Source organism: Sceloporus occidentalis, unplaced genomic scaffold, assembly GCF_023333645.1.
Source record: "Sceloporus occidentalis isolate IW3139 unplaced genomic scaffold, rSceOcc1.0.p SCAF_71, whole genome shotgun sequence".
In the NCBI taxonomy this organism is placed as follows: Eukaryota; Metazoa; Chordata; class Lepidosauria; order Squamata; family Phrynosomatidae; genus Sceloporus; species Sceloporus occidentalis.
In genome coordinates this window covers 2,828,259-3,981,691 of record NW_028317051.1, presented here as the reverse complement: position 1 = coordinate 3,981,691, position 1,153,433 = coordinate 2,828,259, and the positions used below count along the sequence as shown (strand labels likewise).

At 38.6% G+C, this 1,153,433-nt stretch overlaps 7 protein-coding genes and 1 pseudogene across 10 annotated transcripts; 3 read left to right on the top strand and 5 right to left on the bottom strand.

Moving 5' to 3' along the window:
• Positions 1-75,672: 75,672 nt before the first annotated feature.
• On the top strand, positions 75,673-125,033 carry LOC149286279 (mediator of RNA polymerase II transcription subunit 13-like). 3 transcript variants are annotated; one of them, XM_089494280.1, is made up of 30 exons: positions 75,673-75,738; positions 78,272-78,506; positions 93,784-93,952; positions 103,757-103,902; positions 105,686-105,883; positions 107,137-107,328; positions 107,962-108,124; positions 108,651-108,761; positions 109,174-109,860; positions 110,676-110,883; positions 111,067-111,148; positions 111,999-112,120; positions 113,483-113,570; positions 113,947-114,161; positions 114,549-114,745; positions 115,075-115,979; positions 118,018-118,179; positions 118,282-118,505; positions 119,414-119,603; positions 119,803-120,238; positions 120,465-120,684; positions 120,983-121,174; positions 121,562-121,785; positions 121,931-122,073; positions 122,348-122,506; positions 122,999-123,178; positions 123,309-123,457; positions 123,835-124,008; positions 124,208-124,308; positions 124,901-125,033. In XM_089494280.1, exons 1-30 carry the CDS (start codon positions 75,673-75,675, stop codon positions 125,031-125,033), a joined length of 6,471 nt encoding a protein of 2,156 aa, XP_089350406.1. The 3 variants fall into 3 exon arrangements, with proteins under 3 accessions (XP_089350406.1, XP_089350405.1, XP_089350404.1); XM_089494279.1 differs by having other exon boundaries at positions 118,012-118,179; XM_089494278.1 differs by having other exon boundaries at positions 111,067-111,157; positions 118,012-118,179; positions 122,999-123,184.
• Positions 125,034-137,163: 12,130 nt separating this feature from the next.
• Positions 137,164-153,721, top strand: LOC149286278 (integrator complex subunit 2-like). The gene is made up of 23 exons (XM_089494301.1): positions 137,164-137,456; positions 138,071-138,209; positions 141,988-142,090; positions 142,804-142,917; positions 143,129-143,259; positions 143,802-143,975; positions 144,190-144,404; positions 145,246-145,371; positions 145,830-145,901; positions 146,020-146,134; positions 146,389-146,457; positions 147,019-147,153; positions 147,887-148,169; positions 148,720-148,824; positions 149,488-149,652; positions 150,309-150,510; positions 150,760-150,885; positions 150,992-151,193; positions 151,517-151,711; positions 152,066-152,173; positions 152,613-152,718; positions 153,046-153,222; positions 153,549-153,721. The coding sequence occupies exons 1-23, from the start codon at positions 137,164-137,166 to the stop codon at positions 153,719-153,721; spliced, it is 3,528 nt and encodes a 1,175-aa protein (XP_089350427.1).
• A 4,192-nt stretch (positions 153,722-157,913) lies between these two features.
• Positions 157,914-265,616, top strand: LOC149286277 (Fanconi anemia group J protein homolog). Its single transcript, XM_089494318.1, has 20 exons — positions 157,914-158,006; positions 162,434-162,545; positions 163,477-163,533; positions 165,731-165,898; positions 166,823-166,953; positions 168,087-168,215; positions 183,511-183,795; positions 189,093-189,314; positions 191,355-191,554; positions 193,289-193,421; positions 194,816-194,970; positions 195,120-195,285; positions 198,840-198,980; positions 199,504-199,665; positions 239,853-240,012; positions 244,058-244,179; positions 258,656-258,768; positions 261,129-261,208; positions 263,756-264,088; positions 264,805-265,616. The coding sequence occupies exons 1-20, from the start codon at positions 157,914-157,916 to the stop codon at positions 265,614-265,616; spliced, it is 3,774 nt and encodes a 1,257-aa protein (XP_089350444.1).
• A 55,863-nt stretch (positions 265,617-321,479) lies between these two features.
• On the bottom strand, positions 321,480-321,598 carry LOC149286276 (U6atac minor spliceosomal RNA; annotated as a pseudogene).
• Positions 321,599-363,792: 42,194 nt separating this feature from the next.
• Positions 363,793-417,657, bottom strand: LOC149286275 (T-box transcription factor TBX4-like). Its single transcript, XM_089494292.1, has 8 exons — positions 417,505-417,657; positions 399,178-399,272; positions 381,036-381,155; positions 377,580-377,727; positions 366,790-366,942; positions 365,545-365,633; positions 364,829-365,073; positions 363,793-364,409 (listed from the first exon to the last, which is right to left on the bottom strand). Exons 1-8 carry the CDS (start codon positions 417,655-417,657, stop codon positions 363,793-363,795), a joined length of 1,620 nt encoding a protein of 539 aa, XP_089350418.1.
• A 114,260-nt stretch (positions 417,658-531,917) lies between these two features.
• On the bottom strand, positions 531,918-542,540 carry LOC149286274 (T-box transcription factor TBX2). 2 transcript variants are annotated; one of them, XM_089494290.1, is made up of 7 exons: positions 542,170-542,540; positions 540,943-541,210; positions 537,553-537,699; positions 535,579-535,655; positions 535,159-535,328; positions 533,386-533,978; positions 531,918-532,355 (listed from the first exon to the last, which is right to left on the bottom strand). In XM_089494290.1, the coding sequence occupies exons 1-7, from the start codon at positions 542,532-542,534 to the stop codon at positions 531,918-531,920; spliced, it is 2,058 nt and encodes a 685-aa protein (XP_089350416.1). In that variant the 5' UTR covers positions 542,535-542,540. The 2 variants fall into 2 exon arrangements, with proteins under 2 accessions (XP_089350416.1, XP_089350415.1); XM_089494289.1 differs by having other exon boundaries at positions 533,386-533,975; positions 535,168-535,328; positions 542,170-542,534.
• A 45,682-nt stretch (positions 542,541-588,222) lies between these two features.
• Positions 588,223-1,111,953, bottom strand: LOC149286273 (BCAS3 microtubule associated cell migration factor-like). Its single transcript, XM_089494317.1, has 24 exons — positions 1,111,883-1,111,953; positions 1,109,319-1,109,373; positions 1,107,168-1,107,243; positions 1,105,018-1,105,124; positions 1,088,916-1,088,997; positions 1,075,832-1,075,904; positions 1,056,940-1,057,047; positions 1,048,468-1,048,544; positions 1,033,931-1,034,007; positions 1,021,094-1,021,177; positions 1,006,871-1,007,041; positions 995,287-995,380; positions 969,086-969,219; positions 956,464-956,728; positions 920,733-920,883; positions 901,218-901,262; positions 890,650-890,774; positions 887,460-887,625; positions 885,799-885,899; positions 860,151-860,251; positions 854,323-854,519; positions 850,835-850,932; positions 617,410-617,577; positions 588,223-588,371 (listed from the first exon to the last, which is right to left on the bottom strand). Exons 1-24 carry the CDS (start codon positions 1,111,951-1,111,953, stop codon positions 588,223-588,225), a joined length of 2,775 nt encoding a protein of 924 aa, XP_089350443.1.
• A 16,261-nt stretch (positions 1,111,954-1,128,214) lies between these two features.
• Positions 1,128,215-1,148,894, bottom strand: LOC149286272 (protein phosphatase 1D-like). Its single transcript, XM_089494342.1, has 6 exons — positions 1,148,462-1,148,894; positions 1,140,272-1,140,497; positions 1,139,267-1,139,391; positions 1,135,109-1,135,296; positions 1,134,245-1,134,484; positions 1,128,215-1,128,730 (listed from the first exon to the last, which is right to left on the bottom strand). The coding sequence occupies exons 1-6, from the start codon at positions 1,148,892-1,148,894 to the stop codon at positions 1,128,215-1,128,217; spliced, it is 1,728 nt and encodes a 575-aa protein (XP_089350468.1).
• Between the last annotated feature and the right edge of the window lie 4,539 nt (positions 1,148,895-1,153,433).

The following is a 1,153,433-nucleotide window of genomic DNA, read 5'->3' as shown; positions in this document are numbered from 1 at the left end:
TTTTCTAATATTTTATTGCTAAAAGTTAAATTTATTAGACTATCACAAAAGACATCTTTACATTTAATGCATGGCTGGCGTCAATTAGACAGCTCTAGCTGCCTGGGATGTTAAAATATGCCAACAAAACTATATATTTTTAGAAACTACACCCCCAGCCACAGCAAATGAGGTCTTATTTGTATTTGTATCACAAATCTGACGTGCACAACAAATAAATGAATATCACACTTATAAAAATTAAGTTAAAAGCGCCAAGTTCATTTATGTCTTGCGCACTCCAGTCTTGTGCTACTAATACATGCAGCCCCTCATTTGATGCGCCAAGGGGTGTATTTTCTGAAAATGTATACTTTATGTGCCATAATTTAACTTTCCAGCTGTCTAGAGCTGTCTAATTGCAGGCATCACCCCTAAATGTTTTAAGACAATTTTTGACAAGATTCTCCAATCTGCCATATCTGAAGTTAAAGTGGTCTAGACATCTGGGAAGTTAAATTAGGGTACATAAAGTACACATTTCAAGAAACTACACCCCTTGGCGCTTCAAATGAGGGGCTACATGTATTTCTAGGACAAAAGTTGAGTGCACAAATAATGATGGAATGTGTTGCTTTGGCTAGAAAATATGTCTTTTCTAACCATAGCGACATGTTCATTTGTGTCTTGCGCACTCCAGGTTTGTACTAGAAACACATGCAGCCCCTCATTTGATGCGCCAAGGGGTGTAGTTTTTGCAAATATGTACTTTTTGTGCCATAATTTAACTTCTTACATGAGCAGTAATGCCACGTCAAGGCTTCAACCCTAATTACTGACCATTCACACGCCTTTCATATCTCCATTCACTCGCAGAAGCACACACCATACTTTCCATACATTCACTCACAGAAGCACACACCATTCTTTCCCCTTACAATCCCAAATAAATGATGGTAAAGGGAGAAAAAAAAATCACTTTTACAGCAAAAATAAGTTTTGCAGTAAAAATGCAAGGAGCTCCAGGGATGATATGGTTACTCACGTACCGCACAGGCTAAATGGCTGATTTTAATAATATTTGCAGTTCATCAGGATTTCAAAAATTGCCTCCCTCTACCATTGGCTAAATTTAACCCCATGATCAAAGGGATCATGGGGTTAAAATTTAGTATCGGCCATTTTTAAAAAGGGAATGTGACTTTTCATAGCTATATGATCGCTGTGGTAACATTAGCTACCACAGTGATTATTTAGCTAGAATACTTAAACTTGTTATTTTTTTTTTTTTAAAGTTAAACTAATTTATGTTTAGATAATTTAATTTGGGGTCTCCTAGATTTTGATCTTTATTTATCTGCCTTTAGAGACCCCCAAATCTTTTTTTTTTACTTTTTGTTGGACATTTTTATTTTTTTTACTTAATATTTTTTTTTCTTTTTTTCACAACCATATTATGGTATATGTTGGGGGTCTGTAGCTGCTTAGATGCCTGAGATACAGGCATCTAAGCAGCATGCCCCCATACCGCTTTAACTGACAATTGTCAGTTATTAATAAAGTTGCGCGGTGACGTCATCGCGTCATTGCGCTTGCCGTCACCGGCCGGATCGGGTGGCCCTGCTGATGCCCTTCAGTGTGAGGGGCAGATCGCCGGGGTAGGTGGTGATGGGGGTCCACAGACCTCCATAAAGGTAGGAGAGTGCTAGCGACGGCATGGTGCCGTCGTTAGCACCTGACTGGGACTGCTAGCGACGGCACCATGCCGTCGTTAGCAGTCAAGGGGTTAAACGGGTAGTTTGTAGAGAGAAATTTATTGAGTTCATCGTTTCAGAAGTTTAGGGGCAGAAGGGAAATTGGATGGTAATTTGATGGGGGTGTGGGATCAAGCATGGGTTTCTTTAGGATGGGTGAGATGATGTACAAATGAGGATGGGAATATACTAAAGGAAAGAGAGAGATTAAAGATATTGGTTAGGGATGGGGTATGTCAGAAAGTAGTGATGGATTTGAGGGTACAGGGTCAAGGGGGCAAGTGGTGAAATAGGAGGCCGAGAGAACCTCAGAAACTTCAGTAGGGGTGACTGGACTGAAGCAGCAGAAATTGGCTTGTGGGGAGGAGGGACACTATGGGGAATGTTATCTCTGATGTGTCAATTTTGTTCTTAAAGTAGCTGGAAAATTATTTGGTAGAGAAGTTGGAAGGTGAGGGAGAATCTAGGGGACAGATGAGGGTGCTGAATGTGGAGAACAGACATTTAGGGTTTTGGGAAAGGGTGGTGAATAATGAAATATTTGATGAGATGTAGGGCTGATGTATAGCATGGTGAAGCATGAGTTTGTCTTTAGGTGACCCAGAACCTTCTCCATTGGAGGACGTGAACACTTCTGGAGGAGACGGGTCTATGTGGAATGCCATGGCTGAAGTGAATAGTGTGGGGAGTGCCGCACAGTTACAGGAGCGACCATATCCAGGACTGAGCCTAGCATATGGTTATACTGAGCTGTGACATCATCAGGAGAGGAGGAAGTAGAGTTGCATGAGAGAAGTGGCTAAGGTGTATTAGTGAGCTGTGGGGTGATCTTTCGGTAGGGCTGTGGTTTTTTAGGTAGAGGAGATGTGGGAAGTATGACAAGGTTGAATGTTAATGAACTGTGGTCAGACAAAGAGAAGGGAGCGTTAGAGAAGTGAGAATAGATGTGGGAAAATACTAGGTTAATTTGGTGACAGTGTAAATTTTGGAGAAACTAAATGGAGGAAGAAGAGGACACCTTGTGCAAGCCGGGAGCAGAAAGGAAGAAACAAGCCACAAATGGTGAAGGAGAAGACAATAAGGATTTTTTTTTATGAATATCCTTCCTTCTCTTCTGGTTCAGGGTGTAGATCTAGATGTCATGCGACTGCAGTGGAGGCAGTGGCAGCAGGAGGAGGGGGAATAGTTTGTGAAAAGCAAGTTGTGACAAAACCCCCTGGTACCCTGACTGGGTACCTCCGTCAATAGCTGCTTCCTAGCCCTTACAAGAGTTGTTACTGGCACACTCCAAGTCACCGTCTCTCTAGTCATCCAAAACACTAGCTGACGCATAATGCAGGGTGAAGTACAAGAACTGTTTATTCAGAGTCACACACAGGGTTTTTATACAGACATAAATGAATTATCAACATAGTGGAATACCATGGGGGAGGGATAGAGAAATACTTACTTAAATACAAATTAATACACCATTTGGGGGGAGGGGGGCTGACGTTAAACAGATGAACTGGAACAATGACCTGTCCTTTCCTGGATACCTATCCTGTCTACTGGAGTTAATCCCTTCAGGAAGTAGTGACAATAGTAACAATATACTTCTGGGGGTAGGTGATTTGTGCATTCATATTCGGGCGAACATGGAAATGAACATGAAGGGTGTGTTTTCATTGTTCAGCCCGAATACCGAAGAAACAAACATGGCAGCGGCAAAACGTAGACGAAGACCCCGATGTAGTAACTCACCTGAGTACCCACTATTCGCGGGTACCGGATCCCGTGTCGCGTATCCAGCACCTTCCTCCACCTCCAGCCAGACTGCTTCTAAGCGCGCACCCCCTACCAACTTTATCCGTCTCCAGACAGAGACGGCAGAGAACACGCTCGGCTGACGTCACGCACGGGGGTGGAACATCCTCCGAGCAGCAAGTTTAAAACTCTGTGCTGAGTTAGTGTGCCGAGTAGAGCTGTGTACCTTTCGTGTTTCCTTTGATCCTGAATTCCTGTATACCGAACCTGGCTATTCCTGTGACTCTGCTGCTTTCCTCAGTCCTGACCTTGACTACTAAACGGCTTTCCTGAATTTCTGTGTATCGAACCTGTCTATTCCTGTAACTCTGCTGCCTTCCCCAGTCCTGACCTTGGCTACTAAACGGCTTTCCTGAATTCTTGTGTACCGAACCTGGCTATTGCTCTTTGGACTTTACTGTTTCTCTGTTACCCTGAACCCGGCTTTGTGTACTGACCTACGCTTCATTTAGTGGATCTGTTCCTATTTCTGCAATTTTTCAGTAACTTATCCTGCATACCGGACTCCACCACCTACCATACCTTACATAATAACTGAGCCACTATGGAGCCCGCTATCTCTACACTGACTCAGCAGATGACCGCCATGAATCAGTCCCTTCAAGAGCTTCATGCAAGTCAGAATCAGCTGAGACAACAAATGCATCTAATCCAACTACAACAGAATGCACCAGCCGAGCCAGCTGCAGCCCCTCAGGCTCCTATCCTTGAAGGGGCCTCCGCCCTTGAACCACAGGTTCCCCTAACGGAAAGATTTTCGGGCAAACGCTCAAAATATCGTTCCTTCATTACTTCATGCCAGATACTGTTTAATTTGAAGCCTAGGACCTATACCTTAGACCATAAGAACTTAGAGTACCTTCGTTCAGCCAAACGTCTACAACCCCGGTCTGCGAGGAGGGCCTTGTTTTTACCCATCTTCAATTGCGTATTACTTATCGCCCCGGGTCTCGGAACACAAAGGCAGATTCACTCTCCCGCATGTACGACGTCCCCACTTATAATCCCGCTCGTGCCAAAGAAATACCAAAATACCTAATATTTAGGAATATATGTACAGGGGGAAAATCAATAGAAACTGATCCCCTTGACCCCCCTGTACCTACACATATAAGTCTTTACAAGGCCAGGGCCCATAGTCAGTAGGGAGGAGGCTAGCCATCAGCCCCCTCCAGAAGCCCCAGTGACGGAAGTTTCTGTCAGATGAACAGGCAGGTTGGCGTTACTGAATTTGGCCGACTTATGCGAGTTTATTGTTAAGAACTCTCATTCTCAGCCAAAGCACTCACAATTTAGTGAATAAACCTTTCTCATACATATTTATTAGATGTTTTTTGTTTTGTTTCACCTTGTATAAAATGATGCTGGCACTTTTTGTAATAATAGCCAAATAAATATAAACATTCTGATGCACCATAAAAGCTACAACAAGCTGATTTAAAAAATAAATGACAGAATATTAATATTAATATATTAATATTATATTGTAGAATGTTGATTGAAATAATGTTAAGAAAGTATATTTCTCTTAACGTATTGTTTGGGGTGCTAGAGAAGAATACTTTCTGTATGTGTACATGAACCAGTCTGTTATGGCTGGCTTCTATTCAAACATTGCAAAATTCATTAAGCAAAGGAAATGACTGCTGAGCTATGGTGCCAGATAGTCTTCTCTTCACAGGCTTGCATATTTGAACAGAAACCATCATTATTCTCTTTTACAACTGCATAGGTTTCTATGAAAAAAATGCCATGCTGAATTAACCTATTTTCTAACACTTGGGAAATATAACTTCCAGCAACACATGTTTAGTTAAGGTTCATGCAAGCTTTCTATGCCAAGTGTACAGACCCAATGCATTAGAGAGCAGAAGGGAGAATGTTGCGAATGCATCAATGACCAATTGACAATGTTTCTCTGTAGTGAAATAAAAAGTCCTTTGGGCGCCAAATGGTGTAAGTGTTGTTTTGTATTTTTCACATAATGCTTATTTAGACAACTACATATATGTCATGTGTATGTGTTGTAGCTGTGATATCGTAGCCAAATCTACTAGACAAACGTACTGACTCCTTATCACACTGCCTGTTGTAAACAATTAAATGCCTCAGCACTAATCAGAAATACTATTCATTAACGTCTGTGGAGGAAAGGACATCATTATATAAACAGTGCTTCATTTGCATTGCCATAAGGAATCAGCTCAGTCCGTTATTTGGGCAAAGAAATGCACCCAAAATATCACAGTTTTCTACAATGGCAACCTACAGTTTTTGGAATAAAATTAATGTTAACTCACTTTTCTTCAATTCTAATCTACATGTATTTAATATTTAATGCTCAAAGAAAATATTCTTTTCCATTGGACAAAAAGCATTCATTATAAGCTACAATAAAATGAACCACTGAATCATAAGCACTCTGCTTTCAGGGTAAGCAAAATAACTTTTTGGGCACAGCAATCCCCAATACTAATGAGGTCCCTTGCAAGGCTTTGCTTTATAGAAGTTCTCCGAATCCAAGATGACCAAAATTGCAAAATCAAACCCATGGTCATTTTTTTTAAATGTGTACAATTCTGTTATACAAACAGGGGATAAGGTGTGCTTGGTGCATTCTAATAGAAGCAATACAAATTACACAACCCAAGTGGGGTTGGGTTAATTTGTTGCCACAGTACTTCACTGTTATATGTATTTTTTTCTCTTCTTCGTGTATTCATGCTAAGCCTGTCACATACATTGGGAAACCATTGTATGCCATACGGTTGTGTATTTTTTATGCTTCCATCTGATTGCTCCATGTGCACTTTATCACATGTTTATATAACAGAATTGTACACGTTTTGTGTCTGTGTGGAGGAAAGTTCACAGATATTGAAGCTGCTGGTGTGAGGAAAGGTTCTGGGTTATTTTCACCAAATGTGTTCTTTTGATATTCATTTTTTTAAATGCATATGATGATTATAATTCACCAGAGCTATAAACTTATTGGGCTTCATTTACAGTAGAGTCTGCATGTAAAAACACTGATTTTCAGCGGTATAAGATAAGTGTCCTCTGGTGTTTGCTAGTACCCACTCCCCACCTAGGCTCTGCTTATTCCCTATCCATATCCTATCCCTTCAAACTATAATCTTGTTTTTTATTATTATTTTGCAGATATTATGTAAACAGTGGAATCCACAGTGCCCCACTCTTTCAAGGTCTTCCAAATGCTGTAAGTGTTTTAACACTAAAACATTCTGATTGTTGGGGCATTTCCACATTTTTCCATTGCTTTCTGTGTCTTTGCATATTTTAATCATATCAGATAATCTTATTATATATATATATATAGCTGTTACCATCAGCTGATTGATATATAAAAAATTGGGTCCCTTACCATTTACTATTAAAAGCTTTCTTTTTAAGACATCATGAGCAGCTGGAATCTGTCTGGGATGCCTGGTTATGATACCGGCCCTGGGCTTATTGTATTTATTTTTTATATTCTAAGATGAAAATACTTAAATGTGCTAAAATTGAAAATAGTATAATAGTATAATAGTATACCTAATTATAGATGCAGAAGTTAAAGTGAATTTATGCCTATATCATGTTTTAAATATACCCCATTGAGTATGTGGATTACTTAGCATATGATGTCTAGAAGAGGAAGGAAAATTATGCTTCTGGGGTAGATAATTTGGTAGATTTTATTTAATTTAGATTATATCATATTAAAGGTTTTTCATGGCAGAAGATATTGTATTCAAAAAAAAAATTATGTGTCAAGCATGCTATATACTAAAATAACAGAAGACAATCTGTTTTACTATTTATAAACTGTTTGGTAACTTTTTTACATATTTGTGTCCTTGAGTATTGTTTCTAATCGCAAGTGAAAGAGGTCGCCATTATTTCTGGTTAGGTTGTATTGTGGCAAGTCCTCCATAGTGTTAATGGGCCCATTGAGTATTAGGACACAATGGGGATCCTAATCACCACTGGTTATATCATTAGCTACTATTTGTGTAAATTTGTCACTGTACATTTATGTATGTATGTATGTATGTATGAAGTAATAATAACCTGACCATATATGAGTACCAATTTTGCAAATCCAAGATGTGGTGTTCATTAAAACAGTCGTTTATATCAAAGCATGAGCACTTCAACATAACTTCTTGGAGGGGGCTTCGTGCTGTGTTACACCACTCATTTCTCTAATACAAACTGTTACAGAAAGTAAGGCTCTCACTGCAGAAGTGCAAAAGCTGTCTGTGTGTTGTGGCTAAAATTGCTGTAAACACTCGCCAATCAATTGTGAGCTTGGGAATTTAGAAAACTAAAACTTAAGAAAATGTAAATTATTAAAAGGCTTATTTTTTAGTGAATGCAATACTGAATAGAATTATGTATCTTCTCTGGGAGAGGTTGTGTTCTCTGGGAGAGGTTGTGTTCTTAGGAAATACAAAGTTGTCCTTATATGTTTATTGAAACGTAGTATGCCTTCCACCCAAAGATCCTAGTCTCCACTCTAAAAACAAGGCTATACATTCATGTATCGAAGGTTGAGCAGGACAGACTCAGTTTTGGACCTTTGTGCCATTATATCTGTGTTAATCTCTAATGTTCTGGTTCTCTTAAGAAATCTATTCAAAGAGTATAGACTGAGCATGATAGACAGGATGACATTCTATTTCCCTATGAAGCTGTGGCCATCAGCCTCCAATGTAGTTCACCTTCAAGATCGGTAGGCATGGAGATTATTCTGCCTCCAGCAGGGTCTTTATTCTCAGTACTGAAAGTGGTGCTTTGATAGGCTCAAGGTAAAGTAGCTCTATATCTCTTGGACACAGCCTCTACAGAAATGTAGACGGGATCCATTTTTCTCTAGCATAAAGCCTCTTTAATGTGTTTAATGTGTTCTCAATTGTAGACTTTAATTTGGACTGAACTATGTCCGAATAACCTGATCCATATAAAAATATTTATTGACTGGACAAAATAGCCAGAAACATAAAATCTATATTTTTATATAATTTGGCCACAGACATAGGAAGTAAGGTAGGGTTGTTTTTTGGGGGGTTTTTTGCTTAAATGCTTGAATACACCACATTAACTTTCGTTTATTATTGGTATTTGTTTTTGTCCACTTTTACTTGATGTTTTAATTTTACTAATTAAGCATAAATTATATTCTATCATTTAGGTTTGTACATCTTTAACTCCCATTTTATATTGAGTGGGTTTTTCTCCTTTCATTCTAATCTTTGATATTGGGTACACCTGTTCAGTTGCTTCTTAACACAAATAGCTTATCAGCCAATCACATGGCAGCAACTCAGTGCATTTAGGCATGTAGATGTGGCTAAGACAACTTGCTGAAGCTCAAACCGAGCATTCAGAAGGGGGAAGGATTTAAGTGACTTTGAATGTGGCATGGTTGTTGGTGCCAGACGGTCTGGTCTGAGTATTTTAGAAGCTGCTGATCTACTGGGATTTTCACGCATAACCATCTGTAGGGTTTACAGAGAATGGTCCGAAAAAGAGAAAATATCCAGCGAAATATTGTGTGAACCAAAATGCCTTGTTGATGTCAGAGGTCAGAGGAGAATGGGCTCACTACTTTGAGATGACAGAACACAGTAACTTTCTTAACCACTCGTTACAACCAAGGTATGCAGAATCTCTAAACGTGCAACACGTCGAACCTTGAAGCAGAAGGGCTACAGCAGCAGCAGACCACACCAGTTGCCTCTCCTGTCAGCTAAGAACAGGAAACTGAGGCTACAATTCGCACAGGCTCACCAGAATTTTACAATGGAAGACTGGAAGAATGTTATCTGATCTTATGAGTCTCGATTCCAGGTGCGACATTCAAATGCCAGGGTCAGACTTTGGCGTAAATAACATGAAAGCATGGATTCATCCTGCCTTGTATCAATGGATCAGGCTGGTGGTGGTGGTGGTGTAATGGTGTGAGGGACATTTTCTTGGCACACTTTGGGCCCCTGAGTACAAATTGAGCATCGTTTAAACTTGACAGCCTACCTGAGTATTGTTGCTGACCTTGTCCAGCCCTTTATGACCACAGTGTACCCATCTTCTGATGGCTACTTCTAGCAGGATAATGCACCATGTCTCAAAGCTCACATCATCTCAAACTGGTTTCTTGAACATGACAATGAGTTAACTGTTTGGGATGTGGTGGAATGAGAGATTCGCATCATGGATGTGCAACCAACAAATCTGCAGCAACTGCGCGATGCCAAAATGTTTCCAGCACCTTGTAGAAAGTATGCCACGAAGAATGATGACAGTTCTGATGGCAATATGGGGTCCAACCCGGTACCAGCAAGGTGTACCTAATAAAGTGGCCAAAGAGTGTACTTTTCTGTATATGTAAAATACGTATTGAAAGCCAAGGTCTTAAAAAAAAAGATGAGGTAATATTTAAATACTCGATTTAAAAGGCCCAGGTTGCACAGATTTCATTCATATCAGTGATAATATAATACCAGTAAATACTCTGATTTATGTTCAATACAGGTCTTACCTGCTGAATTTCCATGTATCTCCAGGGAGATCATACAACTGAAATATAGAGATTCGAAGCAGATACCTACTCGACTGTTCCATTTAAATTATTAAGCATATGCTGTCTCATCTTGACAGTGCCAGAACACCTGGATCTCTTTATTGCTTCACTTCATAAAATTGATTCATGTATCATTAAAAGACAGTGTCGAAACAATGAAACATTTAGCTACTTATGACAGAAATCCTAAGTGTTTCTTTATTGACAAAGTGTAACCCTTGCATACTGGTTTTATTTTAATCACGATGCTTGTTTTGGAATTATTTAATATTTGGTTAAAAAATGTACTTTGAGAAAGCTGAGTTATGCAGCAGCCTGGGCTGGGCCACATGGGCAAGCTGGACCGGGAGGCACTTTCCATCTCCTGGGCCAGTCCAAGTTCTTCGAAACTTTGACTCCCAGTGCCACAAGAAAGGTTTCTAACTGCTCACATGCACATAAATGTTTAGTGAGCATATCGCTTAATGACAGACCAACATCTGCTGGATCCTGTGGTAGTCATAGTACCACAATTAATGCATAGGGTCTTATGTGGTTTCAATCCACTCATAGACGACTCTACGGGAGAGAACTTTATCCCCATACTGAGCACACATTCGAAGATGAATTTGTGGTCCCGGCACACTTTCTGCCCCCAAAAAGTGAATCCTGAATCCTGTTCCTCTTTGGTGCAATTTATACGTTTTGCAGCCATCTTCACTCTAGGGTGAAAACTCCTATACTATACTGCAAGGGCAGCCGGCTTGCCAGACAGAACGGGTCATGTGACACACTAAGAAACGACCAATTACTACTCCTCCCGCATTCACCATTTCCAACAAAAATATAACAGTGCTGAAAGTTTCGAACGTCCCCTGTACTTCACAAAATACAATGTGTAGTTCTGAATAGTTCTGAATTTGCAAGTTTCCAGGCGTGATGATGAACCCCAGGAATTCTACCCGATCGGCTTCAAGTTGGCATTTCTCCAGCTTAGCGTAGAGGTGATGTGTGCGTAGGCGTTCGAGGACCAATTTGACCTGGTCACGATGGTCAGATAGGGCTGAAGAAAATATTAGGATATCATCCAAATGGACCACCATAAAGATATCAAGATAGTCCCGAAAGACGTCATTTAAAAAGTGTTGGAACGTAGCAGGGGCATTGCGAGGTATTCAAAATGTCCATATCAACTTCGGAAGGCGGTCTTCCACTCATCCCCTTTGCGTATGCGGACTAAATTATAGGCCCCCCGGAGATCAATCTTGGTAAAAATCTGAGCGCCTTTGAGTCGATCCAGGAGTTCCGGAATGAGAGGTAATGAATATCTGTTTTTAATGGTGATTTTATTTAGTTCCCGATAGTCTACACAGGGGCGCAGACTCCCATCTTTCTTTTCCACGAAAAAGATTCTTGCACCTGCTGGAGAAGTGGATGGCCGGATGAATCCTTTAGCTATATTTTCTTGAATATAGTCCTTAAGGTGATGTAATTCAGGTTCAGATAACGGAAATATTCTGCCAAAAGGAATGGGAGCGCCTGGGAGGAGATCGATGGGACAATCATAAGTCCTTTGCGGAGGAAGTGTATCAGCTCCCTTCTTGTCCAACACGTAGCTGAAACCTCCATATTGTTTGGGAAGACGTGGATCAGGAGGAGAGGATGAACAATCAGGAAGCAGCAGGAGTGTTGGGTGATCCGCCAGGCAATGATGGCGACAAAACAGAAATTGGAAGGAGAGGGTGCCCTTGGACCAGTCAATTGTAGGATTATGGAGTCGTAGCCAGGGTAGGCCAAGGATCGCCGGAAACATGGGCGATGGGATAAGGTCAAAGTTCAGATATTCCGTATGATTATACCCCGAAAGTGCATGGAGTGGTGATGTTTCTTGTGTAACGGGTCCGGTAGATAGGGGAGACCCGTCGACCACTTGGATATGTATGGGAGCCGACTTGATCAAGGTTGGTATGTGCAGTTGCTTGGTGAAGTCCTGATCCATGAAGCAACTGCTGGCTCCAGAGTCAATGATGGCGGAAACGGTAGTAGAGTTATTGGTCCACTGTTAAAACAAGGAGATGTATAGGTGAGGAGAACCGTCTTTAGGAAACGAACTTAGGCAAACTTTATCGTGTGTGGGCTTACCCTTAGGAGGGCGTCGTGGACAGGACTAGATCAGATGCCCAGGTTGACCACAGTATAAGCACAAATTGTTCTTCCTATGAGCTTTCTCGGTCTCTGACAGTGGACCACGTGCCAACCCAATCTGCATTGGTTCTTCCGTGGGTACGGTCACCGGAGGTTGGTTTGTCGGAACAGCAGGAAGGAAGTGGCGTCTCGGGGTAGGGAAGGCTGAAGCCGCGCGTTCCACGCGTCTCTCCCGAAGTCTGCGGTCTAGCTGTATGACCAAATATATAAGGTCTTCCAATGAGTCAGGAATGCCCACGCGGGCCAGTTCATCCTTCAATCCCTCGGACAGACCCAGACGAAATTGATCCAAAAGTGCTGGTTCGTTCCACTTGCTTTCAAGAGCCAGGCTTCGAAACTCAGTCACATATTCCTCCACTGGCCTCTTTCCTTGACGTAAGGCACGTATGGCAGTATGTGCAGAGGTAGTGCGAAAAGGGTCGTCAAACAAAGTGTCCATGGCATGACTGAAATCGGCCCATGAGTTCAGGACAGGATTATTGGTGCGTAGTAAATGACGAGCCCAGATTTGTGGCTCACCCGAGAGTAGGGAGATCACAGTTCGTACCTTCACATGGTCAGAGGCATAGCTTCTGGGTTGGAGCGAGAACAATATTTGGCAGGATGTCATGAAGGTACGATAACAAGTTCTGTCCCCTGAGAAACGTTCAGGAAGAAGTACCTTGGGTTCAGGAGCAGCAGCAGCAAAGGCCCCCTCCATTGGTGAAAGTGGAGCGGTACCGGAGGATAGTCCCCCAGGAGCAGGGGGATTCATCTGAAGTTCATGAAGCTGGTGCTGCATATGCGTATGGCTGGTTTGGAGGTCTTGAAGTGAACGTGTAAGTGTGGTAACCTGTCCAGAGATCGCCGAGAGGGCATCAGCAATTCCTACGGATTCCATGTCAGGGCTCAGTTATTCTGTGAGGTTCGTCTTACCAGGAGGAATCCGGAATACAGGAATGGAACACACTTGCTCAGAACAGAACACGCACAAGGGGCCTGGTGAGGGTAACAGGGCGCTTGGCAGTGTAGCTGTAAGCACGGGAGGTCAGAACGAAGCCGTTTAGTAGACCAGGGTCGGGATGCCGGAGATACACAGGAGCCGTTGGGATAGCCGGGGTCAGGAAGCCAGAGGTACACGAAGTCGGTATGGATAGCCAGGGTCAGGATGCCAGACGTACACGGAGTCGTTGGGAGAGCCGGGGTCAGGATGCCAGAGATACACAGAGTCGTAAAATAGGATGCCAGAAGTACACGAGAACCGTTAAGCAGACCAGGGTCGGATACCGGATAAACGAGACAAAGCAACTTGGAATACTGGAGGGGCTCACGAGATACAGGAAGCACCAGTATAACTGAGCACTGAGGACATGGAGAGAGAGGTTAAAATAGCCCGGGGGGGCATTCCCCGACGTACGGGACGTGATTGCGTCCTGTGTCGCTATGGCAGAATCCAGTCGGCGGTCAGCCTCATAAATATTCATGAAGCGGCCGCGTGCGCGAGCGGCTGCTTCATGTGCCAACGAGCGGTGCCGGCGTTTCTGCCGGGAGGGAGAAGAGGACGACCGGGAGCTGTTTAAGCCAGCTTACAAAATGCTAGAAAAGTCCAGGGTGTGACCATCATCATGAGTCGGGGAGTTAATATGTTGTGTGAGATCAAAAGGGGGTGTAATAGAAAGAAGTTTTGAAGCCATGGGACTTAATGGGGTGTCAAATGGGATATTGAAGTCCCCAAGGAACCGAAGTGGTCAAGAAAGATGTTAGCTGTCCCAGGGGGGCGGTATATAACAGCTATATTATAATACAGTGGGATAAATTAACAAATAAATAAGGTCTCTCCTTGTTGATATACTCTACAAGTAAAAAAATACATGGTGTAATACTTTTGACACAACTTGGGTGTTTATAGTGCCAATTGTGTTATACTATATCCCTTTTTCCCTTTATGTGCCTCTGCAATAACAAGGGAAACAATTAATACATGTCTTATTTAGCTCTAATGGAAGGTTATTCTTGTTACTCACAACCCTTTCAGCGAAGAATACATTTTTTACATTACATGTTAGACTCTGACACTCTAATTTAGATTATAACCCCTTTTTAATGTATCTACTTTTTACACTTCCTTAGTTTTAGTTACTCTTTTATTTTGGAGCATTGTCTGTTATTTTAAAATCCATATCACTTTAAATGTTGGCAGGGTTTGTAATGATATCCCTACAGATACCTTGTTATGGAACGGAAACATTTTTTTCTGACCTCTATTTCTTCTTGAATGAGAGGGAAAAAAGATTCTGCTGAACTGATGAGTTAACAAACAAAGCTATCTGACAGAAACTTCCCTTCAGCCTGTTCATATCTGCCTCTATCTATGTGACGTGAATCAGCATGACAAGGCTATATCCATGAGAATTTGTAAAGCATTGCTGTACTTTACTAACTATCCACAAAGTTCACCCAATGGCTAACACATTTCACCCTCGACTCTGTATTTCATATCCATACTTTCTTCCTCAGCAATGCTTCCTTATACTTTACATTGTTTGAAAATCAGTTCATTCCACTAAAGAGAAAGATGTGTGCCCCAGAGCAGTGGTCACATTTCTTGGTTTCATCAAACCATTATCCTGTCTCTTTCCATGTTGAACATCAAAGCATGCCACTGGCAATATCATACCAACAAGTTGAAGCACCCTGGCTGTTCATAGTGCATGATGTGACTTTTAGATAACGTCATCAGCTTTTTAATAGCAATTCTTTCTGCCCAGTATAAAAAAGGGACATATTTTCTGCATTGTAAGTTTCACAGGTGCTGTTTTAGTATTTGGATGTGAAGTTCAATGACTTTTGTATAAATGCTGATTAGATACCGCCAATATTTGCTGTTTGGTTCAAAAGCCATTCTTACGATAATTTATAATACTGCCTACTTTATTATTGTGTATTATTATTTATTGTTTTAAATAATGACATCATATGGGTAGACCCGACATAACAAGTAGTATATAACAGAATGAATAGGTGAAGAGGGCCCCGCTCACAATCTAGAGGCACCTTGATTGATACTTTCTATCAAGTTAACTTGAGGCATAGTAATACTTTCTAAATCTAATATTCACTGGATTCCAGTGAAGATTTCATTATGGATCATAAGCTATTGTCATATGAATTAATACTTGAAATCAAATTTAACATCGACTAAAAGGTCATGGGGATATTAGACGTCTGGTCCATGCCAGATTACCCAGTGTCACATACCTCTACACTGCATACCGCTGTGCCCCTGGCACAGAGGATGAGTGGTGTATCATATCAAGCCAAAGTAAAGGAGCATATGGGACTGAATAAAAACAGTTATAGTCGCACCAGGGCCTGGTGCCATGTAAAATAATGGGACCAAAGACAGGACTTTAAGGTACATCTGTACAAAATGGCCCAGAATTTTGCTTTCAACTAGTTCTCTACCCAAATTATAAATATGTTCTCACTGTCCTATGTGTTTTAATTCATATAGCACCCTATTGTGTGGCATGGTACCAAATGCCCTTGCAAAATCCATGAAGCTCACATCCACTGCATCTTGGACTAAGTTTCATAAATAAACAAACAAGAAAGTTAGTTTTATGTGACCATTACTCACAAGCCACATTGACCCGTATTAATGATATTGTTGCATAAAACAACTTCTTGGATCTCTGTACTCTAGGCTTACTGTACCATAATTTACAGACTCAGAATGTCTGGTATCACTTTAATTCAGCAGGTTTAAACATAAAATGTAATAGGCAAGGGGAAACGTCCAGTACATATTTCTCCAACAGTTTAATAGCAATATAGATAGCCAGGCAAAAAAAACTGTTTGGGTATAAGTAAAACAGTGGTTCCCTTGCTACCACATCTGTTAGAGTGTATTAACTGACAGTTAATCTGGTTTCCTGTTACAAACAAAAGCCCAGCACAGTGTATACGTCTTAATCCCTATACCTTTTTTCCAGTATATGAAGCCCAATTTCACCCCCCAATTTCTTTCAGAGGCTATGCTTTATACCCAGTATTGTAATCTCAGGACTCCTGTCTCCAAAGGCTATATCCAGAATTTTAACTCCAACATGCAAGAAATAAACATCATGCAAACCATTTTATTGATAATATTTAATTTGTGTAAATAACGGGAAAGAATGATACAGAACTACCCTATGAGCTCAATAGGAGGACCAAAAAATATCATGGGTACTAGTAATACAGTATGCTTCACATCTATCTATATAGACAGAAACTCAAGGCTGGATGTCCTTGTAAAAATACAGACATCTCTAATCAATTGATCTCTAAGAATAAGTTATTGTCTTTAATACCTTTTAATGTCTTAAAAATATTTTGTTTCAGCTTCTCAGATGTAAGAAACAAATGGTTCAGTAGGTGTCATGGAAAACCTAATTTATCATGTATACTTAAGTGAGTCAATTTTTTTCAAGTACCGTATTTTCTCGATTATAAGACAAGGTTTATTCCAGAGCAAATGCTCTGAAAAATACCCCTCGTCTTATAATCGGGGTCGTCTTATAATCAGACCTCATGAGACTAAGATCCAGATCCCCTGCAGCGATGCAGGGGACCTGGATCCTCCTGTGTTATGCCCCCCCCCAACTTACCGGTGCTTCTGAGTCCCCGGTGCTTAGTCCGGGCAGCGTGTAGAGCTCTACGCGATTCGCGTAGAGCTCTACACGCTGCCCGTACTAAGCACCGGGGACTCAGATGCAGGGGACCTGGATCCTCCTGTGCTATGCCCCCCCCCTCAACTTACTGGTGCTTCTGAGTCCCCGGTGCTTAGTCCGGGCATTGTGTAGAGTGGAAGTTGTCTACGCGAATACACGCTGTCCGGACTAAGCACCGGGGGACTCAGAAGCACCGGTAAGTTTGGAGGAGGGAGGGGGAGGGAGTGTTAAATGGGGGGCATAAGGCATTTCTGGAGGCAGAGTGCTCTGTGAAATGCCTTTTAACCCCCTTAATGCCACCCTGCCTCCAGAAATGCCTTTTAACCCTCTATACACCACTCTGCCTCCTGAAATGCCCTATACCTCCCTATATGCACCTCTGCCCCATAATATGCCTTTTAACCCCCTAAATTCCAGAGTGGCATATAGGGGTATAAGGCATTTCTGGAGGCAGAGTGGCACATAGGGGGTCAAAAGGCATATCATGGGGCACAGTGGCATATAGAGGGTTAAAAGGTGTATCATGGGGCACAGTGGCATTTAGAGGGTTAAAAGGCATATCATGGGCCACAGTGGCATATATGGGGTATAAGGCATTTCTGGGGCAGAGTGGCAGGCCTGGGGGCAGATGTGCATAACTGGGGGGCAGGTTGAAAAAAAAGGAAATAAAAACAAAATATTTTTCTCAATCGTAGCTTTTATTAACAAACAATTGTTCACATAGTTTACATGAATTAACATTTACTGGTAAAACTTTTTTCCTATAGGGTCGTCTTATATTCAGGCTTTTTCTTTTTTTTCATAAATTAATATTCAGATTTTGGGGGGTCGTCTTATATTCAAGCAAAATACGGTATTATTTGAGCCTGAGACTAGCTTAGCGCACCCGATAATAATCCGCACCCTTAGAGTTTGGTGCTATTTTAAAGAAAAAATACACAGTGGAATGGTAAAACAGTATTTTATCTAATGAACAGGAATATATGTATTTTAACATTTTTGGTATAGAAACATAGAAAGTGACGGCAGATAAGAACCATTAGGCCCATCCAGTCTGCCCAACCTCTGAGTACTTCCCTTAGTACCCACGCTTATCCTATATCTATTATGCAGTTAGTGAGCATATGTTATATACAAACAGAAAACCAATAGCCATTTTAAGGTCCCCCCCTTAATTCATAATGCACCTTACTTATAGATATGCCCTTCTGCCCTCTGATTGCCAATCTGCCCCAGATATACAACTCTGTCCCCCAGATATGCTTTATAACCCCTGATATGCAACTCTGTCTCCCAGATATGCTTTATAACCCCTGATATGTCACTCTGCCCCCAGATATTCCAGTTTGCTCCTAATATGTTTTATCCCCCAGATATGCTACTCTGACCCCCCCAGATATACTTTATGCCCCCTAGAAATGCCCACTTGCCCCCCAGATATGCTTTATGTCTCCTAGAAGTGCCACTCTGCCCCCCTGATATGCCACTTTGCTCCCTAGAAGTGTCACTCCCCCCCGACTTACCAATGCAAGCGGGGCCGGCCGGTGGACGTCTGCGCGATACTCTTAGACAACCTCTGCTGCCAGCAGTTCTATGGTGGGGCACCGGAACGTTATGCCACGCTGATGCTTTACTGAAGTGCCGGCAGCGGAGGTTGTCTACATGCATCACCGCAGTCGGTGAACATCCGGATCCTAACTTATCCGCAGCAGGGCTAAATGAAAAAGAAAAAAAAACCCGCCCTGAATTGCATGTCCCGGGCGTCGGGCCATACGAACTGCGCATCCCTGCACTAAACCCCGAATATAGGCTGCACCACCACTTTAAAGAAGTGTGCGTGTGGGGGGGTGCGGTCTATATTAGGGCAACTACAGTAAATCAATATTATGCTTTTACATATGATTTCAAATTGAACTATATGATCGCTATGACACATTGATTTATAGCAAACCATAATGTAACTGACTGGCATACTGGGTTAAAATGGGAAAAAGGCTTGTTTTATCATTGCAGAGAGTATATCTAGTGATCAAGACAAATCTAAACAGGACATCTAAGTAAAGGAGGGCATCTGGGGATTTTTGTTCATCATATGCTTATCATTTATGATTTATCATCCATGTTGTAGCCTACTTGAGGGCCCCCTTATGTCAAAGGCAATTACCAGACAATACACTTAACATATTTGCATGATTCACTGCTGGCAGTGAACACATTATATGCTGGCAGAATAGACCTTGTTCTCTTATATTCTCAATCCGATGCTTATCCAACTGCTGGCAGAAACAGCACCCATATGCCACCAGCTGGAATACCATATTTTGGCTTGCACTTTATTTATATAGAACCCCTTGGCTGGCTTAATATCATGTGGTTATAGTAGCCATTTAAGTCTGCACCTGTTCTTCTACTAAGTAGTTATTTAAATCAATGATTTGACTGTGTAAAGCCTGGCAAAGTAACAAACACATTACTAAATAAAATCAGCATTGTATTGTCTTTTTAGAATTTTTCTGTTTCAGTTAGTAGCCACTAGTGAGAATCAGCTGTCAGAACCACCATATCGTCAAAAAATAACAATGCTTCCATTTGGCTTACAGTTTCATAGTGAGGAAGCGATCCTTGTGCAGACCACAGAACACCACAAGTCTTCCTCTTCTGATAAACAGATTTATGTCGAGCAACATCCCCTTCGTAGAATAACATGCCACATGAGTATTTTTATTATATATATTTTTATTTTATAAGGGAGCAAAGTGCACCCTTACATACTTACATTATTTGACTTAATTGTGAGCTTTGGATTGTTGGAAAAGAAGGAGTTAGTTTAATGTATGTTTCTAGTGTGAAATCTATTTTTTCCATATTGTTATTATTATTTACACTTTTTGACCAAAGATTCCTTTGAGGTCTTTATTATTATCTTTTTTGTTATTTCTTTAACTATTTTACTTTTTTTTTTGAAGAGGGGGAAACACAGTCCCTCTCTCTATTCACTTTGATCCCAACTACTTCGGATCGCAGAGTGATCAGCAACCATTACCAGAGCTCCATTACCCTTCATGATCAGTACTTGCTGATCAGAGATCTCAGAAGGGTCTGGACAGACCCGCTGGGAACCTTCATATTTTGTGTAGTATCAGTTCTTCTGTTAGGGAATTCTCCGTTATTCGGGTGTAACCAGTGCTTGCGCTGAGTGCCATTACAGTGGATCAGTCAGCAGGATGCTGGCAATGCTAACTCGTGCTGACAGGGGAGACCCCAGGCTGTTCTCGCGTGTACTGGCAGGGAAACGCCTTCTGTCATTTAGGAACTGTTTTATTGGGCGTAAAAGTGTATTCAAAGGTTGTTAAGCCGTTAAGAAGCCTTTTCAGTTTCTATGAACAGAACAATCTCTAAATGTCAAAAATGAGCAGATTTCCCATTTACTCCAATCTGTAGAACACCTGCTTGAGTCAAATTGGGCTCCAAAGGCTTTCTATGATACAAAAGTGTGACATTCTTCAGAGACCGGAGCTATAAAAATAGTTTAGTTTCTGTTTGTCATTATGTATGTATATATATATATATATATATATATATATATTGATGGATAGTGATAAAATACATACATTTTACTGTTTTAAAGAATAAAATAATGATAAAAGAATCTAGACCTAGAATTCATGTTCTATATTTTGCACTATTTTTAGATTTTTGTTATGCATTGTATTATTATACCGTGGATATAAAAAGTCTGCACACTCCTGTTAAAATGCCAGGTACTTGTGATTTAAAAAAATGAAGCAAAGATAAATAATTTCAGAATTTTTTTCACCTTTAATATGACCTATCACGTGAACAATTCAATTGTAAAACAAGCTGAAATCTTTGAGTTAAAAAAAACTCACAATAACCTGGTTGCACACCCTGAAACTAATACTTTGTGGAAACACCTATTTATTTTATTACAGCAGTCAGTCTTTTTGGGTATGAGTCTATTAGCATGTGTCAGGATTTCACCCTGTCTGCCAGGAATCTGTATTCATTTTCTAGGTGTCATTTCTACTGCAGCCTCTAGAGGCCGCCTGTCTGTACACAGCACCGTGTAGGCTAACAAGTTGACCAGCTGCCTCTGCTTACCTGGGTGTAACCCTAAAATAGCTGCTTCCTCCTCCATTGGGTCCCTTTGCATTGCAGTTTAGCAGCCTATTGCTGTGGCTCTATACCAGGTCCTGAATCGTTCCTGGCATCTGATCTTCAGCACCTGACCCGGCTTGATTTTGACCACTCTCCTGCATACCGTATCTGGCTTTTCTGAGCCCAGCTACACAGAGCGGGCCCCTGCCAGTTCAGCTACATAAAGTGGCTTCCAAGCCGTGTGCCCTGCCAGAGGGCTTCCAAGTCATGTGCCCTGCCATAAAGGCTTCCAAGTTGTGTGCCCTGCCGGAAGGGCTTCCAAGTCGTGTGCCCTGCCAGCAGGGCTTCCAAGTCGTGTGCCCTGCCAGAAGGGCCTCCTGCCGTGTGCCCTGCCAGAAAGGCCTCCTGCCGTGTGCCCTGCCAGAAAGGCCTCCTGCCGTGTGCCCTGCCAGAAGAGCCTCCTGATGTGTGCCCTGCCAGAAGGGCCTCCTGCCGTGTGCCCTGCCAGAAGGGCTTCCTGCCGTGTGCCCTGCCTGAGGGCTCCTTGCCGTGTGTCCAAAGCTCTGCCGTGTGTCCGGTTCCCTGTCAAAAGAATTATAGCCTCGAGGTGTCTGTCGTCCAGCTTCTCCAATACAGACCATATCGTACTATTCAGCCTGTGGTTTGTTTAATTTCGCCTGTTTGTATAATTCTTCTAGTTATAATGCATCGTGGGGTACAAACTGAGCCTCTGGTATCCCCTGCGACTGGGCTCCTACCTGACCTGCTTACCAGAGTCCTGACAGCATGGCACATCTTGACCTGGCAGTATATGCCCACTCTTCTTTGCAAATGCACTCCAAATCAGATTGCGAGGACATCTCCTGTGCACAGCCCTCTTCAGATCACCCCACAGATGTTCAATTGGATTCAGGTCTGGGCTCTAGCTGGGCCATTCCAAAACGTTAATCTTCGTTTGGTGAAGCCATGCTTTTGTGGATTTGGATGTGTGCTTTGGGTCATTGTCATGCTGAAAGGCGAACTTCCTCTTCATCTTCATCTTCAGCTTCCTGACGGGCACCTGAAGGTTTTGTGCCAAAATTGCCTAGTATTTGGAACTGTTCATAATTCCCTCCACCCTGACTAAGGCCCCGGTTCCAGCTAAAGAAAAACAGCCCCAAAACATGATGCTGCCACCACCATGCTTCACTGTGGGTATGGTGTTATTTGGGTGATTTGCAGCGTTGGTTTTGCGCCAAACATACCTTTTGGAATTATGGCCAAAAAGTTCACCCTTGGTTTCATCAGACCATAACACATTTTCCCACATGCTTTGGGGGAACTTGATGTTTGTTTTTGCAAACATCAGCTGGGCTTGGATGTTTAAGGCTTCCATCTTGCCACCCTACCTCATAGCCCGTTCATATGAAGAGCCACCCTACCTCATAGCCCGTTCGGATATCCATATATGGTAGGGAGGGTAGCTCCCCTTTTGATTGGTCCTTAAGTTAAAGGGACGTGGGCCGCCCCTGACCACACCCCCTGCACTGTGATTGGTTGCTCCCTGTTCTAGCCCTCTCCTGATTGGTGCCAGTTTAAGTGTTTAAGCTAATGTATTTATGTATTGTTCACCCTGTTCTTATCAACATGGTCTCGTGTATAAAGTTGGTGTTTGGTGTACAATAAAGCAGATTCTTACTTGTTCAAGCCTAAGACCATGTCTGTGACTTAGGGACAAGGGACACTTCATCGTGGAGTGTAACTACTGGAAGTCTGGAGTATACCGAGGGGACCATAGGAGATCGCTGGAACTATTGACGGTAGAGATCATCCGTCTCTACAGGGTCCATCACAGCGGATTTACAAAAACAGTCGCACGCAGGGCTCTAGTGTGCACACTTATGCAACCAGGTTATTGTGGGTCCCCCCTCAAAGATTTCAGCTTGTGTTGCAATTGAATTGTTCACATTATAGGTCACATTAAAGGTGGAAAAAGTTCTCATATGATGTATCTTTCTCTCATTCTTTAAAATCACAAGATCCTGGCATTTTAACAGGGATGTGTAGACTTTTTATATCCACTGTACAGTGATATAACCAACAAGTGTATTATGTTTAACATTGGAAAGATCACATAAACAATGCATTTTTCACTGACTCCATTATGCAGAGCCTCAGATGACTCAGTTATAAAGATACTGCAATGAATTCAATTGTTTCTGTCAAGATAAAGAAACCTGTTAAAAGTGAATTTATGGACTTTAGCAAAAGCATTTGCTTTTAGAACAGAAATAATCCTCATTATCTTTCTGAATCACTGCAATTAGGTCTGTTGTAGAAAAGACAATAATTAAGTATCATTTATTCAAGGAAATCTAATTCTGGGGATGATTTTATAACAGTAAACATATTTTCTTGAAGAATGTATTAACCCTTTGTTAAGGAAACAGTCTTCCATGCTGTATTTCTGAACAAGGATTTATTAATGATTCAAATTGGGTATGAAAAGGGCACATCGGCCCTAGTTTCATGTTAAATGCATATTGGAGACTATTTTTTATAGACTCCAATGCATTTAACGGTCCAGTTTGGGAGTGACCACTGTCCATACTGCACATAAATATATATACACACAAATATTTGCAAACATGTATAAATCAGCTAAATTCTCATTCTCATACTCTTTATTTCCAGCAATCCCTGTGAAATATGCAACCAAGTCTATCTGCATAAGACATTCTATTTTAACTATATAATATGTACACGAGGACTTACTCCAGCACCCAGATTGCACCCACAAAACTGTAATGGATAGACACACATATACTCTAATCTAACAAATGCCTGCCCCTAAACACATACATCCACACTTTCCCATAACATGAACATACTGGCTTACACTTGCCCTTGAATGCAAACACCTGCTTGCTCTAACATACAACATACATACCAACACTTTAAAAACACAGACACGCTCTTTTCTCTCCACTTTCTCAAAATATCTTCCCTATCTCATGATCTCTTCCCATCTCTCCTCTTTCTCATTACTCAGTAACTCACACTGCACTGGCACACATTTTTACACACACACTCTGATTTGCACAGGCTTATACACTCACATTGGATTTGGAGCAGGTCAGACCAGGTTTTTGTGAACAATTTTTGACTGGCCCAAAGGGCACCTGGGGTGGACGTCCCCTGATTTATTTGGGGCCAGTTAGAGGGATATCTATGATCTCCCCAAATGTCCCATATCCCCAAATGGAGACTCTGGGGCTAAAGCATAATTTAGTCCCAGAGTCTCGATTCAGGGTTATGAAGTTGAGATTCAGGGCTTCAGCCCCAGTAGCCCCCCTAGCAACACCACTTGTCTAGGCATTCCTTAGACACTTGTTTTATGAATGCCACCCCAGCTGCCTCTGGTGAGAGTAGGCAGCATACCTCACATGTTCAGTAAAACTCTTGTGCTGCTTCATTGATTTCAATGGAGTGCAACTGAGTATGCATAAGAAGTGTACATATGAATGTTTCTGGTTTCAGTAGAGGCAGTCAGAGGAGGAGTTAAAGACAAGTTTCATTTTCTAACACCAGTAACTAAAAAATGCATGCTCCGATTTGCATACAGTAAAAATCCACAGAGTCCATAAAAATAAGAGTTGGTATTTAAAAGATGTAAGAGATGTAATTAAAAAAAATACAGCTTTAGGAACTCAACTGATGCTTTGCATAAATGAAAACTTATATTTACCCATTTAACATTGATTTTGCTTACTGGTTTTCTTTTGGTGGAGGCAAATAATTATGTGATTAAAGCAGTTGATCACCTTTAAGTTCATTTTCCATTCTACCTTAAAAATATGTTCTGTGGGGAGAATCTATTTTTGAGGGCCATTTTTTTCCCAACATGGTCCTTTTCCATCTTGAAATTTGCATTGGTAGATTCAACAATTTGAGCTTATGTGCCATGTGACTGCCAAATGTTGAACCTTTCATCAACTGTTTTTGTAACTCATGCGTTTATTTTTAATAGATCAGAAAATCTGAAACAAATTTTAACCCCTAGTGTTCTACCTAATATTGTTGTGGATACTTCCCTTTCTAAAATTGGCAATAGATATAGCAAAGGATATTATAGATGTGGAAGATGCAAATTATGTAGGACATGTAAATTCCAACCTAAGAAGGATACTAAATTCCAGAGTAATAAAACTGAAAAGATCTATGAGATAACACAATTTATATATTTATATATTTATTACAATATAAATGTAGAGCCCAGTACATAGGCAGAACATCTAGACAACTCAGAATAAGGGCCTTAGAGCATATCAGGGGAATTAAGAATCACAATGAAGAACATATTGTACCAATACACTTTAATAAATGTAATTTATTCTCCTTCTATACTTTTCAGGTGGTTGCAGGTGGAATTGATATAATGAGACCACATTGCTCAACCACATTTAGGGAGAAATATGATACCCTGCTAATTTTCTTGACTCACCATGCTTGCCACTGGCATTAAATCCTAGCACACTACCAAAACAGGAACCAGTACTTTTTCACACCTGTAACCTATTAACCTACTAAACCTGTCCCCGGACTATATTACTGGCCAGTGATACTTGCTACGTAGTCAGTTGTTTTGGTATTGATTCTTTTTGACTTCTGTATTGCGTCTGGACCTACTCCTGTGCCTGATCACCCTGCTTATGTGATTTGTGGCCACTTAGGTCACACCTGCTGGAATGAATCCCGCAACCAAACTGTATGGTATCTGGCAGATTGATAACCGTGCCGGGTTACAATGAAAAGTAGAGAAACATAGCACATCCAAACATTATGAAAACTGACTGCATGGGCAAGGAAGATGTGTCTGCTTTAGAATCAAATAGTTGCAGTGGCGCATAACACTATACGCATGTGCCATGTGGCAATGGCAGATTACATGAACTGGGACTGTATAAGAGATGCCAAATGTGTACGCCTGTGAATGAAGACTGCGAAAACAAGTAAGTACGAAAAGAGAAGAGGAGACACCAAAAGCACATGAATGCATGAGAATGGATCTGGCACTGTTGGCTACCAGAAGGCACAGCGACGGGAGATAAGGCACTAGCATAAGGCTGCAGTAGACCACAATTCATGAGTGAAGCTGTGCTGGAGTAACCACAGTCACATGCTGCATTAGAGGCACGGCACCTTTAAACTATGTGGACATTTTCTTCATAATGCATATCAAAATGTAGCCCCAATAAATGTTACCAATGTGTGTATATAGTGGAAATGTCTCTATTTAGTAGAACAAGTTTAATACACAGTGTACTTTTGTTTGAAGTCTATTCATACTTCTTACTTTTATTCAATGTTTTACATTTTCATTATAATTAAGAATAGTTTATTTTGATATTTTTCAGTTTCTGAAAAAAATGTTGCCCCATAACTTATACATTAGTAGTTTGTTATTGTAGAAGCCATGCCCAGAAATACTTTTTATTCAAATTAAATTTGAAAGTAAGCATTTAATTACTGTTTCCTCTTGTAAACCGTTGTTGAAATTCTTTATATATTTTTATTTCCATAATGTCTTTAAAAATAAAATTTTAAAAAGCTCTTACTCATACATATATACTCAAAATATGATCTCTTGGATCAATTCTTACTCAACAGCATTAAACATTAAACTACATATTGACATAAAAAATTGAATTATTCTAAAGTAAATTCAGAAAAAGAGGATTTTTTATTGGTAATTTGGAATGGAGATCAGTGGCGACTCTAGAAACAATATATAGGGGGGGCACACAAGATACCACAGTCAAACTGGGGGGGCATTAATAATTTCCACCATTAAATCATACCACTGAAAAAACACACACAAACACACACATATATATATATATATATATATATATATATATTGCCAAAAGTAATGTGCTATGGAATGATACTTTTGTTATTGAACAATACAATACTTGATCATTCAACATGGGAAGCCTGAAGCCACAATTTAGTACGACTAATCCTTGAAATCCTTTAACCCCTTAACGACAATTGCCGGTCCTGGCACGACACGGAAAAGCATGTGCTTTACGACAATTGACGTGCCAGGACCGGCACGTCTTTAAACAGGTGCAGAAAGCGATCTGTTTTCGCTTTCTGCACCCAAAAAACGTTGCTGAATGCCTCGACCTCGAGGCATTCAGCAACGCCGCGATCGGAACGAAGGGGCCATCTCTGGCCCCTCCACGGGGCGTCAACATCCGCCATACTTTGTATGGCGGCGGACGCCCGTTTTAAAAGCGTTTAGGAGGCGATCGACGATCGCCTCCTAAACTTAAATGGTGTCGCTGGAATGCCTCGATCAGGAGGCATCCAGCGACACCAAACACTTACCTTTTGATGGGCTGTGACCGCTCCGGAGAGCGGTCACAGCCGCAGCTGCCGATGATCTTCGCCATCAAGCAAGATGGCCGCTGCCCTGTAACAGGAACCAACAAATTTTAAAAGTTCGCTAGATGGTCCAGACCATCTAGAGAACTTTGGCTCCACTTGCAGGTTGAATACAGGTACTGCATTCACCATGCAAGTCAATGGAACCCAGCTTTCTAATCACAGTGTGATTAGTAAAAATAAATTAAAAAATAAAATAAAATTAATAATAATTAGAAAAAAAATAGTAAAAAACTAGTAAAATGTAAAAATCATTTCCCACTGATGTCACTATCAGGGGAACCTCCAAGTTGAAAAAAAATGTTAACATTTTTTTTTTAAAAAGACAAAAAAAATATATATATATAAAAAATATATATTTTTGTGAGCAAGTCCTAAAATTAGCATATTAGCTTAAAACAATTCTCGCATGGAAAGAGTTAAAATACTGGCATATTAAATGCCCGTGGGGTGTCTACTTTTAAAAAAGGTATGATTTGATGGGGTAAATTGAATTGGCCAGGTTCAACAACGTCCCAATTAACACCGGGGGAAGGATGGCCACACACCTAATTTCCAATTAGAAAAATGCACACGTACCAAATGTGGCCTTTTAGTTCCCACAAAAATGACAAACCCATGCATGTGGGGTATCACTGTACTCAGGAGATGTTGCTGAACACATTATGGGGTGTCGTGTGACAGCGGCATATACCAGGAGCTGTAAATTCATACATAAAGTAGGTGTGTGTGGGAAAAATACACACACAAAAATACTACTGCAAACTTTGAAAACATGCTGGTGGTAAAATGTGTGCATGCAAAGAGTTAAAATACCAGCATTTAAAATACCCTGTGGTGTCTAGTTTTGAAAAATATATGGTTTTGTTGGGCACACTGAAATGGCCCGGCTCAAAGATGTACCAAATAGGGCATGGGCAGTGGATCCCCAAATGCCAAAGTTCAACATTGAAAAATGCGCATGCCCCAAATGTGGCCCTTTTGCCCCCAAACGGCCAGGCAAAATCATTCATGTGAGGTATCGCTGTACTCAGGAGATGTTGCTGAACACATATTGGGGTGTTTTGTGATAGTGACATATACGAGAACTTTTTAATTCATACCTGAAGTAAAATGTGTGTGGAAAACCAAATGCAAAAAAATGACTACCACAAAGTTTGACAAAGACTGGTGGTAGATATGGTGCATGGAAAGAGTTAAAATACTAGCATTTGAAATACCCTGGGGTGTCTAGTTTTCAAAAATATATGGGTTTATTGGGCACACTGAAATGGCCCGACTCAAAGATGTACCAAATAGGGCATAGGCAGTGGATCCCCAAATGCCAAAGTTCAACATTGAAAAATGCGCATGCCCCAAATGTGGCTCTTTTGCCCCCAAACAGCCAGGCAAAATCATTCATGTGAGGTATCGCTGTACTCAGGAGATGTTGCTGAACACATATTGGGGTGTTTTGTGATAGTGACATAAACGAGAACCTTTTAATTCATACCTGAAGTAAAATGTGTGTGACAAAACAAATGCAAAAAAATGACTACCACAAAGTTTGACAAAAACTGGTGGTAGATATGGCGCATGGAAATAGTTAAAATACTAGCATTTGGAATACCCTGGGCTGTCTAGTTTTCAAAAATATATGATTTGATGGGGTAAATTGCATTGGCCGGGTTCAAAGATACCCGAAATGGCACATGGGGGGAAGAATTACCAGATTTGGAAAAAATGGCTTTGAAATAGCAAAACGCTACCTGTACTTAATGCTCCATAACGTGCAGAAAAAAGCAAAAAAACATAAAAACATTGGGTATTTCTAAACTCAGGACAAATAGTAGAATCTATTTAGCAGGTTTTTTCATTACCTTTTATAGATGAGTAAAAGATTTTTCAACTAAAAGTTAGAATATTCACCATATTTTATACTTTTTTTAGTAGTAAATAATATGATACAATCAAAACAATGTCATATAAAGAAAGCCCTTCTTGTCCTGAAAAAAACAATATCTAATGTGTGTGGGTTCAGTAAACGGGAAAGAAGAAAATTACAGCTAAACACAAGCAGCGCAGAAATGTTAAAAAGGCCATTGTCACGAAGGGTACAAAAAGTAAAATCAGCCTTTGTCACGAAGGGGTTAAACAACACAATACCGTAACTTTTCCACTAAATGATTTCAGGGCCTAATATTAGTCCCTGCTGCCGATATATATATAAATATATATATATATAAATATTAGACCCTGCTGCCGTTAGCAGGTATAGGTCAATACATTAACACACAAACCCAGCTTTGCATGTATAGATCAATTGAAATTCACTTGTGATCTCAGCACTGAAGGTATATATCAAATAAACAGAATCAGACATACAAATCCTATGTTTGCAGGTATACAATAATAATATATGAAATGTAGCATTGCAGGTATAGATCAAATCAATACATGGAAACAGCATTGCAGGTATTAATCAACTGAACAAGACATACAAACCCTGTATTTGCAGGTATACATAAATAATGTATGGAAACATAGCATAGCAGATATGGATCTACAGAAGAACACACAAACCAAGCTTTGCAGGTTCAGATCAATTGGAATTCACATAAAAACATGGCATTAAAGGTATATTTAAAACCCCCTAAATTACAGGGATAGATCACAGGTTGCACACCCCAACCACGCTGCCCACATAGAACCTGGCCAGCACCCAGATAACACACATAAGATTTGCCATCTTTGTCCCATATACACCCTGCCTGTGCCATCCTGTTCCCCAAGGCTCAAACATCCTGCTAGTGCCATCTTTGCCCTTCCACAATTATACATCTATGATACACACAAACACATTAACTCATGCTCTCCCTCATTCAGACAAATCATCCACATATTAACTCATGCTCTCCCTCATTCAGACAATTCATCCATTTTAAGAAACTACACCCCTTGGAGCTTCAAATGAGGGGCTACATGTATTTCTAGGACAAAAGTTGAGTGCACAAATAATGATGGAATATGTCGCTTTGGCTTGAAAATATGTTTTTTCTAACCATAACGACATGTTCATTTGTGTCTTGCACTCCAGGTTTGTACTAGAAACACATGCAGCCCCTCATTTGATGCGCCAAGGGATGTCGTTTTTGCAAATGTGTACTTTTTGTGCCATAATTTAACTTCCTACGTGAGCAGTAATGCCACGTCAAGACTTCAACCCTAATTACTGATCATTCACACGCCTTTCATATCTCCATTCACTCACAGAAGCACACGCCATTCTTTCCATACATTTACTCACAGTAGCACACACCATTCTTTCCCCTTACAATCCCAAAGAAATGATGGTAAAGGGAGAAAAAAAAATCACTTTTACAGCAAGGCGCTCCAGGGATGATATGGTTACTCAGGTACCGCACAGGCTAAATGGCTGATTTTAATAATATTTCCAGTTCATCAGGATTTCAAAAATTGCCTCCCTCTACCGTTGGCTAAATTTAACCCAATGATCAAAGGGATCATAGGATTAAAAATTAGTATCGGCCATTTTTAAAAAGGGAATGTGACTTTTTATAGCTATATGATCGCTGTGGTAACATTGGCTACCACAGTGATCATTTAGCTAGAATACTTAAACTTTTTTTTTTTTTTTTAAAGTTAAACTACTTTATGTTTAAATAATTTAATTTGGGGGTTTCTAGGCAATTTTGATCTTTTTTTATCTGCCTTAAGAGACCCCCAAATAATTTGTTTTACATTTATTTTTTTTTAACTTAATATTTTTTATTCTTTACAATCTATATACTGTTGGAAAGGGTATACCTTTCCAATGGTATATGTTGGGGGTATGTAGCTGCTTAGATGCCTGAGATACAGGCATCTAAGCAGCATGCCCCCATACCTCTTTAACTGACAATTGTCAGTTGTTAATAAAGTTGCGCGGTGACGTTATCGCGTCATTGCGCGAGACGTCACCGGGCAGATCGGGTGGCCCCAGTGATGCCCTTCAGTGTGAGGGGCAGATCGCCGGGGCAGGTGGTGATGGAGGTCCACAGACCTCCATCAAGGTAAGATAGTGCTAGTGACGGCATGGTGCCGTCGTTAGCACCTGACTGGGACTGCTAGCGACGGCACCATGCCGTCGTTAGCAGTCAAGGACTGTCCTGGGTGGTTACAAATTCGGCGGGGGGGGCAAGGAATAACCTAGAGGGGGCAATTGCCCCCCTGTAGCGACGCCACTGATGGAGATTGATAACATTCTACTTATATAGACTACTTTCCATATTGCAAAAATATGGCATTTAAAGTGGAACTGTTAAAACACAATAATTTAGCATTGTTAAGAAATGATGTTTTGAAATCACCCAGAAGAGGGGATTACTGTGGCTGCTCCTATGTCATGTACACAAGAAACATGTCTAATAATTATGTTTTGTTTGTTTTTTTTAGCCCCAAAACATATAATAATTATTACATAGGGTAATATGGAGCCTTCTAAATGGCAAGCTTGTATGCGGGGACTTCTTACCTTAGCTTATCCCTTACCTGGATCACTCTTTCAATTTGAGTACAGTTACAGAAAATGCCAGATTTTTAGAGGGTTAGCAGAAATGCTAAAGGTTAATACAGTGAGGGAAGATAAACATGCATTGTATAGGCATATCGCTAATTGACTATCCTGAATATAAGACAATTCATTTGTTCTTGAAGTCTATACTTTTGCACTAACACAATTTAATTTTGTTATGCCCAGGATTTTTTACAATCCTTATCTTCTCATCCACTGAAAGTAGCAATACAGGAAGGTTTAAAGAAAAAGACTGTAGCTCTTCTTAAGAGCTATGGAAGTGTTACAGTGGAAATGTGGGATGGCCATTACCTAGATGATGAGCATTATACTCTACCAGTAAGTGTGTTTTATGTATCACTTAGTGAAGAGATAGGCGATTACCGGTATAGATAAGACTTTGACCCTCTTGTTGTAATCTATGACCTCTTGTCCAAGCCTTTTTCTTCACTTAAAGACTACTTCTTTCTTTGGGTACTTTAACTTCTTGCATTTAAAATCTGTATCATAACTCCTCTGTGTTTTCACCACATTTTAGTTATCTGGATCTTTGATGTTAGTGTTGTCATATATTATGTACACTCCCATAGACAGTTTAGGCAGCACTCATTTTTGTCTGGCCAATCAATCACTGAAGCCAAGCATTTAACAGGAATATATATTATGGGCAAAATGTGGATCAGACACTGCAGGCAATTCCTGAAAATGGCTTGTAATTTGATTGTATTTTATACCAATTAATCCAGTTTGGTGTTCTAACACTAGGTTGTAAATGACCTTCTCACAGTGGATAACATTAAGAAATTCCTGACCACCCAAAATAGCAAAAAAGGGAAAGAAATGTCTATGTTAGTTCTTCAAAGTCTGGATAAAAAGCAACAGAAACTGCAAAAGGATAGCCCGGAATACCAGCGTCATCAACATTTTTTTGAAGAAGCAATGGCAGAGACATTTTATGATCTTATTGTAAGTATGGAAATATGAGGAATATAATGTTCAGTTTTATTTTTAGTGCAGAGTTGTCATTTTTTTGAAATGGTAGTTAGAAACATAACGGGGGGAAAAAACAGATGTCAATGGGGCATCCAGTTTTTGCTTCAGGGTTCCTTGCTTATCAGGAGTGTTCTACCAAGAATATTTTCTTGGCAACTCCATAATCCATACTGTCAGAAAACTTTCACTCCAAGTGCATTTTATATCTGTCGGGAGTTAACCTAGAGGTGCCCTGTGTGTGCCATTGGTGGCAGATAGAACAAGGTAGATGATAAGAGATAAATATCTTTTGAGTTTGTTTGGTGAGCATTTAAAACTTTAGGGACAGTTTCAGTTTAAAAGATTGACCTTTGGGGTCAGGAGATTATGCAACATTTCACATATTCCTTGCAACCTCACACAAACTGCTACCCAATGGTGTGTGAGATTTGTAACCATACATCACTTAGTTGCCCTCATTATGTATACATTAAAACTGTTAATTTAGCATACCTCATACATTGTGTGAAGTACTTTGTAAAGCACTGTGTAATTTGTTGGCACTATATAAATTGTATATTGTAAATATTAATGATAAGAATTTGCATTTTGGTCCATTTAATAGCTAATTTCATACAGTTTAAAAAACAGATTAAAAATATTGTTTTCATGCTGCTGCTTAAGTGCTTTTAGTCAGCGTTTTTGGTGACATATGATGAACAAATCTAGGATTTAGGATTTATCTGCAATTGGTATAGTTGGGATATTGTATTTAGTTTTTTTTGTTTTTTTTACTAGCAGTCTTACCTTTTAACATCATTATTGTTGTTGCATTGAAGCTATGTGACAAGTGAAAATATTTGTGTTTTTCATTTAGTACAATTCAGATTTCATATTATCTAAGATATTTAAATATATATTGGGTTCCATTCTCTGTTCAACTGATTTTGCTTTTAATTCCTTGCAGGAGATGGCCCTGCTGAATGCTGGATATGGTCCTCTATAAGCCATCTGTTCATGTTCTGCAGTATGTGGAAGAAAAAGGAGTCTAAGACGTATATAAATGCGTATATATACGTATATAAATGCTTTGAGGATACCAAATTATATAATTTTCTTTGAACATAATATACAGAAGAATACTATGCCTTACTTAAACGACTAGTAAAGTGATAGGGCTCTACTGTACATAGAATAGTGGGAACTAGATGATTCGGCTACATATTCTTGGATTTTACCTTGTGTAACTACCTTGTAAACTGACCTTTTGATCGCAAACCCTATATAGCACCCATTTTGAGAAAAAAATAAAACAGGGCTACCTAACATTGTGGATTGTGAGTATCTTGTTTTATTGTCCTTTGATCCATATATGCTAAATTTAGCAATGTAAATGAACTTGCAGCCTTTACTGTTAGATTGGCTTAATAGAAGTTTAAGAGACAACTTGACAGAGCCAGGCTGGCCTACCGTAAAACCAAATAAACAACATTCATTTTAAAGAGCTTTATTCAATCGAGGCAAGTGTGCAATACTTACTTAGTATTCAGTCCCAAATCACTAAAATATAGGACCACTATACTTTATCGGACTATATATGTATGTTTGTTTTTCATGTTATATAAACTAGACTTGTGCATTAGTCTTCGTACGAACATTATTTTTAATTAATTTGTATTTGTATGAATCAACAAAAATGAGGGCCATCAGTTTCCCCTTCCATGTACTGGCAGAAACACCACCATCACAAATACAATAAAAGAACAAAAAACACTTATACTACTGCTATCGCGTCTGGTGGGCAACGTCATAGTAAAGTGTGGGAGCATTTTAAGACTGTGGGAGATGGCCGCAGTGCAAGTTGTATCATAAGGTAGTGAGCAGGAGTAAGGTAAAAGGACATTTCACCAATTGTGGGATGGATCAACACCTACCTACACACCACAGTGCAGCTTTGCTTCACAGGGAAACTGGAGACATTGCTGACAACAGCACACCCACAACAACCAACACCACCAGCAGCTGCCTGAGCAAAGGGCGTGATGAGGCATCAGTGTTCTCGAGGAGCGTGACTGATCCCAGAGACAGGTAAGGCATAGACATCCACTGCACTAGCCTACCCTAGAACACTTTGGGGCTTGCTATTCAAGGGGCATATTAAAGCAGCAGTCAAAGAAGGTGACACGACTGCCTGGTCAACTTATCGCTTTTGGAGGGTCTAGCAGCTGCTAGAGGCTCTTTCTCCCCACTACCACCTCCCCTGTCACACCATCTTCAGCCGGACTGTAGTACGCTCCCCAGTCTTGTGTGTCATTGAAGGCTGAGCTGTCCAAGGCAGCTGGACAAACCATCCACTTCACCATTGACATATGAAGCGCCACTAGTGCACATCATGCCTTTCTTTCACGGCACACTAATGGCTGCTCAAATATTTGGAGGACAAGGCTAGAACCACTGTAGCTGGTGTAGGCAGAGACACATGGGGTGAAAGGAGGGGTAAAACAGGAGCAGAAGAGCAGCAGGGTTATAGATCCTTCCTACTCCATGCTAATTTAATGGATGAGCAGCACACATCAGGTTACATTTTGGCAGCTCTTGGAAGATGCTAGTGCAGTTGATTAGACCACAGACAGGCACAGCAGTAGAAATGGAATGGTGGTTACTGATGGGGTAGCAAACATTGGTGAAAGCTGTTAGAGATGGGGATTTTGTGGGTTTGCATTGCGCAACACATATACTACACCTGGTGGTGAGGGCAGCTATTCCAACTGACGGACAGTGTAGGCTTTCAAAACTGATTGAAAACTGCTGTAAGATTGCCGGGCACTTTCGTTGCAGCGTGAAGGCAAGCAGCTGAGGGAGGAGAAGGCAGGCCTGCCCCGCCAACGCCACGTCGGGATGTAGTCATCCTCTGGAACTCCACCCTGGACTTGATGGAGCGGATCCAAAAGCAGCACCAGGCTTTTCACTCCATGTCCTCTGAGCACAGCATTATGGGGTCCACCATATTGGGGGATTTAATGGGACAGGTGGTGGTGGTCTTGAAGCCATTTAGAGATGTGACCAAAGACTTACGTTATTGGGACCAGAAAGCTGGTGTCTGGCCAGGCCTCTCTTTAGTGGCCCAGTAGTTGCTTTCATGCCCACCCACCAGTGTTCAAGGCAAGAGCCCTTTCTCTGTGACAGGCAACATACTCCACCCCCAGAGAACATAGCTCTCCCCAGAAGTAGTTGAGCAGATGGATTTCTTCAAAGTCAATCTTCCCAAATTGGGCTACCCAGCACTCAATATTCAAACTAGTGAATGAAGTCTAGGGCTGCTGCTCTGTCTCCTTCCTTACTCAGAGTGATCATTTTTTGTTAATTTTGTTAAGTGCAGTCCTGCTCTACGGGACTGCATGTGTATATCATCTGCCAGTGCCTGCCTGCCCAGTGCCCTACTACTACTACTGCTGCTGCTGCCCCTCTTTGATCCCTCCACCTCTGAATGCCACGAGGAGCATCTGCCAGTGCCTGCCTGCCCAGGCCTAGTGCTTTGCTGCTGCACCTCTTTGACTGTCTTTACTCTGGGGGAACATTTTTTTTAATTTCTATAATGAAAGGTGATTCCAATAGGTGTCAGGTTCCTCCTCCTTTGGGAACGCCCTTGTTGTTCCGAATATAAAAAAAAGGCCCCCAAGTTTCGTCTGAGCCAAACGTCCGGAAAACGAAATTTGTTGCCTGAAAATGAACACGGCAAAAACGTTAATTTAATCTAAAGCAATTTCTCTCACCGTGCACATTAATATACACCCTGGAGGTTGGTTGAATAATGTTCTTGATATCAAAGATTTTGAAGAGACTGGCTTTTTTTTACTATGTGAGTGAAACTATTAAAAACACAGACATATTTGGATTGAAATACAAACACTATATTTCTGAGGTTTTTTATATATGTATGAATAATTACTAAGACACAGAAGTTCTACCTGCAAATCAATATTTTATCTTTTTTTAGGTTATTATATTATTTTTTTGAAGGTCACACTAAGAGCATCACTTTATTTTTTGTTAATTGATTTTATTTTATTTTAAGTTAAAGTGATTCCATTGTGGTTGGTGCAGGGTTAAACACTAGGTATGTTGCCTTTCCACTACTATGAAACAACTGTTGTGAGATAGCCTTGAAGAAGGGATGCCTATGTGCTTTAGTAAAACATGTTATTTAGTCTATCTGCTTATAGGTTTATTGTATTATTATGTCAAATATTTCTTGCTAGGCATTTGCTAAGGTAATGATTTACACATATCTTAGACTGTTTCATAGTTCATACCTGGTAAAAGAATAGCAATTCTCCCATACAATGCTATAGCAAATACTGAGACAACAAATAGTGATATATTTTAAGTCAAGTATTATAATATAATATAATAGCATTTGATGATAAAATAAGGCCAAAAATGCAGCCCTAGACAATCCAAGTTCATTATACCTAATACTCTCTGTGTGGCTACTTATAAACCAATGATAGTACAGCCAAAACCATGATGAATATATAGGTTTTAAGTGAAAAGCAAAATTTGAGGGCACTACACTTGTATTGGCTCAATCAGCAGGCATATTCCATTGGCTGCTATGGTGATAAAATCACTAACATAAAAGGGCCAATTCTATGAAGGGCCAATTCTGCAACTTTCTAAATTGGCACCAACATAATGTATACTAAAATCAATGACCCATTCAAAGACTGATTTAACTATACAGGCACAACTACTGTAGATTAAGGATCTTTGGGCCGTGGAGCAATTATACACTTTAGTAAGTCTTTTTCCTTCTATTCTATCATTTCCTCCATCTTTGGCAATTTCTTTTCTCTATCGGTTTTTCCACCTCACTTACTGAAGTTTTGTCATTACCATCTTCTGTCTTCTTATCCCTTTTAATTTTCTCTTGGTTGCCTACTTTCTATTCTGCTCCCCCACACACACATATACATATAAGCGCACATATACATACAGTTGTGTGAAAAAGAAAAGAAATCCTACTTGAAATCTATGGTTTATCAGGACATAACAATCATCTGCTCCTTAACAGGTCCAAACATTTGGTAAATACACTGTGTCATTATTTATTCAACAAAAATAAAGCCAAAATGAAGAAGCAATTTGTGCAAAATTAAGTACACCTTATGATTCAATAGCTTGTAGAACCACCTTAAGCAGCAATTTGAAGTAATTGTTTTCTGTATGACTTTATCAGTCTCTCACATGGTTGTGGAGGAATTTTGGCCCACTCTTGTTTACAACGTTGCTTTAATTCATTGAGGCTTGTGGGCGTTTGTTTATGCACAGCTCTCTTAAGGTCTTTCCACAGGATTTCAATTGGGTTTAGGTCTGGACTTTGATTGGGCAACACCTTGATTTTTTCTTTTTCAGCCATTCTGTTGTAGATTTGCTGGTGTGCTTGTGATCATTGACCCAATTTTGGCCAAGCTTTAGCTGTCGGACAGATGGCCTCACATTTGACTCTAGAATACTTTGGTATACAGAGAAGTTCATGGTCACTTCAATGACTGCAACTTTTCCAGGTCCTGTGGCTGCAAAACAAGCCCAAAACATCATCCCTCCAAAACCGTGCTTGACCAAACATGGTGCTGTGCATTATGGCCTAACATCTCCACTTTGGTCTCATCTGTCCATTGTGGTTGGTTCAGATGCAACTTTGCAAACCTAAGCCGTGCTGCCATGTTCTTTGTAGAGAAAGGATGCATTCTCCTGGCGCCCTTCTAAACAAACTATACTCGTCCAGTCTTTTTATTATTGAATTTTAACATTTAACATGCTGAGGCCTGCAGAGTCTTTGATGTAACTTGGGTTTTTTGCAATTTCTCTGAGCATTGCACAGTCTGACCTTTGGGTGAATGTTTTCTGGATTTCAACTAGCACACATTTTCATTCCTAGATGAGATACATAAAACTGTTAGTCTGAGTACAGTCCAGAGTGGCCATTGGTCACACTGGGCAAATGCCTAGTGGGCCCATGCCAGATAGTGCCTCCCCAGGCTTTCTCTGCTCAGACCTTTAGTGTTTGGCAGCACCCTGCACACCTAGGAGGCTGATGTGAAAATGTGCATCAGCTTGTGTTCAGGATGTGATTTATCAACCACTGGTGTTAAAGCACCATGATCAACTTTTAAATTTGTGTGCTGTCCTGTACCTAATAAATTAAAATTAGCACATGAATCACCCCACAAAAAAGTAAACCTTGTTTGCTACTTTAGCCCTCTCCACAAGCTTTTCTAGCGAAAGCATAAAGTGATCACAAGTCCATCATTTTAAGGCCAGCAGCCCTGGCTGACAGCTAAATATGACAGTCCGCACTTTGTTTTTATGCTCACGCAGCGTTGACATTTCAACATATAAAACTGGTTTCAAATAATTCATCTGATATGACATAAAACACTCATTTTCATAAAACACTCTCCAGCACTCATTTTAGTTTGTTTTGCCATGTGTGGTTCTTGATATGGAATTCACTTGTTTTGTGTTTTGTAAAGATAAATGCCATAATGGAGCCTGAAGACTCGGCTTTTGGTGGTGGTGGGGCTTTTAGCTGCCACCCTTCCTTGATGTCTTTAGTGGGTCCCCTCTGGGACCTAGAAGATCCACCCTTCCGTTGGTTTCTGCCAGGGAAGGAAGGGTCTGCATATCCCATACCTCCCAACATTTCAAAATGGGAAAGAGGGACACTTTTTTTTTTCTAAATCTCACGGAACTACGCGCATGCTATTGCTGCTGAGCGCAGGGATGACGTCATATCCCCGTGCTCTGCATTATTTGCCGGCGCATAGCGATTAGGGAGTAGTAAAGCGAGGTCTGAAGTGACAGACCGCGCACTCCCTAATGTTGAGCCGACTAGAGGGAGATTGCAATCTCCCAGCTAGTCTGCAGGCTGCAGCTGCTGATCAGGCGGCTGTGCGACCCCCCTTCCCCCGCAGCTGCACCTGAGGTGAGTATCGCTCTTGCCTCACCCTTCCTCTGCCCCTGCAAAGACAGAGAACCAAAATCGGGACTATCCCACCCAAATGCGTTAGACATGCATTTTTAACTACATAATATGTACTTATCTCTTTGAAATATGATTTCAAAATGAACTGGCAGTTAGTTTTCATTCTATAATATTAGACCCTGCTTTGAATATATATTATTATTAGACCCTGCTGCCAATATATATTAATATTTGACTGTAGATTAGGGAAAGACTCTGAGAATCAGTGCAGTTTTCCCTCTTTCTGACCCTACCATGACATTGAGAGGTGCACCCATGCATCGTAAGTAAGCTGCAGGCCCGCGTTAGGCAGGCCTTGGGCCGCATAGGCATCTGCACAGCCCCCCGGTGATACTTAGCAGGCCCACAGACAGTCAACTCTGCAAGAGAGGTAAGGGGGTATGGGAGAATGAATGGGTGAGTGTGTGAATGAATGTTAGTGAGTGATTGAATGAATGAAGGTAGTAAGTTAGTATTTAGGGTCAGAAATGGTACAGGTAGGCTGATGGGAGCAGAGGTGGCACAGGCAAGCTGATTAGGGGGGCTCAGTGTATAGTGGTGGGAATTACGCTGTACCATATCTCTTCAGTAAATGTTATTTATTTAAATTAATAATTTAATTTATGTATTTTTCCAGATTTCTATTTTTTCCAGTTGACATACAGTTAAAAATTGTGAAATAAATATTCTTGCCTACATTACTCTTTTACTTACTCCCTGTAGTTCAGGTAAAGATCAAATAAACAACACATAAAACAGCACTTGCATGTATAGATCAACTGAATAAGACATACAAACCCTATATTTGCAGGTATACATAAATAATGTATGGAAACATAGCATAGCAGGTATAGATCAACACATTAACACACAAACCCAGTTTGCATGTATAGATCAATTGAAATTCACATGTGAACTCAGCACTGATGGTATAGATCAAATAAACAGAATCAGACATACAAATGTTGTATTTGCAGGTATACAATAATAATGCATGGGAACATAGCATTGCAAGTATAGATCAACTGGAAATCACATGTAAACTCAGCACTGAGGGTATAAAAGGTGTATTTCACACAAATAATTTATACATATTCATTAATGCATTCTCACAAATTAATTAATTATCTCACTCATTCCCACAATTCATCCTCACATTAATTTGTACTCTCACTCCTTCAGACAATTCACACACACATTAATTATTTAATTCTCTCACTCATTCTCACTCTTTATTTATTTGAATATTCTTAGTACCCCCTTTCTCACTATCTACCTCCTCTAATCCCCTTCTCACTATCTACCCTCTCCCCTTTTGTAGTTCACTTACCTTATAGAGGTCCTGGGGTGAACAGACACATATACAATACCTTTACACAAGGCTGCTCATACACACACTCATGCACACTGCCTTTACACATGCCTGCCCATATACACACACATGTACATTGCCCTTACACACCCCTGCCCGCACACACATATACACTGTGCGTACACACTTCCTATATACATGTACATTCACACTTGCCATTACACACTTTAAAATTACAAACACTTTACACACACTTTAAAATTACAAACACTCTCTCTTTTCTCATTACCTCTCCCCTTTTCCCTTATCATTCCTATATTTTATCCCTATATCCATATTTCTCTTATTTCTCCCATTACTGATTATATCCCCCTTTCTCATGTTTAACATTATATCCTTTCTTTCACAATTCCTTCCTTTCACAATTCCTTCACAATTATATATGTGCATTGCATTTATTTTCACTTCTATATACACGGTTTTGTGTTATCGTGCAATACAAAATTATATTTAAGTTAGCTCTGTGTCTGTGGTTACTGCTAACTTAGGGATGTTCCTAACTGGACCCAACATTGATACCTTGCATGGCCAGCTGGGTGGAGGCACTGCCGCAGGTATGCACCCCAACACCTAGGTAGCGGAGCCGGAGAATCAGCCTGGAGCCGGTAACGAAGTGACTGGGGTTAGGGATCACACAGATATTGTATATATATTTAGAAGCTCTGTATATGAAATGCCTATTTATAATTTTAGATATTTACAGTTTTATAAGGCTATTTTTTATATATATTTTTTGTTTTACCATGTTCTGACATCAAACCAGTAGTGACACAACTCAAGGGTACAAAAAGGTTTATCTTGACCTGCAGCTGCTTATGTCAGCTTGGTTTTCCAGGGTCTTAAAATATATCCATTTCAGAGCTATTTTCAAAACAAATCTAGTAATGTATTAAGTAATGTTGACAACTGCACAACAATGTTTATAAGATATTTTTGCATGATACATCCGTATGCTTATTGGAAAAAAAGCAAGAATAAATGAGGATAAAAAATTGTGCCTGCAATCCTTCTCTAGTCAGGAGATTTCTTGGCATAACTTGACGTTTCTGTAATCAGCCTATTTTTTTTTTTTTGTTCCTTCCTGGCTTCTGTTCCAACCTTACGCCATTTTCATACTGAGGTCAAATTACACAGAACCTTCTAACACTGTTCACTGTGAGACCCAATTTACATGGTAATAACAACATAAGAACTCTGATTAGTTCAGGTACCTCTTTAGATGCAATTAGGGACACCTAGTGTAAAGATGTTACAAGCCTTGATTACAATCCCTACTGTTTGTATAAACTTTAGTTTCCTACTGGGTGCCTGCCAACTCATCCTCTTCACTTGCATTTGCATATACAGTACTTTGAAGTAACACTTATTTCAACAGATTACTGGTTGGCTTTATTTAGAACAGCCACACATGGCATGTTTTTGGGGGAGATACCGTATCATGGCACGAAGATTACTGGTTAACACAATTGCTTCCTGATTTAAAATAATAAATATAATATTATGTTTTATGATTGTACTACTAAACATAGCGAAAGATAAGAAAATTTAAACCATGCATATTAAATATGTTTCGTTGTACTGTCTATTCATCTTGAACACGTACTATAGTGTCATATATGTGATTTAACTAACGGTGTTAAATAAAAATGTATAATGGTTCTTTGTGTGTGTGCTTTTTTGCGCAATTGAGAGGCGCCCCCCCCCACTCTTATCTTTAGGGAAGTCTTGCTAATTAGTGTAGGCATTCTGCATTGCTAACTAAGAATGTGTTATTTGATCTGGCAGCACTCATGTAAATGACCAGTAGGAGAGTAATAGGGCATTGCAAACATACATCTATACCCAGGGGTAGGCTGGCCCAGGGGCAGGAAGGCATCTAACCCCTGGGGGAGAGAAAGAGAGAAGCAGTGTGAGTATGCATGTTTGTTAGAGTGAGCGTGTATATTTAAGTGTGTGTGTGTTAGCATGAATGTGTGTGTACAGTATCTCACAAAAGTGAGTATACCCCTCACATTTTTGAAAATATTTTATTATATCTTTTCATGTGACAACATTGAAGAAATGACACTCTGCTACAATGGAAAGTAGTGAGTGTACAGCCTGTATAACAGTGTAAATTTGGTTTTCCAACACACAACTCAACACACAGCCATTAATGTCTAAACCGTGGTGTAACGGGTTCACCAAGAGAGCTGTAGTAACTCCCAGAGATCACCCACATGTATCCTCCTGTTGTCCCCGGAATTACTTCCAGCACCAGTCAGCATGCGCACCTTGGAACCCTGCTATGTGTACCCAATAAGTAGACACACAACTACCTTGAACTGAGTACAGCAGGAATGAACAGTTTATTGTAGTAAAACATAGACTCATATAGCCACAGAACCGCATTAACATAAATTAACAGATACATGAATTCAACCCAACCTTTAATCCCCAATCAGAAGACCTATTGATGGGATTAATTAAACAATGGAGTTCCTGCCTGTTTGGCAGCCAGGCTGGAGCCATCTCTGACTACCTTGGGGCCCTGTATGACAGCTCATTCTGTCACACGTGGCAACAAAAGTGAGTACACCCCTAAGTGGAAATGTCCAATTTGGGCCCATTTCCCCATTTCCCCTCCCTGGTGTCATGTGACTTGTTAGTGTTACAAGGTTTTAGGTGTGAATGGGGAGCAGGTGTGTTAAATTTGGTGTTATCGCTCTCACACTCTGTCATACTGGTCACTGGAAGTTCAACATGGCACCTCATGACAAAGAACTTTCTGGGGATCTGAAAAAAAGAATGGTCGCTCTACATAAAGATGGCCTAGGCTATAAGAAGATTGCCAAGACCCTGAAACTGAGCTGCAGCACGGTGGGCAAGACTATACAGAGGTTTCACAGGACAGGTTCCACTCATAACAGGCCTCGCCATGGTCTACCAAATAAGTTGAGTGCACATGCTCAGCGTCATATCCAGAGGTTGTCTTTGGGAAATAGACGTATGAGTGCTGCCAGCATTGCTGCAGAGGTTGAAGGGGTGAGGGTCAGCCTGTCAGTGCTCAGACCAAGATAAACTTAATTGGTTCAGATGGTGTCAAGCGTGTTTTGCGGCAACTAGGTGAGGAGTACAAAGACAAGTGTGTCTTGCCTACAGTCAAGTATGGTGGTGGGAGTGTCATGGCCTGGGCCTGCATGAGTGCTGCCGGCACAGGGGAGCTACAGTTCATTGAGACAACCATGAATGCCCACATGTACTGTGACATACTGAAGCAGAGCATGATCCCCTCCCTTCGGAGACTGGGTCGCAGGGCAGTATTCTAACATGATAACGACCCCAAACACACCTCCAAGACAACCACTGCTTTGCTAAAGAAGCTGAAGGTAAAGGCGATGGACTGGCCAAGCATGTCTCCAGACCTAAACCCTATTGAGCATCTGTGGGGCATCCTCAAAGCGGGTGTACTCACTTTTGTTGCCAGGGTTTAGACATTAATGGCTGTGTGTTGAAATATTTTGATGGGAAAACCAGTTATACAGACTGTTCACTCACTACTTCACATTCTAGCAGTGTCATTTCTTCAGTGTTGTCACATGAAAAGATATAATAAAATATTTACAAAAATGTGTGGGGTGTACTCCCTCTTGTGAGATACTGTATAAGTATATGCAAGCATAAATGTGTATGTGTGTGTTTTAGCATGAATGTGTATGTGTAAATGTAGGTGAGAGCTAGTGTGTGTTAGTGTAAGTGTCTGTTACTGCACAGGTGAGTTGTTAGTCCTCCCCTGTCTGTGTTGTCTGTACAAAATCAGTCGTGGGGCAGAATCAGGACTTGCATAAAACAGCCACATAAAGTGTTTTCAGGAATACTGTTGACAATAATTGTAAGGTGTCAGTTTGCACTACTGTTACTGTACTAACATAATAAAATTTCACTTCCCTCAGTAGACATATGCCCATAGATACCAATGTAAACAAAAAGTGTAGTTGCTATTCCTATTCCTATACCTAAAGTTTACTGATGTTTTTGCTAATGGAGTGATGATGTGCATAATTTCCTCCTTTTACCTTCGGCAAAACTCCTTTCCTAGAACCCTTTCCCATAGATGAATGGCAACCACATCTGTGCAGCTGTAAAATATTCAAGTGGCCCAGAGCCCAGGCATGGATTTAGTAAGTACAGTTTCAAACTCTGTCAATATATACCTTAGGGGCCTCCCAGAGAACTTGTTATTGCTGACAGGGGTGTTGCTAGGGGGGCTACTGGAGCTGAAATACTTTAGACCCAGACTCTCCATTCGGGTCTATGGGCTGTCTAGAGAGAGACCATATATAACACCATATCCTAGAGCTCAGCACCAGTGGCAATCGGCTGGGAGCCAGGAACCAGGAACAGAGTGTGGTCAAGTAACATGAGATCACGGGGCCCTGCGGGTAAAGCAAAGAAAAGGAAGGAGTTGAGGAAGGAAAGTTTATATGTGTTTGTGAGCATGCATGCATGTATGTCTGTATGTATGTTTGTGTCTGAGCATTTATGTGTACATGTGTGAGCATGGATGTGTATGTGTGAGCATGGATGCGTACATGTGTGTTGGCATGAATGTGCAAATGTGAGAGTCTATGTAATAATGTGTGCGACTCTAGACTACTATTACAGCAACCCTTTATAGCACTCACTGCAAGGGCAGTGTGAGTGATATTTCTGTTCTGGGGACAGAAGTGGTACAGTTCTGCCATAGGTGACACTGCGGACTGTGGAAAGACTGTGGGGAGAACACAACTTGGACAGATGACATAAACCTTTTATTGATCAATAGACAGAAGAAGAGCAGAAGACTGGTTTAATGTTATTTTATTGGTTAATGTATGTTTAAGAAAAGAAGGAGAAGAAGAAGAAACAAAACTGTATCATTTGGGTATAATACTCTGTGAAGATGCCTTGTGGGAACTTACAGTGGATCAAACTTTGTATTTTCATTTATTTTGGTAGTTACAGGATTAAATATTAATGACATGTATTGCTGTTTCTAAACAAGATTATGATATGCCGGGTGGGAGCTGCACCCCAATACAAAACTGCTAAACAAAAGTCTAAACTTTTTGAAAGTTGATATCCCAAAATATTTTACGATGGGTATTTAAAAAAAATGTATTTAACCATTTTAGCCCCAATCCATCCATAAACATTGTAGTCATTTTTTTTTTCCATTTTTAACAAACCCATTCTATACACATACAGTAATTTCAGTAATTTCAGTAATTTCCTTGCATGGCTATGTGAAATTACTGAAACATATTGTGAAATGCCCACCATGTACAACACTGCAGGTTCAAAATTGGAACATGCACATTGCAGTTTTCAAACATGGTCAAACATTTTGACAGATCAGTTTGCTAGGTCTATGTCTATGCCTTACATTTTAATTTACCCCCATAAACCTATGTATTCCATAAAAGCACCATACTTGAAGATTTCAAAGACACTCTACTTAGCTTCCTAGGTGACCCCGAGTACCACAATTCTAACGGGAACACGGAATTTTGAGGGTTTTGTTCTACCTTTTCACATGCCAGAAACTTTTTGGATGCTTCACATTGAGTTACTTGGAATAAAGTAAGAAAGCACAAAAACTGAATAGCACATTTCTCCTGAGCACGTAGATAGCACATATGTGTGGTATGTCAGCATTACACGGTCATGAGAGCCCATCAAATCATGAGAGCCCAAGGACCTCAAAGGCACCCCAATTACCTTTCTATGTGGACCAACACGACCACAAATCTAACGTGAACACTGGAGATTTAGGTTATTTCTTCTACCCTTTTCACATTTCTTGCACGTATCAGGATGAATATCAGGAAGTGCCAGTAGTAGCAGAGGTTGTCTGTGTCCAACGAGCGGACGTTCGCCAGCTGCCAGAGAAGAGAATTCCCCGCAGGGCTGTGGGAAATTCTCCTCTCTGGCAGCCGGGCAAGGTATACGCGTAGACAATCTTCGCTGCTGCCTGCACTTTCGACGGCGCTCGGTGACAGAAGCCCCGGTAGAAGTGCCGACAGCAGCTGAGGATACCAGACAGGAGGATCCAGGTTCTCTGCAGCGCTGCGGGGGATCTGGATCTTAGTCTCATAGTCAGACCTCTATTTGAGGTCTGATTAGAAGATGACCTTGATTATAAGATGAGGGGTATTTTTCTGAAAAAACTTTGCCTTATAATCGAGCAAATACGGTAGTTAAGAGTAGGAGTGGGCGTGGCTGAACACCCCTTCCCTGCCTTGAGAAAGGGGAAGGTGATCCGGAGACCCATGGAAGCAACTCTTCATCTGGAGATTCTAGGTCAAACCCAGAGAGCTCCCAGATGTGATGTGCACTGTGCAGGAACAAGGCTTCATCTGCAAGAGTTGGTAAATTCTTTGTTACCAATTTCAAAAATAGCAATTTTTTTACTGAGCTCTGCTTATTAATATGTTTTACTCTACATTTTACACTGCTTTGACTCATAGCTAAAGTCAGTTTGATATTGTGAGCCAGAACAAATGTAAGTTGTTTGACTTATGCTACATATTGCACATATTGCACAAGCTAATATGACTTTGTTTGATTACCTTTTAGAAGGTTATGATCCATGTTTGGTTTTCATTATTTCCACTTAAGACAATTATTCAGTCCAAGGAAGCCATTATTTATGACACCATCAAACATAATCTAAAAACTTGTAGTTCAGCAGCGTCTCTTGATCCATTGCGGCGACACAGGAACCCAGTGCAGTCACGTGAACGTACATCACATGACTCTGCTCCATTCCTGTTTCTGTTTTAGCAATGCAGAGGGAAACAGTGGCTCCCACATAAGATCTGCAGTTCAGGTAAGGGGGGGTGTAAATGAATATATGTGTGTGTGTGTTAGCATGGATCAGTGTGTTGGGGGCACAGGGAGGCTGAAAGTGATGTGCATGTACTGGCTGCCTGAGCATGATAGGAGTGTGATTGCTAACAATTGCTAGCAGCTAACATCAATCACACTCATATCATGCCCAGGCAGCCAGTACAAAAACTTTATGTTATAAATAATTTTTTATAATTTTGGGCCCCAAAATTAAGGTGCGTCTTATACATGGGAGCGTCTTATACTTGGGGAAATACGGTAATTAATATGTGGATGAATTGTGTGAATGAGTGAGAGAATGAAATAATTGGTGTATGGATGAATTATATGAATGCGTGAGAAAATAAATGAATTAATGTGTTGATGGATTGTGAATGAGTAAGATAATGAATTAGTGTCTGTATGAATTGTGTGAATGTGGGAGATAATGAATTAATTAATATGTGGATGAATTGCGTGAATGAGTGAGAGTATAAATTAATGTGTGCATAAATTGTATGAATGAGAGAGAATGCATGAATTAATGTGTGGATGAATGGTGAGAATGCATTAATGACTATGTGTAAATGATTTGTGTGAATGAGTGAGAGAATGAATTAATGTGTGGATGAATGGTGAGAATGCATTAATGACTAATCGTGTGAAGGAATTGTGTAAATGACAGAGTGAATGAGTGAGTGACTGTATATGTGTTTTGTGTGTATCATAGATGTATAAGTGATTTGGGGAAAGGTAAAGATGGCACAAGCAGGGTGTTTGAGCTTTGAGCATCAAGGTGGCATGGGCAGGGTGTTTATGGGACAAGGATGGCACAGGTAGGGTGTTTATGGGACAAAGATGGCACAGGGCAGGCTGTAATTTAGGGTTTTCTTATCTATACCTTTAATGCTGAGTTTATATGTGATTTCCAGTTGATCTATACCTGTAAAGCCAGATTTGTGTTATTCTGTTGATCTATATCTGATATGCTATGTTTCCATATATTAGTTATGTATACCTGGGTTTGTATGTCTTATTTAGTTGATCTATACCTGCAGTGCTGTTTCCATGTGTTGTTTATTGGATCTATACCTTCAGTGCTGAGTTTACATGTGATCCACAGTTGATCTATACCTGCAAAGCTGGGTTTGTGTGTTATTCTGTTGGACTATACCTGCAATTCTATACACGCAAGTGTTGTTTACATGTGTTGTTTATTTGATCTATACCTGAACTACATAGAGGAAGGAAAAGAGAGTTGTGGCACTGTGAATGAGGAGACAAAGGGACTGTGGGGATGATTATGGGGAGAGGACCTTTCAAAGTCACAGTAGAGTCAGAAGGAGGGAAGACTGCACTGACTCTAACAGTGTTCCCCTAATCTGCAGTCAGTGTGGCAAATATCTTTTTTTGGTGTGGGATCGGAGGGAGTGATTGTATGCTAGGGTGCGTGGAGGGAGTGCAAAGGAAATAATTGCCTAGGGTCCATTTTTTTTCAATATTTAAAGGAAAGTTTTTTCCCCCTATATTCAATGTATTTAAGGTACATTATTGTTACCAGTATTTTCAGTTATATATTATTGTACTTGTTTGCACCTGCACATAAATAATCTGTAATTAAAACTAGTTGTTTGTTACAAGGTTTTTTCCCTTTCTTTTTTGTCGAGGGGGGCGCCAGAGAAGTAGTCCGCACAGGGCGCATGAACACCTAAGGCCGGCCCTGTGGACAGCCATGCCCAGAACTAATCTAACCTCTTGTTACACCCAATCAACACATATGCCTACTTTAGACACCTGCAATGTTTGGCTTCTGAACTAAATGCAGCATCTAAAACATTTCACAAATCTGTCCAGAAAATAAGTATTGAATCAATTGAATGTTTTGTCATATTTTTTGCTCGAAACACCAACCTGTCATCTGAAAAAATAGCAGACACTGTTGCCATAGAAAGTAAAAAAAAATGTTTTAAAAGTTTCTACGCTCTTAATTTGATTAAACATTCAGAGGAAAGAATTAAATTGTCACGTCACCAGGACCCGCAACTAACAGGCAGGCTGCATCAACAGGCGCACACTGGTGACCCCGCTGCAGAAGGTCCAGCTGTAATGAGCATCCTGAGGCAGGGCATACATGGCTCCGGATTTAACCCCTTAAGGACAATGGCCGGTCCCTAAACCCATTGAAAACAATGCATTTTGAGCACGTACATATACGGGCTTTGTCATTAAGGGGTTAAAAATCCATAACTGCAGTTCCTAGTCACCATGTTGTGGTCCTGTTATGCTGTGTTTGCTGTGAATCTTTTGTGTAGAAATGTGACCCTTCACTTGTCAGACTGCTTTACTACATAGTGATTCTGGTTAGTTTGAGCTACTTGTGTACCATTCCTGACTTGTCTGCTACGTAAACTGACCTTTGGCTTGTATAACTACCCGGTTAGTGTACTGAACCCAGCTGTGACTGACCATCCATCCTGTAGTAACCCATTGCATCCTGTGTAATTTGTCTGTGACTTCTGACTACAATTTACCTATACAGGTATCTGGATCCATGTGTGCTTTGCCCATAACACTTAATACAAATCTTTACCTCTATGATCCTCATCTAAGTCCCTGTCCCCTTAGCTTGTGGCTCAACCCCTCAACACCTGGGGTGTTTCAGGACTGGAGAACTTTGTGATGCATGCAATAAATATTTTAAGCAGAACAGGACCTTTTATAACTATATAGTATTATCAAAGTGTAGGATGACATAAAGGGCAAAATAGGGGGTCATGGAACATATGATTTTGTAACATCATTTTTATTTATTTACAGTATGATAGTTAAAAAAAAACACACAAAAATACAAAACAGCCAAAACAATGATCCTCTGTAGGGTTTTCTAATTTTTCCAAAGCATGCATTCTAGGTATTGTGTCCAGATAATGCTGAGTTCTTGCCTCTATCTACACTTAGTAGCTGATAACTGACTGAAAATATGAGCTCTTGAGACATAAGCAGCAATAAAGGTACATGGAAGGCACCATCCCACCGGATATTTGCCTGATTTTAGGGTTGACTACATTGGCCACGTTTTCCAGAACACATATACTTTTTAACATATTGCTGACCAGCCCAGATAAAATGCTGCCCTGCAGTATGTGGGATGTATAGACTTATGGAAGGGAACTAATTACTCAGTTACACATCCCCCATACAGCATGGCAGCACTTGATGATATGTCCCCTGTGCCTGTGCCACCTTGCATTTCATATTGGTGACATTGATGTCATTTTTTCAGCAGGATACCTATTGATGTGTATTTAGTAAGTAGGTGTTTCAGCACTATGTGGCTTGCAAATGTGACGTTGGACCCAATTTGCGGTATCCTTATTTACACTATTATGCTGCACGCTATGATATCTATAACAGAATCTCTGCAGTGTTCTGATCTCCAGAAGGCTTCCAAGTTTCAAGGAAAAGCTTCATTAGTACAAGTGGATCATGGGTAGTTGAGTACTTGAATGAAACCAGCAGATTATGAAGCACTGTAAAGACAATATACAATAATAATAATATGAACATGTGTTAAGACATACTGGAACAGAAGGTAAGAAGGACCCTGCTGTTATGATCTTACAGTCCCTTAGAAGCTAAAGATTAAACTTTGGCCATGATGCCCTCCGGAATACATTTTATTTTCAGTATGGACTGGGTTGGCGCATCCTTACACGATGAAAGTAAAGCAAAAAAAGGTTTTTATAAATGGGGCCCTTACATTGCAACCTTAGATACTTCCACACGTTCTTCCCTTCAAAAGACTTTCCGCGACACTAATTGGTTTGTGTGGCAAAACCTACAGGATCAGCCTCCTATTTGGGGATTCTAGGGGCCATTGGCATTTCTATGGTGAGAGGTTTTTACTGGCCTGGGTTGTGGGTTTTTTTTGTTCCGTTTATATTATGTGGGACTGTGGGAGGTCTCCTGGGGTGGGAGGTTTCATCAAATGTTATCTGGGCCGAATACAGCTAACTTCGCTTTGGTTTTTTTTGCCTCCCTTCTGCCAATACAATGTGTCTTATCAGATGTCCTAATATTTGACTCCTAGTTATTGACCATGGCAGAAAATCAATTTGTAATAAAAAGAGACATTATTGTTGTTCCTTTGTATGCTTTGTAACCTGCTTATACTGCTTGATCATATGATATGTCTTATCTGTTATCCTACTACTTGACGATTTAACCCTTGGATGAAGACCATGGTAGAATATCACTCTGTTACTTTATTGTGACATTTCTATTATTTATTTATATGCTTTGAAACCTACATGTACGATTTGCACATACTATATTTGTATAAGACAAGGGTTTGGTTTTTTTTAGACCAAATGCTCTGAAAAATACCCCTCGTCTTATATTCAAGGTCGTTTTATAATCCAACCTCAAATAGAGGTTTGACTATAAGACTATGATCCAAATCCCCCACAGCAGTGCAGGGTACCTGGATCTTTCTCTCTGGCATCCGGTAAATTTCTGCGCAATGAGCGCAAGCAACCTCTGCTACTGCCCGGCACTTCCGCTGGTCTTCTATGACCTAGCGCCGGGGTGACATGACCTTCCGGTGTTCCATCTTATAATGAAGGTCATTTTATAATCCAGCAAATATGGTATGTATTGTCCTCTTGCAAATAAAGAGTTTAAAAATGAAGAAACTAAAGGGTTATCCCTAGTATCACCTCTTCAGTACTCAAAGGTTACATCTCACTGCCTAAAATAATAATGTTTCCTTACCTGACTTGGTATTTATAATGAAGCTGATGCAGAGTGTTTCAGGTTGTGAAAACCTGGGTAGTTGGGTACTCATATCAAACAGAGACATAGGTTATAATGTTACAGTCTTTTGCGATACATAAATATAACATACATATTATTTACAAACCATTATTTACAATACTAAGATGATATAGGTATGGCAGAAGTTCTCGTTTTAAACCTTCTACGTATTCCCTACCAGCAGTGGGAGAAACACCAGATCTGTAAGGGAAAGTTATTTATTTTTTGTTCCAAGTGACTGTTAACTTTTATTTTAGGGATTGTTACTAGCATATGTTTTATCGAAAACTTTGTACTAATGTCTTTTGAAGGAAAAACACACTGATTTGGTAAACATTTGCTTGAAGAAAGGACCTTGTCATCGTGAAAGGTTATAGCCTCCCACTCCCAGTTAGCCATTAAATATTAAATATAGACCTCTAATAGCCCTCTACACCAACAATCTTTAGAAACAATTTATCCAGCAGATATTAAATGTAAAAGGATGAATGCTTTTAAATATGTGGTCCATATTACACACCATTAAATGTGAATATGAAGCATTACAGTTTTCACTGCCTTACCTGGGTCTTGGCTGGTTCACGGCACCCAGTCAGTGGGCAATTGCCTTCCCCCAAGAAAGCCGACAACATACTCCAAAAGTAGGGATGATGAGGTAAGGCACTAGACCCTTCCTACAAACTAGGGGCCCTGGCTTTGGAAGGGTTCTATTTTTTGGGAGGTGGATACAGGGGGCTCTGTTCAGACTACTCCCCCCCGAGTGCCATCTTTCCCAATTGTTAGAGACTCTAAAGACTAAACAGATTTTGGGGCACATGCATTTTGGGAGGGGGATTTTATGTGTGGTGTTACTCTCCATCGGGTCAGGACTTACAGGAGAGAGACCTCTATGGCCAGTATTTTGCACCAAGAACTGATACCCAGCTGTTTTTAACTGGTTTCAGACGGAAGTCAAGTATGCACCCATGTTTACCATCTTCCCCACAAACTACAGTAGAAACCCCTTACTGGGCTGAGGTGGGGCCAAGTGCAAATACTGGTGTTTCCCATTAAACTGAGTTCTTGATTTTACCCTTAAGCATCTAGTCTTGGCTGATGTTTCTTTAGGGGAAGGCATTAGCCTCCGATATTCTGACATTGGCCGATAATAAGCGAGAGGTTCAGTGGTCGGAGTAGCAGAGAAAGCCAACTTTAGCGGATATACTCATTTGAGGTACAGAGTAGTTCAAGATCAGTTAGATCTCTTTATGTCCTTAGTTTAAAGAAGGAGGTGGGGGGGTGAGTGGGGTCATACAACGTTGCATTGTGTGTCCTCGCAGGAGTAGCATGACAGTGAGGGACATGAAATGCAAGCTGAAGACAGAGTAAGTGAGTTCCGTGTGTTTGTCTTGATTTGTGTGTCTGCCTGGATTTTCATGTGTGTGTGTTTGGGTACGTTAGCAGTGAATGTGTGTAGGTCTGGGTTTGTGTGTGTCTGGGTTAGCATGTCTGTCCGTGCCTGTGTATCTGTCTGTGTGTGTGTCTGGGTATGTAAGCATGTGTGTCTTGTTGTGTGTGTGTTTCTGTCTGGGTTTGTGTATCTCCCTGGATTTGTGTGTATCTGGGTATGTGTGAGTCTGTCTGGGTATGATAGCATGAGTGTCTGGGTATGTGTGTCTTTTCTGGGTATGTGAGTGTCTGGGTATGTTAGCATGTGTGTCTGTCTGTGTGTGTATCTGTCTGCCTGGATTTGTGGGTGTGTGTGTACATGTGTGTGGGTTTGTTTGTGTCTGAGTTTATGTTTGTGTCTGTTAATTTGTATGTGTGTCTGCCCATGGGGTGTGTGTGTCTGTCCGGGTTTATGTTTTTACTTTTGCTTAATAATATTACATAAAATTCCATATTATATCGTTTTTATAGATAATTGGCCTAATTCAGTGAAGAGGTACTACTGAGAGCAGATACCAGTCATCTGGGTTAGCAATTAAATATTAATGAGCAGGAAAGGACCTATGGTGATTGGACCTTGATCCTTTCTGAGGTTTATTTCATGTGTGTTTTTGTGGACATGTTTTTAGTGGCCCTGGTCTGGAATGCTTCTTTAATGCACCTTTGAATTAACAAATAGACCAGTTTTCTGGCATGCAGTGTTGTTTTAGTTTAACTGAGCCAAATGGACCCAATGTAATCATGTTAATATGTCAAGGAACTGGTCATGTACAGGCACAGGTGTAGCACATTCATGTGCATATTGCCCTGATAAAATTCCCTCATAAAATAATTATGATTATAGGAAAGGACTTCCAGGGAGGGTTTTTAAATGAACGTTGTAGAATCTGTTTTGTATTACATATCTATTTTTGATCCAACATAAAACTATTGCAAATCTTAACAGTATTCTCTTATAGTCCTCAACATGGCACTAAATATTTTAAGAAAAGTTTTACAATTAGACTAGGGGCAAATGACATCCAACTGGTTACACGCAACCACACATTATGTTTTTTTACCCATGCAGCGTGTAGCTGTGAGTATCCAACTGGCGGCCGCATATTGCTGAACCTGATCTACAACTGGAGCAGCAGTATTGGTTAAGTGCCATATGGTCAGTCCAGGCCTGCTTAAAGTGATTGTTTTTAAAAATATATCTTTCATCTATACTTTTACTTTAGGAGTAAAGAAAGAGAAAATAAAATTGTGTAATGTTGCACTCAGAGCTAAATACACCCTATTGAAATAATCCATACAGGCTAAAAATAAAATTACAAGTATAATATTTGATACACAGCAACTTACAGTGAAAACGAAAGTGCAGCCTCATTGAATTCTATGGTTTTGCAAATCAGGACATAATCACAATCATCTGTTCCTTAGCAGGTCTAAAAATTAGGTAAACACAACCTCAGATGAACAACAATACATGGCATATTACACGTGTTATCATTTATTCAACAAAACTAAAGTTAAAATGGAGAAACCATGTGTGAAAAACGAAATACACCATATGATTCAATAGCTTGTAGAGCCACCTTTAACAGCAATAATTTGAAGTAATCGTTTTCTGTCCAACTTTATTAGTCCCTCACATCGTTGTGGAGGAATTTTGGCACACTTTTCTTTACAACGTTGAATCAGTTCATTGAGGTTTGTGGGCACAGCTCTTTTAAGGTCCCGTCACAGCATTTAAATCAGGTTGAGGTCTGGACTTTGATTGGACCATTGCAACACTTTTATTCTTTACATTTTCAGCAATAGGGTTGTAGATTTGCATGGCCGTACAGGGCTACCAAGCAGCGTAGACATCAACAAGGCCCGCAGTGCTGCTCGGCTGGCCCACGGACCATTGCAATCTGCAGATGAGGTAAGGGGGTGCGGAAGAGATAATGGGTGAATTAATGAATTAAAGTATTTAGGGGGAAATGGGACAGGTAGGGGCAGAGGTGGCAAAGTCAGGCAGTTTAAAGGAAGGATAGTGCACAGGCAGGCAGTTTCAGGGGCAGAGGTGGCACAGGCAGGCTTTTCCAAGGTCAGAGATGGGACAGGCAGGCTGCTTCAAGGGCAGAGGTGGCACATGTAGGCTGTTTCTGGGCAGAAATTGGAAAACAGGCTGTTTCAGGGGCAGAGATGGGACTGGCAGGCTGTTAAGGGGGTAAAGATAGCGGGGACAGGGGTGGCACAGGTGGGCTGTTTCAGGGCCAGAGGTGGCACAGACAGGCTGTGTTGAGGCAGGGGTGGTACAGACATGCAGTTTAAGGGGCAGAGATGTAACAGACAGACTGCTTAAGGGGTAGTGGTGGAACAGGCAGGCTGCTTAGGGGCCCAGATATGGTAATGGCAGAGATGGAACAGGCAGGCTGTTTCATGGGCAAAGATGGCACAGACAAGCTGTTTGGGTGCAAAGGTGGCACTGTGGCACATGTTGCTTGTGAAGTAAGGGTGCCGGGGGCCCTGTGGTTTATGGTATTACCCCTGATGTGGCGTAGGGCCACATGAGCTCGATCACGCAAAAAATATAGGAGGATGGTGTACAAATATTTCCAGGGCTGCTTTTTATTCCCAGTGGATTATTCCAGGGGATCATTATCCTGTTGCATGACCCAATATCGGATTAGGTTTAGCTGTTGGACAGATGGCCTCACATTTGACTCTAGAATACTTTGGTATACAGAGGAGTTTGTGGTTGACTCAATGACTGCAAGGCTCCCGGACCCTGTGGTTGTAAAACAAGCTCCAATCATCACGCCTCCATGCTTGACAGATGGTAAGAGGTGTTCGTGCTGATATGCTGTATCACATTCTAATTGCACATGAACTTTAATATTTACCATGCTAACTGAGTCCTGTAGAGTCTGAGATGTTTTGTGCAATTTCCCAGAGCATTATACCTTGGGATAAATGTGCTGAGACATCTACTCCTGAGAAGATTGGCAACTGTCTTGAATGTTTCCCACCTTTGAATAATCTTTCAGTCCATCTAGAATGATGGCACATTATTAGCAGTACCTGTCTGCTAGTTAGCATCTTAATTGCTAGTGGGGCAGCCGGTAAGACCAGAGCTGCTGCTGCCGGCACTTCTCCCGGAGCTTCTATGAATGAGCACTGGAAGGTCATGTGATGTCATAGAAGCCCCGGCAGAAGTGGAGGTTCCAGACGCCCATCGGCTGCCGGAGAGGAGGATCCAGGTCCCCAGATAATTGTTAATATGTCCTGATATCACACCTGCAAATGTCAACATACAAAAACACAAGTACATAAGCATGTGCAAAATCGCATAATTGTCCTCTAACATTATCCTATTGGGGTAGCAGGGTGCCCAAACCCAAATTACAGGAAGCTCAAAGGGCTATAATTTAATAACTCTATTAGTGTCTAGCAGGAGGATGCAGATACTTTGTCCTAACAATGCTATTTGGCTACACTGTGTGGCTGTTGCTCATTGGGGATTGTTGTGTGCCACCTCAAGCTCCTCACAAAACGGTTACATTGCTGGCACTGGTTTTCCCTCTACAATGACTTCCTAATTGGGATCGAAAGCACCCTGTAAGGAGACCCTGCACATGTGAGCAGGAAATGCTTGCAACCACTGAGGACACCGCAGTTTCTCCAATTAAGATCCTGACATAAGTGATACTAGGGATCTGTATAACGGATGCTACATTACTACTCACCTTGGAAGTGGACCCATCAGCAAACACCTCTAACCCTACTTAGAGAAGTGGTATAGTTGGTCTATGCATGGAGTCTTTGCCATTCTCCAATACAGTGGGGCAAAAAAGTATTTAGTCAGCCACCAATTGTGCAAGTTCTCCCACTTACAAAGATGAGAGAGGCCTGTAATTTTCACCATAGGTACACTTCAACTATGAGAGACAGAATGGGGGAAAGAATACAGGAAATTACATTGTCTGATTTTTAAAGAATTTATTTGCAAATTATGGTGGAAAATAAGTATTTGGTCAAAAACAAAAGTTCATATCAATACTTTGTTATATACCCTTTGTTGGGAATGACAGAGGTCAAACGTTTTCTGTAAGTCTTTACAAGGTTTTCACACACTGTTGCTGGTATTTTGGACCATTCCTCCATGCAGATCTCCTCTAGAGCAGTGATGTTTTGGGGCTGTCGCTGCGCAGCACGGACTTTCAACTCCCTCCAAAGGTTTTCTATGGGGTTGAGATCTGGAGACTGGCTAGGCCACTCCAGGACCTTGAAATGCTTCTTACAAAGCCACTCCTTCGTTGCCCGGGCGGTGTGTTTGGGATCATTGTCATGCTGAAAGACCCAGCCACGTTTTATCTTCAATGCCCTTGCTGATGGAAGGAGGTTTTCACTCAAAATCTCACGATACATGGCCCCATTCATTCTTTCCTTTACACGGATCAGTCGTCTTGGTCCCTTTGCAGAAAAACAGCCCCAAAGCATGATGTTTCCACCCCCATGCTTCACCGTAGGTATGGTGTTCTTTGGATGCAACTCAGCATTCTTTCTCCTCCAAACACGACGAGTTGAGTTTCTACCACAAAGTTCTAACTTGGTTTCATCTGACCATATGACATTCGCCCAATCATCCAAATGCTCTCTAGCAAACTTCAGACGGGCCCGGACATGTACTGGCTTAAGCAGAGGGACACGTCTGGCACTGCATGATTTGAGTCCCTGGCGGCGTAGTATGTTACTGATGATAGCCTTTGTTACTTTGGTCCCAGCTCTCTGCAGGTCATTCACTAGGTCCCCACCGTGTGGTTCTGGGATTTTTGCTCACCGTTCTTGTGATTATTTTGACACCACGGGGTAAGATCTTGCGTGGAGCCCAAGATCGAGGGAGATTATCAGTGGTCCTGTATGTCTTCTATTTTCGAAAAATTGCTCCCACAGTTGATTTCTTCACACCAAGCTGCTTGCCTATTGCAGATTTTGTCTTCCCAGCCTGGTGCAGGTCTATAATTTTGTTTATGGTGTCCTTTGACAGCTCTTTGGTCTTGGCCATAGTGGGGTTTGGAGTGTGACTGTTTGAGGTTGTGGACAGGTGTCTTTTATACTGATAACAAGTTCAAACAGGTGCCATTAATACAGGTAACAAGTGGAGGACAGAGGAGACTCTTAAAGAGGATGTTACAGGTCTGTGAGAGCCAGATATCTTGCTTGTTTGTAGGTGACCAAATACTTTTTTTACCGAGGAATTTACCAATGAATCCATTAGAAATCCTACAATGTGATTTCCTGTATTCTTTCCCCCCATTCTGTCTCTCATAGTTGAAGTGTACCTATGGGGAAAAATACAGGCCTCTCTCATCTTTTTAAGTGGGAGAACTTGCACAATTGGTGGCTGACTAAATACTTTTTTGCCCCACTGTACCTGTGAGTTATTTAATTGTAGCCCCTTGAGTTTCCTGTAATTCGGTTTTGGGCACCTTGCCACCCCAATAGGATCATGTTAGATGACAATTATGCTATTTAGCACATGTTCATGTATTTATTATTATCCTTTATTTATATAGCGCCAACAGTTTACGCAGCGCTTAATACAATACATAAATTCAAGGGATATGACAAGACAAGAATTGACAGACTAAGACAAACCGATACATTTGGTGGAGAGAGCCCTGCTGGCAAGCTTACAATGTATTTGTGTCTTTGTATGATTTGTACTATTTACCACTTTATAAAATAAATACTTCATTGATACCCACATATTGAAATTGATGTACTTTGGGTGCTGTGTATCAGATCTGATATTTGATATTATATGTTAAGCTTATTTGGATTTTTTGAATAGGGTGTATTCCTATCATCTCCAACCATAAACTCCCTCCTGTCTTCAACTGTGCCCTATGGAATGCCCGCTCTGTATGTAAGAAACTCACTAGAATACATGACCTATTTCTCTCCCATGCTTTTAACTTCCTATAACCTACTGAAACCTGGATCCGTTCCTATGATACTACTGCCTCTGCTGCACTCTCCTTCAGAGGATTACACTACAGCCATACTCCTAGAACTGATGGCAGAAAGGGTGGTGGTGTAGGCATCCTTCTCTCACTTCATTGCACTTTCCAGCATACAAAGCTCTCCCTCCCTCCCTCTCATTCTGTTCCTTTGTAGTGATGGGAAGTTCGGATCATTAAAGTGAATCGGATCATTTCGACTCGTTCACTGAAATGATCCGATTCATGATCCGAATCTTCGGATCACTCAGTGTGACTCACAGGAGTTACTGTTTTCCAGTAACTCCGTGCAGGCACACTAACGATTGGCCCCGCCCCTTTCATTACTCAATGAATCCTCCCCCCTGCCTACTCCAGTGATGTCAATGAAGGCAGAGAGTCGTTCAAAGATTCGGATCTTACAAGGATCCGAATCTTACAGTGATCCGGATCACTGTAAGATCCGGATCACTGTAAGATCCGGATCATTGTAAGATCCGGATCTTTGAACGACTCTCTGCCTTCATTGGGATTCGAATCAGTCAGATAATATCACCATACTGTTATAAATAAATACATTAATAATCACTGCCCCCAGGATTTACATTCCCCTTTACCTGCAACTGCACCTTAAGCTAACTTTATTAAATTAATTAAATTAACCCTCACCATTAAATTAACCCTAAACACCCCATCAACCGTGACTGCCCCTAAAATTAACCCTAAACACCCCATCAACCATGACTGTCCCTAAAATTAACCTTTAACACCCCATTAAGCATAACTGCCCCCAAATTAACCCTAAACACCCCATTAAGCATAACTGCCCCCAAATTAACCCTAAACACCCCATTAAGTATAACTGCCCCCAAATTAACCCTAAACACCTCATTAAGCATAACTGCCCCTAAATTAACACTAAAGACCCCATCAACCAAACCAATTTATTAGGTAATTTATCTGGAGTACATGCAATTAATTTAGGGGCAGTTATGGTTAATGGACTATTTAGGGTTCATTTCAGGGGCCGTTATGGTTAATGGGGTCTTAAGGGTTAATTTCAGGGGCCGTTATGGTTAATGGGATCTTTACGGTTAATTTCAGGGGCAGTTATGGTTGATGGGGTATAAGGGTTAATTTTATGCTGATGACTGAGGGTTAATTTAATTAATTTAATAAAGTTAACTGTAGGTGCAGTTATAGGTAAAGGGGGGCAAACTCAGGGGAATCTAAATCCTGGGGGCAGTGTGAACATTATTAATGTATTTATTTATAAAAGTATGGTATCACTAATATTCTCTGAATGATTCGAATCTCTGTAAGATTCGGATCCTTGTAAGATCCGGATCCCTGTAAGATTCGAATAATTTGAACCATTTGAATCATTCGAATCTTCGGATCATTCGAATCTTCGGATCATTCGAATCTTTGAACGACTCTCTGACTCTATGAGTCATCATTCCTCTGTGAATTAATGAGCTGTAACCTGACCCCAGAGTCTGTGTCTGAGTGCTCTGCAGATGACTCACAGCTCTAGGATCAGGTTACAGCTGCATGATGCACAGACTGAACCGCTACAAATGAATCGTTCAGTCTACTGAACCGATTCATCCGGATCACTAAAAAGAATCGGATCAAATGAACGATTCATTCATGATCCGGACATCACTATTCCTTTGAAGTTCACACAATCCGTCTTCTCTCTCCACTCTCTCTTCAAATTGCAGTAGTATATCGCCCTCCAGGTCCTACCTACCAGTTATTTGACAATGTTTCTGCCTGGCTGCCATTCTTCCTCTCTTCTAATATCCCCTGTCTCAACATGGGTAATTTTAACAATCGTTTTGACATGTCTAAAACTCTGCAAGCTCCAAACTCCTCTCCCTGACATCCTCTTCTGGTCTTTCTCAAGGCACTAATTCCCCTGCACACACTGAGGGACACTCACTTGATCTGATTTTCCCCAGGTCAGAAACAGGAAACATGAAACATGGTGACAGGCAGGTCCAGCTTGTAGGACACATCATTGATCCTAGACCGAACCCTGTAGGGACCAATGTATTTGGGACCCAGAGTCCTGGAATTCTGACGCAGGTGAAGATTCTTGGCCGAATACACGGAGCAGGAGAGCGATGATGATCAGCTGCACTCTGTTGTTTCTGTTTGGCAGCAGCAAGAAGTTGTTGAGTAGTTCGCCATCTGTGAACAATGTCCTGTGCCAATGAGTCGGCTGCAGGTAAGTTGGATGGTGTCAGGATAGAGGGCCACATGAAAGGATTAAAACTGTATGCCACAAAGAACGGAGAGTTCTTTAGATATTCGTGAAACTAATTATTATAAGGTAACTTCGCCACTCCAATTGGAGTGATCTTCAGATACGAAGGAGCGGAGATAGTGTTTGAGGACTTGGTTGGTCTGTTTGGTCTGACCTCTGGATTGAGGATTAAACGCAGATGAGAGATGCGTAGCTACGCCAAGATGTTTGCAGAATCCTCCAAAAACGAGAGATGAATTGAGGACCGCGGTCAGAGATGATTCATTGTGGCACACCGTGGAGGCGAACGATGTCTCGCAGAAAGATGTTAGATAGTTCTTTGGCAGAGGGTAACTTGGGTAAAGCGGTAAATCAGGAATAGGCAAGGGACACAACAACCCGGACGTTTTGGAACGTGGGACTTTGTGACAAGCATAGACCGAACAGGCCTGTATGAAGTCTTTGATGTCCCTGTGCATGCTGGGCCACCAATAAGTCTGTTGCCGGAGGAACAGGGTGTTGCGGATACCACCATGTCCTGCTACGGGAGAAGCGCGGAACTGGGTGAGTAATGGTCTAACGAACCGAAGCTGAACGAACAGGCGTTGGCTAGGAACTTGAAGTGACATGGGTCGTGGGTATTGAGAACCTGCCATCAGTCGGGTTACATCGGTATTGATGGTTCCCATGATGAGATCTCTGGGAATGATAGGTTTGTTGGTTATTCTTACATCGGAGTCCTCTAATTGCCGGGAGAGGGCATCTGCTTTCACGTTCTTTGACCCAGGGCGATACGTGATTCTGAAGTTGAAGCAGGGGAAAAATAATGCCCACCGAGCTTGTCTTGGGTTAAGGCATTTGGCGTTTTCAAGGTACGTGAGGTTCTTATGGTCCGTGTAGACAACAATAGGAGTTTTGGAACCCTCCAAGAGGTGACGCCACTCTTTGAATGCCAATTTGATGGCTAACAACTCTCTGTTTCCAATGTCATAATTACGCTCTGCAGGCATAAAACGTCTGGAAAAATAGACACTGGGATGAATCCTATTGGAAGATGGATGTCTTTGAGACAGCACAGCCCCTACGCCTAATTCAGGAGCATCCACTTCTAAGATAAAAGGTTTGGTCGAATCAGGACGTTTCAGGATAGGTGCGGATGGAAATGTGGCTTTGAGAACGCGGAAAGCTGTGAGGGCTTCCGGAGACCATTTACGGGGGTCTGAGCCTTTCTTGGTTTAGGCGGTGATGGGCGCAATGACTTGGGAGAAATTCCTGATGAATCGCCGGAAGTAGTTGGCGAAACCAATGAAGTGCTGGATTCCCTTCAGATCACTAAGAAGGGGCCATTGAGTAACAGCGGCCAGCTTATTGGGGTCAATCTCCAGATGACCTTCAGAAATGACATGGCCCAAAAAAGTGGTGCGTGATTTCACATTTCTCAGCCTTGGTGAATAAGTTGTTCTCCCTAAGCAGTTGGAGCACTGGTCGGACATGTGCGCGGTGTTCCTGCACAGTCTTGGAATAAATCAAGATGTCTTTGAGATAAACTATCACAGGAGACAGTAGCATATCACGGAATATGTAATTAACAAAACTCTGGAATACGGCAGGTGCATTACATAACCCGTATGGCATCACGAGGTACTCATAGTGACCGTACCGGGTATTGAATGCAGTAATCCATTCGTTTCCCCGGAGATCTAGTTTGGTGAATATGGTAGCTTCCTTGAGTTTGACTTCAGAGATCAGGGGTATTGGCTACTTATTCTTTATGGTGATGCCATTCTCCCCCCTGTAATCAATGCACGGACGGAGGGAGTCATCTATCTTCTTAACAAAGAAAAATCATGCGCTAGCTGTAGAGCATGATGGCCGAACAGTGGTGTCACTACAATTGCCCCCCCTAGGTTATTCCTTGCCCCCCCGCCGAATTTGTAACCACCCAGGACAGTCCTTGACTGCTAACGACGGCATGGTGCCGTCGCTAGCAGTCCCAGTCAGGTGCTAACGACGGCACCATGCCGTCACTAGCACTATCTTACCTTGATGGAGGTCTGTGGACCTCCATCACCACCTACCCCGGCGATCTGCCCCTCACACTGAAGGGCATCACCGGGGCCACCCGATCTGCCCGGTGATGTCTCGCGCAATGACGCGATGACGTCACCGCGCAACTTTATTAACAACTGACAATTGTCAGTTAAAGAGGTATGGGGGCATGCTGTATCTCAGGCATCTAAGCAGCTACATACCCCCAACATATACCATTGGAAAGGTAATCGCCTCACCTTTCCAATGGTATATAGATTGTAAAAAAAGAATAAAAAATATTAAGTTAAAAAAAATAAAAATGTAAAAAAAATGATTTGGGGGTCTCTTAAGGCAGATAAAAAAAGATCAAAATTGCCTAGAAACCCCAAATTAAATTATTTAAACATAAAGTAGTTTTAAGTATTCTAGCTAAATGATCACTGTGGTAGCCAATGTTACCACAGCGATCATATAGCTATAAAAAGTCACATTCCCTTTTTAAAAATGGCCGATACTAATTTTTAATCCTATGATCCCTTTGATCATGGGGTTAAATTTAGCCAACGGTAGAGGGAGGCAATTTTTGAAATCCTGATGAACTGCAAATATTATTAAAATCAGCCATTTAGCCTGTGCGGTACGTGAGTAACCAAATCATCCCTGGAGCGCCTTGCGTTTTTACGGCAAAACTTATTTTTGCTGTAAAAGTGATTTTTTTTTCTCCCTTTACCATCATTTCTTTGGGATTGTAAGGGGAAAGAATGGTGTGTGCTACTGTGAGTAAATGTATGGAAAGAATGGCGTGTGCTTCTGTGAGTTAATGGAGATATGAAAGGCGTGTGAATGATCAGTAATTAGGGTTGAAGCCTTGACGTGGCATTACTGCTCACGTAGGAAGTTAAATTATGGCACAAAAAGTACACAAAAACGACATCCCTTGGCGCATCAAATGAGGGGCTGCATGTGTTTCTAGTCCAAACCTGGAGTGCGCAAGACACAAATGAACATGTCGTTATGGTTAGAAAAAACATATTTTCAAGCCAAAGCGACATATTCCATCATAATTTGTGCACTCAACTTTTGTCCTAGAAATACATGTAGCCCCTCATTTGAAGCTCCAAGGGGTGTAGTTTCTTAAAATGTCTGAATGAGGGAGAGCATGAGTTAATATGTGGATGATTTGTCTGAATGAGGGAGAGCATGAGTTAATGTGTTTGTGTGTATCATAGATGTATAATTGTGGAAGGGCAAAGATGGCACTAGCAGGATGTTTGAGCCTTGGGGAACAGGATGGCACAGGCAGGGTGTATATGGGACAAAGATGGCAAATCTTATGTGTGTTATCTGGGTGCTGGCCAGGTTCTATGTGGGCAGCGTGGTTGGGGTGTGCAACCTGTGATCTATCCCTGTAATTTAGGGGGTTTAAAATATACCTTTAATGCCGTGTTTTTATGTGAATTCCAATTGATCTGTACCTGCATAGCTTGGTTTGTGTGTTCTTCTGTAGATCCATATCTGCTATGCTATGTTTCCATACATTATTTATGTATACCTGCAAATACAGGGTTTGTATGTCTTGTTTAGTTGATTAATACCTGCAATGCTGTTTCCATGTATTGATTTGATCTATACCTGCAATGCTACATTTCATATATTATTATTGTATACATGCAAATACAGGATTTGTATGTCTGATTCTGTTTATTTGATATATACCTTCAGTGCTGAGATCACAAGTGAATTTCAATTGATCTATACACGCAAAGCTGGGTTTGTGTGTTAATGTGTTGATCTATACCTGCTATCGGCAGCAGGGTCCAATATTTATATATATATTTATATATATATAGGCAGCAGGGACTAATATTAGGCCCTGAAATCATTTAGTGGAAAAGTTACGGTATTGTGTTGTTTAAAGGATTTCAAGGATTAGTCGTACTAAATTGTGGCTTCAGGCTTCCCATGTTGAATGATCAAGTATTGTATTGTCCAATAACAAAAGTATCATTCCATAGCACATTACTTTTGGCAATATATATATATATATATATATATATATATATCTATATATATTTGTGTGTGTGTGTTTTTTCAGTGGTATGATTAAATGGTGGAAATTATTAATGCCCCCCCAGTTTGACTGTGGTATCTTGTGTGCCCCCCCTATATATTGTTTCTAGAGTCGCCACTGTGGCCGAATGAACCCCTTCTGGATATTCTCCTCGATGTATTGAGCGAGAGAACGGTTCTCTAGTTCAGACAAGAGTTCATGATATTGCGGAGGAACGAGTAATGGGGGATTGTCTCATGGAGACTCGAGCACTGCATGGGTGGCACGGTAACTCTGGAGGCATGAGGTTTGGCAGAAGGCACCCCACACAGGAATCTGTCTTGCTTTTTAGTCAATAGTAGGGTTATGACAGCCAAGGTAGCCCCAAAATCAATGGTATGTGGGGACTGTGAGAAATGGACTCCACGTGAAGAACTCCTAAGGTCATCTGAATGCGTATAGTGGAGTGAGACACAACCCCTGACCTGAGAGGAGAGTCATCCAATGCGGAAATAGGTATAGAATGGCTACAGGGAATAAGCGGAGTACCCATGCTTTTAGCCCAAGTGGAGTCAATAAAGTTCCTGGCTGCGCCCGAATCTATGAAGGCTTGTGTGGCCACTTGGTGGCCTGTCCACTGGCGAGTAGCAGGATCTAACAATCCTGCTACAGTCTGTTTTAAACAGGAGGTGTTATAGAAAAAATGCTCAATGGACCACCTCCGAATTCCACTAAGCATTGGCGTTTCCCCTGCTCCCGGGAGCAGGATAAAACTCTGTAACCCTTCTGACCACAGTATAGGCAGAGTCCTAGTACCCAGCGGCATCTCTCCTCCTCCTCAGACAGATGCAGAATGGGACTGATCTCCATGGGTTCCTCCACAGAAGCAGCAGCGTTATCAGGAGAAGGTGGCAAGTATACAAAAGGCTGAAAGGGACGAGGTCGTCTCTCTCGTTTTCTCTCCTGCTTACGTTCTTGGCCTCGGTCATCCAACTTGAGACAAAAGGCAATGAGATTGTCTAAATTCTCTGGAAGGTCAGGGCATCCTTCAGATGGTCGTTAAGCCCTCTCTAAAATGCCGCTCTTAGAGCCACATTGTTCCACTTAGTCGTATAAGCTAAGGTACGGAATTCTACAGGATATTGGGTGACAGTTCTCTCTACCTAATGTATTAGCTTGCCTTAGTCTGTCAATTCTAGTCTTGTCATACCCTTTAAATATATGAATTGTAAGAAGTGCTGTGTAAATTGTTGGTGCTATATAAATAAAAGATAATACTCATAATAATTTAGCTTTGACTACAGCTTTAAACAGTTCTCTTTTTTATTCCTATAAATATTTTTTTAACTATGTGCACCTCTCCAAAATTTTTGAGGTTGAGCTACGCCCGCAGTAATTTGTCTAATAGCTCCATATCAATTTAACCTTTTATTTTACTTTATAGCTTTCATGACAAGGAAAAATATTACTTTTATGGAAGCAAAGTGTCTCTTTCAAAGCAAATGTTGCTGATCAATAAACAAAAGAATAAACATGACATAACCCTAAGTTATATAGCTTTATAATCCATTTTAATTAATTCATGCATATGAAAACTGTTCCTTGGTATGAAAGAAATGTAAAACTAATTTAATTTAAGCAAATTAATTCTGTAAACTAGCTAATTAAATTTTGTAAAAGAGTCAGTTTATTAGTAAGCCTGTACAAAGGCTGATGTAAAATATTCTTGTCATATCTAGTAGACTGACAGACACTTTCTATGTGTATCCATATTTACCATGCTGGAATCCTAACACTCAGCCAGCGTTATAAAGCCATCTGAATAAACCAACAACCTATACAGAAAATCCTGACTGAATCAACTCATCCCTATCCAAGCAGTCCTCTCCTACTGTTTTCCTTCCCCCTCAACCACTGACTAGACTGTAAACTCACAAGAGCAGGGCCCTCTTCTCAACAAACTTCTCAAACCTTCTAATTTCTATGCTTTTACAGTGGAAAGGTAAACATACACACAGCAGATACAGTATAGGAAAAGTATTACATAATAGCATATGACACCCTGCAGGAGAGAGGGGGTATGTATGTTTGAGTACATGTAAGAATTAATGTGTATGTAAGCATGAATGTCTATGTATTAATGTGTATGAGCATGAATGTCTATGTATCAGCGGGTGTGAGCATGAATGTCTATGTATAAGTGAGTGTGAGCATGAATGACTTTACGTAAGTGCATGTGAGCATGAATGTCCAAGTATGTGTGAGCATCAGTGTCCATGTATAAGTGCGTGTGAGCATGAATGTCTAAGTGTATTTGTGCATGAATGTCTACAGTGGATATAAAAAGTCTACACACCCCTGTTAAAATGCCAGGTTCTTCTGATGTTAAAGAATGAGACAAAAATAAATCATGTCAGAACTTTTTCCACTTGAATGTGACCTATAACATGAACACTTCAATTGCAAAACAAACTGAAGTCTTTGAGGGGGTGTGTAGACTTTTTATATCCACTGTATGGATAAGTGCAAGTGAGCATGAGTGTCAATGTATGTGTCTATGTATAAGTGTATTTGTGAATAAATGTCTGCGTATGTGCGCAGGGATTTGATGTCATATGCCGGCGCCCAGCACTGAACCCACGCCCACTGCTAGACCAAAAAATTGTTTTTTAAAGAAGATAGAAAAGTAAGGAAAAGAAGAGGAGTAGGAGGCAAAACAGACTAAAACAAAAGAAGAAAATGTAGGGGAGAGAAAGAGGAGCTGCAGGAGAAGAGACAGAGACACACAGGAAAGGTAAGGAAACATCGTGAGAGTGTTAAATAGCATGAAGCATGTGTGTATCGGCCCTCTGATGGTGGTACACAATATCTCCCATCACTGATGGGAGTTATTGTATACTACCATCAGTGCCTGGCACAGCATCAAGTGATGGCAGTTAAGGTATACAGTGCACCTAACCCTATCACTATATACTGAGCCAGGCACTAATGGTGGTGCCAGTGTCTGCCTCAGTAAATAGTGATGTCAGTTATGCTGTACCACCTTCAGTGTCTGGCACAATATATAGTGATGGCAGTTATGCTCTACCACCTTCAGTGTCTGGCATAATATATTGATGGCAGTTTTGCTGTAACACTGTTAATATCTGGCTCAGTGTAAAGTAATGGCAGTTATGCTGTACTACCGTCAATGTCTGACTCAGTATATAGTGAGGGCAGTTATGCTGTACCACTATCAATGTCTTACTCAGTATATAGTGATGGCAATTATTTACTGTTATATTTTTCAGATTGATTTTCTGTATTTATAATTTTATGAGAATTATTTTTCAATTGCTGCCAATAGTATTTAATATATATTTAATTAAAATTATGTTTATGTGATGGGTTAAAACCACAACAGTTTAAAAGTTACTACAAATACTGAAAAACTGATATGAGGCACAATTAGAGGCATGGTCATGATGGGGTGTGGCTAAGGGAGGGGCATCACCACAGAAGGCCCATGCCTTTTTGTTGCCTGGGGCCCTGGATGTTCTTAGTCTGCCCCTGGTTACACTCCTAAAGGAGTATACTCCAGGTATTTTTGAGGGTGTTGACATTTCCAGACAAAAAATGCAATCCCTCTCTGAGAAATTTCTACACATAAAAAAATTTCAGGAAGACATAAAATATATAGTGTATATAAAATTTCCATACTCTCTCCATCTATTCAATAGCCTCCCTGCGTTTTATTCTAGGGATGCACCAAAATTTTGGACCAAAACATTCACGGTTCACTAAGCCAAAACCGAAAATGACCCCCTACCTTTAAAAATAATAATAAAAACTCACATTTTTAATAAAAGTAGGTAACACACCACAACTGGACAAAAAAAATTAGCAATATGACTTGGCATGATAGGAGTGTGATTGCTAACAGCAATCACACTCCTATCATACCCAGGCAACCAGTAAATGCTGGTACCTAGGCATGATGGGACTGTGCTTGCTGTTAGCAATCACACTCCTATCATGCCAAGTCAGCCAGTACATGCTGGTACAGGGTGGCTGTAAGTGATGTGCAGACCCGATATTGCTGGCAGCACCAATACACAAAGGGGGCAGCTAGCTAGGTTTCAGCATGTACTGGCTGACTTGGCATGATAGGAGTGTGATTGCTAACAGCAATCACAGTCCCATCATGCCTAGGTTCCAGCACTTACACATCCAACCAGTAAATGCTGGAACCTCGGCATGATGGGACTGTGATTGCTGTTAGCAATCACACTCCAATCATGCCAAGTCAGCCAGTACATGCTGGTTCAGGATGGCTGTAAGTGATGTGCAGACCCCATACTTCTGGCAGCATCAATACACAAGGGGGCAGCTAGCTAGGTTTCAGCATGTACTGGCTGACTTGGCATGATAGGAGTGTGATTGCTAACAGCAATCACAGTCCCATCATGCCTAGGTTCCAGCACTTACACATCCAACCAGTAAATGCTGGAACCTCGGCATGATGGGACTGTGATTGCTGTTAGCAATCACACTCCTATCATGCCAAGTCAGCCAGTACATGCTGGTACAGGGTGGCTGTAAGTGATGTGCAGACCCCATACTGCTGGCAGCATCAATACACAAGGGGGGCAGCTAGCCAGGTTTCAGCATGTGCTGGCTGACTTGTCATGATAGGAGTGTGATTGCTAACAGAGGAAAACTTTCTATTAGCATGTTAATCTAACCCCACCCACAAGACTAGTGGAATGCCCAGTTGAAGAATAAAAAAAAATAATAACAAACACTCAATATGCATGAGTTGAGATGACATGTTGAAGACAGGGGAAAATGGAGAGCACATTGGTTAAGAAAGTCTTCAAAATGCAGAGGGTTTACATTTTACTTCTTTGGAAGAAGCAAGGCGCTGAGGCCTGGCTGCTTGTTAGCAACGCGGGAGCAGGATGACATGGTGCTCAAACAGAGGAAGCTGTAGGTAGAGCAGGAGCCAAACTACAGAGGAGATCAGCCATCCTGTATGGGGCCCAACTTCACGAGGGCTCCCCTGCCACAGTCCCACCCTAGTATACTGCCCATACCACATACCTTCCTTGCATACTGATACATTATTTTCAAGGTACAGTAAGTGCTTTTTTAACATGGGTGAATCTTTGAGAAAAGGGGGTGGGCTTTTGCATGGCCCATTGAAGGACTAACATGATGGGTCATGATGGGATAAGGGCCACGAGGCTGATATTGGCCTAAATGCCTCTAATGGAAGCCCTCAAATTAATTAAACCATATTGTTACGAATATCCATTTTCTTTATATATCTCAAACAACATACCCACATTACACTGCAATTTGCCAACATATATAACTATTGCTACTTTGTAAGGCTCTGGGAATGTATACATCATATAGATATATATATATATATATTTTTTTTAATTTCTCTTACTATTTCAATTTTGAAAATTGTTAAAAAAAACCCAAAGCATTGTGTGTTGGCATATCCACACAACATGTTGGGTCATAAACACATTCAATAGGGCTTCTTTTGTCCCTATTAGTTACTCTGAAAACTACTAGTCTCAAAGTAACTAATTGAAAATGTTTATAGCCCAACAACAGTTTTAAGTAAAAGTACAAACGTTTATCAACCAACCAGCCTATTGAAAGTAGTTTTCTTGGAGTTCCTACTAAAATATATAGTGTACACCAGCTGCCAATTAAGTCCTTTGCTGTGTATGCACTTTATGATATTTAAATAGCTGGGCTGGTGCACACCACTCAGCCGCCCCATCAGTACAGATAGATAAAAATAAGTGTGAGTGAATGAGAGTGTGAGAGAGAATCAGTGAGAGTGAAAGCAACAAAAGCCATGAAATGCAAACAAAAATTCTGAGATCTCTGCTTAGTTTTTGTTTGTTGCATTGGGAATCCCTCCTCATTTTCAAACATTCTTACAGATTAACGAAATTAATACATTTAGTTAAAATTAAAATTCATACAAATCTGAATGCACAAATCTAATAACGACTTGGCTAGTGGTGTTACTTTCTGGCGCTGCTAATAGCACTACACATAATTACTGTTCCGCTTTTTCCCCACACCAAAATCCCTGCCTAGTGCCTATGTAAAGTAAAGCGTTCTATAGACATTTTTAAATGCCATAGTCTCTGTTTTACAAAGAGGAGTAACTGGGTGTCCATGGGTACACGTAGATTGTAGCTTGGAGGAGAAACCCACAGAATTGGTGGCAAAAAGCTCTAACAAATAAAGATGTATCAACAGATACTCAGTGTAATAAATGACAGGCCTCCCTCTCCTCGTATCTAGTGGTCTAGTTAACAGGGAAAATATTGCCATTTGCAATGTTGCAAATCCAAAACTTGATTTATTTATTACAGTAATACCACATTTTGCACCATATAGAGCCTAATCATAGTGGGCAAAAGGCTCTAGAAGGTTTCGGGGTTCCTGTGGATCGTTCTGTGAATGTTCCAGCAGCCCCTTTACGAGTCCAATATTTGTACACTGCTGTGGGAGCAAACATTTTTTACCTAGCTCTACAAGGCCTGCAATTCCCACTGCTCTTTTCCAGTACCTCAATAGGACTTGTAAACCACCCCCCCCCCCACACTCCAGGCTAAAAATATGGTAATTTAGGAGGATTCTAAGTCCAAGTGCTAATATAAGCCAATATTGATATTGTGATATTTTAATATTTTGGCATTTGCCGATAAAGATATATATTGTGATCTATAACACCAAAGAGGCCATGTCAATGAATAATGCTGCCGAGCTGTTGTATTACCCCAGGTATGTAAACTTTAGTCTAGTTTCCTCTAACAATCATTTGTAGGCAATAAGGTTGTTGGCGTCTGCACTTTGTTTAGAATTATCCTGAAGTTGAATGTTGTGCTAAAAAAAAAAGCAAACTCTACATTCTAGTGTTTTCATTTGTAACGTTTGTGCACGTGAAAAAGAATAAATGTTGAGGTAAATAGCTGACTTTTCTTGGTAGTCTTGCACCCCTGACTAGCAAAACCAGTCTTTACATTTCAATCTACATAAACAGAAAAGACAGGTGGGAAACATGAGGAGGGGTGGGGTGTTGGGCACCAAGACAAAGGTTTGTCATTAGAAATCACAAGGTTCAGGGGTAAGCAAAATGTCCGTACCCACACACCATTGTCCATGACAAGGCTTTTGGAAGTCATTGTTGCTAACGGAGCGTTTTGTCAGATGTCCTCCACAAATAATGTTGTTGCTTATACCTACCTCTGAACTGGTTCTGTCCATGATTGGATACTGACAAACATTTCTGAAGGCAAATAAAATAGAAAGCTCCTAGTTTCGCGATGTCCGCATGAACATTAAACTAGTTAGTCGGTTCCATGTTCAGAACTTTGCCATACAATTACTCTTTGATTAATAAATGAAGCCTCGGGGTTTTCTTAGGTTTGGAATTTAAATAAGTAACGCCATGAAAAGGATTGGTGTCTTGTCAGGTGATACAATTTCTCCCCAGAGATCAGATATATTTGAGAATAATGTAGTATTTATGGTGATAGCTGTGGTATGCACTGCCAGGTATGACCAGTGAGTGGCGCACTCACTACTAACCTATCTCGCAACGCAGGCGCGCCCCCTAGTGACCGCTTCACATCACAACTGTCCCTGCTCCTCCCCCTCTCCCTTCGCTCCGGTCGATGGCCAGAAACGTCCAATCATCCACGCTACCTTCAGGTCACATGGCGTTGAGCGGACCAATCACAGACGAGAGGCCGAGCAGGCACCTCGGCCGCCATTAAAGAAAGGAATCTGTGAATTCAAATGGGAAACCTGCCCCAACCCTGATCCTATTATTTATTATTAGTTATTCCCTTTTATTATCTATATATTTTTATTTTTTTTTTTAAACGAAGAACCGGGACGAAGGATCGAATACGGGTAACAGCTTCAGCAACTACTTCTGTCTACGCAAGAGGAGAAACAGAAAGGAGGAGGGGAGAGGAAAATGGCGAACCTCTGAGAAAAAGAAGCTGATAAACACCCGGAGCCCTTAGCCATCTGTCTGAGTTTGGACTCGTGGATTCGTGTGGCCCTTCGCCTAACCCCAGTGACTTGGTCTTCCCCCTCGGTGGGGCCCCGCGGCCTCCCTACGCTCCGGTGTCCGGGCGGTTCCCGCCATGCTCTGCGCCCCGAGCCGGGGGAACAGCGGCGGGGGAGGGAGGACTCAGACGCCGCCCGGATACCGGTGCCTGTAACGCCAGGACTCCGATCCCTGGAGGACGCACACACACGCCGCAGCGTTTGAATGTCTGGACGGTGCCCTTCATTATACGGTCAGGAGAGTGAATAGCAACTATCCCTATCGCCAGGACACCGTGCAGAGCCACCTCCACAGCGCCGGTAGCACCGTGCATCACCGACAAGTCACGATCATTGCATAAAAGCGCCGGTGACCCCCCACCGATTAACACCCAGCCGCCCCCTCCTCCTGCCGCCGATCTCATGCAGTGAGGAGGGCAGCCAGCTATTTGCACTCTGATTTATGTAAAGTTACCCCTCTCCAGACATTGGCGTTGCGGACGAGTTTGATTTTTAAATAGATTTTTTTGTTCTCGCCTCCCTTTCATTCTCTGGGATTAGCTTCTCGTCGGCATTTTTTTTTGTGTTTTCCCTGGCTGGGGTGTATTTTATTTTTACGCCAGTAGCAGGAGTTGGCTGTGCGGCAGCAGCTGCTGGGATTCTCTTGTCTTTTCTTGTTCGGGGTGGGATAATGGCGTGTGTTTTCTGGCTGTGAGGATGAGTTCATGTTTTGTGCCGAACGGGGCCAGTCTGGAGGATTGCCACTCCAACCTCTTCTGTCTGGTGAGTATGTAGCCGGGACATGGGGCGCACAGCCACCGGCAACCAGGAGCCGTGCCTGATCCAAGCACATGGAATGTCACAAGTCAACTATATGTATCTATATGTATCTGTATGCATGTATGGCTCGCTCACATACAGTGGAATGGGGGTTAACAGGTCACAGAAGGCGTGATCATGTCCAAGTCCATAAGCATGTGTGCAGTCATCCATGTGCCTTTTGTGTACCTATAAATATCGTTGCCTGCGTTTGTAGCGCATCTGGATGCATGTACATGTCGTATGTAAACACGCTGTACCCCCGTCTGTCTGCTTCTAAATATAGTGTAGGTGCCGGCACAACTCGCACGTCCAGGCTTCCTACACCTTTTTTGTTGTTGCTGATGTGACAAACCATTTGGTGTTTCACGGTTTGCCTGTGTGATCACTGGCGTGTGATCATGCGAGTCACGCTTTCCTTTTAATATGTTATCGTCCCCGAATAGAAACACATCGGTGGTCCCGTTTCCCATAGTAAGCAAGCGGCATCTAAATAGTACCGGAGTTGGCAAAAGTTGCCCCCAGGTTACGCTCAACCCAGAATCGGTGCCTTATTTTATTCGTGTCTCCATCCCCGACTCCGCACAAGTTAGTTTATGACACGGCCCCTTAGTTCGTGCTGTCTGATCACTTTTCCCTAAATCTTGTTGTTTTGTTTTGTGGCGACACATAATTGCCTGGTAACTGATCTAAGAATCCATTATTCAGCTGTCTGTCTCCGCTATGTTCCCTGTCTGTAGACCTGTCTCCGCTAAGTCTCTATTTAGCCCTCCCTGTCTTCTCTGAGGGAGTGGAGCCTGGGAAGGAGGAGGCAGGAAGCAGCCATTTTCCTGGCTGGCCTGCTGGGCTAGGCCCAGGCTTTATGATCCCATAACACCCCTCCCCTTTCTGTATCCCCAACTGCCCTCTGCTAGCCATCTTTTCCGTCCTCATGCACTTCCGAGCCTTCGCGCTTGCCCATGCTTCTTGTCGCCTTCTCTGGCAATCCACACTCTTCCTTCTCCGGTTCTTTTGTATTTCCGTCATTCCCATTTCAATTTCACTTTATTTACCGAATGTCCTTTTTTTTTTCTCTCCTTTTGGCACGTTGTGATTAAATAAACCCTTCATCGCATTCAAAGTTAGGATTTACAAAAAGGTTAACATTATTTTAGTACTTTAGTAGTGTCACAGGTACAATTCTTTACAATATTCAAGAATAGCGTTAGTGATCCAAAGAAGGTATATTATAAATGTTTAAACACAGTTATAGTTTGATGCTATGTGTGTGTGTGTGTATGTGTGTATATATATATATATATATATATATATATCAAATTGGAACAAAGTATCCTGAAGTGTACAGCTGAAGGGACGTAAGGTGGTGTATCATCATTTTAACAATGGTTTTATTGCTTTTTAAGGATAAACGCCCCCCCTTGGACTATTCTGGCCCTTATTACTTGGACTTCTCTCTGTGTAGTTATTCGTATAGTTGGCATTAATGTGGCTTCAGAAGCTTGCCTTGCTTTCACCCCCCACAGCGCACATACATCCCCTGCCGAACTTACAAAATTAGCTCTATTAGTGCGACTGCATCTCAGAAAAATGGCGGCAGGAATCGGCAGTGCTAAGTTGGCCGCGCTTTAGGCTTTGGAAGGTTTATTTAAATTTATTTTTACCATCCTGTGCCTTCAGAAGGACATAACCTATAAAGCACCAAGTTTGCTGTCTTGGGGTGGAAGTATGGCCCCCGTCCTCTTCCTTACAGCTTCCCATAGTCCCTGCGTAAAGCAGCGAGTGCGTTCCGCCATCCAGTGGGATAGTTGTAGTTGGATGTAGCCCCCGTGCTGCCTATGTTTAGTTCTGATTAATGAGATGAAAACATTCGCCTCCCCTCCCCCTTCTTTGTGTCCCTGGAAGGGAAGTCAAAATGAGGCTAGAATTCCAGCTGTTACTAAGTGATCCCAATGTTAAACCATGAGATCTTCTTATTGTAGCCTTTCAAGTAATTATAGTGAAGGAATGTTCTTCTCCCAGCCGGGCAGCTCATCTTTCTGGCCCGCAAATGAAGCAATAAAGGGAGAAACGCTTTTATTCAGTCTGGGGCGCTGAAGCTCGTTCCTTCAATTGCGATGTCAACTACTTCGACTTAAATATACTCAACTTTTATTAACTACCGTCATTCTGCGACATGTTATAAAATGTTTGTAGCCGCTTTCAAAAAGTTTCAGCAGCTACTAATAAGCAGTGTCCAGGACAGTAAATAAGTATGATGATGTGCAAAAGGAGAGCTTCTAAGCCATTAGACCCATTTATAGTGCAGGAAGTGCCCAGGCATTCATTTATTTTCTGGTTCCAAATTTATGGCTTTCCAGATAATACGTATACAGTAGATGGTACAGATTTCACGGGATCTTCTTGGTATAGCGCTTCCTCAGTGCCAAGATTTCATTCTGCTTTTGTGGTATGTTTTGAGTGATCCGTTACTTAACAAACCAAAAAATGTCTTTTTCAGGCTGATCTCACGGGGATCAAATGGAGACGGTATTTATGGAACGGCCCTACGTCTGCCCCAATCCTCTTTCCGGTGACGGAAGAGGATCCGATTTTGAGCAGCTTCAGCCGATGCTTGAAGGCAGATGTTCTCAGCGTATGGAGACGTGATCAGCGTCCTGGGCGCAGGGAGCTATGGATATTTTGGTGGGGAGAGGACCCAAATTTTGCTGACCTGATACATCATGACCTGGCAGGTAAGATACGCTTTGTCAGTGTACCGCTATGTAGCACTGACATTCAAAGTGTGGAGTAACCATAGTCATCAATCGCCTGAAATGACCACTTTTCTTTTGTAGGTCTGGAGTAGTGGAATTGTTTGTTTGGGTTTTGTTCTGTTAAGCTTTGCAGTGCGTTTGGTACAATTGTTTGTACAATACTATGTAAGGATAAAATGTATGTCATTTCACAATGGGATGATCTTTATACTGTTGAGCAGGTAAAAAAAAAAATCTTCTGGAACTGAAGGCTCAGTCGTGGAATTTTTTCATTTGCCATACCTGTTTTTTTATTCACTTATTTTTTTTTTACTACATTGAAATGTCTCTAGCCCTTTCCTGCCCAGCAGTGATTCTTTCCCTCAGTGTTGTTGAGTGAAAAGCTGTCTGTGTAGTTGAATCGGTTTTTAATGATTTAATATTTTTAATCTACAAAAAGGGAATCTGACCTTTATTATTTAATTGATTTATATATATATGTGTGTGTGTTCATTAGGGATAAATAGATACATAAAGACTATAGTGAAAAGCTAAACCACGTGGAATGTCCCGCCGTGCCTCTATATACATATCCTTTATGGGAGTAATGAAATAGTATATCGAGAATATAGGTCAATATGTTTTGATTGAACACTTTATTATTGCAACTATATTATGCAAAGCTTCATTACAGGCCTGCCAATACAGCAGTAACGTGTGCTGAGGTGAGCAGTAGCTGAAGTCCGTTAATATGAGCCCGTGGAAGAGCTTTGTGGCAATAGCTTGTGTAGAAGAAATGTCCGCATTGATCTCGCTAAGTGTTCATTTCTTACTTGTGAGTTAGGCTAATAGATCGTGAACCCGCACCTAAAATGTAACTCCGTGGATGTCCTGCAAGGCGTTTACCACATTTGTTTGGGAGGGGGCAGCATGTCCAAAATATCGTAACATGGTCTTTTATGGATGCTCGGTAATACTTCCTTAGTTGGCATATCATATACATTTGCAAGGCTTTCCTGCTGCTATGGCAACAATTGTTTGAATTTTTTATTTGTTTTGCCTGTGAGCAGTCCTTTTCAATCTCATGATTACTTGCCAGAATTAATAATTCCTTATCACTAATGTTATTTACTTATAAAAGTGTCAGGGTTATTTGGCAGCTACTTTGGGGCAAATGAAACATTTGATTAGAGCCCAAAAATACTTTTTGTTAATTTATATCAGTGACGATAAAAAAGAAATCACATTTAACTAAATTTCCACAATTTCTGAAAACACATGTTGCTGTTTCCATTTTTATCATTTATCTCTCAGGCCTTTAAAATGGCTAACTAAAATATTAACAAGATTATTAGAGAATATCAGAGGCTGACAGGCATCTATTATCACATTTCTGTTCTTGTAAAAGTGGTAGTAATCATGAGGTTTTTTTTCTTTTCTTTTAGAAACAGATTTCTAAATAAATTACTTTGATTAGTTTATATTCAATCATCATGCTGTCCCATGTTGACCTTTTTTTTTTTTTTTTTACTGTAAATTTAGCACATCTTGGGTCATACAATCTGAATCATTTTGCGCCAAGTTTGTCTTCACACGACAGCAGTGATTGTGAAATGAGTTTCCACTTGTGGTTTCACGTGTATTTGTTTCGTTGCTTGTTGATGTAATTCAGAGCATGTTGTAGAATTGATAGTGTCACACACACACACACACACACTATAGAAGCCGTGGAAATTGAATGCTAATCTTTTCCCAGAAAGCATGTTGACAAGGCTTCATCCCTCGATCTATGTACAATTTATATACTTGGCTATGTGCTGTATCCCAATACAAAAAATAGCCCAGGGCTCCAATTTTTTTATTTTCATTTTACGTGGCTAATTCTAGTTTTTCATTCTATAAAAGGTTTTAAGGAACATAGCATTTCTGATCATCATCAGATATTGTGGGGCATGTCTGTGTTTGTGTTAACATCTTGAAATTGAGTTGAGGATTTTAAAAATATAAGTTGTTCCCTGCCGCTTGCTCGGTACGGATTCCTGAGCATTCAGCTACGTATGCTCATTCTGTCTTCTCTTTGAATCTGTATCAATTCTTTATAATGTATACCAAACTGTTTTTAATGCTGAATGTGTGGTTTTAAATGGCATTGTTCTAGAACAGACCTGGGCAAAGCACGGCCCGCGGGCCACATCCGGCCCGCTGAATAGCTCGGACCGGCCCGCAAAGAGTGTCCTGGTGACTCACCAATGAGTCCGGTGTCCCCCCCCGCCCCGGTCACTTACCTTAAACTCCTGTGTTGGAAGCGTTTGTCTCGGGTGCCGGCGCTTTACGCTGGGCGCCGGCATATGACGTCAGACGCCGGCGATCAGCAGTGAAGCGCCGGCACCCGAGACAAACGCCTCACGCTTCCAACACAGGAGTTTAAGGTAAGTGACCGGGGCGGGGGGGGGAGATCCTGAGAAGGGGGGGTTAGGGAGTTAGAGGGGAGATACTGAGAAGGGGGGGTTAGGGAGTTAGAGGGGAGATACTGAGAAGGGGGGTTAGGGAGGGAGGTCTTACTGTGTGTGTGTGTCTTACTGTGTGTGTATCTTACTGTGTCTGTGTGTGTATCTTACTGTGTCTGTGTGTGTGTCTCACTGTGTCTGTGTGTGTCTTACTGTGTCTGTGTGTGTCTTACTGTGTCTGTGTGTGTCTTACTGTGTCTGTGTGTGTCTGTGTGTGTCTCACTGTGTCTGTGTGTGTCTCACTGTGTCTGTGTGTGTCTTACTGTGTCTGTGTGTATCTTACTGTGTCTGTGTGTGTCTCACTGTGTCTGTGTGTGTCTCACTGTGTCTGTGTGTCTCACTGTGTCTGTGTGTGTCTCACTGTGTCTGTGTGTGTCTCACTGTGTCTGTGTGTGTCTCACTGTGTCTGTGTGTGTCTTACTGTGTCTCACTGTGTCTGTGTGTGTCTCACTGTGTCTGTGTGTGTCTCACTGTGTCTGTGTGTGTCTCACTGTGTCTGTGTGTATCTCACTGTGTCTGTGTGTGTCTCACTGTGTCTGTGTGTGTCTTACTGCGTGTGTCTTACTGCGTGTGTCTTACTGCGTGTGTCTTACTGCGTGTGTCTTACTGCGTGTGTCTTACTGTGTTCATAGCTTATTCAGTTATTGTAATAAATATTTTAGCCCATTTTTTAGCTCAAAATATTTTTTCCTTTTTTTTCTCCTCTAAAATCTAGGTGCGTCTTATCAGCAGGTGCGTCTTATAGAGCGAAAAATACGGTATGCACTCCGAAGCCTTGTTCATTTTGTTCACTTCTGTGCTGTGCTAATAGTTATTCAGGCCTTACTTATTCAAGCACCTCTACCAATGACGTAGGCTTGAATAACTTTATTAAACAGCACATAAGTTAACAAAATGGACAAGGCTTCGGAGTTTGTAGTTTGTAGAGGTCTGGCCCTCTAAAACCATTCCAATTTCTCATGTGGCCCCATGGGAAAATTAATTGCCCACCCCTGTTCTAGAATGTCAGGAATATGTAAGTGGCTTACTAGGATTCTGGTTTGTTATTGAAACTTGTTACTATACGTGTTTGTTTTGATAGTAACAATCATTATGACTTTTTTTTTCCACTGGCCCTTTTATTGTTGGGGGCAAGACCGAAGGCTCACAGTTAACCAAAATCCGGAAGGATGCCCAGAGAATGACATGGTTCCTAAATGCGTTACTCCTGGCGTTTAGTCAGCCAGTTTTCTATAATTCTGTATCTGGTAAGTCAGTTTATAGATGGAATCTTATTGCCTTGAGCTTTTTTTCCTCCTCTGGTTTGTGAAGGACAAACTCGCCTTTATACATGGTCAGCGCTGTTGTACCTAGGCCTGGACTCGGTTCAGCCATGGCCTGTTCCCCCATGGCCTGTCCCCCAACACGCAGAGGCAAAGTGCAAACAGTTTTCGTTTAGTTTCCTTGCCATCACTAAAGCAATTAATTGCAAATAATGGAAAGTGAGTGTGTGCCAATATTTGTAGTGTGACTTTTGCCCTTTCAAAGGCTTAAACTTGGCTTTTGAGATCATGTGACTTGATATAAAAAGTGTTGAAAGATACCGTACTTTGCTATTTGAGCATGGTGTGGTGTAATCTGTAACTTACAGAAAATCACTCTGCAGGCTGCCATTGGGTTAGAATAACTTCAAACACCCCTGCCATAGAAGAATGCATGTTAAAGTATTCTGTGAGTACATTCATATGTATTCTTCTAAAAACAAAATAAATAACAAAACTCTGCAGCTGCCTTTCACCGCCATGGACAGATGATTCTTGCCACCGATTGGCTCCTTGAAGTTGCAGGACATTTTTCCCAGTAAAATCGATGGACCCTCTTTCCACTACTCTGACCCCCCCCCCCCACCCGCTGCATTCCCTGAGTGAGGGCTGACCAGCGATATATCGTGTGTTCGGCCAAACTTCATAAAATACCTAGGGATCAGGACCAAATTATCATGGTGGCATTCTGTCATCGAATGCATTATAGTGCATACAATGGCTTCCGTGCCCCTTTTCTCGAGGAGTATACAAAATTTGCTCTTTACAAAAATACCCTCATTTGCTTGGGGCTGTAAGTATTCAACAAGCGATGTGACTTTAAACAGTTTGAAGAGTGACGAGAGTTTTTCAGATGTGGGGATGGGCAACTATTGTGGACTGGCTATGTAAACTGTATTTACTGTCTAAATATTTAACACTATATAGGACTGCTTTATGTGCTGGTACACTTGTACCCTTCTCTTGACCCCTTCACTGACCTGTAGCCCCCTGTTGTTGAACTATAAAATGTAATCTTAGTCTGTGCTATTTATATCTGTTACAGACCACAACTGATGGGTTCTTATTTATCGGTCTATTGCATGCGTGAGTTGGTGTGAGGCAACATAATTTGTTCGTAGTAGTTTGGAGTTTAAGAAGCGGGGGGAAGTTTATAAATACTATGGCTCATAGACATGTAGCTTCTGTAGTTTTGTGACAGTGATATGTTATTGCTGGGCAAGCCTGGTTTGAGCCAATTGCCTATGGTTTTTGTTATATATAGATATACTCATGGCCAAAAGTATGTGGACACCTGCTCATCTAACATAATTTCAGAATCATGAGGCAGTTGTTTCCACATTTGCTGTTATAACAGCCTCTGTTGTTCTCAGAAGGCCTTCTATTAGATATTGGGGCGTTGGTGGCAGGATTTGCTTTCTTTCAGCCATGAGATTTTTAGTGAGGTCCGGCACTGTTTGATTAGGCATACCTCGCCGTTCGTTTTCCAGTTCATCCCAAGTGTATTTTAATGGTGTGCTCTGTGCAGGTTCCTTCACACAGATCTTGACAAACCATTTCCGTAAGCACCTCACTTTGTGCCCGGGGACATGATCAAGCTGAAACAGGCCTGCCCCAAACTGATACTACAATGTTGGAAGCATAGAATCGTAATGGCACATCTTAACATAGAAGCCATGGAAAACAGTCCCAGAACATTGATCCTCTTCAAGTAGACTTTACAGTCTATGTACTCTAGCAGGTGACATTATGGCATCTGCCAGATGGCAAACCATAGTTCATCGTGCCAGCGTCCAACAGTGGCCAAGTGCTCCAGAGCCAAACTGTGTTGTGGTGTAGTAGACACTTGGAGATATTAACACTTTTGTGTGGCTTGCCCATTCTCCTAAACAACAACCATACTGCTGAACATACTTCAAGAGTCAGTGCTTGGCTGTCCTGTAAGGTTGTGTGACTTGCTCCTTCATGACTCAGCTCTTAGACAGTTTAAATTCACAACAGCAGCTCAATCATTGTGGAGATTTAACAAACAGAGTTCCTGGAAAAGTAGAATTTATGATGATGCCGCTTTGAAAGTAACGTAGCTCTGTAGTTTGGGCCATTCTACTGTTTGAGATTGCATGCCTATACTTATACACTGTTCAGGGGCAGTTGTTGCTGAAATAGATGAATCAACTTATCCGAAAGTATGTCCATGTAGTTTATGTAGGTATATTCTTGGTCAGGGGTGGGCAATTAATTTTCCCATGGGGCCACATGAGAAATTGGAATGGTTTTAGAGGGCCAGACCTCTACAAACTACAAACTCCGAAGCCTTGTCCATTTTGTTAACTTATGTGCTGTTTAATAAAGTTATTCAAGCCTACGTCATTGGTAGAGGTGCTTGAATAAGTAAGGCCTGAATAACTATTAGCACAGCACAGAAGTGAACAAAATGAACAAGGCTTCGGAGTGCATACCGTATTTTTCGCTCTATAAGACGCACCTGCTGATAAGACGCACCTAGATTTTAGAGGAGAAAAAAAAGGAAAAAATATTTTGAGCTAAAAAATGGGCTAAAATATTTATTACAATAACTGAATAAGCTATGAACACAGTAAGACACACGCAGTAAGACACACACAGACACAGTAAGACACACACAGACACAGTGAGACACACACAGACACAGTGAGACACACACAGACACAGTGAGACACACACAGACACAGTGAGACACACACAGACACAGTGAGACACACACAGACACAGTGAGACACACACAGACACAGTGAGACACACACAGACACAGTGAGACACACACAGACACAGTGAGACACACACAGACACAGTGAGACACACACAGACACAGTGAGACACACACAGACACAGTGAGACACACACAGACACAGTGAGACACACACAGACACAGTGAGACACACACAGACACAGTGAGACACACACAGACACAGTGAGACACACACAGACACAGTGAGACACACACAGTAAGACACACACACACAAACACAGTAAGACACACACACACAGTAAGACCTCCCTCCCTAACCCCCCCTTCTCAGGATCTCCCCCCCCGCCCCGGTCACTTACCTTAAACTCCTGTGTTGGAAGCGTGAGGCGTTTGTCTCGGGTGCCGGCGCTTCACTGCTGATCGCCGGCGTCTGACGTCATATGCCGGCGCCCAGCGTAAAGCGCCGGCACCCGAGACAAACGCTTCCAACACAGGAGTTTAAGGTAAGTGACCGGGGCGGGGGGGGACACCGGACTCATTGGTGAGTCACCAGGACACTCTTTGCGGGCCGGTCCGAGCTATTCAGCGGGCCGGATGTGGCCCGCGGGCCGTGCTTTGCCCAGGTCTGTTCTTGGTTCTAACTTTTCCATACAATTATTGAGACCTGTGTCATTGGAGTAAGTGGACTGGGTGGGATACAATTAAGAGTGTTAATATTTCAGTTGCACTCATAAGTTTTGCCGCTGAACTGTGAACCCTCTATTCCAGACTGTAAAACAGAAAAAAAAAATTGCCTTAATGAGTTACCTTCTGATGTATTAAGTGAACTCCATGCTTTTTGTCTCTTGGCAAGAGTCCAAGATTCCTGGGAGTAATACAGGTGCAGACTATTAAAACCAGTTTATCTTGTTTCATGTCTACTAAAATGTTACAAAATGCTTTGAAATGATTTTCCCAATAATTTAGTTGAGTGGTTAACCATTTCTGATAGATTGCAGCTTGTGGAGTTCTCTAAAAACACGTCTTTGTGATTCTCTTGATGGCTGCGGATCCTCGGATATTTTAAGCTAAATTGGTAGGTAGCCCAAGTTCTGACATTACTGGCCAGAAGCATACTCTCTATTTACAGCATGAGCTCTCAAACCACTTGGGGTCAACGTGAACTTTCAATAGTAATTTGCAGTTATCGATCTACAAGCTAACTCACATGGCTTATATTGGACGTTCTAGGTCAAGAATATGTTACTTTCCCAAGTTTTACTTTACAGTTCAGTACATTGAATAAATGTACGTAATGGTCTTGTATATATCATGGTTGCTGCTATCTTGTTGAAAGGATTATGGTAATCCTCACCCCCCCTTAACCATCTTTCCCCCTTTTGTTATGTTGCTCTCTTTAACGGAATCTCATTATGTCAGCCAGTTGACTTGCTAGATGGGCCCCGTATCTTAGATTGCATAAACTGAGTACCTTTTTAGTACCAATATCTGAGCAACTAAAGTGAAATGACCCAAGCCGTGAACAACTGATTAACTAAACATAAAGGCCTATGTCTAAATTATATTTTAAACCATTGCTTCACAAGGTGCGAAAAACTTGACTACACTGGATCCATTGTAAAGTTTGTTTTTTAATTTTCACGGTACCACCTTTTTAAAATTCTTCTTACCTCTTTTTTTGAAAGTAAGGGGAACTTTTTTGTGTTTTTCAATTTTATTCTTTAGCATTGCAAAATGTGTATATTTTGTGTGTAAATACGATGTTTCTGTAACAGTGTGTAATATGATACGCACCTGAATTAAAAGTGTTTGTATTGGGAATGCCTTGCAGTTTGGTTCTGGTGATCACCACGCGCTTTCTACTTAAGCCTGGTGTAGAGTTGCTTGCGTTTTTGTTTCTTGTTCTGTGAAGTAAGCCAGGGTCGGGGTGCATGTGTGAGACACTTGAATTTCGAACATACTTTACTTAAAAGCCAGGTAATGCGCCCAATGTTTTGTATGGGTAAGCCGTTAATATTTAATGTAGACCTGTAGCAGCTTCTTGCGTCTTTGTGCAGCGGAAAGATCTTATGCATTTTAACTCCACTATTAACCGATAACCACCCTGCATTGATACTCCTGTACTCTTCCTCTTAGGGCGGTGGTTAGGAGTTAAAGGGACAGTTTAATGTCTTGGGTATTTTTAGCATGCATTTTTCAAAACAGCCAATTGGTAGCAGTGAAAGTCGTCCCAGTGAAATCAGCTCAAGGGGGTCTGAAGCCTTCGGCTTGCCAGCGCTATAGCTTATCGCATGTGTGTATATTGTGTGTTCAGCCGAATGTATCTTTGCACTGCATTTAGCTGGGGGGAGGGGCAAAAGCATATGGTGGGGGAGGGGTTTTCTGCAGAATACTCATTCATTTTCAAAACTAACATGAGAATTTAAAGGGACCAGGCAGCTATCACATGAATTAAAGTGCATATTATGGCTTGAGTGTCTCTTTTTAATATGACCGCTCTCGCTATCTTAAGTAATAGACCTCTTATATAAAATATCAGTTTGACTTGCTGCGCATAGGGAGCGGTGGACAATAAACGACTTGTTTTAACTGGTACAAAAAGCAGGCTTAGTAGGTACATATCTAATGGATATAGGCTATGATCGTATGGGGTTTGTATGAGTAAAGAAAAATCTTTTGCTTCCTCTTGCCCTGTTTTCCCCTCATCCTCTCTGGTTCCTACTATATAAAATGTTATGATGTTTCTACTGTTGCATAGACTATTGTCCTATTTGCTGCGTCTCTGAGTGACCTACATCCATACACTCGTAACTTTTGTGGGGTTATGTCAGTCCTCACAGTAGAACATGTAATGTAACATAAGTATGATATACCTCAATTCTTTTTTGTTTGTTTTTTTTGTTTTCCTTTTATTTTTTTTCTACGATGGTTATGGTAAGAGGTTTGAGATGGCATTTATAAGTTAAAACATAAAGCTATTGGGCAGTGTTAAAAATCATACCCCTTAAGTTTTTTGGGGGTGTTTGGTGAGGTGAACTATGTACCAGTGGTACTGGTCAGTTAGTTTCACTCGGCTGTCCGCTGCGTTGAGTTTGGACATCTGTTTAGGCTTTTGAGGCCTCCCTGGCTTTTTATTTGCCAGAAATATTTGCTTACCCTTGGGTAACCTTGAATGGGATAATAAAAAGTGGGTTTGTGTTGAGGGAATGAAGTTCCTGTAGCACGTTTTTAAGTCAATGATTTAAGATGGAACTAAAGCAAATCTTTTAGGTTGCCCTCAGATTAGCTTTACTCTGCTTGGTAAAAATGTTACTATTATGGATTTGGTTTAAATCATGCTAAATATTCAAAATGGATCCAGCTGTTAAATGGAACAAATATATCAAAAAAGGGGGCATTTTAGAACATCTGCAACATTGACTGTGACCTTGGTAACTATTTAAACACAACCCTCTGAAAGCTCAGACATTTATTTCTTCCTCTTCCTGGCCATTCTTCTATTTCAGCTCCAGACTTTTATGTCCGTTTAGGTTGCTGTCTTTTTATACCGGTAGAATGTGTAATGTAAAGATGCGATGTAAGCGTTTTCTCGGGTGCACAAAAGCCAGCAAACGTGTCCCATTGATCTGATCACGTTGACCTCGTCATTTGTGGTGACCTCTGTTTATCAGCCAAACGTAGCTATTTGTTTTACTTAAAGATTGGGATCGGTGCTGCAAGCATGGCTTGATTTATTGACGGGAACAAGAAATTCGCACACGACTTCCGATTCAAACCTGGCCTGTGCCTTGTCGGAGATTGTTCTTCTGCAAGTTGCCGCTTGTTTTCCGTAAAGAAGTCTGTATTTGGATCCCTGGAACTGTCGTATCCTGTTTCAGCGCAGAAAGCCATGGCAGATTCAAATTCCCTGCACTAAAGCAATGTCGAACTAGTAGCAATGGGAGACGGTAGAATTCCAGCGTGAAATATGACACTTTTTCCTTTTTGTTTTTTAAAAGCTTTCTTCTGTATTGTAATTCTGATCTAAAAAGGTAGAGTTGTATATTATACGCACAATTGTGATTATATGGTGCAAGAGTAATAACTAGAACGTCAATGATTGCCTTCGCGATTCTAGGAAAATGCAATTTTGCCATTCTTCCACGGTGTGATGCTGTGGCGTGATTCACTGGGAACGTTGGCTCTCATGAGTGTCATTCTAGATTTTATTTCCTATAAATAACTTCACAGCCCTCGTCACAGAAAATAGAGCTGCTAAATGGATTTTCTTGTGTTTTGATATACTTTGGTAATGTTTAGGTGCCGATGAGTATTGTGAAAGTATTCTAGCTTTTTGTCTCAATAGTGTTGTGTGGTTTTTATAAAGCCGCACAATATTTAGTACTTTTAATAATATTCCATCAGTCTGTTTCTACCCTTGCTTATAAATGCCTTTTTTTTTGTAGTGTATATTCATTGTTAAACAATTATCAGCAATTATGGCTATTGAACTTAACGGCCTTTTATCATATACGGTGTATTACTGCCATATCGCTCAGTTATTTGTAAGGACTGATTTACTTTACTTTCATTAAGTGTTAATTTTACTGATTAGAGTATTTCAAGCATCCCAGGGGTTTAACTTTCCATATGTCCTAAAACGTTGTGGCAAAGTTAATAATTTTTTCTTCCGGAATCTAAAATATAGTGTGTATCGCTCACGCGGATCCAGAGAAAATTATTAGGCCCCTTTGAGATTACAAAGTTTTAACGGTGTCTGATGTACACGCCGGTAATTTCCTCCAGCAGCACCTGGAGTTTTAGGTGCCAATGAGATCTGTAGACCTCGCCACTGTATGGCTCTGGAGTCGGCCTGAGGTGCGTCTCTCAATCCCGGGTCTTGGCTATAGGCGTAGAAGAGGACAGGTCTTCTTCCAAGCAGCCACTCCCTCCCACTGAAATATGGCCGTAAGCTTCTGTGTGCTTTCCCGTACTGGGAGAGGGAGTCGGTAGCACAGCGTGTGCCAGACTCTGCCTGCGTGCCATGTTCTTCCAACCTGTTTTGCAACACACCAGTGTAAATAACAGAATGGAAACTTCCAATCGTAGAAAAAAATAAATTGGTGGAATATTTTTAGTGATATCGTCTTAATAAGAACACTATAATTTGACGATTTGAGTTATTCTTGCACTGTGCTGGTATATTTTAGATCAGGGCTCGACAAATCCCAGGTCGCCATGGCGACTCCGAATTTTGTCCTAGCGCCTGGGTGTTTGTGAGCCTGTTTCTGATCGTGGGGGCGCTGTTGCTGCTGTCTGCCCAGGAGTCTGGGCAGACAGCACAGCCACTCAGAGCCCGCCCCCGAGCCTGTGATCGATTCTGTAGGCTGAAACCACAGGCAGCTTCCGGAAAGGGAAAGGGGGTTGAGTGTTGTTTGGGTCCCCACACAAGTGTAGAGCCCTGCATGGGACTGCTTTTTTAATCCCGCTCCCGCTGTTTTGAATACCGCCCTCTCCCGCAATGTGGGTGTTCTGCTCCCACCACATTTGTGGCCAATCCTGCCCGCCTCCTTACCTGATTTCCCGAGCAGTCCCGCAAGGCTGCCCTCGAGTTGTTCCCTCACAGCGTCTCTTCTCTTGCTCCGCCCAGGAACAAGACGGAGTCACAGGAAGTGACGTCACATCATGTGACTCCGCCTTGTTCACGGGCGGTGCAAGATAGGAGACACTGTAATGGAGCAGCGAGAAGGCATCCTTGCGGGATTACCGGGACCCGCAGGTACAGTGCCAGACCGCCCGCACCCTCAAGTTTTTTGGCGGGTCCCGCCTCCCAATGCAGTCCTCTAGTCTATAGACCAGCAATTGCGTCCCAGCTGCCAGAGGCAGCTTCAGGGACAGGGGAGAAGGTTCTTTGGTCTCCACATGAGTGTGGACACCAGCCCCAACACCCCCCTGCTGCCTGATCGCTCCATGAGAGCGACAGTGCAGCGTTAACCCCTTCAATTCCACAATTGTGTATAACACATTCGTGGCATTGCAGGGGTTAACATTTGTCCCCACAAGCTTGTGGGGACTGAATATCAGTCAATGCTGGGCTCCAATGGAACATCAGCATTGAAAGCGTTAAAACAAAATAATTAAAAAAAAAATCCTGGCTCCTAACTTTTTTAGCTGGCGCCTAGATTCACAACAAATTTGTCAAGCCCTGTTTTAGATGACTTACAGAAAAGCACTGCTTGAAAGTTGGCATCGTGCGGGGATTAACCCCTTCAGGACCGGCGTCTGTATACTGCATCTTGAAGACCACAGTTTTTAAAAAAAAAAATATATTTAAATTACGTGCTCATGATTCGCTTCAAAGCGATCATGTGCACGGAATTGAGGGGGAGTGGCTGCTACGACGCTGGATCGCGCATCATCTGATGTACCTTGTATGTCCTGGTCTGCCTTTGACCAGGAAGTGCCAGGTACATCCCGGTCTTGAAGGGGTTAAAGGGTCAAACTTGCATAAAGAGGAGGCGTTAAATCTACATTCTAACGACAGATTACTTTCACATACATGGCACGGTAGGCAGGTGGTCAAAGAAGCGCAGCCCTGTAGATGTTGTGTATGTCACTAACCTAGTTAAAAATAAAGCGACCGTTCTTACTGCATATCGTTATTTAGGAAGTGCTGTCATTGAGCAAGTATTTTGGATATCTCTGAACTTTCCCGGTTAGACAGGAATGCAGAAATGTACAGTGGGGAGGGGGTTATTTTACTTTTCCAGATTCCTCCTGGTATTTCGGGCAAATGGATATGTCTAGAAGAGAAGCGCTAATTGTCCAACTTGAGATGGGATGTTCCTCTTTTGGATCTAAATCCTTCTTGTTACTCTTCCCCCACATGATGCCTCAGAACCTTTGCTGGGTTTGGTCTATCCGTGTTATACAGCCCCAAGAATATATAGAGAAACTGAAGAAAATGTGTGAAATTGGGTCAAGTGCGCTTTGAAGATGTACACTTGGTACAGTAGCAGGCTGGCTCTCCATGTCTGACACGCAGATATAAGATGGTAAACTAAAAATTGGTATTTACTAAAGGCTGATTTTGTTCCTCAAAAGTTTCTTGTGTAGTTGCTTGCCGTTCAGGGTGTTGTATCCTCTATCCCTGAGTAGGTTTATCAGTTTCAATGCCATTTCACATTCTGTACGAATTCTGTTTGTAACGCTTGTGAGTGTCGGACTGTACAAGCTAAAGCTTTTTTTACTAGCAATCATTGAACGTCATTAAGTTGAAAGCGGTTTCCCTTACATAATTACGTGTCAAGCAACCCCCACACTGCAACGAAAAACACTGTGCAACACTGTGCAAGACTGTGCTTGTACATCCGAGACACAAGAGGTTATGTGTAACTTATTTGCAGTATATTGTCACCAGCTATGTCTGCCTGTGTCTTCAGTCGGTGCTTCCCGACACTTATTATACGGAAGCGCTTTCTCTTTTCTTGCAGCTGACTTCCCTCTTCCGAAGCAGCTTACATGGACTCCTTCCCAATTATATCTCCTCTTCACCTGTTGTACCCCAAAGATCTTATGGGTAGTGTGCTACTAAGAATAGAGTTCACTGGGGTACAGTTAGGTAATTGTGAATATATATCTTACGCTTCTTCTGCGCTATGATTGATTTCCCACAGATAATTCTGGCAGCTCTCCGCCATGTATACATTCCTTCCTTCCTTTGTTGGGTTCTATGTGTGTTTTCTAGCCTCCCTGTTACTCCTTGTGCTTAGTGGGGAATCCAATGGATTATGAAAACTTGGGTTTGCACTGATCTATATGTGAAGGGTGGGGCATTCGTTATATTGTTCTAATCGTGCAGATGCTTAGACCTATGTACTGAAAATATCGGAAGGGAGTATTTAGCATTTTTGGTATGGCTTTAGGCTGGTTTTGTGTTCTACATTTATTTGCTAAACAAACTGACAAAAAAATTTAGTTTAGCCAGTTAAAACTGAACAGTTATTGTGAGCTGCACTCCAATAACGAAAAAAAAATAAAAAAAAATTGCTCAGTCTCGTGTTCTTCTACTCCTGTATTCCTTGATATACTACAAGTTCCTGTTTTATATGCCCGATGTGCATATAAAGATCAACAAGTGTTTTTCTTGTGGTTTTTTTTTCTACCCACATGCTTAATAATTAATGCACGTTATTATTTCCATGTAATCTGAGAATGAGCATAGTCTAGGAATGTATACATTTCTCATTGCTGTTTGAATTTGCTCGTATGCCGTTTTGTTTGTATTTTTAGTTTAAATATATTCAAGGGCATGAAATAGAGGTTTTTTCTCTTTGCAGTGCATATCTTAGCCTGCCGAAGGAAAAACCTTGGTGTCTAACATTTTCCTTCCCAATTCTACCACAACCCCCTTTTTTTTTGTTTTTTTTTTGTTTCATTTATCCAGTTCCTCTCTCCCTAACTTCATACTAGCTTTTAAAAATAGTTTTAATGATGTTTCTATGGACATGTTCTGTTCTTCTAGAGATGGTTTTTATGCAATGATCATAGGGCCAGGTAGAGGATGTAGATAATGGTTTTTATTATCTGGCGTTTTATTTTCAAAGCACAGAGAACATTAGATATGTATATAAATGTTGTTTATGTTCAGTATTGTATCACCTTTGCCGTCGCTGGGTTGTTTTTTTTTTTTTTCTTCGTACAGAAAATATCGGCATTTTTTTTGATTTGATGATTACAACCCTCGTTTGTATTGTTTACAGAGGAGGAAGATGGCATATGGGATAATGGACTCTCCTATGAATGTCGCACGCTGCTTTTCAAGGCTATCCATAACCTGCTGGAGAGGTGTTTAATGAACCGGAACTTTGTGCGCATTGGAAAATGGTTTGTGAAGCCCTACGAGAAAGATGAGAAGCCAGTCAACAAAAGGTGAGTCTAATCCGCTATTTTAATATGTGGGCGCTATGAGTTGGTAATGCCCATCAAGCTGTTTTTTTGGATTCTTTCTAGGGTGTGATTTTTCATATTTCGTTTGTGTTTATTGCCGAGCCTAAGAACTAGTTCTATCTGCTACTGTATGCTTCTAAAGGCAGACATGGGTTAATCCGGCACTCTCGGGCATTCAGAGCGGTGGTTATGTAATGCTTTTCATTCATGCGCCATGGTCTGATAAATCAACTTCTATAGTTAGTATTAAAACTGTAGCCCCTTGGTGGCTACTAATTAGGTCATTTTATAACCTCAAAACATACTGTTCCGAGTACAGAATTCCAGTACTTGGTATTTACACAGGGATTTTTTTTTTTATGCTGCTGCTTGTGGAAATTACAGATACAGTCCTTAAAAATGTGAACTATTTTTTAATGTCCAGCTGCATATAAAATTGCCGTGTGCGATGAGATCATGCTGATTGTAAAAACATTTCTGAGACGTCCATTTCAAAGAGTTGTTGTAGTAATTCAAGAGTGCCATTTACTCCCCCCCCCCCCCCCCCCCGAAACATTTCAGGATTTGGTACATAGCCGAGTGCTAACCCTTCCCCCACCTTCTAGCCAACATGATGCAGCCTAGTCTGGCTTTATTCTTTTCAGCCGACATGGACAAGGAGTGAAGCTGGCTTGGCAACATCTTGTTTCTGTAGTATGCTAATGGCAAGCGGGAGCAGCAGCGGGCTATCCATGAGTCGGCTTCCAATGTATAGCATGCAACACAATTAAACCCCTCCGAACACATGTAACTGGCATGTTAATAGTATATTAACCTTACTAACTTTTGTTTCAAGCGAGTGGTTGTTGGGTTAAGCTTCAGCATAATGATTGTTTAAAGCAGTTGAAACCATATATAAGCTGGTTTGTCCATGTTAAATGTAATGTTTATTGATGCCGTAGCCATATGGCTTTTTTTTGCAATGGTGCTTTTTGCAATATTTAACACAGCCTTTAGCCGTAGTCATGCTTAGATGCTCTGCGTTGTGCCAGCGTAGTAAAAATGTATGCATGTTTTTGTTCCATTTTCTTTTAAAAGGGCAGTTTAATGTCCCTGATGCCCGTACTTTAGAGGAGTTCCTGTTAAAGTACTCTAATATACATTTTTTTACCCAAAATCAAGGAGGAAAAAATAAAGGGCTCGTCTGATACAAGTTATAGCCATGATGCAAACGTTGCCTCCTGATTGGCTGCTGCTTGAAGCTGGCAATTAGTGGCAAGAAAATGCTGTCATGGAAATCAATAGGAACTCTTTACACATGCGTACTGGGGAACATTTCAAGGGACCACTCAGCTATGATATGCATTAACCCCTTTCACGACTTTATGGGCATGCAAAAGTTATATGTATTTGTGTGGCTACGTCACACCGAAAAGGGGAGTCCTGATAAAACCAACCTAACGTAAAAAAATAGCAAAAAACATATGGTATGTAGGATATATATATATATATATATATATATATATATATATTTATATTTGGTATAAGCCCCTTTATGCTACTTTTGGTATAGTCAGGTGGTGAATGCGTTTTCTATGCCTGTAGTGGGCTTGGTATCGGCAATAATATTTCTTCATGGTGATTCAGAGTTGTCTCTAAATTTGTATACTTGTTAATCCAACTCCTTTTAAGGCATTTCAGTTCATTTATTGACAGGGGCTTTCCCTTTATGTTAGTAAATGTATTTAAACTAGTGTGTGTTGCAAATGTTACTGGGTACCCTATGTCCCTACCAAACTGCTTGAATGGAATTCTCCTCTAAGGACTACGTAATATATTTTTATTTTGTAATATATATATATATATATATATATATATATATATATATATATATATTACACCTTAGTTTTGGTCTGTTTAGGTCAAATGGGCTGTGAAATTCAGGCTCTGAAAACCTAATATGCAAGAACATAGCTTAAGACCGGGAGGCTGCAGGGCGTATGCAAATGTACCACTTGAAACCATTTAAAGCAGCGGACCACCTGTAGTCTTGCAGAAGTTGCTGCAGAAATGGGGAGGAAGAAACCACAGTTAGAATCTGTGATAGTTCAGAATCTGCAGCCTGCGCAGTATGTTAGAATATTGTGGGCTGCGTGTTAGGTGTGAGTGCCTCCATAATTGGGTCTCTGCCATAACTTTATAGATGTTGCAGAACCTTGAACCATTGCATCTCCCAAATGTGTTATCTGCTTGTATTTAGTGATTCATGTAGAAGGGGTCGTCCAACGAGGTTTGAAATGTGTTGGAGCTAAATAAAATGCAAGAGGGAGTCGCTAGAAATATTGGTAGAACGCAAATGCATGTTATCAAGTAAGAAGCCAGATTACTAAAAGGGGCTGCATGAAGGAACCCACATTTATAACAAAAGTTATGGTGGGTAAAGGTGATGGAAAACCATTCCACTTAAAATCAAGGGGGTAGTAGAAGCATTATTTAACACTCATCTACAGGCGCAAGACCAGGCTTTTTTTCCCCCCTCAGAAATCTCATGGTGCTGCCGCAACCACAAGGGATTCTGGGTAGGTGCATGCAAATAAGGTCAACAATGTCTAAAGGCTGTCCTGTACAGCGGGGAATTACTTTCAAGGGTTCCATGTATAAAGTGGATATAGAGGCAAAAGGTTATCATTATTGACCTTTTTTTTTTTTTTCATGTGCCTACCCAGAATCCCTTGTGGTTGTGGCAGCGCCATGAGATTTCTGAGGGAAAAAACAAGCCTTCTGCCATGTCTGGTGTAGATGAGTGTTTAATAATGCTTCTACTACCCACATTTATTGGATACCCTTCTTTTATCAGGAAGTGGGGATCAAATACTTGAGTGGTTCTTGCAACCTGCAAGGGTGGGGTACAGAGAGGTGAGGGTTTCAGAACAGGCATCTAAATCGTGTAATTGTTGTCATCCCCACTTTTATATGTTCCCGAGCCATGGCATTCATGACACCTTAGTGCTTTGTTGTAGTGTTTTTGTTAAACCCTTTTATTTTTGTCGCCGTCGCTAATATTCATTTAGGGTGCGACGTGTGCGCGGTGCTGTTGGTGGCAGGTGACTGTCTTGCTCGATGGACAGATGGAGTTGAGAGATGCTGTAAGTAGGACAGCGCAGGATAAACCGCAGGAGCTGAAAGCTCTCGTCACATGACTGCCTCTTTCTATAAAGCCTTGGAAGACGCGTGCTTTGCTTTCCGCAGATACAGCATGGCAGCTCCCCCTCCAGGCTGTGACTGCTTGAAGGTTGGCGCAGTGGGGAAGAGGAATCGGAGAGCGAGGGTGGGCTGACGGCGTTCTGTTGGTTACGCCGAGTCTCGTAGGCTCTGATTGCTAAAATCTGAACCCTTTTCTGCTGTCGGTTTAAATGTGAATGCAGGTGCGATGCACGGTGCCCGAGCTGTGTTATTCTATTTCCATAAATAAAACCGTGCTGAGTAATTCTAAACCTCCCACAAAAGCTTTACTTGTTTTCATTTTTATCTGCTATTTGCAAAGGGTTAGGGGCGGCATAATTATATTTTCTTAGTATGTTTGTGTTGCGTGTTTTTATATATATATATATATATATATATATATATATATATATATATATATATATATATAATGCCATTTTTAGAGCGGGAATAAATGCTGCACTAAAGCCTTTAAAAGAGGGCAGTGTTTGAAGTATTGGCGTGCTGTTCAAGAAGGCGTCTCTCACTAGCCCAGGGGTACCGGACTATGCTTCCCTGGACACTTCATGACAGTCCTCGGGATGTGACAAGCAGTATGATTTGGAGGCTGTGTGTTTAAACCGGCAGCAGAAAGGCCCTAAAGCTTTGGGTTATAATTAAGCTGTTTTGGGAATCACAAATCGTGCTGAAATAAAAAGCTGCAAAACGTCTCTTTAAATGTGGCCCCCAAATATTACACATGGCTGTGCCTTCACTAGGTAAATAGTGTTTGGATGCTTACAAATTTCCCTTCTGCTTTCAGATATGGGTGTTTGCTGGACCGTCGTTTGAAAATGTTCTTTATAGAGAGCTGTCACATCTATTGTTTGATTAAAATCTTTTTTTGAATTTCTGTTTTCCACTTGGGCATTTCCTCCATTTCCTATCATTCCCAGCTTTCAGTATGGAGAGGGTTAAAGCGCTTTTTCTTCTATGTTAATACTGTGCTTTTACGAGATGATGGCTGAGTATCTTCGTGTCCACTGAAGAACTTGACTGCTGTTGTATCTAAACGCAATGATTTGGAGAAGTTTTGTCCTAGTTTCTAGGAATGCCTACTAGGTATTCTTAAAGGCGATGCTCAACCTGTGTCGCAATGGTGACACAGTAAACGTTTATTATGGTACTAATGTATTGGTGGGAGCAAATCCTTTGACGCGTGATCAGGTGGTGTTTGATGTAATGGGAAAACTACTATCTCAGCACAGGAACTAGCACGATGCTGAAATGATTGGGAAAGTTCAACCTCGGATCATGGAAACAGGCGGTGCTAAGTAACGACAAGCCGTCTGCATCGTTAGGTTAATGCTGCATCCTTCTGTAATTTGTCCTGCAAAAATGCTTATTTTTACGCGTTAAGAGGGCATCTTGCATAAAAAAATATGATTTGAGAACTATGGTTACGGTTCCATAGTAGAATTGTAACCTTAAAAAATGTTCTGTGTGCTGACCATGCCTGTCCAGAAGCATGACAGGAAGGGGTTAAATCGCACCTGGGTATTAAAGGTGGCTTATCTAGCTGACAAGTGGCAAGGGGTTTTGTACCTGTGTGTTTGTATTAACAGGGGGGTTATAATCAACCCAGAGTTATTAATGTACAGGATACTGGAACAAAGAAATATGCCTTTTTAAAATATCAGGCAAGAGTTGGCTGTCAGGATTTACAACCTAACTGATTATGATATATTTTAATTGTAATACAAAGCAAAGATACCCTTCAGGTATTTCCACAGACTGAATAAAAGTAATAAACAGTCATTTAAAGGTTTAATAGGATAACGGCACTTTAAAATGATACCGATAAGCCTGGTTTGCTGGGAAAATTCAGACAATATGGGGTTTTCATCATTATGGTGCAGTTTGGGGGGAAAAAAAGGGGGATGATTCAATAAGCAGGGATATTCTATAGTAGGCTGATGGTGAAAAGACCACTTTCAAGATCATCTTCTAAATTCCATTTCTGTAAATTCATTTTATTTCCCTTTGAGTGCTACACGAGGAGACATTCTCTGCCCCGGACAACTAAATATATTTCCATTAGAACTACATATTAAAAGTAACTAAAACAAATGACGCACACATGAGATAAAGCTATAACAAAAACTAAAACATAATCCTATGGATAGTGTACACACATCTGCAGCTTATCATACTTGTGTATGGATCGCTCACACTATATGTGCATAAAAGTATGTGGACACTCCTGATTGAGTTTAGATTTTTTTTTTTTAACCAGACCTATCAGCAGGCGCATAAAGTCACTTGTGAAGTGGAAGCGTTTAGGAGTAACGGCGCAGCAGTGATGTGATAGACCATGCATATACAGCCTGCCAGCACCATTGCCTAGTGCTGAAGCACAACGCATGCACAAACTCCTTCTCCTTAGCATCACTCTAGAGTTGGAAACTCTGTTTGCATGCAACATCAGCACGAGCACTGTACTTCGAGAGCTTCATAAAAACGGCTTTCCATGGCCGAGCATCAGCACACAACAAGCCAAAGATCGCTATGTGGAATTCTGATGGATGATTTTGGGTTTGGCAGGTGCCAGGAGAATGCTACCTACTGGAATGCATAGTGCCTACTGTAAAGTTTGATGGAAGATGTATAATGGTCTGGGGCTGTTTTCCAGGGTTTGGGGCTAGACAAATGTATGCTTTCAACTTTAAGGCACCAGTTTGAGGAAGGGCCTTTCATGTTCATGCATGACGGTACCTTTGTGTACAAAGCAAAGATCCATAAAGACAGTTTGATGAGCTTGGTGTGGAGGTACTTGGGTGGCCTGCGCAGAGCCCAACTACAATGAACACCTTTGGTCAAAGGTCAAAAGATTGGCTGCCAAAGTGTGGGGATTAAGATACATAGTTGTGTGGTTTTTATTTCTAAGTTGTTACCACAGCATATTGTTTATAGTGGAAGCCTTGTGTAGACATTTAATCAAACTTAAATGGGAATAAAACGATGTTTGTTACTATTGTTTTGCAGCACATATTTTGTGAGGTCCTATGCCAATATATGTTATGTGCAGCTCCTAGGATACTTCCTTCCATCAAGCCCCACAACCTCTCATCACACGTACTGGCCACACATCATGACACTTAAACAAACTAAAGCAACACCCTGATGCAAATGCAATCACACTGCCATCACCCCTTAATCTCATATCACTCAGTTGAATGAAAACTCATTCCCCAAATCACGCATGCAAATCAGAGATGCACGCTAAACTTCCATGTCACAGCACACCTTCTCATCGCGCTTTCTGCGTACCTAGATGTATAGCGTTGCATCGTCTGATTGTATAAATATCCCTTGCCTAATAACATTTAAGTGACTGCATGCGACCTTGTGCTTATTACTTTAGCAGTTGGTCTTACTCTTTCCAGACTAGACGGGTCATAATAGTTTATAATAGGGGCTCTCTAACATTGGATACCAAAGTAATGGGTCCTTAAATATAGTGTCTACTACATTATAAAAGCTTTGTAACGTTTCATCAGTTGCTGTCTTTCAAAGTGTGTGTATACCGGTCAGCCATAACATTATGACTACCTGCCTAATATTGTGTAGCCCCCCTTTGCTGCCAAAACAGCCCAGCCCTGGTCCACTAGACCTCTGAAGGTGTGCTGTGGTATCTGGTACCAAGACGTTAGCAGCTGATCCTTTCAGTCCTGTAAGCTATGAGGCGAGGCCTCCATGGATGCATCCTGTGCCATGTGTTCTCCAGAGAAGCGACAAACCTGGCCATCCACGTAATTCTTCAGACCAGGCCACCCTGCTCCATTCCTCCGTGGTCCAGTTCTTAGGCTCACGTGCCCATTGTAGGCGCTTTCAGCAGTTGTTGGATTTGACAAAGGAAAAAAAACCAGAAAACATATAAGACTACCCTATTGGAAGAAACGTTTTTGCTTTGTCGCTCTCTCACGGGTTTATCAGATTTTGTTCCAATACACTTAATCTGCAGACCAGGAGGCTGCCATTTTTTGTTTATGTAATATTTTGGGTGACCTTCCCTGCTCAAACACCACACTGACTTAGCATTGCTAATAAAGTCTGTTTTCCCACAATCACTAGTAAGTGTCTTGCTGGGGGATTAACAATGAGCCATTGTATTGTTTACAGCGGGTGTTTGTCTAGTAGATAGGCTGAAGATAAGAGCTAGAACACATAGAAATGGTTAATATCCAGCTACCTGAAAACATTATGCAAAACGGCAACAATTATAAAAGACCCCTAGAATGCAAATGAATCATCCGGCAATAAATGCCCATTTAACAGATAAAAGCAAACCCGCTGGAGAACCATCGGCAAGTACTGTCCCATTGCCTGTGACATCGCTCTGGCCACAACCCTCTATACTCGATGCAGATTACTTGCTTTTATTCTGCTTTTTCCTGAATAAAAATAGCCATGCCTTCCAAATTTCTCTTTGGTGTTAAAGATCCTTTGGGATCAAGGCTTTTTTTTTTAATTTGTGTTTTAGTTGACACATTACATTGTAGAATCATACGATGAAGATGTTCTGTGTGCTGACAGCGTGTCCTATAGGAAGCATGACAGGAAGGGGTTAGACAGGGCCGCGGCATTCGGAATGGCTCATCTAGCCTGGTGCAGAGGGGGTTGTTCGATACATGTAATGATTGTAATAACGTGAAGGGGTGTGATCAACCCAGTTATTAATGTACAAGATACTGTAACAATAAAATATGCAGTTTTAAAGGGGTTTAAGAGGTGGCAGTCGCGCATTCCGAGTGCTGTAAAGTGCCGAGGCTACACACTCCCCTCCCACGTGATGCCAAATGAGCGGTCTCTTGGAGGATTCCTACAAAATGTGAATCTGAGGGATGCACTTTGCATTTCCATGAACTTTTGCTTCGACATTAACATCTGTAGATTCCCATGGATTATTTTACTGCTGGGAGGCAGATGGTGGTTCCTCGTTTTTGAGGCTTTGGCGTCGCTGTGCTTTTCTTGCTGTTGAATTAATATCACATTCTTCTGTATTTGAACCTCTGTAAAACTGTTAAGAGATGATCAGTTTCAAGACTCGATATGCAAGCCCATGTTTTCTAAGCCAAAGACCAATTTATTAAGAATGTGTTAATGTTGAAGTGTGGATTCAAATGAATGCTTCAGATTGCGCAATGAATAGATGTAGTAGAGCCTTCTTTACCACTCCTATCGGTTGGTCTTACTGCTCTGTAGCCCTGCATGCACATTGGTGCATAGTTTGTTTGGTTTCTCGAATATCTGTGAAGGAAATGAAAACGTACCGTATGGGGAGGCATTTCTTTCTCTAGCTTGTAATTCTATTTCAGCTGGCAGCCGATGGGTTAAATCCAGGCAGAGGCCATCCTGTATTTGGCCTTTGAACTTGCCCGTTGCCTTAGTATCTATAACTATGAAATCAGCGAGGGCAAAGTATACGTTTAGGGAAAAGCTTGTAAATATTCATACTGTAAAAGCAGGAACCGATAGCATCTCGGGGAATACCGGTATTCTAATTAAAATATGCCAGCCTGCTATGACGCATGCTAATTGTATTGGAGAAGTTTCTAGGAACCTGCCAATACAGCTTCATGATATGGAACCCGTATGGCACCAAGCAATGTATAGATATGCCGGGAAATAAACCTTGATATATTTATACTATGCCAGTTTGCATAAGATAGGCTACTCTAAGCCTGTGTCTGTATATGTGTGTGTATAATATATATTATATTTATATATATGTGTGTATATAAATTATAGCTGTGTTGTGGCTTTTTCATTGGTCTGAGTAAACCGCACAATGAGTTAAGGGAAGGGGCCGTATTTATCCGCACCGACTTATTTTTGGAGGATTTGGTGAGCAGTGTCCGGAATATGCCTTGGCTCACAAACATAAAGGGGGAAAAAAAACCTCTTTCGGCTTTTTTGTTCTTGTTAGCACTCCAACCTCGCTTGGCAGTAGTCTTGTTTTCTTTTTTAGATTCGGTAATACGTAATGTTTTACATGATCAAGTGCAGTTCTGTGCTGCCAGAGCTCAGCGCTTCTAAATGCTATTTTCCGGATATTTTATTGCCACATTAGTGTCATTTCAGTAGCGCTGTATACACGAGTGCACAGCTATGCAGTTTTTGTTTTGATTCGTTTGCAGTGTGTACACGCCGGCTCGCTTAGCGGAAAAGGGGTTAAATGATTTGCCGTTGCAGCGTTTAATGGGCTCGTCTGTATCCTTGGTTTCATCAGACTTCTGGCATATTTAATCCATCTATTTTTGGAAGGGCTTCACTGATAGCAGCCTAGATTTCTACATTCATTAAACCCCGAGTCCAATAAGCAGGTTATTGAAGCAGAACATTTCTTGCTTTTCAAGAACATTTCTTTGTTGTGTTTAATTGTTGGCACAGGAAACAAATACCCCCCCCCCCCCCGTAACCTTTTATTATAGGGTATTGCGTTACTCCAAGAGCTGTGGTATCATATGTTGTAAATGTGCGCCAAAGCCATTTAATTTATTTATTTATTTTTTTCCACTTGTTTTTCTCTCCCTTCTCTTGCAGCGAACATTTGTCCTGCTCTTTTACCTTCTTCCTCCACGGGGAAAGCAATGTTTGCACAAGCGTGGAAATTAACCAGCACCAGCCAGTGTACCACCTTAGCGAAGAGCACCTCACCCTGGCCCAGCAGTCAAATAGTCCATTTCAAGGTAAGATATATTTCAGGACTTATGTGATCTGTCGCCATCTCCCCAATTCTATATACTGCAACACATGGGTGAAGTATCCATGTATTATCCAATAATATATATATGTGTATATATATATATTTAACACACACACACAAACACACACACACATCTTCTCGTAGGTATCTTTCGCTATGATCATTCACCCTCCTTAACTTATATCTGTTAAGCTGCTGATTGTTGGTAATTAAGTATGAGATGAGGAGAAGAGAAGAACTTGTGCGCAGGAAATTGATTAGATGATGCTGGCGCTGCCATACACTGCTGTCGGTCTAGCGCTTCGATGAAGAAAGTGTTAAATTAAAACAATTGCACTGACTGTCCAAAAAAAAAAAAAAGCACACGATGTCAGTATTTTTTAACTATTGAATTTAGTTACGTCTTTAGCCGTCGCAGCAACAATTCCCTCTTTCAGAAGTCATGACTAGTGAATAGCTTATCCAGATGGAGCAGAACATTGTCCGCAGTATGGAGCTGTGGTATAAGCTGCTGAGCATTGTTTACGCACCATAAGTAATACGTATACATGACGTAAGAATGCAGGGCAGCTTGGGGCACATGAGTTTTGAATATTTAAGCAGTTTATTCATTGTATTTCAGCATAAATGTCATGGAGCTCATGAACACCTGTGGCTTTGGAACACATTTTGTACACTGAACTGTTCTAAAGGCTTTAATTCTATTCCGTAATGTTTTCCTCCCATATGACTGGCTGCTGATGTGTTTGTGCCATGGTGGCGATGTGGCGGATTTGTTTTTACCCTATTATATATTGGAGCCGTTTCCCTCCCAGTTGCAGGGTGATGGGTATGGATTTTGCAAGGCTGTGGACGCTGCACTGCTACTTTTGTACTGTACAGCTAAACAAATGGTTGCATGCGTTCTTCTTCTACGACGGCATCAGTGTTTAGCATGGCGTATGGATCATTCATTTAATGCAGCTGCCCGAATACTGCCATTTTGGGATGTTTAGAGGCGTTACAGCCAGCACATTTCCCCACATCAGCACAGCGCCTCACCCGAGCGGGACCTGTGAGCTGTCACCGAATAATGGAGCTCGGTAGGGTTTCAAACCCCTTCAGCTCACAGTGTGAGTCGATGGGCTGTTAACTAGAAGCTGGCATTGCTAGGGACAAAAAGTGAAGGGAATAGGCCAAGCAAGCTTCTGCACCCATAGTGAAAACTGAGTGAAAGATAGCACATGTGGAATCTAGAAGCAATAAAGTCTAGCTTTAGAATAGATTTTGCATTTGAAAGCAAGACAGCGCACACACATACTGTTTATACTCGAATACATAGTCTTTTGTTTTCACAATAAGACATGGTCGCATGCAATTAAATATAAGTAAACGTGCAGAAGATGGTCACTTCTGTCCAAGTGGGTGATCTGGCATGTTCTCTGCTTCTACTTTAGTTGAACCTGATTTGGGTCATCGAATTCAACTTGGTACCATAGTGTATTTTAGTCCTTTTTTTAAATTTCGTTTTATTTGAACTTTATTTTAAACCTGAAGTCTCCAATTATTTAATGATTTATTTAGTGCCGTTTATGTTCTGTACAATGGATCTACTGCTGTATAGATTATTTTTAAACCCGCCAGTCCTGCAAATGTGTCAAATATGTTAATTTTCTCTGTAAAGGTTTGAGAGCATGCAAGGCTTATTGCATGTTGCCGTCTGAGTATGTTAATTTACAAGCTGTATTCTTGACTACTTTTATTAAGATGTATTTTTCTTCCTTCAGTTATCTTAAGCCCCTTTGGATTGAATGGTACCCTCACAGGGCAGTCCTTCAAGATGTCAGATTCCTCAACAAAGAAACTAATTGGTGAATGGAAGCAGTTTTATCCGATATCATCTAGTGTTAAAGAGTGCTCAGAAGAAAAGCCAGATGACATGGACTGGGAAGATGACTCGCTGGCTGCTGTGGAAGTTCTTGTTGGTGAGTCGCTTTATTCTCGTCCCTTACAGTGAGATGTCAATTTAAATTCAGAACGTTTGTTTTCCTGATACCCGTCCTCTAAGGGTGCAGCTGACAATAGGAGCAGGGCTTTGCTTTGTAAAGTGGTTTGCATGGCTTAGTACCAGAATCATCTTTGTGTAAATTCTACTAGCTGATGGTCCTTTTGACGTGAGACCGTTATGCTTTTAGTGCAAAATGTTGTTTTGTTTGTTTTTTTTTTTAATTCATTTAATGAATTAAAATCTTTTAAAATAAAGGGAAAGTGGCCAGTATGGTGAATGCCGGTACCTGTACCTAGCCTTGTAGTATTTGCTGCCCATTATCGTTTATTAGGAATACGTCCTGTCTGCAAAATCCTCCCGTCCATGGCTGTCACTGCAGCTTTCTACAGGACACCACGTGTGTGCCGCTCGTAACAATCCCAAATCCCATTTAAGCAGCAATGGTTTTCTTGTCGGCCTTATTGACATGCGTGGTGCATTGAATCTGTGCGCAGAGAGGAAAGTACTTCGGCGCTTACAGCTGGATTCAAAAGGCATCCTGGTCCCAGAGGAGCAAGAAATGTGCCAGTGAAAATTAGCAACCTCGCACTATTAAGTTAGCATATGGAATAGTAACAGTAGTTCGTGTTGATGAGCTTAATCTGCGGAGTCAGTGATAATAGTTATTCTCTCTCTTGGCAGCACAATCACAGACAGAAGGGCTACTTTTTGAGAACAATAATATAAAAAGTTTTGGGTTTTTTTTTTTATTAGAGAGATTTGTGATAGTATTCAATATTTTTGGCACCAAAAACTGTTTATATAAAACAGTGTGTATTGTCTAGGAATGCTACATTTGTGTTGCTTCTCCATGTATGTTCTTTCAGAAACGTTAAAATGTACTTGCCTTAGTCCTTGAAGCAGCAAAGGTTCTCTTGATGTGTGTAATGCAGGGGGTCAACAAATTTGGTCCGGATATAGAAGACCGCAAAAAAAACAAAAGGAACCAACTTTTTTCTTTTCTTCCCCAGTCATGTTTTTGTTTTTCTATATTACTGCCTGGTCTGCATTTAAAGGATGTTTATTGGGCCAATACAGTGGTAATGACTTTGTCTGAAGTCTGTGATTTTGTGGAAACAATTTGGCTATTTTTGAAAAGCAACAGGGGAACATTTGTTGCTACATGGTGTAAAACATTATAACCTGGGGGTGAGATGATCACATGAATAACCATGTTCTTTTGATTTTTAGCTGGTGTCAGGATGGTATATCCAGCGTGCTTTGTTCTAGTTCCTCAGTCAGACATCCCTACTACCAACCCAGTTGGATCCACTCACTGTTCAAACACCTGCTTAGGTGGTCAAGTGCCTGCTTCTTCCAGAGATCCGGCAATGTCTTCAGTAACTTTGACTCCACCGACATCCCCAGAAGAAGTTCAAACAGGTGAGAGAATACACTTTTCCCTTTGTACAGTCAAGAAAGCTGTCATATTAATATATTATTGTGAATATATATATATATATATATATATATATATATATATTTATTTATTTATTATTGAAAACAAGTCAATAGGCAGGGGTACCTTGCATGATTATGCTTTCTTTCAAAAGAAAACACCGGTTTGTGGAACCATCCAGATTTATTGTTAGCTTGTTTTAATATGAAAACCTGCTAAAACAAAACGGGTAAGTTTTATTCAATTATAGTCTCTGGATTGGGATAGATGAATATTCTAGGTTAATAACATTTGGATACAAGCTACCCTTACCTGTGTTCTGTTAGTTTCAAGCATATGGATTTACAGTAACTTGGTAATGTGGATACGAACCACTTTATATTGCCTTGTTGCTGCTTGTTTAAAAGCAAACCTTAAACTATAACTACACAGGAGTAGACTGCTCCCTTGATCACCAGTTTAATGCTGCAAGTCCTGAAATGATCTCTATTTATGTTTGGGTGATTTGTGATGGCTACTAAAGTAAGTTCTACTTGTATATGGGTTGCAGACCCCCTCTTTATGTGGTGTTCTACTGAATGTATAGCTGTAATTAGTAATTTCTCTTGTTTATGCAGTTGATTCCCAGTCAGCACAGAAATGGGCGAAGATTCCCTCTGTCGCAGACAGCTTTAACTCTGACAGTACTAGTCAACATGGTGGAAAGATACCACGAAAATTGGCTAACCAGGTGGTGGATAGGGTTTGGCAAGAATGCAATATGAACAGGTCTCAGAACAAGTAAGTATTGACAAAGACGGGTATTGTCTAGAAAGCTTTTATTTTCTCATTTCACTATATTTGATCAGTTTTCTTAATTTTGATTTGTCTTGTGGTTGGATTTTCTTTTCTTCTTCTCCTTTAGGTAGTTCCTGAAGTCAGTAAAATAGAAAGCATGATGTTCACGTTGTTCAATATTAAAGAGAAATGTTATGCATGTTGCATACTTTTAGCCAAACAGTTTGCCCAATGCATTAATTGCTCATCTTTGATAACATACTGAATTAGTACAGAAAGATATAGTTCTGCAAGGCTGCTATTGACAGTATTTTAGCAATTATATGTTCTCTTTAATGACTGTAGCTTATGGATCAAGTCATTGATCGACGTTGCCCTCTGCCATTATTTGTAAGGACTCTTCCAGCACATGCAGAGCTTCCCCCCTTCCAATGTCTCTAATCCTTGCCTGCAAGAACCGGTCACAATGAAGTTGGTCAGTATTTATATATATAAAAAAATAACCTTAATTGCTTAATTTCATTTGTAGAAGGAAGTATTCTGCCACCTCAAATGGTGTATGTGAAGAAGAAGTAGCTGACAAAGCAGCATCCTGGGATTTTGTTGAATCCACTCAAAGAACAACTTGTGTCTGTTCGAGGTAATTTTGAGTTAAAACATTTTGTGGAGTAGTATTCCTTTAGACCTACCTAAAATTGTCACATGAGGAATATTGTTTTGAGCAATTTACAAGCTGCTCCCTTGTGTGGACAAATTTGGCAATAAATTATAAGCTTGGTAAAGTTGAAACCTTTTAGATAAATTTAGTGAAGTGTGAGACTTAATCTAAGCAATCCTGTATTTATGCGTGTATTGTATGTAAAAATTCACATTGCACAGCAGTATACCTTTTTATAAACCGCGGCCACATTGTTGCTTCAAAGCTAATAAATAATTATGCTATGTACTCCTAGACACTCCATGTGATGTCTAAATGGAATGATTTTTTTTAGAACGGTAGTAGCTGCAGCAGATGCGTAAATATTTTTATGATTTTTTTTTTTTTCTTCCAGGCATAAAAATCTTAAACAGAGAAATTCAGGTCAACCAGGGCAAGTGGTTCCTGCAGGTCCACAGCAACAGGCAGCCCAAAAGCACAAGACTAATGAAAAGCAGGAAAAGGGGGACAAACCCCAGAAACGGCCACTAACGCCTTTTCATCACCGTGTATCGCTTACGGATGATGTCAATGTGGATGCAGATACTGCCAGCCAGAGACTTGGGATTCGAGCCCAGGACAGTAGAGGTCGCTTTTCGAATATTCGACCCAATGATGTAGCAAAAACCACCCAGATGCATGGCGGTGAACTGGCCAGCTCCCCTCCGCCTCCCCCACTCAGTCCTCACCCTTGTGAGGCATTGGATGAAGGAGGTGAGAGTATCAAAAACTCATCGACTCCTCAGAGTCAGCACTTCTACCAAATGCCAACCCCGGATCCGCTGATTCCAGCCAAGGCAATAGATGAAAGGATAGATGGCTTATCGCAAACCTTTGCTCCGGCGTTCCCTGAAATGTTAGAGCCAACGCTGTACGTCGGCACCGCTGTTAATTTGGAAGAGGGCGACACCGACAACACCTGGAAGTATTACAAAGTTCCAAGGAAAAAAGAAACTGAATTCCTCCCCCCACAACTTCCGAATGATAAATTAAGAGATGATGCCTTTGGGTTTTCTGGAAAGGAAACTACGTCTGTCACAGAGTGAGTAGTATATGTGTTGTGTTTTCAGTTCCCCTTGCTCATTATTCGGTCGGGCAAAGCCTACGTTCTAGTGCTTTATGTTCGTTCAGGTTCAGCCATATTTGGCATTAACTTAGTGCCTGGTAGTTGTGTTCTAATGAAAGTCTGTGTTTGTGTTCGTGGTGGGGACTCAATAGATTTAACTTGGGTTTCTGATTTAAGAGTCTCTTGGCTGACTGATTACATCTGCTTAAAAATTAAATATATGTGTATAATATATATGCACAAAAAATGTATGGTATGTAATGCCTGGAGACGGGTATAATATGCTCAGATGCTAACAATCCAATAGGTGTATATATTCTTTTTTTCTTTTTTTTCTTTCAGCATTAGCTTATTGATACCAGTACTTGTTTTTTTTTAATGGTATTAAGAGATCTATCACATAAGTTGTATAGTTAAATTACTTCTCTTTTACAATCATTTAAAACTATCATTTCCATGTCCCAGTTTGTAGCATTAATTCCCCTTTAAGCTTTATTTGCAGTACAATTTTGCATGATCGCTTCCTGAGCTCTATTTTTACCTGCCCAGTAAAACTTCTTCTGGTGACCAACGATAATGTTCTGGAATGTGAATTTTGTAGAATGTAGCCTTTTTAGTTGAAGGTAAAGAATACATGCAACATACCCCCCCCCCCCCCCCGTTCCTTAATACCCATAAGAAACCAGTGTGAATTAGCACTTTAAGTGTCAGAATTTATTAATCTAACTGATCAGGTTAAGTAAGTGCCAATAAGTAACATTTAGTTAAGTGCCATTTTTTTCTTTCAATAGGTTAATGGTGCAATGTAACAAGCCTTTGAAGATATCAGAAGAATTATTGCACCAGTATCAATGCAAAAACCAATACCCAACACCAGCTGTACTGGACACAGATCAAGAACCTGATCCATATGCATTTGTAGATGGAGATGTAGAATTCATTTTTTGTGACAAAAAAGATAGGCCGACCATAGAAAGGGAAATTGGAAAAAAACACAAGGTGAGTTACCCGTGGTCAATTGCTTAAGGCGAATCAGATGCTTAAAAGAAGTTACTGCCTTTAGTTGACGTATGTGTATTATTATGCCACACATTAACTGATAACAGATCTTACCGTCATTTCTCATTGGTCTGTATTTTGATTCAAGCTTGGCAATGATAAAAATTTACTGGTCATTTGTAGGCAGAAGATGGATCAAATGTTGCTGTCATGGGGCAAGAAGTCGAAGATGCTATGTCACTCTTCAGTCCCTCCGTTAAACAAGGTGAGATTTGTACCAAAGTAAAATGTAAAAATAAAAACCTCTTATAACTAACATTCTCAAAATCTGATACACCTAGCGTTTGTAGTGTTATAAGAATAAATTTGCTTTCCAAATGTGAAATAGTAGAACCAAGTATGCATGTGCCACACTGTTTATTAGGTTTAACCCTGATTAATATTGTTCTGTATTGTTAACATTACCTTTTTTCCCCTTTTTACTACGGCAAGTACTTCTCTTTCCCGGGCTAAACTAGGAAGAGTTCTCCCTACCCTACGTTGATTGTTACAAATATCTGAGCCTTTTCAGAGCCCCCCCCCCATCAATCCTCACCCCCACTCACTTGGCACTCCCAAGCTTCAAACTGAATTTCTAAGCCATCTTAAAGGGACACTCCAGCCACCATGTACAGTATGATGCCTAAGCCCCCTTGCATATGCATTTGCCTCCTTCCCTGCTCTCCAGGTATTTTCCGTGCAGTGTTTCAGTAAATCTCTTTGCCTGTGCACTGACTTGGCGAACGCTGGTGGCTGTTCAGACCTCTGTGCACATGCATGAGAAAGTGCTCCCTAGGGTTTTAATGGGAGCACTTTCAAGCCACTGATTGGCTGCTTTAAGCAGCCAATCAGTTGCAGGAATAGTTGGACCATGGAGGAGGAGGTAGCTGCATCTTATACCTCAGGTAAGAGCTTTTATTCAGTTTTAAAGCATTCTTATTCGTGTAAGGGACTCTTTTGTGCGGCCATAATCTTGTAAGCCATGCAAGATTTTTTTTCATGTTTAGTTATGGTTTCATCGTACTTTGTACACTTGTATAGTGCCACAGTTTGGTAACATTGCCTGTTCTTTGCAGATGTTCAGCGATCAGCTACTCAAGCCAGAACTGCTTCAACCAGCCTCTTTCATGAAACTGATCTTGTCGTCTCGTTTACAGACCTTGATAACCTCTTCAATTCTGATGAAGATGAGCTCACTGTACGTCTTTGTTCTGTAAACGGGAAACTTGTTTTGATTCTCTTAAATGTTCAACTACAGTGATGGCAAACGTTTTGGGCTCGAGTGCCCAGTTTTCTGCATGAAACCAAGTTGCATACCTCAAAGTGCCAACACTGCATATTAAACATGGAGAGGAAGTTTTTACTGTACACAGTGTAGATCAATTTGCCCTAAGCATAGAAACATAGAATGTGTCAGCAGATAACTGTTTCAAATAAACCAATCCCATTCCCGGGATCAAAAAATACCCTTATTATAACCCCACCCTAAAACATGGCTTTAGCCCAGACCTCTGATGAAGCTCTGAGGAGCGAAACATGTCAGGGGGGCTACTTGTCTGAGTTTTTAATTAGCCTCTGTCACTGGTCATAATTGAATTATTTCTGTTGTTAGGACTGCAGCCATCAACAGTATGTACGACCTAATATTAGTGTTACACAGCTTATGTTACTGTGACGTATACCTTTTATAGTAGGACTGGTGACACTGGTGTTTTAAAAATTTTTTTTTTTTTTTAGTTATACCTTTTAATAAACATATTAATAAAAGTCATGTTTTAGGGTGGGGTTATAATAAGGGTATTTTTTGATCCCGGGAATGGGATTGGTTTATTTGTAGTTGTAACTTACCCTTGTTCCCGCTGGGGCATTATTTTGGAATTGCAGATAACTGTTTGGCCCATCTATGTGCCCAAGCAGAAAAAAAACATGAGGGTCACTCTTTCATTCACACAATCATTACCACAATGCATTTTTCAAAAATCATTCAAGTAATTCATCCACTCATTCATTCTCTTTCACACAATTCACCCACACTAATTCATTCTCATTCATTCTCACACTTTATTTCAATATTTTTACTACCCTTCCCCTTCTCACTATCTACCCTCCCTTTGTAGTTCACTAACCCTGCTGTAATCCCGCTGTGCTCGCTGTTTTACTGTCGTATTGAGACGCTCAGCATGAAATGAGACCAAGATAGAGGCCTCACACTCCCACCTGAAGTCAGGGCAGCACCGAGGCGGGTGGTGGCAGGGAGCGGAGGAAACAGAAGGGCGCTGAGTGGTTGCTGAAAATTTTCATGAGCGGCTGCGCGGCGTCCCTCTCTCTCCTCACACACACCCCAAACGCCGGCCCTGTGAGTCGGAAACCTGGATGCGTGCCACAACTGCCCGTTGTGGCATGTGTGCCATAGGTTCGCCATCGCTGTTCTACTATGTTGTTGTTAACCACTTGCACAAATGTTACATATACTGCATTTACAACAGATGTTTAACTTTGCACATTTTGTCATAAGGCAAATCATTCATTTGATTTTATTTTTACTTTGTTTTATTTATAGCCTGGATCCAAAAGAACACTTTACACCGATGACAAATCCAACAACAAAGAGTCAAAAGCTGGAAACCTAGACCCTTTGCCTTGCATAAGTAATTAATCTCATTTATTGCCATAGTTTAAATCCTGGGGTTGACATTGTTTCTCTGCAGTACATTAACTGGGATTGATTAACGTTTTTTGTCAATGCATAGCACATAATAGCTTGTGCAACCCAGCAGAAATAAAAATGGGACCTCAAAATAAGCTGCTTTAAACAAGATCTGGCACGTTTTCACATATCTAGATGCCTGGAACAGTTTGTCTTGTTCCATTTTAAGCAGTTCATGATTTTCTCATTGTTCTGTTAATCAAATGGCCATGTGAGGCACCATAGCTGTTTACTGTAGTCATGTGAAGAAGCCAGATATTGAGATACACAATATTACTGTCTTCCTTACGTTTTTTTCTTGTGCTTTTATATTCTAGGTTCGGCTGACCTTCATAAAATGTATCCAACACCACCTTCCTTGGAACAGCATTTCGTAGGTTTCTCTCCCATGAACATGAACAGCAAAGATTATGGTAACATGGACACTACGCCAGGAGGGACTCTACTAGATGGAGGTGGCTTCTGTATATCTTCCCAGTTTAAAATAGAAGTGGATGAAGGATTCTGCAGTCCGAAGCCTTCAGAAATAAAGGTACAGAAAATCACCATGTATATTTCCTGGTAAAAAAACAAAACATAATTATCATACGTAACTTTACTCTCCCTATGAATGTAGAAAATCGTTTTTTTTACTAATCAATTTATGTCCCAATATTTCCCTAATGCTTTTATTTAATCACTTTCAGTGTATAGATTTCTGTTATAATGAAGTGTAAAATGTGCTCTTTTAGTAAAAGAATTACTGGCCTCTGTAAACATTTAAAGGACTTAATATTGTCCATTTAAAGCACGGGAACTTTATAAATTGAGAAATAAGTTACTTCTTAGCCTGCTGTTTTTATAGATTAGAAATGGTAATACACGTAATAATATGCAGGTTTTGTCTCCCCCCCCCCCCCCAATATAATCTTTGCTACAGGATTTTTCATACGTGTACAGACCAGAAACATGTCAAGTGTTTGTGGGATGCTCCATGTTCGCTCCTCTAAGAACGCTTCCCAGTCAGTGTTTGCAGCCGATCAAGTTACAAGATGAGTGCATTTACCGTCCCAGTTGGACAGTTGGAAAACTTGAGTTGCTTCCACCTGTTCCTACAATGCCATTTATCAAAGATGGGTAAGTTTCTTTTACTGAAAGAGGGTATTTACAAGTCTATGGTATTCCTAAAATGCCATTTATCAAAGATGGGCAAGTTTCACTTACTTGAGTCTTCTGTACATTGGTTGTTTGCGTGAGGCTTTGTCTGTGCATGTATATTTGCCAGATTTTTCTTTTGAAAGAAATGTATTCTGTTGACTATACTGTTCTTTATCTGCAATATCTGTTAGGTTTTGCAAACTATTCCTTACGTATTTTTAAAATATCTGGTAAAGTATGGATCCACAGAAAATCCATATAGGGTGGTCTAATTTTTCTCTAATGTATTTGTTCAGGAACATTCCCAGCGTTGGTAGTGCTATGGATCAAGAGTATGTTCAGACATACACTCCACAAACTCATACACCTTTTGGAATGTCTAATAGCGCTCCACCCAGTAATAGTGGAACGGGTATCCTTCCTTCTCCTGCAACCCCCCGCTTTTCAGCTCCCACTCCACGAACTCCAAGAACACCTCGAACACCACGAGGTCCAGCAAGTGTTCAAGGTTCAGTGAAATATGAAAACTCGGATTTGTACTCTCCTGCCTCCACACCATCAACGTGTAGGCCTCTGAACTCCGTAGAACCAGCGACTGTTCCTTCAATTCCAGAAGCCCACAGCCTATATGTCAACCTTATTCTGTCCGAGTCTGTGATGAACCTTTTCAAGGATTGTAATTTTGACAGCTGTTGCATCTGCGTCTGCAACATGAACATAAAGGGAGCAGATGTTGGCGTTTACATCCCTGACCCAACCCAAGAGGTCCAATACCGCTGCACTTGTGGTTTTAGTGCAGTGATGAACCGTAAGTTTGGTAACAACTCTGGCCTGTTCTTGGAGGATGAGTTGGATATCATCGGTCGACACACAGATTGCGGGAAGGAAGTAGAGAAACGATTTGAGGCTCTGCGGGCTTCCAGGGCTGACCATGGTGCATTAAAAGAGCCAGAGAAAGTTCCAGATGAGTTGATACTCCTGCTTCATGATCAGTGCACTAATTTATTTTCTCCGTTTGGAGCTGCTGATCAAGAGCCAGTAACAAAAACCAGCACCATAAACTATTCAGCACGCGTAGAAGAGCAGGACTGTTGCAATGACTGCTACTTGGCATTGGAGCACGGACGTCAGTTTATGGATAACATGTCCGGAGGCAAAGTTGATGAAGCACTTGTGAAAACGACTTGCTTACATCGCTGGTCTAAAAGAAACGGTGAGTAGAGAACAATCCGGCTTAGTGGGTCTGTGAAGCCCATTTATTTTAATCTTCGTCTGTCTCCCTGAAAACCACGCTTTGTCTTGTCCCCTGAGGTGTGTTAGGCCCTTTACCGACGCGTGAGCAGAAGTGCACGACATGCGTTCGTGAGTTCCCAGGGTTTTCCCCAATTGCATTCTGGCTTGGTAGTAAATAGTTGCGTCCGTACCGAAGCACAGCTTGGTCACTGCTTTTTGGTTGATGCCATTCCACCAAAGATGTTCTATCCTAGAACTTGCCTGAAGTGGTGTTGCCATGAAAAATGTAAACAGGGTGAGCATTGTGACTGACTAGAGGAGGTAGCGCTGTAGCTGTTTGAACCCACTTATAAAATGTTATACCCTATTGAGTTCCTTTTTTGTTTGACATGGCTTCTTAGTACAGTATTTCTTTGCTTTATCGCAAGGCCATTTTTAGTCTACCACGCTTTTGTGCTGGATATGTGGATGCTTATTATGTTAGTGTAAAATAAGCAGTGCTTACTATAACAAGAATCTTGGCTGTGGTGATCCAAAACCACTCAAGTGGTCTTGGCACGCTGGGCTCATCGGGGAAAAATGTGTTCTACGCTACAGCTCTGATTACACTGTCACCGTACGTCATACTGTACAAAGCTAAGGGGGTGATTGCTTGTGGATTCTAGTCTTTTCATTGTATATAGTTACTAGTTAGCATCTGGCTATATACTCCTTACAGCACCATCCTTATCAAGTTGCCCGTACTAGTGATGCTAAAATTTTTTATTACTCCGTTTCCTGTTTCTATACACTTTTCGTTTTCAAACAGTTGTTGGCAATGGTGTATCTGTGGTTATCTAGCTATGTTCTAGTTCGAAGGCCCAGAGGGCCCCTTTTAATTTCTGAAAGGCTACGGAGGACGGGACTTGCCGTCGCCATTAAAATCAGCTCGGTGTGTGTGAGCGGGGAAAGTCGCTCAACATACCACACGACTGACGGCTTCCAGGTTTGCAGAACGAAGTTTATTGAATTGAAAGTAAAATCTGCTCCCTGTAGAATTGCATTGCTTTGTGCTAGAGAAACACTTAATTTTGTTTCTTAAAGGCCTGCACTCGGAAACAGAATTTGGCAGCAGATAATAACCATTCGGCCCATCTTGGCTGCCCATTTTTCCCGATCCAAAGACTCTAACCTTGATCAGTCCTTGGTCTTGACTTTGAATCGGGGTAGCCTTATGCCCGTCCCATCCATGTTCTCCTAGAAAGCCGATCCATTTATCGCCCACTTTTTTAATAAAGTAAACGGTTTCACATTAGATGTGTGGCACATCATTATAAAAAAAAAAAAAGTATAAGTAGTAAGTTTGTTTTGTACATGGTGGTAGTGACTTTACTGTGAAGGTGTTAAGATGAAACACACAGCGAACTCAAGGCATCACCATACATGTAACATCTATCTGTCCCTTTAATAATGTCTCAATAAACAGGGTGGCTGGCAGACTCTCACGCTGCCGTTTCTTTTTTGTTCTTTGTGTAGGTAGAAGTTCAGTGATGACTTAGGTTTGTTCAAAGCCCACCCTTATTGGAATGCCCTATTGAGGGGTTTTATTTGTAAAGCTTGGCTTCAGTTCAGAGGTTTCAGCGGTGTTTGCTTAGACTAAGTAAACATAACGGTACATACTGCATTTAGTAGCACCTGTATGAGAAGTGCACCTTGTAAAGTTTTGCATAGGCAAATTTATTATTTTGTGGCTTTTTTTTTTTTAAATAAACATTATACCCACTCTGTGTCAGCACAGACATGCAGGTATAAAGTTTTTGTTATGATGTGGCTCAAATTATCTTACGTACGAGTGTTGTAATTGTATGTATGTTTGTGGAACCCCCAACTATACATGCAATAGAAGCCGGAGACCTGCTAGCCAAGTCCTGTGGTTTGCAGGTATTCCTTCTTAGCGGGATGCTAGGACATAGTCTGACAAACAGCTAACTTTTGGAAGCCTCCGTGAGTAATGTCAGACTTTACTATTTCAGCGGTAGATGCCAGCATGCAGTGTTCGCAGGACATCCTCCGGATGCTCCTCTCATTGCAACCTGTCCTGCAAGACGCTGTCCAGAAAAAGCGAACTGTCCGATCCTGGGGAGTCCAAGGACCTTTAACATGGCAACAGTTTCACAAAATGGCTGGCCGGGGGTCTTATGGTAAGATTTTTTCCTCTCTCGTGTCTTCAATTATGGGTACCGGTTTGTTTAAAAAAAAAAAAAAAAAATGTAAAAACAAATGCTTTTATTTTGTGTTTTTAGGTACAGACGAGTCCCCAGAACCACTGCCAATTCCTACATTTCTAGTGGGGTATGATTATGATTTTCTGGTGCTCTCGCCATTTGCGTTGCCTTACTGGGAAAGACTGATGCTGGAACCTTATGGGTCTCAACGAGACGTAGCTTATGTTGTAGTCTGCCCAGAGAACGAGGCTCTGTTGAATGGAGCCAAAGGTTTCTTTCGTGATCTTACTGCGATGTATGAGGTAAGAGTGACATAACTGTTTCATTAGTTGAGACAATGTTGATTTCACAGGTAGCATCAGGCAAACGCAAAAGAAAGTGTGTGTGTATAATTAAAATACATTAAAAAAATAATAAAAAAATAAAAAAATAAAAATATATATATATATATAGATATATATCTCTATCTCTATATATATATATATATATATATATATATATATATAGATATATATCTTCATCTATCTTCGGGATGTTCAAGTCAACTGAAAAATGACTTGCAATGCCTGATCATGCTTTAGTTCATAAGTAATTTGAAAGTGCAAACCATTAATTTACTAATCGGTTGATAGCTGTAAATAAATATATTAATATATATATATATTGATTCGCCTGTTTGACGCTGGTGGAGTGCTTCTCGTGTAGACAGGTGTTGCAATGCAGAACCGATTCCTATTAAGTGAGACAAAGTACATTTCATGTTACATTAGACCCCATTCATTGGAACAAAGAATAAATGTCAAGTTTTACAGACTGTGCCAGTAACAGGCTCTTTTCTGTTCAATAGGTTACGTGCATATATAGATATTGTTTGCGAAATGTCATTTAACTGTAAAATGTAATACAATAGCAATGCCAATGCCATGCACTCCCGTTTATATGGTGCATGAGTAGACATCTGGGAAAAGTGACTAAAATCATTTCATTATTGAAAGTTTGACATCAGAAGTGCTTGTTGGCTATCCAAACATTCTACATTAAATAGTAATGCTTGTGTTTTTAACAAGAATCGTTGTTTTTCTAGTTTGCATATGTCCCCCAGGAGAGAGATAAATGATATTATAAATATCTTTTTTATTTATGTATTTTTTTTTTTAAATACCTAAGCTACTTTTAAACTAGGCCTTAATTAATAATGTTGGTTCTTTAGTCTTGTAGACTCGGACAACATAGACCGATCTCTAAACAACTCACAGACGGCATCATGAAAGTTGGGGCTGCAGCATCAAAGAAAATTTCAGAGAAATCTGTTGCAGAATGGTTTTCTCGGCCGGCCAACGGCAACAATGAAGCATTTTCCAAGCTCCGTTTATATGCACAAGTTTGCAGATATGAACTAGGTAAGATGTACTAAGTTTGATTCAATTCTGTTCTAGTATCTGAAATGTTGGTAGGATTCATGAGTTGTGATTCACATTCCCAATTTTATTATGTTGCACTAGTACTGTTCGTGTATGTTGACCAAGATGCAAAATTATTCGGCCGTGTGTAGAACGGTAATAAAACTCTGTAGTCACTTCTTGACTATATCTTTTCTAGGTCCGTATCTTGCGTCACAACCACTTGATAGCTCTCTACTCTGCCAGCCAAATCTAGCTCCCACAGTAAGTCCAGCATCTTCATCCCAGCCGATTGCAGCAAACAATACTGGCAACCCAAGCACTCCATCATCCACAAACTCCACTACAACGAACAGCTCCTCTGCTCCAACTCCAAACAGTACTCTGCCTTCTACATCTGTCAGCAGCACTTCGGCCGCAACGAACGTGGCTACTGGCCTAGCTGCAAGCAAAGCAACCAACTTTCCTCCATATGGGAGCATGAATAGCACCACGAATGCGATCCCAGCACAGGTTAACTCTGTTCAGAACACTCAAGGAGGACAGCCACCGTCCCAGCCTACACTGCAGCAAACCACCGGCATGACCAGTGAGCAGTCTGCAGCTGCCCAAGCTGCCACAGAGGTTTCTGAAAGGTGAGAATTGTTTTGCTCATTAGTTATCTCAACGCACACCAAGCTAAATCGCTTTATGTAATCTGTTATAGATCGTTTCTAATGTCTTATTTTTACTATACTGTAATGTTCCTCATTGTCAAGACTGAGAGCTGCTTCATAGTGGTTGGATTTAATGTTGCCGAACATACTGTGTGCTGTAAAAAGGGTTTTAAAGTGCTTTTTTGTTTTCTTCCTCCTCTTTCAGCACCATGGAACGTGATAAGGTTGGAGTCCCTACTGATGGAGAGTCTCATGCCATCACCTATCCACCTGCCATTGTGGTGTATATTGTTGATCCTTTTACATACGAAAGCAAAGATGAGTGTTCGAGCTCCTCCAGCATCTGGACGCTGGGTCTTCTCCGGTGTTTTCTGGAAATGTTGCAAATCCTCCCGCCACACCTCCGAAACACTGTTTCAGTTCAGGTAATTCGCACCTTGATGCCTAATCTCGGCTAAAATGCAAGCGTAAGAGGTCACCAACGATGCAGAATTTATAGTAAAATATACTTTTTTTTGCATTGTGAAGAATACTTGGTGCATGTTAAATAAAACCCATCTGTGTATGTTCACAGAAAGTCGTTAAGAGTAGGCCACCGTGTGTATGTGACAGGGAGTTCAGGAAATTGATGAATTCTGGCATTCTAGTACACTGCTTCCGGCACACATTCAGTGCAGTATTTAATATATCTTTTTTTTTTTTTTTTTTTTTTTGTCTTTTCAGATCGTTCCCTGTCAGTATCTCTTGCAACCAGTCCGGCATGAGGATAGGCAAATCTACACTCAGCATTTAAAGTCGTTGGCATTTTCAGTATTTACCCAATGCCGGAGACCACTTCCAACTTCAACAAATGTCAAGACGTTGACGGGATTTGGGCCTGGATTAGCCATTGAAAATGCTCTTAAAAGCCCTGATGTAAGTTCCAAGGGTTTGGCCTTCAAATTCATAACTTCTCCGAAATATTTTTAACTCTTAAAATATGATCGGTGGTATGGTTGCGTAATGCTATAGAAGTATATCCTTTAGCAACTGTTGCAGCTGTAATGTAAAACAATTACTCCTCAGTGTCTAAACTTTAAGGTAAAGTAAACTTGCTGTATCTTATTCCCGCCATAAATCGTGCATCGTGTGATTTGTTGGTAATCCGGGCATGAGAACTATAGATTAGGGGTGAAGTTATTAATATTAATGAACAGCACCTTTGACATTAGAAAGTTGTCTTAGTATAATGTGGCATAACAGGCTGTCTATATGCGTTGCTTACTTTTATTGCCATTTCTAATTTATCCTTTGTTTTGTTAGCGACCTGAATGCATCAGGCTGTACACTCCTCCATTTATTCTGGCTCCTGTCAAAGATAAGCAGACCGAGCTGGGTGAGACCTTTGGTGAGGCCGGACAAAAATACAATATTCTTTTTGTTGGCTACTGCTTATCACACGATCAGAAGTGGCTCCTGGCATCTTGCACCGATCTTTATGGCGAGCTATTAGAAACATGCATCATAAGCATCGATGTGCCAAACCGGTAAGTGAGTTATTAAATGCACTTAAGTAAAAGGGGGGGGGGGGGGGGAGTATGCTAGCTTGTTTTCAAAAATCAAGGAGATGAATGGTGTTAGCCAAAAAATAGCACTGGCTTATTGGTATTGAAATGTGATTTTTCATTTCAGAGCTCGAAGGAAAAAAGGCTCAGCGCGCCGCAGTGGGCTACAGAAAGTATGGGAATGGTGCCAAGGGCTTGTGCAGATGAGCTCATTGCCATGGAGGGTTGTTATTGGTCGATTAGGGCGGATAGGTCACGGAGAGTTGAAAGGTAAGCCCTATGAGGAAGTGCCTTGCAATTTGCAAAGTCTACAATGGTCCCTTCTAAGATTTTAGCGTAGGCCTCAGTGGGCCAGTTGAGTGTCCCCCCCCCCCCCCCCCCCCCGTGTTCAATACTTATGTTTATGGAAAGCTTCTTGTGTGTTAATAGATGGCGACGATGTGCAGCACACTGTCGCCATCGTGGGAAACGTTAACTTGCGTTTCAGAGACTTCCTGAAAGTTTTTTTTTTTCTGTATGTACAATCATTTCTTTTGTTCCACAGACTGGAGTTGTTTGTTAAGCCGGCGGAATCTGCAGTCTCTCAGCAAAAGGTTGAAAGACACGTGTCGGATGTGTGGTATATCAGCAGCGGATTCCCCCAGTATTTTGAGCGCGTGTTTAGTAGCAATGGAGCCACAAGGCTCGTTTGTGATTATGCCAGGTAAAAAAATGTTTCTCTTTACTCTACCAACAGAGAAGGATGCTTCAGAGGCTCGTAATAATACTTGATAGATAAAATGTTGTAATTTTATAGGAACAGACCCCTCTTCCTACATACAGGATATAGCATTCCAAGCTGCAGTTTGAAATATTGATTGTAGTGGGTGGTTGGTTTATGAAGTGTCCGAGGGAGAGATTATTGTGAAGTTTCCTGGCCGGTCCCATTTTGAGTTATGTTCCCTTCATAAGCATAAGAATTCTTTGACTAAAGATATGTTTTGGCCGTCCATGTCGAGCATGTCATCTGTAACATCTTGGATAACTCACGTTGGTTTCAGTTGCGCTACATATGCACGACTTGGTGGCATTGGCTCATTCATTACATGCACATCAGCATTGATGCGTGCCAACTTCTGTTGCATGCTTATCTTGTCATACTGGTGGCTAACTTTTCCCATTTATATATATATATAATTTTTTATTTTTTTTGCAGACTCAGTGTCTACTGGTTCTGTGTTTGGCCGCAGTACCACGCTAACCATACAGACATCGCAACTAAATACTCCACAGGACACATCATGCACTCATATCCTTGTTTTCCCTACATCTGCTTCAGTGCAAGTAGCCTCTGCCACTACTGAAAACCTAGACCTGGCATTTAATACAAACAATGGTAAGGGTGTGAAATTCATACACTGTAAAGTAAATTATCGCTGCATAGCTGATTTATACTGTGGTTCTATGTCTCACTATCTGTTAATGTGACTTGCTAATTTGTTTTGTTTTTTTGTGTCTGTTTGAAGATGGAGCAGATGGAATGGGGATTTTTGATTTATTAGACACTCCTGATGACTTGGACCCAGATATCATTAATATTCTTCCTGCATCACCAACTGGATCCCCTGGCCATTCACCTGGATCACATTACCATCATGGGGGAGATGCTGGCAAGGTAACAACACTCTGGAATGCCCTTGTCATCGCCTTTATCTTGGCTTTTTCCAGTTTTACCCTCGTGATTCTAGGATATCACCTTCACATGTGTTAGCCGGAAATATAAGAATTTCCCCATATTGTGATGAATTACTTTTTATGTAACTCTATGGAAGCTAGAACAAATAATGATTTCAGGTGTGTAATTTCAGTATCTGGAATATTAATCAAGGTTTTCCTAATTCATAACATTTGTTTAAGAAGCTCAACTGAAGGCTTGAGTTGCATTTTTTGCAGAATGCTCATTGCTATGAAAAAATATTGGTGTATGCAGATACGCTATATTTTTTTTTTTTAGCCTGTTTATACTGATTCCTGCTTATTTTTATGTTTCAGGGTCAAGGTACAGATCGGCTTCTGTCCACAGAATCACATGATGAAGTGACCAACATTTTACAGCAACCTTTGGCACTTGGTTACTTTGTTTCAACTGCGAAAGCCGGACCATTACCTGACTGGTTTTGGTCAGCGTGTCCTCAAGCACAAAACCAGTGCCCACTGTTTCTTAAGGTGACTGATACATTTATTCTACTTACTTCATTTGCACAAGACGTAAAGATTTGTCCCACAGCAATACATGTTCAGAGCTGTATTCCTCATTGGCTACCCTAAAATATTTTCTACGTTTTATGCTGTGTAAAGTTGTTTTACTTCCTTCTTAATCTGTGTGCCCTCGGAATAAAATGTATTTCTTACTTTTCACACCCAGGCCTCTTTGCACCTTCATGTGCCTTCAGTGCAATCAGATGAGCTGCTCCACAGCAAACACTCCCACCCACTGGATTCAAATCAGACATCAGATGTCCTCAGGTATGACATCACAGCCTCCTTTTTTTTTTTTTTATTTATTATTATTCATACGCAACATCAGGGCTTCCAGAATGTATAATAAGTATTAGTTGGGAGGGGCTGTACAGGCCAACGTCTTCTAAACATTGTTTATAAACTGTTTAATCGAGCTGAAAGGAGTTGGAAGTTAAGTGTGCTAACAGTTTTCTGACTATTTTAAGTGTTGTACACAAAGCATGGCCGAGTCTGAAACTTATTTCCGTTTAGGCTGTTTGGGGTCTGTTTTATTAAAGAGAATAGGCAGGAGTTTGCAGGAGCATTTCAATTTGCGCTCGTACTTTATTATACATTATGAAGGGCCAGCTGGAGTGAGCTTCTGCTGTAGGAAGTGCTAAGGTGGCCTTGTATTAAATCAGAATATTTTGTCCCCACCCATAGTGTTCACAATGATTAGAGAAGTGTGGGAGAAGATACACTTTTAGTGAATAATCTCTTCTTCATGGCTTATATGGATTTTCAGAAGTTTAATGGGTTCACTTGGCCCGCATTGTTCTAGTTTGTGTCCTAGTTGGATTGATGCTGATTCTTCTCTGTTTGCTGGATTTCTTTTCAGGTTTGTTTTGGAACAGTACAACGCCCTCTCCTGGCTAACCTGTGATCCTGCAACTCAAGACAGACGTTCATGTCTGCCAGTTCATTTCGTGGTGCTGAACCAGTTGTATAATTTTATCATGAATATGCTGTGATATCCATCGGGAAGGGTGCAAAGAAAAAAAGTAGAAGAGGATTCTAATTTCATCGCAGGACTCAAAAACACAAAAAGAAACTTCACTCAAGCCACTCTACGGTGACGGAGCAGATGCAATTGCCTCCCCCTGAATTTCTGACCATGCATCATTTTTTAACCATCTGAATTTTCACTTTGGATTTGGATTATTGCTATACCCATATGGAACACAAGTATATTTTTGAAGTCTCAATGACCCTTTGATAATCATCTCCAGTCTCAGTATTTGGTTTCAAAACTCCTGCTGACTTCAAGTGAACCTAATAAGCTCTGGGATGACCTAAGGAACAATAATGAGGTGATCACAAGACTTTTTAACATTTAGGATGTGTGGATAACAGAACCTATTATCAATATTCAGAAACAAATGCCTGCATCTCTTATTTATTGTAAGTTTTTAAATGTATAAATTGTCTTATATTTCTTAGCCTCTTTTATAAAAAAACAAAAACTTTTTTCCTCGAAGGTTTATATCGCCTTCTTGCTTTAAAGCAATTGGTCTAAAATATATGTACTCGTCTTAATTAAAAGTTGCAGTAGGTTGCTTTTAGAGTATTATTTTTTGTAAGGGGGAGGGGTGGGCGCCATTAAAATTTGTATTGTCTTGATGTACAGTTAATTGGGGCGATCGGTGAGTTAATGTCCTCACCATTGTGTGTGTGGGGGGGGTGGGGGGGGTTTACAGCTAAGCTGTAGCTGCCGAGTACATGTACAGTCATGAATTTCACTGTGTTTATACGTTCTAAAAAGGTACCGGGTCTTAAAAAGAGATTTTATAATCACACCTCGACAACAGAGAATCCCTAATGGCAATATATCATTGAATATTGTAGGTGGTTTAACCTGTAGTGAATAATAAATAAACTCTTCAGTTTCATTTTTAAAAAACAAACAAACAAAAAAAAAATTTGGTTCAGGGCCATTTACTGCTTTTGTTAGACATGTTAAAAATCTACACTTTATTTTTTTTTTTTACCATATAACTGAACAAACATTTTGTTTTTTGTTTTGCAAATTAACGTAATTGGATTGTGTGTTTCTTTTAGTTTAACCCTTAATGTACCTCTGAAATCTAGTATGGCCCGTGACATCTAATAAGCAGGCAATCTTGAATTTTGCAAAGGGTGTGCTTATGGTGCGGTGTACATAGATAATCTCAGTGACTGATTGATTGGTATGCCCAATTTTTTGAATTTGAAGCCATTTCCTGACCTTGTTAGATATAGATCATCCTGAAAACCTCCTCTGTTCATTACGTACCTGGGAAGAAAGTATATTATATTTGGGAAAAACTACAAATTTTGTTTTGGGAAAACTGAGCTTTGTAAATACAGAGTATTTACCTTAACAATTTCATATAGAGAAAGAGGAATCCCGTTTGCATTGCGTGTGTGTGTGTATATATAAATATATATATATATACATAGATATATATTATATAAATATTTAAGAAAATATCAACGTTTTGTTTAAAATTAAAACACTTGGTGACAAAAGCTTTCAGACGTTCTTTCGAAACCGTGCAATCAAAAAGTATTTTGTTTAAGAAATCTTTCTCTTTTATTTTTACTTTCTTTCCTTAAGGTAATCTCAATGCCTCAGGAAATGTGTTGGCATTTCTTTCACTTGGGTAAGATTTCTGCGGGATGATGATGTTTCTGATGTTTTGAAATTTTTAAAATCTGTAATTAAATTGGTCCTATTTTTATTCATATTTTTTTTTTGTATTTAATGCTTGCATTTTCCTAAACATCTAATTGCCTCTTAGAGCGAAGACTTCTCTTGCCGAGTACAGAAACGGTTTCAATTTGGGCATGTTTTACAAAAGACTGGGGGGTGTGGGTCATAATGTCCTAGAGGTAAAAGAAACCAAAAAAAATTCAAAGGAGTTGGACTGTTTGCCCCAGGATGACTGCTCTTGGTCAATCGTACCCCTCTGTATTCCATATTTGTTTTTAAGCAATAATGGCAAAAAATAATTTGTGGGATTCCAAGAACAGAACAACGTGATAGCTAAATGCCTTGGAGAAACAAAAGTATCTCTCACCAGTACATTTTATGTTGTATTTAATGAAATCCCCAGAGTATTACTGGTCACCCCCATGCCCAGCTTCCACAGGCGCTTTCTTCTCACATTGTACTGGCGGGGTTGCTTTCGATTTGTTGGTCATAGGACAGAGATGGTGCTTTGAAACGTTTCCTAAATTTACATAAACCACACACTTATGTGTCTTGGATCAAAACACACTAATTGGTGTAGGAACCCCGACATCACTTGTGTAGTAACTTAGAACAATAGAAGATAAGGTCTCATATGATATGGCTATTCCAGTTGTGAGTTGCCAGGTACGCTGAAACAGTTTCCTAATTATACGTGGCTAATCTGTCTTGCAGAATCACCAAATAGAGCTTTATAAACTACATATAGACTATGTTTCCCAAACATTAAAAATCAAAGTGAAGGTAAATGTAGCAAATTACATTTAAGGGGCCACGTCAATCCCAATTTTTTTTAAGCCAATGCATTCTTTGCATGGGAGTTAGAAAGAGACTTATCTTGTTTGTTTAAGTAACGGACTATTGGTGTGCCTCAAGCACTAGATTGGAGGCCGCTGATTTATGGCATACCAGCCCGCGCTAGGTTGAGTGCTTGTTTTAGGTGCCACAGGAAACAAACAGGAAACAAACCAAATTTAGTCCTTAACCTCTTATTATCTGTGATGCCATCCTTTAAACAGTTGCACCAGCTGAGTTGTATTATGAAAGCCATTTTCTAACGGGTCATAGGACACAGCACGTGTACCTAAGCTAATGAGTTTTACGATGTATAGACAAGGCCTTTGACACTAGGCTGATATCTATTCCCGCGTGGTAAAAATCGTTTGTCCGTATTTAAATATTAGGGATACCTAATTAGTGTGATCTCTTTATTCTGAAACTGTATACCCATTGTGCATTTAATACTTTTTCCTAAGAGCTAATTTTACTTTACATCAGAGAGGTATATAGATGTATCTTTATATCCGCATAGACATACATCACTTAAAATAGTTTAATGCGAGTTATTGAACGACTCCTTTTTAAACGCAGGTCATTTGCTTGATCTTTCCTCGTGAATGATGTTGATAGCAAACTTTTGAATTTTATATGTGTGCATATGTTTATATAGAAAATGCCGACGTTTGCTATTGACATTCATGAGAATGGTGAAGCTTCATTTTTATCAAGGGTTATTTTTGTGCGTTGGGGTTTTCGAAGTAGCAGAGCTTTCCATGATTTAATACTTTGGGCTTACCTACTAGTAAATTGAATTGAATTGCAGTTCATCATTAACCAAATCGTGCTAATGATAAATTTAACTCTACAGAAAACCAAAAAATATCAGTTTTAGGAACTATAAGGGAAACCATGTGGTATGGTGGGAGTGTGCAGTTAATTTAGCTTGTTTTGGAGGTGCTTTCTTCCCATTTAGCCATGATATGAAATTCTCAGTGCTATATATATATATATATATATATATATATATATATATATATATATATTAGTTACTGCCTGAGGGTCCTAAAATTAAGTTGGTTTTACTTTTATACAATATATTCTAAAAGATTGTAGTATGACATGAATTCCATCATACTATTTCCTTAGTTTGGATTTGCTGCCAGTGTTTCAAAGTCTAGCACACAAATAGTGAATAATTAACATTGTGAAAATAAGATTAACCTTCATAGCCATTCTTGAATTTTTTTCTTTAATGGGATACATATTTTTCCCACTAAGATGGATATTTGGTCCAAGAGTATTTTTTTTTTTTTCCCTCCCACTTAAACGCAAAATGAAGAACAAATATTTTTGCTGCCAAGTGCCATAAATAGAAATGTACATAATGTGGTTAAGGAAATAAAGTTTATACTTTAAAAAGAAAATAAATTATTCATGAAACCTTCCCTGTGTACACTTTTTATTTCTCCCCTCTATCCTTTTTCCTTTGTGCGATTTCTGGCCTATACATCGATACACTGAAAGCTTACAAATTTAGCCAACAATTAGGAGTTGGGAGCTTTGGAATGAAGTTTAATGTGCTGAGCATCATAATGGGACATTTATATGAAAGGTAAGAAAAAATTCAATCCACACCCAAATACAAAGTTTAGTCAACTCAAACGTTCAGGGATGCTAATTGGGAAGCTTCTCTTCCTGATTTTGGCACAGTATGATAGGTTAACTACCAGTTTGAGAACACTATTAAACATTCAGAAATATGCAGAAAGGGAAGCAAACACACAAAAAAATAATAATTCCAAAGTCTGTTGTGCCGCCGACATGGCCAATCTACATACAAAACAAGGAATCGGCACATGCCCAGCCAATACAATATTAGTCCCTTCCGGACCAAGGCTGTTTTACCATTTTTGTGGTGCTCGTGTGAAGCTGTAATTTTCGTGTATCCAGAGACGTTACAAGTCTTTCTTCAGATACCCTTTTGATCATATTTAATTTCCTATGAAAAAAAACAAACAGCACTCATGTTCATTTGAATAATCTTTTATCTACAAAAGCTAATGGAAAAAACACATTTTAATTTTTTTTTTTTTCTTTTTTGCAAGTTATGGGGCAGTAAGTACAAGTAGCGTTTTCTTTCATAACCATTTTTTCCAAATCTGGTAATCCTGTCTCAATGTGCTGTTTGGGACATGTTTGAAGCTGGTGAGTTCATTTTACCCCCATCAAACCATATAATTTTGAAAACCAGACATCCCGGGGTGTTTCAAATACTGCCATTTTAACACTTTCCATGGATGAATTCTACCACCATCCTTTGCCCAAAGTTTGTGATGGTATTTTTTTTTCCAAACACATTGTATTTCAGGTTTAAATATTGAGCTCCTGCCACTCCAACCTGTTCAGCAACATCTGAGTGCAGTGATACCATCCATGCATGAGTTTGCCAGTTTTGAGGGGCTAAAAGGCCACATTTGTGACAGGTGCATTTTAAAATTTAGAATTTTACGATCTGGTCCTCCTGCCCCCCCTGTCCAATTTGGGTAATCTTTGGACCCGGCATTTTAAATTTACCCCATGACACCATACGTTTTTTTTTTTGGTTTTGTTTTTCCTTTTTATCTGCATGTAAAGCCCACAAGCACCCATCATCAGGAATGTTGCAAGACCAAGTACCATCCATAATCGTAATCTTACAGAACAGAGGACTATAACCGAATAGAACAAAACAAAAGCCACATTGTACACTGGCTACCATACTGAGAATAGAATCTCGTAAACATTTAGGGTCATCTCTGGTCGTCCCCTTTGGAAAAAGAGACATACTTTTCCACCACTGGGGCATTCCCTTCCCAGACCCTACCTGCTATGTAATTATTGGGGTTCAGCTCCCATAGTTCCCCCCCCCAGCCTATCTGGTACCATATTCTATTGCATAAGTCAAGTCTATCCCACATTCTATGACATCTCTTCATAGAACTTATTGTTCAGGACTTTTACTACCATATTTATTGTAGCAGGGGTTAAGGTCTCGCTATGCAGGTAAGCGCCGCCAGAAACATGGCGCTTGTGACTGCTTTCCGGAGCGGTCGGTGTGCCCTGGAGTGGGTTTTCGGTGTTCCTGGATGACGCATTTCAGAGACGCAATTTAAGCTTAGAAAGGCAATCATTGATTTAAATCAGGCATCCGTCGCCATGTTGTATGTGGTAGACATTAACGCCCCTGCGGTAAATTTTGGTGTTTCAGAATGTCTCCAAATTGAAGCATTACAGCAACACTGTTTAAGAGAAGACAGCAATCTTAGATTGCTTTCTAAGCTTATTTAATGCCATGATGTGCCAAGCACGTCATTGGTCGTTAACTGACCATTTTTCTGTGATGTGCCTGGCATTTCATTGGTCGTTAAAGGGTTAAAAGCATCTATCTGCAGCCAAAATATTGTGGAAACCTGTGAAATTGTGTCGAGTCCTAATTTTACACAGCTATATTGCCTACCATGAAGCTAAATCTGTGGGAATGCACTGCCTTTTAAGCCACTGAAACCCTCCTACAATTTAATGAGGCACTTGTGTGGCAGGTGCAGTGTTTAATCCTAAAGTCTAGTCGGGACCTGCAAATATACACTGAAAAAAGATATTGAAAGAGAAGCACACTGTAGAAAGCATATAAATTCTGATACTATGGTGCTTCTGAAATGACTGATATAACAAGTAATCAATTCACACCCAGCAAATACCACTTAAAATACCGTATTTGCTCGATTATAAGACGCCCCCCCTAAATCTGAATATTAATTTAGGGGGGGGAAAAAGCCTTAATATAAGACGACTCTATAGGAAAAAAGTTTTACCAGTAAATGTTAATTCATGTCATTTTTTTTTTTTTAATAAAAGCTATGTTTGAGAGAAATATTTTGGTTTTATTTCCTTCTATTTTCCAACCTGCCCCCCCAGTTATGCACATCTGCCCCAAAAATGCCTTATACCCCATATATGCCACTGTGCCCCATGATATGCCTTTTAACCCTATATGCCACTGTGCCCCATGATATGCCTTTTGACCCCCTATGTGCCACTCTGCCTCCAGAAATGCCTTATACCCCTATATGCCACTCTGGCATTAAGGGGGTTAAAAGGCATATTATGGGGCAGAGTGGCATATAGGGAGGTTTAAAGCATTTCAGGAGGCACAGTGGCGTATAGAGGGTTAAAAGGCATTTCTGGAGGCAGAGTGGCATTAAGGGGGTTAAAAGGCATTTCACAGAACACTGTGCCTCCAGAAATGCCTTATGCCCCCCATTTAACACTCCCCTGCCCCCCCCTCCCAAACTTACCGGAGCTTCTGAGTCCCCTGTAATGCAGCCGGGGCGATTTGCGTAGACAACTTACGCTGCAGCTGGAAGGAGGTGCGGCTAGCAGCGGGGGTTGTCTGCGTCCATCACGCAGACCTTCCCCGACTGTCAGAGAGAATTCCTCGCGCCGGTGCCGCACCAGTGCGGGGAACTCTGATATCTGACAGCCGGGGAAGGTCTGCACGATGGACGCAGACAACCCCCGCTGTTAGCCGCACCTCCTTCCGGCTGCAGCGTAAGTTGTCTACGCGAATCGCGTACACATTTACACACTGCCCCGGCTGCACACCGGGGACTCAGAAGCACCGGTAAGTGGGGCGCGGGGGGGGGGGGACAGGAGGATCCAGGTCCCCTGCAGCTGCGGGGGATTTGGATCTTAGTCGTCTCATAGTCAGACCTATTTGAGGTCTGATTATAAGACGACCCCGATTATAAGACGGGGGGTATTTTTCAGAGCAAATATGGTAATTATTAAACACTACTTAGTGTTAGCAGGGAGCAGATAACCATTCCCAAAGTTCTAGTTATGGGGAGGTGCTTTCTGCTCTTTTTTTTGTTTTTGCAACCTGGTCATATTTTATGTGTATGGCACACTTTAATTATTGATTTATGTTGACCATAATCTGCAGCCCCATACAATGGTTAAACAAGACAAAGTTGTACAAAAAAAATAACAATTTGAACTTACAGAAACAAAAGATAAGAAGAGCCTGGCTCAATATTTCACGCTCAGCTGTCCGTGGTATTATTGGAAAGTGGAAGAGTTTAGGAACAGCAGCTCGGCCACTAAGCGGAAGACCACGTAAAGTCACACAGCGGGGTAACTGATTGCTGAGGCATGTGGTGCGTAAAAGTCACTAATGCTCTGCTGATTCCATAGCTGAAGAGTTCCAAACTTCCACTGGCATTAATATCAGCACAAAAACTGTGTGTTGGGAGCTTCATGGAATGCGTTTCAATGGCTGAGCAGCTGTATGCAAGCCTCAAATCACCAAGTACAAGGCCAAGCGTCAAATTGAGTGGTAAAGCACGCCGCCACTGGACTCTGGAGCAGTGGAAACATGCTCCGTGGGGTGAGAAATCACATGTTTCTGGCAGTCTGATAAATCTGGGTTTGGCCGACACCATGAGGATGTCACCTGCCTAACTGCATTGTGCCAACTGTAAACATTGGTGGATATGGGATAATGGTATGGGAATGTTTTTCAGGGGTTTTTCCAGTGAAGGGAAATCTTAATTCTTCAGCATACCAAGACATTTTGGATTTTGAATGCTATGCTTCCAACTTCGTAGGTACAGTTTGGGGAAGGCCCTTTTACTTGACTGGCCTCAACCCCATCGAGCACCTTTAGGGTGAACTGGAACGGAGATTGCAAGCCATGCCTGCTCTTCCCAGAAGAGTGGAACCTGTTAAAGCTACAAAAGGGGATCAATTACATATGAATGTCTATGTACTTAGAATGCAATGTCATCAAAGTCCCTGCTGGTGTTGTGGTCAGTTATCCCAATAGTTTTTGTCCATATAGTGTATTTTATACACTGTATGTATATATAGTATTTTTTAACTAAATGGGGTTTACTTAATAAATCAGGAGCAGGGCCGGCCGAAGACTTAACGCCGCCTGGGGAGAAGTTTAAAATGCCGCCCCCCGCCGACGCCGGGGGGGCGGCATTATCTACCCCACCCCCACCGGTACTTACCCTTAAACAGTCCTGCGGCGAGTCTCCCTGTGCTGCCACGGTGCCGGCTTGTAATGCTGAGCGCCGGAAATTCACGTCACTTCCGGCGCTCTGCATTACAAGCCGGCACCGAGACCGAACAGGTAAACTCGCCGCAGAGGAGAGAGAGAGGGGCGCCGAGCGGGTAAGCGAAAACCACTCGGTGCCCCTCTCTCTCTCCTCCGCTTCAAAAAAACAAAAAAAAAACGCTTGGGGCGGCAAAGTGCCGCCCCTTCTGAAGTGCCGCCTGGGGCAATTGCCCCAGTCGGCTCTATTGTAGGGCCGGCCCTGATCAGGAGTTACACATTTCAACACCCTGATAGTATAATGCATATGAAGGTCCAATCCTAGTGAGCTTTTAACAAAAGAATGCGTAGACACCACAGTAATTTAACTATGCAGCAAGAGAAACTTGTAAGGGTCGGCCCTTCTTAATGTATGATCAGGTCAGCTGATTGCAAATATAGTTCTCCTGCTGCTATGATTCCCTTGTTTAGAAAATGCAGTACTTCAGAACACGGTTTTCCACCTGTAGTTCCTTTTGGGTGGGGTGGATTTGGCTAAAGAATAGGTGGGAACCTGGGTAGAGCGTCTTCTTCAGCAAACACGCCCCAACAACAGATTGCTGTCTTGGAAAACAAAGCATACGAACATCATACTTTCATAATTCTACCCATGTACATAACAGAATGTGACTATATGACCAAGAGATGCCTGACCTTCACACCTAGAGCTTGTTGGATGCTCTATTCCGAAAACATGGGTATTAAGATGGCCCCCTTTGCAGCTAAAATAGCCTCTCCTCAGGGAAATCTTTTCACAAGATTTTTGAATGTGGCATCCAAGAGTATTTGCGACGTCAGGCACTGATGCTGGACGAGATGGCCTGGCTAACAATCTGCATTCAAATTTATCCCAAAGAAGTTCAAAATGGATTAAGGTCACTTGGGTCTCAAACTCGTTAACCCATATCTTTATGGACATTGCTTTCCGCATAGGGGCACAGTCATGCTGGAACAGGAAAGGGTTGTCAACACACTGGTGTCACCAGGTTGGAAACATACAATTTTCTAAAATGTCTTTGTATGCTGTAGCATTAGCATTGCCCTTCACTGGAACTAAGAGGCCAAACTCAAACCCTGAACAGCTCCAGGTCATTATTCCTCCTCCACCAAACTTTACAGTAGGCACTATGCATTCTGGGATAGGAGATTGGGCACTGCAGCATGCAGCCAGTGGCTGAATATACCTGGCTGCATGCTACGTGACCAAAAATATGGAGGGTATGGCACCACATTTCCAGCCATTTGACTTAAAGAGCCAGGGCTGCCTTGTGATTGCCAGTGTCAGCCCTGCCTAATACACTGTGCATAGGATTAACCCCTTTACAACAAAGACCATATATATACGGGGTCACGATGCAATGAGCAATCGCTTCCTAATCATAATCGGTGTTGCTGACATGCCCCTACCCCGATCACTTTTTTATTACCGCCACTCACAAGATGGCGGCACCAACTGTCAAATGTCAGAGTTCACAGAGGGTCTATCCAGACCCTCCTGAGAACTCTCGAGCTCCCCATGCAGGTTGAATGCAAGTCAATGGAGCCCAGCTCACTAATCACAATGATTAGTAAAATAAAAAATAATAAAGAATTTGGTAACATGTAAAAATAATCCCCCACTGCCACAAACAAAAGTCCAAATATATAAATACATATATATATATACCCAAAAAGTATTTTATGAGCAAGTCCTACAATTAGCGCTATATCGTCACAAAACTTGTCGCATGGAAAGAGTTAAAATATTGGCATTTTAAATGCCCATGATTTGATGGGGTAAATGGAATTGGCCGGCTTCAAAGATGTCCCAAATATCGGACATGGGCACAGACTGACCAGATGTCTAAATACACAACAAACCCATGCATGGGGGGGTATCGCTGTACTCAAGAGATGTTGCTGAACACATATTGGGGTGCTGTGTGACCTGCAATACAATGTGTGTGAAAAGAAAATTACTACCATAAAGTTTGACAAAGGCTGATGGTAGGATTAGTGCATGGAAAGGGTTAAAATACCACCATTTGAAATACCCTGGGGTGTCTAGTTTTCAAACATATATGGTTTGATGGGGTAAATTGCATTGGCCGTCTTCAAAGATTTCTCAAATACCACATGAGGCAGAATGACCAGATTTCGGGGAAAATGGTTTTGAAAAGCAAAATGCTACTTGTAATTATTGCCCAATAACTTGCATGTTTTTTTCATTAGTTTTTGCAGATGAGTAAAAGATTTTTCAAATAAAAGTGAGAAAAAAAAGTCTCTTTTCAAGAAAAAGTCACCATATTTTATAATTTTTATATTCATTTAGGCGATATGCTATAAATAATGGTATCTAGAGAAAGCCCTGCTTGTCCTGAAAAAACCCCAATAAGTCTTTAAGGGGTTAAGATCACTTGGTACCCATATTATTGCTCTCATCCTTACATCTATACACTTAATACTTAAAGGAAAGAACAACTACAGTGACTATGAATGTAGTTGGTTTTTTTTTCTGGTATCGACCAGTACATTTATTGGCGATCGTTGTACGTACTTTAGGCAATTGTAAAGTACCTTTCGTATATCCACTTCCAGTGCGACTGGTTCTGTCTTTGAGGAGCGAAAGAGTTAATCCCGTGATCGCATACACAATGTCACTACGGAGGCCTGTAAGGGATAGAAAGCTTTCAACGCTTCTGTTTTGGTGCTTTCGGTAGCCGGTACGCGCACTGTAGAAGCAACAAAACTATATTTCCTTTTGGTTTTTCACGCGCGACGAAACCGAATCCTATTGGACTTCATCCGGGCTGTTGCTTGCAAAGTGCCGCCGAGGGACAGCTCGAGGTGGGGAAGGTGCATATCTTACTCCAGGCCGGGGATCCACTGCGTTGTAGGCCGCAACGCGGTGCGTGTGTTCCACGATTTTCTCAACGACTTTTGCTTTATAGGAAGAAAAGGAGCTGGTGTGTTTATATAAATGCGTGTCTATATTACCCAATGAAACCTCACAGGGCTTTGTAATAATGCATATCAATGGGGTGAAATATTCCTATATATATATATATATATATATATATGTATATGTATGTATGTAACATGGAGTGTCTATATTGTGATCAGACCAGCCTGAAAAAACGCTATTTGCCTGGGCTTTGTGGTAGAATGGGCACAGTGGCAGTACATAGGGATTTTCTGGTGTTTCCTATAACTTAGTAATTGTATAGAAAATGTTTTACATGGTCGCTGGCGATTGTCTAAAAAAATAAGTAAATAAGCTTGGCGAGAATGTGTATGTTTTTAGAAATACATAACTCTTCTATGCTATTAGTACGGGTAGTAAGTACTTCAGTAGATTGTTGAGGGTAAGAAGGTGCCAGTCGGATAATCCCAGTGTATACGTTTTACTCCCCGTTCCCTCCTTAACCGTTATCAGTAAAAGTGTTGCGTTTATTTTTCCATAGGTGTCCATAATATGGGTGACTGTTCTGATCTGCAGTATGTCAGCCCGTATGCATTTGAGGCGATGCAGAAGGTGGACGTGGTGCGCTTGGCTGCCCTCAGCGATCCTGAACTGAGACTTCTCCTGCCTTGCTTAGTCCGTATGGCGTTGTGCGCTCCGGCGGATCAGAGCCACAGCTGGGCTCAGGACAAGAAGCTGCTTCTGAGGCTGCTTTCGGGAGTAGAAGCTGTCAATTCTATAGTGGCTCTGCTGTCTGTGGATTTCCATGCATTGGAACAAGATGCCAACAAAGAACAGCAGCTCAGGTAAGACTCGAGTCTCTTCACTTGGTGCCATCTATCCTATGTACATTGAAGCATGGTTTCTTTTGTATTGGACCACTACCTGAAAAGAGGTTCAAAACTATTCTATCACTGCACTGTTCTTAATTTATGGCTGTCATTATAAACTATCAGTTCCATAACCATTCTATAATTCACTAGCCACAGTGGGCAAACTGCTTTTTTTAAAGGGCAGTGTCCAAATCCTCCTTAAAGATAAATATAGACTGAAAATAAAGCTCATGCCAGAGAAAATCAGCATACATTTATTGTAATTAAAATGTATAATAGTGTAAACATCGCAGATGCTAACATTTATGTACTGGGATATTTGCTTTCATGGCTTTTAGATTACATTGTTGCTTGTTTGTACACAACTATTTTACACTTCTGTCCATGCAGCTCCTCATGTCCTTCAGAGCTGGTTGACGTTATTCCTTCAGCAGTGTAACGCTTTAGCATTCTGGGCATCAGCCCTACCGTACCTACGTTAGCTGTCATCTAAAACTAATGAGAAGTCTCAGAGACACATTTCCACTTTCCATGTAATATGCTTAGAGTAAATGTTATCTCAAGGTTATTTTCCAAACTCTCCGTAGACACAAGCTTGGAGGAGGCAGCGGTGAAAGTATATTGGTATCACAGCTTCAACATGGCCTGACTCTGGAATTTGAACACAGCGATTCCCCCCGTCGACTGCGTCTTGTTCTAAGTGAACTGTTAGCCATAATTAATAAGGTACCGAATTTTTTTTTTTTGTCCATTTTTAATCTACGGTAGTTTAACTTTTCATTTAGTTGTATGTTGAGATATATAGAAATCGATTATTTTGTATTCTCTAATAATGTAAATTAACCCACTGTCACCCACTATGATCTGGTTTTGCATTTGCTTTTGTTGTGTGTTTAAAACTGTTGGTAAAAATCATAGGTTAATAGAAAGAGGAATTTGACAGGATTAAAGAATTATTTATGAAATACCTAGTTTGTAGCATATTATCAGGTGACATTGGAAGCAACAGGTCACGGTTTTGCCATATTGGGGAGGCACGTAAACTGTTTTAAGTGAGACCCTGTTGACCACAGAGAAGTTAACTAGAGTTAGTTTCATGTCTCTGTATAAAGCCGAACACAGTCATTTCTTTCTTCCATCTTTGTAGCGGCTCTAAACTATTTTTGGCAATAAACAATGAAAAAAACATTATTTAAATTAAGTTAGATTTGTAGAATTGTTAACTTGAAAGTAATAGCCCCCAGAAGTGGCAGAAACTGGTCTCCGACTATACAGGAGCCGGCTGAGTGCAATTGGATCCTTAATTAAAGAGGTATTTTTCCATACCAAACCCTTAATTAATTTTTTGCTAAGGTTTAAAAAAAAAAATGCAACTCCACCGTTCTTTCGGCATCAAAATACCAAGTGCCTGTCCAAGAAAACAATATAATAGCAAAATCAATACAGGATACATGGCAAAGATACAGAGCGGTTAACACAATGCCATTGGTCATATTGCTTCAGAAGGAGCAGGTGTGGCAATACCTGGCAGTACCTTGCCATATAACAGGATGTATCTGGCAAATTTCATAGATTGGGAAAGAATGATATCAAGGAATTCCCTGGTAGGTCAGTGACTGGGTCGGGGGGACACCTCCAACTGGAGAGCTCTGTGAATACGCAAAAATACCCCAGACCTATCACACACCTGCTTTTTCTTCTGACATCCCCCTACGTTTGTAGGAGTGCATGAAATGTATCGACATAAACTGGGAAACCGAGACCTGTGAATCTCATAAAGGAAACCGGTTTCTGACTATAAGTAAGGATAATTATCTGTCCCAAATGGTACAGGACCCGACCAGAGGGGGCGCCCTACTGGACTTAATATTAACCAACAGACCTGACAGAGTAACTAATGTGCAGGTCAGGGGACATCTAGGAAATAGTGATCACAATATGATACATTATAACTTGTCCTTCAATAAGGGAACTCTTAGAGGAGCCACAAGAACTATGAACTTTAGGAGGGCAAAGTTTGATCAACTAAGAGAAGCCCTTAACACTGTAAATTGGGAAAATGTCCTCAAAAACAAGAGTACAGACGCTCAATGGGAGATTTTTAAGAATATCTTAAATTCTCACTGTGAAAGGTACATACCGTATGGGAATAAAAGAGTCAGGAACAAGAGAAAACCAATGTGGATAAATAAAAATGTAAAGGGGGCAATAAATGGCAAAAAAAGGCATTTAAGCTACTAAAACAGGAAGGCAGTGAGGAAGCACTAAAAAGCTATCGGGAAAAAAATAAAATATGTAAAAATCAGATAAAAGCAGCAAAATTGGAGACAGAAAGACTCATTGCCAAAGAGAGTAAAACAAACCCCAAAATGTTCTTTAACTATATAAATAGTAAAAAGGTTAACAATGAAAGCGTTGGCCCCTTAAAAAGTAATGAGGGAGAAGTTATAGACGGGGATCAGGAAAAAGCTAATCTATTAAATATATTCTTCTCTGCTGTATTCACAGAGGAAAATGAAATGCCAGGTAATATACAGCAGGATGAGATAACTGCCCCAGTACATGTCGCCTGTCTAACCCAGGAAGAAGTGCAGTGCCGCCTAAAAAAAATCAAAATAGACAAATCACCAGGTCCAGATGGCATTCACCCCCGCGTTCTAAGGGAGTTAAGTAATGTAATAGACAGACCCCTATTTCTAATATTCAAGGACTCTATAGTGACAGGGTCTGTTCCCCAGGACTGGCGCATAGCAAATGTTGTGCCAATATTCAAAAAGGGGACAAAAAGTGACCCGGGGAATTATAGGCCTGTTAGTTTAACTTCTGTTGTGTGTAAACTGTTTGAGGGTTTCCTAAGAGATGCTATTTTGGAGTATCTCAATGAAAATAAATGTATGACTCCATATCAGCATGGGTTTACAAGGGATCGGTCCTGTCAAACTAACCTGATCAGCTTTTATGAGGAGGTGAGCTCAAGACTGGATCGGGGTGAATCGCTGGATGTCGTATATCTTGATTTTTCCAAAGCATTTGATACGGTGCCACATAAAAGGCTCGTACATAAAATGAGAATGCTTGGGCTGGGGGAGAATGTGTGTATGTGGGTAAGTAACTGGCTCAGTGATAGGAAACAGAGGGTGGTTATTAATGGTACATACTCTGAGTGGGTGACTGTTGCTAGTGGGGTACCACAGGGGTCAGTTTTGGGTCCTATTCTTTTTAATATATTTATTAATGACCTTGTAGAGGGATTGCATAGTAAAGTATCAATCTTTGCAGACGATACTAAGCTCTGTAACGTGGTTAACACAATAGAGGACAGCGCACGATTACAAATGGATCTGCATAGGTTGGAGGCTTGGGCTGGGATGTGGCAGATGAGGTTCAACACAGATAAATGTAAGGTTATGCACATGGGGAAGAAAAATCCAGGCTGGGAATATGTATTAAATGGGAAAACACTGGGGACGACTGACATGGAAAAGGACTTAGGAGTTTTAGTTAACAGTAAATTTACCTGTAGCGACCAGTGTCAGGCAGCTGCTGCTAAGGCAAATAAAATCATGGGGTGCATCAAAAGGGGCATAGATGCCCACGACAAGGAAATAATTCTACCCCTGTACAAGTCACTAGTCAGACCACACATGGAATACTGTGTACAGTACTGGGCACCAGTGTACAAGAAAGATATAGTGGAGCTGGAGAGGGTTCAAAGACGGGCAACCAGAGTAATAAGGGGAATGGGAGGACTACAGTACCCAGAAAGATTATCAGAATTGGGGTTATTTAGTTTGGAAAAAAGACGGCTTAGGGGGGACTTAATAACTATGTATAAATATATAAGGGGACAGTACAGAGATCACTCCCAGGACCTATTTATACCCAGGACTGTATCTATAACAAGGGGACATCCTCTACGGCTGGAGGAAAGAAGGTTTCTACACCAGCACAGACGGGGGTTCTTTACAGTAAGAGCGGTGAGATTATGGAACTCTCTGCCAGAGGAAGTGGTGATGGTAAACTCAATAAAAGAGTTCAAAAGGAGCCTGGACGTGTTTCTTGAAAGCAATAATATTACAAGTTATGGATATTAGATTAATAGGGACAGAACGTTGATCCAGGGATTTATTCTGATTGCCATATTTGGAGTCGGGAAGGAATTTTCCCCCTGGTATGGGGCAATTGGCATCTGCTTCATAAGGGTTTTTTGCCTTCCTCTGGATCAACACAGTAGGGACACAATATGTATATAGGTTGAACTTGATGGACTTTGGTCTTTTTTCAACCTTATGAACTATGTTACTATGTTACTATGAACTATGTATCACAACCCCAAAAACACATTTTGGATTGAAAAAGATATAGACATAGAGGCATAAGTAGATAATCTTTATATCATCCCAGACTCAAAAGGGCAATTAAGTACTTGGTAGAATATAATCTCGTAGAGACCTGTAGAAACCTTTTTGGATATTAACGTGTTCCTCTTTTATCATTGCTTAAGGTTGCAGATTCCGGCGGAGAGTTTTTTATGAAATCCTCTGAGCTTTTTGAAAGCCCTGTTCACATGGAAGAGGCTGCAGATGTGCTGTGCATTTTACAAGCAGGTATTAATAAAGCTTGTTATATCTATTCAAAATCCTAGACTGCGCATTGGATGCTTTAAATGCTGACATTTTGCTGCTCTAAACTGTAGGGACACTCCATCCATCATATGTACATATATGCATATCATAACTCTGTAGCCCCTTTACATTTTTGTGTACATGCACCCTCCCAGTTAAATGCCCTGGAAATATGCACAAGATTTACTTACCTATAGTAAGATCGAGGCCTGGCTAGGGGAATGCTGCATGCCAGGGCCTGTTCAGACCCCCTGTGTGCATGTGTGGAAACGCCTACTGTTTATTGGAATGAGGGCACTATCCTGCCACTGATTGGCTGTTTCAGACAACCAATCAGTGACGAGAAATGTCATGCTGCAGCATGGCTTTCATTCACTCACAGAATGAGCATTCTTCTATAGTGGAGTTGCCTGGAACAATAAACTGTCAATTTTAATTAATGTTTGTGTGTATATATATATATATATATATATATATATATATATATATATATATATATATATATATATATATATATATATATATATATATGAATTCTTGCACTCTGCTGCAAATACACCAAAAAGAGCACTCTTCACAAGAAGAATGATGCAAAATGCAATTTATTATGTCAACTTTGATCTCTTTTTGTGAGAACTTTTATCAAGACCACGGTGGAGTTTCTTGTAAATAAATCACTCCTACGTCTGTTGCAGAGTTACACACTCTTCTGCCAATCACTGAAATGGCTGAAGCTCTTCTTCATGTCCGCAATGGGGCCTGGTTCCTTTGTCTGCTTGTAGCAAACGTCCCTGACAGTTTTAATGAAGGTAAGAAGTTCTGAGGATAATTGTTTAATTTTGTTCTGTTTATGCAATATTTAATTTTATGTTGTGTAGTGCCATTACATTTTGCAAGGATCCGCCCACTTTATTTTTATAGCTTCATATACTGTATTGTATGTACTGTACCAACTTTAGCAACTTTTTTATGCATTTTAAGTGAGACGATAAAGAAATATTCATTTTTTACTTCTATTAGTTTGCAGAAGCTTGATAAAGAATGGAGAACGTCAGGATGAGGAGAGTATCGGAGGGAGACGCAGAACTGAAGCCTTGCGTCAGTTGTGCAAGATGAACCCATCTCAGGCTTTGAAAGTGCGAGGCATGGTGGTAAGAATCTGGTCTCGCTGTGTGAGAAAAATATTATTATTGTGGCGGATATGTTTTGTCTACCTTTATGACTGCAAATGCAGGGCTGATTTTAGACACTTGAGAGGCATGGAGAGCTGATTCATAAACCATAAAAGCAATAAAATATATTTTTGTTCACCTACAGTAGTCTCATTATAGATTTTGTGCTTGATTTCTTTTATTCCGAAAAATAAATGTCATTATGACCACATTTTGGTGTCTTTATATTTCATGGTTAAGTATGATATAAAGGGTATCCTGCACATTGCATAGATATGCAGGTTATCTTTTTTAATAAAATGCTATGTCAATCAGAGAGTGAAATTATTTGTTTTTGTTTTTTTGGGAGAAATGCATGTTTCTATTTGTGTATGTCTGTGTTTTAGCATATTTTCCACTAGAATTTTATGAGCTCCATTACATTTGACATTCTATTTATTAAGTATAATTCAAAAGAATGAACCTGACATACTTTTCACAGTGAAACATACGTTAACAGCTTCTTCTAAATAACATTTCAGGTAGAAGAGTGTCACCTCCCTGGACTAGGAGTGGCTTTAACTTTGGACCATACCAAAAATGAGGCAGGGGAAGATGGTGTGAGCAACATGGTGTGTTTTGTGAGTGGATTGCTCCTCGGGACGAATGCCAAAGTACGCACTTGGTTTGGAACCTTTATCCGTAATGGACAACTGGTAAGAGATGATTTCTCTGTTTAGTTTACCAGATTTTGTTTTTTTACTTTTATTTGTATGATTCAAATGTTCCCATTTTCTTCAACCAGTACACGTTTAGGTGGAGCTTCCCTCTGCAGAACATCTTTTCAGCTAGCTAGTTTAATTTATTTATATATATATATATGTATGTATGTGTGTGTGTGTATTATACATGATTCTGTTTTTTCTTTAGAGAAGGAGGGAAAACAACAGTTCTGTGCTATGGCAAATGAGAAGGCAGCTCCTCCTGGAGTTAATGAGCATCCTTCCTTCGGCTAGCAACACGCCTGCAACAGAAGAAGCTGAGTCTGGCGGATCTGTGTGCTCTGGACTGAAGGAGGAACACGTTATAAAAGCCAGTGCACTCCTGCGTCTCTACTGCGCATTAATGGGAATCGCTGGCCTCAAGTACTTCTTTTCATTTTATTTATGTTCTGCATAGCAATACTTGCAATATTTTGATAAATGTCTGAATATTTCCTAGCAGCAAGACTCGGCAGTCTGTGTGATCATAGAAGTCTGTTGCTCAGTGCCCCTGCTATTCACCGCTAATAGTACATAAATTAGTTTATACTTCTGAAGCACAGAACCTGAATGACCAGAGATGTGTCTTACTGTTGATACAACAGTTCTATCACTGCTCTTGCTGTAGTGAATATGTATATATGTGTATATATATATATATATATATATATATATATATATATATATATATATTCACTACAGTAAGAGCAGTGATAGAACTGCAGGGACACAATTTATTAGTGCATAGTCCCAGTCACCTGTATGTATAATACATTCCATCCATGGAAACAGAGGAGATAAAGAGTATAAAATGTATACTTTCTTTTCTTATCTAGATCATATAAGTCTGTCTTCAGGATGTATTGTGTTACATCTTATATCTACCTAACTTTTTGTTTTGCCATCTTTTTTTGTCATCTTTTGGGCAATTCTCTTGTACATTATGTAAGCTATTATTGTGTGCTTGGGTATACTGTTTTTTTGTTTTGTTTTTCCCACGTGTGCACCATTTCTGTTGGCATGTCTGGTGAGATGATGCCAGAGGTGGTGACCCAAACAGGACATGAGGACATGATTTCTTAAATCACTTTAGGTGTTGGGGACAACCAGCAAGAATACTTTGCACCCCACAGCATCAACCCAACTACACCATTAATGTCACAAGCAGAAAGAAGAGTAAGTTGTGCGTGTTAAAAATCTGACCCTTTTCCTTTAATAATCGCAGGCCAACTGATGAAGAGGCAGAGCAGGTGCTTTTGCTGATGACAAGCCGTCCGCCAGCCACTCCTGCGGGCGTGCGTTTTGTGTCTCTCTCTTTCTGCATGCTGCTGGCTTTTTCCACACTCGTCAGGTTAGTTGAAGGATAGGTTGTGCTACCATATAACTGGATACATGAGCTTCTTGACCTATTGATACATTCGGCCTCCGTTAGAAGAGGTCAGTGAGATAGCTGTAAAATAAATCAGTTACTTTAACTCCAGTAAAGTCATTCGGCTAGGAGAGCATACTTAACCATCAGATGTTTGGTGGCACTGTTCTTTTGAGCCTTTAAACCAAAATGTAAAGTACCCTGTAAACATTAAGCACAAATTAGCAAACTTGCCCCAAATAGTTTTCCTTTCGGTTGAGAATCCTTTCCGGAGAGCCGTTGCTTTGCGGGAAAACGTTTTAACATTAAACAAAATTGCAAGTCTTTTTTGCTAAACATTTTATACTTCCATGTGCGTTTTTATGAGCTAATGGTAATGAAATGATCTTAGTTTTGAACAAACAGAATGGCTTTTATTTTTGCGTCTTGAACTTTTGCAGTACACCAGAACAAGAGCAGCTGATGTTGATTTGGTTAAACTGGATGATAAAAGAAGAAGCTTATTTCGAAAGGTGAGCCTATGTTTTATTCATTATAACATGGTATAAATAGTTATTGACGTCAAGGTTTCCGACAAGAGGAGAGGGATTTTTTTCTTGTAAAACTAATTTATTATTTGTCCTTTTGCAGTACTGCTGGTGTGTCCGCATCATTCGGGGAGATGCTGTTATTGGTTGCTATGTACTTCCATAGCAACCAGCTTAGCGCCATCATTGATCTGGTCTGTTCCACTTTGGGAATGAAGGTGATTAAAACTCTGTCCTCTAACATTTACATTTATTTGTTACCGTCGCCTAATTCTTACGCTCTGCAATTAAAACGGGGGCAACTGTGGTAAAGATTAATTTCTAAGTTTCAAGATTATGCAAAATTTGTATTTTGAAGAAATTAATTTATTAGGGCCAAAAATAAATTATTTCTGAGTGCTCCATTTTTTTTTTTCTTGATTTATACCGGCTTACATATTAAGCCAATCCATTCTGACTTTTGTTTTCCTAGATTGTCATTAAACCAAGCTCACTCGGCAGAATGAAGACTATTTTCACCCAGGAGATATTTACAGAGCAGGTGAGGGGACACTTCTTACATAATATGTGGGAAAATGATTTTTTAGTTTTGTGGTTATCCCAAAGAAGGTATTTCCATTGAATGTTAAGCCATTTGCACGGGTTATTGGGCAAACATTGGTCAGTGTTAAGTCGTATAACTATATCACTTAAATAAATCCTTGATGATTTCCGTGCAGCTCTGAATGATTACTCAGTTTATCCCATGTCCTAAGGCAAAGCAGTAAAAGTGAAAGCTTGGGGAAAGCATTTGGCACCGAAGCATCAAACAGGCAGCTTGTTCAATGAAATCTTTGCACGCCAGCTCAGTAGCACCATCTAATGGTTGCATTTTGGCATTTCATAGGATTATTTTGTTTCAAGTAAAGCATGCTGTGTGTTATAGTGTGGTTATGTGTGATGATGTGGATTACCCTAATACCGCTCTTACCGAGTCTTTTGCCATTTAATGCTATGCAGTCAAAGTAAACTTGACATCTATACTGCCTCTGTATATACAGTATACATTATACAGTGATGTATGAATATTCTGATAGGTATTGACATTTTTTTTTCTTTTCAGGTTGTGACTGCCCATGCAGTTCGTGTCCCTGTCACAAGCAACCTTAGTGCTAACATTACTGGTTTTCTGCCCATTCACTGTATTTACCAGCTGCTGAGAAGTCGCGCATTTACAAAGCACAAAGTGTCCATAAAGGTATGGTGGCTTATACATATTGGGGTTTATTCACCAAAGTGGATAGGGGGAGTTTGGAGGAGTACCGTGCTTTCACGTTCTTGGCATCACTGTAAATTATGAAGGACCTTCCCCGGTGGACTTGTGCTGCAGAAAGAGCTTGTCTGGTGGTGTATGAAGCATGTTTAACCCCTTAAGGACCAAGACCTTTTTACACTACGGGACCAGAGCAATTTTCATGTTTTCCCTATGTCTCTGTTGAAGTGTACTTTGGCCATTCTTCTAATTTATGTAAATCAGTGGCCATTTGGGTTATTCATGAACCTGTCAAAATGTTGTATTTTTTTCACTTCAATTTATGCCAAACCCAGATTTACCCATCAAACTGCCAAACAGAGAAGGGTGATTCGGCATGCCACAGAATACGTTTCTGCTGCTCCAGTGGAGTCTAGTGGCAGCATGCGTTACACCACTGGATCTGATGAAAGAGAGAATGAGAGAGAATATGAAATCACAGAAAAATATTATACGCACTGGTTATAAAGCAAAACACAGGTTTATGTGGAGCTGTCCTAGTAACGGAGAGCTCTGACACATACTCATACACGCAATTATTGCACTTTTTGACTTTAATGCATTTTTAATTTTGGTCCTTTTTGTCTTTTTTACTTTATCCCAGGACAGCAGCAAGTACAGTTTGTTTCATGTGCTCGCCTTATTTATTTAACTATTTTGTAAATCCTGTTTGTTCTAGGACTGGATCTACACCCAGCTTTGTGAGACAACCACCCCCTTGCACCAGCAGCTGTTACCTCTTATTGATGTTTACATCAACTCTATCATCACCCCTGCATCAAAGGCCAGTCCAGAAGCCACCAACAAGCCAATTACAGAGCAAGAAATACTGAAGGTGTTTCAGGGAATCGTGGGGGAGAACTCCCGGCTTGGTCAGCGCCACACAATAACTGCTCAACTACTAATGCTCTATTATGTTCTATCCTATGAAGAAGCGCTTTTGGCAAATTCAAAGACACTAGGTTGGTAATGTCTACAAAAATAAAGAAATTAAATATAATAAGGTCACAAAATAGAAACATGAATTTAAAGTCATCACCTCTGGTATAAACCATATTCTTCCAACGTCTTCTGTAACTTACTTTCTAACATTGTACAGTTCACTGCTCTTCATTCTATTCACAATTATCGCTTCTTGTTAAGTTATTTCTCCCTTGCTGACAAGTTTCTGATTGCCATTGATTGATTGATTGGCTGTGTTTGTGAAAGTGGGGTGAGGAGAAGGAGAAACCTTTAGGACTTTATATGACAAGCTAAACTTTTATTACATTCCACGAGGTAAACGTTTCAATGAAATATCCTCACAACATTTTAACTGATTACAAAACAAAAAGGCACAAGCAGTAGATGTTTCTTAATAGATACATTAAGTTGTGACAAGCTGTTAAGGACACAATTTAATTAATTTGCAGAATCTTGAAATAAAAATGCTTCTTATACTCTAACATTGTAATGCTTCTATGGAATATGTGTGATTAGCTAGCAACGTTTTTCTTATGCTTACATTTCCAGCAGCCATACAGAGGAAACCAAAGTCTTACTCTTCAGCTCTTATGGACCAGATTCCAATAAAATATCTTATCAGACAGGCACATGGTCTACAACAGGAACTGGGAGGTAGGTGTGAGAGTTATTTAATATTAAAGATATTTTTAATTGTTGTATTAATTGGTTAGTAGTGTTTTATACCCTAAATTTTTTTTAGTAAAATGACAAGTAAACTGTCATGTTTACTATGCAGTGAGTTGCACCATACCACTCAGACCTATGTTTGAGCACAAAGATTAAGCTACAGATTTCTGGTGATTTGAAAGGTATGGATTGAGTTAGCTGAGCTATCCACTTAGATTTAGTAGTAAAACTGTATTCCATCTATGGAACATACAATACATTCCATGCTATCTCCTTTCCAGACAAAGCATAATGTACTATGGAAGTATATTTCCTCATGATTCTGGATGTAATACTGTGATCATGCATGTAAGTAATGCATACATCTAGTCATAGTCACCCGATTTGGTTTCTAATGCAAACCCGAAGCATAATGTCTTTGGTGTTCCACTAGTGGAGTATTATGGAAATCGCTGCCAATCCTATGGGCTTTTTAGAAGAAGCTGCCGTGTGAGACAGTTTGTCAACATTGCATATTTAAGAGGCACCTGCACTATTGGCAGGGTCTGAAAAAGGGAGAGACATGCACAAGCCTAGAATATTGGCCAACATAGCCTTTGGGTCCACGTGCGTGTTTACATATGTAATGTGTGTTAATGTCTTTCTTAGGCTTACATTCTTCCTTGTTGCGTCTGCTTGCCACTAATTACCCCCATCTGTGCATCGTGGATGACTGGATCTGTGAAGAAGAGATTACTGGGACAGATGCTCTGTTAAGAAGAATGTTGCTGACCAGCTCTGCTAAAAACCATTCCCCTAATCAGCTACAAGAAGGTAAAATGGGCTTTTCATTATTGCGTTATTGTTATTGATGTCTGCAGATAAAACTTGGCTTTTGAAGAAGACAGCTGACCCAGGGTCATTCCAAAGATTGTTAGAACAGTTTTACACAAAAACACGAGACAAAAATAATAGCATGACCAAAATGAGACTCCATAGTGAACACCACAGTGCAGGGTGCAAACAGAGCACACTACATCCCAGAGTTATTCCGTGGCATTGATGGACCACAAAAAGTAGCTAAATAGTTAGCAGGTTACCTCCGTAATAACACTAGACTTAGAGTATAGTAATTTCAGATTGCAAGTGAGATTTATGGAGCACTATGGAGATTTGCCACAATGGAAGAAACCCTGTCATACAATAATACAAGTGGGCAAAGGGTCAGACTTCCCATATTAGATAGTAGCTTAAATTGCTCTTTTAACAAACTATACAATTTGAGTTATTAGTAGAATCATCTTGGGAGCTCAAAGCAGTCTTGTGTTCTGGTTGGTCTGTGTATTATTAGAGATCATGGCGAGGCACATCTCTGGACCCTAGGCACTGCAACTGTTAAATTGTTTGATCATAGGTTTAATTAAATGGAGGTATTTTCCAGCTTATTAACATAACCGACATCTTGGTTTTTTTTGTCCTTCCTTTTTAAGCCTTTTCACTGCTCCAAAGCAACCACACCCAAGTAATGCAAATTTTGGAGCATTTGACATTACTTAGTGCCAGTGACCTCATCCCTTATGCCGAAGTGCTGACCACTAGCATGAACCAGCTCCTGAATGCCGGAGTTCCACGGAGGATCCTTCAGACGATCAACAAGCTCTGGATGACCTTGAATACTGTTATGCCAAGAAGGTAATATGATCAGTTCATAAAGTGTCTGACCATAGTGAGAAACCAATGCAAGGTCCCTACTGATTGCTGTACTTTCAGCTTGTTTTCATTTAAAGTCAGATCCAAGGGTTTGTTTTTTTTTTCATTTTATTTCACATATAGCATTAAATGTTGAGAAAATACCAACTTTGCCTTAAAAGCACCCATCTATTGGAAATTTTACATTTTACATTTTAACAATATCTATTTTAAATTTTATTTACCTGCTAGGTTGTGGGTGATGACGGTGAATGCATTGCAACCTGAATTAAAGCTAGCGCGAAAGCACAAGTACACACAAAACGATCTAATGATTGACCCTCTGATTGTACTTAGATGTGATCCCAGAGTCCAGAGGTTGGTGTTTTTTGTTTTTCATTTGTTACGACTGCGATGTTCTCCTCCAATATTCTAGTATATAATGTTAAGCGCTAACATGGTGGTTCCTTACTTGTCTTCTCAGGTGCCCACCACTAATGGATATTACTTTGCACATGTTGAACGGATATCTTCTAGCATCCAAGGCTTACTTGAACTCTTACTTGAAGGAAACAGCGGATCAGGATATTAAACCATCATCTAACAATGCTGCGGGTCTTGCTGGACAGGCTGAAACTATGGAAGTTACAAGAGAGGAGCTGAAAAATGCATTGCTTGCTGCACAGGTAACTTTTTGTGCACCTCTAGAAGGTTTTTATTTGCACAGGTGGCTTTTTCTTCGATGGTATACCTAATCCTGGAATATTATTAAGTGGAATCAAATTATTAAACCATATGGTGTATTTGAATGCTCATTCGGTTTTAGGTTATAGTTGTGGCCTTTTATTTTAGTGAGGTATATATCTGGGCAGGTCTGTGCTATGGTGCTTGGTGTACGTACCGATTTGTCTATGCTAATAAGGTTTATTATGTTGATTGATATAAACGAAAACATTTGTTATTTGGTAAGTGATTGTGCGCTAATTGATTTTCTTGGCTTTAATGTTAGGATAGCGCTGCTGTGCAAATCTTGTTGGAGATATGTCTTCCAACAGAAGAGGAGAAAAACCAAGACTCTTCCCAGCCCCTGGAAGGAGATGAGAACCTGCTGTGTAACCTCAGAGAGGTGCAGTGCCTTATCTGCTGTTTGCTGCATCAGATGTTCATTGCTGACCCCAATATTGCCAAGCTGGTGCATTTTCAGGTATGCCTCACATCATTGCTGTTTATAAGGACAACTGGTGTTCTCTAATTGATCCTCCACCTCTAGGTAAAATCACCACATGCTACTATATTCAGTACTGTGGCAGTAGTATATACTTTCAATTATATTGATATAAACCTATAATAATATAAAGATATATAAACAATAATAATACAAGGAAAAAGTCAACTAATATATATATATATATATATATATATATATATATATATATAGCATTCAAGTTACTGCTGATTAATACATTGGAAATAACAGAAATGCCATGTAAGTGTATGAAAAACATTGACCCTCATAAATTACTCTTTAACCAATCTCTTGCTTTCTTTATTGAAACAGGGATATCCATGTCAGCTGCTACCCTTAACTGTTGCTGGAATACCCTCAATGCACATTTGTCTGGATTTTATCCCAGAACTCATAGCTCAGCCTGAACTAGAGAAGCAGGTGATTTCCATAAGAACAGTACAATTCAAACGTGACATCCTGTATTGTGTTAACAGTTCATTTTGGTTGTGATACAGTTGTTTCTTCAAGAAATATAGCACTACAATATAAACAGATTACATGTGCTTTTCCTCTTAGAAAATACAAACTATTTTTATGCTAAGCAGATAATCCGTAGCCGATCTGTAATTTTATTCTTTCTATGGAATCTGTCACTCTATGAATCAAATAAATCATATTTTAAGTCTAGATCAGAGGGCGGAGGGGGTAGACCTAAGCAAGTAAACTGATGTTACCTCTTTTCTTATATATTTAATACTATTATGAATGTTATCTGCAAATTACATTTTATTTTTTTATTTGCTTGTCCATAGTTCTGTAGGATGCAGTGATTAACTTTGTCTTCGCTTAAAAAAAAAAATAATTTTTGCCATTACAGATCTTTGCTATACAGCTTCTTTCATACTTGTGTATCCAGTATGCATTGCCAAAGTCTCTCAGTATGGCTCGCCTGGCTATCAATGTAATGGGAACTCTGCTCACAGGTAACAGATACTTTGTTTCATCATAATTCATCATAATTCACCACATTTTATAAGGGTTGTCTTAATTCTCTGTTACTTTATATGAAAATAAATTGCACAGGAATTTAGATTTTCTATTGCTGCATTTATTTATTTCTGGTATAATAATCTCCAGTAGGTTGTGGCTCTGGTTTATTCTCCTGCCAGGTCTGCATATACAGTCAACCCATAATTTTAACATTTGAGCTTCACTTGACAAGGATCGAACAGTTTCCCACAGTATGCTGATTAGTAGGTACAATTGGTATATAATTATTATTATATTTTCTTCTTCTTCTCAACCCACAGTCCTAACTCAAGCCAAACGGTATGCGTTTTTTATGCCAACGTTGCCATGTTTGGTGTTCTTCTGCCAAGCTTTTCCTCCACTATACGAGGATGTCATGTCACTTCTCATACAAATTGGACAGGTGTGCGCGTCAAGTGTTGCTACTGAGACAAGAGATATCGATCCGATTATTACGCGTAAGTAGAAGAGTTTTCAAAATCAGTGTCAACTTTTCATCTATACATTGTGCTAGCCAGACTGTTACACGTTATGAGGGTCCAAGGACAGCTTGGTAAGCCCTGTGTAATGTGTAGTTAAATCATTACAATTATTTTCAGTCACCTTACTCTTTGAACTGTGCGTAATACAAGGCCAAATTGGCCCTTCTTTTAGCACATCTTCCCAAGAATGGCCCAACAAAATGCATACTGAATTCATGGAGTTGACAGAACGCATCTCCTGCGTTGTATATTAAAACCTGATTATTCCACGTTATTTAATCCTTTTTTGCACTTTAAAATAGGTCTTCAGCAGCTGAAAGAGAAGCCAAAGAAGTGGACTGGTGTGCACAGCCTTTCATTGTTACCAGCCAGCGGCGTGAAGGTCACTGAGAGCTTAGACCCCGAAGTACAACTGTGCCAACGTGTGGAACGTACCATAGTTGAAATAATTAACATGAGTGTAACAGGACTATAAATAGGTTGGATTGACATATTTCATTCTGTATCCTGAAGATGCGACATTATCTGGACCAAAAACCACAGCATGGACATGGAGTGTGAATTTCAAAGATAAGAAGAGTTGCCACCAAACTTTTCTCCCCCATTAAATTTATTTCACTTGTAACAAGTCTGTTGATTGGTAAATGCAGTGGCATTGCTGTTGCTCGATCCAGCTGTAGGTGGCGATAGAAACCAATTTTCGTGTGCTTTACTATATACCTCTCTTTGATGCAAGGTTATGACGACGTGCCGTAATTTAAAAAGTATAACAAGGAAAAGTTAACTTAATTATACATTTTACATATTACTAAGTACAAGGAATTCTGCATGCACTGATTCAAAATTGCATGCTCATTGGAATTTAACATGATTATTTTAATAACATAAAAGCCTTCCCCCTCGATTGTCTAACAACGTTGTTGCGCTACATTTGTGTTAATGTACAGTTTTGGAGTTGATACATACCTCCATTTGTTTTATATGTTCTAAAACGACACTCCTTTAGAAAGGTTTAATGTGCCGGTAAGATTGGTGGTCTAAAATATAATGCCGATAACGGGGCAGTAATGGGGAGGAAGCCTCGCTTATAAATGTGAAATGGCCCGAACTGGCCATTTTAACTTCCGTGCAACAATTCTTGAGAGCTTAGAAATGCAACATTTATAACATGTTTGAAGATTGTCCAGTTTGATGTCATACTGTAAATTTATGTAAATACCTAATGATTTGTAATCAATACTTTTGCAGTAAAATTTGTATATTTTTTACAGTTGTGTTTGTGTATTTTCCCACTCTAAAACATGTGGTTTATATGGTTTCTAAAATATAGGTTTTTTTTTAATGCAGATTTTATTTATTACGTCTATTTGTCTTTTATCTGTGTCCTTTCAGTTAATCCACTCTCTTTTATGGCACTAAAGTCCTACTTAGTTTATTAAACTCATTAATTTGAGGGGATCAGCTGGGGTATGCTCTCAAAATTATTTCAGACATTTTTGCAGGTGTTGGGGGGGGGGCGGGGGATTCTGCAAAATTAACCCCAAATGCATTTGCCCTTTTCCCCATCCCCAAGCTAAATGCCCTGCAGGGGATGCATTCATGTCGGTCAGATAAAGCCCTAGCTCTGTTGAACGCTGCATGTAGGAGTCTGTTTAGAAACCAGCGTGAATGCGTAAAGTCTTCCTATTGATTTCAATGGAAACTCTTTCCTGCCACCGGTTGGCTGCATAAGGTTTCAATCGGTGACAGCTCATACTCCCATCATTTTATTGGAAGTCCTTTACTGACACTGATTGACAGCTTAAGCAGCCAATCAGTGCCAAGACATTTCGGCTCATGGAAGAAGTAACATTTTGCTGCATGGCTGGGTCAGGTACATATGGTTGGGGTGTCGGTACATTAAACTGTCCTCTTAACAGGTAAAATAGTTCAGGGAACTGTTGATGATAATGAAGTTTCAAAATTCTAATTCACTTATGTCCTTCCCATCATTTAATAACTTTCAGATATAGTTAACAGGTTTCCTTATAAAAGTGTCACAACTATTTAACGTAACGGGTACCACAACAGAAGCGTCAGACTCAAGAGGACAATCTAGTTATCTCGCTCCCCTTTATATCTCTGCACTTCGCTATATTTATGACATTGGGAGTTTGCCGGGTGAAGTTCAATTTGCCGTTTTGTTTTTTTTGCCAGGGTTGATCCTAGCCTCCTGCTAGATAGGCTCAGTTAGTTTGGGCTTATATATAAAGGGCACATTTTGTGCAAAGTAGTAAAACTGGTGCAATAACCGCAAAATCCAATACAATTTTACAGCATTCTGCATCATTTTTTTGACAGAGAAGCTCCTTTTTTGAAAAGGTCAAAAAGACAAAAACTATATGTACTTTTACTAATGTGCCTTCAATGTGTATACCCTACCTTGTATTATTGTATGGGTTGCACTTTACTCACTGTATACCTGTGACTTATGTCTGGGCCTTACATTTTATGTAACATTTTGGCGCATACTTCTGTTACAATCTGATGTCCTTTTGTGATATATTTTTCAATAAACGGAGACTATATATAAAAAGACAAAAACTAATGTTCCAGTGTTCTTTAGAACTTATGTAGCAAAAGTGGCGTTTTGTACAAATAAGTACAACACAAAAAGGCATTCACTGAAGCGTTGCGCTTAACATTGTGCATGATGCAGGGCCACCTTTTACAAAAATTCATTTTTACTGCATAACAATTCAATCCATGAGGTGACTTTCAGTGCTTGCAAAAATACCCTCGAAGAGGTTGCTGTCCTCAAAGCAAAGTTTTGGCCTGGTTTTTGGCATACGATATGCCCCTGTGGGGTTCATGTGGTGAAATGACATAGCTGTTGTAGCCGCGATCTTGCGATGATCATGGGCTAGCGCGAACAAAGCACCGACCCCTTCAGCGGTGTTTTAACGGCTGTTAACAAGACATCTAACAAGCAGCTCATTATGCGCCCTCTCAACAACTGATCCTGCGTAGCACGTGCATAGGCGAAAACATGAACGAGGGGGACACGGGAAGTGTAATGGACGTTTTAGCTATTGGTTAAATGCCCATCAATCATAAGTCGTATGCGCTTATTGGTTCTTACTTCGGGGCGGGACTACAGAAGTTTGGACGGCATCATTGTGTTGATGACCCTTGATATTCGGCTATGGGCGGGGCAGTTGATACAGACAGATACTGATTGGAAAGGAGCCGTGTCTTTTAGGAATGTATAGTCACTGATTGGATGGATTACAACGGCGGGAAGAAAATAACTCTGAGGGTTCTAGGACTATGGTAGATATAAAAGAGGCGACACTGGTGAGTTTGATGTTGCTTGGATTATACCGTTTTGCTTTGATCGTGTGTGAGAATGACATCGTTTAGGTACAGGATAGTATTCCGGTTCTACTCGTGGCTAACTACGTGTTACGAACGTAAAAGTACTGCAAACACAGAAATGAGCGAGCGTTTTCACGCTGTGTATAGAAAGAGTTAACCATATAATACCCCTTTTCCTCCCCTTGCCCAATAGGTGCATTGGTCATTTCTGGTAGTAGATTGATACATGTTTCTCCTCAAACCCATATCAACCTATATATTTAAAAACTCAGGTGGTATGATGTCATATTTGACACAGCTGATTGTGGGCAACTGTGCACTTCCGGAGTTATTTCAGAGCTTTATCTACTATAAACACTACTATTGCATGTTTCTGGTTCTCTTGGCTATTCCACATTCTAATTATTATTAATATTATTGTTATATAGCGCCATCATATGCCACAGCACTGTACAAAGGACCAAAGGGATGTAACAGGTAGTGCATCCTGTAGGAATTTGCGCTCCGAGTCTAGGATGCTTGTTTGAATAACATGTTTGGTATATTTTGTAAGGAGACATGATTAGGCCTGCATGCCTGTACATGCCCAGTAAGTCACAGTGACAACAGCCTTCTGTCCAAAACACACAGGCTACATGTGTGATTACGGGTAAATCTGAATCACACAAGATACTGAAATTGGGGCAGCCATGGGGCCAGTTGCCTACATTCTTCCTTGCCAGCCTATATCCCTCTTCTGGACCTTTTTTTTTGTTTTGTATATGAAAATGCCCCCTTTTTGCAGTCCTCGCATGCGACTGGGAAATGATGCCATATCCCTGCGCTCAGACTTGGCATGGAGCGCTCTAGGGCCGGCCTGGGGGGATGGAGGTCAGAGGTGCAAACATTTGGGGCCCCCCCTGAGCCCAAAGTACATTGCACATCTTAGTGCTAACTTTAATGATAAGGTGCACGTTTGGACAGTTAAAACCTAGGCACCAGGAAGAGATTTCTTGTTGCACTTGCGCCTAGGGTTTGTTAAGCCATGTTCTAGTATATGATTATTTATTTATAATTTATGGTTTGTATACTCATGCCTTTCTGATAAAGGTAGGGGGTGCATGGGATAGGCATAAAGCTCTCTTGAATTTAAGGCAAGACCAAGAACTTAAGATCTCTACATCAGGAAAATTTGGGCAGGCAAGATGGGCCGAATGTTTCTGCTGTCAAATAAATAGGCTGATGGGGTTGTGGTGAGATTAGAAGAAGCACCTTTATTAATACATGTTACCCAGTACGGTCGTTTTTATCTGTTTTATTCAATAGGTAAGATGGTGTCTACATGTTCTGAATACACCATTGGTGGAGTTAAAATCCTGTTTCCATGCAAGGCATATCCTTCCCAACTTGCCATGATGAATTCAGTAAGTAATGACAAACATTATTTCCAGTTGGAGGGAATTTTTGGAAAAATGAAGAAAAAATACATGGCTACTAAATGGGGAGCAAGGACGTGGGTGGCCACAAATACTTGCAGCATTTTGGGAATGAGTCTTGCACTCAATATAATATATATATAATAGGTTGGGTCAAAAAAGAAGATGCTGTCTTACCGAAAACACACCTAACATATGTAATAGCAGGCATCTCTAATATATTTGTAATTAAGCGTACAAAGTCAGTCTCCGGCTAATAGCCCGTGCAACCTGGGGAAAAGTTTGAGCTAGCAAGGCCATTTTTTACTGCACTGTGGTAAGCAGTAGAATGTCTGCAAAAAATGTAAATGGAGAGAATAGATTTTTAAGTTAATTCTAACATGGTCCTGTAAATATGTAAGAATTTAAGTTCGATTTCTTTTGAGTATATTTTCTGTTTTGTTTCAAATGTTTTTATGTATAATTTACTGTGTAATCCTATAGTTGCTAGAAATTTGCCCACACACAGTGACCTCTCTCTTGTTTCCATAAGTGTTCATGGCGTCCATGTGACAATTCTTCGGTTCTCTCTGTGCCCCTCACTCAGACATGTTCCCATGAGCAACCCACAGCCTGCAGTGCTCATAGCTGCAGGTCACCTATGCAGGACAATGGACACCTTCCAGACCAATTTCTCACATCACCCATGTCCATGTTTGAATTGATTTAACCAAGTTTGAAGACCTATTAGCCATAAATGGTGATAACCGAACCAATTTGTCCCTGTGTCCCATTACCCATAGTTACTTTTTTTGTTTGTTTATATAGCCACCTTTTTTTCTGCTAATAGTACAAATTTAAGTTTTGGAAATGGAGACAATAGCTAGTTAGAGGGGTCAGCAAGGGAATAAAGTTTTTACCTGTCCTATTGTAACCTACAGTTAGAAGATTCATGTCAGTGTCTACAGTAAAAAGCTAAATACACTATCTAGACAACTATTTCTACATCAGGGATATTTTAACCCCTTTCACTCCCAGGGGTTTTTGGTACCCCAAAGCACGGAGCAATTTTGCCATTTTTGCGCTATGTCGGTTCAGAGTTTATTCTCTTTTCCTGTGAATAGTGTACCCATGTAAACTATATATTGTTTTTTCAAGGAGAGATAGAGATTTCTTTTGATACCATAGTTGGATGATTAGCTGAAAATTTAGAATGAGAAATTTAGTAAAAACTAGAGAAAATTAGAAAAAAAAACTGATTTATTTTTTATATTTACCCTCTGAATCCTCACAAAATTAGGTAAAGTGATGGAAAATCCCCTCCAAGTTTATCAATTCAGATGTCCTGATTTCAGAAATACCTAATTTATATAGATTTTCCATACTTTCCCAGCACCAGGGAGCATACTATAAGGCAGTGATGGGCAACCTTTTTGGCGTGGTGTGTCAAAAATCGGCAAAAAATCGAGCATAACTCGCGTGGTGTGTCACTTCGACAAAAAAACATGCACCTCTGCCCCCAGGCTTGCCACTCTGCCCCCCTGATATGCCTTCTAACCCCCTATATGCCACTCTGCCTCCAGAAATGCCTTATACCCCCTATATGCCACTCTGTCCCATGATATGCCTTCTAACCCCCTATATGCCACTCTGGCATATAGGGGGTTAAAAGGCATATCATGGGACAGAGTGGCATATAGGGGGGTATAAGGCATTTCTGGAGGCAGAGTGGCATATAGGGGGACACACTTACATACACATGCCGATTTTTGTTTTTGTTTTTAACAAATACAAAAAACATTATACAGTACAAAAAATACATTATTTTACTCACCTTCTACTTGTCTTGACTTCCTGGTAGCTGCACACTGTTCTCCTCTATGCTGACAGGATGCCACTGACCTGACATCCGGTGCTGCAGCAGTCTGAGTGCGAGGGGGCGGAGCTTCCACCTCACGCTGCTCCCATCACTATGCAGCCATCAGACTGCCGGGAATGTAATCTAAACGGCCGATGCGTGCTGATGCCGCCGGCCGGAGCTACTTTAACACTTTTTTTTTTATTTATATGGTAAGCTGGATCGGCTTGCCATATAAAGTAAAAAAAAAAAGTATTGAAGCAGAGGCGGCCGGCGGCATCAGCACGCATCGGCCGTTCAGATTACATTCCCAGCAATCTGATGGCCGCATAGTGATGGGAGCAGCGTGAGGGGTGAAAGGTCAGTGCGAGGGGGCGGAGCTTTCACCCCTCACACTGCTCCCATCACTAGACGGCCATCGCACACGGCTGCTGGGTGCACAGATTCTTTCATCCTCGGCGGCCGTGCAGGAGCCGAGGATGAATCGCAGGAAATCCTGCGCGTGTCACCCCAAATGGCTACGCGTGTCAGCACTGACACGCGTGTCATAGGTTCGCCATCACTGCTATAAGGTGTACATTTTTTGTATAATATTTATGCCTATGGCTTAACGGGTTTGGGGGTTGTGAACGGGGGCAGGAGGGTTATACTGGCTAGATGTTATGCTAGGGCAATGGGATGTAAGGTTTTATAATTTATTCTTTTTTTTTTCAATTCACCGTTTATTAAAATACAGACACAACCATACATCCAAGGTACATAGTACAAAAGGCGATGATACATGAACATACAGAGAGATAATACAATATGCAAGAGATCACAGTGGATACATGGCAGATAACAAAACCCCTTGAAACAAGGAGCCCAAAGCAAAGGCCCCAGGGGTCAGGGCCAAAAGTACAATAGTACAGCAGTAGCCCACAGCTAGGCCCCACATATCGTATCATTCAAGTGGAATCCCAGCACAGTAAGGACGGGAATTGAGCAAAGAACGAAAACGGAACAAAAACACAAAAAAAAACTGAGGTGGACGGACGGAGTACTAATAAGGCAGAATGAGGCTACAGAGGCCTCCAGGTATATGTGTGGAGGTAAAACAGAAATGCAGGAACCGTACGATGTAACGAAGCCTGCTACCAAGGACCTAGAGAATTAGGGGAAGTCAAGGGCCGGTGGGCTACCCACAGAAGTCCCCAAGACCCTATGAAAGGAGGGAGAGGACAGAAAGGTCTTCCAAGGAAGCCATTTAAGTCCATTCTTGTAGCCTCTACCTCTAGATGTCAGAACTAAGTCCTCCATTTGACATATAAAGTTAACCGTAGCTAGCCAGGCAGAAATAGGGGGGGGAGCGAGGCTGTTTCCAGAATCGAGGAATGACCGCCCTAGCGGCGTTAACCAGATGGATAGAGAGGGACCTCCTTGTAGGACCCCAGGCTCAATTCGGTGCGATGTAACAGCATACACTCAGGGGAGAAGGGAAAGTCTGGATCGCCCAATTCCTTAATAACCTCCCAAACCGTGGACCATAAAGGGCGAACCAGAGGGCATTCCCACCACAGGTGTAAATATGTGCCCTCTCCGGCCTCGCATCTCCAACACTGCTGGAGGACCCGGGGAAGAAAGCGGTGCAGCTCTGCGGGAACCTTGTACCACCTCGTGAGCAATTTGTAAGCGGATTCCTGTAGCCTACACGAAGTGGCACCCTTATGTACAAGGGAACAAATCTGGGTCCACTCATCTGAGTCAAACGAGTGGCCCAAGTCCCTCTCCCACAAGCTAAAGAAGTAAGGCTTGGCCGGAATACGATGCGACAAAAACAATTTTATAATTTTTTTTTTTTTTTTTATATATATTCTTTTATTTTTTTTTTTATTTAAATTTTTACACAAAAATGGTTAGAGGTCCTCTTAGGGACCTCCTGAACATGCCAGTGATGTCACAATGACATCACAGCTCACATTATAATTTTTTTAGTATTATTTATATTATTCTTCTAATGATTTTTTTTTTAGTATTATTTTTAAATGAATTAACATTTTTTTTTCTGTTTCAGGATGGGAGGGGGAGTGAGAGACATGGTTTCTCACTCCCCTCCCCGCGATCCCCCTGCACCGATCACACTGTGATCTCTATGCAGGTCCTCACAGACATGCATAGAGATTGCAGCGTCTGTGCCTCATGGGAGGACAGGATATCCCCTGCAGGGGATATCCTGTCCTCCGATGACCTTCCGGGTTACGTCAGCAGTGACGCAACCTGGAAGGGAATGCCCGATCCCGGGATCGGGCAGTTTGAAATGTAACAGCTTTCATGCCAGAAGCTGTTACATCAGATCGGACAGCAGAAAGCCGGCGATGCCGGCTTCTGCTGTCAGTGGGGAGTCCAGGCTTTAAAACGACAGCCTGATCTCCCGTGCATCGGCAGGGATGTGTCCCTGACGCTGCAAGAAGGGCTGGACGTACCGGGACGTCCATAGGGGTTTCTTAATAGGCTTTTTTTTGGACGTCTATAGGGGATTGAAGGGGTTAAACAATCATTCTTTTCTATTTTTGTTGCTAATTGTATGTTTTTATTTTAGATTATGAGAGGTCTAAACAGTAAACAACACTGCTTGTTGGAAAGTCCCACAGGAAGTGGGAAAAGCTTAGCATTGCTGTGTTCTGCTCTTGCATGGCAGCAATCACTATATGGTAAGTTTCTCACAAACTAATTTTTTTCTGTGTTAAAAATACAACCGGTTTAGTGGACTTGCGTCCTGGTCAGAGATTAAAAAAAAATTACATCGCAGTTTTGTTAAATCATGTTAAAAAATATTGCATTAATTAATTTATTGCTGTGTCTGAGACATAGAGTTCATAAATTAAGATGTCAAAAGTACAAAACCATGTAAATGTGCAAACTTTATGAATCAGTCACTCTGAAAAGGTAAATCTGTGAGTGAAAAGATGCACATTCATGTCATCTATATTGGTCAGTTGTTTGTTTAAAACGTTTAGGTAACTTTTTAGTATATGCAAACTGTCACATTGCAAGTCCGGTATTGGGTATTGTGTAACCCCTTATGTACAATTGACATGCCAGGTATATCACGGAAAAACAGTTAATGACAATTTGATCTGCACAGCAGTATCCAATCAGGAAAATCCAATTATGTTCTTTGGGTTATTTATTGGCAAAGAATGGGTTTAACCTCTGCATTGGGAGCAATCTTGTACAGCAGCTTTTTATTTTAGGGGTTAATTTTTTTTTTTGTTTCATATATTTTGAATTAATCAAGTAGTGCATTGCATTTTTTATGAAATAAATTATTTATATTATATAGAAATACAATAATTAAAAAAGACCTAGTTAATGCAATATTTAAATTATTAAAAGTGTAACTTTAATCATTCCTTTAAGGTAGACATTTGAGTTTTTCAACTTGGAATTGCGACAGCTAGCCATCATGCACCCATGTCCTATTTGGGATATCTTTGAAGCAGGCCAATTCAATTTACTCCTCTGACACCTCAGGCTTTTTCAAATATTTGAACACTTTCACTTTGTATGCACTAATTCTGCCACCAGCCTTTGTCAAACTTTGTGATATTTTGTTTGTATTTTTCTCCACACGTATTTCAGGTATGGATGTACAGCTCCTGGTAAATGTCACTGTCACACATCATAAATATGTGTTCGGTAACATCTCTTGAGTACAGTGATACCACCCATTCTCATCACTATCATATACAACCCGACAAACCTTTGCATGTGTGATATCACTGTACTCAGGAGTTGTTGCTGAACGCATTTGTTACAATATGGATCTTGTTTCTTAGTAACCCTGTAAATTATTAGTAAATCTTTACATGGATTGTAATCTGTGTGAAAATAAACACCAAAATGTTTGTTTTCTTTTCTAATAAAAAATAAATTAAATGATACAATCAAAATAAAAGCATCTAAGGAAAACAAACATAATTTGTATGGTACGCCAAGAGAGGAAAAAACAACCTGGTCCTTACAGGGTTAAAACAGCCATTGTCATGAAGGGTACATTAATTGAAAATCAGTCCAGTCACAAATGGGTTAAAGTTATAAGCCCCTGCCAATAGAATATGCAATATTTTTTCCATTTAGTTTGTCAGTTTTTTGTAGCTGCTGTAAATGCCTAAACCCTTCCCTGGCCCTGCCTTATTCTCAGGAAAGCTTTGTACCTTTCCCATACCTTTCTTCTTTGTTTTACCTCTTCTGCTGCATGACTATTCCAGTTATCCACAAATCGCTCGTCTTAACATGCCTTCTCTTCTTAAATGCACACCGCGATAACCTTTTGGGTGATTATTTTTTTTTTTACATCTATCTTTAGAAGTGGTTTCTCTAATTCTATTCAAAGAAAAGGTTGTAACATTCACAAAAAATATTTTTTGGTATAGTATTTGAATTATTGTAATAGCTATATATATATATGTTTATCTATTATCTTTCTGTTGTAATACTTTTCTTTTGTTTGTTTTATTGAAAACGGTTAAAATTTATTTTAAGGTAACATGAGAGAAGACAGAGTAATACTATCACACATTGTAATTCAATATTTTAAAACAAATTGTATAATAGGAATTGATGGTACGTAACAGCACAGAGAGAACTGGTAAACTTTTCATCTCCTCATCTGGAAAAGTGGTTTCCACTGTTGAGGGCCCTTTTTGTGATCAAGCTACGTTCGACTGTGGCGTTTTTTGGTTTTCCATATTTTCCCAAGGGATTACATGTGTTTAGTTTAATGAGAGCCTGGGGCATCGCATGCATAGGTATCCATATACCAGGAAGACTTTGCATCCTCAGATGTTTCTTTACACTGTGGGATGTTTGACTGTGTAGTGAATTGAACAGACGCAACACATGCTAAAATTCAAGAGCTGCTAGGAAACATCTGAGATCACAAAGTCACCTCGCTGACTTTAAGTTCAGGCACGTCATAAACAGAATAATGTCGCCTTTTTTGTGAGTATTTAGGGGTTTGATATGTTGCCTTTTATTCTCTAACGTCTAGCCCTGAACGTGGAGACACTAGATAAAATTATCTCTGTCACAACTTCCTATTAGTGATATTGTGGCCAATCCCATAGATGTATCTTGTTTTATCTGCTTACTCACAAAGTGGAACAATATAACAATGGCAAAAATGATTAAAGTGGAAGTGTAAGATAAATTGATTTAAGCTCAGATTTTTTCTTATCCCAGAGAAAAATAGGAAAAATGGGGTTGTTTCTTACAGGTCTGATGCCCTATTTCCTTACAGCTATAATTAACAAAGTAATTAAACCAACAGTGGAACACTCTGGCCAGTATACAATACTGTTATCTAAAGCGTAGACTGTTTTACATAGGATTGTTAAACACGCAAGAAGTCTATATTCTACAGATCAGGTCTATAGTGGCGCAGCACAGAATGTAGGGCAGCATAACTTTTAGTGTTTAAAAATACACGACGATGAGAATATTATGTATGTCTGAGTGATTTGTAACTGAACCTGAGATAATGTGGAAAATAGAGGTGTGATGTACATGTAAATAATTGTCAAGTCAATATAAAGTGACCTGCCTTATTTTAGTGTGAACACTCAAGTATATTTTATTTTGTTGGGGCATTTTAATGAAGAGGAGTTCAGGGAGCCGATCTAGATGAGCAACTGGCGGTGTGTCTGTTGACTTGTTCACATGTTGCATTCTGCTCCAGAATTGTTGTAAATACAACCCTAAATGTTTTATTGGCTTCTTTATTAAGTTCCAGTTATTTCAGCGTTAGGTCTTTCAACTTTTTTTCCTTTACATATTTATGAATCATGTTTATTGGTGAAATGTAACCTTTTTTTTTTGTTTCTTTTTTGAGTAGGTAAACCAGCAAATGAGGGTGCCGGTGAAAAAGAATGGAAAAAACCACAAGCCCCGTGCTGCTGCACATGTCACTCAAAAGCTCCCGATTCCAGTGTCTCTCCTTCAACATCCAAAAGCAAATCTGCATCTCCCACTGGGGATTCTTTGGCAGCCAGTCCTGTTAATGGTACATTCATTGTGATGTCATTTTCTTTGTATTAACCTTCTATCTATTAACCTTTTTTATTTAGTATATCACAGATCGTATAGAGCTGAATATCACTAAAATGTGAATTACATAAGCGTCATAGTTTTATATAATGATTAACTTATTTCTATTCAGGCCAAAATTTGTAGACAATACATTAAAGAACCTATCATAAAACAATTAAGTTTATTTAAAGTTTCCTGGAGCAACATTACTTAAACTAAACTTAAATTGTTAGCCGGAATGCTGGGCATTTGAATGAGATATTTTTCAAACAATTAACATCATGCAAGCTGTCAGTATTCTGCTTCTCTGGAGTGGTTGACTCATGTAGTTTATATATGGGATGCTTCTGTGTAAAAAACATATACCCACACGTACAAGGGTTAATGCCCAAAAGGGACATTTATCAAAATAATTTTTAAGTGCTACAGTTTTTGGTATATTTTATATGCGACTATAATTCAAATAAATTGTTTTATAAATTGTTGCAATTTGTTTTACTAAATATATACTGTATGTGTGTATGTGTATATAATTGAAGAGATTATATATATATATATATATATATATATATATAATATATACACACACACACACATATATATATAATCTCTTCAAATTGACACACTCACAGGATTTTTAATCTGAAGAAAATAAATGCTTGTGAAGCATAATCAACGTTTTAGTCCATACTTGTGGACTTTTCTCAAGTCCTATATTTACTATAAGCAGCTAAATATTAGTTTCCTTAATTCAATTAATCTTACACACGCTCTAGAAATGAACAAGTACCTCTACCAGTGCTACCATCATGTGTGCCAATTTGTGGTCTGTAATATATACTGTGTTGAAATAGAACACATTTTACCTTCAAATCTTTTCTTGCCATTTTCTTTCTAGAATCGGTTAATAGCAAGGCCACCTTAGCTTCCAAATTAAGCATGAAGAAGCAAGCTTTTTTTGCAGAAGATCGTGATGATGATTTTCAGTCTGACAGGAAAAGGATCCGGCAGTCCCAAAATGAGTTTCAGGTAATAACCAACAAATATTGGTATTTTCCTCTTTTGATTTGGGATCATGTCACAGGCATGTTGCTAGTGCCAGTTACACGTGAGTTTGGTATTTCTGCACACAATGAACTGATAAATGTTGCCTGAAAGTAAATGGGAAAGTTCTTTCTGTGGGTCTTCGGTTATCACTGTCAACTACAGGAGTTTTGGGGAAGTAAATACCATTGTGTCCTTCTTTTAGATGTTAATTCCAAGCAACATTTTATGTTTCTAGTACAACATTAAAAATATGTTTTCCAAAATGTTGGCTTTATTTTTGTTGACAATCCGATATTTTAATTCCGTGTTTGTTTGTGTTATCTTGATAATACCCTAACTCCTTATCTACCTTGTGCTAAACAGTACAATGGCAAGAAAAATATTACATTTTCCCATGGATCTTCCCCTTTACAGATTTATTTTATTGTCTGCAGCATTCACTAGCAAAAATTACGAGTTTCACAGCTATTTTATTCACATGGCTTTCACATTATCTTGTGTCTGCTTCTGTATGATTATTCACTATAATTTTTAGTTCTCTTTCAAATGTAGTTATTATTCATCAGTAATGATGACAAAAATTTAGCTTTAGGATTATACCTACAATATTCATAGCAATTGGAGGTGATACTGTGGCAAGAATAGGCTTTATGCATCGCTAGCGAACAGCATTTTTTTTTGTTAGAAATTGAATATTAAAAGAATAAAACTTTAAAAAGTATTCAAAAGCTGCACCATAAATGTAACGTGAACATCATGTGGCTGCTACTCATTTTTAGCGGGGGGGGGGGGGGACAATCCTATATTAACTACATTGATGTTCTAACCAAAAATACTGTACCTCAATTCTTTCTGCGGTCTATTCACTAAAAAGGGATAGTTGGCAGGATGGTTGTACATTCAACTACGTCACTTAACTATTCATTGTAAAAGTGAGAAGAAATCTCGGTGATTTATCTATGCATTATACAAGACCAGTCGTGTTGCCCTTACAGCAGAAGGGCACGAGCATTGGACCTGTTGAAACATGAAACCATTGAAACGTAAAAAATGAAAAGCTACGAAAATCTTCTTTTGCCTTTGATAGTGTTTAACATATTGCCATGTTTTCATAGGCACGAAAACGGCACTGTTTTGAAAAAGGTGTGCAGTTTATTGATGATGACTGTTATGAAAGCAGCCTAGAGTCAAATGGGTACCTTGAGCGGAATCTTGAAGGTTTTACACCTTCTACCACAAAACATGTGAGTAATGTTAGAAATACATGATCCAATGCTATGGCTTACTAAAAGCCACTACTAATTTTTTTTTTTTCTAATTAGGATATGTTTTGCAATGTGTGTTGTAATATTGTCTTTTACATCTTTCACATCTTTGAGATATTTACTGGCTATGCCAGAAAGAGATTTTTACAGGTCTATTGATGAAGAATAACAGCATCTACAGGGTACATTGTAGTAGTAGTGACCCTACCCTAGCAGAAGGAGAGTTTCCCCTTACAATTTATGCTGTACAGCTACTGGTAGCAGGGAGGCTGATTTCTCTACCCATTTGGGAAGAGAACAAATATTACAAAGCTCTGGGTTCTAAACATTAACCAGCAGGCATTTGCAATGGAATATGTAAGGCTGTTTTCCAAGAATATTTATTGTTCCCTGACCATGTTTGGATCTTGGGAAGTACAGAGCTTAAGCCTTGAAAGCAGCTGTTAAGGAATGTTGAAGAAGCTACATATTTAATTACTGGCTCAAGTAAAGACCCGTATCCTTCCCTCTTCAAAGTAGTAACTAGAACAAGTGTTCCTCCAAACCTGTTCCACCCAATAACAAAAACACATTAAGTTTTATAAAGCTTTTTCGTAATTGTTAAACTCGGTGTCAGCCAGAGCACTGAGGTGGAACTTGTAGTTCTTAAAAGCTGGTGCACTGCAGGTGGACAAATGTTGCATACTTGCATGCATATGTATTTTGTACCAGTGTTTTGTGTCTCTTGGTATGATTATAGAATTTAACCCCTTCCTATACTACCTACCCTGAGCTATATTGTGTACTGTAAATTTGATGTATGTGCAATCAGCATGTGTGTACAACTTCATTGATATGACTAAGGGGTGGGGGCATTTTAGAAAATCTGGTCTGTTATTTTCACTTTTTGATTTGGAATCCCAGTGGTAGAATGCATGGTTTAACCTAAACTTGGTATGTATGAATAACTAAACATGCCCTGTAAAAACAGTTTATGTGTTTCCCTAGTTGATGTAAGTCGTGAATAAAATTGCCACCTAAATTTATCAATAGCAAAACTGAGGAATACGGCCTAATCCCTGCCGGGTAAACTCTGAGTTAAAAGAGCTTTTTCCCTTCAAAGTTTTAAAACAAAGTAATTTAAATTTATAAATGGGGTATGTGCTATTTTCCCAGTTATTAATATTTTTGGAGATATTTGTTTCTCCGAGAAGGTGATCTGTGACAAAATCAGTATATGGTTTCAAAGTAAATGTTTGTAATATTATTTGGGGGGACATAAGACAGTAATTTGTTGATATAACTTTAGCGCAAAGAGTGAATAAAGCCTTTCAGTTTAAACGCATTCAGTGGTAAACGAATACAAACAAAATGCCAGTATGAACAATGATTAATTTGAACTTAATGAGTTTTTTTTCCCCCCTTCTTTTGTATAATATCTGTTTAATGCTTTGATGGTATTTTGAGTAAATATACAGTAAGCTGTTGATTAATAAAATAATGTTTGCATTAGCAGGCAGAAAAATAAAAACCTGTAAAGGTTATATTACAAACACTGGCTTCGTAATGAACATCATTAAGAAAAGGCCAAATGTCTCTTAAATGATTTACCCTTCAACAAAATCAAGCAAACCCTTTCTCCTAATTCTCCACATACAAAAAATCTTTATTCTGTGTTTGTTATGCATGTATATATTGAAGTCTTGATTTGAGATTATTTTTATATATTTATATATATATATATATATATATATATATATATATATATATATATATATAATTATTTTAGGAATATACAAACAGACAACAATTCACATTCCATCTCTTAGATGTCAATTCTAGCTATGTGGCTGAACAGATTAATGTCAGTGGTATGACTATATACTATAAACACAGAGCATAACTGTGCAAAAGTTTTAGGCAGGTGTAAAATGCTGTAAAGTAAGAAGTTTTTAATAGTTTATCATTTAACAAAATGCAAAGTGAGTAAACCGAAGAAAAACCTAAATTAACTCCTTCAGTCCCAGGAGTTTTTGGTACCTCAAAGCCTAGAGCATTTTTGCAGTATGCCGGTTCAGTGATTCTCCTTTCCTGTGAATAGTGTACGCATGTAAACGATATATTGTTTTTTCAAGGAGAGATAGAGCTTTCTTTTGATACCATAGTTAGATGATTAGCTGAAAATTTAGGATGAAAAATTTACTAAAAAGTAGCAAAAATTTGAAAAAAAACATTCAAAATTAGGTAAAGTGATGGGAAATCCCCTCCAAGTTTATCAATTCAGGTGTCCTGATTTCAGAAATAACTAATTTATATAGATTTTTCATACATTCCCAGCACTTATAGGGAACACACTATAAGGTGTATATTATTTGTAGCATTTTTTATGGTTTAACAGGTTTGGGGGTTGTGAACGGGGGCAGGAGGGGTTATACTTTTTTAGATGTTGTGTTAGTGCAATGGGATGTAAGGGTTTTTTTTAAAAAAATTTTATATTTTTTTTTTTTTTCAAAAATGCACTGGTATCAGTGCAGTATGATTTGAGGTCCTCTTAGGGACCTATTGAACATGTTATCAATGCCAGTGATGTCACAATGACATCACTTAGCTAACTTTTTTTTTTAATTATTATTGTATTTTATTTTTTTAAATCGCTAACCATTGTTTTTCTTTGTTTTGCGATCCCCCTTCTCCGATAACCCCGCAGACTTGCATAGAGATAACAATGTCTTTGACAGACCCTGCAGGGGATATCCTGTCCTCTGATGACCTTCCAGGTGACGTCTCAGCAGTGACGCGAGCCGGAAGGTAATGCCTGATCACGTGATCGGGCATTTAAAAATGTAACAGTTTTCCGGAGTTCGAGCCGGAAGCTGTTACATGAGATTGGGCAGCAGAAAGCGATGCTGGCTTCTGCTGACAGGGGGGAGTTCAGGCTGTCAAACTACAGCCTGATCTCCTGTGTAGCGGCAGGGATGTGTCCCTGCCGCTGCAAGAAAGTCAGGACGTACCGGTACGTCCACAGGGGACTGAAGGGGTTAAATCAATATTTGGTGTGACTACCATTGAAAGCAGCTTCATGTTTTCTAGGTACATTTACACAAAGTCAGGAATTTCATAGGCATATAGTTTGGTATCATTGTTTAGTCAAAAACCTGACATATGCTAATGATCAGTAATTTAACTGAAACAGCTGTGTAGGAAGAAAAGAACTGGGTGAGGAACAGTTAAACAAGGTGAGGTTGCTGAAGATTGTTTAATGTGAAATGTAATTAACCATGGCAAGACTGAGCACAGCAACAAGACACAAGGTAGTTATCCTGCATCAGCAAGGTCTCTCACAGGCGGACAGGAGTTTCCAGATGTATTCTGCAGCATGATAATGACCCCATACATACAACTGGAGTCATTAAGAACTATCTTTAGCATAAAGAAGAACTAGAAGTCCTGGAAATGATGGTATGGCTCCCACAGAACCCTGATCTCAACATCATCGAGTCTGTCTGGGGTTACGTGAAGACGCAGAGAAGCAACTGAGGCTGCCTAAATCTACAGAAGAACTGTGGTTGTCGAGGTTGTTTGGAACAACCTACCTGCCATGTTTATAAAAACTATTAACATGTCTATTTTTGAAAGCATTGTTACTAAAACTTTAGCACAGTATCGTGTGTGTGTATAATTATAATATATATATATATATATAATTGCATCTTTAAATGTCTGCCATTGTGACTCTTATTTGAACTTTGTCTTTGCTTGTCTATCCGTAAACTTTGTCACATTTTACTTTGATGGCATACAGTGTACTGTTTAGTTGAGCTTGTTAACTGAATATGGTAAAATATCATGGTGTCATATTTAAAGGACAATATGCCCAAGATCTTATTCTAGAGAAAATAAAGAAGCTCTCTCATCATAGTTAACTATAATCCACTCTTGATAGCGGTTTAGAATGTACAGTTTATGGCTTTGGCTCAAATGCTAGTGGATAGAATAAAATAATGCCCTATCATTTTCATATCCTGTTTAGAAATGCTCTCTTCAAGGAAAATATCCTAGCTAACAAATTGCCTTTTTTTTGCCAGTAATCCCCTTTCTCTTTCTTTAGTGCAGCCAACAGAAAATGACTTGGCTAATGCTTGACTTTTTTGACCAGGTACATTCCAGACTTTAATTGTAAAAAAACAAAAAACCTTTTATCAAAGAGTATTAAGAAAGACAGAGTAAAATGGGATGGCAAGGCTAATTTCCTTGTCATTTTTATGTTTCTACTTTTTCATTTAAAATGTTTAATAAAATAGCATGAATATATATATTTCTTACAAATACATGTAATATAATATAAAGCAGCAGATTAGGTAAAGTATACAAAATAATGCCCAAGTTTGAATATCATATTGTACAACTCGGTGGAATGTGATGATTATATATAAATCTGTAAATAATATATTAGTGCGTGCAAGAATATCTCCACCCGACAGAGATGCTAATTATCAGTTTGAAGAAGCTCTAAGTAAAGTAGTGACGCTACGTTATATGTGGCAGGAAAGTAGCATCTGACAGCATGTCTAACATTTGCCATAAACAATAACCTGTCCCAGGTGAGATGCTTAAAAAATAAAAAAAAATCTCTACAGCAGAGTATGTGGTGGCAGCACCATGCTGTGGGTATGCTTCACCAGCGAGTCTTTGATATATTGACAACTTGAAGTAAGAGTGGGTAGAGGAGGGGAAGTACTGAAACAAGCTACAGTCCACTAAAATTTCAAAGCCAGAAACTATTTCCTAATCACAAATGAGGTGCCTAAATGCATTTAATCTAGGTGTATATTTAAATGCCAATTTGAATATTGCATAAGGGGAACACAAATATGGTGCTACAAAGTGAACACCCATAGATGACACTGTTCAGTGTGCGTCCTGCTTGTGTTTGAGGTCAGTGCTTAATGATACCAAGTGAACTACATTATTGCAACCTTGTATTCAAATACAATAGTAACTTTTGTAGAGAGGATGAAACATACACTATGACTATATAATTTTGTTGAATTCGAATAGTAGCGGGATGTGGGTCACTCTGACCCACCAAAAATAATTATTGTATTGGTTAATATAATGATGCCAACATGTCTGGGAGAAAAAAAATGCTCCGTAACTGATAACACCATTTGCAGGCACTGGCAGGAATTATTTTGTCTACCAGTGCGTTGTGCCATGCATTTTCCCCAGAGGACCATATTTACAATGAGGATGGTGGTTTGTGAGTGGGCATGGAAAATGCAGCGGTTGGTTCTGTTCAAGCAAGCTTATGGGTGGCCGCAGGCCGTAAACAGAGCATGGGTTCTGTGGACACCCTGGCTGCAGAATGCTCTACCTTGATCAGGATGCTGCAGTAGAGAAGCATATTTGGATTAATTGAGAGGCTACCCATATGTGGCCTGGGCCAGAATCACTGGGATATGGAAAACGACCTAGAAACCAGTCGGGTCGTGCTGGCTGGAAAAAATGGATCTTGGAGAGTCCTGCGTGAAAGGTGTGATTGTGAAGTGCAAGTATGTGCCCAGCTCCTGTATCTTGGTAGTTTGAGATTTTTCCAAAGCATCTAGAATAGAATAAGTGCAGTACATGAAATTCCTTCTAGGATTTAAATATAATAGGTTGAAATAGACAGCTCTTTCAAAATAAGTGTTATATATTGTAAATGTGACAGCTGCTGTTGACCATGTCAATCACAATAAATCATTCCCACCGGTTACAGAGGCAGTCCGCAACAAGCAATTAGCACCCAACTCCTCAGGTAATCTTTGTAATTGGCTAATTATATTGCACAGAAGCTGTTATTCTGCCTCCATCTTCCGCATTCTACTATTAAGGAGACAGACGTACATGGCGTCACAGAGGAGACACTGTAGCACAGTTTGCATACTGCAACAATAAATGTAATTTAGAGCCTGATCACTGTCTTGTGTTGTTTTTTTTTTTTTATTGATTTTGTAGATATTTAGACAATATATACCTTTACATGAGGGCAATGTATGGCTTCAAGTTGTATAAGCTTTGCAAAAGTGAGACGGTGCACCTTCTTGTATCTTGAAATGTAAAGTATATATGATAGGTTGGAATGCACAGCTCTTATTTGAAAATACACCGATCAGCCATAACATCCACTGGGTGGGATATATTATATTAGGCAGCAAGTGAACATTTTGTACTGAAAGTTGATATGTTAGAAACAGGAAAAATAGACAAGCCTAAGGATCTGAGCGACTTTGACAATTGTGGTGGCTAGTCGACTGGGTTAGAGTATCTCCAAAACTGCAGCTCTTGTGGGGTCTTCCTGGTCTGCATGGTCCAAGGAAGGGTAAGTAGTGGTCAAGGTTTGTTGATGCATGTGGGGGACGAGGGCTAGCCTGTATTGTCAAATCCAACAGCTCTAATTGCTGAAAAAGTTAATCTTGGTTCTGATGGGAAGGTGTCATAACACATTGCTGCGTATGGGGCCACGTAGCCGCAGACCAGTTAGAGTGCTCATGCTGACCCCTGTCCACTGCTGAAAGAGTCTACAATGGGCATGTGAGCATAAGAACTGGACCACTAAGCAATGGAAGAAGGTGGCCTGGTCTGAATCATGTTTTAAATCACGTGGATGGCCGGATGCGTGTGCATCGCTTACCTGGAGAACACATGGCACCAGGATGCTCTATACGAAGAAGGCGAGCCAGCAAAGGCTTCGTGTGATGATTTGGGCAATGTTCTGCTGGGAAACGTTGGGTCCTGCCATTCATGTGGGTGTTACTTAGACATATACCACCTACTTAGGCATTGCTGCCAACCATATTCACCCTTTTATAGACACTGTATTCCCTGATGGTATTGGTGTCTTTCAGCAGGATAATGCGCCCTGCCACAAAGCAAAAATGGTTCGGGAATGGTTTGAGGAACACAACGAGTTCAAGGTGTTGACTTGGCCTCCAAAGTCCCCACATCTCAATCCAATCAAGCATCTGTGGAATGTGCTGGACAAACAAGTCAGATCCATGGAGGCCAACTTACAGCACTAAAAGGAGCTACTGCTAATGTCTTGGTGCCAGGTACCACAGCACACTTTCAGAGGTCTACAGTCCATGCGTCGAATGGTCAGGGCTGTTTTGGCAGCAAAAGGGGGACCTACACAATATGGCTGATCAGTGTGTCATTTATATTGAATGAGACAGCTGCTTTTTACTACTTAAGAGATTTACAGTTGGTGTGCTGTTACATACATTTTATCCGAGTTTATTGAGATGAATCAAGTGCATCGCGGACTACAACAAGCACGCAAGGAGCGTTGTTGACTCGGCTGACCAGTGCCTGATACCATATTTGGTTAAAGCAAAGCCAAAATTTGGTACAAGAAAGTTGCCATTTATTTAATACAAATGGTGGTGTTCGATTGGGCATAACATATGCAGTGCATATCAAGTGTCCAAATGCATGTAAATACTCGGAATTCTTTCTAAATAAATATGTACCTTTTTGTGAGGCTATTTTCAGATGATGGGCTACTAAATAGTCCCAACTAAGATGCAGGGCTGCAAAATGGGTGGAAAATGTAAATTTGGTAAAAGGCACGCGTGGGTTATTTCCAAAATCAAGACACTTACATTCATATATTTTGTTCAACTAAACTAGTTTATTGACAATTTATCATAGGAGCATGTTGCAATTTTTTAAAATGTGTTATTCATACTAAATGTTAGAATGTACATCTAAAGGTTTTATCAAAAGGAAACCCTGTCAGTCCTTGTTAAATCAATATATCATTTGTGTGGATACGCTAAATTAGGGGAATCATGGTTAAAGAAACATAGGGTAAAAATGCAAAAAAAAAGCTCCAGGTTTTTGGGTACAAAAAACCCTCCGTAAATAACAAGTTAAAGAGCCCCTCTGTTATCTGTGCATTATACTGACTCATACCTATGCTGATTATATAATATACACACATCCATATATAGTGAGTTCTGATGTTTCTTATTGGCTCCTTAGCAGAGTTTTTGGAGAGGTTCTGTTTTGGCTTTATTCAAGGCCATATGGAGCTGGGGAACACATATTAAGGGAATTTGAAAGTGAAACTCTACTGCCAGCAGGATGCTCTTGGTGAATTCTGCAGTGGCAAGTGACTGAGAAACTGGGGCAGCGATGTTAAGAAACCCCCCTTTACACCAGCTAAGAAAGTAAATGGTAAACGGAGAGACGTGTAACAAACACTTGCAGTATCAAGAAACCGTCTGCGAAAAGGATCTGTCTTAATGTGCTAGCCCACTGCAGTTTAACATATTGCTTACAACCCGCACAATGGGGTCTGAGTGACTTGAGTTCCACATTCCAGGAGACTGGCAGTCTGTTACAATCAGAGCCCCAACTTTATACCAGGCTAATTTGCAGAGATGAGATGAAGAAAGTTACGGATTTGTATTACACACTCTCACCTGACACCGTATCCGATCTCTATCCTGTTGATTGACATCTTGAATAAGTTCTTTGAAGCGAGTTCCAGCTTAATTAAAACGTTTGCTCGGCTAGCAGTGATCTGTAAAAGCCTATGATAAATATTGAATCGGGTTCACCTGCTGGTTACTGTGAGTGGATAAACAGCTGCTTTGTGTGGCTTAATCATGGGGTTGTAACAGGGTAGTACAGCCCCTTGCGAAGAGTTAAAGAGTAGTTGAGAAGCTTTGGTAATGTCACTTCTCATATCCCCGCAGGGTGCCCTTGTGTGATATTTCACACAACAGGGTATTCAGAATTGTAAGGCTCAGATGGCTTTTGTGACAGTATTATTTAGTAGATGATGATGCCCCTTTATTCGCGTTATCTATCCCTTGGTGCATGAGAGATCAAAGGCTCTTTAATTGTTTTTTTTTTTTTTTTTTTACTTAATGTGTCTTCTGGGGATTTTTTTTTTTGATCTTGACTGTCCATAATAACAGACTGCTGGCTGTACAGTATATTTTTGTGCCCTGGAATGTAGGTTGGTAGAAGGGTGCTCCTTCCTCTAGGGATAATATAGAAACATAAAATTAAACGGCTGGTTAGAACTGTTAGGCACATCCAGCATGTCGTTAATATTGATGGTGTATGTGCAAATTTGCTATACCAAAACCACAAGAGAGAGAGCTGCAAATATTCAACGTATTAACCATCCATCTCCAGCCATAAGCACAATATAATTATATATCGGCATACCGCACTTTAAGGACATTCACTCTAAGAACACTAGCGAATAAGGACTTAGTTGTAACTCAACCATTTCCCTGTGTACGAATGCTCTCTTCGAGAACAGACGCATAGCAGCACCTCAGTTCATCTTTTGTGTCTTTTTGAGGGTTTTATGTTTTGTTGTGGAAATGACCTGCCAACTGCAGTGCAATACATGCATTAATAAGTGAAAAAGGTACCACTTCCCTTTTTAAGTACATTTTGTTTTGCATACATGCTCTGGGCCCCATTGTGTAAGTTAATGTGGGGTATGTATATGTTCGTATGTATAGATACACATACTCACACGCATTATTGAATGCACTCTGTCATCCTCTATTTCTTTTCTCTCTTTTTTTATCTTCATCCCCTCCCTTACCCTGCACACAACACTATGTATTTTAGCATATATGTTTAGTACTATCTTTATTGGCCAAGACATATATATAATCATTTACATTTTTTTGCTATTTTCCAGTTGTTTTAGGTTTTTTATTTTATGGATGATTAGTTATTTTGTCTATTCTTTTTCTTGTAAATATTAAGTGTTCTTATTTCAACCTGCAGGGATTATTTATATTTAAAATTAATTGGAAGTTCCTTACTGAAGATGCAGTTTCCTCCATTATTTTTATTTTGACCTATGGTACAGCTTCAGAACAGTACCCAGGGCTACACAGGCCACTGTTATTTTATAAAGTGAAACTGAATTCTGCCACTGACAGACATTCTGACTGATGGAAGCTGATTCCTGGATATCGAAGTGCTGACAGACAGGGATATTAAAATGATTTCCTTATTGCATTTTGTATGGAGCTGAAAAAATCCTACGTGCCCAGGAGTTGTGATTCCTGGACGTTTTTATACAGGGCGCTAACGTTTTTATACTATTTCTATTTATACTTTTTTGTCACTAAAGCAATGATTATGCCGTTTTTGGTTTAGTGATAATTTGATTGTGCTATAATGGCGTACCTCTATACCTGCCAACTTGGAATGTTCTCTCTTCTCCAAAAAACAGTTCACCTAACTCAGCAGAACATGCAATAGCCAGTTGGAAATATTCTTTGATATCTAGTGAAAAGGCAAATCTTGTATTTGCCTCATTTTCACACTGATCACTGTGTCTGATGTCTTTTTTTTTTTTTTTTTTTTTTTTTTTTACACCAATTACTGCCTAACATGCTGCTGTTAATATTCATTAAGCGACAAGCCTTGTGTTTAGTGAATGTGAAATTTCAATGACATGAGAGGCAGCTTTTCTGGAAAAGATGTAGTAAAAAAAAGTAAAAGGATTTCTGGTATTTGTTCCCTATTTTCAAGCCTTAGTTAAACAAACCTTTAGTATTTTTTTAACAGGGGTGTTAAAGTCAAAAGATATGCAGTTTGAATGCAGACCCCTATGTTTGTAAATTTCTTATGCAAATCACAGGTTTTGAAATAGTCCCGTGAACTGCCCTTTTTATAAGTGCAAGCATTGCATATTCTCTATTGTCTGGACTTGAGTTCAGCTGACAGAAACATAGTTTATTTAGTAACGTATTTTAAAGGAAAGCATCTGCTCTTTTATTGAATAGTATGACTAGTGCTGTTCAGGTCCACATTTTACTAGTTACTATAAAATCTAGCCTAACTCTGCAGCTTGATGACTCCCTTCAGTCCCAGTACAGGGAAACATTTGACATAAACCCCACTTAGCAGCCTTCTTATTAAAGGCTCTTTATTCTAGGCAGCTTTGGAAAATAGGCAAAATTGTTTTGACACGTAAGCTTAACCCCTTAAGGACCAGGCTGTTTTTTTAAATTTTTGTACCCTTCATGACCAAGGCTGTTTTTGTTATGTTTGCTGTGTTCTCATTTAGTGTACCAATGCAAATTATATATTGTATTGCTAAGCTCGAGAAAACATTATTTTGATTATATCATCAAATTTACTATATAGAAAATGGTGAAACATTTTAAAAAAATTATTTTAACATTTTTACTTATCTACAAAAAAGCTAATGAAAAAAACCTTCTAAATAGATTCTAATATTTGTCCTGAGTTTAGAAATGTTTTTTATGTAGCATATTGCTATTTCAAAATCTTTTTTCTAGATATGGTCATTCTATGCCCATGTCCTATTTGGGACATCTTTGAAGCCGACCAGTTCGTATTTACCCCCATCGAACCATACACTAATTCTACCACTAGCATTTGTTTAAGTTTGTGGTAGTAATGTTGCAGTATTCTTTTCCCACACACATTGTACTTCAGATATGAATTTACAGCTCATGGTGTAGGGAAAGAAAAGTAGATAGAGCGCTATGATACAATTGTAACATAATATAACAAAATATTGTGCAAGTATCTTATCACAAAAGAAAAAAATTATACTTAGGTAAACCGTTAGAGGGTCCTGAAGAGCTTCATTTGAGAATACAATTTGTCTTCCCCTTCTTTTTTACTGGCTCATATTATATAAAGCATAAGGGAAATATGATATAGTGTAATTCGATTTTTTTAATCATATAAGATTGAAAAAGATTAAAAAGGCTTACTCTTAGCCTTTCTTTGCGGGTAATTCACGCGTAGGTACCTCCGGATGATGTCAGACCCAGGGGTTCTTTAAGCTTCAGCTCATGGTATAGATCACAACGTCCCAGAGCACATCAAATAAAGATCTTTACAGAGTTATGTTAACACTGAAGTCTGCATTGATCTTCGATGCCCCATCTAAAACAAAAAGACACCATCTCTTTAGTCATCCTTAGCCCTGAGATCTGGCAGCAATACATTGTACACTCAATGACCAAAAGTACGTGGGCACCCTTCCCTATTATTGAATTTAGGGGTTTCAACCACACCCATTACTAACCGGTTATAAAATCACGCACATATGGATGCCATCTCCATAGACAAACAATGGCAGTAGAATTGCTCATACTGAAGAGCTCAGTTATGTTAAATATGCCACTGTCATAAGTCAATTAGTGAAAAATCTGCCTTGGTAGATCTGCCTCAGTTCACTGTATGTGCTATTGTTGTGAGGCACAAATTGGTAGAGTCTGAATGGTCGGTCCTCTGTAGTATCACTCACTACAGAGTGCCTTTGGAAGCAACATCAGCACAAGCACTGTGCGTTGGGAGCTTCATGAAATGAGTTTCCATGGCCGAGCAGCTGCACACAAGCTGAAGATCAAAGAGTAATGCCAAGCGTCAACTGAAGTGGTCTAAAGCAGGGGATTGAAAAATTTGTTTTGGGTCTTGGAGGCAGCTTTTTTTTTCTTCCCCAATCATGTTTTTATTTTCCTGTGACAAGGGCACATTTTAGAATAAAAAGCCTTAATAATCCTAATTTGACAGCCTTTCACATCAAAATAATAATTTATTTTGTCCTCTATTTTCCTGGGCAAGATATTGCGGTATATGTAAGGGACACTGCCAGGTCAGCTGTTTCCGGCTTCAGCACTTACAAGAACTCCATTCATAACGTGTCCTTTTTATCCTTTGGGTGAATAAGTAATTATTCAATATAGAAAGCAGGATATTTGGACCTGGCTATTTAATGTGGCAGCAAACCGTAATGAAGGCTGCCTTTCCTCGCAACTTGAGAGGGGAATGTAATAATTCCAGCATGGCGGTAACTTAATCCAGTTTGACAGGCTGTTTCTTTGGCACATCAGTGAGCCTTTTATCCCAGTGAGTGACAGCTCCAGTGGGGTCACATTCACCTCCATTCTATCGCTTATTGTAATAATTTAATGGTGGACAAGGTTGAGTGGGAATGCGTGTAATCCGAACTTGTTTTTTTTCTTCAGAGTGTAGGCTAAGAGACAGCTTGATCCCAAGTATTGTGGTGTAACACATGCCTTGGCTTAGCATTTATTTATGGTGGCTACTCTTACTGATTGCAAATAAAAGAGAGAAAAATCTCAAGCCTTGTATGTTGTATTTATTGTAACCTCAGAAAAATAGATGCAAAATATGGTAAACTTGCTTGGTATGCTGATTATAATAATGTAGTCATTTTTGAACCTTAGCTGATACAGAAGTTCCAAATTGGGTCTAGGCACAGCAATTTATATTCTTGTTGGCGGGTTGTGGCTAATTGTTAGACAAAATCTACTGCCAGAGTAATTCATATTCTTACTATACAAGTTTTTATAAATTACATTTATAACAAAACTAATAGCATACCATTTGTGAAATACATATACAACTGTTTCAAAAACACCAAGCTATTTTAAATATGACATCTAAAGATTACTTATTTTTTTATAAATACTTTTCTACTTTATAATGTGAAGGACCAGATAAGCAGTTTGGGACACAGGTGTATTTCACTTTAGAAACAAATAATGTTTTTTTTTCCCCCAGCAAGTTTGGGGGAGTACAACACCCCTTTAGACCTGCATCAAGCCTCCATGTCACATTTTAGGCAGTTTTCAGTGTCGGCTTTGATGCTTAAAAGGTAAGATCAGGTGTTCAAATGCTAATGGTGTACCAGTGCTTACGCCGAGCTCTGTTACACCAGACATGACAGTGTGGAGCCTGTGGCCGGCTCCTTCGGATTTGTGATATATATTAGGCTTTTTGTAAATGTGATACTATGTTCTTAGAGATGTCAAGGAGATAAATCTATATTTCGGGTAAATATCTGTAGAAAATATAGTTTTAATTTGGATATGTTTTAGTTTGTAGCTATATTGCCCTGTGTTAGATGATTGGAGGAAGGGACAGATCCAGCTAAGTAAGTTTGTAAATAACAATGTAAAGGTGATGAATAGAATCTCCAAACACAGTGGAATCAATTTAAAATAAGCTGTTCCTGATCCCATAGCTGCCACTGTATTTTGAAGTTAATTTGTATTACTAACGGATATTTCAGGCAAACAATAAGATTATAAACTTATCTAGGCAGGGCCCTACTCACATCTTATTTCTGCAAATCCAAATTGCTACCTTTTATGTCATACTTACATGGTGCACAGCACTGTGATTTATGATGGCATTATATAAATCAATAAATAATGGAAAAATTATAAGCTATTACAACTTTTTAGCATTACCACTGAAAGTCGTCTGATTATGGAATGTTTTCACAAGCTCTCACTATTTGAAGTGCTATCTCAATTGCTTCATAAAGGATCTTTTTATTTTCTCGTAGCCCAGGATTCATTCTTTTGCTGGCTTCCAGTACATGTATCACTATCTCAGGGTACCATCAATCTGGCTTTATGCACCTTAAGAGCTAGTAAATTGAGCTGTAATTGAAGATTTCTATCTCCTCCATTTACAGTTTGTCGCGTTTCCAGTTACAGTCTTTTAAATTGTGATGCTAAGAAAACCAGTTATGTATATACATATGTACACACGCTATCTACCCCTGTGCAAAGAGCTAAACTTGCACTATGCCAAGCATCATTCTTATGCAAATAGCCTTCTTACTAGTTACTAATGTTTTACTGTTTACAAAGAGGAGCAAAAAAACCCAAAAAATAAAACCATGACACTACGTTAGACATACTGTGCTTTACTGGTTTTTTTTTTTTTGCTAGTGTCCTGGGGTTTTTAGGGTGTTCTGTAGCGATATGTAGAGGAAACATGGCAAGGTGGCAGCTATCCCATTTGGTTTAAAGGTTCTGGGCTATGCTGCTTGTGTGAGTGTCTTACATTCAATTCTGATATATATATATATATAATATATATATATATATTTTTTTTTTATTATTTCTTTCCTGTGGGTGGACCTTTTTGTGTTTCATTTTCCATACAGTCTATTTTGTGTTGGACTGGACAGGCTGTAGCACACGGAGTTGATGTTGTAATCTGCTTCCTATATATGTTGGCGCTAAATAGCTGAGACATTTGGTTAAGCTAAAAAAAAACTATTACCGTCCCACTTATGCACATTCATGGTTATTTAACTTAACTTAAAATGTCGACCTCAAAAAAAAACAACCCAAAAAAACGACGCATCCACTTTTAAGATCTAAGAGATCATTCATTATTTCTAAAATATGAGACTGTTATCAAATTTTAATCTTTTGTTGTGTTCTTATGTTTTTATTTTTAGTCTTCAGAACCATGCCAGTATTGTTTTTGTGGTTGTACCAAAATCCAGGAGAAAACCGAAGAAAATTGTAAGAAGAAAGAAAATGGTGAAAAGCTGAGTGTGCCCAAAATATTTTTTGGTACCCGAACACATAAGCAGATAGCCCAGATTACTAAGGAGTTGCGGAGGACGGCCTATTCTGGCGTCCGTATGACTATTCTGTCTAGCAGAGATCACACATGTGTCCACCCGGAGATTCACAGTAACAGAAATGAAAAATGCAAGGAGCTTCTAGATGCCAAAGATGTAAGTAGTTTTGAAGATATTTGGGGGGGGGGGCAGCCAAAACCTAGCCTTGGGTTTGTGTCTGAAGCCATTGTAACTTTTATAGAAAAAGTGCTTCACTTTGGTGTCAGAAGGGGTTTTCCTCTTAGGGTCCCGTAGGGTTTTTCATTATGCTAAAACTTAAAATTCACCTAGTTTGTAAAAACATTTTGTTCACTGGACATCATTAGGAATAAATGCTGGCGTCCTATGTTTATAACAGATACATTTTTATTCACCTGTGTAAACAACTTTAGAAAATTGAAAGTACTTGCATGCCTCCCTGTAGCTTTTTAAGGCTATATATAAAATAGGATGATAAAAGTGCTGCTTTATCTAGACTTTCTTTTCTAACCTTCCTAAATACTTAAGGTAAGTTATGTACTGCTCTTGTATACATGTTAAATAAATGCATTCCTGTTTTACAATAGTGTACCCTTTTTCTCTAATTTCCCGATCAAAACCTTCCATTGGGGCCACTGAGTTTGTTCCCTCTACACTTTGCTTCTCTGCCAGCCTTCATTTTTTTAAATGTCACGAGATGCATGTGCTTCCAGTCTTAATGGGGATTGGGGGTGGTTGTAGCAGGTCAGACTCCTGTGATGTAACTGATATTAACCAGCTCCTCGTTTTGGTGGTTATGTTACCTGAAATGTGTTGTAGGGATATGAATCTATAGTATTTTGGTTTTTCTACTGGTTTATTAATTGATTTTCAATCAATATCTGAAGTATACAATGGTCCATTCGTTAAAAAACAAAACAGAGTTAGTTAACTGGAAAAGTCAGTTGGATTCCATGATCACTGCTTCCTATTTAAAAACTTGGAAATGTAATGCTCCTGTGTTGGAAAATGTCCCGACACTCCCATTAAGGAAGAATGCATATTAAAGTACTCTGTGAGTACTTTTAATACGCATTCTTCAAAATAGAAAACATAAAATGAAAGACTTACTTGACCTAGAAGTTGCAGCCCTGTTGCTGAAACTGGACTCCTCTTCCACAGTTTCCTCCATATTTTGTCTTCTTGAAGCAGTAACTTGTTCTGCTAATAAATTTTTGTTTTATATAAACAAGGTATGCAACAGCAAAATCATTTACAATACAAAACTGTGCCCATATTACCTTGCGAGTTATACTAATATTCATTATTATATAAGTTTTGCTATAGTGTGCTGTCAGCCTATTTATCAACAATTACATTGTTGTACTGACCCTCTTAGCAGGCAACATTTTATATATGTGAACTGAATTCTGAATAGCCCCTGCCAGTTCTCCGTGATCTCAGATTCATCCATATGAGAAGTATAGAATGCACCCTGTTTCTGTAGAGCTAAGACAGACAATTTAAGTGATAGATTCCTAAAAATGAATATAAAATAGTCAAAGAGCCATGACAATCTTATTTCTAAGATTTGCTCTTTCAGTTTTCCATCCCTGGCTTGTACAAAACATGTACTCTATATTGGTAATGTATGTAGGTGTTTCATTTGGTTGTAAACTGAAAGAAGGTGATGTTACTTGAAAAAGCACTTTTACTATATTGTCATGTTAAACTTGGAAGTGAATGAGGCAGATCCTTTCATTCCTTTTTTAAAGACAGACGATATCCAGTGACTTGTGTAACAAGGGTGTCAGATGTCCTGTTTCATAGAAGCTCCTGTGTCACTGCTAATACATTTTACATTTGTAATCTCACCTCTTCAGAAACTCGTGCTCACCATCAAATAATAATAATTTCCACCTGTCTCCCATTCCAGCAGGAATTAGCTTTCAGGTGCAGCCACCTTATGGTTACAAGGCGTCAAGAAGGAAGACACACCGGCAAACTTTGTTGATGCAGTCACCTTTAGCACTATAGCCTATGTTGTACCAAAGGAGGCACGGTTTATGCGTTTTTCAGATATAACTGTGTAGTAACAAATTCTATGGCCTTAATATCAACTTTTTGCTGGATTTGTGTAAAGCTTCTTGTGAACCTTTCGCTGTTTATTAGTGATCCCATGTAGGTTGTTTAGGCTATATATATATAGAGAGAATTGGTTAGTGAAATGTAACAGTTTTATTGAATTTGGACTTCTAGTTTGTCACATTTGGGGCAGTAGCTGGTTGTACTGATGTACAACTGAGTCTGATGCTGAGGGTTTTTTAAACCGGCATGTCCAGATGGGGAAGTTTTAATATAGGAAGCTACTGGTAATGTTTTCTCTACTGTGTATTTGGTGACGACCAATCGTGCAGATCCCAAGAACAGGAGGTTAGTATGGCTGATTCCATGATATACACATAAAGGGAGTTTCTGTTAAAGGCTGTTTATTAAGTGTTAAGGGGGCAAGTTTAATAAGATGTTATTAGGTTGTCAGGTTATGTGCCTTTATGTAGCATTAGAGTCAGGGGCGTGTGGAAACCACAGGGCTCTGGGCCCTCTGACTTCACAAGCAACATGTTACACAATGCAACCTTTGCCCCTATAACAGCTTATCAGCACCATCTTTGTTCACAAACCATTTGTCTGTGCCTTCTTTGCCCCCAAACAGCTTGCCAGTGCCCCTTATCAGCCTACTTTTGCCATCTTTGCTCCCAAACATCCTGCCTGTGCTGTTGTTGCCACCAAACAGCTTGTCAGTGCCTCTGAATACCCTGGCTGTGACATCTTTGCCTCCGAACACCTTGTCTGTGTCATCTCTATCCCACCTAACACATTCATGCTCACATACACACTCATGTTAGCACACACATATACATACATCCTCATTCTAACATGCAATCATAATACCTTTCCACTCATTAGCTTGCTCGCTAACTCCCTCCCAAATCGGACCATCCCTTTGTGAACAATTTCAATGAACTGTCACAGGAAAGCAAGCACACAGGGAGGTCATGCTATGTGACTCCATGGCAAAAGCAAGGCTGCTTCCCCAGGTTGCAAGCAGTATTATTTTCCATTTTTTATTTTTGTATATCCTAATGGGCTTTTTGCCACAGATTATAAGGACATACTGGTACATCCTAAGGGAAATGACAGCATATATTTTAAGTGAAGCGATTGGGTTGAAACTGTAACTTTCCTTTAAACTCTATTTTCAGTGAAGGCTAGACGTATTTTATAAAGCACTTTTTAAAATAGTGAATGACACTGATGCAAAACATACCTGTTCAGTAAGAAACACATCTGAGCAGTGATTCATATGTCAGAAACCAGCTTGCTTGAGACCAGCACACATAAAGAAAGGCAGCTATGTCATCAAAAATATACTTTGTGGGTTTTTTTATCATCAAAAGAATACTAACGCACAAATAGGTTATAAAGTAACATTCCTGTATTGTAGCTCTTGAAAATTCCTTTTGCTTATATATTTTTTCCTCCTTTTATAATACAAGGCATGACATCTTAACCTTTTTATTTGCACAACATTATCACTTTTCCAAACCGTTGCCTCTGTTTTGCATTATAAGTCCTTGTTCACCTTACAAGCTGAACAGAGTGCCCTATTAAACGACAGCCTTTTATTTAAAAAAATGTATCCTGCAGGCTAGCAGTGATATAAATGGACAAGGGAAAAATCCATTACTTGGTACTTAGAAGGTGCTGCATTGTATACATGCTGTAAAATAAATTACTTACCTTCCTTCCTCACTGGCAGGAAAGTGCCCCCATAGAAATCAGTGGGAGGGTTTTCTGCACCCACGTGTGGGTGGGTCGTGTTAAACTCCACTAGGAATCTGATGCGAGTCAGCGATGGAGCGTATGCACGGATGAGTAGGAGATGTGTTTGGCCTAATGCTCCTGCAAACCAAGGAACTGAAATACTGTTTGCAATATGTCAGGACACTTGTTATTTCCAGGTGTGAAGGTTAGATTCAATGTAAAAAATAAATTCCCAGACAGGGTGGTGGATCAGTGGAATGGTCACCCAGCAGACGTGACAAAAGTTAATACACTGAAGATTATTAGCATGTATGGTATAAAGATAGTGTTAACAGTAACATAGGTCAGGACGCATAGTACATAGTAGACACAAGTTCGTTGTCTTTCAGGTGGTAAAAACAATTGTCAGAGTAAATGGTTCTGCAGTCCTTAAAAGCATTATGATTGGCTTTACTCAATAGACGGGATCATTTCCTTTTTTTTTATGTTCTGTACGTTAAATTGTAACTATACATTTTGATACCCTGTTTATACTTATTAACGTTTAGACAGATCATTGAAACAAAAGTGATTTGAAAAACAAAAATCCCCAGCTATAAATAGTTAAAATTAAATGCTATTAAAGTGACATTTCCCTTTAACTCTCTGCATTATTCTCGTACAGTTCATTCTTCATTTTTTCCTTGTCTGATCAGCAGGTGAAGAGTTAAATCTCTGCATGATTTAAAGTGGTGTGCTGGAGTGTTTTGGTTTATGGCAAAGTGAAAGCAGCATATGAGCAAACATGGCCCCAATCCCCCCGGACTGTTAAATCATCCTTGCATTTCCTTCATTGATTTGGGAATCTTAAAATGTTTATAGGAACTTTATGGAGCCCCTAGGACATTTCAACACAAAGACGTCTTGGGTTATAACCACATTTCTGGCAGTGCCTGCAAAAGCTCTTTAAATCTAGCTGAATGTCCTCTTGCAAAATGCAGCCAATTGACAGGGCATCTGCTAACAGATTCTCTTTTCTAGAACATAAGCTACTTACAGTAACCTGTTCTTCGGAGCCAAGGCAATATGAAGGTTGAATTCTCATCTACAGGAATGATTTAAAGGGCCCTCCTGCTCCAGGATATCCTGCCTTCGGATACAGATCCATTAATAGTTGGAGGCGTGCAACAAAAATATGTTAACCCCATTATTGATTTTAAGTTATAGTTCATGTAACTGTAGTTCCCAAAAAGAATTCACCTGGACCACTTACACCCAAAATATATTTGGTAGAAAGGCTGCTGTTATGGTGACTCTTAATTAAATATGATTATGTTTTTTGTTTTTCTTTTTAAATTTATATATACACATTTTGCCGCTGGCACATCAATAGTTAACTTAGTTTCTGGAGGTATACTTTGCATTAAAGATTTGACTCCACTCCGGTTTGCCCAAGAATATTTAGTTTGTTGATAGTTTGTGTCCTGACGTAATTATGACTGCAATGTAAGCACATCAGTCAATATAGTGTTATCGGCACATTTTTAAGTTCTACTTAATCCATATATTTAAACCATATTTTTCAGTAGAAAGGAAGTAACTCATATACTAATTTTTTTATTTTTTTATTTTTTTTTATTTTTACATTTTAGGGACAGACTTGCCGTTACTACCATGGCGCACAAAAAATGAGCGAGCAGCCTGTGCTTCAATACAGGCTAGGAATGAATCAGGCATGGGACATTGAAGAATTGGTAGGAATGGGCAAAAGGCTGCGTGCATGCGCTTACTTCGCTGCACGTGAGCTGATGAAAGAAGCAGACATCGTGTTCTGTCCTTACAACTATCTGCTGGACTCACAGATTAGGGAAAGTGTAAGTATAGCTTTGTAGAAAAGTGATTTAAGATGCTGTGTGCCAATTCTTTCTCCACGTTGGATTACAGTCACTTCTAAATTTCAGTCAGTGTATGTGCAGTTTTGTTAATGTTGTTAAATACATTCTTAAGCATTTTAATATGCATGTTAACACAAATAGCTAATCAGCCAATCACACGGCAACAACCCAATGCATTTAGTCATGTAGACATGGTCAAGACAACTTGCTGAAGTTCAAACCGAGCATCAGAATGGGGAAGAAAAGGGACTTAAGTGAATTTGATTGTGGCATGGTTGTTGGTGCCATACTGGGTGTTCTGAGTATTTCAGAAACTGCAAATTTACTAGGATTTTCACGCACAACCATCCCTAGGGTTTACAGAGAATGGTCCAAAAAGAGAGAACCTCCAGTGTGCGGCAGTTGTGTGGACAAAAATGCCTGGTGGATTTCAGAGAAGAATGGACAGACTGGTTCACAGCAACAGTAACTCAAATAACCACTTGTTACAACCAAGGTATGCAGAATACCATCTCTGAACGCACAACACGTCGAACCTTGAAGCAGATGAGCTACACCAGCAGAAGACCACAGCGGGTGCCACTCCTGTCGGCTAAGAACAGGAAATTGAGGCTACAATTTGCACAGGCTCACCAAAATTGGATAATGGAAGACTGGAAGAACGTTGACTGGACTCATGAGTCTGGATTTCAGCTGTGACATTCAGATGGCAGGATCAGACTTTGACGTAAACAACATGAAAGCATGGATTCATCCTGCTTTGTATCAATGGATCAGGCTGGTGGTGGCGGTGTATTGGTGTGGGGGACATTTTCTTGGCACACTTTGGGCCCCTTAGTACCAATTGAGCATTGTTTAAACACAACGGCCTACCTGAGTATTGTTGCTGACCATGTCCATCCCTTTATGACCGCAGTGTACCCATCTTCTGATGGCTACTTCCAGCAGGATAATGCGCTATGTCACAAAGCTCACATCATCTCCAGCTGGTTTCTTGAACATGACAATGAGTTCACTGTACTCCAATGGCCTCCACATTCACCAGATCTCATTCCAATAGAGCACTTTTGGGATGTGGTGAAACGGGAGATTTTCATCATGGATGTACAGCCGACAAATCTGCAGCAACTACATGATGCCATCATGTCCATATGGACCAATATCTCTGAGGAATGTTTCCAGCACCTTGTAGAAAGAATGCCACTAGCAAGGTGTACATAATAAAGTGGCCAGTGAATGTATATGACAGCTAGTATTCCCCTTCAACAGAATTGCCCTTCTCGCCATGCATTTGCCTCTTTTGCCTACTTGTTTGGCAAGACGTGCGGGTGCCGGGAACTCTGATCTCTGACAGCCGGGGAAGGTCTGCGCGATGAACGCAGACAACCCCCGCTGCTAGCCACACCTCCTTCCGGCTGCAGCGTAAGTTGTCTACGCGAATCGCTACACCGGGGACTCAGAAGCACCAGTAAGTGGGGCGGGGGGGGGGGGGAGACAGGAGGATCCAGGTCCCCTGCAGCTGCGGGGGATCTGGATCTTAGTCGTCTCATAGTCAGACCTATTTGAGGTCTGATTATAAGACGACCCCGATTATAAGAGCATTTGCTCTGAAAAAACCTTGTCTTATAATCGAGCAAATACGGTACTTACATCATACTTAACCCCTTCACGAGAAAGCCTGTACATGTACAGGCTCACAATGCATTGTCATTAAGGGATTTAAAGACAACCTGTTGTCCTTAAAGGGTTAATTTGCATTCTTAATTGGCACAGCTACTGTCTACTTCCTTTTCAGTACCGTTTCACTCGTTACCCCAATCATTTCATCCTTTAGGACAGAAATGTGATCTCCACCCCTAGCAACAAGATAGCTTTATTTTATTATATATTCTCCCATGTTGAACCCACAGAAACAGGCCATGGATTTATTTTCCTGCTTTGCTGGCATCTGATTGAAAGCCCATTAAAAGATCTTAATCTGCAGCAATGAATCATACCATGTAATTTATTTTCTCCTAGATGGATATCTGTTTGGAAAATCAAGTGGTCATCTTAGATGAAGCTCACAATATTGAAGATTGTGCTCGGGAGTCGGCCAGTTACAGAGTTACAGATGCACAGCTAACTTTTGCACGAGATGAAATTGACAGTATGGTGAATCATGGCATCAGAGTCAATGAACATGAGCCTTTAAGGGCTGTATGTTACAGTCTGTCAAAGTAAGTCTGCAATTAGGGACATGTCATTTTCATTCACAATTTTGAGTTAATTACATGGATAAACACTGCAACCACACATTTTTATTTAAATGAACTGTCAGAAATTCAAGCCTGTGTATATCAAAACTAGCACATGCCTCTAGAAGAAAAAATCATGTATTCATGCGGTAAAGAGCAGACAGTTTAATCTGGATATTGTGCTGGCTGCTAGGTAGTTAGTCAATTGTGAGATTATTATAAATATATACATTTTTACATGGACATGTTAATACACAGTGTACCGCTAAAATATCTTTATTTCTAGGATATTTTCTTCATTTTGTATAAATCATTTTATTTGAGCTTACTTGGCTTGATGAAAAAGAGAAACAAACAAAACTTGTGTAGCTTTTTTCATGGGGAAGAATCATAAGCCGCTTCATTGTTTTCTTTGGGCTAGGATGGTCAGGTGTCAAAATTCCAAAGCGAACGATACGCACCTCCAAAATGTGGCCTTTTACCCCCAAAGAACCAGACAAACCTATGCATGGGGAGTATTACTGTATTCAGGAGATGTTGCTGGACACATATTGGGTTGTTGTTTGCCCTTGGTATACCAGGAGCGGCAAATTCATACTTGAAGTACACCTACTACCAAAAACTTTTACAATGGCTGGTGGTAGAAATAGTGCCTGGAAATAGTTAAAATACTAGCATTTGAAATATCTTGGGATGTCTGGTTTTCCAAAAATATGATTTGATGGGGGAAATTGAATTGGCCGGCTACAAAGATGCCTGAAATAGGAAATGGAAGCAGAATGACCAGACTTGAAAAATGGTTTTAAAATAGCAATATGCTACCTGTACTTATTGCACTATAACTTGTAAAAAAAAAAGAAGTAACAAAGAAACTCGCAAAAATATAAAAACATTGGGTATTTTTAAACTCAGGACAAATATAAGAATCTATTAGGGTTTGTTTCCATTAGCTTTTGTAGAGTAAAAGCTTTTTCAAATAAAAGCAGAAAAAGGTTTTTGATTTTCACGTTTTAATTTTTCAATAGTAAATTAGATGATATGATCAAAATAATGGTGTCTAAAGAAAGCCTTTCTTGTCCTTAAGAAAGAAAGAAAAAAATATAATTTGCGTGAGTTCGGTAAATGAGAGAGGAGAAAATTACAGCAACATCTGTTAGTAGCATCACTACGGGGTTTCGGTTACCTATGTGACTTTTTTTTTTATTTTAATTTTTCATTCAGTATTAAAGTACCAAAGAAACTTTTCATACTGGGCAAAATGCAATGTTGTGCATTACTCAAACATCAGTAGTTTAACCAAGAACATACTGTTATAGCATGTGTATACTGTCAATAACAGCATGTACTGAATACAAAGAAGCAACAGTAATCACATCATACAGTAATCACATCATAGAGTCATAAAAATAGTTTAACAGTTCCATGGGTATAGAAATAGCAGCCTTGCCACCGGAATAACACCTGAAGGGAGGAGGGAATTGATTGGAAAGGGTTATAGCAAAGTCCAAGGACTGAGGTTGTCAGGAGAGTGCGGACTCGGATAAGTCAATGAGACAGTCTCGGACAGTGACCTGTTCCTCTCTCAGGATGAGACCGGACCTGGCAACCACAAAGCATCCTTAACACAACACATTACGTGCCAAGCTTCTTCGATTATATACTGTTTAGTCTGCAAGACTCAGTGATTCAATCATCATTGACCATTTTATTTTTCAGTTGGGTGAAGGAGTGCTCTGATCACCTGGTTGAAAGAGAATATGAATCATCCTATAAAGTATGGAGTGGTAAAGAAATTCTTGAAATTTTCTATCGTATGGGCATAACAAATACAACATTTCCACTTTTGAAGGTACGAATATAAGGAGAACACCTAATATGAGCGCTATGGAATTTGATGGCACTATATAAAACAATAAATAATAATAATAATAATGACAATTTGTGAACATGTGTAAAATAAGACCAATGTAAGTATGCATAGTAATAAAAAGCAGATGTCGCTTTTTCATATGCTACATTTAACAGTTTAGTAAATTAAATAACGTATATGTGGTAAGGTTTAAAGAAAAAAGCATCACTGATCTGAAAATGTACAGAAAAGCATGATACAAATCCTTGATTAACAATAAAAAAACAAAGATACCTCATACGCTATATGGACAAAAACATTGGGACACCTGATACTTACACCAACAGGCGTTTATGATATCACATTCTAAATACATAGACATTAATATGTAAGTGGTTCCCCCTTTTCAGCTATAACAGCTTCCTTTCTTTTGGGAAGTATTTCCACAGAAGATTGGCATTTCTGTGGTAATTTTTGCCCATTCATCCAGTAGAGTATTTGTAAGGTCAGGTGCTGATGTTGGACGGGAAGGCCTGGCTCGCAATCTCCATTCCGGTTTAGTCGAGTTGAGGTTAGGACTTCTGTGCAGTGCAGTCAAGTTCTTCCGCAGCAAACTCATCCAACCATGTCTTTATGGACCTGGGTTTGTTCACTGTCATGCTAGAATAGAAAAGGGTCTTCCTCAAACTGTTCCCACAAAATTGGAAGCATAACATTGTCCAAAATGTCTTGGTATGCTGAAGGGGACGTACCAATTGTTTGTGCACTTATTTTTTCCCGTGTCTCCTCATACAACATATACACCACACGCAATTCAAATAAACACACAAAAAATATGTGGATGAGAGCATCAGATGAACACAATGCAACTTTAATGTGCAGTGTTGTACACCAATGACAAACCAACATGCACTACAGCCAATCAAGGTATGGAGTGCTGAGCTCTTCATAGGATCCTACTTATGATTGCTATAAAAACAGGAGGAATTAAATATACCTGATGCTGACAACAACCATTTTATTGAACATCTCTAAATGCAAACTTTCATATGAGCTAAATCAACATTAAACCAATGTTTACTTACATGTGATTAGGGTATGTTAAAATAGTTATAGGAGAGTTAAAATGTTGATTTACATTGTTAATACTGCCTCTCTTTTTTTTTTTTTTTAATGAGATTTGTTGTAGAGATGTTCATGTCGATATAATTCTTGTAATGTTGCATTCATCCGCTATAATTACGCGGCAGCCAGTTCAAGCAAAAGGAACCTTTCCACCTAAAGGTTTCATTAATTAAACTGAACGGAATGATATGGTTGTCATTATTAAACCATGACAAATTCCGTTTTGCCTTTTTTTTTGTTTTGTTTTGTTTTGTTTTGTTTTTACCTAGGCAAATTTTGCCGCAGTAATTGAAAAAGAGGAAAAGAGACCAATGTTGCATGGACAAGAAAACGTAGTGAAAATTCCTACGCTCAGCCCTCAAACGCAGATGGTGTTGAAGGGGCTTTTCCTAGTGCTGGATTACCTGTTTCGACAGAACAGCAGGTTTGTTAGAAACAGGTGGAAACTGCATTTTGTCACAGGGGTCCTGTAGAATTTTTGGAGAGGCTTAAATCTATTCCACAGTAGTGCCCCTATTTATATGATACATACAGTACCTGCATCCAAAAACCTGCTTTTGTTTATTTTTTTAGATTTGCAGACGATTACAGGATAGCGCTGCAGCAGTCTTATACCTGGGCCACTAAAGAAGATATTCCTGATGAAAACGGATTCTTTGCAAGACCTAGAAACAGGAGAAGTGCTCGGCGCAAGACACTAGTGTATACACTGAATTTCTGGTGCCTCAATCCAGCCGTGGTAACTTGCATTCATTAGCTCTAATCACCTACTGACATTTTTGTTCAATTATATTTATTTTTGACGCTGCCTGTAACAGGATTACCAGGGTTACTTGCAGGTAGCTGTTGGGGAAATACTCTTATGATGCTCAGATGGTGTTTTTCAGGGTGGTTAGTGTTAGTATACAAGGATCTGTCATGGTGGTCAGAACTATAGTTGGTCCACTTTGAGAAGAAAATCTATTTATCTAGTGGATAAAAACAAACCACAAAACAATAATGGAAATTATAGGGTCTCTGAGCTGAGTGGAAAGCCTTAACAGAACATTACAAACAGAAAGCACTGTTGTACTCTTGGGAAGTATAATCAGTCAATGTAAAAATAAAATTGCTAAAAAAACAAACAAATGTAAAAACACGCACACTTACAGATAATCAATACAAAACAATAAACACAAATAGTGACTGAAGCTGCACTGGACCTGATAGTGTCTCACTACTAGCAAAAAAAACAACAAAATACAAAATTGTGGGTAATTAGTATATTAAGTATATACTTATGTGTTATGTGTGTCGATGTTAGCGCTCTATATACCCACAACTTTGTATTTTGCTGTAGCAGGATAGTGTTTGCTGTGATTATGCACTGAATTACATAATTACCATTGAAGAGTAATGTGGACCTGTCGTCTTAAAGAGTTAAAATTAATGACTAGAGTGTAATTTCTTTTACCACAAGCTTTGCTAAATTTATATCTCTTTAGATTAGCCCCACACCTAATCGGAACTAATACAAATATATTAAAAGTATCTGAACAATTTCCTATTTTATCCCTCGTTTTAAGCCACATCTTATTTCTTTGGGGTTACATTAAAAAAAACCTGAATTAAATATTTAAAATAGATAATATAAAAGTGAAGGGATAGATGTTTCTTCACTTTGCATTTGGGTGATTTCATTTATTTTATTTACCCTTCCTCTGACGTTTTCCTTCACAGGAAAGTATTTGTTTAAAAAAAAAAAAAAAAAAAAAGAATATATATATATATATATAATATTGTGAAAAATACTTGAACATATCAAATAATGTAGAATGGTTTACAAACCGCACTGATGGGTGCAAGAAAAGGGCAACTCTGGCCTTTGACGGTAATAAAGAAAGCGACCAGGCTCTTCTGAACAGATAAGTTCATCGTGTGTAGGCACGTTGGTGATTTCTTAGGTTTGCTGTAGGGCTGCAACTAACGATTATTTTCATAATCGATTAGTTGGCCGATTATTTTTTCGATTAATCGGATAAAAAAAATTAAATATTTCATTTATTTTAAATTATTTAAAAAAGTAACATAGGATGTTAAAAACAAACGGCAGAATAAAATTTTTTTCTTGTTTTTATTTCCCCAACCTGCCCCCCAGTTATGTATATTTGAGCCCAGGCTTGCCAAACTGCCCTCCCAGACATGCCACACTGCCCTCCCCACATATGCCTTATATACCCTATATGCCTTATACCCCCAGATATGTCACTCCGTCCTCCTCAGGTATGCCGTATACCCCCTTGATATGCCATAGTGCCCTCATAGGATTTGCAGACTCGTTCACAGACACAATACTTTTAGAAATAAATACAGGATTAATCTTCAGTGCCCCCAGGATTTTGATTCCCCTCAGTTTTCCCCCCTTTACCTCTAACTGCACCTTCAGTTAACCTTATTAAATTAATTAAATTAACCCTCAGTCCTCGGCATTAAATTAATCCTGAAGAGAAGGCCCCATTAACCACAACTGCCCATAAATTAACCCATTAACTATAACTGCCCCTAAATTAACCCTAAGCACCTCATCAACCACAACTGCCCCTAAACACCCCATCAATCACCACTGCCCCTAAATTAACCCTAAACACCCCATTAACTATAACTGCCCTTAAGGTAACCCTAAACACCCCATTAACTATAACTGCCCCTAAGTTAACCCTAAACACCCCATTAACTATAACTGCCCCTAAGTTAACCCTAAACACCCCATTAACTATAACTGCCCCTAAGTTAACCCTAAACACCGCATTAACTATAACTGCCCCTAAGTTAACCCTAAACACCCCATTAACTATAACTGCCCCTAAGTTAACCCCCACCTCCCCTAACTTTCAGCAGCCCAAATATTAATTTTATACTCACAGTTAGATGCGTGTCACAGCCATGGCGATGCTAAGGAAATGGGCGGAGCCAATCGGCCGTTTGGCTCTGCCCCTTTCTTCCTCCCTGTCCCTCCCTGCAGTCACTGCCGATTGGCCCCGCCCCTTTCTTTCTCCAGCAGCGATTGCAGGGAGGGACTGGAAAAAGGAAGTGGGCGGGCCAATCGGCAGTGACTGCAGGGAGGAACTGTAAGTAGCAACTGCTGCTGTGACTCCTGTGAGTCACACTAACGGATTATAACACGAGGGGTATTTTTCAGAGCAACGAATTTCATAATCGATTATCATCGATTTTATCGATTAGTTGTTGCAGCCCTAGTTTGTTGCACTCACAAAGGAGGCATGTGGCAACGCGTTTTAACAGATTTTAAGGGAAAATACAGTGTCTAAGACCGCAGAGACCTAAACTACTTTTGGCGGGAATTTGTTGCCAAATCGCTGTTTGAAGAATGTTGAATCTCTGCAGAATATTCCATTGTTTGTATAATAATATATTTTCTTGTTAAGCATAAGATGGAAAGCTTTATTGCTCCGTTGCCTTTTCGCTTTGCTTCTTCATTGTAAAAACTTCAGCTCGTGATCGTTTGAGTTATATTTCTCTGTGCTTCCCCAAACATCTGTAAAGCAACAATTAGTGGGTTTACTAGTTTTACTGGATCTGGATGATTGTACTTCTATGGACAAATATATTTGTAGTCTTTAGAAAACATCTCTTCCAAGAATCGTGTAACTTGTTAAAGATCATTTTCCAATGTGTATCGGACTGCTAGTAACGTGTAGTATGTTATCAACAATAACTAAACAATTGGTGTTTAATAGGAATACATTTTGACAATTGCATTCTTTCTTAAGAAGAGACCTCTGAGGTCCCAAAAGCTTTATGTGACTACATCTTTTTCTGTAGGGGCCCAAGAAATGTTCAACTCGTGTACAGTAATATCCATTTCCCTTTATAAAATAATGCAGACTATTTATACATAAAGCACTATATGGTAAGCGAGCACATGTTAAATGGATAAAGGGCAGAATTAGCACCATGTACCACGGGATTTTTAATAGTGAAATATCGAGCACAAAAAAAAGCACTAGCTACATTAAAATACTTTCACAAAATGTTATGTTTTAAATAAAAATAAAATGCTTCTGTTGGAGCACATACATGACTGTTCCTTGGATTTTAGAACGTTTTGCCTTTTAATTGATAACATTCAGTATTCTTGCAGACACTTTATATCCATCATAACTATTTATTGCTCCAGTGTTCATGATGCGTTTCCCATAAATTGTATTCTTTATTTATTTGTTCATTCACAAAGCTTTTCCAATATATACCACTGAACAAAAAAATAAGTAAAAACATCCTTTATTGTTCTAGGCATTTTCTGATCTGAGTGGCTGCGTTCGCACTATTGTTCTGACATCAGGCACATTGTCTCCAATGGGATCGTTTTCATCTGAACTTGGTGTCAAATTTTTGATTCAACTGGAAGCAAATCATGTCATCGATAAATCCCAGGTGAGCAACTTTCCTTTCCATATCGTATGGTAAACCAAACATGGCTATTGTCATACCTGTAAAAAGCCTACTGGTGTCTAAAAGATACATGGGAATGACAGCTTGTAGTTCCAAAAACTGGAACACTAGGTTTAAAGACAGAATTTGTGTTGTGACACAGCTACTTTAAATGATCCGAATATACTAGTATGGAATATTGTATGTATCTATATATGCTTATATAGAAAATAATTTGCATTATTATATGTATATGCGTGTGTGTATAACTCCAGGTGTGACTTAAGTTCTGCTATCAATTGTATGGTAAATTGATTAGCTTTTTTTTTCTAAACTAAATATAAATGTGTGTGAAAAGTATCTATATTACAATGCAGGAGTCGGGGGGCACACATGACTTAAGGACATGTAATATCTATCATACCGTTTTGGTTATTTATTGAATGTCTATGTATAATATTTTTAGAAAAAATATCATGGCTTTTGTTTTATACTGTTTACAGTTGATTGTGTTTCCACCTGCTAGGTCTGGGTTGGAACAATCGGTGCTGGCCCAAAGGGCCGAAAGCTTTGTGCCACGTTTCAGCATACAGAAACCTTTGATTTTCAGGATGAGGTTGGAGCCCTTTTGCTGTCTGTGTGCCAGACTGTAAGCCACGGAGTGCTTTGCTTTCTTCCCTCGTACAAGGTAATTAAAGAAGAACACCTAATTTAACCTCTTTCACCTCTGTTAACATGCATATGATGAAATTATGATCAATTCAAATGATGTATTGACAGAATGCTCACAGTGAATTTTTTTTCAATGAAATGGTTTATCAACTGCCGCTCAGCTAACTTAAAGTGGCCCCTGAGCGTACAGCTTGCAAACATCCCATTGAATACAGTAAATGAATCCATATTGTTTTTTGTGTGTGTATATGTGTGTGTATATATATATATATATATATATATATATATATATATATATACATATATAATGTATCATTACATAAGTTATGGTGGGTAAAGGTGATGGAAACCCTTCCATTTAAATTTAAGGGGTAGTAGAAGTATTATTAAACACTCATCTACAGACACCAGACATATACATACATTACGGTATTTATTATTTTCAAATGTGTGCAACTATTGATTTACAGATGATGGACCATCAGCTAAGTTATAAGAAAAGCCTGTATGTGCAATAACATTTAGCAACCAAAGCAGAGGTTTTCATATATCACGTCACCTTACGATGCAGTCAAATTGATAATGTAGCTGAGAGCTCCACGAACCCGGTCTGTTCCCCAGTTTCTGCACAACTGGAATGTTTCCTTCGTTTTGGCAACAAGAGATGCGTAGGTGGATGCAGGGTCACAGTCTGTGCAAACCCATGTATATTTTTAGAAACAATATATGTCTTGGGGGAAAAAATAAAAAAGAAGATAGGTATGACTGCTCCCTTAACAGAATGTATGCTCATCCATCTTGTTGACAACAGCAGCCAACATATTGTAAGAAGTGCCATAGATAACTTAATGGTATGCACGATTTGGCCTCTGCTTTCTGTTATGGGCAATTACATTCTGAGTGAAATTCTTGCAAGTGGCCACTAGGTGACATCATAGACCATATTATAAGAAAAATGCAAGGAAACCCAAAATAGCACACTTTAGGTATTCATGAACCACGTTGGAGGAAGCATCCATATGCTAACAGTATATGTATGAAAAACATATAGCTCATTTCAACAGGTAAACTATAAGACTTTTACCATAAACATAAATATTCCATAGGTTGATTGGTCCCAGGGCACACAGTTAAACTATTCGTTGTATTTAGGGTAGATACATAAAGGTCTGATTTTGCTGTAGCCAGACACCAGGTCTCTAGGAACTGCTTAATTTGTATTCGACGAAACATTAGCCAATATTTGCCCCCTAATGTTCCACTCCAAGTTTATCATTATTTAATAAGAAATACACAGTAGCATGCCTCTGCTTTGCATGTTGCGTGAGAGGAGTACTAATAAATAATGAAATTACAGATGGCCAGTCCTGAACTCTGTTTATCTTCTCCCAATAAATTCTAATGGGATTGGGGATTGTCCCCTACCCCCATTTTTGAGAACACAAATAAAAATGTGACTTGTTTGTGATAAACAAATCAATCATCTTTACCTGTGCATATTCACTTGTGGTATTTGTTTCTCCAATTAGTTTCCTTCTTTCCAACCCTAGCCTTTTCCAACCACTGTAATGTCTTGCAGATGCATCTTTTGATGTGATTATTTCTATTAGATTAGATTTTTCATTTTTGACATGTTTTTTGCTCTGTGTGTGACCTTGTTTTCTTGCTATTGTCCATGTTAAATTTCTTGATGACTATAGTATTGGTCTCACTACGTTATGACATTTAGTTCCTACCAGTGTTTGTATTAAGTGTATCAAGTTGTATCGTGCTAGCTGTAGAAAAAGAGAACATCTAGAGTCTTGAAAGCTTGTAATCTTATACTTTCGTTACATATTCACGTTAGAATGCAAGGGGCACAAATACATTTTGGAATTTATAAATTAATATTTATTTAGAAATACCACTATTTATTTGCACTCCTTGCATTCTTAGACACGTATTCTTTTGATAGGGCTATATCTACTTAACCAAGTGAACACCATTTAACCTTTTCACATAATTTTTTTTTAATTAATATTAGCTCCTTATCACCTTCTAACTTATTTGCATTATATTTATTTATATAGCTCCATGATATTCCATTACAATCATGGAGTAAAATAATGTAAAATAACACACATTAACACATGCTGGTACAAAAAGGAAAAAGAGAACTCTGCTCTTGCGAACTTACAATCCAGTCGGTAGTTGAGGGGAAAGTGAAACAGTAGAAGAGGACTGCTTGGATAGGGATGAGATGACCTGTAGAGGTTGTTGGTCGTTCGGATGGCTTGATTAGGATGGAAGGTGGGTTTTCCGAGCGGTGGGTGGGTGGATGGGCTGGTTTTCAGATAGCGCACAAGGGAGAAAGTCTGATGGACCGTGTTCTAGAGAATGGGTACTCCTGAATACATGAGTGGGGAGAGGTAATCTTCAGTTAGCCAATAAAGGTATCATCGTTACCAAATGTGTTATTTTTGTATTTATCATAGTTTATTTAAAGGCAGAAAGCTCAATGAAAAGGGTGCATCAGTTTTGGGTTTATTCTCTAAAGCTGGAGTTGGATGGAGAATGTATGGGTTTTGTTTTCCCAAATTCAGTATGCACTATAACGGGCCATCCTGTGAATTCTCTCTTCCAGCGCGGCTGAGCTGAACTGGCATGATCAAAAAAATCTCACCATTTTCCCTATACAGGGCCATCCAAGCAATTCTTTGAGAAGCTAGCTCATTGTGGTTGGCCCTGTATAATGTATAGCAAAGTCAGTGGCGTGAAATTGCAACACTCCTGCCAACTTACTAGACTTTGAACAGAGCATATTAAACATGCAGCTGCTTCCGAAAGAGGGATATTATTTGCAATATATTTGGGTTCCCATTTGTTACCCTTTTTTGGATTCATGTTTGTTTTAATGTGTTTAAACGTACTGTTATCTTTTCAAATACCAACCCAAATCAGTCACTGTTTTAATGACGTATGTATCTTTTGCAACATACCATTTATGTTTTTTGCAAGAATAATGCTTTGCACGGTGAACCATTTAAGTGGCGTAGCGGACACCAAGAGACAATTGGAGTAGGTGCAAGTGTATTGGATATGGCAGATTAAGTGCTTCTCAAGGCAGTGATGGATTATACAATGGAAGGGGTCTGAATGCTTCCTTGCAATGTTGAATATAAGGAGATATAAAAAAAAGCCGTGGAAACGAAAAGAAAATGCATATGACAGGCCCAGCTGGGAAATGAGTTGTTTTGTGGAAAGTGAGAATGAACAATTGGTAAGCAACAGGTTTTACCAGCTAGCAATCGATAGAAGCCAGCATTAAAGCTAAAAGAAGGAGCTTCAGAGAACACGTTTCTCATCATAATTTCATGGAATGGCTTTATAGGAGATTGCGTGCCCTATGGACACCTTTCAACAATATATTAGTGCCATATAACCTCCTCGTCTGTGAGATGAGTGAGAAATGGGAAATACACTAATATAAACACCAGGGAAGCTCAGTGCCATAAAACTGCCGTTATTCTAACAAAATGAACGATCAGGGCAGTTTTTTTTTTTGTTTTTTTTTTTTGTTTTTTTTTTAACATTGTGGTTAGACAGAAAAAACACTTATTTAATAATATAGAATTCACTGTCTGCATAGATGTGCGAGCAGGACCCTCTTTGTTAATTCTCGTCTTGTCATACCTCTTGAATATATGTACTGTAAGAAGCACTGCGTAAATTGTTGGTGCTATATAAATTAAAGTGATGATAATGTTTTGTTTTGCTGGCTGTTTGTGAAACATGTTCTTTACAACGTCGTGCATTTAAATATGTTGCCTTTTAACACCTTTTATGAACTTCACAAACATGCATCTCTGTTGCAGGTACTCAGGGGAAGTACACACAGTTCCCAATTTTATATGATGTTCTACGTTAACTCTTGCTTTGTCCGTACAAAGACGCCACTGTCCGTGGCAAGGTTTGTGAAGGTGCAAACAGACCCTAGTAAATGTCCGCCATGACAAATGTTGGTGCCTACCCCTGCCCTAGAAGGAATCTGTTCTGATGGTATCATAACCTATGTAGAAGCAGATGTATTCCCCGTATGTTCTTATACTAAAAAATACTAAGCTGGATATGACTATGTATATTATTCAAAGCAGCTTTTTCCAAAACCTCCACTTAGTGACTGGCAGCCAAACAATAATTATGAGAAAAAATAGAGTATGTATCAAATATGATTATGATCAATAAAAAAAAATATCTTGCTGTATCTAGCTGTGTATTTGCCACAGATGTCAAATCAACAAGCCCCATTTTCTTTGCGCTAGTCTCCTTTAATTTGTAGTATATGATGAGCAAATCCTTGTAACGTTCAACAGTCCAACTGCAGTTAAGTGTTCCTTTTACTGAGGATTAAGAGTCAAGTAGTAACAGCTAATCACGCACTTTCATATAGCTTTATGTTTTAAAAAAAGCAGTAATGTAACATAGAATATTTTTTTTTTTCTTAACTATATCTAATGTCTATTAGGTCAGAAATAGATTGTCAGCCGTCCCCAAAACTGTATTATTATATTCCTTGTACTTTGTGCCCGTATGATGGCTATTAAGCAAGTGCTCTCGATATCCGTGCTTTATAAATGGAACTGGACACATGAGTTCTGCAGCTGCTCCAAGACCTGCATCTCTGCTTTATTCTTAGTCAGATTTTACCTATCCGGTTTCTTTCTTGGTTAACATTTCAGGGTTTTCCTGTGGGGCAGTGTTTAAAGAAAAAAAAATTCTGTTAACAACTGGCAAGTGCTACTTGGTTTGTTGCCAAAGAATACTTTGAAGTCGCTGACTCTCATTCTACAAAACGTTAAATAATTTTTTTATTGCTCTACTGTTTTCTTCCTTTCCTTTCCAGAATTTTTTCATCCTATAATACGTGTCTTCTGTTTTCGTTGAAACAATTCGAAAATTAGTAATGTTCAACTGCATCATGGTATATCATAATTACGTTTTTTCTCGTTCTTTAATTGAAAGGCTTTCCCATCCTTAAGCCTTTAAAGCCACTTAGTTGAACAAATGAAATATGCAGCTATGTACCGTATTGGCTCGAATATAGGCCGCACTTCCCCCCCCCACTTTAAGTCTTTAAAGTGGGGGTGCGGCCTATATGCGGGGTCTGGCGCCAGGCAGGCAGCGGGGTTAGGATACAGATCTCTGATACGCCGAGACAGCCTCCCCTGCCAGCACTTTCAATGGGGGGAGTGCCGGCACGAGAGGTTGTCTAAGCGCATCGCGCAGACGTTCACCGGCAGCGGCGATGTGCGTAAACAGCCCCCGCTGCCGGCACGTCTGCTCGATGTGCTTTAACAATCTCCCTTGCCGGGAATTCCCACGGCGGAAGTGCCAGCACTGGAAGTTGAATACGCGTACTGCGTAGCTGTCCCCCGCCGGCCCTGCAAGACCCCGGGGAGTCTGCACCGGTAAGTGTAGGGGGGGGGGCTCTTGGGGGCAGAGTGGCAGCATATCTCAGGAGCAGAGTGCATATCTCGGGGGGGGGGGATAGAGTGGCAGCATATCTCAGGGGGGGATAGAGTGGCAACATAACTCGGGGGGGGCAGAGTGGCAGCATATCTGGGGAGGGCAGAGTGGCAGCATGTCTGGGGAGGGCAGGGTGGCAGCATATCTGGGGAGGGCAGAGTGGCAGCATATCTGGGGAGGGCAGAGTGGCAGCATGTCTGGGGAGGGCAGAGTGGCAGCATATCTGTTCCACTTAGTGGTTTTTTTTTTCCTAAGAAATTTTTTTCTTTAAAAAATCACCTAACTTTTAGTGTGCGGCGTATATTCGGGTGCGGCCTATATCCGAGCCAATACGGTATATTATGAAAATTTTTCTATGTTTCATATTTTTGTGTGTTATTTAGTGAGTATAAAACCACAATAAAAGGCTTTAATATAGGTATCTTGTTTTTAACGGTAATGTTAACTGTCATGCCGTTAAATCCCCAAAATATCAATATATGATGCATATCACAAACTTATGTTAACTTGCGTGTGAAAATTAATTTAAAAAAAAAAAGTAAGAATTTTTTAAATTTGCTTCATACTTTATTTTACTGATACTATTAAAGAGTTACATGACGGTAACTGATATACTTGCGAGCAAGGCCCTCTTTTACCTAATGTATCAGATTGCCTTTGTCTAGTTTTGTCATACCTTTGAAATAAAAATTGTAGGAAGCGCTGGGTAAATTGTTGGCAATATAAATAAAATAATATTAACTAACAAACAAAACTGGTATTTAACTAGAAGTACGTATGCGTGCATTGCTGGTGGGCTTATCAGTCAAAAGGAGATCACATTTATTCTGGACCCAGCGTTATCAGCGTTTCTCTGCGTGAGCATTTAGCCGGAGGCCACACGTTTAGTCTCTTAGGTGATGACCTGTGAGGATGCCGAGGTTCCATTTGTCCTACTTTGTCGTTGTACGGGGATGAACTGCTTTTAATAATTTCTTGAAGTAGTCGGAAGGGCAAACAAGGCTTTCCACTCTATCCTTTAGTACATCATGTAATGCATTGGGCACCCCTTTTGGTACCCAAGCATCGTGCGTATGGCTGGGTGAGAGGGGGGGAGGAGAGCATTAATTATTATGTTTTATTTGTTTAGGGCCAACCGACTCTGGTGTGATGTACGGTGTGGCTTTAAGACAAATGTAAAAGTTATGGAGGGCCATGCCCGTTATATACCTTACTATTGTTAAAACAATGACCATTCATTTTCAATGGTGTTTCTTTTTGAAAAAATATATTATTTGGGATACATGTCATGAGACATGGGTGTAAAATAAAGAAATCAACAGCATTTTGTGCACATTTAAAATTTGGAAGAAGTACCATGCTGTGATATGCGTACGAGTGATTAAATATATTTTTATTAATAAAATGAATGGTAAAAAAGCATTTTCTTTGGTCTATAGGTTCACTGGATTACTGTGAGTTTTTCTTTGACATAGAGGTTTAGGCAATGTTTGTAATTAATTGTAGGGTCCCCCCCCCCAGAATAACAATAATTAATAATCAACACTTAAAATATGACAAAATCAACAATAGTTTTAGATGTAAAAGTCCTCAACAAATCTATGCTTATATATATATACCAACAAATGTAGCTTATGGACAAGAAAAAAAACGGTAAGTGTGAGTTATTTTCTTTTTATTTTTTAACCGTATTGGCCAAATTTAATTTCTCTGTGGGCCAGGGACCTCGTCTCCCAGTGTGTTCATACATACTGTACCATAATCAAGCCGGTAGACGTATATGACAACACTTACTGTGCCTCTCTCTTTATTATACTGTAAAGTACATCTGATCAAAAAAAAAATAGAATGTTGACGTACAGTACTCAGCAAGTGGAAAAAACCAAGAGGAGGAGAGAAGTCCTAGATTATACTCATGCATATTGTCCATTGTTACAGCAGCCTGCTACACATCTTATCTTTTTTCATAGCTAGCCTATGATATCTCTCTTCATATTTGAACAGAGGACCGGTTTGTTGGGGGACAGTTTTGCAGGCACGATCACATGATTTTGGTCACTTTTCGTGCTCCAGCTGTACTCTTTATCATCCGACAAAACCCTGTGCTTGACATAGGTATTTTGTCTCATGTTTCCATGTAAGTGGGATCTCGCTGATAAATACTTTGTCCCTCTGTGTTGTTTATGCATTCTACATGAATTATTGATATGCTTTCAAGATCTGTATCACCGATAGCCGCCTGAGAATTCTTCCAACTTTCTCAAGTAACCGAGATGAATTTGATACTCTCTATGCACGGATAGGGTAATGTATTAAAAAGCGGTTACTGTTTTACAACTAAGGAAAAAAACCCCAATGGTTATGTTTGATGTACAATAGAAACAAAATCCGGTATAATCTAGGATTTCTGTCCTCCTCCTCTTGGTTTTTCTTTTCAATTGCTGAGTGGTAGCAGGCATATAATTGTATTTCACCTCAAGCATTTAGGCTGTCCTACATGTGAAAGACATTTATGATTACATATTTTGCTTGGGAGATATTTATTAACATAGTGCAGTAACTTTATTGGCATTAAAAATAACCACTTGGAGGCTCTAGACAAAAGCTTTTGGCAAGAAATGCCATGGTCCTAACAGCTTAAAATTATAATGGTTATTTCCCCTTTAAGAGTGCACATTTATCAAATAGCTTTCCATTTTAACCCACTCAGCACCAAAGGGCTGTCGCATACTTTGCACTAGTGTTAGCGTTTACAGCCTTATCTTGACCTATGCAGCACCCCTTACTGCTATTCTGTGTTCCCCCCCTTCCCCATTGATATACAGTGTATGCGTGTGTGTATATATATATATATATATATATATATATATATATATATATATATATATATATATATAATGTATAATATATAATAATTGAGTAGTATTATGGGGCCGTTCTCTTCTAATACAGCATGTATGTGTATATATATATATATATTTATTGGCTTCTTTTCTGGATCAGACACACAGCTTACAATGCAGTAAGACATGGGTACTAAAGAGTACAGTCACATCTCTTACTGAATATCATTATCTGGTCTATACCACTTGCTTCCAAAAATGAGCTCCTACTTGCTACCTTTCAAACTGGAATGTCATGAGACAATGAAGAAAATGATTGATAAACACTAAGCAAGAAATACATGTATTTACATCAAGCAGCCCAGTGGTGGAAATTTTGTTTACACACGTTGATTTTTTGATAGACTTTGAAAAAACATTTGATTTAGATAACATTTGGACGTATTACTGCAAGTAATGGGATATTGCAAAATGGCCATAAAGATGCCAGTAAGAGGCAGAAATGCATCTTTTTAAGTTGCTTTTATTGATAAAGTTTCATAAATCAATATACATTGTTATTGGGATTTAACATTTCTATAAGTGTTTGGAAACCGCTGGAAATATTACATTCCGGCTGTTTGCAAAGTCTTAATGGTGTTTTTTGTTTTCTTTTTGCCCATGTCATTGGTAAACGCTAGACAGATTTCACTACTTAGTTAACTTGGAATTAAAGTGAGGCATATGTGTGTGCATGCTTTTGTGTGTATATGAACTTCAGGACAGGAAATTCATTAAGCCTCAGCCAAACCTCTCCCATAAGACAACTACAATGAGGATGAACAAATAGTATAACTACAGGTAGGTTCACTAAATAGTAAAGGCTGAGAAGACAGCGTTGTCCCCTTAGTCTCTTGGAGGCATGAAAGGTCACTTTTGCCTCTTATCTCTATCCAATGGTACTTAAAACACTTAGGATGACATTAATAGGAGTGATTTATCAGCTCCGGTTTTTTTTTGTAAGCTACCATGTGACAGGAGTACTTTAAAATAGTCCTCTTTTATGTTTTCTGGGAAGTTGAACTTGTGAACCTAACAGCACATTAAGTTAACTGTCATTATGGTTAGTGAGTGGCACGGAGGTGCTGATCTCACCCAGTCCACAGCTGTACAGCTTTACCTGGTTCAGCAGCCTTTCTACCTTATTTTTAACACCCTGTCCCCTTGGTTTGATATTTGGAACACCAACTTGTTATACATGAGATATATATATATATATATATAATGTAATATTTATTGGTTTATTTAGCGCCATTAAATTCCGTAGCACTGTACAGTGGGTAGACAGGACATAACTAGTATGTACATATATGCATACAGTATATCCCTTTGATACACTTACAGTATGTAGTGGTGCTCTGTGTGCATTCATGTACCATTGTAACATAAAAAAAATCGGTAGCTTCTTTAGAATACAATTTTCTATAAAATGAACGTCAGTAAGTGGAAGCGATTACACAGAAATCTAAGATGCTTTTAAACAAGATAAAGGACCATTAGGGTTTCCGTCGCCAACCTGTCTGCATTAAGATGTATCTTGCTTGGCGCCTGCATCAGAGATGATTCATTCAATATGTGTCATATCAAAGTCAAACAGTCCGGTGTAGAGGGAAATGCTAATGCTTATTTGTTTGAGCAATGCCCCCACTGCTCTCTTGCTGACCTTTGCCGGCTCTGTGTAGACCTTGCATTTTTCAGCATCATTTCTGCCGGTGTTCTGTATAGGTAACAGTTTTTCTCTTATTTGTTGATTGCTGAGATTAATAACAAATTGACATTTGAATGTAAGCATGTGGTATTTTGTACCATATAGCCATTATAGCATTTCCCAAAGCTATAATTTTTCGTTCCCCCATCTCTGCAAAACTAAATTACCAGTATACTTTTGGGGTTAAACCCAAGAAGGTTAACACCAATCATGTGCACAGACTGTAAATATATTTTTCAGAGGATCATTTTATAACATTCTTGGATACTCGGAATAGAATTATTTGTGTCCGAGAAACTTATAGTGTAAAAAGACAGGGACTTACATTTCAATTATTCCAGGAAACTTGGTTTTGTGTGTGTGTGATTTGTTCTTTTTTAATGTATTATATTGTCATACTGTCCAGCATGTAGGATTCTGCCATTGTTTAGACTGACCGGCCCTTATAAAAATGCATAACATTAGTAGTTCTTAAAGTGACACTGAATACATCATTTGCACTTTAATGCACATGATCGCTTTGTTGTCCATTTTGCAAATGCATGGGGGGGATGCCGCAGAATCCTCTTAAATGTATTTGCCCCCCGTTCGGCCGAATGCATCTCCCTGCATTTGATATACTCTCCTCCAGTCGGCTCAGTAGAGAATGCTGTGTTCATGGAGCTGTTCAGATCCCTGTCCACATGAATAGGAGTGCATTCCTGCCACTGACTGTCTGCTTTTGCTGCAAGTCTGCCTCTTCTGTGTTTTGGGAAAAATACATATTAAGCAGTGCACTCTAACATGCATTCTTCTTTAGAGGGACATTAGACTGTGTGCCTCATCCACACAGTTGTGAACTCTCAAATTGACTTGTATCATAGAGAAACTACTTATTCCATCTGATGTAGAAATGCTGTGTTAGATGGACAGTTGAAACATAGTATACCTGAGCATTCAAGAAAGGATGATGCCAGCCAGCTTCAGCCACACGGTTTAGTGATATGTGTACATCAACCATTTAGAATTTATTTCCCTGGGGTCTTAAAACTTAAGGTCTTGCAAAACCTCAAAGCAAGTAAGGTGAACTTCATTCCCTTATTTTGCCAGTTTGGAGAACCAACCTAATTGTACTATTCCAAATATATGCAGAGTATTTAACATATATGCTCTCTTCAAAGAGAATAGGCCTATTTTCCTTTGTAGTCAGGTTGTATGTTGTTGTTGTTTTTTTATTATTATTACTTTGAATACTTTTTTGTACATTATAAAGGGGGCGCAATCCCAATGGAAACCCAAAGAATGTTCCTTTTACACTATAATAGTAGTTTATAATATGATTTTAAGAATCTCATTAAGGAGGTCATCCACCAGCATACATCAGCGATATAAGGAGCTCATACTACATTTTAGTGGCCACTGATGACTATTAAAAACTGTGTTTACACTTTGCTCTGAATGCATCTACGTAAGGATGTTTCCGAGTCAGACTTAAATGAAAACTTGTCAGCATTTGGTTTTAATTCAAATAACAAAGCAACTGATTAAGAAGAAGACAAAAAACACCTTTTTAAAAAATTTTGTTTTTAAAAAAAACCAAATGTGGTGCTTGGCACTGGAATTCAGTATGAGTAGTGAAATGTTAATGCAGATACTTCACACCTGTTGACTCACTTAGCTGTATATATATAATTACTAGTGCTTGTAACCTTTTATTTTAAGCTATTTCCTTTACTTATGTTCTCTAAATACTAGAAAAGAATAACAATGTTGCTAAGGATTTCAACTTTCCTTTGTACACCAGTCAACATTAGCCCCAAAAGCATATAAAGATAAACAAGCTTTATTAACAACACATTTAGTATGAACTGTAAAATTCATTTGCCTATGTATTTATATTCGTTTTAGAGGTGTTGGCTATTTTTGTTTGCCAAAAATAGTTCTTGTATATGACAGTAGCTTAATGTTACCCTATGCGATACTATATCACCGCCCCCTTTTTTTTATGTCTTTCACTACAAAGCATTCTTGAACAGAAAACGAATGGAGTGTTTCATACAATAGACACATGCATAATACTAATAATGTTTACTCTTGTGCATATTCCTTTCTGCCTTGCTATAATTTGTATCTGAAATTGTAGCATGCTCGCCAGTTTTATACAGATGGCCATATGGTTATGTGAAGTAAGGTAACTCTACCCTTAATGCTTAACCATCTATACACCAGACATTCATGTACAGTTTGCTCCGTTCTCCCGCAGCCATAAGATCTTGCAACCGAATTAAATGAGGAGTCAGGGAATCATTTTAACAAAAAAAAATCTCTAACAAAATACTGTTGTGAATATGTAATGGCAATGGACTGAGTTATAAATTATTAAAACAATCAACATTTTAAGTAATTCAGATAAAGGCTGTCTGTCTTATTGAATAGGGCATGCTGTGTGTGCTTTTTCTAAGCAACATTCTTTATCTTCCCTTTTATCGTTAAAATAAGAATGTGTCTATTCCGCATTGCATGGCGTCAGGTAAGCTTAAAGTAAAATAAATGTGCTGTCAGAATTTTTTTTTTTTTTTTAATAGTCACTATAGAAACGAGAATAAATTGTCCAACTGGAGGCACACATGGAGGCACACATGGAATTCTGTCATGCCCAGTCTGTCTGATAATGTCACAGGCTTTATTATTTGATCTGTGATTTTGCATCATTTGTATTTAAAAAGAAACCAGGCCTAACCCATGAGAAAACCGAACAGAATTGTTCTCCTGAATCTAATGCTAAGGGTTTAGAAAAAAAAAAAGTGTATACACCAGTGGTTCCCCTCAATTCACACTAATAGTGCAGTATTTAGTAATCGGTTGATGAAAGAAAGAAACAGGGCCATTGGTGTACTTTTAGGACTGGGTTGGGAACCACTGGCAGACAAGTTTTTGTTGAATGTGTTAATAGTGTTGAAATAAGCAGTGCATCTCAACTTGAAGACCTTCTGATTATCTGACAGCATCTCTGTTAGAATCTACATTGCGGTAAGAATGAGACGCTCGTTTTCCCTGGCCTACCACATTGTTATACAAATGCACTAATGAATTAATGTTCCCAGGAGATGTATCGACGAACACAACGATAGTAAGCCTATAAATGTGTAAAACTTGTCTTGTGATACACATGGGAAATGTGTGGTAAGTGGGAATAGATCTCTGGAGTATCATCTTTAGGAAACATATAATTCCGTATGTTAGATACCATAGTCACACAAAATTCCTAACAAAGTCGTAACGTTTAAACATTGGAGTATGTACGTATGAAAATAAATATTTCGGTGTGTACCACAATCTAGAGAGATATTTTATGAGTTAACTTTTGGTTCCATATTTTCACATAAAAATGAAATGGCTTATACTTTTGAAGAAAAAAAAATTAAGTGTTTTATAGTGGGAAATTAGTTTATTTGCAGTTCATTACACGGTGGAAGAATATGTAGTTGATTGCATTAACTCTCTGTTTAAATGTTGGATATAGATGAAGGCCTAAATGGATGCCAAAGTGCTTTGATCTACTTAATATATTAAATACATTTTGCTATTTCTAAAACAATGCTTTGATTTGTTTTGTTTAATATGTCTTTATCACTTATGTTAAGGACTGGTTTAAATTTTTTTTTGCTCCAGAATTCCTCTTTATAATTAACCCATCAAAGCAAAGTCTACCATAATCTCAACCAACCCAAACGTACTTATCCAGCCCACATTTGGGACATGTGCAATTTAATATTTCAACTGAGATTTTGACATGTTGAAAACAAGACACCCCAGGATATTTCACATATATATAACACCAGCCAATGTAAAATGTTGTGGTCTTCATTTTATTTTTCCACACACGTACTTCAGGTATGAATTTACCGCTCCTGGTATATATATCACGGCCAAACAACATCCCAATATGTCTTCACCAGCGTGTGAACTCAACGTGTAGTTCAGCCCAGCTGATGAATTATTAATGAAAGAAGTCAGAACCAAGGTGGCTCAAATGCCTCCATAACATATTTTGGTACTTATGTATGTCTGTAAACAATGGTTAATTGATGCTAGCTGCCAGCATGCCCATCTCTAATGTCATGGTGCGCATGTGCAGCTACGCTTGTGCCTTAACCATGCAAAGTTAACATATTGCAACATAATTTATTATGAGCAATATTAATCAACAGTTGATTTTTCCACCTATTGAGGACACAGCCAGGTTGACCAATGATAAATAAAGAAAAATATTTTTTTTCTCAGGAGCTTATGTGTTTTTATTTTTAAATATTGTAACTCAAAAAAGTGCAGTCCCTCCTTGTGTTCTGGATAGTAATCCATCTAAAGTAAAAAAATCCTTAGCAACCCAGATGGAAAACCATTTGGTTTGAATGTTTTTCTGAGCACCAGTTTATGGCACCCTGTAGATTTCTTATTTTGCTTATTCTGCATTGGATAGATAGGGACTTTTATGACGGCATAGATCAGGTCAAATGAGTTACTTATGTCTCAAGAACAATTACAGTTTTGTTTCTTGGTTACTGTAAATTTGGTCGGGCTTGTACTTCTCTTTGTTAATGTCACAGTTTAATAGAAGATTATTCGTCCCCTATAAAGTGGATACTTTAAAAGCTGGTGTGTTTTATGTTTAAAAGTTGTAGCAAGCATGATTTGGAGGAGGCCAACCTAAGGTTGGAATATAACAATGCTTAGAGGTAACATATGTTTATCCTGGTTTTTTTTTCTCCAAAAAAGTTTCATTCATAGGAGTCTGTTCTGTAAAGGCTGAGTAGGCAATACGAATAACCCGAGAGTCAATTTGTCCTTTCCTTTCCAACTAGCAACTCGGCAGATGGGAATTCACCAAGAATCCTTGGCACTTGTAATCTCTTCGGTTAAGCTCTAGCTTAAGATAGCTTTATATTAAAACTGCAGTTTAGTCGTCTAGTCACCCTGCTTGAAACTGCAGGAAATCTATTACAACTACCTACTTAGGCGGGCAATTGGGTTCCAATCCATTCTCTATTGAGAGATCTTGGCAAATTTACATGAAATCCAGTGAGAACATTAGAAACTGTGCATGAAATACAGTTAAAAATAATACAAATGTTATCTGATTTTAAGCACTAGATTCTGTGATGGTTTTAATCCCAGATGTGAATACCCAAGGGTCCAGACACATTTTCTCCAGCCCCCCCCCCCCCCGGTGCATCAATGAGCCTTGGCCGCCCATTTCGCCGTTTCAGCGCTTTCCATCTTTGAACTACTTTTGATAGGTACTGGCCACTGCAGACGGGAACACTCCACAAGAGCTTCAGTTTTGGAGATGCTCTGACCCAGTCATTACATTTTTTTTCCTAAAGTCAACGCATCAAATTTGAGGAGGGAATGTTCACTTGCTGCCTAATATGTCATACCCACTGACAGGTGCCGTGATAACAAGATTATCAGTGTTATTCACTTCACCTCTCATTGGTCGTAATGTTATGGCTGATCGGTGTATATTTCCTTCAGGACACGTTAAATGGTCAATCCAGCCATTGTATGCAACTTAATGCATATGATAACTAAAATGTCCATTTAAAAGGTCCCTTTTAAAAAATAATTGCGGGGGAATTCTGCATTTGTTCCTTTTGCTGCCCTCCCTATTTTTTTTGTACAGATATGTGTGATATACTTACCACTTGTCGGCTTTATTGCTGGCCGAGGAGCTCTGCAGGTGGTTGTCTATAGAGACCTCCTTGTGCATGCTTCAAGCACCCAATCCGTTTCGGAAATCATTGGACCACTGAGCAGGTGAGAAACAGCTCTCTAGCTGCAACTTCTCCCGAATGCCCTTTAAGTGCATCTCGTCACATGATAAGTATTTAAAAATACGAGAAAAACATGTATTTTTCCTTTATTATTTCACTATATGTGCCAAACCAAATAGTGAAGGTATATCTAAAAGTTGCGAAGTTGAGGTTTATAACATGTGGGAAACAAGAGGTTTAATTACTTACTTATGCTAAAGTAACAAACCGTAAATAGATGATATACATTTCCGCAAGTTTGCAAATATTTTTGCATCTCTACTTCCATTACCCCCTTCTTTTGTGTAATGAGAGTTGTAGTCCAAAAAATGTTTGTTTTTTTAAATTAAAGTATAAATGTAGTTAAGGTAATGTGCATTTGTGTTTTATTTGATTTTTAATTTATAGGTGCCTCTCTTTCTTCTTTAACTGTTACGCACCAGATGTTCATTAAACATGCAAGACTCCTGCTTTTGGGGGTGTTGTTACAATATTGTGGGCAACCCCATTGCAGTGATTTCACATAGGGGAACCTACAGGGCCTCCTGTGTATGAGATGCGTGATTGGAATGCTTAGTCCAGTTTGTCAGCTAGGGGCCACATACATGGCTGACACTGAAAAGAGTTAATGTGGGTACATTTTACAGTTCATTACATTTAAATAACCTTACATTAAGATGTTAAGAAGTGAAAATAAGGACTATGTAAAAGAAACCATCTTCATGTTTATACTAAAGAATCCCTTAAACAATCTGTTCTCAAGATTGGCATTTCTATTTCTCCATATTATTCCATGTCCTCCAATATAGGTTATTGGGCAGCCTTTGTAAAGGTGCGAAGAAGAGAAAAAACATGTACGGGGAGGCAATGGTTAAACTAGTCCTGTAGCAAATCCCCCTGTTAATTTTGTGCATTTTTAAACCAGATACCTACAAAGCCATTATCGTGACTGTAAAACAAAAAGAACACGTTATAGGTAGTTTATAATAAACTGATTTAGTTATGTTAGCCACAAAAGTGACATTATCTCTTGATACATACATAGATATGAATAACAGTTGCATCTGCATGGTACAGCAGGCTGTGTTTCTTTGTTACTATGACTTTTTAAGATATATATGGGATGTATTTTGGCTCCAAACCGTTGTAAGAGCAATGTATTCTAGAATTTGTAAAAAGTTCCCTAATAAGTATATTGCATAGGAATTATTGAATGTTAACACATTACAACCAAAACAAGCCCCGCATTAAAGGCTAAATATATACATTTACTTACTTACTGTTAAACTGAGTTCTAGATTTTTTATTTTTTTTTTGTATGGAGTGACTTGTATTATTTCCATAAATGATACATAGGATACTAAAAAATGTTAAGTCATTTTTATAAAAGCAATAATTTTCTTGTAATAAAGTAGAAGTGTGATTTGTTGATTGGAGATGATTGATGTTTCCTCTAATACATCTCCAGTAGTTGTAGGTGTTATTGCTGGACAGACGTTTGTGGTAGAAATTATCTGGTTATGAGTGGTCTGGTGTGTGCTGACAGAAAAACAGTGAACTTTATGGGAACATTATTAAACTCTATATAGCCCTTTGGGGACTAGAACTTAGTCACATTCTTAAAAATAATAAAAGTGATTATACAAGCGCTATTAATGAATTCTATACAATAATACATTGTGTATATAGAATGGACCCCGAACAACTATATACTGCTACTTGACACAATTGGTTGAAAAAATTGAAAAACACATTAGAAAACGTTTATTTATGGAGCCCTAACTGATTCCATAACACTATTACAATAGTGGTGCAATTTTCATTCACATTAAAATGATCAATGTGCAATTTGACAATAGAACGTACAGGGAATTTCAGAGAATAGGTACAGCACTGGTAAAATCCTCCATAGGCAAGTGGGAAGGGGTGATAACAACAGAAATGGAAGGGGCATAGAGGGTGGTTAGGAGTGTATTTGCAGATAAGAGCCGTTTAAAATGAATTCTGTAAGATATGGGGAGCCAGTAGAGGGATTAGATGGCGTAGTTGGGCCTTGTCAATTCATGTCAACCAGTGAATAAGAAAAAAGGTCAAAAACAATGCTGTTCCAAAGTTAATATTTCATACTGGCCTATGAAACTTTACGTCAGGGGAAAATTGGTAGATTAAATGGACCGAATGGTCCTTATCTGCCATCAAATTGTTTCTATGAGTTAAATTAACAGTGTTGTAAAAGTACAAAATATTTTTCCTTGCAATGCTGGCTATAGCAACTGGGAGTTTGGTGCATTAGCCGTCACTCTAAAAATATATTTGTAGTTGCCAGCCCATGTTACAGCTTAATATGATAAGTGTGCACGATAGAACACTTATTTATAATGGCGCTAACAAGTAATGTGGTGAGATTCTGATTACATCCATTGTCACTCGTTTTACTTTATATTGCAATGTGATCTATTGTACATTATCACACTATAGTAGTTGCAGTCCCAGAAGTTGCTTTCTGCAAAGGAATGATAACCATAATAAAACAAGTCATACATGGATTTTTGAAGCACTCTTTAATGAATATTGTGTTGAACAGCAAAGTACCGGTATATCTAGCTGCAACAAAACCACTTACATTGTTCAAGTCCAGTCTGATAATTCTAAAAATTCTCTTTTGGCGGAGTGCCAGTAAATCAGGAATTGTGTTTTTCTCACAGCAGTGGTCTGTTTGGGGATTTTTGACAACATAGTTTCATAGCAATAATAGCCTAATGCGGCAGTAATTAGTAATTGGGTAATTAATGCCCATACTGCCTGAGATCTTTAAATGCCCACTAGTCAGACATTAGTGAAGTATAGATATTTTCTCTATATAACATAAATAGTTTTATTTAGCCAAAATAAGCCATGCCAATTGTGTAGTTGCATAGTATATAGAAAAAAAAATCTATAGCAAAGCATCTACATAATTACAGAACTACATATTGTTTTTGTTGTCTTTTAAAAGCATAGAAGAGCTTTCAGTATTTGACCTCTGATAAACTGTGTTTTAACACTGTTAAAAGCAAAGCTGCACGAATAACCAAAACCAAGAGACATCCAAAAGCAATAACATAAACAAATGGTATAAATACAAGGTACCAAGACTGTTTTAACAGCGTTGTTTGGAAACGATCACAAAAGATGGCATGCTGCTTTCCCTGACCTATTAAGAACATTACATTTTGAAAGCATGGCCGTTAAAATGAATAAGTGGCAATATTAAAAAGTTAAACAAATGCCAAAAAACATTTTCCAGAGAACTGGGATTGTAACAATGCCATTAATGAGGGCAAAGAGGTTTTAATGCAATTTGCACGTTCTTAAGTTTCAAAAAGAGGTTTTCAGTTAGTGCATTATTAATGGGCTGCACATCTGGAAGTGTGTAAAAGCTATAGACATTGAGCAAGTGCAGGGTTCCCCCACTAGGCCTGATTCTGACTTTTCCCCCCATCCCCAGTGAAATGCTTGTTTTCAGAAGACCGAGAGAAGACCATGACAATATCCAGATAGTATGTAAACATTCTGTACAGCGGACATGTTTATGAGCCTGACAGTAGACGATGGTTTGAGACTATATAATGCAGCAGTTATGAAAAACATCTGACTTGTCATGTATTTCTTTGATTTATGTTTCTATTTTGTTTGTGTTGTATGTGTATGTTTTAACATTTAACAAACTAAATAGGGTATTTTTAAGTAAGGTACTTCTATTTGAATTAGTTTCACATACAAATGCAATTACTACTGTATTTGTGAAGTGAAATTGATGGGGACGCTGAATCCCAGTGTGACAGTATAGATATTGATGTCTGCTATAGATTAAAACACATTTTAACCAATAAAGATTCTCATTTTCTTCTGTTTCTCTGGTTCAGGATATAACTTTGCTAGTACCAATCAGTGCCACCCAGGCCTTCGAGGCCAAGGAGCCAACATGTTGGAAATGCTAGTCCTAACATTTGTATGAACCCGTGGAGCACAACTCCAGGCCTTAAGATGTTAGATGTGTAGGGGCACTGAGATGGGTTATGGTAACACATTCATGTTTAATTGGTTACTAATTTCTAGACCTTTAGAAAAGTATTTATCAGAGACTTTGAGGTAATAAATAGCAAATGCGCTGGGTCTTTGTATTGCTTTATATTACTGTTAATTGTAATCAGATAAGCAGTATTTTGACACTTGTTAGTGACATGTAATAGGTGTGTGGTCCCCTTAAATTTTCATGTGGTCCCTTTTGCAAGTGCATGGATTTTGCAAGAAAAGCTTTTGACTTAATGTGTTACTTTATATTTGATGGTTAGTTACTGAAAAATACAAGGGTTAAAATCACGTTACACATATCATAAGTTACAACTGTGGATCCAAATGTAAAATCGTGCATGTTTTAAAACTTGATGCACCTATCAACATAGATTTTGACCAGTCAAACTTTGTAATCTATAGAAACAGTCATTGTGTCCTGGGATACTTTTCCAGAGAGTTCTCCAAATATGCTCATAAACAAAGTGGTAAAATGATATTATGGTGTTGAGTTTCTGCATTACTTTTCATTCATTACCCCAATGGGAGGGTTCATTCTCTTCCATAGGAAGCACAAGCTTAATACTGGGCCAGCCAGCTGCATATGAATAAGAGAATCAGAAATTTTAGTAACATAGACCTCAGGGACCATTATGTCTCATTTCTCCATTCTTGATTTTCCATCTTTACTTTTTTTTTTATGCGCCCTCATATTTCTCTATGCTTAGAAAATCCCCCTGCCTGCTGACAGCTCTAGGATTTTTGTCCTATAAAATCCATGTTACAAGTGTTATGGAACAGAAGCATAACCTTTGTCTGTGACGAATACTGAAAGTCAGGTGTTCCCTGTAGTCATGTGAGACATTGCAGACTGTAACTCTCTAAATTTCAACAGGTGGCCTAATACACACACTGTGAGATGGAGCCCATGTTTGTCACTCCTTAGCGACCATTTGGGTTAACGTAATGTAATAGAAACCAGTTACTCACAATCTTGTGTGCAAAAATGCAGCCCTCACTCATATCCTCTCAGCAGTTTGAGCCTTTTATTTTTATTGAAAATGCTATTTTTTGATGTTACCATCTGAATGCTATATAATCATACTTCCTGGGTCATCTTCCCTCCTCAATGAACCACGCTATTCTTATTCAAGTAAGTGAGGTATAATTTGTAACCTAATGGTTACCACAAACTAGCTTTAAACAGTGCTGGAAAAAGTGGGCCGGGATTGCACAAACATTCTGTCGCACCTGTCATGCGTATGGAATAGCAGATTTTTCATTAACACGCCACACCCGCAAGCATTAGAGAAAACCTAGACACATATTGAATGGATCACCTGCCATATGTTAAGGATTAAATCTGTAATTTTCCATTTTTCATTGTCTCATCAAAAGCTTTTAAAATGTGTGATTGGTATACCCTAGCAGCCTCCTTAAGTAATGGTCAGATACTTTAGTGTTGTCCTTATATTGCTAATTTGGATTTGTGTTTGTTGTTTCTGACCCTTGGTTTGCCTGACTACGCTCCTGCCTTGTGATTCTGCTACCTGTGTATCATACCTGTGTATCTCTGACTACCTCTTCTATGAACTGACCTTTGACTTGTATGGCTACCTGTTTTGTGTATGAAACCCAGCTGTGTCTGACTATCCTTCCTGCATTAACCCGTGATACCCTGTATTTCCTGTCCACAGTTTACCTAAACAGGTGTGATTGGCCCCCTGTTGCTGGTGGGCCCTTGGCATGTGTCTACTTTGTCCTCTTATTAATCCAGCTTTGCCTATAGGGTAATAATTGCATGTTTGGTCAGTTTTTTCTACCTCTTTAATAGTGACTTTACAGATTAACTGTAGCTGATACCACTGTATTCTTGTGCACTAACAACTTTCTTAATTATTATGTTTGCTAATAAAACACTAGTGTGGTGGCATACATATGCATAAGAAATACAGTTGTGTGAAATAGAAAGGACATCCTATGAATTCTGATACCATAAAAATTAGGTAAATGCAACCGCAGATTAACAACTCGTGGTATGTTACACCGTTTCATGATTTATTCAGCAGAAATAAAGCCAAAATGGAGAAGCCATTACTTTATTACTCAGCTTTTGGACAGATGGCTTAACATTTGGAACTAAAATACTGTGGTATACGGAGAAGTTCATGGTCGACTCAATGACTGCAAGGTTCCCAGGTCCTATGACAGCAAAACAAGCCCAAATCATCATCCCTCAACCACCATGCTTCTGATATTCTTGTTTGTTTGTTTTTTTGCAATATCTCTGAGCATTGCTTGGTCTGACCTTGGAGTGAATTTGCTGGGACCTCCACTGGGAAGATTGACAACTGCCTTGAATATTTTAAAATAATATTTTTCACTGTAGAATGTGGACTTTAAATTGTTTGAAAATGGCCTTATTACCCTTCCCAGATTGATGGGCAGCAACAATTTCCTCCCTAAGATCATTGCTGATGTCTTTCCTCCTTGGCATTGCATTAACACACACCTAAATGCTCCAGACCAGCAAACTGCTAAAACTTCAGCTTTTATAGAGGTGATGATCAATTAATCAAGGGCATTCGATTAATTGCACCTCTTTGCTACTTAGTGTCTTTATACCTATAAAGGCCGCAAGGTTCTACTTAGTTTTTCACACATGGCTTCTCCATTTTGGCTTAATTTTTGTTGACTAAATCAGGACACTGTGTAATATGTCATGTGTTGTTGTTCATCTGAGGTTGCATTTACCTAATTTTTAGGCCTCCTAAGGAACAGATGATTGTTATTATGTCCTGATAAATCCATAGAATTCCTTTATACACAACTTTGTCTCTACAATTTCTACATCTCTGTTGAGTCATCCTTAGATAAAATAGTTATCCCTGCCAAATGTGTCTTATGCCCAAAAACTGAATTTTCCAATGTGAAATAAATGTTTTATGACTTCATTGGATCAGTTACAACTAGGAATGGATTTTATGGTGAGAACTGAAGTGCAGAGTTATGGAAGCCACATTGCATTACAAAAATGAATAATAAAAAAAAAAACATTAAATCTTCATAAACAGACACGGAAATCATATGTATTTAATTCTACCTTGTATTTTTAAAGCATTTAACATGCTGTATGATAAAATGTATTGTACTGTGTTGCTTGAGTCTGAAGGAGCCAAAAAAGCCCAGTAGGATAATCATACTCTTATGTCATGTAATATTAGCTGTCTTCGCCAGCACCACTTGTGTATTAGAATTTTTTTATATAAATGTACCAGTCAGATAGAAGACATTAGTTACATGCTCTATATGCAATGTTCTGGGATAGAATTTATGTGTATGAGACAGGAATGTATTAAGGTATCTTATCTAACCATGATTTTTTATGTTTTAACCAAGTTATCACAAGAGTATATACTAATGGGAAGTTTGTAGCTGCAGTCCCTCTTTGTTGTGTGGTGAGACCACTATACAAGAAAAAATATTTGAAGCAGTCTTTGCAGAATTTGGAGATTGTCTCATTTCATAAATATTTGCTACAGGCTCTTTTTGTGGAGTTGCAAGCAGATTAACAATCCACAATACACTTAATCTTTCACTTCAAAGACACTTATATTGTATACATTGTTACAAAGTTATTTTTCTCCTCATGTTTTACTAATAAAAGGTATGTTTATACAGATGGATTGATTGTTTTCACAGCTACAGCTCATCTTCCATTAAATGGTATTGGCAACTAGTTTTAGAACATTTTCTTCTGTTTTCATATTTCTTAGAGGCAATATTGAAATCGTGCTGGGGAACAAGATAATTTTGGGTGAATGCTACTGGCAGTGATGTAGAATCTGATAGGAAAAATGCATTCTTTTTTGTCCAGATCAAATTTTAATTCAGTTGTAGAGATGCCTTTTAATATGGGAGGACATCTCACATGGAGCAGAATGTTTGATTATTACATTTTGATACTTTTGAGTATAATATTTACAGCATGTGGGGGAAATGAACCCTAATGCCATTATATTCACTTGCATGTGGTACTGTTTGTTGTTACTAAAGCACAAAATATAAGCTTTATTTCAACACATGGTCTGAATTCCACCTTGATTACTTTTAATGAGTTTTGCTTCAGCATTTTTTCCCACCACTTAAGCAGTGGTTGTATGTTAAGGAGATTTATCACACAGCTGAGATGAAGTATTTTGCTCTTTCGATGGCATACGAATGCAAGCCATAAACCGTGGCAGCTTGTGCTGTCAGCCAGTACTCCTGTTGAATGCCAGTGAATAAGAAACTTTGCAACAAACGAAGAAATATTAAGGTTAGCAAATAAATCAACTCACTTAATAGTCTTGTAAAATAATGGAGTCTGATACAAACTTCACACCTTCTAATTCTTATATTAAGCTCATGTTTGAGCAAATCATACAGATTCATAGTGTCAATTACTTTTTCAATATTACATCCGTGAAAAAAGTGAGTTGTATGCATAAAATAAAATGTGTTTTCATTTACTATTAATAAAGGTTTGCTATCAAGGATAGGGGCGTTAAACATAATGTTTTCAAGTGGTTAACCATTTGATACCGAAGGCACCAATGGCATTAAAGGGGTTTAGAGGATGTTTTGTTTATATTTACACACAAATAGGCTAATGCATATTATTCATATTGACCATGTAAATCAAGAACAAGTTGAGGTTATTACGCTAGAAGAATTTAAAATAGCAATAGGCATAAGACTATCCTTAATATAATTAAGGTTTTTATAGCAGTAAAAAATGGCAGACTAGATGGGATAAATAATACTTATCTGCCCTCAAAGTCTATGTGTTTATATGAAAGTTGAAGCTGCCCCTAACAATGTGTATTAAATGTATATACAGAACATTTGGCATAGGTGGTATATGCATTCAAGTCACTTTTAGGTACAAAATATTCAACAGTAGATTGATACTCTGTGATTGCTTATTACTCTGCTTATAAGTAACAGTTCCATTCATAACAGTCCACTCAGAAATATTGTACAGTTAGTCCATGTTTTTTTTCCTTTTAATCCTTAGTAGCCACCTGTGCCAAGTTGGTAAATCTGGCTATAGAAAAGGATGCGTTTCCATTTAAGAAATAGTGAGTGAACTGTTTTGGTTTTTTTTTTAATGATTTTAAGATGTTTGCTAAAGATATTAAAATAGATGTTCCTTTTTTTATGATAACTATAGTAACCCAGAAACATGGAATTTCACAACAGATAAGAACCATTCGGCCCATCCAGTCTGTCCAGATTTGTTTATGTAAAGGATTCAGACCCCTATCAGTTCTTGGTCTGGTCCTCCTTTCAAATACCCTTGCCTCCTGTACTTTGTTAAATTCTTTAAGTATTAAAATGTTTCTCAATTCATACCTCCAAACTATACATATAGTTACTTTCCTGATAAGTAAATTGAATTGACCAGCTTCAAAGATGTCCCAAATAGGACACAGGCACAGGCTAACCAGATGTAAAAATTCACAAACAAATTTGCACACCTCTCTTACCCCCCAAACAACCAGACAAACCCATGCATGGCTGGTATCATTGTACTCATGAGATGTTGGCGTGTTTTTTGACAGTGACATTTATAACAACAACAAAAATTACAACCACAAAGATTGCCAAAGGCTGGTAGTAGAATTCATGCATGGATAGAGTTAAAATACTAGCAGTATTTCTAAATACTTTTTAGACAAATATTCAAATCTATTTAGCACGCTTTTTCATTAGCTTTTGTAGTTGAGTAAAAGAGTTTTCAAATAAAAGTCAGAAAAACTCTGTTTTCATTTTTTCACTATTTTATCTATAGAAAGCCTTTCTTGTCCTGAAAAGAAAAAAAAAATCAATATATTATTTGTGTGGGTACTCCTAAATGAGAGAGAAGAAAATTACAGCTAAACATGAGCACTGCAGCCATGGTCACGAAGAGTCCCATGGAGTAGCCCATTTTTTCTTTGGAGAATTCACGTAGAACTTCTTCCTCTGTAAACACCCCTGTTATACATGTCACCCTATTTCTTTCTATTAACAAGGGTCCCTCGTATTTTTATCTTTTGTTCCTCCAGGACAAAAGTATTTATTTAAGCAATTGATCTAGATCTTTATCCTCATTTATGTAATTCCCTTCATTTGTCTGAGTTAATTATTCCTGGTTTATGATTTCTTCTCTTGCTTTACCCTGGCTATTTTATCCTCCCTGTTTATTTGTCTCTTAAATAGTTCAATTTCTCTTTGACTCCTCTAAACATGTCCAAACCATCAGAGAATGACCTTATAGTAATGTAGCACTAGTGTAGCCTGGATCTGCAGCCAGTGTTCAGAAGAAGCAACTAAAGAATTCCACAGTGTATTCTGAGAAATTGTTACTGTTACTTAAGTGTATTGCTATATAGTGGATATGATATTCATATTAAGTGTGTGTTGCTTTTGTGCTTGGTATTTTTTAAACGTTAGCTCACTTTAAGAAATATGTAGCTTCATATTTATTTATTTTTTTGAGGTGACGGGTCTGCGTAAATGATATCTTATTTTTGTATGTGCTCAAATAAAAGTTTCATTCAAAATCATTGCGTAATGCCCGTCAGATTCAAGGAACCACAAATAAAATTTGGCATTTATGAAATAACCTTTTTCTAATTGTAAAACTGACAATCACCGTCAGTGTTTAAAGAAGTGTAACGGAGGTTATATTATTTTTCCCTTCCAGTGCTTTTTCTGGGAGCAATATATTAAGAGCAATTTTTTGTGCAGTATTTGGCGTGCAAAATATTTCATTTTTCATTACTGTTGTCACAGTTCAAACTTTTCATCATTTAAGGAGGCTATTGAAAAATTGATGGTATGTTTGTACCAGAGAGACATCCAGTAGGCTACAGTGTTGATTTATGGCACAGTGATCACAGTTCAGTGCCTCCCTCTGTTACTGGTGGAAGGCACTTTGTCACTGTCCCAGAAGAGAAATCAAGCTAGTGAAGTACCCGGCTGTCTGAGCTGAGTGATGCATGCTGTTTCTTCAAAATATGAGAATAAATTATTCACCTTTTATCTTGTTTTGATGCGCATGGAGCGAACATAATGCTGTTTATAATATGATGCATTTTTGCCACTCTTGAGGTTTTACTTTTAATTATTATATCTTTCTTGAAAGAATGCCAATAACCACCTCAAGCAGTTTAAACCAGTAGAAAACATGAAGAAGCAAATGTAATTTGCCTGACATATACAAATGTACCAAATCCCCCCTTTAATACTTTAGTCTGAACCCACACATGAATTAGTTTCCTTCTGTGTGTTCTGCTTGGTACTATGTAACAGCAGTAACTTCCACTGCTACAGAGTCTTCAAAAATGGTTCAAATGCTGTGCACTTGGTTGCCACCAGATTTTGCAGCCTGCTATGTTATGGACATAAGGCAGGGCAGAGGTTCCTGCAAAATAACTGTAGTGATATGTAGCCATATATATTCTTCCAGTGGTATTCAAGAAAACAGGGACACACTCAAACAACCAGATCATCAAGCCAGGAGAGTAATTGAAGTCTGTCAATATAGGAAAGACAAAGTCATACATAATAATCAACTATCATCAGAATATTTAGATATATAAATCAGCACACTGTCATGTACTTGGCCAAGGAGCCCCAATTTGTAGGCTTCTTCCTCGGTTGCCAGTAAGGGCACCACAAGTCACAACAACAGAAACTCATGTGGTTGGTCATTGGCACGTCCACACTGCCAACTCTTGCAGACACAGCTGGTGTCTCCAACTTTCAGCAACAGGTAGGCAGAAGATCATTCTCTGGATGGTACTTACCTATCCCTGCTCCAGTAATTAATTGATTAGGTGTTCTGTGCCCCTAGCTTTCTAGTAACCTGTTGCTGACTCGTGGCTTTCATTATTTGACTTTTCTCTAGAATTTTGTTGTAAGCTCTCCTCTGGTTGTCACCCTTCTTGGTCCTGACCTCCTGGTTTGATGTTGACCGGCTCCTGTTTTTTGCTCTCCTTTATGACAGCATATACCAAAAGGGGCAATCAGAAGTTAGCGACTCTGCATAGCTGTGTCTGGGAAAATGTATATGTTCACAGAAGCTTCTGCAGTGTTTGTGTTTAGCTGTAATTTTCTTCTCTCTCCATTTAGTGTACTCGCACAAAGTTGGTGATCGTTTCAGACAGTCTTTGTAAAGGTGGATATGGAAAATGTAGAGAACGTCAGGACTTTACTTTTATAAGTAAATTTATAAGATGCTCTTTCATGGGCTGCTGCAGTAGAGAAACTAGTGAGCTAAGGCCTTTGTGCAAGCTAGCTTGTAGCCCCCTCATTTATAATTTATGCGATAATAAATAAATTACATTTTTATTTGTTTAATTTAATCTTCTTAATTGGTTTGAATTTCAAGGGACGTGAAAGAGAATCGCAAAATTGAGGCCAAAACAGCCAAGTTGGATTAACAGCTGAATTGGAGATGTTCCCGACTATTTTGGCCTCGGTTCTGAAATTCTCCTATAATTTTCTTGAAATGCGTTCTCCATACGTTCCCCGTGTTCTTATATCCCTTGTTCTTGTCACAGCTTCCATGTAATATCCCCAGCCTGATTTTAGATCCCCTACTATCATATGCTTTTCCCTCAGGCATGTATTATAACTCTCAGCCTCTATGGGGACTTTGCCTGGTGAACGAGCATTTCCACATCATTCTATAAGGTAGATTTAGATAAAGTATCATCCTATGTATTAACATAGCAGCAGTATTTATCAAAATTGTAACAGTACCTTTACATATTTTGCAAGGATTTTCTAAAGAACACATGAGACAACTCTCCTTAAACAAATAAGCATCCTAAAGTTTTTATTAAGGTAAATAACAAATACACATATATAAGACACCAAATTATTTTAAAAATAAATAATGTAAAGGATGCACCAAATATAAAATTAGCTGTGTGGAACAGTTCCACACACACACACACCTAATAAACTACATTCTAAAATCCGGAGAAGAAACATCTATGTACAAGTAAGCATTTTTTCTGCAAACACTACCCTTTTTGTAATAAACAGGAATTTTTGTATCTTGTTTTTATTTCTTATCTCATTTAGTGGACAGATTTTTCCACTTTTCAATATCATTACAAACACATTTATATAATAAGAACATAATGTCTCAATTCATTTTAGTATCTTTTACTTGGTTCTCATTGTTCTCATATACCAATCTTAAATTGTTGAATATATGAAAAAAGTTAATGGTTTTAAGCCTGTGCTTGTTTATTCTTTAGCTTTTTACTATTTGCGAAGAACAGGAGCAGTAATCTTTGTCCAATTAAAGGGACAGTACCATCATTCTCATTTTTGGCTACTAAAAGGATCAATATGAAGTATAAAAATATTGACGGGTGGTGCTTCCCCCTGCAGCGGGAGTGTTTCCTGATATTGGGGTGGTCGCGGTTGCTGTCCTCTTTCTTTAAGGACGTTCCCCTACCCAGTAGTCACTTCAAGTGTTGTCTTTTTACCCTTCTCCCCCCCCCCTTTTTTTTTCTCTCCCTCTTCTTTCTTTCTTTCTTTCTTTCTTTCTTTCTTTCTTCTCCCTTTCTTTTCCTCTCCTTTGCTCTGTGCTATGGCTCCGGGAGGGGTGCAGCGCCCGCCTTGTGCCCGTCGCTCCCTCACTGTCGTCTCCTATAATGTTAAAGGTCTCAATATCCCTGAAAAACGCTCTCATTTACTGAGAGATCTGAGATACCATAAGGCGTCTGTTGTCTATCTTCAGGAGACGCATTTTAGGGCACCCAGTCCTCCTACGTTGCTCAATGCCCATTACCTGATAGGGTTTTTCAGCGATAACGTACAGTCTAAGTCCAGAGGTGTGGCTATTCTATTTGACAGGCACACGCCGTTCCTCGAGAAAGCTCATATGTCTGACCCGAATGGTTGGTTTCTTTTTGTTAAAGGTACTATCGCAGATTCTCTTTACACTTTTGCCAATGTATACTTACCCAATAGGCAGCAGAATCGCTGCCTCTCTAAGATACTTCGACTATTGCGCTCCTTCCAAGAGGGTCTCTTGATCCTGGGTGGAGATTTCAATGTGGCTTTTGAACCCAGGGTGAATACCTCCTTAGAGCACTACTGCACTCCCCCGCATGTCTCCCACAAAATTAAGGCTTTACTCCATGACCTTCAACTGGTAGACTGCTGGAGGGCGCTTCACCCCTGCGATAGGGACTACAGTTTTTTTCTCCACTGCCAAACGACTCTATACTCGACTTGACTACCTCTTTATACCGTATTATCATCTCCCCAAACTGTTGTCTGCACGTTACGGACTGATTACCTGGTCGGATCACGCCCCGTTGATACTGTCTCTGACTTCGACACTGACCCGACCGACGGTGCCGACTTGGAGGCTTAACGAATTGCTCTTTTCGGATCCAGTAGTTCAGGCTGACACGCAATCACTCTTGCTTACCTATTTTGCTGATAATACCACCCCAGATGTCCACCCCCTGACTGTCTGGGAGGCACATAAGTGTGTAGTCCGCGGCCACTTCATCAAAGTCAGGTCTGAGCGGAAGAAGGAGGCTGCGGCCGCCCTTGGGAAACTGTACCAAGACAGAGCGACACTGGAACAAGCCCATAAAGATACTCTTACTAATGATGCCTTCCAACAATTGGTCCTCTTGCGTAGAGATCTCTCTTCATTGTTGGTGACTAAAGCGAGATGTTCTTTCCTGCGGTTGAGGGCCCTATATTATGAACACGGGGACAAACCCGGTAAATATTTGGCTAGGGCTCTGCGAACCAGCAGCAGGCAATATTATATCCCTAAAATACGTTCCTCGACTGGTTCCCATTTCAGACTTCCCCATGAGATTATGTCGGCTTTCACGGACTATTACTCTACTCTTTATAACCTGTCCAGTGCCCCTTCCCCTGCTGCGCAGGCTTCCCGTTCCGTTAGAGTGCGTGATTACCTTTCCAGGACTATACGGAGGAGGCTTTCTGTGGAGGATGCTAACTGTATAGAGACTCCTATCACTCTCTCTGAACTAGAAATGGCGATTAAAGCGTCCAAACCTGGGAAGTGCCCTGGTCCCGATGGGCTCCCTTTACTTTATTATAAGAAATGATTAGGGGTCTTGGGTCCTCGGATGGTGACCTCTTTCAACTCTATTCTGGAAGGTGGTGACATACACCCGCATACTCTGATGGCTAACATTTCTCTGATCCCCAAAGAAGGCAAAGATCTGGAACAATGCAGTAATTTCCGCCCTATTTCCCTGCTTAAATTTTAGCCACTTTGATGCAGAGGTTTATTCCCTCCCTAATTCACCCTGACCAAACGGGTTTCACGCCAGGACATGAGTCCCGGGATAGCACGCTCAGGGCGGTGAACTTGATTCACTCCGCGATAGCCTCCAAGACTGAAACCATCCTCCTGTCAACAGATGCTGAGAAGGCCTTTGACAGGTTGGATTGGTCCTTCATGTTCGCAGTCTTAGATCATATGGGTTTTGGACCCAACATGCGGCGCTGGGTCTCTTCCCTATATTCCCACCCCTCGGCTAGGATTCGGGTTAACGGAGTGTTGACTGACTCCTTCCCTATCGCGAATGGGACCAGGCAGGGTTGTCCGCTCTCTCCCTTGCTTTTTATTTTATCTTTAGAGCCTTTTATGCAATCTATCCGTCGGAATGTGGACATTCCGGGCCTTCTTGTGGGTGAGACCAGGCACAAAATTCTAGGGTACGCGGATGACTTGCTTTTCATTGTCACGCAGCCACGGCTATCGCTGTCGGTTATTCTCCGCGAGTTTAAGGAGTATGGGGAATTGGCTAATCTAAAAATTAATACTTCCAAATCTGAGATCTTCAACATTACCATGGAGACGCCGGCTGCTCTGCATTTGCGTTCCTGCGAGGGGAAACAAAGATACCTGGGGGTCTGGCCCACGCGGGACTTGTCGGACCTGTACCGACATAACTTTCTTCCCCTACTAGCGATTGTTCAGAGAGATCTGAATAAATGGTCCCCCCAACATATATCATGGTTCGGGAGAATTAACGCTCAAAATGGTGGTTTTACCCAAGCTTTTATTTTTGTTCCAATCTCTGCTGATAGAGATTTCCCGGGCCTTTTTTACTTCGGTACGGTCTATGTTTTTGCAATTTTTTTTTATTTTTTTTTGTGGTCCAGGGGCTGTCCCAGGATTAAGTTCACTACGTTTGCAGACCTAATTTGGATGCGGGGCGGGCCTTCCGGATCCCTGTCTGTACTACCAGGCATGTCATCTTTTGCAGGCCCTGGAATGGTCCCATCGCCCTGCACATAAGCTGTGGGTCGGTGTTGAGACCCAGGCAATTTCTGTACCGCTGTACCACCTTTTGTGGCTCCCGCGCCATCACTCCCGAGCTTTAGCTCGACGTCATCCGTTTGTGAAGGCTACCCTACTCACGCTCCATTCACTGCATCTGATGCACTCCCTGATGTCGTATCCCTCGCCCCTGACGCCTATCATAAGTAATCCCGACTTTCCACAAGGACAGGTTGCTGGTCCTTTTTTGTCCACCGTGCTGACGGACCGGGCTCCAATTTCTGACTTCCTACTTAACAATGGAATACGACCCTTGACTTCGATTCTGCCGGACAGACCTCTTACTGCCCTAGACAATTTTCATTATCATCAACTGCTGAGTTTTTTCTCTAAGTCCTTACGAAAACATGCCATGACGCGTGCCCTTACTAATTTTGAACTCTTGTGTAGGAGGCCGTCCCTCCCCACGGCATTTCGATATTGTATCAGCTGCTTCTACAGGAGCACAACGCTGTCCCTTTACACTTCCAAGGCTTTTGGGAACAGGCGCTACAGATCTCTTTAAGTCCCAAGGATTGGGGTAAAATTTTTCTCCTCGCCCATAAAAGCTCACATTGTACAAAGCTGCAGGAAACCTCTTACACGCTTTTGAACCGTTGGTATAGGTCCCCTGATATACTTCATGCTGCCTTCCCAGATTTGCCTGATACGTGTTGGAGATGCGTCTCAGGGGTAGGTTCACTTTTACTTCTCGGCTGGGAGTGCCCGGGGATAGTCCCATTTTGGCGTCAGATCCACTCACTCCTGCCCCGGTTCATGGACCGTCAAATACCATTCTCACCTGCTTTGTTCCTTTTACATCATACTGACCAATCGGTCGCTAGTTATAAGAAATCGATAGTGCCTCATCTTCTGAATGCCGCGAAAGCCTTGATACCGCTCCACTGGAAGGACCCTTTGCCCCCTTCTTTTAGGGAGTGGATCTTGAAAGTGGAGCAGATTAGGTCTCTGGAGGAACTAGCCATGTCCTCTGATGACCAAAGTGAGAGGTACAGGAAGATGTGGTATTATTGGATGGAATACATTGCAAGCCCCGATGTTCGGGCTCTTTTGGAGTCGTGAGTGGCCGCTTGATAGGTGAGGCGCTGTGCTGATCCATGGAGGTATGGGAGCGCTCACCCCCCCTTTTTTTTTTCTCTCTCTCCCTCTCTGTCTTCTCCCTTTTTGCTGTTTCTTTACCCCTTCACCCCCTCCTTTTTGTCCTTCCTTTTTTGTGCTCGCTGGGCTGTGATTTTCGCACCTCCACAATTTACCCCACCATCGCCTACTTCCATTGGCCCTAGGGGTCTCGCGTCCGTACAGCGTTTATATCTGGACGCGTCTGAAAAAATGAAAAAACTCAATAAAACATATATTTACAAAAATAAAATAAAAATATTGAACCTATTTAAAGTCCTAGGTAAAAAACTTCTTTCAACTCAAGGTTGGGGTGTTTAGAACTTGCTAGAGCGCTCCTGCACACACCCCACCTTTGTTGACTCAGAAGCGTGCAGTCCAGCCACTGGTGACAGCTGCCTTGGTCCTTGCACTGTCTCTCAATAAGTTGGAGTGCTGGAAAATAGCCCGGGGGTGTTTGTGGTGCTGGTGGCCATAAGATGACAAGTGTCCTCCCGCAATGCAGGGGCCTCCATTATTCAAGTGGGGCCAGTGATTGCAGATCCTATTATCTCAGTCACTTGGCCTCTTGGGAGTGTGGGACCAGGGGCCTTGCACCAGCTACAACCCCTATTGTTCCACTCCAGTGCTGCTGCCAAACTCAGCTTTACTGAGGAGAATTTTTAAGCAAAATATCTCCAGAAAAGCTACTAGGAGAAGAAACAAAAAAGCACAAGCAATAGGTAGTTTTACTCATGCTAAAAGCTGGGGCAGAGAACGCTCCCCTTTAATCTTTACCACTAAACAATATATTTGTAGAAAAAAATAAATATACACCACATTTTGGCACAAGTCTTAATATTTCTTTTAATCTTTTTGATATGCTTAGTAATACGTAGATATTTGTCATTGGTATCATACGCTTAAATGTAGCTTGAAACCCTAAGGCGTAATGTAATGGCTTGAAGCTCGCCCTAAAAAGCCACATGAAACAATGATGTATTGTGTATGGAATTGCTATTAAAATACAACATTGAATTTTATAATTATGAAATAATTCTTTGTTTGTAACCAAAAAGCCTTTAAGAATGGCATGCCTTCAATAATTTTTTTTTTTTTTGGTACCTTTTGTCATATAACACTTCATCAGTATGGGAATCGTTACTTTGTTATCCCCCTAGCAAGCAGCTGATTTGACTGATAACAGAATGCGGAAAGTACAATAGCACTTGTATTATTTAAACTGTTTGGTCGTTATAATGGAATACTTTCTGCCAAAAAGGTAAAACATAAACAAACTAGGGAAAGTCATAATGATTTTTCAGTAAACTTTGGTAATGCCAGTCCTGGAACCGATGCCATGAAAAGAAGTAGTTAAGTGAAATGAGGATCATAACCTTTACCAAAAAACAAATAATGAATACCTTTTGTTAAGCAATTAAGACACCAGAAGGAATGATCATATCTATTGAATCATGTCTCTGCCTCAAGATAGGTGCCAGCATACAATTTCTATCCAATGCTTTTTTTAACCACCTTTCTGTTTCTTTTGCAAATTAATCCCTTAAGGAAAGAGCTGTTTTGTAATTTTTAGACCCTTTGTGACCATCGTTTTAACATTTGAGGTGCTCCTTTTTAGCTGTAATTTTCTTCTCTCTCATTCAGTGTACCCACACAAATTATATGTTTTTGTAAGACAAGAAGAGCTTTCCTTATATACCGTTATTTTGATATTTGATTTACTGAAAAATAAATAAATGGAAATGTTTTCATGAAAATGAAAAAAGGACTTTTATTTAAAAAATATATTTTGCTCATCTACAAAAGCTAATGAAAAAAAATGAAATCTAATATTTGTCCTGAGTAGAAATACTCAATGTTTTTGTTTTTTTGCTTTTTTATTTACAAGTTATAGGACAATAAGTACAAGTAGCATGTTGCTGTTTCAAAACCATTTTTTTCCCAAAACTAATCATTCTGCTCCCATGTCCTATTTGACATCTTTAAAGCTGGTCAGTTCTATTTACCCCCATCAAGTCATATATGTTTGAAAACTACATACCCCAGGGCATTTCAAATGCTACTATTTTAACTATCTTTATGCACGTATTCTACTACCAGCCTTTGTCTTACTTTGTGGTAGTAATTATTTTCCTTTTTTTAATTTATTTTTCCCACACACACACTTACAGCTCCTGGTATAAGTTACTGTCAAACAACCCAAAATTGGTTCGACAATATATCCTGAGTACAATGATACCACCATGTATAGATTTGTCAGATTATTGGGGGGCTAAAGGGCCACATCTAGCAGGTGTGCATTTTTTAAAATTTGACATCCGGTCAGCCTGTGTGCATGTCCTATTTGAGACATCTTTGAACCCGACTAATTTAATTTACCCCATCAAATGATACATTTTTGAAAAACTATACACTATATCAAACACTGGTATTTTAAATCTTAGAATGCAAGGATTTTTGTGAAGATTACAGCGCTAATTCTAGGACTTGGCTCATAAGTATATATATATATATATATATATATATATATATATATATGTACTGTGAGCACTGACCATACTTTGCTACTTTTCACACCCCTCATTCGAGCACCTGAAATGTTGCGGTTATGTATTTCAACCTACTTTGCTTCCACATTAACAAGGATCTGATGACCGGTGTCTTACTAAATACTTCACATTGCTTCACAAATTGGGGTTGTTATAATGTTAAATGTTTTTGATGTCCTGTGCAGTTTTATCTTTAACTGGAGGCAGTTTCATCATGAAAAGAAAGGTACGTTTGGTGGCAGTGACATTAGCATAGGTGTTGCATAAGACCATAATTATGTTATCATCCTGTCTACAGAATTTTTGACCAAATAAAAAATGGCAAGTCTGCAACACTTTGTCCATGCTATGCTGAAAACAGGTTGTGCTCAATGTGTTTAATTTGATGTACAATTTTAAAAAAATGAAAAGGGCTTTGCTTGCTAATAATCTGATGAATTTTGATATCCATGAGTTGACATATGGATCATCATGCAGCTGCATTTCACTGCTTACCTGTGAACATGCTTCTTACTTTTAGAAAGAAGTATTAATGACTACAAGGTAGTGGAGCCATTGAGAACATAACTTTTTGTTTAGCAAATCAACAAAGTATTATATGTATTCCTTTCCAAAGATCTGTGCCTGCATTAGCAGCAGTTTTCTTGCTTACATCTGTCCTGGTTATGCTCTATGGTTTGGTGACATTGCAACGTCAATGGCTATTTTCACAATGAATAAGTTGTCCAGGTGTGTGACAAACATAGATTCAATCTGACAGCTTCTTCCATCTACCCAGGAATCTTGTCTTCACTGCCTGATTTTACTTCAATTAGGTGAGGGTGACTGCAATTCAGTGTCTCCTATTGATCATTTATTTTCCTGGCAATAAAGTTAATAGACAAATATATGCACTTTAGACTTCTATACATTTACACTGCCACTGTTGATCACTTCATGTTTATTAATACTTTGCATTAAAATCACCATTGTATATATGTAAAAAAACCACACAAGGTAAACCCCTTTTTGCAAAATATAGTTAAACAATATTGTTAAGTGCGCGTGTAATCAATGTCCTGATATTTAATTAAAAAAAAAATGGATTTATCGCTGAAGGCTGAATAAAGAGAAATATGAAAGGGAAAAAGCTAATCTATTAAATATATTCTTCTCTGCTGTATTCACAGAGGAAAATGAAATGCCAGGTAATATACAGCAGGATGAGATAAATGCCCCAGTACATGTCGCCTGTCTAACCCAGGAAGAAGTGCAGTGCCGCCTAAAAAAAATCAAAATAGACAAATCACCAGGTCCAGATGGCATTCACCCCCGCGTTCTAAGGGAGTTAAGTAATGTAATAGACAGACCCCTATTTCTAATATTCAAGGACTCTATAGTGACAGGGTCTGTTCCCCAGGACTGGCGCATAGCAAATGTTGTGCCAATATTCAAAAAGGGGACAAAAAGTGACCCGGGGAATTATAGGCCTGTTAGTTTAACTTCTGTTGTGTGTAAACTGTTTGAGGGTTTCCTAAGAGATGCTATTTTGGAGTATCTCAATGAAAATAAGTGTATGACTCCATATCAGCATGGGTTTACAAGGGATCGGTCCTGTCAAACTAACCTGATCAGCTTTTATGAGGAGGTGAGCTCAAGACTGGATCGGGGTGAATCGCTGGATGTCGTATATCTTGATTTTTCCAAAGCATTTGATACGGTGCCACATAAAAGGCTCGTACATAAAATGAGAATGCTTGGGCTGGGGGAGAATGTGTGTATGTGGGTAAGTAACTGGCTCAGTGATAGGAAACAGAGGGTGGTTATTAATGGTACATACTCTGAGTGGGTGACTGTTGCTAGTGGGGTACCACAGGGGTCAGTTTTGGGTCCTATTCTTTTTAATATATTTATTAATGACCTTGTAGAGGGATTGCATAGTAAAGTATCAATCTTTGCAGACGATACTAAGCTCTGTAACGTGGTTAACACAATAGAGGACAGCGCACGATTACAAATGGATCTGCATAGGTTGGAGGCTTGGGCTGGGATGTGGCAGATGAGGTTCAACACAGATAAATGTAAGGTTATGCACATGGGGAAGAAAAATCCAGGCTGGGAATATGTATTAAATGGGAAAACACTGGGGACGACTGACATGGAAAAGGACTTAGGAGTTTTAGTTAACAGTAAATTTACCTGTAGCGACCAGTGTCAGGCAGCTGCTGCTAAGGCAAATAAAATCATGGGGTGCATCAAAAGGGGCATAGATGCCCACGACAAGGAAATAATTCTACCCCTGTACAAGTCACTAGTCAGACCACACATGGAATACTGTGTACAGTACTGGGCACCAGTGTACAAGAAAGATATAGTGGAGCTGGAGAGGGTTCAAAGACGGGCAACCAGAGTAATAAGGGGAATGGGAGGACTACAGTACCCAGAAAGATTATCAGAATTGGGGTTATTTAGTTTGGAAAAAAGACGGCTTAGGGGGGACTTAATAACTATGTATAAATATATAAGGGGACAGTACAGAGATCACTCCCAGGACCTATTTATACCCAGGACTGTATCTATAACAAGGGGACATCCTCTACGGCTGGAGGAAAGAAGGTTTCTACACCAGCACAGACGGGGGTTCTTTACAGTAAGAGCGGTGAGATTATGGAACTCTCTGCCAGAGGAAGTGGTGATGGTAAACTCAATAAAAGAGTTCAAAAGGAGCCTGGACGTGTTTCTTGAAAGCAATAATATTACAAGTTATGGATATTAGATTAATAGGGACAGAACGTTGATCCAGGGATTTATTCTGATTGCCATATTTGGAGTCGGGAAGGAATTTTCCCCCTGGTATGGGGCAATTGGCATCTGCTTCATAAGGGTTTTTTGCCTTCCTCTGGATCAACACAGTAGGGACACAATATGTATATAGGTTGAACTTGATGGACTTTGGTCTTTTTTCAACCTTATGAACTATGTTACTATGTTACTATGTTACTATGAACGATGTATGTTAAGTACAATAAGCTCCACAGTTTTTTTTTTCCCGTTGACTTTTACATAAGGTCACAGGTTACATTATTAAGTTATGCCTGGATACTAATTTGAAGTGTAGGTGACAAATTTGAATAAGCCATTCCCTGCACGATGGGCTTTTAAATGTACAAAAGACGGTTATAAACACTTAGTCTATTTTGTTGTCACAAGAATTTGTTTAAAATCTTTAATGGTGGCTCATGACCGGCTGTATTGGTAAAGTTTATTATTTTATTTTCCAGTGCTGATAAAACTTCTGTTTGACCCTTCAACCCTGTTTCATCCCAGTTATTAAGCTCTTTTATTTCAAAGCACTGTTTATCCATGAAGAAAATCTAAACAGCATACACATGAAGAGCCTTACATAGCAAAAGACTTTTAGATCAATGCTTCTCCTTTGAGACTCTCTGACTTTTTGTACTAACAGCAATGTTGATACTGTGATTTTATTAAGAAGAGTGTAACAGCCTGTTTTTTTTATTTGTTTATATATATATATATATATATATATATATATATATATATATATATATATATATATATATATATATATATATATATATAGCTAATTAGCTATATATATAGATAGATATATAGCTATATATATATACCTTTTTATATTTTTGTGGGTTTTTTTCCTGTTAAGTATCACTGAGGCAGGGTAAACTATTTTAAGTGTTTAAATTTGGTGGAATGCCCAGTAGATTTTTCAAGGTAAAAGCTAAGTAAAATGTACTGGGGAATAATTTGTGCTTTTAAATCATTTTACCATGCTTCTGCAACAAAGCAGAAACGATTCACAGGTTGCTAGCTTTGCAATGTTACATATCAGTATGTTTACAGCCTATTAGGAGTGATAATTTTGTAGTCTCGCAACAATCGTAAAATTCTCAGAATGCTCATTATTGTAACGGTTTTATTGGCAGATGACTTAGCGTTGTAATATAATTTCCAGATACCTTTCATAACTCAGTAAAGCATAACACCAGTCTGTAAAGTTGTACACACTACAAACAGGGAGTGTATATATATATATATATATATATATATATATATATATATATATATATATATATATATATATATATAAAATCACCATATCATTGATACATTTGATTTCAGCAGATTTTATTTTTTAGCAGGCATGAATGCAAAAATCACTAACCATTTTTGTACGTTTTTTCAGATGTTGGAGAAATTAAAAGACAGGTGGATGCATACAGGCCTATGGGAAAATCTGGAGAGGATCAAGACAGTCATTAAAGAACCACAAGGAGGAGACAAGACTGACTTTGACAAACTACTGCAGGAGTACTATGACGCAATACGTTACAATAGAGAAAAAGGTGAGTGTGCTTATATTAATATTATCAGTAAGGAAACATTTGGAAGTGTAATTCTTTGCAGAATAATGCAGTTTACTGTTTTGCAAGGCACCAGCAAAATCTTGAGTTGTTTAGTTGCTGCACTGTTAGATTTTACTAAATAAGCCATTTCAAAAAACAGGGCATGATACAGATGATATGATATAGGGAGGTCAATCAAGAACTTGTGTATGTATTTTTCTTTTAAACAATGTCTTTTAAATAACTTTTTTGGCACTTAAAGGTTAATTTATTATGACATTGGACTGTGAAGCATATCACAACCTGTCTAGAGTATTAAAAAGAAAAGAGTGATATTCAGCCCTTAAAAAAAAAAATGCCAGATATCTGGTGTAATGACACAACTTAAACAAGTATAATACCTTGGTGCTGCAGAACCAACACACTGACTACAAGTGTGTAAAAGATAATACATAAAACAAAGAAATAAAGTGCTATTCAAAATTTACAAACGACACCACAATATGTGCGGAAATTAAATAATACTTAAATTCATTAAAGTGGATTCTTCAATAGGTTCCTCTGTTGGGAAGCCCATAGAGCGCCTTCTGGGGAATGGAGTTTCTTCTTTGTACCGGTGTAACAGAAAAGACCGGAGGAGAATGAGTTAAAAAAAAAAAAAAAAAAGTAGTAGCTTTAATATAAATAAAAAAGTAGTATCTTACATATAAGAATACTTTAACGCTCCCGTGGAAAGGACCGGAATAATGCTGTGTTGTAGCACAGTCGGCTTCCTCAGGTGCATCACCTAAGGAAGCCGATTGGTGAAACGCGTTGTGCTGAATACGCCCATTGAGGAAGTGGACACAGAGGAATCCTGGTGGTATTTCTGTCAGTATGTATGGTGTTAGTGTTTTATATGCCTGAAGATGAGACCTAAGTAGTCGCTAAAGGTTGCTGCCTTATGCTATGCTATCCATTGCTAACACTGTAACATTCAAACTATAGAACGTGTAAAAAGAAATGCAACATTTTATAATATTATACACTGTTTAATACCAGCACTTACATCAAAACATGCAGTTCTCTTTAGGCTCTATCCATGGAACAAATTCATTGTTACGTTTAGTGTACAATGTAGTAGTCTTCAGTCAAATCATATTCTGTATGTAGAGTGACCTCACCATAACAATGATGGTATTGTTTTAACCTTAAAGTGAGAGGTTTTTCCTAGTAACTGTAGGCTTTTCTGTTGAAAATGTCACCACTTACAAAATCTATTCAGGCATGTTTATACATACTAAAACTTTGAATTAAAGAGTAAGGGGCTCAAACACCAACAGTACCTTCACATATCGCCTACAATGTTTTTTATGTACTTTAACATTTCTATCTATCCGCGAGGCTTTGCAAGATGTCAGCATAGAGCTACTCCAAATGTTTATTACATGTTTTCGCACCGCCACAGTGCTTCCTCATGCTGTGTGTTTCCTGCAAAGCTTCTTTGGTTTAGTAAGTTTAAAGCATTGCCTTTTAACACTTCCTCAGCTCATCTGTGTCTCACCTCTTTACCTCTCAATGTCTCCTGTGCCCAGTTTGACTCTAGCATTACATACATTCTTCACATAATACATTCATGTGTTAGGCCCATTCTCTTTTTCCTTGCTACATTTTACTAGCCACTGATGAAATCCCTTCCCCAACACACTGCCCAAGGTAATTTTCAATTAAATCTACTTCTCACTTGCTACTGTGTGCCGGATGCACAGTGTAATTTCATTCCCCTTTGTACGCCACAAGTTAAATCACACAGAGATTCACACTGCCCCACCAACAAAAAATAAAGCCAGAAACAAAGTTGTGTTCAACTGCCAACATCTACACTCCATGTGTATTCATAAGTGCTGATCGTTAGTCAAAACAATTAGCAGTTTGCTAAGTGAGATCCTGTTGGTAGTTCTTCTTTCTAAAAGACTGTATAGATTATATCATAGTGCCAGCCAAATTGCAAATTTGTATTTCTTTGCATTTAATTTGTTGCACCTTTGATTTAGAAATTTATCACACTTTTTTACTATATTATATGTTTTAACCCATTTCCTATCCTATGGACATATTGTTGCATCCATAAAAGGTGAGGCAAGAAGTTCCATTGACATACCGGTGTGTCCTGCCTATTTTACAGTTGCAGGAACATCTCTCTGCTGATGACAGCCTGGAATCTCCCGTGTCAGCAAAAGCTAGCACTGCTGGTTTCCACCACAGTGGCACCACACACCGCAGTTTAATAGAATTTCTATGATTGTCATTTTGAACCAAGTCGTTATGAAGTAAGGCTTCAAAGATGTTCCAAACTTAATTTGTGCACCTCTGAAATGTGGCTTTTTAGTCCCCAAACAACCTGACAGATTTATGCATGATGTATCACTGTACTGGTATCAGTTGTTGCTGAACACATCTTGGGGTGGTGTTTCCCAGTAGCTCTTTCAATTCTTGGTTCCCTTCTGTAAGATGATATGACCAAAATAATGGTGTCTAAAGAAAACCTGAAAAAATATATATAATTTATGTGGGTACACTAAATGAGAAAGAAGACAATTACAGCTAAACACAAGCACCACAGAACTGTTAAAACAGCCTCATTTATGAAGGATACAAAACTTCTTTTCACCAAACACCATACCACTCTACTATCCAGGGGTGTACCTAGAGTATTTGGCACCTGGGGGAGATCCTTTACGTGGCACCCCCTCCACGTACTGCATAACTGCTATAATTATATACTGAGGCAGACATTGACAGTGGTACAGTATAATGCCTAGCACTTTATACTAAGCCAGGCATTGACGGTGGTACAGCACAACTGCTATCATTATACTGAGCCAGGCATTACAGTGGAAGAGCATAACTCATATCACTATACAGTGAGCCAGGCATTACAATGGAACATCATAACTTTCTCCACCTACTGTATCGGTTTGTCTTAGTCAATTCTCGTCTTGTCATACACCTTGAATATATGTATTGTATTAAGCGCTGCATAAATTGTTGGCACTATATAAATAAAAGATAATAATAAATAATAACTGCTATCACTATACACTGAGCCAGATATTGATGGTGGCACAGCATAACTGCTTCATTATATACTGAGGCAGACATTGACGGTGGTACATCGTAATTGCTATTGTTATACACTGAGCCAGACATTACAGTGGAACAACATAACTACTATCACTATACACTGAGGCAGACATTGACAGTGGTACAGCATAATTGATATCATTACTGAGGCAGACATTACATTGGAATGGATTGGAGGTCTCCTGCTCCCTTGATTGATTTTAAGCTGGTTAGAGGGCGATCCTTGATCTCCCCAACCGAGCCTGCTCCTCTAGCGGTGGACATTACAGTCTGTCTCTGGAGGGGTGCACACAGCCTGGTGGGTGGCACCGGGGTGGACCGCCCCTAGGTACGTTATTGCTTCTATCATGAAATTATGGCCTTTAATGTTTATACGTGCAGTTTATTCATAGCCATAAAGATCAATGTTAAGATTATTTTCAATACATTGAGGTTTGAGCAGGGCCCTTCTCACCTGTTGTCTCTGTAAGTCAATTTGTTATTTCACATACTACTTATGTCCTGTCTACCCATTGTACAACGCTACGGAATTTGATGGTGCTATATAAAACAATAAATAATAATATAACGTTGTCACTGCTTTTGACCACAGTGCAGAAATTCTAGGTCATGTTCTTCTGAGGAATACTTAACTTTGTCTGCAACAAGATTCTTAAGCTGACCCTGCTTTTATATGTAATTTAGCAGTTATTGTGTCTTAGGAGCATTCACTTTATTCATATATAAGCACAGGTTTTGAAAAAAGAAAAAAAAAAGCTTAATATATCTTTGAAATCCAGAAATGTGTACTGAGATGGTGCCTAGGACTTTCACCCTACCCATTTAGGTGCAGTGAACGCTTCACTAATGAAAAAGGCTAGATTTACTAGGCTTAGTCTTTTTATGGTTTGACTAAAGTGTTTTTCTGATTTTCTTTTCCCAGATGGTGCTCTCCTTATTGCTGTCTGCAGAGGAAAAGTGAGTGAAGGGTTGGACTTCTCTGATGACAATGCTCGTGCTGTAATTACTGTGGGAATTCCTTTTCCTAATGTGAAAGATCTACAAGTGAGTATCACTATTATTTTATTTATGATATAAAATGTATTTTTGTTTCAACATTGAAGTCTGAATCCACTGCAATGTTTTCTTATCAATGCACAGTAACTCAGGGGGTATGCATAATAAAAACAAATAAAAAAATAATAGAAATTGATGATATCATACAAAGAGGAAGGAAACGTGGCCAAAATCACTTTGAATATTTTGTTCATTTTAGGTAACTATTTATTAATTTAGCTGGAATGTTTGCGAAATTATATTTATTTTTGCAGTTAGATTCATTTTTGTAATTTTTCAAATGACATTTTACCCTAAACAGAATGTCACCTAATGCGCTTTAGTATAATTGCTTTTCAACAAGTTAGAATACTAAAATTCATTACAAACATTAACAATAAATGATTTATCCTGATCAGGCTGTGTAAGTCACTTATTGTAATGTTGCAGCGGGTCGTATGTTAAAGTGAGTGTGTCAAAAATACTGCACTTGCTATTCCTTTTGTAATTGTATATATACAGTACATAATATAAACAATAAACCACCTGTGTGGAATTCAACCATGATCAATGGCCAAGAAGTGCACTGAAATAAGGCTTATAAAAATATTGTATAGAATATAATATTTATACTGTATTATACTGCAATTTATTTATACTGTATTATACCGTAATCTATTTTGTGTAGGTAAGTCTTAAGTATAAAGAACAGTTCTTGTGCACTGTTTTAATCACGGAGCAAAAACACAACACAAAGTTACAGCTCAGAAGACAATACCATACCAGCTCAGAAGACAATACAAATGAATCAGGATCTAGTTTGTGTTAAAAATGACCATTGTTCACATATTTCAGCAATATACCTGTATTTCTCCTTAAGATTCTTTAATAATTATGTCCCGATGTATTGTTGTATTGTTTAGTAATTAATTTATTACATTATCATACATCCTGTACTGACAAGGCTTTCTGCTGCATATCAGCGCTCTATGCGTGATTTATGGTGAGGAAGCAGTTTCTACCTAGAAATAATCAGAATCAGATAGAATCAACTACTCAATCATTTGGGGGTATGACTTGCATGTATGTAAATGAGCGCATATTTGCGAGGCGAAACTGCCGCGCTGTTGGACTACATCACGAATAGAGCTGTTCAACTGATGGACCAGGCTCTCAGAGGCTTTTCTACAGTCCTTGCCTGCTGGAGAACTCGGGAGACTTTCATTAAATGACTTCAGGATTGGAACCCTGTTAGAATAATTAAGTATACGATTCTAAAAGAGTTATGCCCTTCGCCAGCGAAAAGTTGGACATCACTTCTAAAGATTCCATACGTGTGAAAGGAGCATTAAACCTTATTTTTACAGCAAGTGCAATAAAACATTCTACATTTGTAAAAGCATTTCAAAATATGGCGCCTCTTAATTATTGCTAAGCCAGCATCTGTACTTTAGGCCCTGTAGCATTTTTTTCCTCCTCTTGGAACATCTATTAATAATTATACCTTTCCACACTTCCAAATTAATGATCAATATTACAAGTAATCTATGACCTGCTGATTATATGCAATTAGACATGCTTTAATGCGGTCTGTGGCAGAAACCCAAGGCTGCATTGCACAGTCATATTTTCAAGTCCCATGTTTGGATTTTGTTTTTGATATAAGTACATTTTCTCTACGACATTAAAAAAAAAAAAGTTTTAAGTGAAGCAACTGCAGCCCAGTGACATATCTAGGCCTGAACTATTTGGCGATTTGTTTCCTTTTCAGTGGATTCATCAGCTAACATTTTCATGTACTCCAGTCCAAGTTTAATTATAACCTGAAGGAATCATAGGAGAAAGATTTGTCAATGAGGGAGTGCACATGGGCTTCATGATTACCTATGAAGAAAGCAGAATAGAATAGTATGACATTAGCAAAGAAATAGAAATTATTTTATAACACTGCACTTGTTGCGCTTTTAATATATTACGTCATGGCAGAGGGTTTCAGGATAAATATAAAGAGACAGTTGGCTCGTGACCACTTTGACTTCATGGCATAGTATTTAGAAGGCTACCAAGCCAGTGTAAGATGAATAGCCTTAGAAAAGCAAGAAGAAGATGACAAGGAATGCAAATGAAACACTCTCACTCTGCTGAAAGAAAGGCATCAATAAGTCAAGCACCAAATACATCCAAACACTGTTTCTGATCCAAAATCGTGTCTAGTGATGCAAATGTTACTGATCTTATTGCATTAATAAATCTTTTAAAAAAGGAAAACTTAATGCACCCCTGTCTGACATACACTATATGAAAGGAAGTAATGATATATGACCATTATTACATTTGCCACTGACAACTATGTAGTTGTCCCTCTGTGTAGTAGGACCTCTTCCACACAATCATGATAATTTCATTTTATTAGATAAAATCTGGATACACTAGCAATTGGCTTACATGTAGGAAAATCTGCGGCAGAGCCAAATATATGACTGGTTTGGCTGTGACCAGGATTTCCTTTGCCCACCTCTGGGACCTGAAAATAGTGGTAGGAAAATTTTGGAGCCAATTGTGGCTTGTTTAGTTAAAGTCAAAATTTATTACACTTACCTGAGATAAATGGAAATTAAGTTCCGTTTTCTTCGAAATTTTATAGAGGTTAAATACAAAGAATACAGATCCACCTACATTTGCCAACCATCCCTTTTTGTTTTCACCTTTCTCAGGTTACTTTGACCTAAAACAGATGAGCTGTGATGTGAAAGAAGAAAGTATGTTTAATTGTACTTTATCAATGTGTTCTTTTTTGCAAAGGTTTAAGTTTTTATTAACAGTATTTCTCGGTGGGGGTGTTCCGCTTCTTTCAACAAAGTTAACTGATTCCTTTTTAATTTCCAATACTTTTTGTAAAATGTATTCAGCAAGGCACCAATATTACTGCTGTCAGCAGTGCATTTTTTTTTTTTTTAAACTTTCCAGATTAAATGCTTTAATAAGATAACTTTTTTTTAACAATACATTGCTGCTGTATTTGTTTGTATTGGAATTTTATGCTTTGGTTATCATATTACTGGAATGACCTATAATTGTAGAAGAAGGAATTATAAGATCAATTGATTAGAACAGCAGATGCTTGCATTTTTTAAAGCTACTTACATAAAAATTTTAAAAGGATACTTTATAAGAAGAAATAAAAAAAACGGTTCACAATTGTCCTTTCAGTTACATCACATTAAGTTTTTCATTTTAGCAAATCTATTTTGTCATATTTTACAGTTAAACTAAAACAAAGTATTTGTTAAATGTTTTTGTTATCTTTATCATAATTTTGCTATGCTGTATTTCACCCAAATATTTGTGCTGTTTTCTCAGAGTTTAAAATGGCACTTAATTTTATATATTATAATAGACCAATGGGTCCTCAAATGCATTGTCTTTATTTAATGTCACGGAGCTGGTTAGTCCGACCGACTACCTCTGCTGTCTTGTGCTCCCTTAGTCTGGGACACCACACTTTCCCCGGTTCCCCAGTCACTAGCCGAGACTCAGTGTAGGGTAAAACCAAACGAAGACTGATTTATTTTAGACACACAGGACTGGATATATCCAGCAAAACACACATTTACATAAAGCAGGATATTGGGACACAAACCGCCCCCTTAAACTGCCTCCCAGAGACAACAGGGGCAGTAACGGGATTAACGATACAATGGGGGGGGGGGGGCACTGATATTAAATTAAGACAATGGCAGTCACTCCCTGGTGGCAGATCCTGGCTGTCTGTCAGATATAATCCCCTCAGCAAATGATGGGATGATATACTGCTGGGGGTAGCCACAGAAGCCTTTACAAACCCAGGGCCCATAGTCAATAGGGAGGAGGCTGGCAGTCAGGCCTCTCCAGTGGTCCCAGTGATGGAGGCTTCCATTACATTTAATAAATGCATTGTCTTTATTTAATAAAACAACTGGATAGAATCCATGTTTATTTTTCTGTCTGTGCTCAGATCCTGAATGCATCATTACTTGGTGACAATGCACAGAAGTAAGAAATACAAAATTTGTATGCTGATAATTACATCAATGTACAAATTTAGGCCTGTTAAGTAAACAATGTAAGTAAAGTTACCCTGCATTGGCATCGCAGAAACGGGTATGCTTTATCTAAATAATACATGACTCTTTTTTTTAATTATTATATCTTTTGTGTGGTAACGTGCCATCCCTCTTTACCTCCCACCTCTTTTTAAACTATTTAGTCTTGACCTGCTGAGGGTAACATTTTTATAATAGGCATACAGTATATATAGGCAGGTATTGCATGCTACTTCAATCCTCAACTACATATATTGCTAATTTTAATCTTTAAATACTGTTTACCTGAACGGAATTTTAAAAGGATTTTGAAAAATGACATATCTACTTAGTATAATGTATAAACACGCACAACTTCATGATAGATTCACTTTAAACCTCAGCCACTTTGTCGTTCAGTGTTTAATACAAAATCACTACCAAGTTGGAAATCTGTCTCTTTATACATTTTTCTAATGGTGGACGTGCTGATTACAATTAGAAGGCTTTTTATCCTATACATAAATCATAGACTGTCCTTCTTGCCAGCTAGCAAACATTGTTTAAATCTCAAGCATTGAAGGCAAACACTATGAACCACATTCATCAGAGCTTTCCACACCTGTTCTGCAAGCCGGTGTTCTATTATTTCCTCTTTAGAAATGAGCACAGAGCAGGTGTGGAAATTGTATATGGAACACAGTCCATGGATTGTTTCCACAAGTATAATTTGTGAGTAATGACAGAAAACATCATACCGCGTTTTTCAATTATTTTTTTTTTTTATTGCAAAGCATTGGAATGTTTTTGCTGCGCCAGGATTTTCTGACTGGAGGTTTTCTCCAGCTCTTGCGCCATAAGCTTCAAAAGTCTGGCAGGTGAAACAGACTCTGGTTTTGATATATATTGCTCGTTTTGCAAAGTTTCATTTTAAAAAGAAAATTGATAAACTAAAATGCTGAGCTGTCCTACCTCCCATCCCATGCAACACTTTTTGTAAAAAGACAAGTTTTTGGGGTGTTTTTTGGTACATCTGTGTTGGTTATATAATGCAGTGGATTGTCCAGCAAGGTAGTATGGACCAGATATGGCAACCTCAGCAATGTTTTTCTGTACCCCATAAATCATCGTCAATGTTGTAGACTTTAAATATTGAATCGCTGTCCACCCCACAATGACAGATTTCACTAATAAGGTTCTCATTTTTGTGGTGTGTGACAATAGGCTTCATGAGTAATATCAACCCGAGACACCTGCATTTGATGTTTCTCGTGTAGAATGACTTGTAGCTGGGTTATTTTTTTTTATTCTGGTCTTTACAAGGAGCAGTATCATAGAATGGCCTCTTTTGTCTCACAATCGACAGAGCTGGGGTTCTTTTCAGTTCAGAGATTCCCCTTTAAGGCATCCTGTTTTTTTATTACCTTTATATACTCATTATTGTAGATTGTGTTAATGAAATACATTGAGGTAGCTGCACCTAACTGACTGCATCTTAAAGTAGCTACCATTGTAGTTGGAGCCATACAACAGCTTAGAGTACGTGCTGAGATCAGAATAAAATGTGTTAGGTGCCGCAGATGTGAGAGGTGTAGCCCTACAATTTTGAGAAAAAAAATATTTTTTATATTGAGGCATTAAAACTTTTATTTGTTACCTCCTGCTGGGATCTCCTACTTCCTGCTTTTTGCATTATACATAAACTATATGGGATGACTTAATGGTTTTCCTAATAGTACCTCTCAATGATAATCCTGGCCTCGTAAGAGACAACACCCCAGATGTGATGGACTAATGTTCACGAAAATAATTTGCAAAGTTCACAGTGTGTTTTCCCAGTTTAGCCCTTTAAGCAAATTAAGCCTATGTTTGTGTAAAAATATAGTTAATTATATATTTATTGAGACCTTTCTTCAAAAATATTTGCAGAACCAAAAGTCCTCTTGTAAAACGATTTTATGTGTTTAATAACAGACTTTTTTTCCCTTAGCGATTCCAGATAATGAAATAACTGTTGGACGTCATCTTTCATCTTCTGATGTACTTTGGAGTAGATGTCAAAAGTTTTATTAAAATAAAAAAAAATTAAAAAGTAACTATTAGCACTGATACTACATAGGTAAACTTTTCTTTTTACTAGAGTTTTCTTTCATTAGTTTATGTTTATGAAATTCATGTTTCATTCCAGGTTGATTTGCCTGTTTTGATTTTTTTTTCTTGTCCTTAGCAAGCAGTGCTGACCTTTTAAGTTTTTACTTCACTGTCAAAGTACGTTGAAGGCTTTAAAAGTGAAGCAATCACCTTGGGGATTTGTCAGATTGAGTGGCACTTACAAGTTCACCTAAACCACAGTAGCAGTCAACGTATGGAACAGTGTTGTACCTCAAGGGAAGCGGTTAGATTTTTTTTTTCTTCACTTCTGCATCGTTGGACACAGATTGAATTTTCTCTTCAGTAGATTTTTTTTGGTTGCATTAGTTTTTAATCAAGTCACTTGTTCACAGTCGCTCAAAGCCTATAAGGCTGAGATGAGTAGATGGGCCTGGGGTGAATGTGCTACATGATTTGTCGAATTGTAAAGCTTTCTAAGATGCCACATACTACAGTTGACATCACTCAAATTGTGCAGTGGTTTTATCATTATATAAGCCTTTCGTGCTGTTCTTGTCAAGGGGATTACAAGAGTGAGTGCTAGGTAATGAATAGAATAAGTGGTTTCACTGATAACACACTTCAACAGGCAACAATACCAGTGAAAAAAAGTATGCGCTTTTACATAGCCAACATTTATTTTCTCTTTTGATGTAGAATAACATTATTAGGAGGCTATGTGGCAAAACACCGACTATAAAACTACACGTATGTATTGCAACATTATGTTCCACTAAGAAACTCAAGCTTGCAATAGCCTTTAAATCTGCTGTTTCACATGATAATTAAGCAAGATAAACATTTTTATTCTTAAAAAAAAATAAAAATTTAGGAGTACTCCTAAGAATCATGAAAGAGTACCTTGAATGTTAATCTAAAAAGTATAAATCTAAATTTATATAAAAACAATCTTTTATTGGCAGCAGAGGTGATATTAAGTCTTTGTAATCTTATCTACTGTTCCCACATTTGAGTTTTCTAAAGCTTGTAGCAGACTTTATTAATGTCTCCAGTTACAGTTCTTTGAAATATCTGAAAAAAATTTCCAAAACTGCAGACCGTATGCTTCATTTCAGTGCTCACAATTTACATATGAGTAGTATGAGTTTTACCCACTTTAATACCTCAAGCCATATTTGGCCCTTGTCCTTTCCAAGATAGATGTATACGTGCCCCATTCTCATTTTTTTCCATTGCATTACAAATCCCTCCCCTATACGAAAAAGAAAAGGATGAAGACTTGATGTCATCAATTGGTGCTTTTTTAATTTTCACACCTAATTAGAACTGTCTGGAGCCTATTTTATAAAATATTGAGCATTTTTTATTTCATACATTTTATTAAATTCATTGATTTTAATTAATTTATTATAATCTACCTAATTTAATTATGTACTGATTCTAATCTATATCCATGCTACTTGTTATGTCCTGTCTACCCATTGTACAGCGCTACGGAATTTGATGGTGCTATATAAAACAATAAATAATAATATTTACGCATGCAGATATTACACTTTTTACAGATTGTGTGCACAATTTGTCTGTTTTAGTTGATTACTTCATAGTTTATTATCTCTTAAGTTAGACTGGTAAGTCGGGGGGTAAGACTGGCATGGGGGGGTTAAATGGTTCTATGCCGTTAGAGTGGCATATATGGGGTTAAAAGGCATATCAGGGAGGCAGAGTGGAATATAGGGGGTTAAAAGGCATATCAGGGAGGCAGAGTGGCATATAGGGGTGTATAAGGCATATCTGGAAGGAGTGGCAAAAAGGGTGTTAAAATGTATGTCAGGGAGGCAGAGTGGCATATAGGGTTGTATAAGGCATATCTGGGGGGAGTGGCAAATAGTGCCTTTTAGCCCTCAAATACAAATCCATTATCACTGTACTCGGGAGATGGTGCATGTTGTTTTAAAGAGACATATACCAGGAGGTGTAAATTTATACCTGAGAATTTGTGAAAAAATACCAGCACTTGAAATATCCTACGGTGTCTAGTTTTCAAAAACCTGTAACAAAAATAACTTACGGTCTTCCTTTTAGACTCTTTGTAGCCATTATAATATTTTTCTACACATCTTCCTGGGCAGTATTCCTGTTCAAGCACTGAAGTCCCCTTCCTGCCCACTCACCATCCAGCAGTCACATTGGATAGTAGCTACCCAATAAACATATAAACAGATGGTCATCGATGAGAGCTCACTGATGATGGACATATTTTTTGTTAATGAGCATACTATCTAAGACTTTTGAGAAGAGTGGCAGAATGGGAATCGATAAAAACTATAGATATTGTTTGGTCAATGTTTCTGTCTAAGCAGACACTTTCATCTATTTATTTTTACCACCTTTTCTACCATTTTTACTACATTACTAACTGTGTGTAGGTGCACCTTGTACATGTGCTTTAAAAAATAAAGGGCAATATATACTCGTTTAAAGAAGCAGGCAGCCGCATCTTTCTACCCATGTGACAATGTGAACATTTAAGCAATGAAGTTATAATAATGTAGATGAGGTTCACTTGGCAACCCTTTACTGTGTTAAAATGTTGCAGCTGTTAAACATAATAATGTCCTCTGAACAGATAGAACTGTGAGTTTGTAATAAATGTTCGTTTTTGTTTTCTGTCCAAAAACCAAGAGAATTAATCTGTATTTATTTTTCTAGTTTAGTTTTTTGGTTTTTTTTGCAAGCCCTTTATTTTTCTTGTTTTTATAATATTTTTAATGACCTAAACAAAGAAATGTGTATACCAATAAGCTTTGAAGTGAACGTTCTTTTAAAATGCTGTTTGTAGCTACAGTTCCACAAGGCTCTTAAAGCGGTTTTGACACCGCTCATTAGGTTTTACCCTTAACTTTCTTTAGTGACATTGTTGCACCACACATTTCTTGCAGAATACATAGTTTTAGACTCCTAATGTGTTAACACAGCTTATTCAATTTAGCAGCAGGAATGAATGGTTTCACAAGAGTATTTGTAGAATTTGCTTTGAACTTGACACTTCTTTGAACATCCAATATTTCCTTGTGCCTCGTTATCAATATTTGGATGTAGGGACTAGGGTTTGGATACGAACTAATGATGTGTTAGACTGCTTTGCTCAGAAGAAGAACACATCTGTCAACAATTGTCTGTCGAAATGTGCTTCATCCAGTCACCTCATTATAAAGAATCATTTTGGTGTTCCCACTAGTATCCCATTCATGGTTTCTTTATTGCCTTTTATTCTACCATTTTTCCCCAAGCATAGCTTGATTGTGTTTCTGAGCAGTTGAGGAATCCATGACGGACTTTCCATTTTGAAGTATTCCTCAGAGAATACTACACGTATTGTGGAACAGATCTATTCTAACACTGGTATGCAACACACTTGTTTGCCAAACATACCGGATGGAGCACAAAGAGGATGAAATTACCTTTGGACACTTTTTTGCTTGAAAGTGTGGCTTATAAAAGAATAGCAATTATATGCAAAAAAAAATTTCCCCCTATCCAAGTTTGTGCATTTCCTATAAAACGTACCAAACAGAATGAGGACGAGAACCTTAATCTAGGAAAACAATCTAATAAGTAACATTGTGTTCTCTCATGTTCGCACTTGGACTTTCTGTCGTGATGTATCCACAGATAAATGTGTTTACAATATAATGTTATTGAGTAGTAAATGCCCTTAATGCACATTAAGGGCACATCTCGTCGTCTCGCCCAACAAATTTTCGATAAACTGTTTAGATCTCTTGGTGGAAGATTAAAACAGCCCTGGGAGTGATTGAAAAGTATGTTTTATTTCAACTATGCGACATTTCCTTAACCATTTCACTGCTGTGTGGGACCTGCTTTGTGCAGGTTTATAGTAGCAGTGTTTATTTTACAGTGCAAATCCCAAGCAACAATGAGCTGTCGTAATGTATTTCATATAGAAAAGCACATGAAGGTAAAAAACAGAGCAGCAAAATTTAAAGGCAACATGTCACAATGTCAGTATATTGTGCTGCGGAGAAAACATTCCATCACCTATTTATACAAAAGGGCTGATTCCCTTTGTAAGAAATATTGTATAAATATTGTAAACATTTTTTTAGAATCTCAACAATGTATAATACTCAGGAAATGTAAGACTAACGTTGTGTGTATAATACGCACCCATATCATGTTATCAAGAATACAATACCAAGTTTTATTTGTGAGGTTTAGAAAAGTGAGAAAAAATTCTATAACTGTATATTTTAAAGGGGAAACTTGCAAGGATTGGTCATTTATAATGCATAATGAAGTGGGTCAGATTCTAAAAATCTAGAATGGTTGAAATCAGTACATTTAACATGTTTAAACATATTTCATGTATGATGTGTCTATGCTTGGGGGGGTGTTAGTAAGTGTGATTATTTTTGGAATTAACATATATGTTGGAATATGTGACATACTTTTATATAAAAGGTAATAAACTTAAATGTCCGCATAAAATAATTTAATGGTTATTTTGACTTCTTATTTTTTTTTTTTATTCTTATTTAATGTAGTTAAACCATTGTTTCGAGGTAGCAATCATTGCCGTGACTTGATTGTTTGGGGAGAGATGACATCTGTATGATTTTAGTATGTACTGTTTTGCCATCTAAATCCTTAATGTAGCAACCGTCTGAGACAAATCTGTAAACATTTTGCAACATCGTCGTATCATTAAGACTCTATTGTGTACATACAAAGGACAGTTTGCCAGGAATTTTATAGATAAAGAATACACATCAGTTTTTTTAATCCCTTTCTTCTTGTCACTGTGCTGCTACATGCAAATGTGGTCCTACAAGATATTTTGTTACTAATTTACGACATGCAACAATACTAGTAATTTCTGTGATCTTTGTAGACAGAGCATTCAGCTGATTGGGTCAGATCATCCTAGGAGCTCATAAAGTAATCGCTCAGTCCTACGGACGCCTAGGACACCTCCCGCTAGCGATGGCGTATTTAGTTCTCCCTCTAGATAAACGGTCCGACATTAAAGCCAATTTGTATCACAGATGTGGATTGTAATCGTGTAGGGTTGAGAAGTGAAACGTGAAAAGTGTAAAAGTGAAGGTGATATACTTGATAAGAGCAACAGAATTCAAGTCATGAAGGATCCTAAGTATTTGCGTATATCCTAAAACCTATAAAAAGATTTATAGTCACATTCCATGAGCCTGCCGACTCTCATGGGAATTTTTTAAGTATTTAAAATTAGCCTAAATAATGATATGTGTGTGTGTGTGTATATATATATAATATATATATATATATATATAGGCACTGAAAGCATTGATGCATTGTTTGCGTGCTCTGCATATTTTTTTTAGTTAACATTATAGGTTCATGTGCCGGTGTATAGATAGACACACAGGCCTGCAATGTATTTACCTAATTATGCATAAAAGAAAATTGTGGCAGGTATAACTCTGTTGGACATACACTAATATGAATACAGTATGTTCACAAACAGATCAATGCTTAATCTCTGTGACAGCTACAAGATGGCAGAGCTTGCCACAGGCCTAGTGCCGCTGCTCGCTGAAGCTCTGTGTCTGTAAAGCATGCCTGAAAGAGTATAATTTTAAGGATGAGCAGGTGAAAGGCCGTCTTCTGACATTTTAACTAATCCCTTCTAGCCTGTGGTTTCCTGCACATTGGGAATATATGCTAGCAGGGGCAAGTGGCTTTTTCACATATGCAACCTGTCATTTTGGATTGGGCGTTTATTTGATGTCTGCTAATGTGAAGTTATACAATGAAATAGATTCTGATTGCATTAAACTGACGTGAGCCTTTCTTTTTTTGCCAGGCTTGTGATGAATGTTTAACCCACAGCAATCCATATAGCCTTATCATGCCGAAACATGATCTGTGCGATAAAACAACCTCTTTGCTTACTTAAGTGTAAAAGTTTAATTTCAGTAACCTTTCGGTGCCTTGTCAATCAGCAATAATTATCTACCTTCCTAACCCTTGCTTCTGATTAAAGGCCCAGGGTAATATTTGTAACTTTTCTGGTTTTTTGAAGCCTTTTGTTAGATACAGATAAATAAATCTAGACTTTCCTGGTGCTTATTTGGTATCATAGGGAATATTGTTAGCTTTTCGTTTTATCGGTTTTAACGTTAATCAGTATATAGTTATACAGGGCTCAACATTTTCCTCATAACAAATATATATTTTTTTGTAAATTACGAACAGCCCCAAAAAGGAAGCCATAGGTGTACAGGGGTGAGCTATTTTCACTTTTATTATGTCAATTTATTTATTTTTCACGCTATATTGTTAATGCAGTCGGTGTATTTTGCTCTAATGTATCGTACTTTACCCAGTTACATTAACCGTTTTGGTGACGCACAAAAAAAATTGCTAATACCATTTTATATCATTTAGACTGTAATCTTTAGATGTCATTGACAAAATGTCTCATTTATTGTGTTTCTGAGTTTTTTGCTTTACTATCTCTAGGGTTGTGCTATGGATGGAAGCGTGAATCTCGGGTGTTTAATTTCAATGAAATGCGTTTATTATTTCTTTTAAGTACATTTTCTTAACTATAGTATTAGGCATATTTTTTATAAAATATATATATATATATACACACGTTTTAATTTCATAAACACTTTTGGAAAACATAATGTGCAAGTTTTATAGTTGGCAAATACATGCTACCTGTGTCTGGATATTCTAGAGCAATTTGATCTATGTATATGTGTATAAATATATAAATGTGAGTATGTGTATGTATGTGTGTATATATATATATATATATATATATATATACACACTCAGTATTGTAAAAATAATTTAATGTTTTTACAATGAACTGCTATAATAGTTTTATGCGAGGTCACAGGAAGAAGTTCTCCCTACTTTCTTCAAAAGGAAAAAATCCTTTTTATGTCACATACTTAAGGAAATCATCTACAGAATCAAATTCAGTTTATTGTCTGGCTTCAAAGATGGAATTTGTAAATTTGACGGATTATTTTAAAGGGCACAGGTACAGAAAAAATAAATAAATAAAAAAAGATGTACCCCAACCCATGTTAAAAGTTACCTGTCAGAAATAGTTAGAATTCTGCTGTTTTACTCCTGAAGCGTGTCCCTTCAGCTGTCAGTCTAAAAGGTTAACACTGCACAAAAGAGCAGCCCCCAAAATACATGCTTTTTCCAGCGCAGATTTAACCCTAAATGACAGTAGAACTCTTCTTTTAACATTGTCTAAGTTTTTGAATGAAAAGTTTTACATCTTATAGGTCGTCACCTCTGTACTAGTCCACATATAACGTGACCGGTAGAAATATGTAGATTTTGCCTTGTAACAGTGGGAATTCGATTTGTCCAGGTGACGATGTTGTATGTCACATACATAGTTCATAGTGTACCAATGGAACATATATTTATGTATACACTAAAGTAGTATGAAAAACCCACAAAACAAAAAATACTTTAAACGGTAACACTGAAGACCATTAGTTCAGAAAACCATATTATTGACTTTAAAAATAAACAGTCATAGCAAAACTAAATTATATTATTCATATGCATCATAAATTATTATCGGACATTGATTTACTGCTAACATCTCCCAAACTTGTTACCGCTTACGAAAACACCAGAATGTTTGGATAACAAGAAAGTAGCTAATTTATTTACCCCAATGATGTTGCAGTATATTATACATATTGAAAACTTTTACATTTTGATGACTGTCTGCAATAAGAAAAAAAAGAAGAGAAATTGTAGCGAAATGCAACTTAGTCCTCGCAAACCCATATAAGAATGCCATAGGTTAAGAGAGTAAGCGAAGTGCCAAAGTGCAATACGGCATAGTGAAAAATCTCTCCTTCAGATCTTTTGGGTGCTAATATAAAGTACATTACCGTGATGTTAAATCTGCTTAGCTATTCCAAATAATGTGAGTAACAGACATAGCATTTTATTAATTTTACAATTTTTTTGCAGCTAGGAAGCATGCCAATGTAAACAAGTAACTGAAGTTTTTGTTGGTCGTTTAACCCATTGTATGAGGTGTCCTTAAAGAAATGCAGAACTCTTGATTGCTGCTGCTGCTGCTTTTACCAACACCTTTATACTGGAAAAAATGCCTTTTTTTACTTATACATATTTTGCGTAGACTCTCATAGGAAAATAGAGAGATTTTCGCAGCTGTTCTTCTTCTACTTTGTCAACTTCATTCTGTGACTTTTTCTCTGCTAAGCAGCAATATATTTTGTTCATTTTTGTTTTAGGTCGAGCTAAAGAGAAAGTATAATGATCAGCATACAAAAGCTAGAGGGCTTCTCCCTGGCAGTCAGTGGTATGAAATCCAGGCATACAGAGCTCTGAACCAAGCCTTGGGGAGGTAAGTTTTCCTTTGAGGGAGCCAGGGCCACAAAAATGTGTTGTTATGATTTTGGATAAAAGATCTACATAAAACCCCATTTGGGTTTACATTACCATAGAAAAGCTCCGCGTCAAGCAGTTTACTAGCCACATATTTAAAGCCAATCTGCTTGCCAGCATTTTGTATAATCCTTTCTGGATTTAAACAAAACCTTTGGTAGGCTAGAAAAAACTTCTCCTTACTGGCCATTAAAAGGACTCACAGATTCAATGCCCACAGACTTCACCTTTTGGTTGTGCTTTTTTGGGCATCCACAAAAGCATAGTACTTAAAAAGAAAATGAACCCCCAAATCAAGGAATTCTAAATTGGCAAAATGAATCTGACGTCTATGTTAAATGAAGCGCAGAAGTTGAGCACCACTGCCCTAAATTTACAACAGAAGCTAAAAGGTGTTAATTTCCATTAAAAATTTTACACTAGCATTGTAACCTGCTGTGGGTTATAGTAATTGTGTTTTGTGTTCCTTTGTTTTTAGAACACGAGATCATTCTTGGTTAAACAAAAAATATTTCAGATTTATTTCAGTTGCCGTTTGAAAAAATTACACAAATTGTGTTAATAAAAATGGGACATTTTTGTGGATTAGCCCAACCATTTTTTTAAGTGAGATAAAAAGCTAATTTATTATTGAACTATTATCCATTATTCTGGGTGAGGTCGGTGCAGTACATTTTTTTTTTTTTTGCATCTGACCCTGATATTTTCTTCTACTCTCTACTATAAGCTTTTATTATACAGACATCTGAAATCATCTTCTCCAAGTGTATGGAATATTTAACTCATTAGTAACTACAATTCAAAGCTTCAATGTCTTACTTTAGAGAAACAAATATTGGAAGGTTTAGAGGGCTTTACTTACAAGTAATCTATATAAAAATGTGCCCGTTTAGAAACCCTCGGTGCAGCAAAATTACTTTAATAGTGGGGTTTATTATACAGTTTGCAACAAATTATTTCATATTGTTTTGGGGATTTTGCATTGTATAGCGCTCAGTAAATTAAGTAATTAGTTCAGCATTGTTCATTCCATTTTATAACGTAGTGAAATGTGCTGAGGTCAAATTGATTTGATAATAATGTTAAGTAAATAGTTAAAATTGCTAATTTTTCTTTGTAGTAATATTAAAAAAAAAAAAAAAAAAAAAAGCTGGATGTGAGCTTTGCTAAAAATGCCCTACTGCTGAATATAACAAGAAGTGAACTAGATGTTTCATATTTTTCATTGTTCAAGAAAGATTCCAAGTCTGAGTTACCAGCCTTTTAAAACACATAAAATAAAATTTAAAAAATCCTTTTTTTTTATTTCACATAAAGGCCATGAACAGGAGAAAGAAAGTCAATAAAGACAAGTGACCTTTTATTTGAAGCTGTCCTTCACCAAAATATAATATATGCTGACAGTGACAGAAAGTGGTCACATTTTAGGAATAAAATGTCTGTAGAGATTGATGGCAGTAGAAGCAGAAAATGCTTGAATTTGGCACTCTAATATTAATCCTAAAATACTCAGCCGTGCAGAAACTGTGTCAACTTTTTATGAGAATGATTACTTAAATGTGTGTGTGTGTGTGTGTATATATATATATATATATATATATATATATATATATATATATATATATGTGAAATAACCTGTTCTGTATTTCTTCATATTTCATTTAGCTATAGTAGCGATGACATTTCCAAAACTGAAAGCAAATATTTTTATTTAGAGGACCCTCTTTCTTATTGAAGGTGCTAATGTATATCATATTATGTCATCGTTTTCTTAAAGTCTATATTGTTTTTATAGAGCCACTGGATTTAAAGTAACGATTAAAAATCTACATTTAATGCAGATTCATTAGCTAGGGACGCTTCTTTAAAATAGTGCCTTTTTCCACATTGAGAGTGACCAGAGAACTTTAAGAATCACATCTTTTGTCATCAATTTCACAAACATATATGAAACAGAGTAGTACCAAGCGAACCAGTTTGTGTTAAATAGTTTAAGGACCTTCCATAAATCTCCAAGGGCCAGATGTTATGCCATCCAAAAACTTTGGGATTGTTACATTTGACCTAATGTCAGAACAGTATAGTTCCCAGCTTACACACTGCATGTTTGCAACAAGATCCTTGTGTTAACTAATTGATTATAAATAAAGGCTAGTAATCAAACAGAATATAAAAATATAAATTTTAATGTTCACTTAGATACTATTCTATAGCATGTGCACAGCTGATGAATGAATGTGGGTTTTTGAATTTTCATATAGACAGGCCGTGTCAATATATATTTGGTAAACAGTTGCTTTCAATTTTTTTCCTTGACAGATGCATCCGTCATAAAAATGACTGGGGTGCCCTCATTTTAGTTGATGAGCGTTTCAGAAGCAATCCTAAATACATCACTGGTAAGTCTGCAAATGAATTCAATATTTGCGGTATTGCCTACAATGAGACTGAGTCTGGAATAATGAGCTACAGCTCATAATATATAAGGAGGATTAAGATGGAAGCCTTATGACAGTTATTTTAATTGTTACATTTTGTGACCACTTGGCATTGAAAGCGATCGTATTTTCCAGTGCTATGTACAAATGAGACCATTATGTTGCATCAAGAAAACCAGTTATTTTCAAGGCATGGTTGCAACTGTGGTAACAATGTGTCTGTGTATCTGCTTCTGCTGTGTAACATCATCCACAAGACAATCATTTTTGACCACTGAAAGACTTTATAACACAGCTGTCAGAAGCAGTAACTCATTTTGTTTTAACATTTTTGGCTAAACACATTAGGAGTCAAATTTAGAAAGGCGACACTAATGAGCGGATTTGTAAATCCTCAAATAACACAGTGTTTAGTGTGCATTGTTAGTAGAAAAGTAATGGGATGGAAATATTCATAAAGAATGTGGAAAACTAAACATATTAACGTTTTATACTACAAGGTCAACAGGGGGAGCTCAGACTCCATTGTATATCTGAGATTACGTGCAAGATACTGTGACAGTGGCAGCTTTTGTTAAAACATGCATGCTAATCTTACTGTTAACTGAACGGATATAAACATTTTTGTACATGTGTATTCTATAGCTTCCCAGCAAATTAGTAAATCTATAGATGTATAAAATTATTTGTGATACGTACAGTGCCCTCCGCTTATATTGGCACCCTTGGTAAATATGAGCTGTGAAAAATCGTCCTTATTGTTAACCGTTTGATCTTTTCAAAAAAATGCACAACAATACTCTGCTCTCATAGATATCAAACAATTGCAAACACAACAGAGGGTTATAATGTTTTTTTTATATATATGTGTGGCACAATTATTGGCACCCCTATGAATTTATGTGAGAAAAATATATTTATAGTAGATTCCCATTGCTATTTTACATTTTTAGTACACCTGGGTGACTGGAAACAGGAAATTGTTCAACCATGACCTCCTGTTTCACAGGGGTATAAATATTAGGTAACATATAGGCCAATTTCCCTTCATTCATCGCAACGGGTATGACCAAGGAATATAGCTGTGATGTGCGCCAAACGATTATTGTTTATTAAGAACATAGCAAACACATTGGCAATGGCAATTTCCACTATCAGGGCAATAATTAAGAAGTTCCAGTCAACTGGACGTGTAATGAATCAACCTGGAAGAGGATGCGTGTCTATTGTCTCAACGCACTGTGAAGAGGACAATCCGATGTCGCCTACATCACAACAAGTTGTTTGGGAGGGTTTCAAGAAAAAAACCTCTACTCTCATCCAAATACCAAACACAACCGTCTTCAGTTTTCCAGCCATTACTGGAACTTCAAATGAGATTGGGTTCTATGGGCAGATAATACCAAAACAGAACTTTTTGGCAATAAATGCCAGAGTCGGACTTAGCACACACAGAGAGTCATATAGAAAAGTACCTCATGTCCATGGTTAAATATGGTGGTTTTTCTGCCAGAGGACCTGGACATTTTGTTAGGATACAGGAGATCATATCAAATGTCAACAGATATTAAATTAAACACCTGTCTGCCTCGGCCAGGAAGCTTAAAATGGGCCGTGGTTGGATCTTCCAGTAGGACAATGATCCAAAACATTCATCAAAATCAACACAAATGGTTTTCTTACCACAAAATCAATGCTCCTATGACCATCCCAGTCATGGGAGCGTTTGGCACAGGCATCTTAATGGAATAAATACATTATTTCTGGCAAGGATGCTGAGAATTCAGGGCCTGTTTGTAACCATGAAGCCACTACATGCACAGGGAAAGACATCCTTTATAACCTAAGTGAGTGCCAAGGCTAGCGTGGGTTAATTCTACTTATTATTAGAATTAACTTTTTACGTTTTTCCCAGTCGTGCATCAAGATCATACAGCGAAATGGAAAGACAACTGAAATCTCTTCTGTGAATATATACATAAAACAGAAAAAATACGTATTTCAGGTTTCCTTAATGTATGCAGTATTTCAGGTGTTTGTGTACTGTTAACATGCCGTACTACAGGAAAAGCCTACCAGGTGTAGAAAGTGTATGATCTTTTATTATGTCCACGGCTGTGCTTTCTCTGATGTTTTTACATACGTGTCTAGTTTTTCATTAGAAGCAATGTTTACAACATTGTAGTCAAATGAGCCTGTAGTTGTTTTGTAGCAGAATAAACTCATTTAGAAACCCTACAAGTTTCTAAATGAGTTTCTACTTGATTATAATAAAGATTTACAAATAAAGACAGTGGTTTACTTAAAGTGGTATAACGAGATAATGCAGCATAAACCATCTTTGGAAGGAATTTATTATTATGCGCTGGGGGCATCACCCTTGTAAAACAGCCTTGTAAAAAGATATTGTGCTGAATCAGTTCAAAGTCTGTTGTGTTATTGGAAGTTCTCTTTGTAACCCATAATTTCATTTTTTTTTCTTATTATGTACTAATTTCTGTGTTTCAGGTTTGTCAAAATGGGTGCGTCAACTAGTACAACACCACTCGACATTTAATAACGCCGTGGAATCCTTGATAGCGTTTTCTAAGAATCGGCGGCAAAGGCAAAATGTTTCCACTATGGCCTGCGAGAATGAATCTTTTCAGGTGGTCTCGGCCACACAGAACACGTCCCCAAATTCCTCTTTGATGGACCTAACAGTTCACCCTACCCAGAGCTTCGGGGAATGCACACAGCCTGTTTTTACACAGCACACATCAGAGCAGGAACCGGTGATCACGATCCCGTGCAGTCCAATCCAGTCAACGTCTGCTGACAAAATTAGACCCCAAAAGAAATGTAGGTACAATTTATGTTCAAAGCAAAAAAACAAAACACCTGTGGTACATGCTGACATTTATTAAATTGCTTTCTTTCTAGATCAATTTTACAAAGGGCCTGTGTGGGTCATTTACAGATCTATATAAACTCTTAGATCTTAGATAGTTATTTCAGTCAGTTCAGTGACTTTTCGTTCTAAGAGAGTGCAATAAGGGATATCATTTTTTATCACTAACTACAGAGACAATGTCTATGGTTAATCTCTAGAAGAGGGCAAAGTGATGTTTTAGATTCTCTCTGCGTACAGAAATGCAATATCCTTATGCCCTTTGCCTGAAAGGTTTACAAATAGTTGAAGAAAGTTGTAACGTTACTCATCTAATTCTTCTCACTAGTGACTTTAATAATCATAAACAAGTAGAAAGGGAAGAGGTTTTTTAACTGATCCATTTGGGGTAAGATGTTGGCTTGGAAAATCTTCTCATGTTAAGTAGGCTAAGATTGTGGGAAGTGGTTAAACGGAAAAAAATGGGATTGTATGGGCCTAGTGGTTCTTATCTGCCATCAAATGCTATGGTTCTATAGTATTTAACTACATTGATTAAACACATTTTACTATATATATAGTATTAGGATATATAGTAGAATTAGTTGTTTTTTTCTGTTGGTACTGTCTCTTAAATTGTAGCCATGGTTAACAAACATGCATCTTTCTTTTTTTTTTTTTTTAACAGATGAACCTGAAGATTACAGGGAAGCTGAATCACTATGTATGCAATCTAAAAAGAACCAAATGACACCGAATGAAAGAAAAGCCTCTGTTAAATGTAGAAAGCAAAATACCGGTAAACAAAGAGCCGATTTCTATAAATATTTCAAGAATAAACCTCTAACATCCACTCCTTTGCCACATTCTTCCAAAAAATCTGCTTTTGAAGACACAGACAGAGTTACTACAAATCTGGATGCAAATACTCAAGAGGCGTATAGGCTGAAGAATTCATCTAGAGTACTGGAGGAAGACAATAATGACATTTCTGTACAAACCATGTGTAACGCTATGCCTCTTTTCCATGCTACCACAAACAGCAATGTTCTTTTGGCACCGGAGAACATGGAAGCCTCTGTTACAGAGACATCTGCAGTAGCCAATGAAACAGAGGATACTATCTATTGTACTCCCGAACTCTATGATAACGAAGATCAACCCCTCAGCCCTGATTCAAATGGACTAAAAGATCTTTTGGTTGTTCAATGTGATGATGACCACGAGGCAAGAGATAAAAGTGAAAGAATGACTTTGCCTGTGGTTTTAACCGAGACAGACGTACCCATATTATCAACGAATGCAAAATTACCTCCTGCCAACATTCCAGAAAGGGAAAATATCCAGATCCAGACCCAGAGTAAGACTTTTTCTAACGGTGTACAAAAGAGTAATACAGTTCTCGGTGGTTTAGAACAAGTCGATCAAGCTAAAGAAAAAAGAAAACACAGACTTTCCAAGTCCAGAAACAAAAGTTTGTCTTCACCCGGTCTAGATTAATTGTAGCACTGTGCAATCAAAGATATGAAAACCAGATTAAAGGCAAACCTAAAATAAATATTAATAAACTATAAAGTCATAAGTACATATAAAACCTATATGCATGTATAAAATAATAGGGTCAACATATGGATTTTCCCTTGGCTTATGTGAACTTTAACCATATGCTCAATGTTTATGTTGTATTGCTGGCAGTGAAAGAACCCATTTATGATGGCTAAAATCCACTCTGCTCCTGTAATTAATCACGCTGAATTAAATATCATCTGTGGGGGTTATAAAGCACCTGCTATAATGCAGGCAGCAGCTTAGTATTTCTGTTCGCTTGTCTTAAAAACAAATTTATGTATAAAAAAAAATAAGTGTATATAAAATGTTCAAAATACATTTTCTAAATAAAAAATGAATTGAGTTGGAAATGTAGAATGTGAATGAAAAAGAATGCATTATTTTTGGGCCTGTGTTTTTAACACTTTTTGTATTGCATAATTCTGTCGAGAACCAAAGTGATACTGAGAATGTACAAAAAAAAATCGGACCTCATAAAACTGCAAACCTAACTTTTATCCATTTCATAATCAGGTATGTGAGAAACAAATAAACAGAAGGCATTTATATGCATTTATATATTTTCTATAAGATTTCTTTCCTGGAGTTTCATTGAAATTTTGCAACAATGTAGTTTGTATTTGAGGCACATCATAGAATGTTTTTGCATTATTTAGCTATTTTGCTATTTTGTATCTTTGCTCAATGACACTTAGATTTACAAAGAGAGTTCTACTTTGCTGAATACTTATATTAACCCACACAAGGCGGTAATTGATTCAATGTTACTTGTATGCATTATACGTTAAATGAGAACCCATTTTTATTAACAGTATCAGAATAAAAGTACATTTTTAAAAGTATTATGACATTTTCTTCTTTTTTTTTTTTGTCTTAATTTTTGCGTTATATAATGTTTTAGACAGCTGCATATTAGGTATTTGAATGTGTTCCAGCTCTGTTATCTTAGCCTAATCTACATTACAGTGGTATGACTGGCTCCTATTTAACCCATCTGGACATTCTTACTTATGAAGGTCTATAGAGGAACTGATTTAGTTAGCATAGCTATAAAGAATCAGCTCAGTGTCGTATTTGAGCAGGGAAAGTCACCCAAAAATAATAAATGACAAAATGGTAGCATCTGAGTCTTCAAATAATGAATGATAATTAAAAGAAAGTAAGCTAAAATCATTTTGGTAATGCTAGCCAACATTACTGTATACAGCACTGTAGTTTATGCTGAAGGAAAAAATATTTTCCCGTGGGATATCCCGTTTAAGGAAATGTTATAGACAGCAGTTACGGATAGTAACTATATGAGTTTTTGTTTTTTTTCGAGGAATGAGGATCTGTTAACTTTTCATGAATGATCAGTGGAACGGTTGCTTGTTTATGCAGGTATGTAGCCTAACACATAAGCTTAAGACAATAACAAATCAATTTCAAACAAGATATATACGTACAGTGCCCTGAAAAAAGTATTTACCCCCCTTCTGGATTTCTTCTATATTTACCACATTATATTTGCCACATTTAAATATTTCAGCTCGTACAACTAATTTTAATATAAGACAACATGAGTAAACACAAAATGCAGTTTTAAATGGTCATTTTATTTTTTGAAGGTAAAGCGTTAATCAAAACCTATATCACCAATGAGAAAAAATAATTGCCCCCCCTCCTTCAAACCTATGGAGGCAACAACTGCAATTGAATGCTTGAGTGCGTTTATATCACTGTGCAGGAATTTTGCCCCGCTCTTCTTGGCAGAATTACTTTCATTCAGTCACATTAGAAAGTTTTCAAGCATTAACTGGCTTTTTAAGGTCATGCCACAGCATTTCAATTGTGTTCAAGTCACGATTTTAACTAGGCCACTCTGAAACCTTTATTTTGTTTCTTTTGAGCCATTCAGAGGTGGACGTCCTTGTGTGCTTCAGCTCATTGTCCTGCTGCATAACCGAATTGCGCTTGAGGTTTTGATCACAAACTGATGGTAGAGAGCAAGATTCATGGTTCCGTCAATTATGGCAAGTCACTCAGGTCTTGAAGCAGCAAAATGAAATTGCCCAACTTTATTGACCGCTTTTCAAAATTTACTCAAGAATCCCTTTTTATATCTGCCACTAAGCAAACCACTGGTGGAAGCTCTTTTACACGTTAGTGTGTACAAATCTATATATAAAAAACAAAATACTGTCTGCGCTTCTCACCCTAATAAAGTTGGCAACAAATATATAAACATAATATAAATGAGAGGTTTTGGTTATATGAATTGGCCAAAGCATAATTAAGCTCACCCGCCACGTCAAGGCACCCTCTAAATAGGGTGAGATCCTACTCTCACCTCCTACATAGTGGGCACACAAAGCAGTTTTATACTGCTACCAAAACCAGATTAATGTATTGGGGGAGGTGCAATTAAACCTCCTCCCATTTAACCCCTGGACAGCAAGCTGCAACCAGACTGATGAGGAGCCAACAACCTCAAATATGTGCAAACAGGGAAAAGAAAAAATGTCGGTGCGCTAAGCTAGTCTCAGGCTCAAATAATACAAATGTATAATATGAAGCCTACCAAACAGTGTGAGCATGCTGCAAATACAGTGTGTTGGCTGTACAATGTATACAAAAAACAAAATACTGTCTGCGCTTTTTTGTATACATTGTACAGCCAACACACTGTATTTGCAGCATGCTCACACTGTTTGGTAGGCTTCATATTATACATTTGTATTATTTGAGCCTGAGACTTGTTGTCTCCTCATCAGTCTGGTTGCAGCTTGCTGTCCAGGGGTTAAATGGGAGGAGGTTTAATTGCACCTCCCCCAACACATTAATCTGGTTTTGGTAGCAGTATAAACTGCTTTGTGTGCCCACTATGTAGGAGGTGAGAGTAGGTTCTCACCCTATTGAGAGGGTGCCTTGACGTGGCGGGTGAGCTTAATTATGCTTTGGCCAATTCATATAACCAAAACCTCTCATTTATATTATGTTTATATATTTGTTGCCAACTTTATTAGGGTGAGAAGCGCAGACAGTATTTTGTTTTTTGTATACATTGTACAGCCAACACACTGTATTTGCAGCATGCTCACACTGTTTGGTAGGCTTCATATTATACATTTGTATTATTTGAGCCTGAGACTAGCTTAGCGCACCGACATTTTTTCTTTTCCCTGTTTACAAATCTATATATAAAGTTAGACTTAGCATGTGTAATGTGGACAATAAGTCATTAACTGCTTAGATCATTTGAAGAACCACTTTATCATACTACTTACTTTACTGGATACCAGGAACTACCAATTGACTAACTATACCTTATATCTCACATACTAACTCGTAAAGCTTTACATAATCATGATTAACCAAATATTTACTATTTTACAATTACAAACATACATTAACAGAACTTGAGTCCTGGGTCGCCCACCTGCTCAGTTTTTACCTCCAGCGATGCGCACTTGCTAAAAATGCTGACTTTGTTTAGTCACGGATACTATGTAAAAAAACCTTCCATATCCCAGTTTATTTATATAAGCAGGGTGCCATTACGCATAAACATTTACCTGTGTTCTCACGTGACGGCAATACTTACGTATAAAACAGTCATATGTGATACTTCGTTTTCTGTTATATAATGGCCTGATTCAGAGTACTTAGAGGTTTATTCAGCTGAAATGGTTCATGTTTCATTTTATGTAACAGACCTTATAATCTGCTATTAATGTGGAGATTAGTCCCCAAATTCCACTTTTGATGTTACTATTTAGATCTGGTTTCAAAATATATACTTAAAATGTATGAAAAACATTTCAGGACATGCTTCTCGTAAAACTGAAACTTATTTCAGCGTAAAATAAATAACAATGCACCAATACATATACCTTAAAAGAAATGAACCCTTTCTGTAGAAAATGACCAATCTCATCTGGTGCTCTAGAAACCTTGAATTTAATGATAGAATCAGTCATTCAGCCCAGCCTGCCAGTTTTTCCTAATGTAAAGACTCGATCCTTAATCGGCTCTTGGTGCCATCTGCATGTTTAAACTCCCGCATTGTGTTAGCCTTCAGTACTTCACCGAGGAGGCTGTTACGCTTGTCTATCACCCTCTCAAGACTCTCTCTAAGACGCGGAGCTTCTAGTTTAAAAATAAACTTCCTTTGTGTACTTTGTTAAATAATTTTATCAGTATAAATCACTTATATCTGTTTTTTCCTCTAAGCTATGTTGCAAACTTTGGGCTGTTTATGGCGGCAAACAAAATACTTTACAAAGTGCATGTACCTCTACAGGAGGTAAAGTGCCATTTAGTGCATGGGGCAGCAGTTCTGGAAGAGGCAGTTTCCCTGCCACATTACTTTGAGCTTATTTGGCAATCACGATCTGTGAAGCGGTGCTAACTAAATGGGCTTCTTGGGGTGATCAAGATCTCCCATTTGCACTGTGCCTATCTGTCAGAGCCTCATTCAAAGGCGGAAGTGATTATATGTCCCAGAACAATGGCTTGATGAAGGGCCTGGTGGGGAGGCGGCTGGGGGCTCCCCTGTTAAAATGTTATATGGGTCAGTTGATTATTCTAAATGGTGACTAAGTTGGAAGGCCAGCCGTTTAACATAAATTTAGCAGGCAGAAGATAAAATTGGCCTATCCAGTCTGCCATTTTTAATCACTTTTTACTCGTTGATCTATTTACTTATTGAGTTTTCTTGCCGTTTTGAGGAAACAAAAATAAATGTGCACATTACACCTTAAATTGGGTTGTATTAGAGAAGTCATTAAAACAAACACAGCAACTCAGAGGCTTTGAGTTTCCCACAGGCCATGGTCCTCAAAGTTTAGTTCCCCACTGAAATGATCAACTCATTGACGTTACTCCGTGAACATTGAATTGACTAAACAGAGGCTTTCTGAGTAAAGTGTGTTATTAGTTACTTTAAGCATATCTCAGAGTTTAGTAAATAGAATGCAAGAATGCTTGATTCATACAGAAAGAATTGACTTGTTCACATAGTGATCCACACTTAAGTCTGCACTTAACAATTAACATACATTCCAATACACCTGGGGGCTAAACACACTATTTAAAGGTACACAATCCATAGAAAATATAGGGCGCGCTGACAGGGCTTTTTTAAACGTCAAAAATCAATTTATTCCAAGTTACAGAAAAACAATCAACGTTTGGGTCACAGCGCAACCCGTTATCAAGATTGCAAAGCAAAAATGGTTCAGGAATGGTTTGAGGAGCACAACGAGTTCAAGGTGTTGACTTGGGCTCCAAAACAAGTCCGATCCATGGAGACCCCACCTCACACTTTACAAGACTTAAATGATCTGCTGCTAACATCTTGGTGCTGGTTACTGCAGCACACCTTCAGAGATCTAGTGGAGTCCATGCCTCGATGAATCAGGGCTGTTTTGGCGGCAAAAGGGGGACCTACACAATATTAGGCATGTAGTCATGTTATGGCTGGTGTGTGTATATGTATATATATAATATATATATTATATAAATATATATACACACACACACAATGGGACTAAAATAAAAAGGGTGTTGGTGGTGGTACCACTTGCTTCAAGAGTATTTGTAGAATAGGGACCCAGGTAATAGACACACCCTAACTAGCCCTCAGTGTTGATGGTTTCAACCACACAGTGATACAGAAGGAATATACTTTCGTGGCTTATCTCCAAACAGATTTAAATGCACATATCTCTGGGCTTTAAAGGTTTAACAGTGAGTTTGCTGTTCACGTTTAAAACTGCCACATCAAATATTTTGAACACAATAAGGTTTATTCCTTGAATGGTGTTTGCTTTAGTAAGTGCCCAAATACTTGTTGCTGTGGGAAAGCTTTTGTGTCTCCTTTTCCCCTAAAGTAACGAATATTGTTTAACTTGGCATCTGATGAAAAAATAATGCAATATTCCAACCTGGCGCCAGGTGTCTGATACACCTACGCTCAGTCTTTAGTGTTTGTGGATCTGCTGGATTTTAATTCACAATTTGAATTGATAAGTAGAAGTAGGCAAAAATATCGGGGAGCTGGGCTAATTGATGGTTATGGTGGTGACTGATGAGTGCAACAGCCTGTGAGTTTTTTCTTACTTTTTTATTCTGGAACCAGGCCTTTTATTATTTATTATTTTATTAAATATTCCTCCTATTTTACTATTAAATTGTACTAAATTGTATTAAATTGGTGACAAATTAAGCAAGGCAGGGGACTACGCAGACGCAAAGTATGTCTTAGTTCTTGAAATACTGTTTCTGAGTAGGGTTTAAGACAGTTGCATGCTTACGCTAGCAGCAAAAAATGTAGTTTTTGCACAACACTAAACAATAAATCATTAAGAATGGTCACAAATTAGGCAGGGCAGAGGACTGTGCATGTGCGCAGTGGGCTATAGTTCATGAAATACTGTTCGTGAATTGGGTTTAAGTTGCACACTTATACTACTGGCAAAGCCTCTTCATTTTGAACAGTGCAAATAATAAATGAAAAAATATTGATGACACGTTAGGTAGGGTACGGCACTTTTTTCCAGTTTTACCAGCGACTACAATCGATTTGGAAATGTCTGCAAGACAGAGTGGTTCCAGTTTTCCTAGGCAGAGCCGGCGGCAGGCAGGTATGGAAAAGTTGGCAGATGACCCCTGGTATACCAGTCCCAAGTAGGCTGAAGCCTTCTTGCATGAAATCAGAAATACAACTAGTCACGTGCAGTAGCTGCAGCAGTACTAGCAAACATCATAGTTGTAGTAGTGTTAAAAAAAACAACGAGTCCCAGTGAATATCTATCAAAAAAAAGTATAATTACTGTCGATTCTGTCACACATGGCCATATATTGGTTAGCCCACCATTACGTCAAAGTACCCCAAGTTTGGCGAGTCCTATCTTATTTTTTCATGACTGTACTGCTTACCGAGGAGCTGAATCAGTGGGCTGTTTTGCATTTAAACCCAAAAGAGACTCAATTTAAAGCCTTCTCTGGACACTATGAATGAGGCGCCTTTGTGTAGCAGTGGTAAAATATTCTCGAATACAGCGAAACATGGGAATCCCGGCGGTATAGGTTAAGGTTTGCTTGGTTGATGCCTTGGTCCTCTTATTGTCCCACAGGGGGACCACACCTGGGATACTTCAGCAAAACATTTTGTACCTTAGTGCTTCATTAGCTTATGACTAAGCACTAAGAGAACAGCAGGGTCAAGTACTGCAAGGTGGTGTTGATTCCTAGGTATCACTAACTTAGGGCAGTACATATCATTATCCCTCCATCCCCAAACTTTACAGTAGGCAGTCTGATTTCCTATAGGCAGCGTTCTCCTGGCATGCGCCAAAGTTACATTCATACATCATACTTTCAGATAGTGAATCATGATTCATCACTCAAGGGTCCAGTGGTGGTGTGCTTTACACTACTCCAGCTGATGGTTCACATTGCACATAAGTGATATTTTTGGCTTGTGTGCAGCTGTTCAGCCATGCACCCTTTGCTGAAAGATCCCGACACACATAGTGCTTATGCTGATGTTGCTTCTTGAAGCAGTTTAGAACTCTGTAGTGAGTGATATTACAGGTGATTTTTACATGCTACATCCTTCAGCACTCATCAGCCCAGCTCTGTGAATGTACCTGGTCTGCCTTTTTGTGGCTGAGCTGTAGTTATTCCTAGACACTTCCACTTCACAATAATAGTAATGACAGTGGACCGGGGCAAATCTAGCAGGGCAGACACCTCATAAACTGACATGTGACAAATGTGGCATCCTATGACACTGCCATGTCTACCCCTTCACGACAAAGCCTGTACACGATGCACTGCACATGGCTGCTGTTTAATACCATTTTCGCCGTGATCGTCGGCTTTGCAAGATCCACGGATGTAAATCGAATTGGCCAGCTTCAAAGATGTCCCAAATACGGGACATGCGCACAGACTGACCAGATGTGGCCTTTTACCTCCCAAATAACCCAACAAATCCATGCATGGGGGTATCGCTGTACTCAGGAGATGTTGCTGAACACATATTGGGGTGTTGTTTGACAGGGACATGTACCAGGAGCTGTAAATTCACACCTGAAGTACAAATATATATAATATAATATAAAAATATAAAACAAAACCGGTACGTCCATAGGTGATTCTTGAGATGCATTTTATGGACATACCGGAACGTCTATAGGGGACTGAAGGGGTTAAGGGGTTAAAGTCACCAAGTCAGTGCGACCCATTCTGCTTTCAATGTTTGTCTATGGAGATGGCGGCTTATGTGCTTGATTTTATACACTGTTAACAATACGTGTGGCTGAAATCACCACATACTTGGTCATATAGTGTGTATAATTGCTGAGGCATACAGAGTGATGTTGTTTAGATGTGTGATTTCATTTACCTTTTCTTTTGTTTCTATAAACACTATTGGAACTTGGAGCTGTAAAGGACTGCCATACACTCCAGCAAAAATTCTGAGCTCCTACAAAAGAGTGATATCAGGGGAGGAAATAGAGACCAGGGAATTGGTATCCCAATGAGGTGGACTCCTGAAAGACAGGCACATGGGACATATGCTTTTGCTACTGCGTTGAAGAACAAACTCATGCTATACGTGAAATATTATCAATGTTTTAGTAAAGTAAAGTGGAACTTTTTGGAAGTTTAAATGCCATTATTTTCTATTTACGAATTTCTTTAATAAGTTATATTATGATCTTGTTACCTTCAATGAAGCATGAGTAAATAAAATATTCAAGAGCAGAAAGGTTAATTATTTAAGTTTACAGTAAAATAACATATTTCCTCTTTGCTCTTTGCATATTCAATACAGGAACATTATTTCAGGGAGACATTTTATTATTGTGACATAATTTGTACTCGCTAATCATGTGTGAATCCGTTGCCTTCCTGTGATTCATGTTTCCATTATAGCTGCATGCATAATGCTATAAAATTGACTTAAGTAATACATACAATATTACTATTTTTTATGAGTTCAACTTTGCATTGCATCTGGTGCAATATATGCTATGCAAACCTCTATTACAATAACATTTTTGTCAGGGGAGTGATGGCATCTTCTGACTCATGAGTGGCCCCCAGCTCCTTCCATACTGTAACTAACACAGCCAAACAAACACACTCACGCACTCACCTGAGCCTGAACTGTTTGGAGAATAAGGATCAGCTTTGGGAACAATTTCCCTATGCCCCCTAGGGCAGCCTACCCCTGATATCAGTATTTTGAATATGTTTTGTGATATATTCAGGCCTAGGCTGAGGTCCAGGGGGCAGCAATCCCCCCTGCAGCAAAACCAGGGGGAAAAATCGCTCTTATGGGCAATCAGGCTGCCTTGGCTGCCTCTGCTAAAGGGGCTGCTTACAAGGGAGATCTCTTGACAAGATTCCTTTTCAAGAACAGTGTCTCTGGACGGGCTTTTTTATGCAATATTCTGATAAATGAATCATTTCACTAAATTATTCTGCTTCTCTGTGATATATTATATTTCACTTTTAATGCCTTAGTTAACTTTTAAGGTTGCTGACACTTTTAGAGTTATTTTCTTGGTTAATGATAGGAAAAGAGTGAACCAACATGCCTGTATGCCATGCTCTACTGAAATCATACATATCATAGGGTGTTCCAGAGTTCTGGAAGACATACACTAATCCACCTCTTCTCATTTGGGGAGACAATGAAAACATGGAAAACTGGTTGTACCCGAGGCCTGGCAATTGAGAAATTCTGGCCTAGAGCAAATACAGAATAACCTAAACACGTAAATGTTAATGAATAGAAGACTAAAAAAAGAAGCAATGCCACAGTATATCTCGTTTAGGTAAAATCTTATTCGATCCCATATATAATCTCCTTCCTTGTGGTGTTAATGTGTTATTTTTCAGGCTAATGCCGTATATAGTTTACTGTCTGTTGAAAGGTACAGTAGCTTTCAGGTGTCTGTCCCTCTTGCGCTTGGCTCTTAGCACTTGGTCTCTGCTCCTCATTCTTTGTTGTACAACAAAAGTGCTTTAGATGCTGTGATGTTCAGTGAAAGGAAACCTAAATACTTCTCGTGCAAATAAAAGTGGCTTTTATCTTTGTATTATTCCAGTGAGAGCTGAGTTTGTATAGCTAACGTCAGCTATCCTGTTTTCAGACCGCGCAGTAAAGTAGCTGGGTGTAAGAGGTGTTGATTGTTAATGTTCCAGGTGCATCATGTACGATTGTGTGATCAGCTGTCAGTTCATTTCCATACTTTATATTATTATTATTATTATTGTGTAAAACAAACTGATCCAAAAATTCTTATCCTTTTTAAATATCACTTTCAGAAACTAGACAATAGTCAATTTGGCTATTCTTTTCGGTCCTAACTTTTAATATAGTGACAGTTAAATTAATTCATGGAAATCTATGTGACACACCTGCTTGAGTAGAAAAGCTTCCTCGCAAGCCTAAAGCAGAGAAGCAAGCTTTAAAGAACAACTGTTTAGAAAACAAACAAAAAAATGAACAATACCATGATGATTAAACTGCATATTTCCAAGAAATACAAAAAGGGAGGTGGACCCTCCCTATCCGTCTACATTTTGATTTTTTATATATATATATTTCTAGGTTCTGGCCAGACCTTAGGGAGTATGAATGTATGTAAGAATGAGAATGTATGTATGTGTGTATGTATTTATGTTAGCATGGATGTGTAAGCGTTTGCAAAGATGTAACAAACAGGCAGAGAAGGCACAAGAACAAGCTGCTTGGTGGCAAAATGGTGCTGCCAAGCTGGAAACAGATGGCACAGACAAGCAGCTTTGGTCCCTGACAAGCTGTTTGAGGGCAAAGATGGCACAGGCTGGCTGTGTAGGGGCAAAGATGGCTCAGGTAGGCTGTTTGGAGCATGACAGGATGTTTGGGGGAAAATATGGCAAGGGCAAGGATGGCACAGAGAAGCTGTTTTGGGGGCAGAGGTGGCACTATGGGACATGTTGCTTGTGAAGTTGGGGGACTACATGGCAATGTTTGCACCTAGGTCCTGTGGTGTATAATTACACTCCTGGATACAGCCATGTTAGGATTAGGTAGAATTTACCAAATGTTGGGTACTTTCACGACCAAGCAATATATTTATGCCTCATATAGGTGCTGGATGTGGTGCTGATTCCTTGCTGATTCCTTGCTTTGTTGTATAAACTGCATATTTTAACAGTGGGTAAAAAAGTTAAATATGTACAGCATGGCAATTTAAAAAGTATACTTCATTAGGTAATCAGAAAACTTGCATTGCCATACCTGGAAACTTTCTGGCTCTGGCCCCTCCAGAGCCCCTCTTGCGAGATGTGGTAAAAAGTCCTGCTGACTTCAGTAGGCAGTCCCTCTGACGTGGCGGGACACACTATTTTTATGGGGAAATGGGCAAGAAGCAGGGTGTGCAGCAATGCTGCTCCAGTGACCTGGGGTTTCCCTTCAGTGACTTGGAGAAGTGTCGCTGGGTCTGGAGTCTCTGGGCGAAACCTGGAGAGTTCCCAGGCATTACTTTTCCTGTAGCCTCCTTTGCAACAACTGGAGCAAAAAAGATGATTCTGGTATAAAAGTTGATTGTCAAAGTTAATTTATTTAACAATGAGTGTGTTTTTAACCTCTGTATAAGGGTTACTTAATATGTCAGATAACAGCTTTTGCATAGTTTAATTCATAGGGTATGCTGAATGTGAACTTCCAAATGGCTCTCTTATGAAGAAGAGGAAGTGTGTCACAAACAATGCATGTATACTAAGAAATCCTTGGAAAGAGGGTCACTGTGTTTGCCTTACAATCAAAATATTGACATCCATTTGAAAAACGAGAAAAACCATTCCAACACCATGGTATGCACTGCTGAATGTTCTGCTGACATTGTTACTGCTCACAGCCTGTTAAACACCTCTTCACTAATGTCTCCTGCATTCCCTGCTCACTTCATTGTGTTGTTGAAAGATCTTTCTTTGCCTTGTCATGTGACTATATTTTGACAATGGATTGTAGACTTTTGTACGCAGATGATTTTCTTAGTACTTGCATTCTTTCATAAATGGGAACGAAAGATTTCCAAAAGAGACAAGGGGCAGTGTTCTACCATATTCTCCCCCAAACTTAAAGATATTTATAGTCTTTAAATGAGTAGCTAATAAGGAGCTTTCTAGATAACTCCTAGCATAAATTGGAAATTTCTGGTATTCTAATATTGTTGATGTGCTATGTATAGTTTTTACCCTTATGATTTAAGGTCAATAAAAACTACTTTGCAGCCTAAGGTACAACATGTTTTCTAGAGCTGCCTTGCTGTACGTGTTGGATTTCCTAGTCTGACAGGTGACATTCCGAGAATAACATTAATGCCTCTTAACTGAAATGCAGCCCATGTTTGCATAAATTGCAGATAGTAGCTTTGCAATGGTGTTACGACACAGAAAAAAAAGATTGGATTGTATCTGGAGAGTCTCAAGATGCTGATTTAGGCCTTTGTTAATTAACTTGTAAAGCTTGTCAGCAATGATGGGTTACCCAATGCTATGCCAAAACTAGCCCTGGCATCAGTAATGGTGCCACTCCTGACAACCTGAACTACCTATGCAGGAGTGGAGAAGAAGGGATAGATGTAGCATGTTGGGTAAAGCCACCTGTACCTATGACAAGATCTTGCTTTTAGAGGGCTACATTAATTTTCACCTTTTATCCTCTTGTTTCCAATGATCACTGGTCAACACTTAAATACATTTGTTACAATGTACAAATAATGAAAGGAACATGCTTTTGGATAGACACCTCCATATGGAAAGTGTGTTTCTTTTTTCATTTTGGTGCTGTGGGTCAATGAAATTGTTTAGTTGGAACTGGAAAGCTTTTTAGCAGAAAGTGTGAGTTCTTAAATTATATGAAGGATTAAAGCTACTTAGTTTACAGACAGTTCTCTCTAACAGCCAGAACTTTGACATTGTACAGTAACAAACTCCACACAGTGAGATGATGTAGGCTGGAATGATTAGCTGCTCAAGGATTTGCAGTTACAGCTGTTAATTATTCCTCTGAACAACATTAGCAAGGAAAGCCGTTCTATGGGATGTGGAAAGGACAAAATACCATTATTCACTTTAGAGCTGTTTTTTGGCTTGGCAATACACATGCTTGTGTACATCTGTTAATGTAAACTAGACAAGGAAAAAATGCAGATGTCACTTTGGGTTTGTTGTTTGTTGGTAACTGAAGTAGAATAAAGAACCTGCAATAATGAAACAAGATGGTTGCAGGCCCAGGTGCACATTTCTATGACCTGCCTCTCAAGTTATGAAGCGATTCATTTGCTTAAAGAAATATTACTAAGAAAAGCAACAACGGCAGGTAGTAAAGAGTTATTAAAGCTGCAGAAATGGTGAAGGCAAAGTGGTAGATTTGTAATCTTAATCTTCAAGGAAAAGTGGCAAATATTGGCAGTTCTAACGGTTCCTGCTTTCTTTCTGAATGACCTTCTTTAACCCCACCCTTCTTTAAATTGTATAATTAAAGATGGTGGATACAGGATCATGGTACCTACATGCCGAATAAACAGTTCTTCCTAAAGGGGTGTTGGTATCATTATAAGATACTAATGACGTTGATAATTAATACCTGTACAAGTAGATTCCAGATTGAGAACTGCTGTGGAGAAGAGGACCAACTTGTGACCACTTGGGACAGATATAATAAATTGCTTGTTTATTACTCTTCCGTTGTTAAGTGAAAGAGCATGTGATGAGGCATCAACTGAGAGTGGGACAGAAGGCAAGACACTCATGTACTTTTGCCTTTTACAGCTTGCTGTCCTACACTTCTCTGCCATTCTACTGCTTTATCCTCATCTCTTCACCATACTTCTCTCCATTTCATAGCTGTTATTTTATCCTTTTACAATATTGCCCACATACCTCAGTTCTTATAGCCATAAGGTATAAGAGCTGACTACAATACCGCATAGCGACAAAACAATCAACATCTCATGTTCAGATCATACTCGAAGCTCTACACATTTTGCCTCTAATCTTACTCTGCACCCTGTCTCTCATAGTAAATGGTGTTAATTTTACTTTTTTAAGATTTTAAAAAAAAGTATTGGGTAAGGAGCCAATGGAAAGACCACTAAACTGTATTAAGCTTTATTTATATGATGATATAGATAGTATAGTTAAATTACTTATTTCTTCATCTGTTTCCCAACACCCTCCATTCGCAGCTACTTGGTTGCATTCCCTAAAAGCCACCTATCCCTGTGCGCACAGGTAAATGTCTACAACATTAGGACCAAAGGCACGTCTTAACACTTACACTGGTCCAGGAGAGTCAAAAGATACTTCTGAATTTTATAATGACTATACATATTGCCGTAATACTGACAAGACAAATGATTTTGAAGAAAAGTAACAAAAAACTGTTTATGGTTATAAATCTATTTATTGAGAAAAATGTCAGCATTTCAATGATGATAGTTAAACATCAGCTACACTGTATATATTAACGCAAATTTTCGGCAAGGTAGCACATTAGTGTTTATTCACTAAATGAAGATATGTCAGGAGACTTTGCAAAAGGGTTATGGTTTCAAGTCCCTTACTTCATTATTTGTTATAAAGGGCAAACATTGGCAGGTTTCTCCAGCAACAGCTGACACTTAAGACATGGCAGTTCATTTAGTTAGGGTTTTTTTTGGTGAATAACTAGAAAATATCCATATGTACTGTGCACATTTCTACTGCACAATGTTGTACCTTTTCATTCAAATACTTTTTTTGGAACACATCTCAAACAAAACAAGTACTTCATAAATTATCGAAATGCCAAATTTAGTGTCACTTTATACCGTGTATAAATTAAATCAGAGTGGTCCCAAAAGTGTTAAGGCGTTGAGAATTCAAGTCTGACCTCAATCTGCGTAAAGCCTTTACATTTTCCATGAAGAAAACTTCCAGGAGGTGGTGTGACCTCGCATAGAGACTCTATACTGGTTATTGTACACTAACAAAATTTGTAATCCCTTTTTTTTCTGATAAAGATTTTATCTGCTACATGAATACATAATCGGCTGCACCTTTGTTATTTTCTTTTTTTTTCACAAGCAAATTGCTAAAATTGCACTAGGCAGCACGAGACAAAGAAGACTTCGCCAATTAATTTATCCTTTATGTATTTTCTTTTATTATTCAAATATGGTACACTGGGCTATGGTAAATGAAACTCATTATGCTATCTTGTTCTAGGTCCATAATTGCTGCACATTGTCAAGAGCACACAGAATAATTGCTAATTATTTATCCAAAGTACTAAACAAAGTGTCCTTCTTCTGCTTGTTTTTTTGCTGCCAAAACTGGTGTTTCTGCTACTTGTATCTACTGTTAAAAGCCACAGGTCTCTAAACGAAATATGAAAGTCAGTTTGGAGGCTCGTTTACATATAAGATTTATTTCTCTTCCCCCAGAACCAACTGTTGTGACAAGACAGCGATCCACTGTTTCAGTTGAGCGCACAAGTGGGATAATACTGCCTTCCGCTTACGGAACACAATGCGGAGCCTGTCTTTATAAAACAACACAGCTCTCTTACACTTCAAGAACGGAATCATCTTCAAGGAAGATATCCATCAACACCTATACAGACACTGATCTCTTATACAAGCCCTACTTTGACAACAGAAGATTTGATTCCTAAAACTGAATGTTTACAGTGTTATGTGTTGTATTGGCATGGAGATGAAAGTCTCTTTTAATCCTTCAAAAGTAAGATGCCATACTGTTAACATAACATCGCCTCGGTATTAATATGTATCAATACAGATACATAGTATTCTGCATATATTCATTTAATGTTATTATATTATTATTATATTGTATTAGATATATTCAGTATATATGTTAATATATTGTATGCACCTGTGTATGCACAAACCATTAATCATAATTCATGGACTCTTTTAATAGAAAAATATATTGAACGATAAAAAAAACCCAAAAAAGTAAAGCAAATGTTTATATTGATGTGTATTGAAATCAAGTTACATCTATCTATCTATCTATCTATCTATCTATCTATCTATCTATCTATCTATCTATCTATCTCTGCTAGAACTCCAACTTTAGTCCTAGTTAATTACATATTTATATGGCTGGCTCTAATATCAATAGTTCTGATTTGAAATTGATTAATGCCGATTAATATCATTTTGAGGCTGACATATTTGTGTAAAGTATCAATACTAGTAAAAAATAGATATCTTGAATTACGTAAGTACAAGAACAGCATATTCAAAGAAAAAAGTTATCTAATGTACTTTAATCTCATAGAAAGAAAGACATATTGCCTGTTTGCTTTTGGCATCAATGTTGCACTTGACAGGCCTTCCATAATCACTTTATTAGTCTGAACTAATAGAGCACCAAGATTATCCATTTCACATCTTCTATAATCTGTCTACCACCATAAATGACAAGACTTGGCCACAAAAGATGTTTTTGCAGATCTAAAAAAAATAAATCTTAAACCGTTAATGTTCTAGTGGGATTAAGACCTATTAATTGGTTTAGAAAATCTGATCAGACAGATCTAAGACATAAAAAGATTAGCTTTGGAGGGTCTTAGTCGTGGTGGAGCAGACCTTACTTTTTCTTCTTGTTTGCTATGGCTCAAGTTTTTTTGGATTTTTGAAGTTTTGGACTTGGCCGTAGAACACACTAGATCCGACGATTTTCATTTCCTTTTTTTAATACTGTTGTGGAATCTTAGGGTGTGGAGAGTGTGGGTAATAAGAGTTTAACTGTTTTCCTGCAGTAGCAGTACTTAGTAGCCCCACGCAATTCTATAATTAGAAATTATTAACATTTTAAACTGACAATCATTGTGCTCGAACACAAAACAGTTCTGTCTTATTATTAAAACATGTTAACTTATTGTGTGTATACACCACGCTCCATCCCTTGGAAAAGCCTGGATATTGGGTTATCCTAACGTATTGACAAGCTACATAGTAAGAGGCTTAAGACAACAGAATCCCCAAATAAAATCTTTTTATTGAGCTTTTCCGTTAAGGGCATTCAAGGTGATTTGGGTTCAGTATCTTCATGATCTTTTAATTTCTAGTGATATGATAGTTTTAAACATCAATCTTTTGCACACCTGTAATAGTGAGAGCAATAGCATTCTTTACTTGTGTTGTTTCAATGGAAAATATATTAATAAAATGATGTTAAGAGCAGAAGGTTGATCAGCCAGCTCCATTTCACAATGCGCTTGTCCAACTGTAAATGGAATTAGAATAGTTAGTACTATATGTCACAATTAATTAAATATTAAGGTGCATGTTTACAGTTCACATTGTATATCACCTTAATCACACATATACACATACTACGCATGCCAGATTGGCCATAAAGGTTATGGTAGCTATACAGTAAAATACAAGACAAATTTACTTGTGCCCTGTCGAGCTGTGGAACTAGTAGACAGTCTCAAATGGGCTGAAACAAAATTATCTGTGCACCAAAATGCACTAACTCAACTGATGATTAATTTCAAGGTCAGAATTAGGTGTTTATCAATGTGAGTTCTTAGATGGATTCCAAGTATACTCTTGCTTTATACTCTTTATTATCAAATTTTCAAGACTTTGGAAAATTTGTGAACAGGACTCCTGGTCACTTTTATCTTTTTTGTGGTTATTTTTGAAATGTATCATACTGTCTCATATTGCATACTGAACTACAGATAAAAAGGGTTTAACCAGGTGAACTGTCTACTAGGAAAACTACTACACAAGATCACACAATAGAGAGAATGTACTAAAGAAGATGATGGTGGAGTTATAATACAACTGTAGCATTAACAATGTGTGTTTGTGTGTATGTATATTCAATTAAAGCAACACTCAGGACTTTTTATATTTCTCAGTATTTCAGCCATCACCATACAAAAAGAGTAAATCTCTGAATATATGAAAGTCTCATTTGTGCCATATCTTTGTCCAAGATATTGATTTACTTATTTAAACTATAAATATATATATATATTTATAAAATACTCATTCTTAATACACTGCACTATTATGAAGTGGCACTTACAAAAATAAGAATGTGAGCTAAGTAGTGTTCACAAAATACACTTTCATTTGCGTCATTTGCCAAACTGTTCTCTGCATTGGCCGCTCTACATCCCGTAGTAACAAAGACTGTTTTGTTACCATTGATTAGAGGCTCAGTGGCAGATGCTCTTACCATAGACAATTTCTCTCTAGCCCTGGTTAATAACAATAGTTGCAACAATGGAATGCTGTACGCTACTTTTGAGCAGCTGTTATTGTCCACTTAACTCAAATTGCAGAGTAAATTGCCTATACGAAAATTATTTTCACTTAGTATCGGTTCAATATAAGCGCTCTGTTGTTTGTAATTGTTTTCAAAAATAACGCGTAAAATAAAAGAATAAAAATGATACATTTTACTTTGCATTGAAGAAACAGTTCTTTGCATCTTTTTTGTAAAAATAAATATTTTGCTGGTGCGTCATTGAAAAACGTCACCGGAGAAACTCACGGAAAACACACATATGCATGCTCTCAGTGCCTGTGCACATGCATGCAGATACCCAGCATCTGTTCATCTTGTCTTCCATTATAATTACTAATGTACTAAAGTATATTTTTATAAAGAGATGCCAAGCTACACTTATGCTTTAACATCAATTACACTGTACCCTCTGGCCTCTTCTACATTCTGTAACTGAATTACTTGTTTGAAAACAAATGCATTTTCTTCTTGGATAAAATATCATACCTTTTCTTTGTTCATGATGGAGTATGAAGGCCATCAAGTAGCAATGACTCACACACTTCAGTATACATCTGCATATGAACATAAGGCTTCTTCAAAACATAGTATTGTGGAAGTGGTGCTAATATTATACAGTTTCACATTGTTAAAGCACAGTTAATTCATCAAACAAAAGTCATGACATGCTAGCTCATTGTAAAATGTGATGAAGGTGAAATTCATTTTCAGATATGGTTTATACATTTGCAATATATGATGTGCTTATACCCTGGAGGAACAAGAGGATAATTGAAGACAGTAAATCTTGTTTTCATTCTGTTTTTCACCATACTTTTTGTGCTTTGTCTTGGTTAAAAAGGCTTCTCTAAGTAAACGCAATTGGTACTGACAAGCTTAAAGAACTCCTGACGGCAAGGATCCCTGTAGTAAAGTCTTGACCTTTGCCAGCCAGATGTAAAATTAACAATACAAGGTTACGCTAATCCTCACAGCTTCATATTATTGTTGTTTCTTGAAGAAAGGTTCAACTTGAACAATGTTTAGATGGCTTCAAGAGCTGTCCACTAAATCTTTGCAAATTTGTCAGTGAAAGCACAACTTCATTAGGCAGCACACACGCACACATTTACATTTAAATTTTATGTAGTAATCTTATAAAAAGAGCCATCTGTACCTTATGAATCAATTTGGTTCTGCCTCTTAATTTCAGGATTTTGGAAATTGTTGTATGCACACACATACACTCAAACAAAATCACACACACGCACGCACGCACGCACATTTGATGGCCTATTCCACTAATCTACCACCCTCTTACATGACACCTAAGCCTTTGACCTTCTTGTTTTACATTATGACCTCTTCTAACATTTCTCCTCTTTAAAGGTGCCAATATACCTCTAAACCTATTACAATTCATGGTTCTTGATACCAGCTCACAAAATAACGACAACTCTGCAATCATAAATAAATTAATTAATAAATGTGAAAAAATAATGTAAAAAAGACATGTATCCTCAGAACTGCCTATTAACCCAGGGTGCTGATTTCCTCCCTTCCCCCAACCCTTGTGCCCTGGGGTGCTAATAACTTACATCCCCTGTCTAATGTCCAGTGACATATGGATTAAATATTTTAAGAAAGCCTATGAGGAAGCATTTAGACTATTTGGAAAAAATACCCTATCCCTTTCCTGTCCCCTTGGTAACCCAAGTTATAAAATGTAAAATTTTAGAGGAATCTTTGACCCTTCCAGGAAATCTAAATGCAAAAAACCCTGATGATGTAAGTGAATTCTAAAATGGCCTCTTACCAGTGGCTGTCATTATAGTCAAGGGAAGATGCAATTATTACCCTTTTCTACTCTGTGCTACATTTGAGTACAAATGCATATTGCCAGTAGTAAATATACGAGTAGATGCTCCAAGCTTGTCTCCACTGCAAGATACGAGTTAACCTCTAAATCTGCAAGGTTTAGGGTTTTTAATATTGGATTACATTATTACATGAAATTATAAGTAAGATATTAGCTCTTTTACTTCAGTCTTCCTAAATATTGGAGTAGGGGTATGAACAAAGGGTTTTGTATTTGTTCCAAGATTTCTCCTGTTCTGAAAAATTGGTTATTTTTCATATCTTCAAAGTAACTGTGATCCAGTAATATGATGATGCATGAAGAGGGAGAGGGAAGTTCTTAAAAAAAATGAGGCTAATTAATAGTCACTATTTGTTATATAAAAATAGCTAAGCATTTGGAACCACAGAGCCTTTTCTGTTTGTACACTTAGGTGGACAACATCTTAGATTTCTTGTACTCACTACTTCTGGGATGTTAAGAATTTAACAAAAGGTTTCTTTTTTTCTGTGAATCTGTCTGCATTATTAAGGCCTCTTGTAGTACCCCCCCGGAGACAGCCTCTTCCAAATTCCTGGAAGCAGATAGCAAGGAGAAGCAGACCAAGAAAGAAGACAGAAGGACGAACACAGAAGAACAAAAAGAGGCAGAAGTGGAGCTGCGGAAAGGAGACACGGAATCGATTGGTGGAGAAGATAGGGAGACAGTAAGAATGAGTGTGAGAGACTGAAAAAAGCCCTCTTAGCTTCATCCATAACAAAATGACAGGAAACAAAATTTGTTGTCCAAAAATGAATTGACCAAGAAAGAAACAAATCGTCTTTGGTCCATGTGCACAAGTCTAATATACATATAAAAAAGTATTTGCTTGCTTCCCAATTTGCAGCCATGTAAAAAAGAAACTCTATGGAACTCTATGGTTTTACATATCCGGGCATATCAGGGCTTAAAAGTAGGTAAACACAACCTCAGATGAACAACAACACATGTTTTTTTTTTAACAAAAATAAAGACAATCTTCCCAGGAAGGCCAGACTGTGCAATGCCCAGAGAATGTACTAAAAACCAAAGAGTTACATCTCAGACTGTACAGGCCTCAGTTAGCATGCTAAATGTTAAAGTTTATGACAGTACAGTTAGAAAAAGACTGAACAAGTATGGTTTGTCTAAAAGAGTTACCAGGAGAAAGTCTCTTCTATTGCATCACAGTTTAGATTTGCAAAGTTGCTTTTGAACAAACCACACGACATCTGGAACAATGTCCTTTGGACAGACGAGACCAAAGTGGAGATGTATGGTCATAATGCACAGCGCCATGTTTGGCATAAACCAAACCAAAAACACCGGGGCCCCCCAACTTCACCAAGCAACATGTCCCTCAGTGCCACCTTTGCCCCCAAACAGCTTGTGAGTGTCACATTTTCCCCAAAGCAGCTTATCAGTGCCCCCAAACAGCCTGCCTGTGCCATCTTTGGTGAAGCATCACAGTGCATCTATACATAGACATCCATGCCCACACATAAACAAACATACATACCCCCTCCCACAGTGTGTGAGCAGGCTTGGTTTCACTGTGGGGTAATGTCAGAAGCCTTGTAGTTATGCCACTGTTAGATTATAGGCTCATTTGAGAAGGGCCCTCCACACCTGTTGTTTTTGTAGGTCAACTTGTTATCTTATTTACTATTTGTTATGTCCTGTCTACCCATTGTGTTGCGCTACGGAAGATGATGGTGCTATATCATACAATAAATAATATATATTCCCTTACATAGGTGACCAATATGACGAGTCTCTTATGGCGTGAAGGATTGAAGCCACTGTGTAAACTCATTCAAAACCCCCAGGTGGTTGCTAAGTGGGACATTATTGTAATGAGAGATGCCTATTTATCAGAATTTAGTGGCCCAACCCAAAACTGAATACTTACACTGCCAGCAGCTGTATAAGCTGTTGTTTCACATGCTTTATGTAACAGTTGTAGTAAAAGCTTTATACAAAGACTGCTGAGCTCCTTGCAGAGTGAATATTAAATGAGAGATTGAGATAAACAATTCCAATGCTTATCGTATGGGTGGGTTTTTTTGCCCCTTTTCTCACTTTCTGCTGCCTTGGCTCGTAAAAGGTATTTAGAGTAATTAATGGGTGTTAAAACATTTTATTCTTGGTTTAGCAAATTATGTAAGGGGAGTTTATCTTGAGATAAAATGGCAGTCCAATTTGTGAAAGGCAGTCCTTTGAGGTTTTTAAATAAAAGAAATTCATAGTATCTTAATGGATTTGTGAATATACTGTATGTAATCCCAGTATGTCTAATATAAGGCTTTCCAAACACAGGTGCATATAAAATGCAGAGATGCACCTTTTGCGGCTCATAGCAGTGTACACAGTGGATATTATATAATGGTGGTAACCACTTAAAATATCTCTTTCATCTGCAATGAGCGTGTTTATAACCATCAGATAAAGAATTGTGTTTCAAACCATTTAGCTGCTTAATGCAGCTCTCAATACACATTGGTATTCAGTAAATGCATACAGACAAATATGTACACTATATATAACAGAAGTGCTCAATGCTCAATGTAATGAAAGAACCAACTGCAGTCAGATCAAAGTTTACTTATGTACTATCAAAATAGTGGAGGCTATGATGATATTTAGCTGTTTTGCTTGGTATTAACATGAATGCCTTATTACAATCTTTTTATATAAAAATAGCACAATAAGAAAAGCCCTGGAGTTAAGCATTGATGAAAGGGCTACACGACTGACCATGGGAAAGGCATTAAACTTTACATAGTGCAAGAATTTTTTTTTTCAGACTAAGTAAAAGTCATCAGTGAAATGAGTGGTAGTTACAAATTGCATATTTTAGAAAAGCTTTGGTTGTAGGCAGTCATAGAACGGCTACTTTATGGAGGTATGAAACAGTAATGAGATCCAGAGCACAGGCTTTAGGTTATTTAAGAATAGACAAGAATCCTCATTATCATGGGGGGGGGCAGTAAGCAATGATAAAAAGATTGATTAACAGAGAATAGAAAAGGCATTTACATACAGAATATAGTTTGGATTTTAAAAATTTGGGCTAAAGTCCGAGTGGCACATAAGAGCTAGAGGCTTTTAAGTGAGGCCGTGCTAGACTATAAAAGGAAGCACTGGGAAGGTGCCAGCCCACTTTGGATAATTTGCCACAAGGAATTGTTTCCCCCTCATTTTTTTCTCCTTCAGGTTAATCTCAGTCTCTGTGGCATGGGTCCTTGAGGTCTGACATCAGTGCAGGGGTCCAAGGTACAGTTATCTTGTGTGGCACTAGCGAAGTAGCTAAGTGCACGGATCAGGACCATGCAGGCTAATATCGTGACTACCATGCAGGGGAGGTTACGGTGGTAGCCATCCATCAAGATCAAAATTATGCCAATGCCAGTACTCTGAAGGACCTCATATCATAATTTTAGGAATAAATTCAGTTAGGCCGTTCAGACTACCAATTTGGTGATAAATTAATATGGTTATGTTTGTTAAATATACAATAAAATTGTTGCAATGTTTAAATAAACACTGTGACCATTATAATCCAGGAAGACATTTGACATTGCACAGTCCAACCCCAATTTCCGTGCGCTTATCTACAGTACATCCTCATGTAGATCTCAGATTCTATCCTTTCTCAAGGTAACCTAAGGGCATAAACCCAATCCATTCCAAATTATTATCCATCATGTAGCTTTTCTGGATGTTTAACACTTGTAGACCTTCATTGTTTTGTTTAACATTTATCAATGTGAATTGTATTTTAGGTATGCACCTGCTTGGTTTTACAGGGCTATGATTCATTTTCAAGATATGTTATAAGAATGTATTTATTGAACAAAACATGTGTAAAGTTGTTCTTGAAAGTCATACTGATGTACTTTACATTAAAGTTTAAGTGGGTGTTCTTCTGACTGACCATGACTGCTCCATAAATTGTAAGAATATCTGTCTCAGTGATATATTCATAATGCCAAGCTAATACAAGTTGGGGAAGAAAAACATGTCTGATGTTTTTCTCTGTAAAGTGTTTTAGCGTAAGCACATAGTGTATATTGTTATTTCTGCACTTTGTTTTAAAACTTCAGTTACTTTATTGCCCACCCAGAAAGACTCAGCATTCCCTCTGATGCCTTCAAGAAGAAATACCCTTCTATGTTGATATGATTTGTTCAATCTCAAGATTGTAAGCTTGCGAGCAGGGCTCTCTCCACCTAATTATCTTTTTGTCTTAGTCTGTCAATTCTTGTCTTGTCATACCCCTTGAATATATGTATTGTATTAAGCGATGCGTAGATTGTTGGCGCTATATAAATAAAAGATAATAATAATAATAATAATAATAATTACCATTTGATTCAATCTCAGATTCTCTTGCATGAGCTGTTCCTATCCTGCATTGAAGAGATCTAAAAAGTTCAAAACAACTGTCTGTATGTGGAAAGCTCAGACCTATGCATTTCCAACCCTATGCTGTACTCAAAGGCATTTGCGAATGAGGGAGCTCATGTAAACCATAATGAATCAAGAATGTGTACCTTGTGTCTGAGTGCATATCTTAGACATGTGGATATTGACATAAGTGAATCTTTTTTTGTGTTAAAACCTACATTCTAATAGGCAGAATAGGCAGAAAAAAGGAAAGACAAATGATTGGTATGTTGACTTCAAGAAAATGTTAGCCAGAATTAAAAACTTTAAACAACACATTACATGACCTAATGACACATTAAATAACCCTCATCTTTGAGAATGGCTAATATTCTGCACATGTAAAACAGACAGTTAAAAGGTGGATGAATGTGTGAGTGCCAGCTTCTAGGGAGATTTCACCAGTTCCTTCTAAGAGTCGACATTCTGCTACAAAAGAAACGAGGAGCTTATAGTAAATCTCCAAATCAGGCAAGTACCGACAGAGTCTTTAGCTGGCGTCAGTCATATAATGATTCATTGTTGAACATTCTTTGAGTCTTTGTCTTACATATGTATATGGTAAGTGCCTGAACAATGTAAATCACACTTTCTCTTGAAAGAGATTACAGTACAAAGGCACTTTAACTGGAACGATTGCTGTGAACGGTCCAATTGTGATTTTTATTTGTGTAAGAATTACATAGGAAGATTAATGATCCTTCAATCTAAAATGACGTTTCATGTTTAACCCTAGTGACAATGTTCATTTACAGATTTTCTGCTGCAAAGGACAAATCACTAATATTTGCATGCTTCTACATTTAATGTCTTCAATCAATTGCTGTATTACCAGACATGCAGCAATTATATTATTCACTAAATGTTTAATGGGACACATTGAACTCGTTCCTCAAACCATTCCAGAACAATTTTTGCTTTGTGGCAGGGTGCATTATCCTGCTGAAAGAGGCCAATGCCAACAGGGAATACAGTGTCTGTGAAAGGGTGTACATTTTCTGCAATCATGCTTAGGTAGGTGGTACATGTCAAAGTAACAACCAAATGAATGGTTGTTCATCTTGGCTCTTCTTCTTTGTCCTTTCCGGTGCAGTGAGCGTGGAAGGCGGTGGGCACAGCTTCAGTGGGATATGACAGCAAATCCCGACGCACAGCACGCGGGAGTAGGATCGGAGGTCTGCATTAACAGACCTCACGTTCCCTAGATTGTCTTTAAGCCGGTTAGAGGGCGATCCTTGATCTCCCCAACTGAGCCTGCTCCTCTAGCGGCGAACATTACTGTCTGTCTCTGGAGGGGTGCCGGCGTGGTGGCACCCCCATGATGAGTGGCACCTGGGTTGGACCGCCCCACCCACCCTCCGCTAGGTACGCTACTGGTTCAACTCAAGCGCATTTTTAAGCTTCAGAATTAGGTTTCCACCATTATTAATGTGGACTAATGTGGCAAATCTTGAAAGTTAAGAGTTGCTTGGTGATTGCTAAACACATCCACTCCGGTCACATATACAAGTTCTATACAAGAGATGTATTTTATGACTATTATAACTATGACATGAACAGAACATTAAAGAGGTTTACAGTTACCTATAATGTTTTATATTATAATAGTGTTTTGTTTATATAGTAGAAAAAAAATAATAGAAACCCTTAAGAGGAAATTTGATATGATGTAGTAGAATATTATTTTTTTTTTATTGATTTATAGCACCATCATGTTCCACAGCACTGTACAATGTGTAAACAGGGCATAACAAATAGTACATTGCATAACAATTTTGACTTACAAAAGACTGAAGAGTAAGAGGATAGTTGATGGTACAAAATAAACACTATTATTACTACTACCATATTCCAATGGTGTATGTGCAACACTTAGCTCAACTCTTCGCCATCATTTGCAAAGAACTTATGTATGGAAATGACTTCCTTCTCATTGCATACTTTAACCAACTATTTCATGATTCAGTTGTGTATTTCACTTTCATGTTTTTTTTTTTGTTTTACTGTGCCGTCAGACTCATTTTTGGCACAGTGATTTTAGTTTTGTACCAATGCCAGGCCACCCAAGCATTTACATAGCATGCAAGATACTCACACATTTTCCTTCCATATAATGCACATGCTGAGGATCAGCAAGCATTTAACGCGACTTTTAGGCATATTATAATTTTGCCGCGGCATCACTTTTTTCCCCAGATATTCTTGTACCAGCCAAATAAAGGTCTTAAAATAAAGGAACTGCTTGTAGTATCTATATTGAATTTTTGCACTTCAGATTATTAATATTTGCATTGGACATATGCTAAAACAGTCTAGTAATTTTTATTAAGTTTTGGGGAAAACCTAGTTATTAGCTGGGACTCTTTATATAGCCTATAAGAAAATTTTACATTAAATTTATGTGGTCTATAAAGCTTTTTATTGAAGTATGACTGCTATTCTAATGGCTAACCAATAAATAGATATTGCTGGCTACAAAATGAAATCTATGTATGTACCTACTGCATCCAGACATACATATCTTTTCTATCAAGCACTGCAAAGACAGGAGATGTAGGTAAACATGCAGGTAGAGCCTTTGGTAGGTGGAATAAATTGGGTGTTCTGGTCCACCAGGCTACAGTTATAGACTATAACTAAATTATCTTCTCTAACTCATCAAATAAGACTTAGAGGTGACATTGTAATCTCATTCATGGCACAAACCGATACTGTTGGATCTCTTGTCAAGGAAATCAAAGCGTGGACATGATCAAGAAAAAACAAGCATTTGAACCATCACTCCCCCAGTTAATTTTGAAAACTGCTATGTCCCTTCATAAATTGCATGAAATCAAAAGGAGGGAATTAGGGCTAATTAGCTAATTTAGCAAAATTAGCATATTGCTATAAATTTTTCTTTGAATTTTGGAACCTCTATAGTTCCACCACTTAAAAAGGTCAACGCCATAATTAATGGTGTTTGTACACATATAAAAAGGATGTCATGCTGGGCAAGGCTTATTTTATCTAATGTATGTGAGCTCATTGCCCCTAAACATATTAATAGATTAATATTTATATTTTTACTAATATATTAATATATATACTGTATAACACGTTTTGTATAATTTTCAACCAAAGGACATTATACCGCACAGTAACTCAGTTTAGCTTAATCAGCTCATTAACTATTAAAGGGAAGGTCCCATGAAATGTTTCGCTGTCTCCACCACCTGGTTATTTGGGTATACTCTGTTCACCAATTTTGGTGCGCAGTGTCTTACCTATACTTTACTTCTCCAACACTGGCAGTCCAGCTGTTATGGAATACAAAGCCTACATCATTTGGCCCTTAAATTAATGAGCATAATAAAAGTGATATTCCCAGTACTGTATAAGTGTATGCCAGAACAAAATTAAACAGAGTAGCCACAAACTGCTTTAGCCCATCACATGTTCCCAGCAGAAGTTTATCTACACAATATACGCCACACAGAGCGAGTATAGTGTCATTTTTGTGCTAAAAATGTGTATCCCCAGTATTGCAGGTATCTAAATTGGGACACTGGTGTTGGGAGATGTAGAGACAGGGAGTGAATGGGGCCACAACAGGGAGTTCCGTAAACCCGAGCCATACATTCATAAAATAAGTCTCTTATGATCACACCGTCTCACAAAGCAGTCTTGTGCACTGGGAACCAGATGTCCTCTGATATGTTGGTGGGTTTCTATGCAGTTCCATGTAATCTGCTCAAACAATCCTAATAATCGTGGAAAAACAAGTGAAAAAATGAAAATTCACGTTAGGCTCCCTTTGCCAAAGATTAGTGACCAAATGGTTGCATGATAAGTGTCCAGATGCTCCAAGTAAAATACCAGTGTCCCAGTAAATTGGCAGTTGCAGGTGTTAGGCTGGTTGAGGAGATCACATATCTCCCGCTAATCAGCCTAAAAATTAAGGGAGAGTGAGGTCTGTTTCATCATACTACTGCTACAACACTGCGTGTCGGTGATTGATGCTGAGCCCCAGGATATGATGCCATTTACTGCCATTTACTGGTGCTTAGCATAAAAGCAGCACACACAAGGACTAAATGAACAAAGATATGAGAGATATAATGAGAAGGAGAAATAAAAAGGAGAGAGACAGTGAGAAAGGGAGGATATAATGAGAAACAAGATAGATGGCGATAAAGGGGGAGACAATGTAAAAAGAGACATAGGGAGTGTATATATGTGTATATGGACAGGCGTGTGTAAGGGCAACGTGTATGTGTGTGTATGGGCCGGTGTATGTATGGACAGTTTATATGTGTATTGTGTCATTCCATTGCCAGGCCCTATTTTTGGTTAAAATGAGTGTGTGTTACTGTGGGTGTCAGTGTATAGTAGACATGTTCTAATAGGCCAAAAACAATTAGGACAAATGGAGGGTCTGGATATTAGAAGTAGAAGATGCAGGGCTATAAATGATAAAACAGACACTAATATTTTAGAACTTGATAGACTTGGGTCTTTTAGGTAAAGTTAGGTAAACTTAATTACTATGTTACTATGTTTTGATGACCCAAAAATGATCTCCAGTTAGAAATAATAATAATAATAATTAAAAACTGAAAAACAGATGCCCAAACGCTAAACATTAAAAGATCATTAAAAAACATATGCTAAAAAAGTCACAGTTACAGGGTGGGAAGTTTTTCATGTTTCTCATAATGTAACTATGGCTTACTGTCTACATGTAACTGTTTGTGTTAGAATATTATAATTCTAGATTGGCACAAAAAAAAAAAATGAACAAAACTTGATAAATTAATATCTTCAAAGAAAAAGTGCAGGTTTTGAAAATCCAGAATCAAGCACACAATTCCAGGTCTGCAGCTGTGTTTAAATGACTTATGCTGCAGACTCCAGTCAAAAAAGCACATCAGCCAAGAAAAACAGTGTCATTTCATAAACGGGGACTGAAAGGGAAATAAATGGTTTGTTTCAAGTAAGGTCTAAGACAGTTGTGTTTTAGGCACACCTCTTGTCCCTTGTAGGAAATTTGTTCTTTGCTGTTCAAGAGCTCCCTGCTGGATACATTCTTTCTCTTGTTACATAGTGATGTACATGCTAGAAAAATACAGATCGCTATGCATTCTTTGTGTCCTGTTTTCTCTGGTTTTGTACCTTAGCGCCCAACATTTTAACCAAAAGTCATTTAAGCAAATATATCTAATCCATTTACATCCGTCAAGAATGCATTTATTGCTATTATAGATTTCACATGAAAGTAATAAAGAAAACATTTTTTTTCTTTTGTCTGATTATTATAAGAAGAAAAAAAATACCGTCATTGTTAGAAACCAGACCCACACATTATTAGTTGTGTTTCATTTGTACAGAGAGGATTATCCAAGACATGATCTCACAGACCGGAGGGCTATGTATAATATAAAAAGCAAACATAAGTATTGATAGAACACAGTATTTGGTTTAGCGGTGTCTTTGCCATTTATTGGGCTTGGCCAGTTGACTATTTAAGAAAGTTCATACATAGAGCAAATCTGAGGATCAAATGTTTTACCATTTCAGAGATTAAGACAGGTGTTTTCTGTCATCAGTTTTCACTTGGATCCTGAAGAATAGTTTGTTGAAGCCAAGTGTGTAAACAGAAAAAATAGTTGCTTTCATTCTTCAGACTTTTTGACGTCGGTAAAACTTAATAGTGTTAAAAAAATGTAAAAAAACAAACAGAATGACATTTCTTAAAAACATTAAGCTTAATATAAAGATTTCACCTTGCCTGCTACATTTGCCTCCCTACTGGATCTGTTCAAGGTTTTAAAAACAATTCCAAAACATAAATTAATGTTTAACAAACTAAATTTTTGTGTATGGGTAATGTGGCTAGAATTTAAATACAAACTGACATGACAAAAAGCACTTAAGCAGCGGGGGGGGGGGTATTAACTTGAAGGAATTTGTTTCAAACAAATATTGTTTGCAAAACTTACCTAGCCATTTTATTCTAACCTCCTATCAGTCATTAGGGAGGGCCAATGGCGCATTCTGACTCAAGCAAATTAGGCATTAGAAGACAGCAAGGGAAATCTCACCAGCCCAATTTACACTATGTTGGACTGTGAGTCTGCACATCAACCATAGTGCTTTAAGGAACAGGAACATTGTGTGAAAAGAAATAATTAAAAAAAAAATAGTTAATCTACTTGCACTACATTTACTTTCACTGTAACTATATACAGTTAAACCTTTTAACATATCCATGTTAGTTGGGCATGCTGATATTGGTTCAAGACTAGCCCTGGTCATCTTGTGAAGAACCAGAACAGAACCAACTCAAACTCCTCCTCTCGGTCACACTTTTCATGCTAGACATCATCCATGCTGCTTGTCTACGTTGTCTATAAGAAAGAAAAGGAAAATATACATCTTGGGGCTCTCCACACACCAGGGAGAGCTGTTGCTTTTGCTGCTATTGTAGACCATCAATGACTGGACATTCATTATTGCTGTTGATCAAATCACAAGGATCAGGTGGTGGACCAAACTAAAACAAGTATTTGTGCCAAGCTTTCATTACACCATGAGAGGAAATGGTTCAGAAGAATAAAACCACTAAAAAACTAAAACATTTTTCTTGCAAAATCTGTTTAAGTGAAAAATGAAGTTGGCAAAGCAATGCAAACTCATGTGTGTTCTCAAGTCTTCCTCCCAAATCACTGTAAAACTGCCAAGACTTTGATACAAAAAGGATTTGTACCCAATTCCAATCTTTCTTTTTCTTTCTTTAGAGCAATATTGCATTCTCAATTGAGTGAGACGAATCACTTATCATGTTATATATTATGTACCACAATGGTTACAGTGGTATGTAATAATAAATAAACCCATGTTTTACAGTTAATAATTTTATTAAACGGCTCTGTTTTTACCAAAGGAAATGCACAGCATTAAGTATATAACAAGGCTAGAATCTGATAGAATGGTATTTAACATGGAACTTTTTGGCGGCAATAAATATATCCACATTAAAACAGAAAAGCTGCAACTCAACAACTGTAATTATGTATATAAAGGTCTAGAATGAAGACATGGAGCGGCTTAATTTAACCTACCTTTTGCTTATGTTTTTGTTTGTTGATCAGTATAACCATTTGGTTATATTCAGTGACAATTTACCTCATTGAAGTTCAACAAGAACACTGTGTCACTATACAGGTGAAAAAAGCTAACGACATAAAAATAATATAGTAACTTAGGTGTAAAACATAACGTGTATCCACAAAGCCCTGATTTATGTATAGCAATGGAGCAAGACTCCAGAAATTATAGCTAAGGCAAATGAAGAGGATGGGAATAAAGCACATATAAAAATATTTATCTTTTTATCTTATTCAGTCTTAATTGTTAAATACTAACATAATCAGTAGACTTGGGCGCCGAACTTCGTTTTCGTCTTCGTCCCTGTGTTCTTCTTCAGGAAAAAACCCTTCGTATTTCATGAATATTTGCCCATTACCTTGTTCGTATCGGGTGAATATTCGGTTACTTCTTCGCATTCGCTTTCGCAGACCTTTAACTCCTGGCGCTGAAGAAATTGGTCTCCTCAGGTCAAGATGCTCCAGTGCACCTTGCCCTGCCCTTTGCCAGGGGGACTAAAATCCCTGTTACTCCCAAACCAAGTTGCTCAGAGCGGTTGTTTTACAACCGCAGATAGCTTGGTAGAGGCTTGATAGCTGTAGTAATAATAGCTATATTAAAAAAATAGTTCTTTATAACAGGTTTGAGAAGACAAATATGAAAACACATGATATATTCATATTTTTAGGTCCAAGGAATAACTTGCAGCATTGACGTGAGCTGGGACCTTGTAAAAATCTTTGGTATGAATTTGCTGCGATGTAAGGGAAGGTGAAGTTGCTTGAAGAAAGCATCATAAGATCCATCTTTTGTCTTTTCTCTTGTTTTATAAGAAGCTGTTGTTAGCTTGCAGTATGGCTTTGGGGTCAAAGGGGGCCTGGATTGCAATCCTTGTGCCCCCATAATCGAGACAATAGCTGTACCGGATGTGCGCAGTGATGCCACGGCAACTGTCAATGCATGTGTGGAAGACTTAGTAATATATATGAGCCCAGTTAAAGGGACGTTATATACTATTTTCCTACCCTTGTTGATAGGAGTTATCTGAATTTTGACCTTTGGTTTGGCTAGGAACGGAAATACAGCTTTGAAGACCTTGACAACCTTAATAGTATTAAACAATATGAGGAATCTTGCTCAGTTTGAGACACTTCAATGAGTAAAGAGATAATGAAAGAGTCCCTAGAAACATGGCTAGCAAAAGTCTAGGGCTAGTTATAGAAGTGCTATATTCACTGATTCAGGAAACCCCGTTACTGTTTAATACTACCTGCACAGTATTCTGGTAAAGGTCTGGTTCTGGTAAAGGTGGTCTGGGAGAAGACATCATTGCAGAAGAAGCAGCAGAAGATAGAACATGTACTTGTACGGGAGACAGATTAAGTAGTAACTTGGGTAAAGCATCCAACCATTGACTGTCTCTGAGTAGTATGAGAGCACAGTATCTGTTTTTTGATGGATTTGAATCTAGCAACTTTATAATGGTCAATATTGTTGACGTTTGTAGCTTTCACAATTTTATCTCCCAAATGGACCCTTGTTGACTAAGGAGGGCTCTGAGGAAGAAGGTTTTCTGTCTGTAACAATTAGGTCTTTTTCTGTTGAGCCGCAAGGTACCATGATTGGAAGCACTTAGCTGCTTCACTCTTAAAAATAACTAGAGGGACAAAGCTTGCAAAGTCCACATACAGGTCAGACTGAGTTCCTGATTGGTGCAAGAAGATGCACCCGCCATGTGACCACACTGAGTTATGCATCGACAGAGAAAAATGTTTTAAAAGAAATACAATGCCAACCACCTGTACTTTAGCACGTGATGCAACCAGGAAGTTGTTGGTCAATTGCTTTCACAATGTTAAAATATAACATTTTGGAATTCTACTAATTTTCACTATTATGATTTTTTTCGGTATTAAATAAGGTAAACCTACTTTATAAATGGACATGACTTTTTGTTGGGTATGATTTACCCTTAACACTTTCTGCCATGTCTGTTCATTAGTGTGTACAGTAAAAATAGAAGCTGTCCCATGCTGTCTCTTTAAACAAAGACAAATATCATTTGAGCTCTGTTGATGGACAAGCTTAAACATAAAGGGGGTTTTGTTATACTTGTTGGCCTAGCGTCTTCAAAAATCCATATCTGGCCATTGTGATGTTTATTTAAACAGTGTTATTGGGGAAAAGGCACAATGGTGAAAGAAAAAAGGTTGGGAAAAGTTCATGTAATCCTTAGGCGTATTTGTTTTACTTTGTTCAGGTCACTTGAAGAAAATGCATTCCTCTGTGATCTTAGTAGTACCTTAAAAACAACAAGCCTGGGGAAAGTTACAGGAGGTGGTGCAACTTGCCTTTGTTATTTAACAGCTTGTCAGTTTGATCTATACTTAGGATGCAGCTCACATAGTCTGTGGTGACAAAACAGACCATTAGCAACTGTGACAAGTGTCTTACCAGTATTAGCAATAACATATCCCGAGACGAACTTTGCCAGATTCACTAGAATCTGTGATTGTATAGATGCTCTTAGAAGTAGCCAACAATATCATTCTCTCTATTTATTTAACAGTGATAATCACTTGCGACTTAAAACCTTTTATTTACCTTTTATTGTAACAGAGCATGCCATCACAACTTAGAGTATCTATTTGTAAGGATCTAAGATGACCCTTCATTGTCAGAGTCCATAAAGCCCTATTATATTACAGATAACTCACACCAAAAAAGCTCGTTCCACTGTTAACCGAGGTGTGACACTCTAGAAATATTTATATATAACTATGGTGTTTTCAACCCAAATAATGATCCCCTGAATCTTATTTTTGAATAGGTCTTAAACCAGTTCTTATGAACAGAGAAGGATTGACAGCATTCAGCTTGGGGGACTCCAGCGACTCAAACAACACAATCAGCAGGGGACATCTGATTCCATTCAGCCCATGAGGCAAGATCTGTCTGGGAAACTGAGTTCAAGCTTGATGCAAATTGAAATAAAAGATTCTGTGTCATCCTAGACCTAGATCAGGCCCTTATTGAATGCAGCATGCAAGACAATCTGTCTCATAGGCCATGGTCCTAAACTGAACAACATATTTGCCCATTGATCTGTTCCACTGATTACTGTATATTGGAAACTGTAGCTTCTGTAGCATGTTTATGGCCAGGAATGTTGAACATGGCTTTGAAGACCCAGACAATTGTCTCAGTATTGTAAAGGAATTTTCAAAAGAATTTTCACATTCCAGAGCCTCTCCAACAAGAATCTCATAAATTAGACCCTGGATGCATGAGCTGGGTATAGATGCGCAACATGCATTGATTAAGCGGATCGTGAAACTTTTAAGAATCACCTGCATAACATTCAGGTACAGGTAGTTGGGGAGCAGAAGGAAATTCACAGAAGCTGCAGCTATGACATGTGAAGGCCTGCAACTTTAATGTTTGCTTGTTTCAAGCAAGGACAAGCAGGTTCAATGAGAATTCACAATTCACAATTCCTTGTCTGGAAATTACAAAGTTCCCTTCCCACAAATACCTGCAAAAAAAGGGGATGGGGGTTAAAAAAACCAAAAAACCCTATGAGAGGAATGCTCCCTAATTGTGCAAGTGGAACAAATAGAGTTAAAATGAAATAACTTTCCACTGGTGGTATGCTTGCTCCCCTGCCCATGGGGATGAGTGGGATTAAGAAAAGCACCTTTAGAGGGGTATGGACTTCATGCTGTGCCTCTCTCCCTCCTGTGCCCTATTATTTTGAACCCCATGCCTCTGATCTTGGGGTGGGTGAGAAGGCATTTTGGGGAATGAACCTCCCTAGATTGTAGAAAATACCCCTTGTCCCAGTGTGCATGGAGTGAGGGAGAAGGGAAACAATGCTCAGTCTAAATTTGTTTTTTTCGTTTTCATATTTATGTAGTGGTTGAGGGGATTGTCTGCAGCTATCAGTTCTATCAGGCATTTTCAACTTGCAGGTTAGTGTATTTATGAATTGCTTGCAAGGAAGTTTTTGGAAGTTAAGAGTTATTTTTGTGAGTGTTAATGTGAGTTGGCTTTAGAGAACATTTGCATTTTTGCCAACTTTCAAGCACGCAGTTTAGTGAATAGACCATGGAATTACCATTACTGGAAAGAACTTGCTTGCTTATAACAAAAGGAAGGCCCTACTCGTCCTGAACAAAATAATGTCTGTTTTGTAGGGGTATATCAAATATGGAAAACACATTCCAAAAATGATTGTGATGTATTTACACATGCCAACAGACTGCAGTAGGGTCTCTTGAACTGCATCATGTTTGTCTAAAAACTATAAATTTAATCTGACAGAAAATTGTGCTTTTTATGTTTGCCTGTAGGTGGCAGCAAAACATAAACCAAACATTCCACTTTTCCACGTTCATTTGCTTTTGATGAGACTCAAAATTAACCATAAATGCAAAACTGCTTTTAAAGACAGTATTTCAATTCTTGCAGGTTTGTATACAGGAAACCTACACAGAGGTTAAAGTAACTGCCTGTAAATAGTTCCTGAGCAGTTCTTTTTTGACACCATCTTTCATACAAATGAACAGTCTTCATTTCCTTCTGATTTATGGTACAAGGCTTTTCTCAAATAAGTTGAACTGCACAACGGATTTACCTAAGATCACTATTATATTTGTGGTTATTAATATCCCTCATTATTAGGGCTATATTGACCAAAAATTCTGTCTACAATGTCTACATATTTCTTTTGTGTTTTACTTTCTGTTGGGAGGCTCATTATTGTTATCCAGTGTTTTTTTTTTATCCAGAATTATGTTACCCAGGATCTTTTTCTGGTTCTCTATGTCTTTTTGATTTATTGCACAGCAAATGGTTTCTTTTAACAAGAATGTGCATTTCACAGGATTTTATTGGAGTCTGTTTTACCACAAATCCAAGGGCTTTGCCTTTTTTTTAGGTTATTCTTTGACCAGAAACTTTAATATCCAGAAAAGAGTTTATTTATTTGATTTTGGACAAATTTATAGTCTATGAATATACTATATGAATATAGTATATTCATATAGTATAAATTAAGTAAATATGAAATTAAGTACATTCTATAATTATATAAAAAATAAGTGAAATAGGTCATTACATGCTATCGAACTCTCAATGTAAAATATAACTAAATTTGCTACTTTGCACATCAGTCTGAAAGGCACATTTTCCCTGATCTTATGGCCAAACTGGGGATGAGTAAGCGGCCCTTCTATTTTTAGGGCAGTGACTGCCGAATGGCGCACGTGCGGTCGCTGGCCGGATATGCATGGCTGCGCGTTCCGTGTTTATCTAGCCAATGGCCTGGTCTCACATGCCAGGAGCCTACCTTTAGTTGTCTCTTCTTGTATTTTGATACATTTCAAATAGATCAACTATACCATGAGCTAATTTTAAAGTACTATCTGTTCATGCAATATTCATGCAATAATAATTAACTAAATAAAAAAAATTGTCAGCATCCAGTTCTGCATTCTCAGGGAAAATAGTGGAAGTAGTTATTTGTCACCTCTTGAACACCAAGTATGCCTTAATAATATTTTTTTTTCAAAAATTCAAAATTGCTTTAATATTAAGGGCAAAATCCCAAGTACTTTACCTTTAAATTTGGGGACTAATAGCAATAGGAACCAACGTCTCAATCAGGGTACTTCCCCCTAAAAATGGGGATATCTGCATATCCTACTATACAGAGAATGACAAACTTTTTTGAAGGAGCCAGAGAAACGTACTATGATTTGTTCCCCCAATGGTTACATTTTTACACCCTATGGTCGCAAGGAATCAAATAACCATATTACAGTAATGATAATAATAATAATACATTACAGTAGTTGTGAGTCATCGAAACAGGGAGAAGGTACTTGATCCATTTGGCTCTTTATAAAATTGTCAAAAAAGCTTTGGCGTCAGCAGTATTAAATCTAGGAGCCATGGCTCCCTGACTCCTGTGGTTTGTAAAGCCCTGTACTTCAATATTTTATCATTGTACATATATAAGTTAACAAATATAAAATAAAAATGACAGTAATATCATTGTTAAAAGTATGATGAAAGAACACTGAGTGACCTTTGCCTTTGGAGTATGGCCAGACACTTGTAAAAGGCTTTTCCTTTTGTACTGCTTCAGTCAGATGGTTTATTGTTTTGCCATCGTTGTTATTTTATTATTGTAAAAATAAATGATTTTTTTTTCATGTATAATACCTGGAACATTAAAGTGATTTTTTGGTTTGTGTGAGACTACTTTTGATGTTTGCTCTTGGTCTTAATGCGATGCAGACATAATACATAAAAGTGCTCGCTTACTCGGAGTTACACCCATTAACACAAAAGTTGCAATGTTTTTGGAGATGCTTTTATTGAATCGCCAGTTATCCTGAACTTTTCACAGCTTGAACTAATAGTGCACCACAATAATAAAGGCTTCTCCTGTGTGTTCTAGAATAATAGGCCCATTGCTAGCACAGTGCAGTACGGAATACTAAACATTTTAAAAGCACAAACGAAATAAACCTTTTGTCTGCAATTTTTTTTGTTTATACGCCTGCAGTGGACAAACAATGATGATATGATATTTCAGCAGGTGTGCTTTCCTTTCATGAAAACACTGCTCGGCCTGACTTCTATAAGACTGTGTGCTTGCTAATGTTGGGAGAAAATTAAACTGTAAACATTTACATATTTTTATTTTTGTCACCAGGTTTTTTTTTTACTTTTGCACAGTTTTGGTAGCCTTAGGAAATAAAAATACCTCTGACTAGTAACAAAAATCAAATATAAGAAAATATGTGTATACATTTATAGCCATTAATAGATCATTTCTATATAAGTGCAGGTATGTCAGGTTTTTTTGACACTTGTGTTAGAAGCTTACTAAAAGCATTACAGATGTCAGCCTCTGATTTATTAACTCTTTGACTGAAAGATTTGAATACATTTAGCAAATCTACACAGGCACAAATGTACTATACATGCCATACTTGTATATAAAAACAAAAATGTGATTCATGCGCTTAGTGATACCCCCAAGAAAGTTTATGAAAACAATAACCTTATAATTGCTCTATTCAAAGTGGAAGTCAATCTCTAAATCAGTGCAGGAATGTTGAAACTTCAATGTCTCAATTCATACATGAAAAATAATATATATGATTATTATTATTATTTTTTATTTATATAGCGCCAACAATTTACGCAGCATTTCTTACAATAAATATATTTTAGGGGAATGACAAGACTAGAATTGACAGACTAAGACAAACCGATACATTAGGTGGCGAGAGATATATAGTGTAGTGTTCCAATATAAAATTATACCATGTCTTTAAGTATTGAACTCACAAATATATACTATACATATTAAAATATTTATGTATATATATATAAATATATATATATATATATATATATATATACTACTATTCAAATGTTTGGGGTCACTTAGCTATTTTCATAGAAAACAAGGACATTTGCTGACATAATTGCAAAATGATTTTCTAATCATCAATTAGCAATTAAAATTTAAACTTGGTCTAGCTACAATAGTTATTTACAACATTAACAATGTCTATAATGATATTTGAATGGTATTATATATATAAATATATATACAGGGCCAGCCTTAGGTGTTCAGGAGCCCTGTGCGGACTACTTCTCTGGCGCCCCCCTCAACAAAAATGAAAGGGACAAAATCTTGCAACAAACAACTAGTTTTAATTAGAGATTATTTATGTGCAAGTGCAAACAAGTACAATAAAATATAACAGGAAACACTGGTAACAATAATGTACCTTAAATACATAAAATATAGGAAAAAAACAGCTAATCTTTGCAACAAAAACATTTTTCCTTTAAATATTGAAAAAAAATTGGACCCTAGGCAATTATTTCCTTTGCACCCCCTCCACGAACCCTAGCATACAATCACTCCCTCCGCTCCCACACCAAAAAAAATTTGCCACACTGACTGCAGATTAGGGGAAGACTGTGAAACTCAGTGCAGTCTTCCCTCTAGGGTGACCACATTTTATTTCTGCCATTCAGGGACACACTATGCACATGAGATTACACACACAGGTATATATATATATATATATATATATATACACATTAGACATGCATTTTTAACTACATAAATATGTGGCTTCAGCTTCTGTTGCCTTTATAAGGTGTGCCCCACCCGTTATGTTTGTCTCAGTCTGCAGGTATGTCTTTCTCTGATATGTGTTTACATTCAATTCTTAGTTTGTTTATTAGTAATTCAGTAGGCAGGGTTTAGTGTTAGGACCCACCGATATATTGGAGTACTTTGGTGTAGTGGTGGCCTAAGCATGCTATGGCCATAATATGTGACGGAATCTCCAATCTTGTTATCTTAGAAAGGGGTTCTATTCATGTCCTTGTCTAGTCTATTCTGTTTAGTCCTGTTATTTCTGTATAGTCTTGTCATGTGTAACCTGGTTAGTCTTGTCAGCCCTGTACTCTGTTGTCCTGTCTTAAGCCCCGGTAGAGGTAGAAGCCTGTCCCTGTAACTTGTATTCCTGATTCTGCAACCTGTTTCTACTCCTTTGGCTCTGTCCTGCCTTTTCTGTCTGTAGCTGCCAGAGATATCTATATCCTGTTATCTGTATTGGATACCTTCCGCTGCTATCTCAGCGTCCTGGCATGTGGTCACACAATCCTGATGGCCCAAAACTCAGGGAAGTGTGGTTACCTGCATCTGGTCCTGTATCTCCGCTCTTGCACGGTGACTCCTGAAATTCCATCATTGGGCGCTGTGGGTCATTACAGTCATCTGTTTCTGACAGTATAGATCAATTGAAATTCACATAAAAGCTCAGCATTGAAGGTATAGATAAAACCCCCTAAATTACAGGCATTTATTATCTCACTCATTCATACAATTCATCCACACATCAATTAATACTCTCATTCATTCACACAATCCATCCACACATTCATTCTTTCATTCTTTCACTCATTCACACAATTCATTCTCACATTAATTCTTTCATTTTCTCACTCATTCACACAATGCATCCCTACATTCATGCATTCATTCTCTCACTCATTCTCATTCTTTATTTATTTCAATATTCTTACTACCCCTTCTCACTATCTATCCCCTCTCCCCTTTCTCAGTATCTACCCCCCTTTCTCAGTATCTATCCCCTATCCCCCTTCTCCCTATCTACCCCCTCTTCCCCCTTTCCCACTATCTATCCCCTCTTCCCACTTTCTCACTGTCTATCTCCCCCCCCTTTTCACTATCTACCCCCCTTTCTCAGTATCTATCCCCTCTCCCCCCCTTTCTCAGTATCAGTACTTTCTCCCCCTTTGTAGTTCACTTACCTTCCAGGAGTCCTGCAGTGGGAGCGCAAGGCCTCTGTCTCCCTGCTCTGCGACCAAGCTAGAGGCCTCGCAGAGGAGAGTGAGGGACGTCGAGCTGTTGCTGAAAACTTTATGAGCGACCGCTCGGTGCCCCTCTCTCCTCCGCGGCAAAAAAACCCCAAAAACGTGTTTGGACCCACTGATTCCAGCACAAGGCATTGTCCCAGATCGAGGCTGCCCGGGACCCGGCACTTAAAGTCCTATTGGAGGAGTGGAAGTTGGCTCCGGTGGCAACCTGTGAAGCTCTGGTGAACTCAATGCCCAAGAGGGTTAGGCAGTGCTGGAAAATAATGGTGGCCAGACAGCATCATAACAGAATGTGATGTCAGCCATAGACTTAAAAGGATCAAGACAAGGTGACCTTTAAAGGGCATTTAATGTATTTAACTACCCTCATTCCACAAGGAATAGGTTAAGTGGGAGGGGAGATGCAGGGGATAAAGTTAAGAGGTGAGAGGGGAAAACCTGGGCACCCACCATGTAGATTTAACTACCCCTGTCTCCCCACACCACTATTTTTGTGTTTTTTTATTTTAAAATATTTGTAAAGTGAGGGTGCAATCATTTTACTAAATTATATAAGTTTCAGGTGAGAACTTCAACTTGCATGTCTTCATCCAATTCTTGCAAAATTTAAGGCCAACAATTTGGAAACAACTGGTATTTTGGTGATTAATGCAAGCTAGTTTGCAAGTGTTTGTGTGGAAAGGTATGTGATCTCTGTCAGCTGTGTTAACCTCTGCCTCAATTGACCATTTAACATCTTAGTAAATACAGCTAAAAGTGTTTCATCTCGTGTGATTGGTTATTGTGAACCTTGTTTGTTAATCAACCAAATCATGAAACACTTCCATACTTTATCTTATCAGATTTGGCCATTAAAACCATTGTTTTTGGTTTGTGTTGATTTTCATTGATGTAAATAGATATTTCTACCTATTATGATTCAGATAATGTAAAGTTTCCGTCAGGTGCGGAACTAGAAACCAGAAGCCCCTTTCTAAACAATATGATTCAAAATGATCTATTAAGGAAACAGAGTAATTATGAATGCTAGAACCTACTGTTTTACAACTACATCCTAAATGGTGGAGAAAGGAATTTATAAGGAAATTTACTTGATTTTTAAGCTGGCAACAATAAATTCTAGAGTATGTCATTGACTATGTAATGGTAATTCTGCATATCCTAATAAGTGCTTTTTCTTTTAGTTCTCAAAAGTTACCTATTTCTGCTGAGAAACAAATAAGCCGACCTTAATATTATATATATTGTAACAATAAATAAGCTGCAAACAAGTCCTTGAGCACCAATAATGTACCAGGTATGTCCCAAAAAATTGCCTAGAGGACTAGCGACTTACCTGATATGTGATCAGCACTGACTGAACCTGGGACTGCAGGGAGAAAGCTTCCTAATAAAAGCCTAGTCCTTCTTTTGCCAGCATAGTTATGGTGGTCAGTAGTACATTGGATATTAGGAGTTTGTTTGACAACCAGATCATTTTTTTTTTATCTTTATTTCTTAAATAAAGTTAATGTTTTTTATATGTGGTATGATGCAAAGTCACATTGTAGTATTTTCTATCTTTATTTGGAATTTCTGTAATTGTTGAACAATCCTGCACCTCGGTACTTCAATATGTTTATTGTTCATCATTACCTGAAAAAGGGACAAGACTGGGTCCACTGGAAAAAAAAAAGAAATAACGGAAATACTTGTTTATCTAAACAATAATTATTATGGGACTGATAATTTTATGGGACTGATAAATATATTATATATATTATATATAAAGAAATATTTTGTCAGTTTATGTTATATTTAGAATATTAATGATAATTAAATAGTATCTGCCTTCTAAGTGGGTCAAGGAATGTTGATTATTTCCATCTCTATAGGTCATCTAGCTAAACATATGGACATAACTGGGAACTCTCCGGGTTTTGTTCTGAGACTTCCGGATAAAGTGCCACTTCGCCATTTCTCCAGGTCACAGTGCTAAATTTCTATGTTGAAGGGAGAAGCATTTAGGCACATCCACTCCCTGCTCTATAGCTCTCCTATCCCTATACAAATGTGAGGTTTTGGGGCTAGCCCTGTCCATGTACACAGCTATCCCTGCCCATATATGTGATTAGCCTTGTACTTACAAAACCATATAAAACAATTGTCTCTCACACAAATCCCGAAGAGCATAGAACACCTATGTCAATGGTAATGTTCCGAGCTATTGATTACAAGCGTAGTGAAATAAGACAAACCAGGATCTTCACAGGAGGTAAATTTATTAGTGCACAAAACCATGACATAAAGCATATAGTCTCTACCAAGAACTTGGGAAATAGCGGCCCAACAAATAGAGACATCCAGGCTATCTCTCCCAAGCCCATTTGCTAGAACTGGAAACCAGTGGAGCAAATCAATAACTGCAGACCCTAGGAGGTGAGTGTGGCCCCTGAGCTTCATTACACTATGATGGTGGGAGGGGATATTACTGCCTGAGCTGTAATATACTATTCTTGTAATCTGTAATAAGATTGCAAACTAACTGTGTATATCATTCCCGTGAATGTACACCCTGGCTCTATTTACTTCTTGATAATATCAAATAAAAAATGATTTTACAATAAAAGTAATTTCTCAATTACCACACTCACCACAGAAGTTCTTCAGCCCTGACACACCTAGCAAAGAGTTGAGCACCAGGCTAAGAGGACAGGTAATTAGACAATCCCAACAGTGTTGCTATAGGCAGGTATAGATTGGGACTGAATGTAATAGGCAAAGCGTGGACGGATCCGGATTCCTGTATGGGTAAACTTAAGGCAGGAATCACATACAGAATACACTGGATGCCAAGGGTTAATACAGGATCAATGGTCAGACACAGCTGGATCCGGTACACTAAATAGGTTATCATAGAAGCCAAAGGTCAGTACACAAAGCGGGTAGTCAGACAAGCCAGGTACACAAATAGATCAACCAGGAACAGAAGCAGTAGTCAGGTAAGTCTAGGGTCAAATATCACAAACCGGAGTATCAAAGAATAATGCAACTGCTGTTTGCTGTGGAGAATAAGTGTTCACCCGAACACATCTCATGCCATATGATATATTTATTGCCAGTTAACACTAGCACTAGCTTGACAAGCTTTCCAGAGGGTCGAACAAGAGCATTCACATTGGTTTCAATAGGAACACTTTCCTTCAACTGATTGGCTTTCAACTTCAAGCATCGGTGGCATGAAATGTCAGACCATTGAGGATGTGCTTTACTGCAACTTTGGAGCGGTCACAGCCGCGGCGGCCCGGGAAAAAACCCAATAAAGATGAAAAAGTTCGCTAGATGGTCTCCAGACCCTCTAGAGAACTCTGGCTCCACTTGCAGGTTGAATACAGGTACTGCATTCAACCATGCAAGTCAATGGAGCCCAGCTTTCTAATCACAGTGTGATTAGTAAAAATAAATTAAAAAATAAAATAAAATTAATAATAATTATTAAACAGTAAAATGTAAAAATAATTTCCCACCGATGTCAGGGGAACCTTCAAGTTGAAAAAAAATGTTAACATTTTTTTTAAAAAAAGGCAAAAATAAATAAAATATATATATAAAAAATATATTTTTGTGAGCAAGTTCTAATATTAGCATATTAGCTTAAAACAATTCTCGCATGGAAAGAGTTAAAATACTGGCATATTAAATGCCCATGGGGTGTCTACTTTTTAAAAATGTATGATTTGATGGGGTAAATTGAATTGGCCGGGTTCAACAATGTCCCAATTAACACGGGGGGAAGGATGGCCACACATCTAATTTCCAATTAGAAAAATGCACACGTACCAAATGTGACCTTTTAGTTCCCCAAAAAATGACAAACACATGCATGTGGGGTATCACTGTACTCAGGAGATGTTGCTGAACACATATTGGGGTGTCGTGTGACAGCGGCATATACCAGGAGCTGTAAATTCATACATAACATAGGTGTGTGGGGGAAAAATACACACAAAAGAATACTACTGCAAACTTTGAAAAAATTCTGGTGGTAAAATGTGTGCATGCAAAGAGTTAAAATACCAGCATTTAAAATACCCTGGGGTGTCTAGTTTTCAAAAATATATGGTTTTGTTGGGCAAACTGAAATGGCCCGGCTCAAAGATGTACCAAATAGGGCATGGGCAGTGGATCCCCAAATGCCAAAGTTCAACATTGAAAAATGCGCATGCCCCAAATGTGGCCCTTTTTCCCCCAAACAGCCAGGCAAAATCATTCATGTGAGGTATCGCTGTGCTCGGGAGATGTTGCTGAACACATATTGGGGTGTTTTATGATAGTGACATATACGAGAACCTGTTTATTCATACCTGAAGTAAAATGTGTGTGAAAAAACAAATGCAAAAAAATGACTACCACAAAGTTTGACAAAGACTGGTGGTAGATATGGTGCATGGAAAGAGTTAAAATACTAGCATTTGAAATACCCTGGGGTGTCTAGTTTTCAAAAATATATGGCTTTATTGGGCACACTGAAATGGCCCGGCTCAAAGATGTACCAAATAGGGCATGGGCAGTGGATCCCCAAATGCCAAAGTTCAACATTGAAAAATGCGCATGCCCCAAATGTGGCCCTTTTGCCCCCAAACAGCCAGGCAAAATCATTCATGTGAGGTATCGCTGTACTCAGGAGATGTTGCTAAACACATATTGGGGTGTTTTATGATAGTGACATATACCAGAACCTTTTAATTCATACCTGAAGTAAAATGTGTGTGACAAAACAAATGCAAAAAAATGACTACCACAAAGTTTGACAAAGGCTGATGGTAGAATTAGTGCTTGGAAAAGGTTAAAATAATACCCTGGGCTGTCTAGTTTTCAAAAATATATGACTTCATGGGGTAAATTGCATTGGCCGGCTTCAAATATACCCGAAATGGCACATGGGGGAAGAATTACCAGATTTGGAAAAAATGGCTTTGAAATAGCAAAACGCTACCTGTACTTTTTGCCCCATAATGTGTAGAAAAAAGCAAAAAAACATAAAAACATTGGGTATTTCTAAACTCAGGACAAATAGTAGAATCTATTTAGCAGGTTTTTTCATTACCTTTTATAGATGAGTAAAAGATTTTTCAACTAAAAGTTAGAAACAGTAATTTTTTTCTACATTTTTCACCATATTTTATACTTTTTTAATAGTAAATACTATGATACAATCAAAACAATGTCATCTAAAGAAAGCCCTTCTTATCCTGAAAAAAAACAATATCTAATGTGTGTGGGTTCAGTAAACGGGAAAGAAGAAAATTACAGCTAAACACGAGCAGCGCGGAAATGTTAAAACGGCCATTGTCACGAAGGGTACAAAAAGTAAAATCAGCCTTTGTCGTGAAGGGGTTAAACCTCTGCACTATTTGTTGTGTTATGCATCAAGGTGTGTGACAATGTCCTTATGAAGGGACAGTGATCACCATCTGTTACTTTTTCAAAGCTGTCCCTAAAATCAACCTGCTGTGACCCTGCAAGAAATGTACAATTATAAATCAATACAGTCCTACAAAATAACAAATTCAATGTTAAAGCTTTACATAATGTGACACTGTGTGTATTACACACAGTGCAATCCCTTCTTATTTATCTTTAACATTTCTCTTTCATGGTAAAAACTCAGAACAAAGAATTCGTTTTTTGATATATTGATGTTTAAACCTTGTCTGGACCCTATATGAACTTGATTTTAATCTAGAGCAATATGTCAGTTAAAAATGCTTATTCAGAAAAATGCACATTCAAATGATTTTAAATTTGGTGCAATGTGTGTATTTATTACTGTAATGATAATAGCATTTGGCTGGCAAAACAAAATGATCAGCCTTTACTAATCCACTGGTAACACCATAATTAGTCTTAATTTGTTACTGTGTTTAGCCTCTTACAGTGGAGATATGAATGAGAAGATTTACCAAGTCTAGCAACTAAATCTTTTAAGAGAAAGATCACTTATGGTCATGATAAGGACACTGGGACAGTGTTAAGATGTGGAATGGATCACAGTCATTTTTTGAAAACCCTAAATTAGCAGGACAGGTTACCTTCCTCGCTTCGGGGAGACGGAGATCTATTCAATACAACATAGATGCCCTAAAGCTATCCAAAATCTAGATATCACTTTTATCACATCATTCAAAAACAATTTGGAAAACATGTTCACCACTGGATTTGTTGTCCAAATGTGGTTGTTGAGTCAAATGTTCAAATAAGTATTATTTAATATGAGTAAGCCTAGTTAGTGTATAATAAAATTACCTGGCAGAAGTACTATTGTGTGTGTGTGTGTCGGACATGCTTGATGTAGATCATTAATTAAACATAAAATTATATTATTGAAACAGCCATGCACTAGGCTTTTCCACAAAAATAATTCCTGATTATGCTAGAAAATGCTTAACAACCCAGTTGGAGTTTTTCTTGAAATATTATTCAGTGTTCAGTGGTTCAGTCATTGGATGCTTTGGATATGATTATGAGAGTAGAATGACTAACAGTATATCAAATATTCTGAAACAGCTCATCCACTTTTGAAACACTTCCCTGTTTCTAAGTCCCAGAAGAAGGAGGTAAGAGCGATCTAGAAGAAAGCTATGTTAAAAAGAATACACATGTGACAGAAAGCAACATACTATCACATATCACCTGGCCTGCCAACATAAAATTATTTTCTCTGGATTACTGTGTTATGATGGCTAATCATTTCGAAAGCATCAGCTGCAACAAAAATACTTTTTAACCTCTCAAGCTATGATTCAGCTGCTCCAACTATTCAAATGCATTTTTCATTTTCCATATTTCAGTACAACATACATGCTTCACTGCAATATAAAAGAAGCTCAAAGCTCAAGGTAGGAGCACAATTTTGCATCTAGTTCCAACAAACCCACTGAGTTCCAGCAGACTTGTCTTGTCTTCCTTATTTATTTATTTATTTTTATTGTACATTGTTGTCCTGTTTGTGTTCTAACATATTTGGCACACAAACCTATTATGTACGGGCTATACGAACAAGCAAGATGGTAACACACTAATGCTGTGTGATATATTGCTAAGCAGAAATCTCCTCTGTGTGGTTTTTTAAAATTACATTAAGAGGAATTATTCTCATTATAATGTATGGTTTTTATTTCTTTCCATTGTTTCAGGTGAGGTGATTAAAATGTATTTAAAATAGTATTTTCTCTTTTGTTATACATAATAATTGTGTTTTTCATTTTAAATATGTTATATAAATAAAAGGGGATATGTCATATTCTACATAGGATGGGACACACAAATCATTACACATTCATTTCATTGTTACAACCTGCCGAATTGTATTTTTTTATATGTATACTATCCTGAATTTATATTTGTACGAATGTCCAAAAATGCCAAATTTGGTTAAAATGTCAATTTGTACGAATCCTAATGCATAAGTCTAGTGCTTAGTAATCATAAATGGTTAAGTAATGATTCAATTCAAACTGCATCACTTATTGAAGCAGAGAATCTTACTGGTACCTTCAGGAGCAATGGGGAGGCAGGGAGAGGCCACCATAATTCTGAGCCTGTAAACATTGCCCTGTCTCCTTACACACAGCTCATTTGATGTTGGCAATACTGGTTTTCCTAAATGTATATATTAATTGTTTGGGCTCAAACATTTTCCAGTGGCTCTTCTTTTTACCAACCTTATTTAAAAATTTGTGTTTTTCTCCTTATGCAATAAAATACAATGTTATTATTTGCCTGCTGCTCAATATTAAAAAAAAACTCTTTGGGGAACTAAAATTTGTTTCACAACCTCTGAGCTACTTTGTATTAACTGTATAGAATATAGTCAATAAAATGTATCTGTTTTTCTAGTGTATATAGAGATCGGGCAGGATATAGCTATGTTTATGACCTGTGAATATTTCTTTGATTTTATTAAAAATGTTACTTTTATGGCAAGTATCATACATTCAGACAGGACTGAATAACAGTTTCGAAAAGGCTTAGGATGGTGACAAAGGTGTTTTACGATTTATCCAAAGGGTAATCAAACTCTTGTACGGTCCCTGCTTCCAAAGGAAATGGTAAATTCAGGTCACAAAAGGTAATTTGAGATACTGCTGGATTAAAGATTATTAATGAAAGAGACTGGACCTTCAACAATTTTTATATTTGTAGCCAAACTTGCCTATCAAGTTATTTACCACAAGTAGATGTGTGTCTACTTTTTTGACATATGTAATTATTTATTTCTGGACGTGCACAAGGTGTTTGTTATCATATTGGTGACTTATTTTTGTGTATAATTAATATATTTAACAACAAAACAGGTCTTTGTCATAATAAAATTGTGCTTAAACACATATTTATTTTATACTGCGACACAACTTTTTAGATGCAAACAAGATGACAAATGTGGATACGTAGGGGACCCCAGAATTTTGTGTTATACCATTGCCCCTATAGGTTGAGTTCCTTTGACAGTTATGTAAAGAAGACTAGATGCAGAACAGCAAGCTTCAGTAAGACAGTAATGAGACAACATGCTTATAGTATGCTTAGGTTAAATCATAGTTTGAAAGAACATAGTCAAACCACAATACAGCAGAAGTAACCAAAATGTAGAATTCTCATATGTGGATAGCACACTTTTTATGCTTTATGGGATACTGTTAATTACATTAAAGCATCCATTTTGTATATTTTCTTTAGCATGAAGTATTAAATCCCATCAATTATCAAGAAAATAAACATATGATCAAATATAAAAATTATTATAGCTATAATTAGTATTAATTATTTGTCAAAAAAGAGTTTAAATATCTGTCCTCATCTGACGTATGAAGGGACACATGTGCAGTGTTGCAACCTATCCTTGCATGCCCTCACTGACTGAATATTTATTATACTCTGCAACTCTCACATCACTTGTGCTTTAGGAAAGAAAGGACTAAACGAAGGGCTGAGGTATACCAAATTCTTGTTTTTCAGTTTTTTTGATATAGAGTTTAAATGACATTTCAAATGTCTGATGATTCACTCATCCTGGTTATGATTAACTCACTAACATAGCTGGAGGCTCTCTGGGTTTGACACAGAATCTCCAGGTAAAGTAATTCTTCTCTGGCTCACTTTCCTTTTGTTCTGGGCAGAACGGGTGAGGTTTTGCCCTCACCCCTTCTGCCTTCTTTTGTACACAAGTAACCCCACTCCATGCATGACTAACCATGCCTTCATACATTGTTGGCGATGCCCCTCACAAAGCTATTTTCCTAGGAGAAGGAGAGGTAGCCTACTCTGGGACGTTCCCAGGTACGGTCATTGAAAGTGTAAGAGTAGCTTGCACTTTTTAATGTCAGATCTGATGCAGCTTATTCACCCTGCAAATGAAGATAATTGGTTCAATCTAATGGTTTTTTATGTTGTTAATATTCATTGATTTTTCCAGACATATTTAATTGCACAGGAAGATTTATGCTGCATACAGTGGTAAGCACATGGACGAAAGCAAAACACAACTGTAATTAAGTGAAAGCCCTAAACCATGTTTGTGTTGTGTAATACTTACTGCCAGAATTTTAATGAACTACCCAACATTAATCCCTTCCATCGAAGTGTATCTAGGAGTGCTTACATTTTTGAGTAACTGCCTATTATTTATGAACAATAAATGTTGTGCATTGATCTTCAAACTTAAATAAAATAAAATAAAATTATGACTTTCATAAAATGCTTATGAAAAAAATGCTAATAACATTTCTTAAGCTTGTCAGTGTTTATCCTACAGAAATTGATATTTTAATTTAAAAAACTAATATGTGACATTTATTGAATTTATTTTAAAAAAATCTGTCTAATTTTCAATGAAAACTTAAATCACCTTAATAGGATTACGTTAAATAATAAGATGTGATAATAATGAAAGTTGCTCCAAGAATAAGGTTATATTTCACTAATGCTTTAAAATTGTGATTATAATGTAGTGTATTTTCTTATGTAATCCAGTAAGAGATTTTCTTTCATGGACACATAAAAATAATTATACTTGAAATAAAAATAAATATTTTATTTTAATAATGTAGTCCCACAAGTTTAAAGGAGCATTATAGAAACATGTGTAATCATATTTTTACATACTGTATCTTTAGAATATGTTTTCGTATGCGATTATTATTTAAGTAGATCTTTCTATAGGGTTACTTTCAGATTCAAATTTTCAGAGGGAAAGGATAGCACTGTGTGAGCTGGTAGAATAGATAGGTGGGGTCATTTTGCAGTAAAGAAATAACACAAGAATGAAGGTATGACAATGATACAGTATATGACCAAAAGTATGTTGACCCCCTCCTGATTATTAAGTTTAGCTGTTTCAGCCACACCAACTACTAACATGTGGATATTACAATGGATTGTACCTTTGCCACAAGTCAGTTTACAAAATTTGCACCCTACCAGATATGCCCTGATCCACTGCCAGCCCTATGATGACATGGAAGCATCAAAAAGTAACAACAACTCAGCCACAAAGCAGTAGACCATGAACATTCACAGAATGATACTGTTGAGTGCTGAAGCACTTAGCGCATAAATCACTCACTACAGAGTTCCAAACTGCCTCTGGAAGGAACATTAGCACAATCACTCTGCACTGGGAGTTTCATGAAATGGATTTCCAAGGCCAAGTAGCTGCACAAGCCGAAGATCAATATGCTCAACTGGAGTGGTGTAAAGCACATTACCACTGGATTCTGGCTTCACTAAGGTCTTTTAGTTCCAGTAAAGGTTACTGTTAATGCAACAGTAAACATTTTAGACAATTGAATGCTTCCAACTTTGTGGCATCAGTTTGGGTAATCCCCTTTCCAGCATGACTGTGCCCCTGTTCAAAAAGCAAGGCCCATAAAGACATGGTTTGATAAGTTTAATGCCCATGATTTTTAATGGGATGTCCAACAAGCTCATGTAGTTATGATAGTCAGGTATCCATGTAACTCTGGTCTTAAATAGTGTTTTATGAAGCCCTTACTAAGAAAAACAGAAAGCAAATGCATGTAAAGGTCATAGATTGTCTTCAGCAAAGGTCTTACACAACCAACAAGCTAAGGTAACTTAAGAGCTAAAATCTCTACCCAATCAGAGATCCATATTAAGCCTTTCTTTTCTAAGGAGGGTTATAAAGAAAGTTATGGCAATAACAATAATTTTAAATACATTTGCAGTATGCAGCATATTGTAAAAATCTGAAAATCCGTAAAACATCAGTATATTCTGCTGCAATGCACAATGAGTAACAGCACATAACAATTTGGACTTACCATCTGGTACACTTGGCCTTAACGGCTGATCAGGTCCTGCATTTCGTCTTGATATGTGTGGCTACATGTGTACAAAAATCCAATTAGTGGCCACATTTATGTTATTTATGTCATTTAGGAGCCCAGCCAGGCCCTGACCCTGCTCATATGATCTTATAATGTAGAGATGATGGTATATTTTAAGTTCTACAATTAATGATATTTCTCAGGCCTAGAGCTGCAGGTCCAGGTGGGCGGGAGCTCGAGTGACCACATGTCCCGGATTGTCCGGGACAGTCCCGCAATGGGACCTTAAGTCCCGGGAAACGCCGTCCTTTTTTTTGTGACGCAGAGGAGAGAGAGGTGCACCGAGCGGTAGCTCATGAAGTTTTTAGCAACCGCTCGGCACCCCTCACTCTCCTCCGGTGAGGCTTCTAGCTCGGTCGCGGTGCCGGCATTTCATGCTGAGTGCTGGAATATGATGTCATATACCGGCGCTCAGCAGTGAAGCAGCGAGCATCCTGGCAGAGCAGGGAGACAGAGGCCTTGCGCTCCCACTGCAGGACCTCTACAAGATAAGTGAACTTCAAAGGGGGGGAGAGAGGTAGATAGTGAGAAGGGTAGATAGTGAGAAGGGAGGGAGAGGGGTAGATAGTGAGAAGGGGGAGAGGAGGTAGATAGTGAAAAGGAGGGGTAGATAGTGAGAAGGGAGAGAGAGGGGATACATAGTGAGAAGGAAGGGAGAGGGGGTAGATAGTGAGAAGGGGGAAAGGGGGTAGATAGTGAGAAGGGGAAAGGGGGTAGATAGTGAAAATGGGAGCAGGGGGTGAGAAAATGAAATAAATAATGTGGATGAATTGTTTGAATGCGTGGGAGTATGAATGAATGTGTGGATGAATTGTATAAATGAGTGAGAGTATGAATTAATGACTTTGTGAGAATGCATTAATGAATACGTGTAAATTATTTGTGTGAATGAGTGAGAGAATAAATGGTTGTGTGAATGAATTATGTGAATGAAAGTGTGCATTAGTGAGTGACTGTAAAAGCGTTTGTGTGTATCATAGATGTATAATTGATTTGTGGAAAGGCAAAGATGGCACAAGCAGAGTTTTTGAGCCTTGGGGACCAAGATGGCACAGGCAGGGTGTGTATGGGAGAAAGATGGCACAGGCCGGGCTGTTTGGGGACAAAGTTGACTCATGCTGGGCTGTTTGGGGACAAAGGTGGCAAGTCCCGTGTGTGTTACGTGGGTGCTGGTCAGGATCTATGTGGACAATATGGATGCCAGGGCTGGCTTTGGGGTGTGTGACCTGTGACCTATGCTTGTAATTTAGGGGGTATTTACCTGAGTTTTTATGTGAATTCCAATTGATCTATACCTGTAAAGCTGTCCATACATTATTTATGTATACCTGCAAATACAGGGTTTTATGTCTTATTCAGTTGATCAATATCTGCAGCGCTGTTTCCATGTGTTTATTTGATCTATACCCTCAGTGCTGAGTTTGCATGTGATTTCCAGTTGATCTATACCTGCAATGCTGGGTTTGTGTGTTCTGTTGATCTATATAGGACCCAATTTTTTCAATATAAAATAAATTGGCAACAGGCTCTAATATTTATATACATCGGCAGCAGGGTCTAATATTAATATATATTGGCAGCAGGGTCTAATATTAAGTTCAGTTCAGCTGTTATTTTAAAATCATATTTCAATCACAGTCTTTACTTTACTTCAAAGAGATAAGTACATATTATGTAGTTAAAAATGCATATATATATATATATATATATATATATATATATATATATATTTACTCACAAAGTCCATTGCACACCATTCCAAATTTCCCAAGCCTGGTGCTAGTAACCAGCAGTTTCCATATAACGCACTTTAAAAAAAGATGGCACTCCAGGTCTTTAAATTAACAATTTTTCTTTATTCAAAGTCAAGTCGACGTTTCAGTCATTGCTGACTTTCCTCAGGACATGATAAATATATATATTTATACCTGTGGCTTTAATCTCATGCGCTTCATAGGGTGTCCCTGAATGGCAGAGATAAAATGTGGTCACCCTAGCGGCAGAATACAGATCTCCCTCTTGGGTAGTCAAGCCCATTGCTGTCCCACTGCACAATGGATCGTTGATCTACTGACCAGCCTATTTAAGAGCCTCTGTAGACTTCATTTAAGGGCACTGCATGGGATATGACGACATATCCCGGCTCTCAGTTTGTTAAGGGAGCACCGCTTCTTTTATTGTATTGCGACATCTACCATGAAGGGGGAAGCAGCTAGGAGCATAGCACGGACCAAAGGTAAATGCATCACTGGGTCCAATTGCGGTGGGCCAGTCATACAAATGACTGGCTATGTAATCATTGTTTAATTAAGAATTGCTAGGTATATGTACTGGCTGGAGAGTAATAGATTGTGGTGGGAACACCCAACAGCAGGAGTAAGGCTAAGAAAGATGAGGTAGGTGTGGTATTAACCTGGCAGTTAAAGGCTTCCGTAAAGAAGTGGGTTTAAGAGAGGTGTAGGGATAAGGGGAGGGTATCCAGTAGGACATTTCAAAATATGGGGCAGAAGTATTTTATAACATCTAGATAATAGAGCAAAGGACAGGCAAAGATTATAAGTGAGGGTAGGTGTGCATTTGGAGATTAGTGATGAGCTGCAAGTAGAGGAACAACCATAAAGAGTTTTATAGATGAGAGTCAAAATATTAAATCACACAGGGGAGAGATGTTTGCAGAGTGATAGGTAAGAGAAATAAGCCTGGCACACCCACACATGATGGGGAGAGACTGGTATGAGGTCGACCATGTAATTCCAAGTTGCAGTAGGGAAGATGGGAGATAATGAGTGCATGAACAAAAGCTTTAGTTGCAGTGTGTGCCAGAAAGGGGCAAACTTGAGCAATTGTTCTTAAGATGATGCTAGTACTGAATGAATTGTTGTTGGCAAAATACAGGGGTTCACCCTGAGCTCTCATGAGTATCCAATCCTCTTATTGCTTGATAAAATACATACTAGTCAATGATATTAAAAAAGAAACATCACTGGAAAATGGCTTTGTAGATGAATATCCAGGATTGGTAAACACAGAAACAAGAATTCAACAGCAGATCTATTTGGCCTGTCTAGTTTGCAGTTTTTCCTGATGTAAAGACTCAAACCTTAATCAGTCCTTAGTCTTAGTCTTAGATTCAGGATAGCCACCTATTGATGCATTTTTAAATTCCCTTACTGTACTAATCCATAACCCCCTCAGTAAATAAAAAATTTTTTTGAGGCTTTACACATGCCTCAATCATATGGACGTTGTAAAGGTCACAGGAGTGTATTCCACCCTTGCCCAAAAGAGTGCTAACATTCTCTCTTCTATTTTGACTTTATAACAGTACAATGTCAGGGACGAGCAGGCCTGAGGGGCAATTGTCCTCCAAGCTGGTCCAAATTTTTTAAACAGGGCTTGTCTGACTTTGACCAGCAAGCTTATGGTAGCAGGAGTGCAGTGGGGTTCTGTGTAATGAGTCCCCAGTAATAGTGCAGCCATTTACACCTTGAGTAAACAGCTTTGAAGGTAATTAAGAGGACTGTGTGTGATATAGTCAGTGTACAGTTCTGTGGAATATGGAGTCCCCCCCTTAACCCTTTTTGTGGCTATATCAGCCTTCCCTATTCTGGGAAGGCTAGTCACAAGATTTTGAAGTGTGTCTAGGAATTTGTGCTCGTTCAGCAAAAAGAGCATTTGAGAGGTCAGGCCTGGCTTGCAATGGACATTCCAATTCATCACAAAAGTGTTCAATGGGGTGAAGGTCATGGCCCTGTGCAGGCCACTCAAGTTCCCCCCCACCAAACTCCTTAATCCATGTCTTTATGGACCTTACTTTGTGCACAGGGCCACAGTCAAGCTGGGACATGAAAGGGGCCTCCCCAAACTGGTGCCACAAAGTGGGAAAATACCAGTGTATAAAATTTCACTATAACCAAACCTTGAAAAACATCCCCAAACCATTACCCCTCCTCTACCAAACTTAACAGTAGACACTATGCATTCCTGTAGGTGGAATTCTTCAGGTATCCCCCAAACCCAGATTCATCCATCACACTTCCAGATAGTGAAGCATGAGTCATCACTCCAGACAACATGTTTTCACTGCTCCAGAGTCCAGTGGTGGTGTGTTTTACACTAGTCCAGTTTGGCACTGCACATAGTGATCTTTGGCTTGTCTGCAGCTGCCCGGTCATGGAAACTCAATGAAGCTCCCGACACACAGTACTTGTTCTGATGTTGCTTCCAGAAGCTGTTTGGAACTCTTTAGTGAGTGATGCAACGGAGGATGGATTATTTTTATGCACTACACGCTTTAGCACCTAACCGCCACACTCTGTGAATGTGTCTGGTCTACTGCTACATGGCAACGTTGGCATCTTATGACAGTGCCGCATTGACGGTCGCTGAGCTTTTCAGTACAACCTATTCTACTGCCAATTTTTGTCATGAAGATGCCTATGTGCTTTATGTTATACACCTATTAGCAATGGGTGTGGTTGAAACACATAAACTCAATAATTAGGGGTATCCACTTACTTTTTGTCATGTAGTGTTGTGTAGTTCTCCTACTATGTGGAAATAGCCTGTAATATATTATTGCTAACCATCACTGCTATCACACTGTTTATGAACACACATTCTGTATACCCAAGTGGTTTGTATCATTGGTATTTGGTTAATAGTTAATGCTTTTGTCAAGTACTAAGTACTTACACATAGAATGAGAAATTATATAAGATGAAACCTTGAGATGTCATCCTTGATTTATGGTGTGTAATTTGTTTAAAAGCTGCTTTGTGTTTTATTTTTGATTGCAGCAAAGTCATTTAACTTATTAGCGTTGTCCAATTATGTGAGCAAACTGACAAACAAGGTTGTCTTGTGCTCATCCTCTTCTGTTCTTAGACAGATAATCACCTTTAACTGGTTGGATTGTATTGATCTGTTCTGTAAGTCTACAAAAGCACCAACTCTATAAGAAGTTCTTATCAAGCTAAGTACTTGATCTGTAACGGCACATCAGCTGGAGGTGAGTTCTAAGACACGAGATGAAAGTTATCATTAGAATTTAGTGGAACATTCTATCATCTGGGATTTTAAGAAGATTTTCCTAGTTAATGTTAAAGTCTTTCCACTTGGATTTGTTGACAACGTTCATCTGCACATGGACTTACTTCAGCTTAAGCAACAAATAAAATGGTTATCACCAAAAGTACAGAAGAGTAATCAAAAGGTTTTAGCTGTTAACTTGTAAACAAATGGACTACATTGCATACTGGATTACTGTGAATAATATATATATATATATATATATATATATATATACAGATGGGCAAAAAATATATCAACAAGCAATGAAAATAATGTTTTACCTAGCATGCCAAAGTTCTAACTATAAAAATGTATATATTTACCAAGTAGAACAGTGTAATACGACAGATATACTTGAATCATAAATAATATTACATTAATGCTGTGTTTTTTCCCCTTTCTGTTCAGGATGACATTTTACTCTTAGTAAATATCTCACTATTATTGTTAAGCTGACTACTGATGAGCTTGAGGGCTTGTCAGCCATAGTAGAGCATCAATATTTTTAAGGTCAAATATTCATATTGTTTCTTAATTCATTAGATTCTATTTGATACAAATAATCATAGGGTGGGCAAAATGGGATTTATCAGGGAATGAGAGCCCCTTCTCTACTTATCTATCCTTTTTTTTGGAGTCTTGGAACATGTCATAAATCTTAATACAGAGATGACATATCCTATTAAGCACAAGTCCTGAGCTATCGATAATGGATGATGTTTTACACCTTGATAGAAATATTTGCTTCAGAATAAAATTTTTGTGGATATTTGAAGGTCACCGCCATTCTAGACTGCTACAAATCTTTATGTAACTCTGAAGTTCGTCTCCTATATTCAGTTACCTAGGAAAGATATACTCATCAAATATCTGTAAGATTGTAAATGCCTATGGTAATATAAACAGCAATGAGCAACTTTACCCTAGGATTCATATTTCATTCGTAAAAGCTAAGTTTTTCTCACATTGTGCTGTATTTATTACAACAATGGGACCACATAACAACACACCCAAAAAAATTTCATATCTCACTTTTGTGAATGGTAAAAATGTCAATTTTTTTGTTACAATTGGCAACTATTTTTGTCGAAAAGTAATCTAAAAAAAGTTATTGTGGCAGCCACATGATATTTTGATTATTCTACCTTAAGTATTTTCCTTAACATTTAAGCCTGTTTAAAATGTATTAAATTTACACAAGTTGAATTGTATTTTATAGAATATATATACATACATATTAGGACATATTAATTTGTCATATTTATACATTTATGTGAAAACATTTATACATCTACAGTTTTAGAAGTAGTTTTGTCTTGGTCATACATATGCAAAATTGTTTACATTATTAATAAGTGAACTAATTTGCTAAAAAAAGAATTGTTACAGTAAAGTAACAAGTAAATGTAATGCCTTCACAACTGGTGACATACTGTACCTGGTACTGTACATCACAAAAAAGATGGCCCTATAGGACAATTACACAATCGTTACAAGAGAGTTCCCTGAGGTCTACAAAGTTCCCAAATGTCATGTTGCACTGTAAAAAAAAATAAACCTTAAAGGCTCCCCACGTGGTTATGTAGTTTATGGGGGATGTTGCTGTATATAAATTAGATTTGTTTCAATGGCAAATTTCTTGAGGAAGAAACAAAACCATGTTTTTTTATTTCAATTTTAGCCCCCAATTTTAAATGAGAGAGATTAAAATAGTGTTGAAAAAAATAACACAATTTTAAAAACTGGTCTTTTCCTGTCTGTGTATGGTAGCCCTGGGCCTGGAGAAGATAACATAATAAAAAGAAAATATTAAGATACCATACCCCATGCAATGTACATGCAATTGACCACAGGGTCAAGTGACATCACGTGACCCCCCCATACTCTCCTGTTACCTTGTGCTGGTTGAAAATAGTTTAGAAAGAGCCTTTCTGACTTGGATCGGTGCGGTTTTCTAAACTATTTTCAACCTGCATGAGGAGACAAGAAGAAGGGTTTGCAACCGGCATTTTTGACAATGTTTCAAAAATGTATTGAACAGTTGCTACTTCTTATCCCCCAAGAAGAGGAGCAGCAGATGCGGAATGGTGACAGAGAAAGGTAGGAGAGGGGAGACCAGTTAGTATGGAGTTCCAATAATCCAGGCGGGATATCACAAGGGGGTGGATTAGTATACTAATACTTCCTGTTTTCTGGGGGTGGTGCCCTGAGACCCCCTATCAATCTCCCTGAAGCTCATTTTCCAAACCTGGGACAAATGTATGTAAAGTACTAGCCTTATATCTTATGACAAAACTATGACAAATTTTGGAATAGCTACAGGTCAAGGCTGGCATAGTTCCTCAATTGGATACCTATGGTCTAAAGAAATATTTCTTCAAACATGTTTTGAGAGAAACAGTGACTGTAATAGTTGTGGCTCTGGCAGTTGTTGTTAGGCCTCATTTGGTGTCATGGGTGCTATAGGTCATGAAGCTTTGTACATGCAAGGTATTTTTTTTGGCTAGTGCAGTTGTCCAGTAAGTGTTCCTCGACGTTCAAGCTTCTGCATTTGTTGTAGGCCCTGAAATGGTGATGAGTGTAAATTGTTATTTAGATTATAACAGTATTTGAATAATAATCTTTGCCTAACATATGCATGTTACTAGTCTGAGGCAATTTTAAAGATCAAAAGATATTTACTTTTTAAAAGAACATTTTTAAAAAATATACCTTGTTGACCACCTTAACATACCTGTTATACATTTAAGAATAAAAGAAAAAAATATTGTGACCACACTGACAACACTGGTAGGAATTGAACAGAATTTGAATTTACAGCAGTAACACTTGCAGTTCATAAAGTTAACAGTAGATGTCCTCGTGGATAAAGAATATTGTGCTCTTGCCAGGGCAACAGTATACAGAGATACATTAGATGGATTCAAGTGATGCTATTTTTCACTTTTTTTGAAATTAATTGAACCATGCTTAGTATATTTTAAAAAGTAGGTTGGTACAAGTATTAATATTCGTAAAAGTATGTTAGTACTTATCTTTCAATTGTTTTTCTATTCTGTAAGTTGATTTTATATTTCCTTATGTAACTAATGAATTAAGCCCATATGCTGAGCTTTGATTCTATGCTCATCAACCCTCTCCTCTAGGCACACCTAGCAGTCCAGGATTTAGGTATTGCTCAGGTTTGTTCAAGGTGTTGCACAATTAAAAATGAAAACACCTGGACTGTTAGGTGTGCCTTGAGGAGAGGGTTGAGGAGCACTGCTTTAACTCATCTTTGCCCAACTCATACTTGACCTTTAAGCACTCTTTTTTGTTGAACGCTACCTGTTTAATGTTTTCTGTCTGTACAATGTCTCTAATATCTTCTGGATCCCATATTGATTTATAGATCCAGAACTACACCATGTGTTTGTCAAATAAATTAGTTACTACCCCTGTGCAGCTGGACATGTTCTACCAAGAAATGAACAGCATTACAGATGTCCTTGGGGAATCATTAATTGTCAGTTGAAATAGTTTGTAGGGGTAACAGAAGATACATTTTTGCAGAGAAGAATGGAATCAGGGCCGGCCTTTGGGGTGTGCGACCTGTGCGACCACACAGGGCTCCACACTCCAGGGGGCGCCGCCGCCACCGTAGCGTACCGCTGCCGCCAGCAGCGTACCTAGCGGCGGGGGGGGGGGCGAGCGGCACCCGGTGCCGCTCATCAGGGGGGCACCCGGCACCCCTCCAGAGACGGACAGTAATGTCCGCCGCTGGAGGAGCAGGAGACCTCCGGCTCCCTTGAGTGATGTTAAGCCGGGTTCAAGGGAGATCCTTGAACCGGCTTAAAATCACTCAAGGGAGACCTCCGATATCGCTCCCTTGTGATCCGCGCGGCAACAGCTGCTGTGCGCCGGGGTTTGTTGTCAGATCCCGGCGCACAACACTGAAGCCGCGCCCACCGCTGTCCGTGCCCTCTGACCCGGAAGAAGACAGAAGAACTGAAGAAGAAGAACGAAGAGGAGGAAAAGGAGCTGTAAGGAGAAAAGAGGAAAGGTAGGAAAGCATTCAGTGAGAGTGGATTGGTATGTGTGTGGATTGGTATGTGTGTGGATTGGTATGTGTGTGGATTGGTATGTGTGTGGATTGGTATGTGTGTGGATTAGGGTATATATGTGTGGATTGGTATATATGTGTGGATTGGTATATATGTGTGGATTAGTGTATATGTGTGGATTGGTATATATGTGTGGATTGGTATACGTGTGGATTGGTATACGTGTGGATTGGTATACGTGTGGATTGGTATACGTGTGGATTGGTATGTGTGTGGATTGGTATATATGTGTGGATTGGTATATATGTGTGGATTAGTATGTGTGGATTGGTATGTGTGTGGATTGGTAAGTGTGGATTGGTATATATGTGTGGATTAGTGTATACATGTGGATTGGTATATATGTGTGGATTGGTATACGTGTGGATTGGTATGCGTGTGGATTGGTATGCGTGTGGATTGCTATGCGTGTGGATTGGTAAGTGTGTGAGAGTGATGGGTGTTATGCTATACCATTTCCAATGTCTTTTTCATGATCTAATTATGCTCTAAAAGTACATCATAACTCCCATCATTCTATACTGTTCCATACAGTGGCAGAGCTGGGAGGCAGAGGCCTTGCACCCCCCCCCCCCCGCAGGACTCCTGAACGGTAAGTGAACTTCAAAGAGGGAAAGGGTAGATAGTTAGGAGGGCGTATATAGGGAGAAGGGAGTGAGAAGGGGTAGATACGGCAGAAGAGAGTGAGAAGGGGTAGATAGGGCAATCGTACTCCTATCATGCCAAGTCTGCGAGTAAATCCTGGAATCTGGGTATGCCTGGGCATGATAGGAATGTGATTGCTGTTAATCATATATATATATGATATATATATAGACTTGAAAACCGAAGTTGTTTGTGTGGTTATTTGGAAAGTCCCTGGAGTGCCGGTAACTATTTTTGGACTTTATATATATATATATATATATATAATATATATATATATATAATATATATATATATATATATATAATATTATTTAATTGTTTTCTCCTATTTTGGTGTGTTACTTACTTTAAATAAAAGTGTTAGATTTTTTATGGTGTTGGGGGGGTCATATTCGGTTTTGGCCAGGTAAATGCTGCACTTTCGGTTTCAGTCCAGAATTCGTTTCGGTGCATCCCTACTACTAAGCCAGACAATTAAGTGGTAGGCCTAGACCACATCAATGTTTCATCAATGTTTGGCGTAGTATATAGTGATTGGGGTTTTGTTACAAGTTTTGTTACAAGTTTTTATTCCTTTCTTTTTTTGGGATGGGGGGGCGCCAGAGGCGTAGTCCGCACAGGGCGCCAAAACACCTAAGGCCGGCTCTGAATGGAATAATATATTCTGATGAGCGAGAAATGAACCTGTGGTTAATGTTGATAGGTCCCTCAGAATCACCCTAGTTTCTGATTTCTCCAGAACGTACCCTGAATGTACAATTTTTCTTCTATAAATTACCACCACCTCCAATTTATAACTGGTCCATATTACCAGGAAGAAATAACTTGATTTCAAATTAGCCTTGGAGCCTTCAATGGTACTCCGAAAGTAAATGTATTTAAGGTTGAGAAACACTGATCTAGAACACTTTTAAACTTAGGTGGCTATTTTATATGGCTTTGTTTTTGTCCTGTTATGGCTCCAACAAAAGGTCATGGTATTTTGGCATTCATTGCCTTCAATTACATATTTTGCTAAATTTATACTTTTAATAAAATTTTATTTGGAAATCTTCTTTTTTTTGTGTGATGTAAAATAAAAAAAAACCTGAAAATGAGGGCTCAACTATTATCTCAATTGTTTCACCAAGATGTGGCAGTATCTGGCACTAGAGAAATTATAAACTACTATTACAATAAACAAGTAATTAAAAAAGAACGTATTTGATAAAGTAGACACCCTTCTAACTGTCATCCTGCATGCCTGCTAACACAGTTTCTAAATAATTAATTGTCAATTTTATTTCAGAAAGTGATGTATTTGTGTATGTATATTTGTGGAGGTGCAGTACCAAGAGGACTTCTCTATACATTACGACTACTGAAGAACAAGCATGTATAATGCTCTAATGACAGATTAACATTAATTTTGAACTCTACCAACATTAAAGTCTAAATGACAAGAAAAAAGCATGAATTGATGAGATCAAAGCGGAAGTGTCACTAATTATTTTACCAGGGCACTCACAGCGCACATTCAAAGGCCAATGAACGGATTTCCCCTGCATGTGGATCAAATCAGAGTTATCTTATAATTGACTGTTTACAAGAACAGGCTACTATGTAATGGACTAGATATTAAAAGCCTTAAGCATTTAAGGCCTGTTTCCGTCTTTGTTTCAGAAGACCTTTAATGTTAAGAGGTATTTTACAAGTGAAACAGCTTATCTGCCTTATTCTGAAATACAATGGATTTTGATTCAACAGCATGGAATCTTTAATTTGTTTGATGATTAATGATGTTCATCGATTACCTGGAGAACAGTCCCAAATGGTGGAGTAAAAAAAACATTTCATATGTTTTGTGTAGTGGGCATCCTACTCATTATTCTGGCAGAAACTCTGGAGCGTGTATGCTTTTTAGGTTGTGTGTTCCCTAGTTTGTATATTTTGAATGCGCATATTTGCTGGTTCTGACCAAACATTAGGGTTGAGCTGCCCCTCCTGCTACACAGGTGGCTCATTAATTGTGTCCAGAGAAGACTTGCTTGAGAATCTTATTTGGGTTAAAATGCAGTGGAGCCCCACTAATTCTGCTCCTTGGTAAACAATACAGCCATGAAAAATTATATATGGCTCGCCAAACTTGGGGTACTTTGAAGCAGTGGTGGTGTAAACATGTGTCTTTTGGTATGTGTGTGTGTCTGGTTGTGTTAGTTTGAGTGTCTGTGTGTGTTAGTATGTGTGAGGTCAGGCTCTGGATCTGCTCTTGGTGCCAGCAGACTACATCCCAAAGCATGCAGCGTCTCCTGGCATGCTCTGTGCATAGAGCAGTAAGAAGTGGCAACAGCGTATTTCCAGCCTCTCTCTCTCTCCAACCAAGTGGCCATCATAAGTGGCTGCTTTATCTTTATATGGTAGTGCGTCACTGTTTCTGATGGTTACCTTAGCAATGAGGCTACCACGATTTAGGAATGATTATAATTTTGTTGCCTAGGAGCAATGCTGGCATACAAGTTTTTTTTTTAATTACACACAGTCAGATGTGCTTTTACCTAGGTATGTAAGCGGCTCTGCATGTAATGTAAAACGGCCATTTCCTATATCCCAATGAAACGCACTGCCCAAAAGTGCTATTCTTATTTCTTTATTTTTCATTCAATGTCATTCAATTGCCATTTAAACCGAGGTGAGGACTTAAGGGTGTGCCAGATCATTGCTGGGTAGATGCTGAAAAGGTAAGATATGATGATGGTTGTACCCTTTAAGCGCAAAGTGGGTAGACAGATAACTTTATTCAACAAGAAGGGTCCACTTTATATATCTTCGCCCGTTACTGTGTTCGGTTGAACATTTGTGTACGTTCTTCGTGTTCGTTTTTTTTACGCAGGATTTTAAAGGTCCGTACGAGCAACTCTATTGGTCGCCGGCAGGGGCCTCCTCTGCCATCAATCAATGAAGTGCAAGTGCAAACTTGGCCGGGAAGACCAAGCGTTAAAGGTCCGTATGAACATCTGAGGCGGCAGAGGATGGCGCCTGATAATGCAGGTGGAGTCTGGAATGCAGGCAACGCAACCGCTACTAATCAAGAACCAGAATCATGGGTAAAGCAATAGTCAGCAAGCCTTAGGAATAGCCAGGGTCTGGTACATGGAGAGTCAGCAAATCCCGTTATCTTCGCAGCATTGCAGAGGTTAGTAGGAGCGGAAATCCATAGGTTCCTCGTCAGGAGTTAAATGTCCAAAAAGAGCCAGAGGAGGCCCCTGCCAGCGATCAATAGAATCGCTCGCACGGTCCTTTAACTCCTGACGGCGAACCTACGGATTTCTGCTCCTGTCAACCCCTGCGATGCTGCGTTCATTTCTTCGGTATTCGGCTTAACAACAAAGACGCACCATTTGTGTTCTTTTTCATGTTCGCCTGAATACGAATGCACAAGTCTACTCATTATTCTGACTTTTATGGCTGTGATAGCCCACAAACATTCTGAGCTTTTAGAAAAAACATGACTGTCCCTTCTAATGAGGGATACCTGATATGGACAAGCCTATTAACAAATCAGATGGAACACCTGCTACAAAACCACTGCCCTTTATTCTGATTCTCACAAACATTTTAAGAATATAAGAGGATTTGAAATAGGAAACTAACAGAAGCTAATTAACATGCAGGGTTTGCCACCCTTTGCCACAGATCTCAGCTTCCCCGATGTAAAATAATGTCTTACTTTTAAACCAAATATCTCCAATATAATAAAATAAATTAGAAAAAAACATGGTGCCTTTAAATTAAATAGAATAACAATAAACCATTTATGCAGTGACTCTTCACTTTGAGATTTATTATGAATATATAATTTAAGTATATCTTGAACCCCTTACATAACCTTGTTGACAGTACTCATTATGCCTCCATCAAATAGTGTTTGAAACAGTTTGGGATTAATAGCTGCCATATTACTGAAATGGTACTGTCCTTAGACTAATAGCTAAAGAAACCCTGCTTATTTTGGTCTAATTGATCCCTCAAAAGCAACTGCACTGTGTCATATAAAACTAAAACCTTTCAGGTTGTCCTTTCTGACCCCGCTAACTTCCCGTCCCCACTTTGCAGTGACACTAATGGCTCTGCTACCCAAGAGAAAATAAAAAAAGAAATCCATTGTCGTACATCTGATACTGTGTAAGTATGATTGGTATACGATATGAATGCTTTCAGTTAATATTGCCTCCTAAAGGGTCTGGGATATTCATATTTCTGACTTGTTCCAAGGGCAAAATGATGAGTAATACATAGGTTATGACATCTTATTGGGACGTACCCAAATACAAATGTATTTTAAAATCTTTGATGTGAAGGGTATCAATAATACAATTTGAATAGGATATTGTTGGGCTAGAATGTTTTTGAGCTTTATTTTCTCAGTTAAACCAGGGGCATTAGCCATACTATTGAAGTTAAAATATTTATCAATATCATTTAAAGGCTAATACAGGAGGTCTCCATTCATACATCAGGCTAAGTTCCAGGCAAAGCTGAAATAGATAATATAAATTAATTTATGTTCCTGACTGAAACTCTAAGGGTATACCCACCTTTGGGGAAAATGACCCTCACAAAGCAAGGGGGGGGCGAGAATGAAGCAAAAAGCTCAGAATTTTCATCCGAAATTCTCGGGCCCTCTCACTCACACTCTCTCTCACGCTCTCATTCTCTAAATGTTTCCCTACCATCTATGTCGACTACTTCCGTTCTGCTGACCACTTTTGCATCTTCTTGTCCTTTATCTTCACTCTTCTACCTTCTGTCTTTTAGATTTTATCTTAGTCCGCATTCCCGCAGACATAACCTGATGCAAATTTCTGCCAAAATGGTGCTTCAGGGCAGAAATTTCACAAACTGACTTGGCACCTTATGACAGTGCTATGTTTATAATCACTGAACTCTACAGTAGAACCCTTTCTACTGCCAATGTTTATCCATGAAGATAGCATGCCTATGTGCTTGATTTTAATCAAATGTTAGAAATGGGTGTGGTTGAAATACCTAAACTCAATAATTAGGAGGAGTGTCCACAAACCTTTTGCCATATAGTGTATAATCCCTTTTTCAGAGTTAGAATTGGAGGAGGAACATGTTACTAAAACAAAAAGAAAAGTATCAGCAAAGTCAGAAAAAGCTAAAATCTCCATTATTCCTTCCTGCTGGTTGTAGTTTCACGATGGCCTGCACTGTGGATCCTCCTTCCTGGGTCTGTTGAGGTTACTGAGGTTACTTTTAGGACCTCCATCACCCACAGTGGGATTAGTGGACCGCTTCAATTAAACCATTTAAAAACATGTTAAAGCAGCTAATTGAAAAGGATGGGAAAAGATCTCCTATTTCTGCTTTAAAGATATTGATTGACATTATTCATCCTGCGGTCAGAGGAGGTGATACATTTAGCAGAGTATCCCAGAAGTGTTTTGGATATATGAATTGCATTCACAACATCCTGATGGTATAAACCCTCAATTTAATGTCTTTTTTCTAATTATTATTTGCAATATTTTTTTATTCATTTTACTATGTAATATTGATATTTAAGTATTTTCATAAAGTTGGCCTTGATGAGGGATATTTAATAAACTGCCACAAATTAGGCATGAACCCCCAATTTGATGTCTCTATGTCTTTTTTTCTAATTATTATTTAAAAGTTATATTTATTTATTAATTTTACAATATAGTATTGGTATTTAAGTCACATTATAAAGATGGCCTTGATGACCCCAAATGGCCACAAATGATCTATAACTGTCTCATAACTTTATGATACATTCCAGTAGAAATAATACAGACACATTTTAAATTATTAAAATCATATATCTCTCTCTAGATTTTTCACATTTACATACATTTAAGTATTTCAATTATAAAACCTTTTTACTAATACTTCTATTCATAATGTCATTATAGTTTTATTGTATTACTAATCATTATTCACAATACTATTTATTTTGCATATTTTTTACTAATTTACTCATTGATCACATAAGACTTTTCTATATGTTTTTACTTTATTTTCAATATATTTGATTCATCATACATTATTTATACAACTATTCATTTAGATATGTGAGTGGATATTTTTTTCACAGCTCATTAGTGCTAATTTAGTGTAGTTTCCACTTTTTTTTGTTTCACCTTATATCTGAGTAGCACATTAAGCAGCCCCCTTTCAGTGTAGATGCTCCTGAATTGGACAATCAAGCTTATGATTAAGCACCTATGTGCGAAACAGGTCTGAGTCCTTTTTGTATACTTTAATAATAAAAGAGATTTAATACTTTCTTTGCTGTTGTTGACTGGCTTTGTAGTTTACTTGTCTCTGTGAAGCGTGTGCCTTCTTGGCGAAGGGGTCTGAATCATTGCCTTCAGTTTGCTAAGCACCACTCTCATTCCTTGAGGACTTGGACAATTACTTGGTTTGGAGAAGCCTGGCATTTGGCAGCACACATGGTGAAAGTAGTTAGAGATGGTGACTTTATAGGTTTGCATTGCACAGCACATATAATACACCTGATGGTTGTCAAAAAGTACCTTAAAGTTACTGGGGACATTAACACCAACGTGAAGGAAAGCCTGCAGCTGAGGGAGGAATGGAAGAAGGCAGGTCTTCCCCGCTGCTGTCTTTATCACCTGCTGGTACTGCACTTTGGACATCATAGAGCATATACTAGAGCAGAGGCAGGCTCTTCACTTCTTGTCTTCTGAGCAGAACATTAGGGTGCCCAGCCCATTGGGATGAGGGTAATGGCCATTAATGGGGCAAGTGTGGCAATCTTGAAGCCACTCAAGCATGTGGCTGAAAATTAAAGTCAGAGCAGGTCATCCCATTACTTACCTACCTTAACCCCTTGATGACAATTGACGTGCCAGGCAGTTAACAAAGACTGGTGGTAAAATTAGTGCATGAAAAGAGTTAAAATAACATTATTTGAAATACCCCGGGGTGTCTAGTTTTCAAACATATATGGTTTGATAGGGGTAAATTGAATTGACCGAGATCAAAGATGTCCCTAATAAGACATTGCGACAGAATTCCAAGTTGAACAACTGAATTGTACATGCCCCAAATTTTGTTTAAAATATATGTAATTTGAGGGGTAAACTAAATTGGCTAGCTTCAGAGATATCCCAAATAACACAGGTGCTGGATGACCACATGTCAAAATTTCAATTTGAAAAAGGCATACCTTCCAAATACAGCCTTTTAGCCCCAAACAACCTGGTAAACCCATGCATAACTGGTATCACTGTACTCTGGAGATGTTTCATGGGGGTAAAGTAAACTGACCGGCTTCAAAGATGTCCCAAGATAATATCATCTATTTCACAGATTTTTTCATTAGCTTTTGTAGATGAGTAAAAGATTGTTCAAGTAAGAAGTATTTTTTTCTCAATTTTCACCATATGTTATACTTTTTAATAGTAAATTATAAAATAATTGTATCTAAAGAAAGCCCATCTTGTCCTGAAACAACAATTCATAACTTGTGTGGGTACAGTAAATGAGAGAGAAGAAAATTACAGCTAAACATGAGCACTACAGAAATGTTATAAATGTGTTTGTCATTAAGGGGTTAAACCAAAAATGCCTGGAAGGTAAGTGAACTTCAAAGGAGGGAGAGGGTAGATAGTGAGACGGGGGGAGGGATGGTAGATAGTTAGGAGGGGTAGATAGGGAGAAGGGAGTGAGACGGGGGATAGGGGGTAGATAGGGAGAAGGGGGTAGATAGGGCAGAAGGGAGTGAGACGGGTAGTAGATAGGGAGAAGGGAGTGCTGTTTCCATGTGTTGTTTATTTGATCTATACCTTCAGTGCTGAGTTTACATGTTATTGACAGTTGAAGGGAGTGAGAAGGGGTAGACAGGGCAGAAGGGAGTGAGAAGGGAGTGAGAAGGGGGTAGATAGGACAGAAGGGAGTGAGAAGGGGTAGATAGGGCATAAGGGAGTGAGAAGGGGTAGATAGGGCAGAAGGGAGTGAGAAGAGGTAGATAAGGCAGAAGGGGATAGATAGGGCAGAAGGGAGTGAGAAGGGGTAGATAGGGAGAAGGGAGTGCAGTTTCCATGTGTTGTTTATTTGATCTATACCTTCAGTGCTGAGTTTACATGTTATTTCCAGTTGATCTATACCTGCAATGCTGGGTTTGTGTGTTCTGTTGATTTAGACCTGCAATGCTATGTTTCCATACATTATTTATGTAAACCTGCAAATACAGGGTTTTTATGTCTTATTCAGTTGCACATGCTGTTTCCATGTGTTGCTGTTTCCATGTGTATGTTTATCACGGTAGTTACTTCAAAGAGATACATATTATGTCGTTAAATAATGGATATATATATATATGGTGTATATGTAGCATTTTATAATTGGCCCACCCTACTTTGGTCCCTGCCCTCCCATGTGCCCCCCTAAATATGAAAGCTGGAGACCCCACTGATTAGGACCAGAAAGCTGCTATCTAGCCAGGCCTCTCCTAAGTGGCCAAGCAGATTCTTTTATGCCCACCCATCAGTGTCCAAAGCAAGAGGGTTTTCTCTGTGACAGGCAACATACTCAACCCCCAGAGAACCCATCTCTCCCCATATCTGTTGGAGCAGATGGCTTTCTTGAAAGTCAAGTTTCCCAAATTAGCTTACCCAGCACTCAATATTCAAAGTGAGTGAGCTTCTAGTTCTGCTGCTCCTTGCTTAATTTTCTTCTCTATCATTTAGTGTACCCACACAAGTTATATATTGTTTTTTTGGGACATGAAGGGTTTTCCTCAGATACCATTTTTTAACATATCATTTAATTTCCTATAAAAATTGTTCACTCATCAACAAAAGCTAATGAAAAAATTTGCTAAATAGATTCTACTATTTGTTCTGAGTTTAGAAATGTTTTTATGGTTTTTTGCATTTTTTGCAAGTTATAGGGCAATAAGTACAAGAAGCGTTTTGCTATTTCAAACCATTGTTCATTCTGCCCCCCTGTGCTATTTTTGAAAACTAGACACCCCGAGGTATTTAAAATGCTGGCATTTTAACCCTTTCCATACACTAATTCTACTACCACCCTTTGCCAAACATTGTGGTAGTTATTTATTTTGTATCTTTCTTTTCACACAAATTGTACTTCAGGTATGAATTTATAGCTCCTGTATTTCTCATCATCACTGGATTGTCCGTAAAATAATTTTTTGCCCTATAGGTTTTCACCCTTTTAATTTAAAGGATTAATTTGATTTGATTTTTATTGTCGTCTATGCTCTCCAAAGGCTGAAAGGAACGAGACAACCCCCGTCACTCCATCTGGACTGGAGGTCACCTCCACAAGGGCATGGGAGCCTCAACCCTCCAACCGACTCAGGGATCCACTGATGATGACATATGTGCACGTCCACAAAGTCTTTAATGGCCGCACAAAGGATAACCAAGAGTCCTAACCTGTACCAGATGACTCTAGGACTGCCCACTCCAGTGTTGGGACCTCTACCTGTGAATGACACCTACACGGGACAAGTCAGGTAAGTCAGGTTCCGCTTGGAAGCACAAGTCCACATACATGTCTACGTCACTAACCCAACTAAGAGAAAGGTTTTTTCCATCTCATTCCATAATCACATGCATTTCCAGCTCCATTCTGAGACTAGAAATAAGAAGGGTCACTCCCTACTACTTCAAAAAAATCTAGTAACTGAATATGTATGCCCCCTCCCAGATGGATAGCCAGTTCTATGACACCCTCAAAGCATTGCTATAGGATGTCCCTCGCTCACCATATGTGTTTGCAGGGGATGTAAATGCAATCTTAGATCCATTCTTGGATCAAACAGGACTTACCACAGGTGGTTCATCCTATCGGAACTTTAAAGACCTGGTAAACTTGGCTGGCCTGGTCTTGTGGATGCTACACCCCTCGACCAAGGACTACTCATTTGTCTCACATCCACACACATAATATATCAGAATTGACTATGTCTTCCCCAGCCAGCATGTGCCACTAACAAAAAAATCACAAAACCACGTGGTCAAACCATACATAAAGACCAAGTACCAATGCCCATGTAGGTGAAGTGGAGGCTCAATGATTCCCTCATATCCTGAATGGAAGTCCTACCATATCTCCAACCCACTCTTAATTCGTACTTCGTGAAAATCAATACTCCACCATGCAGTTGCACACACTCCGGCAAACACACAAGGCACTCATGAGGGATGCAGCCAAGCGTCCTACTTGAAACAGGCGAGGGAACATGCCAAAGGAAATCTCCCAAGACAAATAATTGCTCTTGAGAAACAACATAAGATTTCTTAAGATAGAGCCACCTTTGTACACAAAGAAGACCCATGGGCAGCAACACCTTTAAATGCATCACTGGGTATATTCTTTTTCCTCCTTATTTTTGCTGCCATTTGCACCCACCCATTTCCCAGCTCCTATCCTTCTTTCCTCTTACATTACTTAATATTTTTAACACGCGCTATTTTATTATCCATGTGTAATGTATTCATTCAAAATGTCCAAAATATTTGCTTTATGTGAATACAAAATGATCTGAAAACCCCCAAAATATACACTTTTTGTGTTTAATTACATACTTACCTTTTCTAATCATAATACTTAAAAAATATTATCTTATAATAACTAATAATAAAAATAATGTATTTAATAGTATAGAAAGAAAGGCTAAATTACATACACTCAAATTAAACAGAAATTATTATTATGATTTATTAATGATATTGTTTAGCAAAGTAACATGAGTTGGTGGCTTTTACACCAACTTGCAGTGCTTCCTTTCCCATTTATTTTGTTAGATGAATAGTCTGTAACTCCCCCATCATAAAACCTTCTAGAGACTGAATGGAGGAAATTAAAGGATCAACAACACCAAGGGACACAGACAGGATTGTTCCAGGCTGCAGCCAGTACCCTAGATGTACAAAGGAAATTACACTCATCGAAAGCTGATGATTCAGAATTTCTGCTGATGATTATAAATATAAAATTGATGATTCTGACTTATATCATAGCATGAAGAATAGTTAGTTTAGGTAATATTTCACATTTCACCAAATATGACTAGGTTTTATTAAGTTTGTTTTGTTTTAAATCAACCAGATTTATAGGACATCTTGTACAAAGACAGCAATGTGTATTGCAGAACACATTGCATCCAAGGTCAAAAGGTACTGACACAAACATTTGAGAAGTAGTCTACTGTAGCGTGATAGCGTGATCAAATATTATAGATAAACATATAGATAAATGCAAGGTGGTCTCACTATTTCATGGTAGCAACTCAATGCATAAATTAGAGTATATGATCTAAAAAGTATTTTGTTTTTAAAAAAACTGTTCCTGTTTAAGTGTTTTTGGAGTTATTTGTTGTACATGCTAGGCACTACCAGAAGAGAGGGACTTGAGGGTAATTATTTCTAAGGATTTAAGTGTAAGTAGGCAATGCCACAAATCGTCAGGAAAAACAAGTAGAGTGATTAGCTGTATAACTAGAGGCAGTAGTAACATTAGACATTAGGCATTATGAGAAATGGTTATGCTACTGTACAGAGAACATATGTAATGTTAGGATATTTTACTTTACTGAGGGGGTACAAGATAAGTGAACCAGCCTTTCAACAGAAGTGATGGAGGTTAACACAGATAAGGAATGTTAACCTCCATGGGATAGACATACGGCTATACCGAGTCTAAAACAAAGACTGATTAAAGTTTACGTTTTTAAAGCAGCAGGATGGGCTGAATGATTTGTATCTGTTGTCAAATTCTATGTGTCTCTGTGTCTATGATTACTATTGCAGAAAACACTGGTTTTGCATTGTATCTCTCAAGAAAAGGATTTGTAAGTTGGTTGGCAAGTATAGCAGGACTAAGAAAAGACATGACATTTCTATGATTAGTAGTGGCTGTAAATAAACTGCAAAATTACAGAGGATCATTTTAATGGCAGATTTTCTCTCTGTTTGCCTGAATGATGGAATGATGACAGAAGCATGGCCAACAGCTAGACAGGCCACATGTTAAGTTTTTATGTAGTGTGCTCCTGGGCAAATCCAGTTAGTGTATTGGTCATGTGCAGATTTTTTTGGGAGGGCAATGAAGCAATTGCCTGAAGGGGCATAACTAGAAACCACAGGGCCCTAGTGCAAAAATTGCCCAGAGTCCCCAACTACACCAAGCAACACAAGCAACATGTGCCACAGTGACACCTTTGCCCTAAACAACTTGTAATTCCCCCTTTTGCATCAAACAGCATGAGTGCCTTTGCCCCAAGCAGCTTATCACTGCCATCCTAACCCCCAAACAGTCTGTCTGTGTCATCTTTGCCCCAAACAGCTGGTATGTGCCATCGTTGCCCTCAAACACTCTTCTGGTTGGCATTCCACTGTCTCTGCACTCTCCTGTGCAGTCTGTCCAAAATGTGGCTGCTGGACTTATCTTCCTTGCATGCCTCTCCTCTTCTGCTTCCCCACTCTGAAATCCTCCACTAGCTTCCTATCACCTTTTGAATTAAATTTAAAATCCTGGTGCTAACAAATAAGATCCTCCATAACACTGCTCCTCCACCCATTTTTGCACTCATAAACCAATACTCTCCAACTCAATGTTTATGTTCTTCCCATGGACTAAGGCTCTCCTCCTCACGTATCACCTCTTCCTTATCCCATCTACAAGATTTCACTCATGCTGCCCCATATCTCTGTAACCTACTTCCATTGAATATTCAGCTTTCACCCTTCCAACATTCAGGAAACATCTCAGAATCCACTTCTTCAGAGAAGCATACCATCTTAGTTGCTAGAACTTCCCTGTCATTGATATAACCACCCACACTGCCTCCCACCTTTCTCTGTTCCTTGTGTTTGTCCTTACCCCATCCCCTCAAGATTGTAAGCTTGTGAGCAGGGTTCTCTCCACTTAATGTATACGTCTGTCAGTTCTAGTCTTGTCGTACCCCTTAAATATATGTATTTTAAGAAGTGCTGCTTAAATTGTTGGTGCAATTGTTGGCATGTCTGTGTGGGTGTCTGAATGTGTATGTTAGTATCAAGTGTTAGTGCTGAGTTTCTCATTCTGTGTGTTAGTGCTGAGTGTCTTGTTGTGTGTCTGGGTGCGTGCATAAGTGCAAGTGTCTGGGGGTGTGTTTGATATATCTTTTCAACCATGCTTGGGATGTTTCTGTTGCAATATATGAGATTGTGTTGTTGTCTCTCAACTGTCAGAAAAGACAATGATAACATGTTATAGAAAAAAATCAGTGATGTAGTAGATTATTCAGGCATTCCGAAACTGAAGGTGATTCGGCCAGCTTCACTTGTAGCCTGCTTCCCATTTATAAGCTACTAAGTGGAATTTTCTGGTGCAATGGAGAGAACTAGAAGAGGTCATTGATGTGGTTGAGAATGCACTAGAGTGTAATCAATTCCTGATCTATTATGACATTATTAGTAAATATCACCATAGTCTATGAAATAAACACATTATGTAGACACTCTATATGTCTTTTCCAAGTTCTTTGGCTTGTGTGTACACATTTACCTGACAAGTTTGAATTTGAAAGCCCCGGTGTAATTCACACTAATGCAAGTACTAGAGTATGTTAACTAAGGAGGGAATTGTTGGAATCGAAAAAACTTCTACAACCATATCATCCTGTGGACACTTTTAACGTAAAAGGATATCCCATAAAATAACATTGGTGATTTTGCTAACATTACACCTCTTTGTGAATATACCTCATTGTTCAGAGTTAATTGACAAAATATCAAGAAACTGCTATTTTATATATTTAAACACAACATCTACTATTGACAATTACACACTGTAGGTGGGTGTGGTGCTATAAATGTAATGGAAAATAACAAACACAAAAAGATGAGGAAAAAAAAAAATATATATATGAAAAAATCTCAACTCAATGTATGGTGAAATATACCAATAATAATGAACAAGAAAACAATAAACAAAAAAACTTATGATTTCTTATATGATGCTATTAATAAATTAAAATATATACAAAAAAGTCCTCAAATACATGGAATCCAAATAAGGTAGAAATGAGTACTCTGATATTATCATTATCATACCAGAAATTATATATATTAGAATCACAATAGATTTGGTTGAGATTTTTTCATATATACCGTATTTAGTGCTGACTCTTTTTGTGTTTCTTTCCTATTTGATTGTGGGTGGGTTTTTTGAGGTTTCTAGCAGTTTTTATTTTGTTTGGAAATATTACATGTAACAGAATATAAGCCAAAACATTAAGAAGGGTATAACTCTATCCTGTATCAACCTCAATCTGGACACAAACAAAACAGGTAAAGTTATCTCGCCATTGGATGCAAGGCTCTAATGGTCCTTACTTTGAGTAAACCAAAAAATAGAAGATAGAAAATTAGAGAAAAATAAAGAATAAACAAATACACACTAAGCAAATAATAAAGAAATACATATCATGTGTATTTTGTCTGGGACTAAGCATGAAGCCTGAGTGAACTGAGAGGACTTTCTTTGTGTACTTGCAAAAAGTTTAATACTTGAATTGACCTGGAATTAAGGGACTTGTCATGCAAAGTAGGCAGCCCTCTTGATCACCACTTTAACCTAAGTGGAAGAAGAGTTGAACCCTAATTTCAAGACATTTTGTGTATTGTTTACAGTATATTCCAATTTTACAGTTGTCCTATTGTGATGCATGAACATTACATTTTTGGAAGAGTTGGTGAGAACATTGAGTGGGCAAAATACATAATATGTGACATTAATCCAATGTCTAATAGAAATAAAATACCAAAGTAAGTACTACATTGTAATATGTAACCTATGCTTTGCAGCAGTTTCATGCCTTGCTGACACATTGTGAAAGCAATCACTACATGGGTGATGCCTTCTTTTCACTGCAATAAATGATGTGGTTAACAGGTGTGTTGGGTGTATTTTAATTCTTCTTTCTATATATTGAAAATGTATAACCTGCCCCTTTTTCATGCTGTATATCTTTGTTAGCCAGATATGCACACAACCAAGTATACTTGGTCTGATAGACTGAACTAGTTTTTTTGGAGGTATACGGGCCTTGAAAACGAATAGTAAGATCTGTGTTTTGAAAACGTGTTTGTATGGTAACATGAGACTTACTTCTGTACAACATTGAGTCAAGAAATGTCATGATATATTATTGAAACACCTCGTATGAGTCATATGAAATAATCTTAGCATTACTGATAGGTAACATATGAACACATTAAGACTATTTCACAGAGCTTGGATTAATAACTCCAATGTGATTTGAATAGCAGATACCCTATGATCGCACTTGAGCCTGAAACATGAATTTTGTGACACTAACCAATTACCCAGTCAGCGCTTTGCAGTGTTGCTAAATGATTGAAAATCAGTCTACACTCAATTGTGTGAGAGAAATTTGAGACAGATTTAGGTATTTTTACTTTTCAGAGGCTGTGATACTGTATTTATAACAGTTGTCAGATTATCACAGCTTGTTGAATTTTAGATACATTGGCAGACAAAGAGTTTTAATATTGATATCTCACTAGCTTTGGTTACAAGTTTCACAGATGTGTCTTGCAGGGGGATAACTTCCAGGAAGAAAAAGAGATGTGCACATGTGATTCATGAGTCACTTCCCTGAATCGGTGTAAAAAAAATATATATATACGATGTTAAACCAATATATACAGGTATACCACAGGCTCATAGAAACAGCAGTCATAGAGATAATGGAGGGCTTGATCAGAGTAAAATACTTTATCAACAGAATATTAGTAGCGTTCATGGTATACCATCCACAATATGTTTTCAGAGTACATAACACAAATTTAAATTGATTTCTGTTTAACATTTCAAATTAAATTTAAATTAACCACCTCTTGAACAAATGTAATTTGCACCCTATAGGCCAAACTTTCTTTTCAATTTTAAGCATATAGCAGCACTATGAAAGGATGTTGATCCCGGTCAAGATAGTAAACGTAGTCAAGGCTAAATATCCTGTACAAGTAGTAAGGTTAGTTGCTGGTGTTTAACCTGTATAGTAAGGGTAGCAAGTAAATAAACAGAAATCCGTCCACAGGAGAAAGAAATAGGGTAAGGGGAAGAAACCAAAGGTAACTGGTGCACAGGCAGGAGACCGCGATAAGGAATATAGACTTGAAGCAGGAAAAATAAGGTAAGGGTGCAGAACTAAATTATTATTATTATTTATTGTTTTATATAGCGCCATCAAATTCCATAGTGCTGTACAATGGGTAGACAGGACATAACAAGTAGTATGTTACATTACAAATTGACTAACAGAGACAACAGGTCAGGAGGGCCCTGCTCAAAAGAGCTTACAGTCTAGAGGGAGTTGGGTGTTTTACACAATAGGCAAAAGTGCTGTTGTTAGGGATAGACCAGCCACACTAGTAAAAGTATTGCAGGAGAGGGACTTGGAGAGGTGAGCTAAAGGAATATGGGAGGCCGTCAGTGTGCTATGTTGTAAGCATCCTTAAAGAAGTGGGTCTTGAGGGATTTTTTGAAGGAAAAGGCAGGGTGAGAGACGGATAGACCGGGGGAGGGCATTCCAGAGGATAGGGGCAGCCCTTGAGAAATCTTGTAAGTGGGCACGAGAGCTAGAAATCAGAGGAGAGGATAGAAGGAGATCATTGGATGATCGGAGAGACCGGTTAGGTGTATATTTAGAGATGAGAGAGGAGATGTAGGGAGGGGAACCGCTGTGAAGGGCTTTGAAAGTAAGAGTGAGGATTTTGAAGTGAGTCCTTGTTGTGGACATGGATTGCATCGTCCATTATTAGTGATTCACGTCACAGACGCAATATCTGTATCTCCCTTTGGATAAACCACTCCCCTAACTGTGGCATACATTACAATACCAATTAGTTCTATTGTTTAAGAAGTGCCTTACCTCTACCACCAGGTAGCAATAGAGAGTGAGTGATGTGTACATCTATTGTTTATCTAAGACCATAGATAATGGCTACCTACATGAAAAGCCATGTGGGCTATGCCAGGAACAATGGGATATCAGGAACTCCAGGAAGAAGGGGGAGGAGCAGAGGAGACTGGAAGGACAGGAAGGAAGCAGCATGGCAGAAGCTAAGGGTGCTGTGAAAGTGTGCCAGAGAAAAAGTATGAAATAGAAAGCTGCTCTTCCATCTTGGGCTAGTTAAGTGCCAAGAAGCTAGGACTAGTTTAGTGCCTAGTATTGTAACTAAGAATTAGAAAACAACTACTGAAATAATCCTTTAAAGTCTTCTATATGATCCTGGTATCTAGAGCCATTTTGGAAACTGAACACCAAAGGAGTCATTTGATATGCTGATACTCTCTGAAGTTAAGTACATATGTTATTACAATGTTATTAGAATATAATTGTTGACCGTCTGTAACTTTGTTATGGTAACCTTTTTCGATATATTGTTTGTACCGCTAGAGGTATTAATAAAGTATATCATTATATATCATAACATCTGTTGGTATTCGTCTTTACATAATATAACTGTATTCCTGAATCAAATTTATTGTTGTATTGTTAGATGTGTTTTGTCTAAATTGTGTATTTAAGTATTAGCATAATTTTGCATAAAACAGGCCACGACCACAACAGTCCTGAAGCGGACAGGCAGCCAGTGAAGAGACCGACAGAGGGGAGAGACATTAGTAAAGCGATGGGAGAGGAAGATGAGTCTGGCAGCAGCATTCATGGTGGATTGTAGAGGGGTGAGACGGTTAAGAGGGAGCCCGGCTAAGATAGAGTTACAGTAGTCAAGACGGGAGATAATCAGGGCATGGACAAGAGCCTTAGGCCATGCTGTGTTAGGAAAGGACGGATGCGGGTAATGTTTTTAAGATGAATGCGACAGTTTTTAGGGACAGACTGAATATGGGGTGTAAAAGGTAGGAGTCAAGGGTGACACCAGGACAGCGTGCATGAGAAGACGGGGAGATGATGGCACCACATCCATGATCACACACACAAGTCCACATACATGATCACACACAAACACACGTCCACATACATGATCACACACACAAGTCCACATCCATGATCACACACACACAAGTACAAATCCATTCTCAAACACACAAAAGTGCACTTGCATGCTCACACACAAAAGTACACATCCATGATCACACACACACACAAGTACACATCCATGAGCACACATACACATACACGTGCACATCCATGATCACACTCACAAGTGCACAATCATGCTCAAACACACACAAGTCCACATCCATGATCACACAATTATACATCCTTACTCATGCACACACACACACATCCATGCTCACAAACACACACACACAAGGACACATCATGTTCACACACGTACACATCCATGCTCACATACACACACAAGTCCACATCCATGATCACACACACAAGTCCACATACATGATCACACACAAACACACGTCCACATCCATGATCACACACACAAATCCACATCCATGATCACACACACACAAGTGCACATCCATGATCACATACACACAAGTGCACATACATGCTCACATACATACACACAACTCCACATCCATGATCACACAGACACACACACACCCACGATCACACACACACACAAAGTCCACATCCATGATCACACACACAAGTACATATCCATGCACACACATACAAATTCATGCTCACATACATACACAAGTCCACATCCATGATCACACACACAAGTCCACATGCATGATCACACACACATCCACTACCATGATCACACACAAAAGTACACATCCATGATCACACACACACAACTACACATCCATGATCACACACATAAGCCAACATATATGATCCCACACATAAGCCAACATCTATGAGCCCACACCCGCACACAAGTACACATCCATAATCAAACAAACACACACACACACAAGTACACATCCATGATCACACATACACACGTGCACATCCATGATCACACACACACAAGTACACATCCATGATCACACACACGTACACATCCATAATCACACACACACACAAGTACACATCCATTCTCAAACACACAAAAGTGCACTTATGCTCACACACACACAAGTACACATCCATGATCACACACACAAGTACACATCCAGGTTCACACACACAAGTTCACATCCATGATCCCACACACACAAGTCCATATCCATGATCACACACAAACAAGTCCAAATGCATGATCACACACATGCATCTGTGAGTTCTGCTTGGCTTTTGCAGTTGCATTTAGCTTGGACACACAAGCGAATCCTGAGCTGGGGCGAATCTCCTAAGTGACATCTCTAAGTGAGGAGTTACAAGCAAAGAAGGAGTTAAAAAGCAAAAAGGAGTTAAAAAGCAAGAAGGAGGGTAAAGTATAAATCCTTGTGATTGCATATAATATATTTATATATATTTTGCGCCTTACTGTCTGTTTTTGCCAGTTATTGGAGCTATCCCCATTGCCAAGATGTCCTCCATGTTTGACAATGCTGTCAGGTGTACATCTTGCTCAATGTATGCAATCCTTGAGCAGCGCTTCGAGGGTGCATATTGCTGTGCGAGATGTGTGCGGGTTGCTCATTTGGAAGCACAAATCCTGAGTCTGGAGGAGCAACTGGCAACACTGAGATCTATTGACAACTTGGAGAGGAGTCTGCTGCTCACTGAGCAAGCTCTCTCGCAGGTAGAGGTGGTGGAGGATAGTGGGATGGAGGTACAGGACAGTCAGGCAGCTAGCTGGGTTACAGTTAGAAGGCGGGGTAGGGGGAAAAGCGCCAGGGAGGCTAGTCCTGATCTAGCACACCCCAACAAGTTTGCCCGGTTGGCAGATGAGGGGGATGTTAGTTCAGAGTTAGCAGTACTGCAGCAAGTCACTGCCTCTGACCACCAGAGGGGTGTCTGCTCCAGTAAGGAGGGAAGGAGGAGCGCAGGGCAGGCCAGACAGGTGCTGGTAGTGGGGGACTCAATTATTAGGGGGACAGACAGGGCGATCTGTCACAAAGACCGGGATCGCCGAACAGTGTGTTGTCTGCCTGGCGCTCGAGTTCGGCACATCGCGGATCGGGTTGACAGATTACTGGGAGGGGCTGGAGAAGACCCAGCAGTCATGGTGCACATTGGCACCAATGACAAAGTGAGAGGGAGGTGGAGTGTCCTTAAAAATGATTTCAGGGACTTAGGTAGCAAGCTTAAGGCAAGGACCTCCAAGGTAGTATTTTCTGAAATATTACCTGTACCACGTGCCACACCAGAGAGGCAGCGGGAGATTAGGGAGCTAAACAAGTGGCTCAGAAGCTGGTGTAGGAAGGAGGGGTTTGGGTTCATGGAGAACTGGGCCGACTTCTCTGTCGGATACAGGCTCTACGGTAGGGACGGGCTGCACCTCAATGGGGAGGGTGCAGCTGTGCTTGGGGAGAAGATGGTCAGAAGGGTGGAGGAGTGTTTAAACTAGGGAAAGGGGGGGAGGGAAACTACAATATAGAAGGGGAAGATAGTGTAGATAGAGAGCTGGGGCTTATAAATGTACCTGGGGGTGGAGCAGAGGGAGGGGTTAGAATAGTTAATAGGGATAGGCTTCATAGGGAAAAAAACCATACACCTCTAAATTGTATGCTTACTAATGCCAGAAGTCTGACCAATAAAACTGACGAACTGGAGTTAATAATGTCTGAAGAAAATTATGACATAGTGGGTATAACAGAGACATGGTTGGATGATAGCTATGACTGGGCGGTTAACATACAGGGGTATAGTCTATTCAGGAAGGATCGGAAAAAACGAAAAGGGGGAGGAGTTTGCCTTTATGTAAAGTCCAGCCTAAAGGCCACACTGCGGGAGAATATATGTGAGGGAAATGATAATGTGGAGTCATTATGGGTAGAAATATATGGAAAGAAAAATAATAAAATACTGATCGGGGTTTGCTATAAGCCACCAAATATAATGGAAGCAGCAGAAGATCAATTATTAAAGCAAATAAACAAGGCAGCTAATCACGATGAGGTGGTTATTATGGGGGACTTTAACTATCCCGACATAAACTGGGAAACCGAGACCTGTGAATCTCATAAAGGAAACCGGTTTCTGACTATAAGTAAGGATAATTATCTGTCCCAAATGGTACAGGACCCGACCAGAGGGGGCGCCCTACTGGACTTAATATTAACCAACAGACCTGACAGAGTAACTAATGTGCAGGTCAGGGGACATCTAGGAAATAGTGATCACAATATGATGCATTATAACTTGTCCTTCAATAAGGGAACTCTTAGAGGAGCCACAAGAACTATGCACTTTAGGAGGGCAAAGTTTGATCAACTAAGAGAAGCCCTTAACACTGTAAATTGGGAAAATGTCCTCAAAAACAAGAGTACAGACGCTCAATGGGAGATTTTTAAGAATATCTTAAATTCTCACTGTGAAAGGTACATACCGTATGGGAATAAAAGAGTCAGGAACAAGAGAAAACCAATGTGGATAAATAAAAATGTAAAGGGGGCAATAAATGGCAAAAAAAAGGCATTTAAGCTACTAAAACAGGAAGGCAGTGAGGAAGCACTAAAAAGCTATCGGGAAAAAAATAAAATATGTAAAAATCAGATAAAAGCAGCAAAATTGGAGACAGAAAGACTCATTGCCAAAGAGAGTAAAACAAACCCCAAAATGTTCTTTAACTATATAAATAGTAAAAAGGTTAACAATGAAAGCGTTGGCCCCTTAAAAAGTAATGAGGGAGAAGTTATAGACGGGGATCAGGAAAAAGCTAATCTATTAAATATATTCTTCTCTGCTGTATTCACAGAGGAAAATGAAATGCCAGGTAATATACAGCAGGATGAGATAAATGCCCCAGTACATGTCGCCTGTCTAACCCAGGAAGAAGTGCAGTGCCGCCTAAAAAAAATCAAAATAGACAAATCACCAGGTCCAGATGGCATTCACCCCCGCGTTCTAAGGGAGTTAAGTAATGTAATAGACAGACCCCTATTTCTAATATTCAAGGACTCTATAGTGACAGGGTCTGTTCCCCAGGACTGGCGCATAGCAAATGTTGTGCCAATATTCAAAAAGGGGACAAAAAGTGACCCGGGGAATTATAGGCCTGTTAGTTTAACTTCTGTTGTGTGTAAACTGTTTGAGGGTTTCCTAAGAGATGCTATTTTGGAGTATCTCAATGAAAATAAGTGTATGACTCCATATCAGCATGGGTTTACAAGGGATCGGTCCTGTCAAACTAACCTGATCAGCTTTTATGAGGAGGTGAGCTCAAGACTGGATCGGGGTGAATCGCTGGATGTCGTATATCTTGATTTTTCCAAAGCATTTGATACGGTGCCACATAAAAGGCTCGTACATAAAATGAGAATGCTTGGGCTGGGGGAGAATGTGTGTATGTGGGTAAGTAACTGGCTCAGTGATAGGAAACAGAGGGTGGTTATTAATGGTACATACTCTGAGTGGGTGACTGTTGCTAGTGGGGTACCACAGGGGTCAGTTTTGGGTCCTATTCTTTTTAATATATTTATTAATGACCTTGTAGAGGGATTGCATAGTAAAGTATCAATCTTTGCAGACGATACTAAGCTCTGTAACGTGGTTAACACAATAGAGGACAGCGCACGATTACAAATGGATCTGCATAGGTTGGAGGCTTGGGCTGGGATGTGGCAGATGAGGTTCAACACAGATAAATGTAAGGTTATGCACATGGGGAAGAAAAATCCAGGCTGGGAATATGTATTAAATGGGAAAACACTGGGGACGACTGACATGGAAAAGGACTTAGGAGTTTTAGTTAACAGTAAATTTACCTGTAGCGACCAGTGTCAGGCAGCTGCTGCTAAGGCAAATAAAATCATGGGGTGCATCAAAAGGGGCATAGATGCCCACGACAAGGAAATAATTCTACCCCTGTACAAGTCACTAGTCAGACCACACATGGAATACTGTGTACAGTACTGGGCACCAGTGTACAAGAAAGATATAGTGGAGCTGGAGAGGGTTCAAAGACGGGCAACCAGAGTAATAAGGGGAATGGGAGGACTACAGTACCCAGAAAGATTATCAGAATTGGGGTTATTTAGTTTGGAAAAAAGACGGCTTAGGGGGGACTTAATAACTATGTATAAATATATAAGGGGACAGTACAGAGATCACTCCCAGGACCTATTTATACCCAGGACTGTATCTATAACAAGGGGACATCCTCTACGGCTGGAGGAAAGAAGGTTTCTACACCAGCACAGACGGGGGTTCTTTACAGTAAGAGCGGTGAGATTATGGAACTCTCTGCCAGAGGAAGTGGTGATGGTAAACTCAATAAAAGAGTTCAAAAGGAGCCTGGACGTGTTTCTTGAAAGCAATAATATTACAAGTTATGGATATTAGATTAATAGGGACAGAACGTTGATCCAGGGATTTATTCTGATTGCCATATTTGGAGTCGGGAAGGAATTTTCCCCCTGGTATGGGGCAATTGGCATCTGCTTCATAAGGGTTTTTTGCCTTCCTCTGGATCAACACAGTAGGGACACAATATGTATATAGGTTGAACTTGATGGACTTTGGTCTTTTTTCAACCTTATGAACTATGTTACTATGTTACAAGTACACATCCATGCTCAAACACACACAAGTGCACATACATGCTCACATACACACACACAAGTCCATATCCATGATCACACACACACACACACACACAAGTTCACATCTATGATCACACACAACAAACACACACACACAAGTCCACATCCCTTATAACACACACAAGTCCACATTCATGATCACACAAACACACACACAAGTGCACATCCATGATAACACACGCATACACACAAGTAAACATCCATGATCACACACACACAAGTACACATCCATGCTCACACAAGTGCACATCCATTATCACACACACACAATTACACATGCATATATATACATATATCCTGCCCCAACTGGTCCGTGGGCCAGCTGATCGGTGGGCCGGCAGAACAACATTTAGAGCGGCCGTTGCGCAGCGGCAAGGTTCAGAGATGCCGTTCTGCGGCCATGAGGTTCAGAGAAACCGTCACGTGGCCACGATCACCTCCGCCGCCCACCTAATAAAATTAAACCGGCTGGTGTGCACACACACTTAACTTTCTGTAGGAATAAAATTAACAATGTAATTTTTACGTATCAAGAGATAAAACACCCTTCTGAATTTGAAGTCTCTTCAGAGGACAAAACATCCTAGGCCCAGAAATTAATGAGAGGAAAAGTAAAGGTATTGTGTTAACTCTATTTCAATAAGCAGATCTTATCACAAAGGTATAGTTGCAGGAGTCTGTGAAACCCAATTTAATTGTCAGGCATGATTTAATAGTTTTTTGGATGGCAAATAGTGTGTCTCAGGTATGTATGAGGGCTGTGTGTGGGTACAAGAGCTCAACCACAAGATAAAATATATGGGGCTGGTGTCCAAATGTTTCCAGGGCTGCTTTTTTTTCCCTGTCCGGCCCTGGTGCCACTATGTCACTTGATGGAACAAGTCATAAAAACATAAGTCATAAGTAACACCACTGAAATACCCTGTGGTGTCTTATTTTCAAAAATACATGGTTTGATAGGGTAAATTGATGTCCAAAATGTGGCCTTTTAGGCCTCAAACAACCCGACAAAACTATGCAAGGTGGTATCACTGTATTTGGAATGTTGTTTGGACATGATATATACCAAGAGCTGTAAATTCACACCTAATGTACAATGTGTGAAAAAAAAGTTTTTTTTAAAAAAAAAATATAGTTTTTAGTTGAATTGTCCAGCTTCAAAGATGTCCCAAATAGGACATGGGTGCAGCATTACCATATTTGGAAAAAAAAATGGTTTCAAAAAGTTAATACGCTACTTGTGCTTATTGCCCTATAACTTGCAAGAAAAAGTAAAAAAACATAAAACATTGGGTATTTCTAATCTCAGGACAAATATTAGAATCTACTTAGCTTGTGTAGATGAGTAAAAGATATTTTGAATAAAAGTTTGAATTTTTTCTTTGTTATAGTACATTAGATGATATGATCAAAATAATAGTATCTAAAGAAAGCCCTCCTTATCCTGGAAAAACAATATATTTGTGTCAGTACAGTAAATGAGAAAGAAGAAAATTATAGCTAAACACAAACCGTTAAAACAGCCTTGGTCACGAAGAGTACACAATTTTTACAAAAACGGGTCCTTAAGGTGTTAATATAAGTAAATATTACTTAATGCCAGGAAATCTTTACTTCACTGAGAACGTGGTAAATAAGTGGAACAGCCTGAAGATTCAGGGAACACTTTGTTGCCTGGTAGTCACATCTTTCTATAATACTGGTTACTAAAGCTAAACATACACTTTATGTGGAGAGGAACAAACAAACTACCTAGCAGAGCATTATTATTATTATCCAAATAAAAATTAACCATGTATGTGCCTGTAATGAAAGCTGTGCATTGATTTACTTCTGCAGACAAACCCTGATTATATTATAATTGAGTGTGCAAGAGAAATGACAAGGGTACCAGTACAAACAATATCATGTTATAAATGTGTAAGAGTGACTTCGAGTAAATTTTCCTCTACCAACAAATATATGTAAAAATTAAATACCGTATTTGCTCGATTATAAGAAGACCCTGATTATAAGACGACCCCCCAAAATCTGAATATTAATTTATGGGAAAAAAAGAAAAAGACGACCCTATAGGAAAAAAGTTTTACCAGTAAATGTTAGTTCATGTAAACTATGTGAACAATAATTTTTTAATAAAAGCTATGATTGAGAAAAATATTTTGTTTTTATTTCCTTTTTTTTTCAACCAGCCCCCCCCCCAGTTATGCACATCTTCCCCCTGGCTTGCCACTCTGCCCCAGAAATGCCTTATACCCCCTATATGCCACTGTGCCCCATGATATGCCTTTTGACCCCCTATGTGCCACTCTGCCTCCAGAATTGCCACTCTGGCATATAGGGGGTTAAAAGGCATATTATGGGGCAGAGTGGCATATAGGGAGGTATAAGGCATTTCAGGAGGCAGAGTGGTGTATAGAGGGTTAAAAGACATTTCTCAGAGCACCGTGCCTCCAGAAATGCCTTATGCCCCCCATTTAACACTCCATCCCCCTCCCTCCTCCAAACTTACCGGAGCTTCTGAGTCCCCGGGCAGCGTGTAGAGCTCTACGCGATTCGCGTAGACAACTTCCGCTGCAGCCGGGAGGAGGTGCGGTTAGCAGCGAGGGTTGTCTGCGTCCATGGCGCAGACCTTCCCCGGTTGTCCTTCCCCAGAGAACTCTGATTTCTGACAGCCGGGGAAGGTCTGCGCGATGGGCGCAGACAACCCCCGCTGCTAACCGCACCTCCTCCCGGCTGCAGCGGAAGTTGTCTACGTGAATCGCGTAGAGCTCTACATGCTGCCCGGACTAAGCACCGGGGACTCAGAAGTACCGGTAAGTTGGGGGGGTACAGGAGGATCCAGGTCCCCTGCATCGCTGCGGGGGATCTGGATCTTAGTCTCATAGTCAGACCTAGTTGAGGTCTGATTATAAGACGACCCCGATTATAAGATGAGGGGTATTTTTCAGAGCATTTGCTCTGGAAAAAAACCTTGTCTTATAATCGAGCAAATACGGTACTTCCCCTATTTCACAGCTGCAACCCTAGAACAGCATTCTCCAGATGCTGATATCAACAAAACACTTCCACTTAGGGGCGCTCATGTTAATTCGGGAAGGAAAAAGAAAATAACACTAGTGTAGCCAGTCATTACTGGTTACAGTATTTTTATTTTCTTTTTCCTTCCCAAATAAACACGAGCGTCCCTTAGTGGAAGTATATTATAATTTAGGAGCTTAGTGAGGTACCATTATCTTTGTATTGAAGGCACTATGTACACTACACACACTCTCTCCCAGGACCTCTTAATTCCAGGGATTCCCAGTGAAACTGTAACAGGTGACAACCCTACCTCCATCCCCTGTGAGGGCAGGATGAGATCCATCCGAGCACCTTTAGGGTCCCATGAAGGTGGACAGTGAAAATAATTTGGCACTTAAAGGATAAAAATTACCGTTACAGAGCCCATCCAGTCATGACCCCTATTATTATTCTTATTTTTGGCCCAGAGAAAGAGATCATCCAAAAGATAATATAAAAGAAAAAACCCAAGGAAAAAGGATATAAATAAACACAGAAACATGAAAACAAAGAATATTCGGCAGATAAGAACCATTCGGCCCAATTTCTAAATAGTTTCCTTAGTCTGTGGCCTTATGTTATATCTTGGATGGCCTTATGCCTATCCAATGAATGTGTAATGTGGACTAACTTTTACCATCTCTGCTGGAAGTTTATTCCCTGTTTCCAATACCCTCACAGTAAAGTAATATTTCCTGATATTACTTATAAACCTTGGGTCCTCTAATTTAAGACTATTTCCTCTAGTTGTGGCAGTTTTTATTTTAAATATACTCTCCTTCTTTTATCTTTACCCAACAACCCATGAACCAGTTAAGTAGCCCTTATCTAAATTCTCTCCAAATTACCTATACCCTTCTGGAGATACGGTCTCCAATACTGTACTAAGTAAATTGGCACTAACCTCCGACGAAATGGTGGTGCTTCTGGTGACATTCTCTAGCCTGATCCTCCAATCAGAGGGAGGATGTCACCAAGAGTGCTGGGGTTTTGGCCTAAGATGAACTTCTGCCAATATTGTGCCGCTTTCAGAGAGATAAAAGATGGAAAACAAGACGATTCAGAAGTGGTCGGCAAAAGCGGTTGTGGTCAGCAGAGAAGTTAGGAAAACAATTACAGAGGGTGAGAGTTGTGTCCAGGCCCGGACTGGGACAAAAAATAGGCCCAGGAATTTAAGACTGAGCAGCCCATTTTTATTTATTTATTTATTTTTTGTTAAACCAAATTCTGACAAATGTAATATACCATTTCTTGTTGTCTATTAGTTATATTTCAGCATGCTTTTGTCACTCTAATCAATTAGCATTACATAAATATATAATAAATGAATCATAACGTCATGCAATTTATAAAGCGCTATATCTTTAATGAAAGATTCAAAACAGTAACTAATCTTTGATCTTTTGACCGGATCGGCTTGCCATATTAAATAAAAAAAAAAGAAAGTATTAAAGTAGCGCCGGCCGGCCGCATCAGCACCCAGCGGCCGTGTGCCGTGGCCGCCTAGTGATGGGAGCAGCATGAGGGGTGAAAGCTCCGCCCCCTCGCACGGACCTTTCACCCCTCACGTTGCTCCCATCACTATGCGGCCATCAGATAGCTGGAAATCTAATCTAAATGGCCAATGCGTGCTGATGCCGCCGGCCGGAGCTACTTTAATACTTTATTTATTTATTTATTTTTAATATGGCAAGCCTATCCGGCATATTAAATAAATAAAAAAAGGGTTAAAGTAGCTCTGGCCGACGGCATCAGCACACATCGGCTGTTTAGATTTACATTTCCAGCAATCTGATGGCCGCCTAGTGATGATGAGACTGAGAGTAGGGTGAGGGGTGAAAGCTCCGCCCCCTCGCATTCAGACTGCTGGAGCACCGGATGTCCTGTCAGCAGAGAGAACAGTGTGCAGCCACCAGAGGACGGAGGACAAGATGAAAAAGCCCCAAAGTGAAAGAAGTAGAAGGTCAGTAAATTAATTTATTGTTTGAACAAACTGTATAATATTTTTTGTATTTTTTAAAAACAAAAACAATCAGTATGTGTGTGTATGTGTGTCCGTGGGGGACAAACAACAAAATGCTTTTTTAAATTATTATTTTTAAATGATTAAACAAAAAAAAAAATCTCTGTGCCTGTATGTGTTCACAAGTTCAGCTGCACAGTGCCACCTCTGTCCCCTTTCAGCCCCCCCATGTAATCTCTGTCCCCAATGAGCCCCTCCCAGTGTCACCACTGTCCCCATTCAGCTCCCCAGTGTCACCTCTGTCCCCATTCAGGAGGCAGAGTGCCCCATGATATACCTTTTAACCCCCTTTATGCCACTCTGTCTCCAGAAATGCCTTTTAACCCCCTATATGCCAGAATGGCGTATAGGGGTATAAGGCATTTCTGGAGGCAGAGGGGCATATAGGGGATTAAAAGGCATATCAGGGGGCAGAGTGGCAAGCCTGGGGCAGATGTGCATAACTTGGGGGGGGCAGGTTGGCAAATAAAAGGAAATAAAAACAAAAAACAAAAATGTAGCCTGAGAAGGGGGGGAGAGGGGGTAGATGGTGTGAGAGGAGGGTAGATTGGGTTGGGGGGGCCCTTAACAGATTCTCGCACCGGGGCCCTGAGGATTCTTGTTACGCCCCTGGCAGCAGGGTCTAATATTAAGCCCTGAAATCATGTAGTGGAAAAGTTAAGGTATTGTGATGTTTACTCTATAATATTTATTTCAAGGATTAGTCATACTAAATTGTGGCTTCAGGCTTCCCATGTTGAATTATCAAGTATTGTATTGTCCAATAACAAAAGTATCATTACATAGCACATTATATATGTTTTTTCAGTGGTATGATTTAATGGTGGAAATTATTAATGCCCCCCCAGTTTGACTGTGATATCTTGTGTGCCCCCCCTATATATATTGTTTCTAAAGTCGCCACTGCAGCCCAGTGTAAGACATCTTTGTCGGCAAACAGCCCACCCTTCATGTACCATATTTGCATTTCCCCAAATTACTTAAAAATTCATGACAGACATAAACGCTTACACAGTTACTCACTCATTTACACATATTCATTAATGCAGTCTCACAAATCATTCAAGCAATTCATCCAGAAAAAAAGGGGAACCCAAATTTCACGTGTAGAGATGCAGGTGTAATAAATAATATCGATAAATACTCCCCAAATAGCAGCTTCCAACAACACTCTTCCTCAGGATGTTAACAATATAGTAAGACAACCATGGAGCGCATATAAAGGGGAGAAAAAGAAACAACAATAATAGTGCAGTATGAACACACAATTAAATAAAAGGGGAGTAATCACTTGGAGTAAAGCAAGCTCATCAAAGGTTCCCTAGGTAATTCTAGCATGCATTCACACAATTCATCCACACATTTATTCATTCATATTCGTACACATTCACACTACCCCCTCTCACCATCTACCCCTCCCCTTCTTATCTGCCCCATTTCTCACTATGTACCCACTTCCCCACTTCTCAATATGTACCCCCTCTCCCCCTTCTCACTGCCTCCCCCGCTCTCCCTACTTACCTTGTTGCCGGAGTCCTGCGGTGGGGGCGCGAGGCGTCCATCTTCCCACTCTGCCGGCGCTCAATATGAAACGCCGGCACCGCGACGGAGTCACGGAGAGAAGGAAGCGCCGAGAAGTTGCTGAAAACTTCACGAGCGACTGCTCGGCGCCCCTGTCTGGGACTTAAATTAAAACATCAGGGTTTTTTGTGTTTTTTTTAACTTTATTTAACATGGAGGACGTTAAATAAAGTTTTAAAAAAAACAAACAAAAAACCCCCCCAATGTTTTAATTTAAGTCCCGGGCAGGCGCCCCTGCTGCAGTGGCGCCCTGTGCGGTCGCACACCCCTAAGGCCAGCCGTGTTGGGGGCTGCCCGTAGAATAAAAAGGAAAGAAGACAGAAGGCCCCCGGTAATGCAGGGGCTGCGGAGGCCTCTGTTACGCAAGTGAATACAGAGAAGGGACCCTTACTGTATAATTGTACCAGGGCCCAAAGCTCCTTATTCTGTCCTTGTACACATATAGATGTTTTTTATGAATTGATCCCTCGGTAAGAAAAGTGATAGAGCCACATCAACAGCCATAGATTCACAAGTCTTAAGACACAGATTGATAGTGTGCATTGTTGATCTATATAATAACATAGTTGTATTGGCCAGTAGTGAGTGGGATTGATATTTACGGATGGAAGAACTTGGATTTGTTTGCAATCAACAGATTTGGCTCATGTTTTATAACAACCTGAACTTGAAGTATTTTTTAATAATTTTGATCTTATTTAAAAGTCAAAAGTCCTTCTAGGAATTATACACTTAATTATTTAATCAAAATTTTTCAGGGTTGTGGGTTTGACATATATTGTGTAATTCTTTTTTATTCTATTTTGTTGCCTTAGATATCTGTTTGTTATTTGGGAAATCAAAAGCTAGCTTGTTTTTTCAACTCTTAAATGAACGAATGATTCATTTTGCTAAACAAGTTTGAGGCTATGAAAACTTACTGTGACTCACTTGGTGGATACATACTCAAAGACTGTCATTGAGAGAAATAAAATGAGATATAAAAGATATAAAAACATATAAAAGCAGAAGACAGGAAAAATCACATTAGCAGTTTAGCAGCCAAAAGACTTACTGCACAAGAATTTGGATTGTAGACTTAGAGCCCATAAATTGTTCAAAGGAGGCTGGCAGTGGTAGTCTAGTCGGGTGTTGATACAGTGTCATTTTGACAAATGAAACTGTGCAGTTTCCTCCTAAAAAAGGCCCATATTACTCTTGTACAACATTATTGAGTATTTTATACTTTTCAAGATATCCTTTTAATTGCTGCTGCTATGTTACCATATATCACTAAGATATATTTGATGTACTTTAACACTTGAGATGTTATCTACAGCAGAAGAAATTATTTTTACAGGAGAGAATTTCAAAAAGTCTATCATTTTCTATTTTTAACTTTTTTTATTCCAAGCACTGTTTGTTCTGGAGGTTTTTCCACCCATGTCTTTCTTTGTATGTCCTACTTTTTATGGCTTTCTGGGGTTTTGGCAAGTTCACTTTGTGCTTGAAATAACGCAGTGTACGTGATCTTTACAGGATTGGCGTGAACTTTACTTACTTGTTCCACAAAACGAAAGGACACACAGTGGCATAAATGAACAGCTCCTCAGATCAGGGTTAAACTCATTACAGGAAGTAAACAAAATAATGGGTTACACGTGTATTAAAAGCATAGGCTGCTGGTTTGAAAATAGCATTGAAGAAAATATGCATTCCTTAAAAAATAAGGCTCTTTGGTAGAAAGTATTTTTGTAATGTTGTTGGAATGAAGGTAAAATTACATAAATATAATTTAAAATGCATCTGGGATGCAGCTTTACATTTATTTTGTGGTTCAAAGCATAACACATTAACCAAACAATAACACATTTGAAGCTATGTCCTTGAGGTCTCTGAGCCAGACCTTGTTTGCCAAGGCTTCTTACCTGCCCAAAGTGGTTGACTCACAAAAGAAAGAGAAAGCTTACATGAAACCATTCTCAAGTAGGTTGCACCAACTCAATGTATCATTTACTCACAGTTAAAAAAATCTGCTATTTGCATTCATGTTCAAAGAAGTTTATAGTTTCATCAAATCACAGCAGAACCTATTCTCTTTCTCCACAAATCCATCTTCATTATTCTGGCCCCTTGGTGTACTTCGGCAAAAAGACAGGGTGTGCCCGGAGGCCTGGTTCACAGAGAAACGGTTGAAGAAAAAAAAACATGGGGAGAAGTGAAAGACGAAAGAGTACAGAAAAAAAAAGTGGTCGGCGGAAAAGGTAGGGAGATATTGAGCGAGAGTATGTGAATAAGGGCATGAGAGACTGTGAGCATGAGGGAATGTGAGAGAACATTAAGAGAGTGTGTAAGAGTGAGAGAGAGCATGAGTAAGTGTGAGTGAGAATGGAAAAAAACAACGAAATGCAATTAAAAATTTGGAGCTGTTAGTTTCATTGGGGTCACCTCCTCTTGAAGAATGTACAAAGAATGTCAGTAAAGAGAGAAAGTTTGAGGGTTTGATGGGGAACACAAGCAAGTCCACCTCTGAATGGCTCAAAAGAAACAAAATTAAAGATTTGGAGTCAAAGTCCTGAATCAGATTGGGATGTGGTGGCATGACCTTGAAAAGGCAGTTAATTCTTCAAAACCCTCCAATGTAGCCAACTTAAAACAATTCTTCCTAGAAGAGTGGGCCAACATTTCTCCACAGTGATGTAGAAGACTCATTGGCATTTATTACAAATTTATTACAAATGTTTGATTGCAGTTGTTGCTGCCAAGGATGGCACATCCAGTTATTAGGTTTAGGGGCAATTCATTTTTCCACATGGGTGATATAGGTTTTGGTTAACTCTTTACCTTCAATAAATGAAATGATAATTTAAAAACTGCATTTTGTGTTTATTCATGTTGCCTTTGTCTTATAAAATTAAAATTAGTTGGGTGATCTGAAATATTTAAATTTGACAAATAAGCAAATATAGAAGAAATCCAGAAGGTGGCAAGTACAGCAATGTAAATTAGCTGTATTTGAGAATGAGAATGAAACCCGGTGCGCATGGTTTTAGGACAGGAAAGGGTTAACCCAGCAAAGGTTAGCACAAGGAAGGAATGCACAGGGAATGTGACTGTAGGGGGAAGGGGACAGGACTATAAAGCCCCTCTAAACACATGTGCAGGGGCAATTACTAAACACCACAGAAGCAGTTTAACGCCCACCCTCCCCCTTGTTTTTTGTCTATGCGTTTCCATGTTGGCTGGTGTTTTCTTTCCCCCTTTCCCTCTCTTTTTTCTGCTTCTTTTGCAGGGTAAATTTTCTTTGCTGATGGAGGAGGAGTTCCCTGGAGAAGTTTGAAGGATAATGGGAGTGGAGAGTTGATTGTTTTGGTTAGAGTTAATGCCCTCCCTGTGCAGGATTACGCAAAAACTTAAGGTGGAGCTCCCCCTATCCGACCCACGGTAATTTGGACGATTGCTGGAATCCGGGAAAAGGGGTAGTGCACCATTATCTGTGTTTAGGATGGGAACCCTCAGTTGATTGTTTGTACACAGATGTACAGAAGTATTTATACAGAAGATATTATTAAAGTGGTTTTAAATAATTTATAAGATGTTAAATAAATGTCTCAGCCTTTTGTAAATCCAATACTGCTGGTGTCTGACTTTTATTTCTGGGTATGAGCAGTGCAAGGGTCATGAATGGTGTTATTGAGTTAAGTAAAAGCATGAGATACAAATCACCTTACTAGATATGGCCATTATCACAAAAAATAACTGTTTCCCTGTGATAGGATTGGTAGTATGGACATCCACAACCCTTATAGAAATAGTAGCAAATTTAAAGCACAGCCCTGCTGGAGGTCCCCTTCTGCTGCTTCCCCTTCACACATTCTACCTACCCTTGTATCTATCAACGAAAGCAGTACATCTGTGGCTCGCAGTTCCATCATTGACTCTTTGTATGGGGAAGTACAAGGCTTTTTTGTGACACAGAAGTAAAGATCTCGATTCCTGCCCCCCAACTAAACACTATTTTGTCAGAGGAGCACAGGGATTGGACCCTCCCTGTGATCCCTATAGTTATGCTTAAAGGCAGTGCTTGGGCATCAAGGTTTGAGGGATTCCAATGAAGACACCATATTTCTTTTATTGTGAAATCTCAGTACATTTACTTTATATTTTAAATCCATTTCGTTGAATACACTGGTCATGTGGTAATAACTTATGAGCAACAGAAAGGTATCTAGATTCTTCTTTGTAGAAAGAGTCAGTAATAGGCAGCTCTGTGGTAGACAACCCAGTAAATGTCCCTAGGCCTCAACATTCCTTGTCACCAGTACCCTATTCAACTTTGCCACTGCCTAAAACCTTAGGCATCCATAAAGTCTATATTAGACTTTTTCCAAAAATAAGATAATACAGTTTAATGCCTTTTATATTGAACACGGTAGTGACTAGAGAAGCCTGTAACCATTTATGCTCTTGCCACCACTGTGTCACAAGAAGTGGTGTTCTTCATGAAGGGGAACAAAATAATAAATTAAACACACGAACATATAAATGAAAAAAATAACAGTTCTAGGCTGGGAAAATGACTTAAGCTAATGATACCATCCTGGGAAAGTGTATAATTTATCGATGTAAAGAGTGATGGATTGGAAAATGAAATCTAGACTTGCTGTCAACATATAATATTTATAACTGCACATAATTAATAAAGATTACTGAAAGGCAAGCATAGACATTACATAATAAGTGAAATGTTTTATGTTCTGATAATATAATTTCCATGCTTTGTAACAAAAAAAGAGACAATTCCATGTTTGGTTCTAGTTTGATTTCTAATAACATGTTTTCTGATGTACATAAATGCTATTTTCATGAAGCCATAGTTTAATCTCTACATCAATACTTGTAATAAAAAATATTAAATAGATGTCTTTGAAAAAACCCTGGTAACTTTTATTTTATTAAGCATCTCATTTGTAAAAGCAAAGCTTCATTTGACATGTGGCCTGCATTTGTGATAGATAGATAGATATATATATCTTTATATATACATATATATATGTATAAATAACTATTCAGCATGCAAAGATGTAGTGATTTCCCACATTGTATTTTGTATTCTACTTAACAACTGAATGCATGTTCTACTTCCGTAGCTGTCTAAGTTTGTCCTCAAAAATGCCACCTGTAGGGAACATTTTGTCCAAGTCTAGGATAAAAAAGACAGGTGTTCTCTTGATCAAGCATTCTCACATAAAGGAGTTGCTGAGGTGCAGGATACCCACAGGTACTAAAAAAATAGATGCAATTGTTCAGGTCAGTGGAGCATAGCTCTTATGCAATGTCCCTAGCAGCAGCAGTCATCCATCAGTCCAGTTTTCCACAGTGCCCATTCCTGAGTGATACTGTAGTGAGGTTTCCCTGGATAGTGAAAAGCTTTGTGAATACAGAAACTCATTAGCAGTGTTTATGTGGGGGGACGGAGGCTTTCTTTCACAAAGTGAAGGGTGAACTCTCTCTCTAGGGAAGGATGTAGGTGGAACTCTATCCCGGACTTGCGACTGTGAAAGCTGATTGTAGACACTAAAATGAGATTCACTTGATGGCTGTGATCCTTGGCCGGGGATCGCTGGAAGACGAGGCATCATAGTGGTGGCTGTAAAATGAGTGGGGAATGGCTGGTATGGCACAGTTTCCATTGTTTGAACACTGTAACTAGTGTAAGGAGAGACAGAGGTCCACATGTTGCAGCTAAGTGGAGGTGGTGGTAAATCTTCAACCCCTGACACACCTGCAATTTCGGCTCCTGAAGTAGAGTACATGCATGCATCCCTTGGTGTCACATCATTGCGATAAGGTGGACTCAACATTTGCTGATCATATGGAGGAGGGGATCTAAAATAATGATCATCTGCCATAGATGAGGAAGGATCTAGATAAGAACGTTTGCAGGGAAGGTCAAGGTGACGTGCACCCTCTGTAAAACACACACACAAAAAAAACACATAAGCAAGCACATTTAAAAACAGAATACTAAGACTCAGTCTTCCTCTGTTTTGTTGCAAAAACATAATTTGTTCAACCAAATCTTTGTTGTAAAATGTACCCTTCAGTTAAAGGCTCTTTGATGCCTGACGCAAGTGATGTTTGTCTAGTGATGAGTGTGCCCATGCTTTAGCCTGAACCGGACTTAACAGTCTTTGGATAAGGCACAGAGTATGGTGTGCACTTATGTTGTCATACAGAGACTTTATAACGGTAACTCATATACTTATGATTACCTACATTAAACATTCAGCATGTTTTCCAGACAAGATTAGCTTCTTTTTCACACAGCTATGTACTGTATAGAAAACAACGTGGGAATGATTTGCAAAAAAATCAGTTTAACTCTACCTCTTCTTTTGAGACAATGATAAAACAGTCCAGAGTCCCTCTGTGCTGCGAAGGTGTTGAGTGGCAGGTCTTGAGCATCTGGAGTTGCAAACTGCATGTGTGCTCCATTCTCATACTGATAATGCTGCATACCTTGGTGGCTGCTGTGAAGTGCATTAATGTCTGATTTGCCAGATAGTTGCCCTGGATGACTTGATACAAGTCTTTGTCTCATGATGCTTTTTGATATCACTGGATATTCTTTGCTGTAGTAAAAATGATAAGCTGTTAAAAACACGTTGCTTTTGCAATAAACAAAGGTTAAACATTATTGTGGAGATGGGTTTATTGTTCGGACTAAGATTATAATTTTTTTTAAAAAACATAGCTAATATCTTGGGTTTTTTTATACTGAAAGTATACCTGTTCTGATAAGATGACAATTGTATTACAGGTAACATAACCTTTAAAGACACTGAATCAAAATGCACAAGTACTCTTAACTCTTAAGCTATTATTGATAAACTGACTTGTATGAGTATTCATATTATTGCTTACTGCATTTATTGCTATCCCAGCAGTGCCGGACTGGGGTGGTAAAATTGTCTGAGGCACTTAAAGTGTTTGATCACAGGAATTCAGCCTCATGCTGTACTTTTACTGGCGGTACAAGCCTGCATTTAGTACCCAAATATCAAACCAAACATCAATATGCTATTGAGATAAACCAGTGATACCTTTGCAGACGGGCGACACGCAGGTCACTATCATCACTGCCTCTAAATCCTTTGGCAAAGGGGTTGTTTTCAATTTTAAGTTGGGTTATCTTCAACAAAAAAAAAGGAAAAGAAAGGGTTTAGACAGTGCTTTGTATAGTCTGTTCAGAAGTGAAGTAATCTTCTTCACCATATTTATAGTCTATCCTGTGTAGCTCATTAGATATCGGCACCTTCAATGTCTAGAGGAGAGTATCTTTTTTATTGCAATTTTACAATACACATTAGAACATAATAATACAGGGGTACTCCCTTTCCAGCGGTGTTAGCATAGGAAAACAGAATGTGTATTGTAGCGACCAATAAAAACTCCATAAGTTGCTGTTTTGATGTGCAGGTATATCTCTTTCAAGGACAGACCAATGTTTTCACCGATTTTGTGCAGTGTTCAATTTGTTCCTTCAGCTCATAAGAGACTGAATAAAAAAGGGAGCAATCAGTTGTTGGCATATATGTTGTATATATACCACCTACAATTTCTCTTCAATAATCAATAAGATAATAATAATAATAACGTAGTTGATAGTAGGAATCTCTGGTGTCTACCTCAACTGTCTCACTTGTCCCTTCCACCTACAGATATTTTAAAAACTGATAACTATAACGCAAACCACGTGCAGTTCTTTAATAGGCGCATTCTTCATACGTTTCAGCATATACATACGGTGTAATTACTTTTCACTTGAGATTTATGGGTGAGATTTACTGGTCATTATTAGAATTTGCCCTGCTCCCTTTGAATGACTATATTGAGCTTATGAGTTTGCTGATTCATTAAAAACAGAACAAAGGGCGCCAAATATTGAACTATTTAATTTTCACATTTCCTTGTACACTGCATTTTTTCACCCATTTTGATATTGATTATTTCAAATCATGTGAGCAAAAAAAAAAAAGAATTGTTTAATTTTTAAGAACAACACTATTTTAAATATTGACCTAAACAAACTAAAAAGGACAGCAATTATATTGATTATTATTCGCATTATTGTATTTGGTATTTCTGCTCCTACAGTTATGTTAATTAAAGGAAAGTGCATCTGAGTCAACTTGTTTCTTTGCAGATGTGGAAAGATGTGGATGAAAACATGCAGGTTCTGGCCAAGAGAGAGTTTGCTGTGTTTGGGTAAACTGCTCTCCTTTTCATATGCACACTAGACAAGCAGAATCATTGCTTTGTCCCAGTAGGCTGCCTTGACGACTCACCTTGTGGTTTTGATATGAGGTCACTGATATGAATGCGGTCTCAGAAAACACGTGCGTGCAGAAAGCAGTATTCTTTGAACCAAAGGCATTGTTTTCATCTGCTTTGACAATATGGAGCCTCGGTTGGTATTTGTGCATCGAATTCAAGATAATCTGAAACAGTAAAGTACACTAATTTATGTGCTGAGCAAACATCTTGTGTTGGTTAAAGTCAGTTGTGATGTTAATGTAATGAATAAGCTTTAAATGAAAGCCTCTGAATTGAACCTTATACACACAACACTTTCTAGTACACACAATAAAGGGACTTTTTCACATAAAAATAATTTTAATACTTAGATTATGTCATTTTGACCATGTACCACACGAAAGCTGCAGGGACGACATCTGTTTGCCTGTTCAGATGATGCACTACTTTGTATCAAGCATCCAGGCCACCAAATATCCTTCATGTGGGGCAAATGTGGCAATGACATGAGTAAATATTATTTATTTAGTTAGATTTTTTCATCTAAGTGTTTCAAGATATATACATTCGGCTAGTAGCTAATAAAGCTGGCACTATTGATTCTGTTTAAGGGCGTTGAATGTGACAGGCGAGTGTTCATTAAACGTGGCCAATATATCTGAACCAGGGCATGGTGAGACACAGGCAGCCACCAGCCACATACAATTTGAATACGGAAACGTGCATGTGCTCACATAGGCACCAGGGAGACTCACAGGAGTATGGGGATGGATATAAGGGCGAGGGACCCAACTCCCATAATAATGCATTCTAACAATAAAACACAACAACAGAAACAACATACAGCAGTAAGACAATAACAAGAATATCACTAAAGCAATAACACATTGAACTGGGTCCTGTTACATTTAAAACTCTGGAGCAGGGGATGCCCTAGGTTTTCTAGCACTGTACCACCCCCTTTTGTATGCATTCAATATCTAACAAATGGAAGTACCTTGTGGTAGCACCTCCACCAGCTCAGCACATAAGGTAGGCCCTGCATACGTACCTGGGAACTGGGACAGCCCCGGAGGGAAAGAATTGGACTGAGGGGCCCCATGAATGTAGTACGGACAAGGTACCCATGGTCAATCCTGGTTAAGGGGTTAAGGGATGACTAGGCAAAATTTTGGCACTGAAAGTGTTAAATTGGTAGCACGTGCAGGGCCAGATGGGAGGGGGTAATTACCCTCCCTGAGGGGTATATATGGAAGGGTATTGCACTATAGGGGCAATCATTTTAAAAGGGCGTTTTCCTGCCCATCCCTCCCCTAATTTTCGGCATTTGCCAGGTACTCAGGTTTTTACGCTGGTACGATGCAGGAGTTAACCATCTAGGTATGGTTACTTGTGGTGTACAGAGGTGTAAGTGCAGGACACTCCAGGGGCATTCGCCCTTGTGAATCGTATGGTCGTGTGACTGCCGCGCTAGGGGACGCCGGCAGTTCCAGCAGGGATACAGGTGGTCACGCCCATACCAGCAGGTTACTTATTTGGTTATTAATTTGGTTTTTATATTTGGTTATTAATTGTTTACAATTGGTTATATGTTTACGTTCATTTGACAATAAATATTGATATAATGTGTCAAATGTGTTGTGTTAATAATCGTTGACACTTTGTGAAACATTAATAAAGGTTGAGTGTCGAGGTGCTCTAGTTATTTAGTCCGCACCGCGGACAAATAAACTCCATCTCTGACAATTAATAACGTTTTTAAAAAATAAAGAAGTGTCTTTTGTCTTATTTGTAAGAGGTACCGAAAACTGGACGCTACTTCATTCATGAACTTCATAATTTTATTGTCTAAATATTTAATTTGATTTATACTAATTCTATTATCTCATACTTTCTATTGTTCCTGTTAAATTCTTTGATTAGACAACCTATTATCGTTGTTCATTTACAATATTGTGATTTTTATAGTGTTGCTTATCCAGATTTTGCCACTGCTCTGTTGCTATTCTGTGTGTATATGCTTTCTTTTTGTTTTCTTGATCTAACAGTGATTGTTATTGTTGTACAAGGCTATTTCTTTAAATTGATACATGTAAAAGAATTTGGTTCATAATTTAGTGTTAACAGATATCTAATAATTCTTGACACAACTCACATTAGTGAATATACCCCCATACCTGCACCCCATTCACTACTGGGAGATGAGCACTACTTAGCTGTCATACACAGGGTTAAATACTATCCCAATCAGTTGCAAAAACCAACATCTATGCAATCAGCTTTTTGAAATTTAATTTTCCAGTTCTTATTATAAATAGTCAAACGTAACAACAATAAAAAAAATGCTTTTCTGAGTATCTGTGTCCAAGGCGAGGCATAAGCTGATGATCATCTGGCCTCAGGAAATGACAGCCAAAAATACGTTTTTGGCTATCCAAGCTGTAGTAGTAGCATTATTTTTAGCAGTGTACTCTCTTCCAACTGCATAACACTGGAACTGAAAACGTTAATCGGATTCCAGTACTTAGCAGGTCTGTGGTCTGAATATAAAATTGTCACCTTTACCTAAGGGCTTTCTAACTGCCATAAATGAGTTAGACACTCAACCTCTTTGTTAAATTGGACAGCACTGATACATTTACATTACAATAACTTTATTTTGTTTTTGTGCCTGTAGTTTATAATAAAATTAATAATAACATTTTAAAAATATCAATTGACAATCCTTTATTGTTGTACTTCCCTGCTATAAAATGTGTTTTTTTTTAAATCACTTGTGGTTAAAAGAAGTGGTGAAAGAAGCTATGGTTGCTTCCATCTCTAAGCAACAGTAAAATTAACAGCTAAAAATATATAACTCAAAAATGTGTGCAATATGTGGAGGCAAATTGTTGGAGGGCTTTCTCAAAATGGGTAATTCTAATTGGAAAATGGAACCTGAAAAATATTTCAGATCAGGTGTAAAACCTTTTCCCACAATGAAAATATTTCTGGTCAGCTTCACCAGAAGGTCCCATGGAGCCTCTCCAGCATGTAATACCATATGAAAAAAAGACATAGATAGATTTTCAAAAAGTTAGTACAGTAAAATAGTATCCTTAGCTAGGTGTTCCACTACATCATCCCACTCCTTGGATGGAAATTCTTATTATAGTGCGTGGTCAGATATTTCAGTTTTGGAAGTTTTCCTAACCCAGTATTGAAACACATTGAAATAGCATGTCAGACACAGGGTCCTTGACCACACATTTCCCTAGAACATGGTGAGGGGAAGGATGCTGATTTAAGTCTAGGGGGGTCACCAAAGAGTTTTTGATTTGTAAGTATTGCTAGTGAAGAGTTGAGCTGAGTCCCCATGTTTTTATATCCCTTATTGTAGTCATACTCTGTGTCCACTAGGTAGTGAAAGTTTGATATAATACATCTATTCTGGCATCAAGAATTGTACTTTCACAATTAGCGTGATTTCCTGAGTTGCTGCCAGCATAGAAAACACCACTTCTGTACTTAACCAGTAATTGATCAATGAACATGCTAATATACTCGTGTTATCATATGGTGCACTTGTGTCTCCAAACTTTTATGGTAATGTTCATCCTGCAGACCTAGTGATAGCATGCACTTACAGCTATATGAGCTTGTTTCAAAACCATGGACATTAAGATAGAGTTGGCCACATTTGCAGATACAACCACCTTCACTCTCCTGGGAAGGCTTTCCACAAGATTTTGGAATTTGTAACTTTTCAGCCAAAAAAGAAGACCACCTGGCTCGCAATAGGTGTTCCAACTCATCCTAAGGTTGTTCAATTGGGTTATGGGGCACAGTCATGCTGGTGGAGAAAAGTGCCACAAAGATGAAAGGACAGAATTGTCTAAAATGGAAATAGCCCAAACCGATTCAATTATGCCTCCTCCACCAAACTTTACAGTAGGCATAATGCCCCCAGGTAGGTAGCATTATCATGGCATTTGGCAGATTCATATATCAGATAGTAACGCATGATTTATCACTCAAGCTGATGCTTGGGGTTGCGCATAGTGATCTTTGGCTTGTGCACAGCCGTTCAGCCATGTAAATCCACTTCATGTAGCCCCTGACGCATAGTGCTTGTGCTGATGATGTTGCTTTCGGTGGCAATTTGGAACTGTTGCTATGTTCTTCAGAGGTTTCAGAGCCAGAGTGTAGATCAGTGGGAAAAGAAGGCACCTCTTCCCAGTCCCATACAAGGTCTTTAATGAAGAAACAAACTCTGCACTAACAACTGACACTGAATGCAATTAATACGTCACTAGCACTGGTCTCACAAAGGCGTTTAAATACATGTTATGGTATGTGAAATACTCTGGCAACTATGCAGTTATCCATATAGTTTAGGCATTATATGTGTACCACAGCCTTCTGTCAGAAGTTAAAGTCATCTGGTCCCATTATGCTATGGTAATCTGTACTAGCTCATTTAATTTATACAGGATAAAACATCTGGCATAAAGCAAAGCAGAATGTATACATAAAACTTGATTGTGGACATTCTGTTGTTGTGTACTTTCTTAAAGAGATAGATAGAAAGATCTGTAATCATACAAAAATCATTTGAAACTATGAAATTTGTAATGTGGATGAACTAAAGTCTGGCATTGGTAGTTACTCATTTACCTTCTAAATGTACTTTTTATTGCTGATATTTTCCAGATAGTGTCCTTTACTTGCTCTCTAGCAGTGGAATGATGGATTTTAAAGTCAAGTGAGTTAACTGTGCAAGATGATATAATGCAAACTAGTGATAGTGGTTTCATAATCTTATTATTATTATTATTATTATTAACATCAATATTTATTCACTATTACTGAAAAAGCGAACAATACACATAGAGATAAGATTTCTTTCTTAGTATCTCATGATGTTAAATATAGCCCAACAAAAAAAAATATAACTAATTATCATTTTTGGTCTGTGGCATAGTTGCTTACTTGTTTTAAACATGTACCTTTAATAAAATGTGATGAATAATTTAATATGAGCAATATAAGAATTATATGAACTAATATATAAATTATAAGAATAACCATATGTTTATAAGTATGTAACATGAATGTACCTGTTGTGTATTTTCTGTTAAAAGAACAAAACCCCAATAATGCATGTATATTTGTCTGTTTCTAATATTAATATTTGTGAAGTACAGCTCGGAAACTACCAGTCTTTGACTTTTTCATTTCTACAGAAAAGTAGGAGGATATTATATTCTCCTAATTTCCATATGGTCCTACTCTGAACTGTGTCAGCTGTAAAACAAAGTATTTAATATTTTTCTTTTGTTGCATATTCTTTTTAATGGTGGCATCATTTTCATTTTGATATAATATTGTTACACCTAATAACTGGACACTGATAACTAAATGTCCACTTAATAAGTAATAACTTTTTTATTTTTGTAAAATCTAAGCTAATGTAAATATAGAGAGAGGAAATGGTGCACACTACAATACTACAATAGTTTTTGTGTATTTCAACATTTTGCATAAACAAGGCTCGACAAAGTATCCAGTGTTGTCAAAATCTCACGTTCAACTTCATATTTTTTTTGATCATATGCTTTTGAACCATAAGTCTTTGTTGCCTGAAAGCAAATGTCATTATGATTTGACCATAATGGGGAAAGATCAAAAGGTCAGAACCTAAGCCTCAGTGGACTCATGTACGCCAGCATACAAAGGTCCCACATCATGGAACACAAATCATGTAATAACCTCACCTTAAGCATAAATGCCACATTTACCACATAAATATCTGCAATGATTTATTAATCATTTCCTTTCCCTGGGACTGAAAGTTGATGAGCCCTCAGTCTGCTTTCCAGATCCAGATTACTAAATGCCAAGAAATAGGTTTGAGCAGCTGCAGATGAACTACAGGCCCAAAATACATTATACATATGAAGCTTTTTAGGTAGAGAGATGTGCAGGAGAGGGGTTGCAATTACCTGCTCTAGCACAACTAACCCTCAATTAAAAATACGACTTAAAATAAGATTATTACAAAAGCTTAAGATAAAAACAACATAAAATACAATTTAGAGATCTCCACCAAAGATTATTCTAGGGCAGGATAAACATCATAAACATAAACACTCATATCTAGGTCCAAAATTATTATTATTATTATTATTATTATTATTATTATTATCTTTTATTTATATAGCGCCAACAGTTTACGCAGCGCTTAAATATCAAACCTTTTTTGGTCTTTCCAAAATATTCAAGGTAATGTATAAAATGTGACCTACTGAAAGTTGTTTCAGTTTTGTTTGTATCAATCAAAGTTTGTTGCGGTGAATAAGACAATTCTCAAATTTTGTACTAGAATAAATGTATGTATAAGTATAAGTGTTAAGCCAAATATATTTACCAAGCCAAATATTATAATACATTTACAAGTAAATTCAGTAAACAATATATAATCCAAAATTGAATATGCCTTATTGTTTGAATAATTAGTACTGCTTGTTCAGTAATCCTAAGGGACGCAAGAGCTAGTGGTGTGGTAGTAGTATATATGGGCTATTTAACTGAGGCTTGCAAGCTGTGGTGGCAGGGCTAGGGAAGAGGTTAGCCCCAGTCTCAGGTGGGAAGTGGATGGGGGGAGAGAGTGTGGCCAGACATTAATCCCTAGTTCAAACCTGGAGAGTTCCCAGGTATGCTGATTAGGAGATGTTGCTTCATTGAGTAAATGTATTTATTGTGCAAAACAAAGTATTCTGTTATATAGAACAGATAAATATTGTTTACAAACAAGAAGTATATTTCATTCAAGATACCACTGATTTCAAACTCATAAAATGTGCATTTATCGAAACCATTGACTAAGGGATACTTATTGTCTGCCAACGTTCTAGATAAATAATTGTATAAAATGTATACCTAAAATAGTAAAAAAAAAAACTAAACAAAAAAAAACATGACTTGGCAAACGTAAGTACATAATATGTGATGTATTAAATCCTACAAGCAACACACATGAAAATTACCATTATTGCTTCAATAAAGTTAGTATTTATACTATAATATGTTTCCATTGCATTTTTCCACTTATAGTCTGCTATAATGCCAAACAGCTTTAATTCTACTTTTTGGTTCCTGAAATACAGGAAAGTTATATTTTTATATCTTTCTAATGCCCTAGGCTGCCATTTTCTACCATACTGAAAATTCTACACCTCTTTCCTTTGGGAAGCATTTCAGATTGAAAGTTTTGGCATGTTAATCTTAATTACTGTACCAGATAAAGTAATGAAGTTGTCTATTTCATTACCTTCCAAGTACGAATTAATATTTTCTAGAATGAATATAATAAAACAATGTAACCTGCAGATTTGACAGCACAGACTGCTAGGTAAAACAGATAATGCGGCCGTTGAGGGCAAAGTAACAGTTAGTAGCGGCTCTATCGTCTATGTTATAGGATGGACCAAACAGATATGTAATGTTCTTTTAGTGCTTTCATTGTCTTTTTCTTTAAAAAAAAAAACCCACCCATTTACATTTTTGCTCATTAATTGTCCCAATATAATCCAGGAGATTTACAATTTGCTTCTTTGGTATCCACACAAATATACCTTAGCATGCAATTTTAATTTTTTGAGGGAATAACAGGAATTTGGGAATAAGTATGATGAGGATGCTGGGCAGGTTATGATGATACCCACCTTGCCTAAACTACCTCTATCAAACAGGGCCAAGATGCATAGACTTGCAGATTAATGAATTGACTCCAATGTAACATAGCAAGATTCAGCCTTTCCTAATTGCATTGATCCAGAAAGACTGGTATTCGTTCAATGGGAAGTAACAACAAATTACACCATGTATACCCAAAAAGAACATTTCATAAGTATTGTGTAGTACTTGCTTTATACACTTGCTGTAGCTTTTCGATGGAACTGTGGCTCTTCTAATGGTAACATTTTGTTATCATCTTTGTGCATGAGTTGAAGATTTCCCCTGTAAGTGCCTCATATGGACCACAAATGTACTTAGTAAGAAGGTCACCCTTTAGACATGTTCAGATATCTCATTAATACCCCTTGTTAGGCATGCTTATAGTTTGCTTGCGATGTGATCCTGTATTTTTCCTTTATTGGAAATTAGTAATTGTTGCAAAATACTACATTTAGTTAAGTTTATATCAAAATTTGATATTGACCTTCAGCAAAAATAGTTTTAGTACCAATAAGGAACCAGTGCAAACGTGAGCTGATGCCAGCAAGTTTTTATCCAGCGATTAACACCAGATAGTTATTTTTCAGGTTAACATGACAGAGTCACTTTAAATGCACAAAGGTGGTTTGCCAGCATTATAACCTGCATCTAATTTCGTAATCAGAAGTATATCTAATATATACTGCAGTAGTAATCCTCGATTAGTAATTATGGCAACTATAGAAATATATCTTTATTTAATTACATTTTCAACTATTTTCCCAGTGTCCCATAGAAGAAGGTACATTTCATACATACCTCATTAAGATTTATTGGGGAAAAGGGGGGATTATTGTAAATTTCTTGTGCTATGACTACAAATATTTTCTCTTAATGGTGAAAGCTTAACCTTTCACTTTTTGGAGGAAGCTACAGTTCTTCACTGAGCACTGCTGTAGACTGATCATGATTGTTGGATGCGTGCCTATCTGCAGGAATAAATTTAAATCACTGGGCTCTACATAATCTCATGTAGTGGGGAGGTGATTAGGAGGTAAAAGAATTTTCCATGCCCACATGTTTTCTGTCTGAGGAATACATAAATATATTACAAATGCAGCATAAACATGCTTTATGATAAATATGAACTTGCCAGGAAATACGTACAACCAGCTTGAAACTAACTGAATAGTAGCTTTACATTTTTGAGCTCTTGCCCTGGCCAACGTATAGGGCAGAATCTCTGCCTCTACCCCTGGGCTATTTGCCATGCAAGAGATGTGTTGGCCTCCTGCCATGTGATCATGTCAACACTGGTCATCTTGAGCATTGGCTTTGCATATGTTCTATGGAAGGTCTAACAAGACACCAATGCCATGACATGTGCACAAAGCATTCCCATTGATTCAATGACAGCTCTTTCCTGCCATTGATAGGTTGCTTGAAATGAATGGTGCAAAACATCTCCCATTTTAAATTCAATAAAGAAATACTTTTATAAGCATTTATTTATTATTAGGGGACTGTGTGTGACACTGTAGTGTCCCTTTAATAATACATCAGCGACTGGCTTATTATTGAGAACAACCTTAGTATCGAGTTCTAGCTGTTTCATGAAAAAGGCCCATCATATAAGGTTGTAAATCTACCTTGGATTTCTCAATCCAAGAGACCTTCCATATGGCGAAAATATCAATTCATTTAAAAAAAAACAAACTCCACATGAACAGTCTCAGGCTAGTTTTTTTCTCCTGTAATCTCTCAATGCACCAAGAAACAGATGCCAGCATTGGGAGTGTTTGTTCCATTGCAACTGTCCATTCCTGGTTTCACTCACACACATATAAGACATTAATAGTCTTTTATTTTTGGAACAGACATTATTGAATTTATTAGTAAAATAATTTTTGCTGTTTCCGATTAAGAAATATTGTTAACATCCAATTGCTAGACATTCATAACATTTTGGTGAATTTAAATTGTTTGCATAATTAACAACTTTAAAGTATTTGTACCATTGGGAGGAATCAGAGAGTATTTGAAGAATACATCTGGAGTGTTGAGCAAGAATAGACTTCATTCAAAGACGTCTAAAATGTAGACTTTTTACAGAAAACATCAGCATACTAAAATTATACTCATAAATTAGCAATTTAGGGCACATACACATTTACCATGAATATCCCATAAACACGGTAAAGAGTATGTTGTTTCCATGTCCTAACAACTGCAAGTATAATAAGTTCAAAGTAAAATGTCAAATGAACATTAGCCAAGCTCATTACATATGGCCAGGAGTGTTTTTATGTTTGTGGATATTTGTTTTGCTTTTGGGGTAATAATATGTATCAATCTATATAGTTAAGTTCTAAAAAAAATATTATGTTTATGTGTCAGATGTTAGGATTATAAAACTTCCAATTCAGCTGCATATATTTTAGCAAACGAGTAGGGCAGTTTGTTTTGTTATACTACAGTCCATACGTTGCCATTAAAAGCATTAGAATATCACTCCTATACTGTGTTTTTGTCTCTCAGCCCATAAGCAGAGTTTTTTCTACGGTATATATAAGAACCTTTGTGTTCTTTTAGACAAAGTTTCTTAATCCCTGGAATACACATTCAAAATGTACCTTTTTTAGTCACTCTAATACTCTGCGTGCTGCACTGAATTGCTTAGTAGAAGGGTTGAGCTGCCTCTGTTTAATACATAACTAAAGTGAGGAAAGGTAACAAATCTTCCAATCTTCCAAATCTTCCAAATTGCTATTGCATAGCAATAACAGGTATTTCAAACATCCAGAACTATCCAGAACAAAATAACCATAAAATTCAAATATATATATATATATATACATATATACATATTCTGTCTATGCTTGTGGTTGCATTCTATATTTAAGAGTTTCATTTTTAGTCTGTTGAATGTTAACAGTGAGGATTAACTGGAAAGACTGGCAGCGGCAGAACTTATGGGTGCTTTTTCACATTATGACATTTAAGTGGCAAAATGCAGCATAATAGCAAGAGAGTAATAATGGAAGACAGCGGAAGGGTTAAAAAAACTATTTACTTTTGCAATTCAGACAGTAGTAAAATAAAGTAATATTTATTTTATTCTTACATGTCCAAAGGGGTCAAGGTGGTTATTTGTCAGTTTCAGTTTTTGAAATGAAACCAGTTGTCGCATCCAATGAGCTCCAGTAGCAGGGGAGTCTGGGTGAACATACAGTCTACCAGGCATTGCCGGCTCTGCTTTCCCAGCCACCATCCTGCAATATAAAAAAGGGTTATTCATTATAACAAATAACAAGGCCTAGGTAAACGATGACATGTAGATTCCCCCATCTATCTCCCTCAATGTTAATGGTGCTATCATCTGACCTTTCGTTCACACCCCATATTCAGTCTGTCGCATCCGTCCCTTCCTAAAACAGCATGCCACTAAGGCTCTTGTCCATGCCCTGATTATCTCCCGCCGGTCTCCCTCTTAACCGTCTCACCCCTCTACAATCCAACATGAATGCTGCTGCCAGACTTATCTTCCTCTCCCATCGCTTCACTAACGCCTCCCCCCTCTGACAGTCTCTTCACTGGCTGCCTGTGCGCTTCAGGACTCATTTAAAAATCCTCACTCTTACTTTCAAAGCCCTTCACAGCAGTTCCCTTCCCTACGTCTCCTCACTCATCTCTAAATACACTCCTAACCGGTCTCTCCGCTCATCCAATGATCTCCTTCTATCCTCGCCTCTGATTTCTAGCTCTCATGCCCGCTTACAAGATTTCTCAAGGGCTGTCCCTATCCTCTGGAATGCCCTCCCCCGGTCTATCTATCTTTCCTCCTGTCTTTATTCCTTCAAAAAATCCCTCAAGACCCACTTCTGTAAGGATGCTTACAAATCAGATCTTCTAACCCATTATGAGAAGATATTACAGAACTGACTAGCCACTTATTACAATGCTTTAGGGATGATTAAGTTGAGTCAGCTGCAGCTGGTTCTAGTTAAGGTTGGCAGGGTTCTTTGGAGCAATCTGGAAACTTAAATGCAAGCAAAGTGCTTGATGTGACTATAAAGAATAAGTGTGTTGTGCATGTCTTTTTCTATATATGAATTTGTGAGCTTCCAAGTAAGCAATGGGTTCTGGCATGGCATTCTAAAGCTTAGCTAAACAGCATAGTAAATGTACTCAATATTATATGTTATTGGATTTAGGATTTTTTTTACAAATTATAAATGTATAAATAAATTCTTATGTGCAAATTTACATGTATTGCTTAGGAAAATTCTTTGAAAACTTTTTTAATTTGACGGATAACCGGGAACCTTTTCAAATCCACTTAAAGGAAGAGCGACTAAAACCTCCTAAGGAAGTCTTCATTAGAGCCATACTTGCATCCAGCCCCTGTTTGTGTTGAAGATCCTTAAAAAAGTTGTGTCAATTAAACTGGAGGCTCATCCCTCAAACAATAATACTCAGGTCCTTTCCATTCAGGTTTCAAGAGACAACACTGTATTGAAATAACTCTACTCTGTCTGCTGATATGGTGTATACTTCCAGCTAAATTTGACACAGTTGACATGGAACCAATGACTCATTTAGCCAAGGTACGAGAAGTCCACCCACTCGTCCACATACACATGCAGGGACCAACCAAGGACTGGCTGAGCCCATAGTTAGTGGTTACAAAAGTCTGTTTTGCTATTTTAAATAAGCATGATATGGCTGGGGATTTCAATAAATCCCTTAGATAACATTGCTATTTGGATAATACACAACTATCTCTGTTTTTACCCTGTCTTCTATTTTTATGTATCAAGGGCCCAAATTTGTATTACAGATGATAAGCAGTTTTGTTAACAGATTCTGAGCAGTTTTCAGAATGGGAGGACACACTATGTGTTGAGGTTAACCCCAATACGAATGAAGTCCTCTTTAGAAGAGTGTGATGGTAGAACCACTTACTCATAATAGGTTTAAGCATAAAATATTAGGTAGCATTTATATAAAGAAGATGATGCCTGTAGGTCTCTAATCCCGTACTGTACCTTTCTAACTTCTGTATCATTCATATTTTGTTGTTTACTGATATACTGTATAATATGCTTATAGTTTGTGAAATCACAGTGAAACAATAACTAAGGCGATTATCCAAAACTTCAGTGACTGAATCTGGTTACAGTGAGCTGTGAGGGAACTGACAACTCATTTTAATGAGCTGGAAAAAATATGTCACGGTGTATAGGGAAATGCAGTAAAAGGAAGCCAGGATTTTGCATATTATTCCAAACTAGAATTGTAATATGTCATTTTACATTATTTTATTTGGAAATAAACACAGTTACATGCTATTTATATATGTGCAAGTGTTTACTAAAGCAATAGAAAATGTAACCTTAATACATCAACCATACTGTAGGAAGTTCCAACACAGGTGAGTTTTTCCCAGCAATAAAGCCAGAGTTAAAGCATTGAGGTTACATTTTACACATCATTGCAACTCACTGCTTGTCCATTATATTAAAAGCCAAGGGTGACGAGAAGCACTTATATATATATGTAGTAGGGGGTCCAACGAATCTGCTCACGTTCTAGTAAATAAAATAAGTGGAAAATATATAAGTGGGTACTTAAGAACAAACTAGTTACAGATAACAAAAAGCATCTTAGGAAAGCTGAAACCCTAAATGGATTAAGGCAAAAGGACATCTATGTCTAAAAAGTGTATTCTGGTGAAGTTCTAAAAATGGGCCTATCACCAAAGCAACTAAGTGTAATTTGACTCAAAAATCATCGGTTTACCAAATCTTGTATGGTCAGTACAGAAAATAGTACAAACGCACATGTGAAGCTTTTCAGCAGGCTTCAACTTTTCTAGAAGATGATTGATAAGATATATATTTTTCTATACTAACAAAAAAGGTAATTTTAGTGTTTATGAATGAAGCCAAAAACTAAAATAAAAACATACATAGACAACAATGAAGAGAACAATGAAGCTGTTGGTTAAATAATTTGACATTATCATTTTAAAATGTTAGTTTGGCATATGTGGGTCAATTTATTGATGTAACAAAAGATGCCATGGTGCCCAATGCTCCTTCCAAAGGTACTGTAATGCCCCAATGCAAGAGAAGAGTCATTAGATATAATGAGAGGAAGTTTTACTTTACTGAGAGGTTGGTAGGTAAGTGGAACAGCCTCCCATTTAAAATGGTAGAGGCTAATACAGTGAGGGGATTTAAACATGTGTGGTATAGGCACAAATCTATCCTGAATCTAAAACACAAGACCAATAATTGATTAAGGTCTTTACATCATGAAAAAAGGGCAGACTAAATGGGCTAAATAGTTCTCATCTTCTGTAAAAATCTAGCACAAGGCATTATGGGCAGCCCTGCCAAAATAAGTTGAAAAAAAATCTTGGAACCATCTCAAAATAATTGTTGGCCCCCGACGTCGAAACATTTTGATCCATTTTTTTTCTTGCTACTATATGCCTAGTTGTTTTTATTTGACACTCACTCAAAGCATTTATAAATGTATAGGTTTTCTTTCGTATTGGAGTTATGTTGCTCACCATTTGTTGTCACAGAATTTGTACCGATGATCATCAGCTGGAACAATGTCTATAAGGAGAATGTATTTGGTCTTGGGGTTCATTCCAGTTACTTTCACTTTGTAACTTGGGAACATTCTCCTATGAGGAAAAGGCAAAAAATATTACCACAAGCAATACCTGTTTTAGGGGAGACATTTATTTGAACAACAATAATTTATATCAGTTATACTATAAAGAAATAATGATCTGAATGTAATGACACTTAAGTAATCACCATACTTATGAGTGCTGGTGGATGATAATGACTTCATTTTTGTGATTTTGCAATTTAAGACATGCTATATAATATAATTCATATTTTCTTACTAAACCAAGCTACTAGAATTCCAGTGCCTGTGGCCTACAAATAAGGTCTGACAAGCTAAAACTTAGAATGCCACTGATGTGATGATAGATTAAATGTTTCTATAGCAACACCTATCAGTGCCTGCTTTGTTTGCTATGTGGCCATTGGTACCTCAAAAAATTTTGCCATTTTTGCGGTATGTCGCATCAGCGATTATTCCCCTTTTCTGAGAATAGTGTACCCATGTAAACTATATATTGTTTTTTCAAGGAAAGAGAGGGCTTTCTTTTAATACCATAGTTAGTAGCTGAAATAGATAATTAGCTGAAAATTAAGGATGAGAAATTTTGAAAAAACTAGCGAAAATTAGAAAAAAATATATATATATATATATATTTTCCCCTCTGAATCCTCACAAAATTAGGTAAAGTGATGGAAAATCCCCTCCAAGTTTACCAATTCAGGTGCCCTGATTTCAGAAATACCTAATTTATATAAAATTTCCCAGCACTTATAGGGAAAATGCTATAAGGTATACATTATTTTTTTCAAAACCGTAGGATTTTACATTAGGTATGATGGGATATCAACTCTAATTTTAGACAAATAAACCGAAAATACCCACAAAAGTATATATTTCTGTAAAGCATACAATTCAGACTATTTTATCAGGGGTATTTGGGCACCCTTCATGCAGCAATTTGACCACCAATCACTGTCAAGGGTGGCCGCAGAAATTATTTCCTGTGCTTTTTTTCACCAACACAGGGTATGTGTTACGGCAGAGAAACCCATACCCATCTCCTGATTACGGAAATACCCCACATCCTTACTTTTTTTTTCTTTTTAGAGGGCCATATCCATCCCTTACATATAGTACCCTTTAGGGTAATATTTTTTATACTTATGGCTTAACCGGTTTGGGGATTGTGAACATGGGAAGGAGGGTTATACCTTTTAGATGTTGTGTTAGGGCAATGGGATGTAAGGGTTTTTTCTTTTTTTATTATTATTATCTTTTTTATATAATTTTTATTTTGTTATTTTATTTTTTTGTATTTTGTGTTATCAGTGCAGTATGGTTAGAGTTCCTCTTAGGGACATGTTATTAATGCCAGTGATGTCACAATGACATCACTTAGCTCACTTTTTTTTTTTTACTATTATTATTTATTGTATTATTTTAGTGATTTTTACTTTCCGGGTGACGTCAGCAGTGACGTGACCTGGAAGGGAATGCCCGATTGCGTGATCGGGCATTTAAAACAGTAACAGTTTTTCGGCTTGTGCTGACAGGGGGAGTCCAGCCTGATCTCCCGTGTAGCGGCCGGGATGTGTCCCAGCCGCTGCAAGAAGGTCAGGACGTTCCAGTAAGTCCATAAGGGTTTCTTGAGATGCGTTTTATGGACCCATGGGTACATCTATAGGGGACTGAAGGTGTTAAACATTCCCTAATACACTATGAATGAGGCAAAATATCATGCAAATGATTATTTGTGGGAAGGGTTTGGGTATTAAGGAATAATGTTTCAGATACTGTATAGTGGGTGGAACAGCATTTTTAATGAAAAAAACCCTGCCTAAGGATGGTCCTGTTGCCATCCATTCTAAAGGCCCATATTGCAAAAGTAATATATAACAGCATAAATGAGTTTACTTATATTATTATTCTGGATGTGTGTTATTTATTTGAAGCAGCCAACTGCAAAATTGCTTTTATCACAAAGGCAGAGAAGAGTTAAACAAACTAAATAATTAAATGGAAACATAAGTGGAGGGGGCATAATTGCTCCCCTCTACCCCATGTGCGATTGGCTTGGGGCTATAGGTCCCTCACTCTCTTCCCATAAAGAGGCTGCATAAACTTGAAATTGAGCTAAAGTAAAGACTCAAATGAACTCTTTTGCACCCCAATCATTTGTTATTTTCAAACTTCTTTAGTCATTATTGTCTATTATTCCTTCATTTAATGTTGTTTTCTGATCTAATGCAATATAGAAACAAAATGGTTGACTTGCGAGTTTCAATAGACTCATTTAATGTTCTCCATAAATTCCAGATGTTCTGTATGTAACAATGATGGGCCAAAAAAGGGGAATGGAGTGTGCTTGATTACTAAATGCTTTAACGTTACAAACCAAGGGAGAACAGCCCATTCCCAACATGTGCTATTTATGAAGGTGAGAACTTGCCTGATCAACATATTGTTATCAGTAAATCAAACTTGAAACATGCAGTAGAAAGTGATACATGATGCAGTGGGGAAAAAATACTTTTTGCAAATCCTAAAATGTGTATGGGAACCATATTTTTAACATTTTGAGTGCCATTCTAGGAGCTAATCAAAAGTTTAACCTGAGTTTCACAAAACGGTATCAACAAAGACTAAACATATTCAGAATTTCATTTTTTTTTTTTAAATTGCATTGACAATGGAGATGTTTCAATAGTAGATGGACAAATGATTTACTGCTTATTGCTTCTGGGGTACTTCCTTTACTCTACGTTTCTTAAGCCGACTGCTAAAGTAGCAGGACATATAAATGTTAAGTGCTTTTTTAATGCTATTTAAAATTAAGCTTCAGCATATGGAGCTGGTGTAGGTTATCCTTCACATAGCTTGAGACATCCTTTACTGTGAGCCTTTTGGGAATAAATTAAAACGTCAAGGGTGTTTCGAAACCTTGATAGGGTGGTTTATCTTGAGTTATAATCCATGCATGGAAAAATAGAAGGGAACAATAAATATTTAGGGAAATATACTTTGACCATAAAAATTATTCTGGTGGTTGCTTTGCTTGTTTTGCATAAAGGAATATTTAAAATATTTTTGCTACAAGATTAAAACAATCTCTTCATGGTACTATATTGAGGGATGTGGAAAAGGTATGATACTACACTGTGCACTTGTTAGAGGCAGTAAATAAGTTAATACTGTTTAATATAAATGTAAGAAACGTCATATCAACTGCAAATTTCCCTTGTTTGCATAGAAAACTTCAATTAATTCACTGGCCTACACAAAACTTTAGTCCTTAATGACATAATAGTTGACAGCATGAAATTGCTATACAATCATTAATACTAATATAACAATGAACTGCATGACATAATTACTATATCGTCCTTCATATTAATGTAATAAGGGACACAATTTCTTTTAAAGCGAGTATTAAAATAAATCCTCGTTTTCTAGACTTGTAAACTGATTTTTCTACCACTACTTGTAAAATGATATCCAATATAATTCTCTTACTTCAGCTGTAACTTGGGGATGTTCCCAGGAATTTTTATTATAATAAAACAACATTTTGTATTAAAGGTTTTTGTACCAGCAATTATTTTCAAAGTGGGTCTGTCACTTAGCTTGATATTAATTTGCAATGCATAATGAAATGCATATTTTTGGTTTAAGCATTTTGAACACACCACATAGCATTTTATATGATATTTGTAATACAATATTTCCAATTTTCTGATATAAAAAGTCAGTTATCCCAACATGCTACAATTCCACCCCTTGTTGACTAGCTTTTCTTTTTTAACCCCTTATTTTGAAGCTGCATATTTGTATGTGGCTATATTGGTGAATGATTATGTGCTCCCCTCATCTTGTGGCATGTGGGGCAGGTAACTCTCTTGTCCCAAGGAAGTTTCTGCCTTGTACCTCTGTGATTTTACCCTTTCTACTAGACAAACACCCTGACTCCTCTTCATAATGCCTATGTTAAACTGTGGAAAGACTCAGTCTTAATCACCCAACCAGAAACTCTGATTAATGAAAGTAAACCACTAATAGTATGGTGGAACATACTTCATTAGTGTTGCTATAGTTTGAGCAGGGAAAGTCACCCAAAATATCATGACAAAACACTGTTTTTGTGGTTAGCGTTGTGTGATGTATTTTGTTTTGTATTAATAGTTTAATTGTTTATTGGTGTAATTTCACAACAAGATAGACCATTTTAACGTCCCAATTTTGGTAAAAAATAAATAAAAGGCTTACATTAGGTTTGTTCTTTCCAAAACCTAATATGTTTTCCTGCAGAGATTTTTACATTTGTTAGATTTGTGTCTTCACTGGTAACAGGTGCTGTGTGTTTGTCGTTTGAGTGTACAATTATTGGCCATCTATCTGTTTTTCTTAATTAAATAATATTTACAGGAAACTGGCAACAACTATTGCAAACATTTTATCAGTAGTGAAACGTAAGCACATAAGTCCCCTGTGAGTGCAGAAAATAGAAATTCTTTTTTTCACTCCAAAGCTTTTAGTATTCTATCCAAAGCTAGAAATAAAAGTAAAAAGCTGACAGTGATATTTTTATGTTAGTAGTAAATGACTATTTTATTGTTATATGACATTCGTTTTGGCTTCCTTTTTAGTTTGAGTAATATTTGTGTTATTCTTTTAATAGAAATCAAATAAAAATAACTTAAGAGGGGAAAAAGGCAAGCAAAACCAGAACATGCCATTCTACAAGGAACTGATATGTTCTTTAAAGATTAAGACCAGGGTTGACCACAAAGTACAAAGGGGATGCTATACTAAGCCCCTTTATGTGTACTAAGTGCCTCTGCAGCTGTAACCCATTGACTAGAATGGGCATTATTGGTGAACTTAACCAGCGTTGAGGAGTTTGATTAATTACACGCTCTGCACAAGATGCCCCCAGGTGGATGGAGACTTGGTGAAATCCGGTAGGATATAAATTAAGGCTCAAAAGAGGAAGTTTGAAAATGAAAGGAAGTGTACATACCACCCAGTGCAGAAAAACGCAGCATTTCATGTCACATTGAGTGACCTACATAGAAGGTAGACTACAAGCATGGGAAGTGGAAGAACTAGAAAATTTGCTAATATAAGTCATCTTAGAACAAAATGATAATAAATATATTTATGTACTATTTATACAGAAAGCACATTTGGTTTTTGCATTGTTATATAAACTGTTGATGGAATCATGTCAGGAATACTTTGTATATTCTCAGGATTGGCGAGCTGGCCATTATTCACCATGTGCTCTATGAAGTCCCAAGTTTTAAATACTGAGTTAAGGGGTTAGGACTTGGGCCCCAACTTTCTAAACAACAACTCTTCATTTCAACTGACATTTAAAGGAACATGGCAGCAAACTCATTTTCTTGAGCTAGGTCAGCAATTCAGACTTGTATTATTAGCAGGTACTGCATTGCTAAAGGTATTTAAACTAAGTGATGGTGTTTCAAAGTTCACTTTAATGCAGGGATTTGTTCGTCTAGGATTCAAGCCCAGGTTTACCTCAACAGAACTATTACAATTTACCTAATGCAAGGCCTGTGCCACACCAAGGGCCAATCCAGGGTTAAAGAAGGGTATTGTCCATGCAGGTATATTGCCCATTTCCTGTCCTGCCAAAATGATGCCTCACATTTTGCATACCATATAATGCATCTGTTACATTAATATTAAGGTATAAGTGCCTATAAATCTGTGAATAACAATGTCAACCTGACATAAAATAATATTCATATAGACTGTGGTTGATAAGTGGAGTGCCCTCCCAGTGGAACTGGTAGAGCTTAAGTGGGGGAATTGAAACTTGCATTGTAAATGGTATATGGTTCTAATGGATCTAGGCTAAGTTCAGTGTTATTTAATGTGAGCATTGCTATTCATTTCTGGAAATGCAGATAGTATTGTGGATGCAACCTTTTTTAGTAGCCATAGTTGTTGATGATAGCCCAAAGATATTAAGATTCCCATAATTTTTTTTTAAAAGCATCAGTGCAATAATTGGTCATATAATTAAAAATACTTTAGTTATTGCTTTGAATAATTTATTTAAGTTACATTTTGCAAACATAAAGATAGCAAGGCAGCCAAAAATTTAACAACTATTAGATTATTCAGTTTGTATTATAGAAAAAGCAGAAATTTTGTGATAAAACACAGGTGCCTCTAGTTTCTCATGTGGATAAAACGTGCAATTCTTGAAAATAAATATAGGAAATTTATTTGTAAATTTGAAATTTAGGTTCTGGATCTACCTGGCAAATTAAAGATGGTTTTGTTGGGACTGTTTATAGCAATCACAATTTATAAATACTCATATTTACATAAACTATCTACAACACTGCTGCCAACCACATCATCAATCATTACATCTTGCCCCTAAATTACAACATTGTTTTTTTCTCTATGATAATTTCCTTTTTAATCTGACACTTGTCAGGAAAACACTAGCCTCGGATAAGACATCCAAACTAAATCCACTGTTAGCATGCATTGAAGTCTTATCTTGTCCAGCATTTGTGGTTCCCATTGATGCACTGTAAACGTATACAGTCTATGAGAAATCTGCATGAAATCCAAAAAAGCTAGTAATCACTACTGATCACTAGTAATCAGTAAAATGCATTATATGGAAGGAACATAGAAATGGTCCAGTGCTGATGCAAACAATTCTGGAAACATCTGTGGAGAGGTGTAATTTTACAAAAAATAAAATAGCTTAAAAAATAGTTTAAATTATTTAAATCATAGTAGACAAGGGGACATTGGCTCATCTCAACCTTCTTCCCAGTGCTCCCCTGACTATGTAAACCATTAATAAACCCAAACCTAAATAAACCATTGAAATTCCATAGTTGAAAGCAAGAATGTTTAAAGATGAAAATGGATCTATCCATCTTATACATGGTAGTTAACAAAAGCTATTCTCTTTTTGTATTTGAAAAATACTTAATGGTTTTAGGTTAGTTTAATTAAGTATTCATTTAATAAATATAACATTTTTTACCGAGCTTCTCTTTTATGAATATTTATTCATATTGAATGTTAGTGCTAGTTTAGTCTAGTTTACATCATAATTGTCAACAGTGCCACAGTGATCGCATAATTGAGGAAAAAAAACAGAACTAACATCTACTTATTGTCATGCCATACCCAAGATGTTTGTTGAATTTAGTTAAACAGACATTTGCATGTTGTATTAATGAACCACACTCACTTCCCCACAGTGGTATACCTAGCCTCCCTATGCCACCCTATTCTTTTTAATCACAATTGTTTTTGTCCTGTGCACCAACGTTCCTAACTCAGCACCTTGGAGTCCTCAAACAAGGATATGTACCTTATTTTAATGACTCATGTACAGTTACTATCAAATTTCAAGGCTGTCTTATAGATATATATATATCCATACCTAAATATCCCACTTTTCTTTACTTTGCACATTTTTTGTAATCTTTATGTTTTTTCGTTTGCTCTTACAGCTTTAGAAATTTTAATTTCTATAGCTTTTTTTATATCCTGGATAAACAAAGCAAGCAACCACTGTCGTCATTTTTGAAATTCTAAATTTGAAGAATATTATCACAAAGTTTTGTGGGAGTAGGGCTTAGAGTAACACTGATTTAACAAATTGATTAAATTAGTTAATGAGTTGGTATTCAATGGTTAAAATCAGAAAACATTTGAACTTCTTAGTTCCAGTCGGAGGACTGTGATAAATTTTTTTTCTGTAGCATAACACTGGATAATTTAAAATAAGTAAGACAGAATAAAAATAAATAAGTCGCTCAAATGTATTACCTCTTTCATACAAAAGAGAAGCCAGTGGTATGCAAACAAATTACTTGCACAGACTATAAAACTAATCCATTCTTTGACTGTTTATTTTATTTTGTGCTCTGTATATTTTATCTGTTTTATATTCACAAATTGTTTTAAAATGAACTGTGCCATGATAAGTTCTTCTGGAGATGTCATATTTTTATAGGCAAGCTTGCTCAAGTCACTGTTACCACACACAAGTGAGTGAAATAATGCCAATTTTTATCACTTTTTCCTCTTTGCTGTTATCTCTTTCACTCTGCTAAAATACACTGAGAAGAATGTTATTTTTGTTTTTAATTTTTTTCTGGAACCTATTATTTATCTGAGTAAGACAGTCCTATGGGGTTTCCTTATTCTGGTTAGGTTGGCGAGGAATATGAAGCGTAGGCATAGTCATGGACAGGTAACTGGACTGCTTTTGCAGTAAAGATTGGTAAGATGTACAACATATTTAGTACTTGGGAAGAAGAATAGTCTCCATTAATTCATATGTTTTTGTTATGGAGATCAACTGTTTCTAAAATATTAAATTTTTCCCAAACATATGAAAAACCATCAAATATTTTGACTTTTTGTGTCTGGATATTAAAGTTAGTTTTGGAGATGACCTAGTCTTTAATTTTTTTTTACATTTATTTCAAAACTAAATGTTAAATACATCAAAAGTAAATATATAACTGACAGATAAGAACAGAAAGGCTACCATATATTTCATAATAATTAATATATATTTAAGGCATTTTTTTACTTCACTAACAATGGTAGATAAATAGAACAACCTTCCAGCAGAGGTGGTAGAAGCTATTGCAGTGAGGGAATTTAAACATGAGTGGGATAGGCATAAGTTAAGATAAAACAAGACCATGACCAAATCAAGTATGAGGCTTATATGAAGGTTAAAAAATGGGCAGACTAGAAGGAATAAATAATTCTTGTCTGCCATCAAATTCTGTTTCTATTTTGTACGCGCTAAAAATGTTTACAAAAATATTTGAAATATTTTTTATGAATTATACATTTGTACAACTACCACATTTCCTTTAAATGGTTAACCAGAGAACACAAGGAACTGGCAAGGGGCAATCTATCTACATATTTATTGTAACCAATTAGTAGGCAAAGTACTGCGGGATACAAAATGGTTTTAATGTGACCTGGAATAACCCTTCAAGAGGTCTAAACATTCTCATAAAAACTACGTAATGAAAAAATGCTCAACTGCACAGCTAAATATCATCATCACTAACGTATAGAAATAAAATAATATAACAAAATAAAATTCCTAAATCTTACATACTATGTCTGGGACAAGTCTAACAATTCAAACACCAAGTCAGCACAATCTAAGCTGTCAAGCTTTATGAAAGCGTCATGCCGCTTGGATACTTTAATCCAGTACAAAGTAAAAGGGTTGAGGTATAGATCTTTCTTTTAAGAAAACAATATTTTATGTGAAAAACCATATATGCAATATTTTGTCTAAGGAATGTGACATTAATGGAAGGAATGTATACATCTGCAATTTGTGCGTCTATCCAATTTGTTTTGTTATTTTCTATGTTCAAATCTCAGATAAAAGAAATGATACATTTACCACAAGTAATAAATCTGTAAATTACCACCATCTCTTGATTCCTTTTATTTATATTTCAATGAATTATTTTCATATTTTATTTTTCAGCGCATTTTCATTCCTGCCTTTGATCTCAGAGATGTCATTGATTAAACTTAAGGGAATTAACAGAAAAAAAACCAGTCAGCAAATATCTTGCCCACCACAAGAGTTTGGCAAATTTTAACTGCTTCATGCCCAAGGCTATTTTGTATCCTAAAAGCTAAATGTAATTAAAATTTCTTCTCTCTCTTCTAACTATAGGGTACCCTTTATTTTGTTATCTGTATTCATAGCAAGGTTTGTATGGACCCTCTTACAGTCCCTTGTCACTTTAATGCCTGAACATCTGTACCAAGTACATTAAATCTTGCACCGTGCCTAATAAGTTCACTAAGTAAGAATTCTGAGTATGAACTCTGAATGAGAATATCTGTAGAATACATATAATTATAGAAACAGAATGAGACCCCTGAAGCAGAGTGTGCTCAATGAATTAGAAAAGTCCTACAATTATGTCAATAAGCAACTTATCAGTTACCATGGTGTTCTGCATGTCAGTTCTGCAAACCCTGAGTGTGTTTCTAGAAGAGGAATTATCTCCACATCGTTTAAAAAAACTAGATCAATTTATTAAATCTATAATTAAGTTATGTTATATTCGTTTTGGATTTTATTATTATAACTGGCTAAAATGGCAGAACTAGCATTTAGCATAAGTCAATATTTAATATTTGCACAGCAAATAACAGCTGAAATGTTTCTTAACTTACCATTATATTACTGTGAACATGGGGATAAAAGTATTTCCCCAGATACACAATTGCCCTTATACATTATTTAAGCAGATTCCAGTTAGGTATAGTCGCCATGGTGACCATTCCCTCTATACAGAAAGCTGGATATGGAGAGGGCTACCATATTAGTGCCCAGGTTAAAATGGTATTCATCTAGAAAAGACTTGCAATCTCACGAAACGCAAGTTAACATACATCATCATTATGGTACTAAGCCCTATTAATAAGTGTTAGTATAGCAATTCTTACTTTATTGTTTCTTTTAATTTTAAAACAAGCTAAAATGAATATGTAAAAATATTTGTTTGTCGCTCATTTCTGGATTCTTTTGGAAGCGTTCTTGCTTCCAGTAAGGAGATCAAATACTTTTTTTAACCAAGTCCCAGTGCATTCAGACCTTACAGTCCCTTATTTGTCTTATCATTCACGCCGCTCTGCAATGACATTCTGTATACAATGTAAGGACCGTTAGCTTTGAAGTGCTGGATTAGCCCATGCCAGATTCTAGCCACAGAATAACAAACAATACAGGTTCAACAGGAGTTCCCATCAGTGAATCATTTTTCAAACCCAATTTCACTGCCACTTACACAAGAAACATTGAACTTAGAGTCTGTGGATAGATAGATGAGATTTATCTGGTGTCCCAATGATTGGTGGGTCAGACAGTTAGGAAAATTCCATTTTTATAAGATTATATTTAAAATTTCTTGGCTCACTTTTATCTATGCTTTCAGAGGCATTGTTTTATCCAACATATAAGTGGCTGGTAACCTTATAGTTTTTCTAAATATTTTTTCCATCTTTTATGTTGCTATTTCCATTTTTTCTTTGTGTAATTGTAACCAATCCAGCATAGAATAAAAGCTTTATGTGCTATGTGGCAAGGGAAAATTTAAGTAACTATTTATTTCTGTGTGTTCTGCTATTTTGTATCCCTTTGTTCTGTATTGTTGGCTGCATCAGAAGTAATTTTCAGTGTGTGGGATACATAAAAAATATAGTATCGTAATGCTATTTCCATACAAATGGCCACAGTTTAAAAAACCCCCAGATAAAGTGGTTGTTTTATTTTGTGTTTTGTTAATATCAGTAAAACTAGATATTTTACACACTATATGCTTGACTGTTTTTAACTCTTTTTCCAGAATATCAGACATGTTATATGTATATCACAGTCAATATATGAATATTATTAATAGATTGTTGGTTTTGAAAGAGCAGGGTCCTCTTTTACTTCTGCCCCAGTTTGTTCATGTTATCATTATTTTTTTATATTGTTAATTTGAATTTGTATGAAAATTATATTTATAATAGTGCAATTGAATCAGCTGTCTCTTTATGAATAAAATATAACATAATATAATTTATATTAAGAAAAACATGTAGGTATGCATTTTTTGTGTTGTTGCACATCGTACAAAATAGTTTTGTCTATATAAACCAGATATTACTGTAATGTCAAATATGAAGTATTAACCACAGCTTCACTAAAGTTAATAAATACTTTATTATCTTCTATGTGAAAAGTTATTACAGAGCCCTGGCATGAGAGTGCGAATGAATATATGAATGAATGAATATATATATATATATATATATATATATATATATATATATATATATACAGAGATCTTCACTTGCACTGTGATTTTGTACAATGCCACTGATCACTTGATTCATTGACCAATCATATATTCTCCAACATATTTAATAAATCACAAGTCAAGTTATTTTACCTACACTCAGGATTCCATTATAATGAATCATGATGCAATTCTTTCAAACACCTTGTCTGATTTTCAGAGAGATTAAACAAAATTAAACTTAAGGCTGCTTTCTAAAATTTCTCTGCTGCAAATGGCAGGACAAAATTGTGACATTAAGACGTTCAAAACGCATTGAGAGGCTTTTAGTCTCTGAGTGGCAGTACAATGCAGGATAAAATGCTAATGGAAATCTACGTGGGAATTTACATGTGGCTGATCTGTGTGCCCTAGGCATCTTGATAGGGTACAGAAAGAGTTAAAAACGGTTCATATTCAGCAATGAGATCATTCAAAATGGATGAAAGGGTATGACCAAGCATACAAATCCTCAGCTATGTAGCTCAAAAGAGAGTTTAGACATTGTGTAACTCAAAAGCTTTAAGCTGGTGTAAACTGTGACCACTATTGACCTTTTTATAGTGATCTATATGTTTCATTGGTAACGTATGAGCAGCTGGGGAGTTTTGGATTTTATAATTTTTTGAAATTCTGTTTACATTGAAATTACATTACATTTTAATTATTGAGCACCAGCAGATTCCATAAACCTATTACAACAGGTGGATGTGAAAATTAACAAACTGTAAAAGCAACAAAATACAAAATTTAGAGTAAGGTTATGACATGTTGACACATATTAAGACATACTGGCAAGGCTGGATTAAGAAGCTTTGGGCCTGGTGCAATTATACAGAAAGGGCCCCTTCTCTGGTTTTCCTGGATTTAACAACTCTCTTTTTTTCTCTGGTTTCTGTCTACCTTTGGCAGTCTTTTTTTCTTTTGTTCTATTCTTTTCTCCATCTTTGGCAATTTCCTTTGCCCCATCTCTATTTTCATCTTACTTGCTGACCTCTTTTCCTTACTTTTTTTCATCTTCCCTTACAAAAAAATTACTGCAGTTTTTCTGAAGTAATACTGCAGTTTTTTGGACATGAAAGAACTGCAATACTGCACTTTTACTGCAGTATTACTGCACATTTGCTGCATTTTTACTGCATTTGTACTTCACTGTACTGCAGTTTTACTGCAGTTATTTTTGTACGGAAGTACAAATGCAATAAAGCTGCAGTACATTGAAGTACAACTGTAGGTTTGCAATATAAAAAAAGTGCAGTAAATGTGCAGTAAAACTGCAGTACAGTGAAGTACAAATGCAGTAAAACTGCAGTAAATGTGCAGTAATACTGCAGTAAAAGAGCAGTATTGCAGTTTTTTCATGTCCAAAAAACTGCAGTATTACTTCAGAAAAAGTGCAGTAATTTTTTGTAAGGGATTCTGTGATAAGATGCCACAAAATTAGTTTGTGAAAAGTCATCCCTGCTAGAAATTCCACAGTCAACTGTAAGTGGTAGTATTGGAAAGCGGAAGTGTTTAGGAACAGCAGCAACTGCTGAAAACTGCTGAAGCGGAAAACCATGTAAAGTCACAGAGCGGGGCCACCAAGTGCTAAAGCATGTGGTACGTAAAAGCCAAGGCTGATTCCCTAGCTGAAGACTTTCAAACTTCCACTGGCATTAATATAAGCACAAAAACTGTGCGGCAGGAGCTTCGTGGAATAGGTTTCCATGGCTGAGCAGCTCCATGTGAGCGTCACATCACCAAGTACAATGCCAAGGGTCAAATCGGGTGGTGTAAAGCACAATGCCAATGGACTCTGGAGCATTGGAAAGTCTTCTCTGGAATGATGAATAATGCTTCTCTGTTTGGCAGTCAGTTCGGCAAGCCTTGGTTTGGCGAATACCAGGAGAACATTACCTGCCTTACTGCATTGTGTCAACAGTAAAGTTTGGAGGAGGAAGGATAATGGTCAGGGGTTGGGCTACGCCCATTCCTCCCAGTGATGGGAAATCTTAATGCTTCAGCATACCAAAACATTTTGGACAATGCTATGCTTCCAACTTTCTGGGACCATTTTGGGGAAGACCCTTTTCTATTCCAGCATGATTGTGCCCCCGTGCACAAAGCAACGTCCATAAAGACATGGTTGGATGAATTTGGTGTGCCCCGCACAGATTCCAGACCTTAACAATATCAGCTTTTATGGATATATAGTTGATCTTTTGGCTCCTGAGTCCTACCTCCCCGTGAAGACTTGAGTGGTTAGAAGCTCTGCTTCCTGTCTTTTGGTTGAGAAATATACCAGGGAACATTCGATGTTAGGAAATTGGGGGTCCCTGGCTTCTATAGTAGTGGCTTTGGGTAGAGCCAGTACTGCCCATTCTTAGGCTGCTTTTAAAAGAGTTGCAAACAAGAAGAAAAGAGGGCAAGGTATGGTCAAATGCTGGTCCCCTTCCTAGAGAAATAGCCAGGGAGTTGCCAGTTATGTCAATGAGGGAAGGAAGGGATAGCATATCCTTTTACAGAGTGAGATCACAGAAGATGACGACTGAGGGACCAGTGGAAATTCACTCTCACATTTACACAATTTTTTGGCTTGAAACACGGCACTTTTTTAATCAAAAGTCATTACAGCCTTTTGTAATGCTTCCATTCATATGTGCCAGGCAACTGCAGCTTGGGTCTGGTTGCTTCATCGTGACCTCGCTACAAAGACAACCACAAGTGTTTGATATGGGGTTGTCTTTGAAACTTTTACAATGCCCTCAGCTATCTAATCTCTCCCACGTCAGCAAAAGGCATAGTTAAAATAAGGCAGTGTAGTGCTGTGGTCCTATGTTAGAATCTGATAGACTGTTAGGTTAAAATGGTATTGCAGTTAATGCACCTTAGACAATGTGTAAAACAAATACATTTTACACTCAGTATATATTTTAAGTAATTTTAAATTAGTCATGTTTTCAATTTGTTTATCGTAAATGCTAAAGAACATACCCTCTACTAGGAAGCGTCCACATGCTGCACAAGAATTCAGAATATGACTCAGAAGTACCATGCAGATGAGCGCCTTAAAATTGTATGACCTTTTGACTCTCTCCAGTTAATGTTGATCCCTTAATGCATGTGTATCTGCTTTAAGCTTTGAAGGAGACTAAAATTTAAACAGTGTGAAAGTAGGCTTCCTGTCTTTGTAGTCTCACCTTGAATTTACTGGAAAACTGTGTTTTCTTGATCTACATTTCTTTACTGTAGAAAGTTACTTTTTTCCCTAAGATCCGGTGGGAATGTAGGTCCAGAACTTATGTCGGGAATAAATCACTTGTAGGCATGGGCATCCGCAGTACTTTTTTGGGGAGGGGGTTCTTAATGTCCTTCTCCACTCTAATCCCAATATTACCTTACCTTGCCTACCCAAAACCAGACACACACTCTAACATACCCAGACACACATGTATACTAACATACCAAGACATGCACTAACATACCCAGAAATAGGCATACAAACACATACTCAGACACACATATACACAGTAACATACTCACACACACTAACACACCCAAAAAGACACATTAACATACGCATAAACACACACACACTTGCATACGCCCCTCCTCACACCCACTAACATGACCAGACACGCACATACACATACTAATATACTCAGACACAGACAAACACACTACTCACTTACCCTGCAAAGCCTCATGTTGTCTATACTGCCGCAGGGTCACTCATTGTTACATGACCTAGTTGAATCGCACCTCCTCCATGAAATTAAGGTGATAAAGAGGTAAGTACTTCTTGTCACGTCTTTATGCTCTCAAAGTGTATGCGGCCATACTGGCCACCAGCCCGTTGAACATTTGCCTGGTGTGGTAGATGACCAGTACAGGTCTGCATATGTTCAGTGGAGGTAAGCTGGACTTTTACTCCCACTGCCCTGGGATCAAATACTGCCTTGGAGGCCTAGTATCCAGCTCTGATTGCCAAATCACATAGATAATAAACATGTGACAATGCAAAAAAACTGTAAGAATGCAGAAAAATATAAGGATGTACTTTTAGTTGCTACAATTAGATTTTTTATCGCACTGTATTTTAAATATGACATTGAAGAGTGATTCAATTTGAATGAGTAATATTTTAACCTCCTCCAATGAAAAATTCAGACATTAAAGAGATATTAAGTGCATTTTATGTATGTTTCCACATTATCAATCATTGATTTCTTTTGGCACTGGCTTTACTTCTATTTGAATTGCAGCTTCTTTTGTGTTCTTTAAGACCTGAAGAGGGAGGAATACCTCCTACACCATGATCTTTAACTGCAGATGGCTGGCCATTTATCATTTTATTCTTAACTATGGATTTCATGCTTTCTTTAACTCAGAGATCTCTTTCACTGTTGATCACTTCTTTGTAATTGTTTTGTTATCCGCTGAACTGTTCTAACAATTAACATATAAAATAAAATCATGGAGGTAAGTTTCCAGGTATATATATTTATCATATGCAATCATAGCTAAAAAACAGTATTAATAATAAGTTATACTCATTAAAATAAATAATGATGAAGGTGAGATAAGTGGAACATGCATTACATTTATTTAACATAATTTTGTTTATCATATACACTCTTGATGTTTGTCCTAATTAAAGACTTACTTTTAGGAAGATCAGCTTGAAGATTGTTACACATACTTATTCTGGCAATGAGAAACATATAGAACCTAATTTTTTGTGGATGTCCCTCAAAATGCTCCTTACCTGCTCAGGTAGAAGTTGCTCTATCTGAGTTTTCCCTAAAAAGATGAGCTTATTCCAGGACCTCTGTTGTCCTAACAGTATATAGACAAGCAACTTAAACTACTACCGTATTTTCCGGCGTATAAGACGACTTTTTAACCCATGAAAATCTTCTCAAAAGTCGGGGGTCGTCTTATACGCCGGGTGCTCAAACTTCCCCACGAAGCCCCTAAAACTGTAGCGTATCTCTAGGGGAGGGGCGAGCGGAGAAGCCGCCTCCCCTGGGCCGGTCTTCAGGGCCGCGCCGAGGCAGGTGCAAGATCGTGATCTCCCCAACTAGCCCTGATCAGCGGGCGCCCGATGAGCCCGATGGGCTGGTTGGGGAGATCACGACCTCCCTCTAACTAGCCCAACATTAGGGAGAGGTCTGAAGTGCCAGACCTCGGCTTACGTGCTCCCTTATCACTACGCGCCGGCTATTGATGCCGAGCGCGGGATGACATCATATCCCGGCGCTCGGCATCAATTGACGGCGCGTAGTGATGAGGGAGCAGTAAAGCAGAGGTCTGAAATGACAGACCTCACGCTCCCACAACTGGATGGAAGATAGAAGATAAGAAAGGTAAGAGATGGGGAGAAAGGGGTGTAAGTGCAGTGTATGTGTATTTATGTGTGTGTAAGGTCAGTGTATGTGTATGGTCAGGTGTGTGTAAGAGCAGTGTAGGTATTTGTGTTTTTGTAAACTGGTGTGTGTATATATATATATATATATATATATATATATGTGTGTGTGTGTGTAAAGGCAGGGGTGTGTGGTGAGGGCAGTGTATAAATGTGTATGTATGGACAGGCGTATGTTAGTATGTGTAGATATATATATGTGTGTGTATGTATATGTCTGTGTAACGGCAGTGTATGTGTATATGTGTGTTTGTAAGCTGGTGTGTACGTGTATATGTGTGTAAAGGAAGGGGTGTGTGAGGGCAGTGTATGTCTATACATGTGTGTGTGTGTGGACAGGCATATGTTAGGGAGAGCTGACCCACCCAATCCAAGCAGGCTTTGTATACAACAACCAGCCAATCACTGGTAAGGTACATCGCTTGCCGTGATTGGCTGGTTGTTGTATACTGGGTAGAGGGGTAGTCTTATACGGCGAGTATAGCCCAAACTCGTCTTATACGCCTGAAAATACGGTATATATTTTGGTGCACTAAATGGCATCAGAACACAAATGTTTTCTGGGACCTATAGAGCAATCTTTTTATTTTTTTTTCATTTTAATATTAAGTAAAACCTTAAGCAGTATTACAAATGCTAACAAATTTGACTTGGTTTTCTAATAATAAAAACAATATACCACTCAACATTTCAAAGGTAGACTGGCTAGTGAGTACGTTTTAATTCAGAAAGCTAATGATGTAACAGAATAAGAAATATTTTCCACATACCTGCCAGCCTTGGTTATTATCATTTCGGTGCCCGCTTCATGAAACTTCTTCCAAAGCTCCTTTTCATGAAGATACACCTTGATATTTTCTATGGTCTAAAAAATGTAAAATGTGTGTCAACTTTTTGCCTTTAAAGACCTGTTACCACATTCTTTTAAAACATGTATAAAGATAATAAATAAATTAAAAAATACATTGTGGTCCCCTCCATGGTGCTATTAATTTGATTTCAATTAATATTTTAATCCAGCAGATCTGGATTTCTATTTATAGATTCTGCCACCAGAGTGTTCCTATTTAGTTAAATATGTATTAGTCCCTGGAGACAGTTATTGCGATGCTAGAATCAATCACTGTTCTGTGTACCTTAATCAATTAATAGGGAAAGAAAGAAAGAAAGAAAGAAAGAAAGAAAGAAAAACATTTACTCTTTTATTGTGGATTATGAAAGAGTAGGAAAAAAAGAGACATAAACATTAGTATTAATTTAGCCTTGCCAAGAGCTAAAATCAGAAGGCCCACCAGGGATGAAACTCACACTAGATAGAAATAAAATGCCTTTCCTCAGCCAACGTTATAAACAATATGGCAGATAACCAAAAGATGTAATGCTTATACATGTAATAGTGTGACCTTCATTCAGCTATTCAAAACTTTAGTCATACAAGCATACTGTTGCCCTGAAAGTAATCTGCTATAATATGTTACAAAGTAAAGGTGTGCAGTATAAAAAATGAAGATTGCTGAAACTGTATGTATGTATGGCAGTCAATGTACAAAGTTCATTTTCTACCCTTCTTGAGAGGTTGCATCATGTAATTTATCACACATACTTTTTACTCTATATATGCAAGACTTCACTTGCATGTAGGTATAAGAAAAGCTGATTTTGTTTCTGGTATCTCGTGTGAAACTAAAAAGAATAGTATGCCATGTAACCTAATTTAAATATCACAAATCAAAAGGATAAATCAAAAGAGAGCATGGTCATTTATGGAGAAAATAGCCAAATTGCCGGGTTTGTTCACAAATGAACACAAGACCACTTATGCACCAAGAAGCCAAGGAACCTATGGTATGTGTCTGGGAGGATTTTACCCATCATGCACCTATTTTCTGGAATTCCCCTCCCTGACAGTCACAGGCACGGGTTGAGGGGTTTGCAAGAACAGCATGATGGGCATGCAGCACCAGTTACAGGTAGCAAGAAGAAAAATAAACCAATTTTTAGTTTGCCATAGGGCCCCTATGCACATGTAGCACAATTGCCCTTCAAAATAAATAAATAGAATTATTTTTCTAGACGGATGCATCACAGATAAGATGTAAAAAGGGCATGGTTGAGGTAATATAGCCATTATCGTGTACTTCGGATGACATCGCTAAGCTGTTTGCGTATATATCTGTTTTCGTACCATTGTATGCAAATTATTTCACTTTTCATATTTTACATTAGAAACTCAGTCCAGGTTCACTAAGTGCTGTATATATTATTATTCATTAGTAAGTTAAAGTTGGGTAGGTGACCTACACTATATGAAAAAACTATTGGGACACATGACCATTACACCAACAGGGACTTTGATGACATCACATTCTAAATACAATAATATGAAGTTGCCCCCCCCCGCCCCTTTGCACGCCTAACAGCTTTCACTCTTCTGGGAAGGTTTTCCACAAGATTTTGGAGTGTTTCTGTGCAAATGTTTTGCCCATTCATATTGGACATTCATCCAGGTCAAAGGGGTTGAGGTCTCTGTGCGGACCAATTAATTTCTTCCACACCAAAGTCCTCCAACCATGTCTTTATGGACCTTGCTTTGTGCCCGTGGGCACGGTCATGCTGGAATAGGTAAGGGCCTTCTCAGGGCCGGCCCGACAATGGAGCCGAGTGGGGCAACTGCTCCAGGCGGCACTTTTGAAGGGGCGGCACTTCGCCGCCCCAAGCTCCTTTTTTTTTTTTTTTTTTTTTTTAAAGCGAAAGAGAGAGAGAAAGGGGCTCTCTGGTGGTTTTCGCTTACCAAGCTGTCAGTACCCGCTCGGCGCCCCTCTCTCCTCTGCGGCGAGTCACTCTGTTCGGTCTCGGTGCCGGCTTGTAATGCTGAGTGGCGGAAGATTTCCGGCGCTCAGCATTACAAGCCGGCACCGAGACCGAACAGAGAGACTCGCCGCAGGACTGCTAAAAGGTAAGTACAATGGGGGGGGAGTTGGCGGCAGGGACGGAGGGAGAGGAAGGGTAGATGGGGGGGGCGGCATTTTAAAATTCGCCCCAGGCGGCATTTTGCCTTGGGCCGGCCCTGGGCCTTCCCCAAACAGTTGGAAGCATTGTCCAAAATGTCTTGGTATGTCCCATTTTTCCTAAAAAAGCATTGTATATGTCCTACAAGCTCTGGTCCAAGTGGAACAATGTAACCAAGATTTCATGCTGCAAGAAGGAAGCAGCTGTTTTGCAATGCCATATGCAACTCTTGAATTAACCTTCCTGGAATCAGTAGATATAAAACCACTAAAATGGTTGTATGTATTTAAAATCAACATGCAACTCAATGTGAACTCTAATTTTGATTTCATTATATATATATAAATCTGTTGTAATATTGTTAAAGGGAAAGTCCCATGAAAAAAGACAAAATACAGTGCTGTATACAGTAATTTATATTAGCACTGACAACAACCTGGTTTTATGTCCTTTTGTTAGAATAAAATTTATCTGCAGACCTGGAGGTAGCCATGTGATATTTTGGGTGAAATTCCCTGCACAAACACCACATTAAGCTTGTTAAGCTTACTATTTAGCCTTTTAAGTCACAATGTCCGACTAGGTGATTAATAATTGGCCATTGTCAGGGTTTATCTAGTAGGACTGTTTTAAGCAAAGAAAATGTTGGTTTAATCTGCTATTATTATAAAAAAAAAAATATACGGTGGCTGTTTATGTTCTTTATGTTCCTAATTGTATAACTGGTTCAGACAACCTTGCAAGGATGGGTGAGGATCTTGACTTAATGATGGATACTTTAAGAGATACTGGAGATATCAGTTTATAAGGTGAACTTCAAAATCTAATTACCCCATCTCCATGACCCATCTAAATCTTAATTGGTGTAGAAAGGGTGGTTTGTGATTTAAACATTAGCAGAAAATAACTTCTCAGAATATTAATACAACAAATTGATTAATTAATTATGTCAATTTCATATTCTAAAAATATTTGTCTACATTCCTCAAGACATGTCTAAAGAACTTCAACATAACATAATACGCTGAAATAAACACCAAGAACATGTGCTAAGAGGAAAATTAGAATATTCCAGTAACAACTTAACCCATTTAATTTCAGCACATGGAGTGTAGCATAAAAAACCCAGACATCACCATGTGATTATATGCCATTATTGGGGTTACATAGATTTATTGCCATGTCACATTCACAGTCACTTCCATAGTTACAGCTTCTTATCCATCCATTATTTAATTTATTGCTCTATATAACACCATATTCCAAAGCACTGTACAAATGGATATATTTTTACTATCATCCTAATATTTGGCATAGAAGTGTCATTATATTATTATTTTACAACCTAAGTATATATAGTTTGATACATATTAAATGCAACAGCAAAATAAATATTTAACACCAATATAACCAGACATGAAAACAAACATCGTGCAAAGTACTCACAATACTGGCTGTACCACATTGAATGTTATGAGCTTCTGCTGTGGCAATGATGTCTCCTACTATCAAAGTTTTGCTTTGTTTTTATTGGACATGCAGTGATTAAGACATGGAAACAGTGCATGCTGTGCTACGATATCAGATAGACACAGTAATTGTGTGCAGACATTGAAGCAGTTTGCAACCATTGTTTGGAATCGTGCCCTACGAACTGAATTGCTAACTTATGAACATGATTTTAGCATGCAATCTTGGTGAAAGGAAAATAAATGCTGAAAGAGTTATACTGGGGAAATAAGGCTTCAGACGTGGAAAGACCTGGAAGAGGAGGGGAAAAAGTGTAACAGAAGAAAAGCTGCAAGGGTGTAAAGAAAGCTAGAAATTTAGAGAGCGGTTAGATACCGTAAATGAGGATCATGAAGAGGGAAAAAAAACAAAGCCAGGGTGGTTCTAGGTGTCTTAGGGGGAAAAAAATACAGCCTCAACCTCTAAGACAAATTAGATACAAATCATTGGGTTTAAACCTGTGTTTTTATAAGAAGCATCCTACAAAAAACCCTGTTGTCAATGTAGTACAACAGTCCCACTTTTGATGAAAAACCATTTAAACTCTACAAACCCTATTTTAATAATTATAATTAAAAATAATTTATAATTAAAATAAGTTGTGAGATAACCCAAACGTGCTTATATGAAGACAAAATACTAATATACAAGTTGTCTTTAAAATATGTGAAATTTAAGTAAGGAAGTCTTTAAAATCAACAAACATAATCAATTTTGAACATTTGTATTTACTTCTCTAAAGCTAACAATTTGCATTTGATAGTTTCTGCTACAAATGTTTGTGGGTAAACTTTCTTTTACAAATTTTCACAATCTTGTACCATAGACCACAAGCAATTATATGGACATATATTTCACACTTTATTAAAAATGTAAAGAGAAAAAAATGCTCAGGAGGTTGCAGTAGCTGTGAAGGTGTTAGAACATTTAACTTTCTCTTTATAAAAGCAATTGAAGAAATACAATAAAATATTCATTATATTACAAGCTGTTGGAAAACATGTAAATCTTTCAAACATTCTATCCAAAGACTGTTTAAAAATGGAGTATTCTTTTTTTTAAAAATCCTACACATTGCCAATATTTTATTAAGCTACTTTGACCAAAGCTCAGTATTATTTAGCTACATTATTTAGATACATTCTCAACCTTTCGTCGTGCATTGTCTATGTGTCATGTCCCACGCTTTTATTTGATCCATATGGAATTTGGGGTGAGCAAAAAAAGTTTGTAACGGGGTGTATCATTTTCCTTCTTTACATCAAAAAATCCCTGTCAGCTGCCAGGTCTGTGGTTTATGCTGCATCTGATCTGACAAAAATTTAAGAGAGACTTATGTAAACCACTATGTGGTTTATTTACAAAAGTCATACATAATTTAACTGACAATAATGTTGTCCATAGGATACCTTGTGAACAAAGCTGTGTTAATAAAATAGGTGTGTACTACATTTCCATAAAGGCAGATAAACATTAATTTACTTTAAAAAAAAGTTGTTTTTTAAATAGAAAGCATGTGGTTAAATACCGTAATAATAAAAATAAATATCACGTTTTATATTTATATATCATATACATTAAATAAACACATGCAAATGAGTTATAAAAACTAACATATTTACAGCTGCAAATTATTTCTCAATGCTAAAAATATTAGTATTTTGCATGAAAATGAACAAAGGAAATGTCACAATAATAAGTGATATTTTACCATGGCCTTCATCAAAGGGTTAAATTGTCAAGTTGTAGGATAACAGATAGGACACATCATATGGTCAAGCAGTATATGCAGGTTATGAAGCATGCATAGGAACAACAATAATGTCTCAATTAATAACAAGCTGATTTTCTGCCATAGTCAACAACTAGGAGCTGGTCAAATATTATGACATTTGATGACACATTGTATTGCCAGAAGGGAGGCAAACCACGACAGAGTAAAGTTAACCATATCCGGCCCAAATAACATTGGATGAAACTTTCCATTCCATGAGAACCCCAAGCACCTCAAGCCAGGCACTCAAGGCCATAACTCTAACTTTAATAAAATATGTAACACAAATATAAAATGTGCCAGTGCTATTTATTGTTATTATATAATGAATAAGGCTTTTAAAAAAAAACTTTATTATATTTATCATTTGTAAGATTTATTTTTTGTTTATTCCTTCTTCACTGTGAATGTTAACCACCTTAACACCTGGGTGTTTATTCTGAATCTATTATTTAACATAGAAAAGGCTTGTGACAATTTGTGACAATATATATGGCATATAGAAGGTGATGCCTTTCTCACCAAATTCTCATCAAATTCCATCTACCGTTGTGAGTTTATGAGCTCACGCTCTCTAAATGTTTCCCTACCTTCTCTGCCAACCACTTCCGCTTCTGCATCTTCTTGTTCTTCATCTTCTTTCTTCTATCTTTTGTCTTTCATCTTCTCTCCTTTATCTTTTATCTTCTCTCTTCTTCTATCTTCGTAATAGGACATAACCTGGCGGAAACTTCTGCCAAAATGATAGCGTTTCCAGTAACGTCATCCTCATCTAACTGGGGTAGAGAATGTCACTGAAATGTTGCCCTAAGGTGAAATTCCAAAATCTTGGCACTTTTGCTGGCATTCTCTCCTTCGATTGGAGTATTATGGTTATGTCCTCAGAGATGCAGATGAAGATAAACGATAAAGGAGAGAAGATGAAAGACAGAAGGTAGAAGAGAGAATATGAAGAAAAAGAAGATGCGAAACGGAAGAAGCAGAAGTAGTCGGCAAAGAAGGGAAACATTTAGAGAGAGTGAGAGAGTGAATGAAAATAAGTACTGGCTCCCCTGAGGCAATTGTTAGAGGTGTTATGAATATTAACCCACCGTATTGGGTGGCACTACAGTTGGTGAGTGAAATACGAATGCACAAGTCTATTACTTACATATTCAGATTAAAGATCTACTGGGGTTATGACAATGTTCTGATGGTTTCTTAATTTTTATAGTTTCAACTATGCAAATCAAGCAGCAATTATAGGATAGTGCTAGAAAACAGAATTCTCCTCAATAGGTAAATTCCCACTATAACCTGTGACGTATCCTAGATCGACTAGGCCCAAGCCTAGGGTGACAGGTCCAGGGTGGGTGACAGCAGTCTCACTGGTGCAAAATCAGGGTACAGATCTCCCTCTTGGGGGATCAACCCCCCTGTGTCCTGCCACACAATGAGCCGGTTATAAGGCAGATCTTTGATCTCCCCAACCTGTCTATTTCTCCCTATGGATGCTGTGCAGGCTCAGCACAGCCTCTATAGACTTCATTAAAAGGTGCTCGGTTTCCTAAAGGCACAAAAAGTCTTTATGGTATCGGAGACGCTGACCATGGAGTTGGAGGGGACTGGGTCAGCCGAGGACAGCCCCAAAGGTAAATACAGCACTGACTATGACAAATAATGAAAGTACAGAAACTGAAATGCAGGATAAACAATATTGCAGTATAGCAAATTGTGCTATATTATTTGATTCCTGTGGTGGTGGAAGCAGGATCCATATAGTCACTAGATCCCCAGCTGAGAAAAATGTAATCACTACCTTCAGGATCTTGATACCATGTAGAAATTTTTTTTAGGCCTACAAAGATAGCTAGTGGGTAAACAAACATATAATTTCTACGCAGGAAATGTGCTTTCCTGCATTGTGTAGGATGGAGTCATGGCCAGGACTGCCCACTGACGTCAGGAATGCACCCAATGTCAGTGGGCATTCCTGGTGACATCAGTGGGCCTTCCTGCTGACATTGTGGGAAAAGCCCCTATTTAAAGGCGAAATGTGCGAGGAGTTGGGCGTGTCAAGACCCCACTCCCGCGACCTGGAGGTATTCGGTTGTTGACCAGGAGAGCCGGAGAAGCAGTTCACTGGGCCAAACCCAGAGACTCCCCGGGGAAGATTATGTTTGGCTGTTCATGTCTACTTCTCCACCTTCACAAATCTCAGGATTAATCAAATTAAAATCTGTACAACTGACAGTCTTCATAACGTCTGTACTACTGAATGTTTCTGAGCTTATCTGAAAAGCCACACGTTTGTTTTGTAATGACCTGTAACTCAGGTACATCTATCAAACACATTACTGTCATCATTTAGTATTATACCATCTTAACTGTGAACAGTGAGTTTACACATTGATTAATCACCATGTCAGCCCATAACATTATCCTGAGACATTAATTAATCATATGTTTATATAAATCATTGTCAAAGGTCTTAAGGCTGTAATGGATTTAAAATTTTAGAGAAGCTGCAGAGAAGTCTATCAGGGTATGAAGATAACATTATTCCTACCAATACAGGGCTTAATTTATTCTTAATCCACTTTAGCATAATTTATAATTTTGTGAGATAACTTTCATGACTATGCCATTAGTTACACCAACATTACTCATTGGAAATATGACCATGTTTAGTTTTAATTCCAGTTACATGTAATGTAAGAACATCATACTGGATTTAAAACAATATTGGATTTTTTTTCTATTCTTGATTCTTTATAATTTTTAATTTCTAGACCCTTCTACTTTTCCCACAAGAACATCCTCTAAATGTCTCACCTTCAAAGGAACACTTTACCAATATTCTCATTCCTTTTATGTTTCAGAGATGGGGTCACAAGTCTGGAATTGAGGGGAATTGAGCATGTTTAGGAGGACATTTGCGCTATTTATTTCAAAGCATGACACAGAAGTTCATGGATCATGGATAGGCAAAGTGTCTGCACAAACATCAACAGCGTCAGTGGAAAGGTTTATAAGAGACCATAGAACAACATTAAATTATTATTATTATTATTTATTGTTTTATATAGCACCATCATATTCCATAGCGCTGTACAATGGGTAGACAGGACATAACAAGAAGTATATAACATAACAATTTGACAGGTAAGGAGGGCCCTGCTCAAATGAGTTTACAATCTAGAGGGAGTTAGGATTTATTACACAATAGGTAAAAGGTAACCATTGTTAGGGATGGACCAGCCACACTAGTATAATTATTACAGGAGAGGGACTAGGAATGGTAAACTAAAGGAATATGGAAGGGCGTTAATGTGGAATGTTGTAAGCGTCCTTAAAGAAGTGGGTCTTGAGGGATTTTTTGAAGGACCGAAGGCAGGGGGGAAAATGGATAGGCTGAGGGAGGGCATTCCAGAGGATAGGGGCAGCCCTTGAAAAATCTTGTAAGCACGCATGAGAGCTAGAACCACAGAATCTAGAAAGTGTCCACCATGAGCATGAGTGGTAGCTCCTGCAGAGGCTATTCTTAATATGCATGCTTCTTCCTTATATGTCAACAATATAAATAATAAATAAAAAAAAATTTGCAATGTTTTCCATTTTAGGGCAACTATTCCAAAACAAAATGGTTAAATGACACGCCAAACTATTAAAAAGCAAGACGCCCATAATAATGAATTCCCTTTACCTCTGAAATTTCACATAGATTGTGGTTTCAACCATTTGGAATAAAAGCATCATTTTCTGGAAAAGTTTTCTAGCCATTATGACCAAGTTGGGTATTATAAATATATTTTCTCATAAAACCAAAGATCTCTTGCGATCGCTTTTACACAAGACTCGTCCAAAAATACAGTTATAAAACAAATAATTTACTATCATTGCCACAGGTGGCTCTATTAAAACCCTTTTTTCCATTTTCTCTAACATTTTCTTCTTTCCAAACTACAACAAATGTTTTTAACTACCCTTTTTAAATTAAATACTTTTTATATTTACTGATAGACATCCAAAGATGATCTCTACAGTGGAAAATCATGCATGTGACCTGGTGAATGTACTCCCAACTTAATGATTTATAAACAACCACATACTTCTCTTTTTTTTGTGTGAAAAAAGCAACTATTTCATTAGGAGTGCCATCCAGACTGGTATCTATATTGCTGTTAAAAAGAAGACAGTAAAAAAATAAGAGAAAGGAGATCACAATGGGAACGTTTTGCAAAACAACATTACAAAGATGATACTAACCCTTTAAATATAAGCTATAAGGAATTAGACTATATGACCAAAAGTATGTGTACATAATTGAGTTTAAGTGTTTCAGCCACACCAATTGTTAACGTCCTAGCATCACTCACTGCAGAGTTCCAGAGTTCCTTAACATCAGCACATACACTGTGCGTTGGGAGCTTTATGAAATGGGTTTCCATGACCGAGCAACTGCACACAAGTCAAAGATCACTATGCACAATGGCAAGTGTTAGCTAGAGTGGTGTAAGGCACACAGCCACTGGACTCTGGAGCTTTGGAAGCATGTTCTCTGGAGTGATGAATCACGCTTCAATAACTGAAAGTCTGATGGATGAATCTGGGTTTGGCAGACATCAAGTTAAAGCTAGTTAGTGCCCACTGTCAAGTTTGGTGGAGGAGGGATAATGTTAGGGATAATGTTTCTAGGGTTTGAGCTAGGCCCCTCAGTTCCAATGAAGGGTATGTTAATGCTATAGCATACAAAGACATTTTAGGCATGGTTTGTCGAGTTTTGTGTGGAGGAATTCAAGTGGCTTGCATGGAACCCTGACCTTAATGCCATTAAGGTATTCGAGACAGATTACATGTAATGATCAAAAACAATGTTACTTTGGTAGTTTTAAAGTAATAAAAAAGAACACATCTCTAAGTCTAAATAATCAACATTAACAACATTAACCCCTTAAGGACCAGGCTGTGTTTTACCTATTGTACCATTGGGACCGAGGCTGTTTTAATACTTTTGCGGTGTTCGTGTTTAGATGTAATTTTCTCTTCACTCATTTAGTGAACCCACACAAATTATATGTTGTTTTTTTCAGGACAAGAAGGGCTTTCTTCAGATACCATTGTTTTAATCATATTATCTAATTTCCCATAAAAAAAATAATAAAATATGATGAAAAATGTAAAAAAAAAACACATTTTCTGACTTTTACCCCAAAAATCTTTTACTCATCCAAAAAAGCTAATGAAAAAACCTACTAAATATATTCTACTATTTGTCCTGAGTTTAGAAATACCCAATGTTTTTATGTTTTTTTGCTTTTTTCTGCACGTTATGGAGCATTAAGTACAGGTAGCGTTTTGCTATTTCAAAACCATTTTTTCCAAATCTGGTAATTCTTCCCCCCATGTGCCATTTCGGGTATCTTTGAAGCCGGCCAATGCAATTTACCCCATCAAATCATATATTTTTGAAAACTAGACACCCCAAGGTATTTCAAATGCTAGTATTTTAACCCTTTCCATGCATGAGATTCTACCACCAGCCTTTGCCACACTTTGTGTTAGTATTTTTTTGGTATTTTTTTTTACACAAATTGTACTTTGGGTATACATTTATAGCTCCAGGTATACGTCACTATCAAACAACACCCTAATATGTGTTCAATAACATCTCTCGAGTACAGTGATACCACCCATGCATGGGTTTGACTGCTGTTTGGGGTTAAAAGGCCACATTTGGGAAGTGCGCTTTTTTCCCCCTATTTTGGTCAGTCTGTGCCTATGCCCTATCTTTGAGCCTGGCCACTACAATTTACCTCATAAAACCATATATTTTTGAAAAATAGACACCCCAAGGTACTTAAAATGGTAGTATTTAACCCTTTCCATGCATCAGATTCTACCACCAGCCTTTGCCACACTTTGTGGTAGTATTTTTTTTTTTTTTTTTTCACACAAATTGTACTTTGGGTATAAATTTATAGCTCCAGGTATACGTCACTATCAAACAACACCCTAATATGTGTTCAGTAACATCTCCCGAGTTCATTCATACCCCACATGTATGGGTTTGTCTGGTGTTTGAGGTTAAAATGCCACATTTTGGAAGTGCGCTTTTTTTTCCCCCCATTTCGGTCAGTCTGTGCCTATGCCCTATCTTTGAGCCCGGCCACTCCAATTTACCCCATCAAACCATTCATTTTTTTAAATTAGACACCCCTTGGGTATTTGAAATGCTTTTATTTAAATTTTTCCACGTCAGGATTTTTGGGAAGATACAGCGCTAATTTTAGCACTTGCTCATAATAATAAACTTTATTTTTTTATTTTATTTATTTTACTCTTTTTGGACTTTTTTTTAACATTTTGCTGGAACTGGATAGTTCCTCTAAAGCATAATAATTTTTAAATGTTACCATGTTTTTTTTAAGCTTTTTCTTTTTTTCTTTTTTTTTTTTTAATTTTTTTTCTTTTTTTTTTTAATATTTTACTAATCACATAGTGATTAGAAAGCTGGCCTCCATTGACTTGTATGGTTGAATGCAGTACCTGTATTCAACCAGCAAGTGGAGCCAGAGTTCTCTAGAAGGTCAGGAGACCGTCTAGCGAACTTTTTCAACTTTATTATTTTTTTTCCCGGGCCGCCGCCATCTTGCGGATGGTGAAGACTGCGTGCAGCTGCGGCTGTGACCGCTCTCCGGAGCGGTCACAGTCCATCAAGAGGTAAGTGTTTGGTGTCGCTGGATGCCTCCTGATCGAGGCATTTCAGCGACACCATTGAAGTTTAGGAGGTGATCGTTGATCGCCTCCTAAACGCTTTTAAAACGGGCGTCCGCCGCCATACAATGTATGGCGGCTGTTGACGCCCCGGGGAGGGGCCAGACATGGCCCATCATGCCGATCTCGGTGTTGCTGAATGCCTCGACATCGAGGCATTACAGCAACACCGTTTAAGCTTAGAAAGTGATCATTGTATTTTCAGTTACCAATCATCTCAAATGGTAACCATGTAGCATTTACATGCTATTATTATTTTTATAGAGGCAGGTGTAGATTTATGATACAGTGAGAAAGAAGAATTCCACAATTCGCTACAATCATCATTTAGAAATAATGTAAACTTGTCAAAGTGCTTAACCCTCGCAGTTTACAGTACCTTTAAAATTGTCCAAGAGAATACCATGTATGAAAGAGACTCTTGAAAGAGTAGACGGTGTATGGGTGTGTTCGTTGAAATTGGTAAATTCTGAGCGCAGCCTGCATAGTTTTATGCCTTTGGAAGCCTTCAAAGGCAGCCCCAATCATCTGCCCCTTGAGTAGACTTGTAGGGACCCCTTCTTCAAAGTTAGACAGGCAGAAGGAAGTGTACACACAAGTATCCAAATTAAAAAAAGGGTAATAAAGTGCTGTTCCACACACAATTGAACACAGTATATATAGAAAGTCTGCCACAAGTGCACAAACACCCACATTGGCCCCTGTCCAATAGGAGCCCCAACACCAGCTCCACCAAGCCTTTCCCCAGCCGTGCATACCACTGGTCCTGTGGGCCGTGCTCCCTCAGTTGCAACACACTGTTATTTTAATGGACAAAATGAGCTTTTCTTTCAAAAACAAGAACATTTCTAAATGACCTCAAACTTTTGAACAGTAGTGAATGTGATGAAGTACATAAAATTGTATTTTTGCTACCCATGTCTCTTTTTTTCTAACAAATAAGATATACTATCAGATTTTTCTCTAAATAAGATATACTTTAGTGTAACACTTTAGTGTATTACTTTGCTATATAGCAAAATCAGTGAGCACTATACATAAACAGTAAGAAGTGCATTCATAACTAGGTTTCTTAGTTAGCCAGGGCCACAAAGCTACAAGCAAGAGCCAGAAATGATTAAAAGAATGCAAAGGCACGTTGCTGCTTAGTATAATTTCTCATTTGCTCAATTTCAAGAATGCAGAATGTCGAATTCCAATGAATTAACAGAATAAGAACACTTTATTGTGAAACAAAAATGTGTTTTTTCTGTCAACTCCCCTAAATCTGCTAAATCCAAGGCCTGCTTTGGCTGTGAAGGAAATAACTTGTCATTTGGAATGTGAGGGGTTAACAATCACAATAAAGTGAAATATGGAAAATGTACATATATACATGCCACTTTTTTATAGTAAATTTGTAGCAGTGTAGTATATTGTAGAAATGCTGTAACTGTAAATGATAAATGTAATTAAAACATAACTTTTATTCTGCAAAATGTATTCTAAAACCTACATATCTTCTGGGAAGTAACTCCAAAGTTACCTGGCCTCTTTTACAAATTATTAACAAACATGAGTTGTAGGCAACTTCAAGGTATACAATGCTGTCAAACAAACTACTAAATATATTTCCAATTGATTTTTATGATTGTTTTTTAAAGTCTGTCGCTTTTGCCAGTATAACCTTGTTTACAAGTGTGATATAGTTTAATTGCTTTGATGTAGAACAGGTTTGTCCAACTTGAGGAACCTGGATGAACCACTTGTATATGCTTCTGTTGTATCACTCTGAAGACTCATATTTACTATACAGTATATGAATATATTCATATGTCAAGTAATCAATCAATAATAAATGCACAAATGAATACAGACAACCATTATTGTGTAACCAGGGCTGCTATCCGGGGTGGTACAACCACTAAAGTTGTAAGAGGACCCAGCTGTCCTGAGGGCCAACTCGAGGAGACAACGTCTCAAGCCTTTTTTTTAAAAGAACATTAATGCTTGGCGTCAACTCTGCAGAGCTCATGATGGCATATTATTGGACCACCAATAAAAGGGGGCTGGGGAGGAGTCATCACTGGCAGAGGCATCACTAGTCTCCTGCCATGCCTTGATGACGCCTGTGTGTTGGGAATGGACGTTATCTTGCAGACATGATCCAAAAGCAGCAGTAAGGTGGTTGAAAAGCTGCAAACCAGATATAGAGAGTGCCTTCTGATAACAACATATTACAATTTGTAATGATCTCAGTGTCATTTTAGACACCAAACAGCTTGTCAATTCCATTGTTGTCCCTAAACAGCTTGTCTATGCCACCAAGTAACATAATGTTGAACAGTAGGTAGTAATTGTAGATTGGGCTTTGGAAAGGGAGGCCATATTCCTTGCTGAACTTCATGGGGATTGTAGTTATAGACTGGGGTTGTGGTGGCCTTTTTGTTGTCGACTGCAGCTCCATGATATACAGTCAGCCATTACTGGTTGAACACCATATAAATTGTAGACCGTGTGCCAACCAGGTTGCAAGTAACATCTTTGGCACCAAACAGCTTGCCTGTGCCATCTTCATCACTTAAAAGTTTGTCAGTGCCCCCAAACAGGTGGGTCTGTGCCATCTGTGATCCCAAAAAGCTTGTCAGTGCCTCCAAAAAGCTTGTCTGTGCCATCTTTGCCATCAAACAGCTTGTCTGTGCCCCTAAACAGCCTGCCTGTGCCATTTTTGGTACCAAAAAAGACGAGTGGAAGAAAAAATCCTGCTGCTATGGGGTCATCTGGGGAGAGGGGGCAAAGACCATTTGTTCTGTAATTTTTGATGGTTGCTCTGTGTGTAACTATGAACACATTTGAGCAAAATAAATTTATAGATTTTTTAATGTTTTTACACTGCTGTTGAATCAAAGCTTTAACCTAATCTGGAGATAATCTATGTTGCAATTCAAGCACATAAGGAGTAAGTGAAATAGGTTGAGTTGTGATAGAAATGTGGCTCCTTCAAATTGGGCAAGCTATCATAACTATAATGCAGAGAAAAAAGTCAAAAGCAAGTTTTCTACACAAAGTCTTATTTATTTTCCTAAGGAAAAACCACAAATAAGGACATGTGGCATTCCTCACAACCACTCAGTGCCATCAGTATAGAAAACCTGTATATTTTGTTGGAATGCATGTTTAAACATATTTTCTGACATGCTTTCAGTATGTCTTGACTAATTTATGGGCAATGGGACTTGAAAAATGTACAAAAATCATACACACAATATCTTTTTACTAATGATTTGGTTATTTATACATCAGCCTATATATAGCCCTGAAATGTAAGAAAGGAATGACCGGGTCTTCATTATTGTTATGCACACCGTAAATTAATTTAAAAAACATTGAAAATGCTGTTACTATTACTAATACTAATAAGGTATAGAGGAGTTTATACGCAGTAATCTACTTAGTATGCCAAGTCAACTCTTTATATCCCTCAACTTCAAAACCAAGAAGCACTTGAATGTTGTTTATCTTATGGGAAGTATCAGGGGTTATTCTAATTCTTGCATTTGTAGTATATAATATACAAACTTCTCCTCTAATGCCTGTTCGTGTCAGCTTGAATAAAATACACATTGAAATACATCAGATTCTGAATAAATACCATGTATCCAGACATTAGCCCCAACAATCAATAGCTTAACTGCTTGTTCTTAATACTACAATGTATTTCAAAAATTAATTCAAAGTTTGTAAAAATAACATATTATATATCACTTTCATCAGAAATGTATGTGTATGTGGGATTCACTCATTTTTCATTGAGAGAAAATCTACAACATGATTCTAATCATTCTATAGTGAGCCAGACACAGACAATGGTACAACATGGTTCCTATCATTATATAGCAGGCCAGACACAAACTGTGGTACTTCATGACTCCCATCATTATATAGCAAGCCAGACACAGACAGTGGTACAGCATGTCTCCCATCATTATATAACAAGGCAGACACAGACGGTGGTACAGCATGACTCCTATCATTACATAATAGCCCCAACATGGATGGTGGTACACCATGACTCCTATCATTATATAGTGATCCAGACACAGACAGTGGTACAGCATGACTCCTATCATCATATAGTGATCCAACCGCTCCTTTCCTGCTGTTTTCCCGCTCCTTTCTTTGTATGCATCTTCTTGTTCTTCTGTCTTCTTTTTTCGTCCGCTTCTGCTTGTGTCTTCTTTCTTCATCCACTTTTTCATGAACCAGACCTCCCGGGGTACTTCTGCAAAAGTACAGAGCTACGGGGAAAACCTCTCCCCAGTTCCTCCTTCCATTCTTTTGCAAAAGTGCTCTAGGAGGCCTGGTTTACAGAAAAGCGAACAAAAGAAAGAAGACATGGGAAGAAGCAGGTGAAGAAAGAAGGCAAGGTAAGAGAAGAAGCAAAGCTGTGGGAAAGGAGACAGGAAAAGTGGAAGAGATCAGAAGAAAAGGTAGGGAAACTCAGCAATCACAGACTTCACCCTTTGTGCTGTGGTTCCTGACCGATGTGTCCCTGCTATTCAGAGTGCCCAGGTGCAGTGCACCTGCCTAGACGCGGCTCGGTCTGGGAGTACAGTTACCGCGGGCTGCATGTTGGACTCCCTTGTTGTAAAGTACGGTAGTATACATCATTCAGCAACCCTCTAACTCCATGGTCCAACATTTGTTGTCACTGATTGGCTGCTTGAAGCAGCCAACCAGTGGCGGGAAGGCATTTCCGTTAAAATGAATGGGAACACTTGCCACACATGCACACAGAGGTCTGAACAGGACCCTACCCAGAGTGTTAGCTGAACTAGCACTGGAACTGAAATTTTTGGCCACACACAACTCCTGCGCAACATTTAGCTGGTGGGGTGTGGAAAGTGAAAAATGTAATTGGTGCTATGCATCTATCATCATGGGCATCCGGATGGGTGGACAAGAGGGGGCAGGAGAGGGAGAAACAGTAGGCTGTTTAGACTAGGTTAACTAGACATAGAGAGCAGAAAAAAAACATCTGGTAGTCAGGGGAGTGTAGCTGACAGAGAGGTTTGGCCTGCTCTCTTCCTCTCCCTCTAGCTGGTCTCCTCCCCTTTAGGGACACAGTTTGCATGCTGCAGACATAAGTTTATTTCAACGAGGTATTGCATCTACAGTTAGTTAATACTCCGGCTGTTGAGACTACATTTCCCCTGAATCTGAGCCAGTCTGTTATGTTAAGCATTAAGGGAAAATGAGTACTTAACAACTGGAGTGCCAAAGGTTAACTTTCTATATAATTATTGATTGGTGCTGCATTTGCTGTGGAATGCACATTTCATGATTCTCAACTATCCATTTGAGTGCCAAATGTTAGCCACAATGGCTGGAAAACTACAAGTGTGCTATTTTGGCTACAAACCTTTATGTCCCTTTTTTCTACTCTCTAACTAATCTCGTTTTTATAACACATCAGAATGTTTGCTATGCATTACAGAGCTACACTACATTAGACAACATTAACTTTTGACTGCAACTCCCATAATGTTGAACAGTAACTGTAGATTGGGCTTTGGAAAGGGAGGCCATATCCCTTGCTGAACTTCATGGGGATTGTAGTTATAGACTGGGGTTGTGGTGGCCTTTTTGTTGTCGACTGCAGCTCCATGATATACAGTCAGCCATTACTGGTTGAACACCCCATAAATTGTAGACTGCGGTGGCTGTGGCTCACCTTTTCCACCCTAGCTACTGTAAGTTCCCTTGTTGCAGGTCTTTTAGCTAATACTACCATTTTTAATAATAGGTAACTAACATTTCCCTCCCACAAGGAAACCCTTCTCCTGAGTCAACAAAGTTAGGCAATGGGGAGGAGGTATTGGGGTGGAAGAGGGGAAAGGAAGGTTGGGTATTTTATAAGTGTACTATCTAAACTATTTATGTTTTATTAACATGGGCAAATGAACTGTTAGGAGCAAAGATTAGGGCCTTGTATGTATAGTTCTTATGAGTTTTTATTTTAAAAATATAAAAGCAGTTGTGGATTACACTATGAGGCAATTGTGTTTACCTGTTCTGGATCCTGGCTCTGTGGGCTGCTTAGTGCGGTACTCAGCCCTGCTACTCCCAGCGCTGGGGATCCTGCGGTACTTTCCACATGGGCAGTTGATTGGGCTGTGGTAAACCCATCGTCATTTTCTGACAAACTCTTCTCTTGGAGCATTTCCTTCGTTAAAACAAAGGAATATCAAGTCATTTCATATTGTCACACACATTTAAGGTGAAAGATAAGGAGCAAAGTAAAAGAACATATGATTTCTGTTCAACATAGCCATACCTTTAAATTAAGATCATTGTAAAGTATTTCCCTGAAGATCATCATCAGAACATGGGCAGTAACTTCAAATTGTCATATGTGCAATTTTTTGTGGTGCACAAAACATAATGTTATGCATTATTTTCCTTTTGACAGATAGAAACTGAAGCTTATCCTCCAGGCTGCAATATTTCCCAGGCAGACTAGCTGCTTATTTTTTAAATTAAACCGGTCACCTTCACAATTTAGACAAATTCTAATACTGTTCATTTTAAAGAAATCTGAGTAGATATTGATCTCTTATAGAGATCACACCAAGCTGAGAACCAGTTGCATTTTGGACCATCATAGCAAGTGTTACAGCTGAAGAACTTCACATTCCTTTCTTGTAAACTATCTAGAGATTGGCATCAAACCTTAGTGGACTTAAAGACCTAAAAGAGGCAACATCACCATTAGTTCTAAGGCACAACTATATTAAATATTATTTGGCATTATTGAATATTTTGCATATTTTATATTTATTTATACATGTCCATATCCTCTATGGCTGCACCTCAGGATGTATATTGCAGTCAAAGCATGAATCCAACTTTAATTACAAGAGCTAACCTTTGTACCTAGTAATATAGTAAAGCTTTTTCTGCCCCTTACAGATGGAATACTTCGTGGTGCTACTTAGTTAAATCTTGCTGCTATGCCACACCTGGGTAGGAGTTTTTTTTATTCACTAAATCTTTAATATGCAATTAGGTTAGAATAAACTAGTTTAAAAAATGTGAACAAACTTTGTTGCAAACTTTGTCTAGTGTTGAAGCAGTAGTAGATAAGAACAGTACACGTTAACCTCCTTTCCCCTTTTATATACAAGTCAAAAATTAAAAAAATATTTACTTATATATTTAAACTTTTATTTGCTGTAGGTGTATCCATAGTTCTGGCGGAACAACATGCCATCTGTGAACCTGGTAAAATCATAAAGATATCCATACCTTCAGGTTTTTTATGTGGGAAGAGATTGGTATTAGGGATACAGATGTATGCGCACACTGCTTGAGTTATGGGCATAATATTCCAAAATATAAATATTTCTCAAATGCAAATTTAACTGGTTTTATAAACAAGGAAAATATATATATATAAAGAAAAATATATAACAAGAAATGCTGTGTGCATGTATAATTTGCCACATTACACTGGAGGCATCCTGGGTTCCCTGGCAAAATGGATCTCACTTTGGGCATCAGTAAGTTAAAGTTGTACCATCTTAATTTGTTAATCAAGAGTATATGTTACATCAAAGGTATTGTCATTGACTTTGCCACAAACAACAGCATTAGCAGTGATTAATTCCCCTACATTGACATCTCATTTTCTCTCTGATGTTAATATTGGTTACCCTAGTATCAATGCCAAATCTACTTGTATGTCAGCATATATGTTTTTGACATTCTAAAGAGCTTCTTGTTTTTTGTAAATATTTTGTACATTTAAATTCTCTGTTTGAAGCTCTAGAAAATAAAACCTATATTATAGTTTTAGTTTTAAATGCTCAAATACAAATGTTATTTTGTTTTGGTTTTATCACTTTCATAAGTTTTTTCAAAAAATAAATTATAATTATTAGACATGTATTTTCATTGTTTTCAGTGCAATTCTGTTGAATTTTGATGGTAAATTATGTTTTTATTGCTAATTTAAATATACCATTGTAAGTCCGGGGTTGTTATGCTGAGGCACAATTGTAAATGTGTTGTAATATTAGGAATATTTCTGCTTATTAACAAATTCAGCAACATCTGTTTCTAAAGAGTCTATTCAATTAATGCATAGTCCTTTGGACCATTCATTATCCAAAGATAAAATGACTCAAGTGACACCAGATCCGAATTTATAACACACACCTATATTCAAGGCTCTGTCAACTGCACCTGGGCTAAATCAAAGGCAGCGCTATAAGCAAATTGGGAGACCAGACACCCCACAGCCAGTACATAATAGAAAGCCAGTACGCATATCAAGCACCATTTCAGAAGTGATGGGATCGCTGTGCTAGTCACTCTGATTTACTAAAAGAGTAACGACCGCCTCGGCAGAAGAGAACACAATTAATATTAATATTTACGTGAATTGCGAAATAACACGGATATAATGAATAAGAAGCTCTTCAAACTGTCAGTGAATTCCAATTTTTAAACAGCACTGCTTAAGAATCAAATCATTCGTATTGCAATATTATTATATTATGGTAGTAATAATAATAATAATAATCCTCTTATTGCCCTGTGCGAATTACACTTTTAGCACATATTGCTACGTATAAGATGTTTAATACGTATATCTTAAAATCAGAGATCCATTTCTATTGCTTAACAGTTTCAATATACACACAATCCGATTTAAGAATATTCTTAAATGCAATTTCCTTCTGGAAACCCCATGGAGTCGTTTACCTATTTAAATGTAATGCTTATACTACTGTTATCTGCTTGTGTCCGATTGCATTTTGCTTTTAGTTTAATTACTTTAAGGGCTTCGTCTCTTTAATAATTATTATTATAATAACTAACTTATAGAGCGCTTTATAATTGGATCAACTCCACACGTTGGGAAAGTTTGTGGGGTTGTGGTGTGTCTGTGTGTATATATACATTGTTATGTGTGTTTTTTTTTACAAAGCAGTCTTGCCATTAAATAAAAAAAATACAAAATCACCAATTATTTGTATTGGAAATGCTAGGGTTGACGAGAGACCACTATAAAACTCCCTTAACTTTAAAAATTCCATATAATTAGATTTTCTTTCTCAGCAAGTAAAGTCCCACTGAGTTTAATAAAAAAAAAATACTCCCCATTTGTAAAAGTGGAGTCCCCCCTTTACTATAGCAGACAAGAAATTAAGATAAATAGCGCTCGCTCTGTTTGTTTTCGCACCAGTTTGCAGCTGGGCAGCGTGTCCACAAAGAGCCCCATTTATCACCCTTCCCCATCTACAAAATAGTTATAAACCAACAAAGGGTTACTGCTGTAGTTTCATAAAATAACATGAGCCACCCCAAACATTTGTATCCCAAATCCGCAGCCCTCGGGTTATGATGACTTGGGAACATGCCTATTAACTTTTAATAAATCTTACTTCAAGTTCCCAATATCTATTCAGTGCGATAAGAATATATATATATATATATATATATATATATATATATATATATATATATATATATATATATATATATATATATATATATATATATATATATACTGGTATATGTGTGTGCATGATTGTAAATTGTTGTAAATATGTAAATATAATCCATAACATGTAAATATGAACATGTATATATGAATATATAAACGAAATATTAAATAAATATTTTTGGAACTGAAGGTAAAAATTTAAATGCAGTGTGCGCCCATTAACCCTGTGAAGGGTGGATGGAATTCATTTGAGTTTTCTGCAAATGGTAAGACTGTGGCTCCACCTTATTGCATTAACGTGTTTCTAATTGTACATCAAAGCATCCAGTTAATGCCAAGAGCAGACATCTAAGCATTTTAAAGTTAAGAGCCCTATTAAATTGTGAAGTTTACACTGTTAAATGAGATGTACCTTTAATCTCTTCTTTTTTTATTTACATATTTCAAAGATATAACGTCATGGGATTTCCAGTACTTTGTGTGCTTCTTGGGGCTAACATGCGAGAAGATGTGACTTGGCTGACATTTTAATTATTTCCACTTTTAATTGGACAGATTGCTTACTTGTATTCTTCCTTTTTATTCTTTAAGAAAAAAAAATCTTGGTTATTCATTGTATAATTATCGCTGGATTTGATGTGACACAATGTCACTTGAAGATGTGTTTGTTGCAATGAAGACATTGCCTTTGTTTAGTTACACAAAGTTCTGAGTGTCAGATCTGTCCAGCACTGCCCAGGAATGGGTTTTTAATATGACATCAAATTTACCCATACCAAAAAAAACTTTCATTAAAACGTAATGATAAATTCTCACAATACCTTAGATATATGAAAGATATAAACTGTAAATTCCACTACCGTAATCATTACTTTAACCGACGAAATCGTTTATATATATTCTGTTTAGAATTGATACATTATTTTTTTTATTTAGGTTTCGTATTCGACTATACTGGAGCGATTCTACACTGTGCGCTATTTATCTTCATCCGCATACAGTCTGTCATTTTATATTATTTGTCACATCACTACAGGAGCTGATTCCATAGACAAAAATCCCTGGAAAGCTGATTTGCAAGTTTTTTTTTCTTTTTTTCTTAAATTGGTGACTTACAGTTACGTCACAATTTTACCACAGCTGTGAATTAAATACTTTTCTAGATCGTTTTCTACAAAATCTGTTTCTGCTCCAGGGTAATAGGTACTAAATACATCTATATGTAGGTCTTCTGGACTTTGTAAAAACACTACCTAAATTATATATTTTATTCTAGATTTATGATATATACATATTCCGTATGCCACAACTAATTCTATATTTTGTTTCGATAAAATTAGATTATCTGTATTTAATGGGGTGCATAATGCAATGCTATTTTCTTTCACATGTCTGCTGTTATATATGTATCTCACATATTTTAGTGTCTCTTTGTAATGTGTTTTTTTGTGTATGCAGTTTCGTGTTCCTGCAAACTACTAAATGTGGACCAGTCACAATGAAGCCAATGGGATTTTCAGCTCCAGCTCTTGGTTTAACAGTCTTTTTATACATATAACAATATGTATCTGTTATGTCATATTAGGTAGCCCCTTTTTTCGATGTATGTCCTGTACTGCGTGTGTCTTGTATACTCTATATTGTCACTGATTTATTTTAGTGAATGCAATTTCTATACCCGTTTGTGACATTTATTCTTTGGATTGGCTGTATTCCATTACATGCATCATCAAACAAGTCAGCAACTTTTGCTTGGAAATAAATGCTAGGAAATCAAGCTCACCAACTTTGCACCTTCACGTACCGATTTTATTGCCCCCTTCTATATTTATGCACACCTGGAGTCATCTTATCTGAGTCACAATACGATCTTCCACAGCATCAGTCAATGAGTTTAACTTTAAATAGTATTGTCTATATATCGTTAAAGCCCTATGTATTATTTTTTAACGCTTTTTGTTTTAAGATCTATTACTCTAACCTTCCAGATCATGAAAAACATTATAAATAACAATTACTTCTTTGGGCTGAATTAACATGGGAGCAATTGAAATGTTTATGTGCTTTCCTTAGCTATAGTTTTTCTGGTTTGGGTTTTTTATTATTATTATTTCTCATTGTTAGAGAGATATAAGAGATGACAATCATCACGCATGAATAAATGTGTTTCTAGGCAGCAGTGATCTGGAGATGGGATTTTCTTAAATAAGCATCAGAAAGAAATTTCTAGAATAATCAAAAGCCATATTCAGTGGTGTGTGCATGGGTTTCCAGTTAACAGGGGGTAGTGTTGCTTCTATACTTGATATAACAGGCTATTTTAAATCCAAAGCTGAGTATTAATCATCAAGTGACAGTACAGTCAAGCTTGTGATGTGTTGTTATCTGTCTAATCCATTTTATTCATGTATTCATGAATGTTGTTTAAAGTGTGTTTTGTTGAATGTAACAATTCATATTTATTTACAAAATGTTACAACTCCATTAGTAATTTTAAATAAACCACAATGTAGCGACATCAATTGCCTATTATTATTATTATTAATCCTTTCCGCAGAACATTACAATAGTGGGATTATATATTCTAAACGATTTAAAAATGCCCTATCCAAAATATTTGTGAAAAATGTTTACACAAATGTAAATACTTCAGCCCTTTTCTGTATAGATAGATGGATAGATATAGATATATATATCTATATACAGCCCCCACTTTTAATTGCAGAACAAAAATCTGTTCCAATGTAAACAATCTAAGGGCAGGCTTACAAAAGATAAAAGGGAGCTCTTTTAAACACGGGCCAGAGACTGGGAAAAAAACGATAAAGATAAGATATGACATAATCACTGTAGGACCTGGTGGATAACAGCCTGGACTTTTACTAGGAGAAGGCACTTGGCACTTTTTACTTACAAAGCAACATGGCTACACACACACACACACACACACACATATATATATATATATATATATATATATATATATATATATATATATATATATATATATAAAATGATCTGCTTTGTAGAATGACTTAAGGACATGAGGTTTTACAGGTGATTTACCCCACCCTTAGGGTTAACAAAAATCCCCCCGTTGCATGACAACAACACATTTATTAGCATGAGAAAATTCAGACTCCAACGCTGGCAGTCGAATAGCTACGCAAGAAAGGCAGATTCTTCACATAATCCCTGTAATTGGAGCAACATGGAAGTTTTGCTGTTCGGGGATGTGTACGTTTGGTGAGTGAGCTGGCATTTTTTTTACAGCTTGGAATCCCAAAGAAAGGCCCCATCTCTACCCAGTGGCCCTAAAATCAACCCCTCAGCTCCTTTGCTAATACTAAGAAGACCCCAGTTTTGAAACTCTTTCAATTTTTTAAAAGGAAATTGAATATTTTTATGAACATTTGAAATATATAGCAACCTCTGTTTCCGTTTGAACCTTCATAAAAAATAACAGTTAACATAACCTGTCATTATTTCATCTGAGTCAGAAACCTGCCCTCATTTTAAAACAAAAATCACTTCTGGATTATGTTTGTTCCTGGAACAGAACCATTTCTGGTTCTGGTTATTGAATGTATAGAATTGGATAATATATAGAGAGCTGCTGTTTTAAAGACACAAATGCAGGTGTTGCAAAATATTAGTGAATTATATTTTTATGCGTTAGTTAAAGTTAATCGTGTATTATCAGCTATTAAAATAAAGGGAGTACCCAATCATATGAGTTCATTTGTTCAAACAGCATGACTTTTACTATGACAGGGCCCTTCATATAATAAATATAACGACTAAGTTTTAGCAATGCACCTTCTACTATTGTGATATTATACCGTATTTGTATTTCTTATACCTAAATTAAGTATTCTGCCTTTTAATCTATATATATATTCAATATTTAATATACCAAGTTAGCTATAGAAAGTGCTTGCTTTCAAGACTACCTAATCCCCCTCTATTAGGCTGCCAATCAAAATACCAAACACTATCCAGTGTACTTGCTTCACTGTCAAAACTAAACCTTTACCAAAAGCAGGAGTTACAACACATGTGGTTTCCTTATTATATATATGTGTGACTAAAGGGAAATTTTATTTTTTTGTTTATGAAATAATTAACAATGATTTTGAAATAAAGGAAAATATGCTTTATATCTTAATACAAGGGAAAATAATTAAATCCGTATGTACACGAAATGGTTATAATATATGTATGTTTGTGTATATATATATATATATAGAGAGAGAGAGAGAGAGAGAGAGAGAGCTAATATAATAGAGGTAAATATTTGTCCCTAATTGATCCAGATATAGGCCAGATCTGAATAAAGAAATTGGTATGTTGCAGAAAAAAATGTTGTTTGTAACCCCTAACAATCACATATTTCTGTAATAATGTAGTAATGCAGCTATAAAATAAATCCTAGTTCTAGAATGGAAACAATCCTGATCACATGGCTCTACATTTCAAGATAGAGCATTTACAATTACTATTTCCATTGACAGCTTTACATATTATTCGAACTAAAGCTATGTTTATTATGCAAATAACCTAATGATAATGCATTAATTTAATAAATTTTCTCTTAAATAATAGCATTTTCTTGTTTTTGGTGTCTGGAATGCTAAACACTGCCAGGCCTGTATCTGATGGAAAATCTGTAAGACTCAAGTGTGAAGAAAAAGACTAGGCCATAATACATTGCTACAGCAAAGCCAGGCTAGCCTTAAGGATGTCAGTAACGGATATGATATCGTGTATGGTACCAACAGAGCGATAAATGCATTTTAGATATATATATCTTAATAATAAAACCACATATTTTAATATTACTGATGGATTTGATGGATTGGGTAGTACATAATTATTGTTTGTTAAGTGATAAACTTTCAGGTATTTGTGCATAAATGGCAGTAAATTGATGAATATAGTCATTACTGCTCTTTTGAAGTCTACTTATAATCACACCCGACAAAAAGGTTTTTTGTAAAAAAAAAAAAAAAAGATGCACTTACACTGTTTGTAAAAGGTCCACACTCTCTTAAAAGTTTCCCTGTATCTTTGAGAACTGAATCCAGAAAAAGGGGAGCAGCATTTCCCGATGAAAGAGGGCTGCAGATTATAGGCGATCCTGGTCTGTGACTTGCTGCAGAGATAAAGAAGATGGGCCGGGATCAGCCTAGGTCTGACCAGGGGTTGTTGAAATGTTCTGTGCTGGAGGATGTGGGTTACTTGGAGACCCAAAATTCATTAACGGATCTTGGTACCAGTCAAAGGACCGTTCTTCAGCGAACACATCGCGATCAGTGATCATTCAGAGGAGAGAGGAGACATTCCCAGGTCCCACGGAAACTTTTCCTTGATCTTCTCTAAAAAAAGTTTCTCAGAGATAGAATTTTTGGCCTTCTTTCTCCCTCCCCTTTCAGTCTCCCCCCTCCTGCTGACGTTGCTGCTGTCAATCAGTCCCAGCTCTGCTCAGTTCCAGCAACATCATTATTCCCCCAAACTTAACTGTTTTGGTCCTTTCCCGTGTATTACTGTGCTACCGCCTGGTGAAGATATTCACCACCTTATTTCATAACTGGCCTCTCTTCACATTTCAAGTAATAACTCATCCATGCTTGTCAGGGTTTACAAACACCCAAGGTTTTTAGGAGAAAGGCCTCTATGCAGATTAACATTTTCATTTTTCTAACCATTTTCGAAGGATCTCATTATCTGTAACATGGTCCTGTTATGAGATTAGTAAAGGAAAAACATCCCTCCCAAACCATGTAAAATCAAAATGCAGGTTTTGCTGGCAAATCATGCCTTTTTAGTTAATAATGAATAAATGGGGTATTATGTAAGAAGGAAATGTGTCTTCATCACTGGGCTTGCATTAACAACCATAAAGCTTTCTACTTTCGAGTTGCATACACAGTGTATATATATATATATATATATATATAGATAGATAGATAGATAGATATATAGATATATATACATAGATATATCTATCTATCTATCTATCTATCTAGATAGATATCTATATAGATAGATAGATATACATACAACATTTTTATATATGGATGAATATGCTCTGCACTATATATATATATATATATATATATACTGAATATATATAATTATAACACGCTCTATGTTTTAATCTTAGTCTTAAACAGTTATCTGTCGACACATCATTTGTACCATTCCAGAAAATACAAGATTTAAGATTGTATTCAATTGCGATTTTCTCATCAAAGTTGAATTTGCATTAATGCCTTACACGAATAATACTCAATATTATATTAATAATATTTTATTTCTGCGTAGTAAAATAAACGATCTACGTTCTGATTAGATAGAACACAAAACCCCACAGTATACATTAATATTTATATCAAACAAAACATATATTTAAATCAATTAAATGTTTCACCGAGAAAAACTATCTAATATTTAATATTTCCGACGCTTATAAAAATATTTAAAAAAAATATCTCTAATATTCTGTGGATTATCGTACTTTTAACAATTAAAACCAAGCATCGTGTATTGTACAATGTCGTTATAAATGTCTTCATATCTATCTATCTATCTATCTATCTATCTACCTATCTATTGAAAATGGTTGGAAATTTAGCATTCAATTCATAAGATTCCATTTAGGCAGCCATTTACTAATACATTAAGAGAGACATTCAAACGTAGTATATTCTGATACTCCATTGTATGTGCATATAGGTAGATATACAAAACAGACTAATGGTTCAAATATAAATAAGTATTTTCTTTAGATTTAGACTTGGCTTGTTTTATATGTATATATATATATTATGTTTATAATACATTATCTTGGGGACAGAAAGGTTAATTCCTAGAACTTGAAATATGGTTTCTTAGTCAAATACGAACAATGCCATGGCTTGACTGTACTGTTGGCTCTGTATTGCTAAACAAAGCGAACTATTCAGTTAGTGCCAAAGGCTATTAAATAGCCACGCATCTAGACGGTAATAAATAAATATTTTGGAAAGTCTGCGGAATGTCATACTATTGCATATAACTGCCCTTCTAAAGTCCTGCTTTTAAGTATACCATGTAAATGGGGAAAACTCCGGGAAGTGTCCAGCATAGCTAAGGTGAACACAGAATATACAGTGCTAGCATATGTCCTTCTTTTTTCTCAGCTAGTCTGATGGAAAGGTAGATGGTCTTTCCTCTTTGGTTGATCTGTATCAGAAATATAAAAAGAGCCCGAAACAAACACATACTGCTTCCATTAGCTTCATTACGTCTACTCAATGTCACATCATTCCTGTTGACCCTTTTTGTGATTACCCCTCTTCCTGGTTATACACCTAGGCTATTATGTAGGTATATAACCAGCATATATGTTATATATATATATATATATATATATATATATATATATATATATATATAAATATATCTACACACACACACACACATATATATATATATATATATATATATATATATATATACACATATATATACACATACATTTATTTTACATTTATAAATCCATCCTAGCTAGGGAAAGCCTGATACATTTTTATGGAAGGCAGTGTTCCAATCTTCTAAATTAAATTTAAAATAGTTCATTATTCTAAATTTTCATATTTATTATATATACATATATATATACGCATTTTCTTGCATGAACATATATATTCATATATATATATATATATATATATATATATATATATATATATATATATATATATATATATATATATGTAACATATATAATAAAAAATGTTAACGGCGCCTTAACGAATGTTTTTGATATTTCACCAATTTATCGGTTTATTTGCACTAAAACAAAGTCTCTTGCAAAATGTGAAAAATACATCAGGGAAATTGTATTGGTTTCTATTAATTTTACATTTAGAACAAAAAAACCCTGCTAGATACGGCGGGTAGATTCAATCGATCCATAATATTTAATACTATTAAAAACAATAAACTTGTCATAATTGAATCACTCCCTTGCTAAAAGTGCATCTTAGTAATTATGAATTTTATCTCAAATATCCGAAGCAAGAAAAATAATATAGTTTGATGAGGATATTTCTGATAACAGTTAATAATTACGGAAAACAGGTATTTGGTATGTCTATCGCAAGTAGCATTTCCATCTAGGTTATAGTCATCAGGTATTAGAAGTACACGATTTAGGCGTGTCAAAATTATCTATTTCTTGAAGGTAAAATAACCAAGCAATACTATTGCCACCTTCAGTAAGAGGATTTACAATTTCTTATTGGATTTTGTGGAAATGCTTTTCAAGTGTATTCTATTAATAAATAGATACAGCATAAGACTGAATGTAACATTCTAGAACAAAAAATAAATGCTTTATATATGCCTTCGCATGTCTGTCAAACAAGCGTATTAAAGTATACCAAATAGACGCAGAAATTTAGATTCTTACCAAAATATATTGAGTGAGATCCTCTGAAATTGGCTTTTTAGGACCTATTTTTCCAAAACCTCAATTTTGCCCAGGCGACCAATTCTCCAGCATACTGAGAGTTTAAGAAAAGACAATGCCATAAAAACTACTGATTCTTTATGAGCAAGATTTTATCAGATTTTCTTGAAAGTGAGTTTAAACCAAACTCACTCCCACTGTCACGTGGTCCAGAAATTGGGAACAGAAGCAGAATAAAATATACTGGGGTCAACCTCTTAATGAACCATTTTCCCACTCATGAAAAAAATGGTTCCAGTGAAGATAAAGTGAAGTATTCCACAGAATGAGGAAAATCCACGTGGCCTGGTAAGAAACCCTAAAAAGAAATAACTGTACATTACAACAACTAGCCTATTTGTAAGCCCAAGTGGGCCCACCCTCCTTATATTTAGGGAGCTAAACAAAACATGAAATAATGTTAATAATAGTTTTTTAAGAAACAGAACAAAATAAAATACTAAAATACTAATATCCCCAAATCTTAATAAATTCCATATATACACTCCAAAATGACGCAAGCAATAGAAACATAGGTGTTTTAATGTGATTGAGATTAGTAAAACACGTTGATGGCAAGGCACTGTCCCTTGGAATTTCTTGGGCATTTTTGTGAACGGAACAAATTAATAAACAAATTTGTCTATAAAATAACATGTTGTGTTTATTTTGGGAACTGTTGTGAATCCATTTGTCAAAGATCAAACATGGGAGTCCGTGAGAGAGTTTGATTTGGTTCAGCTGCAGAAGGAGAGTGCTGTGTAATTTCTTTTTTGTGTGGATTTTGATTCCACACTGCTGTTGGCTTTTGGCATTTAATTACCCATCCATAGAGGACCTGCACTCACATCAAGCACGCAACTAATGCATAAGAAGTGGAAATAGTCCTCTTTGAGAGACCTATAAACCAATATCATTTCCAGAGCTTCCAATAAGCACGAGATGTCTAGTTTTTTTATTGTGAAATTCTTTTATGTATTAACATTTACTCAATATGGATGGCATTTCCCCATCTAATAATGGTTCCTGCAGCAAAAAGCCTTATGAGAATAGATACCAGGCCAACAAAGTAAATACCTATAGAGTACAGGATGTTCATTTTTTTAAAACATTTGCCTCTTTTAAAGTTCAGGGAATTTAAGAGCTAAAGTATATAGAGTTGCTTTTGAACAGGGTGATATTATATGTTGAAAGTATCCCTTAAGAGAGGAAATATTGCAATAATCAGTATAATCACCCCTAAAATCCAACCCTTGCACCTTCTGGAAGGCTTGATCCCTCAGCAGGCTTAATGCAACATTGAGGTTCTTCTTAAATCTTGATCGAATTGTGTCATCTATTGAAGAATGTGCTCACAGATGCACACACGTCCAAATCTGATGGAAACTGTAATACTTTGTGCCAATTTCATGTCAGCGATCATAGGGAGACAATGAGAAAAATCTGAATAGAGTCCAATCACCCACACATTTAAGTTAAACTCTAGCGGAAGCGTTTGGGAGGAGAACTGTATGTTTTGATCTCGGTGGAACTATATCAGGAGAGGTAGATCTAGCTAGATAGATGGATGGATAGATTAGATAGATGGATAGATAGATTAGATAGATAGACAGACAGACACACAGACATCCAGACAGATAGATAGATAGATAGATAGATAGATAGATAGATAGATAGATAGATAGATACCATTGTCTGAAGTGTGAATAATTATTAATTAGGATAAGTAAATAATGAACACAAAGTGTTTTTCTTTTCTCCAGAGAGGGGCCTCAGATATTATTAGGTAGACGCCCTAATACATTCTTTCTGCACACCCTAAGTGCTGCTTTCTAACTATGTTGGAGATGTGAAGATATGGACATCTTCTGAATGAAGCCCCAATGTCTACACCATTAAATACAAACGGCTAAAAGAGAAGCAATTTACGACCTAAGGATTTACCTTATCACGAATATAGGCCGGGTTAAAAGACAGGCTTTTAGTGTAAATTCAAGAATTTGGACACAGTTTTGAAAAGACGATAACGACTATAATTTATAGATTATGTAAACTTGTTTAAAAGGAGTTGGAGACATTTCTAGATTCAATGTGGTTTTGATTTCAAGGAGAGAACTTGAACATCTAAATATTTGAGGGTTTTTTTTTGTTGTAATCAATATTTTAATCTATAGAAGAACTGAGGGCGATTTTAAACAAACTGCCATCTATTTTGTTTTTTATTGTATTAACATAATTTGATGCATTTGTGTATGGACCTCGAGTGCGTGAGTGTAGGTGCACGCTGAGTGGGGATGTGGTGATTAAATAAATTCATTATTTAAAATGATTATTTATTTATATCAAAAGTGATTCTGGTCCAAGTTTATTGCCATAGCAACCAATGGAATGTTATTGCTGATTTGAACAGTCCATTGACTGCAATGGTGATTAGAACGGTTTTTCATACTTTGCTGTAGAATTTTTATTTAATACATTAACCCTTTTGCCTTTTATTGTACACATTCAGAAATACATACATGTAACATGTGCACAGTGCACACCTACGTACAGATGCACATTAGGAAATTGCCTGCGAAATTGTCTAAATTATCTAAAAAGTCATAAGATACAAATTATATCCAATATGTTAAGATTGACACGCGCATTCCGAAACGAATATAAAGAATATTCAGAAAGTGCCTTTACATCTGAATTGCCTTTTAATTCTAGCATCTAATGAAAGCTGTTACCTCCTTCTTATATCATTCTGCCTCCCCTCCTCCTCCTCCTCTTCCTTGCATTTCATTTGAAGTAATCCAGGGAAGCTTTGAAGGTATAACTTCCTTTTTGTAATTAACAAGTAAATGGGGACTAAAGCCTTAGCCAGCTCAAATAAGTCAATTTACTAGAAGAAAACCAAATTTGATTGAATTTTTTAAAAAAAATACATTTATTGGTGTGTTGTGTGTTTTTTTTCTTGCAAGTTGCCCCCTTCACGTTTTCCATCAAAATAACTTCGGAATCCTCAGCTGCAACCAACTGAAAACACATCGATACACCATTTTTTACACAAGTTTTGTTTAGAAATCGACAACTTAGTCCATGGCGCTGTACACAAGGGTTTCAAATTGTCATCTGATGGATATATGATGTAGAAAGCAATGGTACCAACACGGATAGACTTTGACTTCCGGTGTATAAACAAGATATGAATTGATGTCAAAATATTAACTCTGTATTATTGTATATTAACCACTTTCTGTCTTAGGTTGTTCAGAGTAAGCCTATATTAAGTGATCAATAACCAGTGTTCGCCATTCTATGAGAACAACTGTTTGTTTTATCGATTGTCTTTTAGTTGATGTATATGATGTTTTTAAAATCTAGCACTAAGACAGGAGGTGTTGAATGTAAAATAATGTGCACACGTTAACCCATTCAGGATCCAAGACATGAACCAAAATACTTCAGACCAGCTCAAAGGGTAATTCTGCCTTTAAATTTGTTTTAAGGCCCTTTAGCTACTGGTGTTCATTGATCCGATGGTGCTGCTTTACAAATCTCAGATGTCCTAAAAAAAACTCATTCTTTTTTTTAAGCATTACAAAAAAAACTTAAAACACGTATTATATGTAAACAGAGCAAGTGACTGCATACAGAAACTGTCAAATTTCCTCTCTTTGAACTTTCCCTTTCAAATTCCTATATAGTGATTGAGAAATAAACTGAAAATGTTCTTGATCCCGAAGCCAAAATTATTTAACAGCATTAATATGGTTCCCACTACTAGTAAATACTACCGATTGCACGTTATTTTTCAAACACAGAGACAAGAGGTTTACGTCTATCAGATTGCTTGTAGAAAGGGAATTCACAAAAAATAATCCTGTTTAAATATGTAATGTATTCCGTTTGGTTATTTGTACTGTGATTATGATCATATTTTTTTAACCTTGCCATCTTTAAGTGCTATCTTGGTCACTGCGTTAAATATATATTTATTAAAATAAAACATTTATTTTTTAATAAAAAATTAAACTACAAAAAAATATGGAACCATTAGGATCCCACGACCGTATATTGGAAGCTAGCATATATTACCCACACTAATAATTAAAAAAACATCAACTAATGTTAGTCTTTATTTGTTCAGAGGAAGATAGTATTTTTGTTACTAAATCTGCTTTAATAGCGCTAGAATTCCACAAAAGTCTCCATTACATAAAATGTATTTCTATAGCGCTGGCAGATTCAGTAGCGCTGTTACAAAGGGGACAGCGAAAATATTTAAAGAAGACAATTTAAAATAACATTAACACACGTTAAAACATACGGGGAAGAGGGGTCCTGCTCTTGTGAGCTTACAATCTATTCTCCCCAGAAAAGCATTGCTCCCCAAATAAACTGTTTAGTAGTTTAGTACCAAAGAATGGTCTCTGTGTGTGTGTGTTTACCACAATTGCGAAATAACACGATAAAAAATAGTTCAAAGCAGAACCAATAAGGCGATTATTGTTACAGGGTGTTGGTTCAAATAAGACAGTGTCAATAGACATCAAATTTTGCTTAAAACGCACCTTCTACATATGAAAATAAAATGTCTGGTTAGGTACTTGCAGACATATATTCAAAAGTGGAAAGATAAGAGTGCTTGTTTTAAAGGACCTCAACAATAAATTGTGATATCCCTTAACTAGACTGCACACTAGACTTAACACATTGTGAATAGACATAGCACTGACACCTCCCCTTTAATTTAGCCTCATATTGTATTAGGTTAATCAAAAGGAATGACATTTTTTTACGTTGTCACCTTGAAGTGATCCATCATCTAAAAGATATTGAAATATATTCCAAATGGAGGATTTAAGTGTAATTTTAGAACACCTTTGCTCATTTCAGTTGTGATGGATTACCACTCCCATCACTGAAGTGAGTTGTAATCCAATATACCTGTCCATACCATAGTCTGTTTAATTTAAAGTGACATTTATGACAATGACTGAGATGAAGTAAAATTGTCAGTGTTTAATAATGTCCAATGTGGCAACCTTTAAATATATTTCACATTTTATCTCTAACTATTTCAGTAATCAGTATGTATTCCTGGCTAAAGTTTCTTTGAATTTGAGAATCACGAGTCAGCCTTTTGTCACTAGAAAAAAATCTGCTTAATTTTGAAGTATTATAGGAGCCCATCGTGGGACTGGCTAATTCTAATTTCATAATAAGAAGACCTCAACAGTTTATTAGAAGCAAGTGCTTTTTCTTTGGAAATGTTAACTTAATTTCACCATTTCGTTTACTGACCTGGTATCAACAGCAAAAATCTTGGCAACAGATCAGAGACTCATTAATTCAACATTATGCATTTTCGTATATATTAATGAATGAATTATGGGCACCATAAATAGGGCAGACGCAAACGCTCATGCATGAGAGTGTAATGTGTATTTGAAGAGAGCAGTTGACTGAATATTCAGATTATTAAACAGGTCTGGATAAAGGAAGCTGATTTATTCCCCCACACACACATACACACAGTGATATAAAAAGTAATATTATACCAAGTAACAGCATTTGTTTACAATTAAAACTAAGACAATTTTACTTTGCCAAAAGTGGTGATTATTTGGCCCTGCCACAATTTTAAAATGAAGGTTTTTTTGGTTGAAAATTTACTATTGTGGTTTTTACTAACAAAAATGATTGATTACGTTTTCACGCACCAAGGGTATTTCTTTCTTTTATTTTAATCAGCAGGTTTTTCATTAGTTTTAAACTGCGCAATGAATTCTAATAAAATGTTGGGTTCACAAAGCAGAAATTTCAAGAATGTGTAAATTGTTAGCAAGAAAAACATGGTGAGCGAATTTTGACCAATAGTATGAAAACATTAACACATTATTGCTTGTGATCAGCACAAACGTATTAAATAATATAGTACTGTGAAATATTTAACATTATTTGTATCTACATTTACTTCATCTCATTTTCATTAGAAACACAGTGTATACCAAGACGTTACCATTTCGGTTTCCTAATTTTTTATACTAACTCGTTTCATTTATAAGTATTACATTGCACACTACCTTTATACAGCGCCAACATATTCCGTAGCGCTATCACAATGAGGGGAGTGGAAATTATTTATAACATTAAAATTGACAATATCCCTGTCAGTAGGCGCCTAGACATATTGGTACAGAAGGAAAAGAGGGTTCTGTCCTTGGGAGCTTACAATCTATTTGTTAAACCTTAGTTAAAATATTTAGGAATAAACAGACGCTTTCTATATTCGAACGAATTGGAATCCTCATTACAAGCCATGTTATAAACTACTTATACAATAGATAATATAATAAGCCTTAGTGACATATATTTATTCATAGAGGGCAATAAAATATTACAGTGCAAACTGATTATACTTAATTGTTGTAAAGATTGCGCACTAGATAATTAACCAGATTAAAATTCTTTAAAATCGGTATTCTGTCAATATATTTCAATTTAATTTTTCACAGGAATTAGCCACCTGAATTGGTTCACATTTTAGCTATTTAAGAAAATTTGTCATACACAATACATTTCAACTGTCAAATAATATTCACATCATTGGGTGTTTATGTATAAAGGTGTTACAATATTATTTACCGAGTGTTAGTCACACTGTATAAATTATTAAGCAGGCCTGCCCTAGGCTACAAAACAACCTCTTATACCCCGATGATCTTTGCATAATAATAAAATAAATATTATGATGTAAAAAAAGGCAATTCAAAGGAATTTACAACGCTCCACTTTAAGTCCCGTACATCATTATAAATAGATTGCTTTCAACAATAGTCAATTCCTATAACCAACATAAGGACCAGGAATAAACCGATGCAGGAACTAATCAGGTTCTTCTGAAAATTTCACGACCATAAATTCATATGCTGAGCATAATCTGTAATTTCTTAGCGCAGGAAATGTGTATTAGTTTACATACAACATACATTTAATGTGAAGGAGTGATTCATGAAAAGTAAAGATTTTTAAATCAGCTATTAGGGGCCCTTGATGGGGTAAGAAAAGTGGTGTGTGTGTATGACTACTAGGACTACTACTCGCATCACCCTTATCCAGGCGAGGATTGTATGGTCTGTTGTCCCTCCACTATAGAAAGTCCAGATGTTTCCTACCTGACATCTGGGAAGGGGCTTTTGATCGCTCGGATCAGACCAGTGTAATGTTGTTTGGGGTCTGTAGATAAGTCAAATCGCCCACAGAGACTCACTGGGGTATAATGGCGTACTAGTCAATCCATTATCCTGCAAGTCCGCCTTAGAGACTGCATCGCTGCATCAAACATCGCCCAATGGTCTCTTGTTACAGCTAGGAATTGCGCTCCTAAGGCGCATTAACGTTCTTCATAAAACAAGTCAACCTCACTTCATTACACCGTAATACTCGTTTTGGTTAGCATTACGGTCAGCAGAGCAGGGTCTGAACAATAACGGGTCAGAGCTGGATCAGGAAACGGTATCACAGACTGCTCTGGAACAAGGGAACTCACTGATGTGTGAGCCCTCCACATGGCTGGACTAGGAGCAACCTCTCCAATGTGATAATGAGGGCTACACAGTTATAGTACATAGGGGAAAAGAATGGTTAATTGAAAGGCAACAACACCTGGGATGATAATAACACGTATGATATGGCTAAAGGTAGGGAGCCAAGTGTTTTGCTGACAACCGTGCCTTGCAAGGAAAAACCCAAGAACGTTCTAGGGTTTTTTCATGCTAAATGTTATTTCACTTTATATAGTTCTTTTTGTAGTTATGTTATTATATTAAGCTTAAGTAACTTGGTTAACTTTTGATCAACCAGTTTACTTATTCAGAACAGGTCATCACAAAACTGTCTGTGCTTTTTAGTGTTTTTAGAGGTTCACATCCTATTCAAAGGATACTACCTGCCATAGTATTTTACCGAGATCAAGTGAAGTCCTCTGCGACAAAGACTTGAGGAGTCAGCTTCAGCACCACACAAATGAACTTTGTACACTCATCACCTGTCGTAGAAAAAAATCAGGAAAGAAAAGCAAAAGAGACAGTCTCGTGAAAAAGTGTGAAGTTATATTCCTCAAATAGATATATATCATCATTTTAAGAAAATACCCTTTTTATTTAGCCAAAGTAATGGAATGACATTTAATTTTAAGTATTTTGCGGTTTGATCGTTTGAACGTTACGAATACTTACGTTTTTCGTTGCTATATTAAATGTTACAAATATATAATTAACGAAAATCCATACAAATCCGGGGAATTTGGCATAATAGTTTCTATTCGTCCCTTTGACAAGATACTTTTTTTGCACTACAAGCGATATTTTATCAATTTCATTGAAAAGCACTAAATGTTTCACAGCTAAATTAATTGGTTTTTTTCTATACTCATACAGCAAAGTAACCTGATTGACAAAAAACTAATTTATTTTTCATTCTACTATAAATAAAATCAATCATTCGGCCAATCAATCAAAATCACACCTAAACTGCGCTTTGTATCAGCCAAGTAAACAACTAAAAGATACAGCATGTGACTCCTGTTGCTGTGGAGTTCAAATCCCATCATGATTAGGTAGTGTGTTTTTAAAAATGACTATTTTCTACATAACAAAATTCGATTTTTCTTTAATAATGCTGTGAACGGAAACCCAAGATAAAGGTAATCAGAAGGATAAAGTTCTGAGAAAGCTCCTTTTTTACAGTAAATATTATATACAGTCATGAAATTATAGGTTTACGATGGCACAGTATGAGAGTAATAGGATTTATATTTGCAGTCATGGAAATGTTTGCCCTGCTATAACCGAGCTTACACACTCCAAACCGAGAGACAGTAAGCAGGGTTCTCAGCTGAAATATAAAACAGTGCCAAATTGATAAAACACAGGTGCAAATAAAAAAAAAACTCAAAGCTAGAACAAGAAAGAAAAAGAAGAAAAAACAAAACCCAATATGCTGGCATTTTATTCTTTGAAGAATGTTGTGTTCTTTTTTTGTACAAGTGTTACACAAAGAAACCTAATTAAAAGACCCCAGGGATGCACTCCCCTAAATGTTTGTTTAATTATGTTTGTTTTATGGATGTCCTAATTAGGGGATCTTAATCTTGATTTCTCACATTTTTACAAAACCAGTTAACAATTCTAGTTTAGCTTTTTTTTCTATTTTTTTTATATAGGAGTAATAAATGATTTAAATGGCTAAATGGCTCACATTTCTAACTTGAGTTATTTTAAATTCCATAATGTTGGAAATTGTGGCTTCCTTTAATATTGGAACTTAGAGAAAATATAACATATACCAATTTAACGATTAACAATTGTTATTTTCTGTGTCACTACATGTAATATCAAATTAGATTCTAAAAAAAGAAGTTCTGTAACAAAGGATATCTGTCACACCAACAGAAGGTACAGATGTAAGGTTAAAGTCATATTTATAGAAATTTAAATAGTATAGACCATTTTTCTTTTTTTATGACTCATTAGTATCTCCATTCTGATCCTGCGGACTCACTTTACTAGAGCATTTGGTGCATTACTGAGGACACAATATCCAGAATGGATTTGCTATATGGGTCTGTTGGTATCACAATAAGGTATAAATACACTAAGTGCATTGTCAAGAGTGCGTGTATGTAAAGATGCAGATCAGAGCAGATCAATGAATGCATTTTTTAGAAGAATTAAGCTGGCACTTGCCATATTCTGTTGTTCTTGGTTTAAGTGCTGTGAATAAATATGCAACCATATCTGTGCAAGCAGCAGCATAACAAGCCAAATAATATGGATATATAAATAGGTATAGTATGGGGTGATTATAGCATAAAGATGGACAGGAATATAACATCTACCATGCAATTTGTTTATCACTTGAACCATCAGAGCCAAAACAAATTTACTGATATAAATATCCCTGTGCACTTAGGAATAGTAAGGGTAAATGATGCATGAGTGCACAATGGGTCACAACAAACAAATAGTATTAGGTCAGGACCTCTAACTGCTGTGTTTGTTATTCAAATATATATAAGAAATAAAATGCTGCATTCACCCATTCCCAGGGTTTATGATTCGTGTGCATACAAAACAGTTCAAAAAGACACTTTAACTTAAAATTGAAATGTTGTTTCCATGGCAAATATACACCCTCATGTGCAATTATTTAAAGTGTGTGTCAAAACGTATAAAAATCTGCTCAAGTGTTAAACCTTTCCTGTTATTATACATTTTGTGAGATACTACACAGGGCATAGGAGTCCAGAATAATCTATAATGCTTATGTGTTGCTACTTGTGTTCCTATGTTGGTCTAACAAAAGATATCAGAAAAAACTAAAGATAGAATAGATTTCAAGTACTGGAATGTTTAGAAAGTGAGTTTTTTTATTGATCTGACAATAGTCTTTTTTCACATATGGCATTCACACTACTTTCCACTAGGGGAGTGCTGACAACATTTGGCCTAGGGGGCAAGTCCATCCTAATGCCATATCTACACAGTCATATCTACACAGAAACATATAATTTGACAGCAGATAAGAATTGCAATTAAAAATCAACCCATTGGCTGCTCAATGTAGCTCAATTACTACATTGCCTTTCTACAGAACTTTATTCACCCATAGACATCCACACATAAATACATTCACACACACTCACATAAACATTGATCCATAAACATAGATCCCAACTCCTACCTGTAGATTATCTCTATTCCAGTAGCTGCAGGTTGATGGCTAGGAGATCCTCACATAGTAACTGTGATTCTTGCCTTTTCCTTACAAGCAGATAGCTATGCAGCTTCCGCTTACTGACTGCAGCATGTGACTAAAGATGAAGCTTCATACAGGCTGATCATGTCACATGATAGGAAGGTGACACTGCCATCACTGATGTCCATAATGGAGTCTGTCTGTGTCTCTGCAGATATACCTGAAGCAGGAGAGGGCCCCCATACACCATGTGGGTCCCCATCTGGGCTCCCACATCACCCAGCACAAGAAGTACTGTATGTATGCTGTGCAGTGCAGATATATAACACTGCAGTTAGTGGGGGCACCTTGCCACCCGGGGCCCTGGGGCATTGTTATGCTATGACTGCAAAGACACCGGGCAAGGATAGAGGATTCCTGTCACCATTATCACCCTCACTACCTCTACCCCTTCAAATTCTTCTTACACTGCCTGTGACCTATACCTTATTGGTCTCTTTTATTCTCCTTAACCTCTATACTGCTGCCCATGTTTTGGTTAAATGTTCTGTGGTTAATTGCTTTTGAATTGATAAAGACATATTGATACCCTCGAAAGCTGAGGGGAAGGGGGCTGAGATCCTATACATCTGCAAGGTGCACTAGAGATGAAGGTGACAGGGGCAGTGGGACTGGAGAAGGAGGGACACACACAGACAAAGTCAGAGTAGGTACGGCATCAGGGAGAAATGCCAAGTGAGTCTCAACCTATGTAACCCCTGCACATCGTAGGGAAGGAGGATGATGGCCTGCTAGCTGATGTCAACAGGCCGAGTGATCCCGTTTTGGTAAGATTAGAAACTGGTGACTACAGAAACTGTTCTGAAAAATGAGAGAGTGACTTTTGGTCATATTGAAAGAGAGTCATCAAAGGAAGGATGGCAGTAGTGGCAAAAAAATGAAAGAGCCACAGATGTATGATCCTCAAGATAAGTTACTGTCAATGGCTAGGAAGAGATATAGAGGAGGCAGAGATTGGACACTGGTGATGTCAGCACCCTACCTTATGCAGATATAGTGGTCCATATCCCTCCATGATCTTTCATTATTACATAAAATAATGACAAAAATTAAGTAATACAGTCTGAATTAGATGTTACATCACATGGGGAAATGGTCAAACTGGAGGACTGGGAAGCCAAGTGGCAAATTTGATTTTAATGACAGCAAATGCAAAGTTATGCATTATAGGAAAATAAATAAATGTGTGAATTATACTTAAAGTGGGTTTGTGTTAGGTAAATCATTAAATTAAAAGGACATGGCAATAATTGTTGACCATAAGCCTAGCAACAATGTTAAACGTCAGTGGGCTACTGCAAGGGACAGTAAGATACTGTCAAAAAATGGGTATTGACTCACATAAGGAAAGTATAATGTATAAATCAATGTTAAGACCACACCCTGGATATGCAGTGCAAGTCTAAGTACCTGTTCTTCAAAAGGCCATTATAGAGATGGAAAAGTGCTGAATGGGGCTACAAAGTTTAAGTTAAGAGGAATGGAACACCTTAGGTATGAATTGAGCTTCTTTACATTAGAAAACAAGGCTTCTTAGATGAGATGATATCATTATACAAGTATATATAGGGACAATGCTAGCTGCACTCTGGTGGCTGTTCATTAATAAGAACAAAAGGGCATCCAGTCAGACTTGAAGAAAGGACTTTTCACTTAAAAACAGCAAAAAGGGTTTTCAACTGTTGGAGTAATAAGAAGTGGAATTTACTACCCACAGAAATTGTGCAATGAAAGTCAATAGATGCCTTTAAATAAGGCCTATATTTTTTTTCTTTTATCGAAGAAGGACATACAGAGATATATTTGGTTAGAAAGACAAGACTAGTCAAGAAGAATTTTTGGGGGCCACAACTGGATATCACTTCAATGCGAACATGAAAACGAACACGAAGGGTGTGTTTTCGTTGTTCAGCCCGAATACCGAATATACGAACATGGCGGCGGCAAAACGTAGACGAAGATGAAGACACACAACACGAGGAATCTTCGTGTTCGTCTTCATCTTCGTCTACTAGTCTCCCTGGTCCCTTCCCCATCTAGCCTACCTTATCTACGCAGCATCGCAGGGGTTAATGGAAGCAGAAATCCATAGGTTCGCCGTCAGGAGTTAAAGGGCCGTGCGAACGACTCTATTGGTCGCCTGCAGGGGCCTCCTCTGGCATCAACCCATTAGTTGATGCCAGAGGAGGCCCCTGCAAGCGACCAATAGGCTCACTTGCACGGCCCTTTAACTCCTGACGGTGCAACTTGGCCGGCAGAGACCACTGGTCTCCCCGCTCCAACAGTTAAAACTCTGTACGAACGACCAATAAAGTCGCTTGTATAGACCTTTAACTGTTGGAGCAGGAGACCAGTGGTCTCTCCCGGCCAGGTTGCGGCACCAGGATTTTAAAAGTCTGTACGAGTGACTCTATTGGTCGCCAGCAGGGGGCTCGTCTGACATCAACCAATGAAGTACAGGTGTACAAATGCACAGGTGAGCCTGCCTAGTTATAAGGGCAAGTCTTTCCACTAAAGTTGGAACGGTCCGTTGAGTTGTAAAGGTAGCTTGATTTACATAACTCACGACCACATAACTAAGCCAAAATAAACAACTTGAATACTAGGAAAAACTCATCAAGTTAAAAGCTATTGAATTGGACATCACAAGTTGGGTCAAGTTGCTGTTCAGTTATTGTTATCCTTCAACTCCAATGCTCCTGAATTGCAATTGATATCTGCTGAGTTATACTGTCCTGCTATCTGGTTTCTTCTTATCATATATGCTGATTGAGTTGGTCTTGCAAGTTTATCTTCAAGTCAGCCATGAAAGTCAGTTAAGTTACGCAACCTTCTAAAAAGTTCAGAGAATATTGTTGATTTTACTGCACTTGGTTCAAGAAAAATGTATTTATTTATTTACCTATTGTAAAACACCACGAAATATGATGGCACTGTATAACTCAATAATAGTAAAGATTAATGCAGGCAAGGGATGAATAACTTTGTTGTGCTTAGTAAGTGTTGCTTGTTACGGTACATGACTCAAGGGTAAAATCTTGCACGTACTGTATATTATCAAATTGCCACAAAAGGTAGGTTTCAATTAATGATGTCATACCTATTTCACCATTCTTCTTAAGGTGGTGGTTTAGTGATTTTTAATCCAACTACTATTGCTTAGTACATCAGTTACTATATAAAGTTCTACCATTGTGCACAAATGGCGCCGTTGTTTTCTTCTATTGTTATGATTTCCATCATGTATATAAATAATAGCTTATACTAAGGCTGAAGGAAATCCTTGTAGACTAGTCTGTACGCACTTACCGCTTTGCACCATACAGGAGGAAATGCAAATGTGTATCACTGCCATCACACTGTAGGAACTCTACTTCTCGTGGTTTCCATTTAGATCTGTGTCTGACATTTTCAGTTTCCAGTTGGTGACCACAAATCCTGCATTTAGTAAGAATCAGACTGTGCTTTTGGCATGAGATATAAGTGCAGTATCCTGCCAGCTTATACTCTCTCTCACGGTTTTTTTCACTATTACCTCTTTTTCTGTTTTTCTCCCTACCTCTCTATCCCTTTCCATCTCACACGCCACCCCCAATATGATACTCTTTTTTTGCATGCCAAATCCTTATTTAATTTTAATATAGGCCATAAAAGCCAAAATAATCAGTGTCACAATTATGACAAAACCCAATCCCTGCTTATGCCAGAAATATCATAGCTTTTCACATGGTTTAGCCAGTGATTCACATACTGCCTAGAAGGATAACACTACAGTTACTAAAATGAAAAAAAGAAAACGTATAAAAAAGGAAAACCAGTTAAAAACATTTAATGTTGCATGGGAGTATATTCTAATAGAAATTAAGAAAAACAATGCTGCACTTTATCAAGTTATACCATGTGTTAAAAGATAATATACCCTTACTTCTGACTAAGGTGAGGGTCGGAGAAACATGTTCATACTACAATGTAGCTGCGTGAAAAATGAACAGAACATTGTGGTTAAATTACCAGAAGGCACTTTGAAATAGCAAATTTCATAATCAGCAAACAATAAAATTCGAATATTTTAATATATTTAATATATTTAAATATATATTTTATATATATATATATAAAAAAAGATATATATATATATATTTATATATATTGAATTAGAGGTGTAGAATTATATGTCTTCCAGCATTAGATGGTATATATGAGAACATTAAAATTATTTTATATTGGTTTTTTTTAGCTTGATCTTTCCCTCTTTGTTAGTTTTTCTACTATATGTTTAAAAACAGTACTGGAAATATACAACATTTAAGTATGTATACTGAGGTATCCTCACAGTCCTTCTGTAGATATGTCTCACATTAAAACAATATCTCTTTATTTTTTACCAGTCTAAATTTATCATCAAAAAAAATATGTTAGAGTGCCTGATTTAAATCAGGTATGTTGTGTCTTTTCCTGCTTTTGTTTAATGTTTTTCACCTTATGGTGAATCCATCAAAATGTTTTGCCCTCAACTGCAGGGATAATTATTTAAATCAATCCCTATTGCTTGATAAAACCTTTGGCAGTCAGCGGTTTCAGTATCCACATACAGCAAGCTTATGTTGCCTGTTAGGTATGGAAAATATATATTCTGTACATTTAACCAGAATGTTTTCACAAGTTGTGGGCCTTTTAAGAAACAGGGTTGTTTTTTTTATACTTAAGAGAGAAAAAAAAAGTTAAATGGTGTTTCTGTTGGATATCAGCCTTTTAATTTCATGCTTTAGAACACTACATCTTTTTAAAACTGTATGCACTAAGAACAACATTGGCTTCTAAAAAATACTTTTAAGAGTACGTGTATTTACTGGGTAGAGTTCTGGTCTAGGGAACTTGTAGACGGGTGGTTAAATCATAGGGCTGGATTGATATTCTCTGAACCACCATCTTCTTGGGTGATCTTTCCAACGTTCAAAGTTTTTAAAAGTAAAAAACAGGGCCTCAAGATATGTGATCTTCAGGAAATTTCTGTTTTACATGCAAATATTTATCATGAACAGTTTACATTACCATTAGAGAGTGCAGAGCATTTAAGACAGCATTATATTCAAGTTGCAAAGGTATGGTTATGTTTCTTATTGTCGCCACTAGTCAATATTAATAATTATATTGTAACATTATGACATTTTGTTCACAAAGTTAAAACAATGCATGCAACTATTTGTGTATAACAAACCAACTCTAATGAATCCATACTGCTATATGGATAAAGAAAATTTGCTTGTAAGAGGTGTGGGTTTGGCTCTAGAGCAGCTGATACAAAGCTACACTATCATGATTCACACTCGTTGAGCTGTCTCAACATGTAGGCAGATGAAGCAAACATAATCTAAACGAAGCAGAGTTAGAGGAGAAAGCTCTGTTGTGTGGTGTTTACAAAAGTAGTGGATATCTGATTTTCATTTACATCTTAATGCAAGTTTTTAGTTATGATCAAAACTCTGATGGGGGTAAAGTGGTATGGACACTGTTGCAGAGGGTGGCACAGGGTTATGCACCTTGGGTGAAAGAGGCCCTCACCTGCTTCAGTCTAGTCACCCCTACCGAAGTTTCTGAGGTCCTCTCGTCCTCCCACCTCACCAATTGTCCCCTTGACCACACCTCCAATTCCTTTCTAGTGTCTTTACCCCAACCCTAACCAATATCTTTAATCTCTCTTTTTCCTCCGGTGTATTCCCATCCTCATTCAAACATGCCATCATCTCACCCATTCTAAAAAAACCTTCCTTTGATACCACAGGAGTATAATCACGCCCTTATGTTACCAGTCCCATTTCGTCTGCCCTATGCCTGACCAGGTCGTAGCCGAAATGTTCTGGAAATTTTTAATGCCAACAACCTCTACAGTTCATCCGGACCTTATCAACTCACCCCCTTTCAAGTAGTCCTCTCCTATTGTTTTACTTCCCCCGGAAACACCAGTTTGTTATTGAGTGTGATTTAAAATTATTCCACTGATTGTGACAGCACTACAGAATCTGATGACGCTATTTAAATAAATGTAATGTGTAATGTGTAATGTGTATATATGTGGTGTGAGAGGGAGTGTGTGTTAAAATGAGTGTCCATGTGTGTTAGTGAGTATGAGTGAGTGTATGTGTAAGCATATGTATGTGTGTTAGCTTGTGTAAGTGTGTTTACATATGTGTGCCAGAGTGTATGTTGGATAGGGGCAAGGGGCAAAGAACGCACATACCAGCTGTTTGGGGGGCAGAGATGGCACAGACCAGCTGTTTGGGGGCCCTGACAAGCTGGGGGGCAAAGATGACACAGCCGGGTTGTTTGGGGGTTATGATGGCACTGATAAGCTGCTTGGGGGCAAAGCTAGCACTCACAAGCTGTTAAGAGGCAAATGTGGCACTGCGGGTCATGTTACTTGATGACGTTAGGGGGGACCTGGCCTTTGGGGTTTCTTGTTACTCCCCGGGTCACATGCCTCCTTTCCTTGGATTAACGAAAGTCAAGGATCCACTGCCCTTACCACCTAAATCTGCAAACAGGAAAGATAAGAAAATGGTGGATATAATAGAATATATATAACAGAAACAGACAAAGATGGAAAATATATCAGGGGAAAAAGAGATGGCAGGTATGGAGGAATATACGACAAAAAAGGAGGAAAGAGATGGCAGGCATGGAGAATACAGGGCAAGGGACAGTCATTTCAAACCATAGAGCTGAGACCATATGTTTTAGAATGTCTTGTTTTTAAAAATGCTGGTAATTGCATCATATCAGTAACATCTGTTACCATAGATATATGTGTGATGTAAATTTATATTGGAGAGCTAAAATCTCTGATTTAAGGGTTTTTATTTGAATTATTATTGTGGGTGATAAAATTCATCAATATTACCAAACATATAATTTGTGGTCTTTGGCTAGGAATTGGTACAGAAAATTGTGGGGTATGTTGTTTCTATATTACCATACCAGAGAATGTTATATTTACACGATTACTTATTTCTTCCCCAAAGCTGTAAAGATAAAATTTAAAAAAGTGAACATGTTTGTATTCAAAGTGATATGTTGAAAAATTACAATATTTGTGTTAAATGTGAAATAAAAAATGGGGGAAATTGCCAAAGGAACACGTTTTGCATGGAATGGGTCACAAAATAGTAATTTAGATAATAAGGATATTTGAACTTTAGAACCTAAACACTACTTTGAAATTCCAAAATGTATTACACACCTATTAAATTGTTTCAATCAAAACTAACAAAAAACATGTTGTCTATAAAAGAATGGGAACGCAGGAAATATGGCTTCATCAAGTTTCTGCCAAAATTAAAACACAACACAATTTAACATGGTTCTAAACAAATGTTCCAGTAGGCATTTCAAATAAACATGTTTTCTTGGAGGGGGTTAATTAAATTCATCATCATCCTTGTAAAGAAATAATACAGACTTTGACTATTGAGGTGGTACTTGAAATACAGTTCAGTTCAATTTTGGTACCTTAAAAATAAATAAGCAGATCCTTGGAAATGTTTTAACCTGTTACAGCAAAATATAATGAATCACACCATAGAACTCTGGTGTGTGTAAATCAAAAATGCATTCAAGAACATAATTAATACAATCCCATTAATGTACTGATATTAATATATTATTATATATATTAAATTAGAGGCATTAGCAGCAGCAAGAGAGGGGTGATTATGACGCTTTACAGATCTCTGGTCAGATTTCACCTAGAGCATTGGTGCAGTTCTGGAGACCCCATCTCCAGAAGCATATTGACATATTGGAGCGAGTTCAGAGGAGGGATACTAAATTGGTGAATGGTTTGTAGGATAAAAATCAGGAAAGGCTAAGGGATCTCAATATGTGTAGATCGGAGGAAAGAAGAGAGGGGAGATGTGATACAAACACTAAAACATACAGCAGGGAAGTTTATGTCAAAGTAAGCTAAATTTTAGAATAGGAGGTCATAATCTAAAACTAAAGGGTCGGAGATTTAGAGATAATGTAAGGAAGTATACTTTACCAAGTGGGTGATAGATAAACGCAACAACCTCGTATCAGAAGTGCTAGAAGCTAGCACAGCAAAGAAATTTAAGCATGCATGGGATAGGCATACAGTTATTATCATGAATCTAAACCAAGACCAAGGAATGATTAAGGTCTGAGATGTGCCGATTGGTTCTTATCTGCCATGTTATAAACATATTTAGACCTAAAGAAATTACATATTAGAAAAGCTCAGGCTAGGCATTGCAAGAGTAAATATTGTAATTTAGAAGGCTGTGTCAAAAACTGATTGCTTGGCTCAAAAGACTATACAAGGACATTTCTAAATATTAGCTATAACTACTTTGTATCAGCTGCAAATGCGTCATAGTAGGGAAGGCCCAGTCTAGCCTATAGAAACTGGATATTTCCATCAAATAATGTAAATCCCTTTTGTATACTTTACCTTCTTCCTATATTTTCCAAATACATAAAAGGATCAACATTTATTAGTTAATCATTTAGGAACAAAATTCCATAAGAACCAGAACATTGGCACTGTCATTGATATTTTAAATAAACCCTTAAAAGAAAACACATAGATTTTATATAATACTATAGTATTTTTAAACGTTTAAAACATATGTTATTAGTCCAAAGTCATATTTGAAAGAGACTCACCAGAACAGACACAAAGTGCACAGTATCATTGCAAGATGCGTGCAAATGTGTGACAATAAGCGCAGCCATGATCCCAAGTGCGCACATCCTGAGATTAGAGACACACCATGCTTGCGTACTCTGCCGTTGCTCAATTCTACAGAATAACATTTTGTTGTTAGTGATGGCTGTGGAATGTACCAACCGGAACAAGAGGCTGCCGCCGTGGGACTGATAGGTGAAATGCAGGACTGTGGGACTCCTGGCAGTCCTACTTTCATCTTGGATTTGTACTTGAAAAATATTGTATTAAGTAGAAATAAAAAAGTCAATTTTTTGTGTAGTCTAAACACCTACTTGTTAATGTCAAAGAGGTTACAAAAATGTATTTTGAGTACAGTGAATGGTAACAGTGATATATTTTACTATTTTATTTGCATTGGAATGTAGAAGTGACCTTCACAGAGTATTTAGCTGGGATGGAACTTTGGCATGGAAGAGGAATAAACACTGCAATAAATTTAAAACATTTTGCTCCATTTCAAATGTAAAGTTGGCATTAATAATGCAAGTAATGCTGCACAGAATTTTACACAATATGAATGTACCGACAAAATGCTGTTTTATTAATTTATTTTTATTAAACTATACAGTATGTTTTAACAATTAATCTATGCATCATCAAACTACTTGAGGCCACTGATGCACAGAATTATACAATACACAAAAAGAATGGTTGGAATGCAGCACTCAGCAGTAAAATGGTGCACGAGCCAGGGTACCACCAAGTCCCTCAATAAATCCAAAATAAAGAAGCAAAGGCTCAGCACTCAAATGATAAGGTGAGTTTATTTCACGCAGGCAACGTTTCGACGCACAGGTCTTTCTCAAGCCTTGAGAGAGACCTGTGCGTCGAAACGTTGCCTGCGTGAAATAAACTCACCTTATCATTTGAGTGCTGAGCCTTTGCTTCTTTATTTCAGAATTATACAATGTGAACACTGCCCTGTGCAACAAGTGGCAATACCGGAATCGGCTGTCATGGAAAGCAGATTGGATTCATATTTTCTATATCTTTCTTGCCATCGTCAGGCTTTTTGGTTGTACCAAGGGTCTATTGACCATTTTTGTTAGTTTTAGGTGTGACCTAAAGGCATAGTACAGTCACTGTGCCTCTGCAGCGGTGCGTCTGCCAGGAGACCCTTAAACACATTTCTTGCATTTGAATCCTTTCAAATTTTAGCTTTGAGCCTCCCATAAGGCTATTTTTCTGGGGAAACAAACATTTTTTTTCTCTACTTCATAAAACTTAAATAATAAATATTTACAAAAAACAGTCTTCACTCAGAATTCTCATTCCGGGACAATGCATTGTCCTGATTTGAGGCTGCCCGGGACCCAGGTCCTGGGAAATCCAGGACACGTGGTCACCCTAGACCAAATCTGTGTTTCTGTGGCAGAACTATAATATAAGCATATTTACCATAAAGACCTCTTGCAACTGCTCCCACTAATGGATGTCAAGATTGGGCACCAGCAGATAAAGAAACCATGAAGCACACATGTAAAAACAAGCAGATTCATGCTTTTGCATAACTGCACAGAGGCAGCATGCAAGCCCAAGAGCCTCTTGAGCCCTATGTTAGGAGTGAAGGTAGAATTTAGGGTTTTAATTCAATACACTATATGAGCAATATTATGTAGACACCTGACCATCCAATCTATATGAGCTTGTTGGACATCCCATTCCAACCCCATGGGCATTAACAGGGGCGTGCCTAGAGTAGTTAGCACCCAGGACCGATCCTGTATGTGTCACTTCCCCTACAAAAAAATTAATGTTGGCAAAGAATATTTATTTCACAAATTTCTAAAGTGTATGTCAACTGGAAAAAACTAGAAATCTAAAAAAATAATTATCCACTTATAAATAAATTAAATAAGTTTAACTAAATAACATTTACTGAACAGATATGGTACAGCGGTCTTTTTACCGGAGGCATTAAGTCGTAACATATGGTCATTGACATTGACAGTAGCGCAGCATAAGCCCTGTCACTGTACGCTAAGCCAAACATTGATGTTGTAGGCCTCTGCCCCTAAAACAGCCTGCCTGTGCCAACTCTGCCCCTTAAACAGCCTACCTCTGCCATCTCTGCATAAATTTCATCCTCACAGCATTGCCCCCAATGATTAATTGGAGGTCATGAGAACCACCTTTTATTTTATGAAATATTGTTAATTTTCTTTTTTTTTAAGATGGTTGTGCTACTTCACACGTCCCTCTTGGTATGCAATGTGAATTTTGTAATTAGAGTTTGTAATTGTTGCCAATGCATAAGCACTCACAGCTTAGTGAATAGACCCCATAGAGTGATTCATCACATATTCTGTTCTATCCATTAACCAATATTATTCTATACACTGTACTCTCCTTTATTTGTTTTCATGCAGCCTAATCACTCTCAGATACAGATTTACATCACTGATGCCTCCGGTAAAAAGACCGCAGGTGTTTCCTACCCCCTTCGGTAGAATGAAAAGAAAAACAGATGGAACAGTGGCGTACCTAGCGGGGCGCGGGGGGGGGGTGCTCCGCACCTGGTGCCACTCATCAGGGGGGTGCCAACTTGCCTCCAGAGACGGACAGTTGGGGAGATCAAGGATCTCCATTTAACTGGCTTAAAATCACTCAAGGGAGCCGGAGGTCTGTTAAAGACCTCCGATACCGCTCCCTTGCAATGCCCGCGGCAACTGCTGCTGTGCGCCGGGGTTTGTTGTCAGATCCCAGCGCACAACACTGGAGCCGCGCCCACCGCCGTCCGTGCCCTCTGAACCGGAAGGAGACAGAAGAAGAGCGAAGAGGAGGAAAAGGAGCTGACTGCTGTAAGGAGAAAAGTGACAGAGGAAAGGTAGGAAAGCATTCAGTGAGAGTGGATTAGTATGTGTGGATTGGTATGTGTGGATTGGTAAGTGTGGATTGGTAAGTGTGGGAGAGTGATGGGTGTTCCATTTCCAATGTCTTTTTCATTATATAATTATGCTCTAAAGTACATCACAACTCCCATCACTCTATACTGTACCATACAGTGGCAGAGCTGGGAGACAGAGGCCTCGCACTCCCACCGCAGGACTCCTGAAAGGTAACTGAACTTCAAAGGGGGAGAGGGTAGATAGTTAGGAGGGGGTGGATAGGGGGTAACTAGGGAGAAGGGAGTGAGAAGGGGTAGATAGGGCAGAAGGGAGTGAGAAGGGGTAGATAGGGCAGAAGGGGGTACACAGGGCAGAAGGGAGTGAGAAGGGGTACAAAGGGTAGAAGGGAGTGAGAAGAGGGTAGACAGGGCAGAAGGGAGTGAGAAGGGGTAGATAGGGCAGAAGGGAGTGAGAAGGGGTAGATAGGGCAGAAGGGGGTAGATAGGGCAGAAGGGAGGGAGAAGGGGGTAGATAAGGCAGAAGGGAGGGGGAGAGGGGTCGATGGTGAGAAGGGGGTAGAAAAGGGGGAAAGGTAGATAGTGAGAAAGAGGGTAGTAAGTATATTGGAATAAATAAACTGAGAATGAGTGAAAGAATAAATGAATGTTTGGAAATTTGTGTGAATGAGTGAGAGAATAAATGATTGAGTGAATTATGTGAATGAAAGTATGAATTAGTGAGTGACTGTAAAAGTGTTTGTGTGTATGATAGATGTATAATTGATTTGTGATCTATATTTACTCAGTTAGCCAATAAAGGTATCATTCAAACTCCACTTGTCTCCTGTAATTGATTTGTGGAAAGGCAAAGATGGCACTAGCAGGATGTTTGAGCCTTGGGGACCAAGATGACACAGGCAGAGTGGTTATGGGACAAAGATGGCACAGGCCGGGCTATTTGGGGACAAAGTTGACTCATGCTAGGCTGTTTGGGGACAAAGATGGCAGGTCCTATGTGTGTAATCTGGGTTGGCTTTGGGTTGTGCAACCTATCATCTAAGCCTGTAGTTTTTTACCTTTTGCTTATTGCTGAGTTTTTATGTGACTTCCAGTTGATCTATACCTGCAATGCTATGTTTCCATACATTATTAATGTATACTTGCAAATATGGGATTTGTATGTCTGATTCTATGCCTCCAGTGCTGAGTTCACATGTGAACAATAATAATAACAATATAAATATATATATATGATTGCTGACAGCAATCACACTCCTATCATGCCCAGGCAACTAGTACATGCTAGAACCTGGACATGATAGGAGTGTGATTGCTATTAACAATCATATATATTAATATTGTTATTTATTTTTTTTGTCCTATTTTGGTGTGTTACTTACTTTAAATAAAAGATTTTTTTTTATGGTGGGGGGGTCATATTCGGTTTCGGCCAGGTAAATGCTGTATATTCGGTTTTAGTCCAGAATTCGTTTCGGTGCATCCCTACTACTAAGCCAGACAATGAAGTGGTAGGCCTACACCACATCAATGTTTGGCTTAGTATATAGTGATAGAAGTTATGCTGCACTATTGTCAATGTCTGGCTCAATGTATAGTGATAGGGATTACGCTGTACCACCGTCAATGTCTGCCTCAGTATATAGTGATAGGTGTTATGCTGTACCACCGTCATTGTCTGCCTCAGTATATAGTGGTAGGTGTTATGCTGTACAACCGTCAATGTCTGCCTCAGTATATAATACAGTAATGCTGTACCACCTTCAGTGTCTGCGCCAGTATATAACGATAGAAGCTATGCCGTTTTAAAGTGTGTGTGTGTAGGGGGGGGTGCCACATACAGGATCTGCCCCAGGTGCCAAATACTCTAGGTACGCCCCTGAGATGGAACACGCTAGAACCTTCTTGACTCACCTATGACTTACAGCAGCAGCATTTTATGGCTTCAAGAAATTCAGACTAGGTTTGGTACTGTAGGAACACCAATAGTAGCACTACACCAATGGAAAGACACACCTAACAGCATGCTATGGGAGTGAATTTCTCAAAAAATTAGACAGTTTGTATGAATTTATCCCTTAGATAAAGGAAAGTAATAGAGCCACAGTAGCAGCAATGGTTCACTGGGCAGGTGATCCCTCAGAGTAAGGAAGGAGATAGAAGAGCAACAGTAGCAGTGGTACACTGGGCAGGCATTGACAGGCAGACATATCCGGTGACATGGTATGGGATTTAATTTCTCCATAAATTAGACAGTTGGTATGAATTGATTCTTTAGAGTAAGGAAGGTGTTAACGTGGCAGCAGAAGCACCAGAGCATTTGTCAGTAGTGTGACCACATGTCCTGTATTGTCAGGTGACACTCTCACAATGGGACTTCAGGTCGCGCAACGCATTGTCCTGGAATGAAAGCTCTCAGGTGGCACTTAACATTGAAAATTATTGAGAGGACTGGCTCAATTCATTTTCAGATGGACCTAAAGTTTACTTAAAAAGAACTTAGCCCACCCACTCAATAATTCTTGTGGGCAGTGCACGGAACGGCAGCGGGACCCGAGAAGATCAGCAAAATGACAGGCTGAGCGAGATTGGGGACAAGGTTGGCACTGGGAAACTGTTTTTTGGGACAATGTTAACATTGATAAACTGTTAGGGGACAGGGTTGGCACTGTAAAACAGTTTTTTTGGACAAGGTTGGCACTGATAAGCTGTTAGGGGATAAGATTGGCACTGTGCAGCTGTTTTTGGGACAAGGTTGGCACTGAAGCTGTTAGGGGATAAGGTTGGCAATGAGAAGCTGTTTTTGGGATAAGGCTGACACTAGAAAAGAGTTTCATTGGGCAAGGTTGGCAATGGGAAGCTGTTAAGGGACAGGGGGACAAGAGGACAAGGTTGGTACTGGAAAGCTGTTTTGGGGACACGGTTGGAACCCAGAAGCTTTTTTTGGGACAAGGTTGGCACTGGGAAACTGTTTTGAGGATAAAGTTGACACTGGGAAGCTGTTTTTGAGAAAGGTTGGCACTGGAAAGCTGTTGGGGACAAGGTTGACACTGGGAAGCTGTTTTTGAGACACAGTTGGCATTGGTAAGCTGTTTTGGGGGACAAACTTGGCACTGATAAGCTGTTAGGGGACAAGGTTCCTCTCCCTCTAGCTGTTTTTTCCCCTTCACTCTGGCAGCTGCTCCTTCCCAGGCACAGAGTCCCCGTCTGGGCAAAGGCAGAGTTTGTATGCTGCAGACACAAGGTTATTTATTTTAAACATGTATTGTAGCTAAGGTGGGTTAACACTCCAGCTGGTGAGACCACATTTCCCAATAATCTCGGTCAGTCTGGTATGTTAAGCATCAGGGGAAAGTGAGTACTCAACAACTGGAGTGCCAAAGGTTAAAATCTACCTTACGTACATGTGCACAGGCCCTGTTTTCATTTTCTAATTGAGTTGGCTATTTATTTAACACTTATTTTATAGTGCCTTTATCCAAGATGTTTTACAAAGGTTAGAGAGACATCAAAGCATAGGTCAATAATTGAAATAATGAATGATAAACAAGAAATAGAAATGTATAGTCTCACACGATACATAAAAACAAAAACATTTAAGATAGTGGCTGTTTTGTTTTTATTTAGATTAACTATTTTGTAGTCATACAGCAGTTTCTCTACCATTATTTACAGATCTAAATTTTGGCCGAAAGGTTACACTTTATTGGAAGGAAATTGTAAAGAACACAATAAAAAGTGCAATCAACCTAGAAAGTTAAAGCAATGCAGTAAAGTCCCCCAGGCCTATGTCCCCCACTGTTGAGGACTTATGTCCAACAAGATCCCTAGTGCTATAAACAAAAATAATGAGAAGTAATGATCAAAATATTTGGCAAACGGAGCCATGACAAAAGTAGGTAAAATCATTACTAGACGTATACAATCCAATCCCCACCTACTGTTTTATTTTTTTTACCATTTTGCTCTCCAAGTACAGTCTTTATCAGTCAAGCACTTAAAGTGTCTGTATTCACTTTAACAACAGTATATAGTGATGTTTAAGGCATTTCTGTTAAAACTGACAATTGTGATCTAACATGAAAAGGAATGTGGTTTAGGGGAAAAAACAAATCCATTATTAAAAGTCATAAGCAATTTATGTTTATACTTTCTTTCTAAAAGTGGATTGATGTTCAGTTTCAAATAGGTTAAAATTTCTGTATAAATATTTTTGTTTTCACAAAAAAAGGTGTAGTATCACTCGAACACATTAAGATTTTTTTGCAATTTATTAACTATAAGAAATCATCAGTCTTTAACTAATGCAGTACTATTATGGGACAATAGGGCATATTTATGGAGAACATCCAATTAAATGCTAATTGTGGTGTAATTTTTATCCAGTGTTCTCTGTTCATAGTTATTTTGCTTGACTGTGGAGTAACCAGAGTTGCTCTGGTTTTTTTTAAATTCCTAATTCTATCCCTTTTTGTGAAGAAAATCTTTATTACAGTTACCTTTAACTGACGCGAATCTAACAGATTACTGCTGTCTTTCTTTACTGATACTTCTTGAGTAACTTGCATAAAATACTTGGCATTACCTGCTCTGGAAAAGCAGGATTAAATTCTACTTTAGCCATACAATTTTGTTCCCTGCTTATTTGGTTTGGCTGAAAATTCGGAGGCATTTCTAATTCAGGAACAAAATTTGTTGCCCATATTCATTCTCACTTACACTCTCAATTACTCTCTCAACCTCTTTAATACTCTTTATCACGCTCTCTAAATATTTCCCTATCATCTCTGCCAATCACTTCCACTTCTGCCGACCACTTCCGCATCTTCTTCTTCATCATCTTCTGTCTTCTATTTTTTTATCTTCTTCTATCTTATCTTTTTATCTCTTCTATAATCAATGGGCTATCTTCTATCTTCATCCGCATCTCCACAGATATAACCTAGCAGGAACGTCTGCTAAAATGGAGGGCTTGCAGTGGCATCCTCTCCCTAATCCCCTCATACTCCAATTGGGACTCATCATGTATAAGACTGCCCATGTTATGTCTACGATAAGACACATTTGGGTAACTAACTGAGTAACTCAGTATGTCATCACTTTGTTTTCTAACAGAAAAGCTCAGTAACAGCGGTACTGGTTTTATTAATGGCAAACTGCCCACTTACCATTTTGAAATGCGCGATCGGGCATTCCCTTCCAGGTCGCGTCACTGCTAACGTCACCTGGAAGGTCATCGAAGGACAGGATATCCCCTGCATGGTCTGTCCAGACCCTGCTGGGATATCCGATCGCTCCGATGAGGCACAGACACTGTGATCTCTATTCAAGTCTGTGGGGACTTGCATAGAGCTCACAGTGTGATCAGTGCAGGAGGACCGCAGGGAGGAGAGTGAGAAATCATTCATCACATGTTCAAGAGGTCCCTAAGAGGACCTCTAACTGTGCACTTTTTCTAAAAAAAAACATAAAAAGAAAAAATTTTAAAAATACAAAAAATAAAATAAAAAAACAAAAAAGATAATAATAATAAAAAAAGAAAAAACCCTTACATCCCATTGCCCTAACACAACATCTAAAAAGTATAACCCTCCTGCTCCCATTCACAACCCCAAAAACCGTTAAGCCATAAGCATACAAATTCTACGAATAATGTACACCTTATAGTATGTTCCCTATAAGTGCTGGGAAAGTATGGAAAATCTATATAAGTTTGGTATTTCTGAAATCAGGATATTGAATTGATAAACGTAGAGGGGATTTTCCATCACTTTACCTAATTTTGTGAGGATTCAGAGGGAAAATATATAAAAAAAATGAGTTTGTTTTCTAATTTTCGCTAGTTTTTACTACATTTCTCATCCTAAATTTTCAGCTAATCATCTAACTATGGTATCAAAAGAAAGCTCTATCTCTCCTTGAAAAAACAATATATAGTTTACATGGGAACACTATTCACAGGAAAAGAGAATAATCGCTGAACCGACATACAGCAAAAATGGCAAAATTGCTCCGGGCTTTGAGGTACCAAAAACCACTGGGACTGAACGGGTTAAGTAAGGTTGAAATATATATTTGTCCCAACTCGTATTCAGTCAGGGACAATTGTATGTCAGTATTTCTAGTGTACACCTGAAAAGGCAGTCAGGGTTGCTTGGTACCCTTAAGTGAAACAATTTATACCCCAAATGTTGTTTACAAAGATATTTTTGATATTTAAGAATTATCATCATGTCTACTGTGTCCGCAATACAGCGGGCTTCATAATTTAGTAAATGTATATACAGGAGGTTTTTTTTGTTTGATAATTGAGTGGCCCAGGTTACAGACAAAATGTAGTACATTTACATTTTGTTTTGGGTATAAGTGAAGCCAGTTGAAGATGCTTAGATGTGGATAAAGAACATAACTAAGGAGACTAATCAGTTCCCAAGAGAAAAAAAATGTCTGTCCCATCTTCAACAGAGCTGCCTTAATTCTTTAAGATTGAAGAATTAGAATTTATATGTGTTGATGCTTGCACACAACAAAACATGGGACTATTCAACAAGATCTCTATAAAGTAAAATGTAACAATTAATAAAATATCAGTTTTTGGTCATAATTTACCAGCTGGGATACTGAAAAAAAACAGCCATACTCTCTAATATCCATACAGCGATATTATAAAACCTAATTGTGGTGAAAATGTCAAATATAGCAAATAAATTGTAATTCTGTCGTGAAAAGGTAAACAGTATCCAAAGGTTAAAAGAAAATAGCAAACAACAATTAGCATGTGCAAAAAATTAAAACAACTTCACCTTAAGCACCTTTTAATGTTCTTTGTTCAATGAAATAAACAACCATAATTGAGCTGTAAGCCTGTGTCTTAATCATCATATACTATTCTAAGACGTTAAATGATTTGTGTGAAATATATATTTAAATTACATTACATTGGCTAAATGTATACGCAAGGTTAAATAGTTAGAGTTTGTTATTTGTCCTCTGGATGTTGAATCACTTACTAGTGAGTATGGTTTTTGCATGCTTTTTTAAATTAATCTGGATTTTAGGCGATCTACTGAACAGCATATTATTTCTGCATTTACCCTTGATTTATTTGACTGCTGCAATGACATACCACTTACCCACAATTAAAACCTAAGTAGAACAAATTACCAATGCCATCATTGGTGGCTTGAGGTTGGCTACTTACATGTCCCCTTTTATATACTAAAGTTTCAATACCCATGGGTTAATGAATCTTCAAGTTGCTTGCATTTTTATGTTCTCATCAACTCGTCTCTCCTAAAATCAAGAGTATGCAAGTTGATTTGGCTTTCTGCAAGTACAAGTGTGAGTTGGCAATAGTGAAATTCTAAGTGCTGGTCATATGTACTTGCATTTTAGTGAACAGACCTGAATGAGTCATCTGATATGCATGACTCTATTACATGCTGTGGGTCATCTACATCATGTGATACCTGCCGTGTCCGCCGCGGTCCCTCGCCGGTCTGCCGCTGGTGGGCGGCGCTTCCGCAATGACGCGCTCCCGTCCTCTCGGTGGGACGTGCCCGCGGCACGTACACTGAGAGGACGTGCCGCGCGCACGTCTTCTCGGTGTACTGTGCGGGCGGCACGAGCACAGACGGAGGGTCGCGTCGATGTGGCGCGTCCACGACGGACGCATGATAACATGCGAGCCGCCGTGGCACGCCCACGACGCACCGGTTGTAATGAGCGAGCCGCCGCGACGAGTCGGCGGCACTCGCAGGGTTATGAGCCGGTTGCCGTGACTCGTTCGCGGGGCTCGACTTCGGCTGCACCTGCCGGTGTGGCACACCCGCGGCGCTCGCGGGTGTAGCACACGTAGATGCCGTTTTGTTTATTGTTTTTTTCGCGCCGACGCCATTAGTGTGCGCCGGTCGCGATGACGTCTTCCTCATTTGTTTCTTTTTGGTTTCTATGGTTTTTCCCGCCCTTCTTCCTATTTAAACCTCCTGTCCCATTAGTGCTTTGCCCGTTCAAAGAGTCACTGTTGTGTATCTCTGGGTTATCGTGAGTTATTCTGATTGATCTACGTGTACCTGACCTTGGCTTTGTTTTCTGACTTCGATTCTGGGCCGCCTGCCCCGACCTTGGCTTGTTTCTCATCTCGTGATCCTGTGCTGCCTGCCCCGACTTTGGCTTGTATACTGACCTTGCTCCTGTGCTGCCTGCCTCGACCGTGGAACTTCCTATACCCGTTGTGCTGTGCTCCGCTACCGTCTCTGCATTGTGGGTGCATAATCCGTGTTGTCCTAGGTCCCGCATAACACATCACCATAGTTTTGTGGTTTAGGCCACCTAATCCCAACCTACACAGTGACCTACTTGCCACACCTGTTACAATGCTATATATGTGAACAAGACCCAAGATTTTACTAAAATGCTTCAAGCCACCATTTTTAAAGTTCTTGAAATTTAGAGAACATGAAACCAATTATTAATTATTGTGCATCGACAGGTCTCAAGGATCAAGTGCAATAAATGTTGCTAAAACCTTCCCATCTCCCAACATGTAACATTTCAAGTCAGTTGACAACCTAGTCTCTTTCTACAAAGAAGAAGTGGAGTTCTCCTCAGGGGCAGTTTCTTTGTGATCTCATAACAACTTTGGAAAACATGCACTGCAATAAAATACATCTTTTAATGTAAATATAATTGTGGTTAGATACCATTTTTTATGTTGAAAATGTATTAAAAATGTTCTAAGGTTACAGAAAATGAAGTACTTGTATATTAAAACTAATGATGTCTGTCTAGCTTTTTGGGTGGCCATCTGTAATTGTTTATCACCAAGTATTTCTCTATAGGTTCTTCTCAGATGTCAACTGTCTGGATAAACAACACCCACTCTGTTCTCTAACACAGCTACGCTTGAATAGCGAGTCAGCCACAAGTCGTTTTTTTTTCTGGAACACAGTCTACCTTGGCATTGAAACTTGAAATGCACCAAGTGACAAAAAGACTGGATAGATGCCTTGTTGAAACCTTTTGATCTAACAATCTCATGAAAAATTACAGAAGAACAAATTCACATGAAGGACTTGCCTATAAAAAAAAACATCATGTTTTCTTTTTTTGCTTGGTTCATTGTCATGTTAGTCAACATTTTTGCCAAAATGGAAAACTACAAATAATTTTTTTAATACTTACTTTTCCATGAAAAAAAAATCAATGACGCATCTTGAATAGTTAAGAAATGTTATTATATTCAAACATTACAGGGAACAAAATGAAATTCACAACTAGGTGAAACCCACAAATGTGAATATCTTTTTTTTCTCATAGGCACACCTCTAAATGTAGCTGTCACATATTATGACTATGTTCACTTCTGTAAGTTATCCTCCACTCTAACATATGTAATATAATTTAACTTTATAACCTTCTTACACCCCTCTATTCAACTCACAACCCAATTTCTCTCTCCCTATGCCAGGGGTGTCCACGTTTTTCTGCAGTGGGCCACTTCACCAGAAATCTATGTGTACTCAAAATTCACAAAAAACAATGTGCAGTATTATTAATATGCAGTTTCTATAATAAAATTGTAAGTAAAAAAAATAATAATCACTTGTGACAGATTTAGGCCACTGAAATTGACACTGACATTGAAGTGTCACTAATAATTGATCAGGTTGCAATAATTTAATTTTTATTCATAATTTGGCTGTTTTTTTTTAATCTTAACCTTGGATGACCCCTATGGGAGGGGGATATCAAGTGGCTGTCATAATGATAAAATCAGTCCTATTGGTCAAGATTGATGGGATCATTATCAGCCCACTCTTAACTTACAGAAATTGACTTGGAAACACCTTTAATTTCCAGGTTATTGCTGCTGAAGACATTTTTCTCTTTCATAGTAGCACAGCATGGACCATGTTTTGTAGGACATATATATATATACTGTTCCACAAATATCCACCCTGTCCCCTAATTTGCCTCATAAATCTAAGGGTGATGCTTCACTGTCCTGTCCTGGCTTTGAGTGCTACCGGTCCTTCTATCAGCCCTGGTGCCATCATTACCACCAAACAACTCGTCTGTGCCATCTTTGCCCCTTGCCCCCCTTCAAACATAGAAAACCCTAACACCCAAACTCAGACCCAATGTGGTCTTTCATAAGACCGAAACCTGACCGATTCCCACCTGACAATATTTCTAATCACCTCCTCGGGAAGGCCCCATCTGGATGCCTTGATCACTGCCCCTATTTGAAAAAGAGTGAGAATTTAAATCAGATGGTGTTACATTAAAGTGACAAGGCATTAAATAATTTTATGAACTAGAAACAAGATAAGGACATCATTCAGCATTTTACCTGCAGTATCCAGATGAACCAGCAAGAACTCTGCTAGCCACAAAACGTGGACAATCTGCAGAATAAGGTAGAGCTGTTTTTCAGTACCTGATAAGCAAGCCCATATGATTTACCCCTAACGTGACTGTAATGTCTGTAGCAGAGGATCCCTTAAAGCAGGGTAGGCCAGGCTTCAGTGAATAACACGGCAAGAAATAAAGGGAGGAGAACTGCAGGAGATGTGGTCAAGTGAGCCGGGTCAGAACCAGAGGACAATATCAGAGCTGAATCAGAACCCAGAAGCCAAGTCAAAACAAGCCGGGTCAACAGGAACAGGAGTGGAGCCATATCAGGAACCAATAAGCGAAGTCAAGGTCAAGCCGGGTCACAACAGGTTAAACACATCAAAATCAAGCAGGAGCAATAGCACAAACTTACACCAAGCAAGAGTATTGGGAGAATGAAGGTGCAGAACAAATATAGGCAGCCTAGCACGAAACAGAGGTAGTTGAGGTCAAATATGCGCGTCATCGTGCATGCACGATTCTATTAGACAGTTGGTAGATGGAGCCCATTCGTGGCGCATCGGGAAGGTCACTGGAGAGGGTCTCGCTGCAGTATACCTCGGAGGGCAGTGGGACTGGATCAGCGTGGGATGGCCATGCAGGTACGTCCTGACAGTGACATCCTCCTGTAATAATTCACATCGTGTTGCTTTGTTCAGGTTGAACAATTCCCCTATGCCAGGGGTGTCCAAGTTTTTTCTGCAGTGGGCCACTTCATCAGAGAGAATATATGGCCTTTGATAAGAAATGCAGATTAAAATAAAGTAAATGACGCAAAACCTTTACTTTTCCTCTCACTGTTTTCTGGGATTTCTGGGCCTACAAATTCAGGATTCTGGATAAGTAAAAATAAAATAGTTCTATTTATTTTAGGGATGCACTAAAATGAAAATTCTGGACCAAAACTGAAAATTCAAGGTTCACTTAGCCGAAACTGAAAGTGACCCCCCACACAGGATAAGGGGCATGATAGGAGTGTGATTGCTAACAGCAAACACACTCTTTTTATACCCAGGCAACCAGTGAATGCTGGAACCTAGGCATGATGGGACTGTGATTGCTGTTAGCAGATTGCTGTTAGCAATCACACTCCTATAATCCCAAATCAGCCAATACATGCTGGTACAGGGTGGCTGTAAGTGCAGACCCCATACTGCTGGCAGCATCAATACACAAGGGGGGCAGCTAGCCAGGTTTCAGCATGTACTGGCTGACTTGGCATGATAGGAGTGTGATTGCTAACAGCAATCACAGTCCCATCATGCCTAGGTTCCAGCACTTACACATCCATGCTATCACACACACAAATTCATTAGTTCACAGATTCATTCCCTCAATCAGACATACTCATTCACACAACCTCCCCCACCCCTTTACCTGCTCTACAGCTCACTATGCCGCTCACAGACTTAAGCAGAGGGCGCGGCCTCCCTCGTTCTCCTCACAGAGGAAGCAGGACTGGAGCAGAGAATAGACCCTCCCACAAGTAAGCAGCAGGGCTTTGTGATCCTGGCTGCTGATCTCACGCGGGCCGCACCTCAAGGTTCCGTGGGCCGCATTTGGCCCGCGGGCCGCATGTTGGACGCCCCTGCCCTATGCAAAGAGCCCCAAAGAAAGTCAATTAAAAAGCTTATTGAAAGGACTACTGGCCCCGCAAGATCTTACCGTCCACTTCAAATCCCGGCATAGAAATTCCAAGTAACCAGAACCACAGCTCTTGGAAGAAGCCGTCCTTCCTCGCCCCCGCAACCAGTTGGCGGAAGATACAACGCACCAGCCTCTGGCAAAAGACAGGTGGTGAATGAGGCAAAGCTTCCCTGGTTGCGATGTCCTTATGCTCCATACCATGCTGGGGCACACTTCCATCCGTTGCAAAATTGCTCATCATACCATAACTATGCCTGGCAGCCATAAGTATGATGAGCCTCCTCAATACTATCTAAGTTGGTAAAAAGAGCATAGCATTGCTCTGGGGACTTTTTGCCTACTACACTCACCAATATAGAGAATGCTGCTTCTCCTCGTATTCTTTTTTGGTATCCTCTGATTCTGTTACCCTGTATGAGCTTCTCAAGGGACAAAAGGGAGAATATATCAAGATACTCTTATTTCCATATCACTTTGTTAACTGATGGATATAGATGACCCCTCAGAGGAGCCTCAAAACAGATTCCAATTTTCCCTTTTGCTAAGTCAGCCAGTTGATTTGTCAGGTCCTGGCACCTCAGTGGCTGTCTCCTTGGCAGGGGCTGAACAACGGCAGTGGAATGCCCAGGAGAAACTACATTGGTGCAGGAGTGAATTAGGGGTAAAGCTTCACCTGGTACGCAGACTGGAAGGTAGAGGTGTAGCAGACCCGGCCTCTACCCCTGCAGCCTGGCACTGATCACTGATGCAGCTACTGTGCTTGATTGAAGAGCTGCAGCAGGCTCTGGACAGAGCTTGACCGGTGGCCTAGAAGCCCCAAGACTTTAGAGCCTGCGTCTGTATTACACACTTGAAGAAGATTCCCAATTTTTCCTTGCAGCCAAGCATCCTCCCTTTTAAGAGCAGTTCGATGTATCCAGATTACCTGGATGACATGATGGAGGCTGACCGGGAAATTTGATGAGACACCAACAGGAGGAATCAACAGACATTATATACTGCAAAATTGAGGCCTGATATGTGGGGCACAAAGTTTAAATAATGCCCGATGCCGCCAACCCTCGGATGGCTTGACAAACCTTAGACTGACCCTACGGCAGGCCATAACTAGGACCAATAGCAGATGTCCCCCCCTACACCTCATCCTACTAACAAATGCTCCCCCCTGATCTAGGCACTGTTATGGAGCCTTTACTGCTAAAAGATACCATCCAAGGCTGTACTAAATGATGGTTAGCAATATAATGGATACACTCATTATAGCCTGTGACTAGAAATGCTTTTAATCGTCGAAGAGAGTCTAGAACATTTACAAGTAAACATGAATTTTTCAGTACAAACTGTGTCGCCAAAAAATATCACATCGACAAATCTATAGTGAAAAGCTTCCAAACAGTCCAAATGTGTCTACAACGATTTAACTGACTCAGGTATTATGCCAATTTATAAGATGGGCTCTGTTCTCTTTTTCTTGTAGGAATGAACATAGCTGCTTCACGTGGCGATGTTTGTCAATCTCTCTAAAATGTTTCATAAACCAGTTGAATGCATCTGGAAAAAATATAAATTCAAATGAAGTCCTGCAAAAAAAAAAGTCTTACCTAATGAAGCTGTAAAAGTTTTAAGATTGGCATTGTTAGAGTGTAAAAATATCTGCCAAGGCTTTTAACAGGGTTTGAGGAGGCTAATTCAGCAAACCCCTGTCAGTGCCAATATGGAGGCAGCTTACTCTAAACAAGGAAACATATCACAACTTTGGTTTACCATTTGACCATGGAAGTCTCCCGCAGACAAAAATGTATCTGTGGCCACAAATAAAATAATTCACTCAGCAACACCCTACCACTCAGTTAAAATCATTCTGTGCACACTTGACACAAATAAATGAAAGTTATGTTATGCCTCTTAGTAAAATTATAGCAAATCTGAGGGGGTAGCTACTGAGCCAGTTTGCCACTTTATACGCGGCTGCATAATATACTTGCGTATGTGCTCATAATTTAAATTACGTAGCCAAAAATCTTTCCTTCTCTCTCCTGCCCACCCTTTGTCTTTCTCTATTCTTCTCTCCCTTTGTGCTCCCTAGATCTCTTTTTTTCATTTGTTTCTGTTTTTTCTTAGTTTTCCTTGCTTCTCTCTCCCTTTTCTCCTCTCCTTCTGTTTTCCTTGTCCACTCTCTCTCCATCACCTACATTTGTTTCTCGCCTGTTCACTTCCTTTTCCTGCTCTCCGCACTCCTTTTCCCACCTCTACCCCCTTCATCTGGCCACACCCTTCTCAATTGGAACCTACCACAGATTTTCTTGGATATTATCCAATAAATTCAATTTACTCTTGTTACATTTTATCACTGCCAGATGTCCCCAACCAACAGAACAGAGGCAGACACACAGCTGCCTCAAAGCACCTTTAACAATAGATGTATATTTTAAGTAAAAATCAATCAATAAATTTGCTTAATTAATTAAATCAATGACTTAACAATGTGATTATTCATTATGGAGCTGGATGGGGTAGATCAGAGTGGAGGCGGTGGATCAGGACAGAGGGGGTGGGAAGGGGCAGGCCAGAGCAGAGTGGAACTGGAGGGGGGTCAGAGCAGAGGGGGCTAGAGAGGGTAAGTAGGAGTAGAGGGGAGCAGAAAGGTACTGGGGCAGGCTGGTCAGAGTGGAGAGAATCAGAGTGGCGCTAAAGGGGAAGGGTCAGAGGAGGCAGAGAGGAGCTGGCAGGGTGGGTCACAGTAGAAGGGGCGTGTTAGAGCAGAAGAGTACTGAAAAGTTTTGAGAGGATGAGAGGGGAGCTGAAGGGGCAAGTCAGAGCAGAATGGTGGGAACGGGACATGTCAAAATAGAAGAGAATGGGAGGGAGTAAGTCACAGCAGATGGGGCAAGATGGGACTAGTTGGATAAGCGGGATCTGGGGGGGGCAAGAGGAGGGAGAGGGCAGTGATGTGTAGCAAAGGGACAAGGAAATCAACAGAGGATACTTGTCCTTGTGGGGTTCTAAGCACTGCCTAGGGCAGGAAAAGCCCTTTTACACATAAACACTCATGCTAACATACATGTACATATATAAATATCTATATATATGTACTCATACTAACACACATACACATGGATACTAACACACACACTTACACATATGCACTCATGCTAACATACACATTCATGCTAACACAGACTCACTCTAACAAACACACACTTACACACTCATGCTAACACACTTACACATGGACACACATGTAGAGTCATACCAGCAGCAGGAGGTATGAGGTAACGTTAGTGACCCTCGACAGCACCTCACTGGCATTGCATGCATTACCTTACTCATTTATACCAAACCTACACCAAGCATAACAGGTGGAAACAAACTGGAATTCAGAAGGGTGGTAAATGGAAGTATCAGCACAGTAGGGATGGGCACAAGGTGGATTTGGAAGATGGGTATGGACACTGGAGTTTCTATGGAGGAAGGTAAACACTGAAGTGAGGAGGGGCAGGGGTGTATCGATATTGAGAGGGGGAGCATATGATAACCAGGTTTTCCCTTTAAATTATAGTTTTGCCCACTTGCAAATGCATCAGGGCATTCTGCTGAAATCCCCTCAGTGCTATTGCCTTTTTTTTCATACCCCCAGCTCCTAAGCTTGCAGGAAATGTGCTCAGCTGAATTATGTCTAGAATTCACAGAACAAAAAAACAAAACAAAAACATAAATGTAAAAATGTACCCACTTATGCATTACCTATGTCTTGGTCAGAAAATACAGAATGGCCATGATGAACATACCAATTAAATTCCCCCAGACAAAAAGCAAGGGAACAGCCATGCTCAGCCAAAAATGCACATAAGCAGTAAATGGCCATATCACTTAATCACACCACAACGTGTGTTGTGAGGATGTCAAAACCACTTAACCACCAATTAGATGAAAGGAAAAATACAAAACCACATTGGAGCGTACCGTTGCCACAGCAAATGCTAATGTCAGCCAATTCTGGGATGGGAAAGATTGTGACAACCTTTCCAAATAATCATTGGATTGAAATAGATTATTGCCAAGACTTTGTTCACAGAAACTGAAGTATATCAGCATTTCTCAACCACTAAACAACTTAGTACACATGCCAACATGCCTCTATCCCTGTCATGTCTGCCCACATATTCAGCGTAATTAGGGTACAGCACCAATGGACCACATTGAAATACATGCTGATGCAAACTAGTGATCTTGAGATCCTCTTGTATCCATTTTTGGAACCCTGTCTTGCCTATGTAATAACAGGTGTAGTTATCAAAAACAATTGTACCTCTGTGGATTCCATTACAGCACCTTCCACGTGATACAGACACCTGTTCACATGTGATACTAGGGGTTGTTTAACCATATATTATTGAGGTTTATCAAATTCTTGTTAACAAAACTAAATGTTCTTACACTGTATACTGAGTGTTGAGTAAAGCTGAAAAAAAATAACAATGAAATGAAAGAATTATAATTACGTACAAAACTGTTGGAAAGGATACAATAAAATAAATTTTAGAAATAATCTCTATTTTTTTTAACTGCATGTCATCCAAAGACATAGTAATACTAAAATTAATATTATCAGAGCTCCAGAAAAGAATCCCATATCTGGGTGTCTATGTCATTTCTATTACAAAGCCAGCATATGTTCATTTGGGCGTTGCAGGTACTGTAAAAAATAAATGCCATTACTCAAACAGCCAGATCAGTTGATTCTAAAAGCCACAGACCTAGTGCAAATTTAAACACACCCAAATCCCATGATAGATAGGCCTAAGCATTCTAGAGTGCTGAAATATTTATGACTCTCTTTAGGCCATGGAACAAGTGTCCTATACGGACACGATTGGCTTCATTTTATGAATGCTGTAATTCAGGGATCTCTATGGCAATCGCATCATGGGTTTAAGTGTGTAGATTTTCAGCAGCAACTAAACGCTTTATTTTTTTTTTCTCTTTATAATTTTGGCATTTGTGATAGGTGGTCCTGCTAGAATTACATTAGATCAGTTGTAGATATAAAATGTCTAGATGACATGCAGCAGACAGGTAGCACAATACCTATAATTATAGTGCAGTGCAGTTGGTTGAAACAAATGTGTGGATCCAGCCAAGAGAATGAACCTGTAAATATTCCTCACAACTGACTCACATCTCTGTCTATAATTCCACCAAAACATCCCCAGTGAGACTTATTGTTTCTGGCATAGGATCCATTTATAGAAATCTTTCAGAGAGTGTTGATATACTGTATTATTGCCCTATATAGTAGAAAATAAATTATACTTGAAGGTGCACTGATTTTGATTTTATGAAATAATTTAAGACAAATAGCAAAAATAATATATACTGGTGATGTGACATGTATTTTCTTTACAGAAATTAAGGGGGTAGTAGAAGCATTATTAAACACTCATCTACAGACACCAGACAAGCCAGAAGGCTTGTTTTTTCCCCTCAGAAAGGGATTCTGGGTAGGCGCACGCAAATAATAATTCATACATGGATCCCTTGAAAGTAATTTCCCGCTGTACAAGACCAAACTCGGGTAAGAGGTGCAGTAGCCAGATCACCACGCATGGACAGCTGTTTCATCCTTAATGGGACTCGTCAGCATGAGGTTGTGATACTGGCTTAATACAGAAATTGTCATAGTATATTAAGCTGTAAACCACACCTATTATCCCAAAGTAAGTGAGAGCATATAGTATTTATTTTAAATATTATTTATTTTTGGTTTGACAGAAAGTTTTCTCTTCAGTCACACATATGGGACCACGTTCACATCCGGTTATGCTAACCTCTTTATGAGATATTGGGACTTTGATTGTATGTTTGGTGTTAAACCTGGTGGTCTATAAAAGGTTCATAGGTATAGTCAAAATAAAGATGTGGAATATTTAGATAAAGTAAAAAGATTTTTTTAACCTTCATCTGAAACAACATAAATAGGTATATTTTGGAATGGTTGAACTTGATTAATTTCTTTTTTCAACCCCATTCACTATGCAACAATGCTAATCTAAGATAGTAAAACATACAATTAAAATCATTGGGATATGCTGAACAAGGATAACGTGTAACCTGATAGACCTAACATCGTTTATAGAAGTTCTGTAATGTAGGATTCAGTCTAACTTGCAGATTTTCAAAAAGATATACAAAAAAATATGCAGTGGGTTATTACTATTGTAATTCCAAATCTTATAAAAGCATAAAACATGCAGGGAGTTAAAAAATAGGTATTCAGGGGCACACTAAGATAGGTGACAAGGTGGTAATCAAGGCATCCAGCTAGTTGTGAGTGTGAACTGCAGTGAAAACAGGACTGTGTGTGAGGTAAGAGAATGTGGGATGGAAAAACAGGGAGTTAGAACTATGGCAGTTGCATGGATGAGGGGAGTAAGTGAGAATGTGTGTTTGTATGCATGTGTGCGCATGTATAATTGTATGGTGTTAGTGTGAGTGTGTTACTACATGGCATTAGTATGTTAATGTGTTTGCAGTTAGCACATGTGTGTGTGTGCGTGTCGGTGTTAACAGGTGTGTATGTCAGCATATGGTCAGGGTGCCAGGGTGAGTGGTATGGGAGAGGAGGGAGATAGTGTGTGTGTATGTATAAGTGGATGGTGTTAAAAAGTGGATGAGTGTTAGAGCAAATTTGTGTGTTTATATGTGCGTGTATTTAGTAGTTATCTAATATATTTAGGGAATATATTTATTAATAAAATGTAATGTATTAATAAGTACCGTTTTTGCAAATGCTATAAAAATACCCCTCGTTTTATATAGAGGTCTGACTACAAGACTAAGATCCAGATTCCCTGCAGCGCTGCGGGCATTGCGCAGACATTCACCGGCTGCCAGAGAACCGGGCCCTGGCTCTGCAGGGAACCTGGATACTTCTCCCTGGCAGCAGGTGAACATCTGAGTGATGCATGCAGACAACCTCCGCCCCTGCTTGATAGGTAAAATGTCTTGAGCCGAAGTCATATGCATCAGGTCCCAGCATCTCTGCAGTGTTGAAAAGTTTGGTGAATGAGGAAAATGAGTATGCCAATGATTCAATTTACTATGCAGAGACACAAGCATATGGTGTGGGAGGGATGATTGCGGATGTGGTTTTAAAGCCTTATTATATTTAATCAAGTAAGGGAAATTAATTATTTTTAATAAAAATTTACATATGGTTGTACAGCTGCACACTGCCATGATGACTCAGCTTCTGCCTTTGACGTTGCTGCAGCATGTAAATGTAGTACTTGTCCAGGCCGCTTGGCTGGGTACGTGGAATAGACCATGGTAATGCAGTGGCAGATGGTGTAGCATTGACTGCTGCAAAGGTGTGCAAGTCAAAAATGTGGACAACTGACCATCACACCTATATGAGCTTGTTGGACATCCAATTTCAAAAACATGGCCATTACAACTACTAATAGCCTCCATTTTTTGAGGAAGGCTTGTGACAGAACCCTCCATCACTGGGGCCACTGGAGAGGCATGAGAGCCAGCCTCCTCCCTATTGACTATGGGCCCTGACTTTGCAAAGACTTCTGTGGCTACCCCCAGCAGTATATCATCCCATCACTTGCTGAGGGGATTATCTCTGGCAGACAGCCAGGATCTGCAACCAGAGAGTGACAACCATTGTTTTAGTTTAATGTTGTATAAGTCCATGTCTCCCACCCTGCCACAGTTCCACCACTACAGGCATTTACCCCTGCCATCCCTGGAACTGATTTGGGCCAGTAATAGGCAGTGGAGGTTGGGACCCTATTGTATTTTTAATCCCGTTACGGCCCCTGTTGTATCCCAATATCTTGTTTTATGTTAACGTGTGTTTTGCTGGATATATCCAGCCGTCTGTGTCTAAAATAAATCAGTTCTCCTCTTGTTGTACCTAAAGACTAGTCTTGCCTGGTTATTTGGGTACTGGATAGCGATATCCCTTTACTTTGCTTGGGGATATTGCTTACAGGTTGCGGGGAATTATTGCCCTGAAGGGAGAAGTCGCTCTTGGCGGAGAGGGACAACCTGAGGTCCCTGGTCAATCCGTCACAACTGGTTGACAGCGGCGGGATCCGACTTCTCCAGGACTGACATTGAGACCAGCCTAGTCTGAGGGACACTTTCAGATCTATCTCCAGGAAGGAGAATGGAAGTCAGCTACGCAGAGCTGACCCAGAGGAATTGTACCCAGCTGAAGCTCTGGAGTGAGGTTCTCCACTTGGAAATTAAGTACATGGGGAAAAGCCTCCCAACATTTGAGGAAAGGTTTTTGTTCCAGTGGAAGTTGCTGATACCGTTCCTGGGGAAGCAACCAAAGAGGAATGGGTGGCTGAACTGGAGGTGCTGGTCCAGACAGAGCTGAGGTTGGACGATGGATATCGGGCTCTGTGGTGGTACGCAGCACTGCTGTGCCCGGGGCTGGAGGATAAAGGTCCTACAGAGGGCTATGGCTTCGGCAGCCCGGGATTACTATTGGAAAGTATAGAAAAGGATCCTAACTTCAGAAGTGCAAACTTGTAGGGTCCAGTCAGGCAGCCCCAGAGACTGTGGTAGTGGATGGGACTGCGGTCTCCACACCTGGGTCCCCAGAATGCTGGGCAGTTGGCCCAGATCCCCACTCCCCAGCAGAACCGCTGGCATCAGGGCAGAGTACTGCTGGTCTCTGCCCAACCTTCCCCCTTGTCCCTGAGTCTGACCATGACGCTCCTGCAGTGCCTGCTCAGACCAACCTAGCCGAAATACTGGCAACAGGAGAGAGGCAGGATGGCCCCTCTCTACCAGCACTGGAGGTGCCTGCAAACCCTATAGAAGATCTTTCTCCAGGTCAGAGTGCAGCTGGCCTCTGCACTCCCTCACCAGAAGTCCCTCCACCAGAGGATGGTACAAAACCAGCACTGGGGACTGTGGTCATCACATGTGGTCCCCAGAAATGCTGGGCAGCTGGCTCGGATACCCAACCCTGGATTGAAGGAGCCCCCGCCACCCTATAGTCTCCCCAGTGGCTGAGAAGACTCCAGAGAGAAGGTGCAGTTGGCAGTTCTCTCCAGCGGCAGTTATATTTTTCAGGAGAGGCAGAGGTCAGGCGGGTGAGTACTGCTCTTGGAGGGGCAGATTGTTTGGGACACCAGTTTTGGGAGGGCATTGATTTGCCAAATGAATTGACTGACTATGGAGTCAACCCATTTGGGGTCTCCTCCTAGGTCAGTCCCATTCGGAAGGGGGAGAAATGTGACGGAACCCTTTATCACTGTGGCCACTGGAGAGGCCTTAGAGCGAGCCACCTCCCTTTTGACTATGGGCCCTGACTTTCCAAAGACTTCTGTGGCTACCCCCAGCAATATATGATCCCATCACTTGCTGAGGGGATTATCTCTGGCAGACAGCCAGGATCTGCAACCAGAGAGTGACCACCATTGTTTTAGTTTAATGTTGTATAAATCCATCTCCCCCACCATCCCCCAGTTCCACCACTACAGACATTTACCCCAGCCATCTCTGGAAGTGATTTGGGCCAGTAATAGGCAGTGGAGGTTGGGACTCTATTGTATTGTTAATCCCCTTTTGTCTCTGGGAGGCAGATTAAGGGGGGGCAGTTTGTATCTCAATATCTTGTATTATGTTAATGTGTGTTTTGCTGGATATATCCAGCCGTCTGTGTCTAAAATAAATCAGTTCTTCTTGTTGTACCTAAAGACTAGTCTTGCCTGGTTATTTGGGTACTGGATAGCGATGTCCCTTTACTTTGCTTGGGGATATTGCTTACGGATTGTGGGAAATTATTGTCCTGAAGGGAGAAGTTGCTCTTGGCGGAGAGGGACAACCTGAGGTCCCTGGTCGGTCTGTCAAAAGGCTTTCCACATGATATTGGCGTGTGTCTGTTTATGCCCATTTAGCCAAATAAAGCAGTGGCGGAATTACCGGGGTCGCAGGGGTCGCGACTGCGCCCTGGAGTTCTGCCACTCAAGGGGGCCCAAGCAGGGCCGGACTGGCCGACCGGGATACCGGGAAATTTCCTGGTGGGCCCGCAGATTTGGCCGGCGGAGCGGGATTGGAAGCCGCCTCCGGCGCCAGGGGCGGGCTGGGCAGGGGACAATTTCCCCCCAGGCTGCCCGAAATCTAATCTAAGCGGCCGCTGGGTGCTGATGCCGCCGGCCGGCGCTACTATAATACTTGTTTTTTTAATTTAATATAGGCAATGATCAACAGATTGCTTTACAGAGAATAGATAAGGCATTAACATACAGAATACAGACTTTTTACAATTTGGGCTAAAATCCTGAGTGGCACATAGGAGGGAGGGGCTTGAAGTGAGGTCACGCTATGCTATAAAGGGAAGCACTGGGAAGGCTGTGGTGCGGGTCCTTGAGGTTTAACATTAGTGCAGGGGTCTGAGGTACAGCTAAGTAGGCACTAGCTAAATAGCTAAGTGGACGGCTCTCAATGGATCTGGACCATGGAGGTTAGCATCAGGGCTTCCGTGTAGGGAAGGAATATATTCAGTTCAGGCTAACAATTTGGTCATACGCTAATATGGTCATGTTTGCTAAATAAACAATAAAACTCTTGCAGTGTTTTTATAAACACTGTGGTCATTATAATCCACCTAAAAAAAGATACTAATAAACAAAAAGTAAACAGCACCTCTAGCGAATAAAAAGCAGCTCCACACCTCCTAGTGTCCCACAACTAGAACTAATATCAACAACCAACAACAAACTGTGAAATGGTACACTAACCCACACATGTAGAAAATGATAATCACCTCCGAAATATGTACAAATCTTGATATGATATATATATCCGATTGTGTATACATATCAAAAAGGAAATAAACAATAGTAGTGTACACAGTGTAAAACAGGTAGTATTCAACAACACTGACAGAACAACCAAGGAAAAGAAGAGAATATCAGTAAAACATGAATTCACTCATAAAAAGTATAAAATCTCTTACACAGAATAAAGCAGCGTATATACAGTCCTCAATCGGCACCGTCACTGTCAGTCCACAATCACAATCCAATACATCTTCTCTCCTTCCCAGGAGTCAAACATGAGAACAAGTACCGTATGTCTTATACAGAGAGTTTAGTAGATAAATACTTTGTCTACAACAGGTGGAAAACAGACAGCAAGTTCTGTAGTTACATTGTTATACTTCATTTTACATTTCTTTTTGTGTAGCGCTTTGCAAAAGAATTACATAAAATATGATAAATTGACAGACAAATCAGTACAGTAAAGTAGGGTAAAGAGAGGTCTGCTATTTAGAGGGAGCAGGATATAGAAGAAACAAAGAATATATGTAGAGACAGTACCACAGAATTTGGATTTGAGGTGTTGTAAGCTAGACTGGTTGTATTGACGGGTAACAGGATTAGTCTCAGTTAAGCACATTTTTGGGGTTTTAAGAGCTTCCATTGTTGGTAGTAATCTGCAGCCATAAATAATGAATGCATTAGCTCCTGCTGCCTCTGGCACACGATGGCCGGTGACCAGCACCTCTAAACATAGCAGTTGTGGCTTCTATACACATAATGACCAATGATCTACACTAAAAAGCTACTTTAACTTAATTCATTTTATTTATATATTCTATAATATTACTTATCACATTGCATATATTATATATTAAAATGGAAAGCTCTTTTTGGAAATACTTGTTTTAAAAACAGATCTGTATGTCAAAATATGGCAATAGCAGGCATTATTCATTTCTTGATTTTTTCTCCCCCACCCTTTCAAATGTTGAGTAAACAGCTCTTAGTGGGTCTCTTATACATATTTTGCTAATTGTAATCTGTGAAGTGCATAGCATGCATTTGGGAGCGGACTTGCAATGACAATTTGCCCTCACACTTAAAGGAAAGCGGCCAATAAATCACATGATTGTCTGTATCCAACACAGACACCTCCTAAAGCACTGGCCACAAGCAGCAACACCAGGCATTTGTCTGACAAACCCAGTGGATGAAACTACAATGTTTGTAAAAGGGGCAGATCCACTTAAATCGTGGTTGTCCAACCTGCGGCCCTCCAGCTGGAGCAGGACTACATCTCCCACAATGCTCTTTCAGCTAAGGACCTGGCAGAGGAGTATGGGAGATGTAGTCCTGCAGCAGCTGGAGGGCCGCAGGTTGGACACCCCTGACTTAAATGGTTTATTTTAGTTGTATTTAAGTTTGACCACTGCTGCTTCCATGTTTTCAAAGTTTTAATGTTGTAATGTTGATATGAAACATCACTTATGTGTATAGCTATTTTTTTCCATAAACCTTTGCTGTAGACAGTATAACATAAAACAAATAATGCTTATTCTAAAAAATAGAACATTTGTTTGAATCCAGAATGGAAATCTGACGAATATAATATTCAAAAATGTTATATGCAGAGGTATGTTTTCCCCTTACATTTACACCATCTGTGCTATGAGCTAACGCCTAAAAGATATCTTTAATGATTTCTAAATCCTTCTCATCCCATGCAGACAAAAATATATTTTCTATATCAAGATATACATTTAAAAAAAATGCTTTATGCTTTCAATATATTTTCAATTTACAGTTAAGGTAAGTAAAATACTGATTGTCATATATATTTTACAACTTGTCTCAACTATAACCAGATTTCTAAATCTGGTCAATAACTTATTGTACGAATTGTAGACAAGTAATATATGTTTCCCAGTAAAGGTGAATGTTACTATCCCAGGAAGTGAGATTATAAAATATCCATAACAGTTGACACATACTTGTTGAGGAACCAGTTGCTTCCAAGAATCATGGGATTTGATACTTAAAGTCTTCAGGTCCAGAACTCTTTAAACCTGAAGTCTAGAACAATGTTGGTATTTTTTATAATGCCTTGTTTATTTAAATTGTTCATTGTAACATAGTTTTTTTTTATATTTTCTTTATTGGTCAGAGAAGTACAACCAAAGTTGGAATCAGCGTGCATTATGACATCAATCAAAGCAAATACAAATAATCATAATAGTAACAACACAGTCACACAGATGGAATGTATAATGACATGATGATACCATACATAGATAACCGTACAGCCAGCCAAGACCCACCCAGACCCAATTAAGGACCCATACACCGAAATGGAAAATCCCCACCCCAGCCCTGTCTCACCTGTGAAAAAATGGGAATCGCCTCCGTTTTGAGTGAGTTAATCAAAAATCCGGACGTCTCATGAAACTCTTCGAATAGCTGAAGGAGAAGAGGCATCGCTGCATGGGGGGGGGTCAGATAAAAACAACAGAAGGTCGTCCGCAAAAGCAGCAACCTTCAACTCAGCAGTTACCACCCGAATTCCCCAAAAATCCACAGATCGCTCCATGATACGAATCAAAGGCTCAATTGCCAAATTGAAAAAAGTGGAGATAGAGGACGCGTGCCTCTTCCAAAGGGAAACCAATGAGAATTTATATTATTCACCGTGACCTAAATGCCTGACCAAATTAGCCAGCAGCCTACCAGATCTATTCTCACAATGAAACAAAGTATTGCATGCATAATTATGAGAGAGCTGAGCCTTTTCAGTTGCCCAGGCCTCATAAAGCAGTTTAATTTCTTTGTAAGTCTTTGCCGTAGTCGGCATATTAAGAGTCTCATGGGCAGAGTATGCCTGAGAAAGATGTTTGGTCAGCTAGGCAAACTGAGCCTCAACCTTCCCCCTGTGCCTCGCCATATACGCAATAACATGTCCTCTCATTACCAGCTTAGATGCACCCCAAAACAAATCAGGATCATCCAAGTGCTCATGATTATCATCCACATAATTGTTCCATCTGCCAGTTACGGGAAGTCAGGTACGGGGTGGTCAATCTGACATCCATCCAGATGAGAGCGTGATCAGATACCACTATCTGACCAATATGAGCACCTAACAGCCTATGCAAAAACATGTCCGGAAGGAATAAATAATCAATTCTGGAGAAGGAGTCATGCGGGTGTGAATAAAAGGAATACTGCTTATCAATCGGATTAAGATATCTCCAAGAATCCCTCAGATGGTGTTGATCCAGCAATGGGGGGAATACAAAGTAGATGGCCCAGTATGCACAGTAGCATTAGCCACTAGATTAACAACATTTAGTGCAGAGATCTCCGTAAAAAGTTTATAAACGTCAGCTAAAAAAGTGAGTTGGTTAGAGGTCAGGGCATACACATTAACAAACGTGAAGGTCTCTTTCAATAACTTAGCTCGGAGGATGATATATCTCCCCTCCTGGTCGTGAGGCAATCGCTTTGAGAGTAAAATGGAAACCCCCCTAGACTTTTAAGTATACATAGCGGAGTAACAATCGCTACGCCAAGGAGCCTTTAACACGTTTCTATCAGGGTCACACCAATGAGTCTCTTGGAGGTAAGTAACATCTGGGTGCAGATGCTTAAGAGGGGTGAGAACCTTTTTCTGCTTTACGGGGGGGTTTAAACCCTCCACATTCCAGGACAAAAAACTTAGGGTGCCATAACAGTAAAAATACTCAACAAGGGCCTTCATCCAATGCCTCTGGAGACCCATGGAACAGCAATGCTTCTAAAATCTGGGGCCCAGGAGAGTCCCAGCGAGTCCTCCATAGCACCTATTGACCAATGCATGTCGGAAAGCATGGGAAAAAAAACAGTTATACTTCTCCCATTTTGTATTTTTAAACCAAAACAAGGTGTTGACAACCACATGCCTAAGAACAGAAACAAATTAAAAGAAAACAAAAACATAAACAAAAAACAACCAAAGGAATAACATGTAGTAAAACTAGGGTGGCATATTATCAAAAGAGAATAGGCAAGACATGAAACATCACCACACCCTTGGCGCTCATAGATCTCTCTGCTTAGGTGAGGCAGATGGAGAGGAATGAGAAAAAGAGCGAGAATCAGAAGGAGTAGGGGAGGGGGCCCCCTGCAGAGGAGGCAGTTGCAGCATTCCCTTGAAGAAAATCCCTAGCCACATCTGGATTCTAAGTTTGGCCGGGTAGAGGAGAGCAAACTTCACACACTTACTGTGGAGCTCGGAACAGATCCCGGAATACTGCCACCGTTTTGCCGAGACTGCAGCCGAGAAATCCTGGAACAACAAAAGTTTATGATTGTTGTATTGCAGAGATGCATCCTTCCTCTACGCATCCAAGATCTTAACTTTGTCAACATAATTTAGAACATGGAAAATTATTATTATTATTATTTATTTTTTTATATAGCGCCATCAAATTCCGTAGCACTGTGCAATGGGTAGACAGGACAAAACAAGTAGTATGTAACATAACAAATTGACTAACAGAGACAACAGGTGAGGAGGGCCCTGCTCAAACAAGCTTACAGTCTAGACGGATTTAGGGTGTATTACACAATAGGTAAAAGTGCTGTTGTTAGGGATGGACCAGCCACACTAGTAAAAGTATTGCAGGAGAGGGAGTAGGAAAGGTAAACTAAAAGAATATCGGAGTATGGGAGGGCATTAGTGTGAGAGACAGATAGACAGGGGGAGGGCATCCCAGAGGATGGGGCAGCCCTTGAGAAATCTTGTAAGTGGGCATGAGAGCTAGAAATCAGAGGAGATGATAGAAGGAGATCATTGGATGAGCGGAGAGACCGGTTAGGAGTGTATTTAGAGATGAGAGAGGAGATGTAGGGAGGGGAACCGCTGTGAAGGGCTTTGAAAGTAAGAGTGAGGATTTTGAAATGAATCCTGAAGCGCACAGGCAGCCAGTGAAGAGACTGTCAGAGGGGAGAGACGTTAGTAAAGCGATGTGAGAGGAAGATAAGTCTGGCAGCAGCATTCATGGTGGATTGTAGAGGGGTGAGACGGTTAAGAGGGAGACCGGCTAAGATAGAGTTACAGTAGTCAAGGCGGGAGATAATCAGGGCATGGACAAGAGCCTTAGTGGCATGCTGTGTTAGGAAGGGACGGATGCGGGTAATGTTTTTAAGGTGAAGGCCACAGTTTTTAGGGACAGACTGAATATGGGGTGTGAAAGGTAGGAGTCAAGGGTGACACCAAGACAGCGTGCATGAGAAGACGGGGAGATGATGGCACCATTAACATTGAGGGAGAAAGATGGGGGAATCTTAGCATTGGAGGGATGGAAGATGAGAAGTTCAGTTTTGGAGAGGTTGAGTTTCAAGAAACGTTCAGACATCCAGGTAGAGAAAGATGCAAGGCAGTTAGTTACATAATCTAAGACAGAGGAGAGAAATTTGACAAAATATGGTGATTTTTGACAAATCTTTTACTCATCTGCAAAAACTAATAAAAAAAACCTGCTAAATAGATTCTAATATTTGTCCAGAGTTTCGAAATTTTCTGCTTTTTTTTGGGTTGCCCAAGTTATTGGGCAATAGTTCAAGTAGCGTTTTGCTATTTCAAAACCATTTTTCCCGGAAATCTGGTAATTCTGCCTCATGTGGTATTTGGAACATCTTTGAAGCCAGCCAATGCAATTTACCCCATCAAACCATATATTTTGTAAAACTAGGGTATTTCAAATGCTAGTGCTTTAACCCTTTCCATGCACTAATTCTACCATCAGCCTTTGTCAAACTTTATGGTAGTCATTTTTTTTTCACACACATTGTACTTTAGGTGTGAATTTACCGCTCCTGGTATATGTCACTGTCAAACAACACCCTAATATGTGTTCAGTAATATCTCCTGGGTACAGCTATACCCCCCATACATGGGTTTATTAAGTTATTTGTGAGTTAAAAAGGCCACCTTTTTGAGGTGTGCATTTTTTGGCATTTGGACATCTGTTCCGTCTGTGCCCATGTCCCATATTTGGGACATCTTTGAAGCTTTACCCCATCAAATCATCAGTTTTTTAAACTAGGCACCCCATGGGCATTTAAAATGCCAATATTTTAACACTTCCATGCGACAAATTTTTTGAAGATATAGTGCTAATTGCAGGACTTGCTCATAAAATATCTATATATATATATATATATATATTGACTTTTTGTGACAGCTGGATTTTTTTACATATTACCAAATTTATTTTATTTTTTTTTGTATTTTTTTTGGTATTATTTTTTTATTTTACTAATCACATTGTGATTAGTGAGCTGGGCTCGAGAGTTCTCAGGAGGGTCTGTCAACATTGACAGTTGGCGCTGCCATCTTGTGAGTGGAGGCATCCCCATTCACTGATGGTGCTTGTGGTTACACTTCGGAGCAATCACAAGGCGATCGGGGCAGGGGGTTGCAATACCGATTATTCTTAGGAAGCAGTAGCTGATCACTTCCTATGCTCTGTTTTAGCTAGCTGCTGCCGTCTTTGATGATCGGTTTGGCGGCAGCCATTTTTTCCTCCCATGATCCACGGCCAGCCTTGTGAGGCTTCCGTGGATTTTGCAAAGCTGTCGATGCAGGTATTTAACAGCAGCACGTACATGTACAGGCTTTGTCACCAATGCATTACATTGTGACCCTGTACATGTGCGGGCTTTGTAGTGAAGGGGTTAAACTAATCATGCAAAAACACACAAAAAAACAAATAAACAGATTTTCCCCTATTTCTCCCTAAAATACCACACAGAATAATAAACCTAACAAACACTAAGTAATTTTTGGCAAATCTATAACACAATATACAGTCATCTGAAAGTATACTCTATTTGAATTCTTGGTTTTACATCAGGACACAATAATGATCATCTGTTCCTTAGCAGGTCTAAAAATGAAGTAAATACAACCTCAGATGAACAACAACACATGACATATTACACAGTGTCATGACTTATTCAACAAAAATAAAGCCAAAAAGGAGAAGCCATGTATGAAAAACTAAGTGCTCCCTTACTGCTTCCATAGGAATTAAGATGCTGGGAAGCAGACATGTACTGCTAATCACATGCCCTTGATTATTTGATTGTCAGCAAGTGTGACCACTACTATAAAAGCCAAAGTTTTAGCAGTTTTCTGGTCTGGAGCATTCAGGTGTGTGTTAACACAATGCCAAGGAGGAAAGACACCAGCAATGATCTTAGAGAAGCAATTGTTGCTGCCCATCAATTTGGAAAGGGTTTATAAGGCAGTTTCCAAACAATTTAATGTGCGTCATTCTACACTGAGAAAGATTATTAAAAAGTGGAAAACATTCAAGACGGTTGCCAATCTTCCCAGGTGTGGAAGTCCCAGCAAATTCACTCCAAGGTTAGACTGTTCAATGCTCAGGGAAACTGCAAAAAACCCAAGACTCTACAATTAGAAAAAAGACTGAACAAGTATGGTTTGTTTGGAAGGGTTGCCAGGAGAAAGCCCTTTCCCTCAAAAAAAGAACATGGCAGCATGGCTTAGGTTTGCAAAGTTGCATCTGAACAAACCACAAGACCTCTGGACAGACATGACCAAAGTGGAGATGTTTGCCCATAATGCACTGTGCCATGTTTGGCAAATACCAAACACAGCATATCAGCACAAATACCTCTTACCAACTTTCAAGTACATTGGTGGAGGGGTGATGATTTGGTTTTGTTTTGCAGCCATAGGACCTGGGAACCTTGCAGTCATTGAGTAAACCATAAACTCCTCTGTATACAAAGTATTCTACAGTCAAATGTAAGCTCATCTGTCTGACAGCTAAATGCTTGGCTGAAATTAGCTCATGCTACAGGACAATAATCTCAATCATACCAGCAAATCTACAACAGAATGCCTAAAAAAGAATCAAGGTGTTGCAATTAGACTTGCGCATTCGTCTTCGGGCGAACATGTAAACGAGCATGAAGAGGCCGTTTTTTTGTTCGTGCCGAAGACGCGCCGAAGAGAATACAGTGCCGGCAAAACGTAGGAGAAGACGAAGACTCTTAGAAGATTCTTCGTGATCGTCTTCGTTTTTGCCGCGCAGCCGCTAAAATTTCAAACAGGAGTGAGCTGATCTCGTCTGTCCAATCAGCTCACTCTTGTGACGTCACGCTAAGGGTCTCGTCCAATGCCTGTGCTGCTGTTTTTTGAATTCTGAACGCGCCTTTATAAGACCAGAGCTTGCCTGAGAGATCCATTCATTTTTCGCTGTGACTGCTTTGGCAACACTGCTGTGCTGCATCCGAGCGTTATTATTATTATTATTATCCTTTATTTATATAGCGCCAACAGTTTACGCAGCGCTTAATACAATACATAAATTCAAGGGATATGACAAGACAAGAATTGACAGACTAAGACAAACCGATACATTTGGTGGAGAGAGCCCTGCTCGCAAGCGTTACAGAGAGATTGTTCTGTTCTGTGTGAGACTGGTAAGCTTCAGCCTGCCATTTCATACAGTGTACTCTTCCTCACTTCAGTTCTACTGAATTAATAATATTTAATAATAATAATTTTATTAATTTAATAATTTTTTTTATTTAATTTGTCATCAACTGTGTCACTGTGTCATCACTGGGGTGCCCTTGCCCTGGGCTGGCACTAGTGCCTACTGCCTGTCCTGCTTAAATAAATTAAATAATAGAATTTATAAATAATTTAATAGAATATATTATTAATAATTGAATACGTATAAAATTATATATATTTGTCAGTTATATATACTATAGTTTGTATAGTATTAGTAATAGTATACTAGTGTAGAGTGTACTGTAGACATTCAAGACATCTACTAGTGTCTAATCTAAAATCAGTAATATTAATAATTAATAATTGAATACATAATAAAATTATATATATATTTGTCAGTTATATATATACTATAGTTAGTATAGTATTAGTAATAGTATACTAGTGTAGAGTGTACTGTAGACATTCAAGACATCTACTAGTGTCTAATCTAAAATCAGTAATATTAATAATTAATAATTGAATACATTATAAAATTATATATATATTTGTCAGTTATATATACTATAGTTAGTAATAGTATACTAGTGTAGAGTGTACTGTAGACATTCAAGACATCTACTAGTGTCTAATCTAAAATCATTAATATCAATAATTCTATAATTCTTTCTTATCTTAAAAGTTAATTAAATTAGCTATAAATATAATTAATAATTACTACTAGCTTATAGTTCAGCTAATCTTATTAGTACTGGTGCTGCAGCTGTATAGTTTGTGCTTTGTTTTAGCAACAGCGAGAGACCAAGTAAATTTTTCTTAATTAATAATATTTCATTTTATTTCATTTGTTTTCCTCACCTCAGTCCATCAGTGAAGTGAACTTGTTGGGCTAGTGAGTGCAGCCGCATAAGTGCTGTGTTCTTTTTTGATCAGCAAGCAGTGACGTTAACAGTTTTGCAAAGATTTTCTCATTTATTTTACATTTTATTTTAATTTTATTAAAAGTACCCTTAGTGTTTTGCTCACCTCAGTCCATCAGTGAAGTGAACTTGTTGGGCTAGTGAGTGCAGCCGGGTAAGTGCTGTGTGTTTCAGCAAGCAGTGAAGCTAACTGTTTTGCTGTGACATTTTATTTTATTTCTAATTTCTTTTCAAGAAAAATTGACTGTGTGACGAGAACAACTGTACTAAGCAAAGCTTCAAGCTACTAGCTGTAGTACTAAAATAATTCTAATCTTTAATCTTCTTAATCTATAATATATTATATAATATAATATAAATTCTAATTCATAATCTATAATATATATAAGTAATTCTTTCTAATTCATAATCTATATTCTATCTATAATCCATAATATAAATAATTCTAATCTATTAATAATATAATATTATATATAATTTAACCTCGCTTTAGCTTAGTGGGCTTGAGAGCGTCTGCCTAGAGTTAGACTAGAATACTAATATAGCTGTAGGTTTAGCATAGTAGTAGGATAGGCTCTTAGGCCCCCTTTTTTGAAATGGATCCTCCTTTTGGGACTAAGGAGGCACAAGCTCCATCTACCACCACCACCAGCACCACCACCAGTTCTAAGATGCAGCCTTTGCGTCAGTCTAGTCGGCCAAGTAGGCCAAGCTCTCACTTATCATTTGGGGAAGCATTGCTTGAAGGATCATCAAGTAAAGGAAAGGCACCAAAAGCAGGCAGTAGTAGTGCGGCTAGGCCCACAAGCTCTATGTTTTTTTACGGAAAGCCTAAAGCACCAGAAGCACGTTCAAAGTTAAAGGGTAGCACAACTAGTACTTCTACTAGCCCAGTGAGTAAAAATAAGTGCCTTTTGCCCCAAGCAGTATCTTCCCCATCCACAAGCAGCATTCAAGGTACCAAGCAGAGCCAAATTAGCAGCAAGACTCAGAGGGGTCCCAAACCAAAGCGATCTCATTCCTTTGTAGGGAAAACCACCACCACCACCACCACCACGACCACCCCCACCTCTACCGCCTCTACCACCACTAGTGCTGCGCCTACTGTTCCCACCGGTACCGCCACGCCATGTCCTCCTAGTACCTCTAGCAAGCCACCAAGTCCTTACAATATTTTTGTAAAGACAGTTAGAGAGAGGGCTACACATAGTGGAACTCCACCTAGCGAGGTAGCAGAGGAGCCTGAGACTGACAGGCCAAGTGCAGAGTCTGTTCTTCCTGCTCGCACTACTACTAGTCACGAGTCTCACAACGATCTCAATCTTAGCTCCAGCCTAGCAGGAATTCCATTTGATCTGGCTAATGAAGAACTAGACTATGAGCCAGAGGAAGTAGAGGAGATGAGTAGTCAGGAATCAGATTCCTCAGGGAGCAGTGTCCAAATGACTAGTGCACAATTTTCCCCTGAGCCTCCACCTTCTCCGCTACGATCATCACCATTACCACCACCAGCAGCAGCAAAACCTAGCAAATCTAAAGTTAAAGCAATTAGCAGTCCCACTATGGCTAGTACTGTTACCACCAGTCCCACCACCACTAGTTCTGCTCTGTTCATCCACCCCCAGCAGTAGGAGCAGCACCCAAGGCACACTCCCAGGCTATGCGCACCTAGTGGGCAGCATGCCTTTCTTTCTTTGACAGCACACTGGTGGCAGCTCGGTGTGCCCAAGGAAGCTGCTGCAGCAGGCTACCGATCATTCCTTCTCCATGCAGAAGTGATGGATGAAAAGCACACTTCCCAAAATATTCTGCATGCAATGAGGAAAATGTTTAGCCTTTGGGTGGGAGCAGAGGCGGGCACCAATGTTGAAGTTGGTTTTGTGGTAACTGACGGAGGTGCCAATATGGTGAAAGCGCTGCGAGATGGTCATACTGTTGGTGTGCACTGTGCAGCCCACATCATCCATCTTGTAGTGAAGGCAGCAATGTCAGAAGGAACTAATGTGGCAGCAGTAGTTCTGTCCCGCTGCAGAAAGATCGCTGGGCACTTTCACCATAGTGTTAAGGCTAGCCAACTTTTGAGGGAAGTGCAAGAGAGGTCAGGTCTTCCCGTACACTGCCTATGTCAGGATGTCAGTACACGGTGGAACTCCACGTTAGACATGCTGGAGAGGATTTTGGAGCAGCAGAGGGCAATCCATAATCTTGCCTCAGAGCACAATATTGGGATTACCTCTCCATTGAATAGGGAGGATTGGACAGTCATCGCCCAGCTAGTGGCAGTCCTTAAACCATTCAGGGATGCCACTGAAAATTTAAGATCAAACACTGCCAGTCTTGCCCAGGTAATCCCAGTGTTCTCCCATCTAGGCAGCGAGATGGATGTGTTCCTTGAAAACCGTGAGGCTGTTCAAGGTGGCACTCTACATCCTGACGTAGCAGCCATAGTCAGGAAGCTGAAGGATCTGCTAAAAGTACACCTTCGCAAACGCATGGAAGAGAGTCCTGTTCTCAGTAGCTACCGGGAGCAATTGGTCAACAAGGTGCGTGACTGGCAGCGTAAAATGGGAATGCTGTCTGAGGAGGGACAGGTGCAGGAGGAGGAAGAGATTATGTGGTCTGCTACTCCTAGCAGCAGCATCAGCAGCAGTGCCACAAGCATCACAACACAGCTGAGTGGAGCAGCTGCGTTTTGGGAAGAGGCATTTGGGAGTATAGTTGGACCATCTGACAGAGCTAGCAGCAGAAAGGAGAGTAGTGCTGCTGAAATGGTCAAACTTTACCTCTGTGAAGTTCCTTCTGCACCTAATGTTGATCCTCTTAGCTACTGGGATGAAAAGAAGAGTGTGTGCCTGCACTCTCATGGGTTGCGCAGCAGCTTCTATCATGTCCGCCAACCACTGTTCAAAGTGAGCGCGTGTTTTCTATGACTGGAAACATACTGAGTCCACAGCGCTCACGCATGGCACCTCATCTGATGGAGCAGATTGCCTTTCTTAAATATAATCTGCCCAAGTTGGGTTACCCAGCTCTTAGCTTGGAAAGTTAATTTTTTTTTCTCTAATGTTTAAGGTAGTTTCTCCCCCTGGTTGCACGTGTTTGCGGTGTGGCAACGTCTGCTACCTCCGCCGGTGTAGCCAATTTACGCTAGGGCCTACTGTCTGAGTTCTGGAAGTCCGCTCCCAAACGCCATGGACTGACAGACTTTCATGCTTTGCCCTGGGGTGAAACAGGTGAGCGGGTCGTCAATTGCCCACTCATTCAACTTTCCCAATGCTGCTGCTGCTGCTGGTTGTGGTGCCAGGGTCTCTTCTCTGCCAGTTCGCTTCCTGGCTAGTGTCATGCCTCAAATGTCCAAAATGTTTAAGGTAGTTTCTGCCCCTGGCTGCGTCTGTTTGTGGTGTGGCAACGCCTGCTACCTCCGCCGGTGTAGCCAATTTACGCTAGGGCCTAGTGTCTGAGCTCTGGAAGTCTGCTCCCAAACGCCTAGGACTGACAGTCTTTGGATTCTTTGCTCTGGGGTGGAACAAGTGAGCGGGTCATCAATTGCCCACTCATTCGCCTTTCCCAATTCTGCTGCTGCTGGTGGTGGTGGTGGTGCCAGCGTCTCTTCTCTGCCAGTTCGCTTCCTGGCTAGTGTCATGCCTCAAATGTCCAAAATGTTCAAGGTAGTTTCTCTCCCTGGCTGCGTCTGTTTGCGGTGTGGCAACGCCTGCTACCTCCGCCGGTGTAGCCAATTTACGCTAGGGCCTAGTGTCTGAGCTCTGGAAGTCCGCTGCCAAACGTCTAGGACTGACAGTCTTTGGATGCTTTGCTCTGGGGTGGAACAGGTGAGCGGGTTGTCAATTGCCCACTCATTCACCTTTCCCAATGCTGCTGGTGGTGGTGGTGCCAGCGTCTCTTCTCTGCCAGTTCGCTTCCTGGCTAGCGTCATGCCTCAAATGTCCAAAATGTTCAAGGTAGTTTCTCTCCCTGGCTGCGTCTGTTTGCGGTGTGGCAACGCCTGCTACCTCCGCCGGTGTAGCCAATTTACGCTAGGGCCTAGTGTCTGAGCTCTGGAAGTCCGCTGCCAAACGTCTAGGACTGACAGTCGTTGGATGCTTTGCCCTGGGGTGGAACAGGTGAGCGGGTCGCCAATTGCCCACTCATTTGCCTTTTCCATTTCCATTTCCATTTCATTTTTTTCCGTCTGATACACAACCTACCAAACATAACACATATAACACAGTGACATAACACATAACACACATAACACATATAACACACACATGTACAATTCACAAATCACAAGGACCTTTCCTCTTGTTATTTGCCCTGGCCTTCACTTCTACACTCACTAGCATTAACGCTATAACTCACACTTCACCTTATAACATTTTTCCATCCACATAGCTGCCAACAGACCCAACTTTTTCAGGGACAGTCCTGCTTTTTTCCTGTCCCATCAAATTTAGCTAAACTAGGTATGCTAGTGCACATAGGTATAGCTGGGTAGGGTAGCACTACAACATTAAATAAATATAATGAAGTAAATAATAATAAATATAACTTTAAAATAAAATTAAATAAACCCATTAAAATTAAAATTAAATTATTATTTAGACATAATACATCTTTAACCAAAACAGTGCACTGCTAATAATCTTAAACATAACCGTACATTAACCCTAAGCTATTTTTTAGTTCTTGTCCAACATTTTTCTATTCGCATACCTGCCAACACACCCAACATTTTTGTGGACAGTCCTGCTTTTTCCAGTCCTGTCCAGTAAAAGTTGGGTTGTTGCAAAGTATGCCATTATAAATAGGTAGCAAATGTTAGGCATGTATTACAAGTGGTCCAAAATCAATCTAAAAATGTAAAATCATCCCTATTCTTTTATTAAACATCTATGGATGTGTGACTGTGCATGATAAAAAGGAGGCCAAGTTCCTTGGAGCATTTGTCTAGGTCATTTTGTGTACAGTACACCTCGGTACGTGTGTGCAACTCTATTGGTCGTTTCGGCAGGGGGCTCGCCTGCCATCAACGAATGAGGTGCATTCTGCAGTTCTGCAATTCATTTGTTGATGCCAGGCCAGCCCCCTTCCGGCGACCAATAGAGTCGCACACACGTACCTTCACTGCGCGAACGCATCTGCTGCTGCTGCTGCTCCGATGTGTTCTTAGCCCCGTATTAACCTCTGCTACGCAGCCGGGAGAAAACGAAGATGAAACGAGCACGAAGAATGGCCACGAATATTCGCCCGAAAAGAAGACAGGAACGGGCAAATATTCGCGGAATACGAAGGTTTTTTTTTCTCCGAAGACGAGTACGAAGACGAACACGAAGAGCCCCCTGGTGCCCAAGTCTAGTTGCAATGGCCCAGTCAAAGTCCAGACCTCAACCCTATTGACATGCTGTGGCGAGACCTTAAGAGAGCTGTTCATAAACAAATGCCCACAAACCTCAATGAACTGAAGCAACATTGTAAAGAAGCGTGAGCCACAACTCCTCCACAACGATGTGAGTGACTGTTAAAGTTCTGAGAGCTATTCATAAATCATAATGTGTACTTAGTTTTTCACACATAGCTTCTCCATTTTGGCTTTTTTTTTATTGATATAGTGTAATATGTCATGTTTTGTTCATATGAGGTTGTTTTTACCAATTTTTTAGATCTGCTAAGGAACAGATGATATTTATTATATCATGATATGTGAAAATATAGTATTCAAAGAGAGTGTACTTTCTTTTTCACATGACTAAATGAAGTTATACATACATGCTGTTGATGCAAGAACATCTTGCACATTTATAAACCTCTTGAACAAGATATGTTTGGATTAACCAATAGTATATTAAATTGCCTTTCTAAAACATTCTAACTTCAGTTCTATTAAGAGGTTTAACATTTGCAATTAAATATGTTTCCACAATTTAGTTTTATTTTCTTCCCTTATATTTTTTTAAATATTTTTTTCTAGTATCGCCTTCCTAGCCAGAACTTTCTCATATGTGCCATATCACCATATTAAATACTGTCAATTTATCACATTGTTCAATCTGCAAATGCTTCATGTTTTATTTCAGGCAGCTTTTCAGTCATCAAAAGCAGAAATATTTTAGTCTCTACAGCTTTTTCATTGGATGCTGCGCAGTTCAACCTCATTAAAATCGCGTAGGTCTTTTACAATGTTACTGAATGATCAAAATGATCAAAAGGAGACATCCAATGATGAAGTCAGCATGCATTCTTTAAAATATCAGTTGTTAGCTCTTTCTTAGCATACGGTAAAGCTGGATTAAGCTAAAGTCTTCTTGTATGTAATGGCATTGGGTACTCTTAAATAGAAAGTACCTGTTAATACAAATGGAGAAAGGGGGAAACCAATTTCATTTGAAGCTTCAAAGCAACAAACAAATATAACATGGAACAAAGCAGTTCTCTATCAATTAAGTTTTTTTTAATTCAAAGTAGGTTGAAATGATAAGCACTTAAAGAAAGATCTCCCATTGCTCCAATAAAATTTTACTGGATACCCATACATTGTTTTATATCATAACTACCTATTTATTATCCACGAGACAATGAAATAATAAGTGCACCATCCTGGCATTTTAATCCCTCAAATATTTGTTAGATCGTTAAATGCAGAGCCAATCGTCTGAAGCAGCCATAAAAACTGCAGTTTTTTTTCTAGAATGGAAAAGTCATGCTGCAGAACCAGAACAATAGCATTTGGTTGCAATTGTGAGTGGGTAATGTATAGATGATTTCTTCAGAGTAATCTCTTGTAGTGTTATATACAGTAATGCAGTTTAGCATTGAAGACAAGTTGTTTTTTTTTATTGTATTCTGATAAACTTCCTTTACCTGCTGTCCTAGAGGCTGCATTGTATCATGCAGTTGTGTGATCAGTGACCACATCACTGCAAAAGAGAATAGAGATGGTGTAACCCACCACAGTGAGTGGAGCAAATAAGCAAATAAGGAGATATAGCTTACCTCTTTGAGGTTAAAGACGATCAGAATCTGGGATGTACATAAAAGATAAAAGAAACCAATAATAGTGCAACCTGTGTGCAACACAAATTAATGCAATAAAAATAATGGGCTAGAACACTCACATGAGTGGAGCCAATGTGACTGGCTCCAATCGAAATCGCTATGTGTGATTTGGGATCACACACCCATCTGTTGGTGAAGATCTAATCCCACCCAGGCTCTGGTGTGGATTAGGCTGTGCTGGCTAAGGACAGCACTTCCCCTTTAACACCAGCGTAAATATAGATAGCAGCAGGAAAAAATAATGGATCCAGTAGGGGATGAGTCTTTAAATGGTACTGTGCAAAACTGAGTAATATGTGCAGAGGATGTAGTATGTGCCAGTAATGCCAAATGTGCAAAATATGCAAACTGCGGTGTTTATTTAAAACACAATATAACAAATAAAAACACGTTATCCAAATGCAATACTCAAGTGAAAACTAGTCCCCCCTGTGATCCTTCAATAACGCGTTTCGCCAAATGCGTTATAATCAAACAAATAATCCTCTGGTATCAACCCATGATCCTCTGGTATCAACCTGCAGGCGACCACTAGAGTCACTTGCAAGGCTCTTTAACTCCTGACGGGGAACTTGGCCTTTCTCTCCACTCCAAGAGTTAAAGGTCTTTAACTCCTGACGGCGAACCTACGAATTTCCGCTCCCTTTATCTATGCAGCATCGAAGGGGTTAACCGGCAGAGGAAATCTGTAGGTTCACCATCAGGAGTTAAGTGCCCATAACAACGACTTTATTGGTCGCCAGTAGGGGCCTCCTCTAGCATCAACCAATTGGTTGATGCCAGAGGAGGCCCATGCAGGCGACCAATAGAGTAGTGTGCACTTCCCTTTAACTCCTGACGGCGAAACTACGGATTTCCGCTCCCGTTAACCCCTGTGATGCTGCGTCGATAAGGTAGGCTAGATAGGGAAGGGACCAGACAAACATGAACACGAAGATCCTGCGTGTTGTGTGTCTTCGTCTTGGTATACGTTTTGCGGCCACCATGTTCATATGTTCGGTATTCTGGTTGAACAACAAAGACCACCCTCCTAAATTGTAATATTAATTTAGAAACAAAAGAAAAAGCCTGAAGTGTAGTAAAAAAGTATTTTTTCATATTTAATAAAAACTATGATTGAGAAAAATGCATTTTTTGTTTTTTATTTGACAACCTGCCCTCCAGTTATACACATCTGCCCCACGGCTTGCTACTCTGCCCCCCCCAGATATGTCTTATACCCCCTATATGCCACTCTGCCCCCAGATATGCCTTATACCCCCTATATGCCACTCTGTCCCCCAGATATGCTTATACCACCCTATTTACCACTCTGCCCTACAGATATGTCTTCCCCCCATTTGCCAAAATGCCCCCCTGATATGCCTTATACCCACCTAAATGCCCCCACTTACCGATGCATCCCTTGACTTGTCCCTCATGCTCCAGACTCCCTGGTGTCAAGTGGGGGTAGTTGGTGGACTATATGTTGTATAGAACATATATATGTCATGGCATGCCGACACTCCAACATAGAAACCCCAGAAGAAGTGATGGCAGCAGCAGAGGCTGCCAGAGAGGAGGATCCAGGTCCCCTGCAGTCTTGTAGTCAGACCTCTAATTACATTACATTTATTTATAAAGTGCCGGCAGATTCCGCAGCGCTGTTACAGTCAGTAGAACAATTTATAAACACATACAATAACAAACTGGTGCAAAGGAGAGGAGGGCCCTGCTCTTGTGAGTTTATAATCTAGTCGGTGGTTCAGGGGGAAGAGTGACAATAGGAGAGGACTGCTTGGATGGGGATAAGTTGATCTGGTTCCGATGATGTGTTGAAGATTATGATGATGGTTGGAAGTAATGGGAAGGAATGTTGTACGCTTCCCTGACCAGGTGGGTTTTCAGAGAGGTTTTGAAAGTTGTGTATGAGGCAGAAAGTCTGATGAAACAGGGAAGGGAATTCCACAGGAGGGGTGAGGCGCGGGTCAGAGGAGCAAAGGAGGCGGGTAGGGGTGTATTTGGATAGGAGGATAGAGATGTAAGGGGGTACAGAGTTGTTGAGGGCTCTATAGGTCAGGGTGAGAAGTTTAAATTTGATTCTGAAGGGTATGGGAAGCCAATGAAGTGATTGGCATAGTGGAGCAGCGGATGAGGTATGGCGGCAGAGAAAAATTAATCTAGCTGCAGTGTTCAGGATGGATTGAAGCGATGAAAGGCAGGAGAGTGGGAGACTGGTTAGTAGTAGACTTGCGCATTCGTCTTCGGGCGAACATGAAAACGAGCACGAAGAGGCCGTTTTTTTGTTCGTTCCGAAGACACGCCGAAGAGAATACAGTGCCGGCAAAACGTAGGAGAAGACGAAGACTCACAACCACGAAGAATCGAAGATTCTTCGTGATCGTCTTCGTTTTTGCCGCGCAGCCGCCAAAATTTCAAACAGGAGTGAGCTGATCTCGTCTGTCCAATCAGCTCACTCTTGTGACGTCACGCTAAGGGTCTCGTCCAATGCCTGTGCTGCTGTTTTTTGAATTCTGAAGGCGCCTTTATAAGACCAGAGCTTGCCTGAGAGATCCATTCATTTTTCGCTGTGACTGCTTTGGCAACACTGCTGTGCTGCATCCGAGCGTTACAGAGAGATTGTTCTGTTCTGTGTGAGACTGGTAAGCCTTAGCCTGCCATTTCTCACAGTGTACTTCATCCTCACTTCAGTGCTACTTAATATAATTAATAATAATAATTTGATTAATTTAATTTTTATTTAATTTGTCATCAACTGTAGTGTAAGTGCTGTTGAGTTGACAGTGCACCCAGTGTCTCAGTGGCACTGGGGTGCCCTTGCCCTGGGCTGGCACTAGTGCCTACTGCCTGTCCTGCTTAAATAAATTAAATAGAATTTATAAATAATAATTTAATAGAGTCTATAATTTAATAGTTCATTATAATATTATATATATATATATATTTGTCAGTCATATATATATATACTATAGTATACTAGTGTAGAGTGTACTGTAGACATTCATCTACTAGTGTCTAATTTAAAATCAGTAATATTAATTAATATAATTAATAATTGAATTCATTATAAAATTATATATATATTTGTCAGTTATAGTTAGTAATAGTATACTAGTGTAGAGTGTACTGTAGACATTCAAGACATCTACTAGTGTCTAATCTAAAATCAGTAATATCAATAATTCTATAATTCTTTCTTATCTTAATAGTTAATTAAATTAGCTATAAATAAAAGTAATAATATTAATTAATTACTACTAGCGTATAGTTCAGCTAATCTTATTAGTACTGGTGCTGCAGCTCTATAGTTTGTGCTTTGTTTTAGCAACAGCGAGAGACCAAGTCAATTTTTCTTAATTAATAATCTTTCATTTTATTTCATTTGTTTTGCTCACCTCAGTCCATCAGTGAAGTGAACTTGTTGGGCTAGTGAGTGCAGCCGCATAAGTGCTGTGTTTTTTTTTGATCAGCAAGCAGTGACGTTAACTGTTTTGCAAAGATTTTCTCATTTATTTTACATTTTATTTCAATTTTATTAAAAGTACCCTTAGTGTTTTGCTCACCTCAGTCCATCAGTGAAGTGAACTTGTTGGGCTAGTGAGTGCAGCCGCATAAGTGCTGTGTGTTTTTGTTCAGCAAGCAGTGAAGCTAACTGTTTTGCTGTGACATTTTATTTTATTTCTAATTCTTTTCAAGAAAAATTGACTGTGACGAGCTGTACTAAGCAAAGCTTCAAGCTACTAGCTGTAGTACTAAAATAATTCTAATCTTCTTTAATCTTAATCTATAATATATTATAAATAATATATAACAATATAAATTCTAATTCATAATCTATAATATAAGTAATTCTAATTCAAAATTCTAATTCATAATCTATATTCTTCTATCTATAATACATAATATATAAGTAAATTATTTCTAATCTATTAATATTATATAACTTAATATTAATTAATAAATCATACTGAATCTGATTTAACCTCACTTTAGCTTAGTGGGTTTGAGAGCGTCTGCCTAGAGGTAGACTTATAGTAAGGAAATATAGCTTTAGGCTAGCATAGTAGTAGGCTAAGCTCTTAGGCCCGTGTCAATTCAAATTAAAAATAAAATACTGCTAGTTATTAAATAGTTAATCTTGAGTTAATAATTTAAATAACTTTAGCACTTTGCCAGATTGCACACAACAGCACAGTGCAGTAGTGCATAGTTTTACTTTTTAAGCAGTAGCGCTGAAGAGAACTTCAAATACACGTTGGTAGTTATAGCTCGGTAGGTAGCACTAGTATAAACATTAAATAAATATAATAAAGTACTAAATAATAAATCTAACTTTAAAATACATTTAAATAAACCCCTTAATTTTTTAAAACCCATTAAAATTAAAATTAAATTATTATTTAGACATAATACATCTTTAACCAAACCAGTGCACTGCTACTAATCTTAAACATAACCGTACATTAACCCTAAGCTATTTTTTAGTTCTTGTCCAACATTTTTCCATCCGCATACCTGCCAACACACCTAAGATTTTGGTGGACAGTCCTGCTTTTTTCCAGTCCTGTCCAGTAAAAGTTGGGTTGTTGCAAAGTATGCCATTGTGAATAGGTAGCAAATGTTAGGCATGTATTACAAGTGGTCCAAAATCAATTTAAAAATGTAAAATAATCCCTATTCTTTTATTAAACATCTATGGATGTGTGACTGTGTATGATAAACGGAGGCAAAGTTCCTTGGAGCATTTGTCTCTAGGTCATTTTGTGTTCAGTACACCTCAGTACGTGTGTGCAACTCTATTGGTCGTTTCTGCAGGGGGCTGGCCTGCCATCAACGAATGAAGTGCGTTCTGCAATTCACTTGTTGATGCCAGACCAGCCCCCTGCCGAAACGACCAATAGAGTTGCACACACGTTCCTTCACGGCAGCTGCTGCTGCTCCGATGTGTTGTTAACCCCGTATTAACCCCTGCTAGGCAACCGGGAAGGAAACGAAGATTAAACGAGCACGAAGAATGTCCGCGAATATTCGCCCGAAGAGAAGACAGGAACGGGCGAATATTCGCGGAATACGAAGGTTTTTTTCCCCCCGAAGACGAGCACGAAGACGAACACGAAGAGCCCCCTGGTGCCCAAGTCTAGTTAGTAGGGAGTTGCAAAAATCCAGGCAGGATATCACAAGGAAGACGACCTCGAATATAAAACCTTGTTTTATAATCGAGCAAATACGGAATGGAAAGATACTTCTAACAATTGTTTGATGACCCATAAATAACAAAGTGGTGAGTAACCAAACAGATTAAAAGGTTTTGGGAACATTAACATAAAACTATTATATGTCAATAGACCATTTTACTCAATGGGGGTAGCTAATAATCAAATTTTGCAAGTAACCTGTGAAAACAAAAATAGCCTATTTTTCAAAGGCACAGGTAAGGATAAATAAATCGTATATAACAATCTTTACCAAAAATGGATCCAAAAGATAAGAGAAGTGACTCTGTAATGAGCTTGTGCCACCATTATCATTTGGGGCACTAACATACTGTGCTAATATATCAGGGTATAATTCATATACAGGATGAAAAAGAACAGTAAAACCAATATATTATATATTGTATATCATATGAAGCATTCATATGACTCCAGGCAATAGATAACTGTCATATTAATATACTAATTAAAATATTTGCTTTAATCCTTGATGGATTTAGCACGTGTGAGAAAGCAGTTATCTCTTTGCATCGTGGAAGTCGACGTTTTTACCTCATAATAAAGTTTAGTTAAAAAATAAAACTGCTTGTCAAACAATAAAGGTTATTTTGTGTTAAAGGGTGGATCAAGCATTAGATTTAATGGCTGATAAGAACCACTTGGACCATTTTTCCTGATGCGAAGGTTCATGCCTTAATCAGTCGTTGGTCTTGTGTTAGATTAAGGACAGTTTTAGGTCTATCCCATGCATGTTTGAATTCCCTCGCTGTATTAGCCTCTACCACTTCTGATGGAAGACTATTCCGTTTATCTTCTACCCTCTCTGTAAAGTAAAGCATTCTTTCACTTTTGAAACAAAAGTCCTTTCTGTACTTTGTTAAATCCCTTTACATATTTAAATGTTTCTATCACACCCCCTCTCTCTCGGCCTATAATTGGGCTTTACATATTTTCAATGTTCTCCTACTTTGTGCGTAGACCGCTTCCGAGCCCTTGTCTCCATTCATGTGGCTCCGCTTCTTTTGTATCTTCATGTTCTGTCTTCTTTCTTCAGTCTTCTGCTGTCTGTCTTTCCTGATTGGAGAAATACTGGAGAGGCTGTCCCCGTACTGTCCTCTTTTGTGGGAGTTCCCTAATAACCCCCGATATTGTGACAGATTCACAGAGAAAGAGACACGTTTCTGCACCCCTTGTTCAATGCAAATCTGTCAGCAAAATTCAGGTTTCTTAGGGTACTTATCCTCACGAACAACTTGCAAGTTAGCACGACTGAAGCCAAACCTGGAAAGTTGAGCTAACCTTAAACTCAACTGACCATTTCACTTCTTAGTTGTGCATTCGTATTCGGGGAACAAGAAAATGAACACGAAGGGTGTGTTTTCGTTTTTCAGCCTGAACATACGAACATGGCGGCGGCAAAATATAGACGAAGACACACAACACGAAGAATTTTCGTGTTCGTTTTTGTCTACTAATAGCCCTGGTCCCTTCCCCATCTAGCCTACCTTATCTACGCAGCTTAGCAGGGGTTAACGGGAGCGGAAATCCATAGGTTCGCCGTCAGGAGTTAAAAAGGCCGTGCAAGTGAGCCTATTGGTCGCCTGCAGGCGACCAATAGGCTCACTTGCACGGCCTTTTTAACTCCTGACGGCGAACCTATGGATTTCCGCTCCTGTTAACCCCTGCTAAGCTGCGTAGATAATGGGAGCGGAAATCCGTAGGTTCGCCATCAGGGGTTACCTTGATGCAACTTGGCCGGCACAGAACCACTGGTCTCCCTGCTTCAACAGTTAAAAGTCCATACGAACGACCAATAAAGTCGCTTGTACGGACCTTCAACTGTTGGAGCAGGGAGACCAGTGGTCTCTGCCGGCCAAGTTGAGGCACCAGCATTTTAAGAGTCTGTACAATCGACTCTATTAGTCGCCAGCAGGGGGCTCGTCTGCCATCAATCAATGAAGTATAGGTGTACTTCATTGGTTGATGGCAGAGGAGGCCCCTGCTGTATGGACATTTTAAATCCTGGCGCCAAAGCTGCTGCGTAGTGAAAAAGCCGCAAAGTACCCAATAATAAAAATATCCTCCATGACTCATGTGTAAAGAGGACATGGCTGCTGCCAATGCTCTTATTCCAAATTTGCTGTTGTGTGTCTTATTTGGGGTTTAGTGTTGGCGATTAGTTGTGGACATAGCCTTAAGCAGTCCTCACAATTGGCTGCCAGTGAGAAAAAACAGCCAGCCACCAAGTACATCAGAGACATAATTGTAGGAGAGACATTATCTTAGAGACTGTATAATGTGTCCAGCTCTGCAAAAACATCAAGAAGGCCCGGTTTTACATACAGGAGGCTGTATTTGCACAGAAAATACGGAGCATATGCAGAGCATTTAGGATGTTCATTCTGCAAAATGAGAAAGAGCAAATATAAAGCTAAGCTTTGTGGGTGAAAAACACATTATTAGATGCTCCAAAACACGCGTGGAGAAGAAAATTGCTAGGTTAACAAAAAAGGTTTATGAAACCATTTTAGGTATGCAGCATTAACGAAGCCCACGGTGCTCAGAATGGGCCTTAGTGGGCCGTTGACTGTGTGCCGAGCAGGGATAGGTCCTGACGGCATTTTTTGAATGTAGGGGAGGGGTTAATGGTGGACAATTTAGGGGTTTGGCGCCATTGGAGCAGTCTCCATTTTGTCTCACCTACCACTCACTGTTTGTCCCACCCTCCCTCCCTGTTCCTTGTGTGTGTTGTGTTCTTCTGGTGTGTGTTTGTTGTCACGGTCGTGCGTAAGCTTACCAGGTATCTAGGGGGTTAATGCTGATGGGAGAGCATTGGTTTTGGGAGGTTTCCTGGTAGGTGGAACCTAGAACCTAGAATAAGACGCCATACAGCCTTGTATGGTCTAAAGGTTTCAATGTGAGAGTGGTTTGACTCTCCTATTGTGATCAAGTTGAAATTGTACTTTTTCATATGGATTTTTGGAACCACTCAGTTTACAAGTATGACACTTTTAATTATTGGCTATATGAAAAAGTCCTTCAAAATCAATTGCTGGTAAGATCCCATTATCATGGAGAACATATGTCTTCCATCTCAATGGTGTTGACAGTTGTTTACAAAAAAAGACGTGGATAAACCTATTTATTTTCTTTTTCAGACCCACAAATCCACAAAATACAGGTCTCAGGTGCATATCAACACCGTTATTAATTTGTGCGAAGTGAAGAACACTTCCTTCAAGAATAATGGAAGTCCCTGTGCCATAGAGGCAGTATGTATATAGTATATACCACCTCCTATAGCACACACATGCTAACATAACCAGACACACGCTGTCACTTACATACCCAGAAACACACTTTCACTAACATACCCAATAACACATCCTAACATACACAGACAAACACACACTACATACCCAAAGACACATGTTCACACACTAACATACCCACACACACACTAACATACTCACACACACACCATAATATACCCACACGCACACTTTCACTTACATACTCAGACACAAAAGCTAACATACATTGACACGCATGCTAACATACCCAAAGACATTGGGTTTTTTTTCAATTCACCGTTTATTAAAAGACAATTGTGACCACATACGAGAAATAAATGGCATACCGAAAGTAGTGTTACAATGGTCATCATAAGGCATACGATGGGATTGGTATACAGTGCATGTAAAACATGAATCAGAAAATAAAAAGAAACAAACGACAGTGGTATGTCTAGATCCATAAAAGCACAATATGTATGCGCCCAAAGACATGTTTACACACTAAACATGCACAAATATACCCAGATACACGCACACAAAAACATACCCAGGCGCACACAAACATACCCAGATATGAAGAATCTATTTTATAATGGAAAATAGCAATGTCATTTATTTCCTATATTCACTTATATCCTGTATGATCAGCTATGGCAAAAATTTATTACGTAAGGTGAAAATTAATAAAATCACAACCTATGTAATCTTCTAGGTCTGGTTTAGATATATGTATCAGATACACGTATACTTGTTATGTATGATAATTTATTAGCTGTACCACACCTTTGTGATGGTCCACGCATTATGATAATTATTGGAGACTTGCAGACCTTCATTTCTATAATTTGTCACAAACCACCTTCTCCTTCTGCACCAATATGTTTAACTTGTGTTAGTGTTGGCATTTTTATATTGTCTGTTACATCAGCTTACAATGACAATGTTTAACAGTGATGTAACAGAATCTAAATATATTGCAATCTCTAGTGACTGGGAGATGTATATATGTATTTACATATATACATATGTAAACAAAAGTAAAAAATGTTAAAAACAAAATAAAAAAGTCTCTAAAGACCCCATAGCACACCATACAGATATAATAAATACAGAAACTTTTTGGAGGCCATTTCACTATCCAAGAGTACTAAAAAAACATAAGGCTAGTGTGTGAGGAAGCATTTTTACAATTTAAAACATGAGAGCAATACATAATACATAGTATTAGAGAAATATTCCTGAATATGAATCCATGTTTTTTGGCACTAACACCTGTAATATGAAACAAATCCAAAGCAAATTGCAAAGTTCAGTGTACACACAAATACACCGTTTTTAGCCACATTCCTGTGCTACAAGTACCCTTTTGAAACATCCTGGATTATTTGCTTTTCAAATACATGTGTTGTGGTAGATATTAGGCAATAGAACAGTATGTGTGCTATTAAGGCTACAGTCCCAGCAAACCAAAGCTGAAAATGAAGGATGTCTACCATCTAATATTTACTGTATCTCTAAAAGTCCAGGACGGGTTAAAATACCTAGGAAAATCGAAACAAATAATGTTAATGATTAAGTGTCTGTGGGCATGAAACATGTAAGCTATTTTCCCCTATTTGTGATGTCTTGACGTTAAAGAGCGCAAATGATTTATGACAGCATCCATTTATTTCGACTGAGGCTCTCGTTTGTGCTCCAGATTTCTTTTCTTGTAACTATGGAAATGTTTTTTTTTGTTGTTGTTTAATCCCCTTCCGCTCTTCTATATTTTACTCCTAATATATATTTTATCATTTGCATTAATATTTTATTTCAAAGTAAGCCCTGCAGTGTTGAAAAATATGTGTGGGTAAAAAAGCGGGAAAGAGTGAAATTACAGTTGAACAGAGACATTGTAAAAGTACTTAAAATGCTTGCCCCCTCATACCGGTAAGACAGCCTTCATACTTAAGGGATTAATAACAGCATACAGCAGCGCAAGAAGACATTATAGGGGTTTCTGTGTCCTGCACCTTGCCCATCTACTACACTTAGCACCATTCCTCTTAAAGTGAGGCTTATTGCAAATATATTTTAATTTTTCCCTAGAGAGTGATAGATCTAGAATATTGCGGAGTATACACCACAGAAACTAGTGTATAGTATTGTTTTTGTTTCGATCGCGTTTTGTATAACATACAAATAATACCATCCAGTACAAATGTAATTGATTATTACGAAGTCCTGCATTGATCTAATGGATGTCATTTAAAAATATTTACTTCCAGACTTATATAGTCCATGTTATATAAAGCTGCGTTGCAGAATTAAAAATCTTGGAAACAGGAAGCGTTATAAAAAGAAAAAAAAACAACCGTGGCAATCTTCACAGCTTGTAAAACACCTTCAGCACCTTTTTATGGCAGACAACTTCATGCAAATATCTGTCAGTATGTATTACCCCTTCCAACAACACCAAGTTGCATACCACAAACACACACAATAACGAAGTAAAGAAAGAGTGGTGCTTTTTCACTCGAAAGCGCCCAAACTCATCTACTGCATTTATTAAATTAAACCGCGTAAGACAACTCAGCATTTTTACAGAGGAGGGAGGGGAGACAAAAAAAAAGTGATAAGTATTGCCTTCTTCTAATTTTTGGCCCTCCTCAAGAGGGGATACCCCGTATTCAACACTTGCCCCCAACTATTGTATGTTCTTTCCACGGTTTCACAGACAGTGCTCACATAACCTTTAACAGGTTGGCTCGGTAATTTCAAGGGCGAGCATGGTCGGGTGTCAGGCTCGTATTTGTGCCTAGGGACTCTTGGGTGTAAACTGAGACACTTCACATTAGCTACCCTGCAACCGAACTACTTGCATTGGTTTCCAAAAGATTCCAGGTGAGAATTCAGTTTTACGTCTGTTCTTTAAAGTTGTCAACAATACTCATGTCACAATGTCCAGCAGAATTTATCAATAGATGGTTATGTTTTTATATTGGTACCAACATCTCACACCCTTCTACTTAACAACATTTTGTCCATTCTACCACATATATGCACAACCACCTTATTTAATGTCTTATCTCTCATCCCCTGTCCACTATTCATACAAGTCCTTAAAAAACATACATCCCATAGGAACTAGGGCAGAACAGGGGATGTCTAAGCAGCCCTGGCACTTTTACGTTTTATTACAAAAAAGGGTGTACACAGGGGCTTCAATGGATCACAATATGTAAATTACACTAACACTCCATTGTGTAGTAATATTAATTTGAAGAAATAATATTTAATGCTGTAAGTAATCAAACTCCTTTTTTTACCTCAAAATAAGAACATAAAACATATATCATAGTATAGCATTTTGGAAGTATGCAAGAATCATTTGTACACAAATTGACTTTAGCAGTGTTATAATACACTCATAAACGAGACAGGACTCACCAAACTTGGAGTAGTTTGACATAGTAGCGGGATTCCCCAATATTTATATCTTAGATTTTTTTTCCAAATGGTATTCGCTGGATGTGCAATTAATTTGCTAGTATAATCCTGGAATCTCAATTACAAATAACTGCCATAGCTATTTTCTAAAATACAAACTAAAATACCCTTTTTAGTGATAAAGAAGGTGACAGGGGTGAAGTTCAAAATCAATCATTTTCTATATCCCCTCTCCTCTTTTTCTGTCTATCCACTTCCAACAAACCCTTTTCAGGTTTCTTTTTTAAGCATTGAGGTGGGGGGCACCATTGGCCTCATGTACCAAGGGATATCTAGATATCAAGTCTTGAATGCCAAGTTAAAATGATTATATATTCTATGAACATCAAATTAATTTTACGTATAAGAAGACGAAGAATACCTTTCTTTTATTTTAAAAGGGTTTGGCTTTTTGCAGATTTTCAGCATGTCCCACCCTTTTCTGTTTGTATTTTTATTCTTGGGGGTTGTCCTGAAGTGTAAAGGTGAGAAATATTTGCTCGCTGTGTCTAAAGGGACTAACCACACCTCACTGATGAAGCCAATTTTTCCTTGCTTTTCAAGGACTACCCAGATTAGTGTAATACGATGGAGATTTGTCCTCTGTAACAGTGTACGTGAGCTAAAACATTGGACTATTCTGAGCTGGTATTCATCGTAGGGAAGGCTATTTAAGCTTTGCCTGTTCTCGGCTCTGCTAGTCACACTCTTTCGTGTTTTAAGGTCTGAATTATTCTATCAAACAATATTTCCTTATATATTTTTCTAAATCTGGGATAGCTTTCCAGACCATCCAAAACTGTATGCCTCAAAATCATTCTAGTATTGAAGCTGATAAAATAAAGTTGATGGTGTTATATACTACAAGGCAATAAAACCTTAGCCATATGCATAACTTTCCAATATAGTAGTTTTACTGAGAAATTTAAGATTTACATTTCCTTTATCCAAAGCCTGGCTCCATGGAAGCATCCTTCATTTTTACTTTAATAAAAAACAGAATCTGGAAAGTATAATCTGTGACTCATCAGCTGAAAGATTCCATTTTGCTCAAATTTAGGCTGTCAGGGGCACCCCTTCCTAAATGCATCGTGTAAGCCTGATATACTGTTATATGCTGATAAAACAGTCATTCATCTGCCCTTCAAAATGGCAGAACTGCAAAGAATTACTATGGAATATGATTTTAATAGAATGAAAGAAGAAAAGATTCCTTAATGGTGCTGAATACTAAAAATACGATAGCAGTTATGAATCCTCAATGTTTGTGAGTACAATTCCAATTCTAAGTGTGAAAACAATTATACTATTGAGATTTTTTTTAGACCATCTGAGTTTAATAATTCCCTTTGAACTTATTTGCAATTGGTCCTTTAAGTTTAAATTGAGTAAGTTTTAAATAAAGAATATAATAAATATATTTATATTCTAATACAATTAAAAAATTTTTTTAGATATGATATATTTTTTAATATAATATACTATTCTGTTGACAGGTTTGTTGGATTTGAAAAGTATTGCAAAAAAATCTATGTTAGACTAGCTGTCTGAAATACAAGAGTGAACCCTTGGCAATAACTATTAGATCAAATAAAAAAAATCCTGAATTCAAGATTCCCTTAGGAATATCAAAGTATGGAAAAAATCTTAAAATTTCTTGGTGGGGCAAAATTAATACAGTAAAATCATATATTCTCCCAAAATGGACATATCTGTTCACAATGATCCCCATGAGTGCCCCACCAAGTTGGTTAAAATCGATACAAACGTGATTTTCTAGATTTATATGGTCTGGTAAAAAGAAACATGCTCAGGGCTATCAAGACTATCAACAAGCCAATTTGTTGGCTTATATTTAGACCAAGTTTAAGTCAGAAGGTTGGTTTAACACTAGAACAGGGAAAATTTAACCCCCAGAAAAATCTGCCCTCTATATTTTTAACTATTAATAAAAATATTCCTCAATATATTAATAACCTAAATAGTTTGGTCTTGAAGCATATTCTACATTTATGGTATTCCCTTAATCTTAATAAGATTATAATGAATTTTATAGAAAATTTGGATTTATCTTTATAGATTAAGAATGGCATAGGTAAAATATCAGATTAATTAGTTGGCTCTTATTTTAAACCATTCCACAGATTGGAGATATAATTCAAACTGCCTATGATCATTTTTTATTTTGTTAGATTCAAAATTTTTTATTGAAATCTCCAGGTTGGGTAAATTTACCAGAGCCGATTGCTTCTTTGGAAACATTACTAAAGCACAATGACTATGAAAATCTTGTATCTCAATGTGTCAACTTAATTAAACTAAGAAAAGAGGAAGTAACACCCTCAGCAATTAGTAAATGGGAGCAAAATCTACAAAGAAAAATCCCTACAAAAGATTGGGATAAATCCTTAAAAATCGGCATATAATGCAACGCACTGCTTAAATCTGATAGAAATCCATTATTTGAATGGATCTAATTACATATGCTGGAAAATTGGATTAGTAGACTTGATCATATTGATACATAATGGTGTTTTGGACTAACCTAGAAAACCTATGATTTCACATTCTGGGTTTTGATTAAGATTTAATATTTGTGTATCAGGGGACAATATTTTATAAGATATACGTATATGTTTAGCAAAGCCCAAACTTGTACACTTTGCATGAACTTAAATATCTTACACGTGCAGTGGTACAGTTGCAAATAATTTAAATTAATTAATGATGTCAATGAAAGTGTTGCAAGTAGGGGTCTATATTAAAAGGTTTCTCAGCTTCAAAGAGTAGAAACTGAACCCCAAGGCAACACTGCACAACACCAACAAATTCCATTGGGTTTTTGTGGCCTCTTTTTATCCCTAAACGTCCTCTTCTCTTTTAAGCATGATGCAAATAGGTAATAGCAAAACAACTATGAGAAAAAAAATATATGAATCAGAATTATAGCATTTCTCTCGAAATACCGAAAAAAGTTTTTTTTCCTATTTAATATAAAATAAAATGGTATGCTATATCACGTGTGTGTAAGTGAAAAAATAAAAGTGATAAAGGAAGTGAGAAATAGTAATAATAATGATATACTTCCCAAATAGCCGCAGCAACCCAAAATGCACTCTTCCTTAGGGTGCAAATACGAATATATACAGATGATTGGGGCGCAGGTACATATGGGGAAGAAAAACAAATATATAGTGTAAATCTTATAAACACTGAAAAGTGTATGGAAATATGAATGCACTCACAAACACACAGAATGCTTCAGGCCTCTCAAATGTTGTAAAAGGTAGAATCTTTAATTGATCTTCATATAAGATAGTTTATCCATGCACAGAGTGCATTTAAAAGCAGATGAAGTCCACCAAAGGGAGGGGGAGGGGAAAGTCCCGTATGATGTTTTCTTCGTGAATAAAATAATAAATAAATCATATAAATGATAATAAATCCGCTGTAGTCCTTCTGACGCGTTTCGCCGTGTGGCTTCCTCAAGAGAAACTATCTTATATGAAGATCAATTAAAGATTCTACCTTTTACAACATTTGAGAGGCCTGAAGCATTCTGTGTGTTTGTGAGTGCATTCATATTTCCATACACTTTTCAGTGTTTATAAGATTTACACTATATATTTGTTTTTCTTCCCCATATGTACCTGCGCCCCAATCATCTGTATATTTTTCCTATTTAACACTGTTAAATAATTCAGTATGAAAAAAGTTTGATGGCTATGGAAGCGTACAATTAACAAGAAAGGAATAAATGCCAACATAGAAGCAACACGTTGCTGGACACCATTCATCAATGATTTGTGGACAAATAATTATTAGTATTGCACCATGTATTTGTCACAAGGCTGGGAAATATTCATAAGGATTCACTAATCATACATAGCTTTGCAATTTAGTGATACCTCCACATCTTGTCTCTTTCTTAATTTTTTTTGGTCCTTCTTTCTTATACTCTAAGGTTAGATGTTCACCTTGGAGCTTCATTAGATTCAATTATTTTTTTTCCTTGGTGGACAACTCCAGAGGCATCCCTTAATATCTGACATGTTGACTACACTATACATTGGAATTTTAGCATTGGTGTTTACACAGCTTCATCACGGAGAACTAAAAGGGTTGACAGGATGAAATGAGTATAACAATATGGACGCAAATAGGCTTGGCCTGGTCATTGGGCACATGGGGCAAATGGTTTGATGTGATAAATGGCCAAAACAGATAAAGTACCCAATAACACCCAATAAATATTAAAAAAATATTTCAAAAGGAAAATCAAATGATTAGTAATGTTTGTCATTTAAAATGAGTCGTAAGTGTTCTAGCTCTGTTTTCTTAGACCAGTCTAAACACCCAAATGCCTTAACATACTGTCTGTCGGACACAATTGATTAGCTCATAGAAAGTCTATGGAGGAACATGATTTAGCATTGACATAAAGAATCAATTTTGATTTGATTTATGAACGGGGAAAAAATATAACATGACATGTGATATGGCAGCGTCCAAATAAAGGTTTACTGGAACAAAATGAGATAAATCAATTTTTTCAATACATTTTGTCTCTGGGTAACTGCAGGGAAACTCAGGAGCAGCATTGCAGCACAGCCCACTTCTCACCCACTTTCCATCCAAAAACACGTATATTTCCCAATGTCAGTATCACCGCCCACTGACATCAGCGGGTTTCACTACCCGCATCCTGCTGGAGCAAAAGCGTTCCCAGGTGTGCACATAACCTACATCATTGTAGCACTGTAGGAGAAAAATATTTCTGTCTTTACTGTGACAATAGGCCAATGACGTTGGTGGGTGGGACTGACATCATCGATAGGGAGGGCTAGCATCGTTGGTGGACTGGACAGACAATGTTGAGTGCGGGGCTAGCCCCAACTGCTTTATAGTTAAAGGAATCCATTTATGAATTTAAGTATTTTTATCATATTCACTATCTCTCTACATTACTCCTGTGTTTATTTAATGAGGATAGTGTTGTTCTAACCCATAACACTTGAAGTTAAAATTTAGGTTTTCCCATTTTCACCACCAAGGGAATGTAACACAAAAACATATAATTTGTGACTCCTTTCAAATAAACTTGCCCCTGTACTTTGTTAAATCCCTTTAAGTATTTAAATGTTTCTATTGCATCTCCTCTCTCTTCTTTCCCCCAAGCTATACATATTAAGATTCCTTATTTTCCCTTATAATTTCTGTCACGCAAACCACTTACCATTTTTGTAGCCCTCCTCTGAACTCTCTCCCGTGTGTCAATATCCTTCTGGAGATGGGGTCTCTAGGACTGTATGCAATACAGATGAGGCCTGACCAGAGAAAATTGAGTTATGTTCACCAATTTAGCACCAGGGGCTACTGTTAAAACCCTGATTTTTGGTATGATAGCAATAATAACACTTCAGTATGATGATCTAGTTGTTTTAATAGATTAAAAACAAATCCAGGAATATAATTTGACATTACCTGAAGCATTCGTATATAAAATTACTGAAATTTAAATACAACTTCAAGCAAAAATTAAGTAAGATGGTTGAAATGTTGGGTTTCACACCAGATTACTCACCTTAGATTTATTAATATAGCGCCAGTAGATTCCATAGCACTTTACAATCAGAGACGGTAGGATACATTTAAAATCACAAACCGGTGCAAATGGAGGGCCCTGCTCTTGCGAGCTTACAATCTACTCAGATAAACAGTCATATTAAATATCTATACTCCAGAACATATACAGATATGGAACTGCTCTTAATCCTTTTTTTTTCCATTAAACCAAACGTAGTCTTACAAGCATAACGTTCTTGCTTATGCTGTGAAAATTCAGAAATAAAGAAAAAAACGTTTTCATTATTACATAAGCTCTTAATTGCTCCAAAAAGTATATAACAATTACCAAGAAAATCCATGACCCATCTTTCTTATTTAATATTGGCCTACCCTGTGTTGTAAATTAAATACTACAATAAAAAAACAAAGAACCAAAGAATCATGCCAATGTAGCTCTCATTAAAATTAACGAGGACACTCTTAAGTCTTTGCAAAACATTGCATTTCTACTTTTTTCCATTTGTCTGAACATTTAAAAATTGGGATTTGTCAAAGAGTGACATCTAGTGGTGAAACTGCTAACTAGGAAAACAGATTAGGCTCTGAAAGCAATGCCGTTGTATTGTTCCAGTCATGTGAAGGATCACAGGATTAAAAATAATGCTGGAGTTTATTCACCACATTGAGCATTTTAAAAATACAAAAGAAAGCCTATATGTTCCCAAAAACTACACTCATATTACAACTTAAGGCTTGTGTGGTGATACATTTTTTTTTTATAAATAAGCAAAATTAAGGCAAATGTCACATAATAGATATTCCATTGCAACCTGTGAAATGTAACTTTTTTTTCATGACTATGGTACATTTTTAAAATGGATAACTTAAAAATAATTATAATAAAGTGTAGCCTGGGGAAATAATTCCATTATTGATATTATAAAGCAAAATTTTTATATATAACTCTTCTCAGCAATTAATCCTTGGCAACATTATTTACTATTGCTGTCCATATGTTTCACAGATAATGGGAATGTACATTAAAAATAGATAACTGGAGTTAATGTAAAAATCTCAGATCATTTCCCAATATATCCCAATATTTCCATATATAAAAAATATATATATTGATAAATATATATTTGTACATACACAATATAATCTAATGTGCAAAAGCAAAATAAAAAAAAATAATAAAAATGACAATTCTTGCTTAATGTGCATAAGAATGAGAAAATGGGAAGTAGGAATGTCAAGGCTTATTTTTTAAGTTTACCCAGGTACAATTTTATAACTTGAATGGAGTTTATTGAAATGGTACACTTTTTATAAGTGGCACAATTATTTGTGATTTTTCACCATTTTCATATTAAAATTAATTTGAAATTTTAAAAAACTATTTTTGAAGAATTTGAGAATACAGTTATATATTTATACTTTTCTTAAATTTTTTATATGAAGACATAAGTAAATAACTATACCTTTACTGTAGCAAATTCAGGATCCTGGCAAATGATTTTCTAAGATGGTATGAAAATTAAATTAATCGTGTTTATATATATATATATATATATGTTTATATGTTGTGAGTGCATATTTAATAAAATTTCAGAATCCATATGGCTTCACTTATTGTCAGTTTTAATTCCAGGGAGTTTAAATGAGCAACAAAAAGTTACAGTCATCTGAAAATTACTTTTATTGTGTAACTATGAAAAGTTTTTGTTGCTAAATTTAAATCTGCTTAATCTATTAGTATTATTTTTTTTAATACCTTAATCTCTTTCTTGTTTCCAAGAAATATGGTAGCAAGGAGACGTGGCCAAAATGTCACTCATTAATGAGTACCATAGCAGGTAGGTTGAAAAAGGATTAATATTATTATATTAAAAGGATTAATATTATTATAATAACAACCAAAAAAATAAATTTTAAGAAATGTTAACAGAAATATTACATTTTGATTTATGCCAGGATTGTTGGGGAGCTTTTGGTGATAGATTTACCCCAAACTGTTAAAAATGCAAACATTCTTCTCCTTTTATTAAGAATATTTCTGCTTCTAACAAGTGTTTTAACACTTGTTAGCGATGTACTACTTGTTGTATCCTGTTTTCCCACTGTACAGCACTGCAGAATGAAGCTGCTTCTTTGTGGTTTATTTTGAGTTTGTCTCCCTGTTTCTGTTTTTATCCGATATGACATTGATGATGTTGGCCATCAGTGTAACATTTGAAACATTTGATAAATACTTGAAAATCTCAGGTTCCACTTGAATACTGTGGTACTTACACCTCTAGACTGTAAGCTCGTTTGAGCAGGGCCCTCCTCACCTGTTGTCTCCGTTAGTCAATTTGTTATGTTACATACTACTTATGTCCTGTCTACCCATTGTACAGCGCTACGGAATTTGATGGCGCTATATAAAACAATAAATAATAATAATAATAATGTAAGCAATATTTCTAGGCTACCATAGCGCACTGACACTTAGCATAATATAAATACTACACAGGTGTTCCGAAGCAGACTGAAATCTGATCCTTGGCTTTCATAGAAACCTAGAATATGATGGCCAGTACAGTAAGAACCGTTTGGCTGTTCCACTTGTGTATTACCCTTTCAGTAAATTAAAACTTCCTTACATTATATCTAAGCCTTTGACCCTCTAGTTTTAGCATTTCTTCTCCCTTCAAATAAACTTTCCTCCTGTATTTTGCTAAATCCCTTTATGCATTTAAATTATTCTTTCACACCTTCATGTCCTCTATGCAATACATATTGAGATCCTTTAGGCTTTCTTGATATTTTTTTATCCTGCAAACCATTCACCTTTTTAGTAGCTCTCCTCAACTCCCTCCAGCATATCAATATCCTTCTGGAGATGAGGTCTTCAGAACTCTACGCAACACCGCTGCGATCCGACGTCGGCAGGACAGTCCTGCCTCCACACCCGGGACCGCGGGTATGACGCGTCGGAGGTCTGCGTCGGCCGTGACGGACGCAACATACCCTACGTACGCAACGCACGTCACGCACACCACGCACGCAACGCCGTGGCCTGTATGTGAGTACCGTCTCCTATTTAAGCCCCATTTGTATCACAAGTCTTTACCCGTTCAAAGTGTTATGCTTTTTGGGTGTGCTGTTACCTGCTATTTCTATATTGTCTTGTGTACCAACCTTTGCCTGTTATTTGACCACGATTCTGATCTGCCTGCCTACGATCCCGGACCTGTTTAACCGTTTTTGCATCTAATCTGCCTGCCTTAACCTCGGATACGTTTGACCTCGCTGCCTGCCATTGCCCTTGATCACGGACTGTTTACTGGACTTCTCTATTTAGAGCATATCTGCACAGTTGGATCCTCCTTTGCTACCTGACCCCGTGACATGATGTGGCTCCAGGATACAACATGTGTCAAGAGGGAAGAAAGCATTCTTAAAAGTGCAAAGATGGGCTCTGTGTTTCTTTAACAAATTCACTAGCTGGATTTAGTGTTTGTGAAGGTAAATATTGGGGATTTATCCCAGCTGTCTTTCTGTTTGATATTCTTTTGTTTGTACAATGCCCAAATAACTTAAAAAGAAACTGTTGTCAAGAGTTCTAAAAGCATGTTAGGGCTTATAATTTCTATGTTAGGCTGACATGTTCTGACATACCGGATCGTTATACCAAAGAGCATGTATATTCACAGTGTGTAGAATTATACCATGACAATTTTTATATGTAGTTTGTGCATGTTAATATACATCCATTATTAAAAGCAAAAAAGACTCTACATTGGCAATGCATATTTACAGCCAAGAGACACATTTTGTGGCAAAATGTACAGTTTTACAGCAGAAGGTGTAACTTTTAGGCACAAACAGAAAAAATCATAGTCCTGAGACATAAAACGTCATCTCCAGAATATAAAAATGATGAATTTTAAATAATGTAAACAAATCGATAAATAGACAAAATAGCATGAATGTATTTATTTTTACAAACACATGTTCTCGTGCTTAGTATATTGTGCAACTATCATATCATCATGTCTATACCCCTCTTTGGTTTGCTAACATTTCTTAGTAGGCAGAGCATAATTGCTTTTTGGGTTTTAAATCAAAGTATGTTTTATTTGCTCAGTTTAACATACTAAGCATGATGACTGAGGAAGGCTATTACACATTGACTCACTGACCCTTTAGCAATATATTTTCACCTTATTAATAGACATATGCAAAATGGACTAGCTACAAGGAGGTGCTCATCCTTGTAGAATTTTACAAGTAAGCAGATCAAGGACACAAAGTCAATGCCAAGTACTCCTACAAGGTCAGCAGACTTAACTGCCAAGGCTGGATACCGGAAAATTTCCCGGTGGGCCTGGCAGCCGACGACATACATTCAAAACAGCCGCTGAGTGGCTGCAAGCGGGATTGAAATCGGCCGTCGCGCGCAGGGCCGGCCCTAAAATGGAGCAGAGTGGGGCAATTGCCGCCCCAAGCCCTTTTTTTTATTTTTATTTTTTTTTAAAGCGGAGGAGAGAGAGGGGCGCCGAGTGGTTTTTGCTTACCCGCTCGGCGCCCCTCTCTCTCGTCTGCGAGCCCTTTAGCTCGGTCTCGGTGCCGGCTTGTAATGCTGAGCGCCGGAAGATGACGTCATTTCCGGCACTCATCATTACAAGCCGGGAGACCGAGCAGGGAGACTCGTCGCAGGACTTCTGAAAGGTAAGTACAAAGGGGGGGGGATAGGGTAGATAATAGGGAGGGAGGTAGAGGAAGGGTAGATAATGGGGGGACGGCACTTTAAACTTCGCCCCAGGCAGCATTATGCCTTGGGCCGGCCCTGGTCGTGCGGCAGCCGGGCCGCCTCCTCCGGCCGCCGGCGCCTAATGAAATTAAAGGGGCCAGCGTGCACGGCCATTGGGCGTGAACGCTGACCACTTTAATTTCATGAACGCAGGCCTCCACCCGCTGCCCCCACCAGACACCAGGGAGTCAGAAGCAGTGGTAAGTCAGGGGGGAGTGTTATATGGGGGGCTTAAGGCTTTTCTGGAGGCAGAGTTTGCAGGACTTACCACTGCATGGGACACTTTAGAGTTAGGGGTATGGCTTACAGGTGTAGGTTCTAGGTTTCTATTTTTTGGGGGATTGAACCCTGTAGGCATGTGTCCATGGTCAGCAGGCTAATGTGACATAAAGTAGAGGTCCCAGGCCAAGAAAGACTCTTTTTTATAATAACTCTGTGTTGAAATAAATAGTTTTTTTGCCTTTATAGCACAAATCCTTGGTCAGGTCTCTTGCTTTAAAAAAAATGTATTTTTAAAGAATACATTAGTGGAATGGTAAAACAGTATTTTACCTAATAAACAGGAATACGTGTATTTTAACATTTTTGGTATCTATTATGCAGTTAGTCAGCATAGGTTGCTTCTCTGCCCCCCCAAATATGTCACTCTGCCCCCCCAGATATGCCACTCTGCCCCCCAGATATGCCACTCTGCACCCTGATATGCTTTAAGCCCCCCTGATATGCCACTCTGCCCCTTAGAAATGCCACTCTGCCTCCTAGATATGCCACTCTGCCCCCCCCAGACAACCTCTGCTGCTGCTCAACACTTCTATGGCGAGAAGCACCGGCGGAAATGCAGACAGCAGCAGAGGTTGTCTGCTCGCATCGCACAGACATTCACCAGCTGCCAGAGAGGAGGATTCCCTGCAGCGCTGCAGGGGACCTGTATCCTCCTCTCTGGCAACCAGTGAATGTCTGCGCGATGTGCGTAGACAACCTCCGCTGCCGGCACTTCCGCCGGGGCTTCTATGGTGGAGCACCAGAAGGTTATGTCACGCAGATGCTCCATTACATAAGCCCCGCTGGAAGTGTTGGCAGCAGAGATTGTCTACGCACATTGTGCAGACGTCCACCAGCTGCCAGAGAGGAGGATCCAGTTCCCCTGTAGCGCTGCGGGAGATCTGGATACTAACCCTGCTGCTGGCCCAAAGCAGGGCTAAATGAAAAAAAAAACGCCCAGCTGGCACCCTGAACGGCATGTCCCGGGCATCAGGCGATATGAATTGCGCATTCCTGCGCTAAACTCCCATTATAAGCCGCACCCGCACTTTAAAGACTTAAAGTGTGGGGGGGTACGGCCTATATTCAGGCTAATACGGTATATATACTGCACAATTCACCCATGTATACAATTCACTCAAATCCTTTTAATTTTCCTTAATTGAGAGGAATCGATAAGGTTTGCTTGCCAGATAGCACTACTAGAGACTTCTAAAGCAACTGCGTTTCCTAATCAAAAAGACTGACAACCGGAAAGCCTACATACATTCCTCCATGCATACCAAGCATATCAGTCCACAAAAGTTCGGGAGGTGCTCCCCAAGGCTGTATTGTATTGGTTATGATAAATTCAGGCATTGCAGCATGACATGCCCAATATCAACACACTCGTAACAGTAGGCATGGAGCAACTTAATGACCTGACTAAAATGCTATTTGCAACAATGATGGTAAAAAAAGTCCATAGAATGGCCTGACTAAACCACAGAGAATCACCATATACTTCAAAACATTGAAAACCCTGTCCTGAAAATTGTTCAATGAGGTATGCAGTTTGTATGTTTACTAAAATGGATAATTTCAGACCATCATTTTTTTAATCTAGCCTTACCTAGATTTGACCAAACTAAATGTAGACACTGTACAAGAAGCATTAAAACACACTGCACATGCCCAAGCAAGCAAAAATAAACTGCGAGGACATTTAACTCTTTCAATGGTGGCACAGTAACTGTTACAAACTTTGTGTATAATAGATTTAAATCAACATTACTTCCTTAAGGACAGAGCTGGTTTTCATTTTTTGTACCCTTTGTGACAATGGCTGTTTTACCACTTCTGCAGTGTTTGTGTTTAGCTGTACTTTTCTTATCTCTCTCATTTAGTGAACCCACACAAATTATATATTTTTTTCTTAGTTCGTGAAAGGATTGGATGCCATTATTTTGATCATATCATCTAATTTACTATAGAAAATATATAAAGTATGGTGAAAATGGTACTTTTTTCTGACTTGTTTGAAAAATAATTTACTCATCTACAAAAGCTACTGTAAAAACCTGTTAAATATATTTGAAAAGACACAGGGGTATTTCAAATCCTAGTATTTTAACTCTTTCCATGCACTTATTCTACTACCAGCCTTTGCCAAACTTTGTGGTAGCATTTTTTGCGTTTTTTCACACATGTACTTCAGGTATGAATTTACAGCTTCTGGTATACTTCACTGCCAAACAACACCCAATAATATGTGTTCAACAACTCCTCTTGAGTACAGCAATATCACCCATGCATATGTTTTTCTGGTTGTTTAGGGGCAAAAAAGGCCACGTTTGGAAGGTGTGCATTTTTCAATGTTGAATTTTGACATTTGGTCATTCTGTGCCCATGTCCTATGTGGGACATCTTTGAATCTGGCCAATTCAATTTACACCATGAAACCATATATTTTTAAAAACTAGACACCCTGGGATATTTCAAATGCTGGTATGTTAACTCCTTTCATGCCATGATTTCTGGACATATTTTCTTTGCGCTGGATGGTTCCCCTTATGATGGCATGGTGACATCACTTGGGCCTTTTTTATATTTACATTTCATTAAAGTGGTATTTATTTTGTAAACTATTTTTCTATATTTTTTTCTATATTTTTTTACATTTTATTTTACTGATCACATAGTGATTAGGGAACTGGGATCCACTGACCTGTATGGTTGGCTGCAGCACCTGTAGTCAACCTGCAGGGGGAGTTCAGTGTTCAAAGGAGGGTATTGAATGGGTGCTGCCATCTTGTTAGAGGCAGCATGTCTCTATCAGGTGGTGTTTTGAAACACTCCTACAAATGATCAAACAGAGCCCCTGACTTTTTTGTGTTACTAAATACCTCTATATCAAGGCATTTCAGCAACATTAACAGAGCTTATGAGGTGATCATTAATTTTTTTAGCCGCTGTATTTAAAAGGCATATAGCCTTTCAATATGGTGAATACGATTGCTCCTAGGAGTGGTCTAAAGGGGGCCCTACATTTCTTTAGGTATTATTGAATCCCTCAATGTTGAGGCACTGCAGTAACACAAATTCCAAACTTACACTGATAATGGCCACGCTCCAGCTGCCTCAAACGTCTATGTAACATTCCTCTGGGTGCCACAGCACTTCAGGATTCAATTTAAGTCCGATATCAGAGTTCCAAAATTCAAACGAGCAGGTGCACATCCGGGAGGAACAGAAATGAGTAAATCAAAATAGAATAACTTTATTCTCCCGGATGTGCACCTGCTCGTTTGAATTATTGCAGCAACACCAGCTGTGTGAAAACAATTGGCAATTTTGTTAATTCGTACGAATGTCCAAAAACGAGTTGATGACCAACTAACCAGAGAGCAGAGAGCTCCCACTTTTCGTTTGCAATTAGTTGCTTTTGTTGCTCTCACACTCTCAATCTTTCTCACACCGTTTCCATGTCACTTTCCTCTTTTCTGTAGCTTCTCTTGTCTTCATCTGCTTCCTCCCAGTATCAGCTTTGTTATCCAGGCACTTTTGCCAAAGGGCAGAGCGCACTCACCCTTTTCCCTGATAGGTGGACAGAAGGAGAGGCTGTCCCTGTGAGGTGCGTTGTGGCTCCGACCTTTTGCGGAAGTACTCTAAGATGCCAGAATATCACTTATGGCCACAGCGAAAGAGAAATGTTTCTGCAATTCTCTTTCTCTGAAAGCAAAAAAACCTATTAGAAGGTGAAGTAGCACAATGTGCATTTGCTAATTAAAAATTTAACAGGTGCAATTTTTTATTGTAATTTCTTATAACACAGCTAATTTACTTTTGCATTATTTATCGGTACTTATTACCACTCCTGGATACAAATTTTAATATTTGGACTTTCTCCATTAGATTAGAGTTTGACAGTAATAAGAAGCTGTTACTTGAGAGCTGTATATTGGTGTTATCTCTTCTATGGCTCTATGGTCTCATTAGACAGGATAATTCACCATAATCCTAAAAACTCCTAGTGACTTGAGTTTCGGCTGATTGCAAAGCTATTGGCCTCTTCAGATCATGTTAAATTACCTCCTAAATCATTTTCAAATGCCATTGTTATTAGCAAAGCTGAGTTCAAAGAGAGAAGAATCCCTAACAAATCTTTGAGCATCTCAACCTATTGATCTTGCCTTTGGATTAGTAATTGGGCAACAATAGTAAAATCTGATTTAGCTGTTTGGGGAGTGGAGGTTTGCTTACACAGCGAGGCTTTGCCTCTTTATTTTGTAGTGACACGTCTCCCTGAGAAATAGAAAAACAAAAAATTGGATTCTGCAAAGACAACTTGGCATGTAAAACACAAGAAAACAGAGGAAAAGAAAGCTGCTAACACTTCACCAAATAGAACCCCTTTTCAAACAGAAATGTCATGATATAGGCTTAAAAAAGTACTGATCTTTTTGAAAAGTGAACGAAGAATACTTATCTACAATTTAAACAGTGAAATATAAATATTAGCATTAGCTACAGATAAATGTAGAATGAATGACAAAGATCTTTTGACTAATCTATGTTTTTTAATGAACAACCTCTATTCTGTCTCCTGGTAAAAAGGAAAAAAACTATATAGAACAGAAAATCATTATTTAGAGTATTTTGTAGTCTTTTACACACAGAACAACAAACACATAAATTGCTCAGAAGTATATGAAATGTGAAAAGGTTATATACTTGCTTATTAACAAGTTTTTTTATGTTATAATCTAAGATACATTATTCACAAGATTGTTTACTGTAATCAAGGAACAGACCAACAGGACAATGGAAGGAAAAAAGTGAACCCTAACCGTCAAAATAGAGAAAATGTTCTAGCGTTCTAGAAAGGAAGCGCTGGTTCTTGTTCAAGAAAAACACAAAAAAAGCTGTAGCATAAAGGACAACTTGCAGGTACCAGATATATGTAAAAAGGACAGACTATCTCTTCATTATTCTAGTCTTAAGAGAATATACTGATTGTTCTTTGGATTGTCTAAAGTTAACAGTATATATATATATTCAAACATTATTTTTTGCAACCCATAAAACCGTAAGTGGAAACATCTGGGACTCTGGGTAAATATGGCAGAAGCAGGGCTGAACCCCAAAAGAGTCAATTTGAATAAACAAAACAACAAGACATTCTATAAAATACATCTTCACCCATTATGGACTTTAAACTGAATTTGTGGAGTATTAAATGCAGAGTTCTAGTATCAATATGTAATATCCAAGATTTAATTCCACAATTACACCAAATAGTATAGAAGGAGTGCATTTTAAGACTATAACAGACATGCAAGAACATGAACAAATAGATATTTCCACGTATCAAGTTCAGTGCCTGGTCTCCTCTTTTTCTCTTGAAGTTAATTGTGTGGACTTAATTTTTGGAAGAAATTAGTGTAAATTCCCTTAATATGGATACATTTTGTAACAAATTCGTTTTGGTTTACTGAAGGCACATAATTACATAAAGAGCTATATGAGTCAGTGACCCATGTTTAAGCATTCTCTATGAGTTGCCATTGAATTCCCCGTCTTCATTTTTCCTGTGAAATATTTTCACTAATGTTGAAGTTCAGCTTGAGGTTACACACCTTTAATATGTGATGTTTATTTCACATGAAATGGACGCCGTAAGCCAAAATTCATGTTTTCATTATGAATGATTTGTAATAACCCATACTTATGTAAACAAACAGCTATACCATGTGAAAATGTAATATATTTTACATTAGATCAGTGTTGTTTAGAAGAGTTTAGAAGTTTTTTTTCCATAAAATTACTAGTACGAGGTACCAAATGCACTTAATAGTGAAAGGTAAAATGATCTGACCTCTCTCCAACCTGATTAAAATGCACAAGAAAAATCTTGTTGCCTGGTCAAACACTTCTGTACTTAAGAATGGCAGTATGTTTATATGAACATTTGCAGGAGGACAAGTATGTCTGGATCAGCCACCTCCCGAAAGTTAGGTGTTTTGGTCAGTGTTTATGTCCTGACCAGTTTTATGATTTAAGTTACTATGTTGTCAGTTTGTTGAAACACAACGTTGCCTACGGGGTCTTTTCCCATCAATCCCCCACTTTGCTAAGGGAAATGTTGCAAAGGAAAGGTGAACTGATATTAAATCTGTATTTACATTAAGCAAAAAAGGGAATTTTGCTAGGGAGAGGTGAACATATATATAAAGTATATATTTCAACTCAAAAAATTAGTTTTAGTTTAGAAATCTCAAAATCCCCTTTCCTATAGGCTAGATATTAAAGCACTCACTACTTATTAAAGAAAAAAGGTGGATTGGTGTTTGACCTTAACTAGGATACTTGAAATGTGTCTGTAAACTGTGTTTCTCTGAGAGTTAATAGAAATTGACTGCCTTATTTGTGGTGCAGTTAGCATGAATTTGCTTCCACCTTTCACGCAGGCCTCTTGTCTATTGATCACACATTGATTGCTGAGGACAATGCAGAGTTTCTCTCCTTAAGTGTGAGATCAGATGGCCCACACTGTTCATATGGAGATAACAGGCTGTGACAATGGTTGTTTCATTAAATGAGACCAGTGTGATTGGGGAAAGCGAGATACGGAGAGGCAGAGGGGACAGTGAGGCGTCCTAATTGGGAGCAGCAGCGTGCGGGTTCATTCTGCTCTTTTGTCCCTGGGTGAGGAGAGGTATTTTGTCCATCAGGCAGGCGTCAGGCGCCAGCTCCAGGACAAAGGATTGTCTGCTGCCAATGTGGCTGGGGTTTCCAACTGCCCACCCTTTTCTATTTCCCAGCAATGCTTAACCCCTTGATGGCTTAGTCACACACAAAAGTCCCCCTTTTTTTGCTTTATTCCCACTCTCAGTGATAGATAGTGAAACATAAGGACCAGGGGATGCTGAGAACTATATGATCTGTGGTCAAACCAGTTAAACAGAAGGGCATATCATAAACTTTAAACACTGTTAAAATGTTCAGCAGGAATTTATTTGTCATGACAAACATTACTTTTTTTTTATTTTATTTTTTTTGCTTGGAACATACTGTTTTTTATCATCCACCTGTCTTCCCTTCTTTTTTATATTGTAAGGTAATCAATATACTAATTTCAGAATGCAGCACAGATGTGGACTACAAAAAACAGTGAAGGCCTTAGGAAACCTTTATTTAGGTGTAATATTGGCTAATAATTGGGATATTGTCTGAAAATTTATTAGGGCCGGACTGGGGATGACGAGGCATCCCTGGCACTTTAAGACCATTGCCTGGATATGCATGGCTGCATGCTACATCTTTATACTCACATTTGCCCAGTTTGCCAGATAGACCGTCCAGAACTGAAAGTTACTTCGACTTTTTATGCACACACAGCTCTGTTCCAAGCATAAAATGGAACAGGTTTGGGCCTCATGAGTATCCTTAAAGTTTGAAACAAAAGTCTAAGGCAAACATTACAAAGTTTCAAGTTTTTACTTTCTCCATATGTTAAAAAATTTGAACTATATCCCAAATATACAGGGTTAGGCTTATGCGACTCAGAAGATGATGGTGCCAGAACACCTGCCTTTTTAAAACACTGCTTTATTTTGTCCTTAAAATTAGCTTTTCTGCAATTATGCTGATATATATGCAAGTAAGAAAAGGGCTTGAAAATGGTTAAAATTGCAGGAACAATGAGAGTGTCTCATAGATTGGGATGCTAAAATAGAGAAAGAGTTCCAAAAAGAAAGTGTCAGTTACTGCAGTGGAAAAAAGAACAAAACAAAAATTAGGAAGGGAATTAGGAATGGATTGTGGATCAAGAAAGGGATTTAGCTAGTTAATATATAGAAATACAGAAATACATTTTCAAAGGACTAGTTCTTCATTAGACATACTTGATAAAGAGAGGTGGTTCCCATTATAACAATATAGAGGAGAATATATATAAAAATGGGTCTTGATGTGTTGTTCCAAATGTGATTTTGTCATCAATAGAATACCCGTTTATTGGACCATTCCTTTTATTTCTAATGATGATAAGACCACTTTTCATCCTTTTTTTACCCAAACCCAATAAATATGTTCACTTCTGCAGTGTAGCCATCAAAATCCTCCTTCTTACCTTAAAGGCTCTTCAACACTAACCCATCCTATATTTTTTCTCTGATATCCCACTGTATTCCAGCATATCCTCTGCATTACATTCAAAATAGTCTCTGCTCATTTAACAGCTACTGCTCCATCCCTACCACAGGACATTCGCCAAGGGAATGTACTCCATAAATTTAAACAAGAACAAAACCTATTTTGAAACATTTTGATGCCAAAATGGCATATAACACATTATTGTGCACTTGCTAAACAGCATATGTATATAAAAAAGTTTAATATCATATATACTACCCTGCTACTAGAGAGGATTTTTCATAAGCCACCTGCAAGGTATGAAAGCTATTAACCTATAGTTGTTTCTTTTCCAAATAATGGCATTCTGCATATTGAAAGCAATTTATATAAAACAGCAGTACACGTCGTATTTATTAATGGCAAAATAAAAAGGTTAAGACCTGCAATTTGCAATAAATTACATATTCTATTGGTTTAGCAATAATATTTTACCTGGCTCAATCCTGATTCAATATATTATTTTTTAAGTTGTAGTTTCTTTGTGCAAAACATCTATTATCCAAGTCAAATATACTGATCCTTTTCAAATCGTATTGTTTGAAAGTCTCCAATTTCACTCAAATGCATTCAGTGAAAAAGGGTAAAATTTTAAGGATGAGAACCAGAGGCTTAAATAGAATATATTCTATACATATATTTATGACCCAGAAAACTAATAATGAAGTTTAAACGGCAAAATGTTTCCATACCACGATGCCACTAGTACTTCACTAAGTAATTCACTTAGGCTAATGAAAGAGCCACTTGGGCTTATGTTGGGAATCAGAAGAGTCTCTAATGCCACAGCCAATTGACAGGACTCCTGTGCCAACCAGCCTTCTCCTGTTTCCATCTACTCCCCACGAGAGAAGACTAAATAACTAATCATGAAGTATCCCAGTAAAATGTATTCCTTCAGGATCCCTAATCATGTCATGCTACCTTAACCCGTTGGAGAATAGAAGGGTGATTGTGCCATGTAAATGGATTACACACCTTTAGCATTGAAAAAAGTGTCACCATGTAATGGACACATGCATTAATCTACAGAAACTCTACTTTATAATGCCAACAATGCGTTCAAGACACAAAATGGAATATAGACAGGCCTGGACTGGCCATCGGGCACACCAGGCATTTTCCCGGTGGGCCGGATTGACATAGGGGCTGATGGAGCTGCAGCTCCAGGCACCTACCTTAAAATAGGCTCAGTCAGGACCGGACTGACTGGGCCTATGCGGCCGCATTAACACAGGACATAAGGGGCACCTGCCCCTTAAGCCCGCAGCAACTGCGACTGGCTCCGCCACTCTAGGGGGCCGGGCAGCCCCCACCAGGGCCGGCCTTAGGGGTGCGCGGCCGCACAGGGCTTAAATTAAAACATCGGGGGGGGGTTGTTTACTTTATTTAACGTCCTTCATGTTAAATAAAGTTTAACTTTATTTAACATGGAGGATGTTAAATAAAGTTTTAAAAAAACAACTTTTAGGGCCCCCTAGAGTGGCGGACCCAGTCGCAGTTGCTGCTTACTCCGGCAACAAGGTAAGTAGGGTAAGGGAGGGGGGTGCAGTGAGAAGGGGGAGAGGGGTTAGATAGAAAGGGGTAGAGGGGATACATATTGAGTACATATTGAGAAATGGGGAAGGGGGTACATAGTGATAAGGGGCAGATAAGAAGGGGATGGGGAGAGGGGGTAGTGTGAATGCGTACAAGAATGAATGAAAAAATGTGTGGATGAATTGTGTGAATGCGTACGAGAATGAATGAATTCATGTGTGGATGAATTTCTTGAATGATTTGTGAGACTGCATTAATGAATATGTGTTAATGATTTGTGTGAATGAGTGAGTAAGTGTTTGTGTCTATCATGAATGTTTAAGTGATTTGGGGAAAGGGAAAGATGGGATGGTACATGAAGGGTGGGCTTTAACAATAAATAAATAAAAAAAAATGGGCTGCTCAGTCTTAAATGCCCGGGCCTATTTTTGTCCCAGTCCGGGCCTGAATATAGATATAGTAATTTTGGTCCAAGGAATGATGAAATCTTTATATGAAAGGGATAACGTTTATTGGAACAATATAGAAATAAAAGAAGACATTGACGTCCAGAAAATGTATGTGCCCCTGCATCTTCTATGCTGTACAAACAAAAGTTATTAACTAAAAAATCCAGCGCATAAAAACCAAATTGTTAATTTACAATTAAACCATAATACTTTACACAAACCATTGTTCCTTGGATCTTATTTTGCTATCCAGTTTCACATATTTGCATACAGCTGAAATTGTAATTCATAGAGTGAACATAGTGTATTTTTGCATATTACTTTTTGTATAATAGTATTGTTGTCAAAGTATATATCAAAATATATTAGGATTGAGTCATACATTTTGCATCACAGACAAAATGTGTTAGTTGAGTGAATCTCCATACAGGAGATATATATATAGACCCTCGCAGCCATCACTCTGAGCATACCCATCTTATCTTATGACGTATATTTGGGTAAAGCTGCTACTGTGGTTTTTTTTATCCTGTACAACAGCATGTTCTGATACACAGTCATTGAGATTCAAACCCAGATTGAAAGATGGGAAGTAGGCCACTTTGTCATCTTGATGCCATCCCCATTGTGTCTGCATACCTGCAACCATAACTAAGCCATTGCTTCCTCCTGAATAAAGGTAATAAAGGTAGAGTGCAACTACCCTTTAAACATATCCTCCTTTTTTTAAATGTGGATGTTTCCCTTGTGGTTACAATGCATATGGACAACTACCATTATCCATCAGAAGTACATTACAGAAGCCATAGTCAACCTATAGTCCATCCCTCAAGGCTCCCAAACACATAGAATAATCTATTTCAACCTACAGCAAGCGCATGTTGGTCTTTAATGCTTTTGGTCCAAGTTCTGTTATTGGGTCCTGTGTATTTTTTGGCAAAGTTTAATCTCACTGTACCAAGTAAAACGTAATATATTGTAAACTCTCTGAACTAAAGAGATATTCTGTGTACAAGCTCACTACCCTAAAGAACTTGCAATTATTTTTGGTGGGACCAATACATTCTTCCTTAGCTATTCTCTTCCATTCTGTGCCTAGCAGGACAGTGTATAGACTATAACAATATACCTTCCATGTGATGTATTTTTTATTTCAAACACATGTATGTTCCTGGTATAATCAACATATTGGAAATGACAAAGCAGACGGGAAGAAAATCTGTAAACTCAACATATGTGCCGGAAATCTACCCACCAGGACTTATCATGGCACTTACATTTCAAAAAGATTAACTGTCACAGAAATAGAAAGAAATCCAGAACTGTCTACTGTGATCAACTGCTTCCCTGCTAGGCCCTCTGCAGGACAGCAACATGTAATTGCTTCTGTCCTTTAACTTGACTGGAAACCTGATATAAATGTATCCACACAGGCTTTATCTTTTTCTTGTGCTCATGTGCTTTAATGATATGGTGTTGCAGCAAACATACTTTTCACAACGCATTGCTAGTATGTTATAGTATATTACTACTCATATTCTGTTATTTTTCAGGATGCAGAAGATGAGGTGAGAATCTAAAATATTCTCTGGTAAGATGATTTTGTAATCTAACCTGAAGTATAGTTCTTTTAAATGGCCTTAATAAGAAACAAAAAAATGTAATGACTTCAGACTCCTAATATCTGCACAGCTCAGGCAATATCTATTTACTTGTACATTTCTAAAAAGTATTATGAGGTTTTGACTAGCAATGCTAATATGTTCTGTTATAGGTTTTTATATTAATCAGCAATGAATTGATACTTCCCACAAAATAAATCACTAACTCTTTTATGCTATCCAGTATGACTATGATATTTCAAGTCTCTGGGAGCATTGTTTAAAAAATATACTAAAAAATGCACAATGTAGTAGTACATACATGCATAGCTTTTTCTAAAATCAGAAACATATATTATCTAAATATTAAAATGTGAGTAGATAGGATAAATCATATACTCCCTATGTTTAACTTTATTCTGCTATGGGTCTGCAAATTGCATAGTAAACTCACTGGTTTCTTTTTTGGAATTTTGTGAGTTTTAAGAGTTAAGAATGAACTCTGCTGACCATCAACCAAGTTTACTACCAAATGGATTTCAGGCTTTAAATGTCTGATGTGTAGTCCAACACAAGCCATTGTTTCCAGACCTCTAGAAAACAATGTATTCCACAAAAGAGTATTTGCTACATATTTTGTACACCTTGCCTTCCCATCATGGCTGGCCCAGGTAGTTTTGGAGGTGGAAGAGAACAGTGCAGCCCCAGAAGAGGGAGACTGGAGATCATGCTTCCACTGTTGCCCTACCACACTAGAGTTAAACCACCATCTTTTGGCTTCTGGAATAGAAAAAAAATTGTTTGAAGAGGTGGCCTTTGCAGCTCCATACTTTAGGGCCATGGCCTGATATGGCTTTGAGGGCAGGACTGAGCAGCTTCAATTATATAAAGCTTATTTGAGCATATTGGTGCTATAAAAATAACAGCAATAATTGTAATAATAAAAAAAATAATTGTGGAAAATAAAATATAATCATCAGGGAGACTGATGTTTTAAGGATCCTCAAAAGTATTATTAGGGTGCATATATATATAAAATATGGAATTCAATGTAAGCAAAATATGGAATACACAGACACACTTTATCAAAAGTGTTCCATGTGTCTCTGGTGGAGGAAGGGTTTGAGTGCCTTGCCAACTTGTAGTCTGCTTACAGAGACAGTGTAGGAGACATGCCACCAAACACTTCATAATAAATAAACTGTTTGGATTAGAAGGCAACCCCCCCAAAAAAACTATCTGTTGTTTCTTATTTTATTACTTTCTGTATGGAATTCTTTACCACTTTACAGCAGAGAGGATGCTTGCAACGGTTAATCGAGATGATACAGAAAATCTGTAACTCTTTAGGGACCTTCCAAACTACTGCGTATGTTTTATATTCAGTCTTTGGGGAAAAAATTAATTATGCGTAAATACCCCAAAACATTTTAAATCAGTATTTATTCGTGTTGCAAAATAGATTAGCTGTATCCTAGGCTAATTTTTTTTTAAAAAATCACCCCATGTGTCTGTATACACTGCTTGCTGAGACTTTTAATAATACTGCCCCTTTATTTTTTTCATAAATGAAATTTGATTGAAAACATTATTATTATTAATGTTGCTAAAAACGTAAATATTATCATTTAGTTATGCTACAAAGTAAATGTGCCATTCTGGAATAAATGGATAATGATATATTGAAATGTTAAGGCGGCCAGAGAATCCAAGGAGTTGCTTATTCTGGAAAGGTGGTGTGGATGCAAAAATTGTTAATTTAACCGTGCTAGATATAATATAATATAATACTGACATGACACTGTATACTGAATAGAAGCAGAGGCAAGCAGTATTTATTTCTTAGCTTTGTGCACACAATCTCCCCTAGACCAATTCGTCTCAGATTGCAGCTTTCAAGATTAAACAGAGATATCTTTAAATTACACACTGCTCATCCCTAGAGATTTCCTCTTATATTCGGAATAAAATGCCTTTCCTCTCAAGAGTTCAAAGAGGTTGTATGTTACATACTGTACATGGCTGTCATATAAATATGATCCTGGTTATTATATTAGTATGAAACTGTGAGTGGTCCTAAATATAGCATTGTGCAAGCATTCGGATAAAAGTATAATGTGGATGTTTTCAGGTATAATAACTAGAATGAGTATACGAAAGGTTTTGTATTAACAAAGAAACTACACATGCTGGGGAGAACATATATATATATATATATATATATATATATATATATATATATATATGTATATATATATATATAGTGCGTTGAATGAATTTATTTATTTTAGGGAAGAATACGGTAATCGGTTGTGTGGAAGCTAATGTGTTCTGTAATAAGCACTTACCGATGTGAGCAGCTAACAGCCTGGGCTGCGATCTCATACCGGACCCATGGACTGCAATGAACATTGAACATGCATTCACTTATAAAGGCTAATTATCACATTATTATTATTATTATATTATTATTAATCTCGTTGGGTTGTCATATAAACTATCTCTCTAGATTTTAATTGAATACGCATTGTGCACATATAAATCCTACCTCCAGCGACTGCAGGTGTGGGGCTAGTATGGTAGAGACATCCGATCATAATATAGGTAGTTCCAATATAGGTATTGCATCAGTGTTATAAATCCACAACTAATGTGCAGTTTGCGATAGTTAGAAGCATTGCTGGGAAACTAACAATTACGATTAACCCTTTCGCTGTCTAAATGCTTTTAATGTTACATGCAAATAATCTCTGTGAGGATTTGACATGTTACATGAATGGATTGTGTAGCCGAATAAATAGGTTATCATTAAATTAAATTATTGGTGTTTGTCATTATGAGCCTCGACGTCATTTTTTTTTCATATATGCATATATATATATATATATATATATATATATATATATATATATATATATATATATATATATATATATATATATATATGTAATTATTATTATTATTATTACAAGTGATGTTACAGTATATTCAATATTCAAAATATTAAGCGAATTTCGACTAATCGAATAAAGTATGTAAAACATATTTAGAACCATTAATATGCTGTACAAATAAAAATGGAAAAAAACAAATGTAAGAAATGAGCGATAAAAGAAAAAAACACTTATATACAAGAAAAAAACAGTAGGTGGCGCTCGAACATTATCTTTTCACTCTTTTCCTTTTTGTGTTTCAGTTTAGCTAATAAATCTCCCTTAGAATGAGAATGAGCTAATTGGTGAGGAAAGGGGTTGTTTATGTCATCATTTATTGCTTTACCATAAAGCCGTGAAGTTATACTTAAAGCAAAAAATGAACCTCCCATTCTCGTGAGATGTAAGTTTAAGAAAATGGATCACTTCAAAATGTTTTGTTGCCTAAGACTGCTAATTACAGGGCTGTCTGTAAATTGACTCTGGTTATGGACTCTTGGAATAAATAAAGAAACCCTAGAGTGGATTGTAATAAGATATAGGTAGACAGAAGACAAAATACATCCATACTGCTAAGATAGCATTACCTCAAAGTGTGCAAACCCCTCTCTTGTGTTCAAATCCCATGAAGTATTTAAACTTACAAGTTTTACTTAAATCATCCCTGTCCCCACTGTCCTCAAATATATTTATTTACACTTCAACAATAGATAGATGAAGTCGGCAAGGACAACATCTATTTCAATATTTATTTTCTTATTTGTATACCATAAAATCTTGTTTTTCTGGTGTCACGTTATTTCTTTTGTATACAGAAGACTTTTGGTTTCAGGTCTGAAAAAATGTTCAGAATTTGTTATTTACTGAAGACTCCACAAGTCTAAAATCATGTTAGATACTCTACAGCGTAAAAGTAATGTCAATAATAATTAAATGATAAAAACGATTTAATTTATCAAGAGACGGTCCAGAATAAGTCAAAGGATTAAACATATTTGAGAATTCATATTCACAAAGAGCGTATGCTGTATTATACTAGTGTCTAAATAATTCTAGCCTTAGGTGATTCAGAGTTTCAAGTCATATGCAGGACCAAAATATTTTATTTCTTGTCTCCAATAACCTCTGGTTACTTCTATGGTCCTCAACACCTCATGAGACACGAGTTTCCTCCACAATGAGAAATATGTATTCTCGATCTGTATTATCATTATTAGTATTGATTATTATTATCATTGTTTTTATTATTATTATTGTTGTTGTTATTATTTGAAATAATGTGTTGACTTATTAATAGACCGAGTGTTTCCTCTGTCATCCAAAGTAGGGGAAACATTGAAAATTTTATATATGGTGCTTTGTGCCAAAAAACATATCCTGCTTACTAAAGGTTTTTGTCTGGAACCATTGATTCTTTCTAAGAATAATCGTGTATGAAATCTTTGGAAATGCTTTAGTCGATTGGGAACCAAATCCACTGTCTCCTAATATAATAAGTGTTACACTCGTTTACATACCAATAATGTAAAGCGGATGTTTATAGGCATGGAAGCATTTTAATCTTTCCTGGTCAAAATGAAATGCAGACAGCATCGATTTATAACAGATTACCAACATCGCCCCTAATTGGAAATAATAACTAACATTCAAATCTGGACAGAATTCAAGCCATACCCGATACTAGGAAACAAAGACCCAATGTGGATTCTGCAAGTCCACCTTACAAACTGAACTCTGGTTAATCTATGTCGTCATAAATCATGCATTATCTTTATCACAGATGGGTATTTTATATAGATCCAAGACATCGCTATACCTTAATTAACCATTTATGAGCAAAGCTTTGTTAAAAAAAATGATAAGATATTATTAAAATAAAACCCTGGTCTAGCAGAAATACATTTCCTAAAGCTATGTTAGGAAACATAATTTGTTTTGGTTTTATGCTTGTAAAAAGCATATATAGGTTCATATTTTTCTATTCATTTTGCATTTAATAAATGTGTCCGTAGATAGTATTAGAGGTCTGAATTTATACGAATATTTCAGACTGCAACAAGAAACAAATCTTTTAAAAACTGCAAAAGGTATGTTTACCTCCTCAGATTAATAAAGTGGAAAATACATATAATATTCTCTAAACATCTGAAAAGTAAAAAAAAAAAAAATTCAGTACAAAATATGATTGATATATTACAAGAAGAGTCCAACTTATAAATAATACAGGTAATGAAATCAAACCGTTTTAATTTTTTATGTTTTTATTGAAAGATGTGAGAATTTTCAAAAAAAAAAAATGAACAGATAGATACCCGAGTAACCAGCACGTTTCAAATTATGTATCTTAAACAAATATAGCACAGTTTGTGATAATTATACTTTATTGAACTGGAGTGAAAACAAAAACCTGAGGTTTATTCCTGCATTTTATACCCCGCTCTGTAAATTACATCATGGTTTTATTTTTACCTTAAAAAAACAAGCCTTTACTGAATGCAAGGATGGCACATGATTGACCTAAATAACAGGCGGGATAAAAAAAATTAAAGTAAAATAAAAACACAAAGAAACCATATTGTATCTCCTTCAATCACAAAGAGCTAAATAGGTTTTAATTTACAATATATATATATGTATCAGGTAAACTGAAAAAAGGAAAATTAGATGTGATGATTTTTTTCTAAATATTATGTACACACCATGTACAACTCTTAATAAATTAATACCAATTTGCATATTTTGGGATCGTATAGCTTATTTACAAATTACTATTTTTCATAAATATATCTGGCATACAGGTAGAAAACCCCCTAGTGTACCAGTTTTCTGATTTGGTGAAGGATGCAGTTTAAGTATCTGAATTCAGTTAGGAATAGCATTTCATTTTTTAATGCAATATTATATTTTATTACAATTTTTTTTATTTAGTTTGTATTCACAATCGGATTAGACATTTTTCATATCTGGCTAGTGTTTCCAAATGTCAGCTTTAAACAAACACCTCCAAGACCCCCCCCCCTTTCAAGAAGAAATTTAAGGAATTTTTGTTCCCCATTTGTCCATCATCTGCTTGATTCAGTCTTTGCATTCTTGGGCAATTTCTTGTATAGTGTATTGTGAGTAAGAGAGGAGTTCCATCACAATAGCACCATGAGTCTTTGATACCTCATAAAGATTGTCCTCTATCCCCATGTAAGATGTTTGTGACCTCAACACTCTATTGAATATATATATATATATATATATATATATATATATATATATTCGTGTATATTCTTCATTCTTGGGTACTTGGTGTGTGTAGTTATATTAGCACTCCTCTTTGATCGCTGCCCATTCCTTTAAATAAATAGTTTTGCTGTGCTGTACAAATTCCCAGTGCTTTCGAGCCCCTGTTGCTCAGGTGGGTAGTGACGCCAACTGTTGGTCACTTTGGTGTCTCCCTGCCAGGTGAGACTTCTCTCTGGCTCTCCAAACCACTGACCAGTCTCTGGATATTCTGAAGCTCGTTTATGGAATCCTTTATTGAGCCTTTGGGTGAGTGAGAACTCGAGTGAGATCTCTTGTGGACAGGAGTGTCTGGGATAGGGCTGGACTCTCGGCTGCTGCCGGGTTTAGAGCTCTCTGACCCCAGGTTCAGGCTAGCTGGCAATCCAGTGGTCAAGAGGTTAGTGCTGGGAGGAATGGTCATGGGGATCTGGTAAGGGCTGAAGCGAAGGCGAGGTCTTGTGGTGCTGAGGAAAGGGTTCCTTGGCATAGTGGTGGCAGCGCTGGTGGCTGGCATAGCAGATGCGGCTGCGGCAGCTGCTGCCATATAGGTGTAGGGGTATGGGAACAATCCCCCAAAGGTGGGCATTGGAATCCCCTGTAAAAGAGAAAGACACCATCATTTTGTGAGCTCACTTCAACTCTATTTCTAGCAACCAAAATTCAACGAAATATCATGGTACACTGAATTACAAAGCCTTAATTTCATCACCTACATTGCACACTATAATAAGAACAAGTTTACTTCATATCAGGAAATAGTTAAATTCAATTTGACTAAAGTGTACTAATGACTATATACTAACTATATATCAGGGTTTTTTGATGATGTGCAAACATTTTAAATTATATTTTTTTTCTAATATTTCTCCAGTGGAAGATCGGTGCTAAATGGAGCCGGTCATAGGGTTATGTTTTGTTCCTTTATTAAACATTCCAACCCAAAATGCACCTTAAGGTACTAATTTTAAAAGCCATTATTAAGGTTCACTGTTAAGACAATTTCTACAGAATTATATCCTCGCAAAAATACATACGTAAAACTTTCTATCCTGTCTAGATCCAAAGAAGCTGTAAACATAATTCATTTATTTCCCTTACCAACATATATTTATTCAAAGCAGTGATAATGGGGAATATGAGTGTTCATTATTAACTCTGTAATGATCACAGACATACAGCTACTTGGAGTGGAGATTGTATTATCTATAAAGGTATACAGTGTCAGAGATTCCCTAGTTTCTCTGTAGGTAGAATTAGCTGAGCCGTCTGAACAGCTCAGTTCAACTTGATGAGAAATTGTATCCTACATCAATGTGATATCTAAGTATATTCTAAGAGAGTGAAGATGCCGAAAGATATTTGAAAACTCTGTATCACATTCACTCAACTGAAAAAATCAAAAGGTTACAAAACGCCTGTTTGCCAAAGACTTCAACCGAGCGCCATTCCAAGCTTAAATGGGTAAAGATGTCAAATACATTTCACATCAGTCACTCTAAAACAGACACGTTTGTTACTAAATGTAAATTCTTACAAATTAACTGTGTGTGGGGTAACTAATATCCAGTATTCCAGGGAGGATGATAAAAAAAATACAGCAGACAAAAAGAAGAAATGCTGCTTACCTGAGAGGCCAGCATGTGCTGAGAAAGGTGAAATGGGAAGGGGTTAGCTGCTCCAGTAGCCCCCTGGACAGAGGAGAGGGATCCATTATCCAACCCATTTGCTCCCGTCATAGAGGCCAACAAATGTCCCATGCCCATAGCAGAGAAAGCCCCTGGGGCCATTGTAAACTGTCCTGGGTGGATGAAGAGCGGCTGTCCAGGATTCAAGGGGTTAAAAAACTGTTGGCTGTGGAGACCAGATAGAGCTAGACTCTGCAGGTGGCTGGCACTCAAGTGTGGAGGGCTATCAGTCTGTACCATGAGAGGGGAAAAGGTCTCTTTACTTAAACTTCCACAGTCTGTGTTTTTGGATTCCTCTTTCCTCCTGCTCTCCAGCTTGTCCTTCTCTAAACCCCTTACACTGAAGATGCTGTCACTGTCCTTGCGAGTCTCTGGTGACTCAATCTTCTTTTCTGGAGTGGATTTCTCTTTGCTTTTCTCTTCTAGCCTGGGGCTACTAGGGGCAGATAGAGTCCCTCCAGGACTGTGACCTCTCCCAGTCCTTACTTCACGGCTTTCTAACTCCTGATCGCTGTCCACACTGAATTTGTCTTCTGGAATAAATAAATAAAAACAAATATATATATACTTATTGCGATATGTGATACATTACAGAAAGCTATAAGAAAAGCACTTAAAGTATATTAAATGCGTCATATACAACACTTATAGCATGTATTGGTGGGCTGCCGTTTTAATTGTTGTCCTATGTTTATTGTGTGCTAAAAATAATTAAAAAATACAATTCATTTAAAAAATAAAAATAATATGAATTCTATTGTATAAATATTTATGATCCTATATTCTATGTAATCATAGAATTATTAAAAATAATAAATAATATTTCAATTATGTAAGGGATATGAGATTCCTTGATAGACCATTTACGAGTTTGGAGCGTTAATACTATATTCAAAAAATATTTCCAGTATATATTTTTAATTTGAGATATATAGATGCCTTGCTTTTTCTAAAGTATGAAGGTTAATACTAATACTATTAATAATAACTGATATTAACTGTAATACTGAGGCATATATAAAAGCAATTAACGCTTTAAAAGGCCAAGTGCAATAATAAAAATTAGGAGTCTAAAACACTATTCAATAATGTAGTAGCAATATGTATCACAAATAAATACCCAATACATAATTTAATTTAAAAGGTTTAACTAGTATACGAGGCTAATGTGTGCACTTAATACAACATTGACAAGCTCTAGACTGCGATAAGGGGATATTTCCCTTATGGAATAAAGATAATACTGAGTTACACAAATCCTAATTTGTGTACAAAATGCAATTTATCTCCGAAATTTAACATAGATACATTTTTAAGTATACAATAAAGTTCACAAGTACTGCAGCAGATATATTAACTGTCATGATAAATCATGGTGTATATAAAGATGTATAATACATATTACAATCACAATCTTGATGCAGCCATTTACATATGCACTTACTATTAATAATCATAATAATAATAAAAATAATTTATTCTGAAGCATTAGAGATATTTAGATGTCTAAAGCAGAGGTCTACATTTTCAAGATATGATTTCGTTTCTAAAATGAATAAGTAGAAAACTGCAGGTGGTATGTTTTTATATAATAAGATATAGTAGGGAATAATAATAATAATAATAATAATAATAATAATAATAGAGATATTTAGTGTTCTTTCATACTCTCATCACTAACCAAGGACACAATACGAATGGACCAGCATTTACCTCTGTTACTTCGACTGAGTCTCAATGGACTTTGCTCTGTACCCAGGGGAGAGTGCAGAGTGTCCCTGCCTGGGGCAGGATCACAAGAAGAGGCATCTGATTCTGCCCCATCTCTGTCTGCTTTACACTGGTCTTCATACATCCGCAGAGATGGGAGGGTGAGTTGTTTTCTTAATAAAAAGAAAAGCCGTGAAAACAAACAATTAATCACTATATATAATGATTCGAATCGCTATCAGATCCATTTCCGAAGGATTTACTGTATAATAGGACAGACCGTATTGTTATTAGGCATTAGTCTATATCACATTTCAAGAAATTAGGCTTCACTATAATGCGGTACTAGGAATAAAAACCTCAGTACAAAAGACTTCGTCTAACCCTCCAGAAAGCCATTGATTGCATATTAAATATATTTACCTTTTCTCTCGTCTTCCATTACCCGTGTCTCTAAATCCTTTAGCAAAGGGATTGTTATCAATTTTGAGCTGGGTGATCTGCAACAAGATATGAGATGTTAATCAGTTAAAAAAAAAAAAAGTTTAAAATTTTAATGGGAAAAATACAAATATATTTATGGCTATCCCCGTATATATATATATATATATATATATATATATATATATATATATATATATATATATATATATATATATATATATGTATATATATATATATGTGTGTGTGTGTGTGTGTCCAGAATGCGGCATTGAAGGGGTTAACCGTACCCGGTTAAGGAAGACACTTTGCTGAGAAGGATCACATTCTAAAAAAATATACATTTCGGCCTACGAAGTTATTACCTTAAATTACGAAGTTGTCAGCGAAGGGGTTAATCATACATTTGGCATTCTATACATTTTTTTCTGTAAATAAATGTATTTTAGCCCTTAATCCCTCCAGGGTTCATACAGTCAGAGGGGCTGGTGTAGGTTCCCATTTAAAACAGTTTAAAACACAGAGCCTCCTGGTTTAACACACCACATGCTTTATTAAAAATGATGCTGAGGTTTGGCTTGAATTATTAATAGAGCTTTAATGATAGCAAGTTATTTTTCAGAGCCCCCTGGAGGAAACATGGCGACTAAGCAATGCTGCGTTGGTTAAAAGCTATTCTTATCTCTCACATAAGACTGGCTTATGGGGCAAGGCCACATTAGATGAATTAATAATTCATACTTTTGAAATATGTCCCCTTAGATGCCATCTTTAAAAATGCATGTCTGATCTTTTTTATGTTACATTTTCTCAAATTGATTTTTTTTTCAATGTGTTTGCTTCCAATGTATTTGCACTAGATCGCTGACTTAGTGGGACCAGATCTCAAAAAAATACCAATAAGTATTAATTAAGATTTATTTTTTTAAAGTCGATTTCATTTTCTAAAAGTGCATAGACATCCGGCTAATTTTAATTTGCATGCTAGCAATTAGCAATCATATGAAGTACAACATACATATCTATTTAGCATATGGGACATCGCGTACAGAAGCGCTGATTTATACACAAATAATTACGCTGAAAATATCTACGCCGCCAATATAGATATACGTTAACGTCGATATTTTTGGAAGATAGAACTGTTTTTGCAACTTTAAAAAAATAAACGATAACTGTCTAGTCAGCCATAATAATAATAATAATTTTAAAAAACTTAGAGCTCTGGCCAGCTATTTTTTAACCTTGTGTTAACTCCTTGTGTGTGCTGCTGGTTAATCTGTTGCAAGCATTACAATTCTAAAAGGAAGCTCAATTTGCAGCAAGATGCTCTACTGCCTATCAGCTATGGACAGCTTGTGGCTGGGCTGCAGCCTAAATGCTCTTTAATCGATCGTGACTCTGTGCCATAAAGTTTACGACTGGAACAAGCCCACCAGGACCCTCCGACAGATCTGTCAATTAACATCAGCAGCAAGGGGTTAAGGTGTGTCCTGTACTTTGGCCAAGAGGATGTTTACACTTGTAAACTTGTATGGAATGATTCTCCCGGTGGCTTAGTAGCTATATAATGATAATAATATAGCCAAAGAAAATATAAAATATTAAAATTAAATTATAAACAAAGCCAAGGGTCTGAGTCCTCTGTATTTCTGAGAAGGGGATTTAATGCACAAGCCGCATCCTATATAACAAAACCACAACCTATTAATTAGCCTAATAATATGTTTTCCAACATGCCATAAAATATTTTATTTAAGGCAATCGAAATGTCTAAGATATTATTAAAAATAGGAATGTATCTTAAATGCACAGCAATTTTAAATATTATTAAAAGACTAACTTGTGGTGTTCTAGAACACTAAAACATTTACAAATTCCTATGATGTAGAATAATTTTGTTAGACATTAGTAAGAATGACTTTTTTTAAGAGGCAATGGAATCGTTTATCTTACCTTATCGTTCTGATACGCAGTCACAGCTATAAAATCAGTCTCTGGAAATACATAGGTTCTAAACGTGCTATAGGGGAGCTTCAGAATGTCATTGGCTCTTACTATATGGAACCGGGGCTGATACTTGTGCATTGAGTTTAGGATAGTCTGAAAATGAAATAAATTTCGTTTGTTAATAACGAATACATGCATCTTAAGCAGTTCATGTTATATCTGTCTGTTGCGATTATGATATATTAACTATACAATATGTTAAATTAACATCGCGCACCTTAACCTTATACCTTAAACATAAATAATTATAATTTAATTATCAGCAAATATTTGATTTTTCAATACATTACATTACATTAACTAAAATACATTGACTAAAAATATTTCTTGAAACGAAACTTAAATTGTTCTGGACCGAATCCTACAGCCTAAAGACGTTTGTAAATAGGATTTATGCAGATGAAAATCCCTTTGTGGTCAGAAATATTGCATTAACAGTATGAAATGCTATCCTTATTTTAAAAAAAACATTAAAACGATTGGGTGAAATAATTGTGCTTAAAGAGTCATAAAACGAATCGATCAATGGCAATCATATATATATATATATATATATATATATATATATATATATATATATATATATATATATATATATATATATATATATATATATATATATATACACACAGTACTTTTTAGCCAGGCGTGCAAATCCCTACGGCAAAAAAAAATCCATTCATCTGGCTGGCACGATCCGACTATACAGATGGGCATTGATTAAACTGTGTACTGTCCAATTTAATATACAATAATTCTGACTTCCAGAAAAAACAGATTTAAACCAAGTAGATGAAACCTTAGCAGATTTATTAATTAGACGTTTCCCCCTTAAACTAAACAAAAATGAAAATTAAATACGTTTAAGATTTAAAGCTTGTAAATGTTACCAAGATCAATCGTTTTTACACTGAAACAGTCTACATCTAAAACGAATGTATATTTAGATGTAGGATTCATATCTTCGCATAGTTATATGTATGCATATTTATACGTATACTCATGTATCACTGGTTTTGACATGTTTGGAATTAAAATGTACACAGGGCGAACCTTAACCAGAGTAGCATGAATTTGGAGTGGAAAATAATCCAGATTTGATGCTACTACTTCTGGAGGTTGGATTTCAAGCAAAATGTGAAAACAGTGTCATTACAGAAATGTATACAAGTTATACAAGTGATAAATGTAGGTGTAACTGATAGCCTGCTAATGTTTGAAATGGAATCAGCTTACTTAAAATTGACTCTAAAAAAATAACATTAAAGAGATAGCAGGGATGTCTATAAACCCTTGGATTTTTATGATTCCTTCGTGATAGATAGATAGATAGATAGATAGATAGATAGATAGATAGATAGATAGATAGATAGATAGATAAATAGATAGATAGATAGATAGATAGATAGAATGTATATGACTGATTCAGAGATATATCAATAATGTTAACATACATCTAATGTGGAACAGTAAGGGGTTAATGTCGTTTCTGAGAGAAGGCTGACTTGTAGTATTTGGTATTAAAAACGCAAATTCGTGTGTTCATAGATCTGGCGATTTTTCCGACTGGATACAGAGCCTACGGGTGTCAAGGCCTTTTTCTCTGTGGATACGGTAGTACTGCTAACTGCCTGTCGAATTGATTGACTGCCACATAAAGTCAGGCTATGTCTCTAAATCCTGTTAATTACCATATCAAAAAAAAAAACTTAATGGTCCAACATTCTCTTTTATCTACTTAAATGCTTGTCAAAAGAGCTAGACATTGATTGTGCTAAATCTGGATAAGTAAACAAATATACTCTAGAAATAGGAAGATTTTAATTCGTCTTGTAAGAAGGCAAAAAAACCAAAAACCCAGTGAAATAAATATTTCTAAACAACTAGAAAAGTCTCAGCTGTTAAGCTTGCACATGTATTTAATAACACAAGGATTCAATTTCTAGAAAAACCGACAGAGGTTTATTCTCTTTTAACTCAGCCCACACCATCGACTTGTTAAAAATTCTTTATATCTCTTGAATCTCAATGAATAAACAGAAATGTTTACGTTTTTGGGGTATTTGTCTTCATAGTACACCTGTGAGCGGAGCCAGTATTTTAGAGAACACAGCTTCGTGTGCTTGCATAACTCCACCTCTGAATTACCCTTAAATGATATTAACCAATATACTTAAAGATTGACATGGATAACCCATATAATTTTTAATTATATTTATTTCTCTATTTTTTGAGGATCAAGGGAGACTGCGAGGGTATGACTTGAAGGACTTGACCACCACACTGAAGACCATCCAGACAGACCAGTCAAACTGACCTCATTTCTGGAGCTTTATTTTAATCCTACACATTTTTACAGATTTAAAGGCAATCTATGGGAGATTCTTCATTTTAAGAAAATTATCTATCACGATTTTTCCAGTTACCAGCTCTGGTACGTCTTATATGCTATAATATTGAAGTGTACTTTACAACTAACTCACATATGCACAGTAAGATCAATATCACATTATTTTCAGTATTAGTGAGTTTTCAAAATTAGGCTTTGTACATCTGATATTAAAATGTACAATGTATTATAATTAAACCGAATACCAATACCATTCACTATTTCAAAACAAGATAGCCTTTTTTTGGAATTTGCACTGTGTAAACCATTTGTTAAGTAAAAATGTAGCATTTATATTTTCACACATTTCTCCAGTACACGTCTGTTTGGCAATTAATCCCAGATTCAGAATAAACAATATTTAAGTAAATGCATCTGGAACTCTTAAGATATATTTTTATTTCAATTACAAGGTAAACCCTGCCCTTTCTTTTTACTTTTTATTATCTGGGGGGATCAGAATAATTTTCCATAAGCTATGTATTTTTCAGGAAACAAAGAAGGGAGATTTTAAATAACGTCTGAGGTCTTATTAGAAAATAATTCTGTAACAATGTATTTCTATTGCAAAAAGAGAATGTAACCTTTAAAAGTAACCATATTGAAGATAATTTACAACTAACACGGCTTGTGTCCTATTTAATAAATATCAAATAATAAAGTAAATGTGTATTTTTATCTGAAAACACACGTGAACTCGATAGAATCCAAAATCTTTATCATTGAAATATACAATTTCCTTTCCTCTCCAATGACTTTTGCTAATGTACTTGATAAAACAAAAAAAATATTAAGATCCCTTTCTGAGAGCACATATTTAAAAATATTAAGGGCCAAGTTGCAAACCCTACAATGGAACATATAGGGTTAATCGATTGGCATAGTGTAAGTTATTACAGTGGGTTATCGCTGAATGATAAGAATTTTAGAGTCAGAGTGATACTTACAAAGCCATGCTTGTCTGAGATATTGTTGGTGAGTTTGAGCTTGTGAAATGCAACAGGTTTGGCCATCCACTGCTCCCCTGTGGCAGGGCTATCCGGGTGGATGTACATACGTTTTGGCATTTCTGGATCAGCTTTGCCAGCCACCATCCAGCGTGAATTATGGAATTTGTACCGGCAGTCATCTGCTGCAACTATATCCATTAATAAAATATATTTGGCCTTCTTGTCCAGGCCACTCACTCTTACTTTAAAGGGAGGAAACATTCTCCTGAAAAAAGAGCAGAGAAGAAAAGGCATTTTCAGCATTAAAATGGTCTAAAAATCTTATTTATTAAAGAGCATAACACACATGTTTATAAACATAACCTATTAAATTGGATTGAAGGCAATGAGTCTTAAAAAATGACAAAGGAAATAGTTTGCCCTGGTTATTGCTTAATTGAATTAGATATTCTATATACATAAATATATACAGCTATATGTGAATGTTTACAGGCCTCTGTTTATAGCAAGACAAACAATATATAAGTCACAAATTTACCAAATCGAATGAATATCATATTTTTGGTCCCCTGAAAGCACCAAGTATATATATATAGATATATATATAGATATATATATATTATATATATGTATATATATATATATATATATATGTATCTATCTATATATATATATATATGTGTGTGTGTGTGTGTGTGTGTGTGTGTATTTCACATTCAGGATCTAGAAGGCTCTTAATACAACTCAAATGTTTAATGCTAATACCCTGTAATCATATTCTTCTGCAGAATGACTTAACTTCTTATCTTAAAGAAAGACTAATTGCCAAGCAGGTTTGATCACCAGATTATTAATATTTAGTGAGTATATGCGTTTTTTGGCATAACACATTCACTTTAATAAATCAAAGCCAAAACATATACAATTATCTTGCAATAGAAGTCAAACTGAAAACGTTTAAATTAAACTTATTAAATTATAAATGTATACATAACAAATAGTTTTATCTGTTACATACGCAAATACTCTCAAGTTTACCGAAAGTGGCTAATCCTCATTTTTTGGTCCATATTTTCAAGTTACTAAAACTCTGCCATGCTGATCATTAAACCAAAATCAACAAAATCCCCTGTTCTCGTATTAAAATATAAAAAACATATGTTACGTTTAAGGCAAAATAATCCTAAATGTTATAGTAGTCCTAGGGGGTAATCGGAAGCTTACCTTCCCGATTTGGTGATAACCATTTCGGTGCCCAATTTGTGGAACTGGTCCCAGAGTTCCTTGGCTTCCAGGGTCACTTTGGGGTCGTCTTCCACCTCCTCCTCCGGCTCCAGGCTCTTGAGGGAACGCAGATGAGCTGCTTGGTGGTGGTGTCCAAGGGCCGAGACATGCAGCCCGGCGTCAGCCGCTCCGGCGAGGCTGGGGTCCGTAAGGGGCTTTCCCAAAGCAGCCGGGGGCAGAGCTAGAGCCGGGAAGAAGGAGGGCTGTGTGGCTGCTAGGAAAGCAGACATGGGGAAATCGGCTGGTCTGGGAGGGTGAAAAGGGTGATAAGCCATCGCAGTCCCCAGGAAAGCTGGATCTCTCATCGGTGCATCCAAAAATCCAGGAGAAAAAAAAGAGGAGCTTCCCAACAAAGCTGAGTTCAGAGTGTGCGAGTCCAGACCTCCTTAGGTCTTTTGTTGTGCAGTCTCAGTGTCAAATCTAGCAGTCCCGGTGAGCAATAAAATCTCTAGAAACTTAAAAGATGCAGTTCTTTTTCAATGCAATCAAAATAATATCGATAGATATCTAGATCTTCCACGAGAAAGGATAATCTTATTTGTTGCTCCAATTTCTTCTTTTTTGTTTTGCTTGTTTTCTGTTGGAAACCTTAAGGAAGAAAAAAAAAGAAGAAGAGAGCCCAGTTCTGAGTTATGGAAATACAGTGGTGTGAGTCCTGCTGGTCATAGTGTAAGAACTGAGTGGGAATGGTTAGATCTTGTCGTGATCTCTGTAAAACTGTGACTATCTCACATGTCCTTCCTGCTCTGATCCCCCTTGCTAATGAGCCAAGCCCCCTTGATTGCTGATTTTACGCTTTTTGGACCAATTGTGGATCTCCATAGGCGTGGTTTTGACAGCTCAGGCCAAGATCTGGATGAGTGAAGGGGGGGGGGGGGGAGAAAAAAAAGGAAGGTGTCGGAAGCATCGGCAGTAAGAAAACATGTCAACAGAATAAAATATTAACCAATGACAGAGGGAAATAGCTAGAAATCCCCACCCACTGGAGCAGCGAACGTACTGCAGACCGGACTGAGTCAGATTTCCTTGCTGGCTGAGTGAGCCCCTTCAGCTGGGGAAAGAAGTGGCTGAAGCCCCCCAGGCGATGGAGCAAGTGTCTAAAGCAAGAGGAACGTGTTTAATATAGTTATACATATTTATTTATATTTTGAAATATATATTTATACATATTTATTTATATTTAGATATATATATATTTATACATAGTTTTATATATATATATATATATTATATTTATATATATTCAGAAATACACAGTGAAACTCCAAAATTTTGTTTTTGTTTTTAAACATTTTCTATAAAAGAGGTTATGCAGTCATTAAAGGGTGTACCTCTTTCTATGTTCTTGTGGGAGCTGTTGGTTCCAGAGCAGCTGGAACGAAATATCACTGGTCTGTGCCTCTGTGCTCTAGAAGCAGCATGCATGTACTTTTCTGGATAGAGGTGGGGCCCGCCGTGCATTATTTATTTATTTATTTATTTTTTTAATCCACTGACTGGCACATACTGCAGGAAATCTGAATCTAGAGGGTTCCTTTCTAGTGTTTATTTTTTTCCTTATCCCTGTTGTGTTTGGCTATACCACACTTGTGTCCAAGTTATAAGGTGGGGGGGGGGGTACTACAAGAAACGATTTGGGGCATCGCCGCTTTAAATCCAACCCCTGAGGTCATTTGCACAATTCAGTTAGGAAAGAAGCATTCTTCAGATGGGAAGCAGGCACAAGTGAATGGATTTCCTGAATAATAAAGCAACCTTTGGGTGAGTGATAGCTGTAAACGTGTTTTTTATTATTTTATTTTTTTTAAAGAAATAAAATATTTAATGATCTGAAAAAAAACATCAAGATGCATCTTGAGATATATTCCCTTTATTATAGAAGTTTATCTATGATAAAGTCCATCACTCATGCAGTGTGTCTGGAATGTGTCTTTATTCCAGATTAGGGTTAAAAGGACAGCATTTCCAGCTTCCCTAACCCCTGTCAGATGGCTCTGTTTACCAGTGCAGCTTGGGAATAGCTTCGTGCAACTTTAGTGTACTGAGATGATTTCTTAGCAAAAAGGCTCTGTGACTTTCTCCAAAGCCTGGGAGAAATAGAGAGAGAAGGAAAGAGAGGGAGAGAGGGAGGGAGGGGGTGTTAATAATTAGAGGTTCCTATCTACTGAAACAAAGAAGGCCTTGTTTGTCTGCAGTGCTATCATTAAGTCGGGGGATCTAATGGTATTAATTAATAAAACATAATTGAGTGAATTGTATGTATATGTGTATTTGTTGATGCCTAACAGATATGTTGGACCATGCTGTCTCCCATTGCTTTTCCATCTATGCTCCCCTACATAATGTTGTCATGTTTCACACGCATTGGAGGCCGACTGCGTCCCTTTTAAGAGGTCCATTTATAGATCTGTTCTGATTAACCGGGGCTCAATTTGTTAAAGAGCCGCTTGGCGCCAGTCTGCTGACGTCTTACAATAAGAACCGTCTCTTGTCACTTCATATTTACCCAAAAAATCTTCAAACAGCGCCCTCCAAACGCTGCTCTCTCCCTCTCTCTCTCTCTCTCTCTCTCTCTCTCTCTCTCTTTTCTCCACTACAGAGGAAATAAAATGTCTGTCAGACGGATTCTCCAGTCATCACAGCCCTTCGCTGTCTCATCCCCTCATAGACCCATTAAATGCCCCCAAGAATACAATACAATGGTGTCCTATCTTCTGAGCATCTCAACTGCACCCACCCTACACTCACAGCAACACAACAAACACAATTAAGCCAAAATGCTTCTCCTGTGAAGATGTCTGGCCTTCCTAATGTCTAAGACTGGCAACTATTTGCATTTTATGTTTACTAATTAAATGCTACAATACTCAACACCTCCTCATCCTGTTATATATATATACACACACACACACACACACACACACATATATATATATATATATATATATATATATATATATATATATATATATATATATATATATATATATATGCAAGTCTCCCTTTAATTCCCATTGGCACCACAGTGCGGGAATGATATAGGATCTGTATGTAATCATAGGTCGCTTTAAGGAGCAGACAATGTCGTATGCCAGAGACATCTGCTCAGTAAAGACACACTGATAATAGAATGTAGTTAACATGACGACACGCGATCGCCCTGATCGAGCACTACTTAATATCTTGTCATTTTCTCCACTAACCGAATTATTGGAGCACACAGGCCTGTCCCTGCTGTCACGTAACCTGCAGATAAGATACTGTCAGACTCTTGCCCTTTCTCAGACGTTTAAAGGACAGCATATGGGAAAAGTGTCACCAGAGAGATAGGCATCAGGTCTGTTACACAGGGTGTCATATCTTGTCTCACCCTGGTCCTGCCCTTGCTCTTCCCAAATTTACAATGGCTGGTGGCGCCACCAGAGAATTAAACCCGACTTGTACAAAGTGTAATCAGGGACCACTTACAACACGGCATTGTGTATGTGCCGCTCAGACTTTATTGCTCTTATCAAGAATTACATAGTATCAGTTAATGGGGTTGTTACCCCAGGGAGGTCTAAAAAGTAACACAAATAGAAAAGGTGTCAGGAATCAGCGGAAACCACAATACTGTTGGGTGTGTTAGGTGTGTATTTATTGTTGGGCTTAATATTCGCCTCTACGTTCTATACATAATGTGGGAGATGACTTTATACTGTCGGTCTAGAACTCCGAATTTGTAGTATTCTACCCCTTTATATGACTACATGTGTCTGCAATCCCCCGCTCCCGGCAGTGAATGGGTCAGTTGAACCTGGGGAAATAATCCTCGGTATAAATAGGGTGGAAGGAGTAGTCAAGTTTGTGCTGTTTGTGGGCAATTCTTGAGTGACCGGTGCTAGGATTATCTTATCTCGGGAAGGCCGGAACACACCTAAAGTAGTGTCTTCAACTCTACGCTGTTTTAAAGAGGAGCGGTTTGCACAATTAGCAGACAGACACACACCTAAGTACATGTGAAGTATGGGGTTGGACATGGATGGACTCGTAAATTCGAATTGCTCCTCTCACTGAATGTGAATACTTTATAAATGTCAAATAGTTTAATAGAAAATATATATGATAAAAAAGAAAATCCATCTTTATTGTTTAGGTCTTTCCAACATTTTCATTATAAGGTTTTAACAAAAATAAATTAACAAAAATTGATGATGTAAGTAGTGGGAATCTATTTTACTCTATACACACACACGCACACACATATATATATATATATATATATATATATATATATATATATGTATATATATATATATATATATATACACACACACATACCACACACATATACACATACGTGAAACACTGATGTCTAACAATATATTATTGAAGATTGAAGAATGTTTTAATGATTCCAGAAATAAATTGTCTTATTATCATTATTATTATTTATTGATTATATAGCGCCATCATATTCTACAGCGCTGTACATTATAAGTATTACTCTGAACTAGTGTCTAAAGACCAAAACATTTTTACCTTTGAATGAGCTATAGGATTAAGTTTTGCTTAGAATATAGTTTAATGGACGCATGTTATTTTTTGTTTTGTTTTTAAACAGATTTAACATTTAATTGAATCACATTTTATAACAACGTGTCCACATTATACACCGCAGTACTGCCTGATTTTTATATAATCACCTCCTCTAGATTATTTACTTCGAGTCGGATGTATTTTTTTCTAGAGCACCCCTGCTTTCGCCAGTTATTCTGTAAGTAGGTTGTTTGTGGTTACCTGTGAAAACCTAATCGATGTTTCTTAATATTTTTTATTTACATGAGCTCTAAGGGCTGCATCCCGTGATAACTCATTCATTTTTGTACTGATATGATAAGATGAAAAGAAAAGAAAGAACAACAGAAATGATACATCACAACCTCAATGACACCAGCCAATATATTGCCAGACATATGCAATAAGATTTAATAAATATATGTTTTGCATGCAAATGTGATCCTTTCATTAAGTGAAGAGACAAAACAAAGTATTTGATTTAAATTCCCCCGCGCTTAAAGGGTTAACCCAATTGAACCCAATCAGTAAAAGTGTATTTGTAAATATTTACTCTAAGAAATGTCTCTTTATTTTATATATATATATATATATATATATATATATATATATATATATATATATATATATATATATATATATATATATATATATATATAATGATATAATGAGAGGCTTCCTGTCTTAAAGGCTTCCAAAAAGTTGAGAGAAACATCCTAACTTTCAGACCATTCTTTTTTTTTTAAAGTCACCCCCCCATTACAAGTTCTTATTCTCCCTAATTTTTTTTTCCCTTTAATCTTTGCCCATCTCTTCTCCTCATCCGTTTACTATTTTTAGAAGTAGACTTAGTCCTTGGCGCCAGGCCGTTTAAGACCTGTCAAAGTCCTTCATATCCCCCCCATGTCACATGGAGTTCTTCGTCTTCTTCCCCCTTCCATGGTAAAGGCAGTAATTTGGATCTGTGAGTTTGTGAGTAAATGCAATTTGCTCTTCCCCATTGCAATGTTGTCACCGTGACCTCAGTCAGCAGGACTGCTGGTGTCCTGTCCTGTCCACTTAGACAAATTGCAAGTGACTGATGAAAAATAACAATTCTCACAAGGAGCAAACCCTTCCCCTGCCTTCTCCTCCCTCTCTCCTAAGTATGGGATCTGGCTCCACACACTCTATAGGAAATGAATGGAAATCTGAAATACAACGGATCCAAACACACTCAGTCCTTACTGGCAAGAAAGCAAATGCTCTCTACATGTTTAAACAAATGTATTTACATAATCCCCTTGTATCAACCTTATTATTAAATCCCCGATTAGCAAACACAAACATTTAAAGGGATGAAAAACGTTAAGAAAAGCCCGAGTTCCTGTGGATTTTTTTTTTTGGGAGGGGGGTGATGGAAAAAATGAAATCGACTCATTTTAGCTAGTAACTTTGTATTCCCTATGACTCTGCATTTATTGCCATCAAAATCATATAGATCATTATATATATATATATATATATATATATATATATATAAACCGGTATAGATTGATAGATATAGATAACAGAGGCATGCCACTTCCAAAATCGGTACTTTTAAGATGTTACATTGTTCTGCTTGTAATGCGCCTTAATCTATACCTGTAAGAGAACAGGAAGGGGTCAATAGCCCATTTGTTAATCCACCGACCGCACTTAAAGGGTTAAAACAGCATTAAGTGTGGCAGGAGGAGATAATGGAGTCCGATCACAGCTATCCTTCTTATCTTTGGTACTGGAGTCTGGAGATAAAACATCTACCAGCTGATAGAAAGGTAGGCGGACTAAGTAACAGTCACTGTCTCTCCTCGCTTTCTACCTTGTGCAAATTTGTGATTCCTGTAACCCTTGCGGGACTTCTAATCAAACATATACACACACCTTGTGGGCTGCCTTCCGAGCCTCTGGGGGCTACAGAGTCTCCGGGAAAAAGGTTGTTTGAGATGTGTACAAAGGGACAGCCAGAGAAAGGACACAGTGCAACAGGTGCAGTTAAGTTTGCCTATCAGGCTTGTTACTTATATCATAGCATTGTTGTGTTTCAATGTGAAATATAGCAAGACAATGAGGTACAATGAGTCTTTGTAAAGCCATCCATACCAATTTTAGGGGGGGGGTTGTGTGACCCTGATTAGCAGGTGTCAATTTCTGTGAATCGAGTCTTTCTCTGCAGCTGAATGCGACTTATGGGTTTGATGAAGGTTAGCATTTATACTGAATTAAATGTATTAAATAAACTATACATGAAACATTCCATAATGGTGCACAGTCTATCTATCTATCTATCTATCTATCTATCTATCTATCTATCTATCTATCTATCTATGTTTGTACATGTTTTACTGTTAGCTTTTTAATTATATAAAATGCCACATTTAAAATATTTCTACATATTATAAACACAAGAATTGTATAGATGTGATGTATTATAACAAATCAACACATTTTTTCAACAAGAATTTAATATTCTGTTTCATAAAAAAATAATAATATTATTTTCCCTTAGATTAGAACAGATGTTCTATAAGTTGTATGTAAATGTAATATAATGTAACGTAGTTCCTGGTTGTAGAATACAGCCATTGATATTTTATTTTCTGCTATTTAATAATGATTTTTGAAGAGTGCCACAATTTAATTTTTCCTTTCTTTCACATTTAATAATAAACATAAAATACAGAGAAAAAAGAGATTTTAAACTACTAGTGATATTTCAGGATATGACTTGCGTCAGAACTGCTATTAGTGATTCATAGTGATCCGTATGGCTTGCTGATGAGATGGATTAATTTAGTTTTTTTTATCATCTTTGTGAAGATCATGTTTTTTATACCTAATTCACTATCATTATCTGCTCAGGTAGAAGAGAAGAGAGGTCGGGGATGTGAAATATATTCATTTGCTGCAAGATAATGTAAAGTCTTTCAGTAACTAATTATTTCATTATTTTATCAGGTCGCTTAATTTAATTCCCCTATTTATTGCCAGCGAGTCTGGTGCATTTTTAAAATATGTAACTTCTGTATAGGTAGACATCTAAGCAGATGTAAAGGCCAACAGACTAGGTAGTCCAGTGCAGCGACTCAACAGATCTATAGGTTGATTCCTTGTGCGCCTCTGGTCAGAGGGGGGCGCTAACACACGAAAATGGGAAATGGAGCACGTACTGTGTAGCTTGCCTAGTTCGCTGAATGCACTTCGGACCTCTTTTATTTACTAAGAGATTTTTTTGGTTATTTTGGAGCGTTTTATATGCCATTGCTTTAATTGTTTCGAAGTCAGCATTATTTATGAAGTAATTATATAGTAATAATACAGATAGACAGATAGATGATAGATAGATAGATAGATAGATAGATAGATAGATTCATGTTACTAAATTAGATGATGCCTAGCCCACTCTCCCCAGTTATTTAACATTTCCCAATTCAGGGTGAATGTCAACCTATATGAAATAAATCTAAAATAAAAACGTTTTCTTGAATTTTAGTTTGGAGAAAATACTATTACATTATATAGATTTTTTTAATAAAAACTAGGACTACAAAATTATTTAAAAATGATAAGATTTTTGTCTAGCTATTTTACAATAATGCTTTGGATACAGTAGTAATACACTGCTATTGCACGCCTCTTCTATCTAATATATATATATATATATATATATATATATATTCACTATTCTGTTCTAGAGTTCTCAAGTTCAGCAAGTGCTTTATATGGTGCAATGGAAAATTCTTCCCCTAGCAATCTGGAAAATAGCACATAGACTGTAACTGTATATTACATGCTTTCGGGACAAAGAAGTTTCTACACTAGTATCCATAAAGTGCGCAAATGAAACTGTGCTGTTTTCGAGAATTTTATTTTTCTTCTAGATTTTTTTTTATTAGCCGTTATCATATTCTTTATTAATAAGCATCATAAATTACGCTGATAGGGAACCACGTTGTCTTTTTTGCTTACATTTGTGTAAAATTACAAAATATTCATTATAGAATGTTAGATGTTTAGTTCTCCAGATCGAAGAGAAAGCTGATTTTCAGCAAAAAAACACATCTCAAAAAGATCAGTCACTCGAAATACACCTAAATATTACCAGCCCCATCCTGTTGCCTCCATCTACAAGATCTTCATGGTTAATAATAGGTATTTAAAAAACAGGAGTAACTGTTTAGTTTAATGTCTCCTCATATATCACTGGAAATGGGAATATTATTACAAAAAAACAAAACAGGGCATCTCACTTGGCCATATACAAAACAGTATTCATAAATATCTTTCATCTCTACTAACTCAGCAATTGAAGTTGAACAAATCACATTTACATTGCCTGGGACTTGGTATTTTTTGAGTATCTTCTCTCCTTAGACTAAATATTGTTTAGCAAACTAAGACATCAGACTACATCTTGTCTTTCAATGCATGACGGGAATTGTAGTCTGTCCACAGTACACTGTCTAAGGTTTGTAAAAAAATAAATAAATAGATAAATAAATAAATTTAAAGTAAAACTATATCAGAGTGCTGATGACCAGTACCTGAACTATGTTTGACACCAGGTGCGAAGCTGTGCCAAAGGAAACCCAGTTTTTGGCATGTCACTTGGACCAACATTCACAGTACTTACCGAAGACTAAGTACAGAGGCTGGGACATTAAATACTCATTACTAGATGGTTGCAGCGGCATAAGGGTTAATCTTATGAACTCTGAACCACAACACTAATATATGAAACCAAATTACAGAGATCGCTGATTATATCTTGTTATGATCACAGCAGTCTGAAAATAGAAATATATTTTCTGCTATTATTTTTTCTGGCACTACATCTAGCAGGCAGTATAAAATCGTTATTTTCCACACTCCTCTGAATACACATTACCCCCACTCTTTCCCAACTCTCCCTCTCTTCTTTGATCATTGAGCTCTGACCTTGTTCTCAACAGTCCAGCAGGTTGATTGATTTTCAATTACAAAGTCTTCACTGAGTTGGGACTTTATTAACCCTTTGTGTGTATGTGTGATTTGTGCTGTTGGTGCATTTCTGCATCAAACTGTTAATGGAGTGCTAGGATATCATTAAACTCCCCCAGGAATCCCAGCAAAAGACATTACTACTTTTTTATCCCAGGAAGCTATTTACTAGGGAATAAAAAATTATATTGCTTTAAAACTAGATTATAAGCATTGTGGAAGCATTTTGGTGCAAATAACTACCTATATTCAATAGAATAAAAAGTGCTGTTAATAAACCAAGCTAGATATGGAGATAAAGCAATCTACATTTGGTAAATTACTCATTATTCATGTATTCTAAATTCCACAAAATGCAGATAGAAAACCGGAGGGAGAGATCTTAAAACTGGATTTATTTTGCTTGTGAGTGTTTTTTGCAAACGTTTATGATGTTCCCAAGAAACTTCACATTGTGACTCCCCATTAGTCAACTTGTGTAATTGTACTTGTATTATTATTATTATTATTATTATTATTAATGACGTTTCTCATTAATGGAAAATGATGGCCAACCTAAAGAAAGTCTACTAGGTTGGTTGGAGTTTATATGTAAACTATTACACTAGATACTGTATGTTTGTTGCACACACTTGGCTGAGTATTTTCTTCCAATATTGGTGTGAGTCAATTACCCTATACGGAAGAAAATATTTATAAAGCACCAAGGGCCACACACAAACCCACACTACATCCCACCAGCTTTTTAAGGGATCCCACCAGCTTTTTAAGGGTTTTAAACAAATGTATTTACAATCCTGGGAGTCACTGACTGCATAAAAGTAAACTCTCTATTTACTGCAAACTTATCCCTTAAATAAAAAGGATTAGTTAAAGCTAATATTTGATAAAAAATAGTTTTCACTGCATCTTTGTAGGGATTAGGCTGAAGATAGAAAATCAGTCCTGTTAAGCCTTGCAGATGGATCTCAGGGATACAGAAAGGTTTAAATCAGGTGTACCTATTTTTAATAACTGCTTGCAATAACTAGGGTGGTCGCCACGACGACTCTAGATTATGTTACAGTAGGATCAGATTGTGCAAACAACCAAACCTTTCCAAAATATGTTACATTGCTCTTTCTTTTTCTTTCTTTCTTTCTTTCTTTCTTTCTTTCTTTCTTTCTTTCTTTCTTTCAGCCCTCTCCCTCTCTCTCTCTCAATGTATTTGCTAATTTTATCAGGATTATTCACATTTTACAAAGAGCTATCAGCTATAACTAATAATAGGTAACTGATCATACTCACAGTTTAGATTATTTTGGGGTAGAACAGAACTCTAACCACCCCCTGGATTCCAATAACCGCAATACACAGCCAATATAAGTTCCCAGACATAGGATGACCAAGGTGATTGAGTGCCTTGCTTTATTTCTTTCTAGAAGGCAAAAACAGAGTCAACATCACTCTCTTTCTGTCTATTTTTTTCTTTTGAGACTTTGTAATCAGTAAAGTATGAAGTTGATGAATTTAACTCTTTGTTTTCTTGGAGTTCAAAAAAAAACTAGATAAAAAAGCAATTCCAGATGGGGAGGCTGCCAATCTGATTTAACAAGAATAAATAATCAGGTAAATAGATACAGGTGTTTTGACTGTGAGGGTCAGTTTCAACTTTATTTTCAATCACTTTCCATTTCCTTCCTCTTTGAGGATCAAACTTCCCTGTTCTCCATACTCTTTAACTAATGCAATTAAGACTTGGGAATTTCCACCCTTACGGCCCTGGAATGTACGGTTTCTGTGAATATAGTCTTACATACAGGTACGTTTATTTTTAAGATGAAAGTATTTCTTGAGACATGTGAATTTAAATGTGGCCACTGATTGATCGATAGATAGATAGATAGATAGATAGATAGATGTTTACACGTCATTAAACCGCATGCATCATATTAAACTGCAAATTATTAATACCATACATTTGGTGAGATGGATACCTAAGTCACTCTCCCCATTTACTTAACATTTCTTAAATCTATATTAAATACATCTAAAATACGACATATAGACATTGGATAGCAATTCTGTAAATAGTAGCAATATTCCTGAATTGACCATTAAAAAGAGAAAATTTTGTTCCATATTATCTAAAACATTTACAATTGCTATTCAGTAGACGACGATGATGTTAAAAAATATATATATTTCACTGATCAGTACCTTATACCACACTCAATACTCCCCTTTTATAACTTTATGTGTCCCCCGTTTTGTTTTTCTTCCCGTCCCAGCGCAACGTTTCCAATGTATCCTTTTATACATCAAATACATAATATCTATCACAATTGAATATTAGGAAATGTTTCCACCTTATTTGGATGGGCCCTGAGATTCTCGATCTTGACCTATAGATATATACACACACACACACACACACAGAACACAGCATTCCGGTACGCAAATGGTTAATCTGCCCTAGATTAACACTATAATAAAATATTGCTGACCACCCTGTGAAAACAAAGTGAATTAAAAAGGAAAAAATATATATCTATAAGTGGATGCATTTTCATTACATCAACAATAACAGGATTCATAATGGAAAATACGTTGCATTATCTGACATATGATTGTTAAAAAAATAAAAACAATAAAGGACTTGGAGAGATCACATACAGCATATAAATTATTAGACCTAATGAATGTGCTAATTTACTGCAATAGGAGGTGTTCCTCAGATATCCTCAGATGTAGACAGACATATATATATATATATATATATATATATTTATTTTTAATATTCTATATATTCAATTTCTGGTCCCTCTTGGGCTATTTTCTGCTTCAGAAGGGGAGATGAGGAAAGACATGGACAAAATTACACGGTGGAACATGCAATTTCCCCCAAAAAGGGTCTTATAGCCCCTGGCTACCAAGACCAGTTTCCTGCAGCTGGGAGGACAGGTGTACAACGGTGAATGGCTTCTATTAGTCGGATTCGGGCCACTGACTGCAGATAACGTGGATATGATAATGCCCACTTTCTCTTCCTAACAAAGTTAACAATAATAACAGCCATTGTATTCCTCATCGATATGATGTAGGAGTCTGTGTGTGATCACAGTTCAGGTGGTGAACCAAAGACTTAACTTTGCAAAGTTTGTTACAATAGATCGCACTAGATGTTTGTGGAAAGTTCAATTAGATGTTGAGCATTCCGTTCTTTTATGAATTTTCCGTCCTTGTTGAGGTTACCACCTCTTCAGAGAATGAATTCAAGTCTTGCATAAGGCTCTTTGTCAAGGGATGTTGTCTTCAACATGTGACAGGTCAGGTGTGCCTGTGATCACTGCCCAGAATAGAGACACCATTGTAGTGCCACTGGCTCCAAGGAGTCACAATTGAAGAAATAAATGGAAGGATCTTACCTTCTTATTGTTAGCTTTTGCTTTGAAGGTGATTACAATTGCCTTTAGGAACATTTCAGTCCAAACTTACTTAAAACACAAACGATCCCTTATACATGGATACTAACTTGCAAAAGAGAATTATTGCATTTATTACTGGGAATACGTTTGCCTGTATAATCTGCTACTGTTTTTCTTAATTAAAAAAAGATTTGTGTGCTATATTATTTTAATAATTCCCTCCTTTAACCTATCTCTGAAATAGTTAATTTGCTTCCTAAAATAAACTACATATTGTCATTTATTACTATGTACTAATCTTCCAGCCAACACAGTGTAATAAACCTTTCCAGAATTGAATTTTTGTGACTTTAAGCCACACTTTGGGGGGTTTTTAGTGTGGGAAAACTAACAGTCATAAATATCTTTCCTTGCCTCTTTTTTTTTTACCAATCTTTCCTAATTTAAAGTTCTTGTTAGGCCAATAGATATTGAGATCTAATTGCAAATCAGTGGGTTTGGTATATGCGCAGTTAATTGAAAATACAAAAATGCATAGAATACAATATATTCTATGTACTTATACTTGTGAGGATGGATGTAAAACATTAATTTGAATAATTAAAAGAAGATAAGAAAAACACTTCCTATATCAAAATGGCATAAGCTTCCGTGATATACAAATTGTTAACACACACAGACTTCATATATAAAGTTGTTTTATTCATAAACCATACATTGCACAAAAACTAATCCAAATTAATCAGGTTTAGTCTTTTATAATGTTTCGGAAAATATCAGCCTTTACTAACAGAAAGAATCACTTAAAATAAAAGTTGCATAAAATGGAAAAAATAATGTTACCTTTAACAATTAAACTCATTTAAATATACATTTTCATATATCTAAAATCAGGCATAAATATGAATTGCAGCCACAGTGTATAAGGAATAAGGAATCAAGTTTTTAATGCAGGTTTTATTACATAGGTAATGCATGCATTTTACTGTGATAAAGCACTATGATAGGATTCTTTGGATTAACTCCTATATCTTTCTGTTGTCACAATTATGACTGTCTCTCCTGATCAGAATGCTTTAAATAATGTATTCTGGGGATGTTTTGACTCCACAGATATCCTATATGCTCCATATGTTAACATCCGCTTTTGGTCCAGGCCCCTGTAACAGTACAATACTTTGTAGTATTGAACCCTTCTCATTCAAATTAAAAGAGTGAATGTAAAACAACATTTGTATACTCACCCTCAATATATTTAAAAAAATCAAGAACTAATTGCTTGATTACAAAACATTACAGATTATTAACCTAAATATAATAAATCATATAAGACACAACCACTTATCAATTAACATATAAATATATATAGAAACATTTAACAATAAAATTGGCATGATAGGATTAAGTGTAAAAAACCACACATATATGAAATGTGTTTTGTATAGTCTGCTATGTTTTAAGGTTAAATCAGCTTGCATGTTTTCAAAATGTTTGTAGGGGCAATAGCAATTGATGAGCTCTATGCATCTGAAGAAATTCAGTTTATATATTTGTTCCTTGGGGTTTTTTTTTTTGGTTTTTTTTTAAATTAATCTCTTCAAACCTGGTTTCAACAACAAAACTCTTCCTAACTGGTTTCTCTCTCTGGACTATTTCAATGTTTAGCTTTCTCTTAAAGCATTTTGTTAATAGACAGAAGGTTTTTCTTCTCCCAAGCCCTGCGCTCTTCAAGGCTCTAGGATTTGCTGTCTAAATAGGTTGTGAATCATACTCACTGTATTGTACTTAAACTGGAATGCAAAGGTTGTCCAACCAATCCCCATTCACATTCCACACTAAGGATTACAGGTGTCCTTAGCACAAACTTAGTTTCCTCTTCCTCCCAAACTTTCCCATGTGGGAAAATTACAAAAGAAAGAGGCACAACTAAGGGGTGCTTAATATACAGCAAAATCTATATTTTGTTTTAGGTCAAACTGCGCACTTTAAGAGAGGCGGAAAATTCATTCAATTTTTTTGTTTTGTTTTTGACAGATTTTGTTCTGAAAAAAGAAAGATTTCCTAACAGACAATGATACTTCTAAACTAATGCTCCCCCCTCAATTTTTATCTTTAAAGGAAGCTCCTGTCTGATTCTCAAGACACTGTCTGGATACAAGTTAAATTGGATCTTTCTGAGGTTAATGCTTTCCAGATTTTACACCTTAGGTTTCAATTCACTGGATATTCTGAGACAACAAAGCGGAGAAGCCAGTGGTTACTGTCTCTAAACTATGTTGTTTATATCGAATGGGCAAACATATAATTTATGTTTTGAATCCTAGTTACAAAAGTGAGATTCTAGTGACCTACAGGTCCTATAATAGGTCTACATGGACCATAGTGGACATAGGGCAAATGCCACAAGGGCTGCTGCTTAATTTTCAGTCATGCAGGGCATGTAATCATATTAACCATGGGCTGGTCTACCTTAAATGCAAAGGCTATTTTTTGTAACTCGTATGGTTTAGGTATCTTCTGTTACCGTGGGTGTTCCCTTAAAGTAGAGTAATGCAACTTTTTATGTATGTATATATACATGTATAGTTTTATTTATATAGTGCTAATATATGTACTGTGTGTGAACAATGACAGCGGATCTCGGACAAATCTGTTTGAAGGCAGGGAAGGACTGGCAGTGGTACCAATTGTTCTTTTGGGGTTCTCTGATCTCTGCATATTGTGGGCCACTACCATAAGTTTTTATTAACATGCACTTGTGTTTCATGTGTTTCCACATAAAACCATGGATGATGCCTTAAATATATAAAACTAGCTTTTACGGATTGTAGGACAGAATAGTGGGGATCAAACATGTCTTATAAATGTTTGAGGGTCACTGTGTTACTAAAAAACCTCGGTTGGCTTGTCATCCAGACTGAAATCAGTCAGCCACCTCTAGCTTAATGGCCTGCGAACTAAAGATGTTATCATCTGTACTGGTTAATGAACTCTATCCAGAATAGCTTGTTGTCTTTTTATTGACACCATCCTTTTTTAACTTCTAAATGTATCTTTTAATCAATTATCCTCTATGGATTCCCTTATATTGTACATATATTTATACATTGATATTGTTTGCAATGTTTATCCTACAGTTACTGGGTATGCTGAATTTTCAATAATGGAATATAAACTATATGGACAAAAGTATTGGGACACCTGACCATTACACCAAAAAGGACTTTTATGACATTGTATTTTAAATACATTGACTTCAACATGGATTTGCCACCCCCACCCCCCCTTTGCAGCTGTAACAGCTTCCCCTCTTCTGGGAAGGTTTTCCCCAAAACGAGTGTTTCTGTGGAAATTTTTATCCATTCATCCAGTTGATCATTTGTGAGGTCAGGCACTGATGTTGGATGAGAAGGCCTGGCTCACAATCTCCTTTCCAGTTCATCCTAAGGTGTTTAATAGGGTTGAGGTCAGAGTGCTGTGTGGGGTAGTCAAGTTCTTCCACACTAAACTCTTTAACCATGTCTTTATGGACCTTGTTTTGTGCACTGGGGCACAGTCATGCTGGAATAGAAAAGGGCCTTCCCCAAACTGTTCCCACATCGTTGGAAACATAGCATTGTCCAAAATGTCTTGGTATGGCCTCTTCATAGCAAGATATTGTGAACAAAGCTATGCTTCAAATAGCAAGGGTCTGGTATCCCAATACTTTTGTCCATATAGCGTAGTTCAGGTACAAAGCAACCAATTATATTATATTGCTCTAGGTGGGGATTAATGTCCATACAATTGACTAATTGGTCCTAGGATACAAGCATATTATGCATTGTGTTTTTCCATTAAGTATATTACATATATTTAGATAATGGACCAATAATCTACTCTTTTGATACTATTACGGTTTAACAATGAAAGTTTGACCTTTAATTTGAATTAACATAAGTGCAAACCTTGGGCCAAGCATGGTAAAACTGCTTATGAAATTTAAGGCAAAAGTTCCATGGGGAAATATTTTTCTCTTTGATCATAAAATACAGGGCTTTACACAGTAATATAGGTTAGCATTGACAAAAAAAATGTACTTTTACTTAATTTTGCTACAGTAAATCTTTATCTTCAGACCTGGAGGCAGCCATGTTATATTTTGGAGGGATCTCTCTGCTCAAACACTATACTGAGATGTTAGTGGCAAAGCTAATGAAGTCCTGGTTATAAATGATTCCCTGTATTTGACATTATCTGATTTAATACAGCTGCCAGTGCTGCTTACTTTCATACCCAAGTGGTGAATATGAATACGAAGCATAATTTGTATCAATGTATTCCCACCTTAATACTCCACATTTCAAATAAGATATTATGAAGGTTTCTGCAAATGAGTTTGTTAAATATGACGTCCTATATAGTGCAACATTTATAACAATTCACCCATGGCTAACCCTCAAATTAAATCAAATGAAGTAAAAAAAAAAAAAAAGTGAAATATCATAATAGTTTTCTTCTCAATTTTCTTTACTCTAATTGTTTGCAGTTGTGAATTTGAGACATTTAGTTCTTACTTGACGGAATCATTAATCATAGCCTCCAGTTCTGGATACCAAGTACCAGACAAATAATTATTAGGTGTTTAATTGTCCCTCTGTTTTACATTTGGTACATTCCTATAGCACAGAAGTAACATTTAGGATTGCGTGGTTATGTCAGGGTGGAACCCCTGCAATATTTAACTGAAGTGTTGATTAGGGTCAGTACCAGCTCAGGCCACGTTGTCAAATGTATCTCATTCCTGCTGGATCCGGCATGAGAGGTGTGGATTAGAAGTAGTTAATCAATGTTCCTGCATTTAGAAAACGCTTAGAAACAAACATAATGCGTACAACATGACAAAATAGATTTGTGAAGAGCAATTCTGGTGCAAATAAAGAGCAATTCTAGTTAAAAAAAAAAAATATGGAGAATGCAACTTTGACTATTCTTTTTTGGTCACTTTTGCTCTTTACCATTGCTAACATTGTGATTTTTCTTGATTGCCTTAAATGTTTTTTTTTTTAATTAAAACTAGTTATTAAATTTAAACACAATACCAGTTTAAAGGAAATTGTCTATACTGCAGGGAGGGTATCTGCATTTCCATCAATTAATTAGGTGTATTTCAATGCATATGCATTATTAGCCTTTGTGTATGATTTTGTATGCTTAATTTTTTCTTTTCTTTTTTTTACAGCGGACATTCAGAAAACAAAGTAAATTTATACTGGACTACTCAAAAATCCACTGGATGAAATAAGCAGTTTTCCCCCATACATCTCTGGAAAGGGCCTAGAGAACAAACACAGATGAGGTATGTGAGAGGGCAACATTAAGAATGGGTTGATATAGCCATTTTCAACTGTACCACAATGTTCTGCCACCCAATTACCTCCATACATTATAATACAGTCATTTTTCACAATTTTTTTTTTTAATGTATATTTATGTGACCTATGTCTAAGCATATACATTATTTAGGAACCACAGAGGTTGGAAGATATGAACTGGAAAATTATATAGTGTTGCTTTAAACACACTATCACTCTATTAAACAAACAAATATGAGTTGAGGGTCTATATAGTGAAATAGTAATAAAACATAAATACATGTATATTAATATTCATAATTCATTACTTTCTCTCTATTTAGCTATCATTGGTGAAATATTGTATCAACATGTTACTCAGAATAGCTCATTTTGACCACTGAGGGATAGCCATTAACCATTAGTGTTTATCCATTTTTTAACTTAAAATTTTAAATGCAAAGGTAGAACAACACTATATGTTTATTTACTGTTACAATATTTAACTTTCTGTAATAAAAAACAAGCTGTTACGACCAATGTTAATTTTTCCCTCAGATAATCAAGGTCCAAGTCATAATAAAGGTAAATTTAAGGAAGAAAAGTTTTTTGATTCATCAATTAGTTTAAAATTGGAAGTGGTGGCTTGCCATGTTGGAATATTTGTCTATTTATATTGTACATCTAATACATAGATATATGGGTCTCCCTGTTTCCCTGTCTTACTATATAATAAGTTTAAACAATATTTTCTTTCCTTATGACTTTGATGATTTTGTTTAACATTTATTTCAAAATAACTCCCAAGACTCCAAAAGAAACTGACAACAAATTCAAAGGTTTATGCATATTGTACCGATTACAGGCATGTTAAAGGATTTCTACAATTCTGGCTAAATTCCATTTTATATCTTTGAAAATTCAAAAAGGCAGCTTTAAGAGTTTCCACACATAGTTCTTTGATTCAGGCCAAATCTGGGATGTAATTAGGAATTGAAAACGGAAAAATGAAGACGACTTAGTCGGACTAAGTAGAAATAAAATGAAGAAGAAATCCTTGAAAGAGTTGAACTGTTTCCATCATTTCCTGCTTCAATTAAAGTTACTAAACAAATCTAAAATATGCATCAGTGTTGCAATTTATTGGTAATCTAGAACATTATATACCAAATTGCTTAGACATTCTAGCAAACACAAAAAGCTTAAACTGCACTGGAGTTGAACAGAATTCTAATCTACTACCCCACCCCCACTCACGCTCTCAGATATATAATGATACAAAGCAGTGAATTTATCTATCAGTCAATTTATCTAAGGTATCTGTGTGTGTAGGCGGGGGCAGAACCCACATTCATTTTCTTTATTAGGATTTATTACATTTTTGGAATGAAACATTTCACCTCCATGATAATGATGGCCCAACATCTGTTTTCTTTTTAGAAATCTTGATAAGGACCCTGAATGTTGTTCCTTTTTTTTCTTAATTCTTAAAGGGAACGCCAGGAACAGCTGCCATGATGTGGTATCATCACAGACCCATTCATTTTGGGGCTGCAACTTGATGGCCATTCAAAGATGAATTATTAAAAAGTAAACATAGGAGTCTACTGCGGGTTTAAAAGTTTTTTTTTTTGTACTATTAAAACTAATGATGGAAAATACCTTCTAACATCATTCAATATAATACATAACAGGCAATGTTTGTGCACTCAGGGCATAGATTAATGTATTTTACGTGTGATTTATGCATTCCATTGGCTTTTGAACAATTCACAAGAAGGAGCCCACTGTAGACTTGTACTTTTATTTAAGTGCTGGCTTACATTTTGCATTGTGTTGTGCCGTATAGTAAAACACACACTATTCAAAAGATGTATGACTATATTTACTCATGTAAGCTTTAAGAGATATGATTGTTACACTCATAGGAACACAGTAAAGGTGACATAACTTAAAAGATTAAGGTCACTTTTTCTCACATGCAAAAGTAGTAGCCTGTTAATTGATCACACACACGCACACAGAGGTATACACAAATACAATTCATTTGTAGCTCATAAAAGCAACAGGAAAGGTTAAAGGAAAAACAACTCTGGTTCAAACATGGTGCTTTTATCTTAACAATGTATTTGCAGATCACCGCAGGTTGCCTCTCTATAATCATGCCTTAAATTTGAGAAACAAGATGAGAAACGTCTACATTTTGGAGGTAAGAAAAAATTCCCAACACGCGCAGAATAAAGTGTTCTATTGTATTTTGATAATTAATAATAATCATTTGAATATTATTAAATAACAATCTAATGTGTTTTTACATTTATATAGATTAATAAGGCATTTTAACCCTTTTAAGTACCCTACATACCATAAAGTCATTTTTACCATACGTTGGTTTAATCAAGATTCCCCTTTTCCATGTTGGAAGTAGCCACACAAATTATACATCCTTTTTTCAGGAAAATGAGGGCTTTCATTTGACAACCATAAAAACACACAAAACATAATTGTTAAGTGCTAGTATGTAAGTGAATTTTTGTTTTGTTTTATACTTTTAGCTTAAGGGGTTTGGAGGTAGTAAACGGGGTTGTTTCTAACGCCAGGGAAAAAGGGTGTTATGGCTTTTTAAAAATTTTTTTTTTTTTAATTTCAATTAATCCATTTGCACTGTTTTCATTGTATGGAGATCCCATACCTCTTATGTATGCCTCTTATGTCACAATGACATCACTGAGCTCAGTAACAGTAATGTTTATTTATTTATTTATTCATTTATTTTTCATTTTTATTTAAAGCTTCCAAAAAGCTTCCAGTGGGTGTCAGCAGTGAAACCTAATGGAAGGGAATGCCTGATTGGTTATTACTTATGTAGCAGTGTACCGGCGCTTACACTGAGAGCCGTCACAATTGGTCAGCAGGAAGCCAGTGATGCTGACAGGGGGGTGTCCAGGCTGTGCACTGGGAGGGGGTCCCTGCTGCTGTCAAGAATGCACGACGTACAGGTACCTCTTAAGGGTAATTTTGCCACAGCTTTTGTGGACGTACCTGTACATCTACAGAGTAACAAAGGGGTTAAAATCAACTGCAGTGCAACAATCTATACAATGTATAAAGTACATTGATTATTTTTATAATATCTTTTATTTGCAGAATACAGCTGATTACTGGTGTTTTGAGAACAGTCATATAGAACTGACAGAGATGTTTCACCTTGGGTGCCTCGTAAAATATTATTAGATACGTGATGCATCGTGTAAAGAGAAGTAGAAGAAACCTGTCGTTTTATTGTTCTCCTCAATGTTTCCTATCACTTAACAAACTGCATTAAAAGCTATATTGAGACACTAGACTCCTGTCATTCTTCTAAAGTTCTCCTCTATGTATTACATCACAGCAGTCAGACCTCCTACAACCTCTCACAGTCCTCTTTAAACCACTAAACCTTCAAGCAAACTTAACTTCTGTGATGCCAGAAACTGGCAGGCAAGCAGGCAGAGGAGAACATTGCAGAGGGAACAAATTACGTTTTTATTTAAGATGTATACAATAATAGTACATAATAATTGAAGTATTTAGTGAAGCAGGTGAAAATGTATACACGTAATAATACCTTTAAGAAGCACTATCCTACATTAGGCATATCAGAAAGGACAATTATCCCCTGGGCTGCTCCAATATAGAGCCTTTGGGCCACTACCGGAAGCATTCTTGTGTGCTTAACTTGCAATTTCACGTATCTCATGATGTCTACAGTAACAAGCTTTTGGAATATATTCATTTTCCCGACTCATTCTGTATTCCTTTTCTGTGTTTTTCAATTTTGTTAATGTGATTTGGATAAGAATGGATAGTACACATTGAGCATGCTGTATTCCAAACGTGCTTTTGGCAGCCCCTCATGCTGAATCTTGCCAGCCCTCCCCTGCTTGACTTAAAAGTAATTCAGACCTTGAGGACCAGGGCTGATTTAAAGTCTAGGTGCCATTAGTCACAAAAAAACACTAGCATCTCCATGCATAAAATATGAGGTTGCTTTGTAGGAGGGCCACAGGCATACAATTTACAGAACATAGGCAAACATTGACATGCTAAGTTCAGCACAAAGCAAAGTAGCACACGAGGACCTGGGAAGTCATAGTTAACCTGAACAGCATACATGGACTACACTAATTTCCCTCCTCTACAAATTCACTATTTATATATCCTAGTAAAAGGTATTTACAATGCTAATTGCAGCATCACCCTCTAATTCTTGTCATAGGTTCAAATATTAACTGCTAAAACATATTTCTAAGGAAATAGTAATACAAACTTTATAAGCAATACTGTATGTGTTAGTCAGACATGTCCCAGATACCATCTAAACACATAACGCACTGATTTGCATCAGGGCAAAAATGTTGGGGAGTAAAACAAATGACCAATAAAAGTAGAAACATTATCTTTCCTGGTATAGATGAAGTAACATTTTAATTGGTAAATGGGTTGATCATGTGTTGAAGAATTTTAGAGAATGCAAAATCAGATACTACAGAGAACATTCTCTTCATCTGCTATAGGGGATGAATGCAGAGATAAACAAATCATATTTACAATACAATCTCCAACCCCATCTGTCACCCTTTTAATCTTTCCCAAGCATAAGTGGAGAAAATATTACTGATTTCACAGGCTTGGATCAACAAAAAGTATGAATTAAATGACATATGCCATAATATGCTCTTGACAGAAGCTGCTTAAACCTTTTTATTTTTCCATACATCAGTCTTATGATTATGTCATAAAGTATCTTTGGCCTAGTTGACCGATTGATATCATAGTTAAGGAGTCTTGCTTTAATGAAGGATGTTCATATATGAGGAATGGACAAAGGAACTGATTTCATTCAAATGTTTAATTAGTATGAGGAACAAAAATATGAATTACAGGTATATACAAAATAGTAAACCTTACTTAGGTGCTAGAAGCAAAAAATATAGTGCTTAATATTACCCAAAAGAAAAAAACACACAGATGGGGGGGAATGATCAAGAGCCAAACCCACACACCAATAAGTGAAAAAAAACCAAAATAATCAATAATAATTACCAGTCTTGTGTGTTTAAATCAAAAAAAGTGTATATAAACAATAAACTGGTATCATAACCAATAAATGGCAAAGCTGCTAGTCTTGAATAGTACACGTTCTTCAACAGGTAGAGAAAGCCTACAAAGATAAACACAAACTGAAAACAAGACACAGCGCTTGGATAAATGTAAAAACAATATGTTTCATACAAAGACAAAAAAATATACAATACATTAAATAAAAGAAATACAGCGACAATACAGAGACATATATATATATATATATATATATATATATATATATATATAACCTCAATAATTGGGTACAAATATATAAATAAAACAAGAGCAGTGGAGTGATGTTCAGCCTGTTTCAAATTTCGAAGATTTTAGGCAGTGACTTACCAAAACTGGCCATCGAATAGTTATAAATACGACCTTCATGTAAACATTTACTTGTTCCATCTAATGTATAGTTAGTTGTATTTAAGCAGGCATTTCAATGGTTGTGTGCTAGCATGGAAGGCATGGAGAAAATAAAATAAAGGAGATGCGATAGAAGTATGTAAATACTAAAAGGCATTTAACAAAGTACACAAGGGAAGTTTATTTCAAAGGAGGAGAAATGTTCAAACAAGAACTTATATTCTAAGACTAAAGGGTCAAAGGTTTACATGTAATGTAAGGAAGTTTTACTTACTGAGAAGGTGGTAGACAGGGCCGGACTGGCCCACCGGGATACCGGGAAATTTCCCGGTGGGCCGGCAGATTCGTAGGCCGGGCGGCTGCCCGAAATCTAATCTAAACGGCCGGCGCTACTTCAATTCTTTTTTTATTAAAGTATTAAAGCAGCGCCGGCCAGCGGCATCAGCACTCAGCGGCCGTGTGTGATGGCCGCCTACTGATGGGAGCAGCGTGAGGGGTGAAAGCCCCGCCCCCTCGCACGGACCTTTCACCCCTCATGTTGCTCCCATCACTATGCGGCCATCAGATTAATGGAAATTTAATCGAAACGGCCGATGCGTGCTGACACCGCCGGCCGGAGCTACTTTAATACTTTTTTTATTCTACTTTATATGGCAAGCCGATCCGGCATATAAGAATTAAAGTAGCTCCGGCCGGCGGTGTCAGCACGCATCGGCCGTTTCCATTAAATTTCCATTAATCTGATGGCCGCATAGTGATGGGAGGAGCGTGAGGGGTGAAAGCTCCGCCCCCTCACACTCAGACTGCTGGAGCACCGGATGTCGTGTCACTGACATCCTGTCAACATAGAAAACGGCGGCCTGCAGCTACCAGAGGACGGAGGCCAGGATGAAAAAGCCCCAAAGTGGAAGAAGTAGAAGGTAAATAAACAAATTTATTTTTTTAACAAACTGTATAATATTTTTTTATATAAAAGCCTTATGCCCCCCATATGCCACTCTGCCTCCCTGATATGCCTTATATGCCACTCTCCTTCCAGAAAAGCCTTTTACCCCTATATGCCACTTTGTTCCATGATATGCCTTTTAACCCCCTAAATGCCAGAGTGGCATATAGGGGTATAAGGCATTTCTGGAGTCAGAGTGGCATATAGGGGCTACAAAGCATTTCTGGAGGACAAGGGACATATAGGAGGTTAAAAGGCATATCATGGGGCAGAGTGGCATATAGGAGGGTATACGGCTTTTCTGGAGTGCCCATGGTATGCCTTTTAACCCCCTATATGCCACTCTGCCTCTATAAATGCCTTTTAACCCCCTATATGCCACTCTGCCTCTATAAATGCCTTTTAACCCCCTATATGGCAGAGTGGCATATAGGGGGTATAAGGCATTTCTGGAGGCAAAGGGGCATATAGGGAGTTAAAAGGGGGCAGAGTGGCAAGCCTGGGGCAGATGTCTGGCACTCCACCAGAATTGATCTGTGTTTGTTTTCTGGATGTACCCTGCAATACGAAAAGACATCAGATTCTACTAACTTAATCAGGTTCTATTAACTTAAGTAATTGAAAGCTCCTTGACATGGGGCTCTGTGCAAAAGAAAATAAAAAGGGGGTAGAAGGGGCTGTTGGCAGGTTGGCAAATAAAAGGAAATAAAAACAAAAACAAAAAATGTCTCAATCTAAAAATGTTTGGAGTAGTAAATGTTTTGATTCCATTATGTGTAATATATTTCATTTATTAGGGCCTTTTAACAGTTTTGCTTTCTGGTATTTTAATACAAATAATATGATAAAAAGAATGTTTTATAGTTATTTGTACGGCAAATAGTGTGACTCGGGTATGTATAAGGGGTGCGTGTGGGTATAAGAGCTCAATCGCGAGATAAACTATATGGGGCTGCTCTCCAAATGTTTCCAGGGCTGCTTTTCAGTCCCAGTCCGGCCCTGGTGGTAGATAGATGGAACAGCCTCCAATCAGGAGTGGTAGAAGCTATTACAGTGTGAGAGTTTAAACATACATGGGATAGACATAAAGGTATCTCGAATTTAAGACAAGATCAAGGACTGACTAAGATCTGACTCTTACATCAGAAAAAAATTGGCGGACTAGGTGGTTCTTATCTGCCATCAGATTCAAGTTTCTATGTTACTATTTCTGAAAAGAAATTTAACCCCTTAATGACAAAGCCGTACATGTACGGGCTCAAAATGCATTGTTTTCAATGGGTTTAGGGGCTGCCCATTGTCCTTAAGGGGTTAAAAATCTTCGAATATAGAGTTTGAATACAAAGGCACATACTAAACGCGAACTGTCACATTGTCTAGTGTCACAGTTTCCTGAAAAAAAAGTGACTTTTGTTAATAAATTGAAGTATGTGACGTAATTGTAAGTAATTTGAAATGCCATTTACCAAAGTATTTTGACTGTTTGAAAATCTATAAGGATATTCCAAGTAAATATTTTTTTTCCTCGTCATAGTTCAAGTCAGCTGCACACAAACCCATATTTAACAGAAAGCTAATGACCAAAGAACAGTACACCAATTCCAGTGACGCATCAGGAAATTTCATTAGACGACAAACTTCTAATATTGGAACATAAACTTTAATACCCCTTCTATTAAAAACAGGACTGCTTCTGAGAGGTAGAACTCCATCAATTTCAAGTGCAGCAACATGTCAGACTGATATATTCCAAAACTAACCAGAGGAGAAAGTCAGACAAGCTAATATTCTCCTAATTTTGAATAAATGTAACTTTGTTCAGCGGCCACATTTTTGCGCACTTTGTTGCTTCTGGTTTTGGTTATTTCGTTTCAATACAACAGCTACAAGATGCATAAAACCACCAATCTTCTGTAATGGATGTTTTTTTTTTTACATCTGGGGAATTTCAAGGTATTGACCCAGAGGCCCTAACCACAGTTGCTGTGCTAACATTAGGAACTCCAGATTGTACAGCACTGGGAAAGTGACTAATATTGTATACATATGTATTGCTATGTTCATATGATAATAGCGGTGCATTGAATATGTTTATGGCAAAGCCTGCAATTGCATAAAAATATGTCAATATCTGCACTTTAATCAATATGTGTTTTTATTATGCTGTCGAATCACATCGTTTGGAAATTCGCCACAATGTTCTTTATTTCCTCGTGCTTATTTGTACTTTTTCTTTTTATAAAGTTAACGCAGTGTATGACTTTATATTGTTACTGAGTAAAATATATGGGAGGACTTTAAATATAGAGTAGCTCTGAATATCCACAGGTATTTACTCCAATCTACAATATATAAACCTGAAGGTCTCCGGTGTCGGCAATAATGATTGTAAATGCATTTGAAGGACTTTTAATCGGTATTACAGAGCCACGGGGTTTTAGGATGATCCTTAGAACATATTGCATACTGAGTTACATATATTGAGCTAAGCTGGTGTTAAAATGGTACCCCCACCACACAAATTTTCTCTTTTGTTATCTTCCTATGTTTCTAAGTAATATTTATACCTCTTGGGATTATTGGCGTGCCATGTCCAGGGCCGGCCCAAGGCAAAATGCCGCCTGGGGCGAATTTTAAAATGCCGCCCCCCCCCTTTTTTACCCTTCCTCTCCCTCCGTCCCTGCCGCCCCCCCCATTATCTACCCCCCCCATATTATCTACCCTTCCTCCCCCGCCTTGCACTTACCTTTCAGCAGTCCTGCGGCGAATCTCCCTGTTCAGTCTCGGTGCCGGCTTGTAAAGCTGAGCGCCGGAAATCTTCCGGCACTCAGCATTACAAGCCAGCACCGAGACCTAACAGGAAGACTCGCCGCAGAGGAGAGAGAGAGGGGCACTGAGCGGGTACTGACAGCTTGGTAAGCGAAAACCACTCGGCGCCCCTTTCTCTCTCTTTCGCTTTAGAAAGAAAGAAAAAAAAGGGCTTGGGGCGGCAAAGTGCCGCCTGGAGCGGCTGCGCCACTCGGCTCCATTGTCGGGCCGGCCCTGGCCATGTCAATGTTTGTTTCTGGATGTTTTTCATGATTTTTTAAATGGATACAATAAATCTTTAAAGTTTTATGCTGGAGTTGTATATACCTTTTATTATTTTGGAAAAGGATCTCCAGAAACCTTACAGATCCAGGAACACATGTGAACACACTCTGTTTGTGAACCTTCCAGATACTGCACAAAGCTATGATAAGCCACGTTTTTCACCATGCTTGCTCTTTATAAAGTTGATACCCGGTTTCTCCCATTGTTTTAATTGACTGGTCTCTAGTGCAGGGGCATCCAACCTGCGGCCCTCCAGCTGCTGCAGGACTACATCTCCCATCCTGCTCAGCCAGCCCCTTAGCTGAAAGAGCATTATGGGAGATGTAGTCCTGCAGCAGCTGGGTGGCCACAGGTTGGACGCCCCCTGCTCTAGTGGATACAATAATTAAATACTCCCAACAATTCACACTTGTCTGGGATAGGTGGTGTTTTTCGTTCTAGTACCATTATAATATTGATATGATGAATGAATGACTTTGAATGCTAGTTAGTAGTCATACTGACCTGGAATTCTCTTGGGGAACTGAACATGACACCTGATTGCATGACACGAGCATGAGTTATTTTTGTCTCTGAAATGGCATTAAATGTCCTAAACAAGCCATGTATTTGCAACAATACTTTGGATTCAAAGTTCAACTAGGAAAGGGGACATACAACCGTAGAAAATAGGAAATCAGGAAAACAGGAGCTATGGGACACCAATGCAAAATTTTACGTAAGTTTTCCTGTCCTTCTGCTTCAATTAACAAAAACCTATCTTGAAAATACAAATATGACATGGAGAAAAAACAGTGGAAGTTCCTCTTTAGGTGTTGTTGCTATAGCCTTACCATACCAGGGCCTAGTAGATTTATAGAGCTCTTAGGTGGTCCTAAGTTCAAATCACGTGGAAAAGTAAGATTTTGTAGGAAAAAGAACAGGAGAAAAAAAACTGTAATATTTCGACTGAGAAAGATCAGAGTCCTTGCTCCATACTTTCAATGAGAAAATGCATAAGATGTATTGCAAATAAAAACAACAAAAACACATAGTTCTGAATTATTTACAAAACAGCATTGTCCTGGAATGAATTGGGTGGAGAAATATGATAACATTTAAGATGACAGACTATGCATTATGAAGGGTGAACCCCAGAGGGATTTTCAAGCAAGAAGGGCTAAGTAGAATAATGCACTGTTTAGTCCCAGTATTTTCTTAGTGCAGAATCACTGTCTGGATAAATTACTAAATTATAAAATGATTATAAATATTATTATTATACAATTATAATATAGTAATTTTTGTGTTCTCTATTTCCAGCATCGTTAGACAGCACAAGACTGCGGCCACACTTTTATGAAGGGACGCTAAGATCGCCAGAATGTAAATAAAGTACTTTGTATATCTAGCTGCACAGTGTATAATAAACCATTACAGTACATTTTAATGATGGACATACTACATCTTGGGGTATACATATGACTTGTCTATTAGATCTTTAAAAGTAACTTTAGTAATTGTTCTGAAATAAATCATGCCATGTTGTTCAACTGTCAGTCCAAATACAAAAATCCCAACAACTATACTAAACAAGCTGACTGTATGCACACTAAGCGATCCAGATACAACCTAGACACAGTGATTATTTTACAGATATACTTGGTGTTGGAGAAAAAATAGTCTTGTTTTACATCTTGCATCAAAAGAAGGGAATTATAGCTTCTCGACACTGAGATGGAAATCAGTTCTTTACTCAAACACGTTTAAATGGTTCTTGTTACCGTGTAAGTATCCTTTCAGCTAAAAAGGCCTCCTGTCCTGCATAAGTTACCATGTAATAAAGTGAGGACCCTCCCTGTACAGGAAACAACCACTCAGTGTCCATAAAATGAACGTTATCTTGTCTGGCATCATAACTTGCGTAGAACAAAACAGCCCCAAATAACCAGATATAATTTAAGGAGAGACTTCAGGGTAACACAATAAAACTGGCAAATCAAGTTAGACTGGAAATGGAAAAAACAAAAGAATAAGATTGGAACATTTATTTAGCATATGTCCCATGTGTCTAGCATATGCCTCACAGTACATACCATTCTTCTGTGTGTCGTGCACTGTCCTATAAATTTGGTCTTAAATCCTAGGTGATAAGAGAGATGGGAAAGTATTGACGGGAGCAAAATAAATTGTTTTTATTGACATATAGGTAACTTACAGGCTCTACATTTTTGAATGTGAAAATCAATAGAAACTAAGACAATATCTGAAATAACAAGAATAGGTGTAATTGGCCAGTAGCACTGCTTACACCTGGATATATATTAAATTTATGTGTAAATTGTTGGCCATTTTCCTGCTTGGTCTCATTTTATATTCTGTTCTTGCTTGGCCTGGAACTGAAAGAAAACAGGTTAATGACACTTGTAAACAGCATGCCAAGCAATACGGGTCCTTTAGCTCCCCCTCAATGTGAAGTAAATCAGTGTTTGTCATGGCGTGGTATATTTAACCTTGTTTGTGATAGGGTCAGGAGGACTTTAAAGTCAGTTTAATTGAGGCATGTGTCTGCACAGCAAAGTATAACGAGACAAGCCCCTAGAAACAGGTACGCCCAGGTAACTCAATGCTTAATACAAAGACTGTCCTAGTCTGTAGCAGTTCACTTCTGGCTTGGTAAGCAATATCTGTTTTCACCGCCAGCACTCTCCTGTAGACTAAATATCCTTTAATTCCTGTGCCATCAGCTAGAGGGGTAGGTTGCTAATGTTGTCTCGTGTGTATTAATCACAATGCCATTGCCTTCCTGGCTACCACCAACAGGATCTGACATAGTACTATCCAAAGCCACATGGAAGGATGATTTTCCTGCATAAAACCTTATGATAGACCATCTTCTGCAAACTACTCTGCCAGCATAATAATACTCATTGTCATAATCATCGTTATAGTAAATGATTAAAAGTTGACATGTTTTAAATTTTTTAGTACACACAATCAATTCATTTGGAAAGAGCCACCATTTTGTAAAGTTATAGTATTTAGACAGCATGTCAAACTACTACCTGAGGTATTACTTTCTAGGCCTCTCCTCTAATCTATATTTTTTCTATTAAAACAGATCTGTTAAATTTACTAAATCCTAAATCTCAACTCTCAGAAAAGCTGTGTCAGCTGGTGATTAAAACTGAGGTTAGAACTTTTTTTTAAATCCATACTTTTCTCTAAAGAGCGTGTAGGTGCCACCCCAGCAAGATCAGGGGTGGTTGGAGAGCTAGTCAATGTTTTCCTGTCTCTGCTGTCCATGCCAATTAAAGCACCCGGTCATCTGGAAGTTCTGTGGTTAGGCTGGCTATGTTCAAAGCAACAAACCACTGCCATCGCACCCTCCTAATTTGGCACTCAGGAGAATTGCTAAGTCTACCTATTCAAAAATCCCGCCCTGCTTTCTGGTGAAGAAAAGTCAACTTAATTACTAGTTTTCCAGGTTCACTTTTGAAATGGGAAGTATCTTCTCTGCCAATCTGCCACATGTCTTTCACTGCAGACATCCCGCCACAGCTGTTAGCAATCACACAAGATACTTACGGATTTAACTTTTCTGACTCTCTATCGCACACCCTGTATTTGTATCTTTATCTATGAATGGATAGTTTTTTTTAATGTGGTCAGGAAAGTCAGCCACAAGGCCTGCTAAATTTTATGCATCACATCATCTGTTAAAAAGATCCCATATTGACTGACTCCGCAATTTTTTTTGCCAGAAAACAGAGTTGGACCAACTGCGATTGAACTGCTGGCAGCAAACATGGTAAAGTCTGGAAACAAAGCAGTTAATCAGTGTTTTATACAGAAACCATTAAAGTAACCCTTTCACCCTAGTATTGTCCAGGCAGCTCTGAAAAGATGGATGAAATTGCAATATAGATATAGATATACACACATATATCATAGAAAATTCTAACTTTAATCTTTTGCTGTAGATTTCCTGTGCCAACTTTGTTTTCTGGCCTAAATTTCTTGTATATGCATCCTTTTAATTAGCACATAACATTGGCTTGCCAACACCAAAATGTGTTTGTTTAACGTATAGACGCACACATTCCTGGTCCACATTCAGTATGACGATTTCTAGTCATCAACATTTTTATAGTATCAGAAAGAAATGCTATGTTATTGTAGAAAACTGTTTATTGAGCTCCAGAATTCTTTGTACTGTGTGGAATTCTTTAAAAATATTGTAAGTGTCTGGAACCATCTTGTACCTTGGCAAGGTGTACAATCTCACCCCGTTGACCAAACAAGAGCATCTTACTGCAATAACAGAAGCTCTTTATATTTAGCAACATTTTTTGAACCAAGATTTACCTCTGAAATGATAAAGTATAAAAATTAAGTATATAAAATGGATCTAGCATTGAAAGACATGAGTGGGTGGAGCTACAACAAAGTTCTACCACTGAATTGACCTCAACTCGCCTAAGAAGAACCCTGTATTTCTTTTGCAATGTGGATATTATACACAACATGTTGTAATCTAAATGTGGAGCTTGCTTAATTAATTTTGCAAATTCTTGCACCATTTGATCATTCTCATATTCATATTCTATTAACATATACTGTTAGAATGCATGTGTTAGTGTATAGTATTAGCATGAGTGCATGGGTGATAGCGTTTGGGTCAGTATTTAGTTTTAGCATGTATCTTAGTGTATAATGTTAGCTTAAGTGTTTGTATATGGTGCACGTGGGAGAGCTTGATCTTAGCGTGTGTCTTAGTGTCTAGTGTTAGTGTATAGTGTTAGTGTTAGTGTTCTATGATGTTATCGACACTTGGGGCTGTGTCAGTCATGTGGTATGTTACTTTGCTTATTTGCTTTGCTGTATATATTGGGAAATAGTGGAGAAAATATGTTGGTTCATACAGTTGTCACCTAAATATAATTATAACAAGATTAAAAAAATTGGCTTGGTCTTCTATAAAAGGCCCAGCATTCAAAGGGGTTAATAGTAATATTGGACCAAGCATGGTTGAAGAATTATTATAAAGTCTTGAAAAAAATCTATCTTCCAGTGTATCTATTTTAACAGCTTTCTGCACAGTATTACAAAAAAGAATTGTACTGGGAAATGATGTTTATTTAAGCAAGGCCCTAGCTCAATAGCTTTATTTCATTATGCTTTATGATTCACCACCAAGTTTGGAAATTAAAATCTTTGCTTATGAAAATAAAACATTATTTTTAAAGGTTTTACAAATTGTGGCTTAATAAAATCCTCCTACAAGTCCTCCTATAATTTCAGATAATTATCCAGCCGCATTGCAGGCACTCACATCTCACCTATTTATGTCAAGTCTCAGGACATTGGTTCTAAAGTGGAATAAAATAAATATAATAAAAATAATATCCCACTGAAGATCCAACTCTTTTTCCTGTAGAGTCTTATACATTACTAATACATTACATTAGAAATAATGACATATATTTTTATTTCATTGACATGGATCATTTAACATAATTAAGTTTAGCACAGTTATATACACTCACTGGCCACTTTATTGCTTAGACCTTGCTAGTACCGGGTTGGACCCCTTTTTGCCTTCATGGACTGCCTTCATTCTTCGTGGCATACTTTCTACAAAGTGCTGGAAACATTCCTCAGAGATTTTGGTCCATATGGACATGATGGCATTACGCAGTTGCTGCGCATCCATGATGCAAATCTCCAGTTCCACCACATCCCAAAGGTGCTCCACTGGATTGAGATCTGGTGACTGTGGAGGCCATTGGAGTACAGTGAACTCATTGTCATGTTCAAGAAACCAGTTTGCGATGATGTGAGCTTTGTGACATAGCGCATTATCCTGCTGGAAGTAGCCATCAGAAGATGGGTAAACTGTGGTCATAAAGGGATGGACATGGTCAGCAATAATACTCTGGTAGGCTGTCACATTTAAACGATGCTCAATTGGCACTAAGGGGCCCAAATTGTACCAAGAAAATGTCCCTCATACCATTACACTACCCCACCAGCCAGAACCGTTGATACAAGGTAGGCTGGATCCATGCTTTCATGTTGTATATGCCAAAGTCTGAGCCTGCCATCTGAATGTCTCAGCTGGAATCGAGACTTATCAGACCAGGCAACGTTCTTCCAGTCTTCCATTGTCCAATTTTGGTGAGCCTGTGCAAATTGTAGCATCAGCTTCCTGTTCTTAGCTGACAGGAGTGGCACCCGGTGTGGTCTGCTGCTGCTGTAGCCGATCTGCTTCAAGGTTCGACGTGTTGTGCGTTCAGAGATGGTATTCTGCATACCTTGCTTGTAACAAGTGGTTATTTGAGTTACTGTTGCCTTTCTGTCATCTCAAACCAGTCTGCCCATTCTCCTCTGACCCCTGACATCAACAAGAGCAAGATAAAAGAAACAAGGGAAAAAGTGAGGAAAAGATGTCAGCAAGTAAGGTGAAAATAAAGAATTATGAAATAAGAAATTGTCAAAGAGTTAGGAAATTATAGAACAAAAGAAAAAATGACTGCAAAAGGCAGAAAGCAGAGAAAAAGGGGAAAAGTGATTGTTAAGATGCAGGAATTCCAGAGAGAGGGTCCTTCCCGTGTAATTGCTCCAGCGCCCAAAGCTCCTTAATCCAGCCATGGTTACCACACATAGCTATAAATGAGTTGTAGCTTTGGTTTGGGTGTTATACTGAAGGCATCAATTAAAATACAGATGTTCTATGCAGTGGCGTCTCCAGCTTTCATATTTAGGGGGGGCACATGGGGGGCCAGGGACAAAAGTAGGGGGGCCGATTATAAAACGGTACACTAATATATATATATATATATATATATATATATATATATATACACACACACACACACACGTTAGACGTGCATCTTTAACTACATAATATGTACTTAGTTATTTTTCATTCTTTAATATTAGCCGTGCTGACAATATATATATATATATATATATAAATATTAGACCCTGCTGCCGATATATAGAAATATTACACCCTGCTTCCAATATATATTAATATTAACCCCTGCTGCAGATATATATTGATATTAGCCCATGCTGCGGATATATACTTATAATATACCCTGCTGCCGATATACATAAAAATTGTCGATAACATCATACAACACTAACACTATACACTATACACTAAGACACATGCTAAGATCAAGCTCTCCCACGTGCACCATTTACAAACACTTAAGCTAACATTATACACTAAGATACATGCTAAATAGGAGTGTGATTGCTGTTTGCAATTATATATATATATATTAATACTGTTATTGAAATATTCTGTCCAATAAAAGTGTTAACACCAAAGTTGGACCAAAAAAATAATTGATGACAGCAATCACACTCCTATCATGCCTCGGCAGCCACTACATGCTGGAATCTGGGAATGAAAGGAATGTGATTACAGCCCCCCTATGCCATGCTATCCCCCCCACACTTACACATCCATGCTATCTAAAACCCTCATTCACAAACATTCAGCATAACACCCATCACTCTCACACACTCACTAATCTACTCTCCCTGAATCTTGTCCTACCTTTCCTCTGTCACTGTCACTTTTCCTCCTCCTCTTCGTTCTTCGTACTTCCTCTTGTTCTTCTGGGTCCTGTCCTTCCGGTGCAGAGAGCGCGGAAGACGGTGGGCGTGGCTTCAGTGTTGTGTGCCGGGATTTGACATCAAGTCCCGATGCCACAGTTGCCGCGCGCATCGTTTCTGGAGGCGTGCCGGCGTGGTGGTACCCCTCAGATGAGCAGCAGCCGGGAACCTTGTCATTGGTTCACTGTTCTTTCTTCCCTGGACCATTCTTGATAGGTACTGACCTCTGCAGAGCAGGAACAGCCCACAAGAGCTGCAGTTTTGGAGATGCTCTGACCCAGTTGTCTAGCCGTCACCATTTGGCCCTTGTCAAAGTCAATCAGATCCTTACACCATTTTTCCTGCTTTTAACATATCAACTTTGAGAATGACATAGTCACTTGCTGCCTAATATATTCTACCCACTGACAGGTGCCATGATAACACGATTATCAGTGTTATTCACTTTACCTGTCAGTGGTCATAATGTTAGGGCTGATTGGTGTATGTTTTGCATGGTTCTCAGCAATGGAGTCTGTAAAACTAGATTATTTGGTTGAATGAAAGAAATCAATAGCGCTAAACAAAAGCTGCTTGTAAAATTTGCTAAGTTACAAATTTCTTAAACAAGACTTCAATAAAATTTAGTCATAACATTAAAGAATGCAAAACTTTTTTTTTTTAATTTCTAAGGCAACAACTCATCAATCCCAGGTTTTGCCAAGAGACAAGCATGACAACATTTTAACTCACATTTAAGGGAGCTGAATAAAAGGCCCAATACACAGTATCATTTTAAGAGTTGCTAAATAAAATTATTAATTGTAAAAGACAGAGGTCAGATTTAATGTGTCAGGATACCTCAGTCATCAACCTGTAGCTATAAGAAGAGAGAGATACTTTGTAGATAGGAGCTGGAATCTGTGTTTATGCCAGTCAGCGTGTATGCAGGTGCGTGTGAATGGATATTTCTGCATGAATACATGTGGATATACTTATTAGGCATATCGTTGTACATGTATGCATTATTAGTATTAATACCTTTTATTTATAAAGCAACAAATTACGCAGTGCTGTACAATTTAAATGGAGTGGTTAACACATACATAACAAAAATACATTAACACATACAGACACAACAGGAGTTCAGAGCTCTACCTGTGAGTTTGCCATCTAGCCTTATGCTACTTTCACACAAGATTCCTGGCAAGAATGGTATGTATGTGCATTATTAGGGGTGGATTGACCCATTGGGCACTCATGCACAAACTGAGGATCTGCAGGAGCAGGGACAGTAAGGGGGTATGTATGTTTATGTGCATGTGAGCATTAATGTCTATGTATAAGTGTGTGAGCATGAATATCTATATATATATATATATATATAAGTGTGTGTGAGCAGGAATGTGTATATATAAGTGTATGTGAGCCTAAATGTGCATGCATAATTGTATGTGAGCATGAATGTCTATGTGAAAGTGTTTGTATGTATAAACATTAATGTGTAAACATTTATGTGTTAACATAGATGTGTAAGTTTTGTGTAGGGTAAGTAAGTAGTATGGATGTATGTGTAAGCATGTGGCTGTGTGTTAACATGTGTAAATTTGGGTAAAGTGTGTTTACGTATGTGTGCCAGAGTGTATGTTGCAAAGGGTAAAGAAGGCACAAACAAGCTGTTTGGGGCCAATGATGGCACAGACCAATTGTTTGGTGACAAAGATTGCACAGACAGACTGTTTGGGTGTTATGATAGCACTGATTAGCTGTTTGGGGGCATTTGATGTCATATTTATTTATGGCAATAAATATATCAATTGCTGCCAATATTATGTAATATTTATCTAATAAAAATATTTATGTGATGTGCAAAAACCACAAATTAAAAGTTGTGTTTTTATTGCTACAAATACTGAAAAATAGAAATGACTGGGTGTAACCACAAGGGAGGGGCTAAACCAGGAAGAGGTGTGACCATTAAAGGGTGTGACCAAGGAAGGTATATCACCACAGAGGGGCTTGTCCTGTGTGGACATTCTGTTAGCTGAGTAACTTTCATGGAGTTTTGTGGAAACTTGTCAGATGCCCCCTGACTTTTTTTTGTAGTTTTTTTCCCTTTTCTACCCCCCTAAATATACCATGTTTGTACAAGGGAAAAGCAGTAATCCTATTGAGCAGTCAATGGCTTTCTAATCCACTGTTTGTGTCTATAGATATGTCTCTAAATCTTTGTTCCTAAACATCTTGTCTCCTAAACAGCCTGCCTGTGCCACCTATGCTGCCTAAACAGCCTCACTGAGCCATTTTTACGCAGCGCTTCTTACAACACATACAGTATATTCAAGGGGTATGACAACACCAAATTGACAAAACCGATACATTAGATGGTACAGCAATGTTACATGAACCTGCAGTATGAGTTCAGAAGCTTGTGTTGTTCTCTATACCTAATGTATAAGTTAATCACAGTGTCATAAAACACCTTATTGCATTAGACTGTGGAACAGGAATCCCACAGCAGCTAGAAAGGTGACGTAGGACCCTACAAGACCATGAAATCTCAATGGAAGAAAGACAAATTTGTTGCATCCCCAGAAGCAGTTCAACATGGTACCCCCACACTGCTGATGAAATATAATAAACCCTGTAAAGACAGTTGTTAATTGCTTGTTCTCTTGTACTGGAAAACACATCACATTTCAGCACTTGCCAAATGTATTGCCAGGATGGAGTCCACCCCTATGTTGGAGGACCTGGTACACACAAACCAAAGGATGTCAGAATGTGTTAAGCTGACTCTTTCTCATGTTTTTGTTGTGCCTTTATTGTAACGCTCATCTGCATATGCTGGATTCTTGGGGTCATAACATGATTTCTTGGGGTATTGTTGTTTCTATTTTCATTTAGCACCACTTTTGAAACCCAATGTATGCAGTTCACTAAGTGATGACGAAGGTTTTGCAGAGTGTGCTTCTCTATCCCTTATTTGTCGTTATCGTTTTATAGTTGTCTGTTAGGTATTCAAATGTGGTATTTGTCTGTTGCCATCCATTCAACCTTTGAAATTATTGTTCTATTGCGTGGTGCCATTCACCGGAGATTTGTATTCAGCTATGTCATTTGTTTAAGATTTTGTGAGTTGACCGCTAATTATAAGAATAATGAGTTAAAGCACCTTTATATGTGTTTATATGTGCTAATTTGTTTCACTAATGGATAGTGAGACTAAAGAAGGCATATGAAAAATAAGTATATGAGGTACTGCAAAAAAAACAAAACACGAATGCCTTAGAGATTATACCAATATTTTATTTTATTCTACACAATAAGATCCTTACATAGTTAAATTTACTTATGGCAGGCAAATGCTTAGATCAGACGTACGTAAATTGCATTCTCAAGAACAGTTTGACGGGCCAAGTTTAGAAGGAAATACACATTTAATCAGGTCTGAACTGGCACACTAGTCAAATGTGAGTGCGTTGGTGCCGAAGAGCTTCTTCCACCGGCAGATATATCCATTTGGGCAGCGGGGAAAGTCCTTTAGCATGCAGACGTCTGCTGGATACATGCAGCTGCACACACAAAAAACGGCTGCTGTCCTTAAAGCACCAGAACCAATTTTTAGTACCAGTCTAGAACTGAATTTAATCCTTTTGATTAGTGAAACAGAGACCAAGCACCTGGTTTTATTCAACATATTCTTCAATATTTTATTTGTAAATATCTTATGACTGCAGCAATTGATTTATATTTTTTATATTTCAGTTAATTTTAATTTATTTGATATTAAGTACATCACATGGAGATTGTTGTTAGTTATACCCGCACTGATGTTATATAGTTTTTCAATAAATATAAGTTTGCGACTATTATCAATTAGTTTCACAGTAATAAAATGTACTATATCAACAGCTCCACCCTGGTTTGACTAATAAAACTGACATACTGATGTTTTACTATTGTTCTTACTGATTTAGTAAGAAAAAGACATGTTCTTACTAAAAATCACCCAACCACATTGACATGGGGTACTAGTGGTTTACTAACACAAAAAGCCAAAGCAGCTGATTGGCTGGTTCATATGGTTCATACTATGGTGCTATAATGATTGGAGATATAGCTACAGTAGTTAGTTATATGTGTTTGATGTACATTGGATATGTGCTCTCACATTGAGCAGAACAAATGACTGGTGTGTTTGGTCACATTTACACTTTGCTAACTCACAACTTATTACATACAACAAAGAGTAAGATAGTCTGTTTGTTGTTTACAGAGTCATGAATGCAGTTCTTATATGGATAAGACAGATGGTAATTCAGATTTCATGAAAAATACTTCCCGTCAATTGGAACTCAGCAGTCACTAAATAAATGTTGGAGGACAGTTGGAGTTTCAAGTTCATCATTTATTATGAAGACCTAGCACTGGAAAGTTTCTCCAGCAAGAAGGGCTCACCTGGCCCTGTATAATGTATATTTCAATAGGTGATGAGACATTGAAGAAATGTTGCTGATATAACTATGCATAAATTAAGGCAGACACGCTCTTCCTGCAACAGATGCTCACTGGGGATGGTTCTCCTTAATGTATAGTGAAGCCAAGGAGTTGAAACCACAACTCCCCTGCAACATTTATTTAGAGAAAAGACTGCTGAGTTCTGAGAGAGTCATTATTAACTTTTAGCTGGTGTAAACTGGATTACATTTGTCACTAGCAGCAATTTCCTTTCAAGATCATCTAAGATTGGCAGCCACCTTACATAGATGAAAGCCAACCAGTGAAATGTTGCCAAACTCAGTACCTACGTCCTAGTGAGTCCAGTACAGCTGTTCCAGAGTAAATATCTGGGAGATTATTATCTGACTATTGTCATCTCATGGGGTAAACTCATCACAAAATGGAACTTAGTTAATATACATTGTTATTGCCAGCCTGGATGAAATGTTAAATAAAAAATATCTCTTTGAATAGATTAGGTTTTTCATAAACAAGTTCCAAGCTTTTGAGATTGTTTCAAATAGGGTATGCTTCTTCTTTACCTATACATGTAGTACATATTGTGTCGCCATTTTCAATAAAGAATATTTCTACAACTTGACAATGTTTATGTTACTGATATCCCATGTGCTCAATCTTAAATTACTTGGTCATCTCTTTATATAGTCATCTATTTTATGTTATATCCAGTTTTATAAGACAATTATAATTTAACAATCAGTTTAATTTGTGGCAGTGAACATCTAGTTTCCCTAAATCTCCTTCATTACATAAGTTTTTATTTATGATAAAGTAAAGGCAGTAATGCAGAATTTTTATGAAGACCCAGTTTATCGACTAACAAAAGCAAGTTACAGTAAGTTACAGTAATTCTGGAACGCAAGGGGTCTTAGGCAGTGCACGTCATTCTGGAACTAAAGGTGTCAGCTATCCAATGATCTCAGTGGTTCTTTAAGTAATATGATAACTTCATAAATAGGGTTAGGGAACATTAATGCCGATGCTATGAAATTTAATGATATTAAGAGGACGATCAAATATATGGTATGGAGGGCTCCATAAATGTGTTTGAACACACTAGTATGCTGCTCCATGTGTGTGTGTGGGGGGGGGGGGCTCTTTAAATATCCCCAGTTCTGCATCATGTAGAGAGAAGTAAAAGAAAGCTGTCATTTTGTTTTTCTTTTTAATGATCCCTGTCGCTTAAAAACTGTGTTTAAAAGTTTATTGGTATTTCTTGTGCTTACCCAAGCCTCAAGTATTAAGCCAGTATCACAACCGCATGCTGACGAGTCCCATAAAGGACGAAACAGCTGTCCATGAGTGGTGATCTGGCTACTGCACCTCTTACCCGGGTTTGGTCTAAAGGATGTCTTGTGCAGCGGGGAATTACTTTCAAGCGATCCATGTATAAAGTGGATATAGAGGCAAAGGGTGATCATGGTTGACCTTGTTTGCATGCGCCTACCCAGAATCCCTTGTGGTTGTGGCAGCACCATGAGATTTCTGAGGCAAAAACAAGCCTTCTGGTTTGTCTGGTGTCTGTAGATGAGTGTTAAATAATGCTTCTACTACCCCCTTAATTTTAAGTGGAAGGGTTTTCCATCACCTTTACCCACCATAACTTTTGTTAAAAGTTTATTGAAATACTACAGTTGCCTAGAAAGGTAGTCCTGTCATTCCTCCCAAACCCTCCCATGTGTATTACATCACAGCAATCTGATTACCTACAGCCACTTCCACTTGCTATTTTATGCTCCTGTATGTGAAACAGCAAAGCTTTTAAGATCCGATGGACAGTAAATGTGATAAGAGAAGGTGTGTGAGAGGTGTGACGAGAGTGATTAGAGGAGCTTAAAGCTGGCTCCCCATTCTGTGAAGCAGTGAAGACAGACAGGATTCAGTGGTCCTGCGAAAATGTTTTCAACAAGAAAATGCAACAAAATGGAAAATTATTTTAGAAAAGGAATATGGTTATGTAATATGCATTCCATATTAGTACATAATAGTATACATATTTACGAGTGTTAAAAAAAACATCTATGAGGAGCACTCAAGATGGGCAGGGGACATTTGTCAAAAGTATGCTTGTTTTAGCTTACAGAATATAGAAAACAACAGAATGTAAAAACAGATTCTCTCTGAATATTGGAAGCTAATTTCTGTATAAATCTAGTTGTTACCTATGGCACTGTTTTTAACAGTGTTTCACGCTATATATTTATGCACTGGGTTTCTTTATTCACATTTCTATTGACTATGACACACAGCACAAGAAAGTTATATCTCACCAAAATAATGAAGGCTTAGAAACATTTTAAACATTATTCATAGTAAAATGAAAGAAATAAAAAAAAAACCTGTCACTTTTACATTTATTTTGGCAAGATAAAGTTCTTGTGAGGGACCATCTTGTTATTTAGCAAACCTCACAGTAGGGATATTTCCTGACTGCAGTGTACAAATGCCAGTACAGTTCATACACCACCTGACTGACATACCCCCACAAGTTACCACTTCTCCAGTAAAATGACACAGTTTAAAAAAACAACAAAAAAACCCATCCAGTTTCATTAAATTTTAACAACGCCGATCCCTGTAGTCTTTAATCCACTCTCAAAACAACTAATCACCCAACATTTGTTTTCTGTACACATGTAACCCAGCTTTTCCTGAGTCCCTTCAACTATATCTAGACTACCAATTCGTGAACCTTGACGGGAGTCAAGAAAACATCACCACCAACTGACATTGATTAGACCTTAGATACGTGTGTGCCACAACCACAGACAGGGATGATAATGGTAGTTCCCAAAGCTTGAATTAAAAATATCCAGGGCTATGTCAGTGAGGTATACTCCATCTAACCAAATCAGGTTGCAGTGATCTATGACATCTCACCCCTAGCTCTTCTCAAAGATCTTGAATCAAATCAATAAAAGGGCTCCAAAAGAAAAAAACAGACAAACCATACATGCCTAATCATATTAATATCATGACCCTTCTCCTAGCTGAGGTCAATCTCTATTGTGTAGATTAAAGATGTTGTTCCACTTAAAAAAAACTTAATTGGACTCTCTAGTATTCTAAGCAAATAAACTTAGCAGATCTGTAATTTTATTTTCCCCTCAATCCTATAGTCACATAAAAAGTGAGACACCTTTAAGAAGCTTTTTCTGTTTGTACGCAACAGCCTACAAGTGCCTGTCTTCCTTCACATGAGGATTGTGTTCCCAGACAAAAACACGAATGTGGGAAACATTTCCTTTTCTTGGAAGGGTTTGGGCATTCAACATGGCATACACATAAGGTGTATAATGCAGAATTGAATTGTAGGTGGAGAATCACCTTTACAATTACAATGGGATGCCTTCAGACATCTTAAATTCTCACATGCTTACATATTGGTGTTACCTGGACCTAATACAAACCTCATAATTATTTATTCCATTCCAGTGGTGCTTCACGTACCACTGCCCTTTGGATCACACACACACCGCTCATTAGATAGGATTCCTTTACAATCAGCTCGGACACCTCTTCATCCTGTGCCCAGGATTTACAATTGTAATCAGTAGTAATCATTGCGCATAGGTCTTGTATCAACACCTATGTAACTTGTATGAAATAATGTGCTGATGAGTCTTCATTTGATAGAAGGCCCTACCTAACTACTGGTATGAACGTGTTAGCAAATGTTAGATGCGCACAAGTGGAAAGCAATCTTCAGTAAGACCTTCAGAGCCATCAAGCTGTTTCTGTCACAACAGATCAACACAAACAGAAATTTTAGATGAAACAAATAACTATTAAGCTGTGTAAAAGATGTATCAGGCTTGCCATCTCCCAAACAACTAGTTAAAAATCCAGTACCTCAGAGTAGTAGATCAAAGGGATGAAATACTAAATGAATACCATGAAATTCAGCAAGAGAAATTCATGAAGATGACAACTCAAAAGATAATGACAGCCGGGGAAAACCATTACGGGCCAAAACATTGATTTCATTTTGAAACTCACCAAATAAAAGCACCCAGACTACATAATAGCAAGCACCTCTTCAATGTATAACATTAACTAACATACCTGCTGTGAAGGATGGCTTTACCTGAAAATGCTATGCGACACAGAAACTATCCTTCATAACGATAGGAGTGACAAGGTACAGCCCATATGAAAAATGGTCATTGCCAGCCACATTTTCCATTAAACGCAAGGATTTATTTTTTACTCGAAATCAGCTTCTGCACATAAGACATCCTTTACATTTTCAGAGACAAAGATAGCTGCTCCCTCCAACCTAATAGTGTTGAATTTATTCAGCTATATTAGATAAATTAAAATGATCGATGGCAGGAATCCCTACATACCGTATTTTCCGGCGTATAAGACGACTTTTTAACCCATGAAAATCTTCTGAAAAGTCGGGGGTCGTCTTATACACCGGGTATACTTACTTACTGAGTCGGACTGGAGAATCACGATTCCCCACGAAGCCCCTAAAACTGTAGCGTATCTCTAGGGGAGGGGCAAGCGGAGAAGCCGCCTCCCCTGGGCCGGTCTTCAGGGCCGCGCCGAGGTAGGTGCAAGATCGTGATCTCCCCAACTAGCCCTGATCAGCGGGCGCCTGATGAGCAGGGCTGGTTGGGGAGATCACGACCTCCCTCTAACTAGCCCAACATTAGGGAGCTTGAGGTCTGGCACTTCAGATCTCGGCTTCCGTGCTCCCTAATCACTACGTCATGTCCCGGCGCTCGGCATCAATTGCCGGCGCGTAGTGATGAGGGAGCAGTAAAGCAGAGGTCTGAAATGACAGGCCTCACGCTCCCACAACTGGATGGAAGAAAGAAGATGAGAAAGGTAAGAGATGGGGAGAAAGGGGTGTAAGTGCAGTGTCTGTGTATATATGTATGTGTAAGGTCAGTGTATGTGTATGGTCAGGTGTGTGTAAGAGCAGTGTAGGTATTTGTGTGTTTGTAAGCTGGTGTGTATATATATATATATATAGTGTGTGTGTAAAGGCAGAGGTGTGTGGTGAGGGCAGTGTATAAATGTGTATGTATGGACAGGCGTATGTTAGTATGTGTAGATATATATATATGTGTGTGTGTGTATGGGCAGTGTATGTGTATGGACAGGTGTGTGTAAGGGCAGTGTATGTGTATATGTGTGTTTGTAAGCTGGTGTGTATGTGTATATGTGTGTAAAGGAAGGGGTGTGTGAGGGCAGTGTATGTCTATACATGTGTGTGTGGACAGGCATATGTTAGGGAGAGCTGACCCACCCAATCCAAGCAGGCTTTGTATACAACAACCAGCCAATCACCGGTAAGGTACATCGCTTGCCGTGATTGGCTGGTTGTTGTACGGCGAGTATAACCCAAACTGGAAAAGTTGGGGGTTGTCTTATCCGCCCAGTCGTTTTATATGCCGGAAAATACGGTACTTTATAAACGTAAATAAACCTTGCTTATTTTTGGCTGTAATGTTACTTGAGGATATTTGTACAATGACAAGTTGGACAGTTCCAATTTCTGCATTACTACCTGTACTTTGATAGACCACTTGCTGAAAGTTAACATAATATAAAAATTGCAATAAACAATTACCCTCTATTTAATTTATTACTTAGGAAATCAAAGTAAAATGTTACACATATAAACATAATCTAATAATAAACATTGCAAATGTAATACAATAAGATAATGTATTGTGCATCTGTATAAGCAGACGATTTAATTCCCTATGCACATTCAGACCGAGATAGTCTGTGTAGGTCATGCTGATTAACAAAGGTATACAGGTGGAAATTCACATTAAAATTGTATATGTGGTATTATTCTTTCAAGCAAATCCCTGTTTCTATGCATCAATGCACAGACAAAAAAATAAAAAATACTGCAGAAAAAAAGTCATCCCATTACGCTATATGTATCCGCCCAAATTTGTACAATGAGCAATCAGGAAACTGGGACTATTAATGTGTAAAAACAGAACAAAAACACACTTCATAGAAACAATTAAAACCCTTTTCTACCCATTTAAAGTCATAACTGATTAAATAAATTTTTTTAATTAATTCCAGTAGGGAACAGGCTAAGGGGTTGGCTTTCATTAGTTGGTAGCGTCATTCTGTATCCATCAAAATTGCGTGGAATGCTTCCGCTGGTTGATCCAGAACTATTACTTAATGTCTCTATGCTTCCGTCTCGTTGAAGTTCTGCAGGAATACAAAACAATAAAGAGGTGGTTATTTTTGCAAGGATACATTTCATACAACAGGTTATAGTAATTTATCTATCAGATCTTTATTGTTGCAACTTTAAAAAGAAAATAAAAACATTTAGAAACAAACTTTTCACAAGATGTAGTCGAATTGATACCCATCACATATCTAGGCCTTCAGAGCAAAGTAAGATATCTCAAACCCCAGGCTGGGTAAAAAAAAAGAAATAGGATCCCTCATCCAATGCAACAATCGCAAATCATGAGACAATAGATTCATAGGTTGGTACCAGTGGCGGAACTACTGGGGTCGCAGGGGTCACAACTGCGACCGGGCCCTGGAGTTCTGCCAGTCAGGGGGCCCAAGGGGCCGAGCCGTCGTTTTCAGCAACCGCTCAGAATCCTTCTGTGTCCTTTGCTCCCTGCCGCTCGGCAGTGAAGACGCGTGCACCACGGCACAGAAGCGAGACAGAGGCCTTGCGCTCCCACCACAGGACTTCAACATGGTAAGTAAACTACAAAGGGGGGTAGGGGAAGGGTAGATAGTGAGAAGGTAGGGTAGATAGTGAGAAGGGGGGAGAGGGTAGATAGTGAGAAGGGGGAGAGGGTAGATAGTGAGAAGGTGGTAGGGAGAGGGTAGATAGTGAGAAGGGGGATAGGGAGAGGGTAGATAGTGAGAAGGGGATAGGGAGAGGGTAGATAGTGAGAAGGGGTAGGGAGAGGGTAGATAGTGAGAAGGGGGTAGGGAGAGGGTAGATAGTGAGAAGGGGCATAGAGAGAGGGTAGATAGTGAGAGGGGGGCCCTTAACAGATTCTCGCACCGGGGCCCTGAGGCTTCTAGTTATGCCCCTGGTTGGTACTGTGTAATGCTAGCTAGTGCAATACACAGTTATTATCCAATACACAATTATTATCCTACATGTCTAAGGTGACATATCAGCCATTACATATCTAATAAGAGGACTCCCACAGCTAATCAATGGCATGGAATACTGGACCACAGAGATGGCTTAGCACTTCAGATCTGGAGATGCAGTTTTAATTATGCAGTTCTTAATTATTTTCTTTTTAACGTTCTTTACAAATACATATGAAATGACTCAAAAATGTTATATGCTTGCTTTGTTGGTGAGCCTGCCTGGGACATTAGACCGTTCCTTTAAGCATGTCACTATAACTGACGTGTATAAGTAAAAAACAAAACAAAAATATGTGTATGCTACTAACAAAAAAAAAAGCCTTATTAAAACAAGAAAAAATTTCAACTAAATTTTCACCATATGTCAGTGTTCAAAGGAACCAGCATCAACAAATAATTGAGGGGGAAAAGTTCATTGTAATCTCAATATCATGTAGTCATAGCTAGCTACATTAAAATAATTTCTACTGGCTTTACTTTATAGTGACTATTGGTAATAAGTATAAAATATACAGTTATTTAGAAAAACAGACATAAATGAGATAAAAAAGGGAAAGCTTTCTACTCAGGATAAGCTTTCAGAACCTTAGACATCTCCTCTTAAGATGGAATCATTTCATCCGAAGAACTGACCTCTAAGGTCCATGAAACTTATGTAACTTTATATATTTTCCTATGTTGATCCAATGAACATAGGTACTTTAATTAATAATTCTACATTGAATTTAAAGTGAAATTGTCACATTCAAGGCTGTCCCAAAATATTAAGTATTGTACTCTTTATGACATTTAACATGTTTTTTTTTGCTTTCGCTTACAGTAAACAGAAATAAAATATCATAACCTTAATAATGTGAAAATCAATCATTAGGCAATTATAAAAATAGATACTTTTTAGTTCTAGATTGAACTATGGTTCTATCATTGAGACGAGAATTCTTCTTTGAGGAGTACAATGGCAACTTAAAATTGCTACTGACCACTGGAATTATATCCCATGGCTCTAAATTACTTGTTTTCTATATATTTATCTTTCTATGTGCATGTATGCATTCACCCCAATCATTCTCATTGAATGTCTATTTATTTTCACTCCATCTACAAAAACGTGTTATTGTCCACTTATTTCCCCAGTATCTCTTTATTGTATTCTATATTAACATTAGGCGCAGATAACAGAGAAACTTGTATTTATATGTTGCACAAGAAATTATTTCCGTCTCCAAGTAGAGATTCCATTTTCAGAAAGCTTATACATAAACATTAGAAGATTGTAGTAGGGTAGCCACATCTCTGTCCAAAGTTTCCAGCACTGTCCATAAACATAAAGCCTAGTGGGGGAGTTAAGCAAAGTGGACAGTAATAATGGAGACCAAACACATTTGGGAGGCAGCATGCTTAATGGCAGTACCCAGTACTGTCCAAGACACATTTACTAAAAGGGAATACATGTAAACCTACATAAGGAGCCGAAATTTGGCCTTAAGTTACCCCAGAAAAAAAACAATCCCTAAAATTTTAACATGGAAGGCATGTTAGCTTGTCTGTCAATTGCAAGTTCCCCCATGGGGTTCAATCCTGAATGCAGTACAAGGAGGTGAATGAGTATGCACATCACAGAAGTTAGCTGGCAGCTGCCATGTAAGAGGATGAGCAGTGTTTCTCAATTAAATGATGTCCTCAAGACTAAGCTTGCGAGCAGGGCTCTCTCCACCTAATGTATCGGTTTGTCTTAGTCTGTCAATTCTTGTCTTGTCATACCCCTTGAATTTATGTATTGTATTAAGCGCTGCGTAAACTGTTGGTGCTATATAAATAAAAGATAATAATTATAATAATCTTTGGGGTTCATAGAAACCGCGTTCACAGAAGAAGCACTTAAGCATCTCTGCCCCTGTAAATAAAGCTATTGCAATAGTGACAGTATTGCACAAACGGGTGCATCTGTTAATAACATGTCATGATGAAAAAAATGCACATATTCTACATTAATGCTGACAGCATGATTTAATATAGATTTTTTATTCCACTGTGTGTGTGACAGATGTTATAAAATTACAGAACCCCAGTACACGGTAATATTGTAACCCACCCCCCAGACAGGCTTTATCTTGAGGTTGTGTTCAGCAACACACTTTAACTAGTTGTCTATTTATCTGTATTCAGTTTTGTGTATCATTACCTCATATATAAAAATATAAACAATTCGTTGTCTTAAATAAATTTTCTATTTTTTTTAGGATTTCACAATGCTTATATTTTTCAGAATTAAACAGTCCTAAACTGTGTGTGCTTGCAGAGACATGCTGAACAAAAATGATATGTGAAGAACTTTAATTTTAACATGGAATTGATCACCTTTTTTAAGTACATTCATCAGAACATGACTTGGAATAACAAGTGACACGGGTTCTTAAAAGGCCACCAAGTACACGTGACCACCAGCGGCATACGTGCAACCACACTCTATGGTCTTACACTCTTGCGGTGTGTGGCCGCATGTTGAAGGTCTGGATATGCCCCCTGAATGGCAACAAAGCTAAGTGTGGTGCCACTGGTCCACCAGGCATTTGCCTGGTTTGCCAGATGGCCAGTTCAGATAGAAAAGTGTATAACCTCAAAACCAGAGGCAACACCACTCACCAGCTTAATAAAGTAAAATTGGAAGGAGTACTGACAACATCAAAATGTTAAGATCCATTCTTTACTCTAAATTGTAAGTTCGGTTGAGCAGGGCCCACCTCACTTGTTGTTCAGTTACTACTTGTTATGTCCTCTTTACTCATTGCACAGCGCTGCTGAATAACAGCAATATATACACACAATAAATAATAATAATAATAATAATGAAAGCACCAATATGTAGCATTCGGCAGGGCATGGTGTTCTTCACACAATTTGTGTAAGGCAGACTCACACACAAGTACATCAGTAGCACAGTTCCTAGGAAAAAAAAAATCCCCAAAAGGGTTTCATTTCTGTCGCCCTACTTTTAGATGTTTCAGACCTGGCTAGACGTTTGTAAAGAAACGATTGCTCATTAACTAGTTCTGTGAAAATGTTTGTTTAATTCCAGGCTTTGTGGCTTCCTCTAGATGTGCTTGCTTTCTTATTATCCAATCTTTGCACATTATCTTACTAGTATAGGCATTTGCTTGTAACTGAGGAGACCGGATGCGTTTCCTGTTTAATAACTTTGATTAAATGAGCACGACGTGTTTTCTTTTCAGCTATTTAGCAATGAATTTGAACCCATTTAATCTTTCCTAAAATCTTTCTTTTTCAAGAATATGGTATGCTTCTTGGGAGCAGCTCATTTCCATTTTTCGTTGAATAGACCCTTATCAAGTAATCGCTTGGAGACTCTCGGCTCCAAGCTACTTTATAGCACTCGTGGAGACACAACTGGGTGTGGATTACCTGTATAACACCTACAATTAGCATTCTGTTGCTTATTGCTCACGGTTCACAAATTTCTGGGTGTGGGTTTCAATAAAGATTGTGTTTGTAAGTTTATCCCTAATGTAACTTTGCTTGACTTTTTTCTGAGTGATGTGATGCCATTTTGTTACTTAGCCCATCACTTCAGAGGAAATATAAATAAATAGTTTGGTATTTCAATCAGTAGGTCTAATCTCCCAATCATTTCTTGTGTGTGGATAATGTGCAGGCATAAGGCTGTAACATAAACTTTTTGTCCCAGTCAAGTGCTAGAAATCACAGAGTTTATATAAGATGATATGCTGTACCTCATTATCATTTACTGGAGTTTTTAATGGAGTATACCCTTTTTTTGTTGAAAGTAGTAACAATTTTGGTGCAAGTAAGGAAGCGTTATTTAAAAAAAAAATAAAAACACAAAGAAAAAGTTTATCAAGAAGAATCAGCAGATTGACAAAAAACTAAAACAGGATAGATTTTAAAAATAAATTCCTGGGACACTTTTACATAATTCTAACATTTTGCATATAAAGAATCAGAACTTAGTACCATCAAACTTAGTAGAAGTATTTATAAATGTATTCACAATAAAGAACGCACATAAAAAGCAAACTTCTGATTGAGGTATAACCATAGCTTAAATAATGCTTAATAATGGCATTTATGTTACATTTAATATCACTGATACAGACCACACAAAATGAGGACTGTCACATGTAAACCAAGACTGTAGGGAGATATGATGATTTATAGGTAACTTACGGGAATGCAGTGTTGATGTTGACTATCGTACCGTCTATGGTAGTGAAAGTAAAAGACCATTCAAATTCTGAATAATTTTGTTTCAGACGAATGGTAGACATCTCTGGGTACAAAAATCAAGGACCGTTACCTAAAAATGGCGACATCCGGCCGTATTAAAGGGCAGACATACATTAATGGGGAGGACTAATCATTTGGATCCAAATATCTTTCCTTATAGTATAAACATAATGTGGGTTTTTTATATATATATATATTATATATATTGCTTGTTTTAACAATGCATAACCTTGAAAATGGCGCTTGTACACTGAAACCTGTTGGGTAACACACACAATTATACATCCATGCTAACAATCATACATACATACATACAAACATACATACATACATTCCCGAAAGCAGCCTTGGTTTCACCGTCTCCCTGTGCTGGTTCAAAATAGTTAAGAAAGGGCCACACCGATCCAAGTCGGAAGGGTTCTTTCTAAATTATTTTGAATTGGTACGAGTAGACAACAACAAGGGGCCGCAGGGGTCGACCCATGTAGTTACGCCAGTGTAAGCTAACTAGTTGGTTAGGGGGCACATCTCAGGCATGCTTTTGCTCTGAAGCTAACATTCTGTTTCACAGATCTCAAGTCAAACATTCAGCCATATAAACTGTGTATACCATCTTTCCACGCTTTAACCTGGGTATTTTTGTTAGTACAGGTTTATGAAAGAGACACAGTGTTTAACACCTAATGACTCCTCTGTCATTTTCTATTACTAGGGTCGTTTGTGTTGGAACACAAAGCGCTCCTGTAGTATCTGCGTGTAAAACCAGTCTCACATTTAAAGCACACAGGGAAGTCGTGGAGGAGTTCGCAGCAGAATAAAGGTCTCTATTAAACTAGCACTCCGTTTAGACAATAACCTCAGCCAAACGGCCTTTCTGGCATTCACACCTACAGGAACAAAATATTCACCACATGTATGTCACCGTTTGTAATGTGGCTTGTGGACATGGAATATGGAAGGGAAACTGCACTAGATACAGTCAGTGCAGACAGAGATCTGGAGACATTGGTTTTAGCCATAGTCAATAAAAATGTTCCTCCAGCATTTTCTGCAAAACCGTCCATGCATAAGCTTCTTTATTTTTTTTTGCCTCAACATCCCTAGTCTCCCATAAGTTCAGGAAGTGAAAACAGTAATTTAAATCAGCAATGAGTGGCGTATCCCACACTAATACTGTACTTATCCTGTCTGATTTTGTGCTTTCATCTCCTGCAGTCCACAGCTGGCTTTGGTTAAATATCTCGCGTCAGAGCTTTCACTAGCGACGCAGCCATCTCTAGCAAAGCAGAGCAGAGTACCGGTCCAATCAAACATCATTAAGGCCGCTAAACGCCTTAAATGTTTACTTGTTTCCGTAGTAATTGCTTATCGGACAAAAGGAGTGTTCCAATCATTCAAATAATCTACACGCATCTGGGATTATTTTTTAACCCATCCACTGCTGTAAAAGCCTAAAATTAATTCCTCTGGTCTGTAATTGTGGTTTAAGGAGCATCAACATACAATATGCAAGCAGATTCCCTATTTAAGATCTTATTAGAACACAGATGTACAGCTAGTATAAATTGGATTTTTTTTCGGAACAAAATCACTATTAGATTGTAAACTTGCAGGAGCAGGCCCCTCTTCCCCTTCTGTAGCAGCTTGTCATTTTGTGTGATTTTCAATTATTTTGCTGACTGTTATCATTATAAATGCAGACATGTCATACCGATCTTTAAACCTACCCTAATTTAATGTAATAGTTGTTTTTTAAAAAATGCTGGTAATTTCCATAAACATCTTTGTTGATGGCTTGCAATCTTTCAGTATATTTCCCCATGTGATAAAGCTACCATTTTTAGTCCCCTTTACACATCACAATGATGGATACCATAATTAAATTAGAGCACAAAGTGGCACAATGACTCGTAGAGCATATACTACATCTCCCAAATATCCTATGCCATCAGGGTCCTAATCTGCTGGGATCCAGGAGTAGGCCAGGTGATATTTACATGTCTCCACAACCCCATTAGCTTGTCTGCAAAGCAGGGATATCATTGCGAGACAAGAAGACATGTTCATTTATCTGTATGTTTTGGGGGTTAATGGGGCAACTTCCCTGGTGGTCTAAGGTGGAAGAGGTGAATCTATACCTTCAAAAGCACAGATCTTTCTCATACCTTTTTGAAATTTGCATTAACATACATAGGCCACGACAAAATAAATCACCCTAACCTGGCACCCTTTGTTTCTTCATCCATAGAGTGGAAACAAGCTGAAAGAAGAATGTCTTGTGAGAAACTATAGTTATTTTTAATTCAGCCGGTCATAACCCATGGAATAAACATACGCATACCTCCCAATATTTCAAATTGTGAAAGAGGGACACTTTTTTTTTAAATCTCGCGGAACTCACCAATACAAGCAATTGCTCTTTAAAATGTCACGCTTGCATCGCCACTTAAAACACGCTTCATTGTTGTAAGCACAGTCATGCATATTAAAAATAACCAACACATTGAATTGAATTCCCATAAGGCTCAGCCAGACATACTACTTCCATGATGCTGGCTGAGCATCATGGTAAGTACAGCAACAGTAAAGCTGCAGATGCTAGCTGTGAACTAAAACTCATATGATTCTCAGCCAGCCAGGTGTCCACCATAATGCTGGCTGAGCATCATTGGAAGAGTAGTCCACAGCAGCAGAGATTTTTTTTTTTATTAAAAAAGGCTAATGTAAGCCAGGACCCCTACACACTGCCTTTACACACATACACTGCCCTTACACGCACACATATACATGTACACTGCCCTTACACACATATATACACGTACACTGCCCTTACACACACATACATGTACACTGCCCTGATACACACACATACATGTACATTGCCCTTATACAGACACATATACATGTACACTGCCCCCAGTTATGCACATCTGCCCCCAGGCTTGCCACTCTGCCCCAGAAATGCCTTATACCCCCTATATGACACTCTGCCTCCCTGATATGCCTTATGCTCTCCTATATGCCACTCTGTCCGATGATATGCCTTTTAACACCCTACATTCCACTCTGCCTCCAGAAATGCCTTATACCCCTATTTGCCACTCTGGCATATAGGGGGTTAAAAGGCATTTCATGGGACACAGTGGCATAGAGCGGGGTATAAGGTATTTCTGGAGGCAGAGTGGCATATAGGGTGTTAAAAGGCATTTCTAGAGGCAGAGTGACATATAGGGAGTTAAAAAGCATTTCTGGAGGCAGAGTGGCATAAAGAGGGTTGAAAGGCATGTCATGGGGCACTCTGCCTCCAGAAAAGCCTTATGCCCCCCCATATAACACTCCCCCCCCACCCCGACTTGCCACTGCTTCTGACTCCCTGGTGTCTGGTGGGGGCAGCAGGTGGAGGCCGGCGTTCATGAAATTAAAGGGGCTGGCGTGCACTTCGTCCCACGTCTTAAAGGGGTGGGATGAAGAGCTGAGGCACGGCCATTGGGCGGCGCGGTGTGTGCACGCCAGCCACTTTAATTTCATTAGGCGACAGTGGCCGGAAGACGCTTTCAATCCCGCTCGTCTGCCGTCTGCACGGACCTGCCGGCCCACTGGGAAATTTCAAGGTATCCTGGTGGGCCAGTTCGGCCCTGGCCTCACCCTTCCTCTGCCCCTGCAAAGCAGGACAGTTGGGGGGCAAGCATATGTGAGTAAGACCTGCTCTTGGTATAAAACATTATTTCTTTCACACTGCCATTTGCTCTAGGCTTATGCCAACACTGCTTTTATTTCCACCACCACGCATCCCAACATTTCCTGGATCCTAGTTCATCCAGTCCACAGGACTCCACCTACTATATATATATATATATATATATATATATATATATATATATATATATATATATATTTATATGCCTTGCTTTTAGAAGTGCACTATGTATTATGAGAAAATAATGTCATATGTTTAAATGTTTTAGATACATACGGCATATGAGGAAGTGGTAGCCTATTGTTTCACCAGAAAATACGTATTTGTTATCAGCCATGTTTACTTTGTCAGTCTGCTTTATAAGTGAACACAAGTTTCACAAAATAGAAAAAAAGAAATCAAGCATTGCTAAGCACAAATGTTAAAGCATTTTTATGGCACATTAATTCAATGCCTTAAGAAAATCTATATAGTCATCTTTTGCCCGGAACACTCATAAATTATGCTGGGTTTCTTTTTGTACATTTGCTGGAGTGGCCCATTTGAAGTCATGGTATTTTCTTTATGTCTGATCTAAAATAAAAAAAATCTCTTCTCTAGTGCATTATTTCTTTTAATGGTTTTTCCTTTCTCTCTGTTTGACTTCCCCTTCAGCGGGCTGTTAAGCACCATTTCAAAAATATCCTTAAAAAACCATTTGCTGGAAGAGATGACCCTTTACTCTACCTACTGAGAATTGCACAAACTCCTGTACATCGTGGCAGAAAAATGATACAATGACAGCCAGCCTGATGTGTCGAGGTTAGTAGGGAAACAGCACCAACTCTGAATGCAGGAATTATTCTTCATCGTCTCCAAATGTCGCAACACATTATGCTCAAGGCCTTAGCTTGCAGAAAGAGTGACCCTTGACTGAATGGAAGTGCTGAGGGAAAGAGCTAATTGTAGCTTCTTTTCACACGTCAGTCACTTTCCAAAGCACTGGGTCTTTGAAACCTGGAATAACGTTGCATATTTTCCCCTCTATTTTTAATTTCTGCTACCATTTAATATATATCTCGGTGCAATGTCTTTTTTACTTTTTTGTTCTTCTTAATGCATCAAAGCCGTTTGGTACAATGTCAGCATCTTAGAGACATAATATATAAGTCACCATAGGATCAAGGAGACAAGGGTCCTTGCATAAAGTGAAATATGACAGTGTTACCAGATGAAAATAGATCTAATTACTTGCATGAGGTTGTTTCTGGAAACAACAGCAGCAGACAAACATGGATACAGAACATACTTGGGAACTTGGCACTATCTTTTCATTCAGTCCTTTAGCAGAAATGATGTACTTTGTGGTGAGGACAACATTTCCTAAGCTTATATGGAACAAAAGTTTAATTGCCTTCAATACCTGAACTCTGATTATGAATTAGAATGGTCTAAAAAAAAACCCAGAAGAATACATTAAAGGCTGACAGAAAGTAATATGTGGCATGGATTTCACACTAACTCTTAGACACACTCCTAAGTAGAGTTAAAGGGGCTATGGTGTCTCAAAACTAAAATAGAAATATGATTAGGTAAATTGCTCCATTGTTTGAGGTCTGGGCAGACCAACAGGCCTAAAAGGTACACTTCATTATTCAGTCGAACCACTGAACCAGACGTGATGTCATGCTGTGACATCACTTTTAGTTCAACGCAGCTAAGTACCAGAGAGCATTACAGTGAAATTGGGCTTTGCTTTACAGTCAACATAAATGTATCACACTGATTGCACACATTGTCCTCATTAGTTGTGCCAAATTAGAGTGTTTACAGATAAAACCACCTCAAATAAAAAAATCCACCATTTTAAAATTGAACCTTATTTATATAACAAACAAACCCCTGTCTGTTTGTTGTTATATAAATAAGGTTCAATTTCTAAATTTCAAGTTTTATACAAGAAACCAGCCTGTCTAATGAATATACTGTCAACAGCAATGCTTTAGTACAATTTTATCTACTCCTATGAGTAATAAAAAAACACGATATACATTTTATAATGGTAAAGTATATGGTCAATTTTATATTATGCAAATTGAATGCTGAATAATGCATAATACTGCTATACTACAAGCAATAAATATAGGCATGCTATTCATTAAAATGATGTGACCCTTTTAACATATATTAAATACAGCGAAGGAAAACATTATTTGATCCCCTGCTGATTTTGTACATTTGCCCACTGACAAAGACATGATCAGTCTATAATTTATTTGAACAGTGAGAGATAGAATAACAACAAAAAATCCAGAATAACGCATTTCAAATAAGTTATAAAATGATTTGCATTTGCAAAACATGACTTAGTACTTGGTGGCAAAACCCTTGTTGGCAATCACAGAGGTCAGACGTTTCTTGTAGTTGGTCAACAGGTTTGCACACATCTCAGGAGGGATTTTGTCCCACTCCTCTTTGCAGATCCTCTCCATGTCATTAAGATTTTGAGGCTGACATTTGGCAACTCGAAGCTTCAGCTCCCTCCACAGATTTTCTATGGGATTTGGGTCTGGAGACTGGCTAGGCCACTCCATAACCTTAATGTGCTTCTTCTTGAGCCACTCCTTTGTTGCCTTGCCCGTGTGTTTTGGGTCATTGTCATGCTAGGATACCCATCCACGATGTATTTTCAGTGCCCTGGCTGAGGGAAGGAGGTTCTCACCCAAGATTTGATGGTACAAAAGGTGACGTTGTCCTGTCCCCTTAGCAGAAAAACACCTGTGGTAGCATTGTATCACTTGCAGAGCCAATAGAACAACAATCAGGGTATAAATAATGATTTCCCAATTTGAATCATTCATCTAAAGCATTCCAGTTACTGTAAAAATAAGAGTTTAATTTATTGATGAAGCCTGCTGCTTGAGTCATAATTTCTGCAGGTTTTGGTCCAAGCCCCTTTGCATCTTCTGGTGTTGTTTTCTTGCATGTGGAAATAACGCCATTTAACTCTTTATTCACGTAATGCATAATGTCCTCCAGAAAAGTTAAACCCTCATTTTAGCAACAATTTGTTCACCGAGTTCCTCACAACCTCAACTCCAAAGAGCAGTAGAAAAAAGAGGAATTATTGCTACCACAGCTATTAGCATGATTACAATTAGTGTTATATATAAAAGGTAAGGTAAAGTAGTAAAGTCAGTCCTCCCGTTTCCTTCACAAACCTTCAGAAAGGCTGCATGAACCACCAAACAGGGAGAGCAAATTAACAAAATAAATGAATTGGGAGAAGTAATTATGTGGACCATAAAAACAGGAAGTTAAGATGGCTGCTCAAAGTCGTATACATGTAAGGTAGGCTTTTAACTTCTATATTTCAATCCGTAAACTCTAAAAGGTAAGCGACAGATCCACTTTAAGTCATTTTGTAAAAATCATGCTATTTTTACTTTTAGCCAATGTCGCAATAGGGTTAAGGCCTAGTATGGTTCATGTGAACAGGACTGTTGAACGCAATGCTGTTTAGCTTAGTATTTTCATGTGCCCAGCTAGTAATGAAATAAGCAGTCACATTGCCTTTATTTTCCTTTTTATTCCCTTATGCATCCTAATTCAAGTTCATGGATGCTGTAAGACACGACGGGGGGATAAAAACTCATCCAACTCAAACTCATACAACACAGGCAGCTCAGGATGCACAATGTCTATGACCGGATGCCTGCAAGATGTCATAGAATTCTCCCTCTCAGTCCAGCCCCTTGTGACACAACTATGTGGAGCCTATAAGCTCCCGACAAAGCGCTTAAAAAGCCATTATTTATAATAACTGTTAAATGATGAGACATTGTTTACTCAGATTGCAAGATAAATTCTCACTTACAGAATGCCTGCCTGGGTTTCCTAAGAGTCATCTGGTTTTTATTTAAGAGCAAAAATGTAATTTGTCTCTTAATAGCAAAGCTAAAGCATTCGCTAGATTTTTATCTCTGACTTTCTGCACAACCATATTAATACAAACATACAGAGTTGACGCATCATGGTACAAAGATATAAACTAATGTATACAGTTGGTGCAGTTAAGCAATTAATGAATCCTACACTGAAGAGCCTCGAGATCCCGTCTGACCATTTTTATTGTTATGGGCTCTGAATTGTGCTATGCAATGCATTACCGAATTATATCAATATGGTAGGAAATCCATCCCCCCACAAAAAACTGTAGTCATTTTTTTAACTCAGTTTTTATAAGACAATCACTGTGTTATGATTATTAGTTTGTGACCAATGAATGCAAAATATAATAGTGGTAAACATAACCACCCAAGGCAGGAGCATTTTTACAATTCCCTGAACTTCCTTTCTACCTTCTTACCTTCCCTTCCTACGCTTTTAGCCTACTCCTCTGATATCATTCGGATCTACCTACCTTCAGTCAATCTTAGCTCCTCAACCTCTTTGTATCCATCTCACCTCAGCACTACTCTTCTTCATTCTGTTTCCCTGTCTTGCAGCAAATTATTTTCCTCTGATCACACTTCTCCCTTCACCCTTTACCCTTAAACAATTCTGCTGACAAATTTTATGGAGATCTCGGTCTAAAGAGAGCAAGATCTCTAATTATCAGTTATTTCGATATACTACATGCTACATGTACATTGACATAAAAGTGTCCAAATTAATGGCCAGTTTGGATGTGACACACTAAGGGAGTAGGTAGCAGCAGCCTGGGTGGACATAATATTGCAGCAGCATATTTAGGAGAAAAATAAAGTATTTATCCTTTTTACGTGAACAGATCTTATTGGGTAGAGCAACAGAGCAACTGGAGAGCTTTCTAATGCCGAAAAAGCTTCTCTTACCTTAACCTATCGAAGTGTAAGATATCAAGATGTTTGCTATACGAAAGGTATGTTGGAGGGAGTATATATATATATGTAAATTAATGCCTGTAAGTCTTACATATTTATTGAGATTTGCCAGTAAGTCTATCTAATAAAGTGCTTCTAAGTTAAAGGATTTTATGGGACTGCAGTCTATCATGTGCTTTGTTAGCGCAAGCAGCGTAAACACATAAAAGGCTGAGCAGTTCTTATAGCAGTTTACCACCAGGTGAAAATAGCCTACTGTTTTGGTTTCACACAAAAGAGATGTATTTCTGCAACATAGATATGATGATAACATATATATATATATGGCAGATAAGAGCTATTTGTCCATCTAGTCTGCCTTGGATTTCCTTAATCAGTCCTTGGTCTCATCTTGGCCTTATGCCTATCCTATGTCTGTTGCCTAACTACATTAGGCTCTAGCACTTTTGTTGAGAAGCTGTTCCATTTATCTGCCACCCTCTCTGTCTTACATTGCATCTAAGCCTCCGACCTTCTAGTTTTAGATTATAGCCTCTAGGATTTAGTTTATTTTTTGAAATAAACTTCCCTGACAGAAATAACCGTAGATCCTTACCACTGCAGTATCCCTTTAAAATACTATACAATCGATGCCTAGTTTTATTTCATTTAGACTTTGGAGAGACGTATATATTCAAAATAGTAGGTCTGCTGCTAATTGATTTACATGTTCGGGCAATTAAAATAACCCCCTGTTCAAGTGCAAGTGTGATGGGAATATAGGGGATACCTATTTATATAAATTATCCAGAGTCACACGTTTATATTGTATGTGTTTTTATTTTTTCTTTATATATTTGGAGAATTTCTCTGGAATTACAACACAGATATTATAGAAGATATGTTATAGCATCAAATTCTTTTATGCACATTTTGTTTTTTTCATTCTTTTTTCATATCTTTTTTTTTTATTGATAAAATAAGTGCCCAGTTCACTTTTCTATGCAAGTTTCTTAAGTAGGTGCTTCAGAGCACCAGGACAACATTAATAACAAAACCAAATTTGGGTTGAGATTTCAAATAGACGAACAGGCGCCCAAGGCCTCTCATGCAACTTCTTGAGGCAAACAAATAAACAGTATAATACATACCGCTTTTGTTAGCAGTTATTTGGAGACAAGCTGAACCAAGGGAAAACGCTGCCCTTTGTCACAAGTGATTACGGCTCACTTTTAATTATGCAATTAACAAACTCCTATAGGAGGACAAAAGCTTTTGTTTGCTGGTATGTCACTCCTCCTCTAACAAACACAAATGGTTCTAATTTGTCTTGGCCTGGCCTGCCTTTGTATGCCTTATGCAGTAAAGCTTACTTCAACCACAAAAGCCCAGTCTGACTGGATCCTACAGAAGATATGTTTTTACGCTATTCTATAGAAAGCCTATAGGAGGATTGAGGTTTACTGTCTATGTGCATGAATGTCAATCAATATTGCAGTCTTCATTGTGATCATGAAAATCAACAAAAAGAGACTGTAGCTATCCAAGAACATTTCAGTATTTGAGACATTAGGTACCTTCCACCATATTTTTTTTTATCTGTCCTGAAAAATGCTGTTCAGGAATATCAGTAAACGTATTATACAGTAGCAGATCTTGAAAAATGTACAAACTAGCTAGAATTACAACTCCTAGAGATGAGTAACTTATTATTCCTGCCAGTGAATAATATTGTCTCACCGTACATGTCCCTAGAATATGGCCCAACGGGCTACAATCAATCCAGGTATATACAGGATTTGCTCAGTTTTCCCATAGTGGGCCTTACCGTGCAGATTCAGCTGCATGTTCTTGAAACCAGCCACAGAGAATAACTTAACTAAGACAGCAATTGGACAGATGTACTGGCTAGACTTCATGATGGAGAACTCTTAGTTTTTTCATTTTATATAAAGCAAATTAGATTTTGACCTTGACCAGAACTCAATGAACGTCTCCAACTGAATGCTTCAAATTAGCTCCAAGTTCTTTCATGGTATGATTTTTAGCCTGTATATGCGCATTTAGGTTCTGTGGGTTCCAGATGCAAGTCATTCTCAGTGGCCTTATTTGTATTGTGTCAATGCATTTGTATCTACTTAGCATTATTGCAGTATTGATTGTCTCATTCTGCTAGATGTGTCTTTGTCTCAACTCTGGCCCGCTGAATGCTGGTCTTGAAACAGTTAAGAAAATGTTTATCACAAGACTGGCTTCAGAGTTGAAAGTAATGTGATCAGTAATGAATTTTGTGTTACATTAGGTTGTATAAATGGGCAGACAAGCGCAGACAACAAGTGGCCAGGAGTCAGGGCTAATCTAATGAAGAAAAAATAGAGACAGCACCAATTATACTTGGGGCCAGCTCGGAGCTGCTGCAGGGACTGCAAATGAATAGGTACAAATCAAATTACTGACTAATAGACGCACTACAAGAGGGGGCAGTCAATGCTAAATGCATTAAGGCCTTGTGACCTCCCGCTCTAAACAGCACAATCCCAAATTTGACTTCTATTCCTTTTCCCCCTCTCCCTCGTTTTCTTTTTCTCTCTCCCTCTCTCTGCCGAAATCAAAGAGGCTCTTGTTCACTTAAGAGTCAGGATGCAACAATGTTTCTTCTTAAATGATTGAAACATTTGGACTCTCAAAGTGGGGGAAGCACTTTAACATTATCATGACTGCTCTGCAGAAAGCTGTTCTAAGAGCCTTGCATTACAATACCGAAGACCTGTCAGCCTAGCTTTTAAAAAAGTGTCCACGCACCCTTCAAAGATGTCAGACAGAACAGAATATTTGATGTCCAGGAGGTTACACCATGACTTGGGAGTCTCTTCCTTTTTTCCTCTTTCCCCTACATCTTTGTTTGTTCATTCTTCCTTCCTGTCTGATGACTAGAATGTAAACATCTATTTTGTTAAAGAGATTTGGTTTCCTACTATTGAGCTCATTTATTTGAAGCAGAGGACATTAAACATAACAGCTGTTAATGAAAAGATATGTCTCAAAATAGACAATATTTGTCTAGGCATGTGGCTCCCAAGAAAGCAATCTTTTCAGAAGTGACATATTAAATCATGATACTTTTAGCTATTTAGGGTATTGTAAGCTATGCTGAGAATAGATCAAAAATGCGCAAGCATTAGAAATCTGTCATATCCTAGAATCAATTATACATCACATCTTAATAAATGCTTTTTTGCATAGGGCAAACCTTCACACAGCTAGTACAGCCTTTACGATGTATTTTTATGCGTCACACGGGTACTCACCTACGCATGATTCTCTGCGATTTGAGAATCTAGTTCTTGTGGCCTAGAAGCCCCTTGGAAATAAAGGCACAGCACTGAATGCATTACAGATAGCACAGAATGCAATGTAATCATGCAAATGTTTATGCCACATATTATATCCAGTGTCCCTTATTATTGCAAGCAGCGGAAAGCACTTGTACTTGGGAAAATACTCTAACTTCATGCACAGTGGTAGCTTCTCTTTCAACATTGCCATAGGGAGCAGGTACTGACTGCAGATCTAGCACATGCCTAATATCCAAATATAATACTATTAAAGAACAAAATGACCTTCAAAAGGGAAAAGACTTCCCCTAACTTTTGGAGGGTCATGTTTGTACACACTTATTTTTTTTTTTTTTCAGTAATAAAAAAAAATATAGAAAAATCATACTAGATGTTTAATACACTAATTGTTTTGTGCAGTCTCTAAAAACCTCACTGGTTCTGTTCTTTCCCAGCATACTGCCTATATTACTAGACGAGATGCACAGCAACGGCTCTGTTTAACGTCTCATAGAACAATGGCTCATTGGCTGAGGAACTCCCAAATATTGTGCAAAGGCATATAAGTAACAGAAAAGCCATCTGGGGAAAAGACAGATTTGTTGTGCTTTGCCTTAATGTGACCCAACTGACGTCATTCGGTTATCTCTAGAGCACAGCTCAGTCTACGTATGACAGGGTGGTGGACACTTTGCAGCAGAAGTGTTAAAGGTAAATAAAGTGAAGGAATTTAAGCATGGATGAGATACGCCTAATTCTTTCCAGAAAATAAGGCAAGGGTCAGTTCAAGTAACATTTCAGTTTTTGACTGCAGGAAAAAAAAGGGCAAGCTAGAAAGTTATTACTTCAATCCCTGCCCTCAAGCAGTTTAGAATAATCATTACAATTTACTTTATGCTGTCCTCCTCATTTTTAGCATAGAAAGACAGTCAGTCTGGCAGGTGTCTGTAATTGAGGACTAGGTGCAATTTTGTAGATTGCTTTTGTCTCAATCTGGGCATCATGTTGGTAGTGCTGGTGCAAATAAATCTACATTTACCTGGGAGGGTTTATCCCCCTTGACTTGTATGCTAATGGCTAGGAGATACTTGGATTCATTGCAAGCTTCTGTGAATTCTCAAGGACTTGACACAAGAATAACGAAGTCTACTTTGTTACCCTGGCTGAGCCCTGTTAGCTCCTTATCCAGTTCGGATGCTGGGGCGTAACTGATAACATTAGCCTTCTATGTGTGTCTAGTGCGTCCTACTTTCTACCAAGTCGGTTATATAGGTTTTACATTAGCTTTGCTCTTGTCAGAATTTGTGAACACTAATTACTCTTTAAACATGTGTTGTGATTTGCTAAATAGCCATTTTAATACCAGGTCACAACATGCAAAGCCAGCAGACTTTCCATAAAGAATTAACTTCATAACTGTTGCTAAAAGGCTGAAGCCTCTGCTTAAGGCCTTACGCCTCAATGTTTTTCTCCATGTATCCAGGATTTTTATTCTGGTACACTTTGGAGGTCTTGAGGCATGTCCTATCAAAAGTAAATCCTATCACTTACCATAGCTCCCACCCCATTTATGGCCAAGTTTAAGACAAAAAGGTTGATAAGTGAGTGCCACTAAACAAACTGTGGATGGTTATTCAGCAAATAACATTGGCTATAAGAGGGAATTGTTGGCCATGTATTACATGGTCAACAATATAGCATTTAAAATGTGTATTATGAAGAATCAACTAACCTCTTCATATAGGTCATAGTAAGAAGGTGTTAAAATGATTCTCTGGCCATCATATGTACTTTAATGCATATCATAGCCCAGAGATTCCATTAAATTGTCATGGTGTCACCTTGTAGCCAATCTCCTGTCATGTTATATACTTACCGTCAGTCAGGTCTTGTGCAAACTCATAAAGTTACTTTAATATGCATTATTGTTTGGTGAGGCTTTCTGAGACACACTATTGTGTATTAACTCAATGCTAGCTTTGAAGTCTCTATTTAGTGGAAAACCCAGAGTGCCTGGTAATTTACACCGTGACATACCCAAGCCGTTCCTACATATGGAAATGAGTTTTCCCCAAGTCAACCGCCATATCAAAAAAAAAGTAGTTTTGGGCCAGTAAAAACTCTTCAGAGGCAACAGTAAAATCTATACATTTTTTTTTGTCTCAGCAAACAAACAGAGTGCGTGTCAATTTATATTCATAGAATAATATAAAAAAACTAAATTGGATCTTGGCCCTAATTATAGAAATAATAGGGGATCTAAATGAAGCTTTGCCTGATTTTCGATTGACATAAATCTTTACCACTGGTAACTAAGGCTGGATCCCTAAGCAGTCTCACATACAAACTAGCCAAGCACCATACAACAATGTAGTATCTGTGTTTATGGTTGCAACTCTGCTGGTATTTTACCAAAAACCAAAAAGAACCTTACTATTAAGGCTAACATTGATTCTATGAAAGCAGAAAAAAGTGCCAGCCCCTGAAAACATGCCTTTACAAGTTGCATGTTCACCCACAGGAGGATGCATTATGTTACATCAGACATGACTGTTTAATGCATAAAATTGCTAAAACAGGAAAACGTGCCTTTTCTAATGTTCCAGGTAGAGACCTGCCAATAACGGAGAATTTAGGTATCAGTGTGGGGCACTTGGGATCATTCCATTTGACTAATGATTTCCCCTCTGTTTTTAAGTGAAAACCTGGGACATTCAGCACATAAAAGCCTATTATTTTTAGTTTTTATTTATCTGTGTTATTTTTCCCCTGCTGAGCCCATATGCTTATGCATTACGGTGGGATATGTAATTTATGTGAGTTAGTCCTCACATAAAACAGCAGTCATGTATGTTTTTCTTAATATTTCACCTTGTCTAATTTTGGCTCAGTTTTTCCATCATTTCTTTTTTTTTTTTTAAGTTACTTTTTTGTTCATACTTTCATGTGAATAACTGGCCTGTTTATCACAGATTTTTTGGCTTTTAAAACAGAAAGTTTGTGTTTATTTCATATTTGCTTTTGATAATTTGCCCATAGGTTTATACTACATCAAATAGCACGCTTATTATAAAGTTCAGCTGGCCCGTTTAAATAAAGTATAATTTTTACACTGTTCATCATCATCACCTAATTCAGCTCCTTCTTCAGGGCGAAAAATATATTGCTATTCGGCCCTTGAAAGGAAAAGAGATGGAAGAGAACTGATGGGTCTAGTTTATGAACACAGGTACGTGTACTTGGGCAAACAGAGACCCCCGGCGCATTTCAGTTCCTGTAAATGGTGTTTAAAGGGAATTTGTTACAAAGTATTTATTTTTACGTTAAAAAGCCTGACAGGTTGTTGTTCATCAAACAGATCTGAGCTAGGTTTATTTCTTGTTAAACATTCCATGGATCAACATGTGTAAAGATTAACTTGGCCTCTTAACGATATCACTCTTTCTGTGTCAAGGCTTAAGTTTAGAAACAAAATGCTAGCAATTATAGGACTGTTTTTTTAATAATAATTATATATATATATATATATATATATATACACACTGTTTGGTTCTCTACTGTACAAATTACATAGTCAAGACCCGAATGAGTTTGTTGATTATATATTTAACATTTTAATGTTTTATAGTGGGCAAAGGGACAGGGAGTGTAGACAGTGGAACAAAACAAAAGTGTATCATCAACATAAATATAAAACATTACATTAATATTTATTTTGGTAATTTGGCTGGTAAAAATATTTTGAATGCCATTCATTATAGTTAATGCATTTAATGGCATTTAACACAACAAGCTGCCTTTGAAATATAATTTACCTTTAAACCTTAGAAGCTTTGAAGGGATGATTATAAGGGCAAACAGAAACAGAGGACAAAAGTCTAAATGATTGGCATTTGTATTGCTTGATACACAAAGTATGTAGTGGCTCATGATACAGGAATCATGTTATAATCAATGGATTACATCTACATAACTGTAATTAGTTGGGTAAAGTCCACATGGCGCTAGAAACACATGATGCCTTTGACTTGTCAAGCTGTTCCTAAAAGGACCTATGTCACTGATTAGGGGTTAACCTTCTGAAAATGCCTACCGGATTTTTTGTTTACTAGTAGACTGTACACAATGAATCTGCCACTAAGACTTCATGCTATTATTTCCTTCATCTTCCCAAATGGATGAAATTTTGAAAAGGTACCAACAACACTTGTCACACACATTTACATTGTAAGGCAGAACTTTCGGTTTAACGAAGAAACGTTAAATAAATAAATAAATAAAATAAACAAAACTGTTGCGAGACCAGAGGAGAGAATATTCCCTTTTTTGGTCAACATTCCAAGAGTTGACTCCCCTTTATACCCCAAAAGATTGAATTTGTTAATTTCTGACTATTTTGATAAATAAACCTTCATTTGAGGTTGTTGTTACATTTCAGTATTATGTATTATTGTATCACAATGTATGGTTTGCATGCAATACAAATCCATAAAATGCTACACTGAAGTCTTGCTAATGTAAAACTGAATATGAAGTCTATAGATATATGTGCTCGTGGACCAAAAATAATTCCTCCCTTCCACCTCCCCTATTGGTTCATCCTCTGTCTCTTACAGTATTGCTCCAATTCTTTCCTTCTCAACATTTTCCACGTCGCAGACTTGCTAACACCTCTCACACATTATATCAGAATACAAAAAAGGTCATTTTATATTACTAAACATAATTACATTATGCACTTTAATGCATTTGATTGTGGATTGTCATCTCATATTTTCTTTTTACATCTCTAGCTTGCGCGTACCCATCTACTGGGCGTACCCATCTACTCTACTTTAGCCAGCTTCGCTGGTAAAGTAGGTATGCTGCAGTGTTTTAACCAGGTAACTAGTTTCTGTTCAAGTTATATTCATCGCTGGTGAGGCTGTTTGGGACAGCAGACTCTCTTTTTAACAAGTTATATATAAGCCTAAGAATTAAGAGTGATGAAACAGTTCTAGTTACCTTAAAAAAAGGGAAAAGTATAATTTTTGTCATTATATTGTACAGAGCTGTGACATAAGAACACTCCTCAAATGGATTGACTAGTATATTTAAACTTGCTATTTCCATTGTATGGTATGGATGATTAGCTGTAGTTTAAATAGCCTTAACCAAATTACAATTATCTATTTTAATAGACAATTGCATGCATACAGTTTAGCACATAACGTGCATCACATGGCATGTTTTAGATGGATTCTCACATGCTAGGAATAAACTTGCACTTAGCTTTTACAGCTACTTCCACAATACGTGGAATAGCTTTAGCTATGTATTTTTTTTTTCATTTACATATCTTAAATCGATTTTGTAATATTTCTTTCTATAGTATTTTCCTTTTTTCAGTTTTGATCCATTTATTCTATAAACTCCATTAGCCTTTTATTTTAAGATGTACAGTGACCTCTTTCATCATTCTGCTTGTCGAACTCACTGCTATTTCCATCAGTATATAATCTCTTTGCAAGCTAAGTCTGTTTGATGGCTTCTCTACCAAGTCCACCAACAACTAAAATCGTGTCTAGTTGTGAGCACCATGGGAGGGCTGACAAGAAGAGTTAAAGAACTTGGCCCACTTTAACTGAACAAATAAAATGTGTCGGAGTGAGCCTTGACTGGGATGGCGAGTAGGGCTAGGCCAGACGGCATTTTTTGAGTTTTGGGAGGTTATTTAAGGGTAGGAGTCATTAGGTTAGGGGCCATTTTGTGTGTCACCCTACCTCGTGTAGTTTGTCCCACCCTTCCTCCCTATTGTTTGTGGTGTTGGTTGGGGCGGTTAATTTTGTCACAGTTGGGGACGGAATTTGGTTTGGTGCCATTTCGGTGGGAGGCTCCTTGCTGGTGGTGCTCGGAGCCTCAGGTCTGGACATCTGGGTATGTCCTCCCCTGTGTTGGTGGTACCTGGATAGCTTAGGGGTGTTTTCGGTTTTTGTTATATATTCATGTTAATTATTTATGTTATTTATTGTGTTCAGTTTGGCAGTCATTGCCCTGTTAACGCACCTAGTTTTGGTTTAGGTTGTCTGGCAATGGCTTGGTAAAATAAATAAATAAAGGCTGTGGCCTTTTCTACCCCAATTTTGGTGTTGTGTTCATTATTGGGTAGTTAAAATGGTTGGGTGGGCCTGGCCCAGACATCAAGGGTACATCAGTCATGTTATGGAGCTTTTTGTGGCAAATATATAATGGCAAACGGCAAGGGTTATGTAAAAACAAAATATCATCATTTAGGTGCGTTTCATACAAAGTTTGAAAGGCAACAGGAATGTTCCATGGATTGTTATGGCAATAAAACACCCTTTCAAACTGCATCAGGGTCCCTTTTAATACGTATCCACTAGTGATGTTGTAAGAAGTGCTCACACAGTAATGCATACAAGTGCATGGTGACTCAGTGTAAGTTGCATATAGCAAAAGCTGGGTATATGGCTGTAGACATAAGGAGGAAACAGGAAGTTTGGAAAGCCGATGTATTGTTTATTTTATTTTAAGACTCAGATTCCTAAAGAAAACATGCTTTTCTTTCCACTTGCCTGCCATGTTAAATACTGATGCAAGCATAATTTATTTTAATCTCTGATTTTTTTTTTAAAATAATCTAGTAGAAATTATTTCTTTCAAGGCTAGAATTTCAAACAAGAGAAACTTGTTCACCCACTAAATTGAAACACATTTCCGAAAAAATCTAATGAACTTCATATTGATTTTCAAGCCATCTCTGTTTCAGGAACTAATGAAACTTCAGAGTGGAAATGTTAGCTGTTATTACATGTTTTTTTTACATACACCACCTGCATACCAGAAGCCCTGTAAAACAGTCTATATGATGGTGTTATAATTGCTGGGGCATGTGCAGCCTCAAACTGCACATTTTAAGTTTTCATAAATGGTTAACATGGCAAGTACAACTACAATGCTCCCAGAGACCCACATAAATTTATCTTCCTCCAAGAACCATCTAAGATCTCCCATTAGTGAATTATATATTAGTGACTATAAACTTGTTTGAGCAGGGTTATATTCCCAACAACCTTTGTGGTGTGTCTGCTATTGCATACCTTTTTAGGATGGGCAGTCCATCTTTGGGACCCAGGTCCCTTTTTTTCTACCCTGATGTCCTTATTTTCTAGGAGAGTGTTCTTCAGGACTAAGGTCACAACAATGCTAGTCTCGGCAAACTACCTGTGCATGCAAAATGCAGGAGCTACAGGCAATGACATATTAACCTTGGGGGCTGCACTAGTCCTAACCTAGGGAAGCATCCCCAGCCGCTCCCCTCCATGGTCAAATGCCAAACGCAATAAAGTGCGCTGTATGGCTTTAGGAAACGGAGCACCGTGATATCATATCCCTGCATGCTGTGTCTTAAAGACACAAAGAGCGTTTTGATGAAGTCATTCATTGCATAAATAGGCTGCTTAGGGAGACAAAAGATCCCCAATCTAACTAGCCTATTGTGCAGTGATACACTGGAGGGCTTGGTTGCCTCCCTGGTTTGTACCAGGCTGCCGACCTAGGCCAGAATATGTCCCTGGCCACAAGCTGCCTTGCAACCACTGCCGGGTCACATGATGTTGACCCCTATTGAGCTCTCATCTCCTGTCGGTGCATAGAAAGAAAAAGTTAAATCTTTGTAGATGTCGGGAAGCATCCTAGTAACCATAACAACCTGGCCTCAAAATTCGTAAATAAAATACACTATTCTTCTTCCAAGATAATATCACTATAGCATTTGGCTGAACACGTGTTCATTAATGAGAATCACTACAGACAGATGGCCCAATTTTGCTTGTCCCTTTTTCTCTTGCAGATTGTTTACGTTTTTAGAATTACAACTTCATTGGAATTCATTTTTCAAAGGCAATTATAAAGCATGCTGTACTGTTATGTTTAAAAATGGAAATTGCCTAAAAAAAGTGAACGTACAGTGGCCACATGTAAAACATCTATCATTTAAGAAGTGTTAAATTGGCTATTCAAAATATGCAAGTTTTTGAGAAACTGCCAAATATGTGGATGAAGATTAATTATAAAGAACACAATGGTATTTCACTATCTCTGAGCATAATATGGATAAAAAAAAGACCTGGTAGTAGCTATGACTGAAATTGGTGCCAACAGCTCACAGTAAAAATCTCCCTCCTTTCTTCATAATTATATTCCTTCCCTCTGCAGCAATGGTAGGATAGCTTTGCCAACTTTCATTACTGTACCTGGGAACTTTATGGCAGATGAGCCACAGCTCCTTCTTATCCTGCTCCTGGGAGAAAGGAAGCGTGTGTGGCTGTACATGGGTTGTGTTTACCTGTGCATGGGATTAGCCCTAGGTAACCTCTGGAGGCTGAGAAGTGGGTAAAACCAGGACCAGGAGTGGCCAGATATTAACCTGGAGCCACAGAGAGGGGGTGTCTCATCTGGGTAAGAGGTCTACATATGAAACTGCAAGTGCCTGTAAGTTGGCAAAAAATGTCGAGGTAGAGGGCATAGGTGGCTACGTGATGGGATGGGCCCTAGGAAGGTTTCTGTACTTCCATTGGAGTTATTAAATTTTTAATCCCCAATCCATTAAGCACAAAATGGCGGTTGAGAAGGCATCTAGGTGGGCTCTATTCAGTCAAGTCTGGTCAGTCTATTCAACCCTTAACCTGACCGACTGCTCAACTGCTTAGCGGAAAAGTCACCGTACAAAGATATTGCTGTCAGTGGCAAGGCTTCTGGTGCATATGGGGCATTTAGTGAAATGACCATAACAAAGCCTGTCACTGCCTACCCTTTTTGGTAATTTATGGAAGCCATTTTTTTGGAATTAAGCGCCATGCTATATTTCTCCAACAACCTCTACAATTAAAAATACTTGTATCAAAATAAACATCACTTGAAACTTCTAGTAGCAGTAGTAGTTAAAGTAGTCTTTAGGGAGGTATATAAATACTCCACCAAAGAAATGCAAAGTGTGGCATCACATCTGGCCTCTACCATACAATATGGGCAGAGTATTGTGTCATGCTTTCTTCCACAAATAGCACCGCAAGGACAGTATGTTACCAATTATAGGAGCCTGAGCATTTCTGTTCTTTGTGAATACAATGAACAATAAAGGCACATTTGTGTTGTTTTGGTGGTAAACATTTTACACACTTGCAGATGCTAATTTTGTTGTATCAACACTTTTATATACACCCCTCCTTTACGATAACTAGTACTGGGGCCATAAACATGACAATTAAAAAAGAGCGCTCGTGGGTGAAATGGTAAATGGAACGAGTCATGGAAATAGCAGTCTGACAAATCCAATAAAGATCACATGAGGAAAGTTTAGAAAACATGGAAAACAAATAAATAAGGAAAAAAAACAATTACATATTTTGTCACAGCTCAGTTAAAAAAAAAGACATTAAGGACAATGGGCTCTGGCACACTATCAAACACAAAGCGAACAAAATAACAAAGACAGAATCACATAAAACTTTCCTAAATCATGTCAAGAGTTATCCTGCCTGCAGATTCTGTGATGCCAAACCACTACTCTGGTTCTTTCACACGTGACTGTATGATACATGAATAAATCGTGCAATTATATTGCCTTAGGCTTTGCTGCATGAACATATATATAACATACAAAATATTTATATAAATACATTATATTTAGGTAGTGTCCCTAGTAATGTGTGCTTTTGTGGATGATGTTAGATGAAGCAGTGAGCTGAAAAACTAAAGTTTTGGATGGGTGTCCTCAGTTCCTGGTTACCTCCACGCCTTTAGCGTCAGCTTCTTCACAGCTCTCCAGCATCACCTCTCCTAGTCAGACTTTGGAATAAAGGGAACTATCCTCTGATAAAGACAGACTCCCCATACGTAAAAAAGATGCATTTTGTTGCTTTTTTCCCCAACACGCAGCATCCATAGTTACACAATTGTCCCACACACCAAATTGCAAATTGCTAGCTCATCATGAAGATAAGCTTGTAAAATTAAATACATATTTGCTACATAATTTCATATGTATTCCTTACAGCTTCCATTACACATGTATACCTTACAGGATAGTGGGAGTTGCCCATTAAAATTGCTATTTGGTGAGATGCAGTGAGAATAGGGGCTTCTCACTAACAAATAGTTTGTTAGTTTAACTTTATTAGGGTCACCTGGCTTGATGGCTGAGGGAGCCAAAAGCACAGATAGCCTGAGGACAGTGCCTTTCTTTGCATAGGGAAAAATGAAGTCCATGCTCCCACTTTTCCTTCTCCCAGAGCTCTCACATTCTTAGTGTCTTCTCTCATGTCAACATGTTACATGATGCCAATGGAGGCCTTGAAAAAGTAATGTCCTCTTGGGCCCCCATATTCCACCAGGAACAGACATGCTTGAGGGCCTTTCATTGCTCATTCAGAAGCAAGGCCACTAAGCATTGGATTGTAGCTGTGCACTGACCAAAAAAGTTCTGGAACTGGTTACATATTTATAGCCCTTATGTATTAGGGCAACAGAGAGATCCCATGTATTGCTCTGTAATTTGTTACCTAGCCCTTACCCACTAGGTTAAAGGCTACCAATGTCATTTACATTCTAAAATCCATATTTTTAAAGGTATTCAAAATGTGACCAAAATGTCAGGATACCATATGCTATATAATTCAATGTGCAATATTGTCACACAAGTAACAAATGACCAAGTGAAAGCAAAACCCTCTACAATTACTGAGCAGCTCAACATTTATAAGTGTCTGTAACGCCTCTTAACCTCTCTTGAGAAGGGCACCTTATTAGATCTAGAAAAAAAAAAGAGATTATTTATCTATATAATTGAATGCTACAGAGATGGATTACTTTGCAATTAAAGACCCAGGAGGCAAGTAGTATGTGTACAATACAGTCAAAAGGGAACATGGTATGCATATTTTTGCTCATCTAAAGAGAGGAAATAAGGACATGGATAAAAGAAGTAAAGAAAGGATTACAAAAAAATCTTACAATAAAACATTGGGTATTCAGTTTCTTCTGCACTAGATTATTGGGGCCATAGGCAGGTCATTCCTTCCCCAATCACTAAGTGTGCGCTTAGCCTTCTCACCAAAAGAGAGATTTGGCCTCATGCTCTCTGTTTTTATGTATTAAGAGCGACATCTGGTATACCTTACTTGTCCGAATAGATGATTCTAATGCGAAAGGAGAACATGGCCAAATCTCTTTTATGCCCCATACGGTGCACAGTACGGGGCACTATATTTTTTTTAGTTTTTAGACATAAATCTTCACCACTGCCTTAGATTAACACTGAATTAAATCAGACCTGATCCTTTTGATTATTTGGTAGCAAATAATAGCGTTAAGCTTTTAATATTCTGCATCTTTTGTACACATATATTTATTTATATCTGTTTTTGTACTAATTGCCTGATACTTAACAAGTTCAATATACTTATTATCAATGCTAATCCAGATTGAAAAGGAAGAAACTGTTTGGTTAGGAAAGTACAATGCACGAGATGAACTAAAATAGACAATATTATTAAAAAATGTAACATAGTCAACAGAGTACCTAACATTGTCAATGACAACAGAAACCAAACAAATGAACTCTGCCAAATGTACAAATTAACTCTGACATATTGCTATACAGTAAACATAATTTACCATTTGTTAACAATAATGCAGTGCATATAATACATTCAAAAAAAATGTTGGTTGAAATGCAGTTTGGAATTGTGAATTTTCATTTTCAATTTTGTTGTATGCACTACATTATTATCCAATTTTTAACTAAACAATTACCTGCATGGTATGTTTATAAAATAACAGGCAATAATTATTTGATGTTATTAAAAGCATCATCAGTAGAAGGGTGGCAGCACCAAAGAATATTAGATATGCATTTAAAATACTTAATAAAATAGACAATAATGCAATACAATAAAAAAAAATCTGGGGCCTCATATCACACCTCTTCTTTGTACCTGTTCCTGATCCCACCACATCCCTATTTGGAGACTCAGACATCGCATCAGCCAGTCGCTCACGGAGGCCTTCATCGGTACTTTCGATGGAGGAGATTTGACGGAGCCCAAAACTTTCTGGCCAGCTCCCACAAACCTCCAGAAGAGTTACACTGCGATCATATGCACCTGGAAAACACAACCGAACAGTATTTAGCCCAACAGTCACCTCTTGTTTAATATTTGATGTTAGCAACAAGGGAAAACAAACAGGAAATTGTAACAGTAAATCACAAGCCTTTCTTATGTAACAGGTGATATTAAGAAATACTTATGTAACCATTAAGTTACCAAAAGTTGGAGCTAACAAAATAGGGAGACATTTGCTTTGTACGGACTACTTCCTGTTGTGTCATAAAGCAGACCATAAGGAAAAAACTGCCTCCCAGTTTACCGTAAAAACGTCTAGTTAGAATCTTGTCCCTGCTGTTTTGTCACAAGGTGTACGAACCGACCGAGTTGATTTTATTAGACTTAATATTTATTACACTGATCTAATACTTTGACTTTAGCAGAAACTATTGAGCGTGCTGATAGGTAACTGAATAACATGCATTTACAGTGCCCGCTCTGCTGGCCTATGGATGAAAGCAAAAATGCAAATGTCTATAGTTCTCAAAGTTAAAAGTACATGAACCATGTCCTTGTTATCAACTCTTTGGTTTTCCCCTTTGATCAGCCGTCAGAAACTATCTACACTTGTACGCAGTGACTGTGCAGCCTCACCACACACTCTTTGTCAATGACAGGTGGTAATATTAAGGGTGAGAAACCAGACCCTGCGGCAGGCGTCCCTTCCTCTGATAACATCCAAAGTAGTGGATGATAACTGTTCATAAACACTCGGGCAGCCAGTTACTCCATACATCAGCAAAGAGGAGCTGATAATTTGGAACTGGAATGGCATGGAAAAAAAAACAGGACAAGGCCAGGCATTCATGGATTTATAGAGCCTGTACCTGAAGTTTCTGGCTTCAGAATTTCAGCAGTTCCACTCAATCAGATTGATATATCCCTTACTTTCCTACCGAGCAGATTCCTGGCACTAGAGAATGATCAATCCCTTAAAGAGACCCGCATCCCTTAGTGACATCCGCACTTGAACTTCAGTGAACCCCAGATGAACTTTCCCAAAAGTGTTCTGAAACTTTAAGCCTTCCCAAAGCTAGCTGGATTTGCCTCACTTCTAAACTCTTTTAATTTGACAGACTAAATCTGTCATTAGAATTTTATACAATCATGTTGTTTATTTGTGCAACCGGTATACAAACGAATACAAAAGACTATAAAATCTCTTTGGTTGGCATATTTCTCTTTGAAGAGTAAACAGCAAAAACAAAAAAACAAAAACAAACGAAAGAGCTCATACTATCTTGGCGTCCTTTCGACCATACAGATTTTTTTTACACCTTTTCTTAACAAATTTTAATAACTATAGAATAACTACGGTAAAGACGTGTTTCTCACATTCCTTGACATTATATGAAAAAGCTGATGAAAGATGGTTTATTGGGTTGTTATAGCATGAGGTGAGATAAAGAAACAAAACTATTTTGTCTCTTGTAAGCAGACCTTTGAATAACAAAAAAACATTTTTTTTTGAAGTTTTGCCAGATGAGGATTCTCTACATGTGTGAACAGACACTTTATAAAAGGGGTCAATCTCTTGTTCCCGGGATACTTGAGTAAGAGCAGAAGAGACAAATATAGTGTTACTGCAATCTGGGCCGAAAAACTGCCAATTTTTTTTTTAGATTTCGACGTGTGAGGTACAAATGTTAATACATGTGTGGGTTCTAGGGATTAGCTAAACTGAAAGATTTTCCTTCTTGAGATTTACAAACTCTGCTCTGAACTTTTATGTTTTATCTTACACTCCCTTTCCACTCCCTTCCATGGTTAAAGCAGATTTCAGGCTTTCATTTTGAACAGTGGAGGCAACGAGTTATCATCTTTCTAGCACAGGCCTTAGTCATGTTTTACTGGCAGCTCTAAAAGAGACAATTCATAAATGTCTCTTGCAAATGGCACAGAAGCCTTGCTTGTATACACTACGCCTTTGTCACTGAGACAAAATAAGAAGGTGGACGATAATAATGTAAAATATTTCTCACATCACTTTTAACCTCACTTTTTAAACACTTAATCCTCTGTGTGTTGTACTTGCTATTGATCTTCCGCATTGCACTTCACTGTGTGCGAGACAGGTTATGTATATGTGTACGCCATTTGAGTGCCACTTCTAAGATATCAGTTTCTATTTTAAAGTGAACTTGATCTATCAAATATGGATACCAGCATGCATTTTATAATAGGAAAAATGACCCAATGCCTTGTAAAAAAGGATGACTATTTTTTTAATCCATGTAAGAAACAAAGAAATATTTAATTTGGACTGAATGTGACATCATACAGTATGTGACATCATATAACTCATATCAATACTGAGCATCAGCAAAAGGCTACATTATAGAGGCATCTGGGCCATGAATCCCATACATATATTTGCTAGACTACCAGAAAAGGGGATGGAGAGCTAATGAGAACTTTGGGCATGGGACCCAACTGCAACTGCACCGCCCCAAACGCCTATTTTTATACCACTGACCTAATGCCTATTTGGTATCCCTAGAAACAGAGTCCTCTCCAAATATGAGATCACCTGTCATCTCCTGAATCACAAGACATCAGTTTCTATATAGACACACAAAACCTTCTGAGACTTGCTAGAGAACCAGACCACTGAGTGAAATAAACATGATACAATAGATGTACACTCTCTAAACAGCATACTTTTTCCTATATGGGAGAGAAGAAAATACATAATGGGCTAGGTTCAGTAACTGAGATATTATCACTGTTCCTTTATTTATTTTTTCCATTAAAATATATGAGAAGATTGCTATTCAAAACCAGAACATTGGCTTACAAAAATGTGTGGCACTGTATAGCCCCAAAGAGATGTTTTGTTGGACTGGAGAGCAGGATCGCCCAATGCTCCAACTCCAGTTTTTCAACAGACTAGATATCCAAAGCCTGGTTTGCATGATCCAATCTGGAATTCTTTATGAAGCCTGCAACAGGGTGCAGGGTGTGGACATTTAGACTCCATGAAGCCTAATAACTGGGTCGTGGAAGATCCCATGTGCTCCTAGGACAAGGAAATGTCCTTAAGGAAGATCCCTGAGACAAGTGTGGCAGTAACTGTCTGGATTTGTGGGTGCTGTGTGGAGACACAGCCTTACTTAGCTTTGTCTGTCAGAAATGTTAGTGAATAGTTATGCTGGGCCATCTAGTACAGCAAAATATAGATCAGAGTGGGCTCCAATGATTTTATGATTTTGTTCTTGGTGCGTTTGTTGTGTTTACTTTAAAGCTGTTTCTGAGCCTTATTGCCCTAGAGGACCACGCTTTAAGTTCCCAAAAACTCCTTAGTGAGCGCCTAAAACGGGTTTGTCACTTGGTGTAAATAAAATGTACTACTCTTATTCAAAGAACCTTACTCAGTTAAATAAATCACTTTCAGTAGATCATGTAAAAACTCTTGGTAATGCCTCACCTCAAACAACACTCTTTGGTGCCTCTTTGGTCATTTGAATGTTGGAAGGTATGTAACAACCTGAGATTTGTCAATTACCTATTAATAGCCCAATATTTTAGCATAGTCACTTGTTAACTGCGACAAACAGGTGCCTCTAAAATAGACCTTATGAAAACATTTACCAGCAGGTAAGGATATTCTTAATTTAGTTACCGGTATTTAAGCAGGGGTTTCAACTGCAATATACTATTTAGAAAAACACCAACTGGCATGTTCAGATTAAATCAGAGTACAATATAAGCAGTGACCCTAATTCTGTCTCAATGCAAAGTAAATGACTTTATGTTTGTTAAAGTAAGACAGTGTGTGTCGGTTACCAGAGGACGGGCACTTTGCTTTGCATGCACTGTGCTAGAAGACGTCAGCCCTTACATGCTGCCCAATCATCCTCAAACTGGGATATAAACCATGAGGCACAGTGAAAAACCATGAAAGTTCCCAAGCATGATGCTAACTTTTTAGCTGGGTTACACACATATATGGTGATATGCTTCGTTTGTAAACCACTAACAGGTTGTACCTAAAAGAAACTGTTTTGTCAACCTACTGTGACCCAGCATGTCCCTTACACCAATGTTAATCAATGTATAGTCATCGCTGAAGAAGGATGATGCTTTCTTCTTTACAATGCCTGCATGCAACAGGCACCTAAAAAATGAAACGCCTTCAAATCTGCTTGTTGAAACTCTTTTTTTGCCCCCAGAATAGATTGATGATTTTTTGTTTTATCGTATGGGTCATGAAAGTTAATGGCAGGCAGTTTCAATTGATAGCAGATAATGAAACCCTCAGTATTTATGATGCTGCACATCCCAGGTTAAACAGTTGTATAGTCATCCAACATTTGGTCGAAGAGCCATGATTTGTCAATGGCCAGTCTATCAGAGGTTCTTTTAAGAAGAAAGGCTAGAGCCATATGGTTTAACCTGGTATTAAATTATTCTGCACTTCTAAGGTAAAATGCAATGCCTGAAGTGAATGGCAAGAAGAATAATGTTAGCTAAAGCGCAGCAGAGATTAAAGGGATTACCAAATCTTTGACAGAGTACAGACTCACCAGCCTGTGTTTACTGACAAACTGCTGAAACTTCTGACAGCTATAAAATGAAGCTGTGATACTGTGTCCCCCTTAACATTAGGGAAATGATAAAGAAAACCACCAATGTACAAATAGCAGCAAGTGGAGAAAAATATATAAAATCTTTTGTAAAAAGTTCTGATTTCGGGCAGTGTGCAGTGAAGTAAGATATAATAGTGACTTTTAGATGCACTATTACTATATTTTTTCACTGAGCTGCATTGCTTCTCGGTTAGAACCAGTGTCTCTGGGAAGCCAGTTTCTTCAATCTACATGCAGGGGAGCAGTGTTTGGTCATGCCCAGGTTTTGTCCACTTTCTGACTACTCACTGCTTGCTACCACCTACTTTAGCTGGATCCAGGTCAACGTAAAAAACTAATATAAATTGAATATAACAAGTAAATGGAATATGTAAATATACCTCAGAAGCCTATGAATCTGCTCTAGAGACTCTTCACAAGACATTTCAACGGTGGGCTTCTATTCAGAGTATAAAGAGCGATCTTTTAGTCTGTCTATCCCAGGTCATGCCCACTTGACCTACATTATAGTCTGTCCTACCACATAGCTGAGAACATACTGCCCATACCAGTCCAGCCCATTTCTGGAGAGAACTCTGGAAGAGGGTAAATTCAGCATTGCCATGTATGTGTATGAGCTTATCAGTCTTTAACAAAATGTGCTACCTATCTGTTTGAAAAACTGTTGGCATCTTTAACTATATATTCATTAGTAGGATATTATCTATTATGTACATAAACCCAGCAGAACCCACAGTACAATAAGATTATACATAAAAATGAGATCTTTAATATATCTAATCAATGCTATCACATTATCATCAGAGCCTTCAGAAAGGTCTATAGAGACCCTGCAAGTTATCTGTTTAGAGGATCCATGCACCCTGCTGCATTACCACTGAATCTGCAGGAAGAAAATGTTTGGACATTCAAATAATGCATATGAAATGGCGCTTGCATCAAGGGCCGTTACACTGGCCCTGTCAGTTCAGGGCCAATTACACTCAGACAGAGTGGAAATTGGGCTGTCATCAGACTGCACAACCTTTCACGCATCAGCAGGGATTTCTACCTGCCAGGCTTCAACACCTGAGGATGCAGTAGTAAGCATTATTACATCCTATTAACATTATCGTTTATTTATTTAGCACCATCCCTTTATGCAGCAGTTCATACAACACATACATTCAAGAAGTATGACAAAAATAGTACTGAGACTAAGACGAACTGATACATTAGATAAAGCATGTCCTGCTCACAAGCTTACAAACGAGGAGTGGAGGATAGAGAAAGGTATGGAGAAAGGGAGCGATAGTGCCATAGATGGATGTGGGGACAGAGAGAAACGTTGGGGGACCAGGATTAGGAGATATGTCCATAGAAGTAAAGGACAGAAAGAAAGGTGGATAAAGATTTAGACCAGTCCAACTGAACATAGTTGGTAATGAAGGAATACCAAGGGTTGGTGCTCTCTGTGTTGCAAAAGGGGTTAAACACCACATAATTTGGGGGTTTTCTATACTACTATTAGCAATAATAGTTAAAAATTGAAATTAAAGAGTGAATGAAGGAGTCAGGATCCAATATCATGTGCTTGGAGCTCAATGCTGTAAAATACTAGGTGTCAGCAGCCAGCATTGTTACATAAACACAGCAATGGGCCAAGCACAGTTGGTGCCTTTTTTTTTTACTAAAAGCTATTTTTGTTAAATCTAGTCTATGAATTTGCCTAGAGGCTCTGCACATGACACTTGTTTTCAGAGTATTAGGAGTGGTCTTTTAGCCTCCTATCCCAGATCATGCCCCCTAGACTTTTAATATAGTCTGCCCTACCACATCGGTGGGAAAATTCTGAATCTGAGCACAGGTAAGTAAACTCCTTGGACGCCTGGAGAAGCCATAGGTTTACCGAAAATGTCCACCTCTAAAGTGTGAGTGAATGCCTAGTGCTAACCAATTTATTACTATTTATTGGAAAGTACTAGGTGATATTTTGCTCACTTTCCTTTGTCTCAAATTCTTCAGAATTAGTTAAATCAAACATTAAAGCCATAATTACTAAAATCATGGGTTTGGCAGAATAAAATCACATCCAGTTTTCTAAAATGGATTAAGTAATTTTCCTAGTGAAAGCAACACAGAGGTTAAATACATACTTATACCATAATTATTTTAAGTCTGTCAAAATAAGTTAACATGCCGCAGACGTTACAGTTTTATCCTGAAAGATTTGACATACAGATTGAAGGAAAGTATTCATTTCTGAGTGATATGTTTTTTTTCCAAAATGTCTACCTCTTTGTCCAAGTTCTAATTTAAAATATGCTTTTATATACAGCCAATCAACTTTCTCTTTTCTGTTACTGCCGGAAATTGTTGTATTGCTTTACAGAGGCACATTTAAAGACAGGAAGCAAGCGATTTAATGAGCACATACATGTAACAAACGAGATTGCTTGCAAGAAAGAAAATATAACAGTCAATAATTTGGCCAATCACTTTTGACATATCATTTCATGATTGGCATACCATTTTAGTCTACGCAAACTACAATACTAATCAATCTGCCATTTTAGCAGATGATGTTTGTTTAAATGCAATCACTATGTTTACCTGTAAGTTTACTTGTTTCATGCAAAACAGGAATTATGTTTCCAAAGAAACAGTTCCATTATGTGGCTGCAATTAATATAAACCAAGGAAGCTATGGCCTATGCTTTTTTGGCATCAATATATCGCAAGGCTCATTACATCTCAGGTCATGTGGCATAAACACTTGTGGCTAAGTGTCAAGTGAACAAAGATTGATCTTGCGTCTGACAAACTATTAAGCAGAAAATATGCCTTTTTCACTGGCAAAGTAGACCCTCTCAAGCATTCACACCGCACAATGAGGCCTTTAACACCATCCCTGTGAGCAGAAAAGTCATTGAGAATAGTAGCTGTGAAGTTAATAATTATTCAGCAGGAAGTCACTTCACCGATAAAAAAAAAATAAGAAGCATGGCAATTATGATTTCTGAGAACAGATATAGATATGTCAGATTTCTAAAATAGAACCATGAAGGTCAAAACAGTTAATTGCACTTAATGATGCTCTTTATACATCACAGAAACGTAACTAAGCGCAAAGGGCGCATACAAATATGGTGGGAATCACTTGCTGCTACAACAGAGCAGTACAATATTATAGAATATAATTATATTAGACTATAACAGACTATTGTTGAGACTTCAGTGGTACAACATAAAAAAAAAAAAAACCAGAGAATAAAAAAAAGAAAAACCAAGATATATTGCAACTCCAGAGAGTTAACCCTTTGAGTGCTGGAAGTCACTTAATGTTATTTGGTCAGGGCCTTTTTTTTTTTTTTGCTACAGTTACATTAAGGTGACAGTTTTCACTTTTTTAAGGTTTATGTAAGCCATTCATACATATATAATTTAGTAAACTGTGCATCAACATGACATAAAAATGACGTAAAAATACAAAAAACTCGCCTCCAAGGTGAGTAGATATGTAGTATATTCCAGTTATCACCATGAATATACTTCATTGGGTTGGCACAAAACTAGTTTTGGAGGGAAAGTCTATTAAAGTAGATGTATAAATGCCAATGTGGATGCTGTACCGCATATGTCACATTAAAACAACCCACCACATTTAGTGCTTATGGTTCTCCAGTTACAAATAAAGTATATTTCACCCAATGTCATAAGCAGGCTGTAAATAATGTTAAAGGAATGCAAAAGAGGAAAAGTAATTTACAAGCATGGATTTTAAAACAAAATTGTCCATTGTAGTGACAAATACCTCCTACTAACATGTGAAAGGCACAATGTTTATTAATGTAACCTTTGAATCAGATCTACAATAATTATTTCATTCATAGCCTGGGCCTAGACCAAATTTACATATTAACATTTTTATAATGATTGCCTTTCAATTTTGTGAAAAGAACTGGAATTTTTGTGGAGGATACAGGAAGTTTGAACATTTTCTCATTAGGGGTGTTTAACAGAATACTGATTATCAAAAGTGTATATGCTCTTTTTGAGCGCTAAGATATGTTTTCTAAAGTTGGAGTTTGCAAGTTAAATTTAAATATTTGTAATCTCTGGCCATGCATTGTAAATGGGCAAGAAGAAGGTATTATATACAGTACTGTGCAACATTTTTAGGCAGGTGTGAAAAATGCTGTAAAGACATGTTATTAGTTTATTTTTATCATTTGACGAAATACAAAGTTAGTGGTGTTATTGGTGTTCATGTTTCGCAAATCCCACTTTAGTGACTATGCCTGACTGCGTCATCTGACATCATAGTAAAGCTTTTCTGTAATGCTGGGATTTTTTAGCGTAGTTTATCCATGCAGATCTGTTAAAGTTAATCAATAAGCCTAATGTTCATATTTTCCATTAATGTCTTCCCGTGTTGTATACCACACTGAATTCTTTTGGCGCCGTATAAATAAACCATAGTAATTAGAATGCAGTTATCGCACAAGCAATAAACCCGTGTGCCACATCAGAATCACCTAGGTTGGATCCCAGCAACTAACGAAAAGCTGACACAAAATAAAATAAGGAAGGAAAAACAATGGATTTAGCATAGAATGTCTGGCTACAAGGAAGGAGACGTCCAAGATAGAAAACAATAATAATAGCAAAGTAAATCAGGGACCTTGGAAGGTTCGGGTCATTCTAATTTATCATACTTTACCAGTTTAATCTCCATCACAGTTAATTGCTACAAGTTTCATACCATATCATTAAACCTTGATTAAAACTTAAAGTGGAATGAAACAAAAGAGCCAGATCAATGAAAGAAAGCATAGAGAACAAAGAATGCAATTACTCAATATTAAATCATTCTTAGCATCCACAATTAAGCTGTGTGTTCCAGATCCATTAATATTATCTAATATTATCAGTAGCTTTAAAACTGCAATGTTTTTCTTCTAAATTTTGTGCTACTTGTGCTATTATGTAGGAATAGTACTCCTAGGCTTGGGAAGGAGTGTATACCTCTTACACTACATTGTGTGCAAAAACACAATGGCCTACACCAGAGATTCCACATTAGTATCACTTTTACTTTTATTCTTCTCGCAGAATAAAAGTAAAAGGGGTACTAGTGTGGAGTCTCTGATGTAGGACACAGATGACGTTCATACACAGTAACCGCTGGCTTTCCACTTCCTAAATTTCCCAGCTGCGAAATGTGGCATGTCAATTTTTTTCACCTACCTTTTTTAGCAGAAGAAGTATTTCCTAAGCCAAATATACCTTTACCCAGCTGCTTAGGTTGTCTCGTGGGCAACCTGCAGGAGTACCCAGGTGTTCCTGTCTCTACAGTGCCCTGTGCCGCTAGAAAGGGGCCCGTGAAATAGTCCATAGTATTCAGATTTAAAAAATTAAGCTCCGAGTATGTGAGGATGAAGAGAAGGGCTCTGTACCATTTCTTTATAGAATGATCAGTCCTTATTAGCTTTCCAATAAATACATTCATGTTTTCTGAGAGTGCTTTTATCATTAAAATAGGAAAAGGAGACATTTTTCTAAAGAAAACAAACAGTGCAACTGGCACTAGAAATAATTTGTGTCCTGGAAGAAGATGGAAGTATAAAATAACTCCATTAATATATCTGACAGCCAAGAGTTAAAGTATACACCAAAATCTTCCTGCTCTTTCGGAGATCCATCTACTTTTTTAATGCAGGAGACTTTTGAAGCCTGAACTTTGTAATCTAGGGGAATGTGCTTTCATAAATCAGTGTAGATGGTTCTCCACCAAACAGATTTATAAAGGCTCAGCTTCGGATGTGAAACCAGATATACACTTATGCACTGTCTGTTCTTGTATATTTTGTTTGACCTCTAACTCTTCATAATAAGCGTGCACTGTCCCCTGAACATGCCACCACATATGCACTGTGGAATCATCCCTATAAAAAAGGACTTAAAGGCAATCTATTTACTTGCATCGTTCAAGTACTATTAAAGATGGAAACTGTTCTCTTGTGAAAGGTACCTATATATAGTTTGTATTTGAAGGTGCTGTATAACACCCTTCAATTGCTAGAAGAGACTATGCATATAAAAATGGTAAACAAATAAATGTCATTGAGGTTGACTAGCCTCAGGAAAAGAGATGTGCATTCACTAAAGGGAGAGTGTGAAGGAGTGTTGTCACTTTACTATTTCTTACGAAGGACAAGTACTAGCAAGTTCCTCCAGCAAGATGAGCTGAGCTGAGATGAGCTGGCATGTATAATGCATATTCCAATGGGTGAGGAGACTAACTATATACATTATTTAGGGCCAGGCAAGCTCATTGTGTAGCAGAAGCTCACTGGAGTTGGACCTTCCTAATCTATAGTGAGGTGAAGCACAACTCTCCAACACACTCTCCTGTCAACTATCCCTTTAGTATTTGCGTGGGGTTACAAGTAAGGCGTCTATCATACAGAGGGCTTACTTACAAACCTAGTAAAATGTGTGGCTGCTTTAGTGCTAATGTACTTTCCTGCAAATATAGTTAGCTGTGCAGCATGCTGCAGAAGGCCTTAATCAGCCATTGTCTATCTGGGTTATAAGTACACTGAACCCTTACAGGCCTTGTAAAGAGAGTAATTGTTGTCTAGTCAGAATAATAATTACAAATATACCAGTGGTTTTCAACACAGTTCTCAACAGGCACTGATTTATGAATCTCTCTATTGGAATAGAATGCAATGATTATTAAATCCTAACTGGGTTAGGAACCACTGCTGTAGAGTAAAGTTGTCCAGCTGGAGGACAGATGGGGACATGGACATGGGTATCCCAGCTATTAAACTTGAGGAAGACATTACATCACTGATATGTGAATTTCTGCGTTTAAAAAACAAAACAAAATTAGCTTTCAGGTATCATTTTGGGTCCAATATACCAATATAACCTGTGACATCATCTGTCAATAGATGGCCAGAAATGTACAACACCTCTTTTTTTTCCCTTTTTTAATATTTCTAGAATACACCTCTATTTTATTTAGAATAGCAAATTTTAGCCAATTCTGTCAAATTACTTAAATATCTTTCTGCACATAAGCTACTTATTAAACATGGGGGTCTGTAGAATAATCAGGCTCTGAAGGTTGGATGGAATTCAATCAGTGTATTCATTTTTACATTGGGCACCAAGTCTACTGAATGTAACACATGTGTTTCATTTACTGCTCGTCTATGGTACCCATGTGCATCTGATTTGTATAGCAAAAAGGTGATCATCTTCAGTACATGAAACCTACGCCTCTGATCATCTGACTTACATTAGATCCATTAAAGAAATCTAAAGGTGTACTTTGTGGACATTTCAGGAGGAGGACCCTTTAGTCAGGAAGCACTTCATGATGCTGCTCAATTAGATACATCCATAGATAGTAGTATTTGAGGACACAGACTTTGTTTCCCTCTCTCACCTTGTTTTCTATGATATCTTAATGGTTTCTGTCTTTCAGTGTATCCACGTGTATTTATTTGTTAATAGTGTCCTTTATTTATAACCAATTAAGTTAATAAAGCCTTACCCCTTACCCACTCCAAATAAAACATGTCTCTTTCTGTGCGGTTTAGGAATCAGTATAATAATTTTGGTAATGTCCCCGGTTGTTGGCTGTACCAGTAGGTTACCAAGCCTCTTCATCTTTTTTTTTTGCCAGTTTATGATTTTAGTGTCTGGATCAACACATCTTAATATTTCACAAGGTGCCAAAATTGGTCCTACCAACTACAACTTGATTTTTTTTTTTTAAATACACCGCTGTTTGTGTAGTGGTCAACAATGTGAATTCACAAAGGGTAAAAATATATGATTATGAGGAACTCAGAGACTACCAGAATATGCAGAATAATCTCAGACCCTAAAGTCAACAAAATGGTACCTTTATATGCATAACACTGCCAGCATTTTTTTGAAATATGTATAATGTAAACAAAAAAAATAAGCATGCTATCCCTGGCTGAGTCATATGATTATCACCAAACAAGTGTGTAACAAAAAAAAAAAAAGAATTTCTTAGAAACCATAATTTAAAAGTGTATTAGATTTCCACACTTGGGAGAACTGAAAGCTCCAACAGTGTAAATAGGAGGCCTGTGGTTTTAACATGCACATGTAAACTTACACTGGATACATAACAGATCAGTCCAGGGTATCACATTTACCCACAAGTAAGGGAGATCTGACAGTACAGGAGTTTCTAGAGTGTACAAAAGCAGAAAGATTAAATTTCTCAGAGACACTAAATTGGATTTGTCTTGTTTCATGGGCGTTTGTGGTAGCTGCTGTGCTATGGATTACATCTGGTTACATTTGAATTCATTTTACCTATATGTAATATTGTAAAAAAAAAAAAAAAAAAAAGTTGTGTCCTGCACGGGCAGGCGGCCAGTTACTAGATACTTGGAGGACAAGAAAGGATAAACATAGAGACCATAAAACGTTATTGGATGACAGAACAGGTTTTGTGACTTGCTCGGTTATTTTATTGATAAGATTTAGTACAATTTACGCCATAGACATATCTTGGAAAATTCAGAAAAACGTGAGTAACAGTAACCAAGTATTTTGGTGTATTCCAATGAGTTTCTACATTAATGCAGGGGTAAGTAAGCTCTGGAATGTTAACATGGTAGGATGGTAGGACGCAGGAATATGGGTAAAGTTAGAAATCATCCGTGAAATGAGTGTACCTATGAAGATGTTTAATAAATGACAATGAATGTTTCATTACTTCAAATTCTATACAAATTTTGTAATACCTTAAGGGAAACGTAATATATAACATTTAATGCCTTTTTTAAAGATCTTTTCATAAAAAAAAATACTGTAACACAATAATTTCTGAAATAAAACAGATATTGAAGAATAAAAATCTATCGTGCGAGCGTACCACTGAACATTTTTACTGCAGATGTGCACAAAATGCCACAAGCTGAATTTACTTCTAACTAAAAGTACATTTCTATGCAAAATGCTATAGAGGACATTCCACACACGAAAAATCCAAAATCATAAAAAGTGGAGGAATGTTCAACTGAAAAGAATAAAATCTGATCAAAATGTGAACTTTTACTGCAAAAAAAATACATCTTCGTTAACAAGGCAATTGGCTGTCAATGGGAATTATCTAGCTCTAGGAACTAGTGAGAAACCTTATGTAACTTTTATGCTGATCAAATGAGAGCTCCTTTGTTGGCTTCACAAAATCACATCACCAAGAGGTTATGTCCGCAGATTAAGAGAAAAGAAAAAAGAGAGAGAGTGTAAGAGAGTGAGTAAATGTGGGCATCGGACAATGAGGTTTGTTTTCAAATTTAAAATGGAATTAAATCAAACAGCCTTCTTCTGGGAAGGTCATGGAAAAAGTTTGATTCTCTTGAAGAATCATATGGGTTGCAAATGAGAATAGGTGGTGTATGTAGTCTCTGGGAAAACCTGATGTTAAGGCTTACAAATTTGCTGCACCAATGCTAAAGAAAAAACAATCTGGGGGTGCTCTACCAGTTTTGATCTTTTAAGTTTGTTACTTAATAATATATTATATAAGGTCATATTTATCAAGGAAAATAAAAGATTTAGCCAACTAGTTCTGGCTAAATGTGGACACTCAGATAAGTTTTTGTGTTGTGTATGTGTAGATAAAACAAAAAGCTTCTAAAGCTCTTACTTCCTGGGTTGGCATATTTGTAGCCACTTTTGAATTTTCACCTGCAACCTAAGTGCATCAAATGCCCTTGTTCACATCCACAGTGCTCTCCGTTTCTCGGCTTTACACTTTGACAAGGTGTCTGCACAGTGATTTTGACAGGTAAAGCTGCAAAGCTGCTAGTTTTCTATTTTTATCTATTTTTTTCTTCCAGACTGGAAAACAGTGGCTGTAAGTTATCTAAATCTGCCATGATAAACACTAAATGCACTTCCTTAAGAATCAAAGTCCTCAGGGCTTTCAGTTTGGATGGTTCTAGTAAAGTGTTGCAAGAAAAAAAAATCCAACTACTGGTAGACCAATCCTTATTGTCCAAAGTTTTCCTCTGCACAGATCCGAGTGGTTTTGCCCTTGTCGCTTGCATTATTCATCAGGCATCTGGTGTCTGCATAAGGCAGAGTGGCACTGCAAGGTGAGATGATTGAGTGAAGAAGTTATTGCTTTTGACATGTCCTGGCCTACGGCTTTCAGTCACTTAACTCATCTCTCTGTCATGCTTAGAACCACAGTTTGAGAGAAATTCCAAGAGTAAACTGCTATTCTGATAAGAGTCTTTCGGCACCATTTTACGACACATGAAGGGAAGGTTTTTTTTCCAATGTCCGCATAATTGCAGATGGTGCTTTTTAGCAAATTAGCTAGGTCAACAAGTCACCTTTAATGACACAAGTATATGTGGGAAACATACAAAAAAAGTAATTGCCCTTCCCTCATTTTCTGGTCTAATATACCAGTATATGTGTGTTGTTATTATTGCAGAAATAATAATCACCCACAAATACCAGGTTGGTTATAGGTAACAACTAACTTTACTCCTTTAATTACTGAAACCAAGGCAGTGAATAAATGGCTATTGTGTAAAAGACCTAAAAAGATGAGCATGGATACAAAATTAAATCAAAACCCATTACAAAAATATGTGACTGGCATGCTTTTAAATATGCATAATTTCAGTTTTCTAAATAGAATCTAACAGTCAGGCTATTTTCAATGAAGTGGAATTAAACATATCACCAAGCTCTATTACACCCCTGATCGCTAATTCCAGTTGCCTGGGTTTGCGATTCAATGTGAAAAAAATCTAAAACACGCTCATACAGTTCACACAGTCATAAAATGAGCTGTGTGAATGTGCAATACAAGGTTCAAAACTCTACCACGCACCATTCCATGACAAATATCAACGGCATTTCGAAAAACTCCACTCCTGTGCAACCACTAACCTTTGCCTATGAAAGGTCCTTTAGCAAAGTGACAACGGATGAGAGAAGAGGAGCGAAGGATAATGCAAATTATGAAAGTGAGTTGAGAGAGCAGAGTTGTGGAAGATGACCAGCCACCTGAATGTGACTCGCTGAAGGGAACCAAAGGTCCCCTTAATCAGTTAAACTAGTTGAGAACATCCTGCTCCACAAGTGAATCCTATTTAGAGGAGAAAGTTCCGGTGAGAAAGTTCAATAGTGTAGGTGTTCATAAAAGCCAGAAAGGAGGTGAAATATGTAGTCAATACAGTGGCCACACTCAAGAGGTGCATACAAGTTACCCAGAGGTACAGATAGAGGATCCCACTGCCATCTAGCTAAGCTCCACATCCCTGACAAGGGGCCTGCTATATGAAGCATAAATATATGGAATTATGTCGCACTATAGGGCAAACTATTGCTTAGCCCCCACTATGTCAGTATTAGCTAGGTGTGCATAGATCCCATGCTTTGTGGTTAACTAATAAGGTTAGGCATACCCCAAAAACAATAATTCATCACTATTTACCACTATAGTAGATTTTATGCAAAAAAAAGAAGACTACAATATTTAAACCATTAATCAACTTAAAAATGAACCACTACATTGCTGGAACAACACATTTCAGCATAAAAAGTGATACCTGCAGCTGATAGACTATTATTCAGCTTGAGAAAAGAAAACTCTTAGAATTCAGTAGTGTTCTACAGGAACCGGTAAAAGGTCCAGTTTAATGCACATGTGGCTAATCAAAGGTTCCTATGATTTATAGTTTGTTTTGAACAGTGAGTGGTATTTAAACAAACAACCACACCGTAGAATACAGCTCGATTTCCTACTTACATTTATAAAAGCACCAAAAATCTCTGGTGAGCTCTACTTTTTTAATGGGGTCGGAAGTCAGTGCTTTATGTCCAGTTGTATAAATATCAACTGTTCTGGTTTTGGGGAGACACGCTTCACTTAAGCAATTGGAAGTGGTGTTAGAAAACTAAACACTTTTTACAAGTAAGATGTTATTCAGTTTTGTATTCTTAACATGCAAGCTGAAAAACATTGGGTCAATACATTTAAGAATGCATTGAGAATGAAAAGGGGTCCCTATGGGCCTCCTAAAATAAATTAATAAATGTGATCTAGAAGGAAATAAGTTACCACTAAATAAAATCCTGAAATCGGATGTACGCTTAGGGAAAATGTGAAAAAGCTTAAATGGAGTCTATGGTCAATTGTGTTGTAAAATGATATTTACATGTAAATACAAGATATCATTGGTGGGTGAAACTAAGTATGCAAGTGATTTTAAATACAATTCTGATCTAAAATTCGGACTTAGCTCAACACAATTTATTCGATGTAACCTATTCTTTAGCAATGAAAAGGAGGGTCCACTGAGCAGTATTCCCCCCTCTGTGTTCTTTATCTATAATATTTAGGGGACTTGGGGACAGGGTTGAGACATTTAGCTTTATTCATCTGTTAAATAACCAAGGGTCAACTGTCATATTAACTCCGGTTATTCCCTTTGTTGAGTTTGACTGTTTTCCAGTAAGGCAATGTTGTTGGGCAAGTCTGCCAGCAACAGGGATACAATTTAATCTGACGTATACTAATTATGAGATTTAAATGATAAAGTAAACTTAACAGCTTTTGCTTTCATGTTTCCAGTTTAGGAAGCTACACAGTAGAAACTTTATTTCCACATATAATAAAGGCAGGATTGCTAAAACTGTTATTGAATCAATGTATATACATAAAATGTGTGAATGCAGCAGGATACATGAGAACATTCCTGATCAGTAAAACTGTCAAAAAAAAACCAAAGAGATGCTTATATTTGTTTACTACAAAACCAAGAACAATATTTTTCTTCTGCAAAAAAAATATAACTTCTTACATGATTTTTTTTTACCTTTCAGTGACATAAAGGAAGCAGTACATAGTTTAATGTTATGACCTGGGTAACAGGATAGAGACATATTGAAGGTATTCTTTTTTCATGGGCAAAAGTAGTGATCTCCTGGTCTGTTTTGAGCCTCAACAGAATGGGGTTGATTCACTAATTGGAGAGTGTGCAGGAAAGTTTCAACTCCTTGACTTCTCTATGCATTATGAAGGTCCAACCCAAGTGAGCTTCTGTCGCATGAAAAACTTTGTTTTGCCCTGTGAAATGTGCAATTGAGATTTCCTCAAAGTTTTCAAACCCTTTGGACCATCCATCTTACATGACCAGCTCAGCCCTACTTTCTAGAGAAACCTTTTTAATGAATAGTGGCATTAGAAAGTTAAAACCACAACTTTTTCCGCAAACACTCCTGACAAGTCATTTAAGTGAATAAACCCCAATATTTGCTAATACCTATTTAATATTAGCCAGGTATTCCACTCCTAATTCCAAAATATAATTGCGCCACCTAGAACATGTACTGCAATTCATCTTAAAGAACATTTGTCGCAACCTTTCAATTGCTTCGAGGATTACATTAGCTGCTGTTGACATAACATGAATAATGGTGACAAAAAGCATAGACAAATTAATCTCAGAAGTTTGCTAACTTGATCTGACATGAAGGTTACCTCTGTTACTTTTGGTAACCAACATGTCAAAGAGAAATTCTATATATGCAAAATCATAGTCAAACTTTTGTCAACAGTAAGTAATGTGCCAGGTATGAGAATTTTCTTTCTATTTCAATAATTCCTCTAACACACTAGGTAACAGAACATCTAAATATTGAGTAAAAAAAAATCATGGGATAGTTATATGTTTTAGACTGAGCTGATGTTGCGCCAATGCCTAAAATATTTTATGTTTGAAAAGCTAAAAATATTTTAGTAAAGTGCACAAATCTATGTAATCTGGTGTTTGAAGAAGAAAGTATGTCCAGTGTGCAATTAGCATAATGTGTTCCAAAGTAGTCATTTTTATAATTATTATATTTATATTAAAAATATCAGTGGAATGTAAAAATATCAAGTTATGCAACATCATTTGTATTTAAAATTTAGGTTGCATTGAACAGATTTTGCAGAAAACATTTCCTGTTCACCTAATTCCATGAAGTTGGAAAAAAAGAAGGAAATTGAAAATGGAATAATGACATCTAGAGAGTTGTAAGGACCATTGTACCTAGTTGTCTACTGAAGGAACAGGATCATCTTTCCATTTGTTCACATACATCTCTCTTGTTCTGGCTTCCCTAGTCTCCACAAGCATGTGGATCATTGAGAGAGGATGTAAAAAAAGGGCAGTACCACACAGTAGGGACACAATATGTATATAGGTTGAACTTGATGGACTTTGGTCTTTTTTCAACCTTATGAACTATGTTACTATGTTACATATAGGGCCCACCATAGCTGAACCTCCTGCACACAAACATGGACTCTGACAGAAGATAAGAACATTCAGCCCATCTAGTGCCAATTTTACTTGATGTCAAGACTTAAACCTTAATCAGCCCTTAGTCTCAGATTCAGGATAGTTGTATGACTATCCCATGACTTTAAATTCACTGGCTGTATTAGGCCCTACCAATTCTACTCATCCACTACCCTCACCCACCATAAAGTCCTGCAGTCATGTTTCTGGTAGGAAGCAAAAACACAAGAATGAGATGAAAAGCAAAGAAAAAACTTAATAGAGCTGTCATCTTATTCTTTCTTCTGAAGGTTTAATCACTTAGAAGGCCTTCTGAGTCACATGACAAACAAAAATGACAAGGCAACATTTTAAACAAGTCATTATTTATATGAAAGTTGTGGGCATTCAGCTGTACTATACGTGATATTTCAAATGAAACACCTAGTTACAAAAGAATATCTTAGTAGTCAACATGAGTAGTGCAGGCACTAATGAAATTGCCAAAAATAAACAAAGCAAAAACTTACTGCATGTAACTTACTAAATGTAAAAAGTCCTGTTTGTATTGTACTATGACTCATTTGGATATTCGTAAGCAAAATTTTAATCTCACTGCTCAGACATGAACAGAAACACATCTGTGGATCTGATTTCAAAAATATTTAGAAATGATTCAAAAGATTCTAGCAGTCCCATCTGGGAGACTCATAACCAACAGGTCGTCTCAAAGACACTTAAACCACAACACAACAGGAAAGCTCTGAGAGACAAAAAAAAATTAAAAACAGCTTCTACTAAACCTATGCGGCCATTCACGAAATGAATACTATGTAACACACAGTTAAGAAAGAAAAAACATTGGCAGCACAAAATGTCTTTAATCTGCTAAATTTGCTTATTATACTGAAAAAATGGAAGATTATTTTGAGTTATGGCCAAAAAAACTAGAACCAATTCCATCCCTCAAAATAAAAAACTTGGTTAAAACAATTATTCATGTATTTTCCTTTTCTTTAAAAACGATAAGAAGACAACAAAACAACAATTTTAAAGAAAATATGCAAAAAAAACTTCAAAAATTGTCTGTGGTTCTTTGTGATGCAGAAATCACAATAATCTGTAGGGTACACACGTATGGTATAATAAACCTCATCATTAACACATTATTATTGTGCATGTGGAATGACAAGCTAAGTCAACTGATGATGTAAATGGAAATTGTTCAACCGGATACAGTTTAAAAGGACTATTAAGGCAGCCCTTCATTTTCCTACAGTGGAATTCTGAGACCCTGAGGCTACCAAGTTTCAAAACTGAGATGCTTTTTCTTTTCCCTATTCATATTTCCAAAGACCCTAAATAATATTAATACTGATAATAATGTGATCCAAGGCAAGGGAAGTGATATGCTAATATGTCTGCTATACTAGTAATTATATGATTTCAATGCTAGACAAAAAAATCCCAGTCCCTTCAAATGGCCTTCCTATCGGAGAGAATATATTTTAAATTAATTCGTATTTTAACCATGCAGTAAGAAGATTCCTCCAACTCTTGCACACAGCATCTGTGACCAATGCTCACACGGTAGGACAGAGTCATATATCAAACAGTGGTCACTTAAATGACCCCACCACTCTGAAACCTATATTGTGTGTTTACAGTTCATGAAGTGCAACCTTTACATAGTATCACTTGCTACCAGTGAATTAGGTTACTAAACTCACCATTAAGAACAGTGGTCTAGAACACGATTCAAGAAAAAAATGATGTCATAATAAAAATGTTCACTTCTTATTTCCAATATCACCAAATATTTGTCAACACTCATTTTTGTCGAAGGGAAAAAAAGTTTGGTGACATAACTTTCACTCAACAAAAAACCCTGGTCCCGTAAAAGGATGTGCATACATCAGACAACTAGTCCATGTTATGGAGGAGGGATAATATGCGTGACATAACAGCTGAATGTGTAACTGGAAAATTATAGACCACGATCTGGTGTTTGGAGGAAATTCTATTTTTTTAACAACGGTACCTACTGCGAACCTGACAAAGATATGAAGAACATCATCTCAGGAACTGAGCTGTGTTTCCTATTGATATCTGAAACCCACATCTTAAAGACAGATAGGTGCTAAGAGCTTAATACTATTTGTAGACCAAATTATAACTTTAAAGGAAAATTATAGTGAACAGTAATATATGCAATGACATCTGGGACTGTAATCAGTTAACTGCTTTTAAGAGCTGCCAAAGCAAACAGCCAAATAACAAATCCACTTTACAGATCATCAATCTGGCTAGGCACTTGCCAAGGTAAATAATATGGGATGGAGTTTGCTTTGTAAACCTAGGAGTTGGGAGTTTAGCAAGACCCAATTCCAGGAGGGCTCCACTGTGTTGTGGGTTTCCAAGAGTTTTAACAAGAGGAAAAAACTTATTGACTGACTTATAGAATGGCAAGAAAGGGAGGAGAGATTTGTTGAGAATAAGGTAAGAAACGATATGTGAGTGCTGAGAAGCAGATAACACATGTCTCGACTTCAAGGGATTTTTACAGTCCTGCTTTGTTGGAAGATATCTATGAAGGAACCAATGAATGATGTCATCTCCAAATGTAGTTTGGCCAGACATACAGAAAGGATCACAAGGCAGCTATGCAAGAGGTAGGTGCCATCTGATGCAACCATTGTCACGCCACTAAAATATAGTCCTCCAGAAAAATAAGATGATCTTGATGATGCTAATTTGTTTAACGGGTCAAATTACCCTAAAGCAACTTTCATAGATCCTCTTCCACTTCAAATATGACTCTAATCTTTTCAATTGTGCAGGGTTCCTTCCTAAAAAACACATGCCAACAGTATTATCTACTTGTTTATTTTTTACAAATCACATTAGTTGTGATAACTCTTACATATAAGGATAGAATAATCATTGGCACATACATAAATTACTTTTGTTTACTCAAAAAAAAAAAATGATTTGGAAAAAAAACATCACATCCAAGATAATAGAACCAATAAAAACCATCTATCACACGTCATTTTTATTTAATGTTCCATTTACAAATATTTAGACTTTTATTTCGTTCTGGGACTGATTCTCAATCCAGCAAAGGTGTTACACGCATAATGTCCCTCCAACTACACTTCCTTTCCCATAATCCCTCACTGGAGTTCCAGTTCAGTTGAAGTAAGAATTTGTAGCACCTTCTTGGACCTTGGCTGCATAATCTAGCAGTCTGCACTAGATTCTAAATAACGTAGAATGAGTTAACAACTTAAAAAAAAAAAAACAGCTATGTTATATTAATATTTAAGTGAAAACAAAAAACATGATTAATGTTGTATATGTAAGTGTAAGATTTAGGGAATATGACTAATTTCCTTACGTTATGCTGAACCTCTCTTATTTCAGTTTTTTCTTTGAAATGTACAGCCTAAGGGAAAGATAACTTATTTCTCTGGTTGGGAACATAATGGTATGTTCAAATTGACCCATGTATCAAGTCACATAAAAATGCTGGAGTCAAGACTGTGAACATGTTGTAAACTTCTGCTTTTAGCAAAACATGTATTCCAATGAGCACACATATGCTTTCCAGATTTCAACAACTGGGCTTTCTACACCAAATTATACACCACTTTGATCCTCACATTTTTATTTTTCATTTTATGTGTTATCACATTAGGTTTCAAAGACAAAAAGCCTGCTTTTTGTGCTGCACATTAAATTCAAAATACCGTCTTGCAATGATTTTCCATTTATTTTTTTCCTACATTCCTCCCTACGAGCTTTTTGTTTGGTCATATGTACATCAAGTACTGCTCAATATTGCTATGAAAGACTGTAAAGTACATTTTCAACAACTAAACTGTTTCCTATCACAGCATTGCGTGTGTAAAAATGGGGATTATTCAATAAGGAACATCCCTCACAAAGGGCCAATCAACAACAAACATCAAATCCTGCAGATCCTAGAACATAAAGTTATGGTAACCACTCCTAGTGGTATAGTAACATAGTAACATAGTAACATAGTTCATAAGGTTGAAAAAAGACCAAAGTCCATCAAGTTCAACCTATATACATATTGTGTCCCTACTGTGTATACATATACTGTATGGTAGATTTTTTATATATATTTTATATATATATATTATTATTTTTTGCTAACATACATTCATTCAAGTAGTATAACTCAACTAGAACTAGTAGACTAGTAGAACTAGTAAGCCAAAATACATTATTTCCATCTATCCATCCTATAGTACTGTGCAAAAGTTTTAAGCAGGTGTAAAAAATGCAACAAAGTAAGAATGCTTTTAAAAACAGGTCTGTTAATAGTTAATGTTTATCATTTAACAAAACGCAAAGTGAGCAAACAGAAGAAAAAACAAAATCAAATCAATATTTGGGGTGATCACCCTTTGCCTTCAAAACAGCTGAGTGAGGAATAGCTAAACTCGATAACATGGTGAGGTTGCCAAAGACAGTTTAATGTCAAAAGTCATACACCATGGCAAGATTGAGCACAGCAACAAGATAGTTATTGTGCATCAGCAAGGTCTCTCCCAGGCAGAAATGTCAAAGCAGACCAGAGTTCCAGATCTTCTGTCCAAGCTATTTTAGGGAAGCACAAATAAACGGGCAGTTGAGGACCGTAGACACACTAGTGGGACAAGGAAACGTAATGCAGCAGATGAAAGACACATGATGCTTACTTCCCTTCACAATTAGAAAATATCCAGCAGTGTCATCAGCACAATATTGGTAGAAAATGGCGGGACCCTGGTATAACTATCTACTGTCTGAATAAGGCTGGCCAGAAGTGGTCTTTATGGTTAGACTTGTGGCCAAAAAGTAATATCTCAGACATGAAAAATGCAAATGCTGTTCGGGATTTAATCAGAATTCATGATTTCTTTAACGCTAAGAAGTACATGCAGATACTTATCCATCATGCAATAGCATCATTGAGGAATCTGATTGGCCCCAAATGTATTCTGCTGCATGAGAACACCCCCAAATATACAGCCAAAGTCATTAAGAACTATCTTCAGCGTAAAGATGAAGAAGGAATCCTGGAAGTGTTGGTGTTGCCCTCACAGTGCCCTAATCCCAACACCACTGAGTCCGCCTGGGATAACATGAAGAGAGAAAAGCAACATAGGCTATTTAAATCAACAGGAGAACTGTGGTTAGTTCTCCAACAGGTTTGGAACAACCTACCTGCCAAGTCCCTTAAAAACTGTGTGCAAGAATTGATGTTGTTTTTAACGCAAAGGGTGTTCAAACCAAATATTGATTTGATTTAGATTTTTCTTCCTTCTGTTCACTTACTTTGTGTCTTGTTAAATTAAAACAAAACAAAACTATTAACCTTATTTTTGAAAACATTCTTACTTTACAGCATTTTATCACATCTGCCTCAAAGTTTTGCACAATACTGTGTATACAGTATATATAGTATAGATAGATAATATATAAAATATATGGATTTTTTGTAGCTGGTGGAAAAGAAATAATGATTCACTGTTATTCTGTTATTTAGATTTTTTTAATTAACAGTTTTGGAACTTGTAATGATTTATTCTCGTTTAATTTAAAGTATTGAATAATTTACTCACTTATCAGATAACCCACAATCTCCACCCTACATAAAAAATAGCTTCACATGCCAGTCAAATGACAGGTACCCAAACAAAGGATTTAAATCCACTTACTTCTCTGCAGTGCTACTTTAAGAGGCTTTAGTTAAATATATGAAACTCAATGTTTACTTAGTCCTGCGTGTCTGTGAAAACACTTCAAGTTTACACCTGTAAATTGGGACAATGTGTAAAGAGATCAAGTTTTTGACAGATGTCTATCGCGTTCAAATGCCCAAGCCAATATTATTCTTCTATAGCTACACTGCCACAATTATTTCTCAACAGGCTTAGCCGTAATACCATATTACACATTCTTCACATTTACGCATTGTCTGTAGCGATGGACTACTGAGGGCTTTTTTCAATATTTTTACAGCCACTCCCTGGGTCTAAATATTCTTCACTCCTTCATATACAATCTGTTTGCATTGCGGCAGATCAGGTATTAGCACAATGGAAAATTTTGTATTGCACTAACATTCTATCCACACAATGCAGTCCATCTCTAGAAGGTGAAGGGGTCATTAACGTGCGCTCTGTTTTTTCCTTAAAAGGGTTGCCATGCCCATTTTTTAAAGGTTCTGCAAGTTAGTCTCACTGTCTCTTTGTTATTTACCCAGTGCGCTTGATAAATGTCGGTTGGAGGCAACGAGTATTCATCCTTAGTGCCCAGCGAACTCTTCCTTCCTTGTAGGTTCAGTTATGATCCCTGTCTATGCCATATGTGTGGAAGCTTGTGAAATAGGTTATGGTGTTGATGTGAACAAAGCTGATGGACTTAGCAGTCTAAGCTTTTTGGATCACTGAAAAGGGCCCTGGGGAACTTGAAAACTTCTATTATTTTGTTAACACAATACATTATAAAAATGACTGGACAGATGTAATAGACACAGTTTAATGCTGCAAGGTGGATGAGCAGGTAAGGTAGGTGAGTGGTCCTGCACCGACCCCACGTCTAACATGCCCTCAATGAAAGTTTCCTAAGATGTTAAGGGGTATGGGGGTTGTTCTTACACAAAAGAGTCAATGATATGTACAAATATTATCACAAAAGTCCAAATATAAGTATAGTTTCCAAATCAATTGCAGCTAGCCATGGATTAACATTCTCAAAACTGACAAAACCAACACACTGAAGCATTTTAGGCTTATATATATGTTATCAGAAGTGTCCTTCTCGCACACGCTGCAGTTTGTTAAGAATTAATATGAGCAATTGATCAGCTGAAATAACCCATAGATACTGGTATGAAATTCTAACTCTATTAAAATTATCAGTAAGTATGATTAATTCCTCAGCAATTATAAAGCGCCTAGAATGAATGATCATGCAAACACTGCCGAGCAGAGTGGATTGTTCACATTGACCATATCAAAATTAAATGTTTATAACTGTGCTTACTCAACAAAAATCCCTAGCAGATCAATTCTAATGCAATTTGATAACATTTCCCATTTGATGGATTCATTCCCTGATGGTTTTCATAAAACACAATTAGAAATTTACCATGGAATTAATATTATTAATTATACAATGGCAACCAATTAGACATCAAGTTAAAACCATTGGCCAATTACAGCCGAGTAACCAAATATAATGTTTTTAGCATTTGAATTATTTCTATTAGTTTAATACGTGATTTGACCTAACACACTAATCAGATACAGATATAGGAGTAGACCTGCACTATTGATTTTGATTGATGTTGATGTGAACTTGATTCCTGCACCTATACCATGTATGTTATTGTCCATCTGTATTATTTACGGTATGTTGATCAGTAAACATTTATGGAATTCTCTATACTATGAACTGGAGATTTTTAGGCAATCCATGGGCCTTGCATACCAGATAACTCATCCTTTATTGAGTTTTACTATTGATATTCTGTGACCAAACTATATAGATAGTAAAACAAACTATATAGATAGTAAAAATCAAACCTTAATGCAATCTAATACCTACTGGATCACTATGCTGATAATGACACACACACACATGGAAATACTCAAAAGATATGGCTGGGCCAGCTCAGGACAAAGGTGAAAATGCTCAGATTCATATTTAATCCCTTCCAATCTGGATAAAATAATATGACCCAACAGAAATAGAATGATCTGAGACACTTAAAAGAGACAACATGTGAGCAGAAAATCTTTCTTTTTCTCTACATATAAATTATCAGAGCCAGCATAAAACCTCAGCTATGGTTTCTTAAGACTTGTATGTTAAAGCAAGGGAAGACCCATTTTTCCTGGCACTGAGAGATGGACCATAGAACAAAGTCATATACATAATGTCAGATGGGAAGAGATTTTGATCTCTTTCTCTGAACACCTGGGCATCAGATCTAATACAGACTAGTTCTATACTTAAATAACATGCTTTTTATAAACCACTCAGTCCACATGTTCTCCAGTGTTAATCCGTGGATAAAGTTATTGATTATTCTCTATATACAAATAAACGTGTTTCTCACTTAAACAAATAACTTTGGTTTGGAGCTGTAAGAAAAAATAAGGAAAAAATCTGTATTTCAGAGCCTAAAATAGATTTGTTAACATTTGGAAATTAATTTACACTTGGAAAGGAGATTCTTCAAACAGAAGAAATTAATTTTCTTTTCCTTTTTTGCTCTTCCTCTGGATTAATGTCCTGCTTTGGTCAAAAGTACTCATTTTTCAGTTTATGCCTTTGTAAATAAATATAAGGTTTATTCATGTCCCATACTATAAAAATCACATTTCTTTCAAGAAAGATTTTTTTTTCTCTAGGGCAATTTTAGACTCTGCAAATACCTCCAACTCTTCATTACTGTGGAGGAAGACATTCAAAGAAAAGAAAATGCTGTCATATAATTGCATATAGATGTATTTGCTGACCATTTGACAACTATATTGTAATATGGCTTTAATCGGATAGATTTGTGGGAAATGTTAAACCAGCAACCAAAGCGACGTTCCGGCAGATTTTATCACTTTGCACCAAAATTGTACTTACATAGGCCCTTAGTATGTATACATGCATACTGCAATGTTGATGTTTTTTTCATTCAAAACATTATTATATAAAGATAAAATAAAGAGAAAAACAACATTATGGAATTTACTAACTGAAATATAAACGTTTCCACTTCTTAACTACATTCCATTTGTGGAAGAGATGTTTCACAAAAAAACGACGAGTGATGACACACATGTTATATGCCACATACTACTACAGTGTGCTTATCTCTTTAAAGGGCCACACATTTAGCATTCTACTCATTAACATGCCAGCAAATAAAAAACAGTAAACATTGCTAAGCAATATAATATGTATAATGTAGAAAACCATTGTGATTGTGACATCCCTAAAACACTTGTACCGACAAGGTCATTTGACTGGGAACCTGCTTATGGTGTCCATATGCTCAGGGTAGGGTGGCTGCCATATCTGGGAGCTCTCTGGGTTTGACCTGGAGTCCCTGGGTCAGTTTCTTCTTTCTCCACTTCCCCCTGCTCTCCAGTTTTTAACCACCAAAAGCTAAGACTATCCCCATTCCTGTACACAGCTGGTCCTGCCACCACATACTCCTTCGAGATGAGGGAGAGCTCTGGGTAGCCTACCATGTGAAATTCCCAAGTATGTCACTTGCTAAGTATAGAACTGAGTTCTGAGGACCAAGAGACCTCTAAGCACCCTATGTAATATTTTGTACTTAAGTCCACAAAATTGAGCACTCTCTTGCATCCAAAAGCTTCATTTGTTAACCTGCCTAACTGGGAGAAATATGGCATGTGCATGATCAGATGCCCATTACTCCTCAGTGCAGTGGCGGAGCCCATGACATCAGACCAATCCTATTGAAAATGGATAGTGATGAAGTGCCCTATCTGTTAACTAGCAAGTGTCCCTGTTAAGGAGGGAATGTTTGTCTTTGACACCCAAATGCATCTCTCAAGATTACCTCCCCTAAAGTCCCTTTTTCCTTGTTTGGTCACTGTAATGGTATCACAACCTTCTACACCTCTAAACCCACAATAATGTGCAAACAGCAGGTAATGTGTTTATAAACTATTTCTTTAAAATTTGTTTTTCTTCCAAATGCATTTCAACAGTTACATGGTTTAATAGTCATTAGCTATCGATAAATCACAAACTCTCCATAATCCCATCATTATACTTTTGTCTGTTGTGTTGTAAGTTTTTGGTGATGTGTGTTCTCTTAGATTTATTATTTTATATTAATCTAAAAAAGTATGCACTCTGGACTTAAAACAGATGAATGAACATGGATAATGCATTTCTATCATTCCTTGTACAAATACGAAACAAGATGTGCTTTATCAATATGAGTTCTCTCCATGTTTAAAGTGGCTGTGTTGTCATTTAAATATATCACATCGGAGTAATACACAAAAAACCTAGCAAAATGTAGTAGTGCAAGTTATTATGGTCAAGAGAGTGTGTGTTTAAAGGCCTCCGTGTGACAAGCTTCTTATAACGCAAGCAGAAGGGAGTCTATTTAAAACCCCTGATCAGCCAGTTAAGGGATTCGCAGTCTCAGCTAGGTATAGTACGATAGCTGTTACTGCAGTTCGCACCTCAAGCTGTGCCATCTCACACCACTGACCCCTCAATGGCGACATAATTCTCAAGATGAAGAGGGGATTATCTGCCTAAGAGTCTTACATGTGTCATGCGAGGTCGGGTGCCAATTGCAATGTAAATTAGTAGTTAAGAGTATTGGTAACTAGGCAGATGCCTCAACTAGAGAAACAAGCAATTAACAGAAGGGGAGATAAAAACATTGCAATTATCTACTGTTCTGAAAAAAAATTAAAATATTCCACCATATATTGGCCAGAATATCATTCTACCTTATATAGTCTTTTTTACCAAAGCTTGAGACTTTTAGTTTTGTTTTATTGTAAATGATTTGATAGCCCCCACCACACACATTTAAACTCATATAGCATTCATTCTAATGGAACATTTCTTTTGGTCTGCCATGATGGTCAATGGTCATGATATTTTCTGGGTGCACAATAAACCAAAACTGTTCAAAAGTCAACAAGAGTCCTTAGAATCTAAATGTATGTGTTTGCATAGAGATGCTAACTTAATTCTGCCACTAAACTGGTTGACTATGGCCCAGTAGGTTAATTAAGTCCCTGAAGCCTCACAACGTCATGTATATTTCTTCATATAAGTAATTCTTAAGTCAAATATTTTTTTTGTCCACTGGGCATATTTTTGAGATCATTTCTCTTAATCTACATTTACTATCCATGGAAGCGGAAATATATTAAAAGGCAAAATGCTGCAAAAGGAATAATGTAACACACTTTTACAGACTTATTGTATTATTGTGGTATGCTTTTAACCTCATTGTGAAGTGGCGCACCAGTTGTTCACTAAGGATGTATTATCATGAGATAGGCAAGCTTGCTTTTTCACATTTCTTTCCCTCAGGCTCTTGAGAACTGTAAAAACAAGGAATCTTAAAGACAGTAAGCCTCTTAAAAGAAAGAAAAACCAGAGAAGGAAATGTATTATACGTATTATTTTATGAGCATTCTGGATCTTGTTTTTTTTTTTACAGCTAGACTGTAATATATTACAAAGAAGACAATTGAAGAAATCACAAGTTATACCATAGGACATGGATTCAAACGAATTTGAATTGTTTTACGTCGTAGCCTGCAGTCAAGAACAGTATGGTCATGCTGAACATGATACTAAATTGTGAATAAGGCAAAAAAAAAAAGCATCCGTTATCTGAGGGGTCAGGTTAAGGTTATAGTGGTAGTCAGAGTGTGAAGAGCTCAGGGGCCTCTAGCGAAGATGCCTTCAACCCACTAAAATTAGACTTCTCAAAGAAAGGTTTGGAGATCAAATTGTCATGATTATCTCTCATGGCTTTCCCGTCTCAGCGCGATAAGGAACTTGCCATCACCCAAGGTTTCTATAAATGCTGTCCTCTCACCTTTACACTGAACAGAGCAGAAAGCTTGTCTGTTATACATGCCTAGGCTTATGTGATACTTTAAGAAAATGTCCCACCATACGACATAAGTAATAGCTGGAAATAGTGACAGCAGTGGCTATTTTATTAAATCTCTTGTTAACAAATTCGCAAAAAGAGCCTAGCATTGACCTAGGACTATTTCTACAATGAAAGACTTCTCCGTAATATACTGTCTAGCCCATTCTGTAATATTTAATGTAAACTATATAATAGTGAAAGATACAGTAAATAATCTATATTTTGTTCTTTGTTATTTCACAGAGAAGCTAAATGCAGCCAGTTAAAGGCTAAACAAGAAATTTACCAAGAAGGCTGAACATTACTAAAACTGACACCGATTCAGACTATTTGGAATTAAAGTTGGTATCAATGGTAATATCAAAGTTAAAACACACACAGTTCTACAGTAAATATTTTATGCGTGAATACACATATGTACATATACAAGTATAAACACACAATGATATATTATATTTATACATATATACACACACATATATCTTCCTCATGAAAAAACATTTGTAAATATAAATTTAGACATTTACCAACAACTTTTGGCTGTGAGCAGGGGTATTTAAGCATACAATGGTCTGTTATATAACCTATTATACAGAGGTTCAAAGTGATGTATTAGTTTATGTGATCGTAGCAATTTGTACTTTCCGCTTAATATCACTCATTCGTCCTTTCAGAAGCTGTGTCCCATTGCTGAGTGCGTTATCTTATGCCGTAAATCCGCCCTGATCTGGAGATGATGTCTTAGGGGGTGAAAAAGATTAATAATGAATCACTCCTATGGCTTTAGAACGGCTAAGGATCTTAACCCATTTAACCTCTTCTAAAACACACAATCAGCTCAGGGGAAGTTGGAGGAAACTCATTTCAAAGACTCCGGGGCGACACTTTTTAGGTCAGATTTACAAAGCTCATTAGAATGAAGTCTGTTACTTTGGATTTTAATACTAAGACATACTGTGACTAAGAGGCGAAACCTTCTTGCCCCATTTAAAGGAGAAAACAGAAGAAACAAACAGCGTGCATTTAGCTCAAGAGAAATAATTCACATTTGACGACAAAAGCGAAGTACTTTCTTTGTACGTAGTGTTCTGTAGGATACATTAAAATGGACGGCAGGATGCTTGCAAGCACACTTCTACCCCAACTGCAACATTCTTTACATTACATTAATGGTTTGTAGCACAGCCTGACCATCCTGAGCAATCTGATTCTTTTCACATTATAATTGATCTGGAAGAGAAGGTATCATTTAGACATATGTGCTATTGATTTTCTTCAGCCCTGTCAGTTTCAGAACACTCTCTGCTTTTACCCCCAGATGCAAGAGAGTATTGTGGGACTGAGCTAGCTCAACGGACGAAAGGCAAGGAAAAGGTCAGTTTTAGTGTTTTGTTTAAAAAAAAAATTCAGTTGAATATTCAGTAATTTCCATCGTTCCTTGATAAAAGTGAAAGAATAGCCTAACATTCTACATGTAGAGAGTCTCAGAAAAGGGCTAAAAAAACATCAGCTTAATATTTCAAGATAGAGATATGAAGATTTTATGTATTTCTAATGTATTTACAAGTTACAAAGCGGAATAAGCAAAGGAGTAAAATGTATTAAAAACTTTTTTTTAGAAACATTTTCCATGTTATGGTTATGTCATTTTTATGGCAAAATTTTGCAAATTATAGCAGAATTTTGACAACACTAAGATCTGCTCAGGAGAGCCTTTTGCAATGAGGAATATATGCACAATAGAATTATAAATAAATGCACAATTGTTTCAGGGTTGATATGTCCAACCCACTTAACAAATAAAAATAAGCACAAATTAAGAATTAAGAAGTTAAGCCATAATAAATAACATTTCAGAATCCTTGAATGTGTCTATGGTTGAGTCAATTGGAACAACAGCATACTCCCCAACATTTCAGGTGGGGACATCTGTGTTGTGGGCATAGCCAGAGGCCGGGGGGTGCACAGCTGAGATTGGCCTGACCACCCGCCCTACCACAAGAGCCACCTTGAGGCACTAAGCAGCAGAGTATCACGCAGTGACCATTCGAGAGCTCCAGTGGAGGTCTAAGCTGCAACAGCTGACACCCTCATAGATTTTACAGCATCCTAGCGAATCAGAGGAAACCTAATGATCTCCCCAATGGGTCAAGGGCACCCACTGCCTACAAGAGTAGGACAGCTACATGGGACAGTGACTGAAATGCCAGACTGTTCCGCAAAAAGGGTCACTTGTGTCAGGATTCAATGATATCATGGTCAAGTCATGTGAAGTATGAGGTCACCTAGCACTGATCCAACCTCACATCACAACTAGATCAATGCCAAAACATCCACATTGTAATGGCCAAACAAGTGACGAATGTATCCACACATAAAACCTGATTCAGGGCACTAAACATCAAGTCAGGATTCTATGGTATACTGGGATCTATTAAAGTAAACAATTAGCTAAACCATGATGCTGAGGCTGGTCACATCATGAAAATGGATGTGTTACAGCATTAACCCTAGTCTGGTCTGGGAAATATAATACCCTGAATCTTCAGTATAAAGAGTGGGAGAGAGCAAAGCCCGGTCCCAATGCCAGTGAGTGACAAGCATGTCCTTATTGATATTTGTTAGAGCTAAAGTGTGAGAGTAATAAAAAAACCCCGATCATTTCTGGGTTTTTTTGTTTTTTTTTACCTAATAGCTTTATCACATCTTTTACCTGCTTCAACAATTTTGTATTAAATGAAGAAATGTAAATAAGCCATTATTTTGTTACTCTTATGTATTAAGGTTTATTGAGCCGGTGTACATTTGGTAGTGTTCAATATATAATAAAAAGGATGTCCCACTTCCAATGACTGTAACTGCTAAATGTACTTCACAAGGCAATAAAGGTTTGTTTTATGATCCTATGACACCGACTCTAAATACTGGTATATATATATATATATAATAAACTTCCACTGCTGGAGGAAGGTAAACAGTCTTAATCCAGTAGGTACATAAACAATACAAATCTAACCCTAACTACTCCTAAATAATGCTTATGTTCTTTTGCTGTAAAAAGATGATTTTTGTTTCAATAAAAAAGGTAAATATTTTGTGTATTTTTCAGTATTTCCTCTCTCATATGCTTGGTTCTGATATAAGTGTAGCATTCTTGAAACCCTGCCTCCTTAAAAGGCAGCTATCACAGTCTTGATAACCTAATGTCAATTTAGATCTTTAATAGAATTGAGGTCTTTCACAAGGCGCCTTGCAGCTTCCGACTAACAAGATGAAGATGTCCTACTGAATGTTAAAATTAGAAAGCACTAGGAGGACGGCCTTTAATAGAAGAAAAAGCAATTTCTATACACATAGCTGATGCATTTGGCAAACTTTTCATTTGAAACCTTTGCAACATCACCAAGACAAAGGCCTTCAAGAGGTATCAAACTGATCCATATACACATAATCAATACATTTGACATGTTATTTAATTATAACTCTCGATGACACAGACACTATGAAACTAGTGTCAACATTCTGACAGTAGAATAAATACACGGATGTAATTATTCCTCCTAAGTATCCCAGATGAATTGTAATGTATCAAGCCAGACTGCAGACCCGAGTTCTAAGGTTTCCTTAATGTGATAGAGTTTGATGTAGGGGTGTCACATAACCAATATTTTGCTGTTTTATTAAAATAAAAGGCACTCTAGGGGTTTCAAGTTCAAATGGTCAAAGTATGCCTTGTCCCTTCTGGTCAGGATGATTCTGCATGCCAGAATAAATGGTAATACAGGCATGAGAAAAGTATTCTTTTTTTTTCCTGTCCAATGCACATGCTAAAGAAGACTTTTAAAAGTCACAGAAAGCATTTATTCTATATTTGAACATAAATGCCACCATACAAGTAACATGTAGAGACATGTAGAGACATACTAGACAACGCAGCAGAGGAAAAAATACTAAAGCAGCGTTATTGTTATTATATATTATTAGATAGTGTTATAGAAGAGGAGGTTCCTGTTGCTTGAACTTACATTGTCTATGTTGTGTAGTTGTTTTTTTATTTAGAAACTTGCTGTTGCTTAACCTATATTTTCTGGTACTGCAAATATATTGTCGATTTTAATATTCTCCATACAAAGTTGTGTTGTATTTACAAAAATACCTGCTTTCATTTTCTAATTTTATACAAATGTACAAAGCATTAGTTAAACGGGCAGCTTACTGTCCCTGACACCCCCACTTAAGAAGAATACTAAATACTAAATATTAAAAAAACGAAACTAAATTCACAGAAGAATTACCTGATGTAGAAGCTCTCTTCCGTGGTCTGATAATACTTGTCAAGTTGTCACTGATTAGCTGTTTGAAGCAGCCAATCAGTGTCAGAAAGCACTCCCATTAGAAGCAAAGGTTTTTTTTTTCCGGCGTCTGAGCAGACCCCACCCAATGTTCTTTGACAGGTGGTATGCACTGGCATAACTACCCCTGTGACCCCTTCTTCCTGTCTCCTTGTACCAGTTAAAAATTGTTTAGAAAGCGTCCTTTCTAAATGTGTACTTGTGTGTGTGTGTGTGAGCATGGATATGTACTTGTGTATGTGAATGAGCATTGATGTGTAATTGTGTGTGTGTGAACATGGATGTGTACTTGTATGTGTGTGTATGAGCATGGATGTGTACTTGTGTGTGTTTGAGCATGGATGTGTACTTGTATGTGTGTGTATGAGCATGGATGTGTACTTGTATGTGTGTGTATGAGCATGGATGTGTACTTGTATGTGTGTGTATGAGCATGGATGTGTAATTGTGTGTGCGAGCATGGATGTGTAATTGTGTAAGTGGGGTGAAATGGAGTGTGTGTTAGTGAGTATGAGTGACGGCACAGACTAGCTGTTAAAGTTGGGGGGCCCTGGGCAATTTTTCACACCAGGGCACTGTGGTTTCCAGTTACGCCCATGGAGGTGTGTATATCACATGGGAGTATTCAGCAGAGCCCGACGCAAATTTCCAAAAGGGACACTGCAAACAATAAAGTGGCCATGCTGCTATCATATACATTAAAGTGCACATGATGGCTGGAGTGTCCCTCTAATGATTTTATTGTCAAACAATTTCAACATTAGTGGTGATCTTTCAATAGTAATACACATTTATTTTCATTCTTCTTTTTTTTTTTACTTTAAACAATAATATAATCCCACCAATGATAATTAAGGTTTATAGCTCTTTTTTGGTGTGCAGTAAGCAACGCCTAAAGAGGTATTGTCTTTATTTAAATGAGGATTTACTAAAAAAGAGAAACCAATCCAGTGAAACCCACGTAATAGGCTCAAATGGAGTAAAAGAAAGCCCTGCCTGCTTTAGTGAATCCCCTCAAACTGCTTTCACCAAATAAAGAATCACTACCTTTCTCTCCTAATGACTTAAAACATGCTTATCTAAAACCGAACAAAATACAAACACAACCACGACTGATCCATGTTAAGAATATGTTTTTTTTACAACTGAGACTGGATTTATTTCTAAGTATTTAAAAAGGTTAAAGTGACTTAAGGTCTTAAGGTTAAATGACATATGTTGTTCAGGTATGTATTTTCTCTTTGGATTGAAAAGGCATGAGTATATTTGACCAGTCTAAACTATTTTGTCCATCAGCATGCAAAGACGCCACCTGAAACTCCCAGCACCTGCCCAAATACTTACAAAATGTTTGGTTATAATGACTACAACAGCTGTGGCTGTGGTAGGATTAGAGAAAACTGCATCCTTCATGTACATATCTGCACTGGGTCAAGACATTATAGACAACCATAACAATAGCCATTGATCACATTAGGCTGAAAGAAACATATCCACCAGGGTGAGTGTGTAAACTGGTTATTGGATATTTCTTTAAAAAAAAAAGTCAATGCCACAGTACTGGTTTGTGAATTTGTATGGAATGATAATTAGTACCGTATGAAAATACAATTTATAGACTATAAATGCTTTCAAAAATGCTTTCAATACATAAATGCTGGGCTCCGCTGATGCAACTAGACTGTAAGCTCGTTTCAGCAGGGCCCTCTTCCTCACCTGTTGTTTCTGTAAGTCAAATTGTTATGTTACTTACTACTTGTTTTGTCCTGTCTATTCAATAAATAAATGATAACATGTTTTTATGGAACAGACCCTTCAAGCCTTTCATTTTCCATAGTTAACTCAGCATCCCCATACTGGAACTCCTCCTTAAGATAGGAACTACTCTGATGATAGCCAAAAAAGTTGGGGACTGCACATTGCTGGCATTGAAATATTTATATGTTTAATAACTTTGATAATCCAGATGCCAGTCAGACGGCAATATACTAGTACATCAATAATCTTCAAATCGCTGGGACAGCCATGACAGTCCCACTGGCTGACTATCCTAATCAGGAGCATGGTGTGAAATGTATGACTAGTGGATGAAAGTGTCACTAAATGATCATGTGTTATCAAGAAGCAGACTTAGAAAGGCACCCCAGCTCAACCTCAATTGCATATCTTGGCATTCTCTGCATTTGCTAACATATTCATTACAAACAGAATAATTAAGGATAATTTACAGTATATTCTTTCACTCAGGCACCAAAAAGAGAATACATGTTTCTATCTAAACAGATGTAACCTTTCAATGGCCTTTAACATCAATGTTTAGGCATGTGTATTCATTTCTGATTCCAGCAAGGAGATATTTGGAAAGTATTCTATTGTCAAACGTGGGCTTGGGGATGGTCTTTTTCTTTTTTGGGTTATATGTCTTCTTTTGAAACAATTGTGATACTTTGTACTTGAATGAATGTCCTCTGTCAACTTTTATGTATTATGCATCTTGAAAATGTGAAGGAAGAAAATTTAGTAAACAGAGAATTCACAAAAAAAAAAAAAAAATGATATACTTGCCAAGAAAACATTGATATTGGTTCTATTGTTAATCTATTGCCTTATTCAGCAGACTTGGTTCAGAAAACAGTTTTAAGCACTAGTGTAAAGCTATTTAATGCATGGGAATCAACTGTGCCAAATGACAAAATATAATCAAAGTTTAAACCGTTAATTGAATAAACCTCTTAAGTGCAGAGAATTGTGGGCTCTAAGACTATGTTTATCTGTTTACTGGCGTATGCATTACATTTCATTACCAGTAATTTGTTATACATAGGCTTCTTTATGAGAGCATTACTGTGATTATGTATAGTTTTACATTGCATTGAAAATTAACCCACAAACTACAGTTACAGTTTGGTCTATTTAATATGATATTTGTTGGAGTTTCTTTTTTTCAAATTAGAGGCAGAGAGACTGAAAAAATGGGCAGTCTAGATGGGCCAAATGGGTCTTACCTATTGTTAAACTTTTTAGCAGTAAAAGTTAAATGATGACTTCCTCAAAACTTATTTTGGGCAAAACTATATATATATATATATATATATATATATATATATATATATATATATATATATATATATATATCAAAAATTCAGTTTATCTGCAACCATGCATAAAAAAACCCAAAGTATCCTTTATGTAATTTAACATTACTAGTCCATACAGAAGACCAATTGAAAAAAGTATATGAACCTATTCAACTGGTTAGCTTCAATTCGAGGGGAACAGCCGTTTATAATTTTAAATATGCTTGAAACTGTACCCAACATTTTATATATATATATATATATATATATATATATATATATATATATATATATGTATACACACATATATACATATATCAAGCAATTAATCAATAATCTATGGAATATAAAAAGTAGATTCCATATAGCCATGGACGGTACGTTCATTGTTTTAGTCCCATTTATCCCAGTTACAATGTGTGCTCTTGCATTGACCCTACAAATGCTTACGAATCAAGCTGAAAAAAGTATATTTAGGATATAAATGGTTGCATACTGTGTATTTGTTATTGTTAGTTGTACAATTACGGTTTTTATATTTACATAGTGGATATTTCAAGGTACTATACCTGGTGAGGACGTTGGAGAAACCTCAATATTCTTTTGATGTGTGCAATGATATAAAGAATAGCCGTTTGAAACACGATTACACATTTCACAAATATATTATATTATATTTTCTATGTGTTCTTTACCCCCATCCCATCACGCTTTTACGAGGCTGGAACTGAAGGCCAGAATATTTAAAGATATTATCATAACAATGCCTATGAATCCATTTAGCAGATTATCCAAAGAGCATTTAGTGCACTTGAGATACAGTACAGTACAGCAGACCCAGAGAACAATGGAGCAATGTCTTTCTGAAGCACTCGAACCAAGCTGAAACGTAATGCCATGCCACTTTGTCCTACGCTTGCCACCATATTAGCCGTGTACACTTTAACGAGACGCAGAGAAGATATCCATTTTACGCCACTAGCAATATGTTTTTCAAATGCATTCAAGAACGCTGATTCAAAGCAATTAGACAGAGGAGGATAACCAATATATGTTTGACATAGAAAGAAAAAAAGTATCTCGGTTTTGCTAAAGTTATGCTAGAATCAGGAGAGCTAATTGTTCCTGTGATATTACTTGTTGGGGTTTCTACCTAAGGCTTTTTTCTGAGTTGGCACAGATTTGAGACATAATTGCATACTATTATTATTATTGATTTATATAGTGCCATCATATTCCACAGTGCGGTACAATGCGTAAACTGGAACATAACAACATAACAATTTTAGCATAGAAAAACAAAGGATGCTGAAACAAGCCTGCAATCTATAAGTATAAAGTCACCTTCTAGAATGCAGGAAATGTAAGCGTACCAGGATAGGGAGACCTAGTCTGTGGCTTTCTACTTTGAGGTATAGTACTGCTATCTAATTTCCCTTTCCATAATTGTTTAAAGCTTTCTTCTAATTTGCTCAATATCCTATATTATATTATATATGATTTGTTATGATCTTTCTTCACATGAAATTGCTTTATTTACTTATAGATTAAAAACCTGTATATCGTTGTCTAGAACCTTAGTTTAACAATCAACAGAAAGCCTTTTGATGTGTGATATGTTTCTGGCTGAGGATATATTTTGGGGTTTAATAAGTAGAAGTATCTGTTTCTCAAAGACAGCTGAAGGAACGTTATTCTTCCTTAGCCAAGTTATATATTGGGATTGTTTAATAGCATGGTTCATAGATACAGTAATATTTACAATTCAGTTACTTTCATATATTTATAGGAGACATAAGAATAAATAATGATAAATGTGATATCACTGTTAAATTGTGCATACTCACCTTTTTCCTTTTTTTTGGACACAAACAGGCATAGTTTTGCTTAACATTTACTGGTATGTCTAAGTTAAGCAGGTGCATTATACATGATCACTTATACATTTGGGATTAATTATAATATGCACAACATTGGTGTTTCTATTTTATTAGAAAAGGGAACTATTACTTTATTCCGCTTCAGATCTTGGGTCTCACAAGTGCTTTGATGATGTTTTGTGATATAAAGTATGTATACAATAAGTATACAATTTTACAATGCATTGGCCTGAGTACTAGACATATTATTTTAAAGCATGCATCAGGTCACACTCCGTGGCTTTTCCTATCCAAAAAAGGCTTAAGCAAAAAATATTCTGTTCTTCTAGATTGATCTGACAATCCCTAATTTTAAACCATTGACAAGATATGTTCTTTCAAGCAAGACACTAATATGGCATGTAATTGTAAGTGTAAAGAAAAAAGAGGAGAGGTGTAGTCATTAACTTTTCTGTTTGTTTTTCTTATCACCTTTTTTATTGCTGGGGTCACCACTAGGTTGACTTGAACTTAAAAAAACAACATTTTGACTAACACAAAATGCTTCCAAATTTCCTAATCCCTCTATTTACTAGTCGGTTCCATAGGTTTCATAAGGAGAGTTAACAAAATGAGTGAGCTTAGCACTTTGGTACATTGTCTAGGGTCCCAGCCACCCAAATCTACTTAGTTTTGCCAAACAAAGAGGAGACGTGAGGAATCTTAATCCTGTGGTGAGCCTGTAACCTCTACTGTCACGGCTCTAACTATACAACATACAAGATCATTAAAGCCTCTGAGCATTCCTCTAGGCACCATTGGAAAGAGTCTGGAATAAGGATTAACTTGAAATGCACAGTCAAATAGGTAACATAATGTCACCTGCAGTAAGAATGTATTACTGAAGGGAGGGATGAAATTGGCCATTGTAACACATTATTTCTTGGAAGGACATGAAATAAATATAGGAGCACACTGTAAGTGTGAAAAGTAATTCCTCCAAAGACATTTCTAAAAAGACACAGGAAATGAAAATGCAGGATCCATGCACACATTTGGCATCCCTGTTTCTTTTTTTATTCCTTTTATTTCCTATCCTTTAAGTTGAAAGATACATAGTAGGAAAACAATTTAATGCATATCGCCCTTTTTCAAAACTTGAATAGGTTTAATGATGTCAGTGAAATGGAATTCCAATAAAGAAACATCATTCTCCATTGTAACACTGAAATATAATTTCAATTATTTTAAAAGGGCCCTGCAAGCCTAAAAAATGATTAACCTACACATAGCACGTAAGTCTAATGATAAAATCAAAATCACAGAGGATTCAAAATGTCTGCCTATACCAAGATATGTATTTTCTCTCCCTTGTAGCGCTATGTATATTTGTCCAGTTTACTGGCAGCTTTCTTGTCAGGCATTTTACAAAAATCCTTCATAACCTTACATTTAAGATAAAAGAAAGGATGCTATACCGAAAAAAAAATACTTTATATAACATAACAATTGTAAAAGACAATTATGACATCTTCACAAAAAAAAATATTAAGCCTTATAAAAAGCTTTGTTCAAATACTGAATCCAGAGTGATATACGATATGATTTATAAAATGTTTCTTTTTATTTTAAATACAGTTTGCATTATTTATTTTAAGATACAAACTTTAATTTTACTTAATAAAGTTTTACTAAAATGTCACCTTACAATAACTGATTTTGAGTTCTTGTGAAATTTCGATGTATCATTTCTAATTCATTAATATGAGATAATTAGTATTATTGTTTTTGTTCAGTTCATTTATTTAAGTCAGACAGAAAGTAGCGTAGGCCTTTAATCTTCATCCTCCATGATGAGTCATTACTGGGCCTGATTTTAAATCCAACTTTTCAGTGGGGCATTTTTACAATCATTGTTTTGGACTAAATTGTTCTTAACTGCTTGATTTTAGATCTGTAGCATTGTTCTTCAAAGAAGTGAACTCCTGAAAGTCCTTAGAATTCCCTGCCAACATTTCCATTCATGACCTCTTTGTTTGTTATTCTAGCATCTCTTAATTGTATGTTTCTAATTCATCATCGTCTAAAGAGCTTTTTGAGCTTTTAATGTACTAAATGAGAACTTAGAAAAGGATGTCCAAAAAACATCTGATATTCCTCACCATCCAGAAATTTCCAAACATTACTACATATTTGCCACTATACATGAAATCCGGAAACAAAGTCATCTGAAGTCTTATTGACCCGTTCTCTTCCTCTATTGTTGAGTTAATCCATTCTATTGGGATGACGTGAGCCCACCAAACATATTTTAACTGGACAACTTCATATTTATCAACAGAGAATGAAACATTCTATTTTGTACAATAGGTCTTATGAATACTAATTATCATACACATGATACAACTTTTAATTACTAACATTGGCTTGTACATGGAAACACCAGACTCAGCCAAATTTGTCAGGAGAACAGAAGTGAATTAAAAAGTCAAGTTAGCTAAAATACTGCCTAGCCTTTATTGTTGAGGTTGATATGCATGCCCCTGAAAATTCAGAATCCAGCAGACTGTGCATGCCAGTTCTTGGGTCTAACTTGACCTCGGTTTAATTATGTCAAATCATGGGTGGGTTTGCCATACTATTTACAATAAATCCAGGTCTACTCTCGAATGCATGATTGGATAATGAGATTTCTCCATACTCCCAGAAGTGGAAATGCACTCAATAAAAAAGCTTTTTGGAGGTTGTACCAAGACTTTGGTGGAAAATTTGGAAACATGGATTGGGCATGGAATATTGTAAAATGTATGGTTCGTTCCACGGTTGCTATAGATAAGTCTGCCTTAGGGGGAGTCCAGTCCTGCCTTCCAAAAGTTTATTGTTGTGCAACTTATAAAACATTTTAAAATATTTACATTGGGCACATACAGAGAAACTAATCAGCAAGGTGAAATTGGAAGCATCCTAGTAAATAGTACAAGATGTAGAATTAAACACGGATGGATACATGCCAGCTTTCAGGAAATAATAATAGATCACTACTTTGCACTGATGTCATATTAATTTCTTTAGCTTTTTTTTTGCAAAAAAAAAAAATTTTATAAGGAGATATAATCATAAAAAATGCATTGGATCTGCCTTTTGGAATGCAATTTAAAACCTCTGTTTTTTATTTATGTTAAGAAAACATATTTATAATGCTTAGATACATGAAGGAATCTAAATTTGCTGTAAATTTAATTTGGCTGAAACAACAGCATGTCTTAACAGCAACTTCAGTACATCTTCTAACAGTAGAGTAAATGAGAATTACCTATATTTTAAGAAAGACAACTCATTTTCTTAACTTAAACGTTAATTTAAGCTACAATCTCAGTACTTTTAAAAGAAACTCCCACCATAGTTTCATTTGTCGCAACATGTCACATACATTTTATAATTTATCTCTAGGTTTCTCATGAGTACTCATCAATCCATGATCCTCTGATATTTGAGAAGCCACTTTTCTCAACCTGGAAGACTCTTCCAATCACACGTGACAGAAGAAGCGCACTTATCACGTAGATATTTATGTCGCAAGGGGCATGAAATACAGTATCCTAACACAGCCCATGTAATGTCACAAAAATAACAAAATAGCTTCACATATGGCACTTCTGAGCACAGCCCAGGGTAATATCACCCCTTTGTGACAACTGAAGTAAACAATATACAAAGATCACCTACCCAATTTGTATTTTACCATGGGGGAACAAATGGTGGGAATTGAATACTTATACTAGAAAAAAAAAAGACCTAAAATTATTATTTTGTTGTAGGTTCGTTTTTGATAAAGAAATAAATATAGCTCTCACACAACCTAGGTACAGCAGTGATTTGTGATCTATCGATGAGTATGCTTATACAATCGGTCTATCAGTTAGTAACCTCATTTGTTTTAGTCAATGTGGCTTCCAGTTGGTATCAATATCTTAAGCTTGTCGATTTTTGTACAATGAGGATGTAGAATAAAAATAATGTCAAACAGCAAAAAAAATAAAATAAAAAAACTGTATTTAAGTTTTTCCATGTGTTAAAGGCATGGAACAGTTTAAAGCAATTATGCCAGAATCCTTTGCAATTTGACTGATCATGTATTCTTGTCTTCCCATTTCCTGCCAGGTTAGATACAACACCCTCAAGAACCAAACTCATCTAATTGAAAATAAAAGAACATTACATTTTTTGTAAAACATACAAACCAGATTGGATATAACTTCCCAAAATTCTTTGCATTAACAAAACAAAAACATAAAAAAATATAAAATGGTTACAAAGGAACAAAAATTATTGTATAAGGAAAAGGTAGCCAAAAAAAAAGCAAAGGTTATAAATAGCACCAGGTAATAGGGAGGTAAATACTTTTGTGATTAGATCCGTTCATTGTTTAAATCGGTTAAATATGTTTGTGAGGAATGGCTGATGGAAAACAGACTTTATGCTGTGCTATTGGTCAACTTGTTTGAAAAGTTCTTTCCTGTGCACAGAGCCAAGAAATACTACTTTGAAATATGTAACTTGCTACTGAAGACTTCATCTTCTAGATCTTTTAGGACTCTGACAATTAAAAGCATTTAATAATAAAGCAAATGAAATTTTCATGGTATGCCAACTTCCTAAATATTTCACAGGTTCTCCATGAAAATCAAAGACATCAACCACCTTCTCCGTTGCTTCATGCATTCATAGTGAAAAACTCGCTTGGGCATAATTGTAAAATAGCAGTTTCAGGATATAAGAATATTATATTACAATAGATTGTAACTATTTTTCCCTCAGATTATTTTCCTTCTTCTTAAAGAGGTACTTTAATTTCATGAACTAACCTCATTACTCTAGAGTGTAAGCTTAACGTATTAATTTGTCTTGGACTATCAGTTGTAGTTTTGTCATACCATTTGAATGTATGTACCGTAAGAAGGGGTACATACATTGATGGTGCTATATAAATAAAGCATAATAATAATGATTTCTATTGGATTCCCCATATTAAGCTAAATAAAAAAGGATAGGGCTACATGGTCTATCTAGTTCCAACAACATTCCCCACGAAAGTCATAAAGGGCTAAACTATAACCCCTAGAACAGTGTTTGTGCCGACTAAATCATTAGTTACAGTTTCCAATAAACACTTGTGGAATCAAATGTTTTTGATCACTTTAAGCATATAGCACATTTACACATTATGCACAATAAATCACTTCAATGGAGGGATAAATCAGTATCTCATTGAGTTTGTCTGTGGTGGTGTTAAAAGTTGGACATAAAATCAGATGATAAAATAAAATAATATAAGCTTATGTTTTTTATATGGATTAACTAGTTATTTGGGTAATAAATCCACAAACCTTTTATAAACTGTAAAAAAATAGCACTAAGCATCAGAAATCTGATAAGCAAAGCCACTGTGAGAAACATGTTGGCAAATATATGTTACACAGGTGTTCCACAAAATACCCAACATGGTCCTGACATAAAGCTCAGAGACTCTAGAGCAGCAGTTTGTAGTTTTATCCGGCCACAAATATTGGCCTGGTAACTGTGAAACGTTATTGCTTTAGAAGACTGTTCCAGAATTAGAAAGATGGCAAAATCCTTATTTAATTCTGACCTTATTTCCTACAGATGTTCTTGTCTGTTCTCCAAAAAGCGTTACTTGGAACTCTTCCTGGATTGTCACTGAATTAGAACATCAAAAAACACCTTATCCCTCTTTGCACCCCCTAACAAAAGTTCAAGGAAGCAGCCAATTTAACCTCAGCGGGGAACATGTTGAAGATTCCAACATACCCTAGGGCTTAATTAATGTAAATTGTTAATGTGCAAAACAAAGACATGATTAGTATCACTTTCATTGTATTGTGGCTCCATGATGTCATCAGTGCAAGTTAAACTTCACAGACATACGTTACCGAAACGAACCAGAAGAAAAAAATGCTAAATCGACACATGTGATCTGTCTCAGCTCACAACAAATTCGTTCTGAAATAGTTTTATTAATGCTTTATCCCATTACAATCCTACATCAACTGTTCATGAGTCGATGAGATACGTACCATGCCAGAACGAAGCAGACAGACTTCATTAACATAATATGTTTGGGAAGTTTCACTTCTTTTGGGTCTTTTCAATAATTAAAACCATACACTGCATTAGCTAAACATGCAAAGCATGTGTAAAGGCCTTGATTTGAAGGTTTTTTCCCCCCCTGAAAATGTGTGTATTTTTGGAATACGCCTCTGTACAGTAAAATGTTCTGGAAGAATTCCATGTAATAGGAAAAATGTTATAACAACCCTCTTTAAAGAAAATGAAACATTTTCAATTGTTTACGAGGTCAGGTATGAGGTTTTCTCACTTTTCTTTGCACAGTATTGTGTATAAAGATAATAAAGTATATGCAGAATTCAAAATTTTATTCTAAGCAATTTATTTTATCATTTATAAATGGTCATTATATGTGAAAAAATACATTTTTGTGTTCTTTGACTTCAATTTTTCCTTCCATTAATTTCTGAGCTACTTAAATGAAATTACTTTTAAGCAAAAACTTGCATACATTTACCTGCATGAGTTTGGTTTTTAAAGCTTATTTTTACATTTGTATGTGTGCTGTTAGAAAATTATAAAAAAAAAATGACATCCAGAACAGTCAATATGTTAGCCATCACAAAAGAGATTGCTGTTATTTACCTGATACAAAAAAATGCATTTAAAATACTTATTAGTGTTAACAAAGTTTTTTTGAAAAATATTTCACAATACAAAAAAGGGAGAGAATCTCAATGCTGCAGATAAATGTATCACAAATATATACATGGCAACCCTTGCATAGATTGCAGTGAAAAAGTATGACAAATGTATATATTTTTTAAATCTTATGTTTTCTACCACATTATACGGAAATACCGTATTTGCTCGATTATAAGACGACCCTGATTATAAGACGACCCCCCAAAATCTGAATATTAACTTAGGAAAAAAGAAAAAGCCTGAATATAAGACGACCCTAAAGGAAAAAAGTTTTACCAGTAAATGTTAATTCATGTAAACTATTTTTTTTAATAAAAGCTATGATTGAGAAAAATATTTTTTTTGTTTTTATTTCTTGTATTTTCCAGCCTGTCCCCCAGTTACGCACATCTGCCCCCAGGCTTGCCACACCAATATGGCACTGTGGCCCATGATATGCCTTTTAACCCTCTATATGCCACTGTGCCCCATGGTATGCCTTTTGACCCCCTATGTGCCACTCTGCCTCCAGAAATGCCTTATACCCCTATATGCCACTCTGCCTCCAGAAATGCCTTATACCCCTATATCCCATTCTGGCATTTAGGGGGTTAAAATGCATATTATGGGGCAGAGTGGCATATAGGGAGGTATAAGGCATTTCAGGAGGCAGAGTGGCATTAAGGGAGTTAAAAGGCATTGTATAGAGCACTCTGCCTCCAGAAATGCCTTATACCCCTATATGCCACTCTGGCATTTAGGGGGTTAAAAGGCATATTATGGGGCAGAGTGGCATATAGGGAGGTATAAGGCATTTCAGGAGGCAGAGTGCTCTATTAAATGCCCCCTTAACGCCACTCCAGAAATGCCCTATGCCCCCATTTAACTAACACACACACACACACTCTCTCCCCCCCCTCCCCTCCCCTCCCCTCTCCTCTCTCCTCTCTCCCCTCTCTCCCCTCTCAGCCCTCTCTTACCGGTGCTTCCAGCCGGGGCAGCGGGTTGACGTCGCCTTCTGCTGCAGCCGGAAGGAGGTGGAGTTGGCAGCGGGGGTTTGTATGCGCCCGTCGCGTATACTTTCCCCGGCTGTCAGAGATCAGAGATCTCTGACAGTCGGGGAAGGTCTACGCGACGGACGCAGACAACCCCCGCTGCTAGCCACACCTCCTTCCGGCTGCAGCGGACGTTGTCTACGCGGATCGCGTAGACGTCAACCCGCTGCCCCGGCAATACAGCAGGAAGCACCGGTAAGTGTGTATGATGGGGGGGGGGGTGAGACAGGAGGATCCAGGTCCCCTGCAGCGGTGCGGGGGATCTGGATCTTAGTCTCCTAATCAGACTCTATTTGAGGTCTGATTAGAAGACGACCCCGATTAGAAGACGAGGGGTATTTTTCAGAGCATTTGCTCTGAAAAAAACCTCGTCTTATAATCGAGCAAATACGGTATTTAATTGAATTACTTTCTTGGAAAAACTTACAATTTACAACACTTTGTAGCACTAGTTGATCCCAATAATTGGATCATTAGATAAAGCCACTGACTGTCTAAAATGTAGTTAGCAAAAAGTATATTTAAGTTTATTATTTTACTGCCTATAAAAAAGTATTGCTTCACTTTCTAAATGTGTCCATACATTATAATGCACAGAAATGTTATTTGACAGCACATTAAAAATCACAGAGAGTGTCTGGTCATAAGGTACATAATCTATCCTTTAATGCTCAATATGCAGCTTTTTGATGTGCTATCAAAAACAGATCAAATGAACTGGACTCATAGCTGGGTAAGATATGCAACTCGGTTTATTGCAACTACGGTACGGGTATGCATAATGAAGACACCGGGAAAGATAATGTTTGCTGTGGACCAGTAAATGACCACCTAGAGTCAAAATACTAGAATAGAAAGGGAAAAATGAAACGATGGGACAATTCTGGTTGAAAGGATTATCATATAAAATGAGACATGATTCAAATCAAATTCAAACATCATACAGCAATATAAATATGCTGACACCAAGCAAAAAGGGCAGAAGCAGAGCCAATAGTACAGTGATATATTTTGTCCCTTATTAGGCCAATCCAATATTGATATATATAGCAGAACATTCCTGTTACAAGTGTACCAATTGTCAACAGGCAACATTACCTTTACTAACATGTACTTGCAAAGCGTGTTGTACTTCTCGTAAGAAATTACATGATGTACTCTCTAAATAGAAGAAATACATTTAAATACAATATTTGGGCCAAGATGGTGAATCACAGGAGCAAAGTAATTTAAGTACATTCCAGGTGAAAAGTACGAGGCAGTAAGGTCACTTATTCTACAGATTCCAGGGTCATGTACTGGTTTTTATTTTTTCAAGTGTCCTACTCGTCGCTAAACTGTACTTCACAAAATTAGCCTATGATTTAATGGACATGCCTTTGTTCACACTATCAATTTGAGAGAAGCTTCAGTCCAGATAGGCTGTCGTGTGTGTTAAATTAAGTTGGTCTTCTCAAAGTGTTCTTTTAAGTGGTCAAATCTTTTAAGGAACATTCCATGAAAATGCAGTCTCCACTGTACTTAACTTCGGGTATCATTAACAAAGCTTTGACTAAAAGCGGCTCTTGTATAGAGACTGGAAATACAGCTCCACTAGCTGTATGTCTCTTCTTGTACTGACAGGCACTTTGGGCATAAGCAAACACTGAGAAGTGATGACGTGTCAGATATACCAGTGTTTCCTTATCAATGCATGTTTGCTGACCGAGACGCTCCATCGCTTCAAGAATATTGATCCCGACCGATTATCAGAATGACATTTATCTTAATTCTGTAGGTTAATAAAATAGAGACAGTGATTTTTTTTTCAAAGTTCTTACGGCTAACACCCCATAACCTATGAGCACCAATGAGCATGTTCTATAATCCCGCATTCTACTTCACAGATGAGAAATTGTAGCGTGCGTATTTAAGTTAGTTGGACTCCCACAGCATGTCAACTGTTGCCTGTATAGAGTGGGGGGGGTTAGATATAAAGTGACCTCTATAGGAAACAGTAAAATGTCCCTGCTGGTTGGACAGTTTTATTGGTTGCTATGGTGATAACACAACTTTTTAATTGGCCAAGGTAAAGAAGAGGGATAAGGTGTTGCCATGAGGCAGCATTTCTGACCTGGCTAAATCCATTCGGTGCTCCCCCATAGGCCTATCGTCCAATACATTTTGATGACTAACATATGATTGGAGAGGACTGTCTGCTGTGAATGTAAGTTCTGATGCATTTTTTTCTGAGCTAGATGTGTTTTTATCTAAAATTTTATATTTCTATGCCAGTTAGTTGGGCTTACTGACTTAACCTACGTAAATCAAGGTATAGAAAGTGACCACTTGAAAAGGGGTCCTGTTAGCATACCAACCAATGATTATTATATACAGCGCTGAATAATATGAATGAAGGTTATTAACCAAAAATAATAATGAGTAACTGCTCCCCGGAGTCTCCTTTCTGTCCCCTCTGGTTCCTATGCCAATGATTGTGTGAGTGTAGTGTCTACAGCCTAAAAAATATGCCTAATTATATGGTTTGGGATTTTTGCTCCTGAAAAGGTATTAAGAACAGAAGCCCAAAGCTGAACTAGAATTGAATCCTTAATCCGTCGTTCACGGTGCCTGTGATTTTTTAACATATGGCGGTGAGGTTCCTCCATAAATACATTCAAATTGTTAAACTGAATGTAAGCTTTTTATGTCACAAAAATACATAGTTTGGTGTAGTTGTCAGGCTATAAAACTAAAATTAGCAAGTTAGATTACGTTTAAGTTTACCAAATATGTTAAAGAACACAGCGCTCTTATTTTACTGCCATATTATAAACATTACTGGGTCTGCATCTACAAAGTTCCAAAAAGTTGTAGAGCTTTGAGCTGCAGGCGCTTAACGTTAAATGCAAGTATGGCATGGATTAAATCGCAGGTTACACTTCGGAAAATGAGGGGATTTTTCCCCATGTTTGATCAAGGTCAAATCTCTATTAAAATACCCTTAGGTTCTCATTCTAGAGAAATGAACTGGTAATACATTTGGCAAATTAATCTGTGGATTGTCTTCTCACATAAGACCAGCTGTTATGTTCCTAAGCACATGCATTATTTACCTCCAATAATGAAATGACTAAATAAAATTCAAAGGAAAAAAGAAAGCACATAGTTTCACTGCTCCCGAGGTAGAATTACAGATTTAATAATCTGATTTGTCAAAACTGTCAGACCCAAAGGGATCATCTGGAGTACAGATGAAGAAAATATTTATAATTATAGGTTAACTTGGGTAGTCAGTCATTGTTAGTGTATGTGTCAGCTTCAAATGTAAATGCAGTAAAATACGGTCACCAAAGTGAACACCCTACACTGGTAATTATTTCTATATTATTACGTGTGCAGCGAACATTCTGTCCTTGTTTCGTGATCCCCAAGTTTATAGTTTACACATGTGACTCAAGGAGAAAAAAAAAAAGGTTAGCTTGCATAAAAAGTACTTTTTTTTTTCCTAGGGCCAATTTGTAATTTAAAACCATGCTAAAAAAATAACATGCTGTATAGCTAAGCAATATTTAAAGGGGCAGTCACATTTTATGATAGAATGTATACAAATAAAAAAAAACAAATACACAGAAAATTAAAAAAAATAATAAAATAATAATAAAAAAAAAAGTACACAGAAAATATCTATACAGTATAGAATATGTTATTGGGATGTATGTTTAATGCCTGACAGCAAAACCAAAGTGACCAAAGAGAACTGCATTTGTGGAAAGATCAAAAAATTAAATAAAAAATGATATCATCCCGTTAACTATACAGTACCTATGGCCAATTCTGAAAAAGAAAATGTAATTTCGTTTTAAAGGCACAGTCCGGCCATCGTATGCATTTTAATGAAGATGATAGCTCTTCAGTAAAGGGCGTCCCCTTTACTATAATTTGTATCAGCCATAATTGTAACCCTGAATCAGAAATAAAAAGAACACAACACTCTGGACAATACTTTGTGGAGGTAGATAATGCTCTGAAGAGGGAAAGAAGCAGTACACGAGAGTGCACTCTTCACAGAGATACAAAACAGTAAAGAATCTGACAGATAAACCCAGCCATATCTCAGGGCAGAGTTCACAGACCTTGGTCACAAGATCAGAGAGAGTGAAAGTATCTTCACAGTAATTCCTATTATGATGATGCACTAAAATAGATATTACAGATGAACCTCTCCATTCCTTAAGCTGAACTATTATTAAACCAGTCAATGTCAGGTGGGATTTCGATGCCCCTTCTTAGCTGCCATTAACCCAGTTGTTGACACATGGTGATGTCACCCAGTGTATGGTTGTCATTCATCTAAGGAATTTCATAAAGTAGCTCTAAATGTCCACAGTCCACTGCAGATGCAAAATGGTAAGTATGACATTAAAATGTTACTTATTTTTTTGTCAGGTAGGTTAAATTGGTATACCCGGCCAGTCTACTGACTTAGATATGTGTTCCTTGTCTTAATGTGTCCCATGATGTGTCCCCGATACCCACTTAAAAAGCCAGTGAAGGTTTTTTCTTCCCATGATAAAACGGTTAAGCAAGCCTTCCTTGTATTAAAAGACAGCGCAGAACATACTATGTAGATTTCCACATTATGAACATTACTGGCACTTGTACTGTCAATGGCTAGTTCATTCGACCAGGAAAGTGAGGAGGTAAGTTACTTTTTCTTTATTTTTTCTACCAAACTGCTTTAGATTTAAGTAAGGATTATTCAATAAATTTTTTAACGAAAACACAAGTTACTGCCATTTATATGACACCCATATGTATGTGAAAGTAATCTTGCACACAGACTCAAATATATACCTAGGTGCATCTTCCAAAAAACAAACAAACAATGTCTGTAATACGACTACTAAAATGAGGACTTTTTTCAGTTTTGGGTAATATACCGTATATCCTTGCTGGTTGGGGGGGTGTTGTTGTGTTTTTATTTTCCCCTTGTATGTTTTTTTGTTTTTTTTTACACTATATACGTATACATGCCTTTATACCGCTTGGATGAGATGTGTCTACCCGTCTGATTTGGGTTACCTCATGTAGAAACCTGGGGGATCTTTTGTCCTGTATTAATAATACCAGGGTACCGTTATTATGTGAAGTAGTGCTGTTATGATCTGTTGCACTTCTACCTTTTTTTCTTTTCCGACTATGCCTATTGTCATCAGCTTAGCCTTTTGTGGTTATGTACTACCTTTACATATTGTAACACTGATATATCTCATGTATATCTGCCCAACTGGATTTGATACCTTTGTTAAAAGGTATTTTTATTATAAATAAAGCTAAATTGAACGTGTAATATATATCCTAACACTTTTTGTAATGTATATTTATTAAATCTGATAAAATTCTATTACGTTTATATCTCAGACATAAGTTTTACATATGTAACAGAGGGACTTTCAGAATTTGAAGTACAAATTAGCACAGTGTATAATCTCTGATTCTAAAAATGCTTGTTGTATACCGGCTACTTTCCATTGCAAACCATGAGCTGTTCTGCAAACATGCTGCTACTCAAGAAAGTTTATCACTGAATGCATGCAGACAACGGTTAGCAAACATTTCAGGGTATGTAAACACAAACACGGGTGCAATCGTCTTTTGGACAATGCAGAAGGCGACAGGAAGTAGGAACACTAGTGAGAACTTGTTACAGATTTCAGCAAGATGGTCACCGTTGTTATGGTCACTAATCTCTGACCTACTTCATTTTAAATATCCACTGATTCAGATGGCTACTTATGGCTTTGTCACTGAATCTTTTAATGAAAATAAATCAAGAACATCAACCACTAGCTGATAATTTACTGGCATGATTTGTACTGATTGTTTAGGGGACAGAACAAGATAAAACATCACAATTGTAAACATTGTTACAATATTACAGTAATTAAAATAACTAATTTTTGACAACTCAAAAAGATGTAGTAAAGCAATATTATTATTTAAAAAAAATTCCAAGGGTGCAGTGATTCCAGCCAAATTGTTTAATATTGTGTCCATTGCTAGCAAAATACATCTAGCCAAGAATACTGTTCCAGGGCCAGATTTATACTCCAGGTACTAGGCACAAATATTATATATTTGGGTGAGGGGGTAGAAGAATAACTTGGCTGCCATCTACCAACAAACTAACTTTCAAGGCTATGCATTTTACCTTATATTACAAAAATACCTGGCAGGGGCAAGGGGCTGGTGGACATTTGCAAGTCCCCATAATGCCACCAGGGTGTCTAGAGGTACAAGAATTAAATGCAGCATTTAACCTCGACTGAATCCTTTTGTTGTTCCCTGTTTGTGCTTTCGGTGTATGTGTGTATGATACTGCCTGTTGATTGCATAGCCTGCCAAGTGTTGTTTGGGATACTCCTTTGGTACGGACAACTTTTAAACCCACTAGATAAAACCATAAAAGAGGCCTCAGAGCCAGTCTTCGTACCAGGTTGCTCAAGCGGATGCAAAGGAACTGCAGAGAGATAGGATGCAAATAAGGGATCCACAATGATGCACTATGTTACACTATTAAATGATACACTATTAAACACCTGCCTCTCTTACATACCTACCATTAGCCTTTGGAATTCAGGATCCTTCATTGTTTACCTGGTTAAGTCAGAATAGTCCAGCACCTAAACTAGTCAGCAACATTTGTATTTATATATGTGCTGATAATTTTGCTATGTTTCATTCACAATCTCCAGATGGATTGTGTAGTCAAGTAAATATGCTTGACAAATTAATTTGATTTTGTTAAAGGCTCATTTTGTGGAATTGCTAATCAAGAGATGAAACAAAGAATGCTCCAAGATGACATCATAATCCGCTACATCAAAACACAATTTTTTGGAAAACAAAATATTTCAGACCCTAACTAAACACTGTGTAAAGACAAAAATAAGTTGTGTCTAAAACAAGAATATAATATAACGTTAAGACTTTACTTTGTGTTTTATTTATAAACAAAATACACTAATTGCTGTTTATGTCTCATATAAAATATAATAATGCCTATAGGGTCATAAACTGTTTGAATGTTAAATGAAAAAAGGCTGGATGAGACTGGGCCTACATGGGCAATTAAAATAAAATATGTGTTGTAAACAGTGTATTATTTAAAGAATCAATTTACCATATCAAATAATCTCTCTCTGAGGCATATTGTACTGATAAGATGTTCTGCAAACCGCAGGAATGAGGGAGGAAAATACACCAAAATAATTTCTCTGTAATGATAAAAGTAGATTGATTTAAGTAAACACTTAATGACCTTCAATATGGTCAGTCTAAGAAAATGTGATTTATGGAGACACACGCTGTAAACGTGTGAAACATTTCTATCCCAAATAGTTCTTCGGTGGGTGGGAGAAATGGTAAAGATCAGATCTTTCAAGAAGTGCTTGATTACTTGCAATGCTCTTAAAACATTTCAGATGTATTCTGCTAAAGACTAGCCGATATATACTTTTGTATGTCTACTTCCTGCACCACTTCTGGACTTCTACTTCCCGTATTATTGAGAGATGGAGGTCATGTGGCTTATTTTAACAGAAAACACTGTAGACTGTCCACTTGGATGCAATCTTAACTTCACTTAGTTATAAAGCATCTACATAGGATTTCCATATTGCACGGTATCCACAAAAACTATACGAAAAAGCACTTAGCTTTCCTCCTAACCAAGGAGGCACACAGATTTCCAGATCTCCACCTTCTCTAATAGTACATGTCACTAGAACTGTGATTAAAGTTACTAGAATTTATCTTAAGTTGACTAGCTCACATTGAAATCGGTTCACACTATTCCACATAAAAAGACTGTACATGTACATTGCTGAATTCACACATAGAGGTCAGTTATTCCTGTTAGTTTTCGTTATTCTCCAAGGGATCACGGCTATAAGGGTTTTTGTTTTTTTATACTGACCCCATAAAAGCCAAGAAGGTTTCACTCTGTAAAATACATATGACTTGGAGGTTTGGAAAGCAGTTCACACCTGTGAACCGCAGTTTTGCATTTGTAAGAAAATGAATGTTATTTTTCATTTTACATCTTTTGGAAGCTGTGAATGTTGTAGATTTTAGGCTTTCCTTTGTTTTTACAAACAGCTGGAATATATCCCCTTTACTGCCTCCTGACACACCGAATTACAGATATCCATTTATAAGTTTCTGCATTCTGGGTTCTTTGGTGTGGTCATAGATATTGCTTCGTTTGAAATTCCCGGCTCTTAAAATAGCTTGTGGTTGGAATTTAAAATTACTGTTAAGTTAGCAAAATTTCCAGTCTACATAATAATTTACACGTACGTTTCTCAAAATAATAGTCGAAAAATATAGTAATATGGCCACATGACCATTTTAAACAGAACAAAAGGAACAACATTCAATGGTGGCTTATCATAAGTCTTAAACCACATCAAATGGTTTTGTGGATTATTACTGTGGATTCTAATAGCTGCCATGAGTGTTTTATTAGGCGAGAACAATGTTATAAAATGAGGAAAGGTTATTGTGACGTGGGGTGACGCGCTGGCAGCTGCGAGCAAAATTTGAAAGAAAATCACATAGAATATTTAAAAAAAAAAGTTAACTGAAGAGGGTGAAATAATTTTAGAGAAAATAAAACTTGCCATACTACAGTTTTGTGTCCTGGATGGAGATTTGAACTAAATGAAACATAATACATAAAAAAAAGATACTGTAGATGAGCAATTGAGTAAATCTAATCCAGAATCGCTTTAAATTGTATTGTCTTCATCTTCAAGAACCTATATTAAGTATTAATGTTGATTTATTGTAGTGAGAGTTCTTAGATCTTACATCATATTCCTAGTAAAGGTTGTTAAGTAAAAGCAATTTAGAAAACACACTATTGGCCTTCTCTTCCAATTAGCTGAAACTAAACTAAATTTATAGGGAGCAGAGTTTTGGTGTTCCTAAAAGATCTAGGGTTCAGAAGTCATGATGGAACTTCGACTCCTTCTCAACACCCCGGTCCAGTATGGTATTCCCCATCCATCCTCTGTCTCACTGCCTTCTTTTAACATAATTAGATGGCATAAAAGTAACTTATATCCTTCTGGTATTAGAATAAGAAGAAAAAAAGTTGTATAAAGTGATATAAAGTTGGTATTCCCAGTGACCTCGTTTTTAACTTTTTTTCACTGAGCAAGAAATTAGTGGCTTTCAGGCTTAAAAAGAGTGTGTCCTGCTGTTGTCTCTTCCAAAACAGCCAAAAAACTTTGACTCTGTTGTCACTGGACAGATACCCATAGATACCCACTACGAAACAAAACCTGATATTAGATGTGCTCAAGATATGCCAAATAGTATATTTCCTCTTCAAACCCTGATAGCTTACAATTTATATATATATTTTTCCTTCTTTTTCTTCTTCTTCTTTATACAACCACTTCAAAATAATAGCTTTGGCCTTTACTTTTTATCTTTTCCCCCCACTCTGGATGGATGACCTCACTAACTTCTTTGACCTTAGCTAGCATCTCTGTGCTGTTGACACACAGTGTACTTATCTCCACCTGACCTTAGGCTGACAGTTCAGTTACGCTGCCGCTTCAGATGATAAATGTATGATATATTAACATGCACGCAAGCACACTAAAATAAGTGTGTCTATCAATGCAAAACACACATCCACACACATGTACATTATATGCTTACAAGGTTCATAGGTTTTACAAGCAAAAATAGCATAGATTTTTTTCCCCAGGAACATTTAACTATCATGTGACATAAAAGCAGACACTGACAGGATGTTGCCATAGAAATTGGAAAATATTATAATTTTTTTATTTGTTCTATGTCATTTTTATTTGATTAAACTTTAAGAGGAAAGAACAAAATGTCAGATCTAATGAAATTTGCTTAATTTAACATTTGAGGCAGTGCAGTAAATGTTTGGTCCACGGTGGAATAGCAACTCTAAAGTGGCAATATACAAGATACTATATAGTAGCTGTGCAGTGTGCACAACATGCTGTTAACAAATCACAGTAGTGAAGAATAACAACTCCTATCAAAGTGGATATAAGGTTCATAAAAATTAAAGAAACCACACATAAAATTTAATGTAGGATACATGGCCCTGTCCAACTCCACTACTGCACTCTGACTCCTGCACACAATCTTTGGGCGCGCTGGGTCAATGCAGTCATCTGTTTGGACCCGGTCCGTGACATATGGCCGCAGGCTTACGGCCAGGAGTTCGCGGAGTGGAGTCTGCAGCATTCAAGCCCGGCCAGAGGGCTATCTGTCGTGTGCACCCGACCAAAGGGGTTTCCTGTCGTGTGCACCCCACCAAAGGGGTTTCCTGTCGTGTGCACCCCACCAAAGGGGTTTCCTGTCGTGTGCACCCCATCAAGGGGGCTATCTGTCGAGTGCGCCCCACCAAGGGGGCTTTCCTGTCGAGTGCGCCCCACCAAGGGGGTTTCCTGTCGAGTGTGCCCCACCAAGGGGGTCTCCTGTCGAGTGTGCCCCACCAAGGGGGTTTCCTGTCGAGTGCGCCCCACCAAGGGGGCTTTCCTGTCGAGTGTGCCCCACCAAGGGGGCTTTCCTGTCGAGTGCGCCCCACCAAGGGGGTTTCCTGAGTTGCAGCCAGCGCCCCACTAGAGGACTCCCAAGATGAGTGCCCTGCATCGCGACTCCCAGGATGAGTGCCTGCATCCGGGCTACCCTGGCTGAGTGCCCTGAAAAGTGGGCAACCTGCCGTGTGCCCTGAAAAGTGGAATACCTGTTGTCTTCCCAGCAAGTGGGTTACCTGTCGTCTGCCCAGCAAGTGGGTTACCTGTGGTCTGCCCAGCAAGTGGGTTACCTGTCGTGTCTGCCCAGCAAGTGGGTTACCTGTCGTGTCTGCCCAGCAAGTGGGTTACCTGTCGTATGCCCAGCAAGTGGGTTACCGGTCGTGTTGGCCCTGTCAAATGGGCTTATCTGCCTTGCCTTCGTCTGGACCTAAGAGTCCGCTAGAGACAACTTCCTCATTCCTGTTCAGATATTCTGATTCCTGTTTTGGAGGAGATTGGTCTGCTATGCGGCAGTGCTGGTCATCGAAGGACTCCTAAGTTTTTCAGTCTCCTGAGTATGCAGGTTCCTGGGTTGCCTTGTTTACGCAGTTCTTCCGTCAGACAGCAGGCCTTCCTTCTGTTTATGTTCCTGTTCACGTCCGGAGGCCGCTCATTCGGAGGGGGGGATACATTCACGTCCTACCCAGGCTGCGGAGCTGCATATCTCGCTCTTGCTTCAGTTTTCCTGTTTTGCTTCGATCCATTCCTGGATTTCCTTTTGCTCTGTTCTGATCTTCCATTCCTTGCTTCTGCTTCACCCGTGTGTTCTGTTTGTCTCAGTCTGCAGTCTAAAGGTATGTCTCAGTGCTATGTGTTTGGATTACATGTTTAGTTTGTTTCGTACCACTGTCAGCAGGGATTAGCGTTAGGACCCACCGTTATTGGAGTACTTTGGCGTAGTGGTGGGCTAAGCATACGATGGCCATATGATGTGACGGAATCTCCAATTGTTATCACATAGTTCTAGGCTAGTTCCTGTATTCATGTTTGTCTGTCTCTTATGTACCTTTGCCCTTCTTCCTTGCATCATCTGAGGATTCTGGTTCCTCTCTCCTCTCCCCATGTCCTAGTCAATATGGCCTATCCTGCTTAAAGGAGAAGCGTCCGAGGATTCCGGCTCCTCACTCCTTCCCCTGTGTTCATTGCCTTGTTCCCTGTCCTTTGTTGTGCCCTGTATCATGTATGTCATGTTATGTTCCTTGCTTGGTCTCCCTGTTGCTCTGTCCCTTTCTCTGTCCTTGCTTGCTACGTTTCTGTTGATCCCAGCCCAGCTTCCGTGGTCCCAGCCTGCAGGATATCTCCAAGTTTTGATGCTTTGTCAGATTCAAGTTTAGTTTGGATTTCCACATCCAGCCAAGTTTGGTTCTGCTCTGTTCTGGACTATATCTGCTGCTATGTCAGGGCGCTGGTATGTGGCTGCTCATCGATAGATCCCCACCTGGGAGAGTGCAGTCGCCCTGTACCAGGCCCTGTCCAACTCCACTTCTGCGCAATACCTCCTGAACTCCATCTTTGGGCGCGCTAGGTCTTTACAGTTGCCTGTATGTACCTAGTTTCCTGACAGGAACACAGTGAAGACAGTCATCATCAAGTGGAGACAATATGGCACAACAGACATTACCAAGAACTGGACGTCCCTCCAAAATTGATGAAAAGACGAGAAGAAAACTGGTCAGGGAGGCTTACAAGAGGCCTACTGCAACATTAAAGGAACTGCAGGATTTTCTGGCAAGTACTGGCTGTGTGCTACATGTGACAAAAATCTTCTGTATTCTTCATATGAATGGGCTATGTGGTAGGGTGGCAAAACCGAAGCCTTTTCTTACAAAGAAAAACATCCAAGCCGGGAGTTTGCAAAAACAAACAACAAGTCCCCCAAAAGCAGGTGGGAAAATGTGTTACGGTCTGATGAAACCAACGTTGAACTTTTTGGCCATAATTCCAAAAGGTATGTTGGTGCAAAAACAACGCTGCACATCACCCAAAGAACACCATACCCATAGTGAAGCATGGTGGTGGCAGTATCATGTTTTGGGTGGCAGCTGGAACCGAGGCCTTAGTCAGGGTGGAGGGAATTATGAACAGTTCCAAATACCAGGCAATTTTGGCACAAAACCTTCAGGCGTCAGATGAAAAGGAAGTTCACCAACGACTCAAAGCACACATCCAAATCCACAAAAGCATGGTTTCCCCAGAAGAGGATTAACGTTTTGGAATGGCCCAGCCAGAGCCCAGACCTGAATCCAATTGATCTGAAGAGCGCTGTGCACAGGAGATGTCCTTGCAATCTGACAAATTTTGCAAAGAAGAGTGAGCAAATATTGCCATGTCCCAAAAAGAGTGATTGCTGCAATAAAATCAAAAGGTACTTCAACAAAGTATTAGTTTAAGGGTGTGCACACTGATGCAAACCAGGTTATTGTGAGGGGTTTTTCCCCCTCAAAGATTTCAGTTTGTTTTGCAATTGTTCACGTTATAGGTCACATTAAAGGTGGAAAAAGTTCAGACATGATTTATCTTTGTCTCATTCTTTAACATCACAAGAACCTGGCATTTTAACAGGGGTGTGTAGACTTTTTATATCCACTGTATGTGTGTGTATATATATATATATATATATATATATATATATATATATATATATATATATATATATATATATATATACACACACACACATACACATACATAGAGTACATATATATATACATTTACACATAGTGACACTTTAAAGCCCCAGGAGAGTGTTCTGTTGGATTTTGTGCATGGATCATGTATATGGGTCTCTGGAGAGAACATGGCGGGTCAATGCTCAAACTCCAGTATTGCAACAAACTGGATGCGAAACTGAAGTCTCACAATGTGGAGACTGTTGAGGGGTGAGGATGTTCCCCTGTTCTCCCAGGGTGAGGAGAAGCCCTGAAAAGATGTTCCCTGAGCTATTGCTCAGCGTAGCTTTACCTACCCTGGACCTGTATTTGTTGTCTGGGGGAGGTATTCCAGACCCTGGCTTAGCTGGGTCTAGCAGGAAGTTAGTGGATAGGCGGGCTCCCCAGTCTGGGATAGAAACATGAAAGCACATTTTGGCATGCAGTGTATCCACAGTACACCTAGCTGTGCTGTTTCAAAAATAAAATAAGTGTAATTGCACCTTTAAAGATAAAAATAAAAAATATGTACAGTTAATTTATTTAAAAAAAAAAAAAAAGCTTTCTGGTTGTTTAATAGGAGTGCTTCTTCAATTTTTCTTAATCCTGCAAGGAAAGCTATCAATGCAATGCAATAAATCTAATTCTAGTTTCAAGTTGGCAGACAATCACAATCATACATACCAAAAGATATTTTCTATGACAAGTGCAACTGAGGTATGTTTACCAAAAACTTTGTAAACATATTTATAGCATCATTAAAGTTACAATGTTACAGGCAAATAAGTAGAACAGCCTTCCAGTAGAAGTGGTAACGATCAATAGAGTGATAGGATTAAAACAGGCATGGGATGAGCATAAAGCTATCCCGAATCATATACCGTATTTGCTCGATTATAAGACGAGGTTTTTTTCAGAGCAAATGCTCTGAAAAATACCCCTCGTCTTCTAATCGGGGTCGTCTTCTAATCAGACCTCAAATAGAGTCTGATTAGGAGACTAAGATCCAGATCTCCCGCACCGCTGCAGGGGACCTGGATCCTCCTGTCTCACCCCCCCCCCATCATACACACACTTACCGGTGCTTCCTGCTGTATTGCCGGGGCAGCGGGTTGACGTCTACGCGATCCGCGTAGACAACGTCCGCTGCAGCCGGAAGGAGGTGTGGCTAGCAGCGGGGGTTGTCTGCGTCCGTCGCGCATACCTTCCCCGACTGTCAGAGATCAGAGTTCCCCGCACCGGTGCGGGGAACTCTGATCTCTGACAGCCGGGGAAAGTATACGCGACGGACGGATACAAACCCCCGCTGCCAACTCCACCTCCTTCCGGCTGCAGCAGAAGGCGACGTCAACCCGCTGCCCCGGCTGGAAGCACCGGTAAGAGAGGGCTGAGAGGGGAGGGGAGAGTGTGTGTGTGTGTGTGTGTGTGTTAGTTAAATGGGGGTATAGGGTGTGTGTGTGTGTGTGTGTGTGTGTGTTAAATGGGGGCATAGGGCATTTCTGGAGTGGCGTTAAGGGGGCATTTAATAGAGCACTCTGCCTCCTGAAATGCCTTATACACCTATATGCCACTCTGCCCCATAATATGCATTTTAACCCCCTAAATGCCAGAGTGGCATATAGGGGTATAAGGCATTTCTGGAGGCAGAGTGCTCTATACAATGCCTTTTAACTCCCTTAATGCCACTCTGCCTCCTGAAATGCCTTATACCTCCCTATATGCCACTCTGCCCCATAATATGCATTTTAACCCCCTAAATGCCAGAATGGGATATAGGGGTATAAGGCATTTCTGGAGGCAGAGTGGCATATAGGGGTATAAGGCATTTCTGGAGGCAGAGTGGCACATAGGGGGTCAAAAGGCATACCATGGGGCACAGTGGCATATATAGAGGGTTAAAAGGCATATCATGGGCCACAGTGCCATATTGGAGTGGCAAGCCTGGGGGCAGATGTGCGTAACTGGGGGACAGGTTGGAAAATACAAGAAATAAAAACAAAAAAAATATTTTTCTCAATCATAGCTTTTATAAAAAAAAATAGTTTACATGAATTAACATTTACTGGTAAAACTTTTTTCCTTTAGGGTCGTCTTATATTCAGGCTTTTTCTTTTTTTCCTAAGTTAATATTCAGATTTTGGGGGGTCGTCTTATAATCAGGGTCGTCTTATAATCGAGCAAATACGGTATTTCAGAAAAAATGGGCCAAATGGTTCTTATCTGCCCTCAAGTTGTGTGTTTCTATGTTCTATGAGTAGGAAGTGTACACCATATGTCTTGGAATGACAAACACATATGTCTATAGTAAAAGATGTGTAAAAGATGTGTAATCAGAAACGTATATAAAATTAACTTAAATATTTTTATCAAGTAACACTGAATAGCAAATTGCTTTTGAAATATAATTTGCTTTAAGATTTAAGAGAGTAGCCGGAGACAGTTTTGGGGACAAATAGCAGCCAGGAACAGGAGTTCCCCTATGTTAAGCAACATATATAAGAATTTCTATGCTTACAGTCACACGGTTCATTTAAAGATTCTTCTACTACCATTCTTAGCAAGCACTGGAAAATATCATCCATCCAAAGGAACAGTGTAGCACAATTTCAGCGCATAAAATAAAAGTCTCAGGTTACAGTATGTCAGCTGCCCACTTGAGATGCAGGAGATTTTAAAGCAAGTAATATAATTCACAATTAATATTTAGGATCATGAAATAGTTAACTTTTGCCCCATGTTAGGCTAGCCTGGAAGGGAAGCACCATTAAGGATTTGTCAGTGATATTAATCTGTATCTCATAGATGTGCCTTGGGGGATTTTCAGACATGTTTCTCTCATTACAGTCAGAGTCTCTATCTTCGAAAACACTAAAAAAGGGACCGGTACGAAGTTTGAAAACTAATCATCAGAACCATTCAATTGGCTGCCATGGTGTTAAGACCACTTTTCAAACCTTGTACCACAGTCACTTTTAGTGTATATCCTTAAAGCAACAGTCATTACCATGTATTTACAAAAGGGTCAGTATGATAGAGAACTAAGGGACTGTTCTATTCTATAATACATTTTATCAAAGGAACAGTTTTGTAAAAATAAATTAATTAAAAATTGTTCCTTTAATGGTCCTTTTCCTTCATGTGCTGTGCAGAGCATTTCTATGTGAAAAACTCTACAAAGCTACTTGGCTTTCTTGTTTGAATGTGGTAGCTCATAACCGGTACAGCAAAAGCTCTACAAGATACAGACTGACCTGACACATGTAGATGTGACACTTGTATCAGTATGTCAACTACAAAATGATCTAAGCCTTTAAAAACCGAAATATAACTATTACTTATTACAAATTAAGAGGTCTCAAGTTTGGAAAATGGGTTCAGGAAGATTTTAGGGGCCTGAAATTTAATGCTGTTAAAAATCGCTGAGTTGTGTCAAATTGACTTATGTGTAGCATTCATAAAACAAATATACCGTATTTGCTCGATTATAAGACGACCCCCCAAAATCAAAATATTAATTTAGGAAAAAAACAGAAAGCCTGAATATAAGACTACCCTATAGGAAAAAAGTTTTACCAGTAAATATTAATTCATGTAAACTAATTTTCATATTTAATAAAAGCTATGATTGAGAAAAATCTAATTTTTTATTTCCTTTTATTTGCCAACCTGCCCCCCAGTTATGCACATCTGCCCCCAGGCTTGCCACTCTGCCCCCAGAAATGCCTTATACCCCCCTATTTGCCACTCTGCCCCATGATATGCCTTTTAACCCCCTATATGCCCCTCTGCCCCATGATATGCCTTATACCCCTATATGCCACTCTGGCATATAGGGGGTTAAAAGGCATATCATGGGGCTGAGTGGCATATAGGGGGTTAAAAGGTAAAAATTTCTGGAGATATATATATATAACTCTAACAGCAATCACACTCCTATCAGTCCAAGGCAGCCAGTACATGCTTGAACCTGGGGATGCTAGGAGTGTGATTACAGCCTCCCTATGCCATGCTACCACCACCACCCCCCTTACACATTCATGCTATCACACACACTCATTCACAAACATTTAAATACTCATTCATTCCATTAATCACACATACTTGGGCAAAAACCCTCCCCCACCCCCTTACCTGATCTGCAGATCTCCCACTCGCAGACTTCTGCAGGGGTCCGGCTGTGCGAGCAACTTCTCTGGCCCCGCCCCCAGAGGAAGGAGGGAGGAGGCAGAGTTATGTGAGGACTGTGCTAGCTTCCTGTTCTCCTGCTGCTAGTAGCAGCGACGCTGCAAGCGACCAATGACCGGTAAGCAGCCTGGCCCCAGCAGAATGAGGTCTGATTAGAAGACGACCTCGATTATAAGACAAGGGGTATTTTTCAGAGCATTTGCTCTGGAAAAAACCTCGTCTTATAATTGAGCAAATACGGTAATACGAATTTTGTATGTCAGAATGTGGTTATGTGAATGTTTTGCCTGATTATGCGTATTTTTTAAATTTGTTGGTAAATTCACAGAAGGATATTCCCTTCATTTCAGATTGTTAGAAACGCATGTAGTATTTTTTTGTCCAAATTACAATTTCTGATTTTAACAGAGTTTGCCGATTTCGTTCATTCATACCAATGTGGGAAAACGAGGAGGAACCCCAACGAAACAAACAAAAATGAAGCAGAGAGCTCCGAATTTTGGAGTGCATTTTGTTGCTTCTCGTTCTACCTCTTACGCACACTCTCTCACTTAGACGCTCTCTACCAATGTCCTATGCTTTTCTGCCGGCCGCTTCTGTGTCCCCATCTCCTTTCCGCAGCAGTGCTTCTTCTCTTGCCTCTTGGATTCAAATCCTCCTGCATTATTCTGGCTTCTTGGAATAGTTGAGCCAAAGGACGGAGCCTCGTCGCGCCCCACAAGTTCAGTCTCTCCGCTGTTTCTCCAATTGGGGGAGAGAGTGTGCGCATAGGCTCTGACCTTTTGTGGAAGTGCTACGGCAGACCTGGTTAACAGAGCTGAAACCCGGTAGAAGTTGACGATGAAAGTGGAAGTGACTTGGTTTCAGGTTTATGATTTTACAGCGATGGGTTGGATATTCTTGCGTGCTTCAAAAACAACCGCATTTCCAGGAGAGTTTTGAAAGTAGTCTTATCGCCACAGCAGAGTGGTCTACTCAGCAGGCACATTCACTTTGTTGCTATGGTAAAAACACCACTTTGTGAGACTGTGATGGTCACTCCAGAACCTTAACCTTTTTCTGCTGTAACCACTGGAGGGTCAACTAGGCCTTGTGCTTAGGGTCATTGTCGTGCTGAAAAGTTCAAGAGCGTCCCATGCAAATTGTCTGCCAGTATTTTCTGATAACATGCTGCATTCATCGTGCCATCAGTTTTCACAAGATCTCCTGTGCCTTTAGAGCTCAGCCCCCCCAAACATCAGTGAGCCACCACCATACTTCACAGTGGGGGTGGTATTCTTTCCGCTATAGGCCTTGCTGACCTCTCTCCAAACATAGCACTTATAGTTGTAACCATAAAGCTCTATTTTGGTCTTGTCACTCCAAATTACAGTGTGCCAGAAGCTGTCAAGGTGTTGTCAGGCATATTGTAACTGGGCTTTTTTGTAGCATTGACGCAGTAAAGGCTTCTTTCTGACAACTCGACCATGCAGCTCATTTTTGTTCAAGTATCGTCATATTGTTCTCCTTGAAACAACGACATTGTCTTTTTCCAGAGCAGCCTGTATTACTCCTGAGATTACCTGTGCGTTTTTCTTTGTATCCCGAACAATTCTTCTGGCAGATGTGGCTTTCTTGGTCTACCTGACCTTGGCTTGGTATCAAGAGATCCTCGAATTTTCCACTTCTTTATAAGTGATTGAACAGTACTGACTGGCATTTTCAAGGCTTTAGATACCTTTTTATATCCTTTTCCATCTTTATAAAGTTCCATTACATTGTTACGCAGGTCTTTTGACAGTTCTTTTTTGCTCCGTCCAGTATCTAGCCTGCTCAGTGCTTCCTCATGAGAGCTAACAAACTCATTGACTACTTATACACAAACACTAATAGCAATTTAAAAAGCCACAGCCGTGGAAAATTAACCTTTAGTTGCCATTTTAACCTGTTTGTGTCACCTTGTGTGTCTCTAGCAAGGCCAAACATTCAAGGTTACGTAAACTTTTGATCAGGACCATTTGGGTGATATCTGTTACTATGATTTAAAAAGGAGCCAAAAAACTATGTGTTAATAAATGGCTTCATATGATCACTGGCCTTAAATAAAAGATAATCAGTCATATTTTTAAAATCAATGCCAACATTTCACAATTTCTGCCAGGGTATGTAAACTTTTGAGCACAACTGTACTTTTATGCATAAATTCACTTCACAAACTGAAAGTAAATTTCCTACAGCATTTTCAGTTTCACTTTACAGGTTTGGTAGTTAGCAACAACATTGCTTTCCATGACTCAGACACAAATCAATACAGAGCAGCGCTATCTCACAAATTTGTCACCCCTGTAATACTATTTGCTTACAGGCAGTTAATGAGGCGTTCAGTCGTAACGCCTCTTGGTGGAAATCGGCGAATCTGTCCCTTAAGACTCAACTTCACAGCAAAAGAATGTTTTCCAGTATGATGAAAGGCCCTTACAGCTTTGCATTTGTATTTATTATGGTTATAAGATACTTTTGCATTACAGGGCATATCCTTTCTAAGACAGATCACAATGATAATTCAAACACATTAGTGCTTATCTCCATGATACATTACAGTACCCTCTTACTCTATTAAGGACACGTGTGCAAACAGCGCATGTCACCACTATATAAATACAGACCTGCAAATCATACATTATATATGCCACCACGTATTTATTTATGTCTGCGGATCACTGCAAAACCCTTTTTTCCCTTCTGTTTTAGGCTGCGGGGAAACGTGGGACGAGCCATTTTGTTTTGATTGCATATGACAATGTTATTATAGTTTATTTGAACTATTTATTGAAATAATAAGAAAAAGAGAAACCAGGGGGAACTTAAATCAACATTTTGCATTAATATTTAGTAATGCAGCCTTTTTTTCTTTGTCCTTAACATCAAGCGGCAGGGAGGCTCCGCAATTTGACAGATATAAAGCTGTTTAAAACATGATTGAGACTGAGAGAGAAATAAATCTATACCAAACGTTTTTGTCTAAAAGACTCCAGTTTACCAGGAAACAGATGCCCCAGAAGCTTTTGTATATGCCATTTCTATTATAACAAAAATCAAGAGTATCAACTCACTTATAGTATTGCTAATAAATAAGATATTAATACGTTTTGACATTTTTACTTGTAGGCTAATGGACATTTTGTACAAATGCTCACCATTTACAAATAGCCCATTTTAACCCTCTCCACTAACCTATACCACGCTTACATAAGCCTATTGTTGTTGAACGTTAGAGTTTGCTTTTTCAAATAATTAAGAAACCTATTCTATTACCGTAGCAAAAATTGGAACATCTACAGTATGTATGCAAAAAAAGGGATAAAATCAAGCCAATAATCAGTATGCATGCACATAAATATCACTTTTTACACCAGCTAGGTAGGAAGTATCATTGAAACACTAGCTGCAGTGGCTAGGCCTACTTCTTGTAGTATGTCTGTAGCCACATTTTGGAGGATAAAGGTTCTTCATGTTTGTAAATATATGAAATGGTGTTCTGGGTCACGGTCCTACAAGCTAACTGACTGACAGCTGAGGTGATATTTTCCCACTGGTATCCCCGACTTGATAGACGCCATACCACACAAGCGTTGTGTATGTTCATAAATCCAGCATACGGAATAATTTTTTTCGGTGCAAGAGCTTCCTATGCTTTTTTCTTCCCCTAACCTGTCATCGTTTGTTTGCAATACATTTATTTAGTAAGTTTGTAGTACACATTGACTGTTGTGAGCACAGCTTTCCAAGTTACAAAGCCTGTTGTCTAAGATGACAAACTAATTTGGGATATTAAATACAAATCTACCCTTTAAAAATCATGGTTCGCGGTGTTCCCTTCTGAAACACCGAAATCATAGGCATACACACAGAAACAATAATCTCGTAGTGTTTCGCCTGGGTTGTTCGCTATCTGGCAAAAATGTTCATGGGATCCCTAACCAGTTATTAGTCTCGTAATGTAACATAACAGATAGTTTGCAAATCCTTTAAGGCAGCCCCCCCCCCCCCCCCTTACTGGAAAGATCATCATTTTTTATTTCAAAGTGGATTTAATAAAGAAAACGAGCGCTGTTAAAAGAATACGTGAGGCTTTGACATTAAGCAGTGCAACCCTGCAGAGTCGGCAAGAACAGGGTCTCTAATCTCCCGTGATTTATAGAGGGCTCTTCCTTCATCTCTGCACTTGGGGAGGGCTAAAAAGTTTGGAGACAGGCTGGCGTCCCCCTTACTATACACCGCCAACTCCTGCTGGCCAGTCTGCACGCTAAAACCTTTAACCAGTTTGCTGCTGAATGGGACTCCATAATAGCTGCCTTATTTATAATTATGGATAAGTGGGAAAAAATGTGATGCAAGATTTAAGGGACTGGATTTAGCCGAGTGATATTTCTGTCTTTCATCAGGGGGAGAAGATGTGAGGAAGATATTTTTTTTTCCTTTTTTCGTTTTTTTGAAGCAGAGATTTTCTCTCAGAAATAATTATTCACAAATGTGATCTAACAAGGGAGTTAAAATGTGTACTTTATGGTATGAGGAACTTCATATGGAATTTAAAAAAAAAAAATCACGAGAGAGATAACAAAAGTGGGATACACTGTTAAAAGGCAACAAAGCCCAATCGTTTGGGAATCGAAGAACTACTCCACATCTGTTCACAGTAATTTCTTTCCTATAAGGGTATATTTGATATTAAATGTATACCGTAGATTATTATTATCTTTTATTTATATAGCGGCAACAACTGACACAGCGCTTCTTACAGTATATACTGTATATTCAAAGGAATTACAAGACTAGAATAGACAGACTAAGATAAACTAATACATTAGGTATAGAGAGCACCGCTCGCAATCTTACAATCTAGAGGATGGAGATGATAAAGCGATTCTGATCTTTAAACTGATAACCAAAGACATATTGTTGTAGTTATGATGTACAAATTGTGCACATGATCGGTGATCTACATCATAAATTGCGAAATCCCAGGCATAAGGCAGAAATGGCTGCTATAACGAGACTTTCTTTAGTGCTAATTTGGCCCTGATTTCTCATCCAGCAGGGGCCATTTATATAAAGAAAGCAGACTCCACAGGTTGGATTTTTAATTACAAGCATGGCACTAGGCAAAGACATTTGGTGTTCCTTAATGTTTTTTTTAAATAAAAGCTACTGTAGGTGATAATAGGTGAGAACTAGGCAGTATGTTTTTAGAGTGGTAATATATTTTTAAAAAGTAAAAAAACATGGAAATAAATAGGCCAAACATAGGCAAGAGCTGGAGGTCTTAGGCATTTGTCCTGTGTGTGTCGCTCATAAAAAAAAAAAACTTTAGAGAAAGGACTCAAACTGTAGGATTAAAAATAGGTTGCAAACTGTTTTAGTTCTACAACTCTAGCGTTAGAAAAAAATAAATAAAAATATGTAGTTAGTTGCTACAGGAATCAGCACTGGACCTTTGAGGAAATTTGAGTGGTGGGCAGTAGGAGAAGACAGTTTTGGTGATTTCTAAATCCAACAGAAATACGACCAGGACAGTTCGTCTTGTTTTCCAAGCTAGCTGAAATGATGTCATGTTGTCGTCGTCTGTAGGACACGAATACACTTTGAATGTAAGAGTTCTCTTTACTTATGATATATAGGTCAAGGCAGGATCATCAAGGTGTGCCTCATAATGGTTCAAAGTAGACCCATACTGATCCAAAGATAAGTGTTAAAAACAAACATATTTAAGAAATAAAACACTTCATTGTTAATGCCAGTAATCAAGCCGTATTTTTATTAAACCACAGTGCAGAAGAACTATATAAAAACATAGGAGGAACAGGTCAAGGGTGGAATACTGACTATTATTTGAAACCTCTCCTGTTGGGTTTTTGATAAAAGGATGAGATGGTGGGGCCCATCCTAAAAGTAGGCAGGGCCTCTGCATGGCCTCTCACCCACCTTACAAAGAGAGCCACCTTGTGGAGCTCAGTTTCAGTGCATCATGAAGTGGGAGCTGCAACCAGCCCTTGATCCCCACTGCTTACAAAAGCAGGACAACGGGGTACTTGAGCTGGACAGCACCTGAAAACCAGGACTGTCCTATGAAAACTGGGGCTGTATGGGAGGTATGCAGTAATGAAAGCCTGTCCACTTTGCTGGTAATCATACTTGAATGATCATTAATCAACTTTCTATACATCATAAATGATGTGCTTCATGTTTATATCCTGCACTCTACTTATTAAGTATAATATCTACCCACTGAAATTCCATAATGCGACTATAACTCGCTATCCAGAATCCAACAGGGTACCTGTACTTCTGCATAGTCCCTTATTTTTTATATAATGAATATTTAAAAAGGGAAAAGATAATTTAAAGTTAATGATTTAAGAATATCACAACTTGCAGTTCATTATAATTCTTTTCTTTATATAACTATGCTGTTAACTTTTAAATCCGTCATGTTCTCATTTCTAAATAAAATGCCTTAGTTTTTAATGAACAAGTACAATAACATAAATGCTATAATAACCTACAAAAAGAAAATTGCATTTGTGCACTACTCTTATTTCACAAATGTGACACGCATGAGGTTCTCCAGATTGCCAACAAACAGCTTCTTCTGCTTGTTCTAAACAAACCTTATCAGCATGAACACACTTGGCTGAAAGGGATTTGGAATGTAAATCACCCACCTAAGTACAAGTGTGATCTTAATTTGTACTTAATCAAAGTCAATTAGCTTTCCAACATTATTTACTCAAGGCCTCATATATCTTAATGAAACTGGTCTGTTCTAGTAACATCTCCAGTTATCTCTCCAATTTTTTGCATATTTTCCAAGATTTAAATATGTGCAAAAATCCTTCCAAATACCTGTGTATTGAAAAGTCATACATTATATAGATAGCAGGAAAAGTGTGTGAATTATCTGCCCTTCTCATTAACAAAAAGGTTTGCAGTGCATTGTGTACGATTTGATACAAGACGCTTACATGTATTCGCGCATTTAGAGTGCATGTATATGCACATACCAAGGAACAAGTATACTTGGTTGGATCCCCTCACACTATATAGCAGTCTGAAAAAGGGTAAGCCTGGCCAGGAACTAGAATACATCCATGGTCAGGATAAGGTCCAAGATGTAGGTGAAGCCAAACAATCCTGGGAACAGAGAGACCGGTGTCCATGACAATGCTTAAAAAGTCATTCACAAAAAATGTGGCTGCATAACCTTGACCTCAGGTTTGTATATTTATACTGGTTCTCCAACTGGTTCTCCTTAGCAGCTAGTAGCTTAGCTGTAGCCACTGCCTTAACAATTTCAAGTGTGGCATGTTGGTCATTTGGGCTGACTAATCACTGGATTTACTAGGACATGCCAAGTGCAGCATAACATATACAACAAGGAGGTAGTTTTAGACCATGAGAGAGTTACTACTGATGCAGTGGAAAATGTATGGTTGTACATCAGTGCTTCATTCAAATGGATATGTGGATGTCTCACTTGCCTATATCACAGTGCTTTCATGTTAGTGGTGTTTCACCTGGTTACACTATTTTTCAAACTTTGCACAAGAATAGATTTTTTTCTACATAGACCAGTTGAATTTTGAGCAATTGTAGAAGTAGCTTGGAATAATATTGTATCTGTACATTCACACATACATACATATATATATATATACCATACTGACCAATAAATACAATATTCTGTGTCCATTCATCAAAGCAATTAGGATGTAAGGATAACTCTGGAACTCACTCAATGTATTACAAGATTACCATACATATCCGTGGTTTTGTAAACCAGTCTTCAATGCTCATTAATTGTATGGGATTTAGGGATTATCTAAATGTACTCAAAAGGCAACATCATTATATCCTGAACTATTAGTGGTCTGTGAGGGCTCCTTTGAAAATATTGATCTGATGAGGGTTAAGCAAGAGCATCTGGGTTGAACAATTTGCTTAAATTGTTTAGAAAGATTACTTAGGAAATGTTACCCTTACATTTTTTTTGCCCATAAGGGATTTTTGAAATAATACTTGTCACAAACAATGAAGATATTTTGAATGTTCTGTCTTTGTTACTCCTAGATTTGCTGGGAATTCTATTACATCAATTTCAAAATGGTGCCAGACTGAACCACATATTTGTCAGACCTAATTAAGAGACAGTTTTCTGTCTTCTTCAAAGAATGAAATGTCAAGAAGCACCACCCAAATCCCTTTCCAGCTGCTTCCTTAGCATATGTAACATTTCTAGAAATCCTGGCACTGCTTTAAGGATTGTAACCAGATGGTTGACAGACATGCCATAATAGCTCAATTTTGAGTATAAAGACGATAACATCTCAGCGCAAGGCTAAAGGCGCTACTTCTGTGTCTCAGAAGGAACATGCCCTTACCATTACCACCAAGAACAAATACTATATATTACACCACTCATATTGGTGGCTTGTAATGATTATATGGGATGTAACCAAAGGCATCCTGCAAACAGGAAATACTACTAAAGTAACAGATTCAATTATTTGTAAGTGCTCTATTGTCGAAACATATTACAGGTACTGAGATCCGGAATACAAGATGCATGTTGTAAACCTAGCCTTCCTCTCATTACACATGAACATATTATATAAGGGACCTTGGCTCATAATTAGACATATTAAATCACATGGAAAAAGGAAAGGACACCATCTGACACCACTCTGATCCTCAAGATAATGATAAAATAATGCCACTATATTTGTAATATTTACAATTATTGAGAAACAGAGAATGCATCATGTTAATTCATCGTCATTCTTACTGATGTTAAGCTGGGGTCAGTAAGTTTGTTTTCAACACTAACTTCACGATAGGTGTGGCTACCAGTAAAGAACTGTAACATTACATTACATAACAGACATTAGTACCCAGGTGTTTAGTAAGTACTAAATGTATTCTTTACCTGGAGCCCAGACTTAAAAACCTACAAACCTCCCGTAGATGCTGAAGATGGAGACTTAAAGCGTACCATCTCATCTCTCCAAGATCCATGCTGGTTCAAGCTGCTAGAATTAGACAGTCACTGGCTGGAAAGCACTCCTATTGATTTCTGCACATGCACAAAGGTGGTCTGGAAATGTCACAAGAGCCAACACTGGAACTGGCTGGCGATTGTAAGCAGGTGATGTGTTTGCCATTTCTTGTAAGCCAAGTCGCAAAACAGTGCAAACATATAGAGGTGATTCTGATGAATATCTTTGTGTGTTTGCATGCATAAAATGTAATGTATAAGGTGACACTCAGCTATCATATGCATTAAAGTGCATATGATGTTTGTAGTGTACCTTTAAATCTTGTCATGAACTAACGTGTATATTAGCGTTCATCAATGGACAGAAAAGTATAATTGTTTTTTTAGGGAGCATTTTTTCCTCCAAACAAAAGTCAGACGGGCCCATTAGCTCCTGCGCTGCCATATATAGAAAGCTCACCATAAAACCTCTCAGTAAGAGGGCTGCAGCTGGATTATGGAAGTGCAACTGCAGAAACATTTACTACATAAGTGAATGGAGTGCCTGTATAGACAGCTCAGGTTTCCCTTGACCACCTCTGAGTTGACTGTGACCCTCACTTCTCTAGCTGTGCATGGCAGCCAAAGCAGCTTTTCTAATTACCTAATGACAGAAAAAGCAATGCATTTAAGGTACTATGCCTTAAACGCAGCATTTTGTAAATCCTCCCAGCCAACCAGCCAATGGAGCAACACTACGTGTAACTAGGTACAGCCAAATCCTATGCATATATATCTTTTATGAACATCATATCATAAAAGTAACAAGGCTGGGAAACAGATGTGGTTAGAGTAAAGCAAGTACTGACATTACACCCCCCCTTGCACTCTGGGTAGGAATGATAAAAACATTTACAAGCTGTTGGGAGTCTAGAATCAGAAGTGTAATCAAGTAGAACTGACATATAAATGGTGCGGGTGCCCCGTCCCGTGAGAGAGACTAAGCAGAACACCTTTCTGCCTTTACTGTACACGGTGTCTCGGGTATCCTACGTTGGCAAGCCCCTGTTACAGCAGGACCTACCTAATTTTGGGGATGACAGCTAATAATTCACTTTACAAAAGGTTGAGTGGGTGAATTTTCCTGGCTAGTCCCTCTATTTAATTTGTCTATTTCGGATTTTTTTCCCCCACTGTAGCCAGAGCCAATACCTAATGCATTTCTTTTACTCTGATCACAGCTAAAGGAGGGAGGAAGTCAAATAAAATCAAACCGTGAGGCACATTTACAACCCAAAGCATGATCGCAAACAATGAAAGATGGAGACTGTTACAATATACAAGACACAGAGCTTGAGCAGAAAATATACTGTTATAGTACAAACCTAAGCCATATGTGGAGTGGAGCTAACTATGACAATGGAAAAGCCGTGAAAAGATTGGAAATTGTGACGGCACTATGAAACATATTTGGACCAATGTATTGAGCTAAACTTGATCATTGGACACTGGATTTATGGTGTAAACAGCATCTCCTGGCTATTGTGAAAAGTGTGATGCAAAGCATGGGTAAAAATAAAAGGCACACAGAGCTTTAGCTCTGGCTTATGGTTAATTAGCCAAAATGAAGTCATCAGGCTTATTTCACTAGACTGTGAGCTCAAGTAAAATGGAGCATTTTAAGTTGCCAACTATATTCACTATGCAATATGAAGGGCCAAACTTGACGCAGGAAGGGCTACCTATCCTGTATAACGCATAATGAAATCAGTAAGATGTTTGGAATATCATTTTATTAATTCTAAGCATAGTTATGTAGATATGCATTTTGGAGGGCCATCCCAGCCCTTCTTGTAGGAGAGACCAACAGAGGAACAGCTTGGTTCATAATACATAGTGAAGCAGGTGAATTAAAATTATTCATGTGTTTAGTGACTTAATCCCTATGGCTAAATTGCAAGTAATTAATTAACTTTGTGAAATAGGAGAGTTTCTGACCACTGTTGGACTAATCAAATCAACTTCAGGTAGTATATTAATAAAACCTAGATTCTAAAGATTTGTGTGACGCCCAGCTTCTGCACAACACAACAATATTAAAGGATCATTTAAATAAGCAATACCCCTGTGTAAATTTGAACTGAAATTTGGGTTTCTGTTATATAGTTTTTCCTTTGATCGCAGATATTGATATACCACCATTGTTGTTCAGAGTCTCGTGTCTGCATTATCAGAGAGGATAAGTATTGTTCACCTTCTACATTGTTTTTAACTGTCGAGCAGCATTTTTTGAATGGATCTTTTAAAAATGTTGTATAATAGTGTAATAGTGTCATTCTTTGATTTCAGCGGCAGTGTGGTACGATTCCCATCATGCTGTTGGTACGGGTGATTGCTGAGGGTCGTGGGATGGTTAGTAGCGTCCTGACTGTCCTGACTGCACTAATCCAGAAGCAACACAACCTGTCAACCATGTTTTACATTGTTACTCACACAGTGTCTACGCCAAACCAAAAAATATACTGTGAGAAAACTGGACCTTGTTCCTTTTAACTTTATTTCTTAAGTGTTCCAAAATGAGTGACAAAAGTTCAACCAGCATCTAATTTTAACCGTGAGTTCCAGGAGAGCTGGTGGGAATAATACAGAGTTCCTTTAAGCTCTGACCTTCAACAGGAAGAGAGTTGTCAGCCTTCATGTCTCCCATTGGAAATCCCAAGAGAAACAACACTGGCAAAATCTATTAAAAACATTTTCTCAGTCCATGTTTTTTTTAAATTTAAGAATAGTCTCACAGGAATACTAAATAAATATATATGTATAAAATACTTTGTATAAAAACTACATAACAGATGCACCAGCAAAAGTTATGATGCATTAGGTGCCTTCTACTGCACATTGCATCAGTGAATAAAGTGTTATTTTTTGCAGCAACCAGCAGACACTCCATTGAATTGCTCCAGTTTTACCTAGATATATATGGCTCAAGGGCAGGGTGGGGATTAAAATTGCCCCTGGCAGCAGCTGAAAAATGACCATACCTGGGAACCTGCTACGTGGAGCCCCCATTGCAGGATGCAGGTAGGAGGTCCTGCTGGTGTCGGTGGGAGTAGGACACACGCTTTTGTTGATGGGGAAGTGGGCGAGTAGTGGAGACTTCCTTCTCCTTAGAAAGCACTAGAAGACATGGAGTGCCAAAACCTTATCTTATTAGAGGCAAGTCCGCCTGCAAACATACCACCTTAGTGAGAAGGTGTGGGGTTCATTGATATTTGAATTTAATGTGAGAACCTTCTCTAAAAAGCAATGTCTGTAGCTCCCAATCTGTGTTTAAGCCTCTTTGTTCCCCAACAATTCATTACCCAGGCTCTATTGTTCTGCTCATTTTAGGGGTTTTTGTGGCATGCTTCTTTACTCGTAATGTATATATTCAACAATATATGTTCAAGAAGATGGTCGTGTTTAATGCATCTTCATCTACTATGACTATGCCTTTTACTGATTCCATACTGCATTGTCGTTTTTTTTTTTTTACTTCTTTACCTTCTTGAAATAAAGAAAAAGCTTTATAAGATATGGAATGCCAGGATAGGACGACATATCTCGGCACTCTGGGTCTAACAGACATGGCGCGCCTTTTAATGCGGGGGCTAGGGCAGGCAAGGCTGAATGTAAATATATCCCTCGAATCCATGTGTCACCAAGTGTGGGGACAAATTGGAGCCCTTTCCCACTCCTGCTAAAAAAAGTTACACTAATTAGCCTTTATTTTTTAATTCCTGGGATGTATTGTGCTAAATTTTCTTACAATATAATAAGGTAATAATCTGTGATACATTATGTTAACAAAACAGCGCTTATAAAATTAGTGCATATCATTAAATACCTTGCTCTCATATACAATATAGACTACAATCTCAGATATGATTATTGTTCTTTACTGACAAAAATGTTTTGGATACTTTCCAACGGTTAAAAGTGTTTAAGAAAATTAAGGAGGCACAAAGTACTAAAAGGACAGCAGTTCTGCAAAACTAAGCAAGGATGTGGTTAGTGATGAATACAGTCAAATGTGGTCACAACTAAATGTTGGATCATTTGCAGTAATGTATTTTACTTATACCAAATGTACCATCTAGGTACAATACACACACTCACTCACTCACTATAGAAATGGGGCATGGAGTGGAACTGCCTAAACATCATTTTTGCTCCCTGGAGAAAGACCAAAACTACCCAGGTACATGCAGCACTCCCATATACCGTTATACCCTACGTTATACCACTTTATGGTTATAGGAATAATGGGCATAGCAGTATTAGCCCAAGAGAAAACAGAGTCTTTAGTGGAAGTTCATAACTTTTATTTGGCCAACATAGAAAATTATGTAAAAGTAAAGTTTTCTGGACCTCAGGCTACTCTTCCCAAGACATGAGACCTCTGAGATGGTCTTACTCCCGCTCTGGCCAAATAGCCACCTACTAAGAACAGACTAGATACCTATCCTGATCACATCCTAGGACAGGTAGAACTAGATACTTTCCATCCAATAAAATAGGAGTAAGGGTGCAAAGAAGTAGGAAAAGTGCTTCTATTACATACTAAAAATACAGTTACCATTTATAAAAGAGCTTTTAATGCTTTAAACATACTCAGCTATGCCTGCACAAAGTACCCATATACCTAGGGAAACTATGTTGAAGGTAATACATTTACTATAGGATCAATAAAACAATTTAGTGTCTCATTAGAAGCAGCAATTCTGGAAAACTCACACGGATCACAGTAATACAAACTTAACAGACAGACAAAGAGTGGATAAAACATGCTTATATCCATAAGCCAAAATTATCTGTAATGACAGTCTGGCCAAGTCTGAAAGAACTTAAATGTCCTTGATCATTTTTGCTGTGAACATTCTTCCCTTTATACAGTAACCAAATAAGTAAACACATTACAGATCCACATAGATATAAGACCATGCTTTCATAAATCAAACGGACATTTTGTGAATGGAGATCCTCAGCAAATAAGAAATGACTGGGAATAACAACTTTAATGGCCTACGATCCATCCCAGTTTGGGAAAGTGTCTCTAAGCAAATGATTGCTGGTATACCTAATACTTGGATTTATAATTATAATTGGTAAGTTAATTGGCTGCAATAAATATTGGCCTCTCCTTTGAGTTCTGGGATTTTCCCTTATTATGACAACATTATGTGCCATTTCACCCAAATAATTTTGCCTCTTGTCTTCCCCACTTGACAGTCAATAAACATTTAGCCCATCTAGTTTCCCCATCTTTTTCTGCTGTAAAAACCTCAAACTGGGTGTGAGAAGAGTCATTACATTTGCACACATAAATACATAATACGGAAAATACATAATATGTAAAATAATGCTTAGCCTCAATTATACTGTAATCTAATCTAATCTAATGGAATTTCAGTAGGCACTGTGAACTGTAACTACCTCCTGGTGCAACAAGTACTTTCAACATAGGTAAGACAAGGAAGAAATTAAAACCTGAGTAAGACAAGGAGTAATGTCCCCACAAATACCCTAAATATAGCAAAACAGTAGGGCATCATATCATTGATAAAAGGGAGTAACCACCATATATACTCATGAGGAGATACTATGCATTATTACGTATATCAAAACAGAAGACTACCATACAATGAGAGCCAGGGCAGTCATATTTAGATGTATTTAAGAGATGTTTAGTGAGGGATTTTTTATATTTAAAAATGTGAAGTCTCATCCTATGGAGTAACATTGCAACTGGGGAATGTTGAGGGAGTGTTATCAAGATCAACTTGGTCTGATTCCAGAAAGACTTAATTGCTCTACTCCTCTACCCTTTGTGATATGAACCTCTTCCTAGCAGGATGAGATTGCATCAGAAGAGAATCCATAACAGGTGATTTGCTAGGTAATATTTTTCTAACAAAATGAAGAGAGACAATCCCTCTTTTCTTTTTTTGTTTTTAGCAAGTCAAGGTGGCAAACCAGCCAGGTACCCCACCCCCTGAACATAAGTAGTGATGGAATTGTTTAGTGAACTAAAACATTTTGAGTATAGATAGAGATTGTTTAAAACAAGTAAAAACAAAACAGAGCAGAGTTTGATCTTTTCCTGCCATAACAAGTGCTGTGGGGGCCAGGTTCTAAAGTCAGCTTGTATAGTTTCCAGAATCACTCCAAAGGAGCCATATTCCCTGGTACTTAATTTCTGAACCTGCCTCAAACAGTAAAGAATGTTTTCCAAATTATAAATGTAAATGGATTATTTTTATCAGTTAACAAAATGCAAAGAGAGCGAATAGACCAAAAATCTAAATCAAATCAATATTTGTCGTGACCACCATTTTCCTTCAAAACACCATCAATTCTTCTAGGTACATTTGCACAAAGTCAGGGATTTTGCAGGCATATAGTTAGGTGTATGATAAAAGAATTATACTAAACAGGTGTCAATGATCTTCAATTTAATATGTAGGTTGAAACACAATTATTAACTGAAACAGAAACAGCTGTGTAGGAGGAATAAATCAGGGTAAGGAACAGCCAAACTCACTAACAATGTGAGGTTGCTGAAGACAAAAAGTGTCAAAGCTGTCACAAGTCAAACATCATGACAAGAGTGAGCACACCAACAAGAAGGAAGGACTTTTGAAGAAAGAATAAATAGACAATGTTGGTCAGACACAGTGGTTGGTCAAGGAAACTCAGTGTAGCAGATGAAAAACACATGCTTGCTCCCCATCACAATCGCAAGATGCCCAGCAGTGCCACCAGCTCAGCATCTACTCTTCAGAGACGTCTGCTCAGAAGTGGTCTTCATGGAAGTGTTGAGGCCAAAAAGCAATACCTCCGGTGTGCAATACCAGGGTGCAGAAAAATGGCAGCAGGTGCTCTGGAATGGCTAGTGATTTTTTAAATATCTGGCTGTAGCAGAAGGCAGTTTGTTTGCCGAAGATCTGTACAGGAATGCTCTTCTCAATGCTGAGAGTAACAGGCAAAAACGTATCAATCCATCATGCAATACCACCAAGGAGGCATCTGATTGGCCCCAAAGTTACTCTGCAGCATAGCCACCCCAAACATACAGCCAAAGTCAGTAAGCACTGTCTTCAGTGTAAAGGCAAACAAGGAGTCCAGGAAGTGATGGTATTGCTCCCACAGAGCCATGATCCCAACAACATTGATGTCTGATTTCTGTCTGGGATTACACGAAGTGCAAGAAGCAACTGAGACTGCTGAAATCGACAGAAGAACTGTGGTTAGTTCTCCAAGATGCTTGGAACCTACCTGCCAGGTTCCTTCATAAACAGTGTGCAAGTGTACCTAGAAGAATTGATGCTGTTTTGAAGCAAAAGGGTAGTCACACCAAATATTCATTTGATTTAGATTTTTCTTCTGTATACTCACTTTGCATTTTTCCAAAATATGGAAACGATAGGCTCATAGCTGTCAACAGTTCTTAATCAAAAAATAGGCATATGCCCCTGCTGCCTCTGTCTCAGCCATCATCCCTGTTAACAGGACTGCTGGCAACTTCACAAGTGCAGTTCCTGAATAAAGCAACGCCAGGGTGTCCTGTGGATGGACCCACAGGTGGACTTGATAAATTCTCTGGTCTCCAAAGAACCCAAGGGTTGGTAAATATATACTTTACATTGTGTGAGTACTTAACAGAAAGCTTTCAGCATATGTATTCCCAAAAAATAATTATTGTGTAATATGCCTAAAACTAAAATAGCATGTCTATAATTTTTTGTGTATACTTTTTCATCAACAACACACTATAGCTCCACTTGTCACAAACACAATGAGTCTGGCTCTTTGAATGCAGGAATAAAGTGACATAAAACATTCACAATTCCCATACGTCTTTTTAAATGACTATTTATGCCTTTCTATTTTGGAAACTATTCTGCTTCTTTGGCCAGATATGTCTTACTCCCTGTTTTTCTGGATCATTAGGTTATGTGAAAATGTCTGTGCCAAGCTAGCCCAAAGGAGTGGCATCTCTGCCCTGGCTTGACGGTGACATGATCCTGACGTACTGTGTGGTCAAGAACCTAGGTCTGGGGGGCCTGAATTAGAGCCAAGCCTTGCACTTCAGCTTCCTGACCTGGCAAACATTCAAAGAGACCCTGCTAAGTGCTATTTCCTAAATACACTAGCTTTTCATAACAATCTTACCACACTGCCTCCTTTACAAGTTCCCTTAAAAGAGAACTGGACCCCTTCTGGTTAATCTACACAGACTGCATTTGGAAGCCATCAGAAACTGAACTTTAAACAAAATGTTATTAATGTGTAGTAATCTGCCCTCCAATGTTCCAGATGAAAAGAAAATGTTTTATAGTTTTTAAGTATACGTTTTAATTGCCTTTTAAGAGTGCATATACTTTAGTACTTGGTGTTATAAAACTACAGAATCTGGTTCTTGATAACTGCTAAATGATCTCAGCTATTTTTATGAGGTTTTTTTCCCTTCTTTTTCTCTTAAAGTACAATTATTGGAACGCTCTTCTGGATGATTTTTTGATATATGGCTGGTTAGACAGTACACTATGGCACAACATGCTGCCTTATAAACAGCTTCTTTACACCCTTTACCTCAAGAAAGGTCCTGCTCCTGAAATTAGTTTCTTTAACAGGAAGAGCTAGATTACAAAAAAGTTTAACCAATGAAAAAACTACATTTTCCAGTTATTAAGTACAGCTTAAAAATGGCCCTTTTGCACACAAAACAAAAATCCGATGCCAGGTGCATACATTCTGTATATAAATTCATATACACAAATGTTTCCTTTTAAACATGAAACATTCTGTTTATGTTTGATTCTGAAAATACATATTTAATCCTGCATTCCAACCTTTAATGACCATATCAGCTTCTGTTTTGATCATAAAGTGACAAATTTTAAAAAATGCTCTTTTTGAGACTGATGTAGACTTCTTTATTAATGTTTAGACTCTCTCTGTTACCAAAGGGTTGTTAATATTGTTCATATATTAATGGGTTTTAAGTCTTTTCCCCTAGTGTAAGTTAGAGTGCTTTACAGAATAATTTAATTACGACATTTAAGTAATTATGAGAATAAAATGGCAGTATGTTGTTTAGATTATGAAAAATATTGAGTTAATTGAATTTCTAGGAAAATACATATCCTGGGCATGTTTTCGAAGAGTCTCTACTGCTGGATATGTGACCCTGCTGAGCACCTATGTCTCAGGGAGGGCCAGCCCAGTGTTAGTGGTCACTTTGGGCCAGCCTTCCTTGAAGAATTTAGTGCCACTCAGGGGGCAATTGTCCCCTTGCCCAATCACCTGTGGGTCACTTTCATTTGGTCTATAGAGTAAGCAAAGCCTATTGACACAGTAATATAAGCATTGCTTATAACACAGCAGCGCTTAAACACATTTGAGAGGGTAGTAGGTAAGTGGAACAGCCTCAACGTTTTAAGTTTCAACGTTTTTAGTTACTTCCATAAATTAGAAGAGTTGTAAATGTGTGCTTATCATTGATAAACAACATTTACGTCATGTGCATATTTTTGCTAGAAGTACTGCTAATTCAAGATCCAGGCAGAACATCCTCAGAAGCGATATGAACGACACACCCCACAGACTAAGCTCCTAAACTGTAGCTCTTGTACTTTGTATGGATTTTAAGTGTACGCATTACTCAAAATTAAACAAGTACCATTTTGATATGTTGAACAGATAATTCCTTTCATGGGTTTCCTAGTTCAGTCTTGCAGAGCCCAGACAGTCAACAAAAAAAATCCCTGAGCTGGAACTTCATTGAGGCCCTCAAATCTTGCTATGATATACCACCCTGGAATGACTCGGTCACAGGATATAAACACATGTATAATACTAATGTATATATTTATACCATAACTGGATGAATGATAAATGTGCACGGTCAAATTAGTTCCTAATACATTACAACTTTCTACATTCATCATGAGCATACAAAGGTCAACCAATCGTTTATAGCATCAGTGAGAAGATAAACATGCTACTTTTGCCGGGAAGCTCAGCTGCAATGTTACTAATTTTTCTTCTCAAGAAACTGGCTGATGGTAATGAACGTAACCTTAGCTTAATACTACTTTCAGAGACATGTGGAATATGAAGGACATACTTTAAAAGCCGACCTTGACAGAGAGCAAGTACTAAGACGTCTACTGAATCCAGATCTAGTAGCACAGTATGTATGTGACATCTAAACCTATATCTAAGGAAATCGAAAGTTTATCGATCTGTACACACAAACATATATTGACTGAAATTATTGTTCTATCCATGCGAGGGAAGATGGAAACAAACACACACACACATATATAATTATTATATACCTTTAATAGTTCTAGGTGTAATCAGCTAAAGACGCCTTATAGTGCTTTAAAACAGCCAAATGGAAAAATAAAACCCTATTTTACAATAATAATAAATAGCAGGTAACACTAGTAAATACATTCCAACACGATTTCATCTTCCTACATACCTATTCATATTTAAGAGGAGAGATAGAGAATGAATATTAATAATAATGCTTATGTTGGATCAATGAGTGGATAATAAACTTCCGCGTAAATATAACTTGTTAAAGAAAATATATATGTCTTGCAACATCCCTGAAGAGTGACCTCCATGCTAACTTGGCATGATTGAAGAGTTCCTGTTGACAGAAATAATCCACAAGTGTTTCCTCCTTGGGGAAAGATTTTAGAGGACTTTATGAGCATGATATTTAACAGATTCGTACAAAAGTCGTGACCTGTGGAGGTATCAACAAATGGGCTCTATATGCTGAGGCAATGATGAGAAAAGTGACAGAAAGCTGCTTTCTGTCACTCTATATGTGACCCCGCACTCAGCACAACTTTATTTATTAACAGAATTTATACTTTTCTCACAATGTGTGGTACTACTACTGAGGGTCTATTGCACATCCTAAGTAAGTATTCTACGGCTTTTACTTTCAGTGGTATTTCAGGTCAAATGTCCTAACTAGTATACTAGAAATATATATATATATATATATATATATGTCACAGAGAAAAAACAATAATATGAAATACAGGATTATGAAGGTGAAAATTGCAATGATTCATTTAACTTTATAGACCTGTTAAACATTTTCTACCTTCAAAACAAAATAAAACATTTATATTTTATTTTTATTCAGTGAAAAACCCTTGATTTCACTGTGATGGTTTTAAGAAAATCTTAAAATATTTACAACTAGTAAAAATGTATTTTTATAGAAAAAAATATCACAATTAACAATTAAACTATGCTACTTAATATGTGAGGCTGTGAACTTCTTCTTTTTCAAAATCCTTGTTTTTGTGGTCACTTAAAATATAGCATAAATTGGACTAATTGGGAATGCAATGCTTTCTTTGTTAAAAGCCTGGAATTTAGAAGGAAACAAATGTGTCATACAATACATTAAGCAACCCGTAAAATAAAAATGTAAACAGCACAGAGCTGTAAGGAAAAAAAGGTATGAGGCTATATTCCTATTTGGGAAAAAAAAATGTTATAAAAGTTCTTAAAAATATACAATGAAATCAGCTTAACTCCAAGACAATGTATGTTACTTTATGACTTTTAAAGTGCATGTTTTACAAATTACCTATACAAGGTGGTAAATGACATATAAAGTCAGTGTGTGTGTGTGTGTGTGTGTGTGTGTATGTGTGTGTGTGTGTATATTTATATATATATATATAGTGAATAAAACATTTTCACTTGCATGAGGTCTACACCTCATTTTTATAAAATCTCGGCAGGATTGAAATGTTTTCATGACATAATAAAACTTTTACTAATGCATTAAAAACCTGTGTTATATTTCTCTTTCATTTTTTTTACCAAGACTAGAAAACCACAGTTAAGTTTCTCATCATGTAATAATAATGCTATTTTCTAAAGGTATTTTTATTTAAAAACTTCCAAACAAAATCCATTGAAATCATAGAAAAATCAATGTTGTTTACATCTCAAAATTATCTGCCGACGAGTTAAAATGCTATTAAAAGAAAAAGTAGAAAACAAATAATTGCTTAGCTAACTTGAAAATATGGTCAGCATTTCTTTTCTTAAATTTTCGTATTTTAACGTTTTAAGTGCCGGCCTGGTCTCCCTTAAATATATTTTGTACCCATGAGAAATTGCAGTGTTAACAGAGATTTAAATGGGTACTAAAATTCCATAAGCATTTATGTAATCTGATATGATTTCTAACTATGGAAAATAATCATTTTAACACAATCAATAAAATAAGAAAATTAGACGAATACCAATTGCTAGTATGACTTAAAAAAATAAAGATAAGCTATGATGCACAGATAAATATCCTGCATCATCCATCGTATTCAGAAAAAAAAATTTTTTACTTCATACGTAAAAAAATGGTTTTTAATTTTTTTTGCTGAAAAGCTCCATGTTCTTGCCTAAAAAGAAACCAAAAAAGAAAACTGCAAACTTTTTTTTTATTTTTAGCACGTGCATACATTGCAACTGGGCCATAAAGACCTAATGACCTGGAATTCTAGCTGAATTTTTACAAAACAAAATAAACAATTTTATGGTTATAAATAATATCCTGCTAAAAATTAAACTACAATTCAGCCAGAAATGATGGTGTTTATTATAACTGCATCTGGAAATATCAACAATGAAAAGCTATGAGGTCCAACCAACGTTACCGTGAAAACATCTGCAAAAGAATAGCTCACAACTTGTTATTTTAAACATGTTCAGTGGGAAAACTTCCTGAATAACATACCATTCAGAGATAAAGTTTTATTATCACAAGTACTAATCTTTAACAACAAGCTGTATGACCAGGTCAACAACATAAATATAAAAAGCAATTCACATCCTCATCAGCGGTTTTAAACTATATTAGCTGTTCATGTTCCGTCACTACTTCCTGCGTCCATACAACAGACTTTTTCTGTAGTGAATGAACACAGATTTGGACTTGCGACATCTATAAATAAGGACATATTCGGAAATACTAATGCTTCACAGCATCTACGCTTTCAGAAGAATGGTTTACTCTGACATTTGGGGGAATCCAATGCATTTACTGTAAGCAAACTGGTGGAGGAAATTTTTAGTTACAAAGTGAAAGGCATTAAATAAAACAAACAAAATAACTAAAGCACCCATTTGCACGAAGTAAAATGCACTGGAATAATAAGGGTGGAATGGTCCTTTAAAGCTGAACTGTCTCCTTTTACACAACATTATTCATTTATTAAACTTACCCCTACCTTGCAGTTTTACAGAGACAAAAGTGGTTATTTTATATGGAAAAAAGATAATTTAATTTAGTGTACAGATCCTTAAAATACAGGATTTCAGAACATGACAGATCCATTTTAAAATATCCCGAAAAACTGCTCTAAGTGAAGCTTTTGTTTTGAACAGTTAGAAGTGGTTACTATGTCAGAATTGCCAATGATCACGTTTGATCAACAGTCCAGACCAGTGGACTTCTGTCACAATAGAAGAGTTGCTCAACAGGTCATCACCATAGCTGTCAACAGTCCCCCAGGGTAGTCCCAAATGTGGCACTGTGTGAGAGAAAATCAGGAAAGGGTGGTATTGCGCAGGATTAAGGTTCCAAGACCTAGGGGGATTACAACATCATGCTCCAATATATTGTGTTCAGAACTGGGATTGGCACCATGTTTTTTTGCTCATGGTTACATACATAGTAATATAGTTGAACCCCGTCACTGATCGGGAAGAAGGCAAAAATTTCACATTGAAGCTATTTCCAATTGCGCCTCAAAAAGGGGGGGGGGGATACATACTTGACGCCAAAATGGAAATCTGATTTCCCACTAGAACTAACCAGTTGTTATAAGGACGTGAAGCATAACGTAGGAAAACAGGACAGAGTCCACAAACACCAAAGCACAAAGGAAAATCCAAAAGAGAAGTTGGGGTTATGGCCCAAGGGTCAAGGCAGGCAGCAAACAATCAGTATCAGGGTCACAATCTGGGGTTGAGGCACGCAGCAAACAAACAGTATGGGGGTCACAAGCCAGTGGTCAAAATAAAGAACAGCAATATAGTCGTCCAGAATGGAAAGCCAGGGGTCAGAACCAGGAAGACTTCAATGTAGTTTTGATATGGAAGAGGAAGAAGCAAGGTACACAGCTCAACTAGTAAGCACTGTGTGAGGTGTCTGGAGGGTTTATATAGGGGTAGTAGGCAGGATCCCCTCCCCCTTTCCCTTGTTCTCCTCCCTCCTGTTGCACCAGACAGGAGGCGAAGTCAGAAGAATCCGCCTCCTTTCCTTTCCCCTTGCAGACTCCCCGTTGGGACCTCGACCTCGAGGTCAGGGATGGCCCCACAGAAGTACCGCCGCACCATGGAGAGACGGGCGGTCCAGGGTGGCGGCCCCCGGGGCGAGGTGGGTGGTGGTCTCCGTGCCTTACACCAGTTATATCCCTGTATATTTGTCTTTGTCCAAAAAACATCCACTCATATTTAAATGGATCAATTACATTTGATAGCACAGCCTCTGTAAGTAGTGCATTCCACATAATAATTTGTTTATAATCTAAAGAACCATTTTCACTGCTTTAGGTGAAAATTTCTTTCTTTAATTCTGAACGAATGACCTTAATTATTTGTACAGTTCTAATAATGAACAGGTAATCAGAGAGAGGATGGTACCCATATGTATTTGTATAATGCCATCTAAGATGCCTTCTTTCTAGCATAAGCAAATTCTCTTCATCACTAAAGGCCCATAAACATACCTAGGAACATCCAGGCTTCAGTTACCTTTTCTGGATGCTGGTAGGCAGTCCCGCTGATGTTGTGGGTGGTCCCACTATGGGGCACACGCAGGAAAACTCCATAGTTGGGCGAGAAGTGGGGCATGCCGCAACGCTGCTTCTGCAACCCGCAGTTATTCCACGATAACCCAAACACCCGGAAAAGAGGCACTTTACTTGGAGTCTCCGAGCAAAACCAGGATGGTTCCCAGGTATGCCCATAACACATATTGTTGTATGTGATTGTATGTTGCTTCTTAGCCCTGTGCATTCTGCAGAAAGGTAATTCGCGCAGGAAGGGGATTGGAGCTGCTACCCCCCTCGTGTGAATGTGGGTCCATACTTTGAATCAGGTGTGCTTCTGCACTGTGTTTTGTTGTGATCCTCAGGTTCTATGCACCACTCCTGACAAACCTGAAAGTATCCCACTAGGCCAAAATCACTGATAAAAGATATGAGGCTTATACGGCTTACTTTGTGGGACAAAGGATATTATAACTTGCTACTGCCTTTTTAAATCAGCAGAGTAGGATAAACATGGAGCAACCTATAGAACCAATAACTTTGATTAAGAAGCAATTCAAGTTCAAAGTAACTTTGTATTGTTAAGTTGTTTGATTAAAATCATTGTAAAAAGGCTAAATATTAACCTTTAATTTCTCCTCGGGTCTTTCCTTTAGAGGTCTGGTGTCATGTTCAGAAACTGTTTTATCTTGATTAAAAATCTTGAATGTCTGTATTTCAAACAGGAGTGAGCTCATTTCCTCCAATACCCAAATAAACCGTTCTTATTTGTTACCCTTATCTTGAAATTTATAACTGCCAGTGTGTTGTCTTCAGGATGCTATGTTTACTTTACACGTAGTTAGAAAGTGAGTGCCCTCAGGACAAGGTACAACAACATTTTAATGCATTATATTACAAAAAATAACTTTCTGAATTATTAAACAGAGGAACATAGAATCTGATGGCCTATAAAAACATTCGGCTCATCTCCTCTACCCGTTTTTTCCAGATATAGACACTGAGACCTTAAAAAGTTTTGGGTCTTGTCTTCAGGATAGCTTTATGCTTATCCCATGCGTGTTTAAATCCCCTCACTGTATTAGCCTTTATCACTTCTGATGGGAAGCTGTTTAATTTATCTATCACACACTCAATAATTATGGGTCCTATTCAGTCCTTGAAGACCTCAATCCATCAAAGTTTTGCGCTTTCTCTAGTAAATATACAAGTTAGCTGTTAACATTGTTTGTCAATAAAAATTTTTATTGGTATGCATAAAGCTTATATATATATATATATATATATATATATATATATATATATATATATATATATATTCTTTGGTCATAAAATGGCACCCATGGATAAAAAGATGCATTTACTACTGCCAATATATTTATTATTTTGAAAAGTTCAACGTTAACAGTTTCGTATCCGTAATTATATTTTGATCTTTGATGCATGTTGTACTCCATTTTGCTTTCACTCCAATGCATTTCGCTACATTTATATGTTGCAGGAATATTTACTATTATTATTACTTATTGTTTTATATAGTGCCATCAAATTCCGTAGCGCTGTACAACGGGTAGACAGGACATAACAAGTAGCATGTAACATAACAAATTGACTTACAGAGGCAACAGGTGAGGAGGGCCCTGCTCAAACGAGCTTACAATCTTTAAATTATTCCAAATAGAAAATGAGCGCTCCGCCTCATAAACTCCTCCCTCTAGATGCCCTTACTGAAAGCAGGAAGTATTCATATGTTCCATTCTTTCACATGCTCAGTAGCACTCCGATAAGTGTGAGTAGTGTCAGCCACTAGCATGCATAGTATGTGAGCAAATATATATATATATATATATATATATATATATAGCCGCATATATATATATTGGTGGCTGCTACTCTCATTGACTTTAGTGGAATCTTGGCGCTTATTGAGTAGTATGGGAGTGTTACTGAGCATGTGCAAGAAGTGCCAACTGTTTTGAGAGAAGGCAGCTGTGTGCTTAGTTAACTGAATCAGAAGTCCAATTTACTAATTCTGATACTAAAGGATTTCTGTAGTGCATGGAGTAAAAGGCACTTGACTTCATGCAAAATGGTATTTACATTTAGCATGACTGGAGTGCTTTTTAAACCCCAGGTTTATAGAATGTAATAAATGAGTTAAGAAGCTTTATATATACAACTGAACAGGGGAACTGACAAGACACTGATAAAATAGTATTCAATGTAACTAAATTTAAGAAATACATGATTCAAAATAGGTGTTTCATTGATTAATAGTTTTAGTTGATATTTCCACTTGTTCAAGTTTTTAGGAAGTTACTTTTCTCAATCTAATATCATATGCTTATATAATGTACCGCACTGGCTCGCTATAGGCCGGACCCGAGTATAGGCCGCACCCTAAAAGTTAGGTGCTTTTTTAAAGAAAAATTGTAATTCAAAGTGTAATAGACATGCTGCCACTCTGCCCCCCCGAGACATGCTGCCACTCTGTGTGTGTCCCCCCCGAGACATGCTGCCACTCTGTGTGTCCCCCCCCTGAGATATGCTGCCACTCTGTGTCCCCCCCCGAGATATGCTGCCACTCTGTGTCCCCCTCCCGAGATTTGCCCCCCTCCCCTAGAGGTGAGGAAGTGCCGGCACCGTAAATTGTATACCGTTCTGCGTAGAATAGATGTCCCCGCCGGCTCCGCAAAAGGCCCCGGGAGTCTGCACTGGTAAGGATTGTTAAAGCTTACCGCGCAGACGTTCACCGGCGAGCGTAAACAACCTCCGCTGCCGGCACGTCTGCACGATGTGCTTTAACACTCTCCCTTGCCGGGACTCCCCCCGTGGGAATTCCCGGCAAGGGAGATTGTTAAAGCACACCGAGCAGATGTGCCGGCAGCGGAGGTTGTTTACGCGCATCGCCGCTGCCGGTGAACGTCTGCGCGATGCGCTTAGACAATCTCCCGGAGACTGTCTGAGCGTATCGGAGAGTAGGATGCAGGTCCCCTGCACCGCTGCGGGGGATCTGTATCCTAACCCTGCTGCCTGCCCGGTGCCCGGAACTGCATGTCCCGGGCATCGGGCGATACGAATTGCGCATTCCTGCGCTAAACCCCGAATATAGGCCGCACCCCTTAAAGACTTAAAGTGTGGGGGGGGAGTGCGGCCTATATTCGGGCAAATGCGGTATATTCAATATTGCCCATACCTAAGCTTAGCTTGTTATCAAAAGCCTTTCCAGACGTATTTGAATTTATAGAAAAATATAAATTTTCAAAGATCTAAGTAAGTCCGTGAAAACTATCGTATTCTAATAAAGTGAAGCATGACGGCATTATGGCCTCATCTATTAGCCAATTGTAATATCTGTACAATAAAGTATGTTTCCTGGTTTTTATACAGATGACGTCTGTCATCAAATGCAGAGAACATGCAGCTGATACAGTAGTTATCAATCCTTGGTAGCTGGTCCCTTGGTTTTTAGGAACTTGCATGTAGACCGCAAAATAATACAAATTTAATTTAGAGCAAAATTTGTTATTTAACATTTATCCCTTTTACTAAAAAAATAATAATAAAAAAAAATATATATATATATATATTTACTTATTTCCCCCTCACCATTCTAGTTGTTCCCTGTAAACAGTTAATCTTTGTCTAGGAAAGATACAAATCTACAGTTCTATTATTTTGCGAGGCTAGCTAGGAAATACGTTTCCAACTCTAATTGTAACATTCCATGCTCAGAAGGCGCCAAGTTTTACTAACTATAATTTAGCTGGTCCGGTTGATGCAGTCCACATTCTTGTTTGGATAATCAGCCTTTGTTTAAATATATACCAAAAAAACAGAGGCCAGAGTTAACCTCTGGGCATGTCATGTGAGTATGTTACCCCAGTAGCAGAAACACACAGACAAGAGAAGGATTATTTTGCAATATTACTGTTACTGAAACATATAATCAACCCTTCCCTACGTTTTAGTTGTTACTTTTGGCAGTTCACGCGTCTTCTACTCAAGTTCAAGTGGAGTTTGAAAGGTGAAAAGGTCAATAGGTTCATCAGAAGCATGAAAGGATGGCAGTGACCAAGATCCCCCACATTTAAGGTCAACTCACTCATACTTCACAGCTTTGTGGTACCTCCATTACGATATATTTGGGTACAAACAAAAATATTATGGTATATAAAACAAAACAAGTGCACATTAAAAAAGGAATTGTGTAGCACAGTGTTTTAAGTTTGTTATTAGCATGTGTGAAGACAATAATATCATTATTGAAGATGGATCCACACCTAGTTTGGACAGTATCAATAAAGGATAATGATGGCCTTGCCAGTGAGACCTTATGGCCTTAGGGGAGAAGAGAAAATGGGCTAAGCAGTATTTTGCATTGTTGATTCCAGGTATTGCGATGGAGTTACTAATAGGATTCTTTGAATACATTTTTTAAAGCTTGAAGTTATAAAGAGTGGATTAGAGTCACTTGTATACAAGCAGGGGATTCCACAGACAAAGAGAATTCAGAAGGCCAAACAGCGGAAAACTTATCATAGGAGGCCATCAGAGGTGGCTAGAAGTTTGGCATGCAGGGATATTTTTAACAAAGAGAGAAAAGGTATAGAAAGATGTTCATTAAACCCAAAAATAAGAAAGAATTCTACTAAGTAGACCTGGAAGCCAGTGAATGGACTTGCATGGACAACATACGTTTAGTGGCTGTTAAGAGCTACTATGTTACTAGTACTTATCCAGATATATTCAGTAGCATCCACTGTTTATACATCAGTTACAGCAGTTTTGTTAAAATTATGATATATTGTGATACTGTGACCTTTCGTAAAGCTTTTCAAATCATATTGATAACATATGTACTTGCGCACCTGGGAGAAATCTTATTAATGTGGATTTAGTATAATTATGCAATAATAATGCATAATTTCCCCCAAAATATAGGATTTCTGTAATTTAATAATTTGTATAGCATTTGGTATTATAAAGAATTTGTGTAAACATGAATTTTAGAATTGTTTTATCTTAAAGAGACATAAAAAAACGTGTGATATAAGCCCATGTATCTTATACATGGTACTAATGTAAATGCGGGTTTCAGGATCTCTTTACAAATGGCTTAATTACCTGCTGGACTAACCTACCTTATTTCGTAATAAGTCCAAAAATTTTGTATAATTATGCTTGTGCCTGGATGTATATTTCATCTACAAAACATGAGAAATATATTTGGTTCCCCTACTTTTAAGTGAATGCATTGCTACAGATTATAAACCAGATTCTTACATGAAATGAATCTATTTTCAGGCAAACGCTGCATTATTAAACATGTAGTTTTACTCCAGCAGATCTGGAACTAAAACCACAGCTCTAATGACTAAATTCTAGGTAAGCTGTTTCCCTGTCTGCACCTCTGCCTCCTCCTTCACACGACAACTAGACTGATGAGATTTTCAGCCCTAGAAGCCAAGGTTCTTTATGTTAATTTATTTTGTAGCAATAATCAGTAGGGAGAGTATACAATTCCCACAGTGAGGAAGCCTATAAAAAGTGACTAATAGCAACAGCATTTCTTCACTAGGTTTCGCTGATCCAAAATATTTCTTCCAACCAAAGAAACTACCAAAACAAGATTCCTGAAAAGTGCATACCCTTCAACAAGAAGATTAATGCTCTTAGAGCAAGAAGGGATCAGCAGTCAAAGGAGTTAAACATCCATCCAAAGCTTGTCACTCACTCTCTCAGGCTCTCTCACATGCTCTCACTCACTTTCTCACACTCTCTCTCACGCGCTCTCCCAATGTATCCCTATCTTCCCCACTGGCCACTTCAGTATCCCTGTTTCCTTTTCCGCAGCTCTGCTTCTTCTCTTGTTGTTCTTTTATCTTTGTCTGCTTCTCCCCAGTATCAGCTCTATTATCCAGGTACTTCCACAAAAAGAGCCTCTGCACACACCCTCTCCCCCAGATTGGAGGAACAGGGAAGAGGCTATCCCCATGGTGCGCCGAGGGCTCCTGGAACATCCATGATCTCCTGTGTAAGCATAAGCTTCCCCAGTGTAACCATAAACACAACGTGCAAAATTTGCATGGCCACATCTAAGATTTTGTTTTTAAAATAAACTCTCTGTTTCATATTTTTCAATAGTACAACAAGGAGCAAAAATAATCTACAAAATAGCACCATTTTGTTCTCTCCCTTCATTCACCTCTATACAAATATACTAAAAAAAAAGTTATTCTTAACCTTTATAGGTAAAAAAAAAATGGAACTTAATATCTTGAAAAGTTTTCTATTTAAATTCACACTTGGGAAGAATGTTAATGCAAAACATGTGATACACATTTTAGAATGAGATATAAAAAAACATTTACAATGTACTATTAATGTATTTTAGGTTTTGAAGTACTTTTAAAATTACCATAAATGTTACAGAATGAAACCACTTTGTTCTGAACACCTCTTCAAAATATTTAACTAGCACCAAATTGCATGTAACAGTTGTTTAGGTTTCCAAAAAAATATTAACTAAAATTCAAACTGCTAATGGACATCCATGGTAGTAAAATTCTACCTGCAAAATCCATTAGACATCAAGAGTCCTGCAAGGTTCATATTTTACAGTAAAACCTGTAAAATGCAGAGGTCAGGTTTCACCGCTGAGACATCAAGGTGTGAAGACCCAAATGGCATTAGGCATGAACTTGCTCATTTGAACCTACTGAACTTTGTCTGATCCTTAGCAAGTGCTTTACCATTGGTTTTTACAAGGTCGCATCCTTCCAGAAAACCCAAGCAGTGTTCACAGAAATTCTGCTGTTAGCTTCTCACTGAGGTTTACAGCCTGCTCTAGAGATGTCCCATGCATCTATGTCATCCTGCTTCTTTGTTTGCTACAGGTTTTGGATTTGTACATTCATATCATATTGCCATCTGGAAATCCTTTCTGTTGGAAGCAAATTCCAGAGAATTCCCAGCTGAACTGAAGCATACACTTTTACATCTTGCCACGCCAGATGAAGCAAGTTAGACGGCTAAGTGTTGTAAAAGTTGCATCTTCTTTAATTGCGAGGGCTGAAAATTCAAAGTGGACTTAAACGCCTTTGTTTTGGGTTCTGATAGGTAAATATATGCATTAATTAGGCTCTTCTCAAGCTAAACCAGGCTCATGGAGAGTAAAACCAGGGCTGTCTATAAACATTAGAGGGTCCGGGGCAAGCTTCCCCAGTAGGCTCCCAACCCAGTAATACGTGAATGGGGTGAAGTTCTGTGCAGCTGCTGGCACACACACAAGCACCCACAATCCTCTCTGCTATGTCACTAAATATTGTGCACACAATCGCAACATACAGCAACCTGGTATACAACAAGGTAAGAGTGCATGTCCGGGTAGCAGCCATATTGGAATGCCCCAGGAACCGGCACTATGTGAGTAATAATGTCATATCTATACATTTGCTCTCTACTTCACTAGCACAATGCATATATAATGGGCCATACTTAACTGAGGCAGACCTTTTAATGCATTTTTGCAGCCCCAAGAGCCTTTTTTCCTTTTTTTTTTTTAAGCGGAGGAGAGAGAGGGGCAGTTTTCAGTACCCGCTCGGCGCCCCTCTCTCTCCTCTGCGAGCCCTCTAGCTTGGACTCGGTGCCGGCTTGTAATGCTGAGTGCCGGAATATGACGTAATTTCCGGCGCTCAGCAGTGAAGCAGCGCGCACCGCGGCAGAGCAGGGAGACTCACCGCAGGATTGCTGGAAGGTAAGTGAAGTACAAAGGGGGGGGGGTAGTGTAGATAATAGGGAGGGAGGGGGGTAGATAATGAGCAGTGGCGTCGGCGGGGGGGCGGGGCGACATTTCAAACTTCACCCCAGGCGGCACTATGTCTTGGGCCGGCCCTGATAATACACTATAGTTTTGCTAACTGGGAAGTCATTATTCCCCATGTATTATATTACTATCTACAGTAAAGGGTAAACATAACCCAGGAAAGCAAAGTGCTGCAGAAAGATGGTGCTATACAAAGCAATAAAAATAATAACAATAGCAGTTGTGTGGTTGAAAAACTAATCCTTAGCATGATACATTTTTTAATCCAGCTAGTCTCAAATTTGATGGCAAAATTGATTATCCAGTTTTTTTATATAAAACAGAAAAAACACAAAGTAGTTTTATTCAAAAATACTACAACTCATGGGATTATATGTTTAGCATTTGACAGTTCTATACCTCACTTTACCCATCTGTACTTGGTAGAGTTTGTAATAATAAGATCATTGTTTCTTTCTGACTTGTAAACCGGAAGGCCCACAATGAATTCTCCTGGGAATAATAAGCATAATTGTAAAGTGTTTTGGAAATGAGAAGTGCTCTATAAATACCTTTTATTATTACTATATAAAAAGTAAAATAGCAATAACACCAGAAATTCAAATGTTTTAGTGAGCATTTGTTAAAGCACCAGTTCATCCAGGCGATTAGAAACATATGAAACATACTTTTTATTTCCTCTTTTCTTTATATCTGAAATCAAATGTTTTTCTTGGCAGTTTTCGTACATTTGAGTAAATGTATTTAAGAGATTGGGTGTTGGGTGATGGCTGCTCTATTAATGGAGAATCAGCAGTAGGCTCCAGGCATCCAAGAACTCTGTAGCATTGTTATAGGCCTTTTGATACTCTTAATATTGTTCAAGGTCTATGGTGCTGGTTTTGATTTTTTCCGAAGAGATCACAGAGATATATCTGGGGTGACATAAGTCAAATAATTTCCAGAGACTTACAAAGGTACGGCAGCAATGGTATTACAGCAGCTCATGTAAGTACTGAAGTTAGTGTTATCATTTTGACAATTTTTCTTGCACACATCTAATTTGTATATGTTACTGACCTTCATCTATAAACTGCTTCCTCGCATTATATGGTGTGTACAAACTTTATTAAGTAATACTTCTGTGAGCACTATAAGTGGTGAACAGACAACCTATATAAATGTATAATATGGATCCAGGAAAATAAGGGCAATAAGGGCATGGGGTTTCAGGGTTTGGGCTGGGCCCCTTACTTCCATTGAAGTAAAATCTTAATGCTTCAGCATACCAAGACATTGTAGACAATGCTATGTTTCCAATTTTGTGGGAACAGCATGACTGTGCTCCAAGCAAGGTCCAAAAATACATGGTTGGATGAGTTTGGTGTGGAAGAACTTGACTGGCCTGCACAGAGCCCTGACCTCAACCCCATCAAACACCTATGTGATTGCAAACCAGGCTTTTGTCCATATAGTGTATTTCCAATAGGCGATCTTAACTGGTAGATAAATAGGCCAGTAGTAACCACCTCCTAATTGCCCTAAAATGTGGACACCAATATAACTGGAATACAATCTGGCAGCCGTTTGACAGGCTACATTTTTAGCAAACAGCTTAAAGGTCATTCTTAGTATAACAAAGTAACTTTTTCTTCAGCTTTATGGTGAAGGATCACTTGAATGAAAAAAACCAAAAGGTTTATATTTATGCTTTGCATAGGTTCAAACTATACATAATATAAATTGGCCACCCCACATACATAAATGTATTTATTAGCAGAATGTAGGAAACTATTCATAGAAATATTGTTTTTACAAGGCTCTAATACATGTTTTGTTCTAAACACAGACATTTCTCCTAAATGTATTCATGCATATTTGCGTGAATGGTAGTAATGGCAGTAATGGTCTTTGATCGCAAAATCGTCCCTGGCATTTCCATGGTCATGTGATAATATGGTTAGTACGTGTGATATCCCATACTTAAAGTTGCTCCCCAGTTCAGTGCATTTAATTTGCAGTAAGATAAAATGTGCATAAAAATGTTTTTGTTTTTTAAATAGAAATGTGCAAATACATTATTCTTCTAAATGCTTGAATTATAGAGGTGATCAAGTGATATAAAGCTGACCCTTCAACCACACCTTTTTAACACATGCCCTTTGGGCAGTTTGGAGATGGCGTTTCAGAAGGCCAGGTGTTAACCACCACCCTTTTAGAAATTGGAAGTCCTATGAATTAGACTTGGGCACCAGGGGGCTTCGTTTTCCTCCCGGTTGCCTAGCAGGGGTTAATACGGGGTTAAGAACACATCGGACTAGCAGCAGCTGCCGTGAAGGTATGTGTGTGCAACTCTATTGGTCGTTTCGGCAGGGGGCTGGTCTGGCATCAACAAATGAATTGCAGAACTGCAGAATGCACTTCATTCGTTCATCGCAGGCGAGCCCCCTGCCGAAACGACCAATAGAGTTGCACACACGTACCGAGATGTACTGTACACAATACACATTGCCCGAAACTGAGGGCCAGGTTCCTCCGAGCAGTTGTCTTGTCTGAGACCTAGACAAATGCTCCAAGGAACTTGGCCTCCTTTTTATCATACACAGTCACACATCCATAGATGTTTAATAAAAGAATAGGAATTATTTTACATCGATTTTGGACCACTTTTAATACATGCATAACATTTGCTACCTATTTATAATGGCATACTTTGCAACAACCCAACTTTTACTCGACAGGACTGGAAAAAAGCAGGACTGTCCACGAAAATGTTGGGTGTGTTGGCAGGTATGGGAATGGAAAAATGTTGGACAAGAACTAAAAAATAGCAGTGCACTGTTTTGGTTAAAGATGTATTATGTCTAAATAATAATTTAATTTTAATTTTAATGGGTTTATTTAATTTTATTTGAAAGTTATATTTATTATTTACTTTATTATATTTATTTATTTATTTAATGTTGTAGTGCTACCCTACCCAGCTATACCTATGTGCACTAGCATACCTAGTTTAGCTAAATTTGATGGGACAGGAAAAAAGCAGGACTGTCCCTGAAAAAGTTGGGTCTGTTGGCAGGTATGTGGATGGAAAAATGTTATAGGGTGAAGTGTGAGCGTTAATGTAATGCTATTAGTGAGTGTAGAAGTGAAGGCCAGGGCAAATAACAGGAGGAAAGGTCCTTGTGATTTGTGCATTGTACGCAGGGGCGTACCTAGAGTATTTGGCACCTGGGGCGGATCCTGTATGTGGCACCCCCCCACACACACACACTTTAAAACTGCATAGCTTCTACCGTTATATACCGGCGCAGACACTGAAGGTGGTACAGCATAACACTTACTGTTATCATTATATACTGAGGCAGACATTGACGGTGGTACAGCATAACACTTATCACTATATCCTGAGGCAGAAATTGACGGTGGTACAGCATAACACCTATCACTATATACTGAGGCAGACATTGACGGTTGTACAGCATAACACCTACCACTATATACTGAGGCAGACAATGACGGTGGTACAACATAACACCTATCACTATATACTGAGGCACACATTGACGGTGGTACAGCGTAATCCCTATCACTATACATTGAGCCAGACATTGACAATAGTGCAGCATAACTCCTATCACTATATACTAAGCCAAACATTGATATTGTGTAGGCCTACCACTTCATTAGTAGTAGGGATGCACCGAAACGAAATCTGGACTGAAACCGAAAATGCAGCATTTACCTGGCCGAAACCGAATATGACCCCCCCATACCATAAAAAAAAAAATCTAACACTTTTATTTAAAGTAAGTAACACACCAAAATAGGACAAAACATTTAAATAACAATATTAATATATATATATATATAGATATGATTGTTAACAGCAATCACATTCCTATCATGCCCAGGCATACCCAGATTCCAGGATGTACTCGCAGACTTGATATGATAGGAGTATGATTGCCCTATCTACCCCTTCTCACTCCCTTTTTTCCTACCTACCCCTTCTCACTCCCTTCTCCCTATCTACCCCCTATCCCCCTGTCTCACTCCCTTCTCCCTATCTACCCCTCCTAACTATCTACCCTCTCCCCCTTTGAAGTTCACTTACCTTTCAGGAGTACTGCGGTGGGGGTACAAGGCCTCTGTCTCCCAGCTCTGCCACTGTATGGAACAGTATAGAGTGATGGGAGTTATGATGTACTAGAGCATAATTATATAATGAAAAATACATTGGAAATGGTACAGCATAACACCCATCACTCTCACACATTTACCAATCCGTACATATACCAATCCACACACATACCAATCCACACACCAATCCAGACACACACCAATCCAGACATATACCAATCCACACATACCAATCCACACATATACCAATCCACACATACCAATCCACATATATACCAATCCACACATACCAATCAACTCTCACTCACTGAATGCTTTCCTACCTTTCCTCTTTTCTCCTTACAGCTTATTTTCCTCCTCTTCGCTCCTCTTCTTCAGTTCTTCTGTCTTCTTCCGGTTCAGTGGGCGCGGCTTCAGTGTTGTGCGCCGGGATCTGACAACAAATCCCGGCGCACAGCAGCTGTTGCCGCGCGGATCGCAAGGGAGCGATATCGGAGGTCTTTAACAGACCTCCGGCTCCCATTACTGTCCGTCTCTGGAGGGGTGCCGGGTGCCGGCAGGTTGGCACCCCCCTGATGAGCGGCACCCGGTGCGGACCGCCCCCCCGCCCCCCGCTAGGTACGCTACTGATTGTACGTGAGTGTGTTATGTGTGTTATGTCACTGTGTTATTGTGTTATGTGTTGTGTGTGTTATGTGTTATGTTACTGTGTTATTGTGTGTGTTATGTTTGGTTGGTTGTGTATCAGATGGAAAAAAATGAAATGGAAATGGAAAGGGAAATGGAAAAGGCGAATGAGTGGGCAATTGGCGACCCGCTCACCTGTTTCACCCCAGAGCAAAGGACCCAAACACTGTCAGTCCTAGACGTTTGGCAGCAGACTTTCAGAGCTCAGACACTAGGCCCTAGCGTAAGCTGGCCACTCCGGCGGAGGTAGCAGGCGTTGCCACACCGCAAACAGACGCAGCCAGGGGGGAGAAACTACCCTTACCATTAGGGACATTTTGGGCATGACTCTAGCCAGGAAGCGAACTGGCAGAGAAGAGATGCTGGTACCACCACCAGCATTGAAAAATGGGAAAGGCGAATGAGTGGGCAATTGGCGACCCACTCACCTGTTTCACCCCAGGGCAAAGCACCCAAACACTGTCAGTCTTAGACGTTTGGCTACAGACTTCCAGAGCTCAGACACTAGGCCCTAGCGTAAGCTGGCCACTCCGGTGGAGGTAGCAGGCGTTGCCACACCGCAAACAGAGGCAGCCAGGGGGTAGACACTACCCTTACCATTAGGGACATTTTGGGCATGACTGTAGCCAGGAAGCGAACTGGCAGAGAAGAGACCCTGGCACCACTACCAGCAGCAACATTGGGAAAGGCAAATGAGTGGGCAATTGGCGACCCGCTCACCTGTTTCACCCCAGGGCAAAGCATCCAAACACCGTCAGTCCTAGACGTTTGGGAGTGGACTTCCAGAGCTCAGACACAAGGCCCTAGCGTAAGCTGGCTACACTGGGGGAGGTAGCAGGCGTTGCCACACCGCAAACAAGTGCAACCAGGGGGAGAAACTACCTTAAACATTTTGGACATTTGAGGCATGACTTTAGCCAGGAAGCGAACTGGCAAAAGATGCTGGCACCACCACCAGCAGCAGCAGCATTGGGAAAGGCAAATGAGTGGGCAATTGGCAACCCACTCACCAGTTTCACCCCAGGGCAAAGCATCCAAAGACTGTCAGTCCATGACATTTGGGAGCGGACTTCCAGAGCTCAGACACTAGGCCCTAGCGTAAATTGGCTACACCAGCGGAGGTAGCAGTCGTTGCCACACCATAGCAAGTGCAACCAGGGGGAGAAACTACCCTTACCATTAGGGACATTTGAGGCATGATTTCAGTCAGGAAGCGAACTGGCAAAAGATGCTGGCACCAACACCAGCAGCAGCGTTGGAAACGGAAAAAGGTGAATGAGTGGGCAATTGACGACCCGCTCACCTGTTTCACCCCAGGGCAAAGCATCCAAAGACTGTCAGTCCTAGATGTTTGGGAGCGGACTTCCAGAGCTCAGACACAAGGCCCTAGCGTAAATTGGCTACACCGGCGGAGGTAGCAGGCGTTGCCACACCACAGCAAGTGCAACCAGGGGGAGAAACTACCCTTTCCATTAGGGAAAATTAACTTTCCAAGCTAAGAGCTGAGTAACCCAACTTGGGCAGATTGAATTTAAGAAAGGCAATCTGCTCCATCAGATGAGGTGCCATGCGTGAGCGCTGTGGACTCAGTATGTTTCCAGTCATAGAAAACACGCGCTCACTTTGGACAGTGGTTGGCGGACATGATAGTAGCTGCTGCGCAACCCATGAGAGTGCAGGCCACACATTCTTCTTTTCATCCCAGTAGCTAAGAGGATCAACATTAGGCGCAGAAGGAACTTCACAGAGGTAAAGTTTGACCATTTCAGCAGCACTACCCTCCTTTCTGCTGCTAGCTCTGTCAGATGGTCCAACTATACTCCCAAGTGCCTCTTCCCAAAACGCAGCTGCTCCACTCAGCTGTTTTGTGCTGCTTGTGGCACTGCTGCTGATGCTGCTGCTAGGAGTAGCAGACCACATCATCTCTTCCTCCTCCTGCACCTCTCCCTCCTCGGAAAGCATTCCCATTTTACGCTGCCAGTCACGCACCTTGTTAACCAATGGCTCCCGGTAGCTACTGAGAACATTGAATTTCATTGCTAGCTTTCACTTAATCCTTGGATCGCAAAGGCACGCTAGCATCATTTCGGGACTTTCTTCCATACGTTTGCGAAGGTGTACTTTTAGCAGATCCTTCAGCTTCCTGACTATGACTGCTACGTCAGGATGTAGAGTGCCACCTCGAACAGCCTCACGGTTTTCAAGGAACACATCCATCTTGCTGCCTAGATGGGAGAACACTGGGATTACCTGGGCCAGACTGGCAGTGTTTGATCTTAAATTTTTAGTGGCATCCCTGAATGGTTTAAGGACTGCCACTAGCTGGGCGATGACTTTCCAATCCTCCCTATTCAATGGAGATGTAATCCCAATATTATGCTCTGAGGCAAGATTATGGATTGCCCTCTGCTGCTCCAAAATCCTCTCCAGCATCTCTAAAGTGGAGTTCCACCGTGTACTGACATCCTGTCGTAGGCAGTGTACGGGAAGACCTGCCCTCTCTTGCTCTTCCCTCAAAAGTTGGCTAGCCTTAACACTATGGTGAAAGTGCCCAGCGATCTTTCTGCAGCGGGACAGAACTACTGCTGCTACATTAGTTCCTTCTGACATTGCTGCCTTCACTACAAGATGGATGATGTGGGCTGCACAGCGTACACCAACAATATGACCATCTCGCAGCGCTTTCACCATATTGGCACCTCCGTCAGTTACCACAAAACCAACTTCAACATTGGTGCCCGCCTCTGCTCCCACCCAAAGGCTAAACATTTTTATCATTGCATGCAGAATATTTTCGGAAGTGTGCTTTTCATCCATCACTTCTGCATGGAGAAGGAATGATCGGTAGCCTGCTGCAGCAGCTTCCTTAGACACACCGGGCTGCCACCAGTGTGCTGTCAAAGAAAGAAAAGCATGCTGGCCGCTAGGTGCACTCCACAAATCTGTTGTGAAATGAACACACTGACCAGCAGCCTTGGAAAGCTCCGCTTTCACTGCTGAAACACAGGACCAATACACTGAGGGGACAATGTTCCTACTGAAAGTGGAATGTGACGGAACTGTGTATTGTGGAGCCACAGCCGCCATCAATTGTTTGAAAGGCTCCCCTTCAATCATGGAGAAGGATGCCCCTCCAACAGCAATGAACTGACCAATAAGTCACGTTACTTTATTGGCCTGCTGTTTGGGCATTGTTCTCTTGGAGTGGAATGCCCCAAATTCTTCCAGGGTGGGCTGGGCATGCAGTGCTCCAACCTGCCTTGGTCTCTGGCTGCCAGCACTAGCTGCTGCTATTGGCTCAGAAGCAGCTGTTGGGGTTTTACCACTGTCTCTGGAGATGGTACTAGTTGTTGTTGTAGTACCACGGCCACCAGCTATGCTGCCTGCACTACGTTTTACTTCTGCATCTTTCCCCAATAGCACAGCGCTGTGTTGAGTGCTGAGGTAATGCTTCATGCTAGCACTGGTAAAATGGCCAGACACTTTCCCTCTGCTTATTAGCTTCCCACAATGTTTGCACTTTCCATAGCGCCCATCTTCAACATTTTCAAACATTCAACATTTTACTGGCCATAGGTACTTTTGGTAGGTTTTGCTGCTGCTGCTGGTGGTGGTGATGATCGCAGCAGAGAAGGTGGAGGCTCAGGGGAAAATTGTGCACTAGTCATTTGGACACTGCTCCCTGAGGAATCTGATTCCTGACCACTCATCTCCTCTACTTCCTCTGGCTCATAGTCTAGTTCTTCATTAGCCAGATCAAATGGAATTCCTGCTAGGCTGGAGCTAAAACTGATATCGTGACTAGTAGTAGTGCGAGCAGGAAGAACAGACTCTGCACTTGGCCTCTCAGTCTCAGGCTCCTCTGCTACCTCGCTAGCTGGAGTTCCCCTATGTGTAGCCATCTCTCTAACTGTCTTTACAAAAATATTGTAAGGACTTGGTGGCTTGCTAGAGGTGCTAGGAGGACATGGCATGGCGGTACTGGGGAGAACAATAGGCGCAGCACTAGTGGTGGTAGAGGTGGTGGTGGTTTTCCCTACAAAGGAATGAGATCGCTTTGGTTTGGGAAAACCCCTCTGAGTCTTGCTGCTAATTTGGCTCTGCTTGGTACCTTGCATGCTGCTCGTGGATGGGGAAGATGCTTCTTGGGGCAAAAGGCACTTCTTTTTACTGACTGGGCTAGTAGAAGTACTAGTTGTGCTACCCTTTAACTTTGAACGTGCTTCTGGTGCTTTAGGCTTTCCGTAAAAAACCATAGAGCTTGTGGGCCTAGCCGCACTACTACTGCCTGCTTTTGGTGCCTTTCCTTTACTTGATGATCCTTCAAGCAATGCTTCCCCAAATGATAAGCGAGAGCTTGGCCTACTAGACTGACGCAAAGGCTGCATCTTAGAACTGGTGGTGGTGCTGGTGGATGGAGCTTGTCCCTCCTTAGTCCCAAAAGGAGGATCCATTTCAAATTTTGTGTTGTGTGTGTAGTGTAGTGTTTAAAAAACTATAAAAAAAGAAAAGAAAAAAAAGAAAAAAAAACAAATTAAAGACAAAAAAATTAGAGGAAGTTCTCTTCAGTGCTACTGCTTAAAAAGTAAAACTATGCACAACTGCACTCTGCCAAAGTGCTAAAGTTATTACCGTATTGGCTCGGATATAGGCCGTCCCCGTATATAGGCCGCACCCTAAAAGCACCAAAAAAACATGCTGCCACTCTGTCTCCCCCCCCCCCCGAGATATGCTGCCACTCTGTCTCTCCCCCCCCCGAGATATGCTGCCACTGTCCTCCTCCCCCTCCCGAGATATGCTGCCACTCTGCCCCCCCCGACTTACCAGAGGAGACTCCCGGGTGTCTGGCGGGGGACATCTACGCAATACGCGTACACAACTTCCGGTGCCGGCACTCAGCTGATGTGCCGGCACCGGAAGTTGTGTACGCGTATTGTGTAGATGTCCCCCGCAGGCCCCGCAAGACACCCGAGAGTCTCCTCTGGTAAGTCTTGGGGGCAGAGGTAAAGCTTAGACAACCTCCCGTGCCGGCACCCCCCCCCCCGTGGAAAGTGCTGGCAGGGGAGGCTGTCTGAGCGTATCGGGGAGTAGGATGCAGGTCCCCTGCACCGCTGCGGGGGATCTGTATCCTAACCCTGCCCGACGCCCGGGACTGCATGTCCTGGGCGTCGGGCGCTAGAACCCGAATATAGGCCGCACGCCCACTTTAAAGACTTAAAGTGGGGGAAAAAAGTGCGGCCTATATTCGAGCCAATACGGTAACTATTTATATAACTAGCAGTATTTTATTTTTCATTTGAATTTACACGGGCCTAAAAGCTTAGCCTACTACTATGCTAAAGCTATATTTCCTTACTATAAGTCTACCTCTAGGCAGACGCTCTCAAGCCCACTAAGCTAAAGTGAGGTTAAATCAGATTCAGTATATGATTTATTAATTAATATTAAATTATATAATATTAATAGATTAGAAATAATTACTTATATTATGTATTATAGATAGAAGAAGATTGATTAGGAATTAGAATTTAGAATTAGAATTACTTATATTATAGATTATGAATTACAATTTATATTATATTATATATTTATAATATATTATAGATTAAGATTAAAGAAGATTAGAATTATTTTAGTACTACAGCTATTACCTTGAAGCTTTGCTTAGTACAGTTGTTGTCGTCACACAGTCAATCTTTCTTGAAAAGAAATTAGAATAGAAAATAAAATGTAAGAGCAAAACAGTTAGTTTCACTGCTTGCTGAACAAAAACACACAGCACTTATGCGGCTGCACTCACTAGCCCAACAAGTGCACTTCACTGATGGACTGAGGTGAGCAAAACACTAAGGGTACTTTTAATAAAATTAAAATAAAATGTAAAATAAATGAGAAAATCTTTGCAAAACAGTTAACGTCACTGCTTGCTGATCAAAAAAGAACATAGCACTTATGCGGCTGCACTCACTAGCCCAACAAGTTCACTTCACTGATGGACTGAGGTGAGCAAAACAAATGAAATAAAATGAAATATTATTAATTAAGAAAAATTGACATGGTCTCTTGCTGTTGCTAAAACAAAGCACAAACTAAAGAGCTGCAGCACAAGTACTAATAAGATTAGCTTAACTATAAACTAGTAGTAATTAATTATTAATTTTATTTATAGCTAATTAACTATTAAGCTAGCTAAAATGAATTATATAATATTACTAATATAATGATTTTAGATTAGACACTAGTAGATGTCTTGAATGTCTACAGTACACTCTACACTAGTATACTATAGTATATAATATATATATGACTGACAAATATATATAATATTATAAATTAATGTACTATTAAATTATTATATATTCTATTAAATTATTATTTATAAATTCTATTATTTAATTTATCTAACTGAAGACAGGACAGGCAGTAGGCACTAGTGCCAGCCCAGGGCAAGGGCACCCCAGTGCCAGTGAGGCACTGGGTGCACTGTCAACTCAACAGCACTACACAGTTGATGACAGAAGCACTGGAAAAAAATTAAATAAAAAAATGACTAAATTAATAAAATTATTAATTCAGTAGAACTGAAGTGAGGAAGAGTACACTGTGAGAAATGGCAGGCTAAGGCTTACCAGTCTCACACAGAACAGAACAATCTCTCTGTAACGCTCGGATGCAGCACAGCAGTGTTGCCAAAGCAGTCACAGTGAAAAATGAATGGATCTCTCAGGCAAGCTCTGGTCTTATAAAGGCGCTTTCAGAATTCAAAAAACAGCAGCACAGGCATTGGACGAGACCCTTAGCGTGACGTCACAAGAGCGAGCTGATTTGGCGGCTGCACAGCGAAAACGAAGACGGTTGTGAGTCTTCGTCTTCGCCTACGTTTTACCGGCACTGTATTCTGCTCTACGCTCCTTCGGAACGAACAAAAAAACGGCCTCTTCGTGCTGGTTTTCATGTTCGCCCGAAGACGAATGCGCAAGTCTACTATGAATCAGCTATTATACTAGGAGACAAATCCGGAAACATCTCAGATATGTCTTTAGGAGAACGTTAGAGCAAACTAGACCAGCTTAGTGCAGAGAAAATGGGAATCACTTTCCGAAAATGTATTGATAGTTCGAAAGAGCTGCCTCTTTTTTTTAAAATCTATGATACAGTTCCTCAGAATAGCTCAATACTCCTAATTAGCAGCTATCCAAAATTTAATATCTGGCATTTTTTTTATCATCTCAGCAGTTTTACATTAATTTCCTTCTTAAAATATGTAAACCATGTGATAATTTAAGACATTTGTGTTTGAAAACCACATGAAAAAAAAAACCTCTAGCATGATCCACTAAAAATTAAGCCCTAGTAACAAGTACATTTCCTAGAGAATGAGTCTCAAGCTGTGATTTATAAACAAGGGCTTCATAACCTCAACCGTTACAATAAGCCAACAGGCCTTTCTTAATATGAATGTCTTTCTTTTCAACGGCTGATGTCTATACGTTTTTTTATGGTTAATTCTTCCACTTGCAAAGTAAGCTCTCAGGCTCAGAAATCTACAGTAGCACTATTTTTGGTCATCGGAAAAGTGCTTTAGCAGATGAATACAAACGTTCCGATTCTACTAGCAAACGGAGGCTTCTGGAACATGAAATTAGTTTTAGAGCAAGACAAGGGCTGGCCTTCTTTCAGCTAAACTTATACAACAGACACTTCCACACACTTCATGCTTGCCAAGTGACCCCCTTCTGGCAACAGGACATGCCATCACCGCAGACGCCAAGATGTGGTAACAAGCGTCATGATTCCTCTGCACTCACCGCCAAAGCAGACGCCCAGGTAGGCTGTGCAAGTCTTTAGCACTAGGAAATTTAAACACCCTGTGCCAGATAATTAAAGAAACATTCACTTTACAGTGTGGGAGCAGATCAGAAAGAGCTCTGTGATACCCACTGTTAAAGAAGCAACAGCAGTTTAACAGATGCAACTATTACAACTATTGTAATAGGGGTGGATGTTCATAAAATGTCTCAATATGGTTGAGAGCACTCACGTTCCTTTTCCAAAGCACACATGTTTATAAAAACAGAACACCAGAATACAGAGAATAGACATTCCCCCTACTTCTGCTAAGGTACTGAGTGAAGGCACGGTTTAGGAGTTACAGGTATCCAAAAAATAGATCACAACATAGGTCAATATGAATTGTATATATTTATGATTCCCTTTAATGTATAACCGCCAAGTGGCTAAAGAAGCTATAACTATACTATTCACCAAATACAATTTACCAGAGAGACAAAAATGAAGAGTAACTAGAGAAAATGTGTATTGCAAATCATGTGTACATGTGTATACTCACATTCTCGTCTACATTAGTCAAAAGCTTGGAAAGGCTTAAGGATTTTATGAGCCCAAATTCAATATCCTAAACATATATTGCATAGCTATTAAGAACATTAAGGTATCCTGGGGTTTAATGGCTAAAGTATACGTTTGCAGGAGAGTTGCATTGTGAGGGACAAACCCTGGTGGACATCCCCTAAAAAACTTAAGTCAGCATTGTGTAATGCGTAGTAGAGCCCTGCGCGGGACTACTTTTTTAATCCCGCTCCCGCCCGCTCCCGCTGTTTTTAATCCCGCTCCCGCAATGTGGGTGTTCTGCTCCCGCAATGTGGCCATTCCCGCCCGCCTCCTTACCTGATTTCCCGCGCAGTCCCGCAAGGCTGCCTTCGAGTTGTTCTCTCACAGCGTCTCTTCGCTTGCTCCGCCCAGGAACATGGCGGAGTCACAGGAAGTGACATCACATCACGTGACTCTGTTTTGTTACTGGGCAGAGCAAGATAGGAGACACTATAAGGGAGCAGCGAGAAGGCCTCCCAATGCAGTCCTCTAATGCGTAGCTCATACGAAGATATTTCTTTCAAATTCACTCATTGATTAAATTATTAATTATACAGGGCCAATTTAACCCTTCTAACTGGAGAATGCTGGGAAAAATTAACACATCCTTTAATGTATGCAACCTATGTTCTGCAAGTTATGCTGGCACCAAGTGCAAATAGAGGGTGATTTATGAATGCACTGTAAGCAAATAATAGGTGGACTGTATGATAACATGTATAAATGCAATAAATGGTCATTATGCATCTGTTACAGATACAATGCACCATGTGGTGATTCATTGTGTTAAAGCAAAACCCCAACAAATATTTATTATTATTTAGTGGTTTATATATACATCAGGTGAACCACTTTCTATATGAGTGACCTTTCCGTTCACAAGCCTCCTTTTGGCATGACTGTTGCATTCCGGAAAACTTCATAGCCAAAATGTTTATACTGGTGTAATGGTAGTTTTGCACATTTACCCCTTTTTTTTTACACCTGCCAGACGTTTATAAATATCCCTATAAATCATAAATCTAGCACTGGTATTATAAATGTTACAACCTTAATTTTTGTAGTAGTAATTGAGCTTGACCACCTTATTTAAGTAGCAGCAGTGACATATCTTGGCCTAGGCCGGATAAGCTAAGGCCTAGGGACACAGGTGTCCCACTGCTCAATGAGTCGGTTACATTATACATAGAGCATTGAATTAGTAATAAACAACTTGGTAGGTGTTCCCCTTTAAGATTGCCCTGATCTGGAGACAAAGGTAAGATGATGTACACATTGTTAACATATAATATTTTGGCAAAGAAGAAGTAAACCTTACAGTAATAAGAAAAAAAAAAAAGTTTCAGATTAAATATGCTGATAACTTTAAAATATCATCCAAAAGTCCCACATGCAAATTACTATATCTTTTAAAAATGATTTAGCTGATGAGATCATTCTCAAAGGACCTTAAGTCAAAGTGTATCTTTAAGTCTTAGGTTTTTAAGAGGAAAAAGAAGAAAACATACAGCTATGAGTTTACCACAAACTGACTACACTTATTCACATTTGCTTGTTCATTGATGGCTTTGCATATGTTGAACTTTTCCTGTTCTTCACTTGGCTATTTTTAATGACCTCTGTGTGACTGTTCCTCCTCTAATATTAATCACCACAATTATTCACTCAATAATTACATTCTCTTATTTGCTTTCTTACATTATATTTAACTGTTCAGATTCTTCCCACGCAATATGTTCAAGAGAGCATCAGAGCTTAGGAGATAACATACTCAACACATGTAGGCTATTTTAATGGAGGCATTCAAAATCATAATATGCCTGTCCCCAGTTAAAAGAGGATATCAATTATAGATGGATGGATGGATGGATAGATCTATAAAACAGATAACAAATATTTCATATTTCCTATAGTTGAAGTTAAGATTCCCTTGAATATTAACAGCCCAAGGGATATCTGATGAACTAATAAAAGCCAGTCAAGATGCACACCCCACATGACCAACTACAGTCAAAGTAAGGGAGGCTTCCATAGTCTTTCAATAGAGTTGGCTGGTTTAGACTTCAGTAGAGAATAAGATGTTTTTTTGTGATATCAGACGAGGGAGCTATGTACAACAAAAAACAAACTGGAAAAGCACCAAACTATAGCAAGCTATATAAAACAATATATATCGCTCCAAATAAAGGGGGGGGGGGTAGGCTTACCCGTTCAGCAGACTTCAGATACGGTGTCCAAGCCAAAATCAATGCAAAACGAAGATGCAGAGAAAATAATCCAACGCTGCAAAACTGCGACCGCTAAACCAAACTCAAGTTCAAATACCTCCACCAAAATCCATAATTAAGCTGACTTTTTTGGGTAGCTATAAACATGGGGGATAATAGACTGGGAATAGAAAAATAGCCTAAAGCGTTTTGAGCCATTAAGAGCCATGAGGCTTTAAACGCGTTAGGCTATTTTTCTATTCCCTGTTTATTGTCCCCCATGTTTATAGCTACCCAATAAAGTCCGCTTAAGTATGGATTTAGATAGGCTGATGTGCTTTTGGATAAAAACAGATGAGCAGTACTCAAAAAACAGTGCTCTCTTTTGGGAATATGTATATGAATATCAATATGAAATTATTAGTATATACATCATTGTGTGCATATGTGCCCCAAGACATGTCATTAGTTAACTCACTTATATTAATGAATGCTGATCCCTTCAGCCCATCCTAATCACAAGATAAATTCTGTTTTATTTAGTTTTATTGTATGTACTGTAAACTTAAGTACTTTTTGCTTAGAATACTTTAATATGCATTCTTCATTGTCTGATTACTTAATCTTACTTTGTTCACCAAATGTTCCAATGATCTTAGGGCAATAACAACATTTCTCTCAACTCAACTTCTTTAAGACTAACACAGAACAATGCATTAAGATTTATAATCTGTATATATAACAAAATAAAGGATATCCTCTATTAACATATTAGATTTAACATCATTACACACTATATTACTTAATAGGCTCAAAGAAGTGGAAACAATCCATTGAGTGTGATGACCTTAGATAATCACATTAGTGAATTTCCACTGACCTCAGTGAAGATTTTAATGGCTTTCTAATTCTTTTGCTAGAATTGCTGCTTATGCTCACAACATATACGGGGAATGGAAACCTGAATCTATAGAGGAACTAGAGGAGGGCAAAATGTAAAGCAATAAACCATAACCAGATTAATGTTCATACTGTTTCCCCTTTAGCTCTAATTTCAAAATTGTACTTAATAAATATAACCACTGATGGGTATTGCTGCACTCCTTAAGGAAACACAAAAAGCACCTCACTATGGTGTGATTGAGATACAGGCATTTAAAAGAATGTGGTCGCTGCCATCACCATAATCAGAGAATTAACTTGAAAAAAATGAATCCATAAAAAAAAATAAAAAATACCTTCCCATATTTTAAGTTCAGTTGATTTCTGGTAAGAAAACGCACACACACAAATTTGGTTGGATCACAACCCTAGAGCTAAAGACTCTGAAAGTAAACTGATTACATATGCATCAAGTATAATAGTCACTAAGTATTTTGGGATTGTACGGATAAGATACTTTCTTTGCTTATTACGGTTTCTTGATCCACAGAGATTTACTCAAATGGTTTCAATTAGATGTTTTTAAGCTAGTAAAACAGCATCCATAAAGACATATTTATAGAAAAACACAAAGAAGAAAATGCCTAGGAAGTTGGTTAAAACCCATGTCTTCTTTACCCCCTCTTTAATCTTCCCTTCCTTTGCTTGCATTGTCATAATCGTTTGCTGACCATTAGCAAGAAAAAAATAAAAATGTAGTTTTATTAATCTACAACTGAGAAATTAAATCGGAATGGCTAAGAGGATAATGTCAATCGGGTGGCTCCAGAGTAGTTAGTTTATGTGCGATACAAAGTTCATGTTGTCTGTGCTAGTGACCACATTGTCGGAAAAAACATGAACATAAAAGGTAACATTTAAAGGGACGCTGAGCCAGTTGGAAGTCATTCCAGTGCTAAGAATGCAGACTTGTAATAACGGGTGTAGAGTAAACACTACATGTAATAAATATTATAGCCAAGTCCTACCCTGCCAAACCTCAGCACATGGAAACGAAAAGACAAAAAGATGAAAGTAAATCAGGAAGAGATGATTCTAATTTACCCCCCCTCCTTCTTCCAGAATAGGAAGTGTTCGCTAGTGTACAAAATACACATGGTACTCTCTGTTCAATGTATGACAAGTATTCATAGGTTACCAGAAAACGTAATTAGCCTTGATAAGATCCGCCAGTCGGTCATTAAAACAAGAATCCAAAAATTCGGTAATATGTGGAAGCATGTGATGTGGATTTGTAAAATAACAAAGAGACACTGATCTGTGTGCCATTTTTAGATCATGGTTTTATACATGGTTTTATCTTAAAAAATATTTTTCATGCACAACATTTCTGAAGTTATCAGTTTTATAGTTGGAACAACATAGGCAAGAAAGGCTGGACAAAAGTATGTATAAAGGTGTGCTCCATGGAATATTTTATCCATTCCCTGAAAACATCTTAATGATCAAAAAAACTTTGCATGATGAAATAATTATTTATGTAAAGGGTTTCATTTACCAATACTAGTAATTATGTTTATAATTCTGCATCTCTCTCTCTAGTATAAAAGGCTTGTAACCACTGGAGTGGTTGGTCACATTGGGCAGGGCTTGTAGGCGGTGTCCATCGAGATGTTTTGTTTGTGGTAGTGTGGTATGTTGGGATAATACAAAGGAGATACAAACTGATGACAATGTCTACAGTTGCATCCCAGTCTATGCTCAGAGTTGCAAGTGACAATGTGGGTGTAGGTGGGGGAAGCTTTGGAATGGGTAGATAGATAATGTATGACTGCCATATGGAGACTGAGGTCTAAATATTTCCAGTGGTCCAACACAAGCAATCTCTGCCACTTTTGGGTTAGTTGTAAGGAAAGTCATGTGAGAAGTTGGAGGGTCAAAGCACACACATGCCTGAGGTGGGTAGATGTTAGCAGTAGTAGAGTAAGGATATCCTTGCCATTAACAACACGACTATCTCTCCTACTAACCAGCCCCGATGCCTTGGGGTCATCCTGACTCCTTTCCTTCATCCTCACATTCAGTCCCTCGCCAGGTCCTGCCGCTTGCACCTAAAAAACTTCTCTTGCATCCGCCCATTCCTGACCCAAGAATCCACAAAAACTCTGGTTCATTCACTTATCATTTCCTGTCTTTCTTCTGCAACACTCTTCTGGTTGGCATTCCACTGTCTTGACTCTCTCCTCTACAGTCTGTCCTAAATGCGGCTGCTAGGCTAATCTTTCTTGCACGCCACTCCTCTTCTGCTTCCCCACTCTGTGAAACCCTCCACTAGATCCCAATAACCTTTAGAATTAAATTTAAAATCCTGGTACTAACATATAAGGCTCTCCATAACACTGCTCCTCCATACATTTCTGCCCTCATAAGCAAATACTCTACTATTCGATCCTTATGTTTTTCCCATGGGCTAAGGCTCTCCTCCTCACTTATCACCTCTTCCTTTTCCCATCTACAAGATTTCACTCGGGCTGTCCTATATCTCTGGAATCTACCTCCACCGAATCTTCAGCTTTCACCCCCCTCCCAACATTCAAGACACATCTCAAAACTTACTTCTTCAGAGAAGCATACCATCTTAGCTGCTAGAACCTCCTTGTCATTGATACAACCACCACACTACCTCTCACCCTTATGAAAATGTTAAATTAAGCAGATTAGATTCAACAGCATCTTTAGCAGACAGGCAAATATTTAAAGCATGGAATGGATGCATTTAGAGATTCTTATACAAAAGCAAACATTAAGTGCAAGTTAAATTTCAGAAGCCAAGGCTACCTGGCATTTTTTCTACCCTGAAGATATGTCATATTTTGTATATATTATATCAAAGAGAAAATATTACAGTTGTTCAAAAATTGTGTTCTTTCACACAAAAAAGCATCCAAAGTAGATGAGTAAGCCCTTCTCTTGTTTAGTATTTTTCTGACCTAATGGCCACAAGTGACTTTGCCATGTACTACCTTCTTAGCATTACCCCAACAGCAGACATAATATTTTATATAATAAGAAACATGTTATAGTGGGAACTAAAGCATTGAGTGGGACAGCGTCAAATCACAGCCCAGCACATTGACATGCCTTTCATAAATAATTTATTCCCAAAGAAATAACAGTCCTAGTAACACCTTTCTACCAACTGACAGTTGGGAAAATGCTTGGTGTCATTTGATAAATTAATTAGTTGATGACAGTTAACTACAAAGCAGTGCCACTTTATTTTATCAGCAGCTTTCCTTTAAGTATATAGGATATGATATATATATATAGATATATATATAATATAATACAGTTTTTATGTCTCTGTATCTGAGGCCGATGGCACAAGCACCACATCTTTTAAATGTAGGAGATTTTTGGGGGTTTTTTTGTCCTGATTCCTTTCATGGCATTCAGGAGAGGGCATGATATTTTGAAGCCATATCAGATTTCTGTAATGGTATTACAACCTACTTCCGATAAACACAACTGAAACACAATTGCATAAGATGGGCTGATAGCTTTTGCCTTCTGTTTAACTCAACAAGCTGTTTAGTCCTGCAGATTAACTGGAAATAATAAATGAACCAAGAATGTGATCAGGAAGTAGTCCTGTTTGCTAGATCATGTGGTGGATTCGTGAATGTATGCTGGGTTAGAAAGAAGCTACAAAAGGGAATTCAGCAATTGGCAGCTGTAGAACGTCAAGTGTTAGTTGTTCATTGAAATCCTTGACAAACCAGAAAAAAACAACATTATAATTGTGCTCATTCATAAGGCTTTGCACGAACCGAATGAAAAAAACAGGCCCAAAGTCAAGTCTAGGACATTTTATGATCCTTGAAAGATTAGTAAAAGAATCTAACTCTGAAGACATGAGAAAAAAATCTTTTGAGAATTCAAGTGTACAGATGACCTCAATAGAAAAGTCAGAACATCAATACCAATGGCAAAAGCACCACAATTCCCTGGTCTCCCTCATTTAACCCTTTTACCGTGAAGTGATTGTGGAGCAGAAGTAAAGGATTATCCTGTCCACAAGTAAGCTGGCTAATACCAGTCGACTATGTTCAAAGCAGCTGTTTCACTTACAAAAGCTACCCTTTTGTCTTTAACATCCAGACCACAAACTCCGCTGTGAAATCATCCAGTGGTTATGTAAAATAACATTTGAAGATCTCCTTAAATAGGACTACAAATGGGGCTTTTATCAACATTCCTTTAACCCCAGTGCTCCCACCCCTTTACCTCTAGCTAGAACAAAAAATAATTGGAGGCTTATTTCCCCTTATTGCACAAGTGGTTATTGTGGATTCAAGGAAAAAAAATCACCCATCAAATAGAAATGAGCAATCAAGGATGTGAGGACTATGTTTGCCATCATTCTGAGCTATTTGCAGCATATGGCATCGTATTCTGAGTGCTTGTCATATCTGCTTGAATTTGGATGTGTTTGAATAAGTTTGATATTTTGTTTGATATTTTGCATCAATCTTATTATCATTCTATTATTCGCTACTACATTACTGAAGATAATGAAAACTGCAGTTTGAGTACTGAGGATTAGTTCATGGGATTTGGTAATCCAAAGAAGATACAGCATGTTTCTGAAGGTGGGTATATTTGAGAGTTTAAAGTGCCTCTGTGTTGATCAGGATCTAGGGCAAAAAAAGACCACCCCCTTTTTGTCATAAAGGACAATGGTAATCAGAAGGCAACTGTTCAGACAAAGTGGTCCCAAAGTAAATTTCCGGAAACCTATATCTAATGCCTATCCTGTAATATGCAATTGGTAGTTGAAATGATCCAATGAAATGATGTGTATTTTGGATTATTACACCTGTCCCCTCACTCGGTAATGCATAAAATGCTTCACATAATTTTTTAATTAATTTATCAGATAACGCTAAAATACACTATATGGACAAAAGTATTGGGACACCTGACCATTACACCAACAGGGACCCTTATGACATTGCATTTAATACATAGACATTAATATGTAGTTGCCCACCCCCCGCTTTGCAGCTATAATAGTGTTTCCGTGGGAATTTTTGCCAATTCTTCCATTAGAGTATTTGTAAGGTTAGGCACTCATGTTTGAAGAGAAAGCCTGGCTTGCAATCTCCATTCTACTTCATCCCAAAAGGTTTTCGATGAGGTTGAGGCCAGTGCTCTGTGTAGCCAGTCAAGGTCTTCCACACTAAACTCATCCAACCATGTCTTTATGGACCTTGCTTCTTGGACTGGGGCACGGTCATGCTGGAATAGAAAAAGGTCGTTCCTAAACTGTTCCCACAAAGGTGGAAGCATAGCATTGTCCAAAATGTTTTGGTATGTCTGGTTCCGCTACATATTAATGTCTATGTATTTAGAATACAATGTCAGAAAAGTCCCTGTTGGTGTAATGGTCAGGTGTCCCAATACTTTTGTTCATATAGTGTAAGTCTGGTACAGAATTGCAATTTAGTAGGCAGGTATTACAAATTAATTTATTCTCAGTAGTCAGTTTGTTAAGAGGGATATCCTAGAATGGTTTTTACACCTTTTGCCCTTTTAGGTGGTGACCTGTCAAGCCACCTATCATGGGTGGGTTTAGGGGCTGCCAATTTAGCAATGAGATAAGAATAAAAATATGCAGAAAAAAGCTGGTTCAATGCTATTACTTCTGACATGCTTAAATAAGACGTTCAGATTTTCAAGCACACCGAGGTCACTCTAAGGCAAAAAGAACCAACATTACTCCCAGTACCCAGGAGTAGCAGAGGATGATATTCATTGCCGACCGGGCAAAGAAGAAAGGTTTCACATCAATGGGTAACACAAACACTGCAGTACTTTTATTTATTAGGTGTGAAGTGACAATCTTGGGAATCAAACAGTATTCCTATTATGTTTGTAATAGATTCTGATTTCTGGGACTGGGACTTCACCAAAAGCTTGTTTAAATTTATTGAAGAATGCCGAATACATGCTTAAAATAAAGCCGATATACTTTAAAATAACATATTTTGGAAACCACTGAAATGCAACAATCATATTTAATACTGTTTCAAAAAGGAATACTTTAAATCAAATATGAGGGAAATCCCCCACAGTTATAGAAAGTTTTTTCAAAGATTAAGAAACTCAAGTCCAGCTGAGAACATGATACTGAACAGCATGAGATCCTTTAAGTCAAGGAAATGTATGTGACAGGAACAGTAATTTCTGTAGTATTAGGACTACAGAATCAAGGAAAAGCCCAAACCTCTACCTCCTAAACAGGAATGGACTAGGAATTTTAAATGATGAGAGTGTAGCTGCCTGCTAGATACAAATGGCTGCACACTACACTCTTCCATTTTTGCAGCGGACAGCCATGTGTATCAAGACAGTAACCAGAATCTCAAGGCACTCAGTGGCCACTCAATGGCATTTGCTGCATTAGAGGCAATAAAGGCGTGTAGGAAGTACCACTTCCAGGCCTGCCACTTAGTCATCCATTCATCCTTTCAGTCAGTTTTTTCATCACTGGTTTTTTTTTCTATACACCTTGTATATTTAATGTTATATGGCCATCCATAATCAAAGCTAGGAACCTTCCAGGGTAAGTTACTTGGAGCTTACCAACTTCTGAGGGAGCGGCTTCGCAAGGTGGCATGGATAGATACAATTAAGTGTGGGGTTAGCCACACAAGGACCATTGAGTGGTCATGGCTAAATATTGCTCCGGTGCCATGGAGAAAAGGAGAGTGACTCAGAGACCAGGCAAAGCAACACTTCACATGGTGACTCTAGGTCAAACCAGTAGAGTTCCCAGGTATGTCCATGATACAAAGGATGGACAATGTTGATGTTGCAGAATAATTTGACTGCAGTTAAGTGCATTAACTAAATTGCCAGTGCTCACTATTTTTCTAGTCATAGGCTGTTGGGATTGCCTAGGAAACTATGGACTGTTAACAGCTATGTTAATGTGAAAAAAAGGTACATTTTTATTTACATGTATAGTTTCATTTAAAAACATTACTGTTGGGGTGTGTTCAATGTTTTAAAATACAGAATTGTTTTCAGCAGGGTTAAATCCAGTTGCTGCTGACTAGCAGTTTTGAGCTGAAACCACTACACCAGTACTAGATTAAACCTTCCCCAAAATACATCATACAGATATTGCATGCCAAAAAATTCACAATTCACAAAACCAAAGTTCTATGAAAGTCTTTATAGAAATGCCAAACTGTGGTTACACATGGGAGATGGAAAGATGCCTGCTTTGATTTTTAACACTGTCCACAAATCTATTCTCCCTATTGTTTTCCTCTATTTTTATTAAGGTAAGTGATTCCATATCCGTTATTTTAAGAAGTGCAATATGTTAATGTACTATGGCCAGGGCAGTCGGTCACACGCATAAGAAAATCATATCCTAATGGAATTTCCTTTTGTACATTGAACACAATTTAATATAAAAAATAATAAAAACTGGCAGTTGATATTGAAAATGAGCAGGAATTAGCGAGATCTACCCAGCTGTCACACTTTGTATAATATGCATTTCTATCAGATTCTATCAGATCAGATTCATGGTTAGGTAGAGCATCAGCTATTATGCATATTAAACAACGATGATGGCCTCAACTAACATAACAATGGACAATTCACCATTTTAACATCTAGTGTAAGACTCAAAGATATCTACTGCTCATATGCATAACTGGAACTGTTTTCTCCCTTGTCAACCCTCCTCAGAATGCACTAAACTACTACTAGTTACTTCAAAACATGTGCACCATTATCATACCTTGGAACTCTATGTGTTTGACAAGCGCTCTTTAGGTGAAGCCCTTCTTACCTGGGTCACTCTTTTTTCTCTGGGTCAGGAAGAGGCATTTGGCTATGCCCACTCCCTCCCTTTTGCCTCTCAATAAAGGTTATTTGGGGTCTGCCCTTTTATGAAGCCACTTGTCCAAAAGAGGGAGAACTCCAGGTAGCCTACCATGGGAAGCGCTTATGCGTATTATATATGATACCATCGGTTTAACTGCTGACAAACACTTCTTTAACACCAGGCGCGCAGCTCTATTTGTACGGTGACTGAATATTTACATATATTAAAAGCACAAAGTGATAATTAATTCACCACTTACAATCACCAATCTAACTTTACAGTGCTCATTAGAGTAAATGTATACAGACTGTTCATTTAGCTTCCAAGCATCATCTTAAAGGACATGTCAAAATACTACAAAATACTACTACAACTCTGCCTATAATGTTCTTCTCTTTAAAATGGCTTGGGGGTCTGATTAGCTGGAGAATTCAGTGTACAGAAGATGTCACAGCGAGGAAGGTCTGTTACTCTAAACAGCCTAAATTAATTAAAGGGTAACTGGTAAATGGAGCTTCAAGTCAGAGAGAATTCTAGTACATGCCACAACCGAAGACATTTCAGCTTGAGCATTTCATGTCAAAGGCCGCAGTGACACTAAAAAAGACTCAGGACATTGTATCTCAACCATGCCATTTCCAGAAGGAACTTGTTTTTTATCATCTGATTTGTTTATACTGTTTACACAGTTTTTTAGCCGTTCTCCCAGGAAAAAAATATCGACCCTGAGAGAAAAGGGATTTTTTTGGGCTATTCTTGAGGAAACTGTACTACTGTGGGAATAAGCTTTCTTGTGGTATTTGTGTTAGAAGCAAAAGTGTGTGAAAGCTCATTTTTGCCGTATTCCCAGTGAACCATACTAAGGATATACAGCTGCAAACAGTTTTCAAGAAGAGGCCCTTTAGGCCTGCATGTAATAAGAATATATAAATGGGAAATCTCCAGGGGTCTGAATTGAAGTCTCAGAGGGAAAAAAAATAATTTGGAGCTTTTGATTTTACATTTATTTCCAAGCAGGTTTGTATATACAAAAAATCCAAAGAATACACAAATAATAATAATAATTATTATTTAAATTATTATTTAAATATAATAATCAAATTTATGAACCCAAATTAGCCTGGTTCAAAAAGAAATGCTAATATAAAATATTCATTTTTTAAGTTGCAAAAAAAAATTGTTTAAAGATTTAGATTTTAACCAGATTTTATCAAGACAATATTGGTAAATATTTTAGTCTTCTTACACATGTAAGAAGAATGCATTGCTTAAAATAAATCTGACTTACATTATATGATAAATCTGAAAGGCAGAAAAGTGAAGAACTATGGTAAGTAAAATGCGTCCCACTTTTATAGGAACTGAGGATCAAGGGCCAGTTAGGGAAATCCTCTGATCTTCCCTGACTGCCCCAGTGAGCTTTAAGATCAATGGATGTGTGTACTGTTATAGCACAAGGCTAATATTGCAGCTCCCATGGGCCTCCTTGTGATGCTCTGTTGCTGGCTTTTTGGGGTAGGGTGGAAAGACGGCCATGTGCACCTCTGGCACTATCTACTTTTGGCACTAAGCCCGTCCTTTTCTGTCTCTTGTCTGACTCCTCAACCGAGGTGACTCAACTGAAATGTTCCTATTAGGAGTTGTTTATAAGGCATTTAAAAAAAAAAGAAAAATTAATGGATTTTATTTTAAATATTGAGCACTTTTTCTGTTGTTTATATACACATTGGTGTGAATTATAGGGCTATAAAACACTATTATTATTATTTTCTTTTATTTATATAGCGCCGACAATTTACGCAGTGCTTAACTATGACAGACTCATGCACACCATTCATTCTGAGCACCAAATTCATAAGCGATATGTCCCAGTGCCGCATTTGCCTCTAACTGCTTGTCTGTGCCACATTTGCACCCAAACAGCTTGTCAGTGCTATCTGTTCCCCCAAACAAATCTGTGTCATCCTTGCCCACAAGTAGCTTGTCAGTGCCCCCAAGCATCTTGCCTGTGCCATCTTTGTCTGCTGAACAGCCTGCTTTTGCCATATCTGGCTCCCTAAACAGCCTGCCTGTGCCACCTCTGCCCCTGAAACAGCCTGCTTGTGACACCCCTGCCCCTAAACAGCCTGCTTGTGCCAACTAAGCCCCCTTAACAGCCTGCCTGTCCCATATCTACCCCTAAACACTTATACATCCATTCTCCTATTCACCTTTAAACAACACTGGGTTAAGGCAAACTATCTGACTCCAGACTGTATTTCATCACGCCATCCTGAATATATTCATTCTTGGCTGACAGCTAGGACCCAATGAACATGTGTCGTATTTCTATTCAGCTGGCACTGCTGTAATATAATTAATAACGGTGAAACCTATGGCCATTGTAGTTTTCCTAAAATAACTAAGAATTGAGATTCCCCTGAATATAGTTACATCACAAGTTGGAAAAGACAGCCCTAAACCTGGTTTTGAAGGTACCAGAAGTGTATGCATTCTCATCAGACTGTGCCCAGTGCCTTATTTCCTGATTGGCTGCGTCGTAAACATTCCTAAGAAAAAGATAAACTGATCCAGTTTTCAAAGATCAGTAAATAATCAGTAAATAAGTAACAGCACCTCCATTTAATCATTGTATGTAAGCAGAACAACCTCTTTCCTGGCTCATCGTATTTGCACATTGCACATATGCATATTAGTACATATGCATATTAGTACATATGAAAATATGCAGTGATGCAAAATCTCAATGCTGGGAAATAAAAGAACCATTGCATATAGGTGTAATATTTAGAGGCCTATATGCTTCCGTACTCATCATCTAACGCAGGTCAATTTGGATGTTGCTGCACTTGTCACCAGTATGGTAGACATACACACATACAGCAGCTGGAAGCAAAAAGGAGGGCACATCAGCTCAGAGCGGCAGAAGAGGCCTTTTCATAGCAGCTATTTGCAAACCTCTAAGGAGTCGCAGAGCCATACCATTAAAACCCTGTTAAAACACTTCTGATGTTGTCAGCAGAGGAGAGCTGAGATAGCACAGTGATCACTGAGATGCTATCTGCCTCAAGCAGTTCAGTGCTACTGTCAATACTATGAGCAAGGAGGTGCAAGATGAGCAACAACCTAATTCCTTCATCAAAATTTCATAAGCTCCCAGAGCAGGAAAGGAAAAAGCAGCATGAGCAGACTCTGGAGAAAGAAGCTTGTCGTTCAGAACTGTGTGACCTTTGACCAAATGGTTATTAAAGGGGCATTTCTTTATGGTCGTATTTAAAAGACATTATAGCATGGTAATGTGATAAGGTGACCTTTACGACAAGGCATAACCGTAATCAAAAACTGCTGAACAATTAAACAAAGAGTTAATATAATTTTGAACCAACAATCAGAATATTGGAACGGTAAGTTGTTAGAACTAACACTTTATTATATAAAGACAAAGATAAAATGATAAGATCATACTGTAAGAGCAATTGTGAGTGATTCATAAAACAAATGTTTTGATGCATACATAGGTATTCTGTACTAGAGGTGGATAACGAGGTTGTGGGTAGGTTGATTAGATCTGAAAAGTAACAAGGACAGTAGTGTCATAGTTCACAAAATGCAGCAGGGGTACAAGTGAACATTAAGCTCGTTAACTCAACATAACAAATCTGTTGCTCATACTTCGGGATCACGATCATTGTGATTCAGGACATAGGGGCAGTTTAGAAGACAACTTGATGCTGATGATGAGGTGGTACAATGTCCTATAGTATTCTAATGCCAATGATTTTTGTAGTCTTGTAAGGATTATAACAAACTGTCATTTCAAAAAAGTGTTTGAAATGTTACCACCACCCAGGATAGCCACTGCTTAGTGATTGTTACAGTAACCTAATCCTAAAATTATCAATTTGAATCTGATCTCTATCTTGTATATCTCATTCCCAATCATCAGCCCTAATCAGATCAAAATTCTTCAACTCATCAGTGTCTTGTTTGGCCGTAACAATGAAAAAAGCTTGAAGAATGTATCTCAAATGGCCAGATGGCATCAGCTATGTAGACAGCATATGCACAAACCTTATTAAATGGTACAAAAATAGCAGTGTTAATACCAACACATCTCCTACAGTCTGAAGGACAAAGTAATCAAGTGCGAGAACTACAATAAAATAGCACCTTGTTACTGAAAAACTGCCCAGAGCCCCGAATAATGAACAATGTACCTTATGTTGTACTGATTTTGTAATTTTGAGCTGGTTCAGTTTCAGCTTGCATTCCTCCCCATGTCACATACCTGGCCTAGTCTAACATTGGCCTTGAGAGTACATTTACTTGCCCTGGTATATAGAGATTCCTTAAAAGTGTCACCAATATGGTTTGCCTTGCATTGTGTGTGCCATATTCAGTTACAAAGGTGCTGTTCCACTTACACAAAATATTATTTGAACTCACTAGCATGTTAAACAAATTAGATCACATGACAACAACCTATCAGTGCCTGCTTCCATGACGTATGACAATCAGGTATTGCCTACAAATATGAGCGAGACACAATTTTACTTTATTAAAGTATGCCTGGGAAAGGTTTGGACACCTTTCAAAATAAATGAAAAAATGAGAAATCTGCATTAATGTATGATCATCACAACGTATAAGAAGAGTTTCACATTCTTATCAAAAGCCACAATTTTCCCATACTGACCAGCCATATTTTGTATTGCTATATAGTTTTTATTTGTTTTCTTGCAAATCCTTTGGATTTTTGGATTTCTATATGTGGCATATGTATGTATTGACATATACAAAGATGGACACAATAGCATAAGCCACTGGCTTGTTGAGCACCGAAACATTAAACTAGCACAGCCAGGCGGAAGAATAAAGCAATGGATCTACTGGCATACCACATTTTATGAATAGGGTTTATTGTTAACAGGATAAGGGAAGAAAGATGTTATCATGTAACATGCATTGTAAAATGTTTTTAACCCCTTAGTCAAACGTCAGCTGCCCAGTCCATTACTAACAAATGCTCTTCAATCTTACAATAGACCACATTCATCCTACATGTAATAACTATCATCTACATCATTACATTTCAACGAATCCTTTTTTCATTAATACAACTGTAAACATTACAGTATTAAAGTCTTCTATCAAAAAGATTTTTAAAAAAAACAACAAAAAAAAACATTAAAATACCTACATGCTAGAAAAAAAAGATTGCATTTATTTATTAAACAAAAACATGAATAGTCACAGTGGTGACATAGGTAGAAGAAAAAAAAGGAGCTCTAATGGGCTCCATTTCAGACCGTATTAGCACATGCATTCTATAAAAAAATTACATACTTGAATTGTTCTATTACTGACTAGTGGGCCATGTATACATCTGTGTCTTCCACAGTCATAAAGCGCTCTGATCTATCATACTATTCAATGAAACATAGACGCAATATACAATATGACGCATTGTGTCCCTGTTTTAAGAAGGGGCCATCTCCAACTCTGCCTAAAACTCAGAAGCAACACAAAGTACAAAAGCCCTGCGAAGATTTTTTTTTTTTTTACTGAATTGCTACTGCCAATTGAAATTCGATTTGAAAAGCCTACAGACGTATTGTGATACTGAATCTCACAAACCGTTACTTCACTCCATTGATCAGTCCCTCTGCACGCAGCAATCATTGTAAAAAAGTAGAAATAACTGCTTCCCTCTCCATCAGGCAGTAAGTGAGGACCAGGAGCAGTAGTCCATGAGTGAGCTGTCACCGTGTATATGCGACTGTGTGTGGATGTGACTGCTAGGGTGATCACATCAGCCATGTTTTCCAGGACACATATAATTTTTACATATTGCTGACCAGCCCAAATAAAATGTTGCCCTGCAGTATGGAGGATTTGTAACTCACTAATTAGTTCCCTTCCATAAGTCTATACAACCCATATACTACACGGCAGCATTTTATCTAGGCTGGTCAGCAATACGAACAAATTATGTGTCCTTAAAAAAAAAAAAAGGCAGATGCAGTCACCCTAGTGACCTCCTGTCCGGTGCTGTGTGTGTGAAACAATTTCAACAATTATTTTTGAAAATAGTCAGATTCAGAATACGATAACTACAGAATGATAAAAGATCACAATACGGTACATGTAATCTTCAATGACAACAAATTCCACGGTGAGATGGACTTTAAATGAGAAAGCCATAAAATAAGCTAGAAATAAAAAATATATATATATATATAAAATTAAATATTAAAAGCTTCTTACTAATGAACCGACTCTTTGAGTGTATGAAACCTAATCAGCTAATTAAAACCATATCAACCTCATACGAGTCTTCAAACCTAATAACTGTTCTTTTTTTTTTAAGGCACTTGATGGGCAACTTAATTAATTGCTGCTCTAGGTCTGCTTTTGCTAATATAGCCTAAGAATTAATTGGCGGTGGCTTTTTTTCCTTTTTACTACTGAACATCACAGCCTTTGGTATATATAGTACATGTGTATATATTTTAAGAGGTTACACTTAACTGGAGCAGATTCATTCAGATTCTGTCCTTGCACTACTCTACACAAACCCACAATATAATCGGGTTGAGTGTCTGCCTGCTGGGATAAAGTTTTTTCATCGAAAATATAAAGAGAAAATTCATGCTCTTCTGTTTAATTGAAACTGACAATGCATCTCCTGAGATGGAAGAGCATAGGATTTTGGGCAGGTCACCATAGGGCAAGCAGAGAGTCAATAAAATATTAAATAAAGTGCTTTGATATCATACCTGTAATTTATATACACATGCATAAAGAAAATATATGTTTTTTTAAAAAATATGTTTTTAATAAGCAGGGAATTTAAAAAACAAAATGGTGAACTGCATAGCATGTTAACCCATTCACTAACACCTTATGCCAGATGGAGGGCAAAGAATCTTACAGTATGGATCTTTATGTATGAGCATACCTGGGAACTTCTGGGCTTCGGCTACCCGGAGCCTTCTCTTGCGGGACCCGGCCAGGACTGCACACTGACGTCAGCATGAGGTCCCACTGACGTTGGTGGGCATCCCGGGAAAACCCCCATTTAAAGGAAAAAATGGGCGGAGAGCGCTCCAGCGTCACCCGGCAATCTCTGGGTCAAACACGGAGAGTTCCCAGGTATGTATATGAGACATAACTTGCCTCAGAAAAAAGGCAAACCATAATGAAGTTGTGATAAAATATAGATCACATATATATACTATTATCACTTTCTAAAACTAAAGCACAGTGATCTCCTGTAAGAAATTAGAATTCCTTTTACCCAAAAGAAAAAAATTATGTAATATGTGACCAAGTATGTGGACATTTTTCATCTACATTCATTGTTAACGGGTGTATACAATCAAGCACATAGGCGTGCCATCTCCATAAAAGTCATACTGAACATCCTAGTGACTTTAAATGGTGCACTGTTATCAAATGTCACCCATGTTAGTTTGGGAAATTTCTGCCCTGTGAGATATCCCCCAGTCCAATGCAAGTGCTATTATTGTGAAGTGAGTGTCTTGGAATAACAACTCAGAAACAAAACAATAGACCATATAAACACCCACAAAGCTGGGCCACCAAGTAATAAAGCGCATAGTATGTAAAAACCGCCTGTCCTCTGCAGTATCACTCACTATGGAAATCAAAATCATAAGAAGCAATGTGCATCTGAAGCTTTATCAAATGGGTTTCCATTCGGCACACAAGCAGTAAATCACTATGCGTGATGCCAAGTGTCGGCTGGAGTGATGTAAAGCACTAGATTCTGGAGCAGTGGAAACATTCTCTGGAGAATGCTACCTACCAGAATGCATAGTTCCTACTGTAACGTTTGGTGGAAGAGGGATAATGACCTGGGGCTCTTTTCAGGGTTTGGGCTAAGTTACTTAGTTCCATGGAAGAGTAATGGCCTTTGTTTGGGAGAGGCCCTTTCTGGTTTTATCATGACTGTACCTCTGTGCACAAAGCAAGGTCCATACAGACATAGTTTTATGAGTTTGGTGTGGAGGAACTCAAGTGGCCTGCATAGACCTTCACCCAATTGAACACTTTTTGGGAACTAGAGCGCCGGTTGTGAGTCAGGCCTTCTTGTTCAACATCAATGCCCGACATCAATTCCTTGCATCTTAAGTTGATAAATATGAATTTTCAATTTTCATTAAAATATTAAGCATATTCCCATAACTATTGGCTACAGCACTGGTGTCTGTACTATGACAGCTAGCCACAAAAAACCAAGGGAGAATACCTATTAAGCTACATTATTTATTTTGCATTCCACTTCATACTAACATAGAGCATTTTAGATTCCATATGAACATATCTATGTAACAATAATGGAAAGACTGGAACCCAGGTGTGGAGACAATGAAATACAGCAACAGCGGCGAAACCCAGAAAAACTAGTAACACATATAGAAAACATCTGATACTGGTAATGTTGAGCTGGTGAATATGCAGTGCTCAAACGTAGACAGACGCAAGTCTCTGGGAGTGTGAATCCGGAACATCAGGATAAGCCAAATCAGGAAACTAAAGACAAGGTCACTAGAGCAAGCCGAGTCTTGTACCCAGTAGACTTGTGCATTTGGATTCCTACAAATGAAAATTTTGACAAAATTTGCAATTTTCTGGCCTCTTGGAGTACTTCTGCAAAAGGGCAGAACCACGGTGCGCACCATGGGGAAAGCCTCTACGCCTTCCTTTAATTGAGGGAGAGGGTGTGCACAGAGGCTCCCCCTTTTGTGGAAGCGCCCTGGGAGGTCTGGTTAACGGAACTGATACTGGGGAGAATCAGACAAAAAGTGGAATAACCTTCCATCAGAAGTGGTAGAGGCTAATACAGTGAGGGCATTAAAACATGCACATGATATAAAGCTATCCTGAATCTAAGATAGAAACTGATTAAGGACTGAGTCTACAAAAACAAGCACACTAGATGCTGGGTAAAAATGGTTCTCACATGCTGTCAAATTCTATGTTTCTATCCTACATGATTAGGTGATCAACTGATGTGTTCACAAATTTTTAAGAATATATTTTAATAGGATGTGTTTAATTATAGTGCTCTAGGCCTTTGCGTGCCCATATCACAAATAGAACACTTCTCTTTGTTTCTACTGTACTTTACGAATAGATGTTTGTGGAAACCTTCAAATAATTACGAGCGGCACTCTCCAGAGACCCAACTGCCATTTTTAAGAGAGGAGTCTGGCATTTTGTTTGATCTTTTAGAATCATATTTCAGAATTGAAAGGGTTATGTGGGCTTAGCTGTATAAACTATAGAGTATGTGTTGGAGGAACAAACGTTTAGGATACAAATCTGTCAAGTTTGGAATATTTCTATACTACCCAACAAATGGGTCACAACAATAGAGCTTCAGTCTGTGAGAAGAATGGATGGCTTATTGCATGTTTTAGTGCTACAGAAACGATTATTTGTGACTCTTCACTTCCATACCAAATATTCCGATCCTTCAATGAAAACAGTTTCCCACATTGTGTCGACACCCACACATCAACATTTCGATGTGAATGAAATGCTGGATGAGAAGCAGCAGACTTTATTAACCTCTTGCTGAGCTCCCGTTTTGGCGCATAACTTTCCCACAATGGGCTGCCTTGAAAAGTTATTCATAGTTGTCACATTTGGAATATGAATCTAAAAATAAGCCAAGACATTATATTAAGACAGAAGACACAGGAAAATGAGATATCTTTTTCAAGCACAGAGATGTCTGTATCTTGGAAAAAGGGAGACTATTGACCTCTGGTACTTTTGAAGATCATTAAAAATCTTTTAAACTGGACCTCAGTTTATAAGAAACACAGTAAGTCACATACAAGACTTTAAGACAGAGATACAATGGGTGGCATGATTTTCATTCATTGACCTTGGAATAATTTTCTAACATTTAGGTTCAGACAAGGAGTTTTACATCTCACTAAGATACACAAGTCTACTTAAAACAAAAATAATAATAATGTATTTGTGTATAGATATATATACATTTATCTATATATTTATATACACACACGATATATGATCAAAAGTATGTGTAGCCCTATTTGAGCTTGTTGGGCATCCCATTCCAAAACATTATTATGGAGTTGCCCCCCTTCCATTTGCTGCTATTACAGCATCCACTCTTCTGGGAAGGCTATCCACAAGATTTTATTTTTATTTTTTTTAACATCTTTTTTTATTTCAGATTTTCCATTTTTTTCACATCAAGGATAAAGAAAGAAAACGCATCTCCTGTGTCACAATTAAATCCTAGGGTGTGCGGGCATACTATGATGTATGTGACACCAAATCCACATTGTGCTGGTATGTTCCCCAAGATATTGAGATAAACTTTTAATGTCACGTGTAATGTTGAAAGTTTGTGGTGAGAAAAAACCCCCTGAAAAACAGCCATGGACCAGTATCGCCCAAACTTTAGTAGATGCTATGCATACTGGTAGGTAGCATTCTCCACGCATCTGTCAAACTCGGCTTCGTCCTTCAGACATCCAGATTGGGACTCTGTGATGCTACAGTGGGATGCTACATGCATTGTGCTCTGCGAGTGTGTGTGGTCTACTCTTAGAGGCTTCTATTTTACAATAATGGCACTTAAGGTGGATCTGGGCAGATCAAACAGGTCATTCATTTCAGAAACTGACTTGTTTACTGTCACTGAGCCCTTTAGTGCGATCCATTCTACTGCCAATATATATATATATATATATATATATATATATATATATATATACACAGTACTGTGCAAAAGTTTTAGGAAAAGTTTGGTATGGAAGAACTTGACATAATTAGTATATAACATAACAATTTGACTTATAGAAACTTACAGAACAGGTGATAGAATGTCTATGTATTTAGAATGCATGTCATAAAAGTCCCAGTTGGTGTATTGGTCAGGTGTCCCAATACTTTTGTCCATATCGTGTATAACTAAAATTAAATGGCATTAAAACTCAGTGTTTTTTTCCTGTATGGTTTTCTGTTCAATGACTGTACATTAAAAAGACTCCCTCGCATTCCATTCTAGTTACCAAGTGCAGTAACTGAGAAATATAATGGTTCAAGATTATCTTTTTTTTCATAAAGTAATATGTTATAAAGAAAATCACCATATCAAGACATTCTGTGAGATTATTCTACACGGAACACTGCTTCTTAATGTAGAAGAATCCCTGTAACGGGTCAGGTCAAAACACACTATCAAGCACATGACAAGAGACGTATCGTTCAAACCAGTTAAGTGACCTCCAGTATACAAGGACTTCTAACACAGAGAAGGGTATTATGCTAGTCAGCCATTTTGAACTTAGAAATGATTAAAATGCTGCCAGAAAACAAAAACAGACTATTGAAAACCATTGCCCTGAGGTCCTAATTTCAAATCTGATTTCACAGTGGCGCACAAGAACAATGATTGCTCAGTTTCCCTGTGTTGCCTTTTGGTCACTTAGCACATAGAAAGCCCCTAAATGTGACTCAGAGGACAATGGCCTCTCAGGCCTTCTAACCATTTCAAGAATGGGTACAAACCATACAAAACACATTTTAAAAATACATTTTACACTACCCTTGACATTTAAGATAAAGGAAGTCTTAGGAAAGAGTTGCTAACATTACTTATTTATTCTGAACTGCTAACTGGAGACATTAGTGTACTTCACAAAAAAATATCCTCTCTTGCTATTCTCATTCAGACCTGCAATGATGACATATTAATCCTCTGACATATTACCCCTTAAAAAGGAGGACACAAAAGAGCAGTCACGCAGGCAAAGAAGCTAATTAGTCTGATAATTGCATTTTATTAAAAAAGATGATCTAGAGAGAAGATGCAATGAACGATGGTGACAGAGACCAATCCTGACCATAGAACAAAGAAATAGTTCTTTTTTTTTATTTGAAGCTACAATTTATTAAAGTGCATTGATCATTAATGAAAATGATCCCACATACCACAGGCCAACCTGTTATTTTTATATCAAGGTGAGGACTTTTTTGGGGTCATGCTGCATCCTAGAGGAATACAGTTGTTGTTGTTGTGGCAGTCCTAATGACACATTTTTGCCTGTTTCCATTGTACATGTGTATCATTGTTTAGGAAATGTAGAGTTGAGGATTTGAGTGTCCTTTCCACAACTGCCGCTTTAAATACCCTACAGACCTAAGATGAACAAGAGATTTTTTTAAGCACTTTTCCCTTAGCAATAGAACCACTCTACTTCAGCTACACAATTGTATAATGTACATGTTAGTTAAGAGCACAAACAAGATTTCCTTCCTCGGTTTTCCTTTAGAGAATGTTCTTTAATGGGCAAAGAAAATGATAAAAGTAACATATTACATAAACAGTGCACATGTGCACATCTGGGAAAGCAGAAATCAACACGTTGTTGACATGGTTGAAATTAGGACACCTGTGTTGAGGATGTGTGTCAAGAGACAGATTCTGCCCTAGGAGTGGCAGAGGGCATGGCCACCAAATAGACACCTCTCAATCCTAGCATTGCAAGGAGGCCATGTAGAAGCTACAATAATACAGATCTTAATTACTCCTTTCACTTCCCTGAGCTAGTCAGATCAGTGGATCTCCTCAACCAACCCATGCTACCCACTGCCCATGAGGGCAGTGCCTGAAAATCAGGCCTGTCCATCAAAAACAGGAACTATTGGGAGAACTGAAGTGCCTACATATATATTTTATCAAAGGGCATTAAAGGGTTAACGTTAAAAAAAAATGTAATTGCTCGTAAAGCATGCAATGTGGTCTTTAAAATTTGTTGATAAACAGCCTAACAAAACTGCAAATATAATTTTGTTGGTTCTAACACATGTTTCCAAAGTCTGTGTCTCTTTACATTCTATTACAATGCTGCTATACTGACTTAACAGTGTATTGATTGTGGTTCCTGTTTTCAATTACAGTAATGTATTAATGTATTAATCAATGTATTAATGTTTGATTGTTTTTTCTTTTACTTATATGTTTTATGTCAATCTACCTGGGCCATAACAGACTGGCAAGAATTCAATGTCAAAAAAGATTTTTCAGTTTTAATAGATCATTTATTCATCATTGGGTTAAGTCTGAGGTTTTAAGCCAATAACTCCTTAGTGTAAGAGAACATTTAGGATTGTGATCATTATGTTTTCTGTGCATTGTTCCAAGTAGGAAGGGGTCAGGAGGGCAGCCATGCCCTGCTACATCAACGCTGGTGTAAGTTAAAGTATAGAGCTGTACAGTGTTAGCCGTAGAAAGAGCAAATTTAGCAAAGATTATACTTTTATTGGCTAGCTGACATATGCCTGAAGAAGAGACCTAGATTGTTTTGAAAACTTGCAATCTATTATTATTTTTGTTTGCCAATAAAGGTATCATCTTTACCAAAATGGGTGTAAGTAGATATACTGCATGTGCACAGTATAAATAACAAAAGTTACTAACGAGAGTTACCTTGTTGATAAAGGTATATTAATAAAATGAGGGATAACAGCTTTATGGCTTACAGACATCACTCTTTGAGGCTCTGAGTTTAATACCCTGTACTATAGAGTCATACTCTAATACAATGAATGGATTCTCTGACTATTTCTTCAGTTTCTACAAAGTAATAGCATACCCCCAAACATTTCAGGTTCCCAAAATGGGCCTCCTCCTTTTGGGTGGTATAGTTAGAGTTGGGTGAATGCATGGTAAGGGTGGACAAGTGTTTGTAAAGATGCTGGGCAACACCATACACTTACATTACCATCTTTGTGACGTATTGAAACAAATAACAATTATAATAATAGCAATACAATATCACGTCCCCATTATAATTGATCTATGGTAAGATCTAACAAACAGATCACTATTTTAATGTTTAATGTAAACCTAGCATTCTCAATGAAAAGCATGTGGCTCAAACTATGGACATGTGATGTGTTAATACAGGGGACATGACATCTATTACAAACTCAGTCCCAATAACCCCTGTCTCAGCTCCATGTGAAACGCAACAAAAAGAACAAATTCAGCTAAGTAGAGCAATTAATTTGAAAAAAAAATGGGCCCCGAGCCAACTGATCCCTGGTATGCATTGTAGTTTTTCCCTTTGTCAATCAGCATACTGTTTCCAACTAACTGTGTGTTTTCTTCTATATAATGCATAGATGTCAAATACTATTGTTTTGTTTCAACATAAAAATAATTACAATGGTCACCAAATTAATGCTTTAGGTTTTTTTATTTGTTACTGTGAGTTAAGTGAGATTGAGGTTTTTTATATTCTTTACTGTGAGTTAAGTGAGATCTACAACTTGAACTGGTTTTAGGATACTTAAAGAGACAGTCTACAAATTCCCAAATGATTAATGCATATTAAAGTAGTTAGTATGTCGCAGCCTTACAGTGTCTCTGCAATTCCCGCTAGTTTATGCTGCTCAAACAGCTCATCACAAGCAGGAAAGCACTCCCATTGAAATTGGAACATTTTCTAAGCACCCATGCAAGAGGTTCTCATTAGACCCCCCCCACAGGAAATTTAAACAACAATAAAACCTCTGCACTTTCAATGGCTTCCAAAAATGTTAAATAAAAGTGGAATGAGGATCATTCCAATAACAAGAGCTTAACGCATTTCACGCCTTCACTGGTGCTTAATCATAAGCTAAATTCCACTGTGCAAAACGTGCAAATAAATTACAGATGTACTTGATTAGACAATCGATACATTTTACTTTAAAAAATGAGGGATCAAAATAACAGGTGTAATTGATAATTTTAAAAGAATAAACTGATCATTTAAATGTTTAAAAGTGAAATAATCTAAATTGATCAGTGCACTATTTTCATTAGTGCTCAGCTAAATACATTTCCTATATATAAATATATATTGTGCACAAATTAAATCTAAAATAACCTAGACATTGAGAACCGGATAAAAATTAATAAATTAGCTTATTGAAAGCCAATTAAAAGGAAAAAAAATAAATATATATAGCTATAAACAAATGATAATATAAAAATTCTGGGGAAAAATATTTTCCAAAATATTAATATACATCTTAATGTTAATTATATTTATCTCCAAGTGGGAGAATTTTTCATTTACATTATGTATTTGTATTTAAGGTTTGCTTGTATCACAAATGTAGACCAGCACCTGGGGTTCCAAATCGGTCCCCTCTCCCAGTACTGACCAGGCCTTCCTTTCGAAATCATGCATGTTGAGGTTAGAACGGTCATAGGTTATTATTACAGCCATTTGGGAGAAGAATTTTGCACCATATTTTGTGTCCTTTTATTGGAGTTTATTGAGAAAGACTCTTGATATTGACATCATATCATATCTAATACGAACATAGTATCATACTCTCCCACTGGAAATAACATACAAGCCAACACAGAAGCTGGCTAGAGGTGAGAACGTGTGCATGCTCAATGCATCTCCTGCAAGGTAAGGAGCTGGGGAGGTAGGAAAAAGAGAGCATTCTGATGATGGTGCCAAAAAAGCTAAAATATTAGGCGTCACTCAGCTATATGTTATTGCAATACCCAACTACAAAGTCAATGCCAAGTTCTGGCCTGAACTGTAGAGGGTGTTTGCTGGCGACCTTGGGAGAAGGGAAGGCCACATTACCGCTGAGATCCGAGTCTGTGGACCATTTGGCGGCGTTTTTTTCTGGTAGCCCTCCAGTGCTCCCTCGTTTCTCAGGATGGGATAGATCGATGGTAAACAAAGCAGAAAGGTAAGTAATATCAGACCTTGCTCAAAGGGCATTCTTAAATAGCCAATTAATTTACCTAATCCATTTTGGCCCTGCCCCAAACTGTTCCAACAAAGTTGGAAGCATAGTATTATCCAAAATATCTTGGTGTCACGGACTGGGTCCAAACAGATGACTGAAAGGACCCAGCGCGCCCGATGAGTGTATGCAGGAGTTACAGTGCAGTAGTGGAGTTTGGACAGGGCCTGGTTGCAGGGTGACCACACTCACCCAGGTGTTGAGCACCTAGGGTAGTGCAGCCAAACACCAGCGCCCTGATATGGCAGCGGATGTAGTCCAGAACAAAGTGAAGTGGTATCCTGCAGGCACCCTGGAGCAGGCATGAAGCATATCATTAGAATCACGTGCAGGATGCTGCAGGCAGGGAGTACGGAAGCTAAGCAAAGGGTAAGCAGAAACATAACAAGCAAGGGACAGGGAGACCAGGCACGAAACATAACCAGACAAGACATTCATGTTACAGGCACTACAGTGAACCAGACAAGGAATAAACATTACTAGACAAGATATACATGATACAGGGCACAACAAAGGACAGGGAAGAAGGCAAGGAACACAGGGGAAGGAGTGAGGAGCCGGAACCCTCGGACGCTTCTCCTTTAAGCAAGGATAGGCCATATTGACTAGGACAAAGGGAGAGGAGAGAGGAACCAGAATCCTCAGATGATACAAGGAAGAAGGGCAAAGGCACATAAGAGACAAACAAACGGAATACAGAAACTAGCCTAAGACTGTTTGATAACAATTGGAGATTCCGTCACATGTTATGGCCATAGAATGCTTAGCCCACCGCTACGCCAAAGTACTCCAATGACGGTGGGTCCTAACGCTAATCCCTGCTGACAGTGGTACGAAACAAACCAAACATGTAAACCAAACACGTAGCACTGAGACATACCTTAGACTGAAGACTGAGACAAACAGAACACACAGTTGGGGCACACCTTATAAAGGAAAAAGAGCTGAAGCAAAGAGCTGAAGCAGAAGCAAGGAATGGAAAATCAGAACAAAGCAAAAGGAAATCCAGGACTGGATCGAAGAAAAACAGGGAAACTGAAACAAGACAAATATGCAGCTCCGCAGCCTGGGCAGAACGTGACACTTGGTATGTCCGTTTCAGCATACAAAGGCATTTTGGAGAATGCTTTGCTTCCAACTTTGTGGAAACAGTTTGGGGAAGACTCTTTTCTATTCTAGCATGACTGTGTTCAAGTGCCTGCAACCCTATTAAACATTTTTGGGAAGAACTAGAATGGAAATTGCGAACCAGGCCTGCTCATCCAACATCAGTGCCTGACCTCATAAATGCACTGGATGAATGGGCAAAAAATCCTACAGAAACACTCCAAGATCTTGTGGAAAGCCTTCCCAGAAGAGTAGAAGCTGTTATAGCTGCAAAGAGGGGACAACTACATATTAATGTGTCATAAAAGACCCTTTTGTGTAATGGTCATGTGTCCCAGTACTTATGTCCATCTAGTGTGAATGTGTGTGTATTTATATATATATGTGTGAACTAAAGACAATATGGCTGCCCTTGCCAAGATGTCCTATCAACTTATCACCACACCAATGTCATTGCCGGAAGTTGCCGGGTTATGTCCGCAGAGATACAGACGAAGAAAGATGATTAAGGATTGAAGCTAGAATAGAGAAGAGAATGGAAAAGGAAGAATATGCAGAAATGGTTGGCAGAAGCAGAAGTGGTCGGCAGAAAAGGTAGGGAAACATTTAGAAAGCGAGAGTGAACAAGAATAAGAGTGTGAGAGAGTGAGTGAGAGTGTGAGTAAAAATGGACCCATGAATGTCAGATGAAAATTTAGAGCTTTTTGCTTAGTTTTCGTCCACTTCGTGGAGGGGTCAGGCCTCATTTTCAGGGCTTAGATAAATCGCCAGATTTACCAAAATTCAGTAAATCCGATTGCACAAGTCTAATATATAGTTAATACTAGTCATTGTGTAGAAAAATTTAAATTTCAACTACTCACTAGTATATTCTTTTCTGCTTGGAACTGACTGAAACAGTGAATGTGAATATATCTATTTTTATATATAAAATAAATGATCATTCCTGCAGTTCCCTTTTATTATATATTCCAAAAATATATATTTAAACACTTGACGCAGTTCATTATCTTGGAAAAAAAGTTAATTTTCTCAGCAGTAGCATTCTGCTTGATGCTTTATGATATGCACTGACGTGGGAAAGAGTGTTTGGGAAAAGCCAGACTCCTAAAAAACTAACAAACCAAATGTGAAGGTCCTGTAAAGTGGCACAGGGAAATATTTTCCTTTTTCACTTTCCACATCTAGTTCACACGACCCTCGTCTTATTTTTAGACGAGGCACCCATTTCCACTTGGATGTGGTGCAATACCTTGCATTGGAATTTCATATCTGTACAAATAAACTTAGCAGAGTGTCAACTTAAAAATAAAACACTGGAAGTAGAGAAGGATTTTTTTGTGTGTGTCTCTGTGAAAATTTCCGGCAAAAGCTGTAAACAAGAGCACATTTGGCCTGGTCCTGAAGGCAACGGACCTTTGTGGATTAGGATGAAGGATATACCATACCTCACAGAGTGAAGAAATGTTTGTTAAACAGCTAGTAAATCATACGCAGCAAGGTCACCATGCTTAACGGCAGGAATGACACTTTGCCAAAGCCCCAGCTGTGAACGAGGCGTCTGTGTAGACAGCTTAAACTTGCTTAACAAGGCTTTTACAAATCTTGGATTTTAATTAGCTCTGTGTCCTAGAACACTTAGGGATGCATTCACTGTTACCAACATACGCTACAAATCACTTTTATAAGCTCTTCCCACCTTGTTATCACCTAATTGTGCTCACTTTGCCTTTTCCACTGCAGTGTCTAGACCATACAATATTAGCTGTTTGAACTAAAGGCTTCATAATGCTCTGCACGACTATGGACTAGATTCCATTGCCGGAGATGCATTTATCTCCAGTAATCCAATGCCAATTTTCCAACAGGCGAAAATGTAAGAAAAAAGGTCCGACTATGGTCCACATAATTACTTGCCTGGTGCAGCTCCTCTCCAGAAATGGAAAGAGATTTGCACTCTTGGTTTCCCTTGAAAAAAGAATGCTTTATTCAAAAGGTAAGTAGAATTGACGTTTCGGACCGAACAACGGTCCATTATCAAAATATCTTGATAAAGGACCATGGTGCGATCCGAAATGTCGATTTTTGCTCTGTTGAGTAAAGCATTATTTATGAAAGAGACTTGTGAGTGGGAATCGCTATTTCTGGACATTGTATGTATGTATGTATATAAATATACATACACACACATATACACACACATACATACATACAACCACGCATTTAATAATTAATGACCCATGCCTATTTCTTTAAGTTAATTTGTTAAAGGGGGAGCTCTCACCAAATTTTGTCATTACCTGTATCTTTGTTTCACTGTTTCACTGTATCTAGTTTTTGCATAATATAATGTTTCCAGGCATCGGCATTTTAGCCATTTGCATGAGTTCTAGCTGTTGTCCTTAACACACAACCAGTGGTAAACATTGGTCACACAGTGGTCTTAGTCACACAGCTTGGCACTCTAATGAAAGTCTATGGATGGAATTAGCATTACCAGTGTCGTCTTCCACCAGGCAAAGTCAACCTAAATATCACATGGCTGACAACAATGGCAGCCTCAAGGTCTGCATTTAAAAGAAAAGTTTATTGGAACAAAATGACAGGTTTTTGTCAATGCTAAGCTACATTACCGTATACAGCATTGTATTTTATGCTGCGGGGGAGTTGTTTTTTTTTCCAACTGACCCAAAATACCAGTCATATTCTAATTACTAATTAATGCAACTTTTATGGAGTTCTAGCACCTTTGTATTAAATTAAGGTTTGAGTATATCAATTGAAATGACACAATGTAACATTTACAAGGTTGCAAGCATGTCCTTTGTCATTAAAGTAAAATAATTCTCCATTATGTAAGCAGTTGGCTAAGTGATTGATAACTTGGCACTTTTGTAAAAAGACACGGTACCAACTTCCAGGCACTTCCTTCTGCGGTATTAAACCAAACCCTGCCTTCCGAACTATTTTCGTAATGTAATACCCAATGTACGAGCAAATGACAGCAGGAAGCTTTGCTAACAGCTAGCAGGATGGACAATTTGCACGGTTATAATGTGTAGCTAAAAATAAAATTCAGCAATACAAATACAGTATTTATACATTGATAAAAAAGGAAATCCCACACCGTGACAATTTATGAACTGCAAGAGAGATTCTTAAATTAAAAAGCGGGGTTTTTATAACCTTAAAAGGACACTTCAGCCATCATATGCACTTTTACGTGTGGTCCGTTTTGCAAATACATGGGGGGTTAAATATGTTTTTCTCTCTTCTAGAAGCCTGAGGGACTTGTGCTTTGACTGGTGTTGGTGATGGTGAGTTGCTCCAGTGGTCCAAAGTGATAAGGCCACAGTGGATTACTGGGTCCCTAATCTTTTGGTGGAAGCGGGGATAAAAAGGACAAGGAATTGTCACGGTAGAAGGGCCTGACAATATGGAAGTGAAACGTCCACTTCATAGCAATGACTTATTAAAAAAAAAAAAAAAAAGAACTCAGGGAGAAAGGGTTAATATTTTAACATAAGTAGCAGAATGGGGGTAAATAAAGGGTGATGATTGGCAAGAGGCAGATAAACATGGCATGTGGCGAAAGGGCAACAGAAACGATATAGGCTATTTTACAACCAACCATATGGCTTTCAAACATACTAGGATTTTAAATTAACCGCAATTCATTATGATCCCAAATTTCTGTGGGATAGGTTTCTTTATAACCAGTTCAAATGAAAGCTTTATCACATAGGTGGTTTATACACAAATGCAATGTAAATTCAGGACAAATGCAATATTAAAAGTGAAAAAAAATTGCAATCAGGCGTACTTGCATGAACAAACACTGGATCCCTCTTGCATATTTAAGCAGTATATGTGTATAGACAAATATGCCTTCATCTAAATAAGAGAAACATGTATCCCAATCATACATATTCAAAGCAGTGTCGAGGTATCACTGGCAATTATTTGGAAGCAAAGAGGAAATCTAATATCATAGTAGGATTCTTGGCCTCAGAGAGGCCTGTTAGTGTTTCCAATTTCCTTATACAACAAGGCCCTAATGTTATAGAGGAAGTGGGCAGAGACTGAGGAATCATGCGGGATAAAAAAGCACTAGACCCATGACCTTTAGGGTCAAGAGGTGATGACTTGAGGGCATAACAGTAAGGTGGAAGTCTGGAAGGATGGTTTCAGGTAGTGTTAAATTACCGCGTTCTTTTTACCGGCTCTTTGAAAGGGAAAATAGATAGGATCTGGCAGTGAGACAGATAGCGCAGACATGAACACACGCAGCCAAAGGGATCACAGGAACCCACTCAAATTAAGTTGTCACTTCTGAATAGGAAACCAATCCTAAAAAGGCCTACTCAGTAATTAGTGCTATGTGCACAATTAAAAAAAAAATGAAATAGCTAGCCACGCTGTCATCATTAATATCACCAAAGAATGAACAGCACTGTTCTGAGCATTGCAGCACTGCCTTAACCTTTTGTGAGCCAGATGCTTTTAGCCTCTCAGCGTTTCAAGGGGCAGCATCACACACATCATCCCTGGATTTATTTTTAATGTCGTGTACCATACCTTATATGATGTAAAAGATAAACATGGCATTGGGCACAGTCTGTTCACATGAACATTGCAGGTTAGCTGGAGGTCAGAGCCGGCCATTACACAGGTCACAATGAATAGATGGGACCCAGGCGGCACTTTGATAGGGGCAGCAAATTGCAAGGCATGTTCTTTTGGGACAGATTCATAGAGAAAGAGAAGCATTTATGCACCTCTCTTTCTCTGCAAATCTGTTGCATTATCCTTGCTTCCTGCTTATGTCTTCTTTCTTTGTCTACTTCTAACATGTCTTCTTTCTTCTGTCCTTAGCCCGTTCTCCGTGGCTTCCCGGTGCACTTCTGCAAAAGGGCGGAGCCATGAGGACAGCCTCTCCCCTGTTCCTCCATTTAGAGAGGACTCTGAGCCAGGAAGCTCTGCCCTTTTGCAGAAGAAGACAGAAGAAGCCAAGGGAAGAAGCTGAGATGCGGGAAAGAAAAGAGGGACAGGGAAGCAGTCGTTGGAGAAGACAGGAAGACACTCAAAGAGTGTGAATGAAAGTGTGAGATCGTGAGACGGAATAGCTGTGTGAGAGGATGAGTGAATGTGTGAGCTCCCGTACACAACCAGGATTTTTCCTCTCCCTCATCTTTTTTAGTGGCAAATATGGCACTGACAAGTTGTTTGGGGGATAAGATGGCACTTGCTGCCACTCTTGGATCTTGTCGAAAATCATCCAGTCCAAGTGTGCAGACGTTACTGAGGCATTGCTGGAGGCTAGCAATGTGACTGCCAGTAATGACTCCTCATCCAGCCCCCTCTAATTGGTGGTCCTGTAGTAAAAGAAAAAAACAGAGTGCCTGAGTGGCCCCCCAGGACAGCCATGCTCCCAGAAAAGCCATGCAACTGTTATAGCAGTACCCCCTGATGGTGGCCTTGTGTAAGAGAGCATGAGAGAGTGACTATATTAATCATGATTTAGCATAATGGATGTGGTCGTGGTTTTGGTTGGGGGGAGCAGCATTTCATCATTAGACCCAACAAGCAGCACAGATATTATTCCTTTTTTTTAATCATTATACATAGTATAAAATAAACAGAGAGCCAAAAAACTAGGTAGTTAGAACTCATATATAATAACCAGGCCCGGACTGGGACAAAAAATAGGCCCGGGCATTTAAGCCCGAGCAGCCCATATTTATTTATTTATTTATTTATTTATTTATTTATTGTTAAAGCCCACCCTTCATGTACCATCTTTGCATTTAATCATTCACACAAATCATTAACACATTCATTAATGCAGTCACACAAATCATTCACACAATTCATCCACACATGAATTCATTAATTGTCATACGCATTCACACAATTCATCCACACATTTATTCATTCATTCTCATACGCATTCACACTACCCCCTCTCATCATCTTATCTGCCCCTTCTCACTATGACTGGGCCTATATGGCCGCATTAACGCAGAGCCCCTTAAGCCCGCCGCAACTGCAACCGGGTCCGCCACTCTAAGGCAGAGCCGGCCTTAGGTGTTCTGGCGCCCTGTGCGGACTACTCCTCTGGTGCCCCCCCATGCCAAAAAAAGAAAGGAATAAAAACTTGTAACAAAACTCCCCTTTCTCACTATCTATCCCCCTGTATCACTATCTACCACCTCTGCCTCTTCTCACTGTTATCATTATATACTGAGGCAGACATTGACGGTGGTACAGCATAATACTTATCACTATATACTGAGGCAGAAATTGACGGTGGTACAGCATAACACCTACCACTATATACTGAGGCAGACAATGACGGTGGTACAGCATAACACCTATCACTATATACTGAGGCACACATTGACAGTGGTACAGCGTAATCCCTATCACTATACATTGAGCCAGACATTAACAATAGTGCAGCATAACCCCAATCACTATATACTACGCCAAACATTGATGTGGTGTAGGCCTACCACTTCATTGTCTGGCTTAGTAGTAGGGATGCACCGAAACGAATTCTGGACTGAAACCGAAAATGCAGCATTTACCTGTCCGAAACTGAATATGACCTCCCCACACCATAAAAAAACACTTTTATTTAAAGTAAGTAACACACCAAATAGGACAAAACAATTAAAAAACTATATTATATGTATATATATATATATGATTGTTAACAGCAATCACATTCCTATCATGCCCAGGCATACCCAGATACCAGGATGTACTCGCAGACTTGGCATGATAGGAGTATGATTGCCCTATCTACCCCTTCTCACTCCCTTCTGCCCCATCTACCCCTTCTCACTCCCTTCTCCCCTATCTACCCCTTCTCCCTATCTACCCCCTTTCCCCCATCTCACGCCCTTCTCCCTATCTACCCCCTCCTAACTATCTACCCTCTCCCTCTTTGAAGTTCACTTACCTTTCAGGAGTCCTGCGGTTAGGGTGCAAGGCCTCTGCCTCCCAGCTCTGCCACTGTATGGAACAGTATAGAGTGATGGGAGTTATGATGTACTTTTAGAGCATAATTAGATCATGAAAAAGACATTGGAAATGGTACAGCATAACACCCATCACTCTCACACACTTACCAATCCACACCTATATACCAATCCACACCTATATACCAATCCACACACATATACCAATCCACACGTATACACCAATCCACACGTATATACCAATCCACACGTATACCAATCCACACGTATATACCAATCCACACGTATATACCAATCCACACGTATATACCAATCCACACGTATATACCAATCCACACATATATACCAATCCACACATACACCAATCCACACATATATACCAATCCACACATATATACCAATCCACACATATATACTAATCCACTCTCACTGAATATTTTCCTACCTTTCCTCTTTTCTCCTTACAGCTCCTTTTCCTCCTCTTCTTCAGTTCTTCTGTCTTCTCTGTCTTCTTCCGGTTCAGAGGGCACGGACAGCGGTGGGCGCGGCTTCAGTGTTGTGCGCCGGGATCTGACAACAAACCCCGGCGCACAGCAGCTGTTGCCGCGCGGATCACAAGGGAGCGGTATCGGAGGTCTTTAGCAGACCTCCGGCTCCCTTGAGTGATTTTAAGCCGGGTTGAACCCGGCTTAAAATCACTCAAGGGAACCGGAGGTCTGTTAAAGACCTCCGATACCGCTCCCTTGCGAGCCTGCTCCTCCAGCGGCGGACATTACTGTCCGTCTCTGGAGGGGTGCCGGGTGCCGCAAGTTGGCACCCCCTGATGAGCGGCACCCGGTGCGGACCGCCCCCCGCCCCCTAGAGTGTGACGCCCTGTTCGGTCGCACACCCCAAAGGCCGGTCCTGCTCTAAGGGGCCGGGAAGCCCCCACCAGGGCCGGCCTTAGGGGTCTGCGGCCGCACAGGGTTTAAATTAAAACATCGGGGTTTTTTTCAACTTTATTTAACATTCTCCATGTTAAATAAAGTTAAAAAAAACTTTATTTAACATGGAGGATGTTAAATAAAGTTAAAAAAACCCCGATGTTTTAATTTAAACCCTGTGCGGCCGCAGACCCGTAAGGCCGGCCTTGGTGGGGACTTCCCGGCCCCTTAGAGTGGCGGACCCGGTCACAGTTGCGGCGGGCTTAAGGGGCAGGTGCCCCTTATGCCCTGCGTTAATGCGGCCGTAGGTAGGGTAGGGGCCTGGAGCTGCAGCTCCATCAGCCCCTAAGTCAATGCGGCCCTGCCGTGGCCCGGCCCACCGGGCAAACGCCCGGTGTGCCCGATGGCCAGTCCGGGCCTGATAATAACTATTTTGCGGGCTGTTTCATATTTTTCAATACCAGGGGTATCCTGGGGTCCAGTCCATAGTGATACCCCTAGTGAGCAAGTGAAAGAATTACATTTACCCTCTGGATCATCAGAGTGTTCTTTAAAAACAAAATATGAGGATAAAGCAATTTTTTTTCTTAACTGAAATTATTGCTTTACCATTCTGCAATTGCATATTACAAGCACTACATCAGTCATGAATGAGATGCATAATGTTCTATTTGCCCTCGTTACAATTATGTTATTTCAAGTCAGTGGATAACATTAGTAAAGCTGTCTAAATGCAGTCAGCTACACCACTATCTTAGGGAAATAACAATGATCTTTAAATATGGAAAGGGTCTAACAGTATCCAGCATGTCCCCAACCTAACCTGGCATCTTACAGCTCTCCCCCTGGTGGCAGTCCTAAATCCTTCTGTACTATCTTCAACAAACTTCTTTCCACAGAAACACTTAAACCACAGATCACAGGATTCTTGACTGTTAATAGTGTGTCTGGTAGGAGGAACATGTACACAGGATTTGTAGCTATATTGTTCTTCTTTGGCAGCAAAGCGGATCAAATGCAAAGTGTTTTATTTCTACAATATGTACATATAGCATGCTGAATGACAGGGTAAGTAATATAGAAGCAGGAGCCTCTACTACTACTTCTAGGAGGCTGTTCCACCTATCCACCACCCTCTTAGTAAAGTACATCTTCCTTATATTACATCTAAGCCTCTGACCCTTCAGTTTTACACTGACCGCTCGTTCTATCATTTCTCCTCCTTTGAAATAAACCTTCATAAATTCCTTGTATGTATTTAAATTATATCACATCCCTGCTCTCCTCTCCTCCAACTTACATACATATTGCGATCCCATAGTCTTTCCTGGTATATTGAAAAGCACCAGTATGTCATTCACAGATATAAGGAGGTGTAGGTTAACCTACTCCTCTCCAGATGTTAAGCTATAACTCCCATGGTACTCAGCGTATATAACATTTGCAAGTCTTTTATATGCACAAATAATGTTACACTAAACAGCCTATAATGACAAATGTGGTCCAATTTGGGTTATAATACTATGTTTAATTTCTCTCAGTACAGGTCTTGTGTTATCTTCTGTTTATATAATAGCTGTGTGCATAAAATTCAGCATTTGGCATTCTTTTTAACCCACCCATGTCACAGTCCTTACCATTCCGGACACTTCTTAACATTTGTTTTCTTAATCTTCGTGGGGGGGGGGGGGTCAATTCAGCCTAGTTAACCAACACTGTATTCTGCTAATCTGCCCGTGTTAGATAGCTTGGAGACACTGTGTGGCCCTGAGAATCTGCTTCACCCCCCGACACCTAGAAACTAGGTCAAAATCCATGGAATAACAAAACTTTGAAAGGACAAAATATACACCAATGTAACAGATATTTTACAGGAAGATCAGTCCAAATGATTCTTCTTTTCCACGTAATCAATATAGCTACAATATCTATTTGTTCTCTTTAAGTCTTTAATAGAATAGAGACAAGTACAGAGTACAGATATACTCTCTACTTCATAACCTCTGAATGCACCATAAACTAAAAAAGCACAAAAATGCATCCAGCTAGCCTATGGGAAAGAGCTTCTAGTATGAGAGCAAAGTCATGCGGTCAATATTCCTGTATCAGCAACAAAGATTACATTTGTATGTTTAATAGTAGGAGACACAATTTGCCTGTGGTCACACGGAGCCAGTGTCATGTCTTGACCAAAAGATCTAATCACTCCTTTGTTGATCAGTTGTTTTTTCCGTATCCTCAATCTTATTGTACCCTACAGTTTATAGTATAACTCGTTTATTTACATTCTGATAAAAACTGACCCTGTTATTATAAATAAGAAACACACTGCACTCCTTTTCTGAGGAATGCTAACTTTTATTGTTGACCATTGCGTATATTTACTAATCCAGACATTTCAAGTGAATCACAATACTAATTCTTCTGTTTACTTTCACACACCCACGCAAGAAGACTGCTCACACAAGCAATTTGGCCAAAACAGATGGAAGCCTTGTGATGGAGCACCCTGGACAGCCTTTTGAAAGCTACAATCTTGATTCTATCAGAAACAAGGCCAATAAGTCAGGTATAGCCCATTTTGTCCATCAAGCTAACACCAAAAAACCTTAAACCATAATATGATAACCAAAGAAGGACAAACTTTCCACCGTTTCCATGATTCTTTATGGTTTTAGTAAGAAATGCTATATAGAAACTACGGTTGCATAGGAAAACATTGGTACTCAAGCTCGTTTTACATGGAACACAAAGTTCTGATTTTCCTTAAGGCAGGCAAGGCTATTGTCTAGATCAGTCCTCTATAAGGGATGCTATTGCCCTAAATAATTGTGTCCCTAATTAATTACATTATCAGTCCCTTTTTGTTCATAATACTCAAACGTTTACCAATCTTCTTCCGACAAAAGTTTTATTTTTTCGGAGGATCTGCGGTATTGGTGCCTGGGGTTTAGACCTCATGCTTATTATGAATTAAGTAAATTAAAAACAAAAGCATAGTGCTGGACATAAGTTATTATTTAGCATGATGCTGGCCTAAAGTCCTGAAAGACTAGGGCACTTAACACAACTATGCAAAAATATATAACATATTTTTGCATAGTTGTGTTAGGTGCCCTAGCTACTTGAGAAGCGGCATGATGCTTCTGGTGACTGTGGACTGCTTATTGCCTTAGAGAGTGACTACTGCCCAAGCTGAAATCAGAAAGGCACTTACTCTTATTAACCTTTTAAGTGTCAATAGATTTCTTAAAGTCTTGGGGTGTTTGACAGAAGTTAGGCATCACACAAAAAAAGAAGAAAAAAATAACTACAAAGGGAAGGTATTGTGAGAACAGTTCTAAAGTTTGAAGCCTGCACAAGAAAGCATAAAAATCATAGTACAAACAAAAAAGGAATAGGGCTGCTTTAGATCCAAGGGCAGAAGATTAACTATTCACTGATTTTAATGAGGAGTTACTGAATAAAACATCTGGATAACAGTATCTGACTTGTTAAATGAAACAATCTTCAAAGTGCAGGGCTTCATAAACTGGTATGCTTCCAGTTTCCAGTGCTGGGAACTTGGGAAACCCAGACTGGACATGGCAGAGTTAAGACTTCAGGCTGCCAGAGACTAAACCAATCAGTAGAGTGATACAGACCAGTCAAGTCCATTGCCGGACTGCAATCCTTGTCTTCTAACGTTAAAAAAAAGAGCTTAATCGGCATGGAGGGCAAAAGGTTGGACATCTGCTGTGTCACAGAGGAGAAGTCTACCCTTGCTCATTATACCCAGACTATACCCATGTACAATTAATTGAAAGCCATTAGACTAAAAAAAAGACAGTTTCAGCCACTGGAGTGATCCGTCACTGTATGGGAATTCTCAAGTTGAAGAATATTTCCATACACATACAAGGAGGCAATAAAAAAACTTGGTTCAAATAGTATTACCCTATGAGTCACTGTTTGGGTTCTGCTTTTCATAATTAACAAAAGAGACAGACATAGTGACCTGTATAAAGAAAGACTATATCAGCCCATAGGCAGCATGTAGTATAGTGTTAGCACAATACAACACGTGTTCAGAAAACTGGATTTCAAAAGGCTACAGAGCAAACGGCTGCTCTACAGCATGGATTTTGCCATAGGCGCTGGAAGCCACCAACTCACACCCCCCCCATACATTTTTTTTAAAGAGCTCTAAGTGAAGGAAAGGAAACCTTTTAACCTGTCAGATTTCATAATTCCAGTGAAAAATGCCTCACTTCTGGCACAAAAGGCCTTATGGATTTTACTTCCTTGAGCACAATGTTATAAATGCATTTTGAAGAGCTAATGGCTCTGTCCTTACTGGTCAAGTACAAAATACTGGGAGTTACATTAAGACTGGTGTACATTGCCCCAGGTGCTTCTGTGATAGACATACATTGCAGGAAAAAAAAGTTATTTCTCTGCGGTTCCTTTTTCTTGCAGCACTGGAAATCTTGAACTATTTAGAAACTCATCTGTAGTTATGCGAAAAAGAGAATTTCAGTGCAACAAGAACAAGTGTTGCAATCACCATAGCAACTTGTGGATTGTCTCTGTTTATTGCCCCTCTTTACTATTTCTCACAAGAAATGCTCTTTATACATAATCACAACATTCTAATATTACGACTGGCACTCATAAAGCAACTTTGAGTTAAGGGGTAATTTATTCACAGAAACAAAATGCATGCCAAACTTGTATAGCCAGAATGTCCCTAAGATGGTTACAGAACTCCATGTTAGGCTAATACATGGCTTGTAAGCACAATTATAAACAAGTTTAGAATTCGTTTACTAGGATGAGTAAATAAAAGTTGGTACCTATGCGAACTCCAATAATCTAATGATAATGGGGGGGAACTTTAAATAATACACTTAAAAGGAAACTTCAGATCTACAAATCATTCTGATAGGCCTTCACAGAGGTTAAAATCCAGGATAGGGGGTGATCACACAATGATAAACACAAAAAAATAAAATACAGACTGAATACCAATAAATTAAAGTCTTCCGTCTCGGAAACTCATCACTTATTTGATTAAGTTAGGTGAAAAACGGAGTAGTCACGCTTGTAGCTTTTCTTCCTTTCTCCTTCCCTCTTCTCTTTGTATTTGTAATGTGAATCGGAAGTCTATGTGGAGCAGTCTGGCTAGCCCCAGTCTAACCTCCCCATCTGGAAGGAAACTAACCAGCCTCGGGGCTACTTCCAACCCTTCCCAGCTGTTTGGTTTTGGGTTTTTTGTTTTTGCGGGATTGAGAAAGCATATTTATATAAATGATTGCCATATCCTTTGCCAGCTGTTGACCCTGCTCTTGTCCCTGACTAGGGCATGTTTTTCATTTTTAGTGGCCACAGACTGGCTGACCCTCGCTGGACCAGCACGCTATAGAGACAGCTTTACATGTTTGTGCAATGACAGCTAACACAAAGGATGCATAGTGCAATCCAGTGCACCAGGGCTTGCCTTTGGGGTAATGATATAAAATGCACAGCTGGGAAAAAAGTAATACACACACAACGATATATATATATATATATATATATATATAATATGGAGGTCATGTGCAACTATTCACAGTCTAGGACTTGGTAATAAAAGAGACTGAATTTAACGTCCAGATTACAAGGTTTTGCTTATACAGTAATATATATATATATATATTATAAAAATAGAATTGATATCCTAAACGTTCGTGAGAATGCTCATTGGGGCCTAGGTTCTAGATTAAGTTTCATCTCCAGGTAGCGTTTCTCCCTTCTTTAGATTACCTTGAGGTTGAGTTAACAGTGGTATTGCTATCACCAGGCTCTACTAAATATTTAATCCATGTTATATGCACACATATGATAAGAGCATGCTTTATCTACTCTTTTGGAAATTCTTGAAATTGTTGACATGTCATGTGGGTTTCCAATGGTGGTGTTTTACCCTAAAGGCCAGATAGAAAGGCTCTGATATGACTCAAAAATTATCTTTCAGGGTCACCCAAAGATAAAATGGAAAATAAACAATTAACCATAGCCACTTGCAGTCTCCAGAAGTATTTTTGCCTTCAGTGATAATAAGTTAAGGTGGCATTTTTGTTCTTTTTAGGATGCAGTAGAGTCTTCTTTTAATCTCAATGCACTGATTTAATTAAAAATAAATTTACTGTTAACGCTTAAAGTGGTGCCAAAATTATCCAAACAGAAGGTTTATGGTTATGAATAATTAATGACTAGACACAAATTCACAGATTGCAGATGAATCTGTATTATTTAGTAGCTCTGCTTTCATAGGTGAAAGTGACGCACACTTTGGCCAAAAAAGTTGTTTTGTTTTTGTTTTTCTTTTGTCTACTTTTCCTTTTAGCAATTACATAAAAAAACAACACAGCTCATTTACACATTTTTTATAGTTTCAATTAATACAATACTGTCCTGATACAAATACAGAAGTTATTAGAAGAGTGGGAAAGGGGTGGTATTAAATAATAAATGTGCTTTCACTTTTAAAAAAGAGAAATAATCATATAAGCCAAGTAGTGGACTATGGGCACACCAAGGAAACTAGTTTTCTGATTCTCTTTTGTTATGCCACTTAGTACCTGAGTGATCACTCTAGCACAATGACCCAACACATAAGAGACTGTGTTCTTTACTTTCACAAATATTTATTAAACAATTAAACTCCACTAAATCCTGTCTGGTCCCCACAAAGTGTTTCTGCCAGATACAATCTAAATAAGCCCCTCATCTTTTCTGATCCCTGAGCCTAGCCTGTCTACTAGGCCTCCATGACAAGGACATGAACATGGATTTGCACGTTTCAGCCAGGGGGGAAATTAAGTGGAGCTGTGGGTAAGTGCAGCGAAAGAAACCACAATATGAGGAGACAGAAAGGTTTTCATTCTAAATGACAGAAAGTTCTCATTTCAGCAATAAAGTTTCACTCATCTCGAAAGTAAACATTGTTTCAAACTTTAGGGGCTGTCCACAAGTAGGTTGTTGCTAAACTGTAGCTCTCAAGATGCTTTGCCAATCTACTTCCAACCACATTGGCTTAGGATCAATGGAGTTGCTGTTCTGCAACAGCTGTTGGAGCGTCTAGCATTTGCTCCTACTGCAGAAGTACAGTAAAGTCAGAAAAGGCCATGAAAAAAATGGGGGCACAGAAAAAAATATCATATACAAACGATCTGCAATGAAGGAGCTCTGTGGGGTACCAGCCAAAACACTCCTTATTCACTTATACAGTTACATAAACCAAGTAGTCCTCGTTTAAGCTGAAAATGAAATACTTTATACATAACACTTTAAATATAAAAAAAAGTAAAGGGTGCAAAAATCACTCTTTGTACGTAGCAGAAATTTACCTTTAAACAAATCTCCTTTTCTACTTTTCTGCTCTTTGTTCACCTGCTTTATTAGACTTTCAATAAAAAAAAGTTATTACATTTATAACAAGAATCTCCTTTGTCCTTTTGTATATAACACCATTAAACATGTATGTCATACGTAATGGAATAAAAAATAAACAATATCTTATTCAAATATTGTTTTAGACAAAAAAAATATAGTTTAAAAATGTAAAGACTCAAGGAACTTATAGGCCATACATCTTGTAGTTCAGCATCACTTCTGGGGAAAAACGAAAAACTAAAAAGTGTTGTTGACCAATACATTTTTTGTATTAGGGTTTCGGTGTCAATAGACACTTTTATCTGTATCCAGTGCCAGGGGGAGTTAGGCAGGATTTAAGAGCATATAAAAAATATAAAAATAGCTGAAAAGCTCTATTATTTAAATTACTACCTGGTAAATGGATAAAACCATCACACATACAATATATACACAATACAACTGATTTTACTGATGGATAGGATCCTGTTCATATGAGCTTGCAATCTATCGGATTACTTTTTTTTTGTTATGGAACAGATGCTGGGCTGAGCATGTTCTGCAGCTTGGCTTTGTGTCCAGCATCAGCACAAACACGCCAGAACTGTACACAAGTGCTGAGCGAATTAACTGATGGGATCTTTGAAGCCTCACTAACCCAGATTAACTAAAGACAGAAATCTGTGAAATCACTATTCAATCTTCTTTTTTTTTTCAGACTGCATGTGTCTGGTGAGGGTGATGATAAGAGACACTTCCAAGCCATCTGGCACTTCAGCAGGGTCGGGGCCAGGAAATTAGTGGCCACACCAACTGTGTGGAATTATAGCACCATTTCAATATGTGCTTTAAAGGGTCAATGTATAATGTACTCTGGGACAGATCAGCGCATGTACAGAGGCATCACGCAAAGCTGATGACAGAAAAGCAATCTAATAAGCCGCATTCTTATTTTTTTTTAAATATGAAAAAAATAAAAATAATAAAGGAAAGATATATACATATGTACGTTTAAAATTGTTTGTCAACTGTCACAAAGGAGTGGATTACTACACTGAAGTATGCTATTTATGCACTTGTAAGTCAGAGAAAGTTTGTGAGGTCACACGTGCCTTCAGTCCCATCCAAAGGTCATATTTAAAGAAAACTGAAAATGTTATTCGGTATATTTGCTACAATTGTTTACCTATATATTTTCTAACTAAATGCACAATGCATAGGTAACATTCTTTTTGGCATATAAAGTTCTCTTAATACAGAATTTCATATTGACCAAATTGGGTTCTATATCACTGCCAAACTAAAGTAAAATAAAGTAAATACACTTCGATGGTGGTAATGAACCAGACATGCTGGTAATAAATACATGTATTTTGGTTAGTATTCCTCTAAGCAGTAGTGCATAGTCAAGGGACTATGTCCATACACTAGCATTATGGTCAATTACTCTCAGGTGTATCAGATTCACAGAGTACAAAAATCTTTTTTTTATGTTTTTTGTGGTCACAAGGATTAAGTATCAATTGTGCTCTCTGCTTCCCCATGAACAAGTCTGTTGACTACTAAAACAGGAAGGCTCGAAAGCTAAACTACAGAAAATTGTATCAAATTAGCTCAGGGGCCCAATTCACATCTATAAGCTCATCATCACACTGTGAAATTGTATCAACCGTCTCTTTCTCATACACAAGAACGAAAATGGAGACAGGTAATAGTGAATATGGTGGAAACACATAATTTTCATAAAAACAAATCTGCTCATCTACTACAAAAACTGCAAACTAAACTGGGCACTCATAATAATAACATGATAGGAAAAACGAAAACAGATCTAATATAGCTATAAAAGACTAAATTAAAAAGTACACAATGTAGACTTTTCACAGTATATAATTTCCATGTATATTATATTTATTATAATGTGTTAAAGCTTTGCGTTGTCAAGGGAAAAATCCCATGGATACTTGTGTTCAAGACAAAGGGATGTTTTTTTTTCTCCAATGTTAGCAATTTTAGACATGGATGAATATAATTTCCTTAAGTCAATATTACTCTAGTATAACAGACCTGACAGAAATGAAAATGCAGAAGCAATTAAAAAGAATTGGACTAAGTGGAACAGCACCTTTTAAAGAGGAAAGCACACGCAAGCTTTCTTAATGGCTAGAAAGCATTTCGAACTGACACTGCAATTGATCTGATGCAAATTATTGAACTCGTAATCATACACATTACAGAGTGCAAAGATATACATTATTAAGGAGGGAAAATGCTGCATAGTGTATAAGTTTTAACAATGAATAGGCAAATTATATGATGGATGTTCTTTGGACATCAATCCTTTAGCTCAAAAGTGGTCCAGCTTCCAAAAAAATGCATGTAAAGGTACCGATCTGCAAGCTCAAAGGGGGGCTAAGTAACAAAATATTATTTTAACAACATAAAATGTGCTACATGGCTCAGTTTATACTACATATATAGTTTACAGTAAGTGGTCCAACATGGCCAACAACAAAAGCTATTTTTTACGTTATATCCAATTAACAATATATACAGGGGCAGGCGCTGCCCCCAGGTCGGTCCAAAATTTTTCAAAAAGGGCTGGTCTCACTTGGACAGGCCCATTCGTGGAGTCATGATGTTATGCGATCCTATGGTAAAAGTGAGGCTAAGTGCGAGTGCACATGAGCGAGCAGCTATAAAGAAGGCTCTTGGCAAGGTAAGGGGGTAAAGGGGTAAGTGAAAGAGTGAGGGGGTAAGTAAGTTCAGGAATATATATGTATGCATTTTTGTTGGAGTTGAATATGTACATGTGTGTTAGCATGAGTGTGAATGCGTAAATATGCGTTAGGAGTGTGTGCGTTAGCATGAATTTACAAGTGTGTGTTAGTGTGTGTAAATGTGAGACGAATCTGTTAGCGTGTGGTCGTGTGAAAGCATGTTTGTGTAAATATGTGGACGTGTGAGTGTGTCTGTGTGTGTAAATATCTGCCCCAGTGCATATGTTAGTTACCGGGGAAGGGATAGTGGTGATGGATCCACTAGGCTTTACCTGCCCCCTAGGCCAGAAGGTGCCAGCTCTCCCCTATTATTTTTTTTCATATGGTGAGCTTGCTATGTGTCTATACTTAAAATATATCAATTATTATCACCCCGGGTTAAATTCTCCATAAGATGGGCCCTAAGCTTTACCAAGTCATTGTTACTGATGTGACTAAGATAATGCTAATTTGTTTATTTCCAAAGTAACTAGTGGAAATATATTTAACCGTTAGTATGAAAATAAAGGTAAAAGAATAAGGCATTTTTTTTTACTTCTAATTGACCAATAGTCATATAATAAGATGCAGAGTCACATCCGTATTCAGGGCCTCAGAAGGAAATTCAGAACTGCCGCTGATTGGCAGCCATGTCACCTAAAGTGGGTGGCCTCCCAGCCCAGTATCTCATTTGTGGCATGCAGTCAAACGGTTAATACTCATTGAACTCATAAATTAGATACAAGTGAATGCATACAGGTTAAGGACAAACAAACTACATGTAAGCTAAGAGGCTTTAAGTGTGCAGTAGGCTGCAGAGGTCAATATGTGTCTACCTGGAGGCGGTTTATTAAGTTTAGGAAACATCTATTTTGATAGACACAGGAAAACGCAAAGAAACGTTGGTGTTAGAAGGCCTTGGAAGGTTACAAGTTGCTGTTGTGTTTAGGTTAGCTGCTGGTGATGCAAGCTGCTAGTGACCTAACACGGTGACCTTTGACTTGGAACCAATGGTTCTTTTAGGAGCACACTGCCACTGGTGTAAATATAGGAAACACAAAGTGCTAAACATCTCACTGCTCAAGGCAAGATTGTTTTCCAAAGTGTTCCCATTTTACACTGCCAGGGGGTAAAGTCATCAATAAATAAGAGCAAACCTGTCTGTTAATCTGCTTCAAAGGTGCTATCCCAGGAGCCTTGAGAAAATTATGCTTACCCAGAAACGCAAGCCCTAAGGGTCAACAGAGATCTCCTGGCAATGCAAATGCTAAACACTAACATCAGTTACGAAGTGGGTGCAGAGTTGTAGCTTTTCGGCATGGCTAAAGTGTATTATCTGATGATAACAATTGTATTTTGCACAAAAGATGGCCAACATTCATTCTGCTTTTATTAGTTGCTTAAAAGTATATGTAAACTTTCTTAATTTCTAATTCATAACCAAATTTAAAATGTTAAGAGTACAGTCACTATATGCGGTTTCCACCATATATTACTTAATACAAGTAGAATTGTAGAAAGTAGAGTAGAAATATGACCTAATTTTAATATAATCTATGTAGTTCCAGATTAGTAGTGAGAAAAAAGGATTTGAACAGAGTAAAATATTAGCGTTTACAGAGATCTGTGGAGGTCAGTCAGTAATGGAGCAGAAAATGAAGAAAAAAAAAAAAGTCTGGCTAGCCCAAGTTCTGCCCAAGAACCCTCACTATTCCTTGTGACTAGGGCCACTTCTCTCACACTATGCACCTCTGCTGGGCCATCTGGGCGAGAGAACCAGGTATGATGTCATATCCCAGCACTCCACAGCTCTCAAACATGACGAAGTGGCCCTAATCACGAGGAATATTGCTACAGGAGGTACTGATGGTACGGCAGCATAAATATTTCTTGCATATGGGGAGACTTGTGTGGTGTGCTTTCCTCCTTGGATGCCCCACACCATGTTTGGTTGGTATGGATGTATCACAGTGTTTGTACAGCCCTAAAAGGTCCAACATTAAGTATCTAAACAACAGAAACAGTGTTTGCAAGTTAAATTGTGTAAATAAATTATATGCTTCTTTTATATGCCTATTTCAATTACAAAATAGTTACCAATTTGTCACAAAGTCATATAAAAGTAAAATAACTTATATAATACAGCTGGCTTTATCATATAATGATTACATCATTAATGAACATTTCATTTATTTAGAAAACGTTCTTAGCGCGTTATAGTCTACGTATTAGCACAGAAGTCATACAGACAATTAGATTATCGTGCAATAGGTATGCATACACATGGAATGGCGGTCACTGCCCCTAGAGCTTACAGTCTACCCCGTTAACAGAAAACGGGAAACCTAATAAAGCAAATTAATGCATTTATAAGCAAACTTAAACCTTAATATTTAAGCTTTTAGATCACAGGGGAAAATGACTAATGTTATTAACTAATCATAGTGACTAATCACTAGTTTTATAGCATTACTATATACAACGCGCAGCCTTTGAGAGCCAATTAACACTGCGATAAACCCTTACTGAACCTTGTAAAATCTCTCACCATGGAGAAAGGGATTAAGTTGCAGTTCGACACAAATTTACAAAACGGCTTTATTGCAGTCATTTCTTTTGGCAAACATTTTCACTCGCATGCATGGCCAAATATTAAAATAATAATACAAAAAACAACTAATATGTACAATGAAATTGCCTTTAATTTTCATTTTTCTGTGTAATAAAATGCAAGGTCATATAGAATACATATTAGTACTGATTAAGACTTGTTGCAGTCTGTTCCACGCCAATTGTACGGTCAGATGATACAGTTCAATGTAGTGGGTTCGATGGTTAAATGTAGCTCTTTAAACAACGGAATAAAAGAAATATGAAAATGCAGAAGCAATTTTCCCTTTTCTATTTCAAATATAACACGGGGCCTCTTCAGTTCATGTGGTTTCTGTCTTGCTGTGAGACAATCAAATTATAAAAACAGGGCGCCATGCATTTAGCTTATGGCTTATGTCCTCAAATGTTTGTTGTCGGTGCAAAAACTTTGATACAATCGAACTTGGTAATGTGTCCATCCATCTCTTTGAAACGCAAATTCAATTACGTGTAATTTCACAATTTAGTTCATAACTCCGTCTCTGATTTAAATTTCAAGTTGCAGGCGCAGGCCTCTGCTTCAGAATTATGTATGTGTAAAAGAAGCTTTGACAACTCTAATTGATTCGATTTACACTGTCCAAGGAAAGGATACCAGCGATTTGTGAAAGAATTTTCTTCCATCCCTTGCTTACATCCCTCATTTGCTATCTTAATTAAATTAAGGAAAATAAGGACTGTTTGACCGATGGATGAACCATACTTTTAACTGAGCACAATTCTATTTAAACTAGAGTATATCAACTCCAGTGACTGTCAGTCAGCTAGCATCTGACCCCTAATTTTTATTCTAAAAGGTCATAACTTGGCCACGGACATTGTGTAAATTGTGAGGAAAATTCTACCAACACGTAGAGTTTTTCTGATTCAGATGTAAATTTTGCAGCTAAAACTATCACTTTGATGAAGAGACGTATATTAACATTGCTTTGTTGCACAGTAAAGCTTACAAATCGAAAATTATCCTAGTGAATCCCTACATTTTTGATTAAACACTAGGCACATTCAGAGCTAGGTCCCCCAAAGGCAAACTAAGAATATGCGAAAAACCCAGGGCCGGCCCAAGACATTGTGCTGCCTAGGTCCAAGCATGAAATGCTGTCCTCCACCAACACCAAAACCACGCTCATGCTCTCTCACACTCTCACTCACGTTCTCGCTCAATGTCTTCCTACCTTCTCTGCTGATTGCTTCCGTGTCCCTGTCTACTTTCCCACAGCTCTGCTTCTTCTCTTGACTCTTCTTGTTCTGCTGTCTGCTTTCTTCCTCCTCACACACTCACATTCATACAGACACACAAACCCCAACTAACGTACCCAAAAACATGCTAACACAAAAATACACACACCCAATGACACATGTTCCCACACTAACATACACAGACACCCACGCAAACACACCAAGACACACACACTTTCACTAAAATATCCAGACACACACTAACATACCCAAAGACTTAACCCTTTAAGTACCAAGGATCAGGACACATCTTCTCATGGTTAGGCCAGTTTTTGTAATTTCGCTAAGTTAGATTTGAGTGATAACCATACAGTTTACCTGGGAAAACCTATATACAGGACAGGTTAAGCTATTCATAGATATCTAGTATAAGGGAAATCATTCATCTGATCACATGACATAATGGTACAAAAAAAAAAAAAGCTAATTCCTCCCCACCTCAATAACTTAGTAAACTTATCATATATGATACTGTATATGGTCATATAGTGTTAAACATATGCTAATAATAATATTTGCACCTCTGTTGCACAGGATTTTGAAGGCTACAACTGAGCGTGATGGGAGTTGTAGTCCACGGAAGCTCAATTAAAAAAAAGTATGTAAATAAATTCATACGTCTACATGTTTTTATTTTATCATATTTTTATTGGGGGTGGTGGTTTAGAGTGGTGGGGTCAGCAGACAGTAATCTGTCAATTTTATTTATTTATTAACACTATAAGTTGCTGACCAGTCTACGACCAATAATTACAGAGGAAGCCATTGTGGTTAACTGTAAATGGGGGCTTTAACACAAGGTGTACAGTTACATTTTGGTACTCTGGTGTTAGTGTGTAAGTTTGTGTGCTAGTGTGTATGCTAACTACTGAGGGGGTGTAGTAAAGGGCCAAAGAAGATGCCAGCCTTCCCCTGCCACCACATATTGGCATCCTGGTTCCATGTTGGTTAATGTTAGCTCCAGCTACTCAAACAATCTGTCTAATTGTTGGCATATTCTTCACAATGCCTGCATCCCAAACAGTTCTCATGTATGCTCCATCTACAGAGTTATTTATATTTTGACCAATTAGACAATGGTATTTTTTTTTTTAAAAAAAGGTGTTGTGGAAACTCCTAAGAAAAATGTGTTTATGTTGTAAATCACAGAGCAGTCGCAAGAAATTGAGGGGCCACGGGGAAGAATGTTTAGCTGGAACCAGCATTCATCTAAACAAAGTCCGTGGGAAGTTGTGAAAGCCTTACACCTCATAAAAGGAGGCCCTTGGGAGACTGCAGGGAAGGAGCTCTAAATTATGCATCATTTTCGAGGTGAAACTGAAAGCAGGAAACCTACGATGGGTGCCATATCAACAATGGCAGGTGAAACTAAGAAAAAATCTTATTTGCTGACCTAATCTTTAGCTTGGACTTTAAATGTCGACTACAGCATTGATGGCTCATGTGCCACACAGACCTACGTCCTCACCAGGTACCGAGTTCTAGGATGACGCTCCAATCAGGCTACCTACATTTCATTTGGCCAGATTGACGTCAGTGTTTAAAACTGCGGGCACTGGCACCTCATTTAAGCCTTTGAATGATGTCCTGCCATAGAGTTGTGTTAATGACCCTACAGCACTAGGCAGATCCTGTCCTTCTGCTTTTTTTCTCACTGAATGATTTCCCTAAAGCCAACACTGGGCAAAATGCCACTAATACTGCCGTGAAACTCCTGCTGCGAGAGGAGGGAGGCAGGCGACTGGGGGTTAGGAGGTAATCAAGCTTACAGATTAAGACTTGCCAAAGCTAGAAGATCAGCACGGCGCAGGATGTTTATTAACCCTTCAAGTACATATGCCCATTAATCTTGAGATACCTATTACATATTTCCAAATATGGGAGACTATGATCATTAAAAATATACCCTTTACATATTAAGCAAATTGCACCGATACCACTTGTTTGCAGGTTCACATTTTTATCAGATTTCTCTCCTGTCAGCCTGCCTTATTGTGATAGATTCTGGCATATACAATGTACATATACGTACTAATCATAGTTAAATGTGAATTCATAAAAAACAGAAATATTACCAACTGGTACACACAATAATATGTGTATATCACCTTATTATCCCACCAATACATAAAATAAATACATAAATTATCCCACTTTACATAAAGTAGCAATACAAAAAAGACTACAAGTTGACAGTGTCATGTCAATTAAAATAATATCTGATACTGTTTATTGAAGTCCATATCAAAACACACAACCAAAAGTAAAGGCTGCATGTTCATTATGACTCCTGGCCAAATACTTCTACGTGAACGAACTGCAGAAGCCACCCATGAATATCATTAGATGTAAGCCTCATGAATTGGTGCTATCCAGTGTTTCACTGCATCCTCAATATAAATTAACCCATTCTGCGCTCCTCCTGCGTGGGACAGCAGTTCAGCCCTCGAAGAGTTAAAATCCACGCTACACGGCTACTCGTTTACACAAGCTAAAGAGCTGCATTAGATGAAAATCTCCGCGATTATTATTTTAAACACAATTCAAATATCGCTATGCCGATGCTTGATTAAAAAAGCAACAGCTGTTTGCGGCGGCACATTTTCCGCTAATTTGAAGAGACAGATTTTCATGGAGCTCTGTTTTTTTTTTTTTTTAACAGCTTAATTTGCATACACTACACGCTGCATGGGCACTCTTCTAATTGTGCTAGATTGTCTCATCTCCTTAATGGAGCAGGTTTGTTTGTAAACACGTGCAAACCAAGTTCACGTACATAAAAAAATATCTAAAATATATAAAATATAATAAAACCAGCAAATTTTAAATGCATATCCTATATTATGTGTTTATGTGCACCGTAATTACAGCGTAGGGTGTAAAGAAACCGCTGTATGTATGCAAACAATTAAACCGCGGTCCCAGCTATCACAGTGTTAGAATTAAGGGGCAAATGATTACTTCCTGGAATATTTAAGGGAATAAGATGGTGCCTTAAAAAAATTTCAATTTTGCCCACGTTACCATCGCGTATTCGCTTCTTTGTTTAGTGTAAACACAACTCAGCTGCCTGCATTTATGGATGAGTGGCCCCACACTCACGCAGACTGACTTTCACTAATGTTACACTTTCTCACTGACAGGGACGCACGTACAACAAGAGCAGGTCCGAGGCACTCGGAGCCGATCACCTGCCTCTACTAGCCGAGAGTGCCTTCATCCTGAATTAAAGGAGCTGCAAAGCATAAGTGTATTTAGCAAGCCGATTTCCATTTAAAAGCAATCTTTTCATACTTTATTTACATGAAGTCGACAAGTTTGGGACAAACGGCAAGAAGTATATCGGATCTGTTAAGATGAAAAAGAAATGTATCCACAATAAAGGAGGGATCAGAAAAAATAAGCTTCTCTTGTCTGAGCTGTAAAGAAAACTTAATAATTTCCAGCACATTCGGTGTCACTAATATTCAATAAAAGTATATACTGGCTTGTGGGGATTTATATAATGCTATTTTCCATAGTAAATATAATATTGTTAAGTGTATTTAAAGAAAAAGTGTTGCCTTTAAAAATATTTATATAATCTTTAGACTTCAGAAGGTTCCAGGGCCTAGCAATGAATAAGTCTGACGTTGACAGAGTTTTATATAATTTTGCATTCTAAAAAAGAAACTCATGAGATTAAAATTAAATTAAAACCATATTTTTACATATCACCAGTCGCATACATACACTACATTTTCATTGGTTGATTGCCTTTCCCCAAAGCTTTAAACATTAACTTAGGAAACATTATAAACTGATAATTTTAGACTCCATTTGCACGCATGTGCGCATAAACATGGGTATTTGCATAGAGCATGTAAAGACCAGTTCTCTTCTCCATTCTTTCTCGAACAAAAATCCTGACAAATGCTGTCGGTTAAGAGGGCTTTTATTTTTTATTAACTATTATTAACTAGATTCAAAGTAAATGTGCCTTTAATAGTTAACATTGTCTGTTAGGAAGGTATGTAAATGCTTATTGTACTGCCAGCTGTCAACTCTATCATCTGTAGTATGGACAATTTTTTTCATTTTACAATGCTCTTGATAAGAAAAATAACTATTATTTCAAGAAAATTAAGAATGCAGAATAGACTTTTATGGACCTGAAAACTTTACATCTTTTTCTTTGATGGCCCAATAAAAAGATATCAATTTCTAAACTAAAGACTCTTAAATCTCCAGGAAAAATAAGTTACTTAGTGATATGTTCTCAGATGCATCATGGCTACTTAAATAAAAATGAGGAAATGTAAGCAAATGTCTGGAATCTAAGCAAAGCGTATATATTGTATATAGAAGTAAATATGGCTGCTTTAGTAAATTCCACCTTCCTTGTTCTTCTTATAAAAATTTGCTGCTTAACGGCATTAAAGAACAAAACAAAAAGTTCAAAATGGCAACTCCAGTCTTGTAGTAAAATTCAGCTACTTGGGTTTCCTGAATCACAGAGACAATAAAAAGCAAGTTCATCACAAAAGGCAGTTGGGTCAGAAAACACGGAGGCTCTTAATTTTTGTGCTACGTAATTTGAATTCCCACATTAAATATAACATTCAACAGTGGACAAGTCATTATTACAGTTTGAGGTAAATAGGTTCACACAGTATTAATAGGAGAGCCTGAATGGCTTAATCAAAAGCCCCGGTTCCATTCTAGAAGGCAAATGACCCATTTATGAATTCAGAAGGAATATCTCATTTATTATAAATTTGCCATCGCCAAGCTAATGGAGGTAAAGTGTGAAAAGTGATTGGATGGGTTAAACCCAGCATGTAGCTTGAAATGCCTTAATTGATTTTATTGCACAGAGGCTAAGCCTTCCGCATAGTGCACCAAGACGTCTTCTAACTGCATTTCAATTGATTTCCACTGATAGGCTGCTTTCATACGGCCAAGGTTTAAGTGCTAAACTAGCAAAAAACATAAAGCCTGTTGAAACACTGAGCATGAAAATAATGTACATACATGATTTCAATGAAATTACACTATGTGTTTGGCAGTTATCAAAAAGCTGAAAATTAAATTGGGAAAATATTTCAGTAACCACGAGTATGTCTGGCACAAGCTAATCTGGAGATAACTATTTATAGACAGATGAAAGGCAGATCAATAGATACTTTAAATATGTAATAAATTGTATGTATATATACACACACAGAATTTATTACATATATAATATACATAATGTTATGAAGTAGACCCTCTTTGAATTCTATGGCTTTACATTATCAAGACATAATAACAATCTATCATATATAATGTATTTCAAATATAATATACATACTGTTGCGGAGGTAAAATTGGATATTTTAACATGTTTTTATTCCGTACAATTTCTTGCTTATGGCCTTTAAATGCCCTTATTCTCACCTGCAATAAAGGAGCTGTTGTAGCATATTTTAGTGTTAAGAGGTTATTCCAGGCCTGTGAGACTCACAGGGACAGGCTAGTAGCATATTTGGGACACAATCAATACAATATTGATGTATGTACTTTGCAGTGATGCGGACTGACCGATGCTGACCAAGATCCTTCAGATTTGCGTAATGTAACTAGCAACTGCCACCTTCCCTAAGTCCCCTCGCCCAAACGTAAAGCGCAGAAGGATCCATATATCTCTTGTTGTTTCATTTAAGTTGCAGGGAGGTTTCACAACGTACCGCCCATTTCCAGTGAAAGAATACGTTATGATTTTATTTCACAAAAGGTAGATACAACTAACATCCTTTCAAATGACCTTGCTGATGCACCACTCTGTATAGAGAATATAACAGAGTGTGTGCTGTGAAGTTTAGGTGAGGATATATGCTCGATGACAATTATATAGCACAGATGGTAGAACACCATGATCCACCTATTCTTACCTTTATAGTGATATTTTAGAATATGGTTTTTTTTTTAACTAATATTGGAAATATTAGAATATTGGCATATGGTGCCAACGTCCTTTAACCACTGTAGTCTTGTATAATGCTAGATGATACCACACCTAAAAGAAAAACCTTCCATTTAATAAAATTAGACAATGGATAGATGACAAACTTGCACTTGCTTTTTACCTAGATCTGTGTTTAATTGGGGAAAACTCACCCTTCAAGAGGCAGCTATGCTCAATTTTATTATGTTAGTTCATGCTCAAAATGTATATTACATGTTCTGTCAATGTGTATTCCCCTCTTGGCTGTATGAAGGACTGCTACTAGTAACAATGCTTGTGCGTGAGAATGTCACCCTGAAAACTGTTTTACACAGAAAAATGATATGCTCCTTTAAACACTATTCAGGCTGCAGCCCCAGTTATTTATTTAAAGATTCCAGTTAATAAACCAGTTACACATAATGATAGAAAGTGTTAATGAACCAACAGAGCAAATATAGCTGGCTAAAATTACTCTATACCCATAATGAATGTGAAGCCCAGATTGTAAAGGCGATGTGTATTTGTGAAACGTTTACATATTTTCATTTAACAAACACTGAATCAAAAAATAAACTGCCAGTTACGCAGTTGCTACTAACGTTATTACGGGTTTGTGCTTAAAATGTGCATTACAGCACGCAGGCGTCTTCATTATGAATGCAAGCCTCAAAGGAATTTTCTGAACTGACGCTGACCCTGCTCAGTGTGTCAGATCTAAACACGCAGGGCAGTGGCCACCCTCTCCTACACAAGTCTTTTGCTGCAACATTTATCAGCTCCCTTCCTTGATCTTTGATGCACATCACATGTATTTTCTAATCTGTTTATAGATCTTCAACCTCCCACCCAATTACATTACACGAAGCTAAGTCTTCTTATGGAAGCCAGGGACAGACAATGCAGTTGGAAAACTGGTTCTCATGGATGGAAGCTATTAGTGATTCTGAGATACAGACATCAGTGATGCTATTAATCATTAACTTGGTGTCATACAAATAAAATAAATGATTTAAAAGGGACTGTAGCAAATTGATGGCACCAGAAGAAACTGTTACACTTCTGAAGAAATGTCTGAAATTCTAAATAATGAGCCTTTACTCTTAATAAATTGCTTAATAGAGATGGATGGCCAATTTTTCTCCAAGTAGTAGAGAAAATGAAAAGGGTTTCAGGCCATTGCAAGATTTACACACCTGGTGCCCACAAGCATGAATGATATGGATATCATAAAACTTCTTTGAGGACCAAATATGCTAAGGTTTATTACATAGATGTAGGCAAGATGTGAGTGTCTACAAATGTATGTGGGAAGCAATAGAGAAAGGCACAAGGCTGGAGTCGCGATGGTGGGGTGGCTCTGGCAAGGTTGGAATGGCGATGGTGGGGTGGCTCTGGCAAGTTAAGGCCACAGCTCCTAATAGCATCAATGCAGGTGACGGCTGGATATGTCGAGCCGTGCGACACGTTTGTAAGCTCACGTAGCATGTAGCCAGGCATATCCAGCCACTGGCTGCAACACCCAGCGTGGGCAAGTATATTGTATGTAGGTAGAAGGATCAAGGCTAAGAGCATTTGCTCAGCGTACAAACATTTTAGATGTTACTTGGTCTTGAGCAAAATGTTGTACATAATGCATTGGTCTCATGATACTCCTGCCTTCAAAGAGATGCTTCATTTTCTATTTCAATGCCTCTAATGACCCCCAGAAACTTTATTACTAACCCACAGCATACACTAATCAAAAGCTTTAAAAGATTAAGACTTGTAAACATGAACTCCCTTAATTATTGCAAACTTTTAGATAAAAGGTATTTTTTTTTCCCTTCTGTGTAACTTAAAGGCAACACCATAATCCACAAAGTAAAAAAGGTTAAGGCCAGTTAAAGCAAGCCACACAAAGAAACACTAGAGTGAACGTATATCCACTTACATCATTACATCCTTAACCAACATCCATTTCATTCAATACACAATTGGCATCCAAGGCCGTTCAACTGCCTACAACATGGCATTCACTTTTGGAAGGATATCAAGGACTCTACATTTGCCAATAGCACAGAAAAGCCAATATGCCCCACTCAACTAGCTGTCTGACAACATATGCTGTGGAACAAACATATACTGGACACCATTCAAAAGGAGAGTGTTTAAAAAAAAAATCATACTGATCAAGAACATATTCTATATCTGATTTAAAAAAATTAAAGAAGAATGAATGTGTTCAGTAAAATTTCTTGCATTAGATTACTATAAGAACAGAAGTTTTTCAAAGCTCTGTGGACAAACTACATGTGCACTGCTATCAGGGCCGGCCCTACCATGGAGCAGAGTGGGGCAATTGCCCCAGGCAATTTGCCGCCGCAAGCGCCTTTTTTTTCTTTTTTTTTTTTTAAGCGGAGGGGAGAGAGGGCGCTGACTAGTTTTCGCTTATCAAGTTTTCAGTACCCGCTCTGCGCCCCTCTCTCTCCTCTGCCAGCCCTCTAGCTCGGTCTCGGTGCCGGCTTGTAATGCTGGGCGCCGGAATATGACTTCATTTCCGGCGCTCAGCAGTAAAGCAGCGCGCACCGTAGCAGAGCAGGGAGACTCGGCGCCGGACTGCTGAAAGGTAAGTGAAGTACAACAGGGGGGTAGGGTAGATAATAGGGAGGGAGGGAGATGAAGGGTAGATAATGAACCCTGGCATCGGCAGGGGGGCATTTTAAACTTCGCCCCAGGCGGCATTATGTCTTGGGCCGACCCTGACTGTTATCCTAAATGCTTTACTAGCATTACTGTTACGCAGATCTACTTGCCATGGAGAGGTGGGTATTCTATGAATCCGCTGCTCCACTAAAATCACCCAAACTGCTAAAATCTGTTTTGTCTGATGAAAAGTAAAAATAAGGCTCTCATCTACATTTTCATTCAGAAACAACATCACATTAGCTTCAAAAGAACCCAGTCTATGCGCAGACAGTGAGGTTAACGGACCCTGTATCTGGAAAATGTTATTATATCCAACAGAACAAATAATTTCTGTGTGTTCTAACAGACTGGCGAGGCACTAGTCCTATTGCCTAGTAATTTATCTTTTGTGTCTACCATTTGTATTTTATATTTTTGCTTATATTATAATGTGTACTTATCATTTATATTTTTATATATCGATAAAAGGAGTGCTTTACTATTACACATTTGGAGGTCACTAATATGCGTATTATTTTCTAGCCAACATTATAGCTCTAACTGTGTATAGTGAACTGTATTATTTCTGCAGAGTGCTGGCACTAAAAGCAAATATCACCACTGCAAAGCAACAAACACATGTATAAAAGCTTCAAACATTTATATGGCGGCTGCTGACCACAATTTGGTTTATTTCCTCTACAAAAGGCAACCTAATCTAGTTAAGGAATAGCACTGATTCCTCTTTGTAGAAGAGAAATATAATTAGGCTGCATTTATTACAGAAAGTCCAGGCAGCGTGTCTGTAACTGGCAGTCTTCTTTGGAAAGATCACAGTGAAAGATTTAGCTCTTATGTTATATGGTGTGACAAGGTGTTAGGGAAATGGCACGCGCAGGAGACTTTACATTGCATATGTAATTAAATATACCTTAAATGGTAAGCCCTATGGGCAACAAGTCCTTTCTTTCATCTCTTTGAATTCATGTGGCGGGGTATATATTTTCTTGCTCAAAGGTTCAGTTAAATAATGTCATTTACTCTATGAATAATGTCAATAAATTCAATAAACTTAAAAACAGAAGATAATGGAAGAAACCAATCCATGTGCAAGCAAGTTCTTGGTACAAGATCCTACGTTTATTTTGCACCCTCTCTTTTAACTCAAGCTGGTCTATGTTTTAACCTATGGGTATTTATTCTGTTTGTACATATACTGTATATTTATGTTTAATGGACACTCCTTAGTACTCTACAAATCTATATTATGATATTCCAATGTGGAAGTCCTTAGATTTATTAATATGGGGCACTACCCCTGGGGAACGGTGGTTGGAGGGCGAAGCAAAATGACATCCAGTGTCCGCTCCAGCATGCAATTGTAACAAAGTGAAGGGTTTTTATGTACAACAGACCCCATGACCGAATGTTATAAAATCATACGCAAATATTGTTAATTAAGCCAGGCCATGATACTTTATGTGACCTCATAGGAGAAGAAAAATGCATTTAAATTGCATAATGTAATTTATAATACAATTTCCTGCTGTTTTATACACATAGTTGTTGTTTTAGGGCTGCAGAACACTGCATAACATGCATTCCCAGCAAACACTCTAAGCTCCTAAAAAAGAAGGACAGATAGATTTGATTCTTGAAATGGTATAAAATTAGGTACCAGACCCATTATTACATTTAGAATATCACTTAAGAAAAATTCTAAAGCGTCAACATCAACTTTTCAAACTGCATACTAAACGCAATTGAAAAAGTTACTTAAAACAACAAGGTGTGTTGGTCAACCCCCTTTATCACTATTATTAACATATTAATAATGCAATCAGGTTACCATGGTCCAGTGAAATTATATAACTATACACCAGGCCTTGCAGTTTTGGAATTGGAGATGCACAAATGAGCTTCAACATAAATGGTCATTTTAGGAAAATATTTATTTTGGACTATTCCGCTCACCAATGAAAGGCAAGTGAATATTGATAATATAAACGAGCTGGTATAACAAACTAAATTACTGAAGCATTGCTACATACGGGCATCTGTTTCTTACTTAATGTTATTTTAAGGGTATTTAGTCTTATGAAGTACCTAAAAGCAAATGTTATCTCATTCATAAGCACAACATTGGTCCTAAAGAGAAGCTATATACTGGGATGATATACTGGAAAGCTCTAAACCCATCTCCTGTTGGAGGTCCTATCTTGTGCCCTACACACAAAATATCAGGTACCCTAATGGAACACTGTCAATGGGGAAACCATGGTTAGAGATGAGAGTGGCATGGTTAGAGGTGGGTGAAACGTTGTTAGAGGCAGAGCCCAACATACAGCTTCTGTTTGACAGAAGGAGACCAGGAGGAGCAGTAATTGAGACATGATCTCTGATTTCTAACTGGCCCATGATCCCTACTGTCTGTAAAAATAGGACTATGAGGCAGCTTGGTGCTACAATGCCTGAAAATCTGTCTCAGCCCGCTTAAATAATGAGAGTATGTCCCACTAGTAAGGAATTTAGAGGTTGCTACATTTATAAATGGACAAGTAGACAGATTCTAGTGCATTATATCCACAGATCAAGTTATCAGCATAATCACACTATGATTTTTTTTATTTTTTTTTCTGTCTATCTATGCTTTATGGCCTAGGAATGCCCTTACTGGGAGTTGCAGCATTTTTCCACTGATTGTTTTATTTGTTTTTATTTGGTAAAATTTATGTCATGCCTGTCACTACTTAAGTGTGTTATATTTTACTTTCTATCTTTCTGCTCCACTAACCCCTTATCTCCTATATCTGCCCTCTTACTGCCCCCGTCCACTTTAACACTATTTAACACTCTCTATTACAGCCCTCACAACCTGCAATACCCACCTTCATGTTCCCCACAATCAACTGGGATTTTTCGCCCGCCCTCCCTGCCCCTCTCCCACCCGCCCCAGTGGTTTTCTAATATATAGACAGTTAAGTACCAGCTCTATTGGAACACGCCAGTAGAGGGCACCAAACGGTAGATCCCTTTACTACCCACTACTCCCTATTAAAGCATTCCAGATCCTATCCCTCCCCATCTGTCTGCCGTCAAAGCTATCCCAGTACCTCTACACTAAACCTTTATATGTGAAACCTACCTATATTTGCTCTACTACCCCTGTCCCCCACATAGTCTTCCCTATTCCTATCACTCTAAACCAGCAAACTCAATCAACATGCGCAACCTAACCAATCTTATTCCTATCATCTCCAACCATAAGCTACCTCCCGTCTTTAACTGTGCCCTATGGAATGCCCGCTCGGTATGCAACAAACTTGCTTGTATACATGACCTTTTTCTATCCCATGCTTTTAACCTCCTAGCTCTTACTGAAACCTGGATCCCCTCCCAAGACACTACTGCTTCTGCTGCACTCTCCTTCGGAGGACTACACTTCAGCCACACTCCTAGGCCTGATGGCAGAAAGGGTGGTGGTGTAGGCATCCTTCTCTCACCTCACTGCACCTTCCAGAATATACCAAGCCCTCCCTCCCTCTCATTCTGTTCCTTTGAAACTCACACAATCCGTCTTTTCTCTCCACTCTCTCTTCAAATTGCTGTCATATATCGCCCTCCTGGTCCTACCTCACAGTTCTTTGACCACCTCTCTGCCTGGCTCCCTTTCTTCCTCTCTCCTAATATCCCCTGTCTTATTCTGGGTGACTTTAACATTCCTCTAGATATATCTAACAACTCTGCTAGCTCCAAACTCCTCTCCCTGACATCCTCCTCTGGTCTCTCTCAATGGACTAATTCCCCTACGCACACCGAGGGACACTCACTTGATCTGGTTTTCTCCAGATCATGCTCCCTTTCAGACTTCTCCATCTACCCGTTCCCTCTGTCTGACCACCACCTTCTATCCTTTTCTCCAGTGCTAACCCCTAACAAGACAAACTTACAGCGTTCACCTCATACTTGTAGGCCATTACCAGACAATACCATTACCCAACTGTCAGCCTCACTTGAACCTCTCTTACCTTCCATGTTAACCCTTTCCTGCCCAGACACAGCAGCCTCTTTTTATAACAACACACTTGCTTCATCCCTCGACACCATAGCTCCAATTACTACAAGTTACCCCCGACAATTTAAACGCCAACCATGGCATACCAAAACCACACGGTTTCTTCAGAAGTGCTGCCGCACGGCTGAGCGTTATTTCAGAAAATCCAAATCCAGCGAAGACTTTACTCATTATAAATTCATGCTCCACACCTACAACTCTGCCCTCTCTCTCACCAAACAGCTCTACTTCTCCACTCTCATATCCTCTCTTTCTTCCAACTCACGACGCCTTTTTTCTACTTTCAACTCCCTTCTCTGTCCCTCCACACCCACACCCCAAACCTCTCTCACTGCCCAAGATCTTGCTGCCCACTTCAAAGAGAAGATTGAGACTATTAGAAAAGACCTCTCTTCCTTACAACTCCCTCCTACACCACTCAACACCACTCTCTCCACTCCTACTATACTAACTGCCTTTTCCCCTACAACCGAAGAAGAGATAGCCACTCTTTTTTCTTCCTCTCACCCAACAACCTGTCCCCTTGACCCCATCCCTTCACACCTTACAAAGTCTCTATATCCATCCCTTGGTCCATCACTTACCCACCTATTTAATCTTTCTCTATCATCTGGAACTGTACCATCTGCCTTCAAGCATGCGCTAATCACACCAATTCTAAAGAATCCTTCCTCAGATCCCGTCTGTTTGTCTAACTACCGCCCTATCTCTCTGCTTCCTTTTACCTCTAAGCTGCTTGAACGGATTGTGTACAACCGCCTCATTAACTTCCTCTCCTCTAATTCCCTCCTTGACCCTCTACAGTCTGGTTTCAAACCCCTTCACTCTACTGAAACAGCTCTAACAAAAGTCTCCAATGACTTGCTCTCTGCCAAAGCAAAAGGTCACTACTCTATTCTAATTCTACTGGATCTCTCTGCTGCTTTCGATACTGTTGATCACCACCTTCTTCTAGACTCACTTGCTTCTATAGGCATTCGAGATACAGCTCTCTCCTGGATCTCCTCATATCTGTCTAACCGTTCCTTCTCTGTCAACTTCTCTGGCAAGACATCATCGCCCCTTCCACTTTCGGTTGGTGTCCCCCAAGGTTCAGTCCTTGGCCCTCTGCTGTTCTCTCTTTATACTTCATCTCTTGGCAAACTAATCAACTCATTTGGCCTCCAGTATCACCTATATGCAGATGATACCCAAATCTACCTGTCTTCTCCTGATCTCTCTCCATCTCTCCTGTCCCGTATTACCAATTGCTTGTCTGTTATTTCTTCATGGATGTCACAACACTACCTGAAACTTAATCTTTCTAAAACTGAACTCATTATCTTCCCTCCCTCCATCTCCACTCCACTACCTGAATTCTCTATCACCATTAACAACACGACTATCTCTCCTACTAACCAGGCCCGATGCCTTGGGGTCATCCTTGACTCAAACCTCTCCTTCATCCCTCACATTCAGTCCCTCGCCAGATCCTGCCGCTTGCACCTAAAAAACATCTCTCGTATCCGCCCATTCCTCACCCAAGAATCCACAAAAACCCTGGTTCATTCCCTTATCATTTCCCGTCTTGACTACTGCAACACTCTTCTGGTTGGCACTCCACTGTCTCGACTCTCTCCTCTACAGTCTATCCTTAATGCGGCTGCTAGGCTCATCTTCCTTGCACGTCGCTCCTCTTCTGCTTCCCCCCTCTGTGAAACCCTCCACTGGCTCCCAATTACCTTTAGAATTAAATTTAAGATCCTGGTACTGACATATAAGGCCATCCATAATACTGCTCCTCCGTACATTTCTGACCTCATTAGCAAATACTCTCCTACTCGATCCCTACGTTCCTCCCATGGGCTAAGGCTCTCCTCCTCACTCATCACCTCTTCCTTTTCCCGTCTACAAGATTTCACTCGAGCTGCCCCATATCTCTGGAATCTTCTCCCAAGGAACCTTCAGCATTCTCCCTCCCTCCCAACATTCAAGAAACATCTAAAAACTTCCTTGTCATCGATACAACCCCCACAATACCTCTCACCCTTTCTCTATGCCTTATGTTTGTCACCCCATTTCCCTCTAGATTGTAAGCTTGCGAGCAGGGCTCTCTCCACTAAATGTATCGGTTTGTCTTAGTCTGTCAATTCTTGTCTTGTCATATCCCTTGAATTTATGTATTGTATTAAGCGCTGCGTAAACTGTTGGCGCTATATAAATAAAGGATAATAATAATAATAATATGATTTAAAAGTTGTGTTATTTGTTTATCATCAAAGTGAAAATGAAATCACAAGCATCGAGTAACCTAAAAGAGCACTTGATTTATGTAGCAAATGACTGGTTTATCAAAGTTGTTGGGAATTCTCCTAAATGAAGAGTTATGGGAATTTCATTTGTTTTACCTTCCTCTGACCTATTTAGGAATCGGTAGATAAACACATCAAAGAGAAAGCAAGTGTAGAAAATTACAGAAAGCCAAGAAAGGTCCTCTCTATGGTACCAAGGTCATGCCTCAGCCCCTAGGTTGCTATCAATTACCATCTTTATTCCAGAAGTTGTCAGCAATTTTTCCTCAAAACATCAACCATCCTCACTTTAAAAGAAAGTTACTATAACCCATCTTGCTCTTAAAAACAAATTTAAATATGGTAGCTTGCACTATACAATGAAAACCCTATGTTTTAAATCTTTGGGAAAATAGGCATTTGTCATTAGAAGATGGCAAGCCTTCTAAAGCGACAATTATATAGAAGTCCGCTTAAAACCAATAGTGACTGGTGACAAAATGACTAATTGAATTGGAACCACAAATTTTCATTAAAGGGATACATCTACCAATTTTGTTCCATTCACGCCAGAGATGCCAGAGAAATTGCAAAGGTTTCTGCACTATTCTTCCAAGATCACTAAAGGATTGGATCTAGGGGGATCCCTATTATGGTGTAACAGGTAAACCTAATTTCTATGGCTGAGGTTTGACCAGTTAGCAGGACGTAAAAATTAAGTTGCTTTAGGTAATTATTGCTAGCACTCACCAAAGGGAATAATTATTGCATAAGGAGTGTTAAATATTGGGAAATGAATGCTATGCTTGGCTAAATCAAGTTATTCTTGGATTAAGAGAACTAAACTTCAGATAAGGGGTGCTTTGTTTGGCTAAGCAAAGCTAAATCTTAAATAGATTGCCTTGTAGATAACTGATTTTCTCTGGCTAAAAATAGACTGCTACCTTCACATGTCCTCTAAAAATGTTGGAGGTTCTGTAGTTGGGACATGGGAAGGACTTGGTAAAGTATTGGTAACATCTTTCTTAGATTATACCTTACTTTTTAGTCAGTCTATACAAACTGGCTATATTTAATTAAGCATGGTTTACACTGGGGTAAATTTGGGCGGCTGCTCCACCTCTAATGTAATATCCCTCACCTCCACCTAGATTGTCTTAAACGATGTACTAACTGTTTCGTCTTGTTTACTAGACGTGCAAATGGGGCAAAAACAATGAGATTGGCATTAATGGTTCTCCTTGAATAAGGAATTTTACAGATTTCATAGACGTATACTATTTTATTCATCTACAGAAGCTAATGAAAAACTCTGCTAAGTAGATTCTGATATTTGTCCTGAGTTTAGAAATACTTATAAAAATTAAAAAAGTTACAGGGCAATAAGTACAAATCGCTTACTGAAAGCTTCAATATCGAAGAATTGCAGCAACACTAGCTAAGTGAAGAAAGCGATCTTAGAACCCCATGATGTGCCTGACACGTCAATGGTCATTAACGGGTTAATGTTGAATAGGACATATGGTTATACAGTGTTAGTATAATGTGTTAGCATTAACCCTGAAATAGGGAGTGGCACCTGGATAAGTAATATTGACAATTTAATAAGCACTGCTATCTACAGTTTAAGAATATTAAACTGGATGTTTGAGAGGTACTGGCAAGGGTTAAGAGACATACTTATTATATTTATTAAATGGAGAGTTGGCAGGACAGTCTGCAGGAGAGTGGTGGTTTCACAACTCCCTCACCTCACTATTTATTACGAAGGCTCAACATTGGTAGGTTTTTGCCTCATGGAGGGCTGATTGGCCCTGTCTAATGCATAATTCAATGTGTAAGGAGACTTTGAATAAATCTTGCTGATTTTCCTATGCATTATAGAGGGCCAGCCAAGCTCTCCAGGAAGAAGCTGACTGGAATTGGAGTTTCATAAAGTATAGTGCAGTCAAGGAACTCAATCAACACTTCTGTCAACTCTCTCTTAAGTGAATAAACCATATACAGACAAAAATGAGTGGGGCTATAATTGGGATTGGGTATAAATGAGTGAAGACTGGTTAGAACATATTGCCCCTGGGCATGTCTGGAGCATTTTGATATATGTATCTAAAAATACATTCATGTAAGCTAGGCAAGCAGCGCCGTTATTCAGTAGAAGGCTACATCAACAACAAGCAGAGTGATAAAATAATCCTGAACATAACACAAGACCTGGAACCAAAAATGTTTTGAGGTCTTCACAGCAGAAATAACCGGTAGGATAGTTTGACTGAATGTTTATTAGAGTCAAATTTTATGTTTCTATGTTTCTAATATTGTGTTAAGAACAAACACAATTAAAACAGGTCTAGATATGTAAAATAGACAGACAAAGACAAGGTCTTCCAGCACCAGGGGAGTAGTTTAAGAAGAAACAGTGTCTGTTTGCGGCCAGAGGTAATCCTTTCCATTCAATAGAGTTTGCAGCTTGCTGATTCATATGATTGCATGCTGGCGCCCTACTGCCGCGGCCCTCCACTGAAATTAAATCCACTCTCTTCAGTTATAAATTATAATGCTCTATAAACAACACTCCCACTGGGAAAAGTGAAGCGAGAGAGGGAGGGGAAAAGAGATGGGCTTCTAAGTAGTGCAATGTGATAGCAGTGTCCAATCATTAGCCATAGCCTTTATGTCTCAGAGGGGTAAGGAACACATTGCTGTTATTTCCAGGTCTACAGGAGTTAATTCTTCTCCACAATCCAGGTCTGAAATGCATGCATCTGACAGCACGCTGATGTAATTTATATGTTGTTTGATGTTGGAGCAGAGAAAGGGAAGTGTGGATAGTAATGTGAGTCAAAGAGGAAAAGAACTTGGAAGGCAGAGAGCTTGCTTGAAAGAGGAAAGCCAGGCAACATTTTCCACAATGATTTTACAGATATATCAACGAGTACATCTCTGTTGACCTGAGGAGAAGGACTAGAATTTTTTGGGGAAAAAATCTGGAATATGAGTTGAAACACTAATTGCTCTAACTTTTGTACAGTTTAGTTTAAGCAGCAGGCAAGTTAAAAGAGGCAAGTGCAATAATATCTAATAAAGTGGTTTCTATTGCCAGCCACCTTTAAAACTCCCCTTCATTTTTATTTCATATCTTTTGTTTATATTGGATAAAAGGATCTACGCATTTTTGGCAATGTGAACAAGTACATTTATATACTAAGCAGTTATATTAATTTGTGCTACAAATTTCATAAAGGAAAGTATGTAAAACAAAAACTGTAATTACAAAAGCCGTTACTGTGCAATTATTACTGCTGTTGTTACTAGTGCATCTTTAAATGCACAATGGTGTATTGATTTTCAATAAATTCTGTGGATTAAAACAGAAAATGTACCTTTTAAGACAAGGGTCGGCAAAAGTTGTTGATTATGGCACAAGGTATCATAGCTAGGCCCCCTTTTTATGGAAATTTTAAAATCTGTTTCCTATTGCAAGAAAATTCTGCAGTTCACCAAAAGACTATCCATTGATTTATTATGACCTCATACAATTAATGCTTGTTTGGTGAAACTTTTTCTGATAGGCAAAATGTATATACACCATTACTACCATTTTTTTTTAGGTATTCCTTAATTGCCCCCCCCCCCATAAATACTAATGGAAACTGATAAGAGCAGTTGAGTAGGCTTCTGTTTCACAGTTCTGATGTATTTCCCAAGCCAAGTCCACCAAACCTGGTTACTTGGCAAGTCTGATTTTGGCTACCCCTAAAAATAAATGACATCAAGGAAACATTAAAAGATAAATAGCACAGGATGTTCCGAGACTGAGGTAATTTGAGAGTTCAGGGAAAAGATGGGGAGGGGGACAAGCATGAGTTTCATTAATAAATGATTTAATATCTTAACAAGAACCTATTAGGTTGAATAGGAACCGGATAGAGCTACCCTCCCCCAGCTAGTACAGGCTTCCAAATGTCTGAGACTTGTTCCTAAAGCTTATCAATATGGTTTTCATTTACAGATTCCATAATATTGTATATGGTCTTGCTAATGAATGTAAGAATAAAGCTGAATTAATGAAAACTGCCTGTTTTAGCCATTTCAGTGCCCTGTGTATTCCCACTGTTTTTCTGAAGCGCTGTACAGACTATATTATTACCATTTTATTTAAAGAGCAGTAGCAATAATGGCATGGTACCATTACAATATGGGAAATACTAAATTACCAGTAACATTAAAACAATATAAAAATAATTAATAATAATAAAAAAAATAAAACACACTACTAAGAAAAGGAGAAGAGGGCCCTGATAGATGTTACGGTCTATCAGGAGTGTTGAATGAGAATAAGACAGAAGGTATAGTATCAAATTTAAACCGAGACAAAAGGAATAACTATTACATGCCATCCTCCCTTACATTAACCCCCCTTCTTCATATTGAGATTCTAGGATTCTGTGTAAACTATGGTACTTAAAAAACATTTAGACAGAATGTAATGTTATGTGCCTTCGTTGTTTACCTGAGTCATATGATCGCCATGTAAACCAACCAAAGTGATCACTTCGTTCGCACGACAAAGTCAGCGCTTATAAACATTGGCTTTGTCTGCATGACTGATACTACCCTTCATACTGACGTTGAAGCAGAGAGATGGTAAAATGGTGTAAAGAAATAAAAAGTTTTTAATTTGTTTCCCCCCGGTTAAATAATGGTTTACATTCAGTATATTCATATAGCCCAACAGATACAAGATATTTCTCTTAAAAAATATTATATTGATATTACAATATATGTGGGTACAATAAATTAGGAAAAGGCAGATTACGATTGCCCAACAAGTACATGAAAATGTCAAAAAGCTCTAGTTGGACTACAAAATAGTCCTGGGGGCTCTGATAATGAAGAGGTTAAGAGAACACAGATGAACTCAGTGTAAAAAGGAGGTAATATTTAAGTTACTTGCATGGATCTCTGATATTAAGTTTTAAACTGTGCAAAACACATATATAATCTTTAAAGTTGTGCATCATATTTTCCAGGATTAGATAACATTTGAATATTTGGTCTCCCTGAGATACATTTCTCATACACGGACAATATAAAACTAATAGTTTTAAAAGAAATACCTTCTTTCCAATTTTACTACATTCACAAACTTGCTAGCAAATCTATCTTATGGCGTTTGCATGCATCGTCTCATTAATGAACATTTCAGAAATGTCGTATTCAGCTGGGAGTGTAAGATAGTAATAAGTTTTTTTATTTTATTGCAAAGTATAGTGAGAATATGAAACCTTGAATTTACTGTATATAGGATGTCTGATTCACCCAGTAAATTTACATTATTGTTCAGAATTTTGGGGTCTCTTGGCTGTGCTAACATAATCGCAAAAGGGTTTTAAAGTTTTAAACATAAATTTCGATTAGCTAACACAATGTGCCATTTGAACACAAAAGTGTAAATTTACACGTAACCCCAAACATTTGCACAGTAGTGTACAGTATATAAACATATTACACAGGGTATAAAAAATTAAATCTAACTTAGAAATTCAGCGATGCAGCTACTTAGATCACTCACTTGTGTTAAGAAAGGGAATTATGCATTTTGAAAAGGATGGGCATTTAATATATCAGGGCTATATGAACATTGTGTATCAAGTTTATATAACATTATTGCCCCGAAAAGAATGAGTACCTCAGGATAATTAACATGGAGATTGTCTCAGTAGCCCCTTGAGCCCAGGAGAGCCACTCCAGATATTTTTATGCATTAAGTATCAACTCTATACATAATACCTTATGATGTAGAGAGAATGACACTGAAAGAGTGAATGTGCTCAAAGAAACAGAAAAATGTCTTTGAACAAAAAAGTCTAAGAAGATTGTATTCCTTTTTTTTCAGGAGATAAGTTATAGGTCACAAATAATAGTATTTTGTACACCTTTAAATTGAAGAGGTAGAATAGAATAAGGTTGCTTATTCATGTGAGCATTTTTAGAAATGCCTTTATCATTTCAAACTAAAAATCCAATGTGTTATATAAAACATTTGTAAGCAAGCTGTGTTTGGGTCTATGTGGTCTACGTTGGTATTGGCCTTTTAGATCCTGTGAATCCTGGAAAACGCTAGGTTGGCATCAGAAATCAGCATATTCCAGAAATATGTAGAGAGGGAATATCCAAAGCGATTATTCTCAGGGTATTTATTTCCTGCTAATCAACTTGGGTCAAATTCTGCTTTACTGGTTAGTAAACCCAGGCTTTAAGATTATGTTTATAAAGAAAATTAATTCAGATTTTTGTTTCTAAACATCAGTGAATAAGAGTAATATGTTGAGAACATAAATCTAAGAACAGATCTCTAAATGAAAATTAAATATATATATATACTGCCTGTAATGTTAACATTAGAAACCAGAGGATTGCTTAATTATTAATACATCAAGATATTGTTAGATGAAAGCATCCCATCATGAGAGGGGCTTTAAAGTTTTCCATGTGCTTAAAGTTACAACGGATCCTATCAACAGAAAAAATCCAAACACACATCAGTGAAACCCAGATATTTATTCGCAAACATCAACTGGCAGCTAATGTGTGACCCTAGCTACTATAGTTACACTTATCCAGGAGAATGAATCTACTTGATACATAATATAAACATACTGAGTAATTGAAAACAATTGATTGAAATGGAAAAAATATATAAAAATGATGACACCCAATAAAACTGGGCCACATATACGGTATTTGTTCTTTTATATCTTTTTTTTTTCATTACAGTTCATTGGGGCTTTGTTGTTCAATTAGAGTTGTGATAGAGTTATCTCCGGCATTGAACCTTGCCCATTATACGGCCCTCCCTTCATAGAATTGTTTGCTTATCATTTTATACTCTCCCCCTATGTTCCCCATCAGAAATCCCTACGACTGCACTCTCTAGATCTCATCCTCGTTATATTGTTCACTTATATTGCACCATTACACCTAAATATTACCGGACAAAAATTTCCATGCTAAGTGCTCTAAAATGTTGACATAATAGGGTTAGAGTAGCTACTTTTCTAATTTATTAGTCATATAGAATGGTGTACAAGAAGTGGGGATGGTGAAGAATCAAAACTTTTAAGTGCAGTTATAAGACAAGATTTATTGCTACTTACATCCTGACAATCAGCAGAATACTGAGCTGTCATCTATCAATCCAAGGGACTCTGAAAGCCTTCAGTCTGAGAGAGGATGCAGTACAAAGCATTTTTCCAGGCACAATAAAATCTAGAGTGCTCAATAATCAAAGACGGAGTTTCTGGTGACAACAATCCTATCCTTGGTACCAATTTGTAAGAAACCTCTCATTATGAATTTCAATGTGAGGTCTTAAAAACAAATTCAAATAGCTTAAACACCTAAAAATCACACTCGCTCTCTCTGGATCACAAACATTTTCAACACATGTAAAAACACATAAAGCTTATATTTAAAGACAGCACACAATGACGCTAGAGGTGACTAAATAGCCAACACATTGTGTTTAGTATTGATTCATGTTAGATTGTTTTCTGTCACAGTCTCATACCTACAAAGTGCCCCTATTTGGGTGGGAGATATGCTCAAATATCCTCTGTCCCTCTCTTCCCCATGAAGTCCCTCTTTTCTAGAAGCTCAGAATGTTGGTATGCGTGTCTAGCCACACTTGTACCCACATCCTCAATGGTATACCTGTTTTTTGCTTTGTGCTCTAATAGAATGGGCTCAGTGACCATCATAGTATACAACCTTTCTCTCTTTCCTTTACAAACAATATTTAAGCATCTATACCTTGAAACGGTAAAGGTTGTGTAAGATAGTGTGCTTGACTGAAGATGAAATGACGAAGTAAAACGATAAAACTGGAGTGGTTCCCAAAAGTAAAGCCGATTTTACTATAAAAGAAGTATATATAATTTAATAAGTAGCTAATTAAAATATCAACGACATTGCACTGTAAGTCTTGCGCGGTAAATTTGCTCTATGAATGCAGTACGACTTCAAAAGAAAACTGCTAATAATAAACATATAACATAAAATCAATGAAGGTTAATAAAGAATTCCAGAACCAAATCCATCACTTAGTCTTTTCAGCAGCCCCAAACATCTAGAAAGTCCTGCCGGACTATTAGCAAAGATCATGCTGGCTTTTCTTGCTGTTAAGTATACAGCGTGTTTCCGTATTATTAGCCAAAGGCAATTTAATGGGTTGTTTGGACGTTAAGGAAATCATTTCTCACGGCAAATGGAACCTTTGTCTGCACAAACCAGGACTTGCTAAACTAAGTGAAGGTAGCAGAGAGCAATCATATTAGCAAAATTCATAGAGCTGGACAATTATGGAGTTAAAAACTAAATTTGCTCGGGCGCTCCAGTAATTGCAATATGCTGTCTGCGAGGACACTGTAAAAATAGCAGTAATAAGAACTCGGAATGACCAATCAATACACTGCCATAAACCTCTCAGCCAATTACAAGATGATGGACTAAGCAAACAATGAATTATTGGTCGTTAAGCCATGCTTTCATTCTTGCTGATATGCCCCCTGTTTCTCATTCTGTTTTTTTTTTTCCCTTCCATTTTTTTTCCCTGTTAGGCAAAACACATCTGCAAACACCTGATATTCATCTGTGCCTGCGCCGCTGTACAGTCTTGTTAAATTGTTACCACCTTTTCCACAAGCCGTTTTGGCAATTAACCTCCTGGCCAAGCACTTCAAAGAAAACAACTGTTACGTTTAACCTCTCGGAGCCTTCAACGGATTCCTTCGTGATTTCTTTTCCTTCCAACCACTTTCATCCTGGACCAAAAACTTAACACAGATAAGATTTTGATTAATTTTGCTTTTTCCCCCCTTTTCTTTTGTTTTCTTAACTCTTTCACCTCTGACTTGTTTCACTAGACTTTTAGAGGATGTTATAGCTTAACTTCAAACTTACCGTCAATTTACCATATGTTTAAATGAGATAATAGGCCCTCCTATTTACATTGAATCCTCATTTATATTCGCAATATAAAATGCAACATCTTATAACAATGGCCCTCAAGGAATAAGCTGGTAAACATACACTAATACACCTCAAAAATAGTAATTATTTATGAATACGGTATATATTATTAATTGTTTTATATAGCGCATTCATATTTTGCAGCGCTGTACAATAAGTAAACAGGACTTAACAAACAATATATATAATGTAACCATTTAACTTACAGAAACAAGGGGTGTTTAAATGTAGCTTACAGTCTAGAGGGTATATGTTACATTATTATTACTTAGAGTGCATACAAACTATCAGAAATTCTAATTTTTTAATAAATCAAGAAATGTGTAGGAAGCCTATACATTTTATTGGTTGTTTAAAATTTCACATACATGATAAAGCACAGTGGTGTATGTTATAGTTTTATTGGTAAATTAATGTACTCTTAAGAAGGTGGAATAACATATAAAATATTTCACAGCCATATTAAAATGTAATACTTGAATGAATTAATATACCTCCTGATCTACAAGTCTTAAAAAAAGCATAAAAAAGCAGAATAGAATATATCTATAGGAAAAATGGGTACATCACAGGCATCTATAAATCCCCCCTTAATAACCCCCCCTTTAACAGTCATGAGGAGGGATGATGGCTGGCAAATGGAGAAGTTTCACATATGGTGAGAAAAAAAGGTTTCAGATGTTAGCGTTTTGTAATGAAAACTGGAACAAAGAGGCAATAGGTTTTTGCATGGTGCAAGGGATGAGACAGGCTGTAGTTGAGGATTAGAGCTGCACCGTTAAGGAATGCAGAAAAATTTAAGTTATGAGCCATGTAGGACAATGGAAATATATAGGGGGAAATAAGAAACAGGCAACAGACAACAATCGTTTGATCGTTATTTATTTTATTTTTTTTACAATTATTACTATGTGTGTTATATCAGCTGATTGTTATGTCCCCTGGTGAACATATATGTTGAGAAATCAACAGAGAAATAGCTTAAGTGGGGGCATAACAGTCACTTTCAGTGCTAGAAAGGCCGAGGCAAGCTATGTTACTCTAATCCGCTGAGACAGCAAGCTACACATTGTGCCTCGTAGGTTGTATATATGTGAAATAGCATAAAATACAGTGCTGTATACAGTGCTCCTTAATTTGGAGGCTGCCATTGTTATCGTTCAAGTGATATTTTGGGAGAGTCTCCCTGCTCAAATACAACACTGATTCCTTATGGTAATGATAATAAAAGTTCATTAGTCAGAGAGTCAGGCTGATTGTGACTGAGCCATTCTCTGTTTACCAAGAGCAGAGTGATAAGGTATTAGGGTGTTTGCTTCCAAGATTACAAAATAATATAACAGAACACATACATATATCAAATATATAAACTGCCTAAAAACATTATAAATCCTTTAAGGATAAGGGCAATTTAGATCACTGGTGACTTAGTTTAAGGAAACAGAATGGTAAGTGCCCTCAAAGCACAGATCTCTCTTCATGACATCATATCTAGACCCCTTGTTCATATGTGGTCATACATGAGCGAAGAAAGAGATCCATGACATCAGAGGAAAGGTTTTCTCTGCTATCTTACACTAGTACATCAGGTAAAGGGATCAGAGGAGGTCTAAATTCCCACAGAACCTTGAGACCTGATTGGGACCAGATTGCACAAGCAGTCCCTGTATTTGCCCATGGGGCAATAAACAATAGACATAATGTATATGAAAGCTCTGATTGGCGAGAAAAAAAAAAAAGAAAATACAGGAAAAATGGAAAGAGTACATCGGATATTTAGACAACCAATTCATTATAATTACAAGAGGCATGAGGAATAAAATAAGCCTGTGTCCACAAATTAAAACAAAGAGGAAAAAAAGCACAGGGAATAAAAGGTGAGGTGACAACGTTTCCAACTATGCAATAATTAAAACTGAAGTATTAACGGAATAATTTCAGCCACTTCAGCTGCCCATATGGTTAAAGAAAAAGTTAGACACACATAAGTACATTTTCAAGCAGACGGGAACTGCCTTCATATTTTATACATTACCTAATATAAAGCCCTACAGCCAAGACTCTAAAAGCTGTGTGTGTATATTTTTTTAAAAAAGGCTCTTTTTGGAGTATTGGCTGGCATCTTTGGGACGCCTCCCCACAGAGGTGTTACCACCTAATTAGAGTCACTGAGAGAACATAGGAGGTCCAGCTGTACATAATAAAGACACTATACACAATCACTGAGCGAGAACCATGGAACTGTGGTTTCTATGACAGTACATGTGAAGAATACTCTATAAAATTCACTAAGATTGGCTAACATTTTAAATGTGTGTATTTGAGTAGTACTGAAGGGCGCTAGGCAGTAGCGTACCTAGCGGGGGGTGGGGGGGGCGGTCCGCACCGGGTGCCGCTCATCAGGGGGGTGCCAACTTGCCGGCACCCCTCCAGAGACGGACAGTAATGTCCGCCGTTGGAGGAGCAGGCTCGCAAGGGAGCGGTATCGGAGGTCTTTAACAGACCTCCGGTTCCCTTGAGTGATTTCTTGAACCCGGCATAAAATCACTCAAGGGAGCCGGAGGTCTGTTAAAGACCTCCGATATCGCCCCCTTGCGATCCGCGCGGCAACAGCTGCTGTGCGCCGGGATTTGTTGTCAGATCCCGGCGCACAACACTGAAGCCGCGCCCACTGAACCGGAAGAAGACAGAAGAACTGAAGAAGAGGAGCGAAGAGGAGGAAAAGAAGCTGTAAGGAGAAAACAGGAAAGGTAGGAAAGCATTCAGTGAGTGAGAGTGGATTGGTATATGTGTGGATTGGTATGTGTGGATTGGTATGTGTGGATTAGTATGTGTGGATTAGTATATGTGTGGATTGGTATGTGTGGATTGGTATATGTGTGGATTGGTATGTGTGTGGATTGGTGTATGTGTAGATTGGTATGTGTAGATTGGAATGTGTGGAATTATATATGTGGACTAGTATATGTGTGGATTGGTATATGTGTGGATTGGTATGTGTGGATTGGTATATATGTGGATTGGTATGTGTGGATTAGTATATGTGTGGATTAGTATATGTGTGGATTGGTATGTGTGGATTAGTATATGTGTGGATTGGTATGTGTGTGGATTGGTATATGTGTGGATTGGTATCTGTGTGGATTGGTATGTGTGTGGATTGGTATGTGTGGATTGGTATATGTGTGGATTAGTATATGTGTGGATTGGTGTGTGTGTGGATTGGTGTGTGTGTGGATTGGTATATGTGTGGATTGGTATATGTGCGGATTGGTAAGTGTGTGAGAGTGATGGGTGTTATGCTGTACAATTTCCAATGTATTTTTCATTATATAATTATGCTCTAGTACATCATAACTCCCATCACTCTATACTGTTCCATACAGTGGCAGAGCTGGGAGACAGAGGCCTTGCACCCCCACCGCAGGACTCCTGAAAGGTAAGTGAACTTCAAAGGGGGAGAGGGTAGATAGTTAGGAGGGGGTAGATAGGGAGAAGGGAGTGAGAAGGGGTAGGTAGGACAAAAGGGAGTGAGAAGGGGTAGATAGGGCAATCATACTCCTATCATGCCAAGTCTGCGAGTACATCCTGGAATCTGGGTATTCCTGGGCATGATAGGATTGTGATTGCTGTTAACAATCATATATATATATATATTAATATTGTTATTTAATTGTTTTGTCCTATTTTGGTGTGTTACTTACTTTAAATAAAAGTGTTAGATTTTTTTTTTATGGTGTGTGGGGGGGGTCATATTCGGTTTCGGCCAGGTAAATGCTGCATTTTCGGTTTCAGTCCAGAATTCGTTTCGGTGCATCCCTACTACTAATGAAGTGGTAGGCCTACACCACATCAATGTTTGGCTTAGTATATAGTGATAGGAGTTACGCTGCACTATTGTCAATGTCTGGCTCAATGTATAGTGATAGGGACTACGCTGTACCACCGTCAATGTGTCCCTCAGTATATAGTGATAGGTGTTATGTTGTACCACCGTCATTGTCTGCCTCAGTATATAGTGGTAGGTGTTATGCTGTACAACCGTCAATGTCTGCCTCAGTATATAGTGATAGGTGTTATGCTGTACCGCCGTCAATTTCTGCCTCAGTATATAGTGATAAGTGTTATGCTGTACCACCGTCAATGTCTGCCTCAGTATATAATGATAACAGTAAGTGTTATGCTGTACCACCTTCAGTGTCTGCGCTGGTATATAACGGTAGAAGCTATGCAGTTTTAAAGTGTGTGGGGGGGTGCCACATACAGGATCCGCCCCAGGTGCCAAATACTCTAGGTACGCCCCTGGCGCTAGGTAGAGATTTTCAAGGGGAAATAGCACAGAAAAACAAATATTTTTCTTTGAGCATCCAATACAGTGTTGTATACAGTAATGTAGATTACCACTTAAGAAAACTTGGTTTTATGATGGCATTATAATTATTTTAACAAAAGTGCTTATAGATGGGCTAGTGTTATATTGCAAATTTGGTACGTTTGTGTGTTCTCAACTCTACAGTGCTGGGTAACATGGTAGACGTTTATAAACAATTTTCAGTATGTTTACGTAGCTTTAGTAGATAAACAAAGGTAAACTACATTATAAATATGTGGGATTAAATTACCTGTGAACAAATCTGATGTCCTTCTTGCTGTTTCACACATGCCATGGCAATCAGATACCAAAATCAGTCAACATAGATCAATCATCATGCTTCACATGTATGGAACTCAGATTCTTAGAAGCCATCTACTGAAAAGGCACAATGGCTACAAACTTGATTTCTTTGTATAATTTACAATTTATATATATTATATTGATTGTTATTTGTTATATTGTTACAGGTGTCCTGTTGGTGCTCAAGGGGTTACAGATGGCCCTCCCTTCCCCTGCAAGTATTGGCCATGGTAAGTTTCTGTAGCTAGGTCCTAGAAAATAAATAAGTCAGTTGTGCCACAGTGAAGCGTTTCTTTTTTCAGATTCTTCTCCAGAGAGGAACTGACAATGAACAGAGAAGCAGATGAAGGATTTAAGGTGCACTGCCCGACACGTGGTGTTTGCTTCAGTACATTACCTAAAGCATCCCAGCTTCTTCTTTTATTTCACAATCATTTGTACTGGACATCAAGTGTTTTCCACTGAGATAATAGAAGCCAATACTGTTCAGACCTCTAGAAAACAATACAAATCCCCACCCCAATTGTGTCAAACAAAAAGGTTATTTTCTGGTGGACTGCTAGAGGCATTAAAAAAAGGGGGTCCAACCAAAGATCTAGAGCTTGCCTTTGAAAAAAGTGTATGTTCTGTCCTCTGCTTTTGTGGGGACTGAACAAACAACTCACAATAGAGCTAGTGAGTGGGAGGGTAAGGCAGGAGTATGTATAAGTGTGTGTTAACGTGAATGTGCATGTATAAGTGTATGTGAGCATGAATGTGTTTGTGTATTAGCATGTATATTTAAGTGTTTGTGTTTTAGCATGGACGTGTTTGTGTGTTAGTATGGATGTGTATGTGTAAGTGATGTGAGAAGTGTGTGTGTGTAAGCGTATGTGAGCATTAATATTTAAGTGTGTGTGAGAGCATGAATATGTAAGTCTTTTTATGTAAGCATAAATGTGCAAGTGTGTACATTTGAGCATGAATGTGTAAGCAATATAAACATGAAAAATTAAATACGACTCGCCAAACTTGGGGTACTTTGACAAAGTGGCGGGCTAAGCAATATAACATATAGTGTGACGGGATCCCTATGTTTATGCCTTAGATAGATGTTTTAGAATGGTATTCACTTGGAATGTGCTGAATTCTTGTTTTGTTTTGTATACTAATTGGACATTTTTATTCTGGCATCAATGCCTTTTATGTTGTGCGTTCCCCTAGTGTGTATATTTTTATGAATGTATGTGTGTTAACGAGGATGTATAAGTGTTTGTGTGTTAGCCTGAAAGTGTATGTGCAAGTGTTTGTGAGCATAAACGTGTATATGTAAGTAATATGAGGGAGTGTGTATGTGTGTTTTAAGTATTTGTAAGCATGTGTATATGTGTTAGTGTATAAGTGAGTTTACATATGTGTGCCAGTGCGTATGTTGGAGGGGGGGCAAAGGGCCCATGGGGCCACTTGGCTTTTCTTACCCCCGGGCTTAAAGGTGTCAGCCCTTCCCTGATGCACTATGTGAATGACTACTATGCAGGAAGTGACATGCTTGATCAGTCTGCACAAAACATGGAGGAAGAGAGAGACATCATTCTGCCAGGTATGTGAGGTGAGCAGGGGAATTGGCATGCTGTTTAAGCAAAGATGGCATGAGCAAGCTGTTTGGAGGCACTGATAAGCTGGTTGGTGGCAAAGAAGGCACAGAAAATCTTTTAGGGGGCACTGAGAGGACCATATCAGATTAGCATATCGTTATATAACACTAAAGGCACTACATAAATAAATGAATAAACTAGACTAGTATTGTTTTGATTTAAGGCACATTTTCGGAAATCCATTGTGGAAATCTCTTAACTGCAATAGGTTTTATTACAAAACAATACCAATTACATTTTCTCTTTTTTCTTCAGGAACTACTCAGAACCTACAATTAAAACAATAACAATAAAACTCCATAAACTATGTTTTCATCATGTGAATAGCTGTCAGGCCCTTTATATCAGAAACAAATTAGATTTTATCACTTACACATGTATACTATTGTATGTTTTCCCAGTGCCAGTCTGCAAAGCTTTTCTGCAAATTAGGTGAGTTGTTGGAATTGTGGCTTTTTTGAAAGTTATTTTAAACAAGCCCAAATTCAATATTTTACTTTTGAAACCACATATTTCTCACTTCATGTTTCTTTCATTTTTGCAAGGTCTGGAGATTTAGATACAGTCAACAGAATCTTGGCAAAATCTATAGTAGTAATAGTAAGTATTAAAAAAAAAAACAAAAAAAACAGCAGAAGCACGTGATGTCAAGAAAGTATTGGATATTGGCGAACCAAGGTTTCTCTAGGAAGAATAAATAGGATGGGAGCTGTATAAATACACATATACTGTAAATAAAAACATTTACTATCAAAAATAACATATTGCATTTAATAGTTATTATAATGAAAGGATGAATTTAATAGAGTTGGGGGAAAAAAGCGGTTACTATACAATCTATTACTATTTAGTTCCAATTTCTAAATGCTTATATGCATGGGCTACATAATTTCTTAAAGAGGAAGTCTCATATAAAAAATATTTTAGTTGAGCATAAAATACTGTATACAATAATGTAAATTATAATGAGCAAAAACATGGCTTTATCAAATTTTTTTGTTTCAATAAACTTTCTTTATCTGCAGACCTGGAGGCTGCCATTATTGCCAGCCATGTGACATTTAGGGGATCTTCCATGCACAAACTCTACACTGAACTGATTCTTTATGGCAGTGCTAATGAAGCCTGTTCTCATTCATGGACTTTCACTAGTCAGATTGTCTGATTGGTTGATAAAGGAATAACCCATTCTATATTTTACCACAGGGAATATGAGAAGGACTCAGGGTTTTGTGTACTTTTTGTTTTTTTTTTAAAACCCAACACAATAGTTTTGAAAATTAAATTTTAATCTAATTCTAGTAATAGAAAAGAGGGTGCTAATATATAAATTTGTAACCATTGCGAATGTCGTCACAAGTGTAATGTGATACCGAGTTAATGAGTTAGTGTAAGAGCAGGCTGGCTATTTACAGAATCGATTTGCAGAATCGATTATTGCTACTTATTTGCACACTCATTCTCTTTATCCAGTTGGCGGAGATGACACATAGGAAAACGAACGAGAACAGTGGAAGAGGACAGTTAGGAAATGATCAAGTGTTGACAATAAGTGTGGCTTCAGGTGCATTTTTCAACCAATTAAATGGCAGCCAAATGTACACCTGCTGAGACTGCCATTAGCAAAAGTCTACTCCAGTGGCAAATCACTACAGAAGATAACTAACACTCTAAAAATGATCGGAGATTCCATCAGCCACCACTCATATAGCTGTAATGTTTTCACAGTAAAAGCTATATAAGGAGGAACCAAGTATTCCCAACAGGACCATGTGACAAACAGTAGTGTAATACCACTGTGTACAGACATACCACATAAAAAACGAACCCGCAAAACTTCAGGAGAATGCACTAGGCCTGCTGTCTAACTTGCAACAGAGCTCCACGTTTTATTATTCACTTTAATCACCTGGAAAATATTGTGATGACAAAATGCCATGCAACATACAGTTTTAACAAATGTCCAACCGTTCCCCTTTTTACTGGATAGTCTCGATTTTGTAGGGAGTCCTACAGAGCTGCCCCGCTGGTTTCGCAGACAGAGAAGAACACAGGCTGATTGAAAAAATTGTCTGAAGCAATAGAGGTCTGTGCTGGAACGCTATCACAGCTACTGTGTAGCCACCTTACACACACACAGAAGCTGAGCACTGCAAGGTGACCACACAGGTAAGGTAGGTGAGTGGTCCCAGACTTGAGGGAGTCCTGCCTCTATCCTCGCCCCAAATTAAATGTCCTAATTTATTTAGTTTTCTCTAACAATCTAGTTTGTAAGGTAACTCTCAAGCTTTTGGGGTGAGGTATGATAGTCAAAGTAAACTTTACTACTGTAAACTTTACGTTGCTCCCGCAGTGTTGAATGTGGTTGGCGAAAATCTCACGTCTAACTTCCTGCATAATAAATTCAAGTTACATTCCCAATATTCTGCTTTTATCCTTGCTAAGAAAACCTACTTCACCTTCCTTATCTCTTTCCTGACTCATAACCCTAAACGTCTCTTTATCCATTCTCATTTTACATAGTCTCCCTCAGGTTATTTTGTCCCTACACTAGCTAATATGTTAAACCTCTCCCTCTCTATTGGATCTGTCCCATCCTCCTTCAAGCATGCTACCATAACTCATTTCTTGAACATGCCCTACCTGAACCCAACTCATCTGTCCAATTACTGTCCCATCTCTGTACTTCCTATCACCTCCAAGCTTCTTTAAGGAATTGTTTACACACCTAGTTTCTTAACTCCAACTCCTTACTTCACGACCATCAATCTGGATTTCGCACTCAACATTAAAGTTACTTATGACTTCTTCACTGCTAAATCCAAGACCCACAACTCTATGCAAATCCTACTGGACCTTTCTGTGGATGACCACATCCTACCTTTCTGATCATACTTTTAGTGTCTCCTTTTCCGATAACACTTCCCCTCCCCTTCCCCTCTCAGTCATGGTATCCCAAGGCTCAGTTCCAGGACCCTTTCTGTTCTCACTTTACACTACCCCACTAGGCAAACACATCTCAACCTTTGGATTTCAATAAGACCTGTATGACGATGACATTAAGATCTACCTATCCTCTCCTGATCTCTTTCCCTCTATCTTAGATCATGTAACAAACTGCCTTGCCTCTATCTGGATGTCTGCGTGTTTCTAAAACTCAATCGCTTCAAAACATTTATTCTTCCTCCTTCCAATGCTAACATTCCATCAACTGTTTTCCACAATGTCAATAACGCAATCATCTCCCTGTCCCTTAACACTCGCTGCCTTGGTGTCACCCTTGATCAGACCTCTCGCTCACCCCATTATCAAGTCTCTCTCAAAAAACAGCTGTCTCTACCTTAAAAAAATTGCATTCATCCCTTACTAACACAAGATGCCACTAAGGCTCTTGTCCATGCCCTCATTATCTCCTGCCTTGACTATTCTAACCCTGTCTTATCTGGTCTCCCTCATGCCTGTCTCGCCACCCCTACAATCCACCATGAACATGGCTGCTAGACTTATCTTCCTCAATCATCAGTTTACTAACACATCTCCCCTCCTAACCGGTCTTTCCGCCCATTCCTCTGTCCTCTCCTCTGATTTCTAGCTCTCATGCACACTTGCAAGATTTCTCAAGGGCTCCCCCTGTCCTTTAGAAAGCCCCCCCCCCCGGCTTATCCACCTTTCCCCTTCCTTTGGTTCTTTAAGGATGCATATGAACACATTAATGTCCTTCCTCCCATATTCCTTAGAATACCTTTCCTAGTCCCTCTCCTGCAATACTTATACTAGTGTGTCTGGTCTATCCCTAACAGTGGCAGTTTCACCTTTTGTGTAATACACCCTAACTCCCTCTAGATTGAAAGCTTCTTTGAGCAGGGTCTTCTTTACCTGTTGTTTCTGTAAGTCAAATAGTTTTGTTATATATTACTTATTTCCTGTTTACCTATTCTACAGCACTGTAAGATATGATGGCATTATATAAAACAATAAATAATAGGAATATGCAGTAAAATAATATATAGAATCACAAGGAAAATCCTTTGGTATATTACCAAAATGAATAGGTCTATTCATCTCAATATCCCTATATATTCTGCATATCATATCATCACTTACTTATATTTTGTTAACATTAACTGCAATAAACATTCCTCGGTTCGTAAACAAAAAACTTATTTTTCCAAAAGTGGAGAGCCAGAGCACCGTGCTATGTTGCACAGTTCATTGAACCCCGGCTTGGATCAGTAAGATAGCTGGAAATGTCTCCCTCCGTCTGTTTTTCATCTCCGAAGACCATGTACTCAGTAGCGTGTGAAGAGTGCTGTTCTCCTGCTTGCGGCGTCCCTCTGACTAGCCTCTCAATAGCCCCTACAGTGGGAAGCAGGAACTAGAGCAAATGCTTTTTGTGAATTAAGAGCTCTTGTGAGCGTAAATTTGGTCAGGCTGCTCCTCACTGCAGGCCAAGCTCTGCTGCTGCCCCAGGATGTGAACTGTCAACTCGCATAGTTGGTGATGGCTTGCAGAACCATCAGCAAAGGTGAAGACGGGAGAAAACAAGAAGGATACAAGACTGGTGGAAATCATTTTGCAAGGAAAATTTCAGTCATCAGAGGGAGGAAGCCTTGGAAAAAAAATGTTGCCATTTCCGAGCTAAAATGAAGGAAAAATTAAATTACTGCCTGTGAGAGTCGCATATTACCCTAGGGAATAGTTTTGATAATGGTAATTACGTGACAGCTGGCCTGAAGTAGTTATTCTACTCTAACAGTGCTTACCGTCCGAATAAAACATCTGAAGTAAACATACATACAAGAAAATCCTTTCACACTTTCACTGTTGTTCTTTTTTTTAACATCCTTGTTAAAGTCCCTAAGCCAATTCTGCTGAAACAGCTTGTCACCATCAGTCTAATTATGCCTCTATTTTTATGTGAACATTTCAGACACATTGATATGGTTATATAATCCGATTTGATTCAAAGTGGGCAGTTTATTAGAAACCAGAGTAAGCATTTTTTCTTTGGGTTTGATACTATTCTGTACTGAGCAAGCACTGTTTCTAGGTTCAGTGCTCGCTCAGTATAGAATATTATCAAACCCAAAGAAAAAAATGCTTACTCCCTACCATAAAAAAAAATAAAAAATATCTAGCTCTAATTCAGATTCACAATGTGGACCCCAGCTACATATCTTCCAAGTGTCCTGTATTTTGGAGTGTCAGTCCATATATACAGTTCTGTCCCTCGTTTTCTACGTATTAGTTTATCACATTTTTCTATTGCCCGAAAAGTCACAACTGTTTGTATAAACGTTCTGCACGTGGTCACAAGAATGTCTAGAGTAACAAGAATTTTAGGCAACATTTCACCACAACTGGATCCTTTAAGGGATTTCCATTTGGTGAGCGAGTTTAACAGGACTGCATAGTTTGCACTGGGTGTGTTCTCTACTAAGTATGTTGGGGATCCTCATTATTATCCCCATCCGCAAGCTGAAAGCACCCTTCCCTGGGTGGCAAATGTTCACGCGTTAGACACTGTACATAATCACTGTAATTATACCATGCCCTGGGAATTATTGACAAAGAGTATCATTGTCTTGTATACTAGCATATCACTGAATAAGCTTTTTTTTTTTTCAAACTAGTTGAAAATACAAATATACCCCTCCCCAACCTACTATCATTCTACTGCAATATTGCAAAAGAGTAGAAAAAAAGCAAAGTATTTTGAGAATGTTTCAAAGTCAGGTCAAATCAGTATTAAAAAACGTACGAGCGTAGGCTAAAATAACAGTCTGGTTACAAAGTATTCATTGCATCTGCTTTCAATTTCTGCTATATCCTCACAGTGTTCCTCCACTAAGAGGAACAGCACAAGGAAGTCAGATTGCTTTACAGTAATGCCAATGTTCAGTTATTTGTGAAAGGAATTAGATACATCTCTCAGCTTGAAGTCATGCTGGTCGGCAGCTGAATGTCCAATCCAAAAGAAAGGAAATAAAGCATGGTTATTGGTTAATTAATCAAATATGATAATTACAAGGAAAAATTAGTTCACAGTTGCAACGAGAAAAGAAAAAGCTCCTTTAAAGATTATAATCCCATGACTGTCTATATAGCTACTTCACAACTAGTCCATGCCAATGCTGATTCCTATATTGGAGATTCTCCGTTTGCCTTGTCAAGAGCAAGACGTTCCATGCTGAGTTCTGCAAACATGGTAGTGTAAAGGGCTCTCCTGCTGACATCCCTGAAGTGTAATCATAAAAAAAAATAACTGAGGTTATTACGTTACAAATTCATCCATGCCAGCGAGGTCTACATGTATTAGGCTAAATCCCCTGTTCTGTACGAAAGCAATTTAGGACGTTGACACTTATGTTAAATGATGTAAAATAAAGAGGCATCGCGATTGCAGCAGGGGGGCCGCCAATGTTACTCACCAGGGCTTTCTCATGGGTCCCAATCAGCCATCCTCATCTGTAGATTTATTGTGCCCAGTTTTTTAGCGGATTATCAAAAGGTTAAATCCTAGATATGCAGATTTTAGAATGTTCCCTATTATATTACAGTAATGTACAAAAGTACAAGTAGGCTACTTTGTTGACAAAATGGCTTCCCACGGTTTCTTGACATCATAATGAGTCTTCATTTCCTAATTTCCTAAAACTACAATGCAATATGGTTAAATTGAAAATGAAGTACAACACTCAAGTGGAACTGACACATGGCAGCAGGCCCGGACTGGGACAAAAAATAGGCCCGGGCATTTAAGCCTGAGCAGCCCATATTTATTTATTTATTTATTGTTAAAGCCCACCCTTCATGTACCATCTTTGCATTTAATCATTCACACAAATCATTAACACATTCATTAATGCAGTCTCACAAATCATTCAAGCAATTCATCCACACATGAATTCATTAATTGTCATACGCATTCACACAATTCATCCACACATTTATTCATTCATTCTCATACGCATTCACACTACCCCCTCTCATCATCTTATCTGCCCCTTCTCACTATGTTCCCCCTTTTCACTATGTAACCCACTTCTCAATATGTACCGCCTCTATCTATCCCCTCTCCCCCTTTCTCACTACCTAACCCCCCTCTGCCCCTTCTCACTGCAGCCCCTTCCCTCACCCTATTTACCTTGTTGCCAGAGCAAGCAGCAACTGCGACCGCACCTGTGGCAGGGCAGGATTGACTTAGGGGCTGATGGAGCTGCAGCTCCAGGCTCCTACCTTAAAATAGGCCCAGTCAGTCCGGCCGCATTAAGGCAGAGCCCCTTAAGCCCGCCGCAACTGCAACAGGGTCCGCCACTCTAAGGCAGAGCCGGCCTTAGGTGTTCTGGCGCCCTGTGCGGACTACTCCTCTGGTGCCCCCCCATCCCAAAAAAAGAAAGGAATAAAAACTTGTAACAAAACTCCCCTTTCTCACTCTCTATCCCCCTGTATCACTATCTACCACCTCTGCCTCTTCTCACTGTTATCATTATATGCTGAGGCAGACATTGACGGTGGTACAGCATAATACTTATCACTATATACCGAGGCAGAAATTGACGGTGGTACAGCATAACACCTACCACTATATACTGAGGCAGACAATGACGGTGGTACAGCATAACACCTATCACTATATACTGAGGCACACAATGACAGTGGTACAGCGTAATCCCTATCACTATACATTGAGGCAGACATTGACAATAGTGCAGCATAACCCCAATCACTATATACTACGCCAAACATTGTTGTGGTGTAGGCCTACCACTTCATTGTCTGGCTTAGTAGTAGGGATGCACCGAAACGAATTCTGGACTGAAACCGAAAATGCAGCATTTACCTGTCCGAAACCGAATATGACCTCCCCACACCATAAAAAAAACCCTTTTATTTAAAGTAAGTAACACACCAAAATAGGACAAAACAATTAAAAAACAATATTATATGTATATGTATATGATTGTTAACAGCAATCACATTCCTATCATGCCCAGGCATACCCAGATTCCAGGATGTACTCGCAGACTTGGCATGATAGGAGTATGATTGCCCTATCTACCCCTTCTCACTCCCTTCTGCCCCATCTACCCCTTCGCACTCCCTTCTCCCCTATCTACCCTTTCCCCCGTCTCACGCCCTTCTCCCTATCTACCCCCTCCTAACTATCTACCCTCTCCCTCTTTGAAGTTCACTTACCTTTCAGGAGTCCTGCGGTGAGGGTGCAAGGCCTCTGCCTCCCAGCTCTGCCACTGTATGGAACAGTATAGAGTGATGGGAGTTATGATGTACTTTTAGAGCATAATTAGATCATGAAAAAGACATTGGAAATGGTACAGCATAACACCCATCACTCTCACACACTTACCAATCCACACATATATACCAATCCACACATATATACCAATCCACACCTATACCAATCCACACCTATATACCAATCCACACGTATATACCAATCCACACGTATATACCAATCCACACGTATATACCAATCCACACATATATACCAATCCACACACATATATACCAATCCACACACATATATACCAATCCACACACATATATACCAATCCACACATATATACCAATCCACACATATATACTAATCCACACATATATACCAATCCACACACATGTATACCAATCCACACACATATATACCAATCCACACACATATATACCAATCCACACATATATACCAATCCACACACATATATACCAATCCACACACATATATACCAATCCACACATATATACCAATCCACACACATATATACCAATCCACACATATATACTAATCCACTCTCACTGAATATTTTCCTACCTTTCCTCTTTTCTCCTTACAGCTCCTTTTCCTCCTCTTCGCTCCTCTTCTTCAGTTCTTCTGTCTTCTCTGTCTTCTTCCGGTTCAGAGGGCACGGACAGCGGTGGGCGCGGCTTCAGTGTTGTGCGCCGGGATCTAACAACAAACCCCGGCGCACAGCAGCTGTTGCCGCGCGGATCACAAGGGAGCGGTATCGGAGGTCTTTAGCAGACCTCCGGCTCCCTTGAGTGATTTTAAGCCGGGTTGAACCCGGCTTAAAATCACTCAAGGGAACCGGAGGTCTGTTAAAGACCTCCGATACCGCTCCCTTGCGAGCCTGCTCCTCCAGCGGCGGACATTACTGTCCGTCTCTGGAGGGGTGCCGGGTGCCGCAAGTTGGCACCCCCTGATGAGCGGCACCCGGTGCGGACCGCCCCCTAGAGTGTGACGCCCTGTGCGGTCGCACACCCCAAAGGCCGGTCCTGCTCTAAGGGGCCGGGAAGCCCCCACCAGGGCCGGCCTTAGGGGTTTGCGGCCGCACAGGGTTTAAATTAAAACATCGGGGTTTTTTTTCAACTTTATTTAACATCCTCCATGTTAAATAAAGTTAAAAAAAACTTTATTTAATATGGAGGATGTTAAATAAAGTTAAAAAAACCCCGATGTTTTAATTTAAACCCTGTGCGGCCGTAGAGTGGCGGACCCGGTCGCAGTTGCGGCGGGCTTAAGGGGCAGGTGCCCCTTATGCCCTGCGTTAATGTGGCCGTAGGTAGGGTAGGGGCCTGGAGCTGCAGCTCCATCAGCCCCTAAGTCAATGCGGCCCTGCCGTGGCCCGGCCCACCGGGCAAACGCCCGGTGTGCCCAATGGCCAGTCCGGGCCTGCATGGCAGCATTCAGTATTTAGACTAGCTGTATAGTTGTATGTGGTCTTTGGAGGTGTGGGTAGAGATGTGGCATTTTATGTTCATTACATACACAACAACGTGACTCCTAGGCACGTAGAACGCTGTCACACACCTACCAAAGACACAGGAATCCACTTTCACACTGATGAAGAATGCCTTCATGCAGAAAGTTTGAAAAGAGACAGTCAATGTAAAGCCCTCAGTTATAAAAATGTTATTAATAAGTATTTTCACATGCTCTGTTTACAAATCTATGTCTGGCATGCATGGTGCTGCAGGCAAAGATTAAATCCTAGTACATTTTTTTTTTTTATAAAAGGCTCACTTTCATCTGCAACCGTTGCTTATTTGTCTGAGACAAAGGAAACAGGAACACTTTCCTGCCTTCAGTATGCATTTAAGTGACGTACTCATTTCTGATTAACCACCAGATCGCTTAAATCCGGCCTTTTTCAGGACCTGGAAACCAGCGCTACTACGTTACTGCAATTGGTGGTGAGCCAGGAATGCCACAAAGCTTATACCTAATTGCGGCATGTTATAGTAAGAAGGCATTTAGATAAACTGGGTTAAAAGAATGAATTACGTACAGTCAACTGATACCAAAAACACAATAATTACCAATGTACAAATCCATATTCCCAGTGAAACTGAGGATCATGTGTGTGTATTTTTCTCCATGTGTTAAAAAGTGCAGAAACCAGTTTAAACATCACGGTAATATCCACTTTCTAACAAGAAGAAATTACGCAGCTTTTTAGTATTTTATTTTAAAAAAAGATTAATTTTATTATTATTATTATACATCTTCCTGTGTCTGATGTTGTAGTTTTCTAATAGTATCAAAAATCATAATAGTAATAAAATTAGACATGAAACACAATATATTGTAAAATGATTGTACACTAGGCACTTTATCACCAGTGCTTATGTAAAGAAAATCCATTTTACATTTCCAAATTCAAATTAGAGAATGAAAATTCCCAGAGAAAAAAATAATGCAAATTGAATGTAAATAGTTGAGTAACATTAAATATTTTAGAAAAGTGGTGTTTACTCTGCATTTGTATTTACTAAACTTCAGGACTTGGGAAAAGGACATATTTATTCCTAACCTGTAAAATCCAGGAATACCATAAATGTAAGTTATGCTATAAACCAGTACTAATGTAGTATACTTAAAATGAATATTCAAACAATGTTTCATTTAGTTTTCAAAAAAGCACATTTTATAGAACATGTTCGTCGGCTCCTCTGGCATCAACCAAGGGCATCAACCAAGGGCAGAGTCGCTCTTACGGAGCTTTAAAATCCTGTCGCCAAAGCCATTGGTCTACTCAGGCCAAGTTGCTGAGGGTACATTGCCCTGCCTTTTGCCAGGGGGACTACAATCCCAGTACCTCTCAGGCCAAGTTGCTCAGCGTTACAAAGAGCGTATACAAATATTCGCCCAAAACAAGTCCAGTATTTACCACATGAATGCTAGTATAAATGCAATTATAAAAAATAATCAAAAATGACATACTTCTCCTGATCCTGAAACATAGAAAAATGTACATAGTTAAGTTAATATCTGCATATAAACTATTCCCTGATTTCATTTTGAATATCTAATCTACTTAATCTAGTAGCTTTAGCATAAGTCACTGTTTTTCCCTTTTAATTGATTTACTATCACAACCACCTGGTTTGCCCAATCACTATGTTTGACTATTTTCATACCATAAATCTGCCTCCAGCTGGAATTTGGATTCTTTAGTTGTTAACGGTTTAGTGTGTGTATATAACATAAACTTCACATGTGAATTATGACAAACATCACTGTAAAAATAAAGCATGGAAACCCACATGTTGGTAGATGTGGCCCACTGAAATGAATCCTTTGCATGAGATGTAATAAGACGACTATTACATTACACCGGTGTGAAAGTAGTGCTGACAGCACATATGACCATAGAAGCAGGCAGACCACATGTGTATATGTAGGATATGTTCTATCTATATTTTACCTCTATGCATTTATGATTATTTTGAGTGTGCATGTTCTTACACTACCTTCCAATTACCTCCACAATTATACGAAAGGTCATATAATTTCTAATTTTTCATAATGGGTGACTGGTTACAATTTCTAAGATGGATTGGTGTTTAAAAGGCAACAGGAACATAATGCAGCTCTATCGCTAAATCATGCAGAATCCAGATGTTGCAATATCATATTTATACCCACCATACAATGCAGAATGACTTAGAGTGATTTCATGTACAACTGAATGTAAAAGATGTGTGGCTAAATATAGTTTAATGATGTCTGGGGGAAAAAAAACAACTTTGGTGCTCTATTTATTGTTACGGTGCTGTAAACCAACTTGATACAGGGTAAGCACAAATGAGCAGAACACAAATTGTATTGTACAGAATGAGTGGTGGAGTAGTGGATAACACACCGAGATGCAGTCCTCTGGGTTTTGTGATCAAGTCTAACAGCAAGACAGTGTGACAAGGAGATATGGAAACAGCATTACATTCTCACCTTGAGTTCTTTAAAAGCAAGAAGTAAGTAAGATCATGCTGACAGCTCTTGCCAAAGTTGTGCGTTACAACAAACTGCATTTGACAAGAAAACAAAAGTTTTGGCTCTGTAGCTACATGGCAGAATCCCATCACCAGGTATAAGAGTTAGTGAACATTCCAGCACAACCAGTGCTCAATACCATTCTGCCCTTTAAAGATAAATTCTATTTCAATTCAATTCCTTTTAGTTAAAACGTTACCTAAACTGTATTTTATACCCATACATTTTACTTTGTCCCTTTAAGAGAAACATTTCGTTATATGAAAGGAGATACGAAGCAAAAAAAAAATCATGCTTCTATGAACAAATTAGGAATCTTCTTAATGGTATTGCCTATGGGACACCATAAAGAGCCCACAGCCAAGAACATTTTACATATCCACAGAACTCCTTGCAAATACATCAAAAGATAAAAAGGCCCGTTAAGAGGACATGGTTATAGGTACATGATGGGAGGCAATATAAAGGCTGGTACCGATGAACCATTTGCAAACATGTAAATTGGGGTTAGCTATAAAACCTTTACTAAATTTCAAAAATGCACAACGTAATTTTAAGTGAGATTATGTCATCAGTTTGCTAATGTTATTTGAGATTATTTGGCACAATATTTCACACTTTGGTATACCTGACGTTAAAATATAAAAAAAAAAAAAAAAAAAAAAAGAATCTCAGTTATAAATTCGTTCTAATGCAAAATTAATTTAGTACTCTTTGTACATCACGTCCAGTATGTGAATTGCAATCATTTAAAAAAAAATCATTGGCAAACATGATGACGGTACAGATATATTAACAGGAGGGGCGATAGTTTCTTAAAATGTAGTGCAAGTACTAAGATTGTTAACGTGATGAATACTTAAGACAGACTGGAACACATGCAATAAGTAAGTGTGACCTCAATGTTAGCCAATATTCCGGGGTATAGTTTAATAGAAGCACTATATATATATATATATATATAGGATTTTGTCGCATTATAAAAAACCTGTGATGATTTAAATTTCTAGCGCCCAAAATAACAAAGTTTCATAGCATCGCACGCTCTCTCTCGCCGATAAGCTCTGTACAGCTTTTCTAAACAAGACGTATAAGGTCACATTAATATCATGGGCTTTGATGGATATATAACTGAAATTGTTACAATGAAATACACGTTCTCTTAAATTAATGTGTCCTATATTACCCTTTGTTTTGAATTTATAAGTACCGTATTTGCTCGATTATAAGACGGCCCCCCAAAAGCTGAATATTAATTTAGGGGGAAAAAAAGAAAAGAAAAAGCCTGAATATAAGACGACCCTATAGGAAAAAAGTTTTACCAGTAAATGTTAATTCATGTAAACTATTTTTTTTTAATAAAAGCTATGAAAAATATTTTGTTTTTATTTCCTTTTATTTTCCAACCTGCCCCCCCAGGTATGCACATTTGCCCCCAGGCTTGCCACTCTTCCCCAGAAATGCCTTATACCCCCTATATGCCACTGTGCCCCATGATATGCCTTTTAACCCTCTATATGCCACTGTGCCCCATGATATGCCTTTTGACCCTCTATATGCCACTGTGCCCCATGATATGCCTTTTGACCCCTTATGTGCCACTCTGCCTCCAGAAATGCCTTATACCCCTATATGCCACTCTGGCATTTAGGCGGTTAAAAGGCATATTATAGGGCAGAGTGGCATATAGCGAGGTATAAGGCATTTCAGGAGCCAGAGTGGCATATAGAGGGTTAAAAGGCATTTCTGGAAGCAGAGTGGCATTACGGGGGTTAAAAGGCATTTCATAAAGCACTCTGCCTACAAAAATGCCATATGCCCCCCATTTAACACCCCCCCAACCAAAAAACTTACTGGTGCTTCTGACTCCCGGTGTGTTGTCCGGGCAGCAGGTAGACGTCTACACGATTTGCGTAGACAACTTCCGCTGACAGTCGGAGGGTGTATGCATGATGGACGCAGACAACCCCCGCTGCTAACCGCACCTCCTTCCGGCTGCAGCGGAAGTTGTCTACGCGAATCACGTAGACGTCTACACGCTGCCCTGGCTACACACCATGGACTCAGAAGCACTGGTAAGTTGGGGGGGGCGGCGACAGTAGGATCCAGGTTCCCTGCAGTGCTGCGTGGGATCTGGATCTTAGTCTCAGAGTCAGACCTATTTGAGGTCTGATTATAAGACGGCCCCGATTATAAGACTAGGGGTATTCTTCAGAGCATTTGCTCTGGAAAAAACCTCGTCTTATAATAGAGCAAATACGGTATATTCTAGTGGGCCTTCCTTTTTCAAGGAAAGCTGTAACAAGGTACCTACGGCATGCATTATATTACTGGAGATCACGTTTTTGCAGCCATACTTTCAGCATTAGCCAATGGGTTAAATTTTGTCAGCTAGCCTCCGAGGCAAGGTGAGTAAAAGACTCCCAAAAATCACGCCTATGATTCTTTTGGGTTCCACAAATTTTAAATTAGTCAGAGGGACATTCACACTTACTGATACACACTTGCTTACTTTGCATGGAGCCTGAGGCTTCAGAGCAGCCGCTGTGCTACTATCACAGGGTCACACAATGTCATGTTAGTTGACCTCCCTGTGCCCTGCCTTAGCAAGCAGGCCAGCCAGTCCTTGGTGTAAGATAAGGGTTCTGATTAGAGGCAACAGAAACTTTTAAGAGAATACCCATAGTTATACCCGGTAAACAATCTTTGCGGAAAACCGTGGATTATGAATATCAAGTTTATACAACAAATGGCTTAGTGCTGTTGATGGCAGCTATTACTGATGGGCATGTAAACAAGCGAATAATGGCAAAAGTCCAACCACGTAATCTCTCATCAGTTCGCAAACTAAAAATTGGTGCTCACTAGTCAATTATAACCACACTGCTCATTTCTAGTACTGATTTATTGAAAACTATGTACAGCTAGATTTTGGCACATGGCATTTTTAATGATATTTTCTCCTGGCAAGCATACTCAAAACTGAAAAGTGGGGTCTTTTTTATACTGAATATACTGAATGAGCAGAAACGGCCATTCTTAAACCTACTGAGTTTGAATAATGCAAAGGTTGACCTTACAGCAAATGAACTCCTGGAGACGGTAATACTGTATACTAATTGTATACTTTACAATTAGACTTGAACAATCTAACAGGACTTTGTACCTTAAAAACATTGTGTGTGTCCGACCTTACATTTAGAAACTTTGTAAGTTATCATCTTGTTTAAATGCTGCTCCATGATCGACTGCTACATTTGCATAACCAAGTCCAAGCCTCACTGACCATGTCTACCCAATAAAACTCTTAACACTATTCTACAAAGATTAAATCTATCAACAACTGTATATGCAGTTTAACCAAAAACGGGCAGCTTGATTAAGTTTGACGTTGTTTTGGTTGCATATATAAAAAAACAAGGAAGCCCAGAAAGTGACTAATTCAACAATATTAACATTTGTTTATTTCAGCACATCTCAACCCCATGATCATGGCTTTTCTGCTAATAAGCCCGTGGAAAAATAAAGCCTGTAGTTTGCTTGGATGGAATCTTTCTAAGATGTGCCTGTGGTTCTGACTCAGAGCGGAAAATGCTCTTATACCAGGCCACTGTTATGTAGTGACATTTACCTAATGTAGCCATGAATTTCACAATAATTATTGGGCGCCTGACAGTGACAAAATCTGATTAGTGTGATGATGCCTGCCTCAAACTAACTCTGCTCACACCCAGAAGTTCAGCCTTTTGTCTACAATGTGCATCCACAGAGCAGAATAGAACGCTAATTCAGATTTATTTATGTTTAATTCTGTAATAATATGATATGTTATGAACGCAATTTATAGATTATTTCGCAAAGAGAATCAAGAAACTGCATTGTGCAAGCATGGACAATTGAGGCTTCCATTAGCTATACAATGTACAATACTGATACACTCCAAAAGAACTAATTTTAATATTTGCAAGAATATGGTTTGGAGGGTTTTTTTGTTTTTTAAAGAACTTTTTGCACAGATATAAGGCTTGAGAGAAAAAAAAAAAGATTTACTTGGGGTGGGGGAAAACATAAAATGGTATAAAAACAAATTAGTTTTCCATCCACAGTCATATACAGAACCCCAGGGCACATTTACAAAGCATAAAATACTGTAATTTCTATACATTCTATGACATTCAGAGATGAGGCGGGTACTATTCAAAAGTACAAAATAGCATGGCCTTCTATATAAAACTTTGCTGAAACTTTTGTTCTGAACTCAGCATGCATATTATGCACAAAAATTATATATTTAATAAATATGATTGCTTCTTGTTCATTACATACATTTATTATTTTACTAACACTTGACTTTTGAAGACTATGTAAAAGAAATTAATAATATACATATTAGTAGATAACTAGATAAGGAGAAAAACATAGTTATCAAGCATATAATGCACCATAAAACACATACATATGAAAATAGGGCAGATATCTTATTTAAAAAAAAAAATAAAGTGCAAACTCTGTACCAACGTTCGATCCAGAATCTCAAAAGGGCTACACAAACATAAACTTTTACTTATTCAGCTCACATTTCAACATACAAGGACACTGGCCATTATGAGAATTTACATGACTTACAATATTACGAGGATTTCCATGAATACTGGAGAATTAACTATACTTATTATAGTGCTAAGATAACAATGCGATATGAGATTACCTAATTAAATATAATTCACGATAATACATCTTATTATACACGTGTAGAAACATCAGTGGCTTGGGACACTCTTTCCCTCTACTAGTATAATTGGTGAGAAGAAAAAAAAAATAAAATATATATATATATAATAATCAAAGTTGTAAAACGATTCATATATCTTAGACTGGTCTAGTTTTTCCCTCTGATCTTTCTAAATATCTGGAAACGGCTTCCTTCCTTGTTAAGAAAGAAATCACAAGGAAAAGAAAAACATTAATACAACTGTGGAAAAGCATACATATCAAAGCCCAGGATGTTTTGAACCAATTTTCTCTGTGTTCACTCTTCTCCATTGTATTCACAACACTTTCTAGAGTTATTTTTATGCCCTCTTTGTTAGGGTGCAAATGGCTATAAAAATATAATCACTGTCATTGTCAGTAACAAATGCTAACAATAACAACTTGGGACTTAATAGCATGAAGACAAAGAGTTCAAAGCAGCCTAATACATCCCAGGCTCCAAGATCACACTCCATACAAACACCCCTCCAATTTCAGCACCACTGTACAGATCTGTTTGATCATATGACATTTATTAAAGGGAAATTATGGCTGAAATACAAACCTTCTACATGAAAGAATAGGCTTTGACATTCACAGTTATATGTGTAGAGGTTACTTGAAATACACCCGGGTAAAGGTTTGATCGGTGAATTCTAGCAACAGCTTGCTCTTTTTCCTTGCAACTAAGTTATTAACCTTAAAGATATCCGCACTTAGAATGCTGATGGCTTTGCCACTCGTCAGCATGCAACCAGTACAATCCACTTAGAAGAGCATCGTGCTTTACCCACAACACCAATGGGTTTAAATGTACCCGCAGCATAACTTCATTGGTAACATTTGCCACTCAGGAAGCTAACATAAAGAACCCGTCAACACCGATGTGTTGTACACTCTTTAGGTATTTCTCCCATTTTTCTACTCCTGTATCAAGATGCGTTATGAAAATCCCTGCCAGTTAGTCCAGTGGCCAATTCAAAATGTATAATCACCCAGGGTCTAAAATGGACAAAATAAATATTTGTATTTTCTTTGCAAATCCTAATAAAAGTTGTATGAACTTGATTTAGTAGAATGAACAGGATGCACTAGGTGCTTGAAACTCAGGTGATATAGGTGACAACACAATGCACAAGAAATGTACTGTCTCCGGCAAATACCAGTGAGAAAAATCCATATACCTGTGTTGAGAGGGTAAAATCGAAGTTGATATACTTTATTGGGGCAATGTACAAAAGAACAAGTCACATAGATAACAATGTTTTATAAAATGGGTAATGGCCTATGTTGCCCAATTTAGTAATGCCATAGATAATAACTTCATACTACCCCAAGTAATGTAAATATGGCTGTTTTATATGCAAATGGTAACTGAAGGAACCTGCAACACAAAAATCCTTTCCTCTTAAAGCGTCATCTACAGTTCTGCTCCTGTACACAGTCATATCTATATCATTTTTACATAGCAAAGGATTGGATCCTAAGAACAGAGAATTCAGTTTGATTTGCAGAGAAATATGTCTACCGGTTCTTGTTTTAATATAAATACTTTTGTAGTTTTATCTAACATAACTTTTAATTAATCCCAAATATTGGCTCCAACAAGCATTTAACGATGCAATCAGAAACGTACCCACGCTTAGGATATACTGCAACTATAAATATATATGTCTAAGGTTACATAGGTTTGCAACCTGGGCCTTCTCAGAAATGGAACAAAATGCATATCTGATTTTCATGTTATGTTCCCACTAAATGTGAATTGTGTCGACATGTATTCTGCGTCCACTATTTGATTATACTTCAAAGCTCCCCAGCAGGAAGTTCAGGCAAAAGAAAGAGGCAGCAATCAAAACAGGAAAGGATGGAGGCAGACGACATATAAAAGTATTGCAGAGTGAAATAGGAAACTGCACATCTCACTGATGAAGAATCTAAGTGGCATTGAAAAAGTCTGATTATAGGAGGAGGATAAAAGGTGAAATGTCACCGAAATCAGCGTGAGGTATAGTTCTTAGTCGGTGACATCCCAATCAGATGGCTATTGAGAGGTAACAAGTCTTTTTTCAGGCAAAACAAGAGTATTAGTTTGACATAACTAAGTTGAAGGATATTCAAGCTACGAAAACTATGAGAGAATATTTTCAAACTGACAAATTTTAGACTCGGCAGAGGACTTTGAGATAAAAAGGGAGATTTTTACTTGAGACTCCATCTGATTCACTTTTCACTAGTTAATGTTGAGCTGGCCATGGGATGATGAAAATCGTTCAAATGACTGCTGTCTACGCTTGCTGTAGAGCACACGTAAAGAAACGTGAGATAGTTGCACTAATAAAACAGCCATAGAACAAACTCTAGCTTAATATTCACAACAAAGAAATTGTACGCAGTATTATGAGGTTCATATGAGAACAAATGAACTATACAGCTTTTTTTAAGCTCAGCAAAGTGAAAGGGCATCTCTCTAATGGTGCTTTGGTTGTCATTCTCAGAAATTAAGAGACTAAGATTTCACACCTCTATGGTTGTGTACATTCCTCTTTGTAGAACTAGAGATAACAAATTAATAAGTGCATTATTTTATTTTGTAAATGTAAATCAAGTTATCGAAACTGTATGTCATAAGGTAGTCTTCCTCGGTTGAAACTGCTTATATGTTTAAAAGATCAGAGTAAGTCCTTTTATGTACGGAGCGTTCATAAACAGATTGTGGTTAACTATCTGTCAAGGGTTAATTGAACCAAGAATGAAAAGCAGTTAACAAGTGAGACATAGAACACCCAGGAGCTAAAGCAGCATATCAGCAGTGCCATGAGAAATAAACAAGAGATGGGGAATATTTCCTTTGGCCACCGTCACCTCCTCTTCAAAAAGCTCAGAGGAGCAGTGGGAAATGTCAGGACCAAGGGTTGCTCTTGACTCCCTGTGAATCATTTGTCTTCATTACAACTCTTTTTAATCAATGCTCCTTTTGTGCAACCCCCACGGGACAACTCTGGGCTGAGATAAATCAGCGTTTACACCGCAATCACTAATCAGCACTAGGAAAAAAATAACAGCAAAGTTCAGGCCGCTGCAGGCTGGGATAAACCTGGAGGCTTAGTGGCCACAAGGTAGAATGTCCTACATCTAATGTAATAAGTCAGTGAACCATTAGTGCCTCCTAGGATACATAGTGCTCACGGTCTTAGAAATTATTTAAGAGGCTCTTGAACACTAATTGTTCCAACTGAATCAGACATATTTTATTGATACGTGTACTAGAATGAAACATTTTAGCCTGTATAGAATCTTGGCTCTTATGATGGTCATCAATATGAAAATCACAAGGGTTTATGATACGGATATTTAAAAAAAAATAAAACAGTGATTTTAGATGAAACTATTTCCAGCGAGTTGCATCAGGGAACCTACACTGCTACTGGTGGCTTCAACAGCAAGGTTCTAATGAGACTGGTACTTAATCCCACCTAATTAAGAGTCTCCGTAATGGAGCATGCATGGAGTTATTCACAAATACCAGGTCCATATGCATGGTACTGTCAATTAATGTAACACCCATCAGCATCTCTCATGTTCCTCTATACAATAATATTACTACATCTAAAATTCAGTGTAGCTTTTTTGTTTCTCAGAATCCATATTTTTTTTATATATATATATATATATATAAATTCTGTTATGGAGTCAGCACAATAAGGCTGGTAAAAACATTAATCTTGCTTTTCAGCAGATAAGGTATCTATGAATGCATGCTGGAGCTGATTCTACTTGGGCTTCAAATTGTTTTATTACATGCAGCTTGAAAAATTGTTTAGTTATTGGAGTTAGAAAATAAGACTCCTATCTCATGCAATTCCTCTCCTAGCTGCCCCTATTGAAACTAGGAATTATGTTACACTTTTTGCACATGCTCAGTAGCACGCCCATTGAAATCATTGAAGCAGCAGCCAATAAGCAGAATGTCAGTGTTCAGACAAAATACATGTAATTGGCTGCTGCTAATTTACTGTGTAGCTTCTAACACATAAACCACATAAGCCATGATCTAGACAGTATAAGTGACTGCCTACTATACATGACTAGATATACACGATAAACGCAAACAAAGGTAAATACATTAAAAGATTGATCTTTAAAGATTAAAATCAATGCTAACACAAATACATACCCACCAACATTTTAGGTGTCCAAATCAGGAAACCTGAGTTTGGCGTGTTGCTGGAGGGGGGGGGGGCTGGAGCCAGAGGGAAGGGCTAGGACCATCCAGCCACCTTACCAAGAAAGCTACATAGGAGGCCCAGTACATATTTCTAATGATTTTACAGCTGCCTGGGCTGGCCAGGGGAGATCAGAAGATCACTCCAATTGGCCCATGATCCCAACTGCCCACAAAAGCGGAATGGTGAGCTAAATAGGACAGGAGAAGAGTGCCTGAAAATAGGAGCTCTACCATGACAAACCAGACACTTGGCTGATAGAAGCATATATTATAAGTGTAGTGTAGTGTGTAACCTTCCTTAGATGGTATTTGGAAAGATTGAATGTAAGAAATCACCATAAAACACATTTCTGAATCAAACAAGAAAGTCCAAACATAAGATGAGTGATTAACGAATCCGTGACATGGTCAGGATGCCTGTTTGTTTTTTTTAAACCTATAAAAATGGTCACACATGTTCTGGGTCACATCTGCCCTAAATGAGTTTAAAAACTACCAATCACAAAATCACTTAAACCGGGCATTAACATGTGTCTGTGGATACAGGCCGGTTTCATCATTTCAGAAACAAAATGTTCCACCCCATTAGACGAGTTAAAGAACGGTGGTGTGAACAAGGTTTCGGGTTATGTTCCCTCCAATGGACAGATTCATGTTAGGATGAATAAATATTTGTTCATGTTTATTGATTTTCACACTTCAGATGATTTGGGAATGATGGTGCTCATGGTTTAAATTTCAATGTTCAACAACATCTTGGTTTCTCTCTAATTAATACTCTTCTTTTATTTCCAGATTTAATCAGAAGTTCATTTGGCCAATGTTACAAGAATGATTTTTACCAAATAACCATTCACATGCTTATAAAAGTTACTTACTGATTTTAAATAATCATGCCAGGCAATACTAAAAGGCCGATTTGTTTACTGTTGAAGGAAGCTCTTTATATTTTGAGGTGCTGCTGATCATAAAAAACAATTATTTTCAATAAATCATGGTCACTAGTTATACCCAGCCTCCAACCTTTTCATAATGTGGGATGTAGAAAGGTAAGGATCATTATTTGTTGGGCCTTTCAATGGAAATAGGAAGAAAAAAGAGGCAGCTGTCCTAGGCCCAAACATCCTCAAGAGCACTTTCAGGGATGCTCCTTTCACCATGGATTGTCTTTTGATGACCTGGTTGACAACTGTGTGTCAAGGTGTGACTAGAAGTAGAGAAACTGCAGGGGAAGTTATGTGAAATGAGGAAAATATTCCACCCTATCTGAGCATATGTTAAAATAATCTGGGTAAAATAATATACTCCATGGACACTTCATGTCTCTAATATGGTTGTGTTTCATGAGCAGGGTATCTGCCTCAGTCGTTCAGATAGAGGCTTTCTGCTTTGTGGGATGCCCATTTTGTGTATAGTAATACAGGTGAGTGAGGGCAATATACTCGAACTTTAGTGAGTACAGGAGTGAGAGCAATGCTTTATTATTAATGCTCTTGATGCATTACTTAGTTAGTATTGGGTCAAACTTTTAACTGATTATATATATATATATATATATATATATATATATATATATATATATATATATATATATATACACATATTTATATATCAGTTTCATCCCCACTCTTGCACAGTTTCTACTTTTACCTTGTCTTGTTGTGAACTAAAGTTCAATCTATGTTGAGCTTTAAATTACCAAAATAAAAATAATATTGCACACTAGGCAGGGAAAAAATGTCCTGAACAGTTTCCTTTGGTCATCAATATTTAAGTACCTATGGATTATACCCAAATTAATATTGAAATAGATGTACCTTTCTGAGTTTGTGTCTAGCAGCTGGGGGAGAACATACTGAAGCCTGCATCATTATACAGCTGTCCTACAAAAGAATTCACTATATTCCTTAAAGAATGTTACACTGACGCGTTCTTTCTAAGCAGAAAGAAAAAGCCAGAAAATGTCTGCACTGTGTCTGATTCCTTTTCGCTTAAATGATCCTTTAATTTCCTTTCGTCTCTCTAAGCCCTCAGGTGGCCAGTCCAAACCTCTTTGGCCTTGGTTACACATAAAGTTCACAGTTTCTTCCTAGATCTCCTGATCCTCTATCAAAACAATCACTCTCAGAAGCGTTTCCTGTCTAGCAATGCTTTGCGTGATTTGCTCTTTAGCCGAACAAGCTGCCAACTAACCCCCCCGCCCCGCCAAAACACATACACACGCTCCCTGTGGAAAACTGTAAAATATCTCAACGTGGCCCCATCCCCCCCTTAAACACTTTGGGGTTGAAGTCCGGAACTGACTTAGGAAGTCTCTTAATAGTTACCAAATTTTTTGGAAACTGCTTTAAAATTTCTGAAATAATCATATGTTTAGTGCAGGCTGTGCCATACGCTCACCACTTGACCTTGGGCAGTGCACACATTTATGTTTCCTTTGTTGTATCTTTGAAGTAAAGGATTTTATTATATTTATTTGTGTAGGTCTGATATAGTATATTCAATTATTTTTTTTTATAGAACTCTAATGCACTTTTTTCCATACCTATGTATCCATCTATCTGTGTTTTTGTTTGCAGTGATGGAAATGCAGAATCATGTGGTGAGAAGGCTCTGAAAACACGCTGTGTTCCAGATGTTTAACGAGACAGTGCAGAAACTACACAAGAAAGGTCAACAGTTTCCGTCAGTAACTCTGCTGGGTTGCTCGCTTTCAGAGCGCCAAAGGACTGGGGGATCTGCACAGCTGTCAAATCATTTACAAAGATGAAATAAATCAAAAACAAGGTTTAATTCACATTTCCAAACATCTAGTTTAGTTTTTGTTTAAAATAGCCATCAATCTGGAGAACAAAAAAAAAGTTCTATTAAAATAGGCGGATGGTTTGATTTTGTAGGCTTTTATTTCTCTTAAAATGTTACGTATTCTTGACATATGAATTCATCTTTTTCCACTTAAGTGGAATATAACTGCTTTCGAACGTCTCCAATAAACAAAACCTCTTGACTTAAAATTTAGATAACTCAATTATGCAAAACCCGCATGTGAAAAAAAGATTAGTTAGAATCCAAATTAAACCCATATACACTAATGATTTTAGAAAAACACGTAGGATTTTGTATTCAGTGCTGAAAATAAAACTGCTACCAGCAGCATTCTCCTACTTCTGACTATAAAACAACTTATATGCTGCAACTGGTAGCAAAAAAAAAAAGTCACGCATCTACCTTCGCACTTTCCATTTTGGTGACATAGAGGTCTACACCTAGCTCTTCACCTCCAGAGAAGGCGGAAGCCTTATCATGCAGAAGATGTGTCCTAACCAAAAAGGGGTGATGGAAAGGGTGGAACTGGGGAAGGAAAAAGAAGAACTTAAGGTGACTTCCCACCACCCAGGTTCATTCTACACAAAAAAATAATGCAAAACAGCTAAATTTGTGTGAGAAATGTATCATTTTAAGATATATTTACAATGTTGGTGATATCAAAGTCTCCTAGACAAACCTACCACCATTTTTTCTCAGGACTGGGGCATGAAGGATCATCAGTGATGTGGTTTGTCACAGGTGGAAGGCATATTTGGGAACTCTTTAAATATCCCTATGGGCACTGGGAATCACAGTCATTACTGGGTGAGGGAAGTGTTGTTTGGTTCAGCCTGCTTCTTCATATGGCTCCACCTACCCCCGCCCCTTCACATCAAAAAAGGCTAGGCCCATCCGCCTAGTTTAGACTCTGTTTAGACTTCATTTCGTCAAGCCTCCCGTAAGGAACACAAAGGGGAGAGCTCCATGACGACAGGCCTGAGACATTTCTAAGCGTTGTAAAATGGAATCATCTGGTGAACTTAATTAAAGATGATGGAACTTCAATGGTCGGATTGGCACCTAGACATTACAATCAAGAGATGGGTTTCCGTGTCTGCTCGATTATAAGACGAACCTGATTATAAGACGACCCCCCCAAATCTGAATATTAATTTAGGAAAAAAAGAAAAAGCCTTAATATAAGACGACCCTATAGGAAAAAAGTTTTACCAGTAAATGTTAATTCATGTAAACTATTTTTTTAATAAAAGCTATGATTGAGAAAAATATTTTGGTTTTATTTCCTTCTATTTTCCAACCTTCCCACCCAGTTATGCACATCTGCCCCAGAAATGCCTTATACCCCCTATATGCCACTGTGCCCCATGATATGCCTTTTAATCCTATATGCCACTGTGCCCCATGATATGCCTTTTGACCCCCTATGTGCCACATGATATGCCTTTTGACCTCCTATGTGCCACTCTGCCTCCAGAAATGCCTTACACCCCTATATGCCACTCTGGCATTAAGGGGGTTAAAAGGCATATTATGGGGCAGAGTGGCATATAGGGAGGTTTATGGCATTTCAGGAGGCAGAGTGGCGTATAGAGCGTTAAAAAGGCATTTCTGGAGGCAGAGTGGCATTAAGGGGGTTAAAAGGCATTTCACAGAGCAATCTGCCTGCAGAAATGCCTTATGCCCCCCATTTAACACTCCCCTGCCCCCCCCCCAACTTACCGGTGCTTCTGACTCCCCTGTCATGCAGCCGGGGCAGCGTGTACATGTCTATGTGATTCGCATAGACAACTTACGCTGCAGCCAGAAGTGCGGGGAACTCTGATCTCTGACAGCCGGGGAAGGTCTGCGCAATGGACGCAGACAACCCCCGCTGCTAGCCACACCTCCTTCCGGCTGCAGCGTAAGTTGTCTATGCGAATCGCATAGACATCTACACACTGCCCCGGCTGCACACCGGGGACTCAGAAGCACCGGTAAGTGGGGCGGGGGGGGGGGGAGACAGGAGGATCCAGGTCCCCTGCAGCTGCTGGGGATCTGGATCTTAGTCGTCTCATAGTCAGACCTATTTGAGGTCTGATTATAAGACGACCCCAATTATAAGACGAGGGGTATTTTTCAGAGAATTTGCTCTGAAAAAAACCTTGTCTTATAATCGAGCAAATATAGTAATTAAAACATATATTATTATAACTATTATTATGACTACTATTATCATTATTATTACTAGTGTGCAAAATTTGAAAAGTGGTCTTATCAGCACAACCACCAATATCCTGCTTAGTATGGTCATAGGATAATTTCTCAAACTTAGTTCTAGAATTATTTTTGTATGTAACCCCCTATGGCTAAGCAGACACTATTAATGTCACATATAATATTTGCATATTATTTCTTTTGTTAATAGGTGATATTGTGAATAGGGAATCTTAAGGCACAATATTAAATTATTCACTTATTTGTGGACATTAATAAGATAGACAATAATTAGATTAAAGGGAAATTTATACCGGACTGCACAGTGCACTAGATCCGTGCAATGATTTTACCAGTGCCAGCCTAACAAATACGTACATTTTCTGGATCAGTTTTCTACTAAAATTGTGGACTGCAATAAAAAAGTATGGTAACTTTGAGTCGATTTCCTCTACTTTTAATGCAGCTAGTGCTGTTGTGTAAGACTTATTGCCAAATAGTGCAGAGGGCCTTTGCGTGAACCAATTAAAGCCAACCTCCAACAGTACATCTATGTTTTAAACTCATGTGCATACCAGAACAAAAGTAACAGAAGGATAGTGAGTGCAGGATTAATGAGCGCTTTCCTAGTGTCTAGTGGAAGGGCAGGACATCTATGCTTCTGTGACAGGTCTTTCTTCCCTTCTATCTTATGAGTTGTATATTTAGTTAGGTAAAGGCTATGATGTAATGTTCAAGCCCTACTAAACCCAAAAGAGAGCCAGGAGAGTGGCAAGTATCTTGGATCTCCTGCTTCTTCTGTCTACCAGGATTGAGGTCACAGGGGTACAGAGCCATGGAGTGTCCGAAGGACTTTACGTAACTCTTCAAGTAACTCATGACATGCTGCCATCTGCTTTGTGATGCCATCCATGGGGGACATGTTGAACCCAGATACTTTTGTATGTTTAATCACAAATCCGTCTACGCCAGGGTAGGTTAACATTTATTACCTTTTCAGATAATTGCATGTTGTATTATGGGAAACAAAACTGACATTCTGTGTAGTTAGGAGTGTCTGTGTTTGTCTGGCAGAAAAGTTTGTCTGTGGCTGAGAAAGTGTTAAGAAGAACAGAATCATTTGCAGTGCGTGTTAAAGGTTAGGGGAATAATCAGTCACTTGAAAAACACTACATAAACATTTTTCCGGATGCAATTTTCAGTCCAAGGATACATTTCCCAGTAGAAATCCGCAGCTAAAAAGGAAATCATTTAGTCTCCATAAGTGCCAAATTGTATCCTGATTTTTCCTGGCCTGGCTCAGCTTTCAAAACTAGTGGTTCGACTTCTGCAGTCTTTCACCCAAAGACTATATAAACACGTCCTTATAATAACGACATAATCCTTGGGTGGGCCAATTTATGTTGGATTATGAAAATACTTAAAACACAAAATCACATAATGACTGCTGTCCTTTCTGTTTCCACTAAAGTCAAATAGTAATAGATATATCGGGACAGCTATTACAGAGCTCCAACCTGCGATCTTCACAGCTTTGCTTTGTTGTTGATACTACCAGAATTAAGGTCTGATGAATTAAAATAAAAGGCATTCATTTTTATTACCAACATGTTGACAGGGGCCACCAATTAGATTTCTATGCCAATCTTAAAACATTAGTCAACATATTATATATATATATATATATATATACATACATATATATATATATACATACATATATATATATTTAATGGTGAGATAACAGATATCTAGCACTACATAAAATATGATGCTTTGCATCATACAAGACCACACAAGCCTATACATTATTATACCATCGTAAAAAGCATCATAAATTAATCCCTACCCAAAGCATCATATGACTGACTTAATGAAGAGGGCAATGTTTCCTCCTCTGATGTATATTATACATGCAGAAAATGTGTTGGGAAATTAGTCCCAACCATTGGCCCAGTAATAAAGCAAACAACACTCTCATTGCTTGCTATGTAGTCTAGTGTACAACACAACCACAGAAAGGGGAATACATAGAAGCATACAAAGCAGTTGCACCCCCTTGCCAGCCCTGCTCTGGTCTTTGGATATTTTAAATGCAACGTGATATATCATAAAGTAAAAAAGCATCATTAAACCATTGGAAATTAATAGGTCTGCGCCTTTGTGCAAAAGCGTTAAAAGTAACAGGGGAGACAAGAAAATAAACATTAAAAAGACATGTTTTTTTAATGCTGAATGGGTATTGCATCTTTTTTTTAAATGAGTCACAAAAAAAGATTTAATACAATTTTTTTGCATAAAACTATAGCTTTGACAAATAATCACAATGTAACCCTAGTCACTTACCACACAGTATGAATGGAGGCTGTGTTACGCAAGAAAAATTCTCACCCTTGAAAACTATTTTGGCGATTGCACGAATGGTCAAAGGTTAAATCAACATTATTTTTAAGAAGGACAGAGCGATCTAAATATAAAGCAAACAATTGCAATCACAATTTACAGCTGTTTAAAATATCATTCATAATTGCGGGCCCTGAAGTGTGCATATTTGCAGCAGTGTAACCGAAACCAAACAGTGTTATCTATCACTGATCTCGGCAATAATGCTAGAATTTATCTCTTAGGCTGCGTTTGAACACTTTTTATAAACATTTCTACCTTTTAATGAACCAGAATGAGTAACCTACCCACCAACTGGACTGCCACCTAATCTCAGTAGGCGTTCCTCGGAATATTTGTATTCTTGTAAGGGGCACTTTCAATCCTTGTTTATACATTGCTCCATTTAATTTCTTCTGGAAACAAACAAAAATAAACATGGCAGAAGCCGTGTGTCCCACAGCGAACAAAGAACCCCTGGATACACTCCCATCTCTACATTTTTCCTATCTCTCACACTTATGCGCATGCCTAGAAATGTTCTGCATCTTCCACAGAGGGGGGGAAGCAACATGGAGTCAAGTTAGATAACACATCTCCTTCTCTTCTAGGCATGTGTCCTTGTGCACATCCTAAAGGCTGTTGACACTGTGCATCGGATATTCTAGATACTGCTAAGGTACGGTCTGGCCCATGCTGGACTCCTGTCCATGCTTAACCATCCTCCTCTAGACATAAAGACCTCAGGTGGGTTCCCTTTTGATGTATTTGCCAATTTGCCATTTAGTTCTACTCACTGCTATGCCAGTTGGCCTCACTGGCTGCGCTTCCCATAACCAAGACTTTTGGGGGGAAAATATTTCCTAATACATTGTCGTTTAAAAGGCCTGCCTCTGTGTGAATTTCATGTCCCTGCCACATGAAAACTTAGCAAAAAAAAGGATTTAAAACAGCTAGTCCTAATAAAGTACTATTTACACCTAAAAGGGATGTCGGATGCCTCTGGCAATGGGAATATCTGGTCTCTTCATCTATATGTTTAATGTAAAAGGACTTTATTTTTTGCCTTCACCCCCAAAGTCCAGCGAGATTACTAAAAATAAATTATAGAGATAAGAATCTGGAAAGTTTGGGTAGAAGTGCAGATATTTTTACATCTGTGTCTGCACATTTGTGTCTGGGGAATAATGGATCTGTCGTAACATTCACAGAAAAATGTGAGAAAATGTTCCTTCCCAAAAATGTAGCAAAAGGAGTCTGTGCTACTTCTGATCTGATGCCTGCAGCTCAAGGAGAATCAAGAGGGGAAGCTGAAGGGTGAATAGGGAGGGTGCTGGTGGAATATTTAAGAGTCGGTATGGTTCACATACGTTTGCCCTGCAAAAAAGCTAATTCAGCAAATGTAGAACATGTGTGACTTGTGCAATCGCAATAGTGGATGACCTGTGGGCAAATACTGTAATATAATAATTTAAATGGACATGGCAACAAAAAAACATCCAATACTGCCCTAGAACATACCTATACGTATTTGGTAACAGTCTTAAATAAAGGTTTAACATTTAGTAAGATATCTGCAATTTCATTATCAATATTGCCCAAGTGTCCCGGTGGGAGAGCTCAAATTTGGGATCAGAGTTTAGTCACCGCTCTGGTGCCCTGGTATAATGGACACGCCACACGTGTCGTGTAAATAACCATCATGCTCACGTGCACAGATGGCTAATGATGGGCTCACAGTGTCAGCTCTCTCTCCTTCCCTACCTGTAGCATACGGAACATACAAGTCATAATGGCCATCCCGAATGTTGTATCAAATGATTACCAGTTGTTTGTGTTGTGAACATAAAAACGCTAAATCTGACCTCTTCGTGTTGCTGCCTCTCACCAAAATGGCATCTGGAAGAGAAGGTCTCATATCCAGAAGGTTAAAGCTGAGTGTATTCGTACCTACAACATTGTGTCTTTATAGTACATAAATTCAAACTGTATTTGACATTTTTGCTAAATAAAATAAATCTTGCCACCAATATTATTTCCATTGTGTTTAAAACATAAAATAAAAACAAAAAACAATTGAGTAAACACTGATATAATTAGATAAAATACAAAAAAAAAAAAAAAATCTGTTCATTAAAGGTTTTCTGACTTTAGCACACATATTAAACATATAAAGGAATTTATTAATTTAAAAAATATATAAAACTCACAAAAAATCCCAGAAAATTACTTCATAGAACTACTCGCCGTTACTATGACTGGCTTTTTTCCTTTAAGGTTGCACATGACAAAAGTGAAACGGCAGTATGTACAGTTTGATTTGGGTAGAGAGGAACCCTTTAACGGTGCCATGGAGGGTGCAAATACACAGTCTCCACAGAAACCAGGCAACCCCTCTGGGTTTCGAAAAGGTTAGATCACAAGAAATCTTTGACAAGAAGGTGAAAGAAAGACTCAAACATCTTGTTGCACCAACACAAAAGAAAAGGGTGCAATTTACATGGAGAAAATTTCGGCTGACATTTTTTGCGTTCTTTCCCGACTTACGAGTGTTTGGAAATGAAAGCTCCCATTATTTGGAAGTGAAGAAAGAAATGGGAATGTGTCCCCTACATTATTCGCACTGCCTCCCCTCCACCCTCCTAACCTCTCTTACTCCTTAAACCTTTCTGTGCTATTGTCACATGTATCTATTTCCAGGAAGCCATATTCATTAGGGTTAATCTGCCTTCTAAATGAATAAACAAAGGATTTCTCTGTCACAGAGAAAGGCCAGGTGAGGCGATACCATCTTCTGACACAGAAAATCATCTGCACAAATGCCGCGCAGGAAATTACCTGCTGCAACCCCACACCTGTGACCGTTTGGCAAGCAGCGGAAAAATGTTGAGAACTTTGCTGAAAAGCTGGGGCCTTTTCTTCGTTTTATTGTAAAAAAAAGCCTGAAATCTATCACCATCTGGTAGCCTATGAAACATTGATGCCTAAGAATCATAGGTGTTGTGGCGCACAAACAGCAGGACAGTGCAGCAAAAATAATGAAAATTAACAACAACAAAAAAAAAAGAATGATGTTAAGATTCTCTCCAGTACATATAGATTGATATATGCATACTCCACACCTAGAGCAAGAGTGTTACGGTTTTGAAGATCTCTGTAATGTGTTAGCGTTATTAGAATAGTGCAAGATTTAGGTGGACTATAAACTGGCAGCCATACAAGCAATAAACACAAAAAAATATTCTTATGAACCCTTTGTCAAAATGAACTGGCACGAAAACTGTTTTTCTCCACACATAGGTAAAGCTCGCTTTTATGAGCTTTTGACCATGATCAGATAAATTAAAAATGGGAACCTGGTGAGCTCTTTGATCACATAGCTTGCAAATGTCTGAGAATATTTTATCCAGATTCCTTTTCCTACCGACCAGAAAAGGAGGGGTGAGAAATATGGAAACCAAATGCTGACTAATGAATTAAAGGTATGGCTTCTAGGCCAATATGTTTTCCTTGGGCCATGTGGCGGCGGTATAAAATTATTATAAATTAACAACGTAACATGGAAATATCTCAAGGCTACTTATAGACAGAAATGCGGCGTCAAACTATTTGGAGGGCTGCAGAAAATCAAGATATTGAGCATATCATTAGCATGAATATTACAGAATTCTAGTCGTCTGATCACATATTATATAAAAACCTACATAAATATGGCACTGTGTAACATTAAATGACTATATCATAATAATATATAAAGTACGTACATTGTAAGAATTGTTTAAGAAAAATCACAGGAACCAAAAAATTACTGATGGTAATATCCACATCGATTACATATGATCACAGCCACTTTTTTGTTTATCTTACGAGAACTGTGAAAATGAATCTACAGAAATGTATGAGAAGGAAGGGAAGAAACAGAAACATATCCAGTTTTTAGCCATTAGATGAGAACCTTTCGAGCAAGTGACACATTTTTTGTTTTTGCTTAATGCATATTTAAAGGATCCATCATCGCCGTGGCATATCTGATTATTTAATGATTCCAATAGGTGTTAAAAAGTTCCTCAGCTGGAACGCAGTCAATGTATTATGAAACAGGGAAAGGCGAGTGACTGCACAAAGGTGAGATAATGGTCTTCCACATCACTGAACTGTCAACTCTAATCAGCATTAAAATGTACTGTCTGGAGACTACAAAAGCCATACAGTCTTTTTTTAATTTTTTTTTAACCAAAACATATACAATGTGATCGCAAATTACAAACGCTGGAGTTGTCACCTTAAACACAAGAACAACGTGCAGATAAACACATTGCATTGGTGTCTGCATATTTCCCTAGGATACATCTGGCACCTCGTTCATTTTCTCATTTTGCCTCACGTAGATGACTCAAGAACACATTTATTAGAAGTATTAGTATCTTTGTGGCATATTGGCTTCCATTGTCTTGTAGGTGAGAAAACATCTTTGAACAGGGAGAAGAGTGTCTGTGGGGTAGCAATATCAAAACAGATAGCGGTAGTCTAAGATTTTCGAGGAGTTCATTAGACGTATATGTCACAGCTATATAATTTTCGTTGTTTTGTGTGGGGGGTTTTTTGTAAAAAAAAAAAATTTTCGTTCAACTGTAAACAGACATACCCATGTATAAACAGGCTTGCTGAAAATATACCAGATATGTCATAACAATGTTAAAACTATGGGATATATTCTTGGTGAACTCGGGACACTTTCCCTATGGAATTTGTCTCAGTTTGGGGTGGTCTGAAGGCACATCAGCAGATAGGAAAAGGTTTTCTGACTCTTCAGCAGATTTCAAGTGCCTTTACACCGAGCAAAATGGATACAATAAAACATGTACATAATAATTGTTCTGAAAATTAATAAGTAAAGCAACACAAGGAGTCGTGTCATTCATAAACCAAGCCGATCATAGAGGATCTTGCCACTTAATGAAGAGGTTAATTATACAACATGGTAGGCCTAGCTGTGTAGCTAGAATGACCTGCTCTTATCTCTTGATAATGCCCCGGAGACCTGGAATAAACATTGAATTTCTCTTTAAAAATAGGTATTTCCACTTAATATAACATAGTTTATCCAATGCTTAACTTTATGTTGACCAAGTTAAATGTACCATACCCCAAACATTTCAGGTGTTCAAAAATAAAATAAAAGGATCTCCTCAAATGGCCCTTGCTCCATGTTGCACACATCAATTATCCTCTTCTTAAACAACATTGGTAAGGACAACATTGCAATAGCAAATAAATATGTGTGCGTGAGTATAATATATACATATATTATATTATATATATAACATATATTATCCTTTTAAAGTAAGGCTTGGTTAGTTAGAAATTACATTGCATTATGCATGTTTGTAAAATAAAACTCTCTATGTATTAGCCAGTTAACTTATATCCTGGTACGGAAAACAAGATACGAATTGTATAAAAATATAATTCGAATTCTGGGACATTATCAGAAACATTGCAGCTCACTGTTCTAGAACACTCCACATGGTGTCTTAAATTTTCTGTTGAGTAAATATTGTATTCTGGAGCACCCAAGGGAAACCCTAACACTACGTGCTGTTCCATGATGCAAGACCAATGTGTCAGAACTAATTAGAATCAACACTTTCTCTAGGTCGTGTTCAAAAGCACTTAATAGCATGAAAAATGACTATTATATGTGTGACATGAAGCAAGGACTTGGTTTGTACTTTTGTTTCCACTGCTGATTTGACAATCTGCTACTAAGAATGAAATATTGATTAATTACAGGTAATTAACCCTATTAAAGTCACCAAGATCTCAACATTATTTAGTAACTAAACAGCAACTCTCTAAAATTATATATCAGTTAGCGTTCACTAAAAACTATTTAAAAATTCCAACACAAGTTCCAACATCAATCAACATATGTTCCGTAGGCTCATTACAGTTTCTCATTTTAAAATGTTGGACTAAGAGAGATAGATTTTATTTGCTGGATTAAGGGATCCAGCCATTAAACTACAGAAGCCTATTCACAAAATGTGTCACCATGGAAAAAATGTCACTGATGTCCCATGTATAACCAAATCTCAAGCTGGGTTACAAGGAATAAAAGTGAGATGTAAGCACAGAAAAAGTCAGAAAAATATTTCCATTTTACATATTTTTTTTTGTACAAAAGCCTATGCGAGTTGGTCTACAATTAATTAATATATTAATTTATGACTTGAACCAATTAAACATTTTCATACTCAATTGACAAATTGGAAAACGATGGTAAGAACAGTTCTGCAAATCGGCAAAAGTTGAAAATCAGGGGAACGGGAACCAATAACAATAAGTAGTAATTTGGTAAATAATTGCACTGGTGTCATAGTTCCAAATGCACACAACAATGAACTAAATTACTTGTAAAATGATTGGGGCAGTCCCAGCGGCAGGACCATTTGAAAGGTTGCCAGTGTACCAATATCTAAATTCTCGATGATAATCAGAGACTACGCATGTGCATAATGGGTGCTGCCAAGCTAGGGACAGGGGTGGAATCAGTATGGTGAGAGCAATGCAGGATCTAATCTAAATTGATTTATGTTATTTTGTGCATATAGATGGTTTCCTCGGCATAGCAACTCAACATACATGTGAGGGGTGCACATTAAAAATTTGTAAAGTACATGGAAAGTTTTGTTTATATTGTGCCTATATCTATAGAATACACATAGGCATATACAATGCCTCCTTATACCTATATCTATAGAATACACATAGGCATATACAATGCCTCCTTATACCTATATCTATAGAATACACATAGGCATATACAATGCCTCCTTATAGCTTTATTTGATATTCCTCACTTAAACAACACTTGTAGAACTGGAGATAGCATCATATAATAGCCTGCTTTGTAACAGTGCAAACCTTTGAATCAACACATCAGAAACAAATTACAAGAAACACAACACAAACAATGTAATTATTTATACACAAACTCAGAATTTCTATGGCAGAATACAGTCGTAAACACACCAAACTTTGAAATTCTGCACTTTCCATTCCCCATTCTAATGTGTTTACAACACTATTTACGATACTGTTTAACATACACAACTAACACTTAACTATCTCACTGTTCCGCGCAAAAAGTATCAAATATGGAAACAATTCTTTCTCTGGATTTGGTTAGTGTGATTTATCTCTTCAATTAAAGGGGCAAGGAATCCAATATTCCTCAGCCTCTAAATCTACTTTTAAGGGGAAATTCATATGCAACCATTTAGGGCTCAGTGTCAAAAAGGCAAAATGTGAGCATGGCCAAACAATCTGTTAATAACTGCGGAAAATAGCTTGGAGCCTATGGTGATTTATATTTTCACTTGCTAATTGTCTTCCTGTAGCCTATAGACAGAATGTGTTAATGATATCCTCTCATCCCTAGCCAAGACTGACCTGCCCGTGATACCCCCTCTCCATTCTGCGCTGATGTTATGTGCGTGTCATAAAATGAACGGAAAACAAATCAATTAAGAGTGACTACATCATGTTGATTTCTGAGCTCTTTTTTAAGTTATATGAGATAATAAAAAAAAGCAGATAAATCGTAAGGGCATCTTAGCAGCATTATTTACTACTATAAAGTCATTACTGACTGAAAATAATATAGGCATATACAAGGATTTAACACAAAAACCAGCATATTCCAAAAAACTATATCAAATACAAGATGCAAGACATTTTGATATCAACCTACATAGAGGTGGATCAAGGTCAGGCGGGACCCTGGGGCAACACACATGCATACATATACATATCTATATACACACAAAGTACATTAGCTAATTAGCCATTGAAAACTGCATGAAAGTTACTCAGCTAACAGAATGTACACATATAACCAATTACCCATCAGATGAGGCAGTATGAAAAGAAATCTTTATTTGTGTCATAGAAGCTGCTTCTGTATTTGTGCTGAACTGATATACACAGACACACAAAGGCATAATGTACATACATATACAGGTATGCTTAATAAGCGCAACCACATGCATGCATACAGAGACATCCCAACATCAATACATACACACACCTGAATACACACTGACTGCCATAAACACAGACCCATAAATATTGATTACAGCTTCTACCTGCAGAGTATCTCTCTTCCTGGAGCTGCAGGTTGATGGTTGGGGATCCTGACACAGTAACTCTGACTCAACATGCAGCTCCAATTGCCCCATTTGTCCCATTGTGAATGTACCCATGATGCCACCCAGAATGAAATGAACAAATTTGGCTGAAATAGGGGAAAAGAAAAATACCTTTGTATTGTCTAACAAAAAACCCCAAAACTCACATTTGTATTTTTTTTATCTGTTGCCAAACAAGGTTTCTATTTCTTATGAAAGACCCAAGGGACAGCATTCTCCTACACCTAAGTCCATGTTTTCTAGAAGCTGAGAATGTTTAGTGGGTATGAGTGTGTCACAGTGTTCTACAGCCCTAAAAGTCATTCTAACGTGTATATGAACCACAAGTAATGTGTTTGTAAATTAAATTGTGTAAACAAAATATATTATTCTTTGCTTATTTTGCTACTATGCCAATAAAACCTTGATTCCAGAATATTAGAAAATAAGAACCCAGTGGATGCCAATAATGTCAAACAGATGATGTAAAGAATAAAAGCTCCCATGCAATGTTATTTCATCAATCAGCTGGCCTGACGTGTATGAATATAAATAGAAGGTAAACTGCTAATCAGTCTTTTTTTTTTTTTTTTTATCGGTATATCAGACCTGTCCTGTACATCTTTGTAAGCAGATTTGTCTTTTAAAGTTTGATATTCTATACTACTGGTTTAATTGATTCTGCCTTCCAAATAATGCTTTATGGCTCATTTGAATTTGTAAGCACATCTTGGAGGGCGATAAAATCTATGTTTCAGTAGGAGCCCTTCTATCTTCACCAATGGCCTATAAAGCAACATACTGTAAGTTTTATAACGAAGGGGGGGTTATTTAATTAGACAAGAAGTACCACATTGCTTTGAATTCACTCTAACACAATGGGCCTAGAATAGACAGAGAGGTTTATTTACGAAAGAGGGGATTTGGAGGACAATTTTGTTTCACTTTCACTATGCAATCATCCACTTGGTGGCAAAACTCAAAAACAATAAAAATTTTGACTACGCATTATGCAGGGCCAGCTCAGCCCTTCACACACGAGACGCTCACTGGGGTTGTCCTTGTATCTGCATAGTGAAATCAGGGATTGAATCTGCAGCTCCCCAGCTAATTCCCATTTTAGTGAAAAAAACCAAGAGTGTTGTTAATACATCAATTTGAGTAGTCCTTCTGCTCCTTAAAATACGCACACACCTTAGGTATACATAATAACTTTATGACTTTCAACAATTTTAAGTTGCGTTCCCACTGATTGCCACGAATAGCAATTGACTGAACTTTTTTATCTTATGGCAGTTCTATGTCATTAAGCCTACAATTAGATCATGCAGAACTAAACAACAAGAAAATGAAATGTGTCTATTGTAGACTTCTATATGGAATACAAAAAAAAAGTAATATCCTTCCTTAACAGATTGCTCCTATGCACCTCAGGTCTGAAAGCAGGCACTATCTGTAACAACACAAGATGCCTTTATGCCATCCAGGTAATTACAGGCGTAGGTCAAGGACTCTGAGCCATATTAATTTCAACTCCCTACTAACAGGGACTTGAGACTGGTTGAGAGCACTGGCTGTAACCACTCAAGCAGTAACAGCCTTTAAGGAATGGTGACGCCAGGAATCCTCAGGCCCTATCATCGCCAGTAATAAGAAACCAATGACCGCTCAGGCTTGTCAGTTGTTGCCTGTGGCAATTAGAGCAGACTGGGAATTCCTACCGAGGGTCAGTTCATCTGCCAGCTGCATTCACACATCTTGCTCACCTGAACACATAACTGTTGCAAAGAGAACATTTGCATCACTTGCCGTGAAATGGTGTTACAGAAAGATTGCAAGCTTCAACAACCTCAAATATGTATTTTAAAACGTCTGATTTATTTATTTTTTGGTTTATTACGTGGAAAAGGATCACTTAGATAAAACCCAACCAATAAAGCCAATATTATTTTATATACTAGATTATTTAAATTCTTGAATTCGTTCAATACAATAAAATCATTTTATCACATTTTTATCATGTTTAGACAGAGAGAAAGAGTCAACTGCTTGACTGGTTATTAAACTGTAGAGAGAGTAGAGGTTTATTAAAGTGGTAGCTGAGTTGTAGTTTCAATTCAAGAACTTCACTATGCATCACTAAGGGAAAGAAAGATCAAACTAATCATGCTTTATGTATAATTTATTTCACGGAGGTGAAAGACCTTCCCTGAAAATGGCCAGGTTGTACATCTATGTAGAATGTGGTACTGTTGTTTCTATGGAAAATAACGTAGATGAGGTCTACTCTAGTGGAAGAAGACCCAATGGAGGAAGAACTCCTCCGTGGCTCATTAGGTCTGAGATGGTGGACTGGGGTGCTACCCTTGGTCACACCTGGGGCAGCAATGCCCATAAAAACGGCACTGGCTCTTGCTAACTAACCTTCCTTAAATTGTCTGTCAGATCACCATAAGGACATGTCACATAAGAAAAAACACTGCAATATTAGGCAAAGAGAGATCAGTATTTAACATTACCTTGTCTTTGGTTTTTTTGGTTGAGAGACACAGAACAAATATGTCAACTCAATCTTTGGATTACTCACTGAACTTTCAGCACGCACTAGTTATGTTCCCTCTATAGGGGTGTTTGAATGACTTCAAAATTTCTTCTGTAATTATTGATTATACACCAAAAACAAAGGTATTTAAGAGAAAACTTTATTATTCTGTTAAATGGGTTTTCAGACTTATGCGGGTTACCTGTAAAACATATTAATTAAAACTATGTATTTGCTAAATACAATTAAATCACCTTTCCTTTTTTGTGCAGTTTATTTTTTACTTTAAAAATTGTAAGCTTGCGAGCACTTTCCTTCTTATATATCATATATATCTTATATATCATATATATCATATTGTCTTAGATTGTCATTTCTAGTTTTGTCGTTCCCCTTTAATATATGTATTGCACGAAGCACTGTGTACATTTTTGGCACTATATCAATGAAAGTCCTTTGTAGTGTGGATGCCCCTTTAAAGTAGCAATTCACCTACTTAGGGTCACACCACGTTGACTAGCTGACCACCAGTACATTGATTAGTTAAATGCAAGTAATGATAAAGACAAATACATTCTTGAAGTTAGAGTAAGGTGATGAAGACTGATAATTCATGGCGCCACAATGTTTACATCTCTTAGCAACAGACAATCAACAACCAGATAGGAATCAACACAATGAAAAGCAAGGTTCATAACATGCAAATAACTTCCCGTTTCAGCACCAGTTCCAGCTAACCAGCATTTACAAGGCATTGCTTAAGACCTGTTTATTGTTAAATGTGTCTCTGTTGTATATAAATATCTGCAAACTATCTGTAAGGTATACAAAGAATAATACATTTCTGGATTAACACATGAATCAAAGCTTAGAAGCACGTGTAACCAAAAACTTGGTTAGAAAATGTAATCATATTATGGAAAGCCATTTGATCAGTGACCTCTGTGAGGTCCTCGGCATGGTAAGGGATACTTTAAATAAAAAGTGAGCCAAAACCTCTTTTTGCTTCATATCAGAATGACTGCATTTGAAACTAGAATGAGGAATCTGCACACTCCAAAGGAACTCAGGTGCTTAACTGTGCCAGTTGTGTGAGGTCGAAACGTTGTTGCTGTCTTCCTTTAACCCCTTAATGACAAAGCCCATACATGTACAGGCTCAAAATGCATTGTTTTCAATGGGTTTAGGGACCGCCCATTGTCCTTAAGGGGTTAATTAATCTGCCTGAGCTGGAACCCTTGAGTGCCTGGAGCCTTTATTTATTTTGCATTTGAAACTAAGCATCATATAGAAGCGCTTTCTCCTTAAGTCATATTAGAGGGAATTCTGTGTGTACATATTGAACCTATAATGGCACCCTGTGATGACATATCAGTGGTTTAAAAGCTCTTCTAGTCCTATATGCTACTAAAATGGACATTATACCCTGCAGGCAAATAAAAAAACAGTTGCATGGTAATGTAACTGCTAGGTTGAAGATCACCTGAAAATTCAGCACATATAAAATATTACAGGCCTGCAAGGGTTGGCCAACAAGGGAATCAGAGTGTCCAGTGCTGTGAAAAAGTATTTGACCCCTTCCTGAGTTCTTCTGTTTTCCATATCATCAACTAATTTTAATATTAGTCAAAGATAAATTAACCCCTTAAGGACCGGGCTCATTTTTCGTTTTGTACCCTGTGGGACCGAGGCTGTTTTAATACTTTTGTGGTGCTTGTGTTCAGCTGTAATTTTCTCCTCACCCATTTAGTGTAATCTGCATCCCAGAGACAATAGGGCCAGTAAAGGGATTAGATGAGGAATACACATTGTCTTGATTAGATTATCTCCCAGACCTTAGTCTGCTGTGTGTAAACAGTTAGGAAATAAGGAAATAATAAAATACATTTTTATTAATAACACACAAAAGGATAACATGGCACTCTTTACCAGGGCCCATAGTCTGTAGTAAGGAGGCTGGCACTCAGTCCCCTCCAGGAGCCCATGGCACGGAGGCTTCCATGACAGTCAGTATTCACAATTTCACAATAAGAAGGAGACTAGGCAAAATTGGCATACAGCAATCTAGTTTATTCTTGAAAAACTTTGTGGTACTTGTGGTCACCCCTTAGGCACCTTTTTCTAAAGTAAATAAATCCAACTTTGGTGTATTGGACACAGTTAACAGCCCCTTATTCATTTTGTAGCTCGTCCTTGTAATGTAAAATGCATATTAAACACATAACCCTATGGGGTCAGATGCAAAAGAAAAATCTTACTTGTGATACCTACTTGGGTCAATAATGCAAATTTGAATTAACAGTAAGAATCTGACTTTTGGCCACATATGGCTCTCCACTAGTCTAGTTTAAAAGTAATAACAATAATAATATGAAAAAAAGGAAAAAAATCCTCTTCTCATCAATGTCTGTCTAATATCCTTTGTAAATGACAGGGGCGGCCTTCTATAAATAATTCTGGTGCAGTACCAGGTGGTATAGTGAAGAATTACTTTTAATGTATCCCTCAACGTAGTAATCTCATAAATGGTTGCTAGAGATTAAAACATGAAGTTGTATGAGTCTCTTTTTGCAAGCTTTCATCCATCCAGGTTATCCAAAACACAAAGTAGTTAACTATGGAACAGCCCCATGATAGGACTGTTACAGTGGATCCATTGATGTAAAATGGTTTTCTGCTAAAACAGTATGAGCATGCATACTCAAATACTTAGGGCATCTGTCAGATGGCTGAGTACCTATCACGTGTAATCTATGTGGAGACATACAAGCCCTTTGCACTATAAATAGTGCATCTCTGTGTATTAATCACATCTTCACATGTAATGATTCCTAATATTCTTACCCATTGTAGATGGTAACGCTTCAGTCTTATTGTAATTCTGGTACGCAAGTTTTCGATCCTGTGTTTTGCCCAATTGAACCCAATCTCAAAGGATAAAACTCTCTGTAAGTGGTGGCCATTATTGCAGTTAATCATTTTACATCTTGGTTCACTAAATATGCTTGTAAGAAGTAACTTGAGAACTACCTTTATTTGGCTTGGGTATAAAAATAGTTCATGCTCCAATAAATGCGGTAAGAGAAACCTCCCCCGTTCAACACATCATTATATAGCGGTAACAAGGTACCTCTAATATGAGGTGACATAAACCTATGATACTCATCTGTGTATCCTTTCAGGCCTGTTGCTTTACAGTTGAAAGTTGATTTTTTTTAAGAATACTGTATTTCAGCAGTTACATGACAAAAGTACACATAATTGTAATTATTTCTAATAAAATAATATAACTCAATATCCATTAACCAAATAGATGTGATTACATTATTACTGCTTGCTGATGTTACCAACGCACTTTACATTGCAAATATAAACTATAAAAAACTTCATGTTAGAGATCAAGTGAAACAGATATACTGATGCCCAGTACCTGAACTAGAATTGAATAAATTGATTTAAGACTTAAGAGTTATATTAGTAAATGAACACCAATGGTGCGGTCCTTCATGGTTGTTGGACCAGTCCAGGATCTCTATTTGTTTCCTACCTGAGCTCGCATCAATAACGGTTGAGCCCCCTCTGCGATCAGAAACTGTCCGGGGAGATCCGGGCATGCTAACAGGCTCAGAACGAACAGGCTGAATCCTGTAACGACACAGTATCAAAATAGAACTTACTTTACTGTTTCACTTCTATTAAGTCATAGGGTTTGGCTCTATACGTTGAAAGGCAAGGAAAGTAGTTAAATTGAAGCAAAAGTGCAAAACACCTAAGGTAAGATGGTCTAAGATTATAGCATGGAATCAGCAATGCAGTTTCAACACTAGTTAACTAGCCAAACAAACCAGAAGCCTCCAAATATTTGTTATAAATGTGTTCTATTTTGACTGCTTTCCCTTTGCTGTGGTTATTTTAACCACCTGGAACCTGGCCCAGATTATTTTCTGGGAACTCATCCAACAGTTAATTGCCATTTTGTAGATTTTACGACTCCAATAAAATGCAACAGATGCTAATTAACTGTTGGATGAGCTCACAGAAAACAATCTGGACTAGATTCCAAGTGGTTCAAAGAATGACAACAGAAGTCGATGAATACTTAAACAAATAATTAAAAGAATGTAGGTAAAGTAACGTGTGTCGTTTTTATGTTTTTAGGCTAGCACAACTGTGCACAGAATAGTATGACTTCCTTCGGTGTGGTATGCATATGTATAGTCTTATGATACTGTGTTCTGTACAATGTGTAGTGTCACTGTGAATTGTTTGGGATTGATGTGTATAAGGTAGGTTGACTGTGTATAGGGCATTGTCAATGTGTACTGCTTAGTATGTTTGTGTCTATGGTAATGTAAGTACACTGTGTAGTTTCCATGTGTATAGGATAGTTTGCATGTGTGACTCTGTATAGGCTAGTAAGTGTGGATCTAGGGTCTTTCCATGTGTCTAGGGCAGTGACACTGTGCACAGGGTAGTTTGCATGTACATAGGGTAGTGTGCCTGCACTGGGTAGTAAGAATGTGTCTACAGTAGTGGTAACACTACATAGTTTACCTGCGTCTAGGGTAGGGTTAATATGTATAGTATAGTATGCATGTGTATAGCTTAGCATGCATAGTGTAACATGTGAATTGTTTTAATATGCTTATTGGGTAGGATGACTGCTTATAGGTTATTGTGCATTGTGTGATTTGCTTGTGTGCAGGGCATCCGTACAGACAGAGAGACAGACTATTTTGCACCAAACCCGTTTAACTTTTTCTGAACCGAAAGCTCAGGAAAAAAATTATTTATCTAAAAACAAATATCATACAGTGTAACAGTAATGTCCTGGGTGTAATATCCTACAGGGCTGTTTTTTGACTGTGTCTTAAAGGAGTTTAACGCCTCTTTATTTTAACATTAATTCACATATTAATACATGATCATTTCAATGATTCTGTCACAAGTAATATTTTTATTTGACAACTATTTAACCATGGTAGCCATGCAACTGCTTGGCTATGAAAACCCCCTTGCTTTATCTAAAATTGCTGTTTTAGGGCTAGGGTCCAGACCAAGGTCCCATAGCAGTGGATTTTTTTTCCTTTAATTTTGAGTTTTTTACAAATTATAAACATGGTATTTCTTGTACTAAGCAGAGCTGTGCCAGCAGGCACCCTAGGAGCCACCAGGTACAGCTATACTGACTGTGGGGTTCATGATCACTGTGGTGATGAAAATCCCTTGTGCATTTGTAAGTAAACGATTGGTGCTCAAATAGATGTGCTCACAAACCTTCTTATAATGTTGTTTTTGTTTATTTGGAATCAATGTAGGATTGATGAGAAAATGAACCACAATCAACTCTGTAAACAGTTTATATAAGTAAAATGTGTTTTAAAAACAAAGATTGGTCTCAAATTTATCATACAGTGTCCTCCACTAATATTGGCATCCTTGGTAAATATGAGCAAAGAAGGCTGGGAAAAAGTGTCTTAAATATTGTTTAACCTTTTGATCTTTTCTATTAAAAGTTATCTGCTCTCATGGGTATCAAACACAACAGTTGTTTATAAAATATGTATGTTTAGCACAATTATTGGCACCTCTAATAATTCATATGAGAAAAATGTATTTGAAGTATACTCCCATTGATATTTTACATTTTTGTACACCTGGGTCCCTAGAAACAGGAAATTGTTCAACCATGACTTCTTGCTTCACAGGGGTATAAATATTAGATAGCACATAAATTCCCTTAGTCATTCATCACAATGTCTAAGACTAAGGACAATAGTTAAGAAGTCCCAGTCAACTGGAAATGTTATGAATCAAACCGGAAGAGAACTTGTGTCTATATAGTCTCAACGCACTGTGAAGAGGATGGTTACAATGGGCAAAACATCTCCAAGGATCACTGCAGCTGGAGAATTGTAGACGTTAGTTTTCTCTTGGGGTCAGAAATTCTCCAAAACTACAATACAACGTTATCTACATCACCACAAGTTGTTTGGAAGGGTTTCAAGAAACAAACCTCTACTCTCAATCGTCTTCAGGTTGCCAGATACTACTGGAACTTCAAATGGGATCGGGTTCTATGGTCAGAAGACGAACGAACACCTGACTGCCTACGCAAGAAAGCTTGAATTGGGCCGTGGTGGGATCTTCCAGCAGGACAATGATCCAAAACATAAATCCAATTCAACACAAAAATGGTTTACTGATCAAAAAACAAGGTCCTACCGTGGCCATCCCAGTCCCCAGACTTGTAGCCCATAGAAAACCTGTGGGGTGATCTGAAGATGAAAGTATACCAGCGCCGACCTCAAATGTGAAGGATCTGGAGATATTCTGTATGGAGGAGTGGTCTCAGATCCCTACCATCTATTCTTCAACCTCATCACATTATAGAAGAAGAGTCAGAGCTGTTCTCTTGGTATAGGAAGGTAGCACAGACTATTGATTTAAAGGATGCCAATAATTGTGCCATGCATATATTCAACATTTTTGGGGGGAGGGTAAACCTGTGTTGTGTTTGCAATTGTTTGATATCCATGAGAGCAGATTATTTTTGTGTATATTTGAAGAAAAGATCAAAAGGTTATACAATAAAGACAATTGTTCACAGCCTTCTTTGCTCATATTTACCAAGGGTCCCAATATTAGTGGAGGGCACTGTACAAATATTAAGTAGCAATCTTTATTGATCTCTAGTACCTGCACCTCCATGAACCTCTTACACCATATGCAATATTACCATTATTACTTCATCACAGTTCATCATTCCCCCACATTTACCCCATTTAGAATCAGATCAGATATGTTATGGGTACCAGGGCAATGATGTACAGAAAATGTTATTTATCAGTAGGTTGTGTTAGTTCTTTGATACATGTGTCCTTTGGATACCCAACTAAAACTAAATGCATCCAGTCTTGATAGAAGTCATATAGAAAACACCTAAGCACTTGAAAACCTAAGACCTTCCATTCCTACTGCCTTGCTCAATGCAATGATCCATTCACGCTCACGTACTGTGTAAATTTACTTTACCTGAGGCTATTTAGATCAAGGTCATCTGTGTCAAAGTCCAGCAGTGGTTGTGGTGTATCACTTGGACCATGTGAGTGAAGCACTGAAGAACTAGAAGAAATCACAGTGGTCTGCCCTGATGGATGAATGGTTTTAAACTGGAACTGAGGTCCCATCCATAACCGCCTATGGGGTCCTGTATGGGTCACTATTTCCACCTGAAGAAGTAAATTAAAATAAATAAATTTGACGGTGCACAAGAATATATACGTAAGTTTACAAGGGTATTTTTATTTCAGGATATACTATTATCTTTGCAGGAAATACAGTGTGATGATTACAATACTGCAATCTGTGGGAGAGTTTGTTTCATTTTCAACAAATTAAATAGGGTATATTACAAATCAGTACTAGTTAGTACTTTTGCACAATGAGGAAAGAGGGCTGCCGGATGTGATGCGTGCAAGGAGGAGAGGGGCTGCCTGGAGTGTTCTATTGTAGAAGTGAGGGCTACTAGATACTGCTGCTGTAAAAAATAGAGAGAGTGAAGAAAGACAGGAAAAAAGAAGAGAGTACGAGAAAAAAAGAAAGAGAAAGATAACTCAAAAAAGAAAGCAAAGAATGAAAGAGAGTAAAGAATGAAAAGAAAAGTGGCGGAGAGAGAGTGGGAAGTTTACAACCAATGGACATGTAGGGTGGAGGCAGGAAGTGGACACATCATAGATGGATTGCACCCGCACCATACTGCTGGTGTTTTGGGCAAGAGTCTAGCCTGTCTTAATGCTATAAGTTACATGTACCTTCATAGTAAGCAGAATATTTATTTTAATGTGCTACATCATTTCTTACACAAAAACTACTATTTTTTTCACTGTTCCCATGGTACCATTAGGCTTATTTATTTTTTTATGAGCTTAATGCAGCTGAATAAATATGTTGAAGCTTGTAAAGGGCTTTTTTTAAATTAAAAACAAAAAAAACAATAACTTGAATACCCATGTTTCACAAATATTCTAAGTAGAAAGTAGTAAACAGCAAGGATTTACACACTCATGATTCAAACGTGTATAATATAAAACAAAAAATGTATTTGCATTTTAAAAGATTGTGCAATGTAAAACAAATAGCTTATGTGCGAAAGAACATTTAATAACAATTCCAAAATCATATACAAAAGTCACATATGTTAACAACACCTAGGACAGTTCAAATTAAATGTACTGCATCAGACAACGAAACTCTGTATCTAATATCTGAATAGCAAAATCTACATTGGTTACACAAAAGTTAGCATATAACAGTAGGATCGTGACCTACATAATTAGGTAGTTTGACAAGACGAGTTTGACAAGAGAAAGGCTCATATGAGAATAGGATCTATTAGCATACAATTTGGAGGGCAACGTACTTCTGGTGCTAATTGTGGCTGGAACAGCCAGTGTCCCTGGAACCTCCACATAAGGTGGAGCGGAGCTAAACAAGTCCTGTTCTCGAGGGTCGCAAACAGGTTACACGTTTTGGATACCCCAGATTGTGTGCAGAAATTTCGATTAATTAAGATTAAACTATTAAACTACTGAATTTTAGGCAAGGTCATACAAAATTCCTGGCCCATCTGCATCCCTCAAGGAAACACATATTACATTCCCAAATAGATAAGTTCACAAACATCAGATGTCATATTAATGTCATAAATACTGTTTCTTTACTCAAACAGTCCTCAAAGAAAGGTAAAACAAATTATGTCTATTTATTATATGTTTAGTATCCTCCCTGTTTTATCTGCCCCCCTCCCCTTTAATTACGTTCCCAGAATGTGAAGGTGTTTATGTATTTTTTCCTTTGAAACTGATCAAGTTTAGGACTGGCAGGAATATAGCATATTTTACTTGCATGTGTAAAGCTACCTCTTGTCTGTAACGCCATTCGTTTGCCCCAACAGCCCAAACAGATCGTGGTTGATTTTATAGCTTTTACATCATGCTCCACTGTAAATTAGGCCACAGATAAAGCATCCTGTATATTTTAAGCTCAGAATCGTCAGTGTCACAGAGCCGAAAGGTAAACAGATGCCTTTGCAGTTTAATCGAGGCTATGGCCAGATGTTCCTATTCACTCTCCTGTTGTGTGTAGGACAAACATATTGTATCTACTTCACACTGACAACACGCATTACCCTCTGTTCTAATTGAAAAGTTGAAGTGAAGGGCAGGCTTTCTCCGTGCGTTCTGTTAACATGGATGAAAACAATTTGGCCAAAACAATAAAATGGAAAAATTCAAAAGAAACACTGCTGGCAAAAATGAAACTTTTTTTTTAAATGATTTTTACTAATATACCCTGAAGAAACACTTCACTTGGCAAAATATATGCGTTTAGTCACACATGCTTCTACAGTTAATCAAATTCTACAAAGTAATATATATGATTGCCTGGCCGGTGGAATTCCAGTTTAAAGCTAATTTTTAGATGTATTTGTATTTGATTATCCACGAGGCTGTACTATAAAGATGCTTTCTGATGCAACATACATCCACAGAAACCAAAGAATCTTTGTAAGTATAAGTTTGCCTGCCTGTTAAGTTTACATATAATTTAAAGGTGTCCTGAATCCTGAATCAGAAAGTGTTTGCCTCAATACAACAAGGCTGTGATTACCTATCCTTTGATTGATTCGAAGATAAATGGGGAATACAGTAGCAGACATTTGGAAAACCTGACACAGAACTGTTATGTGTCATTTCTTGTTTCCACAAATTAGTTTCTGAACAACTTGGCCAGTTCTAAAATAAATAAATAAATAAATAAAATGGACTTAAAAAGGACTCCGTGTTACGTCGGATCAGGCACCACAGGTGATGGACCCACAATGCTGGAATGGCGAGAATATCCGATAAACAAGCCGTGATCGGGGCAGGCAGCACAGGAGCGAAGTCAAAGAACAATAGCCGAGGTCGGGATGGGCAGCACAGGATCAAGGTCAGAAGAACGAAAGCCGAGGTCTGGTACACGTGAAAATCAATAAGACGGCACAAGAGAAACAAACACCCTGAGAACAAATATATGAACTCGTTGAACGGGCAAGGAAACATAGGACCAGGAAGTTTAAATAGAGCCAATGGCGGGAGAGCAGGTAAGATGACGTCATCGCGACCGGCGCAATAATAGCGTCGTCGCGATGGCAACCAAACAACAAAACCTCCTGCCTGTGTTACCTCCGTGAATGACGCGGAAGCGCCACACAGGCAGGGGAGGTAATGTAACAGCCACCGTGGACATGCCTGCGGCGGCTCAACCACCAAGTCCTCTCTGCTTGTGTTGCCGCCACGAGCGACGCAGAAGCGCCACACAGGCAGAAGAGGTACTGGTCGGGCGCCGCGAGCATGTAGCGGCGGATCGTCTCTCCGATCGCCGCTGATATGCTGTGGCAGCCCGATCAAGGCTGTCAGTGGCGGGGAGGCGTGCCTGCTCGATACGCACGCCCCCTCGTGTGCGTGCCGAGCGCACGTCAGAGGAGGACGTCCGGCCAGACAGGTAGGTACAACACTCCTAAAGATATTTTTCAGAACTACTGGCATAGGTTTATTTTTATTTTTTTTAAATACTTTTTTATACAGCATTTGCCTCTCATAAAGTGACATGTTATTATAAATGTTTGAGGCTGGAAGCTGTTAATATTATCCTATAAGGAGGACATTAGGTCAGTCTAGAATATTTCCCTTTTTTTTTTTTTTTTTTTTTTTGTTCCTGTCTGAGAACAAAATCAAATGCAATATCTTTTAGAGCCTTTCTGCATAGATGCTGGATTTCCAAGCTTTCTCAAAGAAACCCTTGGAAAACATAATTAAATGCTCCGGGAGTAAAGATAACACATCCTCTTGTGTGCTGCCCGCGGCAATGGCATGACTACAATAAAAGCAACAAATGTCTAAATGAGAGAAGCATTTAGCCCTTAAAAGATGTATGTTAAATATTATGGTGTAACTAACCGCCTGGGCTAATCAGTTTCTTGTAAAACTCAGACTTAAAGTAGGCCAGGTAGCTAAAAATGTAAAATAAAATTATTTTTTTTTATACTTTAAAGTTATAAAGGCCAGTAAGGCCATTTTGTTCCCCAAGCAGTGTGGCCCATTGCTTTCTCCAACCTGGTAAAATGCGATGGCAGCCTTCTGAAAAGGGCAAGTTACTTTAATGACACTAACTGTATGATTTTAACATCATGGTTATCTAAATAGCCATGCCGTAAGTATGGCTAAGGATTTCATCACCATTTATACAGAAAAGATCCAAACATTTCAAAATGTATATAATGAAGGTCAGGTGTATGTTGATTATCATATTTAAATAATGTGTATATATTTTAAATATTAAATAAATCTTGATTAACACTATAACATATTCTAAGAACAAGAGACTGATTTTAATATAATTTGGTCCAATAGTCTACCTTAAATCAATTTAAGTTTTCCTCTATTTCGGAGTCTTAAAGAGTGGATATTAACTATAACATATCTCCCAATATAACACATGGTCAAAGAGGGATTTATGTATTTTTTCCAGAGGTATGGAGAGGCTTAGCAGGGTTTTCTATGACTTTTTATGTGGCTTGGAAGGCAGAGGCCATTGCTTCTAAATAGAAATATCATTATGAGTATATGGGAGAAAAAAAAACACCACTCAAACTTCATCCCTCAACTTTTACTTGAAATAATTCAGATGCATTTTAAATGTATGTATTATTCTTTAGATGGTACTAGATAGATATACCCTGAGAAGAAAGATTCAAGGAAACACTGCAGTCTTGTATTCTTGTAGGCATTTAACCATTAGAATAGCGCTATGTGCTTCACTGTATACTTGAGAAAAAAAAACTTTTTCTTTTTGTTTTACACAACAAAGAACATATTCTGCTCGAACAAGCACATGCACAGAAGTTTATGCTCTTGAACATCTTGTCATATTAAAATCAATGCAACAAAGAATATTTTATTCAGTCTTCTAATGGATGCAATAAAAGTTAACATTATTGTGTTACAACGTGTGATCACAGAGGAATTCAATGGAAACTGTGCTATTTAAAATACCAATCGGTGTACGTGAGAAAAATAGTTACATTTTTTCTTAAAATGTTTGCAGTAAAGGTTTTTGCTAAAGAAAGCACATTAAGAAACTAATACTGGTTGGGTTAAATAGAGATGAATACGTGTTGTTAACGTAATGATATATTAGTTGCTTCTAAATATATTTAATATAAATTTTTTTCTAAACTGACATGGACTACAGTGTGCTGTGAAGGTCTCGGCATGCCCTGGATAATGCACTGTTGAATACGTAAGTCTTTCAATATTGATAATGCATTATTCAGATTCTCCTGCAAAGGAAAGTTCCCCATAATATGCTCTTTATCTTACATAGTATAATGAATGAATTGTAAACTCTCCTGCAGTATTTATGAAATTAACTTGTTGACAGGTTACTTTTAGATAATGAGTCATCTCTACAGATCTACCACATTTAAGCACACTTTATTTTGTAACCTTAGAGGCTCACAATGTATCTTAATTATATATTAAACATATTAAAGAGATTAATGATGAGAAAAAATCAAGGAGATTAGATACTGCTCTGTATTTCTTTGTGATGAATATACAATTATTACAGATAAGGTCTCAATGTTGAACCTAACACAGCTGAGTTTATGACTATAGCGAAAGTTCCTCAACTGAAAAACCTGTTCAAGAAGTAAATGCAAGTTAACCAGTTTCCTTTAACATAGTAGTTAAGAAGGTTTCTTGCTTAAACAAAAGTCATTTAAATCATTTGGTATGTGGTTGATTCAAATATTTCACCTGTGAAAGCCATTCTTCGTCCTCTTGCCCACTGTGATCAGAAGCTAAGCTGTCATATGACCCATGTCTTGTGATTGGACCAGGGCTCCCAGGCGGAACTACTGCAGAAACAACATAAATTTAAAAAAGGTGGTTATGCCACAAGCATTATAGTTAAGTAGAATACAAATGATCAAAGGAAGGTAATATATTTCATCAGTTTGAAGGCATATTTACTGAAGCACAATTTTGGGGGGCATTTTTTACCACTTAAATATAAGTTACAATTCAACATATTCTTCAGAATCTTTCTTTATGAAATTAAAAAGAATTAAGAAAAATGGACATAACTATCTAATAATAGTGGTACACCACTTACACTAGCAGAGCAGGGCTGCCAAGTGCTGTAACCGTAGTGCATAAAAATGATATGTCCCCTGTAGCATCAGTCGCTACAGAATTACAAACTACCTCTGGACGCAACATCAGCACAAGCACTGTGCACCAGGAGCCTAACTAAATGGGTTTCCATAGCTGAGCATCTGCACACAAGCTAAAGATTGCTATGCCCAATACCAAGCATTGTCTGGAGCGGTGTAAAGCACACCGCTACAGTACTCTGGAGCAGTGGAAATGTGTTCCCTGGAGTGATCAATCAAGCTTCACCTTCTGGACGTCTGATGGCTTTATCTGGGTTTGGTGGATGCCAGGAGAACGCTGCCTAATGGAATGCAGTATGTCTACTGCAAACTTTGGTGGACAAAGGATAATGGTCTGGGGCTGTTTTTCTGGGGTTGGCTTAGGCCAGTGATGGCAAATGTTTTTGGGCATCAAACCAAGTTGCAGACCTTAAAGTGCCAATACTGCATATTAAACATGGAAAGGAAGCTTTTTCGGTACAAAATTACTATACACAACAGTGTGCATCAATTTGACATATAAATTATGTTTGTTTTATAAGCATAGAAACATAGAATGTGTCAGCAGATAATAACTATTTGGCCCATCTATCTGCCCAAGCAGAACAACACATGAAAAGAGGGTCTATTCGTGAAAAGGATTTTATTAAATAACATTAGCATTTGCACTGAAATGATATCAGTGTATAACAAAAATAAATGGAGTCACTCACTCATTCATTCACACAATTATTAATTCTCTCACCCATTCAAAAATCATTCAAGCAATTCTACCATACATTAATTCATCAATTCTCTCATTCATATAAAATTCATTCACACATTAATTTTCTCAGTCATTCACACAATTCACCCACACATTAATTCATTCTCTCACTCATTCTCACTCTTTATTTATTTCAATATTCTTCTCCCTTCTCACTATCTACCCCCGCTCCTTTGTAGTTTATTTACCCTGCTGAATGCCTGCGGTGGGAGCTGTCTCGTTGTTTCACTGCTGAGCCCAGCAATATGACATTATATTCCGCGGCTTAGCATGAAATTCCAGCACTGCGACCAAGACAGAGGCCTTGCGCTCCCACCGCTGCAGTCAGGGCAGCACCGAGGCAGTTGGCGGCAGGGAGTAGAGGAAACATAAGGGCGCCAAACGGATGCTGAAAACTTTTTCATGAGCGACCGCCCTGCGCCTCTCTCTTCTTCCACACACCTCAAAAGCCGTCCCTGGCAGTCGGCAACCTGGCCGCCTGCCACAACTGAAGGTTTTGCATGCCCGTTGTGGCATGCGTGTCATTGGTTCACCATCACTGGCCTAGGACCCTTAATTCCAGTAAAGGGTAATGGTAATGCTACAGCATACGAAGACATTTTAAAGAATTGTATGCTTTCAACTTTGTTGGAACAGGTTGGGGAAAGCCCTTTTCTATTACAGCATGACTGTGCCCCAGTGCACAAAGTAAGGTCCGTAAAGACATGATTGGATGAGTTCGGTGTGGAAGAACTTAAATGGCCCGCACAGAGCCCTACAAAATGCTCTACTGGATGAATGGGCAAAAATTCCCAAACAAACACTCTAAAATCTTGTGGTAAGAAGAATGGAAGCTGTATATACTGCACAGTGCCTTGCAAAAGTATTCATCCTCCTTGGCATTTTTCCGATTTTGCTGCATTACAACCTGGAATTAATCATCATGTGATGACATACACAAAGTAGTCCAAATTGATGAAGCGAAAAGAAGAAAATAACTTTTAAAAAATAAAAATAAAAAATGTAAAAGTGGTGCGTGCATATGTATTAACCCCTTTGCTAAAAGCCCCTGATTAAGATCTGATGCAACCATTTACCTTCAGAAGTCACATAATTAGTTAAAGAACTATATACAGTGCACCTGTAATTGCCCATTGCACATTGTTGCTAAGTCTGTTGTCTACAATCATTCTTAAATCCTTCTCATTAGTAGGGGGATACCATTTAAAGTATATGTTGGATTGTTATCCAAGACAAGCTGTTTGGGGGAAAGATGGCACAGACAAGCTGTGTGGGAAAAGATGAAGCAGCCAAGTGGTTTAGAGGAAAAGATGAAACAGGCATGCTGTTTGGGGTAAAGATGACGTATGCAAGCTGTTTGGGGCAAAGATGGCACAGGCAAGCTGTTTGGGGGCTAAGGTGACACAGACAAGCTGCTTGGGGGCTAAGATGGCACATGCATATACACATAACAACTCTGAAACCACAAACTTACACCTATAAACATACATACAAACACACGCACACTCTAACACCATACACTAAAACATACATGTACACACAATATAAAACCTTATACTTACATACAGACACAGCCACTCTAGCAATATACACTTACATATGCTGTATATACACTGATCAGCCATAATATTGTGTAGCCCCCTTTTGCTGCAAAACCAGCTCTGACCCATCGAGGCATGGACTCTACTAGACCTCTGACGGTGTGCTGTGGTATCTGGCACCAAGATGTTAGCAGCAGGTCCTTTTAGTACTGATGCCATGTGTTCTCCAGGTAAGAGACCCATATGCACCCAGCCATCCACGTAATGTAAAAGAAAACATGATTCATCAGACCAGGCCCCCTTCTTCCACTGCTCTATGGTCTAGGTGCTTTCGGCAGTGGACAGGAGTCAGCATGGGTAACCTGACTAGTCTGCCTCTACGCAGCACCATACGCAACAAACTGTGTGTTCCCACACTTTTCTTCCGGAACCAGCACACTTTTTCAATGATTTGATCTACAGGAACTCGTATGTTGGATTTGACCACACAGGCCAGCCTTTGCCCTCCATGTGCATCAATAAGTACTGGCCGCCCATGACCCTGTAGCCGGTTCACCGCTTTACCTTTCTTGGACAACTTTTGATAGGTACTGACTACTCCAGACTGATAATACCCCACAAGAGCTGCAGTTTTGGAGATGCTCTGACCCAGTCGTCTAGTCATCACAATCTGGCCCTTGCCAAAGTCGTTCAGATCTTTGAGGACAAGGAGTTCATTTGCTGCCTAATATATCTAATAATAACATAATGTTATGGCTGATTGGTGTACGTACACACATTTACTCTCTCTGATAATCCATGCAGCTAACACACATCCCCCTTCCTCAGCCTCCCTCTTACAATTTTTTCAGGAGAGCTGCAAGTTTATTTGCAATGTTTATCACCCACTGTGAAAATAATTTCTCTATTTTAAATAACGTTTTCAGTCATTTATTTAAATACATTTGAAAACAGTTAATTTCATACTTTTTTTTGCACACTATACCAGTGCTCTCTCAGTTTTTTCCAGCCCATTACATGATGGCATGAGGCACAGTGATGCTACGAACCATGTGTTTTGATATGCATATTATTTAAGACTTATTTAATGTCCTTATTCTAAGCAAAAAAAAATTGGGGTTAGACCCCAACATATGTATAGTTTGCCCAAATATGGTACCATAAAATACAATGCAATTACTTCCCGGGCTAGTTTGAATTCCCAACCTGGCCCTGAAGCCAGCAGTTAAAACCCTACCTTAGGCCACCCCTGTTAAACCAGAGCTTTTCACTAAGATCTCAGTATATAGTAATCAATGAACCTTTTTATAGATGCTGCCCAGGAACAGTCAGAATCTATTGTTAAAAAGATGGTTAATTAAATGCTAATATAACAAGAAGCCCTGCTTTGAGTTATGCTTCAGTTGGTGTGCATAGCTTTTACAAACATTTAGCTGACCTCTCACTTATACAGGGATGACTATTTCTTTTCAGGAGACATCTGAACAAGGCTGGCTGTCACCCACAGAGCTTGACATACAATCTGCAATTGCAACAGATGTTTTCCAAACAGCTTAGACCAATCAAAAGCAGAGATATGTGGCCCTTTCATCCTCCCAGGGGTGAATATGATGAGCAGTCAAGATGAGAAAAGCTGCTTCTCCAAAGGAAAAAGTCAAGCCTGGATTCTACCAGCAGATGCTCTATGGTTGTTGTTATATCATCATCTTGAACGCTAGCAATATATCTATTGGGATTAAATAATGTGCATCTCTAAAATATGGGTGCAAAATGTCCAAAATTTCACAACCAAATAAACAATATTAGCAGTGATACATAGAATACAATATCATGTTTTTTTTAAATGAAAGACAGACCCCTCTATGAGGTTAAAGTGTTTAATTCTTGCCATGGGAAGATTAAATGGACGGGGTGCGGAGCAATTTACCTCTAAGACTACTAATTCAGCACGGAATCTGTACAAAGATCAATGAAGCAAACAACATGCATTCTGAAGGGTCAATCCTGATAGTGTCTCCTGCAAGAAGTGTTGAGTTTGGCCCATGAAATTAATTTATCACATTGCAACTGGCAATGTGCCACTCCAAGTTGAAGCAATACTTTATTTTATAATAATTTCCACTTATTTTAATTAATTTACTCTTCAATACACTTTCTTAAAACATTTTGCTTCTTAAAAGGAAAACATTGGCTTGTGTGTGGTATATTCAGTTTGCAATTGCCCAACTGTCAGCCTTGAGCAAGACCAGTGCATTGCATTTTATGTGCCATGATCTATGAACACGATAAGCCAAAACATGTATGGTTCTACCCCAGTTATGGTACCTGCATCATCAAGCCACACAATTTCTTTCCATAATTATTTTGGAATGTAGTTGCATACTCCAGTAATCTTTCAATGAATTACGGCATTTATTTGCAGTGAGACTAAGCATCACTATTGTTTTTCTGTTTTCTTAGCTCTTCGGGGGAAACCAAATACAGTACATTCCTGACAATGGTTTTTAAAAGTGTAATTCCTTCAATTAAACTGTTCTGGCTGCCGGTTCATAAGAGATGCAGCAGTGCTAAAACCATAAACGCTGTGTAATATAGCAGCTATATGTTACAAACAATACCTCTTTTATTATTCATTGGAGTCCTGCAAAGAATACATTATTTTGGATGCCATGACAGCTTATAATTGGCTGGAGTATCAACTACTGATGTGGCTTCAAGGTAATATCTACATTTCCTATGCACATTAGCACACAATAATGGCCATACATTACTCTGTGAATTGAAAGGCCTTCAGCGAAAAGAACAAGCGTTACTTTGTATGATTGTTTTAGTTGCGCTGAATGCAAACTTTAATGTTAAAGACCACTGGAAATAAGTAATACAGGAAAAAAACAATGAACAATGCTCAACCGTATAACTTGTAGAGATGGCGCTATGAATAAACTGAAATACGTGTATTTTACATCTAATGGACTTCAACCATTCAGTGTGATAACATTTTGCATATTCATATTAGATTACATTTCTAAAAGCTTTTGGTGTACTACACCAAACACAGGAACCGAAGGTCAATACATAAAAGTGGATGACACGGTTAAAATGTTCTTTCCTGAAATACTACAAACTTCTGCAACAAAATCTGTGCCAAATGTTCATTAGCTCATAATTTAAAACAGGGTTTAGCTAGACGAGTGGGGCTTCCGCTTTCTACCCCCACCTCCACTGTGACCTAGCAACCAAAATTATGAATGGAGTAGACCTGATGAGGTAAATGGGCCGGGCCTTCCTAGCAGTGATGGAATTTCTTTATTGCATTCCAACGATGGAACTCAAGTTGAATCACTCAGTTTAAAATACAATAAATATTTGCACTGAAATACCATAGTTTGAACTGTTGTATATCAGTACGAAAAAAAAAGACTAAGCCTTATTTTAAACGGTAGTCAAGGTTAAAAAAACAGTTCCTTCCGAGCGTACAAAAATACCGTAGCACATACAGTAGCAGGACCAATGTAATCCTGGTGCGAGGGTTGGTTTGTTAACAAAACAAAACAATGTATGCTTGAGTTTTTTTTCTATTAGCACAATCAATGATTTCCCCTGAACCTTGACCCATGGGTGCAATAAAGGACCACTAATTAATTATTAAGGGTTTTTTTTCAGGCAGTGCTTGGTGTATCTGATTACATTGCTCTACCATTACCTTCTCCCAACTGAACGTTAACAGACAGCTTGCTGTTAAGAAAATGGTGCTCTCCTCTTTACGTACCCATCTGTGGCAAACACATTATACAATGGCGTGGGGTGTTATATCATTTGTATATAAGTATAAGCTTGAATTAACACTCTAATACGCTCACTGCTACGACACTATTTGCTGACAACGGATAGTAGTTTTGTAATATTACAAAATACATGCATGGCACGTTCTGCAGAGGTTTATTTTTAAAGATTTGTTATGCATATAAGTAGGCATATATCAAATATTTATTTATTATTGGTATTTAGTATGTACTATTGCAGCAGACTAAGTGCCTTATATCGCCTGACCACTTTCAAAGCCAGATGTCCTTACAGAGATGAAGCTGCCGGCTGCTGTGGAATGATACCTCCTCAGGCCAAACACAAGACATTTTAAAAAGTGGTTTGGGATGACGAGTTACTCAAATCACTGTTTATCTTGGGCTGGCCCAGTTCAGAGCACAAGGCCGCGGAACAACATAGGAAGTGACTAGAATGACGCATAAATGCTTCCTTCCGTCTGCTGAAAACAGATGTCTACAATATCAATGTGACCCGTCAAGCACTGAAATAGGTTAAATCCTTTTCAAAACGCTGCCTGCAAATTATCAACACCAAATAGCCAAGGCCATGAAAAACATTTGGAATACTAAATAACCCAGACACAAGACCAAATAATGTCTGTTTACCTCTTTTTTGGATCTTCATTAGGCCAAAATGTATTTTTATTAATTTTCATAATTTGGCAACCATTTGGTCATTAAAGCACCTTGGTGTGTCGCTGCTCAATGGGCTCATCTCTATAACAGGCCTGTTTACACCTTAAAAGATATTATAGAGGAAGCACAGCCTCCACAGCATGTTATAAGCATGCTTATGAGCAGAGTGCCTAGATATGACATACACCGATGAGCCATAACATTATGACCACAGGCAGGTAAAGTGAATAACACTGATAACCTTGTTATCATGGCACTTGTGAGCGGGTAAGGATCTGAGCAAATTTGCAAGGGCCAAATTGTGATGGCTAGACGACTGGGTCAGAGCATCTCTAAAACTGCAGCTCTTGTTGGGTGCTCCTGGTCTGTACCTATTAAAAGTGGTCCAATGAAGGAAAAACAGTGAACCATTGACAGGGTCATGGGCGGCTAAGGCTCAAATTGCTGAAAAAGTCAATGCTGGTTTTGATAGAAAGGTGTCAGAACACACAGTTTGTTTTGTAGGGGCTGCATAGACCCATAGACCAATCAGGGTGCACATGCTGACCCCTGTCCACTGCTGAAAGCACCTACAATGGGCATCTGAGCATATCACGTTTTCTCTTACACCACGTGGATGGCTGGGTGCGTTGCTTATATGGAGAACCACCTCGCAAATTACAGGACTTAAAGGAACTACTGCTAACAGTCTTGATGCCAGATACCACAGCACACCTTCAGACTTCTAGTGGAGTCCATGTCTCAACTGGTGAGGGCTGTTTTGGTGGCAAAAGGGGGACCTACACAATATTAGGCAGGTGGTCAAAATGATATGGCTGATCGGTGTATTTACCTGGCAAATGCTTTTGACTTCATAAAGGGAAGATTCCCAAAGGCTTGCCATTACAAAATACTGTTAATATGTATCACAAGATTCCGCAACATTCTGTTACATTGCATCTACATTACTGAACTAATACAACTACTTCTAACTACATTAAAGGAGTTAAGAATGTATGATAAGCAATATAATAGCTACGACAAAGTATTTATCCTCTAACATCCATAAATGACACTTGGACACATATAAGGGGTGTATGCATATCTACATGCATGTACATGCACACCTCAAAAACCAAATATTCTGGCATGTCGAATGTTGGACTGCAGTCCTGGTAGGAATGCAGAAAAACATTTGAGTAGGCATGACTGTACAAAATTTAGTCAGCCTTATTTTACCTGGCTTGATGACACTTATCTGACAAGGATCTGTGGTATGGCTTTAATATGAGTAATGTTCTGATGTTATTCTTAAGTAGGACAAGCTGGGATACCTACCCCAGATTGGGCAAGGGTATTATTGCAAGCATACCAGTGGTTATTTGGAGCCTATTTATGGAAAAGAAAGTCTGCAGGAGCTTTTCTGCATTTCAGCTCGGCGATATATCACTCTGCAATTTAAAGGATGGACTGAACTGGCTCTATATAATGCATACAAAATGTGTGAGATTTCAGAAAATTATGGTGACTCGTTTAACTATGTATATTCCCTCTTCAGTGAATAGACATCTAACTTAACAGGCTTTATTACAAAAAAACAAGTAACAACAAGGGATTTAAAGTTTCTGAGGGCCAAATAGAAATTTCAACAATAGCCATTGAAAGTTGGTATATACAGTAGGTGAATGGGTGGATAAATAGAGAGATAGAAATATAGGAAGACATACACTCACTGGCCACTTTATTAGGTACACCTTATTAGTACTGGGTGCGGAGGCCATTGGAGTACAGTGAACTCATTGTCATGATAAAGAAACCAGTTTGAGATGATGTGAGCTTTGTGACATGGTGCATTATCCTGCTGGAAGTAGCCATCAGAAGATGGGTACACTGTGGTCATAAATGGGTGGACATGGTCAGCAACAATACTCAGGTAGGCTGTCACGTTTAAACAATGTTTGGTACTATGGGGCCAAAAGTGTGCCAAGAAAATGCCCCCCCACACCATTATACCACCAGCAGCCTGAACCGTTGATATAAGGCAGAATTAATCCATGCTTTCATATTGTTTATGCCAAAGTCTGTCCATCTGAATGTCGCAGCTGAAATCGAGACTCATCAGACCAGGCAACGTTCTTCCAGTCTTCCATTGTCCAATTTCAATTGTAGCCTCAGTTTCTGGTTCTTAGCTGACAGGAGTGGCACCCGCTGTAGTCTTCTGCTGCTGTAGCCCATCTGCTTCAAAGATCAATGTGTTGTACATTCAGAGATGGTATTCTGCATACCTTGGTTGTAACAAGTGGATATTTGAGTTACTGTTGTCTCTCTGTCATCTCGAACCAGTCTGCCCATTCTACTCTGTCCTGTGACATCAACAAGGCATTTTCATCCACACAACTGCAGCTCACGGGATATTTTCTCTTTCTCGCACAATTCTCTGTAAACCCTGTGAGATGGTTGTGCATGAGAATCCCAATAGATCAGCCGTTTCTGAAATACTCAGACAAGCCCATCTGGCACCTACAACCATGCCATGTTCAAAGTCACTTAAATCCCCTTTCTTCCCCATTCTGATGCTTGGTTTGAACTTCAGCAAGTTTTCTTGACCATGTCTACATGCCTAAATGCATTGATTTGCTGCCATGTATTTGGCTGATTAGCTATTTCTGTTAACAAGCAATTGAACAGGTGTACCTTATAAAGTGGCCAGTGAGTGTATGTACTGCCACGCAGACAGGCAGATAAACAGATGGATGGAAGGATATGTATACAGGCATTTAAAATATAAGCTTGAAAGACTTCCTATTATGTATACCAGGCACATAACATTTTTCCGCCTATGCCCCACCCATTTCTCAGCATGTTGTCTCTATTTCTGAGTAAGCTCCTCCCACTTTCAGCCCATTCCCTTACATCATATTTTTCTTATATTTCCTTGGCATTATTAATATTATAGTAGTTGCCATATTTAAAGGATCCTATGCAGTCATACTAGATTAATATGCTACTGCTTGCCTATTCAAAATGTAACCGATCTGCCAATTGATTATTCAGTATCTTTAATGACAACAGACGTCCATCTGTTCAAAGACAACACCGCAGCACTGTAAAGAACCTTGCTTAAACAAAATCTATATTTATATGATTACATTTCCTACGGGTGAAGGGAGATATAATGAATGGATTTCCCTTGCCCTCTAATGCAACCATTTGGCAATTAAACCTTGGAATAGCCAATAAATGTTGATGTATTTAGTAAGTGTGTGAGTTAATATATTAGTTCTTGTAATTGTCTCCTTTCTGACAGGAGACTTGGAATGTAAAGTATCTGATATTATTACAAATTTGGGTTTCATGTTGAAATTAGGCATTTTTTCCCCAATGGGGTGGTTCATAAAAATCAACATGCTTGTAAAAATGTCTATTGCTTAAGTATTTGTAAGCACTTAAAACATCTATAAATATAAAAAATAAGAACACACAAGAAGAGTGCGCCAACTGATGTGGAGTGCTTTCTGCTCGCATGCACAGGGAGTCTGGATAGACCTACCCCAATCCCATTAACCGGCAATCCAGAACTGGTAAAACCAAAAATAAGAGGCTCAGAGTACCGGATTATAAAACGACCCCCCAAATCTGAATATTAATTTAGGGAAAAAAGAAAAAGCCTGAATATACGACCCTAATGTTAATTCATCGAAACTATTTTTTTTTTTAATAAAAGCTATGATTGAGAAAAATATTTTGGTTTTATTTCCTTCTATTTTCCAACCTGCCCCCCAGTTATTTGACCCCCTATGTGCCACTCTGCCTCCAGAAATGCCTTATACCCCTAAATGCCACTCTGGCATTTAGAGGGTTAAAAGGCATATTATGGGGAATAGTGGCATATAGGGAGGTTTAAGGCATTCCGGAGGCAGAGTGGCGTATAGAGGGTTAAAAAGGCATTTCTGGAGGCAGAGTGGCATTAAGGGGGTTAAAAGGCATTTCACAGAGCACTCTGCCTCCAGAAATGCCTTATGCCCCCCCATTTAACACTCCCCCGCCCCCCCCCAAATTACGGGCGCTTCTGACTTCCCTGTCATGTAGCCGGGGCAGCGTGTAGATCCCACGCACTTCCGCTGCAGCCGGAAGTAGGCGTGGCTAGCAGCGGGGGTTGTCTGCGTCCATCGTGCAGACCTTCCCCGACTGTCAGAGAAATGCTAGTTGCTAGCCACGCCTCCTTCCTGCTGCAGCGGAAGTTGTCTATGCAAATCGCGTAGACATCTACACGCTGCCCCAGCTACACACCGGGGACTCAGAAGTACCGGTAAGTGGGCCGGGGGGGGGGGAGACAGGAGGATCCAGGTCCCCTGCAGCTGCGGGGGATCTAGATCTTAGTCATCTCATAGTCAGACCTATTTGCTCTGAAAACCTCATCTTATAATCGAGCAAATACGGTATATTTCAAAGTATAAAATGTCTTGATATGTCCCCTTCAGCATACCAAGACATTTTGGACAATACTATGCTTCCAACTTTATGGGAAGAGTTTGGGGAAGACCCTTTTCTATTCCAGCATGACTGTGCTCCAGTGAACAAAACAAGGTACATAAAGACATGGTTGGATGAGTTGGTGTGGAAGAACTTGACTGGCCTGCATAGAGCCCTGACCTTAACCCTATTAAACACCTTAGGATGAACTGGAACAGAGATTGTTCTCATCTAAATTTCTACAGAAACACAAAATCTTGTGGAAAGCTTTCCCAGAAGAGTGGAAGCTGTTTTAGCTGCAAAGGGAGACCAACTACTGTCATTTGAAAAAGAAAGTACACCTTATGATTCAATATCATATATAACAGAATATAATAGAATCCCTCCTGTACTTGCACAGAGGACCACACTGAATTTGAAAGGGACCACTCAGCTATCATATAGATTAAAATACATATCATGGCTGCAGTATGCCTTTAAAAGAACATGGACTTTTACATGGACTTCAATGCATTTTGCTGTATGCAGATCAGCGCATGGAATTTTTTGTTATTGAGCTTGAAAAGAGGGACATCCTTGTTTTTGATTCTATTGAAGCATGAAGCTTAATTAAATATACTTCCAGTACATGCACTGTAACTCTCCTGTTAAAAATCAATGGAAGTCATACTTTTGCCGAAATCAAATGGAGTTCAACCGTCATACTGGAAAGTTGACCTGCATTCAATTCGCCTGAATGCTAGTTAAATGGTGTTTCCTAATAACCTTAATAAAGCATTACAGAACATAAGCAGAGAGCACTATGAAGGATATGTGCAACCTTATTTAAGTATGCTTAAATAACCTTTTAGAAGAGGAATACAGGTGAAGAGAATAATGATATTTAATTTTCTACCTCCAACCAGGGGCATACTTAGAGTATTTGGCACCTGGGGCGGATCCTGTATGTGGCACCCCCCCCCACAAACATGTTAAAACTGCATAGCTTCTATCATTATATACTGGCGTAGACATTGAAGGTGGTACAGCATTACTGTTATCATTATATATTGAGGCAGACATTGACGTTGGTACAGCATAACACCTACCACTATATACTGAGGCAGACATTGACGGTGGTACAGCATTACACCTATCACTATATACTGAGGCAGACATTGATGGTGGTACAGCGTAATCCCTATCACTATACATTGAGCCAGACATTGATAATAGTGCAGCATACCTCCTATCACTATATACTAAGCCAAACATTGATGTGGTGTAGGCCTACCACTTCATTGTCTGGCTTAGGGATGCACCGAAACTTCTGGACTGAAACCGAAAATGCAGCATTTACCTGTCTGAAACCGAATATGACCCCCCACCATAAAAAAAAATCTCACACTTTTATTGAAAGTAAGTAACACAGCAAAATAGGACAAGAAAAATTAATTAACAATATTAATATATATATATGATTGTTAACAGCAATCACACTCCTATCATGCCCAGGCATACCCAGATTCCAGCATGTACTAGCTGACTTGGCACAATAGGAGTATGATTGCTGTTAGCATCTATATACATCTATCATATACACAAACACTTTAACAGTCACTCACTAATTCACACTTTCATTCACATAATTAATTCATACAATCATTTATTCTCTCAACCATTCACACAATCTACCTTTCCCCCTTTTCTACCCCCTTCTCACTATCTACCCCCCTCTCCCTCCCCACTATCTACCCTCCTCTCCCCACTATCTACGCTCCTCTCCCTCCCTCCCCACTATCTACCCTCTCCCCCTTTGTAGTTAAATGTTTTGGACTTACCATTCAGAAGTCCTGCGGTGGGAGCACGACGCCTCTGTCTTCCTGCTCTGCCGCTGCTTCCGGCTCTGCCGCTGCGCTGCTTCACAGCTGAGCGCAGAAATATGACGTCATGTCATGAGATGCCGGCACCGCCACGGAGTTAGAAGCCTCGCGAAGGAGACTGAGGGGCGCCGAGCGGTTGCTAGGCACCCCTCTGTCTCCTCCGCGTAATTTTTTTTTTTTTTAAATGACAAGGCTGCCGGGGATCCAGGCCATCGGGGACATGTGGTCATCCTAGCCCGTGGCACCCCCCTGATGAGCGACACCCGGGGCGGACCGCCCCCCCCGCCAGGTACGCTACTGCCTCCAACAAAAATAGATTGCATAAGGTGATTTACATAAAAATTGGTGGGTAAAGGTGATGGAAAACCGTTCCACTTAAAATTAAGGGGGTGCAAATAAGTTCAACAATAATCATCTTTTGCCTCTATATCCACTTTATACATGGATCCCTTGAAAGTAATTATTGTTGACCTTATTTGCATGCACCTACCCAGAATCCTTTGCGGCAGCACCATGAGATTTCTGAGGGAAAAACAAGCCTTCTGGCTTGTCTGGTGTCTGTAGATGAGTGTTTAATAATGCTTCTACTACCCCCTTAATTTTAAGTGGAAGGGTTTTCCATCACCTTTACCCACCATAACTTATGTAATGGTATTTCTTGGCTACCCCAAGCCTCAACTATTAAGTCACTATCACAACCTCATGCCGACGAGTCCCTTTAAGGACGAAACAGCTGTCCATGAGTGGTGATCTGGCTACTGCACCTCTTCCCGAGTTTTGTCTAAAGGCTGTCTTGTACAGCGGGCAATTACTTTCAAGGGATCAGTGTATACAGTTGATATAGAGGCAAAAGGTCATTACTGCTGACCTTATTTGCATGCGCCTGGCCAGAATCCCTTGTGGTTGTGGCAGCACCATGAGATTTCTGAGGGAAAACAAGCCTTCTGGCTTGTCTGGTGTCTGTAGATGAGTGTTTAATAATGCTTCTATAACCCCCATAAAATAATGTGCATTATGGTCCATCTAAAGTCTACTCCAATATACACTCAAATAAAAAAAAATCGAATTTACAAAAAATGTGACGTCGACTGTCTGTCTCATGAAAATCAATCAATAAAGTGTATTAAGCCATATTTTATTTAAGTCACAAAACAATTTACATTTATTGTATGAACACTTAGGGCATATAGGGAAGGGTCAGATTATTCTAACACATGTGAAATGTGCATTCATATTAATGAACATGTTAACAGGTGGATTTTGACACATAGAGAAAAGGGAGACAAGCTCAGATTAGGGTAACCACATCAGCCATGTTTTCCAGGACATATGATTTTTACATTTAGCTGGCCAGCCCAGGTACAATGCTTCCCTGCAGTATGGAGGACGTAAAACTGACTTATTGGTTACTTTCCATAACTCTATACATCCCACATACTGCACGGCAGCATTTTATCTGGGCTGGTCAGCAATATGTAAAACCCTAGCTCAGCGACTTACGCTGTTCTGTATACTCTAATACACGAAGCTCATAGATTTTAGAGGATAATATAACAATACAGATAAAACACAAACAAAAACATGAAATGGGAATTGTTACAGCTAATACTTCTAGCATAACTATTGCTTGGTATTTTTGTTTTTCTATTAGTTTAAAAGGTTTTGAACATATTGGTTTATTATTATTATTATTATTATTATTATTATCTTTTATTTATATAGCGCCAACAGTTTACGCAGCGCTTAATACAATACATAAATTCAAGGGATATGACAAGACAAGAATTGACAGACTAAGACAAACCGATACATTTGGTGGAGAGAGCCCTGCTCGCAAGCTTACAATCTAGAGGTTTAAAAGGGAATACTTTCATTCATGGAAGCTGATAATTGTGAAGAGGCTGGAAAAAAAGCAGCACATCTAATTGATTGACCTACACTTTAGTTCCCTTCATCCCACCCTACCAAGGAGTTTCTGATCCAATTAAAAACTTACAAGAGGACAGAGATAAATTAATGGGGAGAAATAATTATGCAGATCCTGATCCTCATGAGTAATGCTACAGACGACAGGTGATGTATACACGTTACTCCTAGATGCTTTCACTTCACAATAAAATCGCTTACACTGGACGGGGACAGGACTAGCAGGGCAGACATTTCACAAAATGACTTGTGGCAAAGGTGGCATCCTATGACAGTCCCATGTTTAAAATCACTGAACTCTTCAGTACAACCCATTCTACTGCCAATATGTGTCTATGTATGTATACATATACACACACATATTTATACAAACATATATTTATTTATCGAACTGGGATTTCAGAATGTGACACACATGCTTTAAAAGTTAACAAAAACAGACAGACATTTCCTTAAGTTAAGCCTTAAGTAAGTATAAAGAAATTCTTTCACAGTGTAGTGACAGCAACATATGCACAAATGCATTCTATTAATCAATGTTTATATCCCAAAAGCAGCAATACTTTGCTACAAAGAAACACAATATTTTCCACTGGAAACCAAACATGCAACACTCAGGGTAGTTGGAAATGCTGCAGGTGAGTTATATTTATTATGCACATAACTCTTAAACACTTAAAAAGACATTAGAACTATCTCTAGGGTGAGTCTTACAACGTTCACAGTTACACAACACATTCATTTTTCATCAACACAGAGATACATTTTAGAAATCTCTTCCATGTTTCCTTTTTTAAACAACCTGGATGCAGGTTCCCAAAGAAGCCCAAATGATGCTTTTCCTAACTACCTTATGTTAGCTGGAGAGCACTCTCATTATTTTTTCTATAATAACCGTCTTGATTAGTACAAATGTATTGTTTTGAAGTGTTGCTACCATAGAGGGACTGATGGAAAGACAGTCCAGATATTAGACATGATAGGATTTGATCTTGCCACCCTAGCTCAAAGACCTCACCACCACTCCATTCAAACACATAGGGTCTCTGGGTCACTGTGGGGAAACTCCGGGTCATGGGAGGGACATTGAGGCAGAGCTCACTCCCGTCCACTTCCCAAAAATGGCGTGTGGTAATCGGCACTACTAGCAACATCAACGGGACCTCCACCGGCGTCAACAGGACCGCCATCCTACCCGCATCCTGCAAGGGGGCTCTGGGTAGCTGGTATGCACATAGGTTCTTTCCACAGAAACTGAGAAAGCTTCTTGAAAGTTTGTGGTTTTTTATATGATTAACCTTCAGACGAAAGACTAAAATGCCCTACAGTTAAAAGAACCCTTTGTCACGTATAAAAAAGTACACTGTTCAAAGTATTTGTAAAACAACCCATCAAGTATCTGCATAGGTCTAAAAAGGGCTCACAATTATGGGTGTACACAGGCAGAGTCACAATGGTATTTTTACTTGTTTTTCCCCAATTCTGGGAATATTCCTTATACCCACAAAAGCCCTGCAAGGGTTAGAGTACAAGTAGTTAGAAACAAACAGGTGATTTATGAGATTTATCAGAAGGGACATACAACAAATGCAGATGCAAAAAAGAAGAAATATATAATTTATAAGCGGTGACATCAATTGAAAGCTGAGTATCTGAAAAGTCCAGAACCTTTTGTTATATTATTGTAATTACTACAAATATGCAACCCTTGTCCTTCAAAAGAAATATCCCTTAAGCCTGTTGACCCTTAAAGAGATACTCTGTATGATGTTGAAGCAAAGGGGAAAAAGCCCACCGCCCCCCCCCCCGGAAAATCGATAACAGTATAAAAACAAAAAGTAAACATGTGAGTAGGGACCTTAGTTTCCCTAGAAACACCCATTTTGCAGATCAGTACAATCTTTTACCAGGAAACCCAAAATGTGAAAAAAAAATAGACAAATATTGTTATAATATTAAGCTGTCAAGCCATTGGAGTGGTGCCTGGATTACTTACTTCAGGACATACTTAACGCAGCATGCTAAAGAGAAATTAACTAGCCTTTTGATTGCTTGGAAGTTCAAGATACCCTCTAAAACTTAAAATGCATTATTAAATGTTACCATTTTGTAATCCAGACCTTTACAGTATTACTGTTTTTGGAGGTGGTTCCAGATACCTTGCATTTCTATAGGCCCCCGATAAAATATTTACATACGTTTTTAGGTGTTGCTAAAAGATTGATGAATACTCTACTTAAAATAAGTCTTTTCAGACCTCAGACCGGAAATATTAATTCAAGGCACGCAGATGATCCAATTTTAAATTGATTCATTCTCTGCAGCTGTGTGTTTGACATAAAGCTGAGTTTCAAAGTCTTTTTTTTAGTGGAAACTTCTCATAGTTCATCCAGAATGGAATCTGTAAATTGGAGGCAGAGAGAAGTGTGGTCATTCTCCTGGCTGGGACAGGAGGCTTTCTTTCTCACAGGTATAAATCTTTTTAAAGCCTTTGATTTGGTGGACAGCAAATTTTTTTTTCTCTTATAATATTTCTAGCGGGAGAGCTATAGGATAGTTGTGTAATTGTTTTATAAATGTTTTTTTACATTTTTAAAATTTCCAATTTTTTCCCTTACTTTTTACTTATTTAACTAAGATCTGTATGGGGTTTTAATTAACCACAGATCTTCTAAACAGACAATACTCTTTATTATGTCATGGTGACATCACTGGGGTTCGTATACTATATACTATATTTATAAGTTTAAATTGTGCCGCTACTCTTCTTCTCATTCCTTCCAGCAGCATTACTGGCGTCCATTTGTAGGGGTGGTATAGTAAGTTATTCATATTTATGTGTCCCTCTCAATAGCCATCAAAGGGATAGCTTAAAGGATATTTCCTTCATATTCCATGAATCCTTCATTTACAATTTCTGGACCAGGCATATCACAAGTGTGGGTTTGCCTGTAGGTTGATTAGCCAGCATTGCATGCACAAGCTGCCACGTAAAGCTTGTGCTCTCATTACATGTGGTGCTTACACATTTGCAGAACGCCATTATCATTTTTCTGCAATGACCCAGAGAAACAACATATGAATCAAGGTTACAAAGTAACAAGGGGCAAGGGTGGAAATGGAAACCACGGCAGGTACAAGATGGTGCTGGGATCCTCCAACCCATCAACCCATACCTATCTCTCTATTATACAAAGAGAGAGATACCTGTTTTGGAGGGTGTGGTTGGAGGTGTGGGATGAATGGCATGTTTAATGTCCATAGATTCTTTTATGAACACATTTACTGCTACCGCTATACAGTTTATTGTGAATGTTAGGTTTGTAGAGCACTGTGACACAATGATACCCAGCAAGACCTTTGTAAAACAACACGAAAAAGAAAGAACAACACTGGGGTTTGGGTGTCAAAGAGATGCACTTAAAAGGTATGAATCAAGAAGTTGTACCACACTTCCAAAGGTCAACTTCTGTTGCTTTAGCTGAGCTCTATCACTAGACACTGTTTACAGTAATACAGATACCCTGTAAAGCTTTTATAGAAAAATGTCTAAGGGCTAGGCACCAATTTCAAATATGCCGTAACAGCAAGGTGGCTGCATGGCATATAACACAACAGAAATTACCAGTACTAAAAAAACACATGAATACCAATTGGGATTCTCAATAGTCTGGGATGTGCTGCTTTCTCTTTACATGTTACAATAACTAAACTAACAGTAAGAAAAAGTGACCAGACCCGGGACATTTCTTGTATGTGAATTAATACTAGGTGTGAGTTCTTGTGAATGGGTATTAATAGAACAAAAAACACAAATCTGTACACCATTTTGTTATTGAAATATTAATTATAGATAACTACAGATAAATATTATGTCAGGACTGCAACGTAACAAGAGAGAGTCTTTAGACTTATCAGCTGCAATCTTGAACCTCTGGAAACACTGCTTGAGATTCTCAAATATGCCTCCTCTGGCCAGCAGATAGCACTGCTGAGTCCTACTTCATTTGTAAAACCCCATTTATTTCGATTTACAACATCTGATAAGTGTACTTTCTTTACTTGTATGCTATGCACATGGAGCACATGACAAAAATCTCCAAAACTGTATTCTAATTCATGGTGGAAATTATTGCAGTCCACGCAAAAAGGATACAAAAACTAATACCAGAGTCCTCCAGGGTAGAGTGGCGAAATCGAGACTGTACCGCACAAAGCGGGACAGTTGGGAGGCATGTTATTGAGTCATATTATTCAAAGAATAGGATTATGTGCTTTTCATTTGCAGGTCATAGCTGGCTACACCATGGTGTAATGGACAGCAGAGAAATGAAGCCTGAAGCAAAGGAAATGTGTTTCTCCTGGTTTGACTGTACCTTGGACTCTGCAGAGTTCAGTGGCAAAGGCACTGGGCATAATCACAAGAAAAACTTAATAAGAGCTCAGGTCAGGCCACCTGAGAAGTGCTTGACCTTCAGTCTCAGGGTTTTTGCCCCAGTCTCACGGTGAAGGGGCAGATTCTCAGGGTCCTACGGTCCGGAGCTGTCTCTTTCCTATTCTACACAACTGTAATCATATATAGGACTCCCAATTAGTGCTTTTGCTATCAGTATTTTATGGTTGCTTTTCCTGCTTGAACACAGGTGACTCAAATAAGTGTATGTTTAAATCATGACATATTTTCCTTGAGGACTGGTAGTAGAGCCACTTCTTTTGGTAGGTACTTCATTTGGTATGTAACTACATAGAATCTGCACGACTGGCCTTTAAAGGGTTAATATTTCAAGAGTCTCAGGGTCAGCTCAGGCATGGTAATGTACACCTGAAATGTATGTGAATATCCTTTATTTTTAGCTGACTAATGCCACGATTTGTGCTTCATACCTGGTCCCTGTATTACTTGCAGCCTTGTGTTTTTGTTCAACAATTTATACAATGGGTCTGGTTGGTCTTGGTTGTCATCATCCTACACCTTACTGGACATGAAAACTAGACCCTATCACACACTGGCAGGTTCAAATATAAAAATTGGTAATTGTGGTATTATAGTGTGCCATTTTCAAAGAACTCAATTTGTGAATGTCAAAAGTATTTCCTTTTTAAAGTATGCGCTACTTTATTTTATCTTTTAGTACAGTTGAAGAAATTGCCTAAAGTCCAACAATTATTATTATCATGGGTGCAATTAGTAGCATCAGGGATAATTTGAAAGCTGAAATATACTGCAGCACAGATGATGGTGACTTCAGGATGGGTCACAGATGGGAAAGAATGTGGACCAGAAAACATATTGTTTTTCTACTGAGTTCTTATGTTTTACAGAAACTGACACGCGTGCTTTAGAAGTCGTCTTGGATAGGTGTGTGGGGGCCACACGAATCCACATGCAGGATTTTAGAGCAGATGCCAGGAATGACCTCCAAAATAACTAAACAGCTGTGCGGCACCACTTAACCGAACCCTCGGGAAAAAGGTATTGAACACTCACACACCAAAATGGTTGTTCAGACAATGGCCCCTTATTGGCTCCACGACCCAGACAGTTTCTAAAAGAAAACTTTGAATAAATTAAATATCGCTAAATATAATAATAAATATACGCATATTGAAATTGTTTGCTCTGAGGAAAAAAAGGAAAAGCTTTCCCTGGCCTTCACTGACTCTTGAAAGATTAAAGAGCAAGGTTTTGCTTAAGGGGTTTGGCATGTAACCTCATATTTATGAAAACCTGCTAAGTGTCCCCTTCAATCAGACAACCAGACGGTTCATTGTTTAGCCGGTCTGCTGATGGAGGTACCTAGTGTTAGAAGAGCACACTCAGTATTTTTAAATGACCCAGAGGGCAAAGGTTACTTATTATAAATGGATAATGAGACCTAATGCAATGTTCTGACTGTGGACAAAGAGAGGGTCTATATGCAGCCCCTTGTGGCTTGGTCATTGAGGCTTTTATTTCCCTTGCACACTTAATGGAGCCAAACAATTGACAGAAATGCTATACAAATGACTGAAACTGAGAGAAACTGCTGTGTTCTAACTCTGATAGACAGATACTAACACTGACCCTGAAATGGCGCCACAATTCTTCTCACCACTAACATGGCAGACAGCTGTAGCATTTGCCCTAAACTCCCATTTAGCCATTTGCTAGCAATTAACCTTATTGATGGAAGTGATATTATATTGAACTGTAACTTACTGCTAATATCAGCCCATTACATCACTTCAGGTAAACAGAGCACATACTGGATTTTCATCAAGAAAGCTTGCACAGAGCTTTGCAACAAAACAAAACTACAATTTTTTTTAAAAAAACTAAACTGACGCCATGGTATCACCACCTTCCCTGTCACAACATTCTATATGTACAGGGATGTTGGTAACTGTGATTTGCTTGGAGAACAGTTGGGATAAAGTTAAAATAAAATTATTAGCAGATGAGTATAGATTTGTTTGGTAGAAGAGAGAGTTCAAGTGTTCTCTAATACCAAGAAAATAGTCCCAGGTTTAGACTGCAGTTTTGCACCCATGTTTGTAGAATGAGTGTGTATGCATGTCAGATTGTGCAAAATGTGTGCCAGTATATATGATACCGGGGGCTGCAAGGGACTGATGGGGCCACTTGGTTATTGTGGCAATGACAAGCTGCTTGGTGGCAAAGATGAGCCAGACGAGCTATATGGGGGCATCGACAAGCTGTTTGGGGACAAACTGTTGAGGGGCATAGGTGGCATTCACATGCTGTTTGGGGTCAACGTTGCCACTGGTGCTGACATGTTGCTTGGTGAAATCGGGGGGCCCCGGGGTTTTTATTTGTGCCACTGGCATTGAAACTAAGAAAGAAAAAAGGCGGGATCAAAATGTAGGCATATAGCTGTCACCATATTTGTGTGAATATAGTGTGAAGGACTAAGAATGACCATCTGGACTTGTGGGCAACTAAAGTCAGAAGACTGTTGGCTTTGGTAAGTAAAATTTGTTAAAAAGCTTGTCCAAATAAGTCAACTGTGGGCCTAGTAGACAGCATCTGCCATTTAAGGGCGACTTTGGGCAAAAGCAATCAATTTTATAAGCCCTAATTGTTATGTTTTGCACTACTTTTATATCCTGTTTATCTATTGCACAGTGTTGTGATGGGGCTATATAAATTAATAAATAATAATAATAATAATAATAATGAAGTAAGTTTTTCATGGACTTGCATGCATGCTAATTAATGCAGGCATTCTTTAGCTTGTTGAGTTAGAAATTAAACCTCATGTAACGCATCCCCTCATTGGCCGATAAATTAAAGCAGGGAGCATACCTCAATATGCTTCTTGTATATTTAGTCAATAGGGGCCAAGTCCCCACTAAAATCAATGGGAGAAACAGCAGCGTACATGCTAATGCTTCCTACTTCCCAGCAGAGGCAGGCAGGAAGAGAGTTAAATAAGACAGAAGTTTCAATAACTAAAGAATACATATTCCCATATGCATGCTGTAATGGACTCCAAGATGCATTGGAAAATACAATTTTGGGGACTAGATTGCTTTTTTAACTTATGGGGCCGTTTGTGAATACCCAAAGCGGCTTGCTACCCAAACTGCAATCTATCTGCAAATTTTATGTGTTCAGTACAATAAAATATATTTATAGCAAACCATATGGGGTGACATTATGTTAAAATAAAAGATCAAACATGGCAATTATCAAACATGGATAATTCTAGATGATTCGTGTACTACATATTGTACTTTTACTTTCAATGTGCTAAAGTTATATTCAGCTGCTGATTTAAAGTATGACATCAGTTTGGTTTTTTGTAGCTGCTTCCAAGATTTAAGATGAAATGGGTGCCAGGATAGGAAATCATTTTTGACAGCAATAGAAAAATTAAGAATTATATGAACGTTAGTCTGTCTGTGAACTAAAAAAATACATTTTGCTTAGAGAATACCAAGAGAGGGAAATGTTGATCCTCACATGCTACGAGAGGTTTTAGCTTGCGCTGGCAAACGTAATAGATGGACGGGTAAAGCCAATAGCTTTAATCTGGCGCCACCAATACAGCATTCACTAGTCAGACTCAAAGCAGCATTTCATGTTTGGGAGCAATTTTCAAAATACACAGTACACATAAGTGAGACAATTCTCTGCAGCTGCAGATAAATCAGCAATGGGCTATGTGCAAACATGAAAAAATGTGCAGACATTTAACCCTTTGAATACATCAAATTTGCATTCATGGAAGATTTGATGGATACAGAGACATACAGAATAGATCTTTTTCTTTTGTGTCAATTAGTAAACACACATCTGAGAAACAAGGCATTGAAGAAGTATTAGCTGTAAATGACTATTGTTACTCTGTACTTCAAGAAACAAGTAATTAGTAAAGGCTAGGGTTTATATGAGGCAATGATGTGCAACACAAATTAACAGTAACTAGAACAGACAGGGTCCATCTTCTGTAAGCAGCCAAGAAAGTTAAGATTTATAGCAGAGCAATGCTTCAGAGAGATGACCAACCTGTAAGAATTTCTTCTGATGTGTGGCCATTTTGCATTATTTTTCAGACAATTTTAAGCCTAAATCTTCTAGAGAAGTTGATTTAATCCCTTTTTTTCCTGAAAACTAGCCCTACGCTCATGTCTTTGGTATAGACGCTTCAAAGATGCGGCCCGCTGGACACTGAGGTGCGGCTTGAGATCTGCAGGGATAACTGCCCCTCCAACCAGACCCGTGTCTAGGCGGGTTCCCATGGTGCACCTCACTGGGCACTTCTATCATTGGGTCTTATTTCCTACAGCTCCGCTCTTGCCTCATCTCCTGTGTTCTTTCTTAATCTGCTTCTACCTGTGTCTTCTTCAATCGTCCACTTCACCATGAACCAGGCCTCCAGGAGAAGTTCCGCAAAAGGGCAGGGCTTATGAAAAGTATTATAGGACATAGTAGCTATGCTGTACCACTGTAAATGTCTGGCTCAGTATATAGTGATAGGAGTTATCCTGTATTGCTGTCAATGTCTGGCTCAGTTTATAATGATCGGAGTCAAGCTGTACCACTGTCTGTGTATGGTTTACCATATAATCATAGGAGGAATGCTGTACCACCATATGTGTCTGGATCACTATATAATCATCAGAGAATGCTGTACCACTGTCTGTGTCTTGCTTGCTATATAATGATAGGAGTCATGCTGTACCACCATCTGTGTCAGGCTCATTATATAATGATAGGAGCCATGCTGTATATTTCCTCTCAATGAAAAATGAGTGTGGCCCACGCACACGTACATTTCTGAAAAAGTGACCCACTGCGGGGGAAAACTTGGACACACCTGCTCTTGTACATTCTCTTAGCCCCGCTAAGCTTTAATCTACTAGAATAAAGACAAAAGGGCATTAATGTAAAAATATTCATAGCCTGACAGACTTTAACAGCGTGTAATGTTTGACAGACCAAAAGTCTTTTCAAAGTGTCAATGAAAACAGGCTCTGTCTAGTGACCTTGGTGCTTTGGAGCTAGTTAAAAAAAAGAAAGCTAATTCTGGAATAAAAAGTATAGTGAGTGTAGTAATTCATGTCTTAAGTCCCTCTTCATCAATCTTAAGCACATATGAAATTGCTGGCTTCACTGATTAATTCACTTTTGCACAAGCTGGGATACCTTATAAACTGACCAGATGGAAGGACCTGAAGGCTTCAGAATGACATCAATGGCTTTAAGAGCCTTGTTTGCTCAATAACCCATGTGTGTCACAACAACAATAAACATCTTAGGAGGGATGGCTCTCCAGGTTTGACACAAATACTGTGGATGGAGTCCCACCTAATACATCTCGTTATCTTTGTATACAATATTTAAATGAAGAAAACCCAAATAGTGTGATGTGTTGAGCTGGAATGTGTCACACAGGGAAAGTATTCTTGATCATATCACCTTCAAAAACTGACAAAAAAAGAAAAGAAGTCAAAAACGCAATTGCAGAAAAATCACAGCTTCATTAGGTTTTCTAATACAGGCTATAGTTTTTCCACAGACTGCCTTCTATACTGATATGTACGGATATCAATTCATTGAGTATTCAGTAAACCATGAGTGTGTAGGTTATTTGTAGTACCTTGAGACAATTCAAAAATGGCCAGCCTAGATGAACTTCTATGAAAGGAGGCGTTGAGATGGCCTTTAGCGAGCAGGGTTACCAGAATAATCAAGAAATCAACTGATAAGTAAACGAAAAATAAATAATGGACTCACGGCCAGCCAGCAAGTACTGGTAGTACTGAACTACATCTGCAGCCAACAGCAAGGGATGGTTTGCATTAAATGGTGGTTGGAGTTCATTCCATTGAGGAGTCCTAAAGAAAAAATGTAAGTATTAAGTTGTGACACCAGAAAAAAAGCTGAAACAGTTGACAGGCTGGTCTGTGATATATTTCTTGACTACTGGTTCGGCTTTGTTTGAATGACGCTTGTGAGATCACAAAACAAACAAAGTGATGACACAGCATGATGCCACTTTCTTTCCATTTGCTATATTAAAACTTCAGTTACAACTACAGCATATCAAATGCTAGTTATTGTTCTGGCATACTAAATAATTTCCCTAAATGGCATAGTGAGAACTCTAACTGTTATACATTGAGAAGAGGTCTAGTTTGGTGTTACATGCTCATATGTATTAAACTTTAAATATGTTTTCTCTGTGCCTTTAACTCAAGGAACACAGGGCCGTGCCATGGCAGTTGCCGTACATTCTGTCATTCAAAGTTCCCTCATGGTCCCGACCTCTAAGAAATTACAACTTTGTCCAACATGAGGTCATTTTAATTAAGGGATGTTCTTCCAGATAGCTTGGTACTTTCATATTGATTATACCAGTCCAGGAATAAGCAGTGCTGCAGGACAATGTATCCTGAAAATCAATGGCAGAATACTTTCCAGTGTCCAGAAAAATAGACACCCTAACAATATTTTAAAATTGATTCCTGTTTGTTATGATTAGTGCAGTCCACTTATTAAGAGTCATCTGCGGAGAAACTCAATCTATACAAACATTTATTAGAGAAGCAATGGAAGCATGCTGCACTCATAGACAATCACGTTAATGCAAACATATTTTAGCGGGTATTGCTAAACTTATATGTAAACTGCAGAACTGTGTCTGAAGAAAAATGATTTATGAAAATATGTGGGCAAATCTATACCAATATGACAGACAAAAGGGCTTATTAATGAAAGTAAGATATCTCACATTAAGTGAAGGAAAGACTAGAGACCAAACAATCTGATTGCAATCTGTTTCTCTATAACTGCTTTAAGACCTCATATATTTTTTGGTATTTTATCTTGCCATAAGGATAGTCTGATACCTTTCCCAAGCATGCAACAATTTTAATGTAATAAAAGGGCTGAGTAGACAGAAATGTTTAAAGGAAGACTGACACACATAAAAGAACATGTTTAGCAATTAGTAACTCCTAATGTAGCTGTAAGAATAAGATGTACTAAAGTTAACACTGTTTTTCCACCCACTACCTGTCATTATTATCTACAGTCAAAGCAGGGCCCACAGTAATGATGGCTGTATATGAATTCTGTTTTCTGTCTGGTATTTTGCTTCAAGAAAGAAGAGCCCTTACTGCTTTTTTCTGGTTAAGACTAGGAAACATAAAGGAGCCTAAGAAAATGTCATAGATTAGTCCTAAAAGCTCCAAACTATGTTTGAAAGGACATTGAAATATTAATTCTAATTAATGTTGCAATACCGTTCAGATAGCTCTCCAATAATATAAATTACAAAAGTAATGAATATTTAACTGTTAATACATCAGCTAGAATATCTATTTGAATCAATTATGTTTTGTTCTTGCCATTCTATGAACACAGAGAGTAAATTACAATTATATTCTTAGTACCTAACTAAAGTCCAGCTAGCCCGAGGTGATGTCCACATCTCCAGAGGAGTGTCATCATTTATCTTCTGTGCTGTGCTCAGGGGTCGTGGCTCCAACACATGCTCCACTAGTGTTCCATAGCAGCTAATGATATACAAGGATTCCACTACACACTGCTTGGATTGATCTGAAATTTAAGAAAAAGACATTTAGGGTCCAATAAACTCTGGACATTGTTGCTGTTTTGATATTAGTGAAAGTATAGGTCATAGGGACAAAATATACGAAGGGGGAACACTGCACCAGTGAGTCCAGAAGTCCACCCAAGTCGGAAAGAAACCGCATTGCCAGACTACATACTTAGTGAGTACTAGACGTATGCATAAAGATTCATACAAGTTGCAAATTTACAGAATTTTGGTAAATTTGGCGATTCATACTCTTACTCACTCTCACACTCTCCTTCACTCTCTCTCTCACTCTCCAAATGCTTCCCTAACTTGTCTGATAACCACTTCCACTTCTGCCGACCACTTCCTCTTCCGGATCTTATCCCTTATCTTCTCTCTTCTCTTCTATCTTTTATATTAGTCACATCGCCACAGACAAAACTTGGCAGGAAATTCTGCCAAAATGGCAGCACTTTCGGTGACCACCTCGTTCCCGATTGGAGGACCCTAATTTTGCCCTAACTTCAACTTGGGGCAACATGGCGGTGCTGTGGTGACATTATGTCCACGGAGATGCAGGCGAAGATAGAAGATTGAATATAGCAAAGAAGATAGAAGAGAAGGAAGAAGATAAAAGACAGAGGATGAAGAAGATGCAAAAGTGGTTGTCAGAAGCGGAAGTGGTCAGCAGAGAATGTAGGTAAACATTTAGAGAGACTAAATTTAGAGAGAGAGTGTGAACGAGAATTAGAGTGTGAGAGAATGAGTGAGAGTGTGAGAGAATGGGAGTGAATGAGGGCACCGGACAATAAATTTGTTCCAGAATTAAAAATGTCCTTGAGTTTTCGACCAAACCAAATGGGCAAGGAAGAAAATTTGTTGCCAAAAAATTAATGTGCCAAAAATGAACTGAAAATTGTGTTTGTTTGTCCTGCAGACATCCGCTGAAAATGGTTACATAGAAAGCCAATAAAAAGGGAAATCAGGGCAATATGTACCGTATTTGCTCGATTATAAGACGACCCCCCAAATCTTAATATTAATTTAGGAAAAAAAGAAAAAGCCTGAATATAAGACGACCCTATAGGAAAAAAGTTTTACCAGTAAATGTTAATACATTTAAACTATTTTTTTAATAAAAGCTATGATTGAGAAAAATATTTTGGTTTTATTTCCTTCTATTTTCCAGCCTGCCCCCCAGTTATGCACATCTGCCCCAGAAATGCCTTATACCCCCTATATGCCACTGTGCCCCATGATATGCCTTTTAACCCTCTAAATGCCACTGTGCCCCATGATATGCCTTTTAACCCTATATGCCACTGTGCCCCATGATATGCCTTTTAACCCTATATGCCACTCTGGCACTTAGAGGGTTAAAAGGCATATTATGGGGAAGAGTGGCATACAGGGAGGTTAAAGGCATTTCAGGAGGCAGAGTGGCGTATAGAGGGTTAAAAAGGCATTTCACAGAGCACCCTGCCTCCAGAAATGCCTTATGCCCCCATTTAACAACCCCCCCCCCGCCCCACTTACCGGTACTTCAGAGTCTCCTGTCACGTAGCTGGGGCAGCGTGTAGACTCACGCTGCAGCCGGCCGGTGCGGGGAACTCTGATCTTTGACAGCCGGGGAATGTCTGCGCGATGCACGCAGACAATCCCCGCTGCTAGACACGCTTCCTTCCGGCTGCAGCGTGAGTCTACACGCTGCCCCAGCTACCTGACAACTGCACACCGGGGACTCTGAAGTACCGGTAAGTGGGGCGGGGGGGTTGAGACAGGAGGATCCAGATCCCCTGCAGCTGCGGGGGATCTGGATCTTAGTCGTCTCATAGTCAGACTTTGAGGTCTAATTATAAGACGACCCCAATTATAAGACGAGTGGTATTTTTCAGAGCATTTGCTCTGAAAAAAACCTCGTCTTATAATCGAGCAAATACGGTAAATCTTCACCTAGTGGCATTATGTGGAATTGATTTTAACATGCATGAACATGCTTTTAAACAGTGTTTAATTGAATTGGAGCAGCCGATGTAGTAATTATGCCCCTTCCCAGGCCCCCCCAGGTCATAATTGTTAAGTATTGTGCGGTAAATACAGTGGCATGGGTAGAAATAAATCTTCCTGAGGTGGTGGCCGTGTTTCCCTTAATAATATCACTAACCATACTGTGCAGTGAGGGACATGGAATCTATCACTACACTGCTTCATACACTATATTTTATGAGTCACACCAACATATGTTACTCTATCTTTAGACCTGATGACTACACTAAGAGCCATACTGAGAAGTCAGAAACTATTACAGTTATGTTGTGATCTCAGCCAAGTCCATAGTGGACATATGGCCAGAAAACACAAAGCACCTAAAAAACAGATACATCTGTCAATGACTGCAAGGCAATGCATAAATCTATATTATTTAAGTGCTAAGGCTAGTCTGTAAAGGTGCAATGCAGTTAAAGAAAAAAAAAAGCACAGACCCTGAGGCTTGTAAACAGAGGGGGCACTCAGCAGGTAAGAATGTACGAATGTAAGAATAAAATATTTCCATCATGAAATTATGAAATGTATTAAGTTTATAAAACTCTTCTGGAGAATGGTCACAGAACACAACAATAATAAAACAAAAGAAAGAACATATATTTAACATAGGTGTTTAACAGTACTGGGTCAGAAGCAGGAAAAGGGAAAAGAAGGGGACACTCAGGCCATTAAGAACCACAAACACAACAGGGTTTCACAGGGAGGTTAACCATGGTGAATCATCTTTTTGGTTTCCTGAATTTGCACATATAGCCACTACTCTTTCAAATATTCATATAGACACATTTCTCAGTTGGTATACATTTTGGGTGAGTTTCAATACATAAATATACATTTTAATCTATGAACACAATGACATGTGGAATGTATAGAACAATGAGATGTAGGGCTTGAGAAAGACACTGCTATTCTCCAAGAAAAAAACTAAAGACCAAAAAGTAATAATTTTAATAAGTTTTAGCATTATCATGAATAAAAACGGGGTATATACTGACCTTTGTCTCGTTTTATACTTTGGTTGCTTGCAAACCAGGACCTTGAAGATCCAAAAACAGCAGCGACACAAAACTCTCCTCCCATGGATTTACTTGGGGAAATCTGCGGAGCTGGTTTGGCTTTGCTTTAAACAAAATAAAAATAAAAAACTGTTAATTCTAAAGCTCTCTCTCCAGCTGTGAATGAGATTGTGTACTGAATTAGACTGTAAAAAGTCAAGCTTTCTGAATTATAGGTCTCTTCGTTTCAGGTTTTTTTTCGTTGCCAAGATTTCATGATTCAGTTGACAAACATTTGAATTTAAATCCCACTTCTTTAACAGGTTAACACATATTATGATTAATAAATATACACTATATACAATAAATCAAAAGAACATTCTTGTTGACCATTACAAATGTCAAATCTGTATTTTTATAATATTCATATTATTCTTGCACAGTACTTTTATAAGGCTTTAGTAATATTTAATACCAGCATTCCAGTAAAGTATTACACAGATGGCATCTCTATTGAAGGGTGATCAGATGCCTCCGTTAACCAGGGACCATGTTTGCTTTATAGTCCCTGTCCAGATGTCAATTAAAACACTGCTCTGATACTTACATCCTGACATCATGGCCTTAATGAATGTATTTCTAAATCAACAGTTCCAGCTTGTCTTATACTTCTATATCTCCAAAGCACTCTCTCTAGTGGACCTCTATCCCTGTCATTGGTATGAAAATCTATTTAATAGGGTGTTGACAACACTAAAGAAGCTTAGCAAACAGAAGCCTGAAAATAGTGAAAACTTGATCAAAGCCTAACTTTTCTTAATACCACTGACTACATAATGAAGCCAGCTGTACCGTGGACACAGTGGACGGGATGATTGTTTTTTTTCCCCTTCCTCTCACCCTCTCTGTGGTAAAGGTTGGAGATATGGGGATAGTCCACCTGCAACCAAGCAACTCCCACATGCCACCTTAAAGACCACGGTACTGCAGACACAGGACAGGATGATAATTTATTACCCCTTTCTCTTACTCTCTCTGTGGTAAAGCATAGAGATACAGGGGCAGTCCACCCGCAACCAAGCAACTCCCACGTGCTACCTCTCACCATAGGCCTTATTATACAGATGCCTTGCCTGTTTTTAGTAACCTAAATAGGGGGTAATGATTTAATGAATATTGTTATTAAGTAGACTAATAAACCAACCCATCTGACAGGCTGTTGTATCCTATATATGACTGCTAGGGCAATATACTTCTATGCATTTCAGCAACAGCCAGAAAGAACACCAGAAACATAGGGCTTCTCCAGCCAGAAGTCCTGGCAGCAGAGGTGTCTTCTTTTTAATTGCTTTAAGTAGCTCTATCTTTTCAAACTTCACTTAGGTGACTACTGTGCCTTTTTTGTCCAAATCTAATGACTGCAAAATTAAGTGCAGACAACATTTTTAAATTTACCATAATTCTGATTTACATGTTGATGAAATGTGTCCAATAATAATAAAATAAATAATAATAAATAAGTGTCCAATATGTGGGCCAGTGATCTTTTTTTTGTTTAAAGTTGCTGTTCCACTTAGCTAAAATATCAGTTTCTGTCTCTAGTATGCTACTTAAATGGTGCTTGCTTACGTCTTATATGACGATTAAGCATTCCCTGAAAAATGAATATGCAATAATCATTATTTTTCGAAAGAGTTTTGGTATTCAGCGTAATAGTAATCTTGTTTTTAATAGAAAAAATGTTAAGTGCAGCTGAACAGTACCATTAACTGTAATTACCATTTAATTAAAACATTTACCATTGCTAGTATTGTGTTATTTCTATATATTTATCACAGCCAGTAAAAAGTGATCCAAATGCAAAGTGTGGAAAGTGGTCTTATCACCATAACATCAATGGAAATTACAATGGTGGCTGGACCATTCCTTTGGTTCCTGTGTTGATGAGAGGGTTCTACAAGAAACTGGATGAGCCAAATAAATTCTATTTAGGTTCACACTCAGCTTCTCTCCTTTCCCATCACAGTAACCTAATTTTGTGTACCTAGGCTTGTTCCTTTCTTCATGACATCACTCCTTAACAAATGTTACTGTTTGCAATTAAGACACATGCCCTCTGTACACTCTTGCTAGCATTACAATATATGCAGTCCATGTGGGAAATTGATTTATGATACATGTCTCTCAGCACATAATTGGTTAAAACACGTACCATGCAAAGATCTTATTTGTAAATTGAATGGTCTATGGTAATGTTTTAAGGGCTAAAGTTACCCGTTTTGGCAGCGGATCAACATAATACTTGGTTTGTAATAACCAGGACGGTTTAAAAGAAAGGATATAAAAGCATTATGAATCATAACACAGTGATGCTGGGGTGTTCCATGTAATCAATCATTGTTACATGCTCATGTGTCAGCCTAGTGTTGGGACACACCACAGCATTAAAAGGCTAGATGGGAATCATAAAATGCATTTCATTTTGGAATGTTTCCACTGGAACACTATATTAAATTATGAATTCCTCAGTCTTTTCTTTCCAATTCAAGGTAATGGATATGTAATTTAGAAAGTGGAGATTTAAGTGTTTGTCATGAACTGGAATTAGTGATTCCTGTAGAACAACCGAATGGCACTTTCTCATACCAATACAAATGTGGCTTTGATTGGTCACTGAGTTCTCTCAATACCTGAGAGTGCCTTAAATTCTCATGCAAGACAAGCCTGCTATTTCCTGTTTTGCTAAAGTATTTAGTTCATGGGTAATGTTAATATTAGCTGCATGGTCAGTATCGGAACACCAGCTCATATGCTCACCATTGCAAAAAAATCTTATTGTCATGGGATGAGTGAGGGTCTGGATCACCTTTTAACAGATGTCTCAAACCTAAGGAAGATCTACATTCGCCTAGAGCAGGACCGTTTATCTACAGTCCTCAAGGACCGCAAAAGGAGTGATTTATAAAGACATCGTACTCACAGAGCACACATTAGACTGTCCCTTTACAAGAGTCCTAAATCTTTGGGTAGATTGGTTGGACGTGGCTAACTCATGTATATATATATATATATATATATATATCTATATACAAATATACCGTATATATATATACATACAGACACACACACATATATATATAGATATATATAGAGAGAGAGAGAGAGAGAGAGATACAAAAAAAATATAAACTATATATATATTATGTACAGAGAGAAAACGCATATACAGTCGGATAGAGAATTAGCACAAACCCCTTACAGAACAGATAAATTACTCTTTGATTAATTGCTACAAAGGGTTTTCTCCAACACTCTAATGGTTACTTGCATAGTGTTATAGCAGATTTTAAATCATTTTATAATGATTCATTCATGTTGAATTCAGGAATGTCTGTGGTGGGACTTGTTACTAATAAATGTGTTTTTGCCCAAAATTACAACTTTGCTTAAAATGAACCCTGTTTCAGTCCACTGCTAGCATACAGTGCTTAATGCCACGCTGTTAATGTCTCAGTTGGGATTACTCATGAGAAGCGCGACCCCAGCAGTTAGTCAACAGGCTAATGCTATTCACTCATTAGTAGTCAATTGGTGCAACAATTACAAAAATGACAGTAAAACTAAGCTATACTGTAACCCTGATCTAAGATGAAATAGTACTCGTGAACACATGAAATGTTTTTGTTTGCTTTAATTTTTATACCAAATACCAGTTTACTCTCTAGACTGTGGCCCATATGCACCATATAATCCGCATTATATTTTGGGAATATCGGGTCCTGCACAAATTCAGATTATATTAGCATGATAAATTATCACATACGGTGTCCACAATCCTCACATGCCATATTAAGGATTACAGGATACCTTGTTCTGATAGTGACCTTCTTCTGTTTCCTCCCCTTTAATCTGTCACTTTGTAAACCATTCCCAATGTTAAAACCAAAGGAAAGGTTAACCATCACTCCTGAAAACAACATCACTGAGGTAATATGCAAAATGCCAAACCCAGGACTTTCATCAAACCTCACAAGTTACACACTTTATTATAATGACTTTGAAAAAATACATATACGACTCTCCTTGTTAGCAAATGTGTGTAATAATAATAATCACAGTTTTCACCCACCAAGTATTTTGCTTATATCATTATTTTATAATCAATACAGGCTTCAACGCTCTCCATACAAACACCAAAATATAAGACGGTACAAGCTGCTGCCCAGGCAGAAATACTTAAACTGTGGTCTATGAACCTTATGGGACTCCAGACCTTTCCAGGTATTTCTTGTGGTTTTTACATTTACTCAATTGGGCCCTGATAATCCAATGCCATTATATATATCACAAGTTGTTGGTAGGAAAAAAAAAAATCACATTTATGCTGTATTGTTTGATATCTTAATGACCGCTATCATGTTATTTAAGTGATTTTGGTTCATATCTATACATTAGTTCACTATTTCATTGTACATTTGAATCACCATGACCATGCTACAGATAAGACAAGACTTACTGGTAAACTCACAACGTGCAGTGGAAGTGTTAATGAACCAAGCAAAACACAAAATGCCACTGTATAAGGGATCGAGGCATGATAAAGGCACCAAACTGTTTGTGAGATGGAAACACCATACATGCTGTTTTTCTTTCACTTTATAATACCATCTGATACATTCTTGATACTTTGTGTATAGGATGTACGTGTATTATTGCATACGCCTTATTTTTCTGTTGCCCTGTTATATGCTAAATCAAATTTCTTTTTTTATTTATATTGGAAAAAAATAAAGATCTTGTCCTAATTTTCTCTCCATGAGATTCGTAATACTGGCTTAGAGAGAGTTCTTTTGGATATGCTCAGAAAATGGCTCAGGCAAACCACCATGTGTCAGATGCATTGATTATGACTTAACAACATCCACAAATTTTGAAGAATTTTTAAAGAAAAATATTTTATTTTTTTTATCCAAAATCCAAACATTACACACAACTCTGATATGTTCTTCTTGTCTTAATCTTTCCACTTGATGTGATGTCATGGTCAGGAGAGGAAGAAGGTAATACCTACATACAATTTGTAAAGTTTATGATGGCATATGCACGCTGCTCAGTGATACTCCTACAGTCCCACTAAGCCACCTGACACACCATGTAAGACTCAGTGAGGCAAACATGTTATGCTCTGGCCTTATTTATTGAGCATAACTTGGGAGTTGAAAGCTCTGCATGAAAGCCCTTTCAAAAACAAAAACTGCCAAGGACTCAAAGGGATTAGCAAATCTATGGCTAACCTAAGTCAAAGTTTTCAAATTTTACAAGGGTTCAGTTTTTTTGAGTTCTAACCTTACATTTCTTAAAATTGGTTTAGATATTATTAGTAATTAAACCGTTACTTTTTATTTTTAATACATTTAGGTGATAATATGAGCACGTCAAAATCTAGAAAGATGATGCTATCACAAGGCATTCATAATCTACTAATGCTTAGTTTTGTTCCATTTCAACAAATGAGTTGTGATTTAAACTTATAAAGGATCAACACGGGTAATTTTATCTAACATGAAGGGCAGAACTGGCCTTGTATAATGTATAATTAAATGATGAAGACTTGGCAAAGTCTCGTTCATTTTACTATACATTATACAGGGCAAACTAAGCTCTTCCTAGCGCAGAAGCTCATTGGGACTGGCCCTTTATAATGAATAGTGAAGTCAAATGAGCTAAAACGCAACTCTCTGTACTACCAAGACTTCCGCACACCCAAGGTACAAACTAATGCAAGCACATTGATAGGATTGAAGTGCCACTCCGTCACTTCCAGAGACATCCATCAGGTAAAAAAGTTATTCCTTGTCTGTGGTTATTTTTATATCTGCCATTGATTTCACAGACAGAACAATATCCTTAATAAAAACTTTAGTTTTCATAGCTTAGACATAGTTTGTAGTAACATTTGGAAACTTCATTTGCAAAATTGAACACCTAATCCTTAAAAACAAAAATATGGCATTTCAGAAGCAGTTTAGCTTACAATGCACTTAGGAGCTAAAACAATGTTCTCAAAAGATTTACCCACTTTCTGAAAGTCTGTTAAAATTGCATGCATACAAATGTGCCTGGTGTTACAACCAAACCACTGAACAATGGTCCTCTTCCAGTCCCCTGGTGGGACATCAAAGAGATTCTTCAGCTAACATTCTGTGAAGGCTCATGCACAACATGCAATAAACTGTCAAATTTCCAGTCATTATGCCATCATAATCACAGTCCTTCCTAAAACCATAATGAAAATAACATGCTCTGGGAGGCAAAAGGACACAAACTCTTGTTTCCTTCCACTATAATGTCTGTGTAGGCGCTTTAACGGTTATCATATTTTACTTCTCAGCCACCCTTAAGTTTAAAAATGACCACAAAACAGTTTTGGGAGAGCAACCCATTATTGGAAATTCTAGAGTAGTACACTCATTCATCTTTAATTTGTGCCTTTTAATCTTGCTGGCTGACAACTTGGTGTCATTGGCACAAGCTCATGGGTCAGTTAGAGACACTTGTGTGGGGTTAGGCTGTTAAATACAAAAGACCATAAATCAAAGCACGAGGTTGTGAAGCTCTGAAGAGTATGAAAACTGTTTCTCTGATGCCACATTGCAAACAATACTATATCTCCTGAATTTGCCCTCTGTGTAACACCAACATTTTAACGATCTTAAGACAATACGCTTTACCTTTACCTTTTTGCCCTTCAACTAACATTTTAATAACATTTTAATCTTTAATTTAACCCCTTCGTGACAAAGGCTGATTTTACTTTTTGTACCCTTCGTGACAATGGCCGTTTTAACATTTCTGCGCTGCTCGTGTTTAGCTGTAATTTTCTTCTTTCCCGTTTACTGAACCCACACACATTAGATATTGGGTTTTTTTCAGGACAAGAAGGGCTTTCTTTAGATGACATTGTTTTGATTGTATCATATTATTTACTATTAAAAAAAGTATAAAATATGGTGAAAAATTTAGAAAAAAATGACTGTTTCTAACTTTTAGTTGAAAAATCTTTTACTCATCTATAAAAGGTAATGAAAAAACCTGCTAAATAGATTCTACTATTCGTCCTGAGTTTAGAAATACCCAATGTTTTTATGTTTTTTTGCTTTTTTCTGCACGTTATGGAGCAATAATTACAGGTAGCGTTTTGCTATTTCAAAGCCATTTTTTCCAAATCATGTGCCATTTCGGGTATCTTTGAACCCGGCCAATGCAATTTACCCCATCAAATCATATATTTTTGAAAACTAGACAGCCCAGGGTATTCCAAATGCTGGTATTTTAACCCTTTCCAAGCACTTATTTACCATCAGCCTTTGTCAAACTTTATGGTAGTAATTTTTTTGCATTTGTTTTTTCACACACATTTTACTTTAGGTATGAATAAACAGGTTCTGGTATATGTCACATCATAAAACACCCCAATATGTGTTTAGCAACATCTCCTGAGTACAGCGATACCTCACATGAATGATTTTGCCTGGCTGTTTGGGGGCAAAAGGGCCACATTTGGGGCATGCACACTTTTCAATTTTGAACTTTGGCATTTGGGGATCCACTGCCCATGCCCTATTTGGTACATCTTTGAGCAGGGCCATTTCAGTGTGCCCAATAAAGCCATATATTTTTGAAAACTAGACACCCCAGGGTATTTCAAATGCTAGTATTTTAACTCTTTCCATGCACCATATCTACCACCAGTCTTTGTCAAACTTTGTGGTAGTCATTTTTTTGCATTTGTTTTGTCACACACATTTTACTTCAGGTATGAATTAAAAAGTTCTCGTATATGTCACTATCACAAAACATCCCAATATGTGTTCAGCAACATCTCCTGAGCGCAGTGATACACCACATGAATGATTTTGCCTGGCTGTTCGGGGGCAAAAGAGTCACATTTGGGGCATGCACATTTTTCAATGTTGAACTTCGGCATTTGGGGATCCACTGCCCATCCCCTATTTGGTACATCTTTGAGCCGGGCCATTTCAGTGTGCCCAACAAAATCATTTATTTTTGAAAACTAGACACCACAGGGTATTTTAAATGCTGGTATTTTAACTCTTTGCATGCACACATTTTACCACCAGCATTTTTTCAAAGTTTGCAGTAGTATTTTTGTGTGTGTATTTTTCCCACATACACCTACTTTATGTATGAATTTACAGCTCCTGGTATATGCCACGACACCCCAATATGTGTTCAGCAACATCTCCTGAGTACAGTGATACCCCACATGCATGGGTTTGTCATTTTTGGGGGGAACTAAAAGGCCACATTTGGTACGTGTGCATTTTTCTAATTGGAAATTAGATGTGTGGCCATCCTTCCCCCCGTGTTAATTGGGACCTTGTTGAACCCGGCCAATTCAATTTACCCCATCAAATCATACATTTTTTTAAAGTAGACACCCCATGGGCATTTAATATGCCAGTATTTTAACTCTTTCCATGCGAGAATTGTTTTAAGCTAATATGCTAATTTTAGGACTTGCTCACAAAAATATATTTTTTATATATATATTTTTTTTTTTTGCCTTTTTTTTTATTTTTTTTACATTTTTTTTTCAACTTGAAGGTTACCCTGATAGTGATATCAGTGGGAAATTATTTTTACATTTTACTGGTTTTTTACTATTTTTTTCTAATTATTATTAATTTATTTTATTTTTAATTTATTTTTTCTAATCACACTGTGATTAGAAAGCTGAGCTCCATTGACTTGCATGGTTGAATGCAGTACCTATATTCAACCTGCAAGTGGAGCCAGAGTTCTCTAGAGGGTCTGGAGACCGTCTAGCGAACTTTTTAGTCTTTATTGTTTTTTTTCCCCGGGCCGCCGCCATCTTGCTGATGGCGAAGATCACCGGCAGCTGCGGCTGTGACCGCTCTCCGGAGCGGTCACAGTCCATCCCCAGGTAAGTGTTTGGTGTCGCTGGATGCCTCCTGATCGAGGCATTCCAGCGACACCATTTAAGTTAAACGCTTTTAAAACGGGCGTCCGCCGCCATACAAAGTATGGCGGATGTTGACGCCCCGGAGAGGGGCCAGAGATGGCCCCTTTGTGACGATAATGGCGTTGCTGAATGCCTCGAGGTCGAATTTCCGTGACGTGCCCGGACCGGCAATTGTCATCAAGGGGTTAAAAATGTGTTTGGCACTAGACCACTACATGAGGTGTTTAGTGGAAAGATTGTAACATATTTTGACTAACTGCTCCAGCAGCCACATTTATGTACCCTGATATTATGCTGGCAGCAGTGAACTACAAAACTTACTTCAGTGAAAAAAAGTTATCAAAACATTTCCAACAAGAATATTAAATACTAAATGTTACATATGTCTATTCAGACATAACTACACAGTGGAGTATTTTACCATTTAACTTTGCATTGTGCTAGAGCTGGCTTGCCAAATGCCTCAGATGGATGCAAGGATATTTGGTATTTGGTGGACGAGTCTGGCTTGACAAGTAGATGGAATATGGGTAGACCCCAGCTTGGCTTTGTTCCCTGACAAAACTCTGACTAACATTAAGTCCACAATGTTTGGTTTATTGTTGTTGGCGAACATATTAATATATTTGTGTGAATAAAATATGTTGAGTAAACTACCAAATACAAATGAATAATTAGTCATATTCTAAAGGTGTGTCCCTCTTTGGCCACTGTAAACCCTGTGAAATTTAATATTTTAAGGTAACATTATTGCATATCATTCCTCTTCAAGCTTTTTATTTTGAAGCAAATACAGTACATTCATGCAGGCATGCAAAAAGCTAACAGGTCATGCTTTTGATGTGGTACATCGCTCTTTCAAACGCATGTATCATTTGTTAGACTATCAAAATATGTTGCAAGTTAGAAGCTCTATGGTGAGCAAACGTCTTAATTTATTGGTTAGTTACTTCTGAAAATTCACAGTCAATTTTAAATTCATAGTGTCATTCAGTTTGGAAAACTGACCAGTCTTCAGAAACTTACGTCAGGGCCAATTCCCAATAACTTCTATCATTAGGACACTAGATAGATGTTAATCAAATAAATTACATATGGCACTGTATTATTTTAGGCATAATAACTATGTTTGTGGTATGGAAAAAGCTGTGCAAACTATGGCTTCTGGCTTACAGCATTGGCCATAAGGGTTTATCGCTGGTTACATAGTAACAGTTGTGGAATAAACTATATTCAAATGTATGTGAAGATGCTGTGTGGAAAAGCATCATTGGTTATGGAGATGTTCCCACAGCAGAAAATGGATTATGAGAACCCAATGGTAGTCGCGGAGTATGTACAACCTAAGATTACAGTTATATGCTCTTTGCGAATGAATAAAAAAAGTATAAGGGAGCTCATGAGCTTGCGGCCAGTTAATAAGTTGAAGTGTCATTTTACTACAATAAGGTGCCTCCATCAAGAGATGAACCCAGGCAGTATCCAAACAGACTGTAACGGACATTGTCAGTCAGTACAGAACATTAATTATAGGCATGCTGGGGTTGAATTGAGAACTTACCAAGGAGCTTTAATGGAAAAACATCCTGCTCCAAACAGGTAAGGTCTTCACATGGAGGGGGAAAAGGCAAAACAAATTAAAAAAAACACCTCATTATCAGTGTATATAAGTTTAATCATGCATAAATGCGCTCAGAAAACACACATTCCCACTTATCAAACGTTTTGTAAGTCAAATTTGTTCAAATGGATGTGTTCGCAGGCAAATAAGTCAAAATTAACCCATTTAGAAGCAAGAATGATCACCAATAAGGTATATTCTGGGTTTCTTCATAGCTAGGGTTTGGAGTGTTCTTTTGAAATCACAGAAGAGAAAATGAAAACTAGAGTTTGTGCCTTCAAATGCTACAAGAGTTATACAATGTATGATAATATTTAATGGTTTATTGATATATTTGTAAACCTATCAATTATTTGGAATAATGCTATTAGTGACTGTAAATGTAAATGTAAATCACATTTGGAAGCCTATTAGAAGTTGATGCTGTTGACTACATATGTTAGAATGAAACTAGTCCAGCCCTAAATTTCAGTTACATAGGTTGCCTTGGTACACAGGTACACATCAGTTGCTACACAAGACACTGAAATGTGTTTCAGTGTTAAGTGTTTCAAAGAAGCGCACAAGTCCTATTTTCATGTTAAATTCATACTTTTGCATTGACTCCAGTTAATTGTATTGAGTTCTGGAGCTTGCACTGCTGAAAGCAGGACTCATACTTGCACATGCACATCTTCAGTAGCGTTCACATTGAAATCAAAAGATTGTTAAACATATGTAATACTTGCTTAATACTATTTGGTTGTTATTTTATTTACTTAAAGTGCTACTGAGGATCTGCAAAATGCTCCCATATTAATATATACTGAATTCAATAAAGGGAGCCGTAGGAAGACATCTCATTTTCTAACTCTAGCTCTAATATGCATGAGGTAAAATATATTGAAGTCCATGCAAAATAAACTCCAACATGCAATAAATAATAAAAATACAATTTCAGGGACAAGACGTTAAGGTGTGCTGCAACCCTTACTTCTTACTACGTATAAAGAGTTATTTACACAAGAGAGCTAAGAAATCATTATACTATATCAGGGGTGTCCAACCTGCGGCCCTCCGGCTGCTGCAGGACTACATCTCCCATCCTCCTCAGCCAGCCCCTTAGCTGAAAGAGCATTTTGTGAGATGTAGTCCTGCAGCAGCTGGAAGGCTGCAGGTTGGACGCCCCTGTACTCTACCTTGAGTTGACTAATGACACAGTGTTGTGAAAACTGGTATATCACAAAATATATATTCATATATGCACTCACTGCCCACTTTATTAGGTACACCTGTTCAATTGCTTGTTAACACAAGTAGCAAATCAGCCAATCACATGGCAGCAACTCAATGCATTTAGGCATTTAGACGTAGTCAAAACAACGTGCTGAAGTTCAAACCGAGCATCCGAATGGGGAAAAAGGGGGATTTAAGTGACGTTGAACGTAGCATGGTTGTTGGTGCCAGACAGGCTGGTGTGAGTATTTCAGAAACTAATCTACTGGGATTGTCACGCACAACCACTCATTACAACCAAGGTATGCAGAATACCATCTCTGAATGCACAACACGTAGGAGATGGGCTACAGCAGAAGAAGAAGACCACACCGGGTGCCGCTATCAGCTAAGAGCAGGAAACTAAGGCTACAATTCGCACAGGCTCACCAAAACTAGACAATGGAAGACTGGAGGTACGTTGCCTGGTCTTATGAGTCTCGATTCCAGCTGCAACATTCACATGGCAGGGTCAGACTTTGGTGTAAACAACATGAAAGCATGGATCCATCCTGCCTTGTATCAACGGTTCAGGCTGGTGGTGGATGTGCCGGCGACAAATCTGAAACTGTGTGATGCCATCATGTCCATATGGACCAAAATCTCAGAGGAATGTTTTCAGCACCTTGTAGAAAGTATGCCACGAAGAATGAAGGCAAAAGGGGGTCTGACCTAGTACTTGCAAGGTGTACCTAATAAAGCAGCCAGTGAATGTATATATATATGTAACTGAATATATATTCAATTAATATACTTTTTCCACAAGTGTGTGTGTGTGTGTATATATACAAAGATTAATGGGGAAAGCTTTTGGGTACAGTACAGTTAGCTTTTAATGTAAATAACTAATCATGAAGAATTTTCTTTGGATTTTAATTTTGTCCATGATACAAAAGATAAATAAGGATCTCATTTCAGATTAATGTCCACTGTTTAAAAATTGCAGTAATCTGGCAGTAATTCTTCTTCAAAAATGCTTACCAGCTTTGCATTTCTGATTATATTTATTTCAATAGTGATATCATTAAATAGTCAGGACAATAGTCAGGACATAAAAATCATCTGATTCTTAGCAGGTCTAACAAAATAGGTAAACAGCAACACATGACCTATTACACCATGTCAGATTTATTCACCAAAAATAACAAAAACAATATAAATGTCATTAAGTAGTAGTACATGAATAATGCAATATATTGTACACACATATTCTGGTATGCACACTTAAAACTTAAAATGTTTAAAGTGAGCATTACATTTTTCATTACAGGAAAGGGTTAAGACCTCTGCATACATGTGTGTTCAGTCCGTGTGTGCTTCTAGTATGAATGGCTAGCTATGTGTCATTCTAATAATTGTGACAATATTATTTCCAAAGCCCATTCATTGTGACATAAGTTCATGAGCATTGTCAAACATGACCATCTGGAAGGGCAGTCCTATTATCTATGTAGACCATTGCACCAGTGTACAGCACAGATGTCTGTCAAATTGGTTTGTCAAACAAATGTCAAAAATGTACTGGAAATTAAAGTTTCAAATCACATTTTTTTTCGTTATGTAGGTTTGCATTGATATACAGATATTTTTGTGAAAGCATGTTAGCAGAAGTTATTGGAATATAACTGTTTAATACTTTTTGTTTTGCTGCCTCTGGGACAGGGAAATGGACATTATTAGGGCAAGCGGTGGCGGTCCTGAAGCCATTTAGGGATGTGACTAAGAATTTAAGTCAGAGCACTGCCAGGTCATCCCTCTACTTACTAACAAAAACTGCATGACTTCCTGGAACAAAATTAGGTCTTCCTGAGGGACAGGTTAGACGTTGAGGTTGAAGTGTTGATTAGAAGGCTGATAGGGATGCTGCCAGGTCGCATGCAAGCCATGATAGACAGAGTACATGGTCACCCTCTGTGATCCAAGGGATCTCACATGTCCAATTCCCAATCCCTTGCATCCTTGCACAGCAGCAGCACTAGATCCACTGGAACTTCAGCGGCCCTTGATACTTTGTTGGGTGCCTCTAAAATAATCAAAGCTGCCACTACCTAATTCTACAGACCCTCTAAGTTATTAGGAACAGAAAGCTTTTATCTGGCCAGGTTTCTCCTTAGTGGATAGCAGCTGCTTTCATGCGCACCAAAGCAAGAGAGTTTGATCTGTGACCGGCAACAACAACCCCTACAGAACACAGCACTCCCCACAGCTGGTGGAGAAGATGGTTTTCTAGAAAGCCAATCGGACCAAATTTGGTTACTCAATATTCAAACTATCCAGCACTTCTCTTCTATCTACTTTCTTACTCTGGTGGATCAGTTCTTTTGATTCTTCAAATATTGGGTTTCCATGTGTCTATCTGCCAGTGCATGTCCAGGCCACTAGCCCTACTACTGCTCCACAGTTTTCTTCCTTACTCTGGGATGGCCAATTCCTTTAGATTTTTTCAATATTGTGGAAATTCAGTCCTGCACCAAGTTGTTGGTTTAAGTGTCTATCTGCCAGTGCCTGCACAGGCCACACGCTCTACTACTGCTGTTACTTGTCAATCTTCTTCCTTACCATGAGGGATCAATTCTGATTTTTTTAATATTGCTTGCCCCGACTCAGTGGCCTACTACTGCTCCTCTGTCTCCTTCCTTACTCTGGGGGGATCATATTTTTAATTTTTCAAACACTGGGGAAATCCTGTCTAGTATTCAAGTGGTTAGATAGCTGCACAGGCATAGTGTCCTGCTGCCTCTCTTCTGTCTCCTTCTTGAATCTTGGGGATAAGTTCTTTTTGAATATTGTGAAAATTCAGTCCTGGACCAAGGGACTGTATGTGTTTATCTACCAGTGCCTGCCCAGGCCACATGCCCTACTACTGCTGCTACTTATCAGTCTTTTTCCTTACCCTGAGGGATCAATTCTGATTTTGAATATTGTGGGGAGATTTTCCTCTTTTGGGAACCTCTGAATGTTGTTTCCGAATCAAAAAAGTATATCCCATGTATATTTCTCACCAACATTATTTGAGAAAGTATGGGTTGCATTGCCAACATAAGAAGCAAGGGAAAGAAAACAAAAAAGGGAGGGGGAGAAGGTGAAAAGGAAGGAGGGATGGGAGGGAAAAGGTCAAGGAAGAGAAAAGTGTAATGAGGAAGAAAGATATGTAACAAGTTAAAGGAGAGGAGGGAGGAGACACACTTAGAACTTTGCCTAGGTATTGCTCCTTCAGCATAACCCACGATGGAGCTGAAAGTGATTCTGCAAAATGTAAACTATATTAACCAATGGGATGGTCCAATCATAGGGCACTTTTCATTAGTTGCAATGACAAGTATTAAAAATATGGGCAGAATATACTAGTATTTATGCCTATCGCTGACAAGACAAAAAAAGTTGTTTCTCTCACTCTCTGCTTACTGAGATATTCAGAGCTGTCCTGGTGTTACAAGGTTTTCCCCAAGCATGACTCTGTCCACTTCACTCTTCCCCTAATGCTACACATCTCACCCGAAAACTATGCACATTGCACCTAGAGCAGGAAACCAGAGCAACTTGTCAGCTGTGCTGTTCCTGCCCGATATGCTCCCCACCTCGACTGAGCCTCATAAACACCTCTTTGGCATTAACGGCAGCTTTGTACGTACCTACAGTTTCACATACTCTACAAATAACTCTGGACCACACAATAGAGTACACATATCCACGGATTCTATTCCACTTTATGCTACCTGCGGAAGAACACATAGTGCCTCCGTCAACATGACTGAGAATTCCCACAATGGCATGGCTTTCATTATCACATTTGCATGATGGACTGGGGAGATATATGTTGAAATTGTACATAGGTTAGCTCATTTGGAAGAACTGTTGTGCCTATATTTATTGTTCTTGTAATTTGACAATTTTTATTTCTAATGCTATCAATATTTGCCTAAATGAATTATATTCACAAGTAATACCATATAATAAACAATCTATTTACTGCATATTGATACAACTAGGACATTGTTTAAAGAAATTAAAATCTTTTGTTTTGATGAACCTTTTAATTCAATACTGATTTTTTTTTAAAGGCCAAGTAAACAACACTCTTTTCTCAATAATATGGGCTACACAACTTGAATGAGAGGTTGTAACAAGGTTAAAAAGGGTTAAGGAGAGATTTTGTCTCATTTCTTTCAAAAGAAACCCAGCACTTAACATCTACTTAAAGGGACAATGAAAAAAGGTTCCCCTTTTGTACCTTTTTTTAATCCGTTACAAATAGATTCTTTCCATGAAGGGAGAATGAGCCATAAAAGAGTATGAGAGTGGGGGAAAAAGCAAATCCAGGATGCAGTTAGTGATTGCAGCTCAGCTCTGACGACTAAATTGCAGCCAAACAAATACAAATAAATAAATAAATACATAAAAAATAAAAGCGTTCCAAGGACTTGATTTGGCTTGAAAGCCATATTTTCGTTTCCATGATCACAGCTTTGTTTTATGTTACTGCGACTCTGATGGCTGAATCTTTGCTCTGGTGCAGTATTTTCATAACTCCAGCCCTTTGAAAAGCAGGCACCAATTGACAGAGATGATGAGTGGGCAGCACGCCAAACACGATCCGAGTCTGGCCTAAGCAGAACATTACCGTTTTCCATGTTGTAATTCCCCCAGCTGTGCCTCTATTCACACACTACAATTGCTAACGAAGAGCAGTACTCTGTACAGTAAGCTAAGTGTGCTCTTTGCAGCAATTGCTTGGACTAGGCGCACACGGCTACACTTTTTGTCATTAAAATCACCAGTACTTTTTAGATTTTTTTTTTTTTTAACACAAACAAGAAAATATATAAATGTTCATGTGTGTTTTTCCCCACTGTTTATAATACCCACAAATGAAACAAAGAAATAACCATATTAATAAAACAAACAAAATTTGACTCATGCTGTTGAGGGATATTGGGGGTGAAATATTAGGTTTTAAATATGAGCATGAGAGCATGTGCTTGGGGAAAGAGATTACTGTTGCTAAAACTCAATGATATTTTAGACATGATAATACATATATTTTAGATGTGATAAAACACAACTGTTAAGATTTCAGAGAACTCAACAATAGTGCATTGTGAAGATGACTGAGACAATTCACATGATGGTGCTTGAAGGCTTTGCACTAAATGCATAATACTATGAAGTAAGATGACAGCATGAGTGCCCCTTAGGTTTAGTGAACTACTACATGACTTCAAGATGAACTTATACCTTTTCTATATTAACTGTCTCCTGTGTGGGACAGAGCTGGTTTGTGAGCACTGCCACTCACAAAGGACCTCCCCGGTATGGCCGTCAGAGCTGTAGAATTGATCGGGGTCTGTGCCATGGGCATCAATCACAATACCCATCTGACTGCCACACACTCTATTAAAGAGTGGAACACAGGGATTTGTCATCTGTTCCTCAATAGTTTGTGAGTTGGATGCAAACAAAACATAGTGGGTGGGTGTGAATGTAGGCATGAATGTATAAGTCTCTGGTGTTAAAGTGAGTGTGTGTGTATGTATGTGTGTATGTGTAAAGTATAGTGTTAGAGTATCAGGGATGAGTCTAGAGCTAGAGTGAGAGAGATAAGGGTGGTAATGATGTTAGAGCGAGTATGTGTGTGAGTTTTAGTTACGGGGCAGTGCTGAAAAAATACTGCACCCAGGCACCACTAACCCTAGGCTAAACCACTCACCATGCGATTCCTGTAAAAAACTGAGATTCTGAAATTCTGGACTTTCTGGACTCAACATTCAGTAAAATATAGAAAAAATGATTTATATTTGTTATTTAAAGGTGCTGTTCTCCCTACTCTAACTTAATTTTGCCTCAGTCATATTTTTTTATGAAAACACTTCAGGCCAAGTGTAATTAATGGTTAGTCTCTGCAGAGCATCACCTTAAGTTATGTAGAGTGTATTATGCAGTTTTCTCCAATGCAATGTGTATACAGGGCCGGCCTTAGGGGTGTGCAACCGCACAGGGCGCCATGGCAACAGGGGCGTCGTCCGGGACTTAAATTATAACATCGTTTTTTTTTTTGTAACTTTATTTAACATCCTCCATGTTAAATAAAGTTTTTTTTTACTTTATTTAACATGGAGGATGTTAAATAAAGTTAAACAAAAAAAAACGGTGTTTTCATTCAAGTCCTGGGCAGGGGCACTGAGCGGTTGTTCGTGAAGTTTTCAGCAACCGCTCGGAGCCCCTCACTCTCTGTGACTCCGTCGCGGTGCTGAGCGCCAGAATTATTATGAGAAGGGGCAGAGGGGGGGGAGGCAGTGAGAAGGTGCAGAGGGGGGAAGGCAGTGAGAAGGGGCAGAGGGAGGAAGGCAGTGACAAGGGGCAGAGGGGGAGATTTTTTCCCTTTCTTTTTTTGGGGGATGGGGGGCGCCAGAGGAGTAGTCCGCACAGGGCGCCAGAACACTTAAGGCCGGCTCTGTGTGTATAACATGTAAGTTGAAAGACACGCAAGCAGTTTGGGCACCCTGGATATTCCATAACTTCAGATGGAGCCACATACCAAAAGCTGAGTATACCATGTATGCCCAAAACCAATAAGCCTAATGGCGAACAGTTATCGGAATGTTGTCTCAGCTGAATTACCGTATTTTATTAACTTCCGTAAAGTACCTTAATCTTTTCATTGCTATCATTATTCTTATCGCAAGGTATGAATGGAAAGGGAGGAAGTCACTTTTATTTGCAAACAAAAGAGTCTGGAATATATTAACTTCCCACAAAAAAAGACTTCAAACAGACACAGAGGATGTTCTGAACAAATAGTACCTAGGATGGGAAAAATTAAAATGATAAAATCTAAGCCTCGATCCAAGATCACAGAGTCTATCTGTTTTGGGTTTTTTTTGCCTCTTCGTATGTGGATAGAATTTCACTAACATAAACTTCTCGTTAGCTGCCAAACTTTGAGAAGAGCAGAGTGAAATTGTGATATGTCCGTCCTTTCCTGAACAGTATTGTATGGTTCGGTGCTAACGAATAGAATGCTAGTAACTCTCTCTGCTCTGAAATCAAAATGTGGATGAAACGTGATCCCAACACATATTCCACTTCCTGAAGCTGGTTTGACAGACATGAATGGTCAACTCTTGCATTGTGTCTAAGCCCTCTCATGGTCAATGGGTCTCTTATTATTCTATGAATATATATGCCTTAAAAGTTACACCCAATGTTTTTTTTCAAGTTTTTTAAACTTTAAGATCATATGACATATACAGTAGCCTACTGCTTCAAATGATGGAATACCATTTTGGAATCTCAGTCAATATCAAGTTTATAAAACAAAATATGAGTTTTGTAACTTAATAATATGCAACACAATAACCATTTACAATATTGCTGCATCGTTATACCAAGAACCATTCGGGAAAAACTGCAAAATAAATCAATCAAGACCAATGTGGCTCAATCATAATGCAAGGAGGAAGCAGGCCTTTAATTTACTTAAAACAGAAAACAGGGATCATCAATGGATTTTGAAAAGGGACTAATCATGAAAAAAAGGCAATCCAATCAGTTACAATAGCAAATGAAACTATTACTGCCAGGCAAACTAAGTGCAACCCTAAACAATTACTCAAATTTACTAACACAAAAAACATAAGGAATGTTAATACTGGACACATAGTAGAAGTAATCTGATCCTATTATAAAAAGGAATAAATATTAAATTTAAGATGAACAATGGATAAATTAGTTTTTTCAATAAAGAAAATTAACATTTAGATCTGAGTAGGGCTATAGCATACCTCCCAACAGTTTTCATGGGACATTCACAATTTTTGGGCACTGTCAAGCTGTCCAGCTGTCCTGGTTAGCTGCTCCACCATCCTGCTTTTGTGGGCAGTGGGGATCACTGGTCCAAGAAGCTGTAAAATCAATGAAGGTCAGTGCTTTCGCAGCACAGACCGCCAATCTAGCTCCCCGTTGCCACCTTACAATGCAGTTGAGTTTTCCTGTAAAGGTGGACGATTGACCATGTCCTGACACAGCCACTTCAGGTGCTGGTCCTGCCCCTCTCCCTCTGCTGTTATAGCTCCCAACACAAGTGTCCCAAGTCAATATTTTTAATTTGGTCAATGTAGAAAAAAAACAGCAGTCACATATATTTTCAGGGCCTGAGGTCTCTTCTTCAAATTCCATTCCAGTTAAGGTACTACTTTTATTTGATTCAGAATTGCCAGAATATGCCTTCAACAAAGCTATAGTAGGGACATTTCATGCAAATTTCTCTCTATTTTCCACCATTCCATAGAAAAAGCCTTTGTTTAAATCCTACTGTCAACCCATGTAGACAGCTGTAACTAGCTTACTGGATTCTGCATACATTGTTTTGGCAGACTGCATGCAAATCTCTAGTCCCATACTACACAGGAGAAAAACCGAAGAGGATGGGCATCGGGGGGGCATCAAAAGTTGGCACTTGTCTCACCTTGGAAATTCAGAGAGACCCACTGGAGCAGCAGTAGGGGAGAGAGAAGCAGAAAGAAAATCTGGTAGTCAGGGGACCATAACTGCTGCAAAACTACCAAGTGTCTTATTTTGGTTAGAGCCTCTATGCCCCTTTTTACTACCCTCTAACTATTTCTTTTTTGTAATACCTTAGAATGTTAGCTGGCATCACAGAGCTACACCACACAACTTTAACTTTTCTTGACTGCAATTCCCATGATGTTGAGCAGCAACATTTCTAGTTGATTTGTACAGGAATAGTAAGGACTACAGTACAAACAGTAACTTTTGTTGACTGTGTCTACAATAATATTCAGCCATCCATATTACTAAACTTCGACTGTTGACTGCAGCTTCCATGATATACAGTCAGCCGTTACTGGCTGAACACCATAGGAATTGTAGATTGGGGTAGTTGTGGCTAATCCTTACCACCTCTGCTATTGTAAACCAAAGTTCATGCTGGACTGTTAGCTACTACTAACATGGTCAAATAATATTTCCTATTAATGGGTAACTAACATTTTCCTCCCATCAGGAAGCCCCTCTCCTGAGCAAACAAAGGTAGGCAATGGGGAGAAGATAAGGAATATATCTTTCACCCTGGAAAATATCCAGCAGACACCCATGGATAGATCTGAGGGTTTAATCTGGAATATGACAGTTCCCCTTTAAAAGCTAAAACTACTTTTGGTGATGGTGTTAGTATTTATTAGTAAATTATGAGAATCCTACCCCTCTCCAACAGAAAATGTTTTTATATGCTACCATAATAGAATCCTGTCCACTGTGCTAAAACAACAGACATTACAAATATGCTTTCTTGGCTCTAAATCCAACTTCCCCATCTGCATACATAACCCCCTTGAAACTAAGTTACCTCCTTTCACCTATAATTAACTGCACCTCAGTGGGATTGGCAAGGGAAGAACCGAGTTTGTGGTTTATTCTAAACTGTTCTCATTGCACAGGACATAAGAATGAAAAGCCATCCCCCCATTACAAAACAAATATCCCTTAACAGTAATCCACAGTTAGCATCCTCCCTGTAAAATGTGAGACACTCCATTTATTTTTTACAATTGGGCTAAAGAAATAGTCCAGTTCCCAAAAATGTATTTTTACTTTTTAATGCATGCATGGAGTCATATTCAGGCACACACGTTATTAGACTTGTGCAAGTGGAAAAAAACGATTCAGGCAAAGTTTTGTTTCCTGTCCTTCCGGTTCACGAAAATTGGAGGGCAATTTACATTTGGAAACAAATTGTTGCCACTCACCCTTATTTACTTTCTCATGCTATCTCACACTCTCACTCACGCTTTCTCACACTCTTATTCATATTCTCTTACACTTTCATTCACACTCTCTCTCTCTCTCTCTGAATGTCTCCTTAATTTGTCTGCCAACCGCTTCTTCTCTTGCATCTTCTTGAGCTTCTGTCTTCTTTCTTCATCTGCTTCTCTGTGGACATGGCCTCCTGGTGAACTTCCGCAATAGGACAGAGCCTCCGGGCACACCCTAATGAAGACAGATTTGCTGAGAAAGAGAAGTTTTTCTGCACTTCTTTTTCTGAGTAAATCTATCAGAATTATTCTGGCCTCTTGGTGCACTTCCGGAAAAGGGTGGAGCCTTTGAGAACACCCTCTACCCAGCCTGGCAAAATGTCTTTTTACTGACGCTCACCAGGAGGCCATGTCCATGGAGCATCATATAAAGAAAAAAAGACAGGAAAACAAGAAGATGAAACAGAAAAATCTAAGCTTCGCGACAAGGAGACAGGGACAAGGAAGTGGTCAGCGGTGATGGTAGGGACACATTCAGAGAAAATGTCAGAGAGACTCAATAAGAGTGTGAGAGAATACGATGATAGTGTGAGAGTGAGTGTATAAGAGCGTGAGAGAGAAGGAATAAGAGTGTGGCAGAATGCGATGATAGTGTGAGAGCGAGTGTGTGAGAGCCTGAGTGAGAGTGAAAGAACCATTCTAACAACATTTTGGAGCATTTTGCTTTGTTTTTGTTTAGTTTTTGGGGGTTCCTCCTTGTTTTTGGGGATTCGTTTGAAGAAATTAGCAAATTTCATTCAAATTAAAATTCCTAAAAGTCTACTCATTATTTCTAGTAAATACAAAGAGCACATTTTTTGGGGGGGTAAATCAATGTTTATTAAGCATTTTTTCGGAGAAATCCAACGAAGGAAGGGGGGGTACAGAAATAAGAAGGGAGGGGGAGACACGGATAAGGGTACAGTCCAAATCCATCACAACATATGCAGTAAGAAGAAATATGCAGCATGGTAGGTATACATTCGGGAATATCACATCTGGGTCAGCAGAATGACAATGGAAGCAAGATGGACCAATCAAAATAGTTTACCAGATAAGTGACACCGTCGCGGCCCGTGACACAACAGGATGTAGTATGTGTTTAAGGCTCCGAGTGGAGCGGGGCCGGCGAGTCCGGGAAACTATGGAGGCGTGGACAGCTAGGTGCCAACTCAAATGGGACATCGGGGGGGGAGTCGGGGCTGGGCTGCAGCACAGTGGATGAGGCACCTCGATCAACCGTAAAGAAGGCACACACGGAGCGGCAAACGCGGTATCGTGACGGACCGGGAAGGGGACGGTAAGACAAAGGATCCAGGAAGGAGAAAGGGAGACAGAGAGATAGAGAGAGAGAGAGAGAGAGAGAGAGGGAAAAAAAAAGAAAAAAAAAAGGGGGGGGAAGCAAGGTGGGACTACGTAACGGGTGTGGCCGCCAGATGAGGGCGGATCTCGGGGCTAGATAGGTATTGCACCCAGTGAAACCAGAGACGAAGATGTTTATCAGACCTGTCGTCTACCGAGCACATCAGCTCCTCAAGGGTACGTCTCCGCTCCACCCGCAGGATCCACTCCCGAAACGAGGGCGGGGCCGGGTCACCCCAATGGAGGGAGATTATAGATTTGGCCGCCACCAGGAGATGGCGGAGTATCGTAGATTTGTACCAAGAGACAGGGTAGGGCATATGCAGCAGTAGGAGGAACCCAGGGGTGAACGGAAGCCGCCTGTCAGTAAGAGTTTGAGCAGTAGAATGGACAGTAGTCCAAAAAGAGAGCATCCGAGGGCAAGACCACCATAAGTGAAGGAGCGAACATGGGGAAGCCCCGCACCTCCAGCATTCATCCCGTATGTCGGGATTGTATCGGGCCAGCTTGGACGGAGGGCGGCCAAGAGCTTATAGGACATCTCCTGGTCCCTGTTACTGATGGAGCACTGGTGAGTGAGGATCGATATCTTATGCCATTGTATATATTTTTTTTTTTATATAACATTGCTAGCGGCAGAATATAAAGTCCTCAACACAGGTTCCACCACCAGAGCGGAAGTCTTATTTTCTAACGCCAATGATTAAAGGATGTCTTCACCAATTTGCATGTAGTAAAATGCACTGAAGTCTATGCGAAATGGGCTCTAACAGGTATAATTTACAAAAGCTATGCCCATATCTGCCTCTTGAGACAAATAAATAAAAATTCATAGGTAGTTACAGGGGAAATAAGTGTGTATGGCAGTCAAAAACTCTAAAATACAGGTCACCTAATCCCTAAAAAAATAAGGCACATTTTGTCCAGCAACAGTCTAATCTACTTTCGGGAAGTGGCCATAGAAAATGAATAAGAAAGATTTTGGATAGCCAGGCAGTTGCAATGCCCTGTCAGTTCCCAGCCGTTCCTTCATGCACATTTCATCACAATTACAGGGTTAAGCAGCTGCTTTTCACGAAAAAGTGCCTGTTTCCTTCCAGCACTGCTCAAAGGTGCTGACCAAGTAGGTGTAAATACATCTGTCTTTTGCCATTTGTACTAACGCATGCCTCCTACACTTCTCAGAGTGCAGCAGATGGTCTCTGTCCTGTCGAAATATTACAGTGTACAGACTTCCACTGCTATGTGTTTCTAGAAATATGAGGGCAGATGTTAAATATGTTAAGCACACGCTTTGCCCCCTGGAGGCGTAAGTTAAGGCTGCCGTCTCAATTTGGCCATCTTCTGCATGCCAGGATTTGTGGTTCTTAGGCGTTTCTCTTAAATCTCTCTAAATAGATCATTGCTCCTTGTTAATTTTCATTACAACAGTCTCAAAATATTTCATCACTTAAGATAGATTTATTAGAACATACAGTAGGAAAAAAAATAGGGGCTTTCTTCCTTATATGTTTCATTAACCTCTTAAACAGACTGCGATGCAAAGAGGGTATCATAAAGAATAGAACATATTGTCATGTACGGATTGTGAGATTTTTATGCATGTCGAAATGTGAATATAATACCAAATTGATGATCAGATCCAATTATCCCCATGTGACCTTTCACTTTCTGATACGAAACCATGCTTGGTTACATCTAGGTTCCAAGATATAAAAGTGATTAAAAGTGTTGCCAAGACATAATAGGTGAAGGAACACGCTGCTCCTACACATACAAAGTGTTTTCAGCGTGCTATTATCCAGAATCCCAGAGTGTGAGCTCAGAGCAACTTGGAAGAGTTGGCCATGAAAACAGGATATATGCCTTGTGAAAACTGTATTCAAAACCGTTTCCTGACAGATGCTGAGGAGAAATGGAAATATTTTATATCCCATTCTACTGTCGAGACTGTGACAAAGGGGAAACACTAGAACCCTTTTTTTTTCTTGAGTGAAGCCTTAATTATATTTTGGCACCAGTATTGTACTACTTATTGGCTGTGTGGAAAATGATTATTATATTTGCTCTGTGTCTGTAACACATATATTTATAAGGTTACTGATTTTGGCTATGTCTTCTTTTTGGCCACGTTTATGAAGCATATGGATTGGATGAGTTTCAATAAGTCTGATATGGTCAGACACTACACTATCCAAATAAATATTTTCAGCAAGAACTCGATATTTATCTGTCGCTATTGTTTCATTCATGCCCCAGATTTTTCCTTTTATTCTCTAAGAATAGGGTTCCAATATGAACAGAAAAGGGCAAAATGTTAAGGATGACATGATGTTACACCAAACAAAAGAAAAATCACAAGTGTCTAAGAGGAAGGAAATAATGACTTGGTTCATGTAACTATACACCAGAAACACTGGACAGGTCCTGCAATAGTGACTTAATGGACTCACTGCAAAATTATTAAGGGTAATTATAGACCCTGTTTTACTCGCTGGTTTGACCCAGAATCTCCAGATAAAACACGGCTTCCCTGGGTCTCTGAGTCACTCTAATTGTTCTCTGGACATGGATAAGTACTTCGCTATGCCCTCATCTAGCCTTTTTAATGCTGTCTGGGGTTAGTCCTGTCTCATTTGGAGCCACTCACACATAAGAGTGAGAACTTCGGGCAACCCAGCCTGTGAAGGTATACTAATTACTTTCATTCCACCACAAACCCCCCCCCCCCCCCAGTATTTTAGCCTTGTCCTTTCAAGCTTTGGAAAAGACTTAGCATGATTACAATGCAGATTTTATGGTGGAACAAAAGTGACCGGACTCTTCACGAGATGAAAATGTTCTGGGCTTCCAAAAAGGTTTTAGTAGGTCTACAGGAACATAAATTGCTTTTCTCAATTGTGATAAACTCTTCTATTAGATGTATTATGGAAAGATTTTTTTTTTACAAACATGCTTAGCACTAAAAGCCATTTGTGAAGAGTAGGGTAAAATTCTATGAAAAATATTGGAATTATATGAAAAAGATAATGTCCAGTCAAAAGAGTATATTGCGCCCCCATTAAACATAATTTAATAGTAGTATCGCTTATTAAATCATGTCACTTATCCTGATTACAAACCTATTAGATAATTGAGCAGGGTACTGCCCAATTAAGAACAAAAAATCTACACATAAATTTAACAATGTCAAAATGTGGTGCTTTCTCTCACAGGGATTAGTTCTTTAATGCTTGAAACAACTGTAAACAGCATGTCAGCAAACCTATTTTACTGCTAAAAACATTTACATTGGTGGTTGGTAAGTGGCAGGGTTTTGATCTCCAAGCAGTATGTGCCATGATTGCTTTTAATGAAGGCTCTACATATCAATGAGTAGCATGTCAGTTCCTCTGCTAATACTAATCACATCATGATTTTTTCAGCCTCGGAGGCTTTTTTTTTGTGTATTCTGGCTTTCAAATGCACTATAGAAACTGAACAGCATAATGTAAACATGCCAGAGGCGTAGGATGCAATGAAACAGAAGTATTGCCCAAGGACTTAGCTACTGGAAAGAGTAGAAATTTGGATTTGCTAACATAAATTCTGTGTCAAGTAACAATATATCCATTGTGAGATTGACACATCTTGTGGGAGTAGAGTACAATAGCATGATGTATATTACAACTTCCAGCAGGTTACAACATTTATTGAAATGCAACTGGACTCATATTAATCATAGTCATGTTGACTAATATGCTTTTATGCTCAAAAACAACTGCTCCCATAATTAAGAAAAGTCTACCATTTATAGATCACCTTAAAGGAGTGAGGGATTTCACTCTACAAAAAAGGAATGTAGTTATGGTCACTAAGTGTTGGCATTTTGTGGCACATCATGGGATTTATTCAGGGAAGAATGAGCTCTAGTTGAACAGAACGTTTTTTGTCTTGGGCCGGCCCTGTATATTCAGTAATTAATACAGTAAGATGACTTTTTACGTCATGGTAACTCACATACAAATATAGAAACATGGAAACAAAGATTTTGACTATTAGAACCGCAAACCTTCCTTGGTCCTTGGTCTTGTCTTTTATTCAGGACAGTCTTAACACCTTTTGCATGTTTAATGTTCTCACTGTATTCAATGGTTCTGCTGAAAGTCTGTTCCACTTATCTCCCAACCACTCATTTAAGTAAAATTTTCTTTATATCTGACCTTCTAGTTTTAGACAATTACTTCTTCTCTTAGCATTTCCTCCTTTGAAATAAACTTCCCTCCTGACATGTCCTGCAAACCATTCACCATTTTATTAGCCCCCTTCTGAACTCACTCTAGAACTCCAGTCTCCGGAACTGAACACAATATACTAGGTGAGGTCCGACCAGATTTCTGTACAGTGGCAGGACCATGTCCCTCTTTCTACTACTTAGCTTGTGGCAATACAGCCAAACAACCTGCTTGCATTTTATAGTTTTGCTACATTTCATGTTTACCTTTATATCTTCAGAGATAATTACTCCCAAATCACTATCCTCTGTCATCACTGACATCACAGTGCCACCTTATTTTTGCCTCCCGTTTTTTTTAATTTTACATTGATCTGCAGCTGCCACAAGCACGATTACTCTTCTAATTTACTTAAATTATTAGCTGTTTGAATTGTGCCACCAGGAACTTATATCCATTGAAAAACCTTGTACAGTCAACATAAAGATATACCTTACCATTGGGACTCTATTCAAATATTGCTATTACAAATATACCTCACTAATAACAAGACCCTCCTGTGAATATGTAACATTGACTACAAACTGTCTCCTGTGACTCAACCGTGGTCCTATCAATTCAACGACCGTATTTGCTTGATTATAAAGAGACTCTGATTATAAGACGACCCCCAAAGTTTTAATATTAATTTAGGAAAAAAGAAATATAAGACTACTCTATAGGAAAAAAGTTTTACTAGTAAATAATAATTCACATGTAAACTATTTTTTCATATTTAATAAAAACTATGATTGAGAAAAATGCATTTCATGTTTTTATTTCCTTTTATTTGCCAACCTGCCCCCAAGTTATGTACATCTGACATCTCCCCCAGGCTTGCCACTCTGCCCCCCAGATATGCCACTCAGCCCCCCCAGACTTACCAATGCATTCCCAGACTTGCCCCCCTGTGCTCCAGACTCCCTGGTGTCTAGTGGGGGCAGCCGGTGGACATCTGCGCGATGCACGTAGACAACCTCTGCTGCTGCCAGGTCCCCTGGAACTCTTTTTAAGGTTGATTTTTAAGACAACCTCGATTATAAGATGATGGGTACTTTTCAGAGCATTTGCTCTGAAAACACCTCGTCTTATATTCAAGCAAATACAGAATTTTAACACTGAAACCTAAGCACCGCAGTTCATTTATGAGTCTTCTATAAAGGACAGTGTCAGTTGGCTTACTGATATCCAGGTAGGTTATATCTACTGCTTCTTTCTGGTTTATTATTTTACTTAAAACATGCAGCTTGGTGAATTAAAACCGACGTTTTACTTCTAGAACCAAAATTCCTATAAATGTTTGTCGCGACACATGGAAAGATTGGGTATGGAGCCTAAAATAATTGATTAAACAATACAGTGCACATACTCTAGGGCTTTGTCACTCAAAAACAGCTTATCTCTATTGAAAATCTGACACTAAGTTGAAGATAATCAATGAACACCATTCAACAATTTTCTAGGAAGTCTTTTTCATCCTGAATACTTGCTGGGCAATATGTACAATTTACATCTGCACCAGTATCTGTGTAAATGTTTACAAAAAGCACGTTACCTGTCTACCTTGAGTAGCATACGCCATAGAACTAGTGAGCTGTTTTTCATGCCATATGGTTTAATGTACAGAGCCCTCTATGCTGGTGTCTGTGCCAATGTGACTGTGCCAATCACACATTTAACACTTAGCGTTAGAAGACATTTAAAAAATATGAATTGAATAAAGAAGTCTGGGAATGTCTGAGGCAATATTTGAAAATGTCTATCCTTGTACTTTCCTGCAGAAATTGGAGGTACAGTAAGAGCATCCTAACAGGGCAGACAGTAAGCAGGCAAACTCCACCAACCACAGGACTGAGCTCAGCGGTCAGCTATCATACACCAGGCCTCCAAGGCAAATCCAGAAAGTTCCTACACATGTGAAAAAGTTTTAAACATAATTTCATTTGTGAGTGGCATCAAAAAGCTTCCCTAGCCAAAGGAAGCCCAACATGTAGAGTTTGAGCTGTTGTTTAACTGCAACCTACCGTGACTTGGATTGGCTGAATATATACCTTTTGGCCAGAGCTCGATCATCAAAAATTCACTATTATCAGAATGATGCTAATAAAAAATATCAATACATATCTATGACTGTTATTTAAAAAGAAGATAAGGCTTCGTGTAAAATACACATAACTGCATAAATTCAGTTGAGTATTTTTAAAATGTTTTCCTTCCATAAACAGTTTAACATGAAAATAACCACTGGAGCTATATGATGTGTATGCACACAATGCATATTACCTCTCAGTAGTGTATAACAAAGTATAAGTGTGTTAGCTTTCTTTTTTATTTCAAACAAACTTCTTTCAGATGTAGTCTAACCTGCCTTCAAATATTCTCCTTAAAATCAAAGTCTCAGGTGTGGGACATCATAATGATTTATTTGCAGCAATATTTTTATTTTCTCTTTATATCCCCTGTCTTCCTTCCTATATATCAAAACCTATAAGAAACTAATGAAGACAAAATCTAAATACATGCCCACATCCTGTGCGCAGAAACCCACTGTTGTCAACACTCATGTTAAGTTTTGCTAGCTTGGTATACTAGCCTTTGCTTGTGTATATGTTTGCCAATTATATGTTTGTGATATATATCATTGCTCAAATGGGGATTTTTCATTACAAAAAAAAGATGTAATTCAATCATTCAATATGGCGCCACTAAGTTCTGTATAGATGAGCTAAAAGTAAAAGTTAAAAACAACAAGAAATTATAAGGAAGCCAAAACTTACCCAGTTCTTTTGGTGATGGTTCCCAAAGTCATTGGCTGCTTAATTTGTACGAGAGGTAATACCACAGTCAAACTGGGTAGGGGTGAGAGTCGTGGGTTCCCTGGGTTATTATTGGTGAAATTATTGTAATTTTCTTGATTGTTCAGTTTCCCTGCAAACATAAAACAGAAAAAATAATCAAAAAAGATGAAAAACAACACAGTTACAAAGTCTGCAATATAAAACAGTGGTTGGCTTGTGAAAAAAATCAGGCAAGGCAAGCTGAGTATGACTGTTTATCTCATATTCTTCAGTAGAAAACCAAACATTCCAGCAGAATTCTGAAGAGCACAAAATAAGGGGAACCATCATGAGATTTGTAGTATAACACCAGCTAGAATACAGCAGGCGGGTGGTATTTTGGATTGCTCTAATCTAACAGATGCTATCAAATTAAGAATCATTATCATGTCTGGAGCACATATTCTGTCTGGGGTTCATTTATTATATTTATTTAAAAAAAATGATCATGGTGCAAAGTTTAAAAAGTGTTCTTATCACCAAAGGAATGGTCCTGTAGATCACCATTTTTAAAACTGTGTACCAGAAATAATGTATTGGTATCTCTCTTGTTCTCAGGTAGACACTTCTTGAGGATATGTCCCTAACACTATAAAATATTATGGATGTAATGGCGCAAAACAAATAATGAGAAAGACGTTTCAACTTATTTCAAATCATACAAATGTAAATCCTTAAAGTTTTGATTATTTATCTGCATAGATCCCAGCAGAACAGCACACGTGCCTGACACAAGGCATGGTGTTAAAACTTCAATTGTCTGTCCCTGCTGACCTCTCAGGGAGTCCAGGGGTCAATGAGGGCCCAAAGCATCATACCTACAGTTTCGAGAAAACTAAATTAAATTAAATATTTATGTTAATTATTTAAGTGAAAACATGTTAACACAACCTCTTTAGCAAAATGTAAATTTATAGTTTCTATTTCCTGAACTTTAAAAAAGCAAAAATATTGCAGCCGATAAAGGATCTTAAATAAAAAGATAATTAATTTCCACGGCTTGTAATGAAGAAATGGAAGTTATTGGTAACTATATAAAACAGTACTGCTTAGAAACTGTTCAGGGATGCATAGCAAAACCTCTATATAACTGCAAATTACCTGAAGTTTAGCTGGCATGGGAGTTTTGATGCACCGGTGCAATATGTAGCATTATTTCCACAAACAAGATTGCTTGCAGAACCTTACTCCAAAAACTTTGTCCCACAACATCACACATACACATATTTCTGACGGCTAGTGCTTTGCCATGTAGAAGAGAAGAAATCCCAAGTTCCATGCAGTCACTCTTAAAGGGACGTTTACACAACAGAGGTGAGGATTGGCATTGGAGGACTGTTTAAACCCTCAGTAGGCATTTGTATGTTTGCATGTAATAGTACCCAGTGCATTTTGGCTCTGTATTGTATCTTGCGTTTTCTATTACACCAGTTTGATCTTAGGCTTTTCATTACTTGCACTCTGCTTGCACCTAACAATGAGTTTATCTTGTCTGCCTGCCTTACTGTTAACCAAACTCGGCTTGTTTACCGACCTGTACTGATATCCGCAGTCCTACACCTCGGATTTAACCTGACCAAGAGTGAGTACTCCGCTTGCCCGCTGGGTTAAATGACCTCCACTCCCCAGCTTTTCATGAGTAGTCTGATTTGTCATACCTCTGGAACGCAAATGCTTGGCCTGAGGCCTGAGGAAGATGTATATCACATTTTCTAAAATGGTTGGCAGCAACAGTAATCTTAATACATAGATAATCATTATCACTACCAAAAATCACTTATAAAAACAAATAAAAAAGTGCATTGCTTTGCTACACCTAGGTCAATAACCCAGACGCTGCAAGCACAGGATGTTGATGAGTGACCTTAGACATATGGCTGAAGAAGTTTCACTGTGTTAACCTACAAACCACTGACACTGACCTGACTTGTCATTAAGCCATTAAGAAAATAAACAGATACTTAGGAAAAATAATGTTATAGATGGTCTCATTTAAAGAGAATTATTTTATTCCTTTAAAGTCCGAAAATCTGGTGTCCCCAAACAGAACGGCTGCATCTGACCCGGACAGGAACATGACCCCCCCACCTCGCCCCGAATTGTAAAAATGGACGCTGTCCATAGTGTGGTACTCTTACTCTATTCATTGTTTAGTACACATGACCTCTCAGCTCCCAGACAGAAAAGGAAATGAGCTACAAATTACACGGGCTGGATGAAAAGAAAGGACAGAAAAGGGGGGACAGAATGAAGGGGGGTGAGGGAGAGAACCAAAGGAGCCTGTTTGCAATAAAATCAAAGTACTTCAAATAGTTAAGAAACGGTGAATTAGAGGGTTTAGATCATTAACTTGTTTTTCTGTGTTCCAATAATGCTGTAAGATGATGGCTTTTGTCTCTAATCAAAGAGAAGCCATATTGGGAATTAAGGGATGCATTCTTTAGCAGATATTACAGAAATCCCAGGCCTGAGCCACACAATCTTAACTTGAAGAGGGTTCTTAAAATTTCAAAACAGCTACACCCCCAGCACAGCCACCTTTTTATAAGGAAGAATAACAGCTTAGAAACGGATTTCTCACAGGAAGCTGCCTCAAATGCCATAATGGTACTTGAAATGGAATGAAAACAGCCAAAGGACAGAGGCAGGAAAAATGTCTTAATGAACATAGAACCAGAACAAAAGTGATACGCAATTATATATATATATATATATATATATATATATATATATATATATATACATATATATACACATATTAGTATTAAAGAGAAAACCTAATAGAAAGCTTCCATAAAATTAGCGTCGTTTGGCTTATGATAAAGGAATCAGATGTACAGAGTCAGTGCTACATTCATTCCTACAGGTAGACTTTTTTTTAAATTACCACAATTCGGCAATTACTCGTATATCCAGTAGATGATTGCAGGTAATTGCAATGGTTACACTGTTATTATAATTCAGTGCAGAAAATCACAGGAAATTTGAAAGCCCGCAGAAAGTTTATTTCAGGTGAATATACTCGGAGAAATCTTAGTTGCGTGTGTAATAACTAACTGGGTTTCATTTGTTAGGGTTATGTGCACAGAATGATAAAAGGCATCGAGGGTAACATACCCTGAGCCCAGTACTGTTTCATTAGATTTTTTATTTATTTATTTTTTAACTGCCCTCCAAATCTACATGAAACTTCTTATTATTTATCATTCCTGACCTTTTGGGAGTTGATTTTGCAGGGAAGAAAGAATAAAAAAACAAAAAAAAACAAATAGAGAACAAACTGCAGTGAATGACAACAAACCTAAAATTCTGAAAATCATTACTTCCCCAGAGCTAAAACGGATACCGGCTCAAGAATGTTTTATGATCCTATTCATGAAGTTTTGGAAAATGATTTTTAGAAATATTCACATTTTTTTTTATAATAAAAAAAAACTATTTATGGGAGTTATGGGAGCCACTAAAACAACTGAAAACCTTGCTCTGCTGAAGCAATACCATAAATTAACACTGTGTTTTAGTCTTTAGGACAGAAAGACAACTGTATAACAGAAAGAAAACAGAGAATCTGTAACAAACACAACATATAAAAAAAAATCTCTTAACTGCAATATGCGTGGAAATTTGCTTTAAATGTCAGTATTACATGATACACAGAGAAATGTATGCAGGATTCATAGATTAACGCTCAAGGCAACTATGCATAAAACACTTATACAAATGCTCAATGAGGATTTATAAATCAGACAAAAAGCCTACACCATAAAAAGAAACTCTTTTTTCTAATAATGGGATATAGTAATGATAGCAGAGAAAAAAAACACATGAAAACTAAGGTATGCCCCACAAGGTTTCACAGATGGAAGAAATTGCTTATGATCTTCACTTACAGACGGTGGGATCCTAACAGAAGAGATTCCCATTTGACCAATGCAAAGATTTAACAACAACAAAAAATGTTATGTGCCAAATAAAAATGGTAAAATATCCTCATGTAAGATTAAACTATTAATATTCAAATATTTTAGTTTCTTTGTAAATATATAGCAAGGACAAAGCTTTGAATGACCGACCCAGCAAGATTATTGCTAAAGACATGATCCTATGTGACTCTTAACAGGTTATTATTATTGCAGAGCACCTCCTGCAGGCCATTGGTGTTATAGTGGCTTCGACCATGCAAACAGCCAGAGTTTAAGTTACTGAATAAGCTAAATGAATGACATGAATCTAATGACTCAAAGGCCTCTTCTGCACAATATAACAAAATAATCAACTAAGTAAAAGTTTGAAGAATATTGTTTTAGAAACTGGACTGTAAGTATAGAGGCCAATTTATATAGGACAAGTACTGGGATACTGGATTCATTACACCAACAGTGACAGTTATGATATCACATTCTAAATACATAGACATTAATATGCAGCTGAACAGGACATACCAAGACATTGTGGAAACTGCTATGCTTCGAACATTGTGGGAACAGTTTGCCAAAGCGCCTTTTCTATTCCAGCAAGACTGTACCCCGATGTACAAAGCAAGGTCCATAAAGGCATGGTTGGACGAGTTTGGTGTGGAAGAACTTGTCTGGCACAGAGCCCTGACCTCAACCCCATTGAACACCTGTGGGATGAACTGAAAGGGAGATTGCATGCCAGGCTTTCTCGTTCACCAACATCGGTGCCTGAGCTCACAAATACTCTACTGGATGGGCAAACATTCTCACAGAAACACCGCAAAATCTTGCGGAAAGCCTTCCCAGAAGATTGGGAGCTCTTATAGATGCAAAGGGGTGACCAACTACATACTAATGAATTTGTATTTAGAATATGATGTCAGTAAAGTCTAAAATGTAGGTCTAAAAATGCTAGACTAGAGAAGCACATTGTTCAGGTCCAGGAACAATCTGAGTACAGCTTAAAGTTAAATTAAGGGAACAGAGGACTGTGGGAAATCAACTGTGGGACCTGCCGGCCTAGACCAGCATATGCCACTGGCTGGAAACCTTAGGACTGGCTCAGCGTAAAATTCATCAACTACCACCCCCAAAACAAAATGCCTAATTGAACCATTAGCTCCTTTCTAATGTGTGGCAAGTGGGAATACACACAATACACATTTTATAACATGTAATGTTAAAATAATACCATCATTTTAACTTATGTAAGAGCCACTTTGTTGTTATTTTGTTCAAAGACACTTATAAAATAATGCTTGATGACACTTACCCACACAATAACGCAGCAAAGAAATCATCTAACAATGGAAAATATCACACCACACTGACATAGCTTTTTACAGAGAATAAAACAAAATTAAGAGGTATCAGGCTCTTTGTTCTCATTACCAATCCAATTTGAGTAGAAATGTTTGTGATCTATTATATAATGGGTTACCTCTCAAGTTAAGCCGTTTACAAAAATAGTTAAATGACGTTCACGGTTTCCTTACACTATTGTAATTTTAACTTCACTGTATGACCAGGAAAAATAATTAACATTTTACCTTTACTAGAAAATAAATTTCAACTTTCACCCAAGTCTTCATTTTAATCCCAATAACTGCTGTCACTCGTTGACATAGGTTGCCTATAATGGTATGGAAAATGTCTCGTAATAAAGATATATCTTAATGGTGGTCTCTAAATTTGATGGTCATGGTACTCAGGAAATAGATTCACTTAAGAGGTTCATTAGATATAAATGAATGGTTGTTTTTTTTTCTTTTTCCAGAGACACTCTTTCACTGTCTGCTACGACTTCATCTAGCCTGTAGGGAGTTTTGATTGTTCTTCGTCTATTGATTGAAAGGTAGATCAATACGTGGACAACAGTCCCATATTCCTCTGACAGCAAACCTCACAGACAGCAACTCACTATTCAATTTCCAGGCACTTCTACCAGTGGTTTAAGATTAGCAATCAACCTCCATCTTTGAATCATATGCTTATATGTTTTGACGTTTAAGTGTCTAACAGAATCATGGTTGGGTGATATGATTAGTCCTCCACAAATAGTAAATTAAGCTCTTGAACTCTAATATACTTTTTTTATTGTGTGTCTGTATAATGGGGAAAAAACATTGGGGACACCAAAAAAAAAGGAAAAGCCGACTTTTTTTAAAATTATTATTTACTTCTCGTTATATATTGCTAACTGCTTACTTTTGGAATAGGAATTGTACACTGCAGGCAGAGACAGATATACAGGTCATGCAGCCCTAGCAAGGCATTTTTGAAACACCATCTATTGTTATATCAACCCACAGTGAAAACCACTTATGTACAGTGGCAGGGGCGTACCTAGAGTATTTGGCACCTGGGGCGGATCCTGTATGTGGCACCCCCCCACACACACACTTTAAAACTGCATAGCTTCTACCGTTATATACCGGCGCAGACACTGAAGGTGGTACAGCATAACACTTACTGTTATCATTATATACTGAGGCAGACATTGACGGTGGTACAGCATAACACTTATCACTATATACTGAGGCAGAAATTGACGGTGGTACAGCATAACACCTATCACTATATACTGAGGCAGACATTGACGATTGTACAGCATAACACCTACCACTATATACTGAGGCAGACATTGACAATAGTGCAGCATAACTCCTATCACTATATACTAAGCCAAACATTGATGTGGTGTAGGCCTACCACTTCATTAGTAGTAGGGATGCACCGAAACGAATTCTGGATTGAAACCGAAAATGCAGCATTTACCTGGCCGAAACCGAATATGACCCCCCCGACACCATAAAAAAAAAATCTAACTTTTATTTAAAGTAAGTAACACACCAAAATAGGACAAAACAATTAAATAACAATATTAATATATATATATATATATATGATTGTTAACAGCAATCACATTCCTATCATGCCCAGGCATACCCAGATTCCAGGATGTACTTGCAGACTTGGCATGATAGGAGTATGATTGCCCTATCTACCCCTTCTCACTCCCTTTTGTCCTACCTACCCCTTCTCACTCCCTTCTCCCTATCTACCCCCTCTCCCCCCGTCTCACTCCCTTCTCCCTATCTACCCCCTCCTAACTATCTACCCTCTCCCCCTTTGAAGTTCACTTACCTTTCAGGAGTCCTGCGGTGGGGGTACAAGGCCTCTGTCTCCCAGCTCTGCCACTGTATGGAACAGTATAGAGTGATGGGAGTTATGATGTACTAGAGCATAATTATATAATGAAAAATACATTGGAAATGGTACAGCATAACACCCATCACTCTCACACATTTACCAATCCGCACATATACCAATCCACACACATACCACTCCACACACACACCAATCCAGACATACACCAATCCACACATATACTAATCCACACATATACCAATCCACACATATACCAATCCACACATATACCAATCCACACACATACCAATCCACAGATATACTAATCCACACATACCAATCCACACATATACCAATCCACACATACACCAATCCACACATACCAATCCACACATACCAATCCACACATACCAATCCACATATACCAATCCACTCTCACTCACTGAATGCTTTCCTACCTTTCCTCTTTTCTCCTTACAGCTTCTTTTCCTCCTCTTCGCTCCTCTTCTTCAGTTCTTCTGTCTTCTTCCGGTTCAGTGGGCGCGGCTTCAGTGTTGTGCGCCGGGATCTGACAACAAATCCCGGCGCACAGCAGCTGTTGCCGCGCGGATCGCATGGGAGAGGTATCGGAGGTCTTTAACAGACCTCCGGCTCCCTTGAGTGATATTAAGCCGGGTTCAAGGGTTGAACCCAGTTTAAAATCACTCAAGGGAGCCGGAGGTCTGTTAAAGACCTCCGATACCGCTCCCTTGCGAGCCTGCTCCTCCAGCGGCGGACATTACTGTCTGTCTCTGGAGGGGTGCCGGGTGCCGGCAAGTTGGCACCCCCCTGATGAGCGGCACCCGGTGCGACCGCCCCGCCCCCCGCTAGGTACGCTACTGTACAGTGGATATAAAAAGTCTACCCACCCCTGTTAAAATGCCAGGTTCTTGTGATGTTAAAGAATGAGACAAAGATAAATCATGTCAGAACTTTTTCCACATTTAATGTGACCTATAACGTGAACAATTCAATTGCAAAACAAACTGAAATCTTTGAAGGGGAAAAAAATAAAAACTCACAATAACCTGGTTGCATAAGTGTGCACACCCTCTTATAACTGGGGTTGTGGCTGTGTTCAGAATGAACCAATCACATTCAAACTCATGTTCAATAGAAGTCATTACACACCTGCCATCATTTAAAGTGTCTCTGATTAATCACAAATAAAGTTCAGCTGTTCTAGTAGGATTTACCTGACATTTGCTTAGTTGCATCTCAGAGCAAAAGCCATGGTCCACAGAGGACAAGCATCAGAGGGATCTCATTGTTGAAATTATGAACAGTTCCAAATACCAGGCAATTTTGGCACAAAACCTTCAAGCAACTGTTAGGAAGCTGAAGATGAAGAGGAAGTTCACCTTTCAGCACGACGACGACTCAAAGCACACATCCAAATCCACAAAAGCATGGCTTCACCAGAAGAAGATTAATGTTTTGGAATGGCCGAGCCAGAGTCCAGACCTGAATCCAATTGAACATCTGTGGGGTGATCTGAAGAGGCCTGTGCACAGGAGATATCCTCGCAATCTGACAGATTTGGAGCACTTTTGCAAAGAAGAGTGGGCATATATTGCCACGTCAAGATGTGCCATGCTAATAGACTTCTACCCCAAAAGACTGATTGCTGTAATAAAATCAAAAGGTGCTTCAACAAAGTATCAGTTGAAGGGTATGCGCACTTTTTTTTTTCCCCCTCCCCTAAGTTTGTTTTGCAATTGAATTGTTCATGTTACAGGTCACATTAAAGGAAGGAAAAGTTCTGATATGATTTATCTTCGTCTCATTCTTTAACATTACAAGAACCTGGCATTTTAACAGGGGTGTGTAGACTTTTTATATCCACTGAATGGTAACTGAAACCTAATATAATGTATTGTTTTTTATGCCAAAATCATCACAAAAGATTTGTTATCACGTGATTTTTTTTACACAGAGCCACTGCATCCCAACACCAATGGAAAAGCTTATGATTAGGGGTTAGGGTCACAGAATTTAGTTTAGTATCATTTCTTCCCCATACAAACTCTCCTATTAATTACGGAGTTCTCTCTCTTCAACTCCTGAGAAATTTGCCTTTACCGAGACAGGAGAAAGTATGGCTCTAAAGATGGATGATCTACTGTCTACTTTTACTCATTGTAAAAAGAAAGACAAAGATTTGTCTTTTTTATGTATTTTCCAAAAGTGAAAAGAAAGGTAAAAATAAAACAAGAACAGAGAACTACAGATTTTAGGTCTCCTGTATGATTGAAATGGGTGTCATTTATTGGTAACCCGCTATAGTCTTTTTTGTTGTTGTTGTTCATTCATAGCATTGCCTCAAATCCTCATTTTCCATGTTCCTCGGCGAGTATGACAAATGGATGGCAGGACATAAAAGTATAGAAGGAAAGTGGATACATAAAAAAACAGGTTGACTTGGCAGGGTTAGAACCATTCACATCAACCATGCAGGAAGTTATCATATTCCCAAGGAGGTACAGTTAACATCCTCACTTCCACACTTACAAAATAAAAAAAGGCAGCGTGGAAGGGGGCCTGACAAGGGATATCCCACTGGACCAGTCAAATGCAAATTAAAAGGATTGCTATAAAACACAGATGCTGCAAAGAAAATAATCTTCACAAGATTTAATGCTTTATTTTTACAAAGCCGGAGGTTTGTGGAAAAGAAATCAGATGAGGCTTCCAGGTAATATAATTAAAAAAACGTCTTGGATCTGTTCTGATTTGTTTTCACTATTTGCCATGGAATCTGCAAAGGTAGGTATTCTAGGCTGCTGAGCACGGCTGTCTGAGACTTAAAGGGAATGGCCAGCTGCCAAGATCCAGGGCACTTTTAGAAACATCTCTGCAGGTTGCTGACTGCTTTACTTTGGACTTTAGTTTTTCCTTCACAAGTATTCAGCATACCCCATATAATCAAAATGCATCCGTTGCTCTTACTTATAGCTAAATATACCACCATTACACGTAAAAAGAGAGTGTTGAATTTTTTTTGTTTGTTTCTATGACATTTTGTGTTTTTGGAGACGTTTTTATGTTTTACTGTGGTAAATTACTTAGTCCAGCATTTCTGTATACACATGCCCATGGCTGGAAAGCGTATCTGTATCATAAACAGTAGGAGTTTAAAAAAATGCATACCATATTTCCCCATGTATAAGACGCACCTTTTTTCGAAAAATGTGTGGTCTCAAAACTGGGTGCGTTTTATACAGTGGTTGTAGATTGCAGTTACTACGGTACTTCCCAGTACCTCCCTGCAGTCACACTGTCGATTGACCCTGCCCCTTTCTGGTTCACTGTCGAGTGGTCCCGCCCCTTTCTGGCTCACTGCTGATTAGCCCCGCCCCCTTACTTATAGCATTCACACTGCTCAGACAGCAACTTATCTAGCAGTAAGTATAAAATTTATATTTGGGCTGCTGAAAGTTAGGGGAGGTGGGGGTTAATTTAGGGGCAGTTATGGTTAATGGGGCCTTTAGGGTTAATTTAGAGGCAGTTATGGTTGATGGGGTCTTTAGGGGCAGTTATGGTTGATGGGGTCTTTAGGGTTAATTTAGGGGCAGTTGTGGTTGATAAGGTCTTCAGAGTTAATTTAGGGGCAGTTATGGTTGATGGGGTCTTTAGGTTTAATGTAGGGGCAGTTAATGGATGGGAGTGATGAGAATGAGTATTTTATGATAATACTTTTTTTTTTTTTCCAAACTTCGGGCCCCAAAATTGAGGTGCGTCTTATACACGGGTAAATACGGTATCTGGTCCATATTTTTCCCTGTCCCTCTTTGGTAGGAGCTTTTTAGTTTACATGAATGCTATCATGCAATTCTATACAAATGTAACACGAATGATCATATGTTTATATTTTGTTTAATAATGTTCTTTGTTCTAATTTACTTACTCAAATAGTTCAGTTCTGTAGCCAATTTAATTTATAAATACATTTCGGTTGATTTGATTATTGTGACATGAAGGGCACAGTCATAAACTTATGCCCACTAAACATTCTGAGCTTCTAGAAAAAAGGGCTTCAAGGGAGGAAAGAAGGACAGAGGGAATAGAGTTCTAATGAAGGACACAAGGATGGTAAGTATCTAGCAATGAGGATAGGAAGGTAGGTAGGAAAGTGATCTAAATATAACTACTCTTTCTTGCTTGCTCCTGTAAACCACACTGGACCTTCCACACCTTCCTAAATCCTACCCATTTCCTCATCCTCCACTCTACTGTGCTTTAAAGCAAGCCTTACCCGAGCCTACCCCTTGACTCTTACTCCTTTATGACATATTTTCAAGTCTGAATTTTTTTCACTTAATTTTGTTTTCAAGCCTTACTCTCTCTGCATTTAGTAACTTGACCCTTAATTGTCTTTACTAAAGTGATGAGTGGTTAAACACACCACAAGAGTGGTTTTATGTACATTTTTCATTACATTATTTCAATATTTTCCATGGTGTTGTCAGTACTCAGGGTCGGACAAACCATTGGACTTTTGAGTAATCTTCAGTGCTGATAAAGAAACATGTTAGACTTTCTGGCTGGCCACATAAACATCTACATCTATGCTGACACTATTTACCATCTGTGTGTGTGAGTATCCAGCAGGAAGCCACACATTACTTCAATCTAAAGGCCACTGGGATTAAAGTTCCAGGGCCCATTATATGTCTCAGTCTAGTCCAGAATTATCCAGTAGTCTACGGGTAGAACTTGACATAAATTTTATTAACGCATTAAAGGAAAATGCATTGTGAGCCCGTACAGGCTTTGTCGTAAAGGGGTTTTTAATGTAATTTAGTTCTTTAAATAATTTCTACAAAATTCCAAATATATAAAATCTTCACAATGCAACATAACAGACAAACCCTTATCTGTGGTTCAGATGTTTGTTCCCATGATTTAATATTCTAAGGTATCTTTGTAATTGTACAAATAAATGTTTAAACTTGTTGTAAGCTATATTCATTTCCAGCTGTACATCCAATGCTTTCGGCCTCTATTGCGACTTTGATCCCTAACATACTGCAGTGTAATCTGTAATCTAAAGCAGTCGGAAGAGAAAACAGTATTGTCCTGGTGAGAAACTGTGCCTTCTGACCCCGATGAACACCACTGGAAGTATTGTTGGCTCACGCAAGAAGTCTGGCAGATTACAAGTTCAGAATAGACAATCCAATAAGAAGAAAAAAACTGCAACTCATTAGTGCTGAGCAAGCGGTTTAATGGGACAGTTCACACATCCTTCACATCCAAAAAAACAACATCACACGGTCTAAGGAATACTGGAGGAGGGGTGAGACCGGAAAGAAAACACCACTTTATTTTCCTTCTCACAATCCTCAATTGGGATACATGTTGCAAACATTTGATTTCCTTGCAGATGCTTTTAATCTGTGTCTGACTTGTGAATCACACTAGGGAGACACATATTCTGATATATGAAGAACAAATAATAAATTGTGAATCGTGAATCAAACACACACACAAGATGACATGTGGCAATGTGTTTTATTGGCCAGCCTCATTCTCCCCACCTGACCTCACTACAACAGGCTGACTACATAGCAAATAGCCACGTGAGAGGCTTTCCAGCAGCCACGAAACATCTCTGCCAATTCATTTAAACGGATGATCTAACGTTCAGATTAAAATGGTAATATGCAACTGTGGATTATATAAACCCTGGCTATAAAGTCAAAACGAGGAGATAAAACACTGTACAATTATTGAACAGCTTACATCTACCACTTCTACATAACTTAAGACACTGCCATGGGATCTCTGTATGTGAACAACCTTTCTTAGCCCTACCTGCATCAGTCAACCAGCATTTTTTGCCAAAGCATGCTTAAGATTTCAAAATGCACATGTTCTATGCAAATGTAACTGCTGTAGGTGCACTCCTTCATGACAGGCTTGTCTTGCACATTTGACTATTATCTAGACCATGGTCATGCATTTGGCCCTTCTGGCAGTTGCATCTGGTAGCCAAGAAGGCAGAAGATCAACTTTTAGGTGACCATGGCAGTCACAGACCATTAATAAAGTATTGTCCAGCGCCTCTGGTCTGGGCATAACAATTAGTTTAACAAACAGTGTTGCTTGTCATTGTGAATATACAAAGAGTACAGAGATCTATACTCACAAAGTGTTAACAATATGTGTTATCTCAAACCCTACAGTAATGAAGACGACAGGCCATGAACAAGTGTGCAGGGGAGCATAAAGTGCAGTTATACAGTAAAAATACAGATAATGCATGTCGTTGACAAACACAAACTTGCTGTCTTATAGAATATCAAAATATTTTACTTATTTAACATATGAGATGAAGTACAGTTTAAGGTTGGGGCTTTTGGCAATTTGTCGGCATCACGTCTTAGGTCATGAGAAGTGTCAGAGATACATTTCCTTTAGATGGGGAAAAGCATTTGATTTCAAACACTCCATCCAGCCTGTACATGTCAAAACAGCCAGGCCAGAGGATGAAAGACACAGGATACACAAACCACCATTCTTGTTATCCACACAGTGTGCTTAATTTTATATATATATATAGATAGATAGATAGATAGATAGATAGATAGATAGATACTGTATTGTCCCGAATTTAGGCCACACTTTCCCCCCCACTTTAAGTCTTTAAAGTGGGGTGCTGCCTATAATCGGGTTTAGCGCAGGGATCTAGCCTTGCTGTGTCAGTCACATGGTGGACAGTGTAATAACCTACAAAACACAAAGTGTTAAATTCTTGTGATATAACCAAATGCACCTGCGTGTCAAATGTAATACACAAATTATTAAAATGTCAGTGTTTATTCATAAAACCATTGCCATGTTCTACAGAGTTTTAAAAACTGATGGTTATTGTTCATTCCAAATTTCTGATTTGTTTTAGTTGTTTTTTTTATTGACATGGAAGGCCAGTACCTGCTTTTAAGTTACTCACAAAATGTATGCATTGGTATAATGCAGTTATAAAATGCTATTGATTTTAAGATTGAATAATTTGTAGGGCTGAGGCTTCTAGTCCAAAGTGTTCTTCTTTAGGAGGGTCAGTCCTTCTTTAAAACCTAAATCCTTCCATCCTTCTTTCCTCACCCGATGGCTCTCTTTTTTTTTTTTTAGAAGCTTAAAATGTTTGCTGGCTGTGAGTATATTGTGGTATTTACAATATCCAATCTTATGCATAAAACAGCATACATTTGTTTATTAATTAAAGGATAAATAAAATACATTCTACTTCATCTGAATACCCTATTAAATTCATTTAAATCAGAAAGTCACATAAAGTATCAATATTCAAATGTTGGTGTCAGGGTCCATCCAGGCTGCTGAGCTGCATATCTCTGTTTTTTCCCTGCCTTGCCTCAGTTCCCATGTTTTGCTGTGATCCACTCCTGGATTTCTGTATGCTCTGTCCTGAACCTCTGATTCCTGGATTCTAGTCCTGCTCTTTGCTTCAGCTCCTGTTTCCTTTATAAGGTGTGTCCCACCTGTTTGTGCTGTTTGTCTCAGTCTGCAGTCTAAAGGTATGTCCTTCTTGGTTGTGTGTATAGCTTCAATGTTCAGTTTATTAGTACTTTCGTATGCATGGTTTAGTGTTAGGACCCACTGTCATTGGAGTTCTTTGGTGTAGTGGTGGGCTAAGCATACTATATACTAGTCCTAGGCCAGTTCCTGTAGTCATGTTTGTCTGTCTCTTATGTGCCTTGTGCCATCTCCTCTCTCCATCCCCTGTGTTCCTTGCCTTGTTCCCTGTCCTTTGTTGTGCCCTGTATCATGTATGTCTTGTCTGGTTATGTTCCTTGCTCGGTCTCCCTGTTCCTTGCTTGCTAAGTTTCTGTTGATACTCTGCTTAGCTTCCATACTCCCAGCCTGCAGCATTCTGCACATGATTCCAGTGCTATGTCTCATGCCTGATCCAGGGTGCCTGCAGGATATCTCCCAGTTCAGTTCTGTTCTGTCATCATCCGCTGCCATGTCAGGGACCTGGTATGTGGCTGCATAACCCTAGATGCCCACCTGGGAGAGTGCTGTCTCTCTGCACCAGACCCTGTCCAACTCTGCTCCTGCACCGTAACTCCTAAACACAATCTTTGGGCACTCTGGGTCTTTACAGTCGTCTGTATGGACCTGGTTCGTGACAGTTGGGAGATATGATGGCTTATAAAGTAGGTTCTCCTACAGTACTCATATTTATGTCTGTGTATGCCATGGATTTGTTGCTGTTCTCAAAGTGGTTTTTACAATAAGGGTTTTCAGTTACACTGTAGGAGTTATTACTGAATATATGTTTATTCTCTTGTACTAATTATGTTTTTAATCATATTACAACCAGGGGTTCTGTTTTAAACACATCAGGACTCCAGGGTTTTTAAGCATAGGCATTTTATCGGAATCACACACTCTGCAGAAATATTTAATTAACTGCTTTAGTGGTATCATGTAGGAAACCACTGAACACAGGTTTCATATTGTTTTAACTCCCAGGATGATATATTACAAGGACAAAAATGTTAACTAACTTTTATATTCATGTACATATGCAACAGGGAAACAGACTTTGTAAAATGTCGCCATCACTTTCTTGCATAGTGTAACATACATTACTTTATTCTTTCAGTTGATTAGTTAAAATGCTTCCAGAGGGTCTGGGATTAGATGTATGCATTTAGTGTAAAGGCAGCATTCTGTTAAAAGACCATTAAAAATAAGAGGACAGGTAAGTTCAAGAACAGTAGCGCTACAAGATTTATTTGAAACTTTTGTAAACTTCGTATCAATTAAAGTTATGAAAACATTGCCCTCTACAGAGATTGCCTTGTACTGCAATACACTGTGCTCATTAGACATAACATCACAGCTACATTTCATGTCTCCTAATCTCATGTTTAAGTTATAATTTAAAGTTACGTTTGACTTGCTGTTTGTGCCTAGCATCAATGTCATTACATTTCTTTTAAATTAATTTAATGAAAGTCGCCCTTAATCAACGAAGCAAAATGTTAAAAGCCAAATGCTTTTTTTTATTCAGATATGGTCTAAATGTTTAAATTTGAAGTCTATAAACGGCAAAAATCCAGTTACAATGTAGAGTTGACCCGTGGTCAAGCCAGAAACTGGACTGGGCTCGTTTACCAATGCGTATGTTTAATCAAACTCGCTCACAACATACAGAACGTCTGTCTGCTCGCAAGAAACAAAATACAAGGCTAGGTGTTTGGAAATGCTTAGCTATGGCTCCGCTCTTTACAGACTGGACCAAGCCAAAGACTGGGCTCAAGTAGCCCGCTATATTAAACTCATCTATATTAAATTAACCTTTATTTTGTTAATTTACCTTTTAACTACTTAATGGCCAATCTTTACCAAGAGGGCCTTGTTTTTACAAACAAAAGGAAGATCTGCCAAGTTTCATCACAAAGAAAATCTTAGATTTAACCCCCAATAAAAATGTTCAGCAAATGCAAAGAGGCTTTCCACAAATGCATGCGCATTCAACACTATTCAGGGAAAGTCTCACCCAAAAGAGATCTATGTGATGGGAATAACTCCTTCGAGAAGACCGAGTAGCATATCGCAAAATGTGAATTGCTTTTTCAAGGTGACATAAGGATTGATACAAAGGGCTACTACACATGCAAACATTGTTACTCTATGTGCCTGCCGGTCTATTAACACTGAAAATCGAAATGGCTCCCAGTCAATTTTAATATATAGTAGTGCTTGCAATGCAACAAGTCGCATTTAAAAGTACATAATAATAATTTGATATGACTGACCTTCGGTAGTGTTTTCACAGGAAATAACACTATTTAAGTGACAATTTTTTTATGGAAATACAATACATAAAGCCTAACTCCATTAAAAGGATATATTGAATGATGTCAAGGCTACAGCTTTCAATACACATCGAGAGGTACTATTTAGCAAATCACAGGTGAGTGTTATTTTTGTTGAGAAAACCTATATTTCTACGAAACGAAACCAATTAAAATGCACATAATCACCATAATAAAAGTTTGCTTTTTTGCATAATAATGTACTTGCCTACAAGAATGTACTGATAGAGGCGCTTGAAATTGTGCTGTGAATTATGCTCCTAAAATGCAGTACTAGTTAATCATTAATATATGGACAGCATTTTAAAAGAACCTGTATTTCCACTGTGAATAAAATACTGTAATATAAATGGGCCATAGCAGGGAATTAGGGGGGAAAAGAAATATATATATATATATATATATATATTTTATTTTATTTTTATTTATTTTTTTTAAAAAAAGGGTGATTTAGAGCTGGCTCTCAAAACCTGTAATAAATTGATAAAGGTCACAAAAAAATACATAGCTGAGATGTCAGTATGTATTATTATTTTTTGTTTTACTTTGCACATCATATTCCACAGCCCTATACAACGGGTAAACAGGACATAAGTAGTAGATAACATAACAATTTGACTTACAGAAACAAAAGGCAAGGAGGGCCCTGCTCAAAGGAGCTTACAATCTAGAGGGAGTTAGGGTGAATTACACAAGAGGTAAAAGTGGGCCACACTAGAATAACTATTGTTTGAGGATACGAGACGGACTAGTAAAAGGTGAACTAAATGAAGATGGCGTAATTCCTAGGTGTCCTTAAAGAAGTGGGTCTTGAAGGATTTTTTTAAGGACCAAAAGAAGAGAGAATGCAATTTTGAAGCCATGGGACTCAAAGGGGGTGCCTACTGGGATGTTCAAGTCTCCAAGGATGACTCCAAGAGGGTAAATTAGAGGAGAGGAAGTGGGGAAGCCATGAGAAGTGATCAAGAAATTTAATAACAAGCACCACAAAATACTTTGTGTTGGACTAATTCTAAGGTAAATGTATTATTTCAGAGTCAGCTCATTTTGAAGTATAGATATACAGTGGCAATAAAATGTAAGTGAACTTTGGTATTACCATTATTTTCTGCATAATTGTTCAAGCAAAATGCTTAAGATAATAGTACACAATGATAATCTTTCATGATTTTATAGAACACACCCATCAAACATTCACAGTGCTAGTGGAAAAAGTAAGAGAACCCTTGCATTTAAAAACTGGTCGAACCTTTGGTGGCAGCAATAACTGCTTACGATGTCTGGTGTAAATGGCTCTTCTGAAGTTATTCCACACCATTTCTAGAAGGGTAAGGTCTGGACTTTGGGTCACTTTCAAAGACAGATTTTATTTTTTTAAACCATTCTGTAGCAGATTTACTTCGATATTTGGGTTCATTGTCCTGCTACATCACCCAACTTCTACCGAGCTTTAACTGGTGGACAACCATCCTGACATTATGCTGTATGATAGCTTGATAATTCATTGTCCCCTCAATGGTAGCAAGCTTTTCAGGCCCTGAGGCACCAAAGCAGCCCAAATCATGATTTTCCCTCCACCATATTTCACCATTGGGATAACATTTTGATGTATGAAATGCCCTTTTTACGCCACTAGCTGTGACGTCTTCCTGAACAATGCAACCATAGTTTCATCAGTCTACAAAACATTTGTGGAGTGTCAGGATGCTCTTTTGGGAACTTCAGGCTAACAGTGATGTTATATGTTATATACAAACAGAAATTTGGAAAACCAATAGCCATTTTAAGGTCCCCCTTAAATCATAATGCACAAATAGATATTCCCTCTGCCCCCCAGATATGCCACTCTGCTCCCTAGATATGCCACCCTCCAGACTTACCAATTTACCCCAAGACTCCCTGGTGTCTAGCGGACCAGCTGGTGGACGTCTGCTCGATGCGAGCAGAAAACCTCCGCTGTCGGCACTTCTGCCGGGGCTTCTATGATGGGGAAGCACAGGCGAAGGTGCCAGCAGCAGAGGTTGTCTGCGCACATCGCACAGGCTTTCATCGGCTGCCAGAGAGGTGGAGTCCTCCTCTCTTGCAGCTGGTGAAAATCTGCGCGATGCACGTAGACAACCTCCACTGCTGACACTTCCGCCAGTGCTTCTCCGCACCTATAGTGTGGCCTATATTCGGGCCAATACGGTATTAATTAAAAGAGATTTTTATTTATTTTTGTAACTTAGATAAAGATCAAATTATTTAAAATAAAAAGATGAGAGTTGGTACCGTGTTAGCCATAGAAATACAGGAGACAAGTGGAGTCAAGTGGATAGATATTGAGTAGATAAGCGTATAGAGTATAAGCTTCAACACATCTCGAAATAGCAATGGGTGTGGCTGAAACACCTAAACTTAATAATTAAGAGTGGTGTCCAAATACTTTTGATCATATAATGCACATACATACATGCACACACACATACTCAGTTGCTCAGCTACACCTGTTAATTAACAGAAATAGCTAATCAGCGAATTGAATGTCTGCAGCTTAGTATGTAAAGCATGCAGGCATGGTCAAAGTATTCTAAACAAAACTTTAGAATGGTGAAGATGCACGGTATCTCAGCGACTTTGGATCATGTTATAATTGTTGGTGCAAGAAGATGTAGTGGTTCAATAACAATTCATTGAAAACTCTGATGATTATTTTGTTTTTCAAATTTAAAATGGTTTGCTAGGTAAGATCTGGGGATCCTCATGTATATAAAGGCTTAGTTATCTCTTTGCCTTATGAAAGATCTAGTCTCTCTTATACCATGTAAATGAAAAACTATTTTTATCCAGCAAATGTAAGGTTTGTTCCAAAAACTGAGATCAAAACTTAAATAAGTGTAGCAGATAATTTTCCTTTACTTGGTGATATTAACACACTTCAAAGGTCTGTACTGAGAAGATTATGATAAAAAGCCTTTGATGTCTTCATGGAAACATGCTCAGCATTGCCCGGTTGAGAGGTGAAAGTGTGAACAAACACCAGAAGCTGTCATGTGAACACTGCAGTGAAGGCTTTGGGACACTTTTAAGAGGAAAGTTCATAAAATACAACAGTTCCTATGTAATTCGCCATAGACTGTACAGTTGGTATTTTAAGGGTACATATAGTCAATTCTATGTACACAAGGATTATGTTACACATTATGGAACACATAAGGACATTTGAGAATACTCATCACCACATGTAAGCTGTCACCAAAAGGTAAAATTTTTTTTTTTTTAAAAGAACAGTAACAAAAAAATACAAATTGTATATGAAGGAGGATGTAGAATACCTTATTATACCGATAGGATCCCCACAGTTATTTTTAAAGCAAAGCAACTATAGGTATACATTGTTATCTCAGGCCTCTCCTTATGCAGAATCTTGATTTTAAAGCCATATTTTCCTTCCTTCTCTTAGTCTGACCTAAACACTTTTATTTCATGTATGCCAAACGTTAAGCTCTTTTACTCTAACATCTTTTGATTTTTATTTTATATTTATGAACATTTTTATTATATGTCACACCTCATCAGCACAAATATTATTCAGGGTTTCCATATGGTTTTAAATCAACATATTATATATTTAGGGATGAGGTTGTTAGTATAAAAAAAAATGTATGTTTAAAACAATTGGAATTGGAATAAAATTTATGTCCAGCAACATCCTCTTAGCAGAATAATGCACTTCCATGTGTATAGGTTTTTAATTTTATAAGGGAGCAAAATGATCTACATTAATCTTATTTCATTTTGAACTTGTGTGTAAAGGTTATTTGTAATGTATATTTCAAGTGGAAGAAGCAAGAGGTGTTTGGGCATTTTTAAAATGTTTTAATAATTTTTTATTATTTTTAGACTTTTATTGACTGGAGATTCTTTTGAGATATTTAAAGATCTTGGGGGTTCTCCCTTGGAACTGTATAGTACCTCTTATGATGTCATGGTGATGTCATTGTAGTCTGTGTATTTGTTAATATTTAATATTATTAAATTTTTTGTAACTTTCTTTTTTAAATATTTTCGAAGTGGGAGAAACACTGTTTTCACATTGATCCCTACTGCTGCTGATCAGTAAGAAGGGCTTGATTGCCCTGCATTGTTGATCACAGTCCCTATGATAGACCCTCTAAAGACCCTCTTTTCTTTTCATTCTCTGTGTCACAGTTTAGTAGATGGACCCCAGTATGCAAGGCTGGAGATGTGGGAGAGCCAGAAGCGAGGTACCGGTAGGGATTAAGCGTAGGCGAAGTCAGGAATACCAGAGGTCGGTTCAGGCAGCGCAGGTTCATAAACGATAGACAAGCAAAGGGTCAAAATCCGATTAGACAAAATAGAAAAGGCAGAAAACCACAGTAGTCAATACGCTGATAGCACAGTACATCTGAGCACTGTGGATAGGAAAAGGCACAAATTTATAGGGAGGAGGGAGGGGTTCCCAATCTGACATCATGATTGTGCCTAATTTCATTCATCTGGGATTTCTGTCTACTGTCCCTTTAAGAAGCCATTTGGTGGGCGCGCGAGAGATGAAAACAATCCTCCGTCTTTGTCGCGACAGCCCCTCCTCATGCTCCAGACCGTGGCACCGCCATCATCCGGAGGCAAGTGGGTAGACCACAACGGACCCCTCTTCGTGCGTCATCATGTTGGCGGTGCGTGTGGTGAGGAGGATGCGGCGCAGGAAGGAGGTGAGTGCTGCGGCGGGGACCCGACACTCTGTTATTCTGGTGTAACCGGCACCCGCGATGATAGCTCTCATTGAAAGAGGATACCACAGGCTGTCGAAAGACACCCTGGTTTCTTGTGTACTAACAGGGAAACGTTAGCTGGCGCTAAAACCATAGGATGTGCTTTTACGTCCTCCGTCGGACGTGATAGTATGTCCTAAGGTCACAAAGTGGTTAATACCCATATCCTATTGTTTTAGAAACATATGCCTAAACTAGATTCACCTCACTAACCTATTACTAACCTTATGACTTACTGTGCTCAGAACAGATCACATTATCCTAGGAGGAAAAGTATCACAACAAAAACCTGGATACAGACATAGCAAGAAACTAGATATGGTCAGTTGGTGTGGTTGTATGTACACCATATGGACAAAAGTATTGGAACACACCCCTTAATTACGGAATTCAGGTGTTTTAATCAGACTTATTGCCACAAGCAATTGCCTAGCCATGCAGTCTATGTGTACAAGACAAAAAATGGGTCATTTGGAACAGCTCAGTGAAATCAAGCATGGTACTGTGATAAGATGCCACTTTTGCAATAAGTCAGTTCATGAAATGTCATCCCTGCTAGATATTCCAATGTCAACTGTACATGGTATTATTGGAAAGTAGAGGCGTTTAGGAACAGTAGCAATACCCAGATGTGTTGAGGTCCATGGTGCGTTATGGATGCTAATTACATAGCTGAAGAGTTCCAAACTTCCACTGGCACTAACATCGGAACAAAAACGGAATGGGTTTCCATGGCCGAGCAGCTGGATGCAAGCCTCACATCACCAAGTACAATCCCACCACTGGACTCTGGAGCAGTGGAAACATGTGCTATGACAGACCCTTGTTTGGTAGTCTGATGGGTAAATCTGGGTTTGGCGAATTCCAGGAGAAAGTTGCCTGCCTAACTGCATTGTGCCAACTGTAAAGTTTGCTGGAGGAGGGATAACTGTATGGGGCAGTTTTTCAGGGGTTGGGCTAGGCCCCTTATTTCCAGTGAAGGAAAATCTTAATGTTTCAGCATACCAAGACATTTTGGAAAACTCTATGTGGGAACATTGTGCGGAAGGTCCTTTTCTATTCCAGCATGACTTTCCACCAGTGCACAAAGCAAAGTCTATATAGAAATGGTTGGATGAGATTGATGTGGAAGAACTTGACTGGCCCACACAGAGCCCTGACCTATTAAACACCTTTGGGATGAACTGGACTGGAGGTTGTGAGCCAGGCCTTCTCATCCAACATCAGTGCCTCACCTCACAAATGCTCTACTGGATGAATGGTAAACATTCCCACAGAAACACTCAAAAAACTTGTGAAAAGAGTTCCAAAGTAGGGGAACCAACTACATATTAATGTCTATGTATTTAGAATGTGACGTTATAATAGTCCCTGTGCAATGTTCCGGTCAGTAGAGTCAAAAGTGTTCATTGTTTTTGCAGTTAGGTTTATGATGGACAAATGGGGGATTACTAGGTAGGAAAAAGCTAAAACAATGAGCAAGAGACAAGGCCTGTCAAGCTGTGACAAGACTTTTTAAAGGGATATTATAAAAAAAGACTCTGAAAGAGCCAAGGTTCAGGCTCATCAAAATAGAAGGGCATCAAAATGACAGCACAGGAGGCCCTTTAGGTCAACCCAACAATCACACTTATACAGAGGAGCCCAAATCAACTCATAAGCACAATTGATAGAATAAAAACTTACAGTGATTGCAGACTTTGCCATAAAAAAATAGATATTTCCAGCAGCAATACATATGAAGAGTTCGATTGTTTTTCTTGTTAGGGTATTGTGAACAGAATGGTGATTTATTGTATTTTAAATTGCCATGTTATATAAGCTCGTAAATATCTGTGCTGTATGTTTTGTCGTTTTGTATTTATCATATTCTAGCTCTAACCCACAGTCGGCTTAATGGCCTGGATCACCAGGGCAGGACCGGTCTCTTTCTGCAAACACCACTAACTTGGGTGATCTGAAGGATGGCAGAACCACCCAAGCAGTAGTAGAGGCACAGAGGTTAGGAATAAGACGCACAGTAAGAAATGAGACAAGACAATGGTCAGAGCAGAAGTCAGGGCAGATGGTTTCAGGTTCATTTACTTTAGATAGGCAGGAGTCGGTGCAAGCATCGAAAATCATAGGCTACTAACAGTCCAGTCAAAAACTGCAGGCAAAATGCGAAAGGCGTGGACAGCTAGACGCTTTCAAAGGGGCACTGAAATAACTAAATGCTAAAAGGTTTGCTTAGTGTCCCTTTATAGCTGTACACTCGCACACTGCCTCTTTATTTGTGCATGTGTGCCCTGTGTGCCGTGCGTGCACATCATGCAATTATACTTCGATGAAGGAGGAGACCTGTGATGTAGCCTGGCAGGCAAGCCGCAGGAGTACATCTGAATCTTTGGAGGTAAGATATGGCAATGGCCACAACACCAGCACTATTCCCACCCATTTTCTAACCATTAAGAAAAAACAGACTTCAAACTTTAAAAAAAAGTCAAACTCTCTCCCTGCCTCATGAACACAGTAAGGCAAGAAGGTAAATCAATAGCCAAACGCAGATCTTTTACGTTTTGCAATATCTCTGATATCACAGTGATCTGGGACACCATTATTGATTCCCTTGAGATGTCCTTGATTGCACAGGGGAACCTGAAGACCATGAATGCCAGACAACTCAAGCGTCCTGCTCTCTTTAAATCATGATGTTCCATGCTAACTTGAAATTTATTAGGGCACAGACCCTCATGATGAATGTATAGGGGTTAAATGTTCTTAATTATACATGCAAAATAACTAAAAACAGATGCACATGAGAAATATGATCATCGGAAAAATGGCTGCAATTCTATGCCCCTGACCAAATTTGGTTATAGTGGGGAAATGCAGAATGTTCGTGCAGAGCAATTCAATGCTTTTGATTAAATGCACAACAACATTCCCAGCCTATATGCATGTAAGCAATGTACTACAGCAACATACACCGTGAGACTGGGGGAAAAAACACTTAAACACCATTGAGATCAGAAGAGAAAAATTTCTAATTTGAGATGGTCGAGATCCCAGAATAATTCTGGCATTTTAGCCAACTCAACTTAGAAACACGTCGCTTCTGATTGACCACACAGGTGCCTAATAAATGGTATCCAGAGAAGGCTTTACACTGACAAAGCTTCTTGGTAAGCAATATAGCCATGTAAAATCCTATGAATGTGTATGTCTTTTATGCTGTTTAGGGTGTGCTCCCCTTTCTGTATATTGTGTGTTTTTTAAATCTGTTTTATTCATTTGAATTTTGCATGAACAACCAAACACAACCTTACATCCCATATACAGAGATATTGAAAGACGATACGCCTTGCACAATGCATATTGTGTATATTGTTTAAAATATAATATGAACAGTTACATTTGCATACAAAGTGAAACAAATCTTAAAGCTATTGTTTCTTGTTAGCACCATCTAATTTGTACCTTCACAAAAAAGGATTAGTTCTAAATACTAATTTGCCAAACATTAAAGTTTAACAGGGATACATAAAGGCTTAGCAGGATCACTTATACAGTTGCGCATTACAAGGGACATGAAAGCATCTCTTGTCCTAAAACATACCAGGAGCTAAATAAATTCCCCCTTTTGTGAGCCGTACTCCTTGCATATAAAACTGATGCAGAGTGCTGGGGTAAAAAATAAAAATCCTTGGGGTGTTTAACTGGAGCAAAAAATAGGGAAGCGTTCAGTGCATTTATTTCCAAGACAATCTGTTAATATGAGAGGAAGAACGAACTGTTTCCATGTAAAAAAAAAAAATAAAAAAAAATACTTTTTAATTGGGAAAAATGGTTTACATAAATTATTTAATTTAGTACCACCATATATAGAAAAATATTGATACATTATTTTATACAAAATTCAATTTTAAAATAGATTCAATTTGTGTGCTATCTTAAGAGGAGCATATATTTTGTTAAAAGTACAGAGTTTAGCAGTTGAGAGAAAAATCTTACTTCTTTCTAGTTCTTAAAATGACAAACCTGTCCCCCTGCACTGTTACATCAGGGAAGTGTTTTTCAATAAAAAAATAATAATATACATTATATTTAATTTTAACCTATCATTTAAGAGCAGGAAGCTGAGGAACAGCGTTCAAACTATTGTGCACTGTATATGGCTACAACGCCTTGCATTTTCTCCACATAATAATGAACTTCTTGCTTGCTAACATCCCTTGCTGTCATTAGAGTAGCCTGAAGGGAAAGCACTCAAATGGCACTTAAAAGTAAATTCACTCTTCTCTGAGGTCAACAATCAACTTTTCTCGTAAAAAACATTCGTTATCTTCCATCTGTCATTTCATTGGTAAAAGCACTTATTGGTACAAAATCAGTCCCCGAAAAAGTTCAATTAAAATAAATGAATAGAAAAAGACGTCAGCCCCCACAGCTTTCACTACCCATGGTGCATCTGTAAACTTTCCAACTGCAATTGCAACAATCATTATACAAGAATGTAGACTGGAAGAGAATTGAGAAAAAGTAATAGTACTGCTTGCCACATAAAATAAAATAAAGTCTAAAAAGTTTTGTGGTGGGTCCATATTTTATTATTAGAGCAATCCAAACTTCAAAGCCTATATGCTTTCACTGGTAATCAGATCACACAACAAGTCATATTGCTAGCTGGATAAACAATTTATAGTAATTAACTAGTAAGCTACATGTCTTATTCCCATGGCAGCTGTCAAATTCTAAGGTCGGGGTACATTTGACATCAAGCACCTCAATCCATTTCAGCAATATTACATATTCTAACATGACATCTGGGGATTGGTGCATCAGATCAGCAGAGCTATTACATGAAATATCATGTTGCAGGGTTGTATTATGACTAGGAAGCCAGGAGTGCATAGAATAGTCCTGACGAAGGTCCCTTACTTGTACTGATCCTTAACACGTCCAATGGGTGCCCTATCTGTCACAATCAACTACAGGGTGTGAAATCATATTCCAAGACCTCAATGTTGATTTTCAGAAGGCTGACATCATGGTTCCTCTCAGCGACAAACCAAGAGGTGTCACATTTGATACATACTTCTATCTTTCCCTGCAGCTTATATAGACATATGCATGCCTGAGGATGTATCGGACATTAGTTGGCCTGGGCCATCAATAAAGAAGCTGGAAACCAAAGCGATTGGGGTGATCTAGTACCTTAATGTAATGCTTGGTTATTTCACTGTTTGAAGCATTTCCCTGCCTGCCCTTTCCTTCATACCACCTTATCAGCTAAAAAAAAACAAAACAGATATCCTCATGGAAAAGCTATTTTTGTCACTTTTTTTTCAGTGGCTGATTCTTCGGCTGATTCATTGAGCTGTGGGTGTGAAAGGTGGTGTGCGGAAATTCCCTACAATAATTCAACGATAGCAAAAAGCTCATGAAAGGTCAATGCTTTTTCTTTGATATCTCTAATAACATACTCTGGCCACAGTGGTGAATGACAAACATACACCCTGGGGTGGTTCATGAGATAACAGAGCCCAAACTAAATGATCTCTTGCCATGTAAACCCAAAGGAAACATCTTCACTGCCCCTCCAGGTTAACAGCTTCCTTTATTTTTCTCTAAGTTTCAACTGCAATGATATACATCCTTGTTTCAGTGAGAAACCCCGCATGATAAAAGGGTTCCTTTGTAAAAAATAAACAGTCATTGGGCTGGTTCAGTGTGTACTCTAAATACGGTATTCAAATAACATAAATAACGCTAGTTGTACGTAACATGTGAAACGAAAAACATTTAGAATACAATGTGTGGATCTAGAAAAATAATTCAGAAGATTCCCTGTTGGCATGATGTTGCGTCAAGTATGGAAACATCAAGAGTTTTATTTAATAAACTGGAAGTTTGCAGCTAAACATGCTTTGTCTCATTGACTTAACTAGGCATTATGCAGAGCAACTCAAAGTGAGCTTCTTCTGCATGAAGGGCTAAGTTGGCACCATCTAATAAAGCACAGTGAAGTCAGTAAAGTTTAATTCACTGTTTAGAGGCTATGTTTTTACAGTATATATACCGTATTGGCTCGGATATAGGCCGCACCCTAATAAATGCCGCACCCTAATAAAGGCCGCACCCTAAATGTTAGGTGTTTTTTTAAAGAAAAAGTTTTGTAATAGATATGCTGCCACTCTGCCCCCTCCCCCGAGATATGCTGCCACTCTGTCCCCCCCCGAGATATGCTGCCACTCTGCCCCCCCCCGAGATATGGTGCCACTCTGTCCTCCCCCCCGAGATATGCTGCCACTATGCCCCCCCCGACTTACCAGAGCAGACTCCCGGGTATCTTGCGGGGCCTGTGCGGGACATCTACGTAATAAGCGTATACAATTTCCGGTGCCGGCACGCAGCGGAAGTGCCGGCACTCAGCGGAAGTTGTATACGCGTATTGCGTAGATGCCCCCTGCCGGCCCCGCAAGACACCCGGGAGTCTGCTCTGGTAAGTCTTGGGGGCAGAGGTAAAACGCATCGTGTGGACGTTCACCGGCTGCGACGATGCGAGCGTAAACAACCTCCGCTGCTGGCACATCTGCACGATGTGCTTTAACAATCTCCCTTCCCGGGACTCCCCTCGTGGGGCGATACGAATTGTGCATTCCTGCGCTAAACCCCGAATATAGGCTGCACCCCCACTTTAAAGACTTAAAGTGTGGGGGGGAGTGCGGCCTATATTCGGGCAAATACGGTAACTGGCTTTATGTGTGAAGGTGACACGTAAGCAGTTTGAGGTCCCTGTGATACTTAGGAAGGCAACAGGGAGAAACTTGGTGGCAGCTTCACCCACTCTCATTTTTTCTTTAGTTTTTCTGAGAGCCTAGGGCCTTGAGAATACCTGGAATCTAACTCAGGCCCTAAATTTTACTGTGATACAGTTGTGGCCGAAAGTTTACATACCTCTAAGTTAAAAACATTCAAACTCAAGTTTTCACAACTCCCCACATTTCATATTACCATTCATTTCTTTTGGCAAGACAATTTAGGCATCTACTATTCTGTGCACATCACAGGTAATATTAAAATAATCGATTACTAACAGAATTCTTTCAGCTTTAATTCACTATATAAGAATTCCTAGAGGTCAAAAGTTTGCATACACCAGGCTGACTGTGTTGTTAAACAGTCTGGAAGATTCCAGAAATTGATTTAATGACTTTTTACATCTTCTTATTGGCCAGTCGTCATAATTAGTAGTTTATAGGCAAAAGATGGTATACAAATATAAAAAGCATGGGACCACAGAGACACTACATTATTCAGGAAGGAGGCCCAAATTAACTCCCAGGGCAAAATGTACTTTGGTCCGAGAGGTTCAACTAACCCCAAAGACAACAGCAAAGAAGCTGGTAAAGGGGTTGGAGGTTTCAGTTATCAAAGTATCCACACCCGCCATTAAGACAAAGTCCTACATCGCCATGGCCTGATAGCCTGTCATGCCAGAAATAAGCCCCTACTTTCAAAGCCAGCATAAAAAAAAACAGAATTAAGTTTGCAGAGGATCCCCAGGACGTAAAAACCTAGCCTTTTGGAAGAGTGTTCCACACTGTTGGGCCATAATGATCATCACTATGTGTGGATGAAAATATGTCAGGCTTTCAATGCAAAGAAGACCGTTCCAACTGTGAAGTATAGGGGTGGCAACATCATTATCTTGGGGTCTTCATCTGGAAAAGGGACAGGTGCACTTCAGAAAAAAGATGGCAGAATGAGGAAAGACGTTTATCTAGAGAGAAATGCTAGATAAAAATACAGAATCAACACCTTAAGACATTAGATAGAAAGTTAAAACTTGGGCGCAACTGGGTCTTCCAGCAGGGGCAATGATCCTACGCATACTTTCAAAGTTGTAACACAATGGCATTCATACAACAAAGTGAAGGTATTGGAGTGGCCATCACAATTCATGTCTCTGCAAGGAGGGCCAAAAACCTGACAGAGTTATACCAGTTCTGTCAGGAGGAATGGGCAAAAATTCCAGCTAAAAATTGAGAAGCTTGTGGGCAGTCACCCAAGCATCTAAGTTAAGCAATTAAAAGTCACCAAATACTAACAAAGTGTATTTAAACCTTTTGTGCTGGGATTCTTATATAGTAAAGTAAAGCTGAAAGAATTCTGTCTGTAATTGATTGTTCTGATGTGAACAGAGTAGATGCCTTAATTGACTTGCAAAATAAATGTACGAAAACGTGAAATGTGTGGAGTTGTGAAAACCTCAGTTTGAATGCCTGCACATCATTCTTTGGGGAAAAAAGGCAATCTGAAATTATTTTGGATTCCAACGCACCTACTATAAACATGGCTTATAAAAAGGTAATAACCTCAGAAAATATTTGGCACACAAACACCATGCTTACATTCTGTATTCTTTAGATTGTGTTTTATTACGTACACAAATGGGATCTGCACGAGAATTACACTGGTCTGCTATACATTATGCAGCATTAAACAATGTGTGCTTATATAAGTTTTGAGATAGCAGTCCAGATTCCTTGGTATGATGCCTCAGGAAAGCCCACAATTTCAATTCAGCCCAAATGACTTACAACTCAATATGGCTAAATGAAAACACTTTAAGACAAATGATGGTCAATGGTTCAGAAATGAAGTCTTTAAAGCATATGATAGTTGCGTGGTCCCTTTTTTCATGATGTTGCTTTTGCAACTGCACTATATTCTGTAGAATCCCTCCCATATGCATTTCCCCCCCCCCCCCCAGATATTTTCATGCAAAATATGTGTTTGGAGCTAAGTATAACGTGCACAGGTAAATGTGTTCAGCCAGTCAGCACGGCAAGCATTTCTCATTGATTCCATTGAAAGGTCAGGTAAGTTATTTATATTATTTTATTAATGTTTTGAAGAATATGTTTTGTTTGAAGCATGTGACAACACACACACACACACACATTTATTTCTGCATTTCCAGCAACCTCTGTGCTGTGCAACCAAGTCTATCTGCTTTAGACATCCAATTTTAACTATAATATGTACAAGACTTGCCCCAGCACCCAGATTCCACACACAAGATTTGCCCAGATCACATCCACAGTGGTCTCCTTAGAGTCTCAGGTCTCCTCATCTTCCCCTTTCTCTTTATCTCTTCATCTCAGATCTGCATTTGCACTTTAGCTCCCACCTTTCCCTTTATCTCTCCATTATTCTCCCTCTCTCCCTTTTTTCTTTATATCTCCCTCGTCTCTTTGATCCCCCTTCTCATTATCTCTCCTCCTCTCTCTTTACCTCACCTTTTCCCCCTCATTTTCTTTACCTCACCTTTTTCCCCTCTCGCTCTCTTTACCTCACCTTTTTCCCCTCATTTTCTTTACCTCACCCCCCCTCATTTTCTTTACCTCAACCTTTCCCCCCTTTCTTATTATATCTCTTTTTATTTATCGCTCCACCTTTCTATATATTTCCCCTCCTCTTTCTCTCTCTCTCTCTTTCCCTTTTAATTCTCCCCCTTTCTTATTATATCTCCTCTTTTTATTCATGTTTGTTTCTTTTTAAATTCCATCTGATTTTACTTTCTCTCCCTTTTTCTTTGCTTCTCATTATCTCTCCCCTTCTTATTATTCCTCCCACTTCTTATCTCCCTCATATCTCCCAATCTCTCTCCTTTCCCCTCATCTCTCATTGTCTCTCTTCTCTTTGTTTATCACTCCTCTTTGTCCCCATATCTTCTCCCTTTCATTATCTCTTTCCTTTCACCTAGGGTGACCACACGTCCCAGATCGGCCGAGACAGTCCCGCAAGGGGACTTTAAGTCCCAGGCAGCCTCAGTCCAGGACTTACTCACGTGGAGGAGAGAGAGGGGTGCTGAGTGGTTTTTACTCATGAAATTTCCAGCAACCGCACGGTGCCCCTCAGTCTCCTCCGCGAGGCCTCTGGCTCGGTTGCGGTGCCGGTATGTCATGCTGAGCGCCGGAATATGACGTCAGTGAAGCAGCGCGTACCACGGCAGAGCAGTGAGACAGAGGCCCTGTGCTCTCACCGCAGGACTTCTGGAAGGTAAGTGAAATACAATGGGGGAAAGGGTAGATAATAAGGATGGAGGGAGAGGGGGTAGATAATGAGAAGGGAGGGAGATGGGGTGAGTAGATGGGAAAGGGGGGGTAGTAAGAATATTGAAATAAATAAAGAGTGAGATTGAGTGAGAGAATAAATAAATTAGTGTGTGGATGAATTGTCTGATTGAGGGAGTATGAATTAACATGTAAATGAATTGTCTGAATGAGGGAGAGAATAAATGATTATGTGAATGAATTATGTGAATAAAAGTGTGAATTAGTGAGTGACTGTAAAAGTGTTTGTGTGTATCATAGCTGTATAATTGATTTGTGGAAAGGCAAAGATGGCACAAGCAAGGTGCTTGAGCCTTGGGGACCAAGATGGCGCAGGCAGGGTGTTTATGGGACAAAGATGGCATAGGACAGACTGTTTGGGGACAAAGTTGACTCATTCTGGGATGATTGGGGACAAAGATGGCAAGTCTTATGTGTGTTATCTGGGTGCTGGTCAGGTTCTATGTGGGCAGTGTGGATGCCAGGGCTGGCTTTGGGGTGTGCAACCTGTGATCTATGCCTGTAGTTTAGGGGGTTTATATCTATACCTTTATTGTTGAGTTCTGCAGTGCTGTTTCCATGTGTTTTTTTATCTATATCCTCAGTGCTGAGTTTACATGTGATTTCCAGTTGATCTATACCTACAATGCTGGGCTTGTGTGTTATGTTGATCTATACCTGCAATGCTATGTTTCCATACACTATTATTGCATACCTGCAAATACAGGATTTGTTTGTCTGATTCTATGTCTTCAGAGTTGAGTTCACATGTGAATTTCCATCGATCTATACATGCAAAGCTGGGTTTGTGTGTTAATATGTTGATCTATCCCTGCTATGTGATGTTTCAATACATTATTTATTATGTAGTTATGTTAGTTTATATGTCTTATTCAGTTGATCTATACATGCAAGTGCTGTTTTATGTGTTGTTTATTTGAGCATTACCTATTTTGTGTGAGTGATTGCATGCTATGGAGCGTGGAGCGGGGCCCAAGGAAATGCTTGCGTAGGGTCCAATTTTTTTCAATATAAAATGTATTGGCAGCATGGGCTAATATTTATATATATATTGACAGCAGGGGCTAATATTAATAAATATCGGCAGCAGGGTCTAATATTTATATATATATTGGCAGCAGGGGCTAATATTTATATATATTGGCAGCAGGGGCTAATATTAAAGAAACTGCACAGTTCAGCAGTAACACATGTGCACACATACTCACTAACATGCACACATCCATGGTCGTACACCCTTACACATACATGCTCACATAACCTTACACTTACTCATCCATGCTCACAACAAATATTTACACATCCATGCTCAGATACACATGCACATCCATGCACACACACACATACTTCCACATACATGCTCATACACATGTATAGTCACCTGGGGCAGACCACCCCCTCTCTTGTGGGCCACTGGTGTTTAGCACCAGGATATGGTGTTATAACAAATTGCCTGGAATTAATTTGGGGTCGGTTAGAGGGAGTTCAATTATCTCCCTTAGGCAGCCCATAGCCCTGAATGGAGACTCAGGGGCTAAAGTATGGTTTAGCCCCAGAGTCTCCATTTGGGGATTTAAGTTGAGACTTGGTGCGTCACGCCCAGTAGCCCCCCTAGCAACGTCCCTGCTCACAGCGACACATATGTAACTTCCTGTGTGTAGGTCTGCACAAATGTTTGCGACAAAATAAAGGGTCATGTAAAATTACAAAAATATTAATCAACACAAAATGCATCTGCAATTCTTTCTTATATTTCTTTAGAAATAATATGGTGAATGATCAGTAAAAGCTAACATTTCCATACTGTAGGTTATGGGATAAAACGGGTAAACCTATCAGGTCTGATGTCTGTCTATCAGCCTATAATTACACAAGACCAAGTCTACTTTCTATCCTGTGTTTAGAAACACTTAAAACACAACAACTTGGCCTCTGAATTAATCAAAAACAAATGGTTACAAGTCAGTTACACCATACTAAATGTGAAATCTGCTTTAAACTTCAAATACATTTAGGAATTTTGGAACAGCAATAACGTGCCGTAACATCCTTTGACGAAGAACAGATTGTATCAGATGAAAGGTGGACTTCGGTAGTTCCTTCCTGTGCTCTATGTGATGTCACTAGCTGAACAATGACTACATCTGTAGTACTAATTGTTCACAGACTGTATCTGTTCCAAGCCAGTTGTGTACCATATTAAGGCCCATGTTTGTAATATGTACTACTGAGGAAAAAATGGAAATCAAACACAAAAACACAAATACATTATTTATCCCATCCATATCCTGGCACTTTTCTTACATGAAGACACGGCCTTTTATACAAAGAACGTTGTACTATCGTGAAAATTAGCTGTCAAACAAAGTTGACATTTCCTTCACTTTCTTAAAAATAAAGAACAGATTTTTATAGTGATCTTTAACATGTCTAAGCAAACATGCAGCAAATAAACAAACAGCAGAAAAATTCTAATCAAAGTATCATTAAACAAGCTATTATATTTCCTTACATTCCATGGAGTGACGAGGCGTGTCGCAGGCCTTAATAACAGAGAACAAGCAAGAGTGTTTGGTAAAGGTACACGCAGCCTCTGTCACATTTTTGTTATAATTAGCTATGGCTCGCATTGGGTGTTATGTAAAAAAATATTCTGGTGAAAATCTGAAAAGTGGTCTTATCGCAATAGCAACAGATGATATGTTCCTGCAGAATGGAATATTCTATTGGCAGCTATGGAGTTAGGACCGCTTTTCAAAGTCTATGCCAGACATCATTTTTATATATAACCCCCTTGCTTTCTCAAGACAAAGCTGTTGTTTGCGCAAAGCAGACAGCAACTTGCTTTACGTACGCAGATAGCACGTTATCAAACCTTCTAAACCATATCTTACAGTTTTATTTATCTTCTTCAATGTGTCCAGTATTACCACTATCCACGTACTGGCCAAGCATTCATTTTCTCATTTGTATAAGCGCACTATAAAAATATACAAACAATGTAAGCCCAGGTAGGGTGACAAAAATGTAACAATCCTGACTAACTTTTTTTATGGTAAGTTCTATATAGTTTATGATCCATATGGTATATGGTCAATTACAAAAACAAATAATGTGAAAAAAGGAATAAATTTAAAAAATGCCAGTCCTGTGGACCTTTAAGATGGCCTGGTTCCTTAAGTTGGAAAGCCTGGTCACATGACCAGTATTGATCATACAAAAAAGATTGTACCTGGTTGTCTAAAGGTTAGGTTCCATTTGGATAAGTATTTTTATTATGTTGGGTCCCTTAAAGGGAAATTTGGCAATGTTAATATTTCAAGCACTATTGGTGGTTTTTATGACAGCATACAGAGTTTGTGACAATATAATGAATAAATACAGTATTTATAAAACATTTACCTACGGACACTCAGTGCTAGTAGATCTTAACACCATGCAAATAAAAAGGCACAGTATAATATTTAATTAATTCAACAGAATTATTTTTTTTTTTAAGTAGAAAATAGGTAAACACACAGACTTATTGGAATATAATATAAATTCTCAATATCGGAATGTAGCTGGTAATAATGTGCAAAGAACATGCAAAACCAATCTTTGAATACATCTGTTAATGTAAAATATTATTCAAGTGGTTACTGCTGACTGGTGTAGAAAAACATTTCGAAAAAGCCAGCTGTGAAAGAAAATAATACATATGTAGTGTAACAGGAAGTGGTCTAAATATAAGAGGTGCCCACCCAGGTGGAATCTTAAGCGGCAATGATGCTTACCATGGAGAGGAGAACCAGACGGACTGCTGGAGAGACCAGGCACAGGGCTACAACGGCCTCCTTGCTTTGAAGTCAGCTCCTGCTCAATCTCCTCGAGGCCTGCACTTTTTTGGAAACGGCTCATGCGGTTCACCACGCGGGGTGACATATGGGTGCGCACACACGGCTGACCACCATACGGGTTTATGGGGAAAACATGTGAGGTACCACGGAGGGTGCTCACCACGACCCACCTGCAGTCATGGCTGAAGCAAATATCCTGCACCTAAGAAAAAAACATAAGTAGAAATATACACGTATGTCCACTTGAAAGCAACCTTAAAAGTATTACATTAGGGTCTGTACAAGATAGGCCTAAACATCCAATTCCGCACAGACTAAGCAATTTATAATGGGCTGCTATTAAAGACTGGATGAAAAGTGGGGATTGAGGGCAGTAAAGCTTTAGAATACACTGTCTAGAGTCAGAATTTTCAGATATGATTAAAGCTTTACATGAATGTTGAATATATTTTGGGCAATGGGGGACACATACCGTATTTTTCGCTCCATCAGACGCAGTTTTTTTCCTCCCAAAGTAGGATGAAAAATCAGCCGCGTCTTATGGAGCGAAGATGCAGGCGGGGGGGGGGGCAATGATATACCGTATTGGCTCGAATATAGGCCGCACTTTTTTCCCCCACTTTAAGACTTTAAAGTGGGGGTGCGGCCTATATTCGGGGTCTAGCGCCAAACGCCCGGGACATGCAGTCCCGGGCGCCGGGCAGGCAGCGGGGTTAGGATACAGATCCCCCGCAGCGGTGCAGGGGACCTGCATCCTACTCCCCGATACGCTCAGACAGCCTCCCCTGCCAGCACTTCCCACGGGGGGGGGTGCCGGCACGGGAGGTTGTCTAAGCGCATCGTGCGGATGCGTTTTACCTCTGCACCCCCCGCGGACTTACCGGAGCAGACTCCCGGGTGTCTTGCGGGGTCGGCGGGGGACGTCTACGCAATACAACTTCCGGTGCCGGATGTGCCGCACCAGAAGTTGTATTGCGTAGATGTCCCCCGCCGGCCCCGCAAGACACCCGGGAGTCTGCTCCGGTAAGTTGGGGAGGGGGGGGCAGAGGGGGACAGTGGCAGCGTATCTCGGGGAGGGAGGACAGTGGTAGCGTATCTCGGGGAGGGAGGACAGTGGCAGCGTATCTCGGGGAGGGAGGACAGTGGCAGCGTATCTCGGGGAGGGAGGACAGTGGCAGCGTATCTCGGGGAGGGAGGACAGTGGTAGCATATCTCGGGGGGCGGGGGGGGCAGAGTGGCAGTATGTTTTTTGGTGCTTTTTTAAAGAAAAAAACTTTTTCTTTAAAAAAGCACCAAACTTTTAGGGTGCGGCCTATATACGGGGGCGGCCTATATCCGAGCCAATACGGTACTCACCAAAAGTGTCCCGGACAGTCTCTGTCTCGCTTCGCCGTCCAGGGGAGGTCTTCATCTGGAGACCGCCGCCTCTGTCGCCGCCTCTCCTCTTCTCTGGTCCGTTGCGACGGCTAAGGGCGGACTGGATGGAGAGGACGGGGGGATTTGACGCAAGCGCCGTGTCACGTATGGCGCCGGCGCATGCGCAGTACGGCGCTTGTAGTCCAACTACACTTCCCATCATGTCTGACCAGCTTTTTTCTGTGCAGGCATGACGGGAGGATGATGTCCTTTTTTTATAGCCCATTTTTTAGCTCAAAATATTTTTTCCTTTTTTTTCTCCTCTAAAATCTAGGTGCGTCTTATCAGCAGGTGCGTCTTATAGAGCGAAAAATACGGTATTTTACGACGTCCCAAAGGACAATGTAAATGATTTAATGAATTAGGCCATGCCTGTTTCAAAACGGTTTTCTTTTTGTAATTACATCATCCCAAATCTATTCCATTTGCGTCCTGGTAAACATGGACAAATATTTTCTGTTAAATAAAGAACCCCTTATAATAGTTACTAGACTGGAACCACTCTCTAGAGCCATCTCCAGATTTTTTTTTCCAGATTTGGTCAAGAAAAACTATCACTAATGAAGTCATTCAGTTAAAACTCAAACATTTTAGCAATGGTTGAACCTTGGCATTAGGGACGTTACATAAAAACACCCAGATGCTACAACCATTTTGGTCCTTTAGCGCTGTTTTGCATTGTTATGGACTCATTTGATTTTATCAACAGCTGAGCTGGGGTAAGTAAACAGCCTTGTTGAATCTTCTGCTATTACTTTGGGTAACTCGAGCAAAGGTTAAACAGCATGTGTCCATACACATCGGACCGAGATTGACGATTAAAATAAAAAATAAGATATTACATTAAAGTGAATCCGCCACTTTTCCAAATCCTATATCTTGCTTTTCAGTGTGCCTGTATAGCAGCCTAAAGGTATTTGAACAGTAATGCTACGTATGAACATACTGCTTGATTTGTAGCCACGTAGGGACAGAGGTACAAATATGTCTTTCTGCACAGATCCCCCAAAATAAATAAACTTATAATTACCTTTATAATTATAGTTATAGTCAATGCAGTTGCATGTGTAAGTAAACAGGATAACTAAACTTCCTAACCATGCCAGAAAAAAGAGAACACAGCAATGATTTCAGACCTATAGTATACATTATGCTTCATTTAGTAGCTATGTTTGCCTGGCTTCTCCAGCACAAAACTGTTTATATTTACAGGGTAATGCCAACAGATCAGGCATGTGGACATTAATGGTGTATCCTGTCTCCTAGAGACGTCTGTTAACAAAAGCGCTAAGGAGCCGTGAGCATGTTGTATTGTTCTTTCCAATGCAAAATTTCTCAAAACATTTTCTAAAAATAGTACCAGTAAAAGTTGGTTTATTTTGGAAATTCTGGAGAAAAAAACACTTTAAAGGTATTAAAGTGTATATGTATATTTTTAAAGCTTTTTCAAGCTTTGTCACTTTAAAAAAACATAACAAATTTATGTTCAACATTTAGTTCTGTTTTACTTAATTATTTATGTATTATTGTATTGTTAATGTTTCCCAGATTATAATAGATTACTAAAGGAAAAATAGGCCATGAATAATATTATAGTATTCCGATTGATGATAGGAAAATATGTTGTTAAAAAGTAGTATTCAATAATTGATTTAAACAGGAGATAATAATACAATTACAAATGGGAGACAAAAAATATATAACACATACAGGGAATGATTTCCACCAAGCTCTCAAAAGAGCTACCATAGACTTGCTGGCATCTGAGCATATGACCCAAGAGAGCGTCTCCTCTGTAATAAGACGAGATGGTCTTTATATTATAAGATATTTTGTCTCTTAACCCAAGTGATTCTAGCTCCACATATATTGACATTATCACTTATGAGGACAAGGGCCAAATATATCTTTATAATGTTCAAATTATACTGGGTTATCTCTGGATGCCAGAAAGGAGTTTTAGCTAATCCCAATTGAAGATAATAACACAATGAAAACTAAATTGAACAAAAAAGGAATTAAAAAAAGAGAAAATTGTACAATTAAAAGTGGCTGACGCAAATGAAAACAAGCATTTCCTTAAGGCTCGAGCCACTGCTGATAAATCCAGAGGAGTGAGTATTTCATACTTAATATGTAACATATTCCAAATTCTGCACAAGAGGAATGTGTACATAACACTTACAATCTGATAAATTAGCTGTTTACACAGACCTCTTGTGTAACCTTGTATGCTTGGTTCCCTGGAGCAGCAATGCATGCACAAGCCAAAAATGTAAGTGCACATGCAAACCCAGCTGCCCAGAGCTTTATAGATACTGGCCCATGTTTACTTAGCAGTACTGCACTCTTCAAATGTGTTTGAGAAGGGCCCTCTTTACCTGCTATTTCTGTAAGTTCAAATTGTTTTGTGACTCCTTAGGAAAGGAGGTCTCTGTCCCAAAAAGCATCAACATGACTAAGTCTTATGCCACAAAAAGGCTTTCTGATGTCCGGCTACTATTTCCTCCACATGCCATAACAGGTTTTTTTTGTGTTGGCTACTGGTTGTTACAGGACTGCTGGCAATTGTACATGTCCAATGCCCAGATAAGGCTTGGCGCATGTGTGATTCTGTAGGTCCCAGGGCAATCCATTTGCAGAGCATGTTGTGACAAAAGGTGCAGTAGGCTGTTCTGGAACAGGAGCCCAAACAAAGTTTTATGTGCAAGGAAGTGCCTTCAAGATGATTTTGTTGCCTTTGTGCTTGATATGTGTACCATTACCAAGAAACTGTTTCAGATTGAAGGCATTAGCACCACAAAGTTGTTACTCACACATTTGCAATTTCCTCCTAGGTTCAGTTAGAAAATACCTCCGTAATTACTGAAGTCCATAATTGTTTTGATGTTTTCTTTTAACTTAGATAAGATTCAAACTAAAACATGCCCACATTACTATTGTCCTTAAAAACCATATAGCTCTAGCCTTCTCAATTTGTATTTAGTTCCGGTCATCCTCCAGTCCACCAAATCCAAACATTCACTTCCTTGACTTAAAGACTTGTATTCCAGCAGATATTTGGTATCTGAGTGTTCTAGTACCTAAAGATCTTATTAAAGCAAAGCTAAAAAATAAAGGATCCAGCTCCAGTTGTGAGACCCTGTTAATCTGCCCATTCACCCTACAATCAGGAGATTAAGTTAAAGAAAAACCTTTACACTCAGAGACAAATCCTGAAAGCCATGCCTTGAGTACATTATAAAGGTTATTACTGGTTCCCCAAAAAAATGTTTTTGTTGCTTTTCATTTTTTATTTATCCTAAGTGGTTATGTCTAGTAGAGCCCTCTTGTGTACCCTTCATTTGTACAGGGACGTTCATTTGAAAGTGATTGGGGATAGTATAACTTGCTTTCCTACCAGCAATTCATTTTAACCCCCAGTCTGCAACTAAGATATCTCATAAATTTTCCTAAGGAACTTAGTAAAATATATTGTTTGAATATCATACTAAAAATCAACAGTTGGTTACGTAAGAAAAGATTGAAATCTCCTGGGTCAAATAACACTTTGCACATTGACAGTGTACAGCTCTTCTGACACTTGTTCTTTGCAAAAAATGTAACCAACATTTATGACTAAAAAAATGAAGAGATAAGGTTCTGGGAAAAAAGTGCATGATACCTTACAGAAGGTTAGATTTTCATCAATGCAATGTTTTGTTTTTCTATTAAGAAACACTCATATAAACCAGAGCAAAAAATATGTAACTTAATGTAGCCATAAATATTAGTTCCAAGTGTCCAACATCGAGTTTTATCTCTCTAAGATCATCATAGTTACGTACTTTCTGTTGAAATTCAAAGGACAAAATTGCCAACAAACAAGGCAAGGGGTGAGAGGGTGTGAAAAGGTCAAGTGAAAGGGCTGAGGTGAGGATATATTGAGAGAAGTCTTGGTGAAATAGAGAAACACGGATTCAGAAAAAAGGAGAGTACATAGGGAGGTGGCACAAAAGAGGAAATCTTGACGGGTAAAGGAAAAAACATAATTTTTTTCAGCCTAGTAGTTTAGTAATCTAATTATCTGCCTGATTTGATTATGGAAATTATATCTACCCACATTAGAACGCTAATTCAGAGGTCTTAGAGGGTGTGGATGAGTACAGACATCAGGTAAGGTGGTAAGGCAGGATGAGAAAAGAGAGATGGTCTGAAAGTGGTGGCAGGAGAAGAAAAAAAAACTGTAGGAAGGACTAAATAGAACAAGTCAAAGATGAAAGACAGCAGAAGAGAGAAGGTCAAGAGATGGACAAAGAAGGAGTAAAGAAAGAAGGTGAAGGAGTAGACACAATAGAAGGAAAGAGAGCAGGTCAATGAGCCAAGATAGGAGGAACGTGAGCAGATCAGTGAGCAAAGTCAGGAGGAGAAAAGAATGAAGATGACTGGTCAATGAGTGGAACTAAGAGGAGTAAAGAGGGCCGGACCAATGAGTAAAGGCAAACAAGAGTAAAGCTAGAAGGTCACATTTTGGAGGCAGTAAGAGTAAACAGAAAAGGTCAAGTAGTGTAGCAGAGAAGCAAAGTTTGCAGGTCAGGGAGTGGAAGCAGGAGAAACAAAGACCAATGGTCAAGTTGTGGAAACAGGACAAATAAGAGGTTCAGTTAGAAAATACCTCCGTAATTACTGAAGTCCATAATTGTTTTGATGTTTTCTTTTAACTTAGATAAGATTCAAACTAAAACATGCCCACATTACTATTGTCCTTAAAAACCATATAGCTCTAGCCTTCTCAATTTGTATTTAGTTCCGGTCATCCTCCAGTCCACCAAATCCAAACATTCACTTCCTTGACTTAAAGACTTGTATTCCAGCAGATATTTGGTATCTGAGTGTTCTAGTACCTAAAGATCTTATTAAAGCAAAGCTAAAAAATAAAGGATCCAGCTCCAGTTGTGAGACCCTGTTAATCTGCCCATTCACCCTACAATCAGGAGATTAAGTTAAAGAAAAACCTTTACACTCAGAGACAAATCCTGAAAGCCATGCCTTGAGTACATTATAAAGGTTATTACTGGTTCCCCAAAAAAATGTTTTTGTTGCTTTTCATTTTTTATTTATCCTAAGTGGTTATGTCTAGTAGAGCCCTCTTGTGTACCCTTCATTTGTACAGGGACGTTCATTTGAAAGTGATTGGGGATAGTATAACTTGCTTTCCTACCAGCAATTCATTTTAACCCCCAGTCTGCAACTAAGATATCTCATAAATTTTCCTAAGGAACTTAGTAAAATATATTGTTTGAATATCATACTAAAAATCAACAGTTGGTTACGTAAGAAAAGATTGAAATCTCCTGGGTCAAATAACACTTTGCACATTGACAGTGTACAGCTCTTCTGACACTTGTTCTTTGCAAAAAATGTAACCAACATTTATGACTAAAAAAATGAAGAGATAAGGTTCTGGGAAAAAAGTGCATGATACCTTACAGAAGGTTAGATTTTCATCAATGCAATGTTTTGTTTTTCTATTAAGAAACACTCATATAAACCAGAGCAAAAAATATGTAACTTAATGTAGCCATAAATATTAGTTCCAAGTGTCCAACATCGAGTTTTATCTCTCTAAGATCATCATAGTTACGTACTTTCTGTTGAAATTCAAAGGACAAAATTGCCAACAAACAAGGCAAGGGGTGAGAGGGTGTGAAAAGGTCAAGTGAAAGGGCTGAGGTGAGGATATATTGAGAGAAGTCTTGGTGAAATAGAGAAACACGGATTCAGAAAAAAGGAGAGTACATAGGGAGGTGGCACAAAAGAGGAAATCTTGACGGGTAAAGGAAAAAACATAATTTTTTTCAGCCTAGTAGTTTAGTAATCTAATTATCTGCCTGATTTGATTATGGAAATTATATCTACCCACATTAGAACGCTAATTCAGAGGTCTTAGAGGGTGTGGATGAGTACAGACATCAGGTAAGGTGGTAAGGCAGGATGAGAAAAGAGAGATGGTCTGAAAGTGGTGGCAGGAGAAGAAAAAAAAACTGTAGGAAGGACTAAATAGAACAAGTCAAAGATGAAAGACAGCAGAAGAGAGAAGGTCAAGAGATGGACAAAGAAGGAGTAAAGAAAGAAGGTGAAGGAGTAGACACAATAGAAGGAAAGAGAGCAGGTCAATGAGCCAAGATAGGAGGAACGTGAGCAGATCAGTGAGCAAAGTCAGGAGGAGAAAAGAATGAAGATGACTGGTCAATGAGTGGAACTAAGAGGAGTAAAGAGGGCCGGACCAATGAGTAAAGGCAAACAAGAGTAAAGCTAGAAGGTCACATTTTGGAGGCAGTAAGAGTAAACAGAAAAGGTCAAGTAGTGTAGCAGAGAAGCAAAGTTTGCAGGTCAGGGAGTGGAAGCAGGAGAAACAAAGACCAATGGTCAAGTTGTGGAAACAGGACAAATAAGAGAGATAAGGTCAAGTTTTGCAGGTATGAAGAGGATCAGAGAGGAGTAAAGAAGGCAGAACAGGGAGTTGAGCCAGTAGGGAGTAAAGAGAGCAGGTCAGAGTGCGTAGGACGGAATGAATGAAGACAGTGGGTAAAGGAGTGGAGGTGGGAAGAGTGAATAGAGAAGGTCAGAGAGTGAGGCAGCAGGAGGTTGCAATGTTAATTTATCCCACTTGGGTTTTCAGGCAGGCCACACCTGTTTAATAGACTACCACAATCTAAAAAAAACTAACTTAATATCACATTCTCTTACCATGAATTATAAAATATTTTTGTATATACTACTATATAATATTTTGGGCCAAATAATTTGCCTGTAAATTTTACAGCTTTCATATGGACATCTCAAAGGCTGTATGTTTACATGCTGTAGTTGAATCGTACGACACTCTGCCCTTTTTAATCTTTCACCCGTACCTGTCAGCGGCACAGGCCAGTATTTGTTTTATCTCACTTTGTATTTGCACACCTATCTTAGGGTCACTCATAGCCACAGTTTTTTTGTGGCAGAACAAGCAAAAGTCATGAGTAACTGACTGATAACGGAGAGCAGTTTGGGCATCAGACCTGGAGCGCTGTCATCCTCACGTGTTTGCTCTGTGTCCAAATAGCGTAGGGTGCAGGCTCGGTTTATTCCTACTGTTTATACACAGAGATCAAAAAGAATGGTAAAAGCATGCAATCAGTAACCTACTGTTATCAGTGTCTAAGTCTAATGTCTAGTTTGTACACTGAACATCCTGTTTACCTGTAGGTTCAAGTCAGCCTCTGTTTGGGATGATTATGTATGTTTTTATTCTCTCTTTCCGTTAACATCGTTTGTTCTGCTGTTTGACATTTCCCTAAAGTTTGCTTCCATATAGCTATAAATAGGACCAATGGTGTGCTTCCCATGTTCGATAATAAACAGTTTTGTTTTCATCATTTTAGAATTTGTAATAATTGAAATATATAAAAACAAATTGAGAGAGAGACAGAAAGCACTGTCAGGATATTTTGATGGATATAGAAACTTTTAGTGAAAGTTATATGTTTTTCGGCACCATTATTGCTTGCAAATAAAATGAGAAACCTTGTAATTCTGAAACTAAGGGTGCAAGACACAAACAAGACCTGATTTACAAAATAAAATAAATACAAAAATATCAGCATAAATGTTATTTTTGAAGTGTACTAACAATTTAACTGTTAAAATATACATGGTAAAAATGATATGTTTTGTTCGGTGTATAAGAGGATTGACTGGTGCTATGGCTCCATTAGCAAGCTTACAACCTTTTGTTTAGGATGATGCCTTTGGGTTTATCATGTAAACACACTGCATGAAGAGTAATAACGTTAAAAGTAAGGAAATGCCAATCAAATTACATAGTATTTCTATTCTTTTATAAAAAAAATGTCAAATTTAAGTCTTGCCCTTCTCTCCCCGAACAGAGAGGTTCTATGTATTCTGGGAGTGTGTAGGCCAAACAGAGTACTTGAGAGCCAGACAGGACATAAACCTACCTGCAACCCACACAGGCTTTATTAAAATGTTTTATGACCTAAACTTTCCCCAGAATCTCCCATAGTAGGATCAAAGCGCTGATAACGAGAAATAACAAAACGACAATGCAACACCATTTAAACATTATACTATAACATATGTATTCTGTGCAGCCAATTCTCTACACTCTGGAAAGAAAAAAACAGCATAACCTCATTACTGTGAATGCATTCCTCCGTCACATGGAAAGGGCAAACACATCTATCATAAAATTATTTAAACACGATAGCAGGAATACTTCATTTACCAATAATGGCATTCCTCTGGCAATCGCAGGCGCCAACTTTATGCTGCTGCGGAACTGGTTTAATATCTTGGGAGCAGTTAAGAAAGCTAATACTTCTCTTGTTGGTTAGATGTTTGTCTGCTGTATGTTAAATCCAAGTGCACGGCTACGCGCTGCATTAAAAGCATGTTAGCAACACAGACAAATTTGTAAGCACTTTGCTGCTTTCGAAACCTTTTTGGGCAAAGTTGTGATGGGTAAAGTAATAAAGCATTTATATGTCTTGCACCACAAGTGATTTAATGCTGAATCTATCTATTGGTTTTACCCTATATGCACTCTTAACAGGAAAATTGTTGCAAGATGAAAGCTTTCTCACAAAGTCAGAGACCGCAGAACAGCTATCTGCCCAAATAATTAGACGTGCATTCTCGACTTTATTTTGTCAGATGACTTACTAAGGAGTCAAGCCTCTTAATGCAGCACTGACAGCATATATCTTTTCTTTTTAACAATCCTGGATTTTACATTACAAAAGATTTAGAGGTTTAGCTCTACATCAGAGTAAACAAGCATTAAAGTTAAAACAGCAGTTAAGCAAATTTGTAAAATATGGGAAAACAGCCAGTCTTGACAGTCACAGGGTTGCGTTGGGGGTTTACAGTTTTAGGGGAGGTAATTCTCTTAACCTTTGACACACTTGGAGCATCAGCTGGGATTGGGTTTCAAATGGCCTTTAAGTGTTACGTGTACTATAGTAACAATGGGGAAAATCTGGCCCTTGATGTGACATAGCAATCTGTCCATCTACACATAATTAAGACACTTATGGGACAGTGGGAGGAGGCATATAGAAAGCAGGGCAGTGACAGAACCAGTGCAAATTTGTTTCCGTATTAAAAAAATAACACCTATATTCCAAAAAACTAGCAAACGTGTGTGAATGGAATTCTTCCATTATGATAGTCACAAAAAAGTTAAGACTTTAGAAGTGTTGTTCTAAGAAAACTCCAAAGCTACCTGATCTAAAAGTTAGTCTCTTATTTCTGGAGGCATAATATCTCCCACCCAAGACAACGCATAAGTTAACAACTTTTTAGTGGCATCAGTTGACTAGTCTGGCTGCCTTGTTGTGAAGTATCAATTATAAAAATTCATACTACAATACCTGTGCTTCCATGATGGACCACAAACACTTTTAAGGTTCTTTTATCGTTAAACAAAAAATATATATCTTTGGTGCTTTGCTATAGACCCTCCAGGGTGACCATCTCACCTATACTTGTAAATGGCATATGACACTTCCCATTTTAAAAAAAAAAGAACGGAGCCTCCACACATACTCTCCCTCGATTGGAGGAACTGGGGGAGATGCTGTCCCTTTGGACAAACAGCGCATTTACAGAAAAAGAGAAATCCAGAAACGCTTCTCTTTCTCTGCGAATCCGTCTGCATTATTCTTGCTTCTTGGAGTCCTTCTGCAAAAGGGCAGAGACACAACATTAAAAGCTATCCTATCAAGACAGGAGGTGTGCGTGGATGCTGCGCTCATTTAATGGAGTGCTTCGGGAGGCCTAGTTAATGGAGTTGCTACCAGGGAGAAGCAGACAAAGAAAAAAGATAAAAGAACAAGAAGAGGCAAGAGAAAAAGCAGAGCTGTGTGAGTGAGTAAGAGTGAGAGAGCTGGAAAGAGTGAGTGAGAATGTGAGAGAACCTGCGTTAAGAGTGAGTGAAAGGCAATGAAATGCAAATGAAAATTCTCTAGGCTTCTCCTCGTTTGTGAAGCCCCCAGACCACCTATCAATGTTCAAACTTGGGTCCTCTGATACTGCAACTATTCTTCTGTTACCCATGATGGTTTATAGTGAAACTCAATAAACATATTTGTCATGCAAGGGGTGCAAGTTTCAACATTTCAGCTCAATATTATATAGACTCTTGCTGTGATAATTTACTGTAATAAACAGAATTATAAAAATTGCTGGCAAATTATACGTATGGAAACACAGTGTATCATCCCACATTATTTATTTTCTTCATTATTAATTGCTAAGCCTGCCTGTGTTTAGGCAGACCATAATATCACATTGGATTTATTAAGCTTTTTTTCTATCAGGTTTAAATATATATTCTAACATCAAATACATATTACACTAGTAAAAATAATTATGCTTAGATACAGTGCTGCCATGATCAAATTATCCATTATTGTTAAAACATGATAATACCAATAATATAGGTAGAGAATATATGACATTAATATTGTATACAATGTCAAATTATGATTCCATTACATGAACAGATGGTATTCTTTGGCGACAGTCAGATAGTCAGACAGCCACAAGTTCACACATTTGCCCAGACAAGAGTCTCTGCTACCTAATAACAGGGGAAGTTGTTGGTTTCCATATAACAATAGAATTATAGAATATCCCCTACTTAGTGCACAGTAACTTGTGTTCTACACACATAACACGATACTTCTGTAAACCACAATACCACTTAAAGGTCAAATGCATAGGAATCAGTAGAGATAGGCCCAGCTTTTCACCAAAATAAAAGGGAGTCTTCTCTACTTATTGATCCAAGATGGTTTGGCAGCTGCAAGTAGTCTCAACCACTTAATTATCATGAACTCTTGACTTATTAGTGATTTCTAATAACTTTAAAAGCACCAGTTCATCATACTACATCAAAATATTGACATTTTATCAAGCACATTATTACATATTCTTATTTAGAAAGAAAAATAATCATCTTACTCCTTTAAAATGCTTCCCTCTGAGTTAGTGTGTTAAGCAAATGCACTTTTGAGGATTTGTATGCTTCTGGTGGCTTATAGGTAGTTCGTAATTCTACAAATGTACAAAGATGACTCAACAAACAGAACCTTACTTTAGCTTCAGTCTCTCCACGATGTAGAGTGTATAAGTGATGCACAGCGCTCTGTGAGGAGGACCATGGATGAGTAAGGACCTGGAACACATGGAAATCATGTCCCAGAGTGTCTGAGGTAACCAGCAGCATACCTGTAAAAGCAAATAAAAAATGTAGCTGTGAGCAAATTACTGTAAGTTAGTTCATATAATAAGTAATAACTAGTTTCTTGGCCTGCAAAGAAAAAAACAGTGTTACTGAGTACCAATGCTTCAGTATGTTGCTACCCCTGGCAACCTCTTAGTTTGTCAAGAAGTGTCTAGTATAAGCTTTTGTATTTTGGGAACATCCATACTGAATTAAAATATAATGGGAAATCATACATTATTAACAGTCTATCAAACTGTTACGATGTTGTGGAATTTGTTAGGTTTCTGCTTCTTTAGAAAAGAAAACAAAAAAACCCTCTTCTTGCAGAGTTGATGGTGTCAAGCAAATCAAAGCTTGGCTGCAACTTTTATGGACACAATTGAGTTCAATGCAATTTTATACATTTATAACATTCAAGCATTCCTAACACAACTCTATCTGAGATTCCCAACCATCATACCTGGTACGATAAACTAAAATCAACAGGGACAAATGAATGTTTAGATTAAGATAACAGAGTTTGCACATTTAAAAATGTCTAAGAACTAGACTTGTGCATTCGTCTTCGGGCGAACATGAAAACGAGCACGAAGAGGCCGTTTTTTTGTTCGTTCCGAAGGAACGTAGAACAGAATACAGTGCCGGCAAACCGTAGGCGAAGACGAAGACTCACAATCACGAAGAATCGAAGATTCTTCGTGATCGTCTTCGTTTTTGCCGCGCAACCGCCAAAATTTCAAACAGGAGTGAGCTGATCCTCGTCTGTCCAATCAGCTCACTCTTGTGACGTAACGCTAAGGGTCTCGTCCAATGCCTGTGCTGCTGTTTTTTGAATTCTGAAGGCGCCTTTATAAGACCAGAGCTTGCCTGAGAGATCCATTCATTTTTCGCTGTGACTGCTTTGGCAACACTGCTGTGCTGCATCCGAGCGTTACAGAGAGAGATTGTTCTGTTCTGTGTGAGACTGGTAAGCCTTAGCCTGCCATTTCTCACTGTGTACTTCATCCTCACTTCAGTGCTACTTAATTAATATATTTAATAATAATAATTTGATTAATTTAATTTTTTTAAAATTAATTTGTCATCAACTTTAGTGTAAGTGCTGTTGAGTTGACAGTGCACCCAGTGCCTCAGTGGCACTGGGGTGCCCTTGCCCTGGGCTGGCACTAGTGCCTATTGCCTGTCCTGCTTAAATAAATTAAATAGAATTTATAAATTACAATTTAATAGAATCTATAATTTAATAGTTCATTATAATATTATATATATATATATATTTGTCAGTCATATATATATATATATACTATAGTATACTAGTGTAGAGTGTACTGTAGACATTAATCTACTAGTGTCTAATTTAAAATCAGTAATATTAATTAATATAATTAATAATTGAATTCATTATAAAATTATATATATATTTGTCAGTTATAGTTAGTAATAGTATACTAGTGTAGAGTGTACTGTAGACATTCAGAACATCTACTAGTGTCTAATCTAAAATCAGTAATATCAATAATTCTCTAATTCTTTCTTATCTTAATAGTTAATTAAATTAGCTATAAATAAAAGTAATAATATTAATTAATTACTACTAGCGTATAGTTCAGCTAATCTTATTAGTACTGGTGCTGCAGCTCTATAGTTTGTGCTTTGTTTTAGCAACAGTAAGAGACCAAGTCAATTTATAATATAAGTAATTCTAATTCTAAATTCTAATTCATAATCTATATTCTTCTATCTATAATACATAATATATAAGTAAATTAGTTCTAATCTATTAATATTATATAACTTAATATTAATTAATAAATCATATACTGAATCTGATTTAACCTCACTTTAGCTTAGTGGGTTTGAGAGCGTCTGCCTAGAGGTAGACTTATAGTAAGGAAATATAGCTTTAGGCTAGCATAGTGGTAGGCTAAGCTCTTAGGTCCGTGTAAATTCAAATTAAAAATAAAATACTGCTAGTTATTAAATAGTTAATCTTGAGTTAATAATTTCAATAACTTTAGGATTTTGGCAGATTGCACACAGCACAGTGCAGTAGTGCATAGTTTTACTTTTTAAGCAGTAGCACTGAAGAGAACTTCCTCTAATTTTTTTGTCTTTAATTCGTTTTTCCTTTTTTTTATTTTTATTTTTATTTTTTTTTTTTTATAGTTTTTTAAACACTACACTACACTACACTACACTACACACACAACACAAAATTTGAAATGGATCCTCCTTTTGGGACTAAGGAGGGACAAGCTCCATCTACCACCACCACCACCACCACCAGCACCACCACCAGCACCACCACCAGCTCTAAGATGCAGCCTTTGCGTCAGTCTAGTCGGCCAAGTAGGCCAAGCTCTCGCTTATCATTTGGGGAAGCATTGCTTGAAGGATCATCAAGTAAAGGAAAGGCACCAAAAGCAGGCAGTAGTAGTGCGGCTAGGCCCACAAGCTCTATGGTTTTTTACGGAAAGCCTAAAGCACCAGAAGCACGTTCAAAGTTAAAGGGTAGCACAAGTAGTACCAGCCCAGTGACTAAAAAGAAGTGCCTTTTGCCCCAAGCAGCATCTTCCCCATCCACCAGCAGCATGCAAGGTACCAAGCAGAGCCAAATTAGCAGCAAGACTCAGAGGGGTCCCAAACCAAAGCGATCTCATTCCTTTGTAGGGAAAACCACCACCACCACCACCCCCGCCTCTACCACCACTAGTGCTGCGCCTACTGTTCCCACTGGTACCGCCACGCCATGTCCTCCTAGTACCTCTAGCAAGCCACCAAGTCCTTACAAAATTTTTGTAAAGACAGTTAGAGAGAGAGCTACACATAGTGGAACTCCACCTAGCGAGGTAGCAGAGGAGCCTGAGACTGAGAGGCCAAGTGCAGAGTCTATTCTTCCTGCTCGCACTACTACTAGTCACGAGTCTCACGACGATATCAGTCTTAGCTCCAGCCTAGCAGGAATTCCATTCGATCTGGCTAATGAAGAGCTAGACTATGAGCCAGAGGAAGTAGAGGAGATGAGTGGTCAGGAATCAGATTCCTCAGGGAGCAGTGTCCAAATGACTAGTGCACAATTTTCCCCTGAGCCTCCACCTTCTCCGCTACGATCATCACCATCACCACCACCAGCAGCAGCAGCAAAACCTAGCAAATCTAAAGCAATTAGCAGTCCCACTATGGCCAGTACTGTTACCACCAGTCCCACCACCACTAGTTCTGCCTCTGTTCATCCACCCCGAGCAGTAAGAGCAGCACCCAAGGCACACTCCAAGGCTATGCGCGCCCCAATTTGGGAGCACTTTGAAAATGTTGAAGAAGGGCGCTATGGAAAGTGCAAACATTGTGGGAAGCTAATAAGCAGAGGGAAAGTGTCTGGCCATTTTACCAGTGCTAGCATGAAGCATCACCTCAGCACTCAACACAACGCTGTGCTATTGGGGAAAGATGCAGAGGTAAAACTTAGTGCAGGCAGCATAGCTGGTGGCCGTGGAAAAACCCCAACAGCTTCTTCTTCTGAGCCAATAGCAGCAGCAGCAGCAGCAGCAGCAACTAGTGCTGGCAGCCAGAGACCAAGGCAGGTTGGAGCACTGCATGCCCAGCCCACCCTGGAAGAATTTGGGGCATTCCACTCCAAGAGAACGATGCCCAAACAGCAGGCCAATAAAGTAACGCGACTTATTGGTCAGTTCATTGCTGTTGGAGGGGCATCCTTCTCCATGATTGAAGGGGAGCCTTTCAAACAATTGATGGCGGCTGTGGCTCCACAATACACAGTTCCGTCACGTTCCACTTTCAGCAGGAACATTGTCCCCTCGCTGTATCGGTCCTGTGTTGCAGCAGTGAAAGAGGAGCTTTCCAAGGCTGCTGGTCAGTGTGTTCATTTCACTACAGATTTGTGGAGTGCACCTAGCGCCCAGCATGCCTTTCTTTCTTTGACAGCACACTGGTGGCAGCCCGGTGTGTCTAAGGAAGTTGCTGCAGCAGGCTACCGATCATTCCTTCTCCATGCAGAAGTGATGGATGAAAAGCACACTTCCCAAAATATTCTGCATGCGATTAGGAAAATGTTTAGCCTTTGGGTGGGAGCAGAGGCGGGCACCAATGTTGAAGTTGGTTTTGTGGTAACTGACGGAGGTGCCAATATGGTGAAAGCGCTGCGAGATGGTCATATTGTTGGTGTGCGCTGTGCAGCCCACATCATCCATCTTGTAGTGAAGGCAGCAATGTCAGAAGGAACTAATGTGGCAGCAGTAGTTCTGTCCCGCTGCAGAAAGATCGCTGGGCACTTTCACCATAGTGTTAAGGCTAGCCAACTTTTGAGGGAAGAGCAGGCGAGGTCAGGTCTTCCCGTACACTGCCTACGTCAGGATGTCAGTACACGGTGGAACTCCACGTTAGACATGCTAGAGAGGATTTTGGAGCAGCAGAGGGCAATCCATAATCTTGCCTCAGAGCACAATATTGGGATTACCTCTCCATTGAATAGGGAGGATTGGACAGTGATCGCCCAGCTAGTGGCAGTCCTTAAACCATTCAGGGATGCCACAGAAAATTTAAGCTCAAACACTGCCAGTCTGGCCCAGGTAATCCCTGTGTTCTCCCATCTAGGCAGCAAGATGGATGTGTTCCTTGGAAACCGTGAGGCTGTTCAAGGTGGCACTCTACATCCTGACGTAGCAGCCATAGTCAGGAAGCTGAAGGATCTGCTAAAAGTACACCTTCGCAAGCGAATGGAAGAGAGTCCCGAAATGATGCTAGCGTGCCTTTGTGATCCAAGAATTAAGGGAAAGCTAGCTTTGAAATTCAATGTTCTCAGTAGCTACCGGGAGCAATTGGTCAACAAGGTGCGTGACTGGCAGCGTAAAATGGGAATGCTGTCCGAGGAGGGTGAGGTGCAGGAGGAGGAAGAGATGATGTGGTCTGCTACCCCTAGCAGCAGCATCAGCAGCAGTGCCACAAGCAGCACAACACAGCTGAGTGGAGCAGCTGCGTTTTGGGAAGAGGCACTTGGCAGTATAGTTGGACCATCTGACAGAGCTAGCAGCAGAAAGGAGAGTAGTGCTGCTGAAATGGTCAAACTTTACCTCTGTGAAGTTCCTTCTGCTCCTAATGTTGATCCTCTTAGCTACTGGGATGAAAAGAAGAGTGTGTGGCCTGCACTCTCATGGGTTGCGCAGCAGCTTCTATCATGTCCGCCAACCACTGTTCAAAGTGAGCGCGTGTTTTCTATGACTGGAAACATACTGAGTCCACAGCGCTCACGCATGGCACCTCATCTGATGGAGCAGATTGCCTTTCTTAAATTCAATCTGCCCAAATTGGGTTACCCAGCTCTTAGCTTGGAAAGTTAAATTTTTTCTCTCTAATGTTTAAGGTAGTTTCTCCCCCTGGTTGCACTTGCTGCGGTGTGGCAATGCCTGCTACCTCCGCTGGTGTAGCCAATTTACGCTAGGGCCTAGTGTCTGAGCTCTGTAAGTCCGCTCCCAAACGCCTAGGACTGACAGTCTTTGGATGCTTTGCCCTGGGGTGAAACAGGTGAGTGGGTCGTCAATTGCCCACTCATTCACCTTTTTCCGTTTCCAACGCTGCTGCTGGTGGTGGTGCCAGTATCTTTTGCCAGTTCGCTTCCTGGCTGAAATCATGCCTCAGATGTCCCTAATGGAAAGGGTAGTTTCTCCCCCCTGGTTGCACTTGCTGCGGTGTGGCAACGCCTGCTACCTCCGCCGGTGTAGCTAGCTTATGCTAGGGCCTTCTGTCTGAGTTCTGTAGGTCTGCTCCCAAACGCCAAGGACTGACAGTGCTTGGATGCTTTGCCCTGGGGTGAAACAGGTGAGCGGGTCGTCAATTGCCCACTCATTCGCCTTTCCCAATTCTGCTGCTGCTGGTGGTGGTGCCAGTGTCTCTCTTCAATGCCAGTTCGCTTCCTGGCTAGTGTCATGCCTCGAATGTCCCTGATGGTAAGGGTAGTTTCTCCCCCCTGGTTGCACTTGTTGCGGTGTGGCAACGCCTGCTACCTCCGCCGGTGTAGCCAGCTTACGCTAGGGCCTTGTGTCTGAGTTCTGGAAGTCCGCTCCCAAACGCCAAGGACTGACAGTTTTTGGATGCTTTGCCCTGGGGTGAAACAGGTGAGCGGGTCGTCAATTGCCCACTCATTCGCCTTTTCCAATGCTGCTGCTGCTGCTGCTGGTGGTGGTGCCAGTGTCTCTTCTCTGCCAGTTCGCTTCCTGGCTAGTGTCATGCCTCAAATGTCCCTTATGGTAAGGGCAGTTTCTCCCCCCTGGTTGCACTTGCTGCGGTGTGGCAACGCCTGCTACCTCCGCCAATGTAGCCAGCTTACGCTAGGGCCTTGTGTCTGAGCTCTGGAAGTCCGCTCCCAAACGCCAAGGACTGACAGTGTTTGGATGCTTTGCTCTGGGGTGAAACAGGTGAGTGGGTCGCCAATTGCCCACTCATTCGCCTTTCCCAATTCTGCTGCTGCTGCTGGTGGTGGTGCCAGTGTCTCTTCGATGCCAGTTCGCTTCCTGGCTAGTGTCATGAATCAAATGTCCCTAATGGTAAGGGCAGTTTCTCCCCCCTGGCTGCCTCTGTCTGCGGTGTGGCAACGCCTGCTACCTCCGCCGGAGTGGCCAGCTTACGCTAGGGCCTTGTGTCTGAGCTCTGGAAGTCTGCTGCCAAACGTCTAAGACTGACAGTGTTTGGGTGCTTTGCCCTGGGGTGAAACAGGTGAGTGGGTCGCCAATTGCCCACTCATTCGCCTTTCCCATTTTTCAATGCTGCTGCTGGTGGTGGTGGTGGTGCCAGCATCTCTTCTCTGCCAGTTCGCTTCCTGGCTAGAGTCATGCCCAAAATGTCCCTAATTGTAAGGGCAGTTTCTCCCCCCTGGCTGCCTCTGTCTGCGGTGTGGCAACGCCTGCTACCTCCGCCGGAGTGGCCAGCTTACGCTAGGGCCTTGTGTCTGAGCTCTGGAAGTCTGCTGCCAAACGTCTAAGACTGACAGTGTTTGGGTGCTTTGCCCTGGGGTGAAACAGGTGAGTGGGTCGCCAATTGCCCACTCATTCGCCTTTTCAATGCTGCTGCTGGTGGTGGTGCCAGCATCTCTTCTCTGCCAGTTCGCTTCCTGGCTAGAGTCATGCCCAAAATGTCCCTAATGGTAAGGGCAGTTTCTCCCCCCTGGCTGCCTCTGTTTGCGGTGTGGCAACGCCTGCTACCTCCGCCGGAGTGGCCAGCTTACGCTAGGGCCTTGTGTCTGAGCTCTGGAAGTCTGCTGCCAAACGTCTAAGACTGACAGTGTTTGGGTGCTTTGCCCTGGGGTGAAACAGGTGAGTGGGTCGCCAATTGCCCACTCATTCGCCTTTTCAATGCTGCTGCTGGTGGTGGTGCCAGCATCTCTTCTCTGCCAGTTCGCTTCCTGGCTAGTGTCATGCCTCAAATGTCCCTAATTGTAAGGGCAGTTTCTCCCCCCTGGCTGCCTCTGTCTGCGGTGTGGCAACGCCTGCTACCTCCGCCGGAGTGGCCAGCTTACGCTAGGGCCTTGTGTCTGAGCTCTGGAAGTCTGCTGCCAAACGTCTAAGACTGACAGTGTTTGGGTGCTTTGCCCTGGGGTGAAACAGGTGAGCGGGTCGCCAATTGCCCTCTCATTCGCCTTTCCAATTTTTCAATGCTGCTGGTGGTGGTGGTGGTGGTGGTGGTGCCAGCATCTCTTCTCTGCCAGTTCGCTTCCTGGCTAGAGTCATGCCCAAAATGTCCCTAATTGTAAGGGCAGTTTCTCCCCCCTGGCTGCCTCTGTCTGCGGTGTGGCAACGCCTGCTACCTCCGCCGGAGTGGCCAGCTTACGCTAGGGCCTTGTGTCTGAGCTCTGGAAGTCTGCTGCCAAACGTCTAAGACTGACAGTGTTTGGGTGCTTTGCCCTGGGGTGAAACAGGTGAGTGGGTCGCCAATTGCCCACTCATTCGCCTTTTCAATGCTGCTGCTGGTGGTGGTGCCAGCATCTCTTCTCTGCCAGTTCGCTTCCTGGCTAGTGTCATGCCTCAAATGTCCCTAATTGTAAGGGCAGTTTCTCCCCCCTGGCTGCCTCTGTCTGCGGTGTGGCAACGCCTGCTACCTCCGCCGGAGTGGCCAGCTTACGCTAGGGCCTTGTGTCTGAGCTCTGGAAGTCTGCTGCCAAACGTCTAAGACTGACAGTGTTTGGGTGCTTTGCCCTGGGGTGAAACAGGTGAGTGGGTCGCCAATTGCCCACTCATTCGCCTTTTCAATGCTGCTGCTGGTGGTGGTGCCAGCATCTCTTCTCTGCCAGTTCGCTTCCTGGCTAGTGTCATGCCTCAAATGTCCCTAATTGTAAGGGCAGTTTCTCCCCCCTGGCTGCCTCTGTCTGCGGTGTGGCAACGCCTGCTACCTCCGCCGGAGTGGCCAGCTTACGCTAGGGCCTTGTGTCTGAGCTCTGGAAGTCTGCTGCCAAACGTCTAAGACTGACAGTGTTTGGGTGCTTTGCCCTGGGGTGAAACAGGTGAGTGGGTCGCCAATTGCCCACTCATTCGCCTTTTCAATGCTGCTGCTGGTGGTGGTGCCAGCATCTCTTCTCTGCCAGTTCGCTTCCTGGCTAGAGTCATGCCCAAAATGTCCCTAATGGTAAGGGCAGTTTCTCCCCCCTGGCTGCCTCTGTTTGCGGTGTGGCAACGCCTGCTACCTCCGCCGGAGTGGCCAGCTTACGCTAGGGCCTTGTGTCTGAGCTCTGGAAGTCTGCTGCCAAACGTCTAAGACTGACAGTGTTTGGGTGCTTTGCCCTGGGGTGAAACAGGTGAGCGGGTCGCCAATTGCCCACTCATTTGCCTTTCCCATTTCCTTTTCCATTTCATTATTTTCCTTCTGATACACAACCAACCAAACATAACACACACAATAACACATATAACACACAGTGACATCACACATAACACACATACACACACACTTACAATGCACAAAACACAAGGACCTTTTCCTTGTTATTTGCCCTGGCCTTCACTCACTAATAGCATTACATTAACACTATAACTCACACTTCACCCTATAACATTTTTCCATCCACATACCTGCCAACAGACCCAACTTTTTCAGGGACAGTCCTGCTTTTTTCCAGTCCTGTCCCATCTAATTTAGCTAAACTAGGTATGCAAAATGCAAATACACATAGGTAGTTATAGCTCGGTAGGTAACGCTACTATAAACATTTAATAAATATAATCAAGTACTAAATAATAAATCTAACTTTAAAATACATTTAAATAAACCCCTATTTTTTTTTTAAAAAAAACATTAAAATTAAATTATTATTATTTAGACATAATCCATCTTTAACCAAACCAGTGCACTGCTACTAATCTTAAACATAACCGTACATTAACCCTAAGCTATTTTTTAGTTCTTGTCCAACATTTTTCCATCAGCATACCTGCCAACACACCCAAGATTTTGGTGGACAGTCCTGCTATTTTCCAGTCCTGTCCAATAAGTAAGTTGGGTTGTTGCAAAGTATGCCATTGTAAATAGGTAGCAAATGTTAGGCATGTAAAGTGGTCCAAAATCAATTTAAAAATGTAAAATATTCCCTATTCTTTTATTAAACATCTATGGACAGTACACCTCGGTATGTGTGTGCAACTCTATTGGTCGTTTCGGCAGGGGGCTCGCCTGCCATCAACGAATGAAGTGCATTCTGCAGTTCTGCAATTCACTCGTTGATGCCAGACCAGCCCCCTGCCGAAACGACCAATAGAGCTGCACACACGTACCTTCACGGCAGCTGCTGCTGCTGTGATGTGTTATTAACCCCGTATTAACCCCTGCTAGGCAACCAGGAGGAAAACGAAGATTAAACGAGCACGAAGAATGTCCGCGAATATTCGCCCGAAGAGAAGACAGGAACGGGCGAATATTCGCGGAATACGAAGATTTTTTTTCCCCGAAGACGAGCACGAAGACGAACACGAAGAGCCCCCTGGTGCCCAAGTCTACTAAGAACACCCTCCAGTGCATCTACCATGCTGGGACACCAAGCGATAGAGAAGCCCTTCATGATGCGTATGTGTTGCAGTATGCAAGATTTATACAACCGATAACACAATTATGGGTGTCTGTTTCTAAGACAAGACCCTCCAGTTGTTCTATATCGTTCACATATTCTACTGTGTTATAGAATTAATGTAATGGGGTCTGCCCTTCTAGGTCATGATTCCCATTCCAGAAGCAGGGTCTGTTAATTACCTACCTTTAGAAAACCTTTTATTGGTGCAAAAGCTTACACAAAATGTCTTCTAAACTTCATTCTAAAAAAGGTTAATTCTCAAAAAGAGTTGTATCTTATTATTTTGTCCTGCTTCTTCAAGTATTGAGCATATTAATATTTCCAGTCTCTGAAATTATATATGTCTACACAGCTGTCTCCTCCACTGTCTTTAGAGATGATATTTATGGAAATTCTGAATGCAAAAAAATGATGTGTAATGCATTTTTCTTGCATTTTCTTTTTCTACTCATCAATGCAGGGATAAAGGATCCATGCATATGTTTTAATTTCGCTTACAACGTCCTATCGTTCACATGTAGTGCATACCAAACAATAAACTGCTTTCAGGAAAGGACTTTAAAAAAAAAAATACACTGCTTAGATACATAAAAGCAGGGAAAAAAAACGTACAAATACAGACTGTGGCTTGAAAGCTATTTATGCCGTATAAGAAGACTAAACCAAACTTTGGCTGGGCTGTAAACTAAACCCACGCCCCAAATGAGGTGCCAAGCCACAAAAAGCATTTGCGTCAACTAGGAATACAAGGAAAAGAAGGGCTTCTAATTATAGGCCCTGGAAGCGGAAGCTTCTAGTGATTACGAGTTTAGGCACTGCGGTATGTTTATCTGGGAGCTTCCTCTCTCTTTCTCTCCTGTTCCCTTGCTCTTTCAGGCTGGACTTGATAGATGAGGCTTGGCTTGGAAGGTGGGTTTCAGTCTGCTGGAGGTACAGAGCACTCTACACGGGCCAAACTTGACCAATGCTGATTAAGAAGGCTGTAAGCCTTTTCAAATAGGCGTCAGGTGGTTAGCCCATAACACCAAATTAGAGACTGCAGCATTCCATCTGGGTAGCCACCAGGAATGTTGGACACCCTTGGTGAAAAAGAGATCCTTGCAATATCCTATTTATAACACCTATCGTGCCACATGTCTGTGCACAGCTGAATGAGACAAGCTCTTCCGCCTACAGTTTTATGTAGACAATATTTAATACAAAGCCTACGTATCCGGTTTCTAGTAAGAACAGCTCATCAAAGCAAAAGTGAGGTAGAACTCTGTTAACTTAGCGATTCCACCAACCCTATCATGATAATTTAAAAAACAGCAGCATTGTGCTCAAAACAGAAGATATTCAAATGCCTGTTTTCTAATGATTAATACCATAAGATATCCTTCTAGTTCTTCTAACATTAGCAATAATACATTTACGCTTTTCTGCACTTTGCTTTTTAATACATAATAATAAACATTGGGTTCAGTTGTCAAGGCTTGCTTGGCAGTTATTAAACTAACCAAACTCTACTGAGGTTATATGCTCTCATATACTAACAGTGGCAAAACAACTAAATGGGGCTCACTAAAGTCAATGGAGGATACAATGCATCTCATAAACACTGGGGGCTGTTGGTGCATGGGAGCATATATACACATTCTTTACGGTGGGGTCTTCCTCTAGCATCTGGTATCTTTTTTGTTATTTTTTGGATGGTGTCTTTCCATGAGCTGATAATGAGTATTGATGGATTCACTGACCATCACCGGATGGGTCTAGAAAAGGTAAGTGATGATTTGTTTCCCTACAGGCTTTCACCCTTTGACTGTCAAGTTGTTGAACAGAGACTTTGCACTGTCCACCCTCATGGAACCAAAGGGTGCTTGGATGGACCTTTAAAATAAAAGTTAAGCAAGCATCCCACCGTATGAATCCCAAGATATTTTTTTTACTTAATTATTTTTTTTTTATCAACTTGACCCTGCAGTTGAGTGTATACATGTTGAGATTTGTTTTGTGAGTGTAAATACTGGTTGCTTTAGCACAGTTGGAAACTGGACTTGTGCCCAACTGGTATGGGGCCCGAGTCACAACAAATTAGCATTAGAGCATTAACCTTGTATATTATAGGTACTGTGGACATATACATACATGTGAATGCCTACCATATGTGCACATACGTGTGTGTGCATGTAAGAGATACCGATTTAACCTTTTAGACTGCCCACCTTAAATATTCACATCTATCCTCTCATGTGCGCAAAGTTTTTCGTAATAGAACACATGTAAACCTCCCATGTGGCTGTGACATATTTATTTATCGAAAAACGCTACATTCGTGATCACATTGCACGCCTACGAAATAACAAGTTAAAAAAAAATAAAAGTATGTAATCTGCATTAAAGAAAACTTTGAAAAATCAGGACATATAGGACAAATCTGTGTCTGCTAGAAAAGTGACACACCATTTCATTTTTTGTTTTTCTGGAAAGGGCTGAGGGCAGCAGATTATGGCACAGATCAAAGGAAGCGCTTGCCTCTCTGGCCATTGTCAAGATAAGAGGCAGAAATCAGGAGTTTATAAACAGATACTCAGCTTCAAAACACACAGTCTGTATGTACAAAGAGAAACAGAAATATATACCGTATATGTGTGTGTATGTATTTATTTACCATTAACTTGCAACAGTCAAGTAAAAATATCTCCTTCCCTAAACTTTGTCAACCTTGCTGACTTTATATATTGTTACTACAGAGTATAACCAATGCTATACATAGTTACTGCATTGTCATTATAATCTATTAAAATCGGGCACTCTTTAAACCAACAAGAACCATTCGGCCCATTTAATTTCTTAATCTGACCTTGTCTGCCTCATTTTAGATTTAGGATAACCAAATACTAATCCCATGCATCTTTAATTTCCCCCAGTGTTATAACTTTCACAATATCTGTTGGGAGGCTGTTCCACTTATCTGCAGTCCAATCAATAAAGTAAAATTTCCTTACATCTCAGCCTCTGACCCTCTCATTTTCAAATTATTACTCTCTAACATTTCTCCTGCTTTTTGAATAAACTTCCTTCCTGTAATTTGTTAATGGGATACTTCAATGTCCCAGAGAGTACCCTAAATAAACAATGCATATGAAAGTAAATTGAAAAAAATACCTAAAAAAATAAGCTTTCCACCATCTCCCATAACTCCCATTCTGCGCAAGGGGGTCTGAAAGATGCCCTACTCCCAGTGTCTGCGATGTTTTGGAGCTGGCCAGCACTAAGTATATGACGCGCAAGGAGATGTGTTCATCTAGAAAATAGCAGCCAATTAGTGGTAGCAAAATGAACGCCCATTGAACTCAACCAGAACAATTTCAACACCAGCTGGTCCCTCAGTGTTCACTGGAGCTGACTGGCAGTAAGTATATCATGTGCACAAAAATGTGCAGGGCCGAACACATCTCCTGCATGGAAGATAGCTGGGGGAGCAGGGGAAGGGGCAAGTACTTATGGGGGGGGATTCCGCAGAATCCCTCATGCATTTGTAAGGGAGACGCCTATCATATGCATTGAAGTGCATAGGTTGTCTGGAATTTCCTTTTAAATCCCTGTATGTGCTGAAGTCAAAAGCCATCTCCCTCTTCGCTTCTCCAAGCTATACATATTGAGACAAACATATGATTTTAAGTGGGTTAAGCCATGAGATAAAAGCTAACTTGACAACAAATTCAAGTTCACATGGATGTAACTTTCGGGTCGGCTAGGCAACTGGTAAATATGTCGGCTGCACACTGATTATCTTTACCTAAGAGCCCCCAGAGGCACTTTAGCTGATCAAACTCAAGCTACTAAAAATGGCAATTAAAACTAAATAGTTAGTAAATAAACCCAAATAGTTATTTTCACTCATGGATAATTTAAGATGGCTACATCTACCACCCAGGATTAAAAGGCTACAAAATAGACATTAAGTACCCCTTTTTAAAAAAAGAAAAACAGATACAGATGTAGACTTTCTGGTGAAGATTTTTTTTTAACTATTAATTAACTCTTGCCAACGTGACATATTCAAATATTGTGGAAGTATACTAAACATTAAGGTATCTATCCAGTGCTTTGCCATTTTCTCTCCTCGTCGGGCTCAGATTCATCAAAATATGTTAAAGGCTACCACAACAAGGAGTCAATGTGATGTTAATGCAACAATGAAACCATAACCATCGTTTTTATAATAAAAGTTTACCAGCTGCAATAATAGCTCTGTTATAATGGAGTGTAATGGTGCCCAAGAGAACTTTATTGTGTTCTTCATTCTAAGAGCATGTGATTAATCTAAATTTGTGATTGGCTAGATATCCCATTTACTTTTACACTAATGCTCCAGGGAAGATTCTAAAAGAACATTATTAGAGTCAAGAAATCAACAGCTAGCTGTCCTATTTTACATTACATTTTGGACCTGGTGAAGAAGTTTTCTAATGATTATGGCAAAGAAACGTCTTTTGAATTGCCTAAATAGTAAATGATGGTTCTTGCAGTGGTTCCAAAAAAGAGTTTAATTAATTAATGTGTGTAGAATAAAATTCTGCTGAATTTCAGACACATTAAGAAATGATACTAGTTACCAATCGGTTACCATTTGGAAAGATACAATACAGAATTGAAATATCAAGTTCTTGTATACCTGTGTCAAAATATCAATCCATGTCTGGGGTGGACATCTCAGAAACATCAGAATAACACAACAGTAGGTGGACAATCCAAATGCAGTGATCAGAATTATCTATATCAATGTGATGAGTATTTGCAAAATTAGCTGTGATTGTTATGCTGAGATGCTGTGCCCAAAGTGAAGTTGTGACACAGAAGTACTGCAGCATCCAACTCCAATAACCACAGATCCTCAGAGGCTGTGATTACTTACCTACTGAGACTCAGTCTCACTGATTAGTAAGTACAAGTTACCAATAGAAAAATCAAAAAAACTACCCACAAGTAAAGGCAAGTGGCACAGGATCATAATAGAGGCCAAAGTCTCCTGAAAAGTTGGTAGTCATTTTCAGAAAGAAATTCTCCAACATTTTGACTGTCAATTTTAAGCAACCCCTTGAAACCTGAAAATTTGTTACATCTAATCAAGAACTTCTGTGCTATTATCTGTAGATTTTAAGAGGGCTATAGGTCTTCATTAGCATAGAATGTCTATTTTCCAAAGGGTATTCTCTGTGGGCGAACAATCTCAGCTACCAAGTTTCTGTCTTTGGAGGCCACATCTGCATTATTGGGGACAAAGTTATGAAGTGCTAAAGTGCAATCCTCTCAACTGCCCTGGCTTGTTCTGGTCTACTACTAGTAATGTCTTAGGCAGCTCTGTTGCAACTTTCCTGTATTAAACCAAAGTCTTCCCAGTAATTCTCTTGGTTTTTGTGTTGCTAAATTACCGCACTGTTTTAAGTGATGTGGACAGTATGGTCCAAATTAAGTCACAAACCTCCTTCAAGGACCAGATTTCATTAATTTACAAATCCTTTGCTGGTTGGGTAATGTAGTCGCACTGGTTTATAACTGCCCTAGTTATAAGCACCCCAAATACTGAAATATTTAACTGTTCAGCCATTTTGACAATCTTAAACATCTGTGACTGTTCTAGAGTGCTAAGGAAATTTGAGCTTTAGTTTTGATGGGTGTGAAACTGGCTGCTGACCACCACGAAGCAATCAATTTCCCATTAATCAAAGCCCAACTGTTAAGCCAGAAGCTCTCATCTGTCTTGCTCCAGTCTAGCCGGCTTGCTAAGATCTTGAAATATAGTTGTTAAGCCACACTTAATGGCTTTCACCAGCAGACTGACCAGGCAAGGCTGCTAACAGCCCCATACTCATAAATTATTTCGTAGCCCCCACAGCCATTTACTTTGCATTTTCCCAAAAAAAAAAAACAAGCTAAAGTAAAGCTCATTTTAACACTATTTCACACTTCAAACACCACAAAAAGTACAATTCAACATACAGTTTAATATAATTATAGATACATGCAAGGTTGTACTATAACCTTGGCTGTAATATAAATTGGCAGGCATACCGGTAAAGATAATTCATAAACTAGCTCACATCTCCCTTACTTTCTTTTGCAATACTTTCAAATATTTTTTTCTCTAAAAGAAAGTCTGTAGCATACACAGGTTTTTGTAAACCAATGGAAGTCTGCTGCTGTAAATTTCTCTGAGGTCCGGAGACTTTACATCTTCGCCCACTAAAAGTCCCATTGAGACTCAATCTTCTCTGGTTATATCTCCCCCCCAAAACCTGCGAGGGATCTGCTGTATGTTAGAATTTAGTTTAGAAACTATGTTTACTAGCAGTATAAGTAGCAACATAATATGGAATACTAAACCTAATAATCGGGGTTTATTCACTAAATGTCTTCTGACCCTGACCTACAGAGCCTTTAACAAATCTGCACCCCCTATATCTCTACCCTCCTATCAAAATACACCCATAACCAGTAGCGTGCCTAGCGGGGGGCAGGGGGGCGGTCCGCCCCGGGTGCCGCTCGTCAGGGGGGTGCCACAGGCTAGGGTGACCACATGTCCCGGATCCTCGGCAGCCTCGTCACTTTTTTTTTTTTACACGGAGGAGAGAGAGGGGCGCCTAGCAACCGCTCGGCGCCCCTCAGTCTCCTTCGGGAGGCCTCTAACTCCGTCGCGGTGCGAGCATGTCATGCTGAGCGCCAAAATATTTCGGGGCTCAGCAGTGAAGCGGCAGAGCAGGAAGCAGCGGCAGAGCAGGAAGCTAAGTACAAAAACCTTTAACTACAAGGGGGGAGAGGGGGGTAGATAGTGGGGGGATAGATAGTGGGGAGAGGGAGGGGGGTAGATAATGGGGAGGGAGGGGGGGTAGATAGTGGGGAGGGAGGGGGGGTAGATAGTGGGGAGGGAGGGTGGTAGATAGTGGGAAGGGAGGGGGTGTAGATAGTGGGGAGGGAGGGGGGTGTAGATAGTGGGGAGGGAGGGGGGGTAGATAGTGGGGAGGGAGGGGGGGTAGATAGTGGGGAGGGAGGGGGGGTAGATAGTGGGGAGGGAGGGGGGGGGTAGATAGTGGGGAGGGAGGGGGGGGTAGATAGTGGGGAGGGAGGGGGGGTAGATAGTGGGGAGGGAGGGGGGGTAGATAGTGGGGAGGGAGGGGGGGTAGATAGTGGGGAGGGAGGGAGGGGTAGATAGTGGGGAGGGAGGGAGGGGTAGATAGTGGGGAGGGAGGGAGGGGTAGATAGTGGGGAGGGAGGGGGGGTAGATAGTGGGGAGGGAGGGGGGGTAGATAGTGGGGAGGGGGGGTAGATAGTGGGGAGGGAGGGGGGGTAGATAGTGGGGAGGGAGGGGGGGTAGGTAGTGAGGAGGGAGGGGGTATATAGTGAGGGTGCGTGGCAAGTTTCTAGACACAATAACGTGTTAGGAAGTAACTGTGCCAATAAGGGCGCTAAACCCAAGATAAGGAGCGCAAATATTTACGCTGTGGGGGGGACAAAAAAAAAGCTTTAGAGAGTAATACTAAGCCTTGGATATTAAGTGCTAACACCTAGACTTAGCCAAGGCTTAGTACTACACTCCGAACAGGTATATAGTGAGGAGGCAGGGAGGGGGCTATATAGTGAGGTGGGAGGGAGGGGGGTATATAGTGAGGAGGGGGGGTAGATAGTGAGAAGAGAGGGGGTAGATAGTGAGAAGAGAGGGGGGTAGATAGTGAGAAGAGAGGGGGTAGATAGTGAGAAGGGAGGGAGAGGGGGGTAGATAGTGAGAAGGGAGGGAGAGGGGGTAGAAAAGGGGGAAAGGTAGATAGTGATAATGAGTGAGAGAATGAATGAATGGATGAATTGTCTGAATGAGGGAGATAATTAATGAGGTGGTGAGAATGCATTAATGAATGTGTAAAATTGTGTGAATGAGAGAGAATAAATGATTGTGTGAATTCATTATGTGAATGAAAGTGTGAATTAGTGAGTGACTGTTAAAGTGTTTGTGTGTATGATAGATGTAAAATTGATTTGTGGAAAGGCAAAGATGGCACAAGTAGGATGTTTGAGCCTTTGGGACCAAGATGACACAGGCAGGGTGTTTATGGGACAAAGATGGCACAGGCAGGGCTGTTTGGGGACGAAGTTGACTCATGCTGGGCTGTTTGGGGACAAAGATGGTAAATCCTATGTGTGTAATCTGGGTGCTGGTCAGGTTCTATGTGGGCAATGTGTACGCCAGAGCTGGCTTTGCGTTGTGCAACCTGTGATCTATGCCTGTGGTTTTATCTCTTGCTTCCATACATTATTATTGTATACCTGCAAATACGGGATTTGTATGTCTGATTCTATGCCTCCAGTGCTGAGTTCACATGTGAACAATAATAATAACAATATTTTTATATATACACTCCTATCATGCCAAGTCAGCTAGTACATGCTGGAATCTGGGTATGCCTGGGCATGATAGGAGTATGATTGCTGTTAACAATCATATATATATATATATATATATATATATATAAAACACTTTCAAAAAGATGGTCAGCACTCCAGGTCTTTAAATAGACAATTTCATTTTATTCAAAGTCAAGTCGACGTTTCAGTCAATACTGACTTTCATCAGGACATACCTTGATAAGAGGTACCTTATTTTTTTGTCCTGTTTTGCTGTGTTACTTACTTTACATAAAAGTGTGATTTTTTTTTATGGTGGGGGTCATATTTGGTTAAATGCTGGATTTTTGGTTTCAGTCCAGAATTTTCGTTTCGGTGCATCCCTAAGCCAGACAACGAAGTGGTAGGCCTACACCACATCAATGTTTGGGTTAGTATATAGTGGTAGGAGTTATGCTGCACTATTATCAGTGTCTGGCTCAATGTATAGTGATAGGGATTACACTGTACCACCGCCAATGTCTGCCTCAGTATATAGTGGTAGGTGTTATGGCTGTACCACCTTCAATGTCTGCCCAAGTATATAACCATAGAAGCTATGCAGTTTTAAAGTGTTGGGGGGGGTGCCACATACAGGATCCGCCCCAGGTGCCAAATACTCTAGGTACGCCCCTGCCCATAACCGTAATTTTCATTCATCTTGTGACCTGCGTCTCTCTTATACTGTCATTACCTCTTCCCACTCCCCCATTCAGGATTTCACCCATCCTGTACTCCTTCTCTGGAATTCCTTTCCCTGTTCCGTCAGACATTCTTCCTTGAACACAACTTCCAAAGGCTCTCTGAAGACCCACATTTGTTTCAACCTTTTCTCCTAACACTCTCAACCATCGTCCTTATCAAGCCATATGAACAGCCATAAAAAAGAACAAATAGCATGTTTGCATTTATAAAATATCTCTGAATGTTACAGATCATCAAAACAGGATGGTGTTTTCAAGTGATGTTCATGTTAAATGAACTTTTTTCTTCTCCAGAAAATACAACCTGTTTATGGCAGCAGCTGGCCTGTGACCTTGTCGTTGCTTGCACAATTGAAGTCCATATCGAAATCACACATATTAAACATTTGCCTAGAGATTTTAAAGTCATTGAAAATGTGTTAAGTGGAGAAAACACTGGATCTGGTTTCTGGTCGCCTGCTCTGATCAATGAGAAAACGTTGATAGAAAAGTTTCAATTTAAACATCTTTACCCATTAACCCGAGACCACCATCGCTTTTCAATAAACAGCATTTAAGTAACTGGAGGAATTTTATGTCTGTTAAAGATGCAGTCAGGCATACAAAGGGGTACACAGTTTAATCTGCATTACTGCAGGTTCAACTTTAATTCCCCTGTTATTAATAGATAAAAAAGCAATCCGCCAGCTAAGGCAGGGTAATTATATCACATGTGGACGTGTCGCACTTCACAGCTCTTAAGCCTTTCAAGTGGAAGGACTAACACTTCTGAACTACCAATTATTTACTAAACCCACAAGAAAATAGGCAAAAATGTATTAAAATGTGGGTATTTTTTTGGCCCACTCTCCAATTCCCACCTTGCCTTGTTTCACACCATGACTAATGTCATGTGTGCTTTAATTAATACACTAGTCCCATTAATATCTGAAAGTACCAAGTCTTTGTGCAAGTTAAACGTTTTTGCTCTGTCCTTAAAGGAATCCCGCAAAATGTTTTGTAAGAACAAAGAGCGGAAAACAATATAACCAATCTATTGTTAATGCTTTTTTTATAGAATAATATATGTGCATTTAATATCTATAGTAAAGATATTCTGCTTACAGAATGTATTTGCATATTGTTTATTGGATGATACATGTTAAGTAAATGAAGTTCCCTTTCTTTTCAAAATCCCTGAATCCCGATCTAAGTTGACAATTCCAACTGCAATGGGGTACATGGAAAACCTAGTTTTTTACAACCTACCACACTAATGCACAATCTGAGAAAGCCAATGAAATAAATTAGACAGCCCACTATAGTCCTGCAAGTATATATTAACAATAGTGACATGCATAAGGGATTAATGCTTAAACTGTGGTCCGTTTCATGAAGTGGTATGTAACCAGCCCGAACTGGTTATTCTCCCTGCATCCTTAATATTCTCTGTCCTGTCACTGGACCAGAAGCCCTGGTGTAGTGTGCCACCCTGTGGTGTCCTTAATACTAACAGTATGTTTTTGGTGGAATTAACACTGTCAGAACCAAGGCAATGCATATTAATGGTACATAATGTTACAACAGGCAAGCTGGATGTTGCATTAATCTATCCAGGGTCTAATCTCTCTATATAGAAATAGACATACAGTGAAGTACAGGGAAAGGTCTGTGACGTCATAACAGCTGAAAGAAGCTGCCGCTTCTGAAATCCAGAGTTCTGTTGAGACCTACATGTCGAGCTGAGACACAAACACAAAAGCAGAAAGCGATGTGATGTCATAATGTCTGCTCACAATGTGGACAAATTGCTGCCCAAGTAAGTGGTACAGACAGGAGGCCTTGAAGTACACCTCGAAGCAGAAGCTGTCACATTTGTGTACACATTTGTGTGATTAAATACACTGAGTTTAAGGAATAGTTATTTTTATCTTTTTGATGTGAGGCAAACGCTGTCCATATAAGCGTGATATACTATGCGAGTAATCCCAAAATCTGACCTTTCTATGCATTTTATCCATACTTTAGATGTCAAGGTGTAAATCATTAGCTCACTAAAACTTTATGCAAAAGAGAAATATCTGATCGCCCAACTTTGTATCATTTAAATTCTGAATGTTTCCCCAACATACCGTATTTGCTCGATTATAAGACGACCCTGATTATAAGACGACCCCCCAAATCTTAATATTAATTTAGGAAAAAAAGAAAAAGCCTGAATATAAGACGACCCTATAGGAAAAAAGTTTTACCAGTAAATGTTAATTCATTTAAACACTTTTTTTAATAAAAGCTATGCTTGAGAAAAATATTTTGGTTTTATTTCCTATTTTCCAACCTGTCCCCCAGTTATGCACATCTGCCCCAGAAGTGCCTTATACCCCCTATATGCCACTGTGCCCCATGATATGCCTTTTAACCCTCTAAATGCCACAGTGCCCCATAATATGCCTTTTAACCCTATATGCCACTGTGCCCCATGATATGCCTTTTAACCCTATATGCCACTCTGGCACTTAGAGGGTTAAAAGGCATATTATGGGGAAGAGTGGCATATAGGGAGGTTTAAGGCATTTCAGGAGGCAGAGTGGCATTAAAGGGGTTAAAAGGCATTTCACAGAGCACTCTGCCTCCAGAAATGCCTCAAACCCACATTTAACACTCCCCCTCCCTCCTCCAAACTTACCGGTGCTTCTGAGTTGGGGGGGGCGCATAACACAGGAGGGTCCAGGTCCCCTGCATCTGAGCCCCAGGTGCTTAGTCCGGGCAGCATGTAGAGCTCCACGCGAATCGCGTAGAGCTCTAAGCACCGGGGACTCAGAAGCACCGGTACGTTGGAGGGGGCATAACACAGGAGGATGCAGGTCCCCTGCATCCTCCTGTGTTATGCCCCCCCCTCCAACTTACCGGTGCTTCTGAGTCCCCGGTGCTTAGTCCGGGCAGCGTTTAGAGCTCTACGCGACTAAGCACCGGGGACTCAGATGCACCGGTAAGTTGGGTCGGGGGTTAACACAGGAGGATCCAGGTCCCCTGCATCTGGGTCCCCAGTGCTTAGTCCGGGAAGCGTGTAGAGCTCTACGCGATTGTATCGCGTAGAGCTCTACACGCAGCCCGGACTAAGCACCGGGGACTCAGAAGCACCGGTAAGTTGGGGGGGGGGATTAACACAGGAGGATCCAGGTCCTCTGCATCGCTGCGGGGGATCTGGATCTTAGTCTCATAATCAGACCTATTTGAGGTCTGATTATAAGACGACCCTGATTATAAGACGAGGGGTATTTTTCAGAGCATTTGCTCTGGAAAAAACCTCGTCTTATAATCGAGCAAATACGGTATATTGCTGTATAGACACATAAATATTACTAACAATAACTTTGTTTTTCATCAACTTATTTTAGCCAACCGATATAAAGAGAAAAAGCAACCAAAAAAACCTGCAACTCTCAAAACAAAAATCCCCATTTTCATAGCAGAGGAAGTTATTTGGTTGTACTGTTACTAAGCATTAGTGTAAATGGGTACAAGTTAGCTCTGTTATGTGTATATGAGCACATTAAAGGATTTGTCTTATAATAATCAACCCCTCACGGCCCCACAGGCGACACTCCCTGAAGCATGTCAGCTCAGCTAATGTAACTGCAAAGCACAGATCTTACGATGACTATCTGTTGGGTGATTTACACACTCCTCCGCCTTGAAGACTCTTACAGATCTGTGACTGTTCCCTGTCTAACTCGCGCCACCCATATCGAGTCCGGTCCAGATCACAGCTCTCTGCCGTGCTGCGCCTTGCCAACATCATAAATGCTGCCATTAAAATATTTGTTTTAATTCTGACCTCAATGTCACAGCTAATAAACAAGAAAGGCAACGGGAAAATTGAAAAACAAACTCAATGCAGCTGTTGGAGTGGACGTTTCACAACTGGGTTTAAAGCGTTCTTTAAAGAAGCTTTTTACTACCCTGTCAATCTCATAAAAAATAAACACTCCACAGCACCAAAGTATACGGAGAATTGCTCTGCTGGAAAAAAAAGCAGGTCCCCTTTATGTTCTATGCTCTTATTAACATTTGATAACAACAATATGCAATGATTCTGCAAGAATTTTTCAATTACTCATTGATATGACACCGTGTCAAAATCTAAAACACATTCTAAACGAGTAACCGTTGGTTTACCACCCAAGAGGTAGAACCACAGTTCAAAAAGATTGATACTGTTACAATCAACACAAAGATGCCCTATACCCATCCCAACACCTGCACACAAGCTCCCGTTATAAGGCATGAGCATAGAGTGCACAATTGGTTTAGTCCATTTGCTTCACATTCCCTTTGTGCTTTCAGGAATCAAATAAACACTTGTTTGGATCCTCAAACAATTACACCTTGCCATAATCAGAAAACTCTGAAGGAAAACAACTCTTTAAAACAACTATATCGGAGTGACCTTTATTGCCAGGAATGGCCCTTATTAGAGTAATTTACAGGCTTGTGGAAGTCCATAAAAGCAGCAGAGAGCAACATTACTAGGTTGTAACCTACGAATATTATATGAAAGTCTGTCTGAGTTAATCCTCCTGCTCCCTTGACATTAACAAGATGTTCTTCTTCGTTGTCAGATGTTTTACTAATATATGGTCCCCACTTACTTTTGACCGGTGGCAAAGATGAGCTCCGAAAAGTAATCCAACAATGTTCATAATGTAATCCAGCAACGAGATATCAACTAGTGTTGGAAAATGACAATGGAAGATACAGAATACAAATACATTTCTGACAGATACAACAAAGTTGCTGGTGGCTCCATTATAATAAGAGTGATTCCAAACATCGGTACAAGAACTTGGTGGTACCTGATACTCACAGCTTTGAAAATATTAAAAGGACAATGATTTAAAGGTTTTAAAGATATTTTAATAGTGAACCAGAATATAGCCTCAGGTTGAGGGTTGAGTTTCTAATAAATGTATTTTGCTGAGAGTTACACTCATGATTAAAATAGTGCTATAATCCAAGAAATGAGTAACCAGGACACAGGAATTACTGGATTGTTTTAAAAAACCAAGGATGGTAAGAGAAACTGTTATTTATCTTGCCCAACTGTATTAAACCAGTAAAAATATGTTCATAGATTTGATGCCCCCATCTGTTTATCTACCAAATTCACATTAAGTAACATATAACGTATCAAAAATTTGACATACTATTATCATTGTTTGTGAAAGTTCCTGTTCTACGGACTCTAATAATTACATTAAAAAGCAAGCGTTATTCAAATGTTAAACAACCAAAGATATGTTTTAAGAAAAAGAAAACAACAAAGCTGTCAAAAGCTGGATTATAGAAAGAATAGCAACATGCACAGGTAGGCATATAATATTCTTCAATATTCACTCCAGTTTCAATTATTTATGTCTAATTCATAACTCTAAATATTAAGGTAAATAGGGTAAAATATTTTTTGAAACATATCAAACCATTTATTTTCACTTATATAAACTTAACCAATTAAGAGCAGTATAGAAAGAGTGTTGGGGTTGTTTTACTAAACAATGAAATTATTACATTAGTAATAATGTATAAATCTATGAAACAAGACTTTTCATCTCACCTGCACTCGTATACAACTTGACGTTTAGTTTTTTGTCCCCTACTGGTTTGCCTTTTAATGGTGTTAAAGTTGGTCTAAATCACAAACCACTATCATAGGTCAAATAATGCAGAAATTAAAAAATATTGGTTTCTAGTCTACTGTCTGTGTGCCATTTCTTCGTTCATTAAAAAAAAGTGCTAATCACTGAAAATAAAACAAGAAAAATGTGTACCACTGTGACGCCACTGACAGGCTGCTCTATTCCCCCTAATGAAAACCCAGGGTATATTAAGTACATGTTTACAGCTTTGAGGTTTCTGTAAAGCATGATCTTATCTGTTTAACTTGTGGGATTTCCTAATTAACGCTAGTGTTCATTCATTAAGAGCAGTGGTTAGCTGTTAACCGTCCAGCCAGTGCTGTGACCACAAAGACAGTCAATCACAATGCCTTTGGTTCTCAGCATACAATGACAAATGAGGATGTCTCTTTCACTTGGTCATGGTCAATTAATTGGTTGGAGCTCACCTAGCTACAGGCCGCCTGCCTTGAAGAAGTAGATGTCAAGCTCCTGCAGAGTGTTCAGATGTTTGTGACCCATGTCTCTAAAGCAAGTGGGAAAGGGCTCACCTTTGAAGCCATGTCAGTGAAGCATTTCTGCAGCTATGACAACCTTTCAAACATAGGCCAGCAGTGTTTTGATTTTTGTAAAAACATCTGATTGGAAAGCTAGTGATCGCTAGTGAGATTCAATTCATTTTTTTCACATATCAATTGTCTCCACAGACACCCACTCTATATATTATTAATAAGAATATAATTAGTTCGCAAATCTAAATGTCAGCGCTATCAAAGTGTAAATTAGTTTGTAAGCTTAAAGAATCTGTGCTTTTTATACCATCCACTTCAGGTTAATCAAATATGTATTTTTTATGGATAAAATCCATCACAAGGTGCTGCTGAATCTTTTGTTGAAAGATAAACACAGTGCAATAACAGTATCTGTTTGCTCTGAAAATGTAAAGAAAACAAAATCGGCCAACAATATCAGCTATCCATCAAACCACCAACAGACTGAACTAAATATCGTTTGTCATGAAATGCAGTTCGTGGGCTGATAAGGTAACAGTTTTCATTGCAGGTACTTAAAGAACCCTGAAATTCAGCAGTAGGATTGTATTAATTGATGATATAATTCAGTACAATAAAGTGGCCTATATTTTCTCTTTACGTCTAGATAGTAAATCTTCAGACATAGAATAAGGTTGTATTTAAACCTAGAGAAATATGCATTGTAACTCCTTACCACTGGGGTTGAATGCCATACAGCAGATAGGTTTCTCATGGGCAGGGAAATGAGCAACAATGCCTTCACCATCAGAGTCCTCGCTGACGACCACCTGGTTAGGGAAGAAACAGATAAGTAAAAGTGAATGTTATCCTAAATGCAGAAACCTTGACTGAATATAGACTCTCACACAGTTTTTGTTTCATCATTGGAACTAAGGCATGGAAAGCTGGCCAGGCTGTTTAGCTTGAGTTCATATAGGAGATGACAGGTTACTCTTTATATCACAAGTTGAAGGTATTTTTCCTTTTGATACTAATCAAAATGAAATGTTGTTCCTAGGAATATCTAATAAACAAAATCTATCACCAGAGGTACTGTTACATCTCTGGCCTCATACACTTAAAAAAAATAGATTTTATTTTCAACAATTATGCTGTTACTTGGTACGTGATGTGTTACTGAAGGGTGATGCCGTCTACCTGGTAGTGATTAACTAACGATCCATTGATTTCTGTTTATTCACCCTTATTACAGCAACGTTCAACATTGCTCAGTCTCATTCTGAGGATTGTCTCACAAATAAAACCAAACGTTTTATCCAAAATTACTGTTCCAATAGTATTTTAAATTTAAATTGGAAGGTGGACTTTAACCCAGACTATTGAGAGGTGTCATACCACCAATACTAAAAACAATGAGATCAATGTCACTTACTACAGCATGTGCCAATATCTATAAAAAAGCAAGAAAAGCAAACAAGCAGGTACTCATACGGCTCATTTCATTATGGAGAAACTTTACAGTGATGAACAAACACCTGCCTCTGAACTTTCCTCTACTACTTGTGTGTTTCACTAACAAACACCATTTACCAGAAGACTGGATATCTGCAGAAAACATCTGGAATGAATGTCTACCCATGTGACTAAAACTGGTTTCCAACCAAGCATAAGATATTTGCAGTAGACAACTTTACATGGCGTACTTGGTTAAGCCGCCGTTTGTGTTCTGCGCTCTTTGCCTTGTATTTAACATGTACCGTATTTTTCGCTCTATAAGACGCACCTGCTGATAAGACGCACCTAGATTTTAGAGGAGAAAAAAAAGGAAAAAATATTTTGAGCTAAAAAATGGGCTATAAAAAAAGGACATCATCCTCCCGTCATGCCTGCACAGAAAAAAGCTGGTCAGACATGATGGGAAGTGTAGTTGGACTACAAGCGCCGTACTGCGCATGCGCCGGCGCCATACGTGACACGGCGCTTGCGTCAAATCCCCCCGTCCTCTCCATCCAGTCCGCCCTTAGCCGTCGCAACGGACCAGAGAAGAGGAGAGGCGGCGACAGAGGCGGCGGTCTCCAGATGAAGACCTCCCCTGGACGGCGAAGCGAGACAGAGACTGTCCGGGACACTTTTGGTGAGTACCGTATTGGCTCGGATATAGGCCGCCCCCGTATATAGGCCGCACCCTAAAAGTTTGGTGCTTTTTTAAAGAAAAAGTTTTTTTCTTTAAAAAAGCACCAAAAAACATACTGCCACTCTGCCCCCCCCGCCCCCCGAGATATGCTACCACTGTCCTCCCTCCCCGAGATACGCTGCCACTGTCCTCCCTCCCCGAGATACGCTGCCACTGTCCTCCCTCCCCGAGATACGCTGCCACTGTCCTCCCTCCCCGAGATACGCTGCCACTGTCCTCCCTCCCCGAGATACGCTGCCACTGTCCCCCTCTGCCCCCCCCTCCCCAACTTACCGGAGCAGACTCCCGGGTGTCTTGCGGGGCCGGCGGGGGACATCTACGCAATGCAACTTCCGGTGCGGCACATCCGGCACCGGAAGTTGTATTGCGTAGACGTCCCCCGCCGACCCCGCAAGACACCCGGGAGTCTGCTCCGGTAAGTCCGCGGGGGGTGCAGAGGTAAAACGCATCCGCACGATGCGCTTAGACAACCTCCCGTGCCGGCACCCCCCCCCCCGTGGGAAGTGCTGGCAGGGGAGGCTGTCTGAGCGTATCGGGGAGTAGTATGCAGGTCCCCTGCACCGCTGCGGGGGATCTGTATCCTAACCCCGCTGCCTGCCCGGCGCCCGGGACTGCATGTCCCGGGCGTTTGGCGCTAGACCCCGAATATAGGCCGCACCCCCACTTTAAAGTCTTAAAGTGGGGGGAAAAAGTGCGGCCTATATTCGAGCCAATACGGTATATCGTTGCCCCCCCCCCCTCCCTGCCTGCATCTTCGCTCCATAAGACGCGGCTGATTTTTCATCCTACTTTGGGAGGAAAAAAACTGCGTCTTATGGAGCGAAAAATACGGTAACTTTTGTCCTTGAATAAACTCGATAAAGTGGTCAACACGGCAATTACTGTAATCTGTGTGACTGGATGGAGCTTGTATTAGTTTATGTAAATGGGGAGGTTAAAGTCTAGAATACTCACATCATTCCTGATTGGACAAGAACCAACCAATGAACTTTTTCTACCTCGGAAGGATACTTCTGAAAGGGCCAGGGGTTACATAAATAGCTAGAGATTTTCTGAAATTAATTATTTAGTAGATGATCATGACACAAAGATATATTTAAAATATATTATGTATACATTTTAGGTACTTTTTAGGCAAAATACTAAAGAAACCATTTAACTATATGGTACATTCACTGCACTATAGGCTGGGCACCTATATAATACATAATATATATATATATATATAATGCTTATAGAAACATCATGTCAAAATACAGAATAAGTGCCTGAAACAGAAAATGGCTGGAATTGATGTAGGTAGGCACCAGACTAAAAAGCAAAGAAAACATAGTTGTAAATATTCTTTATTTGAACTGGACAGTTACGTGAGCCTCCTGCTTTAGGGGCTAATAGCTCCCAGAGCACAACTTTTACGACAACAAAATAGGTAACATCAGAGTGCAATTAGACACATTAGAGCAGGAGATGACTTGTGGTCCAGCAGTAGCTCCCATGTGCTCAGTGGAAATTCTTCTGACCTCCTGACCTTTGACTGCGAGTTCAGTCACTTTTTTTTTTTCTTTACAAAAATCATGATAAAGAGATGAGGTCAGAGTTAACAACATGAAGTAAGTGGGAGTAAGCAGACGGGCCACCGTAAAGGAAGAAAAAAATAACCATTTTAGGAAGGTGGAAGCTGTATTTTTAATGAGATATACCATTTACAACCTTATTGCTTAAAAGAAGTCTATAAACACAAAGCACTCAGCTAGTGCCACTAAAAATAATAAAACATATTTTGAGGCAAACCTTGGGAGAGGAAAGAACTACTAAGATCTCACATTTACTCCTAATTTTGTATGCTAACATTATTGGAGTCTCCATTGTTTGTAGTGTAATATAATTTAAAGGTACACACAGCAGAAGAGCATCTAGTTTCACTACAGATCTTGCAAATCTTAATGGATTACACTGGCATTGATCCTAATAGACGCTACAGTGACCACAGCAAAGGTTGATCACAATGTCCACTTTGGGTGATTAATCTTACCCTGACCTTCACTGCATTCTACATGGTCATAGTGATAAGTGGTCATCATCCTCCAAGTTCTAACAGAGTCTCCAACAACAAATAAATACTGACACACACTGAAAAATACATAAATAAACCTATTCCAAGTCTAAAATTGCTAAATAATCCAAGGCAGTGAAATGGTGAAAGGAGTCATGGCAAGCTAGAGGTCTAGAGTACAAGCACAATTATGGTTATGGCTCTACTGTCTGTTTTCTGTTTTCTGTTTTCTATCCAACTGGTCTGAATTTGAAAGATCTTATTTCTTTGTGGCCTGCTTAAACTGATGAGAACAAGCCAAAATGAATCATATTTGATTTGCTTAGCCAGCATATGAATACCAACTTAAATACTGTATATAATATGAAGAAAAAGAGGTACAACTGAATCACCCCAATAACCTAATAACCTCTCTGTCGCTTATCCTACAAAAATTCCCATAAAACACCATATAAAACAGATATGTTAGAAATGATGTTATAATTCATATTGTATTAGTCCTAAAATTATATTCTAATAATATGCTTTTAGACTAGACTGCTAGTTATATCAATATTCTCCAAAACTTTACTGCTCTCTTAAAATACTTACTGCGTAATGCTTTGTTTCTGCACGTTTGACACTCATTTCTTCTATTGAGCAGAGGACCTAAACATATGGCCATTTGCAACTGTACTGTTACGGCCCCAGCGGGTAGACCTTCCGGTCAGCAACCGCAGCAGCCGCGAGGTAGGGGGAGACCCCCCGCTTCGGTCCGGCAGCCACAGCTGCCGCGAAGAAGGGGGAGACCCCCCGCTTCGGACCAGTAGCAGCAGCCGCCGCGAAGAAGGGGGAGACCCCCCGCCTCTGCACGGCAGCTCCAGCCGCAACTGCCGCGAGGAAGGGGGAGACCCCCTGCCTCCGCACGGCAGCTCCAGCCACAGCCACCGCGCAGAAGGGGAAGACCTCCCTCGTCTACTCAGCAGACGCAGCCACCGCGAAGAAGGGGGAGACCCCCCGCTTCTACACAGCAGCCGCAGCCGCCGCAAGGAAGAGGGAGACCGCCTACCTGCACGAGGTCTTCACAGCAGCTGCAACCGGGAGACGGGTCCTCCTCTGGAGTCCGGACTCGTTCTTCTGCGCGCCACCTAGTGGCGCCGGCAGGTACTACCCCAACCTATATGGGAAGATTAAGGAATCGCCAACCACAAGATGGCCGCACAGGAAGTGACGTAACGGCACCTTGAATATTTGGCGGGAAATCTCCAATTAGTGCCTACTTCCTGTGCCTATTTAAGAGGCTTCAGAACTCTGACTTTGCCTTCTGATGGTCGTGCCTATCTCGGTAGTGCCTTCCCAGTACGCGTTATTTCCTGCTTGTTCTTGTTATTGACCTCGGCTTGTTCCTTGACTATCCTGATCTCTGGTATCCTGACCTCGGCTTGTTCCTCGACTATCCTGATCTCCGGTATCCTGACCTCGGCTTGTTCCTCGATTATCCTGCTCTCCGGCATCCTGACCTCGGCTCTCCGGACCACTCTTGCCAGTCCTACCTGACTACGGTGTCTCCTCTGTACGCTGTGTCGTGACATGTACAACATTTTTTATAAATAAATATTGTTCAAAACGTTCCCGGGATATCATTAACATTAGAGGGGCCAGTGTCCGATCCTGTGTGGCCTATACATGAGGCAAGCAAAAAAACAAACAAACTGGACTGTACTTAAGCTGCCAAAGGACAACCAATATCTCAGGCGGCTGCTCGCAACTTTCATATATCCTCACAGATGATTAAAATGTCTACAACCAAATTAGAAAGACCACATTGAAAACACTCTGAACTTGGTTATCAACTTGTACTTAGCTCTGATGTTTCTGGCCTGTTAGTGATATGCAGACATTGCTAAGAGATTTATTGGAATTCATAGACAGAAGAAAAATATATGAGGGGTCATTTCTGCGGGATGGGTGGGCTAGTAGATTAAATAGCTGGAGAATGAAGATCCCGAGGTCACAACGATGTAAAACTAAATGCAAAAAAAAGCATATCTCAAGTCATAAAGCGTAGGGGGGTTTTATGTTTGTCACACTAATTGAAGTAAGAACATCTGTGTGCATTTATGTTCAATGCTCTACAGCTAATTAAACGATTTAAATAAATACTGAAACACTTAATGGCTATCATACCATTAAATTAATTTGGATCCCATTATTGTTTGTTTTTTTGTTGTTTTTTGTAAAGCAGTATTTTACCATCCCAAATAGCCTCTGCAATGCCGAATCCATATTAAAATACTGATTTACTATGAGTTAAAAAAGCATAAAAAAAATTAATTGTTAACGTCTACCCACTCTGCAATTCTGGGGAGGGGGGGTTTGCTGCTCAAACCATATGCGTGGGGGAGTCTAGTTAAATATCTTGTGCAAGCCAGCTTTGAGGCTGGTTGTAGGTGTGTATCCCACGTATGTGTGTGTGAACATCCCCAGCAAGGCAAATAACTGGTAGGCAAATGTGCGGAAAGGAATATGATAAATATTTAAATTTTAAAAAAAGGTAAAATTAGGCGACACTAGGCTCCCATATGCATTAAAGCACATATGATGGCTAAAGAGTACATCTAGGAACTTACTAAAATAAGACGGAAGCCCTTCAAGTATGTCTTGAATTAAAACATTTTCCTTATTTTTGTCAGGATGTCACCTGTCAATTACCCTTTGCGTGGATTGGAAAGTTGAGGGTAAGCAACTCTGAAAGTTATTTCCTTGTTAATAACCAAACAGAGAGGGTGGTGGAAAAATATCTCACGTGGTAGGAGAAACATAAGAGGGACAATGTAAGAAATTACCTGATTGTGACATTGTCTGTGATCACAAAATTTAAAATATAGATATTTACAAAAGAAAAAAAAATACCAAAAAAAACCAAAAGAAAACAGGTGTTTCTAAGGGGAATATAGCGTAATCTTCTATCAGCACAGGAATATGTTTAATGTGTTTTGACACCTCTTGAAAAATTATTGTTATGTCATTTAGAGAAAAGTATAATGACCATGCATGATAGCCAAATAACAAGACTTCACTTTGAGTTTTTCATGATCAAATGTGTTATCAATCTTGAAATCGAAAGACAATGACAAATGAAATGGTTTTGTAGCACTTTGTAAAACAATAGTCAATTTCATTCTGCAAATAAAAAAATCAGATAAGAACATTAATGCTCTGATGACCACAAGAGTTCATAGGGAGTGAAAATCATTTACTTAAAACAATAGCCAGTATTCTTTTTAGCTTTCATAGATTTCTATGTTTTAGAATAGATTTCATCTTTTTTTTTTAATGGCAAGTGTGCGCAACATTGACTGTAACTGCCAACACCCTCATCCAGTAATTGTGAACTGCAGCTGGACACGGTTGATAATTATACTATACGGTCTTTCCATATACTATGACAATGGGCAAAACACTATATATTGAAATATATTCTAGAGCTGGACATGGTAAAAGTAGTCAGACACTGTAGGACAAGTAGACACTAAAGATTTTAAAACATTTAATATGTGTGTGTTCTTTAACAATTCTTTATAATACTGAACAATGAAATCAGGTTCTCTGTGGGGATTATTTGAAAGCAAAACTTTATTGTGGACTCTGTAAACTTTAATGCGATTTTCTAGCTTTTAGTAACTGACAAAAAACCTTAGCTGGCACACGTTTTACCATTTTACGCATTCGCTCTGTGTTTTGTTCTGCGAAGCTATACCCTGGTCAAATGTTCCGTCATTCCACCAAATGCTCTACTGGTACTGGAAAACCTACTCATTTGAATTCACAATAAAAGGTAAACCTAATAAAAACTAATGTATATTAAATATTAACAGTGATTAATTACTAGCATAAGCATCAAGTTTGGTGTTTAAACAGGAAAAGGTGAACATGTTTTCTGGCAATGGGTTCGGTGTTAATATCTTTAGGGTTGAGACAATGTATGACTTTGTAAGGAAATCTTAGGCACATGCTCTTTATATTCATTCTGGGTTGAAGTCTTGTTCCGATTATGTAGTTACACTCCATTTCTGTTACTTTATGTCACTTTGCACTCTATATCCAAACTGTGGTCAGAACCTCTGGCTACGATGCAAATTAACAAATGCAATCAGACATTGCAAATGGTTATAATAAATCTATCCTAATTTCTGAGTGGGGTGAGAAGAACACAAAGTGACACTTCACACTTGAGGCTGTCAATGTGTCATGTAAATGTGCCCTGTGAATTATATGAACCCTGGCCTTGACTCGGTCCCACTTGTGCCTCACAACATGGAGCATCTGCGTAGATTTAATATATTTGATCTCCCGCCCACATAATTTATTACAGCAAACCCAAAAAAATGCTAGTGTCCTAGAGAACTTGTCTGAAAAAAAAAGAATATTCAAAAGAACAACACAGAAATATTATCTCACTTTACTTGGTTGGAAATTGAAGAAACGGGTCAGTTTTCCAAATAGATTAGAAAATGATTAATACTTCCTTTAGAGGTATGCTATTGCCGTGTCTGTATTCATTGTAAAACTGCTTTGCTTTTAAAGTATTAATAGTAGTCGCAGCCAGACCCAAGACCATGGACAAATATTAACAATAAGTCAACATCACCACATTTCCTTTTATCATCCCTTCACTGTATTTTTTTTTATTTTTTATTTCGTTCCGTTGTTTTTACTTGTTAAGTGCCTTCAGCCTTCAAGTGCAACAGGTTTTCAGAATCAGGTCCTACATTTTTGTCTTTGAGTAATGCTTCCACTCACTATTGTGAGAGGTCATACTTCTTTCAAAATGTCAATGATTGTTAAGCCCTTCCATGATGACTTAATTACAAGCACGTATCCACACACTTAGCTCATTAAAGGTCGATTTTACAGGTCTCACTAGTGTTTCCCATACCACTACAACCCACTTCCACATATGTTTCATCTGCCTCTACCCAGGCTCATCTTTAATTATCAAGGGGTTATGGCCTAACCTCTGTTGTTGAGAACCATACATATATTTTTTCTGGATTTTACAAGGCCAGTACACGCAAACACAATCATGACCTCAAGATTGTAAGCTTGCGAGCAGGGCTCTCTCCACCTAATGTATCGGTTTGTCTTAGTCTGTCAAGTCTCGTCTTGTCATACCCCTTGAATATATGTATTGTATTAAGCGCTGAGTAGATTGTTGGCACTATATAAATAAAACATAATAATAATAACCCTGTTGCTTAGGTTTCTTAAAATTTTACTAAATGTTCATATTACACAGATGTATTCATAAATACATACCTATATACAGTATATACACACGTGTATATATCTCAATTACATTCTACCAGTCATATACGGTGTTTTCATTCATAAATAATAAAACACATATATCTTATCTGCACTCAAAGCATTGCTTTCTCAGACACAGAAAAAGCTACATTACAGCGTCAATTGTATTTGTGTGCAATTTAGTTATTTGCAGAAATGGGCATCCCAGGCAGAAGGTAGCTTATCTACAGCCTATGAGACAGACACACATCTAGACACAGAAAGCACTCTCTGCTTACATTCGAGGCAAGGCAGAAACTACTTAAAGCGAGGGGGTATTCTCCTTTATTTCTCTCTACAGTTTGTATGGTAAAAAGGGCAGATATGTACGCCCCTTGTGCCTTGTAGCAAAGATGGCCCTGTCCTTACCCTTCATAACTTCTTCAGAGAGGCAGCAAGTCACGCTGCCAGCTATCATAGTCATACTTTGTTGATTCCGTTCTACAGCTGACAGAATGACCTTTTCTGCTTTTATATATACAAGTGTCTTTCATTTCTCTCATCTGCTTCTCTGATAGAAGCTAAGCTTACCGACAGGCTCTCTGAGTGTTACTGTACCAGACTGCTTTAACCTGAGCATTTACTGTGCATCTACAACTTTTTCCTCTCTTCTCCATTTACCCTAAATATATAATACCATAACCTACAGGCATGTTGCAATATACTGGTGTGCAAAAAAAAAAAAGATATTGGTATTATTAAATTACCAAGCTTAATAGGCTCTCTCGTGGATATGCCTATTAGTGTCCCACAGGCAGCACTGTTTGCCACAAGCCTCGTCGTCTAGCAATATTTTTTGCGGTATTCTTTTTTATAATGTTTACCAAATCTATTATTTCTACAAAACACATTATTTCTATTTGTTTACAGTTCAAATGGCATATATTAAATATATATTAAAAGCGTATATATATATATTCAACCTATCCTATAAAGTTTTCTATATACATGTAGAACAGTAATGTTGACATTTTAATTTTTAAAACTATTGCAGTTTATTTTAACTAATACAACCTTGTTGAGAAGCAAAATATTTATATATATTTTTTGTAAAATTTTTCATAACGTGTAATATTTTTTTCACAAAATGGACACACAAAGCCCATTTATGGGTTTTTTTTAAGCATATACTCCAAAGAGAGCATTAATGGCTAGTTCATGCCCTCCTTGTGATTAAATAAAAAGCGACATCAACGTAATATAAACAAAGTTTGACTGAGCCATTTATCATCCTCTGCTGCAGTGTTAGAGTTCACAGGTTCAAATCCTACTCAAGTCAATTAAGCATTTATAAAAGGTCGTTTAAATAAATATGAGTTGTAAATGTGCATTATAAAACCACACAAAGGCTGAGGCTCGTGTAATTGGTTGAGCGCAGGAGCCATCCTATTTAAAATTCACAGACATGGTGGTATTTTCAAATTATTTTTCAACTGCCGAAGAAGCCAAATGTTTTGAGTTTTTTTTTCCTGGTTACTAATCTAATATTCACGAGCTTTTCTTTTGTCTAGCAAGGAATTAATTAAGAGCATAGTAAATTTATCATAGGAGGAAAAAAATCTGCTGGCTCACTTTAGGGTTTTTTTGTTTGCAATATTTCCCAGCGTGCTCATGGAAATGAGTTACAACGTTTGGCTTGATATACGTTTAAAAATCAGTTGCACTTAACCCATTGGGAGCCACCATGGTCTGAGTGTGCAAATCACTTGATGGCAAAGAACACAACACACTACTGGAGCTCAGAATTTCTTTTTGTTTTCGACACTTAGCTTTGGCCCTTTTAGGACAATGGCTTCTTAGCATCCCTACCACTAGAGAAGAATGCACTGGCAAGTTAAATATGGAATTATGAAAATCTTTATGCATATCCCATGCACATATAAATTCCCTCTCTGTATTAGGCGCTAACACTTCTGCTAAAAAAACTGTTCCATTTATCTACCACGCTCTCGGTTAGGTAGCAAAAAACAATCAATAGCTTGTGTTTTGACTGTTAGTGTTATTGTTTTTGAAGATATTTAGTTTAAAATTTTACCTCATGGGATTTGAGATAAGTGGCAGCCATTTGCAGGGCCCGCAATATCTAACCAATCTCTTATCCTGATGTTATCTCCCATCTCCTCATTCCACCTCTTACAAAGGCTCCCGGAACTGATCAACACCAATTGGCTACTTAACATTAAGGAAAAGATAACTATACTGGGAAGGATTAAACAAACATTCTCATCAAAATGAAGTTAAGATGGCCGCTTCCATGGTGAACACATAAAATTGGCTTCTAATGCATTAACATTGCTTATTTTAATCTATAAATACCATTATACTAGTGTATTGGGTGTATTGAACTGCACGAAAACGCATAACTGAAACATTACTGAACGCAATTTATCTGGTAAATGATGCAGAAAACTGAACCAAGTCAATAAAAGTACTACAGTCCATAATAGAAATATCTACAAAAAACCTTTTGATGTTTAATAAATATGAGTAAACTATTCTCTCTCATTTATGATAATATTCACATTATGCTTTCTGTTTAACACCCAATAGTGTTTTATAATGCACCCACTTTGACACAGGGTTCATTATTATGAGCCTTACCCTACTCTTTAAAGTAATGAAAGTGAAGACTGCGTACATGCTAGCTTTGAATCGGTCACCAACCTCCATTTATACAGTATAACTCAGATTTCAATGTTTGTCCTTACAACCATGAACATGTAGCAGCAAGTTATGTCTTACCTGACCCTCAGCGACAGTTTCAATATCAATAATAGTGATGACTCCAGGGATTAGGGGATTACGCCTGGCATTGCTGTGCGTGGTCAGGTCCTCATCCGTGGACCCAGCAGGCAGTGTGCCAGTCAGCTGGGTAACCACTTTCCCAACCATGGTTAGTCCAGTTTTCAGGGTCTGTTAATGATCAAAGCATTCAGCTATTAGTTCAGTATCAGTAGAGATTTGCAAACAATATATTACACTGATAGCTAAAAAAATAAACACGTGCATAACTAAAGAGAACATTGAGTTGAGCTGCATAATTCCACTATAATCTGCTACTTGTTTGACAGTTTTGATACATACCATCAGCATCCTATCAAAACACATTTTTCATACAATGGAAAAAGACCGAGGATTTCATTATAATAAAAATAACAGACCAAGAGCAATGATGCATCCACGTCTACACCTACATGTTAGAACACAGGTTAAATGATTGCATTGAATCTCTTGGGACCCCAACCGGAAGGGTCCTCTAAACAAGCACATAAGTACTGTATTAAACAAAACTTTACTCTGACCTCTGATTGTATATGCCTAGGTTTGCTTAGAATTTTCAGTTCTTGAGTTTATTCGAACTTCATGTACATCCAGTGATTCTAATGAATATGATGACAAATGAACCACAAAAATAATGTTCAGTAAACTAGCTGGGACATTGAAGTAAATATTATTATTTATGTAACAACGTGTTAACAGAGGTCCACTTCATAACACACATTTAGAAATCTAGGTTAAAAAGACATTTAAACACATTTGTTATGTACCAAAATAACCACCAGCATCCTACTATTCCCAGGAGAGTCAACTTCCATGTATTCTGCATTGAGTGAAAAACTTTTAAACTCACATTTACCAACAGGTAAATCCTATGTATTATACACAAACATATGAATTTAGTTTTTAATATGGAAGGAGCAATTACGTAAAAACTGTTATATTTCATTCTTCTACATTTATGGACACACAGGCTTGTTTATTATCCTCCCAAAGCTATATATCGTCTCCGCAGGGAAGACACAATCGATTTGTTTGGGGCATAATATTCGATAAAATAATTCTTACCTGTTGCGGAATCGTTTTTGTGTTTATGAATAATGTGCTACAATAATGTACATTAAAAATAAAACTATGACACAATGTTACTCTTGTAAACGTTAGAAAAGCATAAAAGGAAGTTGATATCAAAACACAAATGGTTCAATACACTGAATGTGCCAGGCATGTAACATGACATTTGTGTAAAAATTTAATTCCACATTAACTTCATTCGAGCATCAAAATCTAGAAGCGACCCATACACATGAATAGATTTTACATATTTCAGGAAATATTATCCTTTTCCTGACTGTTGATGCTCTGACACAGTTTTGCTAACCCACGGGTATGTAGTCACCATCAAAAGCAATAAATTTTACAAGACGTAAGTGCTACAACCTCAATAGGTTTCTTTTCAAACTTGTGAATTTAACCTATACATTATAACTCAAGAAAATGTGACAAATGGTGATTTATGTTTCATGTTTCAGCACTTTTTCACATCATTTCACCACTTGCTAATATTTCTGAAGTGACCTCTCTCAGACCCGTGACTTGTGTTTCTAGAGAAAGTTAAAAAAGCAAAACAAATGATGTGTGGGGCAAGCCAGTAAAATAAGGTGATGGTGCCTTGAGGTTTGCGTTACAGAGAGAATTTGTAATGTCATCAAAATCACTCACAGAAAACACACAGTATATAAAGTCACAAAACATTTCATTTATATATATATAAATATATATTTTTTTGCTTAAGAATAGACATGTGGTTTTATGAACTGTTATTTAATGCTCTATGAATGATCTTTCAACATCCTGAGTAAACCTTCCCAAGACCTCTCAGTTGGGTCACTGTGACATGAAGAATTATTCTGCATGTTTAACCACCTTAGTGACTTATTATTTAAGAGTGTCTGTGCTGTGAACATAATATTAATATGTGCAAATAATAGTTAGCTCAGGTCTTAGTAGACCTTTTCTACAAAGCGTCTACCATCATTAAAATATTATATTAAAACTACAGATAAAACTTATGTTTTCACGCAATGCACCCTTCTTTGGACATATCTTCTATAAAATGTTAAGGGAAGATTTTATTTTAGCAAAGCTAAGTGCTGTACCCAAGAGTCACAGAACCAACATTCTTCAGCTATATTCACAAACTTTCTCAAATTGGAATGTAGAATTCCATTAGGAGGTACACCGCTAAGTATGAAATGCAGTAAAACACATAGGATATACAGACATACAGGAGGCCATAAATAACGCCTGGATTGCTCCATAGGGAGCACAGTTGAAGAACAATGTTTCAAAATGTCCATGGGCTGATCCCCCAAATCAATGCTGTCAAATGAGTTCCAGTTGTTCTATCCAGACACAGAAGAGAGGAAGAAAAGCACTAGAATTGTTCTATTGTAATGTGAACCAATTGTACTGAAGTTAAACTAAAACAATGAGAAAAAAAAAATATTTTTATTGATCAGGTCGGATTATATATACTTCGATGAACTGATCATTGCCAAATGCAATCAATACGATGGGCTCATATTTTTTTTCATATATACCCAAAAAACATCCAATTTAACTGCGCAGGTGAGCGATATATACCCAAGTGTCCATGGTCTCTTTGTATGAATTTAAAACCCACTGTATTAGTCTTCCATAACAAATATTTATTTAACTAATGTACCACAAGTATCCCCTTATCACAATAATAATAATTATTATTTATTGTCCTCACTTAAGTGGATTTCAGACTAGTGAAAACTCAGCGCCATACCTCTGGTTCTTTATATCCTTTTCTAAGCTTAATAGTAAGAATCTGCCGGCGCTTTATAAATAAATGTAATGTAATGTAATGTATCCTGGTCTAATTGTCAATGTATCAATGTATAGTAGATAACACCCATTAAATATACAATAGCGATATAGTAAACCAAAAATAACATTAAACAGATCTAATCCTTTACTTGAAGTTTAAAATATATATATCCAGAAACCAATAAACAGGGTGTGTGCACTATTGTGATGCTAAAAGACGGCAATTTGGAGACAGGGTAACAGCTGAATTGGCTTAAATTACCAATGACTTCAGATTCAAAGTAACTAAATTTGGAGATGGATGAAGAAGGAAGAGGACAGACCCACAATCCCATGTGACCTGGGGCTACATGGCGTCTATGATCATTTAAGAACGAGGCTGAGATTGCAGGCGTCTGCAACCAGGACCAAGCCACAGATCAATCGTAACTGTTTTGTTTAGTGCTAAAAACTCAAACTGCAGTGATTAGAAAACACATTAGTGTTCATCAATTAGCAGCCAAACGTTTGTTTTAATAATTCATAGGAAACGACTTGCACAGAGTCTGTTAGTGTGTTGTCAGGAAAGCCTCAGAAGGGCCAACAGAATTCGGCGCCACTTTGTATTGACAGCAACATAAAGTCAGGAAGCCTGGTTAACCCTTTCCTTTCTCAATGATGTATCCAAATACAGAGAGTTTTATTTGGAAATTATTGAGCTCATTATACATTAGCTATATTTTTAGATGTAGAATTGTAAAGTAGCAACGAAATAAGGAATCTCTATTTTAATGTTCTATTCTCTATAGGTACAGATGCTCAATGGAATGCCGCCGCAGGAAAACTCAAGAACACAGCATAAAACAATACATATTTACCAAATAAATGCATAAATGTCCAACTATACCAATGGCATCACATATGATATACAACTTCTTAACTCTGCCACAGCGTGTAGATGTAGTAGATTTTGCCAAAGTATTTGGTACATGGGAGGAAGCCATTTATATTAAGGAGAATAGACCTAATGAATAATATTTGAGCATGAACTAGAAAACTAGAGAAAAACTAGATTAAAACAGGGAGCAGTTATGAATTTAATTATTTTCTGAAGTTTCGGCAATAAAAATGGTACCATGTTTCCATGTTTACAATTTATAAATTAGCGCCATGGAAGTCTTGGTCACATATTCATAACTAGATGTGTTTGGTAAGAGTACAAAGAATGACCATTAAGCAATGGAGTACATTTTGATTTAGCAAAAGGGTATTTACCATATTTGCTCGATTATAAGACAACCCCCCCCAATTTAGGAAAAAAGGAAAAAAGCTTGAATATAAGACTACCCTATAGGAGAAAAGTTTTACTAGTAAATATAAATTCACATGTAAACATTTTTTTATATTTCATAATAACTATGATTGAGAAAAATGCATTTCTTGTTTTTATTCCCTTTTATTTGCCAACCTGCCCCCCCCCAGTTATGCACAACTGACCCCAGGTTTGCAACTCTGCCCCCCAGATATGCCTTTTATCCCCTGATATGCCACTCTGCCCCCTCAGACTTACCAATGCATCCCCAGAATTGCCCCTTGTGCTCCAGACTCTCTGTTCTCTAGTGGGGGCAGCCGGTGGACATCTGTGTGATGAGCGTAGACAACCTCTGCTGCTGCTGGGGCTTCTATGAAGGAGCGCCGGAAGGTCATGTCACGCCAGCGCTCCGTCATAGAACCCCCAGTGGAAGTGCCGGGAAGCCGCGTTGGTTGTCTGGCAGACATCCACCAGCTTCCAGAGAGGAGGATCCAGGTCCCCTGTAGCCCTGAGGGTGATCTGGATCTTTTGGAGGTCAGATTATAAGGCGACATTGGATATAAGACGAGGGATATTTTGCTCTGGAAAAAACATGTCTTAACTTCGAGCACATACTATATTTAGTCTAAAAAGGAGTTAGCTAAAAATTTGCATCATCAAAACTTACAAATATATTCAAGTTAAGTAAAAAAAAACTTACATGGGTAAGGCCAATAATTATAATTAGAAGAGCCAGGCCTCCATATTTAAAGGATATGTATATTTTCCATAGCCATTGTTCTAAAGCAATCAAGTAGCAACAATGGTGGGGAACACAAGCGTTATGGAGGCTTTTATAAATGCCCTTGTTTTCTTTCTTTCAAAATGGACAATAACATTAACACGTCTTAAGATATCCTGGTACAGAATGACAAGGGTGTCCTGCTTTCGTGAAGCTTATGATCTGTTAGGCCTTAGACCTCTGTCAGATAGTCTAGGCTGTCTGCTTGTTTGGAAACATAATTGTGTGGGTAGTTTCATAAATCGGTGAACACTAGGAAGGCTTCAGTCTCAGCAAAGTGAGTTCTAATCGGTTCCAATCTACCATGTGTCTGTATGCCACGGATGGATGGAAATTCTAGCCATATGAAGGATTTTCAAATTTAAAACCAGTGAATAAATTTGTGTTGGCTGTGTGTATATTAGATACACACATACTAGATTAATAGATTAACACTGTGAAGATTGGTTTATTTCCATTTTTGACAACTTCTTATATTTTCATCCTTGAATGTATGTATGTATGAATGTAGATACAAAAAAGCCCTGCTTTTCCTGAACAAAAGAAAAAACTTTTGTGAAAAACAGCTTCCATCTTTAAGAAGCTAAATGTATTTTAAATGTATGGACTCCGCTTGTAAACTAATAATCCCAAACCTCTCTCAGAAATAAACTACCCAATCTGAACCCATTTAGTTTGTTCTGTGATTTAGGTACCCAAATGCATTACTTTACATTTACTTATGCTGAAATTCATCTGCTATTTTTTTCTTTTACAATTCTCCAAAATGTATTTGATTAGTCTGCAACTAGCACACACCATAAACTGAATTTATAACCTTATACTATGTATGCAAGTTGAAAGGGGACTGATTATTTTTCTCAACATCCAGAGGTGCAATCATTTTCCAGGACGGTTGCTAATAAATGTACTTCCTATGGAGGACTACGAAGGGGTAGAAATGAAATTTCTTCTTCCAGCTCAGTGAAAATAAGCAACATCATTTTTTATATGTAACAAAACACGTATTCTACCAAAGTACAAGTAATGTTAAAATACATTGGACAAACATTCAATGTTTTCTATTTGTTTTAGTAACTGCTTTGGCTATTGGTCATACATGTCAGGCAAATGACCTGCCAGTGATTAGGATTTTCCGTCATTTGCAAAACAATTATTCAAGTAGTCACTTTTTTAGAATAATGTTCTTATTAATATTATTTTTTTCATTAATAAGTTGTGCACATACACTCTGAATGGTACATATAGTTACTATGATGCAAAGCTTGAAATGTCCAAGGTACTGTTAAGCCCTGATTATCCCTGAAATTATGTCAGAGGATAAAGTTGGGAATATTATTTCACAGTTTGTGGCTCCTTTCCTTCAAGGTAGAGCTGGTTATTGGGGCTGTTCAAGCAGTTGTTTTGCTGACCGGAGGTGATGGGAACTGTAATTAGTCAAGTGCTATCAGTTAAAATATCAGGAGACGAGTTAGACTACTTGCTAAAGATTTCTAGAGTTGAGAAAACTATACATAGATTGAATTAAGCTAGTAAATATAACTAGGAAGCACCAGAACGTAATTTATTCACTAAACTGTCAATGGCAGGTGACATCAGAAGGCGTTAGAAAATGCATTCCGCTACTTGTACAATTCTACTGAAATATCTAATTCTACGCAGCATAATATTTAAGTGGACTGTTGAGTTAAATACCAGGAAGTTAAAAAATATAGATTTTTACAATGTATGTTCACATCCTTTAGTATGCCTAATGTGGGAGAGGCACAGGTTAAAATGCACATGCACAAGGATGGGTTAAAAAGTGCATGGAAAAACCATCACTACGCAGATATAACCTCCTCCATTAGTCCACAATATCAAGACAAGATCATTATAAGCTATTCCCATGCGAAGTCTGCATTATTTGCAAAAACTCGGCTGGTAATCTTTAGCCTTTCCCATGCCAATTCACATGTCCTCCCCCTCCATTAGCGCTAATGGCTTCGTGCTCACATAAGCTGTTAAGACTCATTAAGGAGTTATCAGGTAACAGGAGAAAACAGATGCAGCTCAGCTAAATCAATTTACCACCTCAGGGTTAAAGACAGTGGTGGCATCTCAGGCAGTTATTAGGTGACGAGAGAACGTGTGTTTATTATTTGATGCCAGACAGTACACAGACTGTCCTATTTTCTTTCTAAGTGTTTCCCTATGTGCTTTATGCCTTTGTCTCATGGGTTACTGTACTCGTCTTCACTTGGAACGACCTGGTTTGTGTTCCCCAGCCAGACTGTAGGCAGAAAGTATTAACCTTTGTGTATTACCATACTTTTTGTATTCCATTTGCAATGACGACCATCCATTAAAGAGATAACCTGAGTGCAGTTACTTTTTTAACACTCTATGCCTTTAGTCTTTCACTTAATATTTGTTTATTGTATGATCTAGACTACTTCAAGGAACTCAAGCATCCAATGTTTATATAATCTTATTGCAGTCAGACATCTTGCAAGTATTGTGGTATTTTTATGCTATAATAATACCTTTGTTGTATTGATAGCGACTTGTTATTGCTAGTCACTGAAATATTATCTTGTATACATATAACAGCAGCAGATTCCACAGCAGAGTATTGACCTCTACCTAAACATACTTTACTGTCCCTGAAACCATTAGATGGCTGTTCGACTCATCTCTCAGGATACCAGCATGGAAAATTATTCATTCTTTTAGCTCTTTAGCAGCTAGTGGGAAAGTTCAGAGTCACAGAACACAGCACCTGACAGAGAAGAAAGAAAAGACTCCTACCTGGAGTCTGACATATTTAAAGTATCTTTTGCTTTTTATATTTGCGATATTGTCATTGTTTGGAAAAATATGCTTTAAAGGGAATACATTCACTCTGAATTGAGTGGGGAATTCTGGAAAAGTAAGCTAATTAACTTATGATATCTCAACTTTCAGCATTTCCTTCGCTGAGGGTGCCAAAACCAATGAGTTTACATCAAACAGAAGAAACAACTTAATGGGGAAATGTTTTGGGCAACTCTCTGTAACGCACCTGGCCGGGAGATCCTCCGGGTCTCAAGCTCAGCAGCCGCAACCGCCGCGAAGAAGGGGAAGACCCCCCGCTAATGTAAGGCAACCACAGCAGCCGCGAGGAAGAGGGAGACCTCCCGCCTCTGCACAGCAGCCACAGCCGCTGCGAAGGAGAGGGAAACCCCCCACCTCTGCCCAGCAGCCGCAAAGAAGGGAGAGACCTCCCGCCTCCACGCTCCAAACCCGGCAGCTGCAGACAGAAGACAGGTCCAGCTCCGGTGTCCGGACTCGTTCCTCTTCACGCCACCTAGTGGCGCCGGCGGAGATTGCGTCGCCTTATACAGGGAGGTTACGTATACGCCACACGCAAGATGGAAGTGACGTAACGGCACTTTGAATATTTGGCGGGAAAACGCTAATTGGTGCCTAAACTCCTCTGCCTATTTAAGAGACTCTAATACACTCAGTCTTCGCCTTCTGATGGTCGTGCCTATCTCGGTAGTGCCTATTCCTTTTTTTTTTACTTTGTTTAGGTTTACAGGGTTCAAGCAAAAGCTGAAGGTAGAACACCAACTGAACAGCATTGATTTGGCATGCTGGATGAGCATGACCCGAAGAAAGGTCAAAAAATAAAATCATAAAATACATCTGTTAATCATGTGCTATTCTCTGAATAGGAAGTCTCATTTTTTCTAAAAGATTGTGTATGTTTTGAGCAAAACAAGTAAAACTTTATAGAATTATGTCACTCTGTGGAGGGGATGTTTTAGGAGAATCTTCCCAGGCACTTGCATGGAGGGTGCCACTGAAGAAAACAGTTCCGATCCCACTTTGTCACCTACCACTTATCCCCAGATCTCATTTCTACTGCAGTTCCACAATTTCTCCTCTCTAGGAATTTTTTACTGTTTTACTATTACGCTCATGGTTATTGTTGTGTTTTTTGTATTTGTGTGCTTGATTGATTGACATATGAGTGTTTTTAGGTGTACTGTTTTTATTATTGACTCTATGTGCCTTTATATACTTGGTTATGATGATATGTAAGTCTTGGAATATTCAAAACAGTCGGTCTGTGGGAGGAACACTCAGCTAATGCACTTACAACCATATGTGTGCGCAAAAGCTGTATCTAATGCCTAAAACAGTCGGCATATGCGTGAGAGACCATAAAGCCATATGTTAGGAATCAAAATGTGACACACCTTGTGGGTGTCTCAGTCTTAGGTAGATGTGTATTTTATTTCGTTAGATTTTTTTTTGTCTTTCTTTAGTTAACACAAACTGATCTACATCCCCTAAGGCTTGCTTCTACATTATATAGGATAACTGTAGAGATCATAAGATGAGGTATTTAAGCACTATAAGCACCACCAGATGAATGCTGAACTTATAAACGAGCAGGCTACACATTTCTTTTTTTACTTTTTTTTTTAAACCAAATGGAATAAGACCAGAAATAGAAATTACATAAATTATTTGCATGACACAACAGCTTTAGGCTTTAGATGTTACAATATTGACCACATGAGTTAAGGGTCTTTTCATTACCGGTGGAGGTACTTGGGATAATAATTCAGAATTTGATTAATACAACATAACAGAGAAACCTTAAAAAATGGTTTCTTTCATATACTCCTGAGGTCTATTAGATCAAAGGTGGTGGAAAGTATAGACAACTACAGAATGTACTGGATATATAACAGTTTTATATAGCAAAGATTAGCAAAAGTACCATCCATTCCCAACACAGCCATAAAGAGCACCACATTTATTTTAAAGATCATGTTTCTTGAATTAAAAGGAGATAAAATTGTTTCTCGTTATTTTCCCCAAACAATGCCCCTTTAATATATCTTTTGCTTCCATAATGTCCAATTCACATGCAAGGACGATGGATATCATTAAAGCAACATGTGTAGTCAGCGTAAAGCTCACTAACAAAAATTAAGATATTCTCTTTTTTGTGGTAAAGAAATAAAATTTGTCAAATGTCAGGAGCAACATCTCTAGGGAGCTGAATAACCTTTCTAGACGCTCCTTCTAGCTGCTTTCATGTATTTCCAAGTAGAATCCCCCCCTCTCTCTATATATCTAATGGGATACTGAGGTCAGACAAGAGACTTACATAATAGAAAGCAGGCTTTTTGGTATGGTAAAAAATGCTTTGAGAAGTTACAAATAGCTTATCATCCCATACGAATTTCTTCTCAAGGGCTGGTTACACATTTGACCTTGATAGAGTTTTTACTAACTTTAATTTTATGTTATACTTTATTAATCTCATGAAAATGCCATCTGAAGAAGTAAGCTTATGTAACTTTACATATTTTTGTATGCTGGCCCAATAAAAGGTTACTACTAAAGACACTAGCATTCTACAATGCAACAAACATTGACTGGCATGGGCCTACATCTTGAATTTTGAGCTACAGCTGCTTTTTTAAAAATGTTGTCTATGGATGACGTAACAATTAGGATAGAAACTTTTACGTTGTTACAAAAAAAAGACGACCCTGTGTTGGTAATTACATTAACACTTATTTTTTCTGTTCACTCATGCTCAGCTGCCGCATTTGCAGACAAGGAGGCTTCTTAGCAAGCAATAAAAACATTGATGAATACGTTTGGAACAGTACTTGCTCAAAATTCGCTCCGACTAGCCCGGCGGAGGCAGGAATGGAGTGGGTCACATAACGCAAAGTTATTTGACTCCCCTATAAAGGTAGTGTAAGAGTGTAAGGGAGGGAGGGTGAATGTATGTTTGTACGATAGAGTGAGAGTGCATGTATAAGTGTTAGCATGTATGTGTGTAGGTAAGCATGAATGCGTATGTGTAAGTGTGTGTAAGCATGAAATGTGTATGTATAAGTGTGTGTGTGACCACGAAATGTGTATGTATACGTGTGTAAGCATGAATGTGTATGTATAAGTGTGTGTGTGTGTGAGAGCATAAATGTGTATATATAAGTGTGTGTGAGCATGAATGTGTTTGTGTGAGCAAGACTTTGTATGTATGTGTTAGTATGTGCTCCCAAGTGTCTGTAAGTGTGTGCTGGTATAAGTATGGGTGTGTAAGCATGAGTGTGTATGTGTGTTAGCATGGGGGTGTAAGTCTCTGAAGGTGTGTTTGTAAATATGTGTGCCTGTGTGTATGTGATATACAGTGAGGGGGCAAGGGGGCCAACCTCTCCCCCGAATGTAAAGCTAGGTCAACCACATATATTAAGTTTAGTTTACTGAATTTATTATTTGTAAATTTTTTTAAAGACTGATAGAATAAATCGCTTTTGCTACATATTAGCAGAACTCCCTCATCATGTTGCTTGCACCAGTCCACCATATGTTCTTCCTAAGCATGAATTTAAGGGACAGAAAGGAGTCATAGTCCTAGGCCAAATACATCATGAGACATTTGGCCCTAATTTCTGCAGTGTATAGCAATGCTTAATTTATGAAGTTAATTGACATTCATTTTGAGCAACAACAATCTAACACCAAGATCTATAAACTACGTTACAGAATGTGATGATACAAGGTCAGTAAAAGTATTGTTATATACCTTTTGATATGTGGTTGTTTAAATGTAATTTTCCTCTCTGACATTTAACACCCCCATACAATTATTCCACGTTTGCAGGATTAGGGTCTACTACAATAGGATATGGGTCAATGATTTTTTCTGGTATTCTAAGAAGCTATATGTCTGCCCTATACCAGCTTTTTAATACAAAATGTACGAGTTGCACATGGCCATTTTAAAAAAAATTATTGCAACCTTTTTATGCCAGGTATTTGATTTGCCCTGCACAAGGTATGGTATTATGCACTGGTCTGCAAGGCTCACCCCCATGTGTCTGTTGTACTCCAGGATGCATACTTTTTTGTTGGAAGGCTTTATACACGCAATGGATAGTTAATAGCATGTACGTGTCCTTTTTGTCTGTCTACCTAAGGGCCATTAATTCATCCTGCCGTAAAGAAGATGTTTTCCAATGTATTTGCCTTGGGTAAACCAGCTGCTGGGGAGATCTTTCCCAGAGGCAAGTGTGCCAATGAAATACAGAATTTTAAATTTTAAATTCAATGCTGGTATGACAATTATATAGGTGATAACCCTTATTCAGTAACTGGAGGAGGAGATCCTACACAAGCTTGATGTTTTTTCCAATCGAATCAGGGCACCCTGGAGGATCTAGATGAGAGTCTTTCCCCTCATAAATGTAAATAGCAACTGTATACCATGTGTTACTCTTGCCAGGTTAATAGAATTTTATACCGTATCTTGATCTTTCTGATGGTATTTATTGCCTGAAAAGCAATCTGCCTTTAAATCACATAAGGGATTCAACTTTACAAATCTTTTAGTCAGGTACATATGTTTCAGAAAACGTTTGTGACAGATCATTTGTAAGGGGCCTTAGATTATCATAGCTTGTCATATGAGGGATCATTTTTGGCAGACACAGAGCATTGTCATTGAAGTGGGGTAGTTGAAATCTCTGCTTGGTCATTATGGCTAGGAAAATAGCCAAGGTCTGCAGACTTGCATAATATGAGGTGGGGTTAGCTGCCATGTTGGGCATAACGATTTTTTCAGCAGCAATATCCTTAAATAATTGACTGGTGAGTAACAGCTGCACAAACTGATGTGGCTCACTATCTTATATTTTTTTTTGTGATGCCGTGGGTTGACGTGAATGGGGTAATGTCCAGTTGCACAAAATTAGGTGGCATCGATAGATTCTTATCAAGCATGGGCATAGACTCTGTACACCACCTTTTTAGGGGTTACAATGTACTGTTCAGAGCAATCCAGGCATTACCACAGGGCTACAATGGTTACATTAAATTAGCTTTTTAAAAAAGCTTTTAAATGTCAAAAAATAGGCGAAATAACATTTTAAACAAAAATGTATTTATTACTGTGATCATCAGGGAATCAGAAGGGTTATTTTTTATAAATTATGTGTTTGGAACCCTCTCCAGAATTTCTGGAATGCTGTGTAACACTGTTTCAATTTCTGTATCTCACAGAGCAGGCCCGGACTGGGACAAAAAATAGGCCCGGGCATTTAAGACTGAGCAGCCCATTTTTTTTTATTTATTTATTGTTAAAGCCCACCCTTCATGTACCATCTTTCCCTTTCACCAAATCACTTAAACATTCATGATAGACACAAACACTTACTCACTCATTCACACAAATCATTAACACACATTCATTAATGCAGTCTCACAAATCATTCAAGAAATTCATCCACACATGAATTCATTCATTCTCATATGCATTCACACAATTCATCCACACATTTTTTCATTCATTCTTGTACGCATTCACACTACCCCCTCTCCCCATCCCCTTCTTATCTGCCCCTTATCACTATGTACCCCTTCCCCATTTCTCAATATGTACTCAATATCTAACCCCCCTCCCTTACCCTACTTACCTTGTTGCCGGAGTAAGCAGCAACTGCGACCGGGTCCGCCACTCTAGGGGGCCGGGCAGCCCCCACCAGGGCCGGCCTTAGGGGTCTGCGGCCGCACAGGGCTTAAATTAAAACATCGGGGGTTTGTTAAAATTAAAATGCCCGGTGTGCCCGATGGCCAGTCCGGGCCTGTCACAGAGGTTGACAAAGAGACATTGACTTTGTCATGTGAGTGTTGGTGATTGCTGTAATTGGTTAATTACAGCAATCATCTGACCCCACGATCAGTGATTGGAAACGCAAAGAGCGCACCACCCACTAAACCACATGACAAGTTAACTTGACGTTGCAGTCTTGCTGCAGCATCTGCCCTCGTCTACCATAATCAAACATGTCTTGCAACTGATTCAAGGGCTAGAAGCAGTCAATCAGTGGCAGGAAAGTGCTCCCATCGAAATCAATGACAGCACTTCCTACACATATGCATGGCAGTCTGAACAGCACACAGCTTTCCCCTAGTCAGAGCTGGAGCTGACTGGAGGTGAGCATACCATGTGAGTATTCAGTTGAACAAATCTCCTAAGGGCATATAAAGGGGTAAATGCACATGACATTCTGCAGAATTCTCTCATGCATTTGCAAACCAGGCAACATGAAAATTTAAAAGGCCCCGCAGTTATCATATGCACTAATATGCACCCCACACGTATAACAAAATATGGTTCAAGACGCCACAAGAAGAAGACACATTCATGCAACACAATATATGCTAAAAATATAAGGTTCAATGCCTGGGACATACTTACTTTGGCAGCACTAATAACAGTGGCAGTATAAGATTGTATGTTGTCTCCACAGGCTCCTCCACGGGATTGATGGCAGCGAATAAGCTGTAGGAATAGAAAAACAAGCATGAATTTAAGGACAGTAACATCCTTTCACTGTGAAAATGATCTGTACTTTATGTTCAGAGCTTTTAAAAAAGCACTTTGAAAGCTTTAAAAATCACAACCATAACCATTTTGAAACACTTCAGTTATTTCAATGCCTGGTTGGGTGTGCCTGCCAATCCCACGGTCTCTTGTCTATAGAGTTCTGTCCAGGAAAGATGTAAATTGTTAGTCACAGACTCTCAAATCTAAATTTTAATGAAGGCATGGCTAGACTATGCATTCTGTGGGTTGGCATCAAACATATGGTGGCCATACTAGGTGTTTTAATTACTGAATGTAAGATGTGAATGCTGTTAGCATAGACCAGAGAAATAGTTTTGCTTCACACAAATGGAAAATCAGAAAATATGCAAAAGCAACCTAAAAAATAATGATAATAAACAGATATGTGTACCCCTGAAATTCCACATATTCATTTTGGGCTTCAACTATCAAGAATCATAGCTCCACATTATCTCTGCAGAATGGCAAAAAGCCAAGTGGTTTCTGCTTCACTGCTTAATAGGCTTTCCGAATGCACGGATTAGACCTTCACTCCAAACAACGCAAAAGACTTTACTATAAGTTGATCGTTTAGAGTGTGTGTGGAATATTTTTTATGGTGGGTTATACTGACAATAGGTGGGTGCAATGCCACCAGTACGTCCTTTTGTAGAACTAACCCCTTCACCCTGCACAAAGCCACATTGGTAGCCTGTACAAGTGCATTCCAGATTCATGTTGCATATTTGTCACATGAGAAAAGTGTCTAAATTACCAACACAATGGATTAGTGACATAAAACTAACAGACCAACCAAGCCCCTATGGAGTTGGAATTGTACATGTTGTAGTTACCTTTATCAAAGACTGGAATATTTCATGGTTCCTCTTCAGGGACTAAGACTGAACACTAATCACTACGGATTAAATTGTTACCACCAACTACCAACAAGACCATGAAATAGCACTCTTTGAACATATTTCAAGACATAATCAATGTCACTAAACTTGACTTATACAACATATTAGTACACTATGGGGTGGGGGGGGTGTCTGACATTAAACTAAAACAATGGCAGTCACTCCCTGGTGGCAGATCCTGGCTGTCTGTCAGATATAATCCCCTCAGCAAATGATGGGATGATATACTTCTGGGGGTAGACACAGAAGTCTTAACAAAGCCAGGGCCCATAGTCTATAGGGAGGAGGCTGGCTGTCAGGCCTCTCCAGTGGCCCCAGTGGAGGGTTCCGTCACAGCCATTATACTTTAATATAACTTGAGATGTTCCCACTGTGAATCTCTGCTGAGACTGAAACACTGACCAATATCTTATTTCATTGCTCCAGCAGATCTAGTTACTTTATCTTCTTTCAATATTGTTTAAAATCCTGTTGCTTAAAGTTAAAATAGAAGAAGCAAACAAATGCTCATGACCAGATCACTGTCTATAGTGCACAGTAAAGTAAAAGCTATCGTGTGCACCAACAACAAGACGTCTATAAATCTATCTAATCCTAATACCATCGATTTAAAAATGACATTACAACTTGTCATTCTATGATTATGTAAATGTTCTTTGGCTGACAGTGGTTATGGGTTTACATATATTCTTCTGCTAATGGCAACTTATTACAGGACCTTATCTATCACATTACTTCAGGGTTTGGTTTTGACACTCGGTATATGTCCTTCTCCTTTAGAATGTCCTTGGACTTGCACTAACTAATGATGGGCTGTAATATTTGCTCCTATATTGTAGTTAGTTGCATATTGCCATCTCTATGCTTTAAGGTACATTTCTATCTTTGTATGACTTTTTATGACTTTAGGACTTCCCTGGGCCACGGGACACTATATTTTAGTAGCTAATACGAAGTTGATTGCCTTTGTTTTTCTCATGTACAAAGAAGAATGTATGGATGTCACAAAATACTCAAGAATTCAATTTCAATAAATATAACACCATCCTTGTGGCCAATGCTTTATGCTTCAAGATGGTCCCTGATAAAATCTTGAGAAAAAAAAACACACACACTTCAACTCATTAAGCCCTCCTCTAGTCAGAATATAAATGATTATTCTTTCCCAATAAGTTATCTCTGTCCTATTGTTTAGTTGCTGGTTGTTGTTGATTGGTTTACACAGACTTTGTAAGTGAGTAAGGAGAGAACATCAGGGCAGTAATTTGATAAGACATGCTAATTCTGGTGGCCAAACTATAGGTAGCGTTACTAAATTAATGTATAAAGAGAAGTGTTACCCTATAAGCACTTACGCCACATACTTAATCTGACCAAAAAAGGATTGGGACCAATAAACACAGTTATTTTCTAGAACGTTCTAGCAAAGAATTATTGTGGACTTTGCGTGAAACCTTAGGTTTGCAGCTCACATTACAATTCTGTTAAATGCAGATGTTCACTTATCTTCCACTATTTCAAACTGCTATAAGTAGCAGGCTAGACACTCAATATGTTAATGTTTTTTGTCCGTATTGTATTTCTGCTACGGTATGTTTTGATAGTTTTGCTGAAATCTATAAATGTAAACAAATATAAGATATAGTCCCTAAAGAGGCTTCTTTTTAAATATTATTATAACTTTGACCATTTGAGTGCCATAGGGATTTGTAATGTCATTTTTGTAACACAAGTTTTCTCTTAAATAGAACTATTAATTTCTCGAATGGTTTAACTTGAAATTTGCGTACATAATAGTAAAGAGATGAGGAGATTAAACTTTTTTTTGCCTTTGCAGATGTGTAGCTTTAAAGAGGATGTCCATCTTACTTTGTTACTGTTCTATGGTTGTAAGGAATATGTGTATAGGATTTGTTGTAGAAGGTCACTTCATTGCTGATATCACAATTTATTCATATTTCACTCATGATCCTCTGCTGTTTGAGAAGTTAGTTCTCTTAAGCTAGAAACATCTTGGAACATGGCACCGATTGAGTAACATGTGACATTGTACAACACAAATATATTGAAAATGGTATCAAACGTATTTACGAAAGCCACATCTGTATTTGCGACATTACAAATAAAAAAAAAAAAAATAACCGTAGGTAAATCACAATGGGAAAATAAGCGCTAAAGAACACCCATGCAAAACCTCATGTAAGTTTTCCTGCTCTTCTGCAAAACCTACTTAGCACACATTGCTAGGTACCTTACTGACCATACAAAAATGCCACATACAGGGAAAAAATATTTTCTATTTGAACTGAGCAGAACGTGCACAGGCACTAAAAATGCATGGATACATGCATTTAAAATTACATCATACACTGTAATATTTTCTATTCTATTAAAATGATAAAAAATAGAAAATACCGTATGGAAGCGGACCTGTCTTGTTTAGAGTATTGAGTGCATTTATCTTACTGATTAAGAAAGAATGTCTTCACAGGGAAGAGTGAAATTTTATTTACAGTGGGAAGAAAAAGTAAAGGAACCCTTTGGAATGCCTTGTTTTTCAGCATTGCTCATAAAATGTGATCTGATGGGCATCACAAGTCAAAAGTATAGTCAAATACAATGTCCTTAAGGTAATACGAACAATGAAAATGTTTTACGTCTTTATTGAACACAGAATTTTCTTTATTTTGAAGGCATCATCGTCCTGCTGCATTACCCAACTTCTACTGAGCTTCACCTGGCAAGCAACCATCCTGACAGATGATGTGTTAATATTGGTATGTGGGGCCCTTATTAATCCATACCTAGTGCCACATGTTCTTTCCAAACAATTTAACCTTCGTTTAATCAATAGCATTGTGGTGTACCAAGTTGCTCTTTGGCATTCTTCAGGCGAACAGCAATGTGTTTTTTTGGAGAGTAGCAACTTCCTCCATGGTGTCCTACCATGGACTCCACGCCTGTTCAATGTTTTGCATATGGTAGACTAAAGAAAAGAGATGAACAGAGACGTTAACTAGTTCCAATGATTCCTTTAAGCCTTTAGCTGTTTTAACCTCATCGGGAATTCTATATTGTGCCCTTGGAGTCATCTTGGCTAGGGGCCCACTTCTAGGGAGTGTAGCCACACTACTAAATTGTCTTCGCTTTTAAACAATGTGTCCTAACTGTGGACTGATGAATATGTAAACTATTTGAAATTACTTTGTAACCCTTTCTGGGTTTATGCAAATCAACAATTATTGATTGTAGGTCTGAGATTTATTTTCTGCGAGACATGGTTCGCATCAGTGATGCTTGTTGAGAATAGCAAACTCAAAATATCTGGGTGTTTTTTTTCATGTCAAAGTAGCTCTAAAACACACCTCCAATTCTGTTTCATTGATTAGACTCTAAGTTTGCAAACTCCTGACTCCAATTAGCTTTTGAAGTGATTAGCTTAGGGGTTTACATACTTTATCCAACCAACACTGTGAATGCTTAAATGATTTATTCAATATGGACAAGAACAATAAAATAATTTGTGTGCTACTAGTTAAAACAGATAGTGTTCACTATTGTTACTTCAATGAAAATCATATCATATTTTAAGACAAATCCTGGCAAGGGTTCACTTACTTTTTCTTGTACCTGTACGCAGTGGTGTACTTTTTGTGCCAACTAGGCCTAATTAAACTCACATGCTCCCTAAACTTAATTTAGTCCACCCCTTCCTGCCCAGGCCACACCTCTTCCTCTGCCCCTTCCTCTTTTGGTTCCACCCCTCCTCTTTAGGTTCCACCTTTTTTTTCCTTGAGCTCCACATCTTCCTCTCTGTATATGAAGTGTGGATACCGAGTACCTACTTTCTTGTTTTTGTGCACCATTTCAATCTAATTTATCTATTATTTTAAGAGATAATAATATTTAACTAAAATAATGAAGAGTGTAAATTCAACTATTTTCACCAAGATCAGTCACCCATGTCAACTATACTAGAAAGACCATAGATACTCAAATTGGTTCCATTAGCATGTGGTCAGTCCATGATGTGAGTATGATGTGTGTAACAGCAACCACTGTTACTGTACATTCACACACCATTTGTGTCATACATACAGTGCCATATTTGTGCCCAGACAGCTTAATAGCACCATCTTTGTGTTCAAACAGCTTAATTGTGCCATATTTGTGCCCTGCATGTCTGTGACATATCTGTCCCCAAACAGCTTAACAGTGCCATATTTGTGTCCAGACAGCTTAATAGCACCATCTTTGTGTTCAAACAGCTTAACTGTGCCATATTTGTGCCCTGCTTGTATGTGACATATCTGTCCCAAAACAGCTTAACAGTGCCATATTTGTGCCCAACCAGCTGAAAATTACCATATTTGTAAATTAAAGAAAAATAATGTTTATAAAATCTAACCTTTTAATTCATTATATTACAATTAAGGGGAATAAGTAAAGAACTCAACAAAATTAAGGAGAGTGCAAAAAAAAAGGGTTAAAAATTAAAAAAAAACAAAAACTTATCTGGTATGGTTCATTCTGAAGTGCTATGTATCAAGGCTGTTACTATTAACCTAGTGCTGCCTGCCTTTGGCAAGTTTAATATTTTATTATTATCTTTCATAGCCTCCTATATATGAATTTGGGCTGGCAAATGCTTCAACAATTATATTGGAGCAGAACCACCTTAACATTATTATTCTTTGTTTTATATAGCACATCATATTCCACAGCACTGTACAATGAGTAAACAGCACATAACAAGTAATATATAACATAAAAATTTGGTGAGGAGAGCCCTGCTCAAATGTTATTTGTCATTGTATAAAAGTTTACATTTCAGGTTAGATATATACATATCCAGCTCATATTCTTAAGCAGTCTCAACAAATGTATAGAAATGCTATGCCAAACGGAATATTTTAGAAGCCAGAATTGGGAATAATCCATAGAGGTCATTAAAATATTGCAGAAACATACTGCCCATGTGGTCAACTGTTTTCAAGTTATAAATGGGGCTACTTGAGCATGATGAGGCAGTATGCAGTTTTTTGGGGGGGAAAATGTATTGTTAAGATATTAAGCATTCCTATTTTGGTAGCGTTACTACAGATTTGCTGCTTGAGTGATTTAAAAGTAGCGTTTCCAGAGAGTTATCACAACTGTGCCTTTTTTTGTCCACATTCATAGCACCCATACATTTTACACATTATGTAGACACAGAGACAAAATCAGATGAAACGCACTCATCCCTGGTACTGCAGTACTCAGATCAATCACTCCTCCGAGCATCGAAAAAATAAACTGCTTTCCTTTGCCACTGAAGCCACAAGGCGTCTCCTGCTCACATGTGTCAGAGGCTAAGGGGAAATTACACATTACTTTTAACTCAAATGGTATCATAGCATAGGTTGGCGCCTTATAAATAAATACTACTAAATAATGTATTTTATTGATGTACATTAGATTGAACACTATCCATCACATGAACTCCCTTTGCCTGTGTCGTTTTGCAAGTCTGGTGATCTGTTACCTTTTTAATACTCTGTAAGGCTTTCGCAATATTCGCAACCCTGCATTGTAATCTTAAAGATTTATATTTTGTGTGTGTTCATCTCATGTTGGAATAGTCATTTATTTATTTATTTTATGGTTGACAAATTGCTATAATTTAAAACTATTTCTGTTTCTACAGATTAAGTCACACCTAGGTAAGGTAACCTTTAGTTGAATTATAAGTCCCAGAATTTTCAGAAGAAGGCTAGGATGAACCTATACTGAAATGTCTTGCATGTTTATGATGTTCATGGGGTGCCTGAAAGGAGATGTATAATTATGGTATTTCTACAAATAAACATGTCCCACTTCTGCTGCTCATTAACCAATGATGTACTTTTCTGGAACATAGTCTAAATAGCTTTAAAAAAGGTGCTTTTGTCTAGTGCTAATCAATATACGTAGGTGCAGAGAGTAACAGTGTCAAGATTGTACTACTTTGACCACAGAGATTACTCTGTCTTCTTTACTGGGGGTACTTTGTGTTCCACAACCTAGAGCTTTTTTGGTTTTTCAATATGTTTGTTTAGCTATGATTCCGCTTTTTCAATTTTTACTGCACCCATTTAAAATTACACAGATATTTTCACAAGTATGCCAACAGGGATTTGCTAGCTTTCCCCCAGGTCGGTCCAAAGTTCTTCACAAAGAGCTGGTCCAACTTGGACCAACCTGACCAGCATTTTACTAACAATTCTGCACAAGACCGGGGAGGCAAGCAAGGTTTGGAGCAGCTAGAATGAAAGCTGCAGGGTGATGTAAGGGGGTGAGGGAGGAAGTATGTATGTAAGAATATATGTATGTTTGTGTGAAAGTGTGTAGATGTGTGTGCGTGCTAGCATGAATGTGTTCGTGTAAGTGTGTGGGAGTATAAATGTGTAAGAGTTTCTGTGTTATCATGTATGTGTGAGATTGCAAGTGTTTCTATGTGAGCATGAATGTGTATGTGAGCATGAATGTATGTTCATGTATGTGTGTTAGTGTGTACATTTGTGTAAATGTGAAATGTTTGTGTCAGTGAATATGTGAGATACAGGGGAGGGGACAAAGGGCTGATGGGGCTTTGCCTGCGTCCCCATGCCAGAAGCCCTCCTCTGCATGCAAGCCTTTTGCTCTTCTGGTGCAATCACTTTTGTGGACTACAACTAACAACTAATCACCAACATGGCTGAGGGTGATAGGCATTGTAATACACAGACAGCGATCAGCACATTTCTAAAAAAATATGTTTATTTTTTAATGTGTGAGGTTTGCTGGTTGGTGGGTGCTGGGCTGATTGTGGCATGCCAGCAGGGATCAGACAGTTTTTTCACAGCTGGCAACCAGTTAGCACACTTTATTTATACAATTTGTACTTTTGATGACATGGTAGCATTTATATATATATTTTAATGTTTTGGAATTTTAAAATGAATTGAGCATTGTGTTTAGTGTAAACTCAAGGCTTCTATTCATAAAGGAAGTCTCATCCAAGACTTGTAGGTTAGGTAGGTTAAATGGTGCCTTGGGTGTGAGGCAGGAAGATGTTGCAATCTTCCATTTTCACGCAGCACGTCTTCTCAAGAACATCCACACATTTTTTGTAGTTTACAAATACTTTTTCAATTTGACAAAATAAACTTTTGAACTGCAAAAGACATCATCTATGTTATAAAATCAATGTCAAGAAGTCAATAGTAAATTCCAGGAAGCATTTGCTGTTTAGTTGCACTAAAAGTGCAATGTGTAAACATGTGTGCATACTTCCTTCCACAAAAAGAAACAAAATGCTTAATTGAAACACTTATCAGTCTTCTAATAATCTTCTAGGTGCCACACAGACTGTTGCGTGGACAGCTTTGGTTTTTAATAGCAAAACATACCCATTAAGAATTCATAATCCTTACAAAGGCTGGCGTTTAAGTCTGGCAACATTACCACAAATAAATTAAAATAAGTATAATCAAAAGTTCTTTAGCTTTGTCTGAACAACATTAAATATTTGATTTACAAGAGAGTTTCACAACGAATTTGTTTTCCCCCTACGTAATTGATTCTAGTTCTGATTTTTTTCGATTTCCTCTGAGAAAAGATAGAGTTAGAAGGAGCCCTTAAGTAAATAGCTTTTTCATTCGCCATTTCATTATATAATATGAAATTGATACTTGCAGAGGGTGCAAAAATACTAGAAGACTAAAACGCTCAGGCTAATTAGGAATGCATGGTCTCTGTTGGTTTCTTTGATTTGGTTAACTAAATCTAACCTCATTGAACACAATCAAAATTCAAAAACTGCATTGGTATTTGCAATTGATTCAATCTACAACGTGATCTACATCTGAAGTACTATGATCACTATGGGGCAAGTGTATCCATATCGGGTATCCTGATGCTATCTGTGATCCATGACCAATTAATGTGATTTGTAAAAATAATGACAGGCCCCACAGGATACATTTCTTCTCCAATGAAGGTACCAAACGAAAGCTGAACAAGTCTTTGTAACAACGTTAACATAACAGGGTGTTGTTTAAGGAACTTTAAAAGAAGTGACGCAACATAAAAACCTAAAAGGTTAGCTTTTTGAAAGTGAGTTGTCATTTACTTAAACTCTTGTATAGTACCTCTTCCCTTCTTAATTACAGATCAGTTTTGCCTTCTGGTTACTGCGCACGTTTTTCTTACTAGTGACTTTGTGTGCTTCAGGTGACTCTTCTAGCTCAAAATAAATTATCTCCTTGAATAAATGACATCCATTTATTGTGCAAAAATGGATCCATGAAAAAGAGGACAATTTGACCGGTCGGATTCCCCACATACATCACATCTACAAAGTGAAATTGTTCACTGTTATTTGTTACTCTTTTATATTTGTATCACTGCATACCATTTATTACGGCAGTTAATGCTTATGACCTCTGAGCCAATATGATCTTTTAAGCTTTACATGCCTTTAAGTTTGTGCCATTTCATGCCACAAAAAAGAAATAGTAAATTAAAATAGATATGTATTTAGCCATAAAACAACAATCATAAGGAGTCGCTGCATTTGATGGTGTTCATAACTGTGTTCATTGATTTTGATGGGAAGCAGTTGCATTTGCCATATAATTTAGTTCCAGGATTCCTACAAATATCACTGATCTGGTTTCTTCATCCCTTGGAATATTGGAACCCAATAGGTTCTATTTGGAGGTAAGTTCCTGGAAACGTTTTTGTTTTTATATTATATTAATGTTATTATTATTAGTTTTTTTTTTCTTAAGACTTTCAGGGGTGTGAAATTACCTGCAACATTACGGAATCAATATGTGCCCATACCTGTCATTTTTGCCACTGGATGGTATAGGAACACTGATTCCCAAATAAGTATGTAGTAGCAAACTGAATGATTAAAAAACAAGGTGGTGTGTACTACAAGATGTATTTGGGTGTAAATTAAGCATGACTGCTATACAAAATTGTATGTTACACATGAGATGTTACTGTATTGAAAGAATGAAGCGTTGCCCCTGGCCAAGTGCGATGAGTACATAATGCACAGTGATGAAACAGCATGCCGCCTTATCACTTTCTTTGAACACTGTAACATTTCATACATAACGTACACTTGTGTATTTTACTCATGCGAAATTTACATCCAAAGACAAATTGCTTTACACAACATCTTACTTTGTGAAGGTGTATAACACACACCTTCTGTGACAAAGTACTTAAGTACAGCTTTGTAATTGCATGGTTCGCAAGATTTTACCATATATAAACTGGTCCTGTCATTTTCCGTGTTGTCCAGCACAGAAATGGGAATATTTCATCTACGAGACCTGCTTTGCTTTTTAAACCAAATAAACAAAGATCTAGCATTTTGCTAAATAAATTAAAGCAAGTGACAGTAAAAACGAATTATAAAAAAGTCAAAATATGTCATTAAAAAATGCAATCACGTAAAACAGACATTTATTTAAGCAGGAAATAATGATCACTGATTTGTTGGCTTTGTGCTCCTGCGGAGTTCCGTGAGCTCTTGTGCCACTGTTTTTTGTTTTTTTTTGCTGAATGTTGAGTCCAGAAGTAAGCTGCTGGAAGGCTAGGAATAGCTCCACGTCAGAATAAGGTCATGCCTCTAAAGAATTACTTTCATATTATTGTTTCCTAATTTGTAGGGTTAATATTCCCAAAACAGTTTAAATGAAAGATTTTCTCTAAGTACTAAAAATGAGGTTAAGACTTTCCATTTTATCCCCCCCAACTGCAATAAGGTGCAGCACTTAGGCCCTTGCACAATAGCTCCAATTGTATATGTGCGGCAAGGTCTGTGAGATGATATGTTTATGATGTCAAAAACAACATTTATATCCGTTCTTTTTGCATGTCTCCATCCCTTAAGAGAAATAAATTCCAGATGTGGACAAACACGTATACAAATGTGGCACTGAAACAAATTTCACGCTATTGGCCAAGTGAAGTTCAGAGAGGATGGAATCTGTATTGTGGGCCAAAATATGAATGAATGATGGAGAGAAAATCTGGGATGCACTTCAGGCAAACCGAGTAACACAGGAAGCATCATAGTCTGGGCAAAAAAACAACCCACGACGACGACTGCTGGCCTCACTTCAATCAGAAACATACAACAATTATTTGGCTAGCATTTACTGGGGCTATTCTATAAGGTACACAAGGGCTATATAGCCTATTGTTTATTTGGGAAGCAAAAGCATAGGCTGTCACCTGAAGAATGGGAACCATTACCTGGGAGGTATCCCAAGAGTCAGCTCTCGGTGTATTGAGGAACTAAAACTCCAATGAAGCACAACCAGCATCCCAAAAGAAAAGGAACGCATCCTCTGTAAGCGGAGCATGTCATTTTTATGAGCAAAGATGGATGGTACATGTAACTAGCCCTAGACTTAAAAGCCTAGACCTCAATACATAATTGCATAACACGGTATGTTATCTATAATACAATGTAGCCTGATTGTATATTACTTACCTTTTTTGCTAAGCAAAGCTGAGTATCATCAAGGAGGCTGACTCCTAACTGTCACGTTATGCCCAGGCTGCGGAGCTGCATATCTGTCTTGTTTCAGTTTCCCTGTTTTGCTTCGATCCATTCCTGGATTTCCTTTTGCTTTGTTCTGATCTTCCATTCCTTGCTTCTGCTTCAGCTCTTTGCTTCAGCTCTGTTTCCTTTATAAGGTGTGCCCCACCTGTGTGTTCTGTTTGTCTCAGTCTTCAGTCTAAGGTATGTCTCAGTGCTATGTGTTTGGATTACATGTTTGGTTTGTTTCGTACCACTGTCAGCAGGGATTAGCGTTAGGACCCACCGTCATTGGAGTACTTTGGCGTAGTGGTGGGCTAAGCATACTATGGCCATATGATGTGACGGAATCTCCAATTGTTATCATATAGTTCTAGGCTAGTTCTTGTATTCATGTTTGTTTGTCTCTTATGTACCTTTCCCTTCTTCCTTGTATTATCTGAGGATTCTGGTTCCTCTCTCCTCTCCCTATGTCCGAGTTTATATGGCCTATCCTTGCTTAAAGGAGCAGCGTCCGAGGATTCCGGCTCCTCACTCCTTCCCCTGTGTTCCTTGCCTTGTTCCCTGTCCTTTGTTGTGCCCTGTATCATGTATATCTTGTCTAGTAATGTTTATTCCTTGTCTGGATAACTGTAGTGCCCTGTAACATGTATGTCTTGTCTGGTTATGTTTCGTGCCTGGTCTCCCTGTCCCTTGCTTGTTATGTTTCTGCTATATCCTTTGCTTAGCTTCCATACTCCCAGCCTGCAGCATCCTGCACGTGATTCCAGTGATATGTTTCATGCCTGCTCCAGGGTGCCTGCAGGATATCACTTCGTTTCATTCTGGACTTCATCCGCTGCTATATCAGGGCGCTGGTGTTTGGCTGCACAACCCTAGGTGCTCAACACCTGGGTGAGTGTGGTCGCCCTGCAACCAGGCCCTGTCTAACTCCACTACTGCACTGTGACTCCTGCACGCAATCTTCGGGCGCGCTGGGTCCTTTCAGTCATCTGTTTGGACCCAGTCCGAGACACTAACTAACCTATAAGAAACTTTCTGAAGCAGTGATAAGGATAATACAGGAATTATGGTAAACCATGTACAAGACATCAAACGCTGTCAATGTTGTATGTACATTTATAAGCAGAGAGAGACAAGCTAATGCATTCCATGTGATCATTACCCAACTTTAATTTTACACTATGAAAATAATTTCAAAGAATACAGAATTCTTGTTACCTTATTTTCTGCATAAGCAAGCCAGCGGCTTCCAAGGGCTATAGGGTTCGTGTTTGGTCCAGGACAGGGATAGCAACCTAGGGTTTAAGAGAAAATGCCAAAGAAACAGCTGTTAGGATATTTTCCTATGGCACTGCATTTCACTACAACAAGCCAAACAAACAACAACCCTAAACAAAGATCTCTTAACCTCTAAACATTCATCAACAAATGCTTACATTTCTGCGGGTTTTACCAGATAAGACTAAGATATTGGAGTAACAGTTAATTAAGCTTGAAAAGCATTTTTTCTCATTGTTTTTCCTTTTGAGAGATTTTCTATATATATATAAACTCAGTTCTGTTTGGGAATGTTTTGAAACACGTAGGGCATGTCTTTCGAATCCCAAGAAAATGTTAGCACTCTGAAATTAAATCAAGCTTCAGATTCTAAATATTTGTTTTCCCTAAGCTATAAATCCCCTCTATTTACGCATAACCATCAGAATTATTTTAGCATTTCACTGGCGGCTTTGGGAATACGCTTGTGTTATCATTTGCACTCCGGCTTTGATGCAGTATTATAGTTTGCTGGACCACATGAATCTCAGCTGATCTAGATATATCCCAACATCCAGAGACACAAGAAAACACAATTCATGCTTGTTTTCCCACTAGAGAAAAATTAGAGTTTTGTTATGGCAGCCATTCGGCTACAAAAAGCCATGAGTTCTATTTTATAACATCATTAAGTGTGTCAGATTTCACCAACCTTAGCTTTACAATGTTATATGGCCCTCCAACTTAAAAAGACCCAAGTTAAATGTTATTATGCCTCACATATGCCCATATGTGTCCAACAGCTATCTTATTTAAAGCAAAAGGATGTCCAACGTGTACAAAGCTTCTGAATATTCCAAAATCTTATTTCAAATAGAATGAATTAGTATATCGGCAATATCTTGACTTAAGTTTGTAGAAGATGCAATTGCCTTTCAAATCCCACTCCACCTATACAGTACTGTCAATTTCTAGGGACTTAACAAAAAGCGTGGCCACCTGTAGCTTTAATGCACTGTTTAATCCCTCTGTTTTACACACTGAGAGCACAATTAGCCCGTGTACCGGACCTCACACCGTGAACACACTTCACCAGAATATACTGTACACATGGAAATAATTGACAACACCAACACAAAAATTGGGAATATTGATTCCATGAGATCATAGCCCTGTACTATTATTATATTATTTTACTTATATAGCGCCAACACTTTACATACCACCTCTTACACTTCATCTATTTAAAGGGGATTAACAAAAACTAGTATTGACAATCAAAGATAAACCAATACATTAAGATAGAGAGGTCCCTGCTGTCAAGCTTTATATCTAGAGGATTTGTGGCACTACAGTCTTTATTAACTTTAGGTTCAACTACAGGTGGAAAAATTATTATTATCTTTTATTTATATAGCGCCAACAATTTACGCAGCGCTTCTTACAATACATATATTCAAGGGTATGACAAGACGAGAATTGACAGACTAAGACAAACCGATACATTAGGTGGAAAGAGCCCTGCTCGCAAGCTTACAATGTTGAGGAAATATGAGGACAATTAAAAAGGTTTTTTGAATTATTCTGCTGTGTAGCATATGAAAAACTATGTCAGCAACTAAACACTAGTAGCTACCAAAATATTTAATACAAAGTTTAATTATTAAAGCAGCTTTGTTCAAGAATATTTATCTTATTTTCTAGTTTATCATATATTTTAAGGACTTAATTAATAAATGTGTTTAGTCTGAAGACACAGGAAAAAGGGAAAGTTTCCTGCTCTAGTACTAGGCAATTGTCGTAACTAAGCAAATAAGTGCAAAATGGTGAAATTTTGAAATACAACCTAGGTATGGTGTTAAAATTAATTTCTTAATTCAGCATGTCAGCATGTATAGCTTGGAAGAAAGAAGAGAAAGGGGCGATGTGATAGAAACACAATACTTTAAATACTTAAAGGGATTTAACAAAGTACAGGAAGGAAGCTTTCTTCTGACGAGAAATGGTAGAACTAGAGGTCATAGTCTTAAACTGGAGGGTAGTGGTAGATAAATGGAACAGCCTCCCATTTGAAGTGATAGAGGGAATTTAAATATGCATGGGATAATCATAAAGCTTTCCTGAATCTAAGATAAGACCACTGATTAAGGTTTGAGTGTTTACGTCAGGAAAAATAGGCTGATTAAGCATAGATGCACAACACGAGACTAGCAAGTGTACAAGTAGAAATCATACATACACTTCTCAAACTTTATTTATATTTTTTTCTTTATAAGGCAATGACTAGTATGTGGTATATAGTTGGACAAAATCCAAGCTGTACGACCATTTCCGGGAACCAGATGTGAGTCCTTAATATGCATATGCTAAAATGTGGTCATTCTCTTATTAAAATGATGATTTCATAAGGAAATAAAAGCCAAGGAGTTTTTCTACTCTGAACTAAACATGGGTGAGCGGTCTCTGAAAGTTAAGCTGAAATCAAATACACCCACAGGCATTGTTCATAGAGTTGCACATGAGGTAATGTAAGTCCATCTAAGCACCCATTCCAATGCTCATAGGTACCAAACGGTCCTTGTAGACCATTCTATATTCTTATTGAGCTGGTGAAAGCCAAGCACTGACCTCAAGCCAACTCTAGCTCACCCAGCTTCATTATGGACATGTCCCACATTAAGAAGTGAGTTACACATATAAAAAATGTCAGTACCAACTGGTTCATTAACGCACATCACTTGCTAGGACCTTCTCCAGGCGGCTGGAATTATGCATTCTTTAAGGCATGCTATGTGTGCCTGCATTAGTGGAGCCATCTTAAAGGCTCTATGTCTGGCAGACATACACAATTCCATGTTGGATGCAATTTAAGCCTGGATGACCCTTGTAAGACAGGAGCTTAGTTGTTTAAGTTGGTCTTATACTTCAGCTTAGCATTTTTGTTTTGTCCTGCTCACTTTGCGCCTGTTTTTTTTGCATTCTATACCTGCTCTTGCAGGTGCTTAACCCTCTTAGTCTTAGATTGGGCTACTTTGATTGTAGACGTTTGGTTTGCTATAGACTTCAACTTGGATTTCTGTGTTTGTCAGACCGCTCTCTAGTTTTTGACAAACTCTGAACTGATCAGAGTTTCTACCTACTCTACCGCCTAGAGAGAGTTGGCCAACCTTTCCCTTGTGGTCCAGACCCTATGCCTACCTAAAGCTTTTGCACCTATACCTCAAACATCTCTGAAGGGTCAGTCTTGTTCCAATGCCACCACAGGCAAACCCTTAACTTTTGCACCATTTGGAGACCAGCACCAGTGCCTATGCCACTTCTGTACTTCTGCTGAGTATTTGCTCCTTGTACTGTTGTTTCCTTGTTCCATCTGCGACCAGCTACCCTAACCTCCAAAAATGCCCCAACCTTGCTATTCAGCTTAATCTTACCTGTAAATATTATAAATGTATAAGCTCACATTGATGTCAGCAGTGTGCAGATTTCTAGGGTCAGGTATAATAATAATAGTATTGGAAACTAACTTTTAGCGCTGTTGTAAATTTATAGAATTCTACACAGAATGGCAAAGCCCTGAAATTTGTCATTTATTATTTATGTACTATAGTTTTTTTTTTAAATTCCAATTATGTACTAATATGTATCACAGCAACAAAAGGTAAAAGTATAATATGCCGACCGGAGAAAAACAGCGAAACAAAGCACTGAACTTAAAACAGCTGACTGCTCTCCAAATAGACACCAGTCAGCAGATCAAACCACCAGCATAAGGAAAAACAGGTAGATTGACCCACGCATGAAACTTCCATAAACAGGACAAGGTTATATTTTAACTTGTGCATCTAGTGAGCTTCCAAAAGAAATATCCACTGTAAGCATGAATCTGATTGTTTCTCATGTTTATTGCAAAAAAAAAAGTGCAAACATACATGGGAAATGTACAGTGTCAGAGTGTGTTCCAAAGGTCCCTTCTTAGGACATTTTTGCTTTCATGCAACAAATTTTTAGAATACGAATAACCAGGGCATCTGGCTCGCAGAATCATGTCTCACATCTATATGTGCACAGTGACAGCAGACTTTAAAAATCCGACTAGCTGTATTAACCAGTAGAAAACACGCAACCTTATTTTCATGATGAGCAATATGAAGATAGACAGGGCTGGCAATAGGTGACATAACATCCCCTACTAGTCTGTCTAAAGTTGAGGCTGATGGTTAAACAGGACTACTCACAAGGCGCATTAAAAAAACTGCAAAGGACAGACTCTACCAGGGACTGCAAAATGTAATAGAATTTCACCAGCTCTTTTATATAATGAATCTGGCATAATATGCACGTTTAAGACCTATCTTGGTATCATGCCTAAGGTCAGGTGGAATCTGGAACCCTCTTGTTAATAAAAACATAAATTTATAACATTTTCAAAAATGCACTGTAAAATGAAAATGCTGAAAAGCAAGAACCGGGCTACAGTCTGGAATTCTGTTCCAGGAAATGAGATAAGAGATCTGTGAGTGCAAAATAATCCAAAAATAACAAAGCAGGAAATAATAAGCTAATGCTTGCAATAATGAACAAGCGGTTTTTATATTAGATAATGGAAGCCACACTAAGCACTGGATAAGAAAAGAACAAAAGCATAAGGAAAGACTAAAGGTAACTAAACAACAATCATAATTTTTGCACATTGCTTTATTTCAATGAGAGGGCAAAGTTATGATACCTTGCTAGCATTATTTATTTGCTCCGAGGTTGTTTCTTGGTCATTGTACTTCACTACATTGTGTTTCTTGCTTCCTGTGCATCTTTAGTGATGGAATAATAACCTTGTAATTTCTTAGTTGATTTTAGAGCTATGTGCACCATCTAGTGGTCATCTTGTAGCTTGCAACCAACACATCACCACATTGCTTTATAGGATTGTCATTTAAATCACACGAAAAGCCCTGTATTTCTAAATTCCACATTTAGAAAGCATAGATTAAATTAAAAAAATGTTTTAAAAAATAAAGCATAGATTACCTGTAACCTGCATTCATATATGTTCTCGTATATGTATATTTTTTAATGGATCCACTGATAAATATAAAAAATATATTTTTATTGGGTAATATATTTTTAATATTTTAAAATTTTACGTTTTTATACCATATTTACAAAGTGAAAATATACACAACAATGAGTACAGATCCACACACACAATATGTGACAGTATATACCAGGCAGAAAGAAACGGGTCCCGTTTCCAATGCTGAACTTAGTCAAATTAAAATGTACCAAAAAATAATTTTATAGTCTGGTCAAAATAACAAATAAAATACTATTGGAAGGAATTCACAAAATATATATTATTATAATATAATATTATTATTATTATTATTATGCAACTATTCCACTTATTTTTAAATGCTTGAATGGTTTTTATTCCAAAAACATTGAATGTTAAGACAGCACTACACTCGGCATTAATGGTACTGTGACTGATTTTCATACTACAGCTTTCGAGCAATGGGCTCTAGATAAATCCCACAACATTATACTACACTGTATAACATTTAGATACACCAAGATCAAAAATATATTAAATGTAATCAAACCAATTTCTAGTTTAGTATGTGGATGTACTGTGAACTTACTGTATAATTTGTTAATTGTCAATAATACAGTATTCACAGGTCTTTTTTAGGTAAAAAGGAAGAAAAAAACACAGCTGGGTTTATATCCAACTTTAGACTTGAATATACAAAAATAAGGAAAATAGATTAGTCATCCCTGGCCCAGAATGAGCACACGTTCAGCCAGAGCCAGATCCTGGGCTCAGTTAGTCAAACCACATGGGCCAAAATGGGTTTCCCCACCAAATACCTGAATTATTGGCACTCATACATATGGGTGTGAGAGGGAGGCGCAAACTATCAAAAGGGAGGGGGTGTTTGAAATGGATTAGGTCACATTCTTCCCCTGCTGAAGAGATGGACTGAGTCAAGTGTTGGGCTTCAGCCAACATTGGTTCACCCAGCTATATGATTTTAGTGCAAAGTTTAAAATGTGGTCTTATCAGCATAGGGACCAGTGCTCATGCTAATTAAATCTTTTTAAGGAATTCCAGTATATAAATGGATAAACACAACGACCGCTCCACAATGAGAAGTCTGCCCCAAATACGGCCCTTTGAGAACACCAGAATAGAAAGGCTAAGAGATTCCTGAGAACACCCGTGAAGAAAGAAGGCAGGACAAATGGCACATTTGTGCACATATTTTCTAAAGATACAAGATTAAATTAAGTATAGACAATATGAATACTTGGTTTAATTAATGTGAGTGTCTCTCTGTCAGACACATGTTAGATTACCATTGAAATGCTGTTTAGATAAAAAAGGGGGAAAAACTTGCTGCATGCCATATGCATAAATAGAGTATAATTCCTAGACTGATTCTCAAAGAAATAGGATTCAGTTTGTTTAGTAAATATTCCCATGGGACATGATCTTGTTTTCCCTTCTTTCCTGTTAAGTACACGTGTTTATCTGATGCCTTCAATTAAAAACAGTCAACAGGAATTAAAAATAAAGGCTTGCAGTTACGTGTTCCAAGTAACATCATTAGCCTTAAGTTAACCAAAATAAGCAGCCAAAAAGAACTTGTCTTGCTTTAAAGGTAGAGCGCAAGCAATTGCTAGGCAATATATTTTTGAAACGTGTTCAGCCAAGGTATAATAGGTAATGGACAATATACTGTATATAACCCACATGATCACCTTATCCCATGGTCTTTGTGAAGAAACAGGACATTAACTTCCAGCGTTCCTTTTCTTAAAGGTGCCTAGAGCCATTTAGTGTACCAGAAATCCAACCACCTAGGTGGAGTCGATTGGAGGTGCTGCCCTACGTCAGGCCTAGGGCATCCCCAAAGGTAAATATACCACTAATTAGATGCTACAAATAAATATCCTTCTTCCCAAAAAATGTACACATACACACACACACACATCGGTATTTCATAAGATATTAGAGCTTTATAAGATCTTAGTCTTAGCATTTGCTCTGAAAAAAACCTTGTCTTATAATTGAGCAAATACGGTGTGTGTATATATATATATATATATATATGTGTATATATATATATATACATATATATACATATATATATACACATATATATATACATATATATATATATACACACACAGTACATCCATTTTGAAATACATCCCACCAGGCAACTATTTATTTTTCAAAGTTCACCTTTTTTTTTATCGTACTGTGAGTGGAGTTGATGTATTGACAAAAGTTTGCAAAATGCAGGTAAGGACACGCAATAAGCATTAATTTGGAAACAACTTGCATACTAGTGAATATGAAAGCTGTTTTGCAAGTGTTAGCATGCAAGGGCATGTGGCTTTCGTTGAGTCTGGTTAGTCAAGTTAACCCTTAACTCAAATGACCATTTCATCTTACTACTAGAGATTTTATAAGATATTAGAGCTTCTTTAGCATATCACATATCTAAGGTTAATTTTGCTTGTTGGTAGTGAAATAGAAAGCAACATATTATGACAGCCATATTCGTTATATAAGACTTTATGGTATGTTTAGACACTTAAAAGCTACAAATAGCATGTTTAACCTTACTACAGAGGTTTTGGGATTCATGTGAAGCCCCGAAAACAAGATTGAACCCCCACGACAAAAACAAAGAAAAAGTTCAGAATTTTCATCCAGCGTGAGAGTGTGAATGTGGGAACCGGGCAACAAAAATGCCCCCAAATTTGGCAAACCCAATGGGCAGGAAACAAAATTACTTGCTGAAAACAAACTGTTTAATTTTATATATATATATATATATATATATATATATATATATATATATATATATATATATATATATATACACATACATACATACATACACAGACATTATATATATTTACTTACTGTTGTGAATTTTCCAAGATGCATGTACAACCTTAGGTAAAAAACAGCTATTACATCTGTTTTAGTATTTTAAACAGAATATACCTTTTCAGGCATTGGCCCGGAAGAAATCTAAATTTCACAATTTGTTGTAAAAGTTCAATTATAATTCAAAAGTCAGTTTTGTGTGGAAGAGAAAAGATGACACCTACTGGCAGCTTTGATAACGGACATACCGGTATTTATTTTTTTGAGGGGTCATACATGAAGCTTATTTATTCAGGTTATTATACACATGTATTATAATAGAGTGATCACATGGTAATTTCAAAACTAAAACAAGGTAAGATTGGCAGATTCTAGGAAGTAATAAAGATCATGAAAATTGTTGAAAATCAGTGAGAGAATGTTTACATTTCTGCTATTTCAAGGGTTACTTAAGAGACCAAATGCACTTTAATGCATAAGGTAGCTAAGTGTCTTTCCTCCCTTATCCTCCCTTGTCCCCTTATCCTGCCCTTAGCTCCTTGGTTTGCAGGCGATGTCTTTGGCTAAACACATCTCCAGCTTGCCACTGGGCACGCATGCCATACTCACCATTGGCTGGCCCCGGTACTGGCTAACACAAATGTTCCAGGGGACCTATGAGATCTCACCAGCCCATGGACAGAAAGATTCACACAGCCAAAAGTGTAATGAAAATGAGACAACAGAGTAGTCAGTAAGCTGCAGCTCTGGAGCAGCAGCTTCTCCTGAAAGTTGTAGGCGCTGCATAGGGCCACCAAACTATGCAGATCCAGAGCTAAGCCACTCTTACAAAAGATGTTCACAATTGGCTCTTTGCAGTGGCGTCGCTACAGGGGGGCAAGTGCCGTCACTAGCACTACCCTACCTTGATGGAGGTCTGTGGACCTCCATCACCACCTACCCCGGCGATCCGCCCCTCAAACTGAAGGGCATCACCGGGGCCACTCGATCCGCCCAGTGACGTCTCGCGCAACTTTATTAACAACTGACAATTGTCAGTTAAAGAGGTATGGGGGCATGCTGCTTAGATGCCTGTATCTCAGGCATCTAAGCAGCTACAGACCCCCAACACATATATAGCTTGTAAAAAGAATAAAAAATATTAAGTTAAAAAAATAAAAATTTTAAAAAAAGTTTAAAAAATTACCGTATTTGCTCGATTATAAGACGACCCTGATTATAAGACGACCCCCCAAAATCTGAATATTAACTTAGGAAAAAAGAAAAAGCCTGAATATAAGACGACCCTAAAGGAAAAAAGTTTTACCAGTAAATGTTAATTCATGTAAACTATTTTTTTTAATAAAAGCTATGATTGAGAAAAATATTTTTTTTGTTTTTATTTCTTGTATTTTCCAGCCTGTCCCCCAGTTACGCACATCTGCCCCCAGGCTTGCCACACCAATATGGCACTGTGGCCCATGATATGCCTTTTAACCCTCTATATGCCACTGTGCCCCATGGTATGCCTTTTGACCCCCTATATGCCACTCTGCCTCCAGAAATGCCTTATACCCCTATATCCCATTCTGGCATTTAGGGGGTTAAAATGCATATTATGGGGCAGAGTGGCATATAGGGAGGTATAAGGCATTTCAGGAGGCAGAGTGGCATTAAGGGAGTTAAAAGGCATTGTATAGAGCACTCTGCCTCCAGAAATGCCTTATACCCCTATATGCCACTCTGGCATTTAGGGGGTTAAAAGGCATATTATGGGGCAGAGTGGCATATAGGGAGGTATAAGGCATTTCAGGAGGCAGAGTGCTCTATTAAATGCCCCCTTAACGCCACTCCAGAAATGCCCTATGCCCCCATTTAACTAACACACACACACACACTCTCTCCCCCCCCTCCCCTCCCCTCCCCTCTCCTCTCTCCTCTCTCCCCTCTCTCCCCTCTCAGCCCTCTCTTACCGGTGCTTCCAGCCGGGGCAGCGGGTTGACGTCGCCTTCTGCTGCAGCCGGAAGGAGGTGGAGTTGGCAGCGGGGGTTTGTATGCGTCCGTCGCGTATACTTTCCCCGGCTGTCAGAGATCAGAGATCTCTGACAGTCGGGGAAGGTCTACGCGACGGACGCAGACAACCCCCGCTGCTAGCCACACCTCCTTCCGGCTGCAGCGGACGTTGTCTACGCGGATCGCGTAGACGTCAACCCGCTGCCCCGGCAATACAGCAGGAAGCACCGGTAAGTGTGTATGATGGGGGGGGGGGGTGAGACAGGAGGATCCAGGTCCCCTGCAGCGGTGCGGGGGATCTGGATCTTAGTCTCCTAATCAGACTCTATTTGAGGTCTGATTAGAAGACGACCCCGATTAGAAGACGAGGGGTATTTTTCAGAGCATTTGCTCTGAAAAAAACCTCGTCTTATAATCGAGCAAATACGGTATTTAAACATAAAATAGTTTAATTTAGTATTCTAGCTAAATGATCCACTGTGGCAGCCAATGTTACCACAGTGATCATATAGCTATAAAAAGTCACATTCCCTTTTTAAAAATGGCCGATACTCATTTTTAATCCCATGATCCCTTTGATCATACGGTTAAATTTAGCCAACGGTAGAGGGAGGCAATTTTTGAAATCCTGATTGTCACAGAGCTGGCTAGTCCGACCGACTACCTCCGCTGTCTTGTGCTCCCCGGTTTCCCAGTCACTAGCCGAGACTGAGTGTAGGGTAAAACCAAACGAAGACTGATTTATTTCTCACACACAGGACTGGATATATCCAGCAAAACACACATTAACATAAAACAAGATATTGGGACACAAACCGCCCACTTAATCTGCCTCCCAGAGACAACAGGGGCAGTAACGAGATTAACAATACAATAGGGGGAGACTGATTTATACAACATTAAAACGGACAGAATGGTGGTCACTCCCTGGTGGCAGATCCTAGCTGTCTGCTGGAGATAATCCCCTCAGCCAGTGATGAGATGATACTGCAGGGGGTAGCCACAGAAGCCTTTACAAACCCAGGGCCCATAGTCAATAGGGAGGAGGCTGGCAGTCAGGCTTCTCCAGTGGTCCCAGTGATGGAGGCTTCCGTCACACTGATGAACTACAAATATTAATAAAATCTGCCATTTAGCCTGTGTGGTACGTGAGTAACCATATCATCCCTGGAGCGCCTTGCATTTTTACTGCAAAACTTATTTTTGCTGTAAAAGTGATTTTTTTTCTCCCTTTACCATCATTTCTTTGGGATTGTAAGGGGAAAGAATGGTGTGTGCTTCTGTGAGTGAATGTATGGAAAGTATGGTGTGTGCTTCTGCGAGTGAATGGAGATATAAAGGCGTGTGAATGATCAGTAATTAGGGTTGAAGCCTTGACGTGGCATTACTGCTCACGTAGGAAGTTAAATTATGGTACAAAAAGTACACATTTGCAAGAACTACACCCCTTGGCGGATCAAATAAGGGGCTGTATGTGTTTCTAGTACAAACCTGGAGTGCGCAAGACACAAATGAACATGTCGCTATGGTTAGAAAAAACATACTTCCCCGTGAGGTGAGCTACGCCGCCATTGAAAAAGAATGCCTGGCTTGGATTTGGGCTCTCCGCAAGTTTCAACCCTATTTGTACGGGCGATCCTTCACCGTCCTTACGGATCATAACCCCTTAGTATGGCTGAACAGGGTAGCCGGGGACAATGGCAGGTTATTATGGTGGAGCCTAGCCCTACAGCCCTTCAACTTCACCATTCAGTATCGTCCAGGGAGGCTCAACGGGAATGCGGATGGGCTGTCCAGACAAACGGAGCTAACGGGGTGATTGTGTTTGGGAGGCGATGGGTACCAGGGCTTCGAACCATCCCAAGCGGACCCGATGGGGGTAGTGCTGGGTAGGTCGAGGTGTTCCACAAGGGGGAGCACTGTGACGGACTCGTCCCTTTAGGCACACCGCTGTGGATATTATACAGCCCAACCACCCGTTCCCCTGGAACCCAGTTTCTATGTTATACCCCTTTTTCCTATTGCCCAGAAGCTGCCCTCTGCCGCCCACAGCGCCAGGCCCAGTACCAGGACATACAGGTTTTACTTTTGGAACTGCTGGGCGGCTAGAATAGCCTCCTGTCCCACTATGTGTACCAGACAGGATTATCTCCACGGGGTGCCCAGCCAGGGCTCCTGCCTGACTATCGGTGGAAGATATCAGAGGCTAATCCCGTTATCTCCCCTATTGTTCCTGGGAGACCTGAATCCCCCAGTTTAAGGGGGCGGTTATGTTACTCAGACGTCTCATTCTGTGTGTTGATGTGATTATATGGATATATATATACCTGTATCTGTGTCCAATAAAGTGTTCTTAATGTTATACCCTACACTGAGTCTCGGCTAGTGACTGGGGAACCGGGGAACCGGGGAAAGTGTGTGTGTCCCGGGCTAAGAGAGCATAAGATAGCCAGATCCGTGACAAGGGCCAACATCCAACATTCCTGCAGGGGAAGCTCTACAAGGTAGCACTGTATAATACATAGTTAATAGTTATAGTGATTCAACTAAAATAAAGTGAACTGCTAACTCATCACTGCAGTTTGGCAATAGGCCAATGAGATTGTTGCGTATAATCCATCAGCCCTCTTTTTTCCACCAATTTGTATAGGTGAACAGTGAAAAGGAGAAATAACAGCATACACGTGTAGCTATAAGCTGTGAAGATATACCGTATCTAAAGCCCCTGCAGTGCATTAAAGCATACAGCATGTTTTTAAATAAATATAGAACAGTCAAGAAGTATCATTCATTTATAAACCAGAAAATGACCCCATATGGACTAATAACACATTAGCATTTTTGTATGCCTTTTGAGTAAGCTTTATGTAAGATGGGCACCATTTTTCATAACTACTGTCATTTAAGAAATAAGGAAAATTTAGTAAAATACATTTAAAAAAAAATATTTAGGAAAGGGATGTAATGGCCAGACTTTAGATTATATTTACTGCATAAAGAGGTAATGTCTATGCCCCCCTGTCCGGTACCACCACTTTAAAATAAACAGTAATAATAATTTGACAAAAGTGTCAAAATGTATCACTTGCAAACTTCCTTTTTGAATAATGTACTATAAATGTTAACATATCTTTAAAACATCCACATTTCTGCAGTTACTTTCATAAAGCACTGGAATGACTCACACCAATATCATTATTCACCTGCACATATGAATATGTCGAGGACTTAATGCATGTGCCCTGCTTTCCAGGAATCAAATAAAAATGTCAGGTTTTTCACGCAGTACAGATTACTTGAAAGCACTGGCTAAACATAGGCACACAAATGACCATGTTGTAATACTGTTCAGTGTAACTTTTATTGAATCGTGCTACAAACTCGCTGACTTTCTGCAGACTGGAGCTGGTTTCTAAAAATAAGTCATTTCATGTTTACAAGAAATAAGTTAAGGGTACCGCTTAACAGACAACGTTCACCCTGCCTTCCCTACCAAGCACTGTAAGGCAGCGGCTGATGTTGCTAACAGGAGCAGGCATTTACGTCATACTGTGAAGAGATAGAATGTAATGTAATTTACTTGCAGTGTCCCAGACAGCCCCAACAGCACATGGTTGAGAAGTCAGTGTATGGGGACATTTACCTAAATATTACATGTTTTTGTAAAGCAAATCCGCAAGAAAAAAGAAGGCAAGAATTTGCCTACATGATGCATAGGATATTTCATGCACATCTGCACAAAAAAAAAAGAAGGGGGCATATCTCACATAGAGTATTTAGTACCAATTGTTATACACTGTCAACAGTATTTGGGAGTCCTTCTAGCCAACAGTAAGCGTGAAAGCAAGCAGATGATGGGTGCACAGTAGGCAGAACCAAATACCCGAGGACCAGCAGCAGCTGTGATTTTTCATATCTTAGCCTTCAATTATAGAAAATTATAGAATTTACTGTCACAAAACATAATTTGGTATTTAATGAGAGGGATTGGTCAGTCGTATCACAGGGCTTTTTCCTGCTGCGTGCTGACATTTTCACACACTTTGAAAACAATATATGGCAAAGCAAATGAAAATATTATGATTGTAAATATATTCAATATTTACAGGCCTGTCAGTTGTATATGGCAAGTTGGCACCCTTATAAGATACCTGTTAGCTGGGCATTAGTGTAACTCCAACCACTGTCCCACCTGTTCCTATATATTTTATGCACCCTTTTCACCTACAAATTTCCATGGACGCCAGGATTTGTGCAAAGAATGGGCATAGAAGGGTTAAAATTACACCAAACCCCTGGATGTCCATTGATTAATACCCAAGTGAGCATCTCCTGTATGAAGTCTTTAAATTGCCACATAATGCATAGCTAATACTTGGGAAGAATCACATAGTATACAGAGTATGCATTAATGTATGACTGGCTTCGACCTGTTTTTGCAAGAGAAGTTCATTAGCTTGGGCACCTTGGAATGGATAATACAATCTAGTATTTAAAGTTTGGTGAATACATCCAAGACCGGTAAAGGAAATGCGGGCTTTAATACTATAATATAATATATATATAATATAACGCTGTTATATAAGATGTTTATACTTACTTGTCACAAAAAATTTCTTTGTAAATGTACAGCTGTCAAATGCAGCTATTTTTTCCTGCAAAACCACCACCAGTACCCTGTAATAAAGAAAAAAACCCACAAAATTAAAATAGTAATAAACAAAAATAAAACCATTGCTTTTACACACAAGGAACACAAGAAAGTCATCTGTCAGCCTGCCAAGCAGTAAGCGAGAAAGCAAACGAACCTGTAAACATCTTTCCTGGGCCCCTGTGGTATTGTGGGCAATAAAATGTGTGATTTAGACAATTAAATGCAAGAACGAGTGTGCATAACTATTATTATTATTAAGGGAAGTAGTAAAACATATATCGCCTCTGGGATGTTGTATAAAGCCACAATTAAAGGCGTATACATTGAACACAAATTTGATTGACATAAGCAACAAAGTAAAACCTTTCAGAATATTAGAAATACGGGACGGGATGCATTTTTTATATAAATAGTTCTAAATGTTCCTACAATTGAGCTAAAGAAGGCAGCTGCTCAGGGTCTTTTTAGAAGACCCCTTATAGCCATTTGGCCTTCAATAATATCACAAAGGCTGCAATGCATCATGATTCCTTACCGAGTAATTAATCACTATAAAGGCTTGATTATTGTCGGTTACGTTTGCACAGGTGTGGAAACCAGGATGCAGGATACAATGGATCAGTCTCTTATCGGATCTAAGCTGGTATGAATGCCTCCTAGGCAGGAGCAGTGTTGCTAGCACAGGGCAACACTAGGAATAGTCCAGTACTCAGGCAGAGAATAAACAGGCAATCCGGGTCAGGAGCAGGGAGGTCAACGTGGTCAGTAAGCAAGCCAAGGTCGGTACCGGATATCAGGCAGAGAGTGGTCAGGCAATCCGGGTCAGGAGCAGGGAGGTCAACGTGGTCAGTAAACAAGCCAAGGTCGGTACCGGATATCAGGCAGAGAGTGATCAGGCAATCCAGGTCAGGAGCAGAGAGGTCAACGTGGTCAAAAGGCAAGCCAAGGTCGGTAACAGGAATCAACATAAATCATCAGATACCAGCACCAGGTAAGCATACAGCTTAGTTGTAAAAACAACTGAGCACTGAACAGGCATCAGTGCTCAGTTTTTAAACTAGCCGTCCTTCTAGATCCCGCCCCCAACCGTGACGACGTCCAATGGACGTTGCTTCTCCTCCACAGGGGTATGGGATCGGACGGGGGGCCTGTCCGGTAATGCCGTGGGTGTCCATCACTGTGCGGCGGTTCGTTCTTGTGAACCCGCCGCGTATGAGGACACAGTGTTACCGGATCGTCCCGGGAGGGGTAAGTATCGAGTACCCGCCACTCGGGGGTACTAGGGAGATGCACTCCGCACCGGAGCGCGACGCCACGAGCACCCGGGCGACGCGTCCCGGACGGGACCATGACGCAACGGGTACTCGGGCGACGCGCTCCGTATGGGAGCGTGACGCTGTGAGTCCCCCCGCAACGTACTCCGGCCGGGATCGTGACATTGTCAAAGTTTGATTGTTGAATTACGGCACCCCTTTTATAGTAGAGCAGAAGACAAAGCCTGTGTCTTCTGCTCTTTCATAAATAAGTGAGGGAGGAGCTCTGATTGGCCACAAAACTTATCAGCCCCAGATGCTGCTCTCCAATTTGTTGAATGTCAGTCATATCCCGGGATGATGAGCCTGCCGATACCCCACTGTGCAGGTATGTTACACCAATTACTTAATTGATAACACGGGTCTTATATTCGTATCTAAGATGTGGTCAAGCATTTCTCCCTTTCCTTTTATCTATTTAGACTTCTTTTGTGCCTTCTCACAATAACTCCCACCTCTCTCCAGCCCTCCTCTTTTCCATAATTACCGTATTTGCTCAAATATAATTGTGACGGAAGCCTCCATCACTGGGGCCACTGGAGAAGCCTGACTGCCAGCCTCCTCCCTATTGACTATGGGCCCTGGGTTTGTAGAGACTTCTGTGGCTACCCCCAGCAGTATCATCTCATCACTGGCTGAGAGGATTATCTCCGGCAGACAGCCAGGATCTGCCACCAGGGAGTGACCACCATTCTTTGATGTTTAATGTTGTATAAATCAGTCTCCCCCTATTGTATTGTTAATCCCGTTACTGCCCCTGTTGTCTCTGAGAGGCAGATTAAGGGGGCGGTTTGTGTCCCAATGTCTTGTTTTATGTTAATGTGTGTTTTGCTGGATATATCCAGCTCTGTGTGTCTAAAATAAATCAGTCTTCGTTTGGTTTTACCCTACACTGAGTCTCGGCTAGTGACTGGGGAACCGGGGAAAGTGTGTTGTCCCAGGCTAAGGGAGCACAAGACAGCGGAGGTAGTCGGTCGGACAAGCCAGCTCCGTGACAATAATACAAGGTTTTTTCAGAAAAATACCCCTATTCTTATAAGACTATAAGACTAAGATCCGGATCCTCCGCAGCGCTGCAGGGTACCTGGATCCTCCGCCGGCATGACATGACCTTCCAGTGCTCCATCGTAGAAGCCCCGGCGGAAGTGCTGGGCAACCGCAGAGGTTGTCATCACGCAGCCGCCCACTGGCTGCCCCCAGGGAGTCTAGAGGATGGGGCGCAAGTCTGGGGATGCACTGGTAAGTCTCGGGGGGGTCAGAGTGGCATATCTTGGGGGCAGAGTGGCAAGCCTGTGGGCAGATGTGCATAACTGGGGGGCAGGTTGGTAAATAAAAGGAAAATAATAATAGTTTTTATTAAATATGAAAAAATAGTTTACATATGAATTATTATTTACTAGTAACACACATTTTTTTGGGGGGGTCATCTTATAATTGAGCAAATACGGTATTAGCCTATTGCCGTATTTCACAAGCTCTGTATTAATATAAATATGCATATTTCTGCATGTTTGTTTTCTAACATTCTTTATTACTTACTGAACTTTATTTTATTCAGTTAAAAATCCAGAAAATCCAGCAACTGTCTATAATATAACTATCGATAAGAATCGATAATGAAAATCGTTCCCAACGAATTTCATTATCGATTAGTTTAATCGATTTTTATCGATTAGAAAATGATGTTTTTTTCAGAGCAAATGCTCCCTAAAATACCCCTCGTTTTATAATCCGTTTAAGTGTGACTCACAGCAGCAGTTCCTACTTACAGTTCCTCCCTGCAGTCACTGCCAATTGGCCCGCCCACTTCCTTCTTCCAGTCCCTCCCTGCAGTCACTGCCGATTGGCTGCAAGGAGGGACAGGGAGAAAGGGGTGGGGCCAATCAGCAGTTTCTACAGGGAGGGCAGGGCCAAAGTGCCGATTGGTCCCGCACATTTCCTATAGCGTCCACATGGCTCAAGAACTCATCTGTGAGTATAAAATTAATATTTGGTTAAGTTAGGGGCAGTTATAGTTAATGGAGTGTTTAGGGTTAATTTAGGGGCAGTTGTGGTTGATGGGGTCTTTAGGGTTAATTTAGGGGCAGTTATAGTTAGTGGGGTGTTTAGGGTTAATTGTGGTTGATGGGGTCTTCAGGGTTAATTTAGGGGCAGTTGTGGTTGATGGGGTATTTAGGGGCAGTTGTGGTTGCCCTTTTATCTATTTTGATATGTGCATAACTGGGGGGGCAGGTTGGAAAATAAAAACAAGAAATGCATTTTTATCAAAGTTTTTTTATTCTGCTGTTTGTTTTTAACATCCTACATTACTTTATTAAATTATTTTAAAAAAATTTACATTTTTTTTATCCGATTAATCAAAAAAATAATCAGCCAACTAATAGATTATGAAAATAATCGTTAGTTGCAGCACTACTCCAATCATCATTCCACGCTTCGCCTCCAAAAGGCTTTATCAAAGAGGCAACTGGTTAAAGTGTAGGATTTTTTCTATGTGAATACTGAGATACTAAACTTTAATAATTTGTAAGAAGTTGTCTTCTCTCATTTTGGGAGATGTGGATTTAACCTCTGCTAACAATCTTTAATTAACCTGCTACTGTTTGTGAGTGCAATATTTTCAAACAGTGTAAGGTTTGATATTATGTTTTCTTTCTTACATGTTATTGGTCAGGCAATACCATAAGAAGACATGCATTTGAATTTTAACCAGGACAATGCTTTTAAATGTATTTATTTTTTTCCATATGTGCGTTTCGGGGAATTACACATCAATCTTTGTTGACACTAGTGCGCACCATTTGGCGCTAGGTTTTACAGAATCTTTGAGATTATAATTAGTTTGATTTAGGAATGTTTAATTCCCAGAATTTCCAACTTAAAATAGGCTCTTACGTCATGTTGACATTTCCTGTGTCGTACAATCGAACAATCTGCAGATTGCAAAAAGGCATATCTACACAATTTACTATTTTAGATTTGAAATGCCTTGTTCGTGGCATAAGGAAATGCTGCGACCTTGTGCTTTTATTTCTCTCTTGGGTATGATTCATCAAGTTATGTTAATGTGACTGTTCCGCTTCTAACTCCCACAATATGGACCTTGATGAATCAAGTCTCCAGTCTCCATTTCCCTTGTCATTTCCTACTTCCTGCCAAATCATAGGTGCACAACTGCTTTGCACTAATGTGACCTTATCATGCCCCACAGTATAGCAAATAATAGCTCAATGGCAGTTTTGTTCTTGTGATATTCACAAAATATACGGATTTTATAAGCAACCATTTTAAACGGACATTATAGAATTGAGTGAAAAACATCTGGATGTACAGATACATGTCCTATATTGCTATCTGGCCACTTTATTCATCACTACTGTAGGCATCATTGTCAGTAGATTATTTCATTTCCTGCCAATAAAGAAGCAATATAGCATGAGTGGTCTAAACCAGTCCCTATCATTCAATCACAATAAGCAGAACAATCACCAGAGAAGAATATGTACTATTCTACTGTGTAGGCTGTTCAAACTAAAATAGCTAAGGGAAGCATGTTTAGACCGTTCTCTCTTTTTTTTTCTTCTTCTTTTTTAAGTCGGACAAGAAATCCAGAGCATACAATGCTACAGAATATTGAAAATATTTAATGAAATGTTCTAAAATATATGAATCATTGCCCCGGGGTGGCAGCACTTCACCCAGAGATACCAGATGAAACCAGGCAAGTTGCCAGATATGGTTAGCACCATCTATGTAATGGCATATAATACCAAATAGCAGGAGTGCCTCCACAAAATAAAAGAGCACCTTCAACCACACACACTTTCATCTAACTTATTGACTTCCCTCCTTACAACTTCCTCTTATTACTTTCCATATTCTATAAACTGCCCTGAAGGTTCCTTAAGTTAAAGTCCAAGGATTGGAAGGGAGTGCCCTACATTGCCTCTGTCAGGGGATATCCATGCCAGATAGAGTCAATTTACTGTGCCACTAACTCTGCAAATTAAAGAAGATCAGTCAAACAAGAAAACAGATTTCTTTTCAAATCTGGCAAAAAAATGTGGAAGAAAAATGAAATATGACATACTTTATATTGAGTTATTGTTAATAAATGTTTATCAATTTGCAGAGTGATGTTCCAAATAAAAGTAGAAACTTTTTGGCTGTAGAAATTCGCTTTACTGAATCACCACATTCATATGCTTTATCTAGCTTTGCAAGCATTTGTATTAAATCTTGGGGATTTTGTTTAGAAGAGAATGGCAAATCCACATGAAAGACAGTATGGGGTTTCTCTCCCCACTTTACTCTCATTATCAGATTTCATGCTCTTGAGTTACATGTTTACAGTACTGCACAAACAGACCTTGGAAACATGACATAAATGAGAAAACATATTTTCTGCTGTTGACCAATATGTTAGAAAATCAAAGTCACATTGCTGCCTGACAAAAAACAGAAAAGAAGGCAAGAAAATCCCACCAAAGCACATAAACAGCTTCATTGAATTTAAACCCGGTAGAGCACTGTCAATAAGACAGGCTCAATCAATCATTAATTATGTGAAATGCTATATTACTATATTACACATCATACCAAATTACATTACTTAATCTAAAACACAGACCCTGGACTCTTTTCATAAGAAGATAGATAGATAGATAGATAGATAGATAGATAGATAGATATCCAACCACTTTTCAGTTACCGTCAATAAAAAAAAATAAAAAAATCTCTCACACTGACTATTTTCAAACATATAAATAGTTTCCTTACTAGATCAGTTACCTGGGAAGACATTATACTTTGTGGAGATTAGGGCTGAAACAACTAATCGATAATGAAAATCGTTCTCAACAAAAATTATAATCCACCCTCAAACAGAGATCGGATTATAACACTAGAATCCAGATCCCCCGCAACGCTGCAGGGGACCTGGATTCCCCTCACTGTCGGCCGGTCTCTCACTTCCGTCTCTCTCCCCCTCCCATACACCCCTCTGACTCCTCCCCCCTCCCATACATCACTCTGCCTCTCTACCCGGCTCCGTTACTGACTTCATAGAAGCCTCAGCGTAAGTGAAGGGCAGTAACGGAGGCTGTCTGTGCGCATCGTTTAGACCCCCACCGGCTGACAGAGGATCATCCTCTCTGTCAGCCGGTGGGGGTCTGCATCGTACAGACAGCCTCCGTTACTCACCTTCACTTACGCTGAGGCTTCTATGAAGCTGCAGTGAAAGTTCCTGTCAGTAACGGAGCCGGGTAGAGAGGCAGAGCGGTGTATGGGAGGGGGGAGGAGTCAGAGGGGTGTATGGGAGCCACCCTCCCATACACCACTCTGGCTCCCCCCCCCATACGGCACTCTGCCTCTCTACCCGGCTCCCTGGTGTCTTGTGAACCTCCGTGGCTGACAGGAGGCAGAGTGGAGTATGGGAGGGGGGACCAGGCAGAGTGGAGTATGGGAGGGGGTAGGAGGCACAGTGGAGTATGGGAGGGGGGAGGAGTCAAAGTGATGTATGGGAGGGGGAGGAGTCAAAGTGATGTATGGGAGGGGAGGAGCCAAAGTGATGTATGGGAGGGGGAGGAGGCACAGTGGTGTATGGGAGGGGGCAAAGTGGTATATGGGAGGGGGAGGAGGCAAAGTGATGTATGGGAGGGGGAGGAGGCAGAGTGGTGTATGGGAGGGGGGAGGAGCCAGAGTGGTGTATGGGAGGGGCAGGAGCCAGAGTGGTGTATGGGAGGGGGGAGGAGCCAGAGTGGTGTATGGGTGAGTTATAGTGGTGTATGGGGGGTATTATGAATTTCAGGGCATATAGGGGGTATAAGGCATATCGATATTAGGCATATCAGGGGGGCAAAAAACATATCTGGGGGTAAAAGGTATATCCGGGGGCTCAGTGGCATATAGGGGGTATAAGGCATATCGATATTAGGCATATCAGGGGGGCATAAAACATATCTGGGGTAAAAGGTATATCAGGGGGCTCAGTTGCATATCACTGGCATATAAGAGGTATAAGGGATATATGGGGGCAGAGTGGCAAGCTGGGGGTCAGATGTGCATAACCGGGGGCAGTTTGGTAAATAAAAAAAATTTAAACAAGGCTTTTTTCTCATAGTTTTTATTAAATATGAAAAATAGTTAACATATGAATTAATATTTACTAATAACTGTGTTAAAACCTAGTTTGAGAAACACTGTGTTTGGGTTCTTGTAGCTTTTATTATTATGTCAGTAAAATAAGAAGGTGAATAGCGAGAGGCCATTGCAATACAGAGATGAAAGTGTAAATTGTACGTTTTTTATTACATTATTTTAAATTGAAAAAAAATAAAAAAATTTTATCCGATTAATCGAAAAAATAATCGGCTAACTAATCGATTATTAAAATAATCGTTAGTTGCAGCCCTAGGGGAGATAAAGACAAAAATAAAACAATATGGCATCTGCAATATAAGTGTAATTTTACAATTTTAAAGTTGTAATTTAAATGATGTATTGTGTGCACAGGTCCCTTGCCTGTTCTTATTTATTTTTATGTTATTTCAGCCAGGGAGAGGAGATCCCGTCTGATGCAGAGAAGCCAGAGCCTGCAGTTATCCATCTTCCAACATCGACAAAGCTCATTACAACCACAGGGATAGAGAAGTAATCACATCAATGCTGGTAAGTAATACATAAGACCAAGGGTCACCAACAGGTAGCCAGCAAGTGACAGATAGCACACCTCCTTCTGCTACTCCAAAACCAGAGGCAGACCATGTACTGTATTCACTGTACACAAGAAACCCATCAGAATATATTCATATAAAAAGGAAGCATTTTTCTTTTGCTAACACCGCTGTCAATTTGCACTGTGGGGTAAAAACATTGTGTAAATCACTGCTAATAAGGTGGGCTTACAGCACGAGGAGGAACAATATATTTCACCGACACAAACTAAAATACACAATAATTTATGGACAAGATAAAAATTGTTTAAACATTCTAGGAGCCACTTAAGTGATATATTTTCAGAGACTTGTATAAAATCAAACCACTTGACTCCAGCAGTAAAATGTATTTCCCGTGGCCAGTCTATATTTTGAGTGAAGTACTATACCTTGTATTGCAATGAAGATCATAAATGGGAGTTTTGAACTGAATGGATTTCACCATTTCCCCTGTCCGTAGCGAGTACAAATCCACACAACAGTAAGGTTGGCTTGTGCTGGAAGAAGAAAAGAAAACGGACCAGTTTTAAGAGTTGACATCAAGAAATAATTTGGTTTCCCAGATAATATATAACAATTGCATTCACTGAAGCATTTCCTAGTGTTTAGCATATGTTAAAAATAAATTATTCCTTTTTTTATTTTAAATAAAATGTAGTAATTCATCTGAACACCTGAAGCCATTTTCGGGGGTGTTTACAGTGTTAATTAGACTTTTCCTCCAGACGTATTGGAGGCACCTTACGTAATAACCAAAGAGAGAGCGGAGAGATTTGTAGGGAGAGCGGAAGGCTTTACAATAACATGATGTAGCATACATTTATTAACACACTTTCCGATCACTGTCCACAGGCCACATTTTGTTTTTAACGTGTGTGGTCCACCGACAAACTGTACTACAAGCGGAATTGTTTATGCTTTTCACTTTGCACCCACAGTATTAACACACAGTTGAACAATTGACAATTAGAGTGCTTGTCAAATGCATTGTCCGTGATTGTATGTGTGTTATTACCCTGGTGAAATATAACTGGCTGATAAATTCTGAATGCATGTTGTTCAGTGAGAATAAACTGGCAACGACAAGAAATAACATAAACACTGCCATTATTGGGACAAAAAGTGCAATAATAAATCAACTTCACAGCATACTTGGAGTTATCTTCATATATATATATACGGTTGGTTGGTTTTGTTATAGCCAAAATTAGGATAGAGAAACATATACAAGAAGAAATATGTATAATACAATATGCTAATTTCAATCATATTTAGCTAATGCTAAATTGGGGTCAGATGGGAAAAGTATTTGTCGATCTGAGTTTAGTTTGTGTACAATGTATTTGTAATTTTAAGCCCTGATCAACTAAATGCCCCAATTAATAAGTTTACTATTGCTCCTCGGATCAGGCAGAGATCTAGAAATACTTTGCTGCAGCTAATGAATAAAATGCTTATCTAATCTAAGAGACGTCAAATAAGTTTAGACTACTATTATCTTTTATTTATATTGCACTACCAGATAATGCAGCACTATAAAATGGCGAATATGGACAATGACAAATTCCAAGAAAAAAAAGACTGAAAGACAGGTGGTTATGGTCGTGTCCAGATCTATTCCTCTTTTCTTAACTAGCCCTGCCTCTTGTAGTATTTCTCCACTATGGACAATGCAGGGTAAGATTATCCATAATGATCAGAACTTGTAGTAGGTATTAATGAGATCATCGTGACTTCAGGAGCAGAGTCCTCAGTTGGGTACCGAATACCCACTTCCAGTTTATACTAACTTTCCCAAGCTGAGATTTGAAGTAGGCAGCTAACACTAGACATGTAGGCAAGACTTCTTTCATCTAAAAAAGTTTGTGGAAAATCAATGGGGGTTTTTTGTTAGATGGCTAGGTCTAGTTTAGATCCACATTGAAAATTACAAAGCATCAATATATATACATTCAAGGTAGTTTCATACCTGCTGAGTATTTTATCTCAACATATTTGGAGGTATAATGTTAGCGAGCATGGCTACCAATGGCATATCCTACTTTTTTAGGATAGCTGAAACTTTATTTGAACAATTTGAACAACCAGGAGATGATGCCAAAAAAAGAACAGAAAAATGGTTCATATTAGGATCCATATCTTCAGGAGAGAACTTGTTAAGGGTAAAAAAAATTACTAATATACATACTTTCACTTTGCGTTTGTGATCTTTTTAGGCATTTAAAAAGATACACTGGTCTGATATGCCCTTAAAATACTTTGGATGTGTTTTAATGCCTATCATGTTCACTTGCTTGCCTCCATAACTCCAATGACAAAAATGATAATGATAAACATTCACCACATCCTGAGCACATTTTATTGCAGTGGCAATTTGCTATAAAACAGATAATCAGCCAAATGTTAAAACTGAAAGATAATGTTCTGAAAGGCAGATTGACAACAGGCGCTGGCTACACAAACCAGCTGTGGGAGCTCAACAAAAGCAACACAAAAGCCTTGTGTCCCCTCCAACCTTTCTCATGGGAGGGAAACCAGGACCGACGTCTGATTATTTAATAAAATGATACAGAGCCAGATTGTCTGGATAGTGTGGCGGCTCCCAAATTACAAAGAGCAAGAATAGATCACTTAAATAGTGACAATGTGTGTAGTTTCCTCTGATTTAAGCTTTAATCACTTTAAAGCAACACAGAAACATCTAACCTTTTACATAGGTTTTACAGCAGGAGCCTATCGGTTCCTGCTTTTGTGTCACATGACCGTTAACTGTTTACAACAAAAATCTGAAAGACAAAAAATGTTCGTGATTAAATAAGTTTGGGCATTCAACTTTGAACAATGTTTATAATACTGCATTCTGTTACAAACATCTAAAACTTAGCTGCGTCGGTAGAACAGCAAGTCCTGCTCCCAGTAGAATACACATAGGAGGGGTTTTTAATGCTAGATAATACCTTATTTAGTGAGGCAAAATGTTTAGCCACACCACAACAATAGTGCAATACAAAAAAAATACTAGAAATGTGGATATTCTCGCAAACCACTGTAGGAAATAGCAAAATTACAAACACACACTAATATTTGCTTCAGGTGTGCCTCAGTCATGTCACGACTGGGCCTAAAGGGCTAACACTCAAAATAATGATGCTCGGAAAAGAAAGAAAAAAAAAAAAAAAAGTGTTCACCCCGTCCCTGTCACGTTGATTTATAACAGTTATTTTGAAGTGAGACAAAAAAGAAAAGAAAACACGCATATGCAAACAATTAGTCTATTTTCGTAGGCATGGAGTGAGGTGGGTGGTAACTGAGAAAAGTTTCAAAAACTCTGTCACAATATCCCGTTTTCTTTTTTTTTCCCCAAGTAAGCCCCATCAGACAACAAACGTTTGCCACATCAGAGGCTTCTTAGAGCCTGCAGGGTCGCTTTGATTCCAGGCCGCTGTAGGCATTAACAGGGACATAATTAAGGTAAAAAGTTCAACCACAGTCCTAGGGCTCATGTATTGCCAGATATACATTTCCTTCTATTCATTTCCTTCTACTGTATCTACTCAAAGAAATATATTGGAAACACATTTATCTTAAGCGAGAGCGTTTTCCTTTTCCAATTAACGTTTTTTTGACATTTGCTATGCCTAATCCCTTGGAAGCACCCCACACCCCGAGAAACTAACTATTCCACTAACTGTAATTTTGCAGTGACCCATGTCACACCAGGATTCGGCGGCTTAATTACAGGGGATCTATCATGAATATCAAGATATGACTGAAAGATCACTTCTCCTTCCAGGTAACATGCTGTGCCGGGCATAAGTACTATTTCCCGCTAAATTTTCTTTCTGTGGGAGACAGACAGCCTTACGGAGGCTTGAGTGGTTAAGAACGCCTATGTGCAGTATCCCGTGAAAGCTTAAGTCTGATGTATATAAAATATGATCTTCTTTCAAAACCATAGGACTGCTGACAATTTCCGAAGAATATGGGTTCACCTTACAGCAGTGAAATAGGGCTGTTGTAAGGCATTGTTCAACTAAAGAAGATCATATATTAAAATATTTTGTGAGCGCAAAATGCAAAGTACAACCATGGCAATTTGTGGAATCAACGGTAGAATCTGTAGCTCTGGAGCAATTCTTGCTATCGACTGGCTGCTTGAAGCAGCCAATCGGTCGCAGTGAAGTGCTCCAATTGAAATCACCTTAGACAGGCGGGAGCTGACTGGCGTGTAATTATATCACATCCAGGCATGACACTAAATGGCAAGAAGATAAATTACATTTTATTAAAGTATATGGAAATAGTATGGAAAACCAATGTATTCTTTAGCTAGTTTAAGTGTGGATAAGCACCTAGGGCAGGCATGTCCAAAGTCCATCCCGAGGGCCATTGCGGCCCGCATTCAGAACTGATAAGGCCCCCCAGATAAGTTGCCCAAATATAGATCTGTTTTTTTTATATTAAAGGCAGAGTCATTTAACACCTGTTTAGATTTGTCATCCAAGTCACAAAATGAAAAGTATGCCGTTTTCAATAAACTTTGCATAAAATAGTTAATTTGCATTTAATTTTAATGGTTCAAAGAATGTCAGGCAAAAGGTCGGCCCTCGCACATGTTCACTTCATCAAATCTGGCACGCTTCGAAAAAAGTTTGGACATGCCTGACCTAGGGCCTTGGGCCTTTATACCTCAGTTTCACCCCCTGTACACACCGATATAAACAAGAAGATACATTATATTTTAAATGCACCCTCATGGCAGGATTGCACAATGGCAGTTTCTGGAATAGTTTATAGTTAGCAAGAATTTACAGACAGAAAGGCAACGTTCTAAAGCTGATTGCATACTTTTGAGGTAGACAAATTTTCTTAATTTAGCAAAAGAAGCATCAATAAAATCCAGCTTCTAAGGACATATTTACTTTAAAGGGGACATTACAGGTTTTTGTTTTTTACGTAAATAATTATTTTTGTTGCTATGTTTTATAGTTCACCCAAGCAAAACACAAGCTTTTACAAAGTAACAGCCTCATCCAAGCTTTTATCCGACAGGGTCTACGTTTGGCAAGGTTCTATAAGATGCTTTTATGTATAACGTCATAAGACTACAGGCATCTTAAAATCTTACCACTTTAAGGGAAACATACACATGCATTACTGTCACAAAATAAATACACAAATGGAGTTTCTGAGCAACATATACAAGTAGACCCAAGTAGACAAACCCAGAGAGTGTGAGAGAGAGTAAATGAGAGTGTGTGAGAGAAAGTGGAAAGTCTTTCCGATTCAGGCCTTTTCTTTTTTTCTTTGCTAAGATACAAAGTTCCTGGTGTCATCTTATAATCAGGGTAAAACAAGCAAATATGGTAATTATATATACAATATTAACACATGCATACACTTAACTTCCGTTTTATATTTATCTGTCTGTATTTGAAACAAATACAGAGTCATATATTTTTTTTAATATGTTTATTGCTGGCGATATACCTGCCATTGCAAAACTATTAATGACCAAAAATCCGTGCCTGTCTTCAGGTTCCATGCTCCAAAAACACAGCACACACAGCCCACCCAGGATCTTAAAGTGTTATGGAGAAACACGTCAGAAGACATGAGAAGGAATCTGTACTCAACTCATTATTTCACAGTGTCATTGGCTAGTTGAAATCATCAGCAGATGTTGGTTGCAAAGTTTTAAAAGAAGTCCAAATTTACAGTGGCCACATGTTCGTTAATCCCTGGTAATTTTAACGTGAGGTTTGGATAAAGAGTTTCTGCAGTGTAAAGGGTGCTAAAAGAAACGATGAAAGATCTATTTAAATTATAGCTGAACATCTCAACGGGTAACTGCAGAAGTGTATGCTGGCAAAACTACAGTAAACAAAATTGTGGGACTGTCAGGAGTGCTATGGACTAGGGATGCACCGAAATATAGGTGGCCGAAACATATGGGCCAAAAATCCAGGACCGGGGGGCAATTGCTGCTGCTTATCTGTGTGTTGCCCGCACACACTGTGTAAACAACGTCTCTTAGCCTGCCCAGGGGAAGCAGGAACCCAGCGGAGTCAAGTGAATTTATGTCACGTCACGTGACTCTACTCCGTGTCTGCTTCCCCTGAGACAAGAGAAGTTGTTCGCACAGAGTGTGAGCAACGCAGAGGAAGCAGCGGCCCATGCGGAAGACCTGCAGTTCAGGTAACGGGGTGGGGGAGGGTGTATGAACGAGTATGCGTGATTGAGGAAATGAATGAGTATCTGTGAATGAAGGAATGGATGAGTATCCTTAAATGAATATATGAATGAGTGAATTAATGTTTGTGAATGAGTAAATTAATGAATATGTGTGTGATAGCATGGATGTGTAAGTAAGGAGGAAGCATGGCACAGGGAGGCTGTAAGTGATGTGCAGACCCCCTCTGCCAGGGCAGCATTTTATCTGTGCTGGCAGCATCATTGCTCAAGGGGGGCAGCTAGCCAGGTTTCAGCATGTATTGGCTGCTTGCGCATGATAGGAGTGTGATTGCTATATTAAATATATATGACTTCTAACAGCAATCACACTCCTGTCAAGCCCAGGCATACCCAGATTCCAGCATGTGCTGGTTGCCTGGGCATGATAGGAGTGTAATTTCTGTTAGCAATCATATATATATATTTATATTGTATATATAAAATATTTCATATACATGGTGTCTTTTTTTTTTATTTATTTATTTTAAAAGGTTGGGGGTCATTTTCGGTTTCAGCCAAGTGCATCCTGAATTTTTGGTTTAGGTCCCGAATTTTCATTTCGGTGCATCCCTACTATGGACATCCATAGTATGAGGCCAAGAGGGGGCACTTGCTCTCTCTGGAAATTCCCTGACATTGCCACCCTATTCTGCCTATGCCGTACCCCTTGCATAGGGCTAATATTTTGTCCCCTGGAAAAATTTCCGGGGACACCCATGAGAACCTGTACACAATAATATCACCCACCAAAGCCACCAGCTATACAAGCATTGATTTCAGATCTGTGGTAAGAGAATTGCTACAGATAAATAAAATCCAAGTGTCCTCTCTTACCCTAATGTGGGGATGTTTACTGATATACTGTATGTACAACACATCAGTGAACAAATACATCCAAATACGCTGGCTATGATTATTTTTTTTTTACAGTGAAGCAAACTACCGCTGACGTACCACTACCAGCCACATGAATGCTGATTCACACATACAAGGATCTAACAAATTACTTCAGTAACTTTTGACTTCAATAACAAAAAATGTAAATATTTAAAATGTAATCATAAAGTTCAATATCAGCCCAGAACAGACGTTTGAAATATACACATAGCATAAAGGGACTTGAACAAAACAATTTAATTCTTGTAGTTCAAAATAACACTGACAAAACATTTTTCAAAAATGCTTAAGAAATCACATAAACAATTGTAATGCTATCTATGCTTAATAGTTTTCATTACAGCAGAATGGACAAAAACATATATGTACAGTAAACATTTACATTATGAATGTATGAACTTATACATAAATGTATATCAATGCTTAAATTATTGAAGTGACTTTCATAGTTTTTAAAAGGGACACTCCAGCCATCAGTTGAGAGGTCCCTCTAAATTTTCTCATGCGCATGTGCAAAAAGCATTGATTTCAAGGTTGGTGTTTTCATGCCACTGATCGATTGCTTTACTTTTCTACTAAAGTTATGTAACATTTTTTTTCTCCTTCAATGCATGTTAAAGAATGCATGTTAAAATACAAAGCACTCTAAAATGCATTCTTTGTTGGCGAGGCTAAATGGGACACAAGACTGTGCCTTTAAGTTGAGCATCTAATGCAGGTTTTATTGCAAACCCTGTGACCAAGCTCTGAAATAAATCATGATAATGATCTTTTCCACATACCTAGTGTGAGGTGACATGAGACCATTTTAGTACACACTTTACTAAGGTTGAAACTCACAAATTCTCCTTTTAGGTGCTTGTTTGATAAACCGGACACTGAATCGTAAACCGAACTGGGCAAGGCAGCACTTCAGCTGTTAGCAGATTGGTCAAGGAGTCAAGAAGGTGCTTTGAAGACCACAACTCTGGACACACACAAGTAACCTAACTAGACAAGCTCTTTTTGTTTATAAAGAAGAAGAAAGTATGGGAAATAAAGAATACACAGAGGCAAATGCAGTGTTCCAATCAAGAATTACCGAGTGTCCATGGACACTAGTGCCTTAGTCTTGCACATGTTTCACTAGTGGAAGTATGACAGTTTCAGTCACTCAGTACAGATGCCGTTTGACATTTGCTTTGGTAAGCTTCTTGGGCTTCCCTTCTTTCATCAAAGTATGTTCAGTAGCATAGAGAACGTTGGCAGTCAGAGAAATGTATTTTTCTTTAGTTACCTTACATTGCTTTGCCATGCAAAAACTTATATGTGCATATATCAGCTTGCCGGCACTGACTTCTTTTCTCTCTATAAGATGCCGTCAGAGGTTAAAAATGGAAGCAAATCAGATTATGTCTAAAATGTAAGCTGATCATACCATAATCATTTTAGTATTTGTTTGGTCTCGGATTTTCATACTCCAGTGCCAATGTACACAGCCCTGAAAACTACAGACACAAAATGTAACCCACCCTCGGAGCTTACAGTCAATTTCAACCACAATCTTCATTAATAACACTGCAGCTATACAGCTTTCAGAATGTTGCGCATCACTCAAGAATGCAGAAAGCATCTCTACTTCAAAGGCACCATGTTGCAAAGCGATGACCACATTTATACAAGTTAATGTGTTTCATTGAAATCGGTCTCACTTTACCAAACGGTATACTACACGTGATGCTTCAGTTTCCCACACGGATTTACAGTTACTTTAAATAACTCCCAAACTGACTTAACTGAATGTTAGGCAGACTCATTAAATTATGTGTTTTTTTTAAGTTATACCATTCAAAAGCTATACTTTAAAAGGCAGGAATAATGGAAAAGCTACCATTGCTGAGTGTCACCTTATATTGTACACTTTTTGGCATGCAAATGCATAGAATGATTCATCAGTAACCTCTATAGTCGTTTCAGTTATTTACGTAGACTCCTAGCTACTCGCCTTCCAGGAGGTATGTTCCTTCTGCATACATGGATATCTACCAACAGCTAGCTTCAGCACTGGATCGCACATGTTTTCTAGCGTGATACGGCTGCCCAAAAACAAACTAAAGAGAAAAACAAGTTTACAGAAGAGGTCCAAAATATTGAAATCATGGTAGAATTGTAAGCTTGCGAGCAGGGCTCTCTCCACCTAATGTATCGGTTTGTCTTAGTCTGTGAATTCTCGTCTTGTCATACCCTTTGAATATACGTATTGGATTAAGCTCTGTGTAAATTGTTGGCGCTATATAAATAAAAGATAATAATAATAATAATAATATTGGAGGCAAATGCCCTCTTGCCATCCCTCTCCTGGGTCTAACACTATTGCACATCTACTGATTTCAGTAGACAGTCATTGACTGGCTAGCCTGAGCAGCCAAAACTGGTACGAATTGCAGAGAATGGAAATCTCCAGATAACCAAGTAACAATTTTACTTACTAAATACTTTAATAATATAATATTAATACTAAATACTTTAATATGCAGTCATTGTATGTGATGCTGTTTGGGGCAATATATTGAAATAAAAAAAAAATATTCAATAAAACCTTATGGAAGCAATATGAAGCGCTGCTGAAAGAAACAATCCAGTCCTCAAAATTGTATTTTTTTTTTTATTGTTTCTTTTTATTTGCTATGTTTGGTTATAAATCACCAGTGTATGCCTGTGTACATACAACATATATATATACATAGAACCTCAATGTATAGAGAACATTATAGAGTTAGGTCGAGGGTGTATTTTCTCCCCCCATGTACAGCGCTACTGAATTTAATGGTGCTATATAAAACAATAAATAATAATAATAACAATATTTTACTTGAGTTATAAATTAGTTAACAGAGACAGAAGTCTCACTTTCTATATTTAGGAGTGACCGCAGCTAATTGCATGTAATAGCTAAACACAGAACTACAATCTTTAAATATATGCAGGCAAGTTCCATACCCACTAACAAATATTCACCAAATGTCCAGGTGAAAAAGTAAGCTTTATTACAATCCATAGATCAAAATAAAAAGCATTGAAAGACACACATCAGCACACAGACCCCGTCACTGTACATTTATCAAGTCCTGAAACCGAGTCCTATTGTTGGTTGGGGCACCCAGATAACTTTTCATTTATTTTGGGACTTAAGCTGGCATTTTGGACTCTTACCACTGTCTAACAATGATCAAAAGTGCAATATGTGGTTTCTATTACCCACATACAAACGTGTGAACCACACAGTCCAATTGGCATCTATTAGATTAACGAAAATGATAGCTTCAAGGGTAGGTGGTGACAGCAAACTTGAAATGGCCAACAACAATTATCACATGTCTAACACCTTGTAACTGTAAAATGTTTGGCTCTTGTGACTAAATACAGAGATACATATAATAATTAAAGCAGGAGTTGTCTGGAGATTTTAACATTTTGACTTCACTATGAGTTATTGAGCATCAACCCCAGTAAATCATCAAGATAGACCTGCATAATGCATAGCTAAGCCTCTGACTTAGGAGATAGCTCCACATACCAATTATATATTATACACTGATCAGTTGAGATGTCCTGTAAATTCAATGCCTAGTGAACAACCCCTAAGATCATGAAAACAGATTATATTAATAATGAACAATAATAATTTCACAGAGAGATATAATTATCTTAGTTTGTTAACAAATATGGGTTAGTTACAGATTTGGTTATGTTAGTGTAACATAACCAGCACTTTTGTTTCTCAATATTCTCAAAAATATATAATTTCATTTATGGCATATGTGGCATAGATCATGACAACATGTCTATATTTTTTTTCTTTACACATGTACACAACTGTGTGTGAGACATACGGTACACACCGCACCGCATAGCAATGTAACGAAGTTTTACATGACTAAGAAGGTGGTAAGTAAATGAATCGCCTTCTGGCAGAAGAAGGGAATTTAAACATATATATATATACATGTATATAAGGCAATGGTATGGGCCAAAAAAGGTTTGAGGCTTTTACCATAGGGGAAAAACAGACAGTCCTGACTGGCTGAACACTTCTTATCTGCCCTCAAATTCTATGTTTCTGTTCCACAAATCCACTAAGCTTAATTTTTATTGACACAAGGGGATTATTTATTATAGATATTGGCGTGCGGGGGGCATTCCTAATTCAGCTTTTATCCATTGCTGGGGTATCACTTTCCACTTAAGCTTCAAGTTATGCTGTATCGCTAAATATGAATAATTAATAAATAGTTTTATTGATCTGTACAAGCAAGGTTTGATTCCCTTTCCTTTCTGGCCTTTTTTTACAATCTTGCATATCCTTCCACCGGGAAGTTTCTGTTGTTCATTACAATATGACTCAACGTAATGCATACACCCGCTACCATACCAGACTTCATGCCTTATAATGCTTTATTTCCCACTTTACCCTTGCAGACAATCCCCCAGGTAAAACAATTAGTGGGATTTAGAAGGTCTTTACACTGGTTTAACACTAATTGGGTATACACAACTCTTTTGACAGACATATTTAAACCAGTTGGGTTGAAATGTTACATGGGTTTATGTAATGGGGTTTTAAGCTTGATCTTTCAACACTTAATCTGTCTGTTAGATGCCCTTAGTACCATCAAATGTGATTTTCCCGAAGTGGTGTGTATGCCCTCCCCTCGAAACAGCTGAGGCTTGGGGTGAGTGGCTGTTGGAAATTCCACATGGACAGAATTTACGCAGATGTTCTATCCTTTCTGGTTTTCCTTTAATTTGCAAATCTTGTAATCTAAGCCTGAAGTTGACTGAACCAACATCTAAACCAGCACCGTCGAGTGCCAGCCAAGAAACGCAATGTGTTTCAAATTTGTGTGTCAGGCCTGCATCCTTTTTGGTGGTTGAAATAAAACTGTTATTTTGAAATGATTATACAGTAAAAAATCCATTCAAGCTTCTCAGTAGTTTAATGAACCTTCTCTTAGCTGGAAAGACTGATCTTGAAGAAAGTTTCCTGCAACTTTGTTTAAAAAAAAACGAGCTTCGGAACTAGTAGTAACTGCAATAGATTAGTCTGGGTCTGCAAATTAAAATCAAAATTAACAATTGTAAAATATCCAGCTATTAAGAGTCATCCTTTTAGTCTAGCATGTATTATTTTCATTGTTAATCATTTCTTAACCCCTTAATGACAAAGCCCGTACATGTACGGGCTCAAAACGCATTGTTTTCAATGGGTTTAGAGACCGCCCATTGTCCTTAATTGAATTAAAAGGTGTGAGGTATAAACGTCGTAACTTATGGCTAAGTGGCAGGGCTTCAGCAAGACATCTTGTTAGATGTATTTGTAATTGGTATCTAAAAGAATAGTAAAAAAAATATGTTATGCAACTGAATGTATGAATCTCTTTCCTGCTGTTTCTATACACATTGTTGTGATTGTAGAACATCAAACACTTATACCCACCAAACATTTTGAATTATTAATACGAAAGAGGGGCATTAGAAGAGGAAAGAAATTTAGGAAGATTTGGCCCCAAAGAAACACTTAGCTATGGAGCATATTTTCACATCTTTCCATAACATAACGCCAATAATAACTGCAAGAAAACCCAAATTTTTATTACATTTCAGATTAAGATTTTCTCTTTTTTGGCATAAAAAAACATTAGTTTAATTATTTTCATATTAATCATGTGTCTGAGTACAAGCCATGTTATCTTCTAGCCCAATCTGCTAGACCAAGGGTAGGCAATCTTCGGCTCTCCTGGATCTCCCATAATGCTCTTACATTATCATAATGCTGGCAAAGCATCAAGGGAAATGTAGTTCACAACATCTGGAGAGCCTTAGATTGCCTACCCCTGTGCTAGACAAACACCCTGACTGCTAGATTTGACTAACTTTATTTCAACAATATCACACTAGGTTAATTTTCCTAAATGCTATGCTGTGCTGCATGTCTTACATACAATTGTGTACATGTGTAAAGACAACAAACATAGACATGTCATGATCCATAGCTTTAGTTTAGTTGCCATATATCAAATTGTTATATTTGAGAATATTGGGAAAATGTTAGTTAACATAACAAAATCTGTAATTTACGCTTTTTTGAGATAATTTCCTCTCTGTACTTTCTATTCTGCATTGCTGATATACCACTGCTAAATTTATTTTGAAAACATTTTAAATAACAGGATGGAGCAAATGCATTACAGACCAAGTAAGAAAATCCATCATATTAATAAGCAAAATTTTGTTATGTAACAGGGGGTGGTTTCTATAACAATTCTGTTACAATTTGTTTGTTCCAGTTTTGAAGCTGTGAGCCTTTGATATCTAACACTCGTGGTTTACAAAGCTGAACCAAAAACACAAGTACAACTAATTGCGACATTCTTTTAAATATTAGATGAAAACCATATTTTGAAAAGAAAGTGTCACAAATTACGTACCATATAAACTATGGTACAATTTATCATTGCAGAATTTATAAAATTATAATCATCTACCAACAAAGCAAAACATAGTTTAATGCGCCAATTATTGTTTTATTATTTTATTATAAATATTTTTCATATAGACTTCTGGTTGCGGATTTAAATATAAGTTGGATTTTATTGTCACCAAAACCTTTTGGAAATCTTTCATATGTTTGTATTCATTCATATCGAGAGCATAAGAAAAAAACACTTCTGGCTGTGGTAGCAAAGCAAGAAATTAGACAAACCTCATGGCCCAAGCCGAACTCTGGATAACATATATCTCCCGTGCATCTTTGTAGCACACAGCAAAAAAAAAACGTAGTGGAAGAGGGATATTTAACCTGCTCCTCTCTAATTTGTGCTCCACCTCTGCAAATGGGCTGTCACTAAGATGTCCAACACTCCTCAGATTAAATTGTAAGGAATAATCAATCAAATATTTTAAGAAACAGTTGACATGGCTGTTTCTACAGGTTTCTCCTATTGATAATTCTAAGCCCATGTGCAGTGGTACCTCTGAAACCTGTGAGGCCAAGGAGTAGCACACTAGCTGTTTTGGAACAAGAACTCATAAGACTTGTGGGCATTCAATAGTTCATAGTAGGAACTCAGAGAACCAGAAACCCATGAATGATTCTGATCAGAGTGGATTTGATTTTAATCAATTTGGTTATTGTCATTTTTTGATACTTTTTATTTTTTAACATTCTTTTACTTAACATGTTCATTATTTTGGCATATTTCATTCCCCTATCTGGAGGTGTATTTCTTATTCAGACCTATATGGATATAGGTGCCAGATATTCACTCAATTATTTATTTAGTTTCTATTTTTTGTGATGTATTCTAGTTTAAGCCCCAGCTTGCATGGGAGTCGGTCAGATAGGAACTTCTTGTTAGTGTTCCTTAGTTATTTATAGATGGCTGTGGATAACATTTGAGCATTTGCAACTATAATTCCCTTCATTCTCCACTGTTTGTGGTGTTATTCCACCACTTTATTAGATAGTTTTTTTCTCTCCAAAAGCATTTCCCTAAAATACATGGGATTAAAATAAAATAAAAAATCGGATTTAATCTTTTTAAAATCATTGATTTTAATCTACCTTGATTCTGATTAGGAATAATAGAACTCTTAAAGAATTATTGTTTTGGTGGGTTTTTTTACCTTTTTTGTTGTTATTATTATTATCTTTTATTTATATAGCAGTGCTTTTGATCCTTTATGTAAAATACAACATAAAGTAACTCACCCTGTTTGGATAAGTGTTGCATAAAATATATAAAATATGTCTTTTAAACTAAAAACAAGGATGCATATTGTTTCTTATAAATGGATTATGATTGTGTCCAATACATTGTGGGTGAAAACACTATTCACACCAGGATGATGAAGGACCATATCCCCAACCCTGGATGTGCACACAGGGGATTTTTTTCAATCGCGTGCCACACAGTGGTTAACAAATCATTTTTATTTAAGGGGAAAAAAATCAAGATCTACATACTTTTAGTCGCTGGGATAGCACAATACATAATAGAAAATATATTTTTTATATTGAAACGACCATCTCATATAAGTGCCTTCCATTTGTGTTACGATTGTCAAACCTGTTCTTGATCATGTTAGATCTGTGGCCGGGTTTTATTTTTCCCCAGCAAATAGACTACACAGAATACAATATATTGATGTCTGAGTAAACCTAAGTCTACCGTCCCCTAATATTAAAGAATTAGTTCATCAATTTAGAGCTGCATTTTTTATTGGTATACCAGTTGACTTGATTAGGTCAATAGTCAACGGTTTCTTACAAAAACAATCCCTCTACTGTATTACCCCCATTCGTTTAATCATTACAATGATCTATTGCCCAGTGATTTGTACTGCAGGCCATACTACTTATGCTATATTTAAAAATATGGTCAAACTGGACTACTCCCGACCAAAATGTTCCTTCTGCCACTCTTGCATCCTCTGATTTCCTTTTTATATGCCGTTGATTACTTTTCACAGCAAAACAAAGACATTGTAACAATGGCAAGTTCAATTAAAACGGAGCAAAACAAATGTTTTGACATAGTTTCCTTGAAATATCATGAACCCCAGGCCAAAAAAGTAAACTTTTCGCAATAACATTGCAATAGCAAGTGGATGAATCATTTTTCTCTTCACGTATCCTTGCTTTTGCATTATGATCTGTGTTACTGTTTCCAGAAGGTAAAGGATAAATAAAATAATAACAGAGAGTACAGAAAGCTTATAGGGAAGCACAATTATCTAAATATTTCAGGCATAAAGGCTATGCCGTATATACACAACTACATCAGGTTACTTGGACTCCCAAACTCAGTATGAATATTCAGAGCAAACAGCCCAAACGGAACATTTACTGGCAACATAGAAATAAACAGAGCTTCTAATCTAATCAGATTTGCTCCTGGGATTATATACATTCTGACAAGTATTTACTGAAAGAATTGTAAAGTTTACCTCATTTCAAAAAGATCTGCAACGCATTAATTTGCATGCCTGATATTCAAGGCTACTTGTGGATGGGTGTGCTAACGAGGCAAGGTTTTTAAATTTGTGTTTCATTATAGGGTTACCTTATTCCTTTCTTAGTTCAGAGAGTGGCTCCTTGAAAAAAAACACCCTCATTTGTTCCAGGATGCACCAAGGGCATTGGTTTCCAAAGAGAATGCAATTTGGCTAATGTATGTTTTATTTAAAAAACAGGCATGGATGAAGGTTTTATTCTTGCAGTGTACTTAAAGAAAGTCTTCTGCAGTCAGGTTGAGAGTTGGGAAGTAAAATAGCTTTGCCAGGGTCAAGGTTTACTTAGTGATGCTAAACACAAAGGGTATCACAGAAGGAATAATATCAAGGACTGCTCTCTTCTGTCCTGGGGCTGATTAAGCCTCCAAATCCCTGGGGTTTCCCAACTAACGTAAATTGTAAGTTAGCTGAGGAACAATAAGCATTTCACATCTCACTAAATTTACTCTGCATTATAAATGAGTCTACCCTAGGGAGCTTCTCCTGCAAGGAGCGCTAAATTGCCTCTGTGTAATGCATATTTAAATATTTCCCCTTCAGGCAGAAAGTGCTTACCAGTTCTGGCCTCATATAATAAACAGTTAACAATGTGGTATCATATTTTGAACTTTGTTTTAACTCATCTTTAACTCAGTGTTGTAGGGACTAAACTATTCAAGCGCTCTGTTGAGAGATCTTGGCTATAGCAAGGACCCACATATATTCTGCGATACTCATTGTACAGCACTGCAGTATGGAGGACTTTCAAGCATTGGAGTCATTTACTGAGACACAGAGGGCTTTGTGTCCTTTCAGACAATACTACGGTGGTAATCTTATTAAACAAGTGTGAGGACAATAGAAGCAAGCCTCTACCATACTTCACAGCTCAGATTTGTCTATGGGTGCACATAAGCTTTTAGGATCCACATCAAGGGATCCTTCAACACAAAAGTAGACTTTCCCCAGAAAAGGTCTTTACTGTGGATTCTATAGATCCCATCCTTAATCTGTGGTAGGTGATAAACAGACTGGAGTTTGATGATCAACCTAATTTTCCTGTAGGGCTTCAGGACAACAAAAAGAGTGTTAATGGCAGTTTTATGCAGGTAATTCTGTAATCAGATCTAATGGCCTCCCACTTGAACAAAGGTGAAAAACTTTTTTTTATCTTTCCCCTATAGACCATCCTCTCAGACTAGATGCCCTTACTTAAACCTGGAATTTTCCCTGGCCTACATCTTTCCACCACTTCTGGTTATTCCCTGGGTGATCAGGAAGCGAAAATAGCAACAAGCGACAGTTATCTTGGTGGTACATTCCTGTCCGAAAAGGATATGGTTCCTAAAACCTTGAAGGTTGGTTTCAGATCTTCAACAGGGACCCATCTATCACTAGAAACACATTTCTCAACCATCTATTTCACAGATCATGGATTTCCTTCATAAGGGATTTGATTGTGGCCTTAGATCTTCAACTATTAAGGTCCAGGTATCAGCCCTAAGTGCTGGCCTGGATTTTAGGTTGGCTGATCACTCTTGGGTACAAAGATATTGTAAAGCTATCTCTATAATCAGGCCAAGACTTGCTTTGCCTTGTCCGTCATGAGATCTCAATCATGTTTTACAACAGTTAACTACAGTTCAATGGTGGTTCTCCTGGTAGAAGGGTATGTGAACTACAGTCCCTTTTTGAAGATTTGATCTTAGAACATGTCTTCCGATTACCTTATTCACTGTGAAAATTGGAGGAAATCGAAAATCATCTTCATATACTTTTCCAGTGCTAGAATGGGAATGAAGGTTTCCAGGTACTATTTCAAAATCTCTACTTCTGCTAATTATATTCTGATTTAAGCTATATTCTCAAATGTATGGCTTTAGCAACCTTTCAAATAATTTCTCCATTACAGATGTGAAGCTCACTGGTCTGTAGTTGCGTGGCTGAGATTTTGACCCCTTTTTAACATGGGCACCACATCTGCCTTGTGCTGGTCTATTGGCTGGACTGAAAGAATTCTTAAAAATCAAAAATGATGGTACGGCCAGAATTACCCTTAGCTCCGTAAGTACCCTGGGGTGTATACCATCCGGCCTTGTAATATGTTTCGTATAATGTCCCAGTGGGTTCATAATTATTCAACTGTAACAGAAAACTCAGGAATACAAACCACACAAAAGCTCTTTAATACGGTGAGGGCCTTTTTAGAAAAGGTCAGTCACCCTGAAAAATTTTGTTTTTGCAATCCTTAAGGGATGTGCTGTACAAAGCTATACTAAACAGTAGGTGGCAGTGACATGGCTAATTATGCTGAACATGCATATATAAACATGCAGACCTCAAGTACCATGAGAGTGTATGTTTGCCAGAACGCCTTCTACTAGGTATCACAAGTATCACAGTATTTTTTTACTTTTATAAAAGGAAATTCCTAAATGCCCCATACAGCCCAACCAATACAAATGCATATTAAAGTTCAGTCACCTGACAGGCACATAGCTGGGGGGAAAAGCTTCTGCTAAATCCATCTATGCATTTGGATGCATAAAAAGGTAAGATATCAGTTACCATGTTAACTAAAGTGCATACAATGGCTGGAGTGTACCTTTAACATGGCAGGGTCATCCCTGCCATGTTTCTCCTGAAAGAAGGGCTAAGCTGGCACCTGCATAATGCATCGCTTAGTCGGTCAAATTGGTTCCATCAAGTTTTGCTGATTTAACTTCACATTTTTCAGGGACAGCAGCGTACTTGCATAATAAAGTCAGCGAGGTGACACCACAATTCTCCTGAAAACTCTCTTGCCGACCTTGTTTTAAACACATTTATGTGAAGAGGAGACGCAAAACATGTTATGAAAACTGGTACCTATGTTAGACAAAATGTTACTGTTCACAACACACTATATATTATTACATGGATTTTTATTACTGTTATTACTTTAAATATGCAGCACCAACGGTAAAACATTGTATTTATATAGGAGATCCTAAACATTTAGAATTCCAAATAGGAATTTCAAAGTGAGAAGGCACAAGAAGGACAAGTCAAACAAATCCACAGGTACAGTTAAAAGTACTTCAATAAATAAAACTACTAATATAAAAGTATTCTTACCCACAAGAACCTGTGCTTTTACAAATCCCAAGGAGAGGCCTCTTTTCTGAAAAATTATCACATTTCTGAGAACCTGTAAAAAAAAATTAAATATTTTATGCAAATAATTTTAAAAGAGCCCTGTGCAATATAATTCAGCCCTTGAAGCAGAGTGGCCACTTACTGCAGGGTCTTCTGAACGGCTCCCTACATCTAAGTGCTGACCTAACACAGTTAAGTAAAGATGGCACAGTGCCTCCCACACATCAACTATCTACTTTTTATTATTTTCATATTACAGAGGAATCATATTAATCCTAGCTACTAACTAATACTGCCATTAAACGTAGTTTATGGTGAAGGAAGAATTGTGGTTGCGATCAAAGCAAAGTCTCGGGACTTTGTGCAATTATTTTGGTTGAGGTCACAGGAGAGTAACGAATTACGAAGATGGCTGTAGGCAAGATATTATGGTAGACAGGAAGTAAAGTCTGTACAGATAACAATTCCAAAGGTCAAACCTGGGTTATGTATTCTGATGATACCAACACAGTCACCTAGGGTCAAGCAACCTACCTAAGGAGTACGGCTTTGAGTGAATGAATATTTATATTAAATGTAGATTATGCATTTTACCTTAAATTATTTGGTACCTATTATTTAAAATGCCATAATTCTCCCATTTATTTTCCAGAAATGAAAGGAAAGAAACCAATTGTAAATCCTAAAATCCAGTGCTGGCTTGAATTGTAACGATGCTTCAGCTCATGCCTAAAAAGAACAGATGCACGTTGTTTATAATAAATGTTAATTGTATTAATGTAAAATGTAATACTGCAGCTGGGTTTTTTCAGAAATTGTCAATTAATTACATAAATAATTGTGCTAATGTTTTACAGGTGTAATATCTGCCACTTTTCGAGAATTTTGTTTTTAAATAAATCTGTTTATCCATTAGAATTTTACTAATGTTTATATTGAAATGTGAATTTAAAGCTTTGTCTCCCTGTTCCACTTCTTTGTCATCTCAGGAAATGTTTAATTTTTATTATGTAGAATGACAAAAAAAGGACGATATTCAGTATATCTTGAAATCTGTTTAAAGGCTTCAAGCTACAACTACTACATTTTCTGAGCACCAAATTACATGTTGAATATATGGGCATAGCATCGGTGAACCATATTATTGACTCATTTAAGACAATGTTGTATATCATAGCACCATTAACAAATGAAGTTTAAGGACCAGAGACGATCACAGTGTCGTTTTTGAGTCAACAAGGCTATGTTCTGAAAAGCCAAGGCTAATGGGATCATATTTTACAGGTCCAAAATAATGCTCAAAAAGACCTCACAGTCAGTGTTGCTACATTTATTTACTTTTCTCTTCATTCTCCCTCGTCATCATATATGATGTCACCATCTGACTACAGAGGACATCTACAAAAATGCTTAAAGACCCTGTTTAGGTCCCCTAGGCAATGTCAGAGGTTAGCACGGTGTCATGAGCAACCAGTGTGCTACACAACTGACACGTCACTTAAAATGTTAACGTTAACTGTAATAACAAGTAAGAGCTAACCTACAAAAAAAGTAATCATCAGGCTTGAATCAACATATAACATATAAAATATGTATATCCAAACCTTTAAAATCACAAAGACATTTAAAATATTTGCAAAAAACATTAGTATAAAATGTTTTTATACTGCAGGAAACGGATTAATTACAGCCTCGCATGAAATCTGGCATTTGCTATTTGTTTAATGGAGAGGGTAAATAAAGCAATTTCGTGTGAGTTGAAATTTAATCCTACAGGTTGTGATGGATTATTATTTTTTGATATCTGGAATTGTTTTTGCTTCTCGGCTTGGGGAATATGCTGGCGATATGCACACCTGCTCAACACTCCGTATTTAATGCAACTCAGTGATTGAAAAAAATAATAATAATACAAAAAAATAACAACAAATCCAGGCAAATCCATCAAATATACAAAAAGAGTTGAAATCCTGTTGCAAAGTCCTTTTGTTAAACTCCCAAATCCTTTTAATTCTGTCATATAACACTATAGCATTTATCAAAAGCTGAAAATCCAGACAAATCACACAATTAAAGTAATGAAAACGGCACCACCTGCCCCTCCGCTAGCCTTGCACTTAGCAAAATGGTGACGCTGATTCACCTATCTGAAAAAATGGACATGGTAATTCTCTGGTGCTAGGCAGACTTTCATTTAATCAAGTTGGAGTACTTTAATGAAAATGAAGATATTCTGCTTTTGTAAAAAAAAAAAAAATGCATCCAATATAATTTATTTACTGCTCACAGCTTTTACTGATATGGTGTTTAACAATCCATTTCAGGAGTATTAGACTCAAACGGCCAACCTACACATCTGCCACAGGACAACTCAACATGTACATTACAATGTCTCCTTCTTTGGCAAACTGACTGTCCCTGCTAAATGTTACAGTCTGGACACTGTATCATCAACACCTATTTACTGCATACACTTGATGACAAAAAGTATGTGGACAACTTGCAATCACACTGATGTGAGTTGGTTGGACATCTAATTCCAAAACCATGGCCATTAATATGGAGTGGACCCTCCCCCCTTAGCGGCTATAACAGCCTCCACTCTTCTGGGAAAGCTATTCACAAGATTTTCGAGTGTCTTTGGGAAGTTGAGCCCATTAAGACAAAAGAGCATTTTTGGGGTCAGGCACTGATGTTGGACGAGAAGGCCTGGCTTGCAATCAGCTTTCAAATTCATCCCAAAATTCAGGTGACTTGAGTTCCTTCACACTAGATTCGTCAAACCATGTTTTTAAGAACCTTACTTTATGCAAAGGGACACAGTCATGCTGGAATAGAAAATAACCTTCCCCAAGCATGTGCCATAAAGTTTGAAGCATACAATTATCTAAAATGTCTTTGTATGATGTATCATTAACACTACAGTTCACTGTAACTAAGAGGCCCAGCCCAAGCCCTGAAAGACCTCAGACTTCTTCCACCATACAGTAACATCTGGGGTGACACCGCATAACTTCTTTCTCCTCAAACATCTAACAAGGGGTTAAGAACTGGAACTTTGACGATCCCAACTAGTGGTGTCACTAGGGGGCTATTAGGGGTTGAAGCCCTGAATCTCAACTTCATAGACCCGAATGGAGACTCCGAGACTAAAAGATGCTTTCGTGGCTAACACAGGTAAAATTCCTGGACAAGTGATAATAGGTGCCAGAGGGTAATGCAGAACGAATAGTCAGCCAAAGCCAGGTTCAGTACACTTAGCAGGGAGTCAATCAAGGTAGGTACATGGAACAGGTAATCAGACAATCTAGGTGGGGTACACAAATCAGTATAGGTAGAAAATCACTGGGCACAAGAATGGTCAAAAACAAGCCAGGAGTCAACATAAAAGTCCAGGAATCCAATCACAACACAGGACCACATTAGGGTGGCTCCTGCATAGTAGTTCTGAATTTTTAAATTAGATGCCTCATCTGCACCTTGCTGCGCCCTCTACTGCAAGTCACCGGCGCTTCACCAGCCTTCTCTACCCGAGGAGACCATGCATCAAACAGCCATTGGGTAAGTGCACAACGCCTGGAGATCTCGTAAAGGCTGGAACCAACCTGCCTGCCCGTAGCATGACCCAGATGCGTGACACAAACTTGAACGTAGAAACTATGTATTCCGGTAGGTGGTGTTTTTCCTGGCATCCATTAAACCCAGATTTTTCCATCAGACTTCCACAAAGTGAAGTGTGATTTGTCAATCCAGAGAATATATTTCCGCTGCTCTAGAGTCCAGTGGTGGTGTACTTTACACAACTCTAGCTGCTCAGCCATAGAAACCCATTTCATCACACTCCCAACACATAGAGCTTATGCTGCAGTTATTTGCAGAGCCAGTTTGGAATTCTGTAGTAAGTGAAACGCGTTGTTCGCTTCAGCACTTAGCAGTGTGTGGTCTACTGCTTCACAGGTGAGCTTTTGTGACTCCTAGACATTTAAAGTCACTCTGCTCCTCAGTATGCCCTATTATACTGCTAATGTGTGTCTATGGAGATGGCCGCCTATGTACTTGACTTTCTACACAAGGTATCTGAAACACCTAAACTCAGTAATTAGGAGAGATGTCCACATACTTTTGGTCATATGGTGTTTATAATTGAAGATGTATAAACAGTAAAAGCCAAATAAAGATTTGTTCCTAGTACTGAATGGTTGTCCAGTCATGTAAGTTTATCTAGTACGTTGCCCTCAAAGGTGAAAACAGATCACTTTCAGGAAAAGAATGTCTGTTATTGACATATAGTAGAGGGTGCAGTAATCCAGCCTCTGAACAATTATATAACGCCCGTGGACATCTCCCTGGACTGGTCGGAGGAGATCAGTATAATTTCAATTGCCAGTAATAGCGAGACACTGAAAATCAGGACTGTCCTCTGAAAAGTGGTTCTGTTGGGAGGTATGGAGACCTCTTATCATTCACAGCAAATAAATCCACAAATAAAATAGTTAGAACAAATTTCTAAGAATGCTACAAAGCTTATAAAGTGTCTGTTAGTTGATAAATCCAGCATGTCTCCCGGTAATAGCTGTCTGCAACACCGTGTACAGACATAATGCAGACAGCTTATCTAATGATTCTAGCCCTTTATTTACTGAGAAGTGAAAGCTGGGGCCTATTAAACTGGGCCTTTCAGAAGTGTATTTCGTTGAAGCTGTGAACTTTTCGCTTCACACCTGGGAATGAATTCTTTATCACGTAAGGACATCTTTTTTAAGCACTTGCCAATTCGTTTGAAGCAGAAGCCAACATTAAACAATCATTCTTTTACAGTTCCACACTAAAACAGTGTGTGAGCCCTTGCTTGATGGTAATCATCAGCTCCATTACAATTCACTTTATTTTGTGCGGAATCATTAAGTTGGTGCGTTAGATAGCTGCTGTGTCTTATTACAGAGCTCTCTTTTATCCAGTTCCAGATATTAGTCAAATGCTTTCTTGTGCTTTTCCAAAGCTACATTTATTTGCAAAGTGGGGTGGGCTAGCAGATAAGGGCAAACACTTATATCAATATATATCTAGAATATTTAAATGCAAAATACACTACTCATGATAAAACTGAGTTTGCAGATTGGTCCAACACATATGCTGCGCATCCATCCAATACAGTTGGGCTCTACATTTAGGGATGCTGTAAGAACACACATGTTGCATATCTTATAGTCACTGTAGGAACTTGTACACCAGGTCGCGCTCAGACTTACCCAACCCCGTAAAGTATGAATTCTTTAAACATATGTGTGCATACGACAACTTACATTTATGTAGCTATGTACGTATACAAATTTATATGGACTGCACATAACAATATTTTAAATAAAAAATACTAGGGTAATCAGACGTTCATTCTTAAAGGCCTGGACTCGGTTTCACTGATATATATATATATATATGGAATGGATTCAATTACAGGAGATATATTACTTTTTTGTAATCTCCACATATTATACTGAAGGATGTGGAATAATTTGTAGAACTTAATAAATGTATCACAATGATTGGATCCATCCCACAATGATTTAACAAAATAACAGTACAGACAAGAAGACTGGTCAAAAGCAAAATATTCACATGTGACAGCATAAGAGGTATAAAATCACTGAAGGACTATTACTCAGAGGTACTAGTATGGATATTTTATTGGTGAGCAGCCCCTATAACTCAATGCCTGTCTGCCTTGACTTGAGAATTCCACAGAACATCCATATGACAGATGGAAGTTTTTGTAAACATGTTTGTTAATTTAAACTTTCCTAAACTTTGAAAAAAAGAACGTTCTACAAAGGCCAACCCAAAATCTACCGGGTCCTGTATTTACAGTAACATGGCACATAAATCTGGCCAGCTGTTGTCTTTTGGCCATGAGATAAAAATCCCCAAGAGTGTGCCCCCTTTTCTTGCAAATCTTCATTATTTAATATAATTTATAGACAACTTCTGCAAGTAATGTTTTATTTCTAAACAAAGCAAGGAGTATTATTCTGCGTATTATGGCCTTTCTGTCCTAAGACTGAAGGCCCTACTATTGTCATTTGATTTCTGCATTCTCCATGTGATAATACTCGTATAAGAACAGGTTTTCACACTAGAGGACTGCATTGGGATGCGGGTCCCGCAGAACCCGTCAAAAAACGTGTGGGCGGTTTTTCAGGTGTTGCGGGCAGTCAGACAATGTACCTGCGGGTCCCAGTAATCCTGCGCACTCCCGTTAGGCTGCCTTCGAGTTGCTCGCACACAGCGTCTCTTCTCTTGTTCCGCCCAGGAACTCACCGGAGTCACGTGAAGTTAAGCCACGTCACATGACTCTGCTCCGTTCCGGCGGGACACGAGAAGAGGCACTGTATGTGAGCAACATGAAGGCAGCCTTGTAGTAGTGCCCGGGAAATCTGCAGTTCAGGTAAGGGGGTGGGGGAGTTTGTATGAACGAGTATGCGTGATTAAGGGAATGAATGATTATCTGTGAATGAGGGAATGAATGAGGGAATGAATGTTTGTGAATGATGTTTGCGGGAGCAGGTGGGATTGGACACACATGTCACGGGAGCGGGCAGGAGTGGAACACACACATGTTGCAGGAGCGGGCGGTAATGGTCAGAAATTCAGCGGGAGCAGGATTAAAAAAAACAGTCCCGCACAGGGCTCTACTCTACACTGAGCCGAATGTATCCTAATATCGACATTTCTCATACTTACAGAAAGTGTTACTACTACTGACCCACTGCAAAATAAAGTTATCCACTTGGTAATTACACATGTTTAGTAACCCTTTTTTAACAGGTAGGTGACAACCGTAAAGCATTTTCTTGGGGAAAGGCTGAGTGGAAGCTTTACTGAGAAGGTGGTAGATAACGAAAACACACCCTTCGCAGACGTAGTAAAGGTTAATACACTATGGCAATTTAAATATGTATGGAATAAGCATATGGCTATCCAAAGTCTTAGATCAGACTAAGAACAGATTTAGGTTTGAGTCTTTACAGTGGGAATAACAGGCAGACTGAATGGGCAGAATGGTTCTTACCTGCTGTGAAATTATGTTTCTATTTAAAAGCACTTAAAATTTGAAGTAAGAAAAATGGGATATTTTAGAAGGCCCAAAACTCCATAAAAGAGAAAAACCTGTGTATTTACTGCTAATCGTGAGGCTTCCTCTCAGAGACAAGAAAGGTGCCGCAGAGTAATCAGTGGCTTTTCTAAGTTTACAACAAAATTAAGTTCTGATCACTGACGTTAGGTCCATATGACTACGTCTTCCATGGTAATGTGGGATCAGAGATCCCTGCTAGTATGCATCACAGGTGCCTAAACATCCGATGTACACAATAATGCGTATAATATATAATATATATATATATATACACACAATATTATATTTATTTAAAAAGCTTACTAAGAAGGAGGGGTCTTTTTAAATAAAGATCAAGGAATAAAAACCATATCTCTACATACTCATATATATCTAAAGGGAACATAAATAAGTCTATGCCATACCGCCACAGGCCACAAAAAGAAAATTCTGATGGACCAGATAAGCAATAATATCAGGAAATCCTTTTTAGACTGTATCCAACAACTATGATGTATGAAGTTTACTTTGGGTGTTTCATTCATTTGCATCTGACTCAAATCTAGGTAAAATTCCTTAATTTTCTATTTTCTTCAGACACAGTATTTCCATCCAAAAACATGTCGACTTGATGATGAGGTGTTTTCAGTAAAAGGTTCCACATGTAGAGAGCCTTGGCTTGGGTGTGCTGATTTCACACCTCTGGCAGAGAAACATTTTAATGTGCTACAGATCAGCTGGATAGGAACTTCTGCTTGCATAAATGGTCTTACTTATTATATGAATAAAAATAACTTTAATATATTAATATATTCATCTATGTTTATACATGTTATTTAGAATTTTAGAGAAAAGAGACTTAAATATATATGCATCTCATACAGCTGAGCAAAAATAGTATGCATTGGTTTCTCTTTCTCATCTAATTCCCATCCCTGTGTGGGCCTAAAGTCATCTAAAATAAGTAATTAAAATGTGATTCAAAAAGAATGGTCCACATGGGTCAATAGGTTATTTTTTTGCTGTGACTGTCTCTGTATCTATGTGCTTGTATGCCTACAATATCTCCCATCTATTTAGTAAATAGGTAGTTACAAAAGAAAAAGGGGTGATTTTATGATTTGGCATAAAACCTTATCACACTTAGCGAGTCTCTTAAAAGAATCCCTAAATCCAAGATTTGATTGTTTGGATATAACTGGACAAGGTACATATTGTAGAGTGTTGTGCGAGATTAATGATTTGTTGTACTAGTACTACTCTTAACTTAATCTCCATAGAGATGAAAGAGAGTAACAGATGCTCTGCAGTTTCCTGTACGCCAAGCATCTAGGGCAGGGGTCCCCAACCACCGGGCTGCTGATAAATAATGTTTTTTGACTATCCTGTTAAAAAACATTATTTGTCAGCGGTAAATAACCTGACCAATAACCTGATATTGATGTAAAACAGTTATGACATCATATTCCGGCGCTCAGCAGTGAAGCAGCGCGCCGCGGCAGAGCAGGGAGACAGAGGCCTCTCGCTCCCAACGTAGGACTCCTGGACGGTAAGTGAACTTCAAGGGGGGAGAGGGTAGATAGTGAGAAGGGGAGGTGAGGGGATAGATAGTGAGAGAGAGGGGATAGATAGTGAGAGAGGGGGGAGATAGTGAGAAAGGGGGTGTAGATAGGGAGAAAGAGGGTGTAGATAGGGAGAAAAGGGGTGGAGAGGGGGTAGATAGTCAGAAGGGGGTAGTAAGAATATTGAAATAAATAAAGAGTGAGAATGAGTGAGAGAATGAAAGTGGAGTATTATAAATAATAATAAATATATTAATAATATAAGTAAAATGCACAATAAATGTAGAGCACTTCAATCAAACCCAAAACACCCGCCCCCAGTCCGTGGAAAAATTGTCTTCCACAAAACCGGTCCCTGGTACCAAAAAGGTTGGGGACTGCTGATCTAAGGCACCTCTGCATTTGACATCTATTCTATTAATAGGGTTTGTTTTCTTCATCAATACCATTTGGTGGAGCTGGATTATGTCTCCAGAACTTGTGTGACGTTCCTGCAGTTGGCTCTCATGCCCAATTACTCTAGTCCTTATGGTTAGCATTGTAAATCTATTTTGACTTGTCATACATTTAGAAAAAGAGCTCGAAGAACCTGTAAAATTGCTTTAGATTTTGACCTACAATATTGCCCCATTCGGCCTGCTTGGCTAGATCTTTTCTCTCCACCTCTGCTCTGTAACAACATGCATTGTTACGTGACAATTGTCCCTTTTTTGCCATTTGTGATCATCAATTCCTATTTTCTGCATTAACTCTATTGAGCCTATAAACCTATCATTTTAAGTTAACCCACTCTGCTTAGTTTTCATATTACCTTATATGAAAATTGTGAATACCAAATATTTTAAATATTAAAACACACTTAACATTAAATATTGCTTCATATGGTTCCAGACACATTATTTATGTAGGAATAACTGATAAAACTATATTCAGCTACAGGGACTAGAAAATATATAATGAACATGTCATTATTACACAAATCAATATTATATATTTTAATTGGTCCTAATATGACCTATCGCACCATGCCAAAAATATCTTATTGTGCTAACCCACACATTTCAGTTTATATTGGATTTGATAACAAAAGACATAATCAAGAGCTCTAATTATACAGAAGATCATTGTAAAATTGGGTGATGTTTGCCTAACTTTTATAACCATGTGCTAAGCAGCGGGATTTAGCAAACACAAAAAACTATCTCAAGCAATTAAACCTTTGAATAGAGGACGTCCGTGTTTTGTCTAGATATTATACAGAGATCTAACATTAAAAAAAACCTTCTAAAGAGAAGAATAATTTTGTTACTTAAGTTTAAGCAGCCAAATGAACAGAGCAGCCAAGGACAATACTTTGTAATTTTTAACAGACCACTAGATAGATCAGTGGAATAAAAAAAACCAAAGAAAATAACAGTTTCTTTTGTTATTGGATCTTTTACTGTAGTAAAAAATCAGTCACTGCTCAAATACCAGCACAAAAGTATGGTTACCCTTTCTACAGTTCCAACAAAGACACTCCAATCATCATTTGCATTTTACTGCATGTGATAGCCAGTATTCATTTTAAATTAGGTTTTTTGCTAATACATGAAGGGATTTGAAGGAATCCACCCTATGCATTTGCCCTCTTTTCTTGAACCCCCAACCACCGGCTTGTGGTGGATGTGTTCAGCCAGACACATCTCCTGTTTGCCAGTGTCCATGCATGGTATGCTAACCTCCAGCCAGCACCGGTGCTGGGTCCAGCAAGAGTTCCAGGGCGTCTAACAAGACACCCCCCACACAGAGGGAGAAGGCACCCCCATTTAATATGAATTTAAGTACATTGTACTAATTTACTAAGATGGTAGGGTTGTTGGGTTTTTTTAAATGTTTTCATTCCTTTTACTGTTTTCTTTGGCATGTATAAAGGAAAAAGGGATTGTTTTATTTTCACCATTATATCATATGATGGGATAATTGGTTTGTCTTACCCTCTAGCTTAAACATGGTTTATGTAAAACCACAGCCATAAAGCATACTGGTAAATAACCTGACCAATAACCTGATATTAATGTAAAACAGATGTTATTAAAGGTGCTGTTCCACTTAGATAACATTAATTGCACTTTCAAGTATCCTAAGCAAATAGCATAAAAAAAAATTTCTAATGCTGCATTTGTTTTTAAAAGTGTAGAGCAAGGATTACCTTTAAGATGTGAACCATATCCAAAGAAGACTAAAGACTAGAATGGTTTCATTTAACTTTCTAGTAACATTTTTTATTGTAAGTGTCACATTTTCATTTACACTACTTTCTGATGGGCAAATTAATGGTCAAAGTTTTTTAAGCCGGTTAATAAACCTTGTTTTGAACTGGTAGTATTGCAGGGGTGCCATGAATTCAGCACAGCCACACATGACAAAAGGAAAGATTTTCATTTCACGGCTTTATAAGTAATATGCATTATTAAAACATACATTTGTCACTGCGACCACACCTGAAGCTTATACTAGATTTTGTATATGTGCAAAGCTAAACAGAAAACATTTAAGCAATATTAATCTGCTATGAGCATGCATACTACAGGTTTTTTAGGATTATTATAAGGTTCATGTTTGTGATTATATAGTTTTGCTATAGCTTCTACACAGGAAAACAAAACCCAAAAGTCACTTAGTGAAATCAGTGGTGTATTTGCGTTTGGGGGTGACCTAAGCCCAACCTATTTCCTTCAACCTCCGTGGTCAACTTCCCAGGTACAATAAAAGGCGCTGTGCGTCTTTAAGAAACAGAGTGCATGGATATGACGTCATATCCCAGTACTCTGTATCTTAAAGGCACACAGCTAGGGCTGCAACTACTAATCGATAATAATCGATAATGAAAATCATTGCCAACGGATTTCATTATCGATTAGTTGAATCGATTTTTATCGATTATAAAATTAGGTTTTTTGGGGGTTTTTTTAGAGCAAATGCACTGAAAAATACCCCTCGTTTTATAATCCGTTTAAGTCAGTGTGAGTCACAGCAGTTACTACTTACAGTCCTCCCTGCAGTCACTCTGATGATTGGCCCCACCCCTTTCTTTCTCCCAGTCCCTCCCTGCAGTCACACTGACGATTGGCCCTGCCCATTTCCTTATAGCGTCCATACTGTCCACAATTCATATAACTGTGAGTATAAAATTCATATTTGGGTTGCTGAAAGTTAGGGAGTTCATTTAGGAGCAGTTATGGTTAATGGGGTAGGGTGACTCTAGGAACGTCACAGTCCCAAAATGCAGGAACCCCAAATCTGTTTCCGAGCTCCACAGTCTTTAGAGTCTCTTATGATTTGGATAATGTGGCACTCCTTACCAGGGCCCATAGTCTGTAGGAAGGAGGCTGGCACTCAGTCCCCTCCAGGAGCCCATGACACGGAGGCTTCCGTGACATGGGGTTTTTAGGGTTAACATAGGGGCAGCTATGGTTGATGGGGTCTTTAGGGTTAATTTAGGGGCAGTTGTGGTTAATGGGCATCTTTAGGGTTAATTTAATGCTGAGGACTGAGGGTTAATTTAATTTAATAAAGTTAACTTAAGGTGCAGTTAGAGGTAAAGGGGGGGCAAACTAAGGGGAATCTAAATCCTGTGGGCAGTGAAGATTAATCCTATATTTATTGCGTCAGTGTGCTGTGAACTAGTCTGTGAATCTATGAGGGCACTATGGGATATCTGAGGGGTATAAGGCATATTTGGGGTGGACGAAGTGACATATCTGGGGGTATAAGGCATACTGGGGTATAAGGCATATCAGGGGGTATAAGGCATATAGGGTATATAAGGCATATGTGGGGAGGGCAGTGTGGCATATCTGAAAGGCAGTATGGGAAGTCTGGGCTCAAATTGTGCATAACTGGGGGGGTAGGTTGGGAAATAAAAACAAGAAATGCATTTTTATCAAACTTTTTTATTCTGCTGTTTGTTAATCGATTATGAAAATAATCGTTAGCTGCAGCCCTACACACAGCATCTTTTAATTAAGCCTATGAGCGGCTGTGGTGAGCCGGTACATCATCCATAGCGTAAATAGGATGGAGTGAAACATATCTAAGAAATGTGAAAAGGAAAAAAAAGACAATGCCAATATAGTTTGATACTGGTTTGTCGAAAACAAAATTAAGAAGTTCAAGAAACAGGGTTTCGTATGATTAGGGGTAGGGTTAGTGTCCAAGAGACTTGACAGGGCAGAGAGTGGTAGAATCAGGACAGGGAGTGCGGAGGGCCAAATGCGCCTTCCACACCCAGAAATTAAACGCGCTAACTTAGAGACATGGTAATTAGCTCCTGAGCATTCTGACCATAAGCCGGAAAATTAGATCCCAGGCATGCGTATACATAAGTCAATAAAGTTTTAGCACTTACCAATCAGGGGAGTCGGCAAGATACGTGCACATCTTACTGGACCATGCCGGACTGAGAACAATTCTTGCGCTTCCCCACTGACCTGTGAATATATATATTTGTGAAAAATTAACAGAGAACATAGCACAATGCCTTGTGAAATCAGCCATTGTGCAATCCATATTATAAATGACTTTTCTTTAAGTAAGATGAATCTGTTGGGTATTACCATATATATATACTTTTTAAAGCCTAATGATACTAACTACACAAGATCAATACACCAATTTTAGCACACATCTCTTTTTGATTAGTAACAAAGAGAAAGTGAAGGTACATTAGGTGCATACCAGGGATTACCATCAATTATTGAGTGGAGATCCAGTTGTCCACACTTGTCTTTGCAATGTAAAGAACAGGCTAACAAATATGAACATTGGTTGGATCTAAAGCAAACAGAGTGGCTGAAGCGTTGAATGAACCCAGAAAACTGTGACTGCAGTTTCTCAGGGTTAGAGCGGTTTCTCAGCATAATTCTAATAATCACATGATATGTTATTTACAATTTTATGATAAAGAATAGTTAGCACCGTTAATAATTTCATTTAAATTCATTTTGCAGAAATACATATTGCTGAAAATAATAAGGAAAATAAAAATAAATGTGAAAACAGAGTCATTTTTATCAAAGGACATTATATTAGTTCTCTCGCCTTAGATGTAAAAATTGCATGGTTAATCAAACATACATATGACATAAAATAAATAATTCTGGTTGATATCCAAAAACCTAACCCATTTGGTAAATACATTGATTAAGCTGGACAATCAGGACAATACTCAGGAATATATGACTGCATACATACATTTAGAACTTGACACCAACATTTCCACTCTGGAACACACTCCTACCTTTCATAAATACCGTATTTGCTCGATTATAAGACGACCCTCATTATAAGACGACCCCCCAAAATCTGAATATTAATTTATCAAAAAAGAAAAAGCCTGAATATAAGACGACACTATAGGAAAAAAGTTTTACCAGTAAATGTTAATTCATGTAAACCATGTGAGCAATTTTTTTTTATATAAAAGCTATGATTGAGAAAAATATTTTACTTCCTTTTTTTTTTTTAAACCTGCCCCCCCAGTTATGCACATCTGCCCCCTGGCTTGCCACTCTGCCCCAGAAATGCCTTATACCCTCTATATGCCACTGTGCCCCATGATATGCCTTTTAACCCTCTAAATGCCACTGTGCCCCATGATATGCCTTTTGACCCCCTATGTGCCACTCTGCCTCCAGAATTGCCTTATACCCCTATATGCTACTCTGGCATTTAGGGGGTTAAAAGGCATATTGTGGGGCAGAGCTGTCAGAGATCACGGGGAACCCCCGCTGCTAACCGCACCTCCTCCCGGCTGCAGCGGAAGTTGTCTACGCGAATCGCGTAGAGCTCTTGGGTGGGGGGGGGGAGACAGGAGGATCCAGGTCTGATTATAAGACGACCCCGATTATAAGACGAGGGGTATTTTTCAGAGCATTTGCTCTGGAAAAAACTTGTCTTATAATCGAGCAAATACGGTAGTAATGAGCTTTTGGGGTAATGGATTAGTTAAAAAAAAAGTATTTAGACCATATGACAAATGCAATATTATTCTAATGAGTAAGTAGATGGTAAACTTAGAATTGAACACTGAGACAAAATGGGAGTTAGTTCTGGGAATAAAAATGAAAATATGTAACTCCTTACTGCAAAGCTTTATTATCAAATCAATGTTTTAATGAGAAACAAACTCTTAACAAAGGGTCCTATACTCATCCGGCAGATGCAATTTCCATTGATATATCATTTTCATAAGGCATTTTACTGGATACCAATTTTGGGAAGGAAGGATGGCGCTGCTCACAAAAAAAAGATAAAGCAAAAACAACCTTTTATAGGTGGTGACTGGAATAGATACATAAAAATTGATGCTCTTTTCATTTATGAGTGCGACCCAGGATCAGGGAAATAGGCCAACTTCTGAGTTCCTGTATATCCAAGGAGTCAGGGGCCTACCTAGTGTATTTGGCACCTGGGGCAGATCCAGTACGTGGCACCACACACACACACACTTTAAAACTGCATTGCATCTATCGTTATATATTCTGGTGTAGACATTGATGGTGGTACAGGATAACTGCTATCATTATATACTGAGGCAAACATCGATGGTAGTACAGCATAACTGTTATCATTATATACTGAGGCAGACATTGATGGTGGTACAGCATAACACCTATCACTATATAATGAGGCAGACATTGACGGGGGTACAGCATAACTGTTATATACTGAGGTAGACATTGACGGTGGTACAGCATTACTGTTATTACATACTGAGGCAAATATTGACGGTGGTACAGCATAACACCTATCACGATATATACTGAGGCAAACATTGACGGTGGTACAGCATAACACCTATCGCTATATACTGAGGTAAACACTGACAGTTGTACAGCGTATTCCCTCTTACTATACATTAAGCCAGCCATTGACAATAATGCACCATAACCCCTATCACTATATACTAAGCCAAACATTGATGTGGTGTAGGCCTACCACTTCAGTGTCTGGCTTTGTATATAGAAAGGATGCACCGAATTGTTGTAGATTTGCTGGTGAGATTTTAGTTCAATAAAACATGACACCGTGTAATATGTCATGTTATTGTTCATCAGAGGTTGTATTTGTCTCATTTTTAGACCTGCTAATAAACAGATAATTGTTATTATGTCCTGATATGTAAATCCATGGAATTCAAAGAGGGTGTACTGTATATGCAAAACACAGCAACATTGCAGCTGAGGAAGTGCAAACGAAACGTGTCCTGCTTGTTTTTTTTGGCGCAAGCCTGGCCAGGCACAGTCATTACCAGTGGTAAGTGTTTTTCTTTTGGATATATATAGTATATTTATTTCTTTTTTGGTTCTCCCTGTATATTCATTGTTTTAACCCCTAGTGGGGCAGGCTCCACTGCTCTTGTTTTATTTATATATTTGTACCCAATTATTGAGGTCTTTTATATATATTTTTTTTGTCTCTGTATTCCTTTTATTTAATGTATTGTATATTTTTTTGTCTTTGTATTAAACATATTGTTTTTACATTTATCCAAGCGCTGTCTCTTGTTTTCAGTTTGTGATAAACTGTCCTCTAATATGAACAGAAAATGGAAAGAAAAAAAAATAGCTCTGAAGACCAATAAAAGTATATTCTAATACAAATAAAACTTGTGCAACATTTTAGAACATGAGCACCTTATAACAAGTACGACTGAGTTTAAGAATAAATGTGCGTAAGAAAATGTTACGGAACATGAGTTGCCTGGGTTACTCGTACACACTAAATTAAGTCTTTATGCATGTTACCTATTTGTCGTCATTCTTGATAATGGGGAATAAGTGGAACTCTACCTAAAATAACCTTGCATGACCATTTAAATCCCAGGGTACATTTTGAACCATATTACTAATGGACAATTATTTCAGGATTGCAATGTGTAAATACCAAAAGCATTCCTTTCGCTTAATCTTCATTCTGCTATGTAGTCATTATACTTTAAGCATAATGAATTCTTTATCATCACTGCCTGCAGATAATTTGGGTGTTCTTTATTCAGCCTAAGTGCTAGCTTGCATGCTGGAAAGAAATCCTGTATTTATTCCTCAGATGAACAGGGCAACAGCACCATCTGCCAGCTGCTACACTCCTAGGCAGAAGATCCAAAATGAAAAATAAAGTGTTGCAATATAAATAATAAAACCTGGCATGAAAAAGTCTGCTAGGTTTTTGCTATAATGTACTACCAAGATAAAAGCATTAGAGAACAGATGACCCGATAGTTTTAAAACTATCTCTCCGTTAGATGACTACGGCAATTTTAGGTATGGATCATAGTACACTGTCAACGTCTAACTTGCGGCCCTGGGCATTATGACCCTGATGTATGAGGGTAATTAATTTGCCATTAGGGATTTAAATCTACTAACTGGTAAGGCGCTTATTTACCATTTTCTTTCCTCTAACTCTCAGCATGACCATTTACAACCCAGCTTTCAAATATAGATAATGGAGAGAATTCAAAGAAATACACAAATAGTACATGGTCTTTCTTACTAACAGAACACACAAATAATTATATACACACCTTAATATGTAAACCTTAGAAAATAGAAAGAAAGTATGATGAAAAACGTTAAATACATCAAGAGATTAACCCTTAGCGTGCTTAGGTTAAGGAAATACTTGGATGCTGGGATTAAATAAAATTTTTTTTTACTAAAAAGGAGAACTTGAACTAGAAGCCACAATTTTACCTTAGAAGGTCCAAGGCTGAGGAAATGTGAGAAAATTCTAATTTACAGAAAGGGTGGTATATGCGAGGATCATTGCGTTAGTTGAAAGAGAACAGACTGCATTTGTAGACTAGGTGGGCCAAATGGATGTTTTCTGCAATCACAATCTTTGAGCAGCCAACTCAAGTATTTTTCTGCTCTAACAATTGCTTTGATGGCCCTGTATAAAGTATAGTTAAATCTGTCCTTGAAAGTCACCCCACTAATTGAACTTTACACCATGCAAGACCAGGTCTGTCATCCTTGCAATGAAATATGCCAACCACAAATCTCTTGCAAATTCACCAGCAAACTCAATGTTCTATTAGACTATAAGCATGTTAGTCCAGGATGATCTCCCTATTCTGTAACAGAATGAAGGTTCCCCTAACCGAGGCAGCTAGCGGATCATTTAACATGTGTAAATTGACTCCGCTGCCGTAGGAGGCAGCAGGGCAAACACAGGGAGTGAGAACCGTGTTGCGTGCATAATGTGAGAGAGAGTATGTATACTTATATACGTGCCTGGTGTTGGAATGAGTGTGTGTTAGTGTATGTGCATGGTGTTAGAAAAAGTGTGTGTAACTGTATGGTGGTACAGTGTGTGTTATGGGTGTGTTACTGTATGGTGTTAGTGTATGTGAGTGTATGTGTGCATTAGTGTATGGTGTTAGTATCAGTGTGTGTTTATGTTCATGTCTGGTGTTGGCACATGTAGGTGGGTGTTTACTTATTGTATTAGCATGAGTGTGCGTCAGCATATGGTGTTAAGAGTGTTTGTGTTTATGATAGTTTATGGTGCCAGTATGAGTATATATGTTAGTAGCTGGAGAACGCATATTAAAGCAGGAAAGCACTACCACTGAAATAAATGGGTACATGTTCTGCAAATGTGCACATCTGACTGCCAGTAAATATATGTTGTGGTAGAATAAGTATTCGTCTGAACACATGTCCTGCACAGAAAACATCTGGGGGTGGGGAAAGGGCAAATGCATTTGGGGGTATTCTGTAGAATACACCCATGCATCTGCAAGTGCGACACCACAAAAATCTAAAGGGCCTCACAGCTATCATATGCATCAGATGGTTGAAGAATTCATTAAACTATACATTTGGGCATAAAGGCATTTTTCTGTTTGTTAAGCTTGATTTTTGGCAAGCTTTTTTTATGACTCTGGAAACTGTTTCTAAGAGGTAATAGCTGGCACAATAAAGACTGTCCAAGATCTGTTCATACCCAAGGTACATTTTCCTTAATTTTCTGATGGTTTGTTAATGCTTAACACACATTAGAAATCATTCCAAATAAATAAATAATTTAAGGAAGTGACAAAGTGTTAAGCTTCACCTGTTCATCATTATGCAGCAGAAAAATTAAGAACTTTACAAACTGTAAAGAAGTTAAGTGCTGAAATGTCAGCGGACAGTGGAAAAATAAACATGTTTCTACTGTCTGTCAGTTCACTCAGTGATGTTTTGGCAAACTGGAGGATAAACACTCTCTGGTTGATACCCTCTATAAAGATTTATGAGGCCGGCGGCTCCTGCAATTCACTTTGGCTCCTTAGTTCATGCGTTACAGAAAGTTCAGAAAATTACTTTCGTCATACCAGAAAAATGTGCAGTAATTCTGACTATGGTTAAAATTGTCATTGTCTCTTCCACTTCCTCTTCCATGGTGTTATCACATAAAGTAGAGGCGGCTACGGCAAGATTAACACGGAAACAAATGTGCTCATCTCTGTACCTTTCTATTCTTGTAAAATTCATTAGAATACTAAAAATCTCACACACCTTTCTGGAAGGAAACATACCACTAAACTTACTTATCTTTTCAAGAATTCTTTTTGGAAGCTGAATCCTGGGACTTGGATATGGAGACCAACACCCCTTGTTGGCAACATACATTAATAATGGCTGGAATGGAATGTCCCCCAGCATTTCAGTTTTGGGGTGTGTGGCATGAGGCTGGAAAAGGCATGACTGACACTGGAAGTGAGCTTCTAAGGAGTTTTGTGCTGCAACAGCACAGACCTCCATTGATTTTTCACCTCACCTGGCCAGTCAGGGGAGATCAGAAGATCTCCCCAACCAGCTCATGCTCTCCATTTCCTGCAAATGTGAGACTGTAGGCAGCTACCCTATTATTGTCCAAGTGGCTTGGACAGGGGGCATAGCATAAGCATAGGGTACAGAGAGAGGGATACCACAAGTATCCCTACTTAGCAAGGTCAGTACCTCCAGAGGACACAATCCACTCTGTCCCTCTTTCTTTCCCTGATGCCCCAGAAAATTTGCTGGAATTATCACAAGGTTCTAAAGACACACACGCACATATTATATATATATATATAGATAGATATAGATAGATACTCTGTAGAAATGTGCTTTTGAATTGTGTAAAATAAAAATACATTATTGTAGTTACTATAAATACCCCACTCTATATGAAGCTGCATACACGTATTATGTAAATCCATGCCTTTAAAGCTGACTAACACACAACTTTGGTTCATTTGCTTGCCTATGTGTTATTCACATGAAGATAGTTCATTGGGCGATAAACCTGAAGCGAGAGAATCTTTATATACTTCCCAACTTCTCCACTCCAGGCACGTGTGCCCTATCTTCCTAACATTCCAGGGTGCTAATGGCATACTAAGCAGAGATAGATTAGGCCTGAAAAGAATAGGGAATGCATGCGCAGATGCAGTTATATGGCACTGCCAACCTGACTGACATCAGGAGACAGCCAGTGATCTTAGAAATGTTACCTTGACTCCAAAGAAATGGAACAAGTAGGTATCACTAGAGAACCTGAAAGACATGACGCTGCCCAAAAAAAAGTCAGGTTAAATGATATAGAAGGTTTATTTACTCTACAAAGAGCTTATAGTCCGGAAGTTACTTACAACAGTACCACAGAAAGAAACTTTGAGACAATCTGACATAGCTGCATATTACCAGCTGAAAAGTTTGTTAAGCAAGATTTTATCGGTAGCTTGCAATAATGGCTTTTAACAGCTTACAGCACTTACGGTATTAATACCACAATCAGATCCCACACATTCTCAAAGAGGCTTTGTGTTGAGATTATTAAAAATATTCACTGGATACGTTCTTGCAAATGAAAGCTTCAAAGATGTGCCCACGTACGGTATTATAAACCAACAGGATATCTAATTAGGCCTGATATATAGCAAGACTTTTTAATGTGTGTAATAGGACACCTGCTTTGACTGATAACACATACACCGCCGCAACGACTTCCCATATTTAGCACTTTATTGGGCCCACTCACTGTTAGGCATTCAGCCATGAATTCTCAGAAAAACAATATTACTGTAATGCCATAATCAAAGATGGTCGGAAGTCGTTTTATTTGGATGAAAGCTCGTTATTTTACTGCATTCTGATGAGTTATACAAAAATATGTTTCTAAGCAGCGAACTTGCTTCATACTTCTGCTAAGAGGAATCTAACACCAAATATATATCTTAATGTTGTGCAATCTGCAATCCAACAGAATGACTGATCAGGATGCAGACCTCCGCTCCAAAAGAAGGCCTACTGCAGCTTGCTACCCAAGGCCATACTAAATGTTAATGGGGGGCTTCTACAAATTTGCTTTGAAGAGGCAATTTACCCCCCCGACACCCCCAATAAAGAAGAATGCATATTAAAGCATGCTTTAAAAAGTAAAAAAGGACTTGTCTGAGGTAGAAGATGCAGCCCTGCACCTGCCTTCCTCTTTTTCAGTCCAATGATTGGTGTTTGAAGCAACCAATCAGTGGCAGGAAAGCACTCCAATTCAAATCAGTATATCACGTGCATAAAGATGTTTTTAGCCGAATACATCTCCTCTATGGTAAATACCTGATGGGTAGGACAAAGGGGCAAAGCATATCGGTGGATTCTGCAAAATCCTCCATTCATTTTTTTTTTTTAAAGGGGGACATCATGAAAATTCAAGAGCATATGATGGCTGGCGCATCTTAAGTACTTTAGTATGCATTCTCTATTGACAGAGCTGTGTGGGGCACTATGTATGTTTTGCTATACCTTAAATCATCGTGCTTTTCAACTTTCATTCTTACAGGAGGTCACATTCTTTTTTATAAAGCCCCTATAGAGAACTCCCAAAAGCCATCATATCCCTTCCCGCATATTTTCACGTTTTGAGTAGTTACCAAACATTTGTCTCATTTAAGAAATTACTCACATATTACTGTGCATCTAGCCAAAAGCATCAGGTTCTAAGATGTTTGGCATACATCCTATGTGCATGAAAACTGAACTGACACGAGTGTACCTTAGGCTAAGATTACTGTGTCTGTTCAAAAGCAGTATATCACAATGAAACCACCATCGGCTAAGTAGACCTTTCCTGTTATTAGCCATTGTTTCTTACGCTAGTGAACTGTGTCAGCGGGAGGGTGGTTCTGGACGTGTTAGAGCTGGGGTTTGCCCTTTGCCCTTGATAATGCACCGTGATATAAGGTGGAAAAACCTGCAAACTCCATCTTTAGTCAACAGACCTATCTGTTCCATGTATTCCTTTCCTGGCTCTATAAAATTAAACATTTGTGCAAACATGACGTTATAGAAATGTTACCCATACAAACAACAAATGTTATACATGAGGGTAGATGCATTTATTGTATTGCCCTGCATCTATACTCCGAATGCTTTTCTTCACTAAGCTCATGCGTTTATTGTACAATATGCCTGACCCTCTCAAAACCATTGCCTGCAGCACTATTTCAGCATTGCGAATAAATGACAATCTCTAAATCGGCTACCAACATTCAACTCCTTGAAGCAGCGCTTCAACACCCACTGGAGTAGCACATGCAGAGGAACAAACATAGGGAACAGATCTCTGCACCTAAAGCACTTACAGATATCTCCAACGAGATTTCCATTTCAACATGTAGACCTGTTCATCTCAAAGCTTGCTTCCGGACACAAAACTTCAAAAAGTGCACAGTCAATATGAAGAGTAGACTGATCACTCTTACCACCTTAAGCGGTGAACTTGACTCTACATGACATAACAAAAGTCATTTGTAACAACAGAGTGACAGAAGGAACACATTTTTTCACGAGAACCTCAGGGTCTAATTTAAACATGGATCCAGAATATTTGAAATAAATTGAATTAAATTCATGTTAAACATTCTTCATCTACCAACACATGGAATGCTTTTCAGCTTTAATGATGGTTAGAGGCTTTAAAGGGTATATGTGGAAACATACTTAAGAGTCTAATGTTTTTTTAGGATAACACTTTCTAACACCATTGTCACACAGATTTTCTACCGAAAAGAAAGTTTAATGCTATTTACTTCTCGGCTTAAATTACTCTATAGTCAAGTATATATATATTTACTGTATGTACGTATGTATGTATGTATGTGTATATATATATATACACATGTAAAAGGGTGAAGCCGTATTAGTCCAGTAGACACAATGTCAAAAAATAGAGTATTGCAGAGTATGCGGTGATACCTTTTTTATTAGACTAACATAATACTTAAAAGACAAGCTTTCGAGAGTTATCCTCTCTTCATCAGGTCCGAAGCAATACTCTGAAAAATGGAGTGCGTCTTAACCTGTAATAACCTTTCCTTTTGTTTACTTTTAATATATGAATTCCACACCGCTGGCAGAATATCTGCTTAGAATATCATGCTAGATATATATATAATCACAATATAACATACGTACACATAATCATTTGTCTCACACACACACAAAATACTTAATCTTAAGTATACAAAAATATTAATTTTAATTATTGTTTACATACTGTAATAACCTGTTTCATTAAAGAATACTGTTATGATTATGATCTGGTAGAAAAGCACACCAGTCTAAAACTTGAGGGTGAGAGGTTTAGTTGTGAAGAAGTTTTACTTTACTGAGAGGGTGGTAGATAAATGGAATAGCCTACAATCAGGAGTGGTAGAGGCTAATACAGCAAGGGAATTTAAACATGCATTGGATAGGAATAAAACGATTCTGAATCTAAGAAGAGACCAAGGTCTCATTAGGACCTGAATCTCGCACCAGGAAAAACAGGCAGACTAGACGGACCGAATACTTCTTGACCAATGTCAAAGTCTATGTTTCTATGTTGTTTCTTTTCAACAAACTCCAGTATTCTTTGTATACAACACTTACGAAAATGTCATCCCAGACAAAAGAGCACCTTATGCATCATTCTGGTGTGCTGCCTTTATCAATTGACATTTCAACATCCCTGTTCCTAATGCACTTTGCAGTCTGCTCTTCCATTAAACTGAAGATCAGAAAGAAAGCGATAGCTTAAGGGAGATTGTCCTACATATCTAACACCATGAAGATTTAAACAATTACGCAGCAACTCCATCACCTCCCCTTTCACCAGCCCAAACACTGCTGCTGTCCTTTGAACCACATCTAATGGTATCTCCCATTTATAAGTAACACTCTCTAGTCAAAAGATCTCGCGCCAAAGAAATCTTAATGCAAAACCACTCAGACAGCGGAGAGACACATGCTCTTGGAGGCAGACTACCAAGGTGTCTGGGAATCAATGTAGCACCATTACAGACGGTGTCAGCTTAACAGCTGTCATAAACACTTCATAATCACTCAGGCATTCCAGCAGGGCACAGATTAGGGTATTATTTCATTAAAAGAGGAACCGCCATAGCAATGAGCGCAACGCTGAAGAAGTTACTCACATTTGGTAATGTCTAAAAAGAATAAAAGAGGCACTTGGAATGGTTTCGTCTTAACTTTCGCAGTGCTGGATAAGGGAAAATAGGTACTGGATAATACTTCTAGTAACTTTTCCCTACTCTGCCTTTTTTAAGAAAAAAAATGTTATTACCCTTTTCAGTTTTTTCAATGAAAAGACGGTTTAATGCTATTTACTTCTAATTCGCTACAATATGAATCAGAAGAGATGTAAAATGAATCCAGTTAATGGTCACTGACCAGAATGTGCGCAAGTCCCAACAGGATGACAATAACATAATGGCTGGCCACAGTTTGCTACAAAATAGAGCAATCAAATAAAACACATGATATGACATGCACATGCACATGCTTCAGTTCATTGGTAAGCAACATAATATTTGTAACACCTAATTGGCGGAATCTACATTTTCCCCAAATAAATGCTTCAGTCTTGAGTTTATTTCCCAAAAGAATTTGAATATGTATAGAACTCCAGGCAGCTATACTGAATTATATTCAATCCACTTTATATTTTGGAGGTTAGCAACTAGCTTTTCTTTTATTATCACCTTTATGATTTACTTGTAACATACATCCCGATTCTGTTGTTAAATAGGAAAGGTTTATGTAGTTTTCTGGATAAAAAAAGTGGCGGTTGAGAAATCCAGTACTACACACTATTTATCTTAATGTGTTAGTGACATCTAATGCTCACACACTGTACTACAAGTGAATCACAATTCCACTAATTCTTGGTATCAAACCCACCAATTATTTTTGCACGTCTAGTTTTTCTGTTGCTGAAAATCTACCAAAGCTAATTTTGTACATTAAACCAACAGGCAGAAACGCTGCATAAAATGACTGATATTTACAATGCTAATTCTATTTTAAAGCTATTTAAACAAGACACATCTAAGCAGCCTACTTAATTTATACTATCACAAGATGCAGACGTTTAGGGTATCTCAGCACATTACAACGCACGCTTTCTATTTCCTTGCCGTTGACTCCCGTACATAATCACAATGTCAAGGGCAAGTCCCTTGACTGATAAAATGCACTCGTTTGTGTCTTCGTTTCGTTGTGTCTTCGTTCGTGTGTTTTTCGCACATATCATGCAGTTATACTAATTAAGCAATTTCTTGTCTTTTTTTAGATGGTCCACTGGTTAACATTGTGACCAATGGTATATTCTGGCCAAGGCTGATTAGGTGTAGGGCGGGAGATCCAAGAGTGCTGGCAGCCCCTCTGCCACATTACCGGGGACGGCCTTCAGGCTACCTGGACCATGGCATACTAAATGGGCGAGTTGGTAAAATCTTGATCTCCCTTGTACCTGCCACATTTGCATTAAGGGGTCAGTACAGCGTCTGTGGAACTCTTCCCCCTTGCTGCGTGTACTTTAGAGACAGAGCACCTGGACATGATGTCAAGTCCTAGCCCCCATACCAGAAAAACAGTAGCTTGAGACAGGTCCTGGGGGAGCGGGTTGACTGGGGAAGATTGCCTCCTTGTGAACTGCTGAACCAAAATATTAACCTCTTAAAGACAGAGCTTTTTGTATTTTTTTGTACCCTTCGTGACAATGGTTGTTTTAACATTTTTGTGGTGTTGCTGTTTAGCTGTAATTTTCTTATTTCTCATTTAGTGTACCCACACAAATTACATCTTTTTTTTTTCTTTTTAGCACCAAGATACCATTATTTTGAACACCTACTTTATAACAACAAAAAAAAAAACACGGTGAAAAATTGAAACAAAATCAATCGTCATTAAGGGTGTGCATTTCCGTGTCGTGCCTGCCACGTTATTGTTGTCAAGGGGTTAATATTATTATTATTATAAGGTTTTTCTCTGCTGCTAGGCTCTTAAATAAACCACTGGTTGGGATTCCTACTCCTAGGTTATGCCTGATTGTAAATTTATGAAGTAGTGGTTGTAGCTATCCACCCTTATAGTAGTACGAAACAAAGAAAGATCATAGTGTGGGGTAGAACCTTCTACCAGGCAGGTAGAATTACCGGTAGTTTTGTTTGATGCATTCATAAATTGATATAGTTAATCCTAGCCCTAGACCTGTAGCATTTCATTTTTTAAATTACTAATCCAAGAAAAGATTCTTACTGTTCAATAACAGAGAAGCGCGCATACAAATTACTATGGAAACACAAGTGCTTGGTACACTTTGGAGGGGGAGGCATCTCCATTCTTTTTAATATGTACTCGCATAATAATTATGATTAATAATTCACATTAGTTCAGTGTAATTTCTTTTTACATTTTTTTCGGAAATAAAAATAAGATTATCCCATTATAGATTATAAATCTAACAGTAACAGTGTAAATGTAGGTCTTCTGAACCTTTAAAAAGCTGAGAGCCAAACAAGTTCCAAAACTTTAAGTTCACTTGCATGGTAATAAACACAGTCCTTTCTAAGCCATCCTGAAACATTTGCAAACACAGGCATTGCACCTGTTATGGGCTTCTGGTACGTTTAGATTTTACACATCAAAACCAAACATGTTGAAATATGAGAACATTTTGGGGCACAATGGCTTAAGTATCTACATAGGAAGTCTTTGCAGCTCTGTACACAGTTAGTTAAATGATTAGTACCAATTCAGAAGGGTCCCTTAAAAGCCTTGTGCCACAGCTGGATGACAAGTGCAATGTCTGTTACCATAGCAACAGACTGCTTAAAAAAAATAAGTCATTAGTGTCATTAGGTTTTCTTTGTTTTTTTAATTGCCCTTAGGGAGATCAGAGTATGTGGTATTGAGAATGAATCCACCTGAAGAGCTCATGATTTACTTGAACACTATTAATTACCATGGAAAAAAGATTAGGAGACAAATTCATAGTTTCAATGTGAATATACACTCACTGGCCACTTTAATAAGCACACCTTGCTAGCAGTGTTCCCTCTGTGCGCTTGTGCGCGCGCACATAGCTTTAAGAGGGAGCGCACATGAACAAAAATTGTGCGCACAACCAGTAGCGTATCGAACGGGGGGGGGGGGGCAGTCCGCTACTGGTTGTGTGCACGGCACCCCTCCAGAGACGGACAGTAATGTCCGCCGCTAGAGGTGCAGGCTCGGATAGAGGGAGACCAAGGATCTCCCTCTAACCGTCTTAAAAAAAATCAAGGGAGCGGGTGGTCTGTTAATGCAGACCTCCGATCCTGCTCCCTTGCGATGCGCGCGGCAACTGATGCAGCACTGAAGCCACGCCCACCGCCTCCACTGCACTGGAAGGAGAGGACACAGAAGAGGAAGAACGAAGAGGAGGAGAAGTGACAGAGAAAAGGTAGGAAAACATTCTGTGAGAGTGAATTAGTAAGTGTGTGAGAGTGATGGGTGTTATGGTGTAGTTTAAACTGAATGTTTTTGAATGAGTGTGTGTGCGTGATAGCATGGATGTGTAAGTGTGTGGGGGGGATAGCATGGCATAGGGAGGCTGTAATCATATTCTTATCATGCTCAGGTTCCAGCACGTACTGGCTGCCTAAGTATGATAGGAGTGAGATTGCTGTTGGCAATTATATTTTTTTGTTCAACCACACCTTTATTAAAAGTAAGTAACACACCAAAATTGGACAGAAAAATTCGATAACAATATTAATATATATATATATATATAGAATTGCTAACAGCAATCCCACTCCTATCATGCCCAAGCAACCAGTACATGCTAGAACCTGGACATGATAGGAGTGTGATTGCTATTTATCATATATATATATATATATATATATATTGTTGTTGATTTTTTTTGTCTAATTTTGGTGTGTTACTTTTAATAAAAGTGTTTTTTGTTTTTTTTTTTAAAGGTGTGGGGGGGGGTCATTTTCAGTTTCAGTCAAGTGAATGCTAAATTTTCAGGTCCAGAATTTTCATTTCGGTGCATATATATATATATATATATATATATACTAGGCCAGACACTAAAGTGGTAGGCCTACACCACATCAATGTTTGGCTTAGTATATAGTGATTGGGGTTATGCTGCATTATTGTCAATGTCTGGCTCAATGTATAGTGATAGGTGTTGTCAATGTGTGCCTCTGTATATAGTGATAGGTGTTATGCTGTACCACTGACAGTGTTTGCCTCAGTATATAATGATAGCAGTTATGCTGTACCACCCTCAATGTTTTCCTCAGTATATAGTGATAGCAGTTATGCTGTACCACTGTCAATGTTTGCCTCACTATATAATGTTAACAGTTAGGCTGTACCACTGTCAATGTTTGCCTTAGTATATAATGATAGCAGTTATGCTGTACCACCGTCAATGTTTGCCTTAGTATGTAATGATAGCAGTTATGCTGTACCACCGTCAATGTTTGCCTCAGTATATAATGATAGCAGTTATGCTGTAACACGGTCAATGTCTGCTTTCTGTCATCTCGAAAAAGTCTGCCCATTCTGCTGACATCAACAAGGCATTTTCGTCCACACAACTGCCGCTCACTGGATATTTTCTCTTTTTCCGGCTATTCTCTGTAAACCCTACAGATGGTTGTGCATGAAAATCCCAGTAGATCAGCAGTTTCTGAAATACTCAGACCAGCCTGTCTGGCACCAACAACCATGCCACGTTCAAAGTCACTTAAATCCCCTTTCTTCCCCATTTTGATGCTCGGTTTGAACTTCAGCAAGTTGTCTTGACCATGTCTACATGCCTAAATGCATTGAGTTACTGCCATGTCATTGGCTGATTAGCTATTTGTGTTAACAAGCAATTGAACAGGTGTACCTAATAAAGTGTCCAGCGAGTGTATTTGATATATTGGATATTTAGGGATTCCTTCAACAATAGAAAATGAAACTGACCAGTGAAGACTTTTTATGACAATGGTCAATACCGTTTTATATCAAGTCAAGCCAAGTAACCTTCGTGTATTATCACTCAGAGGGCAGAGGGCTCAATGAGGGGACTAGTCAATGAAAACAAAGAAATCTGGTCATCATATATGAAAGGCACATGATACTTACTGGTATGCTCCAGATCTGCATTCCATCTGTATATCCAATAATAAGCAGAAGAGGAGGATCACTGCCAGCACCATGTACTTCATGAAACTCCATATTCCTATAAATGTCTATGGAGGGAGAAAAGAGAGTAAAATAAAACATTATAGACCCCTTTAACCATTTCTGGACCTTATATATTTGTGCCAGAGTACATTGGTTTTGATTCTAAAATTATATATATTTTGAAATGAAAACCTATAAAGAGGCTTATATGAAAACACAAAAATAAATCCCTGCCAAAAAGATAAAAAAACTAATGCATATTTATTCAAGAATATTTAAAACAGGTGTGTGAAGCTTATTTTCAAGTTGTTTCTATGTGGATATGTTGTATTTTCTAAAGGGAATATTCTAGTGTCTCTAACATAAATATAAATATATATATATATTTATTTATACACACACAAACACACACTACTCCATGGGGGCTGGCAGCATACTTAAAGCAGATCTGTCACTTTATCGAACCTTTATCAATTAAAATAAGTGATACATGTACATGCATTAAAAACCCAACTGATATGACAGGAGATGGACTGCATAATGCTTGTCTGGGCTTCTGCTGATCTCAGCTACCATAGCTGAACCTTTTTAACAAAATATCTCCAAAACAATTACATGGACTATCATAAATCATTTGTCCTCGGGACATGGAAACTTCCTGGAGTTTGGAACCCTGCACCAATTACATTGTGAGCACTGTAGCTTCCAATATAATTGTGTAAATGTGGATGCCTCAAACAGCCTCCTGACACCCCATACACAAGCATCATACTGCTGTTAAACCTCTAAAATGCAGCTTTTGTTTTGACCAATACACAGGTTCATGTGTGAGGAGTCTGACGTCAGTCTTGGTTGGGAAAAAGAGACACGTGACAGGATTTACTGCAGGATGTACTAACAGAGAACACCCAGAAATAAGAACACCTAACAAAGCTTACCGTATTGGCCAGATTATAGGCCGCACCCCCCGCACTTTAAGTCTTTAAAGTGGGGGTGCTGCCTATAATTGGGATTTAGCGCAGTGATGTTCAATTCGTATGGCCTGAAGCCCGGGCAGGTGTTTTTTTCTTTTTTCATTTAGTTCTGCTGTGGGGAACTGGATCCTCTTCTCTGGCAGCCGGTGGACATCTGTGCAGACAACCTCTGCACCTGCCGGCGCTTCTGCCAGGGCTTCTATGACGGAGCGCCGGTGTGACATGACCTTCCGGTGCTCCACCATAGAAGCCACAGTGGTAAAGGACTGTTGCGCGCAAACAACCTCCACTGCTGCCAGCACGGAGCACCGGCATAAAAGCCCCGGCGGAAGTGGTGAGCAGCAGCAGAGGTTGTCTACGCATATCGCACAGACGTCCACTGGCTGCCCCTGCTAGACACCAGGGAGTCTGGGGATGCATTGGTAAGTCTGGTCAGAGTGGCATATCTGGGGGTCAGGGTGGCATATCTGGGAATCAGAGTGGCATATCGGGGGGGATAAAGCATATCAGGGGAGCAAAGTGGCATATCTGGGGGCATAAAGCATATCAGGGGAGCAGAGTGGCATATCTATAAGTAATGTGCATTATGAATTAAAATGGCTATTGGTTTTCCAAATTTCTGTTTGTATAGAACATATGCTGACTATGCTGCATAATGGATACCAAAAATGTTAAAATACATGTATTCCTATTCATTAGATAAAATACTGTTTTACCATTCTACTAATGTGTATTTTTTCTTTAAACATTTTTTTTCTTTAAAATAGCACCAAACTTTAAGGGTGTGGCCTATAATCGAGCCAATACGTTATTTGCAATTAATAAAATGCACTAGAGTCCATGCAAACATACTATATGTTATTGCTGAAGTGATTCATTTATTCAGTTTAATTGAGTTCAAGTAACAGTTTACTCCGTATACTCAAAATATGTTTGAAAGTTGCCTATGCTACCTTCTAAGCAGGTATCAGAAGCAAAGCAAAAGTTCAGGCAAGAATATAATTTCTACCGGTAAAAATCACCATATCAATCAGAGGAATGTTTCACTTTGCTCCTTACCCATAACATATAACATGACATAACATAATATTTCTTGTTATAGTATGTTCAACGTGTGAATATGAAAGCCCTTACCATTCACATCAGTATTTTCAAACCGGACCCACACTATTTTCTCTTTTTCCTCTGTAGTAGGTGATCCGCTGTATGCCTGTATAATAATATATTTATATATATATATACTTTAAAAGTCAAGTACAGACCTCTTGAGTTTCTTGTTATCTAGGACACTTATGCCATGTATAAAGCAAAAGAGTTCAATGATGCAAAAATGGCAGCATTACAGTCAATAATAAAGCTTAAATGCACAACCACAGGCACAATCTGCTACAGATTCATTATTATTCTCTTGTGACAAAGCAACACTGTATTGTTTCCATACTTGCTGATAGCAGGCCATATACCGTATTTGCTCGATTATAAGACGACCCCCCGAAATCTGAATATTAACTTAGGGGAAAAAAAGAAAAAGCCTGAATATAAGACGACCCTAAAGGAAAAAAGTTTTACCAGTAAATGTTAATTCATGTAAACTATTTTTTTAAATAAAAGCTATGATTGAGAAAAATATTTTTTTTGTTTTTATTTCCTTGTATTTTCCAACCTGCCCCCCAGTTACGCCCATCTGCCCCCAGGCTTGCCACACCAATATGGCACTGTGGCCCATGATATGCCTTTTAACCCTCTAAATGCCACTGTGCCCGATGGTATGCCTTTTGACCCCCTATGTGCCTCTCTGCCTCCAGAAATGCCTTATACCCCTATATCCCATTCTGGCATTTAGGGGGTTAAATTGCATATTATGGGGCAGAGTGGCATATAGGGAGGTATAAGGCATTCCAGGAGGCTGGTGGCATTAAGGGAGTTAAAAGGCATTGTATAGAGCACTCTGCCTCCAGAAATGCCTTATACCCCTACATGCCACTCTGGCATTTAGGGGGTTAAAAGGCATATTATGGGGCAGAGTGGCATATAGGGAGGTATAAGGCATTTCAGGAGGCAGAGTGCTCTATTAAATGCCCCCTTAACGCCACTCTGCCTCCTGAAATGCCTTATACCTCCCTATATGCCACTCTGCCCCATAATATGCCTTTTAACCCCCTAAGTGCCAGAGTGGCATATAGGGGTATAAGGCATTCCAGAAATGCCCTATGCCCCCATTTAACACACACATGCACGCACGCACGCACGCACACACACACTTACCGGTGCATCCAATTTCCTGCTGTATTGCCGGGGCAGCCGGAAGGAGGTGGAGTTGGCAGCGGGGGTTTGTCTGCGTCCGTCGCGGATACCTTCCCCGGCTGTCAGAGATCAGAGTTCCCCGCACCGGTGCCGCAACTCTGATCTCTGACAGTCGGGGAAGGTATCCGCGACGGACGCAGACAACCCCCGCTGCTAGCCACACCTCCTTCCGGCTGCAGCGGACGTTGTCTACGCGGATCGCATAGACGTTAACCCGCTGCCCCGGCAATACAGCAGGAAGCACCGGTAAGTGTGGGGGGGGGGGGGGGGGAGGGGATCTGGATCTTAGTCTCATAATCAGACCTCTATTTGAGGTCTGATTAGAAGACCTCAAATAGAAGATTTGCTCTGAAAAAAACCTCGTCTTATAATTGAGCAAATACGGTAATTAATTTTTATTTTGAAATATTCTTTGAAATAACAAGGGACGGCAAAGCAACCTATTCTGGCCTAGGGCAATAGGTCCGGGGGCTCCAGGCCCAGGGCACGTTATTAAGGGTAGATCTACCTATTTTATGACTGGCATTCCTTTCCATCAGACCAATGTATACCGTAGAATTCTGTGAAAACTTCTGTAGCATCTTACTCCAGGTGCCGCATTATATGCTAATGCCTTGTACAAAGAAAACATGCCGAAGAGGTGAAGGGGCCCTCAGCGTGGTCTACTGAAGCAACCCTCATAAATACATCACTGGGTGATGTATTGTATAACACAGCAGACCTGATGGTGTTGAAAATGTTTCTAGGAGATATTTCTAGGAGGGTCCTGTCTGTAAGGTGTCAGCCATAGTCTGCCTATTCTAGTGAGGTCATAAGCTCTGTATACATCTTTGGTGCTATATAAATAAAAGATAATAATAAGACCAGTTATATAATAGGGTGCATAATCTGTGAATACAGATCAGATCTAGACATGAGATATGGCTTTAGGTTGTACATTCAGTAACATCGCTTGTTTAGTTATCAAACAAATTCACTAACCTGTGGAACAACATCTTGAAGAAACGTCACAACGCTTTCCATGTAGGATTGCTCCCTAGAACAGAAACAACAAATTTAGATAAACTCACGACATTGTATTTTCTACAAAAATAGAGTTCCATGCTTATAGCTATGTCTCCTAGTGTCTATTATATAAAATGGACAAAAAGTAACTTTGTGAGATTGCATTCCAGTAGGACTACCAATCCATCAAAGTGTGCTGAGACAGATGCTCTATGGTAATCTTACCTGTCCCTTCACAAAAATGATGTCATTAACACATACAGATACATCAGGGCCAGTCCAGTCCCTACCTTACTACACCAATCGTGATGTTGTAGCACATTAAAGGGACATTTCCGCCATATTGCTTTTTATTTTAAATAATAAATTATTTTGCGTGAAATTCACCACGTTGCACTGCATGCAAAAAAAGCATTCTTTGGTAAATGGAGTTCTTTTGTATCATTTAACTCTTCCCTAAGCTGCCCCTAATAGTAAAGGTTAGTAAAGATGAGATGATACAAGAAGCATAAGTAAACATGAGACAGGATAGAAGGTCATATAGGACCTGCAACCAGTGGGTAGACAGCAAATTCCACATGAAGAGGTACAGCATTTGATGGAATTAAGTACAGTCTTTATAGCAGTAAGAATGTAACCAAGGTCTATTGTAACGTGCCTATCGGCACATTTGTGCAGCGAGGAATTACATTAGTATAGCGATTCACTCACAGATTTGATTTTTCACTTCTGTCCCTCTGTACATTTCTTGCCGAGAGATGGGCTCTATGTGGGAATACAATCAATAGAAGCACCTTTGCGGTGTACAATCCTGATGAAGTAACTGAGACGCAGCATGAGAAGTGAGCGCAATACTTTCTTACACTGCGTCTCTACGATGGTCGTCTATGTCACCTATTGGCCTTCACTGGACGGGTGAGCAGGGGTGGCAAGTGTGGCAGCAGGAGCTGCAGGTAAAAAGGGCACAAGTGTGGCAGGGGCTGCAGGGGGAGCAGGTATGCCAGCAAGCACGGCAAGTGTGGCATCAGAGGCTGCAGGGGGCAGTAGGTCAACAGAGAGGGAAGTGTGGCAGAAAGCAGCCGGTCAGCAGGGAGCAAGTCTGGCAAGGGCGCAGGTCAGCAGTGGGGGAGCAGTTGCTCCCAGGCTGCATAGAAACAGGTCAGCAGGGCAGGTCCCCAGCACAGAAGCACTCTAGAAGGAGCAGCCAAGTATATTTTAAAGCATATTTTCCTGTTAAATATATTTTTATAATATTTATTTTATTGATTTATATGAACAACAATATTTTGTAGATCAAAGGGTCTATTCACAAAGCAGACAATATCAGAATTTAAAATGTAAGGCAAAAATGGCCATTTTAATTACAACTGACTTTGATTTTTTTTTTTAATTTTGCAATTCTAATGCTATTCCCTTAAATTTTTGTTGTTAATTTCTACTGTTGCAAGCATAGAGCATGTTTCCAGGGACACACGTGTACCACATGGTGCAGAAAAAGCATGCCACATATAGCCTACCAGACACAATCCGATTCAATAATCAGGGTGGAGATTTTGTAGGACTTGCCATGGTTAATGAATTGGATTGTCTGTTTTATATGCTCCCTACATACTGCCGGAGAGCACTCTGCAGGGTCAGAGTTAGAAACGAGGGACTTCGGGTGCAATCTTTTTTGCTAGTACAAAACATATTTGAATAGACTTATTATGATTAATCTATTATTGCTATATAGATTTTTTGCTTGTTATCTCATCTGATACAAATAGAAACGTTTCATGGAAATACACTTTTTTAGGGAACACATGCCACAGCTTTTTATTTTTATTTCCATAAAAATATCAAAATGTGGTGTGCAGACAATTAAAAGAGAACTAGTTTAAAAATCCACATATACTGTAGGTATGATGATTTAATCTTTAGGGCTAAGAACTTTGACAATATTTTGATTTTGATGAAAAAGAAATGCTTAATGTGTTAATTTAATGAAAATCTAAATGTGTTAATTTATATAAATAAAAAAATATTTAAGAGACAATAAAAGACACTCTTAGTCAGTATTTTCGCATTGAAAACAACTTTGGTTTTGACGTGCACAGAGAATTTCCCCTTAAAAATAGGCCTTGAATGTAAGCCAGTATAGTTTACAATATCGTTCTGAACAGTAGAATGCATGCAGGTGTTTGTACTGCAACATACAATAGACTACATCGACATTTTGACTATATTTGTGAAAAACCACAGTGAGTCCACTTGTAAGGAAAGATGTCTTCATGAGCACCATATGAAATGCAACAGATGGTCTGCATGATCATAACTGCAAAAGGAACCAATGTGGTCAGTTGCATTGCTGGAAAACTAGTGCCAGAGTACAAACTACAGTTTCCCAAAGTTGTGGAACTAATATGAAAATCTTAACTGCAGATCTCCACTGCAATTGGGGTGGACCTTAAAAGAGATATAAAATAAGATATCATATTTAATAATGAAGGGCAGTAATCATTTAATTGTTGACATTTATAGAATAACACGTTCATCCTTACGTGACTGCTTGGGGTCGGACCATCACACCACCAGTGCATCGACTTGGACGGCGAGGAGATTCTGATGTCATGTTGAAACTGTGAGTTATTCGCCTCAAGAAGAACTGTAAATGGATACATGATTACATTTAGCATTGTCAGTGTTTATCATGTGTTTCATAAACAAAATATGTTATGGTCAGATTGCAAACATTTTTTAAAATATAAAACAAACTGTTAAGATATCAAAATGTGACATTTAAAATGTAACACTTTTGTAAGTAAGCACTACATTGGAAATATAATTTCTAGTACTGCTCCGTGTGCACAACTTTCCCAATAAAAAAACAGTTCTTTAACCCCTTAAGGGCCAAGGATTTTTACACTACAGGACAGTAGCAATTTTCTATGTCTCTGTTCAACTATAATGTCCCTCTTTCTCACCGCAGCAGATCCTGACCTCAGGAGAGACACTCACATGTACACACACATCAAGGCTTGCTAACACACACTCAGCACTAACACACCCACACAACTAGACATTCAACATTAACCAACAAACTAACACGTACAGACACAGGTGTATAAAATCAAGCACATAGACATACCATGTTCATAGACAAACAAGTGCAACAGAATAGGTCAGGGGCATCCAACATGCGGCCCACAGGACCTCGAGTGGAAGTTGTCTACGCGAATCGCGTAGAGCTGTACGCGCTGCCCGGACTAAGCACCGGGGGACTCAGATGCACCGGTAAGTTGGGAGGAGGGAGGGGGAGGGAGTGTTAAATGAGGGGCATAAGGCATTTCTGGAGGCAGAGTGCTCTGTGAATTGCCTTTTAACCCCCTATATGCCACTCTGCCCCATAATATGCCTTTTAACCCCCTAAATGCCAGTGGCATATAGGGGTATAAGGCATTTCTGGTGGCAGAGTGGCACATAGGGGGTCAAAAGGCATATCATGGGGCACAGTGGCATATAGAGGGTTAAAAGGTGTATCATGGGGCACAGTGGCATTTAGAGGGTTAAAAGGCATATCATGGGACACAGTGGCATATGTGGGGTATAAGGCATTTCTGGGGCAGGGTGGCAAGCCTGGGGGCAGATGTGCATAACGGGGGGGGGGCAGGTTGAAAAAAAAGGAACTAAAAACAAAATATTTTTCTCAATCGTAGCTTTTATTAACAAACAATTGTTCACATAGTTTAAATGAATTAACATTTACTGGTAAAACTTTTTTTTCCTATAGAGTTGTCAGGCTTTTTCTTTTTTCATAAATTAATATTCAGATTTTGGGGGGTCGTCTTATAATCAGGGTCATCTTATAATCGAGCAAATACGGTGTGTGTGTGATATATATATATATATATATATATATATATATACATATACACACACACACACACACATACATACATACATACATACACACTTCTCCAAAAATTAAAGGGAACACTAAGATTACACATCTTAGATCTGAATGAATGAACTAATCGTATGACATACTTTCGTCTTTACATAGTTGAATGTGCCGACAACAAAATCACACAAAAATTCTCAATGGAAATCAAATTTATCAACCCATGGAGGTCTGGATATGGAGTCACACTCAAAATCAAAATGGAAAACCACACTACAGGCTGATCCAACTTTGATGTAATGTCCTTAAAACAAGTCACAATGAGGCTCAGTAGTGTGTGTGGCATGCTCCTGATGAGGTTGCGGATGGTCTCCTGAGGGATGTCCTCCCAGACCTGGACTTAAGCATCCGCCAACTCCTGGACAGTCTGTGGTGCAACGTGGCATGGTGGATGGAGCGAGACATGATGTCCCAGATGTGCTCAATCAGATTCAGGTCTGGGGAACGGGTGGGCCAGTCCATAGCATCAATGCCTTCCTCTTGCAGGAACTGCTGACACACTCCATCCACATGAGGTCTAGCATTGTCTTGCATTAGGAGGAACCAGACTACCTCTGGCAAGCACATGGAGGCCCCCCAAAGAAATGCCACCCCACACCATTACTGACCCACGGCCAAACCAGTCATGCTGGAGGATGTTTCAGGCAGCACAACGTTCTCCACGGCGTCTCCAGACTCTGTCACGTCTGTCACATGTGCTCAGTGTGAACCTGCTGTCATCTGTGAAGAGCACAGGGCGCCAGTGGCGAATATGCCAATCCTGGTGTTCTCTGGCAAATGCCAAACGTCCTGCATGGTGTTGGGCTGTAAGCACAACCCCCACCTGTGGACATAGGGCCCTCATATCACCCTCATGGAGTCTGTTTCTAACCGTTTGAGTGGACACATGCACATTTGTGGCCTGCTGGAGGTCATTTTGCATGGCTCTGGTAGCGCCTCCATGTTCTGGATACTTCGCTGACAGACACAGCAAACCTTCTTGCCACAGCTCGCATTGATGTGCCATCCTGGATGAGCTGCACTACCTGAGCCACTTGTGTAGGTTGTAGACTCCGTCTCATGCTACCACTAGAGTGAAAGCACCGCCAGCATTCAAAAGTGACCAAAACATCAGCCAGGAAGCATAGGAACTGAGAAGTGGTCTGTGGTCACCACCTGCAGAACCACTGCTTTATTGGGGGTGTCTTGCTAATTGCCTATAATATCCACCTGTTGTCTGTTCCATTTGCACAACGGCATGTGAAATTGATTGTCCATCAGTGTTGCTTCCTGAGTGCACAGTGTGATTTCACATAAGTGTGATTGACTTTGAGTTACATTGTGTTGTTTAAGTGTTCCCTTTATTATTTTGAGCAGTGTATATATTATATATTGTGACAGGGAGAGGGGCATGCTGGTGGCTGGTGTTTATGTTTCATGGAACATATTGCAGTGCGGTGTGTTTGATAACCCCAGGGAGAATATTATGTGGTAGGCAGAATAGATGACATTTTGTGGATTAGTTTGGGTCCCTGGGGTGGAGCCTTTTGGAGAGAAGGGAAGGCTAGTGCTCCACTCCACAGCTTACTTGCAGCAGGTGAGGAGTCCAGTTCGGGTGTTCTGGATCTCCCAGGTGGGTCATCACCTGTTGGCAATGAGCAGCAGGAGGCGGCTACAAAGTTCCCTGTGAGGGATTCAGTGGAGAGGATACAAGCAGTGAGCAAGACTGCATTGCTCTCCACAGAAATATTTATTGAGAAGAAAAAGGTCTGTGCTACATTTTTGGGGTCAGAAAGCCTCCAAAACTACAATCTGCTGTAACCTACTGGAACTTCAAATGGGATTGGATTCTAAGGTCAGCTGAAAGCAAAATAGAGATTTTTGACAATAAACACCAGAGGTGGATTTGGCCCACACAGAGCGGTAAAGTACCTCTTGTTTATGGTTAAATATGGAGTCTCTTTAATGCTTTGGGGCTGTTTTTCTGCCAGAGGACCTGGACATTTTGTTAGGACACATAGCATTACGGACTCTCTCAAATATCAACTGATATTAGATGAACACCTGGCTGCCTCTGAAAGCTTAAAATGGGCCGTGGTTGGCAATGATCCAAAACATACATCAAAATCAACACAAAAATGTTTTACTGACCATGAAATCAAGGTCTTACCATGACCATCCCATTCCTCTGACTTGAACCCCATAAAAAACCTGAGAACTAAAGAGGAGTCGGCAGCGTCAACCTTGAAATTTGAAGGATCTGGAGATATTGTGTTTTCAATTGTTTGATACCTATGAGAGCAGAGTATGTTTGTGTGGGTTTTTTAAGAAAAACGATAAAGACAATTTTCCACAGCCTTCTTAGCTCACAGAGGATTACAGAGGATGTCAATATTAGTGGAGGGCACTGTAGTCCCCTCTACCTTGAATGAGGGGCCGATGGGAAAAGTAAAGGCAAGGCTTCCATCTGGTTATGTGTTGTTTGCTTCATTTATTTGTGAATGGCAGCTGTAGGCACCTGCTGACACACATTTTATAGTACTAGGAATAGGAATCCCTTAAAACATAACTTCCTTTCCTCACAGCAGAGGTTGTCAAATAGTAAACATTGCAGACACTCACACATGACGTAAAGCTGGAGGGCCATTAATAGCACTCTGCATTCATTCCCTGTTATTCTATGCCAAGCATTTCTTACACACTGTACTCATATTATACATATCATATGTATACATTAAAAAGGCACACACTTGGTTAGGCAAAATGTCATAACATAGCAAACAACACATGTCCGATAAAACAATTCTAGGTAAGTTATGTAGAAATCTACAGACAGATCCCTTTCCAGGCTCCAACAAACAAAAATTATTCTAGCTCTATAAACAACAAAAACTAATTAAAACAAAAAACTTTTCAGCTCTTAAGTGTTACATACTATAAAAAACAAGACTGATGACCGTTTAATAAATTATACCATAATTCATAATGGGCAAAACTCCTAGTGACCTGAATTTGGGTTACAACCATTACAACATTAGTAAGCAAGGCTGAGTCAATGAATCATCTCCTCCTCTGGCAAGATTCCTAGAACAACTTAGAGCAGCCTGTTTGAAGATGCACTAAATTTTGGTGTAAATCATAAGTTGATGACTTCTAAAGAAGCTCTTCAAGTGGAAAGAGCTAAACCAGTTTCCACATTCCAGTCTTGACAGTAATGGCCAATCCCAGATTTAGCAATACAGTGGCAAATCACATGACTATAATATGCAGCACAACAGGAAAAGGCACAAGACTGTATAATAAGGGCCATCAACAAGACCAGAACATCTCCCTATCCACAACAAAATAACATTTTGTAAGTAAAATAGAACAAAAATAATTTTGCAAGCAAGTTAATGTATATGTCTTAACACAAGCACCTGGGCAAATGAGTAGTACATGTCAAAAGGAACAATATTACACGAATGTTTTGCTGTTTCCTTTCACAACATGATGCAGTGTTTCATCCAGCACTGATGACATTCAGATGGTATCACTGCAGTGGATACATTCAGAATGTATTCAGTCCTGTCACGCGGTCAGCACATCACGTCGCTGGGCATGCCAGATTATAGAAATGGTTCCTCTGCAAGGGTGTTAAATTATTGGGAACAAACTTTTCAATTATATATAAGTAGAAGTGTTTCTTTTACCAGAGACATGACTGCTGTCACAGTAGGGATGTGTGCAAGCAGAACAGCATTACAAGGTCACTAAACTCCGACCACAAAATTTGTTACCAAAAATTAAATCAGAGCCTGAAAACTACTCACGTGCTAAAAGACAACAAGATTTTATCTTGCCAATCCCTGTGGAGCTTCACAGAAGGTAAACAACCCATTTGAAGTGGTCCTGAGCAGTCTAAATCGGTCATCCCACTACCAGTAAGTTCCACTGAATTGTTTTCAGGCCTGGAATTCCCTCTGGGTTTATATTATACCAGGTGAGTAACACATAGAAAGCTTCTTCTAACCCTGAGATCACAAGGAGACAGCCTTTTACCCAAGCCCTAGGTCCACAACGTTGTTGACGTAGAAGTGCTAGTTCTACGCTCATCCATCATCCAAAACTAGCATTCACTTGTTGTGGTACTTTGCAGTGTCTCTTACTGTGATCCTGGTTCTGCTCATTATGCCTGATGTTGCTTGCCCACCATGGCCATCACTCAATTCACGGCATTGATAGATGTGTTCGGGCCATTTCCCCCAGTGCTGGATATTCAGCTAGGCCTGGGCTGCTTTAGTGAAGGTATTTTAGGAGGCAATGTCAACACAGGATTTGTCCATCTCTATACCAGACCTTCCGCTTTTTGGGCTTGCAGTGGTCAAAGAAGCACAATCCATCTCCATTAAGGTTTCCTCCGGCTAAGGCATCTTTAAATTTTAGAAATATATTCCATGTACTATGCAGCAGCCATAAACAAATCTCCAGATGGCGGTGATCCTGGTGGTGGTTTGGATTCTTTAGCAGGAGTTGTTCCATGGCTGCCAACAAACATAATGGTGTCTGGGAGATTGTACCAACCCCTAGAGCCTATAGGAGCTGGTTGGGCACTGGCACTACATCCTCTCAGTGTTTTGAAAGATCCAGATCCTCCTAGTAGTTAATCAAGATAGTTTTCGTAGATGTGTGGTAAAAGTATCTATTTTTAAATCCCCTCCAGTAACCAGATAAGGGTTAGTAAAGGAGGTAAAAGCAGGGAACATCTGGCTATACAATGGGAATAAATTCACATCATAGATAAGCACTGAAATCGGAACTCTGGGATCAACCAAAGAACACAAACGCCAAATTACTAGCAGGTAGGAGACAATACTAGGGGTGACTAACGGAGATCCCGAACAGATACTTAAACAAAAGTTTATGCAAACCAAGCAATCACAATGTGAAACAATGCAAGAATCAGCACACAGCTCTTACCTGCTCATAAGGGCAAACAGTCGATGACTATGTTGGTGGCACAGTAGTCAAATCAAATAAAAAATCCTAATTTGAGTGGTGAGACTACGAAAAAGTCACCAGAGAACATGTAGAAAGCAGACAAAAAATTAACATCCACCAATACAAGACTCCAATAATAGATCTCACAGTATCGACTAAGAAAAAAGAAAATGCCAGAAAGTTTATCCATGATTCATTGTCCCATTTCCCATCCTTTAAATAGTCAAAGTGACTAAGCACTGGTGTAGATTATCAAAAGGCCATTGAAGAACTATGAAGGGTCATTGGTCCAATATCTTCAAGATCACTTTTAACAAGTACTGTAAGTGGCAAATTCTCAGATTCCCATCAATGACAGTTACTCAGGGTGTCATCAAGGTAAGTGGCTTTGTAAGGCGGCAGTCTGGAAATTCAAATGCCTGCATATGTTGGTGAGATATAATGTTTTTGGTATCAACATCATCAGCAGGAACCACACTTAATATGTCAGCGCCTACCTTTTACAAGTGTTAGTGGAGGACTAACTTGAAGAGTAATAGAAGAGGGCCTTTTCCCCCTGGTTAGTCAGCATCAGCTGAAGAATGTAGAATACTTTAAAGTCTTTTTGGATATTTAATTTTGAGCTCTCCAAAGGGCAGGGATATCTATCAGCATGAGACGCTATATTCGATTTGGACAGCTAACAAAATCTCATGAGTTAGGATCTGGTATCTTGGCTCTTGTTATATATATATATCTTGTTACTACTACTGAAGTTGGGACAAAGAAAATTGTATTCTGCTTCAAACAAAAATAATGTGACTGTTAATCAGTGTACTTAAGGCTGGTGGCCGCATGATGGCATCAGTGCAGGCATTGCCAGCCGGTGGCCACACACTGCCGGAGCCGATCTGGTGCTGAAGTGGCTGATGGGCTGAGCATGGGGCACTGTCTGCCAGTGGCCTGCCAGGCGCTTGTACGGTGTGGCAGATGGCCAGTCCAGGCCTGCTGTTAATAAATTATACAAAACTTGCATGTCATCTAGATAACAACAAATGATAAGTAGATGTTTAAGATCCGAGACAGATATTACAGGTCTGATGCTAGCTGGATTTAAAATAAATGTGCTGTAATCAAAACACGAACCCCATCCAAAACCATGAAAACAGGTGACTGAGAGCAAGGCCAAACTGTCAACATCATATTTACGGCTATCCGTGTACACTATCACACTGATAAATCATAAACAGGATATATAACATCGTGTATGAGACTACATCCTAAATAAATTATTTGGTCACAGCCTTAAAACCATCATATGTAAACACTATTTGATTCTGCACAAACAAACGTAGCATCACATTGAGATGTGTCTTTTGGTTGCTTGGTATATAATTATATATCTTAAAATGCTTATTATTTGGGCCCATTGGAGGGGTTATTCTGATCATGAATGCCTGGATGATAGTCAAGACAGATAGCCTTGATCTAAACACCTACTATAAAGCGTCAATAGGTTAATGTTTAACGTAAGAGTAATGAATCTATACAACTCAGTGGAATATCTAAATCAGGTCAAATATTTTCATTCAAGAGGCGAAAGAACATATATGATATACGTATACACATGGGTGTACATTTACGCAAGTGGTCGTTCTTGGTGACTATGATGGTGGTATCCCCAAACTATAAACTTACTGATTCATTAAAGGCACCAAGACGGTGGTGACAAATCAACCCTAAAGCCCCCAATCATTCAAATATATGTCATTACACTTGTAACATGTGTAATATGTGTTCTAGCTGAGGGGCAGGTGGCACAAGAAGAATAACTAATAGGCGACCAGGGGCTTGAGTTTCTATCTCCAGGGTGTCTTGTTATTTCAGAAGAGGGGAACTGCTAGAGCACACCTTTGGGGGTTTATCTGGTATGTTGTAAGCATAGCCTGGTTCTAATTGTGTAACTCCTATGCTGTTGCTTTTATTTCCTGTTTCTTTCGCCCAGCGTGTTCCGGCTTTGCCCTCCCACGCCACACTCACCCACTTGTCAGATGGCACCCAGAAGCTGTACCCCCTGGTTTTTGAGAGTCCAGTTACAGCAGCAAATACACACATACAGCAACAAGGAAAGCGGAACAGCAACACTCGACCAATCACGGAGTACCATGCTCTCTACCGCCGGTGTCAATCAGACGCCATAAACCAATGAGGAAGACAAAGGGGTGGCACCTTTGGAGTGATGACGTACACAGCCTTGTCAGTGAGCTTCTGCCTGTTCCTTCTGGGCCCGGGAGCCCGCGGTTAGCGTCTTACGGCTGCTGGTCAGCGCTACGGCTTGTCTCGGGCGGATGGCGCGCCCTCAGTCTGCGCTGGGCACAGGAGCTTGCAGCTTGTACACTGGGCTGGACTGTCTTTGTTTACATCCCACTATCTCGCGAGAATTTGATCCGTGTGGCGTGCACGTGTTGCAAACAAATAACATAAATGCCTGGCAGGGTGTGTGTCACGCCGGCCTGTCATGTGCCGGATAAATATGGATATTTATCCGTGTTTGGTTGGGGGGGGCGTAGAAAAGCTGTATCCTGTAAGAGAAAATATAGTTATTGATTAAATAACATGCTGAAGCTCTAGCTGTTCTTACAATAGGGTGATACTTCTGTGATCGGTTATCTGGCTCTTGAAACAGAAATGGTATTTACAAAAGTAACATTTATTTTGAGTGTCGTTCAAGGTTTTTTAACATTGTCAATGTTTAGTGTTGTTTGGTATTTTAGAGTATTACAACATTTCTCCCTTAAGACATACAGGTACGTCCTGACTTCTCCCTGCCGCTACACGGGAGATTAGGCTGTCTGTCGACAACTGCTGACTGATCATATACACCGTTATAAAAGAAATGTCCGGTCAAGCATTCCCTTCCAGTAGGTGTTGAGGGTGACACCCACCTGAAGTTCACTGAAGCACAGAGAGACTCAGCAGGCTCTTCCTAGATCCTGCATGGATCTCCGATTTCTCCCTCTGCTGGCTGATTGCACGTATTGTGATCAGTAATGCACGGCTACTGAGCCCTGCACACGGTGCGATCAGCACAGACAGGTCCGGGGAAAGAGAGGACCCCCCCTCCAAAAAATAAACAAGTGGAAAATAAATTTAGTGAGAGCCCAGTGATGTCACCATTATCAAAATGTATGAGAGGCCTTTGAAGAGATCTCAATCCATACTGTACTAGGACTAGTGCAAAAAAAAAAATCAGCCAGTACTCCCCTGCTGGTTGATTGCATGTATTGCGATCAGCACATACAGATCAGGGGAAGGAGAGGGAGAAACAAAAAATAAAATTTGTGAGCCCAGTGATGTTACCATAACATTACTGGCATCAGAATGTAAGAGCACTTGGAAGAGTGCAAAGATCAAAAAAAAGCAATTCCCCCCAAACCCCTTAAGCCAATAGTATTAACAGTAATTTAATATAAGGTACTATGTAAACAGGACCGGCCCGACAATGGAGCCAAGTGGGGCAACCACTCCAGGGCTCGGTAGCCGTGCTTTGCCGCCCCAAGCCCTTTTTTTTTTTCTTTTTTTTCAGCGAAAGATAGAGAAAGGGGCTCCCTCTCTCCTCTGCGGCGAGTCTCCCTGTTCGGTCTCGGTGCCGGCTTGTAATGCTGAGCAGTGAGATTTTCCGCAGGACTGCTGAAAGGTAAGTACAAGGGGGGGTAAGGGTAGATAATGGGACGGGGGCCGGCCCTGTATTTAAAGTATTGATGTGGCCCTCTTGGATATATAAAAAAAATATGTATGTGGGGTGTGGCCGTAATCAAGATGTTGCCAAACATAAAATGGGTCATTGTTCAGCTATGGAACCACTAATAATTGTTTTATGTATTTCTATTATTTTTAAAGAAGGCTTTAATTGTCCTAAACAAAATGTAATTTGTGCTGGTTCATGAAATATGGAAAAGGGGAAGCATGGTTTGACAAATGGTAAAATGACAAAAAAGCCTCTGGTTCTGCAAAAGCCCCAGTCCCAAAGGGGGTTTAACCCCTTAAGGACCGGGCTCATTTTTCGTTTTGTACCCTGTGGGACCGAGGCTGTTTTGACACTTTTGTGGTGCTTGTGTTCAGCTGTAATTTTCTCCTCACCCATTTAGTGTACCCACATAAGTTATATATTGTTTTTTTCAGGACAAGATGGGCTTTCTTCAGATACCATTATTTTGATCGTATCATCTTATTTACTATAAAAAAAATAAAAAAAACATGGTGAAAAATTGAAAAAAAAACAAATTTTATGACTTTTATTTGAAAAATCTTTTACTCACCTAAAAAAGCAAGTAAAAAAACTAGCTAAATAGATTCTACTACTTGTCCTGAGTTTAGAAATACCCAATGTTTTTATGTTTTTTTGCTGTTTTTTGTAAGTTATAGGGCAATAAGTACAAGCAGCGTTTTATGATTTCCAAATCTTTTTTAACAAATCTGGTCAGTCTGCCTCCATCTCCTCTTTGGAACATCTTTGAAGCCGGTTAACTCAATTTAACCCATTCAAACCATATATTTTTGAAAACTAGACACCCCAGGGTATTCCAAATGCTGTTATTTTAACCCTTTCCATGCACCAATTATACAACTACACTTTGTCAAACTTTGTAATAGTAATTTTTTTTATTTTTTTTCCACACAAATTGTACTTTAGTTATAGATATACAGGTGCTGGTATATGTCACTGTCAAACAACACCCCAATATGTGTTCAGCAACATCTCCTGAGTACAGCGATACCCCACATGCATGGGTTTGTCAGATTGTTTGGCTGGTAAAAGGCTACTTTTGGGGCATGCGTAATTCAGGTGGTCATTTGGTCATTGTGCCTCCCTCTCCTCTTTGGAATATCTTTGAAGCCGGTTAACTCAATTTAACCCATTCAAACCATATATTTTTGAAAACTAGACACCCCAGGGTATTCCAAATGCTGTTATTTTAACCCTTTCCATGCACCAATTATAGAACTACACTTTGTCAAACTTTGTAATAGTAATTTTTTAATTTTTTTTTTCACACAAATTGTACTTTAGTTATAGATATACAGGTCCTGGTATATGCCACTGTCAAACAACACGCCAATGTGTGTTCAGGAACATCTCCTGAGTGCAGTGATACCCGACATGCATGGGTTTGTCGGGTTGTTTCAGATTTAAAATGCCACATTTGGGAAGTGCGCTTATTTTCTCCATTTTGGTCAGTCTGTACCTATGCCCTATATTTGAGCTAGGCCACTCCAATTTACCCCATCAGCCATTTTTTTTATATATTAGACACCCCTTGGGTATTTGAAGTGCTTTTATTTTAACTCTTTGTTGAGATTTTTGAGAATTTTTAGCACTTGCTCAAAATAATAAACTTTATTTTTTAATTTTATTTTATTGTTTTAATACTTTTTTTATTTTTTTTTACACATTTTGCTGGTACTGGATGGTTCATCTAGTGACATCACTGCATAATTATTTTTAAATGTTAGCACATTTTTTTTTTAATTTTTTTTTCCATTTTTTATTTATTTTTATTTTTTTTGAATATTTTACTAATCACATAGTGATTAGAAAGCTGGGCTCCATTGACTTGCATGGTTGAATGCAGTACCTGTATTCAACCAGCAAGTGGAGCCAGTTCTCTAGAGGGTCTGGAGACCCTCTAGCGAACTTTTTCGTCTTTATTGTTTTATTTCCCGGGCCGCCGCCATCTTGCTTGATGGCGAAGATCACCGGCAGCGGCGGCTGTGACCGCTCTCCGGAGCGGTCACAGCCCACCCAGAGGTAAGTGTTTGGTGTCGCTGGATGCCTCCTGATCGAGGCATTCCAGCGACACCATTTAAGTTTAGGAGGCGATCGTTGATCGCCTCCTAAACGCTTTTAAAACGGGCGTCCGCCGCCATACAATGTATGGCGGCTGTTGACGCCCCGAGGAGGGGCCAGACATGGCCCCCGATGCCGATCTCGGCCTTGCTGAATGCCTCGACATCGAGGCATTGCAGCAAGGCCGTTTAAGCGAAGAAAGTGATCCTTGATCGCTTTCTAAGCTTATTTAATTTGACGGTTCAGGACCGTCAAAGGTCATTTAGTGACCTTCTTGTTATGACGGTCCTGAACCGGCAAAGGTCGCGAAGGGGTTAAAGGGTGTCATGCGCTGCAGTTTTGGAGCTGCAGTGTTCTCCTCAAGTACTTTCCCCCCTACAAATGCTTTAATATGCAGTCTTTATTTGCGACTCTATATGGGACACTAGGCTGTCCATTTATATATAATAAAAAAAGCATAATCCCTCCTTCCAAACCAAATAGTAAAATCTTAAACCCCCCCCCCCCTAGTTAATCTGATAGATGTGGTTGCACATACGTGTAGACTGTACACGCATAATATAATATGGTTTAGACACATCAAAGAAGGGGTCAAATTGCCTAATCATGTTAAAGAAACATAATTTTTTTTTAATACACTAATTCCCATCACCCTTGCTGTCATTCTAACACTGGGTCATGGGAGCTGTAAGTCCGCAAATGCTCATCAGTCCTTTTTCAAAGAAAAATGTAATTCTGTTGTTGGTTCTTTTACGTTTATATGTTTGTTTTCTTTTGTTACAAGAAGGAGAATTTTAGAGTGAATGGGCAATTGTGTCATCAAAATCCCTTATCCACGGAAGGGTCAGGCCAGGCATTTTTACTAGTGTGCCAGTCAGCTATATAACAATAACAAACAATAGATCAGCTGACAGAAAGCTGTCTTATATTTTTACAAAACATTTTTTTAACTTTGTTTTCAGGGTAACAAGCACACATATTAGGCTAAAGGCAAACAAATCAGATACTACCGATTCTGCTTCGACTAAACTGCATCTGTCTCTTCAGCATGGAGGAAGCCTCTGCAGTTAATGCAAGACTTTTCTCTTTTAGTAGAAATCGTGTGTACTGTGAAAACAAGCAAGACTTGTTTTGGTGAAAATATATAACCCCCGTTAATGGTCGATGCATACATATTCCGAGTACAGATCTAATGCTGCCATTTGCGAGATACGGACATTTCTTATTGTGATTGTAGCCTATACAAAGATAATTTATGCTAGCGATTTAATGGCTTTCACTGGTCTACAGTAGATTAGTTGTTCAGACCTATATTGTGATTACCCTAAGGAATTTAGGAATACAATAAACATGAACGTTTGCCTTCTCATATAAATGCTTGGACTCCATGATTAGGCAGGATGTTCACGAAACTCACCAAATGTCTGCTCCCCACACAGCCCCTTAATCCTACCTTGGAGCAGTTTCTATTGGAAGATACTAGCATAGTCTTCTTTTCATCCTCCACTGCAGTGGCTGTATTGTGTGACGCCTGGATAATGTCATTACATCCAAGCGAATTACAATAGAGAAGGGCACTCGCACAAACATTCACACTAACATGCACACGCCCAGAAACACACACTAACAAATCCAGGTACTCACACCAACACACAGAGATACCAACAGACACATACTAACCACGCATAGACACTCACACTAACATAATCAGACAAACACATGCAAATGCCTGCCCTTACACACACACACACATTCATTCTTGCCCTTACACACACACATGCACATTCATTCTTGCCCTTACACACAAACATCTCGGCTTACATTTGCCCTTGCAGTCCCATTTATTTGCCCTTAGTCAAACTTGCCCTAACAGACAGACACACTGCCTCTCCTTTCTGCTTTTATCTCTACCCCTTATTATCCTTCCCCTTTCTCTCCATCTCTCATCATTTATACTCTCCTTTCTTCTTAATTCCTGTATGGCAGGGTATGGTCTGTTCCTACACACCTCTGTTACAGTGTTCCCTCATAAGGAAGGTCTGTAGGAACACTGGGCTCATTAGAGAGAGATCCATGAAAACCCCAACTGGCCTCCTTTAGCCGTGTGTGTGTAATTATATAAACATTTAATCTAGGATGTGCCATAAACATTTAATGTACACGCAACTATAGTTTTGTTGTTTCAGTTTACATTTCGTATCACCTGTGTGAGATTTGCTAACTATATTAGTGGTGGTTGTCAAATGTATACCACGGCAAAGGCCACTTTGTATATGCTTGGCAAGCTCTAACATTTATTGAAATATTATATAATTTTGTATATGCCTCACAAGTCTGGTCCTGCTGCTCTTGTCTCCCAAATGGCTCATATACAGTATAACTAATAGCATAGCACAAGTCAAAATGTTTCACACCAAACACCATTCCACGTACACTTTTTATAAAAGGAAATAAATAACTTAATAACTAAGCATAAATGGTTCAGTGATTTTATTTAGGTGAATACATTGTACATAAGGATTTACATTACTTCGTCCTGGAAAGGTAAAATAATTTAAACTCACACAGAATGTATATAAACCTCTTTTACTGCAAGAACAGCCAGCAAATGAGGAAATAAAGAACGCTGGACTGAAGTCTTCCACAGCATGATACATACCACTCTATTAATAAAAACAGGGCATTGAATATTTTTCCATAAAATAAGAGACCAAATTAAACGTAAGTTAACAACATTTTAAAACTCATCCTCTCTCAATGTATAAAACAGTGGCATATTACCTAAAAGTACCATCCAGCAGCGATGAAGGAAAAAATATTGCTGCTTCGTATAATGACACCAAAGACACCCTAATTAGAAATCGGAGACATACACCACAACCTCACTTCATGTATGTCTGTCTGTTCTCGGAGGTTTAAAAGAGAGATACACTATAGTGTTTACTGTGTAAAATACTGGGGGGTTTTTTATTTTTTAAGAAAATAAGTACTATTTGTTCTATGCCAAGTTGGTGTAAAAGTTTCCCATTACAAAGTACACATGGTTGGAATTTAAGAATATCGTAAAATGTGTGACGTTGGCAAAAAAAACCCCAAAAAACGTGACAAGGTCTAGGGACAATGTTGAAGACCACAATTTTTCAAGTTCACATAGAAATAAAAAATATTCTGATTGTGAAACTAAAAACATACATGTAGGGATTACATGTGATCTAACAATGATGAGAGACAGTAGGGAGATTATTACATGCATGCTTTTTAGCCTTAAGAGGACATCAGTTTCCTTATCTGGGTAAAATGGGCACTACTTCCAGCACTACTACTGGTGTGCTTTAAAAACATAGCCTTCAAACCTTTATTTCATGCAAAACTCCAATGCTGTTACTCAATCGTGATACGTTTTATATATTAATATAAGATTCTGTTTTGGAGGATGAATTAGATTTTCAGTTTCTTACTTTGATTCCAACTTGGGATAGCCCTAAGTGTAGGGACAAGTGGATAACACAATAGGATTTCTTTAAACCGAGTGTCTACCTCCGCTCTCCCTAGACAGATTACAAATAAAGATTGTGAGACCAAAGATGGATTTGACTGTATCTGGGGTAAAGAAATCCATCCTGCATTAAAAGGCAGTTAGTCGCAGACCATAAGTTATCTCACAGCTAACAAAAATGAGGCCTTTTTCATGGTTTTACTTGCAAGGCTGACGACATAAAATCATGTTCACGCTGCACCAGGCCTTCTAAGAATTTAGATTAAAATAAACTAGCTGTGCAAATCTATTCTACTACAATCTAATAGGCGTGGAAAAGTCCAACTCCAAATGCCACGTATGTACATGTGAATATAAAATACCAGGTTGGCGGTCCCCAAATGGTCTTAAGTTAAATACCAATAAACACAAGCTTACAACCCATTTCTTGTCATTTGGTAGCTGTTGTAGGATTTTGTTAATAAAATGTACTGAACAGAATAAGTTATTATTTCTGTGTAAAAAGTGCCGCTGAAAAGAAAAATCAAAGAAACCAAACTGAAAATAGAGATATTTGCATCCAAGTGAGGGAGAGATAAAAATGGTCCATTACACAAGTCAGTCGGACACTAAGTTTTACACAAATTGGTAACACAACACCAGATTGACATCTAACAGACACATATTGTTTTTCTATGTGGCTGTAATAAAGGATGTCCAAGCTTCTTCTGCCCTCTGAGGCTGCGTCTCATAATGACCCTGTCCACACTCTTACGTCTTGGGGTGACAGTAGGGCTCTCTGCCTGCACCACCCCATTCCTGGTTAAGTTCCTCCTAGGTTTCTTCATAGCAGGTCCACTGTTGGATTCCTCCAGTGTCCGTTTCAAGGAAGCCACTTTCTCATTCTGGCTGGTGCTTGGAGTTTTTACTGCTTTTGCATCAGCGGTGGGAGCACCAGACTTCTCTGGAAAGAGACAGGCAGACGGGGAGTCCAGGAAACACTGGGTGCTGTTCTCTTCAGCGTTCCCAGAATCCCCTAACAGCGAGGAAGAAGTGGTCGCCACGGCTTTAGATTTTCCTGATTCACTGCCCCATGTGAGATAGCTCTCAGAAAAAGCATTCCTTCGTATGAGTGACGGGAGTGGTTCAGAGAACGTTAGCCTCCACCAAGGATCCTCCTCCAGAAACTATGGGGGAAAATAATACTCAAATTAAAAAGTTGGAATTAAACGTAAACAATCAGACCCGTCTTAAAAATGACAGTACAAAACGGTATTCAAAACCAAATATGAAACAGGGCTGAGCAACATTCACTTACTAGCTTTAGGACTGCTCTAGTTCATATAAGTAACCTCTACACACAGTGGCGAGATATTACCTTGAAAACATGGTCAGATCAATTTCTTGGACTACAAGGACTTAACCAAAACACCAACACCACCAAGTTTTACTTTTTTGTTTAGTATTTTCTGTAGGACAATCAGCTCAAATCCAAAAAAGTGTTTGCCTGAAACAAACACGTCAACTCCAGCTCTCATCTCCAGCATGCCCATCCTCGGCAATATACTGAGGACCAGCATATATTTTAAACCTTCTTTAATCAGTATGCAGATATATCGGCTATAGTTCAATAAAATAAGACAAAAGGGGTGATGTTAAGATTTTTGTCCTAGGAAAATGTACATACATTGAAGGTATTTATAGAAGGGCAACAAAATAATCCTACCCAGTCTTTCATTTTTTTGCTACTTAATCTATAGAAGCACATTCTTTACTATAAAAAAAGTCAACCCCTAAAGCAAATACAGTGGCTGGGTATACTGGTGTAAACAGGCACAGAATGGGGACAGTCTCAGCTGGAGCCTGAATAAATGGCTCCCCTTTCCTAATCATGCCATTTTTTATGGGAATCTAGCCATTCCTGCATGTTTATTGACATGATCTGCCCATCATACACTCCAAATTCAGTCCAATGCACTTACAATTTATGCTCTCAGCATCTGCCAACAAACAAGATACTAGAAGCGAATAAACAAAATGTACTGGTTTCTTGATTGCCCGGTCTGTTATATTTCCGGTGGGGTGGTTAGAAGGATAATTAGCATAACCGGCCACGTACATTCAAAACAATTACTGCTCATAGAGACTAATCCTCTCATCTGCCTGGCTGTGGTCATTAAACGATCCTTGAGTAGCTAGAAGCAGACTCAAAGCTTTTAAACCTTAAGTGACTGCATACTGCTTAGGAGTGATTCAATGGAAGCCCGCAAACATTTGTGCGACTCAAAAGAAATATACACATTAAAAGCAGCACTGGCAGAGGTTTGGGGGCGAGGGACACTTATTTTTATGAAGTGTTCTTCATGATCACCACATCTCCCCTAAGGTTCAAAGGAGGAAAGAGAGAACTAAAACATTGAAGCATATGTGGCCGAGAGGAGAGAAAAAAAAAAAAATGTTCTCTATATTACGGGAACTTTGAAAACTTGATTTTCTGTTAGTTCTATAAAAGGCATTGCGTGAGAAATGAGGCAAAGTCGGGGGGGGGGGGGACCCTCTGTCAGTAAAATGTTCTATGGTTTTAGTACAGGACACGGAGACCTTACTGAAAATAGATATTGAGTGCTAAATCGGGAAAAACTGGAGAAACAGAGCCCCATGTAACATTTAAAGGAAACGCCACCCACGGCTACTGAAAATATACACAACAAAGCCAGATAATATGATCATTTCTCCCCATGAAGGGGTTAATCATTTAATCATTTTGTGAAGTTCTCATAACAATTAGCGATTCCAGTTTGGTACATAATGATTGCGCTTTCTGGAAACGTTCTCTCTATGGATCCGTATTATTTTTGTTACATTTCGTATACTCTAAGCTCCTAAGACATCTGGCATTAAATGCATGCTGGTGTGAACGGCTGTTGGTATATTGTTTACCACCTCGAGACATTGTATTTATTTAATTATTTCACTGAACCTTTTTTTTAATTCATTACTGAGAAATGTATTTTGGTTACCAAAATAAAGCTACTTTATCCCCTTAACGTCCATTGCCGGGTCAGGCACGTCATGCAAAACGGTCACTTAACGACCTATGACGTGCCTGACACGTCATCAGACTTAAACAAGCTTAGAAAGTGATCAATGATCACTTTCTAAGCTTAAACGGTGTTGCTGTAATGCCTCGATGTCGAGGCATTCAGCAACACCGAGATCGGCATGATGGGCCATGTCTGGCCCCTCCCCGGGGCGTCAACAGCCGCCATACATTGTATGGCGGCGGACGCCCGTTTTAAAAGCGTTTAGGAGGCGATCAACGATCACCTCCTAAACTTCAATGGTGTCGCTGGAATGCCTCGATCAGGAGGCATCCAGCGACACCAAACACTTACCTCTTGATGGACTGTGACCGCTCCGGAGAGCGGTCACAGCCGCACGCAGTCTTCACCATCCGCAAGATGGCGGCGGCCCGGGAAAAAAAATAATAAAGTTGAAAAAGTTCGCTAGACGGTCTCCTGACCTTCTAGAGAACTCTGGCTCCACTTGCTGGTTGAATACAGGTACTGCATTCAACCATACAAGTCAATGGAGGCCAGCTTTCTAATCACTATGTGATTAGTAAAATATTTTAAAAAAAAATAAAAAAATTAAAAAAAGAAAAAAAGAAAAAGCTTAAAAAAAACATGGTAACATTTAAAAATTATTATGCTTTAGAGGAACTATCCAGTTCCAGCAAAATGTAAAAAAAAAGTCCAAAAAGAGTAAAATAAATAAAATTAAAAAATAAAGTTTATTATTATGAGCAAGTGCTAAAATTAGCGCTGTATCTTCCCAAAAATCCTGACATGGAAAAATTTAAATAAAAGCATTTCAAATACCCAAGGGGTGTCTAATTTAAAAAAATGAATGGTTTGATGGGGTAAATTGGAGTGGCCGGGCTCAAAGATAGGGCATAGGCACAGACTGACCGAAATGGGGGGAAAAAAAAAAGCGCACTTCCAAAATGTGGCATTTTAACCTCAAAACACCAGACAAACCCATACATGTGGGGTATGACTGAACTCGGGAGATGTTCCTGAACACATATTAGGGTGTTGTTTGATAGTGACATATACCTGGAGCTATAAATTTATACCCAAAATACAATTTGTGTGAAAATAAAATAAAAAATAAATACTACCACAAAGTGTGGCAAAGGCTGGTGGTAGAATCTGATGCATGGAAAGGGTTAAATACTACCATTTTAAGTACCTTGGGGTTTCTAGTTTTCAAAAATATATGGTTTTATGAGGTAAATTGTAGTGGCCAGGCTCAAAGATAGGGCATAGGCACAGACTAACCAAAATAGGGGGAAAAAAGCGCACTTCCCAAATGTGGCCTTTTAACCCCAAACAGCAGTCAAACCCATGCATGGGTGGTATCACTGTACTCGAGAGATGTTATTGAACACATATTAGGGTGTTGTTTGATAGTGACGTATACCTGGAGCTATAAATGTATACCCAAAGTACAATTTGTGTAAAAAAAAATACCAAAAAAATACTAACACAAAGTGTGGCAAAGGCTGGTGGTAGAATCTCATTCATGGAAAGGGTTAAAATACTAGCATTTGAAATACCTTGGGGTGTCTAGTTTTCAAAAATATATGATTTGATGGGGTAAATTGCATTGGCCGGCTTCAAAGATACCCGAAATGGCACATGGGGGGAAGAATTACCAGATTTGGAAAAAATGGTTTTGAAATAGCAAAACGCTACCTGTACTTAATGCTCCATAACGTGCAGAAAAAAGCAAAAAAACATAAAAACATTGGGTATTTCTAAACTCAGGACAAATAGTAGAATATATTTAGTAGGGTTTTTCATTAGCTTTTTTGGATGAGTAAAAGATTTTTGGGGTAAAAGTCAGAAAATGTGGGTTTTTTTTACATTTTTCATCATATTTTATTACTTTTTTTTATGGGAAATTAGATAATATGATTAAAACAATGGTATCTGATATCTGGTATTGTGTGGGTTCACTAAATGAGTGAAGAGAAAATTACATCTAAACACGAACACCGCAAAAGTATTAAAACAGCCTCGGTCCCAATGGTACAAAAGGTAAAACACAGCCTGGTCCTTAAGGGGTTAAGATTGGAACTATTCTGTCCATAGTAACCGGAAAAAAATCCCCTACCAAGAGCCATTTATGAGGCTATATTCTGTTCGATATTTTTTTAATTTATTTATTACTGTTGGAGCTCTTTTGGGTGAGTTCACAACATAGTCTATTTCTAATGATGTATTTAAATGAAGTACAATTGCTAATTAACATGGGAACTTTCTCACTAACATTTGTTTGGTTTGTCTCCTTCAAACAGTGCGCTTGTTGCATGAGCAACTGCATGACTCGTGCAATCCCATACAACACATAAACAAGTAACATGATTTACTATTTTTGTTTTAAATTTCATTGCTTTATTTCCGTGTCAGTCAGAGGAGAAACACCCCATCCCCCGCGAGTACAGATAGAGTTTTATACACAGTATATAAAGAACATATTCTTCACGTAATATGAATACATTGCTCCTCTCACTGGCTTAGTATGTTCCAGAACAAGCAATTTTGGATTCTGCACTGCTAATGCTAAAGGTGGCGTTCCACCTAATCTAGTGCATTTAACACGTTTAGAACCATCGTTAGGACTGTTAAAAACATAACCTTTCCCAGAAATAATTCCTCAATCACACAATTTTGAATTTACTCTAATTTTTGAGGAAATGCTTATAAACAAGGAACATTTTCTGTTTTATGTGATTCAACATTCAGGAAAGAATATAGACAAAAATACAGATTTTTTTTTTTTGCTTAACATGATAGACAGTTCCATATATGTTTTGTCTAAGTTAAACAATGTTACGTGTAAAAAATTAAAAAAATTAAAAACAAACAATGTAGGTCTACTAAAGGCATTATTTAGGGAATTGCCAGTTACCATAATTATGTTAAACACTAAAATGGTGACTGCACATAGTATGAACTGTGTAAACGGTACGACATAGTCCAGTCATGATTTTCTTAAAATGAGGTCACATTTCAGCATAAATGAAACGTCCGATAAAGGATCTGCACCACTGTGGGGGGGGGGGGGGGCGTTAGCTTCCAAAATAGCATCATTGTTTCTTTGGCTATTTACAGCAGCCACGACTAAAATCATCCAGAATGATACGAGCCTCAGCATTAAAAATACCCAGCTTGTGCTAGCAGGGTGACCACAGGGACACCAATTTGGAATACAGCCCTGTGCAATGAACATGTCAGACTACATGCAGTCTGTCGGATATGATCCTTGAAACCACATGCTATTTTGCCACAGATCACAGAGATAAATAAACTTCGGCAAGCATGACATCAACGCTGCCGCTACGGTCTTTAAACCAGACAGGCTGATTTTTTATTTTTTTTTAACCGCACATCACATAAAGAACACAGTTCAATAAAAAAATAAATAAAAAGCACAATTCATTAGACACGTTTTGTAATCTCCTACCATTCTCTACTTGTAAATTGTTAGTATGTACGTATACATATAGGGAAGAACCAATAAAATGTTCTAGAAGCAGTTCATTTTCCTCTTTTATGAAAAGAAACGTCAAAGTGATAAGACTTCACTTTTGCACCCGTAAGGGCATTACGGGGGCTTCAGGTGTTCTTTACCTTGATGGGTGGAGTGGAGCATGGTGACAAAGATGTTAAATACGTGTCGTGGCTGTTGTAGACCGGGCTCTCTTGTAAGTTCAAGAACACGTCCTCGTTGGCACAGCACTTCTGTTTTTCGGACAGCGGAGAGATGCTAATCACAATGGCGCTGGTGTTGTCTGCACGCAGTATGCGCTGTCGCCACTGAGACAGTGCTCGGCTTACAAGCATTCTGGCACAGGGTTGTCCGTACTCCCCCTAAGACACAGACAAATACAGGTAGGCAACAACGTCATTCTACAGGTGTCTGCCTTAAGACACCTTCTTATAGCTAAAGCAATATATCTATAGCTATTAAAGTTATTGGCTTTAGCAATTCAATTTGACTATTTAGATTACTCCCTACTTATTGAAAAGATTTGTTTGGCTCCTATTTTTCTCCTACATTTTCAGGGAAAGAGTAACCTCATTTGGAATAATGCTCAATTGGGTCAATATATATATTACAAATACTGCATTTCTTGCTAGTGACCCTATTTTGATGCTCTTTGTACTCCCATAGTCTCCTCACTGTGACAACCTCGAGTGGGGATGAGTTGGAACCACTGCTGTAAATTATCACTGTTTTGTGAGGATATAACTATGCACTTGGAAAAAATACTAAAAAGTGTTAAAAAAAAAAGGGATTTTTGAGTGTTTTCTGTAGTATAACGGTGAAATAGAGCAAAACCGTGAGTGTGCTGAATGCAGCAAATATTTAACCTAGAACTTAACATTTAATTCCTTTATCCACCGCAAGAGACCCTGTTTTATTAGACTGTATTACTCAGCCGGGGGTCCAATGTTAGGATTTCCATTGATGGCAAATACATTTGTACTCACGGTGGTGCACGATTTCTCCTGCTCCTGGCACATGGCTACCGCATCCTGCGCCGACACCATGTTCCAGAGTCCGTCGCTGCCGATGATGACCAATTTGTGCTTATGCGGATCAATTGTATGCACGCTTGTATCTGGCTCAGGAGACACCACAAACTCACCACTATAGAAGTCATAGCTCCACAGGTCACCTGGTAAACACAGAAAAAGCATACAACATGATGGGACATGACTTCCAAACCCTTGTTAACCGCCAGCGGGACTGTCAAAAAAAATACAGCAAACTTCAAGGTCACGTGTTCCAAGAACATCAAATGGATTCGTAAAACAGACCCCAAAGCAATAGTTTGCAATCTTAAGTATTTTCTAAAAACCTTAAAAGGTAAAAAAAAAAAAACCCAAATCTAAAAAGGAGTTAACCGTATTGCTTTACCTTTAAACTGAATGAGACCACAACTTCTCAAAAGATTATAGCAAAACAGAGGAAGTCATCTTCACATCATACTTCTAATAGATCAGACATTTAGACGGGCTAAAGAAAAGAAAATTGCGGATGCATTTCCTGCATTTTTTTTTTTTTGATTATTTTTTTTTAGCTCGGAAAATTTCATCATTACCTCTGATGACACTTAAGGGCCAATTAAAACAAGCCTCGGAAACCGAACAAACATTTTTACTTCAATTACCTCTCTTCTCGGCATGGCAAAAAAAAAAAAAAAAAAGCAGGGGCTATTCAGGGAAGTACTTGTTCTCTGAACAAGTACTGAAGCACAACTATCCTTTCTCAGCATCAGCCCTCTTAAAGAAACAATAGGACTCTCAAAATAAAATAAAAAAAAATAGTACATCAGCGAGGCAAACTTAAAAGCCACAGTCATGTGAAACCATATCTATAATTACCTGGTCCATATCAATAACGTCTCTAATTACCGGGACAGGGAACAAACGTACCACAAGGTGCACTAGCACCACCTATTTTATATTGTACACGGAGCGGAATATCTTGGGACCATATGCCCCTTTTCTCGATGTGTCTGCTGCATATCTCCGTGAGGCTCTACCATGCACCAGAGCAGCAGCGACTGAGTTTAACCCCTTCGTGACAAAGGCTGATTTTACTTTTTGTACCCTTCGTGACAATGGCCTTTTTAAAATTTCTGCGCTGCTTGTGTTTAGCTGTAATTTTCTTCTTTCCCGTTTACTGAACCCACACACATTAGATATTGTTTTTTTCAGGACAAGAAGGGCTTTCTTTAGATGACATTGTTTTGATTGTATCATATTATTTACTACTAAAAAAAGTATAAAATATGGTGAAAAATTTAGAAAAAAATGACTGTTTCTAACTTTTAGTTGAAAAATCTTTTACTCATCTATAAAAGGTAATGAAAAAACCTGCTAAATAGATTCTACTATTTGTCCTGAGTTTAGAAATACCCAATGTTTTTATGTTTTTTTGCTTTTTTTCTACCCATTATGGGGCAATAAGTACAGGTAGCGTTTTGCTATTTCAAAGCCATTTTTTCCAAATCTGGTAATTCTTCCCCCCATGTGCCATTTCGGGTATCTTTGAACCCGGCCAATGCAATTTACCCCATCAAATCATATATTTTTGAAAACTAGACAGCCCAGGGTATTCCAAATGCTAGTATTTTAACTCTTTCCATGCACCATATCTACCACCAGTTTTTGTCAAACTTTGTGGTAGTCATTTTTTTGCATTTGTTTTGTCACACACATTTTACTTCAGGTATGAATAAACAGGTTCTGGTATATGTCACTATCACAAAACACCCCAATATGTGTTCAGCAACATCTCCTGAGTACAGCGATACCTCACATGAATGATTTTGCCTGGCTGTTTGGGGGCAAAAGGGCCACATTTGGGGCATGCGCATTTTTCAATGTTGAACTTTGGCATTTGGGGATTCACTGCCCATGCCCTATTTGGTACATCTTTGAGCCGGGCCATTTCAGTGTGCCCAACAAAACCATATATTTTTCAAAACTAGACACCACAGGGTATTTTAAATGCTGGTATTTTAACTCTTTGCATGCACACATTTTACCACCAGCATGTTTTCAAAGTTTGCAGTAGTATTTTTGTGTGTATTTTTCCCACACACACCTACTTTATGTATGAATATACAGCTCCTGGTATATGCCGCTGTCACACGACACCCCATAATGTGTTCAGCAACATCTCCTGAGTACATGCATGGGTTTGTCATTTTTGTGGGAACTAAAAGGCCACATTTGGTACGTGTGCATTTTTCTAATTGGAAATTAGGTGTGTGGCCATCCTTCCCCCGGTGTTAATTGGGACGTTGTTGAACCTGGCCAATTCAATTTACCCCATCAAATCATACCTTTTTTAAAAGTAGACACCCCACGGGCATTTAATATGCCAGTATTTTAACTCTTTCCATGCGAGAATTGTTTTAAGCTAATATGCTAATTTTAGGACTTGCTCACAAAAATATATTTTTTATATATATATATATTTTTTTTTGTCTTTTTAAAAAAAAAATTTTAACATTTTTTTTCAACTTGGAGGTTCCCCTGATAGTGACATCAGTGGGAAATGATTTTTACATTTTACTAGTTTTTTACTATTTTTTTTCTAATTATTAATTTTATTTTATTTTTTAATTTATTTTTACTAATCACACTGTGATTAGAAAGCTGGGTTCCATTGACTTGCATGGTGAATGCAGTACCTGTATTCAACCTGCAAGTGGAGCCAAAGTTCTCTAGATGATCTGGACCATCTAGCGAACTTTAAAAATTTGTTGGTTCCTGTTACAGGGCAGCGGCCATCTTGCTTGATGGCGAAGATCACTGGCAGCTGCGGCTGTGGCCGCTCTCCGGAGCGGTCACAGCCCATCGAAAGGTAAGTGTTTGGTGTCGCTGGATGCCTCCTGATCGAGGCATTCCAGCGACACCATTTAAGTTTAGGAGGCGATCGTCGATCGCCTCCTAAACGCTTTTAAAACGGGCGTCCGCCGCCATACAAAGTATGGCGGATGTTGACGCCCCGTGGAGGGGCCAGAGATGGCCCCTTCGTTCCGATCGCGGCGTTGCTGAATGCCTCGAGGTCGAGGCATTCAGCAACGTTTTTTGGGTGCAGAAAGCGAAAACAGATCGCTTTCTGCACCCGTTTAAAGACGTGCCGGTCCTGGCACGTCAATTGTCATAAAGCACATGCTTTTCCGTGTCGTGCCAGGACCGGCAATTGTCGTTAAGGGGTTAAACAGCATCGAGAGATGAGCATCCAGCTTCCCGGGTACTCTGCTACTTTGATTCAGATAAATATAATTCTCAAACTACGGTTTGCAAAGGCATCATTAGATACATTTGTGATAAGTGTAAACCCAAATCATTACAGCCCACACACACATACAGCTGTTAACACCCTTACATAGGTTCCGTTATTGTATAGGACATGTAGGGTTTTTGGGAAACTTATTGTATACTTAAAAGTCAGTAACATGCAAACAAATACAGAAGATAAGAATCGAGCAAAAATTACAGAAAAATAAGACCTATCAGGGGTAACATTGAACTGGCCGTGGAGGTGATTTTACCAGTTTGTAACATAATGGCTTCTTGTATTTTAGCATTTTAACATCGACAAGATTAATTTTAAAAGTGAATATCTACAAAACAATTAAACTGACAAACTTACTGCCTTAGAAGTCAGAGTGTTTAAGTAAATTACAGAAAAAAGAAACACTATCCAGGTCATTTGTGTTAAATGTTTTTGGATATTTATTTTCTTTACATTTTCTGATTTCGCCACTTGGGGGCAGCAAAGCAACACGAGTCATGTGGCATGTCACACAAATTCACGAAATAAGCCTACTTATAGCTATCCGTTCCCTATCAGCGTGATTGTTTTGATGGAATTTAGTTTTGATGCAAAGCCAGCATTGTCTGATGAGTTTCTCTTCCTCCTTACAAAGTAATGGTTCTCCACGTAGATTGCTTTAAAACAAGGGAGGCCACAATTCATAGCAAAATAAAGAAAATAAAAAATTATTTAATTTCAGCTTTTGACATTGTGGGTCATTTACCTGCAGAACAGGAATTCACCATTGCAAGCAGGCATGCGATATGTAGTCAGAACACGTTATCACTTGTATGGATAATATCACTTACCAAGAGCACGAGCCACTGCCAAGAAGGGAATTTGGTCAATAACTGTGCTTCTCCGCACAGGACCGTTGTGCGTCAAGCGAGGCCTTTTCCATACCACTCGGTTTACACCGGATTTGTTAATCACACTTATGGTAAAAGAAAAGAATTAATATTTCCACTAATTTACAGTAAACGAAAACATTTGACACAAAGCACCACCGCAAACTAAATTAAATGGAATCACCGCACTAGAAAGCAAAAATCATCCCATAAAAAAACGATCACGAAAGCAGCCGCTAAGCCGACGTCGGACTCGCTACAGTGTCAGAAAATGCAAGGTGAATAAATCTTACACCTTCCAGAAAGAGAGAGGAATTTTGGAGCTCTGTATTAAGAGCGGGAGGGGAAAAAGTCAATTATAGATTTTTCTATACAAAACGAATACCATTGGCATAAATATTGGGGATTCCGTCACACTATAGAGCCATATATTGCTTAGCCTGGCAGTTTTTCATAGCTATATTGCGTACTAAGAAGCTGAATCAGTGGAACTGCTTTGCATTTAAACCCAAATGAGACTCTTAAGCAATTTAAAGCCTTCTCTGGAGACCATAAACGAGGCCCCTGTGTAGCAGGAGGTTGTTTTTTTAATGGTATTTGTTAAGTATGCGTACTTATTGGTCATTATTATTCTAGCAGCAATCTGGGAATCTAAATGTATATGCCTTTTATGCTGTGCATACCTATTTTGTGCATATATTTTTAGTAGCTAGAGACAAGCATTTCACTTACAAACTTTGCATACTCTTCTCGCCCATGTGACTGCCTTTACACAACATATACAGACATTTCACATTGGTTTAAAAGCCCATATTTAAAAACAAAATTCAATATCTGTTTTTGTAAACCGGTAAAATCCTACAGAGCTGTTGCCTTATCGAAGGGCTTTTGTAATAGAATCACAGGTCGAGGGCAGAGGATGACAATATTCCAAGGTTATGTGTAACAACTGTAGCGGACTAATACCTGCCACCAAGTCCCTCAATCCTCGCTCTCTCCTTGGGCAGTTCCGGTTTGTGGTCTTGCGTAACTTCTACGGCCTTCAAGTCCTCTTTTGGGTTATTTTGGAACCCAAGGACCACACCAGAGTCTCCCACATGGGCCACGTACATCTTGTTGCCACGGATGATTACAACGCTGGCTGTAGTTCCCGAGGTGCTGGGGAGGCCAGTCATGGTCTTGGGCCATTCAGCTAAAAAAAAAATATATATATAAAATATTTTAGTCCCTCAAAAAGCAGCAGTAATATGGGTAGGATAGAATATATTTATTATACACACACATGCAGCTCCCAACTCTTTACAATGTAACTATACTTCATGTATGCTGCAGCAAACAGCAAAAGGAGTTAACATTTTAGATCATCCTGTTTTTTTCGTACGGGACTATGTGCTCCAGCCCTGGCTTAGTCAACATTTCTGCACATTCTGATCTGAAGAAGCAGTGTAATAGCGATGACACCTTTGTTATGACGCAACTGCTCCTAATCCGTGTGCGACTGGAAATAGAGTTACGAAACCCGGCCCATACAGACATGTCTGAACAAGTGCAGAGCGTGGGAACTACACGTCCTCCTCCCCCCGTACAGACTTTCCAGCCATTCCTACCTTCTAGGGATTTTACAAGGGCAAGAACACTTAAATGCAAGACCCGTAATGCACTAATGGGATAGAAACTATACCTAAACAATGTAACTGTAACCTGGCGACTGGTCTAACAACTATAAATTAAACAAAAATGTACACAAAAAAATAGAAATTCAAGATCAGCAAATGTAATAATATCAGGTTTCTTTCCCACGTATTTAACTTTGTTTCAACACTTTAGCCTCATCAGGGACTATTACATTACATATGAGAAATTGAACATTCTTTGAGATGGCAAATAACTCTTTTGTGAATAAGCGTTTTACCTTCCCTACAACTCACTGTTTTGTAAAAATAAGGGGGGGGAAAAAACCAAACACTAAATTTAAAAGACTTTTTGCAATTTTGCTTTAAAGATTTCATATACAGGATTTGGGTAAGTGAAGGAAAATAACCCAATTTATGTCCAGTAACACCACATATACACAGATTTATTAATCTGTCGATGGGCCAACACATTATCACTTTTACATACTATGTTATTTCCTAAATAATAAGTGGTTTCAAGCGAAGTGAGGATTGACCTCTTTTTTTTTGTTCGGTTATTCATTTTACATGAATCCCAGTCTAAGATAACCTGACATTTTTATTTTTTAATACACTTAAAACAGGTCCACTTGGGGGACTTTATTTCTTTTATGCTTTAATGACCTATTTCAACTTCTGAGCTCCAGATGGTATAAAATCACAATCATCTGTTTTCCCCAGCTATGCTACATACTCCCCAGCTATGTTATATACAGATATATACTTAAGAATATACTTAATGAACATCAAATCAGATGATGAGAGCAAACATGCTCTACACTATTTATTTAATGGTATTTCTCGTGCTTACCCAAGCCTCAAGTATTAAGCCAGTATCACAACCTCATGCTGACGAGTCCCATTTTGGATAAAACAGCTGTCCATGAGTGGTGATCTGGCTACTGCACCTCTTACCCGAGTTTGGTCTAAAGGCTGTCCTGTACAGCGGGCAATCACTTACAAGGGATCCATGTATGAATTATTACATACATAGTGGGGGTAGTAAAAAGCATTATTGAACACATTTACAGACACCAGACAAGCCAGAAGGCTTGTTTTTTTCCCCCAAGAAGGTCGTCTTATATTCTTATTTCTTTCAAAAAGATCCAAAGATTGGGTAGTCGTCTGATAATAAAGCATATACGCCATATTCTGCAACCAATACAGACAGCAATTCCACTCTCCCTACTTTACACCAGATCTCCAGGGAGGACCTGGAAGAACCCAGATGTCTTTAGTGATAATATCTCTCATATATCCCATCCACTAATTCTGTGCTAATGTATGCTTACAAAAAAAAGCCAGTTTAAGTGTCAGCAACCACGAGTGAGCACAATATAAGCCTACCATAAGCCCACAAAATAAAGCAAATTTATTCTGCAAAAAAACTATGCTTGTGGTTCTCTTAGCAGTAGCACCTATCACATAGAAGACAACCTGGAGAAAAGGTAAAAATGGGGTGCCTCCTTTTCATTATTTTACAATCGGTGAGCAGCATTAAGTCTACAGCCCCAGCATATCAAGTCTGGAGAAGCTATAGTGTGTCATATACACTAGGGCTGAAACAACTAATCGATAATAATCGATAATGAAAATCGTGAACATTTTTATCAATTATAAAAAGGTTTTTTCAGAGCAAATGCTCTTAGAAACTCCTCTCCTTATATAATCCGACCTCAAACAGAGATCGGATTATAACACTAGAATCCAGATCCCCCGCAACGCTGCAGGGGACCTGGATTCCCTTCACGGTCGGCCGGTGGGTGTCCGTGCGATGCGCACAACTTCCGCCTCTCCCCTCCACTTCCATACACCCCTCTGACTCCTCCCCCTCCCGACTCCCTGGTATTTTGTGAACCTCCGTTGCTGACAGGAACTTTCATTGCAGCTTCATAGAAGCCTCAGTGTAAGTGAAGGGGAGTAACGGGGGCTGTCTGTGCGCATCGTGCAGACCCCCACCGGCTGACAGAGAATCGAGGTCTCCTGCAGAGGATCATCCTCTCTGTCAGCTGGTGGGGGTCTGCGCGATGCGCACAGACAGCCTCCATTACTGCCCTTCACTTACGCTGAGGCTTCTATGAAGCTGCAGTGAAAGTGCCTGTCAGCAACGGAGGTTCACAAAACACCAGGGAGTTGGGAGAGAGGCAGAGCGGTGTATGGGAGGGGGAGGAGTCAGGTGTATGGGAGCCACCCTCCCATACACCACTGGCTCCTCCCCCTCCCATACGCCACTCTGCCTCTCTACCCGGCTCCTTGGTGTCTTGTGAACCTCCGTTGTTGACAGGAGGCAGAATGGAGTATGGGAGGGGGAGGAGGCAGAGTGGAGTATGGGAGGGGCGAGGAGGCAGAGTGGAGTATGGGAGGGGCGAGGAGGCAGAGTGGAGTATGGGAGGGGCGAGGAGGCAGAGTGGAGTATGGGAGGGGCGAGGAGGCAGAGTGGAGTAAGGGAGGGGCGAGGAGGCAGAGTGGAGTAAGGGAGGGGCGAGGAGGCAGAGTGGAGTATGGGAGGGGCGAGGAGGCAGAGTGGTGTATGGGAGGGGGAGGAGGCAGAGTGGAGTACGGGAGGGGGAGGAGGCAGAGTGGTGTACGGGAGGGGGAGGAGGCAGAGTGGTGTACGGGAGGGGGAGGAGGCAGAGTGGTGTATGGGAGGGGGAGGAGGCAGAGTGGTGTATGGGTGAGTTATAGTGGTGTATGGGGGTATAATGAATTTCAGGGTAGCAGAGTGGTGTATGAGGGTGTAATGAATTTCAGGGAGGCAGAATGGCATATCTGGGGGAGTTAGAGTGGTGTATAGGGGATGTAGAGTGGTGTATGGGGGTATAATGAATTTCAGAGTGGCATATCTGGGGGAGGCAGAGTGGTGAATCAGGCAGTATAATGAATTTCAGGGTGGTGCAGGGCATTTATGAGGAGCAGAGTGGCATATCAGGGTGCACAGTGGCATATGGGGAGGTAAAAGGCATAAATGGCGGCGAGTGGCATATTGGAAGTTATAAGGCATATAGGGGATATAAGGCATATCAGGGGGCATAAGGCATCTGGGGGTACAAGGTATATCAGGGGGCTCAGTTGCATATCACTGGCATATAAGGAGTGTAAGGCATATCGGGGGCACAGTGGCATCTCTGGCATATAGGTGGTATAAGGCATATATGGGGGCAGAGTGGCAAGCTGGGGGGTCTGATGTGCATAACTGGGGACAGTTTGGCTTTTTTTTCTCAGTTTTTATTAAATATTTTTTTTAGTTTTTATTAAATAGGAATTAGAATTTACTAATAACTTTGTATTAAAACCTAGTATGAGAAACACTGTTTGGGTTCTTGTAGCTTTTATTATGTCAGTAAAATAAGGTGAACAGAGAGAGGCCATTGCAATAAAGAGATGAAAGTGTAAATTGTACGTTTATTAGATTATTTTAAATTAAAAAAAATTGCATTTTTTTATCCGATTAATCGAAAAAATAATCAGCCAACTAATCGATTATTAAAATAATCCTTAGTTGCAGCCCTAATATACACCTAGTGTTTCCCTGTAAATTATATGCAACACACAAGGTGTTTCCAAATTCAGAACATGTATGGACGAGTGCGTACAAACTACATTTACCGTATTTGCTCGATTATAAGACGAGGTTTTTTTCAGAGCAAATGCTCTGAAAAATACCCCTCGTCTTCTAATCGGGGTCGTCTTCTAATCAGACCTCAAATAGAGTCTGATTAGGAGACTAAGATCCAGATCCCCCGCACCGCTGCAGGGGACCTGGATCCTCCTGTCTCACCCCCCCCCCCCCCATCATACACACACTTACCGGTGCTTCCTGCTGTATTGCCGGGGCAGCGGGTTGACGTCTACGCGATCCGCGTAGACAACGTCCGCTGCAGCCGGAAGGAGGTGTGGCTAGCAGCGGGGGTTGTCTGCGTCCGTCGCGCAAACCTTCCCCGACTGTCAGAGATCAGAGTTCCCCGCACCGGTGCGGGGAACTCTGATCTCTGACAGCCGGGGAAAGTATACGCGACGGACGCAGACAAACCCCCGCTGCCAACTCCACCTCCTTCCGGCTGCAGCAGAAGGCGACGTCAACCCGCTGCCCCGGCTGGAAGCACCGGTAAGAGAGGGCTGAGAGGGGAGGGGAGGGGAGAGTGTGTGTGTGTGTGTTAGTTAAATGGGGGTATAGGGTGTGTGTGTGTGTGTGTGTGTGTTAAATGGGGGCATAGGGCATTTCTGGAGTGGCGTTAAGGGGGCATTTAATAGAGCACTCTGCCTCCTGAAATGCCTTATACACCTATATGCCACTCTGCCCCATAATATGCATTTTAACCCCCTAAATGCCAGAGTGGCATATAGGGGTATAAGGCATTTCTGGAGGCAGAGTGCTCTATACAATGCCTTTTAACTCCCTTAATGCCACTCTGCCTCCTGAAATGCCTTATACCTCCCTATATGCCACTCTGCCCCATAATATGCATTTTAACCCCCTAAATGCCAGAATGGGATATAGGGGTATAAGGCATTTCTGGAGGCAGAGTGGCATATAGGGGTATAAGGCATTTCTGGAGGCAGAGTGGCACATAGGGGGTCAAAAGGCATACCATGGGGCACAGTGGCATATAGAGGGTTAAAAGGCATATCATGGGCCACAGTGCCATATTGGAGTGGCAAGCCTGGGGGCAGATGTGCGTAACTGGGGGACAGGTTGGAAAATACAAGAAATAAAAACAAAAAAAATATTTTTCTCAATCATAGCTTTTATTAAAAAAAATAGTTTACATGAATTAACATTTACTGGTAAAACTTTTTTCCTTTAGGGTCGTCTTATATTCGGGCTTTTTCTTTTTTTCCTAAGTTAATATTCAGATTTTGGGAGGTCGTCTTATAATCAGGGTCGTCTTATAATCGAGCAAATACGGTATTAGTAATAAATACTCTGCTATATGTGTGAACATGGCTTCTATTGAAACACTACGTGTCCAAATTGTAATTTGTTTGGAAACAACCAATGCAAAGGAAGAAATTAGGTTTAAACAAGGGCACAGCAAACATGCTAAATTCGCTTGCGTCGTCTTCGAGCAGTTGAAATACTTTATAAGTCGCAAGAGGACAGAAATAAACCCTTAGGAGGCATATATCATTGTGACAGCTAACATAAGCACACATTGGGCTTTACTGTATCCCGCAGATTTAGACATTACTTCTCCGACACGTCCTGACCGTTACCCTTCCCTGCACATTACTAAGCACAGGTTGATGGAAGGCAGACTCCAGCCATGATGATAATGAAAGAATATTTCATCTATATTCAGCGGTTTACTTTCTATAGATCTGGTGCTTTCCCCCCACACCCCATCACCTTGAGCCAAACGCACAGCGAGTGGTATACTCACGGCTTGCACAGGCATTTGTATCAAGTATTTTTTTCCTTTTCTGACAGGTAAAGAATGCACAGTAAGGTATTCACAAAGGTCTTACTCTGGTGACAACTGCTTTATGTAGAAAATAGGGATTATGTAAAGTGGTCTTATCACCATAGCAACCAATGAAATGTTTCTGCTAATAGGACCCTTCCACGGTCCAGCCCACCCCCCCCCCCAATAGTCACAAAGCAAAACAAACATACAGTCCTACTGATACCCGACTCCCACCAGTACAAAAGTCAACCAATAGGAAAGGTGAGTGCCGCTCGTCAGGAATCTCCAGATACTTCTAGTTAAGGACAATTGTACAGCGCTGCGGAATATGACGGCGCTCCATAAAATAATAATACTAAAGGGCAAGACAAAGAATCTGTAACGTACGCGTAAGAAAAATGACTACACGACAAGCATGGTTTCCCATCATGGTCATTGTGCCTAACTAAAATAATAATATGGAAGAAGAAAATGAATTGCAAGACCACTAACGATCACCGAGGATAACGATCATCAGAGGAGCAAATAGAAATCCTTCATCACTTAAGGGTCTGCTGCATAAAGGAAACGACCGCCAGTGACAGCTGCAACCAGGCTTACGCTCCTGTCTCTGGTCTGAAGTAATGAGATTGCCTTTCTAGATCTTTCTACACATGGTGCCTTGGATCATGTTAACCGTGTGGCCTACCTCTGTATTCAATAGTCACGCAACACAATGAATGCTGACAGCATAACAAAGACAGGGTCATTCTGGTAATGAATGGCATTCAGACACGTTGCAGGGTGACATCACAGCAAAACACAAGCTAGCCAATAAGAAATGGCGCTACATCGCAGACACTTTAGGCTAGTGAGAAGGGCAGGTACGTGACTTCCGAAATCTGCATGGAAAAAAAAAATAATCCGTGGTTTGTATGAGTGCCAAGCTCCGCACAGCAAGGAGCAATAAACCGGCTCAATGAATGGACTCAAGTAGAAACCCAAGCATAAATCTCATAAAACCATACTATTTGACAGCAGCGAGGGCCAATAACCGGCCCCAGCAGCGTTTGAGAAATGCTTGCATTTAGCCACAGATGTGAATCACTGCAGGTGTCAGTAATACATATACAGCAGGCTAAATAAACAAAGCTCGCTGAGAGTTAGGTGCCGGGAGCCTCATTTATGAGCCACGGTTCACTTGCTACTCCAAAAGAATTCAGTAAGTATAATAGCACTCGGCGCCAACAATCTTTATACTATAATATTAGGGCCATTCACTAATGGGAGACCTTACTAGAAAGGGTCACCACTGGTGAGTTTGTCCTGCATGCAGTGCTCAGCTGGCCCTGCATAATGCATAATTCAACAGGGCGAGGAGACATCCTCATGAAATCACGCTGATTTATCTATACTTTATACAGGGCAAGCCAAGGAGCTGTTTAGGAAAGGCCAGGACCTTAGACCCCACAGACTAGAGAGATAACAAAATGCTACAACTCCCATGCCACTCAAACATACACATGATCTTGGTATGGTGGCTGTTGGACAGATGTCTGCTTGCCTTACTGAACATGCTGCTGGGTATTTTTCCAGCACCCAGAGCCTAACGATTCAATACAGAGCCTACCGTGTAACGATTCAATACAGAGCCTACCGTGTAACGATTCAATACACAGCCTACCGTGTAACGATTCAATACACAGCCTACCGTGTAACGATTCAATACACAGCCTACCGTGTAACGATTCAACACACAGCCTACCGTGTAACGATTCAATACACAGCCTACCGTGTAACGATTCAACACACAGCCTACCGTGTAACGATTCAACACACAGCCTACCGTGAAACGATTCAATACACAGCCTACCGTGAAACGATTCAATACACAGCCTACCGTGTAACTAATGCACAGCACAGAGCATATGAACCCCAGTGCCAGGTCTGGATATCATTCCCAATTCGCCCAGCACCACGCATCCCGTCACGGGTGTAACTGGCCACAACAATGGCAATGAGGCGTCGCCATGGTCCAGCAGGAACTATGGCCCCCTCGCCACTGCCCAGCACCGAACATCTATAGGCTAGATACTCACGGAGTTTCTTCCACATAGCATGGTGACAAGCCACGAAGCCCTTGCGGATGGCGGCGCACACTTCCTCCGGATCTAGGGACATGAAGCCCTTCTGCTTTCGGATAAAGCCCCACAAGTGATCCCGGGCAAAATGAGCGGCTTCCCGCCCCCCGTGCCCGTCGTAAACAGCGAAGAAGGCCACCGACTGCTTGCCCCTGGCCGGGCTCTTCCCACTTGCCGGTGAGTTTCCCCGGACATTCTTGCAGCTCCTTCCCAGGCTACACCGACCGTTCGCCGGACTTCGGGGTCCCCCTTCTTGGTCTCCCTCTTCCAGCCAGGCAATCTCGTCCTCCCTCGGCTCAGGCTCCACCAGCACCTGGGTGATATCTTCCATGTACTTCCTGCCCCCTTGGTCTGAGGAGACGCTCACCCGCAGGGTGAAAGCGTTCTCCATTGCCCTCCTTTGTTGCAGCTGCCCTCCACCTGGGAGACGAGCCTAAGTCAATTAAATAAAAGTAACCAGTGTTCAGTCGCGCTTCGGCCTCTTCTTCTTTTGGCCTACTTGGATAGGCAAGTACAGGAATGAGTTAAAAAGGGTCTCCACAAGGATCCCGTTCCCGCCGCCGGCGCGTCTTATTGTTTATTTTCAACAGTGCCCGGACCTGTCCTGTAGTCGCCACCACCGCTGCGCAGCCGTGACGTCACGATCCAAGTAAAACGCTCAGCTGGGACGGGCTGTATAACAAACCTTCGAGCGTCTCCGTACTTTGCGCATGTGCAGGTGCACCTGTCTGAAGCAGCGGGCGCCATCTTTCGGGTGGGTGGCTGTTAGAATGATGTGGAGAACGGGGCGTCGTAAACGTTCTGGAATATTCTGGGCGGCCATGTTTGCTAGGGAACGAACGTTGGTTGTCCGCGAAGACAGGGGAATCACACGAAAAAGTTTACACCCGAAATGACGATTTATTCTTTTTAATAATCGTGATAGATTTTCCAACTTTGTTGTTTGAATTGGTCACCTATCTTATTTAGATATCAGCACAACAATGTGCAGAATGTGTAAAGAATCACCCCCCTCCTTTAGCGAGAGTACTTTGGCCCCCAAAACCTAGAGCGGCTTTCGTGTTTTGTTTGGCTATGAATCCCCCTTTTCATTTTTTACTATAATTATTTACATACAAATTATATATCATTTTTTTCCCAAGGACAGATTAGCCAGCATTTAGTATGACGAATATAACTTTTTTGTTATTGAAATAATTTGACAATTATTACTAAAATAGTAGGCTTCACCAAGCTATATTAGTATGTGTCTTGGGTTTGGAAATACTTTATAGGTAATCTATGTGGCAAATATTAAAAGGTATACATTTCTGTTTTAAAGACTTTTATTTTTCTTTTTGCTGATATTATACAGGGTTGTAAGTAATAACGAACAAAATAAAAAGATAACGTACATAATATATATTTCTGGAAATTAGACAACCCAAGGTATTGGGTGCATTTAGTTTTCTTGCGTATGTGTCCCCAAAAAGACGCTTTCACCTTGGTTAACGCTTTGTGCGTGAATTATGTGCACAAAAAATCTCCTAAATGTATTTAGCTGCTTCTCCACATTAGAGAAATACCCTATATCTATAGGTTATGATATAGTTCTGCACTACATGACACTCTCATCACACTATGTGACAGCACACGGTAAAGGGACATGTGGACTATAACTCCCACTATCCTTAAGTCTAGATGGGAGTTGTAATCTGCAGATGGCCATCAGCCCATTTGTGTGTGTATATATTTATAACCCATTGTACAGCACCACAGAATTTGATGGCGCTATATAAAACAATTAATAATAATTATGTCTGGGTATGTTAGTGAAATTGAGTCTGGGTATGTTAGTATGTGTGTCTGTACATTAGTGTGTGTCTGTGTTTTTTATTGTGAGAGCATGTGTCTTTGGGTATCTTTGTGTATTTTAGTGTGTGAACATGTGTCTGGGTTTGTTACAAAGTTAGGTGTGTGCTTGCCTGGGTATGTGTGTGTGTCTGTATGTTAGTTTGTGTCTGGATATGTATATTATGTAAGTTATTGTATGCTTGTCAATGTGTGTATGTATGTGTATGTTAGTGTGCCTCTGCCTTGGTATGCATGTTAGCATGTGTCTGCCTTGGTATGCATGTTAGTGTGTGTCTGGGTATGCAAGTTAGTGTATGCATGTTAGTGTGTGTCTTCCTGAGCATTTTAGAGTGAGTCTTGGTATGTTAGTATGTGAACATGTATCTTTGGGTATGTTACCATGTATTTCTGGATATGTTAGTATGTGTGTCTGGGTATGTTAGTTTGTGTCTGGGTTTTTTATTGAGTGAGCATATGTCTTTGGTATATTAGGGTGTGTGTTTGGGTATGTTAATGTGTGAACATGTCTCTTTGTCTGTGTATGTTTGTGTGTGTGGGTATGTTTGTGAGTGTGTGGGAGGGGTGCAACATATCTCAGTATCCCAATTGGGTATATCAGCTAAAGTCGCCTTCCTCCACTACTCCGACTGTTGAAGCTCTCGTTTTTTTTATCGGCCACGCTACCACCTTTCCTTCAAGAAACATCAACTAAGAATAGATGCTTGAGGGTAAAATCATGAATTCAGATTAATGGGAAGCATACAGGTATTTAACCCCTTAACGACAAAGCCCGTACATCTGCCGTAAAACAGCTGCGTCGCCGCAGTGAGGCTGACCGTGGATCCGGGGAGGAAAGCCCTCCCCACAAGAAAAATGGCCGCCACCACACCTATCATCATCTGGTCCTTCTGCTCAGATGTCAGACGTAGTCAAATTGGTACTATTTTTTGTTTGTTTTTTTACACACGTTTTACTTCAGGTATGAATTTTCCGCTCCTGGTAAATGTCAGGACCCCGGCAAGCAGGTCAGGTAGGAGCTCAGTTTCAGGGGATATCAAGGGCTCTGTCTGTACGCTACGATGCATCATGACTGGTAGGTAGGTACAAACAGGCAAATAAAGATACAAGAGGCTGTAGGTATGTATATACAATAACAGTCAAGAAGCGTGATAAAGCCAAATGCACCACGGCAGGAACCGGACTTTGGATAGGGGACCACGGAGCAGACTTGGCATAGGAGACCACTGAGTGGTCTTCGGATAGGGGACTCCTGAGACGAGGAATATGGCTGGCGCATGGCAGGCAGCCCTCAGGCAGGGCACACGTAGTCAGGCAAGCCGGGCCGCTACCAGGAGATCACAGGGACAAAAAGCCAAACCAGAAGCCAGTAGCGTACCTAGCGGGGGGCGGGGGGGGCGGTCAGCACCGGGTGCCGCTCATCAGGGGGGTGCCAACTTGCCGGCACCCGGCACCCCTCCAGAGACGGACAGCAATGTCCGCCGCTGGAGGAGAAGGCTCGCAAGGGAGCGGTATCGGAGGTCTTTAACAGACCTCCGGCTCCCTTGAGTGATTTTAAGCCGGTTCCCTTGATGTGGGCAATGTGGACTTGAAGTAAAGGTGTATCCATGTATGTCATAGAATACATCAGAAAATTATACTTCATGCTCCTCCCAATAGAACTCCATAGAAAGTAAAAATCATTAAAGGTGTGCCTATGTGTATTCTTTACTATCCGATACAACCTAAAAAATTACTAGATTTGGTGGCATAATGTGATAATTACACATAACCACACAGCCTCTAGTCTGTAAACCATGCCATATTACACTGTGTAAGGAGTGCAGATGAGGAGTCCGGTATCCAGTATACTCCTAGTACAGGAAGTGTAGGCAGGGTCAGATTCACTAAACACTTAGTAACATAGGTTCATGGGAGACAGCGGAGTCCGGTAAACAATAGCCAAGGTTAGGATCACAGAAGGCAGCGTAGTCAGACGATAATCCGGGGTCAGCAACAGGAATCAAATAATCAAAAGGCAGGGAAGTGCTCAGAGCCAGTTTTTAAACCTGCCGCCTGGTGACGCCCCGCCCCCGTGGTTGACGCCATCGACGCGTGTTCCCTGCCGTCTCCATTCAGGGATGGATAAAGTGGAGCAGGGGCGCGCGCGTCCAGAGCTGGCAAACGGAGAGAGAGAGCAAGAGCAGCGCGTTGAACCCGGTAACCGCGGTTACTCAGTTGAGTGACTCCGTCGGGGTCTCGGCTGGGGATCCCAACACACTGCAAGTTTAACCCTGGTTGCTAGATGCAATGCAGAATACCTGATGGTTTAAATGTGTGGTCAAGCTCCCTTCTGCTAGGAGGACTCATTAAGCTTCCAATACCCCAAAAAAGTGAAGTACCGCAAATTGCAATAATTACACTTCAAAAAAATGTTTACATACAGGAGATGTAACTTATTTTTTCTCAATGCTGGTGATATGGTCCTTAATGCGAGATTTTAATTGGCATGCTGTGCGCCCCACATATTGTTTTCCACATTTACCATAAGTGATCAAACGACTGTTGCTAACTATAGGCAAGTTAGGCACCGACCTAGTACACAGATCTACATGGGGGCCTCTCCTGTGGCGGGGAATGCATGCGTGTCTGCCTGGTTATGCATGTGTGTCTGTCTAGGAATGTGCAGTATGTTAGTGTGTGTCTTCCCGGGTATGTGTGTTAGTGTCTGTAATGGGTTCACCAAGAGAGGTGTAGTAACTTCTCAGAGATCACCCAGATGTATCCTCCTGTTGTCCCCAAAATCACTTCCAGCACCAGTCAGCATGCACACCTTGGGACCCTGCTATGTGTACCCACAACTACCTTGAATTGAGTACAGCAGGAATGAACATTTTATTGTTGTAAAACCTAGCCTTATATATCCACATAGCTGCATTAACAGTGATAAACAGGTACATGTAGACAACCCAACCTTTAATCCCCTTTAGCTACTGAATCTCCCCTGGCAGCAATCCTGTTAATGGGATTAGTTTACACAATGGAGTTCCTGTCTGCCTGTTTGGCAGCCAGGCTGAGCCATCTCTGACTACCTTGGGGC

Bases quoted from the DNA above. Each gene is read 5' to 3' on its own strand.
- LOC149286274 (XM_089494290.1), bottom strand. From the start codon at position 542,534: ATGAGAGATCCAGCTTTCCTGGGGACTGCGATGGCTTATCACCCTTTT. The intron at 537,700-540,942 runs GTAAGTATCACT...TTTCATTTTCAG, and splicing joins TCTCAGACAAGCATGGCTTT to ACTATCCTAAACTCAATGCA. The intron at 535,656-537,552 runs GTAAGATAAACG...ATCTTGTTGCAG, and splicing joins CTGCGTATCAGAACGATAAG to ATCACCCAGCTCAAAATTGA.
- LOC149286279 (XM_089494278.1), top strand. From the start codon at position 75,673: ATGAGTTCATGTTTTGTGCCGAACGGGGCCAGTCTGGAGGATTGCCAC. The intron at 75,739-78,271 runs GTGAGTATGTAG...TGTCTTTTTCAG, and splicing joins ACTCCAACCTCTTCTGTCTG to GCTGATCTCACGGGGATCAA. The intron at 114,746-115,074 runs GTAAGTTTCTTT...GAACATTCCCAG, and splicing joins ATGCCATTTATCAAAGATGG to CGTTGGTAGTGCTATGGATC.
- LOC149286278 (XM_089494301.1), top strand. From the start codon at position 137,164: ATGGGTGACTGTTCTGATCTGCAGTATGTCAGCCCGTATGCATTTGAG. The intron at 148,825-149,487 runs GTAGGTGTGAGA...TGTCTTTCTTAG, and splicing joins TCTACAACAGGAACTGGGAG to GCTTACATTCTTCCTTGTTG. The intron at 151,712-152,065 runs GTATGCCTCACA...TTATTGAAACAG, and splicing joins CCAAGCTGGTGCATTTTCAG to GGATATCCATGTCAGCTGCT.
- LOC149286275 (XM_089494292.1), bottom strand. From the start codon at position 417,657: ATGCTCCAAGAGAAGAGTTTGTCAGAAAATGACGATGGGTTTACCACA. The intron at 365,634-366,789 runs GTGAGTCGTCAA...TTTTTGTTGAAG, and splicing joins CCTCATATCAAAACCACAAG to ATAACCCAACTTAAAATTGA. The intron at 365,074-365,544 runs GTATCACTGGTT...TTTTTACTACAG, and splicing joins CGTGTCGCCCGTCTGCAAAG to CAAAGAATATCCAGTGATAT.
- LOC149286272 (XM_089494342.1), bottom strand. From the start codon at position 1,148,894: ATGGAGAACGCTTTCACCCTGCGGGTGAGCGTCTCCTCAGACCAAGGG. The intron at 1,140,498-1,148,461 runs GTGAGTATCTAG...TTTTTTTTTTAG, and splicing joins TGCTATGTGGAAGAAACTCC to CTGAATGGCCCAAGACCATG. The intron at 1,134,485-1,135,108 runs GTGAGTACAAAT...TCTGTGTCTTAG, and splicing joins AGGAGAAATCGTGCACCACC to GGGGAGTACGGACAACCCTG.
- LOC149286277 (XM_089494318.1), top strand. From the start codon at position 157,914: ATGGTGTCTACATGTTCTGAATACACCATTGGTGGAGTTAAAATCCTG. The intron at 240,013-244,057 runs GTGAGTGTGCTT...TTCTTTTCCCAG, and splicing joins ACGTTACAATAGAGAAAAAG to ATGGTGCTCTCCTTATTGCT. The intron at 264,089-264,804 runs GTAGGTACAATT...TTTTTTTAACAG, and splicing joins AATTAGACCCCAAAAGAAAT to ATGAACCTGAAGATTACAGG.
- LOC149286273 (XM_089494317.1), bottom strand. From the start codon at position 1,111,953: ATGACATCAGAATCTCCTCGCCGTCCAAGTCGATGCACTGGTGGTGTG. The intron at 1,007,042-1,021,093 runs GTAAGTATGTCC...GATCATTAACAG, and splicing joins CTGTTATTAGTGCTGCCAAA to ACCCTGAAAACTGGACTAAC. The intron at 890,775-901,217 runs GTAAGTTCTCAA...TTTTGTTTAAAG, and splicing joins TTTTCCATTAAAGCTCCTTG to CAAAGCCAAACCAGCTCCGC.